Consider the following 974,697-nt stretch of genomic DNA (forward strand, 5'->3'; position numbering starts at 1 on the left):
GAATTCAACGTTCTTTTTCTAACATATGGACTTCAAGAAAATACCTCAAGAAACGAGTAAAATCTATTCTTATCTTTGACTTGCTAGCATTTTTTGTCTTTTCTCGTGTAGGTTGTAGGAAAGATTAGAGAGAACCCTTCAAAGACGCACATATACTTTAATTATATCAAAAACTATTTAGTAGCTAGTTATACCTTTCCTTCGGTTCTTTTTAATACTAAAACCCGTTGAAGAAGGAAGTAAAAGTGTAAAACATCCTATGAGACGGTCATCATCTCCCAAAAAAATAGATAGTAAAATGTACTAAGAGAAATGATCAACTGTATCTAGAATCTAATACTCGAACTAGAGGACAATATTGGATTCCTAATATAAATCATACATTTATAGCAAAAGCAGGAAATTGGTAAATAAAAAGATAGAAAATCATTGGTTGACATGATACAAACTTTTATCATGCATAGTTCACGTCGTTGCTTTCCACACATCAGATTTGTGATCGTCCGTACTCATAATATTTAAACAATTGGTTAGTGGCGAAAACAGTGAAACCATAACCAAAAAAAAAAACTATATATAGATTGATCATTGATATTCCGTCTCTCGTGTGAAAACGTGAGGCAGCTTGGTTTCTTCATCCTTGGAAGTCTTGGTCATCATCTCATCCACCACCATCTTTACCAGGAACTCACCGCTCCCGTTCTTAGCCAGAAGCTGTTCGAAACCCTCGCTTAGCCTCAAACACTGCATGCAGAGACAAAACACGCAATTGGGGAGTCTGCAAAAGTCGAAGCGGTAAATAAAGGGAGATATGGTGCTCTTTTTCGTGTCTTTAAACTAGTGATTATAGTGCAACATGTATATAGTTTCATTACTTCGGTTTTTCTTATGTTCTAGTTAAGTTTTTGTGTGAACATACGTTAAAATATACTTAATTATATGAATGTTTTGGTGTTAAATCATTATCTGCCTTCACTATAACAGTATTACTTAAGTATGAGGCTATGAGCCATATACGAGGACTAAATATTTTTGGACAAAAATTTAGTGAGAGTAAATTTTGTCATTATCCTCGTAAATTAAATAAAAATTCCATTATCCTCATAAATTGTTTGAATATTTTTTTTACCATAGAAGATATTAATCAATTTTTTATCAATATGAAAAAGCCACTAAAATGCTAACATTAACATTAATATTCAGTATTATAATCAAAAGAAAAAAGTAAATTACCTTATATTTATATTTATTGCAATTTATCAAAATATAAAAAAGTATTTTTGTAAAATCATAACATAGAATTCCCTTTTTGCGCACATTGGGGTATTTTTGAATTTAGCATTGAAAATCCAATGATAAAATTATAATTGCTCACTGAAACAATAGGCTCAATGGGCTTATGTTCCCAAATACTATATACATATATATAATTATATAGAAGATTGTGTTTAGGTTTTTGATTTTTCACTTAAAAAAGCATGGGTCAAACATATTTATATTATGTACACAATATATAGTCTACAATAAATTTTATCAAACTTAAATAATTAATTATAACAAAGTATTTCTATGAGGCACCTTAGAATATTTTGATAGAATTCCTTTATAAATAAGGAACAAAGATGTTAACACATCCATGTTCAGCAAGGCGGAGATGCGGTAATAACCCGACCCACAACCATATTGAATATTAGTCTCGTCGAATACGCTGAACCGTCCAAAGAATAAGTCTTTTGGAGACTCTGATGACAACCAGTCAATCATGCATAGTGTCAAAAAGAAGTATCACAAAAAAAATCTAACCATATTGTAGGCCAAAAACCCTAGCCTAATGTTACCCATATCTCAGAAGCAAAACCTCAATTCAATCAACCCAAACTCTTAGGTCAGGCTGGTATACGTATATAGCATCGTATACTCAAAAGGCAGGCCCATGATCCTTTCATTAAAGTTCCTTTGAGGCCCTAGCATTTTTGATTTTAAGGGGAATGCCAAATGGCCTACCCTACCACTTCAGCATGACGCCCATTAGTTAAGATTATAGGCATACCTCAATGTGAACTCATGTGATCTTTTTATATTACCACGTCCTAGTGACGTCCACCGGAATGGAAGAAAACATCCTAGAAAACCCAGAACAATAATCTCCTGAATAACGTCCTTCTTCTTCGACGAAGAATATTAGTACATACACCTCGTGTAGTGGCTGCATGCAACGAGCTGATTCCAGTGGCCACCGTACCATACCTTCCGACGACAACTTAACCCTATATCATCAAAAGACCGCTCATTCGCTGTCCTGCATAAGAACACATGCTGATAAATGTTTTAAACTTGTTTGTACTCATGGCGAATCCATTTGTTAAACAGCTTAGACAATTTGGACTCGTATAGCATAGGGCAACTCGCCATTACCTTTGGAACGATAAATAATTTGAAAGTTTTGGATTAATGTACTTATATATGTTAAAAATGTTTTGAAAATTATCAATGTAAAAATAAAAATGTTCAAAAAAATAGGTATTTTGAAAAGAGGTATCCATTTCTAATAAATTCTTATATATATAATCATAATGGTCTAATATATATATATATAGATATATGATCAATTAGACTAAAAATATATATAAGAAATAATTCTTCAATTTATAATTTTTTATAAAATCTAACACAAGAAAATACCAAAAAGAAGTATGTGCGTGATGTGTAGCATAAGAAAGGCATGACATAAGGCAGTTCGAAAAAAACCTGCCTTTTCTCCAAAATTTAATGCCCATTGGCCGCTGATTCTGGGCCCCACGATTAGCCACGTGTCATTTTCTCGTCAAGGGACCCACCCCTGTTCGGCATATGCTCACACAAACCTAACACCTACTATAATATTTCTTCTCGCCTCTTCTTACGATAGATTTAAACTGATCTCTTCCAAACTTATTAATCTCTCGAGGATCATGAGACTGATTTCGTGATCTGAGTTGATGGAAAACATGGGGGATTCGAGCATAGGGCCGGGCCATCCGCATCTCCCTCCCGGGTTTCGGTTTCACCCGACTGATGAGGAACTAGTGGTTCATTCTCTTAAGAAGAAAGCTACTTCTGTTCCACTTCCGGTCTCAATCATTGCCGAGATTGATCTTTACAAGTTTGATCCTTGGGAGCTTCCAAGTATATATGCTATATTATATTGTTCCAAATTTATGCTTAATGTTTGGATTAAAATGTACTAAACTAATTTTACACAACTGAAATCTATAACTATTATTTAAAATTTGGTGTAAATAACTATGATCACTTGGCTGATGGTATTTAATTTGTGAATGATTATAGGCAAGGCGAGTTTTGGAGAGCACGAGTGGTACTTCTTTAGTCCTCGGGACCGGAAGTATCCGAATGGGGTTAGGCCAAATCGAGCAGCAACTTCCGGTTATTGGAAAGCCACTGGAACAGATAAACCAATATTTACGTGCAATAGTCACAAGGTTGGCGTCAAGAAAGCGCTTGTTTTTTACGGTGGAAAACCTCCTAAAGGGATTAAAACAGATTGGATCATGCATGAATATCGCCTCACCGATGGTAACCTTAGCACCACGGCTAAGCCACCTGACATAGCCACGACGAGGAAAAACTCACTACGGGTATGTACAACGATCTTAACATCCACTAAAAAAATTTGGGTTATCAAATTTGAGTCTCCGTATATAGATTCTAAGGTACCATTCAACACATGAAAAATGTATTTTGTTCTGAGTAATGAAATGTTTAGCTACTATGCAAAAAACCTCATAAGGAATCTAAAATAACCCTAAATATATTAGCACATATTGTTTCAGTAGCCTAAAATATGAAGTTCATCAATTTAAATATGTGATATTTTCCACTATTTTAATTGAATTTTTAGTCTACAATATTGTTTCACGTGGGAAACTTATATCGAAATCTATTTTGGGAAAACTAGGATACTTTACTCGTTAAATCAATGCCAGCTGACGTTATTATTATACATACAATATGCATAGTTTGATGTGTTGATTAATGTACCACAAATCGAAACTTTGCAGCTAGACGATTGGGTTCTATGTAGGATCTATAAGAAGAATAGTTCACAACGACCAACTATGGAGAGAGTATTACTAAGAGAAGATCTCATGGAAGGAATGCTCTCAAAGTCATCTGCTAATTCTTCTTCCACATCAGTTCTAGACAACAACGAAAACAACAATAACAATAACAACAACAACGAGGAACACTTTTTCGACGGTATGGTCGTTTCTTCAGACAAACGTTCGTTGTGTGGTCAGTACCGGATGGGTCACGAGGCCTCGGGATCATCTTCATTCGGATATTTCCTATCGAGCAAGAGGTTTCATCATACAGGTGATCTCAACAATGACAACTACAATGTTTCTTTTTTATCAATGCTTAGTGAGATTCCTCAGAGTTCGGGGTTTCATGCAAATGGAGTTATGGATACGACGTCGTCACTAGGTGATCATGGGGATTTAAGACAGGCGTTTCAACTTCCTAACATGAATTGGCACTCGTAATCTATATAGATATGTATGTATGTATTAATTCACACATAATATAGTTTACGCAGATATATATCATCTCTGGGAATATATATATACACACATACACACACGCGATCTTTCATATGTATACGTATGAGTGGCGGAACCAGAAAATCTATCCACTAGGGTCATATTTTTTTAAGCAAAAAATAAAAATAATTAAAACCATAAAATTGTCATTACAACTACAACAGATGCACTCGACGTTCACTCATATCTTGGAATCGTCTTATCACTGATTCGTTTGTGATAGTGTTAAGTATCTGTTTTTCGATAAAACAAACAAGACAATCACTTAAAAATACATCACCAATACGATTACGCAAGGTTGTCTTCACAAAAGTCATTGCAGAAAAACATCGTTCGACGGTTGCAGTTGCAACAGGAAGAATCAGAGATAGCTTTAGAAGACGATATACCAAAGGATGTGAAAGATGTTTTCTTGTCTCCACCATCACACGTGCAAGATCACTAAGACTCTTTAAATCTGTAAACCTTTCATCTCTTTGCACATTGTCAAGATATATCTCAAGTTGCAGATCAAGAGATTTACGCTCCATAAAGCTAAAATCTTCTGGATAAAACTCAGCCAATCTCATGAGCAATGACTTATCAAACTGCCGAAAAAAATCTATTGGACTCAAGGATGATATGTAAACAAGTAGTTCAGAATTTACCTCATCAAAACCATCATTAAACTCTTGAAGTTGCATATCTAAGACATTGTAGAAACAGTCCACCTTATAGTGATGCAAGTTGGTTATGCCAGTCTTTTTCCTTGGTCTTCTTGAGTCAACAAAATCTTCCTCCATTATGACCAGCCCAATGTCATTTTGCTCACAAAATGAACAAATTTTAGCCATAAAAGCATTCCATCCATCATCTCTAAGCTTTTGCAACTGACTTTTAGTTGATTCCACCAATGAAATAGCATTCAAGATATCTTGGTCTTTTCTTTGTAAAGCCTTTGATAAACTATCAGTGAGACCCATAACAAACAGCATCAAGTGTAGATAGAAAACAAAATCAAAAGTGTGAAAATACTTGAGAATACCATATGCTTGTTGTCTTTTGGTGGAGTCTGTGCCTTCATCCTGAATATACTCAAGAACTTTAACTACAGAAGAAAACAACTCAAAAAGTCGCAGTAAAGTCTTATAATGTGAACCCCAACGAGTATTTTCAGGCCTTTGAAGAGAAATTTCTTGATTCAACCCAGTTCCAGTCTTAATTTCACCATTGTTAATCCCTTCTTCCACTATTTTTCTGTAGTTTTCCCTGATCATATCTTTTCTCTTGCAAGAAGCTCCAACCACATTCAACAAAACAGAAATCATGTCAAAAAATTCTCCAACTTCAAAATGCTTTTTTGCTACTGCCATGACAACTAGTTGTAGTTGATGAGCAAAACAATGAACATAATAAGCTGAGCTGCTTTCTTTCAAAACCAATGATCTTAGTCCATTGAATTCTTCTTTCATATTACTAGCTCCATCATATCCTTGTCCTCTCACCTTTTTCATACTCAATCCATACTTCGCAAACAAAGAATCAATAGCACACTTCAAAGATAAAGAAGATGTCTCCTTCACGTGAATAACACCAACAAATCTTTCTTTGACTATCCCATACTTATCAACAAAGCGAAAAACCATTGCCATTTGCTCCTTGTCTGATACATCAGCAGATTCATCTACCAGCAAACCAAAGACATCATTATCAATTTCTTCAATAATAGATTTAGTTACCTTTTCTGCAAAGCAATGCACAATGTCCTTTTGAATTGGAGCATTATTCTGACCAGCGGTATACTTCAGAAGGTCTAAGAAATTACCTCTATTGGCTGACTCATCTGACTCATCATGACCACAAAATGGTAATCCTTGATGTAACAAATGTCTAGAAACATCAATGGAAGCATACAGTCGAATTCTGTAATCATTCTTCACAACATCGCTTTGTTTATGAAGAGCATGTTTGATAGACTGACCTTGCCTCATCAAATACTCACATTTTCTTTTGGCATTGTTGTGAAAACTGTTTACATCAGATCCCGCATGTTGATTCAACCCCTGCAACCCCTTATTCCAACCACAAAAAACAGTTGATACAAAACAATCACTCCCACCTTGATTTTGAGCTTGATCTCTGAATAAGTAACAACACAAGCAAAAATCTGTATCTTCCTCCACACTATATTCCAACCAATCACCATACATATCAAACCACTTTAGATTAAAACGTCGAAGCACCCCTCCAATTGCTGTTTGTTTAAAACGGTGACCACGAGGTTGACAAGGTCCTCTAGTCAAATATTTGCGCCATACTTCATCTCTTTGATTGGGATGATAGCTTATAATTCTTTTCCTCTTCGCTGGATCCCATGGCAAATCATCCAAATCAATATCAAATGGTGGAGTTTTTCTTTTCACGACGAAGCGATCCATTATGTTTATTGTTTCCTACACACAAAAATCAAAATCATATAAGAGTGAGTGACGATTAACACAAACAGAGCTATCAAAATCATATAAAGAGTGACAATTAACACCAACAGATAGGTAAATTTACTAAAGTATAAACTAAAACAAAGCAAAATCACAATTTTTTAGAAGATTAATACAAATAGAGCTTAGGAAATTTATTTTTAATATTAGACAGTATTAAACTTAGTTAAGGAAATTTAATATACAAAAAAAATATATTCAAGTACTTGGAAATCTAATCTTAGAACTCTTGAGTTTTGGAACAAAGAAGAAGAAAACTCATATCACACTATCTGAAATTTGAAAAAGAACAAAAAAGAAGAAGCTGAACAGTTTTTCGTTTTTATGCTCACGTAGGTAGACCAAAAAAAACAGAATATTAGATGGGCTCTTAAACAATCAGTTTGTATATTTACTAAAATTAATTGGGCTCAATATTTCATACCGAAAGCCTTAAACTTAAAGCCTTTTTGTGTTTTAATATTTCACGTGGATCAATTATAATATTGTACAAAATTTCACCTCGATCAATTGTATTATTGCATAAGGGTCAATTTTTTTTTCATAAAAATTCCACTAATTTTTAGAATTTCATCTGGTAATGCTTCACTGGCTCCACCACTGATACGTATCTGTTTACAGTTGACGTAAGAAAGGTGTATATGTTTCTTTCAACTCCATAGTTGCAAGATGTATACTAATAACAGAAGCTAATACTGATAGTATACTTTTCCCTAGCTAAGTTTACCTAAATTAAATATGCTACACGTTTATGTATTGAGGTACATCAATCTGTTCTTCCTTTAATGCAACTTGGTTCAAAATATTCTCTTTTTATTTTACGCAATATATCTATCACGTCAAAAAAATTAGGAAAGATGGAATGAAGAAAATGTTTGATGAAAAAAAAAAAACACTTTCTAGAGACTTACAATGCAAACCAGCCGAGATTTAAAGCATGTAACAGTTTAATTTCCCCAAGAGAGAAGAGAACAAAGTTGATATTTCAAAGACCCAAATAATTCTATTTCATCCCATCATGCAGGCAAGTTATTCAAAAGGCCCCAACATCATTCTTTATCTATCACCTTATTAATATTCGCAATGGTTCGAAGTAAACTACTAAACTAGACAGAGACTATGCCATGTACGAAGTTGCTGAACTTTTTAGCTTTTTTCTAACCTCATTTGCAGAGTTATTTTTTTGGCTTCTCACTTAGTGATGTTAAACGGACACACCCGGTCCTTCCAAGCCCTGTCTATCAAATACTAATTGACTAATCCATTTAGGCTCATTTATTTACTGATCCGTTTAAACACTGTCCATATGAGTCTTCGATTTTATGCGGCCCTTTTAGGCCCATTTATTATTTACGATTATTTTTTTTCAAAACTGTTGGTTGTTAATTGTTTAATATTGAAGAATCAAACTTCCTGAAGAAATTTTAAACCAATTTTGACAGAATTTGTTAAGAAGTGTAAATTAATAATGACAAGTGCAGGAAAAAGCAATGCAAGTTGCTTTTGTTGCAAATCAGCTTAATTTAGCATAGCTAGACGTAAGATATAATCTAAATTCACTTGTCACAAAAGGAAGAACCAAAACCTTTGAATTGAGACCTAAGACCATCTTCGTTGCTTATTTTTGGTGAGTGTCTAAACATTTTTTTAAAGTAAACAACGCACGAGCTTTGTTAACAGAGTTTGGTTTTTTTTACATCCCCGGACCTAGTACAGAATAAATTCACTAGAACAAGATAACAATCTGCATATGATACAAACACTATTATGCGTATCATTATTTTCAAGATGAATAAACCATCAAAATATCTTTCTATCTGGTTGATGGGACGACATCACACATCTTGTGTGTATTTCTCGAAAATACCTTGAAGCGTGCAAGTCTTTATGAAGCCCCTTTTTGGTATTTTGCACAACTTATAGGGTTGCCAACTTTTCTGTTGTACAACAAACAAAAAAAATTGTTATAAAACAAATAGGAATTGGGAGATTAACAATTGTATACAATTTTCCTATTATACAACAAATAGAAATTTTCTATTATACAACAAATAGAAAAGTTTCTGTCGTGATCCCATCTTGAATGAAAATTCAAGATGTTCATCCAGCTCAGCAGTCGCTACTTGGCTTGTCCAAGTCGGCCTTAAGCTTATGTACTCAAACTCTTCAATTCAGCTTCTTGTACTACTTCCTCTATTAACGCCGGAACAAGTACAAGAAATGCTTCAGACGTTTGACATATCCTTTGATATATCTAACTGCAGGGTTATTGATTCAATCTTATCTTCTCTGCTTTGTGTCAATCACTATGTCAACATGATCACCAAGTGCTACTTAAGGTTTGATGTACCTGCACTTTTATCAAGTAATACTTCATTCTGTGTGTCAACTCCACCAACATTTGTATCATGTAATGCATTAGCCTCAATGTTAGTTTTGTCTAATATCGTTGTATGACCTGTCACACCATCTATGACGATTCCATGTCTGTATCTATGTCTCATCTATTTACTGCCACTTCTTGTTTTAGTATAAATTCATGACATGTTCTTGAACTTATAAAACTTGAGTCAATACAACACCTTCAATCTTTCTCTTGGTGATTGAGTTTTATAATCCATGCCCGGCCAACACAACATCTTCAATCTCTCCCTTGATGATTGGCTTTTCAATTCCATATATTTTATAAAACCAGTCATCAAAATATCTTCATAATGATCTAAGAAAAATGTTACGTTTTCAATTTCATAACAAAAATAATCAATTGATTATTCTTGATCATTATATTTTCATAACAACTCTACTCTTTTGTCTTTCCGAAACTACTTTATCTTGAACATTATATTCTTCAATTTTTGGAAAAAGAAACTACACATGTATTAACTAAATTTCCTTAACTAACTAAATCGGACCAGGTCTTGATTTTGAGCAGCATTTATAGGAGGAGAACCTCATTAATCTGCTTTGGCACTCCAGCCGGACCGCCCTAATGACAATATATTTTAGGTTCGAAACTTTTTAATAACAAAATTATATCTGATTATTAGTCCTTTTTTTCAGTGGATCAGATTAACTAAATACAGCTTAGCATGAAACAAAAACCAATCACGTGTTCTTAATTACAAAAAAAACTATATATCTATTCATTATCAGTCCTTCTTAGCATGAAATAAAAACTAATCACGTGCTCTTATAGTGATCATTAAGGCCATGAATGGAATGGTTTTTCAAATTGGTTTTTAGATTTTAGTTTTTGGTTTTTAAAAACCAATATAAGAGTGTTTTTGGTTTTTCTTTCAAAATGGATTAAATCTTTCAAAAACTAGATTTTCCATTTTTTAGGAAATCCAATTTTGTAAAATCTTGAAAGACTGTAAAACTGGTTTTTAGGTAAACAAGAACCAAAATCTAGCCAAACACTATTAAACATTCAGGGCCTAAGTTTGTAACTTGTTAGTCACAACCAAACAAGTTACAACCAATAGAAAAATATTCCCCGAAAACCAATAGAAAAAGAAAAAGAAGAATCTATTCGTACTATTACTTTAATTCCATGTGGAGATGTTCTTATAGTTTCTGGATCTTTGTACCAATCAAAAATTTAACCCATGCATTAATTACATGGTCCCCAAAATTTCACAGTAGAGTACGATAATAGTATTCTTGATATATCATACATCGTATTTTATTTATTAATGGGCTAGGAAAGGTCGTAAACTCCTAATGTATGTGTGGTTCTGCTTCTTCACAAGTTGTACGAACTTATATTGATATTTTGTATATCATCAATGATATAGATTGAACATTAAGACATGAAAAAAAAACATGAGGCGTAGAGATATTCAGGCCAGAGTCTCACAAGGACATGTTTTTGTCTATATTTGTAGTTTATGAGTTCTCTATATCTTTCGCGTTTTTCACATGATTGATTTTATGTCATTATGGTAACAATGTGTGAATTGTTATGTAATTTAGCTAGAGCTTGCAAATTGATGCAGCATATCTAGGATAATTATTTGTTATTTATCGTTTATTTATATTATTGTCTAATGCTTATTCTATTTTGGAGTTTATTTTCCTACTAGAAACCGATTGTGAATGTCATGATTATGGCAAGATCTACCCTTTCATAGTGAAAGGTCTATCTGTGGAGACAAAAGAGTGACCATGGTATCGACAGAGATATATATGGTTTATTGATAAATTAAGTAATAATGGTGAATTGAAATTATTAAGAACTACAGTTTTATGTGAGAATCAATGCATTGATGCGGAAAATTCTGAACGTCAATCCATCAAAGGTTCAAAGACGAATTTTCTGACCAAAAATTAGGACACCTGATACATCGTATATTTCAGATAATCTCACTTTAATTTATTTTTCTTTCTATATTTATATTTTAGCGCTTAACAAACTTAAATAAGCAAAAGAAAATTTCAGGCTTTGTGTTGTGTGTGTTGTTCTTACTTTTTTTGGTCAAGAGGCTTTTGTGTTTTTTTTTCTTGGTTTTGGTAGGTCTAACTAAAGAGATTTCAATTAATAAGAAGACTTTGTTTATTCGGAGATTTTCGAGCTTAACGAACAATCTTGCAATCATCGAATCACCCGTACGTTTATACCATAAAAATGTATGTGGTTCTCAAAATTTGAACAAACTTTTTCTTAATTAATACTCGTACTAAGACATGACATAAACATTGGGAGGAAACACTATCGAGAAGGACATATGTTTTTGTCAATATATGGGGGTTTCTATTTTATTTTTTCGTGAGGCTTTTTAATCTCATTTTCACATTATTGATTATGGTTTTTATGAAAGCTCATCGAAGCCCTCTAGACTCTCTATAAAGACCCAAAATGTCGTGAACAATCATATACGAAGCTAAAAAGATTTGTTTTTGATAAAAGCTAAAACATTTCAAGAAGGAAAAGCTAAAACATTTCAAGAAGGAAAGAATCTAGAAACAATGAAATTCAAGAATCATTTACTTCTGATCTCTACTTTATAGCTGAGGAGATCAAGAGAGGTACATTTGAATTGGATAACTTTAATATGAATCCTTACTCGTTTGTCTCGCCCTCAGCTGTTAGAATATATCCCACATTGGAAGAAACATAATTCCTTGGGCAATATATATAGTATGTGGCAATCCTTCTCTCTTGAGCTAGCTTTTGGGAGTGAGTTAGGCCCATTACTAATATGGTATCAGAGCAAAGGTTCAAACTTCTCGATTGTAGTCTACCACCCGTGGATGTCCAGTCCCACAAACTTCACGTTTCAAATATCAGCGTGAGGGGGTGTGTTAGAATATATCCCACATCGGAAAAAACATAATTCCTTGGGCAATATATATAGTATGTGGCAATCTTGCTCTCTTGAGATAGTTTTTGGGAGTGAGTTAGGCCCATTACTAATATCAGCTTATGACACAGCTTGGCTAGCCATGATTGAAGATGACGGTACTCTACAGCCAATGTTTCAAGGTTATGTAGATTGGATTCTGAACAATCAGAACGTTGTAGAAGGATTATGGGGGAGGCCCGGAGATGACAATGGAGACGAAACACTCGCTTCTACACTTGCATGTGTTGTAGCACTTCGCAAATGGAACATTGGAAGGCTTCATGTCCACAAAGGTAATCGTCACGCTGACTTGTTTCGCCATGGGCTTAGTTATCTTTTTGGTTTGCACGTGGTTGATTTGAATAAAACCCTTCGTACATTTCACATTGCATCCATTACGTACGTTTCACATGCACACGTGTGACGTGTCTTTGCACAAATTCTAAATACGTGGAATTTTTTTATTTTCTTTGTTAATTGGGAAAAATATGACGTGTCTTTCACCAATTTTTCCTAAATTTATTTGTTTGGTTCCAAAACTAAAATTCAATATATTTGTCTGTAAGCTGTATATCAATAGAAAATTACTTCATGCTAATCATTTACTCCTCACTATTAGAATAGATGATGTTTTAGAATTTTTTTTTTATAACAAAAGATGATTTTCTTTAGTGTATTTAATGCATTTTTTTAAAATCATATAACAATTTAATATTTTTACTTTTACAATACATAATTATTAAATGTATATATGTCATATTGCAATTGAATAACATGTCAAAGCTAAATTAATGTTCACCTTCTGCTCTATATCTATATATAATATATAATAAATCATCATGTGTTGTTTTTATTTATTCTTTTTTCCTAAAACAAAAATGTATTATTGAGTTAACAACAATATATCATTAATTAGTTTCTTAAACTTGGTCAAAATCCTAGAAATTCATCTATTCTAATATTGAGAAAATATTAAATATATATTTCAAATCCCCAAATGAATTTTATAGTAATATTTTTAGAGATTTGGGGCATTTATTTATACATCATGAATTAAATAGGGAAGAGATACATAGAAAGACGTTTGGGGAATATTATTGGGAAATATATCAACCCTAACATGAAGGGATCTTGTCCTCGTTGGCTGGTTCTCATGTTCACTGGACTCCTCGAGATTGCTGAACAACTTGGCCTACGACTTCTCTTCTCTACTCGAGCGAAACGAATAATAAATAACTTGTTATTCCAGCGCAAAGAGATTCTCCAACGGTACGTGCCAAAATCTAATACTCCTTCTGTTTAATTTAAGTGGTGTTTAAGATTTTTACACATAAATTTTAATAAAAACATCATTAAACAAAATATAATCAACCGATAAAAAAATATTTTGTAAAATATAATTGGTAAAAAAATTTAATACATTTATTTTTTGCATAGAAAATTGAAAACATCATTAATAATAAAAAATTTTTTTTGCTAAAACACCATTTTGAAATGAAACATAGGAAATACAAACTTACAAATTAACATTCTTAACGACATAAAATTATCAAGTCATGCCTAAAAGTAAATGATATATACATGAATGAAACTAATGTGAGGAATCATGATTCCCTATCAAGAAGATATCTTATATGCAATCATTTGGCTTCGAACTCAAATTATTGCAAATAAATTTCCAGCTTTAAAATCAATTGATTATTCTTGGACCTTTTTGGATATGAGATTCCTAACACTTAATTACTAACCAACATTTGTGTAGAGAAAAACTTGTGAATGACCGTCACAGTCAGCAGTCCCTGCTCGCATATTTAGAAGTATTGCCATCTACGTTATACGCCAAAAATAAAAAAATACCTCATTCAGAAACTTGGTGATTCAGATGGCTCTTTGTTTCAATCACCCTCAGCAACTGCAGCAGCGTATATGCTCTCAAAAAATACCAAGTGTCTGGCTTATCTGAAATCTCTCGTACAAAGATGCCCCCATGGAGGTTAATTAATTTAAGTTTTTTTGTTTTTTTTCAAATCTTTAATCAAGAAAAAGGTATTAACAGCTTGATAATCGTTTTTGGTATTCCTTATGGCTATTTATTAAATACAGTGCCACAAGTTTACCCCCTGAGTGAAGAAATCATCAAGCTCACTATGGTCAATATAATGGATAACTTTGGTTTAGCAGAGTACTTTGGTGAAGAGATTGATCATTTTCTTCTTCAAATTTACAAGTGAGGGATAATTACAAACACTCTTACGATCGTTGATACTTTATAATTAAGTAATTACCTTAATATATATATATATATATATATATATATATACACAAATTTAAATTATCTTTTATGTTTTCTCCTTAGGAACTACGAGAAGGAGAATGTCGAGACAATGCCCATAAGTTCAAAAGTAGATCAGTTGCACAAAGCCTCTCTGGAGTTTCGAATGCTGAGAATGAACGGATACTATGTTTTACCTAGTAAAATAACTAATTCTCAATATTATTTATATATATAGCTTATATCTATATTCCATCAATTCCAAATCTGATTTTTTTTTTTTTTTTTTTCACACAAACTTGATTTAGGGAGCTTTTGCTGGTTCCTGAGTGATGAAGAAATCCGACATCATCTAGAGACGAACACTGAATGTTTATTCTTTGTGATGTTAAGTGTTTACAGAGCAACTGATCTCATGTTTCCAGGAGAGTGTGAACTGGAAGAAGCAAGAGAATTTTCTCGGAAATTACTCAACAAAAGTCAGTTTACTGATAAACAAATTGTGCCTAGTTTTCACATTAAACATGAAATAAGTTCCCCATGGATGGCTCGACTCAAACATCTTGATCATAGGATGTGGATTGAGGACAAGGACTCAAATGCTTTCTCAGTTGGAAAAGCCTCTCTAATCCGGTATTTAAGCAATATGATAAAGATACTTGCAATTGAATATTACTTTGTATGTCTAGCGACAAACTTACTCATACTAAGGGGTTTTTTTCTTTCTTATCACTGGAAACTTATTACACAGTATATATAGGGACAAACTTACTCATCTCGCTCTAAGAAATTTTGAACTTCGAGAAGCTGTATATAGACATGAGATGGAGGACCTGATTACGTAAGTATTGAGAGCCTTATACACCCTATATATCAATCATGGAAAATAAAGTTGATATTTTAATTTGAGCTAGGTGGGTAAAGAAATCAGGACTTAACGATATCGGATTCGGAAGAGAGAAGACAACATATTGCTGTTTTGCAGCTTCATCAAGCACTCCATTACCTATTAAAACCGCAACTAATATTCGTAAGCTAATGGCAAAGAGTGGGATCCTTATTACAGTTGCTGATGATTTCTTCGACGAAGAAGGATCGTTTGATGACTTGGGAGCACTTACTAAAGCTGTTATAAGGTACATTGGTTAAAGAAAAATGTCATGCACGTGTGATTATTATAAACTATATATCCGTCTGGGAATCAATTACTCAATTGATTGTTAAATGAAATATTGTCTACAACTAAATGATATAGATGGGAAGGAGAAGAGCTTAAAGGTTACGGCAAGATCATATTCAAAGCACTTGATGATCTCGTAAAAGAGACTGCAGAAACTTGCCTTCAAGGTCACGGAACTGACATAACAGACCATCTACGCAACATTGTAAGTCTTTCTGATTCAAGATACTGTTAGTTTTAATCATGTTTTATATGTGTGGAATAACCTTGATTCTTGAAGTAACTATAGAGCCACGTATGTAATCGATATGTGATTTCTTGTTCAAACAACTACATAGTTTTAATATTAAAACAACATCAATATTGCTATTTATTTGTAAATACTAAATAGTGGAGTACAAAATTATATTACCGTTCTCATACGTACTAAGGGGTGTATTGAATTTGATATTTTAGGAAATTTTAGAGTATTCTGAAATCTACTGTTATTTAATTAATGATTTTTAAAAAATCATCTGAAATCCTATGTTATTAAATGTTTTCGTCAATATAACAAATCTAAATAATTCAAAATCTTACCGGCTTCTTACTTTAAAATTATTATAGGGGTATTTACACCGCTAGTTTTATGGAAAAGATTCTTAACTTTGATCCAAAAGTCTAACTAAATAAAAGCAAGACCAAATTATATACGAATAACTCAATTTTCAGAATAGATGAATTAGTGAACTAAATAATGACTATGCAGTGGAGCGAAACATTTGAGTCGTGGCTACGTGAAGCCAATTGGAGTAAGAACGGACACATACCGTCGATAGAAGAATATCTTCAAAATGGAATTATCTCAATCGCAGTACACACCATTGTTCTTCCTACTCTGTGTCTCATTGAATCTTGTTTTCCCCAGCACAAACTCAAACCCGGAAATTATGATGACATAACAGCATTGCTCATGACCATTACCCGACTGCTTAACGATCTACAGAGTTACCAGGTAATGTCAATCTCTATAATACCTGAATTAATTTATCATACATGGATACATTTTATATAGTATTACCATGTATTATTGTTGATTAGACATTCCAATTAGAATACCATGTTATATTGCTTATGAGACATGTCAACTGATTGATCAAAAAAAAATGGATAATGTCAACCAGCTTTCGGGACAGCCAGAAAAATCTAACCAGGCTGAATTTACCAGTTTGAACTATTTAAGTCTATATCTACTTAATAAGGTGAGAAGATATTGTAAATCTAATTGGGGTATATCTATCGAATTCAAATATAGTATAGGGTTATACTAGTTCTTTTCTAGTTATTATCAAATTTTGGACGAAACTGAAAGCTATGTGATCTTTATCTTTAAGGCATATATATATATATGAGGTGCTCGTCTTGTACTTAACTTCTTGTAATATTAAAAATTTCAGAAGGAACAAGAACAACGCAAGATCAACTCCGTTCTGCTCCACATGAAAAGTCACTGCGGTTTGAAGATAGAGGATTCGATTACTTATATTGAAAAGATAATTGATTCGAAGAGGAAAGAATTTATGGAGCATGTCCTAATGGATAAATTCAGTGATTTGTCTAAACCGTGCAAAGATATTCACATGTCTTTATCCAAAGTTTTTGAGATGTTCTTCAACAAAAAGAATCGCTATGACTCAGACATGGAGATGCTTGAAGACATTAAGAAGGCTCTTTACGATCCCATAAACTTGGAAATAATTAGTACTCTCTGAGATTTATCCAACGTTTAAGCGAATTTCTTATTAATCTAAATTTTATGAATGTAGTTATTACTGAATAGTCTTCATAATGATACATGTAAGTTGTTTCCTCTATACAGTATGGTATATTTTTCACTGGTGTATGGTTTTTCTATCTATTTTTTAAAAAAATATATATATAAATAGAGTAACCTAAAAGAAAATATTTTAAAAAAATTTGGTGTGAAATTTTTTGGTATCCGTACGTTTTTCCAGTCTTAATCAACAAATGTACGTTAACATTCGGAAGATATTGAATCTCACATAATTTTTTGGTATCCGTACGTTTGGTGATTTAAAAATATTAAAACCATTTTGGCCACATTAAAGACTCATATCGAGTTTTCAATAGGGTTTTGGTAATACTGCGTACGTAACCCCAAATTACATACGTAAAATAAGTAAAAACAATTAGAAAATTATATGGAATAAATATACAATAAGTAACAAAATGTTAGATATTGAAATGAAAACTACATAATTTCTTTCAGTTGCGCAATGCTAATCGTCAGTACATGAGTGGAGTTATATATTCTTCATGATCCTGACAACTTGGAAAGGACAAGGCTTAATTAATATCATCTTAGCAGAATTATGATTTTGGATTTTAATGGTAATTGTGGTCAGGGCGGGCAAATCCGTCTGCGATCTAGACCGTTCTATTTTTAAAGCGGATAACAGACTATTGCGGACAAACTCAATTTGTATGCAAAAGCGGTCCACAGTTGGTCCACTGTGGTTTTGTCTCTGCTTTATTTAGACCGTATCATTGCGAACAACATTTGCTAAATGATAAATAAAAAGCGGTTTAGTCTGCAGACGGATTTATCCGCCCCAACCGCTGCAACCATTCACATCTTTCATATTGGTTATGTATTGTCTCCCTAGATTGTGAAAGATGAAAAACAATTGGAGGTTCTCTTATTTTTTGTTGGATCATTGTCTTCTTATTTCTTTCTTTCGATAGTACACAGATGTGAATTTGATTGATAGCCTCTGACGCTGGTCACAGTGGCCAAATCAAATCCCACTTTGACTGGTTCCACGTGATAATGAAATTAGCGTGTTTGATTTTTCCAATTTGAATTTGAATAACTAGCATGTATTATGCTTACTGGCATTTTTGCATGACTGGTCATTCTTCCATAAATACTGTATAGTGTTCAACGAGTTATTAATTCGTCTACGGTAAATTAATTAGATAATTATTGGATCTATCACTATTATCATCGCTTTAGTCATTATCCAATACACGTTAGCAGTTAATAATCATCTATCTATCACTCCTTCACAATCACGTAAAATATAATATTTTCAGAAGATAAAAAATTAGTACCCACACAACTATTTTCGATTAGATCTTTTCTTTCTCTGTTAAAGGAAGGTACGTAGTACAAAACAAGAATTGTCATATTTCTAACTCCGGGAGACAATCGTCCTGAACTTATTGAGAACCATAGCATTTTTGTTTTACGTTAATATGTTTCAAGTATTATCTTCTATTTTGATTTGTTTTTTTAATAAAAATGATTCCTGAAAGGCTGAAAGCAATGTTTGTATTCGCAATTTCCGTAATATTAGAAACAAACTATTATCGGTAAAAACATGACACGTAAGTGTGTGACTTTAAAAAAATTGTGTAAGTAAATGAATGAATTTGTTTCTATCATCAAATATTCAAATAGATATATTTTTTTTTTCAAGAATAATACAGTAGCTAGCGCTGTGGAAAAAACTTAACTCAGTATTCACATCATCGATTTATGCAGACTCCCATCTGGCTTCATAAAGAGATGCTTGGTGCAACCCTCCTCTTATATGAAGAAAACTTTTGTCCCCTACTGCACACTACTTTGTGTAGGTTGTCATGAGCCGGCGAGACTAGAGGTTATGGACCCGTCTACAATGTCAAAACGTCTATCGACAATGATTATTCTCTCATTTCGCTATGTGCTCGTGGATGTAGCTCCGATTTACCTTTGGCTCCCATGTGGCAAGTTGTCCTACAACTCTTTTCTCCGACATCTCGTGGCGCTTCCATAGAATTATCCTATCTATCCTTATGTTAACTTTTCCAATAGATTTAGCAATTTGTATTAAACTTTTGAGTTTACCGAAACTCCCAAATCTTGTAATTATTTTTTCTGATAAATGAAAACAAGGCACAAAAAAAAAGAGGGAAAAATCCTACTAGATCCGAAGACAATTGTATGGTTTGACTATCCTCGTCTATCTTTTTTTTTTTTTTTCATTTAGAAACAGAAATTATGATTAAAAAAAAATGGTGTGATATACTTCTACCAAGGTTTAGAATGTATAGTTCAGTAAAACTATGCTAATTAATTAACATATGTTAAATATTCTTCATCCTCCTGAGTGTTTTAGATTACAAATTGCACGCTACAGTTTGGACAAGTATTCTCCCGAGGTTACACGGTCAACTTATAGTAGTGTATATGGCCACCCTTTGTCTATCCCATACCACTCCTAGAATTAAAGGCAAGCCGAACTAAATATTTTCAGTCGTACTAGTACGTATTTCATGATGAATTTTGCATGTTTCACGTTTTCTACGGTTGACACCATAGAGACACATCGTTATTCGAGCTCGATCAGTCTATTCATTTGTGCTATAGCTATACGCAAATTAAAGAACGTATACTATTAAAAATCTTCTGGGATTTGGGATTTGGCATTTGAAGAGTCGATAAATATTTAATTTTACAGAAAAGTCAATAGATATTTTTAATCTTTTAATGTTATAGAACTTCTTTTGAACTTGTATTCTGTGTCTCACGCATATAACGCCATTTGTTTTTTTTTTTATTTTTTGAGAAAACATACAACGCCAATTCCCTTTTCTTTTTGATCTGACTTTTGACTATCCCGCAACTAGAACGCTATTGGATTTCGGTTGGTGCATCCTTAAAAGACATGCAATATGAACACGGTAAGTCGATGGTCGGGCGAACGTATTGCTAACAATCTTGAAGATTTTGGAAACTATTTGACAGTAAAATTAACAATCTTTGCTCCATACAGGGGAAATGAAAGCATAATTCCTTCGGATCCTTCCACATGTTCAATCTTTTTTTCGAATTCAAAGGTATATCAAACTATTTTTTAAAATTGATATATTAAAACGATATGAATCTTTTTCATATGTAAATATAGGTTAATATCTTTTTTTTTTTTTTAACTCATTTCCAATAAATCAATGAAATATTCTGAAGGAACAGTAAAGTTATAAAAATTAAGAAAAGCTAAAAACTGTAAAAACAAATGAAGCCATGAAAACCAAGGTACTAACTCATCCTCGTCGTTCATTCTCAATTTTCTCATGAAGCCATGCTGGACCGCCGAGAGCAAGATATGATTGTAACCGTCCATCCTTGGTAACACTAGGGGCAATCGCCCTAGCCAACTCATTGGCTTTCGGTGAAGAGAGCTTAAAACAGAGCTCTCCCATCACCTGTATCCCTCTAGAAATGTTGGCCAGTTCAGAACGGTACCTTGGCCAATCCTCAGGCGTTTTAATCGCATCCAACGCAGCCTTACAGTCTATCCAAATCTCGCATGAAATAATATGAAGTGCCTGTAAGCTTTGTAGACACCATGTGATACATGACAGTTCTACAGAAATCCTGTTTGATCGAGGTAAAAAAGCATCCCTAGCATGATATAACACATTCCCCTCATGATCTCGTAACAACCAAGCCCCACCACAAAAAGAAGAATCATTCACCCAAGCCGAGTGAAGATTGCATTTAAGATGTCCTGGAGCCGGTCTAGACCATCGTTTTACGACACTTCTCCCTCTCTGAACTTCATTAATTCCAGCTAAACTGATCAGATGTTGCTGCTTTATCCATTCCTCTGAAGTTTCCAACGCAGTAGCAATCAGGATATGGTGATTTGTAACACGCTGTGAGAAAACAAATTCATTCCTGGCTTTCCAAATGCCCCATAAGATCCATGGTACGGCCATCCTTGTTTGTTCCGGCACACCAGGCTTGTTCATCATGTTGAAAACATACTCAATATTTTCGACAATAGAGTTCCTAAAACCATGAGCAGGTAAGGGTACAGTAGTTGCCCTCCAAACTTTATCAGCTAGCACACAATTAAAGAGAGTATGAGAAATGGTTTCCTCTGCATTTTGACAAACTTGACAAATAGGATTAACTTGTAATCCATGATGCTGCATACAATCCGCTACTGCGAGTGCACCAGATAGAGCTCGCCATAAGAACATGCGGATCTTTGGTTCTGTAAGAATACTCCAAATCTTCTCTTTCGTTCTGTTCAAAGCTGCAATATTCTCTGTGATAGGATTAATGAGCTCCATCTCTTTCGAAAGTAGCCAGTTCCCACTCTTCACCGAGTACTTGCCATTATTTTTGTATGCCCATATATATCTATCCTGCAGATGTTGTGCTGGTGGAAATGATCGTATGCGGACAACATCTTCAGGAGTAAACAATTCCTGTAGCTTTAATACATCCCAACTACCCTCAACAGTGATTAGAGAAGATACCATAAGGAGAAGATCAATTGTCAGTATAGGTTAATATCTTATAAACCTAATTTTTTATTTCCGTTAATACTATTTAGCTTTAAATCAAGAAAACTGTTTAACAATATCTTCTCCATTTAAATCAAAGACGATTAAATCAAGAAAACTATATTGTTAATTTATAGCATATATAAAAAACTGATGCACTAGTAATTGATTTTGTATACTCTTTCAAACACACAAAAAACTGATGCACTAGTTGTACCAAAGCTCTCTTTTTGAATATAATTTAACATTACATTAAAAAAAAAAAAATTATAGCATATAAACAAAAAAAATTACAGACTGGTAAAATTAAAGTTTTGCAGGTTTTAAAATTATATCTCACATAATAATGATACAATTTAACGTGATTCAGTTGAGTTGGGAATACTTTTGATACTATCTCTAACAATTTTTGCTTACATGTATTTTATCACTAGATTATCATACTTTCTCATTTAAAAATTGAATATGAATCTCTGTAATTTTTTGCCAATTATATAAGAAAACTCGCAGTTATGAAAGTGAATCAAGCGATAACACTTTTAAAACTTAAAACTACTCTCTTTAATCGTTGATTAAAAACGAAAAAATTACCAAGAGCCAATAACTTAACTAGTAAAGATTTCAGGCGAAAGTCTAGACGTAGCTGGTTTGATTGTTCTTAACACCACACCATATAACTTGCTATGGTCTCGGATCTCAAAAGATGTTGGGTCATATGTCCAAAACCTGTTATCAAAATAAAAAAAAATTGAATAAACAAAAATTTCCAATTCTTTATTTCTAATTTCGACAGTTTTCTATGTTTCTCGATAGCGATTTATTTACTTCTACTTACAGATCAATCCTCCTACCTCACAGTCACGACCAACTACTCTAGTGTCTTTTTTATATTTTATTTGTTACTTTTTTTTTTTAGTATATCTCTTCTTTTCTGCCATTTGAAACAGAAAAAGAGATTCGTTACGACTGACTTATCCGAAACAACCAAACAGACTTTATCACTTTCTAAGCAGTTATATAGTTATTTGATTTTCCAAAGATGGACGAACACGAAGGTTCTGTTTTGTGATACACCATTTATTGTAACAACTAAAACATGGCAATTTTATGCTAAATTATACAGTAAATCTTGTTTCAACTACAATTTGCATTAAACAAAAAATATTTACATCATCATAAATCTCCAGATCAAACCAAAATATTGTGGGAGAAAAATGATTATTCTGAGAAGTACAAAGGTGCAAGTTGTAACGACCCGGAACCGCCGGGTCAGGGTGTTTTAGAAATGACCGATGCCAATATATTATAGGTCACTTCAGAGAGCATCCCGATGAAGCGCTTTTGACGATGGCTTTGAAAATGACTTCCCCGTACAGATGAGAGGGCCGGTCGTTCTAACCAGAAGCGGGGGAGGATGAGACACAATTGAAGAAAATGTGTGGAGGAGACCTAAATATTTCTGGAACAAAAAAAAATATCAACGAATAACATTTGATTAGGTTTTTACGTTGAATTGAGTTTTGTTAATTTGATTAGGTTGAAGTGATATACACTATGTAAATTTATATATGGAAACATCTTTGTCATTAGAGTTAACCGTCGTAAGTATGGATATATCATTATTAAATAAATTATTAAATAAATAAAGATTTTTAAAGACAACGAAAATTAAACCAAGTATTTTTTGGAAATTTAATAAATAAAGTAATTAAACGGCCAAAAAAAAATTAGATGGCGTATTATTCGGATTTTTTCCCAAAATATATATGGATATTAAAACAAACGGTAAAGATACCGGACAATTTTTGACGAGATACACATATTTTCAGTATTGAAACAAAAAATATTTACATCATCATAAATCTCCAGATCAAACCAAAATATTGTATATATTTAAATTTCAGTATTGTTTTCTGATTTGTTTTTTTTTGACAATTTTTGTGAGGTGTGAAAGAGATATACGCATAATGATACATTTATACGTGATATCTGGGATCACATGGGGATGTAGTATAATTCCTTGTATGCATTTATTAATTGGAAGACCAGGCGAGGAGTGGACCCTTCGTATGATAGAGGAGAAGACCATTAAAATATTCAAACTATGCACATTTTTCACATTCTTACATTTAAACTCAATAGGCATACTCGCTTCCTCTATATAAACACAACCAGATTAGTGACCCATACATTATATAATACACACAATCTAAAAGACTATCCTCCTAGACAAAAAAAAAAAAAAAAAAACAACAACAAGTACAAAAACAATGAAGTCCTCTTACGGTTCTTCCTCTAATGATCTCCACGCTTTGGTCAGTGAGATCAAGAGAGAAATACAGTTGTCCAACATTAATCTTGATCCTTACTCATTTGTCTCTCCTTCCGCCTACGACACGGCTTGGTTATCCATGATCGAAGAAGACAACAACGTAGGTGATGATGAGCTTAAACCGATGTTCCAAGATTGTCTAGACTGGATTATGTGCAATCAAAACGCAAGAGAAGGTTTCTGGGGAAACTCCGGTGGTTATACTCAAATGGCTGATGCCGAAGCCGAAGACGGCGAAGAGGACATGTACATTCTCACCTCTACTCTTGCTTGTGTTGTAGCACTTCACAAATGGAATATTGGGTATTTTCATCTCCAGAAAGGTGCGTAATTAGCTTTTTGACTTTGTATTTTTGTGGCTCTTTGAAAAACGTTTGTACATGTAAAACGTAGCTCACTACGTAAGCAGACTCCGACACGGTTGGTCTACTGCGTAAGCATTTATCAAAAAATCTCATTACGTAAGCATCACATGCATGGCCCATGCGTTATTCACGTGCTAATATATACAAAATACGTCTTTTTTCTTTTTGGTCAAGTACAAATACGTCTTTGGTTTTTTGTTCCAGCGAAAATCATATACTTGTGGTTTATCACGTGTTTTTTTTTTTTTTTTTTTTTTTGTATGCTTTTGTGAAGCTGATAGTGAACATACAAGAGTACTCACACGCTAACAAACGGCCATTTCTTTTCAGCCGTATGCATGGTGTTTACATATACATTAATTTAACAGTGTTAACGACTTTTTGATTAAAAGTGGTTAATGTTATCTTATACTTATACATGTGGGTCATAACTATATAGAATCTTACTTATTTCAGTTCACTTGCATCGTCATCTTGTAAATGAAACAATTTTTTACTAACTACTTTACTTTTTTTTTTTACTAGGGAGAAGATATATCGAACGAAGTACGGAGATGATAATTGGCAAACAGATCCACGAAAATGGATCTTATCCTCGTTGGTTCGTTATCAAATTCACTGGAATCCTAGAGCTTGCTCAACAACTTGGCTTACACTTTGTCTTCTCTAGTCGCTGCGTCAAAATGATCAAAGAAATGTTTTATCAACGCCAAGAGATTCTCAAAAGGTAAAGTTACACAACTCCTCCTCCAAAAATTTCATCATAAACATATATATTTTTATTTTTTTAAATCAATTTTTTTGTTTTCTGTTTTCCCAGAGAAAAATTGATGGGTAATTGTAACCATAAACCTCTACTAGCCTATCTAGAGGCATTGCCATTGAAATTATATGTTGAAAATCATGAAGACACCATTGTTAAGAGCCTCGACAATATCAACGGCTCTTGGTTTCAGTCGCCTTCAGCAACTGCATCAGTGTTTATGCTCACTCGCAACACAAAATGTCTAGCTTATCTTCAAAATCTCGTTCAACGATGCCCTAATGGAGGTTAAATATATTGAAATTTTAGTTATCCCAAAGCTATGGATAATTTGTATATTATTTTTATTTAATTTCATATTTAATAGTTAAGTAACAAGCTACGTGTAATTTTTTTTGTCTCAGTGCCACAAAAGTACCCTCTCAATGAAGATCTCATAAAACTCTCCATGGTCAATCTAATCGAGAATACTGGTTTAGGAGAGTTCTTCGGTAGAGAGATTGAACATGTTCTTCAACAAGTTTACAGGTGAGAAAACATTTTATAGTCAACTATTTTACTTTTCTATATATAAATATATAATATGTAAGAAAAGCTTATCTTTTCCATATAATTTTAAGGCGCCACGACGAGGAAGAAGATGTCAAGAAAAAGCCCATGAGTTACGTGGCAGATGAGTTGCACAAAGACTCTCTCGCATTTCGGATGCTAAGGATGCATGGTCGACACGTCTCACCTGGTAAGAATTTATCATTGTATGTCTTCATTAATTGATTACGTTCTCTACAGCTCCATGCATATCAGTTTGTCACTTATTTTTGTAAATCGATCTCAAATATCAACGGTAGTCCTTTCAAGGCAGAAAGCACTACATTTATAGTTCTAATTTAAGTTTCTTGTTCTTTGGTAAAGGCAATTCTTCTAGTTTGCTACATAAACATTGTGTTCTGTTTTTTTTTTCTGAAAATTTTTTATCAAAAAAAAAAAAAAAAAAAACTATTCTCTGTATTGTCGAAGTTGATGAAAAATAATTCTTTGTCCTTTTCGATACTGAGTCTTTTTTTTTTTTTTTTTGGAGTTTAAAAGCCTTAGTATATATACATTGCAGGAAGGTTTTGCTGGTTCATGAAGGATCAAGAAACCCGATATAATTTAGAAAGAAACATAGATTCTTTCTTGCCTGTAATCCTAAGTGTTTACAGAGCTACGGATCTCATGTTTCCGGGAGAGCATGAGCTTGAAGAAGCAAGAGAATATACTCGGAGTTTACTCGAGAAACGTCGCTCTAGAATGGTACACGACTAATATTTCTTAATAATTTGATGTATTTTTAGTTTTTTAGTGATTTAAAATACATTGCTTTATAATTATACTGAATAGTGATTGATCTGTAGATTATTCATGAATTAAGTACTCCATGGATAGCTCGACTCAGACACCTTGATCATAGAATGTGGATTGAAGACAAGAACTCAAATGTTCTCTCAAGCGGAAAAGCTTCCTTTCTAAGGTATATACTATTTATATGTAATCTATAGGGGAAACGTGCTATCTCCCCCCCGCCCTCTCCGAAAACTATGGGTTGGTCTTGGTTTAGAGATTAAACCAATGTAATCAGGTCACGAGAGATATAGGTTTCAAACTTTTAATTTGGGAGAAATATGTTTCAAACTTTTTTCTCGGCTACATATAGATCGGGTCAAAGTTTGAGCTCTATCTACCTTAATATATATGATAGTTCTCGGTAAGGGGGAAATAACATGTCACCTATTTATAAATTAGATCCCATAAAAATAAGATAATTTATGGGGGATTGTGTTTTTGTGTTGTTGGCAACAGACTGCATAGTTCATATAGCGACAAAGTAATTTATCTTGCTGCAAGAAATTTCGAGTTTCAACAAGCCAAATATCGACGCGAGCTGGAGGAATTGACAATGTAAGTAGACTTTAACTAGTTTACACTGCATAGTAATCGTAATAACAAAAGAGACTTCAGTATAGGAAACTAGCCTTTTGGTATACAAACTACATTCCATGAAGTGATATATACCTAACAATAGCGATTTGAGACAGGTGGGTAAAGAAATGGGGACTTAGTGATATTGGTTTCGGTAGAGAGAAGACAACATATTGTTACTTTGCAACTGTCACTTCGTTGCCCTATGAATATGCCATCAAACTTGGTAAGCTTACAGCAAAGAGTGCCATCCTCATCACAGTTGCCGATGATTTCTTTGATGAAGAAGGTTCTTTCAAAGATTTGGAAGCTCTAACGAAAGCAGTCTTAAGGTAAATTATTATTTAAAATTCGGTTATGCTGGCTGGCGTGATTAGAACATACCTGGAGATAAGCTATTGATCCATTGATTCTGAGAATATTAAGAACACTAAGATAATCCCAATTTACTTTTTAATTTATAAAGAAAAAAACTATAGAAATTAAACTATTAGCTTGAACTGATTGAGATCTCTGTAAATTCATGAGAAAGAATGATAGAGAAATAAGAAATTCGTTTAAAAAACCAAAAAAGAATGATAGAGAAAATACTATCTTTTCAGCTGTTTTATTAGTCATTAAAAAAAACAACAGCTTCATAAAATCAAAAGCCATACTGACTATTTAAAAAAAAAAAATGAAAAAAGAACTCTAGAAAACCGCACATGGGATAATTAGTAAAGTAAAGGGTAATAATGTAATATAAATTATGGATAATAAGCATAATTTTACGTTTCATAAGCACTTAATTATTTTGTTGATTCTAATTGATTCAATTATTGTTTACGTATAAATGATAGATGGGAAGGAAAGGAGCTTAAAGGTTACGGCAAGATCATTTTTAAAGCACTTGATGATATTGTCAGTGAAACTGCAGATACTTGTCGTAAGCATCACGGAACCGACATAATCGTCCATCTTCGCAACATCGTATGTCTCTTTAATTACTCGACCCAATCCATAAAAAAAAAGGGCAAAAACATACATTTTTGAAGGAAATGACATATCTTTCGATAAATTTAGGTTCACGCGCGTGTTAAAAAGAGAAAAAAGAAAAAAAAAAATCAATTTATTAAGAGTCAACTAAGGATTATTATATATTGGTCTCTGTTAATCTGTTATAACTATATATGTAGTGGGGTGAAACATTTGAGTCATGGCTACGTGAAGCTGAATGGAGTAAGAAGGGACACACACCTCCCATGGAAGAATATATTCGAAACGGAATGATCTCAATCGCAGCACACACCGTTGCTCTTTCCATATCATATCTCGTAGATCCTTGTTTTTCCCAAGACAAACTCAAACCCGGGAATTACGATAATATGACAACATTGCTCATGATCATACCTCGACTCTTAAATGATCTACAAAGTTATCAGGTGATTCAACGTTTTTTTTTGGGGGTCTAGTCAATTGAAATTAATTTAAGGGGGTTAATCCTGTGACTTGGATAGTGTGAGGTTAAAAGAATAAATTTCTAATTTTTTATTCTCACTCTTGTACTTAAAAGATCAAATTTGTCATGCAACGTTATTTTGCAGAAGGAACGAGAACAAGGGAAGATCAATTCCGTGCTGCTCCACTTGAAGAATCATCCAGACCTCGAGATTGAGGACTCGATCGCTCATATCGAAAAGATAATCGATTCGAAAAGGAAAGAGTTACTGGAGCATGTACTAGTAGATGGACTAAGTGATTTACCAAAACCATGCAAAGAGATTCACCTGTCTTGTTGTAAAGTCTTCGAGATGTTTTTTAACAAGAAGAACCGCTACGATTCCGATACGGAGATGCTTCAAGACATTAAGAAGGCTCTCTTCGATCCTGTGAATGTTTATGAACAAGCAGAGACCGAGCCTTTGCCACTGATGTCACATGGTGATGACTTTATGATTCTTCCTTTGCTTTTGACCAGCATGCCAAATATTCTTGAATATAAGGAGGACGAATACGGAGCCATGAAAACATCTATGTGCTTGAGAAGAAGTTATCGTGTTCAAAAACGCTTTATGGTCTCACAGATTGATGATCATCGTAAGCCTCTCAAGATTGTCGCCTCGCAGCGGAATCCGGCACCAATGATCCAACCAATATTCTCACCATGCTTCTACTAATTAATCTCTTATCATTATATATTATTATGTATAGATTGGTAAATAATCATTACTCTGTTACATGTTAAATAGTGTGTATTTGTGTGTGTTTGTGCATACTGTTAAGATAGATGTGAGTGTGAAAGATTTGGAAACTATGTTGTTTTCAAATTGATTTATGATAGCTATATGGATTGTCTTTAAAAAATGTAAGAATCTCATATTCAAAGTGAAATGGATCTATATATATTAGAAAATTTTAATTTGTTATAAGATATATTTTAATATACAAAATGGCATTGGTGCATCTCCTCATTACCAGTTAGTTTAGATTTGGAAGTATGACTCCTAAAATAGTATAAAATCTTGGATGATCCGGTGGACTATTTCCTTATTATTATTATCAATATAATTTTCAGTATAATATAGGTTTTCTCTATCGCGATAAAGGAGGATTAACTCCATTTAGATAGGCCGAGAAAAACGCAAGGGATTCGCTGGGTTTGAACGAAGGTACATCATGTCCTGCTCCTTTGAACGTTGCAAACGTTAGACCTTCATATTCTTGAAACCATCCACTTACCTAACAATCATAAGACAAAACATATATCTGATCACACTTCCATTAACTCGTACTATATGATGAGATATCAATTAATATCATTTTTGAGTGCGATCATTTTCACCTGTTTCTCGTGATACCACGGCCTCCAAGTCGTCTTGATGGGTAATTCTAATTTATTTATGCAGTACCTTGTCCCAAGTACGGGAACTCTACCGTCGGTATCTCCGCTGAGCCAACACCAAGGAGAAGATTAAAAAAAAAAAAAAAAAAAAAAAAAAAAAAAAAAAAAAAAAAAAAAAAAACACAATATCGGATATCCAATAAATTTTAGAATATACGGTTTGGTCCATGCATTCATCTTTTGTATTTTCTTGGTTAACTGTTAAATGTGAAAACGGGAAATTTTAGAAGCAAGTTTACCTGTAAACCCATATTCTTATTCCTCCAGCGATTAGTTTCTTATATATGGGCAAAACCGAGGGCTTTGAATCAGCCCAATTATCAAACATATCATCGCTGTTTCATGGAAAACGAATGGAGATTATTTTGAGTGACTTATATAACGTGAAAGTAATTTAAATAAAATAAATGAATATGAGAAGGTAGTGTACGTACTTGCAAATACTCCAATTCTTAAGATGAACACCATCACTTGCATGAAGAGCTTTCTGAACATCTGCCCTGTTGAAGAATATTCTTGAGTAATCATCCAAACACGGGTCGTATCCACCCATCAGCCTTGGTATCTATTGAGAGTTTCAAGTAAGCTTTCTTAGTAACACACAGTATTGTGACATATATTCAAACGCAGAGACAAGTCTTAATTAATTACCATTTTGGAGTTGGCTAGATTAGTCTTGAACCGGGTCGAATCAACGGAAGAATTAAGCGTAGAATTTTTAATGCATGTAGGAGTATAGAGACTGTACTGATCAATTTGGTGATATTGTTTTATTATTTCGTCTACGCCTTCTTTGCATTCTTTAACATCCCAAGTAGTGTTACTACTGAAATTGCAAGTCCTGCTTATGACTCCATATGTCTCGTCTGATATCACGGCATGACTCCATGCGTAATCCACATATCCTTTCCAATCTTCAGCTTCCGATGTTTCAGGATTTCCAAGCTAACCAATGAGAGAAGTAATAATAAGGAAATATCATCAAACTTTAGAGAATTTTATCAAAAGTTAACACATAAATAATTGAATATTATTAATAAGAATCTCACATTTTTACCAAAAAAAAAAAAAAAAAAAGAATCTCACATTTGTAGTAAGATAACACATGTCAATATATAGACTTGTTTCGAACATTTTATGTTGGTTTTGTATGTTTTATGAGAATTAAATGTATCAAAATACTGAACTCTTGAGTTATGATTTATTTAGTTGATAAACTGAATAATATAAAATATAACTTCTTATGGTGTTATTAAAAACGTATTGAAATGTCAAATGTCCATAAACATCAGTGAAACTTGGTATCGATGTTTATGTATGTAGTGAAAGAAATAAACATACCAAAATGCCCTTAAGCTTAATGTGACGTGATGAGTTATCAATGTTCTTGTCATAAACGACCTCTGCAAGCTCGGGTATGTACTTTCCTGCATGCGTTTGTTTATATAAATCAAAACCATAGACGATATATAATACATATAATGTTTTTTGTACTGATTAGTCCAAACCTGCATAGCTCTCTCCTGCTATATAGAAATCGTTTTCTCTGTAAGCTGGGAATCTCTCTAACCACTTTTGGATAAAGGCGTATGCGTCTCTTGCTGTTGATCATGTTATAAAAAGTCGTCAGTCGTCACGTTCGTAAAGTACATGCCATAATAATATGTGACTAATATTGTATTTGAATACCCGAAAAATTATGCAAAAATTGAAAAATACACTGACTTTTTTTGTTAACTTGAAAAATATATTTTTTAAATGAAAAGTACCCCTCAACACTTATAATTAATGAAAAAAAATTACGGATAGCATTGTTATCATCATTATGAAACGTACTTCTTCATTAGTCCAGAGATAGAAATAACTAGAAATGTGATAATCAAAATAAACATGATTGTTGACTTTTGACTATATGTTAAGTAAGTTTATTGTCTTAGTAGATCAACGTAAAAAAATATAAGCCTGTATTTTGGTAATATACCAACCATCTTAAAATATAAATCGACAACGTATTTAAGTCTACTTATTATATTAAGGCAATAAAAACGACTCTTGTGTTGCCAATATATAATTCAACCAAAATGAATATAAGCCGACCGACAAAATAATTTACGTGAAGATATTTTATCAATTCAAAACAGTAAAAATCTAATGGGGATAAATAAATCGAGAAAAATAAAATGTGAGTCGAGGAACATGAAATATAAGTTGACAGTGTAAATAAGTCGTTGGTTTTAAAAAATCAATGAATTAGAATTTAGAATATAAACCATTTGTTTCTAAACAGGTTAACTTTATTTTAATTTTCAGTTGACCAACACAGAATATAGGTCAACGATTCAAACAAGTCAATTTTTATTAATAACATGAAGAAATCTATTGACCGAAAATGTCAACTAAGAAATAAATAATTCAACCGTTAGCAAAAATGTGTAAACATGAGTATAAGCTATGCTCTTTTAATGGATCACAAATGTCATAAAAATTCGGATCGGATATCGATTCCATGGTCACACATAATCTAATATATACACTTAACAAAAAAATAAGTAGTACTGTACTTACCTGTAAAATCATCGCCAATTTTTTTGTAGTCAGTAGTTGTGTTAGAATACGAAAACCCAACACCAACGGGAGATTCTAGAAACAATATGTTGGCCACTGCATCAGCAAATTTAAACACATCTATTAACCTATTAACCTTTATATATAATTAAAATCCCTAACTGGAAATTAAAAGAACATGACTAGCTATAAACAAAAATCATTCTATTCATTACCATGTGAGATGAAAAGCCCATAAACTTTTGTATATATGTAGTACAAGTTATATATATATATTGTTAATGTAACAAAAAAAAATTGTGTATACCATGATTCCATGCGTGGGGGTTAAATTTAAGACTGTTTCCTTTGTTATCCACAAGAAATGGACCAATTTCTTGTATTGCTCCGTATCCCACGGAAGAACATCCAGGGCCTATACTTAAGAGTATAGATATATATATCAGAAAAACAGCAATATAAGTCTCCCACTAAATTTAAAAAAAAAAATATTATATGTGCAAATTAACATAATATGTTTCCTTAGAAGTCAAATGTTGAGTTTGATTACCTCCATTAAGCCACAGTACTAAAGGCTTCTGGTTTGGGAGTCTCATAGCCTCGAAAAACCAATAAAACATAGCCCTGCCATTCTTTTTATCAACTGGGACATAACCGGCATAATGTTTGAAGCTCACACTAGATTGACCAGGCAAATCCGTGACGAGATCTCGCATTGCTTCTTGATTATCAGATGAAACAAACATGGAAAGAGTGCAAAGACATAGCGCACTCAAGAAACTGTAAATGTTCATTTTTTGATGAGTCATTAGGGAGTGAGATTATATAAAAAATAAGAGAACAAGAAGTAAAATGAGGTGGTTGAGAGATAAGGCTTGGATTTTCATATAATTTATATGGATTTCATCTAATTTATACGGAAAGATTGTGTGAATTGATTTTTTCTTTTGCCTTTTATTTTAAGAAGGAAATAAATAAATTAGGTAGATATGAAAGAATAGTCCTTTTGGGCAATGAATAGATTTAATGTCATAATGTTAGTCAACTCTTGATTATTATTAAGAAACAAAAAAAATCTGAACGAATTTCCATTAATATGAATCAAGATAATAATTAATATGAATTAATATGTAGCTAATAATTTGTGAAAGTGTTGTTGATTTGTGAATCAAGATTGAAAGCTGTTGACAAGGGAAAAAAAAAACGTTTAACTAACATACCGCGGACAATTCTAAGTGGTGAAACTAACAAAAAAATGTTGAATTCATATTATCGTCTACTTCACTGCTCAAACGACAAGCATAAATCACCGATTTTATCGACATGTTGTATGTTTATCAAAATTTAACCACTATTTGATACTATTTTTAGTATTTTATAAAATCAAATAGTACAAAATATAGAGTTAAATTTATTACAGGTATAGACGTGGTTGCAATGAGTCTGGCACAAGTAAGCTAAGGTATACTAGCATTACATGCATTCGTTTATAACTTACTCTACCGTGAACACGAAAAGGTAAACATAAACTTGGATAGCGTCTATATGATCACTTTCTGAGAAAATTTATCACTTTTTCTATTTTAAATTAGCCACAATTTTAAATTTGTTTCTAACTCTGTCGCAATGAAGGAGGAGGAACTCCGTTGAGGAAGGCAGAGAAAAACGCGAGGGATTCACTGGGTTTGAAGGAAGGCACATCATGCCCTGCTCCTCTGAACGTTGCAAACGTTAGACCTTCGTATTCTTGAAACCATCCACTTACCTATAAATCATCAAACAAAACAAAAAAAATCACGCTTCAGAAACAAATTGCGGTATAAAATAACATTGACTAGTAATGATATGATTGTGATTATTTACTGCATGTTACCTGTTTTTCATGGTACCATGGCCTCCAAGCTGTCTTGATTGGTAATTCCAGTTTATTTATGCAGTACCTTGTTGAGAGTACCGGAACTCTTCCGTCAGTATCACCGCTGAATCATTACATAAAATTTAATAATTCAGCAGGTTATTACAATAGAATTTATTTTTCTTTGGAACCAATAAGATAATGGAAACTAGATGAAAATTCATTTAGCTTGGGTGGCAAGAAACTAAGTTGACAACGTGTGTTTCAGTCCATTGCTCATATGTTCTTATTGGGTTTCGAAGTATCAATGTAGAAAACTTAAATATAATTGTTTCTTTTAATTATTTTTGTCAAAAATATAACCTAAAATTTACCTGTAAACCCAAACTCTAATTCCTCCTGCGATGAGTTTCTTATATATAGGCAAAACCGAAGGCTTTGAATCAGTCCAGTTCCAATTATTTAGAATATCAGCACTGTTTCGACCAAAAAAAATAAGAAAAAGAGATTAATTTAGATATTCATATTCTCTATAAGATATAATTATTCGCAGAAAGAAATAAATTATAATAGGAGTAATACATACTTGCAAATGGTCCAGTTCTTGGGATGTACACCATCAGTGGCGTGAAGAGCTTTCTGAACATCAGCTCGGTTGTAGAATACTTTTGCGTAATCATCCAAACACGGGTCAAATCCATCGAACAGCCTCGGTATCTGTTTAAGAGTTTCAGCTAAGTTCTTGTAGCAAACTATAGCACACATATTTAAAGGATGTATTGTAAACTTAATTAGTTTACCGTCTTGGAATTGGCGTAGGAATAAAGCTTTGATGAATGGTGAATGCAGGTAGGAGTGTAGAGGCTGAATTGATCAATCTCTTTGTATTGTTTGAGTATTTCGTCTACGCCTTCTTTGCAATCTTTAACGTCCCAAGTAGTGTTACTATTAAAATTGCAACTTCTTTTTATGACTCTATATGTCTCGTCTGATATCACTGCGTGGCTCCACGCATAATCCACCCATCCTGTCCAATCTTCCACGTATGATGTCAACGGATTTCCAAGCTGCGTCAATAATAAGTAAATAAAAAAACAAATATCATGTCTTGAATGGAACATGCGACAATGTACGCGCGATGTGTTTGTTTTAGCGTTTATCGCAATTAGACGTATTATTAAAATGTCCTTAACCTTCAATCATCAACTCTAGAATATATACAAAGATTGGTCTAATTTTAAACAATGTACGAATATGTACACTTGTTTAGTGGTATAGGAAAATTTGAAAATATACCTAAATGTCCTTAAACTTCAATTATGAGGTCTATAATAAATAGATTTCATCAAATTGTTTAGTGTCATGCATGCGAATCAAACATACGGGATTGTACGATGTTTTTTTCTTTTGTGTCCTATGAGAACCAAATGAGGTAAATACCAAAATGCCCTTTAAATTAATGTGAAGTGACAAGTTGTCGTCGTGTTCCTTGTTCTTGTCGTAAATAACCTCTGCAAGCTCGGGTACGTATTTCCCTGTAAATTCTTTATATAACTCAAAACATGGATATATAACACAATCTTAGATGACGTATTATATAATTTCGATTTTTCTATGAAATTTAAAACCTGCATAGCTCTCTCCTGCGATATAGAACAAGCTTTCTTTGTAAGCTGGGAATCTCACGAACCACTTTAGGAGAAAAGCATATGTGTCTCTCGCTGTTGCTTGTAAATAAAAACAATCAATTGAGACTTCTAAGACCATCATTAGTGGAGTAACCCATCAAAGTTACTCTCACATTAATTTATTATATAAATAATCATAAATTAAGTAAAGTAACTCTTAAAGAACTAATGCAAAATCATCCTATTAGTAGAGAACCCCAAAGAAAATTATTCAAGCATTTAAATAATAATTTTAAAATTTATGTTTATTAATTATCAAATTTTAATTATCTAAAAATGACAAAACAATTATTCAATATGTTTAGTTTCAATTTGTTCTTGTGGTCTAATATCAATACAACAACAAAACAAAAACAAGGATCTCCAATTAGACTTTGTTCTCCAATTTCTGGTTTTGAATACATTGTGTAGTTTGGATCTTTGGAACCCTGCAAAAGTAACCGCAAAACGCTATACTACCACAATCTGATTTGAAACAGGGGGGCTGCAGGGGAAATCACATAACACAGTCAAAGGGATATGAAACCGACACAGGATCTCAAGCAAGAAAACAAGCTGAGAAAGAGTTATATGAGACTAAAGAAGCTTACTGTTAGTTATGGTTCTAGCTCCCTTCACTCTGTGGCAATTGTTGTATATTTAATTACAAAAGAATCTTGGCTTCTACAGTTTACTTTCAACTCCAGAACCCTGCAAATTTTTTATGTTCTTCATATTAGAATATCTTGAAGCACTAGTTTGTGCAGCGTCGAAGCTTTCCTGCAGCCATCTGATCTGGGAATTGAGACCAGCATCACGCAAAGCATTCAAAGCTGAGGTGTAGAGCCTCGCATCAAGCCTGGTTCCTTCAACTTTCATGTCCTGCAACAGCCTCATTAGCTCATCGATCCAGCTGGTTTTTGAGAATACACCAACCATGACTTATACGTCCACATACGACTTAAGTGGTCTAGTACCAAATTGTGAAAAGAGCATAGCTTTCTTAAGAGGTGAGATTACCTTCACCAACCACTTGCAAACGAATAGACAATCCTCTCTCATCCAAACACTGCTCCATTCCGATCACGAACAATGCACTCACCATGTTCTCCCGATTTGAATGAGCAGCCTCTTGAATTCATCTGAGGCACAGAAATCACATAAGCGATTGTCTTCTTCTTCCGTCCCTTCATCACCTTCACATCTCCAATTCCTTCTGCCATGACCACCGTTCCATCCACCAAAGCTTCACATACAGAGTCATATGAATCGTAGCATGCCCATATGTCACCCATTGATCCTCCTCGTATGTGAAATCACTCAACTCCGACTTCGCCAACAGTACATCATCAACGTTCTGTGACGGTTCGTTTCCAATCAAAGCTTCTTCTTTTACTTCTTCTCCAACGGAAGCAACCACATCTTTGTTAATTTGACTGCAAACCAAAAAAAACATTCCAAATTAAGAATTTTAGATGAGTAAAACTAGAAACCAATTGATTTAATAGACAAACACAAGAGGAAGAGGAACGAATCAACACAATTACAAGAGGAAGAGAAACAAATCAACACAATTACAAGAGGAAGAGGAACGAATCAATACAATTAGAAGAGGAAGAGAAACGAATCAACACAATTAGAAGAGGAAGAGAAAGAAACTCTAATCGGATTAATCCGAAATCCTAACAATCAATCCGATTAATCTGAAACCCTAAAAGAAAAACATGCAATCAATCAGACATGAGAAACGAACCTTCTCTCTCCGATTCGTTAGGGTTTGCACCGGTAATTTCAATGGATTCGACGAGAATCCATTGTTTTCTCCGACTTCTTCATCAATCGCCGTTTCTCTCGCATGCGGAAACAAGAGAGAAGGGAGAGAGACAGTCGGGAAGAAAGAAAAAAAGAAATGAGAGAAAAAAAAAAACCCGGTTTTATATTTATTTTCCAACCACTCTCGTCACGCCACATATCGTTCTTGGGGTGTTGCTCGGAATGCTTCCGGCAGTAACGATTCTCGGCTAAATGGACCCATTTTGGATTTTTTATTATTTATTTGGGCCCCAAAAACAAAAGAAACCCAGTGAGAATCGATCAGTAATCATGCTCTAACAAGTAACAACAAATATATATATATATATATAACTTTATACGTACATAAAATATAATTTCATATAGATAAATTACCTGTAAAGAAATAAATTAAAAAAAAAAAAAGATTACCTGTAAAGTCATCGCCGAGTTTTCTATAATCACTACTTGTGTTTGAATACGAAAACCCAACACCAGCCGGAGATTCAAGAAACAGTACGTTGGCCTCTGCCCCAGTATACCAAATTTAACTCAATTAGTGTTGTTTATGATGAATGATGATGATGATGATGATGATGATAATGATACGATGGACATAATATAAAATAAAATACAATAGCATACCTTTATTCCATGCGTAGGGGTTAGACTTAACACTGTTTCCTTTGTTATCCACGAGAAATGGACCAATCTCTTGTGTTGCTCCGTATCCCACAGAAGAACAGCCAGGACCTATTATTAATTATTAACAATGACAAATCCAAATGTGTCCCCCCATACGTCCAATCCAAACATAATTATAACTAAAAATATGTGAAATAGCATAAATATAATGTGTTTTCCATGCAAGTCAAAATTGAGTTTGGTTACCTCCATTAAGCCATAGTAATAAAGGCTTCACGTTGGGATAATTAGTCATAGCTTCGAAGAACCAATAAAACAAAGCCCTCCCACTGGGTTCATCGACAGTGACATAACCGGCGTAATGTCTGAAGCTAACTTTTGGTTGGCCAGGAAAGTTTGTCACGAGATCTCTCTTTGCTTCTGAAGTATCAGATGAAACAAAAGCGAAAAAAGTGCAAAGACACAAAGCAATGGATACACTGAAAATGTTCATAGTTCGATGATTCAGATTTTTAGTGGAGATAGTGAGAAGTAACGAGGTGTGAAATGGTGTCTCTCTAAGAGATAAAAACAAGGATGAATGAAAACTACAAGGGATTTTTTTAAGATATGAGATGTATGAGACAGAGGCTTTAATGTATCCACTATTTATAAGGAAAGATCCTCACACAGTTAATGAGAAGCTGGTAATTAGCTGTAATTAGGTGATTGGGACCTAAACCAACATGACATTAATGTATCAGCCTATTAATTTTATCAAGAACTACCTTTATTTAGTTAATGTGGCATTGTATTTGTAGTATCTTATGATTTTCATAGTGCGCACATTGAAGTTTAACATGATATAATATGGATTTATGTCGACTACTTGGTTCCAAAAGTTACGAATAATTTCAGAAAAAAGAGTCTATCTACTTTTTCCCAAACTCTTCCCAAAATTAACAACTAATAACCCATAAATATTATATTACAGGTATTTCATCAGAAAGTCATCGTAAAATTCTACAACTACAAGCAACGTAATATTTCAGTAATAAGAAATTATGGTGTACTTTTAACCTTAAGATAGTTCATATTAATATTTCATTTAATATTACTATGATCCATTACCACATAACAGGTAATTCTTCGATCAAATCATTCTAACTAATTTTCTAATATAATTACGAATCTCTTTGAATATAATGGCATGACTTTATGGAGCGGATGAAGCACTTTCTCTTTGATGGGTTTTAAATCTTTAATCTATGAAATTGCAAAAAGAGATGCAACTTTATTGTCGTATCAAACCTGTGAAATTACGATACCTGGTTCCCACAATAGCATAAGAGCGATTAAAATAGGTAGATAAAACGAGTGGTTAGAATAAGTGGTTAAGAGGTAATTAGAAGCTTAAACGAGGTAGTTGGTAACTGCCTAATACGTATGTATGCAACCGCTTTGTTTACAAAACAGTCGGTTGAAATTTTTTTATATTTTTATATTTTGAAAAATATTGTGTATTTATATTATTTACTAAAATAGTTTTTAAAATAAAATTGAATTTTTAAAAAATAATTTAAACTTAAGTTAAAATGTTGTTGCTTTTTACAATAATATTTTTACTATTCAACTGCTTGTTACCAATTGTGACTATTATTTAACTGCTAGTTTTAATTCAATCAATTTTTTTTCCTTATATTTTTTCTAACCAACTTTTCTTTAATCAGTTTTTTTGCAACAACTAAAAAATTTAAGTCTTTTTAAAACGGTATTAAAAGTATACAAAAACATGACACACCGATATCAATAGGTAATATGTTAGCTTGGGCATCAAGCTAGTAAGTATCAACAAATTGTATATATAGTAACTAGTAAGTAACAACAAATTGTATATATAGTAAGTAACAACAAATTGTAGCTAGGATGTGGTAAACGAGAGTCAACATACATAATTTAGATAAATGAAACTCAAACACAGAGGAGGTAAAATATAATCTTGGTAGTAAATTTTTTCATAACCAATGAGCTCGGAAATTTTCCAACAACGAGAAAAGAAAAAGACATGGCACGTTGAAATGTATTTAAACCTATGGTCTTTGCGAAAGGAATTTGAGGTAGAAATTCTAAATTAAATTTGATGTTGCTTTCACTTTTAAAAAAATGGTTTAGCTAGTGCGTATAGTTTTTTGAATTTCTTTATTTTGTTCAATCTTCTGATCAGTTAAAAATAATAGATTACGTTAAAATATAAAAAAGAGAACAAACTATAAATAGTACTGTTTTCTTTTTCAATATATATATATATATATATATATATATGGTGTTTATTTGAATGGTTATGATTTATGACATGGAATTCAACTTACCATATTAAGGAACTAGAGGGGAAATTTATTCGCATTAAATTTTCCGTGTGACATTCGGTATTTTCTCTATTACTCAATATATTTTTATATTTTATGGAAAAGTTAGATGTATAATTTCTCTTTTGTTTTTGTGTAATAGAAAATTGGTTTAAACAGTTCGATGACATCATTTGGTTTATAATAGAGAAAGACTTATGCAGTCTTATATACTAACCTTTCCATAGAACTCTTTAGTTAGTGAATTGCCACTAGATTGTAACTTATAGGTTATCGTTGGTCTATATTTAGAATGCGTGAATATAATAATTCTCCTAACATCTGAGAATACGCGCGTGGATACCTTATTAATCTTGTTTTCTCCAAGAACCTTTTTTAATAATCTTCATATGGTTATAATGCTAACGACTTTATTGTCATTAGCATTACTTAAACGCGAATTGAATATATTGAGAAAAATAGCAAATGATAGGGACCTCTTCTGTTAGTCATGGTTCTATTTTTGCATGGATGTCCACCTATTGTTTCTATAAAAGACTCAGTTTTGTACTAACATATCAAAATATGTGCATTTGTATTTGTAATAATCTTATTGGCATAACTAAACGCAAATATATTATCCTCTCCGTCTCACAAATAATGTTACTTTTAAATGTTACAGAGGAAGTCTAGAGACTAGAGTACCGATTGAGAGATACAAAACAGAAAATTTTGAGATAGATAGTGACGGTTTGATAATGTGAAGTCAAAGAAATGGGAAGTATCAGTTTGACCTTTTTTGAAATTACTTGAAAAAAAAAAAAGGATGATATGAGCATATGGAATATAAATAGAGCACCAAAGAATAACTAAAATTGTTCTACGAAGGTTTCGTTCCCATCAATCGATTTGACCGGTTTAGAATTTATTGGGTATTGTGTTTGCGTTATATAACCATAGATGTGACATAACTCGGATTCTCTATCTGACATATGTTCTATTCTATGTAGTACAAGTCTTCACATTTCACATGTGACGTATGGCTATGTCTGGAAAAAATTGACGATAAAAGTGTCCACAAGCGAGACTCGAAGCCGATAGATAGAATATTTTCAATGACATATCAAATTCAAGGGTGTTGATAAGACTTGTGAGTAAAAATATTCCGTTCCAAAACATAAAAATCAAAGTTGCGTCATCGATAAATATTTGGGAAGATTGAATTTATTGTGTGAACGTAGAGGTGGTGTAAGATTTTCAACCATTTCATATTACTTACAGAAGAGATAGGATCTTGAAGAAGTAAGCTATTATAACTCGCCGGACCAATCCCATTGTGATCTTACAATGAGAAATTCAATAGCAGATGCTCCTATATTGTCTTCTTCCATTAATTGTAAATACCTAAAGTCTAATTGGAACCAATAATCAAATACGATCAGCTTTCTATTTTTATATCCCAAACCCCCAAAAGTCTTTTCTAATCTTTCTTTTGCACAAACCCTGTAGTCAGTTTAAACGAAGAGTCTCTTCCTCCTAAAACTGCACAAAAACCGAAGAAAATCCTATCATATGTACCCATCCGCAATGGCAAAAAAAGAGCTTGAAGCTCGCTTCTCATGAATCTGCCATAAACAGATAGCTCAAGTCCTCTACGGTGAGGTGAGACTGTCGGCTTCCTTTTTCATCTTCTCCAAACGCAGAGGCTACCATCATTCTCTTCTTTTGCTGCTTCCACAAACGTGTTAAGAGATTAAAATTGAAATTGCTTGAAACTTATAGAGAGAAGCAAATGAGAATCAAGTCAACCAATTCACATACCTGAAGGGCCAATATCCGATCTTCGACTGTATCCTTTACTGTGAAGCGAACCACTGTTACTGGTCGTGTCTGTCCTATACGATGTGCTCTATCAATTGCTTGATCCTCGGTTGTTGGGTTCCACCATAAGTCCAGCATCAGAACATGACAAGCAGCCACCATGTTCAGTCCGAGACTAGCAGCCTTGAGAGACATAATCATTACAGTAACCTAAAAGGTAAAAAATAATGCCAAAAAAGGATACCATCATTTTGTTATCACAGACGGCAAGTCAACCCAAGTCCTTAAAATTTAATTAGTGGCCATATATGTACCTCAGGAAGAGTATTAAAATCCTGCACTGCTTTATCTCGAGCAGCAACTGACATTGTTCCATCAAGCCTTCTATACTGAATACGCGAACTAACAAGAGAAGCTTCAAGTAGGTCCAGCATCTTTGTCCATTGGGAAAACACAATCGCTTTTTCTCCAGCTACTTTAATCGGATTATCAATCCTCATGCCCTCACTCTTAATTACAGGAAGACAGGAGTCCTCTCTGTTTTGAGAGATCTGATTCGTATCTGTCAAATCCTGCGGTTTAGGCAGTGATTGTAAGATCTCTAGAGCAGCCTTGATTTTAGATGAACCATATGGAAGATCTTCATCATTGCAAGGGTCAAGGCTCTCAACGTGATTCGAAGTGACAAGATCCTGTATGCCAGACTTAGGGTCGTCCAATCTTGTTTTGGAAGACAATGATGAGATGGTGAGTCTGACATTGCAGTTTGCAAAGGGGCAGTGATTATTATCACCTGTAAGGCGCTCATAAATGCACTGTTTACAGAAAACATGACCACAGACTGAAACAACAGCATCTTCAGGTGCATCCTGTGGAAATAGAAGTGATATAGATTAAGAACTACTAGTCAAGAAAACTATATGATGGTTTGAAAACAAAAGGCAATATGAAAAAAGATAACTCAAGGATATGCATAATAATATGATATTCAACATCCACACAATGCTAATGTTTCAGAACTCCTCTTTAACGTTTGTCACGACCAAAAAGAAAAAGAAAAAGAAAGAGAAAACATGTGGTCAATAATTTAAGAGAAATGAATCTTACATTGCAGATACCACAAATTGCCAGTGAAGCTTCTGAGAAAATCTGCTTCTTAGCTAATCCAACGGAGGATTCCCAGGTAAAACTGTAATCACCATTCACGAGAAGAGGGTGATCACAAGCTTGGCGAAGGCGCAAGAGCATCAACAAGATATTGACATAATTTTGCTTCACTGTTCCGGCTTCTTCATATTCCTGATATAAAAGAAAAAGATATATTTTTTTGTAAATGAATACAAAAGTAAAAGCATACCTACAACCAATTTATTCATACCCTGAATTGACTACGAGATTCGGCCTCTAATTTGGAGTAGAAATCGCGTTCCTCCATAGTGAAATCCACTTTTCTCAATTCAATGGACTTCGGAGGTAAAGAGATGATGGGTTTCCCATCAAGAAATGAACCTAATGTGTTTTACCAGTTAGAAACCATGAAAATCCTCAGATAAACATTCCAAGAAATTTATATTCATTATCAGTAGACTGACCTTTAGTTCGGCGAAGCATCACTGTTTTAAGGATAGCCTGCAGCTTCTGATATCCTTTCACTGGGTTCCTAGAAATAGGGTTTTTAATCGTGCTACAGAACAATACGTAAGAAGAATAAGGATCATATTTGAGGAACCGAAAGTAGCTGTAGAGGTCATCGATTGAATTCTGGATTGGAGTGCCAGACAAACACCACCTCCGTTTGGCACGAAGGCCCCAACATGCTCTTGCAACTTGGGTTTTGTAATTCTTAATGCTCTGTGCTTCATCAAGAACAACTCTAAACCATGAAACTTTCGCAAGAGGACCAGAAACAAATTCAACATGTTTCTTCTTCTTTGAGCCTTTCTTCTTAGAATCAGGAGGATATTTTCTTTTCTTGTTTGAGCAAAAGCCATTAGTTGCAGATTCACCATCATGTACCCCACCCTTCTCTTCGTCATCATTGTCTACAAGAGGCTGCTTCGGCACTTCCATACTTACGATAGAAAATGTGGTAACAACAACATCATATTTAGCCAGCTCATGAGGATCCTTTGTCCTGCTAGACCCATGGTATACCAGAACAGAGAGATTCGCTTCACTAGTCACCTTCTTATGTAATTCATCAGCCCACTGCCGCATAACACTAGTGGGACAGACAACAAGAGTTCCAGCAGCTGGCCTTCCCCTCACTTTACCCACACTATCTCCACCAACTTTGCTTTCATTGGAAAGCAATTGAGAGTGTTCAAAATGATCGCTTTTACCACTGGGTTTTAAAGGCGCACATTCTCCACTCTCGCTTTCAAGGTCAAAAATCTCTTTCTTCGTACTTCCTTCACATGCTTGAGCAGGTTTAGACCGTTCCTTCAATATAAGAGCTATAGTGGAAACCGTCTTCCCAAGTCCCTGCAAAAGATAATTATCAGGAAACGTTTCTTAATTATTGACAAAAAGATTACAACAGAAGACAAAATTAACCTGATCATCAGCCAGAATTCCTCCCGAACAGGGGAAGCCACTTGTTTCCTTCTGGGCCATCCATGACAGTGCAATTCGCTGTCCATGAGTAAGATACAGTCAAGTGGAAACAATGATAATTATCTCTATTCACATTAGCCAAAAACGTTCATCCATCAAGTTGGAAAATCATATCAACTGAAAGAATTCCATTTCTCATTTCGGGGCGAAATCATCTTTGTTAGGCATACAATACATCAACAAAGTACACCACCCGTATAATTTTTACACCTAGTGTTTTTTTTTTTTTTTTAATTTTAATTATTACATACGTACCTGATGTCTCAGAAGTGGGACTGTCAAGACACCATCAGGCGGACTTGCCTCAGAATTAGGCTGAGAGAGATCCTGTCAAATTAGACAATGTTATTAGACCTAAAGAGTCTGAAATAAAACCACTAATAAAGGTTACTACGGAACTGTCATCAACTGCACTAACTCAGATGACACATCTGATAACAGGGACCGTCAGGAACCTTTAAGTCCCATTACAGCCCCATGCAACATTCTCAACTTAATCATGCATAGGGTTACAAATCAAATATTTCGATACAGACAAATATATATCCGCATATCAGCAAAAGCTAAGATGTTGCACTGTTGGTAATGGTGCCTGAGGGATACATGGGAAAACGCCTACTCCTTTATAAAGGTAAGAGCTACTAACCTGCAATGCAGCTTGGAAGATCATATTTTCTTTATTTGACTGAAGCTTCAGGCCTCCAGGTTGATTAAAATTATGACCAATTGTAGAATATTCTGACGTAACCACTGGCTTTTTCATAGCTACAGGTCGAGGTGGGATTGCAGATGGACCATTAGTTTCTATTATGCAGACGTCAGAATCATCATCACTATCGGATATACATTCTGAAGAATGGCTTTGAACTGATTCGAAGCTAGAATTTGAGAAATTAGAATCAATGCTCCTTGGTTGAATATGTTCACCGTCTCTTTGATGTATTTGAAAATCTAAATGCTCATTGATTTGTGTCACTGGGCTGAGATCTTCTGCCACATATTGCATACATGCATTTGAATCATAAAAATTACTGGAGTTTCTGTTGCCACTGTCTTGGCCAGGAAAAACAGTTTGTGGTGCCATAAATGAGTATCCCTTCTCAATATCTGTTTGGTAGGAGACTGCACAGCTTGATGCACCAGACCACCAATGATTGGTTTCTACAGGTGCATATGAATCGTCCCTGACACTATAGTCCCCTGGAACTGAACTGTATACCACTTTCTCTGACTCAGCCTCTGGTTTAGCAGTCACATGAACAGCTTCGTTTTCCTGAAAACTGCTTGAACAATTATCAGGCCGGTCAAGATCATTATCAGATAAATGACTGTTGAAACTGTTGTACAGTTTGCCACAGGCAGGAGAAACTGAAGGATAACTTTCACACTTGAAACTGATCCCCCTTGCAGTAGAAGAATCAATAGCAGGTTTCCTTCCATTGTCTACTCTCCCGTGTCTATCAAAAATCATCCGGCTGGCACCATCCGACTGAGACTCACTTACTCCACTCTCAACATCATTTACAGCTTCTTCTTTATTAGGAAAGAACTGAAACGAAAAATTCTGGACAAAATTGGGGGTATGTTCTAATAAAGGTGCACCATTTGTATTGTAGCAGTTTTGTGCAGAAGAGACATAGTTATCCGCACTATCACTGAGAGAACTGGAGTTATTGAAAAATCCTGACATGACGGAAGAAGTATGATCGGCTCCCAAACAACGCTCATCGAAATATGGGGTCACCATTGTGGGGCTGCCTGCAATTTGATGTAACAAAAAATGAGGAATATGGAAATTAGCAACAGACAGATGAGTTGAGTCAAACTTTACCAAAAAAAAAAAATAACCTGACATTTAGTAGATAAGGTGCATACATTTGGAATCAATTATCTTGTCATCCAGCTTGGAGACAGTGTCAACGTCACAATTCACTGGATTGAAGGCCACATTACCATCATGATCAGAGAAACTAGACGATATACTACAACTAGTCATCTCAGACTGAGATACTCCACATGTTTCCACAGGCTGCTCACCCTGGCTTAACGAAAACCAATCTTTAAGACTTGCAGAGCAAGTATGAGCAGGTGAAGGACTTAGCACAGGTTCCATCTTCATATGTTCATCGAATGAACCTGACACCCCAGTCCCTGGTTGCGAGGCTCCTAAGCTATATGAATCCCCAGAAGGCATCCAATCAACCATCTGAGAACCTAAACAAGAAACATACATAACCAAAAAAATTCAAATTAGCGACTGTTAATATGATGTACCAAAACAAAGAACTGTTACGGGGTCTATGCAACAAAAACTACTAACCATTTTGCAAATGTGAATTCTTGAGCTCGTCGGCAGATGAACCAGCTGGTGATGAATTATCTTGGCTAGCCTAATAGTAGTAACTCACAAGGTTAGATAAACAAAAACAATCCCATAATCCAAAACTTAAGTTTTCGTTAAGAGTTAAGTATAGCAACAGAATTGTGAACCACAATTCACACACACAAAAAAAAAAAAACAAATCCAAATATCATTAGCAGGAGGATTCAAATAAATGTTCTAGCAATTGTAAACAAAACTGAAGCCAAATCAAGTTATACGAAGCGTGTGAAATCGGAAATATCTCAAAGCTACCTCAGCAAAATCAGGCTTCTCATCTAGAATACGATAAATCGTTTCGATATCAATAGTCTCCTCATCATCTTCAAACTCAAAAGCACCGTCACAATCATCACCCGGCAATTCATCTCCCACGCCAAATACTGAACCTTCCTCACCCATCATGACGAATCCACAAAAAGAACCCTAACCCGAGAAAGACGAAGGAAGGGGAAAACAAACCCTAAATCGGAAGAAAAAAAAACCCAAAAAGTCACAAAATTTTCTTCCCGGAAAAAAAAAACCAATCAATCGAATTGAGTAGTTGGAGAAATCACGGAAGCTAGCGTAGATCCAGGGATTTTGGGTTTGAAATTGGGATTGGGAATTGGGTTTTGAGAGAAGAAGAAGGTCACGGAATTTTCCAGGAAAAGTAGAGAGAGCAGTTGGGGTATCGATAATTAAAAAAAAAAAAAAAAAATCGCGACTTTTCTTAGCGACGGTGGCTTCTTTTGATTGCCTTCTTCTTCGTCTCCTTCTCTCTCTCTCTCTCTCTCTCTCTCTTTTGGCTTTCTCCGAATTGGAAAAGGTAAACAAAACACACACAAACGGGGAAGAGACTTCGGGCTTAAATAAGGAACGGTCGAAGAAAATTTTGTCATTTTTCCTTTTTTTTTTTTAAACGTTTTTATTATTATTATTTTAATAATGCATATTATATGCGCCGTCATCTTTATTTTTATAAGCAAATCACAATTAAACCAAAAGGTAACAACTTTGAAATTTGAAGAAAAATTCAGAGTTTCCAAGTAATGGTCCTAATGGAGATTCTTTTTGTTTTTTTGGATGTGTTTATTAATCATAATCCAATGTATTTTTTAGTGGAAATATATTGTATGTGGTTTTTCAATTATTTGTGGGAAATAAAAGTCGTATATAAAGTATGAAATATGTGTTATTAAAGTTTATAGATATGATAAAAAGAGGAAAATAAGAGGATACTCTTGACCCAAAAAAATGCAAAATTCTAACTAAGAAAATAAGAATTTGTTGACCTTTTAAGAAGAAAGTTGATAGTTTCTTAAATGAATCCAAGTTACAAATGAGCAAATCGAAATGAGGAAAAATTTCTACCGTTTAATGATGATTTGGATGACATATCATGTAATCCATCTCATCAATCAAAAATAATATGTGATTTTTATCCTAAGTCCTAACTATGAGGACGTTAGATATATATATTTTATTAAGGATCATGTATTCTTCTGGTTATATTTTTTATATCAAATATTGATAGTTTCTTAAACGATGCATTTTCTAAATTCACACTCAAGTTTTCCTAGCTCGGATCTACTAACATAGGGCGCGTAGTTATCTTCAAGCACTAGAGTTCAACTACATTTTCCCGCAAAGGATGAAAAATAAGTGTAACTGAAAAAAAGCTAAGTATGAACCAATGAAAGATAATAAACCCCAAGTTAAAATTAATTAATGTGGGAGGTTAGCGCAATGACACTAGTATTCTCCAAGCATTTGCTTGCCCTAAAATAAGGCTTGCTTTGATCCCTTGCTTTGTATAGATATATCTTCGCTGACTGCTGCGCGCGGAAACATAAGTCTACGATTTGTAGATAGTTTGATGATAAAGAGCTTATCCAATATATATGATCCACAATTCCAATCTTGTCATGTCTCAAAATGGTACCTTGTCATGTGATATAAAAAACCTTATAATAAAATTATGTTTTTGATTATGCAAAATTTGGGGTCACCTAAAGAAACCAAATAAAGATTGAGACCCAAGAAGTCTCGTCTAGCTTCTGCACTAAGTTCTTCCAAATCAACTGAGAAAATAAAAGTATTTAAAAGATAAAGTGGTCCGTTGATGCTTTGTTGGTCAACTAGAAGACCTCAAATTGTCCAATCGATCATTTGTCGTATTGCGGTTCCACACACACAGGCATGTGCGAAGGAAAAAAAAACATGTTTTAGGGATTAGGACATTGTTTTCAGATGCAATTGATTAAACTAAACATACTATATTGCACAATGCACATAGAACAAAATCGTTTAAGGAGTGTTACTTAACAAATGATTTCAATAAAATTATAGATCCAAGTATAATATACCACTTTAAAAAACAAAATAGCGCCTAGTAAATATGAGTTTGCAAAAGAAATAACTAAATTCAACTGTTATTCATTTAATTTTAAAATTGTTGATTTTAAATTATGCATTAAATTCTATGTTATTGGATGTAATCATGCTTTAAAGAATTTTTAACTTCAGTTTTATTTAATTAAGATTTTAATAAACTTTTGTTCTATTAAAAGTTTAAAAATTAAAATAGTTCTAAAAATCTGTGTGTATATTAAATCATTTGGAAATTAATTCCATGAGTATCTTTACTACTTCCGAACCATATTATCCGGTTAAGAAATAACCAAATCCAAATAAACAAACCGCGTTCCACAATATTGTAAACCGGGTCGGTTCATCGACAGTTCGTAAACCCGATCTCCTCTCTATCGAAAACCTCGATTTTTATTTTTATTTTTATTTTAGCTTTTGATGAGAGATTGTAGAAATTAGGCAAGAGACTTTCGCAAGCAATCTAGAGAGCAACTCGATCTTCAAATCTCCGTCTTCTCTGCCAGAATCATCTTCACCAGATTCTCCACTACTCCAGGTACATCTTTCCCGGATAATTCTATTAGATATTTCCCAAGGAAAATAGCCGCCGAATACTCTCTCTATCGTTCTTAGGAACTACGGTTCCTGTGCTGTTTTGGGATCAAAGCTCCAAACTTTTAATAAACCCTTAAATAATCTGATCGCAAAGTCGATTCCTTTTGAAATAACTTTGATCCGAGAGTGTTCTTTTTATTGTTCACTTGGAGCAGGTAAAACGTTGTATTGAGTTAGATTTTTAAGATGGGAGTCATACTGGCGTGCTAATGTCATTGTTTCGGATTTTTGTTAATCAGCTTGAAGAAGACGACGAAGATATGGTAAAATTTTAGATTCCTTATGAGTCTGTTCTTGTGTTGTTTGATCTAATTTGATGATGGGTTTTTGGAAAAAATTGAGTCTTGATGCAATATTTTGGGGGGTTTAATTTAGCTGTGGTTAGTCACAGGCTACTTCGAAGAAAGTGATCACACGTGAAGAATGGGAGAAGAAACTAAATGCTGTAAAGCTAAGGAAAGAAGATATGAACACTCTTGTGATGAATTTTCTTGTGACTGAAGGTTATGTAGAAGCTGCTGAGAAGTTCCAAAGGGAGTCTGGAACTAAACGTATCCTTTTTGTGATTCCGATTTGAGTTTTTTTTTTTTGTGTGGAATTGGTGTGTTAGATGTTTTAGGTTTGTCTACTCACTCCTTTTGAATTTCCTTATGGAGAAACAGCAGAGATAGATCTTGCGACCATCACAGATCGAATGGCTGTTAAAAAGGCTGTTCAAAACGGAAATGTCGAGGATGCGATTGAGAAAGTTAATGATTTGAATCCTGAGGTACAATACAATGCTTCTTCGTATCTCGTGTGAACACTGAACAGTTGCCATTCACTTTTCATATGTTCTAAAGAGCCAAAATCTGAGTCTTCTTTTAACCCGTGATTGCAGATACTAGACACGAATCCCGAGCTGTTTTTTCATCTTCAGCAGCAAAGGTTGATAGAACTTATTCGACAAGGGAGGACAGAAGAGGCCTTGGAGTTTGCTCAGGAGGAACTTGCACCACGTGGTGAAGAAAACGTAAGTCTTTGTACTTCACTTTGTGTCTGTATTTTACTTGGATTTATCTCGTTGAAGATGGTGTTTTCCATGTGAAACATGTATATATTGCTCATTGACTGCCCAAAAATACCTGTTTGTAAGTCTTCTGGTTGATGCTAAATCACCGTTTATACAATTTGTTGATTCTTTTCTGTAGCAAGCGTTTCTGGAGGAATTGGAAAAAACTGTAGCCTTACTTGTTTTTGAAGACGCCTCTACTTGCCCGGTTAAAGAGCTTCTTGACATTTCCCACCGCCTTAAGACAGCAAGTGAAGTAAATGCAGCAATTCTTACAAGCCAGAGCCATGAAAAAGGTAATTTGTGATGTTTTAGTGGATGCCACAATAATGGTACTTTCCAGTTTCCTCAATGGTTTGATATACAAACTCAATGTTTATGAACAAACAGATCCCAAACTTCCAAGCTTGTTGAAGATGCTGATTTGGGCTCAAAATCAACTGGATGAGAAAGCAGTGTATCCGCACATAAATGATTTGTCTACTGGTCAGCTCGAAGACCCGTCAGTATGATTCCGTACTCCTTTCAGCAATTGAAAAACAGATGCGAAAAGGAACAGTGAATGGTGCCAGTCACTTCCCTTCAATCTCAATAACTAAGATTCATATGCTTTCTGGTTTCCCTTTTCTTCTGCATCATCGGGATTTGTTGGACCTGCAATCGTTAGGATATGTGGAATGGGGAACGTAAGCTGTTTCTAGGCAATGAATTACTCTTAGTCAAATGTTCTTATTGTCATCATCATGTTCCATGACTCATTGCATATGTGCATTTGATTTTATTTAATGAAGTTATTGCTCTTGTTTGGATCTTTGTGTGTTCGTTTTGAACAACTTCAGAATTATAACATAACCAGTTTTATTAAACACCAAAACACATGAAAACAGCAAATCAAATCAAACCAACGAAAAGTAAAACACAAATCATAATCCACACAACTCAATACTTAATGCTGACTCTAGCCACTTCGATTTTGCTTGACATCGTCTTCCGAATCATAGGGCTCGGTAAGTTTGCTCTCCACCCCGTCCTCGGATTGGGCCCCATCGACATTTGTAGACTCTTCAAATATGGGCGGCAGCTTTCCCTTGGATTTATTTTAATTAGCTATTAACAATTTACAGATTCTCTTTTCATAAATGCATCTAGATTTAGTTAATAATATAAAAGTCTTGAATAATATAAAAGTAGGTTCTTAACTGGCCTATTGCAATTATATATATTTTTCTCAACATGGAGATAACAAAAGAAATCACTAATAATAGATAATTTGTATACATAAATTTATTAGTGAAAAAGAAATTGTAAACCATTAGATATCCTGAAGGATTCATCATTTGTGGATAGGAGAATTTCAAAGATATCATCATAATGATATTACATTTTCAAAACACCATTGGCTTTTTTTTTGTCTATTTCAAAAATACAAGAAAATCATATCTATAAATCCTTATAACCGATATTAGTAAAAGTATTGTATAGTTCTGTAAAAAAAAGAATACAGGTTATAAATTGTTATAAAATAATAATAAAATTAATCGAAAACTAATTTTAGAATTATTTTATTAAATTAGTAATAAATAAAAATATATAGTACTAATATGTATAATTCTATTTATGTTAAAATAAAAAGATTAAATAAAATATAAAACTACTTGTTGACAAGAACTTCTCATATCATAGCAAAATACCGAGCAACCGATGAACATATCTCGGAATAAGCAGATGTTGATGTCATTCTGATTCATGCCATTGCAGCTGTTCTTTTTCTACCTTTAACACCACAAAGACCATTCCTAATTTATGTCTTCTTCTCATTTGCGAGGGCATTTTGTTCATGAGATGCATGAGCTCTAGGAGAGTAAGTGAGTGCATTTTCTGTACTCAAATAATCCACCAAATGACCAAATCACGCCTTTTTGACTCAAGGCACTGTTTCTGTTTTTGTCATCGCTTGACCTTTTTCTATTAAATTTAATTCCAACGTAAACAACCGGCTCGGTTCAATAAAATTTAGTTTAACCAAGAAAATGTCTTAACCTGGAATTTATGTAAACCGGATTATTTTAGTTACTAGTATTGAATTTAATGATCGGTGTCCACAATGAAATGGATTTTTCGTGGGCTTTAATGGGCCTAATTCATGAGCTCCCCATTCTAAGCAAACGAGTGAAGATGATGTACACCACAAGAGAGTAGGAGTGTCAATCGGGCTGGCCCGACCTAAAATCCGTAAAGCCCGCATATGTTTGAGCCCGGTCCGGCCTGGCCCGAAATATTTTCAAGCCTATATTTCAAAGCCCGAGCCCGGTCCTAACAGGACAGGACTTTTCGGGCTTTTTGGCTTATTTACCGATCAAAAATTCAAATTTATAAGCCTTAAAAAGTAGTGTTTGAAGGTGTATTATAAAACAAATCAATCAAAAATTTAATAACTCACATATATTCACTACAACCAACTTAATTTAATAGAAAAAGTTTAAAACTAAATAAAATTTTGATACTTTAACCAAATAAACCAATATATAATTCATATAAAACATCATAGATAAAAATTTGAAAAGTATTAAGTATGGTAATTAAGTAAATATGAAAACTAGGATTAGAGTTTACAACTTTATTTACAATAAATTATTAATCAAATATTGCAATCAAACAAAAATGTTAACAAAAAGGTACAAATATTTTTGTTTAAGGGCTTTTCGGGCTGGCCAGAACCCATTCGGGCTAAGCCCGAAAAACCCTATTGCCCAAACGGGCTAAGCCCGAAAAGCTCAATTTTTTCTGGACATATATATTTAAGCCCGAGCCCGATGTTTTTCAGGGCTGGACCAGGCCAGCCCGCGGGCTTTAGCCCTAATTGACATGCCTACAAGAGAGAGAGTCAAGCACATGAGATGAGTAGGCTTTCTAAACCGGTTTAGTTTTGGCTGTGACTGAATCATTTGTTAAATATCTCTTCTCTTACCCAAATTTGATGTCGAAGCTTCTAAGCTCACCCGGCGGGAATGAGTCAACTCGGGTTCAATGGCTCTGCTTCTTCTAAACTTGGTTACCAATCTCCCAAAGTTAGTATCTTTATTCTCACTTCCTTAATTCGTGCGAAATATATAAAATGGAGTTATTTTAGTTGAAAGTCTGGATCTTTGTGTTGAATGATTCCATATTTGGTATCAAAAGTATTAAACTTTGTGGAACTAACAAAAAAGTATCACATTTTGGTATCAGAAGTTTTAATCGTTGTGTTGAATGATGCATATTTGATCTCTTTATGTCATAGTGATGTGTTCCAAATAGTTCTTTGTAATTGATTTGTACACTTTCCTTTGGTCGTAAAAGCAAAAAACAAAGAAAACATCATAGGGTTCGTGTACTCATTGGTATTGCATCATCACTGTTAAAACTTTCTTATACGCTTTGTCGCACATACACGGAGACTTGTGGTGATGCATTCATTGATATCATTAGTCATCATATCTGTTGTTTATTTCTTTCCATTAAATGATGAAAGAGGAGGGGGGGGGGGGGGGGGGGAGGGTATAATAGAAATGTGCTTTTGTATTGGAGATTGATTGATTTGTAAGTACTACGAACCCTATGCGTGTGGAGATAGACATTTTGGTCTCTACCCTACTATTTTGACTAGCATGTCCTAGGAACACAAAATGTCCCACTGGCTTTGTCCCTTTGTTTGATTGAGATCAGAGAGTGTCCTCATCTTTTTCATAGAGATTATAGATTCCCTTTTGTCTCTCTTCTCTTCAAGTTTTGATTCTGAGCATTAGCTTTAACTGAATAAGGTGATTAGGATTTGATAATATCGGTTACAGTCACGAAATTCGAATGAATCTGGATTGACATGATTAAGAGAGGATTTGGTGATTGGAATGTCAAATCTCAGTAAATTATATGAACTTGAGTTTGATCTTGAAAGTAGGTTTTGTTGGATGTCTCATTGTCTTGATTATCGATTGGAAATGATTTTGTCTTTGGTTAGGAATTGTCATTTAGGGGTTAGAAATTAATTGGCATGTGACATATACACTAAGAACCTACCATGTGAACAGAATTAACTAGAATCATTCAAACATGGGAGGACCCCAGACAATGTAAATCTTCAAGTCCTCTTTCAAATTAAAAGGTTTAGATCAACTTCATGCGACTTTGTGCTAACATCGAATTCTGTTTTGGGGAACTTAAAACACATTTCATTTGTCCAACACAAATAGAGGTTTAGATATGTTCTCTCAGTAAAACTGTTTGGATATGAATTTCTTTGATTGGATTTGGAGACTGATATTGTGGCGATTATATCGATTTGCAGATAGGTGTGTACTCAAAAGGGGTCTCGGTGTTGATGCCAGGAGACCATATACCTACATTCACCGGCTACCCGGTACCCGCACCAGTACTCTGTGTTTCCAATAGTCGAAGTTCAAGTCCAAACTCCACCATTGAAGAATGTTAAAAGTTGAATGCATAATTCTATGCTTTTCTGCTTCTGCGGTTGACCCTTTTTTGTACCGTGTTTCGCATAATTAGAGGAACCAAACTGCACAATCCCTAGCTTAAGTATATGTGTATTGAAGATTTACCAGATTTTCATTTTATTGAATTTCATTTTTCTTATTACAAGAAAATGAGTTGAGAAGAATGTGTTCAGTTGTCAGGAACTGTTAGTGCTCATGAATATGCTACTGTCGGACTGCCTAATCTTTAAGCCCGACCCAAAATGCAATAAATTGTTTATTAAGTATTAGTACAATATGGTTGTCACTTGTAACATGAGTTAAAGTTTACTGAAGAATTACACCACGCTCTGTAAAATATATGGATGATGTTCTCTGCTTTAAGAACTAAAGTCTTTTATAGATTTCGTAAAGTTAAAGTATTTGTAAGATACTCATCTTTTATAATTATAGTCAGTGTATGCAACGTACTCGTTATAGTCAGTATACGCAGGGTTTTGACGTTCCCAAAGAAAACTAGATCTAGTTGTTAGATTCGTCTCATGTTTTATTTTGGTCAAAAGATTCGTCTTATGCTGTGTGATACGATTTCAGATATCTGACATAACCTTTTTTTTTTTAATTATAATTGCTTAAGAAAAAACAAAACATTCTCTTTTTATAATCAGGTTCTTCAAAAACTCCACATTGGTTTGTTGTTTTGTATGAATTATATATTTTGTTGCAGAACTAAACTATCATCTCCTTTTTGCAGAGCTTTATTTTTGTGATGAATGTGTTTTAGAGACCATACATCAATAACTAATAAATTTATTGTCTGGTAGCTCAAGGATGTTGACAAAACAAAATATTAAGTGTAATGATTTTTGTAAAGGAAATGAACTCTTTGAGGGGGCTTGTTTTAGATCTATAGGCCATTTTTTATGCATGTGAGTCATGTGACTAGAAAATAAATTTAGACCGTTTTTAAAACGACATCTACAATATTTTTCTATAGATTTTGGATCCAATCATATTTAAAATGATGTAACTGTAGATGAATCTCAGCTAAAAATAAGTAATTGGTCTATGGAAAAGGTTAATTACATCACTTATTTATTTGTCGTAAGTACATAACAGTTAACACATCATCTTGCATTCTTGTGTAAAGTTTTGTTTTTTTAATTTTCTTGTCTAAAAAGTTATTATAACTTTACTAACGTCATTATATCAAGAAACTTGAAATTTGCATGGGGGTTTAAGTTTATTAACGAACACAATTAATATTTGAAATCATTATAAATTAAAGCCACTTTGCGAGGGTATTTGTATTATTATCTTTTTACCCATTATTATCAACTGTCCCAAAATTATTAACAATAAATACTCTCACTTCATCACAATCATCATCTGCTGTCACCACACAACACAACAACACAACCAAAAGAGTTACTACTACTCTCTCTAATCTCCGATCAAACCACGTCGTCTCTTCTCTTTATCACTAATGGGTAATTGCTGCGTCAGCTCCGGCACCACCGATGAGGAAAACGAGAATGTTGCCGACAAGAACACGACCATTGTCGAAGAAGAGACAGTAGTCAAAGAAGTCTTGTCTGAGACAACTTTGTTAACTCCTTCTTCTAGTTTCCACGCTTCGACGATCAAAGATCCGGTGAAGAACAAGATCCGAGACGATGATGAGAAGAAAAAACCCGGGTTCTTGAAAACTGGTTCAGACCCGGTTATGATCCGACCCGGTTCGATTGATCATGAAGAAGGCTCGGAGGTTTCGGAGATTTGTAGCTTGAGTCTGAGTGAGAGTGTGTCTTCGACGGTCGTGACGAATGGTTACGATGAGGAGGACGTGATGATGAAACAGAGGAAGTCTCAGAGATCTCCGGCGAAGACTCGGACCCGGGTCACGGGTAACAATAATTACCCGACCCGGAGAACCGATCAATCTCCACGTAAGAGAAACAACGGTACGTGTAATGGAGCGAGATACGGGTCGGGTGTGAGAGACCCGGGTGAGAGATCCGGAAGAAGGTCGAGATCGCCGGCGACGAATAGATCGGTGATGGATCCGAATCAGAATAGTCGGGTGGGTGGGGCGAGGACTAGGAAGAACAATCAGTCTCCGGGTCGGGTTAGACAAGATCCTAATAAAAACGGGTTGGATCAAGAGCAGCATCAGAATTACGGTTATACCACTGAGGAGTTGTTAGAGAACCCGCTTGTTTCGTTAGAGTGTTTCATATTTCTCTGAAAAAATATAAGAACGAATATTCCGGGGAATCATTTATTCTCATTTTGACATTTGGATTTGTAAAATTCGTAAAAGCTACTAAAATTACGTTACCTCTGTAATTCTTCATTTGTGTGTTCTACTTTTTTTTTCTGCTGATTAAAAAATTGTAATTTCGGTTGAATGATGAATATGGTTATATGTTTTTTTGTTCTATTTTTTATTTTCGTTATATCTTAGGGTATGAGAGTTTTTAAGATGTTAGATGTTAGTAATGTTTGTTATAAATCTTTAATGGATATATAACCATATCCAAATCGAAGTGGCTCAATCGAGCCTTCTTCAGGAAGAAAGAGATGCAAGACAGAGTCTTCTTTACCATTGTAACATTGACATACACAATTAGCTGCAAGAGTACCCCGTTTTGTTGTTTGTCTTTTGCAAAGTTTCAGATTTTCCATAGTCATCTTTTTTTTGTTTGTTCAGCAGCAAACAATCCATGGAACGCAACAAGGTTTTCTTTGGTTCAGAATCACAAGGTTATATAGAAACTCTCTCATAAGATTGTTTCTGCCTTTTATTAAGTCTTTTCAAAGCTCTTACAAGTCCTTACTCAACCATTCTTTTTCCTGTTTTATACTCTTCAGAATCCAGATACAGATACATCTCATAGATTGTCATCACTGGGTAATAACATTGAAGAGAGATAACTTGTGGTTCCATGTTTTCTCAACTTACAACTATGGAGAAGAAGAATAACCAAAGATATGACTCTCTGTCACACTCAATAAGCTAAGATGGATTCTCTTTTTTGCCATACTTTTTGACTTTTGTTCTAGTCATTCCATGTTCTTCTTTAACTTGGTTTCTTTTTCTTCTAGTTCCAAACTGAGACAGCTTCCCTTAAATGCTGCAAGTGTCCCTCTGAGTTTGAGTGTTTTCGGTGACAATGGATCATTGAGGACCGGAATCTGTCAACGAATGGGAGGACCAAGATGCCAAAATCGTTTCCTGCCTTTATTCTATCATCAGGTAATCATTTATTTTTTATTTTCTCTTGTCACTGAGTTGCCGTTATTAGACTTATCTGATGATCCTTTCACAGTTAATACATCATGTTTTAACTGTGAATCGAAATTCTTCACTGGCTAAAATCAGAAACCACGCTTCTTCTTTTGTTGCTTTCTCTTTATTTTTATAGAGTGAGGGTGTTGTTCATTTTGGATGGATTGTATTATTGCTTTTGATTTACACACTGATCTTTCAGACTATATTTGGAGTGTGTTGTGTTATTCAGTTGGATTATGTTTTACATTTTCCCTTTGCATCCTTTTCAGACTACATTTTCACACAATCAATAGTTTATGACAATACTAGGGGTTGTGATCTAACTCTAAACTTGTTGAGTGTGATGGTAAACTCAATCTTCTTTTCTCTTCAGGTCTTCCTTCCCTCTGTTGATGATCTATAGATTTATACTCTTTTATCCGATGTGGTATATTCCATAGGTTTGAGTGCCCTTAGAATTAAGCCTATTCCCATATTCTTGTAATGTATGTGTTTGGTTTTAGACGTGTCAACTGATCTATTTTTTTGTTAATTTTCTTTCATTGACCTTTGTTTTCTTTAAAACCTGGTTGCATCTTAAGTGATTATAACAATCTAAACTGGGCGATTAGTCATCGACATTTGTATCGTTGACCATTGTATTTCTTTTTAAAACATCTAGAGTGATTACAATAATCCAAACTGGGTGAGATTAAATCATTGACTTGTGTTTTCTGAAGTATAGTTGCATATAAAATGATAATTATAATCCTAAAACACTTCTTCAGCTTTAGCTTCGTTGTTTTGTTTTCTTTCTTTATTTTTGCTAAAAGGTTTACCTTCGTTGTTCGCTTGGTGAAAACATTACCTCTTTCATTCAACATGGGGAATTTTGTGTGTATCGAAATTTCTAGTGATCAAACGGTGGATCGTTTCATTAGATTCTTACGTGGTAAAGGTTATATTCGAAACCTCAAGAAGAATCTCAGGGCACTGGAGAGGGAAATGGAAGATCTCAAAGCAATAAAAGATGTGGTGCAGAACAAGGTAGCGAGAGAGGAGACACGACATCAACAAAGGCTTAAAGCTGTCCAGGTATGGCTTACCCGTTTCGATAGCATTGATTTACAAATCAAAAATCTACTTAGTACTTGTCCCGTTCAGCTTCAGAAGTTGTGTCTCTGTGGTTTATGTTCAAAAAATGTATGTTCAAGCTACAATTATGGGAAAAGCGTATACTTGTTGTTAGAAGAGGTTAAGAATCTCAAATCAGAAGGTAATTTCGAAGTGGTTGCTGAGCCGGCTCCAACATCTGGAGTAGAGGAGAGGCCTACTCAGTCTACGATTGGTCAGGATAAATTGCTCGAAACGGCATGGAATCGCCTTATGGAAGATGGAGTCGGTATTTTGGGTCTGCATGGTATGGGTGGTGTTGGCAAAACTACACTCTTCAAAAAAATCCACAATAAGTTTTCTGAAATGGCTAGTGGCTTTGACGTTGTGATCTGGATTGTGGTGTCTCAAGGCGCAAAGATTTCAAAGATTCAAGAAGATATCGCACAAAAGCTACACCTTTGTGGCGACGAGTGGACCAACAAAAATGAAAGCGATAAGGCCACCGATATATACAAATTTTTAAAGAAGAAAAGATTTGTATTGATGCTTGATGATATATGGGAGAAAGTGGATTTAGAGGCTATCGGAGTTCCGGATCCAACCAGAGAAATTGGACGCAAAGTAGTATTCACCACTCGTTCCCGAGAAGTATGTGGGCGGATGGGGGATCATGAACCAATGGAAATCAAATGTTTGGAACCAGAGGAAGCATGGGAATTGTTTAGAAACAAGGTCGGATACAATACATTAAGTAGAGATCCTGTTATTGTCCAGCTGGCAAGAAAGGTCGCTGAAAAATGTCGAGGTCTGCCACTTGCGCTCTGTGTCATTGGTGAGACAATGGCATCTAAAACTACTGTACAAGAATGGGAGCATGCAATCGATGTTTTGAATACATCCGCTGCAGAATTTTCTGACATGGAAAATAAAATTCTCTCGATTCTCAAGTACAGTTACGATAACTTGGTGGATGAACATATCAAGTCGTGTTTTCTCTATTGTGCTCTGTTTCCAGAAGATGATGAGATAGATAAAGAAAAGTTGATAGACTACTGGATATGCGAAGGATTCATCGGAGACTACTATGTTGTAAAAAGAGCTAGGAATAAAGGCTATGAGTTACTCGGTACACTTATCCGTGCAAATTTACTGACAGAGGTTGGTACAAAAGTTTTTATGATGCATGACGTGGTTCGCGAAATGGCTTTGTGGATTGCATCCGATTTTGGGAAACATAAAGAGAATTTTGTTGTACAAGCAAGAGTCGAATTACATGAAGTACCAAAAGTCAAGGACTGGGGAGCTGTGAGAAGAATGTCATTAATGGCTAATGATATTGAAGAGATAACATGCAGTTCCAAGTGTTCTCGTCTTACCACTCTGTTCCTCCAAAGTAATTGGAAACTGAAGAATCTCTCAGGTGAATTCATCCGGTCTATGAAAGACCTAGCTGTTTTGGATCTATCACGTAATTCCAACATCATTGAACTTCCAGAGGAGATGTCAGAACTGACATCCTTGCAGTTTCTTGACTTGTCGGGTACAAGTATTAAGCAACTACCTGTTGGTTTCCAAGAGTTGAAAAAGCTAATGCACCTGGATTTGGCTTTTACAAATAGACTTTGTAGTATCAATGGGATATCAAAGTTGCCGAGTTTAAGAGTTTTGAAACTAGAAGATTCTAATGTTGTTCATGGTTACGTTAGCAAGAAATATTATAGTGACGAAACTAGAGCTCGTGCAGAGGTTAGCTTGGTGAAGAAGCTGCAGCTCTTGGAGCACCTACAAGTTCTAACCATAGCTTTATCTACAGATTTGGGTTTGGAGCACATATCAGGCGATCAAAGGTTGGCAAACTGCGTCAATGTTGTGAAAATGCATGAATTTCAACAAAAGCCGTTGAATATATCACTGTTGGTGAATATGGAGAATCTTTGTGAGCTCAGAATGCTTTATACTCATGTATCGGAGATCAATTCATATACAAATTTCAGTGAAAGTAGAACAGACTCGTCTGATCTATACAATCCGACAAGTCCATGCTTCACCAACCTCTCCCTCGTGAATATAATTCATTGCAATGGCATTAAGGATCTGACTTGGCTATTGTTTGCTCCAAATCTTGTCGAGCTACGCATTGTACATTCAGAAGAACTGGAAGAAATTATAAACAAAGAGAAAGAAACCAATATTACAGGTCTTATTCCATTTCTGAAACTACAAAGCTTATCGTTGAGCAGTTTGCCTAAGCTGGAGAGTATCTACTGGTGTCCTCTACCCTTTCCATTTTTGAGGGAATTAGATGCAAGTTACTGTCCGAAGCTGAGAAAGCTTCCCTTAAATGCTTTAAGTGTCCTACGAGTTGAGGAATTGGTTATAAGTATGGATCCTCGAGAACAGAGAATTGACCTTGAGTGGGAGGACGAAGTTACAAAAAAACGTTTCTCGCCTTCATTCATTGCACTCAGTCAGGTAAACATTTCTCTTATCATCTTCTGCTTTGGGTTTTTTTTCATGTTTACTCTTGGTTACCACGTGGTATGATACACAAACTGGATAACATAATAGAATACGTGCCTCTCAGTTTAATGTGTTCCGCAAGTCAGCCTTACTAACATTGTTATATTTTGCTCTTTTCTTGTGGGTTTTAGGTCTAAGCATTCTTTTCTCTGGATCGGGGATATTCATTTCTCTTATTCTCTTCCGCTTGAGTTTCTTTCATGGTTGTGTTTGCATGAGGTATGCACCCTTATTATACTTAGATGATCTATTTGCATCATGAGACCTAACACACAATTGTATCACATAAAAGATTTTTCATGTGCCTCTCAATTTCAATGTGTTCTACAAGTGTCACTAACTTTGTTTTATTTTTATTCTTCGTGGCTCTAGATCTAAACATTCAATTCTTTGCTGTGGATTGGGATTCGTCACTGTCTATCATCAGAATCTACACGTGATTTTTTTTCTTTTGCTTTTTGTTTCTTTCTTCTTGTAGTGTGTTTGTGTTGTTCATTTGGATTGTATCATTGCTATTTCTTTTGAAAGTGATTTCAAGAAACATAAATTATCTCAGCCCCAAACCATTACCAATGGAGAAAATAATCTAGAGAGAGAGAGAGATAAAATACGTGTAAGGAAAAAAAAAGTGTACTAGTTGTCGAAACGTTGAGTCATTATTTAGACGTGTTAACTAATCGCTTTCGTGGATTCTCCTAATTACTTACACATAGTTTACTTATCAAACGAAATATCCGGGCAAATAAAATTTGTTTTTTGAAAATAAAATATTATATAATCCACAAGTCCAAAAAAATCAAATCACTAAAAATTATAACGGTCTTTCATACAGGATATATGTTCTTCTATTTCAACATCAATTATCACACCATGTCCATAATACATCTATCATCTATGGATTTGTCTTGCAAAAAGTACTTGAAAAATATATTTTCCAAATTACTTTAAATTTATTTATAAGGTTGATAGTATCTTCAAGAAACAAACAAAAACCAAGAGAGGATGACGTGTTGCTTTACCAATCAAATAATAATATTTTGCCTCACCTATCAAATAAAATAGTTAAAACAAAAATGTATGATGGTGGAGTTGGAGAAAATAAAATCTGAACCAATAGACAAATCAAGTCAATTTGAAGCAAGGTTGTTTTCGTAATATGTCCCTAACTCCAATTCAATGCCCGGACAAAAGGGCATTTTCGTCAGTACCGAGACCAACGCAGAAACTATAGAGAGAGAGGTTCACTGTCCAAGAAAAATGCTTTAATAAAAAAAAATAAAATAAAAACCGACCGACCGGATTATTAAATCAAAATAAATAAATAAAATTCTCAGAGAAATAAAAACTTTCTTTCTTCTTCTCTGTTTCTTCTTTTTCTTGGTTTCTGCTTTCGTGTCGTCGTCACTATTTGAATCTGATTTTTGTCTCCTCGTTTCTTTCTCTATCTTCTTCCTCGAATCCGATTCTTTTTTTTTTTGGATTTCAAATCTCAACGGGAAGCAACCTCTCTTTCTTCATGCTTCTCAAATTTTGAATCTCCCAAAAATCTCGAGCTCTGTCGTTTAGTGACAATTGGGGATTTTCTTCAGCTCCGATTCACCCAATTTTTTTTTTCCGATCGATTCAGCAGATTCGATTCTGGATTTCTCATCGGATTTGAGTAGAAAATGGCGAAGCGTGGATATAAGCTCCGTATCCTTACAATTTTTCTGGCGATTTTGTTTGATTCTTAAGCTGTGAATTAAAATTGATTTTTATTTTTAGCTCCGTTCTGAGTAATTTTGGCAGTTTCTTCATCACTGACTCGTTAGGGTTTTTATCTTATATTAGCTTCTTAGCTACTGATTAGGTTCAGTTTTTAATCAGCATTTTCATGATTTTAAGCAGATAATTAAATTTTCGGATCAAAATGTTTCTATTATTGTCTTCTTATTATTAATCAAACTGAGAAGCAAAATGGTAGAAAAAGACACTGCAATTAATATGTTTTTTTCTTTTTCTTTTCTCTGTGTTTATCATTTTTTTGTTGATATGTTCTTGTCTTGTGGATGATTGTTTTATAACTTAACTTGAGTTTGGGAACTTAGAGGAGTTTTTGGCACATTCCGCAAATGTGAATTGTTTAAGTATCGGAAAGAAGACGTCTCGGCTCTTTATAACTGGTGGTGATGATTATAAAGTCAACCTTTGGGCGATCGGCAAGCCTACTTCTTTAATGGTTTGTTTCACATTTCCTCTCTTCAGTATGTTTTTTTTGTGTTCGTTTCTACTAATGTCTACAAGAATGGTCTTGAATTCTTTTCCTGTATGTATTGCTGGCAGAGTCTATGTGGGCATACTAGTGCAGTGGATTCAGTAGCTTTTGACTCCGCAGAAGTTTTGGTGCTTGCTGGAGCTTCTTCGGGTGTGATCAAGCTGTGGGATGTAGAAGAAGCAAAGAGTTAGTTGATTGAATTTTTTTGCTTTCCTTTAGAATTATGAGGTCTAACATTTAGTTTAGAATTATGAGGTCTAACATTTTCACTCTTTCTCTTGAAGTGTAGTGGTTCGAGCTTTTACTGGACATAGATCCAATTGTTCTGCTGTTGAATTTCATCCCTTTGGTGAATTTTTGGCATCGGGGTCAAGTGACGCCAATCTAAAGATTTGGGACATCAGAAAGAAGGGATGCATACAGACATACAAGGGTCATACTCGTGGCATCAACACTATCAGATTTACTCCTGATGGTCGTTGGGTAGTGTCAGGAGGACTTGATAATGTTGTAAAGGTAAGAACAGCATTTTCAACAAATGAAACTTGTGCATCTTTTTTTTTTTCCAACTTATGATCTTAGAACAATGTACTGCATATAATTTCCAATAGGTATGGGATTTGACTGCTGGAAAGCTTTTGCATGAATTTAAGTTTCATGAAGGACCTATCAGTTCGCTAGACTTCCACCCACTCGAGTTCCTCCTAGCCACAGGTGAGTCTGTGATTCTTTGTTTTTCAGGCGTTTTAGGGGTAATTTGATGGCAATTTTTCAATAGGTAGATTAATTATCCTCTCTTTAATCACACGTTTTATAAGGTCTTTTGATTTCACACTCTCTCTATTCATTGTTCAGGTTCTGCAGACAGGACTGTAAAGTTCTGGGATTTGGAAACGTTTGAATTGATTGGATCTACCCGACCAGAGGTACTAGCCTGTTGTGTCACTAGATACTGATTTTCCAGGAGAATGTATCACAAGTGTTTTTACCAATAATTCCTTTTAGCGTAATCACCTTGAAGGGAAACATCACATAATACCAATATCAGAAATATGCTTATTCTCGGTCTTGCTCTGAAGAGCGTGTTAGAGAAATGCCAAGTGACAATTTAGTTATTCTTAAAAAGGTGTAAATATAATTATTTTTCCAAAAAGTAGCATCTGATGAGAATCATAAGATAAGTTTTTCTTGAGCTGTCTTTGTAGTATTGTCTTAAAACTTTCCATGGCATGTGTATTTCCTTGTTTCACAGGCAACTGGAGTTCGTTCAATCAAATTTCATCCGGATGGGCGAACCCTTTTTTGTGGTTTGGATGATAGCTTAAAGGTTTTGATTTGTCTTTGTGATGACCTTTACAATATTGAGGATTCTCAGTGACAAAAACATTGATATCATAATTTGATACTCATAATTCAGGTTTATTCATGGGAACCAATAGTTAGCCATGATGGTGTTGATATGGGATGGTCAACGCTTGGTGACTTATGCATCAGCGAAGGGAAGCTCTTGGGTTGTTCATACTACCAAAATTCCGTAGGGATTTGGGTGTCAGATATATCGGTATGTCAATTTATTCCTTTTTTTTCGAGAGTTCATTCTTTTTTCCTTTTGTTTTTCTTTAATCCTTTATTAAAACAGCAAATCGAGCCATATGGCATTGGATCTGCGGATAAAAAAGAATGCGTGGAGAAAATACTCAGTGCTCTGGACGATCAGTCCTCTGATAGAATAAGGAGTAGCCCAAGGCGCAGCTCATCTCCAGATTATGAGACAAAAGAGATAAAAAACATATACATCGACTGTGAGTAAATGTTAATTTTGTTTCGATGTTTGTGGATTCATTCTCTACCGTGAACTTATTGAAGCTTGTCCTTTCAAGTGGGGTATGGCGGGTTTTGGTTAGGTTTTCAGAAGTGTCGGACGGTAGCTTACTAGTTACTGTCATGCCAACTATATATAGAAATTGAGTCAACACATAATGATTGGTTGCTATAGACTATTAACGGAGATCGCCAACTTTGGTGTGCTTGTGCTAGTGGTAGGAAAGCTAAATTTTGTTTTGGCCTGCTCTAAACATATTTTACATGTGTTTGTGTTTATCCGAAATTTTGTAGCTATTGATATTGAATGAGTCTGAAATGGTGGTCTTCTTTTCTGAATGAATTAGATATCGATAGCCATAACCATTGTGACCTGGACTGTGATTTTCAGTCTCTCACTTCTGTATGCCTATTGTTTATATCTGGTCTAATATTCTCTCCTCTTCAAAGCTGCAGGTGGAAATTCAGCTGTTGCACATAAGTCAGTATCTCTAATTACACCGAAAGTCAAGGCAACTTCTACTGGACAAGAAGTGGACAATAAATCTCTCATATTGCAAAGTGTTGTACCATGGGATTGTGATATTGGGAAAGACTCTTCTGATTCAGGAAAGGAATCTATCACTTTCGCAAAAACAAAACCAGGCATGCTACTGAGACCGGCTCATGTAAGAAAGACGCCAACAAAGTATGATGAGACCAAGCAGTCAGTGGCCGTTCAATCTGAGATTCCAAAGAAAAGTGCATCGGACGATGAGAAGAAGCTAGATACTGAGACAGCATTTGATTCAGAAAGAAGTGTCAGGAAACCATTTGATGTTGACGATTCTATCATCAAGAGTATAACCAACAAGTTTGAACAAGCTTTATTACCAGAATCACCAACTGGTAGGTTCTCCCAGATCATACTTTAGTTTCATTAGATTTGAGCTTTTAGATCATCTAATCCTATCCTTTTGAAATCTCTTTCCATCTTTGACTCAGGTATGCTGCTCAAACCACCTCGTGTACAGAGATCACCAAGTACTAAATTCAATGAGGCAAGATGTGCGGCATCCGTTGATTCTAGAGCTTTAGACAGTAAATTGAGTGGGTTAGAGTCCCCAAAAGACATAGACTTGCCAACAGGGCTTAAGGATGACAGAGGTAGTAATCCGTGTGAGGACGATATCGATAACAAGAGCATTTCAAGCAGGTCAGAAAGAGTTCTATCACCAGAGAAAGCTGGTGGTGATTTAAAAAGTAAGTTTTGATTTAAAATTATCGCGGAGTAGTTAATGGGGATTTTTTGCTTCTAAAGTCAATGCTTAAACAGTAAAACTAGTGCAGCGTTTATGTGTTTGGCTTAAGGAGTCGTTTATTGTATAAACGACAGTCGACAACGAAAATCAATCTAGAAGAATGACCCGGCAGAAATTTAGTAGCATTAGCTTTTAGGTTGCTATATCTAAATATTTAGCTGCTATTTCTGCTTTTAGGATTTTCTTTTACAGTTTTCATGTCGCTTGTTGCAAGTTACTAGGTCTTCAGGCAACAATCAGATTACAATTGGTTGTTAATCTTGTGTCATGTAGGCCTTGAATCCCCAGGAGGTAGCAAAGGATCAAACTCTGTGAAGGTTGTTAGAGGAGGTTAGCCATTCAAAGTTTTTCTTTGGTAGCATATACGTCATCTGGTTATTGATTTTTTTAAAATTGATGTGTTTACAGTAAAAGTTGTTTCGGGAAGGACGCGGTCATTGGTTGAGAGGTTTGAAAGAGGGGAAAAAATTACTCACTCTGAAGACAAAGCAGCCAGTGCAACAATAGTTGAGAGCTCTGATGCTGTAGAGGAAGAGTCCCAGACAGCATCTGTACAGGCAGTTAGCACGACGCCCACCCAGGTAATGCCAGTTAAACTTGATCAGGCAACTAACTCAACGCCAGTTGAAGCTCCTGCGTTATCAACACGACGAACTAGAAGTACTCCAGTCAGAGTAATGCCTGTGGTACTCGGTCGAGACACTAATATGGCAACTGATGCGCCTCCTGTAACATCAACACGACCTGATAGGACTTCTTCTACTAATTTGATATCTGATGTGTCTTGTGTAACATCAACACGACAAGCTATGACTTCTCCAGCTCCAGTCATGCCTATGATACTCAATCAGACATCAAAATTGAAATCTGACGAGTCTCCTGTAACATCGACACGACCTGATAGGCCTTCCTCTACTAATTTAACATCTGATGAGCCTGGTGTAACATCAACACGACAAGATAGGACTTCTCCAGCTCCAGTCATGCCTATGATACTCAATCAGACATCGAAATCTGATGAGCCTGCTATTATATCAACACGACCTGATAGGCCTTCGTCTACTAGTTTGGCATCTGATGAGTCTGGTGTAACATCAACACGACAAGCTAGGAATTCTCCAGCTCCAGTCATGCCTATGATACCCAATCAGACATCAAAAATAAAATCTGATGAGCCTCCTGTAACATCAACTCGACCTGATAGGCCTGCATCTACTGATTTGATATCTGATGAGTCTCCTGTAACATCAACACGACAAGCTAAGACTTCTCCAGCCCTAGTTACGCCTGTGATACTCAGTCAGCGTCAAAAAACTAACATGAAATCTGATGAGCCTCCTGTATTATCAAGAAGACCACTTAGGACCTCTTCAGCGCGAGTAATGCCTGTGATACTCAATCAAGCATCTAACTCGTATGATGAGCGTCCTGTATCAGCTTCACGATCAGCTAGAAATTCTCCAGCCCGTGTAATGCCTATGAAACTCAATCAAGCAGAAAATATGCCATCTTATGAGCCCCAAGTTGCATTAACACGATCAGCTAGGAACCATGCCCGTGTAATTCCTGGGAGAAACAACCAAGCAAGTAACTTGGCATCTAATGCATCTCATATAAGATCAAGGCAGCGATATAGCCCAACTCAAACGCTGGCAACACCTGCAGTACTTGATCATGTGACTGATATGACACTGGATGAGGCATATATAACGGAAACTCAACCAGCTTGTGATATTTTAACCCAGGTAATCTTCTAGTCATAAGTTTGAGAAATTAATAGACATCATACTTTCTCCATCTTTAAAATGTAGCTCGTTTTATAATTGATTCTGGTCGTCGCCGATGATAGAGGAAAAAAATGAAATTGCAAGGAACACAAAGTTGGAACAGCTCTGAATACATAAATAAGTATTTGATTTGTTTGGCTTATGCAGGAGGAAGAGCCTCAGATATCTGGGAGGGAAAATGATGGTGACATTTGGGAGACTTTAATGGAAACTCATAATGAAGTTTTAAACACTCTTCAATCAAGGTTAACAAAATTACAGGTAAATTTTGTCTCTGCTATTCTTTTTTTCATCGTTTTCTCTTGTTCTCTTGTCCTTTTTCTGTTCCTTTTTTTTTTTTTTAGTTTTGAGGATAAATGAAATGGTTGATTTATCATAAACATGCAGATTGTAAGACATTTTTGGGAACGAAGTGATATTAAAGGTGCGATCATGGCCTTGAGAAAGCTGTCAGATCACTCTGTAAGTATCCCAGGAGAAATACTTTTGCCTGTCTTTTTCATATGCTTAGATGTATGGAAAAAGCTGACTCGCTTAAACTGGAACAGGTTCAAGCAGATGTGATCAGTATTCTAACTGACAAAACAGAGATTTTAACATTGGATCTGTTTTCTCAGTTAGCACCCGTCCTCACAGGTTTGTTGGGCAGCAGGACTGAGAGGTAAATTATCTTATTATATATTTCCTCAACCTTAGATTTTTGTTTTATTTGAGTTTAAGATATAAAGTCATCTCCATGATTTGGCTTGAGAATAAGGGTATGACACGAAAATGATGACATTTTGATGGAACGGAGGATGTCTTATCAGCAAACTTAACATGTGATTTCAAATTTGTATAGGCCTGTAAATGTCTCCTTGGAAATGCTCTTGAAGCTTGTAGCAGTGTTTGGTACAGTTGTACAATCAACTGTTTCAGCACGACGAGTCGTTGGCGTTGATCTTCATGCGGAAGAAAGGTACTTGTAATTTCTGCTCCTCTTGTATATTCATGCCACACACACCTTTTGCTACACTATTAGTAAAAATAAATTCGGGAATAATGCAGGTTACAAATGTGCCAAAGTTGTTCTGCGGAATTGCAAAAGGTTCACAAGATTCTTCCACTACTCACAAGGTAAAAGAATAGTTGTAAAACATCTAAAACTTAGTTCTGAATCATCAATGTCAAGTTCTGAACCATTCCAACTCTTGTTGATCAGTATATGCTTTAGGTTGTCTAATTTTTTTTCGCTCTCTTTCATCTGAAAACAGGCGAGGTGGTCTCATAGCAAGAAAGGCTCAAGAACTAAACCTAGTTCTTCAAACACCTTAGCTCCAGATTCAGATTTTCAGATTCAGGCCTCTCTGTGACTTCTCCAATTTGTACATTATGAAGAAACTGTCTTCATGTTCCTTCAGGCGATTTTGCATCTGTTGCGTTGAAGACTCGCCGAACAGTCACAGTTTCTTGTGGCGGATTTTGCGCCTGGGAAGAACACTGCGAAAAATCGGTATATGCTGTAAATCAATCTATGTCTGGGATTAAAGTTGTTGTCCTTCTTTAGATTCTTGATTCAGTGAATCTCAAATGTTTAGCGAAAAAGGCAATTACAAACGTCTCTCTCTCCATGTGAATGTAATATGCAATCTTAATGAGAAGACACCATCAGTATATGAACATCATTTGGCAATCTTGTACTTTTGTCCCCTGACTTATGTCTAATATTTGGAATTGGTCATGTGTCATTTGGAGGTTAAGAAAATAGACTTGTCAAAGATTGTTTTTTCATCTACCAAATGTGATAACGACATACATTTCCGATAGTGGTTAGTCTTCATGATTAGAGTCTTTGTTATTGAATATATGGTGTTCATCTATCCCAAAATCAGGAAATAAATTTAACGAAGAAACTTCTCGTCTGTTAATTTGGATTCCAATTAGTACTTCTAAAAATGGTTTAGGAAAATAAATACATCATTGATCAGAGATTTATTATAGTATATATTTTAAGTTAATATTTTTAATAAAGGGTATATATTTAACTTTTTAAATCTTAAATTTAGTGTTATTCAACACAGAATTAAATGGGATGATGTATTGATATGTCTTGTTTATTACTCGTCATATTATATAATTTGTTTTTGTCAACATCATTAATTATATTATTCTCGGTGAAACTATCAATTCTAAAATCAGTTTTGGATTTTGATATAACAAAACACTAATGTCTAAAAATAAAAACAAATTAGCTCCCCAGTATTGGAGATAAATATTCTAACAAGTTGTGGTAATGACGAATAATAAATAAAAAGAAAAAGATAGAAAAATTCTGTTAAAATAAATTACTTTATTTAGGGACAAAAAACAAAGGCACACAAATCTAGTCATAAGTCTTTCGTTCAAAAACAAACCAATCTTCCTTCTTCTTATTTGGCTTTTGAACAAAACAAGAAAATAAAACAAACCACAACCATCAATTTCAATTTTCTTTCTCCATTTCACAAAACGTCGAGCTTTAAGCCTAGACCCTTCGTCAACCCTTTTCTCTCCCACCTCAGATTTTTTTTTTCTCCTTTCTTACTAATTTTGAATTTTAAAAATTTAATTTTCCATCCCCCATTTCTTGTCGGAATACAGCTTTTCGTGTAATAACCTCCGACACAAACCCACTCGAAACGGCTTTTACCTAGCTTCCTGTCTTATCATACCAGATTACCAAAAATAAAAATTAAACTTTTTTTTTTTTTTTTGGTTTCTTGGTTTGTTGTCTCTGTCTCTCTGTTTTGAGAATTGAGTGGTCGGAGAGAGAAAACAAATTAGGTGGAATACGGTAACGTGCGCTAGGGGTGCGTAGTTTAATTTTGGAATTTTTCTTTTCAAAATCGAGAAGCGCGTAAGGGACACGCGTGATTGAATTTTTTTTCTTTTCTTTATGGTTATGATGATGATGATGACGACGACGATGATGGAGAGTGATTGGGGAACATGGGAGGAGCTTCTTCTCGGCGGTGCCGTTCTACGTCATGGAACCGGTGATTGGACCGTTGTCGCCGACGAGCTCCATTCTCATTCTCTTCCTGAGATTTTCACACCTGAGGTTTGGGGGTCTCTCTCAATCTCTCATTTCCCCTTAAATTTCTAATTTAATTTCTGAAGTTTTCGATAAGATTAATGTCGGAATTCAAAAAACATAATTAGGTTAGGTCATTTAAGCAAGATTTTATGGATTGTTGAAATTAATTTTAATAATTGAAAGATAAAAAAAAAAAGAAGATACAGAACAACAGTGTTGTTGTCGGTGGATTAAGAAGCATAGATTCATCACTTGTGGGTCAAGAAAGCTTTTAGGGTCAAAGTAAAATAAAGATTTTGTTCTTGTTAGACTACTATTATGTGTATCTTCTCGAATTGGAAACTTAACTACATTGACTAATGCAAGAAATTAGAAAAATGTCTTGTGGTTCTTGTGATATTGCAAGCTGAGTTTGGTCAATTCTTGATATTGTCTTATCTTTATCTTTTGAATCTGCTAATTCCTATGCTTATTTGCAGATATGCAAGGCTAAGTACAAGGACTTGCGGAAACGTTATTTGGGATGCAAGTAAAGATTTGTTTTTTCTTGTCAAAAAACTGGACTTTTATGACCTACCATTAACCATAGTTATCATATGTTCACGTTCTTGTAGAGCTTGGTTTGAAGAGCTTAAGAAGAAACGAGTAGCTGAGCTAAAGGCAGCTTTACTTAAATCCGAAGACTCCATTGGGTTAGCATTTTTTTAATATTTCTTTCTAATGACTTAACGTTTTGATATCTTAGAAGCAAAGGAAAAAACAGATTTTGAATGTTCAATTATGTGCTGTGATATTCTGTTTTTAGGTCTTTGGAATCAAAGCTTCAGAGTTTGAAGTCAGAAAGTAACGATGAATGTCAACAAAACAATTATGATTCTAGCCGAACGTTATCACTCGAACCCTCCCCAAAGTCCGAGGGTGGAGGAGAATGCACGAGCAAAGATACATCCAAAGACTTGTCATCAGTTGGTAGCTTCACACAGCAAGAACTGATCACAACAAATTGGTCACCGGAAGCCAAGTCAGAAGCACCAGTAGTAGTAGTAGCAGTAGAGCAAGAGCAGACGGAAAACATATTACACAGCGACATTTTCGAGTCAGTGTATGGAGGAGGACAAGTGCTTCCGAGTATGAGGAAGAAACGAGGCAAGAGAAAACGAAAAGATTGCAGCGTTGGTAAAGAAGTGACAGAAGTTAGCGCTGTAGAAGAAAGCGATTTGTTGGATACTTCTGCTGATATTGCTAGCGTTTCTAGGTGTAAAGAAGCTGCTTCTACTAGCAACAACAGTCAAAGCCGAGGTCATGGTTTGGCTTTACCAAAGGATCTTATGAAGATATACAACACTATTGCACAGAACGAATGTGCACTCGTCTTCCGTAGACGGCTTGATAGCCAGGTGATGATCTTAATAATAATATGGTGTGCTTTTAGTCTTTACCTTGAAACCGCCTTTTTCGCTTATTTCCTCTTATGTTTTTTTTTTGGTACTGAACAGAAAAGGGGAAGATACAAGAAACTGGTGCAGAGGCATATGGATTTAGACACAATACAATCAAGGATCAATGGTTGTTCAATATCTTCAGCGAAAGAGCTCTTTAGAGACTTTCTTTTTGTAGCGAATAACGCAGCCATATTTTACTCTAAGAACACTCGTGAATACAAATCCGCGGTGTGCCTTAGAGACATTGTTACCAAGTCTCTGAGACACTATTTGACAGAAGATCATCTTCCTCATCGTAGCAGCATTACTACAACAAGCACAACAAAGGTTCCGGTTCTTCCTCAGAAACCTACATCTCCTGTGGTCCGAATGAGCCAAGCAGCTAAAAAACCAAGAACCGGGGCGCACCCTCTTAAGACTGTTGTGAAAGATATGGCAAAGACTACAAGCAGGGGTAAGAAAAGGTCTGTTACGGATATACCAGTTTCTGCTGTGAAATCGTCAGCAGCTGGTAAGAAGGGAACGGCTGTAGAGAGAAGAAAGGACGGTAGACAAGCAAATCGAGGACTTGATTCTCCTGCATTGATGGGGAGAAAGCGGAACCGGGTTAGATGATTTTAGTGAAGGGTTTGTTTGATTGATATTTTGTTTGTAGTTAGGCAGAGAAAGCTTATTTGATGTTAGAAGTTCATATTTGTGTCAATATGATCTGCAGGCGTAGACAGTGATGAATCATGGTCATTGGTAAAACTAATTGTTATAAAAAAAATGTACATTAATCTTATTGTCACCTTTTGATTTATTTACTAGTCATATAGAAAATCGATCAAACCAATATCATAAACAGAGAGCTAATGAGTTTGGTTTTGTGCTTCTTCAATATAAAAATCGACACAAAAACAACGAGTTCGATAACCGTCTTGAGTCGGAACTATATCATCACATTGACCACAACAAGCCTCTTTTTATATGGCTCAGGTGTTTTTGTTCAATCAAGTCTAACCCGTACGGTTTAGAGCTTTCAATGTACCTTTCAAATCTTACGATTAATGTAATACATAAATGTTGATGAAAAGTCTTGCTCCAAATCTAACTTTAGCTATAAAACAAAAAGACTACGAAGAGGTCCACGACATGCAATTTGATTGTATTTTTTTATTTTTTGACATTGTTATATAATAGTGATTGGGGAACCAGGTCCACTCCAGCCGGCCGGAAAAAAAATACACTAGTCAAATCCTTCTGTAGACAAAGACGCCTTCATGCCTCTTTTCAGTTGATGAAATATGAAGTGTTTCCAACGGATTTGTGATGAATTCATTACAATACGTTTCTTATAATGTTTTATATTTTTTAATTCGTATGGGATTCTATTGTTTTGGACCTATTATTCGAACCAAATACTTCTCAAACCAGTCATAAGAATTAATTCAAGTTTTGAAAGTGTGCCTGTATAATATTGCCCCTAGGAATCGGTAGTCAGTATATTAAAAAAATATACACTACTTGGTCGTTGTTGGTAAAAGTATTGAGCTGTGACTTGTGACCCAACTGTATTGAATTTATCAAGAAAAATTCTCCCACTATTTATAAATATACCCCTTTATGGATAACCATCTTCGATCGATTGTTCACCAAAAAGTAATCTCCGATCATCAAGTCTTCTTCTCCTCATCAGCCAACCAAGGTTATATTAATTTCTCTATCCTTTCCCAATGCAGATATCTTTGTATATTGATTTAGCTCTATAATCTTATATATTCTGAATTTCTGGTTCAAATTGTTTTTACGTAAACATCATGAGCATATATTTTCAAGAACTTATACAACATCATGAATGGAACCTCTCTTTCCCCAATGGTCTATTTGCTTGAACTTTGAACTTATTAGATTCTTGTCGTCGTGAGAGAGTACTAAAAATTCATAAAATAGTTATAAAAGAAAAATGTGGGAAATAATGCGATTCCTCCATTTATGAATTAGATTCTAATCAGTTTGGCGATGGCTCAAAGATTGGAAGCGGTAGGTAGCACAAAAGGCTTTACATTTGATGATGGATCTGACCATGACGGTATTTCCAAAATTTTTGTTGGAGGTGGTCGCCAAGCCATTAATTTTTTGTTAAAATGCTTTCAATTTAAAATGCAGGATAGCAAATGTTTTACAGGGCCTAAGCCCAACTCGGAAACCCGATAAGAAAATAAATTACAAACTCATAGTTAAAATAGAACCAAATGTTTAACCAGTTGTTGAAAATGAACCAGACTGTTGGTTGAGAATAACTGCCTCAAACCAGTCTCCATTATTTTTCTGGAGACAGATGAAAAGCCATTCTATGCACCTGAATCACGACAAGAAATTAGGTTTGTGAAGTTGTTTGTATCGCCGTTCCTCTTCCTGAGAACCACAAGTGTAAGAGAGAGAGATTGTTCCAAGTTGGTGCCTCGCACGCTGGATGCTTTGTTCCGGATGATGGTGTCAATTTGACGAATTAGGAGATCAACGGGCTTGAAGGTGTTACGGTGGAGCCGATGATTCCTCTCCGTCCAGAGTGTGTAGATTGTCGCTTGCCAACTTAAGAGTGCCAGTTTCCTTGAGATGCAGGGGCCAGAAAGTTGCATGAGGTTTTGCACTGTATTAGACCAGGATCGTGAAGGGTTGATTCTGCAGCGAGTTGCTATGGTTGACCAGACCGTCCAGCTTAGGGAGCATTCAAACAGTAGATGGTCACGAGATTCAGGGAAGCTTCCACAGAGCAGACAGATCGGGTCGGCCTACAGACCCCAGTTGAGCAGTCGATCTCTGGTGGGAGATCTGTTCAACATGAATAACCAGACCAAGAACATATGCTTGGGGATTCCTCCGGCGAACCAAACAATGGAGTGCCAAGGTACGATTGGTATTTCCTCCTTAATTGCAGAGCAGATAGTTCCCGTGTTATGTCTTCCCTTGTGAGTGTCATTAATCCACCAAGTATAATATCCGGTTCATCTGTTAGTGTTATAGTAGACAGATTTATATGAAGATTAACCTGTGTGTCTGATCGTGCAGGTGGAAGGTTCCAGGTTCCCTGTCTCCACAGATCCGAGAGATATATGCCTCGACGTATGCCCACCTGATAGATTCCATCTCCTTGGAGGTAAGTAGTCATTTTTCCCAGTTGGCTCCAGTTGTCAGTCCAAAACAAACATGATCTCCCATTACCTGGTTTTATCTTAATCCAATCATAAGCCATTTCCCGAATCTTGAATAACTTTTTGGTTAACCAAGAGTGTTTGATGTTTGACTTTCTGGTCCAGAAGCTGCTAAGGTTGCCAGAGAGAACGACCCGCCTGAACCACGCCATCCAAACTGAGCCAGATTGAAAGAAGATTAGCCAGATAAGTTTTATCATACATGCAGTATTCCAAGTTTGTAGATCCCTGATCCCTAGGCCACCCTCCTGTTTAGTTAGTGTTACCACCTCCCATGCGACCCTTGCAGAATGATGTCCCTCTGTTGACCCCTTCCATAGGAATGCACTTGACAGAGAGTTAATTGTTCTAATACACTTTTTTGGCAGGACAAATCCAAAACACCAGAAGTTTGATATCCCTGCAATAAGTGAGTTCAAAAGTTGGAGACGACCTGCAAAAGAGAGCGATCTAGTTGACCAAGCGTTGAACCGGCTCTTGACACGCTGAATTAATGGCGCACAATCCAACAAGGTGAGCTTCTTTGTGCACAATGGTAGTCCTAAGTATCTGATAGGCAGCTGGCCATGAGCTATTCCCGTAATAGCAGTTATTTGGTCTGTTTCAGGTTGAGAGAGACCAGAGGTGAAAAAACTCGTCTTTGGTATACTAATGGCAAGACCCGAGACTGCTTCAAACTCCTTCATAACTTGAATTACATTGCGTACAGAGGATGCCTCCCCATATGTGAATATAAGCAAATCATCTACAAAACAAAGGTGCGTAAGTTTCATGTCCTTGCATTTGTGGTGATAGCCAATTTTTCCCTCTTCTGCTGCTTTATCCAAGCAAGCTGACAGGCAGTTCATGGCTAGAACAAACAGATAAGGCGAGAGGGGGTCTCCCTGGCGAAGTCCCCGGAGTCCTTTGAAGTAGCCGTGTACATGCCCGTTGAAGCCTACCGAGAAGGAAGGAGTGCAGATGCAAGCTTTGAGCCAGCGCTGGTAAGTCTCCGGTACTTCAATGCCTCTAAGGCAGCTAAAAATAAACTCCCATCTCACCGTATCAAACGCCTTAGCGATATCCACTTTGATGGTTATTCTTTTAGGCCCTTTTTCGTGATGATAGCCATTTACCAGCTCTGCAGCTAACAGAGTATTCTCCACTAACAAACGACCTTTAATGAAAGCTGTCTGATTCTTTTGTACCAGGTTAGGGAGAGTGGGCTTCAATCTTGCTACTAGCAACTTAGAAACGACCTCGTACAGAGTATTGAGACACGAGATGGGACGAAAATCCGAAATGATAGAGGCTCCAGGAACTTTGGGAATTAGAGCAAGGATAGTTGCATTGGTCGCGGAGGGAAGGAAAGAAGAGTGAAAGAATTGGAGGATGCTGGACGTTACTTCGACACCAAGTATATCCCAAGATGCTTTGTAGAAGGCTGAGGTAAATCCGTCTGGTCCCGGAGCTTTGTTAGCATTAAGTTTGAACATGGTCCGCCTTATTTCTACAGGTGTTGGTAACTTTGTCATTGCTTTCTTCAGGTCTGGAGAGCAGCGATAAGCAATCGTATTCTGAATCCAGTCAAGGGGCACAGTCACAGGTTGCAGGACTATTGGTGCAAGCAGCGCCTTGAAGTGGTTTACCGCGAGGGAGCTCATTTCTAGAGGGTCGTCAATCACAGAACCCGAAAGAGAAGTGAAAGAACGGATGACATTAAACACATTTCTCATCTGCATTACTCTGTGGAAGTAAGTAGTGTTAAGATCACCCTCCTTTAGCCAGTTTATTCTTGATCTTTGCCTGAAGTACGCCTCTTCAATAGTTCTGAGAAACATCCACTTAGTATGCATTTCCTTCTCTTGTTCATATAGAGCGGGTGATGGAGTTGTCAATGCCTGAACCTGCAAAGATTGCAACAAACGGTTAGTCTCACAAACTCTATTTTGGATATCAGAAAAATTTTCTCTCGCAAGTGTTTTTAACTCTCTTTTAAGTGTTTTTTGTTTTGCGCTCAGTGCGGACAAACAGGGCTCCAGAGGAGATGTACTTCTAATTCGATTCCAAGCAGTTCCAATCAGGGGAAAAAATTTAAGGTGTTTGGTGAGGTAGTTGAAAAATTTGAAGGGTTTGGTGCCTGAGGTGGGTAGGGGTGTATGGAGGTTAATGAGACTGGGGGAGTGGTCAGAGAAATCTGGAGCTAGGAAAGAGACCACACTATCAGGATAACAGCTGAGCCAGTGGTTGTTTACAAGGACTCTGTCCAGCTTCTTCGCTATCGGATTTGTATTGTTCTTGTTTGTCCAGGTGAACGGAGGCCCTTGGAACCGCAAGTCAAAAACCTCTAACTGCAAAAGACAGTCTCTCAGCTCTAGCATTCGAGAAGTGAAGTGGTTGATTCTCGGGTTAGAGTGCTCTGCGGGGTGTATTATCTGATTAAAATCTCCACAAAGAGCCCAAGGTAAGTTGTCAAGCATCAAGCTTTGATGTAACCGCAAGAGTTCACACCAGAGGTCAGTTCTCTCTTCACTCAAATTCGGTGCATACACTGCCGTGAAGAAGAATCGATGTCCACCTTGTATTGTGATTTCACAGGTGAGGAGATGCTTTGACTGATGAAGGACAGTCACATCTGTCGGGGCTTTCCAGATTAGCACAATGCGTCCATCTTCATCAGAGTTATGATTTGAGACATAATTCCAACCATGACAGGTTTGAGTCATAACACGGTTCAAGTTTGGTTCCTTAACATGGGTTTCTAAAAGAGCACCAAAAGTAGGCTTATTAATAGCTAGCCAGGATGCAAAAGGTCGATGCTTAGCCGGGTCATTCAGACCTCGAACGTTCCAACAAAAAGGTTTTATATACATAGGAACAGGTAAGAGGTTAGGAACTATGGGGAACTCCTTCTTTAGCAGAAGGAGTATCTCCAGAGATAATACACAGAGGCGGGTCAATAACCATATCAGAAGGTAAGCTGGTAGTGTTGTTGGGTTCGGAAGGTGGGGTGTTAGTGGTGTTGACCTTAGGGGTGGGTTCAGGGGGTTGGTTAGAGGGTGCGAGGGCATCAAATGGGTTAGAGGTTTTGATAGCTGGGGTTGGCAGAAGAGAGGGAGCAACTTGTGATTGTTTTGTCTGTTTAACGGTTTTGGTTTGTTGTGAAGGTTGGCTTGAATTTTGGTGGCCAGGAACGGTTGGAGCAGAGGAGGAAGGTGGGGAGCAGGAGTCATGGTTTGTTGCAACTAGAGCAGGGTCAGACTTGCTTGTCCCTTTGATCTTAGTAGATACTGCTTCTTTATCTGCGTTTGACTCAATTTCTTTTGTTTCTTTTGCTTTCTTCGTCTGTGTCCATGATAGTGTAACAGCAGGACATAAGCGAATGACGTGTCCAATCTCTTTGCAATGAGAGCACGTGGGAGGGACCCAAGGGTACTCGACATCAATGGTTATAATTTCACCATTCTCCCGGACCACTTCAACTGACGAAGGCAGAGTTCATTCAGATTGCGTTCAACTTTAACATGCGCAACAAATAAGCTTACTAGATTCTTCGTAAACTCGTCCATTTCTTTCGGTTCACCCACAAGTCCTGCTACAAAACTAATGCCTTTATGATGCATTAGGTCAAAAGGCATTCCTTTAAGATGTGCCCAGATTGGAATTGCTTCCAGATCAGTATTTTCACCACCTGAGGCATCCCATTGAGTTACCAAGAACATACATTTGCCAATGTACCACATTTTCTTTTCAAGAATCTTGGCTCGCAGATGCTCATTTGGGATCCTCACTAGCATGATTGAGATGAATTTCAAGTCGTTGCCCTCGACCCCAAATATGGCTTAGAACACTCTGGATGTGTTTGTAAGTTGGCAAGCGGCCTTTGAATCTCCCAATTATGAAGTCTCTGTGAATATCCGCGCCTTCTTGAAACACTGCATCCGGGATAAGGACTCTAGGCTTTCCTTCAGGAGAAATCTCCATTGGGGCTAGTCGCGTAAGTGATCTATCCGCTGCATTTTTTAGCTTTTGCGCTAGAGTTTTGGCTTGGTGAGTAGTTTGGTTTGTCGCCGGTACTTGCTTTGTTGATGCCTCAGCTGGACGCACAACAGTACTGGGGTTTGCGGGGATTGCAATTGGAGAGTGAGCGGAAGTAGCAGATGGGAGAGATGGGGGAGATAGTGGGAGAGAGGGAGGGTGAGAGGAGGAGAGGGAGGGAGGGTGAGAATCAGAAATTGAGGTATGGGGGGTTGGAAGGGTAGGAGGATGGAGAGGATGAGAGGAGGGGAGGGAGGGGGGAGGGGTTGGGAGGATAGGGTGAGAGGGAATATTTTGCTGCAAAGAGATTGCACACCCTTGACTCGCTGAGTCCGCCACTTGCACGAGTTACGTGATGTCAAGAGGCCTTTTATGTAGCGGCGAGCTACCTTCGGCTGAGGTGTGGAGAGTAAACCAACAGTTTGGGAGAATTGTGAAATTTTACTTTCTAGTACTGTAGCATTTCCAGATCTAGGGTTGTGACCCAAATTTTTGTAATAAGAGTTGAGGATATCTTGAGCTTGGGGATTAACCACCACAGGAGTGGATTTGTGATGAACAGGAAGTGCTAGAATCACTCGCTCAGGCTCCAAGTAAGCAGTTTGAGCTGAGGACTGGAATGCATAGTTGGGAGAGATAGGGGAGAGAGGGGGGAAATCAGAAAGGGAGGGAAGGGAGGGGAGAGGGCTTTGGTCTGGGGGGTCCGGAGGGAAAGGAGGGGGGAGATTGGAGCTGCCTTCAACCAAGGTTGAAGGAGGAATCGGAGAGGAAGTACGGTCCGAAGGGAACCAGCAGTTCGCCATTTCACGCTTCTCCATGCCAAGGCATTAATTACATGGAGTTTGAATATGTAAAGAATGGACTGCTAAAATTTGGTACACTCGTTGGTCGTCGACATAAAGGTTTCATTGAGACGGTATGTCTCTGGTGTATACTAAACTAAACTTATATTACTCGGTTTTATATATGTGAATAGTACTAATTAATTTTTTCATCCTATTCTCAAATCTTTTTTGGTTTGTTTGTTTAGTTTGAGATTAACCATCTCAACAATGAATACCTCGAATCTGTAGAGGGTTACTACGACCACGAACTGGTTACATTCAAGGACTTCAATTCAAAACAAATTTCAGGATTTCGGAACTGATCGGATATGACAAGGGTAACAAGTTTACACTTGAAGTCGAAGGAAAAAATATAACAGGTTTTCATGGACATATGAGGAACAGAGACATCATCTCCCTTGGAGCATATTTCACTTGGAATTATCTGAATAAATTGAAAGCAAAAGGTAGCAAGGGAGGCTATAAGTGGGATGATGGAGCTGACCATGACGGTATAGCAAAAATTTATGTAGGAGGTGGTTTTGACGGCATTCAATACATCAAATTTGATTACGTCAATAGTGGAAAATCTGAAGAAGGATCAACCCACGGTTTCTCGGGTAGTGGTTTCACACAAACGGTATAAATACAAAGATGTTCCCAACTTTTGTTATTGGCTAAATTGCTAATCCTTTTGTGTTCACCAATTCTTTTTTTTTTTTTTTTTTTTTTTTTTTTTGTTTCTTGCAGTTTGAGATCAACTATCTTTACAATGAACATCTAGTATATGTAGAGGGTTACTATGATTTCACATCTGGTATTAATCAATCACTTCGATTTACAACCAACTTCAGGGTTTCAGAGATGTTTGGGTATGAAAAGGGTAAGAAATTTTTACTTGGAGAGAAAGGTAAAAGAATCATTGGCTTCCATGGATATGCTAACAAGAATCTCAACTCTCTTGGAGGCCTACCTTGGGATGATGGTGTCTTTGAAAGCATTAGAACGGTGTATGTTAGTTATAATACCACTAACATAAAATGTATCACATTTCACTACCACAACAATACAGTTGTAGAACGTCAACATGGTTGGCAGAGTATGCAAGACGAAGGAGAAGAAGACGAGGTTATTGATTCTAAAAACATAAAATAATTTATTCATTGACTATAAAACCTTGAGTAGTCTCTTATTGTAAGCATGATTCTATTGCAGTTTGAGCTCGACTATCCAAATGAATTGATCACATACGTGGAGGGGACTTTCAAAAGCTTTGGAGCTGGCGAGATTAGGGTCACGTCATTGGTTTTCAAATCATCCGAAGGGAGAACCTCTCCAACATTTGGAACGGTGTCTGGTACCAAATTTGTGTTGGAGAACAAAGGATGTGATGTCGTTGGGTTCCATGGGCGACATAGTGATCGTGATCTCGTTGCTATTGGAGCGTACTATAGTCAGATACCTCCTCCTACAGCAGAGAAACTAAGACCACAAGGTGGTTGTCGAGGAGCCTCATGGGACGATGGTGTTTACGATGATGTAAGAAAGATATATGTAGGACAATGCGAAAGTGGTATCGCATTCCTCAAGTTTGTATACGATAAGGACACTCGGATGGTTATTGGAGACGATCATGGAAACAAAACACCACTTGATATCAAAGAGGTAATTAACTAACTATTACTTACACAAGTTTTTATTAATTTTTGGCAGTTTACATTTTGCATTTTACACGAATGTATGTGATGCGGAGCGTAAGACGTGGAGCGGAGAAGATGTCGTGACGGTGAGAGTGAAGGAGCGGTGCTCTGTTTTGGGGGTGAGGAAACAGAGTAAGGTTGAGAATGAACGATGGAGATGGAGATGATGGGTAGAGTTGAGAGTCCTCCTCTCAGGTCTCACACAAGGCAAGATCTTTATGGGCAATTTAAATTGCCTTTTTTTTTGGGGTTTTCTTATTCTCAAATCAACGATGGATTACATAGGTGGTCACAAGCTCTATTTATAGAGTTGTGTAAAGACTCACGAAACTTGATCCTAAATGAAAAGATAAAGCCAAACGAAACAGAGTTTATCCTAGAAAACAAAGAAATCAAAACAATAAAACCAAACATCGACTCTTGCTTGATGGGCACGTAAACACCGGATAAGGCCCATCAAGAACGAAATCCTCGCTACATCAGGTCTCTCCGGGTGGGAGAGGATTCGCCCTCGAATCCAAGGCATCATTGTCACCCTGAAATGGAGACAAATGTTTGACGTTAAACACGTCCGATGTACGCATATGAGGAGGAAGCTTGATCCGATATGCATTAGCGTTGATGCGCTCAAGAACCTCAAGGGGACCAATCTTGCTCGACTTGAGTTTATTATATTCACGGGCAGGAAAACGCTCCTTTGTTAAAACGACCCAGACCAAATCACCAGGTTTAAATTCCAACGCCCTGCGCTTGACATTCGCAGCCTCTTGATACTTCAACTGGGCAGCTTTCAAATTCTCCCGAGCTTGCTGATGGAGGACCTGTAATTCCTCCACAAAATCCACGGCATGGCCATGAAAACGATCACGGTCCGGAAGAGTAGTAAGATCCATCGGACACCGGGGCATGAAACCATAAACAACGCGGAACGGAGCAAATTCGAGGCTCCGATTCAAAGCATGATTATGGGCAAACTCAGCTTGGCATAGCTTCGTATCCCAACTCTTAATGTTGTCCCCCACAAGACAACGTAGCAAATCGCCCAAAGAGCGATTAACAACCTCCGTTTGTCCGTCAGTTTGAGGGTGATAGGCCGAACTCATGTTGAGGCTAGTGCGAAGCAGTTTCCACAAAGATCTCCAGAAATGGCTCAAGAAACGAGTATCGCGATCCGAGACAATAGATAGAGGCAGACCATGAAGGCGATAAATCTCGCAGAAGAACAAAGTAGCCACCGCCAAAGCATCTGTCGTTTTCTTACAAGGAATAAAATGGACCATTTTCGAAAAACGATCAACGACGACGAAAATAGAATCATTACCCCTCTGAGTACGCGGCAACCCCAGAACAAAGTCCATGCTTAGATCAGTCCACGGTTGAGAAGGTACCGGTAATGGCATATCAAAACCCAGCATTAGAGGCTTTACCCTTGGACGTTTGAAAAATGCGACAACGCTCAACGAACGTGGCAACATCACGCCGCAATGAGGGCCAAAAATAAGACGACGAGACAAGGTGTAGAGAACGATCTCGCCCAACATGGCCTTCATTGTGAAGCTCCTGGATTATCTGCAAACGTAAGCTACACTCTGGTACACACAACCGCAACCCCATGAAGAGATAACCCTCATGCAGCACAAACTCAGCCGACGTACCATTTTCATCTTCGAGAAAATGACGACCAAAGAACCGGTCAGACCGGTACATATCAGCAAATGCCGCGAAACCCGGAGCCAAAGTGTGCATGGTACCAAGCAGAACATGACGGTGACTCAAGGCATCGGCCACCCGATTTGTTGCTCCTGATTGATGACGGATCGAGAACGTAAATTGTTGTAAAAAAGCAATCCAAGTGGCATGACACGCAGAGACCTTTGCTTGGCTGTCTAAATGACGGAAAACATCATGATCGGTGAAGAGTATAAAGTCGCGATGTACCAAGTAATGACGCAAATGTTTGACAGCCTGCACAATAGCGTAAAACTCCATATCGTAAGTGATGTACCGTGAACGAGCTCCAACAAGCTTTTCACTAAAGAACGCCACCGGACGTCCTTGCTGACTGAGAACAGCACCGATCCCGACTTTGGATGCGTCGCAATGCAACTCGAAGGATTGTGCAAAATCCGGCAAAATGAGAATAGGAGCAGACGTGAGCTTTTCTTTAATAACTAGAAACGCATGAGCAGCGGCTGGAGTCCATTCAAACTTTACATTCTTCAGAAGGCTAGTGATTGGTGCCATCAACGTACTAAAGTGGGGAACAAATCGCCGATAAAAAAGACGCGAGACCGTGAAAACTACGACGTCCGATATCGTACGAGGAGTAGGCCAAGAACGCACAACTTCGATCTTGGTTTCATCCACAGACAAGCCTTGGCCCGAGATAACATAACCGAGGAACAACACTTCCGGCACTCCAAATTCACATTTGTGCTTAGCACCAAAAAGCTTCTCGCGGCGTAAAACAAGGAGCACGTCACGGAGATGCTGTGCATGTTCTTGCATGGAGGTACTGAAGATTAGAATGTCGTCGAAATAGACAACCACAAACCAACCAATGAATGGCCGAAGGGCCTGGTTCATCATCCGCATGAACGTACTCGGAGCATTGGACAGCCCAAACGGCATAACAAGCCACTCATAAAGACCCTCCAGCGTCTTAAACGCAGTTTTCCATTCATCACCGGGTTGTATGCGGATCTGATGGTAACCGCTTTTAAGATCAATCTTTGTGAAGATGGAAGCTTTCCCGATTTGATCCAAGAGATCATCCAAGCGAGGAATCAGAAAACGGTACCGTACCGTGATTTTGTTAATCGCACGGTTGTCGACACACATACGCCATGTACCGTCTTTCTTAGGAATCAACAAAGCTGGCACCGCACACGAGCTTAAACTCTCCCGAATGTGTCCCTTCCGTAACAAGTCTTCGGCCTGACGACGAAGTTCTTCATGCTCTGTGGGACTCATGCGGTAATGAGGCTTGTTTGGTAGTGTGGCACCGGGAACCAGATCAATGCGATGTTGTATTTCACGAAGTGGAGGCAAACTGATGGGGAGGTCGGAAGGGAAAACATCCTCAAAAGCGTCAAGAACCGGGGCCAAAGCAGCTGGAACCCCAATAGGGGGAGAAGAACCGGTACTAGGCAAAAGGAGAAGTGCAAATGCAAAACCCTCATGGCGAAGTTCAGTCTCAAACACAGGTAGAGAACAGAGAACAAAGTCAACATGAGTGAGAGGAGTGGAAGTAGACGCAGCAGGAGGAGCACCGGACGGAGTGGAAGTCGCAGGAATCAATGCATGTTCGCGAGAGGGGAGTAAAACAATCTTGTGAGTTTCCCAGATGAACTCATAAGTGTTCTTGACCTCATCGTGAGTAATCTTACGATCATACTCCCAAGGCCGACCAAGAATCAAGTGACTCACATCCATCTTGGCGATATCAAAATAGCAATGATCCTTGTAAAAAGGACCAATAGAGAATGAAACAAAGGAGCGGTGGCTAACACGAGCGGCGTGACCGTCCTGCATCCAAGATAAAGTGTAGGAAGTTGGGTGAACTTCGATCGGCAAGCCCAACTTACGAACCGCGGATTCAGCAATAAGATTCTGACAACAACCGGAGTCGATAAGGAAAGTACAAATCCAGCCTTGAATGGTGCAAGTCGAACGGAAAATATTGGTACGCAGCCAATGAGATTCGCGTTGTTGTGGTGTGAGGCAGACATGATGAGCGACGAGCATCTTCCCTTGGTCGCCAGATGTGGGTTTGATAGCCGAGAACTGAACGGAATCATCGTCGTCGGGGATGGGATCAACGTCTTCCTCATCGATGATTTCAGTGTCCGCAAGGAGACCACGCTTAGGCTGGTTAGGACATGCCGTTTGGCGATGCCCGGGTTCCCCACAAGTATAGCAGCAAAGTGCTTTACGGCTAGAACGACGAAGTGCCAGTTCATCAGAGGGTTTTCCGACACGCTCAGTAGAGTGATCCGTGGCCTATTGTTGTGAAGAACCGCCGGACATGGAGTTTTGTTCTGCAGACCGTGACCGATATGATGAGTTCCATGTTGTGGATTTCAATTGTTGTTCAAAGGAGGCGGCTCGCCGATGTGCTTCAGAGATGGTGGTCGGATCAAATTGAGACAATGCATTTTGCAGTTGCGGACGAAGCCCACCAATGAAACGAGAGACTCGTTGAATGTCACTGTCATGAATCTCCGTACGTGTCAAGAGTAGGTAAAACTCCTCCGCATAATTATCAACTGTGCGTGAACCTTGCTTCAGGTTTTGGAGACGAGTAAAAACCGTACGGTCATAGTTGTGTGGAAGGAAGGTGGCTTTTAACTTGTGCTTCAGATGTTCCCAAGAGGTGATTGGGTGCTTACCATTACGAGCCCTTGTAGTCTTCAGTTGCTGCCACCAAGAAGCGGCATGGCTACGAAAACGTGTAGCGATGAGGGGAACACGTCGATCATCAGGGACACCTTTGAACTCCAGGATTTCTTCGATAGTGACTATCCAATCCAAGAGGGAATCACCACGTATGCCACCATGAAATTCTGGTAGTTCGATCTTGAATCCGGTTTCCCAACGGTTGTCGTTGTGGCGCTGTCGGGGCTGGTCCGGATCAATAACACGGGCATCACGGACGACTTGAATCTGTTGGTTTGGATTCTCGGCACCGTGAACTGGTTGAGGTTGCTGTCTGTTGTCAATGGTAGGGTTGGTGCCATGAATAGCTTGGACTATTACTGCTCCTAATTCTTGAAGCGAGGCCTGTAGTGCAACTTGGAGGTTTAAGTGCATGGTGGCCAAGTTTCTTTGCAGTGACGCAAGATCTGGCGGATCCGAAAGTGTGGGTGGAGGTTTGACATCGTCGCTGGTAGGTTTCTCCTGGGCCGGAGGAGCCATGGAGCAGCACACAGGATCGATATGAATATGATACCAAATGATGCGGAGCGTAAGACGTGGAGCGGAGAAGATGTCATGACGGTGAGAGTGAAGGAGCGGTGCTCTGTTTTGGGGGTGAGAAAACAGAGTAAGGTGGAGAATGAACAATGGAGATGGAGATGATGGGTAGAGTTGAGAGTCCTCCACTCAAGTCTCACACAAGGCAAGATCTTTATGGGCAATTTAAATTGCCTTTTTTTTTTGGGTTTCTTATTCTCAAATCAACGATGGATTACATAGGTGGTCACAAGCTCTATTTATAGAGTTGTGTAAAGACTCACCAAACTTGATCCTAAATGAAAAGATAACGCCAAACGAAACAGAGTTTATCCTAGAAAACAAAGAAATCGAAACAATAAAACCAAACACCGACTCTTGCTTGATGGGCACGTAAACACCAGATAAGGCCCATCAAGAACGAAATCCTCGCTACATCAGTATGTTGTTTGGTAGTTTGATGTAGAATATCCAAGTGAATACATTACGGCCATGGATGGTTGTTACGACAAAGTAATCGGAAGTGAAGTCGAAGTTATAACTATGCTTAGGTTTAAGACGAACAAACGAACATCTATGTCGGTTGGATTTGAATCGAGCTCAAGCTTTCTACTCTACAAAGTAGGATACAAAATTGTTGGATTCCATGGAAAAGCAAGTGACATGATTAATCAACTTGGTGTCCATGTTGTGCCCTTCACCGAGTGATAATAATCTTCTAATCTCCATTGTTGTTATAATTATGCAATTTAGTAATACTAACAATCGCCTGATTAATTTGTTTTTGTTGTTATTAAACTTTTTTCTTGTTTGGATTTCAGGGCTGTAGAAATCTGAAATCGAAAATATCTAAAACAAAACTAAAAACGAGAGTTTGCATCTGTTTCATTTTTTAGTTTTTTTCCTAAATTGTAAACCAACATTGTTTAACGGAACATCTGAGTACTAACGAAACAGCTTAAAACACTCACAACATATATAACTCAACATATAAACTCACAACATATCCTTTCCTTGAATGTTTTCAGTTTCCATATTAAGACAAACATTCGAGGTTTTCTCATTACAATCTCTTTCTCAATGTATTCTCTTAGATTCATCTTTTTTTTATTTCTTTTTTTTTTTGTGTTTGGTATTCATCACATTTGGAAGCTGTAAAAATGGCTATGTTTGGACCTGCAAGCTAGCTGTATGCATTAGTAGACAATTTGTTTTCCTCTGTGTACATATATCCATGTTCTCTCATGGGAAATACTCTCTGTCTACTTAGGACCGCCTGACAATAGCCTTCAAGTTTAGACACTGGGGATACTTTGAAAGAACTTTCAAAGGTCATGCTCTTACTGTGGGGGAAATGGTTCAATTCCTGGGGGCTTGTTCTAAGAGTTCTAAGGGTATGTCTGAAACATGAATTTGTGTTGTCCCTCCTTGTAATCTTTAAATGGTTAAAAAACTCTAGCATAGATTCACTTACTTCTGGAGGTTCTCTACAGGTTGATGAATCTCTCAGGGCAGAGGAGATTCAGATTTTACTATGATAGAAACCATTCGAGGACAGCTGTTCGAGGGACTACTCAAGGGACCTCTTAGATCAGAGACCAAAACCACAGACAAAGCTGCCTGCCTATTATTCACACACTAAGAAAAAGTTAATATCTATGAATGTCTGTTGTTCGTATAACGTCAATTTATACTAGAAACAATAAAGGCAGAAGTGTATTTGACCCTTCAAATAAAATATTGTAACAGTCTCTTGGCTATTGAGGCATGGAATAAATTATAAGTTATGTTAGGCGTCAAAATGACAGTACAGATAAATACAGCACGAAAAAAGAATAATTGCATCAACCCCGTTCTGACAATCATCCAGTAATTTTGGTAATGAAGTAGATTATGTGATTTCCAGACTATGAGACAAGGAAACTATAATGAGGAAAAAGGTGAATTTGAGCAAACCTTGAAAACTGAAGCAAAGTAGTGATCTGCTGCGTTTTATCCAAGCCATATTTTAACCTGAAAAATATAAACATGTAATTAGAAGGGAAAAAGAAACACAAAACCAAAGTGAAAATTCAGAAACAAATAAAAGAGATGTGTGTTTAGAGCAAGGAACCCATGAGAACGCTTGAGGACGATCAGTGAAAGCCATCAACGATTGGTAAAAGCATCATCCAAAACCTGAATTAACAAAAACATCAAGTAAATATAAATATATAATTAGAAGGGAAAAAAAAACCACAGAACCAAAGTGAAAAAACAGAAACAAATAGAAGAGAGGTGTTTAGAGCAACGAACCCATGAGAACGCCCGAGGACAATCAGTCAAACCCATTACTGGTTGATAAAAGCATCATCCAAAATCTGAAATAACAAAAAAAGACAAGTAAATATCACAGAGAACCAAAGTGAAAATTCAGAAGCAAATTGAGATGTGTTTAGAACAAGGAACCTGTGGCCCTGAAGACGAATAATTCGCTTCTGAAAAACCTGCAAGACGAATAAATAAACGTAAGGACCAAAACAAAAGCAAAACCAAAGAGAAAAAGTAAAAGAAGTGTAAAGAGGAAGAACTATGTATGTCTGGTAAAGGGGGTAAGTTGCATTCAAGAAGTATGATGCACCTTTAACAAATAATTGGTTTCCAAAATCAGACTTGAGACCTGCAAAGACAAAACAAAGCAGAGTTATGTTACAAACAAAAATACCGAAAGTAAGTAAATTCATTCGAAAATAAGAGAGAAGACATTATACTTTGTCATCATGTTGTAATGATCAAATGTACCTTTCCCCAGAACCACGTCGCTCCATAAGCAAGCTGCAAAATGAAATCATCATCAGAATACGTGAAAACATTATTCACAAGACATATCTTAAGATAAAGTTTCAATCAAAGATCTGAAGTATGCTCTGCACCTTAAAACAAGTCATTCGTTTCCAAAATCAGACTGAGACATGCAAAGACAAAACAAAGCAGAGCTATGTTACAAACAAACATATTCATTCAAGTACAAAAGGTTTTGGGTGTCAAAATTGAACAAACCTTAGTAACAGTTAGCATTCTTAAAACTAGGAACCGAGAGAGAACATAGTGAAAATTCAGACACAGATAAAAGAGATATGAACATGCAAATCAGAAGAAAAAAAAACCACATAACCAAAGTGAAAATTCAGAAACAGATAAAAGAGATGTGTTAAGAGCAAGGAACCCATGAGAACGCCTGAGGAGTGAGGATGATCATTCAAAGCATCGTCCAAAACCTGAAATAAGAAAAAGGACAAGTACAAAACATGTAAATTAGAAGAAGGAAAAAAACCACAGAACCAAAAGTGAATGTTAGGAAGTGAACATGTAACACTGTTCTAACAATTTCACAAACTAATGAAACCTTCTAGAGTCGTATAAAGAATACACAGACACAAACAGAAGATATAAACCCTAAAAACCATCAATTCAAAGCTTGAAAACGATCAATCAAAGCAAATCAGAGATCAATCATAGCATATAGTCCACAAATTTAAATCAACAAAACAAACACGACCATTAAAAATGACATGTAATTCAATTACAGAAACTCAAAGTGAAAATTCAGAAGCAGCTATTATAACGAAGCAGAGGAGGAAACGAGTGACAAAATTTCAGAAAAAGAGAGAGAGAGAGAGAGAGAGAGAGAGAGAGAGAGAGAGAGAGAGAGAGAGAGAGAGAGAGAGAGGGAGAGAGGGAGAGAGAGAGAGAGAGAGGGAGAGAGGGAGAGAGAGAGAGAGAGAGAGAGAGAGAGAGAGAGAGAGAGAGGGAGAGAGGGAGAGAGGGAGAGAGGGAGAGAGGGAGAGAGAGAGAGAGAGAGAGAGGGAGAGAGGGAGAGAGGGAGAGAGAGAGAGGGAGAGAGGGAGAGAGGAGAGAGAGAGAGAGAGAGAGAGAGAGAGAGAGAGAGAGAGAGAGAGAGAGAGAGAGCAAACCACCGATCGACCATAGCTCCACAAGCTACAACAATTTTAAAAAAAAAGAGAGTCAGCGAAATCGTAGATAGCACCATCCACCACAAAGCTACTAACAACAGAAGAGACAACTTTTAAAAAATAAGATTTAGAAATCAAACCGTAGGACTTGGGAGTTAAAAATCACAAGCGTGGGCGAGCGTCAATGATTGGAATCATAAATTTGCTTCCAAAACACACCTGCAAGACGAAGTAGAAACTTAGGGAACCAAAGATAGGGAAGCAGCCATGAACGACATAATTTACCTGCATAATACTACGGGTGCAGAAGTCACAGGATCTGAAAAGTCTCCTCCAAGAGGTGAAACTGCATCAACAATTGCAACACTTCCATCACGTTCTGGTCCACCAAGACATTTTACTTTACCAGCATCGACAGTTGTAATGATTTAATGTACTCTCCCTCATAACCACGTCGGTCCATAAGCAAGCTGCAAACTGAAATCATCATCAGAAAAACATTATTTACAAGACATATATTAAAATAAAGTTTCTATCAAAGATTTGAAGTATGCTGCACCTTAAACCAATAATTTGTTTCCAGAATCAGACTGAGACCTGCAAAGACAAAACAAAGCAGATTTATGATAAAAATAAACATATCGAAAGTATGTAAATTCATTCGAAAAAAAAAGAGAGAAGACATTATACTTTGTCATCATGTTGTAATGATCAAATGTACCTTTCTCCAGAACCACGTCGCTCCATAAGCAAGCTGCAAAATGAAATCATCATCAAAATACTTGAAAACATTATTCACAAGACATATCTTAAGATAAAGTTTCAATCAAAGATCTGAAGTATGCTCTGCACCTTGAAACAAATTATTGGTTTCCAAAATGAGACGGAGACCTGCAAAGACAAAACAAAGCAGAGTTATGTTACAAACAAACATTGGAAGTAAGTATAATTGAATCTATGAAAAGACAGAAGATGCGTTGTGGCATACATATCAGGAAGACTGCTGTCGATAAGAAGCTTCTAGAGCTTAAGTAGAAATCTTTATAGCCCCTCATGATTTGGGATCTGAAAAAAAAATGATCAAAATATTTGTAACCAATGTGAGAATCATTCAAGTACAAAAGGTTGTGGGTGTCAAAATTGAACAAACCTTAGTAACAGTTGCCATTCTGCATACTTGGAACCGAGAGATAACATAATAGTAGTGATCTCCTGCCTCGTCTCCAAGCCATATTTTAACCTGAAAGTGAAAATTCAGAAGTAAACATGTAAGTTTGTTTCCAACAATTTCAAAGCTCAAATAAACCTTCTCATAAAAAAAACTACCCTACAGTACATGTAGAATGAAGTATTCACGAGATAAAGTTACAAATTTAAGATCTGAAGTATGCTCTGCACCTTAAATCAAATAATTGGGTTCCAAAATGAGATGGAGACCTGCAAAGACAAAAAAAAAGCAGAGTTATGTTACAAAAAAAAATACCGAAAGTAAGTAAATTCCTTCGAAGATAAGAGAGAAGACATTATACTTTGTCATCATGTTGTAATGATCAAATGTACCTTTCCCCATAACCACGTCGCTCCATAAGCAAGCTGCAAAATGAAATCATCATCAGAATACTTGAAAACATTATTCACAAGACATATCTTAAGATAAAGAAAGATCTGAAGTATGCTCTGCACCTTAAAACAAATAATTGGTTTCCAAAATCAGACTGAGACCCTGCAAATACAAAACAGCAGAGTTATGTTACAAACAAACATATTCATTCAAGTACAAAAGGTTTTGGGTGTCAAAATTGAACAAACCTTAGTAACAGTTAGCATTCTTAAAACTAGGAACCGAGAGAGAACATAGTGAAAATTCAGACACAGATAAAAGAGATGCTGCGTTGTCTCCAAGCCATATTTTAACCTGAAAAATATGAACATGCTAATCAGAAGAGAAAAAAAAAACACATAACCAAAGTGAAAATTCAGAAACAGATAAAAGAGATGTGTTAAGAGCAAGGAACCCATGAGAACGCCTGAGGAGTGAGGATGATCATTCAAAGCCATCAATGATTAATCAAAGCATTGTCCAAAACCTGAAATAAGAAAAAGGACAAGTAAATATCAACATGTAAATTAGAAGAAGGAAAAAAAACCACAGAACCAAAAGTGAAAATTAGGAAGTGAACATGTAACACTCTTCTAACAATTTCACAAACTAATGAAACCTTCTAGAGTCGTATAAAGAATACACACACACACACAAACAGAAGATATAAACCCTAAAAAACCATCAATTCAAAGCTTGAAAACGATCAATCAAAGCAAATCAGAGATCAATCATAGCATATAGTCCACAAATTTAAATCAACAAAACAAACACGACAATTAATTAAACGACGTGTAATTCAATTTATAGAAACCCAAAGTGAAAATTCAGAAGCAGCTATATAACGGAAGCAGAGAAGGAAACAATTAAAAAAAAAGAGAGTCAGCGAAATCATACATAGCACCATCCACCACAAAGCTACTAACAACAGAAGAGACAGGATTTAAAAAAAAAAATAAGATTAAGAAATCAAACCGTAGGACTTAGGAGTGAAAATTCAGAAGCGTGGGCGAGCGATAATGATTGGAATCATAAATTTGCTTCCAAAAACACACACCTGCAAGACGAAGAAGAAACTTAGGGAACCAAAGCAAAAAAAAATAATAATAAACAGAGCGAAGAGTAAAAGTTTCACATCATTAATAATCAAACCCTAGAAGGAGAATTCCACAAGTAGGAGGCATGAATTGAGAGAGAGAGAGAGAGAGAGATTACCAAACCCTATAAGAAGAAGAATACCAAAGCTTCGATGCAATTGGATTGAGAGAGAGACCAAACCCTAGAAGAAGAAGAATTCACAAGTAGGAATTCAGAGGCCGGGGGGAGCGATGATCAGATTTATAAACTTGCTTTCAAAACAAACCTGCAAGAGACGAAGAAACAAATAAATCAGATCAGAGACGCGTTAGTTAAGAAGAAGAATAACAAAGCGAAGAGATTAAAAAAAACCTACAGACCAAACCCTAGAAGAATAATTCACAAACTGCGTAGGAACGGAACCCTAGATAATCATCGGTTTTGAAATCCAAAATCAGAGAAAGAGAAGACTCGCCGAAGAATACACAAACGAAAGAGAAACAAATACGAAGAAAGAGTGGAGAGTCCAAGTAAGAAAGAAACAGTGGAGGCATTATTTATAGATACAGTAGAACTTCTATAAATTAATAAGGGTGAGACCATGAAATTTTATTAATTTATAGAGGTTTTAATTTATCGAGAAATTAATAATTATTAATTTATGAAGATGATTATTTTATCAGAAATTCAGAGTTTAGAAGAAATTGCTGCTACTATTTTTCAAGTTGATGATGAAGTTAAAGAAGATATGACGATATCTTTAGAACCAGTTACACGTAAGGAAGCAATTATCGCGTCAAGAACTCTCTACAATTTTTGGATGCGATTTAAGAAGACAACACCAGAAGTTTTTGATGCAGTCAGAAAGATTAGAGATGCTCTCCAACAAGAATGCAAATTCAAAAACAAATAAACAACAATAGATTCATATTTCACTAGATATTCTTAGATATATATATATATATATATATATATATATACTAGTTTATTTGATTATTAATTTATGATATTGATGGGACCATATTTTTACATGGGATTTTTTAAAAAGTTATTAATTTATTATTTTATCGAATAATGTCCAAAATTACACTAGTCTCAAGTTGGGACTGGAGAAATTTATTAATTTATAGAGGTTATTAATTTACCGAATATTAATTTATAGAGGTTCTACTGTAAATGTCGGTCACGATATCACAAATAGGTTTCCTTTTCCTATTCTACTTACTTTATTTCCTTTTCCTTTTCTGGGCTCAGTTTTAATGGACAAATCCCGCATTATATGGGCCTACTATTAATGGACTACTGGGCTTATGATTGATATTTATTTAATTTTGAGAAAACGTTGCCGTTTTGTGTTTTCCCATCTTCCTTCGTCAGTTCTAGAAACATCTTTACATTTTCCCATCCCGAAAATGTTTTAATTTTCGGGATAATAATGATTCTCTGTCCTGCGCGGGAAGCCCAATCCGGCCCATTAATATTTATAAGGCATTAAGTAACTACGTCGTTTTTAATGACACGACGAAAGCACTGCTTGCTTTCCTTTATAGGACTCGGGACGTTCCCGATCCAGATCCTTTCTTCGTCGACAACAGTGAGACCTTAGGGTTTCTTCGATCGATCTTGGGATCAACGGACTCACAGAGATTCAGTTCGTAAGTCCGCTTCACCGTCAGAACCTTTTAGATTGAAGCATACATATTTAACAATATGCTTTTGAATGAAGATACTGAAATTGGATACGCATGTAGACACTTGCGGAAAATGTTATTATTATGATTCTGATTCGAAGAAAAGCCATACGTGAGATGATGGATCTAACCATGAATGAAGATATGTAAGAGGTGGATCGAAAACACCATCAAGGTCGGATCCATCATCCCACTTATGGCTTTTTATGTCAACAAGTGTGGACAGCTGGAATGCGTAACTCGATCTATATATATTGTACGGTAATACGGTATGTATAATGTATGTCTTGGAAGTTCATACTAAAATCAAGCTCCCTTGATTTTTTTTTTTTTTTTTTTTTTATGTTTTGTTAACCATCTCAATCAACAACAAACATCTTGAATCTGTTGAGGTTGATGATCACGTCACGATGATGCTGCATTGCATATATCCGGTTTCATTCAAGGACTTCAATTCAAAACCAACTTCAGTGTTTATGAACTAGTTGGGGATATGATGATTTTACCAAGTTTTCACTTTCGGTCAAGGGGTAATACATCGGTCTGCAAGTGAAAACTTCTTAATTTTATCATATCCCATCAGCTCGAAAGTCCTGATGTTAGTTTTGAATTGAATTCCTTGAAGGACACCAGATAGAAAGGTACTTATTAAAGGGAGCAAAGGTTCTGCTCTGGTTGGCTACTTGGCTTCCATTTGGATGAAATAGTAAGAGATTTTTTTAGTTAATTTTCTAATTCCAACTATGATTTGAGTCTCTCTCTCTCTCTCCCTTGGTCTTCTTCATTCGCTTTGTCAACGCACGCTCTTCTTGGCCTGCACTCTTCTAAATGATTTCTTTATTTTCACCATTGTCATATTATAAGAAAGATTCGTATGTAGAAGACATAATACATGTATATAAAGATTTATAATAGTTGAAATTTTGGAAATGGCCGAAATGATGGAAGCGATAGGCAGACCCGGAGGCAATAAGTGGGATGATGGATCGGACCATGATGGTGTTTCCAAGATATATGTACGAGGTGGTTCTGAGGGCATTCAGACCATCCATTTGGAATATGTGAAGAGTGGACAACTAAAAAGGGGAAAACTCTTTGGTGTTTGGGATAGAGGTTTCACACATACGGTATGTCTTACAATATATTAATGGTGACGGTTTAACAATGCATATTTGGAATTGGAATGTTTGGTTTTTAGGTTTCCTCCGATCCGCTTTTATACAGCCTAATTATTTCATGTGAACAATAATTGACTGACTTTAAGTAATATTTGTTTCTAATTTCGTTTTAATGCAGATCGAGATTGACAGTCTTAACAATGAATATCTTGAATCTGTTGAGGGTTACTACGACGACAAATCTAATGTCATTCAAGCACTTCAATTTAAAACTAACACAAAAACTTCTGAGCTGCTAGGATATAATAATAAGGGTAAGAAGTTTTCACTTGCAAACAAGGGAAAGAAAATCATTGGGTTTCATGGACATGTTGAGAAGAACCTCATTTCTCTTGGAGCATATTTCTCCATTGTTTCTGTTAGTAAATCAGTCTTGCACGGTGGTAATGGTGGCCGTTACTGGGATGATGGTGTTTTCTGCGGCATAAGAAAAGTTCAAGTTGGTTATTATCAAAACCGTGTAGGGTGTATCACGTTTGACTACGACAATGGTCACACAGTTGTAAAACGTCAGCATGGATGGGACACGTCACTAGTTGAAGAGGTCGTAGACTCAGTTCCTGAATAACTAACTCATACTCGTCGCATATATACGTATATTATCTAACTTGATTAGTCACTTAGAAGAAGTCTTATTCTACTTATTATTCTACTGCAGTTTGAAGTCGACTATCCAAATGAATTTATCACATCTGTGAAGGGGACTTTGAAAAGCTTTTTTAGTACTGCAGGTGTGGGCGTTTCTTCATTGGTTTTTAAAACATCGAAAGGAAGAACCTCTCCGACATTTGGAAACATGATTGGGACCCAATTTGTGTTAGAGACCAAAGATTGCGCTTTGGTTGGGTTTCATGGGTGGACTTTTTGTAATTCTCTTGCTTCTATTGGGGCATATTTTTCACCCTTGCTTCTTCCTCGAGCTGGGGAGACACTAGAAGCACAAGGTTGTTATCGAGGAGCTTCTTGGGATGATGGTGTTTACGATGGTGTTAGAAAGATATATATAGGACAATGTGAAAATGGTATCGCATTCCTCAAGTTTGTTTACAACAAGGACACTCGGATGGTTATTGGAGACGATCATGGAAACAAAACACCACTTGAAGTCAAAGAGGTATGTATAATGATCGTTGATTGCTTTTTTTAATGATCTTTACATGTTTGCTTGGTACTTTTTGTTTCGCTGGCACAGTTGGAGCTTGAGTATCCGGCTGAATACATCACATCGGTGGAGGGTTGTTATGATAAAAGAATTGGAACCGAAGTGGAAGTTATAACCATGCTTAGGTTTAAGACTAACAAACGAACTTCTATATCATTTGGATTCGAATGCAGCTCATGCTTTCTACTCGAGAAAGAAGGCTCCAAAATCATTGGTTTCCATGGAAAAGCAAGTAACATGATTCATCAGCTTGGGGTCCATGTCATGCCCATCACCCACTGATCATCTTCAGATCTCTTCGATGTTGTTTCTATTATCCAATCTCTCATGTAATAAGAAACCATTTCTATCTACAACATGCAAGCAATGGTCAATCATATAAATTTTTTTAAAATTATTAGTCTTTGAATATATTTGTAATTAATGGATTTTATAAATTTTACCTTTTAAAAAAATTTGGTCAATATTTGTGATTGATTTGTTTTAAAAATAGTTAATAGATATCCTTAAGCTCTAAGCTTCTCCAAGATAATTTACAACTAATTTTGGATAAAATGTAATTTAGTGAATCCTAATAGTTATTACTTATTCGATGTGCTCATTTATTCGTTAGGAAGAACTATCTTGATTCAAACGAATAATTTCAATTAATCTTACCAGAAATGGTCAGATCTGATACATATATAGAGAATCAGGTGATCATAGCATGGATGTAAACTAAGTTCCATCGACCATCGGTGTATTTAATCAATTTAATATAATAAGGCCAAGGACGGTGTAATCCGGTTTAGGATTTAGCATCTCTGAGTTAACAAACTTTGGACAAACGTGAAAAAACAAAAGCCAATCGGAATGGAGCTAGCCTATAAGTAATAAGTCATGTTCTAGTTGAACAACCCGAGGAAGTAGAAAACTTTATTGGTTGGCTTTGGATTTGGAGTTGCTTTAGTTGCAAACCACAAACACACACTCACACACTTGTGTTCTGTTTCTTATTGAAAGTTGTTGTAAACTAATAATTGAGGATAAATCGCAAAACATGGAAAATACATTTATTTCGTTATAAATAATAAAAATATTATTCCTCTAATTCTCGTATTTGGTCGCAGAATCCAACTTAATTAAAAAAAATTAAATTAAATTATTATTTTTTAGGAAGAGAGAGAGAGAGATGGATTCAGCAGATGACACGAATCACTCCACCATAGCTTTTTTTTTTGTTTTTTTTTCCGATTCCGCGTAGTAGTAGAGAACATTGTTGTTGGGTTTGGTTTCGATCGATTTCTAGAAACTGGTTTTGGTAAAAAAATCTCAGCTTTTAAAGTGAACACACTTTACTCTCTCTCTCTAAACGTATCTTCTTGGTTTCCATTTACCAACTGGGTTTGCTTCATTACAGTGACTTCAAGTTTCAGATTACTTCTCTTTAAGCTTTTAAGGTTTGTGTTTTTTTTTTCTCTCTTCTTTACTCTGTTTCTTTGTTGTGTTGTCTCATGGCTTAATTAAAAGATCCCATCTTTGAAAGTTATTACACCGCCATTTTAAATTGTTGAACAGTTCGTGTGACCAGATTTCTTCCTAAATATAACCTTATTAATTTGGTAATTAATGTGTAACCAAATCTAACTTTTTTTCTTCTTTCTCTTTTTTAATTTCATATCATTACTAAGTATTTACTTTCCCTAGATCTGGAGAAGCAAAAACAAAAATCCAAGAAAATTTATAATTCCAATTTTAAAAACGCTTTGTCTTTTTATTAATACGAATCCTTCCTTAGCCGTTTCGCTTTCACAGTGGCCCAGATTGTGTTCGTCTGTATCTGGGAGTGTGAGTATGTATACTCTGAAAGGAGCCATCTTTGTGTGTTTCTTTCAAGCTTTTTTATTATCTTCTTTATAATCTATCATTGTTCCGGAGAAAAATATCTCCTTTTTTTTGGTATTAGATTATAAAGTTTCGATTTTTATTTTGCTATATGGACGTCTGATTCTTGTGTTTCTCGTGTAGATTTCTCAGAAAGAGACATTCTTGCATGTGCGTAGATCAGGTTTATATAGAGAAACTGAGGTTTTGGTGAAGGTTTGAATTGGTTTGTTTGATTCTCTGTTCTTGTGAAGGGAAGAACACAAAGACGGTGGCTTTGGTGAGTTTTTGTGACTGCTTAAAGATTTCGAATTTTCTTTTCTTTTTATCTGGAGATTGATGAATTTGTGTTTGGATTTTAATGCTTTTGGTAGCTCGGTAAATAGATTATGGAACATGGTTTACCGTCTATTAAATCATGGAAGTCACTTGTTAAGAGAAGAAACAATGCTCAAGATGGGGTAAAGCTTTTCTTTTTTTGCTCTATAGATCTTGGTTACTTCACATTGTGATACCCCGGTTAGTGAGGCTTTTGATTTTGATGTGGGAATGGTGGAAATTTGCAGGGTAAATCATCGTGGAAGATGAAGCCGGTTATGGCACTCATGTGTACAGTACTTTTGATCTTTTGGTATAAGACCACTAATATCCAATATGAACAGACAGAGGTATTGTGGAAGAGCTCGTTTTGATTTCTTTCAAAAAAGGAGTTTTTAATGTTTTGATATATAACTCTTTTGTTTGGTATATGCTTTACTTAGATAGAAGAAACAGATTATCCATTTGAGATGGCTAAGGTAAGATTTTGAATCTCTTTGTTTTCTAATGTTTGATGCATTTTGCTGGTCTAAAGTTGATGTGTGGGTTTCTTATTCCGTGATGCGATCTTGTTCAGGAATCTGAACCGGTCAGTGAAAAGTTGAAAGGCTTGCCTTTTGGTATCATGCAACCTAGATCAGATTTGGAGTTAAAGCCACTTTGGTCAAGTAGTAGTTTGAGGTCAAAGGTTAGATTTTTCTGTAAGGTTAAATTTTGATAGAGGAATCAAGTATATTTGCTGCTAGAGGAGTTTTCTGATCTCTGTTGTTGTCTTACAAATAGAGCGGCGAATTGACCAACCGTAACTTGTTGGCAATGCCAGTAGGACTTAAGCAAAAGGATAATGTTGACGCTGTTGTAAAGAAGGTAAGCATGCTTTGTCTATATATGTCAGTGTATAAACAAGGCAGGTTATGCGAGTATCTGTTCTAATGTTATTAGTTTGTTGTATTCAGTTCCTACCGGCAAATTTCACTGTAATTCTATTTCATTATGACGGAAACATGGATCAATGGTGGGATCTAGAGTGGAGCTCAAAAGCCATACACATAGTTGCACATAACCAGACAAAATGGTATAACATGTATCTGATATAAAATTTATTAAGATTTGACTATATAGTCATAGTTTGTATAAGCTTTCTAAACAATGGTTTTGTTTAAAAACTTTGATCTTACTCAGGTGGTTCGCAAAACGATTTCTCCATCCTGATATCGTCTCCACTTATGATTATGTTTTTCTTTGGGACGAAGATCTTGGAGTGGAGAACTTCAACCCACAAAGGTTTATTTTCATTTTCCCCTTCACTTGTAAAGTTACAACCCATAATGGTATAATATTTGAGTGCCTTTCCTAAACAAGTCTCTCTGCAGGTACCTGAGGATAGTTAAATCAGCGGGGCTGGAGATATCTCAACCGGCCTTGCACCCAAATTCAACTGAAGTTCACCATAGACTTACAGTCCGGTCTAGAACCAAAACATTTCATAGGTGAGCTCCTGTGAACCATTTGTTTAAGGACTTCTTCTCTTGAAAATATGTGTTTTCTAGTACTTACTATTTAATGGTTACAAAAACCGCAGACGAGTTTACGACAGTAGGGGCAATATGAAGTGCTCAAATGCTAGCGAAGGGCCTCCCTGCACCGGGTAAAATTTCTTAAGTAACATAACAATATAAGACTTCTCTATATACCAAGACACAGACACTAATGTCATTGTTTCTCTCTTTTTCCAGATTTGTTGAAGGAATGGCTCCAGTGTTTTCAAGATCCGCCTGGTTTTGCACTTGGAATCTAATACAAGTAATTTTACAAGATGAACATTCATACACAAGATAATCTGTTTACTTATAATGAAATTGCATTCAACTTCTTGTTGATTATTTGCGGTTTGCAGAATGATCTGGTTCATGGGTGGGGAATGGATATGAAACTTGGGTACTGTGCTCAGGTAAAGTCCCCATTTCTTGTTTTCTTCCTCTTTAAGACCTCACAACAGCGCTAGCATTCATTATTAGCAGTGCGACCTGATTGCATTCTCTAGATGAATCGGTTTTAAATGTTGTTATAGGGTGACCGTAGCAAGAGAGTAGGCATTGTCGATAGCGAATATATCTTTCATCAAGGCATTCAAACACTAGGTGGAAGTGGTGATCCTGATAAGAAGGTCAAATACTCTACTTCCCCCTCCATATTTCTCCTTGTAAAATACCAAATACTGAATAATCTCTCTTCCTAATTACAGAACTCAGCTCGCAGCGGAGTGACTCGGGTAAGCACTATCTTTAACATTCAGTTCCTCATTTCTTGACTGTAAGATAAACAGAAAATTTCACAACTTTGGTCACCTTTTGTAAACAGAAACGAGGTTCTCCGACTTTTGATTCAAGAACAGAGGTGAGTTTATTTCCCGATGACGAGACTGCTTTGTCCGTAGAGCCAGGAGTGTAATTTGTGTGTGTTTTCTTGAACAGATACGGAGACAATCAACATGGGAGCTTCGAACTTTCAAAGAACGGTGGAACCAAGCGGTTGCAGAAGACAAAAACTGGGTGGACCGGTCTTCATCGACTCGGAATCGAAATGGTAACAACCGGAGATTAAAAAGAAGTAGTGTCATTCCAAGTTTAGTGCAGAGGAAAGCTGAAGAGACTACAACATAAAAAAGAAAAAAAACACATACAGTTTCTACTCAGATTAAATATAGAAAAGTTTTTGTTTTTTTTTTTGGCTCTCATTGTTATATATAAGTGATAAGTCAATAGTTTGATCATTTTATTCTCTTTGATTAGTGTAGTTCTTCATGGTCTGCTTCTTTAGATGTGGTTTGGTCTCTCTCCATCTTTGATTAATTCCAATTATTTTAGCATGTTTTCTTGGAAAAAAGTCGGTTTAAAAAAAAAAACACTAAAGGTTCTCTCCATCATTTTCATATTGGAAAAAAAACATATATAAGGCAAAGACAGCAAAATTTAAAGGTTTTGTAATAATTCTTATTAAAAATTGAACTGTGTTTTCTATATTTCTCTATTAATTAAAAGACAACTAATATCGATTTTCTTAAAAAAAAAAACATTTTGTGATGGACTTTTCAAACGTTCGTAGAAGCAGACAAGATCATTGACCCGAAGAAGGACAATTTCAATTCTTCCTATGTACTCATTAGAAAATTCAAATTATTTGAAACTTGAGTCGTTGAATAATTTCTTTTTTTAATATATATATAAAAGGCTAATACTTAATGTTTGCTTACGTTTCTGATTGACATTAATTAATAAAATAAATTAATTTACAACTAATAAAATAAATAAATTTTACAACTAATAAAATAAATTAGTTTTACAACTAATAGAATATGGAAATATTAAGTGTAAAGTATTTTAAAAAAGAATAAGTGTAAAGTACTAAGGAAGATTAAAAAATAAAATCAGATCAGATTACAGATGATTAACATTTAACAATATAAACACAAAATATATTATTTACTAATTTAATAAGACACGCTTTTGTGTAATTAATAAATGTCTGCTTATAAGCTTTGTCTTCAACGTTCGTCTATCCTCGGTCCGTGCTCAAGATCTTAGATCGATTTCTAAAGTCTTTTTCTTCTTCTTCGTCTTCTTCTTCAGATATCTATCTATCTAGCACGTTGAATCGTCTGAAGATTTAATCTTCCATAGCCATGGCTAATCGTTATGATCCAAACCCTTTCGCTGAAGAAGAAGAAGTCAATCCTTTCGCTGTAAGCTTTTTTTGACTTTTGAGTTTTTAACTCATCAAAACTATAACTTGAATCGCTCTTCAATCTATGGGGTTTTCGGATTTGAATCTTGTAAAAAAATCATTAGGTTTTTTTACTTAGGGTTTAAGTTTCTGCTGTTGATTTGATAGAATCTGGAACTGGGTTCAAAGAAATTGAGGTTTTTAAGAGATTTTGTAATGAAAGATTTGATAAAGTTTCTACCTTTGTATCGAAATCTATACGTTTTTGGTAGATTGATTAATCAAGTGTTGTTCTTGAGGTTTGTTATGCTTTTCTCTGAACTGATTTGTGATGCTTGTGAATCCAATTATGTTGTTTTAGAATCCTAAAGGTGTTCCGCCTGCATCGAATTCGAGACTTTCGCCTTTGCCTCCGGAGCCTGTTGGTTTCGATTATGGTCGTACAGTAGACATTCCTCTTGACAGACCTGGTGGTGGTACACAGGTTGGTTACAGATTTTTATTATATGTGTTTTTTTTGGTGATTAGGTGGTGGATCTAGGAGTTAGTAGTGTGATTAACGTTTTGTGACTTGTTGGGAATCCAGGATTTGAAGAAGAAAGAGAAAGAACTTCAAGCCAAAGAAGCTGAGCTAAGAAGACGGGAGCAGGTATATTGACTGCTATCTTTAGTTAAAAGATAAAGCATTGACTTATCCACTATAAGCCTTCTCCTTCATTTGATCTTTTTGTGGTTTTGTTAAAGCTCTATGAGTTAAGAGGACTGGAGAGTTTGACTCTTGTTTTAAAGAATTGTAGTCTTCAGATAGCTCTTTGCAATGGTTTCGATGTGCGCAGACATGATTGCTTCCTTGTTTACATTTTCAAACCTTTTGAAATTTGCATTACCTAGAAACGGTGTTGTTGTTATTCATTTGAATGTTTTATTTTCGGTTCTATGTAGGATCTCAAACGGAAAGAAGATGCTGCTGCACGAGGTACTACAAGATACTCTTTTCAAGCCTTTCTTTGTTTCCTAGCTGTGTCCTTGATGATTTGAACTTGTTGTTAACTGTTTTAACTTAGATATGTTTTTTCTCTATCGAAGTCATTAATTTTGTGGTTCTCTCTATGCAGCTGGAATTGTTATCGAAGTGAAAAACTGGCCGCCTTTCTTCCCTATTATACACCATGACATTGCAAATGAAATTCCAGTTCATCTCCAAAGACTACAATATGTTACTTTTGCAACGTATTTGGGTACATCTTTTTTTTTTCCTAAGTTAACAATTTCCATTTGATGCAATTACTTACTCTTTCCTGCATTTGTATTCAAATCTAAGGGCTCAAATTTGTTTCTATACTCGTTACTTCTTTATTCATTTATTTGACACACATGTAATTCATGTTTGGCAGGTTTGGTTCTTTGTCTTTTCTGGAATATCATTGCCGTTACTACAGCTTGGATCAAAGGAGAAGGTTTGTTTTTAAGTCTATTTCAAAGTTTGCTCGTTCTCCTCTAGGATTTCTTAACTGATATGTCTTGGTTTTAACAAGAGTTTGGTTTTATGTATTGCAGGAGTGACGATATGGCTTCTTGCTGTAATTTACTTCATAGCGGGTGTCCCAGGAGGCTATGTGTTATGGTATCGGCCACTCTACCGTGCCTTCAGGTTCTTACTTGGATTCTTCTACTTTCAAAGTCTGGATTTGTTGTTCAGAATATTATATTACTGAGTTTATCACGTTTCTGTTGAATGTTTGCAGAACTGATAGTGCATTGAGCTTTGGATGGTTTTTCTTGTTCTACATGGTGAGCGATGAATATAACTTCTATGGTTTTTTTCTTACATTTATGCTTGATATAAAAAAATTAGTTCTGACACCTTGTTCTTGCTGCAGCTCCACATTGCTTTCTGCGTCTTTGCTGCTGTTGCTCCACCTGTCGTCTTCAAAGGAAAATCTCTTGCGTAAGTTTCTTTTTTACAGAACTCTCTTAACGATTGAAGATTGATCTTGTCACTGTGTTTGGTAATCTTTATGTTCGAAATCTTGATAACCATTCTGGTACCTGTTACTGGCATACTCCACTAAATAATAGCTGCATAAGTAGTTGTTATCATTGTTTGGAAAATTCTCTAACTTTATTTTATAATCGATTTTTCTTTCTTGTAACAGTGGGATCTTACCTGCAATAGATGTCTTAAGCGGTCAAGCAATTGTTGGGGTAAGCTCTCTGATGATCTTCAAGGATCTTAAAAACAGTTCTAAGATCAAAAGCCTGAAACATGATCTGATCATATGGATAAATAATCTGACTTGTGTTCTATTTACAGATATTCTACTTCATTGGATTTGGATTTTTCTGTCTCGAATCAGTGGTTAGCATATGGGTTATTCAGGTCTACTTTCTACTCTCATCAGTCTAGTATTAATATTAGTCTTTGAACATGGTTTTATACATCTGTAATCGTTTTCTTAACATTTTGATTTTGTGATGGATTCGTTTTGTTTGAGCAGCAAGTATACATGTACTTCCGAGGCAGCGGGAAACAAGATCAAATGAGACGGGAAGCGGCAAGAGGAGCTTTGAGAGCCGCTGTTTGAGAGCTCTCCTTGTAAAATTATTGGTTGTGTACCTAATCTTCACCGTTACTTTCATTTTTCAGATTCTGCCTTTCTCTCTCTCTCCCTCTCTGCTGTAAACCAAAAAAAAAAAAGATTCAATTTTTCCTTGTACCTTTATCTCATGTAAATTTGTTTGTTCAAAAGTGAGAGTTCAGATTCATACCATTTTGGGATTATTAGTCTTTATGAGAACCCGTCTTTATGTGTTGCGTTTGTGTTTCTATATCACATTATTGGCTAGTGGCTATTTAACATTTCTATAATCTTGGATTAGTTTTTTACATGTCATAGAGATTAGTCTGAAAATAAAGTTTTGTATCCACTGATGTTTACTACAGAGTCTCTACAGTTAAAATAGTTTCTGTCTTTCTGAGCAAGGAACATTTTTGGTTAAAGTAACCAACCATATGATATATCATTTATTGTAAGATAAATCAAAACACACCAAATCAAGTAAGATTGAAAAGACTATATAAGAATATATTTATATAAATAAACATTTACCACGACATTCACATTTTCAACAATAAGCCACACACTTCTTCTTACAATCAATGGTGCAACCACCGCCTCCACCACCTCCACCGTATCCTTTGCCAGAACGGCTAAAAGACTTGAAACACTTCGCGGGACAAGTCAGCTTCTTCATGTGACAGTGACCTTTCTCTTTACACACCACCGTTGGTCTCACCACACCACCTTTGCTATATCCGCCACTAGGTCCGCCGTAACCACCGCCGTATCCTCCACCAATGTTTCCCCAATCTTTGCCACTGAAACCCGGTAAACCAAAACCGGTTCCTGGTTCGGTTCCAGGTCCAAAGTATCCCCCAGATGATCCATAGCCCTTGTCATTCTTGTTATTATTACCTTTGGAGTTTTTCTTGAGCTGATCCGAGTAGGATCCTGTTGATGATTCGGGTCGAGTGGGGCGTGAGTGGGAGAGTGTAAGTGTGAGAAGCAAAATCAGGAAGAGGAGACTGAGTTTTGTAATCATTCTTTTGTGTAGGAGTTGGATTTGGTTTTCTTGATTCAGTGGTTCGTGAAGAAAAGAGAAGTGTTTATTTATAGAGAAAAAGGTTTTATATGTTTCGTTATATGTAAAGGATTATCTAGTTGTTAAGGGAATTATATAGCTACAAAGTGCATTTGATTGGTTTGGAGGAGGAGTTGGGTGATAGTTGAAATAAAGTCAGCATTATATGAATAGACGAACTTGACTTTTTGCAACTCGAGTTTATGGTTTGGTTTTTAATTGGTTTTGTAGAATTCTTTTTTTATTAGTTTGGTATAGGTTTATGGTTTTATTGGTTCAGTGGACATTAATTCTATGATTGGTAGCCCTAGCAAAAGGAATAGAATTTACAAAAAAAAACAAAATAGAAAACAAAAATCTCGATGAACAAGCTAGATATTCTGCTCTAAAATTACAAGATCAAGAAATATATTGAGAGAGAATATGAAGATACATGAATTCATGATACCATTTCAGAATTTAAAGTAACTAATAAGGAAAAATAAATATATACTTGAAAAAGAAAATAAAATAATTTGTTGGATAAAAAAGATAGAAAAAATTTAAAATATATATATATATATATATATATATTAAACAAGGAAAAGGAATAAATGACTCATGTCTCTATCTCAAAAGTCATACTCTCTTAGAAATAACCCGAATCTGGTCGGTCCATTCTCATGATGGTCTTACTGCAATTTGGCAAATACAAACCCAAAAATGACTTTATTGCAGACAACAGATGTGTGTGTCGATAGATAATTCATAATTTTCCCACTTCACGTAGACATAACAGAAAGTGCCATTAAGTTCCTCAACTATCATCTTACTTACTTTTAGAAACAAACTTTGTTTTCTATTTATAAGTATTTGAATTTTCAATCCAACTAATTTTCCAAAGTATTATATAATTATAACCATTTAACTTATGTTAGAGTCATTCCAACTAATTTTCCATATATGAGTAGTTTAGTGGTTGGTGTTCTTGTACATGCATGATACACCACCACTAATTGTCGTATTATCTTTTATCATATATTCATATTGTTTTCGAAATTATAGTTGATGGGAGTTGAATTTTGTTTTCAACGATATAAAAACTTCTTTGGGACCTTTGTTTTGTGTTTTTATTCTATGAAAAGTCTAATTGAGAAAGAAAATCTATTCACAAACAAACCCCACCTGTCTACAAAGTGTATTTGGTTCACCCACCGTATTCCATGAAAATGATTTTTCGTATGCACCTCTAGTATTTTTCTTTAATTTTTGGTCGTTTAAATGCTTGTATATTTTCTAAGAAGACTGTCCAAATTATAAACAAGTTCAAATCTTTGAAAATTCATTGTATATTTATTTTAGAAAAATGTCGAATGGTTGTGACAACAAAAATAACATTATCCTATACATAATTATATCATAGTTTAATTGTTAGAAAGATGTTCTCTATCATAATGCTAGAGGAGATTCACTGAACAAATACATCTCAAATGATAGTTATGATGCTATAATATAATGGAAAAGAATTCATATATTCAAATACATGAGTATACGAGATTTACCTAACTAAAATCAATGTGTATGGGGGTTCATTATATTGCCGGATATATGTATTTGTTAGACTTATCTTTATGCTTTGCAAAGTATTATTAGGATTGATCAATAGCATTGCTTACACAAGTAGTTTATATCATATTAAAGAAAAATATGGTGAATTATTGGATATTCAAATGAAGAGAATAATAAAGATACAAAACAATAAATGGATAACAAGGAGAGGTATAGGATAGCTATTGTATATTTATTGGTTCTTCCATTGTTTCTTCGAAGTCCAAATTAAAGACAATCTCTCGCATCCTCCTCTTCTGAAGTTGAATACCGAAACATGGCTAATACGTGAGACGACAATGTGGTTACACAATCTTTCATCAGATTTAAACATTTTTTCATTGTTTCCTATAAAGCCTATAGATCATGAAAGTTAGTTAGAGACGGAAGTTAGTCGGTATATTAGTTTAGATATGCACGATTGTGACAACTTAGTTTGAAGTTAATGAAATAAAGGGGGAAACGAGCTATTTCCCCCAAGAACTATCATATCTTGCTGGATGGAGCCCAAACTTGAGCCACAATCTATATAGCTATGTAAACTATGACCAATCTCTATGTCCCCTCAAATTAAAAGTTCTACACCTATATCCCCATGAAAAAAAAGTTATATATCTATTTACACCTAGACCTGGTTATGTGACGGTTTACTATTTGCTTAACCGTCTAACAAATAGCCTAAACCAAAATTGACCAGATTAAACCTGATTTCTTGTCAGCCTTGGTCCGGTCTTCTATCGCCTCCTCCTCTTTCGCCGCCCATCGGTGGTTTGATTTCAAATCCAAGAAGAGAAGAAGAAACGTATCAATATTAATCTCCTCCTCCTCCTCCTCCTCAGGAAGATGCTTTGGATAATGAGATTCTCCGGTTTATTCTCCGCCGCTTTGGTCATCATCGTCCTCTCTCCTTCTCTCCAATCTTTTCCTCCAGCTGAAGCCATCAGATCCTCTCATCTCGACGCCTACCTCCGCTTACCAACCTCCAATCCACAGACCCATAGGTTCTCCTTCAGAAAAGCTCCCGTCTTCCGCAATGCCGCCGATTGCCCCGCCGCCGACATCGATTCCGGCGTCTGCAACCCTTCCTTGGTCCACGTCGCCATTACTCTCGATTTCGAGTATCTCCGTGGCTCGGTCGCCGCCGTGCACTCGATCCTGAAACACTCCTCGTGTCCCGATTCCAGACGGCCTTGTCCACTTGATACTCTTTGGGCACCTTATGATTTGTATGGACACTACAACTCACGCTGATGATTGATGATTGATGATCTCTGTTTTACATATTATATAGTCTCTCTCTCTCAGTCTCAGTCTCAGCTGGTAAATTCTCTCATCTCTCTCCTTCATTCACTGGAGAAAAAAAAATTAAATTCTTTCTTCTTTCTCTCCATTTTTTTTTCTTCTGTTAAGATTTTTACAGACTTTTAGAATTTGTTTTCTTCGTCGTCCTCTGTATTCTATGATTGTTCTGTGCATTGAAATAAACAAAAAAAATGAAAAAGAAGAAGATAGGAGATACTGAATTCAGATTTGTTGTACAGACTTTTTTTACCATATGTTTTTATATATATGATTCTGTCATTTTTTTTTTACTTAAAACATTAACTGTCCCATATATATAGTTTATCGTTTGATCCAAATTAGCACAACTGGACCAAGGCTGACAAGAAATCAGGTTTAATCTGGTCAATTTTGGTTTAGGCTATTCGTTAGACGGTTAAGCAAATAGTAAACCGTCACATAACCAGATCTAGGTGTAAATAGATATAGAACTTTTTTTTCATGGGGATATAGGTGTAGAACTTTTAATTTAGGGGAACATAGAGATTGGTCATAGTTTACATAACTATATAGATTGTGGCTCAAGTTCGGGCTCCATCCAGCGAGATATGATAGTTCTCGGAGGGAAATAGCTCGTTTCCCCGAAATAAAGTGTTTACACTTTAACAAGCTCTTCTTCAAAAGTACTAGTAATTTACAAGAAACCTTACCACAATTTACGCGCGTGGTACTGCAATACAAGTACACAACCAATTAAATAATTTAAATCCAAATTGAACTTTTATAAAATTTGTCCAAAGATTTATATTGCCACGTTAAATATAAATTAAAAATGTTCACATGTCTATAAAGAAATAAGAGAAATGACTAATGTTCCCATTCATATGGACAAATTGCGTAGAACAATCATAGCAAAAATAGCAAAACTTGGGTTGGCATGGCTTTGGCATAATACAATAACAACCAAGTATATATATTTTTTCTTGTAAAACCAACACATTAATATTTACAAACCAAATTTACAGCTTAGTAAAATTATACACACATGCACCCCAAAAAGAAAAAGAAAAAAAAACCCTTCAAAGCATTGACTATAAAAAACCTCAAGCTTCACAAATTTAATCAACAAATTTTTTTTCTTTCACTGTAATTTTTTTTTTGACACCTAACTAATCTTCTTTTTCTATTTTTTTTCCTAATTTTACTGTGTATAAAAAAGCCAATAAAAAAATTTAAACGAAGTAAAAAAAAAAGCAGTAAAAAAAGAAGAAGAAAGCTAAACGCCTAAACCCCACGGCTAGTTATCTCTTTGTACTGTCTGAGCGACTCCATTCTCTGCAACTTCATCTCCTCATTAATCTTCTTTATAAACGCTTCCACTCGCCGATTCAACTCGTCCTGACTCAGCGACGGCTCTTTCCTCATCTTCGCCGTCTCTAACGACTGGTAATAATTAGTCCTGTCCCTAAACGTCTCCGATTTCTTATAAACCGGTTTCGCCTCGCCGTCAATACCATCACCGCCGGAATCTTCACGGCCAAACGTATCAGATCTCCTGTATAACTTACTCTTCTCTTCCGTTATCATCTTCCACGTGTTCTCCAACGTCTCGTTCCCCTTCTTCGGCTTCGTCACTCTCAAAGCTCTCCCACCTGAGTTAAACCAACAAAACAAAAAAGATTAATTTACGAATTTACCCTTCGGTCCACCGACGCGTGTTCTAGACGCCAGTTTTGAATTTTCAATCTACCTAACCGTTTTTTTTTTCTGGTTTAACATGACGTCATCATCTTCTTCCTCTGTTTTTTTTTTCTTTTTTTTTTTAAGTGAAAGAATCAAATCAGTACCTTCTTGACTTGCTTTCATCCGATGACCGATCCTTGAAGCAACCGGAGGCTTCTCAATCGTCGGAGGAAGATTCTCCGATTCGATCATCCTCGGCGGAAGACGATTCTGATGAACATTCGGCGGCGGTACGAAATCGGATTCAACGAGATCTGAATTCTCCACCATAATCACACTCTTAAGCTCCTCCTTAATTTCACCCTCCTCCTCCGTCTCCGGCGCAGTCGCATCTGTAATCTCCTCCTCCTTCTCCTCAACCGCCGTAACCGCCTTCAATTCCAGCTCCTCCGCCTCCGGATTCGCCACAACGAAACCGAAATGCGCACCGGTATCCATATCCTTAACCTCCAACACCCGAGGAGAAGCTTGATGTTGAGTCACACTCAGCTCCGCCGTCTGGATCTTATAACCACCACCACCGCCGCCACCGTATACAGCGATCTCATCTTCTTCTTCATGACGGTCATGGTGGCTTCGGTAATACTTAGAAGAAGCAACAATAGTGATGATGATTCCGTTTGTCACGACGTAGAGATACGGCGGTTTCAGCCACGATAACAAGGAGCTCCATAAGATCGGAGCTTGCGACACGGAGAAATCAACAGCTACAGGTACAGAGACTTTAAGTAACATAACAACGGAGGCGACGCCGCTAGAGAGTAGCACCGCCTTGATCGTCAACATCCACGAAACCATCTTTTTCCGATCCGAACTTGAAGCTTTTTAATTACTCTCTCTTTTTAACGATTGTGAGTGGTTCGTATGGGTATGTGTGTACGGTACACGCTTCACCATCATTGTTCTCAATTTATATAGGGAGGGAAGTAGCGTATGATTCGATATCCGCCGTTAGATTTACGCTAACTTAGATGGACGGTTCGGATTTATGGAGAGTGATGGCGGAATGGGTCCGGTTTAATCCACCCGAATTTTTTTAATTTACATTCTCGTCACATAATATCACGATGACCATGGAACTAATTATCTGTTACGTGTAAAAATTTATGTGTGTAATAAATACTTGATGTATCATGTTTAAATTACTCTTTTTTTTTAGGGTTTTAATGTTTGATAAGTTTTGAAAGTTACTGGTGGAATTCATAAGGATATTCTAATTTTCAGTATGAGAATATAAATTATCAAATTAGAAAGGAATGATTGTTTTAAGCTACGAAAGTCAATCAAGAATTCTAGATTACATTTTGTTAATGACATATCTAATTGTTTACAGTACTTTCCACGAACTTGTCCCGATAATCTTACACATCATTTACAATCACATACCATATAATATGTAGATATTTTTAGTTATTTCATGTGACGTGTTTTCGCTTACGTTTTTTGTAATTCACTTCACTAATAAAAATTGTAATATGTCGTCCTTGTGTTGTATGAATGACGTTATAAAAAAATGTCATGGATTTCTTGTTAGTGATGTGAATTACAAAACCTTTCTTTGTAGTTCTGAGTTTTCTATATAAGGTTGTCGAATTATGTTTTTTTTATTATATTTGTTTCCAACATGTAAAATATGATTGTGAACCAATTTGAGTTTTCGATAATCTACTTGCAAGGCTACGTACACCTCTTAAATTCTAGTTTGATAATTATTTATTTATTTTCAATATGGCTGTAGATACTAATAGAAAATAATTTTTTTTTAAAAAAAATCTCCAAGCCTAATCAATCATACCAAAAATACTTTATGTAATATAAGAAAGTACGATATTCATTACGATATCTTTATCCATTATAGGAAATTAGGAACGTAGATTCTGAATTCAAGTAGCGGCCACTTGACTGACCATCATAGGAACGTAGATTCTGGACTCGAGCTAGTAATGGCCACTTGATTTACCAGAAAAAAAAACAATACCAAAGGTCCAAAGCATCAGAGCCATTAATATTTTAAGTGAAATTGTTTTTTGTCTGTTCTTTGTTCTCATTTCCTATAGCAAAGGAATGGTTTTAGGCTTTTAGCAATAGTTACCTATACATTAATACAAATTTTAGATATTAATGTTGATTTGTAGGGTGATATTTCTTACGTAAGTTATTGAATTAGAATTAGTGATGGGCACATCACATATAACCAGATTAGTCTAGAGACTAGAGACCAATAAAGTGGTGTGTATTAGTGACATGAGTGTGGGGGCAAAGGATATAGTATTCAGTATTCACTTACTAAATACAGTATAAAATTAACCAACGCACTTGATTGAAGGGACTAAAAGTATTGTCGAGGTAAAGTGCAAATGTAGCTTATGGACTAAGTTTGCTTACATCATTTTTTTGATTTATTGAATTATTTTGACCATATAACGACTTATTATTATTTTATTTTTTTATTATTTAACTGATGATTACATCCAAATCTATCCAAATTTTTTTATTGAATTGTGAAATAGCCCAATAAATTGTTCATATACTATACAAAATTATTGTAATTCCAAAAAAAAAAAAAAAACTCATGGAGCGTATAACAACGTTCTATAGTTCTATTACGAATATTGAAGGTTCTGAAAATCGAATTTCGTATATTTGCAAACCACAAAAGTTCGAATATTTGGTAAATGAAAAGGAGCTTTCGAAAAGTATATTTTTGAGAAGAAAATATAATTACTATATTACATGTAACGGTCATATATTGGACCGTTATATGAGGAAAGGTTTTGACCCATTTGGGCCAGCCAGCACTTAGCAGCTGCAGCCCCACTGCTCGTGCTCGTGTCCAGCTGTAGTCCTCAGTGCTCCATCTCCAAAGTTAACTTCGCAAGTGGCGCCACTGCTTTCAGTTTTTTTCTTTTCTTTCTGATTGATATCTATTAGACTATTACCAATATTCACCAATTTCCTACAAATTAGAATACATTATGCAACGGAAAAAAAGAATGCATTATGCATGTTGAGAATATATGTATAAACATTATGCACGCAGTTTAAATATATATATTTTTTTTTAATTCAGTCAAGTGTCCTTGAAAGTGGCTTAAGCGGTTTCATGGAGAGTTTCTTACTTTTAAAGATTCTCCATTCAAATAATAATAAATTAGAAAAAGGGAGAAACTATTTTATATTTGAACTTTGGTGACATACCATTTTTTTCTATATCATTCAACAAGTAGTTTATTCACCAATACGTTTTTAATCAACTATTAGAAAAACGTGGAAAGTCCTGATTTATAAATTTATATATAGGTTTTTTATGTAAAAGTATGTATATTTTTGTGAATATTTCTTTTCGCACATCAAATGTATTGGATTTCAATTACTACAAGCCTTCACCTCACCTTACAATTTAATATCTCGAATTTTAACCTAATTAATAAATTTGGTTTTATAATTACAATTTTTGGTATTGCGGTTTTTTTTTCTTAATATTTCAAATACATTCGATTTTTGGTTTGGTATGGTTTGGTATCACGGTTCGTTTTTGTCTAGGCTTACTAATAGGCATTATTATCTACAAAGTTTTAGAAAAATGATTTAATTTAAGTTAACATGATTCTCAATCCACAATTTTGGAGTTCTTGTGTTTTTTTTAAGTGTCATGAAAATTGGAAAGTGCAAACGCGTGAAAAGTTTTACTATAACGCTCTTTGTTTTTTTTTTTTTTTTTTGCTTTTACTAATCCTATTTTCTGTCACCATAAAGTTTTTTTATTGGTTTAAATAATAAAATTGTTGGTCGGTCAACTAAATCAGCTAGAGACAGGGCTTTTTGCCATATATATGTTTTCTTTTCTTTCGTAATATAGTTAGAAAGAGTACGTACGTCTTACCAAGCTTAGTGATAACTCGCTTGTATGATAAATATTCTGATAGAGTATGAGGCGAAATTCCGTATTTTGGTTTTATACAATACTTCCTGTTCCAAGTATGTTCTCTAATGTGTCACAATAATTAACGACAAAAATGAAACGATCTTTGTTAGCACTCATGACTCATCTAGTAATCCACAAACTAAAATCTGTTAACCTAATATATAGTGCATGCATAACGCGCAACCTTATAAGATAAAATATTATAGACCCAATTGATGATAAAACCACAGCATAAAACTTGGGTTGGTTTTAGTCTGAAAAAGCTGCAAATGGTTGCTCCACAAAGCTCAGACATCACTGAATCAGAGAGTCTTCGCCTAGAAATTTCGTAGAAACCGCGAAAGAACAAAACGACAATGTTTATCAACTGTTTTCTACTGATGGGTAACCGTCATTTTCGTCCAACGGTATAGACTATAGAGTTAGACTGTGAGTTTCTTCAACCCCCGGGTTTCACTCACATTAACGCGCCAACCATTCGCGAGTTGAATTATTCAGAAGAACAAATCTTTACGTGTCGTTCAACAAGCCTCTGTCTTGGCGTCACGCGCTAGAGTCTGCGGATATGGATGGTGCCATCTAGTTCCGGTAATTTCTCGAGTATCACAACGGTTTTAAGGAGAATCTATATATGAAGATACGTTACTTGTGCACCGGCCAGAGCTTACAAGATACGACACGTGTTGCTTCAAAAGACGTTGAATAATATGGACGTCGTATATATGATCTTCTCGGTTCTTCTTTTTTTTTTTTTTTTTTGGTTCGAGTGAGGAGATAATGTGAATGGATAAAATAGGTATGTAAGGAGACAAAATATAATAAATGTTTGATACATACTAATCTTTCACTGTTTATATTATTTAAAAAATATTGAAGGAGATGATAAATTAATTAAGCAAAGCATACGACAATATATTCGGTAGATAGAATGACTTACCAACTAAATTTCCTAAACGTGTGTTTGGTATAGTCAAATACGCGTACGAGGTAGTTTAATCAGTACTTTAGTACTTCGCTCAAAAGTATGGCTTTTGTGTTATTGTAATTCATTTGATTCCAATATGTAAATAGATGCAAGATCTACGATTGTCATAGTCTAGGTGAGTTTGTGACAAGTGTTTACCACAAGACAAGTGCCCTGTAGACTAATTAGTGAGGTCACAAAAGTTTCATCGGATGTACTACAACCGTTTGATCGAAATGGTCTAAGTCACAAACGTTTGAAGGGAAACCACACAAGCGTAATGCAAAGTTGACTTGAACCACACAAGCGTCCGTCCCATAACAGTGTCCAGTCGAATCACAAAAGCCCATAAAGCTCGACAAACGATTTTGTTTATAGTTTGATATTTTTAAGGCTCCTTTGCTTCAATAAAAGTGGGCTTGTCTTTCAACATTGGGCCTATTTTTTCATACAAGGCTATAACAAGTTCAACTCTTGTGTAATAATAACTTAATATTAAGAGTATTTTTTGTCCCACATCGGAACCATAAGCTATCTAAGACCTAGCTAAGCTACTATAAGATAGTGATGGAGAACATCTGTAAAAACTTGCCTTAAACTAATGAGTAAGGAAAACAAAGCGGTCGGTGAGAACCGGTCGCAGCGCTAACGTAAAACATAAAAGTTGCGCAAGAATTTATGGAGGGGTTATAGGCTGGCCGATGTGTTGACGCTGCTTACTTTTGCAGAACTCACCTCGTGCGGGCCTCCCTACACCCATCCCCTAATCTTTTAGTTCCCTAACTTTTGAGCTACTGTGGATTCTAGAGTTTTCTCAGTTCTTGGATCTGTTCCCCGAATATTTGCAATTTTCGTCCTCGGAATTGGTAATTTATTGCAAAAACCGCCTCACTATTTTTTTTTTGCTTCTGACCCTCAACGATTTTGCTGTGAATTCTCTTAAAAAAAAATTGCAGGATTCAGAAAATAGTAAACATTATTAGGTTTATGGTTTTTGTAGGATCCATTTGGATTGTTGTTTCCACTGTGATCATGTTGATTTGGGGGTATGCACCAGATATGTTCTTACAGTCCATAGGCATTCGTTACTACCCAAACAGGGCCTTGGCGATGCCGCTGTCGTTAGTTTTGGGGTTTTATTTAGGTATCTCAACTTCATGTCTACTTCAATATGTTTCTTGAAATTGTAATGGCTAAGCTAGCAATGTTTTAAATCTTCGGAGGTTGGTTGTGGTGTGGTGATGACATTCTTTGGCTAATTTTTTGTTTTTGCTGGTTATGACAAAGATGAGTACAGCAGAGAAGTTGGAGATTTTGTTCATCTGATGAAAGAAAGAGGAAGACATGGCAATTGTTCAAATCTCTGATATTACAAGAGTTAACGTTTTTTTTTATGTTCGATTCAAGTCATGCCAAGTGATGGCCTTTGTTCAAATTTCATTGAGGTAAGTTAAACCAGGCTCTGGTTCAGAGAGAGATAGAGAGAGTGAGTAAATTGTGTATTATTTAGGGTATGTTACTTTTTCTTTAAGGATGTCTTTAATGGAAAATGAGATTGAAGGTTGCTGAGTTTAAGAATGTTGAGTCTGCTAAAGTCAGAATGTTATCTTATTGAAGGAGGAGCAACAGCTCTTGAAGAATCTACAAGATCTAACTGGCATTACGGTATCGGCCGAGTTAAGTTTGGAGCAAAAGTATTAGGAGATCAAAAGGTTGGCGAACTTAATCTCTAAGTCGTCGTATTGACGGGTTTCTTCAAATGCCCTTCCAGTCGTTACTTTGAAAAGTCATTAGATGTCAATATAATTGCCAGAAACTAATTTCTATGTACTCAATAGCTGACCAAAAGATAATAAGAATAAACAAAGTCCTCCAAATGGAAACCGAGTGGTCTGCAAATCAACGAATGTCTTTTTCTATCTTCTAACCATTCGTATGGGACCTAGATGTTATCTGTAATATTTTTCACCTAAAACACACTTGTTGAGCAGCTTTAGCTTCGTTGTTGCTTACTGAAAATTTCTCTCACCATGGGAAATATTGTGTCTTTCCAATGTTCTGGTGTTGAAGTACTGGATCGTATCATTGGATGTTTATGTGATAAAGGTTATATTCGAACCCTCAAGGAGAATCTTAGGGATCTGGAGAGGGAAATGGAAGATCTCAGAGCAATAAAAGATGAGGTGCAGAACAAGGTAGCGAGAGAAGAGGCATACAACCAACAAAAGCTTGAAGCTGTCCAGGTATGGCTTAACCGTGTCGATAGCATTGATATACAGTTCGAAAATGTGCTTAATACTAAGCTCGTTCAGCTTAAGAGGTTGTGTCTCTGTGGTTTATGTTCCAAAAATGTATGTTCGAGCTACAATTATGGGGAAATGGTATTCCTGTTGTTGGAAGATGTTAAGAGACTCAAATCAGAGGGTAAATTTGAAGTGGTGGCTGAGCCGGCTCCGAGATCTGTAGTTGAGGAGATGCCTACTCAGCCTACGATTGGTCATGAAGCAATGTTGCAAAAGGCATGGAATCGCCTTACGGAAGATGGAGTTAGAATTATGGGTCTGCACGGTATGGGAGGTGTTGGGAAAACTACCCTTTTCAAGAATATACACAATAAGTTTGCTGAAATAGCTGGGACGTTTGATGTTGTGATCTGGATCGTGGTGTCTCAAGGCGCAACGATTTCAAAGCTTCAAGAAGATATTGCAGCAAAACTACACCTTTGTGGTGACGAGTGGAAGAGCAAAAATGAAAGTGATAAGGCTTCTGATATACACAATGTTTTAAAGAGGAAGAGATTTGTTTTAATGCTGGATGACATATGGGAGGAGGTGGATTTAGAAGCCATTGGAATTCCGTTTCCAACCAGAGAAAATGGATGCAAAGTAGCATTCACCACTCGTTCTAGAGAGGTATGTGGGCGGATGGGGGATCATGACGCAATGGAAATCAAATGTTTGGAACGAGATGAAGCATGGGAGTTGTTTAAGAGCAAAGTCGGAGACAATACATTAAGATGAGATCCAGGCATTGTCAAGCTAGCAAGAAGGGTTGCTGATAAGTGTCGTGGTCTGCCTCTAGCGCTTAATGTCATTGGTAAGGCAATGGCATCTAAAACAACGGTACGAGAATGGGAGCATGCAATCGATGTTTTGACAAGATCTGCTGCAGAGTTTTCTTCTGACATGGAAAATAAAATTCTTCCAGTTCTGAAGTTCAGCTATGATAGCTTGGGGGATGAACAAATCCAGTCGTGTTTCTTATATTGTGCTCTGTTTCCAGAAGATGAAACGGTACATGTTGAGGATTTGATATAATTATGGATATGCGAGGGATTCCTTGGGGGATACCAAGTTATAAAAGAAGTGTATAATAAGGGTTATGCAATGCTTGGTACCCTTATCCGTGCAAATTTGCTGACAGAGTTTAGTACCGGATATGTTGTAATGCATGACGTGGTTCGCCAAATGGCTCTGAGGATTGCATCCGGTTTCGGGAAGCAGAAAGAGACATTTGTTGTGCAAGCAAACGTCGGATTAGTTGAAATACCAAAAGTCAAGGATTGGGGAGCTGTGAGAAGGACGTCATTAATGAAGAATAAGATTAAAGAGATTACATGCAGTTCCAAGTGTTCTGAACTTACAACTCTGTTCCTAAAAGAGAATCAGTTGAAGAATCTATCAGGTGAATTCATACGGTCTATGCAAAAGCTAGTTGTTTTGGATCTGTCAGGTAATGAAAACTTGAGTGAACTTCCAGAGCAGATATCAGAGCTGGTCTCCTTGCAGTATCTTGACTTGTCTTATACAAGTATAGAGAAACTGCCGGTTGGTCTCCAAGAGTTGAAAAAGCTAACTCACCTGATTTTACATGCTACAAGGAAACTTTGCAGTATCAGTGGGATATCAAGGTTGCTGAGTTTAAGAGTGTTGAGTCTGTTTGGATCTAATGTTCATGGAGATGTTAGTTTATTAAAGGAGCTGCAGCTCTTGGAGAAACTACAAGTTCTAATGATAACGGTATCGGCTGAGTTAAGTTTGGCGCATATATTATTAGGGGATCAAAGGTTAAGAAACTGCATAACTTATCTGGAGATTATCGATTTTCAAGAAAAGCCACTCGATTTATCATCCCTGGAGAGTATTGAGAATCTTTGTAAGCTATTCGTGACAAGTAGCCATGTCTCGGATATTAATAATAATCCGACAATTCATTTATGCTTTACCAACATCTCAACAGTGATAATAAGTGAGTGCCAAAGCATGAAGGATCTCACTTGGACATTGTTTGCTCCAAATCTTGTCTCCCTACACATTGAAGATTCAAGACAAGTGGAAGAAATAATAAACAAAGAGAAAGCAACAAAACTTACAGGTATTACCCCATTTCTGAAACTAGAATTCTTAGTTGTCAAAGATTTGTCGAAGCTGAAGAGTATCTACTGGAGTCCTCTCCCCTTTCCATTTTTGAGGCGCATAGTTGTATTGGATTGCCCAAAGCTGAGAAAGCTTCCCTTAAATGCTACAAGTGTCCCACAAGTTGATGAATTTAACATTGTAATGGAGGGAACTGAGCTTGAATGGGAGGACGAAGATACTAAAAATCGATTATTGCCTTCATTTAATCGGGTAATTTAATGATTACTCTTCTTCATTCTCTTATGCTTGTGTTATAAGTTTCTTGTTACTAGTGTTGATCGGGTAATCATTTCTTTTAATCAAACTGAGTTATTTTTATTTTTATTTTATCCTCTGCAAAAAAAAATATTTCTGCAAAAATGGATCGCATAATAGAATATGTTGCGCTTCTCAATTTCAATGCTTTCCACAAAAGTGTTACTAACACATTCTTTCATTTTTTTCCCACAGGATTCGGACTTTTAGGTCTAAAGATCCATTACTCAGGATTAGGAATCCACGCTTCTTCTACTTTCGATTGCTTTCTGTTGTTCATTTGGATTTAATGTTGAATCCCCTAAACCGTACCTAAGTCTCTGAATATACTAAATAGAGTGCTTTGTTTCCATAAATAGGGATGAGAGCTCGTTTGTGAGACTCATCCTAAAGAAGAGAGCTTTTGGAGGTTTTCATATCGGGCTAATTTGGTTTAATAGAAGTTCTGTCATTGGCTATTCTTGGATAGTTCCCAAAACTGGTCGTGTATCCTTTCTCCAAACAAAACAGAACGAACATTTCTAACAAAACTAGTTGCGAACCTCTTCCAAAATAGGAAAACAAAATCTTCCCCATCTTCTTCCTCGTACCCAAGCAGAGGATGATGATGATCTTCATCAAGATCATCGTCCCTTGAACCCAAAATAATATTTCAAATAGAACTTGTTTCTTGTATATAATTTTCTTAAAGCAAATAGAAAGAAATGAATGATTTATTCTCTAGTTCGTTCAAGAAGTACACGGACCTGAAGCAACAGGCCCAAATGGACGATATCAAGGCAGGTAAAGAGACGATGAACCTCGATAAGTTCTTCGAGGATGTCGAAAATGTCAAAGATGACATGAAAGGCGTAGAGACTCTTTACAAGAAGCTTCAAGATTCGAACGAGGAGTGCAAAACGGTACACAATGCCAACAAGGTGAAGGAACTCCGAGCAAAGATGGATGGAGATGTCTCTCAGGTCCTCAAGAGAGTCAAGATCATCAAACAAAAACTCGAGGCGCTTGAAAAGGCAAATGCTAATAGCCGTAATGTCCCTGGTTGTGGCCCTGGCTCTTCCACCGATAGGACCAGGACGTCTGTTGTTAGTGGACTAGGGAAAAAGCTTAAGGACTTGATGGATAGTTTTCAAGGTCCGCGCACACGGATGAACGCTGAGTATAAAGAAACCGTAGAACGCAGGTGAATATGATCTTTCTCCATTTAACCCCTAGCTTCTTGTACTTAAAATAGAAGTTTGGTGTGTTGACGTACCAAAACATTGGAATTGTTGCAGATATTTCACAATAACCGGAGAAAAGGCAGACGAACAAACGATTGAGAACTTGATTTCGAGCGGTGAAAGCGAGAATTTTCTCCAGAAAGCGATACAAGAACAAGGGAGAGGCCAAATATTAGACACCATATCAGAGATTCAAGAGAGACATGACGCGGTAAAAGAGATAGAGAAGAATCTTATAGAGCTTCACCAAGTGTTCTTAGACATGGCGGCTCTGGTTGAAGCACAAGGTCAGCAACTAAATGACATTGAAAGCCACGTGTCGAAGGCTAGCTCGTTCGTGAGAAGAGGGACAGACCAGCTTCAAGATGCAAGAGAGTACCAAAAGAGCTCAAGGAAATGGACTTGTTATGCCATTATTCTTTTCATCGTTGTTTTCGCTTTGCTTCTCATACCACTCTTACCTCATATTATGCTCTTGTTGAAGTGAGTTTTTGGATAGAATCTTGTCTATAATTATTTGTCTCATCTTAATTTCAATGGTAATTTTAGTTTTTTATACCTTTTTAAGAGCGGGCTATCTATTCTAAAATCTTTATTAATCTGAACAAAAAAAAGAAGAAATAAATCTTCATAAGTATTATTTGAAAATAAGCAAATTTTGTAGCGATTTGTGTATTTGAAGCGATTAGATGGGTTTTGAATTTCATAGTAAACTTGGAAAAAATGCTTATCAAATCCACGAAGTCAAATTTAACTTTGCAATAGAAATTTTATGCTATTTTCTAAATAATGTCATTAGAAGAAATTGAATGTCAAATTTATATAATTTCTTAGTTCAAATGACTAAGTAATCAAAATCATAAATTTTTTTTGACACATATTGACATCAAGTTAGTAATAAAACCTACGATATATGGAAAAACTTTTATATAGCTAACATGCAAACAATTTCTATAGAAAATATTAACATTATTGGTAAGAAATAGCTCTAAAATATTTCTGTATATATTAATTATCATAAGTAAGCGTATTGTTAAGTATCTTCTAAATATAAACCAGTCTTTTTTTCAAAAAAGTCAAATTTACAATGTATTAGTTCAAATTATAATCTGTCAAAATCATAATTTATTTTTTGACACATATTTGAATCAACTTAGTAATAAAACCTTTAATATATGGAAAAAAAATTTATATAGCTAAATGTAGACAATTTTTATAGAAAAATATTAATTGTATTGGTAAGAAATAGCTCTAAAATATATATGTATATATTTATTAATTAACATAAACACACACTATTAAGTTTCTTCTAAAGATAATCCAGTCTTTTTTATAAAAAGTCAAATTTCTAATTAATTAGCTCAAAATACAAAGTAACAAATTATTATCTGTCAAAATCATAATTTCTTTTGACACATATTGGAATCAAGTTAGTAATAAAATTAACAAAATATGGAAAAAGTTTTATACAGCTAACATGCAGACAATTTCTATACAAAATATTAATTTTATTGGCAAGAAATAGCTCTAAAGTTTTTTGTAAACATTAATTAATTAATATATAGAAATAAATATATTGTTAAGTTTCTTCTAAAAATAAACAAGTCTTTTTTGTAAAAGTCAAATTTATAATATGATAATTATTACATTTCTTAAATGACAAAAGGAAAGAAATCTAGAATTGACTAAAACAAAAGCAAATGATAATCAATATTTCTTTCCCATAATATAATCTATATATATCATATCTTCTTACTAGTGAAATCTCAAATCCATAGCTTCTACTTCTAAGATAAGAGAAATGGAAGGATCCTCAAATAAGATCACGAAACTTACTCAGTCAATTCCTGACGATCTGGTCGAGCACCTCATCTCCATGTATCTTCCAGTGCAATCTCTTTTACGAAATCGTACTCTGTCCAAAAGATTTGTGAATACAGCTATACAATCTCGTGACCTCGATTTCAGTGGAATATATTCTAAAAGACGTCGTAGTCAGTCAGAGGCTGTGAGCATCATCGAGAAAGTATTCAATGAATACAAAGGATCGGAGATTGACAAATTCGTTTTGGTTATCAATCATCTTGGTGTAGAAGATAAAGTCATCTCATGGATCAATACATGTCTTGGTAAAAACATCAAAGATATCGTCCTAGATTTCTCCAAATCCAAAAAAGTTATGGAGATCCCGATCAATTTCTCGGACTTGGAAAGTCTACAAGATTTGAAGCTGCGTTCATGTAAATTTGAGATACCTGACAATACTCCGAAAGGTTTAAGGCTCTTGAGGATGCTCTCACTTAGGCGGAGTGAGTTGAAGAAAGAGACGATAGTTGCAATTTTCAGCAACTGCTTCCACCTCGAGTCGTTGGAACTAACCGAATGTTGGATGGATGGTATGTTGAACATCCAGGCTCATAATCACAAGAAATTTCAGTCGCTTGTTTTGTCTTCTACGCGAGGGCTTTGGGACATCTATTTGGATGCACCCTCTTTAGAAATCTACAAATACAATGGATATGTCATTCCATTTAACTTTGTGAGAACAGATGCACTTAAAGACATAAACCTCCATTATAATCGGAACTTTAGTCCGACTTATTACGATTCAAGTTACTTGGTGGTTATTAACATGTGTTTCTTTACACACGTTTCTGTCCTCGCAACAACAACAATCTTTCTTGAGGTAAATTATATTCTTTCTCAATCTAATACGTATATCTTTTTCCTTTCAAGTTTATTATATTCGCACATTTATTAGATTCATAATTAGTTTTTGATATATTGATTTTGTATAATGAGATTTCCTTCACTACATAAGAAATACTTCAAAAGAGTCATAGTTTTATTATACTAATAGTCCATTTTGATTTGACATAAATATTCACTAAATCTTTAGATACTTATTTTTTTGTTACATGCATAACTCTTAAAGTGGTTGGAGTTTAGTATAATTTGTATATCTCTTTGGATGATCGATAGAGAATGTTCATCATATATAGATGACAATGCAATTTTCAAATATTTTTTGCCACCTCTGATTGTCCCTATTTTCTTTTGTTCATAATCATTATATGTAGGCTCTCACCTATAAACACGTAGGAGGAGGAAAACTCGAAAAGCTGCCTTTCAAGTTTGAGAACTTAACAAAATTGAAGATAACTTTTAAAGCTCCTACGTTTTGCACTCTTTTCGACATCGCTGAATTCCTCAAAGAATGCCCTAGACTCGAAGGAGTTGTGATCGATGTACCTCTCTTTTTTTCTCTCTCTCTATATATCTCTCACCCCCACCAATGAGCTGTGTTTAATATATGCAGATTCACAATTTCACCTTCGCACCTCATTTGCCTTTCTGGGAGACTGATCATAAGGATGAAATTCAGACTAACTCGAACAACAAGTACCTTTTGGGGTTTCTCAAGAAAGTCAAGATTTTCGGATATAAAGGCTACCCGCATGAGCTTGATATCATGGAGTTCTTTGCCAAAAATGCACCATGTCTAGTGAAGTTCAAGTTGGTGATATCTAAAAAAGAGAAGATCAATGCTTGCGTACCAGATTATGCAAGACTAAATTTCATTAATAGCATATTTCCTGGGATCAAAGTTACTAAAGCTTGAACTCAGGTTGTTCCGGAACAACTATGCCAAACTATCGTAAATCTTTTGATGTGTTTGAAACATCACAGCTCTCAAGATACAATTTGTTTTTTTTTTCTTTCTTCTGATCTTCTCTCTGATTTGAACTGGCTTTGTTTCTTTATTGTTTATCTTCTATTATGAATTCTTTCTTTTACTTAAGATTTGATTTTATTTGGGATTATTGGTGTTGTTGCTTTTAGACTAATATGCTAACATATTTTTATACTCATGCGCTAAAAAGTGTTGATCTATCTATTATTAAAGTTTATACTTTCGATTTAATGAAGTTAAAAAAAAAAGTTGCTGACGTTTGCTCTCACTCTGCCTGATTAAGAATACATTTGCATAATATTTTATAGATTATCTCATTTATGTATCTTTGAAACTGGATCGATACGATTACTGTGAGAGCTGTTCTCTATATAAACATATGTATCATAACTTTTTATTAATGTGAGAGCAATACGATTTTTTTGCATCATACTCTTAAAAACACGTTTCTTTGAAAGTGTTTGCTGAAAGCTGAGACATTATGCAAGTCTTCATCAAATGCAAAGTAAGGACTAAGGAATGGTGCAAAGGCGAGATTTTGGCGTAAGAAATGGACGTGGAAGGCATCTGGCTACATCATTGCCTCCCCTAAGTAAGGACAAGCTCTCCCCGTCCAAGTTCTTTTGTCCACTATTCAAATTCCCACAAAAATTCAGCAGATGCGGTATCTTTTGAGTGGAGGGTTATTGATGGAAAATCTTACAAAGGATACTCCTCTTACAAAACATGGGAGAAACTTAGGCCAAGGGACAAAACAAAAGATTGGACAATGGACACCTTTGGTCTAGTTTAAGGGACGTACCCCAAAACATGCATTCAGTATGTGGATCTCAACCTTGATAAGCTTCCAACAATGTGATGTCTTCTTGGGGTCTTCAAGTTTCTACAAGTTGCAACCTTTGCTCTGTCGCTATCGAGACCATATATCATTTGTTCATTGACTGTATCAAGACTGAGCTAATCAGAGAAGAAGAAGTAGTTGAGCTTAGAGAGAGAGAGAGAGTGAGTCATCAAGAGATAAGAAAAGTTTGTTATTTCTCATTAATGATCTCAATGTATAGTGTTAACTATATATATACAAGTATACTCTAAGCTAATTATAATCTGAGATACATTAACATGTATCTAACAAGTAGGAAACTGTAAGAACTGACTGAGATGATGACCAACAAAACATGTTGACACAAGAAAAAATCATAGATACGTGTTGTTGTAGTGGTCAAGAATCTCATTGTTAGGTTTGTTGAATCGAGCAATAAGAAAATCTCGTTAAGCTAAAGAAAAAACTGACCGTTGATTCAGAAATCGACACCTTCTGCCTCCTTGATAGCCGCACCACTAAGGTGGCTGAGCCGATCCGAGACGAGGGCGGGCCAATCTTTATCAGCGTCATCTGTAAACAGCAACGGTCGGTCTCGATCCCTAACAGAAAGCAGAGAAGATGAAGAACGAACAAAGCTCCCATCCATTGATTTGTGACAACGAAAGAAGAATGATACTTTAATATTGCCCAATAGGGAGCTCATGGATCAATAATGTCGTTTAGGCCCATTAAAGCCCACAAAAAAAATCCATTTCATTGTAGACACCGATCATTAAATCCAATAGTTAAGAGTATATATTAAGAAGATCAGAACCAGTAGTTAAATCAAGAAATACATTGGATGTTTTTATAAACCGGAAAAGTATATAGTAACCGGAAAATGTGTATGTTTCTATATCATTTTAATATGGTATAGTGTTTATATATTTAATTGTTGATTACAATTATTTTAATAGAAAAAGTTGACCAACAATATAATTTTGACAAATTCTTAAAATTTTCAAATTAAGATATTCTAATTATATACAAAAATAAATTCCTTACTTAAAGAGATGTACTGATAATTAGTTAACTCAACTAATGGCATGCATACTTGTTGCCTGTTGAATAAGATTGAGGGATAAGGTAGATATATTAATATATATATGGACCTTGATTAACTCAATAAATAACATAACAGACTAGATTGCATATACCCAAACTAGACACAATCAATATCTATATAATATACTATTTTAGCATAAATAAAGCATTGACATTAAATTGTCCAATCAGTTATTTGCCAATTCAGATATTTCAATAGTTTGAAATAGTAAAAACTTCTTATACTAAAAGAGATGTACATAGAACTAATTAATATGTTAGATAAATTCATAACAAATGGCATGTATATCATGTTTTCAATAAGATTTTGAAACACAACAATAGAAAAATATAACAATAATGCAATCATATCTTTGGATCTTGATAATGCAATAACTAAATTGCATAAATAAAAGGATCCCCAGAAATATATAAATAAAAATGATCTATGAGATTAACATGAAGAGTAATCAATAATAATTAAATTAAAAAAAAAAACAAAAACTTATTCATCCTAATCTTTTGGTCGGTGATAACTTAAAAGAGTGTTGTGTTGTCTCGTGTGTCAGAGACTCCAAAGATTTTTTCTTGTTTATGCTTTTCGGGAATCCTAAGAAAAACAAAACCGTGTGAGACCGTCGACGAGTAAAGTAAAAACCGTCAAACGAACAACTTGTCGCCACGTCATCCCTTGAACCACCCACGTTGGTTCCTTCTCCGGCTCAGAGTACGCCACGTGTCCTTTCCCAACGGCTAGTTTCCTTTCTTTTATTTTTTTTTTGTTAAGCCGTCTTTTGCTTACCAGGGGCAGGGAGGGAGAATAACGAAATTTAAAAAATTTTAAGATATTTTTTTTTGTGCTGTGAGGAAATTTCCAGTGTTTTCTACTTTACTCGTTTTTATAATAAAAAAAACAAAATAAACTTAAAAAGAAAAATCAAAATTAATAATTTATCTACTATAAGTAGAGAGAAAGTATAGTAATTCATCTTCTTTAGTCATAAATTTAAAATCATAACATAAAAACAGAAAAATTACTCATTTTTCTCTCAGCTTTTTTGTTCATTTCGCGCAAAGACTTACATATCAAACAAATCTTTTGGTGATAATCTCATTAACTTATAGGTTTGTCTCCTGCTTCATCAAATCCTCTGTTTCTTTTTACAGAGTCTCTGAAATTTTTGTAAAGATCTGATTTTTTTTTGTGCTTTTTGGTGATACAGATCGACGAAAATGGCATTGGGGAAGAAGAGAGTCGTAGCCCAGAAATCGAATTTGAAACATCGTCGAGATGTGGGTGATGGAGGGTTAGGGTTAGAGTTAGAGTTCGTACAGTACAAGAGAGGATTTGGGAGAAAGAGGATTCTGATATCGTCAGGTGATGATGAGATTGTTGGGGATTCGGTTTTTAACTCACCTGTTGGGGAAAGCTCGTCTAAGAAGCTCTGTGATAAAGCTTCTTCTGTTGGAGATTGTCAAAGTCGAGAACTTGAAGATCTTCCACAAGATATTCTGGTTCATTTCTTCACTTAACTCCTTTTAAAATCTCTTTCTGGTTTCTGGGTTTTGTTCATTAGTTGAGATTTCTTGTTAATTTGTCAAGTTTGAATCAGATTTGAGCTAAAAGTTAGAACCTTTTTTTGTTCTGTCTCTGAGATTCAAAATCTTATTTAAAATGAGAAAGAGTTTTCGATTTTTTTTTTGATTTGACTCATTTTTATCCGTTTTTGATTTCTGGGTTCTGTTAATTAGTTGAGATTCAATGTTAATTTACGGATTATTAATCAGATTTAGCTGAAATTTCATTTCTTTTTCTTGATTTGAGATTTAAAATCGTAAACTCGTATTTATCCTTCTCTGTTTTCTGGGTTTGTTCATTCAGTTGAAACATTTTTGTTCGTAGAGATTCGGAAAGACATTTTTATTGATAGACCATATGGGTTGTTGTTTACAGGTGAGGATTATATGTGGGGTTGAGCATGAAGACTTGAAACAATTGTTTCAGGTTTCAAAGACAATCAAAGAAGCTGTAAGTTATAATATAGCCATCATTGGTTGATTTTGACTGTCCGTTATTAGTTGATATTGGATCTGATAGCTCATTATTTGTGTTTACAGACATCAATCGCAAAGGAGTTACATTTCGCGTATAGTACACCTCGAAAAACCTCGTCTTTCCACCATGGTGGATTCGGTTGGGACAAACCGTTTGATGCAGATAATGATGAAGAGATTGAAGCTCCAGGAGCTCCACTGCAGAAAAGGTACCGCCTTTCCCGGATTAACCGTAACGAGGACGATTCTGGAGTCTCGGTGGCTCTGTTCAACTGAGTCAAACAACTGTGTTTGAGGGTTATACTATCAAACTTTGTTTCTTCAAGATCCTTAATTGAAGAAGAGGGTTTTAAGTTATGTTTTTTTTTGGTTCTTTTGGTTTGGATAGGTCTGTGTAAATTGTTGTTAGATACAAAAAGAAAGATAGGGTTTTGGAAAGGCTTAGCTTGTTTAGAAAGGTCACAAGAAACTCTTTGGGAGGAGGGTTCTAAATCTTTTTGTATGTTTTTGTGCAGTGTGAATATAGAGTTTATTTGGTCTTTACAATGTGAATTTATAATAAGAAATGAATATTTGTGTCATTTATATTTTTAGTCTCTTGGTTACATTTCAAAGTGTTTATTAATTGATTACACATTACACCCCTAAAACCAGCAAATGTCATCATTCTAGAGGCCGAAGAATCATACCATTTGGGCATAAATGATGTATTGGGCCGAAGCCCTACTTCATATTCTTTTTTCCTTTTTCTTTCATAAACAAATACAAATGTAACTAGGGGGTCTAGGAACCTGTTATTTGATTTATTTTGTAAGATTTTGCACGAGATGTACCCTCCAATTCAAGGAGGAACTCGTCAATTTTCAATTTTGTATGTGTTGACTAGCATGTATCGCATTAAAATCATAAAAACCCAAGACAAATCGAGTTAAAATTTCACACATAATAAGAACATACAACCATGTGCTTAAAGAGAGTATTCGGTGTGATCTTAGACAATGGAAGTGGAGTCTGGATATTAAATTTTTCTTTTCGCCAACGAAAAACATATGTTAAAGTTGGGATATTAAATTTTGACATTATTAAATACTTAAACTTAATTTTGTATGACTCATGCAATCTAAAATTTTGCAACCTAAATCTATATATGACTATATAACTACGTCAAAATTAAGTTTAGATGATATACTGACCTATGTGTGTGATTGTAAACCATTATGTCTTATCCAGCAAAAACTATATTCATTATATTGTATGTTCAATGTCGCAAGATAGTACCAAATAAATAAATAAAATGTTTGTCCTTTGTAGGAGCAAAACCACATGTCAAAAGATATTTTTAGCTAGCTACTAAAAGGACTCTATAACCAGATGTTATCACAAAATTTGACAAAAATGTTTATCAAACTAGTATAGTTTACAACTTAGCTCTAACGTAATAATTTATGTTCATCTATATTTTTGGCTTTATAAAAAAAAAATCAAACTTACTGTATAATTACCATAATTATACAGTAATCATTACCATAAGATTTATTTTTCTCATTCACAAAATTGTTTCAAAGTCTTAGGAATCCCAACCCTAACTAAGATGAGATTGAGATCATCCGTTCGCTATTACCTAATCTTGAGTTAAAAATCTATTGATTTATAACAAAATTTTGTTTTCAGATAAACAACATTGCATCATCTTCAACTCAATCAGTCAAATCTATTTACCAAATCAATTGTTTGAATATTAAAAAGTGGATCAGAATGCATAAATAGATTAATACAAATATGGTTAGTTGAAGTTTATATGTGTTGAAGCTTAAGACAACGCTTCTCCTTTGGTTGTTATCAAGCCCTATTAGCCTAGCTTGGACCAAAGATGACTCCCATGTGGACCTTTTTATGTCGTCCCACTAAATTACACAACAAGTCTTCGTCAAGCGATCTCAAGTTATAATCACTTTTGGTTCACGAGTTTATAAATAATTACTATTTCTTTTTCTGACTCATATAATCTTCAATTATTCTAACAGTTACAATTATCTCATCCGAAAAAGTCAGTAAAAGATAAAAGTTTTGTTTCATCAAGTGAATTCTCTAATCTCTATTGCACAGAACAAAATATGTCTTCACGGGATCTCTGTTTCCTCGATATTATCGTCGTAAGAATATTTACGATTTGATAGTCTTCATGCTTGTGTTTCTCTTGTTAGAAAAATAACAATTTTCGGTTTATAAAAAAAAAAAAAAATATATATATATATATATATAACAATTTTCTTGTCAGTCACAACTTCTTTGCAGGTTATAAATGTAAATTTTACGTAGAGTGTGTTTTTGATTAAAAAAAAAAAAGCTTTTAACAAACAAATTAATATTTTTACAGAAAAAAACGAAAAATATATAACCACCAAAAAAGTCAAATTTACTCCCACAAAACATATTGAGTGAAAAGTAGATTAACTCGATATAATTATATATGCTTGGGTCTTGAAACTAATAATAATATTTTGTTTATTAGTTTCGATCTAACTATTATCACTTGATGATATAAAGTACCAAAGGTTAGTGTTTTATATATATTATATTTTCCGATTGACAAAAACAAAATAGATTAGCTTTTTGTTATTGAATAATAATTAGATATTCTGATTATTATATTTTTCGTGGAAACTACGGAATATGTTGTAATGCGCTTGCACATATGAATGAATATATCTCCCTTCTCAACTACTCAAACGTCGATATCATGGTTCACTTTCTTTGCTTGTTTTTTGTCTTTCCACACCTAACTTTTGTTTTGTTTTTGGCATTACACCACATGTTTCTAATTACGGCTCTTTAATTGCATAATCTACAGTGTGAAAAACTACACTAATTAGTGCCTCTTGTTTTCTATCTATTAAAAAAATGTAATTATTATTAATTTCGCATATTCTTGCTCAAAATACAAAATACTATCTATCTTAGTAATTTAATATACAAATTTGTAGCTTCTTGATCCAAATAACTTCACATATTTTTATGTAGGTAGCTGAAACGTCTATCTTCGAACATACAGTATCAAATTTAAAACGACTATGAAAATGCGAAAAATTCCAATGTCGTATGTGTGTAGCAGTTTAGGTGTTGTTTCAATCTACGAGTCGCATTAAATTTTAAAACACAGAAAGTCAATAAAATTTCATGTGATGGCATTAATGAAGATAACTATTATCAATAGTCAAAATTCGTTCGTCTTCGATAGATGGTACATATCGGATCGAAGTCAGTTAATACAGAGACAAACACACATTGACACATACACACATGGATGGTACCAAACAAAGTAGTATAACCTAAGATATGTGTGTGCTTTTGTAAAAGAAAAGGTTGAGCAAAAGAATAAAACCAAATTTGAAAGTTTTATTTACATGGAGAAGTTCATCCATATATGAAATACGATATAAAATTGGAATCATGTGAGAGGTAGCCAATCCTTTTGCTTTACATTCAATTTTGCCATTTTTTTTTGGCTCTTCATGTTTCGTCACGGACCATCTTTTGTTTTCCTTTAATATACACATACGTTGAGTCGATGATGACCTGTTGTTATACATGTATATTATTAAGTTCAACTGTTTGACATTTATAGTCTTTTACACATATCATATACGTATATCCCGTAATTTAATACCAAAGTAGATGAATGAAAAAGCTTGTACATCTTATTCAATTTAATGAGTATTTATCCCCGTGTTTAAGGAGAATATAGCCATATAGTTACGTATTTGAGCCAGGTACATAAAACTATACAATTTGAATTACTTTTAGTTTTTTTTCTTCTACGTATTTTATACAGAAGAAAGAAAAATTAGAGATAAAATAATTATTTAAATAAGTAATTATGACATTTTTAAACAGTAATTATAATTATATTCCATAAATAACTCAAGTCCTTGCGATTTTTTATTTTCTCTGGTAAAGTTACTCTTGCAATTGACAATAATTTACTACATCATTTTTTTCTTACAGTAATAAGAACTTGCATTTTTTTATGTCTATTATAATGAAGTTATATTTGTATTAATAAGTGTACTGTGTACCAGCTTCACCGTCCATAACTATTTCTAATTCCGGGTTTCTCGTGTTCGTGCAGATATTGGGTTGGTCCTTTAGAGTTAAGCTTCTGACTAATATTATGAAAATAAAAAACTATATAATAATGATGAATTGTAATATGAGTGATGAGTGATTCTTAAGTTGTCTTCTTCTTGTAATTTTGTCACGTAAAACAAGTATAATAGTTAAAACCCAAAAACTCTTCAGAAAGTTCATAACATTTGTAATCCAACCATCCAAAAAAGAAGAATACACACACACACACACATATAATTGTTCTCTGAAAATTTTTAAGAGAGTTTGATTGGTTCAAAACGTAAACAATGCAAATAAATGGGTAAATAGTTTTAAAATATAATTAAACAATTTATATAGCGGCTGAAAATAAGTTCGTTTACGGGATATTTTTTATTGATATTGAATACGAAAATATATATATTTATAAAAATTACCCAAGTAAAAATAAAACATTATAAAAACAGCGTTTATATAAAGCATTATAAAATGTCATAAAATTATACTACCACTATTTTCTTAAGTGTTGTTATAAGCTCTTTCTAATTGCAATTATTCGCACCAATTTTTTTTTTGAAATAAACAGAACCTTTTTTTTTGTGGAAAGAATAATAGGAAAAGAAGAAACGACAAATGTAAAATTGGAAAAATAAAAGAGAAAAAACAAAAAAAGAAAGAATCGAATTCTCGTGCTAGTCACCAAAACCATTTTAAAGAAGAACTTACCTTTCCCAAATACGCTTTTTCGTCTAACCCCCTCCCAAAAAAACAACAAAATGACCATAATACCCTCAACTTCATCTTCCTCGACATGTCACTACTACTGCCTCCAACCCCACCGAGAACGCCAGCTCCGTCAAATATTTTACCAAACTCTCTCTCTTTCTCTCTCTCTTCCTCCTCTCTCCTCAAAACCCATTACCCATTACTGATAACCCAACGAGATTACCTGTGAAAGTCTTCATCTTCATCATCCAAATCCCTCGCTCTCTCACCATGGCTTAAAACAACTCCGAGAAGAAGAAGAACAAGAAGAAAGGAGAAGACTTTATCAACCAAAATGGGAGAAGAAACAAGTGAGGAGTCAAAAGCAAGCATAGAGAAAGCAATCGAAGCAATCTCTTCATTGATTTCACTTTCTCACTCAATCAAATCTTTCAACATCAAATGGCAACTCATAAGAACAAAGCTCGAAGAGCTTTACTCTGGTCTCGCTGCTCTATCAAATCTCAATTCCGGATTCGACCCATCTCTCTCTATCTTAATCTCAGCTATTCTAATCTCTCTCAAAGACACTTACGATCTCGCTACTCGTTGCGTCAACGTTTCCTACAGTGGGAAGCTTCTGATGCAGAGTGATTTAGATGTCATGGCTGGGAAGTTCGATCGGCATACAAGGAACCTTTCTCGGATTTACTCAGCTGGGATTCTAAGTCATGGCTTCGCGATCGTTGTGTCTAAGCCTAATGGTAACGCTTGTAAAGATGATATGAGGTTTTACATTAGGGATTTGTTAACGAGGATGAAGATTGGGGATCTGGAGATGAAGAAACAAGCTTTGGTTAAGCTTAACGAAGCTATGGAAGAAGATGATAGATATGTTAAGATTGTGACTGAGATTAGTGATATGGTTAGTAGCCTTGTTGGGTTTCTTGATTCTGAGATGGGGATTCAAGAAGAGTCTGCCAAAGCTGTGTTTTTTATTTCTGGGTTTGGATCTTATAGGGGTGTTTTGATCAGATCGGGTGTGATTGGTCCTTTGGTTAGGGTTCTTGAGAATGGGAATGGTGTTGCTAGAGAAGCGTCTGCAAGGTGTTTGATGAAATTAACGGAGAATTCTGAGAATGCTTGGTCTGTCTCTGCTCATGGAGGTGTCTCTGCATTGTTAAAGATATGTTCTTGCAGCGAGTTTGGTGGTGAATTGGTCGGTGCTTCGTGTGGAGTGTTGAGAAATCTCGTTGGTGTTGAAGAGATCAAGAGGTATATGACTGAAGAAGATGATACTGTTGCTACTTTCATCAAGCTTATTGGATCCAAGGAAGAGATCGTTCAGGTAAATTCTATTGATCTTTTGTTAAGTATGTGTTGTAAAGACGAACAAACCCGTGAGATCTTGGTTAGAGAAGGAGGAATTCAGGAGCTAGTGAGTGTGTTGTCAGATCCAAATTCGTTGTCTTCTTCGAAATCTAAGGAGGTGGCATTAAGGGCTATTGATAACTTATGTTTTGGATCTGCTGGTTGTTTGAATGCATTAATGAGTTGCAAGTTCTTGGATCATTTGCTAAATCTGTTACGAAATGGTGAAATCTCTGTTCAAGAATCAGCCTTGAAGGTCACATCTAGGCTATGTAGTTTGCAAGAAGAGGTTAAGAGGATAATGGGAGACGCTGGTTTTATGCCAGAGCTAGTTAAATTTCTTGACGCCAAATCTTTAGATGTAAGAGAAATGGCGAGCGTTGCGCTCTACTGTTTGATCTCGGTTCCAAGGAACAGGAAGAAGTTTGCACAAGACGACTTTAACATTAGCCACATTCTTCAGTTACTAGACCATGAAGATGGGAGCAATGTGAGCAGCGATTCGGGTAACACGAAGTTTTTGATATCGATTTTGATGTCTTTAACGAGCTGTAATAGCGCGAGAAGAAAGATTGCGACTTCAGGGTATTTGAAAAGCATTGAGAAGTTAGCAGAAACTGAAGGTTCAGATGCTAAGAAACTTGTGAAGAAGCTATCTATGAACAGATTCCGCAGCATACTCAGTGGTATTTGGCATACCTAATCTTTTTTTTTGTTTTTTCTTATAGTTTTTGTGAATTTTTCTTGAGTGTATATGTTTTACAAAGGTGTTTTTGTTAGTTCTCTTCCAACTAATCCCAATTCCAATCCCATGTGACCCCCAAATTCGACTACACGAATATTAATATAGCTTTAGAACATTTCTTTTTCTTGGTTCTTTTTTCTTTTCTTTATATTGTTCTCTCTTTTGATTTAGTGAAATGCAAACAAAAAGAGGTTTTTTTCTTTTCTTTTCAGTGGGTATCTTAAAAAAAAGTGTACTTTATAATTCTTTTTAACTAAAGAGATTCTTCTTAGAAGCTGCAATGTTTTGCACCTTTAGTATATATTTCTCAATAAAATTGCTATAAACATAAGTGATTTTAATGATTATATTAAAGATTGATCCTTTACAGATTAAAGTCAAACTTGAATGGCAAAACTTCTAAATTAGATTATAAGACATACATTAAGATCCAAAGCTTAGGGATTTGATTAGAAAAATGGAAACGAAATATGGGGAATATAGTTTTGTATAAATGCATGTATTCTTGGAAGTATATGGGAAAATGGGGAGGCACATGGAATCAAGTGATAAAGAAGCATGTGAGGTTGTATAGAGATAGAGTGATATCTTCCATCTACCACAATTTAATTATATGGAGAGAGATAAGTGAGAGTGATGGATCAAATGAGAATTAAAAATTGTGTCTTCTTGTTACACAAACTTTTAGTGTTGTGAGTAAGATTTTGGGGGCCATGTGCGTTTGGTGACAAACAAATATGCTTGTGCTAACTCTAGTTTGGCTAAGGACAGCTTCGTAACTCCTAGAAACGATCGTCCAAAACAGCGGTGGCCGGTTCTGTTTATAGTGTTAGTGTAGTCAATTTATTAATTTGGAAAAAGTGGGAAAGTTCTTCAGTTTGGTTTGGGAAATTAATTACTTTGATACAACCAAACTGGTATATCATTTTCTTTTCTCTTAAAATTTGTTGCTCAATATCTGGGTTATGTTGGCTTTAGTTTGTTTGGTTAATTTTTAATGGGTTTGATTTATTGTCAACTAGTTCAGTTTTCAATGTTGGTCAGATTTGGTGTAGTTCCATTTAGATAAACTTTTCAGACACCTCATGATTTTCTATCATACTATCAACAATTTTTTTTTTTTTTAGGTTTTATTGCAACAGTAACTTAAAATAATTTATTAGTATGACTCAACAAAAAAAAATCCTCAAGTTGCAAAAGAAAAGCCGTTTACTTACATTTTTTTAAAAAATATTTGGTACTTTTAACTTTTCACCATCTGAAGCTCTGTTACATAGACGACAATAGACAATTGGACAAGCTCTTTTGGTGTACGAGTTTGAAAAGGATTTCGTCTGCTTTTGTGCAACCAGTCATATTTAGAACTTATCCTTCGTCATCAAATAACGTCAAATCTGTTAAAAGAAGAAGACAAATCCATGGACCAGTTTCTTCTTGTGTGTGTGTGTTTGGTCAAAACCTTCTCTTCTGTTTTGGAGTTTTGTTTTATTGGCAATATGGCAATTTTTCATCTTTCATTTGTCAAATTAACATTTTTAAAAAGTAATAGGAGGGTAAATATAAAATTCACAGTTTAAATCCAATTAACATCCTTGATATTTTCCAATATGTTAAATAATACATGCCATTCCTTGTGGAAGAATCAGATTAGAACATGAACATTCAGTTTGATTTTACATATTGGAAAATATCAAGGATGTTAATTGGATTTAAACTGTGAATTTTATATTTACCCTCCTATTACTTTTTAAAAATGTTAGTTTGAACATTCAGTTTGAATCAGATTAGAACATGAACATTATGTTTGATAAAATGCATTCGGTGATACAGTTTGATTTTTCAAAATTAATAGCAACCTCCACAAACTAAGGCAGTTTTGAGTTTTCAAAATTTGTTCACACGAGTTATTAATCCACGTTCACAATTAAACCATCTCAAAAACACATATATATTCTATGTAACCATTATTAACTCAGTTTATCTCTATTTGTTTTCAACTTCTCGCTCTCAATTAGTCTCTGGTTTTCATCGATTCCACAAGCTAGATAAATTAGAAAAATCACATTCGTCTATTTGGTTTCACGAGGTTTCTTTGGCTCCGATTCATGGTATTATTTCATTATTTTAAAAAATTTATATGTTCCATATATATATATATATATATATATATTCTGTTTTTAGAATGAGTTCATACTAAACATGGTCGAAATGGTGTGCAGATCAACTAGAAAGCATATCAAAGTAATTTTAAGTTTTGACGATAACGACAACACAACGGCTCGGCTCAAGAAACTTGATCTCTTCCTAAATTAAACGACTGGTATTCATTATATCTTCCTCTCTATAGTGCTTCTTTTTTTTTTTACTATTTTAAAGCAACAAATTTTAATGGTTAGCTTTTTGCATTATTTTTTTTTTGTTTTTTTTTGTTTTTTGAGGTTTTGTGTTAAGCTAGGTTTCATAATAAAACCTTAAGATTTGGGGTGGCTCTTCTATGTTCATATACAACAATGAAGTGAATTTAGCCCGTACGTAGTACGGGTTGGAATACTAGTATGTTAAATAATACATGCCATTCCTTGTGGAAGAATCAGATTAGAACATGAACATTCACGAGGAAGCATTTAGCTCCCTAGATGTGTCCATTACATATTGGTTGTGTTGGCTTAGGTAGATCCGTTGTTGAAGTCAGCATTGACATAAGTTGTTTGATGTTTGGTCTATCAATAGCTTGATGCTGAACACAGAGAAGACCAATATGAACGCATCTTCTTGCTTCAACTGAATCAACTGAACCAGAATCAGCAAGATTTCATCCAGTAGGTTCACTCCCCCGGCTTCGCTTCAAGAATCCCATGCAAATTAATAACCCGGGAAAAAAAGTAAGAGTTAAGAATCAACTGAATCAGAATCAGCAAGATCTTCATCCGGTAGGTTCAATCCCATGCAAGTGTTTAAGATATGTTCTTCTTACATATGAAAGAACGTTTTTGCAATTTATGCCATAGCTGAAGCTTGAAATCTCCTTCCCGGTGATGATTTCGAGCATCAAAACTCCGAAGCTGTAAATGTCGGATTTCTCAGATACAACACTTGAATCCTACGAGTTACAAGTATTTATGTGTTAGTACAAAATTTCAAGACTGCATTGAGCTAAAGCTCAAATAGATGTCTAAAAACTAAACAGAAACAAGCGTATTCACAAGTAAACATTGAACCATAAAAGGATTATATGTAGAAAGATCAGCTGTTTGGGATCTCACCGTTTTGGTTTACTCTGTATCTCCAACACCCATATGCAACAAGCACCAAAATCAAGCAAACAGAGAGGCTGACAGTGCTAACAGTGATAATCTTGACTCGCTTGCTTCCAGCTGAAAAGGTCACAAGAAAACTCAACTGCTAACTGCTTCCCAAAAAGAACATGGTAAAGAAATGTAGTGATTATGTGGTCACATAAGCATAAGAAAAGATCTTTATGATTGTCAAGGTCACATTCTAGACCACGTTGACCATTAGAATGTCACACCTCTCCATCAACAAAGTGACACCAAATTAGAAGTCAAAAAAGTTTATATTTTCCTAGTTTTATATTCCATGTTGCTTCAAAAGATAACTTTGAATATTCCAATCTATGGCCCTTAACCATGAATAAAGTCAACAACTTTCTATCAAACCAGTCCCATCACAAAAACCAACACAAGGACTTCCCAATTGATCGGCAAAGAATGTTACCCTGATATGAAAATCAAAAGCAACAGACTTTGGATGATGATGAGCCACAAATTAACTTAGGAGTGAGGACAAGCTTACCTGAAGAGTTACAGATGTTCGCTAATTAGTGAAGATATGACTTTTCATGGGCGGCTTCAACAATTGGTCCCACTACCTAGACTTTGAGACTTAAACTCCCGTTCACGCATTTCATCGAACACATTCAGTGCATAACCCACAAGTTCCAAAAGTCCAAAGCAGTAACTTAACAGAAAGACACAGCTACCAGCCAACTACCCAGAAAAGCATAGTTATTGACGCTTGTAACCAAAGTCGAAGACTTTCATCGAAATAAGTATAAAAATGAGAGTGAAGAGGACGACACTCTCAAGTCACAATGCCTCAAAAACAATATCATTGCGACGGGTAATAACAATATTTTAACGAATACTATGACCTGTCTTAGGTCAACGAAATGTTGGGGCTTTACGAGAGCACGTTCATGAAATTTACATGTATATACTACTTATGTAGCTAGTGGGATAACAAGATCTTAGGATTATCGTCCTTGGATCATAGATTGTGTTATCTCATTTGCAGAGAAGAAATCATGAGATTGAGCATCTAACATTGGCAAATCGTTAAGAGTATGCACTGCAAATATTGGCTGCTTTGGTATTGGAAGGTCTGTTGTAGAAGTAATCATGGATAGTACTTGAAGGGTGTTTGGTCTGTCAGCGGCTTCGTGTTGAACACAGAGCAGACCGATCTGAACACATCTCGCTACTTCATATGCTTGGCATGTGTCAGTAAGATCTCTGTCCAGAAGATTTGATCCCCCGGTTTCAAGCCAAGCATCCCATGTCTGAATTTAAGAAAAAAATAAGTGTTTCGAAAAGACGATAGCAAATTGTCAAAGTTTGAATGTGAATCAATAAAAGGTGTCACTTACATATGCAAGAAGGCCTTTGCTCTCATCACCATAAATGAACCGTGAAATTTTCTTCCCGCTGATGATTTCTAACAACAGAACTCCGAAACTATAGATGTCGGACTTCTCAGAGAACAACCCTGCCCAGGCATACTCAGGAGACATATATCCTCTGTTCAAATATTCAAAATAGATTGTGCAAAGTTAATATATGAGTATAACTATGAAATTGTGTTAAGGATGTTAATGAAGACAAGATTCTTACAGAGTTCCTACAACTCTGCGAGTGTTGTCTTGATATTGAGTTCCCTGAAACATCCGAGCCAGTCCAAAATCCGATATCTTCGGGTTCATTTTTTTGTCAAGAAGAATGTTGCTGACCTTGAGGTCACGGTGAATAACTCTGAGGCGTGAGTCACGGTGGAGATAGAGGAGTCCACGAGCAATACCTTGAATGATATTAAATCTCTTTGGCCAATCAAGCTCGAACTTTAGAGATGAATCTAGCCAAAAAAGATACGATAGATTAGTTACAGTGACACATTAAAAGAATCTCATAAGATGGAAGGAAAAGGAAAAAGTATATGGAAAGAGACAAACCAAATATAAAAATATCGAGGCTTTTGTTAACCATGAACTCATAAATCAGTAGCTTCTCTTCTCCTTCGATGCAGTATCCCAAAAGCCGAACCAAGTTTCTATGTTGTAATTTTGAGATCAGTGTTATTTCATTCATGAACTCCTCTGTACCCTGACCAGAGCTACTAGCAAGACGTTTGACAGCTATTTCCTTCCCATCTACCAACTTTCCCTGGAAGAAAAGTTGCAGGTAGTTAACTACAGAACAAAGAAAATAATTATTTGAGGAACGAAAACAGAATTTCACATACCTTGTAAACTGGACCAAATCCACCTTGACCAAGTTTATTTGAGGAACTGAAGTTATTGGTGGCAGTTCGTATTGTATGCATCTCAAAGAAATTGACGCCTGAGACATCTTGTGGTTCAAAACCTTTCTTCCGTGCATCTTGTAAAGTATCAACGAAAAACAGAAGTTAGTTCTACGACTACGAGTAAGATATGTGCATGTATTAGTGGTTGATTGTAGCAAAGGCTTAACTTCCAATAGAAGTGAGCAGATTAGACATTAGGAAGACGTGAAGTTTGACACAATATATACTAGTGAACCTAAAACTGATTCAGAGGAAAATATATAGAACAGCACTTTTGCTACGGTTGGATTACTAAGATAGATGAAAAATAGGGACAAGAAAAGTGAATGACATAGAGAGAGATAAAGCTGCTAAGTTTATCACTGTCTCACCATTTTGTTTCGCTCTGTATCTCCGCAACAGAAATGCGGCAACGACCAAGATCACGAAAATGGAAAGGCTGACAGTAGTACCTACAATAACTTTCCTTCGACTGCTTCCAGCTGAGATATTAACCAAAAAAATAAAACAATAAACCATGCTGCTACAGAACATTATAAACAAAAGTTGAATTTCAAATGTACGAATCAGAAGAAATGTGTTTCATCCTTACCCAATTCTGAACTTGCAAGACGAATGAAGAGAGTCTCTCCACTAGTCAAAAACTGTACTGTGTCTACAAGCTCCCCATTCCAAACCAAGCATCCAATTCCACTAATATAGGCAAAGGCTGTGCAAGAACAGTTGCCTAGACAACCCTGGTAGCACTGTTCTGCATTGAGAAAGCTTGCAAATTGATGCAGATCCGGAGTCTTTACATCGGTCATACGATAGAAGATATCTGTGTCCTTTCCTTTTGTTTTCAAAGAAGAGTCTGCCTGGCAAGACAGTAGAGTACGTCTAACACACCCACTTGTCCAGTTTCCTTTTCGCCACTCCTCATCAGACTTTGGTACAAACCCTTTCACGCACTCACACTTTGGGGGATTAGATCTCACACACAAACCATTAGGCCCGCATCTACCATAGAGATCACATGGGTTGTCTGGGAGAGACAAGTGAAGCATCCAAGTTTTTCCATCATCCCAGAGGATCTTCATATGCCCGTCTGGTGTTAATTTAACATATGAAAGATTATAGTTTCTTAACGTGGAATAAGAGAAAGTTCCTGTGCCAGCTCCTATATCCTGGACAACGCTGAATGGACTTACATATGATGCATCAATTCCAGATATCCCGGAGAATCTTGTTTTCGCCCACGGACCACATCTCCAGTAAGGTGCTGAGCCTCTTCTTATAAGGCCCTGTGTGGGGATTTGTGGCGTAATCTCCAGTGAGAACTCCCCACGCGACGGATCGTTGTTACTTTTCCATGTAGTCAGCACACGCTTCTTGCCATTAGGAATATCATACATCAATGATGACTGAGGCAGCATAGTATTACCAAGATTCTCAAAACTTTGCCATAACTTTTCTCCGGAAACATCATCAACCACAACAAGATTACCAGTATCTAACAGCTCCGCATGACATTTGTTAGATGTTAAACCTTCTCCTGTTGACCAAATAACATATTGTTTCCCCTCAAGCAAGATCAGGCTCCCATTGATGCTGATAGTCAGATTTGCTGCAGAGCTTGTAACTGGAGTATCTCTGTTAGCAACCCACACAACAACCCGAGGAACAATCTTCTTAAACCAGATCCCAACATACTGATTCCGAGTATTATTAGGACTGAAGAAGCCTAGCTCATAAAAACCACTAGGGGAACTCAAAGTTTGTCCTATTGACAAAGGACTCGTTGTGTTTATAGCTGCATAACCACAAGTTGGGAATATGATTAGTAAGAGCAAGCAAGCAAATAAAACCATACCCATCTTTTTTCCCTTGTTTATATTCCTCTTCCTCCTACAAAGATCTCTTCTGGAAACTTGAATATGAGCAAAAACTTCATGTGGATGAACTCAGCATTGAGAGAGACTAAGAGAAAAAAATAAAACTTAAACCTCTTAGGATGTTCAGACTGCTTCTTTGAATATAAACAAGCTCTACAATAGACCGTTGACTCAATGTACGAGAATGGAAACAAAAAAAGAAGAATTAATGGACAAAGAAATCTCCCATCTTATACTGTCCACATAAAAATACCGTGTGTATTACACATAATAAACTCATAAGTCTTTAAGTCAACCTTTCTACAAAGTAAACAAGTTTAGAACTTGTTATTTTGCATTCTTCGAGAAATACAAATACAGAGATAACGTGCAAGTTGATGAGTTTAACAGATCTAAAAAAACTAATTAAGGGAATATCATGACCTGTTTGTTTTTTTAGTCAACGAAAACTTTACTTATCTCGTTCAGGCATTTCATCGAACAGGTGCTGTGCATAATCCAAAACGATCGGATACACGCCGTTCATAGCTTCGTTAGTGTCGCCGGCGATATATATGATATAAATATAGTCCTGATCGAAACATATCGTTATGATGACGACGTCATCGTCGACTTCAACCATAGAATATATATATTTTTAGGTCAAAACTCAAAACCAAAAAAAAAAAGGAAGTATTTTTAAAAACCTTTAATTTGAAGAAACGAAGGAAACAAATATAAAAAAGTTGGTTACTTTATTTTACAGGAGAAACAAACCACACTTTAGAATCCACTCGTAGTTTCTTTAACGCCCTTGAATCACAGATTGTGTCAACTCGTTGACAGTGATCAAATCGTTTGATGTAGATTCGTCATCTCGAGTGTGCACTGTAAACATGGGTTGTTTTGGTAATGGAAGATCTGATGTTGTGGTGAGCATAGTCAGCAACTCAAGTGTGTTTGGTCTGTCTGAAGGTTGGTGTTGGATACAGAGCAAACCAATCTGGACACATCTCCTAACTTCGGCTGGATGAGAAGTATCAGCAAGAGCTTGGTCAAGAAGATCAACTCCTTTGGTCTCACACCAAGATTCCCATGCCTGTTGTTTAGTTTTCATATCTTAAAGAGTATCAGAGGAAGAACCTTCTATTGAAAATCCTCTGTAAATGTAAAAGTGTTTAACTTACATATTCAAGAAGAGTTCTTCCCTCTTCGTTGAATCTTGAGATCTTCTCCCCAGTGATGATCTCTAATAGTAGAACTCCGAAACTATAGATGTCTGATTTCTCAGAGAACACCCCAGTCCATGCATACTCAGGAGCCATGTATCCTCTGTGCAAACATCAAGAATGGTTCTTATAGAGTTTCACATATATAGATTATTCATGACTATGAATCTTGTTAAGCATGTTTTGGAAGAATGGTTCTTACAGAGTTCCTACAACCCTGCGAGTGTTTTCCTGACATTGGGTTCCCTGAAACATCCGAGCCAATCCGAAATCTGATATTTTTGGGATCATTTTCTCGTCCAGAAGAATGTTGCTGACCTTCAGGTCTCGGTGAATTACTCTGAGGCGTGAGTCACGGTGGAGATAGAGAAGTCCACGTGCAATACCTTGAATGATGTTGAACCTCTTTGGCCAATCAATCACAAGCTTTAGAGTTGAATCTAGCCAATAAGAAAGGACACATTAGTGATAGTAGTGAGAATGACAGATTTTTCAATTCTCATATGATGGAAGAACCAAGAGTTTTAATGCAATAGAGGACTGACCAAAGAGGAAAACGTCGAGGCTTTTGTTCACCAAAAACTCATAAATCAATAGTTTCTCTTCTCCTTTGATGCTGCATCCCAAAAGCCGAACCAAGTTTTTATGTTGCAGTTTAGAGATTAGCCTTATTTCATTCATGAACTCGTCTGCACCCTGTCCAGAACTGCTAGAAAGGCGTTTAACGGCTATTTCCTTTCCGTCTTCTAAATTTCCCTGGAAGAATAATTGCACACAGTAAAGGAAAATACAGAGCAAGAACAAAAAAAAAAGTAAATAGAACAGAATGATACATACCTTATATACTGGACCAAATCCACCTTGACCAAGTTTATTTGAGGAATTGAAGTCATTGGTGGCAGTACGTATGGTATGCATCGGAAAGAAATTTACACCTGTGACATCTTGTGGTTCCATATCCTTCTTCCAAGCATCTTGTGAAGTGTTGATAAACATTGGATTTGGTTCTATGTGGAAGAAGTGTTCATCTGTTAGTGCTTAACTTGTAGCATTTTAGCATCCAAACATTGACTTTCAATAGAATTGAACATATTACTAACTCTTAGGACATCTAGCATTAACAGAACATACATTAATTTCCCAAAAGTAACTGTCTACCTGAGACTGTCCCTTGGGACACAACTTCAGAATTCCAGAAATTAGTGTATATTGGATGAAGAGGAAGATATTCATTTCCTTCGGATTTGGTTACAGAGTTAAAATGAAAAAAAATGACAAGCAAAGGGAGTGTCTCACCATTTTTTTTTGTTCTGTATCTCCAGAACTTATATGCGGCAAAGACCAAGATCACGAAAATGGAAAGGCTCGCAGTAGTACCTACAATAATCTTTCTTCGACTGCTTCCAGCTGAGATATTAACCAAAAAATTAAACATTAAACCATGCTGCTCGAGAGAGATAGAGAAAGCTGAAACTTCAAATGTAGTATGTGAAAAATAATCATTATAAAAATGCCTTTCATTCCTACCCAATTCCGAACTTGCAAGACGAAGGGAGAGAGATTCTCCATCAGACAAAAATTGAACTGTGTCTACCAGCTCTCGGTTCCATACCAAGCATCCAATTCCACTAATATAAGCAAAGGCTGTACAGGAACAATTGCCTAGACAATCTTGGTAGCACTGTTCTGCACTGAGAAAGCCTGCAAGTTGGTACAGATCTGGAGTCTTTACATGGGACATATGGTAGAAGCCATCTGTCTCTTTGCCTTGTGTTTTTGAAGAAGAATTCGTATGGCAAGTTAAGTGCGTACGTCTCACACACCCACTTGTCCAATTCCCTTTTCTCCACTCCTCATCTGACTTTGGTACAAACCCTTTCAAGCATATGCACTTTGGGTCTCTAGATCTCACACACAAACCAAAAGGCCCGCAAGCTCCATACAGATCACATGAGCTTGTTGGAGCCTCAAAGTGAAGCGTCCAATGTTTCCCATCATTCCAAAGGATCTTCATTTTTCCCTCTGATGTTAGCGTTACATACGATAATTTATAGTTTCGTAACATGGAATAAGAAAAAGATGCTGTGCCCTTTGCAACATCTTGGGAAACAGTGAATGGACTTACATATGATGCATCAATTCCAGGTATCCCAGAGAATCTTGTTTTTGCCCATGGACCACTTCTCCAGTGGTACGATGAGCCTCTCCTTATAAGGCCTTGTGGGGGAACTTGTGGCGTAAACTCCAGTGAGAATTCCCCAGGCGATGGATCACTGTTACTTCTCCATGAGGTCAACACACGATTCTTTCCACGAGGAATATCATAAGACACCGAAGACTGAGGCAGCATAGTATTACCAAGATTCTCGAAGCTTCTCCATAAAGTTTTCCCGGAAACATCATCAATTACCACAAGATTTCCAGTGTCTAAAAGCTCAGCATGACACTTGTTGGATGTGAAAGCCTCTCCTGTTGACCAAATTACATCTTGTTTACCATCAAGCAAGATCAGACTCCCGTTGCTGCTGATAGTTAGATTCCCCGCAGATTTTGTGACAGGCTTATCTCTGTTAGCCACCCAGACAACCACCTGAGGAGTGATGTTCTTGAACCAGATCCCAACATACTGATTCCTAGAATTATTAGGACTGAAGAAGCCTAACTCATAAACTCCATCGGGAGAGCTCAGAGTTTGTCCTATTGACAAAGGACTTGTTGTCTTTATATCTGCATTGCCACAAGTTGGGAATATAATCAGCAAGACCAAGCTAGCATATAAAACCATACCCATGTTTACTCCTATTTGTCTGCACAATTTCTTGTGCAAGTTTGAACTTTACGTAGATGAACAGAGAGACCAAAGGAATAAAGACTTCCGTGTTATCCTCTATACCTTAAACATTGCACTAATTGTTTATATTTTCTTTAGTCAAAGAGAATAATTATAGCTATAATCTAAACATAAGCACTAAAAAAATCTGTATTGACAGCCTTGACCAAGAAGTACCATGTTACTCATCATTAAAGACAGAATCTAGTAGATAAGTTCTTTTATTTTCCTCAGTTTGGTCCCTCATAAGTCAAACCTACACAGCAATTAAGTTTGCAGCTTTTTTTCATTTTTCCAAAGACAATACAGATTTAGATATTGCTTCTAAACGTTATACATAGCTTGGGGCAAATTGCTGCGTAGGGGTTTGACTTATGAGAAGACCAAACTGAGGAACAAAAAAAGAAAGAACTCATTTAGGACAAATTGCAAACTGCAAAGTGAAGATTTAAAGACATATAAAGAAGCTCACCTTAAACAATGTACGGGTTTTTACTATAACACCAACTCCTAGTCCTAGAGGCCACCTTTAAAAAATTTGTATTTTGTTGGGGCATTTCATCAAACACTTAGAGCGCGTAACCGGAACATTCCAAGAACGTACACCACTCAAAGGTTCGCTACCGTTTCTGAAGTCTCCATCTGGGTTATAAGCAACTTTTTAAAAACCGCCGTCAAAATGCCGACTTTAAAAGCTTTAACTGAAACTAAAACCACCACCAATAACGGCTAACTAGATTCATTGCCAATTCTTACTTTAAAAGCTTAAGGAAATTGCAAACTGCAATAGAGAAGCTTACCTTAAACACTGCCACGGGTTTACGCATCAGCCACAACTCCTTGTGGCCAGCTTTTGAAATTTTTGTATTTCGTTCAAGCCTTTCATCAAACACGTATAGTGCGTTCGTAGTCATCTGAAGACAAACCTCACTACTGAGTTCGGTTAGGAAATTACCAACTCTTTGAAATTGTTTTTTTGCATATAATCTATATATAATTATGGATGTAATTTTCTCTTTTTACATAATGAAATAATATAAGAAAAATAATGTAAGTTGAAATTATCAACAAGATTAGTAAATTAATCACAATTCTACAGTTTCCATCACATATTGTTGCTCAACGTCCTTGGATCACAGACTCTGTCACCTCATTGACAGTGATCATCGAATCATTAGACGGTGATTCGTCATCTCTAGTGTGCACTGCAAATGTGGGTTGTTTAGGTAGAGGAAGATCTGATGTTGTGGTGAGCATAGACAGCAACTCAAGTGTGTTTGGTCTGTCTGCAGGTTTGTGTTGAACACAAAGCAAACCAATCTGGACACACCTTCCAACTTCAGAGGGGTGACAAGAATCAGCAAGAGCTTGGTCCAAAAGATTAACTCCACGGGTTTCACACCAAGATTCCCATACCTGTGTTAGTTTAATAAGATCTTAAGAATACAACAGCAAACAAAACCTTTTGCAACCTCTACAAGTGCATGAAAACATAAAGTCTCTGACTTACATATGCAAGAAGTGCTTTTCCTTCCTCGCCAAAGCTGAACCTTGAGATCTTCTCTCCGCTGATGATTTCTAACAGTAGAACTCCGAAGCTGTAGATGTCTGATTTCTCAGAGAATACTCCAGTCCATGCATACTCAGGAGCCATATATCCTCTGTTTAAAAACCAAATAGTTTCACCCACTTTAATATATGGTTATCAATCTAGTTTAATATGTAACCAAAGAATGGTACTTACAGAGTTCCGACAACCCTGCGAGTTTTGTCCTGATATTGGGTTCCCTGAAACATCCGAGCCAATCCAAAATCTGATATCTTCGGGTTCATTTTCTCGTCCAGAAGAATGTTGCTGACCTTCAGGTCTCGGTGAATAACTCTGAGGCGTGAGTCACGGTGGAGATAGAGAAGTCCACGTGCAATACCTTGAATGATCTCAAATCTCTTTGGCCAATCTATCTCGAGCCTTTTTCTTGAATCTAAGCGATAATACCATGTAAAAACTGTAAGATAAGCAGTTCAACATAGAGAGAGTAAAGCTAGAGGAAAGAGGTATGATGTGACTGACCAAAGACAAAAGTATCTAGGCTTTTGTTTTTCATATACTCATAAATCAATAGCTTCTCTTTTCCTTCGACGCAGCATCCCAAAACCTGGACTAAGTTTCTGTGTTGAAGTTTTGATATCAGTACTATTTCATTCATGAACTCCTGTTTACCTTGCTCAGAGCTGCTAGAAAGGCGTTTTACCGCAATTTCTCTTCCATCTTGCAGTTTTCCCTGAGATAAGTTGCAAATGTCATCTCAAGAAAAGATAGAATATAAAAAAAGCAAAGAGTATGAAACATTTCTCACCTTGTAAACGGAACCAAATCCACCATATCCAAGTTTGTTTGATAGACTGAAACTATCTGTAGCAGTTTGTATGGTAGTCATCTCAAAAAATTCTAAACCTGGGACGTCTTGTGTTTTCAGATCATTTCTCCATGCATCCTTTGATATATGAGCTGAAATTTGGTTAAGAATTTGTGTCGTTACCAACTGAGCCTATTCAGAATTTTTAAAACAAGACGAAACCAATGTAACAAAAAGTGCATATATGAATGAGTCTGTCAATTTAGTGTAGGTTTGATGTAGTGGAAACTACACCATTTTATATAATAATTCGTAACAAATGTAAAAGGGCCTAGAATCCTTTTCTTGACAACCAAATGAAAAGATGAGAAATATGAGATTGTTCATAGTAAAGCCATCAGTGTGTTACCTGCTCTGAATCTCCATATACCAAATGCAGCAACGCCCAAGATCAAAAAAAAGGGTAAGGCTCACTGTAATAGCAACAATGGACTTCTTGTCGTTATTTACATCTGCGGAATTTAGGACAAGAATTAAACAATAAGTCATACTTCTATCGAAAATATCAATATCAGTGAAGTAGAAGGATATAATTGCAAAAGAAGAAGGTCTTTGAATTATCTTATAAGCCATACCTAGCTCAGAATGTGCAAGACGAACGGAAAGAACTTCTCCTCCTGCAGAAAATTGCACTGTGTCCATTAGGTCCTTGCTCCACATTAAGCACCCTATTCCCGGAATGTTCGCGAAGGCCACACAAGAACAATTGTGAAGGCAGTTTTGGTAACATTCTTCAGCATCCACAGAATTTGCATACTCGTAAAAGTCTGGAGGCTTTACGTTGGGAACAGTATGGAAGATGTTGGCATCTTTGCCAGTAGAGTTTGCATGACAGTATAGTTCAGTACGCCTCACACAACCACCAGTCCAGTTTCCTCTTTTCCACTCCTCAATGGATTTAGGAACGAAACCTTTGAAGCATTTACACTTTGGAGGTACTGATGTAACACATAACCCAAAAGGTCCACACGCACCGTAAATATCACAAGAATTAACTGGACCCTCGTAACTTGATTCCCAGTCCATTCCATTATGCCTTAACACCTTCATTGATCCCTCTGATGTTAACAGTATACGTGAAAGTTTGTAGTATCTATCAAAATATAAAAAGTACCCTGACCCATTTACATCCTGGTGTATGCTGAATGGACTTGTGTATGAATCATCCATTTGCGGTAACCCGGTGAACCTTGTTTTAGCCCATGGACCGGTTCTATAATAAGGTGCAGAGCCTCTCATAACAAACCCCTGTGATGGCACTTGCGGTGTAATTTTAACCAAAAAGTCACTAGGCGATGGATCAGTGGAACTTTTCCAAGAAATCAACCCTCGTTTCTCACCAGTGACGAGATTATACATCATAGTCGACGTAGGGAGCAGAGTATTACCAAGATGCTCAAAGCTTTGCCATATAGTATTTCCCGAAACTTTATCTGTGAAAACAAAATTCCCACTGTCTGTAAGCTCTGCACGAGACCCTTTGGATGCAAAAATATCTCCGGTAGACCACCACACAACACCATGTTTTCCATTAGATAACAGAAGAGTTCCGTTGCTGCTGATACCGAGATTTGCAGTGGGGTCTGTAACAGGCTTCTCTCTATTTGCCACCCACACAACCACCTGAGGAATGATACCCTTGAACCAGATTCCAACATACTGGTTTAGGGAGTTATTAAAACTCAAGAACGCCAATTCATAAACACCATTAGAGGAGCTAAGAGTTTTTCCTATTGACAAAGGACTCTCTTCCGTTATCTCTGCAAAGCTAAAACTTACAAAGATAGCAAATAAGAGCGAATAAGCAAAGAACAAGATCCTCTTCTTCCCCATGTATTTGTTTCTATCCAATAACTTATCTTCTTCAAATTAGATTAAGAAGCAAACATACAACAAGAGCAAGAAAGTCAAGAAACAAAAAATAGAAAAAAACTCAGGGACTTGTGGAAACTATTATCAATGATGACTCAAATCAACCGCAACTATAAACAATGATGACTCAAATCAACCGCACTTTATGTTCCAAAATTCTACATTACTAATTTGTCAAATGGTTACGTAATTTCAACAAAAAAGTCCAACTTTATACCCATTCAAATACGCAAACATAGTCATGTTCATGTCCTTATTAGCTCATTGGGCTAAGAACCAGTGAAAGATTGGCACCTACCCAGTATGCACCACTTTCTAAAAAATGAGAAATTTTGACAAGTCTGAATGCTTTGATTGACTGACTTCAGACTAAAATTTCACGGGATTCATCGGAACAGCTTTGTTGAACACTGGAGGCTATCACAAATCTCGTTGAGGCATTTCACCGAACAGTTGTAATGCATAATCAAAAACGTTCAGAGCTCCAGTAACGCCGCTGGATCCTGATGCCCCAATCTACATATATGAACAATTTGCAACTCCAGACATCTGAGAGTTCAACTGTTTTTGATTGTACAAAATAACCCGAAAAATTCAACAGTCAACAATGGTGTGTAACTGTGTGTGTGTGTGCGCCAGTAGAGAGAGAGAAGACTACTTCAACAGTCAAATTATACAAGACTAGAATCTGAACCGGAAAGTACAGACCGAACCAAACTGAATCTGAGTCGGTTCGTATTAATGCTTGAGATCCAGTAAAATCCAACTCCGACTAAATCTGGGTCTAACTGGGCTGATTTTAATTAAAAGCCCAAAAGACCCAGTAAGATATTTATTTTCCCCTAACTCTCTTAACTGACTTTGATTTTGAATTTTGAAAAGAAGCGGAAGCGATACAGATCTGAGAGCTGAGAGCTGAGAGCCGAGAGAGGAGATGGAGGATTCAGGTGCGATTCTATGTCAAATCTCCATTTTCAAGGAAATGCTTGATCAGGTTTTCACTCTTCCCCTTCATCTTCTTCTTCACTGGTTTGGTTTCTCGTCTTTTTGCTTAATTTTGAGCTGTGATTGAATGAAACAGGTCAATCGGGAGATCGAAGCAAACATTGTGGTGACGAGAGAGATCGAATCACAGATCGGAGCTTGTTCTGAGATGGAATCGAATCTTTCTCTCAAGGAAGCTGAGCTTACTAGATCGTTCCTCGCTTCTCAGTTCGAGATCAGCGGTTTAATCTCCGTTACAGGTTTCCTGAAATTTTCCTATTGATTTGAGTTTTGTTTTTTTTTTTTTTTTTTTTTTTAATTCTCACATTATGTTTTGTTCTTTAAAAAGCCGATTCAAGAAACCATGTGAAGCTATTGGAGGATGAGATTTCTCGCCTGAGAACTGAGCACAGTGAGCTGATTACAAGGCTAACAGAGAAGCGGTGAAACATCGATTGCATTGTTCTTGATTTTGTCTATATATTTAGATTTAATAAGCATTGATATGGGAGTTTTTGGTACAACAGGGAAGAGTTTGTGAAGATGTGTTTTGGATTTCAGAGTGATAGTGAAGACACTGAATTAAGGAGTTTAGTTTCAGAGAAGGAGTTTCTAGAAAACGAAGTTCGGATGTTGGAGGAGAAAAACTTGGATGTGAAGAATTCGATTTTGGCTTACATGGAAGATGAAATGAAGAATCTATTATCTGATTAGTGTTTCTAGAATGATGGAAGTTTTAGCCATAGTAATTTTCTCTATTTACTTAATGAAATAGTCTTTTAACATCACATGATTTCTCACCGTCCTAGGATTACAGACTGTGTTATCTCATTGACAGTGATCAACCTCTTAGACGGTGATTCTTCATCCATTGTGTTCACTACAAATGTGGGTTGTTTTGGTGGTGGAAGATCTGATGTTGTGGTGAGCATAGACAGCAACTCAAGTGTATTGGGTCTGTCTGCAGTTTGGTGTTGGACACAGAGCAAACCTATCTGAACACATCTCTCAACTTCTACCGGGTGACATGAATCAGCAAGTGCTTGATCAAGAAGATCAACTCCTCCAGTTCCACACCAAGATTCCCACGCCTGTTGTTCAGTTTCAGATCTTTAAAAATATAAAAGCAAGAAACCGCAAGTGTGTGAAAACCTGAAGTCTAACTTACATATGCCATAAGATTTTTTCCTTCTTCGCCATAGCTGAACCTTGAGATCTTCTCTCCGCTGATGATTTCCAATAGCAGAACTCCGAAGCTGTAGATGTCTGACCTCTCAGAGAAACATCCCAGTCCATGCATACTCAGGAGCCATATATCCTCTGTGAAAACATTAAATAGTTTCACCCAAGATTAATATATGATTACAACTATGAATCTGGTTAAGCATGTTTTTGAAATTAGAGAGTCTTACAGAGTTCCTACAACCCTGCGAGTATTGTCCTGATATTCAGTTCCCTGATACATCCGAGCCAATCCAAAATCTGATATCTTTGGATTCATCTTCTCGTCCAGAAGAATGTTGCTAACTTTCAGATCTCGGTGAATTACCTTGAGGTGTGAGTCACGGTGGAGGTAGTGAATTCCACGAGCAATACCTTGAATGATATCAAATCTCTTTGGCCAGTCAATCTCAAGCTTTTTTCTTGAATCTAAGCAAACAATACAGCGTAAAAAACAATCAGATAAGACAGTTCCACGTAGACAAAAAGCTGCTGACAGTAAGGACTCACCAAAGAGAAAAGTATCAAGGCTTTTGTTCAACATGAACTCATAAATTAAGAGCTTCTCTTCTCCTTCAATGCAACATCCCAAAATCCGAACTAAGTTTTTATGTTGTAGTTTTGAGATGAGTACTATTTCATTCATGAACTCTTCTTTGCCCTGACCGGAGCTGCTAGAAAGCCGTTTTACAGCAATTTCTTTACCATCTTGCAGCTTTCCCTGAAACAGATTGCAGAAGGTCATCTGGAGAGAATAATCAAAGAATAGAAAAGAGCACAGCACAGAGGTTAAAAATTCTCTGACCTTATAAACCGGGCCAAATCCACCTTGTCCGAGTTTATTTGTGAGACTGAAATTATTGGTGGCAGTTTGAATGGCATTTATCTCAAAGAAATTTAAACCTGGGACATCTTGTGGTTTCAGATCATTCCTCCATGTATCTTGGGAAGCAGCATCTTTTGATATATTAGCTGAAACAAGAGTATCAAGAATGGATAATAAGGTCATCAGTGTGTTACCATTAGCAAGAAATTGAATACTGTAAATAAACAACAAGGGATCAATATAGAGATAACGAAGTCATCAATACGTTACCATTTTGTTTCACTCTGTATCTCCAGAAACCAAACGCAGCAGAAGCCATTATCACAAAAAGAGAAAGGCTCACAATACTAGCAGTAATGATCTTGTTACGCTCATTTCCAACTGAGGTTTATAAGACGAAAAGAAAAATAAACATTACGCCACGCTGCTACTAAAGAGAACAGTATCATTGGAGTGGAAGATAGAGCTCTTTCCTGTTATCTTTTAAGCCATACCTAGTTCAGAACGTGCAAGACGAATGGAAATAATTTCTCCTCCTGGAGATAACTGCACAGTGTCTATTAGGTCTTGGTTCCACATTAAGCACCCTATTCCATTGATATAAGCAAAAGCCAAGCAAGAACAATTCTGGAGGCAACTTTGCTGGCATTCTTCAGCGTCCAAAAAAGTTTCAAATTCATACAAGTCTGGAAGCTTTATGTTGGGAACAGTATGGAAACCGTTTGCATCCTTTCCAGTAGAGTTTCCTTGACAATGTAGTTCGGTACGCCTCTTACAACCATTAGTCCAATTTCCTCTTCTCCACTCCTCAGAGGATTTTGGTACAAACCCTTTGAAGCAATTACACTTCGGAGGTACTGACTCAACACAAAAACCAAAAGGTCCACACACACCGTACCTTTCACAATCATCGTCTGGAGCTTCAAAATCTAACTCCCAGTCAGTCTCACTCTGCTGATAAATCTTCAGTAAGCCCTCTGGTGTTATCATTATCCTTGAACGTCTGGAGTTTGTTTCTAGATAAGTGAAGGATGCAGACCCGTTTGTATCCTGCTGAACTCCGAATGGACTTGTATATGAATTATCCATTAGCGGTATACCGGTGAACCTTGTTTTAGCCCATGGACCGCTTCTCCAATAAGGATCTGAGCCTCTCATAATGAGCACCTGTGATGGTACTTGCGTTGTAATCTGAACCACAAAGTCACCAGGCGAAGGATCGTTTTCACTTTTCCAAGAAGTTAACACCCGTTTCTCACCTGTGGTGAGATTATACATCAAGGTTGAGAAAGGGAGCATAGTATCACCAAGATACTCAAAGCTTTCCCATAGAGTTCTTCCAGAAACATTGTCTATGACAACTAGATTTCCGTTGTCTGTAAGCTCTGCACGAGACCCATTAGTTGCAGAGATTTCTCCCATGGACCACACAACGCCATGTTTGCCGCTAAGTAACAGAAGACTTCCATTGCTGCTGACTGAGAGATTTGCAGTGGAGTCTGTAACAGGTTTTTCTCTATTAGCCACCCACACAACCACCTGAGGAATGATGCCCTTGAACCAGATGCCAACATACTGATTCTGAGAGTTATTAGGACTAAAGAACCCCAATTCATACACTCCATTAGGGGAGCTGAGAGTTTGTCCTATTGACAAAGGACGCTCTTTGGTTATCTCTGCATAGCTAAAACTTAAAAAGGTTATAAACAAGAGCAAAAAAACAAAGAACATGATCTTCTTAGCTCCCATATGTGTTTGTTTGTATCCACAAGAAATATTTTCTTGCAATCAATTTAAGGAACGAACATGTGAACAAGAGACTTGTTAAACTATTCTCAAGCAACATATAGACAATGTTGACCAGACTGCATTGATGTTCCAGAAAACTTAGTAATACATAACAAATCACCTAGAAGTCAAACCTTCTTGTTGACAAAAACGAAAAATAAAAGTCCAAACTTTTTTCTTGGCCTCACATACCAACGTTGAATATTTAACACTTGAAAGAATTGTCATTTACTCATTTTCACCGAGAACCAGTCAAAGGTAGGCATCTATATTCTGCATCAATACAAAAGATGAGATTTTTTCAGCTTGACCTGTGCTTAAAATGATGTGTTGGTAACGTGTCCTTGCCCAGCTCCAGAACCTGTGAATGGTACATAAACGTTCAGTAATCAGATCTTTCTTTGGTACCAAAAACAGCTCTCTTGAACCAGGACTAGAGCTGTAATCAGATCTTTATTTGGTACCCATTTGCTATATACATAATCCGCTACTTTATCTGATATTGCAGGGTGCAGACACCCAGATGATCTAATCAGCTTTGAAACCTAACACCTCTTTCAGGCATTTTACCGAACAGTTTATGAGCATGATTCTCGTTGAGTCCTTAAGAAAAAACTATATTCTTAAGTTAACAAGAACCTAAGTCACAAAAACAAATCTACACTCTGCAATCAGTCAGATGACGAGAATATGAGTCAATCAGATTCTTCAACACGACTTTAAGAAAACAAACAAAACAAAGTCAGCCAATAAAAAAAAAAAAAAAAAAAAAAAAAAAAAAAAACTCAATACTTTGTGGACTTTCAACGAAGATGTCCAATCAACATTGATCTCACATAGTAACATTGTAATTTTCATGTTAGCTTTTGGCCCAAAACCAGTCAAAGATAGGCACCTAAACTCTGCATCAATCAAAAAGATGAGAATTTTCAAGACTGTTAAAGAATCCAATACGTTACCCAATTAATCACATGTCAGTTGACCTCAGATTGTGTAGTTTCCATGTCGTTTCCAGCTCTTTCAGTCCAGAACCTGCGAAAGATAAACATCTTAGATCATATGTCAACACAGTTTAAATTTTCTTAAACTGCAGACTATGAATAGTCTCATGTTAAATCTCGTTCAGACATTTCAACGAACACACCAATGCATACCCAAAACGTTCAGAGGTTCGACCCTACTGTCCCCAAACCCAACTCAAACAACATTGGCGTGTCTCACTGTCACCAGAGAGAAGACGAAAGGTTGCATACCCAACACGTTTAACCAATACTCTGGGAGTCTACGCTACAGAGTAGTACTCAAACTCTCATCAATACAGATACGACTAATTTTTAAGCATAATAACTTATATGAAGTAAGTTTGAATAATTAATAAATGAAAAAGTTGATCACTTCAACAAATTGTTGATTGCATCGTTTCTTAACGCCCAAGGATCACAGATTGGGTCATGTCATTGACAGTGGTCAAATCCTTAGACACGGATTCATTATCTCTGGGGTGCAATGCAAATGTGGGTTGTTTTGGTGATGGAAGAACAGATGTTGTGGAGAGCATAGACAGCAACTCAAGTGTGTTGGGTCTGTCTGAAGGTTGGTGTTGAACACAGAGCAGCCCAATCTGGACGCACCTTTCAACTTCAGACGGGTGACATGTATTAGCAACACTTTGGTCCAAAAGATCAACTCCTTTGGTTTGACACCAAGATTCCCATGCCTGTTTTTTTTTAGTTTCATATCTCAAGAGTATCAGAAAAAGAACCTCTTTAAAAATACTTGTAATTGTACCAAAACCTTAAGAATTAACTTACATATGCAAGAAGTGTTTTTCCTTCTTCACCATAGCTGAACCGTGAGATCTTCTCCCCGCTGATGATTTCTAACAGTAGAACTCCAAAGCTATAGATGTCTGATTTCTCAGAGAATACTCCAGTCCATGCATACTCAGGAGACATGTATCCTCTGTTCAAAAATCAAATAGTATCATATCACCCAGTTTAATATTTGACTAACATGACAATGAATGAATCTTGTCAAGCATGTTATTAAAGACAGGCTCTTACAGAGTTCCTACAACCCTGCGAGTATTGTCCTGATATTGGGTTCCCTGATACATACGAGCCAATCCAAAATCTGATATCTTGGGATTCATTCTCTCGTCCAGAAGAATGTTGCTGACCTTCAGGTCTCGGTGAATTACCTTGAGGCGTGAGTCACGATGGAGATAGAGAAGTCCACGGGCAATACCTTGAATGATTTCAAATCTCTTTGGCCAATCAAGCTCGAGCCTTCTTCTTGTATCTAAGCAACAATACCGTGTAGAAGAAATCAGATAAGAAGTTCCACATTGAGAGAAAAAGCTGCTAAATAGACGTGCCAGAAGTGACTCACCAAAGATAAAAGTATCTAGGCTTTTGTTCAACATAAACTCATAAATCAGTAGCTTCTCTTCTCCTTCGATGCAGCATCCCAAAACCCGGACTAAGTTTCTATGTTGGAGTTTTGAGATGAGTACTATTTCATTCATGAATTCCTCCTTGCCCTGTCCAGAGCTGCTAGAAAGCCGTTTTACTGCGATTTCTTTCCCATCTTGCATTTTTCCCTGAAACATGTTGCACATGTCATCTCAAGAAAATAGAGAAATGAGAAGAACAAAGACGATGTAAAGGTTTCTGACCTTGTAAACCGAACCAAATCCACCTTGTCCGAGTTTGTTTGATAGACTGAAATTATTGGTGGCATTTTGAATGGTATTTATGTCATAGAACACTAAACCTGAGACATCTTGTAGTGTCAGATCATTCCTCCATGCATGCTTTGATATATGAGCTGAAATTTGAGCAAGAATTCGTGTGTTAGTGCTGAACATCTTTTGAAGCATATTCAGATATTTTGAAACAAGCCAAAACCAAGATAACCAAAAAGAACACATGCTGAATGTAAAAACATAACTGAGTGCATCGATTTAGTGTAGGTTTTCATTGTGAAAAAATCTGTTTTTCGATTTTTAGTTGTCGATATATTACACCCTACAATCGTTTTGTTGGCAAGCAAATAGATAAACAAACAACAACAAACGATGGAGGGATAGAAAGATCGTCAGTGTGTACCATTATGTTTCACTCTGTATCTCCAGAAACCAAACGCAGCAGAAGCCAATATCACAAAAAGAGAAAAGCTCAAAACACTAGCAACAATGGTTTTCTTGAACTTATTCACACCTGATACAAAATAACAAAAACCAATTAAAGAATAAGCCATGCTGCTACCAAATAGAACACTATTAATGGAGTTGAAGATAAAAATGTAAAATTGATTAAGTAGCTCTTTCGTGTTATCATTAAGCCATACCTAGTTCTGAACGTGCAAGGCGAATGGAAAGAATTTCACCTCCTGCAGAAAATTTCACTGCGTCCATGAGATCCTGGTTCCACAATAAGCACCCTATTCCATGGATATAAGCAAAAGCCAAGCAGGAACAATTGTGCAGGCAACTTTGGTAGCATTCTTCTGCATCCACAGAACTTGCGTATTCGTAAAAGTCTGGAAGCTTTATGTTGGCAACAGGATGGAAAACGTTTACATCTTTTCCAGTAAATCTTCCTTGACAATATAGTTCAGTACGCCTCACACAACCACCACTCCAGTTTCCTCTTTCCCACTCCTCAGTGGAATGAGGAACAAAGCCTTTAAAGCATTGACACTTTAAAGGTACTGACATAACACACAACCCAAATGGTCCACATACACCGTAAAGATCGCATGAATTGGCTGGAGCCTTGTAACTTAATTCCCAATCTGTTCCATTATGCCGAAACCTCTTCATTGATCCCTCTGATGTTAAGACTATACGTGAAAGTTTGAAGTTTCTATCAACATAAGTAAAGAATCCTGAACCATTTGCATCATGCTGAAGGTTGAATGGACTTGTGTATGTGTCATCCATTAGCGGTATACCTGTGAACCTTGTTTTAGCCCATGGACCGGTTCTATAGTAAGGTGACAGGCCTCTCGTAATAAGCAACTGTGATGGCACTTGTGGTGTAATCTGACCTACAAATTCGCCAGGCGATGGATTGGTGGAACTTTTCCAAGAACTCAACACCCGCTTCTCACCGCTGGCGAGATTATACATGAGGGCCGAGAAAGGGAGCAGAGTATCACCAAGATGCTCAAAGCTTTCCCATACAGTTTTTCCTGAAACATTTTCTATGACAACTAGATTTCCGTTGTCTCTAAGCTCTGCACGACAGCCGTTCGATGCAAAAACTTCTCCCGTTGACCACACAACGTCATGTTTGCCATTAGATAACACAAGGCTTCCATTGCTGCTGATAGCGAGATTTGCAGTGGAGTCTGTAACAGGCTTTTCTCTATTTGCCACCCACACAACCACCTGCGGAATGATGCCCTTGAACCATATTCCGACATACTGATTTTGCGAATTATTAGGACTGAAGAACCCCAATTCATAAACTCCATTAGAGGAGCTGAGAGTTTGTCCTACTGACAAAGGACTTTCTGTCGTTATTCCTGCATTAGTAAAACTTAAAAGGATGGTAAAGAAGAGTAAATAAGCAAAGAACACGGTCCTCTTCTTCCCCATGTGTCTCCAAGAACTATCTTCTTCAGATAAATTTAACAAACAATGTATTCTTTAGTTAACAAGAAAGTAGGTCACTAAACCAAAGTCAGGGACTTGTGAGGACTATAATAAAGCGCCTAAAAACAATGTTGACCACACCACAGTTATGTTTCCAAATTCTCCATTACTTCATTCACAATTAACTTATACCTTCTATAATAATAACAATAATAATAATTTTGATTTTTATGTTTGCCAGTTTTCAACGGAGGAGTTTAACCTTTTAACCCCAATCAACCATTTAAGTTGACCCTAGAACCAATGAAGATAGACATGCGATGAAAATATGAGTCAGTCAGATTTTTCAGCATTAGTTTAAGAGGTGAAGGTGAGAAAGTAAACCAGGACAAGCAAAACTCAGGGACTTGTAAGAACTGTACTCTGGGACAGATAAGCAATGTTGACCACAAGAGATGAGCATAAATAAGGTCAGCAATATAGAGTCTTCACATATTGACTGATTCAAAGCTGCAATTCCTCTGCAAAAACAGTGGTTTTATAAAGTTATTGGAACCAACTAAAAATACCAAATGGGGCAATTAGAGTTGCCTTTCAGGTTCCTATATTGAAACGTGACATTGCTATCTTTAAACTCCGTCCTACCTGAAACTTTATCTAACAATACCAAAGAAATTTCAAGACTTGTGTAATTTCCACGAAGAGGTCCAAACTTTAGTTTTCACCCAATCAACATTTGAAACATAGAACATTTGAACCGGTCAAAAAGATACATTAAACAAAAAGATGAGAATTTTTAGCCTGACTTGAAGAATCACAGCCGATTGAAATATTGTGTAGTTTCCATGTCCTTACCACCTCTTTGAGTCCAGAATCTGAAAAAGATAAACATCCACACTCAGGTGATTACATGAATAAATCCAGTGATGAGGATATTAATTAATCAATCAAATCCTTCTTATTGGTTTCTGAAGTTGTTGTATTTAATCTTACAACACAGTTTAAAATGTTAACCAGATTGACACTTCACTTCACATCAACAAGTTCTTAAACTGTAGACTATGTTAAATCTCGTTCAAGCATTTTACCGAACACTTGCAGTGCATGACTCTAATAGTAATACCCCCAAAATCGAGACCGAGATACTACTCATGGAAGGATGGCGGAATCCAACTCCCAAAATCTGGGCTTAAGTGCTTCTCCCTCAAATTTAACATAAGTTGTGAGACCACATACACATTGGAACCGGTTGAAGAAACCCCACAGGTCGAGGACCAGTGAAGTAGGTTGAAGGACCCAATGACTCGTCACCGTGGAACACCAAACGGATATAAGGCGGAAGTTGAGTTGATAGCCAAGCAGGAAGCAGATCCAGACGATACGGGGATAGAATTGAGCGACGAGTATCAGCATAAGAGACTTGAGAGTGAATTGTTTTTATTGGCTAGAAGAAAAAACTTGAGGAAGCAGGCCAGAGAGCTCAATTCATAAACACCATTAGAGGAGCTGAGAGTTTGTTGTCCTATTGACAAGGGACTCTCTGTGGTTATCCCTGCATAGCTAAAACTTAGAAGCATGGTAAACAAGAGCATGGTAAAGAGGAGCAAACAAGCAAACCTCGTCATCCCGTGCACTCCCAAGAAACAATCTTCTTCAGATTAGTGGAATAACAGAACATGTCTGCTAGTGAAATAATCCAGAAAACAAAATCAACTACTTAATCTAAACAATGTTGACCACAGCTGCGCCCATCTTTCAAGATTCTGCATTAATTTATGTTATTAACGTTCTTAAAACCTTGTTAAACTAATCTTTAATACTTGTGCTTACCAGTTGGACCAAAATAATTGAATCTTAAAATTCCAACCTACCGAATAAAGTAATCAACCGTGCAAAACCTCATATTGAAACATCTCTGGTTGGTAACAGCAGGTTAATTGTGACTTTAACATGACTGTTACTTTTATTGTATGTTTTTCATAAAAATATAAGTTATGCTAAAAATAAATTTATGTGGCAATATAATGAATTTTTTTTTTAAAAATACAAAAATTCATAAAAATGAATAGATAAATATTTTCAACAAATTAATATAAAGATATGACATAATTGATTATGTGTATAATGGTTGTTGATGCAAAAAAAAATATGAAAAATAGATCTCAAAATAACAGAAATAAAAATTCTATTTTTAGTGAAGTATAATATATTTGTGATATATTATACATAGATTGAAAAAGAATGTTTCAATCATCATGGAAAATAAGAAAGAGAAAAATTAACTACAATTTATTATTATTTATTTTTTTACAGCCAAAAAAGCCTCACATTTGTGACTTTAAAAATTTGTACATACAAACTTAAAAAATGGGCAGTTAGACTTTTATGGCTGTTAAAAATAATAAAGCAAAGAAAGCATGATTGGTAAAATTTTGGCTTTTAAGATTTTAAATTAATTTTAAAATCTTTAAAGTCTCTCCCAACAATCAGACTTTCATGTCTTTGTTTAAACTCGTGAAGGGACACAACACAACGAATGAAAGATAGTCATCAACACTATGAGAACCAATCAAAATATGAGAATTTTGAAACCCCTTTACCTTTCGTAATAGGTATGAACCAAGAACTCCAAACCTTTTACCCAATCAACCACGCAGAATTGACCAGAATCAATTTAAAAGATGCAAATGAGATTCGTCATCTCGTGTGTAAGCTTAAACACTGAGATGTAAGACCTCAAATGAGATATGGACCAAAGACCAATTTTTTATATATATAAAAAAAAAAAAAAAAAAAAAAAAAACAACTGGAGCGTTTACCCTTTAATATGTGCAACATTCTCTGTTTTATCTGATTTGCCAAAGTGCCAAGAGGTAAAAAGAGCGTAGCTTTGAAGCCTCAAATTTCGTTCAGGCATTTCACCGAACACATATGGTGCGTGATCAAAGGAGTATCCAATATATTTGACGGAATAAACAAATTTTGAAGCCCCTTTACCTTTCATAGTCTGAATCAAAAACTCCAACCTTGTACCCAAAAATCAACTACGCACAATTGACCAGAATAAGTGAGAGATACACATATACAGTGCGTGATCCGAATCGTTCGAAGACATTCCTTTCAAACCTTTGCTAAATTCTCCAACTTTAAATATGAACTGAACAATGGTGTGTCGCAAAACAAAACACATGTGGAACACACATGATCATATACATCATTATCTTTTCATATGTCGATAAATCACTACTAAACACTAATTAAACTCTTTGATTAAACTTAATTATTTAGGTGTTTGAAGATTTCCAAAATTAGGTTATCTAAAAATAAAATAACATAATTATTTGGTTTTTGGAATTTTCTTTTCATCCACGTAACCATTTATATTCTCACCAATATTCATTTTAAATACATTTTTAAAGAAGTTGTTTTATAATGAATTTTTGTCCTTCACAAACTTTTTTTTTTCTTTTGTTATGATTGACTTTCTTTTTATATTCATTTTAGTTTAGTTATTAAAAAAAAATATATATATATATATATATATATAACCAATCGGTTTCTATGTAAAAAGACTTTCAAATTCTACAATTTCCATAACAAATAGTTTCTTACGTTACCTAATTTGATATTTTTATCACAACAGTATAATACATATCCATTCCAATTTTTCCAATAACTCAATATTTTTTGTATCCAATAGGATTCTATGTAAAGATTTTTTGTGTTCGTGTGGCGGATAAGCAAAAAACACAACAACATAATCTCTTATCCAACTTATATTGCCACGTGGACAGATATAGTTGGTGAAGCAGATACTAATCTAATCTAAGCAAAACCAGTTGTGCTATTTCAAAGCCACAAGTACTCTCAAACCTTTGTTTCTTCTACCCTAACAATAGTTCTGCCTCAGACCATAACTGAACCATCATCATCATCATCTCTTGGTGACAGAAGAGAAGCGTTGAGGAACAGAGAAAAAAAATGGCAGCACAAGCACTTGTGTCTTCTTCACTTACCTCCTCTGTTCAGACTGCTAGACAGATCTTTGGCTCCAAACCAGCTGCCTCTGCCTCACAGAAGAAGAGCTCCTTTTTTGTTAAGGCTGCTTCAACTCCACCTGTCAAGGTACATGACAGTCTCTCTATCTTTCTCAAATGCACTGAACAATCTGATCCTGATTTTTGTGAATCTTGGTTTTTTCAGCAAGGAGCAAACAGACCATTGTGGTTTGCATCATCGCAAAGTCTCACTTACTTGGATGGCAGGTAATTCTTAAAGAAACTGTTGTATTTGATTTGTTTAAGAACTTCAGGATCGATGTTTAAAACTGGGGATGTTGTGATTCTTGCAGCTTACCTGGTGACTATGGATTCGACCCACTTGGTCTTTCAGACCCAGAGGGTACCGGAGGATTCATTGAGCCGAGATGGCTAGCATACGGAGAGATCATCAACGGAAGGTTCGCCATGTTGGGTGCAGCTGGAGCTATTGCTCCTGAGATTCTAGGAAAGGCCGGTCTGATTCCAGCAGAGACTGCTCTTCCCTGGTTCCAAACCGGTGTGATTCCACCTGCAGGGACATACAGCTACTGGGCAGACAATTACACACTCTTTGTTCTCGAGATGGCTTTGATGGGCTTTGCTGAGCACCGGAGGTTACAGGACTGGTACAACCCAGGATCTATGGGGAAACAGTACTTTTTGGGGTTAGAGAAGGGTTTGGCTGGTTCAGGTGACCCATCTTACCCCGGTGGACCTTTCTTTAACCCTCTTGGGTTTGGGAAAGATGAGAAGTCAATGAAGGAGTTGAAACTTAAGGAGGTCAAGAACGGTAGACTAGCTATGCTAGCCATCCTCGGTTACTTTATCCAAGGACTAGTGACCGGAGTGGGGCCTTACCAGAACCTGCTTGATCACTTGGCGGATCCTGTCAACAACAACGTCTTGACCAGCCTCAAGTTCCACTGAGGTGATCATCATCCTTTGTGTGTTGTATGTCTCTTGTATCTTAAAATCTTCCTGTCTCTTTGCTACAATTGGCTTCTTCGTATTGTAACACCGTGTGTAAACATATTCGTGTTTTGTAAGAAATGACTGTGTCAATGGCAAAAGAAAAACTTTTTAGGATTAATGGTTGGTATTTGCAAGAATTAAGCAAACTGGTTAGGATATTATAACACGGTTGTGGAATTATTTACTTCTGATGCTTAAAACATATATAGATGCTGAAATTTGAATTAGAATTCGATTTAGTGCTTAACATCTAGTACTTGTTACGTTATAGCAAAGAAATGAATAATAAGTGTGTTACCATTATGTTTCACTCAGAATCTCATGAAACCAAACACAGCAGAACCCAGTAGAACAGATAGAGAAAGGCTCACAATACCAGCAGCAATGGTTTTCTTGAACTTATTACACCGGAAATTTATGAAGCTACAAATTTTAAAACATTATCATACTGCTACAGAAAATAACAGTACCAATGGAGTTGAAGATTTGTAAATGACAAAGAAGCTCTTTGGTGTTATTTAAGCTGTACCTAGTCTTAGTGCAGATTGTGCAAGACGACTGAAAAGAAGTTCTCCTCCTGCAGAAAATTGCACTGCGTCCATTAGATCCTGGTTCCAGTTTAGTTGGGTACGCCTTACACAACCACCGGTCCAATTTCTTCTTTACAACTTCTCAGTATATTTTGGTATAAATCCTTCAAAATATTTACATTTTGGAGGAACTTGTGTCACACACAACCCAATGGGTCCGCATAGGCACATACACCATAACAAGCGCATGAGTTTGCTGGAGCCTCAAAGCTCAATTCCTGATAAGCCCTTCTATCAAATCCCTGGAAGCATTCACAAGACCCAAACGCCTTATAGAACATCACCCCAACTCTTTGGAACCGTAACTCTCACTCAGGCATTTCATCGAACATCTCCAGTGCATAAACCACAAGCGATAAGAGTACAAATTTTTACCGTTTTAGGACTGTAGATGGAGAGATCCAACCCATTCGGCATTTAAAGGAATCTGAAGGAACTTTCTGACGGGAACGTTCGGTCTAGAACAGCGTGTGTTTCCGGTGATCCGGTTTTGTCATTTTCTCTCAGAGCGACACAAGTAACTCCGGTGATACTCTGGTTGGTAGATAGTTTTTCATATTAACCCCTAAAGAAATTTTAATATTCGATATTAACCCCAAACCTTTTCTTTATTTCAGCCCTGCATATACACTTCAATTAAAAATTAAATCCGTTGGGCCCATCATGAACACTCTACGTTTGGGCCTAAAGGCCTAAGTAGTGGTTGGTTTTTTTGACAACGTAAACCTCACGTGTCCGATAACTCTGGAATCACGGGAAACCCTAAAACTTCATTTTATTCTTCTCCTGTGAATTTATCTCACTCTCACTAAGTTTTGCCCTGATGTCGTCCCAAGCCAGATCTTCAGCCGCCTTGAAGGACGAGAACCCACTCCGTAAAAGAAAGAAGAAAATGCCGTCTCCGCCGTCTCCGTCTCCGGTCAGAAGAACAGACCTCTATCATGTCACTTCCAAATGACTTGTTGTTCAACTGCTTTGCACGCGTCTCTAGATTGTACTATCCAACACTCTCCCTCGTTTGCAAAACTTTCCGATCCATTTTTGCTTCATCGGAGCTTTACGAGACCCGATCACGCTTAAACCGTACCGAGAAGTGTCTCTATCTTTGCATAAACTTCCCTTCCGACCCTATCACACATTGGTTCACTCTCTGCCGGGAAACTAATAAAAACGTAGCCGACAAGTCAAGTGGCTATGATCTTGTCCAAGTTCCGTCTCCCAATATTAGTTTGCTTCCTGCTGCATCGTCGAGTGTCATAGCCGTTGGTTCTAACATCTACAAAATCAGCGGCGCTAAATCTTATAGAGACAAATTCTGGAAATCGACACGCTATTCTTCTTCTGTCGCTGTCCTTGATTGTAGGAGTCACAGGTGGCGTCAGGCTGCAGGAATGCGAGTGGCCCGGAGCTCTTCGTCCACCGTATGCTTAGTTGATGGGAAGATATATGTAGCAGGAGGCTGTAAAGACGGCATCTGGTCGGACTGGGTGGAAGTGTTTGATCCAAAGACTCAAACTTGGGGCACTATCAAGAACCCAAGCATCGAGTATCGATACTTTGAAGATCATGATCTTGGACCTGAACGTGTAGTCAAAAGCTTAGGCCTTGATGGAAAATTATACATGTTTGGGCATTCATCAGTGGTTTACAATTTTGAAGAAGATAGATGGTACAGTATAGGAGTGGATACGGATCTGTATCGTGCAATAGACAATAGGTCTTGCTTTGACACTAGCTCTTGCGTGGTAGACAAGGTCCTGTTTATTTGGGAGAAGGGGTTGTTCAAATGGTTTGACTTTAAGGTTAAATTATGGAAGGAGTTGAACAGTGTTGATGAAGGGACGTTGCCTGATTTACGCGACCGCGAGTATTGTAAAATGGTGGATCTTGGTGGGAAGATAGCGGTTTTGTGGGAAGAGTGTGTGACCGGTAAGAACTTTAGTAGGATTTGGTGTGCTGAGATTAGTCTCGAAAGACGCGATGGAGATGAGATTTGGGGGAAGGTTAAATGGTTTGATCATGTGCTTAGTGTCCACTCGTCTGGTTCCTTGCTCTATGCCGATGTTGTTTCCGTTGTTGTTTGATTAAATGGGCTACTCATGCTAGCTTTGAACGGCTTTATGCGGATGTTTTCATTTTTTTGTTTTAAATATTTGCGTTTTCGTTTCTTTCTGGTGTCTCCTTTCTATTATTATATGACTATGATGAACGATTGCGTTTTTGAATGGCTTCCGCTTGAATTCAGAGAAGTGTATGACTATGATGAACGATTAGGCATCAGCTCTCCATTTAAAATATGAGAATTGTACCACTTACATTCCATATAGTCTGACCCGAATACAACAACAACGTATCTGGTATTCAGAGATACAATGCATGCAAAGCACCAATGATCTTGCTTTCCACCCTTTTCCCGGCATAAAGTTACCCCATTAACCAAACCTCATGTCCATAACAACATTCCGTCAAAGAGCTGTCTAGCAATTTTCCTAGAACCACATTTTGAGTACATTCACAACAAGAGATCCTAATCGCATTGTCAATACTCTCAAAAAGATCCCAAATCAAAGACAGAGGACAAACCAAGTCTCATTCAGGCATTTTATCAAACAGCTTGCATGCTTTATATATATCCACTATCACATCCTTCACAAACTCTCAAAGAATTGTAACAACAACAATATGTATAGAGTTGTATAATGATGAAGATGTACAAGGAACTGTTCACATAAAAACATAATTAACCAATCACTAATAATAATAATAATAATTCAATTTTAATTTCATCGCTTAAACGAAAAATCCCTTAAGCTTATATTACTTATCTCATGCTGCTGAGTTCGAATGTGACCAGGTCCAGGAGGTAGTTCAACAGATGAAGCAACAAGCTTTTTCTCAGAATCTTCTTCTCCAAACCTAGAACGATGATTCGAAATTGAATTCGTCGAAGCCTCAGCAGTTTCGTGGTGTGGAGATTGAGACTCAGGATCCCACGAATCGAAATCGGAGTTTCTCCTCGGAGACATTGAGTTCGCGAAGCCGTCGTCGAAGCTTCTGCTTCGTTTGTGAGGGCCGTTGCGAAGGAGATGAATCGGAGAAGAACCATGCGTTGGTGTTGTTGGTCTGCTAGAGAAAGGTGTTGTTGATTCTGAACTCCTTCCATGTTTCATCTGTTTCTTTGCTGTGTGGTGCCAACTCTTTAATGCTGTTGCTACTCTCTCGTTGAACACTGTTGGTTTCATCTTTGAACCCATCTTCACCGAAAGAATCAAATAAAAATCAGATTTTGAAATTGCAAAGTTACAATTTTTATGTGTTGTGTCATCTTTGAACCCATCTTCACCAAAGATTCCTCAAATTCAAAAAAGATCAGATTTTGAAATTGAAAGTTAGGATCTTTATGTGTGTGTGTCATCTTTGAACCCATCTTCACCAAAGTTCATCAAATTCAAAGATTTAGAAATTGCAAAGTTACAATTTTTATGTGTGTGTGTGTGTGTGTCATCTTTGAAATTGAAACTGAAAGTTAGAATCTTTATGTGTATATGTGTGTTTTTACCTGAGTGACTAGAGCGTAAAGAGGAAGAGTAACGTAGCTGCAAAGAATCTGGACAATAAGTCTGCAAGATCAAGAAAAGGTTGGGACTTTGATACCTTTTCAAGGGATGGTTTCTCTAAAAAGCTTATGTTTTTACTTACCCGATTGAGATTCTGATGATGACATCTACACTGCTTTCATGGAAACAGTTCTTGAGTTTGAATTCATACTGAATAGATAAGCAAATAGTTTTTTGGATGAAATGATGATTGAATTGGTATATTACGTGTTAAGTTCGCGGATTATGCAGAGCTGCTTGCTTACCGTACTCCAGACAAAGAAAGCTAGTTGAAACGCGTTCTGCAAATGACGATGATAAGGTATGGTTATTTTCAGACATTCTTTTTTTGAGTTGTTGTTGTAAGGAGAAGAATCAGAAAGTATTTACCGTGAAGAGAACTAAGTGAATGAGGAAGAGAATGAAACGTGGGCGACCGAACCAGAAGAAATGATCACCAGGCTGAACTAGTGGTGTGCCTTTCACTACGTCACCTTTCTCTTGGATTCTAAGTCCCAGTTTTGTTATTATCACTTGAAGTTTTGTCCCAACAACAAGAATCACCTGCAGTTTGTCCATACAATCATTCTTGTTACAACAGAAACAAAAGAAATAGGTTTCTTTTAAAGGTTTTTGTTTGTTGCTTACGACGAAGGGAATGAATGGTAACCAGAGGTAAGAATTCAATCCTGTTCATGAGAAAAGCAGAGGAAATAAATATATTAGTCTTGGATTCTTGAAGGTATTTATAGAGAGATTGATGAAGTGAGGTTGTGAAAATGAGTGTACCGTTTGTGTTGGTCAAGAGGAATAGCACGGCGACGAACCAGATCACAGGACTGAAGATATAAAGCAGTTACAACATCAGATTAATCGTAATTAGTTAGTGAACTGATGGAGTTTGTATTAATCGTTGTTATTTCCATACTTGATCTCGACAATGGTTTTGAAGTCTTCCTCTAATGATCTCTGAATGTACTTTCGGAAATCGAATCTTGCATCACTCCCAGGAGCCAAATGAGCCTGAAATAGATGAAAGAAGAAGAAGCATTATGATCTTTTTTCTTGAGAGGTAAGTTTTTAAATCCAATGGAAACGTTTTAAGATCAAAAGATTAATATTTACCATGATGAAACCATGTCTCAGTGTTAAGTAATCAACTTTGGTTACAGATCTAAAGAACTGTCTGAAGAAACATACAATCCACAACGTAATAGTTGTTCTGCTCCAGAAATTTAGATGTCTACGCCCGAAAGATGTATCCCTCGCGAACCTAAACCTCTCGGGATCTACATTATTCGAAAAATTCCTCGTTCAAACTTCACACTCAGTTTCAAATTTATCGATTTGTCATTCCAAGTTTATATAAGTTCACCGTGCGAATACTGATACTCGATTGTCTTCGTCTCCTCTTCCCACCTCTTCCACCTTCTCATCTACGATAAAGATTCAATCTTTTAGTGAAACCAAACAATATCTCAAACGTTAGGATTGATGTAAAAAAAATTTACCTTGGTCTTGCCCAAAGCATAAGTAACAATGCAGTAGATTACATGACAAACCGCAAGAACAAAGATGAATATATGAAGCTGATGCATGCCATAAGCCGATACAAAAGCGACTTTTCCCTAGAAAATTTAGCAAACTCGATTGTCAAAATCGAAAAAGCGGTCTACATTAGTGGCTCTTACAAAGAAACATAACCAAAGAATTAAGAGTTTTTTTACCTTCTCTGCACACTTATCATAACCTTTAGTAGCCAAACTCCTTCGAGGAATGAAAGAATCGACTAATTGGAGAAGCTTTCGACGCGAGTTTTCATCGTCGTTTTCTCCGTCTTCCACCTTTGGGACATCTTTCTTACCGTACTTTCTCGCCTCTTCGGATGGACTACAAGGGTGCATGGACGCTGCGATGTTCTTAGGGATGCAAATATTTGAGATGTAGCCTTGTCCAATAGTAAGCAGTAGTGATATGAATCCCATCAGCATAAGCTCTACAAAAAAAAAAAAAAAAACATTTTATTAATGTTTAACTAACCAAAAAATAAAGAAAGATTAAATGAATCTATATTTCTTTTTTTTGCAATATAGTTTAAAATTAATAATAAAAATTTACCTGCTTTCACTTTTTCAAGAGCTTCATATAAAGCTTTTTTGTTCTTGTTCTTAAACCACTGTCGGAAGAAGTGTCAAAACAGAGCATGGATTTGGTTTAGTAATCAGAAACAGAGCAAACTATGAAACCGACACAAATACAAAAACTTGTAATAAACCCTTTTGGGTTTTAGCAGTCTTTAGACATAATTTACATTTTAATCTAATTTATGTGTCATCAAATTTTGACTAATTGGGAGGACGAAGAAGAACTAAACAAACACAGAAACAGAGCAAGAAACAGAGAATCAAGGAGAAGAGGTTAAGAGGCGTACGGATCCAATTTTATGAATAAGTTTCTCAATTACGATCGAAATCAGAAGCAGGACGAAGCAAACCACAGCGACGGCCCATGTAGAAGTTTCCTCTAATGTTTTTTCTTTCACTGGATCATCCGCCATTAAAGCTCACAGAACAATTCCAAGCAAATAGCTTTTTAAAAATAAAATAAAAAATATGAAAAAGATAAAAAAGTTGATTTTTGCAATCATCAAAACACGTATGCGTGTCTTTATATAAACACACGGAGACGAAGATGAAAGAAGCCGACCGGAGAGTAGGCATAGCTTGAAAAGTTCAATCTTCAAAGTCAAGAACTTTGAAACCTATTAATATATAATGATGATTTTTTGTTTTCTACAAAACATGCTGTGTGTACTGTTATGTATTTTTGTGATTTTTAAAAATTTAAAATTTAATGTTCTTTCTTTGTTACATCAACGTTTAATTAATTGTTTACGTATAAGTTTTTTCTTTGTGAACGCTAAGTTGTTATATCCCTGATTCCCTATTCTCGAATGTTTGACAGACAGTTACAGAAAATACGAAAATTTTACAAAAACACACAACAACTAACAACCTACAAAACCAGCAAAGTTACATTCCATTTTTTTTTATGGATGCATGGGCTCCAAAGGCCAATTGGATTGACAAGTTCGAATCTGAGTCGTTAAACCAGTGAACAACCATGGGACGTTTCCTGTTGTTTTAATGGTCAAAACTCGAAAGTAAAAAAAAAAAACAAAAAAAGACTAGGTCGGAAGATAGTTTGAGACTTGAGACTAGGTTTCCAAAATCAAAGAAATTCTATTATTCTCAACGCAAAAATCTCTTTACATTCACATTATAATTTACAGAAATTTATTTCTTGAAAATCTGAAAATCATGATAAATACTTTTACATTCAAAGAAAGTCTATTATTCTTAGGGTAAAAATCTCTTTACATTCACATTATAATTTACAGAAATTTATTTCTTGAAAATCTGAAAATCATGATAAATACTTTTACATTCAAAGAAAGTCTATTATTCTAAACGTAATAATAGAATAACTATTTTAAATTATTGGTTGATATAGTTACAGTAAAGCGAATCCTACGTATATAATATATCCAGTTTTGGATCCCACATATCTTTTCTTATTATAAATACGAAAAGCAATGAACTGCCAGCTTTGTCAAGATCGATCGTACGTCAACGATATTAAGTCCAAGAAGATACAATACAAGTCCTATCAATTATCATAGGTAAAAAGCAATTTTATAACGTTTATAATGTTAGCAAAAATTAATAATAACTGTTTTCAGTTCAATACAAAATTCGTTTAGCCTGGTGTCTAATTATTTGGTATAAATATTTTTGCATTCCACAAAATTATATGATTGGCTAAAAGCCTAAAAAATGTTTTAAAGTCGTTTTGTCAATCACCCCCTTAGTTTTTATATTTTTGTTTTTATTTGACTGAGCCGCAAGCTCCACAAATAAAATATTTTAAAACATATATTTGCAAAGGACATCAAAAAAAAAAAATATATATATATATATATATATATATATATATTCAGATTTATAATTCTACATAATGTCATAATAACGGTCGTGCTAACTAACAGTTATATGCGGATGTGATCGATGCCAAAAAAGTCGAGGTGATTAAATAAACATATGAAAATAAAAACAAAATTGTTGAATATTGGTTGGGTGTCTTAAAGAGATCGATAGCTACATCGAGTTGGATTACATATTGTTTATTGACTATTTTGGTAATGCATCGAGTTGGATTACATATTGTTTATTGACTATTTTGGTAATGCAGCCGGTGAAGGTTTAGCTTACAAATATCACTTGGGAAATTTTAATTAGTTTATTTACATGAATTATATGAGGTAGTTAACTGCTTCTAAAGCTATGAAAAAGTCATCACTCTTCACATGATTAAGAACCAGTATTTTTTATTACTACATTTCAGGAACTTTAATATAAAAAGAGGTAAAATGTATATGAGAAAACTGTGCTACGTACAGATTTAGCTAAGTTTTTGGATTTATTATAAATAGGGTAAATTAGTAGTGAAGTTTGTAAATAATGGTAAACATTTTGTAATTGGTGTTACACATATAACTTCTAAAAAAAAAAAGAATAAGATACCGGATCTACTTGAATGGCTACTTTTTATTATTTTAATATCATAACACGTATAAAAAATTAGTAACATATGAACAATTGAACATGTATTTTGACAAATTTTTGGAATATTTTGATTGAAACGAATCTTTGTGCTAATGCGAAGGTTCTCAGAATAAAGATGATGAGAACAAGCCATTTTGTGTACAAGAGTAGCTACAAGGGATCCTTACCCAACTCAAACGCTATTTCACAATTTTAATTTAAACAAAATAATATTGAATATGATTAATGTTGTGATTGATTTTCACATATAGCAAAACAGAAACACAAAATACTGATATATAATATGAGAAATCATGAAAATTTATCAAATCGATCGAGTGAACATAATCCAAACCCAAATTATATATTTTCCGTACTAGTATCCGCATTCACATCTATATATCAACCATTTTCATATATTCAAATGCAGAACTTTTGCCATAAAAAAAAACTAAAATTTAATATGGATTTTTCTTTTTAGGTAGCAAAATTCAATATGGTTTTGGACATATATAACTAATCAAACCAACCAAGTATTCTATACATTTTGGCAAACCCTAGTCATAACATGTCATGTAAATCTATGTTACAGCATTACAGTTTTTTCAATGCAATGTGGACTCTCTACAATCTCTACAACAAATAGTTTGCATTATATAGCATACCAAAACCAAAATTGATATAACAATGCACATGGTACTATATGTTGGCACATCTATAATTTCATGTATTAACGTTTATAATGAATACTAATCTAGTCAACAATATCGTTATGCAAACGACAATATATATGTCTATTCTAAATGATATAAATATATAACATTTATTAGTGACGAATAGCAATAATTCAATATGTGTATTACCCGGTCTTAATTACTTACCTTACGTTCACAACTCTAACAGGTTTTAATGTCACTAGTCCCTGTGATCTCATTGTCATTCTTATAAATTACAAGAGTAGTTATATGATAAATTAACAGAACTATTGCAACTTAAATTAACGTGCTTCGAAGAAATTTGCTGCATACAATATTTCTTCCTTGAAATTAGAGGTGTAAACATGCTCAATTGTAACTAAAACATGTGCTTGTTACTTGTTAATTTGTTTATATGTTAATAAATTCGTTTTATATATACTAATTAACACTAGTTCCTATCTTTGTCGAAATTATGAACTAACTTACCTTTTTTTGTTTGTTTCGTAACAGATAAGGTAATACTAAAAAGCTTTTCGTGGGAACTTTAGTACAAAGAGGTTGGTGCTTGATGCATACAATATGTTCTGAAGCTCAAAAGAAAGCAAAAGAGACTCTCCAAGCCATCTCTTTCCGCTCTAACATATCAATCAAATTTTAAAATCAAGTACATTCGGAACGAACCGAGCACACGGTACCGTGCCCAGATACCAGCAATGTTATATGATAGTATGCATCAGATTCTGATTCACTTCCAACCGAGAAGGTATTGAGAATATCACTACACCTATCTAATCGGATGCGTGCTACTAGCCTTGATCAGCGTGCATCAGAATTAAAGAATAGTTTTTCATCTTAAGAATGAATAACAACAAACTGATTAAATAATAATTAAGCTGAATAAATAAATATAACTCGCTCAGATGCATGTATGTAACGTAAGGAAGCGGAAAATATATTTGTTAGATATTGTAATATAAGTGATTAATTATAACATCATCTGAGTTACAATTAATCACAGAACCAAGAAAATACAGTAAAACCTCTATAAATTATTACTCTATAAATTAATAAACACTATAAATTAATAAATTTTGTTAGTCCCAACTCGGGCCAGTATAAAAAATATCAAAATTTGATAAGATATAAGATAATAATTTTTTTCAAATCTCCATGTAAAATATGGTCCCAATAGTATTGTAAATTAATAATCATGTAAATATATATATATATATATATGTTGATATATATATGTTTTAAAATTCTGAAATTCTAAAACTTATATTTATAAATAATTGTTATGTTGTCTTTTCAAACTATAATAATAGAGAATACTCTATACAATGTCATAAAAATATCTAAGTTTTTTAAAAATTTTCAATTTCTATATGTACCATTTTTATTTTGATAGTTTTATAGAGTAATTATAATTTACTGTCAATAATGTTTTCTAAACATTACAAATTCAATTCTAAACTGATAACATCTTAAAGTCTAATTTATTTTGCTAAAACTGTTTCAATTCATAATTTTAAACATTTAAACAATTAAAGTATATATCTATAAATTAATAATTATTCATTTAAACTATAAAATAATAAATATTAATTTATAGATAAATTAATATCACTATAAATTAATAAAATATCATGGTCCTAACATTATTAATTTATAGAGGTTTAATATAACTCGCAGTTAACAAGCCTAATATGAGGATGTCATCTGTATATATATAAAGATAGATAACCAATAACCAAACAGAAGCCTGTCAAAACATTCTTTTTGATTAGGGAAACCAAACTTGATTTTTTATATTATATATATATATATGCTCTTGCGTTGGTTGATTCACAGCTTTGGATCTGGAGAGCTATTCGGGCCGGGGCGGCAACGGTGGCTCTTTTGGCATCCTCTCGTGTAAGGATTTTTTACTTCCTTCGTCTTGCAGTTACGCTTTGTCACAATTTGTTATATCATTTGTAAAAATACCATAATCTATGTATTTTTTTACTGCTGCCTCAGTCTTGGTGGCTGCCAGAGCCAAGAACACTACGAGAACGAGAGATACAATGACCATGTCACTTTTAGACATCCTGCTAAACCAATAAATTGCGCTGTATTTCTTATTGAACATGTATCAAAGATTAAACGTTTATATAGAGAAAGAGGATGCTAAAGAATAGGAAAGGATAAGTCTAAATGGAAATTAAACATATTGAGAGCCTTATTAATATAGGAAAATACATCCCCATATTTTGTTTTATTTTATTTCCTCACAAAATTAAATCTATATAATTAACAAAAGTAAACTCCGATTTTCCTATCTTTTTCGAAATTATGAACCAACTTACCTTTTTTGTTTGTTTCGTAACAGATGAGGTAATGCTAAAAAGCTTTTCGTGGGAACTTTGGTGCAAAGAGGTTGGTGCTTGATGCATACAATATGTTCTGACTTCTGAAGCTCAAAAGAAAGCAAAAGAGACTCTCAAAGCCATCTCTTTCCGCTCTAACATATCAATCAAATTTTAAAATAAAGTACATACGGAACGAACGAGCACACAGAGCCGTGCCAAAATACCAGCAATGTTATCATATATGATAGTATTATTAGGGATAATTTTTTCAAACTTCGGATGTGAGACTTGGTTTTGGTTTGTATCCTAACAATCTTCCCTTCAAACCAAGGACCATATAACCACATGTGGGATATTAACACACCTCTTCGAGATAATAACTCCATCTCGAACCGATCCTATTTGGACCGATAATAAACCTCTTATTGAGCCTACATTACTTGGGTCAACAAGAGGCATATTTATATCTACTTTTCTAGGTTCACCAGAATTTTAACTTTGAGTATAATACCATGTTAAATTTGGGTTTATCTTTGGCTTCCAACTAAAAGACCAATTGGCAATTAGTGGATTGACACTAACCCTTTATATATTAGTGATAATTTTTTCAAACTTTAGATGTGGGACTTGGATTGTATAGTAGTAAACACATGGATTCCAAAGTTGGTTATATTTAGATGATGATTAGTAACCACAAAGATTTTAGTAAATGAATGTGTTCCATATAATATTTATCTTGACGTTAGTTAATACCGGCTATTTAAAAACTGAAAAACCAAAAATAGTTTTCTAGAATTAAAAATAAAAATATACAATAACATTTACCTATATATGAAACAATAGGGAGTTTTTTATTTTACTTTTTATTTTAAGGATTATATAAATTGACAGATATGTCTATAGAAAAATTTATCTTTTGAAGTATATTTAAATCCTCTTTTGTTGAGAATAGCTTTCACAAAATGCAGTGTAAATCTTCCTTCGTTGAAATAGCTTTCACAAAAATGCAGTATTTAGTTGTTTAATATAATATAAGAAGTAAATTTCGTTTAGGTTATCGTTTTTTTTATACTGTATATAAAAAGAGCAATCATAATCGGTTTTTTTTTTTTAAGATGGCAAGCCTTTTCATCTTTTTTAAAAGGATCTAGTTAATTATACACTTAATTACTTTATGTTGCTTTTACAGTTTAATCTTATACTTACAATATGTCATCATACGTAATATATGTATTATGTATAAAATAGTTTTGAAAAAGTCGACTAAGCTGAATACAATTAATCGTCTAATATACTATCTAATCTACCTACAGTGTCTGCATGATTGATTATTTTGCGTAATGTAACGGTCAAAGAAAACAGTGTGGATGATGTCTAACGTCTAGGCAGCCGTTTAAACCATTTTCAATGCCAGTAGTTTTCAATATATTCTACTTAAGAGCTCGTATTTAATTTGTATGAGAATCTATGTTTCTAAATGAGCCTAAAACATATATGGATTGTGTTTTAGTTTTCGCTTTTCTTTGTTGAAATCTATCCTAGCTAGGGATGAATAAAAGTACTGTTCCATATTTTCCCTTAATTCTTGACTTGTTATTGTGTCAAAAAGCATATATCAAACTGAATTAAGAACATAAGAAAGTGAAAATAGCTCGAAAGATTGTTTACATATCGAATTATAACTGAAATATATTTTTATATATGATTGAACATAACATTATATGGTTACAATCTATCACAAAGCCAAAAATAGGTAAGAAAAGAATCTCATTAACAAATGAATATGAGGATGTAATATGTGTTTTACAGATAGCCAAGAGTGGTACTCCAAATCAGAAGCCTGTCAACATATTCTTAATTGATAGGAAACTAGTATATTGTATGCTCTTGGATTGGTTGGTTGATTCAGTTTTTTGCAGCACCTGGAATGCGACGGCAACGTGTGGCCAATTCGCATCCTCTCTTATATGGATTAGCTTCTACCTTCTTGCAGGATTCAGGGCGCGCTTTGTCACAGTTTCTAGCATGATCTCCACGATTCATGTCGCCATAGTCTATGTATTTTGCCTCGGTCGTGGTTGCTGCAAGAGCTAAGAACACTACAAGGGCGAGAGATAGAATAACCTTGACACTTTTAGACATCCCCATATTATTTTTTAAGTATAATTTTGTTGTTTTCCAAATATATTAAATAAATAAATAATTTATTAAAGAAACCCCAATTAGGAGCTCAATTTATTTATTTGCCTATCTAATAGTATTTGGAGTTGGCTCTGTTGGATTATGAAGAAACACTTGTTGAAGGTTTTTATAGTAGAGAAGAGATGGATCTCAAATGTTGCTATTTTTGGATGATGATTTGTTACCACATAGTTTTTAGTAATTTTTCCTTAAAATTAAGACTCAATAATCCAAAATGCTATCTCTGGCAGTGACTATAATTAGCTTCTTACCCTCAAAGAATGAAGGTTTAATTAAGGCTAAAAACCTTACTCAAATTTACTATTCCAGAACGCGAATATTATCGAAGCTAAAATGTAATAATACAGTCTTGACTTGAATTGTGGTAATGAAGTTTTCAATGGTTTCCTTCTTCCTCGCAATTTTATTGAATCAGTTGTGATGTAAATCAACCCACTAGCATCATGATGTTGCAAAGATACTGTATAATGAAATTTGGGAGAGACTAGTAATCAAAAAAAAAAAAAAAAAACTTGGTTATCTATCTTTCATGTTGTGACTCCATCTCAGTCAATCTCGCTACATAAACCTATTACCTATCTATTCGACACCGTTCTTTAACGAATATGTTGTTGTTAGGTTTTTAAGCTGTAAACAGTCGATGCGAGACCTACATATACCCAGTAAAAGCTCATATATGTTCTCTCTCTCTCTCTCTCTCTCTCTCTCTCTCTCTCTCTCTCTCTCTCTCTCTCTCTCTCTCTCTCTCTCATCGTCATAACCATTATTGAAAAAGACAGTCCACAGAGTGATAGATAAACCACACAGCTAAGCTTGAGATCATGTTCAAGAAGTCCAAAGAGCGATATTAAAAGATAGTGATTGGGATGAATGCTAATCAAAAACCCATACATGTGTGCCAAAACAACAAAGTCTAAAACAGGAACAGCATCAATGTCTACTGAGGTTATGATTTTGTACATTGTTGCAGAATGTTTGCAGACACAAAGGATCATACTATATTCATAGAGACGTTTTCACTAAGGTTATTGCCACAAAACCCAAATGCCAAAGAAAGATTAACACAGATTTTATATCTGGATTCTAAACTTGAGCTTATGACCTCTAAGCAAAATTGGACAATAACATCAAACTTAAGTATACAGCAACCCAACAACATTCCAAAAAGAGTTTATAGATTCCGATGCTACTACTACTACTAAGCATACACAGAGCAGAGACACAACATGACCCCAAGTCACTGAAACATGTTTTTTAATTAACCACTTAACAACAACAACACAGAAACCATTCTCGAATAAAAAACAAGTTGATAGTTGCAAATCTCTCTCAACTATTAAACCAATGTAAATTTTGCTGTCTTCTTCTAATCTTGAATAAAACATTTTTTTTTTATATAAATAAAATCATAAGAAAAGAAGAGATAGTAATTTTTGATCATCAGTGTTGTTTGGAGAAAAGAGATCGACTTATGATTCCGGTAGCTTCAATGTAACGATCAACGCATCTAGAAACACAGCTACTCTCACTCCCTCCTAGGCTTGATCCTGGCTTCGTTATACACTTTTCGAAACATTTTCCTCTCAGAGTCTGCAACACAACCACAAACAACCAAAAAAAAAAACACAACCTTTTAATTACAACAACAAATGTCTACTTTTGTCGGATAATTCAAAGATCAGATGAGTTTGGTCGGAAAATTTTCAACTTTTGTGTACTAATTAGAAAACAAAAAAAAAAAAACCCCCTCAAATTGATTGAGGATTTCGAAGATTAGAAGGAAAACGAGACTGACCTCGATGAACTCTTCGGCGTAAGCTTGAGCGAGTTGTGTCTTGACCTGTTCCATCATTGCTTCAGGCGATGGCGAAACACCTCCCATCGGCGGCGCAGAGTACGAATCCATCTTCTTCTTTTTTTTTTTTTTTTTTTTTTGTCTCTCTCTCTCTCTTTCTGAAGTCTCAAAAGCTTCGATTGATGAAGAGAAAACCCTAAAACTAAAACCCCTTAAGGCTCCAGCTACAAAAATAACTTAAAGCACAGCATCGGACTAGGTTTTGGTATATTGGGCCTTAAAGCCCTTCATTTCATTAATGGGCCTGCTCTCATTCGTATCCTCTCATTTTCTAAAGGGTTCCTAAGAAATTTTTATAGTTCATAATTTGGTGACTAGTAGTAAGGCCGTCAGATTGTTGGAATAACACTAAAGTAAGCACATTTGATTTGTTTGATAGCCTTTAATCTGATTATCATTAGCGATTCTATTACCATAATACTGAATCAACGGACTAACCATTCTCGAAAAAGACCATCCACAAAATGATCTTAGACAAACCACGCAGTCATGTTACCCATGTAATCATGTTCAAGTTCTAAGTCCAAAGATATTTCGAGAGAGAAATTTAAAGATGGTGACTCGGATACTCATCACAAATCATGGCCGTGTGCCAAAACAATAAATCAAATAATAAGATGAGCAAAACGATATCTAGTGAGGTTAGGGTTTTGTACAATGTCGCAAAATGCTTGTAGACACAAAGCAAATAGACTTGAGTATCATGAAAGGATCATACTTTTCGTAGAGCCAAGATTATGATGACTTTTCCACGCCTCAGACGTCAAAAGTCAAAGAAACTCACAAAATTTTTAAACGTTTTTCATAAATATGCAATCTAAACTTGGAACTGAGTTTACGCCCCCTAAGCAAAATTATACAATAACAACAAACTAAGAAGATCCACACCCTACTACATTCCAAAAGAATTTATTGGCCTTATAAATTCCGATGCTATTAGCATACACAGAGCAGAGACACAACAAGACCCCAAGTCATTTAAACATGTTTTAACCACTTAACAACACAGAAACCATTCTCGAATAACAAGATGATAGCTGCAAATCTTCAACTATTAAACCAATAAAATTTTCCAATCTGATAAGTTCTAATCTTGAATATAAACCCTCTTTTTTATAAACCGTAAGAAAAGAGAGATAGTATTTGATATAAAAAAAAAAAAAACTTTAATAATATCCAAAATAAGGGAACAAGTCAACCGTCAAAACTCGAAAAGCAAGATAATATTTCAAAATGACATAAATTTTTTGAAATTAAAACGAAACAAATTTTTTGAAATTAAAAATCTTAAGCTTTAATGGCTCTTCCATAAAATTTGGCTTTCTCTTCGGAAGTCTGGAAGTGACCGTGTCCATGATTGGAAGACACGTCAATGTACTTAATCTTGATCTCCTCTGTAGCAACCCTAGACGTCTGCTTCAACAAAGTTTGTCTCAATGTCACCACACGTTTCTTAGGCCCTACGCAACCACCCTTGATCATCAAATAATCTTGCTTTACTATCCCGTAGTGTGGAAATCCTCCCATCGGTGTGATATCCTTCACAGTTCTGTCAAAAAGAAAACAGAACATGAGCACAAGTTGAGTTTACTACTAGACAGATGAACAAAACATATCCAGATTGTCAGTTTAGTTACCTGTCGAACTCAGTCATGGCTGAGTGAGTCTCTTGGCCAACCTTACCAACCCGATAAATTTTCTTGTTCATCTCAGTACGGTGGTGGTACCCATTCTGACCAGCTCTAGCCACCGTGTAGGAGACTCTAGCAGGATGCCAAGCTCCAATACAAGCCACCTTACGAAGCCCACGATGAGTCTTCCTTGGAAGACGGGTCACACCCCATCTTGTAACCACACCTTCGTAACCTTTTCCTTTTGTAACACCAATTATGTCAATCATCTCATCTTTCTGGAAGATAGCATCTATAGGGACTTGCTTCTCGAATAAGCTGCAGGCATAGTCAACCTTCTTTGCAATATCTCCACCATTAATCTGAATCTCATTCAGATGTGCCTTCTTCTGCTTCAGCCCTTTCATTTTCCTTATCTAATGCATATCAAAATTTAATCAGAATACAAATTAACCATCAATAAAAGCAATTGGGGACGTTATGATCACCTAGAATAAAACAATTAAGAAAGATGAAGCACCTGGGTGTGAGCAAGAACTCTGATGACAGCGCAGTACTTCTTCATCTTCTCCAACTGACTCTGAATGTCCTTTTTACCTTCTTCAGTTTCATGTTTCTTTGAGTATCTGGTGAAAGCCTTCTTCTTTGACTTGGCCCAGTTCTTGTAGAACCTCCTCCTCACTTCTTCGCTCAGATGCTGAGCCCACACAGTGCTTAGAGAACGCAGACCACGGGGTGTCTTCACATAACCAACCACACCAACAACCACCATTGGAGGTGTCTCAATGATAGTCACAGCTTCACATGTTTCCTTCTTGTGTAGCTCTGGCAACAACAACAATGACAAAGATCAGCACAAAACCACATGCAATAATTATGCCGTGCTGGGACTCATTAAAAAAGAAGAGAGTGAGAACGCACTTGAACCAGGTTTTTCAACCTCTCTAACAATGTGAGTCATCCCAGCTTTGTAACCCAAGAAGGAGGTGAGCCTACAAGGCTTTCTCGGATCATCCTTGGGGAAGGCCTTCACTGAAAACATAATCAAGGAATATCATATCAGACCTACACAAGCCATTGCTAAATTAAAACTTGGCTTACACATTACTGTAAATAATCAAAACCTTATATACATTCAAGTAAGCTGTACTCAATCTACCAAGTAAACAGAAGCTGCAAGAAATTGGTGAACAGATGCAAATAGGCTTTCACAAGTTACCTTTTCCACGATGTCGGGAAGCCCTTTTCCTAGGAAGGAACCCCAACGAACCATGTCTTGGATGCTCAAACTTTCTGTGAGACATTCTTTCAACCAGAAACAAACACTAGAAAATAAGATAAATTATATACACATAAAGATAACAACAAATCCAATCCTATGACATATTCATATCAATCTCAATGTAAGAATGACAATAAAAATGCAATAAGTCCAATATACATAAAGCAAAAAACACTCATACAAATGAACACCATGTATTACAAAATTACAACCAATAGAGAAGACCCCTATAGTAATCTAAACAGTGATGCGCAAAACAGATTGTGAAGAGAACAACAAGATCAAGGAAACGACAACAACATAAGCTATACTCTTAATGAAAATTAAGTACCACCAGACTTAAAAGTTGCATACAAAACTACATAACAACAATCAAATCAGCAATGTGCCAAAGAAAAAACAGAACTTTCAGAGATCACTAGGACAACAAAGGATACATTCTCAAGAAATCTGGAAATATGAAACGAAATGTTCCCTCGATCAAAGGCCTATGGCATCATTAAGATAGCCAAATCTCAAGCTCATTAGAGTGTTTCTAACCAGAAACCAAAAAAAAATGGTTTCCAGCAAAAGAGCAGATCAGAGACTAAGGCCTTGATTTTATAATGGTTTCCGAGGGTTATCATTTCGTTCATAAAACCAGAACAACTTGAGAACATACACCAAAACTTAAGCAGCTAGAGAAATGTGAAACGAAGAGATCAACGTAAACAAATAATGAGGTAAGAGACAAACCAAGTTCTCGAAGCTTAGATCGAAAGAACCAAACACAAAAATCAAATCAAGAGAAGCTTTGTGTACCTTAAAACTTAACTAGGCGGCGATATGAGGAGAGAAATTTAGGTTTACTGTAAAAATGTACAACGGACTAGGGTTTTTATACTCTCTTGGCTTAACCTAGGGTTTCTGAATTGTGATGGGCTCAAGGCCGAAATATTTATGGGCTTGGCTTGTGGTTAAGTTCGTTCAAATAGCCCGGTCCATTATATGATATGATATTAATTACTATACCAAAATAATTATGATCTAAACATTTTGGAGGTAAATAAATCTCATAGCTAATTTGATTCAATATTTTTATATAAAAACCTGTGGGATCACAATCTATTACATTTATATTTAATGGCATTGTTCTTAATGGAAGTCATAATACTCTCATTAATTATGTCACACTTTGATACGTATGACCATATAATATGCACACAACACACACACGACATGTTATTTGTATCTTTAAGGTCATGCAACCCTACATTCAAGATCTTAACGAACCCGGAGCTGATTTCCTACCACTCCTGTTATCCCTATCCCCTCGAACCTTCGGCGAGACCTTCCCTCCATGAGATTTAGGAGACAAGGGCCAATGACCAGAAGAAACCGCCATGTCCTTGTGATGTATGAGACTCTCTAGAGTTTCCACAACGGCAAGCATCTTGGGCCTGTCTTTAGGGTTAGGGCTCACACATTGTAATGCAAGAAGAGCCGTATCTTTAGCCGCCTTGACAGAGTATTGTCCTGCGAGCCTTGGGTCCATAACGCATCGGAGACGACGGCTGCTCGTTAGGTAAGGCTTTGACCAGTCGATGATGTTCTGTTGGTTTTTTGGTCGTGACTTTTCGGTGGCTCTTCTTCCTGTTAGGAGCTCGAGTAAAACTACGCCGTAACTGTACACATCACTCTTTGTCGTTAAATGCCCTGAAAATATTGCGCTCCCATGCCTTAGATAAAATTGATCGAACGAAATTTATTGATAAAATTGAATGTCCACGACAGATTCACCTTTATGTGTGTTTACCAACAATTAGTTAAAAATTGACTAAAAGAAATTACTGGCAAGGAAAAAAGACAAATGTTGTGTACCTGTTGAAACATATTCAGGAGCAGCATAACCATAAGTGCCCATGACTCGAGTTGTGACATGAGATTTGGATCCTTCTGGTCCCATTTTCGCCAAACCAAAATCTGATAACTTCGCCGTAAAATCCTTTATTTTTTATTTTTTAAAAAGCACATCAAATTAATAAATAATTTTCCTAAAACATAAAATATATACTACTATTTAATAATTTTCAAGCGGTGTAAAATAATTAAAATTACCGAATCAAGTAGGATATTAGAAGTCTTGAAATCGCGATAAATGATTGGACTCTCCAAATCATGCAAAAACGCCAAACCCTTAGCAGCTGCGACAGCGATCTTCAGCCTCGTCGCCCACGGCAGTGATAGTGAAATCCCTGTACGATAGTAGTTAGAAAACTAAATGAAATACTAATTACTTAAATATAGATATACGAATGCGAATTATTAAAAATGTTCATACGTTTGAAGAGGTGATTTTCTAGGCTACCACGTGGCATGAACTCGTAGATGAGGACTCGTTCCTCCTCCTCGCAGCAGTATCCTATGAGTTTGACTAAATTCGGGTGCTTTAATTGTCCAAGAAGTATGACTTCAGACTGAAAATGAACCATAAACAAATGTAATTAATTATATTCTTAGAGACTAAACTAAAAAGATACGTGTATAAGTGTATAATTAACAAAGTGGTCTCACCAACTATTATATCATGCTAACAATTCTGTTACGATGTACGTGACACCCAAAAAGAAACGACAAGATTATCATATGCATACTTAATCCATATTATTATGACCAAACACTTTTTTTCAATATAATTTTGTACCCTTAAGTATTTAAAGATAAAAACATGAGTCCAAAGATCTTTGACTTTGATGTATATAAATTATGAGGAGTGGTTTTGTTCTATAAGAACTCTAATTTTTGGATGCCCCATAATATAAACTATATATGCGTAATCAAATATGGCATAATTAAAAACTAATTAGAAAATAGTAAGAAGTGAAAAAAAAAACAAAAAAAAACTCAATAATCAATCAGGCATGCAATTATTGGTAAACGTTCTTACAAGCCATTCACGATGTCCTTGAAGTCCTTCAATGTCCAATAACTTGACAGCAACCGGCTGAGCCTTGAGGCTTTGTCGGAGATTTTCATCCATGTAACCTTTAAACACTTTACCGAACCCACCTTCTCCAAGAAGATAGTTCGCAGAGAAACTCTGAGTGATCATCTTGAGTTCACACATTTGAAAATCCACTAAATCGGCTCCGAGAGTCTGTGCAAGATCTTCGTTGATCCTAGCCGATGAAGAACGGCTTAGATCAGCGAAAGAGAGTCGCCGGAAGGAAGGAAGTGGTCCGAGATGGTTCTTGGAGAACTCTGATCTCGAAGGTCGGCAACGGCTGAGATTGCCGAAGACGGTTTGGTCATCGACCGAGCAGCAGTTTGAGGCAAAGGGTTTCCATAACGGTGAGGATTTGGTGGATGCTGTTGTTGAAGAGTCTCTCATCGAAAAAAGAGGGTTTAAGTCAATGTTTTTTTTTTTTGTGTTGTACGTTTTTAAGTAGGAGTCAAAACGATGATGGGTGGGTTGGGTCTTATTTATACATATGAGATAGGGACTGAGATAGGGACTATATGCGTATAAAAATATAACAAAGTAGTGTAAAAAATTATATAAATCATTGTATGTATAGGTTTATTGGTTAGTTTATGACATTTAAAATGCATATTACATGGTCAATCCGTATATTTGAATTTGGATTCTCTGATCTAATGATATTTTGTTGGTTATAGAACATTACAAGTAGTCACTAAACCTAAGACGTCCAATAATCATCAAAGGTTCAAAATTTACATTGTTTTACATGTATTTAATTAATTTAATTACCCTAAAAACAAGGAAAATGTAATTTCAATAGGCTTGCTAGCTATCTTGTACATTCACACAAATATATTATTTGAATAGTATAATGATATGATAAGAAAATGTGAATTTAGCAGTTTTGTTTTGTAGCTTTCCATTAAGGATAAACTTATAAAAAAAAAGATGAAGAGGCAAGAGTAGAGGCGTTCTTTCTTCAACTGCCCTAACCACTCTACTCAAACTTGGGGTTTTGCGTCATGATGTCTTCTCTTTTAACTCATTGTAAAGATATGTACATGTGTGTGTCACATTTAATTAAGTTGACTAGAAACAAAACTGTATAGTGTAAATTTTAAGAATTGATATCGTTAGAATAACCGATTTAAAATCACGGACGAGTCTGTGGAGTTATTTCATAATAAATAAGTGTAATGGACTTGTTATGTTAGTCAACAAGTCGGCGATCGATTTTATTTTAAGCACCTTTCGTCACTACATAATTCACCTAATGGCTAAATTAAGAGCTCAACTAAGTTTTTGGCTCTGAAGATTAAAAGAGAAAGAGAGATTACAAGAAAGTATACAATCGTAAATTCGTAATCAAAGATGTTGTTTAACCAAACTTTTATAAGTATAGCACGCGAAAACGCTAATAGATGAAATAAATTAGATAACAAAGTCTTTTTTTTCTCTGCATTCGCACAAAACCTCTCAATTAACTCATTTGAATTATATTTTTTTTTACTAAAAAACAGTTGGGTAGATTCATTAAGCAAGATTCATAATTTGATCATCGACCTCATTAACACAAAATACAAGCATACATATATATATATATATATGTGAGCATACATATGTAAGATATAATTCGTAGTAAAATATTTTTATGGTTGTGGGTTTATAATCTGTACAAGAAATTTACTCAACGGATATTTTTTTGTTTTTCAGTTTTATTTACTTCTTAATTGATATGATTTCTGATAATTCTTTCATGTGAAAAGTCATAGGAGCAGTTAAAATGAGATAATGGATGATGTATGAAAAAATGGATAATGTCTACTAAATTATAATCATAATAATAAAAAATCATTTCTATTACGTTTCTTCCTGCTCCACTGTTTCAAAATTTATTGGCTTATTCAATTTCATCCTATTAAACAAACAAATCAGATATTGGATAAAAAATTTCTGACTGATCTGCACTAGCTAAAAGTTTATATTATAATGTTGGTATAAAACACTATATATGTATAAAATTTATAGAAAAGCTAATATTCTAAAAGTTCCTAAACATATATATCTCCATATTTCCATGGTTATAGTTCATGATAATGTCTTTATGGACTTGGTTATGGTTCATGCATGGATATAGTATGGTTATCTTGTAAGAAAGTGAAGTATAACAAAGTAGCATGGTAGCCAAGTAACAATGCAAACGGGGTAGTAATATGACAAGCGTTCTGTTCGGACATTGATCGTTCTTTGTTTGACATGGGTCTTTGGTTCGTCCTCCTGATGAGACTTGAGGTCCTTACGCGGGCGTCTCATCGCTAGGATTTGCTTGCTCTGTATGGAGTGCCGACCGCCGAGAGGTAACAAGAACTGGATATGGTAGTTAAAGTTATCATATGTGATTATTGAGTGTTAAAATGAATGCTGGTGTATGTAAGAGATAAATTGGGCCTTGACACAAAGAATGGAGACACAACCCAAGCCCAACAAGATAATCTCAGTTCAAGTCAACAAAATAGGACAAAGTCTCCCTCGACAATACAACCCTGCAAAACAGAGGAACAGAACTGCACAAAACAGAACTGTACAACACAGAACTGCACAACAGCGGAACAGACTCGCACGACAGAAGAACAGACCTGCAAATTCAAAAGCTCATCAATCCCTATCAATACAGCTGGAGGTTAAGGATAAGGTTGTCTCCAGGAAGTCTAGAGTGTTCTATAGTATTGTATATAAATAGAATTGTAAACACTAACAAAAGAAAAATTAAGGAGAAAAAGCATTATTCAGAGAGAATATACTCTTGGTTTCTCTGTTCTTTCATGGTATCAGAGCCATTCTAAGCTCTCACAGGCATTTCAATGGCAACCGCATATCCTTTTCCCGACAACGTCCATGTCTCGAGCTCAGTCACCCTCAAGCTCAACGACAACAACAATCTATTGTGGAAGACGCAGTTCGAATCTCTCCTGTCCAGTCAGAAACTCATCGGGTTCGTCAACGGAGTTGTCTTGGTCCCAGCTCAGACCCGTCGTGTTACAAATGGTGATGTCACCACCGAAGTCCCGAACCCTCAGTATGAGGCTTGGTTTTGTACCGACCAACTAGTCCGGTCTTGGCTGTTTGGAACTCTATCTGAAGAGGTCCTTGGTCATGTTCATAGCCTTGAAACCTCTCGTCAAATCTGGGTCTCGCTTGCTGAAAATTTCAATAAAAGCAGCGTGGCTAGAGAATTTTCCCTCCGTCGCAACCTGCAACTCGTGACCAGGAAGGGTAAACCCTTCTCTGCTTACTGTCAAGAGTTCAAAACCATTTGCGACTCTCTCAGCTCTATTGGGAAACCTGTAGACGAATCTATGAAGATCTTTGGTTTTCTCAATGGACTGGGAAGAGAGTATGACCCCATTGCAACGGTCATTCAGAGTTCCTTGGGCAAGCTTCCAGCACCTACCTTCAACGATGTGATTTCAGAGGTTCAAGGATTCGATAGCAAACTACAGTCGTATGAGGACACAACTACTATCACTTCTCACCTTGCCTTCATGACAGAGAAGACGAATCCATGTGCTCCGCAGTTTGCTCCACACCCGAGAAGTAGAGGTGGTCGCTTTGGTCAAAACAGAGGCAGAGGAGGATATACAACACGAGGTCGTGAGTTCACTCAACACCAGTCCTCTCCTCAAGTTCAAGGTGAGCGACCTATCTGCCAGATTTGTGGTCGCATTGGTCACACAGCCCTCAAATGCTACAATAGGTTCGATAACAACTACCAAAGTGATGTTCCAACTCAAGCTTTTGCCTCTCTGCGAGTATCTGATGACAACGGTCAAGAGTGGCATCCCGATTCAGTCGCAACAGCACATGTGACGTCATCTACCTCTGGTCTTCAAGGCACCACTGCTTACGAAGGCAATGATACGGTAATGGTTGGGGATGGAGCCTATCTTCCCATAACTCATGTTGGTCCACCACCATATCTTCGTCCAAAGGTACTATTCCTATTAATGAGGTGTTAGTTTGTCCTGACATAAAGAAATCTCTGCTCTCTGTCTCCAAGTTATGTGATGACCTGTGGTGTTTTCTTTGATTCTATTAATGTGTACATCATCGATTTAAACACTCAGAAGGTGGTGTTCAAGGGTCCTCGTAAAGAAGGACTCTATGTGCTGCAGAATCCGGAGATTGTGGCTTGTTATTCAAATCGACAATGTGCAGCAAGCTTAGAAACTTGGCATCATCGTCTAGGACACTTAAACTCTAGATCTCTGCAGCATCTTCAAGCCTGCAATGAAATTCAAATCAATAAGAGCAAAACATCTCCCGTTTGTGAGCCTTGCCAAATGGGAAAGAGCACCAAGCTTCAGTTTTTTTCTTCTAATTCTCGCAGTTTAAAGCCTTTAGATCGGATCCATTGTGATCTTTGGGGACCCTCACCGGTTGTGTCAAACCAAGGATTCAAATATTATGTGGTTTTTGTTGATGATTTTTCAAGATTCTCCTGGTTTTATCCGTTACATTTAAAGTCAGACTTCTTCTCAGTTTTTACTGCATTTCAAAAGCTGGTTGAAAATCAATTGAATGCCAAAATACAAATATTTCAAAGTGATTGGGGTGGAGAGTTTACAAGTAATAAATTCAAGGAACATCTCCAAGAGCATGGGATTCATCATCAGATTTCATGTCCCTACACTCCACAACAAAATGGTCTTGCAGAAAGAAAGCATAGACACTTAGTAGAGCTTGGGCTGTCTATGCTATTTCATAGTCACACACCCTTGAAATACTGGGTAGAAGCATTTTTCACAGCCAACTACATCATTAACATCCTACCATCCTTAGCCTTAAATGATGTTAGTCCTTATACAAATCTTCTTCAAGAAAAAGTTGACTACTCTTCTCAGAGAGTCTTCGGTTCTGCTTGCTACCCGTGTCTGCGACCTCTAGCTCAGAACAAGTTCGATACAAGATTGCTTCAATGTGTGTTTCTTGGCTATCACAGCCAATACAAAGGCTACCGCTGCCTCTATCCCCCAACAGGTAAGGTGTATATCTCTAGGCATGTCATCTTTGATGAGTGTCAGTTTCCATACAAAGAGAAGTTTCATCATCTCTCTCCACCGTATACAACTCCTCTCCTTCAAGCTTGGCAACAAATGTATTCGTCTCCCTCACCAGTGTCCTCACCAGACCTGCAGTCTTCCTCCAAACCATTAAACGATACTAATACCACCTTGCCTCACAATGCGGGAACAACAATGTCGGATGTCAATCTCAAAGAAGAAGAGTTGAATCCTTTCCAGGACTCTGATGAAGGTTCTGCTACAGAGTTGACACCTCCTCATGACTCTGGTATTGAGTCTAATACAGACTCTGCTGATACTACAACCGGTGATCATGTTCCAATACCAGTCACCACACCAGTTGTCACTAACAGTCTTCATCCCATGACGACCAGATCAAAGGATGGAATTCAGAAACCAAACAAACGATATACTTTGCTCACCTCCAAACACACTGCAGATGAACCAAAAAACATTACCATGGCCATGAAGCATCCGGGTTGGAACAATGCAGTCATGGAAGAGAATAGACGCATTCATATGTTGCGAACTTGGTCTCTTACTGAGCCTACTGAAGATATGAATATCTTGTCGTCCAAGTGGGTCTTCACAACGAAACTTAAGCCTGATGGAACAGTCGACAAGTTAAAAGCTCGTCTTGTTGCCAAGGTTTTTGACCAAGAAGAGGGGGTGGACTATCTTGAAACCTTTAGTCCTGTCGTAAGAACCGCTACCATACGTCTAGTCCTTGATACGGCGATTGCTCAGTCTTGGACTATCAAGCAACTTGATGTATCGACTGCATTTTTGCACGGTGAGTTGCAGGAACCTGTCTTTATGTATCAACCTTCAGGTTTTATCGATCCAGAGAGACCTGCAACACTACAATTGACTGATATCTTCACAAAACTGCTACCACGTCCTTTGTTCCTTGATCTTCGTGGCAAACTCGGAGTGTCTGCTACTAGCGTCTCACCCACGCCAAGTTTGAGGGAGGGTGTAAGAGATAAAGTGGGCCTTGACACAAAGAATGGAGACACAGCCCAAGCCCAACAAGATAATCCCAGTTCAAGTCAACAGAAGAGGACAAAGTCTCCCTCGACAATACAACCCTGCAAAACAGAGGAACAGAACTGCACAAAACAGAATTGTACAACACAGAACTGCACAACAGCGGAACAAACTCGCATGACAGAAGAACAGACCTGCAAATTCAAAAGCTCATCAATTCCTATCAATACAGCTGGAAGTTAAAAGATAAAGTTGTCTCGAGGAAGTCTAGAGTGTTCTATAGTATTATATATAAATAGAATTGTAAACACTAACAAAAGAAAAATTAAGAAGAAAAAGCATTATTGAAAGAGAATATACTCTTGGTTTCTTTGTTCTTTCAGTGTAAACCATTTAGCTCTAAAAAACACATGAGATAAAACGTTCAGTAAACGGTAATTTTTGGAGTTTAAGTTGGACATGAATGAACCGGGAACGTCCACTAAGTCTTGTTATTGTCCCCTTCTCGCCTCTTGGCTAGCTTGGGAGAATTTAATATGTGAATGAATGAGCACGGTTTTGATTATTAAACTAGCTTAAATAGGATCGGAATTCAATGAGGTTCGACCGAATTAGACGTTCATACTACAAACCATCAAAATTTTCATCTGTGTACTTTAACTTTACGCTAAGGATATCATAGGGTAATTGGTTTGTCTTATTCAAAATATTTTAAATCTACGATCTTATATGCTTTCATAAGAACTTTAAATTTATTAACACAATTTCTTTTCTATATACGTCTTTATTCCTTTTTTTGCCCCTCTTTTTAGCATCTCTTTAGTCATCCACTAAGTCAAAAAGCTGTTCATATATGAGTGGCTCCAGGCTACAGGTATCTCTATGATTTTCATTTCTTTAGTATAGTTTTACTCAAATAATTTACTTTAACCAATAATTTAACCGAATTTACAAAATATAAACCAAACAAATTTAGAGACAAAAATCTCAATGAATCTAAATTTTTTGAAAAGAAAAGAAAATCTCTAATTTAAATTTTTTAATAATATAATTAATTTACTGAGAGCTGATTACTTAAGAGTGGAATGTGACTCTTATAATTAGCTTTATCTTTTATGTCTTCTTTATGAAAACAAAGTTAAAGACTTGCCAATCAGAAAACACATAAATTACACAACTTTACCCTCCACTATCAAAAGTTATATCGAGCCACCCCACTACTCTATAATCTCGTCGTTTCCACCCCCAAAATTGTTAAATAAACCCCCTCAGATAGTCAGATTGTGATATTAGAAGAAACCTCATCATCATAACTCACTAATTCCTTAAACCTTCAAGAACAAAAAATGTATGTGACGAGGACATTATCGCAGTACAGAAAATATCACAAGACGCTCTCGGAGGAGTCACCGGAAGGTCCGTTCTCCGGCGTTCTGGTTATTACAGACGAAGAAGCCGAAACAGAGGACACGTTCTGTTTCGGGATGTGTACGAGGACAAAAATCGAGAAGCTTCCGTTACCTCAAGACAAAATCTTATCAGTTGTTCACTTAGACAGTTCTGGTAACAGAGAGACTTCGGTTAAGAAGGTCTTATTCATACCGGCTCTCGACCAACCCTTGTCTTCGAATCGGTATTACGTTGTTCACGCTAGAGGCAGACACAAAGGGTAAGATCCAAAAAAACATACGAGAATATCAAAGTTCTAAGGCTTAATTTCAGATTTGAGTGCTGTGTTTAGTCTTTTGGTGATTAAAAAGGAAAAAAAAATAGTTTTGTGAACTCTTCTCGTTTTTTATTTCAGGAAAGTTTCTGTGTGTTCTAGAGAGATAGAGAGAGGGTTATGTTGTTTTCCAGATGTCTTGCATGACAAGAAACCTAAACCTTTGGATCCAAGAAACATATATCAGACGGTTAAGATCAATCGGCATCACGATCAGACGTTCTTTGCGAAATCTGTGGCACCAGAAGGTACACCTCCTTCGTTTCTCAAGAAGAAAGGATGGGAGCTACGAACCTCGAGGAGCCTACATCCGAGGAGACCTAGAGAAGCTCTAGGCTTAGACGATGAGCTAAGAGCTCGTCTTCCTGCATTCGGATTTCCAGTCTCTACGATTAGGTCAGGGAGCGTGATAGTAGGAGAATGGTATTGCCCTTTTATGTTTGTGAAGGAGAATTGTAGTGTAAGTCACCAAATGAGGAAGTCAATGTTTTATAGGATCACACTTTCCCAATACTGGGAACGGATCTACCATTGCGAAAACAATGAAGCCAACAACGATATTGACGAAAACAGTGATGATAACGAAGAAGTGGTGAGAGTAGAGGCGAACGTCGTGAGAGAAGCCAACTATGTGAAGGGTATGGAGGCGGTTAAGGGGGAGAAAGAGGGGCATGGAGGGTTTTATTGGTATAGGCAGGTTCAAGGTTCACGTGGACCGGGGGAGAGGAGGAGAAAGACGGGTTCAGGGTCTCCGGTGGGGTTGAGTTTCGTGGTGGTAGAAAGGATGAGAAGGGTAATGGAGGAAGGAGGGTGGGTGGGAGGAGGAAGGAAAGTGGTGAGAGTGGAGAGGGATGAACCAATTAGGGTTTCTAGAAGAGATTGTAGGAATGTGAATGGTAACAACGGTATAGATTGGAGGAGATTTGGGTGTTATGTGTTGGTGGAGAGTTTTGGGCTGAGAAGAGCAGATGGGGTTTTGTTGGTTAAATGTGTATTTAGACATACTAATAGATTGAGATGTAAGTGGGAGTAACTCTTCCTTTTTGTAATAAATTATACTTATACAGTATTACCAAAATCCCTAAGCATTGGACCTTCATGCTTGTGGTTATGTTTTATGAAAAATATTATTACTGCAGGTCCCCTATATCTGTTTATGTACTGTTTTGTATACAAGGACAATATTTACAGTATAGATAAAGTTTGATAATGGCAACAAAAAATAAACTCGGCCAACAATTTATATCTTTACTTTATAATTATAAAGAAGACTCTAAACAGGCAAGGATGGTTACAGAGGTTACAAAAAGCAAACCATTACTAAACCTGCCGGAGAAAGAAGAACTCCTCTACCACAACCCCAATCTCTAGCCACTTTGAACATTTTAAAGGGCATTAGAATGAACTCAAATTACTCAACACAAGAGCCATACAATAAAAGGACACCCCACACTATTCAACAAACAGAGGCAAAGACACTCTCTCATCAGTCATCATGAAAAACTCTATTAAACCAAATCGGATGAGTTGAGGCTATATAGGAAGTAGCCTTTAGATCATTCGTGAGGCTTTGGGCAATGAGGTTAGCACCTCTACTTGAACAAGAAGTTTCGAAATGAAGTCTCTCACATTCCAAGAATTGATTTAAAACTCATCATATATAAACTGTTAACCACTACATAATTTTGTCTTTACCGATTTGCTAAAAAATCATTATCTTGTTTTTATTTTACATCCCAGAAGAAAAATACGGAAGAATGATAAATTTTTAATCTATAAAACTAAGAACTAAAAAAATTCTAAGCAAATTTATGTTATGTTACAAAGGGTTTGTACCAAACTAGGCTGAAAGAAGAGTCAGTAGTGGTGGGGCGATTCTCCGGAAGTCATCATGCGTTTGCCAATGTGATCATGTAGCTGTCGAAAAAATGTAGTTTGCTTTCTTTGCAAATAACTTGTAAGGAATAAGGATACACGCATCAAAAAAAACCTTTGAATATCTCATCTTTGGACAGATCCGGGATATGCATTCGTGCATTTATCAGTCACTATACTGATCCAAATACAATGAACTTTTGAGGTGTCGATATGTGTCTTATCCCAATTGTATGTTGTTACTAATACTATTAACTAGGTAAACAACCCGCATTATGTGCGGTATAAAATAATTATTAAATATTTTTACTGTAATTTTTATTTATAAAATCTATTTTATTTATCGGTAATTGAAATCAAAATTCGATTGTGTAGTATATATATCTATATATATATTTTTAAAAAATATATAAATTTTTTATAATAATTAAAATTTAACCTGTGAGAATTATTATAATATCAATCTTATATTATCATATCATTTGAACAAAGAGTTCTTAAAATTCATTTAAAATATTTTATGAAAATATAATTAAAAGATATAATTAAGTTAGAAAGAGAATATAAGAATTTAATTTTGGGTGTTAATTATATTTTTGAAAAAATACAATGGTATGTAAATGTAAATATTCTATTATTAGAAATTGATGACAAATAAAGGAAATAGTGTTTGGAGCTCTATGAATGCGATACGTCAACATTTTGTGTGAGAATGCTACTTTTTTAATATATAAGGATACTTCAAAAAAATGTATAAAAAGGTAGAAAAAATAAAATCTTTGATGTTCTCAATCTCAAGTCTCAACCGCCCAAATAAGAAAAACGTCGCATTCCAAAAATGGACTGATATACAAATTTCTGGCCTTTGAAGTCACAATTTTGCATTATATATTTCAAAGTGTATATAAAACGTGAAATATTCATATTCTTGTCATATTTGGTCAACACGATTCACCCGTTGTCCTTTTCAGTCGTTTGAATTTTTTTTGGAATTATTATTTCCACTAATTTCCTCAATTAAAATGAATATATTGATGACTTTTCTCCTTTTATGTTTTAAAAAAAAAGTATATACAAGTCATTAAGTGGAGAAAGACCAACTGCGAAATTTCAAGAGTCATTATTTTGTTTTTTTTTTTTTTTTTCATTTATCGTAGTGTAAAGATCTCAAACCTATGGCAGGATTTTACAGAATCCTTACTTTGGTGATGAACCTTTTGATGTTGTTTCAACTATGTAGCAACGTATATTGCTCCACAAGCAACTCAATCACCAGAAACCAGATGATACGAGACGGAGACTCACTGATCAGCGAGGATGAAAGCTTTGAGGTTGGTTTCTTTAGTCCCAAGAACTCAACCTTAAGGTATGTCGGAATATGGTACAAGAACATCGAACCTCAAACAGTTGTCTGGGTAGCGAATCGAGAGAAGCCATTGTTGGATCACAACGGAGCTTTGAAGATTGCAGATGACGGGAACTTGGTGGTCGTGAATGGTCAAAACGTAACAGTTTGGTCCACAAGTGCTAAACCCGAGTCAAACAACACCGTTGCTGCTCTGTTGAAAACAGGGGATTTGGTTCTGTCTTCAGATTCAGACAGAAACAAATGGTATTGGGAGAGTTTTGACAATCCAACAGATACTTTCTTGCCGAGTATGAGGGTGCGGGTGGATCCTTCACTGGGAGAAAACCGCGGTTTTGTCCCATGGGAATCCGAAAGTGATCCTTCACCAGGAAGGTATTCAATGGGGATTGATCCTAATGGAGCACCAGAGATTGTGATTTGGGAAGGGGAAAAAAGGAAATGGCGTAGCGGACCGTGGAACTCGGCTATCTTTACCGGTATACCGGATACGTACCGAGTCACAAACTATATTCGAGGGTTTAAGCTCTCTCCTCCTGATCGAGATGGTATAGTGTATTTCACTTATGTTACCATAAACAGTTCTGATTTCTTGAGGTTTCAGATTAGGTTTGACGGTGTACAAGAGCAGTTTAGATGGAACAAGGATGCCAAGAACTGGACTTTGCTTCAAAAGAAACCGGACAAGGAATGCGAGAACTATAACCGTTGCGGTAATTACAGTGTATGTGATGATAGCAAAGAGTTTGATTCCGGTAAATGCAGTTGCATGGATGGTTTTGAGCCAGTTTATCAGGATCAATGGAACAACATGAATTTTTCCGGTGGCTGCAAGAGAAGAGTTCCATTGAACTGTAGTCAGAGTTTGGTTGCGGATAAAAGAGATAGGTTTAAGGTACTAAAGGGAATGAAGTTGCCTGATTTTGGATCAGTTGTTCCACTTAACAACTCAGTAACTTGTAAAGATGTATGCGTGAGGGACTGCTCTTGTAATGCTTATGCGGTTGTAGGAGGGATCGGATGTATGATTTGGACCCGTGATTTGATGGATATAGAGAGGTTTAGACTCGGTGGAAACTATATTATTATCCGGCTGGCAGGTTCTGAACTAGGTTTGTAGAAATGTCTAAGCTCTCAAATCACATTTTGAAATATTTAAACATGACTAAACTGAAATCTGTATTCTTATGTATTTTGGTTTCTTTTGTTGTGTTATACAGGAGGTGGAAAGGAGAAATCGAAAATTTGGATAATTATTGTCAGTGTTATAGGTGCATTCTTGCTAGGATTATGCATTTGGATCTCATGGAAAAGGCTTAAAGGTAAAGCCTCTGCTCGCACATAGTCTTTTTCAAAAAATTTAACTGCTAGTGCTAAGACGGTCAAATATTTTATGATCTGTAGCTTTCTTGTGGAGGAAGAAAGATCTTCCAGTTTCCGATACCAGAGATAACTCGGTTACGTTCAAAAGCTCACCAATCAGTGTTCTAGTAGGGGATCAAGTTGACACACCCGATTTGCCAATTTTCAGTTTCGACAGCGTAGCCTCAGCAACAGGAGATTTCGCTGAACAAAACAAACTTGGACAGGGCGGATTCGGTACTGTATATAAGGTGAAACAATCGAAAATGTCCTGAAAATAATGTTGGATAATAAAAAATTTCTATGTAAAAAAGAACTTCTGTGTTGTATATATGTTTGTACAGGGAAACTTTTCAGAAGGAAGAGAGATTGCGGTGAAGAGACTATCAGGGAAATCTAAGCAAGGACTGGAGGAATTCAAGAACGAGATCTTACTAATCGCGAAACTCCAGCATCGGAATCTTGTTAGATTACTAGGATGTTGCATTGAAGACAACGAGAAGATGCTTCTCTATGAATACATGCCAAACAAGAGTTTAGATCGCTTCCTTTTTGGTATGTTTTCTTTTTTCTAAGCAATGTCAATAATAATGTTCAGAAACTTTTGTGGATTTTGAGTATAAAATCGATGTCTCTGCACAGATGAGAGTAAACGAGGAAGTTTGGACTGGAGAAAACGATGGGAGATCATTGGAGGAATTGCTAGAGGATTGCTTTACTTGCATAGAGACTCAAGACTAAAGATCATTCACCGTGACCTAAAAGCTAGCAATATCTTGCTAGACACGGAAATGAATCCAAAGATTTCGGATTTCGGTATGGCTAGGATCTTCAACTACCGACAAGACCATGCCAACACGATCCGAGTCGTCGGCACATAGTAACTAAACAAACATCTTTATCTTCGTTAATCAACATAAAACTGTATTAATTTCTAATATTTTTTTTTTTAATGTTCAAAATGTTAAGTGGTTATATGGCTCCGGAGTATGCAATGGAAGGGATATTTTCAGAGAAATCTGATGTGTATAGCTTTGGAGTGTTGATATTGGAGATTGTGAGTGGAAGAAAAAACGTTAGCTTTCGAGGATCTGAACATGGAAGTCTCATCGGTTATGTAAGTTTCTCTTCTTTATAGGTTTAGTTAGTTCAATTTGGTTAGCTTAGATATATATTTTTTGGTTACTAAATGTTCTAAACGGAAAAACAAAATCAGGCGTGGTATTTATGGAGCCAAGGAAAGACAAAAGAGATGATAGATCCAACGGTGGAGGACAGTCGAGACGTAGCGGAAGCGATGAGATGCATCCACGTGGGGATGTTGTGTACACAAGACTCGGTCACCCACAGACCAAACATGGGTTCGGTATTGTTGATGTTGGAGAGTCGAACGGGTCAACTTCCACGTCGGAGACAGCCTACCTTCCATTCGTTCTTATACTCCGGTGAGATTGATGAACTAAACTTGGATGGTCAAGATGTTGCCACGGTCAACGATGTTACTTTCACCACAATTGTTGGTAGATGACTCTCATTGACCATACGTTATTCTTCCCCTACGCTCCTTTGACTATTCGTCTTTTTTCCCATAGATTTCAACCTTTCCACTTATATAAAACTAGCATACTGCATACGTAATTGGATCTGTACATTGAGGAGAAGTAAAAAAAAAAAACAAGTCGGATTTGTACACTTGTTGTTTGTTTGGGTCAACTACGTACTGATTTGTGAAAGAAAAAGCGCTTAGTCAATTATGACTTTTTTTAGCAAAAAAAAATTGTATAATCATTGAAGCTCCTTTTGAACAAAAAAAAAAAATCATTGAAGCTCTTTACCCTAAAGCGCTTGTAATTTTTGTAACAACAATACAATAAAATTTAATAAAATTCATCAACAATACAACCAAATTTAGCTAAAATAAATTTAGAAGCCCAAAAGGGAATGTCCTGAATTAAGTTTGTAACATGATTTGATTAGAGTAAATTAGTTTAAAATGTTTTTCTTTTATACTATTAACAAAAAGTGGTAGCAATTACGAACCGTTAGATTAGATTCATATCGGACGGTAAATGCTGTGGTAGTAGAACCGACTAACATGAGAGCGAAACACTGGAAAACTCAGTTTCCCAATTTCTCCAATCTGAAATTAGAAAAAAAAAAAAAAAGCACAAATCCTTTAGCAATAGATCTCTCTAGGGTTTCTTCAGATTCCGATCCTCTTCTCTTCAACTCAATTCAATCTTCCTCGCCAATATGCCTCAAAGACACTCGAAGAACAACAATGATCTTGCGTATTTCACTTACGACGAGAAGAAGAAGTTAGGGTATGGAACTCAGAGAGAGAGATTGGGGAAAGACTCGATTAAGCCCTTCGATGCTTGTTCTCTCTGCTTGAAGCCTTTCATCGATCCGATGTGTTGTCACAAGGGTCATGTCTTCTGCAGAGAGTGCATACTCGAATGCATCCTGGCTCAGAAGAAAGATATCCAAAGGTATAAACTTTGGAGTTCTCTTTTTCAAAGTTTCGAACTTTTAAGTTCCTTTTATGATTATATGTTTTGTGATTGAGCTTGGTTGAAGTTTCTAGCTTTAGGATCTATAGATAGGGTTGTTGGATTCCCCATGTATCTGGTGTGAATTGGGACATTCTGGTGTTTAGATTAAGACATGGATTAGATCAAGTCTCTACTTGGTTATATTGGGTTCGTTTGATATCATATTAGTCATTGTTTGAAAGGACGCCTGAAGCATTACCCTGGTAACATGTTGTCGTTCTTCAAAGATCTGCTTTTAATTTCATGCCTAAGTAGGGTTTGTGTAGTAAGAGTTAGACTTTTGAGTGTACCTGAAGTAGTACTGGTTTTGTTACTACTAGTCCCACTGTTATTGAGAAGGAGAAGCTGATATTTTTAACTTGAGTTGTAGCACGAAAGCTAGGATAAAAACCCTATGGAGTGATAACTAATGTAATGTGAGGTTTGATTTTGATGCTTTTATTTTGAGTTAAATAAGTACGGGTCTCAGGTTTAGCCTGTGGTTGTATTTGTTTGAGCTTGTATATAAATAGAGATTGGAGTAGAAACTGTTGGAGCCCACTCTCCTAACTTGTTAGTACCTGTTGGGATTTTGAAGAGAGCTTTTTTGAAATATTGTTGTGTCTGATTTAGCTTCGCTCTGTATGTTAAGATACTGATCTGTGGTACTAATATGTCTGTAGGAGGGTTGCTGCACATACGTCCCAGAAGAAGCAAGACAAGGATGAAGAAGAAGAGAGGCTAATGTTACAAAAGGCGAGAGAGCTCGACGATTTTGATCAGCAAAACCATAGTGCAATGCCTAGAAACAGTGAAAAGAACCACAACCAAGATAAGAGTGGTTTTCATGGGGCAAACAGTGTGAAGGCAACTTCCTTTGAAGAAGAAGCGCTTAGGACGATGAAAGCCTTCTGGCTCCCATCAGCTACACCAGCAGCTTCAGTCAGAGTAGATGCTCCAGAAACTCACACAGTCTGTCCAGAGGGCAAAGAGAAACTCAAGCTTAAGAACCTCTTTGCAATTCGTTTCACAGAAGACAACAGCGAAGAGGAAGAGAACAAGACGAAATCAGCATCCTCAAGCTCTTATGACAAAGCCTACATTTGCCCGAGCTGCAAAGTCACTCTCACCAACACAATGTCTCTTGTGGCACTCAGCTCATGCGGGCATGTTTTCTGCAAAAAGTGTGGTGAAAAGTTCATGCCTGTCGACAAAGTATGTCTTGTGTGTGACAAACCTTGCAAGGACAGGAACTTGGTTGGGTTAAAGAAAGGAGGTACTGGTTTTGCTGAGCACGATGATCATCTTGAGGCTAAGGAGTACAAGCATTTGGGTAGTGGCTCTGGTTTGGGGCTTGTGAGGCCGGTTAAGACATGATGAACCCGCATCAGATGTTGAGTTGCAGTCACAGAAATATCCTTGATTTTGTATACAATACACTCCTTATGGCATGTACCCTTTGCTACGACTAAGAGTCACTACTTTCTCTATTTTGGCTCTTGCTTTCGTCCTTTAGAGTAGATCCAATTTGGGTTTCTTCCTTGCGCATATCAAATGAAAATGTTGTTAAGGTTTACTGCTTTGAAGTTTTAACCGATCTATCAATTCAAAAATTCTTTTTTTGGCTATCAACATGCTCTCTTCTTTGTTAGATGAGAGTCAGCTTCTCCTAAATCTTTTCAATTTGTTCGTGGTCTTCCATGAATCTAAATTTTAAGTTTTGGTAAAGATACAGATACATATACTCTGTGAGCTGTCCAAACTGTTGGCGAATAAATTATCTCAAATACAAGACAGCTTGTAACATCTCATTTTATAATGTCTAGTTATTTTTGTGGTACGTGCCTGAAACGTCTAACACAGGGTCAAGTTTACGAACTTATGGTTATCTTTTTTTTTTTTTTTTTTCTTTTTCTTTTATGGTATTTAATTTTAGTGAAAGAATTGTGGAAAACATGTATATATTGTTCGAGTATAAAAAATAACATGATTTAATTGATTTGTGGAAAACATGATTCCAATTCAGTTGTACTCCACAATTCTTTCATGATTCCAATAAATTATCATTTCTTGTACTCCACAATTCTTTCATGTTTCCATAATTCGTTCTTGTACTCCACACTTCTTTCATGATTCCAATAAATTATCATGATACTCGAACAATATATACATGTTTTCCACAATTAAAAAGTCAATTTATTTAATATCACTCATTACATATTCTTCGAGTTTTCACATCATCATCATCATCATCATCATTCTTAATTCTTTTCTCTTCCTTTGTTCTTTTTAAATTTCTTTGCTCACATTTTTTGTTTTTCTTTTAATTTGTCTTGTAACCAAAAGAAAGTAAAAAAACATGGACATTGAAGTTGAGAACATCCCACGGAAGCTTGAGGTTTAATAATTTTACATTATGTGCTTAGTTTTCATCAAGGTATGTTTCAAAATTGTTTTGGATTATGATGGATGAATATATGGACTAGGCTAAGTTTGAAGCAATGGTGGTATGTTGTATCCTAGGAGTTGGACAACTTGTGGCATGGAACACGATCCTCACCATTTCCGATTATTACTATCAAGTCTTCCGGTAAGTATGTCTTCTTGATGATTTAGGATTTCTTACATACATAACTTAACTAAATTAAAATTCATACATTTGAGGTATATATATATATATATATAAACATCTTTAGTTTTAATCATGTCATCGTACAATATGTAGATTATTACATTACGAAGCTATTAAACTTTCACTATATTACTAATCTTTTATTTGATGTTCTACATCTACCATTGTATAGTGATCTAACATTTTATTTTTATGTTCTTTTCTTTTCGTCATGATTTAATTGATTAAAGGAGTATCATCCTTCCAGAGTTCTTACTTTGGTTTACCAACCATTTGTCCTTGGAACTGTATGCATCATGGTTTTCATGGGGAAAACGAACAAAAATCGAAAGAGGATTACAATCGGCTATACTATTTTCTTTATCGGCACTCTTCTTTTGATTATTGTGAGTAATTTTCTACATGCATGTAATTTTTTCGAAAGACCTTTCTTAGATAATTTTTATACAACATCATACTCTTTATAGTTTCCACCTATAATTTTTGTAGTTGGACTTGGTAACCAAAGGAGCAGGAGATTTGTCTGTGTACATAGTTTTATGTTCGATTGTTGCATGTTTTGGAATAGCTAATGCTCATGTTGAAGGTGCCATGGTCGGAGAGCTATCTTTCATGTGCCCCGAATTTATTCATGTGTTTTTCTGTTGTTGTAATAAATTTGACAAAGCAACAAAATTTCATTTATAATTTTTAAAACTAAGATTTATAATGTTCTCTTTAGTCATTCATCGCCGGTCTTGGCATAGCAGGGGCTATAACATCTGCTTTGAGGCTTGTTACCAAAGCAGTATTCGATAGATCTCCCAACGGTCATCGAAAAGGCGCTTGTATGTAACTCTATGTACTTGACTTTTTTCTTTGTCAATGCTAAGTACATGTTCACATAAACACTTTTTAAAAAATTAATAGTTTTATATAAACTAATTTCAGATCATGATTTGCAGTGTTGTTTTTGGCATTTTCGACGTTGATCGAGTTCATTTGCATTGTTCTCTACGTACACATTTTTCCAAAGCTATCACTAGTAAAGTATTACTGTGCGAAAGCTGAATCAATCCATCGAGAAGCTGAAGAAAAACAAACCAGTCGGCTAAGCAACAAAGAGTTGCTCTATCAAAACAGGAACCTTGCAATCAATCTTTTCCTCATCTACACCTTAACATTGTCGATATTTCCTGGATTTTTGTATGAGAATACTGGAGAACATAAGCTCGGTTCATGGTATGTTTTTGGCAATTTTTTTTTTTTGACAAATATTATTAGATTTTTTTCATTGGATTTTTCGGTGGTATGAAAAAGTAGAACGTTAATAGTAGTACAGATTTTTGTCCAAAATACCATTTTGGCACACCATTTTTAAAATTTGCCATTTTCCCAAAAAAAATTGAAATTAACCATTTTTTATCACTTAAAAAACTAATCATTTGAGACTTTTTTTTTCCATAAAATACATACTTAATAACAAATGCTATATAACCTGCAAGAAGATATAACCAAATTAACCAAAATCTAATATGTAAAATTGTGTGTTTAGATATAATAAAATGGCAAATTTGAAAGAGTTAAGAAAAATCGCAATTTCTACAAATGCCACTAAAAAAAAATCATTTTCTCATAATTGATTCATAGTAGTATATATATACTTTCTATATTTTTTCTCATCATTTGGTTTCTTTATCCATGAATTCATATTTGGTTATGTTCTTTCTGTTTCTTAACATATAGGTACCCTCTTGTACTTGTTGCTTCGTATAATGGGTGGGATGCTTTCTCAAGATATATTCCTCTAATTGAACACCTAAAACTCAAATCGGAACAATGGATCACTGCGTGCGTGCTTATCCGGTTCTTGTTTGTTCCGGCTTTTTACTTCACTGCAAAAAATGCGGATCAAGGTTGGATGATATCGTTAACATCTTTTTTGGGATTAACTAACGGCTATCTAACAGTGTGCGTTATGGCAGTTACACCTAAAATCAACTACAATGTAAGTTAGTTCTATCAAGATATTCCTGTTTTTGTTTTAAAGATTCTACTTCGCACAAGTGCATCAGTCTAGTAATATTGATTTATGATTATAATCTACTAAATTTCAATCCAATTTATTTAGGTGAATTCAATTTCTTATTGACAAAAAAAAAAAAATTTTATTGACATTTTATTTTATACTATTGACAGGTTTTGGAGACGAATGCTTTGGGAAATTTGCTGGTAGGTTTTATGTTAGGAGGGATTTTTGCAGGTGTTTGCCTCGGTTGGCTTTGGCTACTAGGAACCAATAGTTCCTTTTAGAGAGATTCAGTATTTACAAAATATATGTTTATGTAATAAACAATATCTTTGAACGAGAAAATATTCTCAACGACGACAAAATATCAATATCTAACTTTCAATATTGACGTGTTATGTTTATATGAGAATAATATTAATGTAAAATGATTAATAATTCGTTTTCTTAAAATCTAGAGAATCCAGTTTATCTTTTTCCCACTTTTTTTGAAGTAGAGTATCCAAATACTATTTTATTGATGATATTCTATTATCCCCAGTTTCCTATTTTTTTTTAATATATGTAAAGATTATTTTTGTTTTTTTAAATTGTAGAAATTTTGAAAAAAATAATTTGATGTTCATTTTTTTAATACTTCACATAAGTTTTCTTATTTTGTAATTGAATGATTAGATACATGCATGAACAATTTTGTTTTGAGAGATTTAATCAGTCTACAATTCTTGTCTAAAACGTCAAAAAAATATATCAAATAAAAGCTTGATAAGGATGCATATATTGTAACAAATAGGTTTTTGGTTAACTAAATTTTATATTCATGTTAGCTCCTCAATTTTTTGAATATAACTCTAGAATTTGTTTTTTTATAAAAAGTTTACATAATTTTCTTTTTGACAACTTCTAAATACTGTATTAGAATATAAATACCAACATTCATAAATTTATTCAATTATCTTCCTCTTTGTCTCTGTATTTTTTTAAATTAACATTCTATAATTTGATTCAACTATTTTCCATTTGATAGTGAACAAAACTCCATTCTTCTTCATATATAAAAATTTAATTTTTTAGGGACAAACTTTCATAAATTTCTGTACAATATTAACCAATATCACGATCACTGCTGCAACTCTTCAAACTATTGACAAAATTGTAACGCATTAACCATATGTTCATACGTTCATGGTTTACGCCAAGAGTAAGAAGTGACTCTGTGATTCACTCCTGATACCTTTTTTTGCCTTTTGGTGATGCATCTATTTTCTTGAGACATATTCTAAACCTCTCTAAATTCTTAAGTTAAATATTGAAATTGTTTGTGATATAAAAAAAAGAATAGAAAACATGAAAGATGTTTCATATTCCTTTTATTTTAGGTTTGTTTGCTTTTAAGGAGGACAAACATGTGACATTCTCTCCACTGCTGACGTGACACTCATACGGGGAGAGTTGTCCATATTTCATAATATAGATTCTTTTATAATAATCCAAAGCTATAAATTCAAAAATAAAATAAAAATAGAATTCATGCATTTTCGTGCCTAGCTAAGCCTTTGTTAATAAAAACACTTGTAAGGTCCAATGTGGCCCATTTTACATGTTCTATATAAATAACGTAACACACATTAGCTCTCTCGTAATCTGTACCATCATTTACTTTTGATTCTCTAAAAAAAAAAAAAAATGAAGCCAGAATCAAAGAAAACTTCAGAGAAAAAAAAAATTGAGATCAACGATGATTGTGATTCTCGGTTCGATCTAAGTTTGCTTAAAGAGGCTATCAACAATGCAAGCGAGAAGCCAACCAAGATTGTTGTTGTTCCGACTAGTAAGAAGAAAGATACATCGTTCGATCTAACATCGATGTCGAAAGCATTATCCTCTGTGAAACGTAAGGGTGATAGAAAGAGACTTGTGATGAAGAGGGAAGCTATGAGGCAGCAGCATCGACTTCTAATGATTCTCAGGTTACATAAACGATATTTATCTAAACAAATAAATTAGTGTATTGATTTTTAGCTTCATTTCTTCAATTTGCTTCTGTTATTTTCGTGGCTCAACTTGTCATCATGATGATTTCTCTTTATTTTTAGGGTTTCGCTTCTTCTTTTTTTTTTTTTTTTGATTAAGGTATATTTTTTTGGGTTGATTCGTTTTAATTTCTAAGATTAACTTATAAATCTTGATCATTACCAAAATATATTTCTTAATTATTAATTTTATTTTTGATGATTCTCTTAATTGTTATCGTTATTTTCTTTGTTTAATTAGGTCGATTTTTTAATTAATTGATCTGATTTAATTTCTCGTTTTACTTTAAACATGATTAAAATATGAAATATGAAAGTGATATGCTTAAATTATAGAAGAAGATTTGTTGAACAAAAAAGAAGAAGATTTACGTTTGTTACCCAAGAAAGCTTTTGAAGATTTGTTGAGTGATCATTTTCCTTTTAACAAAATTCAAATTTCCTTTTTAAATCTCTAAAAAAAATATCTCCACATTAATTGCCTTTAATTTTCTTTATCTTCAACAAAATTTCATTAAGAGATAATGTTATCGGGCCTAGTTAGTTTAGGTCTAATATGTCCCAAATAGGATTTACATCTTCTATAAATAAAGTAACTAAGGACGCTTCATACCTCTCTCTATAACATATTTTTGTGTATAATATAATGACTTTATATTTTGGTTTTAAAGATTTTTGACTTTAAGATTTTAGGATGCTTTTTTATATTAATATCTGATATTATTTTTCTAAGCTTGAAAACTTTGGTTAGTTTTATAATATATTTTATATAATATATTATGTATTTTATATTAATTATTTTATTTTATTTTATTTACATATGGGTAACCCATATAACCCATTTAACCATTGGATTTTATATTATTGGGTTTAGGTATATAAATTTAACTCATTATAATAAATAGGTCGGGTTGAATCCGTGCACGAAAGTCTCGAACCCACATGGGCATGGGTTGGATCGGGTCGGGTCAGATTCCCATTTTGACACCCCTATCCAAAATACAAAAAAGAAAAAAAAAAAATACATGTTCTATGAGAAGGGAATATGAATATCAATAAAAGACATTTCATTAATATATCTCGAAAGGATGATTTTGCCTGAGTAAAGACATATTTATAGCAAAGAAGATGAAGAAAGCTAAGTCACTGACAAAACCGGTCTTAATTTCAGGTTAATATACGCGACAAATACTCCTAAATTTCTTCTCGACATGTGCCAGTTCTCGATGAAGATAACTATAAATTTGGAAGGAAAATATAAACAGAAAAAGTTTGGACGTAACAGTAAATAAGACCAAATCACAAACAAATAAAACAATTGTTATTTTCGTAATTAATATCATCTTCTTTATTGCTACTAGATAGTAGATACAGTTACTCTTAGAACCAAAATCAAACCAAAAAAGCATATATAGTCATTATTAAAATTTTTGACAAAAAGAAGTCTTTACAAAATTCTGTTAAATTGAATAACAGAAGAATTTTAACATTCTATTAAATTCTGTCAAATTCACTTTTCCTATATCTCTCCCCTTAATGTAAATATATAAATTACTGTAATTTAAACTCAAATTCTAAAATAAGAGCAATCTTCAACCATAAAAGTTAAAACAATACTAACTTCTAATATCTTTTAACATCGTCAAACAAAAAAAATAAAAATTTCACACGCATTCAGTGGAATAAGTGAATATATAACACAGAATCTTATGTTATTAAAGTAAAATATATATTCCCTTTTTTATCAGATCTATTTTATATTTTAGCCAAGATTTCTCAAATTACATATATTTATTTCTGTTTTTTATCTGTCAACGAATCTTTTCCGGATAAAAATTGTTACGAATCATTTGGGGTTTTTGGGTACATCGTGAATTTCTTACACAGTACATCGTTTGCTGCCAACTTTGAAAAAGTTTTCCTCAGGTGAGTGTCATTTTTTTTTCGGATTCTTTGCCTTTTCTTTCTTAAATCAACAATCAAACTTCAAGGTCTTGTTTTAAGTATCATCTCGATTCGAGTACGTACTTATGTCTCTTAGAGAACATCGTCTTTATCTTTTGAACTAATGCTTCATATGTGTATTGGGGATTCGATATGAATTATGAACCCTAAGTAGACGTTCAATTGTCTCGTCTATTACATTTATTCGCTAATAAAATTTATATACGAAGTATTGTTTTAAAGATTCTGAATTTTACAGGATTTGTGATTGCCCGATGAGTAATCCAGAGGATATCCCTAGCAGGCTCGAGGTTAGTGTGAACACTTTCATATTAATCAATCATTCATTCATCCTATATATAATCTATATTACATAGTACATATCATGTATATAGTATTTATGCAACTTCTGAAATAAATTCGTTGATGAATAGGGTAAGAATGTAGCACGACTTGTGTGTTGTATCCTTGGAATAGGGTCTCTCGTGGCATGGAATGCAATGTTGACCATCACTGATTACTATTATCAAATTTTTCCGGTATGAATCTTTCGGTATCAAGACAGATTCAGTCAAATAATATATATAGATATATCAGTTTAATTCTGTACGTTTTGGTTTTGTTTTGTTTTCTTGTTTAACAACAGAAATACCATCCTTCGAGGGTGCTAACAATAGTTTACCAATTGTTTGCGAATGTGTTTATAATAACACTTGCCTTTAAAGAAGCTAAGCTCAATACTCGCTTTCGTAACATTTTCGGGTACAGCCTTTATACCGCTGGCACCTTTTGTCTCATCATTGTAAGTACACTCTCTTTGATTCTTTCTTTTGTAATGTCGTCAGTTTTACAATAATATAAAGTAAGTGATTTTGATTCGATTCGGTTTGGTGAAGTTGGATCTTGCTTCGCATGGCAGTGGAAGCGTAGCAGCATATGTTGTCTTGTGTTTGATTGTTGCTGTTTTCGGGGTCGCTGATGCTGTTGTACAAGGTGCAATGGTTGGAGATTTGTCCTACATGTGCCCCGAGTTCATCCAGGTATATACTGTATATATATTTGTTATGCTATATAGTATCGATTTAGCTTAATGTTGTTAAAATGTTTTTGATCACTTCTATCAGGCCTTCATGGGCGGTTTAGGCATAGCTGGAGTTCTAACCTCCGGATTAAGGCTTATTACAAAAGCAATCTTCGACAAGTCTCATGATGGTCTTCGAAAAGGGGCTTGTAACGTTATCTCCTCCTACAAATCTTTTTAATTTCAAAATTTTGTCACATATCATATAGTATATACAAATTAAAATAATTTGACTCATCATGTGTTTTATTCCGCAGTGCTGTTCATAGGAATCGCGACATTGATCCAGTTAGCATGTGTTTTTCTATATACATTAGTCTTTGCTAAGCTCCCTATCGTGAAATACTACCGTGCCAAGGCTGGTAAAGAAGGGGCCAAAACCGTTTCTGCGGATCTGGCCGCAGCTGGCCTCCAAGACCAAGCTGAACAGGTATCTTTCGGTTTTATTTTAATCCGATACTGTGTTCTCTATTCGGCTGATTTAGCTCTCTCGTAAAAGGTTCAACAAATGGACGAGTCCAAGATCCAAAAACTAACCAAGAAGCAATTATTACGAGAAAACATAGATCTTGAAATCAATCTATTCTTGATTTACGTGGTGACGCTATCGATTTTCCCCGGATTCCTCTACGAGAATACAGGAGAACATCGATTGGGAGATTGGTATGCATCATTAACACAAACAAAAAAATCCATTCAAAATATGCTGATAGTGTGGTTACATAAAAAATTTTAAAAAACCATTTATATGTTTTGATTGTGTTGAAAAGGTATGCACCAGTTCTAGTAGCCATGTACAATGGATGGGATGCAATCGCGAGGTTCATTCCCTCGATCAAAGTGTTAGCAATAGAGTCGAGGAAGTGGATCACTGTCTGCGTTGTGGCACGTTTTTTGCTCGTGCCGGCCTTTTACTTTACCGCTAAATACGCTGATCAAGGATGGATGCTTTTCCTCACCTCTTTCTTGGGGTTGACTAACGGTTATTTAACCGTTTGTATCTTCAGCACTGCACCAAAGGGTTACAATGTAAGTCACTTGACTCACTTCTCTCCCTTTACAAAATAAATCAATCTCGGTTTGATTTGGTTTAATACCGGTTATGTTAAATTGGTTCAATCAAATTTGTATAGGGACCTGAAGCAAATGCATTAGGGAATTTGATGTGCGTGTTTCTATTGGGAGGGATCTTCGCTGGTGTTTGTTTGGGTTGGCTTTGGCTCATTGGCAACGATTCGTTTTAGAAATTATAACTAAGGCCGAATACAGTATTTTGTAGTACTATTTGTATTTTATTTTTCTGTGCCAAAGTGCACAAATTATTAAAATCATCTCATTTTGTTACTAGTGTGTTTTCAAGAAATTGATTTCTCACACACTTTTGTTTAAAATTTTACATTTTTTATTTATTTCAAATGTAACTAGTGGGTGTGACAAGTTATGTTTTGTTGGATTCATTTCAACTAAGATGTTGCACTGAGCACTCTTCTTAACCAAATAAAGTATAAGAATATGAATATGTAACTGCAAAGTGTTGAGCATCATTCTGAAATCACTCAGATTTTTAGCACAAAATACAAATTCTCTGTTGCTAGAATGATGAAGAACATGAAAGAATAAGCAAAAGAAATGAAGAAAAAAACACCAAAAAAAAAAAAGAACTCAATGTTCTTTTGTATTTCTCTTAAATATGTATGTTTCAGTTCTTCACATCCTAAGACAAAGAAAACAAAATCTGGCTCTCAATGTTAAACTGGTGTAAAAAGAATAAAGATTGAACCTTTTTCCAGTCCTAAGGTGCCATCAGTCCATCAATTGTGTAAGAAAGTGATTTCATCCAATCGCTTTTCAGCAGCATTTTTTGTAACGTCCGCATTACATCGTATCTCGGATCGAGTTTTCTTTGCCAGCCCTATGAAAACGCGGAAAGATTAAGCCGAAACCTCAGTGTTGTTAGATTTGAAGCAAACTTGAAACATCCAAGAGACTGTGAAGCACTGATGTAATACAGATACATCTAGCTAAAGATCATATAAACTCACCTCGAGAACTAATGTTGTAAACATCACGGTGGATACATTGCCGTCGATATTAACTCTATGACGCCTCATTTTCTCGAATAGTTCGTGCATACAATCAGCTGGATGGACTAAATCTCCTTCCTCTGTTCCCCAAAATGTAAATGCTTCTTCTACTTCCTGTCAACATGTGTATTGTATATAAACACTACGAAAATGAAGAAATTTTGAATGATGTAAGAGAAGAAACACAGAGCAAGAGATCTCACCTGGATAAAGGCCTGTGGATCAGGACAGTTCTGTTGTTTAGATAATTTTAGTGTTCGTTCAGCAGCAGTCTTGCCGTCTCTACGTGCAACTGCCTTGAAAAAACCTAGTAGGTTATCTCGGTCAACTTTTGAGAGTTCTGCAGTCATGCCTACATCTAGGAAAATGATGTGTGGCTTCCTCGATCTGAAAAGACCTCTTGGAGTATTGTTTGGCCGGACAAGAATATTCCCTGGATGCATATCAGCGTGAATGAAGTTGTCAACCTGAAAAACAAGAATCAAAGCAACTTTAAGTTGTAAAGCGGCCGAGATAAACAGAAAGATACACGTCGAGAAAGAGGCAGAACCAGGAGCATCTTCAAGAGAGCATGAGTTCCGATATGAGCTACTTTAGCCTTAAGCCGTGCATGTCCTTCTGAGCCATCTACATAACGAGCCACACTCTCCCCGTGCTCATATGTCTCAACCAAAACGGCGGGATGTACAAGTGGATAGATGGGCTTAGGGAAAGAGACATCTTTCCATCCACGGAAGTTATATATAAACCGACTCAAATGAGAAGCTTCCCTTGAGAGATCAACTTGGGACAACATGTAGACACTAAACTGTTGCACACACTCGTCCAATCTAAGCCAGTTCAACCCCGGAATAAAAGTAGTTAGCTTCGCCAAAAAATTGATGATCACAAAATCTCGCTTCATCGTTTGCTCAACACTAGGATGTCTAACTTTAACAGCAACTTCCGAGGACTTCACCTTTTGTCCTGGATACTGAAACTTCAAGGAAGCTCGGTGTACTTGAGCTATACTCCCAGACGCCACAGGCGCCTCATCAAATTCCTCAAATATCTCAGAGAGTTTACGACCAAATGCATTTTCGATGGATTTTTTGGTGAACGCGAAACTATGCTCAGGAGCATTACTGTGAAGCTTTGAAAGCTGCAAACACAGATCCTTATTAAACCGATCAGGTCGTGTGGCAATCCATTGACCAAATTTGATAAAAGCAGGACCAGCTCTTTCCAGAGTCCGATGAAGTATCTCATACTGTAGCTTTCTAAAACGAGGACCACACGCAAATTCTAACAACGCCATTATAACATTTGGAGAAAACAAAACAGCTAAATAGAGAGCTCTCCCAAACAGAACCACACCTTTGACCGCAGAAATCATTAAAGACGAGATAACGATAGGGAAGTTTAACGAACTCCTAAAAGGAGAAATGCTTGTTGAAGGAGAATACACCAAAGGACTTGAAGCCACCCTTTGCGCATATGCCACTTTTCTCAAAGTAAGAGCCAGGAAACCAGGTAACATAAAGTGAGAACGGGCTAAAGACAAGCTAACCACTTGAGCAATCTGAGTTATCCGAGACAAGTTCCAAGTACGATTCATAGCTACTCTATAAAGAAACCTTTCCCAAGAAGCTTGAGCATGTTGCTTAACTACATTGCTCGCAGATAAAACCGAATAGCTCCTCCTTGCGAGATTATGATGATTACCTAAAAAGCTTCCTTTAACATTGTGAAGAAGACCAAATGTGTGATGTCCATGACTCTGAATTCTGAACTGTGGCAACCTTACAGAAACCCTAATAGCTGTTCTATTACTCTGATTCGAGAATAGAGTTCTCTTCACAACTCTAGTGATCACAAATCTGCAAAAAAAAAAAAAAAAACCAAAACCACACAAAGTAGGGTCTAATCAAACGAAGACTTTTGGAGAGGAAAGTTCACAACTTTATAACTAAAGACTCGATTTTTAAAACCTATGAATCAATTTAAGCCATCTCCGGCCAAAACTAATCGGATTTAGAAACCACGAAGAGGACTCTGAATATGAGAATAGAGACGAACCTTGAGAATAAGGTCATTGCGAGAGAAGACAAGGGAAAGGTTGGTTTTTTCGTATGATTTTAAAACCGTTGAACGTTGGGAGCATTATATCATCGATGTTTTTGAGTTGGGATTTAGGGCAAGAGCAAGCTCTTCCTTCGCCTCGCCGGAAAAAGAAGGTTCTGGGTTTTAGAAGCTGAAGAAAGATTCCGAGAGATGAGAAAGTCAGTGATTTGGGGCGGAGAAGAATGGGCCCCACGAAAAACCCTCGTGGGCTTCACGCTAAATTTTTTATTTGTCGTCTTAATTTATTTTTATACTAAAAATAAGAGTTGTAAATTTCTAATTTTCTACAAAAACTTTAATTTATAATTTTTTAAAAAAATCTTCTTTTGGTGTTCTAAAAAGAAAAAGAATTTTTTTTGATGAGGGTTTGTGACGTTTGTCTTTTTACTGTAATGTTTGTGGTGCAATTTCAAATTTGTTTCTTAATATAATAATTTGTTTCATTCGTTTAGAACATTTAAAAAAGAAAATTATAATCTCAAAACAATTTTTCCAATTAGTACATTAATACCTTTAATTACACTTTAGTCCCACATTTCACAAAATTTTTAAAATTCTCAAAATACTTTAGCCCTTTTATTTTTGTAACTAAAATGTTTACTAAAAAATATTAAATTACTAATGAAATAAAACGACATAACTAGCGGAGAGAGCTAGAACTCTTTTTCTCACGGCCTCAGGCAGAGACTTGTTCCTTCTTCCCCAAATCGACACTTTAGCCACTTTTTTCTTCCTTCTTCTTCTCCCAGATTCTGCCTCTTCTTCCTTTTGTCCTCATCTTCTTCCTCATGTATATAGAAATGGCATTTTTCAACCTATCAGAATCTTTCTTTCTCTTGAGACATTCAGGATAAATGAAAGGATAGTCTATGACAGGCTTATCATCACACAGCCTTTGACTCGCAATTCCGTACGCATATCTTAAGGCAACCCCGGTTGGAACAGCAACCGCATTCCCAACCTGAATGTGCCTGTTACAACATTATAATTAAGTTCATTGTTAGAATGAACAACTTATGGATGTAGTAGTAACATGAAAGGAAAAAAAAAAAAAAAAAAAATCTTGAGGACTTTCTTTTGTTGAACAGGGCATGTAGCCTACAGCAATCAAGAAATCCTTGCAGTCTTGCATTTTCGCAGCCCGAGAGAACTCGGTTTTGGTTCGGTTGAAGTACACGCTCTAGATAACTGATTTTTAATACACCGAGGAAGAGAGACCAAGAAAATATTAAAAAAATGTGCATATAGAAGAAGACCAAACAAAACCTGGTTGGTGAGGTTGTGCTCTTGTCACGACCGTGTTTGCAATCTCATCCCACCACATACGACCACATGGCCTGTGTTTCATATAATAGATTATCACAATTTAGTGAGTAAAGGTCATTTTAAAGTGTTTAAGGTAACATAACATTACTTTGTAGTTTTTCCTATTTGATATTTGACTACATAATCAGGTACCTGGGGTAAAAAGACACAACTTGTCATGACAGCAATTAAACAAAAATAAAAGATCATAAGTTTTGGGCTTGGATTTGTATTGTACCAGAGGCTTTCCAGACTCCAGCATTACTTTCTCAACAGAAGGGTCTAATTGTACTTTTTCCCCTTAACTATCAGACATGGGATATCTGTGAAGTAGGCACCCTGTGAGCAATACGAATTGTACAATAATATCACAACTCATGATGTTCTTAAAAAGCATGAATTATGATATTACAACCCATAATGCTTTGTACCTTCTTCTTGGTTATGTTGCATGTTCTCACATAATCATCTTTATTCAATAAGTAAGGTTGGTGATCGTAAGGTTACTTCTCACATGAGTATATTTTCATTCCAATGATTTTTCCAACCAAATAAATATCTTTCTATTGATTTTCAAATAATATACAAAGGATAGGAATATTAAATGGATATATTTTGATTCATGAAAGTAGACGAATAAATAAATAAACTCTTTGGAGGAAAATAAGCCGTGTGTCTTTGTGATTCTCCTCGAAAGCTTAAAAATATATAAGAATAAAAGATTTTTTTATCTTTTTACAGATAAAAGGAATAAGGCTTTTAAGCTTCAATCAAACAAAGCTTATAGCTGAAGATAATAAGAACTTGTTATCACATAAAGCAAAAGAGGATGAAACTTGTTCGTCCTTTATTGTACATCTAAAAGACTAATATTATGCCCATAATGTTTTCTTTTGCCTTTTATATTCATTTTACATTATGTATGATCCTCATTTCTTTTGGCGCATGGCATATTTTGTCAAACTCTATTACAATATTGATTCTAAACGGTTAAATGTCATTTATTTTTATTTTTCAGGTAGGACAAGGAGATAATTTGATTTGAAACATATTCTAGTTGATGCTATCTTTCACATCTAATTAATATCCAAAATTCCGAACTAGTCCTGTAGTTTATGCTCAATGATTTTTAATTGTTTGGTACAATAATGAGCCACCAACTAGCTATCTATTTGTAGTCGAATACTATTGTCTCTTTATTGGTTAAGAAGAGGGATCGAATGTCACTAGATTCACAAACTTAGCGACTTAACCTACATATATAATAAAACTAATTAAGTTACGTTTTAGTTTTATTTAAATTCCAAAACCACAGATTATCCCAAGTCCAAGACTATGTGAGTTTATTCCTATATATAACCGCAGAAATCTACAGATGAACGCAGACCATTTTTTGAGCTCGAGACAAAGGATCTAGACGAGCACGAATTGTTTGCATGCAATTACAGTAAAAACATACTACTGTGCCCACAACATGACAACATCTTTTGTAGTATGTTTTCACCGTATTTACTTCTTAGAATCTAGAATACTGGCTGGCTCTCCAAGCTATGTTCTTTGGTTTGGACTTTGGAGAAAAATAATTTCAATAGGGCAAAATCCGAGAAAACAAAAAAAAAAACCCCATAGTGAAAACATACTACAAAAGATTTACACATGCAAAATTTAATCTAAGTTTAAAATATCGGCTTATTATGCATGGGGCCTCTTGAGTATTTTATCAAGATTGAGATCTTAGTAAGAATGAAATTCTGCGTATATTTTAAGTGACATAATTGACAGTTAGACACACATACATGTTTTTATATTATAAGATATGAATAATCTTTGTCTTCTGTGTAAACATGAATGATGTTGAATGTCAAATTGGTATATATTTATCAGTATCTGTACTAAACCATATATGTATATTCAAATCATAAAGTAGGGAGCGGTGGACCGCTTGTCTACTGGCTTCCACTACCAAATTTTCATAATATATATTTCTAATCGATCGAAGGAACAAAAAGTTGAATCCATGGGAATACAATGTATACATGGATTTGCCCCAAAAAAAACATGGATATGAACGAACATAAATACATTTGAACCAGGCTTTTGAAGATTAAAAATCGATCTGATTTGTATCCCACAAAATCTGGTTTATTATAATTTGATTGATATTTGTAATGGTTTTAGTCTTTAGAGTATTTTTGAAATGTAAATTAAATAGGAAATAATATATTTTACTCTCAGAGCATGTATATTGCTAGTAAAAAATTATATATAACGAGGTTTTTAAATTAGAGTTTTCCCTATTAACTCTTGTTATTTTTTACCATACTAGTTTATGGAACGTTATACAATAGATATATTTTGTTTTTAAAGAACTTCATACGAGAAACAACAATTAATGATGGCACCAACGGCAAAAGTATGTATATATAAATTCAAGAACAATGACAGGAACAAAAGGTTCTTCAACATAAAAACAACCCATATCTGCTAAATTCAGCAATAAAACCCCATAAAATATTTTTAAAAAGAAAACGAAAATACATTAAAATTATTGCCATGCTTTAGAGGCTCCAAGCTGAATTTAGCATATGTTCCCATCCGTCTTGACAACCACAACGCTATCTCTTTAATCACCTATATATAAAATCAAAAAATCAGAAATTTAGCGTAATTATTACGTATATAACATGATTAGTATATATATGTTTATTTTTAGTTATTTTAATAAACCCTATTAGTTTATAATAGATTATCCCATATTTTCTAAGCCCTAAATCATTCTTGCTTTTGTAGTTGGTCCCCTCCAACACCATTGTTGCCTCTGCCCACATTTGAAGAGTCACTTCTCCTTCTCCTATCTCTACTTTTTCTCCAAGTAATGATCCACTTTGATCATGACTTGTGAATTTTTTTTCTCTCTTATTTTTATGCTAAAAACTAGTTAATAATATCTTGATGCTAATTAAGAACCGTATGGTATACGTTTATCTTCTCTACCTGAAATTGTTGCCCCCAAACGTTGGTGTCCAAAAATCTGCTGTTGTTTCGTTAGCCACCGGAAACGTACTTGATATCGGGACGAGACATAGACCGTGTGCTCTTAGCTCGTGATTCTCATTATTATCTTGATTCTTCGATTTACCAGATATCTACACGAATCCATATCAATTAGTAATTACTTATATTTCCATGACTATAGAGTCCAGGATAAACAAAAATATAACACTAGATCGAGTAATAAACCTGTTGTTGTTGTTGTTGTTGGCTCGAGGCTCCTTGTTTCATGTATGGAGTGCTTAGAACCTGTATTTTAAAACATTACTATATTTGCTAATTTGTAGGGTTTCTTGAATACAATGATTTAGTAGAGAAATCACAAGAAACGTACAGTGACTTGGTCGTGAAGAAACTTGATGTACTCTATAGCTTCTTGGAGAACAGATGCAGTATCTGTCTGAAGTTAAATAACACAAAGATATTAAAAAAAAAAAAAAAAAAAAAAAAAAAAATTAAGAACCTAGCTCAATATATAAATCCAACCAAGGAAAGAAATATATATTTTTGGTTGTATATATTTGGTTTTAATAAAATAAACACAAATCATTCACCTTTCCGAAAGGTGACACTAGTTGTTGTAATGAAGTAATCTGGTCCCTTAGATTCTCTTTTCTCACCTGTTACATTTACATCCATTTTATCCACCAAGAAATTGAATTAAAATAAAAGGTTAGAAACAAAACTTGAAATATGATCATGTACCTTAAAAGTTGGCAACGCTGAAGGCGTGGTGACTCTGGGTTTCTTCGCCTCAGATTCATTATCCTTTGCTTTCTTCAAAGACTCACTCTGAGCTCTTGTCTTCAGATTCTTCTCAACGGAAAAAAAAATTAATAATTTAGCTACAAAACTAATAATATATATACCTTTTAACAAAAAAAAAAAAAAAAACTTATAATATATATCAGCAAAATTATTTCAGACATGTATGAGATTATTTACCTTGGTTTTGTCATCGACACGAGTAGAGATTATCTGCGGAGTAGTTACAAAATTGGTCGGCGTCGTGTTGTTTACGTTAGTTGTTGATGAACTCCAAAAGGGTCGAGAATTTGGGTTGTTAGAGAAGTTGTTAATTAGTCCATAAGCGGTTTGATGATGAGGGTTTGTCTTATTCGCCCAAGAGAGTTGAGGATCGTTGATTAAACCACTTGAGGTGGAGATAAAGTTGTATGGACTTGGTTCGGGTTCGTAAAAGGTTCGTAACAAGCTTGAGGACGAAGAAGTTGATGGAGATGAAGAACAAGCTGGATTAAGTATATAAGGTGAAGTAGTTGTGGATAAGAATCCTTGGCCATTATCTTGATCTTGTGAGGTCCTTATGAAGTTTGAGTTTAAGTCTTCTTGTCTGAAAAACACAAAACAAGAACAAAGCATATCTTATGAATATTATAGATCTTGTTTATCAAGAAATTAAAAAACAAATTTAGGGTTTTTTTTTATAGGAATTTACAAAATGGTTTGGTTCCAATCTGTAGAAGAGTTTGAGGAAAACCCTAGACCCATCATCTGCAACGTCGAGTCAATCGTCACGGTGCTTCCTCCACTATCGGAATCCGCCTCTCGCTGCCCAAAAACGATATTGTTGTCGGTACAAGTCATCCTAGATTTGATATTCTCTTGGGAGCCAAAATCATCGGAAGTGATAGCAGCTCCGAAACAAGGTGACAAGAAATGATCAGAAGGAGACATAACGCTCCTTGGCGAGTTCCACCACGCGCCGCCTCCGCCACCACAAATCGCCGCCGTAGCTTGAAACTCCTCCGCCATATAAAGAGAACTGATCAGAAAGTTTTGATATATGCTTTCTTCTAGATCGTTTCTATAGGAAGGTCAAAGCTTATATGTATGAGTGTGTGGTATGTGATATGAAGAGCATTGAGGTGAAATTTTGGTATATGTTTACGAGGGTGTGTATGTTTATATAGGCAAGTACGGACAAGTGTGTGGAAATTACCGGAATTTAGTTGACATTTGAAGACAAAAAAAAAATATCAGCTAACATTCCCGAGTGAATTTTTTAAAAAAATATAAAAACTAATCTTGATTTTTTAATGTATTCCTTAGGCTAAATATTTTATCTGAAAGAAAACATGTTGTAATAATAGTGTTCCTAATCCCTAAATTTTCTTATATTATTCTAAGAACAACTGTAAGTGAGATTTGTTTCTTTGCTGCTTAGCTTTTCCAAGAAACGATAATTATCTTCTTATTTTAATTAATTAAATATTTAATTTGAGATTAGATAGGTGTTTGGTATTATGCAAGATGCCAAAAGGGGGATAATATTTATATTTAGACATTTTATCTAACGGTAACCTATATGATTGGTTGACACAAAAAAATTCTGAAAATCGATCGTTTGGTCAGAAATAGAAAACTTTTTACGACTGATTAAAGTCTACGCATGCGTATATATAACATACATTAAAAAAAAATGTACTGAAATATAAAGGTTAAGATTTTGAACAATGATATTTCTTATTAATTATTTATGCTTCCAACCATACATGATTTTTTTTAAATCAGATCAGTTTAGTAATTGCTCCCAAAGACAAAATATGACTAATTATTTAGTTTAGGCAAAGTATATATATATATATCATAATATTTTAGTTATATATGTAGTGAAACAGAAGGAGTATAATTTTTAACACCTACGAATATAATCACAAATAAAATATCCAGCAAATCATACTATTTTTAATTTTCACTATTCAATGATTTTTTCTTACATTACACATGTATAGATTTATCACTACGACAATTACAATATTTATTTCACTGTCGATCAGATTGTTTTGGTTATAAATAGTAGTATAAAATAAGATTTGTTCTTGTGGCTTGAGACTAAAGGGATAAATGGTATATGATGACGATCCTCGATCGATGCTGAGTTTCGATCTGTGTGTCACGTCACCGTTTCTGGACCTACTGTGTTTGTGACTTTTTTTCACAATCTCTTTATACCAAACGGTCCATATTCTTTTCAACTAGCTTTTTCTAAATTCCGTAAATATTTTATTCTTCAAATAAATTTGATAAGTCAATCAATTATTGCACTTTACTAATTACAAGTCACTATTTTGTTTTTTTTATCCTTTTTCTTAGTTTTTTAATTTCTATTATATGCGCAGCCACACAACTTTAATATTGGACTTGTTAAACCTTATAATAGTGTAACCCTATCTGTTATTTATGGGCATTATTATACCCGCTCGAATCACAGTTAACCGGGCTGTGTCACCGTCCAGAAAGTAATCACGTTTTATATATGGAAAGACATAGCCATATAAACACAATTTCGTAGAAAATTTGAGTCCCACCCGATCTGATCCAGACAAATAAAGTATAGTAATTCCAAATAATTTATCTTCAAATACATTTTTTCTGATCAAAACATATAACAAAGTGATTTGTGTTAGTACCCTTATTACATAAGCACCTAAATTCAATCAAACTCGAATATGTTATTGACAAAATAGGTTTAACGGGTAATCATATACGCTACGTACCCTTATAGTTACCAATCGCAAAGTGATATTAAAAACTTAATTCTATGACTTTTATATAATCCTTTTTTGGTTACTCATCACTGCTTTTAAATATTTTAGTATCGCTTACGTTTTCCTTTATCCATCATAAAGCTTATCTTATTTAATTTGTGTTACCAATTAGAACCAATATATATTTTGGTTATGAATGTTTGTAGCATAAAGGACTAGGAAATGTAAGTTCTAGTTCTAGTGCTGGTGATTTTGTGGTGTGGTACGGTCCATGTATTACTATCTAAATTTTAATATAATATAATGCATATTATTAACACAAAAAAATGTACAAAGTACGGTATTTCAACAATATTAGATGTGATAAAAAGGAAAAAAAAAAGATATAATCTATATATACATTTCACAATCGTTTTAAGTCATTATATTAGTTGTTATTTTATCTTTATAATAAAAAGATGAAACTGATGGAAAAAAAGAGAGATGAAAGTAATCGATTTGTGGTAGTCCAATGGATGAAACTTATCTTAAGTTTAAGAGACCATTTTCCATAGTTAGTCAGAATGGATATCTTGATAGACAAAAATAAATTTGACACTTTTAAAACTCTATTGATTAGTCATATTAAAAGAAAAATCAAACGAATTAAACTGGTAATACATTATTGGATAATATAGCTATTGTGGAAAAAAATAAGATTAATGTACTATTAAATGGTAATACATTTTTATTGGATAATTGGCTTTTGTGGAAAAATTAAAACTTAAAGGACCCAAATACTCTAATCATTTCTAAAAGAATTAATTGAAAATTGCTTAATGGTCTCTCTGTGCGACACAATGCGTTGACTTAAAGAGTTTTGAAGCGCTGAAATACAGAGACAGTTAGGTCAGATCCATGCGACTGGTAAGTTTTCGTCGTGAAATTAAAATTAATTTTATATAACCGTACCTAAGAAAGTGTCAAAACCAATTTGATCAACTTGCTTAAGCCCATCAGTCCAAAAAAAAAAATCTCTCGTTAACTGATACTTAATAGTTTAATCCAAAAAGTAGCTAGACGCAACGTGACTAACTTAATTTTCTATGAACACACTTGTTTAGTTTAGATTGATATTGGATAAAATAAAATTTATTGAACGAACGTTAAATAAAAAGGAATGTGTCACAGCCATCGTATGACAACATAAACTAGATCCGAAGAATCTTTGTCAGCATCGGTTATTTTCTCTAACGGTCTGGTCGATAGATCCCATCGATATGTAGACCGACACTCCTCTAAACTCTTTGTCGGTCGGCGTTTGGATTTTCTTTTCATCATCGAACATATGCAAAATAGCTTCCATTTTTGTTAAAATTTCTTCTTCCTTTTTTTTTCTTTTCAAAAGCATATTTTTTATAATTATCTAAAACGTACTTACTTATTTATTTATGTCAAAAGAAATCATTATCATCTTTTTTCGCTGTCAAATGCAAACACATTCTTAGATATTTAAGGCGGGCATACTTTACTTATCAATATCACATGTTTTTATAATAATCATCACCAATTCTTTGTTTTAGAATATTTGGTTTTCTTGCAAAAACAACGAAAATTTGTATGCAATCAAATAAAAATCATGTTCAGATTTAAGCAAAAGTTTATTCAATATAAACATGATGTCCATATTTCGTTTAGTCCACCTCAAGTGTTTCGATATTGAAAAGAGAGCTAATAATGTACATGTTCGGATCCCCATTCTACATGGATTATAGGCCAAAAGCCTAAACCTCTTGGTGGTAATCAGATTAATACAAAAAAAAAAAACTAAAAGAAAAAGAATCAGGGTTGAATCAAAACTACTAGTTTTGAAATGTACCGCATTTTCTTATTTTTCATAATAGTGCGATAATGCGTGTGTACACTTTCCGGCCGGATGTAGGAGTAAAACTTGATCACGAACAATGAGATTCATGCACTCGTTTTAAGAAGTTCCTAGTTGACGATAAATTGCTCCAAAATACGTATGTGATATTGCTATATACGTATATACAAATGATATATATACGTATATATGTATATATAGAAGCAATATGAGAAACATGAATGAAATTTTAAAGTAGGTGAAGGACAACGACAAGTAGTCAAAAAAAAAGGACCCACGCGGCAAATATGAGTGGAGACTTTGTTTGGCGCAGATAGTCGGATAAGTGTCAGCGACTCATTCTTTTCTTCAAAACCCCAAATCATCATCATCATATGTTCTTTACCTATTCGTTTGCAAAAGAATTGTTTTTCTTGTTTTTGTATATGTTTTGGGAAAGCAAATGTTTCTTTGTTTCTTAGTACATGATAACATTCTTTTTACACGTAAGTAACGTAACGCTGTTTCTGGGACTCACGAGAGCTATAAGTATAATTTTTATTTCCATGTAGTTCACATAATAATCTCCTTTACTAATCTGAAAAAGAGTCCCTATAACCTTTTGAATGCTTATAAAACTCATGAGTTCTTAGTGTAATACATTTCGATCCCGAAAATATAAACTACTATCATGTTTGGAAACTTTCTGGGTGATCAAATATATAGAAATGTGTTAACACGTTACAGTAGTTCGATTTGTTCAGTTTTTCGCTTTTTCAATAATATGAAATTTAAGAAGTTGCAAATCCTATACAATCCTTTTTCTAAAATATTTGAATTTGATTTAAATTCTAGTTTATGACCATAAAACAAAATGCAAATTACACATGTACACACCTTTTTTTTTTTTGAAAATTGTGAATTTTCATTACTGAAAGGGATTGTAGAAACTACAATTGTTTGTTACATAAGAGAGGCCTTGCCAAAGAAAAGATAAAAATCAAGGGCTAGCTGATGAATCATACACGGGTACATTGTATCAGTTACAAATGCCTTAGCCAATCTCGCATCAGGTTTTTGAAATTCTTCCGTTTTTGATGCAAGATTTGCATCAAGTTCGAGATGAAATTCTTGTAAAGGGTCATGTACACACCTTATAACTCTGTATGTCATTGTCATGTCATTAAACACTATACAAATGGTGCGTGATATTGCATATGCGACATCTATTGTGAGAATGAATGGCACGTAATAACTTTGATAAATAATTACCCAAGGAAACGTTAGAAACATGTTATTCATGTTTTGTCATACAAACACTGTAACGAATTAAGAAAATAAATGAACTGTCCGTAATTAATCCTAATCAAGAGTATAAAATAAGGAGTATATAGGACTAATCAAAGTGCTATTCTTTTGACCGTCATTGCTAAATATTTATTTGTCTAGAAGACTAAAATTATTTCTTTTCTTTACTCATGGAGCATTGGAGCTCACTACCCCACGTGTCTGTCACGGCCATGATGGTTTTTCCGATCGTATCATCGTTTTTTCGATCGTGCAAAAAATAAACTTTCGTTTTTGTAGTCTTCTGCATTTCATCCTAACGTCAGCATGACATCATGCATAGGAGATATATAATATTACAATACAAAAATAAAATTTTGTTTTGATAAATAAATGAAAATATTACTACAACATTTATTCTCAGTGGCTTTCATTTTATCTCGAAAAATAAAACAAATATTATTTGTGTTGTAAAAAGACTCATAGATAATATTATTTATTTTATGTATCATGAGATTAACAAATGAACTTTGATATCGACAATGGTTGGAAGTTTATATCCGCACAATCAATGAATTCTTACGTAAATTATATAAGTTTTTGCACATTATATATACATTCTGCCATTTTGATACAGTATCAAAAATATTGTTTTTCTGAGTATTCCACTGGGATTTTGGCTTATAACATTTACTCATTCTACCTAACTCGATTATTTGAATCTTTTTAATGGTTATTTTGTATTTTGAGTGTTACAAATCATATCTTTTTAACGTTTATTTTGTTTTACAATGAAGTTTTTGCATGTTGCGAAGAGATTATATGTTGTATACATTTTGTTATGTGGAACATTTAGATCATTTTGATTCATATCATAGTAGCTAGGGTCTAACTTTACATGTGTCAAACACAAACATATGTACTGTTAATTAACAAAAAAAAAAAAACCAGAAAAACAAAATATGTAAATCAATCGTTCTTTTCTATATCAATATGTGAATATGTGATTTTGAAGCGCGCTACTTTTGAAAAAACTCATATTACACCAACAGAACTACACACTCGTACTCTTGGGGAAAATCTGAAATTTTAGAAGATGGAGAAAATATGGAATTATACATATATAATAAGATATTTCAGTGCAAGGGTTTCTTCCCACAACATCTTTTAGCAACCATTTATTTGTATAGTATAAATTATGTAACAGTATTGTTAATGATTCATGAACTTATAAACTTGTAATCATGTTTTCTATACTTGGCTAAAAGGTGTGAAACTGGTAACAAGTTTTGAAAAAAGTACTTGTAAACTTTATCATTTCTTTTGAGAAAGTAATTTACACCCAAAAAATATAACCATTTGGCACGCTATAATGCACACAGCGCAATCAAAACATCTCTTTGGTTTATGTGGCTACCGATTAGTGGTTGACTAGTATTGGTCTTCTACTCTTCTTATAAGTTTTACCTTTTTTTAGGTAAGTTGACTCCTAATTTTTCTTATTTTTGTTTATTCTATTTTCTTAATTTTAAGTTTTAGGTAAAGTTGACTCCTAATTTATCTCTTTTTACTTATTTTCTTAATTACAATTGAAGGTCAACGCAGAACTCAAGATCAGTACGACTCTTCTAGATATCGTGCCAAGAAAACGACAAGAGCCGCCCCACGCTTCGACTCTAGTTTTGTCCTATTAATTTGTTTTCGAAATTATTTAATAAACAGAAATAAAACTCAAAGTTTATAGCAAATTATAATGAGAAAAAGAATCTTTGAAAGATCAACATGATTCATTTCAAATGTAAGATTATGCCTATATATAACCTTTGTAGTAGTAGTTGAGATAAAGCTAGAGGAAAGTCTCTCTTGCTATTTTTGGATAAAACATTTGCAACAACAAAAAAATTATTTCAATTTTGTTTACAAATATTTTTGTTTTATAATAGAGCATGTTATTGAAGTTAAATTACATACATTAAATGAAAATGTTGACAAAATAGTTAAATTTACGTTAGTTAAATAAACACAAGATCAAATAATCTTTTACATAATAACTTTTTCCTGAAAATTTTCACCTTAACATGATACATTACGCCAAACGATTCTTATGAAACGATAGTCTACGTTGCTAATAGTCGTTGTTTGAAACCCTATAAGAAAATGCAGTTCGTTATTCTCTTCTGCAAATCACGTATAATAATAATATTGGTTAATTGTTATAGAATTAGCTTACAAAAAAGGGTTAAATTCGGATTTAGAAACAGTAAATACTGTATTTTTTTTTGTTCTTTTTACAAATATATTTAATTTTATAGTACTTGTTTTTCATCTATAATATTGTCATACGTAGTCAATGCTTAGTTAATTTTTTTCCTTGTGCCGCAATATATTTCACTTGAAGTCTAGAACTAATAACAAATACATTCTTTAATGAGATGTGAAGGAGATAAAAAATGTGAAAAGTACGTTTCAGCCCAGAATTAGGTACACAGATTCTAAATTACTTTTAGTTTTGTTATAGATTTTTCTCCGTAATTTTCGTTTTTAATAGACAAAGCAATCATCATTACTTTCGCAGACTTCTAAGAAGGGTTCGAGAGAAGAAGTGAATAAACAACATCAATGGGTTTTTTAGAGTCTTTGAGATGTGGTCGACTCGTCTCTATTGGTCCCAAACTCAATTCCGGTATAAGTTGCCAAAACATAATAAAATTTGACTCGGTCTATTTGTTACTTTTTAGGCTTTGATTTTGTTTTTATAAATAATATATAGTATGATTTAACATATTATTTTTTTTTCAACTAAACATTAAATAAATTAAAAAAGAATTTCAAGATTTGTCCAAGGAGGAGGATAAAAGTTTACAAAAATAGATGCAGAAACTAAAGTTCTAGAAGACCAAGCATTTATTAACATATTAATTATGACGTTTAAGTTTGTATATTACGTTGAAGACATACCTTACATTGTGTGAAATGACATCAGGAATGAGCTGGATTTGCGAACCAGTGAAGGGCTACCATCTCTGGAGTCTCTCGGTGCTTCTATAAGAACAATTTATGCATGTGGACGTCTACTTTAGAAGTGTGATTTGTTTGAGACTAACTGTTCGGATCTATGTAATGTGACAACTGAGAAGCCTTAAGGGACTTAAGAAATTCATGTACTTGGATGAAACAAAACAACTCTTTTCAAGTTTCTCCATATTTTCAAACATTTATAATATTGTTCGTGAGGTACTGAGATTTTGTATAGCTATTAAGATGAGTAGAGAGAGGAAGACTTCTTTCTATATTCAATTTTTAGCTATTATGTCAGTGAGCAATTCACTGACTTCTTTCTATTACTATCTGCAACTGACGCTAAAAACTATCATACCATTTTCATCTTAATTGTGTTCAATTTAGTTTTCTTACACTTAAAATTCAGGTTTACTTCAGATTATATGGTAAGAAAAACTCATACCTCGAGTGGACTGGTCTATAAAGTATGTATAAACAATTTTCACTTCTTTTAAAATTTTTCGGCCCATGATAAAACAAGAAGCCCAAAAATATATGACTTCGTTTGTTTAATAGAGCTTTTAAGTATTATTTACTCGGTAATCAGTATAGGTGATTTGCGGCGTCGTTTTATTGGAGCCTTTGACTTTTATACCTCCTGATTTGATTCTGTTTTGTTTTACTCGTTTCTAAGTGTTGGCGTTACGGAACATAAGAGTACCGCTAGTGAAATTAACAGATACATATGTCTATATGTAGTGTCAGATCATTTCATCTCCCTAGCTAATTATACTAAAAGTTCAAATTTTAAATTGATATTAAATATTTTTAATGTAATTTTTGTAGTTAATTCATATTGCAATTTGATAGAAACCGTTTCATTTTCGGTTCCGTTTGGATTTCTTTTTTGGTCCCACAGCCCACGTTTCTTGTACCATTATTCAGACAAGACAAAGAATAATAATGTCTTATTGAAGACTGACTTAACGAAACCTTTCTAAAAGAAAAGAACCAATTTTGGGTTTCTTTTAGAAATTTTTAAGAGTTAATTAAAATTTAAGCATTTGTCTTAGAATACCTCTCGTTTTTAGGTACTTCACTGTTGCTCATCTCTAAAACAAGCACTTCTCATCTGTCTAAAGTCAATTTTGCCCTTCGGAAGGTGACGTCATTGCATCTTCGCTCTCAACCCAATTCACTCTTTTTAATCTGTGGGTTTTACTGTTGGCAAAAGAAGTGTTGTTGAATATCGTTCTTCCTCTAAATTCTAATCGGGAATCGATGACTTTTAACGAGCCATGGCCGCTGCACAATCACTAGTATCCGATTTGCTGGGTCTTCTTCGTTCTTGGCTTCCATCTTCTAGCTTTAAGGCGTTTGCGTTTGAATCTTGTTGCTGGAGTTAAATCTGTTTGCGATTTCAAACAAAATCAGAATCTTGATGAATGTTTGCTAATTTATTGTAATCTCTGAGAATTTTTTGATAAAATCATGGTGAAATGATAAAATTACTTATTCTTGTTAAAATATGTTGCGTGAAGTGATAGTATTAAGCTTCTCTTAATGTAAATTATTATGATTAAAGGGTGGAATTATTTGTGTTCAAGGCTCTGAGTTTTAGCATATGGCTAAAGTTGGTATACAATTTATTCAATGTCTGAAAGATCTATAGAAAGTACATGATAGTAAGTACCAACAATCTTTGACCTTTTTTTAATTAGGTCCTTAATCTTTGGTTTTAGACTTTTAGTCATTGGAGATGTGAGAGGAAGAGAACTAAAGGTTGGGATCGAGCTTGTGAGTGACTGGAAACACAAGACACAAGCCAAGGCTCTCTTGTTTGAGCAACTTAGAGGTAAACAACATCAAAACCAAATGCATCGATATTTACAAGTGTTAATGCAGCAATTGGTTGACCAAAAATGTTTTGCTCTTTTCTCTTAATGAAGAACTTGGCATTGTCGTTGGAAATGCAGGATGTTATGGTAATGTTTTCAGGTTAAAACCATCAATAGTTTTTTACTAAGACGATGCAGGTGAAATTCGTATTATGTATGACTTCAAATATATTTTCCCCGAAAGATTTTACAACATTGTGATTTCACTAGGTGGTGTTCATGCATGTCTGCTTCCTTTGTGATAATGAAGGTCTATTGTTCAAACGTGTAATTGGTAAGGTAGTTAAATATATCTATTGTGTTTGGGTTCCCCATTTACAATCTACTAGGGTTTAGTTTTAAAGACAAACATTGTGCTAAACTCGTTTTCCTTGGGTTCATTCATCCCTCTCGGCTTTAGGGGATAGTTTTGAACACAAACATGTTGTTAAATTTGTTTCCCTTGGGCTCATCCATCTCTCTGAGCTTTAGGCTACAGTTTTAAACACCACCGCATTGTTACATTGGTCTTACAAGGTTCGCTTTAAGGTATATAGTTTTGAACACCATCACCCAAAAAGCACCATGGCGCTTAGATGGACAAAATTTTGAGATATCTCCAACATCTTGTGCATGTAATAGTCGCTAGGTTAGTTATAACAAGCATTATAAAGATGTTATGCTTTCCAATGGTCTATACTCCTAGTATACTATGTTGATCTGAATTTGTATAGATGAAACAAATGTTAAAATCTCTTCATCATCCTGTAAAGGTACAACAATACATTAATTTCACTTTCAGGGGGAAGTGTTCACTTCTTCCTCTGGTTTTTTCTCTTATAACCTCCTTTGTATCAGCCAATTTCTAAAGATACGTTCATAAAACATGGTGAGATGGACGTGGATATCAAGAAGAATGGAGAGCTTCTCACTTTATCTCCCAACCAAACATATGTGTCTGTATTCCAATCCCAACATGAGAAGTTAATCTGAATTCCAAAACACATTATGTATTTTACCGATTTCTTTTAATGGCTAAAAAATTGTTATAAACGTCTTCTATGTGTACACAAAACAATGTTTGAGAAAAATACAGAAATATGTATCATGAATTCATGAACATGAAAAATAATATTATGTACACGAAATCAACCATCTTACACGAAATCAATGTGATCAACTCATCAAAGAAAAACATATTAAACTCGCTTTACTTAATTACCTGACGTCATCACTCCACTAAATATCAACTTCCAGCTCATTGCATAAGGGCAAATTGGTCAAGAAAAAATACTTCTTCTGCTCCTGTAGATGTTTTTTGCCCCGAGTGCTCATTTTGGAGACAACCCCCCGATAAATGCCTTCTGCGACAATTATCCCAATTTTTAATTGCAAGATAATAACTATAAAAAAACAACGTAGGGGAAAAAAAGAGAAAAAAAAAGACTAATGTGTGTGATACACTTAACCATGATTGGTACTTAAAAATCCATTAAGTTATGTTTTAAGAAAATGATAGTGTTCCATTATAGTGTTTCCCGGAAACAAACCGTGATTTGCGGAGGTTACAACGTCAATTAGTTCAACATGGCTTTACTTAAGGCAAAAGACTATAATTTCAAATAGTGAGACTATACAGATAATAATATTATTCAAAATTAAGTGGATTGGTTTTAAAATCATAACATGGTACCAAAAAAATATATTTAAATATACGTATATATGAATTAATCACAAATCACAACTCATTGCTAACCAGCTCATAAGCTAAAAAAGACAACTCATATCTCCACTCTTTTGACAAAAACAGAACACCAAACATTAAACCCTTCAAAACACACAAATCTCACCATCCGACCAAAAAAAGAAAGAAAAAAAAGATGTCTGTGCTTCTTATTCTTCTTCTTGTTGTCCGATTCATTACTCCATCTTCACAGTCTTCGATCCGAAACCTCCTCGAAGCTCGTGGTTTACCAGGTGGTTTGTTTCCAGACAACGTGGAGAGTTATAGTCTAGATGAGAAGACAGGGGAGCTCGAAGTTCAGCTACAAAATCCTTGTTTCGCTCGGTTCGAAAACAGAGTTTTCTTTGATAGTGTGATTAAAGCAAACCTAAGCTATGGTGGGCTTGTTGGACTTAAAGGTTTGAAACAAGAAGAGCTTTTTCTTTGGTTACCAGTAAAAGGCATTGCAGTGAATGATCCTTCTTCTGGACTTGTTCTATTCGATATCGGTGTTGCTCATAAACAAATCTCTCGTTCTCTTTTTGAAGATCCTCCTGTTTGTTACCCTCCTGGTGAGCTATTGGTTTTCTCAAAACGTTTTCATGTTTTATGCTAAGTGCTTTATTAATTTATTGATAGAAAGTTAGAAACTTATACTAAAGTCCATTGAATCATATTTTTGTTTGTAGGATCTATAATGGAGAAGTTAGAGAAAAGCAAGATGGATATTCAGCTAAAGAGATGAACGAGTTTTTTTCTTTGGGGTGTGTAAGATTCAAAACTCAAAAATTGTCTCTTTGAAACTTGAACAAAAAAAAAAAGTGTTTTTTTTTTTAAATTTCTTTTACCTTTTTCTTTGGGGTTGTTTGTGGAAATGTGGAAAGTGTTGGGAAATATGTGTAAAATCTGGAAAGAAAGGAGGAAAATTTTGGAACTTTGTATAAACTATGGGGTCTATAAAGTAATCAATTTTGTCACTTGTCAATTTTTTTTATTTTTATTTTCTTTATATGGAGGGAATATAGAGTACTTTAGTTGTTTATTATACTTTTGCTTTAATTTTAGAAAATGATGTTTTTGCATTTTAATCATTATAGTCTAGCATAATCATTGACATAGAATTACGCTTTGAATGGAAGCTGCATTTTATACCAAACAGGCGAACACAGCTGTTAACCTAAATGACAACATACTTATAATGACAAAATTCGAGATATTACAATAAGTGTTCAAAACTTTCATTAACTTTTAAAATCGAGTGGATACTTTAGGTACAATAAATATTTCCTTCGTATCAAAATGTATAAATGATGTTATTTTTTTTGGCTCAATTTCGACTATTCATTATCGAAAGGAATACATCCAAATTCAACGTATATAATATTCACATCCAAATGTATAAGTGATGTTTAACGTCATCCCACAATGATTAATCTTTTTTTTCTGAACTTTTAACTTTTTAATTCTACGAAAAACATAATTTATCATCTATCTAAACATAATCCAACAAATAATAAAAAATGTACATAATGCAAATGGTCATAAAAAATTGTATTAAAAATAAAAATATCAGTGAATTAAAAACAATTTTTTTTCCAAAAATGTATCCAGATCATATCCACATATCATTTAAACTAGGATACTACATTTTTTTTTTTTTGGAATGACATTAAATTAAGTTTTGAATCTTATATTTTTTTTTTATTTCCTCTTATTTCAATAGATTTACAATACATTGGATTGTAAATATGTTAGTTATTATGTGCTGCTATTGTTAGTAACATCTTTGGAATTCTCAATGTTGACTGTCACATTGTATCATTGATCACATTTCAAAAGTCAACATGATTTCAGCAATTTTTTTGACTCTATGGTTATCTTACTAGTTAATTTTAGAATTTATATGTTTTTATAATTCTTAAATGAGAAAATGGTAGTTGAAATTAGATAACCTAATATTTGTTTTCTCTCTAAAGCAAACTTTTAAAGTAAAAAGAAATGTTTGAATAGACTCCCAATCTGTAGGATAAATATTTATAAAAAAATAACAAATTATGCTTTAGATAATCAAGATAATCAATAAGCTTCAGAATTGTGTGAGCTTATAAGTTTTTACCACAAGGATTATGTTTTCTTGTGGTTAGGTGAATCATCTTGTTACAAATGAAAAACAGTGAAGAAGTCTAATGAAAAGAAGATTGAAAAAATAATAAAACTGAGGTCATAGAAGACTAACACTTTGGGTTAAGAGGAGCAAATTGGTTAAGTTGAAAATATCAGGATCCCCCTTTGATTAACACTTTATTTTAAATCGAATTTGACTTTCTAATGGTTTTTCTTGTTGATGAAAGAAACTGTGATTTATGATATAAAAAGAACGGTTTAGCTCCATCCACAACCAAGATGATCACTCCTTTGATGATGGCCTATGGTTTTTCACTCGTGTTCTATAGTTTCCTATAAGTGTGTTACAAAAAACAAAAAATTTATAGGGTTTCTATTTTTTCTGCTCTATAATCTCAAAAACAACATAGATTAAAGGTTAGACTGTAAAACATTTTTTTTTTCTTTGGGTTTGAATAAATTTTACATGCGATTAAAATAAAAATAAAAAAAAGAGCAGGGAGAAAAAGAGGAAACGATTAATGAAAAATAAACAAAAGTAAACTAAGTATAATATAGACAAAACACATATGAAAAGTGTGTTAACATTTTTTAAAAGTGTCTCATGGAAATATCCCTCAAATTAATTATTTAAGTATAGCATCATATATCTCAAATTTTTAGTAAATTTGTATAACAAATATTTTCAAATTAAATATTAGTTTATACATATATATTAAAGTGTAATTAAAAAATAATATTATTACCAAAAAAGAAATAAAAGAAATATCTAAAAAATAATTAAAATTGGTAGTATTTTTGAAACATAATAGAATGTGGTATTCTGATAATTTTTTTTAAGCTTAGTGGTCTGTTAACGTATTTTCAAAATTATATTTATAAAAAATATGTTTTTCATATTAATTTATATTTTAAAACACATTAGAAAATAAATATTTTTTTTTGTTAATTATATTGTACAACTAAAAAATAAATTAATGATCTAGACTCGTCTATGTGACACAGTGTTAACCCAACACCTTCTCTCTCGTTTGTTTCATCTCTGAATGATCAATTTTGTAGCTGCGTGATCCTCAAATCGGATCAATTTTATTGAGTTTGAAGCGATTGGATCGGAGATTACGATGTGCGATCGTCCGTTAGGGTTATGGGCGATTTGGGTTTTACTCCTCGGAAGCTTGATCGGAGCTGCGAATAGCTCGATTCATGAGTACAAGAACGAAAAATTCACTGTAAAATTTAATGCCCGCTTCTTCCATGGCGGTAGCGAAGGTCTCTACGCTTCCAAGTTGCAAGATCTAAATGCTTCTTCTCCTAATGATGATAAGCCTTTTAAAGGCAAGTCCTTTATTAGGTCAGTTTCACTCCTTCATCACTGGATTTGTGGGTTTTTGAATAGGGACTAAGCTTCTTGATATATATATATAACTCTTAAGTTTGTGCTTTTCTTGGTTTGTTTTTAGGTTTGATGATGTAACCTTTGTGAGGACAAAGGAATCTGCTAGTAAACAGAACGCAATGCAGTCAACAGCTGGGTTGGTTGAAGCTATAATACTTGAGGTGAAAGACCGTGATAGGATTGGGGGAGCTTTTCTCAAATCCGATGCAATTTGTTGCACGCCAGATCTTGCTGATACTGGATCTTGTAGTCTAGGGGAAGTTATTATCAACAGAAGTTCTAATGATCTTGAGTGGCCAAGACAGATCAAGACCTTTTTTAAAGGGAATAAAACAGAAGTTAATATGTCCCCTGAGACTGTTTTTATCAATAAGACTGGGATGTACTATCTTTATTTCATGATATGTGATCCGGAGTTGGATGGCACTAAAATCAGAGGAAGAACAGTTTGGAAGAACCCTGATGGTTATTTACCGGGAAAGGTAGCTCCTTTGATGAAAGTTTTTGGCTTTATGTCGTTAGCTTATCTTTTGCTTGGCCTAGTTTGGTTTGTGCGGTTTGTTCAGTTTTGGAAGGATATAATTCAGTTGCATTATCATATCACTTTGGTTATTGCTCTTGGCATGTGTGAAATGGCTGTTCGATACTTTGAATATGCTAATTTCAACTCTACTGGGATGAGGCCTATGGACGTTACTCTGTGGGCGGTAACCTTTTCGTCCATAAAAAAGACGCTTTCCAGGCTTCTTCTTCTGGTTGTCTCTATGGGTTATGGGGTGGTAAAGCCTACCCTTGGTGGCATAACCTCGAGGGTACTTCTTCTTGGTGCCATATATTTTGTCGCAACAGAGGCTCTTGAGTTGGTTGAGCATTTGGGAAACATCAATGACTTTTCAGGAAAGACCATGATATTTTTGGTGATTCCTGTGGCATTACTGGATGCTTGCTTTATTCTGTGGATTTTCTCATCGCTGGCAAGAACACTTGAGAAACTTCAGGTAAGATACAACACTTATATCAAATTGATTTCTTTATTCATCATTAGCAGATACGAATATTGAATATTCATGTTTTGTCACATTATTATATCCGATGGATGCATATATATAACATAGACTTTCAAGGTTGCAATCTGTGGCTGCCTCATTATGCAGCCCATTCTAGGCCAAATCAGATACAGTAGCTGCTTAAGCCATCTTGGACGATCCAGTTCTTTTTACTTTTTTTTTCTAGCTGCTTATCTGTCTAATATTTTAATGCAGATTAAGAGAAACATGGCTAAGCTTGAGCTTTATAGGAACTTCACCAATGCACTTGCAATCGCTGTTCTGCTCTCTATTGCTTGGATTGGTTTCGAGGTAACAAATCACTACTCTAGTGAGTAGTGACTATCTCTCCTGTATTACTTGAAACCCAAAGTCAGAGGAGTGTAATTGAAATCACATTCTTCTCTGTCTCTGTATCAGCTATACTTCAATGGAACTGACCCTCTAATCGAACTCTGGCGAATGGCGTGGATCATTCCAGCTTTTTGGAACTTACTCTCTTATGGTCTGTTAGTTGTCATATGCATCCTCTGGGCTCCATCCAATAATCCTACAAGGTTTTAAGACTTTCCATTAATATTTACTCAAATGTCTTGGACTTCAATGTTCCCAGTGGCTCTTATTTAAGTCCCATTGGCTCTTATTTCGTCTTCACCGAGAGACTACATTTTGCACTCAGCTTAAGGCTAATTAATTTCAAACTTGCAGGTACTCATACTTAGCGGAAGCAGGGGACGAGTTTGAAGAGGAAGGTGTCTCATTGACGGGTAGTGGAGTAAAGAGTACAGAAGATGTTGAAAGGAATGAACTTCTATTTGGGCTTCCAGATGATGTTGAGGAGGGCAAACGCGAGTAAGCTCCAGGTAGCAAGCATTAGATAGTCTATACCTCGCCGAGTAGTTTTTAGTGTATGTCTTGCATTCCCGGTATGTCAACTTTATGTAAATCTTATCCTTTGTACCTGAGTAGGTTGTTTTCTGACCTTTAAGGACTTATTTACTCAGATCAAAGTTCTTGTAGTCTTATTTGTTTACGGTTATTAAAAGTTCCATTGAGGATCTTCGGCGGCTATATAGATAGTTACATATTTCCCATTTCTAGAGCGTCAAAGGATCTTTTATTACATTAGAGACTTGATATATTCACCTAACCAAGGAATTTGTTGATCACTATCGTAGCTGTACAGAAAAAAGGAACTGTTCTTACAATGTTGAGACAAGCTTTTGAGAATCATCTTGAGAATGGACTTGGATTCGGGCACTCCCCTGTTCAATCATTTCCATGCTTAATATATATCTTGTGGAAAATTTGTGTTTTTGCTTCATCACCAGCTGCTAATCCCTTGTACTCTCATTCAGGTGTTAAGATCGAAGCTGTCACCATTAATACTGATTATTTGAATACCTGAACCATTTAACCGATCTAGTTCACCATTTTTCTAAAATCGGGCACTTAGAAGCTCATGAGTGCCTAGACCGCGGCCGCCTAGGCCGATTTTGTGTAACTTGTTATATTTCGAACATACGAAAATAGCTGATGTTATTTCTCAGACAGATACAATTACATATGGTTGGATCATTTCATCTTGGATACATTCTAATCTCTATTATAACAACAACATACTTCTTTGACGCACATGCCATCAGAATAACGAGCTTTTTTACAATACACACTGCAACCTACGCTCCATGGCGAAGAACACGCTGGTGCATTGAAGCAATCCCCATTCTTTAGAATTTCATGACCTAATTGTTAATAAAAATCAGTACACCAATATATGAATATTCATTTTCAAAAGACAAAGTCATGTTCATAATTAAAAAATTGGGTTAAGAGAAGACGCCAAGTCATACAAAATTAAATATATAAAATGGAAATATGATTCTTTGGTCTGATTTGTCTGCTGGTTTTGTATTAAATGTTATTCTTTTAAATAAAGATAAATAAGAAAGGAAAAAAATAATGAAAGTTGTATCTAAGGTGAAAGAGTAAAAGAGAGGATGCAAACAGAAAAATAAACATAGGTCATTTAAAAAGTTTGGGTCAAAATTACTATAGTAAAACCTCTATAAAATTTTAATTTGGAACTAAGATATTTTATTAATTTATAGAGGTACTGATTTAGTAAATAAATTAATAATTATTCTTTCATAGCGAGATTTGCCTAATTTCATATTTTTCTTTGGAAAAATCTATTTAAAAAATAAGATATTTTTGTTACAATCAATATTCCATTAGAAATTACAAGAAAAAAATTATCATGTCTTAAAACAAAAATGCAGTTATAATATTATTATAAAAAATTTTAAGAATGAAAAAACAACAAAAATCGTATTTCATTGTATATTCAAAAAAACTATTTTATTATTTTTACCGAATTGTATCAAATATTACAATAATCCAAGTTGTGACAATTTTTTTTTAATTAATTCATAGTGAATAGTACTTTAATCAAGTATTAATTTATGAAAAAACTTAATGTAAATAGTTGGTATAGTTTACCTATTGGGTCTGCATGTCCACTCCAAATAGGGGCTTCGGCGCTAGCAGTAGCAGTTATTGTTTGACAACGAACATAAGATACCACGAAAATGATAGTGAAAACAAATGCCACTATATATTTTATGGTGATAGCCATAATTTTTATTTTCTTGCTTTCATTTGGTAACTGAGCTATTCGCTACTTATGTTGATTATATATAATAACACAAATATATGTAAATGGTATTTTTTTGGTCAATGGTATTTTTTTTATATAGATTTATAGCCAAAAGAAAATAATTTATTTCTATATATAATAATATTCAAAAGAATAAAGAGTAAAGAAGATTGTAGAATTAGATATCAAAATGACTTGCTTTATTGATAATCTTGACTTGATATTTATACAGACTAGACTCAACACAAGATAGACTCTAAGTCCTAAGATATCAAGACCTAAAACTTATCACAATAGGACTTTAAACACAATAGGACTACATCACATTGATTCGATGTTATCCACAAATATTCTCCGTAATACTCCCCCTCACATTGGAGTGTGAAGGTCCTAAACACCCAACTTGGACATTATGTATAGAAACTGAGGACGACCAAGAGCTTTGGTTAAAATTTCAGTTAGTTGCTCACTCGACGGCACATGTTTGGTTACAAGAATACCATCACGTATCGCATCACATACAACATGACAATCATTTCCGATATGCTTGGTGCGCTCATGGAAAACCTAATTAGCAGCGATGTGGAGAGCAGCATTGTTATCACAAAACAAGCAAGCATGCGCAGATTGTTCAATACCTAATTCTGTTAACAACTTATGAAGCCACTCGATCTCATGAAGAGCCACGGACATGGCGCGATACTCGTCTTCAGCGGAAGAATGAGAAACAGTCTTTTGCTTCTTGGTTTTCCAGGCAATTGGTGAGCCACTAAGGAGAACAACGAAGGCACTAAGAGAACATCGAGTGATAGGACAGGAAGACCAATCCGAGTCACAATACACCATGAGAGACAAATTAGAGTCCGCACGGAGAAGAATGCCCTGCCCTGGCAAACCTTTCAAGAACTTCCCAACACGCAAAGCAGCTTCCCAATGAGCTTCACACGGTTCTTGCATAAACTGAGACAACACATGGACGGAATAACTGAGCTCGAGTATGGAGAAGATACAATTAACGTCCGACCAAACGACGATACGACGTGGGATTAATCAACAAGAAACCATCATCATCAGCTAAATGATGGTTCTGTTCTAAAGGTGTGTCAGCCGGCCGTGAACCAATATTGCCACTATCGGCTACAATATCTAAATTATTCCCTCAACAATGTTGAGAACATTTTTTTTTTTTTTTTTAATGAAAGTGTTGAGAACATATGAAAAATGTATTAAAAAAAAACAGTTGTAAATTTTATTTATTTTGCTTTAATCCTTTTGTATAGATATTGAGAACATAATAAAAGTGTTGATGTTATGTTTCAAGTGATACAATTACAATTGGTTGGATTGTTTCACGTCAGACGCATTATCAATATGTTGATAACAACAACATTTTGGTCCATGACATTGGGCAAAAGCATAATGAGATGTTTTACAATACACAATGCAACCAATGGAATATTGGCCTGGGGCAAAACACGCTGGTGTTATAAAGCAATCTCCATACTTCGATGGATCATGAGCTACATATTAATAAAAATCAGTACATTACTATGGATGTTCACTTTTCAAAAAGAAAAAAATCAGTACATTAATAATTGAAAAATGGGGTATAAGACCATACAAAATGAAGTATATATACAAAAATGAACGTTTTCTATATAGATAGAATTTACCTGGGGATTCCGTTCCGTACATGCCTGGGGCTGGGGGACTAGCAATTGTTGCATGACAATCCACATAAGATATAATAAAAATGATACTGAAAACAAATGCGGTTAGCGTTTTTGTAGTAATAGCCATTTTTTTTTTTGGTCTATGAGTTCTTTTTTACTTAGATTCATTTTATATAATAGTCCAAATATACGCAAATGGTAACTTTCCTGGTCAAAGTTGTAAATAACTTATGATACCATGATCCTTCAATTTATTTTCTAACAAAATTATAGTCAAAGAAAATAACTGATTCATTCAATTTTTTCTTTATAGAATTGTAGTCAAAACAAAATACATAGAATGTTTTTTCAATCTAATTATGTATGTACAGTCTAGTCTATTTAAGCTGTTGACAAAAAAAATTGTTTTTTTGTCAACCCTAGATTCATTAAATAAAACTAGGGAGGAATAGAGTTTTTAATTATTTTTGTTTTATGTATTTTGTGTTTTTAAACTTCACAAATATAAACTATTTATGGTTGAAGCTCCTTTGACCTAATGGTTGACCAATGATTAATTAATGTTTTCACATTAAGCTATCTCAAGTTCAAGTATCAATAATTTGATTTATTAACAATTTTGCAGGTTAATAGAAGCAAGTTTACAAGAGATTTCTAGTAATGCGCAATTAGCCGTTCACCGTGATTCTATGTGCAGAAGGAAGTGTCATCAGTCGTAGATCATTTAGGAAAGAAGATGTTTGTCGTGAATCTAATAGAGTGAAAATAAATTATCTATGGAAAAATCGTCTTTATAACAGTTCTCATAATTTGTAATAAATAATAATTAAATTCAAATGTCAAAAAAGCAATATAATTACAAATATATTTACATGTATTTTATTACTAATACAAGCTATATAATTACATATATTTACTTTAAATTAATTATACAAATATAAAACATGATTCTGTAATTTCTAATATGTATAACGCAGGTGTATATTGTGACAAAAATATGTTCGATGTGTATGTGTTATATAAATATAAGTAAACAAATAGTTTTTGTTACATAATTAAAATGTTAATTCAGCACAATAGATTTACCAAATAGACCGCATAGAGCATGTGTACACGTATTAGACCATCTAATATTTTCAGTATGTTGAATTTCGATTTTTTTAATTGATTTTGTTGAAATGCAAAACAAAAAATAAAATCTCTCAGGTAGATAGAATTAGTTGGATTATTTCATTTTGGACGCATTCTTAATTTAATTATAACAACAACATAATTCATTGATGCATAAGCCATCAGAATAACGGGCTTCTTGACAAAACACAGTGCAACCTAGGCTGCTCCATGAGGTAAGACATGCTTGTGTTTCGAAGCAATGCCCATTCTTTGGAGTTCCGTGACCTATTTATTGATAAAATATGGGTTATAAGAATACGCCAATTCATAAAAAAAAATTAAATATATAAAAATGGTATTATGAGTCTTCGGTCTGATTTATTTGCCCATTTTGTATTAAATTTTATAATTGTAAATAAGGATAAATAGGAAAGCAACCAAAGAGTGAAAGTTGTGTCTTTAAGTGAAACTAGAGGGAACGAGGATGTAAACAGAAAAATTAACATAGGTCATTCAAAAAGGTTTTGGGTCAAAATTACTATAGTAAAACCTCTATAGATCTATACTATTTTATTACTTCATCATTTATTAGTTTATAGCTAGACTTGCCTAATTTTGTATTCTTTTGAAAATAAGTTTTCCATTATAATCAATATCTATAAATAATTAAAAGGAAGAGCGCAATATGACATTAAAAATATTGATGCACTAAAAATACCAGAAATGACTTCTTTTAAAAAGTAATGCAATTTAAGAAAACACAAACAACAGTTGAGTTATATTTCTAAACAATTTCTTACATATAATATATATATATATATAAGTTTATACAACTACTAATTTCAAATATTAAGGAGATCATATATTTACATCTAGTTTTTTCAGAAATACTTATTTTATTATTTTTATTGACCCAATTTAGAACTCAAGTAAAATTATTAATTTATAGTGATTTAGTTTACGTATTGGGTATGTAGTACCGCCGCTACCAGTGACACTAGTAGTTATTGTATGACAATAAACAAATGATATGATGAAAAAAAAATACAATTAGAGTTTCTATGGTGATAGTCATTTATTTTGTATTTTTTTTTTTTTTTTTTTAGCGAGGTTTTCTTTACTTATGTTGATTATATATAATAACACAAATACTGTAAATGGTATTTTTCTGGTCAAAGTTGGCAAATAATATATCTTTCAATTTATTTATTTTATAGATCTATAGTCAAAAGACATTAATGCATTTCTTTATAGAAATATTTTCAAAAATGCATTTTAATTTGTTTCTTTACCTAATTAAGTTGAACATTGGTAATATGATATTTATTGTTTTATACATATATAGTTATATATTTGTTTTTATATTTATTTACAATTTTGTATTGTAATTTAGAAATTTTGAGAAATGACATATAACTTAATTTCAAAAATGCCATGAATTATGTCGTCTTTGATTTCAATTTGGGGAAACTTGAACGAAGGTCAGCCTATGGAAGGAGACGCTCTCATAACACAAATGCTTGGGAATCGAATGAACGGTTGAAAACTACTAAAGAGAAGGAAAAAGGACTATCGTAAAAGACGCTAGGCTTTGTTGTTTTGCAACCAAACACATAGTTATAAAAAACTCTTATCGCTGCGATTTGTAACCAATAATGGCAAAGAAAGAAAACCAAGAAGCTCGTCATGTTACATGTCTCGTTCACTTTCTCACTGTCATTTCAAACTCGTGTAACACAGAACGACCCATTACTAACATCCCTAAATGCAGGTTACTTATCTACTTCCCATATATGTTTTGATTTGCTAATGAGTCTTTGCGGAAACTAGAAATTTTACTGTTATGTGTTGGTATATTTACTTCTTAACCTATTTTTAGGTTAGATGTCTTCCTCACTATCTCTCACTCAGATTTTGTTTATTTAGTCTAGAGAGACAACAAGAGGTGTTTTCCTTAATCTTCTACATTGTTAATCTTGGATAATATTCTCTTACAACATTACAACTCTTTTCTACTAATACATCAACCTTAACCTAATTACTATAGCTCTTTTAACCTAATAAATCAACATTACAACTCTTTCATTTATATGATATTCACATTCCTATATATATAAAAAAAAAACCTAATTACTATAGCTAACCCACTAAACCCTTTTTCACATCTTTCAGGATTTAATCTCTATGATTCAATCAGTTTCGCCATAGGAAGGAAATGTAAAAATGTTTAATGATTCACATATGCAGATACAAAGTGATGCAGCTTTTGACATTTAGTATATAATTCCTGAATGTTCTATTTCTGACGAACTCTGTACTTGCATAACAAAAAAAATACAAAAAAAAATTGCAGAAAATTTGAACAAACGAACATGTCTTGTTGATTATATATTCTCCGCTGCAAACAGAGATAGAGATAAAATATCTATTGCCATTAGTAAAAGCAAGCTCTGCTGCAAGTACAAAAACCAACCACGATTCCGGTACGTTGGAGCCTTGGAGGCAGGTTCCTCATCGTTTGATCCTTTCATATATACTCAAACTTAAAGTCGAAGAGGGCAAACGTGAGTAAATTTCAGGTAGCAAGCATTATAGTATATATATTTAAAAAAACATATGAAAACTGTTGATGTTATTTCTCAGGCAGATAAAATTACATTTGGTTATATTATGTTACACTGGGGCCCTGGGCACATTCTTATCGTCATTATAACAACAACAAGATTTTCCGAAGTAACACGTGCCATGACTATAATGCATTTCATTACAATACACAAGGCAACCTAGTTGCTGTGAGGAATGACACGCCATTAATTGGATGCAAAACCTATTCTCCGTTATTTCATTACCTATTTATTAATACAAAAGAGTACACCAATATCAGTATTCATTTTCGGAAGGACAAAATCATGTTCATAACTAGAAAATGGGCCATAAAAATACACCAATGAGCAATTCATACAAAAGATAAAAATATAAAACTGGAATTTGTTTGCTCATTTTGTATTAAATGTTAAAAATTGCCAATAAAGATAAATACGAAAGGAAACAAAGAATTTTTTTTCTTTCAAATGAGAGTGAAAGAAGATGCAAAAAAAAAAAAGAATTGAAATATGTCATTTATAAAGTCTAGATCAAATTTACTAATATAGTATAGTTTACCTATTGCGTATCCACCGCTATTTGGGGCATTAGCAGTAGTTATTTGACAATGAACATTAGATACGATGAAAATGATTGTGAAAACAAATGGGATTAGACTTGTTATGGTGAGAGCCATTTGTTTTATATTGTTTTTTTTTGTGTGTTTGTTAATGAGCTCCTCTTTACATAGGTTTGATTATATATAATAACACAAATATACATAAATGGTAATTTTCCTGGTCAAAGTGTGAAACTATTATAGTCTTTCTATTTAATTTCTATAGATTCAGAGTCTAAAGAAATTAAATTCTTTCTTTATATAATTATATTAAAGAGAACTACACTGAATGTTTTTGATTTTCACCTAATTATGTTTGAAGACACCGGTAATATCATATTAATAGTTATATATGTAATTAATTTTATATTTGTTTATAATTAAATATTAAGTTGGGAATAAGAAATGCAATAACATTGATATATCTTTTCAAAAATGTCACTAGCCTAAAATCTTTTTTTTTTTTTAAATGCACCTAATTATTTGGTATTTGCCAATTTCACCATTAATAACAAGTCTTCAATTTTTCTGTTTGAGGAAACTCGAACGAAGGTCTATGGACGAAGATACTCTCAAGACACGTCCAATACTTTTTCTGTTTGAGGAAACTCGAACGAAGGTCTATGGACGAAGATACTCTCAAACAACATAATGTGTATTAGACATACTTTTTCACATGTTGTAGATCTTTTACTTTGCTTTAGTTTTTTATTCAGAACATATGAAAAGTGTGAAAATAAACAGATGCCGATGAATATCGATGTTTATTCATCATTGAGGTTGTCTTACATATATACAATAAAGATCAAACAGAAACAAATAATCTAAGAGTATCTGCAACTATCTCCCTCTGTTATGGAGCTTGTTACATAACAGATATTGTAAAAACAGAACAAGAATCGAATATACGTTTGTAAGATAACCGGTTGTAAACCAGGTTATCAAACCACTCTCCAATAAAGTGCATGTTGATACAATGTTATAAGAAAAACCAAAAAGTCTCGATGGTATTTTTTAAGCAGATACTACATTGGGATGATAACAACAACATCGTTCTCCTGCAATGCAAACAGCATAAGCATACTGGTTGTTATGACAATACACAATGCAACCTAAGGAACGATCGCCTGCCCCTTTCGATGCACACGCTTTTAATCTGATGCAATACTCAGGCTTCTTCCCGAAATCACGATCTAGTTATTGATAAAAATTAGTAAACCCATATGAAATGGGGTATAAGAAATAAGAATAGACCAATACATACAAAATTAAATACATAAAAATGGAACATAAAATAAAAGAGGATGCAAAAAAAAAAAAAACGCATATGCCGGTATATATATAGTTTACCTATTGCGTATTCCGGTATGCTCTTGCCTGGGGCACTAGCAGTTGTGGTATGACAATGAACATAAGATGTAATGAAAATGACACTGAAAACTAACGTGATTAGAGTTTTTGTGGTGATGGCCATTTTTTTATTCTTATGTTTTTCTCAATGAGTTCTTCTTTACTTAGATTGATTATAAATAATAATACAAATATACGTAACTGGTATTTTTTCCTAGTTAAAGTTGTAAATGAAAAAAAATCTTTCAATTTATTTCTTATAGATTTATATCCAAAAGTAAATCTTTATAGAATTGTAGTCAAAGTTGTAAATGAAAAAAATCTTTCAATTATTTTTTACCTAAATAGGTTTGAACACTGAATATGATATTTATTATTTTATACATAGTTATATATGTTTTTTAAAAAAAAACAATTGCTCTATCATTATTTAAACTTTTGTTTTATAATTTGCAAATTTTTAATGATTTTATGTTCTCTAGGCTTCATTTTAAGTGATGTTTAAAGTTTTTACATACATATTTAAAAAACATAAATTTCTCATTTCACGCGAATGGAGTTAAACTACAATTTGCCTAGATAGAGCTATAAATTAAATTGGAGGATATATGTGTCGAAATTCAATCATTGATTAATCCTCAAATTTGGAAATAGGAATCTGTGTTTGAGAGAACAAAGTGGAGAGTTGAGCCATTGAGAAAGAGATCGTCACAAGGAAGGAAGAAGAAATCAGATTAGAGGAAGGAGACAACGGGTAATTGGATTTGGGTCAGTTTTTATTAGCCCATTAGTGGTCAAAGTCATGTTGAAACAAATTTGAGCGCTTAAGTTACCAATCTTTCTCAGTTCCCTTGGTTTCTAGGAATCCAATTGACAACAATAACTCAAGTTCCCTGGAAATGGCCAAATCTAGTAGACACAAAAGACCTTAGCCGCTTTCAAATAGAAATAGTCACCACGATCAAGAAAGCTTGAAACGTCTCTCTTTCGAGCGAAGTCTTTCTCTTGTTTTTTCTTTTGTTTGTTGTTTTTTAATAAAAGAGTCTTCATCTAAGAAATTTTCAATAAATATGCTTTTGGAGGTTATAAATGAGAATTCCAACATAAATAGTATATATATATATATATATATATATATATATATATATATATATCAAAACATATGAAAATTGTTATTTTTCAGACAGATAAAATAACATTTAGGTGTTGACTGGTTCTCCCGCTACCTCCCGCAAACGCTGCGTTTGCGGGTGGTAGCGGTTGCTAGCGATTGGAACCAATCACATAAAACGCTCTCAATCGCTCCCAACCGTTTCAAACCACTGAATTCCAAAGCTGCTTTCCGCAAGCGTTTGCGGTTGCAGGCGATTGCGGTTGGATTTTTTTATTTTTTTAATAAAAAAAATTAAAAGAAATCAATGATAATGAAATTCTTTTGTGTTATATCTTTTATCTAACTATTTTACTCATTAAGGATGGGAGAAAATGAAGTACAGATACGATTACAGAGATTATAAAATAAACAGTTAAAAGAAAATAATATTCCAATTAACAATAACCCGGAAAACTTGATGTAAATTTAATAACACATCGCACATAAGTTCAAAAAAATCTAAATAAATATAATATTTCATCAGAAATTCTAAAAAAATAAGATTATTTGTGAAAAATATTAAAACAAATCACCAGTGACTCTTCTCAACTCTCACTTAACCATTTCTACCGATGCAACTACTGACCCACGATCTAAGAGAAAAGAGAAAAGATCTACGATCTAAAGCATATGTTTTGTCATTTATCAAATTACTTGATTAAATTTTTGGTGAAAAGCCTAATGCATAAAGGAATAAGTATTTCAATATGAAATTTATTTGTTTTTTGAATAATTATTTTAGATTTTTTTAATAAATTTAAATTATAAAACAATTTTAATTAAAAATTTGTGTTTTAAACATTTCTATATTATATATCACATTTTATTATGTTCCAACCTCTATTTCACCCGCTGGTCAATCAGTCGTAAACCTCCCGCAAACGCACTAATTTTAAACCGTTAAACCAGTCGTTCAAAACGCTTAATAACGCTTGAAACTATAATCGCTCGCTTCCACAATCTCCCGCAACCACATCGTTTGAACCAATCAGGCCCTTAGTCATATTATGCTACCATCATCATAACAACAACATAATCCTCCGGATAAACACTCGCCATGATCATATTTTGCTTCACTACAAAACACAAGGCAACCTATTTGCTGTGAGGACTTACACGCCACTGAATCGAAGCAATAATCATCCTGCGGAGGTTCATAACCTATTTATTAATACAAAAGAGTACACCAATATATGAGTATTTATTTTCGATAGGAAAAAATCATGTTCATAACTAAAAAATGGGTTATAAATATACCAATGACCAATTCATCTAAAAAATATAAAATATATAAAAATGAAAAAAGAATTTGTCAATCAAACACTAATTAGAAACTAACTCCAAGATTGTTAGTCCAAATTGTACAAATGAAATTGTTGAAATTAAAGTTTTTTAGAATCCAAAGCAAAATAATCCGCTTTGAAATTCGATGATCATGAAATTTTGGACAAAAAGAAGTGAGGGAAGACGACCCAAAGAGTTTTGAAGTCGTAGAAAAGATGAGAAAAAGAGGACCAATCGTTAGGAGCCAAATGTTAATTTTTTTTATATTAAATGTTAATTTTTTTAATAAAGATATATAAGAAAAGAAACAAATTTTGTTTTTTTTTTTTAATCTTCAAGTGAAATGAAAGTGAAAGTGAAAGACGATGCAAATAAAAACATTGACATATGTCATTTATGCAGTCTAGCTCAAGATTACTAAATGGTTGGTATAGTTTACCTATTGCGTGTCCACCCACCCCTATCTGGAGCACTAGCTGTTATTATTTGACAATGAACATAAAATACGATGAAAATGATACTGGAAACAATTGCGATTAAACTTTTTATGGTGATAACCATTTTTTTTATATTCTTTTTTTGTGTTTGTTAGTGAGCTCTTCTTTACATAGATTGATTAATATATAATAACACAAATATACGTAGAGGATATTTTTCTTTGTCAAAGTTGGAAAATAATATAACCTTTCTATTTATTTTCTATAGTCAAAAGAAAATTACTTATTTCTTTAATAGAATTAAATTGAAAAGAAAATACATTGAATGTTATTGTTTTTCATCTAATTACGTTTGACCAGGGGTAATATGATATTTATAGTTCTATAACATATACTATATATATATTAGTTATTTTATATGTTGTTTTAAATTTAATATTAAAGTTGGGAAATTCAGAAATGCCAATATCTTGAGATATCTTTTTAAAAATGTCACTCGCCTAAAATCTTTTTAAAAATGCAACTAATTATTTGGTATTTGCCAATTCTAATTTACCATTAGTAACAAGTCTTCAATTATTTTATTCGAGAAAAATCGAACGAAGGTCTAACTATGGACGGTCATAGTTACAAAACAAGACCGTTGATTTTCCAAGGTCACACTATTGGTAAATAGTTGAAATCGAAGACTTGATACAAAATCAATGGACGGTCACACTATTTGCCAATTTTAATTTACAATTAGTAACAAGTCTTACAAAATCAAAACAAGAGCTATGTTGCAGCTTTCAAATAGTCACCATGATGATGACCAAATTTAGAGATAGACCATTATGAAAATGAATCGAGAATCATACATGATGAAATGATGGGATCTTACCCTAGGGAGAGATAAGCTTCTATGGATGGAAATGGAAGTAACAGGCAAATGAGAATGGTCTGATTTCAAATGTATAGGAGTCTTCTATGTAGTTTCCATCAACAAATATGGTTATTGAAAAACACTCACAGCAAGATTTTACGGTTATGTTACAAATTCCTAAATAAAGGAAGAATCAAATCAAGCAAGAGCGTTTAGTTTCTTTTCATAAAGTTTTGCCCGTCGAAGAGCATCTAATGCCTCAGATTGTTTCCCTTCACGTTTCAGTGTCACAGCTTTTACTTTCTCCGCTTTGATGCTTTCCACCAATTGACTTCTCTCTTGATTATTATTACTATTATTACTCTCCTTCACTGGGTTTGGTTTCACAGCAGCTTGTGTTGTGCCTGATTTGCTCACCGATGGAGGATTTATTGGATTGTCTAATCCGATAGCTTTAAGGGCAGATAAGAGTTGAGGATCGAGAAAATCTTCCACTGCTACATCGTCCACTGGTTCTGGTTTAGAGGATGTTGAATCTTCCAATTGAGCTTCAAGAGTTTTGGCAATTTCAAACTCAGCTTCAGCTTCTTGCATTTTACCTTCCCTCCGAAGCTTCATGGCCTGACGTTTGTGACTTAGTGACTCTTGCTGCAGCTTAAAACGGTCACGACTAGACATTGCCTTTGGAGCTGAACTTGAAGGACTATTCTCTTTCTCTCGAGCAGGAGGATCCTGCGTTGTAGAAACCATATTATCTCGTCCCATTTTTTCAGGAGAGGGATCTTCTCTTTCTTGTAGTCTCCTCTCCAACAATTTTGCTTGTTGCAATTCCTTTTTGGCTTCACTCATGTTTCCTTCTCTCTTAAACGCAAGTGCCTTTATCTTATGAGCCAGAATTTCTTGTTTAAGGTTGCTCTGAGGAGATGTATTTTGAACCGCAGCTGATTGAATACTACTGGGCTCTGACTCTTCACGTGCCACTCTTTGTGCAGTGCCTTGATTGTTTCCTGAGCCAAAGTCTGACTTGGTCTCAGCATTTCCTTTTTCTGCATGAATCTCAGACCTCTCAGAGTGCTCACCAGTCAGCAAATCCATCATACTTGGTTGCTGCTGGCCTGGTTGAGAAACAACGTTAGAGGAACCGGATTTAGCAGGGGAGATAAAGTCTCCTAACAAGTCATAACTATTTTGAGCAGTATGAGAAACACTAGCAGATTTTACTGCTTTGTCATCCATTTGCAATCCAACTAATAAATCAACGTCCATATAGTTCTCAGGGTTTTTTGCAGAAGCTGAGCCTTTCGACTCCATCATGGGGGTTTCTAGCTCTGCGAGTTGTGCCTGCAAAACACTGGCCTTACTGTATAATTCATCAGCCTCTCCAGCTTTCCCTTGACGCTTGAAGGCAAGTGCTTTCCTTTTCAAGTCTAGAAGTTCTCTTTGTATTTGTCCCTTGCTTTTGGCTGCTATCCGTGGACCTGTTGACTGCATAGAACTTAAGGCAGGTTCACTTTTTTGGGGTTCTTCATCCTCCCATCCCAAATTCTTAAGAGTCGACAATAATGCTGGGTCCTTCATATCATTTTCTGTAACGCTATCATCTCCTTCATTGATCCCACTAGCGGCAGCAATATCACTAGATTGTTTTTTCAGCTGATCATTGTCAGCATAAAGATTCTTGCCTGAATCAATCTCTATTATCTGAGCTTCCAATATTTTTGTCTGGTTCAGAACTTCCTCGGCTTCATCAACATTACCCTGTCGTCGCAAAGTTAAAGCCTTTCTTTTCATCCCTAAGAGTTCTCGTTGTATTTCAGCTTTACTTCTTCTTGGTTTGGTAACACGGACTTCATATGCACCTAGAGTTTCTGTTGTTTTCCCTGGTCGAGAACTAACTGGGTCAGATTTTTCTGATGAAGAACCTGCAGGATTATTATCTTCCTCGTTCCAACCTAAGTTCTTTAGCATCGACAAGTAACTCGGATCATTTAACTCCTCATCTTTTACACCCACCTCTCCATCATCATCCATAGAATTAATATCAGGCAGATCATTTCCAAGATTTCCTTTTTCACGAGTGGCCTTCCCCACGGCAGCTAACTTTGACGAATTGTCCAGCTCATCAAGCTGATTTTGGAGAACTGCTCCTTTCTTCAATTCTTCTTCTGCTTCATTAAACTTTCCTTCCCTTCTCAAAGTAAGCGCTTTCTTTTTCACTGCAAGAAGTTCTTTCTGAATCACTAGCCTGCTTCTCGGAGGAAGTTTCGGACTCGTGTCCCTCTCAGTGACAGTTGTTTCAACAGTTCGTGAGGATGTATAACCAGCCTCTAGTTCCTTCTCAAGTAATTTTGCCTTCTTTAGTGAAGCCATAGCCTCTGCGACATTTCCAGCTCGTTTTAGATTAAGGGCCTCTCTTTTCAATGTCTGAATTTCAGCTAAACTTTCATCTCTGTTATTTGTAGTGTGGATATTCTCACGGTGTCCAGGATCCTCAGACCAACCCAAAGATTTCAATGCAGCAGCGATTGCTGGATCCTCCATATCTTCATCTGTGACATCATATTCACCATGAACTCCAATATCATCTACATTTCCCACAAGATTACTAATGTCGAAATCATGGCTCCCCCCGTCATATTGAGCTAACAGATCATCTTCTTTGTCGTCATCCATACTATTAATAAGTGCAGATAGCTCATCGTCTGATTCATCAGCCCCACCCAAAAGTTCCTGCTCTTCAAGTTCCCTTTCCAAAATTTTAGCCCTTTTCAGTTCCTCTTTAGCTTCCGTAAGCTTCCCTTCACGTTTCAAGGCAAGAGCCTTTTTCTTAAGGGCAATAACCTGACTCTTGTCAATTCCCCCACTCTTCTGAGGGTTAGCCCTTACTGGAATTTCACGGAGAAGAGACGAAAACTCTCCCTCCAAACTTACAGCTGCTGGTTTTTTTTCTTCATCGTCAGACCACCCGAGCTCCCTCAGCTCAGCTGCCAAATCATCATTACCTTTACCCCCTTGACGTGGAGGCTTTTGCGATTTGTTAGACTCTTTCGTCGCAGCCTTGTTCTTCGTCTCGGGAACATTTCGCGTAGAAAGTGCCCTTTTCCGGTCCCTTCTAATAGAAATCTCTAATGCATCAGCCTGTCTCTCAAGTTCCCTCCCTCTCTTAAACGCTTTCAAAGCTTCATCAGATTTCCCTTCTCCTTTAAGAACCCTGTACTTATTCTTCTCTTCTACTGCTTGTTTACGCAAATCTTCAGGACTAGCTGAGACAGCATCCAACTCCATATCTTTGCTGCTACTTCCCAATTCTTTAGGAGCAATCCTGTCAGTACTAGACACTGATTCCGAAGAAGAAGATACATCAACATCAGATCCTAAAATCTCACTAAGAACATCATCCTCATTCTTTAAATTCCTTTTAGAACTACCTGCTGAACAAATTCACAACCTCTATAAATCCCAAAAACTAGCAGATCATCGATAAGATCAGTAGTGAAAACCTAAACATAGGTATGTTTACCTTTAGCAGCTCTGTTTTTGTAACCATGACGCAACTCAAACCGTGCAGCTTCTTCAAGTTTTTTACATGGTTCACATATACGCACAGGTGAGTCACCTTGTCCACGTAGTGACATCCTTTGCTGAGTGCAGCTTCCACAGAACAATCCCCCACATCTCCGGCAATGATGCTACAAACCAAAACAAAAATTACATAAAACTCACTCATAAACCTTATCTCTATCATTAAAGCGCATCAATCGAATGAGACTATTGCCAGAAACAGATCATTCAAATGAAGTTTCCCGATACAACGGGGGAACAAAATTAGATCCAGAAGACTAATCGACGAAGAAACTCTAAAAAGATTGGCGATAGCGATAAGCAAGTGAGAGAAGACGAAAGAGTAAGAGAGAACCTTGCGATTGATGAAAGTGAATTGAGAAGAACATCCTTGACAATGAGAAGCATCAACGACCCAACTATTTCCTCTTAGAGATGGCTTCGGAGGTAATCCGATCTTCTCCAACATTTTCTCGTCTGATTTCTTCACTTACCTCCGCCGCGAGACGAATTTGATTTTGATTTTAATTTCACCGGAAAAAAAAAAAAAAAGAGTAAAAAGATCGAGCAGCAGATGAAGAAGAAGACGAAGAAGAAGAAGACAACTTTTTCTCTTTACATATTTCCCAGGAATAAAATAATAATAAATGTTTTTTCTTCTAACTAAAACCTAATACGATGACGTTTTGTAAAATTTACTTAAATCAAATACGGTGCCGTTTAACTAAGGATAGACTTTATTTAAAGTAAAATTAAGCAAATAGACGACGAAACGAAAGTGAGAAAGAGATAAAACCCTAAGAAGAATCAATCGCTTAGAGACGATAAAAAAAGGTCTTAAAAACTCGATTTGTTCAAGATGATCGTCCCAGTTCGTTGCTTTACTTGTGGAAAGGTTTCGTTTTTTTCTTCTCTTTATCTTCCGATCTCGATTCGTTATATATATGTGACAAATCTCTCTCTATAGGGTTTTTAGAATTGAGATTTACGAAGCTTTTTTTTGTTTTGTTTAATCTATGGTGTTTTAGGTGATTTGGAATAAATGGGGTACATACCTTGAGCTTCTCCAGGCTGATTACGCTGAAGGGTATGTATATATAGAGCGATCTTTTAATTATATGCTTATTAAATTTTGTCATAATTTATGAGAGAAATTGTTTGGAAGAACATGAGATTCTGATTGTTTATATACTCGAAGAGTTTTCATCTTGTCTTTGTATAGACGAATATTGATAGTTTTATATTTATTAGTGTTCATGTTTCTGACATTATATGTAATTAAAACGAGAGTATGAAACTCGTATCCGTATAGTCCTCTAAAAGATGAACAATAGAGGGAATATGATAATAGAATGGTTTGATGGTTTAAGATTGAATTTTTGTACTGTATGATCATCTTGAAGTTTTGTAGATGTTAGCTCTCTTACTAGAAGCATGAAGGTTGGTCACTGAAAGTATTTGATTCTCTTGTTTTCCTCTCTAGTTTAAATCTTCATCCCCTTTTGTTTTTAGGTGTTAAGCTACATATAATCTTGATCGAGGTTCATAGATGTTATCTCTAGCTGTTACTAAAAGCATGAAATCATGTTACTGAGATGTTACAAGTCTCTTATTTTGTATCTCTATTGTAATCTTTAGCCATTTTGGTATTAGGTGTGTTAAGTTCCATGATTTGGCTTGTATAATTTCTCTTCTCAAATTGCGTTTTTTTTTCTAACTGCAAATTTGATATTTGGTTTTGGAATATGTAGTGATGCTCTTGATGCACTTGGGTTAGTCCGTTACTGCTGCAGGCGTATGCTTATGACTCACGTCGATCTAATCGAAAAGCTTCTAAACTACAACATTAATATCTCTACACCTAGTTCTTTTGCCATTGCACGCTCTCTACGTTATCTTCGCTTCTTATTTAATTTGTAAATTTGTTTAATTTATTTGAACTACTTTTTTCCTTGCAGCTATGGAGAAATCTGATTCCAACTTAAAAAGATGCACTACAAAAGTGAAGGAGTGATGCATCGATCTCATGCCCATCCATATGAAAAGGCTTCTCTTGCCTCTCTCTCTCTCTCTCTCTCTCTCTCTCAATAATAAACCTCAATGTTTCAAAAATTTGTTGAGTTTTCTCATGTTCTTGTGGGGTTTTAGAAATGTAGACAACCTTTTGAGCCACAAATAAAGATCAAAGCTATATAGTAGATTCTGTCATCTATTGAATTTTATGTGATTGTTTCAAGGTTTTAGAAGTAAGAATAGGCTTTCCCCGAGAAACAAAAACCAAAAAAAAAGAAGTAAATAAACCATATTTAAAAGGAAAACAACAAGAAACATATATGCAAAACACAAATTTTTAACAGTGTCCCGCTATAAATCTGAAAACTTTATTCTTTTCGTCGTAGTTGTGATAATGTTCTTTCCACGTAAATAAAGAATAATAAATTTTCAACTTTGTGCATGTAGATGAACTTAGAGGAGTTCATGGACCTGGAACAGATTACTGTAATATCTCATTGGTTGGTTAGTGAAAGAGTTGATGTTGTAGTGATTGACAGAAATTAGTAGTAAGCATGTTTTTAATCTAGAATTCGATAAAAGAATGGAAATTAAAAGGCTAATACAACAAATTTTTTCGATAAGTTCAATTGAACACCAAGAAACAGAGGATGTTTAAATATAACTGACTATGGCAGGGGCTCAATGTAAGTAATTGAGTTCAAAGTTATAAACTGATAATATTGTTGGGTCGATCCAAAGATCGATCCCTCCAAAAATAGGCGTATGCCACTTAAGCGTGGAGAGCACACGGTATTCTTTAGTAAAAGGCGAAAGAATAGTTCGCTTTGTGCTCACCACATGGCTGCGTGATTTTTAACCAAAGACCAAGACCCTTCTTTTATAAGCATCTTTCACTACTATCAAACTCTTAGCTATCCGATGTGGGACTCTCTCCCTAACGTATACTTCTTTTTACTCTTACGCCGTCGTTTCACTGGTGATTTATTCTGTATACACTAAATCCATTTCCTCGTATTGATATTTCAACGAAATCAAAGAATCATTATGGTTCGTCTCCTGCATCTAAGCAAATTAAGGTCGCATCGTCACTGCTCGGTTGCTACAATCTCAATAACAATGACAACATTACTAAAATTTCGTAAATATGAAAGACAAAATTTCGTGTAATGTATTTAAGTAGTCTTTCAAGTCTTTTTTACTTGAAGACTAAATATACAAACCAGCTTCTTTAGAGTAATAGAATTTTAACATGTACCTACCATTGCTATATCAACCGTGCTCGAACCATCTTGTTATTTTAAGTTCATTTTAAAGGTATGTAATTTTTATGTATTCAAAAGATATATAAAGTCAACCAACATAATTATTTAAAGCCATTATTATAGGAATGAGAAAGAGATCAAAGATCTCATATACTCATAAATTCCATTCTTACATAACAAAAATTAAGAGTCTCTAGCTTTGATCAATCCTTTTGACTCGAAGTATTCTATCATCTGATCATACATCTCATTGATCCCATATTCGAATCGAAAGCCTTCATTGATGATTTTTTCCGAAGAAAGCATCAATTTCGGAATCGACAAGCACTCTTCGAATCTGCCAGATTTCACAACAAAAATTGATGAGAAATATGAAAGAAAGAAAATAAAAACTAAAATTTCCATCAAAAATTTGTAATTTCTATTGAGAAAAAAATGTAATTTCTATTGAAAGAGATGCTTACTCTGACAACACATTGTACTTAGGATATCTCTGTCTGAGAAAACCTGCAGTTTCTGGAACACTTGTGTTGTAAGCACAGCAAATGTAGCGACCAGAAGCAGTTTCTTTCTCCGCAAGAAACATATGAGCACGAGCTAAATCATCTACGTGAATAAACGAGATCGAGCCAGATAGCTTCTGCATCTCCTTGAGACCGGTCAGATACATTTCTTTCCCTAACAACAACACCAAATCATCTTTGATTTCTTATCGTGAAACAGGAGAGGATAAAATGGTAAAATTCGTACACTTACCGGTGATTAAAGACATGGAGAGAGATAAACTGCTCGGAGGATCGGAGAGGAGAGAGTTCCCAGCGATCAGTGCCGGAATAACAGTAACGAGATCGATGTTATTCTCTACCGCAAATGCCCAAGCTGTCTTCTCTGCTAACAACTTAGAGACCGGGTAACCCTAGAAAAAAAAAACAGAGAAGCAAGTTGAGCTGGTTTATATAAGAAAAACCTATCTTGTGTCACAAGAAATTGTAGCTACCCAGTTTAACGGTTTCTCCTTTCTGAGGAAATTAATGTCAGTCCAGTTATTCTCGTTCATCACAAGTCCAGGTCCAGAAAGATTGTTGATGGAAACCGCAGCAGCTGAAGAAGTGTAGATCACACGCTTGATAGACTTCTTGACGCAAGATTTCAACACATTGATCACTCCTTGTATCGCCGGTTTGATCATGTCTTTCTGAACATTGAAAATAAAAAAACACAAAGGATAGCTTGAAAATGTTTCTATTAGAGTTAAAAAAAAAAAAAAGGATGCACATTCTGTTTAAGATAGACCTCAGGATCTTCTGATTTAAAGTTGATCAGCGTTGCGACATGGAAGATGTATTGACAGCCCGTGAATGCGGAATCAAAACTCCCTTCATCGGTCAAATCCGCCTTGAAGATCTTGAGGTCTCCAAGTTCTTGAAGTGGCCTAAGGTGAGCCATTTTCCTCTCATTTGCTGCAATGTTTGATTAAAGAGTCACCAAACATTCAAAATACTTTAAGAGAAGAAGAAAGAAGAAAGTGAAGAACCTGGATCTCTAACTGTGGTGTTAACTTTGTAGCCACTTTGAAGCAAATGCTTGATGAGAATTGAAGCCAAGTTTCCTGTACCACCGATAACACAAGCTTTCCTCGTTGGGGTGGGTGTTGAATTCTGTTCCATGATTGTATTCTGATTTTTACAGTTTAGAACAGAAAGATTGAGACTTGGTTGTTATGAGTTTAGGGTCTTGACACTTCTATATAAGAAGTAAAGTCTTCGCTCATTTGGTACAACCATTGATCAATAGAGCTTTTTTAGAAGGTAAGCACGTGTGCTTTGAGATAACAACTTCTCTTACACCTAATAATCAAAAAAGACTCGAAAACTTTATTGACTTGCTGCTTTGTTATCATCTACCAAGTTATCTCAATACTTTGAGTTTTGATGATTGTCACAAAGCAATGTAACGGAGATTAAAAGTAAAGAATGCTTTAGAAAAAGGTTGTTTTTCTTCGGGTTTTTACCTTGCCGATCTTAAAATGAGTTACATAAAAAAAGTGAAATTTTTTATCCCCAGTTTGATCTTTGTGTTGAAGTGTAGGTTTCAACATCTTTGCAGTTACTAATAGACGAACACCGAATGTTTCTGACTCAATACTACCAAACTTGTCCGTTTAATTTAACGTAATTTGCTATGTTCTTGTTCAAGTGTCACATTAAGAGGCCTCAAGCCCATGGTATTTTATAATATATAAGCTACAAATCCGAAGTAGAGAGATTAACAAAAATGAAACCACATGAAAAAAAAACCAGAAAAGTTACATAGAAAGATCAAAGGAAAGAAGAAGAAGAAGAAGATGAGTAAAAATCCTAAAATTCGAAACCAAAAGGAAAGACATTGCAAATTCAATTTTAGTTCAAAAAACCGATTAAATCTATATATATCTAATGGCTCTTCTTGTTCTTAGAAGCTTCAACAATCATAGATGTAACCTCATGCAAAAAGTCAGTCTTCTCCATCACAAACTCCAACTCCTTAGCTTGCAACAACTTCAACTTCTCTTCAACAACCTTCTTCGTCTCAACAGGCAACAAACTCCACTGTCGCTTCACATAATACTCATCAACACCGCAACCAGCAACCATTCGAACCAGAGACGAACTCTCAAACAAATCAGATTTCCTCGAACCACCACCTCCATGAACAACCAAATCCATATCATCATCATCATCACCATCTTCATCCATTTTACCATTAGGTGAAGAACCAGCATACACCAACTCTTGCTTAACGGAATCAAGCTTCGTCTTAGCTTTACTCTTTTTAGACACACCGTTAGACTTAACATTAGACTCAGTAGCAATCCCTTCAGGACCCCAAATAATCTTTGCCAATTCATAAGCTTTCTGATCATGAGGTTTAGCAAAACTAGGTTCAACACCATTCTTAACTTCTTTACCCATATACTTCTTCCTCAAACTCCTAAGCTTATCCATGAATTGATTCTTACTTACCTCAAAGCTTATATCTTTCTTGATGAAATCGTAATACCCATTTGAGTCTTCATAAGGAGACTTCCCTGTATCAGCTTTGAAATCGATCATCCCCTGTAACACAGCAATCTCATCATCTTCCGTCCATAGTCTGTGAAACCCTGGTTTCTTTACACTCTCTTCTTCTCCTCCTCCTGAAGTAACCTTCTTGACTCGCTTATTAGCTGTAGCTGAAGCTGTCGCCGCAGCAGCTTCACTCGCTGGGCGTTTGGTTCCTCCTGATTTAGCAGCCGGTAAAGCTAAAGCAGCAGACGAAGTCGGATCCTCTTTCTTCTTGAGATTCACTGAGATTGTTTTGCCAGATCCAGAATTGGGAGGGTTCGTCGATTCAGAGTCCGAATCTGTTTCAGTCTCCGATCCAGAATCCGATTCTGCGACGACGGTGGATTTAGATGAAGCGGCGGCGGCGGCGGAGGCGAGGGATTTGATTGGAGCTTTGGAGGATTCGTCATCTTCAGATGAAGAAGAGTCGTCTGAAGGCTCACCAGCTTCTGAAGTATCGATGTCGTCGTCGTCGCTTGAAGAAGCGGATGGTGGGTCTTCCAAAGGATTGAGCTTTTTCGTCATTGGAGCTGTGAAAAGATCGAAATCGAGAGAAAGAGAAGGTTTTTAGGGTTTGTGAGAGCGTGAGGAGGAGACGACGGCAAGAGAAAGGGTGAAGGAGAGGAATATAAAAAGGTGTGAGCTTTTTAAGTTTTTAAGTGTTTGCTGTCTTCCATCCAATAGATCTTTTATTTTTATTTTAGGGTTTTTAAAATAATTATTTATTGGGTAATTTCTTTTTTACTTTTGGGTCAAAGAAATTCGGAAATTAAATAGTTTCGTCGCTTCGGAAAATATATTTTGTTTCAATGGAATATGACTTTTTGGAATTTATTACCTTCAAATCATTAAGAAAGATTAACACATAATCGTTTACACCGCCGATAAAGATTAAACATTAGTTATTACTCTTTTGTAGCAGATTAAGGTGTGTGTAAATTATTTGGGCATTAGCTTTGTTCATCCCTAACTTATATTCTTCTTTTATCTGAAGTAAGTCCAAGATGTGTAAAATGCACATGAATCACTAACAGGCCTAGAGCCCATTTTTCCCCAGACACAATTAGCTCACAAAAAAAAAAACATGAGACTCGTGAATCGTGATGAACACCATGGTCCATGACTTTTTTTTTGGTAGGAACACCATGGTCCATGATTGTTGGTTGTCTTTTCTTTTTTTCTTTTTGGGTATGAATGTAAAATTTATTTAGTGTACCATAAAAAATTGTTTTATATTAAATGCGTCCATGGTTTTTATTGTTTTGAATAAAGGAATTTTAAAAAAAAAAACAACCAGAACCAGAGACGGAATCCGTCTGCATAATTTGGTTGGTTGCAATTTGCAAATCCTTTAACGAGAGAGACAATTTGGAACCATACGATCAATGTTGGTTTGATTTTTTTATCACTTCAGGTTAGTCATTTGAACAAGTTTAATTTTCTTTGTTATTGGTCAATAACTTAAGTAATAAATCGACTTTTGTAAATGATTTTTCACTGGTCCAAAACATAACATGTGAAGTTAAAGAAATATGGTTCAATGCATGATCCTTGTCTTGTCCCACAAAACGCCATACTCTTGTGCTCTCAAGTACATTCAATATATGATACCAAAATTGTTCAACAATATTGTAAACCAAAAAACAAACAAGAGCCATAGAGTGTGTTTGAATTTACCGCTTTACCATCATTCTAGGTAATACCTCTCTTCTTCTTTTTTTTTGCTTTTGGTTTTGGTTTCTCTTGTAGTGTCGAGTACGATTCATACAGAGACAACCTCTTGTACAATTCAGTCGGGAACCCTAAGCATCTCCAACACCAACTTTGTTCACCAAAAATCCAACTGAGTTGTTGTTGTTGGAGCTGATTTGATTTTTGTGTTAGAATTATGACTTTCAACTCCAGGAGATGAAATTTAGTTGGGATTATAGCCACGACCTCAACAGAGTCTTAAAATCATGGGATGACTTAGACAAGATCATCGTCTAGGATTTTCCAGGATTTTAGGGTTCTGCTGATGGTTATGGCTTTAACCTGAGTCTTTGTTTGCCTACAAAACTGACACTCCAAGGCTACCTTAGATGTTCATTAAGGCACCAAAGGTATTGTCCGAATTGGCTCTATTAATATGACTTACACTCTGTAAGCTCGAACTCGTTAACATCGACTTGTTCCTCTGTTTTTGCTCTGTTTTTGTTTGTGTTTCTGTTTCTGAGTGGCACCAAAACCATTTTTTCTCTTCTCGAGCTTGGTTTCTTCAAACCCACCTCAAATTCTCCAATTCCACCAGAATCCTAAAAATCCTAAACCTCGTCCACTGGAACTCATCCGGATTGTTGTTGTTGGAGATACTCAAAGTACACTCCAACATCTCCGACAGCAACATTAGGCCTGGTCTTCTCTTTGGTAGTGTTTCCGGCGTAAGCATCTGATGAGCTAAATATAAGAGTACTTATGACAGGTCTCTTTTAATCTTATGCTTATAATTCGCTTTATAACCAAGAAACCAGTTTAGCTTATGTTGTTTTGATTTCTTGGGTCAAAAGGAACCGATTGTGAGAGTTGATCTTTGTTGAGAAGAGTGTCCCCAAGTGCTTTAATCCAAGAACTTTTTTTTATTTATGAGTAACTCAAAAGTATAGTTCAAATTTCCTTCTCGTAAAAATAGAGTTGCCAGATTACCAAAAGCGGCAATTGTGGACAGTAGTATTATGACAATTATAACTTATATAATTTGATATTAAAATCTGAGTTTAGGTCCACAACATAACTTATTTTGATCATATATATTCGAATGCACGAGATGTGCATTCTGAATAGTGAATTTAAAATCATACAAAAGAAAGAAATAGAGAGCTTTCTTAACTTCTAAATGACAAGATGAATGAAAGAGCAAAAACAGGATGATATGATGATATACACATCTATTGTGAAATAATATTTAACCAAAGAAACCAGATTTTTTTTTTTGTCTCAACATGGTAACTTGAAACCCATGTAACGACCAGAGACATAATCATTCCAAACATCAAGAGCTCCGTAGCTTGTCATCAACACAATGCTCAATGCCATGACGATACCAACCGAAAACACGATGATGGAAGCCCTTCCATACTCGATTATAACCTTTTGAACCACCTTTAGTCCCACGAGTGACGCCACAAAACATATAACCGCGAATATACTTGCGGTTCCAGTATGTTCCATGCCTAGTAATAAGTATTGGATCGCAGACATTGTTGATGAAAACAGAACCATGAAAGAACATGTCGCTGCAGTTACCTATATAACAAACAACAACAAAAAGAACAGAGTGATTTTAACTTTAAGCCTAAGAAAAAAAGAAGCAAAGTATTTTCGGATCGAGCCAAGAACTTGAACTACCTCGGGAGCGATACCGACTTGAAGAAGAAGAGGACTAATGAGCATTCCACCTCCAATACCGAAAACACCACCCAAAACTCCAGCTAAAAGAGCCATTACAGGAAACAAACACTTGTTTGATCTTGCTCCATCATTTGATCTCATATCTTCTACATCCTGCAACCACAAAATTGTTTTCGGACATTCATCAATTCTCTGTCTTTTCGAAAACTAATCAAGTGTTTGTTGGAGTTACGTTTTGTGGAATCGAACCTTTACTGAGACTTGGTAATCGGATGATTGTTGGCTTTGAACATTGTCACTGAAGCAAATCCAAAGAGTGAAGAAGAGAGTGAGTGGTATTTGAGTCGATGAGAGGAGCCAGTAAGTGATTCCACATGGCTCGATCGATATGATTCCCTGAATTTGCAAAGTATGAACTGTTAATAAACCAACATAATAACTCTAGTTAATCTTATTTTGGTTTGTGGTTACACTAAAACATGTTTGATATGGTTTTGGTTCTAATGTAATCAGTCGGATTATTAATTTATAATCATGGCGGTTTGAGTTTGTTTTAAACAGCATAGTTTGATCCGGTTTAGTTTTTTTTGTTTGTTATGGTTTTCCCCAAAATTGGTTTATGAGAAAAACAAAAATGAAGTCGAATCCAAACGAAAGTGACAAAAAAAATCTGGACGGTTCAAAAGAGATTGTTTGTATCTAGATTTTCAAAAAGAGAATCTACCCTACCCATAATAATAATAAAATAGAAATGAACCTATAAAAGTTCTAAAAATAATGTAGATATCTATTTTGTAACCTAGAAATGTCTATTTTATATATACATTTGTAATATATAATATAGACATTTTATACATCTTGTAATATATAAAATGTCACTTGAGAAAGTACAATAAAATAGTAGCCCAAAGCATCTTTGAAAGGGTAAAAGGAATCTAAAAAAGTGCAATGACTGACTCTTAGGAAACGATCGTAGGAAGAAAAAGACACGTAAGTATTGTTCTTTTTTTTTTTTTGTCGTGCTCGTAAGTATTGTTTCACTTACGACCGATCTCAAAAAACCAAAACATTATTGATGATGACCTGTCTTTCACGTGAACAGGTTCGCTATCGCTTTTATATATATAAAAAAATGTTCTCTATCATTTTCCAAACGCATCTTCACCACGTGATGATACCACAAATTTAAAGAAAGAAAAGATATATGTCATGAAGGTAGATGAGAACAATTCAAACGTGTTTCATTTACTCCTCATTAAATCTTAGTCGTAAAGTTCACCTAATTACACCATTAACGTGTTTTTGACATATCTGTATAATCCTAGTTTAAGCAAAAATAAATTAATTGATATATGAAAATGAAACTCAAAATTAGCTTTAGAATACACGATTTTTATCTTACAGAATCATTATTTTATCATGACATGTTCTTTTTTTCCTTTAATGGTAAGAAAATTCTTTTCAAGAAACAGTTTTAGAAGTTTCGGTTAGAGAAGGTACATATAAGTGAAATGAGATATACAAATTATCCAATCCAAAAAAAAATGTGTAACCAAAAAAACTGATGGTAACTTGTAAAAAAATTCAACACAACGAGAAAAAATGTAGTTTCATGTATATTGAGATAATCATGAAAACCAAATAATTTTTATTTCTGGATAAAGTTTCAAGCCTTTTTGGCTTTTTCTTTCCTTAAAAATACTGTGTTTTGTTGTCTGTCTCTAGTCTATTTTGTCAATTCCAAATTTTGAACTTTTAAGCAGATCTAAAAAGTCATTAAATACGGTTCATTAAATGTAACAACTACTTACTAATAATTGAAATTAAATGAAAAACTTTTAATTACCTCGCCGTATTTGTTTCCACGAAGAAGATAAACCGCAAAGTAAGATAACCAAATAATCACCAAAACTCCAAGCTTAATCCATGGAAACCTCTTTGGTCTCTCATAATCCAAAAGTGGCAGTTTCAAACTCTCAATCTTCTTCTCCTCCTCATCATCTTCACCATCGTCCACTTGACTTGATGATTCTCTAATCTTCACCATCGCTGATTCCAATCTCCAATAATAAATCCCATTTCCAAAAGTCTTCAACGTGGACCACGCAAGAAACACGGCAAAGAGAATCGTAATCAACCAGTTGGGAAACACGAGATTACATATCACTCCAATACTAACACCAAGAAGCATACATGGTTCCAACAAAAGAGCCAAATCGAAATCGATTAGGGTTTTGCCACCAGATTTAGGGTTTCTAACGAATAGATTGCATCCCACGTTAGCTATAGATCCACCTGTGACCATAAAAGCTGAGAAGCTTGAAGCTGTTTTTAGATCAAGACCTGCGACTATTGTCATTATCGGAACGTATAAACCTCCACCGCCTATTCCACCGGCGCTTGAGATAGATGAAGCGAGGAAAGAGAGTAAAGCTGCTATGATTGTTGATGTTGAGAACTCGATTCTTGGTTGGTTGAATTTTTCTGTGAAATTTAGGTATGAGCTTGTTTGGTTGAGGAATTGATCTATGGGGGAGAGAACTGAAGGCTCTTGTTCTGCGATAGATGGAGTTAAAAAGATCAAGAAGGTGGTGAAGGAGAGAATCACAGGGACGAAATTGTTTCTCATTTTTATAAATGGGGAGTTTTGGTTAAGTTTCTGAAAGTTTTGGGGGTTTTTAGAAGATTTTTGGGAAGTATTTGTGTGTGTGTTTGATTTCTCTTTTATAACTTTATATAGAAGAATTGGAGAGACGATCAGAGAGAGAGAGAGAGAGAGTGATGTTTTCATTTGTTAAGTAGAAAGTGAAAGAAAATAAAAACAGAAATAGAAAGATAAAAGGGGCAAATCAACTCTTGGCAAGTGGTGAGAAATTAAAATATACACCCATTATTAGACCTTGTTGGCATTATGTTACTTTGTTCCCACCATTATTTTTTATTTTTGTTCAAATGTAAAGTAATGTATCTAAACCATACAAATTATGGAGGGGGACTTTGATTTTCATAGGATCCACTAATTTTTAAAAGTGAGAGATATTTCTAATTTTCAAAGTTTGTCAAAATAATTATATTTTTCAACAAATAATTTTGTTAGTTAACACAAGTAACACTAGATTTCATTTTCTGCAATTAATATAATTTGAGTTCATTTTACGTTGAATATTTGTAATAATATTTTTTCAATAATTTGTTTAATTTTTGAGTTCAAAGGGAAAAGAATAATATATTTTGTATCACTTTTATGATTGATGATATGAAATTATGAATAAAATCAATATTTTACTCCACCAAGTATTTTTATTAATTTGAAATAGTATTAATTAACCTTCTTCATTTTAGCTTACATGCGAGTAGATGATTCCGGATTCTTTGTATGATATATAGACAGTATACCTGGAAACTTCTGGACTTCACGAACTGCCCAGTATTAATTAAAAGTTACATTTTAACTTGGAAAACAAAAATAAACAAAAAAGATTCAAGTTTAACTTTTTTTTTTTGCTTTTTATATAAAGGTATAACCATGATTTGCTCTTTTACAAATCCAAACATGAAACACCTTTTTAAGAGATAATCTAAAATGTTGATATAATAACAATATTCTTTAATTAATTAATTTTGATATATTGAAACCCATATAATATAAATATACCGACAAGCCAAATGTAAAATGTAATATATTTGAAATCCCCATGTTCCGTCCGGCCACATGGAAACAGTTTGTTTTTTGTTATGTCAAAATGCCAACAAGCAAATTTCTATACCATAATAAAACCCACATGCATGTTAATCTTGTCAAATACGCTTTTTTTTGTATGATGAATAAATGTGTAAATGTTTAGTCGAATGATATTGAGACGAATGAGACATTCCCGTTTCATTTTTCCCTATATTAATGTAATTCAATAAGTATGTAGGTAATATTGTCAAATCAATGTAATATTTTATGTGAGAGTAATGGAATACTTATCTTTAAAGTCATGAGTTGCCTGAAAAAAAAAAACTTATTGTAATATAATGTCTGGTATTATGTCGATCAACTTGCAGCTCACATATACGACCAATTGATAATCATAATATAAATATATATCAATGGTTGTCTATGTATTTGTCTGTGGACCCCTCACTTATACGCCGTCTAATTTGATCTGATAACCTTTTCTGATGGAATTATTTGTTTTCTGATCTATACATACGTACGTTTCTTGCTCTGAACTTTTTTATAAAATTAAAAGACGTAGTTAGTTTGTATGTAAAATGATGATACGTACGTGACCCACAATCTAATTATCTGGATACGTACTAACTATGTTGATCTTAAAGCTTCACCTGACAAAAAGAGATCCTTTAATCGTGCTATAAAATCTTAACTATCCAACAAGATAACTTTTTATATAAACTTTTTTAGTTAGTATAATGTGGATATTAGTATAAGGTTTAAAATACGAGATTAATATTATTAATTAAACTGGAGAATAGAAAACTATACACGTACGCATTCCACATCACATCTACATTATAAATTATATAGTGGTCTCTGATACTGATTTTTTTTTTTTTTTTTTTTTTTTTTTTATCATGTGAAGTTTTATTTATAACTTGGTTTCACGCTAAAAAAGATACAACATAACCTAAAAAAAGAAAACTAAAGTCGACAGACGAAGTAATGTCCTCGGAATCAAAGCCCGAGGAACGAAGTGATGTCTCTGATACTGAATCTAGGAACATAAATATTCCAATAATTGTGTACAACTACACAAGTTAACTTTTAAACATATATTATATATACACATGTTGTATTTGTATAATTTTTTATATATCAGGCCATATGGAGAAATAGATATTTCGTTAAAACCTGAAAGGAGACTTAAAAAGATGTATGTGTTATCTTCCTATTTTTAAACAATCATGATCAGGTACTATGTTCTTTACATTATCTAGAACAACCTAGTGTTTAATTTTTTTTTTTTATGCAATTTAATATATTAACTGTACGTTTTGATATACTTTTGGCTTTTGGAAAGTCTTCCGGTCGAGTCATGCTTGTACTATGATTAAACTATAAACATTCAGCTTAAATGCTAACATATACGATTATAAACAATGATTAGTATATGTGCCGGCTCTTAGAGTCATCAATATTCCATTCTCATGATCAGACATAGGATATCAGATCATTAATAGATCGTTACGTTTGGTTTACGTGATGAATTCACTAATTATACTCCCATCATTTTTTCGAAGCAAATTTACTTTTTAGCATGGAAATGATTATCATCAATACATGAAGTGCTAATTTCAATTACTGATACTGTACCATTCATCATCATCATGGACATAATTATCGTAAGTGTGATGCATGCTATCATACGAAACTGGATTTTCCATCAATCAGCATAATTTGTATTCTTTAGAAATCGAATTCATTTTTGTAAAAATTCGTCAAACACTCAGATCAACTGTTCTTTATTAACTCGAATTTAAAAGGCTTCCAGATAATTTTCTTATTGTTTAATTAAATATCTGAAATAGTGAATTATATGGAGATAAAACCTTAATCAATTATGTTTTCTCTTTAAAGGAGGGGTAGATATTTTTAGCGAAATAATGAAATATTCAATTTGAGTATAAGAGAAGAGAGCTTCGCTCTTCCAATATTAAAAAGTCCACGCAATGTGGGAACCAACACGTATTAAGCTATGATCAGTATATATAAATATTAAATACTATGGCTCTATGAGGATGCGAATCATTGTATGTTGTAATTATATGTTTATACATAGAATTATGATTATTAACTTGGCGTACAAGTCATTACAGGAATTACATACTTTCGAGCATATATAAATATAACGTATAGTAACTGAAATCTGGTTTAAACAAAAGATGAGCTAATTTGGAAAATTTGATTCCGTTTTCTCCGTTGGGTGATCAATCGTGTGATTTTCACCAATATTAGGCGTCGGAGTTTCTATAGATGTTTCTCCTTCGTTGGCTTTCTTTTTCTTCTTCATGCAACAACAACAAAGTGAACACACGCAAATCACCAATACATCACCACGGCAGCTATCACCGGAGCTATGATTCTTCGAAAAACTTTACCTATATGCATAACCAAACTCTATGTGAAAGACAATGGCCGTGTTCGTTTTGTAGTCGCTGAGTCAGCGATCTGCGACACAAAATAATAACTACATTGCGTGTTAAGTATGTGGGGAGTAACACGGAAGACACCGGCAACACCTCTAAATGTAGTCGCAGCGTCTAAAATAACGATCGCCGTTATTTTTTAACCACAGGGATGACACCGGTATTCCCTCTAAAATTAGTGGCAGCGACACCTCCTCTATTTATCAACCATTTTTTCTGTTGTTATTACGTCTAAATTTCTATCGCCGATCGCTGATGCAGCGACCATAAAACGAACACGGCCAATATTGACGACAATAAATAAAGAGTTCGTCCCGTTCGACCATTCGAGATATTAGCCAAATACTCTAACTATACATTATCATGCATATACATCCTAATTTTCCCATCAGTACGTGTAGTGTAACTTTCACATGTGTAGAACACATACATAAATGACAAGACAATGAAACGCTAGAGTATAATTAGTTCTCACCTTTTAAATTAAATGAAAATGATTCGTCGGAACTTGGACTATCATTTTCGCGGTAAAGAGGTTGTGGTGGGGGAGGCGGATGCGGAGGAGGAGGGGGTGGTGGTGAAGCCAATAAAGTAGCTTTATATGTCAACATACAGTTGGTAGAGTAAACCAACGCGAAACGTTTTCCATAACAACAATCTTCCGTCTCATTATACGCGAATTTCAAGCATCTATAGCAATCATACTGATCCAAATCGGGTGTGCACTGTACCAATCCATTTAGATCGTAGACTTCTCCAAGAAAACTCACTTGATAAGTTTCCTTCGCAAAATATGAAGAGCTCGAGTAGGCTTCTCCTATCAACCGATCTATACGGGATTCCACAGTGTTGATAAAATAAGATTGATATATCATGGTATCGTAAGTAGTCCATGTGACAAATGGCCCTTGATCAAGAATTGAGAAAATCTGTCGGTTGGAATACCTGAGGAAGCATTCTTCATACCATATAATAGCTTCTTTTTGGACCGGACACCATATAAAAACATTTTTGGATGCTCTTAAGATGCATGTTTCACAGGTTGAGGAGGAGATATCTCCGCGACATAGATAAGTTCCGTACACTGTTGTGGTTGGGGAAGAACCCGAGGCGTAGCTGTAAAATCCTTTGTCGGATGATTGCGATTGAAGAACAGAAACTAGAGAATCTAGATTGGATTTGTATAGACTGTTTGACGTGTAGTTGCCTGATGTGTAACAATAGCTGAGGAGATAAGTTGGTTGTGCATTTAGGGTTTTGATGAGAAGGAAGACAAGGAAGAAGATGTACTTTGATTGATGGAGAGGGTGAGAGACCATCTTTGGAGTAACGTTGACACGTTTTTATGGTCATCAACTATGATCGAGCAATTTATCATTTGAATTGACTCTTCTTATATACATTGTCTTTTTAATAGGCACTATTTTGGTTTGCATATTCTCATTAGACAAAAATACTTATATGGTACAGGTTTTTTTTGCTCTCTTGGTCAACTTTGGGACAGGCTGTATGATTTGACTTTTATGATTAGGAACTTGATATTGTATAAATGAGAACGAGGTTGCAAACTTAAAATCAAAATAATATTGAATTATCTTAGGATCCACACGTTACATTATTTGACTATTGAAAATCGTCAAATTTAGCATAAGTTTTTTTTTCCCCATTTTAATATATATTCCTAAATTGAGTTTTTCTTCTTTCTTTCAAATTACTTATTTATTAGCAAGAGATAGATGGGTTTATTTACTAGTAAAAACTTCAATATAAATTTTCCAATTCTTTTCTTATTACCTATTTTATTCAGTTATTGTGAAGAGCATAATTCAATCACTCAAATTAAACACAATAATCCATGATGTCAAGTTCTAACTTCTAAGACGTGACAACATAAGCATAATTGTTTTTTGCCAAAGTATAAATTAAACGTAAATTATGTAAATGATTAGCAGATTAGGTCACACGATAAGATTATATAAACACTAATGTCGGCCGTCAACGAAAACAAAAAAACTAACGTCGAATCATAGATAATGGTTAACTTAAAAGAATCATACAGGTCATCATGGGGCGAATGTTACAGCCAAACTGAATACACATGAAAACAATATTCTTTGAATAATTTTCTAATCATTCAAACAAAATTTTTATTAAGATGTTAAACAAAGATCCATGTAGTAAAATTATTATGGATGAAACATATATTGTTCAAGTGAAATAAAGCGGACATTTTTTGTCTTTAGTCCCACTCAACAACATTCCATCCCAACCAACCTCAACATAACAGTTCGCGTTCATCTTATGGCTCTTACTGTGCCATGTGTAAACCTTAAACCGTATCACGGACCTTACCTCCAGACGGAACACTATCTTCCCTTGATTCCTGTCTCGTTCCATCTCCAACCAACGGTCCTTATTTACAGCCATTGTAGGTCCACGTAAGGCTCCTTCGATCAAGCTCGTGTTCTTCGGGTCTTGGTAAAACGGGTTAGTGAGTTTAGTCGAGCCGACCCGTTTCTCTTTGTAGTAAACGGATCCGTTCATGGAGTCGTAGTAAACGCGGACGTTTTGGTTCGGGTTACGAGCTGTTATCTTGAAGCTTATATGTGACGTCTCGAACCCGTTGGATTGACTCAAACCCGAGATCGAGAACCCGCTGATATGAACGCGTGGTCGGTGTGGTCGTAGACTGATCCACAAGATGAAAGTCACAATGCCTAAACATAGTAAAAGAGATAAGAAAATGCCACATATGAGTTTAGAGACTCTTCTTGTGAGGCTTTCTTTGACACGATGAACGATGTCGCTGGTCGAGCGGTGACGGGATATGGGTGGGGTTGGTGGGTTTGATCTTCTGACCGGTAAGGAGTCGACCTTGTTGTGCATCTTTTTATAGATTTAATGTTGGTGGGTCATGGGAAGTGAAATGAAATTAATGGATGGGTTTTATAGTTAAACCTACATTTTAAGATAGTGATAGTTAAGAAGAAAGCAAAAGATACCTTGGAAAATACTATAGGTATTACACTTTGTGAAGAAAAGAATTTGACAACTATTTATCTAAATCTTTAACAAAAGTTATAAAGGAAAACTAAGTATCTACCCTGAATGTGTACTACTAAAGAAGATAAAGGAAAAACTAAAGTATCTAACTGCGTATTTTGTTGTTTATTTATTATATGTTTTCTATAAACATATCTGATGCGGTACCCATAATTGTTTGAATAGACATTCCTTAGTACTATATTTCTATACTTTGTAACTTGGAATGTTTACAAGTAATTCGATTCTCTAAAAATCGAGTAATTTATTTTGGTTTTGGAGGATTTGAGGTTTCTTGTTGGAGGGACATGATCTCCTGCAAAAAGTACATATGGTAAGAGACTCTTATAGACATGGATGTTCTTGTTATGTGATGTGAAGAAGTGTTGGAGAAGCATTTGAGACCAAACACAAAAGATCAAGAACAGTGTGTAAGTCTGTAAGAGGTCAAAATTCTTATTAGTGATGGATTTTTCAAAGAGTAATGTTCAAGTTTTAACTTTCGAAAAATTACTTAAAAATTTCATTAATCTTTAAAACCAACCGAAAAACTATCACCTTTACAAAATTGAATAACCAATTGCAGAGATGACGTACATTGATTGAGTAATGATTGTTGTCTTTGAAGTTGGTAAAGAAGACTTAAACAATTCTCATTAGGCACATTTTCTGAAACAAGAAACTATTGCTTCCAACTTCCAAAATCACTTGATCATCGTCTGTTTTAGGCTTTTAGCTCATAGTGTGCCTTTTTGCTGTAGTTGTATATGATCATGGTTTCTTGTGAAATACTCTGTTTAAAGTGTGGTTTGTGGGCAAATCTCTTATTTAGTTATTGATTTGTGTATATATACGTTACAATAAGAAATTGTCTGACTTGTATGGATGAATTTTTGATGCATGGCTAGTAGATAAGTTAATACCTTAAAAAGACTGAAGACTAATTAATGTCGGCTAACATGAACATATTTTGATTCACTTGGATGGTTGTGTGTATGTTTCACAGCAGTTTACATGAAAATATGTTTGGCAAACAAACTTGGGAAAGCTTGGACAGAATTATATATGAGGAGCATAGAACCTTAAAGATGACGGCAGATGAACTTCATCCAGTCTGCAGAACTTTCTCAAACTGTAGGAAACTAGTAAATATTTGAAAACACAGCCATGAGTCTCAGAAATCCTCTGTTTTTTTTTTCTCATAAAACCCATCCATAATAAAAGGTAAACTCAAAACCCATCCATTAATTTCATTTAAATTATTTAAGAACCATAAAAATCCTATGTTTCTACCAAACAAAAGGTAAACTCTTTATGGTCCTTTTAAGTTATAACTTTTCTTCAAATTTCTGTATGTCTAGTAATCTTATAAGATATTTTTCTTAGATCTCGTAGTGGTATTTTCTTTTTTTTAATTTCAACCTATTTTGTTTAGTTTTTTATATTAAGAGTTATAGACATGTTGTTCTTGTTCTCCTTTGCTAACATGTGATGATGTGAAGGAAGTGTTGGAGAGGAGCATTGCGACCAACAAAATAAATAAATCAAGAACAATGTGTAAGAGGTCAAATTAGATAAATATATGGGCCTACTCTATTTGAAATTTTGCCCACAAGCCCAAAATTAAATCATCTTCTATTTTTTTTTTTTTTTTTCTCTTTCAAAAATCATCTTCAAGTCTCAATCAAATACATATTTTTCTTCTTCTTTTTTTTGTTTTTTTGACAACCATATTTTTCTTCATTTGAGGAACTACATATATATTTTTAGACTAATGATCTTTAATTGAAAATCATTACAGAGAAATTAATAATACAATATTGCATAGTTACATGTTAAAACGATTATGGAACCAAAATAATAATAAAAAATTAATCTGAACAAGAATAAATACAATTTTTTATTAATCCTATTATTTCGCACGATAAGACTCAATTATTTAAGAACCATAAATAATATATTAACGTAACATTACATTACACTTGTGTTTAGTCCTGGGCAGTTTAACCGAACCGAATGGACCGAACCGAAACCGAACCGAAATTTCGGTTCTGGTTCGGGTTCGGTTAGAGGGAAATAACCGAATGGATAGAGTTTAAAGTATCCATGGATATCGGTTAGTAACCGAACCGAACCGATATCCATTCGGTTATCCGAATAGATCCGAATAAAATTAAATTCATGTTAAAACTGCTATTGTAGGGACTCGAACCAAAGATCTGTGGGCATTCAAGGAATGTTGCAACCACTACACCACCGAGATAATTTAACAAGTCGATGCATTTTGAATTAATAAGGCAATAACATTTAAACTAAAAAAACTGAAACCAGAACTGAACCGATATCATATAAATTTAGACCAAAAAATTAAAATATTTCAAATAACCAGAAAATTTTTAGATATTTTTGACAAAAATTTATCACATTTTTATTCAAATTTAATAACTTTAGAAAAAGTTATATTATTATGGATATCCGGAACCGAACCGAAAATAACCGATACCAAACCGAACCCGAACCGAAATAGTAAATTAATCGAATGGATCCTAAACTCATATATCCGAAATATCCGGAACCGAATGGATATATCCAGAACCGAACCGAATACCCAAAGGCCCAGGACTACTTGTGTTGTTGGACCATTCACAAAAACAAAAACAAAAACAAAAACAAAAAAACTCTCAATTTCTGTTTTCTTATAAAGCAACAAAATACAAAAACAAAAACAGAAGGCCCAAAAGAGTACTTTCACCTCCTCCCAATTCGCCGACGACGACGACTAATCCAGGAATGGCGCCGCCGGTGACGAAGCGGTGGTGCTGGGCTCTGATTCTTATCCTTCTCTCCTTGTTCGTCCAATCTTCGACGGCTATTTACTGCGGTGCTGAAGATTGCTATGCTCTCCTCGGGTTTGTTTTTAAATTCAGCTTCCCGATCTCCGTTTCCAAAATTCAGATTTCGAAATTTCCTAATTCATTCTCTTAATCTGTTGGCATTTCTCTCGATTTCAGTGTCGCTCAAGATGCGAACGCATCTGATATCAAGAGATCTTATTATAAGCTCTCTCTTCAACAGTAAGGATTTTTTTTTTTTTTGTGTTTAGACATTTGTTGTATTTGATTTTGATCTTGATCTTTGATTGTTGTAATTTGCTGATTTTGATGAATTGGTTTTAGTCATCCAGATAAGAATCCAGATCCTGAATCCAAGAAGCTCTTTGTGAAAATCGCCACTGCTTACGAGGTTACTTACTTAGTAGTCCCATCACATTATAATACATCTGCTTGTATAGTTCTTAGGGAGGGATGATCTTGTTTTTAGCGAATTGGTGGAGTGTGATTTTTGTATATAGCTGATAATAATGGAACACGACAGTTCTCAAATTTGTTAGCTTTGTTTATCTTCTTTGTAGATTTTGAAAGATAATGAGACTCGGGCGCAATATGATTATGCGATTGAACATCCAGAGGAGGTCAGTAGAAGAAATTTATCTGACTATATATATGACAAATGCTAATTCTTGTTTTGTGTGAATTGCTTAGATCAGTGTTTCTTTGTGTTTAGGTGTTTTACAACACGGCTCAGTACTACCGGGCAAAGTATGGACATAAGTCGGTAAGATTTTTATTGGGATGGTTCTGTTGACTTTTTTTATCTCGGGGAAAATCATTGGATCTTTTTTTTTTTAACTGATACAACTGCTTGTTGTGTTTATAGGATCCCCGTGCTGTTCTTGTTGGTCTATTGGTGGTTTTATCTGCATTTCAATATCTGAACAACGTGGCAAGGTATAATGAGGTATGTCTTAGTAGTCTATGTCTCTGCTCTGTTGTGGTTTTTCCTTATGAATGCCAAACGTATCTCGTTATATTTGAAGCCTCCCTAAGGATCAGAAGTAAACAATAGAGAATTATGAGGGGTATGGGCAACACATTACATGTAGTATCATAGCATCTCATGAATCGTAGAACTTTTGGACATATGACTTCTTTGAATGTGATTCATACGCTTTTGTGCTTGCAAAGATTTCTTAAACTCTTAAAGCCTAATACAAGATACTGTATTGTGCTTTTACAAACTTTAGGTTCGTTTTCTTAATGAAACCCTCTGTTTTGTTATGTTGCAGGCTATAGCTACGGTTAAGCGAACTCCTGCTTATAAAAATAAGCTCAAGGCTTTAGAACTTGAACGCACAGGTGGAGTAACTAACAGGAAGAAGGGTTCAAAGCAGATCGACAAGTATGCTGTTCTATTTATTTAAATTGCCTTCTTATTAGCTGAGAATGTGGCATATTATTGCAAATTTTGTTTTGGCAGAAAACTACAGGAAGAGCTAAGCAACGAGCTTGACCTGCAAATCAAAGGAGCTGAAAAACCGTCGGTCTGGGATCTTCTTGGTGTTAGATTCATTCTCCTACCGTACACTATCATCAAGGTTTCATGTTTTTAAATATTGCTGTATTTCACAGATTCCCGTATTCTCTTTCTCTAGATCACTGATTTACATTTATGTTTTCCTTGTAGCTGCTTGTATGGTACGGCAGCTGGGTATGGAGATATAAGGTGAAGAAAGCTCCTTATTCATGGGAAGATGCATCATACCTAACCCGAAGATCACTCAGTGTGTCTGCCGACGCATGGACTAATCTCGGTATCCTTCTATTCGCCTCTGTTCTCTACTTCCGAAACCTGAACCTCCCATATGGATAAAGATTGTTTTGTGTGTAATACAGTATGACTAAAACGAGTTGTGCAAATGCGATAATTTTCAGATGAATATAGGAAGGAAGATCTGGTGGAGAAAAGGCTGTGGGAAAAGCAGAATCTTGAGAATTACTTTGCGGAACTGCGTAAAGAATCGAAACGGAGAAGATAGGCCAATTATCAGTTAACCATGGAAGGATACACAGGACACAAATTCAAGTTTCATAGACACTTTTGTTACCATTATCACTCTACTATAATGTTATAAGAGAAGAGACAGTAGTATAATTGTACCGTACCAGGAACCAAAACTCAATTTCGCATATACAAGTTGAATCATGTCTGACAATGGACATGGTTCGGTTTTGACTCTCAATTTTGTTTAAACCAATTTCGCTCAGTACAAATCTATCTTTGATACTTGAATTTGAGTTCTAAAGCGAAAACATTACGACTTTCTGATCAGTCAATCAAGATACACAGTGAAACAAACAAGATCTCGTTGTTACATTAAAAACGAAGAAAACTGTTACAATGGATACATAAGTGAGATGATAACAGAAAGATAGTTTGTCTCAGTTATACAAAGTTGACATCAAAGGGATTGAAACTAAAATGTGAACGCTTGTGGAGTTGTTTATACATTGCTTTGCTTATACATCTTGGTGTCCAGCACTTGCTTCCCGCACATTGTGCACACTCCTGCACAACAATGAAGAGCCAATTCCATCACTTATTGAGTTACTCTATTATAATATTGCTATCTAAGAATTTGTTTCAGCGAAACATAAGTATTTACTATTTACCTTTGCTATAAGCACATGTGTGACAGTATTTACCATCTTGATGCACTTGCTGCTTGCAGATCATGCACTTCGTGGTACAGGTGCCATAAGGTGTCCATCTATACAACAAACAAAAATCACAAGACAAAATCAGAAGCAGAAAAGAAAAATAACAACAAGAGCCCCACGTTTTAAGCGGTTTATTCTAACTAGTTCTTCGAAAACAAATACTACTACTAAACATTTACTGATGATTCGTAGAAGAGCCTAAAGGAAACAAACCAATAACTCGACTAAAAGGGAGACACTACAAACATCCCAAATTAAATATCACTATCTCTATGAGAAGTTCTACAATTACTCATGATTCTTAGAAGACCATAGAGGAAAACAAACCAATACACAACTCAAAAAGACAATATAAACATCCCACAACTTAAAAATTCATCGCTAAGCTCATAAGAACTTCTACTGTTCTACATTCACTAATGATTCTAACAAAAACCTGGAGTAAACAAACCAATACTCGACTCAGAAAAGACAATAAAAACATCCCAAAGTAAAAAATATCCCTATTTCCATGAAAAGTTCTGCATTTAGTCATTTACTAATGAATCTTACAAGAACCTGCAGGAAACAAACCAATACCAACTCAAAAAAAAAGAAAATATAAACACCCCAAAACTTACAAATCTAATTCCATGAGAAGTTCTACAATTACTAATGATTCTTAGAAGAACCTAGACGAAACAAAAACCAATACTCAACTCAAACACAGACACTAGAAACATCCCAAAAACATACAAATTTATCACTGTTTCCATGAGACTACAGGAACCAAAGTACCAAACCAATACGTCCCTAACAACACACAAACATCACCAAATATACAAATTGATTGCTACTTCCACATGTTTTGCATTCAACTGAAGAACAAGAGTAAACTTGTAAGATGGGAAAACTGAAGAGAGAAACCACATTACATTACCTATTCTTCTTGGAGAGAAGCTTGTTCTCATTGATCTTACGACCACCACCTTCAGTTACATTACGAGCACCATCCTTCCACTTATCTGGAACAATCACTTTAGATAACTTCTTCTCACCTAAAAAAAACAAGTAAACATCAAAATTGAGTCAAAAAGGTTCATACTTTGAACTTAGAGACCACAGATCCAAAAACTCATATTAGGGTGGTTTCGATCTAAGAATCCAAAACCGAATCATAAAATCATTAGGGCGTTGAATTCACAACCCAACGCAATGATATCGAGCAAACTGAAACCGATTAAAGCATAGATTGATTCAATTATAATAATATGAAAATCACTACGAATTGGGCGAAATCAGTGATCTGAAAAGAGAAAAAGATGAGATTATTATTGACAATAAGGCTTACACTTATCGCACACCATTGTCGTCTTCCTCGAGAGATATATGAAAAAAACCCTAAATCGATTCGAATGAGTTCTTAACTTTCAAGTTTAATATTTGTTTTTATTCTTTATTTATTTATTTTCCTTGGCTTTGGTTTGGTAAGTCGGTGAGAATGCGTTTAAGTTTATATGCGCGAGCGCGACGATGAGATAGAATCGCGTTTTGGAATCGCGTTTCAACTCCACTCGTAGTCGTGGAGCCTTTGGTGCATAAAGTAGAACATCAAAACTCGTCTTTCACTTTTCCTCGTCTTCTCAAATCTGAGAGAGAGAGAGAGAGATGAGATCAAAATCAACAATGGCGGTCAAATCAAAACTCGTCTCTCTTCTATTCCTCATAGCAACACTCTCATCCGCCTTCGCAGCTTCGTTTCCCGATTTGGATTCCGATTCAGATCTCGTCAACGAACTTGTTTCGCTCAGATCAGCCACCGAATCAGGCGTAATCCACCTCGACGACCATGGGATCTCTAAATTCCTCACCTCTGCTTCCACTCCTCGTCCTTACTCGTTACTCGTCTTCTTCGACGCTACTCAACTCCACAGCAAAACCGAGCTTCGTTTACAAGAGCTCCGTCGCGAGTTCGGCGTCGTCTCCGCTTCGTACGTCGCTAACAACAATGGATCTGAAGGAACCAAGCTCTTCTTCTGCGAGATCGAGTTCTCCAAGTCTCAGTCTTCGTTTCAGCTCTTCGGCGTTAACGCTTTACCTCACATCCGTCTCGTAAGTCCTTTTATATCGAATCTCCGTGATGAATCTGGTCAGATGGATCAATCTGATTACTCTAGGTTAGCTGAATCAATGGCTGAGTTCGTCGAACAACGAACTAAACTCAAGGTCGGTCCTATTCAACGTCCGCCGTTTCTTTCCAAGTCTCAGATCGGAGTCATCGTTTCCTTGATCGTTATCGCTACTCCGTTCGTTATCAAACGGATCCTGAGAGGAGAAACACTTCTTCATGACCATAGACTTTGGTTAGCTGGTGCTATCTTCGTTTACTTCTTTAGCGTTGCTGGTACAATGCACAACATTATCAGGAAAATGCCTATGTTTCTTCAAGATCGTAACGATCCGAATAAGCTTGTCTTCTTTTACCAAGGATCTGGGATGCAGCTTGGAGCTGAAGGTTTCGCTGTTGGATTCTTGTATACTGTTGTTGGATTGCTATTGGCGTTTGTTACTAATGTGCTTGTTCGAGTGAAGAATCTTAATGCACAGAGACTGGTTATGCTTTTGGCTTTGTTCATATCGTTCTGGGCTGTGAAGAAAGTTGTTTACTTGGATAATTGGAAGACTGGATACGGTATTCATCCGTATTGGCCATCGAGTTGGCGTTAGATTTCGTCACACTCTTGAGGAGTGTGGTCTGGTTACAACAAGGTAATGGATTTAGATTTTGTAAAACATTTCCATTGAGTAATGATGTTTTTGGACGTTTCGTGTTTCGATTTGATATACTTTTGAATCGGTGTAGTACTATCATTTCAGATGGTTTAAACTCCTTACTGCTACATTAGTATCTTGCTAAGTAACATATAGAACCAAGAATATGGGATCTTCAGTCAATGAGATCTAGAAAACTGTTCTGTTTGATGTCTGTGTAGGAACCATATTTGGAAATTCTGATAGTGTACCACTTGGAGTTTATGTCTTCCCTTTAGTCTTGCTTACTTCATCTATTCAGAAAAAAAGGATCTTGTCCTAGAGTATAGAGTAACTGTGTGTAAGCATTATGGAACCTTTTACCTATGTGCATGTTACTCTCTCGGTTTGAGAAGGAGTGAGAAAAGATTGGTTTGCAAGTATGAGTTATTTAGTACCATCTATAATACGATAGTGATGGGAGTTTTTGTTTACAGACCGTTGTTAGGTTTAGCCACTTGACATGACACAGGCTTGCCAGGGTGGGAACCATTGTTTCCTCTTGATAGGCATTGCATTTGCCATTGAGTTCACACATTTCTGAGATCATTTAATCTATGTCAATCACAGCTCTCAAATACATCATTATGACTTCGATTGTTTGTTTGAGTTTAAAATACACAGTAGAAACTGTAAGTTTTGTATCTTATAAATTGAAAACAAGTTAGCTCCACCAACAGAGGATTTGATCAACAACAATAACAAAGCATTTATAGCAATAAAATCTGCAGGACTAAGAGTAAATTTAATAGAGATAGAGGTTAGTCCACCTTCAGATAGAAATTTGATTAGAAGATATTGAAACTGAGCGAGCCTTCATCTCTTAATATCCAAATCTCAAAGCATCTTCTTTGGCCATTAAACACAATCAAAAAGTCTTACCAATAGGAGTTTAGTGCCCAAAACCTCGCGAAACAGAGTCGTAATAAGCTTGACCAATAAATGATGGAAGCCTTATGTGTCCAGCCAGACAAGACCTTCAAATGATGGAAGAGCCTTATGAGCCCGACCGAGCACATCTCCAGACTCCAAAGTAGGGACTTCTTGAAACATCCAGTGCAGTCTTCGAGACGACACCTACTGCAGCGGTGATAAAAAGAGCAGTTAGCAAAAAAAAACTGTCTATCAAGGGAACTTCCTCAACTATGAAGCACAACCAGCCCAATCGAGATGAGATCAAAATGACCTTTGATTTGGTTTTTGTCGAATCAAATGGTTGATGAATAATTGAATATCTTCCTTCTCCTTTGGATTTGCTTGAATAATTTTGACTTAGCTTATTCGATCCATTTCAACCCACACAAAATATTGGGCCTTTGAGTTTTAGATGCACATTGTGCATGTATCAAAATTAGTTGACCACCGCTAAACGTTTCTTGTATATTACTTTTGGTCTCTCTCATTTGAGACGAGAACCTTTTAGGTTTTAAGCCACTCATTACAATCAAATTGATTATGGTTTGAGTTGGATTGACGCATGTAGGGGTTTTGACATCAAGTTAAAATGGACTTACATCGATTGACCCATATTAAGATACACTAGTCTACCATAATTTATGGAAGATACTTAAAACTTAAAAATCAAAATCACTTTCCGACGGGGATAATGGATTTTAGAACCCAAAGGCACGAGGTATCTTGAAAGTGACTAAGCATATATTTCAACCTATTATACAAAACACACACACACACAGCCTGTCTCACACAGTCACATTGTATGATATTACAATTTAAGACAATGACGATTGCATATACATACATACAAATGTATATATACATATGTATTCGTATGTAGTTGTGCGTTTATAGAGAACCAGAAAACGTGAAGGCCTCAACTCAAATAACTCAAAAGGTGTAGCTTTCGAAAATCTATAAATAAAAGATTAAGGCTAATCATTTGATATGACAGCAATAGAGTTTTTGTTGTCGCGCCTTGTATTATTGTATAGATTATGAATATATTAGACATTAATTAGTTATACTTAATATAATAACAAAGGACAGCTTTTTTTTTTTTTTGGACAAAAAAAAAGATTAGCTCATATGAGCCAATAAGAAGTAAAATCGTTTACAGACAAAATGAGATGCGGAGATGTACGCGTTTGGCGTGCCAAAGAATCTGCACTAACATTAGTATTTCTAGAAATTAGAGATAAAGAGAAAGAAGAGAACTCTTCCCTATCCATCTTGATATCGTCGATGTATATCTTGAAAGCCCGACATTCTTGAGGAGAAGACACCATCTTCACCAAATATTAGCAGTATAAAAAGCCACATCTCAAAAATTATGATCTATCATGCACCACAAAACCCAAACAAAGATTTCTACTTCAACATGCAATGGAGAAAGACTACGACGGAAATTGCGACATCCTTCATCGGAGAAATATCCTGAAGGAGCTTTCTTATATATTGATTATTAATGAAAAAATTTGTTTGAAACTTGAGAGGCATATATATTAAAATTGTTGGATGGAGTGTATAATGTAAAAATTATATGATATGGTGGAACCTGTCTATATATTTTAATGCTTCGATTGCTTTACCCGTGAACTTCCAAACTTTATTTGTCTGTTTTTTTATTTGTAGATCTTATTTTCTTATGATGTTAACAAATCATATGAAAAAATCCACAAAATATCAATAACCATGTTATATAAAATCATTACGCTTTATATATTTACCTCAGTTACACGGTAGTTTTATTTTAATATGGGCATCTAATAGGCAGTTACTGTAAATTTAAGTGCCTTTCGAATCTATAATTGTACTTTTTGATAATTTAAATATTCATAAAAGTTTATAACATCACTTTTTCAGATTATACTGTACTAGTTTTTCAAGTTGTTCGACCAAATCATTGATTACACTTGCCATATTGGTTTAGTTGATGAATGAAACAAATAATTAAATGCTAGCATATAATATAGCTGAACCAACTCTTAAAAAAAAAAACTCTAGACCTTTACACTAGTTGTTAACTACTATGGTGGTTAATTTTCTCGAAGGGCTAAGATTCGATCCTATCTTTTTCATGGGATTAATTATACATTTATACCATATGATGATATAAACCCTCCTCTTCTTTTTCGTTAACTACATGAACCCTCTTTGTGAACCCAAAATGAAACCAATGTTTGAAAAACATTACAGATAAAAAAAAAATAGAAGAAAGGCTATCAATATTATTGAGTCAAAATATTATAGCCTTCTTCATTTATATATGAAATAGTCTAACAAGCACAACAAAAAATTTACCGTCATTGTTAATTCACACACTAAGCATTTAATCGGAACCTAGAAACAAAAAATTTAAGCCGTTTAGAAATTTATAATAATAATTTACTGTGAATGCTATAACATAAAGCTAATGAAATAAAATTATTCATAAATAATTAATTGATAAATTACATTTTTAAGTACTAAGAAAAGCCATTAATGAATAATTACATTTTATAAAGAAAAAAAAATGTTTAGTGAATAGAACAAATTTGCTTATTAGTATATAGATATCATACTTTTCCAACTCCAAATTCTAGTTGTTATGCTGTCAAAGCCAGTATTATAATAGGTAATTTAAACTTTGAAGAATTAGGCGTACGCAACATTTATAGATATAAAAAGTATATAGTCCTTAGACGACCGCTTACATGCCATTTAGACAATTATCCGCTAATCAACCAAAGCGTTCATATAAACGTCAGATTGGAAAGACAAGAAATGGACCATTATAGATTTCAGTCTTAATATGCGTTAAACGCAGCGTAACCCACTTTTTCGAACTGTTTGTACTTTGTATTGGAGTGGATAATGAAAGAGTAAACGGATGGAATTGGTAGTTGAACTAAAACTCATGGAATGGATCACCTAAACCTTTAACTAATTTTGCTTATTGTCTCACTACATAACATCATTGGTAAACAAAAACCGAAAACACTATTCTCCTTGTCCTTATCGGGTAACATATTCGTTTTTTCTGTTTTCCGTTATACAAAAAAAAAAAGAAAAAAAAAACTATACAAATTTATAGTCTCCAATAATTGATCAAGAATATACTTTGTATTTATTTTATAGGAATATTATTATTACCACTACTCTTTCATGTCTCCTTCCATTTCTTATTTGGCTTTAAATACTATTCCAATCTCAAACGAAAGGTTGTTTTGTTGTCTCTTTTCTCTTTCTTCTTCATCTTGATCATCCTCTCCAATACTTTTTCTGTTCTTTTTTCTCTATTCGATTCATTGCTTTTCTATACCATAAACATTAATGTAAGAAGTGCTTCGGATCTTTATAGGTAGGCTAACATTTATTGTTGTGTTGGATTCGAGCATGACTACGAGATTCAAAGGGCTTTATCACAAGAGCTTCAAGTGTTTCTCCGACATTTTTGGTGAATTGATTAGAATTCTAATCTTGTTTGGTTTTATGAAATGGTAATGAATGATCATTAGAATGATAACGATAATGGATTAAATGTTGGACTTTGTTTTGTAGATGAGGAGGAGGAAGAGATGGAAATTGGATATCCAACTGATGTCCGACACGTGTCACATATTGGTTGGGATAGTTCATCGAGTAATGCACCTAGTTGGGTAAGACATAATTTTTTTTTTTGTAGCAACTATTAGAATTTATGGATTTTTTTTTTTTTTTTTTACAAATAATGATGTCTCTGTTTTTTTATGGATTTTTATTATTTGTTTTTAGTATTATGAGATGAAAAAAATATAAAAATATTAATGTTGATCGATTTCGGTTTAGTTTAACCGGTTGATAGAATTTTGCAGCTACATGAATTCAAGACGAGCAAGAAAGTTTTAGAGCCAAACTCATCGTGGCCATTTCAAGGCAAGTTCTTTCTATTATTATTGTTAACGTTCTGTCAATAATAAGCTAATAATTTCCACATATTATTACTCCTCATTGAAATTCATACCACCAAATAAATTAATAAATAATTGATGAATGCATAAAACTAATATGTTTGATAACATAAATATATAGATTTGAAATCAGCGATGGAGGCATTTGGAGAAGTTGAAAGCAACAAGGAACTGGAAAGAGAATCAACAAAACAAAACCTGAAGAAGAAACTCTCTTCAAAAGCTTCTCTATTTTGTAATTCATGGTCACCAAGATTCTCAAGATCAAGCAAGGTCCTTGCTTAACTATTTTTCGTTTTTAATTTGGCATGCCATTGTTTATATAATAAAATATATATAGTGAATATAGGGTGAGTTATCAATCTTAATGCTTCCATTCGAGATATATCTTTTCAGAAGTGTGTACAAATTAATATTCATATTGTTTTTGCAATGATATTGGAATGGGTTTTACTATTTTCACAAATTATAGTTTCTAAAAATATCCACTAAGACATTTTATCTCTATCTGATGATTATGACTTACTTTAGGAAAGAGTAATTACACTGTAAAAGATGGAAAAATTTATCATTTTAGGCTTTTAGCTTAGAGGAGGTTGCAAATGTGAATTATCATGTATATGTTTATCACTTGTTATTGACGAGGCTCGAAGATAATTATAAACAACATTTTGTTTTGGGGGTGTTAGGATTTGATTTGGGAAAATTGGGGCAATCATGGATTTGTGTGGGTCTGTCGTAAGTGCAAGATAGTCGCGAAATTTATTGAGCTGGTTTGAGTGAAGAATATTTGATGGTTATTATAGTTATAAACTTGGGACTTTAAAAACTTTGCAGCTCAATATTTACTTCGTACTTATAGTAGTTTAGTTTAATGGTGTTAGTTTGTAATAATACTCCCAGGTTTGAATCAAATGAAATGATGCTAAAAAAAATTCAAAAAAGAAAATTTAAAAGTTAAAACAAATTTGGATATGAATGACTTCCTTTACATAATCCAAAGTATAACGAAATAGTTTCATTTATCAAGTGGTAGTGGTTATAGGGTTAAGTGGTTCTGAGTTGAGGAGCACTTGCCTTGTAAATCTAGGTTAGAGATCGATTTCTGTTAAGCGTGTAATTTACCAAATCATTATATTTGACCAGTAGAAATGGTATCCTTTTATGCCTATTTAAAAACTCAATAAATGGATTACTCGACGGGTATATTGTATTCTCACTCCAAAGACATTAGTCCGTGGTAAATATCCGGATCACTATTGGACTAAAAAAAAGAAAAACGAAGTGGGCAATTCAATATTCGTAGGTTCATTGGCTTGCGGATATAGTAATAAGCAACGGATCGGATCGGACACTTTAAAGTCTTGCCGAATGGACCAACAAGCCTTTGTTAACATGGGCTAAAAAACTTCTCTACAGCATATATGATCCATCCCATTTTATTAATATCTACTATCTTTTAGGAAGTAACCAATTTGTAGACTAAGTAGTAGCAAAGAAGGAATGGAAACGATATATTGTTCTGTGACCATAAAATGCAAAAACTTATGTAAGAAAAGTCTCATATGTCGCCCATACCCTTTAAACTATTTAGATTTCTCACTGTGTCATTAAAAAGAGAATGGTAGCAGGACATGCATTTCAATCATAATAATAAAAAAAGAGATGATAAACTTACGGAATATGTGAAGAACAGCGCAAACGAAAACGACTTGAGAATCAATATCATTCCTTGATGCTGTCCACTTGCTCAATGCCAATGCGGTAAATTCTGTGAATTAATTAAAACTTTTTTTCTTTAAATCTATACCCAATTTAACAGTAAAAAAGTAATTTTAAGAAATACTTATCAAATTTCTATTAAAAGTTAAACACATAAAAAAGTTACTGTTAGTTGTAAGAGAAAATCTTTGCAAGTGGGATTGTTTTAGAATGCTGTGTTTATTAAAAATGTATAATTATTTTTTTTCAAAACGCCATTTGTGTCGTTTTTACAATTTCAACTGACCATTGTGTTACCAATTCATGGTCATTTCAGTATCTAATAGTTAAATGAATCAACGACTCATATTTCACGGAGCAAATCGCGCATGCAGATAAATCCATCAACTGAACAATTTGGACAGCGATGTTTCAGATGATTACGTTGATTTCCCCAATCTTACGAACTTTCCTGCAAACTTTTCCTAGCCGTCGAACATGAACCTAATTTATTACCCGACCTATAAACACACACATATATACATGCAAATGGACATATGTGTTGTATGAATCAGTGTCTGGTGAAGAGGGAGTTTGTCGTGTAATGAGAGTTGCATGTGTTCAACAACTTTGTTGTGTTTTGTAATTTTCCTTTTGGGATATTTTCTACGGTGGGAATTCCATTTGCGAGGTCGCATCATTGGCGAAGCGCCCTTTGTACGGCCAACATGTGACCAGACCTTCTTTGATTTCAACGGTCCATATTAATATTTCACTGACTAACGTTACAGATATATATATATATAATATATTTAATACTCTAGATCCTGTACCATTTTATTGTCGTTAGCATCGATGACGAATGAAAATGACAAGCGATACATCGTGTTGTTCGTGTTATTGTTGCCAAACCGATGAGGCGATGATGATGTATATAAGTTAATCATATATATTGTCGTTGGTTTACATTTTACAACTATCTCTATCAATGATGATTTTGGTAATCCAACGATATAATTCTCATTGAAATATAGCTTAACTTACAAACTAAACTTTGGCACATGTAAATTACTCATTGACTCTTGATAAATGATAACTATAGACGGCAAGAATATAAAACCAAAATTGGAATAATTTAAGTCCACAAAGGAGGAGAAAATAAAAATCTTGAAGATTGAAAATTCTTTTCTGTAATATAGAAAATTTAAAAGCAAATTAAAAAAAAAAATCAAAACATGAAGGTTTCAGATATTTTAAAATTTTGATAAATATCAAGAAAATAGTTGAGTACGTGTAGACTATTTCCAAAATTGATCTTTGCTTCTTTAACGTAACGTAACGTAAGACCTTAAGACTAAACACTTGGTTTCTTTATGGTCATAAATATCAAATTCTGAGTAGAAATAATTTATCAAATCCTTAAACCGGATCTAATGCACCGCCTCTCCCATAGTTTGACGAATGTACCCATACAATTTAAACCACAAAACCTAATTATAAAGGGTATTTTCGTATATTCCAAAAAGTCTGAATAACCCTAACTTGTCGTTACAGTCAAAAACGAAACCTTTCCCTCCTCTGTTCTTAATATCTTCCTATAAATTCTCTTCTTCTTCCTCTTCCACTTTAACAAATAAACAAACGTCTCTTCTCTCTCTCCTTCTCCCTCTCTGATATAATCTTAAACCTACCTCGAGTTCATCGTCTTCTTCAATAACTCAAGAAGAAGGATTCACACAATGATCTCTTCAGTTAAACCTACTTCATCTTCCTTCTCCACGGCCTTCTTCTCCAGCGGGGTTAGGCGCTCAATTCCAGCAAAGCTTCAATTTTCTCCTTTAAACATAATCAAAAACTGCCATAACCAAAGCTTCAGCTATAATGCTGTCTCCTCCCATCAAAAGCCTCTACACATTTCATCTGCTTCGAGTTTCAAGCGTGAGGTCAAAGTTCAAGCTTACGAGGCCGATCGATCTCGTCCACTCGACATTAACATCGAGCTATCCAACGAACAGTCGGCGCAGAAGCTTAAAATCGGAATCTACTTCGCGACTTGGTGGGCACTTAACGTTGTTTTCAACATTTACAACAAGAAAGTCCTCAATGCTTTTCCTTACCCGTGGCTTACTTCGACGTTGTCTCTCGCTTGTGGCTCTCTGATGATGCTTGTCTCTTGGGCTACTAGAATCGCAGATGCTCCTAAAACTGATCTTGATTTCTGGAAAACTCTGTTCCCGGTAAGAATTTAGGTTTCTTGAATACTCTGTTTTCCGGTAAAACTGATCTTGAGCTCTGTTTTAGGGTAATTATTTAGTAATTTACTCTGTTTTACGGTAAGAAATTAAGTTTTACCGTGTTTTCCAGTTAAAATATCGGATTTTTCATGATGTGTTGCTGGATGGATTTATAATTTGTGTTATTACGATTCAGAGGTCGAGCTAGTTATAAACTAAAACACTAGAAGTCTAGAACAGTGGTAGAACTTGTTTGTTGTCTGATAGTGAAGAGTATGTTTTGTGATTTATGTCTGCTTTTCTTTTTTTTTATTCAAGGTCGCTGTAGCACACACGATAGGACATGTGGCAGCAACAGTGAGTATGTCAAAAGTAGCAGTTTCCTTCACACACATCATTAAAAGTGGTGAACCAGCGTTTACTGTATTGGTCTCAAGATTATTCATGGGCGAGACTTTTCCTCTTCCTGTCTATCTCTCTCTCTTACCAATCATCGGAGGCTGCGCTCTCGCTGCTGTTACGGAGCTTAACTTCAACATCACTGGTAACTACTCAGAATCCTATAAGATTGGAATTTCACATTGTGACAGTTGTTTGATTTATGGTCTTATGTGAAACTTTGTGGGGTTTTTTTTTTGGCAGGGTTTATGGGGGCAATGATATCGAATTTGGCATTTGTGTTTCGGAATATATTTTCCAAGAAAGGGATGAAAGGGAACTCAGTGAGCGGAATGAACTACTACGCTTGCTTATCGATGATGTCTCTTTTGATCCTCACTCCATTTGCTATTGCCGTCGAAGGTCCTCAAATGTGGGCTGCTGGTTGGCAAAATGCGGTTTCTCAAGTCGGACCAAACTTTGTCTGGTAAGAACTAAAAACCAAACGAATACTCTTTTTTTTTTTTGTATTTTGTAAAGATTTATAGAACTCAAGTGGCAATGAGTGGATTGGTTAATGTCTCTTGTATAAATTGCAAGAAACTTAATGCATTGTGTTACATTTTTGATATCAACAGGTGGGTCATGGCACAAAGTGTGTTCTACCATTTGTACAATCAGGTCTCATACATGTCCTTAGACCAGATTTCGCCGTTGACATTCAGTATCGGTAATACGATGAAACGTATCTCAGTCATTGTTGCATCGATCATCATTTTCCATACTCCGATTCAACCGATTAATGCACTCGGTGCTGCCATTGCGATTCTTGGAACTTTCCTCTACTCACAGGTAAACAAAACAAACTTTGTTTCTTGGTTTTGGTTAGCCGCCAAATCACTTGATGAAATATACTAGGTTAAATATTTGGTTCTTTATGAAATAATCAAATAGCCAAAGTTTTTCTTTTTCGGTTACTCAACTTGGTTTTTCAGTGACGAATTTATTGTTCTAATGAACTTTTCATTAACATTCTCTGTTCCTTCCTTGAGCAGGCGAAGCAGTGAGGGTGGTTTAGGAGGCAATTTCTTTGGTTGATCTTGAAAAGAAAAAGAAAAAAGTACTAACAAGAGAGTAGCCAGAGAGGAGAGAGTATTCCGGTGAGATCAACATCGGAAAGTGCTTTTTTCCCGTCAATGAATGTGAAGAAAGTGGAGCTTGAAGTTCATGACCATGTTATGAGTCTTTGCTTTTAGTATTTTTTTTTTTTTTTTTTTATATTGTATGTATCTCATATTAGACTAATTTTTTATTATATAAAGCACAAGTCACATGTCCAATCAAAATAAGTCAGATCAGATTCTTAAAAAAAAACAAACAAAAGTCCATTAACGAGAAAAACTAAGTACGATCATGCAAAATAAAAATTTAAAAACAAAAAAACTCACAAACACAACTGATTAAAAAAATATATTCCTAATTTTACTCCCCACTAATAACTCCACGTTCATGGTGGTTTACAGCATATCTTCTATATAAATCCAATTTCAGATTATACTCTCACCATTTTCTTTGAAAAAAAAATCTAAATACAAAAAACAAAACACCACAAAACAACTTTTATCTTCAATTACCAATTTACGAGTCACCACCATATTAGCCAACCACCGGGTATAATACTAGTTATAAAATATTGCAGAAATTCATTTTTGTCTCTTCAATCTATTTCTTATAATTTTCTAAGAAAATGTGTTTCGGCTTTTAGTTTTTTTTTAGTTTTCTATAAGGGTTTACATCATTTTAAAACTTTAATAAAACATGTAAATACTATACTATAATTCATTTTCTAATTTCTATAGAATAAAACAATAGTGAAACGACAGCGTGACGGAAAAAAAAAAACATTAATGAAACGACAGCGTAAGAGTAAAAGGAAGTAGTTTGGGAGAGAGTCCCACATCGGAGAGCTAAGAGTTGATAAGTAGTGAAAGATGCATATAAAAGAAGGGTCTTGGTCGTTGGTTAAAAATCACGCAGCCATGTGGTGAGCACAAAGCGAACTGTTCTTTCGCCTTTTACTAAAGAATACCGTGTGCTCTCCACGCTAAGTGGCATACGCCTATTTTTGGAGGGATCGATCTTCGTGTCGACCCAACACTATTATCAGTTGGAAATTTTGAACTCAACTAATGACTTTGTGCTTTTGCTATATACAGTAAAGATATAGTTTAAACATTCTTTGTTTCTTGTGTTTTTGTTACTTAATGACAAATTCACAAACAATCGCTGATTCTTTGCTAACGAGCCAGTAGCCACATCTGTCAATCAGTACACCATCACTATATAATAAATTAATAATATGCTTTTAAAAAATAAAATTAGTTTTCAGCTAAGCTTTTGAAGATAAAATTAGTTTCAAACTTTCAGTTGTAATAGATTTTCGGATTATTTTCTTTTCAAATTCAAATATTATATTAAAGGTGAATTTGGGAAGAAAAAAAACTGGAATCAAACATGAATATGTTGATTTTGAAAATTTCCTAACCAAATCCCAGTATATACTAGGTTGACTTGATCATATAGAGATGAGATACTATTACCAGAGAGGCAGAGACGAGTCAACAACACACAGGAGATAATAGACAATGATCATGAGATAAACTGGCTATCGCCGCAAGCAAGAGATAGAAATTTAAGTTTCGAAAAACACACACTACTAAGACTCGTAAGAGTTTCGAGCCCATTCACACAACACGAGATAACAGTAACCCACACAAAATCCAAGAGCTTTTAGAAACATGTTTCTTAGTATTCCTCTCCTTCATCATCCTCATCGTCACCACCTTCAGCACCGACCTCTTCATAATCCTTCTCCAATGCTGCAAGATCCTCACGAGCCTCAGAGAATTCTCCTTCTTCCATACCCTCACCAACATACCAGTGGACGAAAGCACGTTTTGCGTACATAAGATCAAACTTGTGATCAATACGGGAGAACACCTCAGCAACACTTGTGGAGTTGGAGATCATACAAACAGCTCTCTGCACCTTAGCAAGATCACCTCCTGGAACAACAGTTGGTGGCTGGTAGTTGATACCACACTTGAAACCAGTAGGACACCAGTCAACAAACTGGATTGTGCGCTTGGTCTTGATGGTACCAACTGCTGCATTCACGTCCTTGGGAACAACATCACCACGGTACATCAAACAACAAGCCATGTATTTCCCGTGACGTGGGTCACACTTGGCCATCATGGAAGAAGGCTCAAAAGCACTGTTTGTGATCTCAGCAACTGAGAGCTGCTCGTGGAAGGCCTTCTCTGCAGAGATGACTGGTGCGTAGGAGGAAAGCATGAAATGGATTCTTGGGTATGGGACCAAGTTGGTTTGGAATTCAGTGACATCAACGTTCAAAGCACCATCAAACCTCAGAGAAGCAGTCAAAGAAGAGATAACCTGGCACCAAATAAATAAAAAGAGTAAACACTAGAAACAAAGCAGCAGAAACGTTACTAGTTAGAAGGGTTATAGTTGTTGCTGGCTGGTTCTATACCTGAGACACAAGACGGTTAAGGTTGGTGTAGGTTGGCCTCTCAATGCTTAGGGAACGTCTGCAGATGTCATAGATAGCTTCATTGTCGAGGAGAATAGAGACATCGGTGTGTTCCAAGAGTGAGTGAGTGGAGAGGACACTGTTGTAAGGCTCAACAACAGAGGTAGAGACCTGTGGAGATGGGTAAACTGTGAAACCCAACTTGGACTTTTTACCATAGTCAACAGAGAGTCTCTCAAGAAGGAGAGATCCAAGACCAGATCCAGTCCCTCCACCAACAGCGTTGAAGACAAGGAATCCTTGGAGTCCAGTACAGTTATCAGCAAGCTTTCTGATACGGTCCAAGCACAGATCAACAATCTCTTTCCCAACTGAGATCAATAATAAGGTTTCAAAAATAAAATCAGTTTAATAATACACAATAGAATACACTGGAGATATAAACAAGGGATGAGTGAGTATCTTACTGGTGTAATGACCACGGGCGAAGTTGTTAGCTGCATCTTCTTTACCGCTGATGAGTTGCTCAGGGTGGAAAAGCTGACGGTAAGTACCAGTTCTGACCTCATCGATCACAGTTGGCTCAAGATCAACGAAGACAGCACGTGGGACGTGTTTCCCTGCACCTGTTTCACTGAAGAAGGTGTTGAAAGCATCGTCACCTCCGCCAACGGTCTTGTCACTCGGCATCTGGCCATCAGGCTGTATAAAATCCAGATACAAAAAAAAAACAACACAATCAATAAGAGTATCCAAAGATCTAAGACACAGAATCAAATCGAACCTACATTTTGGAAAACAAAAGAACCGGATCTCGAATCAACCAAGGAGTCGAAATCAAACACAGATCTAACATCTACAAGAGGTCTCGTTCATCGATCTAAACAGCTAGGTACTATAGATCTGCCATTTTAAATGATGAATCCGAAGAACTAAGGGACAAATATCTCAGATCTGATCTACAAAACACAGGAAAACATACAGATCTGAATGTAAATTAAAGGAATGGGAAGAGGAAGAGACGAACCTGAATGCCATGTTCAAGGCAGTAAAGCTCCCAGCAAGCATTTCCGACCTGTATACCAGCCTGACCAATGTGGATCGAGATGCACTCTCTCATCTTCGTTACGGGGAAGGGTAAGATTTAGAAACTTTGAGATTTTACAGAGAAGAACGAGGAAGGAAGAAGAAGAAGGGCGTTTATGAAGACGCTCTTCTTTTTTTTCAGATCTGAATTTTTTTGTTTTGATTTCTAGGTTTTCCCCCAATGTGTTTGTCTCTATTTATAAGCCCAACGTATCCCATCTGCACGTATATGACACGTGTAATTAGGTTGCTGTTAAACCACGATATGTGTGTAATTTGGTGTATTTTCTAATTTTGAATTTTGCTCGTTTCGCTTCGTTTGAACGTTTCTTTTTATTTTTGAAAAAAACAAAATCCCTTAAATTGTGGGGAATTAAACCGGATCAAATCAATATTTAAAGTAAACCGAAACGATGAGAACTGAACCAAAATCTTCGATTGACGAAGCTTTTGACTGATCTTTGGCCCCTGCACGGCCACTGTTTTTACTTTTTTCGTGTTGCCGAGTCTTTTTCGTTCATCATGGCTTCCTCCTTCCAGCTTAGCATGTTTTTTCTAGCTTAACATGCTAGATTTGAGGTATATTTGCATGGATTTTCTTTTGGATTTCTTGTCGTATTTCTATTCTGTTTATGAGGGGGTCTGCGGCTCCAGAGAGAGTTAGTAAGGTGGTGGTTTCAATGACTATATGTCTCTTAACGGAATGCATTTTTGAAAACAGTCTTTGGAGTTTATTTTGCCTCGCTTTGGTGTGAGATTGTACGGATCACTTTGATGGTCTTTCCGTTTTCCCTTCTACTGAGGGTTTTGTTAGACTTGTTCTATGGGTAAGGGCTTGGTCCCATTTTTTAAGCTTTGGCGACTATTGTGTTGTAGATGCGTTGTTGGAAGGTCAAGTTTTCCTTTGACCCTATCTCCTATCTCTTAGGTTTTTCCTCTTAATGTCGTTGTTGTAGTCGTCATTCAGTTCTCAATTCCGGCTCTTTTATATGTATCCTCCTCCTCTAATGGAGTGTAAACAAGGATGGCCTCATTCGTCTCATTACGTGACTATATACTATTTGCTTAAATAACCAAATTAGATGGGCTTCTATTGGATTTTCCCAATGTCATAAACTGATAATTTTGGACTTGTCATGAATGTTCCGATAGTTATGATGGGAGAGCCCATTACATACATGTCATCCGCGGTCCGGGTGTTTTAAAGACGATTCCAATAAAATGATGTATGTGTTGTGGTGGACCTTGTGGGTCATGTGAGCGTTTGATTTAATTAGCAATGATTAGACAATGAGTATTTTTGTAGATTGTGATCTGATTTTCTGTGAAGTTGGTGAGACGACACCCACCAAAAGAAAAAACGTAATTCAATTCCAACTTGTGATTCCAATTATTTTGTGCTAATCTTGTCGGCGGACGAGATGGAGACATTTATACATATCATATCCGAGAAGTTTTGGAAACTGTTGTTGGTCAATTACTAGATAAAGTATTTAAGGTTTTGAGTTAGGATTAAATTTTCGATTTTTCAGAAAATGTAAAAAGTTCAGTTTTTTTTTTTTTTTTTTTTTTTTTTTTTTTTTTTTTGTTGTTGTTGAAAATAATGTAAACTAAACGAAAACCTTGCATGAATAACAAAAGTAAGTTAAATTTCAAAACTTGAAGTGGTTTAGTGCAGTCTAAGCAATAATCGAGTTCGCCCTAATATTTTCTCTCTTGGACACTATTTTCGAGACGTCGCGTTCAACAATTCTCTCCGACGCCGGTAGAGCTCCGGCTCGCCGGCGTCGGATCCTCTCACCCACTTCGATGCTTTGCTGTTTCATAGTTTCCTTAGTTTCCCTTGTTAGCTCTATCTTCCCCTTTTATTTTCTCCTTTTGAGTCGTCACCAGTCCTCGACCTTTAACCCAGATCCAGACGAAGAAGGCTTGCCCTCGCTCTCATACCGAAGGATGTGGAGTCCGGCGAACCCCATCCTCCTTTACCCTCGCCCAACTCTACCGTCGACGTCTTCAAAGTCCCTGCACCCCCAATTCTCTCGAACCGGATTGTGCTCCGCTTCTGAAGAACCCTGTTCCGCAACATCATCTGAACCTCCACAGGGGACGTCGGAATCGTTGACTGGCGGGGAATCTTTCAGCTATGCGACTTGCCTCCGCTATTGGACTCTCACTATAGAGACATGTCACCCTGAGAGCTTCGCAGACTCATGACCACACCCACCAGAGAAGCAGAACTTCTTCTCCTCTCCGGTTAGCCGCTGCACGAACCAACTCCCCTAGCCATCCTCATTATCCACTGGATTTCTGCGGATGAGTTTTGGACCCAAACTCGGCTTGTTAGCTTCCCAAATGGTCTTGCAAAACTTCCAAATGTCCAGGTTCTCTCATTTTAACCCTCTGTTTTCCTATAGATTGTTACTAGTTTGCTTAGATATCCTCGGTGTTCGAAGACTGCATCAGAGAATCCGTGTAGCTAGTCTGTCTTGGATGTACAAGGGGTATGTTAGAACTATGGCTACTGCTCAACTTATGACATTGTCTATTGGCCCCCAAATCTGGAGTTATCATGTCTCTCCTATTTCCCAGCAATCATACCCTCCTCTGAAGCTCAGGCCATTTATTTATGTCCTTGTGTTGTGTCGATTGCAAACTTTGTGTGGAACCCTTGATCACCATTTCCATGGCAGAGAGGACCCACCTGTTCTAGCACGATATTACATCACTTTTTTGCACCTGCGTTTAGCTTCATTGATGAACTCTCTAACACCCAATGTCTTGCAACCAACCTCTCCTCCGAAGCCCAGGTCTGCTCTTTATTCACCAGTGTTTTACCGACTACTAACTTTGTGTAGAATTCTTGATCACCATCTCCATGGCAGAGAGGACCTACCTGTTATGTTACGGTTTTACACTTATTTCTTGCAAATCCTGAAGATAACTTCTATCCTGAACTCTAATGCTTCAAAGGTCGTGAAGTTTCATGGCATGCTAGTTCTGAATTCAAGTTATCGAGGCTGTGGTTATGGTCGAATTCTCTCTACCAATAACCACCCCTCAATGATTCTAGCGACTTACTTCAGGCTCTACCTTGTTAAGCAACCAACCACCAGCACCTCCATCACCATACGGGCTATCGGCCCCCAAATCACTGCCATGGTTATGATCCTGCTAGTGTATATCACTTCAGTGTGTTCCTTGGCACTGACTCTTCTACCTACGGCATTGTGTCTTTTGACCGTGACCTTCCTGTCATCTCTCGAGACCCTCGAAGATGTCCGATCCTGCAACCATGATCCCACATTTCTCCAAGTGCTCTTTAGCACTAGTTTCACAGCCCTCATGGAGTCTCGCTTGATCTCTACCTTACTCTTGTTTATCTTTATGGCTTTGGGGAAAGCTTTTATTTGTATTTGTATTTGTCTTAACTCTGGGATACTTTATCCCCTCCTTTGTAATGCTTCTGTTTGAATGAATAGAATCACTGTTTGTCCAAAAAAAAAAAAGTGGTTTAGTGCAATTTTAAATTTCACATAAATTTTGGAGTATTAAATCAAATAATCTTTATAACTTTTTTGTGATTAACAATTTTTTTAATAATTCTAAACAATAGTAATTTAACAAATTCAATTATTTTTTTTGAAATTTAGATTCATCATCATTAAGACATTAACCATAATAAAAAATGCATATAAAATTTCAATTTGGAAACCTTTTTAAAGCATCTATCAATTTGGATGGGGAGGGAGTATACTATTCAAGGTAATATTTGTTAAACCTCAGTAAGATTCATATTGTGAAATGAAAAACAAAATAACTAATTGGACTAGTTAAGCTTTATTTTGAGTTACAATTTGTAAAGAACTGATTATATCTTAATAGTTGGTGAATTACATCATTGTCCAATCGGTTTACTATTCGATATAGCAATATGTCTGTCATTATCCAAGCACGATTTTTGATATATCGGTTTAGCATTCATTGGTTAATCATGGGTAGGATAATCACAAATAAAAATACCTAATCATGTTACCATTCTAGGCCATCGTCATCACCTACCCCCTAAGCCATGAAGGAAAATAATCAAGAAGAAGCAAAAATGGTCACATAAGCTTCCATTTTTTTCATGGACCACATTTATAACCTAATCTCAAGTGAACATTTCTTATTGAATTCTCAATTTTCGTTATATATGTAACTTTAAATCGGTTTCTGGACACTCTCTCAGCTAATTTGATCCCAAATAAATTTTTGTTGCTAGGACCAAACTTATTATCCACATTTATCGAGTTAAGACCCTCATGGGCTCCACTTTTGACGTTGCTCCTTTTGTATACCTTTGTTGTTTTCTCTATTAAACTTTGCGACTTTTCCCGTTGCTTGTTAAATATTATATATAGTAGACAGATTTGACAATTTCTCATACGGTAGACCAAAATATTACACGTTTCTTACATGTACCGATGTGCGTATATATTAGTAATAGTAAACAATATCTGAAGACACACACGAGAACCAAGAACAATGAAAACTTTAACCAGTTTCGTAGTTATCATCTTCCTACAAAGCTTATTATTTCATATTTTTGGTCTTCATCAAACTTCTTCAAATGGCATTTTACAAGATTCATCCTCCATTTTCCCTTCTGATTTTCTCTTTGGTACAGCTTCTTCCGCTTACCAGGTACTTCTTCAACTTCCCTTTGGTTTTTAATAATATATATATATATATTTTTTAAATTCCTAAATTCAGTTATTTCTTTAATTTCTTTTGTTTTTGCTATAATTTGGTATAATAGTATGAAGGTGCGTTCTCGACCGATGGTAAAAGTTTGAACAATTGGGATGTCTTTACCCATGAAAACCCTGGTATATATTTTATTTTGATATCCATTTCGTTTTAGTTTTATTTTTATTTTATTATTTTAACGTTAGCTTAGAATTTAGTTTCAGAAAACACAAGCATAGAATTTTGGTTATTCACTTATTCGATTGACAACTATGTATTTTATGTTGGTTTCCATTTGATTTATCTTTCGTTTAAAATAGTTTTAGATTAGCTTAGATTTTTTTTATATATATGGGAATTGCAGGGAAAATACATGACGAGATCAATGGAGATATAGCTGTGGATCAATATCATCGATTTATGGTTATTTCTCTTATGAATAATTCTTTTTATTTCATTCTTGTCAACTACTTTTTATCTTATTATTTTGATGTTATTATTTTATATTATCTACTATAATACATGCTTAGGAGGACATCCAGTTGATGACTTTCCTTGGCGTGAACAGTTATAGGTTTTCAATTTCGTGGAGTAGAGTATTACCTAGTAAGTCCTATTTGACTTAACCAGTGCTTAATATTACATTGCATTGCTTGGTAAATAATAATAAAAAAAAAATCCGATGTATTAAGAGATTATAGATTTAAAGATCGTAACTGAATCTAACTATTCGGGAATAAAGTAACCAAAGTTTATTACTTGTGAGACAGGAGGGAAAGTTGGAGGGATCAATTATTCGGGAATAAAGTATTACAACATATTGATCGACTCTCTTATTAGTAGAGGTAGTATTTATCTCTTTTGTCTTTTTATAATTAATAATTAATTAGTGAATCCGTATTATATATTTATTTAATAAAAAATGTATTTTTGTGTGTTTTTAATGAAAATTAATAAATTAAAATTCAATTTTGTTCCTATCAATTTGATCTTATTCATTAGACAAAGAGTATTATTTACTGTATTAATAACACTCTTTATTAAACTCATACTATTATTTAATGTACTATAATCTCAGATATTGATTGCGGAAAAATGATCTCAGAGATTAATTAATTATTCAGGGATCAAACCATTCGTGACGTTGAACCATATGGATTATCCTCAAGAGCTCGAGAACCGGTTTCAGAGTTGGTTAAACCCTAAGATGCAGTGAGTGGTTAAATAGAATTACTAAATAATTATTAACCCTAATTACTTAAAACTGCAATGGACTGTGAACAAATTTTTTTCTTCTTTTGCCTGTGATTTTAATAGGAATGAATTTGGTTATTTAGCTGATATATGTTTCAAGCATTTTGGGAACCGAGTTAAATACTGGACCACGCTAAATGAACCAAATCAACAAGTAATCTTAGGCTATATAACGGGTAGATTTCCACCGTCTCGTTGCTCCTCATCGTACGGAAACTGTAGCCGGGGGAATTCAGAAACCGAACCTTTCATAGCCGCGCATAACATGATCCTCGCACACGCAAAAGCGGTTAACATATACAAGACCAAATATCAGGTAATAAACTTATGTATATATACATAAAACATGACTTTCATAAGTTATCTTATCGATACAAATAGAATACTTTTTTTGTAGAATGAACAAAAGGGAAGCATTGGCATTGTGGTACAAACATCATAGTTTGAACCCATTAGTGATTCCATTGCGGATAAAGAAGCTGCTGAGAGAGCTCAGTCATTTTACTCGAATTGGTATGTTAATATATATTACTAAATATGAGATCTTATTTCTCGATATTAAGTATATTCACTCATATATATTGTCTTATCTATTTGTATTCTAACATACTAGGATTTTAGATCCCGTCATATATGGGAAATATCCAAAAGAAATGGTAAATATTCTTGGAACAGCCTTGCCGCAGTTTTCAAGCAATGAAGTGAAGAACTTAAACAACTCAAGAGTAGATTTCATTGGTATTAATCACTATACAAGTTACTTCATTCAAGATTGTTTGACCTCTTCTTGCAATGCCGGATATGGAGCTTTTAAGGCTGAAGGATTTGCTCTCAAATTAGACCGGATAGGCAATGTTTCTATTGGAGAACTTGTACGTACATTCATTCGTAGTTTTTTTTATATTCAATATTCGCGACTATATTATAACTCCATTAGCAATTAAGTTTTATTGTTTCAGTAGCAATTTTTATTGTATGTTATATAGACCGATGTAGATTGGCAACATATTGATCCGGAAGGATTCCACAAGATGTTGAATTATTTAACAGATAGGTACCCAAACATACCGATGTTCATAACCGAAAACGGTACGGGACCTCAAGATTTAATCAATGATCAAGTCATGATTTATTTTCTAAAACTTCTTGAATAACTACTATTAATGGTTTGAAGGTTTTGGAGACTTGCAAAAACCTGAAACAACGTATAAAGAGCTTCTGCATGATACAAAAAGGATCCAATACATCAGTGGATACTTGGAAGCTTTACAAGCAGCAATGAGGTAAATAATTTACGTAAAGTTCAGGCAACGATCCAGTTCTGAATTTTGATGAATGCATTTAGTTAATCTTTGAAACCATTTTATATGTCTAATGCCAGTTTACTAATTCTATATAAGGTTGTTATTTTTTGTTTTTTGGTAGGGATGGAGCAAATGTGAAGGGTTATTTTGTGTGGTCACTATTAGATAATTTTGAGTGGTTGGACGGATACAAGCTTCGATTTGGTCTATTCCACGTTGACTATACAACTCTTAAAAGGACACCAAAAGAATCAGCTTCATGGTACAAGAACTTTATCGAAGAACACGTGAATAGAAGAGAACTCGTTGATAATTAACAAATACATTAATATTTATTTATTCGTATTCATTGTCAAAGAAAGTCAAACCACTAGAGTATTTAAAGTTTTAAAACTTATCATTGTTGAATGATTGAAGTTTGTTTTTTTCTTCTAAAAGTAAAATGTTTGATATGTTACATGTTTATTTGTCTAATCTTACACGATAACTGAAGAACACGTGAATAGAAGAGAACTATACAATTTAATTATTGAAAATTTCTTCTTTGTACATATTGAAGAACACGTTAAGGAAATAATATATTACTTTTGGGTCAACACTATAATTCCAATTCATTTCACTCTCAGAACTTTTTAATTTACAAAAGTACCCACCCATACACACGTTTATTGGTTGGAAAGAAAACTATTGAACATTTCTATTTTGAAATTTAAATCATCTACGTAATGTGTCTAACTGTGAGGTATTGCTTAAAGATAAAAAGTTAGTAAATTACAAATAGACTATCGATTTGGTTAAACAAACTAAAGAAAAAGACACACGAACAAATGATAACGTAAATTTAGCAACATATATTAATATGGTTGCGTGGTTGATGTATTCCTCTGGTCTTTTTACGACAAGATCGTTTCTAGGTACATAGAAGTCAACTTAGCTGCCATATAAACTGTATAACAGTTATAAGTTATTCATGACAAATCAGATTTAATTAGTAAAAAGTATAAGTTTACTTGCAACATTTTAGTGGAGAATTAAAATTTTTAAATGTTTGCGTGGTTGAGTTAATCGTATGGTCCCCATCGTTGATATCTTCAAATTTTATATATATATATATATATATATATATATATATATATATTTAAACTCAACAGAAAAATTGCTAGAGAGTTGAATAAGAAGAAGAAGATGTCAATTTATAAATCTATCAAGATTATCATTTTTCTCTCCTATTTTTCGTATTTCTTGCAGTATACGCTACCTTGTTCTGTGAAAAAATTTCAGATACTGGAAACTTCAAAAGAAGTAAGTTGAGATACGAAACATCCGACGATAGCTATGAAGCTAAGGGAAGCCACGTAACTAATCATATCCACAGCCGCCGGACCACCAACTCCTCAACCAAACTGGTCAACATTCTCGGCCGCACCACCACTTCTTGTTCGAAACCGTAAGTTTTTTTTTTTTTAGATCTCCCAATTCTTAGTATGTTGCAAAGGAATTGAGTAAATGTAGAAAAAGGTTAAGTTTTGAATTAGTCGTGTCATACAATCGTAAATTATGGCGACGGATGTTAAAATATTTAACACGCGAGTAATATTATAAGATTTTTTTAATGAACACGTTTGTTGTTAACAAGTTGGATAACATTAATTGATAAATATATATTATGAAATATTGGGGTTTTAATCTTAAACCGTGAACAGTGTCAGCATTTATTACAAACTGCTAAGCTATAAATCATATTTTCACGTTCTAAAGTTACAAATTTTAAAATCTATTTTATCCCGCAAAACTACAATTTTTTTAAAAAATAAATCACAATATGAATTTTGTGAAAGAGAGGAAGTATTTAATTAATGACATGTTTTGTGAAAGAGAAGAAGTATGTAATATAAAAAAAACATGGCGTAGAAAAAAAATAGTATATATAAAGACTGTATATATACTATTTGTGGAAAATAAAATCCGTAAATATTAACGTACGAAACCAGATGGAGTTGGTAGGCACAAGTTCTTATCTTAAATTTTAATGATTTTCTGTTGAACTTTATGATAATGGCATAATGCATGTAAAAATACCTTTTGATTATAATATAATGTAAAATACGGTATGCTTTATCTTTATTTTACTATTTGTAACCAAATTGATGTATAGTTTATGATATTTAATAGTTTGAAAATATTCAGTAGGTAGAAATTTGGGGAATTTTAAATAAGTAGACAAGACTGCCCCAAATGTTCAATAATGCATTAAAGATATTCTGCAATTTTCATATAAATATAGACACGTATAGATAGGAGTAGCTACGTACCAAACCACAGAAACAAACACGAGAAGAAAAAAATATGAAAATTTCTGTCAACTTTGCAATTATATTTTTATTACAAAGCTTATTGTTTCCTCTTTACAGTTCATGTCTTCAACAAACTTCAGATGATTCATCTCCATTTCCTTCTGATTTCTTCTTTGGCACAGCTTCTTCTGCTTTCCAAGTACTTTTTTTTTTCTTTCTCTTTCTATATATGCTTCTGTAATCAGATTTAGGAGTCAGTTCATACTTTTAGTTTTCTAATCTTTGTGGTTCTTATTTGGTGTATTTAGTATGAAGGAGCGTACTTAACCGATGGAAAAGGTCTGAACAATTGGGATGTCTTTGTCCATGAAAACCCTGGTATGTATATGTATTTTGTATTGGATTCTTTTGATATATATTTTTCTTTTTCTTTTCATTCAATATGATTTTTATGTTTTGAATGAATCTTGTTGTTTAGTTCTGGGTTCGAAGTAAGTTTGTGTGTTTCTATGTTAATCTTGTAATTATTTATGTGCTAATGCAATTTTCATTTAGTTACAGTTTCTGCTTTTGTTTTAAATTCTGTCGGCAAAGTTTTAATTAATCTTGTAGATGCTATCATGCATGTTGATTTTATTGACAATACTATATTGAAAAATGCAGAGAAAATAGTTGATGGGAGCAATGGAGACATAGCAGCGGATCAATATCATCGATATATGGTTAAAATTAAAGAATTTCATTATAAAATTTTTGTGCCTTTATCTTAAATATAGTTTATACTAAAAAACCGTTGTTCATTTATTATTATTTTAGATCATCTACTTTATACGTTTTGACACCTACCTACTTTATATGATCAGGAAGATATCCAATCAATGTCCTTTCTTGGAGTCAACAGTTACAGATTATCAATTTCTTGGTCGAGAGTCTTACCTAGTAAGTCTTTATTTTCTTAGTCATGATTGTAATAATTAAGTTCAGTTTAAACTTAATATTCTACCATCAAATCGATCGGTTGAGATATCTAAAGTTCTAAACCGATCTCTTTGCTTTGTTGAAAGTTAAAACAAATTGTTTATCTTATCTTATCAAATACAGAAGGGAGATTTGGAGGTATTAATTATAAGGGAATAAGGTATTACGACAATTTGATCAATGCTCTCATTCGAAAAGGTTATTTTTTACTTTTTTGTTTCTTTTTTTTTTACTTTTTAATTCTTGGTTTAATGCATAGAAAGAAATTTAACTTCGAGATATTAAATTATTTCATGTAAATATGTTTCCAGGGATTACACCATTTGTGACGTTGAATCACTTCGACTATCCTCAAGAACTCGAGAACCGGTTCAAAAGTTGGTTAAGCTCCGAGATGGTGTGAGTTGTTAAATTGCCTCTAACTAAATTAACCATAACTAACTAAAAGTCTAAAACTAAAGTACCTAGTTATTTTTTATCAGGAAAGATTTCGGGTACTTAGCTGATACATGTTTTAAACATTTTGGAGACCGAGTTAAACACTGGATGACATTAAACGAACCAAACCAACAAATCACCTTAGCCTATCGAGCAGGTTTATTTCCACCAGCCCGGTGCTCCATGCCATACGGAAATTGTAGTCAAGGGAACTCGGAAACTGAACCTTTCATAGCCGCACATAACATGATCCTTGCACACTCGAAGGCGGTTCAAATATACCAAACCAAATATCAGGTAACAAACCAATATAAAATCCATATATATGACTTAATTATAACTATTTTGTATATAATCATAACGTTATATATACGCTGGTTTGTAGAAAGAACAAAGGGGAAGCATTGGCATTGTGGTACAAACATCATGGTTTGAACCAGTAAGTGATTCCATTGCGGATAAAAAAGCGGCAGAGAGAGCTCAATCCTTTTATTCGAACTGGTATGTTATGTTACAATTATGCAGAACGTGAAAAATTCATATATGAGTTATATGTAAAGTTCACATACTCAACTTTTTCTAATATGATGTGTTCTAAAATATGTCAGGATTCTAGATCCCGTTGTATTTGGGAAATATCCGGAAGAAATGGTGAACATACTTGGATCAGCTTTACCAGAATTTTCGAGCAATGAAATGAATAACCTCAAGAACTATAAATCAGATTTTTTGGGTATTAATCATTATACAAGTTACTTCATCCAAGATTGTTTGATCACTGCTTGTAATTCTGGTGATGGAGCTTCTAAAAGCGAAGGATTCGCCCTAAAACTAGACCGGAAAGGCAATGTCTCAATCGGAGAACTTGTAAGTATATATATACGCTTCTATTGGATTCCTTGTAATATTTATAGTGTTTCTAACATAAATTTTTGCATTGCTTGTCTTTCTGTACATTATAGACCGACGTAGATTGGCAACATATTGACCCTGACGGATTCAAAAAGATGTTGAATTACCTAAAAAATAGGTACCACAGCATACCAATGTACATCACCGAAAATGGTACAGTTACCTCATGTTTTTGGGTTATATCCAGTTTTTTAAAATGGATTTGAACAAAATTATTGACGATGGTTTTTGCAGGTTTCGGACAATTGCAGAAACCCGAGACGACAATTAAAGAACTTATGCATGATACAAAAAGGATACAATACTTGAGTGAGTATTTGGATGCTTTGAAAGCAGCAATGAGGTATGTGAATTGCATATACAATGGACCTCATACGGATAGAGATGTTGAATGTAGGATATAACCAATTAGGCAATTACTAATTCCTTATAAGTTAATTGTAAACTCTTATGTAGGGATGGAGCAAATGTGAAGGGATATTTCGCGTGGTCATTATTAGATAATTTCGAATGGTTGTACGGATACAAGGTTCGATTTGGGCTATTCCACGTTGATTATACAACTCTGAAAAGGACGCCAAAGCAATCAGCTTCATGGTACAAGAACTTCATTGAACAGCACGTGAATATAGAAGATCACATAGATAAATATCTAAAATGAAAATTAATTAAGACTTAATTAGTGTTCTTGATGAACAAAAGAAGTCAAAACTAGGAAGGCTTCATTAATAATCTTCGTATTGTTGTTTTATTTTGAATGTGTATATTGTGCATCTTATACATATCTATTTCGCTAATCTTGAACAAGAATTTGTATACAAATTCGTGTTTATGAAAAATATTGGGGTACACATCTATTAAGATATTTTATGGAAATAATGATTAATTATTGTTAGAATAATTTCAAACTCGCCCATATTTTTAGCATTAAATTTGAATTTTTGATATTTGTTTCAAATATTGTTTTAAGATCCGCCATGATATATGAATGCAAAACCAAACTGTGTTAAAACATAAACAATCAATTACTGTATTAGAAGCTTATTATTCTTACATTATAGGTGAACATCAAAGTGATTACTTTATCAAGAAAATATTTTTTTTTGAAGTGATTACATTAATTAAGAGCCACCAGAAACCATAAATGCAAACATATCAAAGTGTGTTAAAATGTTATAAGTTAGTAACTATAGTAGAAACTAGCAAGGGAAACGAAATCGTCATCAACTTGGTGGTCAAAAAGTGTTAGGCCACATATGGCCATGAATTCAAAGCAATATTCATCTCTAATTAGTGGCCACTTTGTCTATATCTATATAGCTATAGACATCATGATCATGAAGAAGTTTCATGGCGAATTGATACTGAAAAACCAAAATGAAAGACAAGAGTGGATAAATTAAAAGAACCAATGACATTTAAATATTGCACAAACAACGAGCTAGTCAACACCATCACCGATTTAATCTAAACTAAGCAAAAGGAATCAAACAGAAACATATACATATTGTATATAGTTGAATAGGTCGCCATCAAGAATAAAAAGTACAAAGGTCACTATTGCTTAGCTGATGAATTGTTTTAACAAAAGAAATACAAAAAGGAAATGTTTTAGTTTCTCATTCTGAGGCCGTTTAACTTTTTTTTTAGCCAAGAAATTTTATCATGGCTTACCTCTTATATACATATTGTAGAGAAGAAAAAAATTAGTTAAATGCAATATATCATGAAAAGGTGAGGAAAAAACTAAAAATATGTTAAGTACATCTACTGAATTATGTTTGTTTTGCAAATTTCACTACAACGATATGTATGAAATGAAAAAGTTTAGTTGTTGATGATGACTAGCTATGGAATGAACAACAAACTGTGCCACTTATAGCTTAATTATTGTTGTTGCTGTCACTACCGTTGTCGCTAATCATATCGATATAGACTGTTACCGAATAAAATGAACATTATAACCTATAAAAATATAGATGATCAAATAAATAAGGTTCTTGTATAAGGTAACTTAGAAACCGGTCGATATAATATTAAGAATAGGTTCAAACCATGATGTTTAGTGGTCGATATAATATTAATAATCAAAGGATGCATGCCATCAACTGTAAATGCATAACATAGGAAATGCTCAACCACTAAACTTCGTTATTCTGGATGCATGCCATATACTCCATCGATTTGAATGAGTTCTGTTTTTTGATATTAAATTCCCACATATACATATATGATGTAAAGCAATAATCTAGAAAAATTGAGTTGAATGCTATCACCTTTATAAAGAAAGGAAGTCGAGTACTTGAAAGGTATTTTTCTTTTTATGATAGACTGATATAAATTGGCAGCACATTCATCCTGAAGGATTCCGGAAAATGTTGAATTACCTAAAAGATAGATACCATAACATACCAATGTTCATAACTGAAAACGGTACAAGACCTCACGGCTCAATTAATGATCAAGTCATGATACATATGTATTTGGAATGTACATTTGACCGATGATACAAATTGGTGTTTACAGGTTTCGGAGACCTGCAAAAACCCGAGACAACCGTATAAAAGAATTTTTAGATGATGCAAAAGCTCCTCGCATACTACAACATGCGTTCCATCCTCATCCACTTACATTGGGGCATGTGCAGTATGATTCTTGTAGATTCATGTGCAATGCTTGTGATCGTTTTTGTGGTGGTTTTATCTATGGGTGTCACATAGGAGAATCCAACCTCTACTAGATGTACGGTGTGCTTCCAGTTATGAGCCATTTGATTACAAATATCATGAACATCCCATGTTTCCTAGGCTCCTAGCTTTAGACTCACAAGAAGAACTACTTTGTGAGGTATGCAAAACAAATTGTCATAAAGGAATGAATTGCATCAGCCATCAGATGTGATTTAATTGTATGCATCAAGTGTGCTACCTTGCCAGTCAAATCACGGTATAAACATGAAAAACACTTTATTTGGAGAAGAAATATGTAAGAGAGACTGGTGTTAGGTATGTCAACGTAATTTAAGAGATACGGACACATTTTCAGAAAATGTCTCATAACATATAATCTTCTCTTCTTAATAAATGTTTCATAACATAAATTATTGTTAGTGTGGATCGATCGTCTTTTTTATAAAATTCAAATTTAGTTTGTTAGTCATAAATCATGAACGTCCCTTTAAGCTAAAGTCAATTAAATGTAAATATTTAATCAAAAAAAAAAAAAAGAGTAGAGACCATGATATGATCGTGGCCAGCAAGGAGACAGAAGCTGCAGAGAAACCGGAGATCGTGGGAAGGATCACTCGTTCAAGAGCTAAGAAGATGGTCAAGGAAGCTCATGCACTCATAGCTGACGGGTCATTCAATCTACCGAGGATCCAAGTCTTCAACATATCCACCCTGAAGACTTCACCTGGTAATGATAACTAGACAACTTAGGTGTGAAGTTTGTACTCTTTTTCCCATAGCTGAGTTTTGTCCCAATTGGTTTTTTCGGTATGGTTTTTAATGAGGCAAATGGATCACTACGTCGAGTTATCTAGAAGTCATTACCAATGGGGAATAATATACTAATACAAGTGACTTCTGTACTACTACAGATCACCTAGACGCTTCGTTGTTTTCTTATTTCCTTTACACGCCTTGTTGTTTTATTTTGAACTTCCTGTTGTTTGGAGTGTCGAGCCCTAGGGTTGATTATAAAACCCAAAAGCGACGCCTCCTTGTTTGGTAGCGAAGAAGTTTTATGTAACAAGTATTGTTGAATCTTTCTTCTCTCAGTCCGAACTCGTGAATGCGTTCATGATTCCGAGTTTTTAAACACTGTGATTAAGAAACTCTTCACTTTATTTTCGAATCCATATAACCATCTAACACTTCTCACCATCGAATCATTGCTTTTCTCTCTCGAACATCACCTGCCATCACTCGCAATCCACTTGTGCATCATCACCATCAATTCACGTCGCCACTTTCCTGTTATCAACCTACATCAGAGTTTCATCCTAGGGAGTTCGTATTAGACCACCAATAGGTTGATTGGTTCTAAGCTTCCAGCTGTAACTTGTGTGATGCAGCTTTATATTATTCTCAGTTAATCAATGACCTGCGCACTTCTTTACTTTAATTAATTAATCGATTGATACAGCGTTACTAGACAGCGAGTGATGCGTACAATACTAAAATGCTCACGACTAGAACAAATCTCAAATGCATTCTTTATCTGCGCATCTTTTGTTAAAATATTTGGATATATTATTATTTTGCATAACGTTATATAAAAAAAGAGGAGGATATATTGTAGAGTCTTATATACTTATAACTCACACCTCCTCACACGTTAGAAAACTTACCAAGTTAAATTAACTTAATAGTTAATACCGAGCTTTCAAAGTGGGAGTTCCTTGTTTTCTTTTTTGGACAAACTTATAAGAGCAAGTCCACTGGGGGTTCTCTTATGAATTCTCAGGCCCAAAATAATTGTAAAACCCAAAAAGAAATGATAAAATGAGAGAATCGTTTCCTCAGGAGGTGTTCTGAGAATCGGTTGAGAACCGATACGTGGCCGATTATTATTGGCTATGAGGTAAAATATAAAAAAGAAAAAAAAAACTTCTCTCTCTTCTCTCTCATCGATAAACAGAGAGAAAGCTATGGCGATTCGCCGTTTTGCCGTGAAAATCACCCGATTCACCTTGAATCGTTGGATTTCCCGGCTTAAACACGAAAGATTAACACATATTAGAGAGATCTGTCGAGAATTCGGGTTCCAATCGAGATTCCCCTCGATGTGACGATTCGTTGCTGAAGGTCTTCTATCTCCCACGGCGATAACGATGGCGGAAGGTTCCTGTGATGGGATTAAGGGGACGGCGAGGTCAACCGGGTGTATCAAACACACAGAAGGTTCGTTTGATTTTACCAATTAGGGTTTGTAAGATTAGGGTTTGTAAGATTAGGGTTTGTTAGGAGAATTTTAATCTAGTGTTAGTATGTGTCTGGGCTTACAATTCTGATCGATTGTGATTGGTTTTACAATTCCGATTGTATTGATTTCACTGGCTAGGCTAAATCTGAGATATTTGCTGAAGGTTGGACTTTAACTTTGGGTTTATTTATGCGGTTCCTTCTCTGCGGGTTTAACCAATTTGGTGAGGAACTGTATGTTGTTGTCTCATGTCTCATTATAAGTCACTTGTTGTATGGTTTGTTAGTGTTAAGGTTAGATTAGAATTAAGTGGTTTTATGGTCTGTTTTGTTAAGGTCTCATGAACTGTATGTTGTTGTTTGTTGTCTCAAAATTAGTCACTTGTTGTATGGTTTGTTAGTGTTAAGGTTTGGTTTGAATTAAGTTGTTTTATGTTCTGTTTTGTTAAGGTCTCATGAACCGTATGTTGATGTTTGTTATGTTGTTGTTTGTGGTCTCAAAATTAGTCACTTGTTGCTATTGTGTTCAAGTCTGATGATAAACCGTGTTAACTGGTTTTGTGTGTTTTGTGTGAGGTGTTCATGGAGTCGTGCAAGTGTACCACAAAGATGTGGTATTGAGCGAAGAGAGGTGTGTTTGGGCAAAGACCTCTGTTGGATGTGTTACTCCAAAAAGTAAGCAACTCTATATTTCTGATTTTGTAATTTGTGTTAAGTTTAGCTTTTTGTCTTAGTTGTAACTATTGTCGTTGTCACTTCAACAGGATACAGTGACGGTTGTGCTAGGGTGAATGGTAGTGGTTCTCTTGATGGTGTCGCATATCTACAATCCTGTTAAGGTGTGTTATTTTTATACTACATTTTAATTCTCATAACAAAATGTAGTAGTTGGCAGTTTGATTTTTAAAAATTAGAAACTTAATTTTCACTCGATGATTGTTTCTCTAATAAATCTTGACATTAACAAAGAAATCTCCAGTCCATGATTGTAATTTTAAAAACTTTTGACTTTAACCATTGATAAGATTTGATGTTGTAAAAGGTGATATAGCTTCTGCATTTTGAGTTGTCTAGTCTAGGAGATATATTGAAAAGTGAATAGTGTATATCTCTTTTTAGGACATTCATTACAAATTTGAAAACCTTTAAACATTAAAAACTTTAGCTCAATATCCGATCAAGACTTTAAAACATATCATTATCTCTCTTTAAGCTATATATAACTTCTTTCCTTAACCACAACAGTTAAACAAACTTTTCCCTTTTGTAACAACCTATTTTTTGTTTTGATTATTTCATAATTTATTATAATGTGATAATTAATAAAAAATGGTTTAATAAACATTATTTTATTACTTAAACAACCATCATAGAAATTCTTTAGTGGAGGAGTGATTTAGTTTAAGTTCTTAATGGGTTCTCTTGATTAGTTTAATATAGATAATAGGATTAGTTTAATTAAGAGAATCTTGATCCAAGTTCTTGAGTGGAGTTGGTCTAACTGTTTCAAGTCAAGCATTCAAAGTGGGAGTTCCTTATTGTTTTGTTAAAAATTGATTAGGTTGGAGTATGATTTAATTAATTAAATTTTATTTGATTGTATATATAGAAATTTTAAGTAAAGTAAAAATTTCTGTAAATTAATACTCTGTAAATTAATAAACACTATCAAATAATAAATTTCTCCAGTTTAAAGTTGGATTGGTATAAAATTTAACCAAATTTGATAAAATAACAAAACAATATTTTCTTAGAGTTTTTCTATAAATATATGGTCCTCTAATAATAGAAATTAATAATCATAAAAATTTACATAACATATATATAATTTGATATATTAATGTATGTTTTGATTTTTCTTCTAAAATATTTTTTTTCATATTTCATCTCTATAAATCAGGTTTTATGTTGTATTTTCAAACTATAACATGTCATAAAATTCGTCAAAATTTTCTGTAAGTTTTCAATTTATAAATTATGCATTACATTTTTTTTAACTTATTTTTTTTTTAAATAAGGGTAAAATAGTCATTACAAATAAAAAGAAAATAAAATTGAATCATATGTAAAAAAAATTGAACCATTTTTAAAAAAGATTATCTCAAATATTTTTAGTCATTTGAAGATTATGCAATATAATAAACATTACAGTTTGTGTTAAGTGTATTTTACATCAAAGTTTGTTAAATGTGAAATAGAAACAAATTACAGTAATGGTGGATGGAAATAACTATATTACAAAACCAAATGCCAATGATATTTAAATTTCAAATAGCTCAATTATTTTCACCAAAATTGTATTACACTAGAGGTTTAGATTGTATCAATCTACCCTTGTGTGATTCTTGTTGAATTGTTGAATCATATACTGCGGGGCGCAGGCGGATGATTTGAAAGCGGACTCCCTTACATACACGTATGTATGTGAACTATATATAAGACGCAATGATATTTGTAGACGAAATTGTTGAAATTTTGCTCTTGTATTATACCAGAAGCCATTGCCGTACGACATTACACACAATGAAAAAGTGGAAAACTTCTCAATTATTCTCGACAATTTTGCCGTACGACATTACACACAATTATATAAAGTGCTACGGTCGTACCCGTTCGTTTAGTAACAGAAACAACGCAACTATCTAACATACACCTATTAACATACACCCATTAATACACATACACATATCTAAGTATATATTAAACATGTAGCATACGACCAAACTCAATTATCACTAACAGAAATAATATTAAAAGACTGCATCGAGTTGTAAACAGCTAATGAGAAAATAATATATTTGAAAGTGTCAACTGGGTTAGTAATTTAATCACAAAATAAAATAACAATTAAAGCCTGTTCGAAAGCGATTCTAGAAAAAGACGAGAATCATGTGCAAGACAAGTTGACAATTATTTGTTTATTGTATTTCTTTGGCGACAATGAAGTCACCGGATGAATTGCCGAGTAGATAATGTGGGAGAAGCAGGAGACGAACATCATCCCAACCAAAAAAGTCTTTCACCTAAAAAGCTATCAAAATAACTGGTGGAGTAGCCATGGATTCCATCGGTGGATTTCACGAGGTGCAAAACGATGATAAGCTATCTCAGCTGGTATATTATCACCCAAAATACCAACCCATACCAAAAACAAAAAAAACAACCTTGTTCAATAAAGCAGCAAGCCGCGACCACCCTTCTGATCAACCCCTTTTCTTATGTCCTCTTTTACGAATTTCACAAGATAACTCCGATTCTCTCACTTATAAAGTTAGTTATTCCCCGGAATACGTTGGTTCTACAACAAGAGGTGACAAGTCTTATGACCATCCACTACTCCCTCTGTTTTGGAGCAACAATAAAGAATTTGATGCTGATGGTGGGTGTGACATATGCAGCGGCTCAAATTTTGGCACAGACTATTATTTCTGTGTCAAATGTGATAAAGTTTTCCACAAAGAATGTGTCCAATCTCCGTTTAAAATCAAGCACCCTTACCATTCTGACCATTTTCTCCAACTTTCCTGCCGTTTTCCTAGTGATCCCGATATGAAGTGTTTATGTTGTCGAAGAAGAGCAACAGACCTGGTATATTATTGTACCATATGTGATGTTGTTATGCATACAGTCTGTGCCATGAAGTCGATACCTTTGGGAGGATTTCATGAGGTGGAGAACGATGGTAAGCTATCTCAGCTAGTATATCATCACCCGAAATACCACCCCATACCACAAACACGCAGCCCAACCTCTTCCTCCGGTGAAGCAGCTAGCCACGACCTCCCTTTTCAACAACGTTTTTTGTGTCCTTATCCACGAACTTTAAGAGAACCCTCTGATCCTCCTCTCAATTATTCGATTAGTTATTCCCTCGAATACCTCGGCTCTACAATAAGCTGTGATGATCCGTATGAACAACATTCATTAATCCCTTTGTTTTGGTGCAACAATAAAGAATTAGATGCTGATGGTGGGTGTGACATATGCAGCGGCTCAAATCTTGGTACAAATTATTATTTTTGTGTCATATGTGATAAAACTTTCCACAAAGAATGCGTAAAGTCTCCACTGCAAATCAAACACCCTTATCATCCCGAGCATTATCTTCGGCTTTACTATCGTCATCCTACTGCTTCCAATATAGAGTGTTTTTGTTGTGGAAGAATAGCAAAAGATTTGGTATATTATTGTATCATATGTGATGTTGTACTGCATACAGTCTGTGCGATGAAATCAATACCCTTCGTTGTAGACCAACCGAAACGTCATGACCATCCCCTCACTCTTTTTCCCGAACAGGCGCTCTTAACTTGCAACATTTGTGGTCTAATCAGAAAAAACTATCCCACATACGTTTGTCTCAGATGCAGATTTGTTGCTCATAATGATTGTATGTATTCTCCATCCATCATCAAGATTTCACGTCACCACCATCGCATCTCCTACACTTCTTCTCTCCAATCAGAAGAATGGTCTTGTGGAGTTTGTCGTAAAAGTATTGACGGTGATTATGGTGCATATACTTGTGACAAATGTGATGATTATGCTGTTCACGTAAGATGTGCTCTACGGAAAGATGTGTGGGATGGAGTTGAACTCGAAGGTGTACCTGAAGAAGATGATATAACGCAAGATGTTGGGCCGTTTGTAATTATATCAGAAGGAGTGATACTTCATTTTCTTCATGACCACTATCTTCAGCTCGAGGTTAGCATAATTTGTGATGAGAACAAGTTTTGCCAAGTGTGTGTTATGCCTATCTTTGAAGGTAACTTCTATTCTTGTATGGAGTGTGAATTCATCCTCCATGAAACATGCGCAAAATCTCCCCGCAGAATACAACATGTGTTACATCCTCATCCACTTGAATTGATCCGAATGAGTAGAAGTAAATATGATAAGGCTAACTTCTTGTGTGATGCTTGTTATCGTTATTGTGGCGACTTTATGTATTGTTGTCCCATAGTGGAATGCGAGTTTGGTGTAGATGTACGGTGTGTTGCAATATCTGAGCCATTTGATTTCCAAGGTCATGAACATCCCTTGTTCCTAGCTTTACACCCAGACGTCAAGCCCATATGTGAGGTTTGTAAATCAGAATGTTATAAACAATTTAATTGCATCAAATGTGATTTTATTGTTTGTATCAAGTGTGCTACCTTACCATACAAAGCAAGGTATAAGCATGACAAACACTTTCTTAAACTTTTATGGGGGAAAGAGGTGTGTGAAAAAGATTGGTGTGAAGTCTGCGAGCGTAATTTAAGAGACACCAACACAAAATCCTTCTATTGGTGCAACGTTTGCTGCACTACTCTTCACACTGCCTGCTTGTTTGATGACGAGCTTTATCTGAAACCTGGTCAAATCTTGGATGTATATGGGAAGGAGGTAAAACAGGTCAAAGTTCTTGCTAGAAGAAATCTTTCTCGACCACTTTGTGATTCTTGTGAATACCCTTGCCAGGGCAGACTATTTACGATAGACAACATCACAACATGTTCTATAAAATGTGCTCGTGATATTATATAGTTCTCTTTCTATATCAATGTTATTTTGTTTTTTTTTTTTTTGTTTTCTTTGGTTATTAAAGATGTATTTTGTATTCATATATCAGACTTTGAAGAAAGCGGTCTAGACTTTTACATATCTTATGAAAAATTAATATTAAAATAATAATATACATACAGTTTGTGGTAAGTGTATTTTACATAAAAGTTTGTTAAATGTGAAAAAAAAAACAAATTACAGTAAGTGGTGGATGGAAATCAACTATATTAATATTACAAAACCAAATGCCAATGACATATAGAACCAGCAACTCTTTCACCGAAAAAAAAAAAAAGGACAAAAACTATCAAAAATAGTACCCAAAACGATGGTACAAAATATTAGCTTGTAACAGGTCATATTTGGAGTAGCTGCCAAACAATTGGTAATACGGAGCAAAATTGACGTTGTAACAGGTCATATTTGGAGTAGCTGCCAAACAATTGATCTTAATAAATTGTGGAGAACACATAATTTAACAGATCAGGAGCGTAACTCATCAGTGAACATTAGTTTTATAAGCTATGTTACATCAAACTCTTTTTGTGTTATTTATTTAATACGGTTTTTATGCTTGGTGTTTTATTAGATATATGTAAATATATATATATATATATATATATATATACTAGAAGTAGACTAGATTAGATTTATTAAAATATTAGATTTATTAAAATATTTAAAATTATATATTTTGTGTTTCGATAAATTATCTTATGTTTGTTATTTGTTTTGTTTTTAAATAAGTATTCTCGGTCACTTAAAATGAATGACTATTGATTAGTTAAGCATTAAACTGAATTTTTTTGTTAATATGAAAGGTTACTTTAAAATTTTTAGTCTGTATCCTATAATATATAGAGCTCTTCATGTTTTGATGCACAATCAAGACATACACACATTTTTTATGTTGGGAAAAAATATTAATTACGTATAAAATAAAATGCGGATGAGCATGAACATTATGTGTTAGTTTGTCCACTTTTAACATAATCTATAAAACATCAATATCTTCTAAAACCAGACACCTCCAAGAAGGACGAGACAATAGCTTGAATTTTTCGAATAATCTCTTCTTGAGCCGAAACTCATTTCCTTCGTTCTCTGTGTAATTCATTTCATTAATTAGATAACAAAAGGTAACATAAATAATTTTGATATTTATATATTACCAGCATGCTTCACACATCTTATAAGTTTTATTATTATAATTTGAATATTTTAGCAATAAAATATTTTAATCTTAATAAATTATACAAATGACTTCAAATGCATTTATGTTCTAGAAGTAGAATTCTTTCTATTTTTTGATTAATTGAATTTGGAAAAGAAAGTTCTCTGTTAGATATATCTATATTTTGATCATGTACATTATATCTATTGAACATACTAAATGCAAACTGAATTTTAGTTTAGAATTGAGTAAAAAAAATGTTATTAATATATAATGATATATTATTATATCAAATGAAGGACTATGGAAATGGTTATCGAAAACAAAGTTAATAAATACATACAAACACAGTTGTAACGTTAAGGAACAAATTTAAAGTAATAGTATTCGAAACAGTTAATATTTGTTTAAACTCATTTTCATGGGTAATACATACAAACACACTTGAATAAAATATAGCATGGATAATAAGTAGCATAAATATGGTGACTAAGATATAAAATCTATTAGAGTTTATAAATTATGATCGAGAACTAAAATTTTTATATTAAAAATTTATCAAATGGATTAAAAGAAAAACAAATTACAACATTGATATACAAAATAGGCATTTGAAACAACATTTACCAACATTTACAAGTGAGAATGTGATATGTGCCAAGACCTTCTTCATCTAACTCTTTCTAATGAACAACCACATTTGACATTTTCACTTCTATATAAGCTCCAAAATTTTGACTCAACTTATTTATTTCAAAACCTACAAATATCACATATAGGAAAAAGTTAAATATTACAAAATTTAGAAAATTATGTGAGAGGTAGAATAAGATGTTTAATGAAGACTTTGTCTAACTATTTATAGATAAATTTGTAGTAGTATGAGAGGTTTTTCAGTTTTTTTTTGGTCAAATATCATGGGAGTTATTGTTACATTTCAAAGAATAAATATACCATAGGTTTTGTCTGTGTTTTTTTTTTTTTTTTTTTGTAAAACACAAATTGTATTGCAATTAATACATTAATACATTAAAATGTATGCATATGATGAAAGATTTGGTTTTAAAAAAATTTCAAATATCATGGGAGTTACATTTTCAAGAATTAATATGCAATAAATTGTGTTAATGATTACTATTAAAGAAAAATTAAATATTACATTGTTTTATATCATGAAATTATTTTAGAATAAATTGATTTAATATTTTGGCACAGAAACTGTGAAACAAATATTATATTTTTTTGTCAACAAATAATTATTATAATATTATAATATTTTATAGCTTGAAATTAGTAAAGAATTTAATAACTATCACATTATATTTTTCCAAAATTATGATATTAATATTTAAATATTTAATTATCAGAATTTTATTTTGTCTAAATTTATAATATTAATATTTAATTCTTTCTTGTTTGCAAAGTTATAATGTTATGGTAATCTTATATAAAATATTGAAAAATAATACCTATGCGAAATTATAATATTATGTTAATTATATAAAATATTGATAAATGATATCTATATATAATTACTAAAAGGATATTGTATAAATGTCAATATGTTTTTTAGTACAAAAATATCATTTAAATTTAGTGAATATGAAAATAATATATGTAGTTTTTAGAAAAATAAATATAATAATTTAATAATTGAAAAGTGAGGATAGGTGTCAAAAATATACGCTGCCAAATATCATCGTATTATGCAAAGTTAGGAGAAAACCTACAATATAGACTCGGTCGAGATGCAAACCGCGAGTAAAATTCATTTCCTATTAACAACTTGATCAAGTAGCTTAATTTTTAATTTTTCTGAAGAAGACCGTTAAGTTTATAAAGGATAGAAAAAACATGTGCAAGACAAGTTGAACTTGTGTGTGTATATGTGGGAGAAGCACGAAACGAACATCGTATCACCACCAATAAATATATTCCCTCCAAAAGAAAAGAGAGAAGAGCGAAAAAATGAAAAAAAAAAAAAAAAAAAAAAAATCACATTTTAAAATTTCAAAATGTCATTGAGTAGGACTTTAAACCTCGACATATTTTCACTCACTATAAACTTTTAAAATGATTTTACTAACATTTTGAACCTTAAAACTAAGAAATTTAGTATGAAAATATATTAGGATTATATTACGTAATTAGAACTATATTAGAATATATTAGAATGTGAAAAATATATTATAATTATAGAGTGACATTCTTTGTATAACAATGAAATTTTTTTATAATGATACTCTTGAAACATAGGGAGTGTTGAGAATTATTTTTAAAATCCTACCTTAAGACTTACCTTTCAATTTTATTTTGTAATAAATAATTTTAGTAATTTGAAGACTACACAATTGTAAGTGTGGTAAATACACTTACCAGAAAATGCAAATTAATCATGTACAGTAACATGGAAAGAAAAATCGTGAACTTCCACTTATCACGTAAATGCAAATTAAGCTAAAGTCAAACTATCAGCATGTCTTTCGTAATTTTTAACTCCTAGAGACCAAATTGGTTGATTGGTTCTAAGCTTCCCTTCAGCTGTAACATGTAACATGTAATGCTCCGAACATAAAGGCTCCGAATAACATTGGATTTTAAGTAATATTTATAAATGATAGAATCAATACCACATCGTTTTGATGAAGATTTGAAAATCTATCATTGAATAACCTATATTCTTTTTAAAAAAATTGAATTCTATCTAAATCCATTAATAACGAAAAAAAAATCCAACACCTCAACTAATAAAGATCTTTAACAAAAGGCGTAGAAGTTGTTGGTTTATAATCCAATCTCCATTTAAAATCAAATACCCTCATCATCCTAACCTGCGCACTTCTTTACTTTAATTAACTAATCCATTGATACAGCGTTACTAGACAGCGAGGTGATGCCTACAATACAAAAAGTCAAAAATGCTCACGATTAGAACAAATCTCAAATGCATTATTTATCTTCGAACTTTTGTTAAAATATTTGGATAGATTTACAGTCTTATATACTTATAACTCACACCTCCTCACACGTTACAACTTTACAAGTTAGAAATTAACTTAATATCTTGGGTTTTTTTTTTTTTTGGGACAAAATTTTTACCGTGGTTGACTACTTTTCAACTCAAGCTTTCAAAGTGGGAGTTCTTTATTATTGGATATTTTGCTAAAAACTGATTAGGTTGGAGTATGATTTAATTAATTAAAAAATTAAGAGTTTTATGTAAATATATGGTCCATTAATAATCATATAAATTTGCATATATATATATATATATATATGTATATTATGTATGTTTTGATTTTTTCTTCTAAAATAAATTTTTACAATTCATCTCTATAAATCAATTTTTATGTTTTATTTTTAAACTATAATAATATATTCTATAATATGTCATAAAAATAGCCAAAAATTTCTTTTAAGTTTTCAATATATAAATATACATAACTTTTTTTTTGACTTATTTATTTTTAAATAAGGGTAAATAGTCATTACAAACAAAAAGAGGATAAAATTGAATCATATGTAAACAAAATGAATCATTTTCGAAGAAGAATATCTCGAATACTATGCAATATACTATATATACACTTGTGGTAAGTGTATTTTAAAATTAAGTTTGTTAAATGTGAAAAATAACAAATAACAATAAGTGGTGGAAATTAACAATACTATAAGTAAAAACCAAATGCCAATGATATTTAAATCTCAAATAGCTCAATTATTTTCACTAAAATTTTATAAACGTATGTATGGCTATAATATAAGATAATGATTTTTATCACGAAATAAATTAACAATTAAAGCCTGGTCGAAAGCAATTTTAGAAAAGACGAAAACCATGTGCAAGACAAGTTGACTTTAATTTGTTTGTTGTATATATGGCAGAAGCAGGAGACGAACATCATCACAACCAAAAAACTCTTTCACCTTATAGGAAAAAAAGAGGAAAAAGCTATCGAAATAACTGGTGGAGTAGCCATGGATTCCATCGGTGGATTTCATGAGGTGGTGGAAAACGATGGTAAACTAACTCAGCTGGTATATCATCACCAAAAATACCAACCCATACCAAAATCACTAAAACTAACCTCCTCACATAAAGCAGCCTCCAGCCACGACCACCCTTTTCAACCTCTTTTTTTATGTCCTCTTTTACGAATTTCAAAAGATAACTCTGATTCTCTCACTTATAAAGTTAGTTATTCCCCGGAATACATCGGCTCTGATGAAAATTCAATACTCCCTCTGTTTTGGAGCAACAATAAAGAATTTGATGCCGATGGTGGGTGTGGCATATGCAGCGGCTCAAATTTTGGCACAGACTATTATTTCTGTGTCAAATGTGATAAAGTTTTCCACAAAGAATGTGTCCAATCTCCATTTAAAATCAAGCACCCGAAATACCACCCCATCCAACAAACACAAAGCCCAACTACCTCTTCATCTGATAAAGCAGCTAGCCACGACCTCCCTTTTCAACAACTTTTCTTGTGTCCTATTCCACGAACTTTAAATAAACCCTCTGATCCTCTCAATTATCCGATTTGTTATTCTCCTGAATATGACGGCTCTAAAATAAGCGGTGATGATCATTATGCAGATCATTCAGTAATCTCTTTGTTTTGGTGCAATAATAAAGAATTTGATGCTGATGGTGGGTGTGACATATGCACCGGGTCAAATCTTGGTACAGAATATTATCTATGTGTCAGATGCGATAAATATTTTCACAAAGAATGCGCGGAGTCTCCCTTATCATCCCGAGCATTATCCCCAGCTAAGCGATCGTCTTCCTAGTGCTCCCCATATAAAGTGTTTATGTTGTGGAAGAATAGCAAGAGATTTGGTATATTATTGTACCAGATGTGATGTTGTAATGCATACAATCTGTGCCATGAAGTCGATACCCTTCATTGTATACCAAACAAAAAGCCATGACCATCCCCTCACTCTTTTTCCTAAACATGCTTCCTTGGCCTGCAACGTTTGTGGTCTAATCAGAAATGGTAATCCCACCTACGTTTGTCTCAAATGCAGCTTTGTTGCTCATAATGATTGTATGTATTCTCCACGCATCATCAAGATTTCACGTCACCACAATCGTATCTCCTACATTTCTTCTCTCCAAACCGAAGAATGTTCTTGTGGAGTTTGTCGTAAAAGCATTGACGGTGATTATGGTGCTTATACTTGTTACAAATGTGCTGATTATGCTGTTCACGTAAGGTGTGCTCTACGGAAAGATGTGTGGGATGGAGTGGAACTCGAAGGTGTACCAGAAGAAGATGATATAACACAAGATGTCGGGCCGTTCGAGATGATATCTGAAGGAGTGATACTTCATTTTCTTCATGACCAATTTACGATGAGAACAAGTTTTGCCAAGTGTGTGTTATGCCTATCTTTGAAGGTAACTTCTATTCTTGTATGGAGTGTGAATTCATCCTCCATGAAACATGCGCACAATCTCCCCGCAGAATACAACATGTGCTACATCCTCATCCACTTGAATTGATCCCGGTCGCTAAAATAACTAATTGGAATTTCTTTTGCGATGCTTGTTATCGTTATTGCGGTGACTTTATTTATTGTTGTCCCATAGTGGAATGCGGTTTCGGTGTAGATATACGGTGTGCTGGAATATCTGAGCCATTTGATTTCCAAGGTCATGAACATCCCTTGTTCCTAGCTCTACACCCAAACGTCAAGCCAATATGTGAGGTTTGTAAATCAGAATGTTTTAAACAATTTAATTGCATCAAATGCGATTTCATTGTTTGTATCAAGTGTGCTACCTTACCATACAAAGCAAGGTATAAGCACGACAAACACTTTCTAAAACTTTTATGGGGGAAAGAGGTGTGTGAAAAAGATTGGTGTGAAGTCTGCGAGCGTAATTTAAGAGACACCAACACAAAATCCTTCTATTGGTGCAACGTTTGCTGCACTACTCTTCACACTGCCTGCTTGTTTGATGACGAGCTTTACCTTAAACCTGGTCAAATTTTTGATGTAAGAGAAAGGAACAAGGTAAAACAGGTCAAAGTTCTTGCAAGAAGAAACCTTTCTCGACCACTATGTAATTCTTGTGAGTACCCTTGCCAGGGCAGACTAATTACGATAGACAACATCACAACATGTTCTATAAAATGTGCTCGTGATATTATATAAATTTATCTTTCTTTGTTATATCAATGTTATTTTGTATTTTGTTTTCTTTTGTTATCAAAGATGTAATTTGCATCTTCTTTAATTCATATATCACCAGACTCTGTGGTTTGTTAATCTTCGACAATGCGATTGTTTTTTTTTTCTTTTCTTATTTTCATGATTTTGATTAATGTATTGACATGTGGTCGATCTAGGTAAACTCGATAATTCAAGGATAACAACTTATTTTAGAAGGAACGCCGACGTTTCGTATTATCTCATAGATTATTATTATAATATTATGTATCAAGTTAACCAACCAAATTCAGACGAGAGATCAGAAACAAAGTGATGGATGAGAGTACTCTCCTCTGATCATATTTTGTTTCTCTCTTCTGATCATATTTTGTTTTGCTTGTGATATTGTCTTAGTTTCAACTGAAGATAAAGAATCCAGTAAGTTAATTATTTCGGAAATATTATGTAATTATCTAAAATTACTATACGAAAATTGAATTATTTCGTATTTTGTAATTTGTAATGCATATATTTTTTTTTTTATTTTTTTGCAAACCAGTTTTTCTGTCAAACGTTATAAATCATTTTTATTTCCATAATCTTAAATTCAAATTTACAAAGAACGACGCCGTTTCACAGCGTCTCATCCTAGATTATATCGTGTGTCATCATCAAGTTAACCAAACTCAGGCGAGAGAGATCAGAGAAAGTGATGAATGAGTATTTCTCCTCTGATCATCACTTCATCATCCATTGATCGGATCACATTTTGTTTCTCCTCTCACAATCGAATTTTCAAATCCACGATTACCGTTTCTGATTCGAGTTTCTCCGATTTTGATTTCACCCTCCCAGCGGTGATCGGAGAATTTAGCCATGTCGTGGGGATTAGGATGGAAGAGATCATCGGAGAGTTTCCGATTGAGTCTCAGCTACGGCGCCGATGATCTTAACGACGATCCGATTCAATCACCGTCCGCGTCTCCGTTCGGATCTCCAACTTCGTCATGTTCTTCTCCATCCGCTGTGGAGGATCCTGAATTAGGGTTCCGGATTGATTTAGACTGGACCGCAGGCGATTCGGAGGACCAGGTAGCGTTGAGATTGGAATCGCAGTTAATGGTGGCTTTGCCTGCGCCGCATGATACAGTTGTTGTTGAATTGAAAGGATACGGAGACGGCGATGAAGGTATTATAGGGAATGTTGGATTAGAGATGAGAGTTGAGAAACGTAGAGAGCCTTTGCGAGCAGTTACATTGATGAAAGCTGCTGGTTCGGGTCAGCAGTACGACGGTGTAGGCATCTTGACTAGGCTGATGCGTTCTGATATGATGCCTGCAGCTATTCCTGCGCCGGCTATTGATGTCGCTTCTTCTTGTGGGGTGCATTGGAAGACTGTCACCTCGTTGAGTCTATCTGGTTGTGGTTTATTGGTAACGTTTCTTTAACTTTTTAGAATTCTGGATTCTCTGCTGCTGTATAGTTTGGTGCTCATTTGGATAGATGCTTTGCAAATTGGATGATGCTGTTCTGTTTCTAATGCTTTGCGATGTTGGGCAGGTAATGCCAGTTGAATTGACTGAGTTACCTCTCCTTGAGAAGCTATGCCTTGAGCACAATAAACTGTCAGTTTTGCCACCTGAGATAGGGAAGCTTAAAAACCTTAAGGTTCTTAGAGTTGACAATAACATGCTTATATCGGTTCCTGGTGAGCGTAACTTGTCAATTCCTTATATACTTGTTAATAGCATTTTAATGGTAACATAAATACATGTTAGATGAGATTAGATTTTTCAGTTGATGTTTGTTGAAACTCTTGTACAGTGGAACTAAGACAGTGTGTGGGTCTTGTTGAATTATCGTTGGAACACAATAAACTGGTCCGGCCTCTTCTTGATTTCAGGTCATTGTTGCAGAAAGCTGGCATTACTGTTTTGCTTCTTTTTTTGTTCTTGAATTTAGTACGAGGCTGATTAGTTATTCGATTGAAATACAGGGCGATGTCTGGGCTACGAATACTACGGCTTTTTGGTAATCCCCTTGAATTCCTTCCAGAAATTTTACCCTTGCATCAGCTTCGCCACTTGTCTCTTGTAAATATCAGAATTGTGTCTGATGAGAATCTAAGATCAGTAAATGTACAGATTGAGGTAAAAAGAAAAACTCATCACTCAATACTTTCATTCTCTAGATCATTAAGTTTCATGCTAAGGGTGACTTTCCATGATGCCAGACTGAAAACACTTCCTATTTTGGAGCATCTAGGCACAAGCTAAGTGCCTTCTCTCCCCTTATATTTCGTTCCTCGTCTTGTCACCATCCTCTTCTAGCATCTACATTGGTGAAGATAATGCAAGATGAAGGAAATCGTTCTGTCATTGGTAAAGATGAAAATGCGGTCAGGCAGCTTATAAGTATGATAACAAGTGACAATCGCCATGTGGTATGTTGGATTTTTTTTTTTTATGCTATGGGTTGAGAAAAAGTCTACTTTTTTTTTGGGAACAATCACTGTAACTATTGGTTTGATAGGTTGAGCAAGCTTGTGTTGCTCTATCATCTCTTGCTCGAGATGTTGGCGTAGCAATGCAGCTGATGAAGTGTGATATCATGAAGCCAACTGAAACTGTTCTGAAATCTTCGACCCCAGACGAAGTTATATCCGTTTTACAAGTGGTGGTCACCTTAGCTTTTGTATCTGATTCCGTTTCTCAGAAGATGCTCACCAAGGATATGCTGAAAGCCTTAAAATCCTTGTGTGCCCATAAGAATCCTGAAGTAAGATAGCTGCAATTTTGGCTTCCTAATAAGAAAATTCTATAGTTTCTTCGACTGAGTTTCATTTCTCTTAGGTTCAAAGACAAGCCTTATTAGCAGTTGGAAACTTGGCATTCTGTTTGGAAAATCGTCGAATTCTGATTACTTCAGAGAGTTTGAGGGAGTTATTGATGCGGTTAACTGTTACACCTGAACCACGAGTCAACAAAGCTGCGGCGCGAGCTTTGGCAATTCTTGGTGTGTGTCTTGTGTATCAAATCGTCATTTTTGCTAGATACTCTAGCTGGGCATTACATAGAACGTTTTTCTTCTGATGACAGGAGAAAATGAAATTCTGCGACGTTCCATAAAAGGCAGGCAAGTACCGAAACAGGGACTGCGCATACTCACCATGGATGGAGGTGGAATGAAAGGTCTTGCAACGGTGCAGATTCTTAAGGAGATTGAGAAGGGAAGTGGCAAGCCTATACATGAACTATTCGACCTTATATGTGGCACATCAACAGGAGGAATGCTAGCTATTGCCCTTGGTGTCAAGCTTATGACACTGGAACAATGTGAAGAAATTTACAAGAATCTAGGTGTGTAGAATTCCCTTTGAGCTCTACAGCTTCGTTGATGTATTGGTTCTGGACTTTAATTTGGATGATTTTTCTTTAGGAAAGCTTGTTTTTGCTGAATCTGTCCCAAAGGACAATGAAGCTGCAAGTTGGCGGGAAAAGTTGGATCAGCTATATAAAAGTTCATCACAAAGTTTCAGAGTTGTTATCCATGGATCTAAGGTATATACAACTCTGTTGGTTCTTCTCTAGCGACATAAAATTAAAGAGCTAAACTTTCTGATTATGGTTTTAAGGAATCATCATTTTTTATTTTATTTATCGTCTTGGATGTTAAATGTAATTCTTAACCGGTGCTGCTGAAGCCGCATAAAGATTAAAAAGATTATGTCCACTAAGGATTGTAAATAGATATGCTTGATAAAACCTAATCTTCTTGGTTCAGACATAACTTGGAATGTGGTTTTATAATATACTGTCTTGCAGCACAGTGCAAACGAGTTCGAGAGACTGTTAAAGGAAATGTGTGCTGATGAGGATGGAGATCTACTAATAGAGTCAGCTGTGAAGAATGTTCCAAAAGTCTTTGTCGTATCTACTCTTGTTAGTGTGATGCCTGCGCAGCCATTTATATTTCGAAACTACCAGGTACAAAACTACACCCTTTTTCTTTTGCTTTATTCTTGATTCTCTGTTAACTGGCTACAAAGTGTTAACCATTTCACATTTTCGCCTATCATGATCTCCCTCTATTTCGGCGCATTTAGCTCTCTTTTCAATTTGCAGTATTCTGTTGGAACACCGGAAATGTCATATGCATTTTCAGATCACTCAGGCGGCAGTACATTGACTTCATCAACTGCCAGTGATCAAGCTGGTTACTACAGGCAAAGTGCTTTTATGGGAAGTTGTAAGCATCAGGTTTGGCAAGCGATACGAGCATCATCAGCTGCCCCATATTATCTTGATGATTTTTCAGTCGGTACAAGTCAACTATCTCCCTTCTCAATGCTTTTCCTCGATACTTTATAGTAAGCTTTTACACTGATATTGTAAAAAAAATATTCTCTTTTCTTCTTTTCCAATTCACTTAAGACTCGTACCGCTGGCAAGATGGTGCAATAGTGGCAAACAATCCTACAATCTTTGCCATCAGAGAAGCACAGCTTCTATGGCCTGACACAAAAATTGACTGCTTGGTTTCGATTGGCTCTGGCTCTGTACCAACCAGGGTAATTCCCGTCTTTTCTCTTATGTGGAACTTAGTTGATGGAACTGTGGCTTCAAATGACAATTACACATGGTCAAATAGTGAAAAATAAAACATTTTTTGTATAAGAAAAATCGCTGAAGTACATAATGCGAATAAAAGCTAGACGTCCTTGTAAAGTATAAGTAATTATTTTCAATGTCAATCTAACTGTCTTGTAGGTACGGAAAGGTGGATGGCGTTATTTAGATACTGGACAAGTACTGATTGAGAGTGCATGCTCAGTCGAAAGGGTTGAAGAAGCTCTAAGCACATTGCTCCCTTTGTTACCAGAAATACAATATTTTCGGTTCAACCCAGGTAGGTAACACACACAGCATTTTACAACATACAAGAACACGCTATCCTCTTGAACACCTAGGAAATCTTAATTGTATAATCCATGTCAATTATCATAATGCATAATTGTTTGATGTCGAATATAGTTAAGTCTTTAAATATCTGGTCTATGCAGTTGATGATCGTTGTGGAATGGAGTTGGATGAGACTGATCCAGCGATCTGGCTAAAATTGGAAGCTGCGATTGAAGAATACATACAAAGCAATTCCCAAGTACTTAAAAACGCCTGCGAGAGATTAACACTCCCCTTCCTAAACGATGAGAAGTGGTGTGAGAATTTGAAACCACGGTTTATGAATGGAAAACTACCAAATAGCAGAGGTATCTATTTCAAAATTTATTTGCTTTTTAGAAAAACCTTCTCAAACTGTTAGCTTAGTAACTTATATCATTTTTCTTTCATCCTAAACAGTAGAGAGCAGTCCTTCTCTAGGATGGAGACGCAATGTTTTGCTTGTGGAGGCTCAGCATAGTCCTGACTCAGGGAGAGTAAAGTATCATGCTCGTGCGCTGGAGTCATTTTGTTCGAATAATGGAATAAAGTTATCTTCATTACATGCTACTGCTACTCCTGGATGCCAGAAACCATCTCCAGGAACTGCTTTTCCCACACCATTTTCCTCTCCTCTTATAACTGGAAGCTTGCCTCCGAGTCCCCTTCTATTCACTCCTGACAATGGCCCACAAAAGTTCAATAGGTTGATTGATATGGTTCCACCACTTAGCTTGGACGGGGGTCATGCTGGAAAGACGGTTATGTCGCCTCCATCATCTCCTCCAAGACAAAGACAACTTTATCTTCCATTACGACAGATGCATGAAAAGTTACAGAATTTACCCCAAGTGGGGATCATACATCTCTCACTTCAAAATGATTCTAATGGTTCGATACTGAGGTCAGTCCAAACTTTTCCATTTCCATCACATCACACTCAAGTCTAATAAGGTGATTCTAGTTAATTGATGACATTTGCGTTCTGGTTTCATTTAGTTGGCAAAATGATGTATTTGTGGTTGCTGAACCTGGAGATCTCGCTGATAAGTTTCTCCAAAGCGTCAAAGTCAGTATATTGTCAGTGATGCAAAGTAATCGCCGTAAGGCTGCATCGGTTCTTTCCAACATTTGTTCAATCTCGGATTTGGTGCGTATCAAGAAATGCTTCCAGGTTGGAAATATCATCCATCGTTATATCGGACGTCAAACCCAAGTAAGGATATGTTTTTCATATTGACTTCTTTGTGGTGTTAGTCTTATAGCTTTGGAAGGTTTATTTTGTTTTTGATGTTACTTGTTAATATATTGTAAAGGTGATGGAAGATGATCAAGAAATCGCATCATTTATGTTCCGCAGAACTGTCCCTTCCGCACACTTGACTCCTGATGATATTCGCTGGATGGTAATGTCACTTGACTTTTATACATTCAAAATCTCCTACTAGTTTCATGTTCACATATTTTTACTCTTGCATATCTGAAAAGGTTTAGCTTCTACGAATATATTGTCCATATGCTTATGTGCAGTTTGGTTGGCTGGTACAAAACTCAAACTGTAAAAGCTAGTGATAAGCGCAAGGCTGATAAGAAGATGGCCACATGTTCTCTTTTCAGGTTAAGCTAGATTTTGTCTTATGTTTTGGACATGTTATCTGAAACAGGTAGGAGCATGGAGAGATAGGATAATAGTCTTCTCAGGAACATTTGGACCAACACAAGCTGTAGTTAAAGCCTTTTTGGACTCTGGTGCCAAAGCTGTGATTGGCCCATCGAACGAGCCACAAGAGACGCCACTAATCACATCCCAAGGCTCCTCTGAGTACAACATTGGAGACCAGAACGGAAAATTTGAGATTGGAGAAGAAGAAGACGAAGAAGAAGAAGAAAACACAGTAACAGAAAGGGAAGAGATCGGACCACCAACACCGACAAGTGACTGGGAAGATAGCGACCACGAGAAAATGAACAGAGGCGATAAGTGTTGTGGTCTTTGGGAAGATGATGAAGAGGAAGTGTCTGAGTTTGTTTGCCAGTTATATGATCAATTGTTCAGAGAGAATTCAAGAGTTGATGTTGCTCTTCAAAAAGCTCTTGCCTCTCATCGAAAGCTCAGGTACACTTGTCATCTTCCTAATGTATAGAAAAAGTACAAATTTTATTAACTTTATACCTTTTTTGACCCGGGGGGAAAAGAAAACTTGAGAGAGAAAAAAACAACAGTATCAAAGTTTTGTTCGTTTCTGCAAATAAGAGTATCAAATAAGTTTATAGCTTTTGAAGCATTTAAGAGGTATGAGAAAGATATTGTTACTACTTTTTTTTTTCAAGGAAATATAGATTCAAACTTATTTAGTGTTATACTACTCTGTTTCTGGAATTTGAAAGTCAGACAAAACTAACATCCCAAGTAGAAAAACTGAGAAACCTTAGATTAAAAAAAAAAAAAAAATTCATGTATCATAACAAGAAACTGTGGAATCTATGTTGAAGACGGTGAATTGTTGTTGTTCATGGCAACGCATGCGAGACAAGTGATGAAAGACGACTCTAGGCTCTGGGATTATGTTTCCCACTGCTTGCAAGTGTATATTAATCGTAAAAGAGATCTAGCTGGAACACCACGGAATTGCACTTGGGACATAGATTCTGGTAGTAACTTTGTCACTCCAAACTTAAATTTGTAGGTTTTTCTTGTCTTTTTGGAACGTAAATCAAAAAGATAACGATTTCACATTAATCAAACATTCAAACAAAAAAAAGTTTAGTATGAGATTAACACTGTGATTCACAGATGATGCGATCTCCCCACAATGCCAAATTACATCAAATTACAAAGAATTGTTTGCATCCGACTGACTTCGAACTCTAACCCTAATTACTTTCTTGGGTTTTACGTTAAAAGAAAAAAAAAATGAAAAGAAAACTTAATGGTTTAAAGGATTGGAAAATGTATTTTTATGAATCAGATGATGATGTCTGAGTAGCAGAGGCAGGATCAGTATTAGTGTTATCAATGACCTCTATAGGCTTAGCTAAGAACTCAAGTGCTGTGACCACATCTCCCATCAATGGCCTAGTCTCTGCTTCTTCTTGTAAACACATCGCTGCAATCGCTAAAGCTTGATGCAACCCTTTTACTGGGTAATTCCCTTCTAGATTTGGATCCACAATATGTGCAAACATCCTTCTATCTTTCAACAACGGTTCCGCCTGCAAAAAAAAAAAAAATAAAGGACTTTACTCAGTTCCTTCCTTCACAAGCAACAACAAAAAGATGGTGACAAGACTCTTGTTTGATGAAGTACCCAAGAGATCAAGTTTTGTTCTTCGGTTGGTCTATCACCATCAATAGCTCGTCTTCCGGAAATGATCTCAAGCAGGACAACGCCGAAGCTGTAGACATCGGATTTAGCCGTGAGTTGACCAGTCATTGCATATTCAGGAGCACAGTATCCGTATGTTCCCATGACTCTAGTGGACACATGATCTTTGCCTTCAGTTGGTCCAAGCCTAGCTAACCCAAAATCCGATAGCTTTGAGTTAAAATCAGATTGTAACAATATGTTTGAAGCTTTGAAATCGCGGTAGATCACAGGAGGATCTGCGTAGTCATGCAAATACTCGAGCCCTTTAGCTGCACCGTGCACTATCCGCATTCTCGTGAACCAGTCTAGACTTGGTGCCCCTTCTGGTAAGTCTATATAATGAAGTAAGATTAAAAACATTAGATTACAATGCAAAATCTTGACCATATAACAATGAAAAGGTCACAGCTTATATACCAAACAAATGATCTTCCAAAGATCCGTTGGGCATGAATTCATAAACGAGGACTCGTTGCTCGTCTTCTACACAATAGCCAATGAGATTAACAAGGTTTGGATGTTGAGCCAGACTCAATACCATCACTTCAGCAAAGAACTCCCTTGTTCCTTGCAAACCATTCCTGTCAAGCCTCTTTACAGCCACCACCTAAACTTCTCATCATCCAAATCAAACAAAAATTAGCAAACATTTTCGCCAAATCCGCATACATATACGTAAGATAAATTAATAGATGGAGAAAGGACCTGATTGAGGCTGCTAAGGAATCCTTTGTAAACTCTTCCGAAACCGCCTTCTCCAATCATACAGTCCATACTGAAATTGTCCGTTGCAGCTATTAGTTCCTTGAATTTGAAGATTCTGCCACAGTTCTTGACGTTCCCGTACTTCTTTATCTCGTCCGTTATATACTTCTGCCTGCAGCTTCCTGCATTTCTCAACGTTTCCATTTTCAGAAACTAAAAAATGATACAAATTTTTGAAAAGATTGAGAAGAGAGAGAACGTTTACGATGAGTACCTTTTCGGCGTGAACGAAATGTGAAGATAGCGAAAAGTTTTCGGCTTTGGCCTCTATAAGCTGTAAGACCTTCATCAAATGAATCTCTAGGCGAATTAGGTCCAAGATGTTGTGGATTGATGAAACAAGGACAAAGCTTCATCATTTTTTAATTTTCTTTCTCTTTTTTTTTCTTTTGTGTTCTTGATCTCTTCAGACAAAAACAAATCCTTTGAAATGAAATCCCCCAAGGAAAGATTCGATCTTGTCTCTCTATACCGATCCTTTCATATCCAAACCCTGTCTGGGCAATAAGAATCTGAAAGAAAGATCAGATCCTTCCTAGGAAAATGATGTCGCATGACAGGAGGTTCACAAAGTTTTGCTGTCTCTTGTTGTTGTTGTTGTTATATATAAATGTTTCCCATGTTTGGATGTCTCTCAAATTTGGATAAAAAGGATTATTCTTCTTCTCTCTTATTTTTAGAGGGTTCTCTTTCTTCTCTGTTCGTTTATTTGGAATAAGCCAACGCGTCTGTCTCTTCTCTTACTTTTTTAACAAACTTCTAATCAAATCTTTACTAGTTCGTGGTAAGCATGTAGAGATATTAAACTTCGTATATATTTTATATATAGTCATCATACTATATAGTATAAAACATAGGAAGACACTAAAAATATACATAAATAGAGATATACGGTTTGAGTTTTGACCATTAAGACAGGCTACAATAAGCTTCAATGCATTGACCAATCTTACAGATAAAAATGTTTTAACATCTCTCTGATTCCAACACCAAAACTAACAGGATAAGCCTAATTGACCAAGTTCATGACTTGATTTATATCTGAGAATCTCAAACATGAGCCAGCACAAAAACAGCATTTATCTAATAGCTACCAGGATGATCAAAAGATTACTATCGTCTAAGAAGCTATGATCTTTATTTCATTGCTGACAGATAAAGATAGAGAAAATTCGTAAAAAATCGAAAGTACCAATTTCAGAACGATTCATTGAGGCAATGCAGCTTCGACTTCATTCCACAACTCAACATTTCTAGTGAACTTCTCTTTAACTTGCCCAATGAGCTCCTTCGCTTCTTCGACTTTCGAATCTTTAGCTAATCCGTTAACAAGCGACTTCATGATACTGAAACTAGGAACCCAATTCTTCTCCATAGTCTCTTTACAAAGACTCACAGCCGTCTCAAAGTCACCTCCTTTGCACAAGTAATAAATGAGAGTGAAGTAACACTCACTATCAGGCTTACATCCTCTGTTCACCATAACCTTAAACAACTTCTTGGCCTCTTCCAAATCATCTTCGTTACAAAACCCTCGAATCAAATGGCTATAAGTCACCGTATTCGGTTTCATCCCTGCAGACAACATCCCATCAAGCAAAGCCTTTGCTTCTTTAGCTTTCTTCCTCTTGCACAAACTCTGAATCCTAATGTTGTAAGTCGAAACACCGATGTTAACACCACGATCTTTCATCATCGCCAACACTTTCCCAACTTCATCATTCTTATCCTCTGCATAAAACCCTGAAATCATCAAACCAAAGCTAGAGCTATTCGGCTTTAATCCTTTCCTCTCCATCTCCGCAACAATGGAGTAAGCAGAACTAGCTGAACCGGATTCACAGAACACTTTGATCATACGGTTATAAGTCTCAAGATCAGGCTCAATCCCATACATCTTAGGCATCTCAATATAAACTCGTTTCGCTTCTTTGTAATCCTTAGCTACTAAACAAGCAAAGAGAAGAGCGTTCAAAGACTTAACCGTACGAGGGATCCCAAGTTTCTCAAGATCACTAAAGACCCTTAAGGAGTGATCAAGCATATTAGCTTGAGCATACAAAACAATGGCGTGAGCAGCGAAACGCTCCGATTTGAGATCAGGTCTGTTCTCGATGAATCCGTCGAGAAGATTCGAAACGGCGGTGAAATGTTTCTTCTCGGCGAGATTCTCGACGGCGGCGGAGAAAGCGATACGATCAATGTGGCAATCTGGAGTCAAGGAAGCAGCACGGCAGATCTCGAGGATACGATCTGGATCTTTCTCGGATTTGAGAAGAGAGAGAGCTGCTTTGCTTTTTTCTCTGCTTGTGAGAGGAGTTTTCGAATCTGGTGAGAGGATTGATGAAGCGGAAGAGGAGGAGGAGGAGGAGGAGAGTGATCTGATTTGAGGAGATGCGTTGAGGTGACGGAAGAGAGATGTTGATGAACGGATTCGAGAGAGTAACGCCATTGTTGTTTTAGGGTTTGTAGATGTTGAAGAAGAAGAGAGACTGTGCTAATGGGGAAGACGAAGACGGAGAGTGAAGAAATTAGGGTTTTTTAGGGTTTTTGGTATGTGTTAAATCTAATCGTAGCTGTTGATGGTTTTCTAAAAAAATCGTCACAATGGACGGTTGGGATGAGTTTGTGATGAAAATAAAAATAAAAAAGTTAAGGATCCGACTAAACCGGGGGATTGAACCCGACGTGAATCGAACACGCAACCTTCTGATCTGGAGTCAGACGCGCTACCATTGCGCCACGGATCCGGTGAACAATAGCCACTAAAGTTTGTTTATATTCGCAATGAACACCTCTATAAAAGGCAATCAAAGACCTTCATTCATTTTTTTTTTAATAAAATGTTAAATTATAATCAAAAAGAGAAAATATATTTTTTACATTATGTGCTTCATTTGGCCAATTGTTTTAGTCGAAGAAGAATAGAATGCAGGAAAGAAAAAAGTGTTTAAAGGTTGTAAGAGAGATTAGAGCCTGGATTGTAGCCAAAGCTGAAAATCATCATCGTATCTTCGGTCACCTTGTAGACCAATTGACATTCATTTTTATCTTTTAAGAATCATCACCAAACTATTTTTTACATAACAAAGGTATATTTTGAAGAGTCACTAAAAAAATTTGTTTAATTAAACAAAATTTTAATTAATATTGTTTAAGATTTTGAATAATACGTAAAAAGAGGTCACAAAAAAAAAAAAAAAAATTGATTTGGACTACCATTTTTGTTGGACCGGCCTTAAGGATCTCCAATCCACCTCTATATTTGTTTTTTTACTCTATTTTAGAGTAAAATCTACTCCAACTCATCTCTATTTCTACCTCTATAATAGAGATTTCTATTTTTTCCTCTATATATAGAGGAACTCTATTTTATCCTCTATAATAGAGTTGAATTTTTTTATTTATAAAATGGTTCTTGAACTTTTAACACTTTTATATTTATGATCAAAATAAATAAAACATATATTTAAATAGTTTAATAATAGTTTAATGAAGTGGAGGTTTTGTATTGAACAACACAATACTCAAAGTTTGTAGTAAGATTCAATTCTCTTAAATATTTTAGTTTTTATTCATACCATAATATTATTTTTAATACAACAAAACTAATTATTTAATATTCTAGTAAATTACTTCCGGATCCACCAATATCCCTAAAAATTTGTCCAAACGACGTAGATGGAGGAGGAGCATGATCTTAATGCACCAATTGAAGTTGAAAGAGAAGTTCCACCTCCAGGAGTCCAAATGTCGGAAGATGATGATATCCGATTCCAAGAATTTCTAGGTCGATTTAGAAAAATCAAAGATAAAGAAGCTCATTTTTCACTTCGAAATGCATTAATTGAGCATTTGTGGGAAAAATACACTAATGTCGATGGTGAAAAAAAATCTACTATGTTTTATTATTTTATGTGATGCAATGTATTTTTTTTAATAAATGTGATATTTAAATAATATTTATGAATGTTAAAAATTTAAATAATATCATATTTTTATGAAAGTTTCACAAATACTAAAATAAATGGGTTAGTTTGCAACCTTTATAATTAAAAGGTATTAATAGTAAAAAAAAAAAGAATCTCTGCGGAATATTCTTTTTTAGAGAAAAAAATAGAGGTATGCATTGGAGCAAAAGTCACCTCTATTATAGGGTTCCTCTATTTTAGAGGTAAAAATAGAGAAAATCATTGGAGATGGTCTAAATAGAATTTGAAACTTCGCTAGGAAAAAATGATTTAAAATCTCCAAAGTTGAATTGAAGAACAATATATACAAATTAACTCATGTTGTTTGTTTTTGGAGATTATTGTAGTCATTGTTACCAAAAATTATTATAATTTCGGGTAATCTCTCAAAATCATTGAGAAATATTATAAAAATGTTAATTTTAAAATAAACTGTATCTTTGATATGATTTGTGTAAATAATTCAATGAATAACAAGAGATTGTAAATAAATTCCAAGTTTGATAACATATGATTTGATGAGAGACTCAGAAAATCACTATTTGAGCAACATGTCATTTTGGGAAACATCAAAATCACCCGAAATGCTAGTAAGAAATATATCAGATCCTTACATAAACCTTATTAAACAGCAATAAGCATAGTTTTTTTTTTTGAATCTAAACATAGTTTATAACCGAATCAATAATAACATGACACGCAGAAGTGTGGCAGTAGACGTTGACATGAGACCATGTTTATATATAAACCATCATTAGTAACATTATTCATATCTTCTTGAGAAACTCAATGATGTGAATTCCGAAGGCATTGCAGACAACTTTGATAGCATGAAAGCCGGACCCTTTAGCCAGTACCTCAAACTCTTTCTCAGTCCGTTCTATACCTCCACGGCTGTGTGCCAACATTATGCAGTCTACATGGAGTGCTTGTTTGGTCATAAGGCTTGAGTCTAGAGTATCTGGAAGTACACACTCAGCTACTATCACTTTTCCATTTTCTGGAAGCGCGTCGTAGCAATTCTTTAAGAATTTAAGACATTGTTCATCGCTCCGAGCGTGGCATATCCACTGTTACAAGGTAAAAAGAATGAAAATGTTTTGAGATTTCATTTCCTTGCTGAACTTATAATGATCTCAATATGGTCTTGACTCTAGTAATTACTAACCTTCATGAACATGGCATCACCTTTGGGGACACTTACAAACATATCTCCTCCAACATGCTTAATACCTGTATTATTTAGTAATAGGACATTCTATCAATCAAATCTTGAACAAATGATGTAAGAATATCGGGTTTTTTTAAATGCCGAGAAAGATGTATACAAACCGGGATATGAAGGAGCGTCTTTGATTACATGAGGGAGATCAAAGTTGATGCCTTTAAGGTTGGGGTACTTGGAGACAATCATCTTGAGAGTAGCACCACTCCCGCCACCAACATCTACCAGGGAACTCAAGCCATCAAAACCCTTATAGATCTCGAGAATCTTCTTCATGGATATTGTGGAATGGTTTGACATTCCATCGTTGACGACTTTGTTGAATCTAGTGTCAGTCTTTTGGTACTCTAACACGCTCATGCCATAAGCCTTGTTAAATGGAGTCTCACCAATAAGAATTGCATCCTTCAAATGGTACCTGCAAGTGTCTTTGGCATGAGATGATTCGACTAAAAAAATACTAGAGATGTTGATTAACTCTTCTTCTCTATCATTTTGTTGGTCAAATCCAAAGACAGAGATTATCTTCCTACAGTATTATGTTCCTTTTCTTATTGCTCAATAACCAAATAATGAACTATTAAGAAAAACTTTTATATAGAATCAAATAGCTGTTAAACTATTTAAGTAGTTGTATATATGAGAAAACCATATCTTAATTCCCAAATATCAAATATGATACCAGAGCATATCGTTTTTCTAGCATAAATATGCTCCTTTTTCAACAACCGTGGCTGCATGCATCGATATCGACCACTTCATTATTCAATGCAACACCAGCAATATGATGGCCAAGCTCATTACGTAAAATGGCTTGGAAGTAACCAAAAGACTGATATTGCATGGGCTACTATATTGCATGGGCACATTATGCAATTGAAGGACCAAATCGAAGAAAAACATTAAAGGATCCAAATGAACGATGGTCAATATTAGGTCCTCAAAACTCTCCTCAAAAACTGGTCAATATAAGTTAGAGATCTTCTGCAATATTCTCGGGAGATCAAACCTGTTTGTAACTAAGTAGTCTTTATATACTTTGTAATCTAGATTTGTAAATGATGAGGAAATACAAAGACTTTCACCAAAACTGTCGTAAGATATTTTGCATATCAACTCGTATTGTATGTACTCATATTAATATTTTTGAAAAGCCTTTGAGAAAATATACGAGAAAACAACTTCTCTATAGAAAGATTCCATCTTCTCTAATCTCCCTTCAAAGATCTTAACTCTAATCTCCCTTCAAAGTCATGTACGATTTAAAAAAAACATTTTAAATATTTTCTAAAAAGAATGTTTCTTCTAGCTCTTGACTACCTTCGTTTTGTTTCTAGAATTTTGGCTAGAAAAAAAAAATGCGTGTCGTGTAGCAATTCGACCGCTACCACATAAATAGTTGTATTTGAGATATAGTAATATGAGTATCGTTTCCTAGGTAGTATATGATATCAAACAATATCGTTTTATCTGTTTTTGTCTCATTTGTCTTCAACACTATCCTAACTCTCTCTCTCGCTCTCTCGTTTACCATTGCAATTGCATTTGACATCAATCAAGAAGCATAGGTTTTAACGACATAATTTATTACTTAATCTAAGTACAATATATCCTAAAATAAGAACTCATCTGATAATTTCAGAAATACCAGCTCTCCATGAAGATCTTATCTTGGTTCATGAGGCAAAGAGGAGCAATCGAGACGCTATCTTCGTTCTTGGTCAAGTACTTGCACACCAGACCAAGCCCGTAAACCCGCTCGACACCATCGCCGCCTGGAAGCGTACGGACGGAGCAGGTGAGAATGGAGTATGCCGCAAGAAGCCGAAGGATACGGTCGAGTAAGAGTGGAGCTTCCGGGTTTTTGGTCGGGAGATGGGAAGTGATCTCTGCCGGAGACATCGGAGAAACGTTTTTGGCCATGATTTCGAGAAGTTCGAGCTGTAAAGCTGCTTGTAAAACCATCGGAAGAACGGAACAGCTGGCTAGCTGCATGGCGAAGAGGTTAGCTTCGTCGTTGGTGACTTGCACCGGAGTTATTTGTGTCTCTGGTGTTGATTCCATTTTGGTTAGAGTTTTTTCTTTTTCTTCTTTTATTTATTGTGTTTTGGGTTTCTCTGCGTTGAGGTTTGTGATTTTATGATGGGTAAGAGAGTATATATGGCTGAGGTTTATTCATTTTATTGGGATTTTATTGAGTGTGATGCTTAAAGTTTTAAAATAACCAATTTGAGTTAGTTTTTCTTCTTTACATAATGAGAATTGATGCTTTTTCCCCAACAACAAAAACATCATTTGTATACTGATGCTAAAATGGATTATTAAGCTTGTATACTGAACTCATTTGTTGTTATTGATAGATTGCTTTGCAAATAAATTTTTAGAAAATTTGGATTTGATATTGTATTTATTGCTTTTCTATGTCAAAACTCAAAACCCCTCATTCGATCCAATTAATCATTTACGTTATTTACTTCAATCTTTTTTTTTTTTTGAAAGATTTATATACTTGTCCATGTTACTATGTTTGTCTTTCTTTCCTTTTTTAGCTGTGTTTGAGAAGAGTAGACATTTTTAAAAAAGATATCACAAAATGTGATAGTTTTGTTTTTTATATTTGAATGTGAGATAGAGAAGACAAAATAGTGCGGTAGAGTGAGTGTCCTCGAAGAGAGAATCTCTAATCACACTCAAAAAATTGTATATTTCTCAAATATACAAAACAAAACAACTTTATTATATCTTTGATCTTTCTAAAAAGTGTTTACTTCTCAAATACAAAAATTTTAATGGCTTAATAGATAAAACACTTATAAAGGAAATTTCTTTTCCATCTTACAAAAACTTTTTTCAACCCACATAAACTTCTAACATGGAAAAGAAATTTGCTTTATAAATGTTTTGCAATCGAAATATATCAGATAACCTGCTATTTAAATTGCCTTTGTTTTGGATGGATGTATGAATTTGGTGATTTCAGTTTACCTTGTATTGAGATCTTTGTTTACAAGTTCTAACCTTTTCTGTTGCTAAGGGCTTAATCATGATTTTATAATTAGTATCTATATAGTTTTTTAGATGTTGTGTGGAAATCACAAAGTTTGTTTAGACCTGAGTCACGTCCTAGGCATTGGCTGCCAGGTTTTTTTTAAAAAAAAATTGTTGTGATGAAGTGGTTTGGATGATCAAGTGTCGTCGGGTTTGCAAAAAGATCTCCGGCCCGGCTAATAGTTTATTATGTGCTGGATGCGGTCACTCAAAAAAGTTTCCGAAATCATGTTTTTATCTTATTTTATTTTCGTTTCTTTTGTTGAATTATATCTTCAATTTATCACTAATTTAACCTATATTTGGTGGATATTTTGACATCAATTTTTTTGTTATTTTGTATTTCCTTCTTGTTTGAATATAATTCCTTTTTTTTTCATAAAGTTTGAAGTTTAATTTTTAATAAAATTATCGGTTTGTAGATTGACTGGACCACCGTTGGTCCTGCTGATTGTTACATATTTATTGTCGTCGAGACCAATAATGCTTGTGACTCTATCTGTCGTTGAGACATATTTGTCAACTCTATTTTGCTTGTAAGAAAAATTAAGAACTCAATCTGGTTGCTATAAAATATATTTACTCCTACACTGAATTACAAACTTTGCTTTCTTATCTAAATCCCACCCTTCAAACAAAAACCAATCCAAATTTTTTTACTCAAATCTTGAACAAATGATGTAAAAATATCGGGTTATTTGAAATGCGAGGGAAATGTAGAAAAACCGGGATGGGAAGGAGCGTCTTTGATTACATGAGGGAGATCGAAGTTGATGCCTTTAAGGTTGGGGTATTTTGAGACAATCATCTTGAGAGGAGCACCACTCCCACCACCAAAGTCAAGCCATCAAACCCCTTATAGGTCTCGAGAATCTTCTTCATGGATATTATGGAATTGTTTGACATTCCATTGTTGAAATCTAGTGTACCTTTGGTGCTCGAACACGCTCATGCCATAATTAAGCCTTGTTGATGAATAGAGTCCAACCAACACGCTCATGCATCCTTTAGTAACTGCAAGTCTCTTTAGCATAGACGATTCGATTGAAGAAAATCCATAACCAGAGACGTTTGAAGTTTGGAGTTTAATTTTTATTGAATTTATCGGTTTGTCCGTTTTTTTTTTTTCATAACTCTGACAGATTCATTGATTGGACCACTGTTGGTCCTAACTGCTTACATATTTATTGTCGTCAAAACCAATAATGCTTGTGACTCTATTTTGCTTGTAAAGAAAAAGTAAGAATTCTCTTTGATATAAAATATATTCAACTCTTACACTGAATTACAAACTTTACTTTCTTATCTAAATCCCACCCTTCAAACAAAAACCAATCCAAATTTTTTCACTTATGAACTCCACACAACAACAATACTCGCAAAACCTCAAATTTTTCGAATCATATTATATAATCAACAAAGCGAGTTACATTTTTCGATTGAAAAACGAGAGTTTCACAATTGAATCTGCATCTTTCATGTGTTCCTCTATCGCCAAATTTTGGGGGAAAATAAAATTTTTGATTTCATTTTGACCTCAAAACTCCCAGAAACAAATACAACAAATAAAATCATTTTTTTAATTTATTGCTTCAAAAGCGGCTCACGGCTCTCTTCCCACTGGTCCAGTCTGCTCGAAGCTTTCGCAACCTAAACATATAAAATTAATCAAATTAATAATACTAACGATTCAATGAATACTTCCATTAATTTGTGCTTAACGCTTTTCATTATAAAACATAAAGTGTTTAATTCTTTTCATTATAAAACATTAAAGTGTTTACCTCTTTGTCCCAGTCAGTTCGGAAAGTGACAATAACTAAGATTATCGTCTGCATTAATGTACCACCAATCATCCCTGTCCATATACCCTGCATCATATCATACATACATATTAAATATTACAAATCTTTCTAAATACAGTATGTAACCATTATTGTAAACCAAATTTAATAAGTATTTATTAATTCACCTTAGCTCCCATATCATAAGTGAACCCAAGAACGAAACCAATTGGTATCCCCACAACGTAGTAACATCCAATGTTAACGTACGCCACAAATGCTTGCCATCCACATCCAACCGCAACACCTAAAATAGATTTTGAGTAGTACAAAAGACTTAAATTGAATTAAATCTTCATTCCTAATATAGATTTTGAGTAGTACAAAAGAATTGAATTGAATTTTGATAATTAAGAGTACTTTATCATGAATGAAGATTTGATGTGAAATGTGGGGTTTCTTTTTTTACCTGACAAAACAGGCTGAATCCCGTTGAGGACAATTGTGATGGCGAGAAAGGGAGATAAATCGGCAACAGCCTCGGCCACCGCGGGACTATCAGTAAACGCATAGCTGATGACATTTCGCCACGATAAGACCACGATGGCTTCGAATATCGCTAGTAAGAAAGATACTCCCGTCGTAACAACTGTGGAAAACGCGGCTGCTCTCGGGTTTCCAGCTCCTAATTCATTGCTTACTCTCACACTATGCATAAATAAATTTGAGGAAAAATAATAACAATTAGTATCGTTTTATCTCCGGATTGTAAATAAAATTAATGTTGGTACCAACCTTGCAGCTGCATTGAATCCAACGGAGACCATGAACGAGATGGCAGAAATTGACATGCTGCAAAACACAGAACAAGGAAGAAAAATGTGAGTGTTTTGATCTTTGGTATGTGCAAGTGTGTGCCGTTTTTGCTAATTGAAAACGACACAATGAAGACAACAAAACAAAACAAAAAATCTTAGAGATCTTCTACTGAGACATGACGACGTTGAGGAATAGGACTTAGGTAGGAGTCGTCATTTTCAACTCGTCAGAAAGAAAGAAATCATAAAGAACTTTAATTATTTAACCACTACAATTATTACAGTTTAATGTCAGACCATAACGCAACAAGTTATATATAGGTCCCATCCCATGTTCACAGTATATCAAACATGGAAATAAATAAATTTACAGCTAATTTACTAGTTTTTAGACATATTCATTCTCTCTTCTTCCAAATCGTGGTGTTAAGTATCAGAAGGTAAACAATAAAATTGTTAAAACAAACAAAGAAAGAAATCAAATTATTTTAGTGAAAAATACTCCGTTAAATTAAAATACTAAATTTTAAACAGAGATACTTTAAATAATTAACCACTACAAAATTATTTTTTGTCACATTAATACGACAAATGATAGTATAGTATTATTTTTTGGTTAAAGCTACAACAAATTATTTGTCTTTATCGTTAATTATATGAAACTGGGAATAAATAAATATCCACTTTACGACTTTAACAGCAATAATTACTGCTAAATTTCGTGGACACTTTTAATAGATTTTAGACGTTACTCAAATTAATTTTCTACTTTTGGCAATTTATTTCCTATGCTGGTTACGTCTTAAAAAAGTGAGAAATATAATTGTTTTTAATAAAAGCATAAAGTTTAAAAAAAAAAAAACAAAAAACAAAAATCTAAAATTAAAAAAAAAAAAAAAAAAAAGTTAGAAACGTTTACCAGATAGCTAGAGAATCCAAAGCAAGCTCAGGGTCCTTGAGAAGTCCGGCGAGCAAAACAAGAATCTGTGAGTACCAAGATTCAAGACAAAGCATGACCGCAGAAGCTGCCGATAACCGGAAAAAATCCCAAAGACCTTCAAAAGCTTTCCAACTAAAACCTTCCCAAGTCCGACGACATCTCGGACTCATCTTAATATAAACAATCTGAGCCACCACAATGATCCACCACGAGAAGCTATGAATCAAGGACAAAGCCAAGAGACCGTAACCAAGACAGTACACAGCTATCCACGAGAGAACGAGATGGATCACGAGGGTTGCGGCTGAGATGTAAGCGCTCGGAGTGACGATACTCTGCGCTTGGAGAAACTTCTGGATCGGGAAGTTGACCGCGTAAGCGAAGATCACTGGTATCATACCGTAGACGAACACTGAAGCTAATGTTGCGACTTGTTCCGGCTCTCCGAGTGAAGTGAGGATTGGATTCGAGAAGAGGAAGAGAAGTGACATTGGTAGACATGTTATGATTAGAACCAGCGTTGATCTTTGAAGGTAAACTCCAAGCATTTCGTATCTATGTGCTCCATGTGCTTGACCACATAACGTCTCTACTGCACTTCCCATTCCAAGCTATCTCACCAACAAAAAAAAAATAGATTAGATTTTATTTAAATTTCAAGAAATTTTCAATAGGCCTAGAAAAAAAAATGATTGTTAGAATTTAGTCAAATTTCAAGAAATTTTGAAGGCTTTTCAATAATATACAACAACTGTAACAATTTTTTAAATTATTATTATTATTTTTTAAGTATATATATTTGTAGCTTAAAATTATAAATGTAGAGCAAAAAAAAAAAAAGGAGATAAGAGAGATATATTACCAAAAGACCGTACGTAAACATATTGAATCCGCTGTTACCAAGCGAAGCGGCGGCGAGTTCGAAGCTACCAACGTGACCGGCGAAGATACGTGTGAGAATCGACATACCGTTGTTGATAACGTAAACAAAGATCGCCGGAGCAGCCAAATGAAAGAGAAACTTCATTTCGATCATCATCGCCAGATAAATCCTTCGAAAATACGGTAACTCTCGATCCGTCAACACAGTCTCGAGACGATAATCAACGAACGATTTCGATGATTCGATCAGTGGACGGTGGAGGTTTTCTAACGATTCTGAATTCATCTTTTTCAAGAATCTTCGAGAAAAAACAAATGAAAATATTATTATTGGGAGTATCGAAAATAAATCTGAAGAACGAATATAGTGTTTCTCTCTCTCTCTCTTTAACTTCTGTTTTTTTTTTTGTTTTTGGTTTCTGTGTGTTGTTTGTGTGAGAGTCTCTGCAACTATGGCAGAGTTATATAATGTGAGAGCTTTTGCTGACGGAAATAATAATAATTATTTTTTTTACTACACCAATTATTATGTTAATATATATGGAAATGAAGTAACGAGGAAAGAGTGTTTTACAAATTTTTAAACCCTTTTAGATTTTCTTTTGGAATTATTTGTTACAATCGTACTATGATGTATTTTGAACAAGCCAAATTACACTTAATATTAGTGTCACGACCCAATAATATAACTATTGGAGTGTTGTATAATTTACCATTATTAATTTTTTTTTTTGTCATTGCTTCTCATCGGTTACAGTTGTTATCAATGCCCGTCCGGTGAAATGCGAGGTCCAATACAGAAAAAAAATAAGGATTTTTTTTTAAATAATAAAATACTAAAAGCTGATATTTGTTTTGCTAACTATATGGGGCTGTCAAAATATTTTATATATTAACTTCTAAAATTTTGGGATTTTTTAATTATGGAGACCTTTTTGCTAATTTTAAAACCTATTTTATTAATTATGGGATATTTTTTCAAAATATGGGACCTTTTAAATAATTTTGGACTTTTTGGGAGCTTTTTATTGGACATTTTTCAAATTAGGAGGCCTTAGGAGGCCTTTTTACTTGGGAGTTTTGAGGTCTTATTAGTTTTATAAAAACTTTTCAAATGGGATTCAAAATTTTGAGGCCCAATACGAATGTTTCATTAGAATTGGTGAAGGGCCGAGCCTGATTGTTATATTGTCGCTTTGCCATAAAAAAAAATTTCCGTAAAAGTATCCCATTGTATAGAACCTTTTTATATAAAAAAAAGAAGAGATAAATTATGAATAAGAAAAAAAATGTGTACAAAAATTTCTTTGTCTGAATATATAATTGAGATATATGTGAAGATTTTTGTTTAATTTATTACTTGTATCTTGACATTTTTAATTAAATCTACAATTACTCTTTAGATCCGTTAATTGAATTACAAATCAAATGAAATCATTAGCTTAATATATAATTAGTAAACTTCCAAAATTAATCATATCTTCATATTGACAATAACTTTCTTAAATCAAAGAAAGCATAAATTAACAACTTTGTTGACAAAAAAAAACAAAAAAGAAAGAATAAATTAACTCCTCCTATTAATATATTATTTAATGATTAATTCTATGATTTTAAATTAATCATATATTCATATTGACAATAACTTTCTTAAATCAAAGAAAGAATAATTTAACTCCTTCTACTAATATCTTATTTAATGATAAAAAAAAACCATATTGAAAATCACTGCTGTAAAAAATCGTTTTCTGTAATTAAATTAAGATTCTTTTTATTGTTATTAATATTCTGTTATAAACTATATATAACTACTTTTTCGTGACAATTTGACAATTTTAAAAAAGTTAAATGATAAATAAAATTGAGCACACAGAATTCGTTACAAAAATTGGGATTTTGGTCACTCACACCATTTGAATCTAGATTAACACTTCAACTACTGATTCTTTTTATTGGACCTTAAGTTGTATCAAACATAAGGTCCGAGGGAAACTCAATACAAAAAACTACTGATTATTCTTCATAGTCGATTTAGTTCTGAATATTAAAAATATTAGAAAATTATATAAATGACTGAATCAAAATAAAACTTGGTTAAATTTTAACAAATATAATTAAGAACTTCATATATAGTTATTTTGAGTATTTTTGTTATTCTGGTCTAAAAATAACTAATATCTTCAAGTTTATAATCGTAATATAGGTAACTAGATTTGGATTCGATTTGGTTATCCAGGTATAATAAGCCTCAAGTTCTAACCAACTGGGGATCTTAGTTTCGTTCAATCCTTCTTTATCGGATTGTTTTAATTTAGGTTTTCAGTTCATATTCTTTGGCCAAACATAGTTGAAAATTTTGGATCTAACGAGGATAATTCATGATGTCCTCGTTGCTTCATTCCCACACACACAAAAAAAAAAATGTTTTACATCATTAGTTTTATATATTTGTATTATGGTTAAGTAATGTAAAAATAATTTGTATTACTTAATAAATGATTTACATTTTGTCAATATTGTATATACTTTGTTTCTGTTAAATTTAAAATAAATATTTGTTTCATTTACATCAGTTACAAAAAATATTGTAACTTTATGGTTTTGCCAATTACGTACGACTAAACTCCAATAAAATAGGATAATTCATGTGTAAACCAGAGGGAAAAAAATCCATATGTGTAACCTAATGATCAATACAAAGAATGAGAGTACCTTGATAACTTTTTAATGACCTCATATGAATGAACCTCTAACTATTCTGTATGTTAAATCGAATATGACAATGTCATACTTTAAGATAAGACTAATTTGGGAAAGACAAAATATTAAAAATTGAAAAATCACATACAACCAAGTGGTTGGAACGAGAGCCGGCCAAAATCCAAGTAAAGATTGCTTGGGCTTGGAGCTTTAATTCATATATACTCCTTCTGTTTTTATTTAATTGTCATTTTAAAATTTTTTACGTAGATTAAGAAATTGTGTAAATTAATAAATTTAACTTTATAAATAATTTATTGCATGGTCAGTGAGTGCAACTTTAATTTCTACTATTCAAATTATGTATTTATGAAAAAGGAAAATTAGGTAATATAAAATATATACGAAAATGACATATAACATGGGGGATGTGTATGCTTATTTATTTTGGCCACGTGATTTCTCGCGTTGATCTCCTAATGAAAACATACTATGAATATCCATTTTTTTTGTTTTGGATAAAAGATCTATGAATATCCATTTCTTGTTCTTCTATTTAAAAATAATAATATAAATATATAGAAAGGAAAAACATATCCACTTCTTTTTAAACAAGATTCAAATTAACATATTTTTACAGTAAAGTATCATGAGTAGTGCATTGTTCGTATTATATGGAAAATAATTTTCGTATTATATGGAAACTAATTTTGTTCGTATTATTGATTATTAGTCCAAAATATGAAAAAGTATGATTCAACACGGAATCTGCTTCCATTATATGCAGAGAAGAGAGAAGTGAGTAAAATTCTGCTGCAAACTTTCATAAAAGTTTATAAGATGCTGATACTTATTTTATATTTCCTATACACCAAATATTACGTATATTTACTATTTTAGTTAGTCTAGTTATAGATTTAATTTTATTCTATGAATAATCAATGAAATCGGGAGTTACATTTCTACAAAAAAGTGGTCACGGAACATGGCTTATAAATGAAGCAAAATCAAAATTAAAGCAAAACCAAACCCTTTTTCGATAAAAATAATATAAAAACAATTCAGTGTTTGGTAAAAGTGAAGAAAGAATAGAAAACAAAATTAAAACTCCAAAAAGAAAGATATGTGAGCCATCTGTAGTTATTTTGAGTTACTTGATGTTTTGTTTATACTCGTTATTTCACGAAAATGTCTAACTAGTACTTTTTACAGACAAATATACAAATTTCAATTCTTTTTTTTTTTTTGAACAAATACAAATTTCAATTCTATCTTGCATTAACTGAGTAAAAAAAAACAACTATAAAATAATATTTTCCTGTAAAATGAAAAATAAAATAAAATAATATAGTACTCTTTAATTATACACTTTTTTTTGGTTGTGTTTTCATTTAAGTTCTTATTTACGTTTTAAAATATTTCTTTATAATTTGATGTTTACTAACATGGGGTTACGTTAAGTTTCAGTGGGTTTTAATTAACCTTTGGAAGTATAGGTTAAATCATGAATAATTTTAAAATAGACATTAAATATTGAGTTTTACAAAAAAAAAAAACTACAAGCTACGAAAGAAAGGGCATTATTGACAATAACAAAAATTGGGGACAGCAGCTTCGAGGCGTTACTTAGAAAATACGTAAAAGAAGATGAGTTTGTGTACAGTACAGTAGTTAGTTAAGTTAGTTATAGAAGTACCTTACGAGAGAATGCCACGTCGGACAATAATAAGCTAATAAAATGAAATAAAAAACACGCCAAACTCGTGCTTCATATCAAAATCACGCAGAGAGAGACACATTTGGTCAACCCATTAATTATAACCGCAAACGCTGTGATCTCATAAGTCATCAGCGCCAATTATATTTATTGACTTTAAGTGTATTTCTCAAGCTTTCATTGATTGAGTTGAGGGCACATGAACTATTTGCTTTCTTCATTCCTCTTCATGGGTAAGTCGTAAAGAAGAGATTTAGATCAAAGCCGAATTAAATTTAATTAAATACAGATTGAATTTAATTAGATTAAGTGATTACGGCTTAGTTTGAACTTGAAGTGGTAGTAATTTACATAAAAAGATAAAGTTGGTGTAATTTGTTTTTTTAAATAGCATTTTACCTTTTGTGATAAATAGAGAGGCAAAAGGTTTTCTCAAAAAAGAGAGGCAAAGCAATTAGTGTGAGAATGTAAAAAAAACAACAACATGTACAAGAGAAATAAAACTGCGGCTAATGTTGTTGACACATCTCTAACATTAACATCTAACATCAAAACTTAACATTTTCTAGTTTAGTCAATTAGTCTAGTTTCAAATGTTAAACAACATAAAAATATTCACACACTTAATATTTTTGCTTCCTTTTTATAGTTCCAAAGTTTTATTTTTATGGAACCACATCGTATTTTACTTGAAATGTCATTCTAAAGGTTTTTATAAAATTTTACAAAAAAGTTTTAATTTTTTACAAGGTATTTTGTAAGGTTCTTATAAAGTAGTTATATTGTATTTTTAAAGTACTTATAAAGTTTTGTACACGTATAAAGGTAGTTTGCATATGCTTTTACAAAATTACACACTTATTTCAATGTATTTCAAATTTTTAGAAGCACTTTTGATAATTTGTTTTTTAAAAAGTGGTTTGTGAAAGAAAAAACATTTTAAAAATTTCCTATGTTTATCCGTTAGTTAATTTGATTAATATTTCCTATATTAGTGTTTTTTTGTCGAGATCTCTCTCAATTTTGTTGGACCACAATACTAAGATTCGTCTATCATATCAACCACAATGTTAAGATTCTTCTATCATATCAACATTCAATGCAGCTAAAGCATATCAAACGGTTTCTTATGAGTATTACACTAATATTTTTATTATAATTTGGTTATTTATTAAATTTGAAGTAATAAATAAAATTTAGCAAGTCATATTAAGACAAATGCACTTTATGTATTTCAATACAATGCATTTTTCAACACGAATTTTTTGTGAGGGTCAAACTTTTTTTTTGTCAATATGGAATCAACAAGACCCAATTCATAGTAGTCGATTTATAGTTAATGATAACTATGCGGAATAACGATATTTAGTGAAATTGAACTCTGATAGGATCGATTGCAGAAATGGTGCTGTAATAACTTGATTAAAGATCAAAATTTATACAGTGTATAATGTGAAAACTAACGTTGATCTATATGTGTCCGTCAATCATTAAGTCTTGATGACTAAATTGCCATAAGATGGATGACATGACACATGACCAATTCAATACGACGTCACTTTGAGACCAAAATAACGTCGATTTGAATATGAAATTAATAATTTTAAGAAGTATTATAAAACTTAACTTTAAAACAAAAATAATAAATAACTAAATAGTTTTATTTCTTTATCGTCATTCTTGTCAAAAACTTTATCTCCCATCTTCATTGTGGTCCACTTCCAGTATGAAACTTTTGTATTTACCTTTGTTGCATTAGTACGACATTTATATGAACTATATTTAGTATTCTTTGTCAGATCTCTCTCTATAGTACTGGGACACAATGTTAAGATTCGTCTATCATATCAACCACAAATTTTAAAATTGTCTGTCATATCACATTCAATGTAGTTAGAGTATTTTCAACGATGAAAAGTATCTTATGAATAATTTTCAATATAATTTTGTTATTTTTGTAGATTTAGTCAAATTAGGTAAAAGAGGTTTTTAAGAGCATCTACAGCAGAAAAAGTCTGTTGCTCAAAAAAAAAAAAATTAATATTTAACTAATGAGAAATGAACAAATGTAGAAATAAACTGAGCAATGATTCTACCCCAAACACTTTAACCATTGTTCTCTCTCTTTCTCTTTTCTTTTTATATTATTTTATTAAGCTTTAATTAGAAAACTTTAGAGAAGTAATTACCGGTGGAGATGACCTAAAAGGGATTTTAGAGGTTATTAAAGAAGTACTGATCGTAGTTTCTCTTCTACTTTTCATTATTTTAGTTTTAATCTTACAAAACTCTCTAAAAAGTAAAAAATAATCTTTTAAAGATGATTTTATATTGTTTTACTATTTAAGCATTATTCTTGCTAATCTGAATTAATAGACAAAATACTCAATCTATTGTGATATACGAATATAAGATTTGACGAAATTTGATCTAGTATATTTACTTTGTAGTTATGTACATACAAATTTATCAACAACTTAACTTAAAATTTTATGAAAAAATGTTTGACAAAGAAAAGGAATATGAAGAAACTTTGAATTGTTTTTGATACGTTTAAAATAAAATTAAATAATTTAAAGGCTAGTGTTAATAAAATCTATTCTGCTAATTTTTTTCTCAATGCCATTCCATTTTTTTTTGAAGTTATACAAATTCTTCTCTTTGAAACTTCAAATTTTTAATTAATTGATCATATAAAAAACTGTATACTTATGTGTAATTGTAAATGAATAATTTTTTTTGTTTTGTTTTTGCATCAATAGTAAAAGTTCTTAGTTTTTGATTTGTTAAATATTTTTTCTAACAAACAACATAATAATTTTATTAATTAATTATTCTTTTGTTGTCAAACACAAACAACATAATAAATTATGTATTATTATTTAAAACCAAAAATATATCATTGTGACGGGTGTGTCCATTCTTTTCCTAGATTGAAAAATTGAGATATATTATGTTATTTGATGAGTTTGGACTTTGGACGCATCGAAACTCTCCATTTAATAAGAATCTAGATATTTTTTGTGCAACTCAAATTCAATCTTGAGTTTGGAGACAGAACAGGTGTTTGATGCATAAATGAAAGATCAAAAAAGAGAAGTTGTAATTCTATCTGACATGCCACATGGGGGACTTTTATACTCTCACATTATATATACAGTATTAACCGTCTTTCTTAATTAAATACTGTAATAAATTTCTTATTACTACTAAAGTTGCATATTATCGAAATACATCACGATGATATCACATAGTTAACATAACTTTGTCTCTGGTTAAATAATAATTTCAGTCGAATACGGAATGATGGAACTATCGAATATCCTACTTAATTCTAGATTATTTTTAGCAATGAAAATTTATAACTATACGATTCTCGCCTCGATAAAATACTTTATTTTTATTGTGATTTTTTTACTGTATAAAGGAATTAAGGAAGCATAAATTTTAGATAAGATTACACTTGATCTTACCAAGAGTCTAGTGACTCTAGTCAAACTTTGTCCAGTTAAAGGAAAAGATATAGAATTTTGCTAATGAGTTGTCACTACAAGTAGAACAATGATTAAACCATAAATTCAATTATTAATCATCAGATTTACATCAGAATCTTGGATTCGTCAGCGTTATAAATTTATAGTGAATTGACAGATGGTACACGATATAGCTGAACTGTTTTCTAGCTAATGCATCTACCAAATACTATATTTTTCCCATAGATAAACCATAACATTATGATTGTAGGTTGCTATATTTAGTAGTCTACGTTGTTATAAATGCATGCATATGCGGACTTGGAATTATGTAAGCTGTATTCATATTTATTCATGTGAGACCAAGAATTCGAGAATCTCGTGGCGTTGTTGTGTCCACGTTGTATTGAATAAGAATGAATATGGATAAGTTTCCGAGTAGAAAATTGGAACTTTTTATCGTCTATATTGTTTTATTGCACAATTGTGGACAAGGCTCGAGTAGAAAATTGGAACGTTGTATCGTTTTGTAAGAACTGGTTGAGGTTTTTCCTTTTTGCCACCTCACCAGACTTATATATAATATTCCTTCCGTTTCATAATATAAGATATTTTAAAAGTTTTTGTTTGTTTTATAATATAAAATGTTTTCAATTTTTGAGGTAACTTTTAGACTTTTTTTATATTTTCTTATTATTTATTTTATGCAGTCTTGTTTTTGATTGGTTAAACTTTTTAAAAGTAAACATTTCTTATTATGCGTGCTTTGGCTAAAACATCTTATATTTTGAAACGAAGAGAGTATAATCCAAGTGTCAAAACTCAAAACACAAGAAAAAACGATTTAATTTCGTAAAGATAAAAATTTGTATTTGTTTTGATGAGATTTTTCATAATATTTATGAAAAGTAAATTTCATTTTAAAATGATTTATTTTTTTTATAGAGAAAGGCGATAGATTTTTGATGCTAAAGAAAACATTGATTTTCTAATTAATCTTGTATGATATATATATATATATATATATTAATTAACTTGTATGATCTTTAACAAAAAAAAATTAACTTGTACTTTTGTATTATGTGATATATATATATATATATATATATATATATATATATATATATATATATATTAAGACATTTTCTGCAACAACTTACAGTATATAATCTTATCTCACATCATTTTTTCCTGTACATCCAATTTGGAATATTATCAACAAAAAACAACCACATGCATGCTATTTTACCATATAATAAATTGTAGTGTTATATGTATGTAGATGTCATGACATTTTAATTTTAACAAAGAAACTTGTAAAAGTCATCCAAAATGTGTGAAGTTTAATTAAAGGGGAAAAGAAGAGCCCACTTATCCTCTAATGATCTAACCAATAAAAAACACGACTAAAACACTGTCAAAAACAAACTTAAAAAAAAACATGACTAAACCAATAAATTTGATTGTGATAAAAAAAACCAATAATTTGCATGCCGAAAAAATCGAAGACAAAAAGAGGCCCAATAGCCCCATAACATACTATGATATACAAAAAAGTCAATCGAAGTTCCCTCCCTCCATTACCACTTAGGAAAAAAGATGGCTAGCTACATGAACTATAGGTGAATACATGGTCACACATACCAATTATATTATTGTATACTCAATTATACGAAGTATATATATTACATGGTCACATGCATGAATTATATGACGTTATGTGTTCAACACCATAGACATACAATCTGGTATACTAATTGATTAATTCCGGTGAAGACTAGTATTGACTCCGGCGTTGAACAAAAAAAATTTCTAAAATTAAAAATTAAAAATAAGAAATTATTATATTAAATCATTTATGGTTTTTATTAGTTAAAAAATGTTCTATTCAATATCTAAATATTTTTTTATATATTTCCTAAATATATCTTAAATGTAAAATAGAGAACCCAAACCTTAAAAAAATTTCTAAAAATTAATTTAACATATTGTAATTGTGTAAAAAAAGGTAAAAATAAAAATGTTCATATGTTAAAAGTAAATATTGTGAATTTTTTTTTGTTGTTGTTTATATGTTAATTCAATATCTAAAGATATTTTGAATCTATTTCCTAAATATATCCTAAATGTAATATAGAGAACCCAAACCTTAAAAAAATTTTCTAAAAATTAATTTAACATATTGTAATTATATAAAAGAGGGTAAAAATGAAAATGTTCATATGTTAAAAGTAAATATTGTTAATTTTTTGTTATTTATATGTTATTTTGAGTATGTAAATTTCAAAGTAAAGAGTGTATAAAAATTTTTATAACATTTACCATGCAAAATTTAGAGTAAAGAGTCATATACTCAATATTTTGCATATTAGTTTCTAATGAAAGTAGTTGAATTTGATTTTATTGATTTTGTAGTAATTAAATAATCTGATTATGAGAGATTTATATATATATATATATAAAAAAAATTGAAAATAATTATAAATTGTTTTATATCTTGAAAATCATTATAAATGATTTTTTATCTTGAAGATTATTATAAATGATTTTTTTTTATCTTGAAAATAATTATAAATGATTTTTATTTAACTATTTACTTTAGCTTGAAAAATAAAAAGTAATTAATTATAAGAATGAATATATTAGAGATATATAAAAAAATATTTGGATATTGAATAGAAAATTTCTTTTAATCATGAAAACCCATAAATAATTTACTATAATAATTTTTTTTTTAAGTGTTGGTCAACACTGGAGTCAACGTCGGTCTTCACCGGAGTCAATTGACCGGTGTACTGAATTATATGTCTATGATGTTGACCGCATAACGTCATATAGTTCATGCATGTGACCATGTAATACATATACTTTGTGTAGTTGAGAATACAATAGTATACTTGGCATGTGTGACCATGTATTCACCAATACATCGTGTAGCTAGTCATCTTTTTCCGTTAGTTTATCCTAAATAATCTCTCCATCCACAACCCAGGGTAATTACAAAAAAAACACGGCTCATTAGTAAGAACTAAGAACCAACCTTGGCTAACTAAAACGATCCTCATCAAACTGCAGATTCAAACTTTCTCTTCGTCAAAAACTTTAGCCATCCATGCTGGGTAACCCCTTTCCACATATAATTGTAATCTGAGGTCCTCTGTGACACTTTGGACTATTAAATTTGCACCTCGGTTTGTTATTACCGTTTCAGTACACAGTCTCCATTCCCAAGGGCGAACCTACATTCACATGAACGGGGTCAGATGACCCCCCCATAAAATATGAAAATTAAAAATGTTACCATATATTCATTGCTGATTTTGGTAGAACTGGTTGACAATCAAGTAATTGACCCAGGTAATGTGAGTTCAAATCTATGTTGAAACAATGGTATATTTCTTTTTCCTATTTTGTTTATGTTATATATAGGCCACCCATCACTTTTCCTATTAACTTTTATATTTTTTTGCTATTGTTTTAGTTAAAAGTTTTTTGTAGACTTTTTTATATGTGTATTTTCAGTTACTTCATAATGTTATTATATAATTTTCATCAAAATAAATTTTTACTATATTGTATGACTCTCTAAAAAAAAATTTCTAGATCCGCTATTGTCCATTCCTGCAATCTTCCCAAAAAAAACTCCTTATGGCCAAAGCTTGAGCTTTTAAAGTTTGGCCAAGCAATTGGTCTCTCCAATTATGGGCTTTTTGACCAATGCCACTATATACATATTTTTGCTATTCTATTTAATGAGAAATAGGCCAATGGTTAGAAGTTAAAAGGAATGTAAAAGTCTTGGCTATGGAGTATGGACGACAACAAATCATATATAAATTATCCCTAGCACAAGTGAGTCCATAATTTACCCAAAGTAAAAAACCAAAAACAATGTCACTGAAAGATTTTTCGTACACGATCTAGTCGATGACTAGTATAAAGTATTGGGCCTGCCGAAAACGTGTATGATTACTGACATGCTTCATCTTTTAAACATAAAGTGTTCACATTGAGAGTTGGTACCGTGTCGTAATGGATGTAACATTCATCACCGTCCCAAAACTATTGTCCGGCTGTGAATTATGGTGTTTTCCCAGGCACTAGGATGAGTGATTGGTGGTTACCAAAGATTCGATGTGAGATCTGAACCGTTTAATCAAGGAGTACAAATGTTTTTGGGTCCATATTTGTTAAACTATCACCAACCATCTTTGTTTTAACTATTCACCGTACTCATTGAATTTACACAAAAAACAATTGAATTGTGGGTCTTAAAAGAGATGCTAAGAAACATGAACGGTCTTACTCGTACGAGTGAGATTATTTATGTATATCATTGCCGAGAGCCCGAGACGACTACCACTATACATATTATCGATTTCAATCATCTTTGGCCAGGCTTTTATATGCACCATTTAAAGTCGACTTTTTCACAAAATTACTGCATAGACAAATTCTCAGAACGATGAATTTAGTAAACAAATTATTCAAGTCTATAACTAAATGAAAATTACAATGTAGGGAAAATAAATATATAGAAAGCTTACGATAAACCCTACACGTCCTTTCTCTTTACATTAAAAAGGTTTTTTTCAAGAATCATGAATCAATAAAAAGATAAAAACTTCCGAAACTTATACCTCAACAACCCAAACACTTGAACCGATCATGTCAACATACGACTTCCGCAGTGACTGTACCGGTTTGATATACAAAAGAACAGCTATTGACTAGTGAACCGGTCTGATATAGGACTCGATCCGGTTTGGTTCTGGTACTATGACAGAAACATCACAAGAACCATTACAGAGATCACCAAACGTTTCACTCCCTCATCATAGAGACCTGAGAGATAAAATAAAATAAAAAAGAGAATACACAACTCAGATTACTCGAAAGAACCGACAATGTTCTTCTCTTTATGCAGTATGTAAGATGGAAAAAACTTACGGGGTTGGGAGGATGCAGCAGCCGGAAGAGCCGGGATTCTAACAGCTGTAAAAAGAACCAAACAACATTGCATGCAAGTTTAGAAAAAAAAAGAGAGAGCAAAATGTCAGAAATCAAGAAGCTGAATATGATAGCTACGCACGTTTTTTACAGGTAGAGGCTGAGGATTGAGAAGATGAAGGCCACGGAGCAGGAATGTTGTCATTAAGGTCACAGGTAAAGCTTATACCAGTGTCTTGATCATATATCGCATCAGATGGTAAGCTTGGTAACAAACAACCAGATTCTTTAAACAAAAAAAGAACAAAAATATTCAAGTTAAAAAAATGGTTTTCAGGTTTTTGAGATGATGAACAAGAAAATAAAAATCCAAGAAATCAATTCTCACCTTGGTTTCCAACTGTTTGTATCCAACCACAATGCATCATCAAGCACGTTAAGATAAACAAACGGGTTAAAGATGTATTATGAACTTTAAGGGGTGTAAAAAAAAAGAGAGAAGCTGAGGGAATAAAGTAAAAACCTTGAAGAGAGAAGTCCTTGAGACTGATATGACAAACGGTGAATATATTTTTAGTTATGTAAAGCTTCTGTAGTTTAGTCCCAAGGCTGGTTGCACAATCTAAAGCTTGCAAATTGGTCATAAGTGTTTGCTTTTGCAAGTGAGACACATAACTCTCCATTGCACGACAACAACCCGTTTGATTAATCAACTCGTTACTGCAGTTACCGCCAATATGCCTCATGTGAGGAAAGACAAGAGGACAAACTGAAACCAAATATACACAACAATGTGAAAATGTTCACCCAAAATCAAAAACTTAAAAAAGTAAAATCAGATTGCTTTTTACCTTTATTGATTTTGCAGTTTGCTAATCCTCTGAGAGTTTCCTTAGTCCGAGAAGGGTCAATTTTAGTAGCGAGCCAGCGGTGTACTATGCTCTTGCAATCATTAATCCTATCCGAGTTATCCGTTAAAGGTTCAGATGCTTTAAGAGATATATTCGTAGCAGCATCGAGTATCGCATTTTGGCAAACCTCTTCGCAACATTCTTTCACAGGATCGATTTTTTCACAAGCCAAAAGAAGTTTTGCTGTATCTACCGTGCTTTCAAAGTCATCAACACTGATTACAGGGCAAGAAGAAGAGGTGAGATTCGACGAGTGAACAGAACAGATCTTATTAAGCTGACTTGAACCGCCTTTGCCCACCAAGATTTGCTCTAAATCAGATATACAGTACTTAGACTGGGTTCTATTTAGAGCAAGAAGACCGGTTTCTTTGCTCGCTTTACCAAGGATTATGGTGAGTGTAGCATCTAGCTGAGGACAACACATCACATTGGCTAACAAAGGAGCAAACACAGTCCAACAGTTGTGTGAAGTTGTCTGAATCAAACTCTCGGAAGCAGTGAAATTAAGCGAGCAAAGCCCTGAAAAATATCCAAACCAGACCGGTTAGTAAAGAGCTATACACATAGATACCAAAGGTAAATCACAATAGACGGATGTGATCAGGTTATAAAACAAGAACAAAACCTGATAGTTTGGGCATGGTACTGTTTATGTATGGAACCATTGGAGAAGGTGCAATGAAAGGAAGAAACGGTTGAGGGGAAGTATCTGGTGATATCTCAGGTAAGAACTCCTCAGGTTTCTCAGATGAACCTAAACCAATAAAAAGGTAATCAAATCATCACACTTCTTCTACCAAATTTGTGTTTAACCTAAACTAGATCAAAAACCCTGAAGAATTAGAGCATCTATAATAAACCCTAATCTAAGTAACCTAACCTAAACACGGTGAAGCTTCTAAACCCCAGCTAAGTTCAACATTTTCTCCACAAATTCAATCAATTTCTACATAAATAAGGTAAATTTAACAATGACCCATCACAATAAACAAGTAGATTGTTCCAAAACAAGTGAAATCTGAATCGAATCAACTTGAGTTCTCAGCTAAAGATTCAAACTTTATCTATCAAACGAACATAATTAGAAACATATAATTCTAAACCCTTTCATAAAAACCCCAAATTGAAAGAAATAAAAAAGCAAAGAGAAATCAAAACTCACATAGAGAGAAGAGAAGCATGGATTGAAGAAGAAGAACCACGAACAAACCCATCTCAAATTCAGCCCTTCTCTTCATTATTTACTCCCTTCTTCCTCGAGCCCCCAAAAGAGAGAGAGAGAGATCACAAGGCTCTGTCTCTTATGGTCTCTTTCAAAAAGCTTTGGACTTTGGACAAATGAAGTCTTTATTTTGAGATTCTGTCTTTTTCCCACTAATGAGAAAGTCCGAGAAACAGAACAAAGAAGAAGAACAAATTTGGACACACCCAAAAAAAAAAAAAACTTGGGTTGAGAGAAGAAGAAGAAGATAAACACAAAAACAAAGTGGAAACCTTTTAGAAACAGCTGTCTTTCTTCTTCGTCTTCACAGAGAAATAGAGAGAGAGAAGACCCCACAAGCAATGAACACAGTCTGTTGTCAAAGAAGCAAAGAGAGAAGAGAGAAGAGAGAAGAGAGCGCTTGAGAGCATTTATTATTTACTCCTCCCACCCCATTTAATTCCCTCCCCACCTTTTCTCCTCTCTCTCTTCGGATTTTAATAACCGGAAATTAAACCCGAACCGGAATCTTAACCGGATTTTTCATTAATTATTAAACCGGAATCAATTTAATGTAGCTACTAATACGAATCGGTAGAACCGGTATCTATTCGATTTAAATGTTCATAACGAGCCAAATCAGTGGATTTGGAACTGTTATTAAACCGTTGGTTTAGATCGGTTCAAACTGGTTTTCTTGTGTGATGTAGCATTTATAACTTGGTGACTTTGGGACATGAAAGATATGTGATATATATAAAGTAAGGCTATTATTGTGGTTGTATTTAATTTCAACTAAATATGTTGTTACATTAAATAAATAACTCTCTTTTACATTCTTGCCCATAATTTTCAGTTATAAAATTTTTTGGTCCATAATTTTAAGGAATAACTGCAACCAGTATAATAAATTAATCGATTCTACAAAGTACAAAAGTTAATTAGTAGTGTAGATGAATTAGTGTTTAGTATTGATTTCAGACATTTAAGGATCTAGCTCTAGTGTAATAGAGTTATGGGCAAAAGTCATACACGATTATCTAGAGTGTATTTATTTCAAAATCTTAATCAAAAGTCAACTTTTAAATTACGAAATTCAAAAAATAGGTCGTTTAGGGAAAAATATACGAAGAAAAAATAATCGGTAAATTATTCCTTAAACTGTAAATTGATAAATACTCTAGCTTTCTTTTTCATACAGTATATATAAATATATTTATTGAGGTTTTTTACTTTCTGATAGTTTTCGTCGTGCTGAAGAAATGGAACACTGATGGCATGTGACTGTGCTTAAGGCGTAGCCGCGTAGGGTATGGCACGTGAGTGGAGCCGTGCTTTGCTGCTTTTGGTATGGAAGATAAGAGCGCATTTGTGCTGGAGCTGGGACTATTAATGGGCTTCACAATGCCCACAATTTGATAAGTGGGACATTTCAAACATTTTTAGCCAAAAAACAATCTTGTAAAATGAGACAAAGGAGTATTTGTTTTTCAAAATCAAAATCATAACATATGCAAAAACAGATGAGAGCGAGGATCGGAGATAAAACCAAAAATGATTTGAACTTAAGAGTCTTTTTATCTTGAAAGGTATAAATAATTGGCATCACACACTTCAATCTTACCATCATCCTAAATCCTAATAGGGCTAGTCTGCTCATTTATATGGTTTTCTATGATTAGCGGACTAATTAATAGTAGTAATAATAGACTTTTATGATGTGATGCCAATATTCTATAGATAAAATGTATAACTTCAATGTACTATTTTAATTTTGTCATTTGAAATTATTGGATTTGGTTATGGCAGTTGAGATTATGATTCTTTTTCAAACATAAATAGACATGTAAGGTTGTGAGTGAGCTAAGATATTGTCATTTACTTTGTCGCTTATAAAAGTTACTTTTAAAAATCACATATGTTTTCGCTTTGCCCTCGACAAGTTTTGGAAGATTTTGAAGAATTAATATGACTATACTTACATTTGATATCCTCGTTGTCACAGACTCACAAAGTTGAGTAACGAGCATGACCTTCCCGCACCCGAGAACACTAAACACCGTCAGGCTGTCCATACATGGAATTTTGAGTTTTATCGGATTCTTTAGCTCCATCAGTGGCCAGTCCAATCCAACATGAGCTATATTATATCCATAAATAAAAACATAAATCCATCATCTATGTTGTTTTCAAACAAAAAGAAAAAGGAAAAAAAAAAAGTCGATCAAGCAAAAAATATTTGGGCCGATGGGTGAGTGGCAGAGTTATGTTTATGTTTGCAGGTCACTAGAGATGGTATTACTTAATATATGTTTGCAGGTGAAAGATATATTATGTTTGCAGGTCACTAGAGATGGTATTACTATTAACATGAAGATAAGATTCTACAAACAAAATTCATAAAGAATTGTAGGTCACACAAAAAAAATTTATTATTCAATAGAAAATGGTGTCTTTTCATTAGTTGCACTTGCAACCACTCTTGTACTTTAAATTTACGACTATTAATGAATAGAATAAAGCAATGCAAGATGGAGGGACTAGGATCCCTACGCCTTTCCAATTTCTACAAAATGTGGGATAAAGAGGACAAAGATGTTATGTTTTCTTTTGAAAAATAAAATGTGAAGTAATTGAAAATGTAATATGAGCATCAATGTAAAAAGGAAAATTAAAACCAAAGGTATAATAAAGATTTTTTTTTCTTGAATTGAAATAAAGATTATTTATGGTTTCCTTCAAAAATATATATATTTTTTTGGACAACCAGAAATTTGTATTGACAAACCGACTGTTCACATACAAGAGATAGACAAAGTGAGAGTGTTCTTTGCTAATTCATCTGCGATCCGATTCTGGGTTCTAGGGATAAAGCGAAAATTGCAAATAGAGAAACGACTGGATAGATCTAGGATATCGTGGAGAATTCCGTGAAGATCCTTCGAGTGGATCTTCATATTCAAGGCCTTGACTAACATCTGAGAGTCTGTGGCGATCGAAAGGTGAGTGAAACCCGAAGCGATCGCAACTTCAACCCCAGAAAGAGTTGCTATCGCTTTGGCCATCAGAGGGGAAGAAACATGTGTGGCCAGATCTGAACCTTGCTGAATGATCCGAGCATGATGGTCCATAAAGACCCAGCCGAGACCCGCTTTTGGTTCAGAGATCCACGAGGCATCTGTAAAGCCTATATATATGATCAGAATTCAAGATCAATTCAATTGTTTGGTACGTCTAAAAACAAAGCTAGGTATGATCCTTTGCACTTGTATAGTTGTATGCATGCCTAGGGACTATCTTTGTTAAAAGCAATTTCATATATTTACAATCTATAAGAAATATCATAAATACTATTGTGAAATATGAACTATGAAGATACATAATATATATAAAAATATATATATACATTGATACTATAATTTGTCGTGGGGCTTATTATTGTGGGACACTGAGTGATAACAACACACTGACCGTTTCATCTCACAAAAATACAAGTACTACACTGACACCAAAAAATTCATAAACTCAAAATTAGTTCCCTTCAAAGTTAAAGTATAATATCAACATTTTTTTTTCTTTGTTTCAAGCATTCTCATTAGATATGTGAATTACTCGATTACTTTCGTTGTTGTTGAAACCAAACAAAATTGAAAAGTTTACTTTTCTTTTAGCTTTTGTAGTAATTTTCATCAAACTTTTTTGGAATATACTCCATCCATTAGTAACAAAAACGTACGCAGTAGCTGTATGTGTTATCATCCAAAAATACAAGTTTATAAAATTTTAAGTTTATTTATAATAAAATATTTTTTTGATAATTTTTTCTCTGGTTGAAATGAATTTGATAAGCTGCTAACTCAAATTACACTGATGTGTTTATATACTTAAATAATTTTCTTTTGCGTAACTTTTCAAATGTTTAAATAAATACTACAATTGTGGAAATGTCTAAATTAAGTTGTTGCATAAAGAAACAAATTAAATAATGCAAATCGAATAGTTCGCCGTGTTTTATGTATTTTTGCACACATGCAAATAGATGACTGTTCTTCAGTTTGTGTATTACGAGATTATTGGGCACAATAATTGATGATATAATTAATGAGAAAAACCCTATATATAAAGAATTGTGTAAATTGATCAACATTTGTAGTGTAGTTGTTTTTGTTAATATTTTTGTGTTAATATAAACTATATATTTATATTTGAATTTTATCCGATTGCTACTTTTGGATAGAATATATAAAAAATAAAATAATGTGTAAGTTTGTAAGTTGTAACTGCTATTTTACGAAAACCTGTCTGATACTATTGTCTCTCATTCACAGCCGTTCAATGTGACCAGAGTGGGGTCTCTATATTTTGTCCAAAGTACGTCACAGATTTTACAAAGTGGAGCTCTCTTGCTTTTGTTATTCAATAATTCTATTAATACACCAAATACTTAATAACCTTTGAAGTTGCATAAACTGATAAACACAAATATATATAGATTCCACTTTTGATTTGACCAAAATACAAAAAAACAGATGGTTGAAGTTAAAATTCGATTTTTGTAAGATGACCGAATATTAAGGACATTTATTGATTGCAACATATTCCAAAGGTTTGTTTATGCAAAACTTCATATTTTCATTAATTTTCTTACACTTGATCTCAAATCAATATGAAATTTTAATTCTTTAAGTTTTGCGAATGTTACATGATTTCATACAAAAAATACAGTTTTACATAAAATGTTGTGTTAGAATAATATACAATTTAAAAGACTATGATTTCAATATAATTGTAGACAAGTCCCTAATTTATGTTAATAGAAATGTGAAACATAAAGAAGTTTCAAATTAATAAGTAAACTTTGTGTGAAAAGTGTTAAAACGACACCGAAAATAAAACATAAGAATATTTGGAATAAATCCTCAGCATAGCAAAAAAAAAAACTATTGCCTTCTAACTTAGTTATATTTGTGCTAAATGTAGCTATAGGATCATCCAATAATATTTTTTTGTTGTTTTGGAAAAAGACGAATATTGGGTTTTAAATCTCTATATATTAAATATAGGGATACTTTTGTAAGAAATACATAACATAGGTGCCGTATTTAAAATATAATATATTCTGTCACATTCTTTTTGTAGTCTTCTGCTCAAAGATGCTATATATACCTCCTCATTTCACTCGGTGTGAACCTTATAGCAAAATCTCTAATTAATTAAACCCTAAACTAATGGTTAAATTTTTTTTATTAAGTAATTATATTGAAACTAATCAGTGATTAAATTTAGAGATTAAGAAGAGGGTGAAGCAGTTGCATGGCAAAGGGTCGTAAGCCGACGACAACGATGAGCCGAAACGAACGATACCTTGGAAGCTACGGTTACGGTGACAGTCACGGTTCTTCCGTCACCGACGAACTAGAGCTTGCCGAGGAAGACATCTGGTCACCAGCCGTCATTCACGACACCACCGCCGAGACAGACGAAGCATACCACGCGTGGAACTTACGCGCTACCTTGGGAAAAAACGGGCGCGTGGGAGGGTTGTCGCTGGCTTTCGAGAGCTCTTTGGCTGCGCCGCCGCCGTCTTCGTCGCCGATCATCGTGCATCAGATAAACGACGGTGGAGATGAAAACCGGAGGAAGCTGGCGTCGTCTGCGCCGGTAAACGTGCCGGACTGGAGTAAGATATACCGAGTCGACTCGGTTGAGTCGATACACGAGTTGGACGAGGACGATGATGAAGAGGAGTCTAGGATGATGCCGCCGCATGAGTACGTTGCTAAGAGTCAAGCACGACGGAGCAGGAAAATCGGAGGTGTAGACGTCGGCGCGTCGGTGTTTGAAGGCGTCGGAAGGACTCTCAAAGGCAGAGAACTAAGACGCGTTCGTGACGCGATTTGGAGCCAAACAGGGTTCTACGGCTAAAAGTATAAATTAATTAATATTTTAGATTTCAATTAAAATTACTTGTTTTTTTTTTGGGTAATAATTAAAATTACTTGTTTTTGTCAGTATAGAAGTAATTTTGTGATTTTGCAATTTTTTTTTTTTTTTTTTTTTTGTAATGAACGAGGCCGAAATTTCAAGTTCCTCGTATGTTGTTGTTTTTGTCTATAAGTATATATTAAATTTCAGAAATAATTTTGTCTTTAATTAGTTTAATTAGCTGGGAATTACATAAATCATAAGTGCAACATGAGTTTTAAAAAACATAGAAGAAAACGACATATAAAAGATAAAATCATCTGGACTAAATTAGTAACAAGTAGTTTTATTTTATTCCCATTTCCCACAATTATAATTCTAATTCCATGATTAAATTCAGATTTATGAAGAATCAGATGCTGTCTTCAAATATTGTAACGCTCCAGGCTTACTTACATATAAATTTAATAACCTGATTAATACATGTGAGATTATTAATGAGCCTTTAGGTATAATCAAATTAAGTAATTGATATCATGTGGAGAGGGAAGTTGTATGATAACAAGAACAGATGTGTCCTTGAAACATAATTTATGTAAACAGTCCAAAGAATCCACTTCAAAGTGGGCACTCACGAGCCAGAAGAAGACACTATTTTTTTTTAGTTTTATTTGTCTTTTTATCAGCTAAGACCATGATGGTGAATCAATGGCTTAGCATATACATTGAAATTAATAATTTTTAATGGATCACTAATTAATGAATTTTGACATTTTTGTTGTTAAGTAGATCATTATGATATTAAAAAAAATAATAATTTGAGAATACCGCTTTCAGTAAATTTGCGATGCACGAACATTACCATATTATCTAAATATTTCATATATCAAATGGAGTTGTTTATAATATGAATAAGACGAATCAATGTAAGTTACAAAAATATATTTTCATCATATATGTCTAACAACTGTAGAAATTGTAAAGCTCTGAGGGTACATTTTATAAATCTTCATTTGGACATAATTAAAATGGTAACGTGTTTTGTTAACTTTTTTTGGACATCATCTCATATTCTCTCCTTCCCCAGTTCCTCCATTTCTTTTCTCCAATCTTTTGTTATCTTACCCAAAAAAGAAAACTATTAAAGAAAAAAATCTCAAATGATATGAGATGATGGTGAGAGGAAAACCGATGATTTACACAATTTTTAAAGGATTTGATTGGTAATGCTATACTATTGTAGTATGGAATATACTCTTTTCTGTTACCAATCAAACCCAACATACCAAAACATTTATATGAATATGGTATTCAAACTTCTAGTTTCTAGACAATAATAAAAAATTGATGAAAAATGTATTATGCTTGTATAATATTTAAAATATGTATAATAAAATTTCATGATCAATATTAATATAAGAAAAATATCTCTAAATTACATAATTAGACAATTGTGTTTCTTTCATTTTATTTGACTAATTTTCCTTAATTGAATATCTTTAAAATATTGTAGTGAGATGCAAATATAAGTTAATAGCAACATATGGTTTGATTATGACAAGACAACCAAAACCAATATTCTGGGAATATGCCAATTATCCTTACAATAAGAAAAAAAATGATATAGAACTCAGTAGCCCACTAAGTTTAAATGAATCTTTTAATGTTACAATAGGAATTTTTGTTAGGTTATATGAGAAGAAGAATATTATTATGTCCAAATATGTGTAACTCCTCCAGTCCCCCATATACACAAACCGACCCAACATTCACTTTTGACTAAATGAGTTACATATGCAAAGTAAAGTGGATATTTATGCTTACAAGTTACAAACATTACGTGTAACTAGCCATATCATACTGTCACTTGATCCTACAACGTAGTTTTGATTAGTACGCTTTGATTATTATAAGTTCCAAGTGATTTCTAAACCAACTATAGTTGATCAATGTCTCTCCTTGAAGCGTATTTCAATGGGTACTATAGATTCAACACTTGCCAATTATAATATGTGTGAAATGCATACATCGTTTCTTTAACGTATACTCGAACCATAATTAATGGGAATTCATTTCTTTTCCTAAACAATTTTTTTTATAAACAAACCGAAACCTTATCGAATCGTATATCAAATACCTAATAATGTTAAGGAAGACAATGGAGTAATGGGTATAATAGTGAATTAGTGATCAATGAGAGTGAGTGACATGAGTTTGGAGACTGTTGTGTCAAAGCATATGATAGAGGCAAATTTGTCGAAAATGTTTTGGGGACTCTTTGGCTCTTTTGTCACTGTGCCTTTTTTCAGAAAAAGTCCCTTTGAATAGAGAGAGTTCTCTTCATGCTCTCATGTCTCTTCCCAACCTCTCTATTCACCGTTCAATTAATAATAATTTAGAATCTTTAATTATATTTTTTTTTGCGGACATGTTTCTGTTGAAAATATTATGTTTTAGAAAAGAAAACTGATGACGTTGCACAAAAAAAGAAAAGAAAACTGATGAGAGATCAATTACATCCCACAAATGTATGACAGAAAATTAGATGAACCTTTTTTTGACAAGTGTTAGGACCAGAAAATAGAGATTTCCGAAAGTGAAACTTACTTAATTTAAGGAAAAAAAAAAACGCTCTAGAGTTTCTCTTATAGTCTTTTAGCAATAATAATGGATTAATATTAGGTCCATCAATTTCACTACTGCGTTACTTGCAAAGTTAAAAAATGGTATTGTACATTTTTATAGTAAGATATATATTTTAGTGTTTGATATGATTCTCTATAATAACAATTATACGTTCATCGACTTGATGCTCTATAGTTGTAATTAGATTCTCGAAGAACTTTATATAGTTATTTATTTTATTTTTTTGTACAAACAACTTTATATAGTTACTTAAACTGCATCTTTTAGGGAAAAAATTATTCTAAACATACATTATACATCCGAATTATAAGAGTATCTTTACAAAGAGCCAATGGTTTTCAATCATCAAATATGTCACCTAAAGCTTCAACAAAGCTTATGCCTTATGCTTTGTATTCTATATATCATTTTTTTTCAGTGCAAAAACCTTTTTTGTATAATTCACCACCAAAACCAATTTCTTAATTTATTATGCTGCAGGTTTGTCACGAGAAGACACATGAAGAGAATGGTTTCAAGATGTGAAGAAGAACCTCTGTTCTGTTAGAGGGTTTCAAACACAGAAACTTCTCTTGTGCATAAACCGGATCAAGACATAAAGACAAGTGAACCCTTGTGAGCGCTCGATTAACGTATCTCCTTCAGATGATTATATGACAAGATAGGTTGGCAACAATGTTTTACGTTTAGATACAACAACGATGAATCTGGCCAAATGCTAATCTGATTCTGAGTATGAATCTAGATAGGTTGTACTTTTGAGCAAACAGTCAAAAGACTATATCCTTTTTCAAATATGAATCCGAATTGGAGTTTTTGTTTGTTTGTTTGTTAAGCGTTAATATTGATGTTACATATTTGTATTTAAACATATTATAAAGATTTGTGGAGATGAAAGAAAGAGTAGTTACAACTCCAAGCAATATATGGTGCATCTCTCCTTCTCCAAGTCAACTCTTTATATTATTCCAAGGTTAGTCCCCACCACAAGAACCCTCTGATTTTTGGCGTTTTCATGTCTCATTGTTCAATACCTTAAGAGACATCTTGGACCACACTGTTTAAAATCTTAATAGGGAACTGGAGGACGCTACATTAGTGGTTTCTTTTCTGGATTTGCAGACATGATATATATATATGTGAAAAGGAAAAACTCACAAAACCCATATTTCTAGAAGTTAAAAGACCAAAACACCAAAATAGAAAACCAAATGTCACGTTTGAGACTTCCTGCGTTGATAACATGCCTGCCACTTAAAAAGGCGCCATTAAATTGTTCGTTTTGTATGAACATTAGACTATTTTATTTTCTTGGTGTCCTTGGAAATTTTCAAAGACACCACACGAAAATAATTTTAATATAATAACAAATAAGAATAAAATTATGCAAGCTGTTAAAATTTATATTCTTTTTGGTTTTATAAAATTTGTATCTCACATTTGACTTATAGAACATATTACATTAACGTGCTTAGGTGTCGTTATTAAATCCAACAAATAGCTTAAACGCATCATCTAAGGCTATGTCCTAAAAATTTCCTTCTTCAATACAACATAAAAATGGCATGTCTTTGCATCAATCTTAAGAAGAAGCTCAAGAAACCAAAACAAGACAATAACGGAGAACAAAACACAGAATTACAGAGCAGAGAAATAACACTAAAACAACAACCTCGTCAAAGACAAACAGCTCCAAGAGCCACTTTCCAAATCGTGGTGCAGCCTCATAAACTACCACTTCCACTTCCAATTCCTCAGCCTCAAGAAAAACAAAAACTAATGAATCATCCAAAACAAAGCAACTTGCAGCAACCAGAACCGATCTTAGGTAAACCATTTGAAGACATTAAGGAGAAGTACAACCTTGGTCGCGAATTAGGCCGTGGCCAATTCGGTATAACGTATATATGTACAGAGATCTCTTCAGGCAAGAACTTTGCTTGTAAATCCATCTTGAAGAGGAAACTCATCAGAACTCAGGCAAGAATCTTATAAACCCTCATATTTTTTACATTGCTTTAATTTGAATATTTTTGGTTATGATTGGTAATCCGCATTATTGCTGATTATGCAATGATCAGCAATTATGACATGTTACCAATTAGAGTATTAATCTCCATAGATTTTGACGTGACAGGACAGAGAAGATGTAAGAAGGGAGATACAGATAATGCATTACTTATCAGGACAACCAAACATTGTTGAGATCAAAGGAGCTTATGAAGACAGACAAAGTGTTCATCTTGTAATGGAGCTTTGCGAAGGCGGCGAGCTCTTTGATAAGATCACTAAAAGAGGGCATTACTCAGAGAAAGCAGCCGCAGAGATCACTAGAAGTGTGGTTAAAGTAGTACAGATTTGTCATTTCATGGGTGTGATTCATCGCGACCTTAAACCCGAAAACTTCTTGTTATCTGGTACAGATGAAGCTTCCTCAATGCTCAAAGCTACTGATTTTGGTGTCTCAGTTTTCATCGAAGAAGGTATTTAGCCAAAATGAGAAAAATATGCTTATCATAAATGGGATAAACTTTCTTTCTTGCAACCTAAGAAACGATCTTTACGCTGTTTCTTCCTATTCAAGAAACTATTATTCTGTTTCTGTTTTGCCTAAAACCCGCGAAACTGATCCCTTGTTTTCAGGGAAAGTGTACGAAGACATTGTGGGAAGTGCATATTACGTTGCACCAGAAGTTCTGAAGAGAAACTACGGCAAAGCAATAGATATTTGGAGCGCCGGAGTTATACTCTACATCCTTCTCTGCGGCACTCCTCCATTTTGGGCCGGTAAAATGATCTTTGCTTACCTTTGTGCCCTGAAGAAACTGAACCACTTGGTTTGGTTTTGTGTTTTCTCTAGTTTAGTAGTTAGTACTAGGTCTTACAGTTTTGGTTATTGTGTGCAGAGAGTGATAAGGGGATATTTGCGGAGATTTTGAGAGGAGAGATTGATTTTGAGTCGGAACCATGGCCATCGATTTCCGAGAGTGCTAAGGATTTGGTGAGGAACATGTTAAAACATGATCCAGCAGAACGGTTTACTGCAGCTCAAGTCCTAGGTTAAGCCTTACTAGTATATATATACTCTGTTTTGTTTCGGTTAAATGTTTAAAATCAGGGAAATTGAACCGGTTTTGGTTCTTCTTTAGAACATCCGTGGATACGAGAAGGTGGAGAAGCTTCTGATAAGCCAATTGATAGCGCGGTTTTGTCGCGGATGAAGCAACTCCGGGCTATGAATAAGCTTAAGAAGCTTGCATTGAAAGTAAGTATCTTTCAAGATTCAGTTTAGTGGTGAAATTAGACCGGTTTTTTGATTCATTGGTTTGATTTGGTTTTAGTTTATTGCGCAAAATCTCAAAGAAGAGGAACTAAAGGGTCTCAAGACAATGTTTGCAAACATGGACACTGATAAGAGCGGTACAATCACATACGATGAACTGAAATCCGGACTGGAAAAACTCGGTTCGAGGTTAACCGAAACCGAAGTTAAGCAACTCTTGGAAGATGTAAGGGAGAGTTTTGTGTTCTTTTTTTTTTCTTCTAAACTTGTTTAATAAACCGATTTAGATTAATTTTGGTTATTGTTTTCGGATCAGGCTGATGTCGATGGGAACGGTACGATTGATTACATTGAGTTCATCTCAGCTACGATGAACCGGTTCAGAGTAGAAAGAGAGGAGAATTTGTTCAAAGCTTTTCAACATTTCGATAAAGATAATAGCGGGTATGTTCGAAAACCGATATGTACCAAACTCATAAAGCAGACTTAAACCGGATGAACCATTATATGTGTGTTGGTAGGTTTATTTCGAGACACGAATTAGAAACAGCAATGAAAGAGTATAATATGGGAGATGATGCTATGATCAAAGAGATTATCTCAGAAGTTGATGCTGATAATGTAAGTCAATTTAATATAATTTGGTTAAATTGATATTATTCAAATTTTCTAATTCATTTTTTTTTTGTTTGTCTTTTAAAAAGGATGGAAGTATTAATTATCAAGAGTTTTGTAATATGATGAAGAAGAGCTGCAGCTGCTCATCAAAATCACAACAATCGAAGTTGGTTCAATCCATTTGAGGAGGACCATACATTCCTAAATCTTTTGTTTCTTTATAAAATCTTTTTTTTTTTGTGTGAAAATTATAAAATTTGTCAAAGTACATAATTTTCCAGTGTAATTTGGATAATAATAAACTGTCCATAATTTTTTTGGTTTTTTTTTTTAATCCTAAATTAACCAAATTCCATAGATGATTTTGTAAACCAACTTCGGTTAAAACTGAACCGATTTGTTATTGCGATTTTAAGGTTTTTGTTTCGTCTTCCTCATTCACTAAACAAGAAAGCATAATGTTAAACCTGAAAAAGTTAAACTCCCACAGAGTAATCGAGGTGCCTCGAGGATCTGCATCAAAAGAGAGACTGACATGTAAATTACACAATGTTTTCTCTTTGAAACTCCCAAATCATGTTTGAAAAGTCCCTGATGTGGCACAGTCCAAAACTTAAAATAGCAGACATATACCAAAGGGAAAGAGGAGGAAGTACCTGAAATAGACCACAAGACCAGCCTTGTGCATCAGAGGAGCCCATACTTAGTAGCAGAGACCCTAATAGACATTAGAAAAAAAGAAGCAAATAAGTGATATCGACCATAGCATCATCCATCATCATAGAATCTACAACATCACAAGGACAAGTTATATAAGCCATACCGTAGAAGAATGTCACACACCACCGCACCATACCTGATTGTAGACGAGAAGATAAAGTTCAATTCAACAAAGCAATCCTAGTGCCTGGACTGTGACGACGATCTGCATCAAAACAACAAAGCAATTCAAAAACAACCAAGTACTGTAATTAGTAAGTAACTAGAAAGAAAAGAAAAAAAACCAAAGTAAAAAATCAGGAGGGAAAACAAATCAGTGAGAGCGATCATCATAATAGGATCATCAGCAACCAGAATCTACAAACAACAACACAAGGACAAGTAAGTAAAATCAAACCGTAGGAGGAGGAGGAGGAGGAGGATGAGTTTTGACAATTCAGAAGCGGGTGGAGTGGAGCCTCCATGATTCGCTTCCAACAAAACACCTGCAAAAACAAACAATAAACTTAATTACTAGACCAAAATATGTAGTTAGAGATTAAAAAGAAGAAGAATAACATACAGAGGGAGCGAGAGTTTAAAGCAATTGATGGAGAGAGAAAGACCAAACCGTAGACGAAGATTTCACAACTGAGTAGGAACGAATGAGATGATCATCGGATTGTAAACAAAATCAGAGACATCGTCTGAAACCTAAAGATACATTTTAATATCTATTAGACACATGGTAGTATGGACAAAAACAAAATGAATAGGAGAGAACATATCACTCATATATACATCACCAACAATAGCAAATCTCTGAAAGTCATTAGGGGAAAAAACAAGAAGAAGATTTAACCTTACCTCTAAACAGATGATAGACGAGAAGATATCCACGATCTGCATCAAAGGGAGAGATATAAATTTCAGTTTTAAGCGTACCAACAAAATTAAACAAGTTAAAAAGGACAAATGTTAGGAACAATTACTCGTCTAGGAAAGAATTTGTGGAGCATCTCTCATCTGAATGTGTGTGTCCACAGCAAGAAGCACACAAGAAAAAGAATATTAAAAATAGCCAATATTAAAGGTAACCGGTACGTTAAAATCAGCAGAAATCATAATGTTAAACCTGAAAGTTGAACTCCCACAATGTTTTCTATTTGAACCTCCCACACAGTCACTAATCCAGGTGTCTCCTCGATCTGCATCAAAAGAGAGACTGAGATGTTAATTCACGCATATAGGGAAAAAAAAAGTAAAAGATGTATTAAGACTTAAGGAGGAAGAAAAAAACCCATGAAGACTTAGCACAGAGAAGGAGTTTATCAAAGCCATCACTGATCAATCAAAGCATCATCCAATACCTGAAATAACATAGCAAAGAAGTAAATATAACATGATTATAATAAAAAAAGCCTTGAACGATTCAGTTTAGAAACTTAGAAACCAAACCCTGATGAGAAACATTGAATGAGAGTGATAAGGATCAGTCAAAGCCATCACCGGTCAATCCTAAGATCCTCCTCCTCCACAAATCTAAACCAACAAAACAAAAACAACAAGTAATTAGTAACATGTAACCAGAAGAAAAAAACCACAATTAGCCTTGTATATAGAGGTGTGGTATAGTTGTTGGTGGAACACACAAGAAGCAAAGGATCAACAATAGCCAATATTAAGGTAACCTGAAAGTTAAATACAGCAGAAAGCATAATGTTAAACCTGAAAAAGTTAAACTCCCACAGAGTAATCCAGGTGCCTCGAGGATCTGCATCAAAAGAGAGACTGACATCTAAATTACACAATGTGTTTTCTCTTTGAAACTCCCAAGTCATGTTTGAAAGTCCCTGATGTGGCACAGTTCAAAACTTAAAATAGCAGACATATACCAAAGGGAAAGAGGAGGAAGTACCTGAAATAAACCACATGACCAGCCTTGTGCATCAGAGGAGCCCATACTTAGTAGCAGTGACCCTAATAGACATTAGAAAAGAAAAAAAAAGAAAGAAAAAGCAAATTAGCCATATCGACCATAGCATCATCCATCATCATAGAATCTACAACAACACAACGACAAGTTATATAAATCATACCGTAGAAGAATGTCACACACCACCGCACCATACCTGATTCTAGACGAGAAGATAAATTTCAATTCAACAAAGCAATAATAGTGCCTGGACTGTGACCTGAGAACACACCCTGCAGCTGCGAGTAATTTAATTTGGCATCATAGCATCTGCAGACTGCATCAAACAATAAGAGTCAATAATAAGAATTTCTTATATATATATATATTAAGTGAAACAAATTAAAATTACCTGTGACAAAAACCACTGGGAATGCAATGCTCCCTCCATCATAATTGGACTAAAACACACCACCTGCAAGACGAACAATAAATTTAATTACTTAGTGGGAACCAAAACAAAAATACATTATTAGGGATTATAAATTCAAACCTCATGTACAGTAATACCATTGCCTCGAGGATCTGCATCAAAGGACAAAGCTTAAAAAAAACCCTCGTCTAGGAAAGAATATGTGGAGCATCTCTCATCTGAATGTGTGTGTACACATCAAGAACATCTCGGAGTACACAAGAAACAGAGTATCAACAATAGCCAATATTAAGGTAACCTGAAAGTTAAAATGAGCAGAAATCATAATGTTAAACCTGAAAATTAAACTCCCACAATGTTTTCTATTTGAACCTCCCACACAGTCAGTAATCCAGGTGCCTCCTCGATCTGCATCAAAAGAGAGACTGAGATGTTAAAATTCACTTATATATAGAAAAAAAAAAGAAGTAAAAGATGAATTAAGACTTAAGAGGAAGAACAAAAGCAACAATGAAGACGTAGCACAGAGAAGAAGGAGTCCATCAAAGCCATCACTGATCGATCAAAAGCATCATCCAATACCTGAAATAACAATAGCAAAGAGGTAAAAAATCACATGAAAAAAAATAAAAAGCCTTGAACGATTCAATTTAGAAACTTAGAAACCAAAACCTGAAGAGCAACATTGAATGAGAGTGACAGAGATCAGTCAAAGCCATCACACGATCTGCAACAAAAGAGAGACTGAGATGTTAATTCACTTATATATAGAAGAAAAAAAAAGTAAAAGATGTATTAAGACTTAAGAGGAATAACAAAACCCATGAAGACCGTCCATTAAAAAGCCATCACTGATCTCATCCAATACCTGAAATAATCCAAAACCTGAAAAGAAAAACAGAACAACAAGTTAAAAACCAAAACCCTAGAAAGAAAAAAAAAAAAAAAAAAAAAAGCAACTGTTTCGATTCAAAGAAAAACACCAGAGACTAGTTCGTGTTCAAAGCCATCATCATCATCATCATCAAAACCTGAAAAAGAAAAAAAAGTTAGAAACCAAACCCTAGAAAAACCCAATGATCGATTAAAGAAAAAAAAGTAGTTTTTAAGAATGTCACCAACAACGAAACGAAGGAGTGAAGATGATGTTCTGAACTAGAGAGTCAGAGGAAGAAAACCCCTGACACAGAGAAGAAGCGTTTCCATCAAAGCCATCGTCATCGATTGATAAAATCATCATCCAAAACCTGAAAAAAAAAAAAAAAAAAAAAGAACACAACAACAAGTTAGAAATCAAACCCTAGAAAAGAAATATGCAATTGAAAATCAAATAGATAATAGATTCAAATAAAAAACGAGAGCTTGCGGAGAGACTTTCTTTACACTACAGAGAGCAACGACGAACGAAGAAGAAAACAAAAATTAGTGAGGAAAGATGTGAATGAGAAGAGCGCATTATTATATTTATAGACGGCTCAGATCTAATCTTATTCATGTTTTAACGGGTTGAGATTAAGTCGGTAGTCAAACAAGCTTTGACTCTTTTGTCCAGCTGGCAATATTTCCTTTTCGTTATAGACGGTCCAGATCTAAAGCATTTATGTTTTAACGGTTATCAGCATTAAACCTACAAATTCCAGCTGGCAATTTCCTTTTCTTTTTCTTTTGTTTCGTAAAATTTTTAATGCGACCGTTAGCTGGAGATATTCGTGTTATAAGCCTAGATTAATAAATCTAACGGTTCAAAAATAGAAAAGGAAATAATAGGTAGGTTAAATCATGACCGACATATACTACATTCTCTATAAATATAACGCTCCACTACTACTCACATCGCTCATCTTCCATCTTTTTGTTTTTTTTTTTCGTTTTTAATTCTCCTTCGTTACTTGAAAAGGAAGCTGGTGTGGTATACTTTCTAATCCCGACGGGTCCATGACGACGCGATGATGTTGTTTTCAACTCCGATCATTCATCGCTTGTGAAATTTTCTAGGGTTTGGTCGTCTCGTCTCTCTCATCGATCGCTCTGTTATTATTATTCTTCACGAGTCTCTAACTTGTTTTTGATTTGTTCTTCTTGCACGTCTTTTGGTAGCGAATCTATGATCATACGCTCCCCTGGCTTCTGAATTCTCACTCCTCCTACGGTTTGGTTTATAATTCTCAATCCCCTCGTCTGCTGTTTTTGTTTTCTTACGTTTTTTTTTTTCTTTGTGTTGCAGGTGTGTTGCCGTGTTTTGGACGCGAATTATGATCAAATCGTCGCATATTCGCCTCCAGACTACGTCTCCAGGGGTTTGTGACGGGTTCCTTGCTCTAAACGAATCTATATTTGCTTCTCAATTTTCAATTTGGTTTGTTTGTCTTTCTCTTCTAATTACTTACTTTTCTTTTTTTTTGTTGCTTTAATTTAGGTTTGTCAACGATTGATGGCTTCTAGGGTTTGTTTTCTAAAATTGCATCAAGTTGCTCTTTTCATAATGAAATTGTTCATGTGATTTACTTGTTGCTCAGGGTGATGTCTCAAGGAGACAAAGGACACGCTTTGCTTCTTCTAACGTCTTAGAGGGTTTTGTTCTTCCTCTTAACTCTTCTTTTACACTCTGATTTTTTTTTTTTTTCCTTTCTTATGAATTTATTCATGTGATTTAGTTGTTGCTCGCTCTGTTATTTCAGGTTATGGTTGATGATTTTATCGATGAGGATGATGTCTCAAGGAGACAAGGACACGCTTCGCTTCTTCGTTGTGCTAAGGTTTTGTTCTTCCTCCTAACTCTTCTTTTACTCTCTGTTTTTCATAATTACATATGTGATTTACTTGTTGTTGTTTTTATTTTTGTTTTGTTGGTTTAGGTGTGTGGAGAAGGATCCTACAATGGCTCAATGATGGCTTTGACTGATCGTTGTCACTCGATGTTACTCTTCTAAGGTTTGGTTTCTAAACTGAATATTTTTATTATGTTCAAAAGGACACGTTTCGCTTCTTTTCTATGCTAAAGTCTTCAATCAAGGGTTTTGTTCTTCCTCTTAACACTTCTTTTATTTACTCTCTGTTTTTTTTTTTTTTTTTTTGGTTTGGTTCCTTAATGGTGCTTTGTTCTTCTTCGTCTTGCAGATGTTTTGGAAGCTAATAATTATGTCTTTATAGGTGTTTCACTCTATCATTTTGGTTTCAGTAGTACCTACTTATCATTTTGTTAAGTTGTTGGTTTCTTTTAACTTTTGCAGAGCACACATAGGCTCTAAACGCATCTCTATTTGCTTCTAAATTTTCACTTTGGTTTTGTCTACTTACGTGTTGTTTTTTGTTGCTTTAGGTTTGTGGAGGAAGGTCATACACGATTGATCGGTGATGGCTTCCAGGGTTTGTTTTCTAAATTGCATCAAGTTGTTATTTTCTTAATGAATATGTTCATGTGACTTACTTGTTGTTCTGTTCTTTCAGGTTATGGTTATCGATGAGGGTGATGTCTCAAGGAGACAAGGACACGCTTCGCTTCTTTTCTATGCTAAAGTCTTCAAGGGTTTTTTGTTCTTCCTCTTAACTCTTCTTTTACTCTCTGTTTTCCTAATTACATGTTATATACTAATTGCTCTGTTATTTCAGGTTATGGTTGACCCTTTTATCATGAGGGTGATGTCTCGAGGAGACAAGGAGAAAAGGAGACAAGGACACGCTTCGCTTCTTCTCTGTCCTAAACGTTTTCAAGGGTTTTGTTCATCCTCTTAACACTTCTTTTACACTCTTTTTTTTTTGTTCCTTACGTTCCTTTCTTCTTCGTCTTGCAGGTGTTTTGGATGCGGATTATGATATGATCACTGCATCTTCTCCAGGCTAAGTTTGTAGGTCTTCTCACGGATTCCTTGCTCTAACGCCTTTCTATTTGCCCTCTGAATTTTCAAAATTGCATCGGTGGTTTTTTTTGCCTTATTACATGTTATTTACTTGTCGTTTTTGTTTTGTTGGTTTAGGTTTGCGGAGACTGGAGAAGGATCCTAAAATTGACCAGTGATGGCTTTTACTGATCGTTGTTACATTCATGTTATTCAAGTATACGTTCCTTGTTTCCCTCCAAAGTATGTTGTAATCAGGTTGGAAGTAGATCTTCCTAGTGATGTTGGGATTCATGTTTTTAGCTCAAGTCCCTGTCTTTTGTTATAGAAACTCGAGGTTAGGTGTTGGTATCTTAGGTCTGCTAAACCTGAATATTTTTAAGTTGTTCTTTTTGGTGCTAAATCTGCTAATGCCATTTGTTTTGTTTTGATGAAGTCTCTTAGGTGGTACGCTTATGTCTAAGCTCCTATGATACACAAGGATGGACATGTGGATGTGGTTTATTCAGGTTTTTGTTCTCTTTCCCGTTGGTATTTTTTCTCTGTTTCTGTATCTCACTCTCATGCTCCAAGAAGTTGGATAGACAACTGTTTGCGTTAAAATAGCTTAAGCAGCAGGTATGATTTTTGATGGGATAATTTGTTACTACTCTTTGTCAATTTACAACTGACGTTTATGCTGATATCTATAGGATAATTCTTGCATGCTTATTTCTGGAGATCTAGTCTAACAGGTGATGTTTCTTGGCGGTTTTGCTAACAGTTGATGCGTTTTGGTCTTCTTTTGATGGTGTTTCACGATTTATGATTTTGGTTTCAGTAGTACCTACTTATCATTTTGTTAAGTTGTTGTCTTCTTTTAATTTTTGCAGAGCAGACAAAGGCAAAAAAACTGTGTTGTCTTCTCACTCAGAGAAGAAGATAGCCAACTGTTTTGAAACTTTTGTTGGGTTAGGATTCACCAGGGATGAGTTTGTGATTATTGATGGTCAAACGCCAGCCTTCGTGTCTTAACTTATCTGTAGAAACTGTAAAGAAGAAGATAGAGTTTCTGGTGAAGGAGATGAATTGCCCTGTAGAGGCCTTGGTTTTGATCCCTCAGGTACTTGGATACAACAACCTAGAGAAGAGGATTGTACCAAGGTGTAACTTAATCAAAGCTCTCATGTCCAAACGATTTCTCGGTGGAGACAAAGGAAGCGAACTGCCGCCAATGCATTCTGTTTTGAAGAGTACCAATCATGATTTTTTAAATAGGTATGTGATGAAGTACGATGACAAAGATATTGTGGCTGAGTTAATGGCTATGTTCACTGAAGCAAAAGAAGAGCTTTCAATCTACAAATCTCTGAAACCCAATTTATAGTTTTGCAGTCTCAGTTTGGCCTGAATCTGATCTGTCTTGGGAAAAAAGGAATTAGTAATTTTTGTATGTCTCGCCTTCACTTTCTTCTTTCTCTCGCCTCTCACTATGGCACTGGCCCTAATGCCAAACCCTTTAGAGATAAATGAAGATTTTGAGTCCACTGAACGGAACAGGAGATGTAAACATAGCCATTCTTGGAGATGTAAACATTAAGGGTAAGTATCACTTAAGAAGAAAGTTTAGGTAAAATATGATTGGAAGATAGAGAGATCATGATTCTTCTGCTTCTGCCAGTCACATTTCAAGAACAGGACCTTCTTGGGAATGAACAGCAATGATGGAGAAAGAAAGTGAAGGGGACACTAGAATTCGATGCAAAAACCTCAGACACTAATCAAACCAAAATGGCAAACCACGCACTGACCTGCATACAAAACTAAAGCACAAAGACACAACAATGCATAGAACCATTAACCAATGTTTGAACTAGTTATGAGATATCTTCTAAATCATAACTAGTTCAGATTTAATCATGGTTTTGATAAGACAACTTGGAACGAGACACATCTATAAAATTAAACAAATGTATCTTGTAATCTTTGTAGACGAGAAATACCTATCTCATCACTTGACAGAAATATAAAATAGTCCACAATGTAAGTGTTTTCCACCAGAGTTGCTCTACGGCTTCTCATCATTAAGTGGAGCTTATAAGGCAGAGAAAGACAGAGTTCAATCAAACCAAGTCAAAGAAATATATACAAGTGGGTTCAATATGTCCTAACAGATTGAAAAAACAAAGTGCAAGATATAAATAAAAGTTAGCATTAGGCAGATGAAAAAGTAATAACAAGAATTGTTTAAAGAGCAAGGGAATGAGAATATTAGAATTTCAGACATTTATAGAAGCAGAATGTAAGACCTGAACGCTATATGAGTGTGAGAGAGGATCAACTTTGTAAACAGCACCGAACCACACAACCTTCCCCCAAACCTCGTCTCCCTGGCGTCTCTCCATTGAAATCTCGTCAGACCAAAGCTCCAAACTCTCAGGATCTCCGAGATGGGCGTTCCAGAAGATGACAATGTTCCCAGCAGAGTTGCTACCGAGTCTGCTGATATCATATTTGACCTTGGTTGGTACAGAGTGCAAGCAAAGCAGTATCGAACCAGAGAGAGACCGTTGAAACTCTTCCAAACCTTTCACCTTCTTCCAATCCAACTCATCTGGCTCACACCATAGTATTCTCCCATGAGTACCACGACAGTACAACAAGTTCCCAATGGCACACCAATCGTGTCTGTTTCCTGGCTTAGAATCCTGTTTCTTCCCTTTTCTCCATGTACCTTCACTTGGCAAGAAGTATAAGCTTTGTTCCTCCTCATCAACAGCGTAAACCTTATGCTCAATCACAACACTTTGGTGGATACCGTGGGGTATCTCTGGGATTGTCAAAGTATTCCAAGTTTGAGTCTTTAGGTTAAATACCTCAGCCCAGTTTGAACCAAACTCCTCACAGCCTCCAAAAACATATATCTTCCCGTTGAGCAAGCTTACTGCTGGGGAAGCACGAGCCACTTTCAAGGACGGGACACGGTGCCATGTACTAGAGAAACAATCGAGGAACCAGACATCAGAAGTGGGTTTGCCTTTTATGAGTCTGATAGGCTAAGGATCCCCATTGCCTTCATGAAGAAGAAGATAAGGACTAAAGGAAGAAGGTCAAGACAGGGTTGGCTCAAGAAGCAAAGTGGCTGAAGGAAGAATGAGTGAAGTGTGGGAGAGACCTGCCCCAAAGAGAGTCTTTACTAGTTTATGGAATAAGTGAAGTGTTGTCGTTTAATAAACCTTATGAGTATTGTATTTAAGGCTATCCCACTTTAGGGTTGCCGCATCTTATGTTCAATCAATCAAAGTATTATTCGGTACTCTCTCTCTCTTCTATCTGTGGTTGTTGGTCACGTTACTGACAATCTATCCGTTAGGTCACCAGCTTAACAATTTGGTGCTTTCATTGAGAGTTGACGATGGCTCCTCCGACAAACGTACCCGCCGTCGTCTTAGATCCGAAGAACCCTTCGCTTGAGCTCGAGGATACCTCCCAGTCTCCGTTGACACCAGATACTCTCACTTCATGCATGGAGAAACACGACAAGGTTCTTGTCTACCTGCAAGAAGCAGTGTCCCAGATTCTGCGCAACGAGATCTACGGCACACCTGGCAGCGCAACTCCACCTGGGTTCCCGACTCCAGCCCCATGTAACCAGTTCCAACCCTCTCCATCACCCACGTTAGCCTTGGAAAAGTCAAAGAGTGATGGGATTTTGCCCCCGCCGCCAGAGAACTACAACCGACCCTCTGAGCTGCAAATCCCTACTCTGACCTTTGACCAGCCTCGCGAATCCCCCAGATCCAGGCGATTTGACATTCCGACTTACGAAGGTGGTAATCCAGAAGACTGGATCTTTCGTGTGGAGAAATGTTTTGTCACGATCCAGACCCACGAGTCTGAGAAGCTTGACCAAGCACTAACCGGCTTGACTGGTCAAGCTATCACTTGATGGCTGTACGCGCAGGATCGATTTCAAATCGTGACCTGGAAGGACTTTAGAGATCGCTTCAAGGAGCGTTTTAAACCCAGTCGCGGATGTTCTCCGGTAGATCATCTGATGAATCTGACGCAGAAGGGAACGGTGGATGAGTATCGTGCCCAGTTTGAAGAGCTGTCTGTTGAACTACCACATGTTCCAGGTGATGTGTTGGAAGCAGCCTTCCTTAAAGGGTTGAAGAAGGGCCTTAGGGACCCATTGGTGCGATCGAGACCTCCAGATCTCATCGCAATGGTAGACATGGCTCGTTTGGTGGAGGCTCAGGAGTCGGAGAACATGAGCTATCAGGCACGCAGCTACTCACGTCCAATGGTTGACAATACTTCCCAACAGTACTCCAGTAACCAACGAGGGAGTGACTGGAATGCTAACAAGAAACCCTTTGACAACCCTAAGGAGGTGCGAAAGCCCAACTCGGGACAGGAGAACAAGGGGTTCAATCCTTGTAGACATTATGGGGAGCGGTGGTCACCAGGACACAAGTGTAAGCCTCAGCGTTTGAAATGTTTGGAGGTTGATGAAGAAGAAGACGCTGAGCAATTTAATGTGGAGGAACTGGAACCTCAGGAGGTGGGGTGTGAAAATGAAGAAAAACAGGAGGTGTATACGCTGACCCGTGGATCCATAGCCGGAATAACTTCAAAAAAGGCCATGAAAATGATGGGTCAAATCCTTAACCGTGATGTGGTGGTACTGATAGACTCCGCAGCTACTTGCAATTTCATCTCCAACCGGTTGGTCAAGGAAATGGGATTGGCCATCACAAGTAACAGAGAGTTTGGCGTGATAGTTGGTGGGGACCAAATCCATAAGGGAAGAGGCAAGTAATGGAGTGTCGTTGGACATACAAGGTATTGACATCATGGAGGAATACTCCATCTTCGAGATAGGAGCCACCAATGTGATCCTCGGGTACACTTGGCTGGAAACACTCGGAGATACTCGTATAAATTGGCTCAACCGTACCTTAAGCTGGAAGATTGGTAGGTTATGGGTAACATTAGTCGGAGATCCTGCTTTATCCAAAGAAGAGGTTTCCCTCAAGTCAATGGAGAGGCTAATGCAACACAGTGGGGAGGCATATCTGTTGGATTTGACCACATTATTCCAAAACAAGGAACCACCTACAGAAACACACCACTCACAAGAGATACAGTCCGTGGCTAGCAGATATGAAGGAGTGTTCGAGCCGCCTTGTGGGTTACCTCCTAGGCAAAACCGAGAGCATGCCATCACCTTACAGGCAGGAGCTTCTCCGGTGAACGTCAGACCCTACAGGTACTCTTTCATTCAGAAGAATGAGATTGAGTGTTTGGTGAAAGAAATGCTAGAAGCTCAGGTGATCAGGCCTAGTATCAGTCCTTACTCGAGTCCGGTACTACTGGTTAAGAAAAAGGATGGAGGATGGTGTTTCTGTGTCGACTACAGAGTCTTGAACAAGATAACCATCCCTGATCGCTATCCCATACCGGTGATTGAGGAGTTCCTTGATGAGTTGAGTGGAGCCACGGTGTTTTCAAAAATCGATTTGAAATCATGATAACATCAAATCAGGTTGAAGGAAGAAGATGTGGAGAAAACAGCCTTCAAAACGCATCAAGGGCATTATGAGTTCCTTGTCATGCCCTTTGGCTTGACAAATGCACCCTCGACATTCCAGAGTATTATGAATGACCTCTTCAGGTCATATCTCCGAAGGTTAGTGTTAGTGTTTTTCGATGACATTCTCATATACAGCCCCGATGTCCAGACACATAAAACGCACTTGGAGACGGTGCTCCAACTGATGTAGAAACAAAAGTTCTTCGCTAACTGGAAGAAGTGTTCTTTTGGAGATAGCAAGGTAGCCTACCTTGGTCACATCATCTCTGCACAGGGGGTAGCTACTGATCCTGAGAAGATAGAGGCAATGTTAGAGTGGCCAGTCCCTAAGAACATCATGGAGCTAAGAGGATTCTTAGTACTAACAGGTTACTACCGCAGGTTTGTCAAGAATTATGGGCAGATTGCTAGACTGTTGACTGAAATATTGAAGAAGAATGGGTTCTGCTGGTCAGGAGAAGCAAAGACAGCGTTCCAAAAACTTAAGGAAACAATTACTAGCTTACATGTGTTGTGCTTGCTGGATTTTACTCATGAATTCACCATTGAGACAAACGCTTCTAGAGCTGGGATTGGTGCAATATTGTCTCAAAACCGAAGACCAATAGCATATTTGAGTCAAGCTTTCTCATCCTCTGGAATAATCAAGTCAGTCTACGAACGTGAGCTCTTGGCCATTTTCAAGGCAATGTCTCGTTGGAAGCATTACCTTACAGGCATGGAATTCGTGATCAAAACTGATCAGAGGAGTTTGCGACATCTCTTGGACCAAAAGGTCGTATCCTCTGTCCAGCAGAGATGGGCTGCAAAGTTGTTAGGATTGACCTATCGTATCGAGTACAAACCACGGGTGGAAAATAGGGTGGCGGATGCATTGTCTAGGAGACCTCATGAAGAAGCTTTCATGCAACTGTCACTCATAGCTCCTCTCACATTGGACAAGGAGAAGCTTCAGGTAGAACTCAATGCAGACAAGGAGTATGGGTCTGTGATAGGTGAACTCGAGAATGGTCTGACAAAGGAGGGTTTTCGAATGGAGCAAGGGTTACTGTCCAAGGAAGGAAGATTAATCATTCCTTCAGATTCTTCTTTGATGCCTTCTTTACTTGAACAGTTCCATTCAAGCGTTACAGGGGGACACGAAGGTGCACTGAAAACCTTCAAAAGGTTGACTCAGGAGGTGTATTGGCGAGGTATGAGAAAGGATGTTGTCCAGTACATCACGAAGTGCCAAACCTGTCAGGAGAAGAAATACAGTACTCTGTCTCCCGCGGGTCTTCTTGCTCCTCTACCCATTCCGAAACAGGTATGGACTGACCTAAGTTTGGATTTTGTAGAAGGGATTCCAAACTCAAGGGGGTTCAACTCTATCTTGGTGGTGGTGGATCGGCTCAGCAAGTACATCCATTTCATTCCCCTGAAACACCCATACACAGAAAAAAAAGTTGCAGAAGCTTTCATAAGGGAAGTGGTCAAGTTACAAGGTTTCCCTGAAACTTTAGTGTAGGACAGAGATCGAATTTTCCTGAGCAATTTTTGGACTGAGTTGTTTAAGATGCAGGGAGCTGCATTGCACCGAAGCACCGCATACCACCCGCAAACTGATGGGCAAACCGAAGTGGTAAATCGATGTTTGGAGACTTATTTGCGGTGTTTTGCCATCATCTTGGGCACAATGGCTGCCGTGGGCAGAATACTGGTACAACTCGTCCTACCACTCCTCGACGCAGACAACTCTATTCTTCGCAGTTTATGGTAGAGAGCCACCACGCCTGTTGAGGTACGGGGATACACCAAGTGCAAATGCTCATGTGGATGAGCTGCTTGGGAGTCACTCTCGGATTTGATGGCTCAGTTTCCGGATTTCGACCTTGAGGAAAAGGTCGCTTTACTGCGAGGGAGTATTGATAGGCTAAGGGTCCCCATTACCTTCATGAAGAAGAAGATAAGGACTAAAGGAAGAAGGTCAAGACAAGATTGGCTCAAGAAGCAAAGTGGCTGAAGGAAGAATGAGTGAAGTGTGGGAGAGACTCTGCCCCAAAGAGAGTCTTTACTAGTTTATGGAATAAGTGAAATGTTGTCGTTTAATAAACCTTATGAGTATTGTATTTAAGGCTATCCCACTTTAGGGTTGCCGCATCTTATGTTCAATCAATCAAAATATTATTCAGTATTCTCTATCTCTCTCTAATCTATCTGTGGTTGTTGGTAACGTTGCTGACAATCTATCCGTTAGGTCACCGGCTTAACAGAGTCCACTGATCATGTAAAGTCCCCAATCCACCACCACAAAAGAGGATGACTCCGGAGCCTGATTAGGGTTCGATGGGATCGGCCTCAGCTGGCGAGTACGGGTGAGGAGGATGAACCAGCGTGGGTTTGGATCAGGAGAGATGCGTAAGCATACGTAGAAAGATGCCTCGATGCAACCAATAAGCGCTCGCGCGCTACAGAGCTCATGGGAAAGTACGAGAGAGCGGTGTCTTTTTGAGACGAGGGATAAGTTCGCATGGTCCAATCTCGAGACGGGAGCCATGCAACTCACAGCTACCGCGTCTGGCAACGACGACCATGACGTCGTCATCTTCCTCCTTTTACTCTGTGGTGGCATTCCGGTCATACCTAATTGTAATTCACTTTAGAACAACTATGGAACTACAACTACTTTATATAATGGTTCTATGGTTCATGTTCCAAAACCATGTCCTATTATGAATTCACAATCGTTCGTCACAAAAAAAATCTTTTCATAGTAACTAATGTTAAATTTCTCAATGTATTTGTGATAGTAACTATACCAAAGTGAAAGTAAAATAGTTGGTTTAATGTGTTTATAGATAACACAATATAAAATCAATGATGTATCATCACAATAATGTATGACCGCGATGGAAAAAACCTTGGTTCCGCCCTCATCCCTTATGGAGAGAACATTGCGTCCAACTTCCTCCATCATGGAGAGAACCTTGGCTCCGCCAACCTCCCTTGGAGAGATAATCTTGCGTCCAACCTCCTCCACCTTCCTCTGTTGGGTAGATAACCTTGTGTCCAACCTTCTCCACCATAGAGAGAACCTCGACTCTGTGTGTGGAGAGGAAATGTTCACGTCTTTTTACTATCTCAAAATAGCTTGCTCCGACGACCAATAAACGTCAAAACCTATTTCAATCGTCACAAAATCTTTTGATAGTAACTAATGCTAAATTTCTCAATGTATTCGTGGAAGTGTCTTTGACACACCATGATTCTGTCTTTGTAACGCTTCAACCGCCACATTGTTTAGTGAGCCCATGTCTACTCTTAGTCTATGAGTCCACCTTCCCAAGTGGGCCCTACATCTATTTCTTTTGCTTTGTCCTCATTCGCACAATTTCGACAATCACTTCCAGAAATGTCATCCATCATGAAGTTCTCTCTGGACCCTTGACTGAAAAAATAAGTGCATTTTGATGACGTATGTGGCTAAATCAATTCTTTTAAACATTTCCGCAAACTAGGGTGTCAGAGTCTTTGAGTTCCTATGGATCTATGAACAACGATTTATTTTTTCCAATCTATTTATCTATGTTTGTTGTACGCTTGTGTTTGATTACCCTATTTTATCAATTCATTAGGTTTATGAGCTTTTATTCGTTGTCTCCCTTTGGGATTGAATGAATAATGGTAACAATTATGTTTGCAAAAAAAAAAAAAAATTATGACCAACCAATCAAGGTTGAGAAATTGAAAGAAAATTAATTTGGCATGATTAAAGAAACAATAGAAAATTATAAACATGTTAATATATGAATCCCAAATCATTTAAAGATTAAAATATAAATTAAAACAATCTAAAAATACTACAATAAATTTTAAAATACAGTATTAGAAAAAGAATACTCATATATTAATCTTTTTTTTTTGGTCAACATACTAATTTTACCTATTCCCAACTGAAAAAGGAGAAAGTAGTAGAAAATTTTGATTTAAGAAAATAAGAAAAATTTATCTTCCCATTAAAATATATTCCCAGTTAAACAAAGTTGAAAGCAATGAATATGAGGTGATATTTGATTATATAGAAGTGAGTACAAAATTTAGAATTAATAATTAAAAGTATATTTTCCTTAATCCTTTCCTCTATTTTTTAATAATTAATCACTTAAAATTAAAAATAAGTAAATAATATTATAATTTCTAATTTTATGAATATATATATATAGATATAGATATAATCTCCTTATAATTATTTTTTAAAACTTTTTTTTTTCTAAATTCTGAAATTTTTTATAATTATCTTTTTACTTTATTAATATTTTTTAAAACAAAATATTTTTTTTTGTTGTAATCAAATTCTTCCTATTAAATATTTACACATGTCAAAATCTCAGATTGATAACTTGACACATGTCAAAATCTTGTTAATGACTAACTTCAAAACCCAACTTTATATAATAAGATACGATGATTAACTACATTTCAATTTTAAAATAAATAAAGATGATAGGAGAATAATTTTTTTTTAATATGAAATAAATCTTCTATATATCAATATTAACTATAGAATATTATATATATGGATATTTAAAATATTTTTATTCTGTTTGGTTATAAGGATAGTTGAGAGAATTAATTTGGATATGAATATAAGCATTACACGGTATCCAATGGTAAATGTTTCCATAAACATATTTTTAAGCAAAAAGTGATGCAAAAATACTAGTATAGATTATAAATATTACGGGAGAAAATCTTTAATCAAATGTAAGGATAAACTAATTCCTTTTTCAAATATGAATCTGTTACGGGAGTTTTTTTGTTTTTTTGTTGAGCGTTAAATTTAGCTGTTGACGGTGTTTTAATACCGACTTAGGTATGTATTTGCACAATTTGACGAGTTGGATTTGTGAATTTGAATTTTATTTCGTATGGATTCACACTCAGATTGAACATGTGACATTGCATATTATTAACCATTTTTTTTGACCAGAAGATCAAAGAAAACATTTTCTAGAGGAATTCGAGAGTTAATTTTTATAGGCAGTGAAGCAGACTCATCAAAATTGAAACATTTTAAAATCCGACCCAAGATCCGCGCGTTTATTCGTTTAGAATATACTTAAATGATTGTTTTACCCCTATCGCAAATGAATTAATTTATCTTTTTCCATTAGCATTTTGGTGTAATTTTTTTCCAAAACTAATGTTGTTTTGTTAAAATACTTTTCAATTAATAGGAGGGATCTTACCAAGCAAAACAATTATTAATAAATTACAGCTCTTTTAATCATGGTTTTAAACGAAAACTATCTTATTAAAAGACCTTTATTTTATTTAAGATTTTTTCAATGTAACATTATTATATGTAATATGTTCGATATTGACAAACTAATAATATTTTTAAGAGAAAAACATATTTAATTAAAATCATATATTTGTCAAATCCTTTGTATCCCATTTATACATAAACTTAAAAGTTGCCGCGGAATTATTTTGTATATATATTCCATCTTCTTGCGCTTGCCAGAAACATACATTCGGTTTTCTACCCCCACATACATTATGTATAAAAATTTGTTTCCCGATAAATGCATTAAACGTTGCATGCTCCACATAATTAGGTCCCTGAAAAAAATATGATGACAAAAAGTATATGTATTTCAAATCTACCATTTAAATATAAAATGAGAAAATATTGTAGAAACATTTAGAAACCTATAAGAATGTGAAGAAAATAAAAATAATTTTGAAATCAATTACCTTATTTAAGTTGCACCATATCAAATTTTTTGGAAATACGGTGATTCGGGTTGTCCATTCCTTATTGGAGGGAAGAAAAGTAAGTAAGGTCATTTTATCTTCGCCAGATCTACAATTGAACATAAGTTTATTGTTACTTGCAAGATGATTTGAAATTTCTATGTTAAATTTTCTAAATATAAGAAGAGAGTTTATTTTTTGGGTGGAGATGAAAAAAAAAGAATATGAAATAAATTAGAACTTTCTCCATCTTTGTTATTTTATTTTATTCTCCTTACATGTATATGTAATATATATATACTTTTCACATACATATGTATTTAGGTATCTTCATAAATAGTTGTGATATTAGTTTATATTCTTTACTTCAGTTCTTTGTCAATTTTTTTTTTGTTAACTTCATACATTTATGGTCTTTTTCATAGTATTTCCATTTCATATTTGATAAGATGATGTTATAGAATAACCTTATAAAACTTTAGTTTTTATAAGATGATGTAGATTAGGTGTTTTTATAAGGTTATTACTCATTCTTAAATCTAAATTTTGTTAACTACATAGCTCATACATTTATGGTCTTTTTCATAGTCTTTTCATTTCATATTTGACTAGGAGAGTCAACATTTTTCTAAAAATAATAATATAATAATAAAAATATTATTATTTTGTTTGAGATAGTATTTATTTTTAATTTTACAATTTTTTGGTATTTCACAATATATCTTTTTGAAAACTAATTATTTTAGAATAATATAGTATTTTAATTTATTTGATGTATCTTACAGTTTTATAATTTTTGTTTGTTGTATTTGCATCATTATTTTGTGAAATATTTAAAATAATAATTATAATATTCTAGTTGTGAGCAAATAAATTTTATTAATTTATCTACATCATAAATTTAGTTTTACCAACCCGCCAATGTGAAACATAGAACACATTTTTTTCTTCACAGATAGATTAATATATATTTAATATTAAAAATCCAAAACACAACATATGTAGAAAAATTCTACATATTTATTAATCATAAAATTTATATGATAAATCAAAATAATTTGAAAATAAAATAAAAGAAAGCTGATAGGAAAATCATAATTTAAAATCTTAACAAAATCTTAGTTTTTAAAATTCTGATTGGTTTATATTTTAAAACAATAATTCCTAATTTTTGTCCATAATTAATTAGAAAGAGAAAATAATTTTTTTGGGAAACTAATAATTATTTAAAAGATTTTATTAGTTTAATATTAAAATGACCTTTTATGTTGACTGAAAAATTAAACATATGTCTTAAACCCAATAGCATGACAATGTAATTTTTTAACATTTTATAAGGTTAGTTTCATATTTGTATTTCTCAATTAATATAGTAGGATAAGATGATGTTATAGAATAACCTTATAAATATTTAGTTTATTTTTTTATCATTTCTGTTTTTTTATCTACGTCATCTTATATTTTTCTTATTGTAGTGAACAAATTGGAAATATCAAAAAAAAAAAATTTGAGGGCTTTTGAACTTCTAACTATGATTTTCTTTAATAGAACTATTATATGAGAGGTGAAACTATGAAAATAACATGTTAAAACGACTAATAGGTGAAAAAATGAAGAATCAACTTGAAATTAGGATTTACAAGGATTTACAGATCGACATAAAGGATTAAGAAGAAGAATGTATTTTCGTCATTTTGCATTTATTAATAAAACTGTTAAAAACGCAAAACAAGAACTGTGGGTTTCAAACCCGTGGACCGGGGGAATTTAGTACATACGAAAACCACTGGACCATTATCAATTCTCGATTACATAAAACTCCTAAAACTAGTTCCGATTAATCTCTGATTTAAATCCAATTGACAATTTTTTAATGTTTAATACATCTGATTATATAAAGTTTGATGTCAAAGTTACTCATTAACAAGATCGTGACACATGTCAATTGCATCATTCAGATATCGACACATGTCAATTCTAAATTTATTAATATTTTAAAAAATAAAAATATAAAAATTCAAAACCTAGCATAAAAAAGTTTTATAAAAAAGTAAAATAGATAAAATAAAACCTTATTTTATTTAAAATATAATTATAAGATAAATTATATATATATATATATATAAATATCATAAAATTAGAAATTATAATATTTTTTTACTTATTTTAATTTTAAGCTGCTAATTTTACAAGAAAAAAGATTACTTTTTATATGAGATAAAAAAATGATTATGAAAATTATACAATTAATTACTGTTTCTAAAAAAATGTAAATACTCACATTTACATAAAGAAAAAGATTGTTGAAGTAAAAAAATAAAAATAAAATTAGATTGTCTCATATTTTTTTCACCAATCAAATAATTTATTCAAAAGACTGCTATTGTAATATATAAAATAGGAGTATGTAAGATAACGTATGGTTTTTGTAACTATAAATATGTTAAAGTGTAGAGACATATAATATGTTATTTAATGTGTTCATCAAGACAATTTGGTGGTAGTAGTAAAGACTAACGAGTATATTTTAACAGTAAAATATATTTGTGTGTACAAATACACTTTTAGTGGTAATGTAGACAATAGATTTGTAAATGGATATACGTTAGTGTATTATAGCAAAAAAACAAGTATTTTATATAACTAAAGTTTATCTCTTTACTTTTATACATTATTTTTACTTACCAAAAAAATTAAATATATATATATATATTTGTTAAGTTTAATTTAATTTTAATAATTTTGAACTCATCTACAACTATTTTCTATAACTAAAAGTGTATCTATTTTTTATTTTTCAACCAAACAATAAATTAAAAAGAAATTCTCAGTTGCCCAAGCCAGAGGGAACGGGTTTACAAAAGAAACTTCAGAGATAAGAGAATGCGAAGCACATGCAAGACAATCCGCCTTCGAATTTGACGCATGCGGGATCCAAGAGATGAAACATAAAATATGTGAGTTAAACTCATCGAGCAAGTTGGAAAAGGACGACCATTATTCAGGGGACTGCACCATAGTGAGTAACTCAGCACGTATCCGCTCCATGGCCCACAACAACGCTTCTAACTCTGAATGCAGGGGGAGGGGCTTCGTCTTAGACACTTGGTCCCCAATAACAAGGTTCCCTCCTCATCAACGCAACACCACAAGCCCAATCTTGAATGCATATTGGTTGCTTTCCAAGAACCATCAATCTGACAACAAGGTAAAGAAACCTAGACATCTGAGGACGAAGATGGAGCTGACATGACCGCTGTAAAAGAGAGCGCCTTTTTCCAAGCTAACTTATCGCCCAAACCCTGAGCAATTATATCATTCATATTGATCTCTAAATTTTGAATTTTTTATTTATTTATGGCCTTCCAGATTGCCCATATAACTCATGGTAATTGAATAAGTCGATCAGGATCACCCTCTTGAGAGACATCCCTCCAGAAAACAAAATCCAAACTTGAGTACACCGACACATATGGAAAACTCTCTGATGACACTAGAGTCGGAGATAAATCCCAAACTTCACATGAGTGAGGGCATTCAGAAAAAATGTAATTAATAGTCTCAACTGCAGAATCACACATTTTACACCAAATATCACATTAAACACTTCGATGTATCTATTTGTTTTTATATATAGTTTTTACTTACTAAAAACATTTACTTTATATTCTTTTGTTAAATTTAATTTTATTTGAGACACTCTAAACCCGCACATTGGACGGATCTTCCGAATGGTAACCGCGGTTTTGGATGTGCGGGGAAAGCGGTATTATAGTGCGGTACGGTTCAACTGCGGTACGTGCGGAAGAAATATATTTGCGGGAGAAGTGCGGTTTGTACAAAATAAACGGTACAGAATAATGTTTGATTGGTGAAAACAAAATTGCGGTTTTAGAATAAGCGGTACAAAATAATAAATAATTAATATAATTATAAATTATTAATTGTTTTGTGTTAATGGAAAATTATTTCAAACCTTTAATACCAAAAATTATTCTAAACTATTATGCAGATATATTTTATGCAAAACTAAAAACATTATTTATAATTTATTAACATTTGTGTTATTTATAACATATGTGAATTTCTTAAAAAGACACTTCAAAAAAGTAATTTATTAATGAGAATCTAGAACAATTTAAATTAAATAATCCATTTAGCATAAAATCATTTGTTAATTACAAAAGAAAAATTTAAACATAAATCAGTATTATTTTGTATCTAGACATCTAGTGCGTTATTTATAATAACGCTAGATAATACCCAACTTACAAAACTAAGTGCAGTCTGCTGAACTTTGTTCAATTTAAAAAAACGAATAAAGTAGTTTATCTTTTCTCCTAAAATACCGCAAATGTGTTAAAGTTGTGTGATTGGTAACATTGACCCACTAGTACATTTGGATTTAAGAATGTGAAAGACCTAAAAAACTAAATTGCACAAAATAATTTACCTTGGAAGACAACTTTAATATAAAGTTCAATGTTTCATTTCAATATCTGTCCGTGCAATTGTCTTCAAGGCTCATAAACCCTAGTTTTTTTCCCACACCGCCAAATTTTTGATTTTTGTGAATTTGGGGTTTCGAACTCGAACACTCATCGATCTTTACCAGGACTCGCGCGTCTACTCTTTCGTCTTCTCCCTAAGTTTGGAGAAGCTTTGAGATTGCTTCAAACTGTGGCTTTTCTTACTTCTCTTCCACTCATTTACTTGGTTCGGTAATTAGCTTTGCCCTTGTTGTCATGTATTCTATGATTCTCCATGGAAGAAGATTGGTACAGTTGCAGAAATGGCCTAATTTTAGTGTTTCAGTTCAAAAGGCAACACCTTTCTCCAATTCCTTCTCTTCTTCTGCTACTGCTGCTGCTAATGTTGTGAGTCTTCAAGATGATCGAAAAGGTAAGAACTTTACAGTCTCTTACCTCGTTGGTTCATTGGGTTTAACTACAAAGCTCGCTGAATCAATCTCAAGCAAAGTCTGTTTCGAGGATAAGGTCAATCCTGATTCTGTGCTGAGTCTTTTGAGGAGTTATGGGTTCACTAAGTCTCAGATCTCAAACATCATTACGGTTTACCCACGATTGCTTATATTAGATGCTGAGAAGTCCGTTGCTCCCAAGCTTCAGTCTTTGCAGTCTAGAGGAGCTTCAAGCTCTGAGCTCACTGAGATTGTTTCTAAAGTTCCTAAGATCTTAGGGAAGAGAGGGCACAAAGCTATAAGTGTGTACTATGATTTCGTGAAAGACGTCATTGAAGCTGATAAGAGTTCCAATTATGAAAAGTTATGTCATTCTTTTCCTCAGGGTAACAAGGAGAACAAGATTAGAAATATTTCGGTTTTGAGAGAATTGGGTGTGGCTCAGAGGTTTTTATTCCCATTGCTCATCTCTGATAGCCAACCTGTATGTGGTAAAGAAAGATTTGAAGAATCCCTCAAGAAGGTTATTGAGATGGGGTTTGATCCGGAGACATCAAAGTTTGTTGAAGCTCTGCGTGTTATTTACAGAATGAGCGATAAGACTATAGAGGAAAAAGTGAATGTTTACAAAAGGTTAGGCTTTGGTGTGGCTGATGTATGGACGATCTTCAAGAAGTGGCCTTCTTTTTTGTCATACTCAGAGAAGAAGATAACTCATACGTTTGAAACACTTAAGGGGTGTGGTCTTCTCAAACATGAGGTTCTGTCATTGTTGAAGAAGCATCCAAAATGCATTTGTTCTTCAGAGCAGAAGATTGTGAACTCCATTGAAACATTTTTAAGCCTAGGATTCACCAAAGACGAGTTTGTTATGATGGTCAAGCGATATCCTCAGTGCATTGACTATACTCCAGAGACGGTGAAGAAGAAAACTGAGTTTATTGTGAAGAAGATGAATTGGCCACTAGAGGCTTTGGTTATGATCCCTCAGGTTTATGGATACAGCCTGGAGAAGAGGACTGTCCCAAGGTGTAATGTTATCAAAACTCTCATGTCAAAAGGACTAATGAAATACGGAAGTGAAGCACCTCCAATGTCATCTGTTTTGACAAGTACCGATCAGGTGTTTATAAAGAGGTATGTGATGAAGCATGACAAGCTGGGGCCTGAGTTGATGGATATCTTCACTGGGGAAAATGGTAAAAAGTCAGAAGTCCTACGGCCAATCCTACAATGAGCAGTAATAAGGTCTGTTTTTGTGTTAGTTTTAGATTCGTCCATGAATCTTTATGAGGAAGTGAAATGAGGAGCTTTATTTATAGACTTCTGTAATCTCAATTGATGTGGATCTGACTCGTTTTAATATGCAATCCAACTTGGAAAATAACAAAAAGTAATATGCAATCTTTATTGAGTCCTTGAACTCTTTAAGCGGCTTACGAACTTGGAAATATGTGTTACTTTGCATTCATATTTTTATCTGAAATGCATAAGCAAAGCAACTTAGGTAGTCAGATAGCTTACGATCAATCCTATGAGCAAGTTTTCGAAGATATTGGTGATTTCAGATTTGATATCATAAATAACCTTGGTTAGTTATATCTTTCAGTTAAGGTTAGAGCCAAGGAGATGAAATTTTTTAGCTCCATCTTTACATGGTTGTTAAAGAATATGACCCTAGTCCCTCTACATGGTTGTTAGATGATTCTCAGTTACAGTTTCATTAGCATTGCATATTCTTAACACCTGACTTTATCCATGAGGATGAGGTCCCCTTGCAAGTGCAGGTACAGATTTGTTTATAGTTTGAGAGTTCCAGTGCAAAATGCTTTTTCTATTTCTTAATCTTCTGCTGCTAATAGAGATGGTCGAAAAGGGAAGATTTTTACAGTCCCTAACTTCGTTGATTCATTGGGTTTGATTACAGAACCGATCTCAAGAAAAGTTAGCTTCGAGGGCAAGGTCAATCCTGATTCCAATCTGAAGCTTTTTACAAGCCATGGGTTCACAGAATCTCAAATCTCCAACATCATTAGGGCTTACCCACGATTGCTTATACTAGATGCTGAGAAATCACTTGCTCCCTAGCTTAAGTTTTTGCAGTCCAGAGGAGCTTCGAGCTCTGAGCTCACTGAGGTTGTTTCGTCAGTTCCTGAAATCTTGGGAAAAAAAGCGGGTAAAAGTATAAGCAGATACTATGATTTCATCAAAGAGGTTCTTGAAGCTGATAAGAGTTCCAAGTTGTGTCATTCTTTGCCACAGGGTAGTAAGCAGGAATAAAATCAGAAATCTTTTGGTCTTTGAGAGACTTGGGTGTGCCTCAGAGGTTGTTATTCCCTTTGCTCATCTCTGATAGGCAACATGTATCTGGAAAAGAAAGATTTGAAGAATCTCTCAAGAAGGTCGTTGAAATAGGTTTTAATCCAACCACCTCAAAGTTTATTGATGCCCTCTGTGTTATTCAAGGATTATGCGACAAAACAATAGTAGAAAAGGTCAATGTGTATAAAAGGTTAGGCTTTTCTGTGGGAGATATATGGGCAATGTTCAAGAAGTTACAATGTTTCTAGGAGTTTCGGAGAAGAAAATATTGAACTGCGTAGAAACATTTCTAGGTCTAGGATTCAGCCGAGATGAGTTCAGGACAATGGTCAAATGCCATCCTGCATGCTTTGGATATTCTGCAGAGTTGGTGAAGAAGAAAACTGAGTTTGTGGTTAAGAAGATGAATTGGCCGCTCTGTGCCTTTTGTTCCCACAGGTATTTTCATACAGCATGGAGAAGAGGATTGTACGTGTAAAGTAATCAAAACTCTCATTTCCAAAGGATTGCTTGGAGGAGACAAAGGAAGTGAACTCCCCTTCAAAGCAGTCTGTTTTGGTATGCAACGATCAGAATTTTTTTAAAAAGGTATGTGAGGAAGCTCGGTGACAAGGAGCTTGTGGCTGAGTTGATGGCTATCTTTGCTGAAAGCACACACCACTCATGATAACGTTAAGGAGTGTAGTTTGGATAATCACTTCTGATATCAGTTTATGCTTACATTGTCATTCAAATTCTTCCTTTTTTTTTTTGTTTCTTTGAGGGGAGAGTTTATTTGCTGCAGATATTGGTTGGAATAATTGCAATGCAGCTCCCTGTATTCTTGGGTTGGTCATAAAAAGGCATTTTTTTGTTCCTGAATTAGTGTTTAATATTGCTGAGAGGCTAGTAATTCACTAAATTCTTGGAATTTTTGGGATTCGAGTAGTTTAATCACAGCTGGTGATACCAAACTCATCTTATGATACTTCGAAAATATTTCTACATATAAAGGATTGCTTTTGGATCATATAACTTTGATTTGTCCTTTGAAAAGCTCTCATATCATTAGAACTCATAAATCATTGTCATCCAATTGGTGTTCCTAGGTTGTTGAGCTTTTGCGACTGGTAACATAAAAGTTCACTAATGTTAGAAACCCGGGTTCGAACCCCAGCAGCCACACAGACTGAGACTTTTTGTATTTTACTTTTTTTTGTCAGAAACGAGAAATCCTGATTTATGAAATTAGGGTTTAAGGGGGTTAGCAATTAGCATCACATTTCTTCTTCACCAAAGTTTTGATTTTTCTGCGATTTTAGGGTCTGACGAGACGGCCGAAGAAAATGTAGAGTTCTCCTTCTCTGTTTCGTTTTTTTTGTTGTACGATTCAGATTCTAATTGTGAGAGTGGTTGAGACATCGAGAGCGTGCTCCGTATTCGAATTTCGTAGTGGTTAATCTCATCATCATGTATTCTCTGATACTCCATGGAAGACGCTCCATTGAGTTACAAAAATGGCGTAAGTTGGCAGATTCAGCGAACCTTTTGCAAAATGCGTTTGCTTTTTCCTCTGCTCGTGCCGTTGCTGATGTGAGCCTTAGAGATGGTCGAAAAGGTAAGAACTTTACAGTCTCTTACCTCGTTGGTTCATTGGGTTTCACTACAAAGCTCGCTGAATCAATTTCGAGGAGAGTAAGCTTCGAGGTTAATGGAAATGCTGATTCTGTTCTGAGTCTTTTTAGAAGTCATGGGTTCACAGATCCTCAGATCTCTAGCATCATTATGAATTATCCAAGATTGCTTATGGTAGATGCTGAGAAATCACTAGGTCCAAAGCTTAATTTTTTGCTGTCCAGAGGAGCTTCAAGCTCTGAGCTCACTGAGATCGTTTCTGAAGTTCCTAAGATATTGGGAAAGAAAGGGGAGAAAACTCTAGGCAGATACTATGATTTCGTCAAAGTCGTTATAGAAGCAGATAAGAGTTCCAATTTGAAAAAGATATGTCATTCTTTGCCACAGGGTAGTAAGCAGGAGAACAAAATCAGAAACGTTTTGCTTTTGAGAGATTTAGGTGTGCCTAAGAGGTTGATATTCCCATTGCTCATCTCTGATGCTCAAGCTGTTTGTGGGAAAGAAAAGTTTGAAGAATCACTCAAGAAGGTTGTTGTGATGGGTTTTGATCCCACCACTGCAAAGTTTGTCCAAGCTCTGCGCATTGTTCAGGGATTGAGCGACAAAACAATGCTAGAAAAAGTCAATGTTTATACAAGGTTAGGCTTTGATGGATGGGAGATGTTCAACAGGTATCCGATCTTTCTTGCACTCTCTGAGAAGAACATATTGAACTCCGTTGAAACGTTTCTAAGTCTAGGGTTCAGCAGAGATGAGTTTGCCAAGATGGTCAAGCACTTTCCTCCGTGCATTGGATTATCCGCGGAGTTGGTTAAGAAGAAGGCTGGATTTCTGGTAAAGAAGATGAACTGGCCACGTACGACTCTGGTTTCACACCCTGCAGTACTTGGATATGATATGGAGAAGAGGATTGTACCAAGGTGTAACGTGATCAAAACTCTCATGTCCAAAGGACTGCTTGGAGAAACAGGAAATGAACTCCCTCCAATTGGGTGTGTTTTAAAGAATACTGATAAGGAGTTCTTAAATAGGTTTGTGAGGAAGTTTGATGACCAAGAGCTTGTGGCTGAGTTGATGACTATATTCACTGGAGATTGTGCTTCATAGATCAGAAAGGCTAGCTAGTCATAGGATCTAAATGTTAATTTATGGTTTCTTGGTGAATCGTTTGTTGTTGAAGAAGTTTTGAATCTATGTGTTATGTGAAACACACAAATTTTGTGCTAAACGTTTTAGAATTAAAAGGCTTCAAGAATTAGAGAGATAACAACACTGGCAATTATGGCCTTTGTAAACACAATTTACTTCGCTTTGTTCATTATGATAAGGTACAGAACATTGGGTATCATTGGTTATTAACCAAATTATGTTCACAGCTTAAACAAATTGTCAAACATAAAGAGAGCCATAAAAGCAATTGGAACCGTTAGATTGATATGTTTTAAACAACTGGCAACCGTTGGATTCGATGTTTTTAACAAATGATGACATCAGCAGACCCTAGTAAAAACTAAAATCAATTTGATATCATAAACCCTAAAAAAAAAAAATCGTTTCTTTTTTCTGTTCTTCCCCCTAACCTAAACTTGAATCCTTGAAAGATGAATGAGTCTTTTGTTCTTCTTCCCCTCTCATCAGTAAGTTTGAATTTTTTTTTGGGATTAGTCGAATTGCTTCAAAGATTGTGGCTTTAGTTTGTTGGTTTTGTAATTGCCTTCTCTTTTGTTCGTTTTCGGATTCGGTAATTGCATTGAATTGTCATGTATTCTCTGATACTCCATGGAAGAAGGTCAGTGGAGTTGCATAAATGGCGTAACTTGAGTGTTTCATTGCAAAATGCATCTTCTTTTTTCAATTCCTTCTCCTCTGTTGCTACTGTGAGTCCTAGAGTTGTTGGGAAAGGAAAGAACTTTACAGTCTCTTACCTCGTTGAGTCATTGGGTTTCACTACAAAACTTGCTGAATCGATTTCAAAGAGAGTCAGCTTCGAGGACAAGTCAAATCCTGATTCTGTTCTGAATCTTTTGAGAAGGCATGGGTTCACAGATTCTCAGATCTCCAGCATCATTACTGATTATCCAAAACTGCTTATAGCTGATGCTGAGAGATCACTTGGTCCCAAGCTTCATTTTCTTCATTCCAAAGGAGCTTCAAGCTCTGAGCTCACTCAGATTGTTTCCACAGTTCCGAAACTCTTGGGAAAGAAAGGGCACAAAACCATTAGCGTGTACTATGATTTCGTCAAGGAAACTTTACTTGATAAGAGTTGTTCTTCCAGTTATAAAAAGGTATGTCATTCATTTCCACAGGGTAATCTAGAGAACAAGATCAGAAACGTTTCGGTTCTGAGAGAGTTAGGTATGCCTAAGAGGTTTTTATTCTCCTTGCTCATCTCTGATCGTCAACCTGTATGTGGAAAAGAAAAATTTGAAGAAACACTCAAGAAGGTTGTTGAGATGGGTTTTGATCCAACCACTGGAAAGTTTGTTGAAGCTCTTAACGTTATTTATGGATTGAGTGAGAAATCAATCGAAGCAAAAGTCAATCTCTATAAAAGGTTAGGTTTTGATGTGGGAGATGTATGGAAAAGTTTCAAGAAGTGTCCTGTCTCTCTTAGAGTAACGGAGAAGAAGATGTTGGACTCCATTGAAACATTTCTTGGCTTAGGTTTCAGTAAAGATGAGTTTGCGATGATGGTCAAGCAATTTCCTCCGTGCATTGGGTTATCTGCAGAGATGGTGAAGAAGAAGGCTGACTTTTTGATGATGAAGATGAATTGGCCAATACAGGTTGTGGTCTCAAACCCTACGGTGCTTGGATATAGCCTGGAGAAGAGGACTGTTCCAAGGTGTAACGTAATCAAAGTTCTCATGTCTAGAGGACTTATTGGAAGTAAACTACCTCCAATGTCGTCTGTCTTGGCGTATACCAATCAGGAATTCTTAAGAAGGTATGTGAAGAAGCACGAGGACAAGCAGCTGGTGGCTCAGTTGATGGCTATCTATCTTGCTTCATAGATCATAAGGCTTGTCAAAGGATATTGGATTTATCTGAAAGACCTCCACTGAATCCTTTCCCTCTATATGCTTACAATTGTCATTTTGAATCTCTTTAGGTTTGTAGCTTAGAAACAGAAACTCAGCCAAATAGCTGAAGGGGACATATGAATCCAAATTACAAATTTGTTGATCCCATTTTATTTTTCTTGTGCCCGTTTTAGTCTGGACCATTGAAAGTTGAAACCATTAGCAGTGTAGAGTCAATTTCCAAGTAGAGTGTTCTTTATTTATATGTTAAGGACAGATAAGAAGATTCTTGTAAGTTGAAGTTTGATTGGTAACTTAAAAAGCCAAAAATAGTTCCTTTTACCAATTCTGTTGTCTCACTGTGATCTCTTCCATCATAACCCTGCTTCTCCATTTGATCACTGTGATTTGGATCATCAAGTGGTTTATTCAGTACATGCTTACCATGATTTAAAATTCAGATATGGATTGGAATGATGCAATGCAGGTCCTGAGTTCTTGGATTGGTCATGTAAAGCCTTTTTGGCTCCTTAATTAGTGTTTGTTCTTTAGTTTCACTAAATTCTTTAATGTTTTAGGATTGGAGGTACTTAAATCACAGCTAGTCATGTAAGCCTTTCAATATCTTGCTCTGTGGTTACTTTATATATATATATATATATATTCTTCCATCATATATGAAGAGATGCCAAATTCAACTCTATTTGATCGTTCTTGATAGAAACTTGAGACCTGTCAGTTTGCTTCTTATAAGCTAGAAAAATGGGTAAGTTTTGAGTTTCTTGAAATGTTTTTATTTGGAGAAGAATGATGATCCACACTCCTGTTTAGTTTATCATAATGATTGATTGATGCAGCTCTTAAAACCCCTTAGCCGAACTAACCAAATTTATCCAATTTAACCCATGGTATCCGAGTTTCTAGAGAATTTCTAAAGAATTTTGGTTCAACTTAGGCAACAAAATTCAAAATACTCGAATTTGTCTATAACCGAACCGAACCGTATTATGTTTCGGGTTGTATTAGACAACAATTTCAAAATCAAAAATAAATTAAAAGAGGGGTTTTGCCTAAACCCTAAAGATCTCTGCTTGTTCTTTTCTTATCTGCAACTGCAACTGATCGATGATGACTGATGAGTGAATCGTTCTTCCTTCACTTCACCATCCGCGTTGGGTAGCGATCGCTTCTAAACTATTGGGGATTTGCTGGGTTCTGTCCTTCCTGCTCTTCTGCGTCTTTAGGTAATCTTTGAATTCGTCTTTGGTCATGTATTCTCTGATTCTCCATGGCAAAAAGTTGCAGAAATGGCGTCATTTGAGTTTTGCAGTGCAAAATGCATCTTATTTTTCCAATTCCTTCTCCTCTGTCGCTACTGCTGCTTATAGAGATGGTCGTAAAGGTAGGAACTTTACAGTCTCTTACCTCGTTGATTCATTGGGTTTGACTAGAAAAGTAGCTGAATCGATCTCAATGAGAGTCAGTTTCGAGGACAAGAGCAATGCTGATTCAGTTCTGAGTCTTTTTAGAGGTCATGGGTTCACTGATTCTCAGATCTCAAGCATCGTTACGGACTATCCAACATTGCTTGTATTAGATGCTGAGAAAAAACTTGCTCCCAAGCTTCAGTTTTTGCAGTCAAGAGGAGCTTCAAGCTCTGAGTTCACTCAGATTGTTTCTACAGTTCCTGAAATCTTGGGAAAGAAAGCTGCCAAAACTATAAGCAGATACTATGGTTTCATCAAAGAGATTATAGAGGCAGATAAGAGTTCCAATTATGAAAAGTTATGTCAATCTTCGCCAGAGGGTAGTAGACAGTGGAATAAAATCAGGAATGTTTTGGTTCTGAGAGAGTTGGGTGTGCCTCAGAGGATTTTATTCTCCTTGCTCATCTCTGATGCCCAACCTGTTTGTGGAAAAATAAATTTTGAAGAATCACTCAAGAAAGTTGTTGAGATGGGTTTTGTTCCAACCTCCTCAAAGTTTGTCCAAGCTCTTAAGGTTGTTTACAGATACAGCGACAAAAGAATAGAAGAAAAAGTCAACGTCTGTAAAGGGTTAGGCTTTTCTGAGGGAGATGTATGGGAAATGTTCAAGAAGTGTCCTAGCTTTCTGAATCACTCGGAGAAGAAGATAGTTCGGAGCATTGAGACCCTGAAGAAGTGTGGACTAGTCGAAGACGAGGTCCTTTCACTGATGAAGAAGTTTCCGCAATGCGTTGGTGCTTCAGAGAAGAAGATATTGAACTCCATTGAAACATTTCTTTGCCTCGGATTCAGCAGAGATGAGTTTGTTATACTAGCCAAGCGCTTTCCCCAGTGTCTTATTTTATCTGCAGAGACTGTGACAAAGAAGACTGAGTTTGTGGTGAAGAAGATGAATTGGCCTCTAAGGTCTGTGATTACAACCCCTGCGATGCTTGGATACAGCATGCAGAAGAGGACTGTCCCAAGGTGTAATGTAATTAAAGCTCTCATGTCAAAAGGTTTGCTCGAAAGTGAACTCCCTCCAATGTCGTCTGTTTTGGTATGTACCAATGAAGAGTTCTTTAACAAGTACGTGAGGAACCATGATGATAAGGAGCTTGTGCTTGAGTTGATGGCTATTTTCACCGGAGACCGTGTTTCATAGATAAGAAGGCTTGTCAAGGATTTTGCTTTTATTATTTTGAAACCTTGATCTTTGACTTCAAAAGCAATCTGATTTGGAAAAATTAACTTAAAATGTAATTGTGAGTCTCTTTTCTGATAAATCACACTGAGGTTGGTAGCCTAGAAACAGCAATGCAGCCAAGCAGCAGACGTCTGATATATTTGTTGATTTTATTTTTCTCTTCCCTTCACTTTGCTTTGCATCATTGAGCTCCTCCCCATCAAAAGCCATTTCTCATTTAAAAACAAAGAACACACATATTTACTATTCTAGCTTCAGAGTCAAGCCAATATAATATTATACAAGTCTATGAAAACTACTAATATTAATATTTCATTTATTAGCTATATGAATGAATATCTTAAGACATTTTTGCTCTACTCACAATAAACAAGACCACAAAACTTAGCTTTCGACTGTGATTAAGTAACCAAAAAGAAAGTGAACAAATTAGACGATGATGAGGACGTTAACAACAACAACAACAAAAAAAAACAATGAGGAATGGAACAAAAATATTTGAAATGAAATGGAAAAAGTTTAGGGTAAGAATAAGATACGATGAATGTTAACTAAATAATATCAATATCTTAACAAATGTATTAAATAGATAGTAAATAAAATTTACTAAAATTAATTAATTTGACATTTGATTCTAAACTATAAAATTTGAACTAAATATCTATATTTCATATGTAAATATTTAAATATTAATATTAATTAATAATATTATTTATAGCAGTAAATAAAAATATATTCTTTTATTTTTAATATAGACATAAATTAAATTTATTTCACCATCAATATAATTCTCAAATAAAATTTAAAGATTAATATAACAGAAAATGTTTATATAAATATTTGAATATTATTAGATACCAACATACATATATTATTAAGAGATATTTTAATATCTGTTCACTTTTTGTTCCCTTTTATTCATCATCAATTGTTGTAGAGGAACAAACATATTTCATTGTTCCCCATTTGATGAGGAATGTAAAAGAATGGTGTGGACAAATCACAAGATACTGAATTGTTGGAGAAGATCAAGCAAGCTGACCTTGAAAAACAAAAGAGACTGACAGCTATGAAAAGTGATCAAGGTGTCTAGGAAGTAGAAGCTCCTAACATCAAAGCTAGAGGTGGTAAAAAGTCGTCAATCATCCCAGTGAAGAAGGAGAAGGAGAAGACTCTGAAAGAGCCTGAATTGGACTGGTCAGCCCTTACTCTATCCCCTGAAGCTCGTCCAACCTTATTCAGTGCATGCCAAAAGAAAGGGAATCAGAAACCGTCTGCATCAAAAGTATCTCAGGCATCAAAAGGATCTCAGACGGCGACTATTGAAAGTCAGCAAAGGGAAGTTTCAAAGGTGGTCAGCATAAGGGAAGATTTGGACACATTTATGCAGCTGAATTGTGAGTTTTTAGGACTCCATTCTAGAAGAATGGAGGCCGCTCAGGGTGAAGCAAAAGTTTCACTCCAGAACGGCTTGCAACGCATGAGAGAGACTGCCAATGCTATCGTAAAGAAGGCTAGAAAAGATTTTGAAGAAGATTAATAATTTGAAAAATAAAGATTAATAGCATATTTATCCTACAACGGTTCAGGTGGTTCATCCTCTGGATAAACAGTCCAAAAGGCTGCAATGAAGGCTCCAGAAAAGACCATCACTATAAGCCAAATAAAGCCCAACCTACCATGATCTTCATCTTCAATGTCTTGGCCTTGTCTTCTTGCTCCTCCAACGGTTTGTGAATTTGTGCCCAATTAGCATATAAAAGCACAAATGCAAGATTGCTGAAGATGACATACCACCTATAGCAATGCGTATCTCTAAACCTCACACAAATCCTTTAGCATCGAGTCCTCCAAGTGGGTTGGTAAGGGATGACATTGTAGTAAACGCTCCAATTGCCAGGACAGCTTCGACCAATTCTGCTCGAACCTTTTTAAGATATTCCAGTGGATCTAATAAAAAGATAGGTTCAGAACAAATAATATATGCAGTTTTAAAAAGATAAAATAAGAATAGAGAAAAAAAAACTTACCTTTGCAAAGCTGTTAGCGATAAGCCGATAACTTTGGTTAAATTGTCAATTTACGCGCCGAGCTCAGCAATGGTTGCCACAGTCCATGATGTCTCTACGTTTGGAGCCACAATCTCATTCTTTGTGTCTGTGTTGTCTTCCTTTTCCTCCATAATCTACTAATCTTCCATATTCTCAGTTTGTTGTGGCGCCACAATCTAATTATGTGTGTTGTGAAGAAATCCAAGGATATATATGATTTAATGAAGACATCCAAGAATATATATGATTTTAAACTATTTCATGTTCAACTTTATCAGAGATACACTGAGATCGTGTAATGCTTTGGATGTGGATTATGCCCTCCCTCACACTCAGCACATTTTCCCTATATTTTCTAGAGTTAAATTTAAAAGAAGTAACACACCATATAAAAAATTAATTAACCGAATGAACATTATTTTGATGGATGGCTTAGACATTACAACTTATCACAAAATCATCACTTATGCTTCTGATTTATCATAATATGTATTAAAAACCAATTTAGATTGCAAAACAGAACTAACAAAATCTATGCAAATTAACCTAGTCTAAAAAATATTGTACGAGATTCTAAAAAAATTTGGTTCAACTTTGGCAAAACAAAACTCAAAATAACTGAAATACACATGTATATTACTGAACCGAACTGTTTTATGTTTCGGTTATTTTCGGTAATATTTTCAAAATTGAAATTAACTAAACCGAACAAAAAAATCGAGACTTTGAAACATGTGAATTAAGGGGGGTATTCAAACCATGATTTTGGAGAATTTGGGATTTAGGAAATTTAGAATTTTGATTGATTTTAGAGAAGTTGATATGATTTTTTGTAAACTTCTTTCAAATGCCACCTAAAAACATGAAATTTGAATTTCTGTATTTTTAAATAAGCAAATCCTCTCAAATCCTCTAGAATCCACAAAACTGTTTTGAATAACTGAGGATTTAAAAATAGATTTTTAAATCATCTGTTCAATAACCATGGATTTTAATAGACTTTTTAAAATCCATGATTAAATAACATATAATTTGTAAATTTCACACAAATAACTTAAAATGTCAAGTTGAATACACCCTCCCTAAATCTCATAAACATTTCTCGTTGTAGATACATACGTTACTCATTTCAGAAAATGGCAAATGTGACTTAAAATTCATAAATGCTTCTCTTGTCAGAAACGTTACTCATTTAAAAAATGAAAAATTGAATTGAATTTTATAAAGGAGAATTTATTCTCTTTTACCTTTGATTCTGCTTATTATTAGTGTAATAAGAATTTCTACTTCGGAAATCTCTATATAAATGCTCTTAAGACAATAGAGTAGTAGAACAAAGTGTAATTCTCTATCAATACAGAGTAGTATACCACCATTGTTGTTTGCATATGTATACTTTAATTACGTACGATCACTTTTTGTTTTGACAGTAACGAGATTACAAATATACTCTGATATGCATCCATTTGGTGTGATGCCAGAATGTGAGATCCTTGTGAACCATACTGGAAGATATGTTATCTGAAGATGACTTGATTCGCAATGGAAGCTGTATATGCAAATCCGGGTTTAATTCTGTTCTTCAGTGAGCTAAGTGCATGTGCATATATGATGACAATAATGAAATTTCAAAAGATGTCTGCAGAGCCTCAAAAAAATAAAATTAAAAAAAAGAAGCTGTAACTTAGTGGTAAGACCCAGGTTCGAATCCAAGTAGCTACATTGACCTTTTAAAAATTAAAAACTAAACCAGTAATTCAGCCCCACGCAGGGTTTATTATAAAATCCCCCAAATTTTTATTCTTTCGTTTTCTTGTTCGTAATTTCGGAGAAAGTTTTCGACTTTATGCTGTTAGGATTGAAACAGAGAGAGTTGTTGGCCTTTGTTTTGTTATGTGTTCTCTGATACTCCATGGAAAAAGGTTTGGTGAGTTGCAGAAATGGCGTAATCTTAGATTTGTTATGCAAAGTAATGCATTTGCTTTTTCTAATTCGTTCTCCTCTGCTACTGCTACTGCTAGTGTTGCTGATGCTGATGATGTGAGCCTTGTTAGTGTTGGTCTAAAAGGTAAGAACTTTACAGTCTCTTACCTCGTTGGTTCATTGGGTTTACCTAAAAACCACGCAGAATCGATTTCGAAGAAGGTCAGGTTCGAGGACAAGTCAAATCCTGATTCTGTTCTGAAACTTTTGAGAAAGCATGGGTTTACAGATACTCAGATCTCCAGCATCGTTACGAGTTATCCACGATTGCTTTTAGCTGATGTTAAGAAATCACTTGGTCCAAAGCTTCAGTTTTTGCTGTCTAGAGGAGGTTCAAGCTCTGAGCTCACTGAGATTGTTTCTTCAGTTCCGAGAATCTTGGGAAAGAGAGGGCAAAAAACCATCAGTGTGTACTATGATTTCATCAAAGACACTTTACATGATACGACTTGTTCCAAGTACGAGACTTCATGTCAATCTTTTCCACAGGGTAATCTTGAGAACAAGATCAGAAACGTATCGGTTTTGAGAGAGTTGGGAATGCCTAGGAAGTTGTTATTCCGCTTGCTCATCTCTGGTGATGGACCTGTCTTCGGTAAAGAAAAGTTTGAAGAATCCCTCAAGAAAGTTGTTGAGATGGGTTTTAATCCAACCTCTGCAAAGTTTCTTGAAGCGCTAACCATTGTTCAAGGGTTGAGCGACAAGACAATAGAAGAAAAGGTCAATGCGTATAAAAGGTTAGGCTTTGATGTGGGAGATGTATGGACAGTGTTCAAGAGGTGGCCAAACTTTTTGACACCCTCTGAGAAGAAGATCTTGAACACTGTTGAAACATATCTTGGCCTAGGATTCAGTAGAGATGAGTTTGCGATGGTTGTTAGGCGCTTTCCTCAGGGCATTGGTTTGTCTGCTGAGACGATTAAAAAGAAGACTGAGTTACTGGTTAAGAAGATGAATTGGCCTCTAAAGGCTCTGGTTTCAAACCCTGCGGTACTTGGATACAGCATGGAGAAGAGGATTGTACCAAGGTGTAACGTAATCAACGCTCTCATACCCAAAGGATTGCTAGGAAGTGAACTCCCTTCGATATCATATGTCTTCATATGTAGCAATGAGGTGTTCTTAGACAGGTATGTTAAGAAGCACGAGGACAAGAAGCTGGTGACTGAGTTGATGACTATCTATAGTGCTTCATAGATCACAAGGCATGTCAAGGATTCTGGTTCTATTTTTTTGAATATCGTAAAACCTCAATTTCAGACTTTTTAAATATCAATTTGATCCGGATTCAACTGTTTCTCTTAAAATGCCTAAATTTGTAACTCGGAATCTATCTTCTGATATATTACTGCAGCAGTTAGTTTTCAAATTTTTCTTTAGTTTTTGGTTTCCTGATAAGCTTAATTTCACTTTATTTGTAGAGTTTTGGGATTGGAGTCTAAAAATCATAGCTAGTACTTTAAAGTCTTAGTTGTATATATTACTGACTCGTGGACTGGTCATATATGCTCTGCCGTTGCTTTATATATTCTTTGATCATATGATTCATCTGATTAGTGGAATGTTTTTATTATCAGATTGGTGATCTTGGTCTTTAGTTGCTATGTCGTTTCTTACATGTTTTCTGTGAGCTTTATGGTACATTGTCTTGAATATCGTCAGGGGCAGTAGAAAGCTATCTTATATTAGGATTCATAAATCAGATTATCATCCAGTCCAAGTTGGTAAAATCTAATATCTGGTTTTTACACTTTTTTACTGAATACGCCTGGGCTTTTGGTATGGCTTACGACTACAGAGTGAACACACTCAAGGTTTCTCTCTTTGACTCACAAGGTAATATACCTATCAAGTTTATGATCCTAGAAACTGTATCAATTAGTTCAACGTTATTATAGGTAGATTGAGATAGGGTTATGCATTGGTTGTTGATTAATGTGCTCACTCAGCGGATTTGCCCCATATCTCTCTAGAGCTAAATCTATCAGAACTATCTTTTTCTTTTCTTGGTCTTATTGTGTTTTTAGATGTATGAGATATGGGTTCCTTGAATTAAGCAATCTATACGTATATACTAATATGTCAAAGTAGGGTTACCTTTCTTCTATCTTCGAATAATTCGGAATCTAGTCCGGTATCAGTTTTCACCTTTAACTTGGACTTAGTTAACACTGTTAGCTAGTACTTTTGGCAATTAAGTCTCGTTAATATTTGAGAAAATTATATATTAAACTCTGTTTGTTCATTCTTGATAGGAACTTGAGAATGATACTCTTGGCGCAGAACAGAGTAGAGTAGTTTTCTTTGGTTTGTGATTCTCGTATGTTTTTTTCAGTGATGAATCCAGAAAAGCATTGAAGAGAGCTATTAGCCTGTGTACTTTAATAATGTAGGATCAAATTTGGTTTTGAAAGTAACGTAGTCTAGTGTGTATACATTGGTTAGTGATCAATAATTTAATCCAATAGAATAGTAACTAACCAGACCAAAATTAATCTGGTTCTGCTTGGTTAGTAGTACTGAGTCTTTTTGAGTTTGATGATTTTGTGATGTCAAATATGAGATCCTAGTGAACCAAACTGGATAAGTGATCTGAAGATGACTCGAGTAGAAATGAGGCTGAAATATGAAAATTCGGGTTTGTAGTTGTCTATCTTCAATGAGAAAAGTGTATAAGCCTCGGAAGATGGGTTGACTATGTTTGACTCTGATATTTCCTTCTAGAAGTGAAACGTCAACCACAGGAGAAGCTTGCCGAGGAGAAAACTGATATGGCACAAGCAAAGTAGGAAGCCAGAAGAGAAGCGAACTCGGTTTTAAGGGTAAAGATAACGCCAAGCTACATTGCACTAAGCTCAGGTACTGTGGCTATATGTAGAGGGTTTTAAGGGTGTTTTTATTGAACTTTGTACAGAGTTTCTTACAATGTCACATATTCTGATTGAGGAACTTATTCTGTTAGAGTGATCTCTAATTCTCTTTGTATTCTGAAATAGGTAAAGGAGGAGCAATTTAGCAAAAGCTGCCGCTGGGGAGGAACCAAAAATCAAAGCTTTGCCATGGAAAAGTCAAAGGCCTTTTACTTTACTTCTCCGAGCCAGAAAAGTGGGTAAGTTTTGTCTACCCTGCAATTGCGAAGTTCTTAAAATGTTTTTTTCCAGAAACCTCCGTTAGCACTCAGTGTTTTTTGCATAATATAGTCTTAAGAGGGAGTGAAGAAGTTTATGTTGTTGCTTGACTGACATTGACAATATATAATTCACTGTCACGACTTAACCAGTGTTCTACAAAAAGGTTAGGCTTTGATGTTTGGGCAATGTTCAAGAAGTATCCTTCTTTTCTACCTTTTTCAGAGATAAAGATAGCCAACAACATTGAAACATTTAGAGGCCTAGGTACCTCCGGTAAGAAGACTGATCTCTGGTGAGGAAGATGAATTGGTCGTTGTTACAAACCCTTCGATACTTGGATACAGCATGGAGAAGAACGTAATCTTTCATATATAACCAAAAATCTATCATATATAACCAAGAACGTAATAAACAAACTCTAACAATCACCTTAACGTATGTGGAAAGTGAGAGATTGAATCAACCCCTCAGCAAAACCATGATGAAAAATTTGGATCTTTCACTCATACAAGTTAAAAGTTTAAATCTTTGCCTCATACAAGTTAAAAGTTTGAATCCTTCACTCATACAAGTCAAATAAAAGTTTGAATCAATCTTCTTTGCCTTATACAAGTTAAGGGTTTGATTTGGCTCGTACTGACTATAGTCCTTGATATCATACTCAAAAAATAAAAAAATAAAAAAATAAAGAGTTAATAAAATTATATGGAACTCAACTCACTGACCACAATTTTTAACAGCTTCGTCATAAACCCTAATTTTGTTTCCTCCCCAAAACTTTTTTTCTTTTGACGGATTCTTCAGAAGCCGCACAACTCATCAGTTTTTGCCGGCGCTCGATGAGTCACTGATCGGTTGAGTCGGTTTCACATTGTTCCCTTGTTAGTTTAGTATAGAGGTTTAGAGATAGTATCCTCCATACTCCATTCGAGATTCGTTTTCTCGATTAGAGTAGCCATGAATTCTCTGTTACGTAATGGAAGAAGGTCTCTTGTGTTACACAAAGGTCTTAATTTTGGATTTGTTTTGCAAAAGGAATCTGCTTTTTTCAACTCTTACTCCTCCTCTGCTAATGGGAGCTCAAGAGATGGTCGAAAAGGTAAGAACTTTACAGTCTCTTACCTCGTTACTTCATTGGGTTTATCTAAAAACCTCGCGGAATCGATCTCAAGGAAAGTTAGTTTCACGGACAAGACAAATCCGGATTCAGTTCTGAGTCTTTTTAGAAGTCATGGGTTCATAGATTCTCAGATCTCCTTCATCATTACTGATTATCCAGAATTGCTTATGGTAGATGCTAAGAACTCACTTGGTCCCAAGCTTAACTCTCTCAAGTCCAGAGGAGCTTCAAGCTCTGAGCTCACTCAGATTATTTCTACAGTTCCAAGAATCTTAGGAAAGAAGTCTATTAGTGTTTACTATGATTCTGTCAAAGACATTATAGTAGCTGATCAAAGTTCTAATTATGAGTTCCCACAGGGTCATCAGGGGAATAAAATCCGAAATGTGTCTGCTTTGAGAGGTTTAGGCATGCCTCAGCGGTTGTTGTTACCTTTGCTCGTCTCCAAATCGCAGCCAGTGTGTGGGAAAGAAAACTTTGATGCATCACTCAAGAAGGTTGTTGAGATGGGTTTTGATCCAACTACCTCTAAGTTTGTTGTGGCTTTGCGCATGCTTTACCAAATGAGCGAGAAAACGATTGGAGAAAAAGTTGAAGTCTATACAAGTGTAGGTTTTGCCGTGGATGATGTATGGGAAATTTTCAAGAAGACTCCTTCGGTTTTGAAAGTCTCGAAGAAGAAGATATTGAACTCCTTTGAGACATTCCTAGGCTTAGGATATAGCAGATCTGAGTTTCTGATCATGGTCAGGCGTTATCCTCCTTGCATTGAATATTCTCTAGAGTCGGTTAAAAGGAAGAGTGAGTTTCTGGTGAAGAAGATGAATTGGCCACTAAGTTCCTTGGTTTTGCACCCTCAGGTGTTTGGATACAGCATGGAGAAGAGGATTATACCAAGGTGTAACGTACTTAAAGCTCTCTTGTCTAAAGGACTGCTCAGAAAGGGAAGTGAACTACCTTCTGTGTCCTATGTTTTGTCATGTACAGATGAAATATTTATACTCAGATATGTGATGAAGCACAACGAGCTGGTGCCTGTGCTGATGGCTATCTTCAATGAAGGTCGCAGTGCTCCATAGATCAGAACAGAAGGCACATCTACAACAATGAGAAATACCAAGGTTTGTTCTTATTCTGCTTTTGCCAGCTTTAGGATTGTCAATGAATATTTTGATGTAGCAATGGGTGGCAAATAAAAAGCTTTTGTTAATGTATCTATGAAACCCCAATTTGTACTTTTGTCATCTCAGTTTGACCTGGATCCAACCTGTTAATCTCTTTACAATTAAGAAGCTTTAGCTAGAATAAAAGTGGATCCTAATTGAAAATTTGAATGGTCGTTGTTAGAACCTTTCTTGTAATTGGTGGATTGTTAAAAAAAAAGTTTATTTCAGGTAACAAGATAGGCATTTCTTAATCTCTAGATTGAGAGTCAGAAGTTGGAAAAATGAATTTGGTTCTTTGCATTGAGATTAAGTATTTTGAGGCCTTAATATGTACGCTTTTGAGTTCAAATAAGACATCACAGCTAATAATATTGAATCGAGGGTTACTGTATGTCTCTTTGCGGTATGGTTTGAGGTATAAATGGTGAAACTTTCAGCTTGTTATACCTTTTGGTGTTGTTATATGTAAATGTTCCTTGGTTGTGTGTTTTGTAAGAACATGACTCGCAGAAACGAAAGGGTTTTGTTGTCTGGTGATAGGATTCTTCCTTAGGAAATTGAAATTGTTTTATAGCAAGTAACAGAGAAGTAATTTCATCAAAGGCTGAAGAGTCCAGTTAATTAAGTAGCTTTGCTTAAACTCAAGGTAAATCCTAATTATGGATTTATAAGTTATGTCGCAGTGATAACCTTTCTTGTAGCTGGTGGATTAAGTAACTCAAATTAGAAGTTGGAAAATGAATGTAGTTCATTTGCTTTTAAAATAAGAGAATTAGAGGCGTAAGAAATTCCTTTCGAGTTATAATAATATATCACAAAAATAGTATAGTATTAATCGGATATCACAATCCATCCACAGTACTAGCCTACTAGGTGGTTAGATAAAATTGCAACTGATTCCTCGCAAGAGGTGTTAATATAGTATCATGTTGACATCTTGGTATGACCATTAGTTGTAATTTGACTAATGCATTTAAGCATGTGTATATATTTCTTGTAAGAAATGCACATGTATCCTAGTAAATGCATGCGTATCGAGTGTGTGTATATATAGAGGCTATGATTTGGTTAGAAGAACACAACACAAATCACCACAAACAACACACAATTTAATCCAAAAGATATAATAAAAAAACCAAAGATGAATGCCACAAAGTTTTCTGTGCTTATCGTGATTGGCATTTTGTTTGCCATTGTCACCGCAAGGCAGGTTGAAGAAGTCTCCAAAGAGAACAAATTAGGCACTTAGGCATTTCCCCTGGCACTTCTGTTGATGCCCAAACTGATAGCACCTCTTCGGGAACTGGCTTTGCCAGTGTTACTAAGAGTCCCAAAGGTTCAAGTGCCTTTTCGAGCGGAACTGGCTTCACAAGTACCAGGGGAAATGTCTCTGCTCGGGGTCGCAACGCAGACGCTTCTTCTTCCAGTGGTTCTAGCGCTCAAGGCAATGCTGCAGCTGAAGCAAATCGCAATGGTGCTGCTGCCCGTGGAGACGGTTCTGCAGGTTCCGGTTCCACTGTGAGGGGCCGCACCACTGATAAGAAGAAGAAGAAGAAGAAGGACGGCAAAGGAAAAAAGAACTGAGCGTGAGGTGATCTCATCATGCTTATTGCTCAATCTTATATATATTCTAAAAAGTCACAATATCTCTTTTGCATTCATAAATAAAACCAGAGACTGTCACCTTTAATTTTCATGAGACTACTGTACTACTCTTTCTGTGTAATGCCTATTTTATAAATAAAAATAAATGCAAGAATTACGACCTTGAATTAATCTTCTTCAATCTTAATTAAGTAATGGTAGGAAAAATATACATATATAAGTATATAGAACAGTTAATATTATGTTGGAGAAACGTCAAGAAAATGAGAAGAGAAGAGAATATCCTAGTTATATATATATAAACTTCTCGAATCTCAGAAAAGTTTGATCTTTTATTTGTTGAAAAACCATAAATTCACTAATATGAACTTTGGTAATTAGGAAAAGTCTAGTGTTCGAGTTCAGTTAAGGGAACGTAACTGATCGTCAGCTTTGTAAACTGAGTTCGGGTTTGTCCGTGGGAGATTACTTACTACTATTACAAAAAACAAGTACCATGCTCTTAAAACTTGAAATCAGATAATGTAATGTTTAATTATGTTCAATATGTTATGAATCTTTTGTCATACACTCATACTATTGCTCTAATACCATTGTTATTAATATTCAGATTTGAATATATTATGAAATTAATATTCATGAAGACACAGATTGGTAATTTATAAACAGAAAAAATAGAAAAATAAAAAATTGACATCAATCCTCTGACAGAACTACGTATCAAAGAGTACAAATAATAATACGGAATTTTCATAAGATAATTAGCGGCTAAAACAGAGGAGTTGTTATCATCTGCAAGAATCTGATGAGGCTGAGGTGAGGAGAAGAAGAACACGTGATTGCCTTTTTGGCAAGCGAACAGTAGCTTCGGGCGAACCAAAGATCTGGTCAAGAACATCTCCGTGAAGTAGGGGAGGCGAGGAATGGAAGCCCAGAGCTTGGATACGCAGCGACATCTTGACATAGATTTCGCCGGCAGTCTCGAACATATCTCGACAATTAGGTCAACTGGTATCGGTTCTCCACCATTGCGTGAGGTCTTGGCTCGCATATTGCGTCCGGTGACGGCAACAAGATCCACCTCCGAGACCTTTTGCTGCTCTGTTTTCATGGAGGAGGCACCCTAGATTGCTAATTACAGGGACACCAAATTACGACGCAATCGATACTGTAGAAACCCTAGAGTGCGTTGTTGATATTGGGTCGCGAATTGATATATATATTTTTTTATTTATTTTATTTTAAATGTACCAAAAGTATAATAGGGACCCAAAACTAATGTATAATCATAATGTAGATGTACGCATAGAACTTTACAACTTTTTTTTGATTTATGTATTTACATTTAGTCATTTACATCAAATATCATTGTTTTTTGGTTTTAACATTATTTTTAAAATTTTCATTAAAGTGTATGTTTTAAACTAATAAATTCTTTTAAGTAATTATTAGTTTCCAAAAAACTAATTCACTTTTTCATATTATACCGAATAGTTTTTCATTATTATATTTGAAATTTTTTGATTAAGATTTCATTAATACATATATGATTCAGTGCGTTTACCTACAGAACTCACTACATCGGTCTCAAGTAAAGTCAGGTTCACGGACAGTTTTGTTCTGAAGCTTCTTACAAGTTATGGGTTCACAGATTCTCAGATCTCCAGCATCGTTAGGAGTTATCCACAAGTGTCAATAGCCAATTCTGCGAATTTTCTTAGTTCAAAGCTTAAGTTGTTGCAGTCAAGAGGAGCTTCAAGGTCTGAGCTCACTGAGAATGTTACTACAGTTCCGAATATATATATTGGGAAAGAGAGTGGCGAACATTATCAGCTTATAATATGATTTTGGTCAAAGAAATTATCGAAGTGGATAACTCCATAGAAACATTTATAGGTCTAGGATTCAGCATATATAGATGAGTTTGTGACGATGTTCAAGCGGTTTCCTTCGTGCCTTGGTGAAGACTGAGTTTCTGGTCATGCAGATGAATTGGCAACTAAAGGATGATGTGGCTTCAAACCCTCAGGTACTTGGATTCAGCCTAGAGAAGAAGACTATCCCAAGGTGTAATGTCATCAAAGTTCTCATGTCAAAAAGGATTGTTCGGATTGAAAAGCAAATCTTCACAATTAGGTGAATACTAACCTAAATCCGTTTTTGTTCCTCTAAAAGTCCATATTTTTCTCTTGTAAAGATCCTTGTGATGTGCTTTACTCTGTTTTTAATGGAAATAAAAACAGAATATACGAAATTTTCCATTTTTTTAGCAAAAGTCTTTCCTTTTTTGTTTTCTTATATCTAGAAAATCCTAGGGAGAGATGGAAACAACATTTTATCAACGTGAAGTTAAAATCCAAAATAAAAACTCGTAACCTAAACTACCTTATTTGAGTGGATAAGCGTGAAAGTTATAAAACCCTAGTTTCGATTATACAGACAGCCCTTGGACGTTGGAAACTTGTAACAATGGCGATGATGTCTGATCTTTCGCAGGGTTTGGTAAAGGAGATACTCTCTCGGGTTCCTATATCATCTCTGAGAGCTGTGAGATCTACTTGCAAACAATGGAACAGTTTATCCAAAGATCCGAGCTTTACAAACAAGCAATGTGCTAAAGCAGCCAAGGATTTGATGGTGATCATGGTTAATGATTTTAAGGTCTGTTTGATGAGCGTTAATCTCTACGGAGACCATAACCACAAAGACTTGGTTGATCCATCTATAAAGCGAATTGGTGAACTTAATCAAGTCAAGATATTTAACGTCTTCTATTGTGATGGCTTATTGTTATGCCTCACCAAGGAGAAAGAGAGCAACACTACTAGCCTCGTGGTTTGGAACCCGTACTCGTGTCAAACCAGTTTGATCAAACCTAGGTCCACTTACGGAAGATCAGATATGTTTGGTATCGGATACGACAAGAACAACAACCACAAGATTTTGAGGCTTTTCTTTGAGTTTGGCTACAATTTAGAGTATGAAATCTATGATTCAAAATCTAACTCATGGAGGGCTCTTGCCATCTCATCTACTGTAGTGTTATACAAAAAAGGCGTGTCATTGAAAGGTAGCACTTACTTTTTTGCTCAAGAAAGAATAAAAGTTGAAGAAGTAGATAAAGAATGTGTTTTACTCTGTTTCGATTTCACAAGAGAGAGATTTGGACCGGTTCTGCATCTCCCGTTTCACTGTGATGTTAGATACGATGACATGGTTCTATCTGCAGTTAGAGAAGAGCAGCTTGCATTTTTGTTTCAGCGCTTATATACATATAAGATGGAGATATGGATTACAACTAAGATCAAGCCCAATGCGGTGTCATGGAACATATTCTTAGGCGTTAATACGGAAACAATCATCAGTGGTCTTAAGTTTGTGGTTGAGCCCAGGAGTTTCTTTGTTGACGAGGATAAGAAAGTTGCAGTGATTTGTGATATAGATAGATTTGAACCGACCAAGACCTGACTCTACAAAACTGCTTGCATCATTGGGGAGGATGGCTACTTGAAAGAAGTGGATCTCGGAGAAGCTGTGAGTGTTGAAGAATCTCCATATAGCTGCCCACTTGTGTGCTCTTATTATGTTCCAAGGTTTGAGCATAATCAACCAAGGTCTAGGACTAAAGGGAGAAAGGAAAGGATGAGACTATTGGTTAGTCCATATTACAATACATCTTACGTTTCGTGGATATCTTTTTTTTCTTTTGTTTTCTTTGCTTTTCTTTTCTTTTGTAAAGATTGTTTCTGTGAACAAGAGTGGCTAGCAGTTATAGTAGTTGAAATTAAGGGAGGTTCGTTTTCAACAAAATGATGCTTTCTGTCTCAATCCCTTTAACACTGTGGAATTCTTCTGGTATTGCCTTTGGTCATGTAGTCAGTCAGTCCCTAAACAACTCTCTTAGATGCAGTCTTACTCTATGCTTTAGGTAACCCTCTACTTTACGTAGAGTCTTCACTCCTACTTTATGATTATAGCAACACCAAAACTGGATTAGAACTCATCCTTTAATTTTTATTTTCTTAAGGTGTCTTTTTTTTAGCATCAAATCAATTATATTATATTGTATCTCTTAAGGTATTTTCTACAGGTATTGTTTTAGAAACATCATTAGACCAATAATCAAAACTTTCGTGTCTAATTTTTTTTTAATTGTTCCAGTGAAATTACATCTTAATTTTAATCTAGTCAAAGGTTTCTAAAATTTGAGCAAAAAAATAAAGATAATATAAACGAAATTTTGACTTCGATATATATATATATTTTTTTTTGTCAAAAATTACTTCGATATTAAGTCAAAGGTTTATAAGACAAAATTTATTCTTTGGACTTCGATATTAAATTAAATTTAAAAAAAAAAACAAAACAAAATTGCATCATTAGACCAATAAAATCAATCCTTTTCGTAAAAAGGGTATATTTATGGAATACATCTCTCAATATATAAAGTTTTTATCCCAAATTAACGCAAAAGAGAGAATTCGAGATCTGGCCTCTCCTCTCTAGGCATAGGCATAGGCATAGCGAGTCACTCAGATCTATACCTTCTTCTTCCTCCTCCTCTTCTTCTCCTTTTTCGTTTCGTTTCCGAACTCATCTGAATCTGTGGTAATCACCATTGTTTCTCTCCTTCACGATTTCAATTTTCTCCTTTGATCTCACTCCATTGCTGCAATTTAGATCTGTTTCTTCAAAATCTCATATGAATGGTTCGTGATTTCGTTTTTTTGTTGTTGTGTGATCTGTTTTTTTGTATGTAGAGTGCATTGTCGGGAGATTATAATGTTGACAAAGTTCGAGACGAAGAGTAACAGAGTTAAGGGTCTTAGCTTCCACCCTAAAAGACCATGGATCCTCGCGAGTTTGCACAGTGGCGTGATCCAGCTCTGGGATTATCGTATGGGTACTTTGATCGATAGATTTGACGAGCACGAAGGACCTGTTCGTGGTGTTCACTTCCACAATTCCCAGTCTCTCTTCGTCTCCGGAGGTATTTGCTTCTTTTTCTCCTCATTACCTTCCTTTGCAAATCCATGGTTTCTGCAGATTTAGATCGCTGTAGTGAATCGTATGATTGATTTGTCCCAGCCTCGATTTTGTTGGATTTATGGATCTTGAATTTGAAATCGAATGTTTACATATCTCATATAAGCAGGTTTTGCGTTAAGTGAGCCTTGTTGTAGTGTGTTTTAGATTCAAAAAGACGTATATATTGTATGACTATGATCTTAATGCTTGTCTAGTATCTTAATCTTGCAGGGGATGATTACAAGATTAAAGTCTGGAATTACAAAACACACAGGTGCCTTTTCACTCTTCTTGGGCATCTTGATTACATCCGCACGGTTCAGTTCCATCATGAGTACCCATGGATTGTGAGTGCCAGTGACGATCAGACTATCCGTATATGGAACTGGCAATCACGGACTTGTGTTTCTGTCTTGACTGGTCACAATCATTATGTTATGTGTGCCTCTTTCCACCCAAAAGAAGACCTCGTTGTATCGGCATCCTTAGATCAGACTGTCCGTGTTTGGGATATTGGTGCTCTTAGGAAGAAGACTGTATCTCCTGCTGATGACATCATGAGGTTGACTCAGATGAATAGTGATCTTTTTGGTGGAGTTGATGCCATTGTCAAGTACGTCCTTGAAGGTCATGACAGAGGTGTAAACTGGGCTGCTTTTCATCCCTCCCTGCCTCTTATTGTCTCCGGTGCAGATGACCGCCAAGTAAAGCTGTGGCGTATGAATGGTAATTATTTGATGTTATACTTTTGTGCTTTCAAAATTTATATGCCATCAATCATTAATTTTATACTGATATGCAAATTTTTTATCAATATCATTGCAGAAACTAAAGCTTGGGAGGTGGATACATTGCGAGGCCATATGAATAACGTTTCATCTGTGATGTTCCATGCAAAACAGGACATAATTGTATCAAACTCTGAAGATAAGAGCATCCGTGTCTGGGATGCTACCAAGCGAACTGGACTTCAAACTTTCCGTCGTGAACATGATAGATTCTGGATTCTTGCAGTTCACCCTGAGATGAATTTACTAGCAGCAGGACATGACAGTGGCATGATCGTGTTCAAACTTGAGAGAGAACGTCCTGCATTTGCTTTGAGTGGTGATTCTTTGTTCTATGCCAAGGATAGATTCTTGCGGTACTACGAATATTCAACTCAAAGAGACTCCCAAGTTATCCCTATACGGCGTCCTGGTACTCCAAGCTTGAATCAAAGTCCGAGGACTCTATCATACAGTCCGACTGAAAATGCAGTTTTGATCTGCTCAGATCTGGATGGTGGTTCTTATGAGTTGTACATCATACCGAAAGATAGTGTTGGTAGGAATGACGTTGTGCAAGATGCAAAGAGAGGGACAGGTGGCTCTGCAGTATTCATTGCCCGTAACCGCTTTGCTGTTCTCGAGAAAAGCACCAGCCAGGTGCTAGTCAAGAATTTAAAGAATGAGGTGGTTAAAAAGAGTTCTCTTCCTATCCCCACAGATGCTATCTTTTATGCCGGAACTGGAAATTTACTTTGTCGATCTGAGGATAAAGTAGTTATATTTGACCTCCAGCAAAGGCTTGTTCTTGGTGAACTTCAGACACCATTTGTTAGGTACGTTGTTTGGTCGAATGATATGGAGAGTGTTGCTTTGCTCAGCAAACATACTATAATTATCGCGAGCAAAAAACTTGTTCTCCAGTGCACGCTACATGAGACGATACGTGTGAAAAGTGGAGCTTGGGACGATAATGGTGTCTTCATTTACACGACTTTGAATCATATCAAGTACTGTCTTCCGAATGGAGATAGTGGAATCATCCGAACCCTGGATGTCCCAATCTATATCACCAAGGTGTCTGGTAATACAATATTTTGCTTGGATCGGGATGGGAAAAACAATGCTATCTCCATTAATGCAACCGAGTACATTTTCAAGCTTTCACTTCTGAGAAAGAGATATGATCATGTAATGAGCATGATAAAAAACTCCCAGCTATGTGGACAGGCTATGATTGCTTACCTGCAGCAGAAAGGATTCCCTGAGGTTGCCCTCCATTTTGTTGAAGATGAGAGGATCCGATTCAACCTGGCTCTTGAAAGTGGCAACATCAGTGTGGCTGTTGCGTCCGCTACACAGATTAACGAGAAAGACCACTGGTATAAACTTGGGGTGGAGGCTCTTCGCCAAGGTAATTCGGGAATTGTTGAGTTTGCATACCAGCAGACAAAGAACTTTGAGAGGTTATCGTTTCTTTATCTCATTACTGGTAATTTGGAAAAGCTTTCAAAGTTGATGAAGATTGCGGAAGTGAAGAACAACGTGATGGGTCAGTTTCACAATGCTCTCTACCTAGGAGATGTTAAAGAGCGTGTTAAAATTCTGGAGAATGCTGGTCATTTGCCTCTAGCTTATATCACGGCTTCGGTTCATGGCTTAAATGATATTGCTGAGCGACTGGCAACCGAGCTAGGAGACAACGTGCCCTCATTGCCTGAAGGGAAAACTCCATCGCTTCTTATGCCACCGACACCAGTCATGTGTGGTGGTGATTGGCCTCTTCTAAGAGTGATGAAAGGAATATTTGAAGGAGGACTTGAGAGTGCAGACAGAGGAGGTACTGTTGATGAAGATGATGTTGGAGGCGATTGGGGCGAGGAACTTGACATAAATGTTGATGGAATGGAAAACAGAGACATTGAAGACATTTTGGCGGCTGCTGAAGGAGGTGAAGAAGATAACGATGAGGAAGTTGGATGGGGACTTGAAGACTTGGATCTCCCTCCAGAGCTTGACACTCCTAAAGCCTCTGCTAATGCACGTTCTTCGGTTTTTGTGACACCACCCCAAGGTATGCCTGTAAGTCAGATCTGGAGCCAGAAATCTTCTCTTGCTGCTGAGCAAGCTGCAGCTGGAAGCTTCGACACTGCAATGCGTCTGCTCCACAGACAGCTTGGTATAAAGAACTTTACACCTTTGAAATCGATGTTTCTTGATCTGTTCAATGGCAGCCATAGCTATCTGCGTGCTTTTTCTTCATCTCCTGTTGTTCCACTTGCCATTGAGCGAGGATGGAGCGAGTCTTCCAGTCCCAACGTTCGTGACCCACCAGCTCTTGTTTATGATTTCTCTCAGCTAGACGAGAACCTCAAATCTGGCTACAAAGCCACAACAAGTGGGAAATTTACTGAGGCTCTCCGTCTCTTCCTTTCTATCCTCCACACCATCCCTCTAGTGGTAGTCGAGACAAGAAGAGAAGTCGATGAGGTTAAGGAACTAATCGTTATCGTTAAAGAATATGTCCTTGGTCTTCAAATGGAGCTCAAGAGGAGAGAAATGAAAGATGATCCGGTGAGGCAGCAAGAGCTCGCGGCTTACTTCACTCACTGCAACCTCCAAACACCTCACTTACGGCTCGCGCTGCTTAGTGCAATGGGAGTTTGCTACAAGGCAAAGAACCTCGCCACTGCTTCTAATTTCGCAAGAAGGCTGTTGGAATCAAACCCAGTGGAGAACCAGGCCAAGATGGCAAGACAAGTTGTGCAAGCCGCTGAACGTAACATGACCGACGCAACCAAGCTTAACTACGACTTCAGAAACCCATCTGTGATATGCGGGTCAACATATGTCCCGATCTACAAAGGACAGAAAGACGTTTCGTGTCCTTACTGTACGGCCCGGTTTGTACCAAGCCAAGAAGGAAACATATGCACAGTCTGTGATCTAGCAGTGATTGGTGCAGACGCATCTGGTTTGCTGTGCTCTCCATCTCAAGTCCGGTGATCAGTTCAGATTCATTATCAATACAGAGATACTTCATTAACAGAAATAAGAGTGTTGAGCTTTTGGTATTTTGTGATTATGGTGTACTTACCAATCTGGTTTGTAGATTTTTCTCGTTGCAGGTCCTATTACTCTTTTTCTTTTAAGCCTTTTAAAGTTGTTTCTTATCTTTTAGCAACAACAACACATGAGTACTTTAGCTTCTTGCTTTATATAATCTTTTTTGATCAATAGTAGTCTTTGAAATCCCGTGCTGGATCATTTTTAAATTTCAATTTCGAAGATTTATGATTTACCTGTGAAATTATGATTTTGTGAAAATTGTAGTTTTGTTATTTTAGTCTGGTCACTAATAACAAATTTATCAACAACGCAATGGAGCGATAAAAAAAACTAAATACAGTATATATTTATTGGTCTTACATGTTTCTCATTATGAGTTTTCAAGAAAAAAGATTGATCCGACTGAACCCGATAGTAACGCAACAACGTTAGACACATCAGAAAACGCCTTCGACCGTCCGAACAAGATTCCACAAATTTCTACGTCATTGCAGAGAACTCATAATCCCCGTAGCGCATCCGCTGTAGATACTCACGATTCCCAGTTGTGTTCACCTTTTTAGACAAAAAATAACCAACACAAGAAGTGGAGCAAAACTTTGAACCAGACGACTCCAAAACTATTTTGTGTGGACAACGCTTCTTGCAATAAGAGCAAAATGGTCGAGTCATATGATGATTGTTGGACCGTACATATATCTTCACTCCATTGAAGGAGAAGCTTATCCAAGATGAACCAGGCTTCACGTATAAGTCTTGCCCAAGCAGACACTCAATGTGTAAGGTGACGCAACAGTACTCACTGCACATATAAAACCTCTTCTTTGGATCTAGTTTCTGCTCGCAAATTTCACACCAATACGTCATTGTACTTGTCTCTTCCCCATAAGAAAGTGTGAGCATATGTTTATCATGCTCATACCTCACCTCTTGAGGTAAAGTTGCACATCCAAAACACAAAGCAAAGTAGTCACACTCAATGCAGTTGAATGTTTCTTTTGTTGAATATTGTTCCAACGTTTTGCAAACCGAACATCTTCTTTGCTCTCCTGGTTTAGAGGTTAGGAACAAAGGATGATTATGACTTTTATGGACTAATGGCTCAGAAATCGTGGCGCACTGCACATGTAACCTAAAAAGATAGCTATCTTTATCCCGCTCTTCACACTCATAGAAGAAACCAGCTTTGCATTTCCATGGACAAGCTGAACATGGATCCACACTATGTTCCACAAGACCTCGAGATCCTCCTTTTAGAGTGAGCATATGTGGATGTATCGGGTGATGCATTTTGCGAGGAAGATTTGCACATTTTTCGTGGAGAATATAATTGCATTGCATACATGAGTAGAAGTTACCGGAATATATTGGCATGATGCATGCTTGACACACCTTATTCACGTCGTAATCTCTAGTTGTGTTCTCATCAAGTCTCAAATGATGACGTTGATGACTAAAATGCTCTATGACTCCATCACTTATCTTCAAAAACGGCGGTTCAACTTCTTCATCTTCTTCTGGTATTCCCTCTAGTTCTTTACCATCCCACACATTCTTCTGTGTGGCACATTTCGAATGAGCCACATATGAACAACCTTCCTTGATACAAGAGTAGCCTCCGTAGTCATTGTCGATCTTTCTACGACAAACACAACAAGACCAATCTCCTTGACCAAAAGATTGAGTAAAAGAGATACGATGGGGATGGCGAGATATCCTTATGAGACGTGGTAAGCTGATACACCTTTGATGGGCCACAAAGTCACAAGGGGGACATATATAGAACGGACAGCTTGTATGTGTCAAGGAACAAAGGCTGCAAGCAAAGGGACTCTGTCTTGGAAACAGAGCAAGACTATGCTCATGCCACTTCGAATGGTCTATAGAAAAGACTGGTGGTTTCTCCACACAAGCTATGTTCATACCATAGTCGCAAGCTGAGCAATAATAAAAAATCTCTTGGAGACCTTCATCACAACAATAGCATTGCCTCGTTTCATGAGACTTTGGCAACAAAGCAAGACGAAGAGAATGTCTTGGATGAAGAGGATGCTTGATCTCAACAGGAGCCTTGTTATGTTTGTTATGGTTCGTTCCATTGCAACCTCGGCAGAAAAAATGGGTAGCGTCTTCTCCTGTTGACCTGAACTTCAACCAAAACAAAGGGAAACAACACAATTTGTAACTGGTACCCCACAAGAACTCTTCATCCACGTGTAGTTTTCCTTTTTCCAACCTTGCTGCTACTTGAGGGCATAAGGACATAAGCTTCTTCCACTTTGGATCTATAGTCATGACGAGGGAGACTATTTTACGGATGAGTGATATGAGCTCTGGCTCTGGCTCAAGGCTTAATGTTTCACCAAAGAGTGGCAAGACCTCCAAATCTTGCTCCAACAAGGGATCTAAATAGTTTTCGAGATCTGCTTTTTTAGTGATGAATGATATGAGCTTCCTTAGCGGCTCCGGCTGAGAATCCAAATCCATAGAGTTGTATATAGAGATGGTTTGAGTAATGAGTGACATGAGCTCCGACTCCTGCTGCGTTACAAACATAGCGTATTCACAGAATGCACTACTAACATAGCTTATCTGAACAATGCGTGCAATGATCTCTGTATTAGCATCCCCATTATCCACTTCCCAAGGGTCCTCCATAGATATTAGTTCAGAAATGGCTGATATGATCTCCCCCTCCAAAGCCATTTTGTTGTTGCACAGAGAGTATTTGAGTAACAAAAGATATGAGAGATTTTGAGTAATGAGTGTGATGATTTCTCTGTCTTTTTTTTTTGTTGCTTTTGTAATTAACTCAGTGCTCTCTATATTTTTTGGTGACTGCTAGTTCTTGGACACGAGTACTATACCGTATTTAATGTTATCACCAGCCAATACAGATCCACAACCCTCCAAATTAAATGCATTGTGTGATTGTATCTAACAATGTTTTCATTTCCCACGACTAACTAAGTTCGAGTGTTCGGCATATAAGCCTATGTGGATTTTTTTTTCTTAATAGAAAACATATAGTAGCCTCCATTAATTTGTGATTATTTAGTAACCAGATTCAAGTTGTGATTAAAGACTAAAGACGACGATGTTTAAAGGCTACATTTATCTTGAGAGGATGGACAAGCAAAGTATGTGTGATAAATTGATAATAGCTAGAAGAGCTTCTTCTTTTGTCCCGAACCGGTTGGTCTAAACCAATTTTTTATGTTTTTGGTTCAAAATTGGTTTAGCAATGTATTAAATTCGACTTCATTTTGAATCATGTTCAGTTGACAATTCGTTGAACCGATTGGTTACCTCTTTTTATTAGAACTAAAAAAGCACCTAAAGTAAAAACTAAATTATACCAAATTAAATCGAATTTAACCAAAAATATATAAACCTAACTAATTTATCCGATTTGACTGGGTTAACCAGATTTTTACAAAAAAAACCCCAAATCTTTTGGTAAAAGTTCATTAACCAAAATTCGAACCGAACCGATGATTTATTATGTTAATTTCAGCAATATATTTCTAATAACTGCATTAACCAGATCGATTCGGTTTTGGTTAACCGAACTCACTTGGCGAGTTTGTTCTTACATCATACTTGATAGTTGGAAAATGGAACTTGGTTTTCGAATCCCCACAGCAACGAAACTGGTCTTCTATTTTTTTTTTTTAATTTACTTTTTGCTCATAACCAAACCCTCCCTTCTCCTTCCCGGAATTGTGATTTCTGCGACTTTTAGGATTTGCGGATTCTTGGAAAGTCTTGGGAAAGAGAGGGGTTTTTTTTTGGACAAACTAACAAAAATCCACATAGGCTTATATGTGGAACGGGGGTAAAACTTGAAAACTTGTATTAAAATCCACATAGGCTTATTTCGGTTAACAAATAAGGCTTAGCACATAAAACTTAACAACTTGTATTAAAATTTTATATAAATATAATTTTTTAATAAACTAACAAAATTCTAACAAAGAGATGGTATGACATTTGAGAGTATTTTATTTTTTTATAGAAACACATATGTAAAAGTATTTTACTTTTGTTTTGTTTATATTATACATATGTTTTGCTAAAAAAATTCTGTTATTTTACTTTTTTTTTTTTAAAATATACGTAAGATGTTACACAAAATCTTATCGGTGAAATTAGTTGGAAAATCTTCATCCACTCTTTTGGAAAAGAAATTGTTTCTCATAACAGGATGAATAATAACTATATTAATCATTTCAAATAAGCAAAAAATAACTAATTTGCGGCTACATATAAACAATCACACATATAATTTATATTTATATAGAATTCAATGTAAACTATACTTAATAAATATCAAACAATCAAGATTATAGAAACAACCTGCTCAACTGGATCACTAGCATCCCAAAAAAAAAAAGTCTTATATCGGAGTTCCAAAACATTGGATGGTTAAGCACTTCTATTGCTGTAAGGCTGCACAAAGAAAACAAAAATGTAAGCTGTATATTAGAAAGTGGTCTTGTTAAGTGAATTCCAAATTAGTAGACAAGAGGAATTTGGCATTACCTTAAATTAGGGTTGACGTTCATCAATTGGTAGATGAGGTTGAAAGCTTCATGATGCTTTACATTGGAGGGGTTAACTTTTTTGCCAAGATGTTGAAACCAGGATCAGTTTCACGTCCAAAAGGATGGTAACCCAATAGCATAAATAGGACACAGCCAAAGCTGAACATGTCAACTTCCCCATTTTCGTTTTCCTTGTGAAGCAGCTCTGGTGCTTGTCATCCCAAACTGCCATGACCTGAAAATTTTATGCATTCATTTAGAAATAAATTGTGTAAAAGTTGTTCATGAGCATAATCATTGATTCAACCATAATACATTCCATCACATACTTACATGCAAATGAATTTAGCTTGCATTTTCATTACCAACCTAGGCCATTACATTTTTCTATAAATCAATATGGTGATCTACCAAACACAACAATGAGAAACTTACATGTGGCAAGGTGCTCATCAAAGTATGGGTTATGCTCATTGAGACACTTGCTAATCCCCATATCAGAAATCTTTGCAATCAAAGTCTCCCCTTTAGCTATTATTAGCACATTTTGTGGATTCAAGTTTCGGTGAATTATGCTCAGGCAAGACCACAAACTATGTCTCAGCATTACATCAGAAACAATTCGAAAAATGTGAGCTATATATGTAAATTAAAAAGTATATCCATGTGTGAAGGCACAAAAAGCATAAAATATTATTATGCATCACATATACAAGATTTGATGAGGACGAACTTTTTCTTGGCCGGCTAGACCTGATGCAGCGCATAATTAGAATTATTTCTATTAATTTTGTTTTAATATTATTATTAATTATCGAATTTATCTTTTAGAGGTTTTAAAAATGTTCTAGAAGCTTCTTAGATTTTTTATGGTTTTTTTATAATAAACCTATTGTGTTATTCAGTTGATTTTTATTAATAAAATAAAGAGCTTTTAGTTTTTCATAGAAGAGTATTCTCGATCTTTATTTTTGGTAGATCTTGAGAGATCTCAACGAATCTAAGAAGACGTAAGAGCTAACATTTGTAATGATATTCAAAGTATTCAATCCAGTTCTGATTCTATCAGATCATATAGAACACAATTTGTTGATATTTTTTTTTTCTTTGAATATAATTATAGTAAAATATTAATCTACGGTTTTATATATGTAAAAGATTTTACAAGATTACTTATATTAAAGTTGGCCTTGTATAATGTGTATATGTTCTTATAGGAATTTGGTATGTGGAGAAATTCACCTAATTAACAATTAAAATGTCAAGTGGATAGATAGTGGGGGAGTTCATATATATCTCGCTTCAGGTTTTGGGTGGATCTGTCTTTAGGCAAATAGTAAAACGTAGATTTTTGAGGGATTGCCATACCTTCTCGCCTATTTAAGCGATAATATAAGTTAAGTTATGTCCCTCATGATATAGACTGGCAAAAACCATGAAACAAACCATGCAAAAGCCTTCGCAAAACTATGCGTATTTCAGGATTGGTCCGTCCTCTCCAACTTTGTAAAAGTGTTTAAGTTCAATTTGCCCTATGTTTTTTATTGTTTTATATTTTCTTTCTGTAATCATTTCCCGTTTAAATTAAATGTTATACATACATATATATATATATATATATATATGTCCATTCTATTAGAATTCTTCAATATTTTTCTATCCGGATTGAACAACCAGTCAGAGAGCTTCATTCTAATTTGACTGTTTGGATGGGAGAAAAAAATGGAGGTAAAGTGAAATGTTTTTAATGGAGAGGGGAAAGATATTAAAGAAGAGAAACCATACCTTTTTGGTTACATTTGGTTTGTCCTATGAGAGACAGAGCTCTAATTGTTGTGCCCAATTCATTTATTTCCTTCCACATGCTTTCGTTTTCCCTTCCTCATTTATTTCTCTTTTGTCACTCTTTTCTGTTTTGGCTTCTTTCATTTTCCTACTTTTCTATTTTGTGCGTTATGGTTATTATACCTTTAGGCTTTTAGGTAGTATATAACACTTTTATGTAAGTTTTTGTCAAACAATTTCAGACACTCTTCCAAGATGAAGAAAGCTGAGGTACGTCTTCTTATGATATTCTAATAGGTTTGTTACACATTAGAATGATAAATTTGACAAAGTGAGAATGTCCTGAAATCAGTTATATATCCATTTTTTGTGGGAAAATATCATGTGATGAATATATATAGTAGATTTGTCAACATATATAAGAGTAGACCTATCTCTCATTAAATCCGTCCACGCCAAAACAAATTTAAGGTTTTGGTCCTAAGATCGTGGGTATTCTGCAAGATGTAATTAAAGATATGCCGGCCAGTTCGCAGGTTTTTGTTGGTTTTGCACATATATATGCTCTGTCCTTCGTTTATATTTGAGTACTTAAAAAGAATATACACTTCTGGTTGATACCCTAAAAATATATATATACACCTCTGGTTCTTATACATAAAATATGTTAGATGTAAAGTATTTTGCCTATTTTCACTTTGGGTTTAGTTGGCACAGTTATAAACTAAAATTTGGATTTCGATATTCGTTAAGTGCACTTGCTTACATATTATGGAAGTAAAACTTCTAAACGTTTGTGGACTTAAAATTTATTGAAGGTTCTAACATTTTGCTTGAAGGTTCATTGTGATTTAGTATATTACAAATGAGGTGGTCTATCATTTGTCACCGGTATAAACAGAATGAGTTGTCTTTGGTAAATTTCTGTTGGGAAGAAAACTTTGGATAGATAATTCTTCACTAGATTAGTTAGGTAAATTCTCTTTAACATAACAAAATCAAATATTTCTGATAGTGATGTAAATTGACTAAAAACAAATAACCAGACAAATATAGCTTTTGTTAGTATTTAAAAAGAAATAAAAAGTTCTAGCTAGCTAGCCTTTACTAGTTCTATAGTGGAACGAGTTATATGTCTAATCCACGGGTTTAACGAAGAATAATATAATATCGACACCATTATATTCATGGTAGGATAAGAATATAAACGAACTGAAAACTTCAGACAAATACAACATTATGTATTCTCTGGCTGTTGATGATAGCAATATCTTCTCGCAAATGTTTTTGCGTTGTTGTTTTCTTGTCTTTTTTTCTCTTTTCCTTTTTCTTGTTTATCCGAACTTAATAAGAGCCTGCAGATAAACATCAAAACAAAACTAATTAAAAAATCTTAAAATATTTTCTTAGTGACATAAGAAATAGCGTGATCCTTGACGGCAGACACTGATGATAAACCTTATCTTGTAAAAATAAAAAAACTATCCAACATAAAGAATCAATATAGATGTATATACCTTGATCAAGTCTCTATACTAACATCAAGTCTTGTTTAAACACGTGATATTGGCACGGCTCAATCAAACAAGCCGATCTCTGGAAAAAAAAAGAGAGTACAGTTTTCTGATTGAACCGCACCAATATCTCGTATTTTGATTACCAGTATAGTGCGTTCATGGATTGCTAATTATATACCAAACTCCACCTCAAAAAAGCCAAACCAAAAAGAGAAGAAATCAAAAGCAAATAAATGATTGAAACAAATTGATGCATATAGGTTACGAGAAACAGGTACTTACCGTTAAAAAAATTATTTTGCGGGTATGGAAAATGAAAAGGAAGACAACATGAGCTACTTCAATGTTTTTTTTTTTTTTTTTTTGTATCTTGGGTTTGCAGAGTGTGGCTAAGAGATATAAATACGAAGAGGGTGAAGAAGAAATGACAAGAGAAAAAACAAGCATTGAATTAGGCCAACAACCCCCACAACAAAAAGGAAGTTGTTTGTTTTAAATTTGAAAAAAAAATGAAAAAAAAAAATCCGTTACAAAATTTGGATATTATTATGTTATTTGGTTATATAAACATCAAATCAAATAGGTCTGCCGTTACTGAAAAAAAAAATTGAACCACTTCCAAGAATTTCATAATGATTACCAGCTAGTTTTGATTTATTGAAGTTGTTAAGAAACAGCTACACCATTGTTTAGTATTGGTATTGGAAACTTGCTCATGTACACCTAGTTTACAATAGATTATCTAATTATATCTATCACCATATATATACACCTAATCTAACTTAATTTTCCATGAATACTATTTGGTGATGGATATGTCTATAAGACTATGACCACATAGTTATTGCAAATTCGAATTAGAATTGGCAGTTGGCGATGCAATATTATTCATCGCATATCTCTAACAAAAAGATAACGTCACAACTTTTGTTAGGTGAAAACGTGAAGGTGAGTGTTAAGAAAATACTTAAGACTTTCTGCGATTTAATTTATATTTTACCTTATCTAATTTTTAGTTGTTTAATTTTATATAATTGAGATATGTCATCCTCATGTAACCTGTGACATGAGGCAATATATATTAATATTTATGAATAATATTTGCATGTTGCATGTACGTTCAACGTTTTTGATCTCTATTATAGTATATATATATATATATTTCCAATACTTAAAAAGCATGTGTAACGCCTCGACTAAAACTCGGAACAAATGACCACATGAAGTTTGTGCATGATCAGCTGTGTTGTTCTTAAATTTTTCTTGCTTTTACTTTAAAATACTTTTGTTGTTCTTAATTTAATATGGATTACCAGGATTTAAACCGTATATGGTATTGGTTTAACGCATGGCTATGTCCAAGACGAACATAATTTTTTTTACTGTATTACCCTGTTACGTAAATTCCTATATCCACATGGACAAAAAAAATTAATAGTGTAACTTATACATGTAACTATATGAATTCTTAAGTTTTTTAACAAAAAAAAATACTATGTATTTATAGAGATTTGTAAACTACGATATAAAAAAAATAGGAGCAACGATCCCATGAGCTTTCAATTGGTGTTTATGATGGTTTGTAAGAGAGAGAAAGACATGTTGGTGGGCTCTGCTACTCCCAACATCTATTTAAATTTCCAAATTATTTTAGTGGTTTCATTTTTTAAATACTCTCACTTTTAGGATTAGTAATATAATAACGTTTTCTAATATAATTATACAAAAAAATTACCAATTAAAAAATATTTATAATGATTTATAAAATGCAAAAATGTAAGATTTTCATGAATGGAGACATAAGATAATATGAGGGCAGATTGGGATGTGGTGTAAGTGGAGTAATATCAAAAATAATCACTCAGTAATTTTTGTAATGAATGTCTACTATTTTATTTCTAAAAAAAAAACATAGATGTTAAAGTTCAACCAATCCAAAAATATAGTTTTTGCATTGTCATGCAACCGTATTGAAATAAGAAACACATGTCTTCAAAATCTTTTATGGTCTTAAGTAAGCTGAAAAAAATATGTTAAGCAAAAATTGTAGTTCAAACAATGATCTAGAATTAAGTTTATAGCCCAAATTAACCTCTAACTCTGAATGAAGAGCATTTGTAGTGGATCCTCATCTGTTTCAAAACTCTAGCTCATTTCTAAAACCTAATCACTACTTTTCATGAGGCATCATATAAGTTCTTCATTTTAATTATCCCAAAAAAAATATTACCGACTCATAGATAGACTGAAATTTATTCCTCATAATATTGAGCTCATTTTTACTTTGATAACACCTTTTAACGACTTAATCACAACATGTGTTTAGAGAATTAGATGAAAGACGAAGCTAGAAAAAATTGTCCACTTGTGCACAAAATTGCCACCATAAAACATTTATACATTGAAAGTATAAAATACTGACAGTTTGTATTGTACGTACAAGCATCAAAGCAAAGAAAAAGTGGTTGCAATCATAATATTCATAGATTTTTAGCCAGTGGTCACGAGAATTATTTCCAGCAAGAAAAAAATAAATTAAATAACATAAAATCAAAGATTCTACTCAAATAATCATTCAAATGTCATGAATTAAAATGAAAAAAAAAATGTAATAAATTATAGAATTTTTGGTTAAGGAAATGGATTAAAAACTACTCCCTTCGTTATTTTTTTATTTGATTTTTTAAGCTTTTTTTTGTTTTGAAATGGATGATTTTTTAACATATCTATGCAAAATTAATTATATTTTTATTGGTTTAAACAATATATATTATACAGATTGTTTTTTATTGATTGAATTATGTGTAAGTAGAAATTACGTGATGTTTTTTATTTAAAAATAATTCTTTAATGTGTATGCATCACTCTAGAAAATCATAATATAAAAAATGGAAGGAATATGAAACACTACATAAACCACTTCTATTATCTTCTAACTTCTTATAGTAACTTGTAAAGTTAAAAATTTAACCAGCCTACAATAACTTGTAACGACATTAACAAACAATAAATTATAAATGAGTACAAACAAACAAACAGAAAAAATCAATGAGAAGAGAACCGAATGTATTCTAAACCAGAATCCGGTACGAAATTCCGGTTATGCATCAGCAGAACAAATGGCAACAAATGGTGAATGTCGAGGACAAGTTCGGAAGTTCCTAAACTCGGGAAGAAAGTTTCAGACTTTGAGAGTTTCGTGCAGAGTGAGATTACAAATCTTGAAACCCTTAATTCAGTTTTCTTCACGAAACCCCAACAATATCGCGCCTTGATCCTTTCTCCTTTCTACTACATTCGATTCTCTCCTCATCACTCAAACCAAAAGCCCTAATCTTTGGTATGTTCTTCTTCTCTGATTTCGTAATTTCTGGGTTTTTTTCTTTTGTTTTCCCTTCGGATGAATCAATCTCTGCGATATTTGAATTCGTATATGTGGTTTCAATTCACAGTGAGCATCTTTGTTTTGCGATTTCAGGAATTGGATTCTTAATCCACCATGGCTAATAGCTCTTTTAAGTTGGAACACCCACTGGGTTAGTTTCTCGTCTCCTTTTTGGTTCTTCATCAAATCATGCATAAAAACTAAGACTTTCTGGGTTCTGTTAGTGGATCACTAGAAATTAAAGATCTTTGATTGTTACCCTTTTTAAAAAAGGAACGATTTTGATTAGGATTTGATCAAATCACTAATGTCTCCAGCGATCAATCAATCACTGCTGTTACTTTGATCAAATACCTAAGAAATTATGAATCTTTGATTGTTACTCTTTTTTTATAAGGGGGACGAGATAGAGGCTTTGTAAATATTTCATTTTGCATCTAGAATTTCTTAGGTACACACACACTGTCTGTTTGCAATGATCAATCAATCACTGATGATGTTCTTTGATCATTCTTTTGGGGGTCTTTGTTATGTCAGAGAGGAGACAAATTGAAGCTTCTCGCATCAGGGACAAGTATCCAGACAGGATTCCAGTAATGTTTTCTTTTTGTTAACGTTCGTTTGTATTTCTCTGTGTAAATACTGTTTATATGTAGCTCTAACAGAGAGGAAGTCTATGTTGCAGGTGATTGTAGAGAGAGCTGAAAGAAGTGATGTTCCTAACATCGACAAGAAAAAGTCAGTAATGAACATTATACTTTCTATGTTGTTCTTTCTTATTGGCAACTTATGAGTTCTACACATCTTTTGTTTACTTAATAATCTGAAGTGAACAGAGTGCCTTTCAACACTCTCTTTGATTAATCAATGTGTGATGTTCTGATTCCTCATTATGAATGGAATCGAAAAGATCTATTTGCTTGAGAACCATATCTTTGTATAGTGAAGAGAGTAGTGCCTTTGAACATTTTTTCTTGTAGAACTTTATCTTTGTGTAGTATGAAAACGATATGGGATTGATCTTGATTGAAGACTACAGAGTCTAATATCAGGGATTTGTGTTGATCTGTGACTCTTTGGTTGTTGGATTGTTAGGTACCTTGTTCCGGCTGATCTTACTGTGGGGCAGTTTGTGTATGTTGTCCGTAAACGAATCAAGCTGAGTGCCGAAAAGGCGATCTTTGTCTTTGTGAAGAACACATTGCCTCCAACTGGTAAACACACAACTCTTAACATAAAACTGGTGTCTGTTAGTTTCACTATCATGGAAAATAGTAATCTGCTCATACACTTTGCTGCAAATTAAACAACGATGAATGCTTTTGTTGTTGATGAATTTGCAGCTGCAATGATGTCTTCAATCTATGATGAGAACAAAGACGAAGATGGGTTTCTCTACATGACTTACAGTGGAGAGAACACCTTTGGTTTGGTTTAAATGTGTCAACTAGTACTTATACAACATTTGTGTTCTGTATAGATTTTACTCTTTTATGACTATGAATGTACTTTATGCTGCTTTGGACTGATTTATGTAAATGTTACTTTGAGATATATTTTATGTAGTTTGGGTTTTACTTATGGACACACAACTTGTGCCATCGAATGATTCTCTCCTACCACTACTCCACTATGATCGTAACCCAAACTATGCCTTGATTGTCAAAAATAAGTGATCAAAAGTATATGATCTTATGATTTGCAAGAGGAAACGACGATTTGAGCCATGTCATATAAAACAATAAAACTTTCAATCTTGGGATGCACAATAACAACTCACATGAAACTCACAAAATAAGAATAAAATAAATACAATGATGATTTGAGACCTTGAGAAGAAACCATCTTTTTCAAGAAAAAGGGGTAAACAAAGAATTTGGAGTTGTTCTTTGTTTCAAGAATTAGAGTCCTCCTTCTTCTTCTTAGGCACAAGATTCTTCACCCACTTGAAAGTTATGATATCAACAATCTTGGTCGATTTGGTTTGGCCAGAGTTCTTACCGCCTGCATCTTTCTTGTTATTGTTCTCTTCATCTGGCATATCCCCGATCCCTCCGGTTCCCCATTGATCTGCCCAACTTGGTGCCTCACTTGTCATATCACAATATCTTTTTGCAAACTAAAAAGTCGAACATCAAATCAAATTCTTCAATCAATCAATCAATCAATCAATCAAAGAAAAATAAATAAACATTAATGAGTATTGACTAAAAACTGAATTATTATGTTTACCAATTACATTTAAGAAATTAGAAGAGAAATCAGAAATACCTCTAATGTGTTTGTTGAGAACTGAGAAGTCTTCTTTGGAGAAGAAAGACAGATTTGGATTTAGCACAAAATGAGTGATGATGCGGAGGTGAATGGAGAATAATAGTAGATGTGTTGTTCTTTTAATCTATAAACAACTGTATAAAGTATTATTGTGTAGGTTGTCCTTTTCTTTTTTTCTTCAGGGTTCAAATCTTTAGATTTGTTAATTGTAAGATTTATTATTATCATTTTTGGGTTGTCTTTGAATGCACTTTACTAACTCAAAGTTTGTTCGTTTCCAACTTGCAAAGCAAACATTGGTTTTGGAATATTTAGGTATAAAGCATAAGATTTAGGTCTTTATGTAAAGACATCTTAATATGTATGTCCCATTCCATGTGACATATCGATCTTCTGTTCTTTAGATTTTTATTTTTAATTTTCTTCACATGAATCCTATATTATTAACTTCAACTCCAAATCGCCAAGGCACCTCTCTTATTAAGTAATTTCATAGGTTTTGTAACCTTTCAGTTTAACATTATTTATCAGTTTTTTATATAATTAGAAACGGTATATATACATACACAAAGCCAGCTTGGAATGGAATGTAATCCAAAACGTCTAAAATGTGTCTTATGTAACCTAAAGCAGAACACTCATTGATTACTTTATCAAAAGTCATCACTTCGAAGTTTAGTACAGAATACTAAGGACTGTTCTTAAAAGAACAACAAAAATGTGAATATATATATATATATATATATATATCTATAATTTTTGTTTTTTATAAGAAAAAGTAAATTTGTATCTAGAAAAGTTAATATAATAAATGTTGGTCCATAAATAATAAAAGCAAGAACAAATAGTTATTTTCCTTTTTGTCCATTTTGTTTTTCTTTTACTTTAGTTTGGTGCGGTCTATTTGAAAGCTTTTGTTATTGAACTCTTTTAGACCATGACCGACGAAAAAAGAGTAAAAACGACAGCATTTGATTTGATCATATCAAAAGAATTTCAAATGTATAGTAAAAAAAAAAAAAAAAAAATACTACAACCAGTTTCACTATATCACTAAAAATATCAGATTATCTACAACGAAAAAAAGAAAAATGAACACTAGATTTTTATATCTTTCGATTCCTCAAAATGTAGTAGTAAAGTAAACTACTTTGATCTCTTAGTAGACTTTGATTTCTTCATTTTACTATTATTATTACCTGACTTGTTATTATTACGACTACTCATGCTGGTCCATTTATACCCAATTGGTATAGCGAACGGGTCGGGCATTTGCTGCTCCTCTTCCTCTATCCTTCGCTGTGAGCCTTTCCCACTTGCTAGTCTCAGCCACGTCGATGGCCGTGAGATTGAATTCCGAGCGTCCGGTTTCTCATCATCGGATTGGTCTTCTTCACCTGCAGTGGAGTTGGCTGAGTTAAGAAACCTTGGGCTAGAGAGCGGGGTGTAGAATGTCTCCGCCGGCGGAAGCTCGACGAACTTGGTGAATGTGATGACTACTTTGACCGTAGGGACCACCGGAATCGACAGCTGGAACCCACAAGAGAGATTTTGTTTAACATAAATAAAGCAAAGAAGTTTCATAATCATCATCTAAAGGTTTTGACTGCGTTTTTAAACAAAAGCACAATTTCCCAAAATTAGAGAGATCTATAGAAGAAGCAAAAATCATTGGTCCCCAAAAAAAAAATAAAAAAAAAAAAGCAAAAGCTTTGGTTCCTCCTCCGTGACCCCCATCCGTGATCTTGTCACGTCAGCGTTTTCCATTGACAAAGACTAACCCAATGAGACCAAGACACGTTAGCTAGTTTGACCCCATTAGGTATAACGGTCGTAATGTTTTAGCTTAGGAAGTGCACAAAAAGAGTAACACAAACGGCAAAAGCTATTTCATAATTTAAAAACCTGAGAAAAATAAAATCTAAAATCTAAATTTTTTATAATAGGCTAATTTAGATATTTGTATTATGCTTAGGGGATTTTTAGGGTTTTTTAGTTTTTTCAAAACATAGATTAATTTGTTAACTTTGGTAAAAAATTATGAAAGTTTTTTGAAAAATGGTAAATGGAGAAAGTAAAGATATTAACGAGATTGTCACTATTGTTACCTTGACTGGGAAAGTTCCCGGCGGAAACTTGGTGGTGAGAAGATCACGCATTCTGGCGACGGCTTTAACTTTATTAGCTAAAATGTCAAGTAACGGAAGCAGCTCCTCCGTTTTTAACGGAAACTGTTCCGTTAACCAAACTGACGGATGCAAGCTTTTCACGAACTCCTTCTCTTTGATCTGAGGAGACGGCGGAGGATTCACCGGAGACACAGTTGAAGGTACAGCCACTGATCTTCTCGGTGGCTGGATTTGAGCCATTGACCTCCTCGGTGGTTGCAATTGAGATTGCTGCGACGGCGGGGGTGGTCGTGGCGGCGCGGCGGATGGATAAACGTCGACGCTTTTTCTCCCGACGGAGATCCAATCTCTATCTTCTTTAACAAAGCTACTGTGTCGTCTCTGTGACCGTTGCGGCGGAGCTAAGAAACTCGGGTTCTCAGCTACTAAGAAACCTTCATCGTCTTCGTCTAACTCCAACGGCAAAACCTGTTCGCTTCCATCTCCGGTAACAATTTTCCGAGATCTGAAACTAAACGTAACTTTCTGGATTTCATAAACCCTAGCTTTCCATTCTCCGACGTTCTCCATCTTCTCTTGCCGCCGCCAATTCGTTCTCCCGACGAGCTCTGCTTTAGTAACATCCATCCCCGGACGGTACAAACTCGACTGAGAACAGAACCCGGCTATATCGGAGTCGCTAATCGGAGCTCCGGCACTTTCAAAAGCGTCGAGAATTTTCCGATCGTCTCGATTCAGTACAAGCAAAGATCCAGGAGCAATATCTAGGGACTCATCACCATCACCAAGGAACAAAAAGCTTTGATCGGCTCTCTGAATTTTCAAACCGTCAAATCCGGCTAAAGTAGTATCAGCGCGGAGGTTACCGTCGCGTTTCCAGATCTTGTAAGTATCGGAGGGAGCGATTTTTCCGACGAACGGAATCACGGAGCTCTCGAAGTGGAAAGAGATCTCCATGTAGAAATCTCTCATACGGCGGAGAACAGCGATCAAACGAGGCAACCTCCGCCGCCATTTACACCAAGCTAAACGGTGGTGATGCCGCAAAAGCACTTTCATAACCTCAGAATTCCGGCGACAAAACGCTTCCTGTAGCGGATTCCATCCGGAAGCGTTCTGCAGCGAGATATCTCCTCCGGCTGAAGAAATCGCCCTCGCCGCGAAGATGTCGTCGAGTCTAACCGCTAGATGGAGCGGCGTCTCGCGTGAAGGAACGTCGCGGCGGTCGAGCAAGGCGGAGATCTGATCAGCGACTCGTTCTTGACTCAGTGAGTCGGATTCTGTTCGGATCTGCTCTGGATCTCCTAGCTTCGGCAACGAGGAGAGAAGACGAGTGAGCGCGCCGTGATCTCCTAAAACGACGGCGTAGTGAACTGGACTGTGAGCGTAATCTTCAGGTCTGATTGCAGACGCTGACGAAGGCCGAGACATAACTTTTTTTTTTTCCCCGGCGAGTTTTAACAGTGAGATTGAGAATGTAAGGTGTGTGTAATTGTGATTGTGCTTCTTCTTCTTCTTCTTCTTCTTATTCGTCGTCGTCTTGTTGTTTGTAAGTTCGTCGTCTTCGATTGAAGCTGAAACGGAATGTTTATGGAAATGGAAGTCGAAGTTTGTGGTGTGGAATTTAATTCCTTTTTATTTTATTCATTTATTGTTTTTAATTTTAAAATTACGTTTTTAATTTTTTTGGAAGGTCTCTTTATTTGGGGAGGCGTGAGTAAATAAGGATATTTCTGGGCTTTTTGTCAGTACTCTTTTCTTTTTTTTTTTCTTCTTTGTTTTCTTATTTGGCCTTTTTTTTTTGTCTTTTTCACTATTGTTTGTTTTTAAAAAAAAATATATATATTTTCTGTTGGATTTTCGGTGTTTCTTTTCTGAATATTTGTACTGTGTAAAGCAATGTAAACATAATAGTATTTGATGATAGGTTGAAAACAAATATTTGAATGATAATAAAGGAAATTTAATGATTACTCTCTTAGAACAATATCATTTGACATGTCACAGTTTATAGTCATGACTCATGGTTGACTAGTAATGATGAAATAAGAAATAAATTATTATCAGTTCCTATCATTTGGTTTTATTTATTTGACTCATACTAATATTTATTCACTTTTTATTATTGATGATTTTAGAAAAAATATAATATTGGTTTAGAAAATTGTAAATCACAAAAGAACAAAAAAAATTACACTTCGAATCAAATTTTAATATGTGTAAGAAAGCTTAAAAAATAGTAAATTAATTTGGAAAATATAGAATATGTTTTATGTTCGTAGTTCACTATTTTGACAGTTACAAAGAAAGATTAGATAGCTATAGATATTCGTTATGAGATTTTGAGTGTTATATACAATTAATTTTTCATCGTTTTGAATTTTGTTTTACAACCAATGTTTTGTGTATAACATTACTTTTGTAATATAGCTAGCATACAAAAAGTACATCATAATATGATTATATTTGATGATAGGTAAAAAATATTCGAAGTAATTCGACTCTTAACAAAATTATTTGACATGTCAAAAGTTTATGGTACTCATGGGTCGACTAGTAATGATGGAACGAAATACAACAATGATCAGTTTCTATTATGGTTGTCGAAACTTTTAGCATTATTCAATTTGATTGAATTAAATAAATATTTATACAATACATAATAACGTTTATTAATACGACTAGTTCGACAGTTACAAAAATTTAAAGAGTTATAAATTTTCGTTATGAGATTTTGAGTACTTTATGCAATTAATATATTTCGACCGGTTTAAAAATTTGTTACAACTAATTTTGTGTATACATTACTGTTCACTGACTGGATTTTAAACGTCAAATTCACTGCGTAACTGTTTTGTTTTTAAAGCTATTTACTATAACTGTATTAAAAGTTTTTAATGTGTGTTATTGGATTGTTACCTAAAATATACTTATAGACTACAAAATGGACACATTGTACATCTCTAGACCACTCATATATAAATGATCTAATAAAAGTTTTGTGTAAATCTTAATTTAATTTTTACTTATAGGACACAAGGTACGATACGAAGAAGGTATACAAAAAAAAAGAGTATCTATCCAAAATTGTACATTTTAAAAACTTAATTGGATTTTTAGTATATTTATTATTTATAATTAGATAGTTAGGTAGATTTTACTATTTGTGTAATAGAAGAGTTGTGAGATAGATGAGAAAGTGGGGTAGAGTGTATTATTGTGAAATTACAAAAGGATAGTTGGATCCGTACAACTTATTTAGTGTATGGAAATACAAAAATAGAAATATTTTTAATTTTTTATATTTAATGTACTTTATATCAGCTGTACAGATGAAAATGTGTATATTAATATACATATGTATATTAAACTAGCTGTACACCTAATATATATATATATATATATATATATTATTTACCTGTACACTTAATAAACTGTATGGATTACATCTGTATATTTAACGAGTGTACGAATAAAAATTTGTGAAATTTATTTTACATAATAAAAACAAATCATCAAACAAAATAGATATCAAATAATATATGCAAAAATATAGAATTTTATATACCTAAAATATTTTAGAAAATTAATTTATTTTGATTAGTATTTTAATTATTAAATTCAAGGGATAATGTAATAAAATAATAAAAATATTTAATTGTAATGGTATACTTGTAAATAAAAAGATTTTTTTTTAGGGTTAGAAAGTAATGTAAATAGTAGTGAATAGTTGAAGGTGATTATTTTGCAGATTATAAATAGTGAATTTACTAAATTGCCAATTATGTTTAAAAATGTACTAATTCTCCAAATATCTTAAAAAAAAATAAAAGAAAAGTGAGAAAAGAATCGCTTTGTCGTGACCAAATGCAAAATTATGCAACAGAATTATCTGCTAGAAAAAAACAAATTATACTTTGCTGCTCCCTCTAACCGACCAATCCGCTTCTTTATTAGTAATCTTCATTATTAAATTGTACATTATCTTTAAACTAATGCACTAACCAAGTCTTAAACCTTAAGCGTTGAGTCTTCTTGATCTGATATATAGATCTTGGTTCTCTAATCTTGATGGAGAAAACTGAAACGGACTGAGTACATTGAGTTAAGTACATATGCAACAAACCAAATAAAGGTTCTCTTAAACTTTGTTATACTCCAAGAGATTCACCATCAAGATCCTGTCAAGAACGAACAAACAAAGTTGAATTTAGTGTTTTTATTGAATACATAAAGAGACTTGATTGGCAAACGGGTTGAGCTAAATCCAAGTTAAAGGTGCAAACTCTGTGACATTAGATTCCGAATTCCTTAAAAGATGAAGGAACTTACCAGAGTTTTGGCACACCATGTAAACTTGTAGATTACTCTTACTTGAAAAAGATCCCTTATAACTAAAAACACAATTAAACCAAGAAAAGGGAAAGAGAAGTATGATAGATTTAGCTCTTAAAAAAAATTCGAGCAAACATTGCTAATCAACAAAAGCATTACCATATCTCGGTGTATCAAAGTCTCCAAGCAGGGAGAAATCATAAAGGCAATCTTACAAGTCCATAAACTAGTGACAAATCAGCTTCTTGTCTGTTTTCACCTCCTCTCAGGGTAACTACCTTACTACCAAGGAGTGTATCACAATAAAGTCCTATTTGAATAGTAATACAATATCGGAAGTGATCACAAAGCTGTTATGCTTCAGTCTAGTGAGTCTCTGTAGAAATGTTATTATCTCCCTTATGATTCCCTGGATGTCAAGCATTTCTGAAACAAGTTTGCAGCTTTTGCTACAGCTTTTGTGTTGTCAGAATATGAAAGAAAAAGCAATAAACGTTTGGTGAAATGAAGAATAGATTATCCAAATTACACTGAGAGATCATACTGAAATCTAACAATAGACGAGCCAAATTACAGAACAACTCCAACATATAGAAAGAAACCGGATCAACTTGAGATTACAAAAGTTTTAAATTAAGGTTTTCAGGCTATGATGAGTAATAGCAAAATCCTTGACGCTTCCTGCTATGTGAAGCACGACCTCCATTGAAGATAGCCATCAACTCGGCCACAAGCACCTTGTCAACGTGCATCATCACAAACATATTTAAAAACTTCTCATCCGTACTCTTCAAGACAGACCCGATTGCAACCAACCAGCAGATCGGATTTAACCAGTTTATATAATCAAATCTTATGTTACATAATATATAGAAAAAAATAAAAAAAAATAAAAAAAATCATTGATGTGGAGTCTCTCACCTCCATGTACGCGGGAGGGCAGGTTCATGTACGATTGTAGCAGTAGTCATGGCTTTTTTGACTCGTTGTTAAATTGAAGAAAATTATGTAAAATTATCAGTCTATTACACATACATATATAGTTGATAAACCAAGTCCTATTCCAAACGTGATTGAGTTTTTATTTATTTATTTTTTAACCAATAGATGGGGTTGTTCTCGAGTCCTTTTCCAAATCGAAGTGGAATGAAAATAATCACATCATTTTTTTTTTTTTTTTGCATTGGCTTCCGCTACAGAATAATTTTCATTGCCGGCATCGGTTTTTGATACAACAAAACAATTATTTGTTCAAAAAAAAAAAAAAAAAAAAAAAAAAAAATACAACAAAACAATACAACCATTCAAAACAAAACAAGAGACAAAAGCTAGAGTTTTATGCCAGCAGAAACAATTTTTCGAAAACTCGAGGTCCAAAACTTTCAAATCGATGACTTCAATGTTGTAATTTTTCTATAAATTAAAGCTATCATATTAATTAATGGAGTAATGTGTGTGAGTATTAGGGAAGCAAGATAGTCTCAGTTAACGTTGGAAAGTTGATAATGTTTAGTGGATGTTTGCGATATACATATATTTAGTGAAAACACGAATTTTGTAGTCACCATAAGAAATAGAACAAGGTATATATTAGTCGTATTAATTATTTGGAGGCGACAATAACAATAGAAATCTTTATTGATCATAAGAATTAAAAACTGTATTAAAGTTAATCCAACCCAAGATAACTAAGAAAGAAAAAGAAAAAGAAGCTTTGTTATTCGCCTCTTTTTCTTTTGCCTCCGGAGGCACCTTGCTGGATTTGAGTCAAGCTTGGAACATAATTAAACAGAAAAGGCCAAGCATCTTCGTCTCCAAAAGACTGTCGTGTGAATCTATTGTCCTCTCCAACAATGTATACCCTGTTTTTGCAGCTGGAATGATCACACATCACGAGGACTTTCTTCTCCTCATAGAGCAAGAAACTTATATCATGCGAATATTCGAGGTGAGGGCTCAAATCCAATGCAAACACCTTGCTCCATGATATCGCTTTGGTTTCATCAATCTTATTTGTCAGCCATACCTCAGCTTTTGATGTATATTCGTGTTTTAACAACACGGCGAGTTTCTCTTCTCTAACGACCGATAGAGAAGCATTTTGATCATCCATAACTATAGGAATCTGACCCGTAAGACGTTCAAATTTTTCGCTAGTATAATCAAAGCTGACTAAGAATATGCCGGGATGTTTCTCCTCCTTTCCTTGTGAAGCAATCCAGTAAGTCTTCCCTTTCAAAGACGCGCCGCTTTGTTCACAAACTAATTGGCAGTTAGGAGTGGCATCAAGAGTCCTCCATGAGTTTGAGTTAATATCATATATTTCGAATTGATCTTGGTTGTAACCATAACTCAATATTTTGTAGCTTTTATTGCCAGATTTCTTGTCTTGGCAGGATCCGAGAGCATAGCAGTCGTTTGTCTTCTTGTCACCGTTAACGGGTTCCAAACCACCATTATATAGTCGTTTTCGGTGCATAACAATAAGCCGTCGCAGTGAAAAACATGAGAGATCACGATTTGTTCTTGAACTGAACTACCAGGATCGATTAGGCTACGTTCACATGTGGCCATTACATATGGTTTTGTTCCATGGAGTTTGACACTCATCGAGCAAACTCTACCGTTCTTCAACATGAGAACAAGAAACTGCTTTGCGCCTTTCTCCAAGTGCATTCTAGTGAATCTGCTATTGCTGAATAAATTGTTCCATTGCTTGCAAGTAGATCGCAACCGCTTGAGAGATATGGCCGGAACGCGACAGAGTATGTCCTCTACCCAAAGGTCCTCCAACATCATTACTGTCATCTCTTAATGAACAAGAAAGTGATTGTTGTTTAGACGACGAGTACATCAACTCTTTTAAAAAAATTCTTTTACATGGAAAAAAGAAAAAAAAAAACTTTTTCTTGTTTGGTTTTGAATATTTTGATAGTCAGAGTTATATTTTGATCTCAACTTTACAGCCTTTACGTCGATGTAGCTCTCCTTTTATTGAAAAATCTCCTTAACCCTAATCCTCGTGGATTTGGGAAAAAGCAACCGCCTCTTCATAAAGATAAGATCTTTCCAAATATTCTCTGACGAAATAAGGTTGTTTTCCAATATTCTCTTGAAGGATAAGGTCCTATTTGTTGCAAATAGAGTTAATCTTATTATAATTCTTTGGTTAAAATTATGCCCAAAATCTTCAATCAGAGATAAACAATCATTCCTCAAATCGGATGAACTAATGACATAGACGAAGTTCAAATAACTTGGAAAAGAATCTCGCAGCAAGATTTTGAAGTATCATAAGAGAGGATTTTATCTCCAACCCCAAAGGAATTTAGTGAAATTAAAGCTTCTCAGGGAAGACCAAAAGATCAAACACTGATAAAATAAACGAGAAAGGCTTACATGACCAATCCAAGAACTCTGCATTGCATCATTCCAATCCATATCTGCAGTTCATAAACACCATGATCCAATACATGATACTGAAATCAGACCAATCCAAGAACTCAAAGAGTCCAAATGAACAGAAGATAAATGACTTAGAAAAATAAAAAATCAACAACTATATAGTTTGGATACAGATGTCTGCTATTTGGCTGCATTGCTGTTTCTAGGCTACCAACCTCAGTGTGATATATCAGAAAAGAGACTCAACCTTACATTTTATTGCTTTTGAAGTCAAAAATCAAGGTTTCAGAAATATTCATAATAAAAGCAAAATTCTTGACAAGCCTTGTGATCTATAAAATACGGTCTTTGGTGAAAATAGCCATCAACTCATGCACAAGCTCCTTGTCATCATGGTTACGCACATACTTGTTTAAGAACTCTTCATTGGTACATACCAAAACAGACGACATTGGAGGGAGTTCACTTTCGAGCAAACCTTTTGACATGAGAGCTTTAATTACATTACACCTTCGGACAGTCCTCTTCTGCATGCTGTATCCAAGCATCGCAGGGGTTGTAATCACAGACCTTAGAGGCCAATTCATCTTCTTCACCACAAACTCAGTCTTCTTTGTCACAGTCTCTGCAGATAAAATAAGACACTGGGGAAAGCGCTAGGCTAGTATAACAAACTCATCTCTGCTGAATCCGAGGCAAAGAAATGTTTCAATGGAGTTCAATATCTTCTTCTCTGAAGCACCAACGCATTGCGGAAACTTCTTCATCAGTGAAAGGACCTCGTCTTCGACTAGTCCACACTTCTTCAGGGTCTCAATGCTCCGAACTATCTTCTTCTCCGAGTGATTCAGAAAGCTAGGACACTTCTTGAACATTTCCCATACATCTCCCTCAGAAAAGCCTAACCCTTTACAGACGTTGACTTTTTCTTCTATTCTTTTGTCGCTGTATCTGTAAACAACCTTAAGAGCTTGGACAAACTTTGAGGAGGTTGGAACAAAACCCATCTCAACAACCTTCTTGAGTGATTCTTCAAAATTTTCTTTTCCACAAACAGGTTGGGCATCAGAGATGAGCAAGGAGAATAAAATCCTCTGAGGCACACCCAACTCTCTCAGAACCAAAACATTCCTGATTTTATTCCACTGTCTACTACCCTCTGGCGAAGATTGACATAACTTTTCATAATTGGAACTCTTATCTGCCTCTATAATCTCTTTGATGAAACCATAGTATCTGCTTATAGTTTTGGCAGCTTTCTTTCCCAAGATTTCAGGAACTGTAGAAACAATCTGAGTGAACTCAGAGCTTGAAGCTCCTCTTGACTGCAAAAACTGAAGCTTGGGAGCAAGTTTTTTCTCAGCATCTAATACAAGCAATGTTGGATAGTCCGTAACGATGCTTGAGATCTGAGAATCAGTGAACCCATGACCTCTAAAAAGACTCAGAACTGAATCAGCATTGCTCTTGTCCTCGAAACTGACTCTCATTGAGATCGATTCAGCTACTTTTCTAGTCAAACCCAATGAATCAACGAGGTAAGAGACTGTAAAGTTCCTACCTTTACGACCATCTCTATAAGCAGCAGTAGCGACAGAGGAGAAGGAATTGGAAAAAGAAGATGCATTTTGCACTGCAAAACTCAAATGACGCCATTTCTGCAACTCGCACAACTTTTTGCCATGGAGTATCAGAGAATACATGAACAAAGACGAATTCAAAAATTACCTAAAGACGCAGAAGAGCACGAAGAACAGAACCCAGCAAACCTCTAAAGTTTAGAAGCGATTTCTACCCAACGATCAGTTTCAATTCGACAAGACGAGCCGCGTGGATAGTGAAGTGAAAAAAAAAAAGAAAAAAAGCAGAGATCTTTAGGGTTTACTCATTCGACAAGCGATTTCTACTCATCGATCAGTTACAGATAAAACAGAAAAAAGCAGAGATCTTTAGGGTTTAGGCAAAACCCCTCTTTTAATTTTGATTTTGAAAATGTTGTCTAATACGGTTCGGTTCGGTTCGGTTATAGACAAATTCAATTTTTGTTGCCTGTTGAACCAAAACTCTTTAGAATACTTTAAAAACTCGAATAATATTGGTTAAATTTGGTTAGTTCGGTTAAAGCCTTTAACTTAAAGGTTTTACATTCTTAATTGATTTTTATCACTATAAGCTGCATTGAATCATTACAATCCATATCTGCAGTTAAAAAAACCATGATCTAATTTAAAGATTTATTCTGGGATTTTAAAGTTTCAAGAATCAGAATTCAATCCATATCCGTGTAAATGACTCTCATCAAATACATTTTCCCTATTGAAGAACACAACTACAAACCCGGATTTTCATATTTTAGCCTCATTGATTTTCAAGTCATCTTCAGATAACATATGTTGCAGTTTGGTTCACTAGGATCTCACATTCTGGCATGCATCACGCCAAATGTATGCATACCAGAGTACATTTGTAATCTCCTTACTGTCAAAACCAAAAGTGATCCTATACATAATTAAAGTATATATACGCAAGCACAATGGTGGTACTACTCTGTATTTGATAGATAATTAAACTTTAATATGATTTGTTGTGTAAACTTTAATATGATTTGATAGATATTTTCTTTGCGTATTCACAGTAAAGACCACGAGATGAGTTCTAATGATGTGAGTATGTGAGACAGTAAAGACTACGATCACCAATCTGAGAATAAAGAAAATCAATCCACTACAAATCATATGATGGAAGAAATATTCTATTAAAGTAACCACAGAGCAAGATTTTGAAAGGCTTACATGACCAGCTGTGATTTAAGTACCCCCACCAATCCCAAAACATTTAAGAATTTAGTGAAACCAAAGATCAAACACTAATTAAGGAGCCAAAAAGGCTCACATGACCAATCCAACAACTCAGGACCTGCATTGCATCATTCCAATCCATATCTGCAGTTCGAAAAAACCATGATACTATAACCACATTTAAATATTGGGTTTAAACTTCAAGAATTGGATTCACATGTCAGCTATTTGGCTGCATTGCTGTTTCTAGGCTACCAATTCAAAATTACATTTAAAGTTACTTTTCCTAGTTGGCTTGCTTTTGAAGTCTAAAATCAAGGTTTTAGATACTCAAAAACAAGAGCAAAATCCTTGACAAGCCTTTTCATCTATGAAACACGACCTCTAGCGAAGATGGCCATCAACTCAGGCACCAGCTCCTTGTCATCATGGTTCCTCACATACCTGTTTAAGAAGGCCTCATCGGTGCATGCCAAGACAGACGACAATGGAGGGAGTTGGCTTCTTAGCAATCCTTTTGACATGAGAGCTTTGATTACGTTACACCTCGGGACAATCCTCTTCTTCATGCTGTATCCAAGTACTGTAGGGAACAAAGCCATCTCTCTTAGTGGCCAATTCATCTTATTCACCAGAAATTCAGTCTTTGTCTTCACCGTCTCTGCTGAATATCCAATGCACTTAGGATGGATCTTGGCTATCTTCGCAAACTCATCTCTGCTGAATCCTAGGCCTAGAAATGTTTCAATAGAGTTCAATATCTTCTTCTCTGAAGCACCAATGCATTGCGGACACTTCTTGAACACTGAGGGGATCTCTTCTTCGAGTAGTCCACACTTCTTGAGGGTTTCAAACGTCTGAACTATCTTCTTCTCTGAGTATCCCAGAAAGCTTGGCCACTTCTTGAACATTTCCCATACATCGCTCACGGCCACACCTAACTTTTCATAAGCACTGACTTTTTCTTCTATGGTTACCTCTCTCAAACCGAAAACAACACGCAGAGCTACCAAAAACTTTGAGGTACTTGGATCAAAACCCATCTCCACGACCTTCTTGAAAGATTCTTCAAATCTTTCTTTTCCACAGACATATTTCGCATTGGATGTAAGCAATGAGAATAGCAACCTCTGAGACACACCCAATTCTCTCAAAACCAAAAGATTTCTGATTTTATTCTCCTGCTTACTACCCTCCGGCAAAGAATGACATATCTTGGAACTCTTATCCGCGTCTATAATGACTTTGACGAAATCATAGTATCTACTGATAGTTTTGTCCCCTTTCTTTCCCAAGATTTTAGGAACTGTAGAAACAATCTCAGTGAGCTCAGAGCTCGAAGCTCCTCTGGACTGCAAAAATCGAAGCTTTGGAGCAAGTGACTTCTCAGCATCTGCCATAAACAATCGTGGATAGTCCGTAATGATGCTGGAGATCTGAGAATCTGTGAACCCATAAACCCTAAGAAGGTTCAGAACAGAATCAGGATTTGACTTGTCCTCGAAGCTGACGTTTTTCGAAATCGATTCTGCGAGCTTTGTACTGAAACCCAATGAATCAACGAGGTAAGAGACTGTAAAGTTCTCACCTTTACGACCTACTCTAGGACCCAAATCTCCAGCACTAGCGGATGAGAAAAAAGCAAATGACTTTTGCACTGTAACTCTCAATTGACGCCATTTCTGCAACTCGACCAACCTTCTTCCATGGAGTATCAGAGAATACATGGCAAAGGCTAACACACAGCGAAACTTACGCCAATTGATTTTTAAAAAGACGAAATTTAGGGTTTATGAGCTCTTGTTGCTTCAAACTTCAAACTTCAAAAGAAAGAATCCTTTGATAGAGATGCTAACTGCTGAGACGTTCTCTTTGGTATTGTATACTTAAGCTTAATATCGAAAAATATGAAGTACACACAAAAAGTGTCTACCTTTTTCGACTGTAGTTTCTTTAGATTATGACCCAAAAGAGGATAATTTGAACCTAATGAATGATTCATCTTCTGTGTACATGAAGAAAGAGCCAAATCTAAATCGATCAAGATACAAGCATGAATTATAGACTGTAACCCCAAACATGTATTCAAAAGCTCTTTTGCTATATCATAATATCAACCAAAGGAAAAGTTAGAGTTTCAAGTTATTTTTCAGAGTTGGATTACATATAGAAAGAATCGGTTCGGATCCAGAGACATATTTGTCACTCTCTCAGAAAACACAAAGTCCATCAGGCCTCAAGCTAGCATCCAGTGGAACCTTGACTGTTAGAAAAGGAAAGAGGTGTAACCTGTTACAAGGCAGTCTTTAGAATGTAACCAGCTGTTATGAGTTTATTGCAAACTGATAACTCACCTGAGGTGTTCACATACGAGCTGCCTTTTGTGGCTTCCATTTTCTGATGATTCATATAGTGACTGAAACGACTGAACAGAGCATCAGAAACAAATTTTACTCAAGTTGTGTTGCAGGAGGACTGAGAAATAAACTCCGAGTGTATGCACTAGCCTTTTAAACACACGAGAGTGTCTTCTTATGACCAGCAAAAACTCCTCGAAACGTCATACTATGATCAGTCGTCGAGAGCCGCTAGGTCCATCAGCAAAATTCAGTGAATAAATGCATATTCAAAAGCATTGTTAACAAAAAGAAACACACTGGCGAAACATGATATGTGATTACAGAAATTACACTCAAGATATATCAAGAAAGGACGATAGGTTCATCAAACAGAATATAAGAAACAGTACAAATATTCACACATACCTCCCAGATGAACAAGGTCACTTAAAATTCAGAAAATAAATGATTTCGAAGAACAAAATTAGCATATATATATATATATAATATATATCATTTGGATTCACATGTCCCCATCGGCTATGGCTGCATTGTTGTTTCTAGACTACTAACCTGAGAGTTATCGGAGAAGGAATTCAAAACTTACAATTCTAAAATAAATAACCACAGACAGTGCTGCTACTACAGATGAGCAAGGGGAGTAAGAACCACTGAGGCACGCCCGGTTCTCACAGAACAGATAAATTTCTGACTTTATTGCATACAGAAGGAAACATGTTGGATCCGGGTAAGATTGAGATAGTGAAAGCCTAAATGGTTTCAGGTACTCAAAAAGCAGAAGCTTTTCCTCTGCTTCACTGATAAATCAAAAACTAACAGAAAGAACAACAATCTCTAACGTTGCTCATTGTTCTACTTGTAGGTGGTCATTGAGTGAAACTCGATTTCTGGTGAAGATAGCCATTAACGCAGGCACGAGCTGCTTGTCCATTATGTTTCATCACATACTTGTTTAAGAAAGCTTGATCAGTAGTCATCAACACTGAAGACATTGCAGGCAGTTCAGTTCTGATAAATCCTTTGGACATAAGAGCTTTGATTACATTACACCTTGGTACAATCCTCTTCACCATGCTTAATCCAAGTACATGTGGGTATGAAACCACAACCTTTAGTGGCCATTTCATATTCTTCACCAGAAACTCAGTCTTGTTCTTCACCGACTCTGCAGAACATCCAATGCACGAAGGAAAAAGCTTGACCATCAACGTAAACTCATCTGTGGTGAATCCTAGGTCTAGAAATGTATCAATGGAGTTCCCTATCTTCTTCTCCGAGAATCCAAGAAACATTGGAAACTTCATGAATATTACCCATACATCTCCCATAGAAAGGCCTAACCTTTTTTATAGTCATTTACTTTTTCTTTTATCCTTTGGTCACTGAATCCTTTAATAATGCCCAGAGAGCATCGATGAACTTTGAGGTGGTCGGTTTAAAACCAATGTCAACAACTTTCTTGAGGGACTCTTCAAATCTTTCTTTTCCACAGACAAGTCCATAATCAGAGATGAGCACTGAGAATAACAACTTGTGAGGCATGCCCAAATCTCTCAAAACCGATAAATTTCTGGTCTTATTCTCCTGCTTACTACCCTTGAGCAAAGAAAGAGATGTCGTTGACGAACTAGTATATACTGATAGCTTTTTCTTCTTTCACTGCCAAGATTTTAGGAACTGAAGAAACAATCTGAGTGAGCTCAGAGCTTGAACCTCCTCCTCTGGACTGCAAAAACTGAAGCTTGGGACCAAGTGACTTCTCAGCATCTAGTACAAGCACTGTTGGATAACCCGTAACGATGCTGGAGATCTGAGAATCTGTGAACCCATAGCTTCTCAAAAGACTCAGAACAGAATCCCTTGTTCTCGAAACTGACTTTCCTAGAAATCGATTCAGCGAGCTTTTTAGCTAAACCAAGTGAATCAACAAGGTAAGAGACTGTAAAGTTCTTTCCTTTTCGACCATCTCGTGAACTCACATCGCTAGCAATAGCTGAGGAGGAGAAGTAATTTGAAAAAGAAGATCCTTTTCGAAAACGATTCACTGAAACCCTCAAATTATGCCATTTCTGCAACTGGACCAACCCCTTTTCCATGGAGAATCAGAAAATACATTACAAAGACAATGCAAAATTACTCACACAGTCTGCTTGCCGAATCCAAGTTTGCGTGTCGGCAAAACAGAAGCGCATGTTCAATCAAACCAAACCGGATGATATTGAAGTATTGACCATCCGGTTTAGTCGACTCTTTCGATTTTGTTGCTAACTTCGTCGACCTTTGTTGGAGAAAATGTCCAAAAGTTTCTTTTTACGTCATTTATGCTTCACGCAAACAAATTATATACAATCGTTCAAAGCTATCTTTTTTTTTTCTTTTTCTAGACGAAATTGAGTTGAGGTTTCTAAACTAGATTCAATCCTACATGTAGTAGCTGAGTGACTGGTTCCTTTTAGATCCACCTTCCCCGTATAGTTCATTCCATTGTTGAAGCGCTGTCACGCTCGCAGACTCTGATGAGACGCTCACACTCACCTGATTCAACACCATCGATAACAGTTACATTTCTCTGAAAGCCAGAGACAGATATGAAAGAAAGAAAGAAAAAAAAAAACACAAGTAAAAAGTCATACGAGGTCAACTGCGTATTTGAAATCCTCCATGTTCAAAGCTCGGATATCAGGACTTCCACTTCGAGCTGGAGGAACTCTGCCTTCGGCCAGAGCAGCATCTCGCTCCTACCGCCAAATCCCATCATTAAGCATATTTTTACTATATAGAGAAATTTTGGGCAACATAAATTTAGTTTCCTTGGTTGTTCAACACAAAGACGACTTACAGTTTTTTCCATCTCCAATATCTCCATGATTGGACGGTGGGCAGCAGTAACACATAGATTCTGCACGCACCAAAAGAGCATGTAACATGGAAATACATGAGCATTACTTTGCATTTCTTATCATTTTGACAGACCATAACAAAGCTAAAGGAGTTACCTTAAGATCGCTTCCAGAATATCCATTAGTCATACTAGCAACTCCATCAATATCCAAATCAGGGGACAAGACTTCTTTTGCGAGAATAACCTTTAATATCTTTGCTCTATCCAGAGCATCTGGTAGTCCCACCATCAACCTGCACAAAAAGTCAATACCATAAACTTTTCACGACATGTCAATTTGACAGAAAGCTTAGTCCCACAAGGAAGCTATTTATATATTACCTACGAGGCAACCTTCTAATGACAGCCTCATCAAGGTCAAAAGGTCTGTTTGTGGCTGCAAGAACCAGAACACGTTCCGTTTCCTTTGTCGTCAGACCGTCCCAATGTATCATGAACTCCCCCGGGTTTTGGCTTCGGCCTATCATGCTGTCCAGCTACAAGATAGTAAAATATTGGAACTCTGTCAGTGTCAGTAATCTGATTACAAGCAAAACCCGTCCACGCATTGACCATGAGAAATTACCTCGTCGAAAAAGATAATGCTAGGGGAAATTCTACTAGCCATCGCGAAGACAGCTTTGACATAACTCACACCCTTACCAAACCACTGCAATATTGAGAAGAACACAAGTTTGAACAAGAGATTCTGTGTATAAATTGGTACAATTTGGTAGAGTCCAACTTTTAAAGGATATTCTGTTACCCTTGACATTGAGATGTTAATGAAGTTAGCACCAGCTTCCGTTGCCACTGCCTTTGCAAGCATGGTCTTTCCAGTTCCAGGAGGTCCAAATAAGAGAACTCCTCTACAAGGCCGCACATAGAGAAGTACAGAAGCAGACTGATTAGGACTCCACCAATGCATAACTTTAACAACTAAATTATACAAAATTTCTTTTTTTAGGAAAGCCAAATTATCAGCTAGGACATAGTAAAAAGCCTATGTCCGTGTATACTGGCACACACAAATCAAAAGGTCCACAAAACTTATGAACATGTATACTGCCACACACAAATCAAAAGGTGATCCCTTCATAGATCTGTTTAAGGCAGGACATAGTAAAACATTATGGGATTTTACTAAAACCTAATGCAGATAAGATAACCACCTTTGTTAATTGCCCCTTGCGGAAAAGTTTAGGCCGTTGTAAAGGAAGCATAACCAATTCCTTTAAAGTGTCTTTGACATTCTCAAGTGCCCCAATGTCATCAAATGTAACACCAATGTCCCTGGGAGAAATAACATCACTAAAAAGCCTCTTTACAAACTCATGTTCTGTCATAATGTCCTGAAAGCAACAGAAGAAAGTAACAGTTGTTACATACTAGGAGGAATTGCCACAGTGAATATATGTAAACACCAATTCAATTTCCAAGAAGATTTGCTAACCTCGAGAGACTTCTGCGGGTTCTTAGATTCATTTAGAAGAGCCTGTAAGAGTTCTATTCCAAATTTTAAGCTGCAAGGATCCAAAATTCATACTCAATACTGAAACAGATAAGTAATGTACAGGGACAAGCTGCCAATTACCTATCAAGAGACAAAGTAACTCTAACATCTGGATCAGCATCAGGATTACGCTTTATATGGTCACTAAGAGCCCATCCAATGATCTTTTCTGCACCTGATGCAGATATCCAAAGTCAACTTTTTCGAAAAGCATTCCATTGTCAACTCTGGTCATCATGCCGAACAAAGGGAGAGCCATACTGTCTCTTTGAAGTGTAAGATCCTTTATGCACAGCGTCTCAATGCCTTCACACTCTATACCAAATCGTCCCAACACCTAAATCGAGATGCAATTATAAAGTCTTATTAAAGCTTCTGTAATGCCCCTGTTTTAAAACAGGAAATGGAATTGTGCTATGTGAAAAGCAGATAATCTTGTATTGTACACCAGAGAAAAAGTAACATATTCTAGAAAGTATACTATCAACGATTTATTTTCGAGTGACTTGAGATTCAAGCAATCAAGTTTTGAAAATAGAGGAATGATAGAGTTATAGACTTTAATGATACGCTATCTCCGCGGTTTTGCCTCCACAATCACATCTAACAGCCAAAATGCCACAGATATAATTTAGCTTTAATTTTTTGAAGCTAAGTATGCAAATAAGGAATGTAACTAAGAAAATCAAAGATTTCTCACTGAGATTGAAAATTTGAAATCCTTGATTTTCAATCTGACCCATCATATGTAAAACTTATTCCGTGTCTAAAAATGCTGCCATGATCTTTTTTTCTAATTACACACTACATCCAAGAATACAGCAAAAAGTATACCGATACCATATATTCAGATTTCAGATGAAAGACATAACATGCGCAATTGACTGGAATTTGCCTTTATTTTCAAAGCCTCAGCATCACGATCCAACTGACACTTCCAGGTTGTAAGAAGATCCTCATCCTGATAATAATTAGCTCCATCAAGTTTCAGATTTTTTGAATGCTTACGTCTACAAGAATAGAGTAACAGACCTGTGGCATGCAAATAGTAACTTTATTTTCAAAGAGATTCGTTAGAAGTTTCGTTGCCGTTGGGACTTCCTTTTCTTGCTCATGTTGTTGTCCAATATCCTGAGAATATTAAGCAAAAGTAACATTAGTCCCACTCTAGAAGAAACGGGATACCCTCCGTATCAAATATGTTAAAGGCTTGATTCAACATGCAGAACTGAAAACCGGCTAGAAAACAGAACTGATAACAGTCTAAACTCGCAGTTACAACAGGAGCACATTACGTTTTCCCACTGCACTAGACACCAGAATAAATTACGCAGTATAGTCAAAAGGTTAAATATTAGAAGTCTACTTCAACCACTAAAACACTGAAACACGGAAATGCAGAATGCTCTAAAAAAAAATGTAGCAATGATAACTTTTTACGAAATGAGTTCAAGGCATGCAACTGAAGAAAAAGCATCTCTTAGTAACTTACCTTCTCCTTGCGATTACCAGAGTGCGTCTGTGAATCGATCACAATTACGTTATCTGGGATATCTTCAAGTTTGCTTTTGAATGCAGAGCAAAAATCGGAATTTCCAACAACAAATTTCTCAGCATCTTTCAAAAATAGAATGACCGGACAAGTTCCGCTCTCATCATGGACAACCTGGAAACAGACGAAGATATAAGCATATGGAAAGTATTAGACGAAGAAAAAAATCATTACTTTGCAACTGAAAAGTACCTCAAACAATTTGTCAACAAGTAATTCATCTAGATCCTCGGAACCCGAGCTCTCGAACTGAAGATTAGTAGCTATTAAAAAGACAGACGAAACAGTGTGTGAGACAAGAGCTGCTGAGGACCAGTAACCAGTGCACTACTGAACATGACGTAGACGTACCACTGCAGAAGTACCCATGTCCCATTTCACACAGGTCACCAAGAGTAACTCCATCAGGTACTGGATTCTCAAATCTAACACCCACTTTAGCTTTAGGATTCTCATCAAATACTAAAATTACTTTCCCTCTAATCCCAGAAGGTGGTCCCCTGAATAATATCAAGTAAAGTGAATATAAATTTGTAAAAAGATCTACAAATTTAGATAAAACTATAAGATAGGAAATAGATTTTGCGAAAGATATTTACTTCTTGGATGTAAATAGAAGTAATTCATCATAAATTATTTGCATTTTCTAATAAATGAAGATACTTTCTTCGTAAGACCCAAAAAAATATAATATTCATACTATATAGAAGCAGCTGCCTCAATCAGAACTATCAGAAGAAGCAAACCTTGAGGTAGGTAGTCCCCGACACGACTCATTGCTGAAGAATCTTACCCTGTCACCTGCAAGTGTTTTTTCACAATGAAGTTTCAGAAACCCAGAAATCTAAGAAGATTGAAGAACATTATTTTGTTGCAAACAATATAAAGGGGCATGCCTTTCTTCAAAGTATAATTCACTGGATTTCCAAATGAACAAGGTAAAGTCTTAGGCTTTGAGTCTGGACCAGAAGAAGCAGCAGGAGAAGGGCTAGATGAATCTCCATCACCTGTTGACAAAGCCAATTTCTTCCCTCCATCAATGAGCTCTAAACTCTGCCTGGGAAGCTTACATGACTTTTTAGAAGCAGGTCCATCCATCAGTGACTTAAATTCCTCAGCAGTCATAGCCTGCAGGAGATTGCAGAGCAGATGCACCAGGAATTACTCGTAGTTAGGAAAACAGACAAATAAGTGCAGATGCAAAAACTTTCCTCTAATAAACTAACAAGCATATCATCATACATATCTCTAATCAACAATAAATTTTTCACAATATCTTACCCCCAAAATTGGATGGCTGTCAAATATTAGCAATTTCGCCTTGAAGTGATTGGCAAGTGCTTTAACCAATATCTCTTGGTATATTTCAGACCCTGAAACAATTCCAACCAAAAAGAGAAAATGATATTGCCGCCTAAAAGAAGTACTGGAACCACATAAGCAAGATACACCACAAACCTGCAGGACCAGAAAGCAATATCCTTGGGTTCAAAGTGGTGAAGTCGGAGGCATATTGGGCATATCCTTTATTCTTCTTTTTGAGATGTACATGTGAAACAGCTAGTAAAGCATTCTTTGTACTCTCACTGTGATAATAAAACAGAAAGACCTTAGTCAGCATTCACCAAACATAGAACAGTACCCATGCAAAGCCCAAAATACCAAAGACAAGAAAAAAAAAATGATTTGTGTGAAAGACTCCGAAGGGAAGGACAGGGCGCTCATATTTTCTAACTTTAATACTTCAGGAAGGGAATTCAAAGTTATGGCAATTCAAAGTTCATAGAAAGAAATGCACATATCTTAAATCTGTAAAAATACCTCAAATAATAAGGAAATTCATCCAGTGAAAATTCCAATCTTTCGCAGTCTACAATACCAGCTTGAATATATTTCTTGAATCTTGCAGCAAGTTGTGAACCCCTTGTCACCTCGTTTCTCTCCTCTAATATCTGATACCAGCTTTGTTAATATAATGCTAATTATTGTTGATGACGCCAGGGTCCAAGGGAGTAATTACCTCCATTTTGGAATCTTGGTTATGGCTGTCTGCAGCTTTATTACTTTGATTGTTATCAGCCATGCCGTCAAATTCAAGCTTTGCGCCTTCTTGGACCGCAGAAGTAGCAGGATTCTCTGGCGCTTGCCAGCTCATAATGGATGCACGGCTTGATAATCGTAAGTCCCGACGCAAGCTTGCAAGGGATGCGGAAATCGAAAGGTTTGATGGATCTCTTGCCTCTCTCTCTAACAGTAGAAATTTTCCTGCAGGAACCTCTTCCGTACCAGCGAAGACTGCAACATTAGACATCTGCTGATATATCTGGATACAACTTAATGGGAAAACTCAAGTGTATTTAATACTAAAAGGGGTTACTTGTTGCACATTTCATACAGAAGAAAAAAAGGTGGGAGGATACGAAAGCATAGCCCGTGCATAAACCAAAAACCAATTCGTCACCAGAGCGTAGCACATGGCTGAAACTCTTGTTGAGAAGTGCTCCATTAATCCACACAGGTCCCCCGGTTCCTGTGATATCTAGAACCGCTACAACATTTCCATTGCGCTGAACCATGTGTACAAACAATAATGAGAATACATACATACAGAACCAGCTTGTTTGTACTCTCGAAATCGAGGCGGCAGGGCAGGGCATAAAATAAAAGTATATAAAAACCTGAATTCTTGTGATCTTGCACAACAAAGAACCGAGATTCTTGCTGTGCATTACTGCGTTGGAGGTTAAACAAGAACCCAGAGTGAAGCACGGTCTAACAATGTAAAAGTTTGGATTCTGAAAAATTCACAAGTAAGCTCATCAATTTTTCAGGCAGAATAAAAAAGCATCAAACCTATTGAATCCATAGAGAGAGAGAGAGAGAGAGAGAGAGAGAGAGGTTAAAATCAAACTTGTGCAGACTGTGATAGCAATCGACACCACGGGGTCTTAAAGACACAATCTTGATATGTCCATCCGTCAAAAGAAGCATTCGGCGGTGGTGCTGAGTCTAGTTCAATTTCAAACAAAATCCAAAACAAATCAAAGATGAATTGAAAATTTCAATTTCAAAGATTGAGTGAAGACGGACGGACCGTGGCGTGGTTTCGCCGCCTCAATCGTGGCGTCTCCGGCGGTTGATGTTGAGGTTTCTTCATCTTCCAACTGAAACGAAGAATAATATCCCCAAAATTCGCCCAAATTCTCAAAACCAGAACACAGAAGAAGTTAAGGTCTCCGGATCAGAAAACCTTTTGACGTTTGGATGAAAGAGATTCATCGTCGTCGGAAGAAGCTGTATCGCTGTTACCGGAGATAGGTTCACTCCGCGGCGGTGACAACAACGCCATTACTGTTTCTTGATTCCCTCGATTGTAGCAGTTGCGAACGATTCTTTGAGAATCAATGCGAGAGAGAGAGAGAGAGAGAGAGAGAGAGAGAGATGAATTTTGAAACAAGGAAGGAACCCAAGAATTGTGAAAAGAGTAGTACTATTTTATTGGACTTTGTGAAGAGTGATGCAGAACCGAGCGTGTGAGTTCTCACGTGTGAAAATAGTAACTTGTCCAATGGAGAGTCGACACGTGGCATTATTGGATTGGACGATCAATAATGGCCGTTATTTTAGAAGCATGTGTGATTAGCGCTCTAATTTACTTGGCACAAGTCCGTGTGGTTTATGGATAAGAAGGTCCCCAAGCACATGGGTTCATATGTTGGGTGGTGGCCTAATACATATCTCCAACACATATATATTAACTAATTTATAGCAAAGCAAGGACAATGATATTTCTCTCTTAAACAGTTCGTCAAAGCTTTGATGATTGCATTGAAGTATCCCCATGAGTCCACCAGGTTCTGCAGAAACGATGTAGCATCCAGGTTGCAAGATAAGTAAAACTGCAGCAACTAGAACCACAGCAGCAATGACTACTGTACCTTTGAGGCAGCCACTTCCACGGGAGGGTCTTTCCGAGATCACTTTGCAGGACTTGTATGCTTCTTCGTACAGAGAACAATTGGCTCCTCCTCCTTCAGTGATGGCTTTTTCGTTCTGATTAGCATCATGCATTCACAGGTTAGGTCAGAGATGAAATTAATTACAAACTGAGTAAAGGGGTGAAATAATTAAGTTATCTTACAAGAGTGAGAAGCATTACCATTAGCATGAAGTTCAACATAGTTCTATTGAGAGTGAGTTTATCACTCGGAGATGATGATAGTTTGGGGTAATGATCCTTCCATTCGCCTACAAGCCTTTTAAGAAGAGCACCACTAGCTTCTTTATTCGTATAATAGAGCCTTTCCCAGAGCTTGAAGCAATCTACATTTTCTGTCAAAGACCAGATAGTTTGGCTAAAGGAGGGTTTCCTGTAAATAACAACGGTATACACTAGTTGGAGAAGAGAGAGAGAGAGAGAGAGAACAAGAAGAAAAACTCAAGGTGTTCCATTCCATTAGTTACGAATACCTTCTTCTCCAGCTAATTTCAAAGAAAGAGTGAACATTTGTTGAGTCACTTGTTTCATTAAGTCGCTTCCTGGTATACCGGCAAGAGCCACATCCTTCAACAAGGGGTAAAGTGCCTCAAACCTCTCTGTAGCCTGTGTATAATATAGATCGCATGCATAGTACTGATCAGAATCGACAAAACGCATCAAGGTTTTGTACATAATAAAAAACTGATTACCTTTACTCTTGCGGACGATACAGGGAAAGTAAGCCTTAGCAAGATCTCAAACGAAGGAGGTGGAATCACCCGTGGTGATCTCTTTGCAACAGATCCATTTACAAGTAAAGCCCGAGCTTTTGGATTCGACAAAATTCTGACAAGAAAAAATATGGCATAAACAAGATCAGATTATAATATTGTATATAGGCAAAAGGAGAATGATGACATCACTTCTCAACCAACTGCATGATGAGATCTGTTGACTGAGGAGAGTAGGTACCGACTAGTGGTAACAAGTTACGCACCCATGAAAACAAGCCTACAGCTAAATCATATCGGGAGGCCTGAGCCATCATCCAAACTATAAAGGGAAGCTTGTCCTGTCCCCGATACTTACGCCTATCCCTCATAGCCGGTAATACAATAGCCAAAGATTTAGGCTTCTTACGCAATACCATTGCTAATGCAACAAATATTGCTACCTTTTAAGTTGTTAAAAACACAGTAAAATGGAGAGTTAGCCAAACAATTCAAGCATTAGACACATAGGTCAAAAAGAAGAAATTTTGCGATGAGTTTTTGCCAACCTTAGATTTGGATTTAGGAGGAGGTTGTTGTTGCGCAGCATCAATCTCCCCACCAGCGCCTTTGGGATGATCTGCTTGTTGTTGTTTGGCTTCTTCCAAACAAGTGAGGATATGTTTAGACGCCCACATTACAAAGGCAGCGAGTGTCGTAATACGGAATCGTTTGATCCAATCCACTGATGTTTTGTAGACAGGATGAGGAATCTGAGATAATGGGACCTGTTTTACATATTATAAACAAATTAAATCAGCTTCTTCGTCACGATTTAAAAAAAAAAAAAAAAACTAGTCTTCCTCACATGGATGAGATGGATCAGCTTGGGGAAAGGAGAGTCGTTGAACATGTTCGCCCATGGAAATTGCACATCCGAAAGTGTTATCCCAAGGTACTCGACAAAATTCAACAGCTGAACCTCCGGTTCAAACCCATGCGCGCAGTTTCTATTAACAAGTAACAGACAAACAAGTTTAGTTTGATATTTTGTCGATCGATTTAGAGATCAGAAAAACAAACGTTTTCACATGGCTTAATTTACCGATAAATCGACAAGGTTAGCCGCAAGATCTGAAGCATCGATCTTTGCGACAGCTTCGGGAAAAGACACTTTCGGCTTCCTCTCCTCCTCCATCTTCTTGTTGGCTGGTTTCACAGATTCCATCGGATCCATAAGCTTTTCTTAAGTTCTAAGTCTTCTTACTAGAGGATTGATGCAAAGAGGGTTGAAGATTATTCTACGAAATTGCCTTTATTGAAATCAGAGAAGGAAGAACACAAGAATATTGGGGGATAACAACAACAACAACAACAACAAAAAAACGAGATTTTTAGGGTTTTTAGGGCCTTTAAGGCGCAATATCCTAATTTCGAAATCGAATTGCGCTAGCTAACATTTGTAAACTGATTCTATTTACAAACCGGTCTTCGTTTATTCCAATCCAATTGAACCGGCCTCACATTTGTAAAAAAAGGTACGTAACATTTCTGAATCTGAAGCCTCCTCTTATTAAAATAAAAATAAAGACAAGTAAAATATATATCCGGTCTGAAGGACTGAGCTGGAAGGGTTGTTGTCCCATGAACTTTATGCAGGACAACAAGGTCAGAGTTTCTGGTTCTAGGAAAAGACAGCGGCCAATAATTAGAATAGCAAGCAGCTGCTGCAACAGTAGTTGAGGCGTGAACTCCCCAACTTCCCCAGACCAACTTACAAAATTTAATTATCATCTCGAGTTAAGAAGCTATATTGACATAAATATGTTGAATTTCTATGACCTATAACACGTAACAATTAATGAACATTAACATAGATTTGACTCTTACGAAAAAAGAACACAGAAAATAATACACATACTATAAACCAAGTCTAACTGAAATTTAACATAAAAATACAAGTCTAACTTATATTAGCATCAAATTTCAGACATAACAAGTCGTGACAAATGAATTCGGCTGATCTATCTGATTACCAAACACTGTGTTGAAGCTACTCGGCTGATCTAATCAAGCAAAAAGTTGCAGTTTTCAAGTTATCTTCAAAGTTGGATTGCATATTGAACCTAACGGTTCGGATCCAGATCATACTGAGATTAGAAAGGTCTAAAAAGCAAAATCCTTGACAAGCTTTTCTATGCTATGAAACTCGATCTTGGGTGAAGATAGCCATCAACTCAAGCCCCAGCTTTTCATCATGCTTCACCACGTACCTGTTTAAGAAAGCCTTATCGGTACATGCCAAAACAGAAGCCATTGGAGGGAGTTCACTTCCAAGTGATCCTTTAGACATGAGAGCTTTCACGACGTTGCACCTAGGTACAATCCTCTTCTCCATGCTGTAACCTAGTACCTGAGGGAACAAAGTTATGACCTTTAGTGGCCAATTGATCTTCTTTACCACAAACTCAGTCTTCTTCTTCACCATCTCTGCAGAATAACCAATGCACTGAGGAAAGCACTTGACCATCATCACATACTCATCTCTGCTGAATCCTAAGCCTATAAATGTTTCCAAGGAGTTCAATATCTGCTGCTCTGAAGAACGTAAGCATAGTGGATTCTTCTTGAACACTAACAAGACCTCATCTTCGCTCAGACCACACTTCTTTAAGGTATCAAATGTCTGACTTATCCTATTCTCTGAGTATCCAAGAAAAGCAGGACACTTCTTAAAAAGTTCCCATATATCGCTTACAGTTAAGCCAAACCTTTTATAGACATTGAAGTTTTCTTCTAGTCTTTTCTCGCTCAATCCGTAAACAATGCATAAAGCTTCCACAAACTTTGGGGTTGTGGGATCAAAACCCATCCCAACAACCTTCTTGAGTGATTCTTTAAACTTTTCTTTTCCACAGCAGACATGCTGATTAGAGATAAGCAATGAGAATAACAACCTTTGAGGCACGCCCAATTCTCTCAAAACCAAAATATTTCTGATCTTATTCTCCTGCTTACTACCCAGTGGCAAAGAATGACACAACTTTTCAAACTTGGAACTCTTGTCCGCTTCTATAATCTCTTTGACGATATCATAGTATCTTCTGATACTTTTGCCCCCTTTCATTCCCAAGATTTTAGGAACTTTCGAAACAATCTCAGAGAGCTCAGAGCTTGAAGCTCCTCTTGACTGCAAAAACTTAAGCTTGGGACTAAGTGATTTCTCAGCATCTAATACAAGCAATGTTGGATAATCCGTAACGATACTGGAGATCTGAGAATCTGTAAACCCATGACTTCTCAAAAGACTCAGAACAGAATCAGGATTGCTCTTCTCCACAAAGCTGAGCTTACTTGAAATCGATTCTGCAACTCGTTTAGCTAAACCCAATGAACCAACGAGGTAAGAGACTGTAAAGTTCTTACCTTTTCGACCATCTCTAAGGCTTACAACATCAGCAGCAGAACTAGCAACAGAGGAGAAGGAATTGGAAAAAGCAGATCCATTTTGACAAAGGTTCACTGCAGCACTCAAGTTACAAGACCATTTCTGAAACTGGACCAACCTTTTTCCATGAGGAATCAAAGAACACATCACATTACAATGAGATTGACAAACAAATGGCTTCGAACGGGTTCGAGCAAGCTGTCTGATTCTAAATTCGAGAAAACTACAGAGGGATAAATCTCAAAAATTTCTCCAAGCTTACAAAATATTCATCAGTGTACCGCGCGAGAGATCGATAAGTGTTCGAGAGTAAAAAAAATAAAAGATTTTGGGGGAAGGAAGAATGAAGAAACTAGGGTTTGTTTAATGGTTTACGAGCAATCCCTGATTACAATGTACCAAACCGCGATTCATGTTTCCGACTCGATTGGCAACGATGTGAGTTGTGGGCTTCAGTCATTTCTCTTCTTGGTCCAATTAGAATATTCATAAGGTAATCTGGGCCAGTCTCTACACAAAAGCCCACTCAAGCATTATTGCTCGACGGAAGGGTTTGTGTTACAAAGAGAATAGTAACCTATAATATAGGGTTCAAAATTAAATTTTGATAATGTCAAACACGACTCATTTTAAATAACAGATCGTGCCACAACCATTCTCTCTGTCCTTCGATTAAGTAATTAATCTTTGATTAAGATATATTTTCAGTATATAAAAAGACACTATGTTTTTAAAATCTTTAATTGAGCTAACTAATCCTTTTCTGTAACAATCATCTCATCGGGTATATAGCAAATATAATGTTATGTTGTAAGTGTTCTTGATGTGGGTATCATCGATCTTGCGCCTTCAAGTGGAAGAAATATATTATGTTGGAAAGTTTGGATGATTCTAATTTTTTTAATCTGATATGTTTCTGCAAGTAGCAAAGTGAAATCTGTCAGTTAAATTATAGAAAAAGGGACAAAAATATTACATAGTGTTATTTTAAATTTTTAATAATGTTGACGTAGTTGTACGTCTTCATTCTCAATGTCTTCACTATAAAATAAAATTTTCCAATATAAAGAGAACAACAACAAATCTTGAATTGAGTATCAGTTTTTGACACAGATTCTCTAAACTTTCCAAGTTTTAATGTCGTACAATAGAATACTTATCTTCTCGTATTTGGTCGTCTCTCTAATCCTCTACGGCTTCGCATCATGTGCAACATTACCCAAAGAAGAAGGTATGTATGTAATTTGTATATACATACATACATACATATGAAAATTATGTTTGAGTCGGTGTAAGTGTACATATGTTCTTGGTTTGGTTCTCTTTAAATTTGAATTTTGCAGTCGAGGCTTTAAAAGGTGTAGCAAAAGCGTTGAAGAAGGATAATTAGAAATTCAACGTGGATCCATGCGACGTCGCTTCATCTCAAGGCGGGTGGAGAAATCCTAGCCCCGCCGAAGGTCTCGAAGACGTCGTTACTTGTAACTGCTCTTCCTCCGTTTGCCATGTAACCAGCATGTACGTTCGATTTTGTTTTCGGACAATTCTTGATAATACCACACTTTTTAAGTTTTGTTTCATAGAATACCACTAAGACTTGGCTTCGATTTCACCATATTCGTGCTAATATGACAAATCTTCTTCGAAGATTTTCTAAGAACAAGAAAGATCGAGTAAACAATATTCTTAATGACATTTTCTTTTGACAGCGAAATAAGTTCTTAATAACATTTTATACCATTTCCTAATCAATCAAATTATTTTTTAATTAGTCACATTCTATATAATATTCTAAGGCTTAATACCATTTCCAGACCTTTTTCGACGTGTCACACATACGTGTCTGCATGGTATTGGGTCGAAAACATAATTGACCTTCATTTTGTGACAGAGTTCTCATGGGACAAAACCTTCAAGGTTCTCTTCCAACAGAGTTTTCAGGACTTCCTTTCTTGCAAGAGATGTAAGCAACATATATATGCACTTTACCCCTTGCAAGTTTATTACAATATCTGCCGCTACTCACTTTTAACGGTCACATTCTTCTTTCTTTTGATCAGTGATCTGTCTAGAAACTTTCTTAACGGTTCAATTCCTCCAGAATGGGGAGCTTTGCCACTTGTCAACATGTATGTATAAGCTTATCTATGTTCATAGATATATACACTATAGATTGATTTGATTGAGTATGTTCGTTGGATTATGAATATTGTAGCTCATTACTTGGTAAACGGATAAGTGGTCCAATCCCGAAAGAATTTGGAAACTTTACGAACCTTAACAGTCTGTAAGTACACTTCTCTGATACCTCTCCTCAACAGTGTTTCAGATCAAAATATCTTATATTCTTATTCTCTGTTTCTGGATCATTTGGTTTAGTGTCTTGGAATACAACCAACTCTCCGGAACATTACCTCCAGAGCTTGGGAATCTACGGAACCTTAAAAAACTGTAAGAACGTTTTGCCAAGGTTCACTGAAAACGTTCCATGCATAAAGTCTTTCCTTATGTTAAGCTATTTAATCTCTTTGTAGCCTTCTTAGCTCCAACTACTTGACGGGGGAAATCCCAAGTACATTCGCCAAACTTACTTCATTGACTGATTTGTAAGTTATTCCTCTGTTTTTTTTTTTCTTTTATTCTAAATCATATGTTTCCATGGAGATTCTAACTTTTAAACTAAAAGTTATATGTTTTCTCTTGATATATAGCCGTATAAGTGACAACCAGTTCACTGGTACTATACCAGATTTCATCCAGAACTGGACAAAACTTGGGAAACTGTAAGCAATATACTTTCAACGTAATAAGATTTTTCTTATGTATTTTTCATATTGGTATTTGTTACTTATAAAGGATTGAAATATTTGTTATGCTTCTAATCAGGGTTATACAAGCAAGTGGTTTAGTTGGACCCATTCCTAGTGCCATTGGTCCTCTGAAAAAGTTATCAAACTTGTAAGTACACAAATTAAACTTTGAGTGTTGGGGATTCGTTAATTTTCGCCTTTCATGGACTGAATCACCTTCAGTGATATATATTAAATATTTTTTACATTTTAAATTTTGTAGGAAAATCAGTGACTTGGCCGGACCTGAATCTCCATTTCCCCTGCTACAAAACATGACATCGATGAAGACATTGTGAGTTTGAGCCTAAGAGTAAACATATTAGGTAATTATAGGTTTCTTCCTACCTTCAATTAGCTAACTACCATTACTCCTCGCAGGGTTCTTAGGAACTGCAACCTTACAGGAGACTTACCTGAGTATCTTGGAACGTTTACATCCTTTAAGAATTTGTTAGTATTATCTTTCTTCTTTGGCAAGTATGAAATCAAATTACCGAAAACGATGAAAAATAATTTAAGCTGACACTGTGAGACTCTTATGTAGAGATCTTAGCTTTAACAAGCTCAGTGGACCAATCCCCGATGGATATGCCACTCTCTCAAATGTAGACAACATGTATGATGCTCTTCTCTCTTCTTTCTTTTGTTTCACTAAAAGATTTCTATGGAACTATGTTTAATTGCGTTAACATTTTGTTTTGCAACCTTTCAGGTATCTTACAAGCAACATGTTAAACGGGGAAGTGCCAAGTTGGATGGTAGACAAAGGAGACAATATGTATGTTTTTTTCACAGATATTTCTATGTATAGTGACAACAGGAGAAGTAACGTTTTTTGGTTATTGTATATTTTCTTGCAGTGACATTTCTTACAACAACTTCTCCAAAGATACTAAAACCCAAGAATGTCAACAAAAATCCGTGTAAAAAGCACAATAAACATTTTAATGTTTTCTGGTTCTCATATGCCTTCAAAGTTGGCTATAAAGCTTATGGTTCCTTAATTTGTTCTTTTTGTATTTGCAGGAATATGTTTTCAAGTACAAGCCCTTTATTAGCAAATAACACGTAAATATATATCATAATTTTTTTAAAAGCTTTGGGTCTATAGAAAGGACGCTTACTCTTTTTTTTTTTTTTTTTTTTTTTTTTTTTTTTTTGACAACCTATAGAATATTTACTAATATTTTGATTTTACATTTACATTTTGCTGCAGCTCAACTGTTACGTGTTTGAGTAACTATATATGTCCTAAAAGTAAGTCTTTGAAGCTATATCGATATCGCGTAATATCTATGTACCCTGCACATCTGATTTATATTCGGTTATTAATCATCTGTTCTCAGCTTTCTATGGCCTCCATATAAATTGTGGTGATAATGATATAACAATCAACGGGACTAAGTATGACGCTGACACATAGGATACACCAGGTTTCTATGACAGTAGAAACGGTTGGGTTGCTAGCAATACAGGACACTTCTTGGGTGATGATGGTTCTGACGATGGAAAAACTTTTTGGTCCAAGAATTCATCAGTGCTTCAGATACCTGATCCTACGCTTTATACAAATGCCCGTCTCTCAGCCATTTCCCTCACTTACTATGCGTTGTGTCTTGGAAATGGAAACTACACGGTTAATCTTCATTTCGCTGAAATTATGTTCAATGAAAGCAACACGGGACGACTATTTTTCGACATATACATTCAGGTATATTTTGATCAAACATGTTTCCTAAATGCCTTGTTATATATGGTTATATTCAATTTGATGGTGTGATAATGTGTAGGGTAAACTTGAGATTAAGGATTTCAATATTGTAGATGAGGCAAAAGGTGTTGGAAAGACTGTGATTAAGAAAAATTTTCTAATGATTACAAATGGGAAGTTGAAGATAAGATTACAATGGGCTGGGAAAGGAACTCAAGGTATTCCTGTAAAAGGTGTCTATGGTTCTCTCATATCGGCTGTGTCGGTAGATCCAAGTAAACTTTTCAAACCCGAAAAGACTTCAAATTTATCTGAGTGTTTTTGTCTCTTGACTTTATTTCCTATGACCTTTATGTAGATTTCATCCCACCAAAGGAACCTGACACCAAAACTGGTCGTGGAAGATCTGTTGGTAGTGTAATTACTTCGACGGTGTTTCTTGTGCTTTTAATAGGCAGTATTTTATGGTGGAGAGGCTGCTTGAGACCCAAGACTCAAATGGAAAAAGGTACATATAAATACTTGCTAAAATAGTTTTTTTTTTTTTTTCTAACATTTTAGTTCATTTTGAGTCTTGTCTCTTCGTTTCTTCCTAAACTGAACTGAATTTTTTTCTTCACCTCAGATTTCAAGAAATTAGACTTCCAGATCAGTTCGTTCTCACTGAGGCAAATCAAAATTGCCACGGATAACTTTAATCCCGCAAACAAGATAGGAGAAGGGGGTTTTGGTCCTGTACACAAGGTTAGCATCATAAAATGAAATGTCATTTTTTTTTTTTGGTAAGGATAAAATGAAATGTCATTGTTGTGTGATATATGACGTTTAAGGTTTTTTTCCATTGTATGAATACAGGGAGTGTTGACAGATGGAACCGTGATTGCGGTGAAACAGCTATCATCAAAATCAAAACAGGGGAATCGGGAGTTTTTGAACGAGATTGGTATGATTTCGGCTCTACAGCATCCGCATTTGGTTAAACTATATGGATGTTGCGTTGAAGGTGATCAACTCTTGCTAGTTTACGAGTACTTGGAAAACAACAGTCTCGCACAAGCTCTTTTTGGTCAGGCATCCTTTTAAAACACTTTATATACCTTAAAAGTTAAAACGTTCTATCCCATCCATATTTTTGCTGAAGAAAAATGTTTTTGTTTCTATCAAATTTATAGGTCCTCTAGAGACTCAGATACAACTAAATTGGCCAGCGAGGCAGATGATTTGCATGGGGATAGCTAGAGGACTAGCTTATCTCCACGAGGAATCAAGACTCAAGATAGTACACAGAGATATCAAAGCCACTAATGTCTTGCTTGACAAGGAACTAAACCCAAAGATTTCCGATTTCGGTCTTGCTAAGCTTGATGAAGAAGATAACACACACATCAGCACAAGAATCGCCGGAACATAGTGAGTTTGAGTTAAATATCAATCAATCACAACTCTGTGTGATTTCTTTCTTAAAGCCAAAGGAACTTTTTTTTATTTCTTGCAGTGGATACATGGCTCCAGAATACGCAATGAGAGGCCATTTGACAGATAAAGCTGACGTCTATAGTTTTGGTGTTGTGGCTCTGGAAATAGTTCACGGAAAGAGCAACACAAGCTCAAGATCCAAAACCGAAATCTTCTACCTTCTTGACTGGGTATATCATCATTTCACCTCCAAAACCCTAAATAATAAACCTTAAACCAAACTCATAGATCTGAAAACTCATTTGTCTTCCACAGGTACACATTCTAAGGGAGCAAAACAAACTGCTGGAAGTAGTGGATACGAGGCTAGGAACAGAATACAATAGACAAGAAGCAATGACGATGATTCAGATCGGGATCCTCTGCACCAGTCCAGCTCCAGCAGATAGACCGTCGATGTCGACGGTGGTGAGTATGCTCGAAGGACATTCGACAGTGAACGTTGAGAAGCTCATAGAAGCTTCGTTTAGCAAAGGAAGCAAAATGGACGAAGAGGGCGTGAGAGCAATAAACACTCATTACGCTATGATAGGTGAAGAGGAGATAACGACTACGACTACGACGACTGATTGGACTACATCAAACAACAGCACCAACACCAACACAGGGGATCTTTACCCTGTTCAGCTCGATTCTTCTTATTGGAACACCAGATCTTAATCATAGATTATGATTATTTATCTTACTAGAATTCAAACTATGGTTGTTCAAAACAATTTAGATGAGATAATGCTGAGTCAGGACAAAAATATGGTTGTTCTGTTTAAATACATCTTTTCATTTGTCTGACGTATGGTTCTGATTATGTATGGACTTCGAAATATTTCCATTTTTGACTATAGCTTGAGATTTAACTTTTTTTAAGAAATCAAGAAACTTGCATATTAAGCAACAAATTTAATATAGGAAATTTTCCTTTTTTTCCACAATGGGGCGGCGATACACCAAACCCTAGTTCCTAATCTTCTCTCTATTTATACATGTACAGGATGTGTTTATTATCTGCTCAGAAGAAATAAACAGGAAACTTCAAAAAAGATGGATCCAAAAGAGAAGAAACAAAAGCTTGACACATCAGAAATCGCAAGTCCCTCTCTCTCAAAGACGCAGCATCTAAAGGTGAAGAAGAAGAAGACGAAGAAGCAAAAAAATCAGAAAATCACAAGTCCTCTCTCGATCTGTCAAAGAATCAAGATTTGGTAATCGCAAGTCCCTCTCTCGATCTGTCAAAGAATCAAGATTTGGTAATCGCAAGTCCTTCTCTATCAAAGATTGATGTGGGAGAAGCGATGAAGAAGCAAAACGATGTCGCTATATTCCTTGCCGAGAAAGTAATCTCTGCCGTAGCCAAAAACTCTAATTTCGTCTTCTCTCCTGCATCAATCAACGCCGTACTCACCATGGTTGCTGCTAGCTGTGGTGAAGAAGGTGAAGAACTAAGATCCTTCATCCTCTCCTTCCTTAGGTCGTCCTCAACGGATGAACTTAACGCAGTTTTCCACAAAATTGCTTCCGTTGTACTCGCTGACGGAAGCAAACAAGGCGGCCCCAAGATCGCTGCGGTTAATGGAGTTTGGATTGATCAATCTCTACCTGTTAGTCCTTTGTTGAAAGATCTCTTTGAGAATTTCTTCAAGGCTGATTTGGCTCAAGTTGATTTCCGATCCAAGGTTAGTTTCTGATTTTAGGTTAATAGATGTATAAAACATATCAAATTAAATGTTTTTTATTTTGCTTATAATCTTTGGTTCCCCCTTCGGTTGTGGTTTTGTGACTATGTGTTTTTATTTTGTTGTGTTGAAGGCTGAAGAAGTGCGTATGGAGGTGAATTCTTGGGCATCAAGTCACACTAATGATCTCATCAAAGACCTTCTTCCTCGTGGATCAGTAACAAGCCTAACCGACTGTGTTTATGGTAACGCATTGTACTTTAAAGGAGCCTGGGCAGATAAATTCCAAAAGCCAATGACGAAACGCATACCTTTTTGCCTTCTCAATGGAACATCAGTGTCTGTGCCATTCATGAGAAGCTCTAGTAAACAATACATTGAGGCTTATGATGGTTTCAAGGTCCTCAGCCTTCCTTATCGAGCAGGCTGTGGTGACCGCGACTTCTCAATGTATTTCTATCTCCCGGACGACAAGAAAGGTGGATTGGATAATCTTTTGAAGAAAATGACATCTACTCCTGAATTCTTGGATAGTCACATTCCCGAAAGCAAAGTTAATGTTGGTAAATTTAGAATCCCAAAGTTTAAGATCGAATTCGGGTTTGAAGCTTCAAGTATTTTCAATGACTTTGAGCTTGATGTGTCATTGTACCAAAAATCATTGATTGAAATCGATGAAGAAGGCACTGAAGCTTGTAGTTTTACTCGTGATGGACTCCGTGGCTGCCGTTTCGTGAAGACGTTGGATTTTGTAGCCGATCATCCGTTTTTTTTCTTGATTAGAGAAGACCGAACCGGAACTGTTTTGTTCGCTGGTCAAATCTTCGATCCTTCCAAGTCTTCTTCTTCTGCTTAGGACCAGGCTTTACCGGATCAGATTCTGCTATTCTAAGATTTGGTTCTTTCTCTAGTTTTTGGTTTTTTTTTTTTTTTTTTTCCTTTTTTATTAAGTTATCATTTGCTGAACTATATTTGATCAGTTTACAACCGAGATTGACTTTTGTCTGGTGGGTTTGGGGTTTCATCAGTTTGATTGGTCTCCTAGAATACTTAAAAAAAGAAAGTATTCTTTTTAGCTTTAGTCGATAAGACCAAAATTTTAGCAGATTTGCAAGTAAAGTAAAGATGGACCGAAAATATAACACTTAACGACGAAGAGACAACAAAAAGAGTCTATCAACCCCCTACATACAAATATACACACTCATATAGAAGAGATAGCTTTTGTTTATTCCGCAATCTTAAGACTGAGATGAAATCACTCCTTCATCTCAATGCTCTTGACATCCTTTTTCTTAACACTGTTTTTGGTTTCCGATCCTCATTACTCACCGGAGAAGATTCACAAACGTCATAAGCGAATCGACATCTCTATGCTCTGATGGGTACTTAATTGCCCGTGGAGCACTTTTCGGAAAGATCAGTATCGTTGGGAAGCTCCCTAACTGAAGCTCTTGCTTAGCAAACTCCTTCTGCTCACCATCTGCTCTGAACTTGGCCACTTTAACTCCTTTTCCCGCAAGTTTCTCAGCCAATTCGATGTAAGATGCCTCCATCGCCTGGCAAAAAGGGCACCAAGGAGCGTAGAGCACAACCAACCATGCCTCTTTACGGTTCTCTAGCTTCATAAGATTCTCAATCCCTCCTTTGCTCAATGTAACCACATTGTTGCTTTCAAATATCTCTTGCACAGCCGCAGGCTTTGAATCCTCCGAAGCACCATCTTCCTCCTTGATGTTCCCTTTGTGCAGACCACATTCTTTAGCTTTAGCATCTTCCCACCACCACCTTCCTTCTCTTTCATGCTGACCAGGAAGCACAGGCCTAGTGCACGGCTCACACCCGATAGAGACATATCCTTGAGCATGCAAGGCGTTCACAGGGACATCCATCGTTCTCAAAAAGTTCCACACATCAGCTCCTTCAACATTAGCCAAAGGATTCCACTTCACAAGACTTCCAACACCACCGTCTAGTCCTTCAAACACCGGATCAACCTGAACAATCGGGATCTCAGATCTCGTCCCTGGAGATTGATCTTTCCTCTGTCCTGTAATCCAAGCTTTAAGACCCTTGAGAGCACGACGCAGAGGTCTTACTTTCCTTACACGGCAACACTCCTGATGACCATCCTCGTAGAAAGAGAACAAACCTTTGTTCCTCACTAAAGCTTGAACCTCAACTGCATCAGGAAACATGTACTCAATGCGAATCCTGTATTGCTTCTCGACTGCGTCGAAGAGTCTGTAAGTTTCCGGGTTCAACCTCCCAGTGTCTAAACTAAAAACCCTAAAAGGCTTTCCAGTTAAACGAGCGTATTCGATCAACGCAACATCTTCAGCACCACTGCAGAACAAAAAAATCAAAACCAGATTCATAAGTCAATCAAAGTTTTCTCTTTTAAAACTCTAAATTGAATCTATAGCTCTCAAAAATATATAATCAAATCTTACCTGAAAGCAATAGCGATGTCATCTCCAAACTTCTCAAGAGCTTTATCCATGATTTCAAGTGGAGAAGCATCTACAAGTTTCTTAGCGAGTTGCTCAAAATCTTCAACTTCTCCATCTTTCTCTTCAACTTCTGTAACCACAATTCATCAAAGTCCGAATCAGCAAATCGAAAAAGCCAAATCGAAAACAAAAATTGAAATCTGAGAAATAGTCAGAAGCAGAGCACGAACCAGGAGCAGTTAGAGTTGAAGCACGAGGAACCCAAGATTCACTGCGTGAATGTGACTCAGCGTTTAAAGATTTCACAGAGTAACGTCTCTGAGACAAATGGGTTCGATCAGATAACCTAATCGAACAGATTTGAACAGCTACAAAAACAAAAAGAAAAAAAAAACACCGGCTTTTTCAAATTTCTGATTTGAATCAACACAATTCAGCAAATGGGTACAACAATAAACAATCAAAGAATCGATTTTGGAAACTTTCACGAGAAAGTAAAAGATAAAGTTCGTACCTTTAGATTCAGAAGAAGCTCCAGAACGAGAAAAACTCGATCCAGAGATCGCAGCTGAAGATGAAGTAACAGCTAAAGCCATTTCTTACACTCAACTCTTCGAATCAAAAAAAGGTTTTGAAGAAAGAAACAATGATCTTTGGTTTTGTTTTTTAAGCTTCTTCGTCTTCTATGGCTGAGGGCTAGAGTGTAGACTAGGTTGAAGCTGTTAAATAATGGCCGATCGAAGCAGAGAGAACATTTAGGCTCTAAAGGAATCTAGACGTTTATACGGATTGATTCGTTTTTGATGACGTGGCGAGCTTTGAATGGTGGAAATTAAATTGTGTGAAATTAAAACGGTTTCATCGCGTGGTGAGCACTGGTGTATGAGATGTGGCGACTAGGAGAGGAGGACACAAGGCTGAAAATAAATTTTCAAAAAAAAAAAAAAAAAAAACTTCGCATATGTTGAATATTTCACCTCAGAATTTAAATAAATATTAATCTTTTTCATTTCTTTATATCTATTTAATTTCGTATTTTTAATTTTTTGTATCGTCAATAATTTTATGTACTTCAACCAAAAGGAGTGGTTCGGAGACATTTTTTAAGCAATGGTCCCTCTCGTCCCGTCGTCCCACCTGCGTATAATATTGAGTCATTTGTGTGGACAGTGGGCAACAAAGTAATTGAGATTAGTTATTTGATTTTAGTTGTGTTTAGCTAAAAAATTTAGAATCTTAATCAACCACTAGAAGTGAATGCTTGATTGTGACTTGTGCTAGATATCTAATCCTGATATCTATCTACGTATTATGGTCTGTATGGTATGGCAATACATGTTATGTGATATGAATTTGGCACATTAAAAGAAAGATTCCAAATTTCCCAACGACCCAAAATAAAAATATAGAAGAAAGAAAGATTCGTAAATATAACTTGTGTTCTAATTTGTATCTCAAGTGTTTTCATATGTGTTTTTGGGTTCCTAGCACATCAAGCAATGATGACTTCATGACGAAAGCCGTGGCCAAGAATAGATATATATTGCAATCGTAGTGTATTGTGAGGTAGATATATAGCATTATGTTGCAAATTAAACAAACCCTTCATGTAAGTTACTTTAATGATTTGCGAGTAATTCAAATCATTAACAAGCAAATTAATTTAGAACCGTTACTTTTCAACGAGAGAGAGGAAAAACAAAACATATGATCGTAGTTTGGAACAATGGTTTTGTTTTACATCACAATTATAAAAAAAAAGTTCGATTAAACTCAAGTTTATACTTGCAAAATGTAAAATGAAAATGGTTTTGGATTTTAATTATATCACTTACTTAAACCCCTTAAAACATGCTGCATGAAGAACTAGTGGTGCAACTGCTTTCAAATTTGTAATGTAGTCCACATGTGCACGCTCAATTTGAATTCAATGACATAATTATTCACAATTGTCACAAAAGGTTGATTCTGATATCTGGCTACTGTTTAATAAAGATTCGTGTGGGGGAAGTACTTTTCTTTCGAATAGAATAATTGTGGTGAACCACATACTTCACATAGCATTCACTTGGCGACCTTTGGTGTCCAACAAAGGGTACTTAACATTCTATTTTCTTTAAACACACACACATTAACAACTCTTTTCTTGTCATAGGCGTAAATTTATAATAATATAAACATTAAAGTGAACGTAAATTAATTATTATAACATGACGAGAATACTAATGTATAACAAATCTACTTGTAATAAATATATAATCAGTTGGTATGCTTTTGTTTTATCCTTTTGGCTTTTGTATATATCGTTTATCAACTTGTTGAAATAAAATTTTATAAAAATTTATCTGTTGTTTAAAAGATAAAATATGAAGAAAGAACAAAGAATTTAATATATACAAAGAACCCTACGTCCGACAAATCTATTGAATTCTTAAACCAAACTTCAAATCCAATATGAATTCAATTACTTGACTAATTAGTTCATCTATCGTTAGGACCACGGTCCACATTATGTATAAGAATAATATATGTGGTTTGAGCTGGATCCCTTTCATTAATATGAAGAGCATATTCTCAAGTTGCAGATTTTAATTAGGAACATCACATCATTTTGATAGCAGGTTTTGTATTACCCAACTAAGAATATATATATATAAACGAATTTTTGTTTCTGCTTATCCCATTGCCGACAGCTCCTATCCACTAGATTGTGGATGTGACGTTTTTTTTTGGTTTTAGAATAGTCTAGTTGTGTGACTCAAACGTCGAGAAAAACATGGTAGGACCAATATCGGGGTCCAAGATTATATGGCTTTGATTGATGAATGGTGAGATCTAACTGAGAACGGTTGAAAATTTAACCGCTTGTTTGATTACCGTTCTCAATTCGATGAAGTGTTATAAGTCTGATTGATCAAAGACCCCTCGATTAACTGTATTTTGTTCCGGTTTGAAGTTTGAAATTATCTTACGGCTTTGACTAATCGTTTTGAATTTGATGATTGGTCACTGTTAAAAAACTGTAGACTTTTTTTACCACAACGTAAAGGGCTACGGGGCTACCAATCAAAGCCATTAAAATATACAGAAAAATTTTACAAATGACCCAATAATCGTTCTTTGTACAAAGACTACAAAGGCCGAAACATATTCATATTTTAGAAAATCGACTACAAGTATCCTGCATCCAATAACAGATAACACAGAGTATATCACCATGAACATGATGAAACCAATACAATAACTTAGAGAGCCTTCTTCTTCGTGTGCTTAACAGAGAAGAATGCATAGACAGGAATGTTGACAAGTCCAAGAAACACCAAAAGCCAAAAGAAGTAGTCAAGATGTCCTTTATCAAGGTCATCTGGAATCCAACCATCATTACCTCCAATTGTCGTGAAGTACGCGACAATGGTAACGATCACCGAGCTCAGGTAGCTTCCGACTGCTGTATTGAGAAGCGCCAAAGCGCTACACAGGCTTCTCATTGCATCAGGAGACTGCTCATAGAAAAACTCCACTCGACCGATGAAGAAGAAGACTTCAGCGATTCCCATTAGTATATACTGAGGGACCTGCCAAAATATGCTCATTGAAAGACTCTCTTGAGCGAGTTGCAACCGTACTGTCTCAACAATTGCTGCAGCTGCAATGCTTAGGACACAGAGAAACAAACCAACGCCCATTCGCTGCAGATCAGTTAACCCTTTTGGTGTGCCTGTGAACCGTCTCACAAAAGGAACAAAGAAACGGTCATAGATTGGGATGGATATGAGTACGATAAGTGTGTCGAAAACCCCGAAAGAAGCGGGAGGGATCTCGAAAGAGTGGACTATACGGTTCATGGACCGTCCTTGTTGCACAAACAGAGTTGAAATCTGTGAATATAGGACAGAGTAGACGATCCCCGAGGCCCATATTGGAAACATACGCATCAGTATCTTAACTTCTTCGACTTGAGTTACGGTACATAGCTTCCACGGGTTGGAGTTAGATTCATCTTCAGAGATAATGGCAGCTTTGTCAAGACACCTGCAGAGATAAAGAAAACAAAGTTTATGATCCAATGAACATTTTCCAAAATGATCGAAAGTGAAAAGGGAACAGATATTTTCTTGTAACCGTCAGTGTGCTGAATCTTCCTGCTTCCAGCAATTATGGAGTTCTTCTCTCCTGTTTCATAAAGAAACGAGGTATCTTCAGGGAGATTGAGACTCAGTTTACGGTAAGCAGCTACAAGAACTTGGCAAACTCTAGTAATCGGGCTACCTCCTGGTTTCTGGAACCTATAAAGCGGAGTTCCAATGAAGAAACTGGCGATAGAGGCTCCCATAAAAACGGTGGGGATCAAGAAACCGAGTCCCCACCCGGAGTTTTCTTGAACCCAAACAAGCAGAGTTGATGAGATGAATGAACCAATGTTGATTGAGAAGTAGAACCAGTTAAAGAAAGAAGCTTTTCTAACTCTTTCCCTTGGATCAGTATCATCAAACTGGTCAGCACCAAAAGATGATACACATGGTTTGATACCTCCAGTACCAAGTGCAATAAGGTAAAGCCCCAAAAAGAAAACTGCATATTGAGCCATTGTTGCTGGTGGGCATATACCAGCAACAACGCCAACGCATCCTGGCTTTAAACCAGGAACTGAAGCCGAGAGTGTCAACGAAACCATTCCCTAAATAATAACAAAAACCACAGATTAAACTACACAAAATCACCTAAACAAATGCAATTATCCAAAAGTGATTGATTTTAAGGCTTTTTGCTCTTACAATGAAATAAATAGCAGAGAAAGAAGCAATGGTCCAGTATCTTCCCCAGTAAGAATCAGCTATAACAGCTCCAATGAGAGGTGTGAAATAGCAAGTTCCTTGCCAAATCATGACATGCCTAGCTGCAGAGACATTGGACTCGTGTAATTCACTTGTGTAGTAAGTGATTAGATTCTTGGCGATTCCATAGTAAGCTAATCTCTCACAGCATTCGTTTCCTACATTGAGACAAGATTTGTTGGATCATTAAATGATCTATAAACACAAAGAAAAAAGTTGTTTTTTTTTTTTTTTTTTTTTTTGTGTTTTTGTGTTGTTTACCAAGAATAAAGGGACAAGCTTTCCAGTTTCCTGTTTTCTTCTTCGATGGTGGGTTTCCATAAATGTCTACTGAACCATCTTCAGCTGATTTAGACAATCCGGCTAAGACACTGTTCACTTCCTTCTGTGAAATATATTCAGGGATAGTTTTCAGAATCAGAGACTACAAAAGATTGGTTTTTTTTTTTTGTCGGTGTGTGGTTCTAGAGCAGATCAAGAGGACAACAATTCTTGAACACTGAAGAAAGTACTAAAAGTATAGGTATAACTAAAAAGTTTCAATTTTTTTGGGTCAAAGAATTACTGAATAGATTCATAGCAAATTTCAAGGAAGCAATAACGAAACCTGTATAAGAGATTCTTCGATATCGAGGATTATCCTTTCGTCTTCTTCAATCGAATTCATCTTTTTGTGAGTAGGACAAAGCTTTATCTTATCTTCTTTTTTAATAATAAGAAGCCATTACAAGAAATTTGGAACACTAATTTATAGCTTTAATGAGTTCCAGTTTCATCGGGTCTTGCCGTCTTGGTAATGGGTCCTACTGGTGACGCAATACATATATGTATTTTAGCACTAAGTTATTTAATTTTTTTTTTTTTTTTTTTTTTTTTATAAATTTGATGTTTATTTTCTTAATAATTTAGGAACTTCACACGTTATTGACCAAGACATTTTTTTTAGCAAGATTGAGAGTGGACGGATATGGTTGAATATATTTATAAAATTAAAATTAAAAATGAATTTTAAATATTTGAAAATTAGATACAATTTTGTATTATGAATTTTTTTTATTTTAATGAGTTTTATATTATTTCGGGTGAATATAATGAAGTTTTTATAATTTATCGTATAATTTTTCGAGATCTCGTTTAAAACGAAACGATAAGATTTAGATTATAAATATTTTAATTAAGTAAATCTACAATCTTAAGTCATCAAAATGGAAAAACTAACCTTTAAAAATGTTTTCAATAGTATAGAATTTTAACACAGATTTTTAAATTATTAGTTTAAGGATTTTATTATTTTAATATATCTATATATATATATATATAATTGAATAACAGAAATTTTTTACTTTAACACAAATTATTTGAATGTTTGACTGAATACTCTCTTGAATATCCAGATGAGATTTTAGATCAAAAATTTTGATTTTGATTTAATTTTAAATTATTTTCTTTATGATGAAAAATTCGGGATTTGTTAAGTCCAAATCATGTAGTTGTTACTTCGAAGGTAATCTTTATTTGTAAGACACTCCAAGTGTTTAATAACGATGTTAGAAAAAAAAAAAAAAAACTTAAGGAGACGAGAAAATTTCAAAGTTCTTGCAAAAAGAACAACCTCTTTAATATTATTTTGCCTATCTGTTTCTAAGTTTTACTCACGCCATCTGTCCTAGTTGCGTCTGCATCGAAATTGTCTCTCTTTTTATTGTTTCTGTAGTTTTAAAGACTTATGAGTTTTTGACAAAAAAAAAAAAAAAAAAAGACTTTTGAGTAATATCCAACAAATTACTAAAGAAAAATATTTGAAAAAGGTATAGACACAATTCGATCCAGATTTTTATGTTATTCGGATTCGAATCTAGTTTTTTAAACGGACTTGATATATATTTTGATCCAGATTTTCTTAATATCTTCTTTCTTTTCTGAATGGATTCCAAATTTCAGATTAAAATTTTTACACCATCAAATAAATAAATAAAAGGTATCTTGCATTTGCATGTATGTTTCAGCTATTTATGACCATTTAAGACACTTTCTTCTTTTAGATTTAAAACAAAAAAATGGAAAACTGCATACAAATCCAAATAATTTTTTATGTTTTTTATGCTAAAAATAGGAGAAACACATAGGTGTCTTCTATCCTTATGAAAACAATATATATATATATATATATATATATATATATGTGGCAAAAACTGATTGACAATTTATTGAATTTTCTACAAACAAAGCCACCACGATATTATAGGTTTCAATCCGTGGCTATGAAAATAACATAACAGTGACATGCTATGGCAATGATATAGTCATGTGGCCACACAGTTTGTCCTTATAGCGATGTATCGGTGTCTCTACGCGTTACCAATTCCTGGCCACTGTAAATCTTGATTGGTAGAGCATATATATATTAGTGAGTTTAATACTTCTTAGAAAAGGTTTTCCAAAGCACGAAAACTTAAAAGGTAATAAAAGAACATTATTATATCGTTGTTAAATCAATAATTACTTGTAGATGCTATTGGGAAAGTATATATTGATTGCAAATCTTCATCTATCCAAGTGGCCTAGCTTCCACTATTATACCCAAGAGCTTGATGAAGCAATCCTTATATTATTTGGATTTCGTTTTCACAGGGCGAGAGGAGTGATTGAGTGAATCAAGCTGCGTATATATATATAAAGCTATCCTTCTTCTCTTTGTATGAGTTTGCAGATTGGCTTCGGCCAAAAAGTCCAAGAATTAATAGGTGAAGATTTGCAATCTATACCAATGCATATGGGCTGTATGCATGCCTGTACGTGATATTAAATTAAATTAGAATTTTGACAGTTAGGTAAATTTTGTAGCTATAGTTTGGCATAATTAATCCATATGTTAGTTAGTTAATCAACACATATTAAAGTATTAAACGACAAAAAAACGTATTAAACGACTTTTGGTCTGTGGAATGTGTATGGCCCATGTGAACATAGGCACATGTATATGGCAATCTGCAAACAAAAAAAAATTAATGGAGGGAAAAGGAGTTACAATTTCGAGGGGACAATAGTTTGCAAAAATGTGATGAACATGTTATTCCGTCTCTTAATATTTCCATAATATTTGGTTGATGGTCTGACTGACTGGTATATATACTTAAACTTAAAAAAATATAGAATCTTACCATGTCATTTTACGATAGTGAATAATTACCAAAGCGTCTCAAACTCTCTTTAAGTACATTAAATTTACTTGTTCAATTCATAACGGGAATTCTTATGCTATTAATAGAATTGACTTTATCTTTTGTTTTATTACATAGATTACATTAACATCAATTGATAACTGTTTTGAAAGTAAAATTTACCAAAAAATACACACTCTTCACTAACCTTCTTATTTCAAGTTCCACATAGTTTTGTAATAACATCAGTTTTTCTATTACTATGATTAATCCAAAATAATAATTTTTTCTTACAAGATTAAAGAGAATTGAATATAGTTTTTTTTTTTTGGTACGGTACACAAATAATTTATAGTTAATTTGTGACTTTCTCTTTATCTTCTTGACTGTAATTTTTATTATCTTAAAAAAGTTGGCTATCCGAAACCCTGTTATTCTTATTATCTTAAATTCTTGCTAGTTACATGTTTCTTTTCCATTCTCTGTTTCAAGTTTCAACCTATAATGTTTCAAAAATGTCCTCTATAAGGAAGAAAAATGAATATAGTATGCATTATTATTATTCTTATGAAAATTAAGAAAAAGAAACACATGTAAGAGAAATATAAGTAAGTACGTATGGACTTTGTGATTAATACTAATAAAAGAAAGAAAGGTTCGATTTGGCATGGATATCCAGCAAAAAAAAAAAAAAAAAAAAGATACTGTAATTTCTGAACTTGTCAATCCAAAAGCTTGTAACAATCCATAAAATGCTATGGTCAGACAACTAAAAATGTTAAGAAAATAAATTGCCCATTTAACAGTTTTTTTTTCTTCCACATTTATAATTGCCGTAATATCTTCATTTAATGGCTTGACTGACTGATTTATCCGATTTGAGAACATTACGTAATTGAAACCATCAGATATTATAATGAACTGAATTTACCAATACGTCAGGTTAAACACTTTCAAGTAATTTAAATATCTAATTTAACCAAATCTCTTTCGCATTTATATCTTTCATTGTTTAAATTAAGAAAAAATACACACACGTACCTATTAAAAACTGTGAAGATGTGTTTAGGTGTGGTGACTACATATATAGGGTATGATGTTGGGAATACAAAACTCACCACAAACACACAAAAGTATCTTAGAAACAAATTATTAACCAAAAAATGAATCTCGTCACGAAGCTTCTTGTGATGGTTTTGCTCTTTGAAGTTGTTTGTGCAAACGTAGGCGCAAGGCCGCTGGAAGAAGTTTCCAAAGTAGTTACGGATAAAGTTACGTTTCCTCCGTTACCACCACTACCAATTCCACCACCAATACCGGGGTTACCGATACCGGCGATGAAATCACGAGATTCATCACGGGTTCTGCCAAAAATGTCTAATGGTGACACTGGAAGAGTTGAGAATGAGGAAGTTGGAGTATCCAAAGATGCTACAGCAGTTCCGGATGGTCCCACCGCCAGAGGTTACGGTTCCGGAAGTAGTAGTAGCGATGCGTCTGGCAGGACCCACCCTTGAGCATGAGATGATGATGTTCGTTGCTCAATACCTATATTAATACTCTACACAAACTCACAGTCTCTTTTGTGATCATAAATAAAACTAGAGACTGCCACCTTTAATTATCATGAAATGCTACTTTTTATGTGTAATTATCTCTTGCTAAATAAAATAAATCTAATAAATAAAACCTTTATATATGCGTATATGTGTGATCATGGTGACCGATCGATAACCAAATATACAAAACTTTAAATTGTGTCGATTATCTAATGTTCTAAGCCAAAACAATTAATAAATGAACAAGGACACGGGATACGAATATCACGGTGGGGCATTTGCGCGGACGAAAACAAATATCTATTTAACGGAGACTGTCTAGATTAAACTAAGATTAGGGGTGGTTAAGGAAGTGTATTGAAGAGTGTTTGTTAAAAGTAGTATAAATGTGTAGAAGTAAGTAAGTTGCCACAAATCCCGTTTGCACTTCGAGTTGTTAGCGATTAATCATGTTGTAATTCTCAAAGCGTATGATAAGGATCCGCATTACTGTTTCCAAATTAAATTTGACGAACATGAATAAAAGTAAAAAGTAAAAAATAAAAACAGACGTCCGATTTATAGTGGTTCTTTTTTTCTTTTTTTTTTTTTTTGGACAGACACTTAATTTCATTCAACAACAAAACATGTACAGAGGTAAAGATTTTTAAAATGGTAGAGATTTTTGAAATCTCAAACATTAAAGCATAACATAGTGAGGCATTCCCCAATGCCATATAAAGAAAAAGAAAAAAAAAAAAAAAGGCACGTCCGGTTTATAGTGGTTCATCCAATGCATCGGTTGTACATTTCATATTGATTCAAATAGTTTTGGATATTTCTTTTTTTTCTGACTACCAAAATTTTATAAATCATATGCGCATATCTGCCAAGTAATCTGCCAAAGTATCTTAAATCATCTATTAGAAAATTATACTATGCCGTTTATTCATGTAATGGTAATAATCATCATCACCCGAATACAAACTCATGAAAAGAAACGCTGTGGACAAATACAATATTACACAAGAGTATACTTGAGACTATTGAAAAAGAATAGATCATTCTACATTTTTATGATCTTAGATGTTATAATTATTTATTTAATTCTTTACAGAAAAAGCATGACTCTGCAGATTTTAACAAACAAACAAATAATATCGGATATCACAATCTATCCATAATACTAGTAATTAGCTGGTTAGAAAAAAGTGCGATTGATATTGGCAAAAGATGCTAAGATAGTATCACGTTGACATCTTGTTAGATGACTATTAGTTGTAATTTGACTAATGCATTTAAGCATGTATATATCTCTTGTAAGAAATGCTCACGTTCCTAATAATTAAATGCATGCGTATCGATTGTGTGCATATATATAGAAGCTATGATTTAGAAAGAACACAACACAAGTCATGCACCACAAACAACACACAATTTCATCAAACAAAAAAATACATAAAATGAATGCCACAAAGTTTTCTGTTCTTCTCGTGATTGGCGTTTTGTTTGCCATTGTCACCGCAAGGGAGGTTGAAGAAGTCTCCAAAGAGACCAAATTAGGCACTTCTGTTCCGAAAACTGCTACCAAAGGTATTGGAGCCGAGCTTTCTGTTGATACCCAAACTGATAGCGTCTCTTCGGGAAATAGCTTTTCTGGTGCTACTTACAGTCCCAAAAGTCCAAGCGCCTCTTCAGGCGGAAATGGCTTCACAAGTACCGGCGGAGCTGTGTCTGCTCGGGGTCGCAACGCAAACGCTGATTCTTCCAGTGGTTCTAGCGCTCAAGGCAATTCTGCAGCTGCAGCAAATAAAAATGGTGCTGCTGCTCGTGGAGACGGTTCCGCAGGTTCCGCTTCCACTGCGAGTGGACGCACCACTGACAAGAAGAAGAAGAAGAAGAAGTGCCCCAAAGGAAAAAAACGATGTTGATCGTGAGGTGATCTCATCATGCTTATTGCTCAAACCTATCTTATATATATATATATATATATATATATATATATATATATATATATACTAAAAACTCACAATCTCTTTTGTATTCATAAATAAAACCAGAGATTGTCACCTTTAATTATTATGAGTTTATAATACGCTACTCGTTCTGTGTAATGGCTTTCTTTACATAAATAAAAATTAAACAAATGCAATAATTACGACCTCATATTAATCTTCTTTTAAATTTTATATATACACATATATAGTGCCATGCCAGCCCATTTAATTATAGGCCTAAGACCATATTTTAACTGCCTCCATTTTAATTTATAACTAGATATGGACCTCCACGTACATGCGGGGATAAATTATCAGAATTATGTTTGTGAAATTTACATATTTTTGACAAAGAAGTGTTTGGTTGTTGTAGTATTTTGTAGTGTATATCAGTAGTCTTCGTATAATAAGTGCCACATTTTTTCCACGTATTAGAAATCCATGAATTATCTACCCATATAAAAACCGTCAAAACATTTAAGCTTCCCAAACCGGATAACCTAAATTCTCTAGCTAGAAAAATCCATCTCGATAGACATGTCCTATAAACTATAGCTTCAATCTATTAGTAATTAACTATACCTTTACAGTTACTACCACTAAACAAATATGTGTTGGATCCGATTCAGCCCGATTATCAAATCACTTTGCCATGCCCAATAAGTTTAACTCACCGAAAGAACTCTAACAACAAAAATTCACTTTTTGTGATTGGCCGACTAAAACAGTAACAAAAAAAGAAAAAATAAGTGTTTACAAAGGCAATTTCTTTAAACTTCCTCGACCACATCACCACATCATCAAATCCAATAGAAACATCAAACAATATCCAAATTCATCAAGAATCTACCAAACTTGGTACACCGTCCCCGTCTGGGAAACGTTGTGGGGATATAAACGGCTAGGAAACGCTATCAAAACGTTTTTCAGACGTTTCGAACTACGGGGATGGCTGGTCATTGGGACGGGATAATTGTGATTTGAGGACGTTTCCGAGACAGTTCTTGCAAAAACTTAGTGTATATGATATCTAAAAAAGTTACAAACTTCTTCTCTGAGTTTGTAGCAAGTTATGTTCTATAACTAACCTAACTAACCTAAATGGTTTTGTCAAAAAAACATTAATCTTCTGTGGAGGCTGAACAAAAACCCTAATCTAAATGTAGAAGATGATGTTGTGTCTTGTTAATTGTTTTTTTTTTTAGTTTTTAAGTCCTAAATGGGGTTTCTAATGTTAAAAGTATTATTTTGACTAACAAAAACACTTGATAAATAAAGTAAAAAAGCAAACTTTTAGCTTATAGTTATCACTAAGCTATGTTATGTGTTTAAATTTAAAATTTGTAGTGACTTCATTATCTTTGGCATTTTGAAATTAAGCTATATATATGTTTATATTTATATATGTGAACTTATAGGTATATGCTTGTTGAAGTACCCATGTCGTCTTCGTATCTATAAATTTTTATTTTGTTGTTTCCCGTCCCCATACTTGTACTCGTTTCTAGTCCCTGTACCGGTTTAAGTGCTACTTAGGAGTACAACACTATGTGTTATTCTATTTCAAGGTAAACAATTTACATTTATATACTTTTTATTTGATCAGGTTTCGGGATTTCTATCAGGTGTATTAGTGTATATTCTTGCTTTATAAATAGATTTTCAGGTCTGCTTTGACTATATTTTCAGGTTCTTGCAAATAATCAATGGATCCAAATTCAGATCGATAGCTCACAATCCACCGCCCAAAGCAAGGCCCGCCATCATTGATCAGGTTCTTACAATTTTCATATTTTCTGGTTGATGTAAATTAGATTAACGAAGTAGGTTATAAATATATTTGGATCCAAGTGGGGTTTTAATTGTTTAGTAATCTGTAAATTATTCTCAAAATTATAAGTATGATCACCATAGAAATCTAATTCGTGACTTCGACATCTTGATTATATTGCTTTGGCATACAATCATTATCACCATCAGTTCTTCTTTTCTACGATAATTGAATCAACGACATCCAAGAATCATATGCATAATAGTTCATGCTTACACATTTAGATTCCCATGTTGTAGGTCTTAATTAAATGATTTAGTTTTTAACTTCTTAGTTAAATGTTAGCATTTTGACCAAAAAAAAAAATGATTTACATGATTCTGATAATGTTTATTAGTCAATCCAGATAAATGTTAAATGTTAAATGTTAGCATTAGTCAATCCAGATAATGTTTATTGCATATCTGATTCTAGGTTCTATGCATAATATAAATGTGATGCTAGGGTATAATAGATGATTTACATGACCTGTTGTTCAAAGAAAAAAAATGGTTTACTTGACCTTTCTAATTAAAAAGTAAAACCAAAAGAAATTTAATTTCCTTCAGTTTTGAAACCAGTGGGTATAACTTAAAAGATCAAAGAATAAATATTCACTACCACATGTTTATTATCTTTTTCACATATTAACAATGAATTCAACAATGCGAAGATTTAATGGTGAAAATCACAATATAAACAAAGTACGTAAGAGAAGCATATATATGCACGCTCATGCCATCTTATACGAAGAGGTTAGTATTATTTATCCTCGTAACTTCTCATTGGCTTCATAAGCGGAATAGATTTGACATATCAGTGTCTCAATACTCAAAATCCCAGAAACTACTTAATCAAAAATCTCCATAGAATAATCTAGAAAATGATGCTCATAAAGGCTTGGTACACTTTCAGAATTAATTGTCTTATTATGGAGATTTTCCTTCTTAAATCTGTGGTCTACCTGTTTCAGAAACATCTCAAAAAACAATTTAACTTCATTAGTGTATCAAACTTTGGCAAAGCAAATGATATACAATGGCTACTGATGAAACACTGCTAAGAAAAAAAAATCTCTCTTTACCGAATCTTGGCATTGGCAACATTATAGTTATCATGTCCACTATAGAAGTTATCCTTTTTAACAAAGAGAATTGATTTTTAACCCAAGAATTGATTGAAAAATCCTGCCAACTATGATCTTGATAGAATCTGCCAAATCGAGAAGTTGTGAAAACCCGGAAAACAAAAAACATTTACAATACAAAATATTTCATCTATTATGTCATTATTATGTTGTCTTCAACAAAAAGGTTCATTCATATAACAGTAGTTTTCTTATACATAAATGATGTATTCTGTGTCTGCAGTATAATATAAAACCATGAAGTAATAGAAAAGTGAAAGAAATAACCAAATGTTTAGAACCACTCTTTGAACACAACATCTATTTGTTAGAGAAGCAACCTGCCAACATTTATGCTATCAACCTATACTCAATGAAAGTTGAGGCCACCATTAGAATATCTTCTGAAAATTAGCATCTATTATACTCTCTAATATAAAAGTTAAACTTCTGACCTTGAATTAGGAGACAACTACGTAGGCTTCTACAAAAATGTTATCTTTAAGTCCTGCATAAACACATCGTAGTTATTAGCTTATTAAAATAGAATTTAACGAATAATTAGAAAAAAGATTAAACAGAACATCTAAACAGATGACAATCTGTAAAAAATAATAATAAAGAACATCTTCTTTTACAATTTATCGTTGAAATATTGTAGTAAATTAAAGTTTTTTTCTAATTTGTTTGAGAGTATTTCGGTTTTGAAGTAAAAGAAATTTGAGAGCTTCTGTTGAATTGGAGATGATAAGGATTACTTACAGCACTATTTATACAAAAAAAAAACAAAAGTAGCCGGATTCATATATACTTTTTTAGGTTTGAAAAGTATAAATCTCCAAGCTATCTTGGTAGGTACGTTAAATGTAATTTCAATATTGGAATATTCTTCTAAGATTCTGAGTATTGTTAGATAAAGAAATATGAAAGTTTATTTGGATAGATTTTTCTAATAATTCGGTAATTAGACACTGATATGGAAACAAATGAATTTCGCATCTCATTAATGTTGCAATTTGACTAAATTATAGGTGTGATGAAGGATCGTGTTTAAAATATTAAAAACATTGAATTTGTTAGGGATTTAAATATTAGAGATCTTGGTTGTTATCAATGTTAGTTGCTATGATTTTTGGAAATTCGAAAGATTTAGTTATATCAATTAGAAAAGGTTACTAAAATTAGGTAAAATATATTACTCGCAAATCTTTTTTTGGAAACATATTCGTGATAATATCTGTAATTTAATAATAATTAAAAGGTTTTAATTGATCACCGGTAATAGTAATACAATATCGTAATTAATGTAGATTGTGTATTTGTTGGTGCGGTTTTTCAGGATCTCTTTATTTTATACTGTATTGATTAATCTTTAAAAAAAAAAAAAAAAATCTGCAGGCGATTGGTCTGATTGGCTACATCAGTAAATGATTGGCGAGACACTCAACTAAACTGGATCCGAATATAAGTATCTCGGGTCGTCCAAGATCCACGTGTCTGGGCTATAAAAATTTACCTAATTGTCCTTGGCGTTTTTCTTATTTGTTCTCTAATTTTTTTGAACAAAAGGACATTGTATGGTATATTCTTTTTTTTATCTTTTTTTTATTTTTAAGTGTGCTTCCCAATTAATAGTATAGATTATAAGTGATAAAATTAATTTACAAATCATAATATAAATTAAATATTGGAATCATAATATAAATTAGATATTGGAATCTTGTTGAAAATATTGATATTTATCAGTTGATAGAAATTAAGCGTACGTCGATGAGTTTACCTGATAAAGCTCAATCTTTATGTTACATAACATAAAAGACATTAGTAGTTGATTTTCGATGGCTCAATCAACTATGATAAAGTAGTTGATTTTCGATGGCCGTACATTATTTGACTGATACAAGATACCGTGAACCCCCATTATCACACAATATACCATCATGTTTATGTTTTACATTGGTACTTTTCTATATATATACTAAGTTGACTTCTTGGTAAGACTATCAGTTATGGGTAAAAGAACTAGCTAATGGCCTCTTTTTTTTTCTTTTCAACTACTTATAAAATTATAACGCTTTTAAGTATGTATTTCTCTTGCAAGATATACAGGCGTGCGGCGTGCCCTAACAAATACAAACGTACGTATGTAATACCTGAACTCGATACCCAAAACTAGTTAACGGGTTGATTCCCTCGCCCGGCCAAAAACGCTCTTTAAATGCAAAACCACCAGCTAACAATGTAAAACGAACTCTTAACTTAACGAACCTGCAAAAGAGAGAGGAATGAGCAATTGATAATTATCCAGTGAGAGAAAGCATCAGGGCTCCCGAAGTCTCCACACCCAAACACGCTTAGACAATCACAAAGTCTAAACCTAAAACAAGCAGCAATCATTGTGTCCTAAAACCTGTGACACACAAACATATGCACACATCACACAAATGAGACTATGTCCCATGATACCACGTGTCAAAACATGCCAACCCGTACATTACCGGATTCCTCATGCTTTCGCACACGTTGTGCATTACCGGATTCCTCATGCTTTCGCACTTCTTCCTGCACATTTTTACTTGCGTATCCGGATTCCTCGTGCTTCTCGCACTTCCTCCACGTATAACAACGCGTTGGCTTGTCAGCCAATCCTGATCTACCCGCATTCCGCGCCCGTAGACCACCACACAACTACAAGGATCTCTCCTTGCATGACTCTCTGCGGCTCACCGCATCTACGTGCCCTTGGCACCTATCTCCTCACACACAAACACTTATTTTACCACAACAACATGCATTCACACAACCACATCAATATCAATCAACAAAAATTCATTTTCTAATCTCATATTTATACTAGTTCTTATATAATATAATAAATATATATTTATATACATATAAATAAGATATACACTCATTCAAATATACGTTACTTATATACTATATAACATATAGGTATACTCAACTTAACCTTAAACTAAGTAACTATCCAAACACATTTGAATATGTAGAAGACACTAACTAGTCCTCACCTTAGCCATACGAATCGCATCTTCGGCTTAGCACTTGCAACAATAAATTCCGCTTTAACAACAACCTCGGTATGCAACGGTTTAGCATTACCGGTCAAATATTATGTCCCAATAATATACAAAAATCAATATCCATGATTTAACCCATTAAACCAACCCAAACCAATGTCTCCAAATAAATTAACAAGATTTAGCTTAATAATTAAATCAAACCAAAATCTAATAATTTAGTAAACCCACGTTCAGCTTTGCGAGCACATAATTGATTTTGGTTCAATCAACACTTCCAAATCAAACCAAATTATACCACGAATCACCACCACTTCACGTGACCACAAGTCAACAACAATTAAGCTTTACGGTTCCGTACTTGATACACAACTATGGTTTAGTTCGGTTTAGGCTTTGGTTCAATAATCAACAAAACAACACAACACAAACACGCACGAGACTAAGCTTCGCCGTTTACCTTTCTCGACAATTACTCTCGACAGATCTGATCGGCGGCTTGACTTCGACACAACCATTCGAGCTTACATCGGTTAGGTCCTCATGGCTCAACCATGAAACAACAACAACAACAAATCATAAGTCAAAGCTAGAAACCTTCTGCGCAAGTTACAAAACAATCTAGGGTTCCCTTACTCATACGGCCTCGACGATGACTACGGATGCTCCGGTGACAGCGGCTGACATCTCCGGTGAAACACGGTGCTTGAGTGACCAATGGTACGTGGTGATCGACAGTGACAAGCGAGAACGATGAGTCCGTACGCTTCTCCTCCACGAGACTCACTACACAACAGCGAGGACCACGGCTTGATACCTTAGCAACGGCGACTGCAACACAATCTTATCAACTTAGGTTTAGGTTTGCGTTTCCTCTCCGTCGCAAATGAAGAAGGAGATACATCCATGTATTATACGCACATACTTCGACACACATAAACCCTTGTCGTTTTGTATTTTGCTCACTTGGTTCTTAATGGGCTTGAAATGAAACAAACCGGCCCAATTCCCAATTAAAAAATTCGGGATGTTACAACGTACCTATGGTATTTCGAGACACTAGGTTTCTATCTTGAATCTTTATAACAATATGTTTTTGTGTATGATGTTTGGATAAGAATGGCGGATCTAGCCATTTATTTATAACAATATGTTTGTTTATGTTTGTGTCAATGTTTGTGTCAATGTTAGCTTAACCAAACTCAAAGGAAAAGAAAAAAGATACGGAAGTGGTCATGGATCGAGCTAGCTGTGGATATATATGTCTATGCTGTAGCTAGGAACATAATAAATTAGATACTATTTCTTTTTGCAATATTATACAAAAGAGTATTAATTACTCTATAGATAAGAAACTAATAATTTTTTTAAAAAAGACTAAAAAAAAATTATAGCATTGATTAGATATCGCATTTATAAGCTGGTTAGATAAAATCGAGATTGATTTTGACAAGAGGTGTTAAGATAGTATCATACTACCATGTTGACATCTTAGTATGACTATTAGTTGTAATTTTACTAATCCATTTAAGCATGTATATTTCTTGTAAGAAATTCTCACGTATCCAAATAAATACAAATGTATCGAGTGTGTGTGTATATATATATATATATAGGCTATATATGATTTGGGAAGAAGAACACAAACACACAGTTTAATACAAAACCTATAATAAATTTAAAAGATGAATGCCACAAAGTTTTCTGTGCTTCTCGTGATTGGCGTTCTGTTTGCCATTGTCACCGCAAGGCCGGTCGAAAAAGTCTCCAAAGAGACCAAATTAGGGACATCTATGTCAAAAACTGCTAGCAAAGGCATTGGAGCTGAGCTTTCTGTTGTGGCCGGAACTAGAAGCGACAGTAGTGGCTTTAGCTATGCTAGTGCTACTAGGAGTCCCAAAGGTCCACGCGCCGATTCATACGGAAGTGGCTACACAGGTACCAGCGGAGCTGTCTCTGCTCAGGGTCGCAACGCAGACGCTGCTTCTTCCAGTGGTTCTAGCGCTCAAGGCAATGCTGCAGCTGCAGCAAATCGCAATGGTGCTGCTGCCCGTGGAGACGGTTCCGCAGGTTCGGCTTCCACTGCGAGGGGCCGCACCACCGACAAGAAGAAGAAGAAGAAGAAGAAGAAGAAGAAGGACGGCAAAGATAAAAAGAACTGAGCTTGAGGTGATCTCATCATGCTTATTGCTCAAACCTCTCTTTATATATATTCTACAAACTCACAATCTCTTTTGTATTCATAAATAAAACCAGAGATTGTCACCTTTAATTATTATCAAATTAATGCTACTCTTCTGTGTAATGCCTATTTTATAAATAAGAAAAATGCAATAACTACGACCATATATTAATCTTCTTAGATGTAAGTAAATATGCATGGTGCCGGTGCCAACACATTCGGATGCCTAAGACCATTTTCTAAAAATTGCGTGGATAATTTTATTTACAAACCATATTGTTAAGATAATCTGAATCAGTTAATATCTTTACCATTGAATGTGAGGATGTGTTTATAATCAAATGGTTTAAATTACGAAGTTATACTAGTTTGGTAGAAAATAAAAATATCGAACACTTAATTTTGCTGAAACCAAATTTTTATATACCAAACACATCATTTAATTTTTTTTTAGAATACAACAAATCTGTGTGAAACAAAATCAAGTTATTAAATTCCTAATGAAAGAGTACAAAAATTAAATTATTTAGGAATTCATTTAAAAAATGTTCAAAAGATTATTGTAATCATTATCTACATTTTAAAAACACTATATATTTTAAGATTTTAAATCCATGAACACAAGGTAACAACATCACATGAATTCTCCACAATAAACGCTTAACCAATTCAACCAAAAATGTTGCCTATAAGGCCATTGCCTAGCTCTTTGGCCTTTGCCAGTAAGTGTTTTATCTTCTTGTCACTTGTATAGCCTATTATTCTGCTACAATGATGTGTCATCTTTTGTTTCAGACAATGATCATCCTAAAGAAAGGCCACTTAGCCAAGTTACACTTAGTGTTAATTGAACGTACCACTACCATTAATTCTCACGTCTATGACATAAAGCACAGGGGCCATGACTCATGAGTACATGTAGAGATCGATCTTAAGTGATTAATTAGCCACATACCAGACGTTATTCAAAATCTTGTCCACCATGAGTATGGTTTGAAGTTATTTTGATTCTATTAGTCACCTCCAAACGAGATCTGAGCCAATTAGCACTGTCTTTAAACTCCTAGTTTGGTCTTTGCGTCATATATACGATAAGCTCGTCCTGTAACAAATGCCTCAAAATCATTTATGTGTTCCATCTGACATGTTAAGAACATCATATGTCTCAAGTCTCTAGCTATGTGACAACATCTGCTTCACCTTACCTAGCACTTCAATTTTGCAGAACCACCAAGTTCCTTTGGTTCTAGTCGCGTATATCGATCATTTGAATTAATCTCCTGTTTCACTGATCTCATTTTTTTTTCTTTCATGAATCAAATTCTTGCCTCGTCAGAGATCCTTATGAAAGATCCATTTCAATTTAACTTACTTCTCCAGTCAAATCTTTCATGCTCAATGAATCACTACCGTGCTAGCTAAACTTTTTTTTGGTCAAATTAGGATGGAAGTAAGCTCAGTCGTAGAATTACTTAAATTAATGATCAGTAACTAATTTATATTTGTATCTCTTGATATTCATTCTAGATCAGTACTGAAACAATCTTGGGCCTCTTAGTGTGTTGGCATGCATGGCACTATGCATGTGTATATAAAAATTGTTAAAGAAGATTGATAATAATTATTGCATCTGTTTTATTTATAAGATAGACATTACACAGAAAGAGATGGCATTCGATAATAATTAAAGGTGACAATCTCTGGTTTTATTTATGAATACAAAAGAGATTGTGAGTTTTTAGTATATATATATATATAAGATAGGTTTGAGCAATAAGCATGATGAGATCACCTCACGATCAACATCGTTTTTTTCCTTTGGGGCACTTCTTCTTCTTCTTCTTGTCAGTGGTGCGTCCACTCGCAGTGGAAGCGGAAGCTGCAGAACCGTCTCCACGGGCAGCAGCACCATTTCGATTTGCTGCAGCTGCAGCATTGCCTTGAGCGTTAGAACCACTGGAAGAAGAAGCGGCTGCGTTGCGACCCTGAGCAGAGACAGCTCCGTTGGTAGTTGTGAAGCCAGTTCCACTCGAAAAGGCGCTTGGACCTTTGGGACTCTTAGTAACACTGGCAAAGCCACTTCCCGTAGAGGTGCTACCAGTTCGGACATCAACAGAAAGCTCAGCTCCAATACCTTTGGTAGCAGTTTTTGGAGCAGAAGTGCCTAATTTGTTCTCTTTGGAGACTTCTTCAACCTGCCTTGCCGTGACAATGGCAAACAAAATGCCAATCACGAGAAGCACAGAAAACTTTGTGGCATTCATTTTATGTATTTTTGTTTGATGAAATTGTGTGTTGTGTTCTTCTAAGCAAATCATAGCCTCTATATATACATACACTCGATACGCATGCATTGATTAGGATACGTGAAAATTTCTTACAAGAAATATAGACATGCTTAAATGCACAAGTCAAATAACAACTACCGGTCATACCAAGATGTCAGCATGATACTACAATATCTCAACACCTCTTGCCAAAATCAATCGCAGTTTTTTCTAACCAAGTATTATGGATAGATCGCGATATCCAATACAATTTTTTTTGTTTTTTTGCTATAATCTTCAGAGTCACATATATCCAATATATCTATATATTTATGAAAAGAGAATATATCTGAAAAAGGTAAAAATAAAAAAAACATACGTTACATATAAAATCAAAATTAAAATAGTTTTTTTCTTGTTCTTTCAAATTTCAATAGTCTTAATAATACATTACAATAGTTTCAAGAGAATATACATTATACTCTCGTATAATTTCTTCTTTGCTCACAGCATTTACTCTACCGATTTTGAATTTGGGTGATAAATACAATCCATTACGATAATGAAAATTTTCTTATGAACTAAATGAATAAATGGAATTGTAAAATTGACTTTGGGAAGGTTTGCCAATGTTAGCTATGGTTGAATAAAACATATAAACACGTGCTATGCACCGACGAATCTTATGTTGAATAATTTTTTTTGTCTTATTATAGATAATAAAGTATTTTACTAGTAGTTTATAAGAAATGTCAATATATTAAAAAATTTGTAGCGGTTTTGTTTGTTTTTATCATATGTTTTTAAACATAATTCGAAATTCAACGTTCGGTAAGAACCAAGAAAACCGAACCGAAAGAACCGATTTATTTGGTTTTCGGCACCGAATCTGAGAGACAGCGTGAACCGATCGGCAAAAATAATTAGCGATTTCGGTTTTTAGTTCGGTTCGGTTCGGAAAAGGTATAACCGAACGTTTTTTCGGTTCTCTTCCAATCATCACCTATCTTAGACAATCTGCCATAGATAAGCCGACGATGAGTTCCGCCATTGATGAGCTGCAGAAAGACAGAAACAAAGATAAAATAAAAATAAAAAAAACGCTAGGTTATCTGCGTTTAATCAAAAAGTGTCTTAACTTTTTTTGGGCCTATGTAATAAAAAAATGTTTAATGTAATCTGATTGAACTGTGAGGCCTGGCCCAAACATTGTTAAAGCCCACGTTCTACTTATATTATATGAGGATGCATCAATACACCTACTTTGAGGATGAGTCGCCCTTAAAAGTTAAAATGATAGGTCCTCGACGTCGGATATATATGCCATAAAATGTTTATATTGCCAAAAACAGTTGTTTTATTACTTTTCAAACTCGTTTTATTTAAAACTTTATCCCTTTGTAATCGAAGCATCAAGCATGTAATACTTTTATTCAAAAAAAATTCTGTTAGACTTATTTATATTAAATTAGAGGTTCCGCTCCAAAAATTGGAGAAAGTTTTCAAGCGACAACAGAGTAGTTTTCGTCAATGAATTAACCGAATAAACCGTTTAAAGGAAATCGAAGAATAGAGGTCGTTATGTCATGGTTCAGATCGACTAAGACATCGTGATTCTCTCCGGATCAGCTGACGATAGCAATGAGGAAGTGTGAGTCAACTTAGACACCTGTAAGTGTTGCAAACCCATGTTCTTGGCCAAGGAGAGAGTTGACCACAAAGCAAGACTGCAAGAGTCTCCCTTGTTAAAGCTGAATTAACAAAGATCGATTAGCCTTACCTTGCATCTTCAATTTGATAAATTATTACTATTTTCTGACAACATTTACGAAGATTATTAAAGTCGTAATTATTGTATTTGTTTTATTTAAAATTAGACATCACACACAAAGAGTAGCATTTATAATTTTTTTTTTTAGCATCTATAATTTATATAGGTGTCGACAATCTCTAGTTTTATTTATGAATACAAAAGAGATTGTTGGGTTTGTAGAGTATTAATATAAATTTGCGAAGCTACGATCATGATCACCTCACGGTGGAGGCCCCGTACTGCCATAAGCAACTGTGGTGCCACCTCCGGAACCGTCTCCACTGCCGGTGGCGCCATTAGGAGCTGCTGCAGCACGACCACGGCCTCGGCCGTAAGCAACACTTCTAGAATAAGCTTTTGCGTTGGGACCCTCCGCGATGACATATCCGCTAGTAGTGCCGATGCCAGTTCCATTTCCACTGCCTCTGGGACCTTTGGGATCCTTATTAGCATCAGCGTTGCCATTTCCATAACCGGTAGCGCTGCTGTAAACAATAACAGTAAGCTCAGCTCCAACGCCGTTGGTAGTGCCAGTATTGGGAATAGAGATGTTTAATTCGGTCTCTTTGGATCCTTCTTGGAGCTGCCTAATTGCACCAACACTCGCACACACAACTCCAATCAAGAGAAGTACAACAAACTTTATGGTATTCATCTTTGAATATTTCTCTCCTTTTTGCTTTTATAATTACTATGTTTTTTTTTTTTGTGTGTAGTGGGTTGTGCTGTGTTACGCCCACATTGTAGCCTCTATGTAATTATGTATACACTCTCTACATGTATTTATTAGGATATGAATTCATTTCTTACAAGAAAAATATAATAGTTAATATTTTAAGTCATAACTAATAGTCTTACCTATATGTCAAAGTAAACAGGTTTACATTTTGGAAAGTATTTTTAATAATTTTTCTTGTGATTTAATTATGTGACTATCAGATATTTAATTAGTTATTTGTCTGACGTAAGAGTAAACCGGTGTCCTGAATTGTAGTAGATATATGTATTGTAGAGACTTAATTGTAGATTAATTTTACAAACAACAATGGATTGCATTAACTCTTATGAATTGATATTTGAAAAGATACATATCTTTTTGGACTATCTCCATACTGCAGTATGTATGTACTACGATGTAAAACATTGCGATCTTAAAATATACATTTTTTTTCTTACTTTTCATAAGTACCATAAATTAATTTCACTTAACAATTATCTTTGCAAATTTCTCAAATGATTTGTATATCTTAATGATATTGTTTATGTTATAAATATGCCACGGTGACTTGCGTTTGGTTAATTGTATATTATTCTATATCCAGTTCTAGCATTTTCCTTTGAAGAATATTTACAAATGTTGAAATATGTATCTAGAAACATACATGTATAAAAAATTTTGAGACATGATTTATCTAAATTAATTATAAATATTTGTTTACAACATCCAATATTACGATTGATGGCCCTCGAGCGTGACTATTATATATGGACGTTTGAATCCATTGATCATGTGTATAAGTATAACTATACATTTTAGGATGGTTCTCATATAAATATATCCAAGAATGCTTAGTTCAATTGATATTACAAGTTCTACATATGAGAAAAGACTAATCCTAGCTCAGAAAATTGTGCGGACCTAAAGCTCAGATTGCTGATTAACATAACGAACCCTAAATGTCGACATGTATACTATTTTCCAAATACAATTACGATCGATATCATATGGTTTACCGTTTACTAAAATATCTTATTTGAGAACATTACGTAAAAAACATGAATACTACTGCAGTCATCATTTATCACCATAAGATATTGAAATTGTCGATTATGTCAAGGTTAAATGTATTCAAGTAATTCAGCTAACCAATTAACTTCAAATCTCTTTCGCATTTATTCATTTCTTTGTAACAAGTGACAAACACAAACACGTATATATAGTATACATGTGAATGTATGTATGTGTGTGACGGTATATATAGCCAATGATGCTGTAAAATAACTCACAAGAATAAAAATAAAAAGAAAAAAATACATTTCAGAATCCCAATTATATAAAGAAACAAGAAAGATGGAAATGATCACTAAGTTGCTTGTGGTGGTTTTCGTAGGAGTTGTGTGTGCCAATGCCGCAAGGCATCTCCCTGAATATACCAAATTCATGGACAAACATTTATTAGAAGTTGAGCCTAATTGTGCCGCTGGTGGGGGTGGAGGTGGTGGCGGAGGAGCTACCGTTGAAGGTGGTACGGACAACGGAACCAACGATAGAGCGAACGGCAACGGAGATGCGAATGGAAACGGGAATGGGAATGGACGTGCCGACTGTCTCGGAGGCGTAGAAGTTGGAGGTGGCGGTGGTGGTGGAGGCGGAGGTGGAGCCGGTGGCGGTTCTGGCGGTAGTACTGGTAGTTATTTTAACGGAAGTGGTAGCGGTATGGGTTATGGAAGCGGTAATGGTAGTGTCAGTAGCACTGGCGAGTATTCGGCAAGCGGAGGTGGTGGCGGCAGTGGTCAAGGTAGTGGCGGTGGTGGTGGCGGTGATGGTAGTAGTGGTAGCAGCAGCGGAAGCGGAAGTGGTAGTGGCAGCGGAAGTGGAACCGCTATGGGCCCTGGTGTGTACATAAGTGTAAGTGGTGGAGGCGGCGGTGGCGGTGGTGGAGGTGGAGGTGGAGGCGGTGGTGGTATTGGTGCTAGCGGAAGCGGCAGCGGTAGTGGCAGCGGTAGCGGAAGCGGCACTGGCCATTCTTAACGTTTACATGGTATCTAGTCTTATGTGTGTGCGTGTCCTTAACGTCAGCTTCGATTTATAACATTCTTATCATTGGGTGATCATCTCTTTAATATCATGCTCGTGTTGTGTAATGTTTCGTTTTTACAGTTATATTCTGGCATAGTTAAATAACTTTTGAAATATATAAAAATGCAAAAGAAAGAAATAAATAAATTTCTGGATGCCAAACAGTTGCGGCATTGCATTTTTTAAACGTTAAAATATGCAGAAGAAAAAAATAGTACACTGTTTAACCGTTGTGTTTTCGCAAAGCTTGTTTGGGCTATTTACAAATGTTTTCTCTCACTAGAGTACACAATGGTATATCTGAATTCAGATCTAACAAAATTGAAATAATTTTTTCCAAAGTGAAGTAGAACATCATGTTTAGAAAGGGATAGAGAAAAATAATAATATCGTAAATCTGAGGTTTAACTATATGAAGTATATATATCTTACAACAATATACTTTTTTTTTTTTTTTTTTGGGCAAATCTTACAACAATATACAATATCACGAATTAACAATTTTAGCGAAACGAAGATTCAAAGAACAAAATAAAGATACCTTATAAGTTATCACCCCCTATTGCAATATGCAGAACACCATATTTAAACCCGTGGCCATTGAGGACTCACGACCTACATATATACGATGAACAAAGAATCGATTTCAAAAGACGTAACAATCCGAGGATGTTGTGACTCTTGCTTGATGGCGAATTCAATTTAACAATTCTAAGAAAGAAAACAATGAGACTAACCTCGAGGGTGCTAAAGACCAGCCGCATTCGGCTGGCCACAACCGACGGCTCCTCTGTTTGTCCCGTAACCGCCATCTGCTCTAACTGAAGAGTCTTCACTGGCAGCCTACACTCACCCGATGGTTCGATGATGGCAATTTCATAAATACACATAATCTTTACAAGCATTTCATTTGTAGAGTGAAGAAAAATAAAAAAAACAGAACCGAACCAAAGCCGAATAAGTTGATCTTACCATGCCATTTCTCTAATATAGTATGCATTGGCTATAACTGCGCAAAATCCTCTCCATTTGGTTAGAATTTCATCGGAAACTGAAGGAGTCGATGACCATCTCACGACAGTTGGTTGCGGCGTACACAAGATCGTGATGAATACAATGCTAAGCCACAATATGCATTCGTCTACCTGTGAAATTAAAACCGTCAGCTCAAATTGATATGGTAGAGCTAAAATCCAATACAACTTGGCTCATATTATTAACTGATGATATCACAAGTTAGTAGTAACTAACTAACTAACCTCGGACAGCGAAATCTTGGATTTAGTCTGTGTGCTTCCATGGTAACTCTCCAGTCGTCCAATCTCTAAGCCCGATTCTTTCATAGCAATTAGTTCTTTTCTCAAATCTTCATCTGTGCAGCCGAGCGCATATGCATTCACACCAGCGGAAATGAATTCCTTAAGATACATAATAAAAAAAATGAATGATGATGATGGAAAATAATGCAAAAGACTTGAGCAAGAAAAAAAGAGGGAAATTACTTTTAAGGTTTCTCCTTCACCGCGTTCAATCACGGTCCTGTAACGTCTTAAAAGACTTAAAGCTATGTTGCGTGATGAACGGTACTCATCATCCGAGTTGTTGCGGGAGCGACAAATCTAGATGGAAAAAAAAAAACAAAAAGCTTATCTCTCTCTATATATATGGATGTAAGATTTGTAATCAAGAGACAGAAACATTCAAAATCACTAACCATCCATTTCCTTGGATGATGAATTTGGCCTTTTGGTGAGAAAGATGAATGATGATGACACTCTACATTGTTCCAAGGAACTCTTGATATTGGAGAGACAGAAGAGCTAATCAAAGGACCAAAAACCGTAGTTTTGAAATCGCAAAAAGGAATATGGAATTTGTTGATAGTTCCCGAAGGATACGCAGCTAACATTTCTTAACCATATCAATGAAGAAAATGCCCTTATCTGCCCCATAAAAACAAAAACAGAGAAAAGCAACAACTCCATTAAAGCAAAAGACAGAAGCTTCAACGAATGATGTATAAGATAGTAGATTCTAAGCTCCAGTAATAAATTCAGATTCAAACCCTAATCTCATCTCAGGACACTTTAAGAGGTCAGAAGCTCCGATCTTTGCAAAAAGTCCCAAGAATCTCCTAATCATTAGCAGGATCAGTTGCACAAGACCTACTCACTACATAATTACGATCATATAAACTCATCTAAGGTTAAAAGGTGAGATTTGAACTGAAAAAAAAACTTACCCTTTTGAGAAACCCAGATTCAGATATGAGAAATTTGGGTTTTTAAACGCCGGTGAAGACTCAGATAAGCAGCAGCTATATAGATACACGTGTGCAGTTGAATTTGAAGCCACCAATAATTTGAATGGCTGAAAAACATCAAAAAAAAAAAAAAAAAGACTAAATGCCAAATTTAAATGAACATTATCTTTCACGAAATTGACATTGTAATCACTATTAAATTAGTGCAATTTGATGAAAAAGTAATGAGAAAATAGAGAACCATCAAGAGTACCTTATCAGTTTCTATCTCAATTCTGAATCCCTATCATTATTATATGTTATTGCGAACATACAAGAAAGCTTCTTTTTTTTTTTTTATGTAGAGGAGTCAAACCCAACTTGATCCTCTTTCCTTTTTAATTCTTTTACTTTCCATCTTCATTCTCACTTGAGAAGCTTCGTCCCACAGTCCCATGTCCGCATACATGTTGTACAACAGTACATAAGGTGTTGAGCTCTCTGGTTCGAATCTCGACATTGCTTCAGCTGCAACATGTGCGAGTGCTACATTGTTATAAATCCTACATGCATCTAATAATGCACCCCACACCGTCTTGTCTGGCTCAAAAGGCATACTTCTTAGCACATCCATGGCCTCTTCAAACTGCCCTTGTCCACTGATTACATTGACCAGGGAAGAGTAATGTTCCATCTGCGGCTCGATATCGTACTCACTCATCATAGACACAAACTGTGCTTTAGCCTCATCAACAAGTCCCGCGTGAGCACAAGCATTCAGAACCGAGACGAATGTTATGTGAGAAGGATGTATCCTTTTGCATTTCATCAACCAGAACAGATTCAAGGCCTCTGAGGCATTACCATGGAAAGCATACCCTCCAATCATTGCATTCCATGTGATTACTTCTCTTTTGAGTTTCATGTCATCGAAGATTCTCCTCGACTCCATTAACTCGCCGCATCTCGAATACATAGTGATAAGCGCATTGTGGACAGGCACGTCAGGGATCACAGTCGTCAAAACGATTTGGTGCATCTGCATCCCCAAGCGTAGATTCACAAGCCCGGTTGATACACTGAGAAGAGAAGTTAGAGTATGTGGGTCAGGCTTCTCTCCTTCAATGTTCATCCGGATAAACACATCAACAGCTTCTTTGTAGTCCTTGTTTTTCTCGTAAGCTGCTATAATAGTGTTCCACGATACTGTAGTTTTCTCCGGCGTTTTTTCAAAGTAATGACGAGCGAGCTCTACGTTGCCAACACTAGCATAACCCGAGACCATCATGCTCCACGAGTGTGTATCAGGGTTTGGCATTTCCGTAAACAGATCAAAAGCCTCTTCCATCCTAGACACATGTACGTATCCATCAATCATAGTGTTCCAAGAAATCGTATCACGGTCTTTCATCTGATCAAATAACAACCGAGCAGAGACCACATCACCTACTTTCAAGTAAGCTTTGATCATGGAGTTCCAAGATACAACATTTCTACGGAATCTGTCTCTAAACTCACCTCCATGATGATGATCATCATCAGGAAACTGATCAAACAGACGTCGAGCTGCTTCTACTTGTCCTCTCTGCCCATATCCAACAATCAAAGTATTATAAGCATAAACCAAATCTTCCTTTCCTGAATCTACACTCCCATATTGACTCAAAACCAAAGCAGCTTCTTCAAGTCTCTCGTTTTTAATAAGACCAGCCACAAGTGCACATAAAGAAGACGAATCCTTCTCAGGCATTCTCCGAAACAACTCAACCGCGCGATTCACTTCACCGTTGTGACAAAACCCAGTGATCATAGCACTCCAAGACACACCATTTCTCTCAGGCATTTTCTCAAATAACAAGAAAGCTTCACTTACTCTCCTATTCTTGGCATAACCACTAATCATCGTGTTCCAAGAAAAAGAATCCCTTGTAGGCATTTCATCGAACAGCTTCCTTGCTTCCTCAAGAAACCCAACCCCACCACATGAAACGTAACCCGAAATCATCGCGTTCCAAGTCACAACATCTCTCTTAGGCATTTCGTCGAACAGTTTCCGTGCTTTATTCATTTCCCGCCTTTTCACGTACCCGCTTATCATCGTGTTCCATGTCACCGTGTTCCTCGCCTTCAATTTCTCGAAAATCTCTCTAGCTTCGGCGATGTAACCCGATCTTATCATCTGGTTTAACTCCTTGTTCGTCGCTCGAAAACCTAAGCTTGACGAAGCTGAAGTAGAAGAGAACGAGTTTGCACATACACATTTAAAACATGATGGTTGATACACCTTCCTCAATATCAACAATACACTTCGTGATCGGATCATCGTCGTCTCGTCGTCGCCGGCGAATTGAAGCGATAAAAAAAACTAAAAAAAATGGCTCCGCCTTTGAAATTGAGGAAGGTCTAAATTGAACCGGGCGAAATTGGTTTAGGTTGACGTATTGCAATTCTTCGGTGTACCATGTTTGAACCGGAAATAATTCGGTGCATATCAGATATTCCCGGTTAACACAGTAATTGAACCGGTTAACTATAGGTTGCAAAGTTCTTATTTGTATATATGAAAAATGTTGCATTATTTGGCATACGATTTTTATTTGTGTTTTGGACCAGTAGCAGACCAGAGAAGAGGGTCACGTCTGAGTAATCTTTTGCTGTTTGAGACTGTGAGTAACATCACACCAAGGAAGATCAAAACTGAGATGGATGAGATTATAAACATCAAGACAGAAGCGAGACGGTCGTTCACCTCTTGCGCGTACTGAACCGAGTCTAAACTCTAAAGCGAGAAAAGTGAGAGGGAACGAGTAAGCCCACCACGCGACATTGAATCTTTTTATCGACTTCTTTAAAAGATTTGGCCTACACACCTGAAAAATGTTAAACAAAAAAAGGTGTAAAAAACATAAATACGAATTTCTTTTTTTGCTGTCCAAATAAAAAAATAAAAAAATAAAAAAAATTCTCCAGAAATCATACCATACAAATTTAATTCAAAATATTATCTGCAAAACCTTAAACAAAAATATAAAAGAAGACAAAACAATTTATTTATAATAATATTATTTATAAAACCTTAAATCTTTAAAAGTTTAAATAACATGAATAGAAAAGTTAAAAAAAAAAAAAAATTGGGTCATAAAAAATAGAGTTAAATTTTAAGTGTATAATGCATGTTGGACCTAGAACACCTCTTACAGACCATAAAAAATGGACCGGATGTTGTATCCGGTTTGCTTACACAATTTAAAATTCAACACTTAGAAAACCAAAACAAAACCAAAAAAACAGAAAATTATAATAATTTAAAAAATCAGTAAAAAAAAATAAATGTCTAAAAAGCCGAAAAAACCAACCTTTTAAAAAGCTGAAGAAAAAAAACACTAAAACGTTTTAAAAAATATTGGTACTTTCCAACAGTTGGGCCTTCAGGAAAGCCCACTACTGTGTGGATGCTTTGTAAGGAAAGTGGACTAGCTTTTATTTATAAGAGTTATGGGTTAGTATCTGGTTATTATATTTTCGATGTGGGACTTGGTTGATTTTTAAAACGTATTGGGCTTTTTACTCGATCAAAGAGGCTTATGGCGGCGATAAAGATATGGCGGCAGACTTTGTGGAATACGGTGGATGCTTTGTAACCGAAATGCATTATTAGTTTGATGTGGAGACAGCGACCACGGAAGAGCATTGAAATAAAAGTTGCAGAACACAGAGAAAGACACTCTGCATCATATGCTCTGTGTTAACACATATAAAACCCATTTTGATCAATTTTTACCACAGTCATCATCGATTGGGGAACAATTCAGTGCCAGATCTCTCCATAGAATTTAGTAACAAGATCAAGGAAGATAGGGTTATTCAGATTATTCCAATAATAGAGAAGCTCTTCCATGTCCATCAAGTCATCAACTTTCCCATCTTCAACGATCATATGGATCATATAGTTCTCGAAGCTTCTACAAGCTTCTTTCACACCATCTTCCTTTGACATTACATCGAGTCAATTGAACCGGGTTCAATTTTTAGTTCAAACTGTAGTTGCAAGTTCTTTATTTCTATCCCATATATGAATGAAAATGTTTACATTATTTGGCATACGATTTTTATTTGTCTTTTGGACCAGTAGCAGACCAGAGAACAGGGTCACGTCTGAGTAATCTTTTGCTGTTCGCTGCTGTCAGTAACATCGCACCGAGGAAGATCAAAACTGAGATGGATGAGATTATAAACATCAAGACCGAAGCGACATGGTTGTTCACCTCTTGCGCGTACTGAACCGAGTCTAAAGCGAGAAAGGTGAGAGGGAACGAGTAAGCCCACCACGCGACATTGAGTCTGTTCGTTTCGTCGCCGCAAGTACCTGCGGCTGCGTCAACCGCAGCTATCGTTGTTCGTTTGGTTGCCGCAGGTACCTGCGGCATGACGCTGCGACAAACGCAGCTTCTGATTTTGAACGTCGATTAGATGCGGCGATTAAAAAAGTTGCGTTTGCCGCTGCCGCTGCCGCCAGCGTCAACTAAACGAACAGACCCATTGAATCTTTTTATCGACTTCTTTAAAAGATTTGGCCTACAAACCTGAAAAATGTTAACAAAAAAGGTGTAAAATGTATTGTCATACTATTTTTCTGATTCTTGGTTTATCGTATAAACTTACCAAGGATACGAAGATGAAAAGAGAAAGAAAGAACAACATCTTCGCTATAGTGTCAAAGGTTCCACAAATAGAGTTCCAAGCTAGACTAGCAGTGGCTGGTGCAGCGAAAAACAAGAAAAAAAACTGGTCTCAACGTGGTTGGGAAATTGTTTCCACCTGGTAAGCGTTGATAAAGTGTAACAAAGATAACCAAATAGTGAACCATCCCAAGTGAGAACAAGCATAGAGCACACTCTTTCCAACACATCTCTGCTGCTCCTCGCGCAGCCACTAGGTTTGCGATTACTGATACTTGGCTTGCCGGGTTTGCCATTATCGACAAAAACCTTTTCTCTGTTGTGAACCATTGGCCATAAAGCTTTGTGTCTAGGGTCAAGACTGGAACAGCAAAAATCCAGAATAGTATTTGATACAAAACGTTGTGTGGTTCTATCATAGGAGCTGATTGAAGCAATAGAAGGAATGATATGGACGGAGCATAAAGATAGTTCACTCCAATATAGTGCACAAACTCCTCCCTCACCAAGTCAAATAAGAAAACACACTTGAAGGCATACAGAAAACAGAGTGATACTTGTGTTGTAAGTGCTACGTACCACAGGAGATAGTACACCATAGACGGGAGTTCGCTATGCGAATGGACCATTATCTTCCACAACAATGATAGCAACATCAGACTAAAGCCTCCAGCCGAAGCAGAGTATTTGCAGCCTGACCGAGATCCGTCATAGCAGCCAGAGTATTTGAAGCAGAGTATACTTGTGTTTCACTTAGGGTTCATAGCAGCCAGAGAGAGACGAAACGAAACCAGAGAAGGAGAAAGATCTAAGCATCGAAGCTCAACAATGGTGAAGTTCTTGAAGCAGAACAAGGCTGTGATCCTTCGACGACGGTAAGAAAGCCGTCATCGTCAAATCCTTCGACAACGGTACCCGTGACCGTGGCTACGGTCACTGCCTCGTCGCCGGACTCAAGAAGTACCCGAGCAAAGTCATCCGCAAAGACTCAGCCAAGAATACTGCCAAGAAATCTAGGGTTAAGTGTTTCATCAAGCTCGTTAACTACCAGCATCTGATGCCTACGCGTTACACACTCGACGTGGATCTCAAGGAAGTCGCGACCCTTGATGCCTTTCAGTCCAAAGATAAGAATAAAGCAAATACTCTGCTTCGGCTGGAGGCTTTAGTCTGATGTTGCTATCAACAACTTCGATGTGAATAAATTTTGGGGTAATTATATCATTCAAATCTCTGGACACAAAACAAATTATTAAAATCGAAGGTAATGAAAACTATAAGGACTACTGTTTACTTTTTAAATTGACGGAAAAAACTTTCCAACACATTGGGTTTCGATGAGCCTTGGACCTCACGAATTATAAAACCCTAGACTTTAACCTTTTTAACTAAAAAAATTTGAGAGAAAGAAAAATGAAAAATAAACTTATAATCCACGTAGGAAAAAAAATAAGAAGAGTACATATTTGAAGTTTTTGGTCGTTTCTTGTTTGTCTGTCTATATATGACGTCTGCCGAGGCAGGTCAATTAACCTTAAAAGTCAGAACCCTAGCTTATAATTGCATCCCTTTTACATAGCTCCTCTTCTTCCTTGGGAGATTACATTAATGATGAGCTTAAAATCTTCTTCCTTGTCCAGTCTTCCATTGGATTTGGTAGAGGAGATACTTGCTAGGGTTTCTGCTTCATCTCTAAAACGACTACGGACTACATGCAAACAGTGGAACGTTTTACTCAGTGATCAAAGATTCACCAAGAAGCACTTTGATAAAGCAGAAAAACAGTTTCGGGTTGCCATGTTGAGGAGACGTACGGTTTGTTCAATGAGCCTAAATCTGTTTGGACTCCACGACAATATTGATCCATCTATGGAGGTTAAATTTAACTTAATGATGGCCTTTGTATTTGAAGTCTTTCACTGTAGTGGCTTATTGCTATGCAAAACCGGGGATGATAGACTCTTGGTTTGGAACCTGTGTATGGGTCAACCCAATTGGATCAAAACCAATAATGATGACGATGGTAACTATAGGTACGCTCTCGGATACGAAAACAACAAATCGTGCTACAGCTACAAAATCTTGAAGTATGATCTTGATGAAACTTTTGATTTTGAAATCTACGAGTTTAATTCTAATTCATGGAGGGTTCTTGATAGCGTCACACCAGACTTCGCAATGGCACGAAAGGCCAATGGCGTGTCCATAATGGGAAACTCTTACTGGATTGCTTCACATAAAGAAGAAGAAGATTTAATTGACGATTTCTTGATAAGTTTCGGCTTTACAACAGAGAGAATTGGTCCACGTGTGTGCCTTCCAGTCAAGGGTTGTTCTTATTGTGATACTATCTCCTTATCTTGTATAAGAGAAGATCGGCTGTCAGTGTTCTTTCAGGACAGCGATACATCAAAGATGGAGATATGGGTGACAAATAATATCACTCAGACCAAAGTCATGTCTTGGAGCCCTTTTTTTAAGATTGATTTGAACACTCATCGGTTTGGGACTGAAGTGAGTTTTTTCATCGACGAGGAGAATAAAGTGATCGTGTGTTGTGATGAGGACGAGGACGAAGACGATGACATGAACGTTTTTGTATACATCATTGGAGAGGATCAATATTGGAGAAAAGTGGATATTCGAAAAAAAACAAATTGGCCACGTATCTTCAGTTATGCTCCAAGTTTGCTTCAAATTTAGTTCAAATAACTTTAATATAATTTCTAGAATCTCCTATTTTGTTCCCTTTTGTTTTCTTTCGCATGACGTCCTTCGACTGATTACTACTGAACTGTGACTTTTTATTTGGTTCTTTTCTTTGCTAATTAACATTTACAGATAATTATCAACTGTTTAAACTCTATAACTTGCATTCAATGTAGAATCATTTATATTGATGGGAAAAGTTCCTAAGGTAATTGAGCTCAACCGCACTAATTAAGTGTATTCTCTTGATGTAGTGATGAAAATGCTTCAGAAATGGTTAGACAGAGCACTTTCGATCAGAGAAATCGACCGCTTCCTCTGTTCTGGCTGTGTTCAGTTCAACAAAGTTGATAGGTCGATTAGAGACAATTTTTCTCCAACCAGATTCATCTCTAAATAAATAAAAAATCAATCACTTCCACAAGTTATTGTAGTCAAACTAATAATCCACAAAGAATATTATTGAAGAAACTATTACCAAAGTCAATGCTGATTCGGAGATGTCAAAGTCCCATACATATAAAATTTATCAAAGGGGTTTTTATGATTAATTGATGCTAGGTTGTTAGTATAAGAATTATTTACTGTTTTTCGATTAGTCTCATTAATTAATTCACTACTTGATTTCGTCTTATTCTTTATAATCTCATAATGTGATTTTTTGGTCATCATTGTCTCACAAAGATATACCATTTGATCATGGTAGAGTAGACATTAGGATTTAATTTACTAAATATCAATACAACCCACATAATACATGATTCTTTCCTTTCTAAAAAAGTAATATCAATATGATACAATCATATGTAAAACGTAAAATATGATTATTTAATTTCCAAGCGTAAAATTGGCTCAACTACGTACTAATATGGGTGTAAATTGAGTGGATTTGCTCAGAAGATTTGCAACTCAAGCTTGCAATGTTCCAGATAACCGCTCTGGAGGTGAAGGTAGCAATTCGAGAAAACAAATAAGTTTAGTTGATTGCTTGAGGAGGATTAAAATCTAATTGCACACTTCGGATTGGAAATTATTACGCTCAACCATGATGAAAAATACTTGAAGTTAACACGTGAGTAACAAATATAGCTTTTTTCTTTTTAATTACAAAGCCGCACTGATTGGTAATGGTTTTTGCTTGTCTTTTGGACTTGTAGCGGAACCAAGGACAGGAGCACGTCTGAGTAGTCTATTGCTGTTTGCTGCTGTCAGTACCATCATACAGAGGAAGATCAAAACTGAGATGGATGAGAAGATAAGCATCAAGCCATAACCAATCGAGTCTTTCACCTCTTGCGCATACTGAACTGTGTCTAACGCAAGAAAGGTAACGGGGAACGAGTAAGCCCACCAAGCGACATTGAATCTTTTCATTGATTTCTTGAAAAGATTTGGCCTACAAACCTGAAAATGTTAAACACAAAATAAGGTAAATATCTTGTCATGCAATTTTATGTTTGGACGTTGAACTTTGTTTCTTTGTGTATCGTAAACGGTAAACTTACCAGGGACATGAAGATGAAAAGTGAAAGGAAGAACAACATCTTCGCTACAGCATCAAAGGTACCAGAAATGGAGTTCCAGGCTAGACTTGCCATGGCTGGTGCAGCAAAGAACAAGAAGAAGATTGGCCTTAACTTGGTTGGGAAATTGTTTCCGCCTGGTAACCGTTGATAAAGAGTGACAAAGATAACCAAATAGTGAACCATTCCAAGGGAGAACATGCATAGAGCACACTCTTTCCAACCCATCTCTGCTGCTCCTCGTGCAGCCACGAGGTTTGCGATTACTGATACTTGGCTTGCAGGGTTTGCCAACATCGACAAGAACCTTTTCTCTGTTGTGAACCACTGGCCGTAAAGCTTTGTGTCTAGTGTCAAGACTGGAACAGCAAACACCCAGAATAATATTTGATACAAAACGCTGTTTGGCTCCATCATTGGAGCTGATTGAAGCAAGAGAAGGCATGAAATGGATGGAGCGTAAAGATAGTTCACTCCAATATAGTGCAAGAACTCTGCTTTCACCATGTCAGGTAAGAAAATACACTTTAAGGCATACAAAAAACAGAGTGACACTTGTGTTACAAGTGCTAGGTACCACAGGAGATGGAACGCCATAGATGGGAGTTTGCTATGCATATGAGACATGCTTGGTGAATCAGGCGCGATCATTATCTTCCACAACAGAGCTTGGCTACAGAGAGAAAGACTTATTCTGAAATAGCCCGCGTGGAGACCACGCAAGATAGACATTAAGACAATGGGATTAGCATCGGCAAGGTCATTTTTTCTCTCTTTGTTGCTTGATATTGAGTTATCAATTTTGATATGAGTTTCTTGCTTAGGAATTTCCAAGCTTTCCATTTCTGTATATCAATGAAAAAGTGGTAATGGTTTGTTTGGCTCTATGCTGTCCTAACCTTAGGATAGAGTCAATATATATAGACAGTGAAATAAATTAAAGCTGATGGAGATTATTTAGTACAAAACACGTGGTTTAGGGGGAGTTAGTTAGTGTTGGACAAAGGTGATACCTAAATATGGTATTGAGTTATTGGAATCTCATAAGGATAGCAACTTTATTGGTAACTTTGGTAACTTGTACAGTAAGTCTCAACATGTCTTGTTTCAGCTACATGGATAAACATAAAAGTCAATCCAACTGATAAATCTATTATATATATAATTTTCTGCTTTACCTAACTAGTACATTATAATTAAACAGGATTATTAGGTCCTCTTATCATAGGATGTTACCACTATCTCTGATGGCAGCGACCCACTAGTTCTCAAACTTTTGTAACGTTAAGATGTATTCCACTACAAGAAAACAGGCAAATAGCGACTGCACTATTAGTCACTATTTAGTCGCTAAACGGTGTGTTACGACTAAATAGCGACTAAAACTAGTAGTCGTAAATCGAGAGTCGCTAAAATAAATAGTCGTAAAATTAGTCGCCAAATAGCGACTACATTACGACTATTTTGCGTAGTCGTAAATTTAGTCATAATATAGTCACTAAATTTAGCGACCACGTTACGACTATTTTACGACAACGCAAAATAGTCATAATGTAGTCACCAAATTTAGTGACTAATTAACGACTAATTACTGACTATAGTTGTATTCAAGTATTTATACATTATTGTATTTATACAGTATTTATACAAATTACATATATTTTATTAATTGTTTTAAATATATTTAAATTATGAATAATGTTTTAAAACATTATTTTTTGAGTACTATATTTATTATTATAAACCATGATTACAAAAAAATTGTATTACAAAATAAAATTAAAAATCATAACTAAAAATAAGAATAGATGAAAAACTACATAATAAATGGTTTGTAGCACATTCTCAATTGCTTTGTATTCCATCATTGAAGCCTAGGTAGTTCCCATTAATGTTCCAAGAGCAACTCATTTCTTCAGAACAAACAAACAAAAAATGTATCATGGGGACTCATTTCCCATTATCAATATAACACAATTTCAAAATCGAGACTAGAAATGAGAAACAATCGGGACAAGCAATTCACTATAACTAACATGTCTTCTAGCTTAAAAACGTGAGTGTGAGTAAGAAGATCGACAATGGTGACTCAAGTTAAAGAGTGCATATAAAACAGGTGTCTAGAGATCGGTATTACCAAATAACTCTTGACAAATTCAACAAAAAGCCTCACAAAAATTACAACAGAGGCTTCTAAACAAATGACTCTTTGACAGATTTAATAAAAGTCTCACAACAATAAGTAGCAAAGTATATATATTGTACCTTAATAGCGAAAGATACAATAGGATAAGAAAATGTCTTAACCAATGAAAGTTTACCTTACGCTCTGAAATAAAGTTGTACATCATGAGCTCTGTCTAAGAGTGTGCTTGGCTGTGGCTTTCTCTGTAAGCCAAACATCATCTTCGACCTAAGAACAATAGGACACTGAATCAGATGGTTTACGCATGCAACAATGTGACTTCAAAGAATTGAAGAGTAATACAAGAGTAATAAAATAAACATAAGGGTTTTACCTATCTTCTTCCAGCCAACCGCTTTCAAGCTTCTCCAAATCCAGTCTATTGATCACAAACAACAAAATAATATAGTAAACAAAAATCACATGTTCAAACCATAAGCTTCAAAGACACAAACACAAACACCAACACACACACATACCAGATTTTATCATATAAAATCACCAAAACTGAGGTGACTCTGTGAAAGAAGTGATATGCTTTTAGAGAGCTTAGTTTGAGTACCTTCGGTGACTTTGGTGACACTGAGGAGAGCCGAGTTGAGCCTTAAGTTCTTTAAGCCACAAGACTCAACCAAAACAGCTGACACTTGATCTGAGAGAAACCCACCAAAGAAAGCAAAAAAAAAACAAAACAATTTTGCACATAAGTACTCAAGAATTCTGAAAAGATGAAATAACAAAGCAGTTCCAGGATTTTTGAAAGAAAAGAAACCCACCTCCATGGAGACCAAAACAGATGGAGCTAGACATTTGAAAGAAATGACAAGAGATATACCCGCGTGGCAACAAAGCTATTGATGCGCTACTCCTTCCCTCACTTCTCCTTCATCATTCTTCTACTTCTTATCCTCCCTCATCTGCAATCACACAGGGGATGAGAAACGCGAAAAGGCAACTAAGTGGATCACATCAGCATTGGCTACCGATATCAAGCAGATAAATCAAACTCGTTTTCAGCAGAATCAAAGTGAAAATCTATGCTCCTACAGCGGAACAAGAAAAAAAAAAAAAAAAAAGGGATAACAAATGAAAGCAACTACTAAGCCTTCAAGAACGTCGGAGAGGATAGGTGTGAGAGCAAAAGAGAACTTGACCCATTGTTGCTTGATAGAAAAATTGATTCTTTAGTCGACCCAAGTTTTCGGCTGTGCGCCGGAGAAGCACACGACTTGAATCGAAGCAGATCTTTCCCGGTTTTGAGATCCCAACTTCTAATTTCGTCGATAAATCCACGGCTTAGCTTTTTCGTCTTCTATGCCGTCTTCCTCCGCTTCACCTCTCAGCTTCTGCTTCTTATATGTCGTCTTCAAACCAATTCGAAGATTAAGGTCATTACAAACGTAGACCAGAAACCCTAATCCCAAAATCAGATTTAAAGGGGGAAATAGAGATAGAACAAACTAACCTTCTCCCACGGAAACCAGTTTCCCTTCTAGATCTGGAGATACGGTCGGAGGTTTGGCCGGACAGAGTCATCGCGATTCGAAGAAATGAGAGTGAGAGTTTCTCCGAAAGAGTTTCGAGAGTGATGATGATTTTTTTTTTCTAAGTGTAGTGTGAGGAATAGAGGCACAGGTTGGTGAAGGTTTCTTTGTTTGTTGATTTTTATTTCTTTTTTTTGTTGGCCAATTTTCAATTCATATCAAAATCCAAAGTGGTACAAAAGCCTCTCAAAGCCCAGACTAAATGATATAGTTTTATGTTTTTTTTTTATCAACAATTAGTTTCAGATTTTACAATGACTAATTTAATAAATTTTATAAGTAAATAGTTTTTGGAAGTATTAAATTATATATATACACTAAATAGTTTTAGATTAGATTTAATTTTATACACATAATGGTTATATTTTGGTTAAATGGTTTATAATTTAATTTCTATATACTATACATTATAAAAGTTTAAAATTTAAGATATAGGGTTTAAAGTACAGGGTTTGGTGTATAGGTTTATGATTTGGGGTTAAGTTTTGAATTTATGAATTATGAATTAATTTCTAAGATTTAGAGTTTATGATTTAGGTCTTGGGGTTTGGTTAATGGTTTGGGATTAAATTTTGAAAATTATGATTTTCTTAAATAGCGACTGATATGCGACTTCTTAGCGACCGTTTACTATAAGTCGCATATTAGTCGCTAAATTGGTGACTATTTAGCAACTACATATTTTGGTGTGCAATATAGTCATAAAATAGTCGCTAAATTACGACTAAACTAGCGACTAACATATGCAGTCGTTAAAAAATGACTAATATATGACCAAATATTTGTAGTCGTAAAATAGTCGCTAAATAGTCACTACTTAGTCGCCAAAAATGACGACTACATATATAGTCGCCAATTGTAGTCGTAAAATCCATGTTTTCTTGTAGTGTTCAAAATTAGATTAAAAAAATATATTGCCTTTTAGGATGATTAGCTTTTTCCCACATAGCCAGATGAATTCACCACCTATTGATTAAGGTCAAGAGCCAATGTCCAACCACGTGAAATAGCTTCCACATTTCGGGAGCCATTGCTGCATTATAGAAATAGTAAGTTCTTGGGTAATTTTGAATATAAATTAAAAATTATATAAGTGCACTTAGTTTTTAGTTTGTTCAGTTTCTGATGATTAGAAATGTATGATATTATCAAGAATGTGAGTTCTTATCTCATATCTTTGAGTAAGACTTGAGTATACTTTTTGTGGTATAAGTGCCCATACGTATGTGTGTTTTAGGTGAAAATGAACTTTAATTTAAATTCAACGAAATTGCTGCTTGGTCTATTGGTTTTGCCAAGTTGAAGTATGAGATCGTTTTTAATAGATTGTCTCTGTTTTATTGTCAGCAACTCACTACGACATTATAATGTGGGGTTAGTGCATGTAGACGCTTATACTAGATATGTTCTGCGCTAGTACACCCCATATTACAAAAATAGAAAAGATTATGTTAAGTATTTCTATATCGGTGATTTGTACAATAATAAAGTATAAATGGTCGGAGATCATTCGATAAATGAGTCATGTGGCATATATGTTGGAACTTGGAAGTCTCACACGTAATTTGTTGATAGCAAATGAACGAAAAATTCGACGTTGTTTGATTAAATTTCATAACCGTTTAGCGCCAGTAACATAAATAGGAATATGAATTCTAAATCATTGAAACCTTTCGTGGTTGTGCTTTTCTCCAAACACAAAATTTTTGTCGTTATGAACTTTCAGCGATTTGCAAATACTGTATGTGGTTTAGATTCAATTTACAGGAACATGCATGGAATCATATCATGTTGTAAAATTATTTAAAAGAGGTTTTTTATTGATCAAGAGTTAGAAAGAAAACATCCCCAAAGCTTCAACATTATTGTTCACAACCTTTCCATATAACAACAAAGCTCTCACACCAAAAGAAAAAAACACATCAACAAAAGACTCAACCGATGTTACATTTTTTATACAGCTTCTGCGAACCCAACCCGCTCGTTCCCAAAGTCAAAGACCGTGTGGTATTTGCCCATGAACACATCTCCCAGTATCCTGCTCCAAAATCAAGAATCAAGATTAGAATTGTAAGGCAATAATCATCACTTATTTGTTTTGTTTTTCGTGCCAAGAGGTTCACCAGAGAGGTCCACGAGGTGGCGGGATGTCAAATGCGGTAAACCCGCTGATGCATTGTGCCACTGGTCCTTCTCCAATCTTTAGTATGTACTGTTAGTTCCCACAAACAATATCAGTCACACAATATGTTACTTAGGGCTCAAGTTTGGATCCGAATTATATTAGCTCTCAAACAAGTACCTCTTCTGGAGCAAGGTCAAAGACTTTGCCTCCAATGGTGAATGAAACAGTCGGCATTGTTGAGAGTTTTGAGCAGTCCACTGCAGACTCTCCATTTGGATTAGGCATGCGCTCGCATATCTATGGATTTTGAGATCAGAACAAAAAACAATGTTATTGCTATAATTTTAACAAAAGACAATAAATTTCTATTGTAATGGTAATGGACATTTTCTTGTTACCTCATTAACATAGTTTACTATCCGCTCTTGAGTCATGTTCTGCCTCAACTGGCTCTGTATCCACACAACCGCCATTTCACATGGAAGACAACCCGCATCTCGAAGACTACTAGATGATTTCATGTTTTCCTTGTCCACCACCGACTCAATCCCCATACTAAAAACACGATACAATACCACCGCTCAACAAGAGAAGACCGGTAAATTATTACGTCTATAGAATTTTTATTGGAAGTTTACCTGACCCCTTCGGTGCCATCGAAATCGCAAAGACCAATTTGTGAGCAGATCTTCTTTGGTTGAGTCTGAAAGGAGCACAAAAGAGTTGCATATACAAAACGAATATATATAATTCATCTTCGTTTTGTATCATATATTACGGTATTCTTACCTCAGCCAAAAGTAAATCCAAAATGATTTGTCCATATTGGTCAACAACAGTCTTGCATTGCTGGCTAACAACTCCAGATGCTCCAATAGCTTTGTTTATCATGGCAATCACAGCCTAGAAAAGAGATTAAAAATTAAATGTGAACCACAAGAACAAGCTAAAAAAACTCTTGATCCTTTCTTACCGTTGGCCCCGCAAGTAAGGATGTTCCAGAATCTGCAATCGCGGAACAACCACTTCCACAGTAGCCTGGTATAAAACAGAATCATGTTTTACCTTTTTTGTTCCTGTTAAAAACAAGTTAATGGATGAAAGAAAAAGAACTGAACGTACCGGTAGATTCACCATCAATGAGAACCTCACCCATGTCAAACTATATATCACAAAAAAAAATTATCTTGAAAATGAGATGTGATTACGAAACATCCATTAACAAACCAAGAAAATAAATAAGAACAAACCTGCCAGTAACCCCTTTGTGTCACAGGAACATATGTATGTTCTCCTCTGAAATGGTTTGGATCAACACCTCCAAATACAATTTCACCTCCTTCTTCACTTTTTGGATCACGGTTAAGCCAAAATGAAAACACTGGCTTCTTGATAAGGCCTTGGGTGAGCATATTGTACCTGTCGCAAAAAAAAAAAAAAAAAAAAAAAATGTTGTCAACACATCAGATATTACAAAAGTGTGTTTAAGTCGGTAACCTCAATCAAGAAATGAGACAAATTAAAATTGCACGCATTACCAAACAGATGTGGCGTTTCCAACAGAAATCTCTTGGAATCCAAGACCAAGTAGACCATCAAATTTCGCCACCACGAATGTTATACCTGGCTCACTGGTTGCCTCAATAAACTCCTGAAGAGATAAGCAATGTACATAAAGTAAAGTCACTCATATAACCATTAAAAAGTAGTGTAGAATAATTTTACCTGATCTTTGACAACCAAATCACCAACTGTGACAGCATCATAACTAAAGAAACCAGAGATCGATCCTGACCCGTAATGGATTGCGGCCCTTTTCCCTATACATTAAATTGCATCTTGAGACAAACGTATGAAATTAATTGGTGGTGTGGCCTATTGCAATATATCCATTGGCCGTTTACTAGATCAAGATGAACGAATCAAAAGAGATAGCGAGCGTACCATCTTTCTTATATGTGCTTGAACGCGAGGACTTGTACTTTGCATGAAAGAAACAAGAAATCTACGTAACAGCAGAAATAAAACAATTAAGTTTTTTAAAAAAAATCTTATGCCGATAATTGTAAAGCAAATGGTGTAAAAAGCATACCGAGAGAAAACACTTCCCTGATGGCACCCAAAGGTTAGAGCTTCCGGTATCAAAAATGACAGTGAACTTCTGCGGTGGAGTACCGATAGCAATCTCACCATAGTACTGAGCATCCAAGTAATTCTTGAGCGCTACAATGTCAGCATCTCCAGAATCACCACCAAGATTGATGTTGTACGAACGGAAAGAAGATCTTAAGGCCTCTTCTTGACTGGAACCAAAGCGTGTTGCAAGTTTTTTCAAGCCAACTCTGAATGTGCCATCATCATTGCTCTCAGAAGAGGCGGAGACAAACAACAACAACGACACAAAGATTGAAATCACAACCGTTCTCAAGTCCACTCCCATTTTCACCTAAATAATCAAAAGCAGTGATCAACAAGCTGAAACAAAATACGAGTTACCAGAACATGCATGCAACTCAACTAAAACAAGTGCTCATACTCAATGCTATTAGACAGACTAAACGTGGATCTTAAAAAAAAAAGAAAATCACTGATTTTGCAAAACGAAAGAGACTTTTGACAACGATAATTGTTAGATATTATATAAATTAATCTCTTGAATAAATTTTCAGATATAGTGAATAAATCTCAAGTCAGCAACGAAACTAGACATTTGATCAATTATTAAATAAAACTAGAAACATAGATTTTTATATCTAGAAGCATTAATAACCAAATTGGAACAGAGTATCACAACATGCTCACTTGCCTGAGATTTCTAAATCAGACCTACCCAAAAATTCCCAAAAAAAAAAAAAGACTAACAAAGCAGAACAAGGGACACATCATGAATCAAAGTTGGGAAACATATATATATATATATATTTATCAACATGAAACATTATTAAGACTGCAAAAACAAACCAACACCAATGCTTCAATCTAATCACCAGCTTTGAACAATATGAAGACACAAAACAGACATGCAAAAACACAAACACATAATCCAAGAGAATCCAAACACGGATCATGCAAAACACTACCGTGAACATCTGAAAACGAAATCATAGAGAAAAAAAACAAGAAACTGGAAACAAGAGTTGGAATTACCATAGAAAAAGAAAAAAAAAATGATATGAGATTTGATCAGAACTCAGGACTATTTAGGGGGAGAAAACGAAGAAATGGTAATGAGATCGATCATAGTAGTAAGTGTAGAACTCACCAGATGTTTAAGCAGCAGATTGTCAGAGAGACCACAACGGTTTCAATTTCGAGGAAATAATATGAAGCCACGACATTGAGAGTGAGACCCACTTAGTTCCCTTTGATCTAAGCCGTTGAAATTTTACTAGATTTAAGCAACAAAGTTGCTTTTGACCGTTGACGGTGTGATAAGATTATGACCCCACCAACTTTTGTTGGTAAGTACAGTAAGTTGCTGCTAGACACTTGATCGAGCTTTAAAACTTAACCGTTACATAACTTACTCATTTACATTAGAGGCTTTTAGAATTTAACAAACTACAGATACATATGGTAATGATATTAAATTTTCTTTCTTCTTTTAAGTTTCTGATTACTTGTGCTATGTTAGCTTGCTTGCTTTGCAATGATTTTTTATATTGGTCTAGACAAAATTTGAGAAAGGCATGATTACGTTGTTTCTGATATAATTTTTTTTTGTGAGCTTATTTATTTTTGATATAATTTTTGGTTTGTTTTCACCTTCATATAAGTGGATGATAATGGGACCAAGTGAGAGTTTGTACTTCCAAAGATATATAATATCCCCAACGTTGGGACGATTCACTATATCCTTACTTTAGAAAAAATCCGCTCCGCTTCTCTTAATAAGAAGATTGAGCTCTCGTTATGTCTAAGAAAGTCCGCCCTACATATGTTGCATTCATGTAGTTGAATCTTTCATATTCAGTCCCACCTAAATAAACGTTGAAGCTAAAATGACGCAAATGAGTTTATATATCACAAATTAGCCATGCAAGGACCCATTAACCGAAAGCATGAAATTATAAAATATTTTTCCATAAACTTTAAGTGGTAACAATTTATAATTCATGTAGTTCGGCTAAACCTAATCGTTCTATGTAATTTTAGGCTAGCATTTATTAGTCGAACATACATATGGATCCAGTTTTAGTCTACCTCAAAGTTTCTCTCGTAATGATCCAGTTTTAGCATTTGATATATCCAAATTTTACCGAATTATTTGATTAATTATGGAAGCATGATCTTAAATTAAAGCGTCTTTTTGCAAACCGGAAATGAATAAATGATAAGCATCAACACTCGAAAAATCCAAGTGACTCTAAAGTTAACTTAGTTGACATTTCTACTCTTGTGCATGAATGCTCTGCATTGAGATTCGTCGAAACGGTGATTATTGAATAAAACGACTGCTTTATATTAATCAACGCGACAACTATATATTACCAATCGACTCATATTGTTTTACCAACCATATATCGTAACAGCCAATTAGATGTTATGAATTAGGAAAGAGTCCTAAAGAAGAACGAATAGGTTAAAACAAAGTATGACCACATGCATACATGTGACTCAACGACTCCATTTTCCAAAAGTCGTAGAGAAGTCTCTCTTCTCGACCTCACGCAAACCACATGAACATCTTTTTGTAACTTACAAAATAATAAATGGCGGCTTTATATATAAATCCATGACTTCGCATTTCCTTCATTTAATTAAAATATTGTTGTATGTATAAACATAATTAGGATTTCACCAGCAGTTCACACATATTAATTCTTTTTTTAAGAAAACAATTAAGAACATGTTTATACCCACCGTTTTTCATGTAACGTTTTGTCCCTTTTTATAATTAATAGCGTTCATTTAAAAGAATAAATTTGGATTTTCTTTCAAACTTTGCACAAAACAATATTAACAGCCACCTATTGTTGTCTAATGTCTACATTCTACAAACTGTTATTTTTTGCAAGATAAATTAAAATACATTAAAAGGTCATATTCGGATGAACTCAATTCAACTTCGAGTTTCAACTAGCTAGAGTTCTGTTACCTTTCCATGGGTCCAAAGCTTAAAATCATCTTTAAACAACCGAAAAAAAAAAAAACTTAATTTATACTAAAGTTTATATTCTGGAGAAAAAAGAAATGAAACACTCTTAAATTCTAATAGAGACCCTCTAGCTCTGACTGACTGAACCATCTTTGAAATAATAGCATGATTCTAATCGGGACTTCCAACAAATGTCATATGTACAAAACACGAGAGTAGGATCGAGGGCATCATCTCGGATCGGAAGCAGATAGAAAAAGAGTTGTTAATATGTACTTGGTTTTTAGTGCAATTTAAAATGAAGCATAGTAATAAAGACTCGTCATATTAGAAAATTGCATTATTAGCAAATCATGACCTCACGTCAACTAGAGTTGCACGGAAAGTCAAACAACGTACTTTTGCGTATCGCTTCCTTCCAAAGCTCGGAGATATATTATTCCATTGTATATAGGGACTGTAGCATTTTACAACATTATTATTACTCCACATATTTAATTTATTTTTAACAAAACTATATCGACTAGGCTATCATTATTTATCTTTTTATTTGCTTCATACAAATGAAGAAACTTGATTAAGACAATGTTTAATGGTTTTCCCTATTTTTTCCTTTATAATAGAGGAAGTTTTGCTCTAATGGTTTTCTCTATTTTTTTCTCTAAAAAAAAATATTCCAAATAGATCCTTTTTTATTTTACAATTAACACCTTTTATTTATAAAAATTGCAAACTAACCCATTTTACAATGGTTTTTCCCTATATTTCAGACTAGATATTTATACTTAAATTTATATTATTAGTTTTTAAAAATACTTATTTTATTAAATTTGTGTTATTAGTTCTTAAAAATATTTATTTTCTTTATTTTGGTCATAAATAAAAGAAGTTAAAGATTAAGAGGACTACTTTACAAATAAAATAATTTACCTCTATTTATAGAGGAAAAAATAGAGTTCCTCTAAAAATAGGGGAAAAAATAGCAATATGTATTATAGAGGTGAAAATAGAGATCTATTGGAGCAAAACTACTCTATAATAGAGTTTATAGATAAAAATAGAGAACCATTAGAAATGTTGTAAGCTAAACTTTTCTTTACATTGGTGCCTAAATTTTTGGTCAGCTTATTTCAGATTTCATATTTTTCATGCCATTCAAACTCGTAGTTTCTAGGAAGTTGTTTCTCTTTGTTTAACAAATATTAAAGTGTACAGATTTTTAGGTGACTTAATTAGATAGCAAATTACGTGTCAAATTGTTGTGGCAGCATTCATTGACCGTTTGCAATTTTTATATATGGATAATAAAAGATGTATTAAATGTTTCGATAATTAAGTGTCATTATGTAGGACACTTATTTGATGATATCTCATTATCTTTATTGAAGGTACGGCCAAACTATTAGGTTTCTGTATCGGCGCTCACATGTGATGTGTTATACATCCAAAAGAAAGGTCAATATTAAAGATTTAAAAGGTCTAACTAAATTTAAGTACGTAACTAAACTTTTGCAAATAAATAGCTATTAATATTATATTCGAAATTAAATTATATATTTTCTTTTTTATATTTACTGGTATTTTGGTACGAAACAGAACAATATGAATCAATGAATAAATTCTGTTTCCTATAACCCAGTTGGAAAAAAGAAAAAAAAAATGAAGAACCAAAAAAAAACAATTGTGATATTTTTTTTTCTATTGGTTTTTGTTGTTTCCTTCGCCATCATGTTGATTCGAACCATTGATCATAGAAGATATAACGGCTGCAAGAGCTGCCGTGAAATTCGGGTCAGCTGTGAGTGCCGTTATTGTGTCAGCCACCGCGTGTGACTGAGAATACGCTGCCGCCGAGGGAGAGCCATTGGAGAACTGCAGCCCCGAGAACTTGGATTGGTTATACAATGCTTGTCCGATTACATGAGGTAACATACCCGGGGGTAAATTCGCCATTTGCTGTTGTTGCTGCTGTGGCCGCTGCATCAATAAGTTATGGTCGTTGTTGGTAGTGGCGGCTGCGGAAGAGGAAGGGTTGGAACCATTTGCAGGCGGAGGTGAGTGGGTGAGGTCTAATGTGACGGTGGGAAACGGTGCTGAGGCTGAGATTGTGGCCATGCTTGTGGAGCAAGGAAGAACAGCCCTAGCTAGTAAATTTGTAGGGTTCATCATCCCATCATGACTAGACATTGACCCGGATAGCAACATGTTGGCCGCGGCTGTGGTGGTGGAAGCCATGGCTACCGCGGCTGGAGGCAAAGGATGGTTATGGTTTCCCTCGTAGGTTGTTATCAGAATCGATCTGTCTTCCGCACAACGTTGAACCTACACATCATTGCGGATCAAACTTATCAGCCAATCACTCAAACGTTTATATACACATTTGTAATCTCTAATGTTTTGTTATCAAGATTGAACGTCAACTAGAAGCTTTAGTCCAATGTTTTGAAACGTACTTGTTTGCGAACGGGACAACCCGTGGCCATCGTGCAACGGTAATAAGCCCGAGGACAAGGATTCCCTTTCGCCATCTTCTGTCCGTATTTCCTCCATTGACATCCATCGCTTATCTACAAAACCATAGGTACAAACATAATCAATATCTTAATATATAATATAGTATATAGTTTAATTATATATATATATATATATATATGTCCAATACTACATATTATCTAGATCAACTTACCATGGGAGCTTCCGATCGGGCACGAACCGAGACACGAGCCTTCCTCATAGTAGCTTCAGCAGCGGACTGATCAAATGTTGCCGGGTTAGTACTATTCACCTTCTGAATTTTGTTAGACTCGGTTTCGGGGCTTTCTTCACGCCCAAGTCTCTTCCTGTCCCTAACCTCGTTACTACGTCTCTCGGCCGGAGAAGAACCGCCTGAACGAGTTTTTTCTTCGGATGAAGAATTTGAAGCTTCCTCACCCTCTCCCACTGCTCTTGTAGGGCCTAAATCAATAAATTGCCTTGGTACTATCGTCTCCTCAGGTTTCTCAGCAGCTTCTATTACCTAATCATATATGTTTCACCAAATTTAATCGCCTAGTCATTTAGGGTAAATTCTTTTTACTTTGTGGTTAACAATCAAATCATTATTTACCTTATTATTGTTCTGCTGCTGTTGTTGTTGTTGCTGTTGCATTAGTGAAACAAGATGCATCTGAAGTGAAGTGTAACTGTTGCTCACTTGTGCAAGCAATTCTCTAAGCTTTTGATTATCCATTGTCATTCTCTTCAACTCATCTTGTAACTTAACCAACTGTAATAATAAAATATAAATCAAAAACAGTTCAATTAATCTATTAATTACTACACAATGTAAAAGTAAATTAAAATTACCTCATTTTTCACACGCTTATCTTCCATTTCAGAAGATTCTCCATCGTCGATCATTGACTCATCACTCTTTGTATTACCCGTTGTCCGAAGATTCAAACCAGTCTATTCAAAAATAATAATAATAATTAATAAATTAATAATTTGCTTTAGAAAATATCAAAATTTGATATTTATATTTGATTTTTCAATTTACACCGAATTATAACACGGCCACAATATACAACAAACCATTCTGTAACAAATTCATATATGTTGACAAAAAAAAAAAAAAAATCATATATTTCATTATGATTATTTATTGAAAAAGTCGTACTTACATTAACGTCGGTTCGATCATCTTGTTCTTCCTTCTTAACACGAAATCCAGCATCGTCTTCACGACAAACCCTAGATTTCTTGTCGGAGAAGAAATCAACTTCGCCGGGAACTTCACGGTCATTATCTCCGGCGGCTCCAGAAGAGAAATCATCATCTTCACGGTCACGAATGCCGGAGAGACTCACCGGGAACCTAAATTCGCTGCCGTTGGTGGAAACTCTCGTCTTCTGATCATTATCACCATCGTCATCGCCAATTCTTGGCATCGTCGTCAAAGGATTCGAGAAGCGTCGGTGATTGTTGTTATGAGTGATGATACGATTAGGGTTTAAGAGATCAAGAGAAGATGAATCAAGAGTGAGACCAGACCATCCTCTGTCCATATATAGAAGAAGTAAGAGATCACGAGATTAACGAAAGGAGAAAGATCTTTTTTATTTTATTTTTGGGTTTGGTTTGGTTTGGTTGAGAGAGAGAGATGAAAGAAAGAGTTTGTGAAGTCTTCTGCCAGAACATAAGACTCTCCTATAAAAAGGGTTTGGGACGTGGACCGATTTGTTTTTTTTTTCTCTCGTTTAATAAATTAATGAACTTCGATTTAATTTTTTCCGGTGACTTTATAGAAAGAAAAAAAAAAGTCATGGGAGTTTTACGTCAGATACTGCGTCATTTGCCCGGAAACGACCCGACCCGCACAATACACCGTGATTCTAAGCCCGTTTCATTTTCATGGAAAAATCCTTATTTGCTAGTATATTTTTTAGTTGACCTGAAATAGTCTAAACTAAAACAAAAGAATAGGGTAATTCCTTGAAAAAAATTAAAATTCTATTTTTGGATTTTATGATTTACGATTTTTTAGTTTATAGGGTTTATAATAAAAATTTCTTACAATGTTTCTATTCGAGTTAAGGTTAGTTTTCAAGAAATTAAAACAATACTGTAAATTCTTTTATTATTTTTAACAAAAGGTGTTTTCTTGCAAATCTCTTACCTCACATTTGTACAATGTTATTTATTATGTGATTTTGTCAAACAATGCCTTAAAAGAAAACTTTCAAATTACTAATACTCCGTCTGTCTCGTAAAAATTGATGTTTTGAGATGTTTTTTTATCCACAAAGATTGATGTTTTGTAAACCTCAAGAATTAATCACTGAAAATATTTAAAATTTTGAATTGTTATTGGTTTAAAATTAAATAATATCTCTTTAGTCAAAGAAAAAAATATATTTAAACTCATTAATCATTGTTTTCTTAAAATGTGTAAAAGCTTCTAAATATCAATCTTTATGAGACAGAGGGAGTATTTATTAGTACGGAGATAGAAAAATATCATCTGACTAAAACCGCGATAAAAAAAATACTAATATTTTATATAAACTTTAAATATATTTCACTATAAAAAAAAGGTTTAATAAGCTCATTTGAAACTTCTAAGAGGATGACCTGATCAATAGGGTTTTCGTTATTTAAGTTTTGATGTCGAAATCACGAGAAAATGGTTATGTGGCGTAATCGTCTTGAGACTGATCACTTGTTATTAAATTGGTGTTTAGATGATGAAGAAAGAGCATTGACTAGTTCTGCTGTTTTGATCATAGCGACGAAAAGTTTGATCCACCGCCCCGTTTACTGCGGCGCGTTCCACGTGATTATATCTTTTTCTTTCTCTTCTTTTTCTTTCAAACTTATTAATTATTTAACAAAATACCGAAAAGAAATAAAAGAATTATGATGGCGATGGGGTTAACCGAGTCAACGATTTTGACGGCCCGGCTTCTTATAGTCTGACTGGAGACCGGTTGCGTCGGTCGTTGGGTCTTACTTCCGTGGGCGGCTGGGCCCCCACCTTTGTAATAAGCTCCTAGTTTTTTTATTTTCTTGAAGTAGATTTCTTCTTGTTCTCTAATGTCATAAAGAAACAAAAAAAAAAAAAAAAAAAAGACCTTGGTTCTCTGAATACAACAAACAAAGTCGATTTTATGCTTTATTTTCTTGTTGACAAAGTCGATTATATTATGTTCGTTTCTTGACACCGAAATTATTTTTGGTAATCATGGTTACCACATGTGATTCGAAAAGAAATATAATGTACTTTGTTGAAAAAAATTGTTATATAACGTAAGTACAGAAATACTTCTAGTTTATAAATTATAATAACCTAACAATAGTATTAGGTTAGGGATAACAAAAGTTGTCTGGTAATATTAACACTTTAAAGTATAAATTTTGCTTTCAGTTTTATTTATTCGAATAGTATATTGATTTTTTTTTTCTGTCACCAGAATCATGATAAACGTGTTTTTAGACTATTTTCACAATTGATATATATATATATATATATATATATATATCTACAATAACAAAATTTACATATAACTTACACAACATTTTACAATTATTTTACAAATTTTATAAATTCAAAGCCAAATTTTATAAATTCAAAGCGAACCGATAAAATGTTTTACAAATTTTGTAAATTCAAAGACAATTTTTTTTTTATCAATATCTGATAGACCAAGCTTCCAAAAACATAAGTTATGGATATAAGTTGACCAAAAATAAATAAATAGAAGTAATTTTATCAAAAGGTGCAAAGAAATAACACATTCAGTTTTAGATAATGTAGTTTACATTTCCCTTGACAAGATGTGTCGCTTTATTAGAAGAAAAGATAAGTTCAAAATTTGGTTGATGGATATGTTATATAGAGTTATAAATTTACAGTATCGAAAATATTATATTTTATAATATTTTTGGTACCTAATTAATTATTATATGTAAAAAAAACTAACTAATATAAAAATGAAAGGTAAATTACCATCAAATGAAAAGGCTTGATAGATTATGAAAAATAGGTTACACGAACCTTAGGAACATAGGCAATACATTATTATAAAAATGATAGGTAAATTACCATTATTATTCTTGTTTTTTTTTGTTTGTTTGTTATCTTTTCACCCTCAAGTTTTATGATTAAAATAGTGGAAATTATATTCAACATAACCTTGAATAAAAGAAAAACGATTATAACAAAAAAAAAAATTCGTCCAAACCAATTAAAAATATTTGAAAAAAAATCTGCGTCTCTATAATATGCTCAAATGAACCAAAAATAAGTAGATGGTGAAGAAACGTGTCACCTTGTTTCATTGTTTGATATGACCTTTGAATTAAAAAAACTTTGAGAAGATAATAAAAATTTTATTTTATTTTGAGTCCACACACGTAGAAACGAGAGAGGCAAAGAGACAGAGAGAAAGAGAGATCTTCGAAGGCTCCCACGTATTGATAAAAAGCGTTGTAGATCTGTTGACTGTCTACCGGAACGACCTAATCACGATCGTTCCTAATCACGATTAAAATAATTAATATTAGTATAAGATTACAGGAAATCTCATTTTCTTCTCTTCTGACCTTTTTGGCACTTTTTCTCCGTCTCTCGTGTTTATATTACCTGTCATGTATGGGCAACTAATTTTTTTTTTTTCAAGAAAATATACTAAATTTATTATTTATTTGTTTACATTACATTTTTCATCTATATTTTCGAAAATAAGTTCACGGATTCTGACGATACATTTATGTTTCTTTTTATGCTATAGTATGCTTCATATTTATCAAATTACTAACTCTAGATCGATTTATAAGCCACAAATCTGCTTCAGTTTAGTAATGTAAGTCAAATATTTTTTAAGGTTTCTTCATCACCAAGAACTCTGTACTTGCCGTGGATGAACTTTCTATTAGAAAAAAAAATAATCATATAGCGCCTTAGCGTTCTAAAAATTTGATTGATTTAAGCCACGATTAAGTTGTAGGATTACGCATATATTTAATTCATTTTACATTTAAGACGGAGGAAGGAGCCAAGAAAGCGTGTAAGATGTCAAAAACGGGTCCACTAAAAACTGAAGTAATTAGGATTTAATTAATCAAGCTTATTAGTCCTTGGGGATGAATGAATATACAAATTTTTTTTCCACCAAAAAATTAAATGACTCGAAGAAAAATAGAAGAAAATCTGCAGAGCTGTCTGAGATTTGCGTTGACCAAAACATGATCCTACAACTACACAACGTGGCCGATCGAGTTTGCATGACGTAGAAAGAAACCTTGTGGACATATAAGTTTTGGTTTTACAAGTAATTCATCTGACTAATTTGATGTTTTTCACACTTTAATATACATGTGTCAGTTAGTTTTTAGTTCTGTACTATTCTATTTTTATGACATCGTTCTGTACTACTACTTTTTTTTCTTCTTAAGTGAATATAAATATATAGATGAGATCATGAGAGACATCTTCTAACTTACCAATGTAGGAGCTAGAGGTTTTATATCTGAATCCGACCACATATATGGTCTTAAACTTTGACGCAGTCAGAAACCTCTGATTTTACCCAAATCGGTGAAAATTTAATGTCTTCATATCTAATCAACCGTCCAAGATTTATATAAAATCAATTTAATTTATTTCAGCTGTATTTTACTGTTGTTAGAGAAAAAATAAATCTAATTTCTATCAGATTGGATTGGTGTAGTATCAGTGGTTTATAAGAATCAAATGTGGCAAGAGTTTTGAGTTTTTCAAAATTATTTTGAATGTTTTTTTTATTTATGTAATTTAAATGTGGAATTCTCGTCTATTAGAGATTATGGTTGTTTCTTTCATTTGAATTTAAATCTCATTTTAGACTTTTATAATACTTTTATTTATTAGTCTAGTATAGTAGGCTCTAGATTTTAATCTAGTAGTTTATTCTGAAATAGAGATTTGAACTTTTTATGAAAGATATGTTCATCTCATAACTGATTAGCCGGGAACTACGAAATGGTATGGACCACTTTTTTACCAATCCTTAGAAAATTTGTAATTGTATTGGTTTTAAAAAGACTCCATATATATATATATATATATATATATATATATATATATATATATATATATTCTATCCAACTAGATTTAACATCTTTTAATTTAGAATACTTGAATCGTATATGAACAAGTATCTGTACTGGCTGCTGCTTTGGCAAAAAGGTCAACAAGGGAAGAAGAAAAGACGAAACCTTGTGCTTTAAATCCCTTTTGAAAATCAAATTAATAAAATAGTGAAAACATCTATCCAAAAAGCTCTTTTCTTGTACTTATTGATACTTTTCTGGTCATGTACTCTTAGAGTAGTTTTATACTATCATTTTGATTTCCCACGAGATAGTTCGAACTCATATTAAACTTTTTGGTGAGACAAAGGATTTAATATAACCAGAGTGGACCAATCAATTGCGGTCTTTCTTATAGAAACTTTACATTGATTTTTGGTAGCATTAAGTCATTGGATATTAAGACTTTTATACTATACGATGAATATAGAAATTTTTATAAGAGTGGATAAGTCCAAAAGAGGTCTATCTATATGACTTGTAGAGGGCAATGAGGCCAAAAAGTTCAACGACGGAAGAAGAAGGTAACATAGACGTTATCGATAACACTTACTTATCGATCCAATTTTGACTAACTTAAACCTCGTGATCGCAACTGAATGAGATCCGTGTCTTAGTTTTGGCCAAGCAGATTTGCTTTGCACAAAACTGTAAGTTTCTTGATTATTCATATTTCGACCACACGTAAATAACTCTTATCCAAAATACTATCAGGCCTCGTTTTTATCATTTTTCCATTTAAGAAATTAATTTCCATTTTTTTTTAAGAGGCAGTATATGTTTCAAATTTTCTAGATTATTTACCTTATAAATAATTAATGAATACAAAGAAAATGAACTCTATATTATTTATTCGCTTCTCGAAAGTTATCATCAATTTCAATGCCTTTGTTGACAATAGAAGAAAAAACCGATGCCTTCAAACATGAAGGAGAGAAAAAACATTGGTTGGTTTGACGAAAAGAATCATTGGTTCCGTACTATGTCTGCCATCTTTATACCGAAATATACAAAAGTAAACAAAACGAGAAAATAATACTATATAAAAAAAAAGGTTTATTTTTCTTTTGATGAGAGCAGCCAAAAGTGCATATAAAGGGATTTGGTCTGCCATTTACGACTGTCTATTGTGAATGCCATTTACAAAATTTGCGAAAGATTCTTGTCTTCATGTTGAAGAATACAAGAAGCTCTCATTTGTTTTCTAGATTAATTTTCACGTACAAAAAAATAATAATGATAATTTGGTCGAAGAGAGTCTACAAATTAGACACTTTAATATTTGTGCTTATTAATCCCTTTTTAAGAAGAAAAAAATCCAATACCTTTTCGTACACCAGGTCTTTCGAACGCCATATTTTTTAAATTTTATTAGTTTGAGTTTTCAACACATGAAAACTGCAAGTTACTGGCGATAGTTTGGTTATAAATTCACAAAACCAAATAATAGTTATTATTTTCGATATTATTACTATTATTCACAGAAATGTTCAAATCATCATCAGACTATATAAAATCTCACTATTATTGATTGACAAACTAATTTAAACAAAATTGTTATAGTTCAAAAGTTTTCCCATAGTAACAGAATGTCGTCTCTCTTCATTTCCACTATACACTTTTTTAAAGAGTAATTTTTTTTTAACTAAACATAAGATCATCACTCACTTTTTTGTCTTTTTCCTTCTAACTTTATTAAAAATCTCACCAAACATTGCATGAGGATGACCGGGATAAATTTGGTAAGTAATTAACTAGCATGTGCTTTTAGAGAAATTTTCCTCACAATAGTCCAAGTATGCATGAACCGAAACTGAACCATTTGCAGTTTCATCAGAATATAAACAAAGAGCTTTTATCTAATGATAACAGTCAAAGAAAGACAATTAAAGCTAAAACTTTTTGATTATTGTGATCCTTATGCTCTTAAAAGGAGGGGCAATGCATCATCATATTCATATACTATATATATAGCAAATGTATGTGTTAATGATTTTCTTTGTTTTCCCTACCAAAAAAAAAATGTTTTTCTTTGTTTTGTATTAATATCTCAATCCATAATTTTGATGGTTTAATGGTTCTAATATCTTGTAAAATTTTACAAGATGCAGTTATGCTTACAAGTTTTGCAAGATATTCGAAAGGAACACCGAACATCATTTCTAAAATGCTTATGATGTATTGTAAGTGGAATTAAGTACATGATCTATATGACAACGTATGGGAGAAACCACCTATATGTTTAACTACACCAATATCTATGTAAACCAATGTATAAAACGAATGCATGAGAAACTAGAGCATATCAATGTAATCCATGTAATAGACTTAAACACTATTGTAACCGCCAAGAATAGAATTTTGGCACATAACCAAAATAACCAAGTGACGAATTAAGGCGGAAACACACGAGCACATTCTGGTAAAAAATACTTACATGCAAATTAGGTAGATCTAAGGCTAGATTAAGGTTAGAGATACTGGTTCTTGACAAATAATAGAAGAATAGGAAGAGAAAGAGAGGATGTTTGGTTGTGAGAGAAAGAGATGTCAACCCAGCCATGAGTCCAGACTGCAATACAATAGGGACGGGTCAGCCTGTGAGCTTTTAGCCAATTGTCTTGTAGGCAACTTTAATACTTTACATTGGGTAAAAACATCGAACCAATGTCCTACAAAAAACTTACTCTGTAGATCTGTTGTGCAAATCTATACATCGTCGTATAGAAGTATAGAACCATCACATTATGTCCCCAAAACATCTGTATCATAAATTCTCTATAGGAATCTCATGAGTTGCCGTTTTTATTACCAAAGAAAGGAAAAACATGAAGGCTGTGTAGTTTGTACTAAACTACTCTCATATGATCAATTAATGTACTATCTGTATGCTTCATCTGTATATTCTAAAGTTAACTTCCTTTTTTTTTTTTTTTTTCTGATGTTAATCTTGGTTTCTTCTTTCTTAGTTGTGTAACACCTTTGGGTTTACTTTTTTCTTCCATCTAAAAGGTTTTTGTATCTGTTGATGACTCTACTAATCCTTCACTCAAAAGACGCATTGCCGCTCCTCTAGTGAACTTCCTCGCAAAGAGAAAGCACGGGACGGGTTTTGAAATCGCCCGACACCATTCTGTTCGATACTCCGATTCATAATATACATGGTTGATTTTCTGTTACTCAGAAGTAAGAAACAACAAAACAACAAAGGGATGAGCACAAAACACACTAAACCGGATTGCACACCTCTATGTTAAGATACAAATTTACCTTTATTCCTTCTATTTCCTCTGGCCCGGAATTGTCAGATGTGAAAGTGAGAGGATGCCAAGATCTGGCTTCAGCTCTTTTGGCTGATAGGTTCCATGTAGTGTATGTCACTGTTCTCCGTTCCGTTTCATTTTCCAAGCCACGCATCTTGAGAGATCATCAAGATTAAGATACAAAAAAAGTGAATCGGAAAGATCAGCAGGTAAAAAGGAGATATAAACTGAGTGCGAGAAGCAGTTATGACGTCTTGTTTTGTGCTTACTGTTAACAGAGTTTGTACGTAATGTTCATCAGGGATGCAGTTATGACGTCTCTTTTTCTGTTGCAACGCAAATAAGAAAACAAGCCGTCATTTACTGAGAGATTAAAATGAGATATCTGTGGGAATAATACTCAAAAACTTCCAAACTGATTTCAGTGAACAGAGACAACTTGTTTTTATGAGTTCAATCAATTTATACCAGCCAATCTATTTTCATATAATCAAAGTGATACAGAAGCAGTAAGAATCAATATAAACTGAACATTCAAGTGGCTGGTATTAAATGAAATTACGGAAAGACAGTGTACTTACAAGATAAAGCCAATGCTTTCTGGGATCCAGAGGTAGAGATCGCTGGAAAATAAATGAACAAGTAATTCGTTATTTCTTCAAGAAAACAGCACAGATGAAACTATAACAGCAATAAGAAGGCTGATTTACTACTTAATGAAACCATGAAAACAGCACCAAAAAGTTCAGCTTTACCTTGCAAAATTTCTGAAAAACTGGAAACACAGTATCATCATTAACAACGACCTCTGCATGGCTTCTGATCAATGATATCCACTGAACAAAAACAAAGATAGATTAACAAAACTGCAACAAAAGTCTCTGAAGCTTAAATCTCCATCAAAATTTCAAACTTTTCCAAAATCAAGCAAAAAAAAAAAAAGCAGTCTGCAAAAGTTCATTTCCACAGCTGAATAAGGAAGTTTATTTTTTTCCCAGGGATCAAAATAATTAGAACAGACCTGAGATCCTTTTCGCCATTTCTCTCTCCGGATAACAGGAAACATTTTCATGGTGTAGCGTTTATCTTTATCAAGGAAGCTGCAAACAGAACAAAGAGCAACACAGTTATAACACAACAGTTAGCTGAGGGGATATTACATACACTGCTTTTGCTATATATAGGACACATAATGAATCCGAGAAATCGCTAAAATTACCTGTCTACAAAACTTTTGGGTGAAGACATTAGATATCTGTATATGTAACCAAAGTCGTATAATGGAACACAGCTGCATCACAAAAAGATCTGATCACACAAGCTTTTCCTTCCTTGTCGAAAAAATCTTAAAAGAAACAAACCTATCAGACAAAAGAACAAATCTTTGATTTGAAGGATCCTCCAAAGCAGTTGCAAGCAACAATCTCTCTGCTGCAATCATGCTTGATTCTCCCCAAACTACCTGTTTTAAAGTGTGATTCAATTCTAAATTCTCAATTCATCCATCCAAAAATAATCAAAACAACAACAAAATCAAAACCTCAATGCTATTCTTTAATTGCCGATTGTAGAAGAACTGAGATCGAGTTGTGGACTCATCGAACACGAAACCAGGTACTGAATGTATATAAACTGAGTAATTCCTCTGATCTGCACCCTAACAAAAACAAACACAAAGAAACAATAAGCAAAATTTTTTTTTTCCAGATTCAAATTACAACGAATGATCTCAAACGACGAACCTTGAAGAATCTATCCCAAAGAAAATCAAGTGGCAGATCACGTCGAGCTAAGAAAAGAAACGCGAGTTTCGGACGATCGCCGGAGTATGTGCTCCGCGGGATACGAGATCTCGCGACGGATAGCGACGAAGAAGACAGCGTCGTCTTCGTCGTCGTAGCGGTGGAATTAGACTGACGATCGATACAGAAGAGAGCGAGGATGCATAACGCGGCGGAGAATGAGATAATTAGCTTCCATCGAAACCACACGGCGCCGCGACGAGACGACGACGACGGAAGCCGCGGAGGCATTAGTGTAAAAAGAAAACTCGAATAAAATTCGAGACTACTACGCTCCGGCGATATGCATCTGAAGAATCTGGAATTTCGAATTCGAAATCTCTCTCTCTCTCTCTAGGGTTTTTCGAAATCGAGATTTTTGGCAATTTAGCGATGTGATGTGAGAAGAGACGAGAGAGTGAAGGGGGATGAAGACAAGTGACAATAAGAAGGAAGAAGACGTTGAAATCTGATGAAAACGACACCGTGTCGTTGTCCACGTGTGAGTTTTTTTTTAATTAGGAAATAAATACAAAAACAATTAAGAGACGATTTGACTGGATGGGGGGGGGGGGGGGGTTAAAGAGTGTGAATCTTTTTTTAAGACGTTACTTAGGCACTAATTGCGGTTTATGTTTTTGGTATGTTTTTTTTATCCGGGAACACACTAAAGTTCATTTTCTTTTATTCCGTTGTTTCCATTGGAACATTAATTTTTTTATTTATGTAATAAAAGTATGATTTTATTTATAAAAAAAATATCATTTAAATAATGAATTTTCAAATTAAATTTTGGTAATTTAAACCATGAATTTGTCATTTAAAACATCAGCTTTAGTTAACTAGTTTTTTAATACATTAAATTTTGTTGATTAAGCACAAAAAACAAATAAAGACATAATGTTAAATTTGATAATTAAACCAAACAGCATGGTTTTAATAAAAAATTTATTTGACAAATGAATTTTTAAATATAAGTCGTTTAAACTATGAATTTTCAAATTTAGGTTAAGTTAGGATGAATAGATAAACCACTGTGTTTGAAGCTGGTTATAATACATCCACGCCATTAGTACAAATCATTAGGTTGGAACCTTTTAGAATTTTGGAAAATATAGTTCAAAAGCTTAGACAACGTCATGATTGTGTTATTTTGGTTAACATGCCGATTGCTTTATGTTTGAATTATGTGAATGAATAACCCTTTTCAAAACAAAACAAATTATGTGAATGTTACAAGTTTAAAATTAAAAATATAAAAGTATTAGTCGCAAATACAATATAATTGTTCTTTTAAAGCAAAGCCTATACCTCCTCTCCTGTATATAGATAACCATATATAATGACAAACAAAGTCTCTTTGCTAATCTGATCACAGAGAATTGCCAAATGCAGATCTTCAGTTGACAGGTCTCCATGGCTTTTTATTCTATCATCTATACGGAACCCTGAGAATTGTACGCAGCTTAATGCACAACAACAAAGGAGCTGATATAGCTATAGCTAGCTAGCTATTTAGGTCACAGGACATTTACAAACAGCAGTCTTCAACTAGTGGAGCATCGGTCGGGTCTCTTCAGGTAATGTTTCAAGTTCTTTGAGAGCTTGCTCGATTGCATAGATAACCATCTTCTTTATCTGTTAAAATGAACAAACCAGTGAATCAATATACAAAAAGAGAGAACTCATTAATTTGGGTTACTTAAAGTATGGTCGTAGCAAAAAAAAAAAGCCAAAACAAATAGAGAGCTAACCCTAGCCTATTGATGATGTCTCATCCTTTTACAAAAGTAAAATCTTCCACAATCAAGGTCGACACTAACTTCATTTTCGTTAAATCGTTAGATTGTTGATCATGTGTGCAATAACTTCTATTTATATAGTTAACAAAAAAAAAAACTTCTATTTATATATAGGAATACATCTAAACTTCTTTTTTTCTTCAACAAGTTGTCAATTTTTTCAACTTTACCATTTATCACCAAAAAAAAAGAGACTAAATCACTCATACCAAATTAAAATAATACAGAATATAAATTTTATGTATCTTCTAAATGTTTTCACGGTGGTGGCATACATTACATTTGTAAATTTCTAAATATAGATTTGGAATCCTCGTCGCAATATAATAGTTTACGAATTTGACACTAAGGAAAAGATTCATTCGAGTAAAAAAGAAAAGATTTTGCATATACCTTTTCTGATTTCAGCCGCTAGGTTTGAAGATTTCTATAGAAAAATTGCAGCCTTAGCGAAACAACTTATCATTTTCTACGAATCTTCCCGTTATTGAGCAAAATTCTATCTATATCTATTCCCGGAAGATTTTTCAATTCTACCATTTGTTTGACAACTTAAACTAGGCTTCATTTTAGATAGGTTTTCGGTCTCTTAATCAAAATCGGTCAGGAGTGCCGCAGGAACGGTCATTGGCTGCTTAGTCTCATCCGAGAGTCTAATCTCTTTTTACTAAAAAAAGAAGAAGACAGGGGTCGATTTAGGCTCCTTCCCTTCCACTCCATAGAGACTAGATAGTTTTAATCACTTTTCTTCCTTTGGAATACATATGATTTGGTATCCCAACCATAGGCTCTTATGACTTTTTCAAACTTTCAATCACTTTCTATTTTTGGATAAAAGGGAATCCCCGTTGTTGGTGATGTGACTCCTCATGTATTCTCGCTAGTTAAGACATTTACATGTCAAAATTTGTTCAAATGCTTATTAATTTAACTTTGTGGACATTTTTTCTAGTAGTATAGGCAACTACAAGGCATGACCATCCGCGCCACATGTAAAGACCATCCACTGAGAATCCACAGTGCTCAGGCTGCAGTTGCTAGATATTATTTCCACTATTTACATGCCTAAATTTGTTCAATGGCTTATCTTCACGAACATTTTTTCTAGTAGTTTAGCTAACTACAATAATGACGATCCACCACACATGTAAAGACCATCAACTGAAAATCCACGATGCTCAGACTGTGGACTTCATAAATTCTTGCCGGTTAAGACATTTACATATCTAAAACTGTTCAATCACTTATTAATATAACTTCTCAGACATTTTTTCTACTAGTTTAGGAAACTACAAGCACGATCATCCACCACACATGTAAAGACCATCGGTTCTCAGGCTATGAACCCCATATATTCTTGTCGGTTAAGAGATTTACATGTGTAAAATTGTTCAATCACTTATCATTATAACTTCGCGAACATTTTTTTAGTAGTTTAGGCAACTACAAGCATGATAATCCACTACACATGTATATACCATCCACAGTTAACTCGCCCATTCTCTTTTCGTCAACTGAAATCTCATTATTGTAGGTGGATACCACGATATTTGTATCAACGAAGATTTAAGATTACTACTACACCTAGTATTCATGATGTTATTCAACCCGCCATCTTTCCACCAACTGAAACCACATTGTGGAAAAAACATGAGTTTGGGCAAGACTTCCGGTATCATCTAAGATCTAGTACAATTGGACCTAAATTTTTCGATCGAGTTGAATTATGTGCTAGTTGAAACCACATTGTGATGGAGACAAGCCTTGAATCCAAGATATTTGCCATCATCCAAGCTCTAAGATCGCCAACCAAATATTTTCGACGTTAATCGAAAGCATTAATTTTGTCATTTCTCTAGATTTCTTTTCCTAATTTAGTAAAACCATAAAGTGAATTAAAATACAAGAACAATCCAAGCAAAGTACTATATAGACAAAGATTTCACAGAAAAACAATTAAAAGCAGGTAAACATATATCAAGACATTGACGAGTTTTGTTTCCACGAACTTGAGGTTCTTTAATTAAGACACATTGTTGTGTTCAATTTTTGATCCTTGAGAAGAAATTGAAGTCTCTTACACGTACCAATAACCCACCACAAAAGCCAACAAGATTGATCGTATGATCCAACGAGACCACACCACGCCATGCCGGAGATGCCACGATTTGAGGAGTTGGTAGTAAATCAAGAGCTAGCCGCTAACCATTCATAAGATGCATTGGAAACCTTATGTGTGTAAGAAGACGGCCACCAACAATCCCGGAACTGAAGGAAGTGCATTAAATACACTTCCTTTAACGAGGGTCTTATGGCCTTTAAAACTCGAATCTCTCGTTAATTGCAAAGACAAGGGTCTCAAATGCATAGAGAGGTCCTCTCTCCACCCGATCCCTCGATGTTTTATTTTGAGAAAAGCCTTCTTGTAACCCATCCTTCTTTGTGTTGTAAAGGTAATGTAGAAGTCTTCAATCTTGACCGGATTTGTGTAAACTTTATCGATGATTCGACACCAAATTCAATCCCCGGAATTGCATATTGTTGATAGAAGGGGGGGGGAAGAGTTTTGGTGTTGCATTGGTCAGTGAAGACTAACACAACCCAAGTCTAAAGATTTTTTTATTTTTATTTTCATGGGGAGCAATATTTTGCATAAGACCTCACTAGTTTTCAATCTAAGTGTATTCAACTTGACATTTTAAGTGATTTGTGTAAAAGTTACAAATCCTATGTTATTCAATCATGGATTTTAAAAAATCTCATGAAATTCATTGTTATTCAACTGATGATTTAAAAATCTACTTTGAAATCCACTGTTATTCAAAACAGTTTGTGAATTTGGATTTTAATAAGTTTTAGGGATTCTGGAGGATTTGTTTAGTTAAAAATACAGAAATACAAATCTCATGGTTTTAGGTGGGATTTGAAAATTTTTTACCATAAATCATATCAACTCCCCTAAAATCTATCAAAATTCCAAATTTTCTAAATCTCATCAAATCTTCCAAAATCATTGTTTCAATACACCCCCTAAGTGTTTACGTTTACATAGAAAAAAACATTGAAACAAAATCACACACTCTGTTTTTTTTTACTTTTTATGAAATATACACACGAAACACATTTGCGCAAACAAACATACCATTCATACATTGAAGCTTACTAAGAAAAAGAAATTAAAAACAATTAAAGCTTTTAATAAGATTAGGTTATCAATTAGAAGAGATGGGTATTTGGTTATAATTGCTTTCTAATTATAAAAAAAATCAATAATACCCGAATTAAAACCAAAACAATCTATCCAATATTTGGATTGATTTTTTTTTTGCTCAATCCCCGTCCAATTTGGTAAGAAAAAGTAAAACAACAAAATACATATAATAAAATACTGAGTTGATAAAATATTTAAAGTCTATCTTAATATATATTTATTAATATAATATATTTAAATATAGATCTGCTTTAAAAAATTGTTTTTTAATTGGAAAAAAGCAAAGTTTGGTAATTTTGTTTGACTTATGTCTTTTTTTTTTTTTTTGTCAACAATTTGACTTATGTCCAGTCAGTGATTTGGGGTTTTGTACGGCAAGTACGTTTTTAAAAACATAAAAAAACGAATGAGTTGGTTTTGGTTTGGTTCAAATGCCCATCTCTCCTATTCAGATATCCTTAAAAAAAAAAAAAACCTACCCGCATCAAGCATATATGCAACATGCTCACACAACCAACAAAAACAAAAAAAAAATGGTAAAGAGATAAAGACTTACCTCAAGTTTGTCCTCTCTGGCCTTGTGGTTCTTGGGAAGTTGGCGAAACTCTTCAGTCAGACGCAGACACTCATGGATGTTCTCTGGTGACACAAAGTCAACTGCAACTTTTGTACACGACTGTCCCCAATAAAAAAAAAAAAAAAAAAAAAAAAAAAAAAAAAAAAAAAAAATCATTAGATCTTCCAATACAAAGCAAATTGTATAAGTAGTAGAAGAAGAAGAGAATCATTCTGTTTTACCTTCAGATTCCGAACTTGATGCGGACAACCCGCAGGAATAAATACCGCTTCACCTAGCTTTTGCACAAATGTCCATGGCTCGATCCCTACGGTTTCAAACAAAACATTTAGCTCGTCAATATTGACTCACGATACATCATCTCCAAGTAACTTGGTTACATACCAAATTCCGCCTTGAGTTTTCTTTTGTGCTCTACGGTTAAATAGCATGTCTGGTCATGTATCGGATGATAAACCTGAAAAGAAGAAATCATGAGTACCCCGAGAAATTAAATTCGTTAAAAGTTGTTGCAGAAGTCAGGATTGTTACCTTTGTAACTGGACAACAATAAGTGTGTCTAAATTCTTTGCAATGCTTTCTTAGATAATCTTCTAACTTAGGAACATCTTCTCTCCTAAATATGTCCCAAAGAGCACTGCCAGTTTCTTCATTTTCACTGCTCAGAATCTCTGGCAAGTTCAATTCTTCTTCCATTTCGCTACAGTCTCTAGTGCTCTGTTCTTCAAACTTGTCTTGTTCCTTGTGTTTCTGTTTCAGAACTTTGACTGCGGATATCTGTTCTTGACTTAGGGTTACTTCAGCAGTTTGCGTCAATATATTCACCTACATGAATTAAAAAAGTGAGTCTCTTTGGACCAATTAAACCAAAACCAAGAATAAAACAAACTAAATGAAATCTTTACCGCGTCTGACATATCACAGTGAAGCTTAGTCACTGAATCCCCTCTACCGAGCTCATCAGGAATCCCATAGGCAATGTAAGTTTTTGGCCCCAAATCTGGTTTGATAAGTCCTTCCGGAAGCTTTGCTGCGATGTTAAGAATCCCGGTTCTAGGATCGCTATATTCTTGGAAAGGTAATGCGGATATGAACTCGTCACAGTGACGAGGTAAAAGATCTTCAAACTTGTCAGAAGGAGGCCAGTCCTTTAGCTTCAACATCTCAGGCCAGTAGTTTTCATATGTTCTTCCTCTACTATAACCATCAAAGAAGTGACGTGTATTGATCTCCACCTCACAATTAGCCAAACAATCAATTGCTTTGACTCGGGACATCTTAGAACTTGCTGGTGAATTCACGTTTTCGCATAACGCCCGCCACATAACCATTGGCTCCCAGCTTAAACCAGGTGTGTTATCAAGAGCGTCCCTAACAATTACTGGTTCACCTTTTGCCCAATGCTCTTGAAAATGTAGAAGCTCTTCTTCCTTCAAGACATCAAGAGATTTAGGACAGAAAAGGTAGTTGTCACTTGATTTTGTCCTTGAAGCTGCTTTCCTTGTCATCTCAGTATCCAAAGGAGAACACTCACAGATCAACATTCTAGGGCTAATATTGTATGATGCCAAGAAAGTCTCTGCTTTGTGCTCCAAGTCTGACATCCACGTCTGTGGTAGGATCCTCGTAAGCTCTAATATACAATCACCACAACCACCTAGCTTTTTTGGTGGACAAGTGATGCTTCCATTATCACCAAGGCTCCACTTGGTGTTGGATGGGCTAGCTTCTTCCTCTACAGAAGTGGAAGAGGAGCTCGGTACTGCAGCATCTAAACCATGCATATATTGGTATCCTTTATCAGCATAGTCTACCTTCATTTCAGGGCGTTCAGAAAGTGATCCTTCACGAATCTCTTGACAGCACTTCAAACAAAGTTCAAAAGAGCACTTTGGGCAGCTCCGGTGCAAGTCAACAATCGAAGTTGCACAATGATCACTGAAGCACAGATGAAAATTTCAGTAAGATCCTCAAGTAAATATAAATATTCTAACTTAGGTGTGCCTAGCTTACCAGTATACGCGTTCATCAGTGTAGCTTATTGCCTTAGTTATTTCTACTTCAGAAGGCAGTAATCCTACAGAAACAGGTCATGTTAGCAAAAAAAATATCACATCTAGCAACAGATATTATGTCATAGTAGAGCAAGTTTCATACCTTGAACCGTTGCCTCAATTTCAATCTCTTGGTTCTGGAATTTGGATAACTTATTCAGAAACGGAAGCATCAAGGTAATCAAGTACTGAAGATGATGGCGTCTTTCAGAGTTCGAGAGTTCCCTCTTGGGTGTCTGGAAAGACAGAAAACACAGATACCAGTTAAAAAAAAAAATCCAAATCTTATGCAAATGGATGGCTAGAAGTAATCTTAACATACCACAATTGAACCATTCAAATGCAAGCATTTGCTGCAATTACAATTGTTACGGCAGAAAGGACATTTCTCAACGACATTATCCTCAGACAGATTTGGATACCTGCAACAAACCATAAATAGAGTAAGTATATATTATAACGAGACAGAGACATACAGTATAGAGTTAAAGGAGAAACTAACCATTTCCTTATACATTGAAGACAGTACATCGTCACTTCACATTCACTGCAAATGAGAAGAGTTATCCTTTCCCCTTTCAAGCACTGATGGCAAATTGGGCCTGACTTCGATTCCTGCCAAGACAAAACACCATATAGATTTTAGTAAACCAACACAGTTACATGTTCTTCTTTGATGATCGAATACAATGACACATTTACCTGTCTTACGCTTGTGCAGTCAATAGATATCCCGTTTTTGAGAAGGGGATCTGATACATCAGAAGCTGGCGAACGCGAACTGGAAGTACTAACATCAGCAACGTTTTCAGTACTGTTAGAAACTAAATTACGAGTCCTCCTTCGTGATGATGTTTTCCTGATCTTCACACACAGTAGAACTTCTTCTTCCCATTCCTCATCTTCTTCAATCTCCACTTGGCGTCTGTCTCTCTTTTTTCTACTGACTACAGATCGCCTTTTACTAATTGTACAATCATCATCTTCAGAACGTTCCCCTGACTCTACCTTAGGCCTAACTTCTTTGCGTTTCACGCTTCTCCTTCGCATCCACTCACCTAATCTGCAATCATCATCATGATCATCATCTTCAGAACATTGCTCTTCTACTTTAGATGTCTTTCTCCTTCTAACCGCTGAACCACCACCATCACCACCTCTAGAATGCTTCCCTTTCCTGCTATACACTCTCAATCTCCTCCCGCTCTCTTCTTCTTCTACTGCTACCTTTTCCTTACCACTACTCCTACTACCGCTAAAAAGACCTCTAGACTTAAACGGTTTCATACTCCTCTTCTTCCTAACTGTCCACGAACCACTCATTATTATAGATTCCTCGATACTAACGTCATCCAACTCCATTGTTATCTGCATCCCAACAAAATCCCAAAAAAAAAAAAAAAAACACAAGACGATTCTGAATTTGATCGATCATAATAATCACACAATTAAACAGTACTTGTGGCTGACCAATCGATTAGAATCTCCAAGAAAAAAAAACCCATATACGAATTAAAAGAACGAACATTGTTAATTCAAACCAATCCGATGAAAAACAGATTCAACAACAACAACAACAACAAAGTCCATAATTCGAATTCGTGAAGAGGATCGAAACTAAATTTTACCTTGGGAGAAAAAAAAAGAACAAAGCTCGAAGAACTCTCAGCAACGATGAAATCACCTGCGAGAGCGAATCTAAACCCTAGATTCCAGCTACTTGGACATAGATTTAAACAATTCAGAGAAGAGAACTATGGATTCTCTCACAAAACTTTGCTTTCCTTTTTTTTTATATCATAACCCAAAAGGAAAAAAAGAAAATTACTTTTTTATTCGGAGATATATTTCCCAGAATGGAGAATTGGATGGAACCTAATCTGACCGTTAAAGTACCTTTTTGTGTGTGAATCGTGGAGCGCAAGTGAGGAACTGCGTCGCAGGGGATTAATACCTTTCGCCGGTTCACTCGCTTTTCATCTGTCTGAAAACGAGATTTATGATTTATCTCAATTTTTAAGCTTTTTTATTTTTATCTTTTAAGAAGAAAACAATTTTTTTAGTGAAACAGTAAATAACTCACCACGTGAAAAACAAATACAAATGCGTTACACAACAACAAGTCAGATTTGCATAATTAATACTAGTCAGCATTACTTATATTACTAGGAGTATTCAACAATCTGAAAATTATTAATTTAATTTTTATTAGGATTTACTTCTACTTTTAAGTCTTTCTGGATAATTTCTTTGCATTTAAAGAGAAATCTTCGAATTTTGGATTTCTTACTCATATTTATTGACATGTTTATCTACATGATTTTTTTTTTTTTGTGTGAATTTCGTATATGAGATTATTGGAATCCAAGATATTCTGAAATCATTTTTTTTTTTTTGTCAAACGATATCAACTCTTTTTACAACAAAATAAATTAGTAAATAGTAACCATTAACCTTACAGCAGTATAGTTTTAGTTCCAAGCATGATACTAGTATCTTTAAGATGGAGTATAATTTATGATTTACCGATGATTTTTAAAAAAGAATTACATCATCACAATAGGATGAGTATTATTAAATTACAAATCAATTTTGTTCATTTTTGTAAATAAAAATATTTATTGTACACTTTTCTTTCTTCAATTTTTCATTAAAAAGAATTGAGTACGATATCTTCTTAGAATTCTCACTAACCCGTAAAACACGCACAATAGATACAAGTTATAAGTCCGTATAGTCTTGACCAAAGCCAAAGATGCGATGCTTACGTGCAGTGCGGTACATTATGTCAGAATAATATTTTCTAAACATCGAAATAGTAAAAGAAGAGGTTTGTTCTTTTCGACTTTTCGTTGTCAAAAAAGGAAAAAAAAAGGTATGTAGAATTAGGGTGTTGTACAATATATTCAATAATTACCTGTGTATGATTACAAAAAAAATACACAATTTAATCAACACAACTACACAAGTACACAATTTTAGTCATCTGAATCTTTGATGCAAAACATCTTCATACCAAACACGACACATGCTTTCTATGTTTCTGTTGTGTTTGGTTATTAAGAATTTTTCAAAAGATTTTTCTATACTAATAGCTAGGTTTTTGGGACTCCAAGGCTACATAAACGCTCCTTTGATGTGTAATGTGCATCATTGGATATGTATTGAACAAACTCACAGCTTTCAAGTTCATGGACGAAGTCATCATTGAACCAAGAAATATCGAGTTTTGTCACACTTACGCTAATCCAATGTACATGGACCGTGCCAATCATGCATAAAGTTTTACAAAAATCGTTTTATTCGAATTTTTTTATATACAATCAACAAACTCAAACAAGACAATGAATATAGCATACAAATATACAAAAACCTTTTCACACACGTCAAAAAAAAAAAAAGAAGATCTCTTACGTATTGGTTCGGTTTCTTCTATACCGGTTTTCCCTTATCCGTATCAAATCGATTATAAGGCAGTGATTGAGACGAGCCACCGCTCGCATTGCTGCTCGCCACAGTTTTTCTCCGGGGTCTTTGACGTTTGGTCGGTACAACTACACAATCTTCGTCATCTGAATCCTCGGTTAATCCCTCAAACTGGTCATCTTCGAATTCTTCGTCTTTGAAAACCGGATGAATATATGCATTCTGAAGAAACCCTTTAAGATTCAAGTTTGGTTCTCTTGCTCGTTCCAATGTATCTTTAATCATAGCTTCCTGTAAACCGGTACTTACAAAATTTATTAAACAACACATAATGAACCAAAAATAGTATTAGTTTAAGTTTATCATATATACTAACCTGCAAAGGATTAATGACAAATGCCGATTCGTACCGGCCTTTGCAAAACCGATGAAAAACAAAAGTGAGAATCGCTAGAACGAGGAGGAAAGGCGTGGACTGAACCTTTCCTTTTGTGCTCATTAACCCCAACAAAAGGATTTGAGAGATGATCAATGCAGATATTATACGTCCATGAACGTCAGGCCAGAACGCTGCCGCACTCTCATACTCCTGATTGTACACATTTATGATCTACAAAGAGACCGGTTCATAGCTAATTATTAACCAATAGCACCGAATGAAATATACTACATGAACTTGTTAAAAGAAAAGAAGATAGTTTGTTTCTTTTGTATACCTGATGACGGAAGATGAGGTAGGCGAAACCAAAGAAGAAGATGATGAAAGGAAGTAGAACAGGAGTGACAGGAGCATAGACAAGGCCAAGGAGAAAGTATAGTTGAATCCGAGGCTCTGTAGCGTAGAAATCGATCTGTCCCGGATCCATAGCTTCTTCTCTATCTTTTTCAGTTTTCACCAAGAAGAAGTTCTTTAAATGGAAAATGACTAATGGTTTCAACCTAAGAATCTCTCCAGCCACACCCGCCCAACCATCCACCATTATATACGTTATAAAGAAAGTTGCTTTTATCGGTATCGCTACTCCAACTGTCCGAGGAATGCTAAAACAAGAAATGTAAAAAGTAGTTGAGAACAGAGTTACAAAGGAGAGTAAAAGTGCTAGTGATCGAGCTTACTCATTTGCGGATTGTTTAAGAAAAGAATCAAGTTGTTCAAATGCAGATCCAGTGATTATGCTACCGAGGAAAACATTCACTAGGTTGAATATATAATATCGAAAAGCCGCTCTTCTCTCTAACGATGATATCGAAACAAACCCTTCGAATTTGGACATGATCATTAAAATTGCTGGGAGGAATATCAAAAAGAGCTTCAAGACTATACCAGGAAGAAAACCTTGGATCAAAGATTTCATAAACCTCCTGCAAACACACACAATGATAGAAACGAGTCAAGAATGTCCTCAGTTGTACCAATAAGCAAACAAAAAACTAGAGAGATGTACCTACTTTTCGATGATGGGATTGAGGAACGAAGCTTTTTTCTGAATACCTTCAATACTTGCTAAGGATTGCACAAATGCGATTGGAATGATGAAGAAGAAAGTGAGGAAGAAGAAGGAAACATGCATTAGAAATCTTCTTATCGTGAGAGATACGTAAGGCATTGCAAGATTTGGCCAGAACACTTCTCTTGCCTCGGGAGCCCATTCTGTTAACCATTCTGTTGGATTCTTTGTTTGTTGTGTCTGCGCGCAGACCGCAGCACCCCAACGCGTTTTAAAAGATACAAAAGCTGCTGGCATTACATTCTTGTCATCTTTCTTTACTCTCACCCTTTCCTCTATTATCTGTGAAAGCAAAAGATGTGAGATTGAATGGGTACTAATATTTCATTGGGCACTCCTAGAGGAAACAATATACTTACTTGCTCGTTAAGTTTCTCGATCTCAGCTGTGTAATGATCCATTGCATCTACTTTATTTCCCCATAGTCCGAGAAATCCCAACTGCGAGATGTAAAACAGAATTAGATAACTAAAATATGTGTTTTAAGCTCTTCGTGTTTCTACAAGTATTTTACCTTTACTCTTGGCCTTTGTTCCTTGTTTCTTGTATACTTCAAATGGTAGTAATCAAACCAATTCTCCATTTTCTGCCTGTCCGCTACCAATTTAGCCAATTCATTTGCATTGTACACCACCTAGATATATATATTCGAAAGACTTAACCGAGAAAATAGCTATAAACAGAACTAAAGATTCATTCCTCTAAGGGATATGATCTAACCTGATGTGTCAAATAATGGTCCGGGTGGTTAACAAGAAAGAAATGCTGAACGTTTTCGCTAATTGTCTCGTCTGACTCCGGCGGTACGTTTCTAACCAGAACCTGTCAAATGCAAACAATATTATAACCTATCTCATATATCTAATGTTAAGACCAAAGAGCAGAGAGATTATATTATAAATGAAAAAAGAAACATATTTACGGTGAACTGATCAGCACGCCGCTTCTCGGATTGAAGAAATGATAACCGCATTGCAGCTATTTTCTCATATTCCCTCATTAGAACATAGCAAGTCCAGAATGTGAATGCATAAGCCATCACAAGATGCGCCCAAAACCTGTCTGATCCACGTTCCACATTTGATATCGAAAGCTTATCGATATTACTCGATGTTACATTACGAAGTTTCGCTAGCTGCAATCCATCACTTGTCCAATTCACAGGTACCAAAACTGACCATGAAAGTAATGCGATGGGAACAAAGATCTTAAGTCTGTAAAAGAGTAAACAAAATACAAAGAACAAAGCTAATATTAGTATTCTCTTCTACTAATTTTCAATGTATGTTCAATAACAAAGAATCTTGAGCATTAATTATATGTTTACCCGATCAAGTAAATCCTCAAATAGACAGCAGAATCCAAACCAGCATGATCAATAAGTTCAGGCTCAGGCATCTTGAGAGCGGCGGGCATCCAATTCAAAAACCGTATATACGCTCTAAAGTCGAAATTCACAATTTTGCTGGCGAAAGCACCCGAATTCAAGGGGCTGCTTCGAACACCTTTTAAGTACCATTTAGGGAAATAAACCCTATCATTGAATGGTTGGATCCTCAAGATTGCGAATAGCAAAAGAAATATCAATGCACTTAGGATGTTGATCGCTGCTGCTAGTCCAATATCTGCTAATGTCGCCATTAATGTATGCTTAAACCCTTAAAATTTTCTTATCACCTGCAAATATATAAGAACCCTATAAAAATTAATAAAACAGTGCCGTGAGGGTTTTAAGAGTTTAGATTCAAAGATCAAAAAAGTCAAACACTTTGAATCCAAAAATCTCACCTTTACAGACCCATTACCCAGAAAAAAAAGATTTAGTCTTTGGTGGTTGACCAAGATAAAAATTTAAACTTTTTTTTTTTTTCTTTTGCGATCAGATTGAAGGAAAAAAAAAAACTATATGAGACGAACGAACCCAGAAATCAAAGTGAGGACATGCGATGAATATTGTATAGAAGCATTTGGAGAAGTCGTTTTGCTTTCTCTTCTCCTTCCTCTGGAAAATAGAAACAGAGAGAGAAGAAAAGAGAAGAAAAAAAAACAGAGTATAGAAAACAGAGAGATCGGTTTTATTAACAGCAAACAGATTGGGAAGAGAAGAGAAGAAACGTCATGCCGTTTTTGTCGATAAAAAACGCTGAAAATACAGGAAGAAGAAGAAGAAGAAGAAGATGAGAAAAGGTTTTGAATCTTTTAAAATTTAAACCTTTTTCATTCATTCTAGTGTTGGTAAGCCGTCGTCTAACTCAGAGACTATTTCTTGAGAGTTGAAAAAACCATAGGCCTCATTTGTTTTGTTTTTTCTTTTCTAGAATAACTTTTCAGCTTTTTTATTTTATTTATTATTACACAGCTGCATTCTTTGTTGTAGCTTTATAATCTAATGCTTATTTTGCAGACAAAGTTGGATCAAATAAATGACTTTGTTGCCAAAATAAGATAATGACTTCATTAGTTGACTCACATATAGTATCATAAAATAGCTTATATTATTGTACATGAGAATGAACCTGAATCTGAATGTGTATATATTATACGAGCCTTGATTTTTGTTAATCTCCTAAATTAGACATCAGATTGTAAATTATGATTCTGTTCTTCGTAATCAATGCAAATTGCCAAGTGAGTAACGGTAACTTCCAAGGTAACGGTAACCTCCAATACGACGTCGTTTGTTAGTTTTCATTTTTGTATGTTTGTCAACAATTACTTTTTGAGAATATCGTGTATTCTGCCATGAACAATGAACAACTTTCTTATGGATGCCATTTTTGTTTTTTGCTTTTCCGGTCTGCCACAGACACACTACAGAAAGAGCTTTTTATCCTCCGATCGATCTGTCCTTAAAGTTAAAGAAAATAATTTTAATTAAAGAAAACAATTATTAAAAAAATATTTTAATCACTTCGTAAACCCAATCCCTTCGTATTTTCTTTTCAAAAAGAGAAATCTTTCTCTCGAACCTTCTGTCGCTCGAAGTCTCTTTCTTCTTTGTCTCTTCTTTCTTGCCGAACATCCGCCAACGCCCGCCGTCGTACGTGTTGATGATGAATTACTTAATACAGTCGTTTCTACGGCCGAATCCTCCGCTTCTTCCGCCTCCAACCGCCGAAGTTGGTGACACAGGGGAACCGTCTTCCGAACCCGACCCTTGGTATTTAAGATAACTTTTGCTTTGTTTTATTTAATTTTTTAGGAAATCCAAAAAACGTGATTGAAAGTCTTCCTCGTTTTAGTGTGCGAGTGGAAGATGCCGAGATTTTAAGCGATGGAGAGCCAAGGGCCGCTACCGCCTCTCTCAGGTTTGTGTGTGTTTAATTGCTTCGAATTCTCATTAGAGTCGCGTACTTCGTCTAGGTTTGAAAACTGATCAGATAGAATTATGAAAATAAGCCGATAGACCAGATATTTGGTGGCCCTATATGTAGATCCGATTTTTTTTGTCCACCCACTGTTTGTATCATGATAGACCATTGACTTACTGGTAGACAACCATCAGAACATGGTCCTTGTCCACCTTTGCTTTTTAACAAAAATTCGTCTTCTGACCTAATTGAAGATCTGACTTTGTATGTCCACCCGCTGTATTTATCACGATAGACCATTAACTTACGGATAGAAAATCATCAGAACATGTCTTTGTTCACCTTTGCATTTTAACATCATTATGTCTTCGGTAACTCACAAGTTACCAAATGTACAGGGTTGATGGGGAGATGGACGACATCCACCAAGAGAGTTTTTTTATCTACCATTACTTGTCCACCTAATTTACTTATGTGGTCTTTCTTAGACCAAATGTCTACCGTTACTTATCTACTCAAATTACTTATGTCGCTCCTTATTATGCTTCCAATGCATGTCTGATGACCACGCTGGATCTGGGTATGTTATGCCTCCGGAGAACCAGTTTGTAACTGACAATGATGTGTCCATGGTGGACCAGAGAAGACAGACCAGGTAGATGTCCACCCTATGATGGACCATTTTCAACTTTCGTCGAAACCACTCATTGGCTGATGAAATTGTTGTCATTCGTTGAACAGGTTGGGTGAAGTGTTTGGGGATAAGTCGAATTCCGAACAGATCGACATCCTCCAGGAGATGGTCGTAGAGTAAGTGCTGGGTAAACGGACTTCAGAGCTTTTGTTCAGCGATTCCCACCTCTTACCACACACCCAAAATCCAACCGCCCAACATCTGCTCTTGTTTTGTACACTTTAATTTATGTCCTTGTCCTTCTCTTTGTAGTTGGGTTTTTCATTAGGAAATTTGGATATTGAGTATCATCATTTGGCGAATATGTCCATCCAATGCGATGGACATATGTTGGTTTTGTTGTCTTCCTCGATTATGTCTACCCTATTATTTTAGTCAGAAGATTGTATTGCTTTGCTGTTTTAGTCCACCTTTTATCTTACTCGAGGGACATGTATTCGTGTTTTTTAGGTTTATCTGTTATCTGGTTGTACAACGAATGAAGGTGTTTGGCTTTTTTATCGTTTATCTTTTATCTTTTACACAAGTTAATGGTGGTAGACATTCTAATCCGATAGACATTATAATTAGGATAGACAAAAAAAAACAAAGTCAATAGAAATAGATCGACGAACTTACAATCCAGATAGACATAACAAAGTCCATAGACATTACAAGTTAGATAGACATAATAAATCTGATAGACATTACTAACAATAGACATAACAAAATACAGTATAAATCTTAATTATCAGTTAGACATGTCTACCGAGACTAAAAGTAGACATAATACAACCGATAGACAATAAAAAAAAAAAACAGACCCTTCCAACCTAAGATACAAAAAGACTCTTCCAGCTTACATTCATGGAAGCCACCTGCAAAATAGTTCAGTAGTCTGTGTTGAACAATCAACCATGTTTCTGTTTCTAAAAGGTAATACCCATCCCAAACACCTACATTCTCCATTTGTAACCGACCATATTAAATGCAAATACATACCTCTGCTTTTCCGACAACCAACTCCACCTTCCTTCACCTACTATTTTCTTGAGATCTGTTTTAGTTTAGGAAATGTTAGCCTAAAAAATGGTAGTATTAACTTCAATAAACTCCTTTTAGCAAAAGATAAATCGTAATTGTCTGTCCATCACGCCATTAATGCATGTCCAATCATAATTAATATCTTCAATTTCGAATTCCCCCGCCACATATTTTCGTCAATAAAACGAGAAGACATTTTGGTCTTTTCATTCTATTGGTGTTCCACACAAATGACATTTTTGATGAGATGAAAATAAAATGGCATTTGGGACAAATTTTCAACAGCATAATCAATGAAATTTCCTACTTTTTTTACTCATTTTACGGATTCAACGAGTATTGCGTGCCATCACGTTGAAGTCCAGTTATAAAATCATATTTTTAATTTTTCAGTATGAATCTCTATTATTTTATTTTTTATTCCGAATATGAATCACTTTTTTCTTACGTCCAAATCAATGTGAAATTATCTAGCTAGCCACACTATTCTTTTATTTTTATTTATTTAGTATGACCATCTTTTTCAATCAGTGTATGTGTAGTATAGTTTTATTTGTTACATAAAATTGTCTAAAGACGTGCATCAAGACTACTACATGGGATTGTATCAAATTGTAATGATTCCTTTTTAGCACTCTCATTACATTAGTATTGATTGATACCATGTCCGAAAGGTAAACCTTTATATCAAAATGATATGAATAATAGTATATTTTTTAAAAAAAAGAAAAACTGGTATGAATATAATTTTAAATTCTTAACTCTAACTATTTTAAAAAAGTAAACTAATAACTCTTCCCATGTGCTATGTTTTCTTTAATAAAACAGATAATGGCCTGACAAAATGAAATTAATAAGTTCCCTTACTTTTTATCCTTTTTTATCTAATAACCTGCATAATTTAATAATACATCACCAAAAACAGATGTATAGGCCCGCAATGAAAACATATTACTCTGATATGCAAAAAGCGTATTAAAAGGCCCACATATCCACTTGTATATAGGCCCAATATTACTGACACATGATTATAATTAGTTTTTTTTGACAGCTGATTACTTATTAATGTTAAACTTATTCACATGTTACATAGCTTTCAGCAGGCTGTAGATTAGTAGTAGACTAGTAACTAGTAAACAACACTAGTCTGGTAATCAAATTAATTATGTAAAAAGGTAAAGATTAGAAAAAAAATTTAAAAAGGCAAGTGACCTTAAACTAATACCAGCGTCAATCTCAAGGATTAAAACAAAACTAAATTTTCAGACAAAGAAAATAAAAAAAAGACACAAACACACTCTTCTCTCTTTCTTCACTTGAGCTTCGTTAAATTCAACAAATCATTCTCTCACAAGAGGAGAGAGAGAGTGAGCTCTGTGTTAGTTATGGCTACGGAGAGACCTGACGAAGAGAAACCAGAGACTCGAGTCCAAGATCTGATCCATGGAAGTGGAGGAGGAGCTTCTCCGGTTCAATCACCGACACGTCTCGGTCCAACCCGGTTCTCAGAAGTAGCTAGAGACCAGATTCGTGATACCGGGTCGATTTTGTCTTGGATCAACGGAGATCCAAACCGGAGTTTGAAAAATCCGGTTAAGAGAGCAAAGAGGAAACGAATCAGAACGGCCAAAACCGCCGCGTGTGTGATCGGGCTTGTAGCTTTCTTTATTTTTGTTAATTGGTTCATGCTGTCTCAGCTCCATGAAGGTCGAGCTTGGCTTCGAAGAGGTTTCTCGAAAAAACCAAATCTTAACCCAAAACCGGACCGGAAACTAATTCCGGATACGAACCCGAACCCGGGTGTGAAACGGGCGTCCGTTAAAGTGTCGGCATCTCTACAGGTATAAAACAATGTGATTGGTTAATTTATTTTGAACTTTAACTTTTTAACTGTCTGTTTCTTATCAAATCAATCTCCCAAGTACAGTAAAAAGGGATTTTAACTTTAACCAAACGGTTACAAAACATTTGTTAGGGAAAAGAGAACTATAATTTGTCTGAGATTGCTAGATGAATGGTAATGCAAGTTAAAATTTTTGTTAGGAAACGAAATATAAAATTTCACACGTTTAAGATTTTGTTAGAATGAATTTATTATAACTTTATTTATATTACATGACTTTTTCATTTTGGTTTTGATGTTGTGTGACTGATATGATTTGGTAGCATGGAGAGAAGAAAAAGATGGGGAAACCAAAGAAGAAATATAATGGAACCTATGGTAGATTGTTGGCTTATGCTGCTCATGCTTTGGCTGAGGTATACTTACTATTGTTATTGATTTGCTTCATTTTTGATATCCTTCTGATTACAACATTTCGAATTTTAAGCCAAGAATCCGCCTGCAACATTGTTTTTGTTATAGGGGCAAAACAAAATTGAGCCAAAAGAGCTGTGGCGAGAACCAAAGGACCAAGCTTTGGCTTGGAAGCCTTGTGCTGATCAACGTTCTTGGAAGCCTAGTGGTCTCTTATTTTTTACTCTCTGTGAGTTTACTTCTCGTGCTAAATTAGTAATTATAAGTTTTCCTGATTTTGGTGTTTTTTTTTGCGTAGATGGGAATAATGGATATATAATGGTAACTGCGAATGGTGGGATCAACCAACAAAGAGTTGCTGTAAGTTTTTATTGCGTTACGTATTACTTTTTCCCACTCTTTATATTGACTAACCGTTGGCCATTATTAAAACAGGTTTGTAACATTGTTGTTGTTGCTCGGATGCTCAATGCCACACTCGTTGTTCCCAAACTCATGTTCAGTGATGTCTGGACCGATGCAAGGTAACTATTGTAAGGTTCCTCTGTTCTCTATCTCCTTCTCTTATTATTGATCATTTTTTACGTCGAACGTCACATTTTGACGTTTGTGATTTGGTTTATAGTCAGTTTGGAGATATCTATCAGGTGGAACATTTTATTAAGTATCTCTCTCCTGATATCCGGATTGTAAAGAAACTACCAAAAGAGCTTCAGTCTCTAGACCTTGAGGCCATTGGCAGCCTCGTGAGTTCCTTTATACCTCTTTAAATTTCTAAAACTCTTTCATCTTTGATAATTTTTCTTAAGTACTTCTTTATCGTTTTAAGGTTACGGATATGGATGTCGTGAAAGAAGCCAAGCCCGGGTTTTACATGAAACACATTCTCCCTCTTCTACTCAAAAACAGAGTTGTTCATTTCTTTGGATTCGGAAACCGTTTGGCCTTTGATCCAATACCGTTTCAGTTACAGGTAAAAGACCTTTCTTTTAGCATTGTGCATATCGATACTCTGACTCGTAATAATGATCCAATTTTGTTTTGGGGGAGTAGAGGCTGCGGTGTAGATGTAACTTTCATGCGTTAAACTTCGTTCCAAAGATACAAGAAACAGCTGCGGTTCTCGTTAGGAGATTACGAGATAGCGGATCACACCTCGCACCGGTTGATCCGTACCTCGTCGGTCCAAAATTTGCGTCCTTCATATTGGACAAGAAGGCAGGTCCTCTACATAAGGCTTCTAAGTATCTAGCACTCCATCTAAGATTTGAAATAGATATGGTGGCTCATTCTCTCTGTTACTTCGGAGGCGGCGATGCTGAGAAGATGGAACTTGATGCTTACAGAGAAAAACATTTCCCCACGCTGGCAAATCTAACAAAGACTAAAAAGTTTGTTCTTTTCTTCGCATTATCAAATCGGTTTTGTGATACCACAATGAATGCTCAGTTGTTTTGTCATTTTGTAGAATGCCATCTCCGGAAGATCTGAGAACGGAAGGGCTTTGTCCGTTATCACCTGAAGAAGATGTGCTTATGCTTGCGGGTCTTGGTTTCAATAGGAAGACCCGTGTTTTCGTGGCTGGTGCTAATATATACGGTGGGAATAAACGGTTAGCTGCTTTAACGAGTCTCTACCCGAATCTTGTCACCAAAGAGAATGTACTCACTGAAACTGAGCTACAGCCTTTCAAAAATTTCTCATCTCAGGTAATTTCTCAGCCTTTTAACTACATTTTCGGTTTACCGGTTAACTGAGCCGCGAGATTTATATTTTTTTTTGTTTTTGGTTGTGTAGCTAGCGGTTCTTGATTTCATTGCATGTGCTGCATCGGACGCATTTGCGATGACGGATTCAGGGAGTCAGTTGTCGTCTCTTGTATCGGGTTACAGGATATATTACGGAGCAGGGAAAATGCCGACGATCAGACCGAACAAACGGAGGTTCTCGGACATATTGTTGAAGAATAATACTATAGAGTGGAAAGTGTTCGAGCAGAGAGTGAGAAAAAACGTTAGGCAGACCAAACATGTATTGGTTAGACCAACGGGACGCAGCGTTTACCGTTACCCTAGATGTAAAGAATGTATGTGTAATGAAGATTGATTCTTTGTTTTAACATTTTGGTTCTCTTAAACAGTTAAACCGTGTCATATTTTGTAGCGGCTACACATTCTAGTGGTCTTATTATTGTTACATGTTACTCCAGTTGGGCTTAAAGCAAATCGTAATCACACCTTTGAGTCTTGTAAAATATAAAAAATCCTTCAAGCTTCTTCGATTTAGGTCACTGAGCTAGTCAAAACTACACCGTTTTTGGTTTTGATAACCGGCTTCCGATTGAACACCTAAACCAGCTCCAATCTTCTTGATTAATTGACTCGGTGTAGTTGACTTATCAGTTATCATTTGATGGGCGACTTATCATTAGTATTTTACTATATATAATTTACAAAAAGCAGAAGTTGATGAAATCTCAAAATCTTTTGAAAGAATCGAGGCCATAATGAGTGTATTATATATTCAACTAAAAAAACCATGTTTACATTAATATGCATTCTTTTCAAAACAAGCAAATGGAATAGAGTTTAGAAAAAATTGATAATGAAAAATTTAGATGTAGCATTTGACTTTCATACCATATGTTACCGATAATTACCGTCTCTCTTTAGGTTAACTAAGCTATATATATGTTTTTTTTATAGTAACAGTTAGATGATTATATTATTAAATTAATTACTTGACAATAGTTACGTATTGGAAGAGAAGTCGACATAAACCGGACATTCCAAACAATAGAGTATAATGGAGCCCATTCTAAAGGGTTACAACGGTTACTTCTTTCTTAGAGGAGATTGTAGATTCAGAATATGTTGGCCATTTTGATAGTTTAAAAGATCTATAACACATATTTTTAGTTAAATGTTTATTGGGGTGAATGACCCCAAAAGAACTCTTCGATGTGTAATAAACTAATTGGGTTAGACTGATACTCCATTGTCGGTTATATTAGAGGTTACATGGTCATTATTTTTAATTATATTATATATACAATATGTTACTTGGTGATAACAAAAAAAAGTATAAATTGTATAACTATTTATCAATCGTTTAATTCATCTAAATGGCCGTATAGCCCTAAAAATTACGAATATACCAACTTAGTCAAAATCAAGATGTTTTGATATTTTCAACTGTGTATGAGATGATTAGATGTTCGACTTTTAAAAGTGTGTATTTTTAGTTTACAAGAGAATCAACCTAATAATTTGTGCATAATATGACCAAAATAGTCTACATCATCACAAACAGCTCGCAAGACACAACGCACTCTTTCGTAGTTAAAATTCTAGATAGTCCATCGATAAAATATTTATTTTTAAGAAAAGAAAAAAAAAAGCATCTAAGACAATCAGTTAGAAAATATTATGGAAGGTTCAGCTTTAGAGGATTAGCCTTCCTATTTCTAAAATCAGCATCTCTCGTCTTGTTGGAAGGTTTAAAACCTCTTTGACTTTGAGTAAGGGAACACATCATCCAGATGAACTAGTTTATTGTATTTGTAAAACTCATTTTAACGAACAATATAAATGAGGTTAAATAGTAATTGTTAAATGATTTTTATTGATTAAAAATCACTAAACACTAATTAAGAATTTGAAGAGGATTTGGGATACACTAGACATCCAAAAAAATAAAAACTGGCATTAAGTGAATTAAACCGTTGGATAACGAGAGACGGCTACAAGCAAACATCATCGTTTGATATAAAACAAGATATTTAAATATAGTTATTTTCACTTTTAGTGAAGTAAATATACTTTCATTATGATTCTAACTTTGCCAGTGTATGTTGCCTTCTTGATGGCAGGCTTGAGCGGTATGAGACAATCCTCGATATCCTGATTGTTTGGTAGTTCGATTCTCATTTCCACGCAGTTAACTGCAAATCATGATGATATAAATAAATGTGTAGATATTAAATGAATATTTTGAAAGTTTTTATCGAAATAAGCATTTTTATATCCAAATATATATATATATATATATATATATATATATAATAAGTGTAATATATATTCATCTTGTGCAATGCAATGTACTATACAACAAATTATACCAAAGTTACGAATTTGACAATACAACAAAGAATATCCTATAAAATTTTCAAATTTGACAATACATACAAATTTAATGTTTCTTATAATTTAAGAACCATTACTTTATAAAATTGTGAGTCCTAGCTATAATTCTATATCTACATTAGATGAATCATGAAACCATATTACTAGGATATAAAACCATATAAATCATTACTATTTAAAGTTACAGTTAGCTAGAAGATTAGGTAGATAACTACCAATCTACTGAGCAACTAATTAATTAGAGACTGGTTTACACTTCAAAGACTTCTGGGTAACAATGATTCTTAATCTTGATGTTATATATGAACTAAAGTACGCCAAACATATATTGCATTAACAAAGCACAAAATGCCTCAGCCTCCTCCTCCTCATCGTCCTCGCCCCCCTCCTCCTCATCGTCCTCGTCCCCCTCCTCCTCCTTTCCAGGACCCACCGCCACTAAGACCACCCTATCCTGAGCTGCACCCTCCTCCACCACCACCTCCTCCTGGACCTCACCCACAACCTCCACCTCCTGGAGCTACCTGGTTTCCAAGACCCTTTGGGCACCAACCTCCTAGACCACCATAATAGTCTTCATGACAGTTTCGTCTACGTAAGTATAAATTCGAATTATATGTGATGGAAACATCTTAGAACTTTAAAGATTTCATGTGTGTAATATTAGTGTGACCCTTTCATATGTAATAAGGCTCACATGTGTGATTATAATGTGACCCTTCATGTGTAATTAATTAGGCTCATATGTCTATTTGCAATGTACCTTTCCTACGTGTAATTAGATTGTATCTCAACCATCACATGGTTGTAGCTTGTAACGAAGTATGCTTCCCCTTTATGTATTTATGCATTTCTAATGTAAATTTTAGAATATAACTAGTTTATTGTTTACCCTTTAATTTATGTGGTTAAATCAGCGAGAGCCGTTGAACGAATAAACAAGAAACGAGAACATTTTATGTTTTCAGATCGTCTTAACTGACAACGGTATTCTAATAATATGGTTTAAACTTCCGGTAAGGACAACTTCACCAAATGTAAATTGGTTCAAGACTTGTGTGACATTGAACTCGATGTTCAGATCTTGAATTCTCTGTGGTGGTACGGTAAACCAAGATGGGATTAACCGTACAGCTGTACCATTGGGAGGTAAAATCGAACCAAGATATGTCTCAGTCTTGTTTGAGACGTTTTGGAAACTTCTTTTCACCACAAGAGACTCTTTAAGTGCAGATATAGTTACTGATGGATGGTTAAGGTTCGCCTGGTGGCTAAGCGGGGTGGTGCACCATACTCCGGTTGCGGCTCTAATAGTGACCGGGTTTATGTTTGGCAATGAACACAAGAAACTTATGTAGTCTTCAAAACCTGGTCCAATACCCAAAATAGTGATAATTAATGCTTAAAAATAGAATATTCTAATTGTTTTGTTTTATTTACGTTAAAATCACCAATTTAAGTTAAAATTTAAAAATTTACCTGCGGGTAAAACCAGTCCAGGATCTATGGCTCTAGCAGGATTAACATGGCCCGCGCCATGATCGAAATGATTAGATGGAAACAATCCATTTATTTCATAAGACTCAGCCGATATAACTTCACCCGAACTGTCATATTCGGTGGCCGTGGTGGAGATGGCCGATGCAATCATGGCCGGGGTCCAAGAAGGATTAAGTTGCTTTATCATAGCTCCAATCCCCGCTATATGAGGAGCTGCCATGCTCGTTCCAGACAATATTGCAAAGCTTCGTCCTACATAAAAATGATCAATTTTAAACTCAAGGGAGTAATTTACATTTGATACAAAATATTAGGGACGTACTGATGAGAAAACCTGTGAGAATAGGATCAAAGGCACTAGGGAGGCTCCAAGCACCCCAAATTTGGTGACCAGGTGCAAGAATATCTGGCTTTAGCACATCTAAAAGATTTCTATTTGCATCGATAAAAGCTGGTCCTCTCGAAGAGAATCGGCTAACTGCCGGTGCTGTCCCGGCGAAGACCGAGTTTCGGCCGTCGCCAATTCTGGCTCGTGCCCCAAATTGCGTCACCAATCCTCTCTTGTCTCTGAAGGTTTTCTCTTCGTAGTACCTCAAAATAATCTGATAAAATAAATAAAAATGTTTCAATATATATATGTCGATAGAACTTCATTTGAAATAATATAATTTCTATCCAAAAAAATTTGTCATGCAGTCCGTATATATGATTTTCATGTGTAAATTTCATCCCACATGCAAATTATATACTAGACAAATAGATATTTTCTTAAGATATGGCTTTATCTAAATAGTAAATACCTAAGAAAACATATCATTTTTTTTTTTTTTTTGCAACTTCTGATGGATTGTTGATGAAATTACCTGAGCATCTGATACTTTAGGTATTAGAATACCCGGAGCAGAAAATATCACCGGTTCTGCAACATAATCCCCGTATCTAGGATGTGCAATGAGTATAAAACCCATGAAACCAAGAGTCCTGGCGGTTTGGGTGATGGCTCGAACAGTCGACATCTGATTGTAGAAACCATCAGAAAATGTACATATCACAATACTTCCAAGAACCACGGCTGGGTCAAAATACTCCGGCCGTTGGCATTCTTCAATGTCTCTGGTTAGGGTTTGTAGAACCGAGCCGTTTGTTCTAACAGCGTCTCTGGCTAAGACTAACTTATGTTGAAGAAATGGAGCTCCAAGGGTTGGACCTTCAGTTTCAAAAAAAGAAAAATAATAATAATAAATATTTCATGAATATTATAACCAAACAATTTAGCAATGAATACCTTAATTAATATTAAAACTTGCAAATGTTGGTATTTTAAGATAAAAGAACATACTTAGCTAACACTACATTGTTATTTTCATAAAATATATTAGATATTTTTATACGTTATTAATAATTCTTGTTTTACCCGATAGTCCAACGCCCTGAACGGTTTGGCCACCGTCAAGGATGAGGGAGGCAGGATAAGACCGGTCAGTATTTCCAGCAGCGACGCCAACGACCCAAGGACTATAAGACAACACAGAAGATGGCGACGGGCCATGATTCCCTGCGGCTTGCACCACGAATACGCCGGCTTTTCTAGCCAATAGCATTGCTAGGTCGAATATCCCGAGTACCGTCGGCTTATCCACCGGCGGTTGGTCCGGCCCAATTGACAGCGTCAACACATCTACGCCGTCCATTATTGCCTGTGACAAAATTAAAATACGTAAATAAATGAATAAAAAATTAATTAGAGATCGACACTAGGAGAAACACAGTCTATGTATATATATATATATATAGTTTTGTTTAGAGCATTGGTTACTTGGTCGATGGCTGCAATTACGTCAACAAGAGTTCCGATTGATGGATATATCGCCTTGTAAACGGCTATGCTGCCACATGAACCAATAAAATAACTCATAATTTTTTTACTTTGTTTTTCAAAACTAGAGAGTATCATCATTAATAGTCTTAAAACTTCTAATATATGAGCTAATTAATATGAATAATGTGACGAACCGTGCACGTGGGGCCATACCGCTGGCACGGCCGTAGAAGAATCCGTCGACGATCACCGGAACTCCGGCGTTCCCGGCTGCGATGGATGCCACGTGGCTGGACCAAACCAACCAAATAGTAAACACGTACATATAACAAATTAATAAATTAAATTTATTATGGTACGTTAGTGATATAGTCTACTTTGATGCATAGTATGTTTGGAAAGTGAATCATCAATATTTAAAAATGGTATATCAGAAAATGATATTTGTACCTTCCGTGGCCGGACGCATCGAACGGAGAGAGGATATCCAAGGAGGAGTTGAGAGCGCCTGAAGCTCGAGCTCCGGCGGAAAAGAACCTTGCGGAGATGAGTTTTCCGTTACAAGATCCAGCAGGAAAGAGAGGACCGGTCTCACAGTCTCCGGAGAAATTCAAACGTGAGAGGTTCGATGAGTAAGGGTTTGTGAGATCGAGTCCGGCAAAGCTCGGATGAGTAGGGTTAATTCCGGTGTCCACCAAACCGATCACGATGTCTTCTCCGGCACGTCTGTCTCCGTCGTTTGAGATCTTCGGCCAGACTTGTTGAGGAAGTTCCAAGAAATCGGGAGTGTATGTTGTCATTAGTTTCACTCCTTTGTCTTCTTCCACTGCCTTCACTCCTTTTGCTTTCGTGAGTTTCTTGGCCTGCAAGTATCAAAATGATGATTGTTTCCGGTTTACCAAACCAAAATCTGAGCAAAGATTGAACCAAACCTAATTCTGTTTGGTACATCCAATACCGAACTTAATCATTTCTGGTTCTTATTTTGGCATTTACATCCTCTAAACCGAGTAAATCAAAATCAAACCAACGGTTTCTGACCTTTTTAAAAGTAATTCAATTTGAATCTCCCTAAGTAATAAAGAGGTCATTCAATTTCATAAATGTTGACTAATGAAATTAATCAAATTATCTTAACCTGATAAGAAGTGGTGCGGACTGCGAAAGCATTAATGACATGTTTGAAGCTATAAAGCTTTGTATAACTTCCATTTTCGAGTGTGCTTCCAAGTATCTCTTCGTGAATCGCTTCCATCTTCTTTGCTTCATATGCCATGGCTTTGCTAATTTTCAAACATCAAAAATTTATGTCCGATCCTCAAGAAAATAATGAATCACATAATGAAAAATGTATTGATGTGAACCTGTTGATGTTGGTAGAAGCCCGAAAAGCCAATGGTTCACCTTCAACCAAAACGGAGTAAATCCTTAGCATAGAATCATCGCGTTCGACTTTTTCTTCTGCTTTGGATAATATTGCACAAACAATCAATACAGATATACATACTATTAGCCACATGAAACAACAGGATCGTAGTTTTCTTGGATTGGTTTCCATTATATCTTTATTAGCATTCTCCATTTGCGGTTAGTTAAGAGATTTATACATTGTCGAGAGGGTAATGAGAGTCATGTTCTTGGACAATGCACACCAACGTGACCATTTTCTTTTATAAGAGGTTATATATGCGTTACTATTATGTATGGTAAGGAAAGTATTTTCTTGACCAAAAGTAAAAGGAAAAAAGGAAACTTATTTAGAAAAAGTTATCTTCTATTGTTTTTAAAATAGGTATGTAATTTTGTCATGTTTGATTCGTTTTCTTAGTTTTTGCTGCCAAAATGATAAGATTGTGAACGGTACGGTTAATACTTGATAAATTAATATTTCAATAAGTTCATACATTTTTTGGTTTAAAATTAGTTTTTTGACTGAAATTATATATAAAATATCATAGTTCCAACGTTATTAATTTACATAAATTTTACTATATTTTCAAAAGTGAAAATATAATTGAAAAATATGAATATTTGCATTCTCATATACTGTATCCACAATTAAGGATTTTTCTCATATACTGTATCCACAATTAAGGATTTGTTCAAAAATCAACTTATTTACTAGGTTTTAACCCGCGATACACCGCGAACAGTTTTGATTAACAAAATTGTGCTTAAGTTATTTGTATATTAATTACATAAAATTATATATAAGTTTACCTAGTTGTAAGTACCAAATCTTTTTTAAAAATATGTTTGGGAAATGTATATTAGTATTTATTTTATTTGTTTTTGTAATATTAAGTTATACTTGTTTTTTTATATAGTTTTAAAATAAATTGTAAATAATATAAAATTTGGTTTTGTATTATTATAATTACACATCAATAGTGTGAATTGAAACAATTTTTTTTTTTGTTATGACTAATTAACATTGGCTTATTTAATTATTAGTAATGAAGTTATGTGTACACGGTGTTTTGACGGGTTTTAAACAGTGACACAACTCGGAAAATTGGATATTTGGTTGTTTTTTTTATGGTACCTTAGGGTGAAAACCTTTTGCTATTGCTTCTATTCCTTTCCATTTTTAGTTAGATATGTATTAAAAAAATTAGAATGTTTGAATATCCTAATGTAAGTTTATTTATAAACAGATTTCCCAAAATAAAGAAGATGGGTTACGTATGCACTAAATATAGTTGGGCTTCTGTAAGCCTAGTAATCATACATATGTTGATGGTTAAACTAAAAAAGCAAATAAAAAAAGGTTAGGCTAGAAAAAAGAAAATTGCAAACAACATATTTCGTTCTTGTTGCTTTCCGTCGCGTCTTTCATAGAATTTTTTCTGTTTAGTCAATAATCAGTTGTTCCACTAAATTATTGTTTATATACTTATATACTCTCACAAAATCTGTTAAGATCTTGAGGAACGCATACCTACTGGCTCCAGATTATTTTTTGGGCCAGATCTAGATTTAATTAATCAGAAAGCATGACCTACCTGGAATTGGCTACTTCGTAATTGAATTCAATGGTTTCGGTAAGTGGGTTCGAATTTTTTTTTAGTTTGATGTCGATCTAATTTTTGTTTGTTTGTAACGACTTGATTCCATTTTCGCAATCGCATATAGAGAGGATGAAGAACTGATTCTGAAGAAGTTTTATTGTGCAGTAATAAAGTTTGTTTCGAAACTCTTATGTGAGAAATAGTTAATTTGGCTATTAATTTTTAGCATATTTCGCTGAGAGTTAGTTAGGAAATCTTTCTAGATTACGTTTGATAGAAAGAAAAAGAACATAAAAGTTTTTTATTGATGAAATTAAGCGAGATAGCGAGAAAAACTATAACTTTTACAAAACAAATAGGTAGATGGATTGTGATCCGTAATATTTTATTCTTCTAATAAACCTGTAGCCAAACATGCTTCCTTGTATGAGTCGAAAGTCACACCATTGTATGTCCTCAAACTTTCATCACTTGTTGGTCCCTTGAGATACCTTAAGAGGAGTTTCAAATATATATCACCATCAGTCTCACTTAAAACATATGTTGTCCTTTGAATCTTCATGGTGCTTTGCCTTCTATGGAATTTCTTTTATTTGGGATTCCAGTAATAAAAAAAGAGTGGATTATCTCCTATGAAATGTGTTTGATGAGTAGCTCTACTACACTGTACTTATTTATACTATTCTAAAATTTAGGATTTCTTTGGTTAACCTTTGGAAGGTTTTGGTTATTAACTAAATCATATGTCGATATTTACGATAGTAATGTACCATAAATGAGGCTATATTTAAGTTTACCAAACCAATGTGATTCTGCAAATCAAAACCTTTTCCAAACTCATAAACTTTGCTGATTTTGTGTTATTTGATAAGATGTCTTCTTATAAGTTTATCATGTCAGTAATTTGTTCAGTTATGGTAATCTTTTTTTGTTTAATGTAAATTTATGGTATTATAATTATTATTTACTAACCTTTAACTGTTATTTATAAAATGTATTTTAAATTTTTTTAATTATGTTTAATATGCACTAATACTATACCTTCCTTATTTACAGATTTAGTGGGCATAAATTTAGTTGTGGATTAAGCACTAAAGAGGATAATTTTCGGATCTGCAACATGAAAGGTTAGTTTATTTCGGATTGTGCTACTTTACCTGGTCATTGGAATCAGCTGGAATCTCCTCTTCTTTTTCAGTTGTATCATTTGACAGCACCCTAGACACCTTATAGGTATCCATTCCATTAAAGAGATTTTCATGACCAACACATATCAGATACTGGTATGTTTTCCCCACCAAGTTCTTAATAGAATTAGGCAAAGCTTCAGAATCATCAATCTGTGAATTGAAGTAGTCATTTTAATAGTTAGTAATGTAGTGTTAGTGAAACGGTTTGATTGTTGCATCCCATGACCCATCAAGAAGATTGCTTACAGGACAACCAACAATGTCAGAAGCCATACTATCAAAAACCATCAATTTCATCTGGCCAGTCTGATCCATCACGTTAACATGTAGCTTGTACCTTTAAAAGCAGTATAACATTCACCTGGAACCATATAATTTTCGAAACGATTCATAGAATCCTTCTTAACATAGGCATGAATCTTTGTTCATTGAAAGAATATGTAGTTATGAGTTGACGTTCTCCGATTTTATAGTAAACAGGTTGTTGAGGAAAAGATTGCAGGTTAACTTACTTGTACATTGGCGAGGACCATGTCAAAGGTCTCTCAAAAAGCAGTAGTGTAAGTTTTTCAAGCGTGAAGGACTCGGACTTGCACTCTCCAGGATGTTTTATTGGGCTTCACATCATTGAGGTAAGCAATTGCTTGCACCATTAAAAAATACAAAAATGACTTTGAGTTTTTCTATTGAGTTTTCAAAATTGATTGCTGTGATGAGATTAGAATGACAATAGAATAGATTTATTTATACTGAAGTTGGTAACATAGCGTTTCGTAGTGATTGAGTTGTGCGAATCTTGAATGGAAAGTACAAAATCTTTTTATTCAAATTTGTTTTGATTTTATGATATCAAATTAGGTATGTTCGATTTTATTTGCGTTTTTTTAGTAATGATGCTACTATGGAATTAGTTAATTGAGACCCTGATTATAAGTTGATTGGAGAATTAATATTTCAAATTTCATTAATTTGTGTAAATTGATATGACCTGATTTTTACATTTAATGCCATGAAAACCATCTATCGACTAATTAGAATATTGGTACTTTTGCAGATGAGTAAGGCCCAATATGTATACTAATATTGTGAAATGATAGTAAAGTCCAAAATAATAAAAGAAAAATTACCCAAGTCGTTGGATATAAATTGATCATCAGGTGGATATTCGGATAAAGATGCGGATTCTAGAGATGAAATTAATTTATTGTTTTTTAAATTAATTTTGTCCTTCTTAATTTCAATAAAGTGTCTCATCTATTAATAATTCAGTGGTAATTTGAGTAAATAGATGAGAGATTTTGGACATTCTCCGATTTGTACTTCTTGGGCTAATCTATTGCTCAAGAAAACATAATTAATGAGCCCAATTACACTCATATAATCGAACAGAACCAAAGAACCTTTAAACCTCTTCTCAAATGTTCAGAGCTAAAAACCCTAAATCCTCAGTTCATCAAAGCTTTGTTTTTTATCTTCTTCGCCATATTGGTTCGAGAGAAACTAGTCTTGATTCGGCTCGTACGTACCAATCGGGACCTGCTTCAAGCCCTAGCTTATCAATATGGAGACGGAAGAAGGAAATGACCAAAGAAGGCTTAATCGCTGCCAAAGAGCTCAAGCGTCTGCAAACCAAATTGGTCCGACTCGATCGATTCATCTCTTCTCATGTCGCTCGTCTCCTTAGATCCGATCTCGTTTCTGTTCTTGCTGAGTTTCAGAGACAAAACCAAGTTTTCCTCTGTATGAAGGTAATAAAATCACTGAACCAATAGTCCGGTTTGTTAATTTCGGTGTTTCGGTTTGGTAATAATATACCGAAATTAAGGTTCACTTTGTAATCGAAAACTAAATTTGGTGTGGTTCGTTATTGGAAATTTGACATTTTTCAATAGTTTCGGTGATTTCGGTTATATTTAGGATTAAATTTTGGTAATTTCAGTAATTTCGGTTTAATGGTACCGAACCGGTTATGGAATTAGCCAAACGTCGGTTCAGTTTATTATACAGCCAGTTGTAAGTTTTGGATGTGTAGTAGTAGTTTCTTGATTGTTGTGTCAATGTTTAGCCACATTGCTCTGATGTTTGATTTGGGTTTACAAATGTTGTCTTTCAGCTCTACGAAGTTGTGAGAAAAGAGATATGGTATAGACCGGATATGTTTTTTTACAGAGACATGCTCATGATGCTTGCAAGAAACAAGAAAGTGGATGAAACCAAGAAAGTATGGGAAGATTTAAAGAAAGAAGGAGTTTTGTTCGACCAACATACGTTTGGGGATCTTGTTCGAGCGTTTTTGGACAACGACCTTCCGTCGGAAGCGATGAGATTGTATGGAGAGATGAGAGATTCTCCTGACCGGCCTCTGTCTTTGCCTTTTCGTGTTATGTTGAAAGGACTCGTTCCTTATCCTGAGTTGAGAGAGAAGGTGAAAGATGATTTCTTGGAGCTTTTCCCTGGGATGATTGTGTATGATCCTCCCGAGGATATATGCGAAGAAAGTGATGATGAAGCAAGAACAGAAAGTGATCTTGAATAGAGAGGTACTGATTTCTTGAATCATTGCTTGGTTTAGTTTGTGGTCAAAATCATTACTTGGAAGCATACTCTTGAGGCTGAACCCGATCCATAGTTTTCTTGTTCCTCTCTAATGCACTGCTTTGTCTCGAGAAGTCTTTGGATCTTTGTTCTTCGATCTGAAAATCCAATTCCAATTATGTGAGATTCAGATAGATTCATCATTCATCCTTCACAACCAGAGAGAATTGTTTAGTGCTGGAAAAAATGTGTATCATAGGGGCCAACTAAATGCGATTAGGCCGATGTTAATAACTTGTCTTGCGTCTCCAGTTGGTCTACCGTCTACAGATACACATTGGTATCAGATTAGTTTCACTAATTTAAGGATAGTGTTCCAGTTTCAGGTTAGATCAAGTGGAAAAGAAAAGTTTGTGGCTATGCAGAAACTGAAACAAGTCTTGTCTTTGGATGGGAAAAATTATGGCTGTTGAAAACCGAAGATGATGTGGGGACAATTGAAGAAGGTTTTGAGAAGCTTATAAGTGTATACATGTGTAAAAATCTCTCTCGACAATGCTGAATGATATTGTATTGAATCGGTTCAAGATATAATTCACGTGTTTGTCACGATGCTGCCGAAAGCGTTTAAAGGGATATAGACGATTTGAAGTATTAAGTTTGGGCCGACACTGGACACCCATGGGTCGGTTTGGGCTAGATCAGGTCTTTGGGAATTGGGAGTAGGACACTCATGGGTCGGTTTGGGCTAGACTAGGTCTTTGGGAATTGGGAGTACTAGCTTTCTCTCGTTTTATTAGTCTTTTCCATTCAAAAATACAAACAGATAAAATTTGGGATAATGAGATTTTGTAAATGTAAATGACACTATTAATTTGGGATAATGGGCACTTGAAATGTAAAATGCAATCGATTTGGATATATAAGGTAATATTCTAAGTTTCAAACCATAGGATAAATACATACAATTAGATTTTGATATCAAAGTAAGTAAATAAAGCAAAGTCTATATTATACTAAGATACTGAAAATTAGTTATGATATTCATACGATTAGATTTTGATATCGATTTAGAAATCCCGGTCGATTACGTCGATCTACAAACAAAGTAATTAAAGGTGAATTTGATTTAAAGACAACATAACATATGTATTAAAATAATGATTATATGCTCTTAATAAATATAGATTTATTTACATATAATGTATATCAATTATACCATAACTAAAGTAATTAGTAGACGTTCAAAAAATGTCTTTTTACATTTGGTCTGCAAACTTACTTTTGAAGAAAGTACAAAAAGTGAAGATACATTCTTTTTGGTAGTGTATTTGATATATTGATCATAACCGGACATAGCGTCTCATTAATATCATGAACCGGATTAACAATTTCTTTGCATGTTTTTTTTCATAATATTATGATGGTTAATGTGGAAGGTCATATCGTGATGGTATGTTTCTAGATCTTCTAAATCTGCGGCAGTTTGTGTAAAATATATTTGGTAACTCACACTACTATTTCACAATACTATTTTTTCAATATTGTCTGTTGATTTCTAGATAATACCTACATGATAAGCGAGTTTTAAAATTATCTAATAAAATTAAATTTTTAAAGAATATTTTAATTAAAGATAAATTTATCTAACAAAAAGAATAAAATTTATCTAATAAATTTTTTAAAGAAAGAATATATTAATACTTTATTGAAAATAAAATTATTTTTAGGAAGGAAGTAAATATAGAAATATTTTTAGTTAGAATAAAATCATATCTGTTTTTACTTTAATACACCAATTTACACTTTTTATACTTAAAATTTCTTATAACAGTTATTACAATAATCTAAAATTAAATTTTCAGCTATCAAATCTTTTACCAAAAAATCTTCATTACTATTTTAAAAGGAAAATCATTAAAAATATTTTAAAATTAACTGATGAATAAATATTAAATTGAAAGTTTATAAATGTTATTTATCAAAAGAAATATGTTCTTTATGGTTTAGGTTATTTTTTTGAGGAGTTATAGATTGCACATGTATATTTATTTCCTAATGACGATTTAAGTTTTGCCTAAATATAAGAAGATAATCAAAGTCTATTGTTTTGATTTTTTTTTTTTTGACAACAAAAAGATTAGCTCATATGAGCTAATTAGAAGGAAAACTATTTACATACAGAACATTATGCAGAGATGTACGCGTTTGGCGTGCTAAAGAATCTGCACTTATATTTGCATTTCGTGAAGCTAGATATAAGGATAAAGAAGAAAACTCTTTTCTGTCAATCTTGATATCGTCAAGATAAGTTGAGAAAGCTGGTCAGTCTAGAGGAGAAGTTGTATCTTCACCAAATCAGAACAATCTGTAAAGAACACCACATCCCGATAGTCATGTCCAATCATGCACCGCATAACCCAAAGAAAAGGTTCTACTTTTCAGCATGTAAAAGGAAAGATTTCGTCCGAAATTGGTGGCTCCCCTCATATATATAAGGATCCTTGTGCATAAAATCAATTGTAGCAAATCAATTTTATTGAACTTTTTTATCACCTCTACTTATGTTTTAAAGACTTTACTAGAGGTGATAAATTGCCGACTCAAAACGGTGGTCAAGTCAGAAGAATATATCAAAAAGCTTTACTATCATTATAATAGCAATTGTAATCTTACATATTAATAGAACAATACAAAAGGATACACACCACAAATCGTTCATAATCAGGGGAAACATTAAACGCTTGTTCATCAATCGGAACATGTTACGTATGTTCCAAAGTATACCGGCAACCATAGGTTATACATATTATAAGATGCTTTGATGAAAATAAATACAATTAAATAACGTTTTAAAAGATCGATGATCAAAGCATGGTGGATGAGATGTGATCCATGGGGAAAGGATTGCCCAAGACATTATCCATGAAGTAATGATGAGGATGTGTTGCGTCCATTACTACAAACTGCATATCCTCCGATGGTTTCCAATGCCGTTTCCTCTGGTTTATGAACCAATTGTTTATCTGTTTCTGGTCCAGACCGGTTGATTCCGCAAGCGCCAGCTTCTGTTGCTCCTGCCGATTCATATCCCCACGCCAGAAAAAAATGTGAGTCAATCATCATCTTTTAAGATCATTCAGAATATTGTATTCTTATGCTCTAAGATATAGGGTCATATTGTATTCTTACAGCCACATCAACGGTTTGCTAAACATGAACGAGAAATTAAATTCGATCTAAACCATACAAGCTAAGGTACACTACATGATATAAGGGTCGTTTTTGTTTTCCAATTTAGTTCATTCGAACACATACTGTATGAGGGTTGATCATATGTGTTTTAAAGACACACAAGCTACTATTACATAGGGAAATTGCCTCATGTACACTGCTTTCCAAAGTTATGATTTTAAAGTGTAGGCTAAGCTATGGTATAAGCGTATAGCTAGCCTTAGGAAGAAAGTGGTCATTATCTTAACTTAGACGGACATAATATTCGGACCCTAACAAAAAGTATGCAAGCAAGAATCAAGTTGTCATCAGCTGAAAGACCCGAAACAGTATACATTTACCAAATACGTGTGATTCATTCATCTTAAATAGGATAATGCAATCATATAAGTGCATTTTAATCAAACCAATATATAAGAATCAAAATGGTTATTTAACGAGTAAGAGAAGAAAGTTACCGAAGGGTAAGGCCATTTGTAGTGGCGGCTCCACCAATCAAGCAGTTGTTGGCGAGCTTCTTTAGGGAGCTTTCCTTTCTTCCTCTTCTTCATGAACTCTTGCTTAAGGCTCCCTAAGTAACCGCTGTACTTGCGCAAGAGCTGTCCTTTAAGCTCCCTATCTTCAGCTTGCGGATCCACAAATTCATTGTTCATATCCACTTCTTCCTCAGATGACCCATTATTGTTCCTATCAATCGCTGTCTCTCCATAACCTACTTCGATTAAACATGTAAAAACAAGCCAAATTCGTCAGGAAAAACTGCTTAATGGGTCCTAACATCTCGAGTAAGTTAAAAAAGATCTATGATAGTATAGACTATAGAGAAGTGAAATATGAATAGGCTAGTGATCCAAACTATTCAAAGTAACCAGTGAAGTAGGTATGAGTTTGTGTGTCTATATACAAACTCAACTACATCGTTGAAAAGAAGAGTGATATGACATTGTGTAGATATATGTATATGTAACTATACGTACAAAAAACATGTGTATGTCTATATTGAGCAATAGATCTAAGGGCGGAATAGACTCTAGATCCAGATATTCTTTTTGATGAATTAAATAGATCCAAAACAAACGGGGAAGATAGAGACAAGAACAGTGATTGTTGTTGTACCAAGCAAAAATGAATTCAATTCCAAACAGACAAATAAAAAACATTAAACAAAATGTTTTAACTCAAAGAAAACATATACATAATAGATTATACACGTAAACCTAGTAAGCTATATATAACAATCTGACACTAAACCTAGCAACAACTATCAAAGGGGCATTAACCCAAGAAAAATCAGAAAAGAGGAAAAATCTTTCTTAAAACCCACAAAGAAAAAGAAAAAACAACTTTATTTCATCTTACGTTTAATTTGACGCCATAATTCAGATGAAAAAAAAAATCAATTAAAAAGGAAAAAAAAAAAACAGAGATGTAGAGAGAGAGAGAGAGAGTAACCGGAGAAAGAGGAAGGTGAGGAGAGAGATAAGGATTTGAATTGACACTCGACACGTTGAAGGAAGACCATAGCTTCCTTGAAAGGTTTAGAGAGCTCTTGCTCATACTTAACGAGCATTTCACAATAAGCTTCCATGAATTGATCAAGCCCTGGATCTTCACCTAAACACCCTGTTGGTCCCATAGATGCTGCTGCTGACGCCGCAGACGAGCATGCCTCCTCCAGCCTCGCCACAACCTCCGGCGGTGCTCCAACCTTAACAATTGTGTAATTAGAAAATTAATAGAGATGTACACATTAATTGAACTAAGGTAAGGATCCTTGAGTAAAGATATGAACATATGTCCTGATCTTGAAGCCTTGAAACAATTTTTAGAATGATCTTTGCAAAGTAGGGTTTTTAAAAAAACTTCTTTCTTTTTTTGTTCCTAGTTTCTTGAAACTTTCTCAAAATAGGAAAAATTGTTTCCTTTGTTTTGTGTAAATTTAGTTGTATTAAGTAGCTAGTAAAAAAAGTGAGATATCTAAATCAAACTAAAACATCAAGTAAAAGGGTTATGTAAAAATAAAAGGAAAGGTAAAGTATGGTGATTAGGGTTTCTAGAATCTTCTTCTTCTTCTTTGTGTAAAAAAATATCAAATAAGGATCATTAGAGTTAAGAATAATAATTTTTAGGGTTTATTCTCTCATCACCTTCTGACAATTGACATAAGCGGCCAAGAGACGGTGGTAGTGAGGATGAGCCATGATCTTGGCCTTGACAGAGGCTGAAGAAGAGGAAGAGGAGGAAGGATTGATCCCTCCGGCAACGACGTCGTTATGATGGATCTCCATGAGAGAATAAGCAGGAACGCAAGAGGAAGGAGAAGAAGAAGAAGCGACTTTGTTCTTAGTTGCTTGGGGAGGAGGAGGTAGTGATTGAAGAAAAAGGGAACTGCTTTGTTGGTGGTGTGACTGATATGCATAACCATCATGTTCTTGTTGTTGATGTTGATGATCATGACCATGATGTTGATGTGATGTCATGATAGGCGGCATCATCATCATCAGAGGACACATCGGACCATCACTATTATCCCCGGCAAAAGCCATTGGACAAGAAGTGCTGTTGGAACCACTCTCCATCTTCTCTTTCTCTCACTAGTATTATAATTCACTTTGGCTTTGCTATATAGCTACGAGAAATAAATAAAATAATTTTTAAAGAAAAAAAGAAGAAGATGAGCATTGTAAATACAGCTAGCATTTATCATCAATATTATGAAACACAATAAGTACTATAAGTGTATTGGGAAACCCTAAAAGAGTAAATAGATATGAGTGTATAGGTGTGTATATGTATAAAGTTTTAATTTAATTATTTGAGAATGCAAAAGTGGTCTCCCGGGATTTATGCTTCAACAATCAGCTTCCTTTTTCACATTGAAAATTCTAAATAGTGATAGTTATGGGGGAGAGGGAAGCAGCAGAAGAGAGAGACCATGAAGATAAAATCTAAAGGAAACTATACTATAAAAAATAAAAATAAAAATAAAAATAAAAGATGGAGAAATTTATATTTAAAAAGTGGAAAAACAAGACATGGACAGAGATTGTGTGATCTGTGGGTTCTTAACTCTTTTGTGTTCATCTGCTGTAATATGATTTCTCATTTATGCCTTTTTGGAAATTAATATTGTAATCTATATTATTTTTTTTGGACAAACAATATTGTAATTCATATATGTTCTTCTTTTGTAATGAACCGGACCTCAGTTTATATTTACAATTTCTTGAAATGGAGAAAACCCGAATGTGCCTCAGAAAGCCCAGAGAAATTTTTTATGGGAGTATCAAATCGAATGTTGTCATTTGGTATGATTTTTTCATACCATGAATTCCCAAAAGTCTTCCTGATGGGATATACGTATTGTGGTTAAAAAGTACACTTGTATGTATGTGTATATATATATATATACTAGTATATGAAGAAATTATTAGTACTGTTGTACCAAAAAAAGCTTTCTTAGATTCTCAATAATAAACTGACAGATCTCCACATAATTTAGCATGTGTTTATAAAATATTGGATTCTCTTTAGTATATCATAATATTTATTATAATAAAGTGATTTAACATTTAATTACTGATCAAAGTTTTAGTACTATTGTAAATGTTGTTATATAGAGGTTAAGAAGAAGAAGACAAATGTCATTATGAACGACTGGATATATAATCATACCGTAAAACATGTAACTGTGTAACCAGAGTAGTTCGAATGGCCTCTATAAAATTATGGACAATTATTTATAATTACATAATTATATGAACGAAAATTCAATAAACACATTTAAGAAAAGAAATTTTTTTTCTGTCTTGCTTTTTTATAAATTTTTTTTTTTTGAAGTGACCTCTTGCCACTAACCAAATCTTTTGAGGCATTTTACAATAATATACGAGGCTATATTAGCAATCGTTAGCACTTCTTCGAACGTAGAATTGACTCAACACAGGACACGACACCTGTTATTGACATGTGACACCTGTTTATCCCTAAAATAGTATACATACTTAAGATATACTTATTCATTTTAGAACTGACAATTCACAACCTCTATCATAATGTTTTGACACCGTTTATTTCCTGCATTGCTAATTTTGCTGTCACTATGACAATTTTATTTGGAAATTGGGTATATTGACTATATACAGTTTATTCCCATACTCTCATGCCTACGTTTATAAGTAATCTATGTTAAAGCAAAGACATCAGTATAAAGCTTATTTTTCTTGCTTTTATGTTAAGGACAGTGATTCGTTGAAATCAAAAGTCTTAGAAACATATTGTAGAGGGAAATCTTCAAGGCAAAGTTTTACTTTCCCCATGAAAGAAAGAAAAAAAAAAACTCTCTCCTCAGCCACTGCCTTCACTGCCATTTCTGGCAAAGAAAAGATAACTGAGAAACTAATAGATAGAGAGAGATTACAAGGAACCCATCAAATCATATTTATATATTGCCAAACTGGATTCATTTCATTTGCTTCACTTTTTTTTTTTTAACATCTACCTTCAGTTTATTTATATTAAAACTTAATTTTCTTTGGGTGCAGAGAAAAACTTATTTTCTTTATTCATTCATAAAACTTCTAATACTTTTTTTGTCGATAATATGATTTATGTAATTTTGAATTTTGAATTTGGATGGTATTGCAGTTGTACAACCTTTTTATTACATTATTTAAATATATATCACACTTTTTATATTGTTGAAAACTTATGTCTCTATAATAATAATAGGACAAATAATCTGAAAGCAGGAACGAGAATGAAAAGACATCATTACAAAAAAGCGATTTTGGATGTATATTACTCGAAGGTGAAACTAAACAATTTTATTTTCTTTAATTTCTAGTTTCTACTGAAGATCAAACTTGTACCAAAATAATAATATTATGTGTTTAGTATTTTATATGGTTAATTATTTGTCTTGTATCCGAACTCATACATTTCTTAGGCTATTATTAATGGGAAAACATCAAAGGTGTTCTAAGCCCAAAAAAATTATAAAAATAAGAAATAGTGGTTTAGAACACTTTTTTTAGTTCTTAATGTAGAACTGATTTAAGCCCAGTTCTTATTTGACGTGGCTTCATGTGATTGGACGAGATTTTTTGGAAAAAAAGAAAATATCTCATTTATATAAGTAAGCAATTTAAATGTTAATTTATAAGTTTTTATAATTGTAATATGTTTAAAAATATTATATTAATTTATAAGTATATAATTGCTTTTATATAAGTATGCAATTTAAATGTTAATTTATAAGTTTTTATAATTGTAATATGTTTAAGAATATTATATTAATTTATATGTATACAATTGCTTTTATTTAAGTAAGCAATTTAAATGTTAATTTATAAGTTTTTATAATTGTAATATGTTTAAGAATATTATATTAATTTATAAGTATATAATTGCTTTTATATAAGTATGCAATTTAAATGTTAATTTATAAGTTTTTATAATTGTAATATGTTTAAGAATATTATATTAATTTATATGTATACAATTGCTTTTATATAAGTAAGCAATTTAAATGTTATTTTATAAGTTTTTATAATTTATAAAATGTTTAAGAATATTATATTAATTTATAAGTATACAATTGCTTTTATATAAGTAAGCAATTTAAATGTTATTTTATAAGTTTTTATAATTTGTAAAATGTTTATGAATATTATTTCAATATATCTTTATTCTAAGAACACCATAATTAGTTCTCCCATTTTTTTTTACCTATGATCTTAACAACTGATCTAACATTATTTTCACTATAAATTTAATCTAAAAACACAAAAAAAAATTCTCCTGTTAATAATGCCCTTATGAGCATTGCATTTTATATATGATTTTTTGGTGGGTTGATAATATAATATTTATAAATCAAAATAAAGCAAGATTTTAACGTGTTTCGCAGGACTAATATCCTCAAATTTGTCAAATACGAGATTATAGAACATTGACATTTTTAATTCAATGCTGTGGACGTTGCTACAACATGTGCGCCAAAACATTCAAACAATCATCTGTTGGTAAAATATATCATAAGTTTGATTAGTATCGTTAATTGTATCTACTATTTTGATTGTAATTATCAAAATAATTTTACCCTTGTCGCAAGGGATTATGAGTGAAAATATTGGATAAAATTTCAAATATATAAACAGTGAAAATGTAAGATTAGTATTTGATAAAATGTTTTGTTTTGTGAAATTTATCTTAATTGCTCTTGTTATATAATGGAGTAGATATGAATTTTCATAAAATCTTCGTACAGAACTAACTAAAGCTAAATATATTTACTCAACTGATTGTCTCAAGTTCTTCCACACACCCCTTCATATGAAACTCGATAGCTGATAGTCAAACAAAGGAGGTAACTAATGCTGCTGTAATACGTATGATTTTAGAGAATCTATCGGTTCTAGGGCAATCATTTATCACTACTACGAAAGAAAAGTTTTATAAAAACAAAAAAAAAAACAAAAGGACTTGAAACTGTTACTTGCAAGTTTTATTTAGTCCAAGTCAGAGCATATAATCTGCATTTATTAAAAAAGTTGGTTCCTTCTTTTAGATGTTGTAATATTTAATTAATAAAAATAAGATTTAAATATGTTATTATAATCTTATTCTACAGAAAAGCAAGTGGGGACAGTCCGAATGTCTTCTCTCTCTAAAACCCTAATGACCCTACTCTCTCCCTCTTAAACAGTAGGGCTAATCTCTCTCTACGCTGTTTGCTTTTATAGCGTAGTAGTATTAAATAATTAACAGAAGAAAACTATGTATTTGTTTCGGTACCTTTGCTCTTTTGTTATCCCATCGAGAATCTGATTCTAGAATCTGTATAATAATAATCAATATATATATATATATAATTAAAAGGAGGCAAGAGCAATAGTTATACTTGTAAATTATCTATTTTTTTGCTAAATGTTTGGTTTAAATCCTAGCTTTTGACAGCTCCACGTAATTTTGGAAGAAGTGAATGTTTAAGTGACCGGTGGTGTTATCACCAAAACATTAAACGCGAAATAAAGTTAATTATCTCATGGGTAATACATAAAAGAACGTGTTGCATTATGTCATGCTTACTTTTCTTGACTGGTTTGAAAAGCTATTTTATTTCCAAATCATCAAGAAGAGAAAAAGTTAGAAGATACTACTATTTTATTTGGTTTTTAATCGAAGAGATTAGTTGTGGACCAAAAACTAAACAAACTGGGTAGATATGTACGTACTACTTGCACATATTCGAAACAGACTATCATGATGAAGATGATGGCCGAAGTCTTGAGCTGCTAAATGTCTACTAAATAAATGAAATAGAACTTTCTTTTCTTTCTTTTTTGTTTTTTTTTTTACTTTTTGGAGGTTGAATTTTTCTCTTTAAGAAAATGTTGTTGAAGACAGCTAGGTTGTGTTATAATGGGGTGCTTGATGTTTAGATATGTGACAAAGAAAAAAGTTAGATTCATGTCTCGGAGATTCTATATGCTTTGATGCTTTGTAATAATTCCAAACATTATTGGAGTCTTGACCCTGTAAACTGAAGTTCTCTATTGTTGTGTGTCATGTAACAAATGTTTAGTGGTAGCTCCATTAGGTAGTCCACATATTTTAATGTGTTCCTGTTAGTTTCTTACTTTGATGAAAATGGTTGTATGAGAAAGTAATTTTTCTTTCTCCAGTGAGAAAATTATTTATAGAGAAATCATAACACCTTTCATTGTATTTCTTTGAGATTAGTCTACGGAGATTTCTTTGATATTTTTAAATTATGTTAAAATTATTTCTTTGACATGAACAATCCAGAACTGTGATTGTGGCTTGCTAAACTAGTCAAACAATTTTGTGTCACTAATCACATATTCCAAATAACCTATGTATATTTATTTCATACTCGTTCACTCATTTTAACATTATTTAACATATATTCCCACTTTTGTGCATGCCACATCAGATTAGATGCTATTGTATGATGGTTTGAGTTTAAGATATTAGGATTTTGGGGTATCTACAGTTAATATTAAACCCATTTGAATATAATGCTCAGTCCTACAAACGGGTAATTGCAATTTTCCTGTACCGAAAAGATAGAGAAAACGGACTAATCGTTCCAAAATGGACAAGGACGCGCCCAAAATCCATTTTAGAAAAAAGTTCTGTAGTATTTTTTTTGTTGTTCGTAACATCTTGTATAATTACTTTTATCATAAACAAGAAACATCATGTATCATTACTCTTCAACAATGATACTTTTTACTCCATGTCTATCTTCGGGGACGTGGTCCGTCCAACCATGATATGACACGCAGAAACAATAACGGTGAATGTTGATATCATCTTCAAGAAGATGATGTGATAATGAGGATGGCGATGGTATAGTTTATATATATATGTCCATTATGGTAACCTTCACATCATAGTAGGGCCATAGGGTTCCCCGTGAAAGATATCACCGTACCCACAAATATCAAACTCAACATAAAATGACAATATTTTTGGCGTAATATGACATTTAATTTCATTATGTCCTTATTGAACATTGGAACTATTTCTGTTTTCATTTTCAACAATACAGCAGAAACTCTATAAATTAATAAGATCGGGACCATAAAATTTTATTAATTTATAGAGGTTATAATTTATTAATTTATCAATAAATTAATAAAATATTAATTTATGAAGAGGATTTTTATCAGAAATTCAGAGTTTAGAATAAATTGTTGCTACTATTTTTCAAGGTGATGATGAAGTTGAAGAAGATATGACGATACCTTTAGAACCAGTTACACATAATGAAACAATTATCGCGTCAAGAACTCTCTACAATTTTTGGATGCGATTTGAGAAGACAACACCAGAAGTTTTTGATACATTCAAAAAGATTAGAGATGCTCTCCAACAAGAATGCAAATTCAAGAACAAACAAACAACAATATATTCATATTTCACTAAATATTCTTAGATATATATATATATATACTAGTTTATTTGATTATTAATTTATAATATTGATGAAACCATATTTTTACATAGAATTTTTAAAAAAGTTATTAATTTATTATTTTATCGAATAATGTCCAAAATTACATTAATCCCAACTTGGGACCGGAAAAATTTATTAATTTATAGAGATTATTAATTTACTGAGTATTAATTTATAGAGGTTCTACTGTATATTACTCTCTCCGTTTCTTTTTGGTAACTACTAAAAATAGTAAACTATTCTTTCGTTTGCACAAAAAAGAGATAATTTCATGAACATATTCTCTCATATTTGTTAAAATGACGAATACTTAATTATACAATGGAATGGAAGACTAGGAAATCGATTTAAAAAAGAAGAGAAAAAAAAAACCTCCAGACAATCCAAGGTTTAGGACCTTTAGGTAGTCGCAGATTTGTAGGGCTAGGGTTTTCCTTAGCACTATTAGATACACACATCCTCATGTTTACACACAAACTACAACAAAAAGCACACACACCCATACAAACTCGTTGATGCATACGTTTAGTATACATAATTATATGTGTATACATAAAATTAAAACAAAAAAATATATATAAAAGAAGAGGAGAGAATAAAGGAGAAAAGGTGAGGTTGTGAGACGTCACTGAAGAGGGAGACAAACTACAATCTCTCACTCTCTCTCTCTCCCTTGCTTTACGTCACCTCTGTCTACTATTGAAAGATTTGTTATTTTGTTTGCCTTTTCTACATTATAAAGCATACTTAGATTCCAATATTTTATAGTGAAATAATTTAGTCATGTTTTCTTACTTGAAGATTTGTTCGGTATTGATAAAATATACTTATATTCCAATATTCTTAACCAATTAAATTTTAAAACATGGTATATTTAAAATTATATATTAAATTACGAGAATAAATCATATTGGTTTATGTATTGCATTAGAATTAATCAATGACATATCAAGTTCAATATGAAAGTAGAAGTTGACAAAAGAAAAAGATATTCAAAAAAGAAAAACGACAAAAATCTGAATAACTAATATTTTAAAGGGATGAATGATGGGCTATTTTCTACGAAATTTTTGGTTTGTCTTTGTATATACAGTATGAGCACATACAGAAGAAGAAAAAAATTGTATGTTGTGTAAAAAATAGAAAAGAATAGAGAGTTTGGTAATCTGAAACCCATTAAGGCAATAAGCGAAAAGAATCAAAACTAGTCGTCAACCAAAAAGAATTGACTAATAAGTCATGTAAAACATCTGAAACTCTTAGGTTTGAGTAGGAATCAAAAGCAATTTGGTAAGATTAAAAGTGAAATACTAATTAACTAAACTATATAGTGCACAGCCACAACTCCTTAAGTTAGGATATGATAGAAACGACATAAGACAAGAGATTGATTGGTAACTACAAACGTCAAATAGATATTCTCCTTGTTCCCCTCTTATACCAAACATTCAAACAATAATGGCTTACATTTGGACCACCCAACCTTACCTTTCTTTCATTCCTATATGCTTTCAATGCTCAAATTATTTTCACTAATTCTATAGCTCTGAATCTGTTGATTGGTACTTGCTAGCTCGAAAGGACTACATGCATCTACAACTATAGAATTAAAACAAAAACACACACGCACAAAAATATAATTATCCGGTCTGTATATTCTTTAAAGCTTATATTTGTTGTAGTTGTATACCAAACCCAAATCTTCATTTTTTCTCCAAATAATATTTCAATAAATCATTATTTAGTATTTTAGATTATTGTTTGTATTTTAGATAATCTTATCAACAAACAAATCATTATTTAGTATTTCAATAAATCATTCATTATTTAGTATTTTAGATTATTCAACAAACAACATTCAGTATTTTAGAGTTTAAATACAGTAATCTCTTCTTTTTTTGGCAAACGAATACAGTAATCTCTTGAATAAGAATATCAAATGTTCAAAAAAAAAACTCTCATTCGCTTTAGGTTATTTTCCTACTATTTAATATTGTTGTCGTAGAGCAATTAGGAAAGAACCACTTGTATTTCTGAATTTTGTGTTATCCATAGCGACCAAAACTAGATATAACTCTTACATTTGAGTAGTTATTATATGCGTCTTTTATTTCTTATTTGTAAATTGTAATCCGAACAATCTGACCGGTTATTTTATTTATCCTCTATCTGAACAAAGATCATTAACACCACAAGTTTTTGACAAAATCGCAGGTAAACTATCCAACTCAGGCATAAGAAAGAATCCCTAAACCACACATAATCCAAAGTATCTAGTTTCTATAACTGTGAGGCTGCTGCATTCAACTACAAATTGGACCGTTCTGTACTTCTGTTTATAGTTGCAATTAAAGCCTAAAAGAATGCTTATCGTGCTGGGACATTCAGCTTATGCCTTCCGCTCTAAGCCCAAAATTGTATTGCAAAAACTAAATGTTTCAAAAATGTACGTAGTATATAGTATATATAATAAAAACAGCTTCAATCATTGATTAATATAAGAACATCTGTCTGGAGAAGCAACATTTGACAATTGATACTTCCTTAACGGACAAATAATCTTATTAAAAGAGCAATAACAAACCAACCAATGAGAAAATCATATATAATCGATCTTAAAAATTATTATAAAACAATACATTAAGAAATACGTGCGATTCGCTATAATACAAAACGTAAGTCAAATAAATACGTTACTATTGAGTCGCACCCACTAATCTATATATAATAGCAAACCCATTTTTGGGGTCAATTTTAATCTAATGGATGAGATTGTTTCTATTATCTCATCTAACGGTTTATAATTATTAATGATCCCAACAATTGCAAATTTTTTTTTCCAATAATCGTATTTCTTCGTCGTACCTCCATCTTTTAAAAATCGCACCTATTAATTTTTAACCTTTTTGTTTCACACCTCTATGTTTTCACACCTCTTTGTTTTTATATATATACAGATTTTTATGGACTTTGAAAATAGTTTTTTTCTTTGAGTATTATTAATGATCTCACCATTTGTTAATGATCTCAAAAGTTGCAAAGTTTCATTCCAACAATTGTGTTTCTTCGTTGCACCCTCAGCTTTCCATGTTAGCACATGTTAGTTTTCACACCCTTATGTTTTACATCTCTTTGTTTATATAAAGTTGAAATGTTTTGATTCAACAATTGTGTTTCTTCGTCATAACCCTAGCTTTCAATGGTTACACGTGTTAGTTTTTGCACCTTTTTGTTTCACACCTTTTTGTTTCACATCTCTTTGTTTTCACACTCTTTGTTTTTATATATAGATATAAATTTTTATGGACTTTTAAAAGAGTTTTTGTTCTTTGAGTATTATTAATAATCTCAACATTTGTTAATGATCTCAAATGTTGCAAAGTTTCGGTCCAACAATTTTGTTTCTTTGTTGCATCCCCAACTTTCTATGTTGGCACCCATTAGTCTTCACACCATTTTGTTTTACACCTCTTCGTTTATATAAAGTTGCAATGTTTTGATCCAACAATTGTGTTTCTTCGTCGTACCTCTAGCTTTCAGTGGTTGCACTTGTTAGTTTTCACACCTTTTTGTTTCATACCTCTTTGTTTTCACACTTTTTTGTTTTTATATACAGATTTTTATGGATTTTGAAAAGAATTTTTGCTCTTTAAGTATTATTAATGATCTCACCCTTTGTTAATGATCTCAAAAGTTGCAAAGACTCGATAAAAAAATTTGTGTTTCTTCATTGCACCCCCAACTTTCCATGTAGGCACCGTTAGTTTTCACACATTTTTGTTTTAGACTTTTTGTTTATATAAAGTTACAATGTTTTGATCCAACAATTGTGTTTCTTCGTCGTACCCCTTGATTTCAATATTTGCACTTGTTAGTCTTTGCACCTTTTGTTTCACACTTTTTTGTTTCACACGTCTTTATTTTCATATTTTTGCATCTATTCGTCGTATCCCCATCTTTTAAAAATCGCACCTATTAATTTTTGTACCTTTATTCACACTTCTATGTTTTTTCGTCGTACTCCCAACTTTCAATGTTGACAGTTGTTAGTTTTCACACATTTTGTTTCATACCTCTTTGTTTAAATATATATAGATATATATTTATGGACCTTGAATTGGTTCTTTGAGTATTGTTTAACACCTCCAAATTTAAAAATTCAGAGTATTATTTTCTTTCAATTTATTAATCAACATTGATTCACTCATCTTTGTTAAAAAATTTGTATTGTTGTATTTATTGATTCATTCATCTAAATTTTGTTTGGTGTCGTTTTCCATCTAACATGTATTGATCATCTCTTCAAGTATTAATTTAGGTAATTAATTGTGGTTTCTAATTTTCATAGATTTATCTTTTAGTCAATTTGGTTGATTGTAGCTATGAGCTCTTTCTCCCTGATTCTCTTATTATTTTTTATAAATTTCGATAGAATAATGATTTAAATTTTATTTTATGTGAATATTTTTCAAAATTGATTGTCTGAATCAACCGAGATTTATATATCTTTAACATAATCCTCTTATTGTCATTGAACTGATTTTTCATTTTTATATATACAACAAATATTTTATTTACCTAATTTGATTAATTCATTTTAATAATTATTTATGACTTTTATATTATACAGTTAAAACATTACTATAAAATTTTCACTCGAAATGTGAAATTAACAATGTTAATTATTTAAAGTTTTCACTTTCCCATGTGGTAACGCACGGACTGGCATCCTAGTAATAATAATAACAACATATACTAGTAAGGTATATATTATTACAAAAGAAACATTTAATATTTATATACAAAACTTGAGATCATCAAACATAAATAAAACTCAGAGGACCTTCAAAAAAAAAGACAAGAGTCCTTCCTTCCTTGCTTAAACATTTATTGATTGGAGCCATTAAAGCTTTTATATTCCTCGTGAGTTCTTTTGATGCACAGAGTGTTATTTATTTGTTTGATATTTTTTATTTTTTGGGTTACGGGTTCGAGTCAGGGATGAGTCAACTTGGAGATTTGCTTAGAGAATCAGAAGATGGAGGAACAAGAAGTGAGAGGACGACGATGATGTTGAGTTTGCTTGAAGAAGATGATCAACCCGACGGTGCAGATCGAACGATAAGCAAGTGGAGTATCTTGAAGCAACGGTTGAGATTTGATTGGGTTGCTTGTTGCGGTAAGCCTCTTACTCTGCGTTTCAGACAATCAGAAACACCACTCGTTGACGACGATGAAGACGAAGACGAAAACGAAGACGAAGAAGAAAATCAAAGACGGGTCGTTGACTTTTCGGATCCGGGTTCGGGTACGGGTACGGATTCGGAGTTGGGTTGTTTGACACGTCGTGTAACGAGGAACCTTGCTGAGGCTTTAGCGGAGGAGAGATTGGCGCACGTGGCTGCGGAGACTGCAGTCAGTTGTTGCTGCTAAAGTACCGTTGATGAGGTTGCTTGCGGAATCTGACGGTTGTGATTCGACGATTTCGACAACGTGGATGGGTTGTGATCCGGTGTGTTGCGTGTGTATGGGAAGAGAGAAAGGTGCGGCTTTTATTCCCTGTGGACATACGTACTGTAGAGTTTGTTCGAGAGAGATTTGGGCGAGTCGTGGGACGTGTCCGCTTTGCAACCGTTCGATATTTGACGTTCTTGACCTTTACTGAAAACCAAAATTGTTCGTTTGATTGATGTGATTGACGGTGGTGACATGTTTTAATATCTTTGTGTATAATTTATATTGTTTAGTTACCAAAAAGGATTAAATTAAGGAATTTTACTCTTTATTAGTTACAAATATATAATTTATATATTGACATTTATCAATAGTCTTTCAAAACCTTCATAATTTTTCTATAATTATTTTGACCGTATTCATCTCCATGGTTCGATTTCTTAGTATTAATATATATAGATGGTAATTCATATGCATTTATTTAAGTTTATTACACATTTAGCATATATATGAGTATATGACCGCTGTTGTGTCTTGTGTTTTTCGTCAAATACAAATACACAATAATCATCAGTTAGAGGTTTAGAGCCATTAGAGAGTTAGAGGAGAGGTAGTCACGTAGAACTTTATCTCATCAAATTTGGACTCAATCTTTACTTGATAATTGATAGTGATATACCATTATTGCCTTTTGTTTTTTCTTTCTTTCTAAAACTAAAAAGGTGCAGAATGCTAAGTATAAAGATTAGGCACGGGGCCGGTACCCCAGATCCAATATGAGAGTCCTTTTTTGGAATTGCCAAGGCATAGGTCCACCTTTAACACAATCACAACTCACTAGCCTATGTCGTATTACTAAGTGTGATATTCTCTTTTTTATTGAAACTCTTAATCAGTGTGATGTATTATATAAACTTAAGAATGCTCTAGGATTTGCTAATATACTTATCCAGCCCTTCATGGAAGGAGTGGAGGCTTAGCTTTGATGTGGAAACAGAATGTAGCACTCAGTCCAATTTCAATGGATGAGCGCCTCATTGATGTCTCTGTAAACATTAATAACATAAGCTTTTATTTGTCTTGTGTGTATGGTCACCCAGTTCAAAATGAAAAATATCTTCTTTGGGAGAGACTGGAAAATATATCCTACCATCGCCATGATCCTTGGCTACTCATAGGAGATTTTAATGAAATTTTGAACAACTCAGAAAAACTTGGTGGTCCAATCAGGCCTGATTGGACTTTCCGTGACTTCAATCACATGGTGACAAGTTGTGATTTCGAAGATATTCGACACAGAGGTGATAGGTTCTCTTGGGTAGGAGAAAGACATTCCCATACCGTTAAATGTTGTTTAGATAGAACTTTTCAAAACGGTCCATGGGGAGCTGCTTTTCCTTATGTTGAAGTCGAATTCTTGGACTTTAAAGGATCCGATCATAAACCACTTCTAACAAATTTTAATATCGGATCCTCATATAGAAGACGAGCCTTCTTCTTTGATAAACGTTTATGCGACGTTGATGGATTTAAAGAAGCGGTTAAACAAGGCTGGGACATACACACTCGAGAAGAGAATATCCCAATTTCGAGTCGAATTGCCTCTTGCAGAAAAGCAATGGCAATACTAAAACATGAAAATCAACTGAATTCCCAATCTCGAATAAAGGCTTTACAATCTCAACTTAATACAGCTATGGAAAGCTTAAATCCTTGTGTTCGAAGGCATATCCCAACCTTACAAAATGAGCTCACAAAGGCATATTTGGATGAAGAGAAACATTGGCAGCAGCAAAGCAGAAATCAATGGATGTTAGAAGGAGATCGAAATACAAGTTTTTTTCAAACCTGTGCTAATATACGATTCACGAAAAATCAAATAAACTCGATCCAGGATACAGATGGAAATATATTATATGGTAATAAAGCAATAGGAGCACATGCTCAAGATTTTTTTCATAATATATTTTCCACCAGTGGTCACCAAGTAACAAAAGATGTGCTCTGATTTTCAATCAAAAGTTACTTCGGATATGAATGTTGATCTTACTCGACCCTTCGATGCTCATGAAATCTATGAAGCAGTGTGTCAAATAGGTGAAGACAGAGCTCCTAGTCCTGATGGCATAACAGCGCGTTTTTATAGAACATGCTGGGATATAGTTGGTACGGATGTTGTAAAAGAAATACAACAATTCTTTGACAAAGCATCAATGCCGCAACGATTGAACCATACCAATATATGTTTGATAGCAAAGATAGACAATCCAATCACATTTTCAGATTATCGACCTATAGCACTATGCAATGTTATGTATAAAATCATTTCAAAGTGCTTAGTATGCCGGCTAAAAAAACACTTGAATGGGATAATATCTGATGCACAAGCAGCTTTCATTCTGGGACGACTAATTCAAGATAATGTCATGTTAGCCCATGAAGTCATGCATTCACTTAAAACCCGAAAGCGAGTGTCTAAATCGTATATGGCGGTCAAAACTGATGTTAGCAAAGCTTATGACCGTGTTGAATGGAACTTCCTGAGATCAACTCTTCAGCTCTTTGGTTTTAGCGAGAAATGGATAACACGGATCATGGCCACTGTAGAATCGGTGAGTTACTCGGTCCTGATCAATGGTTCACCTTTGGTCATATCAAACCAGAAAGAGGCATTAGACAAGGGGACCCCCTCTCCCCTTACCTTTTTATATTATGCTAAGACATACTAAGTCACCTTATACAACAAAGAGTAGCGGATAAGGATATCAAAGGTGTAAAAGTGGGAGATAATGCACCTAGAATAACTCACCTCCAATTTTCAGATGACTGCCTTTTCTTTTGCCATGCTAATGTGAAAAATTGTAGAGCATTGAAAGAAGTCTTTGATGTTTACAAATCAACACGGCCAAATCCATGATAACTTTTGGTACACGCGTGTATGGTTCAACGCAAAACAGGTTAAAATCGATTCTAGATATCCCAAAAATCATGGAGGTGGAGGAAAATAATTGGGTTTACCGGAGCAGTTTGGCAAGAAAAAGAAAGAAATGTTTGAGTATATAATAACAAAAGTGAAACAGAGAACATCCAGTTGGAGTGCGAGGAAACTATCTCCAGCAGGCAAAGAAATAATGCTCAAATCAGTTGCTTTAGCTATGCATGTATATGATATGTCTTGCTTTAAACTCCCTAAGGGTGTTATAACAGACATTGAATCTGTACTTATGAAATATTGGTGGGAAAAAGATGCTCAGCACAGAGGAATTCCCTGGATAGCTTGGAAAAAACTGCAATTCTCAAAAAAAGAGGGGGGACTAGGCTTTCGGGATCTTGAAAATTTAACGATGCTCTTCTAGCTAAACAAGCATAGCGTCTAATTCAATATCCAAACTCATTGTTTGCACAAATAATGAGGGCTCGCTATTATAGAGACACAACGGTATTAGAAGCTAAACCAAGGAAAAATCAATCTTATGGCTGGTCATCTATTTTAGTTGGAATCTCTCTAATAAAAAAAGATCAAGGTTTAACATTGGTGATGGAAAAACGATAAGATTAGGCATAGACAATGTTCTCGATTCACATCCTCCACGACCAATCACTGCAATCAACGATGGAAACAACGATACTATAAATACTCTCATGTTAGTTTCGGGACAAGCAAAATCATGGGATATGGTTAAGCTTGGAACAACAATCAGACCAGAAGATATTGATGAAATCAAAAACATGTTTCTTTCACAAACTGATCAACCGGATTCTATCATATGGAATTACAGTCCTTCGGGTGACTACACTGTAAAATCAGGCTACTGGCTGTTAACACATGATCCTCTATCGTGTGATATCCCACCAGACATACCGCATGGTTCACCTGATCTTAAGCGCAGAATCTGGAGAATACCAATCATCCCAAAGTTAAAACACTTTCTTTGGCGAATTATCTCACGAAGTCTTCCAACCTTATCTCGGCTACGGTCCCGTGGTATGAACTTGGATACGTTATGTTCTAGATGTCATCAAGCGGAGGAAACGATCAACCATGCATTATTTACATGTCCTTTTGCACTTATGGTCTGGCGCTTTTCAAGTACCCCTCATATTAACATAGAAAATCTAGCACATGAGGTGGAAGAGAACATTTTAACTCTTGTTACTTCAGTTCTCAATACAACAATCTTAAATGTTGAATCAATGCTACCCATTTGTTTATTATGGAGAATTTGGAAAGCAAGGAATAATGTGATTTTTAATAACATTAGGGAGAGTCCATCAAAAACTGTGTTATGGTCAAAATCTGATGCGAAACAATTCTATGATCTAACGCATCGCACAACACAACAGAATCAGAGAAGAGATAAAATAAATCTTGATAAGTGGAGACCACCGCCAACAGCTGACTATGTGAAATGAAATTTTGATGCGGGATATAACAACCAGAATCATGAAGCATCTGGCGGATGGATTATTCGAAACAATTTAGGGTTCGGCTTTAGCTTGGGGTGCAATTCGTTTACCACATACTTCCTTCCCACTAGAGGCAGAAGCAAAAGCTATGCTTGTAGCTTTACAACAGACTTGGATCAGAGGATACACATCGATAATTTTAGAAGGAGATTGTGAAGTTCTAATAAACATCATCAATGGTGGAAAGAGACACAGACAGCTCATAAACATTCTTCTTGATTTAAAATTATGGATTTTTAAATTCCAATTCTTTACCTTTGTTTTTACAAGAAAATCCTGTAATAAATCAGCTCATTTGTTAGCACAGTTTGGATGTATTGATTCCCCTTTTTATGCTGAATTTGTAATCAAGCCTCTATGGCTCCATGAACAATTGTGTATTGATCAGTTTTAAATCAATATAATTATATTTTGAGAAAAAAAAAAAGATTAGTGTGGGCCTATTTATGCACATCGTTAGTTATTGGGCCTCATCGAATATATGGTCCATTAGTATCAAGGTTATTCACGCAGTAGTCCACATGATGATAATCACTTGAGAATTGGTTATCTCCGAGGCATACATGAGTTTGTGATGTTAACCTTACATGAAATTATAGGCATATTTGTAAGAAGAATCTGGGCTGTATGAAAATTATGAATGCATTTATGTGTTATTAGTGGGTTGCTAAGGTTAAATCACATCATGAAGCATTATGATCTAGTCTTTTTTTTTTTTTTTTCTGAGCAAACATTATGATCTAGTCAAGGTTCGACAATATTCTAAAGTTCATGCATAAAAACATAAGAAATCTATTGATGGGAAATTTATATGTATTATCAAGAAATCGAATATAAACTAATTGATATATCTCTTTCATACACATTACAAACATTCCATTTCTGAAGTTATTCCCTTCTTGTAAAAAAAAAAAGAAGAAGACATATATGCCATTGAGAACATAACTTTTAACTTTTGGTGGATTCGAAATCAAATTCTTGAATTAGGGTCAAATTCAGATATTTTATGTACCATCACGACGGAGAGCTACTGGTATTATATGTACCTTACGTAAACTATTTGGATTCAAATACAATATGTGGTACAAGTAAATAGACAAATCGTATGAACAAGTACAACCATCCACATTGTTGAAGATTCTGTTTGGCTCGCTATTTTCCTATTTCGAATGTCTTTTACGTTGTCGTGGTATTTAGCATTGGACGTGAAAGTGAGTGTATCCTCATATGTATTAAGCTTAGTTACATAGTTTAAGATAATCAAAAGGTTAACTGCTCATTTAGTTATCAATCGAATGAATGGATAAAATAGACAAACTAAACATATATATGGTTTTTATAAACTAAAGTAGTTGTTCTACATGTATAAATGCAGAAAAATACATTTTAATAACTACGATGTTATATACTTTAATAATAAAAAAAATCGATCTTACATCTCTAGATGTAATAAAGACTATAGATATGTCAAAAGTGAGTGCTGTATTATTTGTGGATACTGGGAGGAGATGTGTCATGGATGTGACCCAGGTAAGATACATATATGTGTTTGTATGTAATTTATAGATGAGAACAAGGCATGTGCATCAAGTTCCAAAATAAAGTTGAGACAATGTCGTCCATGTTCATGAACCCATCTCTCATTTATGGTTAACCATTTGGCACAAAACCTTAAATATGTCCCCTCTCATGGACCAACACACATTTAACGGAACACACCTTTCCAAAAATGGCAATCTTACCATTCCCATCCCACCATTTAGATTATTTCTTCCCACATTCTCATGATTATAAGTTTATCATGGCGACCAAGTAAAGTGGTTTGATTTAGATAAAGTTGCGTTTACACGTTGATGTGTCTAAGCGATAAAATAAAATGATGTAACCGAAAAGCTGAAATTTTTACATGTTTTGTTTCTGAGTAATAAATAAAACTAGAGCACAGAGATACACATCCATCCCTAATTCCCTATGATCGTGATCACACTAATATTTTTATTTTTATCATGTACTCAAAAAGAGAGTCAAGAGGAAGGATAATTTAGGGTTTCTGCATCTATTAATTTACCCTGTAGTTTGTTCGCCATATCTATTTTGAGGGAGGAACTTGATATTACATAAATGAAAATATATATTTATATTTTTTGGGCATAAATGAAAATATATCTATTAAAAAACAACAGAAAATCCCGATTTGATTTTATCTTTATCTGCATTGGTAAAAAATACACATCTCTAACACTTAAAATTAAAATCGAAAGAAAATATATATAGAATGAAGGATAACGGATAAAAGGAGTTCTACCAAGTTCGGTCATTGCTAAATCCACATAGGTTAATAAATAAACACAAAATATCTTGCTGGACCGCTGATAACAAAAAGATAAGCAACATTTTATCTACTCCATTTTCTTTTTGAGGCCGCACAAGTTTGCCATAAAGAGGGAAGACACGAGACCAAATCATAGCATTTAAGGGTAAGATTCATAGAATTTAGTCCAAAAACCAGAAAATATAAACAATGAAGACATACTATTTCTGAATCCATGCAATGCTTGAAATCGAGTCAGGTATTACGAAAGTTCCAATCATTTCTATTTCTGTAACTGCAAAATTACCTAACTAATAAATAGCTTTTACATATCAATCTGATGATTGGTGACAATTAAGTGTATTTATTTATTATGTATTGGCGAATTATATTAAACTTAAGTAGGTCTCTAAAGTAAACTCTATATAGTGTATATACTCTTTGTAGATTAATATTATGTAATTTTAGTTTATGTTATAGTCTATGTGGATTAATATTATGTAATTTTAGTTTATAAATCCACATACAGTAGATTGTTTAGACCTACAATACAATATGCTTTAAAAAATTATATTATGGACAATTGGACTCTTAAATGTCGATATTAGGCTTACAAAATTTATTATAACTCTAAACAATCTATGATCAAATAAAATTTCCAGGGTCTATATAAATCTACTAGTGACAGACAATACAATATGTTTTAAAGTCACAAGTTCGAATCTTGAGATTGGGTAAGACTATATTTTACCTACTCTAGTATCTGGTCCGAACGAATTATAAGAAGCTTTCTATCGTTAATACTAATCCATAAAAAAAAATGGTGTTTTTATTTCTTTATCTTTGTTCAATATGAAAAATGGCCGCAATTGCAAAGCTGAAAAGTTGATCGACAATTTCACATTTTGTCTCTGTCATCATTTATTCCAAGCATGCGCTGGTCCTTCATATTGATTTCTATCATTTTTCCATCCATTTAGTTCGATTTGTTAATGTTTTATTGTTTTCATTTTCATACAAAATTTTATAATTCTCTCACAAATAATACAAAATTTAAACTAATTTATTTATATTTGTGATTTTTGGTATTATCCCGAGCGGTCGCAGACCCACAGTCATTTTGGTTCTTCACACAAATAAAATAATCTTTGCTCAAAATGCTCAGCACTAGGTAAGTGCAAATTAAGATCTTGTAAGTAAGATGCAAAATATCTTTTTTTGGTAATTATAAAATTTTGGATTTTTTTTTTAACATTACTCTAGGTAGGCTAGGCTAGGATCCATTTTCATAGTACTTGTAACAGAAAAAATGTAGGTTACTTACTATCTTAGAATCATAACATCCAAACAACACATCATTAAGCGGTCGACGCATCATAAAACAAAACTTTGTTTCTTTAGTTAACATTTTCAATCAAAGAATCAATAGACATGAAGTCAAGAAGATATCACATAAGCATTATTGAACCAACATTGGTTAATTAATCAGGAAACCAATATCAGAATTTAAACTTTAAACCACCACAACTATTGAAAGTTTATAATATGTAAAACACCACTATTTAAGTAAGGACCTGTTTGTTAGTTGTTAGTTAACTCTTGTTATTATAATTTATAATGTAGATTCATTTACAATATATTGAACTAAAGAAATTTTTGAAGAGCAGCCATAAGTATCCTTACTGTGTTCATTGATCGATATTTATGGAACCTTAAATATGTTAGAACCTTAATATTAAAAGAAATGTTCCTCAATAAGACAATATTTAAATCCTATACTATAAGAAAGCAGCCAGGGATCAACCAGTTAATCTAATCAAGTGTTACATAGAATATGAAGAATCAATTCTTCATAATAAAGAATGGATAACCTAATCAACATGACAATACAATAATTAGAAAAGTATAAACCAACATATTATATGTTCACATACTAATTTATTCCTAAGTAAGAATCTTGTCACAACTTAAGTAAAATAATATGTACTGTTCGTTGTGATTAAAAAGATGCGAAATCCATGCTTGATCACGCTTTATTAAAAAATCAAAAGAAGTCATTCGTTATTCCTTATCATGTGTTAGAATCAGTTTGTATCGGCAAACTTTATTATAATGAATCGATGTTTTTTTTTTGTTAATCTGTTAACTCTCAGATTGCAATCCGAATCTTTTTGTAAAATAAAACTAATTAACCTAGCTAATATTATATTTTAAAAACCTTTACAAAATTTTAACTAATAGCACTAGAATTGAAAACGACATATTTCAAACTCATGGTTACTTTTTTTTTTTGGTATGGATCTTGGATGATTCAAACTCATGGTTAACTAACATAGAATGCTCTAATTGCATAGAAACCATTTTTATGGTTAAATAATCTTCGTTTGTATTAATAATGGGAGGGGTTTCATCGATTAAAGTACGTTAAATAATAAATGTAATAGCATCCAAAACACAAATAAATTTTCTTAAGAAATTATACAATATTCACCCAACATAGAATGATATATTTGTAACTTTGCATCATATCTCTTTCAAGTAAACCGAATATTTCGAAAAAGAAAAATTCCCATTATTCAATATTACCCTCGTGCTTTATAGAGATATAGAAATGCATATATTAACTTTTACAAATATGCTGAATCGTGACGTAAATGAATAATTCAAAAAAAATAAAAACGAAAGATATGGGAAGTTCATGAACCTGATACTTTTCCTCTTGTGATATAACCTAATTTGTGTGATTTGATTTGTCGTACGCTATGCTTTCAACCACTCGTAACTCGTAAGCATAACCAATTGACCAAAAAAACTCTGACCTCTAAAGGAATAAAGAAAGATTTTGTAGCTTACATTATATACTTCGTCATCAATCTATTAATAAAGGCTAATTCTGATGTCTCATTTACGTTTATTTATAAGGTCAAGATCATCTCATTGCGTTTATTAGTAATCGTCAATTGATGTCTAGCAGACACTTAACACAATATAAAAATTTGTGACTGAAGCTATAACGTCAAGGAGGAAGACTAATATGTATTTATTAATATATCGAAAAAATTTCATGTACATAAGTTGACTTATGACTAGACTTGATGCCGGAGAATATTGAGCTTACACTATTGAATAAGAGAAATTTGGGGAATGTAATTTTTAGAAACATTTTTATTTTCCTTAACCAATAACGACTGTTATTACTTACTAGCATCTCATTGTTTTTCTTTTTCCGTAAGGTATTAATGTTCCAGCAGACACGTACACATTTATGATTGTAGTAGTAGATGCATAAACACAAGTAATAGTCTAACTCGAGAAAGTAAATAAATATAAGCTTTACTTGACAAAATACAAGTAATAGTCAAATTCGAGAAAGGAAAACTAAAGACGTATTATACCTAAACATATAAGCTTTACTTTGCCAGTTCTATTGTAGTGAAGCAACAATTTTCTTAAAATATTTTTCACGAAAAGAAATCAAGAGGATGCGGCAAAGCATAATCAACACCATTTGACTTTTCGATTAATTTCAAACTACCAAGAAGTCAGTCGGTGAACATTACACGTTAATTAGCGCTCGTTTATATTATCGGAAACGTTTAATAGTATAGCTCTCACTCTATATACACGAGATCAACAAAATATTCTTTACGTATAATTAATTTTTTTGTGTAATCTTATTCTGATTTTAACTGGATACAGAATATTCTATATATCATCAACTAGGTTACACAAAAATATAAAAAGGATTAAATTGAACAAAAAAGATTGAACCAAACTCGCATGAAGTAGTAAATATATAGGGTAGAGGGAACATTGGTGGTTGAGAGATCTTCAATGTGTCTTCTGAAGCCAAATCCACATTTAAACTCATACTATTTATGTTAATTTTTTGCTTCTCGTTGTTGTTGTATCCACCACATTACATCTTTTGGTAATCAAATTATAGATTATGTGCGTACACACACATGATTACGAATAGTACTATATTAAACTGTTTCGAATGCACACTTTAAACTTGTTTCTTTCCTTTTTTTTTTTCTCGAACCAAACTTTAATCAAGATCTATAAACATTATTCATAATCATGCGTATCCAAATTTAGAAAATTATTTAAAAATAAAAAAGTTATAACGCGCATGAATGGAGTCTATGATCTTCCAAAGAGAAAAGTAGGTAGCAGCCACGACCGGAGTCTTCGTTATCACCTGGTCAACGTTTTTACGAAGATAGAGATTAGGGAGAGAGTGAAAGAGACATTTTGTAATCAATAGTTTAATTACGTAATAACATTTTACATTTTATATACGTACGACGGCTTACGGTTGTTATATTTGTGGGTGCATTAGAAAAAAGGTTTTAATTAAGTGAAAAGAAAGAAGTAATATTTATGGTTTGTGTACCATTTGCTTACCTTCAAAATGGAGTTTTGGAATATTCGATAAATTTAATTCTGTATATATAATTATTTGACTTATATACTTTAATTATGAAACATCAGATCAATCAACGTAGTATTCCTCCAAAGTGTGGAGGAGCTTAAAGATGAATTGATATATCAAAAGGTGGCGAAGCAAGAATATATCAAACAAGCCACCATGTTAAATTTGATAGTTTATATCCCATTGTATATGCTTTTTAATTTGTTTTGCATCCTTTATGGCTTTATCTAACAAAACTATTTTGCAAGAACTACTTTCGGAAAAAGATATACAACATGCTATCATTATCATCGTTTATTATCAGTGATTTAAGATTTGTTTTATTTTCACATGCAACTTAAGCTACAGCAAGTGGCATGGGTAGTCTAACACAACTTTATATATAGATAATCTTAAAAGATAAGTTTCAATAAATATACAAAACAAAATAAAACATACAAGACTGATGAGTAATAAAACAGACAAATTAAACGATTTTTACGGGATTACAGATTATATGTCAAAAAAGAATACAAAATCTTTATACTGAAATAAGTTGGACGGTGTTACAGAGCCAAAATTAAAACAAGGCGTTACACATTTGATATGACCGTAGAGTACTATATTACAACAGTTTGAAGAAGGCAGTTTCAAGAAAATGTAAAATAAGTTTTCTATCTTGAAGATGAATATACTATTCTTCGATTTGGTTTTGAACTTATGACGTGAAAGATGGCTCAAATAGACTTGTAATTTAGAGCTATCTCAAAATATTTGAAGATTCCTATGCAATTTTCTTATTTGTAACCATTCTAATTATTACCAATTTTATAATTCGAAAATGGGAAGAGAAAAGAAATCAATTGAAGTGCATATAAAGAGAGACCCCAAAAGGAAAATGCCAAATGAATCAATCTCATAAAGAAAGGAGAGGGTAGGGGTCCACGATAGATGTGCTCACATACATGCTCCACGAACTTCTGTTTCTTTTACTTTTAACTTCTTCTTTCTTTTTTCTTATATCAATTTGAATGAAACAATTATGAATTATACATCTTATCTTATGACTATGACTATGACTATCACATATTTTTTAACAATATTTTATATATTTATTTTAGTTTAAATCCAATTTCCCTCATTTGCGCCTATAAATAGCAACCTTCTCTCCTTCACTAAGTCTCACATCAAAGCAATCAACCAACACACAAATTGCAACTTCAAATAGAGTACTTTCAAAGAAGAGAGAGAGGAAGATGGAGAAGAACATGAAGTTTCCAGTGGTAGACTTGTCCAAGCTCGATGGTGAAGAGAGAGACCAAACCATGGCTTTAATCAATGAAGCTTGTGAAAACTGGGGCTTCTTTGAGGTACATACATAAGTCATGATTTGATTATAGCTAGCTCTTAGTGGGAATGTGGAACTTTTTTTTTGTTAATTTGGGGTTAATTAATTTAATCTTTCAGATAATGAACCATGGAATACCACATGACTTAATGGACAAGATCGAGAAGATGACAAAGGGACATTACAAGACATATCAAGAACAAAAGTTCAATGACATGCTCAAGTCCAAAGGTTTGGATAAACTTGAGACAGAAGTCGAAGATGTCGATTGGGAAAGCACTTTCTATGTTCGTCACCTCCCTCAATCAAATCTCAGTGACATTTCTGATATGTCTGATGAATACAGGTACATCATAATTTATTTTCTTTTTAACACAAATGAATAAAAATAATATGAGTTTTTATATCTTCTATAAAATAATAATAATCATAAATTTCACTAAACCAAATTTCAGTAATCCACTCTACCAGTTTTACCTTTAATTTGAAATTTTAAAAAATATTTTTTCTCACATGCATGAGTTCAGATTTTTTAACCTTTTTGATATTTTATTGGGTAAAAAAACATTATTTTACTTTGAAACTCACATCATACTTGCATAGTCAAGAAAATAACATTATTATTTTTTGGTAATTTATAATATATTCAGTTGAAGTATTAAAAATGTTTTTTTTTTTTTTTGGCAGGACGGCCATGAAAGACTTTGGGGAGAGATTGGAGAATCTTGCTGAGGATTTGTTGGATCTATTGTGTGAGAACCTAGGGTTAGAAAAAGGGTATTTGAAGAAAGCGTTTCGTGGAACAAAAGGTCCAACGTTTGGGACAAAGGTGAGCAACTATCCACCATGTCCTAAACCAGAGATGATCAAAGGTCTTAGGGCCCACACTGATGCAGGAGGCATCATCTTGTTGTTTCAAGACGACAAGGTCAGTGGTCTCCAGCTTCTTAAAGATGGTGACTGGATTGATGTTCCTCCCCTCAACCACTCCATTGTCATTAATCTTGGTGACCAACTTGAGGTAAGTCATGTTCACACGACATTTTCAAAACCAATGTTTTGGTATTGAAATTGGGTTTTGGTTTAGTCTTGGTTTGATGAGATTTTTTGTTTAACCTGAATATGGACAATCTTGATTGTGTGTAGGTGATAACCAACGGCAAATACAAGAGTGTGATGCACCGTGTGGTGACTCAAAAAGAAGGAAACAGAATGTCCATTGCATCGTTCTACAACCCGGCAAGCGATGCCGAGATCTCTCCAGCTACATCACTCGTCGAGAAAGATTCCGACTACCCGAGTTTCGTCTTTGATGACTACATGAAGCTCTACGCAGGGGTCAAGTTTCAGCCAAAGGAGCCACGGTTCGAGGCGATGAAGAATGCTTCTGCAGTTACAGATTTGACTCCAACTGCAGCCGTAGAGACATTCTAAAACACGGGTTTGAGGTTTAAAGTGAAACAGAAGAAAGAAGGATGAGTTTGTGTTATGTTATGTCAATAAGTTCAGAGTGGTATTAGTGTTTACATATCTAATAATCTGGTGATTAATTGTTTGGTCAATTGGTGTGTTTAAAAGTGTGGGGTGCTTATGTTATGGAAGATAATAATAATAATAATCTGATTTCTAAAAGTTCTAATGTGTGTATCATCAAATCAAGTAAAGAACAGAACACTCTGTTTCATAACTTCTAACCCTAATGAAGATTAAAAAGCTTTTATCATTCGATAAAACGAAGCAAGTTCAGAATAATCAATCATCAAAGCAAAAACGACACAAAGATGAAACTTAAACAGAGTTTACAAATTTTATCTAACAAATGCCCTGGAAAATTTATCACCTTTGAGGTGAAGAAGATAAAATAAACTTGAAAGAACCACCTGTGAATCATCAAACCAAGCAAGATCTAGCAGTCTACATTTCCAGGGTTCATTTTCCAGTTACACAACCATTCATTATGCGAGAATAAGGTCTCTGTTTCATCGCTCTTGACTTTAGATATCTTGTTAAAGAATTAAGGGTTTCAAGGTGCAGGTACCTTTTTCTCATCACCTCCTTCAGTAGCTTCAGCTTCATTGGAACAATGGTTCTTGACAACAGTTGCTATGTCCGCTTCAGAAGCACCTGCAAGTTTGAATCTTTCAACAGCTGAATCAAGATTCTTATTCCAACCATCCATCCCGATTTTGCATTCAACTTGAGATCTTTCGAACAGCATGTTTCCCCAAAACAGATGGATCTGTGATCTCATTGCAGTCGCTTGCTCTGCTGCTTCCTCAGCTGTGATTGTCTCTGAAACCTCTTCGTTCCCATCTCCTCCTTGCTTCTTTCTCCTCTTCGAGATTTCCTCTTTCTTGTTCGAATTTGGGTTTTTAAGATCATCCATTCTCTGCTCTTCAAGCTTCTCCCACATCTCTGTAGCATCTTTCATCTTCGCCTCTGCGCTGTCAAAGAGGTTTAAGGTTTCTGAAGGATCCCAACCTGAGATATCAATCTTCTGAGCTAGCAAGTAAGACCAGTGTAGCTTCGCCATTTCAAATTGCTGCTGTCCTAATGCAAGCAAACCCTCGTAAAAATCTGGTTTGATTGAGAGGGCCTGTTCATATTTCTCCTTTGCCAATGTGTATCTCTCTTTCACCCACTCGTAAGCAGTTTGAAGCTGTGCCGCAACCACTTCTTTCCCAGCAGATTCGTCTAAAGGAATCCTCTTTCTAGCAGCACACATGTGAACATTTCCCCAGTTGAAGAAAGCTAACGCAGCAACTTCCTGGAACTTAGCGGAAGCTTTATCGAATAGTGGTTGAGCTTTTTCGCTTGTCACTGTTTCTTCAAGCGCCTCTGAGCAAAGTTCCATTCCCAACTCATGCAAGTCAATATGAGCATCAGGGTCAATACCAACATGAGTGCGGAAGAGATGAGCAAAATCAAACAACCAGTCGTCCATCTCTAGTTCCTTGGTCTCAGGATCCTCAGAAGAACTCGCTTTCTCTTTTTCAACTTCCTTATCCGTCTTCTCACTGTTAATCTCTGTTTCCGAAACTGATTCAGTAGGAGATGATACGACTTCTTCTACAATAGGCTTCTCTTCCACTTCTTCCTCATCTTCCTCAAGCAACATTGGCTCTTGCTCAGGACTCACATCAACTATATGCAATCTCAACATCCCAACAGAATCAGATTTATCAGTATCAGGCTCTTTCGTCAAAAGACAATCAGCAGCAGATTCCGCTAACTTCAGCTCTGCGGTGGAAGTAATAGTCACCAAATCTCCATCATTGTCCTTATACTTAATCAAAACCGCCTTGGAAGACGGGAAACGACTGCTCACAATCTCTCTCAGTCCCTTAAACCTACAGTTCACAGGCATCTGACCTAACCTTATGTCATGATCATAAACAAACTTCAACGGCCTCCACCGAATCCTCTTCTCTTGAACCTTCCCAACAACCGCCACAGATGAAGATCCCAACTCCTCCACCTTCGACCCTTTCGGAGAACGACTAACCGGCTTCAACACAACTCTCGACGCCTGCCCCTTACTCCCAACAGAACCGCCATTTTCAGTCACAGGACTGACCACCTGTGACCTCTCTACTACCTTACCATTAGTAGCATTAGGCAAAGAAGCAGACCCAACAGGAGAAGTAACACCCTTTTTGTGAACATTACGAGAAGGTAAACAAGGACCAAGTCCAGCAATAGGACCACCTAACGCAGCCGAAGCACCAAGAGCCGCAGGTGAAGGACGGCTCTGCAAATCTTGATGAGGACCCAAAGCAGTTTTCAAACGCTTAGAAATCTCACCAGCATCCTTATGATTAGGATCAGAACCCAACAAAACATTAACATCCTGAACAGCTAAATCAAACTTGCCAACAGCTTCAAAAGCTCTAGCTCTTCTAAGCAAAGCACGAGTAAAACCAGGCTGAGCTTTAAGAGCCATGGAACATTCAGAAATAACAGATTCGTAATCAATAGGTTTCATCTGCATCAAACAAGCAGCTCTATTGCTATGAAACACAGCTCTATCTGGGTGACTCTTAGGAATAAGCTTAATCCCATTCTCGTATAGCTCAAGAGCAGCAACGTAATCTCTTGCTTGAAACTTTTTATTACCTTCTTCCTTAAGCTCGTGTGCTCGTTTCAAGAATACCGAAGCGTCGAAATCAACACCACCGTTAACAACAGTCGTTGACGGTTTGGATAATCCTGAAGACGCTTCTGACGAATTGACCTGATTCGAATTGGAGTTCGAATTTGAACCACCACCGCCACCACTCTTCTTCTTCCTTCCTCCAGATTTCCCCATTTCCAACCCCTTCCCCAAAAAAAGCTTCAAAATTTAACCCAAAATCCGATGAAAAGATGGAGGAAGGGAGGAACCCAGATGCTTACAGATCGAAATGGAGAGAAATGAATGAGGAGGAAATGTTTAAATTCAGATAAAGTTGAATACTTTTAAGGGAAGAAGAAGAAGAAGGTGCTAGAAGGAGATGAGCCTCAGTGAGGGGGTTTTGAAAAAATTAGAAACCCTAGCTCAACCTGTTGCCCTCTCTGTCTCTCTATTATTTTACTAAGTCGTGAGATCGATTATGGGCCGTTGGATTCGAGTGTACGTTTTGGTGAAAGTGAAACACGAAGATGTAAGATAATGGGCCTACAGATTTTAGCCCAAATTTACAATGACCCAAGTTGAGAATTATTTAGGCCCGCCTAGATGATATAATTCCTTGTTCTGGATCGCTTCTACAGCTAGTCAGCTTCCACGTGGTTCCGCTGCGACACTGCCACGTGTACCATCCACTTGGTAAAATACATGATGTTGTATGATCTGTAAGATTTAAATAATTTAGTACGAAAAGGCAATCGAATTGCCTCATTCACGGATTGTTTTGTTTCTATTTGTCGCCAAGTTGCTTCCACTCTCACACATTGCCAAATCATTAAATTTAATTACATACAGTTAATTATTGTTTATTTTTTTTATGAAATAGATTATAAACTAATTTAGTTTATTATAGGTCTTATTTCATCTTTTATCATATGGTTTTAAGGAAAAATAAAGACATAAACTAGAAACTGCCAAATGATAGTGTTTCTAAGTTTGATATGATCTTATCCTACTATAAAATAAACAACAATGATCGAGATAAGTATATGGTTTGGTCATTAATTACGATGTAATCATACATCTTCCTTAACTTCTTTTGTTATTATTTATCACTAGTGTACTAGTGTTAGATCCATGCAATGGAATGGAGCCGACAAAAGGATACATGGTGTGAATGGATCACGAACCTTTTTCATTTATTGGATCTCCTAAAACAATTCAATGTATATAACCAACCGATGATAAAAATAAAATAAAAGTAAATTTATGTAGAGTTACAACGTATATTTCATCTTAACAAAATTTTGATAAAAAAAAAATACCAGATAAATCTGATGGTGGAACTAGATATAGTTATATACAGTCTAACGATCTTTTTCTTTCATCAGAAGTTGATGAATACCATACCATATGTAATTTTCTAGGTGACTAGGTTATTTTAACAAAAACAATATCTATTTGACTATTCTGAACTCGATTTTCATCTATAATTTTATACATTTTTGTTTTTATAAATTATAAGATAACTGGATAAGAATGGTTCCTCGAGACATATTTGTGTAAATAAGCGTAAATGTAATCGGAAATTATATCCAAATAAATCCTAGTGTTTATTTTTTCTTTTAGTTTATCATTATCGAGCCAATAAGATGAAGCAACTTAAGTCGGTATCTTGGCGACTCGTTACCATTGGCATTGACTACGATGACGAGACAATATAATATACTCCTAAACTAAACACGAACCGAACACGATTTGATCCTTTGATTTGTTCTCAAAGAGAAAAAGTATATAAATACAACTCTTTCTCTATTAAAAGGCAAACTTTTGAACGAAGCAATCACGAGAAACCTTTGAAAATCTCTTTCATACTTTGGATCCGTTCCTTATTCACTTAGTTTCTTCTTCAACTTCCAAAACTCAACTTGTATCCAAAACTTTCTGGTGCTTTTCTTTCTTCTCGTGTCCTTTTTTTCCCCGGAAAAGTTTCCCGGAAAGTTTCATCATTGTTCTTCTACTAGGCAAAGAAAAAAAAAAACAGACGATGATCAAACCCATTTGTTTTCTTCTTTGTTTCTGCTTCCTTCCTGTAAAAGTCTCATCCTTTTGACATTAAGTCTCTTCTGTCTTCATAACTTCTTTGTTGAGTTTTTCTTCTTCTTTTCACAAATTCTTGTTTTTGTTTCCCTAAGAAAATTAATGAAACGGCGGCTAAATTCTCGGGAGATCCTATCGAACCCATGTTTTTGAATCAGTTCATGCACTTCCTGAAATCTATTCATACTTTCAGAAGGAAATACCTAGTTTAACACATCTTTAACCCTAAGATCCTCTGCTTTTCAAAACCTACCTTGTGATCCAAGCCAAAAAAATTCTACTTGATTTACCATGTCTAGTTCATGTTTCAATCCGTTTCGTATACGGTGGTCTCTAAGATCCAAATTACCACCAGAGCCTTCCCTCCCACCTTTACCCTCTCACCCGTCTTCCTCTAAAACAAACCGGTATGCAGAAGCAGAGACGATGGAGAAGAAGAGATTCGACAGTATGGAATCTTGGTCTATGATCCTCGAGTCCGAGAACGTGGAGACATGGGAAGCATCTAAAGGCGAAAGAGAAGAATGGACCGCGGATCTTTCTCAGCTCTTTATCGGAAATAAATTTGCTTCCGGAGCACACTCAAGAATTTACAGAGGGATCTACAAACAAAGAGCCGTCGCTGTGAAGATGGTGAGGATCCCAACACACAAAGAAGAGACAAGGGCTAAGCTCGAACAACAATTTAAGTCCGAGGTTGCCCTACTTTCTCGTCTCTTTCACCCTAACATCGTTCAGGTTTGAGTTCTTCATCTTATTCTCAAAGTGTAAACCTTTCATTATACAAATTTACAATCTTGGTGGGAGAACAAAAAGAAAAAACAGAGCAAAGATTTTGTCTTTAGAACATATATGTCTCTCTAACCTTTCAATTTTGTTTTGTATTATGAGAGTTTCACTAATTATATTCTTATTTTGGTATATAGTTCATAGCAGCGTGCAAGAAACCGCCGGTATACTGCATAATAACAGAGTACATGTCACAAGGAAACCTCCGAATGTACCTAAACAAGAAAGAGCCTTACTCGCTCTCGATCGAGACTGTACTCAGACTGGCCCTAGACATCTCAAGAGGAATGGAGTATCTTCACTCACAAGGTGTTATCCACAGAGACCTAAAGTCCAACAATTTGCTTTTGAATGACGAGATGAGGGTTAAAGTTGCAGACTTTGGGACTTCTTGTCTTGAAACGCAATGCAGAGAGGCTAAAGGTAATATGGGAACGTATCGATGGATGGCTCCAGAGATGATCAAAGAGAAGCCTTACACTAGAAAAGTCGATGTTTATAGCTTTGGCATCGTTCTATGGGAACTCACCACTGCGTTGCTTCCGTTTCAAGGCATGACTCCCGTGCAAGCCGCATTCGCAGTCGCTGAAAAGGTCAGTCTTTATTACTACCGTCAAGAGGCGTTTGTGACTAACATTAAAGATTGTTGTCTTGGTTTCTTGGCATACAAGTTATTAAAAATTACGGTCTCTTTTAAATGGGCAGAACGAGAGACCACCATTGCCAGCGAGCTGTCAACCCGCACTGGCTCACCTAATCAAGAGGTGTTGGTCAGAGAATCCGTCGAAGCGGCCAGACTTCTCAAACATAGTGGCAGTGCTAGAGAAGTACGACGAGTGTGTTAAAGAAGGACTGCCTTTGACGTCACACGCAAGCCTCACGAAGACAAAGAACGAAATTCTAGATCGCCTTAAAGGCTGCGTCTCGACCATTAGCTCACCATTTCCTTCCTCTTCTGTTCCTGTAAATGCATAGTAGATCAAACTTGTTTTTAAGTATCTATAACCTGATCTCATTCCAAAGTTTACAATTCTTAATTTTCTTTCACTAGTTACTTGATTGTATATTGCATCTATGTGATGGTATGATTTGATGATATACACGTATTTAGGCTAATTAATTTGTATGTTATATAATGATATACTTATTAATCAATGGTCTCTCATTTTAAAGGAATTGAAATACAAAATTAATAATACGTACGTTAGTGTCGAGAAAATAGAGTTTCGGTGTTGTATTATTTTACGAAAACAACAAAATACATTAGATTTACAATCAAGTGCACGATTTGTTGAAGAATAACATTCTTTACGATGTAGTCCACTGGATAAGGTGGATCAGTCGTTTTGGGTTTTTTTTTTTTTTTTTGGTCAACAAGTATAAGGAATTGGCTAAAAAAGCCAACTATGAAGGATATTGTTTACATAAGTAATAGAATGTGGTTCGGTATAAACACATCACGCCAAATTATCAAGAAACTAGAGATAAAGAGAAAGTTAATAAATTCTTGATGTCGATCTTGTTCTCCTCCAAGTATGCTGCAAATGCTGGCCACTTAGCATGTAAAGACACCATATATTGCGTTTTAATTAATTGCCATAGAATTTCACATTTGAAATCCAAACTTTATCTTATCATATAAATTTTAATTTTTTAAAAATTAATAATTAAGATAATAGTAATATATATTTAATGAGCACGTTCTTTTTACAATCGCAGGTGGAGCAACTGCGACACAAATAAAAAGCCCAAGATTGATATACATTTCGAAAAAATAAAAGCTGCCATTGTCGCAGCAACAGAAAAAATCAAATGAAACAGAACTCCGATAATCGCCAAAAATTTCCAGCATCTATTTTAAATTTTCTTTTTGCTTATCACTTAAAACGCAGTGACAGATCTGTGTTAGATTTATTGCCGTAACAGTGTAATTTTATGGTCCCCGTCAGAGTCGCCCCGTCTGGAAAAAGAACCCGGCCAGTATATCAATTAGAGACTCTACCACACATACATAATTCTATGAATAATGTATATAAGCATTATATAAGAATAGTGGATATTTTCCAATTTTTTCATAATTCTATGAATAATATATATAAGCATTATATTTGAATGTCTTTTATAGCTCTTTTCCCTTTCTAATCAAAAGAAAGATATATTTCTAAAATAACATGTATGCTCTAGTGATATATTTATATGCTCTAGTGATATATTTCCCTTGATATAATAAAGATATAATTCTATGCTCTAGTGATATATTTCCCTTGACCTTGTTACGACATGTATTTTGTGTGAACAACGATCATATTTTCGCTACAAACTATAGTGGAATGGACATATTCGATTTTGATGTTGAGAAATACTCTTAGTACATAAAGTGTAGCTAGATAAACTCTTGATTTAATTTGGTCGGATAATTAAGTAAGAATAAATTAAGAAGTCTATGATGATATACTTGAAAAAGAGAAATTCGGTGACTTAGATTCAGAGGTTAATTATGAACTTAAATTGGAAACATTTGACTTAACATAATCTTTTACGGATACTTAATTTCATAGTTTATTAATCAGAATTAAAAAAAACAATAGAATTTCTCCTATACTTGTTTCTTAATCATTTTAATGTTTTTATTACTTTGGACATGTTTCCTTTTTTTGTTGGTTGCTAGTCTCAAGGGCCTTAAACCTCTCACTGTCTCACACAATGTTGTTTGCCCTTTCATCATAGGTTTCAAAATCCCTAGCCATCTGGGAGAAGAGAGAATCATCTTCAACCATTCCGGTGGAAAACGGAGACCTCGAGCTGCGCACATTGCGCTCAGTCATTAATTAACACTCCAGGCCATGACTGGCTTAATTGAAGTGCCTAACGTAGTAAGGTTGGTTTTCTCATAGATGTGGCCACAGTTCGCACTTCCCCGCCCTTTGCCATGAAAACGAGGTATAGGTCTACCGCAAAGCAAAAGCTAAACCTTGAAGTCGTGTTTCTCGATGTGAAAATGGTTGGCTTAATTTGAACCATCTGTTGTCAAAAAAATACAGTGGGTCAACGTCAACTAATAAGATTAAGAAAGAAACATGGGGAACTAAACCAATTACTCTCATATTCATTTAAGACATTTGCATGTATATTTACTTCTTTTCACATTGTACTTGTTCCAATGTTCAACTAGCCATTCGGTCGCCGACGATTCAGTTATCTAGGTCCAATTTTTCTATAAACATTGACGCATGGGGAATATTTACCCATTATCAATATTATATTAGACACGTTTCCACCATGCTTTAGCCACTCGTTTCTATATATATTTCAGATTCTTCTAGTTCTAGTCTTTGCATCAAAACGTAATCAGGATCATAGATGACAGAAAAAAACATAGAAGATGATGCTACGTTGGTTTGTTTCCGATCTACAGTATTGTTACAAGATTGGATAACATATAACGCATTTGCTTTGGAAGAAAAAAGCTGGTACAACTAATTCCTCAATCCGCTACTTTTTTTTTCTTTTTTGCAGACTATTTCGACTTCTGATTTCTCAAATCAGCCTTTGTATTTATCTTCCAGACATCAAATTTGATCAGATTTAGCTTGTTATTTTGTTTTTTTTTTTTTGCATGGCCAGGATAATGAGCAGGTTAGCCGAAGAGAAATATGTTCGTCTCACTAGCCATCTTATCCGCTCTTGCCTTACTCCTGATATCTTAAAGGTGCATGCCCTCATCTTAATTAATTAGTTATTAAGGCATATATGTATATATATATATATATTAACACATTGATTTTTAAGTGTCCAATTAACGAACCTAATTAATCAGCTTTAGCAATTTTGTTTCCTGTAGCGTGTGACAACACTTATTTTTGACAAAGCCGTCCTTGAGCCGACCTTTTGCCCTATGTACGCTCAATTGTGCTATGATATTCATAACAGACTGCCTAAGTTTCCACCTGAGCCTATGGCTAGTGATGAGATCACATTCATGAAGGTTTTGCTGAAGAAAGTTTAAATGGTGTTTGATGGAACCGATGAATTAAGCGATGAGATTAGAAAGATGAACGCGCCAGATCAGAAGAAAGAACGGAAAGACAAGGAAAGGTTGTTGAAACTCCGAACTCTAGGAAATCTTCGTTTGGTTGGTGAGCTGTTTTTAAAGCAGAAGATTTCAGAAGAGAATGTTCTGGACGTTCTTCAGGTTAACTTTTATTATTGCTGCTATGATTCCTGTTAGTAGTACACATTTTAACTTAGAAATTTCTTTAAATACCACTAAAAAAAATTTTTTTCCAAAAATACCACATTTTAGTTTTTTTTTTCAAAAATACCAAAAGTTTTTTTTCCAAAATTACTTCAAACACAAAAATTGATTTTTAAAGATGTAATTTTTTTCTTTTAGTTTGGGTTGACATATTTAGTTTTAGGGTATAGTTTTTAAGGATATGATTTAGCATTTAGAATTTAGGGATTAGTTTTTAGTATTAAAACTTTAATTCAATTATGTGGTATTTTTAGAAAAAATTATATATTTGTGGTATTTTTGGAAAAAAAACTAAATTGTGCTATTTTTGGAATAAAAACCAATTTTAGTGGTATTTATGACAATTGCTCTTTTAACTTGCTTTTATTATACAGGATGTTTTGGGGGGGGGGATGACGAGAAAACGTGTCCATCAGAGGAAAAACTTGAAGCCGTCTGTGTCTTTCTCAAGACTGTTGGCAAAAAGCTTGATGGTTCGAAATCTGTCGATTCATCCTTAGGCTTTAGCTCAAAACAGTTCAACGATTACTTTTGCAGACGTTTAAAGAGTCTCTCCAGTCATCCTCAATTGAATAAGCGTATAAAATTTCTAGTTCGGGATATCATTGATCTGCGCTCAAACAATTGGATTCCCAGCGGGAAAGAGTCATCCTACTACCCTTTAGAACATCATATGTAATGCCTATGCTTATTCACTTTCGAGTATAATCAAGACACAGCATGGCTCTTCTATTAACTTGTACTGCGTTTGAATATGCATTTTAAGAAACGCAAAAGCAAAAACTTTGTTTCCAACGACTATATAATAGTGAGAGAGTTTCTGCTATTAGTAAGAAACCGAAAAGATGATAAACTAATGATCACTCACCAAGAACAGTTTGAGCTCATAAATTCTCGTAGCTTCTTTGTTTACTCTCTTTGAAGCCAAACTAGAGTGCGCAAAAGTAATCGTTGAACTGACCAAGGAGTTAATATGAGGTAACAAAAAAATGCCCAAGACCCAACTGACCAAGGAGTTTATGTGTTTGTTAATATGAGGTAACAAAAAAATGCCGAGAATCAATTAACTTTGGTTTCGGTTTACATCGCATATTCTTTATTCATGTTTTTTTCATAGTTATCTTCTCACAGTAATTAAAGATGATCTATTTCCTCGTTGTTCTTATAATATTTTGAGAATGTTCAGCGTATTAGACTTTTTTTTCCTTAATATTACTGAAATTTACCTAGTTTGACACAAATCTAAGCAAAAATAGTTTCAAAAGATAAAAAAATAAAGATTGTTCTAAAAAAGTGTAAGATGAACTGTTGGGTTCCAAAGAGTTTGAATTTGTTGGTAGCAGTGTGATGATCAAACTTCCATAGAAGTATGAATCTTAGAAAATAAACTGACGTCAAATTACACCTAATCACGTTACGCTGATTTAAGTGAACATCCATGTGCTTGTTCTAAATGAACATCATTTTGCTAAACATAAGTGTATCATTTAAGATCATAATAAAGAGGCCAAAATTTATACATAGACACTAAGAGGTAAAGTTCTCAACGATATGTATATGAGAGTTCACTCACTACGTAAGCACGACCTATGTATCACCTCAAATCCCTTTATTATTGATTCAGCGTTGATTAAATAATATGAAACTCGACTGATTGTGAAGTGATATGATAACAATAGATACCTACCAAAGCAAGTTTTCTTAACAAAGGGAGAAGATAGTCTAAAGATTCCTAGTAACAAGCACATAAGTTATAACTAATCATACCTAATTCTATATTTTATTTATTTATCTCTTAGCTTTGATGTTAATTTATATTATTAATAATTATATTTTTAGTGAAATCTTAAAGAATCATGGTTAATCATGGTTAATCATGCTTATGATAACTAAATATTCGTCTATATTCTCTAATGGTATATAGCTCGTATGATTATTTAACTTTATAACGCCAATAAGTTTTAGCAAATCTTAGTGGTGGTTCGTTGGTGAGAAAAAAAAAGTCAGACAGGCACATTGAGCGATAAACTTCTGACAACTTATTTATAGTACTTTGGGTCAGTGTTCTCAACCATTATCTTTTTTCTTCTACCATATTAGAGTTTCAAAGTTAATCATCTCATTAGGTAAAGTTTATCATCTCACATTTGGCCCTTTTTATCAAGACACAACGTCGTCAAGAATATTTCACCTTGTTAGGAAAAAACCAATTTTTGTTGACCTAAATTTATTACAGATTCAAAGATTTCATGGTCTAGTTCACGACAAATGAAGCTGGTTTATACAAAGAAAATTGACATGTTTCACGACTCTTGACAATATTTCAGACGATAAGTGTATATAGACTGTCAAGATGTAAAATAAAATAAAATGTCAAGATGCTCGTGATAACCAAAAGCAAGACGGAGTCAAAGACAACGTATTGACTTTTGTAGTACGAAATAGAAACCTTTCAAACACGTCTCATGCCGTGACAAACATCTTTTCTTCTAAGCTCTAAACTACACTAAAAATTAAGATTAAAACAATCAATAATAAGTCTAACCACTGATAGGTATAAAGAAAAAAAACCTAGTGTTAGTAACCACAACCACATTAACTAAGGATAAACAAACACCGTACCGAGAAGAAAGCAAACTGAACCTAAATTCAATTTGGTTACGGTTACAGTTTTAGGGGTGTATGTCCCAGTTTATGATTCGAAATGTATTTAGAGCAATCTTTGATATTCAAAAGCGGACGGGTTCAAGAAAATATATATATATTTTAAAAGTGTCTATTTAAATACCCCCACATACAGTATTGGTAACCATCTTTTTATGTCGAGAAAAGTGTTGTTACACCGAGACAAGAGTCACATTGTCTCTTATTTATGTATTTTATTCGTGAAACTCGATGTTGGAATATGCTCATTTCCAGGATCAAAGTACCAATTCATTGTATTTGTTGATTAAGCATTCGACCGAATCTCTATGCAATCGTGATACTTTGTGATGAACAATCTTGAACTCGATCGTCCACTAAAACATTCAAAATGAGATATCCAGATGTTATTAAATTGGGGTGTGGAATCACTATATTTAGGGATATGATCTATTGACGTAGTAACCTAAATTTAAAATTATGCTTTTGTACTTTGGAACAAAAGAAATATCAACTAAATCTTCATTGGACTTATATACATGAGAATAATGAAAGTATAAAATTCCAAATAGTTAGGTGATGTTTTAACGTAATTGTACCAATTCATGTTCATGGGAAGCATAAAAAGTGTTTGTTGGTGGTGGTGGCCGGCACACCAGATATTTTGGACATGCATATAACTATTATTGTATGTAATGTATGTGCGTGATTATACTTATAGCCTAACTCATGATCCATATAGTTTCACTTCATATTATATATGGCCTAACTCATAAGTCGTATGACTTTATAATTTTCTTTTTTCATCTGTCTATTTTCGAAATTGGGTTTAATAATTTGACGTTATAATTTTTACTATTTTACATTGATAGATTTGTCATGTAGTATTTTGATGTCATTCGGATTTTGGGATTATCAAGATTCGTCTCGTACTGCGCCGAACACTCTTTCTAAACATACTGTATGTTAGTATGTAACTTAGTTATTGGCTTATTGCATCAAAAATACCTTACGTATTTTTTTCCTACAGGGGGAACTAGTTTACATTTATCAAAATTTTAGCAACAACGATGTTTTATAAAAAAAAAAAAGACGCTTAATTTTGGTAAGTACATACACAGTGACTACTGATAATTGGTTGGAATTTAATATACACAGTGACCACAACTTTTATCAAAACTTTAGCAACAACTCTTTTTTTTTTTTTGTGATTCTATAGTTGTTTTCCTTTTCTTTTAATTTTTACGATTCCATGATTGATCAGAGAAAATGAGAAAGTTAAAGTGGGAATACTTTAAAGAGTGCAAATTATTTCCTATGATACACATTTATTTCATTTAGATACACAGTAAGCTTGTGCTAGAAAATTACAGGGTAATTAAACATCTAATTTTACAGGTAGTAAAAGCCTTCAAAAAAATTAAGAAAGTAAGAAAATGTAAAAGAAAAGAAAGAAAAATAAAATTTCTGGAAAACAAACTTCTGAGCCAGAAATAAAATTTTTACAAAAATAAACCATAGTTTATCATGTTGTGTCATTTTTGAAATTTAGCCATTTTTTTCTATCAAACTGTTTGGAAATGTCCTTAGCCCCAAACACCTAAAAATCTCTGACCAATGAAACTCAAAACCTTTCCAACGGAGGAGCCTTTCTCCTTCTCCGCCTCTTCACCGCAGTAATTCCCATCTTTCACCGAGTCACCACCATCAAACTCGGTAGAACTCGAACCCAACTCATTGAGTCGACTCGCTCCGACAGATTCGACTCGTCCATTAGCTTTTCCCGATCGCTTTCTCCGATCTTTCTTCTTCTTCTTCATCTCAAGACTGTCTTCGTAGGCGTCGATGATCTCGTGGATGAGTTGTCGACTCGGCGACGAGTCCCATCTGACCCAGTAACTCGTGTAGCAGCTGAAACAATCGCATACGAAAAGAGGAGAGTGATGATTCTTATTATTATCTTCTTTGCTTGCTTTGTGGGTTTTGCTTTTCTTGAGGTGAGAGATACGATTCGAGTCGCCCGAGTTTGAGATGAGGTACGCAAGAACTTCACGATCCTCCACCGAAAGAGCCGCCACGAGAGAGAGGATAGCTATAGGGAGGAGAGAGAGAAACTGGTCTTCGTCGGTCTTTATCGCCGCAGCCGGCGACGGATGAACGGTTCCTTTCCGGCAAAGCTTCTTCATAGAGAGAGAGAGAGAGAGAGAAGAGTCTTTTCTTGAGGAATGAGTCTGATGAAACTTTGAAATCTTGAAAGGTTCTTTTTTATTTTCTTTATTCTTGACGACGAATTTTGAAAGGTAAAAGCCTAATTAATTTTATTTTATTTTCTAATGTACACTTTTTTATTCAAATTTTAATTTGGCATTAAAGGAAATAAAAATGTGTGGATAATGGATAGGTTTATAAAAACCAAAATCCACATGTAAATCATACTAACATTTGTTTAATTACCAAAAAATGATCTGTCATTGCGTTACCGATAACACGTAATGATTAGCAATTTTCATCAATGTTAGAAGAGTGACACAATGTTTTGTGTCATTGTACCAGTTTATAGAAATTATTTTTGGTTTTAAATGTAAGTTGACACTTAATAAAAGAAAAATAATAATTTGGAAGGAAACACTATTAAATGGTGATTACTGATTACAAATGTTTCTCTTATCATTCTTGTTTTAATTACGTCTGATCATTTGACCCTCTTTCAAGTAAACTTATCTGTGTTTTAAAGAAGAGATTATTTGATTTTTGACATAATTTTGGATTTTTTTTCTTTGCGCAAACTTAAAATTTCCTTTTGCGCAAAATTAAAATTTCCTTTGTAATTTTTTTAAGAATTATATGATGATGGTTGATTAATTTCCAGGTTTATTATTAATACGATTAAATTATATGTGAAGCCTAGAATCATGCATTTACGTTTGGTAAAAGAAATAGAGCACAAATGTTTTGCTATAGTGTTACGTTAGTATTACATTATATTTCATTGGGTTATTTTATCTTTTCCTGCATTTTTTGGAATTGTTTTTCTTCTTCGTCGTTTTAAGGTTAATTCTATTGCAAAAGATTCAAAATTCTACGGATGGGAGTTTTTGACCTTGTGGTCAACACCAAAAGTTCTGTGAGAACTTACAGAGGAATTAATTGAGTACATAAAATAAGTTTTTGACAAATTCTAGTACCTGCGATTGCTATATGTGTGGTAAGAGGAAATAATGTGATCTACTTTTCTGGTACTATATATTAGTTTTTGACCCCCATAAACAATCTGATTTATGTATTAAAGTATTGATTGGTGTGTGTAACATTGGTGGTTGACCATTGTCTTTACATGTTTTTAAAAGTCTTTCACACGTTACTGGCCCATATGATCGGTAATTCGGTATATCAATGGGCTTAACAGTCGAAAGAGTCTATTGGTAATCGAAAGCAAACAGCTTTTAAACGTATGAAGTCTGTGTTGTTGAGTCAGAGAAACCACCTTTCATTGAAGGCAAAAAAGTGATCGGGGTTACCCTATAGTACTCACTTCGTTCCAAATTATATGTTATTCAATTGTAAAAAGAAAAAGATTAGATGTTAAATTTTGATTTTGATTAAACGCCGTTTTCTATTTTTAGTGTAATTTTTAAACAAATGTATCAGTTTTATCCCTATTATTTATATGTATTAGCCGATAAACATGATAAAATATAAATGAAACACACACTTTGCCGTGAAAAACAGTCACACACATATTTCTTTTTTTTTGGGGAAGGAAAAACGCCAAAATACCATTCAAATTATAAAAAAAAAGTCGTCTCTTTGACTAGATTTGTGTTGAACGATGTACAAAAACGAAAACAAATCTGACTTGGTAAGTTTATCGTAAACCGTCCCGAAATGCCATCCCTTATTACGGATTTCTAACATTAGGTTTATGCATCTTAATCATGCAACTCAGTCCGATGGTCGTTTTGACTTAGTCTATGCTCGATTGATAGGCGATGGTGGCTACTGTGACTGCGAACCAATTAATATGGTCGCTAGTTTGTTCAACGACACAACAACTATGAAACAAACAACAAAATATATCGAACAATTTGCTTAACGAAAACAAAACATTCTTTTATTAATTTGCTTACCAAAATCACCAAAAATATCACTATTTACAAACAAAACCCAAAATTAGTTTACATTTAGGTAAAGAACTCAAAAAAATTTCAACACTTTTTATTTTTAAATTATTACACTTCAACTCCACTAGCGTTGAAAGCAACTGAGAGCTGACCAACCATAACCTTAAGACCTCTCGTTTCCCAAAACTCTTCCTTGCAACCCTTAAACGCCGTCGTATCATTACTATCAACCATTTCGTAATTTGTTGCCGTCGTTGAGGTTCGTTTATACAAATCAAACCACTTAGCTTGCATGTAACCGTTTCTCCTCCACGGCGGCACGTGGATCCCTACGTGCTTCATCGACTGTCTCATCTCGTGGCACATGATCCTCACGAGATGTTTCAGCTCCTCCGAAGTTCCCACGAAGACACGTGGCACTTGGCTTAGTATTGAAAGGTACCTTCTCGTTGGTCGGGCTATCTCAAATTCTCCGGCAAGGTTTGTTTCGACGATGTACCGATTACAATGATCCCCGTCGCATCTAACGTCGACGTACTCATATTTTCCGGCGGTGTACTTGCCGGCGGTGTACTTGCCGGATCTCTCCCAGCGCGACTTGCAAAGACCTATAACACGGTGAGGGTTAATAATTGCCATTTAATATAGTAACATATAGAACAACTTATTGCAAGTAACCAAGTGAAATAAAAGGAAAGTACAACTTTATACTATAAAACATATCGTACAACTTTATATAAAACATATCGTACAACTTTAAGTATTTCAAGTACGACGGCAAGTGAAAATTGAAGTGGAGTTAGGTTTCCTTTTTCTAAAAATCTAAGTACTAAACAGTTGCACGTACGAGAGATCCAATTTTACTACTTAGAACTTTAAAAAAGCAAATTTGACTACTAGACCGAAAAATTTTGTTAACTAAAAACAGATAATATTAAACTACAGAATATTAAGGAACTTGAGAGCAAACTATATTACAAAAGATATGTTGAGTAAACTAAATTCTTTATTTTTGTAAATTACAAGTATTGAAATTTTCTTCTACACGTACGTACGTTCTAGATGATAATAACAACAAATATTGGATCAAAAACACTAAAAAGTGGAAATGAAAAACAAAAAACGGTGGAAATGAAACTATGATGGAAACTGGAACGAAATCTAGATTTAACTTAAAACACAGAGAAAGAAAAAAAAATTGATATAACACTTTCCTTCAAAACTTGTAAAATCACGAAATTATTAAACAAAAATCACAATTCTACACATAAGACATGTAATTTTCCCTTAGTTTAACTATATATAAACCCATAATTCAGTAAAAAAACTAGTAATCTCACTTTCAAAACATAAAAATGTAAATTCCAATATTATATATATAGTGAGATGATTAGATTTTATATATATATTATATATTACCTGCATCAAAACCCTTGTTACGTAGAAAAGCCATCAATTGACGCTTAGAAGAAGAACTAATATCTCCGACGAACAACGTTCCAGCAACCTCCGTCACCGCCGCCACTATTCTCATCCTCTCTTCGCTGCCGGATAAACCTTCTAAAAGCTTCCCTAACCTCTCATTCACATCTTCCAGATCATTATCGTTGGAAGAAGAATCCATTTCTTGTACCACCACCGGTAATACTTTTTGTCCCTCTCTCTCCATAAAAGATGCGACCATATCCGAAAGATCCGGGGAATGATCGCTCCCGCTGCTGTTATCACACGGCGGACGTACACGCGCCGCCGCCATGTTGAAAGCCGACTCAGTTCTCTTGAATCTTCCCTGAATCTCCACCATCTCTATTCTATTTGTCCTTTTGATGATAATACTATGATTCGGAGAATTTTATAACGTAATATTTATACATAGCGATTTTAACGTTTAGTAGAGAGAGAATTAAACGGAGTAAACGACAAAATGATAAAAAGATGACGACAGAGTGGTGAAATAATGTGAAGTATGAGAAAAAGTATATATACTCAATTAGGTGAGGAGATATAACGCCGTTAATGTAATGTTCTTTTTTACAAGTAACTTTTATGTATTTAGAGATAATTGTGGGTGACAAAAAAAAAAAGAGAGATAATTGTGAAATGTAGGTGGTTAAGTACTAGTTAATTCTTCGTTTTATTATTATCACACAATAGCGTCTAGATTCACTTTGTATCAAAATAAAATCTTCAAATTGTTACTCTTTCTTATGAATTTAAGTTGTTGCTAAATTTTATCAGATTTATCTCTGTATATATAATAAAAAAATGTGCATTTCTAGGCCAACAAAAAAAAGAGGTTTGAACAGAAAAAATATACGACAACAGAAAAAGTTAATTGAGTTGGATTGGATGGATTGGATGTGCTCTTCTTGTTTTGTTTTTATTCCGACGGCCACGTCAGATAATAATGGGCTTATCAGATACTGACGTGGATATAGACTGGCGTGTTTAGTCTAAGGTGCCGGCGCGTGAAATACACGTGCCAGACAAGAAGTGAGTCAAGGTTAACATGTGATTGTCACGTGATTAAGATGTGATCACCTTGCGTTTGTCTTTCTTTCTTTTTTTTTTTAACTTTGCTCGTTGTTATTATCTTCAGATGCGGAAATTAGAAGCGGCTTTTTTTTTTTATATACTCACTTGAACGTCTAGGTTCAATGTATTTGGTGCACAAATGTATACATTTTGAGTTCACCATTATGTAAAAAAAGCCATGATACCATTAAATCTGTTGTTATAGTCATATATAATAAAGGTATTATATAAACTATAGTAGTAAAACAAAAAAAATTGTTGTAATCGCATTTGGACCTGAATATAAAGCATAAAGCATTTTTTCGGCTGCTTTATGCGAACCTACTTATCTCCAAATTAACGATGTAGGCCTTATATAAGCCCATAAGAGTACCTCTTATTAATACGTCATCTGTTTTGGTGCAGTCTATCAAGAAACACAATAAAAACAATCATCATGAGACAGATTAAACCAAATAATGAACCAATATACAAAATACAAATAAAACCACCAAAAGCTACAAGTTAAGTATAGAAGAAGATACAACTTCCTTCAAATCCTATTGTATCATCGAATGAGACTTAAAAAAGAAAAAGAAAAAAAAACTTTCTAATTTTCGACAGATTTCAAGAGGATTTACAATGGCAGGAAAACAAATCTTAACCAATTTCAAATTTATTGTCTCTCTAGTAAGGATATTGATAAAAGGATAATCCAGAGTTGTAAAACCTACTTCTTGGAGAATCTGAATCTGAATCTGGAAGAAGAAAAAAAAACAGTTTTGTTGGTAGTGGAAACTATTGAAGCTTCAGCATTTGCCCTAATTTCATGAAGAGAGCTTGTTGTTCCTCGAAGGTAAGGTTCGTCAATATCTACAAATGGAAACCATCGCACATGATTGATTCACCTTAAACTGACCTTTGGTCTTTGGTTGAATACAAAATTCGATAAGTTTACTTACCTGGTCCAACATTTTGTCAACCGAAACGCTTTGCGAGACTATAAATGACTGGAGATATATGTAAGCAAATACTGCCATAACCATCTGTCACAATTGAAAAAAAAGAGGTTTGGTTTATGTAAGACCTTGGTTCATCAGTATATTGGTATTCATCCACAATTTTACAGAGAAAACAATAAAGTTAATCATTACGGTTTCTGCCATTCTCTAATGTGTTGTTGTTCTTAACAAACTCAATTCTGCTATCAAAAGACCTGATCATAAACCTATGTAGTGATACTAGTTTCATTAAGAGTTACCTGGCAGTCCATTCTATCTGTGATTCCACCATGTCCTGGAATACTATCACCAAAGTCCTGTAATCACGGTTTTGTTAGCGGTTAGCTGTGTATGTAAAGTGAAGCAAAGCTCAAATTTGGTGATGTTGATTACACAGACCTTGATTTTGAATGCTCTTTTAAACCCGCTAGCGAAAAACCCTCCAAAAGGTGCTATGATTGAAGCGAACAAACCGTGGCATAAAGCATGCCACTGAACAGGGAGGACCAAAATTTCCTTCCAAGGAAACTGCAGAAATGTAGTAAGAGAAGTTGAGAAACCGTACTGCTCAGCTTAATACTACTATTGTTTTGTTGTTAGTTATCACTAGCTAACGTCCACTAAAATTGTCAGAATCTGAATCTCTTCAAGAACATGCTACAAAGTCAGTTATTTTCTGAGAGAATTCGCATACATTCAATTAAACACGCCTACATGCTACAAAGTTAGTTATACACAGTCATACTGTGTATACATGCTACAAAGTCAGCTATACAGAGTTATTCTGAGAGAATTCGCATACATTCAATTACACACCACAGAAGCTTCTTCTAAGCGATGTAACATGATAACAAAGCTAAAAGCTTACCCATCCTGGAATCCACGCAGGTAAAGCAAAGGGTTCAGGCTTGAACAATGGATCAGCGTCACATTGTAGCCAGCCAGTGGATAAATCCTGTAGATGATTCACAGAATTACTAGAATATTTCTCAAAGTTCGTATTTCTCAGTCAGTGTTATTCTATTTGCTCAATGACTAACCTGTCGCGGGCATGTCAACCATGGGAAACGACCCAAAATATTTGCGAGCTGAAACATTACACATAATCACACTTTCAGGCAGAGGGTCGGTGACGATACAATGAAATTATATAGTCTTTGTAACGTGTTATGTGGTGATAGAGGTAACAAATACTGACAAAAAATGCAGCGATGATAGTTGTCACAGAGGCTCCGACGAATCCCTCCCATGTTTTCTTTGGAGATAGCTTTATTAAGGGTGTTCTTCCAAAGAAGAAACCGAAAATGTAAGCGAAGATGTCATTGATTATAATTAAAGACGCTGGAAGAAGAAACCTGTATTGAAAACCATGAAAAAGAGACAATTACATTGCAGCAAAGAACAAGGTAAAACAGATCGGGGGAAACATATACAAATATAGGAAGCAAGATGCTTGTTAAGCAATCTCATCATATTTTGGTGACAAATAGGAGAGGATATGATTGATTTCTTAGCAAACATAACATACAGATGATGGAAAAGCATAAACTCATGTTTAAAAGTTTACCAGAAGATCCCTTCAAAAATGTTGGCAACAGTGAAAGATGATTGAGTAAACACGACTATCAAAATCATGTGTGTCCATGCATACTGGCCAAACTGGTACTTGTACATCCCCTTTTTTAATGTCAGAATGAACCATATGAAACCTGAAATGTGTTACATAGTGGGATATCCCGTAAGCATCAAATACAAGGTGAATCACATAAGGCATGCATTAAGACCGTTGGTATTAAGGAAAATGGTGAAGCAAGACTAACCTATAATATACAAGGAGTAACAGATAGCCATATGGTATTTGATTAGGCCGCTGACAAGCCGATAAAAGAACTGATCTGCAGTCATGGTATTGGCTAACCGTTGACTAAGGATCCGACCATATACGAAAAGCATGGCAGTGAAAAAGAAGTGCCTGCATAGAACAGCAAAACGACATCAAGAACATTTTAACATCACCTGAGCCATATACTAAGAAGTTAAGGAAAGGAAACAGCTAGACGATAAAAAAGATTCTGACTTTACCAATTCAGCTGTTTAATCCAAGGGAGACATCTATCTTCGGGAGCTTTCCTCAGCAGATTAAACAACTCTTTAGCCATAAAGATTTGAATAACAACCACCATGGCTGTGATATAAAGATGTCCCATGTAGACAACCAAAACAAAACCACCAATCATCCATAACGTCGAGTAAGTCCGGACCATGAAAGATTTGTACTTATTCCGATCATTAACCAACAAAGGGGTCGGATTCACTCTACCCCCATCCAAAACAACCTAACACAAAAAAGGAGTCGGATTAACTAACTTCAGTCTTTTTCAAACAAGGAGAGAAGAGATAAAGAAACAAACCTCATTAGAACGTCTCCGATGCCTAAGCCTATGTACTGGTGTTGAAGGTGAACTAGTAACAATCTCTTCTTCCATAGCTTCTTTTTTTAAAAAAAAAATTGAGATTTTTTTTGCAGAAAAATCAAAACATCTGTACCCAACAAAACAACCTGAACCAAAGCAAAGATTTGTAAATCATAAAAAGTGAGAAATTAGGAAATTTTAGTAAAACCCTATCAGTAGATGTCAACATCTAAGATTCCCAAATCACTTGAAATTAAACAATCTGATTTAAAAGATTCAGTACCCTGAAGAAGAGATTATAACTCAGATTCCATCCAAAAATTAAAAAGACTGGGGATTTATAAATCGACGTTGTCATCAACCCAACAACGCAAAGAAACAAGATTCCGAAGAAACTTTAAGAAATTAAAAAAAAAAATCAAATAGAGTGAAGAAATCCCAAAGTGAACTGTGTGGAGTGAACGAATTCGAACCTAAAGTTAAATTGTTTCGGGCATACCTCTTTTGAATCCCAGGAATAGCTTTTGGTTTGAAGCGAAGATTTTGGAGGATAACAGCGATGAGAACGATGGAGAGGAGAGATTTGCAGAGAAGCCGAAAAGGTGAAAAAAAAAAAAAGAATCGAATAAAAAAGCAAAGCAAAGCTGAAGCAGAAAATATCAGAGGGGAATCGAATTCTTTTTTTTTCTTTCCCCTTTTCTCTGGAAGAGAGAGCAAAGCCACGAGAGGAGAGGATTATTTTAATTTATTTTTGTGTGACCAAAAAAAAAAAAGAATTATTCATTCTGTTTTTTCTTTTTTAAAAAAATTATATTGACATGGAATTTTCTGTTGTTTTTTTTTTTTTGGTCATACTTCTGAAATTTTCTATTTGTATTCTTTTGTCAACTAATTCTCATGCTCTTTAACGGTTTTAAATTAATTATTTAGTGTTCTTAGATATAATTATTAAAAAAATAATAAGAAAAATATAATTATTGAAAACAAATATATCTAAACTTAATTATTCAATAAAAATTTATGACATTCAATCAATTTTTTTTAGAAAACATTCAAATTAATACATTTGCATTGTAGTTATAGCATACGTATTGATTGTGTATCGGAAGAACGCACTCCAGAAAATTTATGGCGTCGTTAACGCCACCACATATGTTGTCTCTCGGCCCATATGGAATGTGTCTTCCACATTTAATGCAGCTGGCGTGAAGTGAAAAACTTGGCCACACTTTGACTTATTATTAGATCATTCTCTCCTTGTTCTGAATACAGACAGTTCACTCGCACTTAATTAATTATACGATCTTCGTCACGGTTTCGTAAGTTTTAAGAGATCCACACTATTCGAAGGGTTAAATTAATCCTAAAACACTCTTCCGCCGCCAATCTTATTCTAGTTAGATAAGTTCCATTGTCACTTAACTCCTAAAGATAGTTTTTCATTGTCTATTGTTGCTAGATAGTAATCATTATCATATAACTCCTAAAGATATATATATTTCTACAAAGTTGATATTTATCAAGCTTAACTATATATATTTTTTTATAACAACGCCATAACTGTCAAATATTGATTTTTGTGTTTTTGTCAAATATTTCTACTTTATAATTAAAAACCAAATGTTTATCACCAAATTTCAAATAGCTAGCCTTTACCCTCCCACGGTACTGACAAGTGTTCGAGTCCCAGGATGAGCACGCACTCTTCTCTTTAATTCCATTTTCAAAAAGACAATATATATAGCTAGCCTTTTAAAATCTTTAAATTCAACAAAACATTTTTAAAACTTACATATATATAGTTTAGTATTTTGTGTTAGTGTAGTTGTGTGAATAACCTATTCCAAGTACACATATTACAAAATGTCTTAAATTTCATAAATACTATTGTTACAAAAATGTTATTCTTTTAATAAAATATATCATCTGATAATTGCAAAGTAACATTATAAGTGATTTCCAGTTTCATCCACGTACCAAGAAAATAATATTAGCTCTTTTCCAACTAAACTTTTGAATTAAAAGATAATTTTTAAAGTTACTGTTTAATCAGGTGCATTTTTTTTTTTACATCCACCGCATACTGAAAGAGCTAAACAATGTAGCAAGGAAAAAAAAAGAAAAGAAATCATAACATTCAAAAAGAAAAAATTATAAAACTAAAATAAAAAATAAGAGAAAATCATCCAGAAAATTAGAAAATGCATGCTAATCGGCAGAAAAATACATCATTTTGACTAATTATGCATTCACCATCTCAAATTCTAGAGCTTTTACTAAGTTTGGTCTTCAAAACAACATAATTGACATAAGTCACATAATCCACAATAAAACTTCCAACTAAAAATGAAGGAGACACAAACTTGTTCTTTGACATTTGGTAATGATTCATTTACCTGACATTCTATAAATATTAAGTATTAAATATGATTTTTTTTTGAGAAATAAAATGATTATTCAACATTTGGAGACCTCCTAAGTCCTATCACTATTAGTTTCTTTTTTTGTTTATTAAAATGAAAAAATGAGAAAAGAACCAAATGATCCCAGGGCACATGGGCCTTACCTGTCTTGGCCTGTTTAATTCGATAATTTGTCTCCCCAATATTTTAATCCTAAATTAAATAACCTGACACATAATCTTCAGATGGTCTCTAGGCTCTACTACTTCAACTAATGAGAAAACAATCTGCATAATATCAATTATGAAAACTTAAAACAAATAATAATCTAATCAATTTGTGAGAAAAATCATCAATTGAAACTTTCTTGCCGGACCGTAACTTGACGGCGCCGAAATCAGCGATTAATCAGAATCTTGAATGTGTTCGTTATCTTCCGCTTCCACGATTAGGTATGTGAGGTTCGTGATTAGTTCTGAAACAAGATGAAGTGTTCCTCTCTAGTGAAGAACAAAAAAAAAACAGTCTTTTATAAATCTCGATTCAATGCTGTTCGTAATAGACCAATTTGATTATCGAATCTTGTGTTTTTGGTGTGACTGTTCCTTGATGTATTTTAGTTTGTCGTCTTAGTTTTTTTTTGTTTCTTTCTTTATAGTTAAAGTTTGGAGTAGTGTAAGGGTTTCAACTTTCAATAGAACAATGATCTGGTCTCTATATATCATCATCACTAAATCTTGACTTGACTAATGCAGTTACCAAAAGACCAATATGATTGGTGTGTGTTTAAGCTTGGTTTTGAGCTTTAAGTTGTGAAACAACTCTCTGGTCTCTCTTAAAATTAGCATTGAATCTTTTGTGATTCGTCATTATCCATTGTTGCTGCTTAAGATAAATGCAGAATGAAGTAAGTCTAAAGCTAGTTTTATGGTGAGTTTACTTCATTTTACCAAATCCGTAGAGCTTTTTTTTTTTCTTCTTGTACATTTTAACCTGTCAATAGAGATTTGAGATTTAAGCTCCAAGTTTCTTACAATGCACAAAGATTACATATAGATGCAGCTAAAACTTTCATATGGAGCTAAATAAAGCAGAGGAATGCTTTAACCAAGAGGTGAGATTTGAACAGTTATATTCGTTAAAAAAGATCAAAAAGTATATTTGAAGATACTTTTACACATTTTAAAAAAAAAATGATTATTTAGTTTAAATATATTTTTTCTTTTGACTAAAGAGATATTATTTAATTTTAAACTAATAACAATTTAAATTTTTAAATATTTTGAATGATTACTTTTTGAAGTTTACAAAACATCAATATTTGTGGGACAAAAAATATCCCAAAACATCAATTTTTATAAGACAAATGGAGTATATATTGTCTCTCACAGACATGCATCCAAGTTATAGCATACAGATAGATGGATGTGCATTCATGTCCTTCTAAGAGTTGTACATTTTAAAAACCATATTATTTGAATTATCGAGAAACGCGTTTTAGTGTAGGTGCTTTCAGAGAATCTTTGGGGACATGTATCCAAGTTTATACTAGAGTTAAAGTCGGTGACGGTGGCTCCAATAGTCCAATCTATGGCCGCGTAATTAAAGGTCAGTCTTTTGTCTCCTCCCTTAGACGTGCCAATCAATATGTCATTATTAAACTATAGACCCCAAATTGATTGATTACTTAATAATTCTATATGAAATTTAGATACGACTTCTGTGTGTTTTTATTTTATAAACAAGCACATGGAGTTCTTAGATGTCACAAAATTAGTGAGGTAGGGTCTCTTGTCCCATGTGCTAAAAACTACATTTTCTCCCAACAAAAACCTCTTAAGTTTTTCTCAAACTCTCTTTGAAACAAAGCAACGAAAACAATGTTGTTGTTACCTTCTTCTTCTTTTCTTCGTTTATTCTTCTTTCTCTTCCTCTTGTTCTCTGTTTGTAATTTCTTGCAGACTAGAGCCGCTGATGATGATGATGATGATGATATAAGCGGTGATGGTATCAAAGTAGACCCGAGTCTCACCTTCGAAAACCCGAGTCTTCGACAAGCCTACATTGCTCTTCAGTCATGGAAACAAGCTATCTTCTCTGATCCTTTTAACTTCACAGCTAATTGGAATGGCTCTGATGTATGTTCCTACAACGGTATCTTCTGTGCTCCTTCTCCTTCTTCGAAAACTCGAGTTGTTGCGGGTATTGATCTTAACCATGCGGACATGGCTGGTTATTTACCACGTGAGCTTGGTCTCCTAACTGATCTTGCACTCTTCCATCTCAACTCAAACCGGTTCTGTGGAGAAGTTCCTATCACGTTTAAACACATGAAGCTTCTCTTCGAGCTTGATTTAAGTAACAACCGTTTCGTTGGGAAGTTCCCTAACGTTGTCTTGTCTTTGCCTTCACTCAAGTTCTTGGATCTTCGTTACAACGAGTTTGAAGGCGGTATCCCAGCTAAGCTTTTCGATAAAGAGCTCGACGCAATATTCTTGAACCACAACAGGTTTAGGTTTGGGATACCTGAAAACATGGGAAACTCTCCTGTTTCTGCTCTAGTTCTTGCGGATAACGATCTTGGTGGTTGCATACCTGGTAGTATCGGTTTCATGGGAAAGACTCTCAACGAGATCATCCTCTCTAACGATAACTTAACCGGTTGCTTACCACCACAGATCGGAAATCTCAAGAATGTGACAGTCTTCGACATCAGTTTCAACCGCTTAAGCGGTCCGTTACCGTCAAGCATTGGAAACATGAAGAGTTTGGAACAGCTTAATGTTGCTAACAATAGATTCACAGGAGTTATACCAAGTAGCATTTGTCAGCTCTCTAACCTTGAGAACTTCACTTACTCTTCCAACTTCTTTACCGGTGATGCACCGAGATGCGCGGCTCTTTCGGGAGATGACGTGGCGGTTAATGGCTCGATGAATTGTATTGCTGGTAAAGAACGTCAAAGATCGTCTGAAGAGTGTTCTTCTCCTGCCTCACGCCCTGTTGATTGTAGTAAGTTTGGTTGCAACAACTTTTTATCTCCTCCGCCACCGTCTTTTAGGATGTCACCTACCGTCCGAGTACTTCCTCCTCCAGCAACACCGCCTCCGTCTTCGAGAATGTCGCCTACGTTTAGAGCAACCCCGCCGCCGCCTTCTTTTAAAATGTCGCCTACTTTTAGAGCAACCCCGCCACCGCCTTCTTCTAAAATGTCGCCTTCCGTCAAGGCGTATCCTCCTCCGCCACCGCCAAAGTATGAGCCATCTTCGCCTCCTCCTCCTTCTTCCGGAATGTCGCCTACCGTGAGAGCATACCCTCCACCGCCCCCGCCGCCACAATCTCCTCCTCCGCCATACATTTACTCATCTCCTCCACCGCCGTCGCCATCTCCTCATCCGCCGTATGTCTACTCATCTCCTCCGCCACCTCCGCCCGTAGTTAACTGTCCACCCACAGCACAAAGTCCGCCACCGCCACCGCCTCCCCAATATTGGCAAACTCCTTCACCAAGGGAATACTATCCATCACCTCCTTACTACCAATACACGTCTTCTCCGCCACCGTCACCACCGCCTACTTACTACGCCGCTCAATCTCCACCACCGCCGTCTCCGGTATACTACCCTCCTGTAACAACAAGTCCTCCACCACCGGTCTACTACACACCGATAACACAATCTCCTCCGCCACCGCCGGTCTACTATCCGCCGGTTACACAAAGTCCACCTCCGCCACCAGTATACTACCCACCGGTGACACAAAGCCCTCCGCCGCCACCAGTCTACTATCCGCCGGTGACACAAAGCCCTCCGCCGCCACCAGTCTACTATCCCCCGGTGACACAAAGCCCTCCACCGCCGCCACCGGTCTACTATCCACCGGCAAGCCCAAACCAGTCTCCACCACCACCGGAGTATCAATCACCACCACCAAAGGGATGCAACGATAGTCCAAGTAACGATCATCACTACCAAACACCAACACCGCCTTCTCCGCCGCCTCCATCATACGACGACACACCTCTCCCGCCTATCCGCGGTGTCTCTTACGCATCACCTCCTCCACCATCAATCCCATACTACTAAGTTTAAACCATGCATCAACTAGTGGTTAAACGTGGACACACTAGTCACAATGATTAAAATTCTTTTGGCTTCGAACCTATTTGTGTGTTTTGGTTGATACGAGACATTCGAGTTATTTTTTTTCCGATGAATATTTTGTTCTTTTATTTCTTGATTAAACACAGAATATGAAGTATATAGTTTCACTGTTTCACTTATTTTCCTATTGGTTACACATCTTCTATATATATATATATATGTACTTTCTTCGATAATGTTCAGTATAAATATACATTCCTTTCACTTTAGAAGTTCACGATTTTACACTAACACTCGAAGGAGAGGGTTCTCAAAGTTTGTGTGTTTGCGAAGTTTAAAAAGTGAAGAGAAAATATCAAAATTGCAAAAAATAGTATCTTATTCATGCTCATATAATCGGAAAACTAAATAACTTTTTCTAGTCTGCAAAATCGAATGTAAAGATAATAAAAAAAAAAGTTATAAAAAATGAGCTTAATTTGGTTTAGACTTGAGAGAATGTATGATTCGGTGGATCATTGCCAACTCTTGCGGATGTCGAAAGTGTAATTGATCTCCAAGTAGCACTTATTATCGTCATCAACGAACTGAAATATGTTAACAAGATAGCCTCAAACTCATCAACTATTGTAAAATTAACTAAATCAATTTTTTTGAAAACCAAATCTTTCGAAAATTTATATGGAATGATATACCTTAGTTCTTGCGGAATAGGATCCTCTAGCAAACATACCAGACGGTGTCGTTTCTTCAGGCATTACATGTTGGTAAGGCTCAGCTTGAGGACTAAACGTCCCAAGCATTGCTTTCGTACTATCCACTGCTCATAAGCAACAAAAACACCGAACATTAGAATTCGGAAAAAGACATTAAACAACGACGAAGATACAAGCAAAAAAAAAAAAAAAAAATTACCCTTAACACCAGTTTTCCATACGGTATTGTTATAGCGAAGGCCTGAAACGATATTGTTTGTGACACGGAAGTTGAAGACAAGTGTGTACTTAGAACCTTCCTTTATGGTAAACCAAGGGCCTTTCGGGTTCGGCAACCCATCATCGGGTATCGTCAATAGCATTTCCTCTCTGTCCGGTGATCTTATTGTGAGGTCTAGTATCTTTACTACCGGATCCGGTGTCTCTGTATTTCATTTTGTAGTAAACCAAAATTTCATTCAACTATAACATGCATGATTCGTCCCTCTTGTATACTTAACTTGAATCAGAACAAGTGAGACCCTAATAAACTTTTTAATCATTTGAGAGCTATATACACATTTGAGTCTTAATCGATATTCTAAAACCAGTTACGAACCATAGATCTACACCAAGTTATGTATTTGGTTTACCTCCAACATCCTCTAAATCCACAACGCTAAGAAGCTGTTCCTTCCATCTCCTCAAGCTTTCATCATCCTATCATTCGTAGAAAATATAAAATTTTATTAGATCCTTAAGTTTCCATTTGATGCAAGAAAAATCATATTATTGATTTTCCATTTCACTAAATTCATACAAAAAGATATTATTATATAAACAAATAAGATAAATTAGACCTTGTCTTTCTCAAGTTGTTCTTTGAGAGCGATCATGGGACCGAGTTGGAGCTTCTTGTCTTCATCGTCTTCATCATCCTCTGTCGGAGACAAAGAGCTCTGACTGTTCTGTATGCTTAACCCAATGTCTTTTTCTGATGTCTCTCCTGAAGCTTCTCCTTCCTTCTTGTCATCATCCAAAGCCATCTTATTTTTCTTCTAACCAAAAACAAAACAAAAAAATCAAATTCTCTTGTTGATCTAATAAGATCTTAGACAATGTCAACCGTTGGATTGGATTAGAATGCTACGATAGCTATAGAGGTGAAAAGAGAGATGAAGAGAAAGAGAGTTTTGGTGTGTTTTTGTTGAGGAAATTTTATATTTGGAGCTTGAAGAAATGGTCATGTGGTGATCCTATAATCTTGTAAATCTCAGTCTCAAATCAAAATTGTCTAAATATATAGGTATTCTATATAATGCACGTATATTTGTATGGATACACGTAACACGTCTAAAGGACTGTCCTATGTACATACATATGTAATGTAGGGAATTAAATTACTTATCGGAGAATAGATTCGTCTAGTTGGGCTACTGTCAGTTTCCTTAACCCAATTGTGGCCTTCTGAGGTTTTTAATTTGTAGTGGACTGGATTCAATTCGAGTGGAAATAGAAAAGAAAAAAATGTAACGGGACAAAAGGTACAAATTCGGAAATTTCAATGTAAGCAACCCTATATCTTGGCTAGAGGAAGGGGATCAAACTAGTTTTCTTCACTCTGAGTCTTAAACCTGCCTCTTAGCCAGTTTCAATTCTTGACTTGCTCTTAACTGAGCTAAACTGAAACCCAATTCCAACAAACTACATGTGCATTCAACTTGGAATGTGAATAGTTCATATGAAATCTCCAACCCAAAGCCCATACTAGTTTCCGACTCATATACAGAAAACTAACTCGGGTACTTTGTCATTTAAAAGTGTTTATAGTGGCCAATCATGATTCAATAATAAATCGCAATGGAAAGATTCGAACCTTTTTTGTCCATTGAACGACTATAAAAATTGGTCACTGACAAAAAAAAAAAAAACTTTTTGAGAATGTGATATTCGTGGATTTTATTCATCATAAACGTCTATTTACCGTCTTGTCTCTGAGTTTTTTGGATGCGTTTGATCATGAATATTTTTAAAAAGCTTTACCTAGAATTTATTGTCCTAGAACGTTAAAATCCAACGTCATCATATCATCAACATTTGTGCATGTGAATGCATGTGGATTCTATGAATGTATTATAAAGTTTTTATTTTATTATTTGTTTTTATTTTTTGTGCACCCAAGTTTGATTTATTTATTTATAACTATGTATTGTAAAGTTGTAGATATTAATTAAATAAAATACTCTTCTATAGGGACCATTATAGTTGCCAAATTTGATGTGAATGAAGCAGAAGAAAGAAGAAGAAGAATGTGCTTTAGAAAAGGAATTTATAAATGACAACTCTGAAAAGTAGAACGCTCTTTCCAGAAGGATATACAGTACTAAAATGGTAATCATATCCAATTCTCTTATGTAATTTCTAAAAATCTGTAGTTTTCTTCAAGCACAAGAAATATTCTAAAAACCCAAGACACGATAACGTACGTCAAGCTCCTTGTTAAAAGATTTTCTTGTGATTATCAAAGTTTGAATCGATCATACTATAGTATGATATTAATATCCGGGTTTTCACAGTTGTCGGGGGTTAGTAAAAAATTTGGTTCACGTAGACATGTTTCAAATATTTTTTTGTACGTAATTACGTGTAGACATTTTTTTTTGGTATGGGTGTAATTAAGATTACGTGCAGACATCAAACATCGTCAACTGTGAAACATTGTGTTTATAAAAACTTGTGGTACATTAATTATAAGAAAATACTCCCTCCGTTTCAAGTTTAAAAATATAGGATGTTTGAGTGAAATTACGCATATTAAGAAATATTTACTTTTAAAAAGTTTAATCAATCATAAACAAGTCTGCTTAATATAAAATATAAATTTAATTTAAAAGCTGCATAGAAAGTGGAAACATCCTATATTATGAAACATAAATACTTCTCTAAACATTTTATATTATGAAACGGAGGGAGTATATTTTTTAAAAATATCCTTATAATCAGTAAATTATATCATTTTACATGTCTATTTTTGAATGGATACGAATGATAAATTAATTTTTAAAACTATCTTGCACTCCCTCCGTTTCAAAATATATGATGTTTTAACTAAAGCACGTAAATTAAGAAGTCTTTATTTTTAACAAGTTCAACCAATCAAAAACAATACTGCATAATATAAAATACTAAACTAATCTAAAAGTTGCATAGAAACCTGAAAGCCTCCTATATTATGAAACAAAAAACTGTTTAAAAACATCTTATATTTGGAAACGCAGGGAATAATAAATATTTCCATCTGACTCCGGCCTGAACATTTGTACTATTTTCCTTTTTTTTGTTAAAAGGTTTTTGACTGATTATAAGTTTATAACGTATGTTAATTACACATCAATGATCATCGAAAAAGTAGGATATTCACCGACAATATCGCAAAAATTCTTCTGATTTTATTTTCCCAAAAACCACTTTACCATTCAGTCAAGTACTAGTCTATAACTATAACTGGTTGAACTATTTTAAGAAACTGTTCAATTAGCATGATTCTTGCAACAAAAAAAATAATATATATCTTTATATTAAAAATTAAATAACAAATTAGCTTCAATTTTTGGACAGTAGATATTAAATTAGCTTAGTAGAGATAATATACATATATATATAAGAATGGATCAGAAGTTTAGTAAACAAATAAGAAAAATAGATTCCATCTTTGGTTTAGCGGTGGTGGCCAACTATTTGGTGACGGAGAGAGATTCTTTACATTATGGGATCAATCTTCACATGTGGCCGACCAATGAATAATCAACAAATGGCAGATCTTTCACCGTTGAACTAAATTAGTGCTTAAAACGAACGGTCGAGAAATAATACAGCTGCTGTTAGGAGACAATTATACTTAAGATTGTCCGACTTTAGGATTACACATGTTCAAGGCATGCCCGCATGGGGTCGTCTAACCATAATTCCGATGCAAAAAAGCGAATTATTTCCAACTTTATTTTTAATATAGATCTGAATGAAATATTATAGTTTAATGATAAAATGTACGAGAAGACCTACCTTTTTATTAATATTAATTTTCCTTTTATAAAAATTTATATAATTTAAATTTAAATGTTGACAAAATGACGGTACTAACACAAATTATATTGTTGACAAAAAAAAATAACACAAATTATATTTACAAAGATAATAAACACACACAAACATATACCATAGATGGTCTGAGCATTTTTCTGAATGGTAACAAAAACTAAATATGTGCTGCATGATGATATTTTATATTATATAATATGTAGATTTATTTCTATACAAATCAGAAACAAATGTTTTAACAAACTAATATATGATGAGTCTTACTAATTTTGTTTAGCTGTTGCGGTGACAAAAGATATGTTCAATGAAAACTGATGCATTACTATATATGGCTAATAGAGAAAAAGGGTATAATACTTACAATTTTGCTTATCTCCATGTTATATATGAATAAAAACTTAGACAAGAAAACTATCCATATACAATAACATATTTACCTCATCTAGTTTACCTTTCTAGTTCTTGATATATAAATCTTTTCTTCTGTTAGTTTTTGAAGTATTCGAAAATTCTAATGATTCTTTATATGAATTATTATTGATGTTTTTACTCCCATTTTCAGAAAATAAGTAGGACACATCGTTATGGGGCCATCTTAGCCGTCCAACACTTTTTTTTTTTCTTTAATCAGCTTTTCCGCTGGCCTACCTTTACAGATGTAAATTACGTGTCCATACCCATTTGTTAAAATAAAAATTAGCAATTTGATTACATATTCAAAATAGCGTTTGATAAAAATTGACACTTCAATTTTCAATAGCGCAGGCAATATGCTCCGTCCCTTTCCATATGATAGTCGTTTTTAACTTTTTAACATAGTACTTACATGTCATTAATTAAAGTTATTATACTAGATTTATGAGTATAATTTTTCGCATTAGTAACTAAACGAAATAACATTTTATAATTAATTAAAAACCTTACGAAACAAAGTCTTACTAGTTTTCATACTTACTTTTTTTTAAGCTTGGGGATATTTTTCAGTAATTTCAGTAAGGATGAAGAAAACGTTAACTAATAAACGTAATTAATAAAACATTAATCAATATACTTTTTTAAGACAGATCCTGAAGAGTTCTACACGAAGAGGAAACTGCGGCGAGGATTTATCTGATGTGGCAAATCAAACCAGGCAAATATGTGGGTCCAATTCAAGTGGAATCCTACGTGGCATACAGTCACGGGTCAGCGATCGGATACAACTTGTCGCCACGTCAGTATTTCTGACTTTGGTGGGTCCTATCCACCGGCCTGTACTTGTCGACGTAGATTTATTAACATTGAAAAGTTTTTTTTTTTGTTTTTTTTTAACAGTGTCCTAAAATAAATGTTGGGTAAAAAAAAATAGAAAACTGAAAGCTACAAAAATAAAAAATAAAAAATTTCAGGATAGTACTGATCAACGACTCAAAATAAAAAATGAAAAGAAAAGGAAAAAAGATGTCCAGCTATACGAAGTATGACGCAATACATGGCCACACATCTCAAGTTTAATAAAGGATGCTCAACTACATCAAATATATGTTTGGCATGGCCACATGTACCAAGTACTTGACGTCATGTGTTTTACACCATGGACATAAAATCTCGATTCACTGGGTCCTTTCTCCCGGCAACGACCGGCGTTGACTCATCAGAACCATAATCGGGGAAAACTAAAACCCGACCCGAGCACCTGCAACCAAAATAAAATACCCGACCCGGATCCAATTTTAATGGGCTTTTTATCTAAATTAAAAAAAAAAACACAGGCCCATTTTCTAATTATTCATCGATCAAAACAAGAAAATTGAAAAAGCTGTTTGAAAAAGTTTTATCGTTTTATCGAAGATATCGAAGAACTGTGAGAGCATCTTTTCAATTAGTTTTTTCAATTGGGTTCTTTTTGGATATTAACATACTTTGGTTGTTGTATTTCATCCTTGTGCCATCCAAACAAAAAGTTCTTTAAACCATCCGACTTTTGGTTCAATATGTTAAACGGACCAAATCCTACAAATCAACATCAATAAGAACTACTTGACAAATCCAAGTACGATGAAATACATTACATAGTAATTAACTTAACCAAGTACGATGACTCCAATTGCACAAACAAGCAAGCCTGTCAAACCCGTGATAACGAGGCGTTGACGAGACACAATTGCTTCCATATCATCAATCTTCTTCTTCTGCAACTGATTTCTCTCTAAATCCCCCTTCATCTCCATGATTGTCGTTGATAGTTGACTTATTATCTTATTCTTCTCATTAATTTCTGCTTGAGCTTCAACCAATGCTCTTCTCGGCCAGCCTTTCACTTCTTCTTCATCAACCCAACTAAAGTACTTACAGTGACCATTACCACCTTCCTACACAAACATCAAACAATTACTTAATCAACAAAGCTACTCACCTCAACATATATCGAAATTCAAGTGATACATACCTTGTACAGCTCACACCCGAGGAACCTTCGATTTGGATTTCTTGCCGTTTTCGAGATGAACATCTTCGCCGGCAATCCACAATCACAAACTTGCCCGACTCCAGACTTGCTCCTCATGCTACTAGACGATTCCGATGTTAATTCCATCTTCACTCTGAATTGAAGTTTCTCACACGATGAAGAACCCTAATATTCAATTTTTTGTCGATTTGGGAAAAATGGGATCTGTGTTTTTTTTTTTAATTTTGATAAAAAGCCCATTAAAATTGGGTCCGGGTCGGGTATTTTATTTTGTTTGCAGGTGCTCGGGTCGAGTTTTAGTTTTCCTGATTATGGTTCTGATGAGTCAACGCCGGTCGTTGCCGGGAGAAAGGACCCGGTGAATCGAGATTTTATGTCCATGGTGTAAAACACATGACGTCAAGTACTTGGTGCATGTGGCCATGCCAAACATATACTTGATGTAGTTGAGCATCCATTATTAAACTTGAGATGTGTGGCTATGTATTGCGTCATACCTCGTGTAGCTGGACATCTTTTTTCCAAAAGAAAAATACAGTGGTATATTATTAATAATAAATTAATAATGTCTTCAATAAAATATTTATTCTAATGATGAATTATTAGTATATATTGTGACATGTAAAAATTTCATAATACAATTTTAACTCGTAAATTCAGTAAGTGATTCCATATATTTCCCTTACAAAAGAAAATCAGACTCGCTAATAGACTAATAGTAATATATATGCCGACTTAGGTCAATTCATATATATATATATGTTTGACTGGATACAAACAAACATTTATTCATATATATAAAGTATGTACTATTTCGCTACTTTTGTGATTTTACATTCCATGTGATATCTTATCTGAATCAGTAAATAATTTACTTTTGTACAATGTTAAGCAAACGCAAAAATACAAATGCTAGAGTTTATAATGAGGGATCCCTTTATGATATCGATCGGGTAATTTTATTTGTTGTTCACACTTTATATATATCACTCATATATTCTATATCAATTCAAAAAGATTTTTAAAAAAATTGCTAACTCTTAGCAATCTCAAAACAGTTTTCATATGTTATACCAACATTCTTAATATCAGAACCTACTTTATAAATGACCACCTAATCTTCTATTGATAATAAAATTTGCCAACCACCAGGTCTTTCACCAAAACTGTTTTCCGGAGGGACCAATTTTTCAAAAAGACATATTTGATGATAAAAAATAGTAAGAACAAAGAAACCAACAAATTAATTGTGATTCTCTTTAACACCATTTTAAGTCTTGTTAGAATTCCCTGGCCGTTAAAGGTCACAATGACTACATATAATATACTTTCTTATAACATGAAGTTTAATTAAGTTGTTAAACATGAAGTCTAACCATGCGCCATCCGATAGTTGATGATTTTTAGTGTGAAGAATTGATGAAAATGTTGACTCGCCTTTAGAGTTCTAAGTCGCAGGGCAGCGTGCTTCTTAGATCGATGTGTTACAAGGTTTAAAACTTTTGATGGACATATGTTAATAGCTCCTATTGGTAATATTGCGTAATCGAATAGAAAACTCCATTATGCATTGAATCGGAGCCAACATATAGGAACAAATAAGTATGGTATTTTAAACTTATATCCCTCTAATTAACGTGGGATAAATACATGAATTGTTATTAAAATATTTGAATTTGGTAGAAGGTTAAATCGTTTGGTCAAAAATTTTACAAGTCGATCAACATGCTCAGCGATTATATATTTGTTTATGTTGTTTATATTGTTTCATGAACATGCGTATTTATATTGTTCAGAGACATGTTTTAACATTATATTGTTCAGAAACTTGTTTTCATAAGTTAATATTTTTTCCGTATCTATGTCATTATATTGTTTCATGGAACATATATTTTTCTATGCAACACCACTTATGAATAAGATCAGTATATATCTAAAACGATATCTAGCATTATGATTTTTTCTACTTTTCATAACTTCTACTTTTTGGTTCAATGAAAATTGTAATGCACGGTTAAATCAAATTTTAGACTAGAGTGTTGTGTCTCGATTTTCTCCTGACCATCATCACTCCAAAAATTAATATTCATTGTAAATTTGTAATCATAGTTTGTTTTCAACCTATAATGATTTATAGTAGACGATAATTCAGTATCTTTGCTTACGAAAAAAAAAACTCTTAATTATTTACAAGTAGACATTAATTGCAAGTGGTGTACGATCTTGTTTATGATATTTTATATTTTACACAAACACAAACTGTGCATGATGTGTCTCGTTCTCAAACAAATATAGAACAAAAGCTTTTTTTTCATCTCATTAATTATTATTGCCAGAGAATAATTATGCTCAATACGTGATTTTGATTTAGGAAATAATATTTTTTTATAGAAAAATAATTTTGATAAAGTTGTATTTGTTTCTCCTATAAATTAAGCCATCTTCTCAACCAAACTCTTCACCCCATCAAAGCATCACACAACACACTCATACATACACTTTCTCTTCTCTTCATTTTCTTAGATCCTTAACTCATTTTCTACTTATTCAAATGGCCACCGTCGAGGTATGCAAATATATATATATGTTGTTAAAATTCATAACCAAATTCCTTGGTTAGTCTAAAGATTGATACAAGCAATCCAATACTCTCTATAAAAGCTGTAAATCAACATCCGATTATATGTTCTTTGTTGCGTTAATCTACGTATATGCCAAAGTTTATACATGTATATATATATATATATATATATATATATCATGATCCAATTTTTTGTTTTTGTAATTGTAATTACAATTAAAACAAAACTACTTGCCGTTTGTACCAAACGGAAACGCCACGCAGTTTTGGAATTGATCTATGTGACTTAAGCTTTTGAAACAATGATTTTGCAGGTTGAACATGTGACTCCAGCACCAGCTGAGACCGTTGAGGTGCCAGCACCAGCTGAGACCGTTGAGGTGCCAGCACCAAAGACTGTGGAGCCGGAGGAAGCTGCCCCCGTCGCTATTGTCACAGAATCTGCTCCAGCTCCGGTAACAGAATCCGAAGCACCTGTAGAAGTAACGACTAAAGACTTGGTAGTGGAAGAAACAGAGAAACCAGTCGAAGAGACAGAGGAGAAGAAAACAGAGGAAGCTCCAGTTGAAACTCCGGAGGTTGTGGAGATCAAGAAAGAGGAAGAAGCTCCGGCGGTTGCGGAGATCAAGAAAGAGGAAGAAGCACCGGTTGAGACTCCAGCGGTTGTGGAGGAAGAGAGCAAAACAGAGGAAGTTGTAGAGACGAAAAAAGAGGAAGAAGTAGAAGAAAAGAAGACAGAGGAAGCTCCAGCGGTTGTGGAGGAAGAGAAGAAGCCAGAAGCAGAGGAGGAGAAACCCACTGAAGTAGCTGCAGTGGAACCCGTCGTAGCAGCAGCTCCAGTGGAGAAGGCTGATGTGTAAAATTTGAAGTAAAGAAACTGTCTTTTGAAGAAGACGAAGAAAAATGTTAGCAAGTAAACTATTTGTTACTTTTTTAAGTACTCTGTGTCTTGTTTTGTTGTTGAGTCTCTGACTCTTCTTGCCTTTGTTTTCACTATTCTCTTATGTTACTTTCAATGGTTATCATTTTGAATAAGATATACATTATTTTTATAGTTTGTTTGATCCAAGACTTACACACTAGTTTACCTGATCGGTACTCTTCAAAACAGACGATATTGGAAAGAGTTCACTTCCTGTGACTCCAAGCAATCTTTGGACATGAGTGCTTCGATAACGTTACACCTTGGGACAGCCCTTTTCTCTATGCTTAAATCCAAGAACCATAGGGTTTGAAACCACAGTCTTTAGGGGACAATTCATCTCCTTCACCAGGAACTCCATCCTCATCTTCACTAACTCTGCAGATAACTTAAGACACGGAGGAAGGCGTTTGATCATTGTAGTGATCTCCTCTCTGCTGAATCCTAAGCCTAGAAATGTGTCCACACTTCTTCAGGGTTTCAAATGTCTGACTTATCTTCTTCTCTGATAATGCCAGAGTGATTGGCCACTTTTGAACACTGCCCATTCATCTTCCACAACAAAGCCTAACATTCGATAGACATTTGACTTTTTCTTCTATTGTTCCCTCCCTCAATCAGTGAACAACACGCAAACCTTCGAGAAACTTTTAAGAGGTCGGATCAATACCTATCTCAACGACCTTCTTGTGGGATTCTTGAAAGTTTTCATTACCACAGACACGGGTATCAGGGTTTAAAGAAACAGAGGGAAACAGTTTATGTGAAAATAAATAATCAGACTGATTCTTCCAACTAATATACCACTTTGATACAACCTAGAAACTCCCAAGGAGACAAAGGAACGAATCCATCAAGCGTAACTAATTACTAAGTAATCGAATCATGAATCATTGTTCCTAGGATATTTTCTTAGAACTAATATCTGAAACTTACAGAAGAGACTCTCATTTTCAGAATTTGGCTCGTCACTGAAAGAATGATGCTTGAACCAGAGTTATAGGATTTGGACTAAGAACCCTTTATTGACTTCATTCGGAAGCTTTATCATTGTGCTTTATTGATTTCATTCGGAAGTTTCTCTTCTTTCCAGTGAAGATAGCCATCAACTCAACCACAAGCTCCTCGTCATTGTGCTTCCTCACAAACCTTTTTAAGAAATCATCATCGTTAGATGTCAATACAGACGCCATTGTAGGGAGTTTGCTTCCAAGCGATCCTCTAGACATGAGAGCTTTGATTACGTTACACCTTGGTACAATCCTTCTCCATGCTGTATCCAAGTACCTGAGGGAACAAAGCCATGTCCTTTAGCAGCCAATTCATCTTCTTCACCACAAACTCAGTCTTCTTTTTAATCGTCTCTATAGACAATCCAAAGAACATAGGAAAACACTTGAGTATCATCGCAAACTCATCTCTGCTGAATCCTAGACCTAGAAATGTTTCAAAGAAGTTCAATATCCTCTGCTCTGAAAGACGTATGAACTGCGGATACTTCTTCAACACTTGAATGACCTCGTTTTCATCCAAACCACACATCTTCAAGGTTTCAAATGTCTGACAAATCTTTTCCTCTGAGAATTTCAAAGAGTAAGGCCACTTCTTGAAGATTACCCATACGTCTTCCACAGCAAAGCCTAACCTTTTGTAAACATTTACTTTATCTTCTATTGTTTTGTCGTTCATTTCGTAAAAAACATGGCGAGCATTGACAAACTTTGGTCCCGTCGGATCAAAACCCATCTCAACTATCTTCCTGATGGATTCTTCAAATCTTTCTTTCCCACAAACAGGTTGACCAGCGGATGTAAGCAACGAGAATAGCAACTTCTGAGACACACCCAAGTCTCAAAACCAAGAGATTCCTGATTTTATTCTCCTGCTTACTACCCTGTGGCAAAGAATGACACAGCTTGGAACTCTTCTTATCCGTTTCTAAAACCTCTTTGATGAAATCATAGTATCTGCTTATACCTTTACCCGCTCTTAACCCCAAGATTTCAGGAACTGACGAAACAATCTTAGTGAGCACAGAGCTCGAAGCTCCTCTTGACTGCAAAAACTTAAGCTTGGGACTAAGTGATTTCTCAGCATCAAGTATAAGCAATGTTGGATAACCCGTAACGATGCTGGAGATCTGAGAATCGGTGAACCCATTCATTCTCAAAAAACTCAGAACAGAATCAGGATTTGACTTGTCCTTAATGCTGACCTTACTTGAAATCGATTCTGCGAGTTTTTTAGGTATACCCAATGAGCCAACGAGGTAAGAGACTGTAAAGTTCTTACCTTTACGACCATCTCTACTAAGTCTCGCAGTAGAAACAACAGAAGAGAAGGAATTGGAAAAAGCAGATGATAATACAATAAAGGTACGCCATTTCTGTAACTCAATAGATCCTCTTCCACGGAGTATCAGAGAACACATACCAGAATCAATCAAATGCCACGCCCGTAGAATCGATTCGATATCAAGGAATTGCCCTAAAATCTCAGAACCCTAAAAATCGTTGGAGAGGGAAAAAAACAAAATACACATGATGAACAGAGTATATTGGGCCTTTTGGGCCTGAACGTTCAAAAAAGTGTTAAAGCCCATAATGATCTAAATCTATTAGTTACGATTGTGCCACTCTTTCTCTACAGTATTAAGAATGTACGGACAACGAAACCCTCTGCGTTATTAAGAAGCTTTTCACTGTTTGTTGTCTTGTCTTTTCAAAGTTTTCAACAAATTGTCCTCAAGAATCATCAAATGGAAATGAAATACAAATAAGAGAACAAACAAAGTCACGGACTCTTTTAGTTTGGAGACAGTGATAATAATCATTTTTTTTAGATTAGTCACGGGCATGACCTTGAAGTTTGCATCGTACCAACAACGATCCAAAAATTCTTTAGTTGTAACGCAATAAAATGCTCCAAATATTTCTCGAAGTTTGGAACTTTTTCTTTTTTTTTTCCCTCGCTTTCTTGCCTTACACATGTTCGTTCGTACGTACCATAACAAATAATCGAATCTATTACATTTATAACACTATACCTATTAATTTGCATCCCCCACAAGAGTCACGGTTTACAGTTAAGCTTCACCTATATATTTACATGTAATTCGCGAATCTGATAATAAGGCAGTAAGAGTTTGATTCTTGAAAATCCAAGAAACCCTATCTGAGAACAAAAATGGGTTCGAAGGTTTTGGCTTCTTTATTCATTTTCTTGATCTCCACGGTTATCACATTGCCACCAACGATACAAGCTTGCACTCCTTGTACTCATCCTCACCCTCCGGTTCCAAAACCCCCACACCACGGTGGCGGTGGCGGCGGTGGTGGAGGTGGCAGCGGTGGTAGCAAGCCGCCGCCGCATCACGGTGGAAAAGGTGGAGGACCGCCGCATCATGGTGGAAGAGGAGGCAAGCCACCGCATCATGGAGGCGGAGGAGGGAAATCACCGCCGGTTGTTAGACCTCCTCCGGTAGTAGTGAGGCCACCGCCAATCATAAGACCTCCGCCGGTTGTTAGACCTCCTCCGGTAGTAGTGAGGCCACCGCCAATCACAAGACCTCCCATCATAAGTCCTCCAATTCAACCACCGCCCGTTACAACTCCTCCGGGACTCCTCCCTCCGATCACAAATCCTCCGGGACTTCTCCCTCCAGTCACAACTCCTCCGGGACTTCTCCCTCCAGTCACAACTCCTCCAGGACTTCTTCCTCCAATCATTAACCCACCTCCGGTCACAGTTCCACCACCATCTTCCGGCTATCCCCCATATGGTCCACCTTCCGGTGGTGGAGGAGGAGGAGGAGGAGGAGGAGGGGGAGGAGGAGGCGGCGGCGGCAAACAACCAACGTGTCCGATCAACGCACTGAATCTTGGAGCTTGTGTTGACGTTTTGGGAGGATTGATCCATATAGGACTTGGAAATCCAGTGGAAAATGTGTGTTGTCCAGTGTTACAAGGGTTACTTGAGTTAGAAGCAGCCGTTTGTCTTTGTACAACCATAAGACTTAAGCTTCTCAACTTAAACATCTTCATTCCCCTTGCACTTCAAGCTCTCATCACTTGCGGGATCAATCCTCCTCCTGGTTTTGTCTGTCCTCCTCTCACTTGATCTAAAAATTAAACACCCACATGATTTAACAGATGTATGTACGATCAAGGGTTATCGAGGCTTTTGTAATAATTCAAATATATATGTGGTACTGTTGATGATCAGGTTTGTTGATTATCTAGGGTTTTAACAAGTGTTGCTTTCTGTTCTTGTCGTTGTTGTTTTAATCTAGGGTTTTTGCATGAGACTTCTTTAAATTGTTTTCTGTAATCTTTTGTTTTGTTCCAGCTTCTTACTGTCTATCTTTAGCCCTCTCTCTTTCTCTCTCTCTACATATGTAGAGGAGTATTTGAATTGTGTGTAATAGACATGCATGCAGATATGGGAACGTGGATGGAACGTACGGATACATCTTTTTCTTGGTTTTTAAAACGTACGGATAAAGCTTTTGAGAAGAGAACCACTATAGCCCTACAAATCATTGTCTTTTGTTATAAAAATCACCTAAACTCATACACCGAGGACATTTGCTTTCATAGAGATCTTTGCATTACTCTTAAGGCAATATCTATCATTACCTTTTTAACATAAAAATATGTATCATTACTAGGTCTATACATAGTGTTCTCTATAATGCTGATTGTCTATGTACTTACAAATAGTTGTACAATCTATATGGTAACATCCTTAGTGGATGTGATAATAGATACATATATAGTTTTGAACGATACTAAATTTTAAAACGGTAAATGATATTTTTTCTCGCTCGGAGGTCACATGTCCCATTTTATTACTATGGATGACAACTAGAGCTCAACTTCTTTGTGGCACTTGAATAAGGGGATTTCGGCAGAGACATGCAAATGTTGAAATGTTTCTATGTATGATAATCACGAGAAAAATGAAACTTTAGTCACATATATAAAGAATAGTATTAACTCAAGAAAAACTAATAGATATTTTTTTTTCTTACTTTTGGTCACTAGCTAATTATAAACTTTGTTTATTTACAATGTATTTTTTATTGGTAAAATATATGTATAATGTGTTCCACTATTCAAATGCACATAGCTTCTACTGCCTATGTACCTACACACAATGTTCCTTTGCACAAGTTGAGTAAGAAGAAAACAAAAATAGTTCACGGGCTCCATATAGATCCATTGAAACTTAATTGTTCTTTAGGGGCCATCCAACTAGGAAATGACAGGCAACACAATCGTGGCATAAAACCGTAGTCTCGCCATTGTAGCACATAGAGGGAAAGTCTCAATTATTATGTTTAAGAAAAAGAAAAAAAATGCGTGGAGCAGAGTTATCGACTAGAGATATTGATAAACTTTTTTAAGAATTTGATTTTCACGTCAAAATTTATTAGATATGGCCTGTGTGACGAAAAATCAGTTTCCATTGTTCCAAATACCGGCAACCGGCTACGCTAGCAAGAAGAAGAATTTCAAGAGTCAAGTAATGTGTCCTAGACCAAAACTCAGTAATGATCTGCACATTCTCAATATGCCTTTTTATTATGTGCTACATATATATGTCTAGTTTGTTTAGTTACACGATACCATTACGACTATATGAGTTCAATAAAAAATGAAATGTTACTGACACGTATCTGTCCCGTTTACTTGAATGCTCGTTAGATTTAGCTTAACAATGTATACTACGGATCAATAAACATGATTTGACCAATGAAAAAAATTGGTTTTATATCCTATATTTTCTAACGGAGAAATTTGTGTTTCTTTTTCCCTTTTTTTCTCTTATTCATATATAGCATTTGTTAAACAAAGTCAACATGGAAACTGGAGCTGAAAAATATATCTAGACTTGTAGGGGGAAGCACCTTAAATCCCTTGTTTTTCGTCTATAAAGTTGACCATCCATCTATTTTTTTTTTTAATGTTTATCCTTGATTATTGCATATACACACATTTTTCAATTGATTTAATCGAATCCCTATCCATTTGTCAGTGTCACTAAAATGATAAGAGGTTGACGCAGTTTTCTAAATATTTAATCTGATGCGCGACATGTACCATATCTTTGTCGATTCGTTTTTTTCTCTTCGTAAAAATCTTTGAATGTTATAACGCCCCAGTGTTTTTTTCTCTTAAACTTCCAGTGTTTTTAGTACTATTATTTTTTGGAGATAACAAGCTTTTTGTTATATACGAAATTTTAGGTCAATAATCGACACGTACGCATGTAGGCCTTAGTCTTATATTATAGGAAGTAGGGATCATCAGATCATGGAGGTTCCGAGCTTCGAAAGATCGTTTCTTAGTTCGATTGTTTGTCGAGGTCTAGTTATGCATGAGACAACGCACACTGTACGGATGATGACGAAGATTGGTTGGACTTTAGTTTTTGCCTTGAGCCTAGCTTCTTCGTTTCTTGTTTGACTTCTTCGTTGTTGAGAGTTGAGACCTTTATGTACTGCCTAAAGTATTTCCCTCAATTTTGATGGTTGAACCTTCTGTTTCCACACAAGGCATTACAGTCTTCAAATTGTATGGTTTAACAGATCTGGTTTAATTGGTTTATATCTTTGAAATGATTTTGTTTTATGTATTTAGCTTGGACTTATATGTGATAATATTTAATTGATTTACATTATACAGTACAAAAATTGTCAGATCGTATGAACTGTTATTTTATTGATTTATAGACCAAATACACACACTTCCAATGACTGTGAAAGTTTATAATCGTACAATCAAACACACATACATTACTAACTAGATGAACACACAAAGACAAGACAAACAACGACAATCACATATATATAATAGTTTATTTAGAAATCATCTTGTTTGGTATATATTGATACATGAAGTGTGTGATGTATAATTAGGTTCTTGATTAGCATTGGAAACCAGGGGGAACTTTTTTGCTGCAAACATTGAGAAGCAGACTGAGAGAGATCGGAATGTTCAGGTTGATCCCGAGGATATTAGCCTTGAGTGCGGTGCAAAGACAAGCTGCAGCCTCAAGATCAGCGAGTCCTTGGATGAGGGTGCAACATGGCTCGACCGGTGGCTTGCCAAGGGTGATATTGAGTAGGCCGTTGAGCACGTTGGCGCAAACTCCTAGCTTAAGAGCGTCTTTAGGGCATTTGGCTGTGGTCGGGCTAGGGCTAGGGTTTGGGGTTGGGTTCGGTTTCGGGTTAGGTTTTGGCTTAGGAGAGGGGCTAGGGTTAGGTTTTGGCTTGGGAGAAGGGCAACCGCAGTTACCGCAGGCGGAGATTGTTGTGAAGAAGAGGAAGTTGAGAATCAAGAAAAGAGCTAAAGGTTTTGTGGTTCTTGAAGCCATTGTTATAATTCCTCTTTTGCTCATACTGTTTACTTTGGTGGGTGTGAATTGGGATGAGGAGATAAAAGGAGGATTCGTAAGTGCCTTTTATAGTAGTTTGAAGGACATGGCCAGATGTTTCATATATGACTTCATATATATGATTTTTTAAAAGGAAAAAATATCAGTGAAGTTATTTTTGTTTATAATTACATTGAATTACTGATGAAAAGAGGTTATTTGATATATGAACGTCCAACACTCCAACTTACACAGAGCGTATTAATTAGTGGTGATTTTTATACACTGCATTCGAGAAGATTTCTCCAACAAAAAGCATTTGTATGATTATATATGACCTTTTGTATACATGTGTGTATATCTTCTTCTTTTTTTTTGTGGCGAGTGATTTATTTGTTTAGTATTTTTAGTGTTATTATTCTTTTCATTAGATTCTTGGCAATTAAAATTGAAACTGAAGGAAAAGGCCAAGATTGAAACCATGTGTGATCCTTGGAGCATATTGATCTGGCAATCAACATATGGATTCTTGAAGGTGACTCTTTGGAGTTTTGTTAGGCTCCCAGATTATGATGAAACTCTTCTTGAACTTATCCATTACGTAGTAATTTTTTTTTTCTTTTTCTAAATAAATTGAAGTATGATCAGTCTAATTGCTCTACAACCTAGGCATATATATCGTCGAAAAGGAGACGCTCTGACATACAGATTCACTTAACTTGTATACTTTTAAAGAAACTTCATGTATCTTCTGTTTTCAAATTATCCAAAAATATGTGAAAGTTCTAGAAATCATGTGAAAGTTTCAAAATTTTGTTTGATTCTTTGGTTATAAACTCATAATATTGGAAACAGATATTTTTACAAGAAATAATAAATGTTATGTTCAAATATATGTTTAGAAACAAAAGAACAAAAATCTGATAAACAGAAAATCTCCATAAAATTTTGAAATGGTGAAAGCTTATGATGTGTGAAAACATGAAAATATTGATTAACTTTAGAATATATATATATATATATATATTTGACTGTATTTACTTGAACATGCAAATTACCTCTTTCTAAAACTAAGCAAGTACGCATGCACGGAGAAAACCCAATTACCATTATTATGTATAGCTTTACGAATCTATGTTATACAATAGATTTTTTTTTTTTTTTGTTTTGTTTTGTTTTTTTTTTTAATATAGAGAGCAAGTTCTAGACGTACGAAATGCCACAACAAAATATACAATTTGATGTGTTCGCTTACAAAGATTTTTTTTTTTGTATTTTTTGAAAAATTGATGTCTTGTTTTGTTTTAAGGGTTGCATAACTAACTAAACTTAATATTAATATATCTTTCAAATGTCTAATGATTAAACTCTTAAGAAAACGAACCTAGCTATAAAATTTCAACCCGTAATCTTCAATCTCCCATAAGTCAATGTTCTCAAAGATATACCAAACTGTGATGTTCACATGAATGTTAACAAAGAAGTAAAAATTTCTAACCCTGATGTTAAGTTTCCATACTTTCATGTTTTTCAAAAGATTAACATTTTCTTCAGGATATGTGGAACGGCTGGCATTTGATTAAAAACAAGATAAGCTGATGAGAAGTGTACATACTTCACATAGATTACCAAACATGTCTTAGTTACAATTTCTACACGTGTCACATTGATGATAAAAGACTATCCCCATTCTACAGATTGTGAACTTGTGTGTCAAACACTTCTATGATTCTGTACACAAAGATTTTATGTGGAAGTCGTTTTAATATTAGTTTTCTATAAAAGTTCTAGCGAAAGTGTACTCGTGTTTCAAAACCATTTATGATTTCTGTACACAATTATTTTTAAGTTTATTCATGTGGAAGTCCTTTTAATATCAATTTTTAGGTTAACTTATATAGTACTCACGATATACGTTACTGAGATAGCGAGAGACTACAGTATTTGGATAGTTTATTGAGCAAAAATAATATAATTTGGATAGTTAATGTTGGGGGTGGTGGCCGAATCCAGAAAAGGCCCAAATAATATTGAAGCTAAGGGAGAGTATTATTGTCTTTTTGGAGACAACCCGACATAAATACGGACTTACGGTGTTCATAAAGGAGATCCGTACAGAGTAAGAAAGGGACGTATCGAGCAGTATAAGACGATCTCGTTTGTAACTTGTAAAATTGACGAGCTCGCAGTTCGTCGTTTGTTAGCTTGTCATTAATACGACCCGTTAGGTCTTTTTGTAGCCCGACCCTTTTGTGCCTCAACACCAAGTTTAATAAGAGAACTTCAACCCCTTTTTTACCGAACTAAATCTTTTAATCGTAACTGATAAGGACATCAACAGCTAATAAGATAATTATGAACTTAGGTATTTTTGAGATTGAACTTTAAAAATGTTTGGAAGAATTTTCTCAGCATTTCTCGTCTTTGAACATTTTTCTATCAAATTAACAACATAAAATAATTAGTTGATTTGTGTGCCTAGCATATTGGGCTTTCGCCCATAGAAGTGGCCCAATAGTTTAAGTGTTGCAGAAACCCACGGCCTGTTTTAGTACCTCAAGGCTCAAGCCACACGGACTATGTTGTATTTAATGTAATCTATTTGATTTCATCAACACTTATTAATCTGTTTGTAATACATTTTAGCACGAAGGTATCCTTTAAAATATATATTATTGTAATAGAATAATGTTGCACAGAGATGAATCAAGAAAAACAAAACTCTACCAGTAAATCAAACACCTATACATTGTTTTTTCTCATTAATTGATTTACAGGATATTTAATCGCTATATAGTTCAATTGTATTAATTAGGATTCAGACCACACATGCGTGACAATGAATGTATGAGTGCGATGCTAATTATAGTTTTATTGTACTTCTTCTTAATGAGAAAGAGATGGATGTGAGGTTATAACTGTATAAAGATGTGTATAGATGAGAATTATTGAGTCTTTAAATAAATCAATAAATATACTTTTTTTCCGGTCAACCTGTGCATAAACAGCGTACGTTCTTGTCAGCGTAAGTTCTTTAAGTTCTTGAAATATGGGAGAGAAAAATATAACTGGTACATTAAAGGCCCTTTAAATTGGATTGCATCAAGTGTTTTAAAACTGACCGGTCGGTTGATAGAATTTGAAATTCAGTTTTTCAAATGAAACTATTTTGGAAAAATGTACAAGATTATATACATATGTACAGAGAATATTACATTGAACTTTAATTGGGCACCCTTATTCAAAAAAATAAAATAATTACTGGATTAAAAATTTCTAGATAAATGTTTCTGAATTTATATGACCATTGTAGACTCTCATACAATAAAATCTGAATTTTATTAATTAAGTATTGAAGTTTGAATTTCTAAAAATATTTTTTCTGATTTGGAATGTTTAGTTTATCAAAACAATCATCATAAATGCTTGAGTTATTTCTTCCATTTGAACGACCTTAATTATAAACTTTTTTTTTTCTAACGTCGTATACTAACAAGACCGTAACGTGTGGAAAATACGAAAACCCATGGTCGTTTTCGTATAATGAAATTAATGTTCATTTACTGTTTTTAACTGAATTTACAAAAAATCTACACGAAAGTCTTAAACTAAAGCTGATTCTTTTTCTACATTAGTTTCATGTTTTGTTTTTTTTTTATACCAGCATATATTGTCAAATAAATACTTGGTTGAATACCTATCAAATGCAAATATCCTGTTACGTACGTGCTCCTACCTAGCTAGTAACTAGTAACTACTATCCCATTTTAATTTTGGTTGAGTTGATCTGGCTCTTACTAAACTGGTTATTAAGGATTAAAAAACAAAAAGGAGGGTTAAAAATTTGAACACCGTTCCCGGAGGAGACCAAGAAGATTCTTAGGGCAAAGCGTGAAGTTAAAAGGCTGTCGAGAAAAAAAAACATTACAATTACAAACTTACCATCTTTCACAAAACCCTAGTTCTTCCCAACCAAACTTCCTCCTTGGCTCTTCTTTTTATTTCAATTCCAAACCCCATCCATATTTGATTTATTTATCTATTTATTTTGGATCTTATAATCATTACACACTTTATAATATACTATTAGTATTCATGCAATTTGAATATGAAAGTGAGAATGACAAAGTAAGCCTTAGGGATACTTAGCTAGCTAGCACAGTCGTCACTGAACTTTTCCAAGCAACGATGCAACGTCCCAAAACTTTGCAAACTATCAGCTTAGTCCATTCATATATACGTTAAGTCTATCTGTAGCCCTTTCTACCAAATTTTATTGATTAATTAAGTGAAAACAATACGATTATAGATATATTGTTGGTAATTTATTAAATTTTGACGTACAATTCTACATGTAATGAGTTAATTAATGAGTAGTTTCACTAGTTACGTATATATGCACCATATAAGAAGATTATCGTTAATTGGAAAATTTGGGAAAATGGATCTACTTTTCCAAAAGTGATATTGAGAGTCGTTTTGAATAGCTTTCGAAGATGTAAGGATATATAGTGATATGTTTTAGTACTTAAATACCTTGAGTCAAGTATGGACATGAATTCAAACCATTTATGATTACGTGCGGAATGGGAGTATGCATTATTCTATTGTTTCTTTAGCATTTTTTTGCAATTGTTTACGAGAATTGCTTTAATTATGTGTTTACATATTTCAACGTTGTGGCCTCCTCATGTTACTACACGACCCACTCTCCCAAAAGTTTCCTCACTATTAAAAAATTATTTTCACCATAAAATTTCAAGTATAGTCGTATATACCGTTTTTAATGCATTATGTCTGATATTTTTTGGGGTTTAACTTAATACTATATCTCTTATATTCTCGTTTGCACTAATTATTATTTTATCTAACTAGATTAAGCTGGTATAACTCTGGCATGAAATGATCGAGAGAAATATAATATTGATAATCTGTATGCTTTGAGAAAATCCAGAGCTTGTGTATATCACTTTTTATTTGTGTGCGTGTATCAATTCTTATATACATGCATATGCATATTTAGCTGTAAATCATATGGTTGGTACTTGGTATACATAATTTAACCAAAGATAACAAAAATTATAGCCACATGCACATAAAGTAATATAAAGCATTTTTTGTGTCTCATATTTTTAAAATGACTTCTACATATTGTGTATAGAAAAAAATATTTATCATTAATATAAACTAATCAATTGCACCAAATAGAAAAAATGGTTAGTGCCAACCTAAATCTCTATAATATCTTTCTTTTTTTATACCAAAAGTATATAGTTTAGCTAGTAAATGGTGATGTGAATAATTCTATTCACGATAAGATAAATTATATATTGAGTGATACAAAAAGATTTACAAAAATAGTGAACACTAGTATTTAATTCGAACCAACTATGTTATACTATGAATACTCAAGATAAATTATATATTGAGTATATACTTATTATTCGTTGGTTAAAAAAATGCGTACTTAGTTATACAAGGTAGTTAATATATGATTAGGGTAGATTATTATACTTATGAAAAACAAAAAGAGAAGAGGAAGACGACACAGAGAAAATGGGTGTCATTAAGTGAGAATTTCAAAATTTTCAGTGCGATTTGTTTTATTAGTCCGTCGTTGGCAGCTTCCATTCTCTTTCCATTCTTCCATTCTTCTATTCTTCCATTTTGTTTTTGTAAACCTCTAAATTCCAAAAGATTCCATAAGCACAGTAGACCACTATATTTTAAAGCTAACAATACTATATATTTTATAATGGTAGTAGGATGACAAAGTGATTAAGATACGCATATCCTAGTATACATCTTATTCTATGGATTATATTTATATTGTGTATTATCGAGAGTGTTATTTGAGTAATTTTAGGCATTAAATTATGTGAACTCCTGAACCAGAAAGCAGCCAGCTACTTTACTGTACATCTCGCAGTAGTGCAGAAACATGCAAATATATTTGAGTATCCGCAGACACAAATTACGTTAGATAGATAGGTATATCAAATGCTCATTGTCATTGATATGAAAGTTATACAATGTTCTGTGAAACTGGAAACACATCAGCTAGTCAGATTGCATCAAACTTTGTGTTTCATGCGAGGACAATATACATTGAGAGTATCAATTTTATTTGAAAATATGTTAGATATTACTGTATTAGTTACAATAAACTCGCTAGCTAGATGTTGTATATCTGAAGAGTAAATATTACGTTTTCGATAGTTAGAAATAATATATCATTTCACTAATTTTCACACTCTTTTCTCTAACCCATCTATGTTTATTATTTTGGTGTTTTAGTTTTTTTTTTTTTCTTTTCTTACAAAGCTACGTACCATTGACCAATGAATGATTTAAAGACGACAAGGAATTATGATTCTTACAAAATTCAATGGTGTTGAAAATTAGAAAAACATCAACGAATATGTTTTGTTTTAGCTTCACTAGCTTAAATTATGACAAGTACGTACTATAAAACTTCGAATCTGTAAAATGAATAACAAAATATAATTAATCATAAGAAAGGTAGAAACGAAATCATTTTTTGTATTGAATATATTTTGTATGATAGCGTTGAAATTCACATTGATTTCGAAAATATTTTTTGTCATCGACTAAGAGATCCAGATACCATTATTGACATTGAATAGACATTACATGTGAAATTCTATTGTTGAGATAAAAACAAATAGAGTTACGAAGTTGGCGTAATTTTTAAAATGTTATTCGTGTTTGTGATCCATTTATGATAAAAAAGACAACACTCACAAGACTGTACCGTAAAATAAAAACAATAATAACCTCGCTGTCAATTTTTTTTCCTTACATTTATTTCCGTCTTGTTTCTCTGCATTACCTTACATAAAATCAAAAAACAAAACTTCCATTCTTACTTAAAATCCTGTAGACAAAACTGAAATGAAGGGTCATATTTGTAGTACATACAGGATCATCTTACATAAAATATAAGAAAAAACAAAAGTTCTTGCAAATTGGTAAAATTATATGTAAAAATTAAGTTATTTGCAATTTATCTTTAACAAAAAATATAGATAATTAATTCCTTTCCATTTTTGATATAACTAACTAACAACACAAAAGGAAAAAAAAAAAAAAAACACAATTAGATTAAAAGACACAATTACCCATTCGAACATATGAAACTTTACTTAAAATGAAGGGTATAATAGTAATTTAAACTCCCTAGTTCCGACGTACACTTTTAATATGCATTATCATCATCATCGCGCCATGTTGCTTTCTCCTTCTGCTTCTGTTTCTTCTTCTTCTTCTACAGAGAGAGAGAGAGAACACAAAAACAAAAACAAAAACAAAAGAGAGCTTTGGGCCCGGATCTTGATTATGGCAAGCGGGTGGGTCAAATCGTTACAATGCAAGTCTAAAGCTTTCGATGATGTTTATAACCCGATCAAAAACCCAAACCCGAATCATCCTAACCCGAGTCCGAAACATCTCATGTCAAGTTACAGTTGCAGGAGAAGCACACAGAGTCTCAAAGACGTGATCGAAACCAAAAAACCCAAACCGAAACCGAAAAAACCCAATCCAAAACCGGATAAACGAGAACCCGACCCGGTTTTATCACCTTCGACCCGGATTCGATCAACCGGAGCTCGTGATCGTGACCCGTTTTTGCCGACGTTGACGGAGCTTGCGGAGGGTCATCAGTCTCGCAATGTGGTGGAGATTATTTTTCAGACGAGTTGGGGTCCGAAACCGTTTTCGGGTCGGGTTGAAATGATCTTTAAAGTGCAAAACGGGTCAAAGACTCTGACCCGGTTCGAGGAGTATCGTGAGGCCGTGAAAGCTAGGAGCGTCGGGAAAGCTCGTGAAGAGAACGCGCGTTCGGTGGCTGACGGAAACGAGACGATGAGGTTTTACTGTTTGGGCCCGAGTCACGGCGGAGGCGGCGGCGCGTGGGGAATATTAGGTGGTAAAGGCGGCGGCGCGTCGATTTATACGTTCGCCGGGAGTAGTACGGCCAATGAGAAAGCTGGCGGTGGGAAAGGGAGGAAAGCGATGTTGGTTTGTCGGGTCATAGCGGGTCGGGTCACGAAGCAGAGCGGGTTAAGGTATGATACGGTTGACTCTGATGTGAGATCACGGTTTGACTCAGTGAGTGGTGACGACGGCGAGTTGCTCGTGTTTGATACACGTGCGGTGTTGCCTTGTTTTCTCATCATCTACCGATTGTAAATTTTTTATAAAAAAAATAACGCATTTTTATTTTTAAATTTTCTAACTTTTGACATTGTAATTTCATTTATCAACGCAATTTTCCCCTAATGTTTAGGGATAATTTTTATTTATTTCCGATGTATCATTGGTAGAAAATTGTGTTGATAAATGGTAATTAATTTTGTTGACAAGTAAAAAAATGGTAATTAGTAAATTTAATTTTTTTTTTTTGGTAAACAATTATTTCTTTCTTTTCTAACTAGCAAAAGATTTTTCTTATTGAATGCTGTCGTAAATACTGAATATTTTGGTGCGTTGGATTTTACAATGTCATAAATAGGTTTTATTATACAGTCAATTGTTAATAAATTTTTACAGTTGGGGTTTTGATTCGTACATTCAATTTCATTCCATCTATAGTAAAATAATAGATTCACTAAAATCTCTTTACGTTACTTACACGAATACTACTTCCAAAGTGAAATCTATAAGCAGAAATTTTCAAATTTTGTAACTTTTTAAATATAAAATAAATAGTTTGAAATTTAGTTCAAAAGAAAGAATCAGTGGCAAAGTGATTCCCACTAATTAAAGAGCATTTGTAAAAGATTTATAAAGTGAAAAAATAAAGAAGAGAAAAAGAGTTAAAATTGAAAATGAAATCATGAAAGTACATTGGATGCGCAGAGGGAGAATATTACTATTTTACAAGTAAGTGAAATTCCAAGGGCCTAATGTAAATGATAATCAACAGGCCCATTAAGCCCATTAACTAATACACGGAACCAACCAACCCTAACTAAATTTTGGCACGTAAATCATGTTCAAATAGGTTCAATAAAGAATTTGAGGATCACTAAATCAATGATCCGAAGCTGCTATGTGATAGAGCAATGTCTATTAAACCGGAAAATTTCGTCATCCGGTTTGTCTCCTTCTTCTACCTATATACCTCTGAGTCAAACCTTTGTTGTTTCTCTGGTTTGGTTTACATTTTCCATCTTTAGTCTTTCCCTGCAACTTCTTGTATTCTCTAGATCTCAAAACTGTCTCTAAGATGTTGATATCTTCTTGGATCTCATGTCTAGAGAGTGACACAAGTTCCGGGAGTATCTCTTTTTGGAAATTCTTCATTCTCCTCCCTCTTCTCAGCTTGACTCCAAACTCTTTCTTGTTACTGAAGTTATCTGTGGCTTTTGATGATACACAACAGAATTCTTCAGGGGTGGTTTCTTTTATTCTCAAAGTGTGTAGCTCAAATGAATCGCAAGAACGACTCGGTTCTTCGACGTCCATCTCGTGATTATTTAGAAATTCTTGATCTTGAGATGAGCTGATGGTTGTTGATCCAAGTTTGACTGAAATGTCCTGACCTTGGTTGAGCAAACCTGCTGAAATTCGGAGTAAACATTCAGCTGCATTTTGGACTAGCTCACATGAATCTTGTGGCTGATCATGAGTCCTTGTGTTGTTTTCCGCGGTGCAGCATGAAGCTGGAGATGCTGCACAATCTTTTTCATGGTCACCATCTAACCCACTCTTCTCACAGCTCATTTTTGTCTCCTCAATGTATGGAAAGTTCAAATCTTGGAAGAAGCATTGATGATCCTTGGAAACTGGCTCATTAGCCGGGGTTTCGTTAAGATCCAGCAAACATGACGATTCATTTGAGATATTCACTTTCTCACTTTTCTTGCCAAACAAATTTGTGCCATATGCTTCAGTCCTCAAGGGAAATACAAAGCTTTCCTCTTTTGCGGTATACACCTGAAATGAAAGCTGATGAACATATATTTTTGCTAGAAGCAACAATCATCAAAGGGATCAAAAAGATTCAAAATAGTAAAAAGGTTTCGATTTCTACGAATTTGTAACTCATAGGGAAATAACTTTAAAAATCTCTACCTGCTGCCCAAATAGAGTCACCATTCTAATATGATTCTGCTTAGAACTTTCTTCATACGTTTCAAAACGTTTCTCGTACAACATTTCGTCGTTGGACAAGCCAGAGAAATACATTTCAACGCTTCTTGTTTTATTTTACTTCATGGCTCGTCCCTCTATCAAATGCAATGAAAGATGGATAATGAGACGATTCATACTCATTGTGACATTTCTAAGACGAGCTAAAACACTGACTAAACCAGAGAGAGCTTTTCCAGATTCCAAATGATTTGAGCTACTGGAATGCATACACATAATCTATAGATGCATAACATCTAGCAAGAAAAATATAAAATGACTACCATGAATGTTGTTGAACAGAACTAATATTATCAAGAATTAAAAGCAAATACCAAATTTGACGAAGACTTTTTTCTCAAGTGATCTTAGAAGGAATCGACGAAACCAACAATCATTTTGAGAAGTAAATATGATAAGATTTTCAAAGGTTCTTAATCCAAAAATCTATGCAAAACCTTCCTAATTTGCAGAAAATTTCATAAAAAACTAAACTCATATTGATCATTCACATAGAGACAAAGAGATTCAATTTTTCTTATTTATGACTCTATCCTAAACATGCAAATTTCGTGACACTAACAAAAAAAAAACAAGATTTAACAATCATCAAGTATTAATTTACCGGAGATTTCGATGATGATTAACCACAATTTCCTACAAAAAGAACAATCAACAGATATAACAATGAAGAAAAGCAATATCTCATTATCTTCATAGTATGATATTTTGGATGATAAATAGAAAAATACTATAAATAAAGAATCTAGTTTAAAAATAAAAGAAAAAGAGGAATCATTACCCAGAAAAGAAAATTGAAGCTTTCAATGGTTAGGTTGACCAACAGATCTATGACTGAGATGCCATGTAAAAAAGAAGAAGCAAAAAATCTTAGCTAGGAAGACAAGAGTTTCATGGTTAGTCTCGTAGAACGAGATGTTATCAACACATATATGTGTCAAGTCTGTATATAGGAGTTACAGAAGAAGTCTTACCATGAGGAGCGAGAGACGTGTTTCTCTTGATTTTTTCTAGAGAGAGATTGAGGATTAGTGGTTATTATTTGTGTTAGTGGGCATATTTAGCAAAATATTTTTATATTATATATGTTCACTTCGTTTCTATCCTTAAAAAAAATATTAACATTTTATTATTTCTTCTATTAAAACATAAAAAATCTGAGGTTGTAGATTCCTAGAAATTTATTTCCATTTTGTTTCATATTAACAAAAAAATTCAAATGATAATATATTGCCTTTAGTAATTTGAATCAGAGAAAACTCCAATTATTGGAAATTTAGGTAGAGCGAGCAGGTTATGGTAACAAAGATATTTAATTACCAATGAGGATAATAAATTTATATTAACCTATCTAAAGAAGTCAGGCCAAACATTTTTTCTTTATTATCAACTTCATTAGCTAATAAGGGCCTTTAGTTTTTGTTTTATTTTTGCAAAGTAGGATCCAAGGCCCATTCATATTGCTTGTTTGATCCTACTTTGCAAAAAAAAAAAACCAAAAACTAAAGGCCCTTCTTTTCTTCTGTATAAATACGAAATTCAGGTACATGACTTTTGCAGGATTAGGATCCTCATTGATGGTTAAAATATTTATCGTCGGTAGTTGTGTCAACATGTTTTATTTGTATAAACCACGCATTTGGATTGTGTAAAAAAAATAAGTGTATGCGTTTCGCATGCCACGACTAAAATAATATGACTTGCCGAATCTAAATAGTAAACTAATATTCATGTCAGTATTTCATCCTTACAACACATGGACATGTCTCATTGTCTCAACGATCCTTTCTTCCTCTTCTGTTAGAGGTTGAGGGCTCCTTGACTTGTGAAAATCAGATGTTTTCGAAAATAAAAACAAATTGGACATAGAGATCATTGTACCGATTAACCAAAACGATCGGAGCCTTTCTATCTATTTAGGTGGACTATTATTTGTTGAAGAAAAATTCAAAGGTTGAATTCACACAGTTCAGGAAAGGCGAAAACCAAAATTTCTAGATTAATGAGAGGGTACGTGTCCATCTAAGTGCCGTTAGTAGTACTAGCGAAAAAAAAATGATTGTTAAAGTATGAAATGAAAATGATAGAGTAGTATGTTGAAATAATATTAAATAAGATCCTATTATTATTTAGAAAATGATAAATCTTGTTTCAGTTCTATTATATAAACCCCATTGATAGAACCAAACTAAGATCTTACCACAGTCGAACCAATAAAATTTTGACAAACATGGCACCAGCTCAAAACCCAATCAGTTCTCAGCACGTGGCAGTCATCGGAGCCGGAGCAGCTGGTCTCGTAACGGCTAGGGAGCTCCGTCGTGAAGGTCACACTGTCGTTGTCTTTGAGCGGGAGAAACAAGTGGGAGGTCTCTGGATCTATTCACCCAAAGCTGAATCCGACCCGCTTAGCCTCGACCCGACACGGTCCATAGTCCACTCGAGCGTCTACGAGTCTCTCCGAACCAACCTACCACGAGAATGTATGGGTTTCACGGACTTCCCTTTTGTGCCACGTTTCGATGATGAGTCTAGAGACTCGAGACGGTATCCGAGCCACATGGAAGTTCTTGCGTATCTTCAAGACTTTGCTAGAGAGTTTAACATAGAGGAGATGGTCCGGTTCGAGACCGAGGTGGTTCGGGTTGAACCGGTTAAAGGGAAATGGAAGGTCCGGTCTAAAACCTCCGGCGATATTTCCAACGATGAGATCTTTGACGCCGTTGTGGTTTGCAATGGACATTATACAGAACCAAACATCGCTCATATTCCTGGTAAAGAACAAAATTTCTAATGACTTAACGTTTGAGGTCACACAGTTGGTGCTTTGAATGATTAGTAACTGCTAGATTTTTGGATTACAATTTTCGATCCAACATTATCTAAAATGATCAGAAATATGTATATCCTCAGGTATAAAATTGTGGCCAGGAAAACAGATCCATAGCCACAACTACAGAGTGCCTGATCCATTCGAAAACGAGGTAATATTTTTATTTATTTTTGTTTGATTTTTTTTTCATTTTCTATTAGTAGTTGTGTTTTTGTCTGGTCCTATTATTTAGAAAAAAACTAAGAAGTCTTTTCTAGCTAAGAAACGTGTTGGAAGAGAAGACGACTTTCCCAACGTCTATTGTCTCACTATCAGGTTTAGGTAGTACTTTATTTTATAACATCTTTCCTTATTTATTATCCATCAACATGTATACAGCAATATCACCAAACGATAGAACATAACAAAAATGATGGAGTTATATTTTGGAACTGGGGGGTTAAAATTATTTTTAGGATATACAAAGGTTTGGGTTTATTTGTTAGACTCTTTTTGTTAATTTTAAAATCATTAAATTATTTTATTTATTTAGTATATAATATAATATTTTTTTGTCACTTTTATAAGGTTTCATTTGAAGAAATTACCTCCTTTTCAATTTCTTATGATTTAATTTCCAAAATCAGTTTTCAAAAATAGTACTAAAATTTGACAAAATAATATTTTTGTGTTGATACTTTGGCAGGTGGTGGTGGTGATCGGAAATTTTGCGAGCGGTGCTGATATTAGTAGGGACATAGCTAAGGTCGCAAAAGAAGTTCACATTGCGGCTAGAGCGAGTGAACGTGATACATACGAAAAGCGTCCCGTGCCTCGCAACAATCTATGGGTTCATTCTGAGGTAAAACGGACTATTTTGTAACCATGGTATTGATATATATATTCATGAAATTTCCTCTTAAAGACAAATAGAGGATGAACATATTTTATATATTGTAGATAGACAGCGCGAGTGAGGATGGGTCAATTGTTTTTAAAAACGGGAAAGTGATACATGCTGATAGTATTGTGTATTGCACCGGGTATGTTTCGTTGGTTTTGATATTTGTTTGCTCCTTAGATAGCAAATTAGCAAGAATTATATATGAAATGTGTGATTTATTTACCCACATGTTTTGTTCTATGTGTATAGGTACAAATACTACTTTCCATTTCTTGACACCAACGGCTATATGAGCATTGATGAAAACCGCGTTGAACATCTATACAAGCATGTGTTTCCACCCGCGCTTGCCCCCAGTCTTTCTTTCGTGGGGCTACCAGCAATGGTTAGTCTCTCAAGCACAATTGATATATATTGGGGTTTCGAGTTCACGTATCACCTATGTTCTGATCTTTTTCATTTATTTTTACCAGGGAATACAATTTGTTATGTTTGAAATCCAAAGCAAATGGGTGGCATCGGTCTTATCAGGAAGGTTTACACTACCTTCACAAGATAAGATGATGGAAGATATTACTACGACTTATGCTACGCTTGATGCGTTAGGTATTCCCAAGAGATATACGCATAAATTGGGTAAAATTCAGGTGAGTCAGTTATATACTTATATTTCCAAACAATAGTCGATTTCAGAATAACAAAATATCAATGGCTTTTTTATGAAAATATTAATTTCCTTTTACAGTGTGAGTATCTTAATTGGATCGCGAAAAAATGTGATTGTCCACTCGTTGAACATTGGAGAAATCAAGAAATCGTCCGTGGATACCAGAGACTTGTCTCCCACCCTGAAACTTATCGTGATGAATGGGACGACGATGATCTTAAGGAAGAAGCCTACAAAGATTTTGCTACGAAGAAGTTGATTAGTTTTGATCCTTCCTATTTCCTCGAATCAAGTATATGATTTTATTTTTCGGGGATATTTGTCTCATTATGATTCGGTGGATCACTGTCCGACTAGCGAGCGTGTTGTTATAAGCGTTTTATATACAACACTGCTTCTCACCCTTTTAGGTTTTCTTTTCGAAAATAAATTTCAAAATTAATTCTCAATTATCAATTTAAAGCACCATATTATTATTCGCAAACTAAGTTCTCAAGTATCATGTCTAACATAATTTATGTTTGCTAAAATATTTTCTATGTTTCCATAATTTCAGTTTATTGAACACATAAAATTTGAAGACTTTTTCGTGTAATGTTTTTTTTTTTTTTTTTTAAACACTAGAACTTCATTAGTTAAGAAAAAGTTGTTACAGAATTGAAATGAACCTGAATACAATTGGGTATAGATAGATAAAAATTATAATCTGATACTGCATTAAGTTGTGCTTTAGCCAGCTTGTCAGCAAGAGTATTTGCTTCTCGTGCAATCCATTTAAAATTAACAGATTCAAAACATGATGACCATCCTTTGATCTCTTCTATCCAATTGTAGATGTTGAAACGTGGTCTATCCTCATGAAGTAGCTTAACTAGTAACTGACAATCTCCTTCAAAAATCACCTTTTTATAGCCACTTAGCCATGTCCGTGTAATGCTAAACTTTATTGCAACAAAAAAAACAAATAATACAATCAGAAAAATTCTCTTTATTGCAACAAAAAAAACAAATAATACAATCAGAAAAATTCTCTTTCTGTATACTATCTTTATACAAGTTCATGCACATGAATTTCGAGGATCGCTATATATGAGTGTAATATTATAGAACCAATTTATTGATGGATCATTATCGTTAATATATTGTCAGGTAGTTGGCTCACGTTTATTTGTGTCAACCACACATTGATTGTGTGTTGATTGAGTAGGGTTGCAAAACATATGAATGATTGTGAGTTCCAGGACTAAAATAAATCGACTTGCTGATTCATTATTACACCCCATAAAACAGATGTCGCATAGTATTGCATTTCTGTGTAGTTGAAGAAAGATTGGTTGAATTTAATTTAATTACATCGCTTCATGAATGCCCGAAGCAATATTCTATGGAGTAATTTGTTAACGTAATCAAGCTTGGTTATTTCATCATTAACATTAAATGCAATCAATAATAAAGATTATAAAAAAAAAACATGCCATACGCAGCAGAACATCAACTAATTAAAATCATAGAGAATGGGTCATAACCGGGTCAATGCTATCAGCAAATACCTCAAAACCGGCTTTGATTCATCATCTCTTTACTTTGTCATTGCAATTCAAATTTCATGATTTTGAAGGCGTAAAAAATTATATCGATCAATTTCTAGAAGTTTGAAATCTAATTAGCATTAGTCGCTAATGTCTTCCTCTTAAATTAATGAGTCACCTGCTTCTGTAAAAATAGAACGCCAGAGAAATCACACGGCTATCAAAAGAACAAAACCCTACGTCTGTTCTATTTTTATTGTCTACTCTATTTCTTAAAAAATATTAATTTGATTAAATGAATTAATAAATGTTAAAACATTAATAAAAATGATTTTTAGATCTTCGGATGCAGAACTTGGACTAGGTTTGTGATGATTATGAGAAACTGCATTTAGTATGTTGTAATGAAGTTTTTTTTATTAGTGGTATATGCAAGTAATCCTTATGTTTAATTTTGTTGTTCTATAAGAATTCTTAAAGGAATTTATTTGTTTACCAAAAAATAGTGTTTTAACATTTATTAATTTCCAAGGATTTTCAAAGAAAATAATAATTTAAGACAATGACGTGTTGTCACATCTCCACCAAAATTCCTACCTTACGAAAACACGTGTTTCTTTCTTTTCCAACCTTTTTCACTAGTTTGGTTGTAAATGAACTTGTGCTCATTCGATATAATGTAATTATTGGACTAGAATAGCGAAGGTATGTGTTCGGTATCTTATACTATGTTTAGTTTTGTAGAATATTGAACACAAAAATAATTTTATTAACAGATAAAAATTTATAATTTTATATTAAAATGTATTTTTTATTTTAAAATTTATTGGGTAAACTAATTTTAAGGTAACTTTTAAATAGTATCTTGTAATGTTGAGAATAAAATATTCTATGTTCTTTATATAATATTTAATTAGGTAAAAAAAATCAGTTACCTATAAAATAATTTCTAGAGTTTTTAAAACTATATGCTTCTAGTCCACCGATTTTGTCGAGGGAGAACGAGTAATAAAGTTCCATGGCTAGGCCTAGGTAGCATCTATCTAGCCCTTTACATTGTAGTATTTATATGTGGCCTGAAACTGATGTTTCTTAGTTCACAATTCACATTAACCCAAACAAACCCCTACTATTATTGAAAATTTAACACATATGGCACCAGCTCAAACCCTAATCAGTTCTAAAAACGTGGCAGTGATCGGAGCCGGAGCAGCCGGTCTCATAACGTCTAGGGAGCTTCGTCGTGAAGGTCACAGTGTAGTCGTGTTTGAACGAGAGAAACATGTGGGTGGTCTTTGGGTTTACACACCTAAATCCGAATCCGACCTGCTTAGCCTCGACCCGACCAGATCTAAAGTGCACTCGAGCATCTACGATTCTCTCCGAACCAATGTCCCGAGAGAGAGTATGGGTGTCAGGGCATTTCCGTTTTTGCCACGTTTCGATGACGAGTCAAGAGACCCGAGACGGTACCCAAATCACAGAGAAGTTCTTGCGTATGTTCAAGAATTTGCTAGAGAGTTCAAAATTGAGGAGATGATCCGGTTCGAAACCGAGGTGGTTCGGGTCGAACCGGTTATCGAGAAATGGAGGGTCCAGTCAAAAAACCCCGGCGGTGACTTCGATGATGAGATCTTTGACGCAGTCGTGGTTTGCACTGGTCACTATACAGAACCAAACGTTCCTCATATTCCTGGTAAAGAGATCAATGTCTTTTTTTTTTTTTTTTTTTTTTTGTCGGCCGAGATCAGTGTCTGTCTATATACTTTAATTTAAAACAATTTCGTTACTATCTAGTTTGGGCAATACAGTCAGTGATTATATAAAGTACCCTCAAAAAATGTTTTTTAGGTATAAAATCGTGGCCAGGAAAGCAGATCCATAGCCACAACTACAGAGTTCCTGATCCATTCAAAAACGAGGTAATGGTTCCTTATTAATTTTTATTAAGGTATATATATATATTTTTTAACGAAAATTCATGTAGGTTTACTTATACCTATACTCGTATTTATACAAACATCAAACTTGAAATTTTCTACAAAATTGTTTTTTAACCAAGTACTTTATTTATTTGTTTTTTTGAACCAAGTATTTGTAGAAAATGTTCTAGCTAATTCTATATCATAAATTCATTTACGACCTGCATTTTTGTAATGATATTTTGGCAGGTGGTGGTGGTGATAGGAAATTTTGCGAGCGGTGCGGATATTAGTAGGGACATAGCTAAGGTCGCAAAAGAAGTCCACATTGCATCTAGAGCAAAGGAACCCCACACATACGAGAAGATTCCCGTTCCCCAAAACAATCTATGGATGCATTCTGAAGTATAACTAAAATTTTATATAATCGAACACTGCTTTGGATTATGAACGTTCATGGAATTTCATTTTAAACAAATTAAAGTAGTTAATCTACTTCCTTGATATATGGCAGATCGACACCACACGTGAAGATGGGTCAATTGTTTTCAAAAACGGGAAGGAGGTATTTGCTGATAGCATTGTGTATTGCACCGGGTATATTTGTTGTTATCAATATTTTTGTATGCTCAGATAGATAGGAATTTTTTAATGTAAATTATGCCATTGATTTACCATATGTTTTTGTTCTATGTGTGTAGGTACAAGTATAACTTCCCATTTCTTGAAACCAATGGCTATTTGCGCATTGATGAGAAACGCGTTGAACATTTATACAAGCACGTATTTCCACCCGCGCTTTCCCCCGGACTTTCTTTTGTTGGTGTACCAGCAATGGTTTGTCTCAACCAAAATTTGAGTTAGCGCCTCACTTAGTTTTGATCTTGATTTTTCTTATGTTTTTCTTTAATTCAGGGCATAGTATTTGTTATGTTTGAAATCCAAAGCAAATGGGTGGCAGCAGTTTTGTCAGGACGGGTGACACTTCCTCCACCGGACAACATGATGGACGATATTAATGAATGGTATGCGTCGCTTGATGTGATAGGTATTCCCAAAAGACATACGCATACAATAGGCAGAATTCAGGTAAGTTCCTTTATTTTGAATATTTCACATGTTTTAACTATAATAAATCTCTTTTTGGAATATCGTAAAAAACAAAACTTGTGTGCTTTTGAACTTCGGATTTACAATTACTCAAAGATAGTTAGTTACTGTAATTGCTAAAATTTTGGATTACCTTTTTCTTATATCAAAGGCATATTATCAACAACAACATTATGCATTTATGCTAATAACCTTTTTTAATGATAACTTAATCTCTATCACAGAGTGAGTACCTCAATTGGGTCGCAAAAGAATGTGGTTGTGAACTCGTAGAACGTTGGAGAGCTCAAGAAGTTGACGGCGGATACGTGAGACTTGTCACCCACCCAGAAACTTACCGTGATGAATGGGACGACGTTGAACTCATAGAAGAAGCGTACCATGATTTCTCTAGGAAGAAGTTGATTAGTTTTGATCCTTCTTATTACCTAGAAAATGTAAGATGATTTGAGTCAATAGTGCCTGATTAATTGTTTTTTTTTGGTGGGTGGGTTTATTACAATAAATTGCAAAACTATTGTAACCTTTCCGGGGGAGGGTTTGTAATGCCCTTACTGTTTTAATTTATTTTTGCGTCTGTTGTTTGGCTATTTTCATCATTTAGTTTAATACATTTGCATGATTTTGCATTTTTCTAGTTTTTGATTAATTTGTGCCCCGATTAGTCATCTTTCGTGGGAGAAAATATCAACGCAAAAATTGAGACGGTAGTACTTAATTTGCCATATTAAGACACTTCGGGTGTAAACTTAAGTGATGTGGTTTGTTTGTTTTTTTTTCTTGAATAATATTCCCCACTAATAAAGGAATAGATAAAACATGGTCCTCGTTAAGATATCTCTATTTTTTAACACTTAAGTTTTTATATAAGAAAAAGTGGAAAAAACTCAAAACTATATTTTTGAAAAATATATCATAAAATATCAATCTATTGGCAACAGAGATAGGAAATGAGTTTTTTTTTTGAAAAAAATAAGAAGGTGGTATGTGTTGGAATATATATATATATATATATATATATATATATATATATATGTTTTATACTAAAAGTAGTTTTAGCCAAGTAAAATTTTAAAATATTTTAGTAATCAAGTTTTTTTGTTTCTTTTGTTAATTGCATGTGTGATGCTTCACCAAAATATATAATTGGGGGTAATCTACACTTTTATAAATCTAGGGTAAAAACTAAAAAGAAAACAAAATAACCAACATAAAATATAGAACTTATAGGCTTTGAATGGAGAAGGCATATAATGGAGAGCAGATCAGGTAGTTCAAGCAGAATAAAATTAGATCAAATATTTGGTTTTTTAAGTGCAGATCAAAAATGAACAGCATCAAAAAAACTGTAGCCTTTTGGAAACGCGTTGCAACTTATTTCGCATCAAGTCCGAAACTTGCTGCTGGTCAGGAAAAGAGAGAGGCCATTCATTGTAAACAGAGGTGGACGAAGATCAACAATGCGGTTTGCAAGTTTGTTGGATGCTACGAGGCTGCAACAGCTCAGTTATCATCAAGTGGACAGAGTGAACAGAGTGAGAATGATGTTATCTCGCTTGCCTACCACATTTACTTCGATGGACATAAGGCGAAGTTCACTTTGGAGCATGCTTGGAGAGAGCTTCGACATGATCCTAAATGGTGTGCTGATGCATCTGTTCAAAAAAAAAAGAGAAAGTTTGAGGAGGGTTCTGCACAGTCTTCAAGCTCCCACCCTGAACTAAGCCATGATGGAGAGGATGATGATGAAGCAATGCCTCCTCCTCCTCCTTCTGCTGTTAAGGCTTCAAAGGGCTTACCTAGAAGGAATGTGACTGTGACCAATAATACTTCCACTGTGGAAGTGGAAGACAAGTCTTTGGTGGAGTTTCAGAGGAAAGAGAAGCTTAGTAAGCATAAATTGCTTGACACTCTCCTTTCGAAAACAGAGCCGCTTAGTGAAATGGAAATGGCTTTAAAGAACAAGCTAATTAATGACATGTTGTTAAGCTAAATTAGTTTTAGAGTTTCTGTTTTATGAGTTTTATGTGTACTTTGAAGCGATCAACAGATGTTTATTCTTGTTTTGTGTTGCAAAATCAGTTTCTGGTCTTTCAGTTGTATGAGGATTATGTTCTTTATCAATAGAGTTTTAGAGTTTATGTTACTTTGACACGATCAAGAGATGTTTATTGTTTGTCTCACATCAGATCTCGATGTGTTTTTGTCTCAGTCTCCCAGATGTTGGTGTGTTTTTGGACTCAGATCATGATGTTCTAGAGGTCTGTTTTATGTTTCTCGTTTCCCCAATTACGTTTTCATCATCTATATACTCGTTTCTGAATGTAATTTCACTTCTTTCGAATGACATTTTTATGTTTGTGAGTTCAATAGTTTTATGGTTTAATTGGAGTCGTTGTTAATGATAACATTTCAGATCTTTGATTGGATGGAGAAGAGGAAGATGACATTATCTGTCTCTCTGATCATGCAATTCGTTTGGATCTAATTGCTTTGAAGCAGTTGAGAACTACTTTAACAACTTAGATACTTCTGCAAAAGATTCATCTGTCGACTTATGGTGCTCTAATGAACTGTTACTGTGTGGAACTTTATCTTCAGGTTAGATGATTCTGATGCATATTTCCCATCTTGCATCAGGGAAATGATATGATGTGTGTTGCTAGTGGAATGGAATTAGCCACTCGTCAATGGCTTTGAGATTCTGTGATTTGGTAGCGAATGAAATTTATAATCTTGCTATGGTAAGTGGTGTTATAGTTTTTGTGAATACCTTAGCCTGAAAACTGTATCTTGCTATGTTATGCTAGTGACATGGTAGATTTTGCATTCAACGTTTGGGAGAGTTCTCCATATACAATGGTGGGGTTTGTACCACAGCATTGGCCTGCAAAATCGGTAAGTCACTTTTTATTGTTGAGTATCCTCAAGAAGCTTCCTTATCATAATAACTGATCTGAAAATCATAGATCCTCCATTAATTAAGTTAAGTAATTAATCATCTACCTTTCTCCATCCCTAATGATCAAACAAATATTGAAAGAACTCTGTACATTGTGTTCGAATTGGTAATGTCATTTTCTTTCATTATTTAAGAAACTTAACGTACTATACGCGTGGAATCAGAGAGTTGACTTCAATTTCTGCAGAGTGTTCTATGTGAATGAATCAGATAATGAATCATTTGTTCTCTGTTTCTGTTCTATGATTCCAAAGCCATGTTAGCTTCTCTGTTTTGGTTGCTTAAGAAAGTTTGATTCATTATGTTATTGAGTTCTTCTTCCTTCATTTGCAGGCTGCATATTTGATCACGCAAATTCGTTTGGATCTAAATTGCAAAGAATAAAGGCTTAGAAGCAGCTGAGAACTACTTTAACAAACTTAGATACTTCTGCAAAGATTCATCCATCAGTCAGACTTATGGGGCGCTCATGAACTGTGTTATTGTGTGGAACTTGAGGAAGAGAAAGCATTTTCTCAATAGTTTGTATGCTGGAATCCTAACAACCGTGATTTTCACCATTTTCTCAATAGTTTGTACGCTACAATCTCGAAAGCTCATGAGGTTTATAGAGTTTTGGGAATCGGTGAAGAAGGCTCGGCTCTGAGCCTGAGGTCAACAACTACTTGAGCTATTTCTTGTCATGTTACAAGCAATGAATAAACTCGGCGATATAGATGTCACTAGTTGCATCAGATTCTCTATTAGATAGAAAAAGGAAAAAAATAATTTTGAGAAATTTTATTTGCTTCTACTTTTTCTAAGTCAAAGATTAAAAAGCTGGTATATTTGTGTTACTCATGTTTTGAACGAAAAAATAACAATAAAAAAATCCATTCTAAAATACAACAAAATCAAATCTCTGTTGTATAACAGCAGATTTCACCTTCATTTAAAAATACATCTAATTCCATTAAAATACACCATTCAATAACACCCCTTTTATGATAAATCTAGGGTTAAAAATAAATTATAGACCAATTTGAGAAATCAGATCGAGCAAACAAAAACTAGACGAGGAAGAAGAAGAAGAAGGTCACGCTTCCAAGTACAGATCTAACGATTCGCAGAAGCTTCGAAAATCTTCAATCTTTCTAGATCCGAATCGATGGTTAGAGGGCGCTTCTGGGTAACCCTTAAAATTCTCTTTCCTTCTCCATTTAACACACACACAAACTAGGAATCCCATATCGTCAATCTTTTGAGAGGCTTCATGAACATTTCGTTTAGTACCCAATATTCTGATGCTCCAACTCCAAGTAAAGACCGTAGACCACCAAGAATGAAATGGTCACCCACAGAAGATGTTGTACTCATCACTGCGTGGCTAAACACGACCAAAGATCCAAGATTTGAAGCCTTTTGGACACGCATTGCAACTTGTTGTGCATCAAGTCCGAAGCTTTTTGGTTTTCCAAAGAGAGAGGCAAACTGTTGTAAACATAGGTGGAAGAAGATTAATGATGCAGTTTGCAAGTTTGTTAGATGCTATGATGAGGCTGCAAGAACAACAACTCAGAAATCATCAACTGGGCAGAGTGAGAATGATGTTATGAAGCTCGCAAACCAAATTTACTTCGATGAACACAAGGTGAAGTTTATCTTGGAGCATGCTTGGAGAGAGCTTCGACATGATCCTAAATGGTGTGCATCTTCTACATTTACTAAGAAGACTGGAATGGCTATAAAAAGAAGAAAGTGTGAGGAGGGTTCTGCTCAGTCTTCAAGCTCCCACCTAGTAGTACTAAGCGATGGAGAGGATGATGAAGCAATGCCTCCTCCTCCTCCTCCTCCTCCTCCTCCTCCTCCTCCTCCTCCTCGTGTTCAGGCTTCTTCACAGGCCATACCTCAAAGGAAAACTTCCACTGTGAAAGGAGAAGACAAGTCTGAGTTTCAGAGGATGTGGGAGATTAAGCAAAAGGATTATGCTTTGCAAGAGAAGCTTAGTAAGCATAGATTGCTTGACACTCTCCTTTCAAAAACAGAGCCACTTAGTGAAATGGAAATGGCTTTAAAGAACAAGCTAATTAATGACATGTTGTCAAGCTAAATTAGTTTTAGAGTTTCTGTTTTATGTACTTTGGAACGATCAAGAGATGTTTACTCTTGTTTTGTGTTGCAAAATCAGTTTCTGGTCTTTCAGTTGTATGAGTTTAGTTTATGTTCTTTGTTAATAGAGTTTTAGAGTTTCTGTTACATTGACACGATCAAGAGAATGTTTATTGTTTGTCTCTGATCAGATCTCCATGAGTTTTTTGTCTCAGACCATAACGTGTTTTGTCTCAGTGTGTTTTTGGACTCAGATCATGATGTTCTTTGTCTCGGATGTTGATCTTGATGTGTTTTTGTCTCAGACCTCAACTCTTCAGGTTAGATGGTTCTGATGCATGTCTCATCATGCATAACGTGTTTTGTCTAAGATGATGTTGATGTGTTCTTGGACTCAGATCATCATGCTCTTTGTCTCGGATGTTCATCTTGATTTGTGCTTTTGTCTCAGACCTCAACTCTTGAGGAAGACGTTGACATCTGATGAACTTAAGCCAAAGAGACTTAGAAAGGCCATGAACTGTTACTATGTCGAACTTTATCTTCAGGTTAGATAATTCTGATGCATATTTCTCATCTTGCATCAGGTTTATGATATGATGTGTGTTGTTAGTGGAATGGAAGTAGCCACTCATCAATTGTCTTAGTAAACCAGTTGCTCTGTAGAATCTGATTTTTCTGAATTGATATGATTAATTAGGGTTAAACTATATTGGGTTTGTTTTAGGACAAGGAAAGAATCTACTTAGCTTTTTTTTTTTTGTCTCCATTCACTATTATATAAAGATTTTGTGTTGTGTCTCAGCTCTATTTTATAACCAGACTAGGTGTTCTTAAGCTTAATGAATATATGTGTATATGAATGCATAAGCTACAGAGATTCTGTGATTTGTAGCGAATGAAATTTATAATCTTGCTATGGTAAAGTTGACTACAATTTTCTGCAGAATGATAAAGCCAAAGCCTTGTTATCTTCTCTGTTCTATGTGAATGGAATGAGTTAATGAATCATTTGTTCTCTGTTTCTGTTCTATGATTCCAAATCCATGTTATCTTCCCTGTTTTGGTTTCTTAAGAAGGCTTAATTCATTATTGTTAATGAGTTCTTCTTCCTTCATTTGCAGGCTGTATATTTTGCCTTTGTATTCATTTTGCTTCTATTTATTTTGTATTAAAATGGTTTATACAAAGTCTATTAAACCAAGATAATGCAAGTGTTTCAATTTGAAGTGGTTAGTTAGTTTATTTAGTGATAATAAAACGCAGTGTTTTAAATTGTGTGGTTCATGAGTTTTTGGGCCGTTAGTTTATTTCTCACCATCGCTAAACGAAGCTCGTAAAAAAAACCCAACCAAATGGCACCGTCCTTATCACCAATCAGATCACACCACGTGGCAGTTATCGGCGCCGGAGCAGCCGGACTAGTCGCGGCGCGTGAGCTCCGACGAGAAGGTCACTCGGTGGTCGTCTTCGAGAGGCAAAAACAAGTCGGCGGAACCTGGATCTACACCGATCACACCGAACCCGATCCGTTAAGCGTTGACCCGACCCGATCCGTCGTTCACTCGAGCGTCTATGGCTCTCTCCGAACTAATCTCCCCCGTGAGTGTATGGGATACAGAGACTTCCCGTTCGTCGATCGTTCCGGTGAATCGGTATCTAGAGATCCGAGGAGGTTTCCGAGTCATGGTGAAGTTTTGGCGTATTTGCAAAATTTCGCAAAGGAGTTCGCGATTGAGGAGATGGTTCGGTTTGAGACTTCGGTTCTGAAGGTTGCTCCGGCGAGTGAAGAAGGAACCGGGAAGTGGAGGATTGAATCAACGGCGAATGAGAAGAGAGATCGTCGTGATGAGATATACGATGCTGTTGTTGTTTGTAATGGACATTACATTGAACCTCGTCTCGCTAAGATTCCTGGTAATCTCCATTGATTCATCTAAGTTTCCATAGAAACAGTGAGAAGAAGTGTGATTGTGATTTTGTGTATTTGGAAACTTTTAGGGATAAGTTCTTGGCCAGGGAAGGAGATGCATAGCCATAATTATCGTGTTCCTGAACCGTTCAAAGATCAGGTACTCCAATTTTTGAAGATGTTAACGTTAGATTCTTTGGTTTGATGTTATGTGAAGTTTTGGTGTTGTATTGGTTTGTAGGTTGTTGTGCTTATAGGGAACTCTGCTAGTGCTGATGATATAAGTAGGGATATTGCTAGAGTTGCCAAAGAGGTTCATGTGGCTGGTAGGTCAAATGCTGCTGATACGTTTATCAAGCGGTCTGGTTACAGTAATCTATGGATGCATTCAATGGTGGGTTAGCTAGCTAACTCCAATTTTAGTACCTACTCATTTGCTTCAGGAGTGTAATCAATCATAAGTGTTTTTGTGAATCTTGCACAGATTGAGCGTGTCCATGAGAATGGTTCTGTGCTTTTTCAGAACGGGAAAACGATTTCAGTTGATGTTATTATGCATTGCACTGGGTATTCATCTCTCTTTTGTTTTTGGTTTGAGATTTTCAGTTTTGTTTGGTTGTTGTTGAATGTGTGGTTTTTTTTTACTTTCCATAGGTATAAGTATCACTTTCCGTTTCTTGAAACCAGTGGAAGTGTTACTGTAGATGATAACCGTGTTGGCCCATTGTACAAAGACGTCTTCCCTCCAGCATTTGCACCGTGGCTCTCCTTCGTTGGGATACCATGGAAGGTATACAGCAATTTCATATTTTCCCTTACCTTTTTAATCTGTTGAATAATCTGTGACTAATTCTATTTCAGGTTGTACCTTTTCCTATGTTTGAGCTGCAAAGCAAGTGGATTGCAGGTGTTTTGTCAGGTCGGATCCCGCTGCCTTCTAAGGAAAATATGATGAAAGAAATCAGAACCTTATACTCTACACTTGAAGCCGAAGGGATTGCAAAGCGATATACTCACCAAATGGGGATTACTCAAGTATGAATTATCTTCAACTTATGTTTCCTCTCAGAAACCAAATCTAAAACCGAAACCTAAACAGAAACATTTTTAACACCATTTTTGTTGTTTCGCAGTTTGAATACAGTAATTGGTTGGCTTCACAATGTGGATGTCCAGAAACAGAGGAATGGAGGAAAGAGATGTATTTAACGACTGGTATGAGGAAGAGAGCCCATCCAGAGACGTATAGAGACGAATGGGAAGATCATCACTTAGTTTCTCAAGCTTACCAAGATTTCTCTTTGTACACATAAAGAAACAAAATCTGAGAATGCCAATACTGCCATTTATTGGAATATACTTCATTATTATCACAATGTACGAGCATACAAGACATTCAGAGAGAAGAAAAAATGGGCACACCGGGAAGTGTAGTCCCTGAATCGACAATGTATGTATTCCCAGTGACATATTGAGAAGAATCGTGAATGAGATAGCGCACGAGAGATGTAAGCCCCGGATCCACAGTCTGTTGCATCTTTAACGGTACAGTCCGTTCAGTAACTTTCTTGAGCCACTCTTTCTGCATAAGACCTTGTGTGATCTCTGACCTGAAAAGCCCCGGCGCGATCGAGTTCACTCTGATCTTGTTAGCAGCTAACTCAATAGCCATCATCCTCGTCATGGTATCAACACCGCCTTTAGAACAAGCATAGGCAAGTCCACCAGGCAACAAACCGCGGTGAAGTCCAGAGATCGACGAGATGTTTATCACCGAGCCACCGCGTTTAGCTTCACGCATTAAAAGACATACGTATTTGGATACTAGCCAAGATCCGGTCAAGTTGGTTCTAAAGACTTTGTCCCATTCTTCCTCTGACCAATCCAAACTCGACTTGACATTACCTCTGATTCCAGCATTGTTGATCAACACATCGATGTTTCCAAAGATCTCCCAAGCTTCTTTAACCGCTTTCTGAATGGTGGCTCCGTCGGATGAAACGTCTAGCTCAAGAGCTGCGGCTTGGATCCCGGTTGAACCGCAGCTGTTGATTTCAGAACAGAGAGAGTTGAGACGAACAACACGACGAGCAGCTGCGATAATCTTACAACCAGCTTTGCCTAGATCAAGACAGATCTCTCTTCCTATACCAGAGTTAGCTCCTGTCACAAGAACCACTTTATCTTTAAGCTCACACCATGGCTCCAATTGCCTCAACACCTGCTTGATCAAGATAATTCAAATGACTATAATTTGGAGAGATCTCAATATCATCAAGAAAGTGAAAGGGCATAATGGAAAAAGGGAATCTCACAGTTTGATGATTGTTCATATTGATTGATGTTTCACTGTGTGTGTCGGACCTGTTGGTGGAGAAGGAGAAGCGTACAATGACACAAGAGCTACAGTTTGATGCATAAAGTGAGAAATCTATTTTAAAGTAGCCAAAAAGGAATTTGTCTCTATTATTATTTGTTACGGTTGCCGTCCATAAAGCAAAACTTTTTTTCTTTGCTCTCTGCTTCACAGTTTTTTTTCTTTTTTTTTTTTTTTTTAACTTTGTGGAATCTCTTTCTCTGTCTCTGTGCAGCGATGGCTCCGCATCTTCTCTCGTTTTGCTCATATCAGTAAGATTCAAACTCTTTTTTGGTAAATGGGGAATTGTGTCTCCCTCTCAATATCTTTGGATCAATCTGTAAATAAAGTATCTCAATGGCTAGAAGAGAACGGAGGTTATACTCATAATCTAGAGAAGAATCTTGTGGCTCTAAAAACAACCATGGAAGAGCTCACGGCTAAGCGGGATGATTTATCAAGAAAGGTCACAAGAGAGGAGGATAGAGGTCTACAAAGGCTTGCCAAATTCCAGGTATGGCTTAATAGATTTGAGACTATCGAAAAGGAAGTCATTGATATTCTTGGTACTGGAAATGTCCAACTTCAACGGTTGTGTCTTTGTGGGTTTTGCTCTAAGAGTTTACTGTCGAGCTACCGTTACGGTAAAACTGTTTTCTTGAAGTTGAGAGAGGTTGAGAAACTCAAAAGTGAAGTTTTCGATGTGATTGTTGATCAAGTTCTAATACCTGAGGTGGAGGAACGACCTCTTCAACCGACAATTGTTGGTCAAGAAACAATGCTCGATAAGGCGTGGAAACATCTCATGGAAGATGGAGTTGGTGGTGTTATGGGTGTATATGGAATGGGCGGAGTAGGGAAGACAACACTTCTCACACAGCTCAACAATAAGTTCAATGCCGCTAGGTGTGGATTTGATTTTGTGATTTGGACTGTGGTATCTAAAGAGTTGCAAGTAGAGAAGATTCTTAATGATATCGCTCAGAAAGTGGATCTGGGTGGAGAGATGTGGAACCAAAAAAGTACAAGTCAAAAGGTGGTTCACTTATTCAATTTCTTAAAGAAGAAGAAATTTGTCTTGTTTTTAGATGACATATGGGAGAAGGTGGAATTAGCTGAGATTGGAATCCCAGTTCCAACACCACAGAACCGATGCAAAGTGGTGTTCTCCACTCGTTCACAGGATGTATGTGCACACATGGGAGTTGAAAAACCAATGGAAGTCCAATGCTTGGCAGACAATGACGCATTTGATTTGTTCCAGAAGAAGGTTGGACAAACAACACTTGGAAGCGATTCAGGAATCCCCGACCTTGCAAGAATAGTTGCTAAAAAATGTTGTGGCCTACCATTGGCGCTCAACGTTATAGGAGAGACCATGTCATGCAAGAGAACGATACAAGAATGGCATCATGCGATACATGTTTTGAATTCATACGCCGCAGAGTTTTCTGGCATGGACGATAAGATCCTTCCACTTTTGAAGTATAGCTACGATAGTCTTAAGGGGGAGCAGGTAAAATCGTGTTTGCTATATTGCGCTTTATTTCCAGAAGATGCTAGAGTTGCAAAAGAAAAACTGATAGAGTATTGGATATGTGAGGAAATTATAGATGGAAGTGAAGGTATTGATAAGGCAGAGAACCATGGTTATGAGATAATTGGTACTCTTGTTCGTGCATCATTACTGATGGAGGCGGCTACTGATCAGGATGGAGTACATATTGTGCATATGCATGATGTTGTTCGTGAAATGGCTCTGTGGATTGCTTCTGAAATGGGAATACAAAAAGAGGCTTTCATAGTGCGTGCGGGTGTAGGGTTACATGAAATTCCAAAGATTAAGAATTGGAGAGTTGTGAAAAGGATGTCACTGATGAATAACAAGATTTCTCATCTCACTAGCCGTCCTGTATGTATAGAACTCACAACTCTGCTCCTTCAAAGCACGAATTTGGAAGATATATCGAGTGAATTCTTCAAGTCCATGCCGAAGCTAGTTGTTTTGGATCTATCAGATAACTATTATCTCTATGAACTTCCCGTAATATCAAAACTAGTTTCCTTGCAATATCTCAACTTGTCAGGTACTGGTATACGTGATTTGCCAACGGGTTTACAAGAGTTGAAGAAACTAATTCACTTGGATTTGGAGAAAACACGTCATCTTTCGAGTATTGTTGGGTTATCAAGTCTAGACAATTTAAAAGTACTGAAATTATCTGGATCTCAATTCCCATGGGATCACGACACTGTGAAGGAGTTGGAAGCCTTGGAAGATTTAGAATTAGTAACCACAACCATCGATCGTACTCCAAGTAAAGAGAACATTTTGAGGTCTCATAGGTTGATGAGTTGTTCACAATCTTTAAAGATCATGAATAATAGCAATCTTAAATCATCTGAAATATTACTTCCAGCAGCTATGGACAAGCTTCGTGATTTTAGCATCAAGTGTTGCACTATCTCTGAGATAAAGATGGGAAGGATATGCAGCTTCTTGAGCCTCGTCAAAGTGCGTATAGAAGATTGTAAATGCCTGAGGGAATTGACGTTTCTGATGTTCGCTCCAAATCTTAGAATTCTTTTTGTTGAAAAGGCAAACCAACTCGAAGATATAATAAGCAAAGAGAAAGTTTATGAAGGGATTGTTCCTTTTGCAAAGCTGAATAATCTTCACTTAGCTGATCTACCACAGCTGAAGAATATCTATTGGAGTCCTTTACCTTTTCCATGTCTACAAAATTTGTACGTAAAAGCATGTCCAAATCTGAAAAAGCTTCCACTCGATTCCTTAAGTGGCAAGCATGGTGAAAATGGACTCATCATAGGATACAGAGATATGGAATGGTTTTGCAATGTGAAATGGGAGGATCATGCTACTAAAACCCGCTTTTCGAGTTCTTCACGCCGACAGGTTTAACATTTATCCTCTTCTCTTATTTGTTTTTCAAGAATTCTAATTGCTTCCACTCTGAAAAAGCTTCCATTTCAAAGTGGCTTACAGGGTTATAATAGAATCTTCATAAGTTACGTTGAGAAGAAATGGATTGAGAGGACGAGAAGCTGATAGTTTGATATGCCTAGAGGTCTAACATTTCTCCTCTTCTCTTATTTGATCTTCACAGATTCTAACTGCTTCCTTCTTTAATGCCTCTCATCTCTTTTTTTGTTTGCGTTAGTTTTGATTATAGGAGGACCCAATATTCCCAAATCACTATGGGAGCAAGTTCGAAGTTGGTAATGCAGTCGTCATTTGGGTTAATTTATTCCAAATGGAAACTTTCTATCTCTCTATTATATTGCTTTTCTGATGAATTCTCTTCATCTCTCTTGTCTTTTGCATTCTGTGAAATCAGCTTTGTATTGGTTTATGTGAGTTTTTTTCTTTCTTTGAATGCCAAGAAACATACTTTAAAGGGTAGTAATGAATGGCTGCAAATTGATTAGGATGTGGATCAGCAGTTCTGAGTCTTGTGATTTCTAATGATCCAACATGTAGACAATGTCTGCCTCTCCGCGCTTACAAAAGTTGAAAAAGTTGGAGTAATTCACATGGATCTTTCGAGTATTGTTGGGATATCAAGTCTTGTCGATTTAAATGTATTGAGATTGCGAGGTTCTGGTGTTCCATTGGATCTAAGAACAGTTTAAGGGATGGGAAAATTAGAAATTTCAACCATAGGTACGTTTGCCTATTGGTTATGATATGTCAGGTTTGGTTCACTTTTTAAGTTCTCACAAGCTTATGAGCTGTAATCGAGATTTAGATATCAACGGTCTTCAACTAGAATCATATGATCTAGAATATCATTTTTGACAACTATGAACAACCTCCAGTTTCTAGAATTCCTTGGCTCCACTATCTCTGAGATTAAGATTGATATGACGTGCATTCAAAGCAACACAAGTTCTCTGTAGCACAATCCGATAAATCCATGCTTCTAGTAGTAACCTAGGCGGAGTTGACGTGGCTAGTGTTTTCTGCAAGTCTTACATATATTGATGTTGAGTGTTCAGACCAAGTAGGTAAAGAATCAGCCAATCAGGGATGCTTCTTACGCCTGTTTAGTGTATCGGAGCTGGAGATTTATTGGACTCATCTAGTCATCTACCTTTTTCCCTGCTCAAAGGCAATCGTTGCAATAGGATGTCTAAAGACGAAAAGACTTGTCATATACTCATATTGATACCGCGACGCTAGAAAGAATGGATTGAAAGTGTGGAATGGGAGGTTGAAGCTACCAAACACCGCTTCTTATGATCATATGTTAAACTAATTTTCTCTAAGACGTTTCACGATATGAATTGTTTTCTTTTTCATCACTCGCACTTCTGTCTTTAATTTGTCTGATTCTACTCTACAGATTTGTGGCTATTTTATTTCTAAACATGATCTCATGCTCTTTTGTCTATCCGTAAAACGGTAAAAGGTCTCAGCCACCAAACTATGAAGCTTCGTCCACAACCAACTACATATGGCTACATTTGCATCTTCGTTCACGTTTGCTTCTTCTTTCTTTTTTTTTTTTTTTTTGTTGGCAATAAATTTATCCACTTCAATTATATTTTTGAAAGTGTGGATTTGGCTTAATCTTGCTCTTCTTCTATGCCACACCTTAATTTAATTATAATCACATCAATTAAATTAAAAGTGGATTTGGTTAATCTCCCATTCTTCTTCAAGTTGTTCACCCAACACCTACTAATACATGACCGGTACTCAACCACCTTTTTTGTTTATGTCCCATATATTTATAGTAACACATGTAATTCAAGAAACATCCAAATTACTTGATAACATGCGTTTCCAACTTAAAAAAAATATATATATATTTAACACATCCTAGTAAGGGTATATACGTAGTATATTATATTATGGAGTTAAATTATGTTAATCATATCGTGATGCATTAATTTTGGTATCATAGGAAATACCTATTTCGAGCAAACAACAACAACATACACAAAAAATAACTAACACACCACTCAGCGAGGAGCCAATGCTCAATGAAATGTGACATGAGTTCCTCTCAAAACTCTACATATGAATCATCACTATCTCGACTTATCATGCAGTACTTGTTTTGATAGTCAATGAAATCAATACTTCATAATACGTTTTCGAAGTAACAAAAAAAGTTATATATGATTATAACATAAATGGATTATCACAGTTGGTGTCGTTGAGATATCTTAACATGTCGCACACAAGTATTCAATGTCTACCTCTCGGTTTACGAGAGTTGAAAAACTTACGTCACTTGGATTTAGAGTGGACGGGTAAACTTTTGAGTATTGTTGGAATCTCTGCACTACTGAATTTGAAAGTATTGAAACTACGAGGTTCAAGAGTTAGAGACAACACCGACACGGTGAAGGAGTTGCAAGTCTCGGAACATTTTGAAGTGTTAACAATAGAAATCAGTTAAGATTCAGGTTTGGACCAGTTCAGTGGTTGTACACAAGCTCTAGAGATCAGTGATTTGCAATTAGAATCATCAGACATATCGCGTATAACTAGTATGGATAAAGTTTCTAAACTAGTTTTCGAAGGATGAACTTCAAAGACTGTATAAGAAATATTGAGAAACTCAAAATGGCAATTTTCCAAGTTATTGCTGAGCAAGCTCAAACCATTGAGTTGAGGTGCAGGAAAGGGCTCTTGAACCTTTTCTAAGATTATTCATGTACTTTAAAGTATGTAAATTTATTTTGAATTTAATCATTGGTTCTCTGTTTTTCCGTTTTTCAGATTATAACAAATCTCACGTAGATTTTACATTATCTCACTATCTCATGCACGGCGATGGGAGACAAAAGTCTCACACAACATAACATCATCATCAAGCATGATCCCCGAAAGTATCAAACAAGCTCTTTATATAATAAACGCTAAGCTTCCAACACCAAACCCTCTGGAAGAAACAGAGTCTTTGCCAAATTGCCAAGTAAGCTTTCAGCACACTTCCGTTGACTTCCTCTGTATTCTATGACTTTTGGAAGAAACAAACAACCATAATAATCTTTCTTTGATTTTCGCTTCGATTTTGGTCCCTCACTTGTTCGGGTTCTTCCACATTTTACAATATGTACACAAACCGATCTAACTGCATCTGAAGTGAAGTGGCTCATATAAACGACAGAAAGTGAAAGGCATGAGAGAAGATTGCTAAGTGATTGCTCATATTGTTTCACTACAACGTGTGTGTTTACGTTCTGTGGAAAAGGAGAAGACTATTCTATCTAACACAGTTTTTATTTTTATTTTAAACGACTATTCAAAGTGTCAGTGTAATAAGTATGTAATTACTGCTTCGGGTACCCACCAAAGTAATTAAAACGTTTTGAAGATCTTACAATTTTGGTATCCGATGTTTTCGAAGCTAAAAGATTTTCCTTTTTTTCTTTGAAAACAATTGAGCAAAAAAAAAAAAAAATTTGTCACTGTCGGCAAAGGCTGTCGGTGCTTTTCAACCATGCAAAGTATCTCATATTTTAGACTCACTCGAACGAGAATTTAATATTATTTCGAGTGGACCAAAACGTAATAGTCTTTTCTTCAATTGTTCTTTGCATCGTCTCTGGTACGTACGCTCAAATTAGTAAACTTCAAATTTCAGATCTCTCAATTTCTGTAAAATGGGTCTCCCTTTCTCGATACCCTCCTTTGATCCGTGTGTAAATGAAGTCTCTGAATGGCTAGAGACGAGTGTAAGATATATTCTAAATCTCGAGAAGAATCTTGTGGATCTAGAGAGAACCATGGAGGAGCTCAAGGCTAAGCGGGATGATTTGTCAAGACGGCTCACAATTGAGGAGGGCAGAGGTCTGCAAAGGCTTGCCGAATTCGAGGTATGGCTTAATAGAGTTGTGATTGTCGAAAAAGAAGTCAGTGATATTCTTTATGATAGAGATGTTCAACTTCAAAGGATGTGTCTTTTCGGGTTTTGCTCTATGAGTTTACTGTCAAGCCACCGTTACGGGAAAAGTGTTTTCTTAACGTTGGGAAAAGTTGAGGAACTGAAAAACAAAGAGTTTAACGTGATCGCTGAGCAAGCTCAAACGCCTGGGGTGGAGGAACAACCTCTTGAACCGATAATTGTTGGTCAAGAAACAATGCTCGAGAAGGCATGGAAACATCTCATGGAAGATGGAGTTGGTATTATGGGTATGTACGGTATGGGTGGTGTAGGGAAGACAACTCTTCTCACACAAATCAACAATAAGTTCAGTAACGATAGACGGGGATTTGACTACGTTATTTGGGTTGTGGTATCTAAAGACTCACAGATGGAGGAGATTCAAGAGGAAATCGCTAAGAAAGTTGGTCGTAATGGAGAGGAATGGAAACAAATGGATAAAAAGCAAAAGACTAGCTGTTTATTCAAATTCTTAAAGGAAAAGAGTTTTGTGTTGTTTTTAGATGACATATGGGAGCAGGTGAATTTAGCTGAAATCGGAGTTCCGGATCCAAGAACACATAAAGGATGTAAATTGGCATTTACCACTCGTTCTATGGATGTATGTGCGCAAATGGGGGTTGAAAAACCAATGGAAGTCCAATGCTTGGCAGACAATGACGCATTTGATTTTTTCCAGACAAAGGTTGGTGAAACAACACTTGGAAGCGATCCGGGAATCCCCGAACTTGCAAGAAAAGTTGCTAAAAAATGTTGTGGCTTACCATTGGCTCTCAAAATCATAGGCGAGACCATGTCATCCAAGACGAAGGTACAAGAATGGCGTCATGCGATACATGTTTTGAATTCATACGCTGCAGAGTTTTTTGGCATGGACGATAAGATCCTTCCGCTTTTGAAGTATAGCTACGATAGTCTTAAGGAGGAAGATGTTAAATCGTGTTGGCTATATTGTGCTTTATATCCAGAAGATGCTGAAATTGTGAAAGATGACTTGATAGAGCAATTGATATGCGAGAATATCATAGATGGAAGTGAAGGTATAGAAAAGGCTGAGGACAAGGGTTATGATATTATTGCTAGTCTTGCCCGCGCATCATTGTTGATGGAGGGGGATGATGAGTTGGGAAGAGGTGTTGTGCGTATGCATGACGTTGTTCGTGAAATGGCCCTATGGATCGCTTCTGAATTAGGAACACAAAAAGAGGCCTTCATTGTGCGGGCAGGTGTTGGGTTACGTAAAATTCCAAAGGTGAAGAATTGGAACATTGTGCGAAGGATGTCGTTAATGGAGAATAAGATTCTTCATCTCGTTGGGAGTCCTGAATGTATGGAACTCACAACTTTCCTCATGGGAATGTCAGAATGTAGTTGTATCTCGGGTGAATTGAAAGATATCTCGAGTCAATTCTTCAATTACATGCCAAAGTTAGTTGTTTTGGATTTATCGGGTAATTTCCTTCTCTCTGAATTGCCGGAAGGAATATCAAATCTAGTTTCCTTGCAATATCTCAACTTGAGAGAAACTGATATACGTTGTTTGCCAAAGAAGGTACTACAAGAGTTGAAAAAACTAATTCACTTGGATTTGGGGTATACAAAGAAGCTTCAAAGTATTGCTGGGATATCAAGTCTGTATAATCTGAAAGTTTTGAAATTAAGTGAATCTGGTTTGCCATGGGATCTCGACACAGTGAAGGAGTTGGAAACTTTGGAACATTTAGAGATTTTAACTACAAGTTTCAATGTTTCTCCAAGTCTGGAGCAATTTTTGAGCTCTCTTAGGCTGATGAGTCGTACACGATTTCTAGAGATCTCTGACGAATATGTATCATCACCAAATAGACATCTTGAATCAACTGGAATATCACTTTTAGGATCTATTGACAAGCTTCGGGATTTCAATATTCAGTACTGTCGTATCCCTGAGATAAAGATAGGAAGGATATGTAGCTTCTTGAGCCTCGTGGATGTTTATATAAGAGGTTGTGAAGGCCTGAGGGAATTGACGTTTCTGATCTTCGCTCCAAATCTTAGAACTCTTTTTATTTCTGATTCATACGACATTGAAGATATAATAAACAAAGAGAAAGCTTGTGAAGTTGAAGAATCAGGGAATGTTCCTTTCCAAAAGCTGAATGAACTTCATTTGAAAAATTTACCAAAGCTGAAGAATATATATTGGAGTCCTCTACCCTTTCCATGTCTAGAGAAAATCGTTGTAGGGAGATGTCCAAATCTGAAAAAGCTTCCACTCGATTCCAAAAGTGGCAAGCAGGGTGTAAATGGATGCATCATAAGTTACGAATCTCCAGGATGGATTGAAGACGAATCTCCAGGATGGATTGAAGGTGTGGAATGGGAAGACGAAGCTACAAAACTCCGCTTCTTATCTTCATTCATGGTAACATTTCTCCTCTTCTCTTATTTGATTTCAAGGATTCTAACTGCTTCCATCTTTAATGCCTCTTGTCTCTTTTTGTGTGTGTTAATTTTGATAATAGGAGTACTGACAGAGGCTTACTAAGGGAGCAAGTTCAAAGTTGATAAAGTCATCTTTTGGGTTTAATTTGTTCCAAAGGGAAACTTTTTATCTCTCTCTCTCTCTGCTTTCCATATCTATTTATCTCTATCATCTTTCAAACTCTGTATTGCTTTCTATGAGTTCTTTTTATAATTCTTTTCTTTTGTATGCCTTTCACATGAACCATACTTTAAAGGCTATCGAAAATGGTTGCAACTTTATATATTGAGATGTGAATTTCTTGTGATGATGATAAGATAGATAATGGGAGCTGATAGAGTTAAGTGAAAAATCTAGTCCAGTCAGTGTTATTGACTAAATAGAAGTGTTGTGGATCATTGTGAGAGTATCCTGCGCGATCACTGTGGGTGTTTAGAGCTTGTGTGCTCTGCTCTTAGGGAGATAAGATTGGAGAACTGTAACTCCAAGCTCATCAATTAGGTTTGATTTGCGTCCATGGCTTGATTGGATGGAGAATCGTTTTGTGTTGGGAGATTACACTAATTTTGAGAAGTTGCATCTTGCACATGACGTGCATTTCAAAGCAACACAAGTTCTCTGTTTCGAAATCCGGTAAATCCATGCTTCTTGAGTCTTTCTGATGTGTGTGTACAAGGTTAAATATGCCTACCGGAGTTGAGTTGACGTGGCTGATGTTTGCTCCAACTCTTACATATATTGATGTTGAGTGTTCAGACCAACTAGAAGATCTAATAAGCAAAGAGAAGGCTACTGTAGGTCTGAAGAATCAGAGATTGGTCCTTTTCCCTGTCTAAAGACAATCGCTGCAATAGGATGACCAAAGCTAAAAAGCCTTTCGCTCAAACACCGAGAGAAAGAATGGACTGAAGGTCTTGAATGGGAGGTTGAAGCTACCAACCACCGCTTCTTACGTTCATGTGTATAGGTTTATAGTTTATCATGCTCTGTAATCAGATTAAACCAAATCCACTTTATCATTACTCATATTTCTGTCTTTAATTTGGTCTGATTACAGATTTGTGTGTTTGAATGTGGTTTGTGGCTACTCTGTTACCGTAAACATGATCTCATGGTCTTCTCTCTATCCGTAAAAGGTCTCAGCCACCAAACTATGAAGCTTCTTTTTATTAAACCGGTCCACACTGACCACACAACCAACTACATATGACAACATTTGCTCTTTCTAACATTTACATTTTCTTTTGGCAATAAATTTTATTCCTTTAAATTTATTCACTTCAATTATATTTTTGAAAGTGGATTCGGTTTAATCTTACTCTTCTTCTATGCCACACCTTAATTTAAATTTTAATCACATCAATTAAATTAAAAGTGGATTTGGTTAATCTCCTATTCTTCTTCAAGTTGTTCACCCAACACCTACTAATACATGACCGGTACTCAACCACCTTTTTTGTTTATGTCCCATATATTCATAGTAACACATGTAATTCAAGAAACATCCAAATTACTTGATAACATGCGTTTCCAACCGTTTTAAAAAAAAAATTAACACACCCTAGTAAGTGTATATACATAGTATATTATATTATGGAGTTAAATTATGTTTATCATATCCTGATGCATTAATTTTGGTATCATAGGAAATTTTACAGTGACCAACCTTTTTCGAGCAAACAACAACAACATACACAAAAACTAACTAACACACCACTCAGCTAGGAGGAGCCAATGCTCAATGAAATGTGACATGAGTTCCTCTCAAAACTCTACATATGAATCATCATCACTATCTCGACTTATCACGCAGTACTTGTTTTGATAGTCAATGAAATCAATACTTTCATAATACGTTTTCCAAGTTACAAAGAAAGTTATATACTGATATGTTTTGATGTTTCCATTTACCACATGATTTGGGGGGTGTTACATGTCAGTTTGTGAATAAATTTGGTTTGATTGAAAAAAAAAACAAATAAAGGGAGTAGTTTAGTTTTGAATGGCATTGGAATCTCCTCAAAACTGACCTGTCACACTCACCTCCCCTGTCTCCTCCTCTCTTCGCTTCGGTACTTCCGAAGATTTGATTTTTTTTCTTTACACTCTCTCTCTCTCTCTCTCTCTCTCTCTCTCTCTCACACACACACACACACACATACACACAAAATCGCAATACAAGAAAAAGCTAAAATTCGAATCTTTGTCTTCGTAATTTCTTCTCTCATTCATTCCGGTGATGCAATCTCTGGCATTACGCTAAATTCGAGCTGAAAGAGATAGATAGAAAGAAAGATCCTTGATTTTGCATTGAACCAATCTCGTTTCGTTGTTCTTCGATTCAATTCAATCAGAATGGCGAATGCATCTGGGTTCTTCACTTCTCCTTCGATTCCTAACCTACGAAGCAGAATCAATGTTCCGATTGGAGTTTCTCGATCTGGGTTTTGTGTTTCGACTCGATTCTCTAACAGGGTTTTGTGCTCTACCCTCAGCTCTGTCGATAAGGATGCTTCGTCGTCTCCTTCTCAATATCAACGACCCAGGTGACATAAAAGTCACATCTTTATGTCTTCTCTTCTTCTCAGATTCTTTAATATCCCATTGATTCAAGATCGTTCTTTTGCTATTAGGATTAAAAAAAATCACATCTTTATTGTAGAGTCTTTAGCTTTAGCTTTAAGATGATCTTTAAACCAAATTTATTACAAGTTTTGCTTTTGAGTAATGCATTTAAATGGTCTTTGATTCACTTAAAGGTTAGTGCCGAGTGGCTGCAAATTGATTGGATGTGGATCAGCGGTTCCAAGTCTTTTGATTTCTAATGATGATCTTGCGAAAATAGTCGATACTAATGATGAATGGATAGCTACTCGTACTGGTATTCGCAATCGTCGAGTTGTTTCAGGTAAACTTATAACATTGGTTTGTTCTGCTATGATAAGTTAAAGAGTATCATTCAGTGATGTGGAGAGAGACGTTAATTTGTAAAATTACTATTGAAGGCAAAGATAGCTTGGTTGGCTTAGCAGTAGAAGCAGCTACCAAAGCTCTTGAAATGGCTGAGGTTGTTCCTGAAGATATTGACTTAGTCTTGATGTGCACTTCCACTCCTGATGATCTATTCGGTGCTGCGCCACAGGTATTTATTGACCCTTTGATTCTAAAATTTCTCTTCGTTGGAGTAAGAGAGTTCTTGTTGTTTGATTCGTGATAATTCTCTGTTAATGACAGATTCAAAAGGCACTTGGTTGCACAAAGAACCCATTGGCCTATGATATCACAGCTGCTTGTAGTGGATTTGTTTTGGGTCTAGTTTCAGCTGCTTGTCATATAAGGGGTAAAAGTCAACTATGATGAAAACTTGATGAGTACTTTAGTAAGATAAGTGTATAACTGTTGCCGCTTTCTTTTTTCAGGGGGAGGTTTTAAGAATGTTTTAGTGATTGGAGCTGATTCTTTATCTCGGTTTGTTGATTGGACGGATAGAGGGACCTGCATTCTATTTGGGGACGCTGCTGGTGCTGTGGTTGTTCAGGTACTGTGCTTTATAAAGCTTTGAACAGTCTCGAGAGTTCATTATATTCAAAGTTCGTATATAATGTTCACTGACTTAATGAAACAGAGTATAACCTTTAGTAAGTAACATAATCATTAGACAGTGCTTGCCACATTGCATATCATACCGTGGCTTAGAAGATTAACCTTTGTTTTTAAAGAAGTGTTCTTTCATTTCGCGCAGGCCTGTGATATTGAAGATGATGGGTTGTTTAGTTTTGATGTGCACAGCGATGGGGACGGTCGAAGGTATTAAAATTCACATTCCATTTTCTTGGCATAACATCCATCTTATTTTTCCCTTAAGAACCCACAGTAAGATTCTCTGTTTTGCAGACATTTGAATGCTTCTGTTAAAGAATCCCAAACTGATGGTGAATCAAGCTCCAATGGCTCGGTGTTTGGAGACTTTCCACCAAAACAATCTTCATATTCTTGTATTCAGATGAATGGAAAAGAGGTGTTTCGCTTTGCTGTCAAATGTGTTCCTCAATCTATTGAGTCTGCTTTGCAAAAAGCTGGTCTTCCTGCTTCTGCCATCGACTGGCTCCTCCTCCATCAGGTTACTCTTCTTATCAAAATCTTATTGCTAATAGATATGTATTCAAGCTTGAATGGGGGAAAGTTTAGAGCTTTCAAGTATACTTATCATTAATTCAGTTTCCATTGATAATGGAGCTGAAACTCGAGTTGAAATGGCGAAAGTTTCAATCTTTTGTACTGGAAAAATGGTTAAACAGAAAGTTTTTGAAATATATTTGCAGGCGAACCAGAGAATAATAGACTCTGTGGCTACAAGGCTTCATTTTCCACCAGAGCGAGTCATATCGAATTTGGCTAATTACGGTAACACGAGCGCTGCTTCGATTCCTCTAGCTCTTGATGAGGCAGTGAGAAGCGGAAAAGTTAAACCAGGACATACCATAGCCACATCCGGTTTTGGAGCCGGTTTAACGTGGGGATCAGCAATTGTCCGATGGAGATGAATGGCTAATGTCCAACATGTAAGTTTACTTCAGAGCCAAGGTTTTTTACTCCCTCGAGGAACACTGGAAACTTGGTTTAATAGGTCTTGTTTGGTCCGATTAAACCTAGAGGTAAAAGCGCATTTTGTTTGAATTCGGTCTCTCTTTTTGTTGAAAGTTTCATTTGTTGTTTACTTTGTTTAACTTGTTAGTTATTTCGAATGCTAATAATGAAAAAGAGAAGTAAAAAATAGCATTCTTTCATCATTTCTTGTTTGTAATGTTAAAAGACAAAATTTCTCCAATTGCTTAATCTTTTTTTCTTCCGTCTTTGAGAACTATTTCAATCCCAATATTTGAAGTTGACATATGACCAACCATATTTTTATTTATTTAATCGCATTACCTAAAAAAGCAAATTATTGAGGTTTTAGAATCAAACATTATATAAAAAACTCGTGTGTCATGTGTGAAATCAAGATTTTCTCAACTAAAAATCACTTTAGAGAATCCAATGCACCATCTAAGTAAAAGTAGATGTATAATTGGCGTATTCACTTGTATCTCTATTATATGTTTCATTTAAACCTTAAACACATCTTTTGTTAAGTAGAATGGATCTGAAGGAGCGTCCTTCGACCGTAAGAGGCGACAAGATAAGCGAAGAAACTTAGAGTTTGATCTCTCCACTTTCTTCAGACGCAGATGGCCAAGGGAAGAAGCTTTGTAAGTATCAAGGATGTTGGTATTACTACAACACTCTCCAAGGCGTTCTTAATTTCCAGAGAGGTTTTAAACCGCAAGACACCGATATAATCCTCGCTTCTTTCCCCAAATCAGGCACTACATGGCTCAAGGCCCTCACTGTCGCCCTCCTTGAAAAATCGAAGCACCGTTCGTCTGATGATCATCCTCTTCTCTCTGAAAATCCTCATGGGATTGTACCATTCTTAGAGATTGATATCTATATGGAAAGCTCATCAAGTCCTGACTTGGACAATTTCTCATCATTTCCTAGGCTCTTCTCGACTCACATGCCACTTCACACTATGCAAGAGACACTCAAGGACTCTCCTTGCAAGATTGTGTTACATGTGTAAGAACGCAAAGGACACGTTGATCTCGTGGTGGTTTTCATAAGCGCAATGCATAAAATAGAACTAGACAGAAGCATTCTCGAGTCTATATACAAATCATTTTGTAGCGGAGCTATCTATTATGGACCTTTTTGGGAACATGTCCTGAGCTATTGGAGAGTAAGCTTAGAAGACCCCAACCATGTTCTTTTCATGAGGTAGGAGGAAATGAAAGCAGAGCCTCGTGATCAGATCAAGAGACTTGCGGACATCTTGGGGTGTTCTTTTACTAAGGAAGAAGAAGAGAGTGGATCCGTGGAGGAGATCTTGGATCTTTACTCTTTGCGTAATCTGAGCGGTTTGGAGGTCAACAAAACCCGAAGAATAAATAACGTGGATCACAAGGATTATTTCCGAAAGGGGGAAGTCGGTGATTGGAAGAATTATCTTACTCCTGAAATGGAGAACAAGATAGACATGATCATCCAAGAGAAACTCGAAGGTTCTGGTTTGAAACTCTAGATATGGTTTAGGTTGTCTTTGATGCAACATAATAAGAGTACCTTCCCTTGTTATGTTCCTTAGTAATGTACTTTGATTGTTAATAAAAAAAATCGCTTTCGTTTGCAAAATTGCAACTATATAAAAAGTATCTTAGGGTTTGAAATTGAATTTTCTTTTGTTTTTGGTGGAAGTGTTTATTCATGTTTAATACAACTATATATATACTAAAAGGATGTTCACCTCAAAAATATATCTTTATTATGTTTTCTTGAGATTCTTCCAAGACCCAATTCACAACCGTCTGCAACTGTATTAGTTTTTCAGTACTTTTAGTTTTAAAACCTTAAGATTAATAAAACAATATTGTAAAGGAAAAATGGGAATTGTTCTTCGGGGTGAACCAAATGACAGATAACTTTGAGTCTTTGAGGACAAAAAGGATAAATATAAAACGTGTTCGTCTGAGTCATATCCAAGTCAGATCGATGTCTAATCCTCTATTACTATTCTACCAAGATTCATTGGCATTTAGCTTAAAATAATTTTATACGGCCACGTATGAAGTTAATTAAGACGATATTCGTAGATTTTAAACTGATATTGGGTTTAGTTGACTAAATTTATTTGCTTGCATGTGTCGTCCGTCAATCTGATACAAATATTCAAGTCATCCGAAAAATCAGATCTTGTATACATTTAAATTTTTGTTCAAAAAAAAAAAAAAAAATATACATTTATTTTATAAAATATTGGATGAGATAACTTACACACAATGTCTCTAAAATACCCATCTTTATTGAATCATTTCCGATATGTGTTAAAGAAAAAAAAAATGGGTAGGAAAGTTGTGTTAAAATTTGTTGGATAATTTTATGAAGAGCACGTCTCTTTGACTCTTTGCATGAGACCGAATGGGTCTTTTAAATGTGGATCGAGTTGTCCCACGTCCAACAAATTATAAGTTTTGTCTATTTTAATTATTTGAGATCTTGTCCTTTTTTTTTTTGCGAAAATTTATGAGATCTTGTCTTCTTATTTTAATTCAATTATATAGTACAGAAAAAATCAGGCAAACAAAAACTAAAGAAAACTAAATAGCTAACACAAAAATATAATGGAAGAGTGAAGAATTATAACGTAAGTACGTAACAAAAGTTACCTAGTGAAAGAGATCAGCTAGTGTGTTTCAATTTAAGAGTGAATTGGCTAATATATATATATGAAAACAAGCCATTGCTTTTACAAAAGTTCTTAAAAACTACATAGATTTCAATAAAAACAAATATTGAATGAAATTCAATACGTTATTCGTAATTTTTGTCTAAAAAAAAATATCCATGATATGATATAAATACAACTTCATTTGATAATTTGGTTTAGATGCTCTTCTAAAAAAATAATTTGATTATGAACAAATTTTTGGTTATGCCACTCTTAAATAGCATGACGAGTCGTCTAAAACCTCCATTTGATAATTTAGTTATACGCATACAAAAATGACATATTAAACTCATTCAATAAGTATAATTAGGACAAACTAATCATTTAATTTGAGCCATAAAGATTGTCGACCAAAAATTATACTCAGATAACCGAAAAGTGAAACTCAGATTACCAAATAGGAAAAACCAAACGTAGGTTCGATTTAGTTTCCTGCTACGCTTAATAAGTTTCTAATTTCGTTTACTTAAACAAAGTGCATTTTGAAGATCTTTTCACGTGATGGATCAATTCAATATTAAAAGGAAATACAAATCGAAGTTTAATTTTTTTTTTGTCGTAATCGAAGTTCATTTATCTTCACGAATCACCATTGTTAGATGATACAGGTCTGACATGATCGTGATAAGATATTCTATTTATATTATATAAAAATCATGTGGCCTGCCTTAAGACACAAGTGTTAGTATATATTTTCAGACGTGTTTAATATATTTACATTTATTTGCATCACTTATTATTATCTTTGAAATTTTAAAGTTACAATTATTGAAAGTTTTTTTTTTTTGTCGCCATTGGGTTATACCTTATAGTTAAGTCTTTATATATGAATTAGTTTTAAAAATGATGATCCACCATTTGAAAAAAAATAATCGTACAAAAAATAATTTTCAGTCAACATCAACCATTCGAGATATAGCACAATGGTCTTCGAAGGAGATTGTGAGAACCTGATTAACTTAGTAAATGGACGTATTCATAATGCTTCACTCACAAACCTTCGCCGAGATATACACAGCTATGGCTTTCAAAACTCCAACATGTTTCTTGTATTTTCACAAATAGGAAACGTAATGTAGCTGCTCATTCTCTAGCAAAACTGGGTTGTCAAAATGTGGATTGTTATGTTGAGTCTGTATCAAAACCAATTTGGCTAGTTGAATCTCTTTGTATTAATTCTGTTTGAATCAATATAAATTTCTTTGAGTAAAAAAAAATCAACATCAACCATTCAACCGTACGTTATCCGCATATCAGTAAGAACTATATCAATCGAATTGAAAAACCTCTTTAAAATTTTACCCATCCTTAAAAGTTGGAGGTGCGACGTGTCTTCTGCGGGCTTGGTATGAACAAAACAGTTCAACGAGAATTTTAATTTTTATGTTTATTTGAAAACGACTGCTACTTATTTTCGGAAAGTAGGGAAATGGTACAAATTAAATACACATAAATTTGGGTTGGCCCATATATCATAGATACTGATTAAAACGTGGGTTTTATACATGTGGGCAATCAGAACTAAAATATGGGGTAACAGTTCTTCACAACTACTTTATTAAATTATTCAACTGTGATTATATTTCCCCTCCTCCACTAATGGTAGGCAAAACATTAATTTCTAAAAAACTAGCATGAAGGATGGGATAAAATAATACATCAAAGACAACATTTAGGAGAACTTTTATCTTTGTAGATTAATTAGATGTTGGGAGAAAATGTAAAAAATATAGTGTTTCTATAAAATCCACATATTAGCATGTATGCAACAAGGAAAGATAATACTAACATAAATTGGTCCATTATATTGACCTTAAGTTAAATCTACTTAGCTTAAGGTAATGAATAATAATTATTATATTAAAAAAAAAGTATTGACTTGTCGTGTGTAAACTTGAACCTTATTGGTAATACTACAAATTAAATATCACATCTCTATAATTTGCCAACCCAATCCAGATCTCTCCCTCTCTCTGTCTTTTTTTTTTTTTTTATATATATACTTCCTAGTTCTCAACTTCTCATATAGTAATATTTTTTTATATATTTATTTTGAGATTTGTTTTGGTTGATTTTTCGATTTATAAATATTGGACTAGCCATTTTCTTTTACAACCATCAAATCTAAATAAAAGCAAAAACAAACAAGAAAAATGGCGAGCACGGAAGCTCTTTTACCCGTCACGTCCCGACAAGATCCATTATCCGAATCAAGATCCGACCAGATCCCGGAGACTCGTCGGAAAAGACCCATCAAAGTCCATCTAGCTGTCTGTTCCGGTTTGCTCTTGATCGCTTTGTACGTAACTCTCATCGTCACGCACGACGGATCCACCGCACAAAACGGCGCCAAGGATGAAACATACACGGAGTCACGTGCTCGTTTGGCTGGCGTGTCGGAGAAGAGCAACGATGGGGTTTGGAGATTATCGGATGATGGTAAAACTGAAGCGTTCCCGTGGAACAATACTATGTTGTCGTGGCAACGTACGGCGTTTCATTTCCAGCCTGAGAAAAATTGGATGAACGGTATGCACCATTTCTTTCCGTAAGACTATTTTATCAGCTACGAATAATTGATTAACTAATCACAATTTTATATAGTTAAAATAGCTAAAAAAAAGTGTCTCATCTTTACCAAAGAATTAATGTTTATTTTTCGCTTTTCTATAGATTTAAGTTTCATAACCATTTATGAGACCATGACTTAAGGAACAAGATTTTAAGTAAATACTCAATAGGGATAACGTACTTTAAATTTAAAAATTTCATCAAAATTTTCAGAATATATAGATCATATAACATTTCTAATGTTCTTATGTTTTTTATTTGTTTGTTTTTTCCTATCCAATGGCTGACAAATTTATTTCGGGATTCTTCGTCTTCAGATCCTAACGGTAAGCTCTAGATCCTACACTGAAGTTTTCTATTTTGGTGTTTCTAAAATCTAAAGTTTTCCTTTTTTTTTTTTTTTTTTGACCTTGTTTTATTTAAAATATGGAAAACATATTATAAAAAGGATGATTGGCTACACAACTTGATAGATATATCATATATCTGAAACCCATAAAAGGTTATTGGTAGATATATGACAACACGGCACGTCCTTTACGGACCACAAATCATACATGTCTTTGGATAAAATGGAAAAAGGAAATGTTGCAAATGAAAATCATTAATTTACACCTAAAAGTTTTTTTTAATGAAAAGTACAAAGACAAAATCTGAACAGATGAGAGTCATTAAAGCCAATTAGTTTACTTTGTTTTTGCCTGTTTTGCATACACCACGTGAGTCATGTGCATATTGTAGAAATCATTGCTGACCATTAATTATTGTGTTTTTGACAGACTAGTTTGTGATCCCAATTGACTCGTTCCAATATTTAACCCAATTGCAACTGAAACGTCATAATTTTCTTTTTTGTCCTCACAAAAGCCACAAATATACAGTAGTCGCAGCTTATTGAAGTTACGAAACGTCGTACCTTATGGCTGTGTAACTGTGTTTTAGTAAAACGTGTTTCTCTATTGCGTTAAAACATATTTCAGCATTTAAAAAAAAAATGGCGGATACATAAATTTTACGATAATTTCGATTCAAAGTTAGGCGGTAAAAAAATGATTACATTAGTCATAATTATACTTTTGAATGCTATACTTCATCGGTAATTTAAAAAAAAAAAATGGTGAAAGATATTTGTGCTTTATAACGTATGTTAGTATCATTTATTTTAACCTGAACAAATGAAATGTTAAACGTGTCCAGGTCCATTGTTCTATAAGGGATGGTACCATTTCTTCTATCAATACAACCCGAATGCAGCTGTGTGGGGTGACATAGTTTGGGGTCACGCCGTGTCAAAGGACCTTATCCATTGGCTTTATCTCCCTTTAGCCTTGGTTCCTGACCAATGGTACGACGCAAACGGTGTCTGGACCGGTTCAGCCACTTTTCTAGATGATGGCTCCATTGTCATGCTCTACACCGGTTCCACTGACAAATTCGTACAGGTACTGAGTTTTTTTAAGTCTTTGTTTGTTTAGTCAAGTATTGAATAATAAATAATTCTTCAACAAACGTTGTACTGTTTTCGAATTCCACTGGTAGCACTTAAAAACATCACGATTGGTTAATTTTTCATTTAAATTATCTTCAATATATATTTGGTGACCAATCGATCAATAATAATAATGATTATTATTTAGGTTCAAAACCTTGCTTATCCTGAGGACCCAAGCGACCCACTATTACTGAAATGGACCAAGTTCTCCGGCAATCCGGTTCTCGTACCGCCTCCAGGAATTGGTGCAAAGGACTTCCGTGACCCAACCACAGCCTGGAAGACATCATCTGGAAAATGGCGAATCACCATCGGCTCCAAAATCAATAGAACCGGAATATCTCTCGTTTATGACACCACCGATTTCAAAACCTACGAGAAACATGAGACTTTGTTGCACCAAGTGCCCAACACCGGAATGTGGGAGTGCGTTGATTTTTACCCGGTGTCGAAGACTAAAGTCAATGGGCTCGATACTTCGGTTAAAGGACCTGATGTAAAGCATATCGTGAAGGCTAGCATGGACGACACTAGAATTGATCATTATGCCATTGGGACTTATGATGATTCAAACGGTACATGGGTCCCGGATAATCCTTCTATCGATGTTGGGATCAGTACTGGTTTGAGATACGATTACGGGAAATTCTATGCGTCAAAGACGTTTTACGATCAAAATAAGAAAAGGAGAATCTTATGGGGTTGGATCGGTGAATCTGACAGTGAAGCTGCTGATGTACAGAAGGGTTGGTCATCTGTTCAGGTATGTTTTCTTCGTCAAACGTGCTATGAAAGTTAGGGCTTCGTGTTACTTGTTATCCAAGATAGGACTTAAATTTATTTATTTTTACCTATGATCAGGGAATCCCAAGAACTGTTGTCTTGGACACGAAGACGGGGAAAAACTTAGTCCAATGGCCAGTTGAGGAAATCAAATCTTTGAGACTAAGTAACAAGAAATTCCACATGAAGGTTGGACCAGGGACGGTGGTTCCCGTTGATGTGGGTTCCGCGGCTCAGCTAGATATAGAGGCGGAGTTCACGATCAAGAAGGACGATCTCGAAATAATCCTTGGAGAAGATTCCGTGGAGGCCGACGAGGAATTTAGCTGCCAAAACGGTGGTGGATCCACCGTGCGTGGGGCTTTAGGACCTTTCGGATTCTCTGTTCTCGCTGACCAAAGCTTGTCAGAACACACTCCTGTTTACTTCTACGTGACTAAGGGAAAAGATTCAAAACTCAAGACTTTCTTCTGCACTGACACCTCAAGGTATATATAATTAATAGACTATTTGATTATACAAATTAAGTACTTTCTAATTTCTGTCAAATGCATTTTTCTTTAGTCACAATACTTAAGCAATGGGTTAAAAATAAATATATATGGTTAATTAATCAAAATCTCTTTTGATAGGTCGACCATGGCAAACGATGTGGTGAAACCAGTTTATGGAAGCTTCGTACCGGTCCTAAAAGGAGAGAAATTGACAATGAGAATCTTGGTAATATATCATATCCTTAAAAACATTAACCTAATTAAAAATATCATTACAGATATTAGTAAAACTAATTTAATCGTATTGTTATTAATTTAAAAAAAAAAATTATTAGGTGGATCATTCGATAGTAGAAGGATTCGCACAAGGTGGAAAAACATGTATTACCTCAAGAGTATATCCGACCAAAGCCATCTATGGAGCTACAAAGCTCTTCTTGTTCAATAACGCTATTGATGCAACCGTTACTGCGTCGTTTAAGGTCTGGCAAATGAACGGTGCTTTTATTCATCCTTACTCTGCCGACGATCTTTGACGTTCCTTCTTACCGGACCTGATTATTTACAAATGATAAGGGGATTCATTTTTCTATCTTTTTTTCTTCAGTTTTATGACTGTTGTTAATTATATAATGGATCTGATTTGATCTGTGTGATTATTCATCCTATTGTGAGTGAAGAAATGGAAATAATTTTCTCTTTTTTTAGAAAAAGTCGGGTTTGTTCATTGATTATTAGTTCAACAGTCTTGGGACATAAAAATATACGAAGTATGAAGTGACATAATGATCAGTTGAATAAACTCAAGCCTTTACAAAATCTTATCACAAAACTTATATGGGTCATTTTTGTCATGTGCTCTTGCTGTGTAAGTAAAGAACGTCTTCTATCCTCTGGAACTCGATCTCCTTTGGATGCGTTTTATTAGGTGTACGGCAATGCAAATGAATAAAGTTGCTACGTTCTTTTCGGTTGTATTTGTTTCTACCAACTATTGAGCCTATATGTTGGGGTCTGGAAGAGGGTTGCATATTATGCATATTCTCGAGTGGAACTTCTGTCAGAAAAATGTAACAGCAATGACGAAAGTCTTAAATCAGTGAGATTGGCCAAGATATCAAAAAAGATTTCTACGCAATATTTATCAGGTGATGGGTGATTTCGAAGTACGCAATCTTCGATCGGTAAGTTATAACCAAATTTCTTTACAAAGAGCTATTGCCAAAAGCGTAACTAGAGAGGGGCCTTACCAAGCGAAGGAGTCTTCCATGCTTCAAGTCTTAAAAGCCCATGAAACTTAACAGGCGTAGCGTCATAAATAAGTGTCAACGTCTTTGAGATTTTGATATGTTTTTCTCTATTATCTATAGTATCTCAAGTTTTAAAGTTTTGTTTGCGTTTATTCTTTTTAAACTCTGATTTTCAATAATGGAATGGAAGTTGACATGCAACCAAAAAAAAAAAAACAGCTTATAGATATGTCTCTAGGTTTTGAATCCCACGTACATGTATATTGCAAATAACTGAATAAGTTTCAGTTTGTTTTTCTTTTTTAAGAAAGGAGTTAACCTAAATCTTTTAATAACTCACTAACTAACCAAAGAAAAAAAAAGAAGAAGACAAATTATTTTTTCTATATAAACTAGATCTAGTTATTCTAGAATAGTTAGTCTATCCTTATTTTGTACACCTATTAAAAAAAAAAAACAACACTTCTTCTATAATAGTTTCTCCTTCACCATCACATGTTCTCAAATCTCAACCACTATACCTTGTCACCACCACCATAAACAAAAAAAAGAAAAAAAAAAAAGAAACGTTAAAATACTCGAACCAAGGGATGGTCAATTTGGCTTAACCCAATTGTAATGAAGATAAATTATTTCTCTTACCGACAACACTAAAGTGACAGCTTTGGGTTTAGTTGATGGGTCCATTCAAAGATGCTACTGTATATACACACTAAAAAATATCTATAATAATATATATAAAAACTTTATGACTATGACTATGACTAGGAATTTGGAATTTTCTTCTAGATCTTTTTACAACTTTAAATAGTATTTTTCTTAAAACAGTTTTATTTCTGAACATATAGAGAAGCTTGAGAAACTAAGATTATCTTACATTAATCTTTAGTTGTTTTTAAGGCAATTTTTAATAATAAAAGGGGAAGAAGAAAATTTGTTAAGAGAAAAGGAAAATTTTGTTGATTATTGGTAGAACCAATAATATTGCGCCACATGTTGTCGAAGAGAGAACAACTCGCAAATGAAAGAGAAAGGTAAAAAAAAATTCCCCCATCAAACTCATTTTACCCTTAAAACCAATAATATTGCGCCACCTGTCATCGAAGAAACGTTTCTCCTTGTCCTAAAATTAGAAACGTCTCCTTCCCTTCTTTCTTTTTGTTTTATTTTTAATTAATTTCTTTAACTAAAAAACATCTTTAGAAATAACTAAGAATCACTAATGAGGATAGTCTAAGACCATCTACACTGATAGATTTTTTTACCAATACTCTCATTAAAAAAATAATAAAAGGAAAAGAGAAGATGAAAAAAGAGGAACCGTTTCTTCCTATAGTACTCTGAGAAACGGGTTCTTATGACAAATGATAAATAAGACAGGTATTATTAGTTCATTGGAACAACTACTAAAAAAAAATAAACAATAATAATTTGTAAAAAAAATAATTTTTTTATCTTTTAGAGAACTGTTGGGCCGTTACTCCATTAATAATGCCCTAAGTGATGCTTCTAAATTAAAAAAATGATTAGACACCAGGACAACTAGGAGTTATGACTGAGAAATAAGCAAATTAGTTGCAGTAAACAAAGTGTTATGTAACAAAGTAATTTTTTCATTTGAATATAATTTAACATTACATTAAAAAAAAAATAATGTGGGGGATTTGAGAAATTTCTGAAAGCCAAAACCACAAGGACTTTAATTAATGTATAAATGTTAACAAAATAATGTAGAAATGTTAACAAACAAAATAAAGTTATGCTGATATACAAAATGTAATATATAGTATATATATAATAATTAATAAAATTCAATAAAGACGAATAACTAAAAAAAAAGGTTGGTAAGAAGTAAAATAAGAAAAATTAATGAAAAAAACAAAGAGGATACAATAAGAGGAAATAAGTATTCATAACCTTGATTTTAGTTTATGTGTGGGCATTTAAGTTTCCTTGATTTTAGGATTTCGTTAGACTACTACTTTCCTTTATTACTTGTATTAATCTCTCTAATTTTACTAATTCGGTAATACCCATACTAAGCACTAGCAATAATTATAGCTTCTTAATTTTATCCTAAAATGTGATGCCGTACGCGAATGTTTCTATTTTTTTTGTGAGTAAGCAACCACAAGGACTTTAATTAGAATCTACTCAGCATACTGTACCAAATTCAGAAATAGTCGACCCAACCAGACACCCTTTTTTTTTTTGTAGTTATCTCAAACCAATGGACTTTTAAGAGAATATAACACCATGAACATGTAAAGCCAACACGAGAAGGCCAAATAAACATGTCTGACATATACAAGGAAAAAAAAATAACTTAGGGGTCGAGATCAGTAGGAGATTCATGCGTTGATTTGGGTGCGTCAACCATGAACGGTCACTAAACGTTTGCACTTTACTAATATTATATGTACATTTATTTTGGTTTGATTGTCTTATATAGACTTGCCATTTTCTATTACAACCATCTAAACTAAAGACACCAAAACAAACCAGAAATGGCTAGCTCCGAAGCTCTCCTCTTGCCCGTAACCTACCCACAAGATCCACTATCCAAATCAAGATCCGACCCGATCCCCGAGACCAGCCGGAGAAGACCCATCAAAGTACTTATCGCCGTCTTTTCCAGTTTGATCTTGATAGCTTTGTACGTTGCTCTCACCGACACACACGAAGGTTCCAATGATGAAACAGTGACGGAGTCACGTACTAGTTTGGCCGGTGTATCGGAGAAGGACAACGAACGGTTTTGGAGAGTTTCTGGTCGGAAAAGGGAAACATTCCCGTGGAATGATACTATGTTGTCGTGGCAACACACGGTGTTTCATTTCCAGCCTGAGAAACATTGGATGAACGGTATGAACAAAAAAAATAAATTAGAAAAAAAAAACCATTTTATTAGCTATGAATAATTTATTACGTTCCTATAAATTTAAATTAGTTGTGAAGCAAGAGTGATATACGATAATCTAAATATCATAATTTTAAATATTTATTTTAAGTTATATTACAGATCAGACTTGAAATTTTCAATGATAAATTCTTCTTTCCTTTTTTGTTTTGGCCTTACTCACTCTGGCGTCTATGAATGGCAAATTTCTGGCTTCTTCGATTACAGATCCTAATGGTAAGCTCCCACATTCTACTCTCTCGTATATCTTTTTCCTTTAAATTATATTTCTTTCTAAATATCAAACTCTAAACATCTAGTCAATATCATATAAACTTAGGCTATGATATTGATACTAATAAAGATTCAAAATCTTAAACACTAGAAGTAGAATTTTCCACCATCAACTTTATCAGAAACTAATTACTTAATTATATGAAAAGTCGTCTAGTTATTATCATATATATCTCCAGGCTAAATTATTGGTAGATATATGACAACATGAATCGTCTTTTGCGGACCACAATAGGCAATTATCAATTTACACCTAAAAAGCTTTTTGTTTTTAACCCATTTGTAAAATACTCATTGCTTGCCATGTTGCCCATTTGTGTATGACACTCTATTTGTGATCCCGTCGACTCATTATATAGATTGGGTATATATTTGTTTCCATTTGTTTATGGTCTCAATTCGATCCAAAAAATCGAACATACATAACGTAATTCTATATAGAGTTAAGTATGTAAAAATCAATACTCGTTAAAAACAGAACAAATTATATATATTAAAATTGTGAAAACGAATTATGTTACGTATAGGAAGAAAGGTGAAATCTAAAGTAAAAGTAAAAAATTCACAACAAAATTGGCTTTAAATGTATATTATATAATTTGTGGCCCTTAAAATTATTATATTTATTTGCGGCCTAAAGCATGAATATTCATATGTTTTATGGTGGGGCTACGCCTGCCGCCTGGTATTACTGTTGTGTGTACTCATTGTTAAAATAAAAGTGCATGAAACTTAACAAATTTTAAAATTAGTGGGGAAACATACATCTTAGATGATTAGTATTAGTTTGTTCAAAAAAATGATTATTAATTATTAAATATTAATAGTAGTATTTAAGTCATAATAATAATACATGGCTATGCTTTTATACCCTTTTCTTATGTGTAAAATTTAGACTTTAAATAGATATTTTTACTTCCCGGGGCAACAAATAATATATTTTGGTCCTGGTGTCTATAAAGTCATTATTATGTTACGTTTACACAAATTTTATTGTAACCGGAACAAATGAAATGTTAAACATGTGCTAGGTCCGCTGTTCTATAAGGGATGGTACCATTTCTTCTACCAACACAACCCATATGGAACCGTATGGGGTAACATTGTTTGGGGTCACGCCGTGTCAAAGGACCTTATTCACTGGCTTTACCTCCCAGTAGCCATGGTTCCTGACCAATGGTACGACGTTAACGGCGTTATAACCGGTTCAGTCACTTTCCTTGATGATGGCTCCATTGTCATGCTCTACACCGGTATCACTGGCGACTTTGTACAGGTATTCATTTTTCCAAAACAGTAGTTTTTTTACTAACCAGATATTTGTTACAAGATTTGATGTTAGAAATGTGAATATATAATTTACAAAAATATACAACTCTTTAACAAAGTGTATAGTACTTACGTACTCTTTTCACATTCGTATCTGGTCGCACTAAAAAGATACCATAAGTGAACCACTACTTTATTTATTTTCATTTTTTAATAATATGGCTAAATACTTTTGTATTGTTTTCTAAAAAATTCATTTCAATATAAAATTGGTCGGACCAATCAATCACTAATATAATAATATGATTATTTTAGGTTCAAAACCTTGCTTATCCTGAGGACCCTAGCGACCCCCTTTTGTTGAAATGGGTTAAGTTCTCCGGCAACCCGATTCTGTTACCTCCTCCAGGTATTGGCGCAAAGGACTTCCGTGACCCGACAACGGCATGGAAGACATCATCCGGAAAATGGCGGATCGCCATCGGCTCCAAAATCAATAGAACTGGAGTGTCTCTTGTTTACGACACTACAGATTTCAAAACCTACGAGCTACTTGATACCTTGCTGCACCATGTCCCCAACACCGGAGAGTGGGAGTGCGTTGACTTTTACCCAGTGTTGAAGACTAAAGTCATTGGGCTTGACACTTCAGTCAAGGGACCAGACGTGAAGCATGTCGTGAAGGCTAGCATGGACGATACTAGAATGGACCTTTATGCCATTGGAACGTATTTTGATTCAAACGCTACATGGATCCCAGATAACCCTTCTATCGATGTCGGAATTAGTACCGCTTTGAGATACGATTACGGGACATTTTATGCATCAAAGACGTTTTACGATCAAAATAAGGGACGCAGAGTCTTATGGGGTTTCACCATTGAATCTGACACTGTAGATGCTGATCAACAGAAGGGTTGGGCTTCTGTTCAGGTATGCTTTCTTGGTGTAACGTACTGCGTAAGTTAGGTTTTTAATACTTATAACCCAAGTTAGGGCTGATTATATCTTCTTAAACCATGATCAGACCATTCCAAGAACTGTTGTTTTGGACACGAAGACAGGAAAGAACCTAATCCTATGGCCAGTTGAGGAAATTGAATCACTGAGACTGAGCAGCAAGAAATTCAACATGACGGTTGGACCAGGGACGGTGGTCCCGGTTGATGTGGGCTCTGCCTCTCAGCTAGATATAGAGGCTGAGTTCGTGATCAAGAAGGATGATCTCGAAATAATCCTTGGAGACAACTCCGCGGTGGGCTACGACGAGGACTTTAGTTGCGAAGCCAATGGAGGCTCCACCGTGCGTGGGGCATTAGGACCTTTCGGATTCTCTGTTCTCGCTGACCAAAACTTGTCGGAACACACTCCGGTTTACTTTTACGTGACTAAGGGAAAAGATTCAAAACTCAAGACATTCTTCTGCACGGACAACTTAAGGTAATCAATCCATAAATTGCATATTCTGAATATTAGTTTGGCTAATGATGGGTTATGAGAGAATATTGGTTAGTGGTCAGCTAATCAAAATCTCTTTTGATAGGTCGACCATGGCAAACGATGTAGTGACATCAATCTATGGGAGTTTAGTACCAGTCCTAAAAGGAGAGAAATTGACCATGAGAATCTTGGTAATTTTTTTTTTAGTTTCCATAGAATAGCTTTCATTACAATAAAACAAGAATTTAATTTAGATGTGTAGTTATTAATTTTCAATTTTTTTAAACTAATTAGGTGGATCATTCGATGATAGAAGGATTCGGACAAGGTGGAAGAACATGTATTACCTCGAGAGCATATCCCACAAAAGCCATCTATGGAGCTACAAAACTCTTCTTGTTCAATAACGCTATTGATGCGTCCGTTACGGCGTCGTTTACGGTCTGGCAAATGAACAGTGCTTTCCTTCATCCTTACTTCGCAGACGATCTTTGATGTTCCTTCTTCTGACACACCTGATTTTTTTTTTTTTTTCAAATAATAATGGAATTTTTTCTTTTTTTAGTTTTTAGTCTTTTGGTAGTTTTAATATAAAGGTCTGATTTGATCTTTGTGATTGATTCATCACGTGAGTGAAGAGAAGAAAAGTGAACTCTATTCCATCTGCAGACGATCTCAATGTCACTTCTTCTACTTTTAGTCCTTCGATTGTTGCCTTATAAGAGTACAGAGAAGAAAAGATGAAGCAGTTCACAAACCAAAAAAAAAAATTACATTAAAACAGCATAAAAATAGAAGAGAGACTAAAACAGATGTACCCATGTCCTCCCATTCAATATCTTCATAACGAGTTCCTTTTCACCACTTGAGCAACTTTTAGAGTTAGAGTGGAAGCTTTCTCAGTTTTGGGGCATTAGAAAGTAATTACCAGAAAAGAAACATAACAGGCTTATGATGAACTTATGAATGTCTTAAGAAAGCATTTCCAAGAAGGTTTTGTCCAATCTCCCATCAAACAACATATCTGTGACCAAGCCAAAAGTTGAAGCATCTCCAACAAACCCGCAACTCCTCATTTCTCTGATGAGTTCCGCTGATGCTGCTTTGTTACCATCTCTAAGATGTGCCCTAATAAGCGTATTATAAGTACCGCTATCTGGAAGAGGTCCGTCTTCTTTCATTTTATTGAACAAGGCACCTACTTCCTCCTTTAAAACTTTCCTACAAAATCCTGAGATCATTGTAGTATAGGTTACAACATCAGGCTTCACTCCTTTAAGGCTGAGGGTACAAAATAGATCCCACCCATCTTCCACCTTCCCAGCCTTGCACATCCCTTCAATCATAATATTAAATGTGACAATATCAAGTTCCAGTTTACTCTTTTGCATATAATCGAATACCACTAATGCTTTCTCTAGCTTCCTATGATTACAAAGTCCAACTAACAAAATGTTGTATGTCATGATATTGGGAGGCACACCATCATTATTCATCTGTTTGAATACCATTTGGGCCTTTTCACATTCTCCAACTTGAAAAAACCCTTGGATAAGAGTTGTGTAAGTGACTGTGTTGCCAACCAACCCTCTCTGAGACATCTCGCCGAGGAGTTCCATACCCTCTTGTACCCTTTTACACTTGCAAAATCCCTTTATAAGGGTACTGTATGTCACTACGTCTGGTAGACAATCTTTGCTAACCATCAAAGAAATCATCTGCTTAGCCTCCTCTAGACGATCATGCATACAAAACCCATTGATCAATGAATTGGAAATGAAAATATTAGGATCGATAGACCTTTGAATCATTTCCTTGTACAATTTTCCAGCCTCTGTAAGCTTCCCCTCCTTCACAAACGCATCGATCAATGCGCTGAAAGTGACTACATCAGGGTTGATTTTCCTGTCAATCATATCTCTAAGTAGTTGAGAGGCATCATGCCATCTTCCGTAATTACAAAGGCAACTTATGAGGGAGTTGTAGGTAACAACATTAGGTCTAACTCCTTTCTTCTCCATTTCGTTGAACAGGTTGAGAGCATCATCCAAATGTTTGTATTTGCAAAGACTATCAATGACTGTGCTGTAGATTACGACATTTGCCTCTATTTTCCCATTCTCCATCATCTTCTTGAGCAGAGTTAAAGCCAAGTCAGTGTCACCTCTTTTACAGATTCCGTTTACTACTACACCGTAAGTAACTAGGTCCGGTTGACAACCTTTCAAAGCCATCCGTTCAACTAAAGCCACAGCTTCGGAAGCTTTGTTGTGGAGAAAAAGGCCATGAATCAGAGTTGTAAATGTAACGGTATTGGGTTGATATCCCATTTCCACCATCTGATCAACCAAAGCTACGACATCAGAAATTCTCTTACTGTGACAGAAACCATTGACAAGAGAAGAAAGCGTGACAACATCGGGCTCATAGCCGAGTTTCATCATCTTGCCAAGAAGAGCTAAAGCAAGAGAGATTTGAGAGCGTCGACAAAAACAATTAATGAAAATGCTGTAAGTAAAGAGATCATGTGAAATTCCCAGCTTCTGCATCTTCTCTCCCAAGGAGATGACAGCATCATACTTCTTCATCTTTGCAATGGCACTCAACAGTCTATTGAAATCAACAGTAGAAGGCAAAGGACGAGACTGTACCATCTCACCGAACAGATCAATAGCATCGTCTAACTTAATATCACTTCTACTCAATTTCTCTCTGAAATCAGAAAGAGATCGAACCCAGCAAAGGAGAAACGAGGGAGAAGCAGTTCCAGTCTTACCTTTCCACAGAGCAAATCTCTTCGCCGTCAATCCAATCGCAAATCTCATAGTTTCGATAAGGAAAGTGTGACTGCTTTTTCGATTTTTTTTTTCTTGTTGACGGCACAAATATTATTTTAATAACCGACCGGTTCACTCTGACTACTCTGGTACGGTTTGGTTTATTTTGTTTATAAATTATAGTAATAATACTTTTTTATAGAAAATTTATTTAAATATATTTATACCCTTAAAATTTAAATTGATTCTTGCTATTTTTCAATATATTTGTGGTTAAAGTTGAAAATTTATGCTAAAGTTTACATTGGAATCTAAAACAATACTTACTTTGAAACATAAAAATAATGCTAGATTAACACTCGTTCTCAAACAAAAGAGTAGAATAATTACCCAAAAAAACATTTTTATTTTTAAAAAAAAAATTTTGAATTGAAAAATGTTAAAATTGATTATTAGTTTTTTTATTTCTTAAATCTTAGTATAGTTTTTTCAGCAGTATTACACAACTCATATTATGCGGCTAACTAAGAACAATCCAATGAACTGATCTACAATACAAACTTATCTAAACTGAAGAATGCAAAAACACATATTACAGTATATAACAACAACTGGAACGTCAAAACCCACCTGAACAAGCTATAGATCTCAACACATGAAGGTAAGAAACGGGATTTAGTAGCTTCATCCTCCCATTCAACCCCTTCTAACCATTCTCTCTTTCTGTACTTTATGATGAGTCCCTTCTCACCACCTGAGCCGCTTTTCGAATTGAGTGGAAGCTTTCTCAGTTTTGGGCTGTTTCTTACAATGATTGTCCTAAGGCAGGGAAAGGGCAGAGGTCTCCAACAGATGTTCTTCAGCTCCCGTAGATTAGCCAACTGTAGAAACTCTAGTTTTTGAAAAGGAACAAACCCTGATACTTCACATACAGAAGAAGCTTTCTCTCGGTTTATTATGTCTTCTATTTCATAAGCACTGTCAACATAAAGTATCGTAAGATTTGGAGCCAACATCAGCCACGTCAATTCCCATATGTTTTTGCAGTACCATAGATTAATCCTAGAGAGGCTCAAGAAGCATGAAGGTAAGAAACTACCTCTTCTTGAATCTTCTGGGTCTGTAAATCCTTAGATACCACAACCCAAATCACAATATCAAAAGCAACTTCTGTTAGGAGAAATTTGCTATTGATCATCGTGAGAAGTGTTGTTTTGCCAACTCCCCCCATACCGTACAGACCCACACTATCCACTCCATTGTCCATAAGATGGGTCCATATCTTTTCAAGTAATGTTTCCTGACCAAATATTGTTTGTTGAATAGGCCTTTCTACCACCTCAGATGATTGAGCTTGCTCAGCAACCACTTCAAAAACCCCCATTAGATATGAGATTTTCAACCTGCTTCAACATCATGACAGCGCGTTTCCCATAACGGTAACTCGATTTTAAACTCTTGAAACAAAACCCACAAAGACACAACCGTTGAAGCTCGGTTGTTCTAACACTAAACACACCGTTGACTTGGCTTTCAATGGTCTCAACTCTACTAAGCCATACCTGGATTTGGGCAAGCCTTCGTAGACCTCTATTCTCCTCTCTCTCAATCCTTCTTGACAAATCATCTCGCCTTGCCTTCAGCTCTTCCATGGCTATCTCCAAAGCTGCCAGATGCTCCTCGAGGTTGTGAATATAGCTCTCTTTGACACATAACCACTGAGAGACTTGCTTCACAGCTTGATCACATGACAACGAGACAGAGAAGCATGCACCCATCGTTGCACACACTCAAAGAAAGAGATTCCACAATGGAAAAGAAAACTGTGAAGGTGTTAACAAGAACGTGATTAATAATATTATTCTGATTAATTAAACCTTACAAAACTGTTCTTTTTTGTCTAATACGAAATAACAAAGATAAGGTGGACAAGAGAAGTAGATCCATTTTCTAACACGTGAGAAGCTTTGCCTTTATTGATGGGGTCTAATCTATCCAGAGATGTCACTGTATGCATAAGAAAAACACACAACGACTAAATTGGTATGTTTCTTACAGATTTTGAATTTTTCCCGAGGAAAGTTTTACAACTTGATGGCTTTTTCCAACCTCTGGCACCGGAACTTTCCTACATTTCTTATATAAAGAAGTCGTGATAACCTTGAGAGAAACCAAGTGATGTTCACTCTTCCTCACACAGGTAGCCAAATACATCTTTTTAAGCACCTGCATTGCGTAGTCAAACTGGTTTTAGTTAGTACTCAAATTGTGAAAAGCAAACACACTAAAAAGTAGAAGAAACACCAAAGCTTGTTCATGTGTGTGTTGTTCAGCTACAGTAAAACTTCCATTGCTTTTGAGAAAGGGCAAGTGATGTATAAGCATAACGAGTTGCATTGAAGAAAGCCTAATAATAAGAATGCCTTTATAGAAAGTAATTACCAGAAAAGAAACATAACAAGCTTATGATGAACCTTATGAATGTCTTAAGAAAGCATTTCCAAGAAGGTTTTGTCCAATCTCCCATCAAACAACATATCTGTGACCAAGCCAAAAGTTGAAGCATCTCCAACAAACCCGCAACGCCTCATTTCTCTGATGAGTTCCGCTGATGCTGCTTTGTCACCATCTCTAAGATGCGCCCTGATAAGCGTATTATAAGTACCACTGTCTGGAAGAGGTTCATCTTCTTTCATTTTATTGAACAAGGCACCTGCTTCCTCCTTTAAACCTTTCCTACAAAATCCTGAGATCATTGTAGTATAGGTTACAACATCAGGCTTCACTCCTTTAAGGCTGAGGGTACAAAATAGATCCCACCCATCTTCCACCTTCCCAGCCTTGCACATCCCTTCAATCATAATATTAAATGTGACAATATCAAGTTCCAGTTTACTCTTTTGCATATAATCGAATACCACCAATGCTTTCTCTAGCTTCCTATGATTACAAAGTCCAACTAACAAAATGTTGTATGTCATGATATTGGGAGGCACACCATCATTATTCATCTGTTTGAATACCATTTGGGCCTTTTCACATTCTCCAACTTGAAAAAACCCTTGGATAAGAGTTGTGTAAGTGACTGTGTCGCCAACCAACCCTCTCTGAGACATCTCGCGGAGGAGTTCCATACCTTCTTCCACTCTCTTAGACTTGCAAAATCCCTTTATAAGAGTATTATATGTCACTAAGTCTGGGAGGCAATCCTTGCTAACCATCAAAGAAAACATCTGCTTAGCCTCGTTTAAACGATCGTGCATGCAATACCCGTTGATCAATGAACTGAACGTGTAAATATTAGGATCTATAGACCTTTTGATCAACTCCTCGTACAATTTCTCAGCTTCTAGAAGCTTCCCATCCTTCACAAACGCATCGATCAATGTGCTGAAAGTGACAAGATCAGGGTTGATTCTCCTCTCGATCATATGGCTCAGCAGTCCAGAAGCATCACTCCATCTTCCGTAATTACAAAGGCAACTTATGAGGGAGTTGAACATTAGGTCTAACTCCTTTCTTCTCCATTTCGTTGAACAGGTTTAGAGCATCATCCACATGTCTGTATTTGCAGAGACCATCAATGACTGTGCTGTAAATTACAACACAAGCCTGTATTTTTCCTTGTTCCATCTTCCTGAGCAGATGCAAAGCCAAATCAATGTCACCTCTCTTACATAATCCATTTACTACCACGCTATAAGTAACCAGATTTGGTTGACAACCTTTTACAACCATTCGGTCAACTAAAGCCACGGCTTCAGAAGCTTTGTTGTGGTGAAAAAGGCCATGAATCAGAATAGTAAATGTAACGGTATTAGGTTGATATCCCATTGCCACCATCTGATCAACCAAAGCTACGGCATCAGAAATCCTCTTGCCGTGACAGTACCCATTGAGAAGCGAAGAAAGTGTAACAATGCTGGGCTCATAACCAAGTTTCATCATCTTCCCAAGTATTGCTAAAGCAAGAGAGAGTTGAGAAGAGCGGCAGAAACAGTTTATGAGGATATTGTATGTATAAAGACTGTGTGAAATCCCCAGCTTCTGCATCTGCTCGCCCAAGGAGATGACAACATCATACTTCTTCATTTTGGCAATGGCACTCAACAATTTACTGAAATCGAAAATTGAAGGGAAAGGACGAGACTTGACCATAACACTGAACAGATCAACAGCATCGTCTAACTTTAAATCACTTCTACTACTCAATTTCTCTCTGAAATTATAACTCTTACCAGAGAAAGCTCGTCTCTTCCAGCAACACGCATCTTTCTCGTAATGACTCCGACGAAGAAATCTCTTTGCTATCATCGATTCAATCGCAAACCTCATTCTCTTGAATTGGCTCGCTTCAAAGTGATATAGGTTTCCTCTCTCTCTCTCTGGTAAAAAAACAACACTCAGTATGAACATTGAACAACATCAAGTGTCTAGTGTTAACCTGGAACCGGTTTAGTTTAACCTTTTATAATTGGGAAACTGGAGTCTTGCCGTTTTGCGTTTTTTTTTGACATTCCGGTTTGCGCGTTCTTCTTTATTCTGTCCTCTTTTTTTTAAAAAGACCCTTTTGTCAATACTCAATTTTTTACTCATGTTCAATATATGTAACAATTCAGAATTTTTGTTTTCTCATACGTACAACTTTGAACACAGGAAAAATATCAGACCGCAAGCCAAAAGTTTTTACAAAATTGTGGGTTGTTACTTGTTAAGTTGTAGTTTTTGTCTTGAAAAGGAACAAACAACCCTGATGGCTTCCCCACACACACAACCCAAGCATTCTCTTTGTTTATTACGTTTTCTAGTTCAATTACTAGGAAGATCAAAAGATGACATTGACAAGGGAAATAGATTTCTCTTACAAGTGAGAAACTTTGCCTTTTATTACAACATCATGGCTTTCTCTAACCTCTGGCAGATCATTTTTTCCTATATGTTTATGTACAAAGAGAGGATTCATGATAAGCTTGAGAGAAACCTAGTGATGCTCATTCTTCCTCAAGCTGAGCCAAATACATCTTTTTCCTACATTCCTCTGTTTTTCCTGCAGTGCGTAGCCAAACCCGGTTTTAGTACTCAAGTTGTAATGTAAAGATTATTCATGTATTTCTGTTCATCAACAGTAACACTAACATTGGTTTTAAGTAAGTGATACTTGTATCTTCAAAACAGAAGAATTTGCGGTGATGTATAAGCTAGATTAGTCAAAGACAGCATGAATCAGGGATGAGTTGCATAGAAAAAAGCCTGATAATAAAAATCCCTTTTTCAGACGGATACTAAAAATGTATTGGAGGTCGAATTTGGGAGATTTCTATAATGTTTCTAAAGCTAAACAAACTTAAGACGTCCTAGCTTTGCATACCAGTTTCAATCAAAACAGAAAAGCCAGAACAACTTCAACCTGGTAGTAAAAACGATCTCAACCCAAAGGGTTTCGAAAGAAAAATGAAACCACGAACAATTTATCCAGCACGAGCAAACTATAAAATGTGATTGGATGTTTGCCCAAAAAAAAAAATGTGATTGGATTACCAAAGTCAGAAATTTTACCTTTAGCACGAGATGAAAAGGAGACGATGAAGCAGCCTACTCAGCACCACTGTTAGAGCTGCTGCTGCTGGTGATGACAACACAAAATTCTCCCAGAGAATTCCTTGAAATGTACAACCCAAATCCAGAATCTCCAATCAGGAATGAGGAGGTTATTAAAGAACCTAGATGCATTCACCATTCCATAACACTTCACTTGACCACCATTACTCAATGGTTGGATAAAGCAATTGAGGGATTCTCAACACGAATTAGAGAAACACCAAGTGCCAGTGATTTATTCACCGCTGAAACAGCAAAATCCCCTGAAACAGTTACAAGGGAGACACAACTTTGTTGCGACAGCCAGACTTTCTGTCTCCAAGCAAGGATGGTGCGTAGCCACAGCTCAACATTTCTTTGATAAGTTCGGCTGATACGGTTGTGTCACCATCTCTAAGGCATAGCGTAGAGTCATTTTTCATAAGCCCCTCTTGTTTCATCTTTGTATACAGAGCATCAATTTCACGTTGTAGGCCTTTGGTACACAATCCTGACATCATTGTAGTGTATGTTACAACATCAGGCTTCAATCCTTTGAGGCTGAGGCTACAAAATAAACCCCAAGCATCTTCAACCTTACCAGCCTTGCACATTCCTCGGATAATAGTAGTATATGTAACAATATCAAGATCCATTCCGATCTTTTGCATATCTTCAAATATCACCAATGCTTTCTCTAGCTCCCCGTTGTCACAAAGACCACTTAACAAAATGTTATAGGTCCAAATATCGGGAGAGACACCAAAAGAATCCATCTGACTAAAAAATTCTTGAGCCTTATCAACATCACCTGCTTGAAAAAACCCTTGGATAAGAGTGTTGTAAGTGACTGTATTGCTAACTAATCCTCTCTGAAACATCTCACGGAACAGTTTCATCCCATCCTCTACTTTCTTCGCCTTACAAAACCCATTAATAAGAGTGTTATAACTCATCACATCTGGTAAAACACCCTTGCTAACCATCAAATCAAACATTTCGTTGGCCTCATGTATGCGATCATGCATACAAAGCCCATTGATCAACGAACTGTAAGTAACAATATCAGGATCAATAGACATTCGTACCATCTCCTCAAAAAGCTCTTTAGCTTCCAAAACCTTTCCATTTTTCACAAACGCATCAAGCAACGCACTGTAAGTAATCACATTAGGTGCGATTCTCCTCTTGATCATATCACTCAACAACCGAGCAGCATCACTCCATCTACCTGAATCACAAAGACCCTTTACAACCGCAGTGAATGTAACAACATTAGCTCTAATCCCTATCCTTTCTTTCCTTTCAATTCTATTGAACAGGTCCAGAGCATCATCAGCACGTCTGGCTTTGCAAAGACTATCAATGATCGAGTTGTAAGCAACAATATCAGGTTTATATCCAATCTCCACCATTTTATCAACCAAAGAGACAGCATCAGAAACTCTATTCCCACGAGATAAACCATTAACAAAAGACCCAAACGTGACTCTATCAGGCTTATAACCAAGTTTCAACATCTTGCCAAGAACAGATAAAGCAAGAGAGACTTGAAAACAGCAACAGAAACAATTAATCACAATGTTAAACGTATAACGATCATTACGAATCCCTAAAACTTCCATCTTCTTCCCTAGAGAGATTACAACATCATACTTCTTCATCTTCACAATGGCGCATAACAATCTATTGAAATCTACAATTTTAGGGAAAGGACGAGATTTGACCATGTCGCTGAAGAGATCAATCGCGTCGTTTAGCTTTATATCGCGAAGCCGAGTTTTGCTTAATCTCTCTCGCAAATCAATAATACCGCTGACGCTTGAAGAAGAAGAAGAAGAAGAAGAAGCTTGTCGTACCCAGCAACAACAGGAACTGCAATGGCTTAGCGAAGGAGGAGAAGAAACGGTTCTAGGTTTACCTTCTGCGAGAAGATTGCGATGAAGAAGCCTCGTCGCCGTCATCGCAATCGATCTCTGCATTGTTTCTCCGATTTTGATTTTTGGTCTGACTGAGAGAATCCTAATAAACGGAAGTGTTTGCTGAAAGAGATGGGAATTAAAACCGGTTTAGTTTCGGTTTAGCTATCTTTATTTGTTGTATCAACCCGAACATAATCGAATCGAATACTGTACAATGAGAAAACGGATTTGGATGTGTGGCTAAACCACGGTTCGGTTTAGATTGGGTAGAGTTTTTGGTTAAGTAGTGGTCACTGTTCCATCTTTTTATGTTGTATCAAACCGAATACATTGAGAAAACAAACTAGGTTTGTGTTTTAACCTCGGTTCGGTTCAGTTCAGATTGGATAGAGTTTCTGGTTAAGTAGTGGTGTTCAGTTAAACAGGGATTGGTTTGTTCAATCTTGGCCAAATTTTTTTTTGGTACGGTTTCGAATTCGATTTTGTCCATTGGCTTGTTTTGGTTATCAGAATTGAACACTAAACAGCCCTTTACTGAGTGATGATTGTTGACCAAAAAAATCAGATGAAAAATATACCAAAGTTGTAACAAAATAAGTCAGTCAAGTTTTGCTACACAAAGAGATATTTGTATTCAGATTCATCTAATCTGAAACCTGTAATAATGTAATAGAGTAATGTACTTACTTCTACAAACCTATGATGGTTTATAAAAAGTAACTAAAGGAAGAGCCTTGATTTGAGAGTAACCCACTAGCCACTACCTTTTCTTCGGCTGCATTTTCAAAAATGGTTTCACTACATTAACAAATCATATAACCAAGAACATAAACTGAGAAGAAACAAACTAAAGAAGACTAGTAGGTTCACCTTTCTTCCTCGTTTCTTCGGGTGTGTCCAAGGGCAATTCGGCTTAGCTGAGAGTCCCAAAACAGTACTTCTCCTTGAGGTATCCATAACACCTGTCGCAACTTGAGTTTTTCTTCTTCTTTTTTTGGTAAAAGTTGAGTTATGTGAACTCAAAGCTTTGTTTTTCACCCAAGACGTGTTGTTCTTTTGCTTGTCTTCGCTTCTTTCTCCTATACCTTTCTCCTCTTGATGATATTTAACACCTCCATTAGATTCAAGAATCAATCCATCTTCCCTCAAACCGTCAATTCTAGAAGTCTCTGTCTCCCAAGGATCTGATGATGCCTCTTTTATGTCAGGGAAGTATCCATGAGCCTGCAGGAAACATTTCAAAACCAACTTTTCAAGCTCTTAGCATTCTTACAAAGTCACTCAGACCAATGTAATCGTGACTCTTCTTACCTGAAACTCAGATTGCTTAAGAAACTCATCATCAGCATTGGATAATATACCGTCTAGAAGGAACACCACAACCTTCTGGGAAATCTCTGTAAACTGTCACACATCTTCTCTTGAACTGCATTGTCTTCCAAACCCAAAACCTTAATTAAAAAAAAAAACACCACCAAACCAAGATTTCAACACTACAGATGCATCAAACCCAAAAAATAATTAAAAAAAAAGGAAGCCACTTTAGGATTTGAATCAAATTTGCATCACACATGCTTTCATTAAAATAAATCAATAAGAGAGAGATCTATGGGTAAAGCTCACGAGAAATGATACATATAACACATTTTGCGAATCGAATCAATGGTTTAAAAAAACAAAATCTAAACAATCAAAAACGAAACTTTTTAACTTCACGAACAAGGAAATGCTACGACGAGGGATCAAACTTAATACAATTTACCCAAATTTTTGATTTAGAAGAACAACAACGAAAGAGCATTACCAAATTGGTGGAGAGGAACAGAGAGAAGAATCAATCTTTTACCTCAGATTTGGTGGACGCAACGAGGGTTTCTTCTCTCTGGTTAAAGCAGGGGGGGGGGGGGGAAGTTAACTGGACGTTGTTAGGTGATAAGACACAATTGTTCTTTCTAAGCCCAATATTTTAAGCAATATTAGGCCCATGAAATAATTTTTATTTTACGCACCGTTTAACGGATATAGCCGCAGAACTAATCAACACCTTACAATATATCAAAAAATGTATTTTAAACGTTATAGTTAACAAATTCGCAAACTAAATTACAGTATAATCAAACATTTACTTGTATTATCCTTGAAAATATTTTGTTTACATTAAAATCAGAATTGTTTGCTGGAATACTCGATTTGTTAAGTATCTATTTTTAGAAAATGTTAAAATTAAAATTAAAATTTAGAAAACCTAAAATTTAATCCAAAAATAGTAATATTTTACCAAAATATATATCTCTTATTTATTTGTTAAAACTAGTAATTTAAATAATTAGTTTGATGATTAGAAAATTATAACACAGTAAAATTATAATCTATATATATGATTATCTATATTTATATGCATATGTATATCTATTCCGGGGTGGATCGGATATTCCCCTATATAAATTATAGTATTGGTGAATACCAATTTTTTGTATTTGATTTGCTTTGTAAAATTACAAATATCCAGATTTTTGGAAACCAAGCAAATCTAACGAATATTTTACCGAACTGTGCTTATAGTTAAACTTAGAAACGTTTTGTTGTCGTTTCCTTATTTATCATTAGTAAGAGAACTCTTTGATCTTGGTTTGGTGATGTTTGTAGTTTTTATAAAAAAGGAAACCCAAAAAGACATTAATGTTTGGTGATGTTCCTTATTTGTCATTTGTGGCGTAAACGCCCAAATTAAGAAAAAAACAATAATGTCTTTTTGTTAAAAAGAAAACACTAATGATAAAACGTCACATGGTTTTGTCTCATATAGTGTTGTTCCCCTAAGTTACTGAGATCAAAATGTCTAATAGTAATGGTCAATTTTTATTAATTGTTTTTAAGCAATTAAAAGGTGGATTTTATCCGAGGCTTTTGCTTAGACAGGAACCGTATAGGGGTGTCAATCCCACAGAGCACGCCCAAATAATGATGTTTCTTATGAACTGATCATTCATACCTAAAATTTTTAGCTAATCATATATCACCCCATAACGCCATAACGGTATGTATTAGTTGCTATTGGGGAGCATAAGTATATATTCTGTTTTACAAAGAAAAAGATTCTTGTGATATTATTAGTCATCTTATTCATATAAGTTAGGTTTAGAAATCCCAAATACTTCTTTTTGTAAGTGAAAAAAATCGATTCATGCATCTTTCTAATTTGGAAACTAGATTTTGCTTCATATTTCCGACACACACACAACTAAATATTGATATATATTAAATCCATCTCGAAACCTAATTTGGACTTTTAATTAACAAACACTAGTAGTAATTTTGTCTTCTCTGCCTCCCTTGAAATAAACATTATAATTACAAAATATCTAATGATCGACAAAGCACGCTTTTGTTATCTTCCTTTTTTAACACGGCTTGTCTCTCTATATATGTTATATTCTCGACCCAACATGTCATATAACCATTTTTTTTTTCCAAATGCTCTACACCACGCCATATTTTTGATATTACTTATTCTAGCTAGTTCACACTCTTTTCTCTGGGTTTCGCTTTCTAAATCTTCAAAATTCTTGCAAGTTGTTCTCATGGTCAAAGACAACTCAAAGCATGTAAGTCATTCCAATTTAATAAAAGTCAATTGGTAATTTATTTACGACTAACTTCGGTATATATAAGTATAAGAATGAATTTCTTGTTTCCATTGCTTTGTTGTTGTTGTTCTACTGCTCTTGCACTTCTTTTTTCTTTTTTAAAGCAAGTGTGATATATAATGTGGTGATATCTAGCTAATAAAGGTAGTAGCGAAGTATAATGTTACCTCTTAAATTTGGGTTTTGTAAGTAGTAAACGGATTTTTAAATTTGGGTTTTGTAAGTAGTAAGTGCAATGTAAGTAGTAAACGGATTTTTAATATAAAGGGGTATACAATTTTTTGCTGATGTGATTGTTTGGATTTAAGAAAATTTACAAACACATAATCATGAGGGAAGAACCAAAAAAAAAAAAAAAAAGACATGAATTAAATGAGTATACAACAATTGAAGACATATACAAGTATAAATTTTATTTAGAAGTAGATGTCCCCTTCATACAAAATTGGTCCCACATTTAAATCATAAATCATATATGGTTTATATATAAAATTAGAGATGCATATATAGATTCATACATACACACATACATGTGTGCGTATAACATATAGTGAATAATGTAACAAAATATAATCAAAAGAAAATACCATATAGTTGTTGTAGGTTTTTATTATGTACAAAACCTCCATATATAAATCCGGGAAATAACTCCTTGTTTTTCCCCTTTCTTCTTTTAAGTATAAGACTGTGTCCACCATCATCTACACAGCACTAGTGTGCATATGTAGTTTTCATATATAAATATATATATATATATATATATATATATATTTATCCTTGCATCTTCTTCATTTTTATCACTATTTCCAGAGATCAATCTGACAACTCGACGAAGTAGAAGCAGCATGAGCATTTGTATACTCTTCTCCCATTTCAACAACTCTTTCAGAATCATTCGCTATCACTTGATCATAAGCAGTGTTTCTCGTGTCGATATTGATGTCGTTTTGATGAGAAGAAGCAGCAGCTGCAGCCTCTTCATTGCTAAGCTGTGAAGCAACGAATTTATCGAGAACTCTCCAATCAGTAGTCACTTGTTCTACTCCTTGATCGTAATAAAGAGAGCTGAAACTTTGATTCCCTTGATGCAGTTGTTCCTCATGAGAGAGATTTGATGATTGTTGCAAGTTCCCAATATCTCTTGTTTTTTTATTGTTGTTGTCTGATCCATAAGGTAGAGAGTTGCAATTACTACTAGGGCTTTCGAGCTGAGGAAGCTGGAGGAACACAGATTCTCGAAGATGATGGTTTTGTTGTTGATGTTGTACCATGTGATTGTAATGTAACTCAAGCTCTTGCTTGCATTGCAAGTTAGGGTTGTTGCTGTTGTTATTGAATGCATAAGCTGAAGACGCATTGAGGCCACAAGGCAATGTCAGCTGGTGATGATGATGGTGGCGGTTATAATGATGATTGGGAATAAACTGTTGTGGAGAACTGGAATCGAGCTCGGAGGCGATGAAAGAGAGCCGATCCTCGTACCAATGCGATGGCGATGAATTGTAATCTCCCATTTTCCTCTCTGTTGCCGCCAATTTCTTCTTGAACACCCTACATACCACCCATCCTTCTTCCTACACACATATCACATAAAAAAAAATCATTTACGACATCACAAATGCACACACTTGTCCATCACTCATATATGTGTTTTTTTTTACCTTATATAAGTAAAAACTTTAGTGACCAGTGAGATTCGAATTTGGATATGGCAACAATTGTTAACTTGTGATAACATTTAAGCTATCAATAATTGTAATAAAGTTTAGTAAACTTTTGGACCAAAGAAGGATCATCGGTTTTCATTTGTTTGACTTCTTTAGTTACATTTGTAAAATAACATGTATGCTCTATATGTTTACAGGGAGTTTAACAAAACACTTAGGATATTACTGGACATATGTAGATGTTATGATTCTTGATGTGAACTACTCCAATGCACTCTAAAAGTGAATGACTCAAAATATTTAACAAATTTAGTTAAGAAAGATCATATATATATATATATATATATATATATATTTAGGGGAGCTTACTTCCTTATGCAAGTAAATTATGGGTTAAGATGTCTGAGTTTGGATCAACGTATATACCTGAGGGATTCCATTTTCATTTGTTTCTAAGCGATATTCGTGCATGATCCAATCGGATTTTTGTCCATTTGGGGCTCTTCCTTTATAAAACACTAGTGTTTTCCTCATACCAATAAGACTATGTCTTATATATATAGCCTTGTCTCTTCCGGTGGCTTTCCAGAATCCTGCTTTCGTCGCTCTATTGGTTCGGGTTCCCGTGGGATATTTCTTGTCCTTATGGCTAAAGAAGTACCATTCGCTTTGCTCTTCGTTTCCTATCTTGCATAACTCTAAATTATTACAAAAAATAATAATAATTGTCAGCCTTTCTATCAAAACATGGATCATCACTGAAGAGAGATGATAGGATAACCTTGAAGATCCCATGGCTCAATCTTGTAAAGATCAACGTCCTTGATGAAATCGATTTCTATCCTCTTTGATGCAACTTTTTTCCTTAGGTAGTAGTCTACAAGTTCTTCATCAGTTGGATGAAATCTGAAGCCAGGTGGTACTTGAGTAAATGAATTCATCCTTTAAATCTTTATTTTTCCGTACGTATTGAAATTAGCCGCCCTGTTTATGATATGAAACAATTACTAGCTAGTTTACAATTAACCATGATCTCATATATTACTAATCTTGCAAAGATTCCATATATACATGCTAGATTAAATATGAGAGTAAATAAAGTCAAGACGAGAAGAAGAATATGAGAAATATCTCTAAGTCACCAATCAAAAAGCAAAATCATAGGGAAAAATCAAGCCCCCACGAGTCTCTTAAGGATTATATTTTGCTTAACTTGTAACATCAGCAACATTGAGTAGGATAAGAGGACGATGATCATGATCATTATAATGATGAAAATGATTAAAATAATGCAATAAAGTTTAAGAAAATAAAATGGTAAGTATCTGACGAAAATAATATCTAAAAACATAGAGATACAAGATAAGGATCAAATATGGAGTAGAATCGTTAGAGAAATTTAGGGTCTATACCTCAAAAACAAAACTCAAAAACAGGTTGATTTAACTCAAAGCCCTTCAAAAAAGCTCAGGATTTGAGTTATTGTATGTGACTGCGCTTACTTGGATCTTCCTCTTGTACTTGGAAAGATCGAACCCTTCATGAAATACACTATAAAGTCCTCAGAGCTAGAGAGAGAGAGAGAGAGAAAACCCTAAAAGGAGAAGTTATGCAAATGGAAAAGATTTGACAGTTATCATCGGGGATAGCCACCGGAAAGAGATCGGATCCCAAGAGTCAGAGATAGTAAGAGAGAGGATGGGAAAAGAGAAAGAGAGTAGGGTTAAATAAAGAAGATCAGAGGGTGATGATGATGAATAAGAATGAGAAAGAGAGAGAGAGAGAGAGAAGAAGAAGACACATGAAAAAGTAGACAACCGTGTCCTAATAATCTATACTACTTTGTCTCTCTCTTTCTGTCCTTCTCAATCATAGTCTCTCTATGTCCTTTCATAACCCAAGGAGTGAGATAGAGAGACTTTATTTGTTGCAAAAGCTTCGGGGCCGGGGAAAGAGAGGCGAATAAGGGGGCTCAAGCAAGATTTTGAGAGAGAGAGGCAACCTCCTTTACCATCCACCAGCTCTTGATGGAGACCGTCCAAAGTTTTTTCTTTTTTAATCTTTTCTTTTCTTATGATCGCTTGAACAATAATCCCTACTTTTATAAACATAAAAAATAAAAAAATGGTGTAATTTCCCAATGCAACTCGTCAGAGATTTTTTTTTTTTTTTTTTTTAAGGATCATGAATAAATATGAGGTTAGATTGGTGGTTACTAGCTATAGTTTTTGTTTTACCAGTGACTATATATATAGAGTTGTAGCCGGTGTACTTGAACTGAACTGATGAGATATTTTAAGTCGTCTGGAATCCAAAGAAAAGGTTCGAAAGACTTCAAAAGTCATTTTTTCAGTTTAAAACAAAAGTCTCTTTAAGAATATGTATGCATTTGTGTGTTCATATCATCAACTACAACGAAAATGAATGTGGAGACATTTCTTAATTATTGTCAAAGTGCGTGTATCTTGAAGACGACGAACCCTCTATGATATACTTGCAAAAAGGTCATTATTGTGCTATGTAAACTGCTGCTACATATAATTTCATTCTTTGGCAACTTCAGAAGTAAACTCATATAAATTTTTCTCTACAAGACTCGGCGTATTCAAAGGTCCAGAGTAGTTTCGTAGTCTAAAATGTTAACGTGAGTGTCTAAGACTTAATTACCCCTCCAGTTATAATTTTCCCTCGACTATAACTATATCCGCCTCTAAAAATCTTACTAAAACCACAATCCCTACATTTATTCTCATGGTATTATGTGAACCAGTGGTACTATATATGGTAGTGTCCAAATTTTAGTGATAAAAAGGTTTATTTGTCTAACTAATGGAAGCAGTGACATTACGCATTTATTAATACCGTTATTGAAGCCAAAGGAAGTATCTAATTTTCTGAACAGAAGTTATAGCCAAATTATAGAATAACAAAAAAAAAATTCATCTAAATGAGTAAAAAGTTTTTTAAAAAAATGATAAGAAGTAGAATTTGAGCCAGTAATAGTGGAATGAAGGGCCCGCCAACAATTGGGAGTGAGATGACGTGGCGGGTGATGGTCCGGCGTGAGGTAGGCTTCGATCATTAATCTCACAATTTACTGTTTGGTCATGTGGGGGTCGTCTCATCCCGTTATTACTTATCCCGTTCTTAATTATTTGTGAAATATTTTTTGAATATTACATCACACATTTTAATTGACTTATGAAATTTTAAATCATTAATATTACTTATCACTTATTGCTTTTCTGTTAAAAGAACTTATATACATATAGACTTTAAGTTTCTACTTTCACCCAACTCTTTTAATTCAATAGAAGAGTTGTTCATTATCGATCCTATGAACTACGCACTAGCATCCACGAAAAACACTGTCTGGTTTCAATATAAGGTTTAGCGATTTAGTGATAAATTTGATGTTAGCGATTTAGTGATGTTGATCGGGGTTTCCGTTTCCGTGAGACCATGACCATATATAGTTTCAGTTTGAATGCCATGTCAATGTCATATATAATTCCCCCGCCCTGCTAGTTTTTTCAACATAACATTTGCTTAACCAAGTGTTTTTTTTTTTGAACGAAAACGCTTAACCAAGTGTTAATGTTGTTAATTACTACATAAATAGAAGAGAAGAAAGTTCTGTATATTCAGGTATACTTGCCAAGGCCACAGAAAGAGCTGCCAATATAAAACTCTGTTTGTCTTATTTCTTCGCTGCTCTTTGTAAATACTTACGAATTTGATCTTTAACACACATTTAAAAAAAAAATTGTTGATTAGTCTCTTATGTTGTTTTCTGGTTACGATTGGATGTCATTAGATTATATTATGTCATTTGCATAGTTATAATATATTAGATTATAAGAAACATTTCAAAGTTCACAAATGAAACTGATTTTAGTTGACTTGTACATAATTTTCTGCTTGGTGAACCCAACAAAAAAAAAATGTACATAATTTTCTGCTCTTGAAATTTTTATATTTTTTTCTGCTCTTGAGAATTGATTGACAGTTAAACTTTAACTTAAACACTCTTCTTAATTACGTTGATCCAAAAAAAAAAACACTCTTCTTACAGTGTTACAGGATAAATGTTTTAGTAACTAAACCAACTAATTAACAGAATGATGCTTTAAGATCTAAATTAGGTAAGTTGTATATAGATTATAGTACAACTTTAGGTAAGTTCATCAAAATTCAGGCCTGCGGCTGAAGTTTGGGACTTTAGGGCAAAGTTTGTTTTCAGCGAAATTTATTAATAAAAATTTGGAAAATGCGTATTGAGTTTTTAATAATTTATTTATTTAATTCGTGTTGTTGAAACGAAAGATAGAAGTAAAGCAAAAGTAAAGTGCGTGATCCTAAAAAGTGTCATTTTTTTTGTCCCACCTTACCTCTCGCCGATTCCTATATACGACATCTTGATTAAAATTTGTTTGGCTGTAAATAATCAATATTAACATGAATTGGAGCTTATATTTTAATATTTTGATCCAAATGTATGTGAATAATCAGTTACAATATTATTTTTTCTAGGCCACAATCGACCATATATAATTAATGTACGTCTTAATATTATCTTTATGCTGATAAAATGTTCGAGTTTAGTAAAGTTTGACATGACAATTTTATGTGTACGTAATGATAACCATATATGAATACGTTTTGGTGATTTCCTATTGGCCACCTACCGTAAGTGGAACATGGAAAACTTTAGAACAACAAGACTTTGCTTTGTTTTATATAAAAGTAGCACTTGTTTGGTAAATAATCATATGCATAGTTAAAATTGGAACCAAAAACAAATAGTGGAAGACCCTTATAATTACTATGTTGTAAATTTTTTTGGTACGGTATATAATTAAAAAATGTAGTATTACATAGAAGAATATTTAATTGAATATACTAACATTAGAAAAATACGAGCGAAACATGATACTTTAATAAAGATATTCGATAAATGAACCAAAATAATTAAGATTTTATTTTGTTATCAGTTTTACAAATAAATGATATGATCACTTTATCACTTAAAAGTTAAAGTAATACCGGTTTAAGCCAAAAGTACTATCCTAAGTCCTAATTAACACCAATTTTAGTTTCTATATATTATTACTGTTTTTACTAAATTTTTTTTGAAAATTTGTTAAAAATATTTTTTTTTAAATATTCATTTTCAAAAATATGCTATACCTTAAATATTTTTATTTATGTTATATTTTACATAATTACAATATGTTAAATCAATTTTGAGAATATTTTTATATAGATCCTGTTGAAATCGCACATTACCATTATGAATTATATAGTATAATATATACACTACACCGATACACTGATATTGTATAGTTTATATGCACACACATTGTTACATTTTAGAGGTTGTATTTTAGAAGAAGAATTTCCATATATATCTAAAGGAAACTTTTGTACCATAAAGAGGGCCACACTTGTTAAGTCATCCCCAATTACACATGTTTAAAAAGAAAGAAAAAAGAGTCTAAAAAACATATATAGAGTTCAACATTTTAGTACAAATGTATAAAATGGACTAAACAACCAATATACTATACATACGCATGACAAAGGTGGCAGAAGTTTGGTAATTTCACCTATATATAAAATATTTACTGAATGCCCAACTAGTATATCTACAATATTATTCGACGAGCCGTATACTAATTATGGTCTAACTAATCAATAATATAAATGTTAAATTTCTTATTTCGTCGGCTATGCATCATATTTTTAAAACACCGGTCCAATTGTGTAAGTGTCGTGGGGTTGGGGGATGTACGGATTTGACGTCGCATGAACCCATTTAATAAGAAAGAAGACAGAGTTCTTCATTTCGTCTCCAAAATAAATTAAAAAGACAGATCAGTTCTTCAAAATTAGAAGTCTCTTGATACTAATTAATCATTACAGAAAAGCCCTATAATTTAAAACACGTGGAGAAGTTTGTTTCTCTTGTCAGTTTCTTGTCCGATGAGAACATAAATTATTACGTTTGAAAAGTTCGAAACAACATTAAAGAAAAATATTATCCATCATGCTTCATATATATGAGCTCTATATAGTTCATTGTGTAAACTATACAATAGTAGACTCCAACCCATATTCGACTATGCCTAAAAGGAGGCGTTATTAGATTATATGTTATGTTTTGTTAAGCATGGATCTGTGAGCATCACTTAATTTTGTCTATACTATATATCATCATATATAATTTACATTCATGCTAATTAGAAAATTCATTAATATCGTTGATTATGCCACTTAACCAAAAAAAAAAATTATTACATGGCTTTAATGGTATCCTATTATACATAATACATGCACCAACTTCTAATTATTCCATGAATGACTGAACACGAAAAAATTACAGCATATGATTGAATAGTAACTCAACACGTTTTCAGCAATTAATTCGGATTATAATTTCATGTATCTCCAACTTTCTCAAAGTAACACGTAAAGGTAGACCCAATGACAGATTAATAAGTATCTTAAAGCTTAAAAAAAAAGAATCATAGGATATTAATTGGTTAAAAATTATTACATCTAAATTCAAACCTGTTTTATTTTTATTTTTTTTGTTATGGGGGGGGGAGGGGGGGTCAAAATACATACAGCTCAAACCTTTATCAGAAGTTCAGAACCCTACCATCGAAATAATATTTGTTAGTTTGATTATGCGTAATAAGAAAATGTCACATTCTACTATGATTATTAGTTTTGTTTAAGCTGACTCGTTGACTATTAAAGTCAACTACATATCTAGCGCACAAAGAAAAACATATGCACACCAACCTTCATGATTTCACTGTTGGGCAGCTCAAGGCGTGATGACAAATAATTGCAGATTCAGAGTTTTTTTTTTCAATATTCATCTACCTATATACGATTTAATTATATATATCCAAAGTGAAATGTATATTAGAAATGGAGGATAATGATTGCATATCTTCTTCGGATCAATGATGGCAGTAAGTATAAGATTAAAAAAAAAGGAAAGATAAATTGTGGAATTTAGAACCATAGGTCTAGTACTTAAAGATGATAATGTTAGTGAATAAATCTTTCTTTTTGGAGGGGAAAAAACTGTCTTAATTCTTCTTCTAATATGGGTCTGTTTATCCAAAGCTAAACACTAGTGTTCAACTTCTTCTGTTTTCTATTTCCTAGTTCCATTTCGCTAGAAAATGTTAAAAATGTTGCGTATCATTACATTTAAACATTTTGTAGAAAACATACTGAGACTTGAATGCCAGGTTGTAATGAATCGGATGCTGATCACTATAGATTTTTACATGTAAATGGTAACAACATATATAACAAAGCCTTACTGAAAAGCAAACAGTATATAAAGAAAAGTTAGACGACCTTATTGCTACGTACGGTACGTATTTACATATGCTAAACATTTTTATTATTTTCAAACCATCGTAAGATTATAACTTGAAACACTTATTTTAAGACAAGCCTCAAAATCTCTCAGGCGCTATAGCCTAGGATTGATGGATGCAACATGTAGCGAGCGTCATTATAACCACCACATGCTGCAGCGGAAGCTTCCTCCATCAGCTCTTTTGAGATACCGTTGTTACAAACGTTTGCAAACGCTCGCATATGTTTCATCCCGTATTGTGTGAGTGATCCACAATGCGTCTCAAATACGCGTACCTAAGAAATTTCGATAACATTATATCCAATCCTTTTAACAATAATATGAACAAAATTAAACAGGAGTGAGTACCGTTGATTTAAGACATTCCCAATCGTCGACCAAAGGCAAACCGGGTTCTCTGATTGAGTTGAGAACATTCATTGCCGGACCAAACAGAACCGTGCCTATCAATTCGACGCTTGCGTCTAAATGCTTCCTATGCCTCGTTGTTTCAGTTAGTTCCTTCAATGTGTCATCCTTCTTCCTTGAACCATCTTCCGATGTTCGATACTAAAACCAAAGCCAATATGGTTTAAGTAAGCTGAATCTTTGAAGTCAAATAAGAAAACCAAAAATCATAACTTCGTAACCAAAACAGTTTAGCTCACTACCATGTGCCAAAGGAATAGAACGTCCGCGTCGCGTTGGTTAACGACTCCCACTTGTGACTTGACCAGTAATTCGTTTGGAGGGAGATTAACAGTGGCTGGATCAAACCCTTGGTATAGATAAAGCTTCTCCAACTTAATACTATCGTTACCGTATTCCATCACATGAGAGCCAGCTGAATAGGTATTGTAGTTTGACGTCCGCATCTTCACCTGCACACCAGAATAAAAAGATCCAATATATTTCACATTTCCAAACCAACCATCGTACGTAAAATAAAATTTCACACAGTACCGTTTGGTATTGTTGCTTTATGGTCTCTTTCTTTAAATTGTGATTCTCACTGCAAATAGAACGACCACACAAAGTAAACCAATGCATATCCACATAAAAGAACATAATTGTAAGATAAATGTGTACCTGTCTTCCATCCAAGCGACACTATATAAATCCCCTAAGCAAGTGATATATTCAGATGGGGGTGACGGATTCATGCCGGGACAATATGTTCCGTAACTACTCTCTTGCGCATTTGAAGCCGTTGTTACGTAAATGTTCAAGTCCTTTGGCATTATCCCTTCGAATATGCTCCCGCTTTCGCACGCTTCTACGTATATAACCTGCACGACATTATTCACAATTATTACATTTACTGTATACTTATAACAAAACAAATAAAACACAACAAATTATTAAATTGTTATACGAAATTTTACCATCTCTTTATATGTTCCAGAAGCATGCTTCTTCTTAAGCGTTTCAATAAAATCAGCTGCATATATGTGAGGCGTGTTTGGCATCCCTGACCAATTGAACAAATAAAAAAAATAAAACCATTATAAGCAATCGATTACAAGCCTTATATGAAAGATGTTATCTAATCTGGAAACAACAAGAGTTGATGAAATTACCAAGAACTCCGGGACCACCATGATCCGCATAATATACGAAAATGTGATCGTTGGGCTTGCTAGCGATGACCTTACCGCTTCCACCTTTAACAGCCTTTTGGTCGCCTAGAAGTACAGCATAGAAATTCGCAGCCGTAACGTTACTACCGGTATAGTCCTGAAAAAAAAAAGATATTTCAAAAAGTAAATAACTGAACAAACTATTAAAAACGGAAAACAATTAGTGGTTATAATAAATCTAAAGAGCGATACCAATCAAAGGTCCACACATAAAGTTTGGTTTACCATAGCAAATATCCCTAGAGTCGCTATCAGTATAATTGTTGTGTAGTGCCCAAGTCACCATCTCTAACACGATAGATCCAATAATATATTTAAAATTAATTAACAACCTTAATTAAGCGCCCTAGACAAAGAAGAAAGTATAATTTAAATAAGATTCTAGAGAAAAAAATCTCGAATATACAAAAATATAAATATAAAAATAAATAAAGCTCTAAAACCTGATAAGACGCTAGTTGGACCAAAACATAGGTCACATCAAGACCATCGATATTAATTACGAGAAGATATTCCAAACCCAAATACAGAGTTATTGCTCGGATTAAGTTTAATAATTCATGCTAAACAAATAAGGGATACATACCTTAGGGACTCCGGCATAAACATCGTAGCCGTTGGGATGATTGATGATAGTACCGGGACGAGGATTGAGTGGGTTGTTTGCGATGTCATCATACATCATAACTACTATATTCTCTTCTTTTAAACCTCCCTTTCTCAGTATTTGATATGCGTGACACACGTCAGCCTTTAATACAAAGCAACAAAACACTAGTTGTCAAAACAAGAAAGTAACAAAACACTTTTAATACATAGCTTAATCAATATATAAACTTAAGAATCTTTTTTCTTAAATGACAATAGATTGAGAAATGACGAAATTCACTATATATAGCATCTTAGTCTCCAATCAATTCATAAAAAACTTATAATACAAAGAAAATAATTAAATAAATATTTGCATGTCATAAGAATATTCTCAAGGCCAAAAATAATTTCTTTAACAAAAAAAAAAAAATCATCAATGAATAATTTTGATTTGAATAATGAATAATATAATCAATTTGTTAGGAACCAAAAATATGTGAGAAGATATGTTGTATGTGTACCTGGTGTCTGTAATTCCCATATCCAGAAGAACCTGCGACGAGAACCGCCCATCTTGTACCGATACCATCTTCGTCTTGGTCATCCGGTTTTGCTTCCTCTGTCGGCATAAGAATCTTTGGCTCGAAACGACCGCGTGACTCGGCTCGAACCAGGAAAAGTAATAGAAGAAGTAGAAGAGCTGGTCTGAAATTGCAAGACTTAGCCATGGTCGGCACAGAGAGCGAGAGAAAAGAGAGAGAGAAAGAGAGGCTTTTTGAGATACTAAAGAGAACAACTATAAAAAGCAAAGGCTGGTGTTATGGAGCTAATGGTGTACTAATAATAAATCAATAATATAAAAACTGAATAAAATGTAATATCTGTTTTGTCAACAAAGTTTGAGTTATCTAATAGAAACACTTAAGACCACATGATTATAAAATATAAAACACATAATTAAAGTTTGTACTATATGCTTTTTAAGTCGGAAAGAGCTTATTCGTTATAAATATAATTTTATAAGCTCCTAGACAAAGAACTAAAGCCATAAATATCTTAAACCCACGTAATTTAACGCGTTAATTTTGATAATTTTTTTCTCTAATAGTATTTTTTATAGTAATAAGAAAAATCCAAAATATAAACTTAAATGATGTCGACGATTGAATATTTTGGAATATTACATCTCATCTAGAAAGGAAAAAAATCAAATTTAATGGTCAGCTTGCGACACAACAGAGAACATGCAAAATCTAATCGAGACACGTGTACACTGGTGGGCTTCACAAACGAATGCTAATATCACCGTTACAAGTTTACAAAGACAACGATGGAATAATTAAATTAAAACTAAACCCGGTTCAATTACAAAAGTATTAAACCGGAATTGAACCGGTTTTAATATCTCGCTTTCGTCATCGTCGTCTCTATCCCTCATGGAGGAGATGGTTCCCAAAAAAGGGTTTATGCTAGGGTTTTAGCCATTTCCATAGACAGAGCTTACGAACTGCAAAGAGCTCGAATCAAATCAAATGCAGAGATCGATCGCGATCTTAATTGCATCGAAGGCTAAGAAATTTCTCAATCTGTGTCTTCTGGAGAAAGGTAACCCTGTAGTAACTAGCTGTTTCTGGGGAAGAACTTTTACTACTAAGAGGTCGTCGAGTAGCGTTAGGGATCGTAATGTGAATTTAGACGATGCTATTGATTCGTTCTGTAACATGATTCAGTCTCGTCCTCTTCCTTCAATTGTTGAATTCAGTAAACTATTGAGTCGAATCGCCAAATCGAGGAACTACGATCTTGTGATCTCTCTGTTTCGACATATGGAGGTTTGTGGAATCGGGCATGATCTTTATACTTACAACATTGTGATTAATTCTTTGTGTCGATGCTCTCGGTTTGTTATTGCTTTATCTGTTGTTGGGAAGATGATCAAGTGTGGTTACGAGCCTGATGTTGTCACGGTTAGTTCTTTGATTAATGGGTTTTGTCAAGGGAATAGAGTTTTTGATGCTGTATCTTTGGTTAGTAATATGGAGGAAATGGGATGTAAACCTGATGTTGTTATCTACAATACCATCATTGATGGGTTTTGTAAAGTTAGATTGGTGAATGATGCGTTGGATCTGTTTGAGAGAATGGAAAAAGATGGGGTTAGAGCGGATGCTGTTACGTACAACTCTCTTGTGACCGGTCTTTGTAGTTCTGGTAGATGGAGCGATGCTTCTCGCCTGTTGAGTGATATGGTAATGAGGGATGTTGTTCCTAATGTAATCACTTTCACTGCGTTGATCGATGCGTTTGTGAAAGAAGGGAACTTTTTGGAGGCGGAGAAGTTGTATGAGGAGATGAGAAGAAGTTCTATAGATCCTGATGTTTTCACTTACAATTCGATGATCAATGGGCTTTGTATGCACGGTAAGGTAGATGAGGCCAAAGAAATGCTTGATTTGATGGTAACAAAGGGTTGTTTCCCTGATGTAGTGACTTATAATACTCTCATAAACGGATTTTGCAAGTCTGAGAGGGTAGATGAAGGAACTAAACTCTTCCGCGAGATGTCTCAAAGAGGATTAGTTGGCGACACTGTCACTTACAACACTATTATCCAGGGATGTTTTCAAGCTGGTAAATCAGAAGTTGCTCAAGAAATTTTCAGAAGGATGGATCCTCGTCCCAATATTAGGACCTACAGTATTTTTTTATACGGGCTTTGTAGTAACTGGAAGGTAGAGAAAGCATTGATGCTATTCGAGAATATGCAAAAGAGTGAAATGGAACTTGATATTACTACATATAATATCGTCATTCACGGGATGTGCAAGATTGGTAATGTGGAAGATGCTTGGGACTTGTTTTGTAGCCTTGCCTTCAAAGGAATTGAGCCTGATGTTGTGTCATACACTACGATGATCTCAGGCCTTTGTAGGATACGGCAATGGGATAAAGCAGATATGTTGTATAGAAAAATGCAAGAAGATGGGCTTATTCCACTATAGCACATGAAAATGTATATTATTTGTAAGAAATAGGAGATAAATTCTTTTATTTGTAACGATCGATCACATCACCATTTGTAAATTTGTATTATTACAAGGAAAAATTCAGACAAACAGGAAATTTAATGTAATGTCTTTGAAACCGAGAAAAAAAAAGAGAGAAAGTTTTCAGAGCATTCCTCTCCATGAATACCACTTGAGTTTAAACTGAAACAATAGTGGAGGAACACCAAGGACTCCTCTTTGAATCCTCGGATCAAACACATCGAACTGTACTTTACTCAACGAATCCAGAAGAACTTGTACCGGCACAGAATGAAGCAGAACGGGTTTAGCTTCATTGGGAACCTTTCCCGCCAGTTCACGGGCTTTCACGAGATGGGCATTGGCAACAGATGCAATATCAAACACGACATTGCATAGTCCTTCTCTTGAATCGTTATCCAGAAGGATTTCTAATCGCCCACCTTGTTTCACGAGCAACCCGTGCTTCTCAGCGAGTTTCGCAGGGATGTAACTTTGGTGACGGTTTCTGGTACAGTGGTAAGGTAATGATTTCAGTAGCAAGACAAGACCACTGGCTTTACCAATGTGTGAAGCTGCGTGATCCGCTGTTGTTGAACTAATTCCACCAGCTTGGAGGGTGTTGTACAAAAGTGTGGATACCGTGTCTTCTGCGTATTTCTCTAGCTCCTCGATGCTCTCTGGTATATCGTCTACTTCTCTTTGCGCATCTCGGATTCTAGCTTCAACTGAGCGTTTTAGCCAAGGTTTACTGATGTTATGCTCTGATATTGCCCAAGACAGAGCTTGTGCTGCTGGATGGTTGATGGGTTTTTTGGTGTAGAGTTTGTCAATTGCATCTTGCCACCAAAGTAAACGCATCAAGCCAATCTTGGGATCAGATGCAACATCCATGGCTCTTGCAGTTTCTACATTGAATGCCCGGAGAGCAAATGCAGCTTTACGCATCTCAGTTGGGAGTTCAAGGAGACAGAGGTAATGATGATAGTCATAGTTTCGTACTTGCTGCACACAATAGGACAATGCTGAACGCAAACTACTTGAGCCTCCTCCACTCATCAGGTTTACTTAAAGTGTGTTTGTTTATCTTCTCCTACAACCGTATAAACCACAAAAACAAATCAGTTCATGCGAATCTGACAATGTCATACATATGAAAACTCATTCAGGAATTAACACAAACACTTGGTGGACAAAGCTTTGGCACTGGTATTTTAACAAACAAAATAAGAACTTTTCAACAATGCTTAGCACAAAATCAAAAAACCAGGAACCAAACCTGAAATAACCAGTGAGATCACTAAAATTCACCAGAAACTTTCCAATGAGTAATGTGAAATCGCTGGAAACTATAAATGTCGTCCAATGATAACAAAATGAGAACAAAACCTTACCCAAACTTGGGTAATCCTGTTTCTTCAGTCCAAATCAGAAGATATTACGGAACCAAATCTATCATCTAATTCTAAAATCGATCTTTTGAGTTTGACCCGATCTCTGAAACAATTGTGCCGGAGAAATAAGCGTTGGGTCAATGTAGACAAAAATACGACGTCGTTTTACACATACACGTGGTCGGTTTATGATCTGACCGGTTTATTATGATGCAGTGTTTAATGATAATCGTGTTTAGGATAATATTAACCCTAACCAAACACTCAATATATACACATACCCAAACATCTCCCTTGAAATCAAGAAGACTGCAAAAAAAGATTCAACAATGGCGGACGAAGCAAAAGCTAAAGGAAACGCAGCTTACGCCTCCGGTGACTTCGATTCCGCCGTGAATCACTTCACCGAAGCCATCAATTTAACACCAACCAATCACATTCTCTTCTCGAACCGATCCGCTGCTCACGCGTCGCTTCATCACTACAACGAAGCTCTCTCAGACGCGAAGAAGACTGTTGAACTGAAACCGGATTGGGGAAAAGGTTACAGCCGTATCGGTGCTTCTCACTTAGGGCTACATCAGTTCGATGAAGCCGTGGAGGCGTACTCGAAGGGGCTTGAGATCGATCCAAGTAACCAAGGTTTGAAATCAGGTTTAGCAGATGCGTCTAGGTCACGGAAGATAGAGAAGAAACGGAAACCTGAGACGGAGTTTGGAGAAGAGAAGGACAAGAAGCAGAAGAAGGCTCAGAGTCAAGAAGAGTTAGGGCGAGTTAAGGTAAGTGGTAGTGATGAGAATGTGGTAAAGAGTAAGACTTGTTTCGTGTGTGATGGGGAAGACGATTGGGTGTTGGTATGTTATAGAGAGGAATGTTCCATAGCTGTTCATCAAAGCTGTGCATCTGACGAACCTGATTTCGATGAATTCGGCAATTTTTATTGTCCTTATTGTTGGTATAAGCGTGTGGTTTCCAAGTATGTTGAGCTAAAAGAGAAGCTTATGGTGAAGTGACTAGTCTATAAAAAGGGATGTAGATAGAGAGACTTTAAGAGAGGAGTAGATTTTGGTTTGATGAGGGGATGTTAGAAACTGAAGATAATGTTGTGGAGGGTTAATATTCGAGGATGTGCAAGATTGGTAATATGGAAGATGCTTGGGACTTGTTTTATAGCCTTGTCTTCATAGGACTCGAGCCTGATGTTGTTTTGTTTCATACACTAGGATGATGATTTCAGGATTTTGTAGGAAACGCCCAATGGCGTGAAGCAGATGACTTGTATAGGAAATATGCAAGATGATGAGCTTGTTCCTCTATAACAGACGAAACTGTATATTATTTGTATTAGTGTAATAAATTCTTTTATTTGTAACGGTCACATCTCCATTTGTAAAATTGTATTATAACTCAAAAACTCTTAGGGTTAACCACTCGAGTTTAACATTCATGTCTTAGGGTTTCTTTGTGTGAAGCTGCGTGATTCACTTTGTTGAACTATTCTGCCTGCTTGGAGGGTGTTGTACAAAAGCGTGGATCTTGTGCCTATTGTGTATCTTCTCTAGCTCCTCAATGCTCTATGGGATATCGTCTGCTTCTCTTTGTGCATCTCGGATTCTAGCTTCAACCGAGCGCTTTAGCCAAGGTTTACTGATGTTATGCTATGCTGGATGGTTTATTGTTTTGTTGGTGTAGAGTGTGTCAATTGCTTCTTGCCACCAAAGTAACCGCATCATGCCAATCTTGGGATTAGATGCAACATTGTTTAACACAATATCAAAAACCCAAGAATCAAACATGTTAAACACTGAGATAACTAATATTCATAGAAACTTTCCAATGAGTAATGTGAAATTGCTGGAAACCACAAATGTCGTCCAATAATAACGAAATAAGAACAAAACCTTACCCACACTTGTGAGGTTCTCAAGTCCAAATATTACGGAACTAAAATCTATCAAACCATTGTGCCGGAGAAGAAGCGTTGAGTTATTGACTTATCGTAGACTAAAACGACGTCGTTTAAACATATACTACGTCGGTTTATTATAATGCATACTAGGATAACATTAACTTGACCAAACACTCTATATCGAAACAATCGTAGAAATAGCGTTGAGTCAATGTAACCAATACGACGTCGTCTTAAATAAACGTGATAAGGATAAATATTAACCCTAACCAAACACACTACATATCGATCAAAGATATATATACGCTTACCCAAACATCGACCTTGAAACCAAAACCCCAATTCATTAACCCTTCTTCAACAAAGGTATCTTCCAGAAGAAACCAGAAGACTCTCTCAGATTCAACCATGGCCGACGAAGCAAAAGCCAAAGGAAACGCCGCTTTCTCATCCGGCGACTTCGATTCCGCCGTGAATCACTTCACCGAAGCCATCAACCTAGCACCAACCAACCACGTCCTCTTCTCGAACCGTTCCGCTGCTCACGCGTCGCTTCATCACTACGACGAAGCTCTCTCAGACGCGAAGAAGACTGTTGAACTCAAACCAGATTGGGGAAAAGGTTACAGCCGTCTCGGTGCTGCTCACTTAGGTCTAAACCAGTTCGATGAAGCCGTGGAGGCCTACTCGAAGGGGCTTGAGATTGATCCAAGTAACGAAGGTTTGAAATCGGGTCTAGCTGATGCGAAGGCTTCCGCGTCTAGGTCACGCGCCTCCGCGCCGAATCCGTTTGGTGATGCTTTTCAGGGACCGGAGATGTGGTCGAAATTGACGGCGGATCCATCGACGAGAGGGTTTTTGAAACAGCCTGATTTTGTTAACATGATGCAGGAGATTCAGAGAAACCCTAGCAATCTCAATCTTTATTTGAAAGATCAGAGAGTTATGCAAGCTCTTGGGGTTTTGTTGAATGTTCAAATCAGGTCGCAGCAGGCCGGAGATGATATGGAGATTGGGGAGGAAGAGATGGCTGTGCCTTCTAGGAAGGAGCCTGAGGTTGAGAAGAAACGGAAACCTGAGCCGGTGCCTGAACCTGAGCCGGAGTTTAAAGAAGAGAAGGAGAAGAAGGAGAAGAAGCTTAAAGCTCAGAAGGAGAAGGAGTTGGGGAATGCTGCGTATAAGAAGAAAGACTTCGAAACTGCGATCCAGCATTACTCCACGGCCATGGAGATTGATGATGAAGATATCTCTTATATCACTAATCGTGCTGCTGTTCACCTGGAGATGGGAAAGGTATAGTTTTCATATCTATTTATATAAAATGCTCTCTTTTTTTACATTAGTCCAGAGTGATTTGCTTGGCATGAGGTTATGAGTCTAACTGTGTATTGTGTGTGTTTGATTCAGTTTGATGAGTGCATCAAGGATTGTGATAAGGCTGTTGAAAGGGGTAGAGAGCTTAGGTCAGATTACAAGATGGTAGCTAAAGCTTTGACTAGGAAAGGAACTGCTTTGGGGAAGATGGCTAAAGTCTCAAAAGACTATGAACCTGTGATTGAGACTTACCAGAAGGCTCTTACTGAGCATCGTAATCCAGAAACGTTGAAGAGATTGAATGAGGCTGAAAGAGCAAAGAAAGAGTTGGAGCAGCAAGAGTATTATGATCCTAATATTGGGGATGAAGAGCGTGAGAAAGGTAATTACTTTGCAATTGTATCTTGTTTATGTGAGGAAAGAAACTCTGAAAACTTGGTAAAGGATGCTGAGCTGACATTCTGCTGTGTTTGTGATACAGGTAATGAGTTTTTCAAGGAGCAAAAGTATCCTGAAGCTGTGAGACATTACACTGAAGCGATCAAGAGGAACCCAAAAGACCCGAGAGTAAGGCCTATTCATTGTCATATGTGCTTCAATGTTATGCGCATAAAGAATTCCATAATTGACTGTTTTAATAACTTGTTTACCTCTTTGCATAACATAGGCATATAGCAACCGGGCTGCATGTTACACCAAACTGACGGCAATGCCCGAAGGATTGAAGGATGCAGAAAAATGTATCGAGCTCGATCCGACATTCTCAAAGGGATACAGCAGAAAAGGTGCAGTCCAATTCTTCATGAAGGAGTATGAAAACGCAATGGAAACTTACCAGCAGGGTCTCAAACACGATCCTAACAATCAAGAACTTCTCGATGGTGTTAGAAGGTATTTTATATATGTGTAGTCAAAAAGGATTATTCTCTATATCTAGTTATGTCAATATATGCCTATGTAACATGTTCTAAAACTCTCTATTCTGCAGATGTGTTCAACAGATCAACAAAGCAAACCGTGGTGACCTTACTCCCGAGGAGTTGAAAGAAAGACAGGTCAGATTCTGTTACTGTCTGGAAACTTTTTCGTTTTTCGGTTATGAGAAAACCCTGTAATGTTAGGTTAAAATTTTGGGATTTTGCTTTCTTTTTTCTTATTATCACAGGCTAAGGGAATGCAAGACCCAGAAATCCAGAACATTCTCACAGATCCTGTAATGAGACAGGTAAATAAACAAACAAACTTCTCTAGATTATGTTACAGTTCACAAATCTCTCTATGTTTAAGATTAAACTTCTGGGAGCAATCCTGGAAACCAAAATTGAGCTATCTCTATGTTGTTACGTCTCACCAATATCCAACACTTGTTGTTTGAACAGGTACTGTCTGATCTCCAGGAGAATCCAGCAGCAGCACACAAACACATGCAGAACCCGATGATTATGAACAAAATCCAAAAGCTGATCAGCTCAGGAATCGTCCAGATGAAATAAACCCAGAAGTGAAGACATTATTGATTTCGATTTCCGCTGATTTGTCACTCTATTACAACTTCAAACACTAAAATCAAATTCTTCGTCATTTTCAGACTTTTTTGATATATCGTTTTTCTCTCATATCCATGTGTTTTAAGACAATAACAACTTTGTCTTCACAAATTTGATTAGCATACATGACTGCTGTATGAATCAAACAAAATCACAATAAGTTTTTAGTGTAGGATAAACAAAAATTCTGTCTAAGCAGCAACTCTGTCTAAGCAGCAACTTCTTGATCCTTGTTCGAAAGCTGGTTCTGAATATGCTGAGGAACAACATCGAACTTGGCCAATTGCATTGTGTAAGACGCCCGACCTTTTGTCATGCCTCTCAACGTACTCACATACTGAAACATCTCTGCTAATGGAACCAGAGAGTCCACAACCTACAACAACGAAACGACAAACAACAATGTCAATATCAGATTTCATCAAACAAGTTTGGCTTTGTTTTATCATCCCATCTTAGAAATCGTTTTTTTTCATACCTTGAGACCACCGGGTTTGTCTCCAAAGCTGTTGATTTGACCTCTTCTTGAGTTAAGATCACCAATGACATCTCCAAGATGTTCTTCTGGTGTAACAACTTCAACTCTCATGATAGGTTCCAGCATTCTTGGACCTGCTTTCTTCATCCCTTCACGGAAAGCTCCTCTTGCAGCAAGCTGGAAAGCTAGCACGCTTGAGTCAACATCATGGTAAGATCCGTCAACTAGACAAGCACGGACATCAACAACCGGGAAACCAGCAAGCACACCAGAGCCCATACACTCTTCAAGTCCTTTCATGACACCAGGAATATACTCTCTTGGCACAGCTCCTCCTTTGATCTCACTCTTGAATTCGTATCCTGATCCTGCTGCCAGTGGCTCAAACCGGACTGTAATATCAGCAAACTGACCTTGTCCACCTGATTGCTTCTTGTGTGTGTATTTCACTTCAGATATTTTGGAGATACTCTCACGGTAGTTGACTTGTGGTGCACCAACGTTAGCCTCAACCTGAAAGATGAAAAGGAATTAGAAAGCTTGAAGACGTGAAGAAGATAATAGATTTTAGGTTACGTTTTACCTTGAACTCTCTTTTAAGTCTGTCAACGATGATCTCGAGATGAAGCTCTCCCATTCCTTCAATGACGGTTTGGTTCATCTCTTCATCACGGGAAAAATGGAAAGACGGGTCTTCTTGAGCGAGCTTGATCAATCCCGTTGCCATTTTATCAATGTCAGCTTTTGTTTTCGGCTCAATCGCTACCTTGATGACGGGATCAGGGAAGTCCATACGTTCAAGAACAACAGGGTTTTCTGGATCACTCAGGGTTTCCCCAGTGATTGTATCTTTGAGACCCGCAAGAGCGACAATGTCACCAGTTAAAGCCACTTTAACATCTTCTCTGCTGTTTGCATGCATTTCCAAGAGTCTTCCGATTCTCTCCTTCTTTCCTTTGTTAGCATTCAGCACGTAAGAACCAGCTGAGAGTTTCCCTGAGTAAACCCTCACAAATGTAAGAGAACCCACAAAAGGATCACTCATGATCTTGAATGCTAAACCAGCGAATGGCTCGTCATCATCTGGTTTCCGTATGATGATAACTTCCGGGTTCTCAGGATCTGTTCCATTCATAGGTGGCACTTCCACCGGCGAAGGCAGATAATCAACCACAGCATCAAGTAACGGCTGTACTCCTTTGTTCTTAAAGGCTGAACCACACAGAATAGGCACAAACTTGCCAGTGATGGTTCCTTTTCTAACCAATCTCTTCACTGTGGCCTCGTCAGGCTCAACTCCTTCTAAATAGTTCTCCATAACCTCATCATCCAAATCAACAATCAATTCCATCATCGCTGCTCGATACTCCTGAGCCAAATCCTCAAGATCAGCTGGAATATCCTCGTAGTTGAACTTGGCACCAAGCTCTTCTCCTGACCAAACTATAGCTTTCATCCTCACAAGATCAACAACGCCTTTAAAGACATCTTCAGCACCAATAGGTATCTGAAGCACCAACGGCTTAGCACCCAAATTAGTCACAATCATATCCCTCGTCCTGAAAAAGTTAGCTCCAAGACGGTCCATTTTGTTGACAAAGCAAATCCTAGGCACACCGTATTTATCCGCTTGTCTCCACACAGTCTCGGACTGAGGCTCAACACCAGCAACACTATCGAACAAGCATATAGCTCCATCGAGAACTCTAAGAGCTCGTTCGACTTCAAGAGTGAAATCAACGTGACCCGGTGTGTCAATAATGTTGATCCTGTGTTTGTCCCAAAACGTTGTGGTTGCAGCTGAAGTAATGGTGATTCCTCTTTCTTGCTCTTGTTCCATCCAGTCCATAGTAGCTGTTCCTTCATGCACTTCACCGATTTTGTAGTTTCTTCCTGTGTAGTAAAGAATCCTCTCCGTTGTTGTGGTCTTCCCAGCGTCTATGTGAGCCATAATACCAATGTTTCTGTAATCTTTAAGCGGCACAGCGCGCTTCGTCTCCGCTATATAACACACACAATGAAGCCAAAATCAGCATAAAATTGAAAGCTTTGGCAATATCAGAACTTAACTAGAAGAGACACTTCTCAGAGGCAATTCAACAAACACTTAGAAGGCATGTAAAAAATTTCAAACTTTGACATCAAAATCGAAGTCAGTAAGATAAAGATGGAAGCTTTTGTAAAAGAGTTATGTGACACAAACCTTCGGCTGCAGCAAAGACTGAGAATTGTTTTTTCCTGTGAGAGAGCTTGGAAGAACCAAGCCCAATACGAGAAGTACCCAGAAACAGAGGAATTGAAGAAGAAATCGAAGAAGATGAAGCTCTAGGAGGAAGACCCAGAAACGTAGCACGATGAGACAGAGTAAGAAGAACAGGCCGTCTCTGTGACCCATTAAGATTACAAACCAACGAACCGGAACTAGAACTCGAAATCCTCAGAGCATCCGCCGCCATTTTTGTTTATCAAAATCGCTCCTTTCTTCTTCTTCCTCTTCTTCTTCTTCCTCTTCCTCGTCCTCTTGGCTAAAACGTATCACTTGGTAAATCTCTCTCTCGTATGGCTTGGGGATAACGAAGCCTTTTGGGCTTGGCGTGGTTTGTTTCTGAACCGTTGGTTTAAAAATATAAAAATTATATGGTCTATAAATTTTCTGATGGTTTTATTTAATTGGTCCAAATGGATAAGGAGAGAGACACGTCACCGTCTAAATTGTTTTGGCAAAACAAGTTGATTCGAACCGGAACCACAAAAAAGCATGGGGGGGTGTTCACTGCAGTTTCAGTCCAATTTGATTCCTTTAAAACCACAAACTAGTACTACTAGTAGTAGACTAGTAAGCAAACTTAACAAGAGGTTGAAGGAAGAACACATAACTTGAATTGATTGGCGATATACAACAAACATATTAATGGATCAATATGCTTGTTGGTAGGTGTTTAAGTGACACAAATAATAATAACTTGCGTAGGAGAAAAGCTGGCGAGTCTAGGACATTCTCAAATGTAGCTCTTACGTGTTTCATTTACGATTTTTCCTCCTAACCAAAATTACTCTTTCACTACCAGTCTTATACGTTCTAAATGTTATGAAAAGAAAAGAAAAATAAACTTATAGTTGAGTACAAAACAAACAGTGAAAACAAAAACAAAGGTTATGAATCATATGTAATATGTGACAAACTGACAGAACAGAACAAAGGTACAATACAAGTATATAACTAGGTTTGGCTTAACAAGACAGATCATGATTAATCCCTCTTCGAATTAAGTAATCTTACTAAATAAAAATACAATATTTTCTAGCCGTAATTTGAACGCGACAAAGGGGTTGAACACTTGAACTTGTCCACCACCGTCAAAATAATACAAAATCTTCACATACAATTTTTTTATACACAGAAATTAAAAAATCACAATACCTAAAGTACACACATACAATCATAAGCTCTTTTTTTTTTTTTTTTTTTTTTGTAATGAAAGTATAAAACAATTTTTTCTTTTTGTGTATGAAAATTTGACTATGATAAGTTTTCTTGCGTGGAGGCGTACATATTAATGAGAGCGAGTGCGTTGCTGGTCAGCCGAGCAACCTTAACAACATGTTGCCGAACCAAATCTTTCACGACCGTTTTGATTCTCCTGAAACCATCCATACATGTATCATCATCCGTGAGAGCAGCACTAACCCATGTCTGAACATCTGACATAACCATCTCAAACTTCCGACTATCTTTATGGTTGATCGAGTCCAACTCTCTTATCGAATCTTGAAGTGAAATCACCGAGTCTCCAATCTCTTCCACACAGTCAGCAACAGCAACTGCTTCCAAACCTGTTAGACCACCTCCATGAGAAACGTTTTTGATGAATTTAGAGGCGGACTTGGCTGAGGTGAGGGTGAGATTAAGGGCGATGATGGCGAGTTTTTGAGGGTTGGAAATGATTTTTGATGCGTAAGGAGATAGAGAGATGTAGCAAAGGGTTTTGTAGAGTGTGAGGTTGCATGAAGTTTTGATGTAATTCAAGTTGGTTTGATTTAAATGTCTTGATATAGATGATGATGGTGGTGGTGATGATGATGATGGTGATGATGATGATGATGATGATGATGGTGATGATGATGATTGTGGTGGTGATGCTGGTGCTAATGATGGTGATGGTAATGATGATGGTGATAATAGTGGTGATCGTGATGATGATGGTGATGATGATGATGATGGTGATGGTGATGGTGATGGTGATGGTGTTAATGATGATGATGATGATGTGATGAAGAGAAGAATGGCTATGGAGAAAAGAAGGATTTGGGGTTGAGATAAGAGTTTCATCTTTATTTTGTGCTTTCTTTTTTTGGATCGTCGATTTCCTTTTTTTAAAGAGAAATGGCTAAGGTGAACTAATATACATGTGCGTGTTTATGTATATATACAGAACATGTGATATAAAAAGAAACTTGTGAAAAGAAAATTAGTTGAGTCTATTAATATCTAATAACTTATTTGATTGGAGCTGAGGTTTTTTGGTGGGAAGGCTTACCAATTATCTGGCTCAAATGGTTTAACGTATTATGGATTTGTCACATATACTATCAAATATCTTATTTTATTCATAAACGACGAAAAAAAGAGTTCGATTTTTCTTATCTTAAAAACCAAAGAGTATGGATTCCCATATTCCCAAAGTATGGAAGAAAATGTTAATTGATTATAAATAATCTATAAATTAATAAATAAATGGTTGTTAAATATATTTTTTCTCACATTGATTTTAATATTTGTGTCATATGTTTTATGAATTTGCGTGAAATAATTAAAGTAGTGAATTATTTAATTTAAAATTCTATTAGGAACTTTAATATAGTCCATCCATACTCATTAGTTTTCCTTTATTTGCTTCTTTACAATTAAGAAAAGACATATTGAGATATTGCTTCTTTACAATACTCATTAGTTATCTTATATTGCTTCTTTATTAGCTGTAATAATTAGTTATTTGATTTTCATAGGTTTTTTAAAAGAAGCTTGACATTTTAGAAATTTTGTTTTCCTAAACCTGTATTTGTATGAATTAATTAGTCCAACTATACAGTTTGGTCCAGCGATATAATTCCCAGTTTATTGAAGCTCATATATATCACCAATAAATCAAAGCTTTGAAATTAAATAAATGAGTGGCCACCGTAGTTATTCGCTTCTAATGATCATATAATGAATACTCTAGATTCTTAAAATTTATTCGGAAACGTGTTAGACCTAATTTTTATTAATATGGAACTTTTTTATTTTTGAAGAACAATTTTGAGATTACAAATTTAGACTATAGAGTTATTAGTTCATAAGTGATTTCTCATTGTTGATACGTTTTTAATATTTATTTCTCTAATGGAATTGAATTTTTTTTTTTATTGTACAAATAGCGTTAATAATGCATGTATTTTTCATCATATTTTTCCGCTTATAAAATTATGAAGAGACTAGGTTTCGCAAAAATTTATGTAAAACATCTATACATTTTTTAATGCTTTTCCAGTTACATTTTGTTTTGACATAGTACTACGGTTTCGAAAACGTATTAGTATGATCATTTTCACATATACGTACGTACGTAGTGTTGACGACTTGACGTGTTGTATTTAGAATTTTGATTTTTAGATCGATATTGTTAAGCATAAGCAAATGAAGCCATTGCTCTCATTCATAACAATTTTTGGTATCCCATGCTTCTTATAGCAATTATTTTACCTACTAGACTTGTTTGTCTCAAAGAAGTAAAGATATTATGTGACCACTCTTTCTTTTTCTGATAGACGCTATTCAAATGTAATGGTCATTTGAATGCTTATCTCATATTTTTGCCATTGCATGCATTTACTACTTGCCCTTGACTGCATGCTTTGAACTAGCTACGTCACTTGCATATATCCGAGATGAATAAATAAAAAACCATTATCTCGAAAAAAATAACGTGTTAGAGTTCTATATCAGAAATGGGAAAGAGTTAGACTAGTATACAAAACACATAGCCTCTTTACTCATTGTCAAACTGGTTTTAGTTAGAAATCTATAATTATTCTCTTATTTAATTATTGTTACGGTTTTAGTTGTAACGATTTTAGTTGGTAATTCGCATAATTAGTATCAAAACTAAATGATTAATTATGATATTTTGTTATTTTTAAATTAATTTTTGTTTTGCTAATTAGCGATTTAACTATTTCATTCTGTTAAGCTATTCCACAATGTCATCAATCAAAGCCCGTTTGTGATAAAAGTGTTGCTTGCGCAGCTGCACGCATGTTACAATCACCTGTTACAAATACAAGGAGTCTATATGTTGTTGATTATTCTTATAATAGACGCCAAATTAGAATCACAAGTGCACAGTCATATTCATAATAATGAATCTGTTACATTCGTTTCCATAATGAGTTAGATGTTTCGTAGACGTAATTAACGATGGCCAAAATATTTTTTTCCCTGTAACCGATGGCCAAAAAAGTTAACATCATAAATCGCTATTGCAAGCATACTTTTCTATTGGTAAAAGGTATACGAAATCTTATGATCATATTAGTCTAATATGATCATAAGATTCCGTTGTATAGGTTTAACCAAATCCCAAGTTACAGCTTAAATACTTAAAATTCCTTTTATAATCTTTTTATTTTGCATTGTGAATTTATCAGATGGATTTGTACACACAAGAATTGATCAAACACCGTAACAAACTTGATTTTATTGCCTTTCGAAACTTACACTATAAAATTCATAAAACGTATTAATGTTTGAACTATACTTTGATCCATGTGAGGATCCAAATTCTAAACAGCATATCGTATTATCAAATATGAAATCATATAATTCCAATAACCCAAAACTAATCAACTAAAAACTTGGCATCATCGTCTCAGGTTATAGTAGGACAATATCATTCCTATCTTTTAGGTTTGCTTTTCGCGTTAGCTTTTGAACATGATCTCTAGATATATCTTTGGTCGGCACTTGGCCGTCACATACTCAATCTTAATGAAACAAAAGCTAAAACGAATCTCCTTTTTCTTTTTCCAAAAGATAAAGAGAGCATTTGATCCCTTATCATAGTAAAAACTTTTACATTTGTATGTTTTATATGATCAATCTCCCCAATTTTAAACCCACTATAACTTTTGAGTATAATTAGAATAACTATACATGCTGTTGTTACTTTCATCTGTATATAAATATCCTTTAGCAGTTTCGCATGCAGATTAAGATAATATTTTTAAGAATTTATTATGCCTTTTACAAAAGTCTTGGTGATATTTGGACTTTCAACTATTTTATATTCTTTATTATGAACTAATTTTAACCTAAAGAAAAGTTCTATTAAATATTAAATGGAATATATATAAACTATAAAAAAGTTCGTTTCGTACAATATTTTTATTTTGTAAACTTAAAATAAAATTTTATGAATAAAATGATGATGAAATGAGGTACTAACGGAGTAGCTAGTAAATAGTGCGAAATGGTAGATTATGGTACATATATCACAAAGAAAATGTAATGTTTGACTAATTAATTTTTTTTAATATATGCAATCTTGACGAATGTTGTAGATGATCAAAAACTTGATATCACAATTTGTATTTAACCAAAAAGGAAATGAAATTACTTATATCCCGATCTACGATCGCCCATTGGCATATGCTAGTTTCGATCGATTCATGAAATCATCGGTTGCGGCTAACAACAAAATCTAGACGAACTCAGTTTTAGTCATAATTATATCTCACAACATAAATAGCCCATGCAGGCCCATTGAGAGTTTGAGACCTGGCTAATGGCTACATTAGCGTGGTATATAAAAATGAACGTGAGGAACTTCACTCTTTTTTTGTTTTTAATAAAATTTTAAGATTATTAGGAACAAAATGTAGAATAATAGTTCAAGTAAATGGTAACGTCTACTTTGTTGACAAAAAAAAAAAAAAAATGGTACCGTCTTTTTCGAAAGCATTAGAATATGTATCGTCTTTTATGTATGTCAAATGCTGTTTCCCCTTCGTCTTATATTTTGCGTCTTTCAAACCGTCAATTACGGGAACAAAAGTTCGTATTTGATTTATTTTAATTTCGCATATCACAAAATTTGGTAGTTGTCGTTGAAAAATCTTGTCATGGGTCGACGTTGGTCATTGTCGAGCACATGAACAAAAATTTTAAGAATAGTTCGCTACAAGACAGACACTAATAAGACTAATCACTGTTAATTATTTTGTTATAAAAAATAACCGATTCAATTAAAATTTAGAAATTTATTGGGAGAGAAATTTTTTTGAGAGGGTCATTTTCTTTATAAAAAAAAAATCATAAAACGAAAAGAGTACTAGCTATCTAATAATATTGTCGAGTCAATGATACATTTTTGAATTGAAAATGTTGGGTGAGTAGTTTCAACTATGTGTCATCATATATTACAGTTCATGTGACAACTATACAGCTGTTAGTGTTAAGATGTGTATCATTGGCTTGTTTTTTAAAAAGAGTTTATATCATAATTATTTGATTTCAATATTATTTAATTAAGGTTGTTTTCAAATTATTATGTACTAGTAGTATTTAATACGTTAATTTTGTCCTGAATCACTAGAAACAAATCAAGACTTTTGTCTCTGGACAAATCTTGTCTCCCAACGTTCTCCCCTATTTTTTGTATTATTATTTCTGTTTACTCGTTACATAAGAAAAAAGGACTTTTGCTTACACAAAAAAAGGACTAAAAATATGTCAAATATATATAAGTAGAATACATGTTAAATGAACTTATTATAAATTACTACTAGAAGATTAATAAATCATCTGAACCGTTCTTAATAATTACAATAAGATTTACATAACAAATTTGAAATTTTAATTGTGTACTATTAAAAAGTTCAGAAGAAGTGGACTCATTTAACGACACCCTTACCAATGTCTACACGTAGCAAAATAAAATTCCAAAAACTGCATTTAATACGGTTCAGTAATATCTTTACGCACAAGTTAGCATATGCCAACATGAAGTATATCTAATAATATGATTATTGTATATCTATAATTTACACCCAAAAAAAGACGTACAATTATATAATCTTTTATCTTAAAATAAAATATTATACAGAACACAACAAAGATTGTTACACAATCTCTAGTTTTCTTTTCCGACCGACAAAAAAAAAGGAGATTACAATTTATACAACTTTGAAGTTTAGTTTCAAACTTTCACATACAAACCAAAATTTTCACATTTTAAGAAACAAAAACTCCACTTAGGGAAGCTTCACACTTCGTTTCTCTGCAAACTGATTAACCAAAGCGAGAGCATTGCTAGTGACCTGAGCCACGTGAACCACCTTAAACCGAATCAGCCTCTTCAATTTGCCTCCCATGGCACGATCCGAGAATCCATCTAGACACGTCGTCTCGTCAGTCAAAGCGGCACTGACCCATGTCTGAACATTGCTCATTTTCCACATGAAGTCCTCACTAGCCACAGCATGGCCAGCTCGACCCAGTTCTTTAACCGATTGAGCTAACCGGTCCACGCTATTGCCTAGCACTTCGATGCAATCTTTGATTGCTAAATATTCTCTACGTTTAAATCTTGGTGTCCTATATATACAGAAGAAGAAAATGTTAGGGAAGAACTTTTGTAAACTCTTACACTCCGGTATGGGCTGCAACCAGAGAGTACCGATCTAGTTTTAAGCCTTGTGTGTAGTTGAAAAAGTAAAATAAAATGTTAGAAAAAGCGTACTCTTTAGTTAGTTTGGCGACGAAGATAGAAACGGATTTGGCTCGAGCTAAGCTGATGGTGAGAGCGGTTTGGGCGAGATCTTGGTCGTTGTTGTGGCGGATCTTGGTGGCGTAAGCAGAGAGTGTATGTACGCATAGTGATGGATATCGGGTGGTTTGGCATGAAGACACAATGAACCGGTCTGGTTCCGACCCGCTTGGGTTTGCGGATGAAGATTGGAGTATGGTTATTGATAGAAGTAGAACTAGAAAGATTGTATTTTTAGGATCCATGATGTTTTTTTTTTCTTTGTAGCTTTTGTTTCTTTGGTCGTTTTTGTCTTGTCTAATGAAGAGGAAGTGTACACAATGGTGCTGTTTATATAAGGTTTTAATTTAGGTCAAAGTGTAGACTCTGTTTTTGCATATAAATCTTTTTTTTTAGGCAAACATAGAAATCTTTTTATATACTATAATAGATTGAAAGCTCATCAATCACTTTGGTTAAAATCTCACTGACAAAATCTAGCTCTATATATATGGTGATCCTTTAAAAAAAAGTAATTACATGTGTTAATGTGCAGAGTATAGTTTCAAGATGAGTCATCCGTCGATCAACACATATCCACATGCCATAAGTTAAATTGACAATAGTTTAGAGTTTATTTCTAAATTGCAATTGCAACTTTTCTAGTATTTAATTAATTACTTTTTCCCCCCAATGCATTATTGTGTTCATTTGAGATGCTTATCCAGATCATAATGGATATATACGACAATGGTCTCATGCGTACGTATTATTGTGGTTACTATTTTTTTTTTTGTTACTATTACTAGTTAGTTTTACGTTAACGGATGAGCGTTGATCCGAATAATCAGGGAAGTTGAATAAGATATTTACCTAAAACTTAAGTACTGATTTATCTCTGGTCAACATGAACAGTACTATGTTACTATCATTTTTTTGACTGCCATCATGAAATGAAAACTCATTAGAAATGACAATTCCTTCGATAGAACAAATATGTGAATGATGGCTATGTAAATGAGTAAAATAGTAACGAAATCGTACATTCTCAATACTATTTGAATTATATTTTCTTTTGTTTAAGATGCTAATTAGATTAATAATTAATTTCAAATATAGTTTTTTTAATTAGTACTTACTAAATAAGATTATTGAATGTTGTGTTAAAATAAAAATTATTAAATCCTTCTTCATAAAACATAGGAATGCTTCTTAGTTTTGCTAATAAAATGCTTCTTAGTTTTATGGTTCCAGCTTCCCTCTAGCCTTCCTATTTATAAGAATGGGACCATAAAAGTAATCATATATAACTTAAAAACCCAATAATATTAAAAATTAGAAATTAGTTTACAACATATTCATTGTAAACTACTCATTTAAAACATTTCAGTTTACAAAAATTACTCATATATAACTTAAAAACCCAATAATATTAAAAAATAGAAATTAACTTACAAATTGCTACAAACACCAAATAATGTTAAATTTGTTATAAATTCATTTTTTGCTAAACGCATATAACAAAGGACAATCCGAAATAAAACCGAACCAAGTAGAAAAAAACAAAAATAACGAAGATGGAGCATTTTGACATATGCACCCAAACATCAAATAAAACGAAGTGAAGAAATACATACATATATATATCCATGATAAATATGTGCAGTACGTTATTGAACTCATCTACATCAGTTTCATATGAGTCTGCGCTTGTAAAAACAATTACATTATGGTTGACTTAACAAAAAATAAACACTCACGTGAATCTACTCGTAAACGCCGATAAAAAGAAAACGAATCTAGTCCAAAACCGTACGTCGGTAACCATACACGTATGATTCTTTATTTCTTGAGTCATTTTGATTCCACTATATTTTAAGTTTATATAGTCTTTACTCTTTAGTCTTTACTCTGTATGTATAGCACAAAAGATAACCAAAAAACATATGAATGATAATAATTAGGATAATTATGTCACAGTGGAAAATAAATACTTAAAAATCGAAGATAACCACGAAGGGCCATGCTTGGAAGTTGGAACCAATAGTTATCAATTTCATAATCATAAATGTCACCTCCTATTTTTTTTTTTTCTTATTTAGTAGTATTTACTTATTCTGCTCTTTGTAGGTTCCCATCATCCCATGCATACTTGTTCATGCCTTTTTTTATTTCTACAGCATAACTTTATAAAGGATTGTTTATTTCATTTATGACGAATAAAAGAGATTTGATCGTTACAGCCAACTTTGGTCCCATACTAAACAGACATGCAATGAATGAAGAAAAAGCTTACTAAAGTCTATTTCTAGACTTAGTAAAGATGTTTTACAGTATTGCATTATGGTGATCTACATATCTCTAGCAAAACTATATTTTTATCGTAGTGCTATTTGTCATAGGTTATAGATTTCCATTAAACTTATCATGGCTTGGAAGATCTGACGTGACCAGGAATCAGATAAGGAGGAAGATGTCGAAGATCGAGGGGAAGGGGAAATCCCAAGAAGAAGAGAACCGAGACAAATTCCAATGAAACCAGGGTGGAAAAGACCGGTAAGAGATTGGTTGAAATGTAATATAGGAATCTCTTGGTCGGTTAGAAACCGGTTGTTGGGTTGTGCGTGGGTCCTTAGGGATCATGATGGAAGGGTCTTGTTGCATAGTAGAAGAGCTATGGCAGAGGTCAAGGATAAACAAGAAGCTCAGCTCGAAGGACTATTGTGGGCTATGGAAAGTATGAGAAGCCACATGATAGAGAATGTGGTTTTTGGTTTGCAGGATCAGCTTTTGGTAAAGGTGGTGACAAAGCCTGCTTTATGGTCTTCATTTCGATATCAATCAAATGAGGTGTGGAGACTGAGGGGAAGTTTCAAGGATAGTAAATTCTTTTTGGAAAATTCATTTTTAAACAGAGGAGCTCTTATGATAGCACAGAGTATCACTCAAGATTGTAGACTCCAATCGTATGTGGCGATGGGGCATCACGAGTGGTTGAGGTATTTATTTGCTGAAGACACAAGACTATCCTCTGATTGAACTTAATTTTTTAATGGCTGGAGTAGAATTAGCCATTTTTCTGGTATAGGTAGAAATAGAGTTTTAACTCTGTCTGTTTGTAGAAACAGAGAGGATTTCGGGTTAAGTTGCAGGTAAAGACTGGTCTTAAGGCGTAGATGCTTTTGTAAAAAGGAAGATGTAACCTATATTATCAATATAAAACCAGTTGACAAAAAAAGGAAGATCTGACGTGACCTTAGACATCATTCGCAAAAAAACAGATACACCTTACTCAACAAAACAAATATATAAATACATTTTACCCGATCATAGGAAACATTCAAAAGCTTAAGAAATCTTTCGAAGACTCGTATGATACTACTACACTGTCAAGTACTTTAGAACCGAAGAACGTATCTTCTCCATGTAATCTCCTGCTTCTTTCTGCAATTAAAAAAAAACATTTGAATTTATACCACTTTAAAAAGCTTTAATCTGGTAGTAATAAAGAACTCAATTTTATGGTTTGGTTCGGGTTACTTGGGGTTCGGGTTTTGGAAAACGGGTCTGAACAAGAACCGAAATTATATGTTTATTCAAAACCGAAACCAAATCGTTCAAACCTAACCGAAACTTTGGTTTATAAGTTTGAATGTACAAATCCGGGTTTAGTTCAGTTTCAGTTTGGTTAATTCAACATACAAACTTCTCTAGCATCTACTAGGCTAATATGAAATTGGTTTAACTTTCGGGTTGATAAATTTTGGTTCGATTTATATGCCCACCTCTAATCAATTCTGTGAGAGATTTTCGGTTCGGTTTTCAATCAATCATTCAGACCAGAACAATTTTCTTTTGTCAAATCAACAAGTAACCGGGACTAACCTGGTCTCCTCTGTATGCATTGGCTATGTTTTCGTCAAGAAGTGTCAACAAAGATCTGTTGATTTCGTTTTTCTCCACCATATCCAACAACTGTACACACACAAAAACAAAGAAGAATCAAAACAATGTCTCGAAATCATCTCCTTAAGCTTAAAAGTGGTTATGAGTTTATGGTTAAGGTCACATACTGTTGTTTTTATATCGGTCGAGGTTAAGATCTTGGTCAAGCTATTTGTAGCCGTCATAAGCTCCTTTTGCATCTTGTCATAAGCCTCTGCAAGAGTAACAACATAACAAGATTAGTAATCAAAAGCCGTAATATCACCAAGTCAATGAGTCATTTAATTAATCATGGACGCAAAAGAAGGCGACGCAGACCTATTCCTTCTTCCAAAGCTTTTTGAAGTGTTTCAAGCTCAACTAATCTGTCTTCAATATCCTACATGATTTTGCCCACACACACACAAGAACAAAAACAGATCGTTAAGTGGCCGACTCCAGCTTACCGATTAAAATGTTGCTTCAGGTCTTACCGCAGTCTTTGTAACAGCAAACCGAATTTGCCCAATTTCAAGTCGAATCTGGGCAAAAAATTCGTCGTTTAACCTGTAATATTACAGTAACCATAAGCTCATTTATGTCTTCTAACTTATAATAAACAGTGCAACATACCAAACTCTAGTGATGTCTCCAATCCCCTAAATAATATATATCACCCAAGTTTCAATATTTCAACGAAAACGGATTCACTTAAGAAACTAAAAGCAACAGAACATCTTCACAGAGGCAATCCATCAAACACTTAGTGTGCAACAATCAAATTTCACAAACCTTCCTCGAAGCCTAGCGATCTCGTACTCAATCTCCTGAGCTTCAGTATCAAGAAAGTACTCAATCAACTCCGCTGCAGTATCTGGTACAACTCTAGACTAACAAAACCCAAAAACAACCCCAAATCAATGAACAATCAAAACCATAAATCAGTATAATTGCAACAAATAAAAAAATAAAAAAGATCTCTTTTTTTTTTGTGGGTACTTGTCTAAGAGCTTGACGACGCTCTTTCTCCTCACGAAGTTGTTTCTGAAAAGCTTCTCTCGCTTCTGAATCTCTCTCTAGACGACGCTTAAACTCAAGACGAGCTATATGACCAGTTTGTGCTGGACCTAACACACCTTTCGGATCCTTCCTTTCGAATCAATCAATCAATCAAACAAAAACAAAAAAAAATCAATTTTTCATGAAATCAATCTCCAAAAAAAAAAAAAATCAAATCTTTTACCCATTCGCATGAGATTTTGCTCCTCCGTGAATTAAACTTCGGAATTGTACGGACGGTGGTTGCGGCCGCGGCGGCGATTCCGAACGAAAGCGTAGCCATTAGATTATTTTCTTTGGGAGTGAGCTCTCTCTCTCTCTCTCTCTCTCTCTCTCTGCTCTTCTTGCTTAGCTTATGTTATTATCTCTTTAGCTTTCTCTTATCTGTTTTGATGGCGGGACTATTTGTGGCCGCTGAATTTTACAAGTGCTTAGACACGTTTTATCAGATCTTAACCGTTGAAATGTTTTGATCTTACGATCTTAATCCGTCCACGCGTCTGATATTTCGAGGTCGTGCATAGGGGCCCAATTAACCAAAACATTGTAAGGCCTTTCCGTAGCCCATATTAATTAGTATTCACGGATTTAAGAATGTTGAATAAAATAACAAATACAGAACCAGTCCGACAGAACTGGAATGAGCTGGTTTAACCATATGGTTAGATGAGATCTAGACTTTTATAGATTATGTTTTGTTTTGAACAACAATTGTTAAATTATTCTTTGCAAGCATATCAGGTTGACCTAGTCGTACTAGCTACAAGAAAATTTAACAAATATTTTACTGATTTTTGGTAACTAGTAGAATACATATATTAGCATATAGTATATAGGCTATTAGGCTATTAGGCTATATATAAATTGAAGAAAATTTTGGCAATAAAAATGAGACGTGACTGACTCATCCTAGAATCTAGAGATTTTTGATAAGATGACAATTAAGTGTAAACATCATTTTCAATAAGATTTATTGCATTACCTAAAAAAAAGTCTTCAATCTTCTGGTTAAAGTATTGTATTATCAAGAAAAAGAAACGACAGTCATTTGTTGAATTATTATTGTATTAAAGTAAAGTAAAATGCGAAAGGGTCCCTTAAGCAAAGTTTATAAATATTTGTAACCAAAAACAAAAGCAAAACCAAAACTCACAAGTAACCCCCAAAAGACAAAAAAAAAAAAGCTGAGAGAGAGAGAGAGAGAGAGGGATAAAAGAAGAAATGATGAAGGTGATGATGATATTTGCGGCGGCGATGACGGTGATGGCTTTGGTTTCGGTTCCGACTGTAGAAGCACAGACTGAGTGTGTGAGCAAGCTAGTCCCTTGCTTCAACTTCTTGAACGTAACAACGAAGCCGTCTAAGGTTTGTTGCGACTCTATCAAAGAAGCTGTGGAGAAAGAACTTAGCTGTCTCTGTACCATCTATACCACTCCTGGTTTGCTCGCTAATTTCAATGTCAGTACTGATCAAGCTCTTGGTCTCAGCAACCGTTGCGATGTCAAAACTAATCTCTCCGCTTGTAACGGTAAGCAATTCTAATTTTCTCAGATCTCCTACTGTTTTTAGTCAACAACATGCATTATGCTGGCTTAGATCCGAGTGGTGAAATAGTAACACATCACTATAGCATAAACCACTAGGGTACATGTATAGTTTTCTCTGAATTTTATGAAATGGATCTGTGGATTCTGATTAATATGATTAGGTAATTTCAATAGTTTTGACTAGTGTTTTATCTCTTTTTGTAAATCTTTCTCGTTTGAGATTTACAATTTGATAATCATTGTTTTGTTTAATTTTCTCAGCTAAAGGAGCTCCATCGCCAAAAGCTTCTTTACCTCCTCCAGGTATGAACAAAACTCTTCACCTACTCCTTACAATTACTTTTCTTATATTTTCTTATTTGAAATTAAAATTCCAAGTAGCTTTTGATCGACTTGATTGTGTATTAATTGAATTATTCGATTGTGATTTGTTTGGAGTTTATTAACCAAATCAAATGTTGATTAGTCAAGTCATACAATTCAATTGATTTTAATTTTCCCAGATTTCTCTGTTTTTTGTTTAAAAAAACATTTTAAAAAAACATAAACAGAGTGTGAATGCCAGCTTTTACTCGTGTCTCGAATATTTGACTTGTATAATCAGACAAAACAAAACCACTAAAAACATGTCAGACTAATTTTTATATTTATCTGTAATATTTTTTTTAAGTAATAATTTGTATAATTGATGATTTGTCTTATGTGGATTTCTAATTTTTCAGCTGGAAATAATAATACCAAGAATGACGCCGGAGCCGGAAACAAGCTCGCCGGTTATGGAGTAGTCACCACCGTGGTTTTGTCTTTGATCTCATCCATCTTCTTCTGAAATCTTTATACCGGATTTACCCAGTTTTCAGATTGTTTAACCCGGTTTATTATTTCTCAATAATTCTCGAGATTTGTTTGCTTTTGGTTTAACGTATTTAATGATAATATATAAAAGTATTTTTGGTTCACGTGTTATGTATTATTATCTGATTCATCATTGAGTCCCATGTTCGTATATTTACCGGACTCTATTATTTGTATTTTGCATATTCGTATACGAGTATGATTTGTGAGTTTTACAAACTGGGTTTGTTGTATATGCGTAATCTACAATATTGGATTTAATTCATCTACTGAGAGTGGATTCATATAACATGAAAAGTGAAAATGAAAACAAAATAAAAATAAACTTTGTTGGTTTTTAAAGGTAACAATCCTCATTTTGGTCAGTTTTACAACAAAGAACAGAGAGAGCACAAAGTTTAGATGAAGCGAGTAACAACAGCATGTATAGCATCAGCGAGTTGAGGCACTGTGTTCGAACTTAGACTTGCCATGCTTATCCTCCTGCAAATACAAAATTTTCATTTTGAAGCTAAGTTTTATTTTCATGAAAATACACAAATAAATAACTTTTAATTTATGATAGAAGTGAATGGCCTAAACAACGGTCTTAAATGCTTCAAGACATTCCCACTAAGACTAGAGGACAAAACTAATACTTTTTCAAGCATTTACAAAGAACATAGATGGAAAAAGAATTATCTTCTTTGAAAATTTGAAAAACAAATGAGCAAAATATTCCTTTCCAAAGTTGCAAAAGAAATAAGTCAAATGTCAATATTTCATTTAAATTCCGTTCATACGTTCATCCCTATTATATTTATATGTTTCTTAATTGAAGTTCTACAACTACCAACTAATTTGATAACAAAATGACACTTCTATTTAGTACTAAGTGAAATGAATGACAATAGGCGTAAATGTATCTACTTGTTCCTAATAATCCTCTTTAAGTCTTACTAGCACTGTAATCCTTTGAAAAGACTACATATTTGATAATTGATAGTTCTCTTACCCATCATAAGTCATGTAAATGTGATATTCGTTGGCCAGCAAGCGAACTTGCTCCTCATTCAATCCGGTAAAAGTAAACATTCCAATATGCTTAATAATGTGACTCCAATCGCCAGGTGTACCTGAGCAAAACTTATGAATGATTCAAATCTGAGAGAAGACTAACAAAAAAAAAAAAAAGTGAAGGAACAAAAATACATTAAACCAAACCTCTAGCTTGTATGGCTTCATATAACTGTTGACGCATGCTAATTATGCGGTCAGCCATTCCTTTCAGCTCAATGGTCCAGTCGTTGTACATATCACTGCCAAAAAGTATGTACAGAAACTTTCAACACAATCAAAATCTATTATGCATGATTCCGTACAAGTAAACGAAGCCCAAACAATGTTAATATGTAGTTCAACTCATCAAGAATGATTCTAACTCCTTCGTATATGCATATATAATCATTACCTGTTTTTAAGAATTGTGGTAACAATGGATGCTCCATGGATAGGTGGGCAGAGATACATTGACCTCACGATGAGTATAACTTGGCTTTCAACTTTCCTAGCCACATCTTCTGATTCGCATACCTTCACATTTATTAGACCACAAGGATTATATGGCCTGCCCTTGTTTCAAACTCAGTATCTATGTTTGGGTGTAAAAAAAAAAACAATATACACATTTTTCTAATATTTAACATTCTTCAAAAAAAAAAAATTGATTACTTTTCTTTTGACGATGAAACTGAAAATTTTAGTTTCTTACAATGTTAAGAGCGCCAATACGCTCACTATAGAGACCCATATTTTTGGCATAACTTTGAGCTATCAAACATTCACCTCCATCAGCAACAAACATACGAACCGCTTGTGCATCTGAGTCAAGGTTACCACTAGCAAAGCCCTGAAAAGTTTAGAGAGAGAAAAAAATGAATCATGTTACGTTTTTTTTTTAACCTCGGATTAAGATGAGAAAATAACACTTCTTAAGAAAAAAATCACAACTAGCACAACAAACATATGACTTTACCTGATATGCACAATCAAAGAAGGGTAACAAGCCTTTAGATCTCACTATTTGCCTAATATGTTCCCATTGTTCGAATGTTGGGTCAACTCCTGTGGGGTTATGTCCACAAGCTTGCAAGACCACTATCGCTCCAGGCGGTGCAGTGCCAAGATCCTCAAGCAAGCCTGTTTGAAATCAAGTCTTCCCTTAGAGCAATGATTTTTTTTTTTTTTTGAATAAAAGCAATGCTTGGTATACACTTAACATATTATCATGAAAGAATTGGTGAAAGTTTGGTGTGAGTGGGTCAATCAAAATGGGAGCAAACATAACTAATTAGATAAAATGTAACAATGATGAATGTTAATAAGGTAAAAAAAAAAAAAAAAAAAACAGAGAGTTTAAGGACAGAATTTTAAAGACAACCTTTGAAGTCGAGTCCTCGGCTTTTCCCATCATAGTAACGGAAATGCTTTACAGATAAATCCCCGAAACTGAAAATACCGAGATGATTTCCCCAAGTTGGTATGGGAAGAAACACTGTACGCTGTGAGAAACATAAGAAAAACAATCATCCAAAAAGGAACAAGTTCCACAATGTGTCCTCACTAATACGTAGCAGTATGTATGTAGCAAATTTTAATATGACTTTTTCAATTTCTCTTACAAGCCATCGACATAATTGAACAAATAGTGAAATTATTTACTTCTTTGTTGTTGTTTGCTAGAAACTCAGCTCCAACTCTCAAAGAACCAGTACCAGACAAACACTGGACTGTGACAACTCTATTCTCTTGCAAAGCAAGACTGCCCAAAACAAAACAAAACAAAAGAAGACAACATTTCTAGTAAGTGGAATGCAAATTTAATAACATAACTTATAAAAAGACGAGAGAAAATAGCAGTGAAGATATTACCTATCATCACCTAAGATGAGCTTGGCACTTAATTTATTAAAATCAGGAAGTCCAGTAAGGGGAGGATAATCCTTGTTCTTAGACCTTGAGGTAAAATCAGGAAAATCAAAAAATCATAGGCTGAGTTTGTGTTTCCATTTCGGTTTCTTTTTTTTTAATGAAAAAAAAAAAGTATTTAGGATGTCCAAAATTTTTGAGGATTTTTGATATAAACAAAAGTTGCTTTAAACTAACAAAAAATTATTAACTTACAGGTCCTTGGCTAATTGTTGCTCTGCTCTTCTCACAACATCAAGAACAAAAGGCTTTCCTTCCTTCAGAAAAAAAAAAAAAAAAAAAAATCTAATTAAAACATGAGCTAATAGAATCGCTGATTAACTTGATCATATATTTTATAAGATTGATTACCTCAGTCCGATAGGAACCTAAACCCAAATTCAACTTAACCGGACTAGGATCATCTCTACAACCAAAAATAACCTGCTTCCAGAATCATACAATGTATGTATAAGAAAAAAGATAAACATAAAAACAGAACACTTGATCTACATTTTGTTGAAATAACAAAAAAAAAAAGAGATATGTGTAATTAATTAATGAAGAGCCTTGGAGTACACTGAGAATGGGATCTTCGGGAGCAGGAAGGACGGTTGACAAGATGGAATTCATGTGGAACGATTGAAATCGGTTGAAATGGGTTTGACGAAAGCAAAAAGAGAAACAATTTGAACAAAGTGTTGAGAAGTTAAAGCATCATACTATATAACGTGGACATTTGTATCAAAAGAAGGTCATAAGAATCATTATGTTCACCAACCAAATTGATGACGGTTTTAATAATAACCTCATTTTTTTTCTTTGGTTTAAAATTTCCAAAATTACACGCAATATAGCCATTTTTTTTTTTGGTGAAACACGCAATATAAGTTATACTATATCAAATCGAAATCCTCCACACGATGAAGACTTCAAATCCACATTTAAAATTTAAAAAACTAAAATATACTACATACAAGAGTATAAACGTTGAAATTTTTGGATATGGTCCTCTCTCCTGCTCCATGAATTTGCTACGCAAGAAAGCGTCCGTCGATTTATTTTCACAGTGTATTGATTATTAATCAATTTTTTTTGGTCTATTGATTAATGGGACATTGTACCACAATAATAAATAAATGACATTCAACATTGCGACAAAGAGTTAAATATTACCACAATGATATATAAATATTAGTTGAAATTATAAACAAAATTTTTTTGGTTTGTCTAATCAACACCCTAAAAATTTACCATTGTTTACCAATGCAAAAACCGCTAATTCCCCTCCTAAACTTAGTTGCTTTATCGTATTCATACACAGATCTTTGTAGTGTGCCTAAAACTACATGAACTTAACTAAAATTTGAATTTTCCATATGAACTATCGAAATCAAGCTAAAACCATCAAATCGAGTAACGGTGTTACCGTTCCGTTAATATATGATGATTGGATGTCACACTGGACCCTTAAACGACGTCGTTTTATTGTTTTAAGAAAAAAAAATCAAATTTGTTCAGAATAGGCAGTTGAACCCCCGACCTCTAATAATCACGACCAACCATAAAACCAGCTAAACTACCGTAACTTTTCGTTAAATATGAAATGGATAAAAAATATATCTAAGACAACGCAGAAATTATAAAAGAAAAGGAAAACATTTTCTCTGCTTTTGTTTTCTCTTCTCCGATAACATTGCGACTGTGACTGTTGATTTTTCATGGATTGGATCAAGAATTGAGATTTTTTTTGTTAGTTTAGATCAAAATTGATTAAAATCATGTATAAAATCCGATCCTTAATAGTTGAACTTGATTTTATAAAAAAAAATTGTAACTGAAATTGAATTGGGTGATAAATATCTCAGCTTTTGACATCTTAATTTGAAATTAACCTCTGCAGTTGATATATGACATCCTAATTTGAAATTACGAAAACTTAATCGTCATAAATATCCCAATTGTTGAAGACGCGGCGAAAGAAGTGTGTAGAAACAAGAAAACGAAGATCGGGGGGAAGAAAGGATAAGCTTTTATTTTTCTTAGTTTTTTAACTTGCATCGTATAAGTATATATACGTTTGTAATTGTACTATTTGTTACTATAGTTCAGATGCTAAATCGCCTGCTCACGTGCGTTAGAGTTCTATGGTTCGATCTTTCAGTTTTTGAAATTTACTTTACTTTAGTTTTTTTCTTAAAACAATAAAACAACGTCGTTTAAGGGTCCAAAGTGGCATCCAATCATCATCTATTAACGGAACAATAACATCGTTACTCGATTTGATGATTTTGGCTTGATTTCGATAGTTCATGTGGAAAATTCAAATCTTTGTTAAGTTCATGTAGTTTTAAACACACTCCAAAAATCTATGTATGAATACAATAAAACAACTAAGTTCAGGGGGGAAATTAGCCGTTTTTCCGTTTACCAACTATAGTTACTATACATTGTCTAACCAAATCCAACTATCACTCGATATTTTCCTAAAACTTTAGTACCTCAAATTACATTGTAGATACTTTGAAGAAAACGGTAATAAACTTCTACAACCGTTGGTTTGATCTGATTAATTTGAAGTATAACACAAATTAATTTAGCAAGTGTAGATGAAATCTGTTTTTCAATGAAACAAAAACCACCAACAATATTATGGGCTTTCTGTAAGAATTATATGTTGAACGTTTTGGTATTATTGCGAAAACGGTAATAAACTTCTACAACGGTTGGTTTGATCTGATCTAAAACTATGTGAGACCGAACCGATCAAGATGAAGCAAACGGTTTACAGACCGGTAAGTCTTTGTCGAAGAAAGGCGCCAGTCCAAGAATCGGATTGGAATCAAAGAAATTGGCCGGTTTTAGCTCGAAGCTAGCTGCAACGGTTGGCATAACCGGATAATCTTCTTGGCAAGGTACATGATGGAACCCTAGTGTGTACCACAAAACTATGTCCTTGTTTTCGATCGGACGGTCCCTGTTTCACCACAAAATAAAAGATTTCAGAGAAATGATCCAACCCAAAAACTCTAACCAGAAACGGTGAGTGTGACTCAATTGGTTAGTTTCGTACCGGTCTGACCAAACTTGTAGTGTGTCATCACCATGACTCTGGTACATTAGAACTCCTCCGGCATACTGTTCTGACCGGTTATACGGAGTCACCCATATCTGAACCGAGTAAACCAAACATTTGGACGGATTAAGTCATACCGAGTAAACCAAACATTTGGACAGATTAAGTCATAAACCGGGACTTCATCTAATCAGAATCTCACACATAAGAGCAATAGCCTAAAATTAAATACCTGATTATTGGTGAATGCACCTCGAATTTGAGGGGGATCATCGTGATCAAGTAAACTCGCTGCATTACCACCCGGTATGATCCTGTAACCAGCCGGGTTTCCAACCCGAGATTTTCGGTTTGGGTTCACAATGTGGAATTCGTATGGGTCATAGAGGCTCAATTTGATCTGAGCATCTTTCTCAGTCTTGGCTATATATTTCTTGACCTTCAAGTAACTCTTCCTCGGTGATTTTCCCGTAGGAACTCTCTTCTTCTCTAGATGAACCTTAACCAAAGAATTATTAGTCGGTCCATCGATGTCCATGTCTAAATGAAACGTTATGAAATGATCATGGACGACTCCAATCACATTTTCAGAGATTAACGGTCCAGCGTCATCCTCTTTATCACCTAAGTCCTCTACATTCTCGTAAGGTGTTCCTTTCACCATTAACATCCCCGAAGCTGCGACCTAACAAACAATAGCATTAACTTATATAAGGAAATTTAACAATTTCATATAAAAACGAAACAAAATGACAATGTTTTGACATCATACCGTAACGCGGATCAAACCATCAGTCTGAAACTCCCAATCAAAAATATAGTCGTAGTTTCCAACCGAAGTTGCCATTCGAGCGACCAATGTAACTTTTGGCCTTGACTCTCTTACCTGTTTAAATCTTCAATTTAGAAACTAATTCTCATACAAAGTAAAAAGCAAAGCTAAAAGCCTATCAGTAGATTTAACACCCTTAGGTCCAAATACTTACGTCAGCGTCGGAAAATACAATCTCAGTATGCCTCCAACTGATATCGCCTGCATAGCGTTCAAACAAGCATATCATATTAGGTTGAACAATGGCTTTTCCGTCTGGAGAGGCGAAAACGCCGTCTATATAGTAAGAATTTCGAGGGCAATCGTTGAGTGGCACAAGCGGCATGGCTGTGGGTCCTAAACCGAGCTCGCCTGCATCCATGTAACCTTTGTAGTACCATCCTTCCTCCGGGTCCATGTATGGTACGAACAACTCTGATGGGAATCCTTTGTACATCACACTTCTTGGTTCATCTGCATGCCCTCGTCACACAAATAAACATTAAGTGTTGTGTTGTGCGTTCTCTACGTAAATTTAGAAAAATGATATGATAGTGTCATTGTGACATATTGACACAATTTTATGGCATCTAATTTTATTATATACCTGTCTCGGAGTCACGAACCGTGGCCTGAGATATGATCATACCAGCTCGTTGGTCCGCTTTAATATGGAATTGCCAATTAGCCCACTTAACCAGATGTCCATCTTCGACCCTAAAACTTGGACCATCCGGTTGCTCCATCGAAATGGGGTTAATTCGATCCATATGCACCGGTTTATTCTGAATACCAAACCGGTATTCTGTACCGGAGGCTTTGGGAATGGTAATTGGGCCTTTGTCGATGATCTTGATAACCTCCAATTTGTCTATATCGACCATTACATAAAGACCTTCGAGTGGTCTCATGAAATAATTCGTAGTGCCTTGTAACGTGTAACATTGAACTCTTATGACTCTACGTCCTTCTTCTTCCGGTCCAAACCATCCCGCGAACGGCGTGATGCAAACTAAATCGGAAAACTTAACCCCACGTGCTTCGATGGAGCGGTTGAACTCGACGCTCTTCAAAGGAACCTACAATGTTATTGTTGACAAAAGTTATTAAAGCATTTAATAAAAAAGTGGAAGTGTATCGTATGACGGTATGAGTGAGAGTTGTAGACAAAAAGGGTTTTGTACTAAACCGACAAAAAGAAGAGAACAAAAACCTGTAACTTTCAGTTAAAAATTAAAAGTGGTCTCTGTATTTAAACTGATCCGATCCTTAACGCACAAACGGAGAAATAAATTAGATATTAAAATAAGTTTAGTATGATTAAAATCGGTTCAGTTTTGGTAACCACAAAAATCGAACCTATTTTTTTTTAATATATAACAAAAAAGCGAACCTAATCACTGAACTGAAAGAAAGAAATATAAAGAACTGATAAGATAGCCAGACAAAATCTATCAAAAGTTTTGTTTTTTACTGTTTATTTTTGTAACACTTTCTACGTGTTGGCCAGGAGGTGAACCGAACCAAACCACTAAGCTAAATCGAAATCTTCTTGTTTCTTTCAAGAAAACGATCGATACATGCGAAGCAGCGAAGACGTCGTTCAAGGTGAGAATCGGGTACCCTGAAGTCGGGTTAACCAAATCAGAAACGACCCGACCCGAATCAAGATCCACCGTTATCTCATGTGCTTGACCACCCCAATACGCTACGACCGCAGCTCTTCGTGACGGAAGCTTGTTTCCCTTCTTCCACTTGACGACACGTCTCTTCTCCGGCTCATCGAGGGCCATAGAGTGAATCGTGGCCGACCCGGAACCGAAACCCGGATCATAACCCGAGAGTATGGTTCTGACTCTCTCGATTTCTCGCACCGTTAGTGGATCAAGTGGATGACGAGGCTTTTCGGTAGAGTGGTCAACGCGAACCCTAGGATCCGACCGGAGAGTTTTTCCGACTCGGGTACCAAACAAGAAGCCTGAGTCGGGTCTAAAGACCCAAGAGTATGTGGCGAAGATAAGGAGAAACCCAAAGAACAAGAGAGAGAGACGAGCAAAAGATGGTTCACCCATCGTTTGAGTGAGAGCTTCTGACTATTCTCAATACATTTAGTTATAAAAGCTGAGAGAACAGAAAAATTAGTTACTTAGTCCAATTAATCATGTTAATAAGAAATAAACAATTATTAAGGCTTTTTAACAATTCTACGTTTGATCGCATCTATGAGATATATTACTAATTTATTCTAACCATGCAAATGGTTTAGGCTATTTGTTTTATAAAATGTTGATGTCATTTACAAATGCTAGAAAACTAATTTAAACACACACAGAAAAAAACCTAAATGGTTACGTTTGGTTCGACTATGTGATCGTTTCATTTTTGGTCAGATCAGAACTTCACCAGTATATACACCACACGAACGAAACTATACTCTAAAGCTAGAGTTTGTCAACGTAATTAAATTCTAATTAAGTGTTATATTCATGAGTCTAAGTACGATCGCATCTGTGTGTGATGATGTATAGAGTTTACCAAATTGATATCTTTTTAAATTAGATTGCGTTTGATTGCATCTCTAAATATCTTTCTTATTGGTTTTTTTTTTTTTTAATTTGGATGGTCAAGAGTGTTAGTCCCATATCGGAAGAATTAATATGCATTTCTTAATTTAGCTTCTGGGAGCTGAGTTAGGTCCATCAATAATATAGAGAGTCTACCAACTTCTAATCGTTTACAAAACACCCTGCCCCCTAATGTGTTCCAAGTTCCACCCAGTCCTGCATCCTTAACCGAACCAAAACAAGTTGCATTGTACAATCCCACCTATTGAAAACGCGAAAATAAACCCTCTGATGCTATAACAGAGATAAGTTACTTAACCGGTTGATAAAACTCATCGTGTACCTTGAAACAAAATAAACCCACCTCATCCTATCGGCATTTCACCAAAACAAACCTTAACGAGCTCAACCCGAACCACCAACCACCACGACTAGAACCCACAAACCTCATTGCAACATAATGTCTAGACACTTGTTGCTTAGGATTTGAAGAAAAAGAGATACACAGAGAAGAAAAAAAGATAGACTCTTTCTTCCTAATAATCTGTGTGTTCATCAAGTTTATGATCCTTTCATGGAAACCCAACAAACACATTTTCACATGATTAGACCATTCATTCCAGTGGTGTCTAAATTAACAAAGCTGAAGACCAAACGCAAGATCTCTACTACCAAATATCCCAAGTTCCCAAGCAATCCTACTAAGTTCCACCAAACCACCAAGTAAGGAACAAGACAAAAGAGCAACGATTTGATGCAGAACATGAAGGCTAAGTTCAATCACCAATGAACATGTCTAACATTCTCACAATTCTATATCAAAAAAGGAACCATCTTTTCGATAACACAGCTTAATCCAACTCAATTAAATTATCAAACTCATTAAGAAGACAAGAGAATTATCAATTCTGTGGAATATAATCTAACACCAAACTCCCAATTACATTAACAAATCAACATTTCAGAAACAAACCCTAAGATCCGTTCACGTCATCACATTTCAAATCAAACAAAGAGAAGAGAGTAATGTATAATTTCAAATTAGAGATTTAGATCTCTCTCTCTCTCTCTCTGTCACTTAGTAACCAAGTTTCTAGCAATAAAATCCTCATAACGGATCTTACCATCAGATCCAACATCAACCTCTTTGATCCACTCATCAAACTCACTCGGCTGCAATTTCTCACCGATACTCGTAAGTATATGCCTCAGATCCGCTACAGCTACGACTCCAGTACCTTCTTTGTCGAGTACCTTGAAGGCATCACGAAGCTGGCGATCGAACGGCTCTGTTTTCAGATGTTTCGCCATTAGATCGAGGAATCGATTGAAATCGAACGGAGAGGATAGATTCTCGGTAGCTGTGATCGATTTGAGCTGTGATTCTGTGGGATTGCCGCCGAGTGATCGCATCAAGATTCCGAGCTCCGACGGCGCGATTTTGCCGTCGCCGTCTGCGTCGAAGAGCGTGAACGCTTCCTTCATTGATGAGACTTGGTCGTCGCTCAAACCATCTTTGCCCATCTTCGATTCGGTTCTTCTGGGTTTTCGGATTCGGGTCGGATCTCTTGCGGAGAAATCAAATCAAATCTCTTTTGGTCCTGACGACGAGTGTTGTAACTTGTAACGTCTTTTTTTTTTTTTTTTTTTTTAATGTGAAGGTGAGCGAGACAGACTACACGCCGTCGTTTCATACTGTTTACAGATCAATCATCAATGGTCCGATTACTTAAATTAGTTATATGGGCTTAGAAAGCCTTATAACTTGCATCTAATTCCCTCAAAAATGGAAAGGGTAGAGGACACCAGTAGTCACTCTCCAGCTTCGGCAATGTGATCAACGATAAGCTTTGTAGTTTCAAAAATGGAATGAGACCTGTAATATTGGTTTCTTTCTCTTTGTTTATAACTTCTTCCAATTCTTCTAAATGTACAATGTGTAGCTCGACAAGATTTGGAGCAAACAATAGCCAAGTCAGATCCTTAATGCCTTTGCAATCAAATAAATTCACGAGGGAGAGGTTGGTGAAGCATGCACTTGTCGCATTGTATAGATCAGACAAGTCTGTTCTGCTTTCTCTGAAATTTATATATGAATCAATCTCCAAGACATAAGTACTTCGCATTCTGAGCTCACAAAGATTCTCCATATTCACCAACAAGGATATATTCAACGGCTTCTGGTGAAATTTATGCATTTGCACAACATTGATGCAGTTTGCCAACCTTTGATCGCCTGAAATTTGCTCCAAACCCAAATCTGTAGATAAAGATATGGTTAGAACTTGTAGGTGCTCCAAGAGCTGCAGCTTCTTCACTAAGCTAACCTCTGCACGAGCTCTAGTTTCGTCACTATAATATTTTTCGCTTACGTATCCGTGAACAACATTAGAATCTTGTAGTTTCAAAACTCTTAAACTCGGCAACTTTGATATCCCGTTGATACTACAAAGTCTATTTGTAAAAGCCAAATTCAGGTGACTTAGCTTTTTCAACTCTTGGAAACCAACAGGAAGTTGCTTAATACTTGTATATGACAAGTCGAGAAACTGCAACGATGTCAGTTCCGATATCTGCTCTGGAAGTTCATTGATGTTGAAATTGCCTGATAGATCCAAAACAGCTAGCTCTTTCATAGACCGGATGAATTCACCTGAGAAATTCTTCAAGTTATTATTCTGGAGGAACAGAGTGGTAAGACGAGAACACTTGGAACTGAATGTTATCTCTTCAATATCATTAGCCATTAATGACATTCTTCTCACAGCTCCCCAGTCCTTGACTTTTGGTACTTCATGTAATTCGACTCTTGCTTGTACAACAAAATTTTCTTTCTGTTTCCCAAAATCTGATGCAATCCGCAAAGCCATTTCGCGAACCACGTCATGCATCATAACAAATTTTGTACCAACCTCTGTCAGTAAATTTGCACGGATAAGTGTACCGAGTAACTCATAGCCTTTATTCCTAGATCTTTTTACAACATAGTAGTCTCCGATGAATCCTTCGCATATCCAGTAGTCTATCAACTTTTCTTTATCTATCTTATCATCTTCTGGAAACAGAGCACAATAGAGAAAACACGACTTGATATGTTCATCCACCAAGTTATCGTAACTGTACTTGAGAATCGAGAGAATTTTATTTTCCATGTCAGAAAACTCTGCAGCGGATGTAGTCAAAACATCGATTGCATGCTCCCATTCTTGTACAGTAGTTTTAGATGCCATTGTCTCACCAATGACACAGAGCGCAAGTGGCAGACCTCGACATTTTTCAGCGACCTTTCTTGCCAGCTGGACAATAACAGGATCTCTACTTAATGTATTGTATCCGACCTTGTTTCTAAACAATTCCCATGCTTCCTCTGGTTCCAAACATTTGATTTCCATTGGTTCATGATCCCCCATCCGCCCACATACTTCTCGGGAACGAGTGGTGAATACTACTTTGCGTCCAATTTCTCTGATTGGATCCGGAACTCCGGTGGCCTCTAAATCCACTTTCTCCCATATATCATCTAGCATCAAAACAAATCTTTTCTTCTTTAAAAATTTGTATATATCGGTGGCCTTATCACTTTCATTTTTGTTGGTCCACTCGTCGCCACAAAGGTGTAGCTTTTGTGCAATATCTTCTTGAATCTTTGAAATCTTTGCGCCTTGAGACACCACGATCCAGATCACAACGTCAAAGCCACCAGCCATTTCAGAAAACTTATTGTGGATTTTTTGGAGAGTGTAGTTTTGCCAACACCACCCATACCATGCAGACCCATGATTCCGACTCCATCTTCCATAAGGCGATTCCATGCCGTTTGGAGTAATTTATCCTGACCAATCGTAGATTGAGTAGGCCTCTCCTCTACTTCAGAAGTCAGAGCCGGCTCAGCAACCACTTCGAAGTTACCTTCTGATATGAGATTCTTAACCACTTCCAACAACAAGTACACGCTTTTCCCATAATTGTAGCTCGAACATACATTTTTTGAACATAAACCACAGAGACACAACTTCTGAAGCTGAACGGGACAAGTACTAAGTAGATTTTTGATTTGTAAATCAATGCTATCGGCACGGGTAAGCCATACCTGGACAGCTTCAAGCCTTTGTTGATGGCGTGCCTCCTCTCTCGCTACCTTGTTCTGCACCTCATGTTGAATAGCTTTGAGATCTTCCATTTCCCTCTCCAGAGCCCTGAGATTCTTCTTAAGGTTTCGAATATAACCTTTACCACGTAAGAATCTAATGAAACGATCCACCGTTTGATCACTAGAAATTTCGATGCACACAAAATTCCCCATGTTGAATGAAAGAGGTAATGTTTTCACCAAGCAAACAACGAAGGTAAACCTTTTAGCAAAAATAAAGAAAGAAAACAAAACAACAAAGCTAAAGCTGAAGAAGTGTTTTAGGATTATTATAATCATTTTATATGCAACTATACTTCAGAAAACACAAGTCAATGATTTAATCTCACCCAGTTTGGATTATTGTAATCACTCTAGATGTTTCAAAAAGAAATACAATGGTCAACGATACGAATGTCGATGACTAATCGCCCAGTTTAGATTGTTATAATCACTTAAGATGCAACCATGTTTTAAAGAAAACAAAGGTCAATGAAAGAAAATTAACAAAAAAAGAGATCAGTTGACACGTCTAAAACCAAACACATACATTACAAGAATATGGGAATAGGCTTAATTCTAAGGGCACTCAAACCTATGAAATATACCACATCGGATAAAAGAGTATAAATCTATAGATCATCAAAGGGAAGGAAGACCTGAAGAGAAAAGATGATTGAGTTTACCATCACACTCAACAGGTTTAGAGTTAGATCACAACCCCTAGTATTGTCATAAACTATTCATTGTGTGAAAATGTAGTCTGAAAAGGATGCTAAGGGAAAATGAAAAACATAAACCAACTGAATAACACACTACAAATGTAGTCTGAAAGATCAGTATGTAAATCAAAAGCAATAATACAATCCAAAATGAACAACACCCTCACTCTACAAAAATAAAGAGAAAGCAACAAAAGAAGAAGCGTGGTTTCTGATTTTAGCCAGTGACGAATCCCGATTCACAGTTAAAACATCATGTATTAACTGTAAAAGGATCATCAGATAAGTCTAATAACGGCAATTCAGTGAGAAGAGAAAGAAAAGAAAAAATGATTACCTGATGATAGAATAAAGGCAGGAAACGATTTTGGTATCTTGGTCTTCCCATTCGTTGACAGATTCCGGTCCTCAATGATCTATTGTCACCGAAAACACTCAAACTCAGAGGGACACTTGCAGCATTAAAGGGAAGCTGTCTCAGTTTGTAATAAAGCAAGAAGAACATGGGAACTAGAAGAAAAAGAAACCAAGTTAAAGAAGAACATGGAATGACTAGAACAGTGGTGAAGCTAGGAAATTAGTTTACAGGGTCAAAATAAATTTTTTTATAAGGGTCAATTGTACTATTTTACCAGGGTCAATTTAATTTTTTCATTTACCAGGGTTAATTTAATTTTTTCTTTAAAAATTTAACCAGATTTAAAAATTCACCAGGGTCATTTGAACCACATGATCCTATATTGGCTCCGCCCATGGACTAGAACAAAAGTCAAAGTGTGGCAAAAAGAGTATCCATCTTAGCTTATTGAGTGTGACAGACAGTCATATGATATGACTCATATCTTTGGTTATTCTTCTTCTCCATAGTTGTAAGTTGAGAAAACTTGGAACCACTAGTTATCTCTCTTCAATGTTATTAACCCAGTAATGAAAACCTATGAGATGTATCTGGATTCTGAAGAGTATAACACAGGAAAAAGAATGGTTGAGTAAGGATCTGGAAGTGATTTGAAAAGACTTAATAAAAGGCAGAAATAAACAATCTTATGAGAGAGTTTTTAAATCACCTTGTGATTCTGAATCAAAGATGTTACAAACTTTGTTGCGTTCCATGGATTGTTTGCTGCTGAAAAAAAAAAAAAAAAAAAAAAGAGATGTTCATGGAGGGTAAATAAGATGACTATGGAAAATCTGAAACTTTGCAAAAGACAAACAACAAAACGGTACCCTTTTGCAGCTAATTGTGTATGTCAATGTTACAATGGTGAAGAAGAAGATTCTGTCTGTCTTGCATCTCTTTCTTTCTGAAGAAGGCTCGATTGAGCCACTTCGATTTACACATGGTCTGTATGTGATTTTCACTTGGTAGATTCATGCCTGTTTCTTTTTGAGCACGCTACTAGATTTTGAGGATTTATGATGTTCTTTCTATTTGGGGACAAATCTATATGTTTGAGTTTCTTCAATTCAATTGGGTTCATTCATGGAGACTTTCGGTGAATTTAGGGGTTTTGGAGTTCTCTCTCTCTCTAATTTGGGAAATTTCGTGGTTTGTTTGTGTGATGAAGAAGAAGAAGATGCGATTTGGCTGAAATCGAGTTCCGGTTTACTTAAGGCTGGTTTGGTTATTTATTAATTCTCCAGACCGGTTTAAACATAAATAAATTAAGCATGGTTTTGTTTTTAAAAAAGAGCAAACCAGCCTTACGTAACCAGAGATTTAACAGCGAAGCATCATCTGTAGCCGGTTTATGGTTTTTTATGGTTTAGTCTGGTTCACTGTTTAGACCCGTAAGAAAACCGGTTTAAGAGCTACCTTTGTATATTTTGTAAGAGCTACCCACCACCGGGTTGATTCAAAGGCTATGCCGCACGAACATGATTCTGTCCTCACCGGGTTAGTCAAGTAGATTTAGGTTTAGTTAAACAAACCATTACAATTGATTTCGGTTTGGTTTTACTGGTTTTGAAATTACAATTGATTTTGGTTCGGTTTACAATTGGTTTTAAAAATAAGAAAGAAACCAAAAAAAAATGTCACGCGACGTCAATTTTGGAAAGAAGAGCGTCGAATGAAATAGGCATGATTTGGGAGGTTAGAACCCACAGGAATTGGCTGCACTCCGGCAACTCGCGTTTTGTGCGCGTGGGTAAGAAATAAAGCCTTGTGATTGGCTAGAAAAAACAAAATAGTAGCTCCCCTCCTCCTCCCCCATAATACATATTTACTACTTTTTCGTCATTCTTCTTCTCCTCTCATCTAATTTTGACTCTGAAACCAGATTCCTCAGATGTCATATTCTCCTTTCAAGCTCTCGAACTCAGAGATCCACCAAATACAAGTTTCTTTATCCCGATCATATAACTGGACATAAACCATATTCCAACGTTAGCGCTTCCACAATTTTAATTTGAACCATGTCCAGCTTAGAAACAGTTTTGATTCAAATGCATGGACTTGTCCATCTCGCATTCCCTGCAACTTCATATTTGTATCAATCTCTCTGAGACATGACTGCTTTCCACCCAGAGCTCACTAAGATTCTTCATACTCACCATTAATATCTAACTGCAGTCAAGTTCATGCACTTTGCCAACCTTTCATCGCCTATTATTAGCTCCCAAGCCAACGTCATTGACCCCGTTATCGTTATGGTTAGAACCTGTAGATGCTCCAAGAGCTGCAACTCCTTCACTAAGCTTACATCGATATGAGCTTTGGAATTTCGTAGTTTCAAAATTTTTAAACTAGACAACTTCCATATCCCATTAATACTACCAAGTCTCTCTGTAGAAGCTAAATTCAGGTGAACTAGCTTTCTTAACTCCAGGAACCCAACAGGCAGTTTCTCTATACTTGTAAATGACAAGTCAAGATACTGCAAGGACACCATCTCTGATATCTGCTCTGGAAGTTCACTCAAGTTTTCATTACCTGATAGATCTAGAACAAGTAGCTTTTGCATAGACCGTATGAATTCACCTGATAGATTCTTCAACTGATTCTCTTGAAGGAACAGAGTTGTAAGTTCTGAACACTCTGAACTGAATGTTATCTCTTCAATATTATTGTTGATTAATGACATTCTTCTCACAGCTCCCCAATCTTTGACTTTTGGTATTTCACGCAATCCAACTCTTGCTTGCACAATAAAATTCTCTTTCCGTTTCCCAAAGTATGATGCAATCCATAGAGCCATTTCACGAACCACATCATGCATCACAACCCTCCTTGAACCAATCTCTGTTAATAAATTTGCACGGATAAGGGTGCCAAGTATCGCATAACCCTTATTCACCGCACTTTTTATAACTTGGTCTTTCCTAATGAACCCCTCGCATATCCAATAGTTGATCACCTCTTCTATTTGTATGTTAAAATCTTCCGGAAACAGAGCACAATACAGGAAACACGACTTGATATTTTCATCCACCAAGCTATCGTAGCTGTATTTAAGAATGGGAAAAATTTTATTTTCCATGTCAGAAAACTCTGCAGCAGAATTTTATTGAACTTTATATCAATCTTTTCGAAACGTGTAAGCCATACCTGGACAGTTTCAAGCCTTTGTCGATGTCGTGTCACCTCCTCTCTGGCTACCCTGTTCTTCACCACATTTTGAATAGCTTTGAGATCTTCCATTTCCCTCTCTAGAGCCCTTAGATTCTCCTTGAGGGTTCGAATATAACCTTCACCACATAAGAATGTAGAGATACGGTTAAGCATTTGACCATCAACAGAAAGTTGGAAAGACACACAATTCCCCATGGTGATCAGAGAAGAGAGATAAATATTTAGTAAGCAAGAAAGAGGGCTAAGGCTGAAGGTGAAGAAGCTTTTTAAAGTGAAACTATTGGAGATAACATTTTGCTACAAATACGAGTGGTTATGACAACTCGCTTCCAATTTAGCATACAGTAGTAAGAAATGGAACCATTAAAAGTCTTTTGGGAAGACCAAAACTAAAATATTATTATACTGACTGTGGGAGCCTGACCTGGGAGGGACTGCAATAATGAGAAGAGATGTTGATTTCACACCTTAGACTGCAATAATGACAAGAGATGTTGAGTTCACACCTTGGACTGCAATAACTATGCTTGAGGATGTACATATATATATATATATATATATGATGTTTCTATTTAAGAACAAATTTGGGTTGGAGTTGTAAAAATGCAGATTTGTGGGTTAATTTTCTAATCTTTAAACATACTCAATAAAGGGAAAAGACAATTTGATCAGGCATTTCACAAAAGCTTAAAAGATGATGAAAAGTCAGAACATAGAGTTGTATGAATGTTAACTGTGTCAAGAGAAATAGAAGCACTAATGAAAACTTTCAGTGCTTCAGTTCAAGTGTAAAGGATATGAGAACACACTAATGCTGCTGATTGTCGATTGAAGAAATATAAGTAAGAGACGAAAAATGTATTATATCTAAATCAGAGGAAGAAGATCTTACAAACTTAGGAGGAGCTGCTGATAATATAGAGCAAGAAAAGTAAGAGTCTTGTAGAAATCTGCATATTGCTAAAGTTATTCACAACTAAACCAAGCAGAAAAGACAAACAAATCAGTCAGTTAGGCGATAAATCACGCAGATTTAATCATCAAAACCATATTAAGAGTCACACGAGTGGGTTAAAAACAGATGAATTGTATGAAAATGATCTACATAACCAATTTGCATCTCTTCTTGAAGAACAACACTCGATTGAGCAACTTGGATTTAGACATTTGTCTTTTGGTGAATTTTGACATTGGTTCATGTTTCTTTTCTGAGCACGTTTGCTGGGTTTTGAGATATGATGTTCTTTGTATTTGAGACAAATCTGAGGTTTGAGTTCTTCAATTGCACATTCATATAGTTTTGGTGATTTTTTGGGTTTCGGAGTTCTCTAATTTGGGTCCTTCGTTCGTGGCTTATGAATTATGATGAAGAAGAAGATGAAATTAATTTCTCCAAGCCGGTTTAGTCATCGGTATGATCCTGTTTTATTAAAAGCTGGTTTACTTAAATGGAACCTAGACCAAACCAAATCTATGGGATCTTATGATGGATGTTGGTTCACTTCAAATTAAACCGTAAAAGAACCGCTTCTGAAATTAGTTTTTGGGTTCTTGCTTTTTCACTCTGAAAATAAAGAAGACTCTCTGTTTAGGTCTTTTCTGGTGAAATGTGAAATTTATTGCCTCAACTCAAAAAGCCACAAGACCATAGTTTAGAGTTCAGATCACAGTCTTAGTATTCTCCAGATCAAGTCAAAGGGATTCACATTAGAGAATTTGAGGATACGAACTTCATGATTTAGCAAAATCAAAACTTTTTAATGTTTGACCATCCATCACCACCCACTGGTACAACGTTAACATACTGCAAGATCAAAGAGAGCCACAGATGGAAGCCTGGATTTTGATACAGTGTGGAATCAAACAAAAATAATAATCTACAGTAAATTCAAAGGCTTCACACCTACTGTGAAGATCCCTTTTTACCTTAAAAGCAAAAACTATTGATTGTAGTTTGAAAAATGATCCAATATTCTGTATTAAGTAACACAATAGGACAATGAGAAACATAATCCAAGTGAACAACAAATCTCAGAAGGATAATAATGCAAATATAACGCAATGATACAATCCAAATGTATACAAGAAGAAAGCAACAGAAGAAGATAGATGCTTAGTGTTACCTAATAGAATAAAGGCAAGAAACGGTTTTAAGTATCATGGTCCCCCCCCCCCCCCCCACTCAAGGACAGTTTTTTGATCTCCAGGATGCATTTCTATTGTAAATTCCTCAAGTCGTGGGACATTTGTAGCATTTAGGGGAAGCTTTCTTAGCTTTGGGCAGCTGCTTGCAAATATGTGTTTCAAAAATGGAAAAGGGAGAGGACTCCGGTAGATACTCTTTAGCTTCGGCAAATCATCCGATATTAACCGTTCTAGTTTTTGAAATGGGGTAAGTGTAATACCTGTGAGACTGGTTGCTCTCTCTTTGTTCATAATTTCTTCCACTTCTCCTGGACCTTCAATGTGCAGTGCGACAAGATTTGGTGCAAACAACAGCCAAGTAAGATCCTTCATGCCATGGCTCTTATATATAAAAACATGGGAGAGGTTTGTTAAGCATGGTCTTCTCAGTATGTTTAAGCAAGAAGAGTCTGATACATGACTTCTTTCCACCCAGAGCTCACGAAGATTGCTCATACTCACTAGCAATGATATGTCGAATGGCTTTTGTTGAAAATCCATAATCGTCAGACCATTGGTGCTGTTGGCCAACCTTTGATCATTTGATATTTGCTCCAAACCCGAGTTCGTAGATACCGTTATGGTTAGAACTTGTAGATGCTCCAAGAGCTGCAGCTCCTTCTGTCCTTCACTAAGCTTACATCCCCATGAACTTTAGAATGTCGTAGTTTCAAAATTTTTAGATTCAACAACTCTAATATCCCACTGACACTGCAAAGTCGCTCTGTAAAAGTCAAATCAAGATGATTTAGGATAACGGGGTTTAGGATATCGTGCTGTAGAATTTGAAGGCGATAATTCCACCATCATCAGGTAACTCAATACTAAGCTGGCAAATCCTAGCTTGCAACACTATCTGACTACAATTATGGCGTGGTGCTCAAGATTTACCGCAAAGGTAATAATATATCCATTAAAGATTTATAACAAACATTACCTTCTTAAAACCTTCATACACCCTAAAATTAGTAAAATATAACAAAAATAAAATAAAGCCATATTCATCATTCAACCGAAATTACAATTCTTTTAATCAGCAGATAAAAAAAGTAGAACACACAAATGAAGAATTACAGAGGTAACGTAATTGAGTAGCTTTTACAAATCCAAATGTCAAAATGAGAATAAATTATTCCCCAAAATATTCGATTTTCGTTTTTTTCAGAGAAATATGAAACACTCTAACGAAACAAGCGGGTTCTCTAACAATTCCTCAGTGGTATAACCGTAATTCTGATGCTGCTCTTGATCCAACCCGTTTTTATTCGGATCTTCTCTAACTCGACCCGGAGACTGATTGTTCTTCCTAGTCCTCGCCCCACCCACCCGACTATTCTGATTCGGATCCATCACCGATCTATTCGTCGCCGGCGATCTCGACCTTCTTCCGGATCTCTCACCCGGGTCTCTCACACCCGACCCGTATCTCGCTCCATTACACGTACCGTTGTTTCTCTTACGTGGAGATTGATCTGTTCTCCGGGTCGGGTAATTATTATTACCCGTGACCCGGGTCCGAGTCTTCGCCGGAGATCTCTGAGACTTCCTCTGTTTCATCATCACGTCCTCCTCATCGTAACCATTCGTCACGACCGTCGAAGACACACTCTCACTCAGACTCAAGCTACAAATCTCCGAAACCTCCGAGCCTTCTTCATGATCAATCGAACCGGGTCGGATCATAACCGGGTCTGAACCAGATTTCAAGAACCCGGGTTTTGTCTTCTCATCATCTTCTCGTATCTTCGTCTTCACCGGCTCTTTGATCGTCGAAGCGTGGAAACTAGAGGAAGGAGTTAACAAAGTTGTCTCAGACAAGACTTCTTTGACTACTGTCTCTTCTTCGACAATGGTCGTGTTCTTGTCGGGAACATTCTCGTTTTCCTCATCAGTGGTGCCGGAGCTGACGCAGCAATTGCCCATTAGTGATAAAGAGAAGAGACGACGTGGTTTGATCGGAGATTAGAGAGAGTAGTAGTAACTCTTTGGTTGTGTTGTTGTGTTGTGTGGTGACAGCAGAGGATGATTGTGATGAAGTGAGAGTATTTATTGTTATCTTAAAAAATAATAATAATAATAATAATAATTTTGGGACAGTTGATAATAATGGGTAAAAAGATAATAATACAACTACCCTCGCAAAGTGGCTTTAATTTATAATGATTTCAAATAGTAATTGTGTTTGTTAATAAACTTAAACCCTCCATGCAAATTTCAATTTTCTTGACATAATGACGTTAGTAAAGTTATAATAACTTTTTAGACAAGAAAATTAAAAAAAAAAAAACAAAACAAAACTTTACACAAGATGATGTGTTATGTACTTACGACAAGTAAATAAGTGGTGTAATTAACCTTTTCCAAAGACCAATTACTAATTTTTTAGCTGAGATTCATTTACAGTTACATCCTTTTAAATATGAATTGGATCCAAAATCTATATAAATTATTGTAGATGTCGTTTTAAAAACGGTCTAAATTTATTTTCTAGTCACATAACTCACATGCATAAAAAAAAAATGGCTATAGTCTATAGATCTAAATAAGCCCTCTCAAAAAGTTCATTTCCTTTACAAAAATCATTGCACTTGAAATTTTGTTTTGTCAACATCCTTGAGCTACTAGACAATAAATTTATTAGTTATTGATGAATGATGATGATACGTATGGTCTCTAAAACACATTGATCACAAAAATAAAGCTCTCTAAAAAAGAGATGATAGTTTAGTTCTCCAACAAAATATTCTTCTGTCCTACAAAAATTGATGTTTTGGGATATTTTTTTGTTTTACATAGATTGATTTTCTACAATTTTGAATTAATTAAAGTTAATATTTTGTAAACTTCAAGAAATAATCATTGAAAATATTTAAATTTTTAAATTGTTATTAGTTTAAAATTAAATAATATCTCTTTAGTCACAAAAAAATCTATATTTAAACTCAATAATTATTGTTTTTTTTAAATATGTAAAAACTCCTAAACATCAATTTTTTGAGAGAGAGAGAGTATATAATTCATACAAAACAGCTCACAACTCAATTTGGAGTTTTTGAAAGACTTGATTATAAAAAGAGAATGTTTTGTTTTTTCTTAAGCAATTATACTAAAAAAAAAGGTTATGTCAGATATTTGAAATCGTATCACACAGCACAAGATGAATCTTTTGACCAAAATAAAACATGAGACGAATCTAACAACTATATCTAATAAAAGATGAGATACTGCATACTGACTATAAATATAAAAGATGAGTACTGTGTCTTACAAATATTTTAACTTTACGAAATCTATAAAAGATTTTAGTTCTTAAAGCAGAGAACATCATTCGTATATTTTACAGAGCGTGGTGTAAATTCTTCAGTAAACTTTACTCATGTTACAAGTGATAACCATATTGTACTAATACCTAATAAACAATTTATTGCATTTTGGGTCGGGCTTAAAGATTAGGCAGTCCGACAGTAGCCTTTTCATGACCACTAACAGTTCCTGACAACGGAACACATTCAATATGTGGATCTCAACCTTGATAAGCTTCCAACAATGTCATGCCTATCTTCTTGGGGTCTTCAAGTTTCTACAAGTTGCAGCCTTGCCCTGTACAGAATACCAAATTACCAATGGGTTTTAGAAACAAACTAATGCTTAAATACAAGAAAACATGCATCTTTTTCTACTTTGTTATCTTTGAATTTTGACAAAGATGATATAAAGTGAACGTCTCTTCTTACGAAATTGAAATTCAAAAATTTCAGTACCGGTAAGATAAGATACTCTTTTTTATACAAGTGACTTAGCTGTAGCAGCCATAGCTACAATGATGATATCAAACTCTTTATAAAGCTTCCCTACTGGTGCACTTGCCTCAAAACGAATCTCATTGCTCGTCGAAAAGCTCTGATTACACCAGATCTTTAATGCATCAGATTGCTCGTCGAAAAGCTCCCTTGGATACAAACGAAACTACTCTCACGGTTTCCCTTCTTTACTTAAATCGTCTGCAGCTTGAACTACAATCTCTAGCTCTGATCCACTTACGATCAAGATCACATCCGGCTTGAGTTGTCAGAAATGGTGTAGTCAGCCGAGATTCTCATCGCAGCTCTCATGGTAGTCAGTGAAAGTAACATTCAAAGAACAGCGTGTGGCTTTGAGTATCACATCTGACGAATCATTATTTGTCACATAAGTAAGTCATAACATATTACATAACATGATATCTTGCTATGACTTCATATGATCAATATCTTGCTCATGGCCATGATGATATCCAGGCACGGAAGGAACTCCAGCAGCCCACACAACATTCTCTTAGATGCACTGAATAAATAGTAATACCCAAGAGGGAGAGACACGTCGTCAGAACTTATTGGAGGACAAAAACACAGTTTGTAAAAAGAAGCATGGAGTAATAGGAAGGCTGTAATGGTTGGTACCTTGTTTATAAGACCCATGTCTCTGATTGCAGAGATGTTGGAGGTCCAATCAACATTTGGGGTTATGATTAGAAAAGATGATTGAGTGAGTGATTAATAAGAGAGAATCAAACGAGGCAGGTGCAAAACATACAACAGTACTACTCAACTAAATGGCCACATATCACAATTTAGAAAGCAACATATGATGAATCACTCACTCCCATCTGATGAATCATCATTGGTCACACATATCACTAGTATCACTCACTCCCATGAAGAAATAAAAAAAGGCACTCAGAGCATAAGATAGGATAGAACAAGAAACAAGTGGGAGATTGAAATAACATTCACCAGAGATTTGCAAACAGCAACCCTGTTTGTCCCTAGTAATGCTACTACTATCAAGGCAAGAGATCAGATAGCAAGCACAAATACATCACGTCCATAGTGGTTTGATTGATTGAATCAATAATAAGTTCACAACACAACAAAACATGTTGACACAAGACAAAATCATACGTCTAGTGGTCAAGACTATAATAAAAAAAGACACTCAAAATATGAAGTTTAGAACGCTTACTCATGCGTTGGTGACTCTCTTCGTGTGATTACATCATCTTCACTCGTTTGCTTTCCTTTTTTAGACACCTTCTTCAGATAATTCTCATCCTACCTTCTTCTTGAATTGATGTTGTTCTGAACCGTGCCATTTATGGATGTGTTCATAACCGAGACATAAAAGGGCATGAGATAAAGTTGTGGCTCTGTCAGCAGTTGGTTGAACATGATGCTAATCATTTACCTTCAAGTATGTGGCCTTTTGTCGTGTGATGACTCCAATGGCTAGAAAACGTAACCAATTATAATAAATTACCGAAGCAGGGTGTCATTACACACAAGCAGAAACAGACGTGTAGTTTAGGTTCTACTTATCTTTTGACATCCTCCGATCCTCAGGTACCTGGAATGGCTCATATGGCCATCCAAGGTTAATTGTTTCTGGTCGCCTCAACCAATTCTACACTGCATGAGCTTTCCTTGTTGGGAAAGACCCATAACCAAAACTAACCCGGCACATAAAGCTTACTCATGCGCTTGTGATTGTGTTGTGGTGTGGGATTACAACATCTTTACTCGTTTTCTACATTTCCCACTGCAAACTCCTTACGACTGACAATTTTTAAAAGGAAATTAATGTTTGTAGCTACACCTGCTACCTGCCAACAAAGAGACCACATAATTACAGATATATTTTTGTATCTAAGAAGCGATATGCAAGATAAAGAGTCTTTTATGAGAAATAGAACCATTTGGCGTTTACAAATTTATAGTTGCGGTTAAGTATAACTTACCACTTGGTGCAAAGAACACCAAAATATATTTACGGGTTCTTAGGGAATGTACCTGAAAGTTATTAGACAAGCAACCCTTCAGTTTCGCTAGAGCATAATTAAGATGCATTCGACTTCACTAAAGCGAATAAACATTATAGAAAGTCTATAATATGCACCTAAATTATAACTTTTAATTTTTTGAAAAACCTTTTAACATGTTACATGTACTTTATGAATAAACCTTCTACACCCATAACTTACAATTAGTCTAAGACCTTTTTTAGTATAATAGGATGACTAGTTAGTGGCATTAGTATTCTTCAAAAAACATGAGAAGTCGTGCTCCTCTATTCCAAATGTTGCTTGGGAAGAGTTTCGGTTCCGATGGGAGACATGCATATATATGTATGGACTATGGACCGCAGCCTAAAACATTTCAAGTTTTGGAAAATATAGGATGACTTTTTCTAGAGGGTCCAACCCATCACGATATTCCCAATTTCCTAATATTAAGACTAAAGAAGAATATATACATTAACCCATGCAAATCTTGATACGTGGCAAAACATAAATTTGAACAAAAATAGATCACTGAGCTCGATAAATCATATAATTTGGATTCTAAAACCAAAGGCATCTTTTGTTATTGGAGGTGTGTAGCTATGGACAGTTACGTCCGTTTTGTTTGCTAACGTAAAAAGAGAGCGACGCGGAGGAACGAAGCAAGCAAGTAATGCAGAATAATGAATAAAGAAGGATCGAACCTTGTAAAAGTTTATATGCGAACATATTAGTATCAACCCATATGTACATTGTACTATTATCACTCAGATTGAAAACATAAAAAAAAAATCCTGTTCTATATTCTTCTTCTCTTGGATCATACTTCATACATATGTGGATACTATCTTTTTTAAATTTCCGGTAACAATTAGGAATCACATTTTTTGTTAGATAGTCCAAAACTTGAATATCAACCTTTTATGAAGTATTTAACAAATATCAAAACTTGTTACTTATGTTAGGTGGTCCATGTGTCACATCTCTCTTGTATACACATGTGTATTTGTTACTTATGACACAAAACTTGAATATCAAACTTGAGAAGATTCCAAGAGAATCACTTATGTATTTACCCTAGTAATACGAAGGTTAAGTGTCAACAAATAAAAACCATTCAAATAGATGAAATGAATCATTTTGTTACCCATAGGTTATATGTAAGTTACTTATGACACAAATTTGCAGTACACACATACAAGAGAGATGTGACACATGGACTACCAGAACAAAAACCAAACTAAAAACGAACCAAACAAGTTTGAACCAAAACTGGATTGTAATAACGTTAAGTGAACCCCGAAATTGAATATAGGGACAAAATTTATACCGTTGTGTAAAAAATACAACGGCAGCTTTTGGGTTTGCAAAGGCTAAGTTGCGTCAGGCAAGGCAAGGCAGAGTCAGAGAGAGAGAGTACAATGTCGCATGTGAAACCTTTGTGTCCTGTTTCTTTCACTACCCACTAATTCTAGTATTCAGTACAAAAAGACACAATAACACTGTAAGATTTAAGGAAATCAGTGAAACTTATCTGATTTGCTGCTTGTTGGTTCTCTAGCTATTCAACTCAAAGATTCAATGAGGGTTATGATGATGCAGTTGAATCAGTCAGTGATGGCTTCTCCACACAACACACACTGTAATAAATAAGAAGGTAAAGTGAGAGAGTTTATAAATTTCTTACATGGTAAAAACAAGTAAAAGAAGACTTGGCGCTACTTGTCACACACCATACAAACAGGACACTCTGGATCAGATCAGAAACTGATAAACCAATGATCATTCACCAACACTTTCTTGAATGTCCAGTCTCATATAACATACCTCTGTCGCCACATTGAGATTTCCTTTTCTCCCAGCCTTGACATTCTCAAGCCGCGCCTCATCTGATATATATCAAGTAGTCTTAGTTATTGATTATTTTCATTTCATTTCCTTTCCTGTTTCAGAGTTTTTACTAACTAACCTTGTAGTTGTTCTTTTGCACATCAAAACCGAGAGGCTTTGGCTTTGCAGCTTCTTTCTATCTTCTCGATGATCTCATTCGCGCCTCCTCTCAGTGTTATCCTTGTTTCCCTCTTAAACTCTTGTTTCTTGTTTTTAAGAAAACATTTCACTAACAGAAGATTACAAATACAAAGAGTGCCGGTTCTTTATATCGGAACACAAACCTGTTCTGGATCCAAGAGATTCTCTAGGTTAAGCCCCCTTGACACTGAGATGATCTCAAATGCAATGATTGCCGCTGGTTGCTCTTCTTTCTTCTCAGTAACATGATGTTCCTGTACATGATCATCACAAGCCGCCTTATATATGATGCTATTTCTTAATATAAAAATTAAAAAAAAATGGAACAAGAAATGAAATTATCCTCACCTCGGAGTCCTTGAAAACAGCATCAATATCCTCCATGTTTGAATCATCCTTATCCTCGAACACTGGAGGCTTGTAATCTTTCTTGAACCATTCATCTTCAAATACATCTTGTGGTGTTAGAAACTAATACATATAGTCTGCATTGGATCAAGTATATATGCTCTGATGAACACAAAATAAGAAAGCGAGCTCAGAGGGTTTGTTTACATAAGACAAGACAAGACAACACAACATGTTGCCACAACACAAAAACAAGAGATGATAGAGATATTACCAAAGAAACACAACACAAACACATCTTATTGGTAATGATCAGGGCAGAGGACACTGCAATACTCTGCAATACTTATTATGGAGACACTTACAAGACATTATGTAGGCTGTATGAAAGGACACTGTTGTGTTCTTAATTCAAGTAAGAGTCGTCATCATTGGTCACATGACAGCATCACTCACACGATGATGAACACTCTGAATAAGAAATTGAACTCAGAAAATTTCAGGGTTTGTTTACCAGACACAACACAACACAACATGTTGACACAACACAAAGACCAAGGGATGTTAGAGATATTACCAAAGAAAAGAGCATATTTTTTTGGGTCCGTGCGTTTGTTAGCCGTGAAGTCAAGCAAAAGAAAAAGAGATAAAAAAAAAGGGAATTGCATGAACAATTCATACCAAATCGTTACAGTCTTTTAGAGATTCATCGATGTGAAAAAAAGATTTGTCAAGGAATCCAAATTGGATTCTCAATCTTCACTTTGGGTAAGAGAAGAGATACTTAACAAATGATTCATTCACAGCAAAACAAAAAAAAACACAGTCAGTTTTTGGGGTTTTGGGCTAACGTTTTAACAAAAACAAATAAAAGAGGAGGAGGAGGGGAGCTACTATTTCTGTTTTTTTAACCAATCAGAGAACGTTATTTCACCACCAGCCGCACCAAACGCGCGTTGCGCGAGTGAGAGCATTTTCCCTATGCTATTATTACCCACCAAATCATGCCTTTACGACAGCACGCACCAATTTCCAATTTTGGCACCGCGTGACTTTTTACGTTTTTTTTTTTTTTTTTTCTAATAATTTCCAACTTAAGCCGAAGCGAAATCAATTTTAATTTCCAACCCATGTAAACCGAACCAAAATCAATTTTAATTTTAATGTCACATGCCAAATTAATTCCTAACCCCTAAATGACAATTCCTAACCAAAGACAAAATCATTTCCAATGGATAATCAAAACAATGAGATATCTAATGGTTTACAATTTCTTTTTTCACTAATAAATTTATGTATACAAAATATCTATTATTAGTGATTTCTTATGTTATCTCCATGTTGAGAAAAAAAAAATGTAATTGCAATAGGGCAGTTAAGAACTTACTTTTATATTATTCAAGAATTTTAACGAAAATCATAAAATTAGATTTAAAATTTATGTTTTTATGTGTTTACTATAATTTTAAAGACAATACTATAGTTTTATATTTTATTTAATATATTTTTTTCTTTTAACATAAATAGAATTATACACATTAGTACTATATATTTTTTTCAAAGGGACAAATATTTGATCATTTGTGAAAGTTTCAGTCTTTCAAAACAAACACAATTGATATAGATATTACAAGAGTTATTAGATTAGTAAATCCTTAATTTATGAAGTGAGTATTTAAAATAAAGCCTGAATTTAGGAAGTTTCCTTGTGTATGAATTTGGTAACAGTTTTACAAAGCTTTACAAAGATAGAGAGAGAGAGTTTTAAAATTTACCAAATCACAAAAACTATATACTAAAAGATTTAGCCAAAAAAATTTAATCAACCTTCTTCTCCTTATCTATTCACATTAACATCCCACCGATTATGGACCGTTGATCTGTGGGATACTCCAATCCAATCGGACGGTGGTCATGTGTTGTGTTCGACGGTTAATTAAGCCCCCGCCTAATTAAAAGAGTTTAAGGCAAATATTAATTCAAATTTAGAAACTAATTTTCTTAAAATTTCTTCTTCCTTTTCTGCCACTCTAGCCAGAGACCATTGACAAAATGTCATCAGGTGTGGTTTCAGGCTCGCCTTTGTTGGCCTATGGTTTTGCTTTTTTGATTGGTAAGAAATACTTAAAGATTTTGGATTCTAGATGAAAATTTTCAAAATTATTTTTGGATGGAATGAAATAATGGAACTGATGGAATTTAAATTTAGTTTAAATGAAATATATATATATATATATACTAGTAGTGGAAATGCTCATGTATAACGTGATTATACTAATAAACAAAAAAAAAGAAATTAATAGTCTATGTTGCATGGAAACTCTTTTTGAGGTGCGTTTCTCGTTTCCGAAACGTTTCGGAAACAGAAACTCGTGGAAACTCGGAAACAAGTCACAGAAACATGATTCCTAAAAATCTCTGTTTGGAAACACGATGGAAACTCCGTTTCCGTTTTGGAAACGCGACGAAAACTCTTTTTTATAATTTCAAAATTTTATAAATAAATAATTTGAAAATATAAGTATTCATGATACATATAATGAAAAACAAAATAATATAATTAGTAGCTTAAAAGTTAAAATCCCTAAATATATGGCGATGCTGGTCAAAAAATTGATTTTGAATGTTTATTTTTTTACAGTTTTACTTTTAACTAAACTATTTAATATTTCTGTTTTGAATTTGTGTTGTTTCAGATTTTTTTTCATATGGTTTTTATGTTTGGAGACTTATTATATCTATATAGACATATATATATATGTTTCCTACACGTTTCTATTACTTAATTTTTGAAAAAAAATCGTTTCCCGTTTCCGAAATGTTTCGTTTCCGCGTATCCGTTTCCTTTTCGATGCAACCTAGTTAATAGTAAATTTATTTGGGTTAAATTAGGTTTATATTTTATTTTTCTTTTTAACCATTATAAGAAAACGAATGGTTTTGTATGCATTTGTGAACTTTATCTGCACTAGCTATTAGTGGTATCATTGTATAACCAAATTCATAACATGTGTGTTTCTTCATAACAAGATTAGACAAATAACAATAAGAACATAAAAGGGATTAAAAGAGAGATTAGACAAACTGATTCTAAGTAGAAATAGAAAAAATCAAACAATATAAACTGATTCCAACACAAATTACAATAGGATCCCCCAAGAAGCATTAGTTCACCGATCTGTAAATATCCAAGCAAATCAGACAACCTATATAAGATTAAACTGATTCCAAATAGAAATAGTAAAAACCAAACAATATAAACTGATTACAACACAAATTACACTAAGACCATCTCCATTCCTCATTTTAGTGACATAAAACAAATTTAATTATTAATTTTAATGCTATTTTATGATAATTGTCTTTAGAAGATGTAAAAGTGTATTTTAAATGTCTACTTGAAGACATTTTTCTACACTAAAAACACTCAACATAAAATATGAATAAAATTAAGATATTCAACAAATATATGGGATGTTGATTGGTAAAAGATACCCCATTTTCAAAATTTGTTGCCCAAAATACTGACAAAATTTTTGGGTATGCAAAAATACCACAAACACAAAGATTGATTTTCAAGGTTTAGATTTTTTTTTAAAGCGTGGAATAAATATGTTAAATTTAGAATATATTTTTTAGGGTTTAATATCTATATAATATAACACATGTCAAATAATTTTCCACAATGTTTTGCTTCAAAAGGTATAAAAAACGATTAGAAACTGAATACAATATAATCTAAGCCATTTAACTACTAATCAAAGATCTGTCGATTCAATCTGGCAGCTTTGAGCGAAGAGATCATCGATTCACCTTCTTGAGAAAGACTCTTCCTTTCCACGAGAATAAACCCTAACTTTTCACGCAAGTACTCATTTCTCAACTCATCTCCCTCCAACTCACTAAGCTCAACCGCTTGCTTCCTTGTCACTAAGCCGTAAAACCAAACACCCAATTCGAGTTTCACCGTTTGGATCCTCACTCTCAACAATGACATGGATTCAGGTTCATCCGAATTCGGAGTAAACAACACCGAGAAATTCCCGAATGACAGATCGGGTGTCTCGAATAAATGTTCCAAGCAGCTGTCTTCTTCTTCGTCTGCCTCTTCTTCTTCTTTGTCGATGCAGGTCTGGTTAGGATTTGAAGCCAACGATGATATTCTTCTTCTAGCAACTCTAAGTATGTTTGCTGCTTCTCTCATCCCACTTAAGAATGCTCCGTGCATTGTAGCTGGATATTGTCTGTTAGTAGCTTCACCTGCAAAGAACACTCTTCCGTCACCGACACTCTCAGCTAAAATGTCGTAATCATCTCCTGATGATCCGACCGCAACATATGAGTAAGAACCATATGAAAACTTGTCTTGGCCCCATCTGGAACAGAGAGCTTGAACCGGATCAGGAACAACGATTCCTTTCGGGTGATATATTCCGCGTAGTATCTGCAAGACCCGTTTAACGGAATCAGTAGGCGACAACGTCTCGAATCTTTCTGCAGCATCTCCAGCTACAAGTGCTACAAGTAATGGTCCACCGGAGACTGAAGAGTAGCTGTAAAACAAGAAGAACTCTCCTCTCGTGGTCGAATCTTCGGTTAACCGTCCAAAAGTATCAATCTCTTCGCCCCAAAAGTTATGTGGAAACAACATCGCTACTTTGTTTAACAATCCGTACCCCAGTCTCTGAATTGCTTCCTTCTTCTTCTGAGGAAGCTCCGGGTGAAACTCGATGGCACCTTTCTTCAGAACACCTAACGGAACTGTGCAAAGAGCCATATCACAGCGAAACTCCTTGTCCCCAGCATAAACCAAAACCCCATTGCTTCCATATCTGATGCTCTCGACAGTGTTCCCATAGAAAACCGGAAGATTCTCCGCCAAAGCATGTATAAATATCTCGTTCCCACCTGGAATAAAACAATGATCACCACCCATCTCATACGGATCATCTTGATCCCAATACGCCATTGACAGATTCCCCAACAATGTAGCATTTGCATACTCCAAGTTTGCTAAATGCCAATCTAAAAGCATTCTCTCTTGCTGATCCTCGGCAACCCCATAAACCAATCGAAACGTCTCAAGCGCTTCTCCCAACGGCACATCTACTGATTTATTCTCCTCTATCATCGACTGCCTAAGCTTACAAACCCTATCTAACAACTTATTAAACGATGCCTCAATCTTAGAATCAACACCAACATCAACAAGCTCCCCACTAGGGAGATACAGAGGGCAAATATCTCTAACCTTATGAAGAGGCAAACCAAGCTGCCTAGCCAAAACCCCAAGCGGATTCCCATTAATTCCAGTGAGAACACTTCCACCAACATCAGCCATTGCTTCAACACCATCACCACCTTTCATCTTCCGAGTCTTAACACGCCCACCTGGTCTATCTCTACCTTCAAGAACCAATACCCTAAACCCCATTGACAACAACTGTCTAGCAGCAACCAAACCAGCTAAACCAGCTCCAACAACCACAACGTTAGGAGGCTCAACGCCATCAAAAGACCTCAATTTCGCCTCTTTGATAACCGGAGCAAGCCCGAAATTAATGTAACCATGCTCAAGAAGGAAACTATAAGCCGTATGAACCAAGGTTTTGTGTTCAGCACGTATAGACTCAAGGGCATGATCTCGCGTTAGCCAATTCGATACATTCGATCGCCACAGAGCGATGATGTGATTCCTCACGACGATGTAGTTCGCTTGATCTTTACCTCCGATGATGGAAACCACATTAGCTTCGATTTCTTCCTCCGTGAGCGAATTAACCGGAAACCCTACGGACATTGCGATTAGGGCTTCGGAATCAACCTCTTTGCCGACGCTAGTGCGGCGGTTTCTTGAGAAAGCTGGGTTCGAGTTAACCTCAGTGAAGAAGCGCTTTCTACGGCGTCGTTTTCTTGCCCTAGGATTATTAGGCTCCGGCGCGTTAGGGTTTTGAGATTGTTGCTCCGTTACCAGATCGGAAGATTCTTCTTCACCGAGAGATTCTGAGATTCTTGTTTCTATTATTGGTGGAGGAGGAGGAGGAAGAGGAAGAGGCTGGGGTTGAAGCTCCGTTAATGGCGATTGGTCATCACCGAGTGAGTTTTGGCCGTCTTCTTCAAGGTTTTGCTCTGATTGACTAGGGGAGAGCGAGAGGTCAGTCTCCGTCACAGAAGCATCGGAAACGTTTTCTTCGTCGGCGGTAAGCTTTCCGAGAGGCTGTTCTTCAGCGGGTAGATCCACGTTAGGTTGGGTATCCGGGTCTTCGGGTCGGGTTTCTTTAGTATCTGCCGACATGGCTCTCTGTTGTGTGGTGTGGACAATGCGAGTGACGGACGGGGTCTACAAATCAAAGTGTATATATAGCCCTTTCGCCGTTTTACCTGGGAATAAGAATAGTGATACGACGACGTTACATACCATTTCTGTGTTAGATGATGGGTCTGGCCCATATGCTAGTTTCCTTCTATATTGTTGTAATTGTTAACTTTAGAGTTTAGACAAAAGACAAAATAAGTAAATATGTAAATAACTAACTTTAAAGTTAAAATTTAAATACATATAACAAAACATTTCATACGATTGCGGTTAATATTTATTATTGATGGTTACAGATTTTAACCATTTTATATAGTTACAAATTACAATCCAATATACTGTTACAATTTAGTTTTGGTCATGCCTAAAGACAAGATTACTTTCTCTTATTGTTTTTTTATTAGTAGTTGTCTTCTTTATTGATTTGCAATGTTCAAGAAAGTGCTAGGCTTTCACGCCTATAACGCCTTTCTCTTAGGCGGATTAGGCGTTTACACTATATATAGTGTAATATTTCAATTCAAAATATGTTTATACATATTTATACATGTATATATATATATATGATTATTCAAAATATGTTTAAGAGTAATAAAAATATTAAATCAAAAACAAAAAAATAGACAAAAACATTATTTCAATTCATTATAAATAAACCTTATAAATTTTAAATTTGTGCAATTAAAATTTAAAAATACACTAAAATGATGATACTACAATTTTAGGCGGTCAAAGCGGAGCGGACGCCTAGAACGTTTTTTCGAACACTGTTGATTTGTGTTTGATATGTATGTTAATTGTTTACCAAATATTTTAACATACATATTTTTAACATACAGATTTGAATCTAGTACAAAATAATTAAAGAACCTGTCTATTTTTTACCTTCATTTACACATTCATATTTTTTTCTACATTATTGCAAATTAATGATGCAATCGAAAAGTTCATAGCTGTTTGTCGTCTCGTAACTTGCAAGGAGAGCATGTTCCGTTTGTTGTGTAGATCCGAGAGTTGCAAAACTTGGTTGTAGAGTCAAGTTTGCATATCCACTATATGATGAAACTATATTACCTGCTTTATTTTTGCTTCAACAACACACTCTCTTCTTGACTTTAAAAAAAAACTGAGATGCCTTGAAAGATTCAAATAGTTTTGAAAGAGTAAAAAGACAGAGCACAGAATTTCCAAATTTAATTTTCCGGGGTACTATTATCATATGTTTCCCTGCTAATGAGTTAGTTAATTTATCTGAGCAACAAAGCCTCTCTAGTAAATGAAGCAAATAGCCCTGCTAATCTACTAAAAAACCCAAGTGAACAAATAATTTATGTGTGTAATGCGATTTAAGCAAGCCAACAAGAGTAGCTAAGGATCTAGAGTGCAAGTGAACAAATTCATGTGTGTATGATTTATTTAAGCAAGCCAAGAAGATAAGTAAGTAAAATTTATTGGAGAAAAGAACTACATGTATGAGTCTGTACGAGTACGAGTGTAATGGTAAGAAGTATGAAAGTTAACATCTAAAGAGAGAAAAAAAAGACCAAACCTGAGTGAATACACAAATCGAAGGGTTCAAAAGTGCCGCACTTTTACAGAGGAGAGATGTCAACAAAGTGTGTTCATCATATTTTCTGCAACAATTTGTACTTTAGTTAATCAAGACATAAACCGAACAGAATATTTATTTGTAGTCTAATAATATATTTACTAGCTACCAAACATATAAAGTCCGAGTCGTGATTAATAGATCATAGAGTTAACCTATAAAATCTAACAACCTAACTCACCAAATCTTAAACATTAACTAAGGCATTTTAACAGAGCAATGATCAGAAGAAGAGAGATGAAACATTATCTTGGATAATGGCGATGATATATGGATATTTGTCAACGTGAAGATCCTCTGGCCCCCGAAGTGTGCAAGGTTTCAGCCCGTCAAAAGGTTGTTGTCGTGAATCGTGAATCTTGTCTCGTGACAGCTACATATCATTACATCTTCTTTCTCTACCTGCAGTAATTGTGTTCTAAGAATGTCAGAAAATTTCTCAAAGATAATTTGAAACAAAATGACATGAAACTACAACAACATCTCTATCTTTCTCAATTACGACCTTTCCGTTCTCAAAAGTCAAATATAAACCTTAGACTGAGATGATTCAAATATAGATGGTTTCTTAAAAAAAGAAATAGAGAAACATTAAATTCTTACCAAACTTAACATCAGGGTCTGAAATCCTCCTCTCGGTTCTTTGATAAAAGGCACCTTAGACTTCTTGTTATTTCCTTACCGAGAACATGCAAAACAGAGAAGAGATGATTTTTAGACAAATATTAAACAACTGTTGTGCGTAGAAATTTAAACTGACGATACTTTAGTGAGAGGAAGATTAAAGAAAAATAGAACATAGTAAATAGAGAAACATCTTACCAATCTTAAAGCCGAGTTTGACTATCTCTCTCTCTCTCGTTTTTTCATCTTACCAATCTTAAAGCCGAGTTTGACTATCTCTCTCTCGTTTTTTTTTCTCTTACAGACGAAAAAGAGGAGCATTTGCTTTCTGAATCTACGAGAATGGTAAGTGATGATACATAAGTGGAAGAAGAATTAGGAAATGTTGTGGGAAGTAGTAGTGTTGTGGCCTTGTAAGCAAGAATCACTTATATAGACAGCTTGGATTAGTTCTTTCAACGGCTACTTAACTAACGTCTATATTTTCTTACCGTTGTAAATTTTGAGTCTCAAATATATTACCGTTGTGAATGAGTTGACACTTGCCTATACAGACCGCTTGGATTCGTTCTTTCAACGGCTACTTTTTTAACGTCTATATTTTCTTACCGTTGTAAATTTTGAGTCTCAAATATATTACCGTTGTGAATGAGTTGACACTTGCCTATACATCGGTGAAAAAGAAAAAGTCACACAATAACCAAAAAAAGAAAAAGAACCGTTTGAAATAAGTCCAATGGGCCTAGAGACGAAACCCAAAATCAAAATGTGGAGAGACCATATTTCTCGGTGGTCGTTAATGTATAGTAATTTAAGTTATTGATATTATTAACTTTCACAACGGTCGAATCTCAAAGGATCATACAAATTACGAAGTAGGAAGGTATCAAAACGCTCAAGTTTTAAAAAAAGAATTTAAGTTTTAAAAATTAGAACAGCATATTTAAAATGTCTATATTTGATATGAATTGCACCAAAGAACTTTGATCAAATCTGTATAAAAATTAGCCTATATATATTCAAAATGGTCTGTGTAACAAAAGAGTTTGATCGGATATAGAGAGAAAATAATACAATAAGATTTAGACTTATGAAACCAAAAAGCTAAAACGATAAACTAGTTTACCTTTCAAAGTAACATCATATATCATATTGACATCATATTTTCTAGCATGGTCACTGATTTAATAAATTCACAATTACATCATCATATATTCATATGTCCACGCCACATGCCATTTAAGTCATAGACAATTTTTTCTTATAACTATTATGGCTAAAAAAGGACCAAACATCGAATCCTTGTTCTCTTTGCTCTATCAGGAGTATCGTGTATCAAAAATGAAAACATCTCCACCTAACAAAAATAGCATTAATATCTCATACAGTGGCGGATCCAGGATCAAAAACTATGTGGGGCACTAAAGAGGATTTTTTTCTTTAGCAATAGAAAACGTTGAGATTTGAGAAAAAAGAAAACAAATGGAAAATAAGTGTTGATGAATGGGTTTGAACCCAGCTCCTCAAACACAATGTAAGGCACTTTTCTCCAAATGAGTTAGCAGATACTATATTGCAAGGGCTAGTAAAAAGATATTTAAAAAGGAGTATGGGGCACGTGCCCCACCCCCTTTAGTTGTAGATCCGCCCCTGATCTCATATGCATCTAATGGGAATGCAACATCTTACACCAACAATATGTAGTTATATACGACCAACGGACCAAGTAGAACAGCTGTTTTTGACTTCATATTTGGGTGTTTGTAATATGTGCACGTATATCACATATAGTTCATATTGAAGTTCCCTTTAACAAAAAAAAAATATCATATAGTTCATTATTAAATATTCTACAAATCGATCCCGTTGCTTGTATGTATACCATATGTACACGTATGATATAGATATACATCTCTCATATTTTGTAAGATTACTTCAAACGTAACGTGCTATCAGATTTTCCAATTCGCAATTTTGTTAAAATATTAAACCGACCGATTACTGAATATATATGTGACGTTTCGTTTAGTATGATGCTGTATTCGAATTTGAGTATTACCTTACCACACCTTTTTTTTTCACTTATCAAAACTTAAATGCTTATATACATGCATCTTATACACATGTTTTATACGTTGTGTATGAATACAATCAACTTTATTGATTCTCTTCTTTTTCTTCAAAACAACTTATTCTTTAGCATATAAATGTCCAAAAAACTAGTTGCCGACCAAATCCAAAATATGTCTAAAAGACTAAAAACCATCAACGGAAGAATCGGTCTGATTTTGGTTTTAACAAAGGACGTGGGTGGTGGAAATATCATTAACTTAATTCAACTAACTAACATCTAATTTATATAAGAAAAAAAAGTTAAGAAGAATAATCACCAACAACCTGTTTAGTACGTGGAATATATTCTATAAATACTAATATACATAGTACCGAGTCAATTCAATCAAGGATAGTTAGTATCTCTATTTGTACCCAAAAAATGGACATTTCATATATAATGTTGTTTGTTAAATATAATATATAGTTAAGCCGGTTTGGACTTACTAATTAAATTTATTAAGTACAAGTTTAATCTCGTTATAATCCAAATCCAAAACTCTCACACGTCGGATTCTCCTGGACATATAAAGTTAATGTCAACGATCTAACAAAGCCAACATATATATCTTTAAGAAAAGAAACAGAGAATAAATCATCTTTGGGATAAATTAGTTAATGGATCCCTCATTTTATTGTGTTTTATAGATTCAACCCCTTATCTTATCTTCCATTCTGTGTCAATTATTTTGTGTTCTACTTAACTCTTACTACAAGTCAAAATAAAGTTTTGATACTACATCTATTTTATTTTTTTTGCTTGATGAGTTTTATCTATTAATTTATTTATTACTTGCAATTATAAAGCAATTTCAGTTTTTTTAGTTGGATTATGTTTTCTATTTATTCATAAGGGAAAAAAAAAATTATTTGCCGCTTTTCATGTTCTTACATTATGTATGTTTGACATGTTTATGATATAACATTTTTATTTTCCAAATATACAAGAAATGTAAAATTATGATGGATATTTTAAATAATAAATAACATCACATCATCAATTACAAACTATTGTGGAAATTCATTTAGATTGTAATATAAAAAATTCATGGTGGTGTAATGGTTAGACTAACTCATAAAATGATAAGGATTAACGTTCTAGTCATTCCATTGTTATCGTCGTTAAAACCACAATGAAATATTCAAATCTTGATCTCAAAATAAACCATTATTGATTTTGTTTTTTCTTTCTTTAAAAAAAGTCTTAAAGTTGGTTTTTATTTGTGGTAAGTGGTAAGTTTCCATAATATATGTGCCAAAACGAAAAAAAACCAAAAGTATAAGGGGTAATGTCGACGACTGTTACGCGCAAACACTTTTGTCCCCTAAAAAAAGAATAAAATATCTAAACGCAAGACTTTTCGTATGTATGTGTTCTCATGTCATGTTGTTGTTTATAAAAGCAGAAACATCGTTTGGAGGTTTTACGCTAGACTCTGTCTCTGACCCAACGAAGACGTTAGAAAACAAACAAAGAACAAGAAAAGAAGATGAAATTGACTTGGTCACCGGAAACTGCATCAAAGGCTTACATCGACACTGTTAAATCGGTAAGTTCATCATGTATTATTCCGTCTATGAACTGCCAAGACTTTTGTAACGTTTTCGGAAAAGAAATTAAAATCTTCACCTGTTTCACGAAGTTATAGCTTCTTTTTATCTTCTAGGACATTTATCAATAAAACCAATTGTCTGAGTTTGACAACCTTTTTTTTATGTGTACCAACCATCTGAGAATTGAAGACGAAATGTTTGATCTTCGCACGTCTTTATAGTTTGAGATTTTCGAGACATAGGATTTGAGTTTTGATCTTTACACGTTATACGTTTTTCTGATTTTTATTTTTTGGGTTATCTTTGTGTAGTGTGAGAATCTTGGAACACCGGGAGCAGCCGAGCTAGTGGCAGCGATGGCGGCGGGATGGAACGCGACTCTAATTGTGGAAACATGGTCAGAAGGAGAAACCATAGCCATAAGTATTGGCTTAAACGTAGCGAGTCAACACACAAACGCAAGACACATTTGTATCGTACCAAACGCAAGATCACAAACTGCTTATCTTCAAGCCATGACAGAACAGTCTTGCTCAAAGTTGCCGGAGACGATCATTATGAACGAGGAAGAAGAAGAGTTGGAGCATACGATGCAGATTCTACAAGCAATTGATTTCTTGGTAGTTGACTGGGATCAGAAGGATTTCGCAGCAAACGTATTGAGAAACGCTGCGTTTGGAAGCAGAGGAGCGGTAGTGGTCTGCAGAAGTGGTTACCGAAGAAGCACTTCGTGTTTCAGTTGGACAAAAGCATTTAGTGACCGGAAAGTTGTGAGAACGGTTACACTTCCGGTTTCCGGTGGTCTAGAAATCGCTCATGTTGCCGCAGCAAGAAGCTCTGGGAAGAGTGATAACAACAATAAAAGAAAATGGATCAAGCATATTGATCAAAGATCAGGAGAAGAACATGTTATTCGAAAGTAAAAAAAAAAAGGTGTGGAGTGTTATGTTTGATTCTATTTTGTGTTCATCATTTGTATAAGAGTGTGGTTTGTACATAAAATCCAATACACTGCAATTCTTATTGGAAGATTTTGATTCTTGTTGTGTACATTGAATTCCAAGAAAATGACATAATCATCTAAGTTAAAAAGCTTTAGAGCCAACCTGGTCCCTATTGTATGGTTTAAGTTTAATCATCGTAACTACCACGGCTTCTTCTCGCAGATTTCTTGTCCGATAGAACTTTCTTGCTTTTAAGTCGTTTGTTGTCAGCCTTTGCAGCCCTGAAAATGTCAGAATTAAAAGCGTCAAGATCTGAGGATTGAGTGAAAAGGATGGAATTATAACAAAAAGAGGATTTGGTTTAGGTAGAAAACTGACATCTTCACAATTTTCTTCTTCTGTTCTTCTGATGGTGGAGGTGGAACATATGAAGCCGCATCAATTATCGCCTGTTCAATTAAACATCTCAGCTTTATATAGAACGAAACACATAATGAACAATGCTTGCATTATTTCAATAGAGTCAGTTGGTATTACCTGTAGTTTTTCAAGTGCATCGTCAATGTTGCCTCTGCAGAGAAACATACCGTCAGAAAGGGAGAATTTCTTGAAAATGGAATAGGAAAGACAAGATTATAAGGTTACTGACTTCTGCGTTCTGGTTTTGGTTGAAGAAATCACAAGTTCACCGTCCTTGTTGATCCTATTCTTCTCCTGTTCACAAACAACAATAGCTATTTACACAGACGCATATAAACAAACAAGCAGCTAAAATACTCGCACAAGATCAAGATCCAAACAACATTTTCAAAATTATATGTACTTGCTCCATGGAAACACAGTAGAGATAAAACTCATATTCATAATTTTACAGAGGGATGATAACTGAGTAAAAAAACAAACCGTCAGTAAGATTTTCTGTCTGATCCTGTCACTTAGCCAGTAGGCGTTTTTCACATTGAAGCGCATATCAACTTTGGTATTCACTGAAAATGAAATAAAATCATAAGCATTGATACATCCAAACCAAGTAGATCCTAAAACCACAATGCAAAGAACTGTAAAAAGACTGTGAGAAAAAAGGTCACACACATTTGTTCACATTCTGGCCTCCAGGACCACCGCTTCTAGCAAAGTTAAGTGTAACATGGTCTGCAAAAATACCAAAACGAAGATACAAAATCAAACTTCTCAACAAATAGAACTCTATAAACCATTAGCTTTGCACAAAGCTACTACAAAATTGAACCTTCCCTTTCTAGTTGCAATCAGATAAAGTAATTGAATTTGAGTTTAATGTATACATATGAATCATTGGCTCTATAATGGATAAAGAAAAAGCTTTTACCTAGAGTGATTTGAGGCGTAGGCTCATCGCCAGCGGAACTAGCTCTTTCCTCTGCTTCATGAAGCATCTGTTGAACCTGTGACAACCGTGAAGAAACTTTCCGATCACCAACGCTTCCACCGGAGGTCGACGCCGCCGCACAACGGATGGATCCGAATCGGGAAATAGAGTGGATTGGAACGATTCGGGGAGTGAGACGGAGACATGGCAAAAGCGATTGACACGATTTAGATGAAGAGTGAAGGAGAAGTGGATGATGGATGAACTCGCGTAGAATCATGTTCGTCATCGTTCTGACTGCCGCCATTTTTTCACTTTCTGGGTACTTCAAGATTCTTCCGATGACAAATTGACGATGTCGAGAAGAATGAAGAAGAAGAAGCGACCCTAATTTTGCGTGGCTCCCAATTTCCGGTTCAGTTTTACGGTTAATAAAAACCGAAGTTTCTTTTGTGGTTATCTCTTTGTAAAATCCGGTCCAAATCGAAATTCAAACGTGATTTCCCGGTTCGCATCGTCGCGATTATGAATTGACTTGGTTAACTGATACGGTTTGATCGACCAGTGTAGAACCCTGAAACTATTTTTGAGGACGGAATGGAACTGACCAATTGAGTCAGTGAATGAACATAAATGCAGGATTATGAATGAACAATCGAGTTCATCATTACAGAACATCACATTACTTTTTGACATTTCGTTTTCTTTTCCTGAACTAAGTAAAAGCAGAAATTTCAATTGCAGAAGCTAGTAGACGTGTAGAAATGTGGAATTACAGAAGATGGCATTGAATCTTCCAATTCTTTCGTTCATCCTTCAATTCATGATCCTGCAAAGTGCAAAGCAAACACACCAAGCTAATCAGAGAGGGTCAATTTGGAATCTCTATCTTAAATTTGACTTATTTACATGCATCAGTTGCAAAACTTCTCAAGATGTTACAGCAGCAAAAGCTGTATATATATACATTCGCCTCTAAAACCCAGAAGGAAAATAAATAGACTGGATAAAAATGAGTAGATGACCATACCAGGCACACTCTTTTGCAGATCCTCCAACATTGCCTTTGCTTTTTTTAGTTCCTCCTTACTAAATAAACCTGTCAGCATACCGTGGAAAGTAATAGTATCAGGACACACACCACTAGAAACCATCTCCTGGAAAATGTCACGGGCGCCATTAAGATAACCCACTTGACAAAACCCATGAATCAAAGTGCTGTAAGTTATTGTATTAGGACATACACCACTAGAAACCATCTCCTGGAAAATGTCAAGGCGCCATTAAAATCACCCACTTGACAAAACCCATGAATCAAAGTGCTGTAAGTAATGGTATCAGGACATACACCACTAGAAACCATCTCCTGGAAAATGTCAAGGGCGCCATTAAGATCACCCACTTGACAAAACCCATGAATCAAAGTGTTGTAAGTTATTGTATCGGCAACTATTCCTCTTCGATACATCTCACAGTAAAGCTCCAATCCATCGTCAACCTTTTTAGCCTTACAGTAGCCATTAATGAGTGTACTAAAAGTCACTAAGTCTGGGGAGCAGCCCTTGCTAGCCATGGAATCAAACATCTGTCTAGCTTCATCTAGGCGGTTCTGCTTGCATAACCCATCAACCATTGAGGTATAGATGAAAGTATCAAGGACTACACCTTTTCGGAACATCTCAGCATATAATTCTTCAGCCCTTAGAAAGTTCCCTTCTTTGACAAATGAGCTGATCATTATATTATACGTTTGAACATCAGGTTTCACACCATTGAGGGGGAGACTATTGAACAAATCCCATGCTTCATCTACCTTACTACTTTTGCACATTCCATGGATGATGATGTTATATATAGCAGTGTCAAGATCCATCTTACTCTTCTGCATAACCTCAAACAATTTCAATGCCTTATCTATTTTCATATCATTGCAGAAACCATCCAGCAAACTGCCACAAGTCACGATATTAGGGGACACACCATGAGATATCATCTCCTGGAAAAGGTCTTGAGCAGCATTAAGATCCCCCACTTGACAAAACCCGTGAATAAGAGTGTTGTAAGAAACTGTATCAGGAACTAAGCCTCTTTTAGACATCTCATGGAGGAGTTTCATTCCAGCGTCTAACCTCTTAGCCCTACAGCATCCATCTATGAGAGTATTTACGGTGATTATATTTGGAGAGCAGCCATTGCTAACCATCAAATTAAACATGCGCTTTGCATCATCTAGACGACTATGCTTGCAAAATCCATTAATCAATGAATTATATGTGAATGTATCAGGAAATATATCCATTCGAAGCATCTCACTGTATAATTCTTCAGCCTCAGAGACCTTTCCTTCTTTGACAAATGCATTGATCAATGCATTGAAAGTTACAACATTTGGGTCGACACTTCTTTTGATCATATCACGTAGCAGTTGCTCGGCATCACTCCATTTACCATATCTACAACAACCATCGATCATACAGTTGTAGGTAAGAACATTGGGAAAAATGTCTTTCTCAAGCATTTCAGTGAAAAGATGTCGAGCATGGCTGTGGTGCCCGTCTTTGCAAAGACGATCGATGATGGCAGTATAGATTACAACACCGGGTTTGATGTGGGTTTGCTCCATATTCCTAAGCAGATTCAAGGCAGATTCAGTGTCACCCATCTTACACATTCCACTTACAATAGTTCTGTAAGTAACCTCGTCAGGTTGATGACCTTCTTCAACCATCCGATCAAGCAGAGCCGTTGCTTCGAGAACTCGACCCTCCATACAAAGACCGTTCATGAGTGTGCTGAAGGTCACGACATTGGGTGTTGTTAGTCCAGTTTCAACCATATGATCAAATAAAGCCAAGGCTTCAGAGAGCCTATCTTGGAGACACAACCCGTGGAGCAGCGTGTTAAACGTAACAACATTAGGCTGGAAACCAAGTTTAGTGATCTTTCCAAACGTAGACAAAGCAAAGGGCAACTTATGACAGCTGCAATAACATTTCATCAGAGTAGAAAAGCTGTATATATTAAATGGAATCCGGCGCAATTCCATCTTCTGATAGAGAGAAATCGCAACATCGGGACGTTTCATCTTCACGACGACACCAATTAGTTTATTAAAATCAATTTCCGAATAGAGGGGACGAGATCGAACCATGTAATCGAACAGATCAATGGCATCATCTAAGCTTTTGATATAATGAGACCCACTCCTCAATTTCAAACTCTCTCCTCCAAACGTTCCTCCGCTCAAAGAAGGCTTACTCTTCTCAACCTTACTACTTTTCTTGGCGGCGCCGTTACCCAATCTCGTACTGAACAATCTCGCATAAGCAGTAGCAGAAAATTCCGATCTACTATAAACCTTAGCCAACATTTTCGATTCGCCTTGATTTTGTTCTCTCCGTAAACTTTAACAAATGTGCAAACGAGTGAAGTGTGTGTAAAAAGTGTGAGTAAACTGCAAACACTTAGAAAGAGTGAGCAAAGACGACCGGTTCAATTAGATTGGCACAGTGACCGGTTCAATTGAAGCTAAATGAACCGGTAAATTTAGAGCACTTCTATTGGGTCTCACTTTAAAAATAAGCAAAAATTAAAAAAAAATTTAGAGCACTTCTATTGGGACTTTATTGTATGGTTTAAAAGCTTTAGAATCAACCTGGACTTTATTGTATGGTTTGAAGTTTAATCATCTTAAGTTCATAACTGCCGCAGCTTCTTCTCGCAGAGTTCTTCTCTAAAAGAACTTTCTTGCATTTAAGTCGTTTATTGTTGTCAGCTTTCGCAGCCCTGTAAAGATCAGAATTCACCGTTTCAAAATTTGAGGATTGATGGGGGACAAAAAAAAAGGATGGAAGCATTGAAAGAGGATTTGGTTTGGTAGATTCTGACAGCTTTACAATTTTCTCTTCTTTTGTTCTTCCGATGGTGGAGATGGAACATGTATAAATAACCGCCTGTTGAGTTTCACATGATTAAACCAAAACATATCGGATTTAGATAAAAAAAAACACACACCATGACCAAAGAGGCAGCTGAGTTAATTGGTATTTTACCTGTAGTTTTTCTCAAGTGCATGCATGGTCGATGTTGCCTCTGCAGAGATTAAAACATGAAAGAGATAACACTCACATAGTCACATTCATACTTCTGTCGAGGGAAAATAGAGAGAAGGTTAAAAACAAACCGTCTGTAAGATTTTCTCTCAGATCCTGTGACTTAACTGAAAGAGAATTGGTACATGTGAAGCATTGAGATATAAAGTAGCCAAAAACTACTATGCAAAGAACGGTAAAAAAGGCACAAGAAAAAGGTCAGGCATTCGTTATCGTTCTGGCCTCCAGAACCACTGCTTCTAGTTAAGTGTAACATGGTCTGCAAAATACCAAAGACAGATATAAGAAGTAAGAACATCAACTTCAACAATATGTTTCTCAAAAATCAAATAACCACAGAAGAGAACTCTAGAAACCATGTCTACAGATAGGTTTTCAACAAAGGTTCAAGACTACCTTTCATGTAAAATAAGCTTTAAACAATCCAATCCAAAGATGTTACAATCAGACTAAGAGCAATGACTTGAATTCGAGATTCATGTATATACATACAGAGATGATCACTGGCTTTAATCACTAAACAGTCTAAACTAAGTTCTCTAGAAAGTTCAGAAGTCAGTTCTCTAATGACTAAACTCAGATCACTAAACTCAGTTCTCTAATGACCAAACTCAGTTCTCAGATAGTTCAAAAAGTCATCAGAGAGTACAATTCTCAATAACCTTACCTAGAGTGATGTGTTGGATTAGCATTTATTGCAACTGCGACAACCTTGAAGAAACTTTCCGATCACCACCGCTTCCTACGGATGTCGACGCCGCACATCGGATGGATCCGATCGATTCTGGAATCAGAATGGATTGGAACAATCCGGGCATGGTAAAAGAGATTGACACCATTTCGAGAAAGAGTGAAGGAGAAGTGGTTGATGGATGAACTCGCGTAGAATCATGTTTTTTTCACTTTCTCAGCACTTGAAGATTCTTCCGATGACAAATTGACGATGTCGAGAAGAAGAAGGCGACCCTAATTTCACGATTTGATAAACTCGCGGAGTAGAATTCGTGACAGTTCTGATCTCCAATTTCCGGTTTAATGTTTCGGTTAATTGCAAACCGAACTTATTTTGTAATTATCCGGTCCAAAACGAAAGGTGTAACGCGATTTCCCGGTTCGCTTCCCCCGATTTCAACTAATAAACTAGAAGTAATCTGGATTTGTGTTAGGATATCATATGAGGTTCGTTGAGTGGTTTATACAGTAAGGCTTCCAATTTCTCTGCATGGATTGTAACAAAAACAATATACTAGATGTAATGAAACAGTGTAAAACCAAATGTCAACTAGATCAAAGATTTGAGTTTATATATCTTGCAACAGCGCTCAGAAATATATAAACGTTGATGAGCATGAACACATAAATATCTGGAATGAACAATCGAGTTAACCAAAAAGCAGAACCACAAACATTAATTTTCATTGCAGTAGGTGTGTAGAAAGTGAATTATAAAAGCGAAATGGCACTGAATCATCCATTCTTACATTTATCCTCCAATTGATGATCCTGCAAAGGAAACACACGAATCTAATCAGATGGAAAAGTAGAAGCTCTACAGCCAAAAGAAAAAAAAAATACATAGACTGGATAAAAATGAGTAGAGGACCATACCATGCGTACTCTTTTGCAGATCCTCCAATATTGCCTTTGCCTTTTGTAGTTCCTCCTTACTACATAAACCTGTCAGCATACTGTGGAAAGTAATTGTATCAGGACATACACCACTAGAAACCATCTCCTGGAAAATGTCAAGGGCGCCATTAAGATCACCCACTAGACAAAACCCATGAATCAAAGTGCTGTAAGTAATTGTGTTAGCAACTATTCCTCTTCGAGATATCTCGCAAAAAAGCTCCAATCCGTCATCAACCCTTCTTGCCTTACAGTAGCCATTAATGAGTGTACTAAAAGTCACTAAGTTCGGTGAGCAGCCCTTGCTAGCCATGGAATCAAACATATGTCTGGCTTCATCTAGGCGGTTCTGCTTGCAGAACCCATCAACCATTGAGTTATAGGTGAAAGTATCAAGGACTACACCTTTTCGGAACATCTCAGCATATAATTCTTCAGCCCTTAAAAAGTTTCCTTCTTTCACAAATGAGCTGATCATTATTGTATACGTTTGAACATCAGGCTCCACGCCATTGAGGGGGAGACTATTGAACAAATCCCATGCTTCGTCCACCTTATTACTTTTGCACACTCCATCGATGATGATGCTATAAGTAGCAGTATCAAGATCCATCTTACTCTTCTGCATAACCTCAAACATTTCCAATGCCTCCAATGCCTTATCTATTTTCCTATCATTGAAGAAACCATTCAGCAAAGTGCCACAAGTTACGATATCAGGGGACACACCATGAGAAATCATCTCCTGGAAAAGGTCTTGAGCAGCATTAAGATCCCCAACTTGACAGAAACCGTGAATAAGAGTGCTGTATGAAACTGTATCAGGAACTAAGCCTCTTTTAGACATCTCATGGAGAAGTTTCATTCCAGCATCTAACTTCTTAGCCCTAGAGCATCCATCTATGAGAGTATTTACGGTGATTATATCCGGAGAGCAGCCCTTGCTAACCATCAAATTAAACATGCGCTTTGCATCATCTAGACGACTATGCTTGCAAAATCCATCAATCAATGAATTATATGTGATTGTATTGGGAAATATATCCCTTTGAAGCATCTCACTGTATAATTCTTCAGCCTCAGCGACCTTTCCTTTTTTGGCAAATGCATTGATCAATACATTGAAAGTTACAACATTAGGGTGGACATTCCTTTCGATCATATCACGCAGCAATTGCTCGGCATCACTCCATTTACCATGGCTACAACAACCGTCGATCATACAGTTGTAGGTGAGAACATCTGGCATAATTCCTTTCTCAAGCATTTCAGTGAAAAGATGTTGAACATGGCTGTGGTGCCCGTCTTTGCGAAGACGATCAATGATGGCATTATAGATTACAACACCGGGTTTGATGTGGGTTTGCTCCATTTTCCTAAGCAGATTCAAGGCGGACACAGTGTCACCCATCTTACACAATCCGTTTACAATTGTTCCGTAAGTAATCTCGTTGGGTTGATGACCACTTTCTACCATTCGATCAACAAGAGCTACTGCTTCGAAAACTCGACCCTCCATACAAAGACCGTTCATGAGTGTGTTGAAGGTCACGACATCGGGTGTGAATCCAGTTTCAACCATATGATCAAACAAAACTACGGCTTCAGAGATCCTATCTTGAAGACATAACCCGTGAAGCAGCGTGCTAAACGTAACAACATCAAGCTGGAAACCAAGTTTAGTGATCTTTCCAAACGTAGACAAGGCAAATGACAACTTGTGACACCTGCAGTAACATTTCATCAGGATAGAAAAGCTGTATATATCAAACGGAACCCGGCGCAATTCCAGCTTCTGATAGAGAGAAATCACAACATCGGGCCGTTCCATCCTCACGACCACACCAATTAATTTACAGAAATCAATTGCCGAATACAAGGGGCCAGATCGAACCATGTAATCGAACAAACCAACGGCATCGTCTAAGTTTTTGATATAATGAGACCCACTCCTCAATTTCAAACTCTCTCCTCCAAATGTTCCTCCGCTCAAAGAAGGCATAGTCTTCTCAACCTAACTACTTTTCTTGGCGCCGCGACGATGATGAACCAAGCTCGTACTGAACAACAATCTCGCAGAAACAGCAGCTGCACTAGCAAAAGAAGATTCCGATCTACTACAAACCCTAGCCAACATTTTCGATTCACCTTGATTTCGCTATCTCTCTCTCTCTCTCTCTCTCTCTAAACTCTTAACAAATGTGCCAACGTTTGCGTCAGTGACTGTACCAATCCAATTGAACCGGTAACTGTACCAATCCAATTGAAACTAAATGAACCAATAAAGTTAATTCTCTCTTCAGAGTACGTATTATTATCATAAACCAAATGAACCAATAAAGAACATGACAACAATATAATTGAGTTTTTCTTTTTCATATCTCACAAACCAGAAATAGCAGAAGCATATTAATGCTCTTTGCGATTTTATGAAGATGAAATTGAGTTTTTTTTTTTTTTTTTTTCTGATTTATACTCCTTGTGACTAGTGTTCGTAACCTCTTTGTCAATTGTCATGCCTATGCATAACTCTGATCATCTATGGTTTGATTGAATTGTAACAAAATAAATATTAATGCTCTTTTGTGATTTTACGAAGAGGAAATTAAAGCTAGCTTTTCTGATCTACGTACATGGAGAATTGCAGAAGAATATGGTTGTATAGTCAACATATTCAACTATCTGATATTGTTTCATGAAATGTATATATCTAACTCTTGATTGTATAGTCAACATATTCTAGACAGTTTATTACTGTCATTTTTTTTTTCTATAACTTTTTTGAATGATGTGCTAACGCCCTATGGTTAGAAACAGTAATATATGTTGGTTGAGGTCCTTGTGGAGCAGTAACTCTTGAACTCATATATTTTGCCAAACTAGAAAAATCTTCCATAAAAGCGATGAGCGTGATTTGTAATAAATATATCAATTGTGGAATAGAGTAGATTCTCAGCCAGTCTCTTAGCTTTAACATAACTTCACAAGTCACAACACGTTTTTTTTAGTTACTACTTACTAGTATATATACGTTTATATATATTGAACTAAGTAAAAGCTAAATTATGTCACTCTTTTTTTTGTATGTGTAAGAAACATAAGCTTTTCTTTTAGAAAAAAAAAAAAAAAGTTTGTGATGATTGGATTAACCCAAATATTATGTTGTTAATGGGATTATAATTATTTATTAAAAATACATTATATATCCTGTAGTGTTGATATTTTTTTATCCTATAGTGTTGATTCATGATTTGCGTACAAACAAGGAAACCTAGAGGAAATAATTTCATCACATGCTCTAGAAGAAAATCTAGGTTTATAATATTACTCAAAGTCATAATTCAAAATAGACACAATCTCTTTTTATCATCATGTATTTCATATCTACTTCCTCTAAGTAATAATGGTTTCTCTTTTCAAATAATATATTATATAGTTCTATTTCTACAATTTAAAATATATATTATCAAAAGTCTAAAACATGGAGTAAACAATTTGGACTCCTACGAAAACCTGATTGTATATCCTACGAAAACATCTGTCTAATTTTTATTTTTTTTCAAACCTGACATAGTATATGAAATAGTTTTTAAAAATAAAAATTATTCTAATTAGTTCATCAATAACATTCGACTAATTTTAGAACTGTAGCTCGTAGACCAAGATCAACAACATTTAAATAAAACAACAACAAACAAAACCTTTGTCGTAGCTGTATCACCAATTAAAAATCACCACTATACACCCAGTTCAAATATTACCAAAAAAAAAAAAATTAATACTAGGGAGAACAACTCTATTCATTGCGTTACCTATTAATTAATTATCTCATCTCTGGCTCATTCCAAAAGATATACAGTATATACAATGCAAAATAGTTTAAACTATTAATTGAGATTCTTGGCGTCGTCGTTCAGATTTCAGAGAGAGCCTTCTGACCGCACGTGCCATTAGACAGAAGAACTTGTCAGCTCTGCGACGCCGTTTTACCTACAATATTCTTATGCGTACGTTGGGAACCTATCATCTCCTAGTCCCTCGACTACGTGTACTCGTTTATTTACATTAATCCCTTAATTATACTTCATTACTTTTCTTATGTTATTAACTTCTTATATAGAAACAAAAAAAACCACAGTTAAAAAATTGGATTTTATCCGGTTTTGTGTAAATTTAGGGACATTTGTCTTCGTTATTTATCCTCTATATACTATGTTTGACTCGATTTTATTCAGGTTTATAAGTTAAAATATGAATAATCTCTTTGTAAATATATACTCACACACGAGAGCAATGATCTCTAGTAATCGTGCCACATGTCAAGGTCATTAGCGTAATCATCGAAGTAATGAAACTGTATATAGTATGCCATTATTTAATCTGATGAACAGTGATCATGTGAAAAATTTACAATGCCAAACAAAACTTATATAGATATGTAACCTGTAATGAGAGATTGATTATATTGGTAGCCAATAGTTTTACATTTTTTCTACTAATCATAATCATATATGAAGCAATTACTATTTTAAGCAAATCTCATTAGCTGTTGAAATTTAGCCAGATGAACGATTCAAGTAAATTATAAAAATTAATTTAATAAGGTAGATCTTAAATTTTTAATGAAAACATGTGAGAGGAAAACGAATCTACTTTATTCTTTTTTATTTTCTTTTAAAATGGAGGAAGTTTGTATTTTTTTTTGTATAATGATGAGGAAGCATTGGGAGAGGACGAGATTCTCGTGTATTAAAAAAAAAAAAAAAAAAAAAGAGATTGTACTCTACCATATCATTATAATTTTCTCTTTTTAACTTTTAAAAAACTTTTCTACACCAAAATCAAATAAATTTTAAATCTATAAAAAACATATTCAAATAATTAGAGAGAGAGAGAGAGATATTTGGTGAGAAGTCAGCATTTGCCGACAGGAAATTCTGTCTTACCACGAAAATACCAAATCAATAATTCCAACTACATTTTTTAGGTCGTAACTTTTTTCACTTCTTGTTTTGGCGTCTACGCATTTTTATAAAAATTATTTTAACTCAATACACTTACTGATTTTATGTCATAAATGTATTAATCAAGTCCGTAACGTTAATGTTTTGAGAACAATATTGCAGACAAAATCCAAAAGTAATTTGTTTTTTCTTGAATTAACGTCGGAAATTTTTGATTAATTGCGATGATATGATGTAAAATATTTTTATTTTTGATATCAAAAATGTAATACTTATTTTTCTTAGGAAAATTTTGTTTATACATTTTTATGTAAGTCTTCACAAAAAATAAAATACATTTTCATGTAAGTGTCTATATCTCCTTTTTTAAAGGATGAAAGTGAGAAATACAAGTATATATCTATATGTATTACAAGTTTCACTTAAAGATTTCTCAAAAACCAGAATTTCTTTGTGCTTATGTTCATGCTTTATTTATATTCAACATTTATCTTTTGGTCGTTTAAATTTGTTTTGTTAATACTTATAAATTTTAATGGTGTTATTTATTTTCAAAAACTGATGGTATTTTAGAATATAAATTAAATGTTTTAGAAAACTAAAAACATAAAATAGTATTAGATATAAGTTTTTAATATAAATGTATTTGTAATAAAACAGAGACAAATTGCTTTTTAGTCAAACTTTATTATTATGCAGTATGTTTTGAATTTTCTTGAGATCAACAGCTAATGGAGGTGGGTAAGATGAATCTAATACCAATCAAGTATAAAGTTATCAAAACACAAATAAAGTGTATTCTTTGTCATTATAATATGCTGTTTGTGGGGTATAATTATTGATATATATACTTTTTGGTGGTTTTTACCCCTCCTTTAGGTAAGTTAAAATGATTCCTTGATGAATAATTTTAAAAGCAAACCAATTTCTTTGCACTCAATAACAATTATTTTCAACTTGATATATATAATGTAGAATGTAAGAAAATGGTTGATGACAAGGCATTGTCAATTTGTCACACAGAAAAGAGAGAGAGTACTTAGATCTATCTATTTGTCTGGCAAAACACCATCCAAAATGAATGTGTTTTTTTTTTCCTAAACTTTTTTCAGTTTTATAATTTGATATGTTGGTGGTTCTGTTGTTACTTAATTTGTGTAATTTCACTTTAGCTGTCCAGTCTGTCCATTTATGATATATTTTACCACTAACAATTTCAAAGGTCTGTACTATTTGATAAAAGCTATGATGAATGTTATGGAGGTTAGATTTTCATATCAAAAGATATACAACAACTAAAAACTTTTCTGAACCGCAGTTCTTGACTTTTTTTTCTTTTACTACCATATTATTCCGAAGAGTGTAAAATCATTCATGGGTTTGCGCCAAAAATTTTGATTTTTGTTACCAAAAAAAAAACATATAGTACAAATCATGAGTTTGGGCAAAAAGTACGAGAGATTTAACCTTTTTTTTACCATTCACAGTACAAATCATGGGTAAACACACAACAAGACAACTAATGTTACAAAATCTACAAGAATCGAATCTCGTGAGTTTATCCACGAAAATCAATCAATTTTTTTGTAATCCTCAAGAACAAAAAAATAAGATAGAGTTTTTGGATTTTGTGTCTAAAGTTTTAAGATTGTTTTTTCATCTGTAAAAGAAGTTTTAAGATTGTTGTTCCACTTCTAACAGTTTCACTTTCACACACCTTCAATATAAGTATATAACCATAAAAAAAACTATGATTTTGATGCAAGAACCTCCCACTAAATGTGCTTTCCCTTGTGGGGATCCACATTTTTTGAGAAAAGATTTCAAGAAAAACACTCGGATAGATTGATAGTTAGATAGATAGATAATCATAATCATAGTTGAAGTGAAAGCGAAAACCCAAAAACCCGGTTCAGTTCTTGGGTGACAAAAAGGTCTACATCTTTCGTCGTCCACATCAATTGTTATGATGAAGCAAGAATGTGAAAAAATGTACAAAAAGAAAATGAATTTCTTGAAATGGAATAGACATTGTTTTGAGTCATGATTAAGAATATTAACGTTAATAAAAAAAAGAACAAAAGAAGAACAGAAACAAAAGAGATCATTACAATGTACAATAGAGAAGATGAAGCTGTCGTTGAATCTTCTGTTGATGCCATTAATGTTCTTAACTACAACCTTGGACCTTTTGAACCAGTAAATTGATGATCACGACAAGAGAAGAAACCGAAGTAGAAGCTTGGACCTTTCACATTAGATTTCATTGCTATTGATGCTTGCAGAAACATGGACACTAACTTTACAAAGAGAGTCACTTGTATTCATGAATTACAAAACCAGTCTCAAGATCATTGCTTAAGTTCGAAAAAAAGACACGGCAAAATTCGCCTAAATTATGATCAAAATAGGCTAAAAGAAATACAATATTATGGCTCTCTTTCTCACCTCCTAAAGGAGCCATTAGCCAAGTACAAATTAAATTAAGGGTAGTAAAACAAAAAAGTAAGAAAAATGAATTCAAGCAATCCTACAAAATGGCAAAGTTCTAGTGAAAAAACTACTAAAAAGGGTAAGCCGGAGAGAACTAACCAGAAGTAAATAAAAGAAGTAAAAAAAATTAACAAGTCACACAGAGGATGTATCGATGAGAACATCGTTTAGCACATCATCTTCACCATTCGCCATCGCGAGCAGCTCTGCATCTCTCTCTTCCTCGTTAGAGAAATCTCTCCTTTCGAACTTAGAATTGGCTGATATAAAGATCAGCTTTTGAGCTCGATCCACGGCTGTGCGTGACCTCCCGTGCGAATTAACCCATCTCAAAACAGAGGAGTTGCATTTAAACCCACAAGAAGTAGCGTGGAGAAAAATAAGCCTAACCGCAACTCTCCCCAATGACCTGAACTCACTAAGATAAGTTTCCCAAACAAGTCTACTGCTTTGTGGATTAGCTATCCTCATTTTACCCGAAACAGGATCCCTCTCTTTCATTTGGACCGCCCTAGCATAAACCGGATCAAGCCCTTCGGTTCTCCATTTCATCAGTTCCATCATTGCAATATGTGCTTCGTCTCTAGACACAAGCCTTGTTATTAACTTATCAACATCTTTCTCTTGTTCTGGCGACAAGCATTTGAATGGAGGAAGATACTTCCCGCTGCTGTCTCTTATCAAGTAAAGCGGATCAAGTATAAACGCTGCAGCCCAAGCAGGGTGATAACTCTTCTTGAACCTTCTCTCAACGATCTTCTCCACTTGCCTCTCTTCAACTACATTAAACTTTGCATACCAATCTTTAATCTTCGCTCTCAGCTCGTCCCAAAGGGGTAAACATTGACCTACCAAAGGCCTCTCTTCCTCTATCCTCCGAGCCATTTCTTTAACGAGCTTCAAAAGCGAATAAACCGCCTCTACCTCGTTCCAAAACCCAACATCCCCAACCATTTCACCAACCTCTCTAGCCATATGATCCTCCATTAGAAGAGCTTTACAAGCATCTTCATGCATTACAAGCTGAATCGCTCTAGCGGAACTAAGCACATCCTCAAGGAGATTATACAATGGCTCAAACAAGGAACTGTCCAAAGGCAAATGCAGCATCCTAGTCTCTCCTTGCTCTTGCAACTGATACTTACAAACCGCGTTTCGAACCTGCGCCGTGCTGTTGACGAAATTGACAAGCCTCGAGCAGCTTTGCGAGACGGATTTGAACAAAGGAAGCTCTTTCACGAAATCTTGAATCAAACTGTTGAAACTTTGAAACTGACAAGAGAGATTCACCAACCACTGATGCTGGCTCTCAAGATTCCTCAATGCTTTACTCATAAACCTATCCGAAACAATCCCAACACACCTCTGAGGTGAATTACCACAAATACCCTTCACCGTCTCCCACAAAACCTCCTCTGCGTAGTTAGACGCCACAGCTCCGTTCACAAACACAGCTCTTCTGTACAAACTCGTCCCGTTAGGCAAATTCACGATCAAATTCACCAAACTCTCGCCGGAGTTTTCGAGTTTCCAGCCATCAGAAGCGATCTGAAAGAACATTGCGTCGTGGATTCTCGAATCAGCCTCTGCTCTCGAGTCCTCGTACTTTAAATCCAACCTCCCGGTAACGAAATCTCTCCTCGACATGATCGGTAACCCAACTTGCGTCAAAAAAGCTCTCAGCTTTGGATGCTCAAGACCAGATAAAGAAACAGAGCCACAAGATTCAAAAACCCAATCAGAGAGAGAATCTAACGCAGATTCTATCTGAGCTTTACTTAGATTCTGCGTCTGCGAAGTTTTAGGACTCTTGAGCTTCTTCACACTATCTTCAAGCATAGCTAAAGGACCCAAATCGTCTTTTCCACCGGAAAGCATCAAATGCGGCTGCTGCGTTACCGGAAACTGCCCGCAGAATCTCGAAGGATCAACGACACTCAGAGGCGTCACATTATAAGACCCTTGATGATGGTGGTGGTGATGATGATGGTGATTCAGAGCTTCCACAGCGGAGGAGTTACGTTTCCGGTGAGAAGAAGACGTGGTGGTTTGCGGCGGAGGAGGAGGAGAGATTGTGGAGATGGGTTTAGGTAAAGAGTTGAAATTGGGACAAGTGCCACGTTTGAGATGCTCAGAAGCGGTACGTGAAGGGTTTGAAGCTGAGAAAACGGCGTCGCAGAGAGAGCAACGGAGCTTAACGGCTTTAGGGAAACCAGTGTCGGTGTTGTGAAGTAAGATTGGTTCAAGATGAGTCCAATACCACGCGCCTTTGCCTTTTACTGCTTTTGTTCTTACCATCATTAACCCTTCGTAACGCTTTTGTAACGCCTTTGTTGCTAACTCTTCCGCAGACGGTAATGGCTGTTGCTGTAATGGCGATTGCGTTTGCGTTTGCTGTTGTTGTTGTTGTTGTTGTGTCGCCGTTGTTGCGTTTGTGGTAGTCGTCGCCATTGTAAAGTCGAAAACAAAAAAAAAACTTTATAATCAAAAAAAAAAAATCTGAACGAATTAAGCTGAAAGTAGCGAAATCTTTAAGGAATTGAAGAAATTTTCTCGGATTCTTGGAAAATTTTCCCGGAAAATGGAAATTGAAAAGAAGGAAAAAGCTGTGTTTTTTTTTTTTTCTTTTTCTGAGAAGGGTTTAGTTGATTCTTAGTTTTCTCGTACTATTTCAAAGTCCGCCGGCGGACGGAGATAACTCCGGCGATTTCTCATGACGAAAGATCAAAAACAGAACATTAAAAACAAAAAATAAAACCTTTCTCTTTTCTTTGGTTTCAACCTCTTTATAAGAAATACTTTTTTCTTCCTCTCTGCTCTGCTCTTCTCACACTGATCGTTTCTTTAGTTTTTATTTTTTATTTTTTATTTTGAAGAGACTGAGAAATTTTCAAAAGGGGGAAGAAGAAAGAAAGAGACAGTAGAGAGAGAGGGGGAGAAGAAGAAAAAATAAGGGAGACAGAAGTGAATCTCACGCGCAAGAGGTAAACGCGTGGAGTAAAAACATTGAATGAAACGTTTGATAGGAACAAGAAGAAGAAGAAAGGGGTGAGAGACCAGACCAGAGTCCCACGTCGTACGAGAACGGAAACAAAGCATTGGTTGTTCGACTCTCTCACTTCACTCTCATTGGTACGTGTTCCTCACACTCTCTCACTTAAAGGTATCTTTTATTAAAACTGTGTAATTTGTAACACCTTTTAATTTTATATTTATTAAAATAAAATCACTTTTTCAGTTTTTTTTTTATGAAAAATATTTTTTTTGGATGTCTCCTGCTTTCATATTTTTATATATATATTTTTTGGGAGTGAATTGTTGGAAGAGGTCTTCGTCTGTTTCCTCTTTTTTCCTTAAATTTAATGTTTTTTTCGTTCATATTATAATATAGTATCAACTATTCCACGTAATCAAATTTGGTAATATTTGGATGGTTCGTGTTATGAACTAACCACCCATATGAATTTAATTAAAATACACTATTTAGAGAGGAAAACCATTCATGACACAAGAAAAAAGCAGCTCACAAACTTAGTACTAAATCATTTAATGATTTTTAAAGTTGATAATTGTGTGAAAGTGTTAATAAATGAGTGAAAGAAAAAAGATTTGTAAATATAATTTTAATTTATTTTATTGTATGATTGTAAAAAAAAAAAAGGAAGGAAAAAAAAACAAAAAAAAATGATGAGTGGGGTTTTCCATATGTGTCTTGTTGTCTATGTGGGATATATTCAGAATGTGGGCATAAAAGGGCAACCTAGGAATTTAATTTGTTTCTATAGGGACTGTAGAGAGAGAGAGATGAGAGTTGTTGACCAAAAGGACATTCCTTAGTAAATACCTTACTTATTTATTTTCAGAATCCAGTAAATTTTTTATTTATTTATTACATGTGACAAAAAAATACATTTATTGAATATAATAATTGGTGCAATAATAAAATCATTTACTCACCCATTACAATTTGTTTCTGCTCGAAGTAGTATAATGCATGTTTCTAAAATTGACAATAATTGTATACTTCAATTTACTACTATCAGAGTAATTATAACTGGAAAACAAACTATTTTATCACACTAAATTTTTAAAGAAGACTTTATTTTACTAGTTATGTTACTGCCAAATGCTAGCTAGTAATTATTATTGATAATGATAGAAAATTTTCCATACAAAAAAAAATTTATATGTTTTTCTCTATTTTCATTTTCTTGATATCACTTTCCTTATATGAATATAAACAATTTCTTTATTGTCAATATATTTTTTTTAATCGTCGAGAGACTTTCTCTAATTTTGTAATTTAAAAATTTGGTGAGCATTTTCTTAGACAAACTCCAACCTATTTCCATTTATACTTCCAAACTCCATTTTAGAGAAAAACCTTCTCTAACCCCATTCTATTTCCATCTCCAAAATGGAGATTTCTATATTTGTCTCTATATTTAGAGATTTTTAATTCATTTCTTTATTTTGGAGTTGAGATTTTTAATTTGCAAATCAGTCCCTTAAATTTATATAGATTTATATTTTATATCTAAATACAATTAATTATTATTATTTTCTACTTAAACTTATAAATAATAATTTTAAAATTCAACAATTAACATATATAACATAGAAAATAGACAATACAAACAAAAGTACAAAATAACATTACTACCAATAAAATATAAAACACATAATATGATTTAAAATGAAGATTAAAAACAACTTTATACAACAAATACTAATAACTGATGAATGTTGTGTAATGTAATGTTGTTCAATAATAAATTTTAAATATAAATAACATGTTAAAAAAAAATTTTTGCTAAAAATAAAATAATTGGGTCAAATTTTTAATTTTAATTAATAAAAAATCATTATATAAATTAATAATAAGATATAAGAAGAATATTCTCTTTTGGAGTCAAATATGAAAAAATAGGTTGGAGAAAACCATCTCCAAAATAGAGTTAGTCCAAAATAGAGTAAAAAATAAAAAAATGGGTTGGAGATACTTTAATAACATATTTTAGGGAGGTGATTAATGTTGTTTATATTAACGTTGTTTTTCTTTTTCCGCAACGTTTGTTTTGCCCATTAGCCATTATGAATGTTCTGAGAATCTGAGGTCCTTTTATACCGAAATAGTTTACTTTTTACCCAATCCTTTATTTTCACAAACTCTCTTTTTAACTGTCTTGTGTGGTATCGATGAGTCTCAAGGTCGTTACAACACTCATTTCATGTTTTTCTTTAGTTGTTCTTTTTAACACATACGTTTTTTTCCTTGTTAAGTTATTTACTTTGCTTAACAAGAAAAAGGTATGAATCCACTTTTTATTATTTATACCTAATTACCTATTTACTCTATTTATGCTAGTTTATGTATGTTCCATTTATGTGTGTATTTCTGTTGTGGGATTTTGTAAATAGGTATGCAAATTATAAAAGAATGTAACTGATACAATACTTATCTTAAATTCTTACTGGAGCAGAGCAGAACATAGTGTTCTTCTATTCATTTATGCATAATTAATAGAATCAGTTGGTGTTATCAAATAATCTGAGTATATAGGATCAAATATATGTGAATCTGTTTCCACAGGATACATCCTAGGTACCAGGATATTAAAATAATGACGGATGCACAACTTTCATTGTTCAGTTTGGATATTGATTCTTGGATATTGGATATTTGGTGTGATTCCATCAAAAATACACGTATTTATAGGGAAGCCTATACCTAAAACTAGACTAATCTCCAAGGTCCATAGACATTTGAATCTTTTTACCATTACAAATGTTTACAGGTAGTCAAACTACAAGGTTAAAAGAAAACATATGGTTTTATATATCTTCACTTTTTATTTCTACGTAATTGCAATATTGTCATTGGATCCCTGAAAATCAAGTCAATATCCAATATTTAACTAATCTATCTGTCGGTATCCTTATATATCTTTGATTATCAAGGCAATAAGATTGAGCTATCTTAATCAAATGTCAGCCTCTCAAAAAGAAATGAAATCAAATGTTTTCGACGTAAGATATAAAATATTACGTAGGGTTATAAAATGAAAGAATGTTTGGGTCATATTTATATGTATTTTTTTCTACAATTAGTGGAGATCATCAGTCTATTCTACTAGACCATCCCTATATACTTAACTTTTGTAGACCCGAAAATTGAAAAATTAAATTGCACATCTGTTTTATATATACTTATATTTATAGTTTTGCCAAATAAAAAACGTTATTCATAAATTACTTATTCAATTTTTTAAAAACATGATAACACCCAAAAAACAGTTAAACTGTTTAATCTCTTTATAGAAAAGGATATATATAACAGTTGGGAGATATAAAAGAAAGAAAAAAATAATAATAACAATAGTTAAAGTATACAAGTGGAAAATTAGTAGGAGTCAAGATTTAATTGGTCATTGTCTTAATGTCAGTATAGCCACACGTCACAACTGTCTCCCACCTTTCTTGTGTACGATCGTATAATGTACTTATGATTATACGATAATTTTGTAAGAATTTGTTTTTTAAAATAGTACTATAATAAATAGACCAGCACTAAAAATATTAAAAGATGAATGGTCCTTAATTTGAGAATTATCTTTTCTTATGTGTGTTTGTTACATATCATCCGCAAGAAGCCGGAGGTTATCTGGTAAGAGTTGTATCGTTAGATTGTCTTAAACATTAAATGGGCGTTTAACCAATCATTTGGACTAATTTATTTAGAGTGATTTTTAATTAATTCCTTCTTTACTGCTAACAAGAAAAGAAAATAAACAAAACAAAGGTGAAGATTTTTCTCACGTGAGAGAGAAGTCCTACTCTTTTCTCAAATTCCACTTGCAGGATATGGCAACTCAGTTTGCGCCAGAATTCTCAAACTTTTAATACCGTAATTTAATAATCGTATTAAAATGAAAACTAGTTTTTAACGTCTTGTAAGGATTAGCTAACAAACAAATGAAGAAGGATTACACAAATATTTTAAAAACGAAGAAAAGAGTAAAAAAGTAGACAAGAAACACTACCAAATTTGACTCTCGTAACTCGCATGATTTTGTCCTTACAAAAGTCACATCGAAGGCATGGGGTAGTAGTTACATTGTATACCAAAAAGAAACTTTTGTTTTTCCATATAAATTATTCCCACTTTAACAAAACTATGGTTACTAAATACTACTTACTACTTCTGGTATAAGTATTATACAAAGTAACCGAATGATTTCATAACTTCACGTGAATAGATATTGATACCAAAAAAAAAAAAAAAAAGCTTTACGTGACTATCTTGGAAGATAACTTCTCTATTTCGACAGTTTAATCATTATTCTTAGTTATTATATTCTATATATATGTACAATTTGACACGAACTATTTTAAATTGTAATTCAGACCAGTTTACTTAGATTTGAATACATGTTCGTGATTTCTTAATTTTCAGACTTTTTTTTTTGGTTGAAACTGATGTTTCGTGTTCGTTTTTTTACAAGAAATTTGTGTATGTTTACAGAGAAGTTTGATTGTATGTAAATGATTTACAGTGAAAGCCGTAATAAGAAAATTAGTAAGAACGTATACGATAACAATTAACTTGCTTCATTTACAAGCTTGTGTATTACGAATTCTCTATGCCAACCACTCCACTACGTTTTTGTTGTAGAGCTGATCAATACAACAAAAAGATGGATATCATACATATAATAGTAATAAATTACAAAGTCACGAAAACACATGTTCGGGAATAAATTACTGTTATTATGAACTTGGAGAGTTTCATTCTTTTCGACGGCAAATAGTATTCTAAAGAACACAGAAGAAGTAAGCAATATTTATGTCTTCTACACTTAAAAGTTAAAAGAACAGAATTTTTGTTTCATTTTTCTTTTAATAACATTTTTTCTTTGTGCAACGATTTAAATGGAGCAGTTAAAATGACTAAAAAACACTGCTGGTTGGGATATAACAGAGAAATAACATTTGTTGGGATTTGAGAATGACTTGTGAGTTTTGAGCAATGAGATTAATGATTGTGAATTTTAACAAAAGAAATGATGTTTTTTTAAAGATATCAAATTGAAAGTCTAATAAGTAATAACTTGCGGTATAAAAAACTGTATACAAAATATTAGGAAAAAGGTAAACTACCAAACTGTTGTAAAAAAGGGTACACTACCAAACTAGTAAATTTCATATTCTGTTTCCCTTTTTTAAAAAGTAGAATAAATTAACTAAAACAAGTTTTAAAGTGGTAATAGAATTAGGCCAATTATTAAATTTTATTCTTTTTTCGGGGGTCAACAATTAGGCCAATTATTTGAAACATGAAATGAAACATAACTAAAACAAAATTCAAGTGTTAAAAAAAAAAAAACTAAAACAAAAATTGTTAGAAAAAAAAGAAGAAAATAGAAACATCAAAAAGCTGGATTTTATCAATCACATGATTGAAGGAGCTCTCTGGGTTCCACATTCAGTAAAATTTAAAAGATTTAAAAAAGTAACTCTTCAGTCTTTTTTAATTGGGCTAAATTTTTTGACTTACATACCCGATACGATTATATTATAGAACCGGTGAGAACCGGGAATTGATTTTAATCGGTTCGACAAAACAAAACTGTCAAAAAGGCAGAAGTAGCGTACTTTCTTCAACACTAGTTCCCGATCAAGAATCTCGAACACAGAGATCGATGATATATATATATATACTGAACTGACTTGATTCTCCGACAATAAACATATCTCTGTTTCATCTTAGATACCCAGAAGCTTAAAAGCCAAGAAGAACACAACGAAATCAATCCGAGGTAATTAGTTGTCGGGAGCCAGGAGGAGGAGGAGGAAGCATGGGAGAGGTCTTGACATGGATTATTTCATTCGTCATCCTTATCACTCTTGTCGGAATCATCGTCTATCAGGTTCGATCTGATTCCCACTTTGGACAACAACCAAAAAAAAAAAAAACCCTAAAAGTGTATACTTTGGTTCCATCGCGTCTTCTTGCTTGTTGTATTTGAATAAACTCTGCTTACTTAGGCTTATTCAAGCATTCAATTGAACTAAATTTAGGGTTTTGTGTTCTTTCAATCATACAGAATTGGTTTCGAGTTTTGGGAATGTGATAAAGTTAGTAACTTTAGGGTTTTCTGTATATATAACTAGTTAATCTGTCAAAGTTACAATTTTTGTTTCTCAAATTCTTTAGTTGATTCTTGATATTTGCGTATTGAAATCTCTAGATGTTGTCTTCTCAATTTATATCAATCCAGCAAGTCTTTGTAGGAGTGTCTTCTCAATCTCATGGGTATTAGAGTTTACTACATTATGTTTCTTATTAATGAGCTCTGGTTTAGTAAAAAGTTGTTCTATACTGTTTTGTGCTTAGATTATGATTATCTGTAATAGAAATTGATCATAGGTCTATGCTCTTGTGCTTTGCTTGTGATATGCTGAAACTGAAGTACACATTATGTAACGATAGTGACGACTGTGCTTATCTATGTCATATTTCTTGATTTTTGCAGCTTATTAGCTTAGCTGATCTCGAGTTTGATTACATCAACCCTTACGACTCTGCATCAAGAATAAACTTTGTGGTAGTACCAGAATCCATCCTTCAAGGATTTTTATGCGTATTCTACCTCTTTACGGGTCATTGGTTCATGGCAATCCTCTGTGTTCCTTATCTCTACTACAACTTCCATCTGTGAGTCTCTCTAAAATTACATAATTTTGGAGAAAGTTTAACATCCCAATGTCAAGGTGGTTTTGATTAATGAGTACATATCATTCTTTTTTTGTTTTGTTAAGTTACTCGAGAAAACAGCATTTGATAGACGTCACAGAGATCTTCAACTTGCTCGATTGGGAAAAGAAGAAACGACTCTTCAAGCTCGCTTACATAGTCCTCACTCTATTTCTCACCATCTTCTGGTAAAACAAAACCTTTCTCACTTGTCTTCTTTACTCAATCATGATATCGTACCAAAACCAGTGAAAACTTATGTTGCAAACTTCTTTTTTTTATAGGTTAATCTATTCAACACTTGATGATTACGAGGACTGAACCGTGCTTGAAGATACATCACTCGGTTTGTTCAAACCCCCTTTCTTGCTACTTGACACTGAGCTTTAAGAGACGACAGCAGTGTGACAGATGAAAAGGAAGGTTTTGTATGTTAGTTAACTGGTTTTAAGGGGGGGGGGGGGGGGGCGACTAGAGATTTTCTCTAAACCAGATTTATAGTCCATTAGATTGTTTGATCTTTGTGGTGAATCTGTTTAACCATATCGGAACCTTCTAACTTATTTAGAGGTTTTACTTTTTTTTTTTTAGCTGCAAAATTAATATTTTTAGGGGTTTTTAGTATTTAAATAAAGAGAAATTGGTAAATTCTTCAATTGTGGTGAAGCTAGAAGAATTTTTTTTTTTATCTTTAATCATCGTGGTGAGTTCTTCTTTCTTTAGATTTTGATTCATCCCAATCGAGTATGAAATTGTGAAGATCGTCGTTTGGATTCTGAATCTCCTGAAACCCTAATCAATCCCAAATCATCATCATCTCTCGATCACGCTTTTGATTTTTCTAAGTTTCGAGTGGATTTGTGGGTGAAACTTAATGTAATTTGCAAAAGTTTTGTTACTCTATGTTGAATGAATCTTAATAGTTCGTATGGGGTTTTTATTGTCTCGTGAAGTGGATTAAGACAGACTATAGCGTTAGGGTTTGGATCATAGAGTCAGAAATCGAAATCAGCGTTAAACACAATGTTAATTATTTATTTGAGCTAAGATTACTGTCAAATCACAAAGTAACTAAGCTTCTCATTTGGCTGAATTTGGAGATTGTTCTGACTTTGATGATAATCATATATGTTAACTGCAGATTTTTTTAGTCATGTTCTTGAATGTAGTCTGGTATCAGTTTCTTCTCTGCTTCACTGGTCAAACTGCATTGTAGTTTCCGTTGTTTAGTTTTTTGATGTAATGTAACCGAGCTTTTGATTTGATTCCAATGGCTAAATTTTTTCGAATTGTACTCTTGTTTTCATGTTCTTTGCTTCAAGATTTTCAATGGTTAACTCAATCAAAGGAGTCTTCATCTCATGGTACATTACCTTCTCTTGTTAATATTGAAATCACTTTATCTTGCGTTGATGCCAAATCCTTGGTGTTTTTTTCTTTTTGCTTTTCTTGGTAGCGATGTTCCCATGGCGCAGTTCATTGCACATTTGAACAATTCGTTGCCTCCTTCACAGAAGTTTATACTTCAGGTACTGAAACTGGACACTACTTGTATGTTTGTGAAGCCGCAAGCAGAGGAGATGATTCATAGTGCCGTCATCAAGTTCAGGGACCAAAACTCTTACGCAAAGACGAATTGATCGGTTTACTTGGGATCTTAATATAGTGCGAGAGAGATCAACAAAGGATTTGTGTGAAATCTGTGATGAACCATACCATGTTTGTAAACGATTAGTGTGTACAGGAATGAGATAATTTTTTCATTAGACTTAAGAGTTTAAGACCTGAACGTTTCAGACAAAAGCATTGAACCAATTTCATTAGCTTCTTCTTGTTTTACAACTTTTAGTCTATTTGTGATTATTCAGTTATTCACAATGGAGACACACTGTTGAGTATTTTATGCTTTATATTATGGAAGCCTTTGTGCTATCTCATCATTTAGGAGGTCAGAGATATGATGAAGTTGTTGTTGTGGTAATGAGAACGCCGCGTTTTATGCCTAATGGTGGTGACAATAAAGTAAAGTAGTCCGGTTGAAGAAAACCAGCTGTAAAATCGAATCAACATTGAACCGATTATAGGGTTTATTCGATTATGTGCAGTGTTCACAACTTCACTCACTTGCAAGTTGCAAGAGAATCATTCTGGAGAGCCATTTTCGAAGCAGTCAAGAGGATGAGGAGATCGATTGCGATTTCGATGGCGGGCAAGAGTTATTATATTCATCGGCTTACTCTGGAGAGAGGTAATCCTGGAAGCGCTCCTGCTGCTCTTTGTTGGAGACGATCTTTTTCTGATTACAGAGAGATATTGAGTAGACGAAATGGGAAATTACAGGATTTGAAGTTAGACGATGCAATTGGTTTGTTTGGTAACATGGTCAAGTCTCGTCCTTTTCCTTCAATCATTGAGTTTAACAAATTGTTGAGTGCCATTGCTAAGATGAAGAAGTATGATGTTGTCATCTCCTTGGGCGAGCAGATGCAGAAGCTGGGGATTTCACACAGTCTCTATACATACAGTATTCTCATAAACTGTTTCTGCCGCCGCTCCCAACTCTCTCTTGCTTTAGCTCTTCTTGGGAAGATGATGAAACTCGGTTATGAGCCCAATGTTGTCACACTTTCTTCTCTTGTCAATGGTTTCTGTCACGGGAATAGGATTTGGGATGCCGTAGCTTTGGTTGATCAGATGGTGGAAATGGGATATCAACCTAATACCGTTACATTTAACACTCTTATCCATGGCCTTTTTCTTCACAACAAAGCTTCAGAAGCTGTGGCTTTAGTTGACCGGATGGCTTTAAAAGGCTGTCAACCGGACCTAGTGACATACAGTGTGGTAGTCAATGGACTATGTAAGAGAGGTGACATTGATTTGGCTTTAAATTTGCTCAAGAAGATGGAGAAAGGAAAAATTAAGGTCAATGTTGTAATCTACAGCACCGTCATTGATAGTCTTTGCAAATATAAACATTTGGATGATGCTCTCAACCTGTTCAACGAAATGGAGAAGAAAGGAATTAGAGCCAATGTTGTTACCTACAACTCCCTCATAAGCTGCCTTTGTAATTACAGTAGATGGAGTGATGCCTCTAGATTACTCAGTGATATGATCATGAGGAAAATCAACCCAAATGTAGTCACTTTCAGCGCATTGATCGATGCGTTTGTGAAGGAGGGGAAGCTTCTAGAAGCTGAGAAATAGTACGAGGAGATGATCAAAAGGTCTATAGATCCTAGTATTGTCACGTTCAATTCATTGATCAACAGGTTTTGCATGCACGATCGTCTAAACGAGGCCAAGCATATGTTTTCTTTGATGGTTAGCAAGGATTGCCTCCCAAACGTAGTGACATATACTACTCTTATAAAGGGATTTTGCAAGTGTAAAAGGGTAGAGGATGCTATGGGGATCTTCTGCGACATGTCTCAAAGAGGATTTGTTGGAGACACAGTCACTTACAATACTCTTATCCAAGGATTTTTCCAAGCTGATGATTGTGATAATGCCCAAATGGTATTCAAAAAGATGGAATCTGATGGTGTGCCTCCTAGTATCGTGACTTACAACATTTTGTTAGATGGACTTTGTAAAAACGGGAAGCTAGAGAAGGCATTGGTGATCTTCGAATATATGCAAAAGAGTGAACTGGAACTCAATATTTTCACATATAATATTATGATTGAAGGGATGTGCAAGGCTGGTAAGGTGGAAGATGGGTGGGATCTATTTTGTAGCCTCAACCTTAAAGGAGTGAAGCCTAACGTTGTAACCTATACTACAATGATGTCAGGCTTGTGTAGTAAACGCCTATTAGAGGAAGCAGATGCCTTGTTCAGAGAAATGAAAGTAGATGGGCCTCTTCCAGATAGCGGTACATATAATATGTTAATCAGGGCACAACTTAGATATGGTGACGAAACCGCATCAGCAGAACTCATCAAAGAAATGAGGAGTTGCGGGTTTGCTGGAGATGCTTCAACTTTTGGCTTGGTCATTAATATGTTGCATGATGGGAGATTGGACAAAAGCTTTCTGGATATGCTTTCTTAAAACAGTTTAATCCTCAAGAGAAGAGGAGTGGCAGGACATCTGTGAGGTCAATCAAGTACGTATGTTGTTTCCTGTACACAAAAAGTTTCTGAATCTGTTTGTATTAGAAATATAAATGAATGTTATTAGGTTTGAATATATAGATTCATAGTGCTCTCCGATAGTTTTTTTTTCTTTTTCTGAAATGCTTCTTGTTACTTTTACAAGAATAAGAGATCACTTCTAAACAGTCATTATGTTCTCACGTCACGTTACATGTGGATATAGACGTCTTCGTGGTGAATCAGAATTTTATTTTACTTTTCTATTGGTTACTTATTTTTGGTGGAGTCCTTAATGTTCTCATGTTGTTGTGTCTAAGTTTTATGAACATGACTGATACTGTTCTTTCCTAGTTAGGTTGCAAACAACAAGAGTTGATCCACACCCTTCAAGAAGATTTCAGATTTTTCGAATAGAGAGGGTTTTGTTTCGTTTCTCACCATGCCTTTGCTTCCCAAAGCTCTCCTCATATTTGGAACTGTAATGCCAAATGGAGCTTATTCGTGTCAGTTTACTGATGGAAAAGTGTTTTTTGGTGTAAATTTCTTGTGAACTGCAAAGCTTTTTTTACATATTGTTATCTGCTTAGCGTATGTTTTACAAGTGTTTTGGGGATCTTGTAGGAGATGAAAAAAAAAAAGCTCACAAATTGGTGATTACCACTTGATAGATTGAAATAATTGTAGATTTCTGTAAAAAAAGCTCATTACTATACCCTCATTAAGATGGATAAATTGCTGGTCTACAATTGGGGATCTTGTAGGAGATGGAACTTTCTTACAGCTGTTTAATATCTTATGTTTCTTATCCAGAAGCTGTACTAGTAGTTGGAGTTACATGTTTTGCAATAGAGATGACTCTTCGGGATAATGTCCATGGTTTTAGTGGTGATTAAAGAGGGAGGAATGTCGGGCTAGTACATTGATGAGGTGAGTTGAGTCACAATGATATGTGTTTATTATGTTGTCGAGTGTCTTATCATTTCTCTGTTTTTTTTTGGTGATTTGTTTGTATGACCTCTATGAGACTTTTGTTGTTGCTCTTCTCGTATGTTCCCGTGGAAATTACTGTTGTGGGTTAAAGATCATTTCAAAATATTGAAGGACAATGCTGCTATCTCATATTTTACTTCTTGTTAACCGCTACCACTTGGATGTGTATTAGGCTTGGGGTTTCTATCTTATATTATAGTTGGTTTGATGCTTTTTTTTTTTTTTTTTTTTTTTTTCAACTTATTAATATGTTAATTGGTTGCTGAAGTTTTTTTCCCTTTTTTTCCAGCTAGATGATGATGATGGTTATATTCCGAATGAATTGCATGGGAATGATGATGGTATAGTGCCAGACTCGGTGTATGAGGATGTAGGTCAGTTTCCAGTTCTAGTCAGTAGCAGGAAGAAACGAAGAAATGAAGATATGGGTAGCAGAACAAACCGTTTAAAGTGTAATACTTTTATCAAGAGGGAGGGCGATATGTTAGGAAGAAATTCATGGTCTAATAAAAACAGTGGTGTGCCTCTACGGTTTGGGGCAAAGATGTTCAGGATATGACATTGGAGGGAGGATGCAAACATTTCAGATCATGGTTTTCACTGGTGGCAACGCAGATGTGGTTGAAAACTTCTCCACTGCAGATCCTATGTTGTGTGACAATTCCGCCATAACACATGATGGAGTGTATAATTTATTCCCTCAACAACATTCCGGATGCTGAAAATAATCTCAACTTTTTCGACAATGGAGACAAAGAAAGCAATGATCTATTCTATGGCTGGGGTGACATAGGACACTTTGAGGATGTGGACAACATTGCTTAGGTAAAAACGTAAGATATTCTCCTTTAGAATCTTTAATGCATTGGGGGCTCATCGCTTATAGGAGAAACATGTTATCATTGTAATTAGCTTACAACTTTCGGCTTGAATAGTCTTAATAATGATAACATGTTTTCTTCTGCTCAGCCAAACGAGGGGACAGAAGGTGCGATGACAGATGATTTAAAACCAGACAAAATGTTGGAAAATCAAAGAACCCCTATGTTGCAGGTTGAAGATTTTTTGAACAATAGTGAGTCCAGCCATACTTTGGAAGATGAGTATGTATATACTGTTGCGGGCAATTCAGCTCAAGGAAAATCATTAGAAAATGTAATTAATACGAGTTCGCAAAAGATGTATCTGAAGCCATCAGGGTTTGTTCCTTTTCAACTACCACTTCTACTGTTGGTTGATATACTAACAAGTAACAACAACCCACAATTTTGTAAAAACTTTTGGCTTGCGGTCTGATATTTTTCCTGTGTTCAAAATATTTGGGTTGATTCATGGTTTTTTTCTCCACAACAATGTCAACAAAGCTTCCGAAGCTGTGGCTTTTCTAGTATTGATTAAAAGTTCCAAGTTAATACAATTACAACTGATTGATCAATAAAGGCACACCAAATTTTATGTACACGTCACAATAATTTCTTCGTATGTACAGAGAGAAAAAAAAAATAGAGTTTTGAAAAAATCAAACAAACAGTTTCTCTGTTCGTTTCTCTTCTCTCCATCCATTGTAAACGTTTGCAATGTAATCTTCGATCCTGCTCGTCAAGGTATCATCATCATCATCATCACCATGGGAATGATGATGATCATCATCATGGTTTTCAACACCATCATCACCACCATCTTGATTCCATTGGCTACAATCCTCATCATTCCATATACAACCATCATCATCAACTTCGTGATAACCATCATAATAACCAAAACTATCATCATAGTAATACCTTGTGAGATTACAACAGTCTCTGTTCTTGTCTATGATTTCACCATCAAGCATACTGTCCTCTTCAAAAGTGTACAAAACACAGGAATCTTCGTTTTCTTCGTGAATAGAGCGATTACGATCTATGATAAGCAAGAAAAGAACCAAACAGAGGAAAAGGAAAATAAGAAGAGGATTTGGAGGATTGTTGAAATATCTCAAGAAGAAAAAGAGCATGAATGTTGAAACAATTGTTCTCCACATCATCTCCATGCCATTGATTATTATAATGTTGAGCTTCTTCATTTGGGCTCTATCTATATCAACAAAAGAGTAACTTTACAGGGAAAAAAAATCGAATTTAAGAGTAGCTTTCCGGGGAAATACCATGAATTATGCTGAGACAGTGAGTGGAATAAGTCTGTTGTGTGAAGTTATTGTAAAACTTCAAAGCTCAAGGTATATACTTTGTATATAATAATCTTAAAGATTCTTAATATTCTAATTAAGGATACGTGTTGTACACATGTCTGTTTCTTGCTACGCAAGTTCTAACTATATTTATATGTTCTTGAGAGACAGAAGTTTACGACTCTTGAAATGGACACAGTTTTTTATTTAAGTTATGATTACGCCGTTTATCTCATTTTTAAAAGTAATAGTTTATATATGCAGATGAGTAAAATATAAAATAATAGTATGTACCTTTTTGTGTGTGTGTGTGATCATAAAAGTTACATACTATTATTTTACATATTTACTCATCTGCATATATAAAAAGAAGGTGGAATTACAATCCGTAATCTAGTATAAGAAGTAACTCATTAATTTTTTTCACATATTTTCACAGCATTTACATGACTCAACAAAACTCTACCTACGATAGAGTCAAAACCTATATCATCCTCTCTTATATTACGTACCAATATTGGTTTGCACACACATTACATGACATGAACAAAGAAGCCATTCTCCTATATATATTCACTCTTTCGTAACACATAAAATCAAAATTTTGAAACGTTAAAAAAATGGAGGGTACAAAGCAAGGAGACAATGAATACATTTTCCGCAGTCTGTATCCATCTGTGCCCATTCCTGAAAAGCTTACACTGGTATCCACTTTCTATATTTTGTGCATTCCATACTTAAAGACTAATCGTACATTCTTATTTGTTTCAAGTTTCGTATAGTTTTTTTTTTGTTGTTGTTGTCAGATTCCATTTATATACTAATGAAAACTTATTACTAATGTCTATATATGTGAAAAAGCCTGAATTTGTGCTCCAAGGAGTTGAAGAATACACCGAGAATGTGGCGTTTGTAGAGGCGGTGACGGGGAAAGCGGTGACGTACGGTGATGTAGTGAGGGACACGAAGAGGCTTGCCAAAGCGTTGACTTCTCTCGGACTAAGGAAAGGTCAAGTAATGGTTGTGGTTCTACCAAACGTCGCTGAGTATGGGATTATTGCCCTTGGCATTATGTCTGCCGGTGGAGTCTTCTCCGGCGCTAATCCGACGGCTCTTGTCTCCGAGATCAAGAAGCAAGTTGAATCTTCCGGTGCCAAAGGAATCATCACTGATGCTACTAATTATGAAAAGGTAAATTAAACATGAATTCGGGTTGGTATATGGTATAGACTAGAAACCAGATTGAAATAAATCAACAAACCAACTTCGATTAATTTCAATTTTGGTGTGGTATAATGTCGATTTGGTTTTTGGTTTGAAATTTGATTTTGATTAATAACCATGTCATAACTAGACCACCTAATTCTAATCAATTATATATAAATAGATTCTTCTTAATGATCAGATTAAATTATGTTATTTAGTCTTATATAATAATTTCCAATTTCTTCAGTTATTACAGTTTCGGTAATCATGTACTTATTTTGGACAGGTGAAAACACTAGGTTTACCGGTGATAGTGTTAGGTGAAGAGAAGATCGAAGGAGCAGTAAACTGGAAAGATCTTCTAGAAGCAGGAGACAGATCCGGAGATAACGACAAAGAAGAGATTCTTCAGACAGATCTCTGTGCACTTCCATTCTCTTCAGGCACAACAGGATTGCAAAAAGGAGTAATGCTCACGCATCGCAATCTCATAGCCAATCTTTGCTCCACTCTCTTCAGTGTCAGGTCTGAAATGATCGGTCAGATCGTGACGCTTGGTTTGATCCCCTTCTTTCACATTTACGGTATCGTTGGGATATGTTGTGCTACGATGAAGAATAAAGGCAAAGTTGTTGCAATGAGTCGGTACGATTTAAGGATTTTCCTGAATGCTTTGATCGCGCATCAGGTTTCGTTTGCGCCCATTGTTCCGCCGATTATATTGAACCTTGTTAAGAATCCGATCGTTGATGAGTTTGATCTTTCGAAGCTTAAACTTCAATCTGTTATGACTGCTGCTGCTCCCTTAGCTCCTGAGCTTCTCACTGCCTTCGAAGCCAAGTTTCCTAACGTCCAAGTCCAAGAGGTAAGTATTATTACAAGACTTCTATATTTGTTATTAGCTTCTATGGAACTGAACCGTTGTTTCACATTAATTATATAGGCTTATGGATTAACGGAGCATAGTTGCATTACGTTAACTCACGGAGATCCAGCTAAAGGACAAGGGATCGCGAAACGAAACTCGGTCGGCTTCATACTTCCGAATCTCGAGGTGAAGTTCATAGATCCTGAAACCGGCCGGTCACTCCCGAAGAACACTTCCGGTGAGCTCTGTGTGAGGAGCCAATGTGTAATGCAAGGTTACTTCATGAACAAGGAAGAAACTGAGAAGACAATTGATGAACAAGGTTGGCTTCACACAGGAGATATAGGTTTCATTGATGATGATGGAGATATCTTCATCGTTGATCGTATCAAAGAACTTATTAAATACAAAGGTTTTCAGGTAAGTTTTGATTCATTCGTTTTGGAGAATGTTATATGCCAAATTTATTTGGTTCATATTGGTTTTTCAAAGTTTTGGTGTTATTATTCGGGTAGGTTGCTCCGGCCGAGCTTGAAGCCATACTACTCACTCACCCATCCGTTGAAGACGTTGCCGTCGTGCCGTGAGTATATTATATATATAGCCCTACTAGTTTCTTGAAACTAATTAATATTTTTAGATTTTTTTTTTAATTAGAAAAAAACATGAATTTATCAATTATGAAATGAAAAGGTTACCGGACGAGGAAGCCGGGGAGATCCCGGCGGCTTGCGTGGTGATAAATCCGAAAGCTACAGAGAAGGAAGAAGACATTCTCAACTTTGTTGCAGCAAATGTGGCTCATTACAAGAAGGTCCGAGCAGTCCATTTTGTGGATTCTATTCCCAAATCTCTCTCTGGTAAAATCATGAGAAGGCTTCTTCGGGACAAAATCCTCAGCATCAACAAGAAATAGAAAAAGAAAAAAAAAACTCTTACAAGCTTTAATTTAATCAATAAATACTCTGTGTGGTTTTTATTTACATAACACAAATATTTAAAAGGAAAACCAGTCAGCTAATTTTACTTAGATTTCTATCCACACTTTTTCAGCCTTCGACACCCGATTAGCTTGGCCAAATATTGCATATCTTACTTCTCCTTTGAAATCGAATTTTCCGCATGGATTCTCATGTTATCGATAGATTAATTCAGATCATATGCTCCCAACACTAAAAGACATGAAGTAATAACTGATCGGTTCTTCACTTTCATTACTTTTGGATATCAGATGATATTTGATCCTAACTGATACCCAATAGTTATTCGAATATATAAGATACAGTAGAGAGAACAAAGACTCCCACAAATTTCATTTTTTTTTTTTGCTTATGTGTAATCTCAATAGATCAAGTTTGATATTTGTTAGTAAAAAAAAAAAAGTATCTGATGATGATTCAGGTATTTGTGTTTCCAGAATCAGAGGAGATCATGATGCTTACAAACGCAAATGCCGGAGGAGGAGATGACAACAGAAGTATCCAAGGAGGACAATTTGTTGATAGTATAAGTTATACATACATATGCATCAGTCTGCCTTGTTTCTTTTGCTTTTGCTTGGTAGTATGCCTTTGTCGTGTTCCATATCTCTGAGGTTTTCAGAGAACAATGAGACACTTGTGTCTCCTGGTAAGCTGTTTGAGATGGGTCTCTTCAGATCCCCGACGAGGATTCCAGAACAGTCCAACGTTGGTATCTAGGAATTTGGTTTAAAAAATTCCCCAGCAAAGTAGTTTGTGAAGAATAACACGGGTTTGGTTCTGTTTTGGTTTGAAATTTAAGTTTTCTTATCTTGTTTTAGTTTGAATAAGTCTAAGTCTTCCTGATTGTTAGGAATCAACTAGATACACGTTTGGAGTTTGTTTCGTTTACTTGTAGCGTTATTTCCGCTTTCAAGCTGTTGTAGTTCAAGGTCTATAAACGACCAGTTTCTTTCATTTTTCAATACAGAACTTTTTCAATAGAGGTTTTGATTCATAAAGACAAAAAGTGGTATCAGAGCCTCTTACTAATCTAAGAGAATGAGTGACAAAGACATGATGGTCATACCAAAGTTTGATGGGGACTACGAGCACTGGGCGATGCTCATGGAGAACCTGCTTCGTTCAAAGGAGTGTTGGAATCTGATTGACACCGGAATTCCAAGCCAAGAACAAGGAACCGTTTTATCAGAAGCACAAAGAGCAGAACTGCAAGAGAAGATTGCAGAGAAGACAATCACTGATCACAAAGTGAAGAACTATCTCTTTGCCTCAATCGACAAAACAATCCTGAAGTCGATTCTCAAAAAGGACACATCAAAGGAGCTGTGGGAATCGATGAAGAAGAAGTACCAAGGCAACGATCGGGTGCAGAGTGCACAACTACAGAGGCTGAGATGTGGCTTTGAGGTTCTTGAGATGAGATCCGGAGAAACAATTGAAGAGTACTTCTCTCGGGTGATGGAGGTAGCAAACGACATGCGCAACCTTGGTGAAGACATGCCTGATCCGAAGATCGTTGAGAAGATTCTCAGAACACTCTCTAAGAAATTCACATACATCGTATGTGCAATTGAAGAATCAAAGGACATCAGGAGCATGATAGTGGATGGTTTGCAGAGTTCTTTGAGGGTTCATGAGCAGAACATGATTCGACATGATGGAGAAGAGAAAGCTCTAAAGGTCGAAGGTCAATGGAGGCTAAGCAATGTCAGAGGTCGAGGAGGATACCCAGCCAGAGGAAGAGGCAGAGGTGGTTATCAAGGAAGAGGTCGTGGTAATGTTAACAAAGAAAATGTGGAGTGCTTCAAATGTCACAAGATGGGACACTATAAGTCAGAATGTCCAGAGTGGGAGAAAGAAGCAAACTATGTTGAGATGGAGGAGGATCTGCTTCTCATGGCAAGGATTGAGGATATCAAAGTCGAAAAGGAGGAGGTCTAGTTCTTAGACTCTGGTTGCAACAACCATATGTGCGGCACAAAGAAGTGGTTCATTGAGCTTGATGAGACTTTCAAAAGAGATGTGAAGCTGGGGGATGATAGAAAGATGTCAGTAGAAGGAAGAGGAAAACTAAGACTTGAGATCAGTGGGAGAACTCAAGTGATCTCTGATGTCTACTTTGTACCTGGTCTGAAGAATAACCTCTTGAGTGTGAGACAACTGCAAGAGAAAGGGTTGAGAGTAATCATTGAAGATGGTATCTGTGAAGTGTGGCACAAAGAAGAGAGGAGGATGATAATGCATTCAACAATGTCAAGGAGTCGAATGTTCATTGTACTTGCAACCGTTAGAGAAGCGAAAGAAGATCACTGCCTGCAGATGACGATAAAGACTAATGACCTATGGCACCGGAGATATGTTCACATCAACAATGGGAGCCTGAAAATGCTAGCAGAAAAGGAGATGGTAACAGGAATTCCTAAGCTAAGTCAGGAAGTAGAGGAAGCAGTCTGTGATATCTGCATTAGGGGAAAACAGAATCGAGAAAGCATACCAAGAATGAGCGTGTGGAGATCAACTCGGCCACTACAACTGGTTCACACCGACATTTGTGGACCAATTACACCAACATCAGAGAGTGGTAAAAGGTACATCACCAACTTCATAGATGATTATAGTAGAAAGTGTTGGAGTTTCTTCTTGTCAGAAAAATCAGAAGCTTTTAGAGTCTTTAAGAAGTTTAAAGTTGTTGTAGAAAGGGAACTGGGGCAATTGTTAGTATGTCTACTTTCTGACAGAGGAGGTGAATATAATTATAAGGAGTTTGATAATTATTGCAGAGAGTTCGGTATCAGGCGACAGCTCACAGCCGCGTACACGCCTCAGCAAAACAGGATTGCAGAGAGAAAGAATAGAACAGTCATGAATATGACTAGGTGCATGCTGTTGGAGATGAATGTTCCAAGACAATTTTGGCATGAAGCAGTTCAGTATGCTGTGTATATACTGAACCGAAGTCCATCTAAGGCATTGGGAGATGTCACACCAGAAGAGAAGTGGAGCAATCAGAAACCTTCAGTTGCACATCTCAGAGTGTTTGGGAGTGTTGCATATGCACTGGTGCCGTATGAAAGAAGGATCAAGCTTGATGAAAAGAGTGTTAAGTGTGTGCTATTTGGAGTAAGCAAGGAATCAAAAGCTTATCGACTATACAACCAGAAACAAAGAAGATAGTGATAAGCAGAGATGTCCAGTTTGACGAGGGTAAAAGTTGGAATTGGGAAGAGAAGCAAGAAGAGCTCGAATGGGATGTTACAGAGGTTGAGTCTGCAGAAACAGAGAATGTAGTTGCAGAGGAAGCAGAGCACAATGCAGAAGAAGAAAATGTTCCTGCAGAAGAGAATGAGGAACACACTGATGACCAAGCTCAAGGAGGATCAGCTCAAATTCCAGTAAGAGATGTGTCAAAAAGAACAATAAGAAGACCAGTGTGGCTGAAAGACTCTGATACTGGAGGTGCAGGTTTCATCGTAGAAGAGGATGAGAAAGAGATTTATGTGTTGTTCATTGGAACCGAAGATCCAAAGTCGTTTGAGGATGCAGCACAACAAGAAGTATGGAGAGAAGCTATGGAGAAAGAGATTGCCTCCATAGAAGAAAACAACACTTGGGAGTTAGTCGAACTACCTGAAGGAGCAAAGAAGATAGGAGTGAAGTGGGTGTTCAAGACTAAGCTCAATGAAAATGGAGAAGTCGACAAGTTTAAGGCAAGACTGGTTGCCAAAGGATATCACCAAAAAGAAGGGATTGATTTTCATGAGGTATTCGCACATGTTGCTAGGTGGGACACAATAAGAGTGATATTGGGCCTAGCAGCAGAAAAGGGTTGGTTTGTGTATCAGTTAGATGTGAAAAGTGCCTTTCTACATGGAGATTTTCTGGAAGAAGTGTTTGTTGAGCAGCCAAGGGGATTTGAGGTTGATGACGAAGCTGACAAAGTATACAGACTGAAGAAAGCATTGTACGGTCTGAAACAAGCTCCCAGAGCTTGGTACAGCCGTATAGAAGGGTACTTTCTGCGTGAAGGATTTGAGAAATGCTATTGCGAACATACATTGTTCATAAAGAAAGAAAGAGAGAACTGTTTGGTAGTGAGTCTCTATGTAGATGACCTCATCTACACCGGAAATTCAAAGAAAATGCTGGAAGAGTTTAAAGCATCGATGATGGGTGAGTTCTCTATGACAGACCTGGGAAAGATGAAATGTTTCTTAGGTGTAGAGGTGGATCAAGATGAGAAAGGCATCTTTATAAACTAGAGGAAATATGCAGAAGAGATCCTAGAAAGGTATGGAATGAAGGAGTGCAATGCAGTCAAAAATCCGATCGTACCAGGAAACAAGTTGACAAAAGCAGGAGCTGGGGAAGAAGTGAATCCGACTATGTTCAAGCAACTTGTTGGGAGTTTAAGGTACCTAACTGCTACAAGACCTGATTTAATCTATTCAGTAAACTTAGTCAGCAGATACATGGAGAGACCAACAGAGCAACACATGGTGGCAGCTAAGAGGATTCTAAGGTATGTTCAGGGAACACGTGAGTTTGGTATTCAATACAAGCGGGGAGGAGAGCAGAAATTGGTTGGGTATGTAGACAGTGATTATGCAGGGGATCGAGATGACTTCAAGAGCACCTCAGGATATGTTTTTATGTTAGGAGGAGGTGCAGTATCTTGGGCTTCTAAGAAGCAGCCAATCGTAACTCTGTCTACAACCGAAGCAGAGTTTGTGTCAGCAGCATATGGAGCTTGTCAAGCGGTGTGGCTCAGGAATGTACTGTCAGAAGTTGGTTTTGAGCAAGTTGGAGATACTGTTATGTTATTTGATAATAGCTCTGCAATTAAGCTGTCGAAGAATCCAGTGCTACACGGAAGGAACAATCATATCCATGTCAGGTTTCACTACTTGAGAGAGTTAGTGAATGAAGGAGCCATTCAGCTTGATTACTGCAGTACTCTAGATCAGGTTTCAGATGTGATGACCAAAGCAATTACGCTTGAAGTGTTTGAGAAACTCAGAAGCAGGATGGGTGTGTGCATGAAGGAAGGATAAACTGGAAGGAGCCTTTCCAGTTTAGGGGAGGAAATGGAGAATAACGCGGGTTTGGTTCTGTTTTGGTTTGAAATTTAAGTTTTCTTATCTTGTTTTAATTTGAATAAGTCTAAGTCTTCCTGATTGTTAGGAATCAACTAGATACACGTTTGGAGTTTGTTTCGTTTACTGGTAGCGTTATTTCCGCTTTCAAGCTGTTGTAGTTCAAGGTCTATAAACGACCAATTTCTTTCATTTTTCAATACAGAACTTTTCAGCTTATTCTTGTTCTAAATAGAGGTTTTGATTCATAAAGACAACAGTTTGGATAGCTAATAGAGACGATCCTAGCTCTCTCCAGTCCAACTGGAATCTTCAACCTCTCAAATTCGGAGCTGGTCCTATTTGATAGTTTCGGTGTTGTATGGAAGAGGAACTTGGAGAACTTGATCATATACTAATCTATATATACATTTTTTAAGTACATTTTGGGTTTTATTATTTTATTTGTATTTATTTAAAAACTTATTTACAAATTTAATCCCTAACGAATTTACAAAAATAACATTACTTCAGATTTTGTTTCCTAAATATTTTACATTTCATTCCAACTAAAAAAAATAAAGCAAAATCGATATGGAAACAAAAACTATGATATATTTAACCATACATTCTATTATGTTTTGAAAATATTCTATCTCTGAATCATTTGCAAACAAAGAAAACAACAATTTGATTCCCATTTTATTTTCCAATACCTATGACCTTTGATTCTTAACGTAAGAAGAATTTTGATTCACATTTATTTAAATATTATAATTAATATATATATAAATATAAATTTAATAAAATTATAAATTATTATGATTATGTAAAATTAAAAAACAAATACTATATAATATGGTTATATAGTAGATGAGTCATAGAGAGGACATGTTGAAATTAATAAAATATCACTAAATTTGTGCTAACACGGTTAAATCCTCATTTATAATTTTTCAACACTATTAATATTATAATATTTGACATATAAAATCAAATTAATTTAATTAAGATTGTGTAAAATAATTAAATCATCAGGAACAATGTGACTTAATCATAGCGTATAAATGACTTATTATGTATTTAGATCTCTTATTTTTTATTATAATAATTAAAAATCAAAATAGAATCTCAAACACTAAACAAAACAAACTAAATATAACAAACGAATGACCATGAAGTATATTGTGGGTTAAAAAATTAATATAAAAATTTAACCATACAAACTGCCGGAAAATTTAGTTATTCATCTATTTACAAAACATTTTATATTTAACAAAACAAATACAACATAAATATAAATAACCACGAGTTAAAATCTAGTATACTATATAATAAATGAAGGGAGTCTTTAATATCACTATAATCATATACTATATAATATGCATTCAATTAATATTACTATAATCATATACTCCCTCTGTTTCACAAAAAGTGTCATTTTGACACAGATTTTTTGTTACAAAAAGAGTGTCATTTTATATTTTCAATGTAGTTTTTAATATTAATTCTCATTTTTATCCCTACTATTTCAGCTTATTAATTAGAAAGAAAAATTGTTTTAGTGTATTTATAAAGGGTAAAATAGAAATTCATATATTTTTCTTAATATGTGTGCATTGTATCAAAATGACACTTTTTATGAAAGAGAGGGAGTACTATATAATAAATGAAGGGAGTCTTTCCATAAATGATACCTCATCTAGAGATTTAATTAAGTTTTCCTTATAAAGTTTAATTTAATACTATTTTCTTATTAATCAAAAATAGTACATATGGTTAAAATTTAAAGCCCGTGCATAAGTGCATCTACAATACCAAAGAATAACAAAAAAATTGGCGTCAAAAAAAAAGAAAAAAATGAATGACAAAGAAAATAGTACTCGTATATGATAACTTCATCAATTATTCAATAATCATGAGTATTAAATTATTAATAAGTCAAAGGAAAACCGTACATACAACTTTTTTAACGTATTTCCAAAGTGCAAGGTTTTCAGGTTATGGAAAATTGCGGCATTGACAATAGTAACTAGTAAGTTCCTTATACAGCTTCCGAATTTTAACATATGGGCCTGTTCGTTTCTCTATTCGGGTGAAATGAAAAATGGTGTTTGTTTTTAACAATTTAACTGACCATTTGAATGTATCAGTTGGATGATTTTTTCTAAACTCATCCAAAAAATATGAAAAATCTGGCTGAGTCTGATTGGTGCATTCAATTGGAGATGATTCAGCAAAAAATATAAAATATCCAAAATGCCTTTTAAGCTTGATGATGTTGCAAAGTTCAGCGTTTAGCTTGATTATGTGGAATCTGAATTTGATTTTAAGCAGTCAAATAGCCAATCTGAATTTGGTTTCATATATTGTTCTTTGTCTTGTGCCTGAGAGATGCCAACTTTAAGTTGATAGATCTGTTGCTATCGAGATTGCTTTGTTTTTGCCATGATTTGATAAGAAACAATGTGTAAACTCTTATCTATTACTTTCGAAGCATTGTTACAAAGAATAGAGCCCCCGGCACATCACTGATTATGATAATCTATTGAGACATCATCGCTTTGTCTCCTTGTCTACAGTCCAACGTAAGCTAGATAGAGAAGTTAAGGAGTTGATGGTTCCAACGTCCAACGGTAGTGACTGAGATGTGTTTGCAATTTCTGGCGGCGGTGATGGTTTAAGAGGCGGAGGCGGAGAACTAGACTTCCATACTAACAGATTTGTGATCTTAGAAATATTAGAAAGCATCAGTTGCTGTTTTTGTTTACTATTGAAAGGTTATCTTTTGGGGTTTTTAGTTTGTGAGCTCTCATAAAAATCTTTTGGAGTTATGTATGATACTGAATCATTGATTGAGATTTTTGGATTTTTTGTTTGATGTTGATGTTGATTTTTTTGTAATTGGCATAACATGTTTTAAATCTTATAAAAGTTTATATTTCATGAAAATGGAAATTTATAAATGTCAGAAATAGTAATTTGTAAATTTATATATATTAGATTAATAATTAAAATTAATATGATTAACATTAAGGGTTTTTAAAATTTATTAGATCAAAACATGGACATTTTAGTCATTTTTATTATCAAATCCATGTAGATGAGAAATGTAAATAAATAAACAAACACATTTCTATTCAAATGAATAATCCAAATGATTCTTATATTGTCTTGTTTGTTTGATCATTTGACATCCAAATAATTCATTTGGATGAATCATTTGAACTGATCATTTGAATGGAAATGTCAAATGACTAAACGAACAAGGCCATAGTCTTTATTGGTCGGCTACACGAACCATCTAGAGAAATAGATCATCAAATAATTGTTAAAATAGAATAACAATTTTATCATGTATAATTTTTTTAGCAAATATAATTTTAATTTTAGTAAGACAAAATATATTTAAATGTTGATTAGTTTTACAATTGCTGTGGTTAAACTTTTACATTTTCGTGAAATCAAACGTTCGTTACCCTAATAATAAAATTAATAATTATTTTTTGGATAAACTTAAATTTGGTGCATATTAGAAGAGGCAAAAGTTAACAATTGCTTGCTTTATAAGTAACGAACCCAAAAAACCCCAAGAGTCTAAATGAACGAGGCCAAGTAAAACACAAGAGTAAAGCTCATTAAGAAACGAAAAGTAAAACCCATTTAGTGACCCAATGTTTTTAACAAACGGTTTCTTTGTATTCCTCGGTCACGGAACGAGCCGAGCAGCAGCATTCTGATCCCATTTAGAAAGTCAAAACCTATAAAAGAAGAAAAAGTCCAAGCTACAAATTTATGATTCTTTGAAAAGAAGAGAACAGTTCACTAGTGCTGTCGTCTGCCTACTTTTGAGTTTTAGTTTTTCGCTTCTTCTTTTTCTATTTTGGGTTGAACAAGAACAAAAAGTAAGAGTTTGAATTTCGCAATGGAAGATGTTCCATTTAACGGAACTACATTTAAAAGTCAAAACCAGAAAAGAAAAAGTCCAAGTTAAAAAAACAGTTCACTAGTGCTGTCGTCTGCCTACTTTTGGGTTTGAGTTTTTTGCTTCTTCTTCTTAAACGAGAGAAGAGTATGAAAGCCCTTGAACGAGAGAAGAGAAAGAAAGAGCTAGAGACCAAGAAGAAAAATTCAAGAATTGCACCAACCAAAGAGGTTACTACTTTAGTTTTTTTTTTTTTTTTTTTTTCGTATCTGTCATTGTAAATGGAAGATACAGTAGAGAGAACAGAGACTCCCACAAATTTCATTTTTTTTTTTTTTTGCTTATGTGTAATCTCAATAGATCGAGTTTGATATCTCTGTTAGTAAAAAAAAAAAAAAAAGTATCTGATGATGATTCGGGTATTTATGTTTCCAGAAACAGAGGAGATCATGATGCTCACAAACGCAAATGCCGGAGGAGGAGATGACAACAGAAGTATCCAAGGAGGACATTTTGTTGATTGGCCTAGAGTTGAGTATAAGTTATACATACATATGCATCAGTCTGCCTTGTTTCTTTTGCTTTTGCTTGGTAGTATGCCTTTGTCGTCGTGTTCCATATCTCTGAGGTTTTCAGAGAACAATGAGACACTCGTGTCTCCTAGTAAGCTCTTTGAGATGGGTCTCTTCAGATCCAGGGTTCCAGAACAGAATCGTTGGTATCTAGGAATTTGGTTTAAAAAGTTCCCCAGCAAAGTAGTTTGGGTTGCTAATAGAGACGATCCTCTCTCCAGTCCCACTGGAATCTTCAACATCTCAAATTCGGAGCTGGTCCTCTTCGATAGTTTCGGTGTTGTATGGAAGGAAAACTTGGGGAACCTTGTCAATAAGGAATCCTCGGTGGTGGCAAAGCTTCTCGATAACGGCAATTTCGTGGTAAAAGATCCAACCGGGTTGTTATTGTGGCAGAGCTTTGATTCTCCCACTGACACTTTACTCCCTGGAATGATACTTCATGATCATGACACAAGCATACAATCCTGGAAAAGCTCACAAGATCCGTCCAGTGGAGACTTCAGATACTTGATCACAAATCTTCAAGAAGGTTTCATTCTTCTTGGCGATGGAATTTACGCGACACGTATCTTTCCGATCAAAACAGTACCTTCCACTACGAATGCCACCTTCCCTGCAATGTTAAGAATGGAGGAAGATGGAGTCGTCCGGCTCCTCGTCTGGCGAGGAAAATGGGAAGTGGACTGGACTTCTCCAGCTGAGGACGATTGTGATACGTACAAAGCCTGTGATGGTGATAATAAGTTCTGCAACATAGTAAACCTTAACCCCATGTGTAACTGTATCAAAGAATTTGAGCCAAGTGACCATCATTCTGGAAAGCATTGCGTGAGAAAGACAAAACTGAGTTGCCTTGAGAAAGAGTTTGCCAAGATGACAAATATGAAGCTTCCAGAGTTTGGAGAGCAAATGATCCACACGATTGCAGTTGTACGGCGTTTGCAAACGTGGACACGCAAAATGGCATGTCAGATTGCATGATGTGGTCAGATTCTGAGCCGTTAATTGATGTTCGCAGTTACAATGGCGGCGACAAGGGGCAAGATCTATATATAAAGATAGCCGTGCCTGCAGATTTCGGTTAGTTATATATTTTTCTACAAATAATAATAAGTCGTCTAGATATGCCTTTATTAATAATTACTCTATTCAATATTATTTTGTTTCGCGCGCAAGGAAATAAGAATATGAGTGAAACCACCATCGGGTTGATTGCTGGAGGAGCCAGCACATTGCTTCTCATCTTCATCGTGCTTCTCTTATTCAAAAAAAGAATAAGAAAGATGATGGCAAGAACAATTGGTATTTTTTTTATTTATTTATTCTCTGTTGAATCTTATATAATATTCTTTTTCAATACATCTTGTTCGATCGTAGACACTAATTTTTTATTTGTTTTTTTTGTGTTCATGTCTCATAACGAAAAACAGTGTGTCAACGTGAAAATCCAACCATGGAGATGATAAGCATAACCGAGGAATGGCAATCAAAAGCCATGGATTTTGAAGTCATTTCCCAAGCCACCAACTTCTTCTCTGACTCCAACAAGATTGGAGAAGGTGGTTTTGGTAACGTTTACAAGGTATGTATTCATGATCATCTTATATGAAATACTCTTTTCATTGTAAAAAGCACTCTGACCATTGGCTAGATTCAGATTGTGTTTTTTAACGAGAGATGTGGTGACACTGACAGGGTCGGTTACTTAACGGGTTAGAGGTTGCTGTCAAGAGGATTATTAGTATGACACCTGAGGGGATCGAAAACTTTGACAACGAGGTGAGACTCATTGGGCTAGTTCAGCATATAAACATCATCCGACTCATTGGTTTTTTCTCTGACGAAAACGAGAGGATCCTAGTATATGAGCACCTGGAAAACCTAGGACTCAACTCGTGCATTTTCGGTTAGTATAGTGCGGGCCTCTCTTTTCTCGGAAGCTATATATATATATATAGTTCAAGAGTTAAAGTGTATATATATCTGTACATTTGACTTGGTTTTGATCTTTTTCATAGACACAACCCGAAGCTCTTCTTTAAACTGGCAAAAGAGATTCGACATTGCCATTGGTATTGCTCGAGGGCTTTCATACCTTCACCAAGATTCCCGATTCAAGATAATCCACCTTGACCTGAAACCAAGCAATATCTTGCTTGGTGTAGACATGATCCCAAAGATCTCCGATTTTGGGATGGCAAAGACACTGGCAAGGGACGAGACAGAAGCTATTGCCACGGGCGGGGGCGGAACTTTGTAAGCAACTATACTACCACCGTATCTTCATTCATTATTTTCATAAACTGTGACAGCTAAATATATCGTTATGCATGCAGTGGTTACATGCCGCCCGAATACTTGAGAAACAATATATACTCTGTGAAATACGATGTTTTCAGCTTTGGGGTCTTGCTTCTTGAGATTCTCAGTGGAAAGAGAAACAGTAGGTTCCCTGCCCTGAACGACGGAGAAACTCTTCTAAGCTACGTAAGCTTGTAATTAACAACCAAATTCTACCTTTTAATTTGTCGTTTCTAAAAATAAACACTTATATATATAATTTAATTACATTTTTACACACAGATATGGAGTAACTGGAGCGAAGGAAAGGGGCTAGAGATCGTCGATCCGGCCATTACATCTTCATCAGAATTTCGACCAGATCAAGTTCTAAGGTGCATACAGATTGGTCTCTTGTGCGTTCAACAACTTGCACAAGACAGACCGACTATGTGGTTGGTGGTTCTCATGCTAGAAAGTGAAACAGTTGATATCGATATGCCTAAATCCCCCGGTGACACTAGTTCATCCTCGAGGGAACATCTAGATGATGAATCTTACAGCGTTTGTCAAATGACCATGTCGACCATGAACGGTCGGTAATAACTTACTTCCAGAAATTCGACAAGGATTCTAAGTTTTATAACATCTCGTTTTCGAACAAAAAGTTATCTTTGTAAAACTCAAATCTCTCAAGTTCATTCGGCAAATTCTATATAAGTTACTCATTAAATTATTGAACTACAAATTCTTGTTGTTGAGCCTCCTTTGTGCTTCATCCATGGAAGCTGTTCCATTTAATTAACGCTACATTTCAAAGTCAAGTCGCTTAATTTACTGGGAGATTGATCATGGAATAAATTTACTGGTTATATTTACATAACACAAATATATAACATGATCAGCTAACTTTACATAGATTCTCTCCATAGTTTTGCAGCCCGTCTCCATTGAGCTATTTAGTGAGTAGTTTAGTAATAAAAACAGATTAAATATAATCTAAATAGTCCAATTATGCTTTAGGATCGATCGTGAGATTAGATGTTTTAGAATTATTAAGGATCTTGGGCGTGTCAATTGGTGATTGGCTGGAAAAAAAAAAGGGGGAAAATGTTTTCTTTTTCTTCCCTCGGCGAAATCGGAAGAAATCTACAACACTTGGGACTTCATCTCACCTGCGATCTTCTTCTAAGGTTTTTTTTTTTTTCTTTTTATATTGAATCTAATGAAATCAAATTGACGGATATGGTGTTTAATTTGTTTGATATATGATGAAATCAAATCTTATTATCAGGATCCGACATGATGACGAACCCAAACCCGACCATTGATTGAAAGCAGCTTCGCCGGTAACAAAATCTTGACTTTAATCAATCTCACAAGACAAAAGATGTTTATCGATTTCGGATTTTAAAGCCGTTCACGTGCAGAACTTGATTTAGTATTTATCACAATCAAATAGATCAAACAGCGAAAGACATTTTAGTTGGTTATAGTTTTTGTTTTTTCTTTCTCAAAATTAATTGTAAATGGCATCTCTTGTAAATATAACAAACAAATCAAGGTTAATAAAGGTCATTTGCCTGACTTTTTTAAGTGTTGTTTTAGGAAAGATGGAATATGGATGTGTTGATATCTAAGCGGCATGGAATCGGAAGCGGGTACCTGGAAGCGGGTACGTTTGGAAACGCTGAACGTATTTTATGAAAAATATTGGAATCGGGTACGTTTAAAAACGCTGAAGCGTATTTTATGAAAAATATTGGAATCGGGTACGCTTTGGAAGCGTATAATTTAAATATATAAATATATATATATATATATATATATGTGGTTAATAATAATAATATATAGTCTAAAACATATAATTTTATGTATTTAAATTACTATGTACAAGATTAGAATCAAAATTCTAATAGAAAAAGGTCTTACGTTTAAAAAATAAGTTTAAAGGTTATACTTTTTTTTTTAAATGTAAGTTAGTATGAGAATTAGTTGTTTAAAAATAATTGTATTTTTGATATTTAAAAGAAAAAACACAAAACAAGAAACGTAAAAAAAAAAAAAAAAGTAAATTGGTAAAAAAAAACACAAATGGGCCTCGCTTGATCCCAAGAAGAAATAAAAGACAAAAAAATCTGAAGGCACGTGGACGAAGAATAAATCATCTTCTTCCTTTGTCTGGTTTATGAAACAACAACCTCAACGACGAAGAAACCATTTACGATTCCGATTTATAATCAATCACGCTTCCATCACCCAATCGAACGATTCTAAAACGTTTCCAATCGCCTTTTTTGGGAATCGCGATTCCCTTGCGCTTCCTAGCGATTCTGACCGCTTCCAATTCCGATTTCGGAGCGAGAATCGGAGCTTCACCGACGATTCCGTGCAAGGTAGGTTGATATAGTAGTAATATAGCAACATTTATGTATTATTCTGGGTAATATCCCAAATAAATTATGATGATTTCATCAATTCTTCACAAAAAAAAAGAAACATTTGTGCAACGATTACTTAAAGCAAATGGCTCATACAAAGCCAAAGCTGCCATTGGAACAAAACAACAACAAACATAAACAAATATATTGCATATAAACATAAAAGACATGAGCAATGATCCCATGCACTTCCAACAGGGTCATCTTTTGTTTGATCGCGTATACTAACACTCACCAATAGCAAAGGCTTTGCAGTAGCTCATTTGCGATTGCGGCATTGACAATTAAGTTTCGTGGCGTTGCGTGCGTCTCTATTTATACAGCTTCCGAATTTAAACCTGTATGACCTACACAATAATTCACATATTTTGGGCTTTTTATCTTCTTTCTTTTTTTGGTCACCGGGAGTTTTTTTTTCTTCGTGCATATCTTTACAGTACGTCTCGTTATGAAGATTAAGTGTGCGACCATCTTTTAGATTTTTAGCCTCTAGTTTTGATATTCCTGGAATCGTGTTAAGTCAACAAGTTATAAAATATTAATAATATGAAATCTATTACTTAAATAAATATTTCAGTTTTGTTTAGGTTTGAATATAGAACATACTCTGTCATTTTCATTCAAAAGAAATTTGGGTTTGGATTTTTGTTTTTTGTTTTCTTTTCTTTCTTGCATTTAACAATGGCAAAATATATATATATATATTTTTTTAAAAGGGTAAACAAATAATCGAAACATATCTGAGACTCATATTATGTTTATGACCTGTTATTATCGTCAACGTGAAGATCATCACAAAAGTGATCAAGCGAAGAAGCAGACTTTTAATCTTGGCCATCTTTCTTATCTTTCTTCCTTAATTCCACTCTTCTTTTTTCTTTTTTGGATGGAAGGTTTTATGATTGTATTGTATAATCATCAGACTGCTATATATATAGTGAGCTTTTATTTTTATTTTTGGAAAAAGGAAAAGAAACATTGTCCTTAAAACATGGAAGAGTTACGAAGAAGGATAAAATATACTAATCTGATGACCACATATTATTTGCTAATTTTTTAGTAAATAGAAAAAACAGAGTTTGGAAAAGTATTAACGTTTACGGTAACAAAAATTTAAAACCACAACCTATAATACCTTTTATTACCATACATTTCGGGAGCGATCAGATCAGTTTCGTTTCGTTTCGATTCTATGTGGTTTCGGCTAAGAGAACATGACATTTGAAGACGTTCAACTATATTGAATGCAGTATGGAAATGGACACAAATTATTTAATCAGATTTTTTCTTATTTTTCTCCTCGAAAATTGATTTATTTCTTACACTAAAGCAAAAAGCTAAAAAAAAAACATATGTTATTTTATAAAGCATATCAATTGAAAGCATGTAACAAACACTAGAGTGTACAATTAGATTGTGTATGGTATGAGTATATATCTATGTTGAAAGAAGTTTAACATGTTTTTATCAGGAGTATAAGTGTATTTGATACTTGGGTCATATGGTTTTAAAGTATAGGTTAAGTCATTATTAACTTAAACTATAGTCTTAGATGTTGTATATAGTATACAGCTTGTACATGAAGTTCATTAATGAGAATACAAAGATATTTTTCAATCTCTCTCTTCAGCTTGACGTTTCTCTCTCTTGTTCTTCATCATTTATGAGATTCTGTTACAAGAATCTTGTTAGTTTTCATGTGGTATATATTAGGCATTGCATTTGTACACATTTACGATCAACCAAAAAAATCGACCAAAGAGAAATATTAATATACAAATATTCGACCCACATAAAAGCATGCGGATCTTATTTTGTTAAAAATAATCATTCTCTTATTTTATACTAATAAGGACTTCGCATAAATAATTCACTTTAATATATATATAATTGACTTTTTCCATTTATTATCACTCAAACACACTATAATTATAATTGTAACTCCTCTAATTAAATTATTTTAGAAATGTAAGTTATATCCTTGAAATGTAAGTTATATCCTTGAAATGTTTATTTATAGGCTATAAATAAACTTTCTACATCATCATCCACCAAATTAAAATTTGTAACTCTCTCTTACCTCCAATTTTTTTGTTTGAGAATTTGTATACTCATCATTATATTTAGTTCTTGTGATCCAAAATATAATTATATAAAGATCTTTATAATATTTCTTTAATTCAAAATTTTGTAATTTAATGATTTTCTATATAAAAACAATTGATATTCCATTTCCAAAATTTTACTACAAAGAAGAAATCATTAGAATTTAACCTAGCAATATAGCTTAAATTAAGGTGAACATAAAAGAGATTAAAAATTAAATTATTAGGATTTTTAATTGCATTTCATATGATTTTATAGGAAATATATTTAATTGATACTTTAAAATTGTTTTGCAATTTAATTATTAAATGTTTTAGGTAAATTTTGAATATCATAATAAACTTCTATGATTTGAATTAATAAAGTGTATTATTGACATTTAGGAACTTTGTTTGTTATATATGTATTTTTAATGGAAATTTCAAAAATACATCTTTTTCAATACCACTTTCAAAAATACCATTTTAAAAAACTTTATTAAAAAACATTTCTCAGAAAATTCTATTATTACATAAACTACAATAAATTAACATAACTAACACAAGTTACACAACATTAAATCCAAAATTAAATATTTCACTTCTCCGTCCACTGAGTAAACTAATCAAACCTCTCTCTCTCTCTCTATTTGGCGGAGAAAAAGTCGCCGATCCGACTGTGTAAAATGATGAGTCATGGTGGTGGTGGTGGCGGCGGCGGAGGAGGAGACGCTGAACGTATGTTAGCTCAAGCAGAGAAGCTACTCTTAAGCGGAGACTTAAACGGTTCAAAAACCTATGCGATCCGCGCATGCGAAGCCGATCACTCACTCGTAGACCACGCCGAACTAATCCTCGCCGTCGCCGATACTTTAATCGCCGGAGAATCAAGAATCAGAGGAACAGCCTCCGAACTTCCCGACTGGTACGCCGTGCTCCGTCTCGTTCGTCTGACTCACAACCCGGAACTCGTCGCGACTCAGTACAGCAGACTCGCCGTGTTGCTTAACCCGGGTCGTAATCGGTTCCCGTACTCTGAGCAAGCTTTTAGGTTGATCTCTGATGCTTGGTATGTTCTCTCTGATCCTTCTAGAAAGGCATTGTATGATAGGGAACTGCATCTGAGTCAATTTGGGAACCTCGGTCAATTAGGGTTTCAGCTTTTCAATCAATCCCCTCCTCCTCCTCAACATCAATCGCAATCGCCTCAGCATCAGAACCAAACGTTGTCGTTTCAGAACCAGCAGTTACCATTTCAGCTTCATCAACCACATTTTGCTCAGCCTGTACAGCAACAGCAAAGGTCTCAGTTTGATCAGCAGTTATTGCAGGAGCAACAACAAGCATCTTGGAGGCAACAGTTTGGTCAAGAGCAAAGTAGTGATTGGAAAAGACCAGTAGAGGAGGAGGAAGAGAGGTTGATTAATTTGAACAATGCAACTGATAGGGTTCAGTCTAGTCGTCGTTTTGCTGAGCCGGAGCGACCGCCTAGTAGATCTTCTTCTCATAGGACTCCTTCCACTGATTTGACATGGGCTTCATCTAAGCCTACTCCAACATCTGACTCTGTACACCATTCTGACTCTGTCCCGTGGCAATCCAGTGAGCCGGCTAGGCAGTATCAGTCATCTAGTAGGTCTAGTGAAGCTTCTCATCTCTCGCTGCTTCCTTCTGTTTCAGACTCACCTCATGCATCTCAGCCAACTCGCTCGATTCAGTCGCATGCAGTCTCTAAACCGCAGCCAGTTTCTAAACCACATCCGCCATTCCCAATGTCTCAGCCTCCATCGACCTCTAAGCCATTCCCTATGTCTCAGTCACCACAGACCTCTAATCCGTTCCCTGTGTCTCACTCATCACTAAAGTCTAAGCCTTTGCCGGTTTCTCAGTCATTACAAAAGTCTACTAAGCCATTGCCGCTCTCTCAGTCATCACAAAACTCTAACCAGTTCCCGGTGTCTCAGTCATCATCAAAGTCTATGCCATTCCCTGTGTCTCAGCCACTACCTACCTCTAACCCATTTCCGGTGTCTCAGCCAGCACCAAACTCTAAACCAATCTCCATGTCTCAACCATTATCGACTGCTAGACCTTTCCTAGCATCTCAGTCACCACCGGCCTCTAAGCAATTTCCTATATCTCAGCCACCTCCGGCCTCTAAGCAATTTCCTATATCTCAGCCACCTCCGACCTCCAAGGCATTCCCGGTATCTCAGCCACCACCAGCCTCTAAGCCATTCCCAATATCACAGCCACCCAATACCTCTAAGCCAGTGCCAGTATCTCAGCCACCCACGACCTCTAAGCCATTTTCCATGTCTCAGCCAGCACCAGCCTCTAAGCCGTTCCCAACATCACAGCCACCCAATACCTCTAAGCCAATGCCAGTATCTCAGCCACCAACAACCTCTAAGCCGTTGCCAGTGTCTCAGCCATCACCCGCATTTCAGTCAACCCGTCCCTCTCAGCCACCTGCAGCCTCTAGTTCTCTCTCTCCACTGCCTTCTGTCTTCGATTCAACTCAATCATTCGAGCCACCTCCAGTCTCTACTACTCCCTCTCCGGTTCCAGCAGCCTCTACTATTCCATCTCCACCACCGCCTGCGCCAGTCTCTCAGCCAACTCGGGGTTTTAACCAAACCCAACCTACAGAACATACTCCAAAGAGCGGGGCTGCAAGACACAATTCCGAGCCGGAGGTTCCGAGTTTCTGGACGACTTGTCCGTACTGCTACGTGCTTTATGAGTATCCCGTCATTTACGAGGAAAGCGTGCTTAAATGCCAAACTAAGAGCTGCAGGAGAGCTTACCAAGCGGTGAAGGTTCCTTCTCCACCGCCAGTTTCCGAAGAAGATAGCTACTATTGCTGTTGGGGTTTCTATCCAGTAGGATATTCAGAAGTTACTAAAGTCCCAGTCAGTGGTTTACAGTCTAAAATTCCAGTCTGTGATTTACCTAAATCAGCACCCAAAAAACCATCTCCAAAGGTATATTATTATGACGATGAAGATGTTGATGATGATTCATACATAGATTCGGATCTTAGTGACGACGATGATGATGATGATGATTGGCTGATGAATGGAACAAAAAGGAAGAAAAATGTAAAGCAAAGTAAAGCTAAAGCTTCAACCAAAACAAAACGTCGAAAAGCAATTGAGTAAAAAAAAATCAGGTAGGGAACAGAAAGAGAACAACTTTCATGTAAGGCTCTCTCTCTCTCTTCTTTATTTCTGGCTCTGTTTGTTGTACTTTTAGTTGTAGTAGCTTCTATTTTTATGTAGTGTAGGGTAAAATTGCTTTGCTTCCGCAGTTTCCATGTTCTGTTTAGGCTCTGCTGCGGTCGGATCGGTCTTAGCGATTTGAGGTTAAGCTTAGAAACAACGTTTGTAACTTGTAATGATGTTCTGATGCCTCTTTTTGGATTAATGTAGTATCATCCTTTTTTTGGAAAGACGGTGGAGTTTCATCATTTTGATCAGTTTAGGATTTTGAAAAAAATACTCACTCTCTCGTTTTGTTCACTTGCCTCTTGTTACTATACTTAGGTATAAATTTTGGTATATGGCAGATCAGAGTTGTATAGTACTGTAGTAAGTATTTTTCATTATGAGTTTGAATATGTCGAGTGTATCATAACGGAGTTAATTTACCATCAATGGGTATAAAAGTGACTATAATTTATAAATAATAAATTAAAACCTTGCATTTTAGTAAACCTACCTTTGATATGTGTGGGAAACGACGAGTCGACGATAGCATCAAATTCTCATAAATTTGTTGGGCTAACTAGTCCATTCGATCCACAGTCCAATACAAAATGGGTATATATAGTTTCAGTTATGTAGTGGAACAACAAATATCAAAGTGAACCGGTTTGAAGAACCAAGCTTAGATGTGAACACAAATATGATTGTGTCGTATTTAAACCATCATAATGATCATATATACTACTAATCATTAATTCGTCATCACCTACAAATCTGTGATTCTGTAGGTGCATGAAGATCCAAATGGACACCCTAACCAGTATTAGATCATTTAATTTATCAATATTAAAAGTTATTAAAACTTAAAACCATCTTAATGATCAGATAAGGATATCATTAATTCGTCATCACCTACAAAACAACAGAATCAAATTGGATATGCAACTAAAGGGACCCCATTTACCAAAATGTCAGACCTAATCATGACCACATTTAATATATTAATTACAAAATATTTACTTCATCACTAACAATTATTGCAAACCATTCAATGGCTGTTTCAGTGTCCACGTTATCATCTGCAATTTACACTCCTTAATTATTGCGTGTCACTAGTACTAATTTAATACGCAAATCTTTCTTAATCTTCTTTTCACTTGCACTAAATAAACCTTTACAAAATACTAAATACAAACCTTTATAAAATTGACAAAGGAGTATATTGTTTTTATAAACCTTTACTACAAAACAAACCTTTATAAAATTGACAACAAAAGAAAACCAAAAAAAAATAGTAATTATTTTATTGTAATTAAACACATTTTCATAGAAATCTCTTCTTTTTTTTTTTTTCACTAGAAAGATTATATTGATTGATAAAAGAGTTCGGAAAGATTACAAATCACAAGAGAAAAGATGAGAGTGAAATTAGAGAGACACAAGGATCTATCCATAACCTACAACTAGAAGAGGAAAGAAATTTACAGATACAATGTTTAAACCAAAAACATCTTGTCTCGAGACTGATTTAGCTCTTGAAAAACCATAAGGACTTCCCACATACCAAAAGATGATAACGGCTTCAACACAGATGGTCATAACAAGAGAATGGAACTTGGTTTTCTCCGCAGAAGATGCATCTTTCTCTATAAGTGTTTTGTCAAGGATCTCCCGGGATGTAACCGTAAGATAAACGAGACCCACTTGAACCTTTCAACGCCACAACGACCAAGTAATTAAGCTTAAACAAAGCTTAATACTAGATGAACTAATTCAAACATAACCAAAGCTCAACCTCAAACTAACAAAGAGAAATAGTTGAGGAAGAGAAACTTAGCCCAAACGAGGGAGACTACAGCCCAAACAAGGGAGGTTACTAAACCTGAGCTCTAATGATACCAGATCTTAAACAATTACAATCTGATCAGAGCAAACAGGGGACACAAGAAGGAGAGAGGAGAGGCAAACGAAATACCAAGATAAAGGAGAGTCAGAGATCCAATGATGCATAGATTTGTCGATGAAGGAAGGAAGAAGAGCCGTCGCAGGAGGAAACAAGGATCTCCATTGTCGCGTATTCTCAACCAAAGTGAACCAGCGAATAGATCTGAGCCTCCACTCCGTGAATAGCGAACAGCAACGGCAACCCGAGCTCACCAACAACCCACAGATTCGAAGAATCCGGAAACAAGGACAATATCTCACTAGCTCTCGATCTCAAATCTTTAGATTCACATCGCCAAAATCTCCACGCTTCCTCAACCGTAGAATACAAAGACAAAGGCTAGAAACTAAGCATGAAATTTAAAAGAGGTGACCGACGCCGGTGCTATATGAGCTACCACGCGCCGGTCAAAGGGTTAACGAAGGCTTTGTGCTAAAGGAGGCGGCCAGAAAGAAAACTAGGTCAATCCTTTATCGTTTTATTTTCTTCTTAATTGACAATGATTTTTCATAGAAATCTCTATATGCAGTGAAATTTATTCAGATTCGTAAAATGAGGTAATCAAGTCTAGTTGAGAAAAAAAAACTGTAATTAAGTACAACTTAATTAAAGTATACAATAAATACATGTCAATCTTGTTATATTCATTCATTCAACCAGCTGTGGGGAAAAAACTGGACAATTAATCCTTGTCATAACTACACAAAATAAATGAATTGAAGAGATGATCATCTAATAATTGACGCAAATCAACTAATATGATCGGCCTTTAATAACTTTAAAAGAAAGATAATCTTAAGTCTTCGTCCAAAAGGACCAAAACAGTAAATATTTGGTGCCAAAATATAAATATATTTTTTTTAACAAAATATATATATATATATATATATATATATATATATATATATAGTTTGGTCCAACTATGCTGCATGCACGCACGAGCCGCTTAACTCTAGCTATGTAAAGTCTTTTTCCTGACCAAAAAACTTTAATTTTGTATAGATAACATTTATGTAATTGATTGTCAAAAAAAAACATTTATGTAATTAAATGATTCTCAAAAAAATTATTCAAGTGATGAAGAGTCAGTCATGTAACTAAATCTCTTTAGATAAATTGAACACATGAACTCATCAATGACGAAATTTAAAATATATGTCGACATTTTTTACAAAATACGTGAGCTTAGAATTAAACATCAAATAGCTACTGATTTTATGTATGGCTTTTAGCAGAACTTTACTATAAGCAATTTATCTTGTAATATATATATATATATATATATATATATATATATGAATAAATCATCTAAGTTTTGCATAATTTATGTATTCATATAGAACGTAAATATCTCTTTATATGAATTAAACAAAATGTTTAAACGTAAAACATCTGGAATTTTCCTAACCTGAGATATGGGTTATTGTGAAACTGAATTTAATTCGAGCTGAAAATTTTAGGTGGTACGTACGTGTAATGAAGGTGAGATGTATTATGTTCAAGCACATTTAAAACACATGTTCCCATTCCCATTTGACGTGATTATTAAATGGCCACTAAATGAACAGCACCAAAGTTTAATTTAATAGTAGTACTAGTACTTATTTATCACCATTAATTTAATCCCAACTACTCGTAACTTATGGTGATTTTAATTTCTTCGAGATTGATCACTAAACCTGTCATCACATCTGTCATCTGTCCAATTAAATAGGAAGAACAAACAAATCTTGGAGACAAGTATAAAGAGACACACAAGAAGTCGGAAAGTCACAACACTACAATAATAATAAACCAAACCAAAAAAAGTACTAATAGAGTTCATCAACTTCTAATGGATTTCGTTCCTTCAATGTTTATGCTTGATTCAACCTACGAAGATGGATTACTATTTTCTGATTCTTTCCTTCTTTCTTCGTTTGTATCAAACCAAAACCATGATGTTTGCGATCCGATCACAAACAAAATTGGTGGAAGCAAGAAGAAACGAAGTTTGTGTGATACATATGGCTTGAGTGAAGCCAACAAAAATGATGATGATGATGATGTTCGAGAAAGAAAGAAGATGAAGCATAGAGACATTGAAAGGCAAAGAAGACAAGAAGTTTCATCTCTTTTCAAAAGTCTAAGATCTCTTTTGCCTTTTCAATATATCCAGGTAACTCATCTAGGATATATTTTATTTGATATATATGCTTAAGAACTATTCTATAATTATCTGTATATAGTCCTTTAATTAAATGTTAATCAAGAAAGAATATTTTTATATGTTCGAACACGAGTTATTAGTTGTCTTTTGAATTGAAATGGAATATGTGTGTACAAACTTAGTTTTTGTAAGACAAATGACCAGACCCATTCATATATGACAGGGTAAACGCTCGACATCAGATCACATCTTTCAGGCTGTGAAGTACATCAAAGACTTGCAAAACAAGAACAAAGAACTCAACAAAAAGAGAAACCGGATTAAGAAATCCATATCGGGCACAAATACGACTGTTCCATCTACAGAGGAATGCACCAGTAGTTTATCATCGTCAACAACATCAACATTTTCATTAGGCTGCTCATGTGTAGGAGACAAACACTTTACAGTTATGGTCACACCTTGTTTGGTTGGTGTTGAGATCATCATAAGTTGTTGCCTCGGACGAAACAAGTCTTGTCTCTCGAGTGTTCTTCAAATATTGGCTCAAGAACAAAGGCTCGGTATAGTTAGTTGCCTTTCAACTAGACTGCAACAGAGATTCATGCACACCATGGTTTCTCAGGTAAAATCCATTACTACAATTAGAGAAAAAAGTATATATATATATATATATATACATGCATAATGTTAATAGTTACGTTGGTTTATCATATATAGTTTCTAATAATGTCTATATTTAAACCCAACATTTGTAAAAAATATGATGAACATACTTTTATGAAATTATTATTCCATCAATCATTAAAATTAATATTATTAACTTAAATACAACAATAAATAAAATATTATTCACTTTTGTACAACAATTAGTAGGGTTTGACCATTTCTTGGCTTGATTTTCTAACAAACAAATTGCTATTTTTTTCCTTAATATATATGCAACAAGAAAAAAAAACAAGTTCCTATTATATACTTATCTCTTATAATTTTTTCGGTAGTTTACATATTTATATTCTTATAAACTACACAATGAATTTGGAGTTGGCCGTAGCAAAAAAAAAAAGAGAATTTGTTAGAAATACCTATTTTGGTATATCTCTTTTCAAAAATAACATTTTCTGTGAACATTTTTATTTTTAATCTTTTTTACATAATTACAATATGTTATTTTTTTTTAAAATGGGTATTTTTGAAAATCACTATGCTATGAGCTTATACATGACTCTAAGTTCTCATTTTTTCTATTTTGTGTATAGTTAATCAATACTATGGTTTCAAATTTTCAGGTGGAGGATAGCAAACAGATCAATACTTTGGAGCTTAGAGAGAAAATAGTGAATATGATGTAGCATACACAAGATGATAAAAAGTTACGTTTCAGAAAGACAAAAAGAAAAAAGTTAATATGGAAAATAACTTTTTCGTGATTTGAAGTTTGGAGTTTTTAATGTATACTTTATATTGTTTGATTTTTTTTTTTTTTTTTGGAAAAAAAATATTGTTTGAGTTTATTAAGTGTTTCCGCTTACTGTGAGTGCTTAGAGTTAATATTAAATAATGCTTGTTTTTCTTGGCATTATATAATATTCTTCTGTTTAAATATAATGACGTTTTTTGGTGTTTCTAAAATAAATTTAACAGCAAGTTAGATATTAATTACAATTCAAACAGAAAAATATATTGACGTTTGAATTATATTTATATTTATTTTTAGTTAGTAGTATTAATTTATAGGAAATAAAATTATGACATGTATGTATAATCTGTTAAATATGGAGGAGTGGTGTGTGGAATACTAAAATCTAGAAAATCATTTTGAAGGGGACGGGGAGTGGTGTGTGGAATACCAATATAAAGATAAGTAATTGTATCATTGACAAAATGAAGTCTCGAATTTTAGAATTCGACACAAATAAAACTTGGGATCTTACCAAACGTGTAACAAAATCTTATGTCCCAAATGGACGAAAGCTCTAGTAAGCTACTATACTAAATGTCGTGGTTACTAACTTACTATAAACCCCAAGGCTATGCAGGTTGAAAGTGTGTACAGAGTCTAAAGTGTAATAACATTTGTAAGTCTTGTAGAAATCTTTTTTCGTTTCTTACATATAATGCCATAGTTATTGTCGAAAAAAATAATTAGCCAAATTTGTTGGAAAACAAAAACAAATAGTTAAAATTATAAAAATGTTAATTTAGTTAGCATGTTGATATTTTCGTTCACTTTTAGTTAATATATCAAAAATATATTTTTTAGATCTACAATAGATTATATCAGAAATAAAAATCATGCAATAGATTTTAAGTTTAATGAGAAATGTCGACAGAAGTATTAGTTCGAGATTTGGTTGTGGAGAATAGATAGACTAGTTAGTAATTGTCTTTTGTCCGAACATGATACGTGGTGTCAAAATATAATATATTCTCTTTCGTAGTCTGTATTTTGAAGTTTTAACAATATATATATATATATATATATATATATATATATATATATATATATATATATATATATATACCAATAACAATCTCCTTAATGCCACAAAAAAAAACAAACAATTTCATTAATCTTCCAGATATCATAAATGAAATGATATGGTATCCACCTAACCCCTTTGTTATAGATTTGACTAATAAAAATAAAAAAAAAATGAACACATTAGAGAATAAAATTAACTAAAATAATTAGAATGTAAAGGGAGGCGCAGACCAAAACAAACATGAACGCACGTCCATTGCTTACTTGTTCATAGTCTTCTTTCTTAGTGTCTCTCACGTTGAGACCAATTTTTTTTTTTTTCCTTTCAATTTAGTAGGAAAAAAAATTAAAGCCAATGTTTCGTTATATATATGAGATCTTATGCAATAGTAAGACTTGGCTTTTCAGAAACAAAACAATATAGTAGGAGCCTCAATAAAACAGAGTAAGAAATGGATCAAAATTTGTATGGCAAGTGCTTGGTTATTATATCGATGATGGCCATGATCGGAACATCAATGGCCGCATATGCCGGGACCCCATGGCGTACGGCCTCAGCAACTTTTTACGGTGACGAGACCGCCAGCGCAACTATGGGTAAAGTTCATATACTTCTAAAGTCTATTGTATATATAGAAAACAATATATGACTCGACTATGGACTCCATTGCATGTTATTTTTCGTAGTAACATAAAAATACAAACGCGAAGAAACAATAATGGCTTGCTTATATATAATACATAAATCTTTTGAAGAACAAATTAATTAAAATGTATTGAAATTTTTTTTAACATGACCATGATATACATCGATCAGGTGGGGCTTGTGGATATGGTAACCTATGGGACAGTGGCTACGGTGTAACCACCACTGCGTTGAGCACAGCACTGTTCAACGACGGTTACGCATGCGGTCAATGTTTCCAGGTAAGGTGTGTGTCGTCGCCTAACTGCTACTACGGTTCACCAGCCACCGTGGTGACAGCGACCAACATATGTCCACCAAATTATGGCCAAGCCTCCAACAATGGTGGATGGTGTAATCCACCACGAGTCCATTTTGATTTGGCTAAACCAGCTTTCATGAAGATCGCCAATTGGAAGGCTGGAATCGTCCCCGTCTCATACCGCAGGTATAACATCCACTAGACCAATATAGATACGTATACTAAATATATAGTGTGTATATTATTACAATTTCCACTTTTTTTGAAAGAGATGTGTGTATACAAGGGCCTAACGTTGTATTGATAAAATAGACAGAAAACCTATAAACAATGGTTTATCTAATCATAGTAATTAAATTCAATATATATATCTATATTCAAATATTTGTAAATTAATGAGATTTTGTTCGAATGCACCATTAATTTGCACATGCTACCTATCTAGAATATTTTGATGATCCTACATATATGTACAGAGTGGCATGTAGGAGGAGCGGAGGAATAAGGTTCAAATTTGAAGGAAATGGGTATTGGCTACTTGTGTACGTGATGAACGTAGGTGGTGCAGGTGACATCAAGACCATGGCCGTTAAAGGTAGCCGCACAGGCTGGATCAACATGAGCCATAATTGGGGAGCTTCGTACCAAGCTTTCTCTTCTCTATATGGTCAGTCTCTCTCGTTCCGGCTTACCTCTTACACCACTCGTCAGACCATTTACGCTTGGAATGCTGCTCCGGCTAGCTGGAGTGCCGGTAAGACCTACCAGAGCAAGGCTAATTTCTACTGATTTAGGTCATATTCAATACCGAAAAACAGGTTATTTGAATTAACGGTTTTGCTACTTGTTCTTGAGGCAGATCAATCGAGAGATTGATATTTTTATAATTAATAACTCCCTTTGATTATATGGTAGTCGTTAATTCTTGTATATTCATCATTGGCTGAGGAATAATTGTTGATTTTTGTGTGTGTTTAATTTTGCTTGTGTTCTTCATTTTTATTTTAGCATCAAAATTATTGATGGGAATCCCATCATGGGATCATTTGTAATTTTTTATTTTTTTTCTTCTGATAAGAAAATGACTTTGCTAATTCAAGTTCAAGAGTTACACAAAACATTAAAACGTCACCATTTTTTAAATAGAAAAATATTGCTAAAACTTTATTGTATAGATGATGTATTACTTTTATTTTGCATTTCCTCTAATATAAACAATGATTTCACCAATGCTTATATATAGACGTACACTTTACTCAAAACAATATCACGCCGCCTTTAGTTTCATACCCCAAAGACATTAATATAGCATAAAAATATGCATATATAGTAGGTTTGATTGGTAACGTAACCAAAGCTGTACAGAAAAACTGTAAGCTGAAGCTGTAAGCTTTTACGGAATAGTGTAAAGCTGTAAGAAAGAGCTGTACATGAAAGCTGTACAAAAAAGCGCTGAGAGTAAAATTTTTAATAAAATTTTTGGTAAAGTTTTTATGATTGGTAAAAATTTAAAGCTTTACCATTTGTAAAGCTTTGTTACTGTTTACCAGTCAAGCCCAGTACTTTTCTTTGTTGAAGATGAAATATATATGTATATATACTTAAAGATATTAATCAAACAAAAGCAAACCTGTCCCTTCAATCCAAAGCCTTCACCAAGCTCTCAAAAAAAGAAACTCATTTCTCATGATCGACTCTTCCTCTACACTTCTTCTTCTCATCTTCTCACCACAACACTCAAACGTGAATAACTCCACCAATATTGAAAATGGCAACAAGAACACTCTATTTTCCCTCTCTTCAACTAATAATAATCGTATTATTCCTATTCCTTCCCTCTCATCTCGAGTGTTCGACTTCTATTACTACTACTACTACTATTCAAGAAGCTCTCAACGAATCCTCAAGGCTTCTCGATCTCATCCTAAGAGACTACACTCTCAACTTCTTCAAGAACCAACATTACTCGATCAAGACCGGCGTTAACCAACGCGTTCATCTCCCATCTAACTACTCCGACATAAAACTTGACGCAGTTAGGTTCCGATGTGGGAGTCTCCGGCGATACGGAGCTCAAATTGAAGAGTTTCATATTGGCGTTGGAGCAATTCTTGAGCCGTGCGGTGAACGTCTTTTGGTTGTGAGACAAAGCTTGGGATCAAACTGGTCTAATATATATTACAAAAACTATGATCTCTCTGGTTATAGACTCGTGTCTCCGGTTCTAGGGCTCTTAGCTTATAACGCTTCAAACGACGTTGTTTTAGGGAATAATGTGAGCAGCTCGTATCAGATAAGTCTCCTCCTAGCCGATGCTAAAGAACCGTCCACGGTTGATTTCGGGAACGTATCTGGACCGTCGACGGTAGAGAGAACGTTTTTGGACAAGCCAATGTGCGCTACTTTCGAGCTCGACGGTAAAGTAACGTTTGCCGGAGAAGTGAAGCCGTTTGTGTGCGCCGTTAAAACCAACGGACATTTTGGTTTAGTGGTGAAAGATGATCCAAAATCGAACGGTGGGGGAGAGAAAGAGATGAAGAAGGAGAAGATCGGACGGTGGAGAAAGGTTGTTGGTGGGCTTGTTGGGTCTGTGACGGTGGGGGTGGTGCTTTTAGGGATGGTGGTGGCAGCGGCGGTGGTGACGGCGAAGAAGAGGAGGAGAAGGGCAAAAAGGGAAGAAATGGAGAGAAAAGCTTATGAAGAAGAAGCTCTTAGAGTAGTGTCAATGGTGGGGCATTCTAGGGCTTTTGTTGCTTCTGCTACAAGGACTTCTCCGGGTTACATGGAACATGAATGTGTTCCTAATTAATTAATTATGTATACGTTTGTTTCCTTTTCTTTTGTGGATTTTTTACGTATTTTTTTTTCTTTTGTAAAAAAGGTTTATATTTATTTAAATATATGTTGTTGGGAGTTTTGAGACATACATAAATATTTCGTTGTGGACAAGTCACATACGGTGATGAATTAGAACTAAGTCACTGATAAACATCATATTACCTATACGTATGTTAAATGAGGCCTAAAGAATTATAATTCTTGATGAACATATGTCCTCTGATCTAATGGTCGTTTTCTATTCTTCTTTCTTTTTTGAAGAGTCACTTTGGAAACGTTAATAATATTACACACGTAAAAAAAATTACGAACACGTACATTTGCACAAGTGTTTGGGCTGTGAGACCTGTACCCCGATGAGAATTTTTTTATATATGTCCAAACACAAAACATTATTTGGCCCATTCATAAGAAACAACTGAGTATGGGATCGTGACATCAGTGTCACTAATATTATCTCATTTTTTCTTTGATTAGTGGTCGCATTACTATAAGCTGAGAGGTAGTTTTCATAGGAAAAGGGACCACAAACTGTTTAAGATGTGAGATGTCTTAAATCTTAGGCTAAGAGAACGACAATTTTGTCCCTCTTTTATTTGTTTCGACCAACTCTGTCTCTGTCCCTCTTTTATTTTATTTCTTTCATTTTTCTATACAAGCGAATATTTTGATTTCATTGCGTAAAACAGAAGGGAATTTGTAAACAAACTACACAACAAAGGAGATAAATGGAAAATTAAACTTTTTCTTTATTGGTGAAGGCGTGTATCTTTCTCTCTTTTTTTTTTCTTTTTTTTTTTTTTTTGCATAGGAATCTGCAAAATCTTTTTATTCCACTTTCCCAACTGAGTGATGGACCAAAAAGAATTGAAAACAAAAGTGACCAAAAGAAAAAAATTGCGTTTTCTTTGGTAGGTCCGAAAGTAAAGATAAAACTGCCTTCAATATTTTCCCACTGAATCTGAAATTAGTTACATGAACGTTCATCATCATTCATCAACATCATATATAACAGGTGCCATTTCAATTTGATCTAAAAGTGTAGACTAGTAGTATTTCAAAATTTTACAATTGCACAATGGAAAGTGAGCAATAGTCCAATTTTTTTTAATAGTCAATATTTCACCGACCAAGCAAAACGCATATACACTTGTTTAGTTTTCCGATTTATTGGAGAATACTGTTATTGAGTTTCGTTTGCCGTCCAAAAAAAAATAAATTTAATAAGACTTTTAATTTATTTATTCCATTCGGTATCTTTTTATCTCAAATCACACTCGATTATAACGAAGAAATATTTAGAAAACTTTGACACAAAAAAGCAAAGAAAAAGAAACGAATTTTTTTAAAAAAAAAACTGCTACTATGTTTGGTACTTTGGTTCCACAATATGCTGATATACCTTGACGTAAAGTTATGAAAAATTGCACGTTAATAACGTGCTTTACAAAAATTCATAAATACTTGTATATGTATATGGATATCAAATGTAAAATGAAAAGCACTTTATTTTCTTGCCGTGACAACGATTTAAGACCTAATAAGTGATTCAACAACTTGAACTTAAAAATTAGTTGAAAATTTTGAAAAAGAATGAGGAAAAGAAAAAATATCTTCCCACCTTTAACGACAGGACCGGTAGACACACCTAATCCTCTAACACCCACTTAACAAATAGTAACACCTAATTAATAATACTATTTAATAGCATAACAAATATCATTGTCTATTCATTTAAAATATGAAATAATCAATCATGTGATACAGCTTTGATGCAACATTTCTTAGTCACACAACATTTCTTAGTTCTGAATTAAGCAAATGTAATCGCAGTATTAATATATAGAAAAAGATTTTGCAATTTTTTTTCAGATAACTAATTGGTTATGCAATTTGTTTTCAGGTAACTTGGTTATCTTAAACTAAATCAAATTAAGACTAGTTGTAAAGATAACAATCTCCATATAGAACAATCTACATACGTATGTGCGTTTGTTTTATTTTAGATTTGAGTCTTTTGATCACTAACATGTGCATGACAAAACTATATAACGATTATTGGTTACGTTATTATATTTTCTGTGTATATAGTTTGATCTATAGAATAATTATAGCTTACGAAAGAAGAATTAGTTAGTGTTATTTCAGAATGATTTAGTGTTATTTCAGAATGATTTAAAAACGTAAATCGAAGTATGTTTCTGATAACTAGCGTTTGTCATAACTTTATGTATATATGTATATATATTTAGTTTTATTATTAATTTATAGACACTAATATTTTAGTGTCACTTAAAGTTTACTATACATTAGAAAATGATACCAAATTATAAATCTTTTTAAAAATGTATATGTATATATAAATAAGACAAAAAAAAAGTATATATTTTTAGAAGGAAAATAAAAGGAGTGACAAAATAGATAAAGGGGAAAGAAATCAAAACAGCTTTATAGTTTATATACGTTGGTTTTGTCTGATCATTCTCTCTCTCTCTCTATTTCTGTAATCATACGAACCAAATCGACTTCAAGATAATTAGGGTTTTCAGACAAAGAAACATATCTCTCACCCTATTCTTGAGTCAAGAATATGCAAGAAGCGGCGCTAGGTATGATCGGAGCCACCGTAGGCGGAGATGGAGACGCCGCGGCCATGGCGGAGCAGAATAGACAGATGAAAGGTGAGATCGCTACACATCCGATGTATGAACAATTATTAGCCGCACACGTGGCGTGTCTAAGAGTAGCTACTCCGATCGATCAGCTTCCGATCATTGAATCTCAGCTTTCTCAATCTCATCATCTTCTCCGTTCTTATGCTTCCACCGCCGTTGGATACTCACATCATGATCGTCACGAGCTCGACAATTTCTTGGTACGTTTGAATATAAAAAAGTTAAACTTGTTTTCTATAAATTTAATCTTGTTTGATTAACTAAATTTACTATATCATGTTTCTTTTGAAATAATATTTAGTGGACTAACTATGATTGAAGTCATGTTCACTGCACAATCTTGTTAAGTTTCAAACAAATTATACTTTTCAATGATTTTTTCGGATTTAAAAAAAAAACCCAATTCGTAGTGAATTTAAACGTCAAAGATGTAAAACATTATCTCTTTTTTTGAGTTGACTAATTATGAATGATATTAATTATATTTAAGTAATTTTTTTTCTTCCATTATTTTAGTGGTTTTTTTGTGTGAATTTTATCGTGTAAGAAGTAATTGTGGTAAACTTCCATGGGAATCTATGTATTTTCATACAATTTTGAAATGTATGGAAACACACACATAGAAATTAGTATAAAATATATCTTTGTGTAAATATAGTTAGGTGCTAAATTCACATAGAGTGAGTCAATGTTAAAAGTCATTTTGTAAATTGAAATTATATTTAAACTTAGGTTAATCATGTTGGTTAACGTCGGCGATTGATTTCTTACTACACTAAACTAAAATTTGCATTATAGTCGAATTGACATTGCAACCATAATTTTGGAATTAGATTGCGAATTTCCTCTTAAAAGATTCGACTTCATTTAAATTTATTTAAATTATATAGAAAATAGGACTATAGGATCACTCCTGAGTTATCAAAAAAAAAAAAAAAAATAGGACTATATAATGATCGAACTAACCGCTCAAAAACACACCACACCAGAAGCACAAATTTATGTGGTGTATACACATATGAGGAAATGTTAATTAAATTTTAAATGAATTGAATAATTATTTAAAATGTGAGGGTATAAAATATAATAATAATAATAAATTAATTTGGAAACAGGCACAATATGTAATGGTGTTGTGTAGCTTCAAAGAACAGCTGCAACAGCACGTGAGGGTTCATGCCGTCGAAGCTGTTATGGCTTGCCGTGAAATTGAGAACAACCTTCACTCTCTGACAGGTTCTTTCTTGCTTTTTTTTTTTTAACATATCTTCATGATAATAATATAAACACCTCATAGATTTAGAATGTACTCTACTCAGAATTAGAAAGTACTACAAGATATAACTATAATTCTTTTTAAAAAAATTATGTTAGAATTAAGAGACTTTTAAAATATAATAGAGGTAGGCATCTAAAGGTTCTCGTTGATCATACCAGATATGAACAACTAGGAAATATATTAAATGTAATGTGTTGGTAGATGATGATAGAGAATATATTATATGCTTACACAATAAATAAAAACAAGATATGGAACTCCACGTAAAACGTAGGATTAATATACATTGATACGGATTTGTAATGTAAAGGGCCTTTTGGGCTCTATTCTACTTTTGGGCTTGGGATTGATCCGTGTAAATCTTGTAGTTCTGGAGTAACAACATTCATTATGTGAAACTTTGTCTATTCCCTCCCGTAGGAGCAACGTTAGGAGAAGGGTCTGGTGCGACGATGTCAGAGGACGAGGACGATCTTCAGATGGACTTCTCGTCGGATAACTCGGGCGTTGATTTTAGTGGTGGTCACGATATGACGGGATTTGGTCCGTTGCTACCGACTGAATCGGAAAGATCTCTTATGGAAAGAGTGAGACAAGAACTTAAACTCGAACTCAAACAGGTAAACTAAAATGTTTATGAGTTAATAAAAAAAAAAGGTTAATTAATACGTTCATGTTACTATTTATTTTCTTGTAATGACATTCGTTTTATTTTTCGGGTAAGGGTTTCAAATCGAGAATCGAAGATGTCAGAGAAGAGATAATGAGGAAAAGAAGGGCTGGGAAACTGCCAGGAGACACAACCACTGTCTTGAAAAACTGGTGGCAACAACATTGCAAGTGGCCTTACCCTACTGTGAGTACCTTCCTTAGCTTTTATAATTTTACGAAGCATCAAACATATTTGGGTCTACACTCAAATCCATGCAATTTTTTTTGTTTTGTTTTCCTTCTTAAAATGCTTAAATGCGTCAACATAAATCATAAAACAGTATATCGAGATTGAGAATTGCAATTAATCATGTAATGAACAACCACAAAACTGTAATGTAAACAATATGTGATTTTGAACAGGAAGATGACAAGGCTAAATTGGTGGAGGAGACAGGGCTCCAGTTGAAGCAAATCAACAATTGGTTCATTAACCAACGCAAGAGGAATTGGCACAACAACTCTCACTCACTCACTTCTTTGAAGTCCAAGCGCAAACACTAATCTCTTCTTTACTAATTACCTCTACATTTTCATACTAATTGCATTGCTTAATCATGCATGAGTATATACATACACGTAATTCATGTTACTGATGATAATATCGAGGTGTGATCATTACAATATGCATACGATTTGTGTTTTGAGTGATTGATTAGTACTACTATATTGTAAATTTGTAATCACAAATATGTCGTATCCATATATTTTGGAGCCATATGTGAACGAAGTCGTCCATAAAATTGTTACGTATGATTTTTGGTTTAAATTACTGGTATTCAAAGTCTCAACAACTTAACGACGGATACTTTATAGTTCTTTATTTGATATTATCATGTGATTTGTGTGACGATGACTTAATATTTTCATGAAAACCCTTTAAAGCAAAATGCTTTTCTTTTTTGTCGGCAAAACCAAATGATTTTACAAACATAATTGTACCGATCTAGAAATATATGTATATTAAGGAATGGTATCAGGTGAACAGAAAAAAGACTCGAGAGATTGAGAAATGGATCTTAATTAGAAAAGTGACTACATGCCCCCATCATTTGTCCACTACGATTCAGACAGAAGATCTGATCTGTTTATAATATATAGTAATACTAATACATAACTTCCTGGAAAACCCAAATAATGCATTATTAGTCTTTTACTATAAAATTATAGTATACTAATCAATGGTTGACAAATAAAGTTCTACCGACTAGTTAGTTTACTTAATCGAATGAATTTAGGTGTTATATATTTTCAATAACGTGTATGATATTTTAAGGACTCGGGTTTTGTAAGAATTTTATTATGTGGTTGATATATCAATGTTGTATATATAGATTTAGGTCTTTGGTTAAACACTTAAAAACCTCATTAGAATGTCAATTCAGTTACAATAATATAGAAACTTCTCAATTATATTCATGACCACCATATTTGGTACTATTTTTTTTTCTAACTGGAATGTATCAACAATTTATTCAAATAATGCTATATATCAAAGGTTGTCAACTCGTTGACGATTCTATATATTGCTAAGTTGGCCTTTTAATTTGTTCTTTCATACTATATAATATACTATATTTTAAAATTTTAACTAAACTTAATTTAAATTAGATTCTTGTTAGTTTAGATTGTAATGAATTAAATAAATAAAATGCGCACCTCCAATGTAGTGGTAGTCGAATCTATTTGTGTTAATTAACAATTTCTCAATCCACCACCTTCACAGATCTCTGTCTAAAATTCAGACAACAATTAACTATTTTTTAAAACACAAACCACTACAAACAATAATTTAAGGTAAATATTAATCCACTACCTCAAGATTCGAAAAAATACGTCTACGCCCCCCACATTTTCCAAGCGCAATAGAGATAACACACTAATCGATTAAGGTCTGGAACCCAAAATTAACAAACTTAAAAACAGAGTTTGGAAACTGAAAATTTTGCCCCAGGTTAAACATTTTTTTTGGCTATTAATGTCAAAGGCACTACCGTCTATTACCAAACTCAATACACGGGGTTGAATCTTGATCCAGTATGCCCCAGATGCTTCCGAAATGATGAAACAATAGAACATATTCTGTTCTCTTGTTATTATGCTAAAGAAGTCTGGGATCAGTCCAATATACCTATCGATATTTTTTTAACAATGAATTATGACTGTGAACAAATCATTACAGCTTTTTTAGATATGGATCATATGAATGGAATGACAGATCCAACTCCTTTACAACCCTTGTGGACTATGTTGCATCTATGGAAAGCGAGAAACAAATTTATATTTGAAAACCGCACAGTATCTCCTAGAATTCTAGCTCTTAGAGTAAAGAATGATGTCCATGACTGGTATCTCTATAACCCTCAGGTAAAATTAGATTCCTTTAATGAACAACAAAACATACCAAGGTGGAAAAGACCAACAAACACAACAATAAAGTGTAATTATGATGCTGCATTCGATAAATACACTAATCAAGCAACTGGAGGGTGGATTTGGAGGGATTCGAATGGTATATCAAGGGGGTGGGGGTCACAAAAATTGGGCTCAGCAATGTCACCTCTGCAAGCGGAAGCCAAAGCATTATTATCGACAATGCAACAAGCCTGGATCAAAGGACATATATATATCTGCTTCGAAGGAGATTGTCAAGTACTCACAAGGATACTCAATCATAAACATAATGATACATCGATTGAAGGAATTATACAAGACATAAGATGGTGGCAGACACGATTTCAATCTGTTGAATTTGTTTTTACCAAACGCTGTAATAATTCAGTAGCTCATCTACTAGCAAGATATGGATGTCTTAATTGTACTTTTTATTTTGAATGTTTTAGACCACCTGTTTGGCTAACACAACAATTGTATCAAAAATATTTCAACTCAGCAATATAATTCACTTTTCGACGAAAAAAAAACAAATAATATTTGTACGAGTTTCATTTTTGCCTTAAATTGATGTTAGTTTTTAATAATATGACTATGAGAACTACGGAAATTAATGTTAAAAATATATATACATGGATGGGATATGCAGTAGTACAATAAATATTACAAATTTGCCAAATAAAATGAAATTTAAAATTAGAACTAAGATATGATTCCAAAATTTTCAAAAAGAATTTTTTGGATGGTATATGACTAATTTGCTATGGTATTATTTAATAAGAAAATATTGCACTAATATTTATAAAAGGTGGTATAACAAATAAGTCAAATATAATGAAATTTTAAAAATGAAAAATTATTTATGGATATTCACATTTATAATAAACTAGTCAAAGTAGTATATCACTTGCTCCAAATATTGGCATTTTTTGTTTTATTTTTGGTAACTTATTAATCTAAAATTAACAATTTGACTAAAATGTTTTTAAATCACTCAAATGGGTCATTAAACTCAAATAAGAAAACTTGGGTGGTTAAAAGCAAAAAAAAAAAACTAAAAAGTTCATTGTCTCCCCGAAAAATTGGGATAAAACGAAGCAAACAACACCCATCCATCAATCATCACCCAAAACAAAAACGTCTCTCTATTTCTCTCTTCAGATCAGATCCATCACACATCTCTCTCTTTGTATCTCCCGGCGACTTTATTTCCCGATCACCGACAAAAAACCAAAAAAAATGGTTGTAGCAGACGCAAACGGATCATCATCATCAACCTCCTCATTCAACTTCCTAATCTACGGTCGAACCGGATGGATCGGTGGTTTACTCGGTAAGCTCTGTGAATCTCAAGGGATCTCATACACTTACGGCTCAGGTCGTCTCCAAGATCGTCAATCGATCGTCGCCGACATCGAATCGGTGAAACCTAGCCACGTCTTCAACGCCGCTGGAGTCACCGGTCGTCCTAATGTCGACTGGTGCGAATCTCACAAAGTCGAGACGATCCGTACCAATGTCGCCGGAACCCTAACCCTCGCCGATATCTGCAGAGAGAAGGGACTCGTTCTGATCAACTACGCGACCGGTTGTATATTTGAGTATGATCCGGGTCATACTCTCGGGTCGGGTATCGGATTCAAGGAAGAGGATACTCCCAACTTCACCGGCTCTTTCTACTCTAAAACCAAAGCTATGGTGAGTACTGAGAGAGAGAGAGAGACAGAGAGAAGCTTGATTTATTTTACATTTTCAATCCTTTTATTTATGAATTACTTCAGATTCGATCCCAAACTCTTAGATTTGCTTAGATTAGTTCTGGAAATATAGATTAGATTTGTGAGAGGCAGCTTCATTGACTTGGATCTGATTTGCTGCTGCTGAGGTTTGAAATGTTAGATTAGCTCTAAGAATGTTGCAGATGAACTCATATGCTCTTGAGCTTGTTTTGATGATGTTGGTTGGTGGTAAAACAATATATATATATATATATATATATATAGGTGGAGGAGCTGCTCAAGAACTATGAGAATGTATGCACGCTAAGAGTGCGAATGCCCATTTCTTCGGATCTAACGAACCCGAGAAACTTCATCACGAAGATTGCTCGGTATGAGAAAGTTGTGGACATCCCTAACTCGATGACAATCCTCGACGAGCTCCTCCCGATATCGATCGAGATGGCTAAGAGGAACTTGACAGGGATCTACAACTTCACTAACCCGGGTGTCGTCAGTCACAACGAGATCTTGGAGATGTACAGAGACTACATTGACCCCAGTTTTACTTGGAAGAACTTCACATTGGAGGAACAAGCTAAAGTGATTGTGGCTCCAAGGAGTAATAACGAGCTCGATGCGACTAAGTTGAAGACTGAGTTCCCTGAGTTGATGTCTATCAAAGAGTCTCTGATCAAGTACGTGTTTGAGCCTAACAAGAAGACTGAAGTTAAAGCTTGATATGCTATTAAAAAGGGTTTTTGGTAAGGTAAAACAGTTCTAAACCCCTATCAAGAAAAACAAAAAATCAAATGAAAAAGAAGTATCTTTTTTTGGGTTTAGAGGCTGAAAAAAATTGTTGTGTTTTTGTATTTTTATTTTTGTTTTCTTCTTCTCAATGTTGTTGTATTGTTAAAAATAAACCTTTTTGATTACAAATAAAAATGTACTATTTTGCGTTATTTATTTCCTCTGTTTTTAATCTTTGTTGATTAATCACTAATTATAGTATTATACATCAATTATCATCTGCCTTCTTTGTCTATATAGATAACCCATTTGTGATTTTCATAAGTAAAACGGTTATTTAGTAAATAGTCAAATGACAAACCCAATCAATTACAACATAGCTTACTGATAATCTCACATAACCTTTTCAAGACAAGGAAATAAAACTTACCTACAAACTAGTTAAGGAACTAAAAGCACAACCCACATGTCCCAACACATCACATTCTCCAATTTTTGAAGTTCTTGCACCATCACCATTTTTACGACGTCAAAGTCAAAACGATATTTTTTCATTGAGATATACATATGCTGAAACAAGATAGCTTGTATGCATTACAACTGAGAAATGAATCGATTTAAACAAATAGAACATTTCTAGGAATTGCAGCATTGGCTAATAGACCAGCTGCAACATTCATCGTTTTTGGTATCCACCTGAATGTCGCTTCCTCAAACCTCAGTTTCATCGGCGTAAATCGCGTATCCAGTTAAAAACCTCAAAATTGAAGACCGTTACTATATTAATGATATCCACCAAATTTTTGGAATTTATCATTCCTAATTAAGGTCTTTCGCACCATACACTCTGCATTGCTATGATAAGATCTATATACCATGTCAGTTTCTTATGACTTGAAGGCATTATTAAACGGTAACATACGTAATCTAGAAAAAAAAATCTTATACGAAATATATACATATATAAGTCTCAGTTTACAAAATATGACAAGCAGAAACGAATGCAATGATCGATTAATGATAACTTTTTTTTATAGGAAGATTAAAAATGTTTAGTCGACCATTAGCTAAATCCAATTTTTGTCATAGATATTTTAAATGGTCTCTATCTAGGGTTAAGCGATTTTTTTCTCTCGAACATAACATTGTGTACTCTAACTCGGATCTAGATCTATTGAATTAATCATTCTAAAAGAAATTACAAAACATGTGTTTAAAAAAAAGAGAGAGAGAGAGAGAGAGAGATTACATTACCTTTGGTTACTGACTTACTGCTCTCGTTCACGTGCTTAAATCTTAATTAAGCTGAACCAGTTTCAGGGCAACTCTCCTTTGGCAGATCATATACTGATATACACATCGATCATGGGAAAATTTCGATGCATTTATATGTGATGGAAGGGACCTGCCAATGGAGAAACGCCCTAGAACTAGTGAGCTTACATGTTTCTCTTCATTTCTATAAGATCCATGAAGTCGTGTGTTTGTTATATATATGTGTTTGAGCACATATACATATTAAAAAATATAAGTAAGGAATTTTCGACAAGGAATATTAGATTTTTCCATGATGTCTCTTTATAAGCTGGAAATCTATTTTTGCAGCTTTTTTTTTCTCTTACATGAGGTGAGAATATTAAAAACAATAAAGAGATATGAATGGTGAGAAAATTAGTAAATTACTGCAAATTAATTATTTAAAAGGTGCAGTGAATCCAGTTTCATTGGTTTCACATTTTTGTTATTCGGTCTAGTTTGATACAATTTGGTTTCATTTTATATTCTGTTTTCGGCCAAATTTATTTTAGTAGAAATATATAAACAGTTGAATTTTATGCTTTTTTGGTTTGGTTTGGTTCGGCTTAATTTTGGTTACGGTTTGTGTATGTACTGTATATTAAACAAAACGAAATAGGTTTATAATTTTCGGTTTGATCTAACACACTGTACGTTAGAAATAGTTAAGATTAAGTTCCAAAGTGTTAAAGAAATTATTTCGTTCTCTCTATTCAATTATTCTACAGTATATATATATATATGGTATTAGATGTTGTGCCAAATAGACCAATAGCATATGCCGTTGGATATTCTCTGGTTGTCCCATGCATGGTTAACTTTAAAATGAACAAGAATAGCTTTTCAGTCCAAAATAAAACTATTTTTAGAATTGAAAAACAAATGAATTCGAATAATAATCTTGCTACTTTATAGACTCTAAATTCAGAGAAATAAAATAGATGGGGAATATATATCTGTTTTCCCACGTTATGAGAACGTTGTTTTCCCTTATATAATTGCATTTTTTTTCTAATGTATATTTCGATTGTCCAGTCACTTATGGAACTAATATATATGATATTGTTGCGTTTTTAACATTTTACCAAGATTCGAAAAAGTGACTTAAGTTTCATTGAATCGAGATTGAAAATTTGTTAAACCAAAAGACGTGAGTATTATTAAAAGAACACAGAACAGTAAAATAGGGGTTGAAGAAAATGATGAACACAAAGATTTACGAGTACTTTTTAGCAGTTCACTATGTTTCGAATCATTATACGTTTTACCACTGCACCATGAAGCCAACGATAAGAGATATTCCAAATAATTTTATAATTATTTTATAGAAAACGCATTTAGCAAAGGTTTGTTTTCTTAAATGGTTTTGTTACAAATGTAAACGATGGAAGGATTCTCCATTATTAGCAGGACATGCATGATGCATGGTACAATCCTCTTTCATATTCCAATTTTGTCCCCCCCCCCCCCCCCCCCCCATTATATTGATTTTTGTGTTGATTCAATTATTTCTCGTCCGGGACGGCGGCTAGGCATACCAAAAACCATATATGCTTGCGGTATGTTACTTTGGTTGATGGATTCTTTGGAGGAACTCTTAGATGGTTTGGTTGGATGTCGCCTGACTCTTTGGGGAACTCATCTTCATGCAGAATTGGACGTACGCCAGCTATCCTATGAAATGATCAATGCAATGTATCTTCCTTCTTCCACCAACTAAATCTTGATATGCTATTTCTTTTATTTTGTCAGATACAAACTTGCGATTTAATTTTGGTAATTGTCTTACGCACTGATGACAGCTAAAGAGCAACTCCAGTTGTTTTGGTCAACTTACTTGAGGTTGAATAATCTGGTCGTACATGGTATATCCGTATAGACACTTGAATTGAAGCTGAACATGCTTGAATATGTTCGAACTACAGATAAAAACCACAGCTCAATATCAAACAACATTTATCAATAATTAGAACTGAGAGACATCAACAAAAACAATAGCGAAATCGAGATATGTAACTAACAACAGCATGAACTGAAATTGAGACAACATTAACAAGTGACTGGAACCGGAACATCAACGATAACATAAACCGGAACTGCCTACATAGAATCAAGCTAGGCTTAGTTGTTTGCTGGTGTAATCTGATGATTAGATCAATGAGCGCAAGTTGTGTAAATTCTAGGAGACAAGATAGGCTTGAGTTACGGGTAGAATGTGAACTTTATCCAAACTCACATTAAGATAAATAAAACCAATAGAACAAAAGAGTAGTGAAGAAGAATAAACTAGCGATCTGAAACTTGAGGGTACAGAACTCAAAACCAAAATTTATTACAATAATAATTTAGATGAAATCTCACAATACTGGAACAATGTTTCTAACATATAGAGGATTATGTATTCCCCGTATATATATACGAGTTGACATACCTATTAGGTCACATATACACCCATAATAATTGGAACATTGGTGACGACAAATATAATCAAATAAAGAGAGGATGATCATACACACTGTTTCTTATTCTATTTTAGAAAATTGGTAGCAAAACTCCAAAATCAATAGAGAGAGTTATAAGTACAACAAGTAGCAACAATGGAGCCAATGCAGATGACAAGAGATGGTAGAAGAGTAGCATTCAAGAGATGGCCTCGTCCCAAGTATCCTCCCAATGTTATGGTTACATCCGCCACAACCCGAGCCAACGTTCCAGCTTCTGTCGACAGCAACCCTCCGTTGTATGTTCCTTTCGACAGCCTCGATGACATTACTCGCGATAACAACGACAGATTCACACCTAACGAAACCAAACAAAAAAAAGGCATTAGAAATAGGTTGGTTTTTTAAAGCAGAAAGCAGAGAGTTTTGTTTAGTTATTATACCTTCGAGTACTTCAGCAGCTACGAACATAACGAGACCTGAGATCACATATTGTGGTACAGTGTATGGAACAAACAGATTGAAACTGAAGAGAATCCCAAAGAAGACGATGATCTCAGATGTTAAAAGGATTTGCCTGTGAGAGAGAGACATTGCAAATCATCACCAAAATAAATATCAAAGTTTTGGATTCAATCATTAGGTATACAAAACAGGATCAAGCTTTTTAGATCAAAGAATTATATATTTGGTTTGGTTTGAGCTCGGGATTCCAAGATTACCTGTCTTCAAACATATTACTGATGTAACTTCCAACCAAAATGTTGATTGGCAGCACCGTGAGACCAAGGCAGGCTAGGAAGATGGCAACAGAGCTTGTTGACCAACTAAAGTAGTATGAAGTAATGACACTAGACTCTGACAGTAGTATTTCCATTGCGTACTTGAGCATGAAGTAGATCAATAGTTGAACCTGACGACCAAAACCGCACGACAAAGATTTCAGTCGCGAATCATATCTATCAAAATTATGTATTTTTCGAAAACTGATGATGGTACCTTAACAGATGGAGTAAGAAGTTGGTAAGCTGATCTGAAAGAATTTGCAGGTTTGTGAGAATCTTCTTGAGATTCTTCGCTTTCATTGCAGTCCTCTTCATCTTCTGGCTTGATTCCTGAAGTAATCAGCAAGGGCTTTCGAAGACCTTCTTCGACTCTGCTACTTTCAACTCTATCTGTCACTGCATCAACCAAGAATCCAATTAATTAGTTTTTGTTACAATAAAAAAAGGAACAGCTTTTACTATCAATAATCTTTCAAAAGCAGATTACTTGATGTTGTTTCATTTGGATTGGTTTTTTCTTCATCCTCTGTGTCACGCAATGGCTCTTTAAATGATATGCATAGCCATACCAAATAGAAAAGCCAGGCCACAGCCATAACCCACCCAGGCAAAGTAGACTGATTAAATGTAAACTTGTAGAACTTGAATTTGATTTGGAGTAAACCAGCAAGCGCGGGACCACAAGCCATTCCAAGTGCACTAGCACTCACAAAACCTGCTGATGCCTGCATTCGGATTCTCAAAGGCACACAATCACTAATATATCTCCGGTTCACAGCTCTTGCTGATCCCAACCTGCAAATTTAAAGGGTTAGTATTCGTTGTAGAAAAGGTTTACTCTTTCACACGATTCATAGGAAAATGTTTTAACTTACCCACAACAGACACGGCCGAGTAAGAGAAGCGCTATAGAATTGGCATCATAAGCCAACGCATACATTAAGTTTCCAATAAAGAGCGCAATGCTGCTAAACACAAGAGGTTTGAAGTAAGATTTGTTGGACCACGCGCTGAAATAAACTGATGAGAAAACTTGAGCGATAGCCATAGATCCAATGACAACACCGCAAACCGTTGCTGCAGCACCAAGGCTCATTGAATAGTCATCTGCTGTAGGGACGATGATATACGTGTTGACCATGTACAAAAATGTATTTCCTAGATTCAGGAGTAACGAATTAAAATGGTAAGCCCGCTCATCGATTGCATCCTCTGAAGGAGTCACCAACTCATCTTGCATGATGAGAGCATGTTGTGCCAAGAAGTTAAGGAAATTTGTCGAGTGCGTTAGCTTGTCTACTGCGGTTTTTATTGCCTCAACCACTGGATCCTGCAGAGTTTTAAGGAATGGATTAGGATTAACAAGAAGAGCTAAATAGAGGAATCTGAATTTATATATTTTAAATGTAGTACCTGAAGAGGAAGAACGGGTTGGTCATAAATTGAATAAAAGCTTCCTTCATTTTCTTGAAGCTCATGAAGATTGCGTGAAATAGCCCCAACAACAGCTCCTACACCCTATAAATTTTCCATACACAGAACACATTTCAAATCCCTAACAAGAAAGAGCCTATAGATGAAACAGTGAAAAGAGTGGTAAGAAAAAGTGAATTTACCACATGCTTAAAGACTTGTTGAAGCTGAGAGTAAGGATGATTAGCGCGGGTCTTCACGTAATAATCAGCAAATCTATAGCCAAACCGTTTGTCAAATTTCTTAAGTATCTTGCGCAGACCAATGGCGTTAAGCTCAACGAATTTCAGAAGCTGAAGAAGGTCTCGTCCAACGTCTCTGTATGATTCTCGTAGCTCAACAATTTTCGATATGTCAGGCTGCTCAAGTATAGCATCATGAGTTTCCCTCAATATGGCTAATCGCCCTGCGAGCAACCCTTGTTGTTCCAACATGAAAAGGACAGTTGTCTCAATCTACAAAACGATGAATCACTTTCAATATCTCGAACAATTTTAACACTATAAAGGAGTTCCATGTGATCATCATCAGAATGGTTAACATCTAAACGTTTCATCTAATAAACAGAAACAAAACCTCTGAGATGCACGGACAATAACAATTCAGTGAGAGTAGTATTCGAATAAAATCATCTTGACGTAACAACATACCTGAGTATCGAGCATCCTTGAGAAATCTTTGAGAACATGGCGAGGATGTTGAGATCCGCCTTGGATTTGTTCAGCATATTGCTTCACTTTCTTCTTCATCAATTTGTAATTGATGTAATAGCTACAAGGGAAACCATCAAATTATCATTTTGATCACAAGATAGATTAATAAAGATGCGGCTAAAACCGAGATGTCGTATGAAAATGCATACCCTCTCCATTCATCAATCTGTTTCCGCTGCAAATATTTCCCAAAGGCCACCATCTTTTTATCGCATAGAGCAGCAGAGCACAAAGTTGTAGATAAGAGCCTGAGAAGAATGTCGAAATTAGAACACCCTGATACCACTTATATATAGATTTTGCATTTTTGTCAACGTTGACAAACCAAACAGAGAATGGGTTTTGTGGCATACGGAAAATGAATTAAATACAAATACATAATTATATTATCTAAAGTCAATATAGCATTCATGAACAGTCATCAAATCCCAAAATGGAAAGGAGAGAACGAGAACATTTCCAAAAACATTCTTGACACATTCAAAAGCTCCTGAAGACTTAAGATATACAAATCAATCCACAACAAGCCTTACCCAATGGAGCTAACCAAGATATTCTAAACTCAACCTCATCACTACACAAAACAATCTCACATTTTACAGTCAGTAATCAAGATAGTCACAAAGAAAGCTATACAAATAGATTCAAGAGGCATAAGCACAAGTCAGATTCAAAGGATTAACGCGAACCAGCTTGAGGAAGTGAAAGAAAGAGTCAAGGACCAAAAAAAAACAATTTGACTCGAGCACGAAAAAAATCATAAAGCATCTAAAAGGAATAATCCTCAAATGGATAGTGAATTTGCTGAGTAATCTGGTAGTGCTCAAGCACAATTACAAATTACAGTTATAGAAACCAAATCAAGAAAATTTCCAAGTTACACTTTCTATATAAAAAAAAAACACATTTATAAGAAAGTCAGCGGCTAAACATGGCTGGCTATATCTCAATAAGCAGCCATGTGCTTAGAATGATACGACCACGCAGAAATCAATCACTGAGGACATTAAAAATACCAAATCAAATCAAATCGAAATTTTTCGAAGAAACAATCAAAAACTCATCTCATTTTCTTACTTTTAAAACTCTTGCATTTCAATTCACCACGATCCTTTTGTTCTCAGCACATAAGCCAAAACAGAGATCTTAGTTAAAAAAACTCATAATGTTTTTTTTTACCTCTGGTCTCTCCTCTTGTTCTTCTTCTGATACAAAATGCTGATGTTTCCTCGAGAGATCTTATACAGATGAAATCTCTGGGGAAAAAGGATTAAAATAGTGCAGCTAAAGGGATCAGAACACACGAGCTTAGCATTAAGGAAGGCCTACACAAAAAAAAAAAAAAAAAAATTTGTAAATATTAAAACTATAAATTAGATCTTAGTGGAGTCAATGATAAATGTATTTCTAAAGCAGCCAACTTGCTTTTAGTAGGCCAAATTGGGTTTGCCCTGTTAAAGAAAAGAAAACTCCACACCTAGCAAACATATAAGAAACGCCAAAAAAAGTTTTAAACTTTTTCTAACGTGGAGTCGCATCCAACCTTAGATTCTCTCTTCTTTTGTCAATTTTTTCATTCTCTCTGAGCAAATCAAACAAAAAAAGGAACACAAATGCACAAATTCAATACCTAAAGTGAGAGAATTGATTGGAAAAATCCAAACTTTGTTGTCCTGATTTTGAGAAATAGATGACCATCAACGTGACAAACCTGAAATAAATAAATAAAAAAACAAATCTGGATCAAAAGATCGTTCTTTTATGAGTTATACAATACAACGAAAAGAACTGAGAAAGAGAAACACAAACCCCAGAAGAAGAAAAGCTTCGATTTTTGTGTAGACCCAAAAGAACCCAGAACGACAAGAAAACAAAAAGAGGGAATCTTGGAGAGAGTCTGGGGACTAATTGATCATGGGGTAGATCGCAGAATCTTATAAGGAGTAGTTGTAATGTGATTCATCAATCTCATACGCATTTACTCAGATGGACCCAATCATTGAGGACAACAAAAAAAAAAAAAAACTTGAACATCAAATCGTGGCTGCTGCCGAAAGTGTCCTGAATTTTCATGTTTTTAATAATGAGGGCTTTTACGTAATTATATGAAACTTCTGGGGGGGACAAAACCTGAAATTTCGGGGTCTAATTGAAAATAAAACTATATAAGTCGGCCTCTTATGGAAAAAAGGAAGTAATTATGTATAACGTTGTTCTGATATTCTCTGTCGTTATAGAAGATCACATGATTTAATTAAGCATATAATCCGAAACTGAAAACGAAATATAGAAATAAAATATTTTTACAACTTCTTTCTTCGATTTGATGTGTATGAAATGATATAAATGAACAGGCATGGAGTCGTGTATAGTAGTGTAGATGTGTCCCGTATGGCCGTATTCAATTTGTCTTCATCTTCTGAATAAATATGTCATGGACTCTCATTACGTCCGTATTCAATTTTTTTTATACATAAAACGACACAATTTTTAGTTGGAATATTTAAATAATTAGGTGGCAGATATTTTTTTTCATATTATTGCTTTTTTAATATAACCATCAGCAGTGAGGACAAAATATATGAGAGAACTTGTTTTGGACATAAAACTTACCAAGAATAAACATAAAACTTGAATTATTGTTATGCAGCCACATAAATATATATTAAACTCATTTTGTATAAGTTTACCTACAATATTTTTATCTATCATGGATTAGTGGTCTATCATGGATTAGTGGTCCAACCCAATTATTGTATTAAAAAACGTGTGCAGACTAATTTTTTAATTACCATATCTGTGAATTGTGATACACTACACATATTTTGTAGATATTTTAATACAGTATATTCAAAGTTCTAATAGTATATTCTGATATAGTTTAACTTATTTAGCAGCAGAAGGTCATTGAAGTTTTAAGAACATAGGAGTATTAATCTAATATCAATAGCAACTTTTAGAGTTTGAATCCTAAGTTAATCTGATAAGTATTCATCTAAATATCATCATATAATAACTTATTAATTAAGCCGCATAACATTAAAGTGCTTTTACGACGCCTATAATTTATACAGAATATACATGTATATATAACTTTGCATGGTGTCAGATTTTTCTTGATTTACTAGGAATATATTAAATAACTTAGTATAAAGCATAAATTGCTAAGGCTGCACTCATTATTACGCGTCTACATTTTAGTGGTCACCATAATTAAATCTTATCTTTTGATTTGCTAAGGTTTTCTTCTCTGATGCAGAATTGAAGAAAACGCTTTATGACTAGAAGCCTAGAAGCTAGTGTGTGTGTGTCTAGTGGCATTATGAGTTCACGACATGTGTGTTTGACACCAAACTCTACTTTTGAATCCATTGCCATGTATAAATTCTAAACGGCCGGAAAAGAATAAAAATAAAAAAAAAAATAGCTAAAGATAAAACCAAAGCAAGTGCAGTTGTGGACCTGTGTAAGAGAGAGTATGAGAAGATGACATGCAATTCTCTAGAAGCTAAAGACGATATCAAGAAGAATCTAAATCGAAAAAAAAAAAAAAAAAAATCTAAATCGATCTTTAATATGTTTGGTGATCTGATACTCACTAGCTAGCTACTTCTTTTCAAAAAAATGAATATATAGTTTTATTGCTATAATGATTTACAAATATATTAAAGTTATAGGTGGTTTGATTACAAGGTGATTGAGATCAATACTACCTCAAAAACAAAACTTCTATTATATCTTTCGAGACAATGATTTAGTGCATTCATATACGATATAACCGGACCAACGGCTTTTGACGCACATAAAACAGTAATTTGGTTGTTTTTGTATTAATCTGCTGATTGATTGGTTCAAAACAACTAGAGAAAGTAACTCTAAATATATTAAATAACGAATAGACGTCAATATTTTAAGAGAATTTTATAATCAACATAGTGAACGTTTACAGTGAGTACAATCTACAATAGTCAGAATATAACCGATCGTCAATTATTATCGATAAAGAAAAAGAAAAGAGTTGTAACAATTAACAACCACATGTTTGAAACCATCAGAAAGAAAAAAAAGCAACCACATGTTTTGCGTCTTTTTAGGGATCTTGATCCGAATTTGGCAGGGAGCTGAATTCGGAATAATTTGGCAGGGATCTTGATAACTAGACTAGACTCTTTTGGGGCCTCTCATTGACATTACGGGAGAAGGTTGGACCTATAACCTCAGGTCCTTTTGTGATTGTACGTAGTCTTACGTAGCAGATGCACTTGGAGGTGGTGAATATACGGTGGATTCTGAGCAGTAGATCAAAGTAAGAACGTTGTGATTTGATTTGCTGCGGTTAAGTGTTTTTACCCTCTTGACCCTAAATTTGACTGGCATAATAAAGCCGTTTTGTTTAATGGAAGGATTCCACGCCTTCATTTGCTGTTCTGGTTGTAATCGGTTTATTTATAATATGGTATTTTTAAGGAAAAAAATTGAAACCTTGAATAGGGAAAAAGAAAACAAAGTAATTGTGGTTTGCGACAAAGAGAAAAAACACTAGCACAATGAAAAACAATTTGGATTTTATTCAAAACTCAAAAGAGAAAAAAAAGTTTCAAAACACTAGCACATTAATCTCTCATAAATTTTCACCTCTCAATCTCCCATAAGAGAAACAGAAGATGCCGTAACTTATAAGAGCCATAAGCGAATTGCATGATAACCGATCTAAGCCGGGTAAAGAAAGAACAAATTGTATAAGAACCAAAATGATCATAAAGCAATTGTATGAAGACCGATCTAAACCGGGTAAAGAAGAGAACAGAAACATAACCGGATATTTTCATAGTCAAACCGGAAATTTTCATGGTTTACAAAAACAGAAACAGAAATAGAAACAGAAACAGAACAGAAGCCTCCTTTGCCAGCTTCTCGTTGCTGCTTCCACTAAGTAATTAACCTTTAAGCCTTTTTAGATCCAAAAAGGCAAAGGTATTACATAGTGAAAGGAGCAAAAAGAAGCTTAGAGCAAAGGCAAAAGGCTTTTCCCCTACATCTATCTAATCACATTTCAAACACACTTACACATATCTTTTTTCCTACATTGTTCGAAATTATATATATCGACATAGAGACAAGTCTTTCGATTCCTTATATTTTACGGTTTACCGGTGTTGGACTTTACCATTCTTAAGATACTTTGACTTGTAGAAGTTCATTTTCCCTGGTGCAATGATCTTTGTTGCTCCTAAGACACACTTGTGGTACGAAAAGTCTTCTGTTGTCTCGTCTATTCTTACAACCTCAAAGCAACGGGAATCTCCGTGCTTCGAATTAGCGACCTGCATTAAGAAACCGGGTCAGGATCTTTTACGTTTTCAAGGATTCTGTTAGTTTTTTCTTCTTCTTTTTTTTTTTAATATGATTTACCCGGATTCCTTGGAAGCCTGGTCCGATCTTCTCAGCCATGTTGGGGTGGAAGCACAAAACCATGCTGACAAAAGTCTCATCTCTCTCACTCAACGGAGCATTGATTTCGTAACTGAGATGTCAAAAAAGGATGAATCTTTACGGTTCTTTGAACAGAAAAAAAAAAATCAAAAATCAAAACTGAGGTTGTGTTTTTCGACTTACTTGTAGAGTATAAGTTTCAGTGACCGGGAAAGATTCTCAATGTCGTCCCATGTAAACATCGTTTTAAGCTGTGACAGAGAAATCCCTTTCCCATTGAGTGCCTTGAAAGCTTTGGGGAATCCGGTATCAAGCATGTTTAATGGCTGGACTGTGAATCTGTCTGATTTGTGCGTAGAGCTTGTTGCAAGCTTTGTCACTGTCTTTAGAGGTGTGCTACTCAGAACTTCATACACATCTACCGGTGTAGTAAACCCATGAACCTGATGCATGCATAAAGACACTCATTAGACCATTGAAGTTTTGATCAAAACGGATTAAAAAAGTAAAGTTATTTAACCTTTGGCGAAATGATGATTTCGAATTGATCACCAGTTCCAAAACCAGGAACTTTTCCCCAAGCTAAGGCGTCGATAGAGCCTTGAAGCTGGTCTATGACACCTTCCTTAGCAGCTTTGAGAAAGCATTGACTTGGACTCTGTCGAGATTAAGCAAGCATTAAGTATCAAATCATATCCAATATAAGCTTGGTATAAGGAAAATAACTTGGGATTAGAAACATACCGAGAAGCATGCTTGAGTAAAAGGTGCAGGAGTGGACTCAGCTTGTCTTTGTTTACTCCAACCTTTGGCGTTTAATGCCACAAATTGTCCGGTAATAGAGAGACTATCAGCTACGAGAAGCAGATGTTCTTTTAGTATAGTCTTACCGGTATCTGACACCGCAGACTCCAAATTCTGCAGCCACAAAATAAAAAAAGCACTTAAACTATAGAAGCTGCAAGACCAAGAAAACAAAGAAATTGTTAAAGAAACCGATACTGACTGCTACAAAAATGTTACGTCCAGCGTCTATTCCATAAACCGAGCAGCATTGTCGGATATTATCAGGATGGCTTCGGCTCCAGTCTATCATGTCCATAATGGGAAGACAGGTTTCTAAGAGAGTGCTCCAACAGTTTCTTTTTCCTCGATCTCCATACATTGTAACCCTCAAGTAAAGCTCACCTGCCACATGATCCCCGTTCCTTTTTGGAGCTTTTGGACGGTCAGTCCACAAAACATCGACCTTTTTAATCTCTTGGTAACCTGCAAAAACAGATGACAGAACTCATAAGAACAATAATAACAAAACAAGAACTGTTTAGCTTGGCTCGTCTTTTTATTCATCCAATTTTACCTTTGACAGGAGAGTCAAGAAGAAAAGGGATTAAAACGAGACGAATAGCATCCAGTTCCAAAGAGGAGTGCTTTGAGGCTTCGGTTACAGTCACCGTGATGCAAAAGCTATCATCCTTCATTGCCTTGTCGTCTGAAGAGCAGCGGTTCCTAATCCACAACACATAAATGTATAACACATCAGTGTCTAATGAAGACATTAAAAGCTATATAAAACATGTCTGCTACAATTTCAGGGATGTTCTTACGTGCTTTGTATATCCAAATCACCTAGATCAAGCTTCAGTTCTCTGATCCTGCTCTTGTACTGCTCGTTTAATGAGGAAACAACAGATTCTGCGTTCAGTTGTTTCTGCTTTAGTACTTTCTGTGAAATTAAAGAAGAGGTTCATTAGAATCTGTTCATAATCATATATAGATGTATGTGGCTTTATGTGTGTATGAGTTTGTACCTCGGAGATGTGAAAATGGCAGACCCACGGGCTTAATGGTACTTCCGTGTTAATACTTGGAGAGAATCTATGAACCAAAGAAGACAATAAACATTTGTTAAGAGATTCTTTTAACCAAAAAAGATTCATAAAAAAGTCAATTGAAGTTACCAACATTATCATAGATGTTGAAACGATCTCTGAGAAACTAAGTTTCTCCAAGTGGTTCTTGATCTCCAGTGCCCCGTATTCAAACCCGTGCTTTTTCTTTGAAAGGGTTTCAGACAAATACAAAGACACAGTCTGTTCTCGTTGACCTTTCTTTGATCCACATTCCAAGGTATTCTGTAGAAAGAGATTAAAGGCTAATTAGAGAAATGTAAAAGATTCAAGTGTAAACGACAAAAGAAATCAGGAAGAAGAAGACCTTAAGATTCAGAAGCGGCGAAGTTTCAAGAAGGCTGACTGGCTGGTCCAGTGCGCTGTAAGCTGCCTCAGATAATGCACAAGCAGAGAGTGACCCAAGTGCTTCACCGGTGATTTCTTCAACGGGACCATCAGTCTCGTAAGTAAACTGGACTACCTGGTTCCCGAAAGAATTTCTCACTGTACCATCATAAGCAGCGTATATGTCCCGCATGAAGAACATCAATCTTCTGCTCAGTGTCCCTGGGAGATCAGCATTACCACTGAATGAGCTGTCACGACTTGTAACTGAATGAACAAAAGATTCCAACGGATTCAGACCCGTTAGAAACGAGTTCTCAATGACTCCATAAGGAACATATGACTCAGTAGCGGTTTTGTCTTCTCCCTTTCCACCGCCGCGAAGTGGACTGCTGGGGTCGTTCCAAGAAGCACAAGTCAGCTTGCGCGGAAACCCAAAGGACAAAGCAACTGCAGAATTCTGCAGACCAATACACATACTGTGCTGAACCAGCTTCCCAATATTACCTTTGCTACCAGCTTTCGACATGATCAAAAATGAATTGGATTGGTCGCCATACCTATACGCCAGTGCCTGAACATCTCTGTAAGCATCCTTAAAAGCACTAACTGCAATCTTGCTTAATCTAGCGGATTTTTGTCTATCATAGCAGAACCGAGCCAAATCCCCAACTGCATTCTCTTCCTCATCCTCTCCATTATCTGCAAGAAGATCTCTCCAAGATTCAACCATTAGCTGTTGCTTGTTGCAGACTTGTTCAGCTTCCAGCAATCCGTATCGAATCTCATCAGTCAAGTTTTTACGAGACTGCTGATCAGAGGAAAGGTACAAATCCGCCAAGGACACACTCAATCCTCGCATCAACAACCACTGAGATAGCATTTCTTGAGCTGAATGGATGATTTCAAGAACTTTCACTTGGTCGTGTTTAAGCAAGCCCTGGATAAAATTCCCTTCTACATCCCGGAGCCAAGCGGCTCCTTCAGAGGAAGACAAAAGCTCTCCATTACTCACAACCACATCATTCAGAGGGTAAGTGTAGTCAAACCCGGGAGGAAACAGCATCCCAAAAAGCTGTATTCCCGTCCATTGAGGCTCAGTGCTAGAAGGAGAAGAAGCTTGGATTATCGCAGGCGGAGGAGGCTGAAATGGGCAGTACATTTGAAGCTGCTGGATCTGAGCTCGATTCAGATAACAGTTTTTCTCAACATTAACCAGATAAGCTGCTGTCATGCTGTCCTGTCCTAGTGAAAGCAAATTCCGACCATTCTGTCGATTAATAAGCTGCTTATCCAAAGCAACAAGCTCATCAAGCTCAACCTTTGCTTGAATAGACTGAGGAATGTAACCGTGAAGACAATCTCCATCAAAATCACCACGAAACGGCAAACAGCAGATAGGATTCAAGGAGACAACAGAGATCGTAGGGAGGATTTTAACAGACATTGCAATAAGCGAATGCTGATGAATCGAAGGCGGTCTGTTCATAAGCACTGTGTCTCCATCCATTAAAGGCCTGAAAATTTTGTCTCCAGCTTGGAGGTCGTCGATTTGTCGAATAGCCACCAAGATATCTCCTCTCCTCACAAGCACCTCTTTACGTAACCCGAACAGTCTGTGGAAAACGTAAGCGACAAGCCGTTCCTTGTTCCAGTCGTTAAGATTCTCTGATACTTGAAGCCTTTCTGCTATCGTTTGGGGTATGCCAATCTCGTGAAGCTTCAAGGAAGGATCACCAACTACTACTGTCCTGAATGAATGATCACTTCTTTTACCAAGCAGCACGTCTTTCATGAACCTTAGACCGCATAGTGTAGGCGTGTCTGACTTCTTTTGGTATGGATTTGCTAAATCTTGACTCGAAGACATAGTCTCCGAAAAGAGCTGTGTGAAAAAAGAAACTAGAATTACTAAAACCTTCAACAGAAACAAGAGTTTAATCCATCAGAAAACTACTGCTTACTCTGGAGTATTGCATGCATTCGATCACACGAGAACTCAAATCAAGTGTGTTTCCCTGGAAGCCGATTAGTTTCTTGTAGATTCGAATCCGCTCATCCTATGAATTTGTAACAAGAAACCGAAAGTAGTAAGAGTAAAAGCATAGCATGGTGTGACTTGCAAACAAGTTACATAGAAAAGCATGTTAACTTACAAAGATTAGTCGAGCTCCGTTGAATTGATGGACTATTTCGGTTACACGGTAAGCGTTTGGTGTAACAGGAAGAGATGCCATACTTAGAGAGTCGAACATGGGGATGTCCTTCTTGATGAGCCTCTGATCAATCCCAGATAACAAAGTATAAGCCTGCAAAAAAAAGTGAAAATAGTAAGAAAAATTTATCAAGTCTCTGAAGTTATACATTTCATTATTATGATGATATACCTGTGCATGCGTTAGAATACGTTTGGTTTCTTTCAGACAGCTCTCGTCAATATTGGGGTCTTTTGGCAAAAAACTCCAATAGTCAGATGGCAATGTTGACACTCCCCGTTTCTTGAGTTTCATCACAGACTCTTCGTTTACTTCAACAACGATCCCGGATCTCCTGAAGACTTCTTTAGTAGTTACCCTAAACTTCATTAGAGGATAACCTGTATTCGACTGAAACATATAAACAAAAACATAAAAAATTAGAGAGTAAGAACAAAGTTTTTTAAATGAGAAAAATTAGTTGCAATCAAACTACTCTTACAGTGCAATATCTACATCTATCAGGCTGGTCTTCTGTAATCTGTAACAACAAACAAAGGCGACATTAGTATAATGTAGTTCCAAAACAAACAATAAAAGGATTTGGAAAGACTCTTGAACCTGAAACTGCTTTTTATGAATGTATTTACAGCCAGGGCAGATTTTGTTGAGCAATGCAGCAATCTCCTTGAGGAAATATGGGTTAAGTATCGGGTACTGGAAATGTACAACCCCAAAATGCCCTAAACAGAAAGTAAAAAGAAGCATATTCAATGAACTGACCATATATGAGCCAAGAGATGCAACAACAATATCGCCAAAACCACGGATTCTTTAAGATACCTTCGCAAACTTTTCGATCTTTGCTGCCACAGGTTCTGCAGATAGCATCCGGATTTGGTAGCCCTAGCCGAGAATCAGTCACTTGATTTGCTGATTCAACCGGTATAACAGACATTTTCTCCTATAACAAAGTGCCGTTACATTTAATATATGCTCAATCTACTCGAGGAGATTAACGAAGGACAACACTTACTCGATCATAGTTATTTGAAATCCTAAAACCAATTGAGGTTAGAGTTGCCATGGGGACCTGAAGCTCCTCGCAATCGTTGTCCATGTTGAAGAGACTCCTACAAGAAGAGAAATCATCAATACGGCCAATCAAGATACTATAGTGAAAACATCAGTACAACCTTTAGTGATCAAATCTCCAATGTGCAGGATATGAAACAAAACCAAACTTAAGCATTTCATCAGCCAGACATACACCAAACAACTCTATCTGACATATTGACCACTGAGAAACAGACACAAAAGGTTTTAAACTTCGAACACATATCATTAAAGTTTACATTTACTTTTATAGCTTAAAACAGCTGATTAGATTCACTGATTGAATACAAACAGAATCTACCACAAACCCAACTAATCAAACCAGAGCAAAACTACACCAAAAGAAGGATTTAATCTTTTGAACTCTGAACATTGATTGAAACTTTCGTATTTTTGGACCTTAAACTCATAAGCTAAAATCTCACTGATAGATTGTGTGTCGCCGGCTACAAGTTCTTGGGCTCATAGATTGTTTCTCTTTATATATGTACCGTCTCTAGTCATCAATCTAATGGTGCAAAAATATGAAACAAAAACCAATCTTTAGCTTTTCACTGACCAGACCACAAACCAAACAACTCTCTCTCTCTCTCTCTGGTCAAATATTTGACGAAAGAGAAACATACAACTTTTGTTAATGGACAAAAAGTGTTGCCACAATCTGTCTCTGTGACTGGCCCCTATCAAAAACAAGTTGAAGAAACATAGATTCGAAACTGAATTACTGATAGAATCTAGCATGAACACCCAGAAAAGGAGAAAACATGTTCAGACATAGAAAGATAGTAACTCAAAAAAAAATTGTAGAACACACACGCACATAAAAAAAAAAAAAAAGGTTCAAACTTTGAACACACATTATTCATGGACCCAAACAAAACAAAAAAAAAGTCACAGACAAGAGAGAAAAAAAAAAGGACAATAACCCTTTTACAACTTCTAAGGCCTCACAAAAACCCTTCTTTCGCATTGAGACGATCTCTTAAAACAAAGATTTCGGATAAAAACATGCATAGAACAAAGAGCTTAACTTTTCACAATCATACAAAATCAACAAGCTTTTAGAAAAACAGAACAAGATGTCCACAGACAACGATCGACCAAAAGAACCCAAAAAGAAAAAGAAAAAAAAAACAAGAAAAGGAATCAGAGAGAGAGAGAGAGAGAGAGAGAGAGAGTGATCAATCAAGAAAACTCAAAAGAGAGAAAAATAAATTAAAAAAAAATTACCGAAAACGGTAAAAAACGAAAGCAAACCCAGAAGAGGATTGAGACAAAGAACAATGTAGTTACTTACTTGTTTCGTCGAAGAACAGAGGATCTCACTTCGTAGTAATGATCCAATTGAAACAGTGCACTGATAAAAAAACCTTCACGGTTTCTGATTCCGACGGAAGAACCCGGAGAAGAAGAAACGCTAGGAAACCAAAAAAAAAAAAAAATCCTCTGAGAAGAAGAGAGAAAAGAAGGAAAAAAAAATCGAAATCGGAGGCTTTTGAGAAGCCGCCGTTTGTATTCCCAAAGGAAACGGGAAAAAGTGAGAAAGCAGAGAAAACGAAGAAAACTCTTCTACCTATAAGTCCAATTGAGTCCCTTCTTTGGAATTTGAGAAGTAAAAGTAACCAAAAAAAAAAAAACAGAAGACGATAGAATAGGAAATACCTAAACTACCCCTTGACTTGTAGCTCTATTTACCTACTTTACAGTCGTAGGACACCTTTACCTTTTACTTACTCGGTTTATTATTATTTTAATTTTTAATTGATTTATGATTTTTAATGAGAATTATTACCTTATTTGTATAAACTCTGAAACTAGGAAGAAAAGCAAAATTTGAATAAACCTTCCTTAAGCAAATTTATTAGCTGTATTGTAGTTTTTATCAATTAGGACTAGTTTTTTAACTGACTAAAAGCAACTATTACTTTTTAAAATTGTTATAAATGTTGTAGTATTAAATTAATTTCTATTTTGTCAAAGAAAAACTCCATTATACCTCTGGTTTTTTAGTTCATAATTGTAATACTATAACTTTTATGGTTTCTTCTTATGTTTATAAGTACTATAATTACAACAAATATATAGAATATTCATCTTAAAATTTACAAGTTTTGTTTGTGCTCATCAAGATATAATACTAAAAATCAGATTAGTTTTTACATTAAATTTATACTAGATTTGTTTTTTTGTTAACACTTACTTTTAATTAGTCGTTAATACAATTATCTTATAACTCTATTAATGAAATGTATTTGTCAAAATATACATATTATTAAACTCAAATGGATTAATTTTTATAAGATTTGTCGGAGTTTGTGTCAAAGTATACAACAACATTAGATATATATTTTTATGTGAATGAAATTTTTGTATACGAAAGGTCACACTATATAATAGATTTGTTATATTTTTCAAACAAAACAAAAGTTCGTTATTTTCGTTTGTAAAACATTATTTTCTGTGAGAAAAACAAAAGTTTGTTATTTTCGTTCGTACATCTTTATTTTTAACGGAAAAAAAACAAAAGCTTGTTATATCTGTTTGTACATCAATTTTTTTTACGAGAAAAAAAAAATTGTTCGTATAGCTTTATTTTTTACGAAAAAACAAAAATTTGGTATTACTGTTAATAAATGTTAATAGAGTTTAGGAGTCATATATTAAAAAAGTTGATTAATAACTAGAAAAGTTGGAAAATTGACTTATATATTTGATAAATATTGTTATTGGAATGATAAGCATATGTAAACAAGGCTAAAATTAAATTTTTAAAAAATTGTAAAGAAAATCAGTTAAAAAAAAAAAAGAATCATTAAAGTTGACAACTTGGTGACCCATAATGTAGGCCCACCTAACCTGACTAGACTATTAAAAATAATAAATTTTTCTTTTAAATTTATAAATTTTTGTTCACCATGAAATGAATCATATGATAACGCAAATTGTTTAAAATAAAAGTTTTGTAATATTAATATACAATTTTGAAAAGAAGGTTTGATTCGTTCTCTCATTACAGCTTTCTCCTGAAACTCATCTTCAAAGAACCGTACAAAAGGTGGAGAAGAAGCGAAGTGTGACGACAGCAGTCAAAGAGGGTACGATTGTAAACTCATCAAACTTCTTTTTTACTTCTTCTCTTTTTTTTTCACAAACTTTTAAGCCAAACAAAAATACAATATTCTCTTTCTTTTAGTCATATAATAATATTGATATTATTTCTTAACCGCACAATTATACGTTACTTCTTTGCATTTTGCATGCATTAAAACGTTTGGTTTACGTTAAAAACAAGAATCATTTTTTGTCTTCCTCAATTCACGCACGAGTCTCTGGATTTGTTGATTATAACACGGCGACTTCAATAGAACGAATCATGAAAATCTACAAACACTCCTTCTTCTCATGCATGTACTCTCATTAAATATGGTGCGCGCATGCAAGAAATCGTCGTTTTCTTTACTAAAATTTGTTTGAGTTCTAATTGGCTTTAGAGCCATATTTAAATTTTATATTAAAAAATCATATAACTATAAGAAAAAATGTAGTAAAACAAACAATTCAATCTTTATCATTCATATATACTTCTTAGTTTAGAAAAGTCACAATACAAATCAAGATGCGTAATTTCTACGCTCAGTTTCTTTCTTTTGGCATTGGAACCTGATCAACCATCAACATGAATCGACAGTTGGTATACATACATATATTCGTTGTTTTATTATTCTTTTATTCCTTTATATTTTTTCCCTAATTTGTCAACTTCTAGGTATATTCATCAATTCGCAAAAAGAATTGTGTACAATTTTTCCTAATGTGTCAATTGCTAAGTAGTACAATTTAGTATCATTAGTTAAGTACTAATATATGTTGGATAGAATAAGACGTAGTACGTAAGTTACAACAAAATAACTAAATCGTGATGGAAATAAGTAAATTATAGTACTGGTAAATGTTTTTATTTTCGAAAATTGTGGAAGTAAAAAAAAGAACATGCACCAAGGGTCTGTTTTTTGTAAAGCAACCTATAATTTCCCACTAGAATCTCATCTTCTGATATTTGCAGGAGGTACTTTCTTATTTTCAGTTTCAATATATGTTTTTCTCTTTTTTTTTTTCCAACTTGTGATAATGAGATTAAAGATTCTTGGTTTCACTATAAAATGATTATTGTATAGGTTTCTGACTCACTATTGATTTTGTTTCCTAAGAGCATACACACTCGTAGTCTCTCATAGTCATATGTATTTTCAACAATATAAAAAAGGGAAAATAATAAAAAGTAAAGGAAGGAGATGAGAATTGATTCTCATTTTAGAACATTTGAGAACCTCTTGAAAGACTCCTTTCACATGTGTCAAAATGTAATTGGTTAAATTTTTTACTTTTTATTTAAAATTTAAATAAATAAATAAAATAGAATAATATATAGTAAAATAATATATTTGATAAACTATGAGAGTCTCTACCCATTGTAGATGCTCTAATAATCCCTATCAAATATATATCTCTCTATTTGACTAAATATGCACTAAATAGTCTAGATTTTACTATATTCACAATCTATAAGGCTATCTGTATTGGGAGAACTGATTGGGTGTTCTTAACCTTATTAAAATTGAGAATATAGGAAATAGTCACTAAGAACATGTTGTTGGTTCTTGATGTAGAACTGATTTTGGGCCAGTTCTTGGGTGACGTGGCAACTCGTGAATGGATACAATTTTTTGCAAAGGAAAAAACATTTATTTATTTGGAGGAAGTTTTGTTTGTTTTTTTTATTTATATCTTTTAATGTTTTTTTTGTTTCATAAAAATTTGGTATTGTATTTTGAATTTTCGTATAAGTTTTTTAAGTTTGCAATTTAAATGTTATTTTTTAAAGTTTTTAAAATTGTAAATATGTTTGTTTGTTTTTTATTTATTTATATCTTTAATGTTTTTTTTTGTTTCATAAAAATTTGATATTGTAATTTGAATTTTAGTATAAGTTTTTAAGTTTACAATTTAAATATTATTTTTTAAAGTTTTTAAAATTGTCATATGTTTTAGATTATTATATTATTAAATCTTATGATCTTAAACATGTTCCCCCAATAACCAACTTTTTAAACAAAAGATCTAAACTAATAATTTTACATTATGTTAATAATATTTTTACTCTAAGAACATCATTCGATCTTGTAGTGTTTTCACAACTCAAAAATGGAAACAACAACTTGAATCTGCTGATATGATCGAATGCTTCCAATTAATTGGCTAAGAAATAAAAGCTCGAATGTTTTTGGTAATTAATTTTATTTATGAGAAAATTAAAACTACTGAGAATTTTTTTCATATTTTCCAAATATTTTTTAAGGAAGACAGGCTGAGAGATGGTGACATTTAGAAATATAGATACGATGAAAAGGCCCTAAAACACATCTAAAGTTGACAAAAAAAATGTTTATTTGCTTTCTTTACGCAGTTGATGTGACTTGACACACCCATACATAATACATCATGCATTCGTTTTTCTTATGACATCTCATTTTGCAAACAATGGTTAAGTTTTTTTTGATAAAGAACAATGGTTAAGTTATATACAGACATTTATATTTGAACAACGCACTAATTCTTTTTTTTTGGTGTGATACTGTGATATATAGATTTTAATTACAATCAATGTTATTCAATCACACTCAATTATTTTTTTATCAATCCACTAGTTTATATGTTATCCCATAACACCATTTAACGATCACCTGGTGTATCACAATCAATTTATGACCAGTAAGTTCTATAGTAATTATATACATATATATATATAATATCCTTAAAAATATACTTATGTGATGCATGACATAAGTATTTCTGTTAAACATGCATACGTTAGAACTAAAAGCTATATAAACCCTAAAACACGAGCCAGCAGTAAATCATGTTCATCTGGCAAGCCTTGATGTGGCCATTGGAATCGGTTCCTTGATTTTGTTATGGCAATTGGATTATATTTTTTACAATGCTATATTATATTTATGGTCAATTGAGCTTGTTTTGTAGAAGGCCTATCTCATTCTCAACCATATCAAATTAAAGTTTAACAAAAAAAAAACTCTAATAGGGGGATTTATGAATTTTTGAGAGTGTTAAATGTAGTCATTGAATTAAAAATGTAAATATAACATAACTAAAAATTTATTACATGAATTAAAATATTAGTAACATGTTCATATATACTGTGTATCACAAAAAAAAAAATCATTTTGACATAATTCACACAAATTAAGAAAGCTATCTAATTTTCTACTTTATCTTTATAATTAAATATTCTAAAAATATTGTTTTACAAATTAATAAACTCAAATATAAGGGATAAAAAACGAGAATTAATCTTAAAAAATGCATTGAAAATACAAAATGACACTTTATAACAAAATACTGTAATACTCCCTCTGTCTCTAAAAGATTGATGTTTAGAAGTTTTTACATATTTTAAGAAATAATGATTAGTGAGTTTAAATATATTTTTTTCTTTGACTAAAGAGATATTATTTAATTTTAAACCAATAATAATTTAAAATTTTAAATATTTTTAATGATTACTTTTCGAAGTTTACAAAACATCAATTTTTATGGGACAAAAAATATCCTAAAATATCAATCTCTATGAGATACATATAATATCATTTTAACACATAATCTTAAATACTTTATTGGTAAGAGAAAAAAGATGAAAAATACACTTGAGTTATCACATCTCTCCATAGTCTCAGTTTCTTTCCACATCTCGTTAAAGATAAAAGATAATTTTATTGAAGTTATCTCAATCATATTAACATTCATAAAAAAACCCAATATAGATGGACACTAAGAGCAATTTCATCGGTGATACTACCACTTAGGTGTCAAAAATATTAATATTTAATATTTTTTTTAATTTTAATTTTATTTACCCAACTAGTTAAATGATGACACCTGTAGATTCAGTGTCTTGATTGCTCTCAGCAGAGACACTCTTCTTCATCTCTCCAACTTTTTCTTATTTTTTTATTTTTATTATTCTTCAGACTCTATGTAAAATATGTCGGAAGGATATGCCCTAACAAACAAAAAATATAAGCGGATTCATGAATTTTAGAGAGTGTTAGATGTTTTTTTAGACTCAAAAATATATAACTATAAATTAATTATATGAATTATAATATTAATGACATATTTTATGTACAAATATTATAATGATAAATAAAACATTTAAATTACTTTACTAGTAAGAGAAAAAGAAGAAAATAGACATGAATTCCTCACATCTCATTAAAGGTAATAATATAAATTTCTTAAACTGATTTTTTTAATATAATCCTCTCTCATTCTAGTATTTAAATATATTTTTTTTATTGTTATGTGATGTAATTTTCAAAATTTATTTCTAAATACGAATAAAGTTTTGATAGTCTATTTATCTCTCTATTCCTGATTAGTTTAATTTTAAAACTTTTCACACATATCAAGAAAACATATTAAAAGCCAATAGCATTTATTGTAATTTATAATTTTCTATAAATCTAAAGCAATAATAGTATTTAATTATTTTCTTTAACATTTACAATTGATCATCAATAACTAATAAAATATATATGGATAACTTGAAATACATTCAAAAAAACTTCTAGAAAAATTGTGTTAATAAGGAAGAGAGGAAATATGACAAATATTGTGTTAGAGAAGAGTTTTTAAAAAGTTATTAGTATTTCTTATAATCATCTTCCCAAATCAGTTTGTGTATGAAAACTATTACTACTACGATAGATAAAAGGATTGCTTTTACGGTTTTGCCAAAACGCCGCATAAGAAAAGGTACTTGGCTTTAAAAATTGGTCTGCCGATGTGAAAATGAATAGATAAAGATGTTTTTGCACTAATTGAACAAGATTTAAATACATGGGTATTACTTGAAAGAAGACAAGTAATGATCCACCCATTCGTGTTGTAGTTGAGTTTTCAATTTGTTTGCGACAACAAGTTAGCTTATAGTTATAGTACTGTTTCAAAATATTCCATGTTGAATCCACTACATATACATGTACTCATATAGAACCAGCTTTACTGGATCCGGTTCAATCTAGAATCTGGTTAGTCAAAGCGTGGTTTCGTGAATGAAAAAAACGACACTGTCACATGTCTTTAGTCTATTACATACATACGAAATCTTAGTAAAAAGCAAACAAAATAAAGTTGATATGCATGTAAAGCTATACTATTATTTAAAAAGTTGCTTTATAGGGGTACTTGCTTTCTGCAAATGAGTTTTTTCGTGAAAGTTTATTTAAATAACAATATCATAGCCTGAGTTAAATAAATACTTGAATTTTATAATAAGACCATGTTTGTTTTTGGTGTAATGATCAAATTGTGACCATTGGATCGTAGTCACTGACAACAACAGAAAAGAAGAGAAAATAAAATGATACATTTATAATCAATAAGTTCGTAACTTTGGGAAATGAGACAATTCGCATGTTAGATATAATCTGTAATATATACTACTACTACTCAATAAGATTTTTCTAACAAAAATCACATTATGGCTTCGAATGGTAAGTCCGTTTTTTAGAGTGAATGTGATAATGTAAATTGGAAGTGCGGTACCGTTTAACCGCGGAAAAATCGTTATGTGGGATAAGTGCAGTTTTATATATGATATAAAATAAAATTATTCAATAATATTTGCTAAACAGTTTAATACATAGTTATATAAGAATTTCAATATATTTAAGAGTTTTAAAAAAAAGTTAACATATAATGCAAGCAACAAAAAGTTTTAGAAAAAAAAATAACCATACATTAGTATAATATTATTATATGTTATCTTTTGTACGTACAAACTCTTTCTAGACGTACCGATTACCATACACTAGCTTACAAATAGATGACAAACGTATATACAAAGTAAAAACTCTAACACTTATAGATGATCGATCTTAAACTTTTTTTAGCTACTACTGATAGAAACCAAGTTCTATTTTCTTAGTTTTTAGAATTAGTTTTGCGTTTAATCCTGATTTTTTTTTCTGGTTATGAAAAATTATGATTTTCTTTTGGTCTTTTTTTTGTTACCAAAAATGATGGATTTTATTAATTTAATATACTGACGTCAACATGATACGTCTTGTTGTTGTGAACATAGTAGTACACCTCTGGTCAACATAATATATACACACATCATTTTTGTCTGATTAGAAAACAGCCTTTTTAAAAAAAAAAAAAGTTTATATTCGGGTTTGCTATTTCATTTGCTCTAAAGAATATTATTGAAAGACTTCCAGCACAGCAGAGGAATCCTGAAAATAGCAAACAAAACAATCAGAAGGAACCGATGGAAGTAACAGAAAAGAGATGGAAGAAATACATATTTTCTCGATAGTTAATAAAACCAGAAATAAGAAAAAGACAACAAAGCCAAGTCTTATAACCTTACGGGCCTTATCAAATTTCAAAGCCCATTGATAATACATAACTTGGCTTGTCAGGTTTGGTCTTTTTTCATAATGTAATTATATATCATACAGCTTAATAAACATTCTACACCTTACATACATGGAATAACGTCCTATTTCCGCTTCAAAACTATTACATCGCACCAGATCCACCCCAATCTTTGACTTCATTCTAGATCTCCCTCACATTTAATTGTTCCACCTATTTCTACCCCAATTTATAGTTTTATTGTTATTTCTCTACATATCTGGGTTTAAACGGTTTATAAACTAAACTCGATAGAAAACCACTTAATTCTGGTATAAACCCAATTTTAAATCCGACCCGAACCGATCCAATATTGTACTTTCTTCTTCATCCGATTCTTCAAGCAACAAAAACGATTTTTGAGAATTTGTTTTCAAAATTACAAAAGTACAGTGAGAATATCATCGTAACTGACCAAAAATCATTCCAATTAAGATTAACCCATAGACTTATACATTATAATTAGTTTAGAAAACTCTACAAACTTACAAAAATTCAGACAAATTTTTTTAAAAAAAACATCATATGATGGATCGGAAGGAGTGAAATCGAGAGGTTCTTGGATGTGTTCGAGAATACCACCGTCGCAATCAGGGCAAAAGATGGAATCAGAAACCCAAACGAATCGGCTATAGCTGTAACACCAGTAAGATCCAGAAGCCATGGGAATACAGATCTGAAAGGGGGGGGGGGGGAGGGGAGAGAAATCAAAATCAAATATTTAGGAGGAAGAAGAAAGTAACAACATCTCCTTCGTCTCTTCTTTTTTCTTTTCTCCTTGTTGGTAATTAATTTAAGGGAAATTGAGGATCTGAAGAGAAACTAACCACGTAGAAGAAAATGTTTGATTGATGGAGCTGCGTCTTCTCATCGTTTTGATACTTTTACTTTTCACTTTCTTTCTAGTCTTCTTCATGGGATCTTTCTCTTGGAATCTACAAATTTTCTTATGTAAATGGGATCATCTGCTTTATTTGTCATGGAAAGGGAATTGATGAAAAAGAAGAGGAAGCGAAGAAGACGAAGAAGAAACATTTGATTTAAATCTGGTTTTTGTTCTAATTGGGGCTAATTGGATTGAAATCAAGTTTAATCTGGTTAATAGATTTCATTAGTTGGTTTTATAAATAGAATACCAAGAGTAAACCGATTCATGGGAAGCTAGATGAGAAACAATTATTTTGGGGAGTTTTAGTCAATTTGGGTAGAAATAAGTTGAGGAACATTTGCTAAGGGATATGTAAGACGAGATCAAAGATCGGGGTGGATCTTGTGGTACGATGTAATAGTTTTGAAGGAGAAATAGGATGTCATTCCTACGTACATACTACTACTAATTGATAGTACATGAAGGTAAAATCCCTAGGAAACTAGGTGAACCAAGAAAATAAACTTACATACAACATAGGCTGGACCTATCATTATCTAAGTCCATCATTACGCCCATTTTATTTTGCATAATATACGAAAAAGCAAAGCAAAGCAAACCATTACAAAGACTTGCTTCACACAAAAACCAAAAGATTCCAAGAATCTCAGAACCTTCCATCTCCCTTCAGAAGTCTAAGTTACTTACCCACACATTACATACATACATTACATATACGTATCGAAGAATACGTATTTTTGTTTTTGTCTTTAGTAACTCCAAAGTGACAGTTCTTCGTAACACATTTCTTCTTCAGCGTACACACTCGTATTCATATCAATGTACGATCTCGGCGGCGACATCAACGGCTCCTCCGCGAGCCTCATCATCATTCCAGCGACTCCTTCTCCTTCCGACGTTTCAAACTCACCGGACAAGGGCAAAACAGTGATTCCGGTACTAAACTCCGGCGGCCTAAACATCTCCGCCGCCTCGGCCGCCGTGCGCCTGATCGTATCCGGATCGGTTGATTCCGGCACCGGCAACCGCCAGGCAGAGTCAGAGAAATTCAAACACGCGGATCTCCCGCGTAAGGCAAGAACCGCCACGTCGTGAGCACGCGCCGCCATCTCCGCTACGGGATAAGTTCCTAGCCAGACTCGGCGCTGGTTGATCGGTTCGCGGACTTCGCAGACCCATTTGTCGCCGTTCCTACGCCGGACGCCTCTGTAGATTGGGTGACGTGTCTCCTTGAAGATACGTCGTCCAGCACGCTTCTTCGGCTTCATCTCCGCCACGTTGATACCGTCTCTTTCCATCTCCGACCTGGTTCAGACGAAACAGAGTAAAAAATGTTTGATAAGTAAAACTGAAAACAGAAAGATCCAAAATTTCGAAGTTTATGAATTAGAAAATCTGTCAAAAACTTAATCTTCTTAACAAATTTCATCGTATTGGGTTTTTAATAGTAAAACTCAATTCAAGCTCTGCTTCAGTTTAAAACAGAGTAAAATGCAGAGTAGGTAAAGCAAAAAGCATAAAAATTCAAAATTTCGACAGATTCCGAATTTAAAAACCTGAATTTTACAAGAATTATCGTAACGGGTTCTTAAAATTTGAACTGAATTCAAGCTTTATTTTAGTTCAAAGCCTAAACTATAAACAGAGTAAAATGCCAAAAAAAAAAAAAAAAAAACAAAACAAAACAAAACAGAGAATTGGGAATATCAACACAATAGTAAAATGTAGTAATAAGAAAAGCTGAAGTAACCTCGGAATTGTTTTCTTAAATTGGTAATTGAAATCGAAGTGAAAGGAAGCCTTGTGTTTGTGCGTTTTGACTTTTGAGGAGGTTGCTCTGTTTTTGAATTTGGGGTAGTGAAGAAGAAGAGTGAAGTGAAGTGAGATTTTATAGGCAACGGTAGTGTGACCCACTGAGTACGAACCGGACGCGCGTAAGACATGGTGTGAATGAATGAATAATAATGATCTTCTTGTAACTGTTGCACCAATGCCATGCTGGCAAATTATGACGTCTTTATATGTTTTGGATTAGTCGATCCGTTAATAATTTAATCATATAGTATTTGATAAGAATATTGTATAACGAAATATTTTCGGCAAACTATTTTATGTGTCATATATAGTAAGACCTCCTAGAATTGTAAAGTACTTATTAAAAAAAAAACTTTTAACAATGTCGATCCGAAAAATTGAAAAAACATAAATTCGAATTTATTTTTTATACATCACTTTAATTTAATAATTTTCTTTTTGTTTAATTATCCCTCAAAATATTATTACTGGAAAGTAAGCTAACTAACATTAATAAGCACAGAAACGTATGAGAATAAAACCATCGAAAATATGAAAATGTGGTCAGCTCATACATTGCAATTTTTGAAGGAGCCCATTGGATGAGAATTTTTAAGCTCGTAAAACTGATTTTTTTTTAGTTCTTTGGATTGGGTGAATTTGAAGCACGTGGCCTTTTATAAGTATCTGTAATGATCACGTGGGGTTTCCGTGGGGGTAACATTTTTGCTTTGTACATTCATTCATTCATCTTCGTTTTCTTTAGATTATTATTATATATTATCCAATGTTAAAAATTACTAGTTTTGAAGACGCTTTACCATTTATGGCATGAACGTAATAGCCGTAAGCACCACCGTGATGAGCATTACTCGACTCTTCAGCTCTCCCAGACTCATTGACAGATCAAATCTCGTTGCAATACTCACCAGCTATACGGTGGTTTGTTGCAGAGGTGGTGTTACAGAACTAATGCTGATGGAGTAGTTCAGATTTTTCATTAAGACTTGTATTTGTTTGTCTTAAAAAAAATTATTCAGAAATGATGTTATTATTATATTGTTAGATTGATATTTTGTCAAGTTATAAACTAGATCTAAAATATGTTGGTGAACAATTAGAAATATGTTTTCCTTTGAAAATCCTTTGATTTTTAATATTTAAAACGTACGTGAACTTCAATATGTATGTTAGAACATCCTATTCTCCAACACTAACGGAACGGATTACAAGTACACTTTCGAGTCATGATCATTACCAGACATATCGAAAGTCATATATAGTTTTTTTTACAAAGTTTATAACGAGACAGATGGGGTTTGACGTACGTTGATTGAAAAAAAACATATGGGATAGGGAGAGAGTAAGACAACATAATTGTAGTTTTTTTCAAGATTCAAATGCAAAGGAAGAGCCTAGACATTGCTCCCACGTCCACCTCTCCCTTCGGCTTCTTGCAACTACTGCCCATTGCACTGCTTGAATTTTTTTTTTTTTTTGTGTAAGCTTTTTACCGCCCATGTAAAGTTATAATCCTATGTTTTTTTATCATGGATTCTTTGTTTCTGAGATGCATTAACTGAAAATAGTTGGCATCATATATATGGATTTAAAAAAAAACAGATAACATAACATCTGAAGAAAACTAAATAAAGTTCATATTTGCAAATATATATATATAACATATACACTTATGGCAAAAGAAGTGACCTGCATGAATAATGTCTCATATTATTTTTTGTTCAGGAACCAAATGCTTAACTTCGTAGTGCGCTATGTGACTATGTGAGTGTGCAAATGATATTTGCATTCATAAATGAGTGTATTGGGGGAAAACGACTCATGAATTTTTTTTTTGGTATAGGTCACAACGTTTTCGGAAAATGAGAAAATGATCCTATGTTTGTTATTTGAAATGTTATTTATGTTACTCTCTCTTTATAAAGATGGATGTTTATAAGTTTTTACACATTTTAAGAAAATAATGATTACTGAATTTAAATATATTTTTTCCTTTTGACTGAAGATATATTATTTAATTTTAAATCAATCAACATTGTGGAACAAAAAAATATCTCAAAACATCAATTTTTATAAAACAGAAGGAAGCAGACACGGCAGGGTCATCAGGACATGGATTTATCCCAATCAGTTTTTAGTTGGGAAGTAAATGCTTAATACTGTTAAAGTGTTGAGTGAGTGTTACTTGCGCGTCTGCTTCACGCTCATTTTAAATCTTTAATCTTTAACTTTTGTACTTTATGTGTTGGTTGTATATTGTTTATTTCTTGTATAAATTTACAAAACATAGTTGACAAATACTGTCATACTGATCAAGATTTATTGTAAAAAATCTAAGTTGTTAAGGCTCTTTTAGTTAGGTTCTAACGTATAAGCCATGTAAAAGTGAAAACATATAAAAGTACTAATTTAAAGTTATTATATATATTTTGTTTTAAAGAATATCTTATAATCAAAAATGGCTAAATCTACTTGTTGAAGGACAAATATATTACCTTTTAACAAACAATGATTTAGGACAACATCTTATTTGTTTGTTCCGGCGACTACTATAGACCAAGGTTCAAGAAATTGCTCTAGGCGCACATGAACCTTCGAATAATCTGAATCAAATTGGTTTTATCGGTTTAGACGTTTATTTAATTAAGTAAATAGTATATTGTCTTTAACAGTAATAAGCGATTAATCAAATTTCGAGGTGAACCTATCAAAATATAATATGTCCAAATAAATATTGGCTATTGGGCCTAAACCTAGCTTTTGGATTCAGATATATCCAAGCTCATGTATTTTGTGTTCAATTCATGAAATGGTCGATACAGTAGCAAGTGAACTCATATCTTTTACGAATGTCTCTAATTTGTACTCTATTGCACCTAGGAGTGCGAGTAATCCAAGACAGCTGCTTCTGTAATACAAAACAGATCTTAACTTCGAGTAAGCTTTATATATGGAGAAAATTGTACAAAAAAACTGACTCAAATGAATATGAAGCTATTGGGCCTCAATATAGGATCCAGAATCAGATTTTCTTAAAGCCTACGTAAGTATATATATATATATTGTTGTTGTTGTTGTTGTTGTTGGTAAAAAAGCCTACGTAAGTATGTAAATTTCAATAAACAATATTGTATCATGTAAGTATGTAATCATCTCGTTTATAATCCGTCGCAAAGTATAGGAAATGAACTAACATGTATAAAACTAAATCTTGTATCCGTAATCTTTTATTTTCAATGAAAGTCTGATCTTTCTTTTTGGTCACTCAAAATCAAAATAAGTTTGTGATTGCTATTGTCGCCGCACCACATATATATGTCTGTATTCGACATCTTTATTGACTATACGAAAAAGAAAAAAAAAAAAAATCTGAATCAATAAAAGCAAACAAACAACAAATTATAAAATTTACTTAATTTCTTACAGCTAGCTAGTACAAAAAATATCCCCCACCAAACAAAAACACAAACAAAACACACTTTAGGGAAACCCCACGCAATAACCACGGACTCTCTCATCTCATATATACTTCAATTTAACAACCTTAATCTCTATCTCTGATCACTAAAAAAACCCTAATTCGTTTCTAATCCATTTCTCGTTTTCTACTTATCGATCTCTCTATATAATTTTACATTTATATTATTATTATATAACAAAACAACACATAAATTCACATAGCATATATATATGGCTGACCCTAAAAATCAAATCACTGAACCTAAAGCTATATGCCAAGCTTCTTCTTCATCGTCAGTTACTGTTTTGCCAGTTCGCACGTGTGGTGACAGCGTCCCTGACTGTGCCACGTGTGAAAACCCTTGTCCACTTGATAGTATCACTTCTGCTGCTACTTCAACTACTACTGTTTCTTTTGCGGCTCCTTCTTCTACTACAAGTGGTCATGGTATCAACACTTTGATGTCCACTGACGCCGACATCTCTCGCCGGAAAAAGCATCCTCTTTACCGGGGTATCCGTTGCCGGAGCGGTAAATGGGTCTCCGAGATCCGAGAGCCTAAGAAGACGACACGTGTCTGGCTCGGGACTTATCCGACGCCGGAGATGGCTGCCGCAGCCTATGACGTGGCGGCGTTAGCTCTTAAAGGCCGAGACACCGTCTTGAACTTCCCGGATTCCGTGGGATCTTACCCCATTCCCCTTTCTTCTTCCGCAGCTCATATCAGATGCGCTGCGGCCGCGGCTGCTGCTGCTAGGGGTGCCGGTACGGGTGCAACGGCCGTGAAGGGAGGTGAAGAGAAGGAAGAGGAAGCTTGTGATGGGGCGGGATCTTCAAATACGCAGCACTTTGTGGACGAAGAAGAGCTATTAAACATGCCTGGTTTGCTAGCGGATATGGCCAAGGGTATGATGGTGGCTCCACCGTGGATGGGATCTCCTCCGTCAGATGATTCGCCAGAGAATTCTGATGGAGAGAGCTTGTGGAGTTACTATTGATCGATTGATATATCAGTGTAATTTCTTGTTGGATGATCCTTTTGTTCACATTTACGCGAGTCATCTTTTGTTTCTTTCTCCTGATGATTGTTTGAGATGACTTGCTAAATAATCGTATGTTTTCCCACTTTTTATGATTCAAGAAGATAGATCTTTTAAAACAATTTTAGTCACATTTTGTTTTTTTTTGGAGTGTTCTTTCATTAGGGCTCTGAGGTGTGTTCTTGATTTTTGATTAGGGTTTTTATTAGTCTATCTACCCATTTTTTCTTGTGATTGTCTCTTATGTTTTGATTATATGAAACAACTTTATGTATATAATCCTAATTGTTCATATATGATAGATGAAATTATGATGTTAGAAACTCCTTTTAATTATAATGCTCTCTTGTTCTTAGAAATCCAGAAATGTGCATAGATTGATGGATCAAGATATTTATAAGTGACATTGTTTTTTTTTGTATAGAACTAAATGGTCCCCAGATCTATACTCATATTAAATTAATTATGAATTTTGCAACTGTTTTTATACATATTATACAATTTTAAAAAGCAAAATAGATTTTTGGTTTTGGAAAGCAGGACAAATAAACCAGAGATAAGAGAGACGACTTTTAGTGGGATTTTAATTTGTTTGGAGTGAAGTTTCAAGTACCTGATTTGTTTTTCATTTCCTTCGATCTGTATGTAGTGTTTGTGTTGATAAAAGCTTTCTTGTACAGAGATGTTTAAGCATATAATAATGTCTTAGATAAGTAAGGTTTCATTAATTAGAAACATAAAAAGTACCAAATAGGTTATATTCTAATTTGTAACATCTCTCTCTCTCTATTTTTCTTTGTATTTTACTATATACAGTAACATCTTTTTTCTAGAAAATAACCACCATCTTTTGATGATAGAATTTTTTTTTATATATGTTTCCGATTGTATGAATTGCTGACGTACAAACAAAATCCATTTTTTTTGCTTAGAAAATAAAACTTACGTTCTGAAAGAAACTCGGACTATACTAACTATAATATTATATTAATAATAACAGATATATATATTTTTTGTCACTATTAGAACCGCCCGCATCATGATTTTCTTATAATTGTTTGGCATGTTTTCGTTCGAAATTCTATTGTAAGTAATGGATGACTATGCCTAAATGAGTGTATGAGTGGAATCATACTTCGAGTAGCATAGTTTTTCAACTTATACACGCAAACATACATATTAGACGGATAGATTGCTGACAAAAATAAGTAAAGAAAAAGAGAGATCGTATGATTTTGCATATAATGCTCGCTCAGGTCATCGTATCGGACGCTAAAGCAGTGTCATGGTTTCGAATAAAACAAAAAATCAATAGTTAAATTTGATATTTCTCAACAGTACTTAATTAACTAACTCTGATGCTGGCATTGAATCATCGAGACGTCCTTTTTCTTTGTTTTTTTCTTCTTAAAAATCTCTAATCCTTGTCACTAACGCAATATAATTTCTTGTAAAGTTAGAAGTTTATCGTTGGTTATAAGGAAACCGGTTTGACTATAAATGGTTGACCAGTGGTTGTGAATGGTGAGTAACAGTTGATTGACTAAAATGGAACTTAGTAAGTAAAATAAGATAAAAAAAAAAAAAAACAAGAATGCAATATAGAAAATATAAAAATATAAAATAAAGAAAGAAACAGATATTTTAAAATAAAGAAATAAGCTATTTTGACATCTTCGAAACGGTCCATTGTTTGAATGTTCGTTCATAGTTAATTAAAATAAGGAAGTAGATGATGTGTGCTGTGGCGGCAGTTTCGTTTAATGATGTCTATCACTAAAAATTGTTTTATGAAATTAATTTACACTAAAATGTCTACTTACTAATACCATTATGTTAATGCTTTTAGGGTTTTGGAAAATGGGTCAGGTTTTACTTGGCTTGGTAAAAAATGTCCAAAGATGTTTTTTTTTTCTTTTCTAACCAGTAAATGCGTTTTCCTTTTATTTACTCATAAAAGCTACAAAAATTAAGTCGGCTTGTCTCTTATAATTGAATGTTTGTACCATCTTTACGCTGTGGGACCAGCATTGATAAGTGTCGATATGTCACCGGATCAACATTGTTGTTTTCACCAAATTCTTAAATTTCCTCTAAGGTCGTTGAAGAATGGATTGACCAACAAGACTAACAATGGCGTTACGTGATTTATTCTTTTCTAATTTCATTCATTACTTGCATAGAGTTCAAAAGAGTGTGTTTCTCTGGTTTTGGAATGTTTTCTAAGATCTTTCGATTGGTGACGTTGTTTACACAAGACTGATAGTTTTAGCATTTTTAGAGAATACAATTAAAGATGAAAGAAAAGAAAATACGATTACATTACAAAAAATTGTTAAATAATAATTATGATTGGTAACAAATAGTACAATCGTAAAACATTATTGTAAAAATATAACAAAAAGTGGTTCAAGATATAAGTAAAATATTTTGAATATATCAATAAAACTCTTTTAAGAGAATAATATAAATAAATTAATTTGAGAAACTAAAAAATAGAAAATAATTTAAATTTTTTCAAATGCTGTAATAAGGCGGTTGTGAACTCTCTCATTTTTGGGCAGTTCATATATAATTGCCTCTATTAACCACCTACAAACCATATCCTCCAATCGGTAATCAAACAAGCGGTTAAACTTCTAACGGCTTTTAATTAGGCTACCAGTCAAAGCCAATATGGATCACATACAATAAGTCTGATCGGTGATACAAAATGGTGTAGTTTTTTTTATCAGACATTATAGAGCACAAACCATATCAAATAGTCAAAGTGGTACAAAATAGCAGTAAAAAACGATAAGAAAATGAAAATAATATTTTTTGGTAATGTTTATAATATCATTTTTACTATTAATTATTAAGCAGTATATGATTGCTGATCAAACATATTTAATATATTAATATGTGTAGTTTTAATCACAACATTTTACCATTTCTTTCATAGGTTATAGACATATATTAACTAGAAGTATGCAATTCTGAAATTCAACCCAAAGTATAATAATAAGATTTAATGAAGGTTAATGCATGCTAATTAAAAAATTATATAATTTTTGCATATTTGTAAACAAAAATATTGTTTAATATCTACCTAAACATAATTCAACTAATAAAAAATTAATCTGCATAATGGAAATTATTAAAACCAACAAAATATAATTAATTTTGTATAGATCTGTAATAAAATCATCTATTTTAGAAAAAATATAAGTCTAATCATTTTTAAAAAAACGGAGGGAGAATATAATTTTCTGAGTAAACTTACTTCTCTTGGGTAGGCTGATCCAACTTAGAACCGAGTATTTGACATGTTTAAATTAAGCCAACAAAAGGTTGAAGAGGAAGAGCCAGCCATTCATTTATATATTAAATAATGGCAAATACCTTACAAATTATTTACCTTTCGTAATAACTAAAATTTAATTAGTAGCGCACAACAATGAAATAATTGCGTTTAACTGTTGATAAAGTATTTTATAGATCTATATACCACTTTAAGATATATAAAATTATTCTAAAGTAAATGATTTGAATATATTATACTTCAATTATAATTCGTCGCAATTTATTTGCGTATGAAGGTTTTGGTGGCTAGCTAGGAAGGTGCTTCCATAGATTGTTTGAAATAGTCTCGAAGACGTGAATCGTTCTTTGGCCAGCCTAAGATAATATAGGCCATGCAGATAGAACGATAACCAAAGATCCGAAATCAATCAAAGATCCGAAATCAACCACAAAAGAACATGTTATCGTATCTTCCACTCTAGCTATAAGATTTTGTCTAATCAATATCAGTTTTCCCAAGAGAAGTAGATAACTTGATGGTAGAATTCGAATCCCATCTCTAATCTTCAAAAATATGAAAAATAAAATAGCAGTGGGAGAGATTATATTCCACAACTCAACACTTCAAACAAAAAATAATGTTTTAGTCCAAAACATCTCCTACCAGTAACAAGTTTTAGGTTTCAAACTCTAAAGATTGCAATCTAAATAAATCAAGCGCCTGTGGTCGATGACAAAGCGCTTATCATAAGAAAGACTGAAAGAGTAGAGAGAGTTTTCCTAATGTTCAAACACACTTTTGGAAATAAACAAAATTTGTTGTCCGGAAATTGTTTATATATTATAGATTAAGTAACTATATAGTTCATCTGGAAAGAAGAAAATTGTGTTGTACTCTTAACATATTTCTTTCGGACAATAATTTTTTTATATGCTGCACATATTAGATTGAATTTGTTATATGAAGTATTAAAGAAAGAGATAAAATAACTTTAACACCCATATACATATAGTTCTAGGTTATCAATAATAACATTTTTTCGCAAATGTCGACCTACATGGAAATAATTGACTGTTACCTATCTCTTTTTTTTTTTTTTTTTGTGATGGAACCGAAAATATTATTACAGCAGTAACAACTGAACTCAAATCTTTGACTGTCAAGCTAAGTTAGCCTACACTAACACCATCTCCTCCACCAACACTAACAACTGGACATTTGGGGTGAGAGACTATTTGTAGTAACAATATAAAAGTCCGTACAGTACACAACACGAACTAACAAGATTGTTAAATAGTAAAGAGAGGAACAAGACACGCCACAACTATTATAGTATTAATATATTAATTGTCCAGAAGATTATTATAGTATAATAGTACTAATTCTTTTATGTCAAGCCTCAATGCCTCATCATTTTCTTCATTATAATTTCAATTTTTTAACAAAAGAAAAGCAGAGGACATGAGACTACAACTATTATAAGTATATTTAAAATTTCTTCTTTTGGCATCATACTATTATAGTTAAGAAGATCGATAAGGAAAAAGCAAAGTTTATGCATTTGTGTTTATTATAGTATATTATTGTTCAGAAGGATCGATGAGGAAAGAGCAATATTTATGCATTTGTGTTTTATTATCTATCTTGATAGAGAGGAGACAGCACGTATCTTTGTCGATATCGCTGGGGTCCATTCACTTATCATTCCAAAATACTCCAATAGCAGCCAATTTTAATCTTTTTTTTTGGGTTACCAATTGTATTTTTTGTCCACTCTAAATGACGAGCCTTACTTCTTACCATATGACTAATAATTACATCTTTCTATATTGTAAATTAAATCATTGGACATAATATAAGTTCTTATTCTATATATGAATTTATGGGAGATAAGAGAATCTATGAAAATGTAATTTTCATTTTGCTATTATTTGTTTGTGGTGATATTATTTTGAAAAATAGTTGGCTATATATAGTTTGTTGTTTTATGTCTGTATACATTGTGTTTTTTTTTTGTTAAAGGGTATGCAATTTTATAAATTAATGTCCAAATAGATTATTTCCGCATTTAATCCCATACAAAATCCCAAAAGGTCCAATCCACAAACATCAAACCAAACTAAACCATCTAATACAAAACCAACTCGGGTTCACGAAACCGAACTAAACCGGACGACATGAAACCTTAATCTACAACTGAAAGATACAGTTGCAGCCGCCGACCATGGACTGCAGATATTCGCCGGAGTGGGACTTCCGGTGAGCCTGGACGACGCGAGTCGAACGAAGATGGTGATTCAGGATCCGTTGTCATCCTGCCACCGTAGAGCCATTTTGAGAAGGAGAAAGAAAACCGATCTTGTCTTTGTCGAGGAGTTCCTTGCGCAGTCGTGAGAGAGCAAAGCAGTAGGGAGTAGATCGGGAGACCTTTGACGGCGGCTTAGCCTCACCAGACCGCAGACTACCTCCCCCATCATACAACAGTCCCATGAAACCTCCAGAATCTCCAATTGCCCGACCTAACCACCTTCCTCTCTCGTTCCTTGCCGGGAAACCTCCTTCTTCCACTCCGCGTAGCTACACTGCCGGTAGAGCTCTTACCGTCGGTGTCTCGCATATGCTTCTCCTCTCCACAACTCCCTTGATTTTGATCAGATTGTTTCGCCGAGATGATGCCGCAGACTACAGATGAAGAACCATGAGCTTTGGAGTTCTTGTCGTCGCCGGAATCGATGGAGAACTCTACCGTCGGTGCAAGAAGTCGTGCTCAGAAAAGGAAGAGTTTTGAGAAAGAAATCGCCGCGAATGAGATCCATGTGACGCTCTCTCAACTTTTTCTAACTTTTTTCCCAAATTTATTATTTTTATACATATATACATTGTGTTTTGTGTACGAGATTGTTATAGAGTCTATAGAAATTTCTTCTGGTGGATTTATTTGTTGAGTGTGAATATTGGTGAAGTCGACGTGAAAAGGTGACAATTTGTGTAGCCAATTTTATTTGTTTCCGTCCGTACTTACCTAAATTCTAAGATCCAAGTCATCGTAGGCGTAAAAGTTGTTTCTCTTTTAAATAAAAAAAGAAAATTATTACATCAAATCTGTGAATAAATACATTGAATCTAGTATCAAAGTCTATTTAAAAATAATAATTTTCTACAAGATAGTAATCAAATCAGATTGACATTCCGCAATATGTGATTTAATTTCTGGTTTGCTAAGAACTTGTTGGCAAGTGGGTTTTGCTAGTTTGTCTCTCCCTAGACTCACGGGTTTCATCATTCAATACCCTATTGGAACAAATTTAGTAGATTACTATAAATTGTACTTCCAGTTATTATTATGAACTATATATACGACAAATAGTTAAATAATGGAATATATGAAGTAGCAAAAAAACAAAAGCATTAAAGTTGAATTGTTCCCAATAAAAAATACAAATGGTTTGAGGGGAAGTAAATTTCGTTCATCATGTATCAATAACTTAGCTTGTGACATGTAGACAAGGAGGAACCCTCCGAGGAATTGATCTCTCGTGCCAGCCTCATTTGGGGATCCTTTCAAGTTTCATCTTACGTACGGGAAATAGTTAGTGTTTATTATTTAGTACTATACCTAGAAAAAGTATTTGAATGATGGGATGGGACGTGCCGATATGACATCATGCGTATCATGATGTAATTTCTATAAGTATGAATGTAGTTTGAAGATTAAGAGGGATCAAAAAAGGAAAAGGCGTTTGGAAAGACGAAACCGGCTACCATGAGTATAAGAATTCTAGTAGAATAGTATAACATATATAGTACTAATTGGAAGAGATAACTTAAAGAGTATATCTAAATTACTTGAATGGGTTTACATTCATAAACCCAAAAACATCTGATCCCAAACCTGAATGGATACCCAAACGCCTAGTCCTCCTACCGCATGACACGTTCATTTAAATTACAAATATTCCAAGTTTCTAACTATCTAGTTTCAAATGAACGATATATGTTTGTTGATCTTGAGTCTTGACTACTTTAGAAATACAGTCGTTTTGTACCTTTTTGTCTTTTTACGTACGAAGTAATTATTCGAAACTTTAAAATCCCACTTTCTTTTTTTTCGTACGTCTTATACATGACAGAAAAATGTAAGATTTTTTTTTTCGAGCACATCGATTGACTGTATAAAAAGACATAGCCGAAATTTCGATTTGTTAGACTTTGATTCTTTGAACGAGCAGAAAACTTTGAAATAATTCTTTTGTCAACAACAAGTAAATCGATAATTGCTTTGTTGACTAAAAGTTAAAAGAAAAAAAAGTGGTGTTGCATATGGCCGACACGATGTCTCTTTTCTTCTTTCCTGGTTGTTCATATCTCATTATAACTTTTCCATGCAGTTAATTAATCACTCATGAATTTTATTTAGTTTGCTAATGGTTCGATCTTATTTTGGATTAATGATATCCAACCAATGCTCATTGATGTATTATATCATTAGGAAGGCCATAATGTTATATTTTTTTTTAAAAAAAAGACCATAATGTTATATAGTTTTGAGTGTAGATATGATATGATTTATAATTTGATTAAATCACACCAATATATATGTTCTAAAACCTGTTAGACGAGTCCTAGCGGATGGAACCTAGTCATGTACGCACACTTTTCTGTGTTCAAATTGGCTAAACATGTCAAATAATTTGGTGCCCGACCAAAGAACCCAAAAACTATTCTATAAAATGGAATATAGTTTTTGTTACAAGAATTTAGTAATGTGATTCACTTTGTACACATATACAAGTAAGTTCTCGACCATATATTTGATGTGACTTGATTTTATATGTAACTAGAAGAATGGCATATGGAAGTTCATAACTGCAAGATACAGGCGAATTAAAAAGAATCAAGTTATAAATAAGTCAAGATGAACATAACTGTTGATATTTTAGCATTGCAATTCTTTAGTAAGTATTCGGAAGTTTGTCTGCTTTCCAACTTACGACTGCTTGGTCAATCACTTGATGATTCTATACTAACAATATTTTGAAAAATTGTGTTTCTTTATAATAATAATAAGGTTTATGAGTGAACATATTGTAGTGCCTTGCAAGTCGATACCATTTTGGTTTAATCAAGAAACATAATTCAAATTTCGAGGAAAACAAATCAGAGTTTTGGTCAAAAATTGGGAAGAGAAGAATTAAATCAGATCTTAATTTCTCCTGTTATACATAAACGGTAAGAAACATAAACAAAACCAAGGGAAAAAAAAAAAAAAAACTTCGCTGTTTTTAAAAGATAACATTATTCTTCTTTTCTCGTCTTTGGTCTTAGAGGCTTCACAGGAACTAAATAGCTCAGCAGAAGCACAGCGATAGGTATAACTGTTCCAATGTAATATACACTCTTGAAGGCAATGATTGTTTCGTGTAAGCTTAAAACCTGAAAGAAAGTTACACACAAAAGAATGAGAGAACTGTTGCAAGATACGCCAAAAAAAATGAGGGAAGAGTTTTGTTTGGTTACCATGAATCCGACTGATGAGTAATTGAGAACCACTACTGTGTAGAGGAAATTGATGAGAACCAAAACGTTTCTCAGCGTTGCCATTTTTGGAGGGATTGCTTGTTGCCATCGGTAAATAGCTGTTCAATGCAAAAGAAAAGCTTTTAGATACCGAACTGAACCAAAACAGAACTGAACACTAATGAAAGCTGAAGGCAGAGTATCGTACCTTTCGAACCGTCGATCATCAATGCAGATTGCACAAAGAATATAATGTATCCAGGATACAGTCCCTGCAAAAAGAACAAGTAGAGCTTTTGATTACTTTCTTTGGCACAAAAAGAATGGATCTTTATGCACAAAAAGAAACAGCACTAACATGCCAGACAGCACTGACGGTTTGCGTAGCTAGCAACTGGAAGAAACCTGCTTTCTTCCCTGGTTTCACAATTCTCTCATATACATCTGCGTCAAAAAGCACACAAACGGTTAAAAGGCTTATACACAATATGGCAATCTCTACGATCTCCTCATATGGCACTATTATTACTCACAGTGACGGAGCCACGTGCTGACTTGTATGTTCCAGTAAAGAGGAATCTGAACCGCACTCTTGGCAAGCTCAACCCCCAAAATGTCAACATTCTTGGCACGGTCCCATTTCGCCTTTGTTAGCGTTTCATCTGCCCAACCACTGAAACCCAAACCAGATATAATAATGGAAGCCTCTGAAACAGACCATATGAAGTAATACTTCCAACGAGCAGTGAAACCCGCCATGTATTGGTAACCAAATCTCTTCCAGAATCCCCATTCTTGGTAAACTGGTTCAGTAAACCGGGTTAACGGAAACTGAGGTACTAAGTAGAGATATAAAGCCATGCAAACGGCAGCTTGAAATATAGCTCGAATCATTGCTCCATAAGGTGATGGTCGCTTCCCTTTTTCAGAAACAGCCCAAATCTGAAATCCACACACAAATAAACAGACTCGATAAATCAAGAACCGCACTTTTTCGATAAGGAATGAGAGAGAGAGAAAGAAGAAAGCTTACTCCTTTCTCTTCAGTCCATTCAAGATAATCTTTCATTTCGAAAACCGGGCCAGCGAAATGGCTTCCGCAGCAAAGGCAATAACCAAAGTACTCAATTAAAGAAGGCATCCCAATCAAACGGTTCTTCTTCTGAGCCTCACGTAGACCTTCTTCTTTCAACATTCCATCGTTGTAATTTATCGAACACGAAATCACTTTCAGCGTTAACACCATCAAAGCTCCTAACATACATACATACATTCATCACAACCAAAACTTTCAGCTTCTAGTTTCCACCATTATTACAAAATCAAAGATTCCAAAAACTGTAATCAAAATCTGAATTGAATATGGTTCTTCCACAAAGATTCAAACTTTTAAACAACACCCTAATAGTTTCACACTCAGATAAAGAACATAAAACCAATACTAAACCTTCAAATCATACAAAATTGGAATCAAATTGAGGAAAAAGAGAGTTACCAGTAGAGTCAATTCCTCCTTCTTTCCAAGCATCTCCACTCATATAAAACACATGACTACATACATACATAAACAAAAAACTTACTTATCATAAAAGGAGCAAGATTTAGAAACCAAAAGCCTTAAAAGTTTCAAACTTTTTACCAGCCAATGAGATAAGCGAAACCAAGGAAGAAAGTGATGAATCCAGACAAGGGTGGATAAATCGCCATTGAAGCGTAACCAATCGTCATCGGGACAAGGAAGTGGAGATTCGAGGAGAAGCCAAAGGAGAGATAAGAGAGGAAAGCACCAGAAGCAGCTGCGTAGATGTGTTTACCAAGTCGACTCGGGACGAATCGCCATAAGAACGAGACTGGGATCGTCGCGACGAAACAGAGGAGGAAACGGAGGACTGCGACGGAGACGCCGATCGAGGCGGCCATGGAATCCATGTCGAGCGATCCCATGGTGAAGTGAAGATTGTGGGTTTTGGTGTGTCAAACTCGGACTGAGCTACGACGACGACGACGACGAGAACATATGAATCAAATCGAATCTTTTTTTGTAGTTCGTGTGGGGGTTTTGGTTTCGATCTTGTTGACGAAAAGGTATATGTGAAGTTACGATAATACCCTCGATGTTTTTTTTTCTTCATTCAATGTTTATAACTATAACAATGTTCTATTGTTCTTGGATATATCGAAAAACAAAAACACCTTATCTTGTAGGTCGATCTCATTTATGATCTTACCCACAATATACATTTTACAATTGAGAATTTTTGTGCTGAATAAACAAGTTTACAATGATTACAAATTGATAAAACTTATGTAGTTAAAAAGAGTTACAAGAAAATTGAGTAGTACTGTATTTATGTTTTATAATGTTTCAAAAAAATATAATTATTCAGTTATCAAATAACATCAATTCTTTTAAGTTAGCCATAATTCGAGCACCTCCATATTTAATAACTTTGGTTGTCTTTTTTTTTCTGGAATGACCAAATTATCAATTTACATTTGAATTACAAGGTTTACAAGGAGTTGGTTATTTGAACTAATAACATGAATATTATGTTGAAAAAAATAGACATTAAAATTTTAAAACTATAAAATATTATTTACAAATATTATAACCAATTAAATAAAGATTGGTTTATTTCTTATTGTTTTAGAAATGCCAAAGCTCAATATTTAGGAATTTTAATATTAGTTCATAATATAACTCAAATTCATGTTATTTTGAGGAATATCTGTAAAATATTAAGACTACATGATTGAGTAAAATATTTTGTATAGAAAATTCATAATACATCTCAAATCATCACTAGAAATAATTTAAGCAAACATAAATTTACAATCTAATTATATCATAGTAGACCATATCTGTGTAATTAAATATTATTCTATATATATACATGTAGCATATCACCTAAAATCTTAAACTATAATTTGACATTTTACCTTGATAATTCTTATCTCCATCTACAAACTCACACACACATCTCCCTATATAAACACACATAAACCAAGCAATCAAACATCAAACATTTACAATCCACACACAAAAATCTTGTACATGCAATTACTAAAGATAAGACTTTAAGAAAAGAAATAAGAAATGATGAATACGAAGAGTGTAGCCATGTTGATGATGGTGTTGATGGTACTATGTGAGTTTTCTGGCACATGTGCTCGTCATCATCATCATCATCATCATCATTCTCCTTCTCCATCACCTTCACCAGATTCTGACTCCCCTTCTCCTTCTCCTTCACCAGATTCTGACTCTCCTTCTCCTTCGCCGTTTATGGATCACTCGAATAAATGCCGTAATTCACGAAATGGGGTATTCAGCCGGAAAAGAAACATATTGCGTACTTGGTTGTTTTATTCATCAATGCTTTCTCCTAGGCATAAACTCAAGTAAGTTGGTTACTCTTACATATTAATTATGGATTGATCTATGTGTATTAACTAACTTAATCATTTGAACAGTTTAAATGTTTGGCTCATACGTATGTTTTTGTGTTAAACCATTGATATTACAAGTTGTAGTTGTGAATCTAATAAAATATATTTTCAAACACGAAAATTGAATATTATTATATATTTCATATTAAAATTTATGATTTTTTGGATATAAGTATAACTAATGATTTTTTGTTCTTGGAAATTTGCGATGACAACAGACGATTGGGACAAGTTCGGCTCATGCATTAAAGAATGTTCGGAGCAATGCAAAAGGAACAACAAAAGCGATGATATATATGTCTAAATTACTAAAGAGCAAATGATTGTTTGCATGACTAAAATTACTAAAGTACTATCATTTCATAATGTTTTCGTGAGTGAGATGTATAATAAAAATATAAGGGATATATAATAATAAGTAATAACTATTGATATATTCTTTAAACAAGAGCATCGTATAGATCTCAACAAATTTAGTGTATCACCAAATAAGTTTAAAGTTTTGATTAATTTACTTTTTTTTTTGAAAAACTAGAAAATGCAACAAAGAAGAATTCATATAATTAGTTATTAGAAAATGTAACGCAATGTTTTTTCTCTAGGTAGCTCCCAATTGTCACAAAAACAACGCCCACCTAACAAAATGTCCAAACATTGCGAGGCACGCACACCATAACGATCATGATCCAACAAAATAAATATATATGGTCCGCTTAAAAGTAAAACCAAGTTTCATCATTTTGTTAAAATCGCATAAACCAAGAGACAGTTGAGAGCTCTGCTAAAAACTGTTTATTAAAATGTTGCGTGTACGTACAAAGATTTGTGTGAATTCTTTTTCACAGTTTTTATTTTTAAACAGCATTATTTTTTTTTCGTCGAAAATATATAATGCAAATGGTATAGTTATTAAAGAAAATAAAGATTAAAAAATGTTACTGGAATAAATTGACAGTAATTCCTCTTCAATTTGTTCATCTCTTTTTTTTTAGTTGAGCTAATTGTTTTATATATATGTTTAGTGGGGAAAATTAGAATAGGGTGGAATGGGATGAATTTTTTTTTTCATTCATTTTTCTCAATAAAAAAATTAATTCAAAGAAGGGATTTTTTTTTTTCTTATTTGGTGTTTAAAGATTGTTAGTCTTTGGTATTTTTTTTCTAGAAAAAAAGGAAATTCAATCAATGGATGAGAGGTTTAATGTCTGCATGACTAAATATAAGATGCCATATGAATTTTTCTCCATTCTTAGTTACAAAATAGTAAATAGTCTTGATCCTAAATAGTAAATAGTCTCATCCTCACTGCGTATATATAAATCAATCTTTCTCTTCTATTTTTTTTTTTTTTTTTGGTTTGACCATAATCAAATCTTTCTCTTTAACCCAGCTTCTTAATTAACTCTTAAGTCTCTGAGGAAAAAAAAAATGATGAACACAAAGAGTGTAGCCATGTTAATGATGGTGATGATGGTACTAATGGGAATGGAGAACATTCTGGTTCACGCAAATCATCATCATCATCACTCTCCTTCTCCTTCACTAGATTTTGATGTTTATTCAAAGTCTCCTTCTCCTTCACCAGATTCTGATGTTTATTCAGTATCTCATGCAGCTTCACCAAAGCGAACCACAGAAGAAGCAATTTGTATTCTTGATTGTATGATTTATCAGTGCCACCGTGACAAAAACTTAAGTAAGTAAATATTACTTAATTATGGATTGATCTATGTGTATAAACTAGCTTACTCCTTTTCTTGAACGGTTTAAATGTCTAGCTCATACGTTGTGGTTGTGAATCTAATAAATTATCTTTTCAAACATGAAAACTTAATATATATATATATATATACGTAATATTTATCTATTCAATATTTAACTAAACCCATCATTTTTTGAATCTAACGATTATTTTTTTTTTGGGAATTTTGCGATGACAACAGAGGATCGGTACAAGTTAGGCTCATGCTTGAACGATTGTGTGAACAGTGAGACATGCAAAAGGAAGAACACAAGCAATGATGTGCATGCCTAAATAACTAATTAGGCCATCCACAATGGAGAGTCTCTCCACCGTCTCTTAAAAAATAAAATTATTATTTTAATATTTAATTAATTTTTATTTGTTATTTGTTATTAATTAATAAGAAGCTGACAAGTTTAAAAAAATTCGAAAACATCTCTAGTTTGAAGAGTTTGAACGACAGTCTCTTTCCTTCTTTTTTATATTGTATTATTGGTTTTTAATAAGAGTTTCTGGTTAAGAGACCACCGTTGTGGGTGCTCTTAAAAAGCAAATGAGTGTTTGGCTCTTAGTACTGTATGTTTTGATTTTGTTAATTAATTTCTCATCAGATGTATCTTCTCATAATGTTTTTTTGTGAGATGTAATAAATATATGAGATTTAATAAACATTGATATTTTCTTTAAACAATAGAACACATCGTAGATCTCACAAATTTAGTGTATCACTACATAAATTATAAAGTTTTCGATTAATTTACTATCAAAAAACTAGAAAACGCAACAAAGTACGTAGAAAATATTTATTGGAAAACGTATAATGCAATGATTTTGGTACAAAAACCACCTCGCTAAACCAAATGTTGTAGGCGAAACCGTAAATATATATATATATATATATATATATATATATATATATATATATATATTGCGACTTGCGAGACACACACCATAGCGATCAATCCAACAAAATGTTTTGTGTTTTCCAAGTTTTTTGAAAACCTTGAGAGCATATCATTCACGCATCTGCAGATCCGTTAAAAACTATCAGTGTTTGAGATATGCCGAACACAACATTACGCTTGTATAGTTTTTTTTTTCCGATACATATATATATAACCAACCTAGAAATTAGTTTTTGACCCCAAAAAAACAAACCTAGAAATTAGATACATTTTTTTTTGGTGTTTAAATATTGTTAGCCTTTAACATTTTATAAAAATAAAGAAACTCAATCAATGGATAAGGTTTAATGTCTGCAGCATGGCTAAATATAAGATGCCGTTTGAATTTTTCTCCATTCTTGGTTACAAAGATCCTAAATAGTCTCATCCTCACTTTGTATATAAATTAATCTTTCTCTTTTTTTTTTGTTTTTTGGTTTTACTATAATCAAAATCTTTCTCTTGAAGCTTCGTAAGTCTCCTCAGCAAATTAATTTTCACCGAGATGGCTTTCAGAATTACCGTAAGTTTTGTTTTCTTGACCATTCTAATGTAGTTAAATGTTAATTATATTTACACTTTGAACATGTCTATTATTGTTTTTGTATTTATAGAGCCAATTGCGACCGGTCGGAAACCAAATTGGTGGCTCTCGTCGTTTCGCAACCACAGTCGCCGATGGCGCCAAACAAACATATAACAAGTAAATAAGAAATACTAAATATATTGTTTCAGTTTCAGTATTTACATTTGTCTCGTATAGAGTATGTAATTCCATAACCGTTTTTAGTTTGATCAGTATGGAGTGTTTTATTTGTTTCAATATAGGTTCTCTGTAACAGGAGATTTTGCACCAGTGGCTATAATAGGAGGTTTTGTTGGTTTAACGGTGCTAATGGCCGGACATAGCCTGAAGCAGCAGCTTGTGCATGCTCCGGCAATCAGTACAAGAAAGAACAGAAGAGCGGCTGTAGCTGAGGTCGATGATCCAGAGAATTGTGTTTCCTCCGCTGACAAATTCATCAACAAGTCTTGGCTACGTAAAGTAGGTCAGATTCAAGATAAGTCTAAAGCAATCTTATCTGATCCCACCCGACCTAACCCATACACCATGTATGTTTTAGACATCACCTCTCTTCAATTTTGTTCTTTTCTTTCTATAACTATATATATTATATAATTGAATAGATATCACATATAACTAGTTTTGTAGAAACTCACTAGAAAAACTCAAATCTGTCTTTTGTTTATGTGTGCAAAGGCCTCGAAATGCAGAGACCTTGAACTCCGTTGGTGTGGCTCCAAAGGGTATCTGAAAACTTTCTTAAGAGTCGAACAAGATTTTTTTTTTTTTGCTTTCGAATAAAAGGTCTCATTTATGTTTTCTAATTTCTTTGATTTAATTAAACTGTACTGTACATATAAAATAATCTCTTTGAGCTTGTTTCAAATAAAGTTGCTTTCTTTTTCTTCCTAGTTCTTTCGCCTTTTTTACATTTATCAGACGCCTTTTGAAGTTTAAAATCCTATTCAAGGCTTGCATTAGTGGTGTTGTGGTTGCAACCTATCAAGAACTTGTTTCTACTTTGCCCCTTCTCTAGAGAAAGATGAAACTGATTTAGGAAAGCATATCAAGAAAGCTTTTGTCCAATCTCCCTTCATGCAACATATTGGTCACCAAGCCAATGGTTGAAGCATCTCCAGCAAACCCCGGATTCCTCATTTCTTTAATGAGTTCTACTAACGCAGATTTGTCACCATCTCTAAGGCGAGCCCTGATCAGTGTATTATACGTACCGCTATCTGAAAGAGGCCCATTATCTTTCATTTTTCTGAACAACGTATCTGCTTCCTGTAGTAAGCGTTTACTACACAAGCCTGCGATCATGGTATTGTAGGTTACAACATTAGGTTTCACTCCTTTGAGGCTGAGGCTACGAAATAAATCCCACGCTTCTCCCACCCTACCAGCCTTGCACATCCCATCAATCATAGTAGTATATGTAAAAATATCAAGTTCCAGTTTACTCTTTTGCATATACTCTAATACCACCAATGCTTTCTCTAGCTTCCCGTTCCTACAAAGCCCATCTAATAAGATGTTGTACGTCATAAGACTGGCAGGCACACGATCAGAAACCATCTGTTTGAATACCATTTGGGCATATTCACAATCGCCATCCTGAAAAAACTCTTGGATAAGAGTGGTGTAAGTGACTGTGTCTCCAATCAATCCCCTTTGAGACATCTCGTGGAACAGTTCCATAGCATCATCTACCCTTTTACACTTGCAAAATCCCTTTACAAGAGTACTATATGTCACCTAGGTTGCACTGAAACGGGTACGGGAACAGGAATCGGGTACGGAAACGGGGACGAAAAACGGTGAAGTAAAAATTTATAGATACGGGTACGGTATGGGTACTTCAATAAACATATAAGAAAATATACCCATACCTTGAATAAGAGGGGATTAGTAAAGCTAATGGGAAAAGGAGAGAGGGGAAAAGAGTCTAGAAAGTAGAAAAACATGAAGAAATGAAAATATGCTTATGATAAGAGTGCTTTAAATGAAATGAAATGGATGCAAATATCAAAAAATTCGATGTTATCTTCCCCTAAAGCATCTAAGGCGTCCCCATAGAGTCCCCGTAGAGTATCCGTCCCCAACATGTCCCCGGTACGGGGACGACTACCAAATAGACGTACCCGTGCATCATAGTATGTCACTACGTTTGGGAGGCAATCCTTGCTAACCATCAAAGAAAACATATACTTAGCCTCGTCAAGTCGATCGTCCATACAAAACCCATTGATCAATGAATTGTAAGTAAAAATATCAGGATCTAATGAACCTTCGGATCATCTCCTTGTACAACTTTTCCGCCTCTACAAGCTTCCCTTCTTTTACAAACGCATCGATCAATGCATTGAAGGTGACCACATCAGGGTTGATTTTCTTCTCAATCATATCACTGAGTAGTCGAGAGGCATCACTCCATCTTCCGTAATTACAAAGGCAGCTTATGAGGGAGTTGTATGAATAAACATCTGGTCTTGTGCCTTTGGTCTCCATTTCGTTGAATAGGTCAATAGCATCATCCACATGTTTGTATTTGCAAAGACCATCAATGACTGTGTTGTAGATGACCACATTCGCCTCTATTTGCACTTTCTCCATCTTCTTGAGCAAAGTTAAAGCCAAATCAGTATCACCTCTCTTACATAATCCATTAACTACCGCACCATAAGTAAACAGATCTGGTTGACAACTTTTTTGCACCATCCGGTCAACTAAAGCCACAGCTTCTGAAGCTCTGTTGTGAAGAAAAAGGCCATGGATTAGAGTGTTGAATGTGAAGGTATCAGGCTGATAACCCATTTCCACCATCTGATCAACCAAAGCTACGGCATCCCAAATCCTATTCCCGTGACAAAAACCATTGAGCAGCGAGTTAAGCGTGACAACATCGGGCTCATAACCGAGTTTCATCATCTTGCCCAAAACAGCTAAAGCAAGAGAGAGCTGAGAGCGGCGGCAAAAACAGTTTACGAAAATACTGTACGTATAGAGATCATGTGAAATTCCCAGATTCTGCATCTTCTCCCCCAAGGAGATGACAACATCGAACTTGTTCATCTTAGCAATAGCACTCAACAATTTACTGAAATCAACAATGGAAGGAACGGGACGAGACTTGACCATATCACTGAACAGATCAACAGCATCGTCTAGCTTCAAATCACGTAACACATTTCTACTCAATTTCTCTCTGTAATCATAACTAGTACTCGTCGTGGTACCAGAGAAAGCTCGACAGACACCGGAAAGGGAAAACGAAGGAGAGACAGTTGCAGGATTACCTTTATCCACAAGAAGACTCCGATGAGCGAATCTCTTAGCCGTAATCGAAATCGCAAACTTCATCTTCTCCAATTTTGTTTGCTTTAAGTGAGAGTGGTGATTAGTAGATCTAAAGCCGGTTTAGTACTTTTATCGATCTTTATTCTTTGGTATTTGCTTTGTAAACCGTACAGTTAGTTTACCAAAAAAAGGGAATCAGAAAAATATAGATGCTCGCCAAAAAATTGTGAAACAGCTTCATAATAATGTATTATAAGCCTCAAACAACATTTTAATATGTGGCTATGGCTAATTTTATGTATATGACTTGAGAAAATATGGCTAAATTTTTAGACTGTGGCTTTTCAATTAGTCTTATTTTCATTTTTTTTTTTAAAACTTAAAATCAATACCAAATATAAAATATAAATGTTACACTCTGTTGGTATGGCTACAAAGGAATCTGAAAACTTGCAGAAGAATCGAATAACAAGACATCTTTTGACATATTGCACACTCTCATTACTGGTCATCCAGTGTGTTTCCAACATTATTATCAGGGAAACAACAAAGACGTAAACTGCGTCAAGAAGTAATCACGAGAAAAACAATTTAAACTCGACTCACCTCACAGTCACAGTTGCTTTGAACGAAAGAGTATTGCTCTACTGCTCCTCTTTTCCTGACGATGATGAAACTGTTTATGAAAGCATATCGAGAAAGCTTTTGTTCAATCTCCCATCATGTAACATATTAAAGACCAAGCCAATAGTTGAAGCATCTCCAGCAAACCCGCAACTCCTCATTTCTTTGATGAGTTCTGCTGATGCGGTTTCCTCACCATCTCTAAGATGTGCCCTGATTAACATATTATATGTACGGTCATCTGGGAGCATCCCATCTTCTTTCATTTCCCTAAACAACGCTTCTGCTTCTTGAAGTCGGCGTTTATTACACAAGCCTGAGATCATTGAAGTGTAGGTTACAACGTTAGGCTTCAATCCTTTAAGGCCGAGGTTACAAAACAAATCCCACGCTTCTCCCACCTTACCAGCCTTGCACATCCCATCAATCATAGTATTATATGTAATAATATCAAGTTCCATTTCACTCTTTTGCATGTCCTTGAGTATGACCAATGCTGTCTCTAGCTTCCCGTTATTACAAAGCCCATCTAATAATATGTTGTACGTCATAAGACTGGCAGGCACACGATCAGAAACCATCTGTTTGAATACCATTTGGGCATAATCACAGTCGCCAGCTTGAAAAAACCCTTAGATAAGAGTGGTGTAAGTGATTGTGTTGCCAACCAATCCCATTTGAGACATCTCGTGGAAGAGTTGCATACCTTCTTCTAATCTCTTAGACTTACAGAGCCCCTTTATGAGAGTATTATATGTCACTACGTCTGGTATACAATCCTTGGTAACCATGAACTCAAACATCTGCTTGGCCTCGTTTAGACAATCGTGCATGCAAAACCCATTGATCAATGAATTATAAGTGACAATATTAGGATCTATAGACCTTTTGATCATCTCCTCGTACAATTTCTCAGCTTCTAGAAGCTTCCCCTCCTTCACAAACGCATCGATCAATGCATTGAACGTAACTACATTGGGGTTGGTTTTCTTTTCAATCATATCTCTAAGTAGTTGAGAGGCATCAGTCCATCTTCCGTAATTACAAAGGCAACTAATGAGGGAGTTGTAGGTAACAACATCGGCCCTAATTCCTTTGCTTTCCATTTTGTTGAACAGGTTGAGTGCATCATTCACATGTTTGTATTTGCAGAGACCATCGATGACTGTGTTGTAGATGACAACATCAGCCTCTATTTTCCCTTCATCCATCTTCTTGAGCAGATTTAAAGCCAAATCAATATCACCTCTCTTACATAATCCGTTTACTACCGTACCATAAGTAACCAGATCTGGTTGACAACCTCTTTGAACCATCCGGTCAACTAAAGCCACCGCTTCTGAAGCTTTGTTGTGAAGAAAAAGACCATGTATTAGAGTGTTAAATGTAACAGTATCAGGTTTATATCCAATTGCCACCATCTGATCAACCAAAGCAACGGCATCAGAAATCCTATTCCTGTGACAGAAACCATTGAGAAGAGAAGAAAGCGTGACAATGCTGGGCTCATACCCGAGTTTCATCATCTTCCCAAGAAGAGCTAAAGCAAGAGAGAGCTGAGAGCGGCGGCAGAAACAGTTAACGAGAATACTGTAAGTATAGAGATCATGTGCAATTCCCAAATTCTGCATCTGCTCTCCCAAAGAGATGACAACATCAAACTTGTTCATCTTAGCAATAGCACTCAACAGTTTGCTGAACTCAATGATGGAAGGCAAAGGACGAGACTTGACCATAACACTGAACAGATAAACAGCATCATCTAACTTTAAGTCACTCAGCCCATTTCTACTCAATTTCTCTCTGTAATCATCACTGCCACCAGAAAAATCTCTTTCTCCCCAGCAACAGGAACCGCAAAGATTAAAGGAAAAAGGAACAGTTCGAGGATTACCTTTCCCCTGAAGATTCCGGCGAACAAATCTCTTCGCCGTTGATGAAATCGATCTCTGCATCTTATCGATTTGAGTTCTTTCTCAGGCTCAAGTCACACCTCTCACCTCTCACTCACTCTGCAAATCGCAAAAGAGCCCTATAGCCAGCCCTCTTTTACACGGAGAGAAACGCTAACCGGTGAAGCCCTGGTTTAGAACCCGGTTTACATTGGAACTGGTATGTTTGTCATTGATCTCAATCGGTTTAGTACTACTAAGTAAACCGGTTTTACAAAGTGATATATAACTAATGTTAGTCAATTTCTCTAATTACTTTGGTAGAGATAATTGGTGATGGCTATTTTGGTTCCTCCAAATACGGTATGTATCATTGATATGTCTTACAAAACTGAACTGACTTCATTGTTGGTGGGGTAACAAAGGGATGGAATTAATTGAATTTAAATCAAATAGCTGCCTATTTACAAGCAAAGGGATGTTTTCTCATATCATTATACAACGACTAGAGAGAATCTTGGATTAAAACTTCTCTTACAATGGTCTATTTTGATAAGACAGCAACATTTGCAATTGGATTGGCCTCTGCGTCTGGTAGCTAAGAATGTTATTTCTTAGAATTAATGACTTTTTTAAGTTTCACTTTCAGAAGAACGCCCAAGACTTTTATGGTCTCATTCAAGGCAAGCAAAGACGATAAAAGCCTCATTATACATTGCAGCAAAGCTGAGATACCACACCTGGATATTACATCAAGCAGTATCGGTTGGCATACATCCTCTACCTGAATCAATTGTTGTATTTACATCTCCAGAGGCCTGAGCATATATATAAATAGCCTCCTACCTCCAACAATACTTCAACACCAATATGACTCTCGAGTGAAGTGACATATTTTGGAGGACTAACACGGTGTCAGTGGCTTTATGATTGATATGCTACCATACTGCAATCCCGAAAAGGTAAAAGATTAGAACTTACATATATAGCAAACAACATTTGAAGTCTGAAATTCACATGATATAAGCTTCTATGACTTTGAGAATCATTCTTGTTGTTAACTGGACAACAGCTGTATGCATCAGCTCTTAAGAGCCTCAAACCTAGCAGGAAAATAACAAATAGAATCAGAGAGATTCCATCAAGTGCAGACATAACAACAAACGAAAATTTCTAAATAGAATATCAGCAGAAACGGTTTCAAGCAAAATTAGTTACTAACTTTGTTCCATACCACTTTCAAACCCAAAACTAGACAAGCGTATTTAAAATCACAATTTCACATTACTTTTGCATTGTGAGGGAGAAGTAAAAATATAACAATCAATCAACCTAGTTAAGAAAGAAAAAAAGATGAAACGATGGGAACTTACATATAACAAGACTATTCTTGTTGAAGTCTGAAATCTTCATGATAGGAGCTTCTCAGTCTTTGAAGACTATTCTTGTTGAAGTCTAAAATCATGATAGATGCTTCAAACTGTTTTAGGAAAGCATATCAAGGAAGCTTTTGTCTAGTCTCCCATCATGCAACATATTTGTGACCAAGACAATGGTTGAAGCATCTCCAGCAAACCCGCAGCTCCTCATTTCTTTGATGAGTTCAGCTGATGTGGCTTTGTCACTATCTCTAAGCTGTGCCCTGATCAACGTATTATATGCACCGCTATCTGGAAGAGGCCCATCTACTTTCATTTCTCTGAACAAGGCATCCGCTTCTTGCATTAAGCGTTTCCTACATAATCCTGAGATCAGTGTAGTGTAGGTTACAACATCAGGCTTCAATCCTTTAAGGCTGAGGCTACAAAATAAATCCCACCCTTCTTCCACCCTACTAGCCTTGCACATCCCATCAATCATAGTACTATATACACAAATATCAAGTTCCATTTCACTCTTTTGCATATCTCGAAATATGACCAACGCTTTCTCTAGCATCCCATAATTACAAAGTCCACCTAATAAGATGTTGTATGTCGTAATATTGGGATGCACACCATCAGAAACCATCTGTTTGAATACCATTTGGGCATAATTACAGTCACCAGCTTGAAAAAACCCTTGGATAAGTGTGTTGTAAGTGACGGTGTCGCCAATCAATCCTCTTTGAGCCATCCCGCGGAAGATTTCCATACCCTCTTCTACTCTCTTAGATTTACAAAATCCCTTTATTAGAGTATTATAAGTCACTACATCTGGAAAACAACTTTTGCTAACCATCAAAGAAAACATCTGTTTGGCCTCGTCTAGGCGATTGTGCATGCAAAGTCCGTTGATTAATGAGTTGTAAGTGAAAATATTAGGATCTATTGACCTTTTGATTATCTCATTGTACAATTTTTCAGCCTGCAAAAGGTTCCCCTCCTTCATATGCGCATCGATCAATGAGCTGAAAGTAACGGCGTCTGGGTTGATATCCCTTTCAATCATATCACTAAGTAACCGAGAGGCATCACCCCATCTTCTGTAATTACAAAGACAACTTATGAGGGAGTTGTAGGTAACAGCATCAGGTCTAATTCCTTTGCTTTCCATTTTGTTGAACAGGTCAATTGCATCATTTACATGCTTGTATTTGCAAAGAGCATCGATGACTGTGTTGTAGATTACAACATTGGCCTCTATATTCGCTTTCTCCATCTTCTTGAGCAGATTTAAAGCCAAGTCAGTGTCACCTCTTTTACAGATTCCGTTTACTACTACACCGTAAGTAACTAGGTCCGGTTGACAACCTTTCAAAGCCATCCGTTCAACTAAAGCCACAGCTGAAGCGGATGCTTTGTTGTGGAGAAAAAGCCCATGAACCAGAGTTGTAAATGTCACCGTCCCGCAAGGATATCCCATGTCCACCATCTGATCAACCAAAGCTACGGCATCCCAAATCCTCTTACTGTGACAGAGACCATTGACAAGAGAAGAAAGTGTAACAATGCTGGGCTCATAACCGAGTTTCATCATCTTCCCAAGCATTGCCATAGCAAGAGAGAGTTGGGAGCGTCGGCAGAAACAGTTAACGAAAATACTGTAAGTATAGAGATCATGTGCAATTCCCAAATTCTGCATCTGCTCCCCCAAAGAGATGACAACATCAAACTTGTTCATCTTAGCAATTGCACTCAACAGTTTACTGAACTCAACAATGGAAGGTAAGGGACTAGACCTGACCATGTCATCGAACAGAGCAATAGCATCATCTAACTTAATAATATCATGTAATTTCCCATTTCTACTCAGTTTCTCTCTGTAATCAGCATAACTCACACCAGCAAAAGATCGTCTTCCCCAGCAAAAAACAGGAGCAGCCCCAAGATTACCTTTCACCACCAGAGTATGCTGCTGCAGAACTCTCCTGCCCACAACCGCAACCGCAACCGAGCCCCTCATCCTCTCCGATCGCTTCGGAACAACAATAATCAAATTGAAGAATCGAACAAGGTAGGTAGTAGAGGAGCGAGAGAGAAAGAGAGAGAGAGAAACCCTATAACTGAAGCAGTCGGTTCAATGTTGATTCTATTGCAACCGGCAACCGGTTTTATTATGTCTTAGTCTCTCAGATAGTCAGATTAAAAGACTTTAACCAGTTAAATTATTTTCCTTAAAACTTTGTTTTGGGCAAAGAGTACTTACAACAAACGTTAGTTCCAGTTTTGGTGATATAATACTTTTGAATGTTCTTGGATACACTAGTTAACTCCTCTGATTTTCAGGTTCTTCTCTGCTTTTAGAATCAATCACTAGTTAACTCATCTGGTTTAGTGTTTTTTTGCATCCATTGAATTTAAAGTCTTTTTATTCTTACATGAAGAAAAAATTGAAATTTTGACTCTTGAGAATGTTAACTAGTGATTCTAGACAGGAGAATGAAATGCCAAAGAAAAGTAGAGTTCTGTGTCATTCAAAGACTTGCGATAACGGAGAAGACTCTTCTCGCATTACTGAAATATAATGCAGGTCAGTTTCTTTTAAAGTCTGAAAATCATTCTCTTCTCTCTACGATATCTTGCTTTCGCTCTATAATATAATTTCCGTATTATGCAAGGTTACCTAACTCAGTTATAACCTTACAAGTTTGCTAAACAAAATTAGTAGTTAACTCTGTTTTCACTACACGCTGTCAAATCCGAAACTAGGCAGGAGTATTTCAAATCACAATCTCAAAATACAGATACGGTCTTGTAAAGATATAACAATCTATCAACCTAGTCAGAAAAAAAAATAATGAAAAGATCTGAACTTACATACAACAAAAATCAATTGAAGTCTTAAATCTTCATTATATGAGCTTCTCAGTCTTTGAAGACTACTATTCTTGTCTCAACAAAACAACAAGTATGTTTGCGATCAACTCTTGTACGTAACGGTTAACCTAGAAAGAAAATAACAAATATAATCCAGTCATATTTTATAATGATCGGACATTATTACAACAACAACTTCTCATTTGAATAGAAGCAAAAACGTCAACTCAGCTCACTTCTTATCTCTCCAGGATGATGAAACTGTTTTTAAGAAAGCATATCGAGGAAGCTTTTGTCCAATCTCCCATCATGTAACATATTAGTCACCAAGCCAAAGGTCGAAGCATCTCCAGCAAACCCGCAACTTCTCATTTCGTTGCTGAGTTCTGCTGATGCGACTTGTTCACCATCTCTAAGGTGCGCCCTAATCAGCGTATTATAGGTACCACTACTTGGGAGAATCCCATCTTCTTTCATTTTTCTGAACAAGGCATCCGCTTCTTGCATTAATTGTTTCCTACAAAATCCGGAGATCATTGTTGTGTAGGTTACAACATTAGGTTTCACTCCTTTAAGGCTGAGGCTACGAAATAAATCCCACGCTTCTCCCACCATACCAGCCTTGCACATCCCATCAATCATAGTAGTATATGTAATAATATCAAGTTCCATTTTACTCTTTTGCATGTCCTTGAATATGACCAATGTTGTCTCTAGCTTCCCGTTATTACAAAGACCATCTAATAAGATGCTGTACGTCATAAGACTGGTAGGCACACGATCAGAAACCATCTGTTTGAATACCATTTGGGCATAATCACAGTCGCCATCCTGAAAAAACCCTTGGATAAGAGTTGTGTAAGTGACTGTGTTGCCAACCAACCCTCTTTGAGACATCTTGCGGAAGACTTCCATACCTTCTTCCACTCTCTTAGACTTGCAAAATCCCTTTATAAGAGTATTATATGTCACTACATCTGGGAGACAATCCTTGCTAACCATGAGCTCAAACATATGCTTAGCCTCGTTTAGACGATCGTGCATGCAAAACCCGTTGATCAATGAATTGTAAGTGACAATATTAGGATCTATAGACCTTTTGATCATCTCCTCGTACAATTTCTCAGCTTCTAGAAGCTTCCCCTCCTTCACAAATGCATCGATCAATGCATTGAACGTAACTACATTGGGGTTGGTTTTCTTTTCAATCATATCTCTAAGTAGTTGAGAGGCATCAGTCCATCTTCCGTAATTACAAAGGCAACTAATGAGGGAGCTGTAGGTAACAACATTGGCTCTAATTCCTTTCTTCTCCATTTCGTTGAACAAGTTGAGTGCATCATCCACATGTTTGTATTTGCAAAGAGCATCGATGACTGTGCTGTAGATGACAACATCAGCCTCTATTTTCCCTTCATCCATCTTCTTGAGCAGATTTAAAGCCAAATCAATATCACCTCTCTTACATAATCCGTTTACTACCGTACCATAAGTAACCAGATCTGGTTGACAACCTCTTTGAACCATCCGGTCAACTAAAGCCACTGCTTCTGAAGCTTTGTTGTGAAGAAAAAGGCCATGGATAAGAGTGTTAAATGTAACAGTATTAGGTTGATATCCCATTGCCACCATCTGATCAACCAAAGCTACGGCATCAGAAATCCTATTCCCGTGACAGAAACCATTGACAAGAGAAGAAAGCGTGACAACATCGGGCTCATAGCCGAGTTTCATCATCTTCCCAAGAAGACCTAAAGCAAGAGGGAGTTGAGAGGAGCGGCAGAAACAGTTAATGAGAATACTGTAAGTATAGAGACTGTGTGAAATTCCCAGATTCTGCATCTGCTCACCCAAGGAGATGACAACATCGAACTTTTTCATCTTAGCAATGGCACTCAACAATTTGTGAAAATCAACAGTGGAAGGGCGTGGACGAGACTTGACCATGTCACCGAACAACCCAATTGCACCATCTAACTTCAGATCACTCATCCCATTTCTCAATATCTCTCTATGACCAGAAAAAGCTCGTCCAGGGAAAAGAGAAAAAGTACCTTTAACCAGATTAAGCTGATGCCCAAATCTCTTCCCCGTAGGCGGATGCACAAATCTCTTCATCTTCTCCCAATAATTTTTTGCTTCCGAAATGAATCTCTCCTTCGAATTAGAACCCTAGAGGAATCTCCGATTTGGGGGAATTGTTAAATTTGAATCATGAATTGGTTTTACAAATAATTTTGAGCTAGTTTAATGTCGGTTCACAGATATCTGGTTATCTAGAAACCTTTTTCTTGAACCAACTGGGATTATTCTATTTAACCAATTAACTAAATTTTAACCCACCACGGGGATAATTTTTTTATAATTATTAAGAACAATGTTGTATTTTTTTATAATTTCTTTTAATTAATATTTAGATTTTATAATTTTAGTTGGAATACACTTTTTATGTTTGATACGGGTTATGATTAGCATAATATCTCTATCAGTCTAAAATATTGTGTGTTTTAGTAGATCACCCGTAAAAGATTATATAATCATATTTATGTAAATCTTAAACCGCTCTATAATATGATTTGCAAAAATTTAATTTCTTTTAGCAATTTAAAATTATGTAGAAAATTTATCTCATGATATCGTGTATGTGGGTTGAATTTGAGAGAACTATAAGTATGTGTATTTTGTACTATAATAAAACTCATATTTTGTCAAATAATTATATTATTAAAATACATTAATAATTGTAATTATATTTAAAAATTTGAGACTTAACACAAATCATTGTTGAGTAGCCAGTCAACAATACATTGATACATTATATAATCGATCAATTTAATTGAAGTATAATATGTATATTTATTAATTAACTTTTAGTATTATTTTTATCAAGTAATTCAAATAATTTAGATGACTAAATACATATATTAATTTATGTATCATACAAAATAAAATGCAGAGAAAATATTATTTGTGGCATAACTGAAAATTTAAATTTACTTAAAATTATCTTTTGATGTTAAGTATAGAAATACAGATTTGGAATAAATTGAATAATTATGTATGTGTTCATGTTTGCTTCTGGCTTTGGTTGTCTTCTTCGGCTCCTTAAATCTCTGCATCTAAGACCAAATCGGCGGCGATTTACTGAGGCTCTCCTCTTGACAACGGCAACTTCATCTTGTCGGTCGCGTCTCTCATTCCCCTGATTGCTTGAATACGTCTAAGTGATGGCTCTTTCCGATGGTCTAGCTTGCGTTAGATTTGTTGCTCGGTTTGGTTCATTGCGGTTAGATTCAAAATAACAATTGATCTCCTCTGATCGTGGCTGACAGATCTCTTCTCCGACTTCAAATTTTTTTCATCTCGCTAAAATGTGCTCCAAATGAATCGGCCATTAGAGCAGGTTAAGTTTCTTTGCTTTTGTTTCAAAGAAAATGTGGTTGAGTTTGGTGAGTTTAGGTGATGTGAATGAAGAGTTATAGTGTTTAGGTGAAGGTAGGGTTTTTCATTTAAGAATTACAAAAAAAGTGTAGAGCAAGTTTAAAAGATTTTGCAAATAATTTTGAATTGGAAATAGTATTGGATATATGCGATTGTGCTTGTACATTCATTGAGAAGATATTCATATTTTCAAATCGTCAAACTACAATTGGAAAACAAAATCTTTTTTTTTTTGAATAAAAGGAAAACAAAATCTATCTTACCATATTAATAGGAAATATATTAATTTTAAAATAAACATATTCATTGTGTTATTGGAATAATTTCTGTTATTGAGAAAATCTTAGAACTTATCTTACCTTATTTGTAGACTTGGTCTTTAATTTACATATAATGTTTTTTTTTTCATCTAGAATTTTATTATTGGAACCATTACAACTTAGGATTACAAACTAAACCAGCGGAAAAACATAATATCCCCGGAGTTTAAAGCCGGCGGAAGAACAAGATATCCCCAAAGTCTAAAGCCCTATGTAAGGGAAGCTAACAACTGCAAATACAGGACTAATTCGGTAACAACTGTAAGTATAGAGACTGTGTGAAATTCCCAGATTCTGCATCTTCTCCCCAAGGAGATGACAACATCGAACTTTTTCATCTTAGCAATGGCACTCAACAATTTGTTAAAATCAACAGTGGAAGGGCGTGGACGAGACTTGACCATGTCACCGAACAACCCAATTGCATCGTCTAACTTCAAATCACTCAGCTTATTTCTCAATATCTCTCTATGACCAGAAAAAACTCGTCCGGAGAAAAGAGAAAGAGTACCTTTAACCAGATTAAGCGGATGCACAAATCCCTTCCCCGTAAACGGATGCACAAATCTCTTCATCTTCTCCAAAAAAAAATTTTTGCTTCCGAATTGAATCTCCCCGTAGCTTCGAATCAAAACTCTAGAAAACTCTCCGATTTGGGGGAATTCTTAAATTTGAATCAGAATTGGTTTTACATATCAACCGAATAATTTCGAGCTGGTTCAATGTCGGTTCACAGATAGATATCCGGTTCTCTAGAAACCTTTTCTTGAACCAACGGGATTATTCCATTTAACAAATTAATTAGCTATCATCCAATTAAAGAAGAGGTCAAATTGTTTACGTTGGAACAGCCAGAAACTTTTCAGACAAAAAAGTACGCTTATCTTATCTCCGAACCGGTTCAACCGAATCAGCACAACACGCTGCGTTTCACTTCCCACACAACCTTTCAACAGTAGAATTGTGTAATAAGGAAGTTAAAATATATAAACTCTTCCAACTTCAAACTCAAAAAAGTTTACATTTGGACCTAAACAATGAAACAAAGAGCCTAAACTGGTAGTACTTAATATTTTACCCTCTCTTTTTTTTTTCTCTTTACATTGAGTTTTCTAATTTACGCCCCCAAAGATTCTACAAGAGGTTTAAAAAACTACAAAAAGAACAGCTTTTTTAAACCTCTACACTAACACCAAACTCCGGTTTGCAACTTAAACCTGCATCAACCGGTCCTTACACGAGCTCGGATACACAACTACAGAATCTAGACACAGCCCGCCTTTAGTATGCGTGCAATCAATCTGAGTCATCGAGAACTTAATCTTCGTCGATGAATTTTTTGATTTACTGACCACAAAGTCTCCAGCATGGTGATGACTCCAATTCCCTGCTTCGGTTAACATGCATTGGGATGAAGAATGCTGACCATCTTCAGTTGAGAGTTGAAACCGAACAGGTTTAATGTTCCAGCCGTGAACCTGTTCTGTGTCACAAACCCTCCAACCAAACCGCTTCCCTGGTTTGCCTAGATGAAGCCTGAAGAAAACACTGTACGTTCCAGCTGGGAATGGGAAATCAATTTCTCCATCAACTTGAAACCACCAGATTTGTTGAACATATGCTACTGAAGAGAATCTGCAGGAATCATCAACAAATACGATATCGTCAAAATTAAGAATCACAGTAACGCAAAAACATTAGCCAAAAGTTTGGATTTTGTATCCAATTCAGCCTTACTACACTTCACAATCATAGCAAACATCAATCAATAATTTTACCAACGACACAAGAAATCAGAGGAAAGATCAAAACTTTGAACAGAAGAAACAACAACAACAACAAAAAACAAAATTAAATCACATCTGAAAACTATAGCATCACAAACATTAGGTTTTAAGTTAGGATTTGAATCCATTAACATCCTTAATTCAACTAAAACAATGTCGCCTTTTTCAATCATACACTAATTGAACCAACGAATCTAACAAGAACACAGAGGAAAAATACAAAACTTTGCACATAAAACTACAAAAACCAAACCTTGGAACACCCAACAAACACAAGCCGCCATATGCATGAAAACATCATCGGATCTAATGAAAAAAAAACTGATTTTTTTGGGGGGGGGGGGGGGGTAAGAAACAAAAACTCACCGAGATTCATCATTCGGAAGATGACTCCAGTATCTCCGATCATCAATTCCAGTTATCGATAACCCTTTAGCGGATATGCATAAACAGAGCCCACCGGTTCGTTTATCTACCCAAGCTTTCTGCAGAAAACATCAAACAAATCGAATCAAAAACATGAAATTTCTTCTCTTATTTCCTAAAACCGTTAATGAGAAACAGTTAACAAATAAACCCCCAATTTATTTTTTCTGAAGAACCCTAAAAAAATTTAACTTGAAGCGAAAGAAATCTATAAGAAAAAAAGGACGAACCTTGTTGCCCTCGTCGAAGGAATTAACTCGAGAGAGAAAAGTAAAGATGTCTCTTTTACGCAGATTTTCCGGGAAACAACCGAGGATTTTCTCGAGAATCAATCTATAATCAGGGGGAAGTTTCGATTCCCAGACGAAATCAGCCCAAGAGGCGCCACGAAAAGCTCTGTTCAGCTTCGAGAATCTGCAGATCTCAACCGGATCCAAATTCTGGAGGATCAACGCCACGCAACTTTCAGGCAAATCTCCTAAACCAGGCTTGGTCAGATCTCGATCTCCATAACAAGACGATAAGTTTTTGTGAAACAGAGAGAACCCTGCACCCATTGACGGGGGTTATCTCAAAACCCTTTTGTGATTTGATTGAAGAATCAAACAAGAACAATGAAAAAAACAAAACAAACAGAGAAATCTTCTGAAATTTGGAAACTTTCGTTTTGGGTTTTCTTCTTTGTTGGCGAAGAAATCACAAATCGTAACTCAGAAACAAAGCAAAGAAGAAGAAGAAGGAAAAAGAATGGAGAAGAAAAGAAGGGTTTGGTGGTGACAGACACAAATGGTGTCAGGATTCTGATTTATGGACGGTGACGCAAATGGGAGGGGATAGGTGTGTTTATATATATGCTTCAACTCTCGAGTATATATTAAATTAATTGTTAAGTAAATAAAATTATATTTGAAAATTTGATTTATTTTATTTTATTTTATTTTGACTGTCTTTATTATTTATGTGCAAAATATTTGCACTTATATTGCTTAACCATGTAATTTTTTTTAAATGAATCTGTTAGATATTGTTTTATCTATTTATTATTTATCCTAAATTAGAAAAATATTGGTAATAGATTTGCTGTTCGACATTCAAATGTTTGTAATCTATGGGTTTGTCTTCTAAGAATTAGATATACAACACTATAAGACTAAGACTAACCATTGGTTTTTATCCAACTAATGAAATTACTAAGCATTTGAATATAGATATATCTTATATATATATATATTTTGTAATTTGTATTTAATAAAACTAATAACTTTTTGTAAATATGTCAAAGAGTAAATCTTAGTGATGTTTTTGTGTTCTAATTTGTAGTTCATAAATATCGTATTATAGAATTTAATATATCTTTTTCAATAATATTGAATATATAAAATTAAAATTAAAATCAATACAATAAAATCTAACATGTATAAAAAATTATCTGAAACTTTTTTTTGTAACATAACCATATAAACTTCACACGAGTGTGTCATGCTAGTCTTAAAAAAATGTATAAATATAATATTATTAAACCAAGTGCTTTGCGATTTCAGTTTAAGCATATTTTGCCTTTAAAATGAACAAAAGGTTTAACTAAATTATTATTTATTATTAATAAATAATGTAACGATCATTTTAAATTATATAAAGATAAAATTTTCACATGTATTTCGTGAGATAGTACTTTTGCCAACGAATATATTGATGAGATTCGTGTACCAGAAAAACTCTACACGTAATTTTCATGCAAAAGTTTTTGTTCCCAAACGCGTTCTTCATGTTATTGTTTCACAAACGCTTGATTGGATATATTATTTAAGTGTAATATATTTTAAATTTTATATGTTTGGTATTTATACATTTATATACCATATTCTGATAAATAATAATAATAATTTTCTTATATATATACGTCAAAATTCTCTTGTAAATATTGTATATTTTAGCATACATTATTTAATACAATCTTACAATTCTTAAGAATTTTTTATAATAAAATGTGGAAAAAATTTCTAAATCCTTCAAAACTTCACATAATATTGTTTTGTGATATAGTTTGAAGTCAACATTTTTTAGAATGAAAAGAATAAGAATATCATCCTCACAGAATTGAAGAAGTTCCAAGATTAGCACATATAAGAATCATAAGATGAAACAACCCATCCTCATTTTTTAACTAAATTGGATTATTTTCATTTCATATAATTATAACCGAGTACAAAACATCCCATGGAAGAAAAGAATCTTTCGATATGATGAGAATCAAATAAATTTATAAGATGATGATTAGTGATAATATTGTGTAGTACACAAAATCCCTACAAGATTTCATTATTCAATGTGATTGTTTATGAAGACGTGTTTTCGATAAGATAAGATTGTTTTACCGCAATCTGCAGATAATAACAGTTACTGAAAAAGTAAACTAAATTATCTATAAGAAACATAAAAGGAAGGTAAATGATTATTTAACATGTGAATTTGTTTTGAAATTACAGAAATCATTTGTGGAAAGCACCATGATTTAATATAGCTAAAATCACGTGATTTCATATAATTAATGTCACCGTGATTTCATATAGCTGAAGTTATCACATTTTTAGTCGAACTTGGCAAGAGATTTGTAAATGAAATCTTTCTTAGATTTTTTATTTTATTTTTGGGGTTAAAAATCATTCATAGAAATCAAGTATAATGTATGGTAAGTTAATAATAAAAACAAACGAAAGAAGGATGTATGTATGGTATAAACTATAAGCTGGTAACAAACGCGTCCAAGTCTTATTTGATCGACGGTCAAGGGCCATGGCGCGTGCTTAGTCATTTCGATTTTTTTTTCTTGAGTACGTACGTATGTACCACTATAATAGTCTAAAGTAATAGTGGTATAAGTAAAAGACTAAAGAACCAAGAATTTGAATTGAACATATATGTCAATATTAATTAGTCAATGTATTGGGGTTATTCAGAAACTCTTTTTTTGTTACTTAGACCATAATACCGTAACATCAGAACGAACGATCAGTGTTAATAATACTGCATCTGAGAGACACACATAACAAAAACGTGTTAAGGCTAGCGAATTGGGTGGTTAGTTTTTTTCGAACTTTCTAATAATGTATATTCATCATCATCTTCGTACGTACAATAATAATGTTTCATGAATATAAGAACGGACAGGAAAAAATATGGTTGGAACGTAAGCACGAATTAGAGAATTCATTGTTTTCTAATTGGTTGGGCAAAGAATCCAAGCAAAAGCACTAATAAGTACTGTCAGCAGTGCACACAAAGACAAAACTCATACATTATGCTATTAGCTGGCATCTTTGTTGGTTTGATTTGCCATTTTTTACTCTTTCTCGTTTTGGTTATAATCTCGGACGAATTGAAGTCTATCTATAAATAATAGTCTCCGGACCCTATTAGAAAAAAATGGGTCAATTTGACACAGAGAATGTTAAACAAATAAAACAACGCCATCTCCTGGTTATCGCCGAAAGTTGCAATTATTTCAACTAAACATATATATTCCACAAGCATTAAGCCTCATGTCATCGGTCATAAAACATATACTATTATTATAAAGATATTTGTAATATGATGCTGTAATAAATCGTGAGAATGCATCGTGTCATGTGACGAAATTTTTCATTCTGTCGACCAGATATTTCTTTTTCTCTCTGTCGACCAGATATTTTATTCGGTTATGTGTGATAAGTTATCACTCATCGTGATAACTCGTAAAATCATATGACGGACCAATTATTTTACATCTAGACTTGACAAGTCGAAAATAGAAATATTAAATGATTAGATACAGAATAAAAGAAACAAAACAGGCTCCATGGATACATTGAATTTAAAAATACAGTAGATAATACGACCAATTACGCGTAGATAGATATTAGATGGGGAACGTGTACGTGGATGCTGCTGAGAAGTGGAAAACATGGCACGTTTTAATGTACGTATCGCGGACGTGGATGGACTTGTCCGTGACGATGCAAATTTAGACCCATACGTATCTTAGATCGTATTTTCCAATTATTTTTATAGGTTTGTTTGAGAGGGCAAATGAACCAAAAACACATATACTTTGATTAATTTAGGCGATGTTTATACACTGATAAAATCAAATTTTGCAAGCTCAATATTGGCTGCTCGTGGAATAAAAGTGATCAAAAGCTAGTAAAGGATAGGATGCTGAGTTTTGATTCAGCTAGAGTGCCATAGATTCTAGGCAGCTACTGAGACTATTTGATGGTTAAATTTTTTCTTAAAAGTTGCATGGTCAAGCTTATGGTATTATATAGTTTATCATTTTCTCAATATATGAATTTTGTTTACTAACTATAGTAACATGCAAAATGCATATTGTATAATAAAATGGTGGTTACAACTACTTAAGAATATTATTAGTTTTTACTTGCTGTTGAACACCAAGTATTATTTTTTACATAGCAGTCAAAACTAATAGATTTGTTTTAGGAATTTGGTTCGAATCATTCATGTTATTGTTGACCACTCAAAACAAAAAAGGCAATAAAATTGCTATATATAGAATCATAATCTTTAAAATCTCTACTGATGCTATATTTTTGGCCGAAAGGTTACGGAATGAATAAGCAACCAACCACAACCATATACTTTAAAAAAAACCTCAAAAACAAAACTAAAATAATAGTAATAAACTTAAATTGTTCAAAATATGATTGGGAAGTTGGATTCCACTGTATGAAGTGATGTCATGTGCAATCCTTTTCAATAATGTATGATGATCCCATGCTCTTCTTCTAAGTTCTAATTAACTATACAATATACAGTCTTTTTCGGTATTTTGGATAGGCTACACGTAGGTACTAGGTAATTCTATTAAAATTCATAATTAAAATATCATGTTCTAGCCGACACAATTTAAGAAACTTATCCTAAATATGAGGATATTTGTAAGCGTACGAAAATCAACATTATATGATTAAAAAAATGATTGATCGTCCAATATATAGATTACTAGATGCTCAAATTTGAGTGATACTGTTATAGTACAATCTTAGTTCCTTTGTTAGCCGCACACAAACCTTTATAAACGAACAAAGTCGTGCATACAATTTTTGCGACTCATGATTGCGAGTACGTACAATTGTTTTAGAATTTTCGTCTTGTGACCCAAAAGAAACAAGAACTTTGTAGTATTAGTTTTTAGGTAGGATACTTTTGACGAAATTGAATCTCTATGTTTTTTCTTTTGATATAAATATGTTTTTATTCGGCACGAAAATGTGTTTGGTAGATATTAATGCCCTCATCAGGTCCTCGACTTCTCGTGTGTGGTATATTCCAAGTTTCGAACACGTAAAAATCTCTATCTCCATTAATTGTCGATTCTTTTATTGATAATGACTATACAACAATGATGTGTCTTTCAGATATGAATCATATGATTATTCATAGTACTATTTTCTTTTTATTTACAAAATGTATACATATTTCTCTAACGAATAACATTTTCTTTCTTGTATAACGACGAAAAAGATAATTCTAATTTATATCTTTTATATTGGGAAACTATAGCTAGTTAATAAATATCTTATTTATTGATTGAGTTTTATACTTTGTGCACACAAAAGAAAAAAAATTGAGTTTTATTTTTTTGAGGTTAATTGAATGTTTTACGACCACACATATAATCTGAAATGTGTTCACCACTCAAATAGTGAACTACTTTCCGACCAACCTCATTGTATGGTTCTCCGTAAGCCTTTTCCATACACCAATTGATAAATTATACGTCAGAAAATATCACTAGTCGAAAAACTTAACGATACCGATTCGTGTTATTTGTTGGTGTTGTTGTTTTCCCTTGTTTCTATTTTGGATAGTGACACACAAGCGATAAGACTCGAGCTTAGACGACAAAAATATTACAGAACTGACATCATAAACATCAGAAAACAACTGTAAAATTAAATAAATAAGATAAATGATAAGGACATGATCGGCGGAACACAAAGAAGGAGTACGTAGGAGACAAAACCGTGCAACTTGTCCTTTGTTTTCTTTCTTATTGCATAAAACTATGTTCAAGTTGGTACCTTTTTTATCATTAAAATAAATTGTACCTTTTTGCGATTAGGATTTGAGCAAACTTCTTATTTTCTTAAGTTTTATTTTACAAATTTGATTTAGTTTCACCTCAAAAACAAGTTTTAATCAAATCTGTTAATGGTGATTGATTTGAAATCACTACTTACTCGACAAATACTTCCGTGCGTCTAAACTAAAAAGAAAAATTACTCAAAAAGATATTAGGGGTAATTATACCAATTAGATTGATATTAATTGTAAACAAAATTTTGTGAATAGTGATTGATTTGATGTCATTAGTAGTTATATATAGTCATAACTCATAACAATTATATCTATATTTTTAACAACAATTATATTAATAAAAATCTCTCTATATAGATTAAAATTAAAATTGTACTTATCTGTTTTTTCTATAAAAAATGTTAGTCAAATAATTTTAAAGTATAATGGATATTTTTCTTTAGTATATAACTATATACTATATAGATACTTTTCTTTTGGGGACAAAATACTATATAGATACTAAAAAGTGATATACTAATTGACCTATTCCATAAAACATAATCAAACCAAGAGTTAGAGATATGAGATTTACTAGAAGTGATGGGCTTGACTCTTTTACAAGGCCCATATGAACATTCACACTGGTAGGTTTTTATTTTCTTAAACATACATTTGTTGTTTCAATTCTAAAGAAAAATTTCCTTAAAACAAAATTATCAAAGTAAAATATCATTGCAATAGATATATTAAAAAAATTTAACTTTATTATGATTTAAAGAACATTCAACAGCCTTCCCAGTTACAATGTAAAATATTTAAAAATAATACAAAACATTTCTTCTAATCCTTACAATTTTTTATAAAAGAATTTAAATACCTACCCACCCAGAAATTGAATGAAAGAATAAAATTAATTTTTTCCCCTATTTTTTTTTAAAAACCATTGTCCCCTTTTTTCTAAAGTCTTTAAAACCCTAAAATGTATTTTTTTTTTTTGAAAAAAACCCTAACTCCCGATAGTCCAAGCTGAGATCGTATAAAGTGGCTGCTCCGACCACCGTAAAGTAACACCACCGCTGCTTCCGCCTTCACCTCCGTCGCCGTCTTCATCGCTCCTATCCACATTGAAAAACCCCTCATTGCCAGGTCCGTACATCCTAAGCAACATCTTGCTCTGCAAAACCTCTCTCTCCGAGACTCCAAGACTCCGAAACCCTAACTGCTCCAACATCCTCCTCCAATGGCGAAAACCCACATGCCTCTCTTGCCTATGACTTCCTTCACACGCAACAATGTTCCTGATCTCTCTCCCAAACAACATCTCCTCGATTTTGACTCTGATTAAGCTATCCGTAGCAAGATTCGTGTGAATCGCATCGAACATCGCCGAATAGTACTTTAACGAGTTACAAACTCTTGTCTCGAGTTGCTCTGAGTTGTGTTCTGCTTCTTGTTCAGCTAAAACAAGAGCAATTGGGTTTGTGCTTCTGATTAAACCCAAAAAGTCTCTAATCGCTCCCCCAGTCCCATCGTATAGCGTCTTGTGCATCTGCATAACACAGTTAACAGCTACTGATTCACCTTCTTTGACGTGTAGCATCCATAGCCTAACGTCTTCAAGTCTATCAACTACAGGGTGAAACTCGAACTGAAGATTCATTGCCTCTGCAAATCCATGGAGACGATCTCCGGTTTCGTTTAGCTCGAGTTTGGATTCTCCGATTCCAGTGATCCGAACATGGTGTGGTGGATTTGTTCTTGAAGCTAAGCTTTGGAAGAAGCTAGGCCATTGTAAACCTTGCTTGATGTCGAAATCGATTATGTGAACTCTCTCTTTGCCTTCAAATGCTCTGAGTAACATCTCGTTGGCTGTGAAATGAATGAACTTTGGAATTGGGGTTACTTGATTCAAGAACCTCAACGCGTTTCCTGATTCATCCTCAACTGTTCTGTCGAATTCACGAGGTGGTGCGATGTGGAAGATGTGAGGCCACATACGAGCCACTCTTAGTGCCAATGCTTCAATGTAGTAAGCTATAAGACGAGTCATTGGTGTTCTTCCTCTAGGAGAAGCAAGGTCACTAGTTCTCGCAATGAAATGGTTAATCGCCGCTATGTTCCTCGATCTAATCGCTTCTATACTTCCAGTGAGGAGATTAACAAGCTCGAAGTCTCGCTGTAGATCGTTCCTGTGATTGTTGTTGTTGTTGATGTTTCCGCTGGTCCTTTCCTCTGTGCTGTGTGTGTAAGGGTTCCTTGAACCATTTGTAGGCTCTGGTACTCCTCTATGGCTTAAGCTTTGACTCTCTGATGATGCACTTGTTGATGATCCAGAAGCTTCCTTAACTGCTGCAGGACGGCTACTCTCAACGTCTTTATCTCCTATACCAGCTAACTCAGTGATCACCGAATCAACCCAGTTTGGATTACTCGGTAAAGGCTGAGAGATCACTTCACTAGGCACAAAGCAAACCTTTCCTTCATCATCACCATCACCTGAACATGTCAAAGAAAATGGTAATGTTGGAGTAGAAGTATTCTGTCCAGTAAAATGATCGAACCAGAAACCACCTTCGTTTTCGCATTTCGTCCTCTTCGCTCTGCTGAGACAAGACTCGTCTTCCTCCTCCGCCAATCTCTTCAAACTCTTCTTCCCTCTGTTGTTGTTGTTGTTGTTGTTGTTGTTGTCGTTGTTCCAAGAAAACCCTTCTCCGTTTCCTCTTGTTGTCGCCAAAGGTGGAAGCTTTATGTTCTGCTTAAGCGAACAACCACTCGTCTTGCGCTCGATCGGCTTGGTGCTGTTGTTGTTGTTGTTGTTGTTGCTGTTGTCAAGTGAGATGCTTCGTCCAAGTGGTCGGGTTGAAGGAGTTTCCTTGCGAGTGAAGCTACTACTGCATGGTAAGTCCAATCTCTGTGTGTTCATGGGAAAATGTGCTGATACTGTTGCTGATGTTGCTGCTACTGCTTCACTCCTCAATCTTCGAGTCGGTGACAATAATGATGAACTTGAACAACCTGCCAACATCCTCTACCAAAATCTACCCAACCCAAAAAATTTGAGAGATGGTCTATGTGTGTGTGTGTGTTTGCACAAACAACAATTTGATGTTTTAAAAAATGGAATCCGATGAACAAAGATTCAAAAATCAAAATCTTTTTTTTTTTCTTTTTTTTCTTTTGGGTTTTTAATGAAATCAAAGTGAATCCTAATATGAAGAAATGAAAAAAAAGAATGAACTTTTTTTGTGACTTAATATGCCAAAAAATAGAAGAATGAATTGAATTTGAAGCCCCACCCCAAAACGAATCTCTATATATTCAAGAAAGAATGAAAGAATGATCAGAACTAATCTAAAAAAAAACTTTTTCTTCAAATCAATCTACCATAAAACAATCATCGGATTCCTTAACTTTTATAAAAAACAAAATCTCATTTAGATGATAATGACGACGAACGAGTTCACATCATCACGAACAGAGACTACTACTGAAGAACGAACTCGAAGTTGCTGGATGAAGAGACCTGATAGTCGCGGTTCACCATTCCGGTTCGCCATTCCGGTTTGCCAAATCAAGAAGAAGATCTTTCAGAACATCCAGAAACTCCGAAACTCTCAAGAAACCCAGATCAAGATCCAAAACACTCTAAAAGATTGTTCCTTTCTTCTCTCTCTTTCTCTCTCTCTCTCTCTCACTCACTCACTCACTCACTTTTGGTTTCTCTCTCTCTCTCTCTCTCACTAACTCTCTCTACAGGGTGGTAAAGGGGTACTATACAGCTTCTACAAATACCATACTTGAGAGAACTTTTTTTTGTTTTCTTGTTGGGTCTTCGAGAATTGAAGTTGGCAACTTTTCTTTTCTTTTTACAGTAAATTGTTTTTTTAGAGAGGTTGGGCAGAGTGAGTGAGTGGGTACACGAGGGATCTTAATCTATCTGAGCCGTTGGATCTTCCAAATCTAACGGTAGGAAAATAAGGTGAGGGGGCTCTAGTGACCGTTTGTAAATTGTCGGAGAAATATGACCGTTGGGAGAGAGGAAGAAGAGTGTTGGGTGTGTACGGACATCACTGAGTTTTGATTGGGAAAGCCAAATACGACTTTTTCTTTTTTTCTTTTAACTATATATATATATATATACACACACGTAAAAAGACATTATTATAATAATGTTATATTTTTGTAAGACAACAAGGCATTTATTATTATATTTGTTTTTCTTTTGTCAACAAAATATTATTATTACTTTTAGTCTATGACATGTTCTCAGTAAAAAAAAATAAGCATTGTACTATTTTGGGTATTGAATTTTATCTGTCATTAGTAAATAATAAATATTGTCAGTTTTTGTGAATCTGTTTTACTATTCTTTCTCTATTAGTAAGATTGATTTTCTTTAAGTTTTTTTTTTTTAGTTTTTTACAGATTCACTAATCTTTTATTTTTATCAATAATTTACGTGTACTGTTTTTTTTCTTCAGAAAGTATTCTCCCATAATTTTTTAAAAATATTAATTCAATTTATCCAATTAACATTTTATTCGGTAATTTCATAAACAAATATTGTAATGTTTTTTGAAGTTTGCCATTTTATAACGTCTATAAAAAATAAAAACCTTAAGAAAAAACCGATATTCATGACTTCATGTAACGTAACAAAAACTAAACATCAATTTTATTGAAACTTGTGTAAATTGCGTTAACAAAAAATGGGTAGTTTCTTGTCTATTCTAACTTTTAATGCTTACACTGTAACAATGTTAGTATATACAACAACACACACAAACAAAAAAAAACAAAAAAACAAAAGTAATGAGTTGTTTAAAGAAAAGACTAGATTTTTACAGTGAAAGTGAAAGTGAAAGCTATGTGTTAGAAATAAACTAGATGATTTCCAAAAACAAATCCTCTTGTTTGTTTACGAGGCCAATCTCCTGCAATGTCAAGCAACTTTGTTCTGCACCAAATGTCTCGGGGGAATAGTTTCACCTGTTATAACCACATGACATTAGTAATGGAGTTTCAATAAATTGGTGGTAAAAAAAACTAGAAGTATATGGTTCAGTGAAGGTACCTATCTGTAAGTATTACGCTTGATCAATCTACTAACGTCAATGAAGTCCAAAAGCGCCTGCAGTTGAAAACCATTATAAGCATACTGTGTTGTTCACAGGAGAACAAAAAACGCATAAGAAAGTACCTGAAGATTGTGGGATTTCATGAACCGGCAGGCAAGGCGGTTTCCACTTGGCATACGTATGACAATAGGTGACAGTATTTTCATCATCCATGGCTGAATCTGGAGGCAATGATGCTTCTTTTTCAGTCAAATGCTTCTCAAGTTCCTTAATGACCACACAAAAAAGAGAAACATAAACACTTGAGTTCTGTTCTTCAACGGTGAGTACTGATTGAGTTGAAATTAACATTAGAATCCAGATTTTTTCAAATAACCAACCTGCTTCTCCCACATCCGGCGCTGAGCGTCTACTGAAGGCAAAGGCGTGTGAGGAGCCAGGGTTCCTGATCGGTATCTGCTTTCAGGAACTTGACCAATCATTGTTGCCTCTTGTAAAGTAGACCACTATAAGCACATCAAGGAAGCATGTTATTAGCCAACATTAAGCTGATTAGAGTTATTCTGTTCCGTGTGGCACATAGAAATTAAGACAGGAGGATTTGTGAATGCCTCATCTAAATCAGAAGCATTGATCAGACGCGCAGCAGCAGGAAAACCTCTGGACATGCTATCTTCATCATCGGGTTTACTGTGGTAGGATGTGTTTCTTGCTTCCACACTAGATTAACATGCAACGAGACACAACCAAAGAGTGTGAAGCTTTGCATGGTAACAAAAACAAAAATCATTACTTCAAAAGACACGAGTGAAAAAAGATATGGGCATACCCACTACTTGAATATCTCATCTGCCGTTGCTCTACATTGGATCCCTCATAACCTTCAGATCTTAATTCTCCAATCCTACTAGCTTTCTCACGCAACTGTTTCTCTTTCTCTGCTGTCTGCGATATTTCGAGTTAGATATGAACAAAGTAAACGCAAAATGGCACGGCTAGAGAAAAGAAGAACAAACCTCCAAGGACAGAGAGATAGCATGAGCAAGGTAGGGATCTTGTACGTGAGACTTTCTATGTCCAGCAAGAGCGTCTTGTCCTCCCTATAGCAATCCCATTGCACAAGAAACTTTGCTTAGATACTATGGATACTCGGTAGAATCTCTCAATCATTATCCAAAAACTCAGCTATCTTTTTTCCGCAAAGCATAATACCTTTCTTTCCTCTTCAAGATCATTGATGGCGTGTAGCGAAGTGTGGATGGGTGGTACACTTGGTGTATGTACATGACGTGCAAATGGCTCATATCCAAATAACTCAGCTGTATTTTCCTCTAAACGTATTACCTTCATTTCTTCTTCAAGATCATCAAAGCCGTGAAGCAAAGTGTTGCTGGGGAGAACTCTTGGTGTATGGCCACGGCGTCCAAATGCATCATACCTCATTTCTACTGGAGCTTCCACTAAATCTCGTGGCCCTGTTGTACGACCAACTAGATTGTTGCTAGAAATTGCACTCAGATCATCAGCAAGAGAAATAATCCTTCTACTAGAATCAGTAAGGTGTTCCCTAGGAAAATTTTCCTCTTGTACTGGTGGAATTGACTCGTCTTCAGACTCTGGACTAGAACATCCACTCGCACTAGCCAAGAAGAAACAAATAAACAAAGATTACAAAAACATAAAGAGATGATCCAGAGGTATACAAGTGTATCAAGAAAGTTTCACAAAGTGTTAAAGATGACTACATGTTTGCACAATCTTCTAAACGGTAATGCGCATCAAGACCTGCATTGAGATTCCCTCCACTTTGCTGATCACAAAACAAAAAACTCACAGAAATCAGAAATCTTGGACTCAGTTACGAACACCCAATTGAAAGAAAGCTCCGATTCCGTAAATCCAAGAAACCCCCAATTGAGAGAAAACTCCGATTTCGTAAATCCCAAAAACCCTAATTAAAGAACAATCGAAAATAAGCTACGATTCCGTAAATCACAGAAAACCCCAACTGAGAGAAAACTCCGATTCCGTAAATCCCCAAAAACCCTAATTAAAGAACAATCGATGATCGAGGAGAAATTTATGAGCAGCATATTCTTCTTCAGTGCGGGTGATTCTCGCGAAGGTAAGGATCATCAGTGAATCAAGACTCGCCATTGATGAACCAGCGAAAGATTTCTTCTTCCTCAATCTTGGCAAGAGAGAGAAACAGAGAGGGAGTGAAATAACGGGTACTTATTCGCAATCTGTGATGTGTAAAAAAAAACTAATGGGATTTTTAATAATGGGGATAGCCGGAGGGGTAAACCGAACACCAAACGAAATATTTAAACCAAAACCGAACCGGAATTTATTTGAAGATTTTTAGAGATGTATTTTAGAATCAAATGGTAATGAATTCATGACTTTTTTTTTTATATCTAAACATCTTATTATATAAAGTTTGGATTTTGAAAGTTAGCCATTAACAAGATTTTGACATGTGTAAATATTAATATTTAATAGGTAGAATTTGATTACAATAAAAATAAAATATTTTGTTTTTAAAAATATTAATAATGCAAAAAGATAATTATCAAAAATTACAGAATTTATAAAAAAATACAAAGTTTTTTAATAATTATAAGGAGATTTTATATATATCTTTTATAAAATTCGTAATTCTAATATTATATTTTTAATTTTAAGTTATTAATTCTAAAAAAAATATAGAAAAAGGGATTAAGGAAAATTTACATTTAGTTATTAAATCTATAATTTTTAAAATACTCACTTCTATATAAACTTAGGTCATATTTAAATAATTTATTCAAAACACTGCTTTCAACTTTGTTTAATTGGAATATTTTTTTAATGGGAAGAAAAAAAATTCTAATTTTTTTAAACCAAAATTTTCTCGTACTTTCTCCTTTTTCAACTTGGAATAGGTGGTAATGTTAATATGTTGACCCAAAAAAAGATTAATATATGCGTCCTCTTTTCCTAATACTGTATTTTAAAATTTATTATAGTATTTTTAGATTATTTTATTTAATTTATATTTTTGTCTTTTCATTATTTGGGATTCATATATTACCGTGCCTATAATTTTATATTTTTTCTTTAATTATACCAAATTAATTTTTTTCTAATTTATCAACCTTGATTGGTTTATCATAAACCCTTCTTTTTTTTCAAACATAAATATTACCATTATTCATTCAATCCCAAAGAGAGATAACAAGTAGAAACTCATCAACCTAACAGATGGATAAAATAGCCTAATTAAACACAATCTTACAACAAACATAGATAGATAGATTGGAAAAAACATAAATCATTGTTGACAGATCCATAGGAGCTTAAAGACTGTGACACCCTGGTATACAAAAAGGTTTAAAATAATTGATTTGACCACATATGTCATCAAAATGCAATTATTTTTTTCGGTCAAACTTCATGATGGATGACCTTCCTGGAAGTGATTGTCGGAACTGTGCGAGTGAGGATAAAACACAGAAATTTGTTGATTTGTAGGATCGGTAAACAAGTTTTTAAAGTCTTCCAAACGTAACAAACCCCGCCATCGAATATGGGTGGGTCCACGGGCCGGAAATAGATGTAGGGCCCACTTAGGAAGGTGGGCCCATGGACTGTGAGTGGACATAAGCTCACTAATCAAGGTGGTGGTTGAGGCGTTACAAAGACATATGCTACATCATGGTGTGTCATTGGTTGTAAGAGCAAGCCATTTTGAGATAACAAAAAAACGTGAACATTTCTCTCCATACAGGAGGAGGGCAGAGCCGAGGTTCTCTCTATGGTGGTGATGGTTGGACACAAGGTTATATCCCTAAGGAAGGAAGGTTGAGGAGGTTGGACGCAAGGTTATCTCCCCAAAAGAGGAAGGTGGAGCCAAGGTTCTCTCCATGGTAGAGGAGGTTGGACACAAGGTTCTCTCCATAACGGATGAGGACGGAGCCGAGGTTTTCTCTATGGTGGTCATACATTATTTTGATAATACATCATCGATTAGTATATTATGCAATATATAAACACAATAAGTCAACTATTTTACTTTCACTTCTGCATAGTTACTATCACGAATACATTGAGAAATTTAATATTAGTTACTATCAAAAGATTTTGTAACATTAGAAAAAGGTTTTTTACATTCATTGGTTGTCGGAGCAACCCATTTTGAGATAGCAAAAAGACGTGAACATGTTCTCTCCACACAGGAGGAAGGCAGAGCCGAAGTTATCTCTATGGTGGAGAAGGTTGGACAGAAGGTTATCTCCCCAAGGGAGGTGAAGGAGGTTGGACGCAAGGTTATCTCCCCAATTGAGGAAGGCGGAACTAAGTTTCTTTCCATGGTGGAGGAGGTTGGACGCAAGGCTCTCTCCATAAGGGATGAGAGCGGAGCCGAGGTTTTTCTCGATGGTGGTCATACATTATTGTGATAATACATCATTGATTAGTATATTATGTAATATATTTTTATTCAAAATGTTTTTTGAGCCAACAATTTTAGTAAATAAAATACTATACAGAAGTGAAAATAAAATATTGTAGTTGGCTTAATGTGTTCATATTCACATTTTCTAGGTAGTGATAAAGAATTTATTTGTAACATAGAGTATATTTAGATGTAAAAAATACACTTTTAATAGTAACATACATAAAAGATTTGTAAATGGATATAAATCAATGTATTATAACGAAATAAATTTTATTAGTAACATACAACAAATTCTAATATATTTTTATTAAATTAAATTTAATTTATAAAATTTTAAACCCGCACATCGGACGGATCCTCATCTAGTCTTAATATAAAGATCTTTTTTTTTCTTTTCATTTATTAATATTTGAACTTTTTGGGTTTAACATATTATAAATTTGCCTTTATGTGTTTACATAAGTATTTTATCCTATATTTATCTTGATTTTACATTTTTTTTTGAATATGAATATCCATAAATATTTTGTTTATACAAATTTAATAGAAACATTAATACTTTTATCTTTTTACAAATTATTAAAAACTTTAAAGTTGGCAAATTGATTGTCTCGAAAAAACTTCTCAACACATTAGACATGTTATATCACAATTTGTGAATCGTGATTCTCTGCTACATAAAATATTTCAATTTTGTAGATCTTGGAATCTACTTTTCTAAAACTTTTGGGAAATTGATTATGGTGAATACACTTTGATATATTTGTTGAACTTGCTAATCAAGTGTTATATATGTGTACATAAGGGTGTGTACTGAATCCCTTATGCATCATCACAATTCTCTCTAGCTTGCTCTTATTCTTATTAGTAAAAAGTATTAAAAAAACTAACTTTGTTACTAAGTTTTTTTCTTTCTTAACATGGAAACTTTATTTAAGGAGATAAACTCCAAAGCTAATAAAGCAAGGACGAATGTGGACAATTTTTATACAGCTTACATGAAAGCCACTAACTCGGATTTGGCAGATGAAGCATTCTTAACCGTTACTAATCCGATCATCTCACATATGGGGAATATCATCAATACAACAAAACACATTGCATATTGCTTACAAGTTCTACGGAACACAAATTCAGACCTAAATTTTCTTCAAAATCTTAATGCGATCGACAAGATGGCGGTTGATGTTTGGGGAAAATCAAAAGTTGCGTTGGATGTAATGCGGAAAGCGATTGTTGATGCAAAGGAAAGAAAAAAAGCAAGAGATGAAGCGCAAAAACTAGCAAGAGATGAAGAAGTAAGGAAGATAGCAAGGAACGAACCAAGAGAGAGCAATTTACACTACTATCGTTATCGTAGTTAAGTTAATATGCATACGAGTATTTAGCAAAGCAAAGCAAAGCATGATATATGTTCCCAGTGTTAGCTTCAAAACTAAAAACATATGATATTTTTTTTTTTTAAGAAAGAAATACATATTAAAAACCCCCATTAAAGACATCATAATATATGAAAAATGATTATATATTTTATATTGAAGAATTGTTCTTCAAACAAACACCAAACGAAACCGAAATACATCAAACCAAATCGAAACAGAAATGCATCAAACCGAAACAAAGAAGAAGAAATACATTAAGCTAAACAAAATCAGACCGAATCATAAAACCGATCGAACCGGAACAAAACAGTTAACCAGATTGGTGACCCTTCCCTGAAGCCTAAAAAACGACACGCCGTCGTTTTCGTCTCTCTTCACTCGCCGGAGAGAGAGAGAAGAAGAAGAAGAAAAGACGACGGAGAGAAATGGCGGAGGAGCAGAATAAGAAGCCATGCCGATTCTGGATTTGGGCCTCAGCTTCCGTAGTTTTCCGATTAATCTTGATCTCCTTCCCGGGAAATCTCAATCTCTCTTCACGTCCGGAGGTCTCTACTCCTCTCACCAGCATTCGCCGCCGTATTAACTCTTTCTCTCTCCCTCATTATCTCTCTAAGATTTCGAATTCAGCTCACATTTCTTCGTTTTGTGCGTGAAAATTTTAGTTGCTGAAGGTTATTGGTTGAAGCAGGCATCGATGTCACCATACGCAGGTCTATCTTTAAGATTTGATCCTCTGTAATTTTGGATTCTAAAAGCTATTGGAAGCTGAGATTTTTTTTACTTGTGATTTGAGCAGGATCAATGTATCATGGCTCACCATTGCTGCTCTCGATTCTTGGACCTCTCACGGTTCAGAGGTAGTGACTGTAATCGATTTTCGATATTAATTTGTATGGATTTGTTGAGCTTGAACCATATCAAGACATGATTTTTTGTTCCTTTTGAGGTTAGTTGGATAACAAGTTTGGGTTTTTGCAGTATTAAAGGGCAACCAAGTCATCTCCTGTGCAGGTACTTTGCGATGTCCCTTCAACTCTGTGATCACATGTTGCTTCTTGGTTCTTAGATTTGAGCTAGTTCAAAATATTGGGTAGGATTAGATTGTGAGTGTAATAGATCTTGATAAGCTGTTTCGCTAAGGGGAGAAGAGATGTGAATATGGAAACGAGATGATCAAGAACTTAAAAAAGTCATGTCTTTGATAGTTGGTACCAACATTTTCTTGGATACAGCTTGGTCTTTGTTATTGCAGATATATTAAGTGCAATGCTTCTTCGAGGTATTGGTCAGAAACTCCAGATGGCTTATGGATTGAATGCGAGGCTACTTGGCTTTCTTAAGTCATCAAGGGATAAAGGTAAAGTTTAGTCTTTTTTATAGTCTTAGACCCTTTCTGCGCATTGAGATTGAAGTAGAGAGTAATTCTCTTCTCTTTTTACCGTAACTATTTACTTGAAGACAAAGATTGATCTCTCCCTTTTCGTTGTCTTCTCAGTGATCCTACCTTGTGGTGATATTGCTGCTCTTGTGTATTTGTGGAATCCATTCACGATAGTTTCTTGTGTGGGTTTATCAACTTCTCCAATTGAAAACCTGGCCGTCGTACTGGCGCTTTTTGGAGCAGTTACTCGTAAGAAGATGATGATATTTGCATATTGATATTTCAATCGTTTCTTGACATTCTATAACCGATGTTTTCTACCTACGCAGGACGAGTTCCTCTGGCTGCATTTGGCTTCGTCATGGCCACACATTTATCTCTTTACCCTGCAACTCTTGCAATACCGGTATTTATCATTTCTTGTTTTATTTATTTCACGGTTCTCAAATTAAACAGATTATAATTGCTCTTGTGTATTTCGCACAGATAATTATTATATTGGGATATGGTTTGGATGCTCCTCCTATAAAATTGTTCCTTCAGACCAGAAGTGTGGAAAATGAGAAGAGTTCAACCTCTACTGTTTCTAAGCAAGCCAAGTCGAAACAAACTACACACCTTCCGTTCTTATGGAAAACAGTTGCGCACTTCTTGTTCTGGGTACTTCTGTGGTCGCTTTATGTACTGGTTTTATGCGCCTTATCACTGAATAAATATGGTGGGCTTGAGGAAATGTTCAAGAGGTACCCCCTAACATTGAAATTTAATGCATACCGCGCTATATAATTAGTTTCTGTTAGCCATATATAGAACAAAGAAAAGTATTCTCTATAAGTTAGATACCAGTTTATATACTTATTATTCAAGAACTTGCAACATAATCGTTAAGCATTTTGACGTTTGTGTATCTTTGCCACCTGCTATAGGACGTATGGCTTCATTCTCAGTATTGAAGATCTTTCACCAAATATTGGAGTCTTTTGGTAAGTATCATAAAGCCATATCATCAGTGGTGGATAAAAAATCCCTTCTAATACACTATTCGTTTTAAATCTCACGTTCAGGTACTTCTTTGCAGAAGTCTTCGACTTCTTCAGAAACTTTTTCCTGATAGTTTTCCACGTAAATGTTCTGTTTATGTTACTCCCCTTAGTCATACGGTTGAAACATCGGCCCTGCTTCCTGGCTTTCGTATACTTAGCGATCTCCTCGATTCTTAAATCTTACCCTTCAGTAAGTACTTGATTTCCCTTTTAACTAGATATTGTGTTTTTGTTTTTTTGGAGGAATTGTACTAAAGAATGTTAACAATGAGTGAGTTAAATCATTTGACTGAACCTCCTAGGTTGGAGATTCCGCTTTATACTTGAGCTTATGGGCATTGTTTGTCAATGAGTTAATAGGTAAAAGCAAATACTTCATAATCTATTTCGCATTGTTTAGCTTTTGCTTTGCATATAAACTCTGTCTTTTGTTTTGCATAGATATGAAGTTCTCGTTCTTCCTCTTCTGTGGATATCTTGGGATTTCTCTCCTCAGCCCTGTGATGCACAATCTCTGGATATGGCGGGTAAGCTCAACTCAAATCTATAGCCCAACTCTTCACATCAGTTGGAAGAAAATGTTCCAAAGATCATAACTACTTTTGATTTTTCATTACAGGGTACAGGAAACGCAAATTTCTACTTTGGAAATGCTATTGGCTATGCGTGCTTTCAGGTAAAATATAAGCCTAAATCCATTATTTTATTCAGTAATTGGAGTTTAGATTCATGGAGTGCACAATTAGATAGCAACCAGTAGATAATGAGATTATCAGATTTTTTTTTTTTTTTTAATATAAATGATGTAGCTTATGGGTTTCTGTGGGGTTTTACAGATCGTTTTTGTGGTTGAGAGCGTAAGCGCAATGCTAAACCATGACAGGGCGCTGAGAAGATCTAGCTCGAACCATGGAGAAGTCAAGAGCTAAGCCATTAGAGGTCATTGCGCCACTTTTCTATTACACGTAAAGAGAAGAGTTTTTGGTCTTTCGCTTAACGTTAGCCTCATGTGATTGTTGTGAGTCGCTGCTTTTCTTTGTTTGAGAGCATCATATAAATGACTAATCTCCAGTGCCTTGCGCTTAAAGTAACTATTAATTTGCACTTTGTACCGAGACAACAAGTCTGAGAAGTGTCGGTCTGAATAAATTAATATGCACCATACATTTGTAAAATGTGTGTTACGGAAGAAAAAAAATGTAATTTTAGAGGGGTCGCTGAGAAAAGTAGGGGTGGACAATCAGGTTTATTGTTTGGTTTCGGTTTGATTTCTTCGGTTTCACATAAATTAAAACCATACGGAACTGTTTGTAATCCAGTTTAGTTTCATAAAAATTGAAACTATACTCAGACTACCATTTTTGTTAGGGTATGCAATTCGGTTTACTATTTGGTATGCATTTTTTTTTTAAATGACAACAATGCAACAGTTAGGGATGGGCTTTTCAGTTTAAGGTTTGGTTTCACTAGTTTTTTTTGAGGTTTTTTTTTGGGGGTTTTATACGATTTATAAAAACAGAAATCATATAAAACCTATTATACTTCAGAATTGGTTTTGGTTCGGTTTGCCTAATTTTAGTTATTCATGTTGTTTTGATATAGTTAAAATTTTGAAATAAAAATTAGTAATTATAAGGACTTTGGTTTACTTGGCTTGAGTTCAGTTTGATTACACAAAAACCAGTTTCGGTCTGATTTCAATTATTCGGATATTAGAATAATGAAGCCACACGGGTTACTTGGTTGAGTTCAGTTTGATTACACAAAAACCGGTTTCGGTTTGATTTCAATTATTCGGATATTAGAAATGGGTTTCTTGGTGAAACAATACGTTTTCATAACTTAATTGGTGAATGGGTACTATCACTATTTAAAACACAAAAAACAGGGTGTTAAGAGATAGAAGAGAGTAGAGATAGAGCATAATTGTGGGACATATGAGATTGGTGAAGATTACTAGTTAGCTCTGCTTGTGTTTTTGGTTTTGTTTTTTTTCTACATTTCTTTCTCTTTCTCTTTCTTTTTATATTAACATTTTTATTTCTTTTTCTTTTCATCACAATCATCTTTTCCTAATTATTCAAATATTTATTAATATATCTTTTGTTTCCAAATTTTTTCTACATACAAAAAATTATGTATTTTGTTTTAATGATTTCAAATATAATTTAATTCAAAATATCTATATTTGTGTACAGTTCAAACCAACCAGCAATATTTGTGTACGATTTAAGTCATCTAGCATATTTGATAGATTCAACTCGTCCGACAATATTTGTGTACGGTTCAAACCATCCAACATGTTAGATAGATTTAAAACGTCCAACAATATTTGTGTATGGTTTAAACTTTAAACCTTCTAACATATTAGATATATTCAAACTATCCAACAATATTTGTATCCGTACACCTTATTAAGTGTACAAATGTTTGTACACATTATTAATTGTACAAATGTAATTTGTTTAATTTTTAGGGTTTCAGATGTCTTTATTGCAATAGTTGGTAAAAATTATATTTGTACACTTAATAATGTGTACCGATATATGTACACTTAATTATGTGTATAGACATCTGTACACTTAATAAAGTGTATAGACATCTGTACACTTAAAAATGTATACGGATACAAAATATATATATAATATATTTAAAAATTATTAAACAAAATTCATATCAAATTGTAAAGAAAAAAGTATAATTTTTTTTTGTATCTAAGAAGTTTTCTAAAAAAAAATTATATTAACAATTATTTAAGAAATCAAGAAATAAAGAGAAAATGAGAGATACAATAACATGGTAATTAAAAAAATTGTTGAATGACAAAAAAGACTGAGAAAATAGTCCAATAGTGATCAATGTGGTTTTTCTAATTATAAATAGTGAGTGTATCATCTTTCTAATTATGTTTGAAAAATGTATCCAAATAACTCATTAGAAATTTAGAACAATGAAGGCACATGGTTCCGAAATAAATTTCGATTCGCTTCAACTATTTCGATTAAGTTCAATTCGTTTTTTTTTTCTTTTTCTTTCTTTTTGCAGTTTTATTCCCACGCCTACTAATAGCAGCATTTTCTACCGAAGCAAAAGAATAGAGGAAAAAAAGATACAATAAAACTTGTATAAATGAATAATGTCGAGATTTATATGTA

At 34.9% G+C, this 974,697-nt stretch overlaps 172 protein-coding genes, 23 long non-coding RNA genes, 5 other non-coding genes and 33 pseudogenes across 422 annotated transcripts; 112 read left to right on the top strand and 121 right to left on the bottom strand.

The window, feature by feature from the left end:
- The first annotated feature begins 2,875 nt into the window (after positions 1 to 2,875).
- On the top strand, positions 2,876 to 4,641 carry LOC104752777 (NAC transcription factor 25-like). The gene is made up of 3 exons (XM_010475009.3): positions 2,876 to 3,165; positions 3,328 to 3,635; positions 4,059 to 4,641. The coding sequence occupies exons 1-3, from the start codon at positions 2,979 to 2,981 to the stop codon at positions 4,542 to 4,544; spliced, it is 981 nt and encodes a 326-aa protein (XP_010473311.2). The 5' UTR covers positions 2,876 to 2,978; the 3' UTR covers positions 4,545 to 4,641.
- A 115-nt stretch (positions 4,642 to 4,756) lies between these two features.
- Positions 4,757 to 7,018, bottom strand: LOC104754107 (uncharacterized). Its single transcript, XM_087492859.1, has 4 exons — positions 6,562 to 7,018; positions 6,007 to 6,453; positions 4,877 to 5,946; positions 4,757 to 4,834 (listed from the first exon to the last, which is right to left on the bottom strand). The coding sequence occupies exons 1-4, from the start codon at positions 7,016 to 7,018 to the stop codon at positions 4,757 to 4,759; spliced, it is 2,052 nt and encodes a 683-aa protein (XP_087348985.1).
- Positions 7,019 to 11,973: 4,955 nt separating this feature from the next.
- LOC104754108 ((E,E)-geranyllinalool synthase-like) lies at positions 11,974 to 17,749 on the top strand (annotated as a pseudogene). The gene is made up of 12 exons (XR_015583756.1): positions 11,974 to 12,106; positions 12,513 to 12,716; positions 13,485 to 13,692; positions 14,186 to 14,416; positions 14,527 to 14,650; positions 14,780 to 14,895; positions 15,004 to 15,328; positions 15,447 to 15,536; positions 15,610 to 15,831; positions 15,951 to 16,080; positions 16,624 to 16,869; positions 17,312 to 17,749. The product of XR_015583756.1 is annotated as a (E,E)-geranyllinalool synthase-like (transcript).
- Positions 17,750 to 20,963: 3,214 nt separating this feature from the next.
- Positions 20,964 to 22,193, bottom strand: LOC147926085 (uncharacterized). The gene has a single exon (XM_087492860.1). It carries the CDS (start codon positions 22,191 to 22,193, stop codon positions 20,964 to 20,966), a length of 1,230 nt encoding a protein of 409 aa, XP_087348986.1.
- A 2,149-nt stretch (positions 22,194 to 24,342) lies between these two features.
- LOC104754111 ((E,E)-geranyllinalool synthase) lies at positions 24,343 to 30,028 on the top strand. 5 transcript variants are annotated; one of them, XM_087490276.1, is made up of 12 exons: positions 24,343 to 24,872; positions 25,440 to 25,641; positions 25,735 to 25,964; positions 26,082 to 26,205; positions 26,298 to 26,416; positions 26,786 to 26,970; positions 27,072 to 27,187; positions 27,517 to 27,615; positions 27,753 to 27,968; positions 28,476 to 28,605; positions 28,812 to 29,057; positions 29,220 to 30,028. In XM_087490276.1, exons 1-12 carry the CDS (start codon positions 24,488 to 24,490, stop codon positions 29,790 to 29,792), a joined length of 2,625 nt encoding a protein of 874 aa, XP_087346402.1. In that variant the 5' UTR covers positions 24,343 to 24,487; the 3' UTR covers positions 29,793 to 30,028. The 5 variants fall into 5 exon arrangements, 4 of the variants coding, with proteins under 4 accessions (XP_087346402.1, XP_087346403.1, XP_087346404.1 ...); XM_087490277.1 differs by having other exon boundaries at positions 24,406 to 24,872; positions 28,476 to 28,536; XR_015583682.1 differs by lacking the exon at positions 28,476 to 28,605 and having other exon boundaries at positions 24,406 to 24,872.
- Positions 30,029 to 30,125: 97 nt separating this feature from the next.
- On the bottom strand, positions 30,126 to 33,969 carry LOC109126505 (serine carboxypeptidase-like 32). The gene is made up of 10 exons (XM_087490280.1): positions 33,633 to 33,969; positions 33,390 to 33,497; positions 33,083 to 33,178; positions 32,026 to 32,118; positions 31,859 to 31,944; positions 31,169 to 31,462; positions 30,952 to 31,082; positions 30,757 to 30,852; positions 30,458 to 30,563; positions 30,126 to 30,354 (listed from the first exon to the last, which is right to left on the bottom strand). The coding sequence occupies exons 1-10, from the start codon at positions 33,889 to 33,891 to the stop codon at positions 30,208 to 30,210; spliced, it is 1,416 nt and encodes a 471-aa protein (XP_087346406.1). The 5' UTR covers positions 33,892 to 33,969; the 3' UTR covers positions 30,126 to 30,207.
- Positions 33,970 to 34,425: 456 nt separating this feature from the next.
- On the bottom strand, positions 34,426 to 39,661 carry LOC147926086 (serine carboxypeptidase-like 32). Of its 4 annotated transcripts, none has more exons than XM_087490305.1 (10): positions 39,287 to 39,661; positions 39,041 to 39,148; positions 38,828 to 38,923; positions 36,566 to 36,664; positions 36,378 to 36,481; positions 35,738 to 36,004; positions 35,524 to 35,654; positions 35,312 to 35,413; positions 34,956 to 35,061; positions 34,426 to 34,847 (listed from the first exon to the last, which is right to left on the bottom strand). In XM_087490305.1, the coding sequence occupies exons 1-10, from the start codon at positions 39,531 to 39,533 to the stop codon at positions 34,695 to 34,697; spliced, it is 1,413 nt and encodes a 470-aa protein (XP_087346431.1). In that variant the 5' UTR covers positions 39,534 to 39,661; the 3' UTR covers positions 34,426 to 34,694. The 4 variants fall into 4 exon arrangements, with proteins under 4 accessions (XP_087346431.1, XP_087346430.1, XP_087346427.1 ...); XM_087490304.1 differs by having other exon boundaries at positions 36,378 to 36,472; positions 36,566 to 36,658; positions 39,287 to 39,654; XM_087490301.1 differs by having other exon boundaries at positions 36,566 to 36,658; positions 39,287 to 39,654.
- LOC147926087 (uncharacterized) lies at positions 36,853 to 38,688 on the bottom strand. Its single transcript, XR_015583692.1, has 3 exons — positions 38,358 to 38,688; positions 37,625 to 38,040; positions 36,853 to 37,517 (listed from the first exon to the last, which is right to left on the bottom strand). It is a non-coding gene; the product is annotated as an uncharacterized LOC147926087 (long non-coding RNA).
- Positions 39,662 to 42,658: 2,997 nt separating the features above from the next.
- Positions 42,659 to 49,010, bottom strand: LOC104752780 (helicase-like transcription factor CHR28). 2 transcript variants are annotated; one of them, XM_010475013.3, is made up of 12 exons: positions 48,437 to 49,010; positions 48,122 to 48,191; positions 47,677 to 48,015; positions 46,448 to 47,559; positions 46,057 to 46,128; positions 45,742 to 45,819; positions 44,778 to 45,669; positions 44,564 to 44,694; positions 44,293 to 44,484; positions 43,500 to 44,054; positions 43,186 to 43,395; positions 42,659 to 43,092 (listed from the first exon to the last, which is right to left on the bottom strand). In XM_010475013.3, exons 1-12 carry the CDS (start codon positions 48,584 to 48,586, stop codon positions 42,982 to 42,984), a joined length of 3,912 nt encoding a protein of 1,303 aa, XP_010473315.2. In that variant the 5' UTR covers positions 48,587 to 49,010; the 3' UTR covers positions 42,659 to 42,981. The 2 variants fall into 2 exon arrangements, with proteins under 2 accessions (XP_010473315.2, XP_087347076.1); XM_087490950.1 differs by having other exon boundaries at positions 47,650 to 48,015; positions 48,437 to 49,004.
- A 1,926-nt stretch (positions 49,011 to 50,936) lies between these two features.
- On the top strand, positions 50,937 to 53,013 carry LOC104752781 (protein GID8 homolog). Of its 6 annotated transcripts, none has more exons than XM_010475015.3 (7): positions 50,937 to 51,089; positions 51,304 to 51,411; positions 51,534 to 51,699; positions 51,811 to 51,917; positions 52,029 to 52,160; positions 52,339 to 52,495; positions 52,590 to 53,013. In XM_010475015.3, exons 2-7 carry the CDS (start codon positions 51,358 to 51,360, stop codon positions 52,709 to 52,711), a joined length of 738 nt encoding a protein of 245 aa, XP_010473317.1. In that variant the 5' UTR covers positions 50,937 to 51,089; positions 51,304 to 51,357; the 3' UTR covers positions 52,712 to 53,013. The 6 variants fall into 6 exon arrangements, with proteins under 6 accessions (XP_010473317.1, XP_010473318.1, XP_010473321.1 ...); XM_010475016.3 differs by having other exon boundaries at positions 51,540 to 51,699; XM_010475019.3 differs by having other exon boundaries at positions 50,938 to 51,089; positions 51,388 to 51,411; positions 51,524 to 51,699.
- A 2,098-nt stretch (positions 53,014 to 55,111) lies between these two features.
- Positions 55,112 to 56,854, top strand: LOC104752783 (uncharacterized). Its single transcript, XM_019238061.2, has 2 exons — positions 55,112 to 55,267; positions 56,524 to 56,854. Exons 1-2 carry the CDS (start codon positions 55,208 to 55,210, stop codon positions 56,665 to 56,667), a joined length of 204 nt encoding a protein of 67 aa, XP_019093606.1. The 5' UTR covers positions 55,112 to 55,207; the 3' UTR covers positions 56,668 to 56,854.
- A 1,127-nt stretch (positions 56,855 to 57,981) lies between these two features.
- On the top strand, positions 57,982 to 59,111 carry LOC104752784 (uncharacterized). Its single transcript, XM_010475020.2, has one exon. It carries the CDS (start codon positions 58,155 to 58,157, stop codon positions 58,914 to 58,916), a length of 762 nt encoding a protein of 253 aa, XP_010473322.1. The 5' UTR covers positions 57,982 to 58,154; the 3' UTR covers positions 58,917 to 59,111.
- LOC104752785 (disease resistance protein UNI-like) lies at positions 59,088 to 64,133 on the top strand. Of its 5 annotated transcripts, none has more exons than XR_015583684.1 (6): positions 59,088 to 59,434; positions 59,543 to 59,927; positions 60,901 to 61,037; positions 61,157 to 63,530; positions 63,710 to 63,797; positions 63,951 to 64,133. XR_015583684.1 is itself a non-coding variant. In XM_087490283.1 (6 exons), the coding sequence occupies exons 5-6, from the start codon at positions 61,329 to 61,331 to the stop codon at positions 63,713 to 63,715; spliced, it is 2,208 nt and encodes a 735-aa protein (XP_087346409.1). In that variant the 5' UTR covers positions 59,201 to 59,309; positions 59,359 to 59,434; positions 59,543 to 59,927; positions 60,901 to 61,037; positions 61,157 to 61,328; the 3' UTR covers positions 63,716 to 63,890. The 5 variants fall into 5 exon arrangements, 3 of the variants coding, with proteins under 3 accessions (XP_087346409.1, XP_087346408.1, XP_010473323.2); XM_087490283.1 differs by lacking the exon at positions 63,951 to 64,133 and having other exon boundaries at positions 59,201 to 59,309; positions 59,359 to 59,434; positions 63,710 to 63,890; XM_087490282.1 differs by lacking the exon at positions 63,951 to 64,133 and having other exon boundaries at positions 59,201 to 59,309; positions 59,359 to 59,434; positions 60,901 to 63,530; positions 63,710 to 63,890.
- Positions 64,134 to 64,830: 697 nt separating this feature from the next.
- Positions 64,831 to 72,413, top strand: LOC104752786 (katanin p80 WD40 repeat-containing subunit B1 homolog KTN80.2). Of its 4 annotated transcripts, none has more exons than XM_010475023.3 (19): positions 64,831 to 65,270; positions 65,666 to 65,796; positions 65,901 to 66,018; positions 66,122 to 66,348; positions 66,444 to 66,546; positions 66,688 to 66,758; positions 67,085 to 67,159; positions 67,250 to 67,393; positions 67,472 to 67,634; positions 68,104 to 68,541; positions 68,638 to 68,895; positions 69,228 to 69,284; positions 69,363 to 70,699; positions 70,889 to 71,002; positions 71,129 to 71,203; positions 71,290 to 71,402; positions 71,583 to 71,699; positions 71,789 to 71,857; positions 71,995 to 72,413. In XM_010475023.3, the coding sequence occupies exons 1-19, from the start codon at positions 65,246 to 65,248 to the stop codon at positions 72,053 to 72,055; spliced, it is 3,696 nt and encodes a 1,231-aa protein (XP_010473325.2). In that variant the 5' UTR covers positions 64,831 to 65,245; the 3' UTR covers positions 72,056 to 72,413. The 4 variants fall into 4 exon arrangements, with proteins under 4 accessions (XP_010473325.2, XP_010473326.2, XP_087346411.1 ...); XM_010475024.3 differs by having other exon boundaries at positions 68,110 to 68,541; XM_087490285.1 differs by having other exon boundaries at positions 64,838 to 65,270; positions 66,117 to 66,348; positions 68,110 to 68,541.
- Positions 72,414 to 73,092: 679 nt separating this feature from the next.
- LOC104752787 (uncharacterized) lies at positions 73,093 to 76,040 on the top strand. Of its 2 annotated transcripts, none has more exons than XM_010475025.3 (5): positions 73,093 to 73,820; positions 74,276 to 74,325; positions 74,411 to 74,488; positions 74,602 to 75,193; positions 75,293 to 76,040. In XM_010475025.3, the coding sequence occupies exons 1-5, from the start codon at positions 73,656 to 73,658 to the stop codon at positions 75,851 to 75,853; spliced, it is 1,446 nt and encodes a 481-aa protein (XP_010473327.1). In that variant the 5' UTR covers positions 73,093 to 73,655; the 3' UTR covers positions 75,854 to 76,040. The 2 variants fall into 2 exon arrangements, with proteins under 2 accessions (XP_010473327.1, XP_087346412.1); XM_087490286.1 differs by having other exon boundaries at positions 73,110 to 73,828.
- A 1,199-nt stretch (positions 76,041 to 77,239) lies between these two features.
- LOC104754113 (jacalin-related lectin 14-like) lies at positions 77,240 to 90,700 on the top strand (annotated as a pseudogene).
- Positions 90,701 to 90,851: 151 nt separating this feature from the next.
- LOC104752788 (uncharacterized) lies at positions 90,852 to 97,108 on the bottom strand. 50 transcript variants are annotated; one of them, XM_087490725.1, is made up of 25 exons: positions 96,937 to 97,099; positions 96,695 to 96,842; positions 96,455 to 96,536; positions 95,895 to 95,966; positions 95,689 to 95,794; positions 95,563 to 95,602; positions 95,409 to 95,472; positions 95,278 to 95,316; positions 95,030 to 95,119; positions 94,868 to 94,944; positions 94,732 to 94,770; positions 94,601 to 94,633; positions 94,439 to 94,476; positions 94,165 to 94,356; positions 94,020 to 94,098; positions 93,880 to 93,904; positions 93,132 to 93,183; positions 92,839 to 92,870; positions 92,677 to 92,740; positions 92,547 to 92,585; positions 92,375 to 92,412; positions 92,222 to 92,286; positions 92,040 to 92,104; positions 91,883 to 91,939; positions 90,852 to 91,550 (listed from the first exon to the last, which is right to left on the bottom strand). In XM_087490725.1, the coding sequence occupies exons 7-14, from the start codon at positions 95,447 to 95,449 to the stop codon at positions 94,282 to 94,284; spliced, it is 432 nt and encodes a 143-aa protein (XP_087346851.1). In that variant the 5' UTR covers positions 95,450 to 95,472; positions 95,563 to 95,602; positions 95,689 to 95,794; positions 95,895 to 95,966; positions 96,455 to 96,536; positions 96,695 to 96,842; positions 96,937 to 97,099; the 3' UTR covers positions 90,852 to 91,550; positions 91,883 to 91,939; positions 92,040 to 92,104; positions 92,222 to 92,286; positions 92,375 to 92,412; positions 92,547 to 92,585; positions 92,677 to 92,740; positions 92,839 to 92,870; positions 93,132 to 93,183; positions 93,880 to 93,904; positions 94,020 to 94,098; positions 94,165 to 94,281. The 50 variants fall into 50 exon arrangements, with proteins under 50 accessions (XP_087346851.1, XP_087346871.1, XP_087346889.1 ...); XM_087490745.1 differs by having other exon boundaries at positions 94,165 to 94,349; positions 94,570 to 94,633; XM_087490763.1 differs by having other exon boundaries at positions 94,570 to 94,633; positions 95,440 to 95,472; positions 96,937 to 97,085.
- Positions 97,109 to 99,176: 2,068 nt separating this feature from the next.
- On the top strand, positions 99,177 to 100,869 carry LOC147926088 (jacalin-related lectin 14-like). Its single transcript, XM_087492861.1, has 4 exons — positions 99,177 to 99,374; positions 99,544 to 99,969; positions 100,084 to 100,539; positions 100,618 to 100,869. Exons 1-4 carry the CDS (start codon positions 99,177 to 99,179, stop codon positions 100,867 to 100,869), a joined length of 1,332 nt encoding a protein of 443 aa, XP_087348987.1.
- A 617-nt stretch (positions 100,870 to 101,486) lies between these two features.
- On the top strand, positions 101,487 to 105,551 carry LOC104752789 (uncharacterized). 4 transcript variants are annotated; one of them, XM_010475027.3, is made up of 17 exons: positions 101,487 to 102,026; positions 102,595 to 102,730; positions 102,825 to 102,911; positions 103,017 to 103,118; positions 103,212 to 103,247; positions 103,346 to 103,456; positions 103,552 to 103,635; positions 103,725 to 103,843; positions 103,951 to 104,052; positions 104,142 to 104,258; positions 104,351 to 104,416; positions 104,505 to 104,571; positions 104,666 to 104,719; positions 104,840 to 104,935; positions 105,014 to 105,040; positions 105,130 to 105,165; positions 105,243 to 105,551. In XM_010475027.3, the coding sequence occupies exons 3-17, from the start codon at positions 102,840 to 102,842 to the stop codon at positions 105,429 to 105,431; spliced, it is 1,278 nt and encodes a 425-aa protein (XP_010473329.2). In that variant the 5' UTR covers positions 101,487 to 102,026; positions 102,595 to 102,730; positions 102,825 to 102,839; the 3' UTR covers positions 105,432 to 105,551. The 4 variants fall into 4 exon arrangements, with proteins under 4 accessions (XP_010473329.2, XP_010473330.2, XP_019093027.2 ...); XM_010475028.3 differs by having other exon boundaries at positions 101,693 to 102,414; XM_019237482.2 differs by lacking the exon at positions 101,487 to 102,026 and adding an exon at positions 102,244 to 102,418.
- A 468-nt stretch (positions 105,552 to 106,019) lies between these two features.
- On the top strand, positions 106,020 to 109,262 carry LOC104752791 (secretory carrier-associated membrane protein 3). Its single transcript, XM_010475031.3, has 12 exons — positions 106,020 to 106,510; positions 106,853 to 106,975; positions 107,078 to 107,140; positions 107,434 to 107,467; positions 107,607 to 107,729; positions 107,886 to 107,948; positions 108,049 to 108,142; positions 108,237 to 108,282; positions 108,372 to 108,439; positions 108,648 to 108,696; positions 108,806 to 108,871; positions 108,990 to 109,262. Exons 1-12 carry the CDS (start codon positions 106,451 to 106,453, stop codon positions 109,074 to 109,076), a joined length of 876 nt encoding a protein of 291 aa, XP_010473333.2. The 5' UTR covers positions 106,020 to 106,450; the 3' UTR covers positions 109,077 to 109,262.
- A 218-nt stretch (positions 109,263 to 109,480) lies between these two features.
- LOC104752792 (uncharacterized) lies at positions 109,481 to 110,216 on the bottom strand. The gene has a single exon (XM_010475033.2). It carries the CDS (start codon positions 110,092 to 110,094, stop codon positions 109,618 to 109,620), a length of 477 nt encoding a protein of 158 aa, XP_010473335.2. The 5' UTR covers positions 110,095 to 110,216; the 3' UTR covers positions 109,481 to 109,617.
- Positions 110,217 to 114,068: 3,852 nt separating this feature from the next.
- LOC104752793 (uncharacterized) lies at positions 114,069 to 115,772 on the bottom strand. The gene is made up of 2 exons (XM_010475034.3): positions 114,849 to 115,772; positions 114,069 to 114,653 (listed from the first exon to the last, which is right to left on the bottom strand). Exons 1-2 carry the CDS (start codon positions 115,540 to 115,542, stop codon positions 114,286 to 114,288), a joined length of 1,062 nt encoding a protein of 353 aa, XP_010473336.2. The 5' UTR covers positions 115,543 to 115,772; the 3' UTR covers positions 114,069 to 114,285.
- A 4,398-nt stretch (positions 115,773 to 120,170) lies between these two features.
- Positions 120,171 to 124,764, top strand: LOC104752795 (putative disease resistance protein At1g61190). 4 transcript variants are annotated; one of them, XM_087493021.1, is made up of 6 exons: positions 120,190 to 120,499; positions 120,634 to 120,777; positions 120,921 to 121,078; positions 121,251 to 121,345; positions 121,740 to 124,261; positions 124,502 to 124,764. In XM_087493021.1, the coding sequence occupies exons 5-6, from the start codon at positions 123,020 to 123,022 to the stop codon at positions 124,514 to 124,516; spliced, it is 1,257 nt and encodes a 418-aa protein (XP_087349147.1). In that variant the 5' UTR covers positions 120,190 to 120,499; positions 120,634 to 120,777; positions 120,921 to 121,078; positions 121,251 to 121,345; positions 121,740 to 123,019; the 3' UTR covers positions 124,517 to 124,764. The 4 variants fall into 4 exon arrangements, with proteins under 4 accessions (XP_087349148.1, XP_087349147.1, XP_087349146.1 ...); XM_087493022.1 differs by having other exon boundaries at positions 120,171 to 120,499; positions 120,921 to 121,345; XM_087493020.1 differs by having other exon boundaries at positions 120,192 to 120,499; positions 121,251 to 124,261.
- On the top strand, positions 120,222 to 120,384 carry LOC147926089 (U12 minor spliceosomal RNA). Its single transcript, XR_015585558.1, has one exon. It is a non-coding gene; the product is annotated as a U12 minor spliceosomal RNA (small nuclear RNA).
- LOC104752794 (syntaxin-124-like) lies at positions 124,754 to 126,089 on the top strand. The gene is made up of 2 exons (XM_010475035.2): positions 124,754 to 125,489; positions 125,584 to 126,089. Exons 1-2 carry the CDS (start codon positions 125,011 to 125,013, stop codon positions 126,014 to 126,016), a joined length of 912 nt encoding a protein of 303 aa, XP_010473337.2. The 5' UTR covers positions 124,754 to 125,010; the 3' UTR covers positions 126,017 to 126,089.
- Positions 126,090 to 127,299: 1,210 nt separating this feature from the next.
- Positions 127,300 to 129,353, top strand: LOC104752796 (FBD-associated F-box protein At1g61320-like). The gene is made up of 3 exons (XM_019238565.2): positions 127,300 to 128,215; positions 128,610 to 128,777; positions 128,849 to 129,353. The coding sequence occupies exons 1-3, from the start codon at positions 127,331 to 127,333 to the stop codon at positions 129,149 to 129,151; spliced, it is 1,356 nt and encodes a 451-aa protein (XP_019094110.2). The 5' UTR covers positions 127,300 to 127,330; the 3' UTR covers positions 129,152 to 129,353.
- Positions 129,354 to 129,593: 240 nt separating this feature from the next.
- LOC147926090 (uncharacterized) lies at positions 129,594 to 130,700 on the bottom strand. Of its 2 annotated transcripts, none has more exons than XR_015585105.1 (2): positions 130,515 to 130,700; positions 129,594 to 130,164 (listed from the first exon to the last, which is right to left on the bottom strand). It is a non-coding gene; the product is annotated as an uncharacterized LOC147926090 (long non-coding RNA). The 2 variants fall into 2 exon arrangements; XR_015585104.1 differs by having other exon boundaries at positions 129,594 to 130,180.
- Positions 130,701 to 131,934: 1,234 nt separating this feature from the next.
- Positions 131,935 to 133,765, top strand: LOC104752797 (F-box protein At1g61340-like). Its single transcript, XM_010475039.3, has 4 exons — positions 131,935 to 132,254; positions 132,353 to 132,644; positions 133,084 to 133,158; positions 133,248 to 133,765. The coding sequence occupies exons 2-4, from the start codon at positions 132,363 to 132,365 to the stop codon at positions 133,458 to 133,460; spliced, it is 570 nt and encodes a 189-aa protein (XP_010473341.2). The 5' UTR covers positions 131,935 to 132,254; positions 132,353 to 132,362; the 3' UTR covers positions 133,461 to 133,765.
- A 4,269-nt stretch (positions 133,766 to 138,034) lies between these two features.
- Positions 138,035 to 140,236, top strand: LOC104752799 (uncharacterized). The gene has a single exon (XM_010475040.3). It carries the CDS (start codon positions 138,352 to 138,354, stop codon positions 140,068 to 140,070), a length of 1,719 nt encoding a protein of 572 aa, XP_010473342.1. The 5' UTR covers positions 138,035 to 138,351; the 3' UTR covers positions 140,071 to 140,236.
- Positions 140,237 to 142,568: 2,332 nt separating this feature from the next.
- On the bottom strand, positions 142,569 to 144,195 carry LOC147926091 (uncharacterized). The gene is made up of 4 exons (XR_015585110.1): positions 143,926 to 144,195; positions 143,376 to 143,486; positions 143,087 to 143,212; positions 142,569 to 142,949 (listed from the first exon to the last, which is right to left on the bottom strand). It is a non-coding gene; the product is annotated as an uncharacterized LOC147926091 (long non-coding RNA).
- A 29-nt stretch (positions 144,196 to 144,224) lies between these two features.
- On the bottom strand, positions 144,225 to 148,662 carry LOC104752806 (G-type lectin S-receptor-like serine/threonine-protein kinase SD1-29). The gene is made up of 7 exons (XM_019238105.2): positions 146,303 to 148,662; positions 146,082 to 146,192; positions 145,648 to 145,784; positions 145,358 to 145,568; positions 145,023 to 145,260; positions 144,779 to 144,929; positions 144,225 to 144,691 (listed from the first exon to the last, which is right to left on the bottom strand). The coding sequence occupies exons 1-7, from the start codon at positions 147,564 to 147,566 to the stop codon at positions 144,386 to 144,388; spliced, it is 2,418 nt and encodes an 805-aa protein (XP_019093650.1). The 5' UTR covers positions 147,567 to 148,662; the 3' UTR covers positions 144,225 to 144,385.
- LOC104752805 (G-type lectin S-receptor-like serine/threonine-protein kinase At1g61390) lies at positions 148,260 to 152,603 on the bottom strand. 4 transcript variants are annotated; one of them, XM_087493031.1, is made up of 10 exons: positions 152,423 to 152,586; positions 152,095 to 152,329; positions 150,918 to 151,519; positions 150,320 to 150,814; positions 150,089 to 150,199; positions 149,630 to 149,799; positions 149,338 to 149,548; positions 148,995 to 149,232; positions 148,751 to 148,895; positions 148,260 to 148,662 (listed from the first exon to the last, which is right to left on the bottom strand). In XM_087493031.1, exons 4-10 carry the CDS (start codon positions 150,804 to 150,806, stop codon positions 148,369 to 148,371), a joined length of 1,656 nt encoding a protein of 551 aa, XP_087349157.1. In that variant the 5' UTR covers positions 150,807 to 150,814; positions 150,918 to 151,519; positions 152,095 to 152,329; positions 152,423 to 152,586; the 3' UTR covers positions 148,260 to 148,368. The 4 variants fall into 4 exon arrangements, with proteins under 4 accessions (XP_087349157.1, XP_087349156.1, XP_087349155.1 ...); XM_087493030.1 differs by having other exon boundaries at positions 150,320 to 151,519; positions 152,095 to 152,264; positions 152,423 to 152,603; XM_087493029.1 differs by having other exon boundaries at positions 150,320 to 151,519.
- Positions 152,584 to 155,910, bottom strand: LOC104752804 (G-type lectin S-receptor-like serine/threonine-protein kinase At1g61440; annotated as a pseudogene). Its single transcript, XR_015585109.1, has 7 exons — positions 154,615 to 155,910; positions 154,389 to 154,491; positions 153,980 to 154,131; positions 153,694 to 153,904; positions 153,367 to 153,604; positions 153,133 to 153,283; positions 152,584 to 153,038 (listed from the first exon to the last, which is right to left on the bottom strand). The product of XR_015585109.1 is annotated as a G-type lectin S-receptor-like serine/threonine-protein kinase At1g61440 (transcript).
- Positions 155,911 to 156,774: 864 nt separating this feature from the next.
- Positions 156,775 to 157,683, top strand: LOC104752803 (uncharacterized). Its single transcript, XM_010475054.2, has 4 exons — positions 156,775 to 156,905; positions 156,993 to 157,155; positions 157,245 to 157,338; positions 157,423 to 157,683. Exons 1-4 carry the CDS (start codon positions 156,846 to 156,848, stop codon positions 157,607 to 157,609), a joined length of 504 nt encoding a protein of 167 aa, XP_010473356.1. The 5' UTR covers positions 156,775 to 156,845; the 3' UTR covers positions 157,610 to 157,683.
- On the bottom strand, positions 157,630 to 161,721 carry LOC104752801 (G-type lectin S-receptor-like serine/threonine-protein kinase At1g61480; annotated as a pseudogene). Its single transcript, XR_015585107.1, has 9 exons — positions 161,523 to 161,721; positions 161,042 to 161,091; positions 159,437 to 160,626; positions 159,213 to 159,323; positions 158,922 to 159,088; positions 158,627 to 158,837; positions 158,308 to 158,545; positions 158,064 to 158,215; positions 157,630 to 157,986 (listed from the first exon to the last, which is right to left on the bottom strand). The product of XR_015585107.1 is annotated as a G-type lectin S-receptor-like serine/threonine-protein kinase At1g61480 (transcript).
- A 357-nt stretch (positions 161,722 to 162,078) lies between these two features.
- LOC104752800 (G-type lectin S-receptor-like serine/threonine-protein kinase At1g61490) lies at positions 162,079 to 167,119 on the bottom strand. 6 transcript variants are annotated; one of them, XM_087493025.1, is made up of 11 exons: positions 166,951 to 167,119; positions 166,422 to 166,885; positions 166,140 to 166,208; positions 165,718 to 165,854; positions 164,082 to 165,263; positions 163,841 to 163,951; positions 163,408 to 163,559; positions 163,122 to 163,332; positions 162,794 to 163,031; positions 162,542 to 162,692; positions 162,079 to 162,447 (listed from the first exon to the last, which is right to left on the bottom strand). In XM_087493025.1, exons 4-11 carry the CDS (start codon positions 165,794 to 165,796, stop codon positions 162,154 to 162,156), a joined length of 2,418 nt encoding a protein of 805 aa, XP_087349151.1. In that variant the 5' UTR covers positions 165,797 to 165,854; positions 166,140 to 166,208; positions 166,422 to 166,885; positions 166,951 to 167,119; the 3' UTR covers positions 162,079 to 162,153. The 6 variants fall into 6 exon arrangements, with proteins under 6 accessions (XP_087349151.1, XP_087349153.1, XP_087349152.1 ...); XM_087493027.1 differs by having other exon boundaries at positions 166,570 to 166,885; positions 166,951 to 167,090; XM_087493026.1 differs by lacking the exon at positions 166,951 to 167,119 and having other exon boundaries at positions 166,422 to 166,925.
- A 2,100-nt stretch (positions 167,120 to 169,219) lies between these two features.
- Positions 169,220 to 170,463, top strand: LOC104752808 (photosystem I chlorophyll a/b-binding protein 3-1, chloroplastic-like). Its single transcript, XM_010475059.3, has 3 exons — positions 169,220 to 169,458; positions 169,537 to 169,598; positions 169,685 to 170,463. The coding sequence occupies exons 1-3, from the start codon at positions 169,315 to 169,317 to the stop codon at positions 170,298 to 170,300; spliced, it is 822 nt and encodes a 273-aa protein (XP_010473361.1). The 5' UTR covers positions 169,220 to 169,314; the 3' UTR covers positions 170,301 to 170,463.
- Positions 170,464 to 171,758: 1,295 nt separating this feature from the next.
- LOC104754114 (putative F-box/kelch-repeat protein At1g61540) lies at positions 171,759 to 173,047 on the top strand (annotated as a pseudogene).
- Positions 173,048 to 173,535: 488 nt separating this feature from the next.
- Positions 173,536 to 177,198, bottom strand: LOC104752809 (MLO-like protein 6). 4 transcript variants are annotated; one of them, XM_087493033.1, is made up of 14 exons: positions 176,963 to 177,198; positions 176,650 to 176,707; positions 176,259 to 176,527; positions 176,043 to 176,159; positions 175,907 to 175,967; positions 175,657 to 175,820; positions 175,460 to 175,554; positions 175,321 to 175,370; positions 175,180 to 175,220; positions 174,922 to 175,095; positions 174,760 to 174,833; positions 174,635 to 174,664; positions 174,495 to 174,555; positions 173,536 to 174,362 (listed from the first exon to the last, which is right to left on the bottom strand). In XM_087493033.1, exons 1-14 carry the CDS (start codon positions 177,086 to 177,088, stop codon positions 174,204 to 174,206), a joined length of 1,479 nt encoding a protein of 492 aa, XP_087349159.1. In that variant the 5' UTR covers positions 177,089 to 177,198; the 3' UTR covers positions 173,536 to 174,203. The 4 variants fall into 4 exon arrangements, with proteins under 4 accessions (XP_087349159.1, XP_010473363.1, XP_087349158.1 ...); XM_010475061.3 differs by having other exon boundaries at positions 174,635 to 174,702; positions 174,798 to 174,833; positions 176,963 to 177,195; XM_087493032.1 differs by having other exon boundaries at positions 173,536 to 174,189; positions 176,963 to 177,190.
- Positions 173,769 to 174,736, top strand: LOC147926092 (uncharacterized). The gene is made up of 2 exons (XR_015585111.1): positions 173,769 to 174,071; positions 174,507 to 174,736. It is a non-coding gene; the product is annotated as an uncharacterized LOC147926092 (long non-coding RNA).
- A 4,345-nt stretch (positions 177,199 to 181,543) lies between the features above and the next one.
- Positions 181,544 to 182,798, top strand: LOC147926093 (uncharacterized). The gene is made up of 2 exons (XR_015583467.1): positions 181,544 to 181,747; positions 182,205 to 182,798. It is a non-coding gene; the product is annotated as an uncharacterized LOC147926093 (long non-coding RNA).
- Positions 182,799 to 183,860: 1,062 nt separating this feature from the next.
- On the bottom strand, positions 183,861 to 184,460 carry LOC109129604 (protein RALF-like 9). Its single transcript, XM_019238053.2, has one exon. It carries the CDS (start codon positions 184,330 to 184,332, stop codon positions 184,090 to 184,092), a length of 243 nt encoding a protein of 80 aa, XP_019093598.1. The 5' UTR covers positions 184,333 to 184,460; the 3' UTR covers positions 183,861 to 184,089.
- Positions 184,461 to 185,623: 1,163 nt separating this feature from the next.
- LOC147926094 (mitochondrial import inner membrane translocase subunit TIM13-like) lies at positions 185,624 to 186,407 on the bottom strand. The gene is made up of 2 exons (XM_087493034.1): positions 186,182 to 186,407; positions 185,624 to 185,976 (listed from the first exon to the last, which is right to left on the bottom strand). The coding sequence occupies exons 1-2, from the start codon at positions 186,290 to 186,292 to the stop codon at positions 185,827 to 185,829; spliced, it is 261 nt and encodes an 86-aa protein (XP_087349160.1). The 5' UTR covers positions 186,293 to 186,407; the 3' UTR covers positions 185,624 to 185,826.
- A 976-nt stretch (positions 186,408 to 187,383) lies between these two features.
- Positions 187,384 to 190,033, bottom strand: LOC104752810 (large ribosomal subunit protein uL3y). 2 transcript variants are annotated; one of them, XM_010475062.3, is made up of 6 exons: positions 189,956 to 190,033; positions 189,092 to 189,177; positions 188,794 to 188,904; positions 188,393 to 188,697; positions 187,879 to 188,288; positions 187,384 to 187,790 (listed from the first exon to the last, which is right to left on the bottom strand). In XM_010475062.3, the coding sequence occupies exons 2-6, from the start codon at positions 189,174 to 189,176 to the stop codon at positions 187,529 to 187,531; spliced, it is 1,173 nt and encodes a 390-aa protein (XP_010473364.2). In that variant the 5' UTR covers position 189,177; positions 189,956 to 190,033; the 3' UTR covers positions 187,384 to 187,528. The 2 variants fall into 2 exon arrangements, with proteins under 2 accessions (XP_010473364.2, XP_010473365.2); XM_010475063.3 differs by having other exon boundaries at positions 189,092 to 189,197; positions 189,956 to 190,006.
- Positions 190,034 to 190,216: 183 nt separating this feature from the next.
- On the bottom strand, positions 190,217 to 192,581 carry LOC104752812 (putative serine/threonine-protein kinase PBL15). Its single transcript, XM_010475064.3, has 5 exons — positions 192,081 to 192,581; positions 191,475 to 191,610; positions 191,252 to 191,388; positions 191,015 to 191,138; positions 190,217 to 190,849 (listed from the first exon to the last, which is right to left on the bottom strand). Exons 1-5 carry the CDS (start codon positions 192,522 to 192,524, stop codon positions 190,410 to 190,412), a joined length of 1,281 nt encoding a protein of 426 aa, XP_010473366.1. The 5' UTR covers positions 192,525 to 192,581; the 3' UTR covers positions 190,217 to 190,409.
- A 6,856-nt stretch (positions 192,582 to 199,437) lies between these two features.
- LOC104752813 (uncharacterized) lies at positions 199,438 to 201,057 on the top strand. The gene is made up of 2 exons (XM_010475065.3): positions 199,438 to 199,856; positions 199,992 to 201,057. The coding sequence occupies exons 1-2, from the start codon at positions 199,534 to 199,536 to the stop codon at positions 200,941 to 200,943; spliced, it is 1,275 nt and encodes a 424-aa protein (XP_010473367.1). The 5' UTR covers positions 199,438 to 199,533; the 3' UTR covers positions 200,944 to 201,057.
- Positions 201,058 to 202,707: 1,650 nt separating this feature from the next.
- Positions 202,708 to 206,205, top strand: LOC104752814 (putative G-type lectin S-receptor-like serine/threonine-protein kinase At1g61610). 2 transcript variants are annotated; one of them, XM_087493035.1, is made up of 8 exons: positions 202,855 to 204,046; positions 204,162 to 204,263; positions 204,372 to 204,473; positions 204,556 to 204,764; positions 204,858 to 205,068; positions 205,156 to 205,393; positions 205,483 to 205,630; positions 205,730 to 206,205. In XM_087493035.1, exons 2-8 carry the CDS (start codon positions 204,176 to 204,178, stop codon positions 206,039 to 206,041), a joined length of 1,308 nt encoding a protein of 435 aa, XP_087349161.1. In that variant the 5' UTR covers positions 202,855 to 204,046; positions 204,162 to 204,175; the 3' UTR covers positions 206,042 to 206,205. The 2 variants fall into 2 exon arrangements, with proteins under 2 accessions (XP_010473368.2, XP_087349161.1); XM_010475066.3 differs by having other exon boundaries at positions 202,708 to 204,263.
- A 344-nt stretch (positions 206,206 to 206,549) lies between these two features.
- LOC104752817 (E3 ubiquitin-protein ligase CSU1) lies at positions 206,550 to 208,675 on the top strand. The gene is made up of 2 exons (XM_010475068.3): positions 206,550 to 207,005; positions 207,731 to 208,675. Exons 1-2 carry the CDS (start codon positions 206,767 to 206,769, stop codon positions 208,422 to 208,424), a joined length of 933 nt encoding a protein of 310 aa, XP_010473370.1. The 5' UTR covers positions 206,550 to 206,766; the 3' UTR covers positions 208,425 to 208,675.
- A 542-nt stretch (positions 208,676 to 209,217) lies between these two features.
- On the top strand, positions 209,218 to 212,085 carry LOC104752818 (equilibrative nucleotide transporter 3-like). 6 transcript variants are annotated; one of them, XM_087493037.1, is made up of 8 exons: positions 209,218 to 209,484; positions 209,571 to 209,637; positions 209,910 to 210,065; positions 210,169 to 210,265; positions 210,429 to 210,506; positions 210,624 to 210,900; positions 211,405 to 211,666; positions 211,858 to 212,085. In XM_087493037.1, exons 2-8 carry the CDS (start codon positions 209,590 to 209,592, stop codon positions 211,969 to 211,971), a joined length of 1,032 nt encoding a protein of 343 aa, XP_087349163.1. In that variant the 5' UTR covers positions 209,218 to 209,484; positions 209,571 to 209,589; the 3' UTR covers positions 211,972 to 212,085. The 6 variants fall into 6 exon arrangements, with proteins under 6 accessions (XP_087349163.1, XP_087349167.1, XP_087349162.1 ...); XM_087493041.1 differs by having other exon boundaries at positions 209,241 to 209,445; positions 209,534 to 209,637; positions 210,169 to 210,312; positions 210,401 to 210,506; XM_087493036.1 differs by having other exon boundaries at positions 209,241 to 209,445; positions 209,534 to 209,637.
- A 3,428-nt stretch (positions 212,086 to 215,513) lies between these two features.
- On the top strand, positions 215,514 to 218,136 carry LOC104752819 (equilibrative nucleotide transporter 7). Its single transcript, XM_019237614.2, has 10 exons — positions 215,514 to 215,646; positions 215,924 to 215,975; positions 216,099 to 216,203; positions 216,311 to 216,466; positions 216,561 to 216,704; positions 216,789 to 216,894; positions 217,003 to 217,175; positions 217,245 to 217,408; positions 217,516 to 217,774; positions 217,879 to 218,136. The coding sequence occupies exons 2-10, from the start codon at positions 215,940 to 215,942 to the stop codon at positions 217,987 to 217,989; spliced, it is 1,254 nt and encodes a 417-aa protein (XP_019093159.1). The 5' UTR covers positions 215,514 to 215,646; positions 215,924 to 215,939; the 3' UTR covers positions 217,990 to 218,136.
- A 98-nt stretch (positions 218,137 to 218,234) lies between these two features.
- LOC104752820 (uncharacterized) lies at positions 218,235 to 221,202 on the bottom strand. The gene is made up of 5 exons (XM_010475076.3): positions 220,888 to 221,202; positions 219,380 to 220,688; positions 219,033 to 219,296; positions 218,788 to 218,943; positions 218,235 to 218,657 (listed from the first exon to the last, which is right to left on the bottom strand). The coding sequence occupies exons 1-5, from the start codon at positions 220,902 to 220,904 to the stop codon at positions 218,538 to 218,540; spliced, it is 1,866 nt and encodes a 621-aa protein (XP_010473378.1). The 5' UTR covers positions 220,905 to 221,202; the 3' UTR covers positions 218,235 to 218,537.
- A 3,428-nt stretch (positions 221,203 to 224,630) lies between these two features.
- On the bottom strand, positions 224,631 to 227,449 carry LOC104752821 (transcription factor bHLH112). Of its 2 annotated transcripts, XM_087493042.1 has the most exons (8): positions 226,745 to 227,449; positions 226,234 to 226,639; positions 225,994 to 226,101; positions 225,843 to 225,908; positions 225,623 to 225,688; positions 225,478 to 225,537; positions 225,232 to 225,383; positions 224,631 to 224,868 (listed from the first exon to the last, which is right to left on the bottom strand). In XM_087493042.1, exons 1-8 carry the CDS (start codon positions 227,059 to 227,061, stop codon positions 224,865 to 224,867), a joined length of 1,179 nt encoding a protein of 392 aa, XP_087349168.1. In that variant the 5' UTR covers positions 227,062 to 227,449; the 3' UTR covers positions 224,631 to 224,864. The 2 variants fall into 2 exon arrangements, with proteins under 2 accessions (XP_087349168.1, XP_087349169.1); XM_087493043.1 differs by lacking the exon at positions 224,631 to 224,868 and having other exon boundaries at positions 225,228 to 225,383; positions 226,745 to 227,239.
- An 8,496-nt stretch (positions 227,450 to 235,945) lies between these two features.
- LOC147926095 (uncharacterized) lies at positions 235,946 to 237,920 on the top strand. 2 transcript variants are annotated; one of them, XR_015583931.1, is made up of 3 exons: positions 235,946 to 236,089; positions 236,670 to 236,782; positions 236,877 to 237,920. It is a non-coding gene; the product is annotated as an uncharacterized LOC147926095 (long non-coding RNA). The 2 variants fall into 2 exon arrangements; XR_015583930.1 differs by having other exon boundaries at positions 235,946 to 236,782.
- Positions 237,921 to 238,537: 617 nt separating this feature from the next.
- On the top strand, positions 238,538 to 239,504 carry LOC104752822 (uncharacterized). The gene is made up of 2 exons (XM_010475078.3): positions 238,538 to 239,099; positions 239,217 to 239,504. The coding sequence occupies exons 1-2, from the start codon at positions 238,685 to 238,687 to the stop codon at positions 239,270 to 239,272; spliced, it is 471 nt and encodes a 156-aa protein (XP_010473380.1). The 5' UTR covers positions 238,538 to 238,684; the 3' UTR covers positions 239,273 to 239,504.
- A 2,083-nt stretch (positions 239,505 to 241,587) lies between these two features.
- On the top strand, positions 241,588 to 244,156 carry LOC104752823 (uncharacterized). Its single transcript, XM_010475079.3, has 5 exons — positions 241,588 to 242,005; positions 242,115 to 243,048; positions 243,313 to 243,408; positions 243,517 to 243,653; positions 243,805 to 244,156. The coding sequence occupies exons 1-5, from the start codon at positions 241,776 to 241,778 to the stop codon at positions 243,950 to 243,952; spliced, it is 1,545 nt and encodes a 514-aa protein (XP_010473381.1). The 5' UTR covers positions 241,588 to 241,775; the 3' UTR covers positions 243,953 to 244,156.
- Positions 244,157 to 244,618: 462 nt separating this feature from the next.
- On the bottom strand, positions 244,619 to 245,776 carry LOC147926096 (uncharacterized). Its single transcript, XR_015585112.1, has 2 exons — positions 245,599 to 245,776; positions 244,619 to 244,841 (listed from the first exon to the last, which is right to left on the bottom strand). It is a non-coding gene; the product is annotated as an uncharacterized LOC147926096 (long non-coding RNA).
- A 1,205-nt stretch (positions 245,777 to 246,981) lies between these two features.
- Positions 246,982 to 247,555, bottom strand: LOC147926097 (Defensin-like (DEFL) family protein). The gene is made up of 2 exons (XM_087493462.1): positions 247,429 to 247,555; positions 246,982 to 247,275 (listed from the first exon to the last, which is right to left on the bottom strand). Exons 1-2 carry the CDS (start codon positions 247,553 to 247,555, stop codon positions 247,085 to 247,087), a joined length of 318 nt encoding a protein of 105 aa, XP_087349588.1. The 3' UTR covers positions 246,982 to 247,084.
- A 3,601-nt stretch (positions 247,556 to 251,156) lies between these two features.
- On the bottom strand, positions 251,157 to 251,861 carry LOC147926098 (uncharacterized). Its single transcript, XR_015585113.1, has 2 exons — positions 251,704 to 251,861; positions 251,157 to 251,390 (listed from the first exon to the last, which is right to left on the bottom strand). It is a non-coding gene; the product is annotated as an uncharacterized LOC147926098 (long non-coding RNA).
- A 627-nt stretch (positions 251,862 to 252,488) lies between these two features.
- Positions 252,489 to 253,259, bottom strand: LOC147926099 (uncharacterized). The gene is made up of 2 exons (XR_015585114.1): positions 253,094 to 253,259; positions 252,489 to 252,936 (listed from the first exon to the last, which is right to left on the bottom strand). It is a non-coding gene; the product is annotated as an uncharacterized LOC147926099 (long non-coding RNA).
- A 3,626-nt stretch (positions 253,260 to 256,885) lies between these two features.
- On the bottom strand, positions 256,886 to 261,051 carry LOC104752824 (uncharacterized). Of its 3 annotated transcripts, none has more exons than XM_010475080.2 (3): positions 260,746 to 261,051; positions 260,350 to 260,518; positions 256,886 to 260,260 (listed from the first exon to the last, which is right to left on the bottom strand). In XM_010475080.2, the coding sequence occupies exons 1-3, from the start codon at positions 260,857 to 260,859 to the stop codon at positions 257,028 to 257,030; spliced, it is 3,516 nt and encodes a 1,171-aa protein (XP_010473382.1). In that variant the 5' UTR covers positions 260,860 to 261,051; the 3' UTR covers positions 256,886 to 257,027. The 3 variants fall into 3 exon arrangements, with proteins under 3 accessions (XP_010473382.1, XP_010473383.1, XP_087349171.1); XM_010475081.2 differs by having other exon boundaries at positions 256,886 to 260,257; positions 260,746 to 261,048; XM_087493045.1 differs by having other exon boundaries at positions 256,886 to 260,167; positions 260,746 to 261,009.
- Positions 261,052 to 261,159: 108 nt separating this feature from the next.
- On the top strand, positions 261,160 to 262,607 carry LOC104752825 (DNA-directed RNA polymerase subunit 10-like protein). Its single transcript, XM_010475082.3, has 4 exons — positions 261,160 to 261,285; positions 261,419 to 261,477; positions 262,142 to 262,268; positions 262,349 to 262,607. The coding sequence occupies exons 1-4, from the start codon at positions 261,250 to 261,252 to the stop codon at positions 262,373 to 262,375; spliced, it is 249 nt and encodes an 82-aa protein (XP_010473384.2). The 5' UTR covers positions 261,160 to 261,249; the 3' UTR covers positions 262,376 to 262,607.
- Positions 262,608 to 263,132: 525 nt separating this feature from the next.
- Positions 263,133 to 263,249, bottom strand: LOC147926100 (U5 spliceosomal RNA). The gene has a single exon (XR_015585597.1). It is a non-coding gene; the product is annotated as a U5 spliceosomal RNA (small nuclear RNA).
- A 470-nt stretch (positions 263,250 to 263,719) lies between these two features.
- Positions 263,720 to 289,700, bottom strand: LOC104752826 (anthocyanidin reductase-like). Of its 2 annotated transcripts, XM_087493047.1 has the most exons (7): positions 289,664 to 289,700; positions 265,203 to 265,434; positions 264,962 to 265,128; positions 264,666 to 264,863; positions 264,425 to 264,584; positions 264,133 to 264,346; positions 263,720 to 264,005 (listed from the first exon to the last, which is right to left on the bottom strand). In XM_087493047.1, exons 2-7 carry the CDS (start codon positions 265,333 to 265,335, stop codon positions 263,852 to 263,854), a joined length of 1,026 nt encoding a protein of 341 aa, XP_087349173.1. In that variant the 5' UTR covers positions 265,336 to 265,434; positions 289,664 to 289,700; the 3' UTR covers positions 263,720 to 263,851. The 2 variants fall into 2 exon arrangements, with proteins under 2 accessions (XP_087349173.1, XP_010473385.2); XM_010475083.2 differs by lacking the exon at positions 289,664 to 289,700 and having other exon boundaries at positions 265,203 to 265,459.
- Positions 265,865 to 267,521, bottom strand: LOC104752827 (putative transcription factor At1g61730). Its single transcript, XM_010475084.3, has one exon. It carries the CDS (start codon positions 267,274 to 267,276, stop codon positions 266,101 to 266,103), a length of 1,176 nt encoding a protein of 391 aa, XP_010473386.2. The 5' UTR covers positions 267,277 to 267,521; the 3' UTR covers positions 265,865 to 266,100.
- LOC104752828 (sulfite exporter TauE/SafE family protein 2) lies at positions 269,504 to 272,804 on the bottom strand. The gene is made up of 4 exons (XM_087493049.1): positions 271,985 to 272,804; positions 270,388 to 270,534; positions 270,136 to 270,291; positions 269,504 to 270,033 (listed from the first exon to the last, which is right to left on the bottom strand). Exons 1-4 carry the CDS (start codon positions 272,765 to 272,767, stop codon positions 269,725 to 269,727), a joined length of 1,395 nt encoding a protein of 464 aa, XP_087349175.1. The 5' UTR covers positions 272,768 to 272,804; the 3' UTR covers positions 269,504 to 269,724.
- Positions 275,885 to 277,657, bottom strand: LOC104752830 (cysteine-rich repeat secretory protein 1). The gene is given in 3 exon segments (XM_010475088.3): positions 275,885 to 276,196; positions 276,199 to 276,243; positions 276,767 to 277,657. Coding segments are annotated over 3 exon segments (1,053 nt in total). The 5' UTR covers positions 277,611 to 277,657; the 3' UTR covers positions 275,885 to 276,032.
- Positions 278,301 to 279,218, bottom strand: LOC104752831 (NDR1/HIN1-like protein 26). Its single transcript, XM_010475090.2, has one exon. It carries the CDS (start codon positions 279,175 to 279,177, stop codon positions 278,500 to 278,502), a length of 678 nt encoding a protein of 225 aa, XP_010473392.2. The 5' UTR covers positions 279,178 to 279,218; the 3' UTR covers positions 278,301 to 278,499.
- Positions 280,972 to 284,413, top strand: LOC104752832 (chaperone protein dnaJ 50). The gene is made up of 10 exons (XM_010475092.3): positions 280,972 to 282,242; positions 282,345 to 282,407; positions 282,510 to 282,576; positions 282,746 to 282,805; positions 282,898 to 282,948; positions 283,051 to 283,131; positions 283,460 to 283,572; positions 283,651 to 283,768; positions 283,858 to 283,984; positions 284,106 to 284,413. The coding sequence occupies exons 1-10, from the start codon at positions 282,124 to 282,126 to the stop codon at positions 284,207 to 284,209; spliced, it is 903 nt and encodes a 300-aa protein (XP_010473394.1). The 5' UTR covers positions 280,972 to 282,123; the 3' UTR covers positions 284,210 to 284,413.
- On the bottom strand, positions 284,521 to 286,359 carry LOC104752833 (uncharacterized). Its single transcript, XM_010475093.2, has 4 exons — positions 286,222 to 286,359; positions 285,811 to 285,928; positions 284,844 to 284,941; positions 284,521 to 284,739 (listed from the first exon to the last, which is right to left on the bottom strand). Exons 1-4 carry the CDS (start codon positions 286,235 to 286,237, stop codon positions 284,675 to 284,677), a joined length of 297 nt encoding a protein of 98 aa, XP_010473395.2. The 5' UTR covers positions 286,238 to 286,359; the 3' UTR covers positions 284,521 to 284,674.
- On the top strand, positions 286,416 to 288,358 carry LOC104752834 (putative dolichyl-diphosphooligosaccharide--protein glycosyltransferase subunit 3B). Of its 2 annotated transcripts, none has more exons than XM_019238391.2 (2): positions 286,416 to 287,639; positions 288,119 to 288,358. In XM_019238391.2, exon 1 carries the CDS (start codon positions 286,539 to 286,541, stop codon positions 287,595 to 287,597), a length of 1,059 nt encoding a protein of 352 aa, XP_019093936.2. In that variant the 5' UTR covers positions 286,416 to 286,538; the 3' UTR covers positions 287,598 to 287,639; positions 288,119 to 288,358. The 2 variants fall into 2 exon arrangements, with proteins under 2 accessions (XP_019093936.2, XP_087349172.1); XM_087493046.1 differs by lacking the exon at positions 288,119 to 288,358 and adding an exon at positions 287,864 to 288,064.
- A 1,934-nt stretch (positions 289,701 to 291,634) lies between the features above and the next one.
- On the top strand, positions 291,635 to 293,033 carry LOC104752835 (CRIB domain-containing protein RIC9). 2 transcript variants are annotated; one of them, XM_010475096.2, is made up of 5 exons: positions 291,734 to 291,838; positions 291,979 to 292,074; positions 292,179 to 292,276; positions 292,472 to 292,532; positions 292,689 to 293,033. In XM_010475096.2, exons 2-5 carry the CDS (start codon positions 292,014 to 292,016, stop codon positions 292,850 to 292,852), a joined length of 384 nt encoding a protein of 127 aa, XP_010473398.2. In that variant the 5' UTR covers positions 291,734 to 291,838; positions 291,979 to 292,013; the 3' UTR covers positions 292,853 to 293,033. The 2 variants fall into 2 exon arrangements, with proteins under 2 accessions (XP_010473397.2, XP_010473398.2); XM_010475095.2 differs by having other exon boundaries at positions 291,635 to 292,074.
- A 2,645-nt stretch (positions 293,034 to 295,678) lies between these two features.
- LOC104752836 (glucose-6-phosphate/phosphate translocator 2, chloroplastic) lies at positions 295,679 to 298,226 on the top strand. Its single transcript, XM_010475097.3, has 5 exons — positions 295,679 to 296,505; positions 296,821 to 297,046; positions 297,145 to 297,367; positions 297,519 to 297,732; positions 297,936 to 298,226. The coding sequence occupies exons 1-5, from the start codon at positions 296,008 to 296,010 to the stop codon at positions 297,945 to 297,947; spliced, it is 1,173 nt and encodes a 390-aa protein (XP_010473399.1). The 5' UTR covers positions 295,679 to 296,007; the 3' UTR covers positions 297,948 to 298,226.
- A 689-nt stretch (positions 298,227 to 298,915) lies between these two features.
- LOC147926101 (U5 spliceosomal RNA) lies at positions 298,916 to 299,033 on the top strand. Its single transcript, XR_015585598.1, has one exon. It is a non-coding gene; the product is annotated as a U5 spliceosomal RNA (small nuclear RNA).
- A 483-nt stretch (positions 299,034 to 299,516) lies between these two features.
- On the bottom strand, positions 299,517 to 301,829 carry LOC104752837 (tubulin alpha-2 chain). The gene is made up of 4 exons (XM_087493050.1): positions 301,464 to 301,829; positions 300,904 to 301,138; positions 300,437 to 300,807; positions 299,517 to 300,339 (listed from the first exon to the last, which is right to left on the bottom strand). The coding sequence occupies exons 1-4, from the start codon at positions 301,554 to 301,556 to the stop codon at positions 299,686 to 299,688; spliced, it is 1,353 nt and encodes a 450-aa protein (XP_087349176.1). The 5' UTR covers positions 301,557 to 301,829; the 3' UTR covers positions 299,517 to 299,685.
- Positions 301,830 to 306,036: 4,207 nt separating this feature from the next.
- LOC104752839 (beta-glucosidase 45) lies at positions 306,037 to 310,259 on the top strand. The gene is given in 13 exon segments (XM_019238306.2): positions 306,037 to 306,205; positions 306,321 to 306,390; positions 306,615 to 306,673; positions 306,781 to 306,856; positions 307,021 to 307,095; positions 307,375 to 307,462; positions 307,568 to 307,820; positions 307,902 to 308,017; positions 308,118 to 308,376; positions 308,491 to 308,593; positions 308,679 to 308,787; positions 308,930 to 309,070; positions 310,109 to 310,259. Coding segments are annotated over 13 exon segments (1,659 nt in total). The 5' UTR covers positions 306,037 to 306,046.
- Positions 310,260 to 310,954: 695 nt separating this feature from the next.
- LOC104752840 (beta-glucosidase 46) lies at positions 310,955 to 314,331 on the top strand. The gene is made up of 12 exons (XM_010475100.2): positions 310,955 to 311,301; positions 311,411 to 311,480; positions 311,766 to 311,824; positions 311,966 to 312,041; positions 312,204 to 312,278; positions 312,392 to 312,479; positions 312,563 to 312,815; positions 312,904 to 313,019; positions 313,127 to 313,385; positions 313,481 to 313,583; positions 313,665 to 313,773; positions 313,887 to 314,331. The coding sequence occupies exons 1-12, from the start codon at positions 311,155 to 311,157 to the stop codon at positions 314,089 to 314,091; spliced, it is 1,560 nt and encodes a 519-aa protein (XP_010473402.2). The 5' UTR covers positions 310,955 to 311,154; the 3' UTR covers positions 314,092 to 314,331.
- A 3,731-nt stretch (positions 314,332 to 318,062) lies between these two features.
- On the top strand, positions 318,063 to 324,005 carry LOC104752841 (uncharacterized). The gene is made up of 3 exons (XM_010475101.3): positions 318,063 to 319,033; positions 319,123 to 319,197; positions 321,305 to 324,005. Exon 3 carries the CDS (start codon positions 321,416 to 321,418, stop codon positions 323,888 to 323,890), a length of 2,475 nt encoding a protein of 824 aa, XP_010473403.2. The 5' UTR covers positions 318,063 to 319,033; positions 319,123 to 319,197; positions 321,305 to 321,415; the 3' UTR covers positions 323,891 to 324,005.
- A 4,997-nt stretch (positions 324,006 to 329,002) lies between these two features.
- On the top strand, positions 329,003 to 331,395 carry LOC109129588 (uncharacterized; annotated as a pseudogene).
- Positions 331,396 to 331,788: 393 nt separating this feature from the next.
- On the top strand, positions 331,789 to 338,540 carry LOC104752842 (phospholipase A I). 4 transcript variants are annotated; one of them, XR_015585115.1, is made up of 18 exons: positions 331,789 to 332,684; positions 332,812 to 332,959; positions 333,076 to 333,154; positions 333,248 to 333,401; positions 333,485 to 333,694; positions 333,784 to 334,029; positions 334,104 to 334,266; positions 334,350 to 334,610; positions 334,690 to 334,811; positions 335,076 to 335,237; positions 335,357 to 335,571; positions 335,685 to 335,821; positions 336,021 to 336,159; positions 336,314 to 336,520; positions 336,612 to 337,095; positions 337,191 to 337,407; positions 337,508 to 337,597; positions 337,856 to 338,540. XR_015585115.1 is itself a non-coding variant. In XM_010475103.3 (18 exons), exons 1-18 carry the CDS (start codon positions 332,127 to 332,129, stop codon positions 338,333 to 338,335), a joined length of 4,053 nt encoding a protein of 1,350 aa, XP_010473405.2. In that variant the 5' UTR covers positions 331,789 to 332,126; the 3' UTR covers positions 338,336 to 338,540. The 4 variants fall into 4 exon arrangements, 2 of the variants coding, with proteins under 2 accessions (XP_010473405.2, XP_087349177.1); XR_015585116.1 differs by having other exon boundaries at positions 336,615 to 337,095; XM_010475103.3 differs by having other exon boundaries at positions 335,376 to 335,571.
- Positions 338,541 to 338,905: 365 nt separating this feature from the next.
- On the bottom strand, positions 338,906 to 341,053 carry LOC104752843 (putative serine/threonine-protein kinase PBL23). 2 transcript variants are annotated; one of them, XM_010475104.3, is made up of 5 exons: positions 340,539 to 341,053; positions 340,265 to 340,446; positions 339,977 to 340,166; positions 339,500 to 339,891; positions 338,906 to 339,404 (listed from the first exon to the last, which is right to left on the bottom strand). In XM_010475104.3, exons 1-5 carry the CDS (start codon positions 340,681 to 340,683, stop codon positions 339,150 to 339,152), a joined length of 1,164 nt encoding a protein of 387 aa, XP_010473406.1. In that variant the 5' UTR covers positions 340,684 to 341,053; the 3' UTR covers positions 338,906 to 339,149. The 2 variants fall into 2 exon arrangements, with proteins under 2 accessions (XP_010473406.1, XP_087349178.1); XM_087493052.1 differs by having other exon boundaries at positions 339,977 to 340,171; positions 340,539 to 340,949.
- Positions 341,054 to 341,184: 131 nt separating this feature from the next.
- LOC104752844 (small ribosomal subunit protein mS86 (rPPR1)) lies at positions 341,185 to 342,927 on the bottom strand. The gene has a single exon (XM_010475105.2). The coding sequence runs from the start codon at positions 342,774 to 342,776 to the stop codon at positions 341,532 to 341,534; it is 1,245 nt and encodes a 414-aa protein (XP_010473407.2). The 5' UTR covers positions 342,777 to 342,927; the 3' UTR covers positions 341,185 to 341,531.
- A 75-nt stretch (positions 342,928 to 343,002) lies between these two features.
- On the bottom strand, positions 343,003 to 343,074 carry TRNAW-CCA (transfer RNA tryptophan (anticodon CCA)). The gene has a single exon. It is a non-coding gene; the product is annotated as a tRNA-Trp (tRNA).
- Positions 343,075 to 344,852: 1,778 nt separating this feature from the next.
- LOC104752845 (flavone 3'-O-methyltransferase 1) lies at positions 344,853 to 347,737 on the bottom strand. The gene is made up of 4 exons (XM_010475107.3): positions 347,169 to 347,737; positions 345,628 to 345,938; positions 345,464 to 345,528; positions 344,853 to 345,365 (listed from the first exon to the last, which is right to left on the bottom strand). The coding sequence occupies exons 1-4, from the start codon at positions 347,582 to 347,584 to the stop codon at positions 345,063 to 345,065; spliced, it is 1,095 nt and encodes a 364-aa protein (XP_010473409.2). The 5' UTR covers positions 347,585 to 347,737; the 3' UTR covers positions 344,853 to 345,062.
- A 2,213-nt stretch (positions 347,738 to 349,950) lies between these two features.
- Positions 349,951 to 353,625, bottom strand: LOC104752846 (protein DETOXIFICATION 37-like). Its single transcript, XM_010475108.2, has 7 exons — positions 352,973 to 353,625; positions 352,090 to 352,721; positions 351,148 to 351,204; positions 350,822 to 351,060; positions 350,541 to 350,659; positions 350,353 to 350,439; positions 349,951 to 350,218 (listed from the first exon to the last, which is right to left on the bottom strand). The coding sequence occupies exons 1-7, from the start codon at positions 353,276 to 353,278 to the stop codon at positions 350,153 to 350,155; spliced, it is 1,506 nt and encodes a 501-aa protein (XP_010473410.1). The 5' UTR covers positions 353,279 to 353,625; the 3' UTR covers positions 349,951 to 350,152.
- An 11,711-nt stretch (positions 353,626 to 365,336) lies between these two features.
- On the bottom strand, positions 365,337 to 370,088 carry LOC104752847 (putative GPI-anchored protein At1g61900). Of its 4 annotated transcripts, XM_087492079.1 has the most exons (9): positions 368,241 to 368,358; positions 367,909 to 368,120; positions 367,372 to 367,500; positions 366,684 to 367,265; positions 366,356 to 366,601; positions 366,221 to 366,232; positions 365,975 to 366,118; positions 365,833 to 365,877; positions 365,337 to 365,727 (listed from the first exon to the last, which is right to left on the bottom strand). In XM_087492079.1, exons 2-9 carry the CDS (start codon positions 367,982 to 367,984, stop codon positions 365,660 to 365,662), a joined length of 1,302 nt encoding a protein of 433 aa, XP_087348205.1. In that variant the 5' UTR covers positions 367,985 to 368,120; positions 368,241 to 368,358; the 3' UTR covers positions 365,337 to 365,659. The 4 variants fall into 4 exon arrangements, with proteins under 4 accessions (XP_087348205.1, XP_010473411.2, XP_087348207.1 ...); XM_010475109.3 differs by having other exon boundaries at positions 367,909 to 370,088; XM_087492081.1 differs by lacking the exon at positions 366,221 to 366,232.
- Positions 370,089 to 373,134: 3,046 nt separating this feature from the next.
- LOC104752848 (protein S40-6 pseudogene) lies at positions 373,135 to 374,085 on the top strand (annotated as a pseudogene). The gene has a single exon (XR_015584854.1). The product of XR_015584854.1 is annotated as a protein S40-6 pseudogene (transcript).
- Positions 374,086 to 378,035: 3,950 nt separating this feature from the next.
- Positions 378,036 to 380,743, top strand: LOC104754116 (calcium-dependent protein kinase 19). Its single transcript, XM_019237483.2, has 9 exons — positions 378,036 to 378,498; positions 378,656 to 379,001; positions 379,162 to 379,305; positions 379,425 to 379,577; positions 379,668 to 379,783; positions 379,860 to 380,027; positions 380,118 to 380,245; positions 380,323 to 380,422; positions 380,506 to 380,743. The coding sequence occupies exons 1-9, from the start codon at positions 378,079 to 378,081 to the stop codon at positions 380,602 to 380,604; spliced, it is 1,674 nt and encodes a 557-aa protein (XP_019093028.2). The 5' UTR covers positions 378,036 to 378,078; the 3' UTR covers positions 380,605 to 380,743.
- A 38-nt stretch (positions 380,744 to 380,781) lies between these two features.
- LOC109129394 (uncharacterized) lies at positions 380,782 to 384,913 on the bottom strand. 50 transcript variants are annotated; one of them, XR_015584856.1, is made up of 22 exons: positions 384,841 to 384,905; positions 384,585 to 384,713; positions 384,450 to 384,497; positions 384,335 to 384,351; positions 384,139 to 384,193; positions 383,976 to 384,048; positions 383,802 to 383,874; positions 383,587 to 383,713; positions 383,446 to 383,508; positions 383,251 to 383,370; positions 383,037 to 383,098; positions 382,847 to 382,892; positions 382,577 to 382,660; positions 382,419 to 382,488; positions 382,254 to 382,326; positions 382,111 to 382,144; positions 381,986 to 382,021; positions 381,750 to 381,832; positions 381,537 to 381,624; positions 381,243 to 381,344; positions 381,076 to 381,137; positions 380,782 to 380,932 (listed from the first exon to the last, which is right to left on the bottom strand). XR_015584856.1 is itself a non-coding variant. In XM_087492101.1 (22 exons), the coding sequence occupies exons 2-6, from the start codon at positions 384,704 to 384,706 to the stop codon at positions 384,018 to 384,020; spliced, it is 321 nt and encodes a 106-aa protein (XP_087348227.1). In that variant the 5' UTR covers positions 384,707 to 384,712; positions 384,844 to 384,913; the 3' UTR covers positions 380,782 to 380,932; positions 381,076 to 381,137; positions 381,243 to 381,344; positions 381,537 to 381,624; positions 381,750 to 381,832; positions 381,986 to 382,021; positions 382,111 to 382,144; positions 382,254 to 382,326; positions 382,419 to 382,488; positions 382,577 to 382,660; positions 382,847 to 382,892; positions 383,037 to 383,098; positions 383,251 to 383,370; positions 383,446 to 383,508; positions 383,587 to 383,618; positions 383,802 to 383,874; positions 383,976 to 384,017. The 50 variants fall into 50 exon arrangements, 47 of the variants coding, with proteins under 47 accessions (XP_087348227.1, XP_087348228.1, XP_087348221.1 ...); XR_015584855.1 differs by having other exon boundaries at positions 384,288 to 384,351; XM_087492101.1 differs by having other exon boundaries at positions 383,587 to 383,618; positions 384,283 to 384,351; positions 384,589 to 384,712; positions 384,844 to 384,913.
- Positions 384,914 to 385,687: 774 nt separating this feature from the next.
- On the top strand, positions 385,688 to 387,578 carry LOC104752849 (uncharacterized). Of its 2 annotated transcripts, none has more exons than XR_762024.3 (10): positions 385,688 to 385,822; positions 385,983 to 386,037; positions 386,145 to 386,222; positions 386,322 to 386,397; positions 386,584 to 386,616; positions 386,786 to 386,832; positions 386,914 to 386,992; positions 387,076 to 387,179; positions 387,258 to 387,315; positions 387,441 to 387,578. It is a non-coding gene; the product is annotated as an uncharacterized LOC104752849 (long non-coding RNA). The 2 variants fall into 2 exon arrangements; XR_015583999.1 differs by having other exon boundaries at positions 387,258 to 387,311; positions 387,441 to 387,560.
- A 154-nt stretch (positions 387,579 to 387,732) lies between these two features.
- On the top strand, positions 387,733 to 388,330 carry LOC147926102 (uncharacterized). The gene is made up of 3 exons (XR_015584000.1): positions 387,733 to 387,811; positions 387,995 to 388,036; positions 388,175 to 388,330. It is a non-coding gene; the product is annotated as an uncharacterized LOC147926102 (long non-coding RNA).
- A 1,230-nt stretch (positions 388,331 to 389,560) lies between these two features.
- Positions 389,561 to 395,500, bottom strand: LOC104754119 (F-box/kelch-repeat protein SKIP6-like; annotated as a pseudogene).
- Positions 395,501 to 398,172: 2,672 nt separating this feature from the next.
- Positions 398,173 to 398,869, bottom strand: LOC104754120 (S-protein homolog 8-like; annotated as a pseudogene). The gene is made up of 2 exons (XR_015585117.1): positions 398,620 to 398,869; positions 398,173 to 398,484 (listed from the first exon to the last, which is right to left on the bottom strand). The product of XR_015585117.1 is annotated as an S-protein homolog 8-like (transcript).
- A 4,219-nt stretch (positions 398,870 to 403,088) lies between these two features.
- On the top strand, positions 403,089 to 406,723 carry LOC104752852 (uncharacterized). The gene is made up of 2 exons (XM_010475111.3): positions 403,089 to 404,788; positions 405,468 to 406,723. The coding sequence occupies exon 1, from the start codon at positions 403,365 to 403,367 to the stop codon at positions 404,775 to 404,777; it is 1,413 nt and encodes a 470-aa protein (XP_010473413.1). The 5' UTR covers positions 403,089 to 403,364; the 3' UTR covers positions 404,778 to 404,788; positions 405,468 to 406,723.
- LOC147926103 (uncharacterized) lies at positions 405,299 to 406,723 on the top strand (annotated as a pseudogene).
- A 168-nt stretch (positions 406,724 to 406,891) lies between these two features.
- Positions 406,892 to 408,704, top strand: LOC104752853 (uncharacterized). Its single transcript, XM_010475112.3, has one exon. The coding sequence runs from the start codon at positions 407,312 to 407,314 to the stop codon at positions 408,581 to 408,583; it is 1,272 nt and encodes a 423-aa protein (XP_010473414.2). The 5' UTR covers positions 406,892 to 407,311; the 3' UTR covers positions 408,584 to 408,704.
- Positions 408,705 to 408,994: 290 nt separating this feature from the next.
- Positions 408,995 to 410,848, top strand: LOC104752854 (transcription termination factor MTERF15, mitochondrial-like). The gene has a single exon (XM_010475113.3). The coding sequence runs from the start codon at positions 409,237 to 409,239 to the stop codon at positions 410,491 to 410,493; it is 1,257 nt and encodes a 418-aa protein (XP_010473415.1). The 5' UTR covers positions 408,995 to 409,236; the 3' UTR covers positions 410,494 to 410,848.
- A 696-nt stretch (positions 410,849 to 411,544) lies between these two features.
- Positions 411,545 to 413,344, top strand: LOC104752855 (uncharacterized). Its single transcript, XM_087492465.1, has one exon. The coding sequence runs from the start codon at positions 411,772 to 411,774 to the stop codon at positions 413,131 to 413,133; it is 1,362 nt and encodes a 453-aa protein (XP_087348591.1). The 5' UTR covers positions 411,545 to 411,771; the 3' UTR covers positions 413,134 to 413,344.
- A 3,695-nt stretch (positions 413,345 to 417,039) lies between these two features.
- LOC104752856 (uncharacterized) lies at positions 417,040 to 418,578 on the top strand. The gene has a single exon (XM_010475114.3). The coding sequence runs from the start codon at positions 417,120 to 417,122 to the stop codon at positions 418,404 to 418,406; it is 1,287 nt and encodes a 428-aa protein (XP_010473416.1). The 5' UTR covers positions 417,040 to 417,119; the 3' UTR covers positions 418,407 to 418,578.
- Positions 418,579 to 420,747: 2,169 nt separating this feature from the next.
- LOC104752858 (transcription termination factor MTERF8, chloroplastic-like) lies at positions 420,748 to 424,398 on the top strand. The gene is made up of 2 exons (XM_010475115.3): positions 420,748 to 420,888; positions 420,959 to 424,398. The coding sequence occupies exon 2, from the start codon at positions 421,298 to 421,300 to the stop codon at positions 422,537 to 422,539; it is 1,242 nt and encodes a 413-aa protein (XP_010473417.1). The 5' UTR covers positions 420,748 to 420,888; positions 420,959 to 421,297; the 3' UTR covers positions 422,540 to 424,398.
- LOC104752857 (UPF0540 protein At1g62060-like) lies at positions 423,768 to 424,398 on the top strand (annotated as a pseudogene). The gene has a single exon (XR_015585254.1). The product of XR_015585254.1 is annotated as a UPF0540 protein At1g62060-like (transcript).
- A 2,302-nt stretch (positions 424,399 to 426,700) lies between these two features.
- Positions 426,701 to 427,997, top strand: LOC104754121 (putative F-box protein At3g19560 pseudogene; annotated as a pseudogene).
- A 573-nt stretch (positions 427,998 to 428,570) lies between these two features.
- LOC104703806 (coatomer subunit alpha-1) lies at positions 428,571 to 433,263 on the top strand. Its single transcript, XM_087490957.1, has 4 exons — positions 428,571 to 428,839; positions 428,992 to 429,221; positions 429,491 to 429,985; positions 430,085 to 433,263. Exons 2-4 carry the CDS (start codon positions 429,014 to 429,016, stop codon positions 433,030 to 433,032), a joined length of 3,651 nt encoding a protein of 1,216 aa, XP_087347083.1. The 5' UTR covers positions 428,571 to 428,839; positions 428,992 to 429,013; the 3' UTR covers positions 433,033 to 433,263.
- Positions 433,264 to 433,392: 129 nt separating this feature from the next.
- On the bottom strand, positions 433,393 to 435,925 carry LOC104752860 (Cysteine/Histidine-rich C1 domain family protein). Its single transcript, XM_010475119.3, has one exon. It carries the CDS (start codon positions 435,799 to 435,801, stop codon positions 433,576 to 433,578), a length of 2,226 nt encoding a protein of 741 aa, XP_010473421.1. The 5' UTR covers positions 435,802 to 435,925; the 3' UTR covers positions 433,393 to 433,575.
- A 4,471-nt stretch (positions 435,926 to 440,396) lies between these two features.
- LOC104752861 (uncharacterized) lies at positions 440,397 to 441,318 on the bottom strand. Of its 2 annotated transcripts, XR_015585407.1 has the most exons (3): positions 441,227 to 441,318; positions 440,945 to 441,132; positions 440,397 to 440,782 (listed from the first exon to the last, which is right to left on the bottom strand). It is a non-coding gene; the product is annotated as an uncharacterized LOC104752861 (long non-coding RNA). The 2 variants fall into 2 exon arrangements; XR_762027.2 differs by lacking the exon at positions 441,227 to 441,318 and having other exon boundaries at positions 440,945 to 441,198.
- Positions 441,319 to 443,991: 2,673 nt separating this feature from the next.
- On the top strand, positions 443,992 to 445,916 carry LOC104752862 (autophagy-related protein 8c). Its single transcript, XM_010475120.2, has 6 exons — positions 443,992 to 444,284; positions 444,423 to 444,480; positions 444,867 to 444,922; positions 445,015 to 445,067; positions 445,425 to 445,543; positions 445,673 to 445,916. Exons 2-6 carry the CDS (start codon positions 444,444 to 444,446, stop codon positions 445,765 to 445,767), a joined length of 360 nt encoding a protein of 119 aa, XP_010473422.1. The 5' UTR covers positions 443,992 to 444,284; positions 444,423 to 444,443; the 3' UTR covers positions 445,768 to 445,916.
- A 111-nt stretch (positions 445,917 to 446,027) lies between these two features.
- LOC104752863 (uncharacterized) lies at positions 446,028 to 446,734 on the bottom strand. 2 transcript variants are annotated; one of them, XM_087493216.1, is made up of 2 exons: positions 446,601 to 446,734; positions 446,028 to 446,448 (listed from the first exon to the last, which is right to left on the bottom strand). In XM_087493216.1, the coding sequence occupies exon 2, from the start codon at positions 446,425 to 446,427 to the stop codon at positions 446,224 to 446,226; it is 204 nt and encodes a 67-aa protein (XP_087349342.1). In that variant the 5' UTR covers positions 446,428 to 446,448; positions 446,601 to 446,734; the 3' UTR covers positions 446,028 to 446,223. The 2 variants fall into 2 exon arrangements, with proteins under 2 accessions (XP_087349342.1, XP_019092992.1); XM_019237447.2 differs by having other exon boundaries at positions 446,028 to 446,437; positions 446,601 to 446,706.
- An 822-nt stretch (positions 446,735 to 447,556) lies between these two features.
- LOC104754122 (uncharacterized) lies at positions 447,557 to 450,438 on the bottom strand. The gene is made up of 2 exons (XM_087493215.1): positions 448,712 to 450,438; positions 447,557 to 448,133 (listed from the first exon to the last, which is right to left on the bottom strand). Exons 1-2 carry the CDS (start codon positions 450,161 to 450,163, stop codon positions 447,750 to 447,752), a joined length of 1,836 nt encoding a protein of 611 aa, XP_087349341.1. The 5' UTR covers positions 450,164 to 450,438; the 3' UTR covers positions 447,557 to 447,749.
- Positions 450,439 to 454,784: 4,346 nt separating this feature from the next.
- LOC104754123 (putative F-box protein At5g47300 pseudogene) lies at positions 454,785 to 455,900 on the bottom strand (annotated as a pseudogene).
- An 809-nt stretch (positions 455,901 to 456,709) lies between these two features.
- On the bottom strand, positions 456,710 to 458,457 carry LOC104752864 (uncharacterized; annotated as a pseudogene).
- A 961-nt stretch (positions 458,458 to 459,418) lies between these two features.
- On the bottom strand, positions 459,419 to 461,403 carry LOC104752865 (uncharacterized). Its single transcript, XM_087493218.1, has one exon. It carries the CDS (start codon positions 460,995 to 460,997, stop codon positions 459,639 to 459,641), a length of 1,359 nt encoding a protein of 452 aa, XP_087349344.1. The 5' UTR covers positions 460,998 to 461,403; the 3' UTR covers positions 459,419 to 459,638.
- Positions 461,404 to 462,201: 798 nt separating this feature from the next.
- On the bottom strand, positions 462,202 to 463,846 carry LOC147926104 (uncharacterized; annotated as a pseudogene). The gene has a single exon (XR_015585256.1). The product of XR_015585256.1 is annotated as an uncharacterized LOC147926104 (transcript).
- Positions 463,847 to 463,923: 77 nt separating this feature from the next.
- LOC104752866 (uncharacterized) lies at positions 463,924 to 471,040 on the bottom strand. 2 transcript variants are annotated; one of them, XR_015585255.1, is made up of 27 exons: positions 470,827 to 471,040; positions 470,671 to 470,740; positions 470,488 to 470,585; positions 470,255 to 470,371; positions 469,997 to 470,143; positions 469,597 to 469,899; positions 469,398 to 469,528; positions 469,035 to 469,162; positions 468,858 to 468,949; positions 468,473 to 468,704; positions 468,323 to 468,377; positions 467,928 to 468,076; positions 467,769 to 467,839; positions 467,517 to 467,690; positions 467,057 to 467,155; positions 466,920 to 466,985; positions 466,286 to 466,361; positions 466,106 to 466,199; positions 465,965 to 466,034; positions 465,684 to 465,863; positions 465,278 to 465,380; positions 465,098 to 465,181; positions 464,854 to 465,008; positions 464,627 to 464,765; positions 464,470 to 464,529; positions 464,264 to 464,368; positions 463,924 to 464,165 (listed from the first exon to the last, which is right to left on the bottom strand). XR_015585255.1 is itself a non-coding variant. In XM_087493217.1 (27 exons), the coding sequence occupies exons 1-27, from the start codon at positions 470,923 to 470,925 to the stop codon at positions 464,052 to 464,054; spliced, it is 3,246 nt and encodes a 1,081-aa protein (XP_087349343.1). In that variant the 5' UTR covers positions 470,926 to 471,040; the 3' UTR covers positions 463,924 to 464,051. The 2 variants fall into 2 exon arrangements, 1 of the variants encoding a protein (XP_087349343.1); XM_087493217.1 differs by having other exon boundaries at positions 465,278 to 465,415.
- A 157-nt stretch (positions 471,041 to 471,197) lies between these two features.
- LOC104754124 (uncharacterized) lies at positions 471,198 to 473,644 on the bottom strand (annotated as a pseudogene). The gene is made up of 8 exons (XR_015585423.1): positions 473,371 to 473,644; positions 473,134 to 473,275; positions 472,835 to 473,053; positions 472,479 to 472,729; positions 472,266 to 472,401; positions 472,047 to 472,179; positions 471,736 to 471,946; positions 471,198 to 471,629 (listed from the first exon to the last, which is right to left on the bottom strand). The product of XR_015585423.1 is annotated as an uncharacterized LOC104754124 (transcript).
- A 479-nt stretch (positions 473,645 to 474,123) lies between these two features.
- Positions 474,124 to 476,121, bottom strand: LOC104752867 (uncharacterized). Its single transcript, XM_010475124.3, has one exon. It carries the CDS (start codon positions 475,858 to 475,860, stop codon positions 474,466 to 474,468), a length of 1,395 nt encoding a protein of 464 aa, XP_010473426.2. The 5' UTR covers positions 475,861 to 476,121; the 3' UTR covers positions 474,124 to 474,465.
- A 2,664-nt stretch (positions 476,122 to 478,785) lies between these two features.
- LOC104752868 (putative leucine-rich repeat receptor-like serine/threonine-protein kinase At3g14840) lies at positions 478,786 to 482,412 on the top strand. Its single transcript, XM_087492862.1, has 15 exons — positions 478,786 to 478,857; positions 478,944 to 479,015; positions 479,110 to 479,181; positions 479,278 to 479,343; positions 479,426 to 479,488; positions 479,592 to 479,633; positions 479,782 to 479,851; positions 479,989 to 480,276; positions 480,356 to 480,551; positions 480,635 to 480,784; positions 480,902 to 481,020; positions 481,132 to 481,342; positions 481,458 to 481,686; positions 481,772 to 481,922; positions 482,008 to 482,412. The coding sequence occupies exons 1-15, from the start codon at positions 478,838 to 478,840 to the stop codon at positions 482,410 to 482,412; spliced, it is 2,154 nt and encodes a 717-aa protein (XP_087348988.1). The 5' UTR covers positions 478,786 to 478,837.
- A 551-nt stretch (positions 482,413 to 482,963) lies between these two features.
- LOC104752869 (putative non-inhibitory serpin-Z5) lies at positions 482,964 to 484,314 on the top strand. The gene is given in 2 exon segments (XM_010475125.2): positions 482,964 to 483,422; positions 483,556 to 484,314. Coding segments are annotated over 2 exon segments (1,140 nt in total). The 5' UTR covers positions 482,964 to 483,041.
- A 234-nt stretch (positions 484,315 to 484,548) lies between these two features.
- Positions 484,549 to 486,855, bottom strand: LOC104752870 (5'-adenylylsulfate reductase 2, chloroplastic). The gene is made up of 4 exons (XM_087493219.1): positions 486,390 to 486,855; positions 486,106 to 486,243; positions 485,876 to 486,005; positions 484,549 to 485,768 (listed from the first exon to the last, which is right to left on the bottom strand). Exons 1-4 carry the CDS (start codon positions 486,469 to 486,471, stop codon positions 484,751 to 484,753), a joined length of 1,368 nt encoding a protein of 455 aa, XP_087349345.1. The 5' UTR covers positions 486,472 to 486,855; the 3' UTR covers positions 484,549 to 484,750.
- Positions 486,856 to 488,935: 2,080 nt separating this feature from the next.
- LOC104714553 (protein NRT1/ PTR FAMILY 8.5) lies at positions 488,936 to 491,464 on the bottom strand. Of its 4 annotated transcripts, XM_087493222.1 has the most exons (6): positions 491,318 to 491,464; positions 490,972 to 491,095; positions 490,651 to 490,868; positions 490,145 to 490,553; positions 489,998 to 490,048; positions 488,936 to 489,907 (listed from the first exon to the last, which is right to left on the bottom strand). In XM_087493222.1, the coding sequence occupies exons 1-6, from the start codon at positions 491,375 to 491,377 to the stop codon at positions 489,837 to 489,839; spliced, it is 933 nt and encodes a 310-aa protein (XP_087349348.1). In that variant the 5' UTR covers positions 491,378 to 491,464; the 3' UTR covers positions 488,936 to 489,836. The 4 variants fall into 4 exon arrangements, with proteins under 4 accessions (XP_087349348.1, XP_087349347.1, XP_087349346.1 ...); XM_087493221.1 differs by having other exon boundaries at positions 488,936 to 490,048; XM_087493220.1 differs by having other exon boundaries at positions 489,998 to 490,553.
- A 3,503-nt stretch (positions 491,465 to 494,967) lies between these two features.
- LOC104752871 (uncharacterized) lies at positions 494,968 to 495,573 on the top strand. Its single transcript, XM_010475129.3, has one exon. The coding sequence runs from the start codon at positions 495,035 to 495,037 to the stop codon at positions 495,386 to 495,388; it is 354 nt and encodes a 117-aa protein (XP_010473431.1). The 5' UTR covers positions 494,968 to 495,034; the 3' UTR covers positions 495,389 to 495,573.
- Positions 495,574 to 502,117: 6,544 nt separating this feature from the next.
- On the bottom strand, positions 502,118 to 504,262 carry LOC147926105 (uncharacterized). The gene is made up of 3 exons (XR_015583535.1): positions 504,017 to 504,262; positions 503,841 to 503,927; positions 502,118 to 502,610 (listed from the first exon to the last, which is right to left on the bottom strand). It is a non-coding gene; the product is annotated as an uncharacterized LOC147926105 (long non-coding RNA).
- Positions 504,263 to 504,945: 683 nt separating this feature from the next.
- On the top strand, positions 504,946 to 505,726 carry LOC104752873 (UPF0540 protein At1g62220). Its single transcript, XM_010475131.3, has one exon. The coding sequence runs from the start codon at positions 505,066 to 505,068 to the stop codon at positions 505,540 to 505,542; it is 477 nt and encodes a 158-aa protein (XP_010473433.2). The 5' UTR covers positions 504,946 to 505,065; the 3' UTR covers positions 505,543 to 505,726.
- Positions 505,727 to 507,173: 1,447 nt separating this feature from the next.
- On the bottom strand, positions 507,174 to 507,912 carry LOC104752874 (UPF0540 protein At1g62060 pseudogene; annotated as a pseudogene). Its single transcript, XR_015585257.1, has one exon. The product of XR_015585257.1 is annotated as a UPF0540 protein At1g62060 pseudogene (transcript).
- A 1,754-nt stretch (positions 507,913 to 509,666) lies between these two features.
- LOC104752877 (UPF0540 protein At1g62220-like) lies at positions 509,667 to 510,440 on the bottom strand. The gene has a single exon (XM_010475136.3). It carries the CDS (start codon positions 510,295 to 510,297, stop codon positions 509,863 to 509,865), a length of 435 nt encoding a protein of 144 aa, XP_010473438.1. The 5' UTR covers positions 510,298 to 510,440; the 3' UTR covers positions 509,667 to 509,862.
- A 1,170-nt stretch (positions 510,441 to 511,610) lies between these two features.
- Positions 511,611 to 512,629, top strand: LOC104752876 (uncharacterized). The gene has a single exon (XM_010475135.3). The coding sequence runs from the start codon at positions 511,714 to 511,716 to the stop codon at positions 512,392 to 512,394; it is 681 nt and encodes a 226-aa protein (XP_010473437.1). The 5' UTR covers positions 511,611 to 511,713; the 3' UTR covers positions 512,395 to 512,629.
- A 172-nt stretch (positions 512,630 to 512,801) lies between these two features.
- LOC104752875 (uncharacterized) lies at positions 512,802 to 517,089 on the bottom strand. Of its 4 annotated transcripts, XM_087493226.1 has the most exons (9): positions 514,959 to 517,089; positions 514,685 to 514,812; positions 514,508 to 514,614; positions 514,157 to 514,385; positions 513,945 to 514,061; positions 513,702 to 513,860; positions 513,415 to 513,587; positions 513,180 to 513,285; positions 512,802 to 513,057 (listed from the first exon to the last, which is right to left on the bottom strand). In XM_087493226.1, exons 4-9 carry the CDS (start codon positions 514,349 to 514,351, stop codon positions 513,028 to 513,030), a joined length of 780 nt encoding a protein of 259 aa, XP_087349352.1. In that variant the 5' UTR covers positions 514,352 to 514,385; positions 514,508 to 514,614; positions 514,685 to 514,812; positions 514,959 to 517,089; the 3' UTR covers positions 512,802 to 513,027. The 4 variants fall into 4 exon arrangements, with proteins under 4 accessions (XP_087349352.1, XP_087349351.1, XP_019093953.1 ...); XM_087493225.1 differs by lacking the exon at positions 514,508 to 514,614 and having other exon boundaries at positions 514,959 to 515,110; XM_019238408.2 differs by lacking the exon at positions 514,959 to 517,089 and having other exon boundaries at positions 514,508 to 514,576; positions 514,685 to 514,807.
- LOC104754127 (pentatricopeptide repeat-containing protein At1g62260, mitochondrial pseudogene) lies at positions 514,967 to 517,007 on the bottom strand (annotated as a pseudogene). Its single transcript, XR_015585258.1, has one exon. The product of XR_015585258.1 is annotated as a pentatricopeptide repeat-containing protein At1g62260, mitochondrial pseudogene (transcript).
- A 1,664-nt stretch (positions 517,090 to 518,753) lies between the features above and the next one.
- Positions 518,754 to 520,108, bottom strand: LOC104752880 (S-type anion channel SLAH4-like; annotated as a pseudogene). Its single transcript, XR_015585259.1, has 3 exons — positions 519,347 to 520,108; positions 519,221 to 519,267; positions 518,754 to 519,025 (listed from the first exon to the last, which is right to left on the bottom strand). The product of XR_015585259.1 is annotated as an S-type anion channel SLAH4-like (transcript).
- An 863-nt stretch (positions 520,109 to 520,971) lies between these two features.
- On the top strand, positions 520,972 to 522,066 carry LOC104752881 (putative F-box/kelch-repeat protein At1g62270). Its single transcript, XM_010475140.1, has one exon. The coding sequence runs from the start codon at positions 520,972 to 520,974 to the stop codon at positions 522,064 to 522,066; it is 1,095 nt and encodes a 364-aa protein (XP_010473442.1).
- A 1,027-nt stretch (positions 522,067 to 523,093) lies between these two features.
- LOC104752882 (S-type anion channel SLAH1-like) lies at positions 523,094 to 524,486 on the bottom strand. Its single transcript, XM_010475141.2, has 2 exons — positions 523,578 to 524,486; positions 523,094 to 523,476 (listed from the first exon to the last, which is right to left on the bottom strand). The coding sequence occupies exons 1-2, from the start codon at positions 524,436 to 524,438 to the stop codon at positions 523,177 to 523,179; spliced, it is 1,161 nt and encodes a 386-aa protein (XP_010473443.2). The 5' UTR covers positions 524,439 to 524,486; the 3' UTR covers positions 523,094 to 523,176.
- A 750-nt stretch (positions 524,487 to 525,236) lies between these two features.
- On the bottom strand, positions 525,237 to 528,213 carry LOC104710226 (uncharacterized). Of its 6 annotated transcripts, none has more exons than XR_754943.3 (7): positions 527,246 to 528,213; positions 526,935 to 527,144; positions 526,557 to 526,697; positions 526,343 to 526,432; positions 526,115 to 526,159; positions 525,917 to 526,008; positions 525,237 to 525,508 (listed from the first exon to the last, which is right to left on the bottom strand). It is a non-coding gene; the product is annotated as an uncharacterized LOC104710226 (long non-coding RNA). The 6 variants fall into 6 exon arrangements; XR_015585161.1 differs by having other exon boundaries at positions 526,616 to 526,697; positions 527,246 to 527,491; XR_015585159.1 differs by having other exon boundaries at positions 525,254 to 525,508; positions 526,260 to 526,432; positions 527,246 to 527,491.
- Positions 528,214 to 529,123: 910 nt separating this feature from the next.
- LOC104752884 (aspartic proteinase A2) lies at positions 529,124 to 532,810 on the bottom strand. 2 transcript variants are annotated; one of them, XM_087491526.1, is made up of 14 exons: positions 532,712 to 532,810; positions 531,542 to 531,895; positions 531,394 to 531,454; positions 531,175 to 531,269; positions 530,988 to 531,100; positions 530,700 to 530,868; positions 530,572 to 530,611; positions 530,423 to 530,487; positions 530,239 to 530,352; positions 530,088 to 530,152; positions 529,848 to 530,004; positions 529,627 to 529,746; positions 529,448 to 529,536; positions 529,124 to 529,362 (listed from the first exon to the last, which is right to left on the bottom strand). In XM_087491526.1, exons 2-14 carry the CDS (start codon positions 531,887 to 531,889, stop codon positions 529,278 to 529,280), a joined length of 1,521 nt encoding a protein of 506 aa, XP_087347652.1. In that variant the 5' UTR covers positions 531,890 to 531,895; positions 532,712 to 532,810; the 3' UTR covers positions 529,124 to 529,277. The 2 variants fall into 2 exon arrangements, with proteins under 2 accessions (XP_087347652.1, XP_087347651.1); XM_087491525.1 differs by having other exon boundaries at positions 532,597 to 532,749.
- Positions 532,811 to 536,054: 3,244 nt separating this feature from the next.
- On the bottom strand, positions 536,055 to 538,802 carry LOC104752886 (WRKY transcription factor 6). Its single transcript, XM_010475143.3, has 6 exons — positions 538,210 to 538,802; positions 537,893 to 537,994; positions 537,654 to 537,812; positions 537,234 to 537,563; positions 537,001 to 537,114; positions 536,055 to 536,869 (listed from the first exon to the last, which is right to left on the bottom strand). The coding sequence occupies exons 1-6, from the start codon at positions 538,591 to 538,593 to the stop codon at positions 536,246 to 536,248; spliced, it is 1,713 nt and encodes a 570-aa protein (XP_010473445.1). The 5' UTR covers positions 538,594 to 538,802; the 3' UTR covers positions 536,055 to 536,245.
- A 7,100-nt stretch (positions 538,803 to 545,902) lies between these two features.
- Positions 545,903 to 548,751, bottom strand: LOC104752887 (glycosyltransferase BC10-like). The gene is made up of 10 exons (XM_010475144.2): positions 548,163 to 548,751; positions 547,961 to 548,077; positions 547,782 to 547,882; positions 547,640 to 547,711; positions 547,442 to 547,520; positions 547,176 to 547,256; positions 547,002 to 547,043; positions 546,690 to 546,746; positions 546,428 to 546,574; positions 545,903 to 546,330 (listed from the first exon to the last, which is right to left on the bottom strand). The coding sequence occupies exons 1-10, from the start codon at positions 548,451 to 548,453 to the stop codon at positions 546,163 to 546,165; spliced, it is 1,155 nt and encodes a 384-aa protein (XP_010473446.1). The 5' UTR covers positions 548,454 to 548,751; the 3' UTR covers positions 545,903 to 546,162.
- A 672-nt stretch (positions 548,752 to 549,423) lies between these two features.
- On the bottom strand, positions 549,424 to 557,816 carry LOC104752888 (lysine-specific demethylase JMJ29). 3 transcript variants are annotated; one of them, XM_010475145.3, is made up of 12 exons: positions 557,474 to 557,816; positions 556,548 to 557,213; positions 556,348 to 556,460; positions 556,168 to 556,267; positions 555,949 to 556,081; positions 555,805 to 555,868; positions 554,697 to 555,729; positions 554,323 to 554,616; positions 554,176 to 554,248; positions 554,013 to 554,098; positions 553,771 to 553,890; positions 549,424 to 549,839 (listed from the first exon to the last, which is right to left on the bottom strand). In XM_010475145.3, the coding sequence occupies exons 2-12, from the start codon at positions 557,205 to 557,207 to the stop codon at positions 549,753 to 549,755; spliced, it is 2,763 nt and encodes a 920-aa protein (XP_010473447.2). In that variant the 5' UTR covers positions 557,208 to 557,213; positions 557,474 to 557,816; the 3' UTR covers positions 549,424 to 549,752. The 3 variants fall into 3 exon arrangements, with proteins under 3 accessions (XP_010473447.2, XP_019094056.2, XP_087347743.1); XM_019238511.2 differs by having other exon boundaries at positions 557,530 to 557,651; XM_087491617.1 differs by lacking the exon at positions 549,424 to 549,839 and adding an exon at positions 553,462 to 553,671 and having other exon boundaries at positions 557,474 to 557,703.
- Positions 557,817 to 559,052: 1,236 nt separating this feature from the next.
- On the bottom strand, positions 559,053 to 563,152 carry LOC104752889 (hyperosmolality-gated Ca2+ permeable channel 1.4). Its single transcript, XM_010475147.2, has 11 exons — positions 562,568 to 563,152; positions 562,107 to 562,456; positions 561,702 to 561,993; positions 561,500 to 561,601; positions 561,294 to 561,413; positions 561,139 to 561,219; positions 560,721 to 561,061; positions 560,388 to 560,633; positions 559,988 to 560,312; positions 559,648 to 559,881; positions 559,053 to 559,562 (listed from the first exon to the last, which is right to left on the bottom strand). The coding sequence occupies exons 2-11, from the start codon at positions 562,418 to 562,420 to the stop codon at positions 559,278 to 559,280; spliced, it is 2,340 nt and encodes a 779-aa protein (XP_010473449.2). The 5' UTR covers positions 562,421 to 562,456; positions 562,568 to 563,152; the 3' UTR covers positions 559,053 to 559,277.
- A 3,878-nt stretch (positions 563,153 to 567,030) lies between these two features.
- On the top strand, positions 567,031 to 570,284 carry LOC104752890 (O-fucosyltransferase 15). Of its 2 annotated transcripts, none has more exons than XM_087491946.1 (10): positions 567,031 to 567,648; positions 567,974 to 568,066; positions 568,173 to 568,272; positions 568,363 to 568,424; positions 568,500 to 568,597; positions 568,690 to 568,810; positions 568,894 to 569,037; positions 569,118 to 569,455; positions 569,533 to 569,773; positions 569,862 to 570,284. In XM_087491946.1, the coding sequence occupies exons 7-10, from the start codon at positions 568,903 to 568,905 to the stop codon at positions 570,168 to 570,170; spliced, it is 1,023 nt and encodes a 340-aa protein (XP_087348072.1). In that variant the 5' UTR covers positions 567,031 to 567,648; positions 567,974 to 568,066; positions 568,173 to 568,272; positions 568,363 to 568,424; positions 568,500 to 568,597; positions 568,690 to 568,810; positions 568,894 to 568,902; the 3' UTR covers positions 570,171 to 570,284. The 2 variants fall into 2 exon arrangements, with proteins under 2 accessions (XP_087348072.1, XP_010473452.1); XM_010475150.3 differs by having other exon boundaries at positions 567,034 to 567,648; positions 568,500 to 568,588.
- A 2,788-nt stretch (positions 570,285 to 573,072) lies between these two features.
- LOC104752891 (subtilisin-like protease SBT2.4) lies at positions 573,073 to 577,184 on the bottom strand. The gene is made up of 10 exons (XM_010475151.3): positions 576,893 to 577,184; positions 576,667 to 576,811; positions 575,979 to 576,391; positions 575,723 to 575,818; positions 575,526 to 575,595; positions 575,124 to 575,406; positions 574,573 to 574,916; positions 574,044 to 574,311; positions 573,689 to 573,961; positions 573,073 to 573,577 (listed from the first exon to the last, which is right to left on the bottom strand). The coding sequence occupies exons 1-10, from the start codon at positions 577,108 to 577,110 to the stop codon at positions 573,174 to 573,176; spliced, it is 2,514 nt and encodes an 837-aa protein (XP_010473453.2). The 5' UTR covers positions 577,111 to 577,184; the 3' UTR covers positions 573,073 to 573,173.
- Positions 577,185 to 580,806: 3,622 nt separating this feature from the next.
- Positions 580,807 to 582,876, top strand: LOC104752893 (pentatricopeptide repeat-containing protein At1g62350). 2 transcript variants are annotated; one of them, XM_010475153.3, is made up of 3 exons: positions 580,807 to 581,477; positions 581,843 to 582,269; positions 582,637 to 582,876. In XM_010475153.3, exons 1-2 carry the CDS (start codon positions 581,148 to 581,150, stop codon positions 582,263 to 582,265), a joined length of 753 nt encoding a protein of 250 aa, XP_010473455.1. In that variant the 5' UTR covers positions 580,807 to 581,147; the 3' UTR covers positions 582,266 to 582,269; positions 582,637 to 582,876. The 2 variants fall into 2 exon arrangements, with proteins under 2 accessions (XP_010473455.1, XP_010473454.1); XM_010475152.3 differs by having other exon boundaries at positions 582,645 to 582,876.
- Positions 582,877 to 584,893: 2,017 nt separating this feature from the next.
- Positions 584,894 to 588,416, bottom strand: LOC104752894 (homeobox protein SHOOT MERISTEMLESS). The gene is made up of 4 exons (XM_010475154.3): positions 587,646 to 588,416; positions 586,951 to 587,206; positions 585,957 to 586,210; positions 584,894 to 585,341 (listed from the first exon to the last, which is right to left on the bottom strand). Exons 1-4 carry the CDS (start codon positions 588,075 to 588,077, stop codon positions 585,132 to 585,134), a joined length of 1,152 nt encoding a protein of 383 aa, XP_010473456.1. The 5' UTR covers positions 588,078 to 588,416; the 3' UTR covers positions 584,894 to 585,131.
- A 10,830-nt stretch (positions 588,417 to 599,246) lies between these two features.
- LOC104752896 (uncharacterized) lies at positions 599,247 to 600,272 on the top strand (annotated as a pseudogene). Its single transcript, XR_015583590.1, has one exon. The product of XR_015583590.1 is annotated as an uncharacterized LOC104752896 (transcript).
- An 11,767-nt stretch (positions 600,273 to 612,039) lies between these two features.
- Positions 612,040 to 614,116, top strand: LOC104752897 (1-aminocyclopropane-1-carboxylate oxidase 2). Its single transcript, XM_010475155.2, has 4 exons — positions 612,040 to 612,506; positions 612,604 to 612,830; positions 613,172 to 613,505; positions 613,631 to 614,116. The coding sequence occupies exons 1-4, from the start codon at positions 612,393 to 612,395 to the stop codon at positions 613,916 to 613,918; spliced, it is 963 nt and encodes a 320-aa protein (XP_010473457.1). The 5' UTR covers positions 612,040 to 612,392; the 3' UTR covers positions 613,919 to 614,116.
- A 72-nt stretch (positions 614,117 to 614,188) lies between these two features.
- Positions 614,189 to 617,069, bottom strand: LOC104752898 (protein CLMP1). Its single transcript, XR_015584763.1, has one exon. It is a non-coding gene; the product is annotated as a protein CLMP1 (transcript).
- Positions 617,070 to 618,286: 1,217 nt separating this feature from the next.
- LOC104752899 (serine/threonine/tyrosine-protein kinase HT1) lies at positions 618,287 to 620,597 on the top strand. The gene is made up of 3 exons (XM_010475156.3): positions 618,287 to 619,430; positions 619,619 to 620,074; positions 620,187 to 620,597. The coding sequence occupies exons 1-3, from the start codon at positions 618,984 to 618,986 to the stop codon at positions 620,454 to 620,456; spliced, it is 1,173 nt and encodes a 390-aa protein (XP_010473458.1). The 5' UTR covers positions 618,287 to 618,983; the 3' UTR covers positions 620,457 to 620,597.
- Positions 620,598 to 622,824: 2,227 nt separating this feature from the next.
- On the top strand, positions 622,825 to 624,519 carry LOC104754129 (eukaryotic translation initiation factor-like; annotated as a pseudogene). The gene is made up of 4 exons (XR_015583411.1): positions 622,825 to 622,951; positions 623,106 to 623,190; positions 623,323 to 623,673; positions 624,111 to 624,519. The product of XR_015583411.1 is annotated as a eukaryotic translation initiation factor-like (transcript).
- A 3,171-nt stretch (positions 624,520 to 627,690) lies between these two features.
- Positions 627,691 to 628,759, bottom strand: LOC104752900 (uncharacterized). Its single transcript, XM_010475157.2, has one exon. The coding sequence runs from the start codon at positions 628,563 to 628,565 to the stop codon at positions 627,966 to 627,968; it is 600 nt and encodes a 199-aa protein (XP_010473459.1). The 5' UTR covers positions 628,566 to 628,759; the 3' UTR covers positions 627,691 to 627,965.
- Positions 628,760 to 630,468: 1,709 nt separating this feature from the next.
- On the bottom strand, positions 630,469 to 632,451 carry LOC104752901 (uncharacterized). Its single transcript, XM_010475158.3, has 2 exons — positions 631,920 to 632,451; positions 630,469 to 631,108 (listed from the first exon to the last, which is right to left on the bottom strand). The coding sequence occupies exons 1-2, from the start codon at positions 632,302 to 632,304 to the stop codon at positions 630,609 to 630,611; spliced, it is 885 nt and encodes a 294-aa protein (XP_010473460.1). The 5' UTR covers positions 632,305 to 632,451; the 3' UTR covers positions 630,469 to 630,608.
- A 1,006-nt stretch (positions 632,452 to 633,457) lies between these two features.
- On the bottom strand, positions 633,458 to 637,282 carry LOC104752902 (phosphatidate cytidylyltransferase 1). Its single transcript, XM_010475159.3, has 12 exons — positions 636,929 to 637,282; positions 636,427 to 636,575; positions 636,098 to 636,351; positions 635,836 to 635,987; positions 635,583 to 635,724; positions 635,214 to 635,370; positions 635,056 to 635,103; positions 634,884 to 634,970; positions 634,415 to 634,543; positions 634,276 to 634,332; positions 633,977 to 634,060; positions 633,458 to 633,887 (listed from the first exon to the last, which is right to left on the bottom strand). Exons 2-12 carry the CDS (start codon positions 636,499 to 636,501, stop codon positions 633,813 to 633,815), a joined length of 1,260 nt encoding a protein of 419 aa, XP_010473461.1. The 5' UTR covers positions 636,502 to 636,575; positions 636,929 to 637,282; the 3' UTR covers positions 633,458 to 633,812.
- Positions 637,283 to 640,427: 3,145 nt separating this feature from the next.
- Positions 640,428 to 643,203, top strand: LOC104752903 (leucine-rich repeat extensin-like protein 2 pseudogene; annotated as a pseudogene). The gene has a single exon (XR_015584764.1). The product of XR_015584764.1 is annotated as a leucine-rich repeat extensin-like protein 2 pseudogene (transcript).
- Positions 643,204 to 643,289: 86 nt separating this feature from the next.
- LOC104752904 (rho GDP-dissociation inhibitor 1-like) lies at positions 643,290 to 644,904 on the bottom strand. Its single transcript, XM_010475162.3, has 5 exons — positions 644,490 to 644,904; positions 644,283 to 644,349; positions 643,850 to 644,074; positions 643,630 to 643,754; positions 643,290 to 643,521 (listed from the first exon to the last, which is right to left on the bottom strand). Exons 1-5 carry the CDS (start codon positions 644,673 to 644,675, stop codon positions 643,450 to 643,452), a joined length of 675 nt encoding a protein of 224 aa, XP_010473464.1. The 5' UTR covers positions 644,676 to 644,904; the 3' UTR covers positions 643,290 to 643,449.
- Positions 644,905 to 652,348: 7,444 nt separating this feature from the next.
- On the top strand, positions 652,349 to 653,811 carry LOC104752906 (uncharacterized). The gene is made up of 2 exons (XM_010475163.3): positions 652,349 to 652,742; positions 653,072 to 653,811. The coding sequence occupies exons 1-2, from the start codon at positions 652,728 to 652,730 to the stop codon at positions 653,615 to 653,617; spliced, it is 561 nt and encodes a 186-aa protein (XP_010473465.1). The 5' UTR covers positions 652,349 to 652,727; the 3' UTR covers positions 653,618 to 653,811.
- A 710-nt stretch (positions 653,812 to 654,521) lies between these two features.
- LOC109129721 (uncharacterized) lies at positions 654,522 to 656,174 on the bottom strand (annotated as a pseudogene).
- A 413-nt stretch (positions 656,175 to 656,587) lies between these two features.
- LOC104752907 (uncharacterized) lies at positions 656,588 to 658,008 on the top strand. The gene has a single exon (XM_010475164.3). The coding sequence runs from the start codon at positions 656,866 to 656,868 to the stop codon at positions 657,796 to 657,798; it is 933 nt and encodes a 310-aa protein (XP_010473466.2). The 5' UTR covers positions 656,588 to 656,865; the 3' UTR covers positions 657,799 to 658,008.
- A 987-nt stretch (positions 658,009 to 658,995) lies between these two features.
- On the top strand, positions 658,996 to 660,376 carry LOC147926106 (uncharacterized). The gene is made up of 2 exons (XR_015584766.1): positions 658,996 to 659,230; positions 659,930 to 660,376. It is a non-coding gene; the product is annotated as an uncharacterized LOC147926106 (long non-coding RNA).
- An 8-nt stretch (positions 660,377 to 660,384) lies between these two features.
- Positions 660,385 to 661,138, bottom strand: LOC104752908 (14 kDa proline-rich protein DC2.15 pseudogene; annotated as a pseudogene). The gene has a single exon (XR_015584765.1). The product of XR_015584765.1 is annotated as a 14 kDa proline-rich protein DC2.15 pseudogene (transcript).
- A 7,175-nt stretch (positions 661,139 to 668,313) lies between these two features.
- LOC104752910 (uncharacterized) lies at positions 668,314 to 669,384 on the top strand. Its single transcript, XM_010475167.2, has one exon. The coding sequence runs from the start codon at positions 668,419 to 668,421 to the stop codon at positions 669,271 to 669,273; it is 855 nt and encodes a 284-aa protein (XP_010473469.1). The 5' UTR covers positions 668,314 to 668,418; the 3' UTR covers positions 669,274 to 669,384.
- Positions 669,385 to 669,886: 502 nt separating this feature from the next.
- Positions 669,887 to 672,292, bottom strand: LOC104752911 (uncharacterized). 4 transcript variants are annotated; one of them, XM_010475173.3, is made up of 5 exons: positions 672,213 to 672,287; positions 672,020 to 672,072; positions 671,843 to 671,874; positions 671,161 to 671,315; positions 669,887 to 671,022 (listed from the first exon to the last, which is right to left on the bottom strand). In XM_010475173.3, exons 4-5 carry the CDS (start codon positions 671,272 to 671,274, stop codon positions 670,174 to 670,176), a joined length of 963 nt encoding a protein of 320 aa, XP_010473475.1. In that variant the 5' UTR covers positions 671,275 to 671,315; positions 671,843 to 671,874; positions 672,020 to 672,072; positions 672,213 to 672,287; the 3' UTR covers positions 669,887 to 670,173. The 4 variants fall into 4 exon arrangements, with proteins under 4 accessions (XP_010473475.1, XP_010473476.1, XP_087346415.1 ...); XM_010475174.3 differs by lacking the exon at positions 671,843 to 671,874 and having other exon boundaries at positions 672,213 to 672,292; XM_087490289.1 differs by lacking the exon at positions 672,213 to 672,287 and having other exon boundaries at positions 672,020 to 672,183.
- An 867-nt stretch (positions 672,293 to 673,159) lies between these two features.
- LOC104752912 (flavin-containing monooxygenase FMO GS-OX2-like) lies at positions 673,160 to 676,105 on the top strand. The gene is made up of 7 exons (XM_010475175.3): positions 673,160 to 674,012; positions 674,152 to 674,222; positions 674,757 to 674,912; positions 675,011 to 675,093; positions 675,204 to 675,339; positions 675,428 to 675,601; positions 675,700 to 676,105. The coding sequence occupies exons 1-7, from the start codon at positions 673,469 to 673,471 to the stop codon at positions 675,919 to 675,921; spliced, it is 1,386 nt and encodes a 461-aa protein (XP_010473477.1). The 5' UTR covers positions 673,160 to 673,468; the 3' UTR covers positions 675,922 to 676,105.
- A 1,931-nt stretch (positions 676,106 to 678,036) lies between these two features.
- LOC104752914 (flavin-containing monooxygenase FMO GS-OX3) lies at positions 678,037 to 680,813 on the top strand. The gene is made up of 7 exons (XM_010475176.3): positions 678,037 to 678,846; positions 679,002 to 679,072; positions 679,322 to 679,477; positions 679,587 to 679,669; positions 679,774 to 679,909; positions 679,988 to 680,161; positions 680,407 to 680,813. The coding sequence occupies exons 1-7, from the start codon at positions 678,303 to 678,305 to the stop codon at positions 680,626 to 680,628; spliced, it is 1,386 nt and encodes a 461-aa protein (XP_010473478.2). The 5' UTR covers positions 678,037 to 678,302; the 3' UTR covers positions 680,629 to 680,813.
- A 696-nt stretch (positions 680,814 to 681,509) lies between these two features.
- Positions 681,510 to 682,175, top strand: LOC104754132 (glutathione S-transferase T2-like). Its single transcript, XM_010476278.1, has one exon. The coding sequence runs from the start codon at positions 681,510 to 681,512 to the stop codon at positions 682,173 to 682,175; it is 666 nt and encodes a 221-aa protein (XP_010474580.1).
- Positions 682,176 to 684,396: 2,221 nt separating this feature from the next.
- On the top strand, positions 684,397 to 685,422 carry LOC147926107 (glutathione S-transferase T3-like). The gene has a single exon (XM_087491954.1). The coding sequence runs from the start codon at positions 684,397 to 684,399 to the stop codon at positions 685,231 to 685,233; it is 837 nt and encodes a 278-aa protein (XP_087348080.1). The 3' UTR covers positions 685,234 to 685,422.
- A 351-nt stretch (positions 685,423 to 685,773) lies between these two features.
- Positions 685,774 to 688,520, top strand: LOC104752917 (flavin-containing monooxygenase FMO GS-OX-like 4). Its single transcript, XM_010475182.3, has 7 exons — positions 685,774 to 687,149; positions 687,234 to 687,304; positions 687,386 to 687,538; positions 687,629 to 687,711; positions 687,799 to 687,934; positions 688,006 to 688,179; positions 688,278 to 688,520. Exons 1-7 carry the CDS (start codon positions 686,588 to 686,590, stop codon positions 688,455 to 688,457), a joined length of 1,359 nt encoding a protein of 452 aa, XP_010473484.2. The 5' UTR covers positions 685,774 to 686,587; the 3' UTR covers positions 688,458 to 688,520.
- Positions 688,470 to 689,798, bottom strand: LOC104752916 (uncharacterized). Its single transcript, XM_010475181.3, has 2 exons — positions 689,460 to 689,798; positions 688,470 to 689,365 (listed from the first exon to the last, which is right to left on the bottom strand). Exons 1-2 carry the CDS (start codon positions 689,766 to 689,768, stop codon positions 688,541 to 688,543), a joined length of 1,134 nt encoding a protein of 377 aa, XP_010473483.2. The 5' UTR covers positions 689,769 to 689,798; the 3' UTR covers positions 688,470 to 688,540.
- Positions 689,427 to 692,949, top strand: LOC104752915 (putative disease resistance protein At1g63350). Of its 6 annotated transcripts, none has more exons than XR_015584768.1 (5): positions 689,427 to 689,566; positions 689,736 to 689,772; positions 689,869 to 692,417; positions 692,498 to 692,589; positions 692,683 to 692,949. XR_015584768.1 is itself a non-coding variant. In XM_010475179.3 (5 exons), the coding sequence occupies exons 1-4, from the start codon at positions 689,558 to 689,560 to the stop codon at positions 692,568 to 692,570; spliced, it is 2,658 nt and encodes an 885-aa protein (XP_010473481.2). In that variant the 5' UTR covers positions 689,427 to 689,557; the 3' UTR covers positions 692,571 to 692,589; positions 692,683 to 692,949. The 6 variants fall into 6 exon arrangements, 3 of the variants coding, with proteins under 3 accessions (XP_010473481.2, XP_087348077.1, XP_087348078.1); XM_010475179.3 differs by having other exon boundaries at positions 692,508 to 692,589; XR_762033.3 differs by lacking the exons at positions 689,427 to 689,566; positions 689,736 to 689,772 and having other exon boundaries at positions 689,799 to 692,417.
- A 3,061-nt stretch (positions 692,950 to 696,010) lies between these two features.
- On the top strand, positions 696,011 to 699,018 carry LOC147926108 (putative disease resistance protein At1g63360 pseudogene; annotated as a pseudogene). Its single transcript, XR_015584769.1, has one exon. The product of XR_015584769.1 is annotated as a putative disease resistance protein At1g63360 pseudogene (transcript).
- A 1,778-nt stretch (positions 699,019 to 700,796) lies between these two features.
- Positions 700,797 to 703,715, top strand: LOC104752919 (beta-ketoacyl-[acyl-carrier-protein] synthase III, chloroplastic). Its single transcript, XM_010475185.3, has 8 exons — positions 700,797 to 701,433; positions 701,647 to 701,795; positions 701,893 to 702,029; positions 702,122 to 702,227; positions 702,307 to 702,425; positions 702,630 to 702,694; positions 702,782 to 703,007; positions 703,210 to 703,715. The coding sequence occupies exons 1-8, from the start codon at positions 701,243 to 701,245 to the stop codon at positions 703,429 to 703,431; spliced, it is 1,215 nt and encodes a 404-aa protein (XP_010473487.1). The 5' UTR covers positions 700,797 to 701,242; the 3' UTR covers positions 703,432 to 703,715.
- Positions 703,716 to 703,917: 202 nt separating this feature from the next.
- LOC104752920 (cytosolic sulfotransferase 5 pseudogene) lies at positions 703,918 to 705,118 on the top strand (annotated as a pseudogene).
- Positions 705,119 to 708,125: 3,007 nt separating this feature from the next.
- LOC104752921 (acid beta-fructofuranosidase 3, vacuolar) lies at positions 708,126 to 712,264 on the top strand. 2 transcript variants are annotated; one of them, XM_010475186.3, is made up of 7 exons: positions 708,132 to 708,740; positions 709,100 to 709,108; positions 709,980 to 710,224; positions 710,420 to 711,037; positions 711,136 to 711,545; positions 711,690 to 711,777; positions 711,887 to 712,264. In XM_010475186.3, the coding sequence occupies exons 1-7, from the start codon at positions 708,365 to 708,367 to the stop codon at positions 712,085 to 712,087; spliced, it is 1,947 nt and encodes a 648-aa protein (XP_010473488.1). In that variant the 5' UTR covers positions 708,132 to 708,364; the 3' UTR covers positions 712,088 to 712,264. The 2 variants fall into 2 exon arrangements, with proteins under 2 accessions (XP_087348081.1, XP_010473488.1); XM_087491955.1 differs by lacking the exon at positions 709,100 to 709,108 and having other exon boundaries at positions 708,126 to 708,740.
- Positions 712,265 to 715,078: 2,814 nt separating this feature from the next.
- On the top strand, positions 715,079 to 719,405 carry LOC104752922 (acid beta-fructofuranosidase 3, vacuolar). Of its 2 annotated transcripts, XM_010475187.3 has the most exons (7): positions 715,084 to 715,666; positions 715,929 to 715,937; positions 717,026 to 717,270; positions 717,579 to 718,196; positions 718,291 to 718,703; positions 718,807 to 718,894; positions 718,998 to 719,405. In XM_010475187.3, the coding sequence occupies exons 1-7, from the start codon at positions 715,309 to 715,311 to the stop codon at positions 719,196 to 719,198; spliced, it is 1,932 nt and encodes a 643-aa protein (XP_010473489.2). In that variant the 5' UTR covers positions 715,084 to 715,308; the 3' UTR covers positions 719,199 to 719,405. The 2 variants fall into 2 exon arrangements, with proteins under 2 accessions (XP_087348082.1, XP_010473489.2); XM_087491956.1 differs by lacking the exon at positions 715,929 to 715,937 and having other exon boundaries at positions 715,079 to 715,666.
- Positions 719,406 to 719,674: 269 nt separating this feature from the next.
- LOC104754133 (uncharacterized) lies at positions 719,675 to 721,465 on the bottom strand. 2 transcript variants are annotated; one of them, XM_019237542.2, is made up of 2 exons: positions 720,107 to 720,322; positions 719,675 to 720,028 (listed from the first exon to the last, which is right to left on the bottom strand). In XM_019237542.2, exons 1-2 carry the CDS (start codon positions 720,320 to 720,322, stop codon positions 719,675 to 719,677), a joined length of 570 nt encoding a protein of 189 aa, XP_019093087.2. The 2 variants fall into 2 exon arrangements, with proteins under 2 accessions (XP_019093087.2, XP_087345910.1); XM_087489784.1 differs by having other exon boundaries at positions 719,675 to 721,465.
- A 2,501-nt stretch (positions 721,466 to 723,966) lies between these two features.
- Positions 723,967 to 725,870, bottom strand: LOC104752923 (uncharacterized; annotated as a pseudogene).
- A 397-nt stretch (positions 725,871 to 726,267) lies between these two features.
- On the bottom strand, positions 726,268 to 729,078 carry LOC104752924 (uncharacterized). Its single transcript, XM_010475189.3, has 2 exons — positions 727,037 to 729,078; positions 726,268 to 726,527 (listed from the first exon to the last, which is right to left on the bottom strand). The coding sequence occupies exon 1, from the start codon at positions 729,037 to 729,039 to the stop codon at positions 727,351 to 727,353; it is 1,689 nt and encodes a 562-aa protein (XP_010473491.1). The 5' UTR covers positions 729,040 to 729,078; the 3' UTR covers positions 726,268 to 726,527; positions 727,037 to 727,350.
- A 436-nt stretch (positions 729,079 to 729,514) lies between these two features.
- LOC104752925 (uncharacterized) lies at positions 729,515 to 730,426 on the bottom strand (annotated as a pseudogene). Its single transcript, XR_015584772.1, has 3 exons — positions 730,291 to 730,426; positions 729,850 to 730,227; positions 729,515 to 729,754 (listed from the first exon to the last, which is right to left on the bottom strand). The product of XR_015584772.1 is annotated as an uncharacterized LOC104752925 (transcript).
- Positions 730,427 to 732,430: 2,004 nt separating this feature from the next.
- LOC147926109 (uncharacterized) lies at positions 732,431 to 734,431 on the top strand. Its single transcript, XR_015584773.1, has 2 exons — positions 732,431 to 732,584; positions 733,437 to 734,431. It is a non-coding gene; the product is annotated as an uncharacterized LOC147926109 (long non-coding RNA).
- On the bottom strand, positions 733,089 to 736,096 carry LOC104752926 (NAC domain-containing protein 26-like). The gene is made up of 4 exons (XM_010475190.3): positions 735,706 to 736,096; positions 735,075 to 735,277; positions 734,720 to 734,991; positions 733,089 to 734,200 (listed from the first exon to the last, which is right to left on the bottom strand). Exons 2-4 carry the CDS (start codon positions 735,232 to 735,234, stop codon positions 733,427 to 733,429), a joined length of 1,206 nt encoding a protein of 401 aa, XP_010473492.2. The 5' UTR covers positions 735,235 to 735,277; positions 735,706 to 736,096; the 3' UTR covers positions 733,089 to 733,426.
- A 5,469-nt stretch (positions 736,097 to 741,565) lies between these two features.
- On the bottom strand, positions 741,566 to 745,123 carry LOC104752927 (vacuolar-processing enzyme beta-isozyme). The gene is made up of 9 exons (XM_010475191.3): positions 744,433 to 745,123; positions 743,907 to 744,071; positions 743,261 to 743,417; positions 743,066 to 743,151; positions 742,770 to 742,969; positions 742,644 to 742,692; positions 742,352 to 742,561; positions 742,050 to 742,250; positions 741,566 to 741,976 (listed from the first exon to the last, which is right to left on the bottom strand). The coding sequence occupies exons 1-9, from the start codon at positions 744,637 to 744,639 to the stop codon at positions 741,788 to 741,790; spliced, it is 1,464 nt and encodes a 487-aa protein (XP_010473493.2). The 5' UTR covers positions 744,640 to 745,123; the 3' UTR covers positions 741,566 to 741,787.
- A 221-nt stretch (positions 745,124 to 745,344) lies between these two features.
- On the top strand, positions 745,345 to 747,044 carry LOC104754136 (uncharacterized). The gene has a single exon (XM_010476282.3). The coding sequence runs from the start codon at positions 745,444 to 745,446 to the stop codon at positions 746,911 to 746,913; it is 1,470 nt and encodes a 489-aa protein (XP_010474584.2). The 5' UTR covers positions 745,345 to 745,443; the 3' UTR covers positions 746,914 to 747,044.
- On the bottom strand, positions 746,933 to 748,501 carry LOC104752928 (uncharacterized). Of its 2 annotated transcripts, none has more exons than XM_010475192.3 (2): positions 748,332 to 748,501; positions 746,933 to 748,030 (listed from the first exon to the last, which is right to left on the bottom strand). In XM_010475192.3, the coding sequence occupies exon 2, from the start codon at positions 747,994 to 747,996 to the stop codon at positions 747,082 to 747,084; it is 915 nt and encodes a 304-aa protein (XP_010473494.2). In that variant the 5' UTR covers positions 747,997 to 748,030; positions 748,332 to 748,501; the 3' UTR covers positions 746,933 to 747,081. The 2 variants fall into 2 exon arrangements, with proteins under 2 accessions (XP_010473494.2, XP_010473495.2); XM_010475193.3 differs by having other exon boundaries at positions 748,217 to 748,493.
- A 2,006-nt stretch (positions 748,502 to 750,507) lies between these two features.
- Positions 750,508 to 753,170, top strand: LOC104754138 (hsp70-Hsp90 organizing protein 2). The gene is made up of 7 exons (XM_087491957.1): positions 750,508 to 751,533; positions 751,648 to 751,936; positions 752,036 to 752,121; positions 752,222 to 752,445; positions 752,543 to 752,609; positions 752,720 to 752,779; positions 752,934 to 753,170. Exons 1-7 carry the CDS (start codon positions 750,649 to 750,651, stop codon positions 753,045 to 753,047), a joined length of 1,725 nt encoding a protein of 574 aa, XP_087348083.1. The 5' UTR covers positions 750,508 to 750,648; the 3' UTR covers positions 753,048 to 753,170.
- LOC104752929 (elongation factor G, chloroplastic) lies at positions 753,116 to 756,372 on the bottom strand. The gene is made up of 4 exons (XM_010475194.2): positions 755,783 to 756,372; positions 754,163 to 755,580; positions 753,580 to 754,092; positions 753,116 to 753,477 (listed from the first exon to the last, which is right to left on the bottom strand). Exons 1-4 carry the CDS (start codon positions 756,033 to 756,035, stop codon positions 753,310 to 753,312), a joined length of 2,352 nt encoding a protein of 783 aa, XP_010473496.1. The 5' UTR covers positions 756,036 to 756,372; the 3' UTR covers positions 753,116 to 753,309.
- Positions 756,373 to 756,826: 454 nt separating this feature from the next.
- On the bottom strand, positions 756,827 to 758,125 carry LOC104752930 (pectinesterase inhibitor 10). Its single transcript, XM_010475196.3, has one exon. It carries the CDS (start codon positions 757,907 to 757,909, stop codon positions 757,100 to 757,102), a length of 810 nt encoding a protein of 269 aa, XP_010473498.2. The 5' UTR covers positions 757,910 to 758,125; the 3' UTR covers positions 756,827 to 757,099.
- Positions 758,126 to 762,675: 4,550 nt separating this feature from the next.
- Positions 762,676 to 763,842, bottom strand: LOC104752931 (pectinesterase inhibitor 9). Its single transcript, XM_010475197.2, has 2 exons — positions 763,359 to 763,842; positions 762,676 to 763,213 (listed from the first exon to the last, which is right to left on the bottom strand). The coding sequence occupies exons 1-2, from the start codon at positions 763,628 to 763,630 to the stop codon at positions 762,871 to 762,873; spliced, it is 615 nt and encodes a 204-aa protein (XP_010473499.1). The 5' UTR covers positions 763,631 to 763,842; the 3' UTR covers positions 762,676 to 762,870.
- A 2,054-nt stretch (positions 763,843 to 765,896) lies between these two features.
- On the top strand, positions 765,897 to 766,403 carry LOC147926110 (uncharacterized). Its single transcript, XM_087492864.1, has one exon. The coding sequence runs from the start codon at positions 765,897 to 765,899 to the stop codon at positions 766,401 to 766,403; it is 507 nt and encodes a 168-aa protein (XP_087348990.1).
- Positions 766,404 to 766,544: 141 nt separating this feature from the next.
- Positions 766,545 to 768,765, bottom strand: LOC104752932 (uncharacterized). The gene is made up of 8 exons (XM_010475198.2): positions 768,532 to 768,765; positions 768,288 to 768,434; positions 768,081 to 768,178; positions 767,783 to 767,855; positions 767,628 to 767,688; positions 767,438 to 767,523; positions 767,250 to 767,339; positions 766,545 to 766,808 (listed from the first exon to the last, which is right to left on the bottom strand). The coding sequence occupies exons 1-8, from the start codon at positions 768,628 to 768,630 to the stop codon at positions 766,746 to 766,748; spliced, it is 717 nt and encodes a 238-aa protein (XP_010473500.1). The 5' UTR covers positions 768,631 to 768,765; the 3' UTR covers positions 766,545 to 766,745.
- Positions 768,766 to 769,265: 500 nt separating this feature from the next.
- Positions 769,266 to 770,968, top strand: LOC104752933 (non-specific lipid transfer protein GPI-anchored 7-like). The gene is made up of 3 exons (XM_010475199.3): positions 769,266 to 769,875; positions 770,156 to 770,197; positions 770,617 to 770,968. Exons 1-3 carry the CDS (start codon positions 769,569 to 769,571, stop codon positions 770,721 to 770,723), a joined length of 456 nt encoding a protein of 151 aa, XP_010473501.1. The 5' UTR covers positions 769,266 to 769,568; the 3' UTR covers positions 770,724 to 770,968.
- An 85-nt stretch (positions 770,969 to 771,053) lies between these two features.
- LOC104752934 (aspartate aminotransferase, cytoplasmic isozyme 2) lies at positions 771,054 to 774,466 on the bottom strand. Its single transcript, XM_010475201.3, has 12 exons — positions 774,275 to 774,466; positions 774,068 to 774,139; positions 773,912 to 773,973; positions 773,660 to 773,743; positions 773,450 to 773,549; positions 773,169 to 773,289; positions 772,764 to 772,927; positions 772,500 to 772,637; positions 772,200 to 772,321; positions 771,953 to 772,047; positions 771,744 to 771,864; positions 771,054 to 771,232 (listed from the first exon to the last, which is right to left on the bottom strand). Exons 1-12 carry the CDS (start codon positions 774,326 to 774,328, stop codon positions 771,148 to 771,150), a joined length of 1,218 nt encoding a protein of 405 aa, XP_010473503.2. The 5' UTR covers positions 774,329 to 774,466; the 3' UTR covers positions 771,054 to 771,147.
- Positions 774,467 to 776,290: 1,824 nt separating this feature from the next.
- LOC104752935 (amine oxidase [copper-containing] gamma 1-like) lies at positions 776,291 to 779,955 on the bottom strand. The gene is made up of 7 exons (XM_010475202.3): positions 779,163 to 779,955; positions 778,190 to 778,661; positions 777,758 to 778,056; positions 777,544 to 777,657; positions 777,004 to 777,456; positions 776,769 to 776,866; positions 776,291 to 776,672 (listed from the first exon to the last, which is right to left on the bottom strand). The coding sequence occupies exons 1-7, from the start codon at positions 779,652 to 779,654 to the stop codon at positions 776,462 to 776,464; spliced, it is 2,139 nt and encodes a 712-aa protein (XP_010473504.2). The 5' UTR covers positions 779,655 to 779,955; the 3' UTR covers positions 776,291 to 776,461.
- A 1,042-nt stretch (positions 779,956 to 780,997) lies between these two features.
- Positions 780,998 to 781,670, bottom strand: LOC104752936 (putative calcium-binding protein CML14 pseudogene; annotated as a pseudogene). Its single transcript, XR_015584771.1, has one exon. The product of XR_015584771.1 is annotated as a putative calcium-binding protein CML14 pseudogene (transcript).
- Positions 780,998 to 784,689, bottom strand: LOC104754139 (putative disease resistance protein At1g61190 pseudogene; annotated as a pseudogene). Its single transcript, XR_015584770.1, has one exon. The product of XR_015584770.1 is annotated as a putative disease resistance protein At1g61190 pseudogene (transcript).
- A 358-nt stretch (positions 784,690 to 785,047) lies between these two features.
- LOC147926111 (uncharacterized) lies at positions 785,048 to 786,561 on the bottom strand. Its single transcript, XR_015584774.1, has 4 exons — positions 786,225 to 786,561; positions 786,065 to 786,123; positions 785,335 to 785,952; positions 785,048 to 785,261 (listed from the first exon to the last, which is right to left on the bottom strand). It is a non-coding gene; the product is annotated as an uncharacterized LOC147926111 (long non-coding RNA).
- Positions 786,562 to 786,914: 353 nt separating this feature from the next.
- LOC104752937 (uncharacterized) lies at positions 786,915 to 789,965 on the bottom strand. Its single transcript, XR_762034.2, has 4 exons — positions 789,464 to 789,965; positions 788,996 to 789,044; positions 788,548 to 788,687; positions 786,915 to 788,444 (listed from the first exon to the last, which is right to left on the bottom strand). It is a non-coding gene; the product is annotated as an uncharacterized LOC104752937 (long non-coding RNA).
- A 1,775-nt stretch (positions 789,966 to 791,740) lies between these two features.
- On the bottom strand, positions 791,741 to 792,782 carry LOC104752938 (uncharacterized). The gene has a single exon (XM_010475205.3). The coding sequence runs from the start codon at positions 792,676 to 792,678 to the stop codon at positions 791,917 to 791,919; it is 762 nt and encodes a 253-aa protein (XP_010473507.2). The 5' UTR covers positions 792,679 to 792,782; the 3' UTR covers positions 791,741 to 791,916.
- A 1,601-nt stretch (positions 792,783 to 794,383) lies between these two features.
- LOC104752941 (CBL-interacting serine/threonine-protein kinase 3-like) lies at positions 794,384 to 799,814 on the bottom strand. 2 transcript variants are annotated; one of them, XM_087491961.1, is made up of 12 exons: positions 799,527 to 799,791; positions 799,315 to 799,420; positions 798,950 to 799,111; positions 798,745 to 798,855; positions 798,540 to 798,666; positions 798,398 to 798,459; positions 797,901 to 798,210; positions 796,529 to 796,580; positions 795,979 to 796,393; positions 795,757 to 795,872; positions 795,195 to 795,216; positions 794,384 to 795,078 (listed from the first exon to the last, which is right to left on the bottom strand). In XM_087491961.1, the coding sequence occupies exons 3-5, from the start codon at positions 798,983 to 798,985 to the stop codon at positions 798,562 to 798,564; spliced, it is 252 nt and encodes an 83-aa protein (XP_087348087.1). In that variant the 5' UTR covers positions 798,986 to 799,111; positions 799,315 to 799,420; positions 799,527 to 799,791; the 3' UTR covers positions 794,384 to 795,078; positions 795,195 to 795,216; positions 795,757 to 795,872; positions 795,979 to 796,393; positions 796,529 to 796,580; positions 797,901 to 798,210; positions 798,398 to 798,459; positions 798,540 to 798,561. The 2 variants fall into 2 exon arrangements, with proteins under 2 accessions (XP_087348087.1, XP_087348086.1); XM_087491960.1 differs by having other exon boundaries at positions 798,950 to 799,420; positions 799,527 to 799,814.
- Positions 799,815 to 802,541: 2,727 nt separating this feature from the next.
- Positions 802,542 to 805,374, bottom strand: LOC104752943 (lysine-specific histone demethylase 1 homolog 1). Its single transcript, XM_010475208.3, has one exon. The coding sequence runs from the start codon at positions 805,242 to 805,244 to the stop codon at positions 802,704 to 802,706; it is 2,541 nt and encodes an 846-aa protein (XP_010473510.2). The 5' UTR covers positions 805,245 to 805,374; the 3' UTR covers positions 802,542 to 802,703.
- Positions 805,375 to 806,699: 1,325 nt separating this feature from the next.
- LOC104752944 (uncharacterized) lies at positions 806,700 to 807,835 on the bottom strand. The gene is made up of 4 exons (XR_015584775.1): positions 807,697 to 807,835; positions 807,478 to 807,551; positions 807,056 to 807,276; positions 806,700 to 806,899 (listed from the first exon to the last, which is right to left on the bottom strand). It is a non-coding gene; the product is annotated as an uncharacterized LOC104752944 (long non-coding RNA).
- A 3,140-nt stretch (positions 807,836 to 810,975) lies between these two features.
- LOC104703895 (uncharacterized) lies at positions 810,976 to 812,256 on the top strand. The gene is made up of 2 exons (XM_010419984.3): positions 810,976 to 811,160; positions 811,476 to 812,256. Exons 1-2 carry the CDS (start codon positions 811,101 to 811,103, stop codon positions 812,085 to 812,087), a joined length of 672 nt encoding a protein of 223 aa, XP_010418286.2. The 5' UTR covers positions 810,976 to 811,100; the 3' UTR covers positions 812,088 to 812,256.
- On the bottom strand, positions 811,568 to 814,275 carry LOC104703894 (uncharacterized). Of its 2 annotated transcripts, XM_010419983.3 has the most exons (8): positions 813,457 to 814,275; positions 813,201 to 813,260; positions 813,012 to 813,094; positions 812,758 to 812,822; positions 812,646 to 812,679; positions 812,487 to 812,557; positions 812,271 to 812,389; positions 811,568 to 812,001 (listed from the first exon to the last, which is right to left on the bottom strand). In XM_010419983.3, the coding sequence occupies exons 1-7, from the start codon at positions 813,761 to 813,763 to the stop codon at positions 812,296 to 812,298; spliced, it is 714 nt and encodes a 237-aa protein (XP_010418285.2). In that variant the 5' UTR covers positions 813,764 to 814,275; the 3' UTR covers positions 811,568 to 812,001; positions 812,271 to 812,295. The 2 variants fall into 2 exon arrangements, with proteins under 2 accessions (XP_010418285.2, XP_019083663.2); XM_019228118.2 differs by lacking the exon at positions 811,568 to 812,001 and having other exon boundaries at positions 812,113 to 812,389.
- On the bottom strand, positions 814,040 to 818,786 carry LOC104752946 (uncharacterized). Of its 3 annotated transcripts, XM_087491963.1 has the most exons (7): positions 818,236 to 818,607; positions 817,640 to 817,827; positions 817,509 to 817,548; positions 817,345 to 817,409; positions 814,832 to 817,242; positions 814,487 to 814,622; positions 814,157 to 814,285 (listed from the first exon to the last, which is right to left on the bottom strand). In XM_087491963.1, the coding sequence occupies exons 5-7, from the start codon at positions 816,824 to 816,826 to the stop codon at positions 814,278 to 814,280; spliced, it is 2,139 nt and encodes a 712-aa protein (XP_087348089.1). In that variant the 5' UTR covers positions 816,827 to 817,242; positions 817,345 to 817,409; positions 817,509 to 817,548; positions 817,640 to 817,827; positions 818,236 to 818,607; the 3' UTR covers positions 814,157 to 814,277. The 3 variants fall into 3 exon arrangements, 1 of the variants encoding a protein (XP_087348089.1); XR_015584776.1 differs by having other exon boundaries at positions 814,040 to 814,285; positions 814,487 to 817,242; positions 818,236 to 818,786; XR_015584777.1 differs by having other exon boundaries at positions 814,040 to 814,285; positions 814,487 to 817,242; positions 817,353 to 817,409.
- A 38-nt stretch (positions 818,787 to 818,824) lies between these two features.
- Positions 818,825 to 821,583, bottom strand: LOC104752945 (uncharacterized). The gene is made up of 2 exons (XM_010475210.3): positions 819,177 to 821,583; positions 818,825 to 819,071 (listed from the first exon to the last, which is right to left on the bottom strand). The coding sequence occupies exons 1-2, from the start codon at positions 821,197 to 821,199 to the stop codon at positions 819,052 to 819,054; spliced, it is 2,043 nt and encodes a 680-aa protein (XP_010473512.2). The 5' UTR covers positions 821,200 to 821,583; the 3' UTR covers positions 818,825 to 819,051.
- Positions 821,584 to 826,462: 4,879 nt separating this feature from the next.
- On the bottom strand, positions 826,463 to 829,670 carry LOC147926112 (uncharacterized). Its single transcript, XM_087492881.1, has one exon. It carries the CDS (start codon positions 829,103 to 829,105, stop codon positions 826,790 to 826,792), a length of 2,316 nt encoding a protein of 771 aa, XP_087349007.1. The 5' UTR covers positions 829,106 to 829,670; the 3' UTR covers positions 826,463 to 826,789.
- Positions 829,671 to 835,213: 5,543 nt separating this feature from the next.
- Positions 835,214 to 837,059, top strand: LOC104752950 (protein cornichon homolog 3). Its single transcript, XM_010475214.3, has 4 exons — positions 835,214 to 835,584; positions 836,191 to 836,372; positions 836,477 to 836,599; positions 836,696 to 837,059. Exons 1-4 carry the CDS (start codon positions 835,513 to 835,515, stop codon positions 836,730 to 836,732), a joined length of 414 nt encoding a protein of 137 aa, XP_010473516.2. The 5' UTR covers positions 835,214 to 835,512; the 3' UTR covers positions 836,733 to 837,059.
- A 2-nt stretch (positions 837,060 to 837,061) lies between these two features.
- Positions 837,062 to 838,299, top strand: LOC109129617 (general transcription and DNA repair factor IIH subunit TFB5-like). 2 transcript variants are annotated; one of them, XM_087491964.1, is made up of 3 exons: positions 837,062 to 837,114; positions 837,734 to 837,775; positions 837,868 to 838,299. In XM_087491964.1, the coding sequence occupies exons 2-3, from the start codon at positions 837,741 to 837,743 to the stop codon at positions 838,049 to 838,051; spliced, it is 219 nt and encodes a 72-aa protein (XP_087348090.1). In that variant the 5' UTR covers positions 837,062 to 837,114; positions 837,734 to 837,740; the 3' UTR covers positions 838,052 to 838,299. The 2 variants fall into 2 exon arrangements, with proteins under 2 accessions (XP_087348090.1, XP_019093627.1); XM_019238082.2 differs by lacking the exon at positions 837,062 to 837,114 and having other exon boundaries at positions 837,591 to 837,775.
- Positions 838,300 to 839,822: 1,523 nt separating this feature from the next.
- LOC104752951 (pentatricopeptide repeat-containing protein At1g63150-like) lies at positions 839,823 to 840,470 on the top strand. The gene is made up of 2 exons (XM_087493403.1): positions 839,823 to 840,035; positions 840,117 to 840,470. Exons 1-2 carry the CDS (start codon positions 839,823 to 839,825, stop codon positions 840,468 to 840,470), a joined length of 567 nt encoding a protein of 188 aa, XP_087349529.1.
- A 2,387-nt stretch (positions 840,471 to 842,857) lies between these two features.
- Positions 842,858 to 843,588, bottom strand: LOC104752953 (uncharacterized). Its single transcript, XM_019238038.2, has one exon. The coding sequence runs from the start codon at positions 843,567 to 843,569 to the stop codon at positions 843,024 to 843,026; it is 546 nt and encodes a 181-aa protein (XP_019093583.2). The 5' UTR covers positions 843,570 to 843,588; the 3' UTR covers positions 842,858 to 843,023.
- Positions 843,589 to 844,235: 647 nt separating this feature from the next.
- LOC104752954 (4-coumarate--CoA ligase-like 1) lies at positions 844,236 to 846,792 on the top strand. Its single transcript, XM_087493249.1, has 6 exons — positions 844,236 to 844,378; positions 844,536 to 844,865; positions 845,167 to 845,745; positions 845,824 to 846,168; positions 846,264 to 846,331; positions 846,442 to 846,792. Exons 1-6 carry the CDS (start codon positions 844,295 to 844,297, stop codon positions 846,662 to 846,664), a joined length of 1,629 nt encoding a protein of 542 aa, XP_087349375.1. The 5' UTR covers positions 844,236 to 844,294; the 3' UTR covers positions 846,665 to 846,792.
- A 977-nt stretch (positions 846,793 to 847,769) lies between these two features.
- Positions 847,770 to 848,672, top strand: LOC147926113 (uncharacterized). Its single transcript, XM_087492865.1, has one exon. The coding sequence runs from the start codon at positions 847,770 to 847,772 to the stop codon at positions 848,670 to 848,672; it is 903 nt and encodes a 300-aa protein (XP_087348991.1).
- A 7,158-nt stretch (positions 848,673 to 855,830) lies between these two features.
- LOC104752955 (receptor-like serine/threonine-protein kinase SD1-8) lies at positions 855,831 to 859,331 on the top strand. The gene is made up of 8 exons (XM_019237994.2): positions 855,831 to 855,958; positions 856,164 to 857,383; positions 857,480 to 857,605; positions 857,734 to 857,885; positions 857,999 to 858,209; positions 858,322 to 858,559; positions 858,640 to 858,790; positions 858,887 to 859,331. The coding sequence occupies exons 2-8, from the start codon at positions 857,269 to 857,271 to the stop codon at positions 859,184 to 859,186; spliced, it is 1,293 nt and encodes a 430-aa protein (XP_019093539.1). The 5' UTR covers positions 855,831 to 855,958; positions 856,164 to 857,268; the 3' UTR covers positions 859,187 to 859,331.
- Positions 856,178 to 857,160, top strand: LOC109129559 (S-locus-specific glycoprotein BS29-2-like). The gene is made up of 2 exons (XM_019237876.2): positions 856,178 to 857,036; positions 857,126 to 857,160. Exons 1-2 carry the CDS (start codon positions 856,178 to 856,180, stop codon positions 857,158 to 857,160), a joined length of 894 nt encoding a protein of 297 aa, XP_019093421.2.
- A 320-nt stretch (positions 859,332 to 859,651) lies between the features above and the next one.
- Positions 859,652 to 860,427, top strand: LOC104752956 (uncharacterized). Its single transcript, XR_762038.2, has 3 exons — positions 859,652 to 859,776; positions 859,878 to 859,932; positions 860,192 to 860,427. It is a non-coding gene; the product is annotated as an uncharacterized LOC104752956 (long non-coding RNA).
- A 572-nt stretch (positions 860,428 to 860,999) lies between these two features.
- LOC147926114 (uncharacterized) lies at positions 861,000 to 861,930 on the bottom strand. The gene is made up of 2 exons (XR_015584778.1): positions 861,790 to 861,930; positions 861,000 to 861,528 (listed from the first exon to the last, which is right to left on the bottom strand). It is a non-coding gene; the product is annotated as an uncharacterized LOC147926114 (long non-coding RNA).
- Positions 861,931 to 863,584: 1,654 nt separating this feature from the next.
- On the top strand, positions 863,585 to 866,562 carry LOC104752959 (uncharacterized). Its single transcript, XM_087491966.1, has one exon. The coding sequence runs from the start codon at positions 863,795 to 863,797 to the stop codon at positions 866,270 to 866,272; it is 2,478 nt and encodes an 825-aa protein (XP_087348092.1). The 5' UTR covers positions 863,585 to 863,794; the 3' UTR covers positions 866,273 to 866,562.
- A 3,372-nt stretch (positions 866,563 to 869,934) lies between these two features.
- LOC104752960 (transcription factor bHLH125-like) lies at positions 869,935 to 872,047 on the top strand. Its single transcript, XM_010475220.3, has 3 exons — positions 869,935 to 870,420; positions 870,635 to 871,036; positions 871,701 to 872,047. The coding sequence occupies exons 1-3, from the start codon at positions 870,097 to 870,099 to the stop codon at positions 871,761 to 871,763; spliced, it is 789 nt and encodes a 262-aa protein (XP_010473522.2). The 5' UTR covers positions 869,935 to 870,096; the 3' UTR covers positions 871,764 to 872,047.
- Positions 872,048 to 873,076: 1,029 nt separating this feature from the next.
- Positions 873,077 to 873,205, bottom strand: LOC109129560 (uncharacterized; the record flags this gene model as incomplete). Its single annotated transcript, XM_019237877.2, has 1 exon — positions 873,077 to 873,205. A coding segment is annotated over one exon (129 nt), but the record flags the coding sequence as incomplete, so codon positions are not given.
- An 82-nt stretch (positions 873,206 to 873,287) lies between these two features.
- Positions 873,288 to 874,937, top strand: EXPA18 (expansin A18). Its single transcript, XM_019238019.2, has 3 exons — positions 873,288 to 873,493; positions 873,714 to 874,029; positions 874,320 to 874,937. Exons 1-3 carry the CDS (start codon positions 873,349 to 873,351, stop codon positions 874,630 to 874,632), a joined length of 774 nt encoding a protein of 257 aa, XP_019093564.2. The 5' UTR covers positions 873,288 to 873,348; the 3' UTR covers positions 874,633 to 874,937.
- LOC104752962 (uncharacterized) lies at positions 874,902 to 876,769 on the top strand. Of its 2 annotated transcripts, XM_019237995.2 has the most exons (2): positions 875,475 to 875,614; positions 876,111 to 876,769. In XM_019237995.2, exons 1-2 carry the CDS (start codon positions 875,530 to 875,532, stop codon positions 876,650 to 876,652), a joined length of 627 nt encoding a protein of 208 aa, XP_019093540.2. In that variant the 5' UTR covers positions 875,475 to 875,529; the 3' UTR covers positions 876,653 to 876,769. The 2 variants fall into 2 exon arrangements, with proteins under 2 accessions (XP_010473524.2, XP_019093540.2); XM_010475222.3 differs by having other exon boundaries at positions 874,902 to 876,769.
- Positions 876,770 to 878,667: 1,898 nt separating this feature from the next.
- KNAT7 (homeobox knotted-like protein) lies at positions 878,668 to 882,115 on the top strand. The gene is made up of 5 exons (XM_010475223.2): positions 878,668 to 879,556; positions 880,472 to 880,592; positions 881,056 to 881,255; positions 881,360 to 881,491; positions 881,710 to 882,115. Exons 1-5 carry the CDS (start codon positions 879,272 to 879,274, stop codon positions 881,848 to 881,850), a joined length of 879 nt encoding a protein of 292 aa, XP_010473525.1. The 5' UTR covers positions 878,668 to 879,271; the 3' UTR covers positions 881,851 to 882,115.
- A 2,639-nt stretch (positions 882,116 to 884,754) lies between these two features.
- Positions 884,755 to 886,420, top strand: LOC104752964 (bifunctional dTDP-4-dehydrorhamnose 3,5-epimerase/dTDP-4-dehydrorhamnose reductase). The gene is made up of 2 exons (XM_087491968.1): positions 884,755 to 885,438; positions 885,744 to 886,420. Exons 1-2 carry the CDS (start codon positions 884,980 to 884,982, stop codon positions 886,197 to 886,199), a joined length of 915 nt encoding a protein of 304 aa, XP_087348094.1. The 5' UTR covers positions 884,755 to 884,979; the 3' UTR covers positions 886,200 to 886,420.
- A 3,392-nt stretch (positions 886,421 to 889,812) lies between these two features.
- LOC104752965 (SPX domain-containing membrane protein At1g63010) lies at positions 889,813 to 895,352 on the bottom strand. Of its 2 annotated transcripts, none has more exons than XM_087491071.1 (13): positions 894,726 to 895,352; positions 894,547 to 894,627; positions 894,096 to 894,241; positions 893,066 to 893,164; positions 892,854 to 892,974; positions 892,347 to 892,658; positions 892,144 to 892,248; positions 891,606 to 892,060; positions 891,218 to 891,525; positions 890,945 to 891,126; positions 890,668 to 890,858; positions 890,389 to 890,522; positions 889,813 to 890,303 (listed from the first exon to the last, which is right to left on the bottom strand). In XM_087491071.1, the coding sequence occupies exons 4-13, from the start codon at positions 893,116 to 893,118 to the stop codon at positions 890,065 to 890,067; spliced, it is 2,100 nt and encodes a 699-aa protein (XP_087347197.1). In that variant the 5' UTR covers positions 893,119 to 893,164; positions 894,096 to 894,241; positions 894,547 to 894,627; positions 894,726 to 895,352; the 3' UTR covers positions 889,813 to 890,064. The 2 variants fall into 2 exon arrangements, with proteins under 2 accessions (XP_087347197.1, XP_087347198.1); XM_087491072.1 differs by having other exon boundaries at positions 893,994 to 894,241; positions 894,726 to 895,350.
- Positions 895,353 to 897,722: 2,370 nt separating this feature from the next.
- LOC104752966 (DNA-directed RNA polymerase IV subunit 1) lies at positions 897,723 to 905,504 on the bottom strand. Its single transcript, XM_087492031.1, has 19 exons — positions 905,195 to 905,504; positions 903,818 to 903,914; positions 903,625 to 903,745; positions 903,403 to 903,524; positions 903,284 to 903,322; positions 902,974 to 903,192; positions 902,743 to 902,895; positions 902,551 to 902,646; positions 900,567 to 902,471; positions 900,315 to 900,484; positions 900,161 to 900,227; positions 899,957 to 900,075; positions 899,710 to 899,858; positions 899,356 to 899,618; positions 899,094 to 899,267; positions 898,870 to 899,007; positions 898,533 to 898,792; positions 898,329 to 898,440; positions 897,723 to 898,240 (listed from the first exon to the last, which is right to left on the bottom strand). Exons 2-19 carry the CDS (start codon positions 903,899 to 903,901, stop codon positions 898,064 to 898,066), a joined length of 4,368 nt encoding a protein of 1,455 aa, XP_087348157.1. The 5' UTR covers positions 903,902 to 903,914; positions 905,195 to 905,504; the 3' UTR covers positions 897,723 to 898,063.
- A 9,180-nt stretch (positions 905,505 to 914,684) lies between these two features.
- DDF2 (Integrase-type DNA-binding superfamily protein) lies at positions 914,685 to 916,140 on the bottom strand. The gene is made up of 2 exons (XM_010475229.3): positions 916,038 to 916,140; positions 914,685 to 915,592 (listed from the first exon to the last, which is right to left on the bottom strand). Exon 2 carries the CDS (start codon positions 915,583 to 915,585, stop codon positions 915,037 to 915,039), a length of 549 nt encoding a protein of 182 aa, XP_010473531.1. The 5' UTR covers positions 915,586 to 915,592; positions 916,038 to 916,140; the 3' UTR covers positions 914,685 to 915,036.
- A 3,521-nt stretch (positions 916,141 to 919,661) lies between these two features.
- On the top strand, positions 919,662 to 920,724 carry LOC104752969 (ethylene-responsive transcription factor ERF026 pseudogene; annotated as a pseudogene). Its single transcript, XR_015585491.1, has one exon. The product of XR_015585491.1 is annotated as an ethylene-responsive transcription factor ERF026 pseudogene (transcript).
- An 8,281-nt stretch (positions 920,725 to 929,005) lies between these two features.
- Positions 929,006 to 931,578, bottom strand: LPLAT2 (MBOAT (membrane bound O-acyl transferase) family protein). The gene is made up of 8 exons (XM_010475232.3): positions 931,045 to 931,578; positions 930,901 to 930,956; positions 930,439 to 930,659; positions 929,939 to 930,347; positions 929,764 to 929,849; positions 929,614 to 929,677; positions 929,406 to 929,524; positions 929,006 to 929,321 (listed from the first exon to the last, which is right to left on the bottom strand). Exons 1-8 carry the CDS (start codon positions 931,347 to 931,349, stop codon positions 929,184 to 929,186), a joined length of 1,398 nt encoding a protein of 465 aa, XP_010473534.1. The 5' UTR covers positions 931,350 to 931,578; the 3' UTR covers positions 929,006 to 929,183.
- Positions 931,579 to 932,421: 843 nt separating this feature from the next.
- LOC104714653 (uncharacterized) lies at positions 932,422 to 933,300 on the top strand. The gene is made up of 2 exons (XR_015583492.1): positions 932,422 to 932,807; positions 933,074 to 933,300. It is a non-coding gene; the product is annotated as an uncharacterized LOC104714653 (long non-coding RNA).
- Positions 933,301 to 934,209: 909 nt separating this feature from the next.
- Positions 934,210 to 935,287, top strand: LOC147926115 (uncharacterized). The gene is made up of 2 exons (XR_015583704.1): positions 934,210 to 934,551; positions 934,799 to 935,287. It is a non-coding gene; the product is annotated as an uncharacterized LOC147926115 (long non-coding RNA).
- Positions 935,288 to 935,845: 558 nt separating this feature from the next.
- On the top strand, positions 935,846 to 937,019 carry LOC104754143 (uncharacterized). The gene is made up of 4 exons (XM_087493086.1): positions 935,846 to 936,066; positions 936,158 to 936,246; positions 936,372 to 936,656; positions 936,805 to 937,019. Exons 1-4 carry the CDS (start codon positions 936,049 to 936,051, stop codon positions 936,857 to 936,859), a joined length of 447 nt encoding a protein of 148 aa, XP_087349212.1. The 5' UTR covers positions 935,846 to 936,048; the 3' UTR covers positions 936,860 to 937,019.
- A 142-nt stretch (positions 937,020 to 937,161) lies between these two features.
- On the bottom strand, positions 937,162 to 939,471 carry LOC104752971 (uncharacterized; annotated as a pseudogene).
- Positions 939,472 to 940,088: 617 nt separating this feature from the next.
- On the bottom strand, positions 940,089 to 941,990 carry LOC104754144 (uncharacterized; annotated as a pseudogene).
- A 1,419-nt stretch (positions 941,991 to 943,409) lies between these two features.
- Positions 943,410 to 945,194, bottom strand: LOC104752972 (pentatricopeptide repeat-containing protein At1g63150-like). Of its 2 annotated transcripts, none has more exons than XM_087490319.1 (2): positions 944,748 to 945,194; positions 943,410 to 944,543 (listed from the first exon to the last, which is right to left on the bottom strand). In XM_087490319.1, exons 1-2 carry the CDS (start codon positions 945,090 to 945,092, stop codon positions 943,410 to 943,412), a joined length of 1,479 nt encoding a protein of 492 aa, XP_087346445.1. In that variant the 5' UTR covers positions 945,093 to 945,194. The 2 variants fall into 2 exon arrangements, with proteins under 2 accessions (XP_087346445.1, XP_087346447.1); XM_087490321.1 differs by lacking the exon at positions 944,748 to 945,194 and having other exon boundaries at positions 943,410 to 943,763; positions 943,845 to 944,057.
- Positions 945,195 to 946,429: 1,235 nt separating this feature from the next.
- On the bottom strand, positions 946,430 to 948,124 carry LOC104754145 (uncharacterized). Of its 3 annotated transcripts, none has more exons than XM_087493420.1 (2): positions 946,865 to 947,857; positions 946,430 to 946,783 (listed from the first exon to the last, which is right to left on the bottom strand). In XM_087493420.1, exons 1-2 carry the CDS (start codon positions 947,792 to 947,794, stop codon positions 946,430 to 946,432), a joined length of 1,284 nt encoding a protein of 427 aa, XP_087349546.1. In that variant the 5' UTR covers positions 947,795 to 947,857. The 3 variants fall into 3 exon arrangements, with proteins under 3 accessions (XP_087349546.1, XP_087349545.1, XP_010474591.3); XM_087493419.1 differs by having other exon boundaries at positions 946,430 to 946,739; positions 946,791 to 947,857; XM_010476289.3 differs by having other exon boundaries at positions 946,430 to 948,124.
- A 2,782-nt stretch (positions 948,125 to 950,906) lies between these two features.
- Positions 950,907 to 953,252, bottom strand: LOC104752973 (F-box protein PP2-A11). The gene is made up of 3 exons (XM_087491969.1): positions 952,367 to 953,252; positions 952,077 to 952,195; positions 950,907 to 951,558 (listed from the first exon to the last, which is right to left on the bottom strand). The coding sequence occupies exons 1-3, from the start codon at positions 952,691 to 952,693 to the stop codon at positions 951,135 to 951,137; spliced, it is 870 nt and encodes a 289-aa protein (XP_087348095.1). The 5' UTR covers positions 952,694 to 953,252; the 3' UTR covers positions 950,907 to 951,134.
- A 5,711-nt stretch (positions 953,253 to 958,963) lies between these two features.
- LOC104752974 (scarecrow-like protein 28) lies at positions 958,964 to 962,116 on the bottom strand. Its single transcript, XM_010475236.3, has 2 exons — positions 960,789 to 962,116; positions 958,964 to 960,713 (listed from the first exon to the last, which is right to left on the bottom strand). The coding sequence occupies exons 1-2, from the start codon at positions 961,240 to 961,242 to the stop codon at positions 959,224 to 959,226; spliced, it is 1,944 nt and encodes a 647-aa protein (XP_010473538.1). The 5' UTR covers positions 961,243 to 962,116; the 3' UTR covers positions 958,964 to 959,223.
- Positions 962,117 to 962,916: 800 nt separating this feature from the next.
- LOC104752975 (uncharacterized) lies at positions 962,917 to 965,701 on the bottom strand. Its single transcript, XM_010475237.3, has 9 exons — positions 965,041 to 965,701; positions 964,508 to 964,934; positions 964,312 to 964,395; positions 964,125 to 964,240; positions 963,907 to 964,015; positions 963,676 to 963,801; positions 963,418 to 963,562; positions 963,292 to 963,348; positions 962,917 to 963,206 (listed from the first exon to the last, which is right to left on the bottom strand). Exons 2-8 carry the CDS (start codon positions 964,736 to 964,738, stop codon positions 963,329 to 963,331), a joined length of 831 nt encoding a protein of 276 aa, XP_010473539.1. The 5' UTR covers positions 964,739 to 964,934; positions 965,041 to 965,701; the 3' UTR covers positions 962,917 to 963,206; positions 963,292 to 963,328.
- Positions 965,702 to 968,382: 2,681 nt separating this feature from the next.
- Positions 968,383 to 969,271, top strand: LOC104752976 (uncharacterized). Its single transcript, XM_010475238.2, has one exon. The coding sequence runs from the start codon at positions 968,657 to 968,659 to the stop codon at positions 969,098 to 969,100; it is 444 nt and encodes a 147-aa protein (XP_010473540.1). The 5' UTR covers positions 968,383 to 968,656; the 3' UTR covers positions 969,101 to 969,271.
- Positions 969,272 to 969,323: 52 nt separating this feature from the next.
- On the top strand, positions 969,324 to 972,768 carry LOC104752977 (uncharacterized). 3 transcript variants are annotated; one of them, XM_010475239.3, is made up of 14 exons: positions 969,324 to 969,694; positions 969,781 to 969,828; positions 969,915 to 969,975; positions 970,097 to 970,129; positions 970,351 to 970,475; positions 970,614 to 970,748; positions 970,829 to 970,905; positions 970,986 to 971,242; positions 971,426 to 971,482; positions 971,564 to 971,732; positions 971,845 to 971,902; positions 971,984 to 972,069; positions 972,162 to 972,218; positions 972,379 to 972,768. In XM_010475239.3, the coding sequence occupies exons 1-14, from the start codon at positions 969,544 to 969,546 to the stop codon at positions 972,469 to 972,471; spliced, it is 1,407 nt and encodes a 468-aa protein (XP_010473541.1). In that variant the 5' UTR covers positions 969,324 to 969,543; the 3' UTR covers positions 972,472 to 972,768. The 3 variants fall into 3 exon arrangements, with proteins under 3 accessions (XP_010473541.1, XP_087348096.1, XP_010473542.1); XM_087491970.1 differs by having other exon boundaries at positions 969,370 to 969,694; positions 970,070 to 970,129; XM_010475240.3 differs by lacking the exons at positions 969,324 to 969,694; positions 969,781 to 969,828 and having other exon boundaries at positions 969,918 to 969,975; positions 970,371 to 970,475.
- Positions 972,769 to 974,697: the final 1,929 nt, after the last annotated feature.

Source organism: Camelina sativa, chromosome 16, assembly GCF_030686135.1.
Source record: "Camelina sativa cultivar CO46 ecotype springtype chromosome 16, ASM3068613v1".
NCBI lineage: Eukaryota > Viridiplantae > Streptophyta > Magnoliopsida > Brassicales > Brassicaceae > Camelina > Camelina sativa.

Coding starts and splice junctions, on each gene's coding strand:
- LOC104752777 (XM_010475009.3), top strand. CDS start 2,979: ATGGAAAACATGGGGGATTCGAGCATAGGGCCGGGCCATCCGCATCTC. Junction 3,166..3,327: donor TGATCCTTGGGAGCTTCCAA/GTATATATGCTA, acceptor GAATGATTATAG/GCAAGGCGAGTTTTGGAGAG. Junction 3,636..4,058: donor CGAGGAAAAACTCACTACGG/GTATGTACAACG, acceptor GAAACTTTGCAG/CTAGACGATTGGGTTCTATG.
- LOC104754107 (XM_087492859.1), bottom strand. CDS start 7,018: ATGGATCGCTTCGTCGTGAAAAGAAAAACTCCACCATTTGATATTGAT. Junction 6,454..6,561: donor TGAGTATTTGATGAGGCAAG/GTCAGTCTATCA, acceptor TGTTACATCAAG/GATTACCATTTTGTGGTCAT. Junction 5,947..6,006: donor ATCATTGGTTTTGAAAGAAA/GCAGCTCAGCTT, acceptor TTGTCATGGCAG/TAGCAAAAAAGCATTTTGAA.
- LOC147926085 (XM_087492860.1), bottom strand. CDS start 22,193: ATGGTATCTTCTCTAATCACTGTTGAGGGTAGTTGGGATGTATTAAAG.
- LOC104754111 (XM_087490276.1), top strand. CDS start 24,488: ATGAAGTCCTCTTACGGTTCTTCCTCTAATGATCTCCACGCTTTGGTC. Junction 27,616..27,752: donor GAGCTGGAGGAATTGACAAT/GTAAGTAGACTT, acceptor GATTTGAGACAG/GTGGGTAAAGAAATGGGGAC. Junction 29,058..29,219: donor ATGATCTACAAAGTTATCAG/GTGATTCAACGT, acceptor GTTATTTTGCAG/AAGGAACGAGAACAAGGGAA.
- LOC109126505 (XM_087490280.1), bottom strand. CDS start 33,891: ATGACTCATCAAAAAATGAACATTTACAGTTTCTTGAGTGCGCTATGT. Junction 32,119..33,082: donor AATTGGCGATGATTTTACAG/GTAAGTACAGTA, acceptor CATGATCAACAG/CAAGAGACGCATACGCCTTT. Junction 31,463..31,858: donor TTAAGCTTAAGGGCATTTTG/GTATGTTTATTT, acceptor CTCATTGGTTAG/CTTGGAAATCCTGAAACATC.
- LOC147926086 (XM_087490305.1), bottom strand. CDS start 39,533: ATGAACATTTTCAGTGTATCCATTGCTTTGTGTCTTTGCACTTTTTTC. Junction 39,149..39,286: donor ATTACTATGGCTTAATGGAG/GTAACCAAACTC, acceptor AATTAATAATAG/GTCCTGGCTGTTCTTCTGTG. Junction 38,924..39,040: donor CCCCTACGCATGGAATAAAG/GTATGCTATTGT, acceptor ATACTGGGGCAG/AGGCCAACGTACTGTTTCTT.
- LOC104752780 (XM_010475013.3), bottom strand. CDS start 48,586: ATGATGGGTGAGGAAGGTTCAGTATTTGGCGTGGGAGATGAATTGCCG. Junction 48,016..48,121: donor GAATTCACATTTGCAAAATG/GTTAGTAGTTTT, acceptor TTTCTTGTTTAG/GTTCTCAGATGGTTGATTGG. Junction 43,093..43,185: donor ATCGGATATTGGCCCTTCAG/GTATGTGAATTG, acceptor TTGTGGAAGCAG/CAAAAGAAGAGAATGATGGT.
- LOC104752781 (XM_010475015.3), top strand. CDS start 51,358: ATGTCATTGTTTCGGATTTTTGTTAATCAGCTTGAAGAAGACGACGAA. Junction 51,700..51,810: donor AAGGGAGTCTGGAACTAAAC/GTATCCTTTTTG, acceptor ATGGAGAAACAG/CAGAGATAGATCTTGCGACC. Junction 52,496..52,589: donor AAGCCAGAGCCATGAAAAAG/GTAATTTGTGAT, acceptor ATGAACAAACAG/ATCCCAAACTTCCAAGCTTG.
- LOC104752783 (XM_019238061.2), top strand. CDS start 55,208: ATGAGTCAACTCGGGTTCAATGGCTCTGCTTCTTCTAAACTTGGTTAC. Junction 55,268..56,523: donor TTGGTTACCAATCTCCCAAA/GTTAGTATCTTT, acceptor ATCGATTTGCAG/ATAGGTGTGTACTCAAAAGG.
- LOC104752784 (XM_010475020.2), top strand. CDS start 58,155: ATGGGTAATTGCTGCGTCAGCTCCGGCACCACCGATGAGGAAAACGAG.
- LOC104752785 (XM_010475021.2), top strand. CDS start 59,742: ATGTTCTTCTTTAACTTGGTTTCTTTTTCTTCTAGTTCCAAACTGAGA. Junction 59,928..60,920: donor TGCCTTTATTCTATCATCAG/GTAATCATTTAT, acceptor CGAAACCTCAAG/AAGAATCTCAGGGCACTGGA.
- LOC104752786 (XM_010475023.3), top strand. CDS start 65,246: ATGGCGAAGCGTGGATATAAGCTCC. Junction 67,160..67,249: donor GTTTGGATGATAGCTTAAAG/GTTTTGATTTGT, acceptor CTCATAATTCAG/GTTTATTCATGGGAACCAAT. Junction 67,394..67,471: donor TTTGGGTGTCAGATATATCG/GTATGTCAATTT, acceptor TTATTAAAACAG/CAAATCGAGCCATATGGCAT.
- LOC104752787 (XM_010475025.3), top strand. CDS start 73,656: ATGGTTATGATGATGATGATGACGACGACGATGATGGAGAGTGATTGG. Junction 73,821..74,275: donor CTGAGATTTTCACACCTGAG/GTTTGGGGGTCT, acceptor GCTTATTTGCAG/ATATGCAAGGCTAAGTACAA. Junction 75,194..75,292: donor GTAGACGGCTTGATAGCCAG/GTGATGATCTTA, acceptor GGTACTGAACAG/AAAAGGGGAAGATACAAGAA.
- LOC104752788 (XM_087490725.1), bottom strand. CDS start 95,449: ATGGGGAAAGGTACATTTGATCATTACAACATGATGACAAA. Junction 95,317..95,408: donor CATTACAACATGATGACAAA/GTATAATGTCTT, acceptor TTGTCTTTGCAG/GTCTCCATCTCATTTTGGAA. Junction 94,634..94,731: donor AACCAATAATTTGTTTCAAG/GTGCAGAGCATA, acceptor TTCATTTTGCAG/CTTGCTTATGGAGCGACGTG.
- LOC147926088 (XM_087492861.1), top strand. CDS start 99,177: ATGGCCGAAATGATGGAAGCGATAGGCAGACCCGGAGGCAATAAGTGG. Junction 99,970..100,083: donor ACACGTCACTAGTTGAAGAG/GTCGTAGACTCA, acceptor ATTCTACTGCAG/TTTGAAGTCGACTATCCAAA. Junction 100,540..100,617: donor CACCACTTGAAGTCAAAGAG/GTATGTATAATG, acceptor TCGCTGGCACAG/TTGGAGCTTGAGTATCCGGC.
- LOC104752789 (XM_010475027.3), top strand. CDS start 102,840: ATGGAACATGGTTTACCGTCTATTAAATCATGGAAGTCACTTGTTAAG. Junction 103,119..103,211: donor TCCAATATGAACAGACAGAG/GTATTGTGGAAG, acceptor TGCTTTACTTAG/ATAGAAGAAACAGATTATCC. Junction 104,572..104,665: donor GCACTTGGAATCTAATACAA/GTAATTTTACAA, acceptor TGCGGTTTGCAG/AATGATCTGGTTCATGGGTG.
- LOC104752791 (XM_010475031.3), top strand. CDS start 106,451: ATGGCTAATCGTTATGATCCAAACCCTTTCGCTGAAGAAGAAGAAGTC. Junction 106,976..107,077: donor GACCTGGTGGTGGTACACAG/GTTGGTTACAGA, acceptor TTGGGAATCCAG/GATTTGAAGAAGAAAGAGAA. Junction 107,468..107,606: donor AGAAGATGCTGCTGCACGAG/GTACTACAAGAT, acceptor CTCTCTATGCAG/CTGGAATTGTTATCGAAGTG.
- LOC104752792 (XM_010475033.2), bottom strand. CDS start 110,094: ATGATTACAAAACTCAGTCTCCTCTTCCTGATTTTGCTTCTCACACTT.
- LOC104752793 (XM_010475034.3), bottom strand. CDS start 115,542: ATGGTTTCGTGGATGTTGACGATCAAGGCGGTGCTACTCTCTAGCGGC. Junction 114,654..114,848: donor GATGAAAGCAAGTCAAGAAG/GTACTGATTTGA, acceptor GGTTTAACTCAG/GTGGGAGAGCTTTGAGAGTG.
- LOC104752795 (XM_087493022.1), top strand. CDS start 123,020: ATGCTTGGTACCCTTATCCGTGCAAATTTGCTGACAGAGTTTAGTACC.
- LOC104752794 (XM_010475035.2), top strand. CDS start 125,011: ATGAATGATTTATTCTCTAGTTCGTTCAAGAAGTACACGGACCTGAAG. Junction 125,490..125,583: donor AAAGAAACCGTAGAACGCAG/GTGAATATGATC, acceptor GAATTGTTGCAG/ATATTTCACAATAACCGGAG.
- LOC104752796 (XM_019238565.2), top strand. CDS start 127,331: ATGGAAGGATCCTCAAATAAGATCACGAAACTTACTCAGTCAATTCCT. Junction 128,216..128,609: donor CAACAACAATCTTTCTTGAG/GTAAATTATATT, acceptor CATTATATGTAG/GCTCTCACCTATAAACACGT. Junction 128,778..128,848: donor TCGAAGGAGTTGTGATCGAT/GTACCTCTCTTT, acceptor TAATATATGCAG/ATTCACAATTTCACCTTCGC.
- LOC104752797 (XM_010475039.3), top strand. CDS start 132,363: ATGGCATTGGGGAAGAAGAGAGTCGTAGCCCAGAAATCGAATTTGAAA. Junction 132,645..133,083: donor ATCTTCCACAAGATATTCTG/GTTCATTTCTTC, acceptor TGTTGTTTACAG/GTGAGGATTATATGTGGGGT. Junction 133,159..133,247: donor CAAAGACAATCAAAGAAGCT/GTAAGTTATAAT, acceptor TTGTGTTTACAG/ACATCAATCGCAAAGGAGTT.
- LOC104752799 (XM_010475040.3), top strand. CDS start 138,352: ATGGGAGAAGAAACAAGTGAGGAGTCAAAAGCAAGCATAGAGAAAGCA.
- LOC104752806 (XM_019238105.2), bottom strand. CDS start 147,566: ATGGGTATGGTTTTATTTGCTTGCTTGCTCTTACTAATCATATTCCCA. Junction 146,193..146,302: donor TCTTGCAAGTTCAGAATTGG/GTAAGGATGAAA, acceptor TTAATATCTCAG/CTGGAAGCAGTCGAAGGAAA. Junction 145,569..145,647: donor GATTTGGTCCAGTTTACAAG/GTATGTGAAATT, acceptor CTTTTCTTCCAG/GGAAAGTTGGTAGATGGGAA.
- LOC104752805 (XM_010475056.3), bottom strand. CDS start 151,583: ATGGGTATGGTTTTATATGCTAGCTTGGTCTTGCTGATTATATTCCCA. Junction 150,200..150,319: donor TCTTGCAAGTTCGGAATTGG/GTAGGAATGAAA, acceptor TTAATATCTCAG/CTGGAAGCAGTCGAAGAAAG. Junction 148,663..148,750: donor GAAGAACTCTTCTTGAATAT/GTAAGTTAAACA, acceptor ACTAAACAACAG/GCATGGGAATCTTGGTGTGA.
- LOC104752803 (XM_010475054.2), top strand. CDS start 156,846: ATGGAGGATTCAGGTGCGATTCTATGTCAAATCTCCATTTTCAAGGAA. Junction 157,156..157,244: donor CGGTTTAATCTCCGTTACAG/GTTTCCTGAAAT, acceptor TTCTTTAAAAAG/CCGATTCAAGAAACCATGTG. Junction 157,339..157,422: donor ACAAGGCTAACAGAGAAGCG/GTGAAACATCGA, acceptor TTGGTACAACAG/GGAAGAGTTTGTGAAGATGT.
- LOC104752800 (XM_087493024.1), bottom strand. CDS start 165,336: ATGGGGAAGAAGAGGACCGTGTTCTTTGCTTATTTACTCTTCTTTACC. Junction 163,952..164,081: donor CCTTGCACGTTCAGAACTAG/GTATGGCTTAAT, acceptor ATTTTGTATCAG/GTGTGAATAAGTTCAAGAAA. Junction 162,448..162,541: donor GAAAAACACTTCTTGCATAT/GTAAGTTAATTC, acceptor AAAAAAAAACAG/GCATGGGAATCTTGGTGTCA.
- LOC104752808 (XM_010475059.3), top strand. CDS start 169,315: ATGGCAGCACAAGCACTTGTGTCTTCTTCACTTACCTCCTCTGTTCAG. Junction 169,459..169,536: donor CTTCAACTCCACCTGTCAAG/GTACATGACAGT, acceptor TGGTTTTTTCAG/CAAGGAGCAAACAGACCATT. Junction 169,599..169,684: donor CTCACTTACTTGGATGGCAG/GTAATTCTTAAA, acceptor TGATTCTTGCAG/CTTACCTGGTGACTATGGAT.
- LOC104752809 (XM_087493032.1), bottom strand. CDS start 177,088: ATGGCGGATGATCCAGTGAAAGAAAAAACATTAGAGGAAACTTCTACA. Junction 176,528..176,649: donor TCTTGAAAAAGTGAAAGCAG/GTAAATTTTTAT, acceptor TTTTTTTTGTAG/AGCTTATGCTGATGGGATTC. Junction 176,160..176,258: donor ATGATAAGTGTGCAGAGAAG/GTAAAAAAACTC, acceptor TAAATTTTCTAG/GGAAAAGTCGCTTTTGTATC.
- LOC109129604 (XM_019238053.2), bottom strand. CDS start 184,332: ATGGGGATGTCTAAAAGTGTCAAGGTTATTCTATCTCTCGCCCTTGTA.
- LOC147926094 (XM_087493034.1), bottom strand. CDS start 186,292: ATGGATTCGTACTCTGCGCCGCCGATGGGAGGTGTTTCGCCATCGCCT. Junction 185,977..186,181: donor ACGCCGAAGAGTTCATCGAG/GTCAGTCTCGTT, acceptor GTTGTGTTGCAG/ACTCTGAGAGGAAAATGTTT.
- LOC104752810 (XM_010475062.3), bottom strand. CDS start 189,176: ATGTCTCACAGAAAGTTTGAGCATCCAAGACATGGTTCGTTGGGGTTC. Junction 188,905..189,091: donor TTCCCGACATCGTGGAAAAG/GTAACTTGTGAA, acceptor TTATGTTTTCAG/TGAAGGCCTTCCCCAAGGAT. Junction 188,289..188,392: donor GAGTTCTTGCTCACACCCAG/GTGCTTCATCTT, acceptor GATATGCATTAG/ATAAGGAAAATGAAAGGGCT.
- LOC104752812 (XM_010475064.3), bottom strand. CDS start 192,524: ATGAGAGACTCTTCAACAACAGCATCCACCAAATCCTCACCGTTATGG. Junction 191,611..192,080: donor AAGGACATCGTGAATGGCTT/GTAAGAACGTTT, acceptor GTTCATTTTCAG/TCTGAAGTCATACTTCTTGG. Junction 191,139..191,251: donor CTAATATCCTACTTGATTCG/GTAATTTTAATT, acceptor TAAAAAATAAAG/GATTTTACGGCGAAGTTATC.
- LOC104752813 (XM_010475065.3), top strand. CDS start 199,534: ATGTATGTGACGAGGACATTATCGCAGTACAGAAAATATCACAAGACG. Junction 199,857..199,991: donor GCTAGAGGCAGACACAAAGG/GTAAGATCCAAA, acceptor TTTTTATTTCAG/GAAAGTTTCTGTGTGTTCTA.
- LOC104752814 (XM_010475066.3), top strand. CDS start 202,961: ATGGCAGGATTTTACAGAATCCTTACTTTGGTGATGAACCTTTTGATG. Junction 204,474..204,555: donor CTCATGGAAAAGGCTTAAAG/GTAAAGCCTCTG, acceptor TATGATCTGTAG/CTTTCTTGTGGAGGAAGAAA. Junction 205,394..205,482: donor ATCCGAGTCGTCGGCACATA/GTAACTAAACAA, acceptor CAAAATGTTAAG/TGGTTATATGGCTCCGGAGT.
- LOC104752817 (XM_010475068.3), top strand. CDS start 206,767: ATGCCTCAAAGACACTCGAAGAACAACAATGATCTTGCGTATTTCACT. Junction 207,006..207,730: donor CAGAAGAAAGATATCCAAAG/GTATAAACTTTG, acceptor ATATGTCTGTAG/GAGGGTTGCTGCACATACGT.
- LOC104752818 (XM_087493041.1), top strand. CDS start 209,557: ATGTTGTATCCTAGGAGTTGGACAACTTGTGGCATGGAACACGATCCT. Junction 210,066..210,168: donor GCACTCTTCTTTTGATTATT/GTGAGTAATTTT, acceptor TAATTTTTGTAG/TTGGACTTGGTAACCAAAGG. Junction 210,507..210,623: donor CGGTCATCGAAAAGGCGCTT/GTATGTAACTCT, acceptor CATGATTTGCAG/TGTTGTTTTTGGCATTTTCG.
- LOC104752819 (XM_019237614.2), top strand. CDS start 215,940: ATGAGTAATCCAGAGGATATCCCTAGCAGGCTCGAG. Junction 216,705..216,788: donor TGTGCCCCGAGTTCATCCAG/GTATATACTGTA, acceptor CACTTCTATCAG/GCCTTCATGGGCGGTTTAGG. Junction 217,176..217,244: donor TCCAAGACCAAGCTGAACAG/GTATCTTTCGGT, acceptor CTCTCGTAAAAG/GTTCAACAAATGGACGAGTC.
- LOC104752820 (XM_010475076.3), bottom strand. Junction 219,297..219,379: donor CTCTCTTGAAGATGCTCCTG/GTTCTGCCTCTT, acceptor CTTGTTTTTCAG/GTTGACAACTTCATTCACGC. Junction 218,658..218,787: donor TTACAACATTAGTTCTCGAG/GTGAGTTTATAT, acceptor GCGTTTTCATAG/GGCTGGCAAAGAAAACTCGA.
- LOC104752821 (XM_087493042.1), bottom strand. CDS start 227,061: ATGGCGGAGGAGTTTCAAGCTACGGCGGCGATTTGTGGTGGCGGAGGC. Junction 225,689..225,842: donor TAGTGTCACCTTTCGGAAAG/GTGAATGATTTG, acceptor ATTTAACTTCAG/ACAGATACTGCATCTGTTCT. Junction 225,384..225,477: donor AACAACAACAACAACAACAG/GTTTATTACTCG, acceptor GGATTCGTGTAG/ATATCTGGTAAATCGAAGAA.
- LOC104752822 (XM_010475078.3), top strand. CDS start 238,685: ATGTCTGTGCTTCTTATTCTTCTTCTTGTTGTCCGATTCATTACTCCA. Junction 239,100..239,216: donor TCCTGTTTGTTACCCTCCTG/GTGAGCTATTGG, acceptor TTTTGTTTGTAG/GATCTATAATGGAGAAGTTA.
- LOC104752823 (XM_010475079.3), top strand. CDS start 241,776: ATGTGCGATCGTCCGTTAGGGTTATGGGCGATTTGGGTTTTACTCCTC. Junction 243,049..243,312: donor GAACACTTGAGAAACTTCAG/GTAAGATACAAC, acceptor ATTTTAATGCAG/ATTAAGAGAAACATGGCTAA. Junction 243,409..243,516: donor TTGCTTGGATTGGTTTCGAG/GTAACAAATCAC, acceptor TCTCTGTATCAG/CTATACTTCAATGGAACTGA.
- LOC147926097 (XM_087493462.1), bottom strand. CDS start 247,555: ATGGCTATTACTACAAAAACGCTAACCGCATTTGTTTTCAGTATCATT. Junction 247,276..247,428: donor GTACGGAACGGAATCCCCAG/GTAAATTCTATC, acceptor ATTAATATGTAG/CTCATGATCCATCGAAGTAT.
- LOC104752824 (XM_010475080.2), bottom strand. CDS start 260,859: ATGTTGGAGAAGATCGGATTACCTCCGAAGCCATCTCTAAGAGGAAAT. Junction 260,519..260,745: donor TCACTTTCATCAATCGCAAG/GTTCTCTCTTAC, acceptor TTTGGTTTGTAG/CATCATTGCCGGAGATGTGG. Junction 260,261..260,349: donor CAAAAACAGAGCTGCTAAAG/GTAAACATACCT, acceptor GAATTTGTTCAG/CAGGTAGTTCTAAAAGGAAT.
- LOC104752825 (XM_010475082.3), top strand. CDS start 261,250: ATGATCGTCCCAGTTCGTTGCTTTACTTGTGGAAAG. Junction 261,286..261,418: donor GTTGCTTTACTTGTGGAAAG/GTTTCGTTTTTT, acceptor ATGGTGTTTTAG/GTGATTTGGAATAAATGGGG. Junction 262,269..262,348: donor CACCTAGTTCTTTTGCCATT/GCACGCTCTCTA, acceptor TTTTCCTTGCAG/CTATGGAGAAATCTGATTCC.
- LOC104752826 (XM_087493047.1), bottom strand. CDS start 265,335: ATGGAACAGAATTCAACACCCACCCCAACGAGGAAAGCTTGTGTTATC. Junction 264,347..264,424: donor CTCCATGTCTTTAATCACCG/GTAAGTGTACGA, acceptor TGTTGTTGTTAG/GGAAAGAAATGTATCTGACC. Junction 264,006..264,132: donor AAGTACAATGTGTTGTCAGA/GTAAGCATCTCT, acceptor GAAATCTGGCAG/ATTCGAAGAGTGCTTGTCGA.
- LOC104752827 (XM_010475084.3), bottom strand. CDS start 267,276: ATGACGAAAAAGCTCAATCCTTTGGAAGACCCACCATCCGCTTCTTCA.
- LOC104752828 (XM_087493049.1), bottom strand. CDS start 272,767: ATGAGAAACAATTTCGTCCCTGTGATTCTCTCCTTCACCACCTTCTTG. Junction 270,535..271,984: donor GTGGAAACAAATACGGCGAG/GTAATTAAAAGT, acceptor TTGCAAATTCAG/GGAATCATATCGATCGAGCC. Junction 270,292..270,387: donor ATTACCAAGTCTCAGTAAAG/GTTCGATTCCAC, acceptor TTGTGGTTGCAG/GATGTAGAAGATATGAGATC.
- LOC104752831 (XM_010475090.2), bottom strand. CDS start 279,177: ATGCACAACAAGGTCGACTCCTTACCGGTCAGAAGATCAAACCCACCA.
- LOC104752832 (XM_010475092.3), top strand. CDS start 282,124: ATGGCGCCGCCGGTGACGAAGCGGTGGTGCTGGGCTCTGATTCTTATC. Junction 283,132..283,459: donor ACGTGGCAAGGTATAATGAG/GTATGTCTTAGT, acceptor GTTATGTTGCAG/GCTATAGCTACGGTTAAGCG. Junction 283,985..284,105: donor CGACGCATGGACTAATCTCG/GTATCCTTCTAT, acceptor GATAATTTTCAG/ATGAATATAGGAAGGAAGAT.
- LOC104752833 (XM_010475093.2), bottom strand. Junction 284,942..285,810: donor CTTCTCTCCAAGAAGAATAG/GTAATGTAATGT, acceptor TTTGTTGTATAG/ATGGACACCTTATGGCACCT. Junction 284,740..284,843: donor CACATGTGCTTATAGCAAAG/GTAAATAGTAAA, acceptor ATTGTTGTGCAG/GAGTGTGCACAATGTGCGGG.
- LOC104752834 (XM_019238391.2), top strand. CDS start 286,539: ATGAGATCAAAATCAACAATGGCGGTCAAATCAAAACTCGTCTCTCTT.
- LOC104752835 (XM_010475095.2), top strand. CDS start 292,014: ATGACTACGAGATTCAAAGGGCTTTATCACAAGAGCTTCAAGTGTTTC. Junction 292,277..292,471: donor CGAGTAATGCACCTAGTTGG/GTAAGACATAAT, acceptor AGAATTTTGCAG/CTACATGAATTCAAGACGAG. Junction 292,533..292,688: donor CTCATCGTGGCCATTTCAAG/GCAAGTTCTTTC, acceptor ATAAATATATAG/ATTTGAAATCAGCGATGGAG.
- LOC104752836 (XM_010475097.3), top strand. CDS start 296,008: ATGATCTCTTCAGTTAAACCTACTTCATCTTCCTTCTCCACGGCCTTC. Junction 297,047..297,144: donor GCTTAACTTCAACATCACTG/GTAACTACTCAG, acceptor TTTTTTTGGCAG/GGTTTATGGGGGCAATGATA. Junction 297,368..297,518: donor GTCGGACCAAACTTTGTCTG/GTAAGAACTAAA, acceptor TGATATCAACAG/GTGGGTCATGGCACAAAGTG.
- LOC104752837 (XM_087493050.1), bottom strand. CDS start 301,556: ATGAGAGAGTGCATCTCGATCCACATTGGTCAGGCTGGTATACAGGTC. Junction 300,808..300,903: donor CGCCCGTGGTCATTACACCA/GTAAGATACTCA, acceptor TATTGATCTCAG/TTGGGAAAGAGATTGTTGAT. Junction 300,340..300,436: donor TTAACCGTCTTGTGTCTCAG/GTATAGAACCAG, acceptor ATTTGGTGCCAG/GTTATCTCTTCTTTGACTGC.
- LOC104752840 (XM_010475100.2), top strand. CDS start 311,155: ATGAAAATTTCTGTCAACTTTGCAATTATATTTTTATTACAAAGCTTA. Junction 311,825..311,965: donor ATCAATATCATCGATATATG/GTTAAAATTAAA, acceptor TTATATGATCAG/GAAGATATCCAATCAATGTC. Junction 313,386..313,480: donor ATGTCTCAATCGGAGAACTT/GTAAGTATATAT, acceptor TGTACATTATAG/ACCGACGTAGATTGGCAACA.
- LOC104752841 (XM_010475101.3), top strand. CDS start 321,416: ATGGATTCCATCGGTGGATTTCACGAGGTGCAAAACGATGATAAGCTA.
- LOC104752842 (XM_010475103.3), top strand. CDS start 332,127: ATGTCGTGGGGATTAGGATGGAAGAGATCATCGGAGAGTTTCCGATTG. Junction 332,960..333,075: donor CATGCTTATATCGGTTCCTG/GTGAGCGTAACT, acceptor ACTCTTGTACAG/TGGAACTAAGACAGTGTGTG. Junction 337,598..337,855: donor CTGATGATATTCGCTGGATG/GTAATGTCACTT, acceptor TATCTGAAACAG/GTAGGAGCATGGAGAGATAG.
- LOC104752843 (XM_010475104.3), bottom strand. CDS start 340,683: ATGATGAAGCTTTGTCCTTGTTTCATCAATCCACAACATCTTGGACCT. Junction 340,167..340,264: donor TCCTTAGCAGCCTCAATCAG/GTCCTTTCTCCA, acceptor TGAGAAGTTTAG/GTGGTGGCTGTAAAGAGGCT. Junction 339,405..339,499: donor AACAAAACTTGATCTCTTGG/GTACTTCATCAA, acceptor TTTTTTTTGCAG/GCGGAACCGTTGTTGAAAGA.
- LOC104752844 (XM_010475105.2), bottom strand. CDS start 342,776: ATGGCGTTACTCTCTCGAATCCGTTCATCAACATCTCTCTTCCGTCAC.
- LOC104752845 (XM_010475107.3), bottom strand. CDS start 347,584: ATGGAATCAACACCAGAGACACAAATAACTCCGGTGCAAGTCACCAAC. Junction 345,939..347,168: donor AAGATCTTCATGGAGAGCTG/GTATTTCTGAAA, acceptor AGACACTTGCAG/GTACCATTTGAAGGATGCAA. Junction 345,529..345,627: donor AGACGCTCCTTCATATCCCG/GTTTGTATACAT, acceptor TAAATAATACAG/GTATTAAGCATGTTGGAGGA.
- LOC104752846 (XM_010475108.2), bottom strand. CDS start 353,278: ATGAATTCAGAATCGTTAGAAAACCTCCACCGTCCACTGATCGAATCA. Junction 350,440..350,540: donor CTTATGATATGGGAGCTAAG/GTGAATTAATAA, acceptor GATATGATGCAG/GGTATATGGACAGGGATGAT. Junction 350,219..350,352: donor GAACTGACTGGGACAAAGAG/GTAAACACTTTA, acceptor TTATATGTTTAG/GTTGCGAAAGCTTCGAGCAG.
- LOC104752847 (XM_010475109.3), bottom strand. CDS start 367,984: ATGAAGAGAAGGGCTGAATTTGAGATGGGTTTGTTCGTGGTTCTTCTT. Junction 367,266..367,371: donor TACCATGCCCAAACTATCAG/GTTTTGTTCTTG, acceptor GATATTTTTCAG/GGCTTTGCTCGCTTAATTTC. Junction 365,878..365,974: donor AGCCTCTACCTGTAAAAAAC/GTGCGTAGCTAT, acceptor TTCTTTTTACAG/CTGTTAGAATCCCGGCTCTT.
- LOC104754116 (XM_019237483.2), top strand. CDS start 378,079: ATGGCATGTCTTTGCATCAATCTTAAGAAGAAGCTCAAGAAACCAAAA. Junction 378,499..378,655: donor GGAAACTCATCAGAACTCAG/GCAAGAATCTTA, acceptor TTGACGTGACAG/GACAGAGAAGATGTAAGAAG. Junction 379,002..379,161: donor CTCAGTTTTCATCGAAGAAG/GTATTTAGCCAA, acceptor CCTTGTTTTCAG/GGAAAGTGTACGAAGACATT.
- LOC109129394 (XM_087492101.1), bottom strand. CDS start 384,706: ATGATGATTTTATCAATCGATGACGATGGCTTTGATGGAAACGCTTCT. Junction 384,498..384,588: donor CTTCACTCCTTCGTTTCGTT/GTTGGTGACATT, acceptor TTTCTTTTTCAG/GTTTTGATGATGATGATGAT. Junction 384,049..384,138: donor CATTCAATGTTGCTCTTCAG/GTTTTGGTTTCT, acceptor TTGTTATTTCAG/GTATTGGATGATGCTTTTGA.
- LOC104752852 (XM_010475111.3), top strand. CDS start 403,365: ATGTATTCTATGATTCTCCATGGAAGAAGATTGGTACAGTTGCAGAAA.
- LOC104752853 (XM_010475112.3), top strand. CDS start 407,312: ATGTATTCTCTGATACTCCATGGAAGACGCTCCATTGAGTTACAAAAA.
- LOC104752854 (XM_010475113.3), top strand. CDS start 409,237: ATGTATTCTCTGATACTCCATGGAAGAAGGTCAGTGGAGTTGCATAAA.
- LOC104752855 (XM_087492465.1), top strand. CDS start 411,772: ATGTATTCTCTGATTCTCCATGGCAAAAAGTTGCAGAAATGGCGTCAT.
- LOC104752856 (XM_010475114.3), top strand. CDS start 417,120: ATGTGTTCTCTGATACTCCATGGAAAAAGGTTTGGTGAGTTGCAGAAA.
- LOC104752858 (XM_010475115.3), top strand. CDS start 421,298: ATGAATTCTCTGTTACGTAATGGAAGAAGGTCTCTTGTGTTACACAAA.
- LOC104703806 (XM_087490957.1), top strand. CDS start 429,014: ATGTTGACAAAGTTCGAGACGAAGAGTAACAGAGTTAAGGGTCTTAGC. Junction 429,222..429,490: donor GTCTCTCTTCGTCTCCGGAG/GTATTTGCTTCT, acceptor TTAATCTTGCAG/GGGATGATTACAAGATTAAA. Junction 429,986..430,084: donor AAAGCTGTGGCGTATGAATG/GTAATTATTTGA, acceptor ATATCATTGCAG/AAACTAAAGCTTGGGAGGTG.
- LOC104752860 (XM_010475119.3), bottom strand. CDS start 435,801: ATGGCTTTGGAGGGGGAGATCATATCAGCCATTTCTGAACTAATATCT.
- LOC104752862 (XM_010475120.2), top strand. CDS start 444,444: ATGGCTAATAGCTCTTTTAAGTTGGAACACCCACTGG. Junction 444,481..444,866: donor TAAGTTGGAACACCCACTGG/GTTAGTTTCTCG, acceptor TTGTTATGTCAG/AGAGGAGACAAATTGAAGCT. Junction 444,923..445,014: donor AGTATCCAGACAGGATTCCA/GTAATGTTTTCT, acceptor TCTATGTTGCAG/GTGATTGTAGAGAGAGCTGA.
- LOC104752863 (XM_087493216.1), bottom strand. CDS start 446,427: ATGACAAGTGAGGCACCAAGTTGGGCAGATCAATGGGGAACCGGAGGG.
- LOC104754122 (XM_087493215.1), bottom strand. CDS start 450,163: ATGTCTCGGCCTTCGTCAGCGTCTGCAATCAGACCTGAAGATTACGCT. Junction 448,134..448,711: donor CGGGAACTTTCCCAGTCAAG/GTAACAATAGTG, acceptor TGTGGGTTCCAG/CTGTCGATTCCGGTGGTCCC.
- LOC104752865 (XM_087493218.1), bottom strand. CDS start 460,997: ATGTATTCTCTGATACTCCATGGAAGAAGGTTGGTCGAGTTGCAGAAA.
- LOC104752866 (XM_087493217.1), bottom strand. CDS start 470,925: ATGGCGTTGTTGTCACCGCCGCGGAGTGAACCTATCTCCGGTAACAGC. Junction 468,705..468,857: donor ACAGCCATCCAATTTTGGGG/GTAAGATATTGT, acceptor AATCTCCTGCAG/GCTATGACTGCTGAGGAATT. Junction 464,369..464,469: donor TATTGGAGATGGAAAAAACT/GTAAGTCGTCTT, acceptor ATTTGGCGGTAG/GAGCGAGATGCTGCTCTGGC.
- LOC104752867 (XM_010475124.3), bottom strand. CDS start 475,860: ATGTGTTCTTTGATTCCTCATGGAAAAAGGTTGGTCCAGTTTCAGAAA.
- LOC104752868 (XM_087492862.1), top strand. CDS start 478,838: ATGACATCGATGAAGACATT. Junction 479,852..479,988: donor TGAAGCTATATCGATATCGC/GTAATATCTATG, acceptor GCTGACACATAG/GATACACCAGGTTTCTATGA. Junction 481,923..482,007: donor TCTTCTACCTTCTTGACTGG/GTATATCATCAT, acceptor TGTCTTCCACAG/GTACACATTCTAAGGGAGCA.
- LOC104752870 (XM_087493219.1), bottom strand. CDS start 486,471: ATGGCTTTAGCTGTTACTTCATCTTCAGCTGCGATCTCTGGATCGAGT. Junction 486,244..486,389: donor AGCTTCTTCTGAATCTAAAG/GTACGAACTTTA, acceptor TTGTTTTTGTAG/CTGTTCAAATCTGTTCGATT. Junction 486,006..486,105: donor TTCAACTCTAACTGCTCCTG/GTTCGTGCTCTG, acceptor TTGTGGTTACAG/AAGTTGAAGAGAAAGATGGA.
- LOC104714553 (XM_087493223.1), bottom strand. CDS start 491,377: ATGAATTCGATTGAAGAAGACGAAAGGATAATCCTCGATATCGAAGAA. Junction 490,869..490,971: donor AGCTTGTCCCTTTATTCTTG/GTAAACAACACA, acceptor GTCTCAATGTAG/GAAACGAATGCTGTGAGAGA. Junction 490,554..490,650: donor TCTCTGCTATTTATTTCATT/GTAAGAGCAAAA, acceptor GTTATTATTTAG/GGAATGGTTTCGTTGACACT.
- LOC104752871 (XM_010475129.3), top strand. CDS start 495,035: ATGAATCTCGTCACGAAGCTTCTTGTGATGGTTTTGCTCTTTGAAGTT.
- LOC104752873 (XM_010475131.3), top strand. CDS start 505,066: ATGAATGCCACAAAGTTTTCTGTGCTTCTCGTGATTGGCGTTCTGTTT.
- LOC104752877 (XM_010475136.3), bottom strand. CDS start 510,297: ATGAATACCATAAAGTTTGTTGTACTTCTCTTGATTGGAGTTGTGTGT.
- LOC104752876 (XM_010475135.3), top strand. CDS start 511,714: ATGGAAATGATCACTAAGTTGCTTGTGGTGGTTTTCGTAGGAGTTGTG.
- LOC104752875 (XM_087493226.1), bottom strand. CDS start 514,351: ATGTTAGCTGCGTATCCTTCGGGAACTATCAACAAATTCCATATTCCT. Junction 513,861..513,944: donor GTGAAGGAGAAACCTTAAAA/GTAATTTCCCTC, acceptor ATGTATCTTAAG/GAATTCATTTCCGCTGGTGT. Junction 513,058..513,179: donor TGGTCTTTAGCACCCTCGAG/GTTAGTCTCATT, acceptor GTATATATGTAG/GTCGTGAGTCCTCAATGGCC.
- LOC104752881 (XM_010475140.1), top strand. CDS start 520,972: ATGATGAGCTTAAAATCTTCTTCCTTGTCCAGTCTTCCATTGGATTTG.
- LOC104752882 (XM_010475141.2), bottom strand. CDS start 524,438: ATGGAAAGCTTGGAAATTCCTAAGCAAGAAACTCATATCAAAATTGAT. Junction 523,477..523,577: donor TTTTCATCTTCATGTCCCTG/GTAAGTTTACCG, acceptor TAACATTTTCAG/GTTTGTAGGCCAAATCTTTT.
- LOC104752884 (XM_087491525.1), bottom strand. Junction 531,101..531,174: donor ATTTGGTTGTCAAAGATCAG/GTAAAATTATTC, acceptor TTATCTCTTCAG/GAGTTTATTGAGGCAACCAG. Junction 529,537..529,626: donor TTGACCTTGCTCCAGAAGAG/GTACTTGTTTGA, acceptor GGGAACTAACAG/TACATACTAAAGATTGGAGA.
- LOC104752886 (XM_010475143.3), bottom strand. CDS start 538,593: ATGGACAGAGGATGGTCTGGTCTCACTCTTGATTCATCTTCTCTTGAT. Junction 537,995..538,209: donor ATGATCGAACCGACGTTAAT/GTAAGTACGACT, acceptor ATTTTTGAATAG/ACTGGTTTGAATCTTCGGAC. Junction 537,115..537,233: donor CCCGATCGGAAGCTCCCATG/GTAAGTTGATCT, acceptor ATGGTTTTGTAG/ATAAGCGATGGATGTCAATG.
- LOC104752887 (XM_010475144.2), bottom strand. CDS start 548,453: ATGCCTCCGCGGCTTCCGTCGTCGTCGTCTCGTCGCGGCGCCGTGTGG. Junction 547,257..547,441: donor AATGGCGAAAAGGATCTCAG/GTCTGTTCTAAT, acceptor GTTTTTGTTCAG/TGGATATCATTGATCAGAAG. Junction 546,331..546,427: donor AGGAAATAGAAGGAATAAAG/GTAAATTTGTAT, acceptor TCTGAGTAACAG/AAAATCAACCATGTATATTA.
- LOC104752888 (XM_010475145.3), bottom strand. CDS start 557,207: ATGGAGTTGGATGACGTTAGTATCGAGGAATCTATAATAATGAGTGGT. Junction 556,082..556,167: donor ATTTGAATGGTTCAATTGTG/GTATGTTAAGAT, acceptor CTGTCTTTCCAG/ACACCCAAGAGGGAACTCTC. Junction 554,099..554,175: donor AAAACTCAAGGCGGAATTTG/GTATGTAACCAA, acceptor TTGAAACCGTAG/GGATCGAGCCATGGACATTT.
- LOC104752889 (XM_010475147.2), bottom strand. CDS start 562,420: ATGGCGACATTAGCAGATATTGGACTAGCAGCAGCGATCAACATCCTA. Junction 561,220..561,293: donor AACAAAGGCCAAGAGTAAAG/GTAAAATACTTG, acceptor TACATCTCGCAG/TTGGGATTTCTCGGACTATG. Junction 559,882..559,987: donor ACCTCATCTTCCGTCATCAG/GTATACAAAAGA, acceptor GTCTCTTTGTAG/ATCATAAATGTGTACAATCA.
- LOC104752890 (XM_010475150.3), top strand. CDS start 567,193: ATGGCTACGGAGAGACCTGACGAAGAGAAACCAGAGACTCGAGTCCAA. Junction 568,067..568,172: donor CTGCTCATGCTTTGGCTGAG/GTATACTTACTA, acceptor TTTTTGTTATAG/GGGCAAAACAAAATTGAGCC. Junction 568,589..568,689: donor GATGTCTGGACCGATGCAAG/GTAACTATTGTA, acceptor TTTGGTTTATAG/TCAGTTTGGAGATATCTATC.
- LOC104752891 (XM_010475151.3), bottom strand. CDS start 577,110: ATGGAGAATGCTAATAAAGATATAATGGAAACCAATCCAAGAAAACTA. Junction 573,962..574,043: donor CTTTGATCCTATTCTCACAG/GTTTTCTCATCA, acceptor ATTTTTATGTAG/GACGAAGCTTTGCAATATTG. Junction 573,578..573,688: donor TGGACTGGTTTTACCCGCAG/GTAAATTTTTAA, acceptor GTATTGGACCAG/GTTTTGAAGACTACATAAGT.
- LOC104752893 (XM_010475153.3), top strand. CDS start 581,148: ATGTTCAGAGCTAAAAACCCTAAATCCTCAGTTCATCAAAGCTTTGTT. Junction 581,478..581,842: donor AAGTTTTCCTCTGTATGAAG/GTAATAAAATCA, acceptor GTTGTCTTTCAG/CTCTACGAAGTTGTGAGAAA.
- LOC104752894 (XM_010475154.3), bottom strand. CDS start 588,077: ATGGAGAGTGGTTCCAACAGCACTTCTTGTCCAATGGCTTTTGCCGGG. Junction 587,207..587,645: donor CTTATGTCAATTGTCAGAAG/GTGATGAGAGAA, acceptor ACAATTGTTAAG/GTTGGAGCACCGCCGGAGGT. Junction 586,211..586,950: donor CTCACCTTCCTCTTTCTCCG/GTTACTCTCTCT, acceptor TAATCGAAGTAG/GTTATGGAGAGACAGCGATT.
- LOC104752897 (XM_010475155.2), top strand. CDS start 612,393: ATGGAGAAGAACATGAAGTTTCCAGTGGTAGACTTGTCCAAGCTCGAT. Junction 612,507..612,603: donor AAAACTGGGGCTTCTTTGAG/GTACATACATAA, acceptor TTAATCTTTCAG/ATAATGAACCATGGAATACC. Junction 612,831..613,171: donor GATATGTCTGATGAATACAG/GTACATCATAAT, acceptor TTTTTTTGGCAG/GACGGCCATGAAAGACTTTG.
- LOC104752899 (XM_010475156.3), top strand. CDS start 618,984: ATGTCTAGTTCATGTTTCAATCCGTTTCGTATACGGTGGTCTCTAAGA. Junction 619,431..619,618: donor TTCACCCTAACATCGTTCAG/GTTTGAGTTCTT, acceptor TTTGGTATATAG/TTCATAGCAGCGTGCAAGAA. Junction 620,075..620,186: donor CATTCGCAGTCGCTGAAAAG/GTCAGTCTTTAT, acceptor TTAAATGGGCAG/AACGAGAGACCACCATTGCC.
- LOC104752900 (XM_010475157.2), bottom strand. CDS start 628,565: ATGAAGAAGCTTTGCCGGAAAGGAACCGTTCATCCGTCGCCGGCTGCG.
- LOC104752901 (XM_010475158.3), bottom strand. CDS start 632,304: ATGGTGGAGATTCAGGGAAGATTCAAGAGAACTGAGTCGGCTTTCAAC. Junction 631,109..631,919: donor TAACAAGGGTTTTGATGCAG/GTAATATATAAT, acceptor ACCGTGTTATAG/GTCTTTGCAAGTCGCGCTGG.
- LOC104752902 (XM_010475159.3), bottom strand. CDS start 636,501: ATGGAAGAAGAGATTGTTACTAGTTCACCTTCAACACCAGTACATAGG. Junction 636,352..636,426: donor ATCGGAGACGTTCTAATGAG/GTTTGTTTCTTT, acceptor TTTTTGTGTTAG/GTTGTTTTGGATGGGGGTAG. Junction 634,544..634,883: donor CTGCGTGGATTCCAGGATGG/GTAAGCTTTTAG, acceptor ACATTTCTGCAG/TTTCCTTGGAAGGAAATTTT.
- LOC104752904 (XM_010475162.3), bottom strand. CDS start 644,675: ATGGCTTTGGATGATGACAAGAAGGAAGGAGAAGCTTCAGGAGAGACA. Junction 644,075..644,282: donor GGATTTAGAGGATGTTGGAG/GTAAACCAAATA, acceptor AATGAAATACAG/AGACACCGGATCCGGTAGTA. Junction 643,522..643,629: donor CCTATTCCGCAAGAACTAAG/GTATATCATTCC, acceptor AACATATTTCAG/TTCGTTGATGACGATAATAA.
- LOC104752907 (XM_010475164.3), top strand. CDS start 656,866: ATGGGTTCGAAGGTTTTGGCTTCTTTATTCATTTTCTTGATCTCCACG.
- LOC104752910 (XM_010475167.2), top strand. CDS start 668,419: ATGGCAAGCGGGTGGGTCAAATCGTTACAATGCAAGTCTAAAGCTTTC.
- LOC104752911 (XM_010475174.3), bottom strand. CDS start 671,274: ATGTATTTCTCTGGCTTGTCCAACGACGAAATGTTGTACGAGAAACGT. Junction 671,023..671,160: donor TGACTCTATTTGGGCAGCAG/GTAGAGATTTTT, acceptor CTTTCATTTCAG/GTGTATACCGCAAAAGAGGA.
- LOC104752912 (XM_010475175.3), top strand. CDS start 673,469: ATGGCACCAGCTCAAAACCCAATCAGTTCTCAGCACGTGGCAGTCATC. Junction 674,013..674,151: donor AAACATCGCTCATATTCCTG/GTAAAGAACAAA, acceptor GTATATCCTCAG/GTATAAAATTGTGGCCAGGA. Junction 675,602..675,699: donor ATAAATTGGGTAAAATTCAG/GTGAGTCAGTTA, acceptor TTCCTTTTACAG/TGTGAGTATCTTAATTGGAT.
- LOC104752914 (XM_010475176.3), top strand. CDS start 678,303: ATGGCACCAGCTCAAACCCTAATCAGTTCTAAAAACGTGGCAGTGATC. Junction 679,073..679,321: donor CTGATCCATTCAAAAACGAG/GTAATGGTTCCT, acceptor ATATTTTGGCAG/GTGGTGGTGGTGATAGGAAA. Junction 680,162..680,406: donor ATACAATAGGCAGAATTCAG/GTAAGTTCCTTT, acceptor TCTCTATCACAG/AGTGAGTACCTCAATTGGGT.
- LOC104754132 (XM_010476278.1), top strand. CDS start 681,510: ATGAACAGCATCAAAAAAACTGTAGCCTTTTGGAAACGCGTTGCAACT.
- LOC147926107 (XM_087491954.1), top strand. CDS start 684,397: ATGAACATTTCGTTTAGTACCCAATATTCTGATGCTCCAACTCCAAGT.
- LOC104752917 (XM_010475182.3), top strand. CDS start 686,588: ATGGCACCGTCCTTATCACCAATCAGATCACACCACGTGGCAGTTATC. Junction 687,150..687,233: donor TCGTCTCGCTAAGATTCCTG/GTAATCTCCATT, acceptor GGAAACTTTTAG/GGATAAGTTCTTGGCCAGGG. Junction 687,712..687,798: donor GTTATTATGCATTGCACTGG/GTATTCATCTCT, acceptor TACTTTCCATAG/GTATAAGTATCACTTTCCGT.
- LOC104752916 (XM_010475181.3), bottom strand. CDS start 689,768: ATGAGCAAAACGAGAGAAGATGCGGAGCCATCGCTGCACAGAGACAGA. Junction 689,366..689,459: donor ATATGAACAATCATCAAACT/GTGAGATTCCCT, acceptor TTGATCAAGCAG/GTGTTGAGGCAATTGGAGCC.
- LOC104752915 (XM_087491951.1), top strand. CDS start 689,799: ATGGGGAATTGTGTCTCCCTCTCAATATCTTTGGATCAATCTGTAAAT. Junction 692,418..692,507: donor CGAGTTCTTCACGCCGACAG/GTTTAACATTTA, acceptor AGTGGCTTACAG/GGTTATAATAGAATCTTCAT.
- LOC104752919 (XM_010475185.3), top strand. CDS start 701,243: ATGGCGAATGCATCTGGGTTCTTCACTTCTCCTTCGATTCCTAACCTA. Junction 702,228..702,306: donor AGCTGCTTGTCATATAAGGG/GTAAAAGTCAAC, acceptor TTCTTTTTTCAG/GGGGAGGTTTTAAGAATGTT. Junction 702,426..702,629: donor CTGGTGCTGTGGTTGTTCAG/GTACTGTGCTTT, acceptor CATTTCGCGCAG/GCCTGTGATATTGAAGATGA.
- LOC104752921 (XM_010475186.3), top strand. CDS start 708,365: ATGGCGAGCACGGAAGCTCTTTTACCCGTCACGTCCCGACAAGATCCA. Junction 710,225..710,419: donor CCACTGACAAATTCGTACAG/GTACTGAGTTTT, acceptor ATTATTATTTAG/GTTCAAAACCTTGCTTATCC. Junction 711,546..711,689: donor TTCTGCACTGACACCTCAAG/GTATATATAATT, acceptor CTCTTTTGATAG/GTCGACCATGGCAAACGATG.
- LOC104752922 (XM_010475187.3), top strand. CDS start 715,309: ATGGCTAGCTCCGAAGCTCTCCTCTTGCCCGTAACCTACCCACAAGAT. Junction 718,197..718,290: donor AGGGTTGGGCTTCTGTTCAG/GTATGCTTTCTT, acceptor AACCATGATCAG/ACCATTCCAAGAACTGTTGT. Junction 718,704..718,806: donor TTCTGCACGGACAACTTAAG/GTAATCAATCCA, acceptor CTCTTTTGATAG/GTCGACCATGGCAAACGATG.
- LOC104754133 (XM_087489784.1), bottom strand. CDS start 721,357: ATGGTACAGTCTCGTCCTTTGCCTTCTACTGTTGATTTCAATAGACTG.
- LOC104752924 (XM_010475189.3), bottom strand. CDS start 729,039: ATGCAGAGATCGATTGCGATGACGGCGACGAGGCTTCTTCATCGCAAT.
- LOC104752926 (XM_010475190.3), bottom strand. CDS start 735,234: ATGAATTCATTTACTCAAGTACCACCTGGCTTCAGATTTCATCCAACT. Junction 734,992..735,074: donor TGAGCCATGGGATCTTCAAG/GTTATCCTATCA, acceptor GTAATAATTTAG/AGTTATGCAAGATAGGAAAC. Junction 734,201..734,719: donor ATGAAAATGGAATCCCTCAG/GTATATACGTTG, acceptor ATATGTGTGTAG/GAAGAAGGATGGGTGGTATG.
- LOC104752927 (XM_010475191.3), bottom strand. CDS start 744,639: ATGGCTAAGTCTTGCAATTTCAGACCAGCTCTTCTACTTCTTCTATTA. Junction 743,418..743,906: donor TTTATGCCGGAGTCCCTAAG/GTATGTATCCCT, acceptor TTTTTTTTTCAG/GACTATACCGGTAGTAACGT. Junction 742,562..742,643: donor TAAAGCAACAATACCAAACG/GTACTGTGTGAA, acceptor TCTGGTGTGCAG/GTGAAGATGCGGACGTCAAA.
- LOC104754136 (XM_010476282.3), top strand. CDS start 745,444: ATGCAGAGATCGATCGCGATCTTAATTGCATCGAAGGCTAAGAAATTT.
- LOC104752928 (XM_010475192.3), bottom strand. CDS start 747,996: ATGAGTGGAGGAGGCTCAAGTAGTTTGCGTTCAGCATTGTCCTATTGT.
- LOC104754138 (XM_087491957.1), top strand. CDS start 750,649: ATGGCCGACGAAGCAAAAGCCAAAGGAAACGCCGCTTTCTCATCCGGC. Junction 752,446..752,542: donor CTTCTCGATGGTGTTAGAAG/GTATTTTATATA, acceptor TCTATTCTGCAG/ATGTGTTCAACAGATCAACA. Junction 752,780..752,933: donor CAGATCCTGTAATGAGACAG/GTAAATAAACAA, acceptor TTGTTTGAACAG/GTACTGTCTGATCTCCAGGA.
- LOC104752929 (XM_010475194.2), bottom strand. CDS start 756,035: ATGGCGGCGGATGCTCTGAGGATTTCGAGTTCTAGTTCCGGTTCGTTG. Junction 755,581..755,782: donor AGTCTTTGCTGCAGCCGAAG/GTTTGTGTCACA, acceptor TGTGTTATATAG/CGGAGACGAAGCGCGCTGTG. Junction 754,093..754,162: donor GACTTAAAAGAGAGTTCAAG/GTAAAACGTAAC, acceptor TTCATCTTTCAG/GTTGAGGCTAACGTTGGTGC.
- LOC104752930 (XM_010475196.3), bottom strand. CDS start 757,909: ATGAAACTCTTATCTCAACCCCAAATCCTTCTTTTCTCCATAGCCATT.
- LOC104752931 (XM_010475197.2), bottom strand. CDS start 763,630: ATGGATCCTAAAAATACAATCTTTCTAGTTCTACTTCTATCAATAACC. Junction 763,214..763,358: donor GTCGCCAAACTAACTAAAGA/GTACGCTTTTTC, acceptor CTGTATATATAG/GACACCAAGATTTAAACGTA.
- LOC147926110 (XM_087492864.1), top strand. CDS start 765,897: ATGAAACCAGGGTGGAAAAGACCGGTAAGAGATTGGTTGAAATGTAAT.
- LOC104752932 (XM_010475198.2), bottom strand. CDS start 768,630: ATGGCTACGCTTTCGTTCGGAATCGCCGCCGCGGCCGCAACCACCGTC. Junction 768,435..768,531: donor GCAAAATCTCATGCGAATGG/GTAAAAGATTTG, acceptor TTCGAAAGGAAG/GATCCGAAAGGTGTGTTAGG. Junction 767,856..768,080: donor ATCGCTAGGCTTCGAGGAAG/GTTTGTGAAATT, acceptor GTAATATTACAG/GTTAAACGACGAATTTTTTG.
- LOC104752933 (XM_010475199.3), top strand. CDS start 769,569: ATGATGAAGGTGATGATGATATTTGCGGCGGCGATGACGGTGATGGCT. Junction 769,876..770,155: donor TAATCTCTCCGCTTGTAACG/GTAAGCAATTCT, acceptor TAATTTTCTCAG/CTAAAGGAGCTCCATCGCCA. Junction 770,198..770,616: donor AGCTTCTTTACCTCCTCCAG/GTATGAACAAAA, acceptor CTAATTTTTCAG/CTGGAAATAATAATACCAAG.
- LOC104752934 (XM_010475201.3), bottom strand. CDS start 774,328: ATGAATTCCATCTTGTCAACCGTCCTTCCTGCTCCCGAAGATCCCATT. Junction 772,322..772,499: donor GTATTGGCGCTCTTAACATT/GTAAGAAACTAA, acceptor ATAAATGTGAAG/GTATGCGAATCAGAAGATGT. Junction 771,233..771,743: donor ATTTACATGACTTATGATGG/GTAAGAGAACTA, acceptor TTGTATTTGCAG/GAGGATAAGCATGGCAAGTC.
- LOC104752935 (XM_010475202.3), bottom strand. CDS start 779,654: ATGGGTGAACCATCTTTTGCTCGTCTCTCTCTCTTGTTCTTTGGGTTT. Junction 778,662..779,162: donor ACGTCTTCGCTGCTTCGCAT/GTATCGATCGTT, acceptor ATAACATTGTAG/GTTCCTTTGAAGAGCGTCGA. Junction 777,457..777,543: donor ATGGTTTGATCCGCGTTACG/GTATGATGTCAA, acceptor ATTGTTTGTTAG/GTCGCAGCTTCGGGGATGTT.
- LOC104752938 (XM_010475205.3), bottom strand. CDS start 792,678: ATGGGCAATTGCTGCGTCAGCTCCGGCACCACTGATGAGGAAAACGAG.
- LOC104752941 (XM_087491960.1), bottom strand. CDS start 798,985: ATGGAGGATATTGATGCTGTTTTCAAGGACTCCGAG. Junction 798,856..798,949: donor CTGTTTTCAAGGACTCCGAG/GTGAGGATAATT, acceptor GATCATGTACAG/GAACATCATGTTACTGAGAA. Junction 798,667..798,744: donor ATCTCTTGGATCCAGAACAG/GTTTGTGTTCCG, acceptor CTTAAAAACAAG/AAACAAGAGTTTAAGAGGGA.
- LOC104752943 (XM_010475208.3), bottom strand. CDS start 805,244: ATGTCGGCAGATACTAAAGAAACCCGACCCGAAGACCCGGATACCCAA.
- LOC104703895 (XM_010419984.3), top strand. CDS start 811,101: ATGAAATTGACTTGGTCACCGGAAACTGCATCAAAGGCTTACATCGAC. Junction 811,161..811,475: donor ACATCGACACTGTTAAATCG/GTAAGTTCATCA, acceptor ATCTTTGTGTAG/TGTGAGAATCTTGGAACACC.
- LOC104703894 (XM_010419983.3), bottom strand. CDS start 813,763: ATGGCGGCAGTCAGAACGATGACGAACATGATTCTACGCGAGTTCATC. Junction 813,095..813,200: donor AGGCCAGAATGTGAACAAAT/GTGTGTGACCTT, acceptor TTTCATTTTCAG/TGAATACCAAAGTTGATATG. Junction 812,390..812,486: donor AAGAAGAAAATTGTGAAGAT/GTCAGTTTTCTA, acceptor TGACATTTTCAG/GGCTGCAAAGGCTGACAACA.
- LOC104752946 (XM_087491963.1), bottom strand. CDS start 816,826: ATGTTGGCTAAGGTTTATAGTAGATCGGAATTTTCTGCTACTGCTTAT. Junction 814,623..814,831: donor ATCTTAATGGCGCCCTTGAC/ATTTTCCAGGAG, acceptor GGCGCCCGTGAC/ATTTTCCAGGAGATGGTTTC.
- LOC104752945 (XM_010475210.3), bottom strand. CDS start 821,199: ATGCCTTCTTTGAGCGGAGGAACATTTGGAGGAGAGAGTTTGAAATTG. Junction 819,072..819,176: donor TCTGCAAAAGAGTACGCATG/GTATGGTCCTCT, acceptor TTTCCTTTGCAG/GATCATCAATTGGAGGATAA.
- LOC147926112 (XM_087492881.1), bottom strand. CDS start 829,105: ATGGCGACGACTACCACAAACGCAACAACGGCGACACAACAACAACAA.
- LOC104752950 (XM_010475214.3), top strand. CDS start 835,513: ATGGGAGAGGTCTTGACATGGATTATTTCATTCGTCATCCTTATCACT. Junction 836,373..836,476: donor CTCTACTACAACTTCCATCT/GTGAGTCTCTCT, acceptor TGTTTTGTTAAG/TTACTCGAGAAAACAGCATT. Junction 836,600..836,695: donor CTATTTCTCACCATCTTCTG/GTAAAACAAAAC, acceptor TTTTTTTTATAG/GTTAATCTATTCAACACTTG.
- LOC109129617 (XM_019238082.2), top strand. CDS start 837,717: ATGTTCTTTGCTTCAAGATTTTCAATGGTTAACTCAATCAAAGGAGTC. Junction 837,776..837,867: donor AAAGGAGTCTTCATCTCATG/GTACATTACCTT, acceptor TTTTCTTGGTAG/CGATGTTCCCATGGCGCAGT.
- LOC104752951 (XM_087493403.1), top strand. CDS start 839,823: ATGGGGATCTTCTGCGACATGTCTCAAAGAGGATTTGTTGGAGACACA. Junction 840,036..840,116: donor GGAAGCTAGAGAAGGCATTG/GTGATCTTCGAA, acceptor GGGATGTGCAAG/GCTGGTAAGGTGGAAGATGG.
- LOC104752953 (XM_019238038.2), bottom strand. CDS start 843,569: ATGAAGAAGCTCAACATTATAATAATCAATGGCATGGAGATGATGTGG.
- LOC104752954 (XM_087493249.1), top strand. CDS start 844,295: ATGGAGGGTACAAAGCAAGGAGACAATGAATACATTTTCCGCAGTCTG. Junction 844,379..844,535: donor TTCCTGAAAAGCTTACACTG/GTATCCACTTTC, acceptor TATGTGAAAAAG/CCTGAATTTGTGCTCCAAGG. Junction 846,169..846,263: donor TTAAATACAAAGGTTTTCAG/GTAAGTTTTGAT, acceptor TTATTCGGGTAG/GTTGCTCCGGCCGAGCTTGA.
- LOC147926113 (XM_087492865.1), top strand. CDS start 847,770: ATGAGTGACAAAGACATGATGGTCATACCAAAGTTTGATGGGGACTAC.
- LOC109129559 (XM_019237876.2), top strand. CDS start 856,178: ATGATGCTCACAAACGCAAATGCCGGAGGAGGAGATGACAACAGAAGT. Junction 857,037..857,125: donor TACGTACAAAGCCTGTGATG/GTGATAATAAGT, acceptor CATTCTGGAAAG/CATTGCGTGAGAAAGACAAA.
- LOC104752955 (XM_019237994.2), top strand. CDS start 857,269: ATGTCAGATTGCATGATGTGGTCAGATTCTGAGCCGTTAATTGATGTT. Junction 857,384..857,479: donor AGCCGTGCCTGCAGATTTCG/GTTAGTTATATA, acceptor TTCGCGCGCAAG/GAAATAAGAATATGAGTGAA. Junction 857,886..857,998: donor GTTTTGGTAACGTTTACAAG/GTATGTATTCAT, acceptor TGACACTGACAG/GGTCGGTTACTTAACGGGTT.
- LOC104752959 (XM_087491966.1), top strand. CDS start 863,795: ATGATGAGTCATGGTGGTGGTGGTGGCGGCGGCGGAGGAGGAGACGCT.
- LOC104752960 (XM_010475220.3), top strand. CDS start 870,097: ATGGATTTCGTTCCTTCAATGTTTATGCTTGATTCAACCTACGAAGAT. Junction 870,421..870,634: donor TGCCTTTTCAATATATCCAG/GTAACTCATCTA, acceptor CATATATGACAG/GGTAAACGCTCGACATCAGA. Junction 871,037..871,700: donor TGCACACCATGGTTTCTCAG/GTAAAATCCATT, acceptor TCAAATTTTCAG/GTGGAGGATAGCAAACAGAT.
- EXPA18 (XM_019238019.2), top strand. CDS start 873,349: ATGGATCAAAATTTGTATGGCAAGTGCTTGGTTATTATATCGATGATG. Junction 873,494..873,713: donor GACCGCCAGCGCAACTATGG/GTAAAGTTCATA, acceptor TACATCGATCAG/GTGGGGCTTGTGGATATGGT. Junction 874,030..874,319: donor GTCCCCGTCTCATACCGCAG/GTATAACATCCA, acceptor ATATATGTACAG/AGTGGCATGTAGGAGGAGCG.
- LOC104752962 (XM_010475222.3), top strand. CDS start 875,612: ATGGCAACAAGAACACTCTATTTTCCCTCTCTTCAACTAATAATAATC.
- KNAT7 (XM_010475223.2), top strand. CDS start 879,272: ATGCAAGAAGCGGCGCTAGGTATGATCGGAGCCACCGTAGGCGGAGAT. Junction 880,593..881,055: donor CAACCTTCACTCTCTGACAG/GTTCTTTCTTGC, acceptor TCCCTCCCGTAG/GAGCAACGTTAGGAGAAGGG. Junction 881,256..881,359: donor TTAAACTCGAACTCAAACAG/GTAAACTAAAAT, acceptor TTTTCGGGTAAG/GGTTTCAAATCGAGAATCGA.
- LOC104752964 (XM_087491968.1), top strand. CDS start 884,980: ATGGTTGTAGCAGACGCAAACGGATCATCATCATCAACCTCCTCATTC. Junction 885,439..885,743: donor ACTCTAAAACCAAAGCTATG/GTGAGTACTGAG, acceptor ATATATATATAG/GTGGAGGAGCTGCTCAAGAA.
- LOC104752965 (XM_087491071.1), bottom strand. CDS start 893,118: ATGGTGGCCTTTGGGAAATATTTGCAGCGGAAACAGATTGATGAATGG. Junction 891,526..891,605: donor CTCGGCCGTGTCTGTTGTGG/GTAAGTTAAAAC, acceptor TTAAATTTGCAG/GTTGGGATCAGCAAGAGCTG. Junction 890,304..890,388: donor AGCTGCTGAAGTACTCGAAG/GTATAATAACTA, acceptor TGGTTTCGTTAG/GTGTGAATCTGTCGTTGTTA.
- LOC104752966 (XM_087492031.1), bottom strand. CDS start 903,901: ATGGACAACGATTGCGAGGAGCTTCAGGTCCCCATGGCAACTCTAACC. Junction 903,323..903,402: donor TTCATAAAAAGCAGTTTCAG/GTTCAAGAGTCT, acceptor TTGTTGTTACAG/ATTACAGAAGACCAGCCTGA. Junction 900,228..900,314: donor GTTTCAACATCTATGATAAT/GTTGGTAACTTC, acceptor TTTGGTTCATAG/ATTCTCTCCAAGTATTAACA.
- DDF2 (XM_010475229.3), bottom strand. CDS start 915,585: ATGGAAAGAGACGGTATCAACGTGGCGGAGATGAAGCCGAAGAAGCGT.
- LPLAT2 (XM_010475232.3), bottom strand. CDS start 931,349: ATGGGATCGCTCGACATGGATTCCATGGCCGCCTCGATCGGCGTCTCC. Junction 930,660..930,900: donor AGGAGGAATTGACTCTACTG/GTAACTCTCTTT, acceptor TATGTATGTTAG/GAGCTTTGATGGTGTTAACG. Junction 929,850..929,938: donor CAGCACGTGGCTCCGTCACT/GTGAGTAATAAT, acceptor TTTTTGACGCAG/ATGTATATGAGAGAATTGTG.
- LOC104754143 (XM_087493086.1), top strand. Junction 936,247..936,371: donor GCCAAACAAACATATAACAA/GTAAATAAGAAA, acceptor GTTTCAATATAG/GTTCTCTGTAACAGGAGATT. Junction 936,657..936,804: donor CGACCTAACCCATACACCAT/GTATGTTTTAGA, acceptor ATGTGTGCAAAG/GCCTCGAAATGCAGAGACCT.
- LOC104752972 (XM_087490319.1), bottom strand. CDS start 945,092: ATGGTCAGGTCTAGTCCCTTACCTTCCATTGTTGAGTTCAGTAAACTG. Junction 944,544..944,747: donor TGGGATATCCTTGCGGGACG/GTGACATTTACA, acceptor GCGAATATAGAG/GCCAATGTTGTAATCTACAA.
- LOC104754145 (XM_010476289.3), bottom strand. CDS start 948,109: ATGGTCAAGTCTCGTCCACGCCCTTCCACTGTTGATTTTCACAAATTG.
- LOC104752973 (XM_087491969.1), bottom strand. CDS start 952,693: ATGGGTGCAGGGTTCTCTCTGTTTCACAAAAACTTATCGTCTTGTTAT. Junction 952,196..952,366: donor CCTTCGACGAGGGCAACAAG/GTTCGTCCTTTT, acceptor TGTTTTCTGCAG/AAAGCTTGGGTAGATAAACG. Junction 951,559..952,076: donor CTTCCGAATGATGAATCTCG/GTGAGTTTTTGT, acceptor TGATTCCTGCAG/ATTCTCTTCAGTAGCATATG.
- LOC104752974 (XM_010475236.3), bottom strand. CDS start 961,242: ATGTTGGCAGGTTGTTCAAGTTCATCATTATTGTCACCGACTCGAAGA. Junction 960,714..960,788: donor GACGAAATGCGAAAACGAAG/GTGGTTTCTGGT, acceptor TGACATGTTCAG/GTGATGGTGATGATGAAGGA.
- LOC104752975 (XM_010475237.3), bottom strand. CDS start 964,738: ATGAGGTATGATGCATTTGGACGCCGTGGCCATACACCAAGAGTTCTC. Junction 964,241..964,311: donor CTATCTCTCTGTCCTTGGAG/GTTTGTTCTTCT, acceptor GAAATATCGCAG/ACAGCAGAGAAAGAGAAACA. Junction 964,016..964,124: donor ATGAGATATTCAAGTAGTGG/GTATGCCCATAT, acceptor ATGTTAATCTAG/TGTGGAAGCAAGAAACACAT.
- LOC104752976 (XM_010475238.2), top strand. CDS start 968,657: ATGGAAACTTTATTTAAGGAGATAAACTCCAAAGCTAATAAAGCAAGG.
- LOC104752977 (XM_087491970.1), top strand. CDS start 969,544: ATGGCGGAGGAGCAGAATAAGAAGCCATGCCGATTCTGGATTTGGGCC. Junction 970,906..970,985: donor CTGCAACTCTTGCAATACCG/GTATTTATCATT, acceptor TATTTCGCACAG/ATAATTATTATATTGGGATA. Junction 971,903..971,983: donor GTTTGTCAATGAGTTAATAG/GTAAAAGCAAAT, acceptor TGTTTTGCATAG/ATATGAAGTTCTCGTTCTTC.